Source organism: Phyllostomus discolor, chromosome 14, assembly GCF_004126475.2.
Source record: "Phyllostomus discolor isolate MPI-MPIP mPhyDis1 chromosome 14, mPhyDis1.pri.v3, whole genome shotgun sequence".
Classification (NCBI taxonomy): Eukaryota; Metazoa; Chordata; class Mammalia; order Chiroptera; family Phyllostomidae; genus Phyllostomus; species Phyllostomus discolor.
In genome coordinates this window covers 9,502,233-10,608,863 of record NC_040916.2, presented here as the reverse complement: position 1 = coordinate 10,608,863, position 1,106,631 = coordinate 9,502,233, and the positions used below count along the sequence as shown (strand labels likewise).

Genomic DNA, 1,106,631 nt, shown 5'->3' with positions numbered 1-1,106,631 from the left:
AGGAAAGAAATGCAAATTTAAACCATAAGATTTAAATTTTTGCCTATTAGATTGGCAAAGCTCTTTATTTTTAGTGGTGAGTGCTGATTGCACATTTGGAGTCACCTGATAAAGCCAACACTAACTATGTTCTGTGACACTGAAATTCCCTTCCTAATGTCTGTAAAAGAAACCTTTGCATTTGGGCTTAAGAAGACACATTTGGTAATGTCTATAACATCCTTGTTTGTAATAGCAAACATTGGAAAGGACCCAAATATCCATCAATAGACAAATAAATATGGAAAGTGTAATATAGTCATGTAATAAGACACTGTACAGCATTAACAAATGATTTTAGCTACATGTAGCAACGTGGGTTAGCATAAAGCTGAGTGTATAAAATTAGACACTGATTCCATTCATATAATTTTTATGACGTTTTATGATGTTCGAAGTCAGACTATCGGCTCCCTTTGGAGGGACATAGTACCCGGGAGGGGCCGAGGAGGGCTGCCAGAGTGATAACAATCTTCTGCGCCTTGATCCAGGGCCGTGTTCACTCTGAGAAAATCCACCACGCTGCACACTTACAATAAATGCGTGTTTTCGTACATATGATATAATTGATCGGTACATTTGTTTTAAAAGGAAGTCATAAAAGAGCACATACGTAAAGTACAACTTTATTTTTATAAAAAAGCATGCAGAACTAAGTCGTGTGTGTTAATGGGGTACAAGCACATGTGGTAACAGTAAAGCAAGGGACTAGCCGAGACTCAATTCTGGCAGCCGGATCTTCTGCAGAGGAGGGCAGGGATGCGATTGGACAGCGGGGCTTCTGGGTAATTGTGACGTTCCAGCTCTTAAGCCAGGTGTTAGAGTCACGGGTGTTTTATTAGTCTTTAGGTCCTTCACGTGTTTGAAATATTGTTTTCATATTTAATATTTAATTGAAACACATATTTTAAACTGCTCACTGATTCCCCCCCCCCAAGTCAAAAATTTACATAAAACTTTTGGCTCTCCAGAAACTTAACTGCAGCTGTCTTTAGGGATCCACAGGGGGCTGGTTCAAGCACCCCTTGTGGATTTCCAGCGGAGGATCAAAAACGCTGTTGTTCTAGCCACAGTGGGTCGAATCCACAGATGCAAAACCCAAGGAAACAGAAAGAAATTCATGTATAAGTGGACCCATGTAGTTCAAGCCCATATTGTTCAAGGGTCAACTGTATTTTTATGTGTAGGAGCAGAAGTAAGAGTCTGCGGTGCCTGTCAAAATATTAATAAGGTGACTCTTTTAAAAAAATATTTTATTTATTTTTTCTTTTTTTAATTTTAGTTGTTGTTCAAGTACGGTATTTATTTTTAGAGAGAGGGGAAGGGAGGGAGAAAGAGAGGGAGAGAAACATCACTGTGTGGTTGCCTCTCGCCTGCCCCCTGCTGGGAACCTGGGCTGCAACCCAGGCATGTGCCCCAACTGGGAATCCCGCTAGTGACCCTTTGGTTCGCAGGCCAGCACTCAATCCACTGAGCCACACCAGCCAGGGCTAAGGTGACTCTTTCTGCATTGTAATTACTTAAAACAATCAAAAGGTTTGTTTTAATTTCTTTAATGGTCCTGCAGTAGGAAAAAGTAATTCACCTCAGCTTCTAACTTTCCAAATGATGTTATAGGCATAGAAGAAGATTTAAGAAAGTGTTTCCTTATCATTGAAATCTTGACACATGAGTGGAAGCCCCGAAAAGTCCAAGGCTGTTTATATTATAAACAGTATTTGCTATAGCAAATACAGGTTTACAAAAAAAAATTTTCAGCTCTCTGGGTGCATTTCCTTCCCTACTCCATCCAACTACTTTCTGAGATTATTCTGGCAGGAAGGGTGCTTCAGTGTCCAGGATCTTCAGCTGCATCCACATTCACGCCTCTGTCAACATTCCACAGCTGTTTACCTGGGCAAGACCCCTGATGGGGCGGGAAGGGGGTGCTCTGGCTGAGGCCCTCCTGCTGGGGGCGCAGGGGTGTTTTGCACGCCCTGAACACTCTGAGCCTCTGGGACTGCTGGTGTTGACACTGTGCCTTTCCCCACCCCATCAAGACCATTATTACCCAGTCCTTTCGGATGCTTTTAGATAGCCAGTGCAGCAACCTTACAAACCCTTCAGATAGGAGGCTACTCTGCCACAAACGGTCACTGAAGGACTCTGAGTGTTTCCTCAGGGTCAAGCCATCGCCCTGCCCCCGCGCTCACTCACCACCTCCTGTTCAGGTTTCCTAACCACAGCTCATTCTCAGCCTTCCCGGAGCCTCTCAGCTCTGTGTCCGACACACTTTCTGCAGCTCAGCACAGCAGCCAGGGCCTGGAGAGAGTCTGCTCGAGGCTGTGTCCGCAGCTGGCAGGCCCCGCGATTACCCTCCACACACTTCCCTAACTGCGTCTTAAAACACAACCCACTGTATCTCCCTGTGAGTCCCAGAAAGGGCACAGACCTGGAGCTGCGGACACGAGGCGGTGTGGAAGGCTGAGGCTAGAGAAAGGGCACATGCTAGATGCCCAGTCTCCGTAGCTAGTTGCTTTATTCTTCTTTGAAATAAATTATTCTTCCTCTTGCACGGTCCAAGTTCTTTCCATTCTTACCTGGTTATACTCTGCTGTTTGTCTCATATCAAACTGGGCAACAGGGTCCTTTTAAAAATTGAGGATTTCTAATTCTATGTGACAAAAATTCAGCTCTCGGACAGAGTCCCAACAGAGGCACCATCCTCAGCCTCTGCCTGCAGTGATGGGCCACTGGAAGACGGCCTCAGGGCCCCAGCTGAGGGGAGGATCAAACAAAACCAGAGGGGTTAGGTGGAGATAAGCAAGGGCCAGCTACCCAAATTAGAGATAACCCCTAAGGTTGCTTCCAGGCCTGAGATACCACAAGTTTTTAATCTTTCTCTGTTTACTTCATTGATCCAGATAGCCTAGCCAAAGCCGGGAGAGGCCAGCCAGCTCCACCAAGGTTGCATTGAGCAATGACTGGCTGGGATTAATAGCTCTGGCCTTTGAACTATTATCACGGAGCTGGAAGAGACCTTGAGCCCATCTCGGTGGAAATTTCAAGCCTTGCATGCAACGTCCACTGGGCCAACGGCATGCCATATATGTTCATTTAAAAAATATTCCTCAATATTTGTCTTAGCTTTAGTTTTTTTTTTTTTAGCTTATCATTTCTGGTATTTATTTTTTTTAATTTTATTTTAATCATTGTTCAAGTACAGTTTTCTCCCATTTGCTACCATTCCAGCCTTAGCTTTAGTTTTAATTCATCTTAAAAATATTTCTTTGCCATGTACTGTAGAAAATACTCAGTGCCCATTAAGTTCTTTCAGGGGACATTTATTCCTTAATCTAATGACTTTCCTACTTGGAAATCAGGAGTGGGAGGCTGTGGGCAGGACATCCCAGCATTTGACAGTCTGAGTGAAACATCCAGGCCGCCTGCTAGACATAGTCTTGTGATTAGAGTGAAGAGTAGGAAATAGTGTTCGAGTGAATCAGGCGGGGTCGGAGAGGAGTAGCTCTTGAGACAGGACAGCCAATAGCACCATGGTAAGGTGAGCAGGAACAGGCTCAGATCTTCCCACGAACCATGGAGGATATATGAATAAATGAAGGCAACGTAGTGAGCAGAGAGGAGGAAAACCCTCAAGATAGGAGGGCTGGGTGTGAGCATCACAGAAAGGAAGCAGGAAGCTGCTTGGGCAGGGTCCACCCAATCCCATGTGCATTAGTCAGAGTTACCGAGTATGGAGGCCTACCATTATGAGTGTCATGGAAGAAAGAACTTATTATAAGAATTAGATCTTACACAATTGTGGGAGGAGTAAAGATCTGAATGTCTGAAAGGAGGTGTCGAAGGCCCACGGAATGGTCACTAACCACCCCCGGTGCAGGTGAACAGAGTGGAACTTGCAGAAAGTGAGGCAGGTCTGGCTGCTGGCATGGGGCTCATTCCTACAGCATCTTCAGGAGGATGCTGGTTCTTGTAGATGCTGCCTGTGTGAGGGTGTAGCAAAACATCTGATGGCAGGTGTGGAGTCACTGTTGGTCCACAGGCCAACAGTAGGGAGCAGGGAAGAGCAAGAACACACAGGGGCTGGCCTACGTCTTTGTGTCCCGCCCCCCACCAGCTCCAGCCAATAGTGGCCGTCAGAGCAGGATGGCGCTGCTTCACTGCTGCCTGCCACATCTGATGCAACTTCAGTTTGGCCAGCTCTAGCCAGAATCATACAGAGAAGGGGGTGCTGGGAAGTACAGTTCCCAGTGTAACCAAGGTGACTAAACAATCCAACTCTCTGATCAAGTAAACATGAGGACACACTCAGTTCTTACAAACAGAGCCCCAAATTCTTGAAGTTTCAAAAAAATTATATGGTAGCCCTGGCTGGGTGGCTCAGTTGGTTGGAGCATTGTCCTGTATATCAAAAGGTTTCGAGTTTGATCTCCAGTCAGGTCAGGGCACATACCAAGGCTGTGGGTTCAATCCCCAGTTGGGGCATGTACAGAAGGCGATGTCTCTCTCCCCCCGGCCCCCGTCTCTCCTCCTCCCTCCTCTCTTTCTAAAATCAATAAATCCTCAGGTAAGGATTTTTTAAAAAACACGATAAAGAGGAAAGCTTGTCAGAGTGTTTCTGTTTATCAAGACTCTGGGTTACAAGTAACAGAAATCCTAAAACAAACTGACTTAAGTAAAAAAGAAGCTTTTGCAAAAGAGTCTTAGGGTAGGCCAAAGAGCCCAAAGACTAGTTGCTGGATAACACCAGGACGGTCCGATGGAACTTGACACCATAAAAACTTACTCTCTCCTTGCTTGCTTCTCCGTTTCTCTTAGCCTCATCTCTGGGTGGTGGCCTCATCCTCCCAGCATTCCCACGTGGCAGCTCTGATGCCACAGTTCTATAGCAACTTGACCAGAAAGAATACATAGTTTTCACCCACCGGCTTTATTTAGAAAGATTCCTGTTTGTTTGGGGGTTTTTTATTGATCCTCGAATGAATCCTCAGACCAATTGCTAAGGTGAGGGAAGAGGGGTGTCATTATGGTTAAGCCAAGGTCACATGTCCATCCCTGTGGCCCAGCGGTACAGGTCCGTGTTCTCCGATCAGCAGCCCAGAACCATATGGAGAAAGAAAAGAGCCGTCCCTTCAAGGAAGGAAGTTCTCTTCCCCAAAGAGGGGCAAGAGCTGCTAGGCAGACACAAGTAACAGCTGTCTACCCTGGCATTTCAGGGACTGAGTGGAATATTCTTCAAATTCACTCTTCTCAGTCTTCTACATTTTATTTAACGCTCTGGCCGCTGAGCAAGTTTCTGATGACACTCAGTTGGCATTCCAAAGGGAACTGTTACATAGACGGAAATATTGTGTAAAGGGTGATGGTCAGACAATAATCATCTTAGAGCCATAGATTAAGCCACTTGCTCAAGGCCACTTAATTATTTTAACAAGGGGAACTAGGATGCTGACAGGATGTCCCCAGGGAATACATGAACAGTCTGGTTTATAGATCATCACGTGGGGATTGGGGTTGGGCTCTGAATCTGTTTCCCAGGGCCTGAGCATCTTAGTTTTCTGAACCTGAAAGAACAGAGCGATGACTCAGAGGCCACCCACGGTCATACCTCCGTGCTCGTCAGCTTCAGAACTCATCAAACCCTGGACTCCACACATTTTGACGAGGGAAAAAAAAGCATTTCGGTACTGCTTGCTTGGAATACATTGATTTCACCACTTGTCATGAGTTCCAGAACAAATTAATGTGGAGTACCAAGGTACCACTGTACTTGGAATCTGACTTCAGCCTGTGGGGAGGTGGAGATGGTTCATGGTGTGTGTGTGTGTGTGTGTGTGTGTGTGCTCGCGCAGGCACGTTCGCTGCAAGATAAATATCATTGAAGTAGTAATATAGATCTTTTCTAGGGGAAGGAAAGGGACCTGAGATTAGGGTTTTGGGTGCTCTGAAAAAGGTAGGCAATTTTATTGTTCTTTAGGTTTGACCTTAGTTATCCACTCTAAACAAAGTTTAAGACTTCCTTTTAGTTAACAGTGTAATTTACTTCTCTCTTTTGTCTCATCAGTGGTTTCCACTGTGCACCTGTGGAAATTACCTGGGGCGCTTTTAAAAAATGTTCCCAGATACCAGATCTGACCCCCAAACCCTCCCTCCCTCCACCTCTTATCTCCCTGCCTCAGCCCCCAATGTCAAGCTTCATGGACGATGCCGGTGCACGGGGAAGATGGAAAACAACTCGGGCAGCGCGGTGCTCTCCGTCATTCTGAGAGACTGTGTGTGCTTTGTCTCGCCTGATGCCCCACGACTCTGGGAGGAAGGCCAGGCTGGGGGACTAAGGAAATGACAGTTAAATGATGTTTTGAAGGTCAAAAACTTGTAAGTGCTGTAACCGTGTGGACCGTAACCTGGTTCTTTGTTTCTCATCCTTCAAAAAAGGCACCTCGGGCTTGGTCTTGCTCCCGTGGAGGAGTGACAGGTAAAAGAGGCCTGACTAATAAGACTAGGGCCACGTCTACATGTCATGGATCAAAGTAATACTCTCGAGTAGCACCTGGAAGTGAACACCGGTCTAGGTAGAACCCACACTGAAGTATCCCACCCATGTATTGTGTCTCCTTGCCTAACGAAGGTGCCCGCTTTCCCTGCCCCGGCCATTACTGCTGTGTGACCTTAGGCGCACTGCTTGACCTCACTGTCCCTTGGTCTGTCATCTGTACCATGAGAGTGTTGGGCTTGGGTTCCTTTTATTCTTTGCCAGGTTGTTGTATCTGTTCAATGAAGAGCGCTTGGCCATGATGTGATTGCACAAGGGCTGAAAAGAGCCCTCTGTTTTCTTCATGTCTGTCAATGCCTTGTCCTTGTCCATCAGGCAGAGCCTTTTCTGTTGCAATCTGGTATTTTTTTTTAAAGCTTAAGAAGTGATGCTCCCTGGAAAGGGTGCATTATGACTCAGACCTGTTCAAGTAAAATGTGAAAACGATTGACAGGAAGGGATGAGGAGGTGTGCAGAACAGAAAGCAGGGAGACCGTGCTGAAGCGTGCCTGTGGGGACTGGCGTTGGTAAAAGAGAGGAATCCCAGCAGCTAGTGTGTTTGGTTTATTCCAGTTCCAGCGGAGGTGGGTAGGTCCTGGAGGGGTTACTGGGTGAAAATTTGCACCCTGGTCCCTTCTGCCCTAGCCCTCCTGAAAGGCTTTAAGAACCTTTCCTCCAGATTTTTCACTGCCCTGAGCCCAGTAAGCATGAAACAGGCACTGGGTCCTACGTGAATGAAACATTTATGTTGGCCCTTGCCCAGCCTGGCTATAGGAGCTGGAAGGAAGAACCCAGAAGCTAAGAAGCAAATACAAAGAGAGACACAAATCCCTAAGAATAGTGTTGAGAAGGTTAAAGCCCCTACAAAGAGGAGCCTTGCCAACCATGACAAGGGCGATAAGAAGACCCTCTGGGTCACGTTCAGAGCCAGAAGACGGTCTAGTCCCACAGCCTAGTCAGTGTTAATAAATGACAAAGAGACAGAGGAGACATTCAGCCCCCAATTGCTTGCTCTCTTTTCACTATTGAAGACATGGGCAAGTCTCCGAATCCCCAGGCTGAGCTCAGGGCCTGGCACATAGTAGGAGTACAATAAAAGTTTCTTCAGTGCATGCAGAATGAATGGGAGGAGAATGAAGAGGAGAATGTCTTTCAAGCTGAACAGAGACCCCAGGATGGTAGAAAAGGTCATGAAAGGAGAGTCTGTGCTGTGGATTCAATTCAAATCGAGAGCAAAAGCTCATTGTTGTGATGAGTTCCTGAGGAAAGAGACTGAGATGGAGAGTGTGTGCAGGAAGTTTGCTGAGCGTGCCCTTGGGATCCACACCTGTGGTCAAGTGAAGGGACTAGAAGTGGGCAGAGGGATGCATTGAACTGTGATGCAGGTGCAACAAAGGTCTGTAGCCAGTCCCAGGGGACGGTCCTTCAGAGCTGGCTCACCTTGAGGTAGCTGCGTCTCCATCTGCCTGTCACTGGGTATAGGCTACATTCCTGGAGGGGAAGTGACCTGGCACTACCTGTGATCTGTCAGCAGTCAACACTCCAATCATTTGAGGGAATGAGTGACTCAGTCTTGAAGCAGGGATGTGTGGGCATGCCACAGCATCTACTACAACCACTAACCCAGTCTGGGAAGAGGCATCAGTTGTGGTCCTTCAGAATTTGGAACATTTCATGGAAGTGACACAGAAGCGGGTTTGAGATTCTTCATGCAAAGAACGCCCTAAATTATATAAAGATAAAGCTGGAGTGAGCTTCCTAGGAAGGCAACAGGCTCCCCGTTCAAGCGGAAACCAGCTGCCCATGTCTCAGGGCAGGAGCCCAGAGCGGAAGGCGCCTGGTCCAGAAAGTCCCTGCCAAACCCCAGGTGGCATGACTGTCGGCTGACGTTAGAGCAGAAATCACAGAAATCAGACACGAGGCCATTTATTTACGAAGCTTCACCCTTATCCTGGTTAAAGGCAGTGGCCCGAAGTAAATGAGTTCTTGAGATTCCTTTTATGACTCTGTAAAGAGATATCGCCTTTGCTGTGGAAGCATGATGAATGGACAAGTGTTATCAAGTGAACACTAGGTGGGTGGCAGGCCCTGGATATCAAGATGTGGTCTCTCAGCCCTCAGGTTTAAAGTTTAATAAAGAAGGAAGACACATAATCGCCATATAAAATTAACACCCCTAAATATAGTCACGAGGGGTGGCAAGGGCCCAAAGAGTAAATAATTAATCTGTAATAGTAAAGAAAGCCTGGTGAGGGAGAAGTAGGGGTGGGGGTTTTCAGTTACATCTAAAAGCTGAGAGATGAGGTGAAGGGAGAGATGCCTTGCTCTACATCTTTATGTTGGAGGCTGCATGCCAGTCTCCTGGATTGGGCTTTCTTAAAAATAGATCATATTCTGTCTCTATTGAATAATGTAATCATTATAATCACTTCCATTCTCTAAGGACCTGCTCTGTGGAGTAGTTGTTTTAGATATGGTAACTCAACGAATCTGTCCAATAACCAGGTAAAGTAGTGGTTTGTCTCCACGGGGGAGGGACCAGTGACAGGAAAAACCATGGTTGACCTCCTTTGAGATGCCTGCCTGATTCACAGGAGCCAGTGGGAGCTCCCAGCAGCCATCTGTTCAGCTTGAACGCTGCTCTCCTGCCCTCGGCAGACTCAGAGTCTCCCAGGCATCTGGAGCTGTGTCCAGAGTTCAGGCCTTCCGAGGGCTGGGGGTTGCGAAAGGGAAACAAGGACCCCATGGGTAGCTGTATGCCTCCAGGCTGAGACAGAGATTGGAGGAGAGAGAGAGAGAAAGCCGATTCCTAGAGATAAGCAGAGACGGGGTGAGCTCACCACATGGTTCCTGGTAGGAAGCCGTCCAACTCCCTGGGCTGGTCCTTCTGGCACCTGCGTGCCTCCCTGGGCTCCAGCTGAGAGACAGCCCCATATCTTGATGTTAAAGCGACCCTGTTCACTTATGCTGGTTTAAGTGTCTATTCCTTAAAACCAGTAAGTTCCTACTAATACTGGTATTTTTGTCCATCTGTTAAATAAAGAGCCGGGCTTCCAGCTCAGGTTTGTCTACCTCCAGAGTCCATCCACAGGACCTCCTGGCTCCTTTCTGCCTGCTCCAGAGTGGCAATCTTAGGGCAATACTTCCTAGAGGAAGGTTTGGTGGGGCAGCTTGCTCTTTTTTTCGTCAAGGTGGCCCCTGTGCTGATTGGGCATCACCTGTCTGATGACCAGCTGCCCTGACAAGGGCAGGGGACTGCCCAGCAAGAGCCCAACTAGTTCATACAGTTCAGTGGTTCCCCATCGTTGCCTTCTCCCTGGACCACGCACCTCTCCTGCAAAGGGCTGCTTTCCAGGTTTTAAAGGCACGCCACAGAAAACAGCTGCTGTGGAGCTTGGGTTTCTAGGGTCACACAGCACCTCACACGCTAAGTCTGGCCTTTACACACTGCTGCTCCCTTCCTCATGAGAGCTGTCACTTTCACCCTCGACAGCCTCCTCTTGGCCTTTGCCCACAGATTCCTCCTCACCTGGTTGGAATCGCCCTGCACCTTGTCCCAGTCTGCAATAGCTCTGGTGATTTATTCATGCTTTCGTTTGCTTAACTGCCCGTCTCCCGCTTCCAGCTGTGACGGAGGCCCCTGTGTCCTATTTGTTTTTGTGTGTGTAGTCCCTATTGCAGTGAATGGCACATAGTCAGAGTGAATGATTGAATGAATAAATGAATAATTAAACAAAGTCATTTCTTTCCCATGTACATTTCATTCACCTGTCTCTTCACTCTGACATATTGACTATGCTATGTTTTATTTTAGTACTAATGTTTCTTTTAGGATAATTTTGTCTTCCCGTTTTTTTCATTGTCCACCTGGAGGACGGTAAAACAAAGGCCTTCCTCAGTCTCCTTTTCATACCCAGCACAAGTCTTTACAAACAACTGGTGTCAATTCATTGCATGGTGGGGGGTGTTTTGTTATCCTTTCACAGGGAATTTCTCAAATGTCGTTCTTTACTGTCCCGTCCTTTTTTTTTCCTCTTCCTGTGGCTGGCCACCTCCTGACAGTGGACATAAAGCTATACAGGGCTTTAGATTCAACACCAGTGACCTTTGGCTTAGGCAACCCAGACAGGAATTTACTCAGATATTCAGAAACAGAAGCATCTATTTAATGGATTTGATTGAACTTTGGAAAATCTATCACATCACATTCCTGAGCTTTTCAACCTGCCTGAACTGAACAAACCAGAACCCGAGTGGCTGCTGGGAGGTGGCCACTGTCCCCGCCAGCCAACCGCTGGTGTGCATGGTGCAATGGGGGGGCTCCCCACCGTACTCCCACACCCTGCCTGGCCATGCACACTCTCACCTTTGCCCTGACCTGCTGCGGCTGTGACAGGCTGTTTCCTTTCCATTCCTGGGCAGAGCGAGTCATTCAACAAGATGGACTTGGGCCAGACAGTCCATGAGGCTAGAGAGGACAATGGTCAGAAGGGGCTTGCTCACCAGGAGAGGCCTTGATAAGTAAGAAGTGGCTCTTGGGGTGTTCAATTAGCCATGACGGCCTTATGTCGTTCAGGTTACCACTCCCCACTGGGCAACCCAGGACACTGCCTTGGTGTTGCTCTTCAAGTCTGTGGGCTCTCTGGGCAGCAACAGCTCCCTCTGCTATCCTGGCTCATTATCACTTTCTTCTAGGTGAGCAAGGGCAGTCTCTGGAGAGGTATATATATTTTAAAAGTGAGGGGAGCATGGCTCAGTGGGTTGGGCGTCATCCCACAAAGCAAAGTGTCGCCTGTTCGATTCCCAGTTAGGGTACATGCCTGGGTTGTGGGCCAGGTCCCTGACTGGGGGCATGTGAGAGGCAACCGATCAGTGTTTCTCTCCCTTTCTTTCTCCCTTCCCCTCTCTCTAAAAATAAAAAAAAATATTTTTTTAAGATTTTATTTATTTATTTTAAAGAGGGAAGGGAGGGAGGGAGAGAGAGACAGAGACAGAGACAGAGAGAAACATCAATGTGTGGTTGCTGGGGGTTATGGCCTGCAACCCAGGAATGTACCCTGGCTGGGAATCGAACCTGGGACACTTTGGTTCCCAGCCCGCGCTCAATCCACTGAGCTATGCCAGCCAGGGCTTAAAAATAAAAAATATTTTTAATCCAAAAAAAAGTGAGGGGAATGTTGTTCATTAGCCAATTGGATTTTCCTTTTTATGCCCATTCAAAGGTTCTGAATAGAGTAATATATCTTTCTCATATTAATTTTTAGGAATTCTCTTATGTAACAATTAATCATTTACATACTGTTGCAAATAACTTCTCCCACATTCTGGGCTTATATTTTTACTCTTAATTGGTCTTTTGATGAATAGAATACTGAAATTTAATGTAGTTAAGCTTAATTTTTTTCATTCCTCGGTCTGTAACTCTCCCTATCTGCAGTTGGCATTCAAAATCTCTGAGGGGTGATCCAAGTAACTGGCCGGGCACAGTACAGGGCAATGTGGTTGAATGATACTCCCACACAAGACCATTTCCTGGGTCCCGGGCAGCTTATCGGACCTTTAGGACCAGTGCCAACTCCAGCCTTATTTGCTGTCCCTGAGATAGATGAGTACCAATTAAAACAAATGATGGAGGCAAGAGGAAATTAGACAACGCATATTTATTCAAGTCAAGACATATTACTCACTGACAATAAGCTCTTAATAATCCACGTCAAGAGATAAATGAAACAAACAGAAACTCTTCGGAAATTTTATCATTCTATAGTATGAGACTTTGTACCTCAAATAGCCGGTGATGAAATGTTTAATAACAATAATCCATTCTGACATGTGTTTTGTGGACAGATGTTTATTGATTAGACGGTGGTGATTCCAAAGTTATCACCAGGAAGTAATAAACTTCATGGAAGTATGCTGGAATGATAAGTACGATTGCAACCCCAAATGTGGCCGTCCAAAGTCTAGAAAAAGGACAGTCAGTGAGTTCAGATGTGCTAGTCCCCATTGAGGAAGTTTCAAGGAAGAGAGGGACTGGACAGACATGAACATTCCTGTCGCAACAGGAAGTTCTGTTTCAGTCTCAGCAAGTAATCCACTCCCACCAGAAGCTCAAATGAGGAGGAGGCTGGTGGGGCCTGGTGAGGGGGAGCTTGCTCCAGAGAGCCAGGGGGGAGCCATACTAGAATCATGGGCTCATCCACCCCAGTCGGCATTTATTGAGTATCTGCCATGTGACTGATACCGTGGATACAAAGTTGAAGATAGAGTCCCTGTAGCAGTTAGGACTCTTCATGTTACAAGTTACAGAGAACTAGGCTCCCTCTCAATAAGCAATTTTTTGGGGGGCTCATGAAACTGGAATTTCGGAGGTAGGGCAGTCTTCAGCGTTGGATTAATTGAGTGGCTTCTGAGTCACCCCCCTTCTGTGCACTGGCTTCATCTTCACGTTGTCTTCCCAGACTGTGGCCAGTGGCATTTCTAGACACTGGGATTTACAAAAGTGAGTCAAGTTTTTGTGGATGTTCACTTTTAAAAGCAGAGGCACTTCTTTCCCAGAAGCGCCTAGCAAAGTTCATCTCATTTCTCATTGGTCCACCTGGGTCACATGCTCCTTTCAAAACCAATCTCTATGTGGAAAGAAATGTCTTGCCTTTATTGGTTCAGACACCCAGGCCTGTGCCGGTTTGCTTGGCAAGCAGCATGGGAATACCCCTAGTGGTAAGACCCCACCTCTTTAGCTATGGCTTGGGGTCATCTCTCCCAAAGCCAACAGGGCAGAGAGTAAACATCTGGCTGAAAATTAGGGTACTTACTGTCAGGGAGTGGCAGATAGTATACTCGTGCTGTCTCCCTGTTACAGCCTCAGTCTGCAAGAAGCTTACAGTTTAGGGGGAAACAGGGTTGTAATGTACTCATAATGAAAAGTGACATGGGAGATGCAAAGCACTATGGGAGGCTGGCGGAGAGGGCTGTTCATGACACCTGAGGGATCAAGGAGCCAGGTCACGACAGATGCATTTTTGAAAGATATTGAAGTAGAAGTACATTAGGCTAAAGCTGTTGGGTCCAGAGCACAGGAGGGGAAGTACAGTTTAGATGAAGGAGGCAGGAAATTAGTTACATTTGTAGGAACGTTGAAACATCCAAGTGAAAATATCTAGAGAAAATTTGGGACCAGGCAGGGATGGAAAGTTTGCGTTGGAAGCCATCAATATAAGAGAAATAATGATAATAAAACCTACCTTTTGTTTAACGTATATATACTTGTATACTTACATATCATCTTTATTATGTTCTATTTATATATATACTATTTATAAATATATACATAAATATATAGTATATATTTATATGCTATTTATACACTATTTAGTATATGCAATGATATAGCATATATATTATATATATAGTAGGGAGGTATCCAACTATGTAATATGAATAATAGAGACATTTATTGAAGAAGATACAAGAAACATTGTACAGTCCCCTTCAAAATAGGCACACTGGGACCTCACACAGTTCTCCCAATCACCATCAGCTGCCCCATCGTATTTTCCTGAATCTCACTGATGGTATGAAATCTCTTCCCTTTCAAAGGTGATTTTAGTTTTGGGAAAAGCCAGCAGTCACAGGGCACCAAATCTGGGCTATGGGGGCTGAGTCACTTGGGTGATTTTTGCTGTTTTACCAAAAAACTCTTCATGAGACATGATGCATGAGTGGGCATGTTGTTGGGATGAAGCTGCCAATCACCAGTTGCCCATAGCTGTGGCCTTCTGAATCATCCAAATAGTTTCCATGGAGGAATGTTCAAGCTTAATGAGAAATTTGGTGCAAATTTGTTGCTCTGCTTGCTTGGTCATTTTGAATGCCATAGCCGCACAGTACCTATGCTCACCCAATGGTGTCTGCCACCCCCATGGATTAGTACAGTGAAGTCATCATTGGTCATGCATGTGCATTCCAGTCCACTCTCTTTGGCTGCCAGGTTACACTGATGTCGCACAAACTGTTCTTGTTATATTAACAATGGCTGGACTTTTTCTGGACAGACTGTACATATATACATATATATACACACACTATATAATATGTACTATTTATAAATATACTATATATAAATAGTATATATACACTATGTACAGTGTATCTACAAATACTATATATTATATATAGTATATATATTATATATAAATAGTATATGTAGAATTATCTCAATTTGTAATTCAGAATAGGGGTTTGAACCCAGCTCTATCAAATTCCAGAGTCTGAGTTCTTCTTCGTATTTTTTTTTTAGAGAGACGGGAAGGGAGGGGGAAAGAGAGAGAGAGAAACATCGATGTGTGGTTGCCTCTCGTGTGCACCCTACTGGGGACCTGGCCCGCAACCCATGTGCCCTGACTGGGAATCAAACTGACGACCCTTTGGTTCACAGGCCAGCACTCAGTCCACTGAGCCACACCAGCCAGGGCTCAGAGTCTGGTTCTTAACAATACACTCTGCAGCTTCCAGGGGAAGTGGAATGACACATCAACAGCATCTGCTCTCTTCATCTTGTCAACAACCCTGTGAAGTATTATCGTCTGCATTTTTTTCAGATGAGGAAACCAGGGCACAGAGAAGCTAAGTGACTTGTCCAAGGTCACATAATGAGAGAATAGTTGAGTCAGGCTTTAAATTCAGATCTCCTGATTCCACATCCCATTCTCTCCCCTGTACATGACAACTGTGCAGAAGGAGGTCCTTAAATTGCCACCACTGACTTTCTCCTGTGCCTAGCCTCCTGTACCAGTTAGCCCCCAGCTATGGCCAAGACCTCAGGAAACCACATACCACCCCTTCCCTCTGCACCTCCAGTCATATTGGAACATGCTGTCAATGGGGGAAAAAAATCAAGGACTCAGCACAAATCCTTGCACAGGTGTTGACCTCTCCCAATCCTGGGGGCGGTGGTTCTTCCTGGCACTGAATCCACTGCCAAGGCCACACTTCCTGCGTGCTCAGGAGCCCTGGTCTATCAGCAGCCCTCCTCCATGTGTGTCTTCTATGCCACTGACCGGAACAGTGGCTGTGCAAGCTGACACCATGCACAGTGATCTTCATAAACAATGAGCAAAGAAAAGCCTCACAGAGCAAGTTACTGGAATGAAACCTAGTAATGACCCCACCCCCAGGCCTGCATTAAATCACTCTCTGCTTCTTGCTTGAACACCTCAGCTCGGGAGTGCAGCACTCCCTGTACAGAGCCTCTGGCAAGGAAAGGAGCAGTGCTTGTGTTCTCTGATACTGAGGAAACAGCAGAGAAGACAAAAGGGGGCAGGGGTGGGAATAACCCTGCCTGTCAGCCTGTTGGCACCTCTCTGAACCCTGCCACTGACTGCAGTGGGAGTTGCTGGGCCCCAGCTCATAATTCTTCCTGCACTAATATAACAGGCCTGACTAGTGGCCCCTCATTGCTCGCTTTCCTTTCTACTATGGCTTTCTTATTTCCCTGCGAACCGTCCTTCTATTCCAGAACAAAAGCACATTCTCCTCTCCTGCTCCTGAGAGGAGTCAAGTAGGACAGGGTCCTTTCTTTGGCCCCCTTTGTCCACAGTTCCCGGGCAGCCACTTTGGGAGTGGTTGGGCAAGGATACTTAGGGGAGGCACCAAGAACAGGGGGACTGGGCGCTGCCAAAAGGAAGAAATGGGTGGCTCAGTTTAATGTCTGCTTGGGTGCCAGACACTGTCTTCTTACATGTGGCTGAAATGGACAGTTGCTATTGTGTCTTCTCAAGTTCAGCAATCCCCTTCCCCAAATTCTTATGGTTGGTGACAGCATTTACAAGTGCCCTCTCCTCTCCCCACTCCACCAGAAGATTCTGGTGGGACCACCAATTACAAAACCCTACTCCCCTCCTAAGGGTGAGCGTGCAACCCAGATCTGGCCAATCAGAGACTTCCTTGTATGTACTGACATGAGAAACAGAGGCCCTCCTTCCCTGTGGGTTACTAAGCAAAAATTAAATAAAACTATTTACAACCTCAGCCACCACTTCTAGGGAGGAAGTTCATTTACGATAGGAGAAAACAAGGGTAATCACAGAAAGAAACAGAGTTGACGTGTGTGCATGTGTGTATGTATATGTAGAGAGAGAAATTGAGATACATATCTCTGTATCTCTATGTATGTATGTATGTATCTATCTACCTACCAACCAACCTCTCCATCCATTCACCTATCTATGAGAGAGTGACAGAGGAGAAAAATAGCTGAAACTATTTTAGTTTCCACATTAAGTCATAATGTAAACCAATGGTACTTCTGTGTACCCAAATACTCTTTTTAGTATAAGCTTGAGTTCTGTGTTCAATACTTGGAATGAAGCGAGTTCTAGTAGACTCCATTCATAGTCAGAGCAATTTTATGAAGTAGTCAAGGCTCGGAGAATTAACTCGTCCAAAAGGCATTCATATAGTCAATCATTGGTGAGTGAGATTCACTCTAGTTCTCTCTGATGCCCCAGCTCTGCTGCTCAGCCAAGCTGTCTACTAAGGATGAGTGAAGCCTGCTCCTGCCCCCAAGAAACAAAGTCTGTGAGGAAATCAGACCTTTATAAGCAAGGATGAAGTAAGACAGAACACAATGCAATAACAGAGACACAAATAAAATTCTGTAGGATCCATGAGGAGGGAGTACTGGAGGCTACAGTTGTGCCTCAAGTTAGCTGAGACCCAGGTTTGGGGGATCCGTGAACACTTGGATGCCCAAAGACACCCTAAAGTAACCAGTCTCCCAACGTCACCCTGGGCTTTCCCGGACACTGGCTATTTACTGATGGGCAAACCAGCAGTGATCACAACCCTGAACAGAAATTGTTTGCCGGGAGCTGTGGCCACTGTTTGCAGAGCTTGGCGTTGTTTGTGACTCTGCCACTCATGTTTACAGTTGCCCTGAAACCTTTGCTCCAAAGAGCCCCGCCCCACTCCCAGTCCTGCAGACTGTGTGCTGCCGGCTCCATGGGACTCCATTACTTCCTGCTGCAACCCCAGTGAGCCTGCAGCCGAGTGGGGGTGGAAGAGGTAAGTGTGGAGAATTCTTTTCCGGGCATCTACCAAGGGAAGTGACTTTGCATGTGCCATTTACAAGCTATATGCAAAATGGGCAGTATATTGCTAGAGTCGAAAACATTGATTTTCAAACTTTTCTTTTTCCTTCTTGAGCCCAGTTTAAGCTTGGCTACAGAGCCCACAGCCTGTCACCTCCATCCTTTCTCGTGTACCAATGGGATGATAACTCAAGGGCACTATTAAGGGGCTGTTGTAAAGTGTTTTTTGGGGGACTAAGTGTGCTTGTGCTTTAGCAATTAGGGCATAAATGGTTCACATTGAAATCGTAATGCATAATTGTCTTTAGGTATAATTCCTGGAAAATTAAAGGCCAAAAGCTACAGTTGAAGCAAATATGCAACACCAGTCCCTTTAAGGTTAACCAAACAAATCACAACTAACTTGTTCATGATGAGGGTAAATTAACAGTACGTTATAATTAAACCAAGAGTGGCAGCAGCGGAAGACCTTGACCCACACACAGCCACACTGACGGTACACCGATGACAGTTTCAGTCCGGAGACTGTCAGTGTGTGGGCGAGGCTCCATCAGAACTTTCTCTGGAAGCTGGACTTCCTGATGGAACATCAAACTTGAATCCTTAATAAAATTTTGGTAGAGCATTGATTTTGATTTATGAATTCCGAATGAGATTGACCTTTAATAATTCACTTAGTGAGCTGTTAGTAAGTCTTAGATGTACATAAAAATGGGAGTGTATGGATTTGTAAACAGCTTGCCCAGTTTGAAGGGAAGACTTGCTTTCTTGGGTCAGTTTGAGGCCTGTCAGGTGGGCCTTGGGTAGCTTTCAAGAATCACTGGCTGGAAGGCTCTGGAACACAGCTGGATTGTTATTTGCAAGGGTTTCAGAAGGCGGGCGCAAGAGAGATGATCTGAGAGCCAGGGACATTTGCTCCAGCCCTCCTGCCCTCCACAGTGAGAGAGTCTGCCTGGACCTCAGGAGAATGGGGAGCGCTCTAGCCTGACACTCCCAGTAAGGTTAGCCCTGAGGTCTGTGTGACTTGGAAACTTTGCTTTCACACTTGCTAATTAAAAAGAGTAATGAAGATGGATATTGTTGACTCACAGAAGAACTATATGATATTTCATCTGTGGCTAGAAAACCGAATGAGGGAAAGACTAAGAAGCCATCTGCCAAGAAACCCAGCAGTACTGGTCTCCAAAAGGTACAACGCCTTGTACTTCTGCTTCAGAAAATAACACTTCACAATTGTGTAGCACTTTCAACTTTTCAAAACACACCTGCGAATGCTACTTTCATCTGGAAGGGAAGGTGTGATTGCTGAGCTGAGCAGACACAGTCTGCAGCTCTCCGACCTATTTTTTCTCCTTCCCTGCATTCCCTTTCGTTCTCCTGGGGTTCGTGTCCCTCCTAATTTCTCCTTTCTCTCTCGTTCTTTCTATTCACTTTCTCAGTTATTGCTTTAATAGTTGGCCCCGGCCTTGATTATTCTTAAAATGAAACTATGGGACTTTTCAGGGTTACTCAGAGGTGGCTGATCCTGAGATCAAAGTCTAATTCAATTTAGATCTTTTAGGTCTTTTTTTTTTTTAATAAATCCTCACTCAAGGACATGCCTATTGATTTTAGAGAGAGGAAGAAGGAGAGGCATTAATGTGAGAAAGAAACATTTATCAGTTGCCTCTCCTTTGCACCCCGACCAGTTGCTCCTCCTCCTATGCATACCTGCAACTTAGGCATGTGCCCTGACTGGGAATAGAACCCACGACCTTTCAGTTTAACGGATGACATTCCAATCAATTGAGGCATGCTGGCCAGGGCTAGATTTTTTAGGTCCTTTTGAAAAAAAAAAAAAAAAGCATTTCACTTTTCAGTGAGTCAGGTAGAAGCCTTCACATCAATCTCCTTCACTCCTGGATAAATTGTCCTCGGTAAGCGGGTTTATGAATCGCGAGTGACTCATGCATAGCACAGGCTCTCTTGTGTTTCTAGCCTCACTGAGTCAGCCAGTGCCAGCTCACCTGGGTCTTGGCTGTCTAAAGTGCAGTGTGAATTGGGAGAGTGTTATGGGTTGAACTGTGGCCTTCCACCTCCCCACCCTCACAATTCCTACATGGAAGTCCTAACCCCCAGGACCTCAGAATGTGACCTTGTTTGGAGGTGGGGTCTTTAAAGAGGTCATCAAGTTAAAATGAAGTCAGTTAGGATGGGCTCTAGTCAAATGTGACTGGCGTCATAAAAAGGGGAAGTTTGAACACAGAGACATACGGACAGATAGAGAAAAGACATGTGGAGAGACACTGGGGAAGACGGCCACCTACAAGCCAAGGAGAGAGTTTTGGAAAAGATGCTTCCCTCACCAGCCCTTCAGGAGGAGCCAACCAACCCACTCGACAGCTTGGTCTGGGACTTTTGGAGTGCAGGATGGCATGCCAAGCAACGGAAGAGCCCTGCCAGGGCCATTCACACATTTTTGGACCAGATCCTGCACTAAATCTTGGAGACACAAAAATAAATATCAACAACTAGTCCAACAAAGAACCCTAGCTTCCTGGATCTGTGTTTGAGCAGACCTCATTTCATTGTGCTTTGCTTTATTGCACTTGGCAGGTATTGCTTTTTTCTTTTTTTTTTTTTTTACAAACTGAAAGTAAGAACCTCACCACCAGCAAAAAGGCTCAGATTATGGTTAGCCTTTCTAGCAATACAGTATTTGTTTTAAAGATTTTATTTATTTATTTTTAGAGAGGGAAGGGAGGGAGATAGAGAGAGAGAGAGAAACACCAATGTGCGGTTGCTGGGGGTTATAGCCTGCAACCCAGGCATGTACCCTGGCTGGGAATCGAACCTGCTACACTATGGTTTGCAGCCTGCGCTCAATCCACTGAGCTATGCCAGGCAGGGCAGCAATACAGTATTTTTTAATTAAGATATGTATATTTTTCAGACACAATGCTATACATACGGTATAGCATAAATATAACTTTTATATGCATTGCAAAACCAAAAAATCCATGTGACTCACTTTATTGTGGCGATCTGGAACTGAAGAACCAAAATATCTCTGAGGTATTCCTGCAATCTCTCATCCAATTCAAACAGATGTCTCCTGGCATCCTCCTGGGGGGCTGGGAAGGGCAGCTCTGACACAGGGGACCACAGGGCTAATCAAGCAGAGCAGAAAGCTGGCAGGAGTAAAATGCCAACCCATCTGGGGACCTGGGACCAAAGCCTCATAACCTCTTGCTGGAATGTTGACTGGTACCCACCCATTAGAACAGAAATACAGCCCCAATTAGGCTACAGGCACTGCCACTGAAAAATCGCTTCACCACAATAGCCGATGAGCCACACGAGGGAAGATTTTAGTTAAGCGGATCTTTCTAGAATGCCTGCAGAGTCATTGGCATGGGTTGTTGACTTTCTTCTTCAACATGGACATTTTACCATGTTCCTGAGACAAAACAGATTTATATGCTGCCTCTGACTCCTGTGAAACCTCCTCCCCGGAAGCAGAAAGACTAACTGAGCATGGGCTATCCTTTCCTACTTTAAAAACACGTTCTCCAGGTTTTGAAAAGTGAATTTCCCCAGGAAACACGTCTTCACATCAGTAACTCCCCAGACTATATGTTTTGTATTCTCTGTAAATTCTGTCAATAGTTTACATGTTAGAGACAAGAAGATATTCAGTGTTTACCTTGAACGTAAAGGGACAAGGAGAAGAGACAGTCTTCGTTCAAGGCATTGCCTGTTTCCCGTCCATCAGAAATCTGTTGAGGGTTTACTCTGTTCAGCACTGTGCTGAGCCCTAGGGTGATGGGGCACCCTAGGTGCCCCATCCGGAAGAGGGGCAGGTACATACTACATACAAAGAATGGGACAGCTGGTCCTCAGTAAATTTCCGGTCTCGTGGGCTGTTGTAGGTCAGGTTCCCTGGGTCTGCAAGAGAGATCTGGGAGCAAGAAGTTTACCGGGGACTGCTCTCAAGAACAATACCTGTATGGGCCCGGGCAGAGGTGGGGTTTGAACTGTAATGCAACAGAAGCCTCAGCTGATCCTGCAGGGGGCTCTGAAGCTGAGATGGCCCTTCAGAGATGTCCCGAATCGAGGCAAGGGAGATGAGCCTTTGTGCTCTTCATCCGTGTTGTTGGATGCAGGCTTCTCCCTTGGAAGGCAAAGTAAACTTGGACACAACAGCTACCTTCTGTGGACAGGGGTTCATGGGAGGGACTCAGCTATGAGCTTGCAGCAGGCAACATACCCAGAAGTTAGGGGAAGTTGTGCCTTGTCCCCACAGGTGTGAGTGGCACACCACAGCATCCACCACAAGGGAGTATTACAGGACAATACAAAGTATGAGATGACGCCGTGGTGCTGCATCAAAGGTGCGGATGTAGCCGAAGGAGCATTCAGGAGGGGGAGAGGTCACATCTGGTAGCGAAAAGGGAACACTTCCTGAGGAAGCTGAGGTCCCTGGAGAAGAGCAAAGGGTAGGGGGGAGGAGAAGGGAGCAGGGAGAGTCTGCAGTCACCTGGTTGCCCAGCTCTTTCAGAGTCAGCAGTCCCAATGACCAATCGCGTCTACCAGCAATATTTCATGGTCTCGGGCTCCGGAAGCCCCCGATTGCGCTGGTAGAGAGCTGTCTGCCGGGATCTTTCAGGTGTGTTCACTGACTGCTCCGCTCGAGGACCAGCTTACCCGACTCAGCAACCCCTGTTTGGTCCAGGAGCAAACCCATCCAAGGCGACCCCAGCATTCTGAGTCTAGGTGATGCTTTGCTAAGATAGCGCTTCTCATTTTGAAAACTTTTTGTTCCTATCAAGGCTGGTCGTTCACCCGTTTTTTGGAGCGTGGGCATCAAGGCTGGTGAACCTAGAGCCGCCTTTCTGCAATCAGAGTGGATGAGACAGTGAGGCTCCACTGTCAGGCAAGGCCAAGGGTATTTTCATCAGTTTGGGGATTTATCTTTCTGCTTGAGATGCCTCCAGGCTAACAGAAACATTGTTTTCATGGATTTACCCCTCCCCCGCCCCCACAAAAAGTAGTAGGTCTCCTTTCCCATTCTAGAATTCTGCTCAGCTACACACCCTGAAATTCTCCACCTTCAGGCAAAGCAAAAAGCTACTGTTCAGAAACTGAATAATGGTTTCCCTCCCAGTGCTTTGCATAAATTTGTATACTCCAACAGACAACGTTCAGTGCCAAGGTTCCAAAGCATTATTTCAAGCAGGCAAAATTAAACAAACAAAACAAAGCACTTTAGCTCTGTTGCAGGTGGGGCCTCATTTTCCTGCTGGTCAAATACAAAGGTGAGTCTCATGTGATTGTCTGTATTTGCTAGGCCTTCCCATGCCAAGAACCACTGAATTATACTGACCTTAAACAGCTGATTGAGACTCTTTGGAAAGTATAATAGCTACCTATTGTTGCTTAACGAATTACCACAAAACTGAGTGGCTTAAAACAGCAAACATGTATTATCTCCATTTCTTTTGGGCAGGAATCCTAGGGCAGCTTAACAGGATGGTTCTACTCAGGGTCTCTCATGAGGCTGTGGCCAGGATGTTGACGGGGCCGAGGTTGTTTTAAGACTTGAGTGGGGTTGGCGGATCCACTTCTAACATACCTAACATAACACAGTCTCAGCTCCACGCCACACAGACCCGTCCTTGTGATGTGGCACCTGGCTTCCCCCCAGAGAAGGTGATCCAAGAGAGTGACCGAGATGGAGGCCACAGTGCCTTTAATGCCTCAGAAGGGCGCACAGTTACTTCTACCACATTCTGTCCATCGGAAGCGGTCAGTGAGTGCAGCCCCCAACCAAGGGGAGGAGACTCAGCTCCCTTCACCAACCGAAGGGAGGCAGGTCAGAGAATTAGGGGACGTAATTCAAAACCACTTCGGAAGAGAGTGTGCAGGAATGTGACAGTGAGCTTCAGGTGTGCCCTGAGCAAAACTGTGACTTGGAGTCTCACCCTGTTGCCAGCATCACCCCGGGGCTCTCACCTCCCCCGCCCCCATTTCTACCTCTTCAGAGTGTGTTCTTGCCTCCCCTCATCAGTCCACCCCAGCCCATTATTTTATTCTTCCCTAGGGGTACCTGTGCCCCTAAGGAGATAGTCAGGAAGTTGATGTACTTACCCACTCCCGGCTAATGCCCCCATTTCATTACTGGGACCTGCCTCTGCTGTGGAAGCAAAAGCTATCCTCTTGGAGAAAGAATGTATTTAGAGGGCAGTTCCCTGGAGGACATTGTGGGGAAACCGCCCAAAGTACTCACAAATACGGAGTCTCCTAGGGAGCTTGCATGCAGCAAAGGATCGAGAATAATGTCCAACAGGCTGTGTTCCCCCAGGCTTGCTCTGTTCCCTCCTACCTCTGGGGTAGGGTAAGCTTCAGGCCTGGTGATGGCTTCCTTCGGGGAAGCCCTTCACATCAGCTTCTGCTTCTGATCCTGCACTGGCACCACAAGCCCAAGAGAGATGCTTCAAGTCCGCAAGGGAGCAAGCACGGCGCTGCTGCCTGAGCCCCCTGTCCCCTCTCCCCTGCTTCGTCTACTGTTGTCCCCTCCTATCTGCAGTTTTGCTTTCCGCAGTTTCAGCAACCCAGGATCAACCATGGTCTGAAAATGTGAAATGGAAAATTCCAGAAATAAGCAATTCATAGGTTTTAAATTGTGTGCTACTCTGAGTAGGGTGATGAAGTCCTGTGCTGTCCCACTCTGTCCCTCCTGTGATGTGGGCCATCCTTTGTCCAGCATCTCCACACGGCATGTGCCACCCACCACCCATTAGTCACTGAGGAGCCCTCTTGGGTATCAGACCGACACGTCACAGTGCTTGCGTTCCAGTCATCCGTGTCTTACTTAGGAATGACGCATTTACACACCTTCTATTACAATGTATTATAATTGTTCTGCTTTAGTATTGGTTATTGTTGTTCATCTGTTTTTTTTAATCATTGTTCAAATACAGTTTTCTCCTTTTTACTCCCAGTCCAGTCCCCCCTCCCACCCCTCCCCACTTCCCTCCTCTTACCACCCTCCCCTTAGTTTATGACCATGTGTCCTTTAAGTTTCTTCCTGTGAACCCTTCCCACTGTCCCCTTAAATTCCCTCTACTCTCTTCTGTGGGCACTGTCAGCCTGGCCTCTATTTCAGTGTCTTTGGTTACATTTTGTTTGTTTCTTTGTTTTGTTGTTTAGGTTCCTGTTAAAGGTGAGATCATATGGTATTTGTCTTTCACTGCCTGTCTTGTTTCACTAAGCATGTTTTCTAGCTCCATCCACACTGTTGCAAAGGGTAGGAGCTCTTTCTTTCTTTCTGCTGCATAGAATTCCATTGTGTAAATGTACCATAGTTTTTTGATCCATTCATTTATTGATGGGCATTTTGGTTGCTTCCAGCATCTAGCTATTGTAAATTGTGCTGCTATGAACATTGGGATGCATAGGTTCTTTTGAATTGGTGTTTTAGTGTTAGGATAGAGTCCCAGCAGTGGAATTGCAGGGTCAAAAGGCAGATCCATTTTTAGTTTTCTGAGGAAGTTCCATACTGCTTTCCATAGTGGTTGTACCAGTCTGCAGTCCCACCAACAGTACACTAGGGACCCCTTTTCTCCACAACTTCTCCAACACTTGTTGTTTGTTGCTTTGTTTATGATGGCCATTCTCACCAGTGTGAAGTGGTATCTCATTGTGGTTTTAATCTGCATCTCTCTGATAGCTAGCGATATTGAACATCATTTCATGTGTCTTTGGATTTTCTGTATGTCCTCCTTGGAGAAGTGTCTGTTCAAGTCCTTTGCCCACTTTTTAATTGGATTCCTTGTCTTCTTAGAGTGCAGTCTTGTTGTTCATCTCTTACTGTGCCTAATTTACAAATAAAGCTTTGTCATAGGCAGTATGTATAGAAAAAAACTAGTATAACTAGGGTTCAGTTCAATCCATTGAGAGTTTTGGAACATACGCCCCGCAGAGTGGGGGGGACTGCTGTATTAAGCTGACCCGCTTTCCATCCTAGAGTGGACAGTGGATTCAAACCAGTTCCTCAGAGTCCTTACGGGTTGAGCCTCCAGGGCCACTGTTCAAACTGTAGTAACTGTGCTCTCTGGGGCCAACCAACCAGGCCTGCATCCCCCAGGAACACAGGGAGCTGGACCGACAGCTAATCAGTAGCTCTCAGATCTGCCTTCATTGGTTGGTTCCAGTCGCCAGATGATGGAATGAGCTTTGCTGGTGTCTTTAGTGTCTAAGGAGGGAGTAGAGCTTATTGAACCTCCAGGCTGAGTGCTCAGGGCTGGACCTCCTTTTCCATCTCTTGCTTTCTCTCCTCTCCATTCCCATGGCCAGGTTGAGGCTCCAGTGGTCTCCAACCAGACGACCGAAGTGCCTCCAGGCTCTGCTCGGTGCAGTTCAGACCACACAGTGCTCCGGCTTGCTCATGGGCTGTGCCCCTCGACAACTCTCAGTGGCTCTGGAATGTGTCTCCCAGGGGAAGGATGCGTTCTACCCCACTCTCCAGCTCTCCAGCTGCATTCCCACCGCTGACTTCCTGGGCGATGCTCCGGGAACTGCAGGGGAGGAGGATATGGGGAGGAGGGTCAGGGCTACTGGACGGCTCTCTTGATCCTGTGGGTGGAAAATGGGGCTAGGTGGACCTTCCAGCTCCTCATGACATCGCCAGGGTTGCCCATGGAAACATCAGGGCAACTGCTAAGATAAAACACTGAAATTAGGAGTTTCCCAGGCCCACGAAATCAAAAGAACTGACCCTTGAAGTGACCCTAAAATTTGGGATGGCCAGGACTACTGGACGATGGACGGCGCTCCTGACGGTTAGGCGGGTATACACCCAGGATCACGTACACTGGTTCCGTGAACCGCCACCCTTGGCACACTCAACAGAAAATGTCTGTTTTATCAATCTTATTACTGCTGTCATTTCAGTAACCACGCCTCCTGGCAAGTACCGTGCCTTCTTTCTAAGGGCAGATTCCTTTTCATTCAGGATCCCCCTGGTGTAGACTTAGGGTAAGGTTTCTGGGGAGACTGGTTACAGCGTAAGTGACAGCGTGAGGGATGAGGAAGGAAGAGAGAGTTTTTCGGTCTGACTGCCCTGGATAACTGTAGCCCCACATGTGTGCCAGTTACCCATGCGTACGGCTGCACGTGCTCTGATGTTTGTAGTATAAACCAGCAGGGCAGAGGTGTCAAACAAGTTGTCCTAATGAGCCAAGGGCGTCTCCGTTCTGCCTCCGAGTGTTCTCCAGCCTCGGGCGTGTGCACCACTCCGCCAACACAGGAAACTAACTTGGCCCAGTGATTTCATTCTCTTCCCTACTCTTTTATTAACGTTTGTGTTGGGACATGAGCCCACCTTCCTCTCCCTTTCCTTCCTTCCCATTGGTAATCCTGCAAACAGGTAATAAAGTGGTCCAAAGAAGGCAATGGTAAGAGAGAAAGCCACACGTTTGGATAATTTTGAAATTAGAACTTCAGTCTCTTGGGTAATGAGGACAAGTTGCATAACATTAGAAATATGTCTTCTTTTCCCAAAATAACCAAAGTCTTTCATGCCATATTCTATAATTCTAGGAACTCTTATTTCCTACGGGAAGTTGCTGTCTTATTCTTTTGGGTTTTTAGGTTTGGTATTTGCAAAGAACAACATTCAGGTTTTAGAATTATGTTAATGCTCTAACACTATCTTTTTTAAAAAAATACTTTATTTTTAGACTGGAGAAGGGAGGGAGAAGACAGGGGAAGAAACATCAATGTGTGGTTGCTTCTCACATGCCCCTACTGGGGACCTGGCCTGCAACCCAGGCAGGTGCCCTGACTGGGAATCAAACCAGCAGCTCTTTGGTTTGCAGGCTGACACTCAATCCACTGAGCCACACCAGCTAGGGCAAACACTACCGTTTTAAGCTTCACCTTTTAACCTCTCCAATAGATTTCACTCCACCCCCCCCCCCCCCAAACAAGCTGCCCCATCCTCAGCGCACTAAAAGAAAGGTAACGAAGGGGTCGGAGCATGAGTTGTGTCTCTCAGAAGATCTTTTAACTTGCTATTTTCCCAACAATGTTGGGATCTGACTCCAAGCCTGTCAGAGCCAGGCCCTTCTGGCCTCAACATGCTCCTCTGTCCTCTCTCCCCCATGGCCCGTTCTCACGGGAGGGGCGGGGGAGGGGGAAGAGAAGCAGCAGGAGGAGCAGAAGGGGCAGAAACAGATATGCTAAAGGCGGTTTGCTTTTGAGGGAATTCAATATCAGCTTTTTATACTTTTGAATGTAACTCTCCATCAAAGTATTGTTAATAATTAATAAGGCAACATCCTATAAATATCTGTATTAGCTATTTCACAAGATTGTTGTAAGGCTACTATTAATATTTAATCTGGCCATGTTACCTTATTTAGGGTTTTTAAGGTATTATTTAGGTCTACCTCACGGGATTATAGTGAGAAATAGATAAGTATGTGAAGTGCCTGACACATCAATGATGGTTATAAAATAGTAAGTATCACTGACACTGTGAATTTGGTAGAAATGCGTTCTCTAACGCTAGAGGCAGACGGACCTGGGTTTGTAGACGGGGAACAAGTTATATCAAGTCACAAAGCCTCAGTTTCCTCATTTACACACGGTAGGAAGTAGGTCTCACTTCCTAGCATTGTTATAAGGATTAAATATGCCGATGCTATGATGTTTAGCATTATGCTTGTCATGTAGAAAGTGCTGAGTGAACATCGTTATTATGTCAATGTTATTATGAGGTCCTTATTATTCTGCTTTTGTTTAGTGCGTGCTTGATGTCCTCACACACAGTTTCGTTGTCAGTGACTCCACATGCCTTTCCCCCCTTTGGACTAGCTGTGCTTTTGAAATTCCAAAATCGGTTTGGAAGAATTCCCTTGGATTCCTTTCTTCTAGCCCTCACTGAGTCTATTTTTATGACATTCCCCTGTAAGTTCTCTAGGTCCTTTCTCTTTGCCATTATTATTTTAATGTAGAGCACCCTTGACGCACAAGCCATCATTCAAACCCAGCACATCGTGTGACTTGGAAGCTCTTTTTGCTCAGAAACAGTCAGACCCTTGATTAAAACCATGACACTTGACTCAAGGGGCCAGTTGTTTTCTACTATCTTGCATGCCCTCGAGCCCTCCATTACCGTGAGTGAGGACCCCACAGGGAAGATCGCAGCTCCCAAAATCGGAGAGGCAAACAGGTGAACACAGAGACTCATAACTTGCCAGAGCGGAGACTCCTGGGTGGAAACCATTGGAGGACCCGGTTCTGGGGTAAGAAAACCTGAACTAATTGATGAATTGTTGGAGGCTCAGTACGGGCAAGTTCGAGAAATCCAGGGGGGCATAGTCCTAAGGGGCGCCCACACTTTTGAGAGCAGTACCTTTAGGAAATCTACCAGGTTGTCACAGCGACTATCAGAAAAAAATGCCCTCCTGTTTCTGGCAGGGTGAGGAGAAAAGAAACCATTTTGAAATATCCCACAGCGTTCTAGTCTTCTTAGTGGGCCCATGGACTTGAAAAGGATAATGAAGAAATACCATGAACGACTTTATGCCCACAGGTGTGGTAACCCAGATGAAGGCAGCCTGCCAACACACACACAAAAGACACTCTGAATAGGCTTATACCTATTAAAGAAATCAAGTCAGTCATTAACCTTCTAAAGCAGAAAGCACTAGGCCCAGGTGAGTTCACTGGGGAGTTTTACCGAACATCTAAATTAGAAATCATACCAGCTCCGCAGGAACTGTCACTCACTGCTGGTGAGAATGTAGAATGGGGCAGCCACTTTAGGAGACAGTTTGGCGGTTTCTTGCAAGACAAAACACACTCCTACCGTGCAATCCAGCAGTCATGCTCTTGGGTATTTAGTCCAAGGAGTTAGAACTTATGTCCACATAAAAGCCTGCACACAGATGTTTACAGCAGCTTTATGCATAATTGCCGAAACTTGGAAGCAACCAAGTTGTCCTTCAGTGAGGGAATTAATACACTTGTACATCTTGACAATGGGATATATTCAGCAGGAAAAAGAAATAAGCTATCAAGTCATTAAAATACATGGAGAAAATTTAAATGGAATTACTAAGTGAAAGAAGCCAACCTCAAAGGGCTACATACTCTATGATTCCAACTCTATGACATTTTGGAAAAGGCGGAACTATGGCAACAGTAAAGAGATCAGTGGTTTGCCAGGGCTGGGAAGAGGGAGGAATGAAAAGGCAGAGCACAGAGGATTTTTAGGGCAGTGACACCATTCTGTGCAATGCCGCAGTGGTGGGTACAGGTCACTAGACGTTTGTCAAAACCCAGAGTACGCAGCACCGAGAGCGAACCCCAGGGCCAGCTATGGACACTGAGTGATAATGCTGTGCCAGTTGGATTCATGAGCTCTAACAAACGTACACTCTGATGCGGGATGTTGATAGTGAGCGCGGTTGTGCATGAGTGGGGGGAGGGGTTATAGGGGAATGCTATACTTTCTGCTCAGTTTTGGTGTGAACCCCAACCTACTCTGAAAAACAAAGTTTGTTGAACAAATGATAAAGATAATGTGTACACGCAAGAATATATAGAACACTAATTAGTCTTGAATGCCATTCACTTGGACATTTGTCTCTTTTTCCAACACGTGGTTGAAATAAATACTGTCTAATTTTGAGACCCCTTCTGAGATCTCGAGGTTCAATCCAAAGGGTCTTCCTAACACCAAATGCCAGCTCTGGGCAACCTTTATCCTCTTCGGCTTTTGTGGGTTTATTCATAATGTTCATCTCAAAAGTTAAAGACATTTCTCAATCAGTCCTAGCTTCCCTGCAAACCCATTATAAACCTAAACATTTTTCATTTTAAGAATACATGATAAATAAGTTGTGGAAATTTACATCATTTGGTATATTTATACTATGTGACCATTAAAGTAAATGTACTACAAATATGTATATAGACATTGATATTAGACAAATGTGTATTAGAAATGCTAGGTCTTGAAAACACACTGAGTAACAATTCCAAGTTGCACAACATTACACATAGCATACTATTTTTGCGTTTATTTGTAATTATTTATATTTCGATGACATTATTTCTGCAAAGTATGAAAGCATAATAACATTTAATAGTAAACAATCGGAAAGGAAGAAGGAGGATGGGTGGGGTAGAGGAAGGGACACAGGGACTTCAACATTATCTTCAAAGTTTTCAAAAGAACCTCTTATGAAACTTCTGCTTTCTTCTGAAGGGCCATGAGGGGTAAATGTTTCTTAAGTTTCCTGGCCGTGTTGTAAGGTGATGCTCGCCCGTGTCTCCACATCTCGCTTTCCGTTCGGAGAGGCATACCTGAAATCTGTGAGCACAATTTTGGTCCCTCTCTCTTTAGCATTATGGTTCTATAGGCAGCACCCAGGAAGAGTCTGTTCAGAGGTCATCAGGTCTAGAGTTAAATCGCCGTTCTGCCACTTGTTAGTGGTTTGGTGTCGAGTCAGTTATTGAATTCTGTGTTTCTCATCTGTAAAATGGTGGTAGCAACAATATTCCTCTCTGGATGTTACAAGGTGATATATGTAATAATGGCTGACACAAAGCTGGTAGTCACTAAATGCTAGTTTCTATAAGATAAATAATATCTTCTCTTAGTCTTGGAACTATCTGTGTTTTAAGTAAGTGAATGAATGGATGCCAGAAGAATTACATAGTCAACAATGGAGTAGCTATAATGATAGCAGGCTAGAAATTTTACCTGGAAATGTAAGTAATTAGGTAAAGCACCAGTTACCAGTTCGTGAATACGTGGGTTTTAGGTGGTGAGTACTTTAAAGCACACCATTGAAGGGGAGGCTGATACAGCACGGTAAGATGGGTGATGCAAGAAATTGATCCAGCCGTCACTCCTAGCCCGATCATACGGGGATGGGTCTAGTAATGTCACATGACATACCACGTAGATTGCCTGTATTAACAACAGAATGGAAGTCAGGGTCCAGAGTTACTAAGAATAAAATGGAGGGTTAAGGCGGGTAGTTTTAAAAGTTAAACAGAAAGCCCTGGCTACGTGGCCCAATTGATTGGAGTGTCATCCGGTGCTCTGAAAGGTTGTGGGTTCTGTCCCCAGTGGGGGCACATGCCTAGATTCAGGGTTCGAGGAGCAAGGGTGGAGGGTAGCCCATCAATGTTTCTCTCTTCCTCTCTCTCTAGAATCAATAAACAGATCCTTGATGAGAATTAAAAGTAATGATAAAATAAAAGTTAAGAAAGTGTGTTATGGTTTTGAATGTAAGAGCAGCTGTGGTTAATATGTGATCTTCTGAAGTACCTAGGTGATAGACAGATAAGCCCCTTAACAAACCGACATTCAGAAAACTCAGAAAAGTAAAAGTCTTGTTTCCCTTTTTGACTGCTTGAGGTTATGAGGCCCACCCGGAACAGAAAGTGCCTAGTGAAATATTTTTCAGAGTAGTCAAGTATTTTTCAAAGTATGGTCTAGCTCACCGATAAGAGGCAAATGGGTATCATATGCCTCCAGAGGGCATACTCAGGAAAGGACACATCAATTATGCAGGATTCTAGCCAAAAATGTGTAACCCAAATCTAATCACCGGAAGACATTAGCTAAGCTTACAATAAGGGATATTCTATAAAATAATTTATTTGTATTCTTTAAAAAATGTCACTGTCACGAAAGAATAAAAATAGTCTGGGACACTGTTCCAGATTAAAAGAGACAAAAGGGATGTCACATTAAATGCAACACGTGGTCCCTGGCTTGGGTCCTGCGGGGGGAGCGGGAGGGGAAGGCTGCTGCAAAAGGCATTAATGAGGCAATTTGCAGAATTGGAATATGGATTGTGGATTCGATAAAAACATCTTAGCAATGTTAAGTTTTCTGAATTTGGTAAGTGAAGAGTAGTTATGTGGAGAGAATATCCTTATTCTTAGGAAATACACGCTGAACTTTTAAGGAATAAAGAGGCACGATATGCAACTTGTTCTCAAATGATCTAGAAAAAAATTATAAATAAAGACAACTAGAGATAGAGAAAAAGCAAATGCAGCAAAATATTAAAAACTGATGAATCTCGATAAAGCATACATGAGGATTCTTTGTGCTGTGTCTGCAACTTGTCTGAAATTTGAAATCATGTCAAAATAAAAGTTAATTTTACAAATTGCCCATGGATTCCACACCTGAGTCAGAATACTCAAGCGAGTACAATCTAAAGATGCAGATTCATAGTACTGCCGCTGAATCAGAAATCCCGGGGGTGGAGCCTGGGAATGTTTGCTCAGAAAACTATCCTTAGTGATTGTTATGCCTACTGAAGTTTGAAAACCACTGGGGTGAACTTCAAATAACTTCTTTAGTTTAATCAACTAGATGCCTCAAAGAAGAATGCTAATTCTTCTCCTAATAGCTACTCCTAACAGCTGAAATGTGTCATGTGCTTATCACCTGGTAAAGACTCTATATGTTGTATTCAATTCTCACAATAATTTCTGTGAATTACTATATACTCTTTTTACAGATGAGGATGGGGAGCCACTGAGAGGTTAAGCAAAATGCCAAGGTCACATACAATTAAGAGAAGGAGCCAGGTTTTGAATCCAAGGACAGTCTGACTCTTAGGGCCACACTCTTGCCACCATACTATTGAACCCAGCTGGGAAAGCACATGTTAGGTATACAGGCCTTGACTATCATAAAACAGACGAGTTGTTTGTCTTCTAAAGTCAGTCCATGACTGAATATTAAGGAAGGAAGCAGTGGTGAGGCTAAAACAATGAGCTTTATGATAATTATGGTAAGGCATGGAATTCCCCCTGCCCATCCTCCATCCTGGTGACAAAGCCTTGGCTGTGACTAAGTAAGACCACAGCCTATTGTTCTTCTTGATCACTTCCGTTATTTTCCCATCCATGTTTTTTTTAATCGTCACCTGAGGATATATGTATTGATCTTAGAGAGAGAGAAGGGGAGAGAGACAAACATCGATGTGAAAGAGAAACATTAATTGGTTGCCTCCCAAAGGCGCCCCATGAGGGATCTAACCCACAACCTAGGGATGTGCCATGACTGGGGATCGAAACCACAACCTTTTTCATGTATTGGAGGACGCTCCAACCAACAGAGCCACCCAGCCAGGACTTCCGATCCATCTTGTAGATCCTCTTCAATCTGCAGGTACCAGGCTGGATGAGGTCTGGATATTATGTTCACCAAAAATAGATCATTGCTTCCTTCCTTCCTTCCTTCCTTCCTTACTTACCTTACTTAATGTTCAATGAGGCAGAATTTCAAAATACGTTTATACTGGGGAAAGAATGATCCATGATGAAACCAAGTGAATGACTCGATGTAAAAGAGGCAGGCACTTCCCCAGGAAACAATTCATTCGGTCCTGCCTTCTCTGGTCCTGCCGCCCCTCTGCAGAGCGAACAGCCATCCCACAGACGGAAGCCTGAAGAGTAGTTCACTGGACTCTCAACAATAACCTTATGAAGAGAGTCAGGCAGGCATGAGTCTACCTCTAATACGGACAGAGCTGAACTGGAAGCCAGCCTTCCAGTTCCAGAAGCTGAGGAGGTCTGTCCATGAAACCAGGCTGTCTTGTGAGGAAAGAGGTCCCTCATTTTGGAATCGTGATCTCATGTGTTTTTATGTAGATTGGTAAGTGCAACCCTGGAGGTAAAAAGCCAAACTATTTTTTTCAGCTGCATCTAGTTGAAATGTAATGTATAAATAATTGATAATGAATGTTGTTATTGAGAGAGTTATCTTTTCTAACTAGAAAAATGAAAAGCTTTCAGCACTACTGTGAAGGGACTGAAGAAGCACCCCCAGCTCAGCCCACTGCTATGCGGTTGCTACAGTCCTTCAGAACCTTCAGGTGGCACGTGACATGAGCTTATATACTGCAACTCCTAAGCAATCCACTTAAACTACTTAGTAAATGAGTTCAGCAAGGTCACAGGATATAAGATTAATATACAAAAATCATTTTCTATGTACTTCCGATGAAGACTCTGAAAATAAAATTAGGAATGGAATGTTCTATTTATAACAACATCAAGAGGAACAAATTTAGTAAAAGAATGGCAAATCTATGACCTGAAAACTACAAAATGCTGTTGAGAGAAATTTCAGGCGATTGAACAATATTGTCAAGATGGCGCTACTCCCTGGGGCACCATGGCTGCAATGCCATCCTTATCAAAATCCCAGCTGGCTTCTGTGCAGAAATCAACAAGCTGACCCTAAGATTCATGTGACACTTCAAGGGACCCAGACTAGGCAAAACAATCTTGAAATTGAAGAGTAAAGATGAAGGATTCACACTTCCTAATTTCAAAACTTAGTACAAAGCTATGATCATCAAGACAGCATGGAAGTAGTATAAGTACAGACATGCAGATCAATGGATAGAATTGAGAATCCAGAAAGATACCGTCACATTTATGTCAATTGATTTCGACAAGGGTGCCAAGAACACCCAGTGGAGAAAAAATAGTCAGGGACAACTGGGTAATCACATACCAAAGAATGACATTGAACCCCTATCTTCTACCACATGCAAAAATTAATTCTAAACACGGGAGCTAAAACTTAAACTCTCAGAAGAAAACATAGGTGTAAATCGTTGAGATCTTGGATTAAGCAATAGTCTCTTAGAAATGACACCAAAAGCATAAGCAACAGCAAGAAAATAGATAAATTGACCATCAAAATTAGAAATTTTATGCTTTACCAAGTGAAGAGAAAACCCACAGAGTGAGAGAAAATACTTGCAAATCGTATATCTGGTAAGACACTTGTATTTAGAAACTATAAAGTATTCTTACAACTCAACCACAAAAAGACAAATAACCCAATTTTAAAAGGTGAAAGCATCTGAATAGGCATTATTCCAGAGAAAATACACAAATGGCCAGTAGCACCTGAAAAGATACCCAATCTCATTAACCATCAGGAAAACACAAATCAAAACCACAGTGAGATACTGCGTCACGCTCATTAGGGCGGCTATAATCAAAAAAGAGGAAAAATAGCAAGTGTCAGAGAGCATGCGAAGAAACTGGGACCTTCATACATTTATTGCTGGTGGGAAGGTAAAGGGGTGCAGCTGTTTGGGAAGACAGTCTGGCAGTTTCTTCACATGTTTAACACAGAGTCGCCGCATGACCCAGCGATTCCACTCCTCGGCTTACACCAAGAGAACTGAAAACCCCTGTCCGCACAAATCTTGTGCGTGAATGTTCACAGCAGCATTATCTATAGTAGCCCCAAAGCAGAAACAGCCCAAACGTCCATCAGCTAATATTAAGATATACTAGGGATTAATTTCAAAGAAAACAATTATGTACTTTATGGATGCAAAAACACTAACAAAGAAGTTACTGCAGGTTTATTAGAGACTTTAGATTAAATATAAATTGAGGAAAACAAAGCAGAATGGTGCTTAAGTGTAAATTTTGATTCTCTGACACCAAGCTTGTTTCACGGTTGCTTGCTTGGCTTGAAGTCTGAACCGAACCTCTTTTTTCTAAAGGCACCACTTAGCTTTATGATGCATAAAGAGTGTGACAATTACGAAGTTACATATACTGTTTGCTGTTCCTACAAAGAAAGTGGAACATCTTGCAAAGGATGTTGAAATGATCATAAAACCCATGACAATCATCAGTAAATAATTATTGCCGTAGCGATCTTAATTTAGAAATATGACTTAGTAAATAAGACAGAAGCAAGTGATTATTGGGAAATCCTGTCAGAAGCACAGTCTCGTACCAATTAAACCTAGATAATCAGCTCCTGGTACTATTGGAACACTTTCTAGCGGGAGAACAAACACCTTAGAGCGCATCCCATGAAAGGGTCCCTGGTTCCACTTCCAAGTGCATCTGAGGGTCTGTGTGATGGTTAGGCTATGACGAAGACTGTTTGCCTTGTGCAACCCAATGATCTGAGCTGACCTAAATGGCCCTTGCCTAAAGGAGGCAAGTTAAGGAGCCACAGTTTTTTCTTTACAGCCTTTGATCCTTGAAACTAAGGCCTAGTTTACACTTTGGCTAAGATAATGCCCTCTTGGGTTTACCTTATTGTTTCAGGGCTTAGAAGAATATAATGAAAGTTGTCCTGTGTGGAATTTGAAGCACAGATTTCACTCTTACACTTGAGTTAATCCATGTGGTCTTGGAAATAGCATTCCTAACCTCTCCCTGTGTCCTGCTAATTTTAACCTCCTAGGCTTCTCTCAAGTCCGCCCTCTTCTCGACTCCATTGTCACCACCCTAGGCCAGGCTCCCGTCTTCTCTCACCTGGATACTCCACCAAGCTAACTGGCCTAGGTCAATTCCAATCCTGTTTTCCTGCAGTAGGCAGAGTGTGACCTTCAGGGGAAATGGGATCATGTAAAACTACCAGGTGGCAAACCCCTTCACTTGCCCAGGACCATCCCGTCTGAGCCCTGACAGCCCCACAGCCCTCACAGCCCCACAGCTCTCAGTCCCAGGCAGAGTGGGGTGGTTGGTCGCCCTAGGGTTCTGCTCAAAAGCTGCCGTCATCACAGCCAAGATGATCTGGTCACTGTAAGACCACACCAGCTCTATTTCTGATACACTCCAATCATCTTTGGAACAAAGTCTTTATCATGGTCTATAAGGTCTTACAGGACCTGTCTCTCGCCTCCTTCTCCAGTTCCTCTCAGGAGGGGCTCCCCCTTGGGCACACCGCTCCATGTATACTAGCCTTATCTTAACGACAAGAACTCACTGTCTTCCGTTCCACCTCAGGGGCTTTGCCTTTCATTTCCCTACAGGAAATGTACCTTCTGCCTCATTTCACTTAGTTAACTTGGGCTTGTCCTTCATATTTTAGCTTAATCTACCTCACTGCGCGTCAGGTCCACTGATGCAAGCTCTCAGAACGTTCTGTTCCTTCTCTTCATAGCACTTAGCACAATTTGCCATATTAGGAGTAGTTTCATGTCCGATTCCCATACCGGGCCGTAAACTCTATGAATGTAAGAAGCGTGTGTGTTTTGTGTGTCACTGTGGCTTTAACTCCTAGAATATGCCTGGGATATAAAAGGATCTCAACAAATACCTGTTTTAGTTCCGCTGCTAATGCCATGAGCTAGACTTGGGATTTTTGAAGCATTTCCTTGCTTTAACTTATTCACCATCCAAACCATAATGTGCCCTAGTGCCGTGCTAATCTTCTAGACACAGATACCCTCTGATTTTCCACAGCCATCGCTGTGCTCCATATTGCTCTGTTGACACGCCCGGGTATATAATTAGAGTGCATTTACTAAGAATGTACTGTGTACCAGCACCATGCTAAATACTTTGTATTCTTAATCTAATTTGCTCCTCACAACCACTCTGGAGGAATGTTCTACCTACTTTACCTGTGAGAAGAGAAAGGCTTAAAGAGATTATGTAAGTAATTCTACTGGGGTCTTAGGGTTTATATGTGATGTCACCAAGTTGGTGCCTGATACAAAACCCTTGCATTCTTTGCTTTCAATTATGTTTTATTAGTTAGAACTAGGTTTGGCTGGATGTGACAGAAAAGTCCAAAGTACAGTGGCAGTGGCTTAAGCAAGGCAGAAAATTGCATCTTTCTCATGTTAAAGAGAACAGGGGAAGCAGTTTGGAGCTAGGATGGTCTGAGCACCAGGGACACAGACTCCTCCTGTTTTGCTCATCCAAGCTTGTAGCCTCCACCTTCCGGTCCCAGATGGCTACTGGAGCTCCAGTTACCCTCACCCCTACTTACTCAACAGGGAGGTGGAAGATGTACTGAAGACTGTGCCCTTGTCCTTTAAAGATAGTTTAGAGAAGTCACAGCTGATACTTCTGTTTATATCTCATTGTCCAGAGTACAGTCCTGTGATCATGCCTCCCTGCAGAGGAGGCTGGGAAATGTAGTCTATGTTTTGGTCATCGACGAGCCCAACTTTCTAAAAAGTCCTCTTACCAGAAGAAAGAATGAATGGATATTGGGGCAAATAACCAGCATCTTCCAAATACATGCGATAGCAAGTTCTACTTCTGACTTTCTAGTTATCTACAATTTAGTTCCATCTTACATAACCTTGTTTTTCCACCCTTCGCTCACCTTAAACCTTTCCCACGATGGGGCTATTCAGCCATTCACTTCTCTGTCTCCCAGTCCAGTTGAACTCATTTGAAGCCGTACATGCCTTGCTCTCGCCTCCTTGGGGAGGCCTCCTGTCGGCTTACAGAGTGCCTACCCACGCTTCACCCACCGGCTCTCCTCCTTCCCCCTGACTCTCCTAGCCAGTGCGCTTCCCCCTTCTTTGAACTCCAGTGGCAAACATCAAATGCCCACACAGCATAGAGGCATTTTAATAGTCTCTAAAAGTCCCCTCTACATTCGCTTTCTTTCCCTGAAATAGAATGGGAGAAGCAAAGTTCTGGGCACATAACAAACACCCAATAAATGGATGCCTGTTGAGTAATATGTAAAAGTTTTGTTTATATGCCCCAACACTTACCTAGACCTCTGGTTTATTCAGCATTTTGTCAATGCCAGTTGGTTTGCACAATAGGGCTTTCATCATCCTTCTTCCATGACAATACATCCATCTCATGAATATTTATCGAGTACATATTAAAAGCTCCCATGGAAGAAGAGCTAGGTTATCCCTTAATAGCTCTCACTTGGTTTCAGGTTTTGAGTTGATGTGATGCTGTTTGTTGTACTGTAGTGCACTATTTATCAAATCTTACTTGATACTCAGATCACCTGGGGGATCTTATTAAAATGCAGACACTGCACTTTAGGCGTATGGAACGGAGCCTGAGCATCTGCGCTTCTAACCCGTCACAGGTGGCGTGATGTTGGCAGACCACATGTTAAACAGCAAGGCTGTAGCGATCTTCACGGCATCTGCCTCAGCTCACCTGAGGGTACTCTTTAACAGTGAGGATCCCTGGGCCCCACCCCTGACCCACTGAATCAGGATCTCCATGATGGGGTCCAGGAATATGCATTTTAAAAAGCTCTCCAGGAGATTCTTATATAGACTAAAGTCTGAAGTTAAAAAGAACCCAAGATTTTTCTTATGATTAGGCATGTTTAGAAAAAATGAAATAGAGAAACCATGAAACTTTTGGAAGAATGCCATTCAAGTCAGTGTAACAGGGAGTCACTGAAACTTTACCAAACTTTCATATAAGAACTTAAACTATATTTATATATTACCCATCCAAGGACATGCTTATTGATTTTAGAGAGAGGAAAAGGGAGGGGGAGAGAGAGAAACAAAGGTCGGTTGCGACTTTTTCGCCCCCCAACTGGGGACCGCAGTCTAGGTATGTGCCCTGGTGGGAATCGAGCCCACCGTGTTTCAGTTTGCAGGACGTCACTCCAACCGACTGAGCTACGCTGCCACGGGCAGAACTTAAACTATGTGATTAGTATAACTTGCATGACTCCGAACTTTAAAAATCCAATACTTTAAGAGGCAGCATGTTGGCATTACCCTTTTGCCCACAGTTTTGCTGGATTCACAGTACTTAGAAGTTTGTGTCTAGAAGATCATACAATAGGAAACCAAGGGGTGAGGTGTTTTTTAATGAAAGTTCCCAGTTTACAATCAAGCTATATTTTAAGAGAATGTTTGTTTGAATTTCCTCATAGAAATAATATTCTGGGTGAGGAAGGGTCGAGAGGCGGGCCTGCCAGCCTTTGGAGTGACGACGATGGGGGTCCTCACTCCAGGACCCGCCCGTGGCCGTGTCGGGAAGCGGGAGCTGGTCCGGGATCCACTGCCCAGCCCTCCCCTGGGGATTTTCAACACTGTGGTCGCCAAAGCTGAGTCCAAATAATGTGGATCTCCACCTCAGTTTGTGCTTTGAAGCCAAAGTCTAACAGAAACAAAGAATTTGAAAGTATATTTCATAAAATGTTTGTTGAAGACATTTTTAAGAGAAAACCACTTGTAAAGAAATTCTTTCTTTACTCTTCTTACTTTTTTCAACCAGTAAGTACCTGCCTACCTCAGGGGGTTACTGTTAGCGTCCAACAAGGGGTGTGTGTGTGTGTGTGTGTGTGAGAGTGGGGGAGAGAGACAGAGTGCTTTTGTTGACTACGAGGTACAGGAGAGATGCAAGGTGGCAAGATTTTCATTACAACAGAGTCTTAGGCACCAGGCTCAGTCCCCAATATTAACCTCAAAGACAGTTGAAATAGGAGCAGAGTGAAAATTTCTACTCAAACCTCTCATGATTTAAGCTGATGAGAGCCACGACAAGAGCCACAGGGCACTGCAGACGGCTTGGATAAGTGAGAGAAATTTAACCCAGGTGAGAACAAGTCATGTGCTTTAGAAGAGACATTAGACATACTATCCGCCCCGAATGGCTCCTTAACTCTGATGGGTCAGGTGATCAGGGAGCAGGGGCAGCAGAGAAAAGGTGTGGTGGGCAGAGATGCTGGACCTCTGTAACCTGGCTAAGGGACTGCATGGGGACCCACATGGGGTCACCAACCATTTGCCAGGATGAGGAGTTTCCTGGGATGTGGAACTTTGCTAAAACAGTGGAAGTCTTGGGTAAACCAGGAGGAACCGGTCACTACAAGACCACACCGGCTCTATTTCTGACACAACCTATGACAAACAAGCCACATAACTTCTTCACACCTTATTTTCTTTGTTCGTAAGTGGAATTATCCTGTGTTCCGTTCTTATGGGGGAATTCTTCTCCCTTATCAAACATCATTAAATCCACACCCCAACACCAGAGCAAAGATCTTCCAGTGTTGGTTTTTTTTTTTAATATTTGTGGGGAAAGCCAGAAAAATAAGACCTATATGAGATAAAAGGCTCCACAATAAATCGGGAGCTTGTTGTCAATGGCAGGACTCAGGTGTGAAAGAAAGCTTGAGTTACGAAATTCAATGGGGTTTCCTTGGGATGGAGGTGTGGGCAGAGGAAAGGGAGAAGCAGCTAATTCAAAGTAGCTGAGCATCAGGGTACCATTTCCAGAAAGAAGTCAGTGCTGGGAAATTCTATGGACAGAGTCCAAGGAAATTGCCCAGCTGGAATTCAGACAACTGAGGGCAGCCGTTTTGTCCAGAAACTAAGGGGAACCTAGGAACCTCAAAGACCTAGGTTTTCCAAGGGGCTATAGAGAAGCTGAAGGAAGTGGATCTGGCTTTAAACTGGCGGGTGAGCTTGGAAGGACGGGAAAACGGAAAGGATCAACTCCTGAAGGACCAGCAGGCAAGGAAGTGAGACGGAGGAGCTGGAACTTGTACGCATTCTGAGTGGCGTACCACGGAATCCTGCACCTGGGACTTCTCAAATCTCTAGTTTATATGCTGAGATCCCCTTGAGACGCACCTTTCTCATTGGGCAGTTAATTGTGGCTACTCACTGTGGCAAGTGCGTAGAAGGAGTCTGTGAAAGAATGAAGTCTGACCTTCATTTGAGAGTGCAGTGTTCCCTGTGAATGCAGTCATGGCTCAGAGGAGGGACTCGGAGTCCTGCAGAAGTGGGCAGGCTTCCCCCAGCTGTTGAGAGACAGGCAACAGAGAAAGAAGGGTGGCATGCTAGGTAAGGGAAACAGCCTACACGAAGCTACGGAACGTGCTCATTTAAAAAGAAGTAGAGAAGGCCAACTGGGAAGTCAGCGAGAACTGAAGTAGAATTCGACAATGTTTCCCAACCTTTAACTTCATGGCACTTGTTGAAAATGGTAATGACTGGGGGGTACATGGAAGCAACCAGTTTGCAGCCCTAGAGCCACGAGGATCTGCCACAGGCATTTTACTGAGACACCTCAGAGTACACGGTCCCGTTGGTTGAAAAACTAGAATAAAGAGTGAGGAACCCGGTGCTGAAGGCCCTGACTGAAGGAATTAAATCGAATAGAGACGTTCAAGCCTGATTAGTCAGGGCGTGGAAAATCAATGTCGAAACTGGAACAGAACAATGAAGTGTCCAAAATGGTACTTTAAGAAAAACACTGTACAATAACCACATTATGCTAGGATGGACTGGGAGTTAGGTGATAGCTTGAGAAGGGAGGAAGGAAAATATTTTAATAATAAAAGGTGTTACAGTTTTTTCGTGCACTTAGTAATTGCAATTGAGATACTTCTAGACATTGAGTACTACTGAAACAATCATTTTTAACAGATTGAAATACATTTTAAAATACAGTATTAGCAACATTATTTCTTCTGGGTACGGACTGGAAGATGATAATGTCGCCATGCCAGGTACCCTACTGTCAACTTTAAAAAAATGGAAAGAAATCATTGAGTCTGAATGAGTTAAACATTGAATTTAAAATTTGTTTCCTACCACAAATAAGGCACTGGAAGTGTCTAGTTTCATGCCTTATTTGTGGTGGGAAACAAATATGAACAGACAGGTGATGCGGGACCCCTAATCTCGGCAGACAGCCTGGAATATGAAGCATCCGAGCTTGTTCCGATATAAGCCCTGTGACAGACGTGTATGTATGGAGGAAGACCAGTGAACTCTAAAGTGGGGATAGGAGTGGGGATCCTTTAATATCTTACCTGGATGAGGGATGGATATGATCAAATAGACACAGCGGAGGGAAAAGCATAACAAAAAAAAAAGCATGAGCTTGTATGTGTGAAATAGCTCAGTGCATTCTGTCAAGAAGGTGAATACATTAGTGTGACTAGTAAAATGGCTGAGGGGGAAGGCACATGGGGCCAGGGGAAGGGCCAGGAAGGAGTGAAAAGAGGTGAGAATGGAAAAGAGCAGCATCCTCTGAAATTTCCTCTCTCTCACAGTGGAAAAGAGCTTTTCTATCAGTCTCTCCTGGGGAGGCACTGTGTGTGATCTGTAACCTGGGCTCTGGAGCCTCAGAACTGGGAATCAGGTCCCCCACCTGCCACTTGTAGCTGGGTAACCTAAGGCAGGTTGTTTAATCTCTCCATCTGTGAAATACGGGTAACAGCATGGTCTCTGTGAGGTCTTTGTGAGGTCTTTGTGACGGCTGAATGGGTTTATGCACATAAAGCAATGAGAGAGAGGGTCTAGAAGTTGAAAGTCAGCTATCAGCATTAACATAACCAGCAATACTGTGATTATTTCAGTTCTTATGCTAGGAAAATGCAATCTTAAGTATGAACTTTTCTTATCCATAGGTGTGCTACATGACTTTGTTGGTTCTGCCAGTGGAGAAACTTGCTGGAATAGCCTTCTATAAAATATCTTACAAGAATGCTCATGCACTATGGCACCTGAGAACCTACCACTAGGAGGTTCTTTATAAAATGTTCATACTTTAGGGAGAGGGAACACGGTTCTTTCCGCTATATGCATCTCAGCATGAATTAATCTACCACAGTGGGTAGGAAGGACAGGGCTGAGCTAAGGAAATGCAACATTGAACAGGTGACAAAGAAGGTTCTAGCTCAGAGTGCTGTCTCTTGGGAGAGTGGGGGTCTTCCCTTTGGGAGCTAGGGATCATTTTGGCATTAAGAGGGGAAAAGGGAAATTAACTGAAGAGGAGAGCAGCCCAGAGAAGAGAGAACTGTTTAGTTACTATTGCTCAGGGCCGTCCATGTTCACGAAAAGTTGCTGAAATGACTTAAATAAAACTGAGCTCCAGCCATAATGGTTTGACCCAACTTGTCTAAAAACTGTTAAGGTTATAGGCCCCAATACATTTATATAAAATGATTACTGATACTAGCATAGAAGAAAAAACATTTTTATATATTTACATATATAAAATTTCCCTTTCTGTTTGAAGTTAAAGCTGACGGCAGGCGGAAAGCATGACTCTCTCGGGGTGCTAATTTCTGGGCTGCAACTGTTTCTAGCGCTGTGGACGCCTGTGCCAAGTCATTGCACATCTACCACACTGCTGATGGGGTTTCCCCTGGAGAGGAAACTGTTCATTGGAGCTTTAGTGCAGCAGCCGGCACAGGCAGGTGAAATGTTCTTATAATTGCCACGAGGAAAAAGAGAGGGCCCCGGGGGGGTTTTCTGCCCAAGGGAGCCCCTCCCTGGTTATAACCTAATTTGTGTGTATGTGGACCAGGTAGGTGGAATTAAACCTTCTAAGGTATTGTGGTTAGATTGTTTTAAAATGTCCGGAGACTCCAGGAAATGTGAGAAGTCCTATTTCTTTTACGAAGGACCATCCTCTTGTGGTTCCAATGTGGGCTTTTGAAACTGAAACTGTAACGCCTGTGGTATAGGGTGGGGCCTATCTTCCTTCTCCCCTGTTGGGGTTTATAGGAAGGCTCTGAATTTCTTGACTTAATTCATGTCGGGGTTTTGATAAACAAGGCTCTAAGGTAGCAAGATAGGGAACTAGAAGCTCATTAGTCTTTGAAGAAAAGTCCTTGCCTTCTGAATCTGTCTCCCCTGAAGAATAATGGGCTTTCCCCATCTTCCTGTCACAGTCATTCAGAGCCTTCATACATCTGTCTGCCTGCCGTGCTGTGGAGATGAGCTATAGAAAAATCTCAGGAGGCTGCTTAAGTGGGTTGAGGGCAAAAAAAAAAAAAAAAAAAAAAAAGGATAGGCAGGAGGAAAGTACTATATATAAGGTGAAAGAATACAAAATATTTTTATAAAATGAAACCTGTCTCTGGCTGGGTGGTGGTTCAGTTGGTTGGAGCATTGTCCTGTACACCAAAAGGTTGAGGGTTCACTGTCTAGTCAGGGCACGTACCCAGGTTGCAGGTTCGATCCCTGGCTGGAGCATATACAGGAAACAACAGATCAATGTTTCTCTCTCACATCCATGTTTCTCTTTCTCCCTTCCTCTCTCTCTAAAATATATACACATATCCTTGGGTGAGGGATAAATAAATAAATAAAGTGAACCCTGAAGATGTTAGCCCAAGTGTAGTTTCTTACCCATTGTATGCACTGAATTATCTTGAAACTGAATGTGCTCCACTGGTCAAGGAAGTTATAAAGATAAGCCCCTCATTCACCTCGGGGAAAGAAAAGGCATATCTATACTTGGAACACAGTGTGTTGCTCTGCTTGCTTAGCTTCGAGAAAAGTCTAATGAGGTTGGAACCAGTCAAGAGAACAGCTGAAATAATCAACAGTAGGGCCCCTATGTCCCTTCCATCAGAACCTACTACAATAGCAAATTCTGCAGGATAAAAATGGAAGGAGGACATTGTGAGTGAATTTCATCCCCCCAAAATTCCTATATTGAAGCCCTGACCCTCAGTAGCTCATAATGTGACCGTGTTTGGAAATAGGACCTTTAAAAGGGTAATTAAGTAATGTGGGCTCATTAGGGCAGGCCCTAATCCAACGTGAGTGGTGTTCTTGTAAGAAGAGTTTAGAACACAGACAGACAGACACACACTAGACACATGCCACACACACAGATGACCATGTGAACGGTCAGGGAGAAGATGACCATCTCCAAGCCAAGGAGAGAGACCTCAGTAGAGACTGCCCTGCCGATACTTTGGTCTTAGGCTTCCAGCCTCCAGAACTGTGAGAAAATAAATTTGTGTTGTTTAACTTACCTAGTCCATGGTACTTTGTTATGGCAGCCCCAGCAAACTAATACAGATAAGAACAGATATGAACAAAGGATTAAAAATTATGAAGGGTCTAGAAAAGGATGTGTTTATCTCAGGACACCTTCTAGTCGGGGTTTTTCAAAGCGGGGTCTGCATACTGCCTTCATCAGAAACACCTGTGATGTTTTTTAAAAGCAGGTTCCCAGGTGCCTCTGGACCTAGAGTATTAAAATTTTCTGGTATGAGGCCCAACAATCTGTCTTTTTAATAAACACCCCAAGTGATGTTTTTTGCACACTAAAGTGTGAGACCCGCTGTGCAAGGTTCTGCCCAACCTCTGGCTCTTTTCTGGGCCTAGCTGGCTGGTACTCATCACATCTCAGCAAGTGCTGGTGTATCTGGTGTTCCGGCAAATGTTCTGTGGTCCAGGAACCAGGTATACACCCCATTGCAGGTTATCTCTCTCCAGGTGTCAGCCAGTGTTGATCATGCTGAGTGGGATGGACCAAATCGAATCTTAGGGGAATTTACTCTTTATTTTTGGAAGAAATATGTGCCTCACCTATCTTACTCAAACTATAATGATGCATTGTGAACAGAAATCTACAGCATATACATTATTTATCTCATGAGATTTAAAGATGCTATCACCTCGGCACCTAAATTCTCAGATGGAATACAGAGAATAGAAAAGGTATATCTGCTCTGGCTGGTATAGCTCAGTGGATTGAGCACAGGCCTGTAAACCAAAAGGTCACTGGTTCGATTCCCAGTCAGAGCATATACCTGGGTTGTGGGACAGATCCCCAGTTGGGGGCACATGAGGGTCAACCACACATTGATGTTTCTCTCCCTCTCTTTCTCCTTCTTTTCCTCTCTCTCTAAAAAATATATATATATATATATATATATATATATATATATATATATGTTTTAAAAAGATCATATCTAACTTTTGCTATACATCAGTTGAACTTATATGGAAAGTTCTCTGACAGGCCCTGGTGCCTTTTTAAGCCCTGTATAGTTAAAATACAATATTAGTGAAATTAGAGAAATAACGTATATAGATAAAAACAAATACTTCATGGAAAGGAATCTACTAAATTATTTCAGCCAGGCACTGTGCTTTCATGGATTTCTTCATTATCAAAGGGAGTGGGAGCAGAAAGTATTCTTTCATATAGCATAAGGTGAATTTTCTTTCCCTAATCTGTGAACCAAAGAGAAACTGGAGCTACAGAGAGAGAGAGAGAGAAATAGTTCAAAGCAAACACAGTGACAAACATTTTCACAGTGGGCAGAATAGGTGACATTCCAATTTAAAGATGGCAGTTCACTCGAAATATGTAAAGACTGCCCCCATCTCCATTTACAAATGCGATTAAAGGTTGTAACAAGCTTTTATTAGTTTATTTTAAATTTTTATTTATTGATTTTAGAGAGGGCTGGGGAGAGAGAAACATGGATTTGTTGTTCCGTGTATTTATGCACTCATTGGTTGATTCTTGTATGTGTCCTGACCCCAACTTTGGCTTATGGGGCCATGCTCCCATCCACTGAGCTACCCTGCCAGGGCCTATACGTTTATTTTTTTAAACTTAAATGTAGACAGGCCATTTGAGAACGTGCAGGTGGGCAGGTCCTTAAGCTATTTCTTTATGTTCCTTCTGGTGCTCCATCCTTGAAATAGGAAGCAGCTAGTGCCCCAGGAGAGACTACGCCTGTCCGGGAACCTGTGGCCACCATTTTTTGTTCACTTGCTCAATGACAGGCGCTGCGAGTGCGTTTCCCTCCTTGGCTAACTAATTTTAGTGTCTCTGTGTAAACCACTCATTCCCACTGGATTCCTTTACCTTTTTGAGGGAGTGGGGATGGGAGGATGGAAGAGGAATTGCAGTTGTCAATGTTTCGGGTGCTTTGCAAAAACAAGAATTCTGACACTTAAAGTGAATTGACTTTCAACTCCAGAGTGACTCTAGGCTAGACCTTTACACTCTGGCGAGGTTCAGGAGAAAAGCCTTGAGAGCCACTGAGTTTCATTAGCAAAGAAAAGAGGACACATTCAGTCTTCAAGGAAACAGCTTCCCAATTTGGGCAGTGATCGGCTTGTCAGAAGAGAGAGCCTTAACAATAAAAACGGCTGTTTTGGCAGAAGAGGGGCTCTCGATTTGGACCAAAGCGCTCCTCGTGTGGTGTAAGGATTGGTGCTCCTTTCTAGACTTTTTTCCAAGCGGCCTTTTCCCTCCCTACGGACCTCAGCGCGGTCCCGGCCTGGGGGACCACGCTGACCCGAGGGCCGTGACCCGCGCGCCAGTGGGGTCCGCGGGTGGCGGCCCGGGCGGCGGCGGCCGCGCCTTCATTAGAGGGCGCTCTGGGGGCGGCTCCGCTGCAGTCCCGACTCCCGCCGCTTCCTCGTCGCCGCCCCTCCCCGCCAGCCCGAGGAACGCGGCCGGCCCGTGGGGCAGAGTGTCCGCGCCGCCGGGGACGGGCGCGGGCCGCGCCGCAGCCGGAGCGGGGCCGGGTCCCGCCGCTGCCTCCTTCCGCCGGCCGCGCCGCCGGCCATGCATTCTTCCGGCTCCTCCGGCTCCCGTAGCGCGGGCCGGGGCCCGGCCAGCCCTAGGTAATTCCCGGCTCGGCGGGCGCAGGCCCGGGGGCTGCGGCCGCGCCGCGCCGGGGGGAGCAGCTGGAGGCGGGCAAGGGGTGTCTTCGTCCTGCGGCCGGGCGGAGGTGGCGGCGGGGCCGTGGGGGACCAGGGCGCGGTAGGCCCGGAGGAGGAGGGGGGAGCGTGGGGCGTCCGCCCGCCTCCCCGGGACCCGCCCCGGTGACAGGTCTGGCCTTTTGAGTCCTCGCCGTCCCTCTGTCCGCAGGCAGCCGCGAGGGCACTAGGGCTCCCGCTCGCGCCGCGCCTCGGCCGCCGCCGCGTCCATGACCGCGACCCCTCGGCCGGGGACACCCGCCGCCGCCTTCGCGCGCCCGGGGCCGCCGCTCCCCGGCCCCGCTCGCCCCGCGCTCCACCTCCCGCCGTCCGAGCCCGCCGAGGTGAGCCCGGCGCGCGCCGTGACCGCCGCCCGGACCCCTTCCTCACCCGCGGAGACAGCTGCGGGCTCCACCCGCTTGCTGAGCGCAGTCGTCGCCTCGGCGTCCCGGCTGCTTTCATCCCCGCTCCCTGGCCTTCTGGTCGGAGACTTCATTCCGTCCATCCCTGGCCCCCTCCTCCTTTGCCTCCTTCTGGCTTTTTCTCCCCTCCCCCTATCCCTGTCCTTCCTCCTTTTCTCCTTATTACCCACCCCCCCCAACACACACACACACACACACACACACACACACACACACTTTCTTCCTTTCACCTTCTGCCCTTTTCTAGACCCCTCTCCTTTTATTCTTAAAAAAAAAAAGGAAACAAAACCCCCTTTGCCGCAAATAAACATTTTTAGCGAATTCTTCTTGCTAATGCGAGAGACCTTTGGCAGGAATGAATCAGTGTGCAGGAATGGTGTTGCATGGGGTACCAGGTCCCTGGGATCTGGGAAAACTGATCGAGACGTTTCAGTCTTCTTGCCACTCGTGTCCTTAGTTTGGAGATACTGAGGGTGTCTGAAGGAAGTGGATCTGTTTGTCTTCCCTAAAGTCCAATGGCAGACTGCAGTGGGACTTGGTGCAGGGACAGCCGCCGATTAGTTAGTGGGAAAAGCATTATCATTTGCTAAATATATTATGACATACCCTGTGCCTCTGTGAACAGCTCCCTTGACCTTGTGCGGCTCCTCCTCCCTCGCTCTCTGTCCCCCTCTGGAATTTCCCGGAGAGATCGCGGAGGTACTACACCGGGAAGGCTCAGACCCTTGATTTTCTTTTATTTTTTTGTGCTGGAAATGATTTCTATGTTGGTGACTATTTAGATGTGTTTAAGCCATTTTCCTTTGTAAATGCATTTTCCTTTCACCTCAGAAAGGCAGGACGGACTCCAATGTGAGAATGGCTGTGACTTTGGAAGAAGCTCCGTGGCTGGGCTGGATCTTCGTGAAAGCCCTGATGAGGTTTGCCTTCATGGTCTCCAACAACCTGGTTGCGATTCCATCCTACCTCTGCTATGTGATTATACTACAGCCCCTTCGATTGCTGGACAATAAGTGCTTCTGGTACATTGAAGGAATCATGTATAAATGGCTTTTAGGCATGGTGGCTTCTTGGGGATGGTATGCTGGATATACAGGTAAGAGTTTATAGTGTTATGCTTAATTCAGGAGCCATGATTAAATATATAGTACACTTTAGGATGGTGATGCTTTTATGCTTTGACTATTGAAAAAAGAAAAATGAAACAATTTTATTGAGTTTTTCCTTTAGAATTCCAATGAACAAGGATATTTTCAGAAGTATAATGTCATAATTATGTATTGATAAATTTCTTCAATAATATTTATGTGATTGACATTTAGTGAAACTAGTCCGTTAAAGCTGTTTTAGAGAAATAGGAGTGGATTATATAGAACCTGTGGGCTTATAAAATGAAGAGGTAAGATAGTTAGCTCATAAACACTGGGAATTTAGAAAAAGGACCAAACCATATTTGTGCTAAGATAGTTAATTATGTTTTTTCATTTAATGTATTATTGTACTGTTAACATTTTAAGCCAAACAAAAAATAGTTTTTTTTCTGTTAATGTACATTTCTCTTGCCTACTAGAATCTGTTTGATCTCATAAATTTGTATTCAAATATTAAATATAAAATTTAAGTTTAATCTGTGGTAAACTAATTTATCTTCTGAGTGTCTTTAAGCACATTTTTATTTCTGCCTTTAAACTGCATTTTGGGAAGCAGGGGCATTGCTGTTCTAAAGTGGACTTTTAGAGATGAGATGAGAAATAGTGTTTATTTTTTGTTTTGAAACCTTTGAGAACTTGTGCCCCTGCTGTGAAAATTCTGGATTGTGTATTGCATTTGACTTCTTTTCCTCTAAGAGTTAGGATGATTAAAAAGGCATTGAGGTTTCTAGCACTGATCTTAGACATTGAGACTTTTATCCTAGAATTTTATAATGGATAGTCTCCTTACAGATCACACAGTAGATGCTGCACTCAGTAGAGACCGTAGAGAAGGGTACTCTCAGGGTCCAACAGCACAGCAGTTCCCCACTTCAGATTCTCTGTCTGCCTCTTTCCTGCCCAGGCTGCACCTACAGATTTCATCCAGACACATGAGAAAAGGACTGACAGCACCCAGCTTTTTTGGAGTCTGACAGTGTCTAGCTAGGTCGGAGTGCTCTCAGTTGCCCAAGATGAAGCCTTTTCTCCTTCTGGCAATGCCATTTATTGTTTTGGAAGATCTGAAGCCCCTGGGTAGTATATGCTTTGTTTCCTTGTCATGCATCTTGTTCAGATCCCAAAGCTTTTTGGATGCATAGGGGGAGCTTCTAGTCCTTCTGTAGGACCTCGTGGTAGCTGTGGCAGTGATGGAGAAAAAATGAAGTTCTCATCTATGCTTTGGATACTTACCTGAATTGCATTGCTGGATTAGAATTGCTTTGCTTTGCATAGTTTGAGCTTCCCCAATATCCTACGTGGTGCTGGTTAGTGGTTTTGCTCTTTGTGTGGTATACTTAAGTTGCTTGTTTTAAATGAGCTGATGGTGTTTTTAGAAATAAGTTCTAGAAGTTTATTCTACTTAAACACAATGAAATTACTGAAATCTGTGTGCTTGTGTGTGTGGTATATTTGTACATAAGTGTCAGCATGATGAGAGGCTGACAAAATTAATTTGGCATTGACCTTGGGATTGTAAGGAGTGCAATTGTAAGTGCTGCTTGAAGTTCAAGTTAGTTGTCCTATGACTGCAGTGTGGCTGCTGTGTATTTTTAAGCATATTTTCTTGGGGTGTCTCCTCCCTGCTGACTAGAGAATTGCAGTTTCTTTTGCCACCTGCTTGGAAAGTGGTCTTGACATAATCCACGTATTTTAGTCTCTGGGAAGCATCTTCTCTCTTTAAGCTACTTCATTTTGACCATTTGATCAGTTTGTCTCATTTAAGAGTAGAATATTTGAATGTGTTCATTTTAAATGGTTTTTCTACAGGTAGAATGCTTTTATAGGGTCTGGTCATGGTTTGATCATAACAGAACACAGTTAAGAGGTCAGGCAAATGTAAGAATGACTTTTGTTGAAAGCTGCCCCTGGGTCTAAAGAAGCAAACATAAACGGGGGTGGATGAGCAGTCGTACCCATGAAAGCATCCCAGACAGTGATTTTGAACTCTTTTCATCTCATGGCACATCAACTAATTGCTAAAATTCTATAGCAGACCAAAAAAAGTATATTATATTTCTTGTCGATCTGACAGAAAAGTATAATTTTGATTTGTTCACACTGGATAGGTGTTGTTGTGCTGGCTGCTGTCATTTTTTTATTTGACCGTCGAAGGGAAAAGAGGTCGGTGTCCCTGACTAAACAGTCAGGTTTTGCATGTTTTAAAAATTCTTGCAGCACGTCAGTTGAAAATTGCTGGTCTGAGGGGTTATCTTAACCTTTGTATGAATTTATATGTTTCATTTCTTCCCTTTGTATCAAGAGGGGGGATGGGCTTGGGGTTTTTTTTCTCCTTTCCCCATGCTTAAGTTTCACAGATGGAAAACTGGAACGTTGCCGAAGGAATTCTGCTCAGCAGGTCTAGTCTGTTCCTGTTTTAGAATGAAAATGGCCAAACTTTGTTGAAAAACCACTTCCGAGGAAATCTTAAGTATGAATGAATGAATTATTAATTAGGAAGCTGAGAAGTGAATATTGGCTTAGGAGATTGTTTTTTCAAAAGGTGGCCTTCAGTCTAAGACAAGTCAATGACACAGCTCTGCTGTTCAGGACTGCGTTGATTCCCGATCCTGCAGTGCCCGGTATGGGGGCTTCTAGCCTCTGTGGCTACTGAAATTAACTAAAGCGAAACGGAATTTAAAGTTCAGTTGCTCAGTCACACCAACCACATTTCAAGTGCTTTCGTACCAGGCGGCTAGTGGCTTTCTCTTTTTTCCTAGGAAAAATGCATTTTATCTTTATAGAAAGAATGTTTTTCCAAACATAGTTTTAAACAGGTTTCTTTTTAGAAAAGACAGGAAGGTTTATTCAAAATTTATAAGACCGTCTTTTAATTTGAGACAAATGTCACAAAAATGAGTCTTTAAACTCAGACACACTTCTTGGATAGGGAATGGTGAGGCTAGTATAAGCCGAAGAACTTGAATGAACACTTTTGTACTTAATTTGCATTCTCAGAGCTGGGGTGCTGCCTGTGGGCATAGACGATGGGAAGGGATCGTCTGGTCTTTCTGCAGATTTCTGCCTTTACATTTTGTTGGGGGAACACAGTTCTGAAAAGAACTCTGAGGACACCGGAGTTTGTTCATCTCTAGCTTGAGAGTAAGTAGTGATGCCGTTGGTACCACGTTTCCTTCAGTGGGAAGCGCTGTAGAAACATCGCATGTTGAGGAAAAGGTGTGTGCTGCCTTTGCTCTGATATCTCACGGGCACACTGAAAGAGATACTGGCTTAATGGATGTTCCGCTCGTATGTGCTTTATTCAGATCTGTGACTCAATATACTGCCCCCCTCAAGTGAAGATTGGCAAATTTCAGAGACAGATTTTAAGACACTAAAATGTGTTTATTTAAAATAGTTTATTTTGATTCTCATTCACTTATTTAATAAATTCATTGTTCCCCATCCAAACATAGCCAAAAAGTTTATTTGTTTTTTTCGTAAGATACCTCTAGTAGCGCTTAGTTAGTTGTCTTTAACTTCATTCAGTCAAAACAATTTTGTTAGGTTGTATTCCGACAGCCATCATATCAGTATGCATTTAAAAAAACTTATCAAAATTGGTGAATTTTCGTGTAGCCATTTTAATAGTGAAGGAAGAAAATACGCAACATTTTCAGCATATTATGCTTTATTATTTCAAGAAAGGTAAAAACGCAACTAAAACACAAAAAAAGATTTGTGCAGTGTAGGGAAGGCGCTGAGACTGATCAAATGTGTCAAAAGTGGTTTGCAGTTTTGTGCTAGAGATGTCTCTCTGGACAATGCTCCACTGTCAGGTAGACCAGTTGAAGTTGATAGTGATCAAACTGAGACATAAATTGAGAATAATCAATGTTTTACCTCGTGGGAGACAGCTGACATACTCAAAATATCCAAACCAATAAAGTTATTGGTGAAAATGAAAAATGTGTCTTATTTTATGGGGAAAAAAACTATTTTTGGCCAACCCAATAATTCAAGCTTCTTACACAGAATCATTTAAAAAAAAATTCATTGTGAATAGAAGCACCAGAATTTGTATGGGACTCTTTTGCGCCACAGTCTAATGGAAGGGGAGCTGGGGTGTCAGGTCACTTGCCACCAAGCCGGTTTTGCTTAGCAAACGCCGTTTCCCTCAGAGCGGGCATTTACTTGAGTGCTTCTAGGGAAAGCTGATGGAAATGAGACTTAGCTTCCTCCCACTCCCCAGGTGACAGCTGTCATGGCTTTATGTTGGCCTTTGTGGGTTGATTGTTTGATAGTGTTTTTGTACTGGGATACAAATTCACTTGTGTGAGAAATAAAAAATTAGGAATTATAGCTGACCTTGAAATTCTAGAGGACATTTTTTAAAAAATATATCTTCTTGAGCAGTATTTTTCCACCTTTGGCTGAGTCATAAACCAATGTAGTGTGTCAAGCTGAACATTTTAGAGAAATGAAATACAATAGAATTAAATAGAAAAGATCAGAAATGTGAGTGTCTGTACTAGGTAGTGCTACTGAGTTAATTTTTTTTTTTTAACCATGAGCCCTGTCAGCATTCGAAAGGCATTGTTCTAGTGGAAAGAGCACTGCAATTTAGAACTCTGGGAGTCAGATGTCTTGATCTAGCTTTACATATTTGCTCATTGGTGGGGGCAGAATCCTCACATGCTCTGTGCCCACTGGGCTGCCAGTGCTTTACAGACAGAGCTGTGGTCTTCTGTGTAACCCTGGAGCCCCGTCGGTTGCCTGACGATCACCAAGTGCCCCACACAGTCCAAGGATGTCTTGAATGATCCCTTCTTTCTTTCTTGGCCCCAGCTGAAGTGCTTTCGCTGCCTACCTTCCTGAAAGGTCTTGTGTCAAGGTCACTGCAATGCACAAATAATAAATCTGAAACTGGATCAAGTTTTTCACACACATACATATAAATACATATCCTATAGTACCACATTTGTTAATTTGATGCACCTTTATTGAGCTTCCATTATGTGTGGGAACAGGTGCCCTGGAGGTGCTGAGATGCACAAGACGTAATTGCTGACTTTAAGGAGCTCACTCAGCCTTGGTGGGGAAGACAGAGCACCAGCCTTGAATACATCCTGGTATAATGCTGTCATGGAGATGTGCTGTAGGGTAAAAGAGGAAGGGCTCCTGACCTCCCGTCAGTGGAAGGTGGTAGCAGAGAGGGCTTAGGGAATTTAGGGAGGAAGCAGCTTTAAATTTCCTTTTTTTTTTTTTCATTAGGGAAATATTTCTCTGTGGGGCTAACGCTAGCATAATTATAATAAATTCAAAAGACTTCAACAATATGTCAGTTTGGAATTAATGTCTTTTTGATAATATTAACTAACATTTATTGAAATACAAGCCTAGTACTGTTCTAAGTGTTTTGGTCCTTTAATGCTCAGAACAGTCTTATCTGGCTGGTTCTATTATTATCCCCCTCCTTCTGTTATTGATGTTGAAATTGAAACTTCCCTTTAAGCATTAACTGAGTTGATGTTGTCACAGGTTTATTTTTGTATTTAAAGAGCCATTATCGATTTTTATGTAATATTCCTAGAGTTTTTCTCGATTTCTACCACCCATATGTTCTTTTGTTTCTGGAGCGTGAAATCTCTTTCCAAAGCTATAACTCTTTAACACCCAAAAGCAATGTTGTAGTTAGGGATTTCCACAAGAGGTTAAGAAAATTATTGCTTCAACGGAAATATTTTTAGTATACTGTGCATGATAAAAATCTTGCTTCCTTAAATCTCTACTTTTACAGAGAACAACAGTTCAACTGGAATTTTAATTTTTGAGTGCTTGACCATAGATTCATCAGAGTGAGGAGTTACTATATGAAGTTAGGTTGAAAACTGACCTTGAAATAAACTCAGCTGAGGAGTTTTCAGTACAGTGTTTTGATTTTTATATGGAAAATTAACCGTTAAAGATAAATACATTGGTACCTTGGTACTCGTCATTAATTCATTTCGGCAGTCAGCACGAGTGCCAAAACCAACAAGTACTAAACCGTTGGCAAGCTCCTGTGAGACTGGCAAGCTGACCTCTGTTTCGTGGTGAGAGAGGGGTGCCGAGGGTTGAGCAAGTGCCAAGTGCTGAAACTTTTTTCTTATCAAAATGCAGTGAGTATGGGGTTTGACGAGTCCTGAAGCCGACCAGTACCAAGGTGTGACTGTATTACTACAAGCTTTAAACTCGGCACTCTGGCAGGACGTCAGGTTTGATAGGTGGTCTTATTTCACAGATTAAATGTAATTGGATAATTTATTTCAGATAGCCTTTCTTTTGGAAATATGTTTATTTTTGCACACATACCCATGGGCACTATTACAGAAGCACATGAAGCAGTGTTTGTAGTGCTTAAGGCCTCCGATTCTGGATTTACACAGAGCTGGGTAGAGCAGTTCCTGCTTCCTTTGTGTTGACATTTGCCTGGCATGTCTTTGCCCATTCTTTTGTCTTTGGGCTATTTAAACGACCGATTTAGATGTGTCTCATAATCATCATGGAGTTAGGTTTGGCTTTATGAGTCAATGCTGTCATTGTATTTTATTTTGTTTTCTGTTTTTATATATATAAATTTTGCCTCTTGCTGTGTAGTCTGTTTTTCTTTGCTTTTTTATTGTTCTGATATTTAGTAAGGCTTGTGTATTTGTTTTCTTAGTTACTTTATGTGATATCCTTAGTTCTCAGTTGATAGTAACTATTAGTTGTCTTTTGATGAACAGAGGTAAAATTATTATTATTATTACTATTTTTTTAAAAATCTTATTTATTTTTAGAGAGAGGGGAAGGGAAACAGAAAGAGAGGGAGAGAAACATCAATGTGTGGTTGTCTTTCACACACCCCCAACTGGGGACCTGGCCCGCAACACAGGCATGTGCTCTGACTGGGAATAGAACTGGCAACCTCTTGGTTCACAGTCCGGTGCTCAGTCCACTGAGCCACACCAGCCAGGTGTAAAATTCTTTTTAAATCATCTCTTCTCCCTTCCCCTTTCTCTTCTCCATCACCCAGTTTTAGTCAATAGTCAGTCATAGTTATTCACAATAATTTTTACATCTGTACTATTACGTATGCTCGTACATCTACCACTTGCTTTGTGAGCATTACAGCTATCATTTACTACGCTTGGCTGTTACATCGAGGTAATCAGTAAGCTTTTATTATACTTCTTGCTTACTTTCTCCCTTCTTCCAGTTTTTGTTATTTGCATTTACATTTTGTTATGACCTATAATATTTATGTTTTATTTCATTACACAATCTCCTTCTGTTTCAGTCTTAATTCTCTAGTGGTCACCCAAGCACTTCTGCTGAAGTTTTCCCCAGTCATCCTTTGGTTAGCCAAAGGTCCTTCTCTAGTAAGTTTCTCAACATGGAATCATGGGAATAAACTAGGAATATTATTCTTACAACGTGTTCAGAACTTCTTTTAATTGCTCTACACATGAGAGACAGCTTAGCAGGTAATAAAATCCTTGGCTCGCTCTTTCCTTCTTACAGGCGTTGTACTAATGTCTCCTGGCATTGAATGTTTCCATGGAGAAGTGCGAAGCCAGCTTGAATTGTTTCTCTATTATTGATTTGATCTTTTTTGCCTTTCTGTCCAAAGGATTTTTGCTTTCTCTCTAATATTTAGTAACTTTCCTAGGATATACCAGTGTAGGATATGCTGGCACATGTGTGCCCTTTTAATATGTTGCTTCAGATCTGTTTGTATTTCAGGAAAGTTTTCTTTAATTTTATCTTTGGATATTTATTTTGGTTTTCTGTTTTGGTGACCTTAAATGTATGTCTGTTGGATATCCCTTTGTATATCTTTTTTATCTCTTGTTTTTTCTTTAAGCCTTTTAAACACTTTTCATTTTCATTTTTTATCTTTAATGTCTCTTATGTCTTCTGCAGTGTCTCTTCTGTTCTCCTTTTTGTCTCTTCTTCATTTCTCTTATCGTTTTATTCTTCTGTTTCTTCTTTCGTTCCCTCTTCCTGTTGTCTAGACAGTTCTTCCTCGAGTTCTTATGCTTCGTGATCATCATAATGGGGGTGACTTCACCGACTTTCTTAGGTTCATGCAAGGATAGTTACAATTTTTATGTTCACTGTAATATTTTTCTAGTGAGCATTCTTTGACACTTGGTACATTATGCGGCTCATTTCCACCATATTTCTTATATCTCTTAGTCAGTGCTGTGCCAGCCACCTTTCTCTTCCCTGTAATTTAATGAATTGGACTTTCCTCCGTTATTTGTAGGAGGTATGGGTAGAGCCAGGGTAGCTTTTGAGATGTTTGCCTCAGAGAGTCTTGTTTCACATGTGGTGCCTGGGTGCATTTCTCCGTGTTGCCACAAGTCTTCTGCCTCTCCAAAGTGGGTCTAGGAGGCTTTCTGCCGCCAGTTCTAGACATCCCAGTCCTTTCTCTGCAGTTGAGGCTGGAGGGGGAGAGCCCCAGCGTGCCAGCCCAGACCCCTCTCCTTAAGGAAGTGCCTTTTTGCTGCTGCTCTCTGAGATCTGCCCCTGCCGGGCCCTCCGGCTCCAGTGGCACATCTCCTGCCTCTCCCTGCTCCCCGCTCCCCACCCAGGTTCTGTCTGATGTCAGCCTCGTTGGAGGTTTTATATTTCTGTTTTTGTCCTGGGTTTGCTGAAGAGAGTGTTTTGAGGTTTTTCTCTCTTTCTCCTGTTGCTACGTGTATCCTCCAGGAAGATGCATGTCTGTAACTCTGCCATGGTCGTAGCAGGAAGCGAAACACAAGATTTTATTCAACTATGTAATTATAATTCAGACAGCTCTGTCACCGTTCTACTGTTCTACTAGTTGATTGTTATAAAACGAAGAACAATTTTACCAGCTAATTAATTTTTTAAGATCTGTCAAAAAGCGAGAAATAAGCTCTCAATTTTTTTCCTCCCAGTGGTTCTCTAGCTGTTTTGATTTTTGGACTACTACTCTAATTTCTACTTGGGTACAGTAACAAATTTTACCAACATGAATGGAAGTAGTGAATTACCTTTGATACTTCAGTAAGGAATATGGCTGAAATGTGACATTACTACTACTATTCTCGCCTGGCCAGGTGGCTCAGTGGGTTGGAGTATTGTCCCATACACCAAAAAAAAAAGTTGTGGATTTGAATCCTGGTTAGGGTACATACCTAGGTTGCAGGTTTGAGCCCCAGTTGGGGTGCGTACGGGAGGCAGTCAATCACTGTTTCTATCTCTCTCCCTACCTTCCCCTCTCTCTAAAATCAATAAACATATCCTCAGGTGAGGATCAAAAAGAAAATGCTACTCTCTAGGGTCTGGTCTGTGGACCACCTTGAAAACTTTAAGGGTGAGCAGCATCCCCCCAAACTTCAATAAATGTCCTTATTGTGTATTATATACTAAGTATATAAAATATATAGTTACTATCTATAAAAAATACATAATATGTTAAATATAGTCTATTTATAGTTTCTTATAAACTAGTTTCCGGAGTTTCTTTTCAGAGTTTGGAAACTCATGGCCATATTCACCAGCTGATGTGCTTTATTTGGCCTTCATACTATCCCAACTTTTTAAAAAATTAGTTGCCAACATTTCAAAATTAGATTTCACAAAACATAAAAAATAAAACCAAGATTTCCAGCTCTTGGGAAATTAAGAATCTGGCCGCGCTGGCCCCTCACTTCTGTCTGCAGCGGTTTGCTGGGGCCTGTGCTTGCCCGTTCACTGTTCACCGGAGATCCTGCCCCTCCCTCGTCCCACTCTGCTCCCTTGTGTCACCTGCCCGGACCCCAGAGGCTCAGGTGATGTTCATTAAAGCCGGAATATAATTACTAGTCTATTTCCATTAGGCATATGGTAGCTTTGCATTTATAAGCCTTACAATCTATACACTAATGAATTCTTCCACTGAAAACTGACAGTTTGTTAATGGCCTCGACTGCTGATTTCACGTAGCAAAGGCATGTGACAGGAACTGAAAATGAAGTGCCATTAGTAAGGACTGTGGTCACAAGGCTTTCAAGTTTCATGTAGCATATTACTAACCTAGAGAAATGGTTCCCACTTTCGGTGTACTCGTTAATTAGTAGAATGTCTCATTTCTTCTTTTCTTTTCCAGTCCTCACCAAAGGATATGTTCATTGATTTTAGAGAGAGAGGAAGGAGAGAGAGAGAAACACAAATCAGTTGCTTCCTATATGCACCCAGACCAGGAGTGGAACCCACAATAGGTGCCCTGACCAGGGATCGAACCCGCAACCGTTGTTTTGGTGTATGGGGTGACATGACTCCAGCCAGCTGAGCCACCCAGCCGGGGTTCTCATTTCTTCTTATGAATATAAACATGTAAAATCTAGGTTACTAAGAATTAACATTTAAAAGTTAGTATTTTTAAATACTAAAATCAAAGCAAGTCTGGTTGCTTTGTTTCTTTATAGTACAGATAATTTAAAAATAGTATTGTAGAAAGAATGCCTAAATTTTAGTTACAAGTTATATTTTTTTCTTAAGATGTAATAGATCTGATCAAGTTTTGCTAGCAAAACACCCTTGCCAAACATTATTTTACCATTAAACTTTAAGAACCATATGACTCATATCTAAGATACACTTTGCATATTCTGTTAATTCGAATTTTGCATTATTTGACACTTTAAGGGAAAAAAATCTGTAAATTTAAATATATCAAGAGGTTTCTGAATCATTACAAGACTGAACTATGATCAGTAGCTTTAGTATTAAGAACATATATATATATAAAAAACCTCTGTGCTATACACCTGAAACTAATACAAAATAATGTAAACCGTAATTGAAAATAAAATTTGAAAAATAAAATAATATATTTAAATTAAGATATAACTGACATATCTAGAATTCACCATATTGAAATGGACAGTTTAGTGGTTTTTATTACAGTTGCAAAATTGCTCAGCCACCTGCGTTCACTAGTCCAGGACACGTCATCACCACCCAAAGAAAGCGCAGACCATTAGCAGCGACTCCATTTCCTCCCCCTTTCTGCCCCTGGCCGCCGCCAGTCCGTGCTCTGTCCCTCTGGGTTCGCCTGTTTTGACATGGCATGTAAATGGCGTCGTGCAATATGTAGTCATTTGAGTCTGGCTTCTTTCGCTCAGCATCACGTTTCCAAGGTTCGTCCATATTTTGACATGTCAGCGTTTCATTTCTTTGTTTGGCTGGATGACACCTCACTGTGTGTGTGGACCACACTTTGTTCATCCACTCATCAGCTGGTGAGTGTTTGGCTCGTACACACATTTTGGCTATTATGAATAATACTGCTGTGGACATTCATGTGTGAGTTTCCGTGTGAACATGTTTTTAAGTCCTTTGGACCCAGAAGTCAAAGTGCTGGGTCACATGATAATTCTATGTTTAACTCCTGAGGAGCTGCCAAACTGTTTTCCCCACAGCTGTCCCATTATACGTTCCCAGCAGCAGCGTGGAAGAGTTCCGGTTTCTCTGCATCCTCGCCAATACTTACTTTCTGGGGCTTTGTTTTGTTGTTTTGGTCTAATTTGGCCACCCTATGGGTGTGAAGTGGTCGCTCACTGTGGTTTGGACTTGCATTTCCCGAATGGCAAATGATGTTGAGCATCTTTTCATGTGCTTACTAGCCATTTATGTATCTTTGGAGAAATATCTATCTGAATCCTTTGCTCATTTTTAAATTGGGTTATGGTCTTTTTATTATTGAGTTATAAGTTTTTTTCTATATTCTGTGAGCCAGTGGTCCCCAGCCTTTTTGGCACCAGGGACTCATTTCATGGACGATGGTTTTTCCATGGACCGGGGTAGAGGGGGATGGCTTTACAGCCTGCCACCAGATGCAGCTTCATTGTCACTTGCCACTCACCGAGAGGACTTGGACATGGGTCTGCAAGCGATGATTTATTATGGTCTCTGTGCAGTCACACCTCTCCACTAATGACGATCTGTGTTTGTAGCCGCTCGTCAGCAGTAGCATCGCCACCTCAGCTCCACCTCAGGTCACCGGGAGTTGGAGTCTCCTGAGGAGCCCGCAACCTAGACCCCTTGCACGCACAGTTCACAGCAGTGTTGGTGCTCCTATGAGAACCCAATGCCACCTCTGGTCTGACAGGAGGCGGAGCTCAGGCAGCAATGCGGGCCATAGGAGTGGCTGTAAATACAGGTGAACCTTCCCTCACTTGCCCGGGGCTGCTCACCTCCAGCTCTGTGGCTCGGCGGGTTCCTAACCACTGACCAGTAAGGGTGCAGGCCCAGGGGTTGGGGACCTCTGCTGTGTACTACGCCCTCTCTGTTTTTTCATCGGTCGCTTGTGCTTTCAGTGTCGTAGCTGAGAAACATTGCCCAATCCAAAGTCGTGAAGATTTACACCTATGTTTTCTTTTAAGAGTTTAGCTTTTATATTTAGGTCTTTGATCCATTTTGCATTAGTTTTTCCCTCAGGTGTAAGGTAGAGGTCCAAACTTCGTTCTTTTGCATGCAAATATCCAGTTTTCCTAGCATAGTTTGTTGAAAAAACTGTCCTTTCCACATGGAGTGATCTTGGCACCTTTGTTGAAAATCAGTTGGCTGTATGGGTTCATTTTTGGACTCTCAGTTCTATTTCATTGTTTGTATATGTCTCTCCTTATGCCAGTCCACACTATCTTCATTGCTGTAGTGCCATAGTAAGTTCTGAGTGTTAAGTATATTTTGTTGTAGTTTAGTTTTTTAAAAATCATGACCCTTTTTGCTGTGGATTATGACTTCAGTAATAATTAGTTCATGAATCAGAAATCCTAATTTAACTTCATCTTGGATTTAGAAATGCTCACTGAGAATAGTGTTTTTCAATAATCAATATTCATAATTGGGTTAAATGACCCCTTCCTACCTCTGTGTTGAGGAAATGTTTTCTAGTTATATGTTTCACCTGTCTCAGAGATATTATTGATATAACAACATTTACTGTTTGCTTTCTCAAGAAAACAGGACGTTAGTTGTAGGAGTATCTTGTGTGATAGAGAAACCAAATGTTTATTGACCGCCTACTGCCAGTTAGCAAAGTTGTTGATTTCTAAAATACTGTGCTAGAGAGTGTGATTTAGAGTAATTCCTACCAAAAGGAAATTTGGCATAGTTTTTATTCTGATGGATGGTTTTAGAAGTAGTTGAGTTTACTATGAAATATGTGTCCAATGGATCTGCAAGAAGTTTTCTGGAAAAATGGAAATCAATATGTACATTTTCCCTTAATATGATGGTTCCATTTTTCAAAGTTAATTGAAGTCCTTGCAGAGATGAAAATTACCTGGAAGCTAAATTTGTGTTTTGTAAAGTATAGATTACATGGATAAGGAACAAGGGTATCATTTTTAACGAGTCACAGGCTGTTTTTTTTGTGGGTGGGATAGGATTGGCTTTGTACATGAGAGACTGAATTGGGCAGTTATCTGAATAATCATTTAAAGCCAGGTTAGGCCTGGGATCCTTATATAAAGATGTACTTTTAATGAAGAATAGATATTGCTAAGCAAAGTAAGTATGATATTAGAGATAGTGTGATACAGTAACAAAATCGACTTGTGAGTTAGTATGAGTTGGGGTCCTGCCACCACCACTTGCTGGTTGTATGACTCTGAGCTAGTTACTTCTCTGAGCCTCAGTTTCATAAGCTGTGAAAATAGGGGTTGTTATATTCATTGCTTGTGCAGCTTTAATGTAAAGTGAATAGCGTGGTAGTTGGTACTCTATGAATAACTTTTGTTAATGTGATGATATTAGTGCCTAGGAAATCAGCTATGTTAACCTTTTGGGGAAAGGTACGTCTAAATGAATAAAAGCTAACTTATGGGATAGTTTTAGAAATATATTTGAGGGTGCTCAAGCTTAGCTAATAGTATAGCTCAATACAGTTTTTGCTTTAATTAAGAAATAATGTTAACTTATTAATTTAAGCCATAGTCTGACTAAAGTATTAACTAAATTTTATGTGTATAAGTTATGAAGTGCTTCAGAGCAACTTTGTTGGCTTGTCTTCTGGTCGATGCAGCCACCTGTTCCAATAACAAATACAAATGTTGAGGGCCTGCTCCCTCAGGCCCTGGGCGGCAGTGGCAGGGCGGGGGGGCCGGCGGCACAGCCCCTGTGCTGCTGCGGTTGACTGTCCCGTGTGCGAGGCAACGGGAGGCACATGCAAGCATGTCATCACAGCCGTGGGAGGGGCTCCGAAGAACAAGTCTAGGGGCCACAAGAGTGAGAACGGAGGGCGCAGTCTGGAGAGATGGGTGTCCGGGAGGAACGGCCTCCTGGAGAAAGCGGCACGGAGACTGAGAACTGGGGAGTCGGTGGGGGTCGTCCGGGTGAGGCTGAGTGAGGAGCAGCCGGTGCAGAGGAGGAAAGGGGTTCGTCCTGTTGGGGCAGCAGAGGGAAGGCTGGACTGGCTGCGTGCGGCACGCAGTGAATGAGGAAGTAGGGGCGGTTGTGGTGGGGAGGTGATATGGCCAAATCCACTGAGGCCTTTTAAGTGCATGTGAAGGGTTTTGAAACTCATCCTAAGAGGAAACCATTCAAGGATTTTAAGTAAGGGGATGGTGAGATCAAGTTCATACTTGTAATTCTCCACTCTGCCAGCTTTGCGGAAATGGATTAGAGGGAGTGGAGAGTGTGCAAGGGATACCTTCGGGAGGTGGTCAGGTGAGGAGAGAGTAGCTTGGTCTCGGTGTGATGGCCGTGGGGATGCAAAGAGGAGAACTCACTCACTGGAGGGTTTTGTGGGGGGAATTGTCAGGGTTAGCCGAGGGACCGAACATACAGGATGCGATGGAGGTGTTACCAGACCAAAGTCGAAACTTGAAACGTCCCAGTTGGAATAGGGAAAGGTTTATTGACCCAGAATGCACCAGCTGAGAAGATGGGAGACCAAGTGGTGCGGCAAACCCATCTTCAGAAAGTGCAGAGTTCAGGCTTCTTTTATGTCAAGGGAGGGGGGAATGGGAGGGGCAAGGGGCGCTAGCCAGCTGCTGCAAACAGCTGGGCACCAGCAGGGCTCAGAGGACACAGTGGAATGTGTTTGTTCCTAGTCTGGAGGCTCTAGCTGATGTGAGTCTGGTCACAAGGTTCCTGCAAATCTTTGGTAAACGGTCATTGTTTTTGTATATACTTCCCTCATCTCCTTGGGAGAGGCACCTCGTGGTAAGGGGCTGCTGTTGGAAAACTCGAGCGGCCAGCAGAATTCCTCTGACGATTAGCATGGCCGTCGGCAAGAAGCCATTGACCTGAAGGCCATGGGAACCAAGCAGGCGTGAAGAGGATGGCGTGAGAGAGGCCTGGCCTTTCACTGCTACGGGACAGGTGCCAGGGACAACCATGAGGGTTCTGGTGTGAGCTGCGGGGTGGTTAGGGCAGTCTGAGAAGGAGTAACATGGACAGGAGAGGAGAGAGAGAGAAATTTAGCAGAGGGTAGGTGAGAAGCATCCAAGTGGAGCTCTGAAGTAGACGTGGGGATGTGAAGTCTGGAACTCAGAGGGGACACTTGAGCTAGAAAGGCAGGTTGGGAAATGACCAAAGGTGTTTAAAGCCATGGAGAGGGAGGAGATCACCTAGGGAGATCACAAATTCTGAGTGATGAGAAGTCCGGGATCAGTCTCAGAGGCTTCCAACAGTGGGAGGCTCGGGAGAGGGGAATGGTGGAGTCTAAGGCGGAGCGGCAGAGAAGCAGCAGGAATGCCTTCCTAGGCGTGGGAGGTCAGGGTTCAGCAGAGTGTGTGTGTGGGGGGTGGGGCGGGGGGGTCTGATGGTGCTGCTGGGAGTTTGTTTTGGGAGATGAGAGCTGATGCGCAGGTGTGTTGCTTTTGGGGAGAGCAGCTTCACCGAGGCGGTAGAAGTGGAAACTGGGCCGGAGCAGGTTGGAGATGAATGAGGAACGGGAGAAGGTAAATGCAAACATGAACCCAGGACTTTCCAGAAGCTTGGCTCTGAAGGAATAGAGGGTGATAGTTGCAGGAGAGAAGCTGGCTCAAGAGAAGGCTTTTAATATTTATTAATTAATCAATTTATTTATAATTATTTTTTTAAAATTCTCACCCGAGGATATATTTACTGATTTGAGAGAGGAAGAAGGAGGGGGTGGGTAGAGAGAGAACGAGAGAGATTGAAGAAACATTGACGTGAGAGACAAACATGGATTGGTTGCCTCCTGCATGCTCTGCATCCGGCCTCGCACCCACAACCTAGGTGTGTGCCTGATCAGGGATCCAACCTGCAGCCTTTTTGGTGGACAGGATGACGTTCCAACCAACGGAGCCACCCGACCAGGGCCGTCTTTTAATTTTTAAGATGAAAAAGTCAAGATGCTGACCTACTTAGAGCTGTACCTGATGAAACCAGGGTCACTTACTTGCATGGCTGACATGTTAGGGAACTGTCCTTAGTGAAGGTGGAAGGAGAGAGCACTTAGGGGGGACGATCAGTGGAAAGCCCTTGGCTCTGGTGGCGGGGGCGGGCAGGCAGCGCCTCCTTAATTTGCTCCTGTTCGGAACTGGTATTTACTAAGACTACTCTTCTCATTCTGTCTACATTTCCTCACTATTCTTCCTCTCCCTGAGATCTTTTGTTCAGTTTCTCTGAGAGGTTCTGCCTACTTATCTAACCCCATGACATGGCTCCCCCTCCTTCAGTGTCTGCTGCCTCCTCCTTTCTGAACCTCTCTGTCATCTGCTCCGTAACTGTGGCTCCTAATCTTTGGGCCGAGATTTCCTGTAGTGCTTCAGGGTTCTCTCAGGGTCAAGAATCTATGTACATATTAAGTATCATCTGTGGATAAATAATGTCTTGTAAATATATGTTAATATTTTTCAAATATATGTAGCTGCTGTTTTGATTAATCAGAAATCCCTTAAAAATATTATAGACTTTATAGTTGCTTTTTTGTTGTGGATGATTTCACTCAGTGCTAAAAGAACTGTCATAAATATCTGCTACATATTTGGACATTGAAAAGGCTGTTCATACTTGAAATGGTTAGGAGTCACTGCTTTATGACATAAAATATTCAAAATTGCTTCCTGTTTTTCACTCTTATTTTTACTGTTGCTGTTTGTGTCTCTTAAACTAATTTTTCAATTGCTTACAAGCAGGAGTTGTGGTTCTTTATTCTTCTTCTTCCTTTTTTTATTTAATGCCTTTCTGCAGTGGTTGGTAAGCAGCCAAATCCAGCCCACTGCCTGTTTGTTTTGCAAATCCTTTCCCGCTCTGGAGGTTTTCACAGATCACCGTTCGACATCCGTCTGATGATAGGAAACACTGACTTTGAACCCGTTAAGCGAAATGGTAACCCTCCCCAAAGGGCGCCCATACGTCTCATTAGCAGACCTGTACTGCAGAAAGTTGTGCAGTAGTCCACCCTGCTCCGCAGTTTCATGTTCTGCGGTTTCACTTTCCACGGTTTCAGTTACTCGCTGTCAACCACATTCTGAAAATACTAAATGGAAAGCTGCAGAAATAAATAATCGTAAGTTTTATATTGCACCATATTCTGAGCAGCATGGTGAGATCGTGCACTGTCCTGCTCCATCCCCAGCGGATGTGAATCATCCCTTTGTCTGGTATCCACACCGTAAATAAGCCACCTGCCAGTTCACCACTTAGTAGCCATCTCGGATGGCAGATGGGCTGTGGACCTGTCACAGTGCTTGTTTCAGGTCCCCTTATTTTACTCAGTAGTGATCCCAAAGACATTCACATCCCTTTATAACAGTATATTGTTATAACTGTTCTATTTTATTATTAGCTATTGTTAACCACTTAATGTGCCTAATTTATAAATTAAGCTGTATCATAACTATGTATGTGTGGAAAACAACAAATACACACATACATATATATAATATATATATATATTATATATATATGGTTCAGTACTATCTGTGGTTTCAGGCATCTGCAGGGGGTCTTAGAGTGTGTCACCCATTCACCCACGGATAAGGGGGAGATGACTATATTCAGTTATTCTTTTTTTTTTTTTTAAATATTTTATTTACTTATTTTTTAGAGAGGGAAGGGAGGGAGAAAGAGAGAGAGAGAAACATCAGTGTGCGGTTGCTGGGGGTCATGGCCTGCAACCCAGGCATGTGCCCCGACTGGGAATCGAACCTGCAACACTTTGGTTTGCAGCCCGAGCTCAATCCACTGAGCTATGCCAGCCAGGGCTATTCAGTTATTCTTATATTTTGAATTTTGTCAATAAAATTTTTGGAAATTCACTGGAAAATAGATTTGTTATGTAAATACACGCCTATATAATATCCTCCATTTTGCCGCTTCACCTGCGTGGCCTAACATACTTACAATCCGACGCTGTGTGGAAAATCAAGTTTACTGACCCCTGCCTCACAGTAGTGGTTTCCACTTCTGTCTGCACATCTAGATTATCAGAGGACACGCACCCTCTGCCCTGGAGATTCCGAATCAGTGTATGGGGACAGAGTCTGAGAACCTATATTTTAAACAAGCTGCTGAGTTGTTTGGGAATCATTGCCTTTTAATGCATTCATAAAGTTGAACTCCAGGAGACAGTACAGTGGATTTTGACAGATGTCAGAGGACAGCTTACTAGTTTTTTTCTCTCAACCTTTATGAACCATGAGATCTTATCAAAGTAATGACTTGTTCTGCAGGTTTTTAAAAACTTTTCTAGTTCCTCTGCTTATAGACAGTTTTGTTTTATCCTCTGCAATGGTAGTTTTACCTTCTGGAATTCACAAAAACCTCTTTTCAGAATCTGATGAAAGTAATGGGCCTTCCCCCAACCACCCTTCCCCTGCCTTGAAAAGTCCACCTGTATTAATTTCTTATGACTGCCATAACAAATTACTACAGAAGCACTTAAAACAACAGAAATTTATTCTCTCACATTTCTAGAGGCCAAAAGTTCAATTCAAGGTGTCAGCAGTCCTGCCAGGGGCTCTCTGGGGAGATCCCTCGCCTCTTCAGTTTCCGGTAGCCACAGCTCTCCTGGTCTCGTGGCTGCACCACTCCATCTGCCTCCTCCTCTTCTTCGTGTCTGTTCTCTGTGTCTCTCACATGGACACGTCTCCTCTGTTTGGGGCCTATCCAGATAGTCCAGAATAAGCTCCTTCTTTCAAGACCCTTAATTTAATAATATCTTTTATGATAAAGTAACATTCACAGGTTCCGGGGATTTGACATGGATGTCTTATGAGTTGGAGGCGGGGGAACATTTTTTGGCCTACCCCAGCACCTTTGCACATGCTGACAGTTTTACAAACAACTTCAAGGGGCTTATAACTCTGAAGTTCATACATGGACCCTATAGACTGTGAGTTTGAACCTTATCCCTATAGTGGATTCTAATTAGGTAGCCTCTTTATTCTCTCCCCTGTGTCAAGTTCTTACATTCATCATCCTGTTAATCACAATCTTGAAATGATGTTTTCTTCTTGTGACCTTAGATTCTTTACTTTATAGTTTGCTTTCTGAGTCAGTGTTTCTGGTGACTTTAGAAGCTATTTTTCTTTGGGAAGGCGTTAAAAGAAAAGAAAAGCCTGCCCCATGCCTTTTACTGTTCTGTGCAAACCACAGGTAACTGACGACACCTCCCATGAGAAGAGCACCTTACCCCAGTGCCTGATGCTCCAGGCCTTTTCGCAAGTGCTTGCATGTGGGTTCTTATTAAATACTATAAAGTATAAACAGTCCTCGGAGGCAGGGAACATCCACCCCATTATATAAGCAAGACAGTGAAGCCTGGTGGAAGTTATTTTGGGGGATAGAGCTCTGGTGGGTGACAGAGCTAGCAAGGGACAGAGCTGGCCTTTGAGTGAAGGTCTCCTACTCTAAAGCCCATGCTATTTTCATGATGCCTTGAAAACGTAGCACACTTCCTTTCAGTTGACTGGTTAGTAATCCTACACAAGGGCTGTGTGTGCTTTGGTGTCAGGGGTCAACAGACCAGGATTTCAGTTAGACTTACAGTGCTTACCTACAGTATTACCTAGTACAGTGTCTCCTCTGATCCTCAGCTTTACGTGAGACTGATACACCTGGCTTCTGTGCCTTACAGCTCTACTGTGGCAATGGAGAGAATCAGAATGAAAGCTCTTCAAAATAGGAAAATGTACCACTATGTAATACAATTAATTAGTTTCTCATCTGATTATATTCTTAGTGCTTTTTTCCTTCACTAGCCTGGATTTCAAAGTTTGGGAATATGGTCAGGCCTCAACCAGAGGCTATATATTAGCTCCAACTATGAATTTCTTGGCATAAGCCCTCTTGGGCATCTGGCTGGTGTGAATGCTTAGGCCTGCTCTCTGCCCTTTCATTGTAGGGACGTCCCCAACTTCGTCCAGCTCAGCTCCACCTATGTTCATGATTATTTTCTGAACATTTCTCTCTCCTAGGTCAGCTTTTAACTCCCCTCATTGCCCACTGTACCTTGGGTTGGGCTGGTGGCCCGGGGCTGTGGCCTGGAGACTCTTCCCTTTTCTCTTCCCCACCCCCAGCCTCACGTCACTAATTACTGTCTCCTTTTATCTTTGCTCTTGACTTCCGGAATATGAAGATGCTAAAGATACTCTTATCTTTTGAATAATACAAAAATGTAGCCTCCCGCCTTTTACAAAAAACTACTCTCCCTCATTCCCACAGCCCATCCCACCTGTCCACACCGCATGACACCATTTCCTCTCACCTTCTGGCTTCTGTGGTTTATACGGTGATGTGCAGAATTCTGGTACCTAGTTGTAGGGTAATCTGATTGGAATATTTCATTGGAGAACTGTAGATGCGAGTATTTGTAGATCTTTCCTCTAGAGCTGGTTGGCTTTTCTAGAGACTTGCAGACTCTTGGCTGCCACGTCCTGGGCTGAGTAGGTGAAGGGTGAGCGCCAGAGGGCTGGACCTGCTCCCAGGGAGCACACTGCTCTCGGGCCTCGTGCTGGCTCTGCTGCTCCCCTTTGTTACTTAACCTCACTATGGTTTTACCACAGGCCTATATTGACCTAACTCGTTTTGAACTTTGTGCCTTAGTGGTTCTTAAATGGAATGGGGGCGAGGGAGGCAGATGTTTGGAAACGTGTAGGATTTAGGGGTTGTGATTGAGGCTGTTGGCTGGGATGCTAGAAGTTTTGCAGTTCTCATGGCTGTAGGAACCATTGCTTTTCCCAAGCTATCAATAGTTCCCTTTTTCAAAACAGTGTAAGTTTGTTTAATTAATTAGCTAACTAATTAATTATATACATTGTCCAGGTGCACATTATAATTTAATATCTGTATATATCACAAACTGATCACCCCCCAAAATCTAGTTACTATCCATCACCGTACAGCTGACCCTCCTACCGACCTTTGTTCAACCCAAACCCCCATCCCCTCTGATACCCACCAATCTGTTCTCTGTGTCTATGAGTTTGCTCTAACATGTTGGTTCTTTTTTTTTTAAATACCAGTTAGTTTCTTACCAATTATTACCTTTAACTATCGTGCTCTTTTTAAGTTCATGCCCACCAGTGATGATTTTGATTTTACTGGTATTTAGAATTGGACTCTATTCTGAAGCTTTCTTTTAAGCAGGCGGCTGGAGTGGCAGCAAGAAGACTAGTTAGGAGGACGCCGAGCAGTCCAGGGAAGAGTTAGAGGTTGCTCGAGAGCAAAGACGGACAGACACAGAGGGTGCAGGGTGTGTTCTGAAGGCAGAGACCGTGTGATTTAGAGACGGACTGAGCGTGGAGAACTAAGGAAAGGGAGGAATCAAAGGTGGTCGCAGGTTTTGTTGTGAGTGACCTGCGTGAATGACGGTGTCCTTTGTTGAGATGGAGAAGCCTAAGGGGAAGAGCTGGTTCTGTGATGAGCGTATGATGCTCAAGATGGCTGCCCCCTGGGCCCAAAGACAATGTTGATTTTTTTCTTTGATATCCATTGCTTCTATAGACTTGGTTATTACTCAACTGTCACACAAAAACAAACAAACAAACAAACAAACAAAAATGCCCTACTTAATTCTTTGTGTGCTTCTGTACCCCTCCTGATTGCCGCTGTCCACCAGCCTTATTTGTTGAGGACTTTGGGACTTAGCCTGTCCACCCCACTTCCTGGCACAGTAACGGGCAACTTCAGGGGACCTGTGAGCAACTTACCCAAGTACCGTCTTCAAGGTTCTCTGACCTGTAGTGGGCTGGCAGTGACAGCGTGGGCCGTGGTTTTGAATCCAAGTTCCCCTACTTCCTAACTGCGCAACTTGGAAAATTTTGCTTAACCTTTTGCGTCTCGTTTCCCTTAATTGTAAATCGGGAATCATGGTATCTGGACACGTGGGATTTTGTTACTAATTATAAATGCCTGGCACAAAGCAAGCATTCTGTAAGTGTTATCTATTAAGATTATTAGTATTTAATTATTGTATACCCATTCAATCATGTATGCTGCCGTTATTCTTTTAGTTTAGCAACCAGTTCAAAAGCTACACCTTCAGCCATGTCTCCTCAAGTTAAACCTCTTAAATTTTAAGTGCCCAAAAAAGGGGCACTGGCCACAATTGCCTAATATGTTCAGTATACTTGGTTAAAAAATAAAACAAAGCTCAGCAGTGCTTCAGTTCCAGCAGTTCTTGTTCACAGGTGTACATCAGCCTTACCCAGGGGCTTTTTCGAAATACCCGGGCCTTCTGGGAGATTGACTAGGATGGGTAAACGCGAAGATGAGGGATAGCCTCAAATACCTCTCCTCCCTCCGTTTTCTTTCAGTTAATAACCCCCTTGCTTGGTTCCTTTCCTCACAGTCTCCCCTCCATTAATTAGTACCTTAAGCTACTTCCTCATGGCCGCCCTTAATTATGTTCTCATTCTCTTTTCGTCTCGCCCCATTTGCTCGCCTAACCTCTAACTTGGGATGAATCCAATCCAGTCTGCCTCCAGTGTTGCCACAGTTTCTGAGCAACGAGAGATTCTTTCATGTGGTGTTTTGCTCTTCACAGTCTTTACTATTCATATTAGAACATACATGACACAGTGGGCATATGACTCTTCTAATTAATATTGATTTCAAAAGTAACTTCACCTCTCATGTAATCCAATTACCCAAGGTCTCTGTGAGTCTGTCAGTTATGTCTCATTTATTTTTACAATATGTTGTAAAAATAACATATTGGAGTAACATTAACGATACTACTGTTTCATAAAGGAGAAAGCCAAGGCACAAGACAGTAAAAGAGTCTAGGGCGTCTGCTTGCAGGCACACTGTTTTTGAACTTTGGAGGATAAGTTTGTGTGGTCATGTGTTAAGCGGCCTTTCTTCTCCACGTTCATTGTCTTGTCGGTCAGAATAATGGCTTTAGCATCCCTGTTTTTAAGGAATTTGTGATGAATTATTCTTTTAAATTTTCTTTCTGAGATGAAAAATGTCCTGGTCAGTTCTAGTCTGTAACTCTGGGGAGAGGTTTGTTGGTGCGTGTGGGTGGGTGTGGTAAGTGATCATCTTTGGCTTTGGTTTCGAACAAGAATTTTAAAAATTCTGTTACAGCTAGAAAACTCCTTTTCCAGTTTTTATTCAGTTTCCTGTATTCCCTTTGGAAATAGTGGACCTGACCCAATTATTTTTTGAGAATTCATTTCACAGAACAGCATGTTAAAATATTTTTGTTCTTCTAATCAAGTTCGATGTACAACCTGGCAGGCATCCATAGCTTCTCTTCTTTAACATGCCAACAATCCTATTCCTTGGTTAAGATACTGGCTCCGTCATTACACTTAGCCGGTTCTGGGATAGCAGGGTCCAGTCCGTGGAACACGGCTGCTCCGTACGTGAAATAAGTGCTTTTTCTCTTCGAGCATGATTTACCTAGATTGTGTTAGTCTAACAGTGTCTGTCTTTGAAGTATGTATCATGTGGTACAGGTATGGTAGGAAAAGAGTCCCAGAGACATTGGAGATTAAATGTATTGTTGAATAAACTACAGATTTTTACAAAATTCAACATGACTATTGTTACGTCAGAGTAGTTTTTTAAAGCCAACTGGGGACGTCGAGCAGGACTGGGGAGTTCAGTGTGGCCTGAGACAGGTGAATACTAATGTATAATCAGCCCCTGGTAGTTCATGTCGGACATTTGAGGAGCCCTAGAAGCTTCTTTGTAGAATACTGATGTGTGAGACTGGCGCTCAATTTTATTTTTTCCTGTGAAGTGAATTTACTGTAAAATGAAGCCTGACCTCATGGAGACGCCGCTGTTTCCCTTGGAGTGCTCACACAGGCTCTGATACAGTGACTTCTCACCTGGACGCCTGTAGTGAACGCAACATCTTTATTTTCTTATTTTGAAATGACGATACTTAACATATTTTTCTAATATTTGCATATTTTATTACAGAGCAGAATTTGAAGTATTCTGGGAATCACTTCCTAGTGACGATCAATATTAATAGTTTGGAATTCATTCCCCCAGACTTTTTCCAATGTATTAAATAACATAAATTTTATTTCTTCTTTAAAAACATGTTATCATGCTGTATACACTGTTTGTGACTTGTTCTGTTTAGGTAACAAGTCCTTTGGGGGATTTGGGTGTAGAGATGCCCTCCATTCTTTTCATGGATTCATACTCTTCTATTACGTCATAATTGTCTTATCCATTCCCCTGTTGGTGGACATTTAAGTTGCAGCAAACATCCTTTATGCATGTATCTTTGCCTGTTTGGATGAATGTTTCTATAGGATAAATTTTAAAAAGTAGAACTGGTAGATCAAAGGGTATGACCATTTTTTATTTTAATGGATGTTTTGGGGCTTTGCAAAATGTTATATCGACGTTCTTATTTTTATAAGAAATAAAGTTCTAAACGTGCAGAAGTTTCAGCTAAGTGATGTATCATCATTAATGTATACCAGTAATGCATTTCTAATGCAAGGTTTCTAGTGACATAAAAGTCTTTTAAATGACAGCTTGTTTATTCTTACAGTGATGGAATGGGGCGAGGATGTTAAAGCCATTTCCAAAGACGAAGCGGTAATGTTGGTGAACCATCAGGCAACCGGAGACGTGTGCACTCTGATGATGTGCCTCCAGGACAAAGGACGGGTGAGCCTCTGCCTGACGCAGGGCGGGGCGGGGCGGGCGGCGCGGAATCCACCCACGCGTCTTCCTACGGTTGGAACGCAGACTTTAGTATGTGCTCGCGGGCTTTTCCTGAGACTTTAGAAAAACTTCAAAAATGCGTATTTCCAAGTCACTCCAGGAGAGAAATTTAGAGACTTAAAAAGAAATAATAACTGTGATCATGTGAATTGTATCTCTCTAAAGCTGTTTTTAAAATAGTAACTGGGATGAAAGCCAAGTTAATATGGTTTAAGTTGGGGGCTATCTTAAGGTGAAGTGGTGGGTTGCCAGTTTGAGAAATACAGAGACAAAGAACAGTATTGTTTAAGATACGAGAGAGAAATCGGTCCGTGAATTTGGTGATCTGGGGGATCTTTCACCAAAGGAAAATAAGGTAAATATTATTTTGGATTTCATTTGCAAAGCATATTGGAAGGAAAAATATGAGGCCCATTTTAGTTAATGTTATTAAGGCTCTGGTTGAACTGGTGATTTGCATGGCTTATATTAATAATGAGATGTGTCTATATATTGGGTGGGTTTAAAAGAAATTATCTTTAGCATTAAAGGACTTATCACCTTAGGAGAAGTTAAACAGGTTCTAGTCATAGAAAACTAAATAAATAGCATATAAAATTAATGCAGCAAATACTTGGCCTAAGAGTAAGTAAACAAATTAGCACATGTTTATTAAGTGCTTCATATACATGGTCAGTGACTGTAAACAGATCACCACCCTATGACACACTTTCCTCCTCTCAGAGGAGCCGACTGGCCTGTGGTAGGTGGAGGGAGGATATAGCAAATGATGATACATCATTGCAAAGTGAGAAGTATCAGTGGCCCGTGAGCTCACAATGTACTTGATGGGTATAGAAAACGTGGTGGAGGGAAGGGGACATAAACTTCACCTCGAAGAAGTAGAATTGAGTAAGGTAGAGGAGTGAAGGGCCTGTTCTTTAGTGAGATCGTCACGGCCAAGGTGACCAAGGCAAGAAGACACCTAGTGTGCTTAGGGCTGAGAGATTTTGATTCTGTAGCTCAAGGGTCAGGACATGAGGTGGGAGTCGAGGAAAATATGTTTAATTCTTATGCTTTCTGTTTTTCTTGTTTATCTGGAAAACAGAGGCATAATCTTGCTGGAATGTGGAATAAATTCACCTTTCTTCTATTAAGAATCTTGAATTACTAAGACTATTGCTGTGTAGAAGTATTTATACTTCTAGTGATATTTATCACCTATACCCTAAATTCATGATGTTAAAATTTTGTAAAAACTAATTTATTTGACTTTGTATAAAGAGAATCCCCAATTAACATTTTTATTCTTCTGATATGATAATTATATTGTCATAGTTAGTGATTACACAGTGTACTTAATTAGTTTTGAATCTCAAAGAATGATTAAAATGATCAATATAAATACGGCTAACATTATTACTCTAACTCAAAGGTGATAACTATATGAACCAGAATATAGTTAACCTGAAATTTGCAAGCCATGCAGACAAAAGAAAGTTTGTTTTATTTGCTTTTCTAAAGAGATTTCAGTTAGTTTGTCTTAGGTACATTTTTTTGTTCAGAGTAATTTCGTTTTTGTTTTCAGGTTAGTTATACTCAACATTTTTATGATCTGATACTGCTGAATGATTTAAAATCTTGAATTTTAAAATCTTCTTCATGAAGGAGTAATTGAGAAATACAAAACTGGAAATACTGAAATCTTTACTTCTTACCTAAAAAGTTAGGGCAGTATTGATTTACAAGTAGGAATGTTTACGTGATTTTTTGTATGCTCCATGCTACATTTAAAGAAGATACTCTCAACACTTAGGTCTAGACTACAGTTAGGTTTCTTCTATCCAACATTTAATTATTTCTTGTTTCTTAAACACTTTAGGTTGTTTCTGAAATGATGTGGTTGATGGATCATATTTTTAGGTACACAAACTTTGGAATTATTTCTCTAATTCACGGAGACTTCTTTATAAGACAGGTAAGTAATGAGCATTTTTTTTTCCTCAGTGATAACCCAATAAAACTGATTCTTTCTTGTATAAAGAGGCATAACAGAACCAGTCATAACAGGTAACATTAGGGAGCTCTTCCTCTGACTCCATGTTCCCTAAATCATATATTGCGGTCTGAACTTGAGCATGCGCAAGCATTAATATGCTGATAATGTGAATATTCTAATGCCTACTCCCATCTAAACAGTACCGTGTTCAGTGAACTTTTACCAAGCACCTGCCACATTCTCAGTTCTTCCACTTCGTACCTGTGTGACTTGGGCAAGTCATTAAACTCTGAAAGTTTGCTCTCCTCTCTCTGTGCGAGGAGAGTGACAGGTGCTCCCCTCACAGGCTGGTGGGGGAGTAGGAGGCAGTGGTACCTGCGAAGCACACAGGACAGCGCCTGCTGCCTTGGTTGTCATGCTTACCACTGTCATTATGTACATTATCACTGTGATTTTATTTACAGGTCACTGTTAAGTGAAGTATGTAAATTAGCAGTAGGGAGATCATTGAATAAAAAAGAGGAATTATTTTGAGAGTCGGCAGTAGGAACAGTGAGTACATCAGATTTCTGTGGATTCAGAAAAACACTTTTGAGAGGAGAAGCTGATATTTGGCATAAATGTAAAGGATGAGTATGGGTTTGATAGCAGAAGGCGGATTGGGAATGGGTGCCAAGCTTTAGGAATAATTTAGTGTGTAGGAAAAGGACCATAGCCGCGTACCAAGTCAGCACTACATTACATAGTATTCCCCTGATACGCTGCTAGTATCACAAACTTTGTTTTCTCAGGAATGGACAACTGAAATATGATATGCAGGCATTTTGTGTATGGTAATGGTGTTTCTATATTTGGCAACTTAAATCTGGATTGTGCGGTACCTTACACATAATAAGTACTTAATGAATAACTAGTGAGTCTAATTAAGCCCCTTCTGAGAACAATGCATTCAGAAATAAGCTGGAAGTGTGTAGAAAAAATTCTAAGCTCTCTGAAAATAGGTGTCACAAAACACACCTTCTTTATTCCAGACAGTTTTATGTACAGAACACATCTTGTTTTTCACATGCCATGCAATTACCTAGTTTCTTCTGGACACACCCTTGGTTCTTCTGGGCAGAGAGATGAACAGATGCATGCTCTGGAGCCTCAGGAAGAGGTGGAAGTGGGGACTGGCCACAAGGTTAACACAAAATAAATAGGATCAGAACAACAAACAAACTAGCATCTCAGAGTAGCCTCATAGTGGAAGCTCAGCAGTAGGGGAATCCCTGGGAAAAAATCAGGTGAGTCTTTTGCATCGTGGGGGGTCTAAGAAAATTACTGAATTTATAGTGTAGTGTAGTGTAACAAGTGACCCTGATGTGATTCTCAGTTGTTAAGAAGAGGCAAATTATACTAACTTACCATGCACTTTGAAGGTATAAAAGTAGAAAATGCACTCTAAAATAGTTTCCTTTTTATTACAATGTAAGGTTTTACATATTTAAAGACTATTTCAAATATCAGATAGATTGGCAAATTCTTTTCTAAAGAGCAACAGTTCCCCCCTAATAGAAACAAAAATTTATAACATGGAGGGAGAGGAGAGAAAAAAGTATTAATGGGTAAAGAAAATCTCTTGGGACTTTGTTACTAGACAATTTTGAGAAGTTATTTCCAAGAATATTAAAAATATTTTGCATGTAGGGTTGGGAACTTACATACATAGAGCTTAATCATAATTCATTCCAGTAATTAGCTAAGACAATGTCTTAACTTGTTTTCCGTTTGGAATAACTTAACGCCTGAAAGCATGCAGGTTATTTTAGGAGCATCTCAATTGTATTAGATGAAAAATTATTAGTGAATTGATCATACTGGAAGGAAGAACCTTTGTACTGTTTAGTACAGATTTGGGGCCTTTCTGCAATGTTTTCTGGATTCCTGTTTTCAGTCTTCAAGTCATCCTTTCCTCTCCTTCCCTCACAGCTAAGATCCAGTCCCCGCCTCCCGCCCCGAGTTCCCCGTTAGCTTGACTTTCAGTTTTTTCCTGAATGTACTGGTGTTCACATCTCATCAATATACCATAGTCAAATCTCATCAGACCCCTTTGTCTGGACAACTGCAATAGTCTCCTAACTTATCTCTTGTAATCTTTTTGTCACTGGAGCCAGCAGATATTTTTATGTAGATAAGATCATGGCACTACCGTGTCAAAACTATCCAGTGACTTTCTACCCCAAACCACTCACCAAGTCCAGGGCCCTTACCTGTTCTCCACTCTGCACTTTCCTCTCCCCAGCTGTCTGCCTCATTCATCACACTTCAGCCATGCTGGCCTTGGTGTGGTTCTCTGCATCGCCACAGCTCAAGCTCAGGGTCGTTGTCCTCATCACCTGGAGTCCTCTGCCTGGAGTCTTCTTCACGTGGCTTGTGTCCTCACGATATCAGCTCTGTGCTCCAATTGCACCTCCTTGGAGCTGCTTTCCCTGACCCTCTTGACCCTCTCTGTCCTCTTAACTCTCTTTTTTTCTAACACTTTGACCAGTTGAATTTTCACTCCTTACTTACTATCTTCCCACCCTAGTAAGTTCAGTGAGGGTCTCTTATTTTCTTCTTTATGTCTAGTGTGTAGGACAGTGCCTGGCAGGTAGGAGGCACTCAGTCACAGAATTGATGATTGAATGAACTTCAAAGGGCAATTAGAGCAATTTTTCTTTAGAAAGAAGGGTTATTTATATGAGTACTGATAGCTTCTTTTTGCCACTAGTCAAGATGGGCAGTAAGTGGGGGGGGGATCACCATTCTAGTTTATGATTGGATTTTACTTTAGAAGCTGTTACTACTATTTTATTTCATAGCAGTTTAATTTCAAGTGTACCTGTGCTTATTATATGTATGTCTACCTTCTAGGGAAAATCTCACCGTGACCAACAACTACTTCTTCTCAAGAAGCACCTAGAAAACAATTACAGGAGCAGAAATCGAAAATGGATTGTCTTATTTCCAGAAGGGGGCTTCCTCAGGAAGAGAAGAGAAACAAGCCAGGCATTTGCCAAGAAAAATAACCTGCCGTTTCTTCAACATGTCACTCTGCCAAGGGTTGGAGCGACAAAAATTATTTTGAACGCACTTGTGGCACAGCAGGAAAATGGGAGCCCAGCAGGAGGAGATGCTGCGAAATTAGGTGTGATGGTTTTTAGCATTGTTTTTCCTTCGTTGGAATTAAAGGATTTTCTGGAGTACCAGAAGATAACGTTGTTATTTTATATGTTTATAATTTTTGTCAAATAGAACTAATATTCAGGGAGGAGATGAAATACAATTTTAAATGTATCTATTTAAAAAAATAGTTAATGCTTACTATAATTAATTCAAATAATGCAAAAATGAATGAAGTCAAAGCTATCTTTCCTCTACCTTATCTATTTTCACTCATGGCGATTCTCACTGATACAGTAAACATTCCTGTAAATATATTGACATTTTTGTGGGAGTGTGTCTGTGGTATAGATTCCTAGAAGTGGAATAGCTGGAGTAAAAGACATAGAGAAAGAAGTGAGTAATTTGTGAAACTAATCATAGATATGCAAATGAAAGTAGTAATGAAAAAATGTTTTTATTTATCAAATTTAGAAAGCTTTTTTTGTTTTTAATACAGAGAATGAGTTTAATACAGTTTGGCTATATTTAAGGGCCTTAAAGTATTGATAAATGAATTATTCTACTGCAAAAAAATACTTATCAAAAGGAAATAATCTGAAATACTGGCAAAGAACTTTATCACAGCACTATTAATAATAGCAAAAAAATGGAAATACCTGGGAGACAGGATAGATAATTAATAAAATATCCATACAACAGAATACAAATGATGTTTATAGAGGATTTTTAATGGCTGGAAAAGTACTTGTGCTCTCTAATGATAGAGGAGTGGGAGGAGCAAACACCTCTGGAGAAAAGAATCTGAGCTCAAAGATATAAACAACAAAGCAGCAGAGATGAGTGAAAGGAAAGATACCAAAATGTCAGTTACCTATGATCGCTTCTCTGAGTTGAAACATTATGAATGATTTTTTCTCATGTCTTAATGCTTTTCTGTATGTTTTTAAAATGCTGAATATGTTTTACTTTTATGGCCAGGAAAAAGTAAAACACACTCAGAGATAGAACTGCATATCTTGGAGATATCCTGGTAAATGGGGAAGATTTGCAGACAGTATTTTGCCAACAGCATGAAGACTTATGAGCAAGTTTAAGACACTATAAAAATATGGTGATAGAAGCTGAAAGAATCTCACTAGGCCTGTTTCCTTAGTAGCATTTTGCTATTTTTTAAAAAATATTCTTTAGACAAAATAAAAATAGAGATGATAGGCCCTCAGAAATATGTATTTTCAAATGACAGTAAGAACCAGACAGAGAGATAATGCTGGTCAGATTACACCGAGTTTTCCTTTCATTTGTTTTTTTCTAAGCAGCTGCTTGGCAGTCAGCTCTCTTCATCTTTCACCATCTATTGCAAAGACAAATTGAAAAAGTCTTTTAATAGAAAAGGAAAGTTCAGAATAGCTTTGCCACTCGGGAAATACGGTGCAATGTCAGCCAAGCCAAAGCTCGAAGACAGAGGACTTCCAGATAGGATCTGCTGCACTAAGACTGCTGGTTTTAAATGGTTGTGCCCAGGCCGTCCCCTGTGATGTGCTAGACCTCAGAGGCAGGGCAGTTGTCGTATTGATCACGTAGTGGTGAAGAAAAATTTGTTTTTCTTTGGAACGAGACAATTTCTGCTTATAATCAAGGCAAAGTAGTTTATTATTTATCTTAGTTAAATTTTTTATTCTAACTGTTCAGGAAAAATATAAGAAATTCTAGAAAGTTGTATACCCAAAAGCTATTTTACTTGCATTTTACCATTTTTTCTTTATGTTTTGGCAACATGTATTTTATTTTATTTTATTTTATTTACTGTTCATATTCATTGTGTAGTGTTTTATTGCAAACAAACATTCCATATCTTTGTGTCTGTTTTAAGATGTAATCCATACATGTATCAGAATTAACTTAAAGTGATTAGGTGTTTTGATTATTGTGTAATTTAATAGATACTAAACAACTCTGATGAATTTCCCCCCATGGTTTTATGATCAAAATTTTCAAGCCTATGAAAGTTGAAAAAATTTCATAGTTAATATCCATGAGCTCACCAACTAGATCTGGAATTACCATTTTACTATAATTTGCTTTATCATATATCTCTCCATTCTTCTATATATTCATTAGTTTATCTTTTTTTTTATGCCTCTCACAGTAAGTTACAGACATCAGTATACTTTACCCCTCAACATTTCAGCATGTACATCATGGGTAGCTTGTCAAAATGTGTTTTTGTTACATAAACTCTGCAGTATGTTACTTTAAACCACTTTTTTACTTATTTCTTTTATGGGCATTTTTACCCCTTTAGGATGTTGCCTGAAATTTTTTAAGCATTTAAGGCCAGTTTGTAATTATTCGACATACCAAAGTAATATATCATTGATTCCTAATGCACATTCGGGCTTACGTTTTTAAAATAAGTTTTATTTTGTAGGGATCTCAAATACCTCAGAGGAAGGATAGACCATTACATGTTAAAGTCTGGCTGTTAGCATTCTGTATGGAGATTCCCGTCTCAAGTCTTGCTCAACTTTCTACTCCGTGCTGACAGTAAAAACAGTCCTCCCTCATGTCCCCTCCCCCGCAGCAGTACCTGCTGTCCTGACCAAAGGGCAGACCGTCCGTCGGCTTATTCCTTTATTTGTATATAAGTCTTGCGACAATGAGAGGAGCTTTTTGTTTTGTTTTAAACAAGACCAGCCACTGATGATCATGTGTGTCAATAGAGCACTTGCTTTATTGCCTTATTCGGGTATTTATTAATGTCTCCCAGGCATCAGGTTACCTGGGTGCTCATGTTATGTTGTTATATTTTGTGGGTGGTTTTGTTTGGTTTTGAGGTCTGCTTTTAATTTTTGTGATGTGATACTTTAGCTTCTGACCTTTGCCACTTTTTGAGCGATAGAATATAAATTAGACCTTGACAGTGCGTAATTATATTGAATACTCGAATGATACATGTCCAGTAAATAATAGTGCTGTTGTTTGTTCATCTGTGTGAAATTCATATAGTTTATAATAGGAAATGCTTAATTTCATCCTAAATGTGTCACATAGAACAGTAACACCGAGTTCATCCTGTTTTCTTAAAGCAAAAGGTATATGAATATGCTTTATGCTCAAGTAACCTGTGCTATGTAATTTGTTGTAAATAATGTTAAAATTGATCCATTTTAAATCGTTGTTTTTTTCTTTGTCCTCAGACAGCAAATCAAAAGGCCTCCAGTGGATAATAGATACAACCATAGCTTATCCCGAAGCTAAACCCATAGATATTCAAACCTGGATCCTTGGCTACAGGAAACCGACAGTCACACATGTACATTACAGGTAAGAATTCTACATTAGTACTCAACATATACCCAATATAAAGTGTTGTCTTAGGACAGTGCAAATGTTTCAATATTAAATTTTTCATCAAAAGTGAAAATGGTTGGTTCAAAATTATTGTATTTTTATTATGAAAATATCATTTGAAGTGGTTCTTTTCACTGAGTGATAAAAGTCTCTAAAACTGACATTCTAGTAACAATATGATTACTTGATTGTCTGAAACACTTCTATAAAAATAAAGGGCATATGTCAAGGATAAATATATACTAATTTGGGTTAAGTAGATTTGTGTTAATAGAAATAGAATTTGCTTTTAAATCATTAAATCTTGTAAGATTTCCTAAATGATTAAATGGATAACTATGATTTACATTTTAAAATATTTAATATTTTAATACTATGTCATTTGCATGAACAATAGCAAACCATTTATTGAATATTCTGCGCTGGCTTTTTGAGATTTTTGTAACTGTAGGTTTCTTTTTTAAAAGAGTTTCATGTGGCCCTGGCTGGTGTGGCTCGGTGGGTTGAGCACCGGCCTGTAAACCAAAGGGCCACAAGTCGAATTCCCAGTAAGGACACATGCTTGGGTTGCAGGCCAGGTCCCCAGTTGGAGGCATGCAGGAGGCAACCACACATTGATGTTTCTCTCCCTTTCTTTCTACTTACCTTCCCTTTTCTCTAAAATTAATAAATAGAATTAAAAAAATTTTTTTAAAGTTTCATGTAAATGTTTGTAGGTACTTATATGAAAACATGATGCTGATGAGTTCTGAATAGATTTGATCACTTTATAATCCATTTATCTTTATTTCATGGTCAGAGATCTCAACCTATGGCAACTAAGTTATAAAATGAGCAGTTAGTCCCAAGGAAGACCAGAACTGCCACAAAAGCCCTCAGTTCAAGAGGAAAGCTACTCAAATTACATACCCTTAGAGAGTAGATAGGTAGCATATTTGTAAGCCATCATATGTGTAAAACCATCATAGTTTTACAAATATAAGTACAGAATTGGAATAATCTGAAACATGAATTTTAAAACTTAAAATCAGATGTTGCACTTCGGGTTTTGACATGTGAGGGATGACTATAAAATTATAATTGATTCTGCTGTGTGACTCCCATTGCAGAATTATGAAGCTCATGTATAAAGGAAGAAAGTAATTATTTTACCAGGCTGGAGTGGGTCTGCCTCAGGCTGGCTGGTGGTGTGTTGGTTCTGACTTTGTGCAGGAAAGAGTTCACAACATGAGTCCGGGTGGTTTTGAGAGCTCATCAATTAAAGCTGGGGACAGTGACACAAGGAAGGACTTGGGATAAAAGAAGCAACAGGAGAGAGCCTAAGGGGGCTGCTTTGGCTCTCTGAAGAGTCAGAGAAAGGTGCTTGAGACAAGTTCAGGGGTTTTGCTGCCCACTCTTCCCCTAGTTGCAAGTCCCATGGAAGTACGTGCCCAAGAGAAGAGTATGGGAGCACTCCAAGCAAGGCAGGCCCATGCCTTTTGTTTTGAGGGCTTTTATCTGTCTTCTGCACGTGGGAACCCTAGAGCAGGTCTTGGGGGAAGGTCTCTGCAGAATATTCATCAGCTTTCCAGGTGAGTTCTTTAATATGTTGACATACCAAAAACGGCACATAGTGGGGCTAGGGTCATTTCTGGTCAGTTTCACCTTCAGAGAATGTCGCTGAATAGGGCCACCCCAGCAGGGTCCGGCACGTGTAATCTGTTTGCTCCTAAGTGCCCTTGTTTAGGAGAGAGAAGACCTTGGGCTTATTGTCTGACTGTAAATCGTTCGACCAGTTTGTTCAGCTTCCTGTCTCAGTTTCCCCACTCCACTTGCTGTGGAATTTTCCTAGCTTCTTACTAACTTGCCTCACTTTCATTTGGGACATATTTCCTTTTCTCCTTGATTTGGCAGCCTCTCTCTGTTTGTTCCTATGTACTATGCAGAGCCACTACTCTCAGGGTTGGTAGAGTGGCCTTGTGTAGTCGGACCCTTGGGTGGGCTGTGTCCACCCTCCTGTTGTAGCTGAGCCTTGATTGCTGTTGGCACATCAGTGGGAGGGATTCATCCCCAGGCATATCAGCTGCAGGGCTGGCTGCGACCACTGTGGAAGGTCTGCCGTGCTGGTGCCCACCTCACAGAGTAGGACGTACTTCAACAGGGCCCTGGTGCCTGCTGAGTCTGCCCCTTGAGTGTGTCCCTTGTGGAGGTGGTTGGGTGGTGCTTCGATGTGGTCCAAAGCTGTCCACCAGGTGCACTGGCTCTGGGGCCTCCAAGGAGGTACCGGCCAAGGTCTCCCGCCACCTGTGTTCTGTCCAGGGCTGCCCGGCATGAACTACAAAATGATCTGCAGATGGCTGCTACTTGTGTTGGAGGTGGAGGTGCCTGGAAGAGGCCAAGCTGTGAACCAAGGCCAGCTGCTACTAGTGTCAGGGCTGGGGTCACTTGGCAAAAGGTGCATAGCACAATAAGGCCAGATGCTGCTGGTTGGAGAGATTTTAGAAACAGCCAAAGCATGAATCAAGACAGGTCATTTGTATGGACAACCCACTGGAGACAGGTTGGGTTAGCCCTGCAAGCTGGGTGGGGCAGGGTCTCAGGGAATCATCAGGGCAGGGCAAACAGTCTTTACCAGGTTGTTGGAGACTCATACTATGGGGTGCGCCTGCCAGCTTGGTGGGAGGGGGGTCAGAAAACAAACCATGACCTCTACCAGCACTTCTGTCTGGGAGAAAGCCACCTCTCAGCTCTCTCCCTGGCACAGACAGTTCAGCTCCTCCCCGTATGTCTCTGTTACCTTTTAACCGCTGCCCCAGCTCTGGAGCTTAGAGAGTGAGTAAAGCCAAGTACGGCTGTGCGGAAGCCCTTTAAGAGGAACCGCATGGGATTCCAGAAGCCTTCTGCCTCCCTCAGCCTCAATCCTGTCTGGTTTTTACAGGCAGAAATTATGGGACTTCTCTTCCTGGCTTGGGGACTGTGGGCTGGGAGGCCTAGTATGAGGCTGGGACTCCTCAGGGCGGGGACCTCTACAGCCGAAATATCCTTCCCAATTTTGCCCCACTTGTGGGTCTGGGACCAGCCTGTTCCGCATCACTGCCTCTCCTGTCAGTCTTACTGTGGCTTCTTCTTTAAATCCTTAGCTGTAGGACTTCCATTTAGCTAGATTTCAGGTGATTCTGAATGATGGTGGTTCTGTAGTTCAGCTGTAATCTCGATGTGGTTGTAGAAGGATGTGAGTACCATGTTAACCTATGTGGCTACCTTGACCTGAAGCCCCAAAGTAATTCTCGATGTCTGTTTTGACTCCATTCCAAATATATTGTCCATTTTACTTAAATTATTTAGCGCTTACTATGTCCAAAGCAGTGTGCTAGCCCCTGGAAGAATTTATCCAGAAACAGTTTTATTTTCACAATATGAAATGTATTTAGCCTTCAGTAAGTTTTTAATTGTAATCTATAAAAGAAGCTCAATTCTAATTCCCAAGCCGGGGGTATGTGGCTATTGGGTGTTTCTTTTAGACCCGTGGATTGTGTCCGCATGGGTCTGTGCAGACCCTCCTGGCACGCCACACCCACAAAGGAGAAACAAGGAGGAAAGCATTAAATCATCTAATCGTTCATTAGAGTTGGCCTTACTTTGTTTGAAATCAGTAAATACAAGCAATTTTAGCTTATAGATCCTTAGAAGGGGTCTTAAAAATTGAAATGTCCATTTTTTTAAAACAAAATTATTTAACAGGAACAAATACAAGGCTCTTAAATTTACTTGAAACAGAGATTCTTAACCCTGGGTCCCATGGGTGGCCTGAGAAAAATTTTTAGCTGAATCTCTATACAAAATGTTCTGTATGTTTGCAGTCCTGTGCAGAAAAGTTTGTCAAAATAGAGTGGGATTAAAAAAAAAAAAAAAGAAGCCCTGGCTGGCATAGCTCAGTGGATTGAGCACGGGCTGGGAACCAAAGTGTCCCAGGTTCGATTCCCAGCCAGGGTACATTCCTGGGTTGCAGGCCATAACCCCCAGCAACCACACATTGCCCTCTCTCTCTCTCTCTCTCTCTCTCTCTCTCTCTCTCTCTCTCTCTCTCTCTCTCTCTCTCCCTTCTCTCCCTAAAAATAAATAAATAAAATCTTTAAAAAAAAAACAAAAAAAAAAAGATTAAGGACCCCTGATTTAGAGATCAGTACCAAGCAGTAGATAGAAGGTGAGGGATGGTTAGTTTGATACCAAAAAATACTTCTATTAATAAAATAGAAGCTTCTCAGAAATATGTTTCTTATAAAAACTTTATTATCAGACATAGAAATAAAATAAATTCTAATGTGTTAGATTAACAGAGATTAAATTATGATTTAGAATCATATCCCAAAGTATCATTTAGTTAGTACAATGTACAAATTATGCTCAATTATTTACTTATAAACATACACACACATCCTAGGAGTCTTGGGAGAGTGAACAGGTAGGTTTTCCCCGCCAGAAATCTAGTAGAGTTCATTGTCTGACCAACGTCAGGGACAGAGGAAGACCTGTGCTCAGGTGGGAGAGGGAGGGCAGACGAAGGGTGAGACAGAACGGGCGCCGTGTGGTGTCCAGAGGATTCTGAGGATTTGCAGGAAGCTTGCACGGAGGGAGGGGCCATGCCCTCGGCAACCCCCAGGAGTGTCTCTGTCCACGTAAATGGACTAGGTCTCCTAGTCTCCTGTTCTAGGACCCCCGGGGGGTAGGGAAGAAGATTGGTTTTGTTTGGGGATTTTTCACTGTTTTTTAAATACTTCCTAGCTTTCTTAATTCCAGAATAACCTGTTTATTGCTTATCTTGGATTTCTTCTGGCAAAAATAACTACTGAAATTAAAATAAATGTAAACAAATACGTTACTCCTTATTCATTTTTTTTTCTGTTCTCGGAAAGATTGGTTTTTGTTCAGATTCTTGTTGTTTGGTTATATTTTAAAATTGTAAATAAGGGTGAGATCTTTTCAGTTATAATAGATTTTAAAGTGCAACATTAGAAATCTTATATACACACATGTGAATAATATAAGTACCTGGGGTTAGATGTCTGTCTCTTTAAACGTGGGCAGGTTGGCAGTGCTCTGACCGTACTTCAGGGAACTCCCGTGGCAGGCAGTGGCTGTCCTTCCTGTGCGGTACAACTCGGCACCTGCCGGAGCCAGGGGCCTGCCCCCGGGTGGCTGCGGCCCTGTGTCACGGTGCTGTAATGCTCCTCACCGTTAGAATCCACTTGGGAAACAGTAAAATTGGCGTAATTTATTTAACATTAGTCAGTGGTTTGGCTGGTTTTTATTTCCTTAATACATGTCTTTTTTATTCTTGGAAAGTATTGTCAAGGCTACCAGGTAGTTCTGCCGCGTGTGCCTCGTCGGAGCCCGCTGGGACAGTGTCGGGGTCCCTGACGGAGAAGGGCTCTTCCCCAGGGGGTCCGCCTGCGGTGGCGCAGTTACGTGCCCAGGAACCACCTGGTCTTTATTTACATAGGAAAGAATCATCTAGATTACCGGGATGTTCTAGATTTTTACATTTCTGTACTGGTGCTTAGGAAAGAGCCTAAGAATGCCATAATTTGTTTTAAGTGTTTTAAAATAAACTATTTTTTCTTCTAATAGCAGTTTTCTACATCGTCAATTCACTTCTTACTTCTTAGGCCTGTGCTGATTTTTAGGATTTTCAGAAGAGATGAACCCTTAATATACATATATATTATTGGATGCTGTGAAATACTTCCCTAAAATACCACATGAGTGAGAAAGCAAAAATTTGTGACAAGGTTATATACTACATCGTATTTTACAAATAAGTAGTGTTATCTTTCAGAAGTCAAATTTTTTGTCAAGTATTGGGAGCTTGCTTTTTAGGAAATTTGTAGTAAATGGTGATTAAGTACCCAGGACGCTTTACTAATTAAACTGAATGTATATGTGGCTGCCTGGTCTTCCGTGAGTGCATCGTTTGAGCACGAGGTGATACACTGATACGGAGCATCCTACAGGTATAACAGACTGTTATTATTAAGGCATGGAAAGTGCGTGTGGACGATTACTAAAGCCAGTATTAGTAAGTTAGCACTCCCCATAGAGTGGATGTAAGCCACTTACTACCTGAAGAGAAAAAATATCTTTTCTTATTCCTAACCTGCCAATATTATGTATTGTTTAACTAGGGAAATATTTCTTATTAATTTGGTTATAACTACATTATTGATCTTTTTCCAAAGTAAAGCTTGTTTCAAAAGCAACGAAAGGTTTAACTCTGAGAAGCGTTTGAAGGGAACAGCTTTTTCCTCCCGCTCTCCCCTCCTCACAGTGGAAGGCAGCTTCCCCTGTTAAAGAGGTCATGGGCGTGGTGCGCTGCTGTTGGGGAGTTAATTGGGAAATTGAACATGATCAGATTTTAATCACAGGGATACAGTGTTCATAGAGATAAAAGCCCATTAACCCCTGTCCTTCGTATAAACGTCTGCTTTGCTCCACATTAGGACAGTGAATTAGAGAAGCTGATCATATTATGCAGACAGAGCTTGTATTTTCATTTTTAAAATCTTGAAGAAATACATAACCATGAGTGTATGGCGTAGATAGATGACCAAAAGCAGAGGTGTTGCCTTCATGTCTAATTTGATTGGGACTTTGGTTACTTTGGAGAAGGCATTGAACTAGAGACTGTGGGCAAGAATTTATTTTAAATTTTGAGGAGAAATTAGTTCAGAAAAGTAGTATTTCATGTTTTTTTAAGCAACTATGCCCATTAGCAGGAATGGGCAAATGTTGCTCTAGCCGTTGTGGCCCAGTTGGTTGGAGCATCATCCCCTAAACCCAAAAGCCGTGGGTTAGATCCCCGGTCAGGGCACATCCCTGGTTGCAGGTTCCGTCCCTGGTTGGGGCGCGTGAGAACGGCAACCCCCTCTGTGTTTCTCTCTCACATTCATGTTTCCCTCTCTCTGCCTCCCTCTCCCCCTCTCTGAAGTCAATAATCATGACCTCGGGTGAGGATTAAAAAAAAACAGAATGGGCAAATGTTAATATTTTGATATATTTGCCTCTGGGCTTTTTTTTTATTAATACAAGAAATAAAACATTGCTAGCAAAGTTCCCATTGTTTCCCTTCCCAGTTCCTTACCCCTTTGCTTCTACCTTTGAAGCTGCTACCATCATAAATTTGGTATGCATTCTTTCTGTAATTGCACTTTTATTATATAGACATATTTATAATACCGTTTTTATGTTTTAAAATTTTTTTAAATTTATTGATTTGAGAGAGTGAGAGGGAAAGAAACATCGGTTTGCTGTTCCACTGTTTAAGCAGTCACTGGTCTACTCTTTGTGCCCTGACCGGAGACGAGCCCGCGACCTTAACCTTGGCATATCAGGATGGTACTCTAACCAGCTGAGCTACCCAGCCAGGGCCTGTTTTGTAAGTTTTTAAAAATGTGTATAACCGTACATGGTATATAATCTTGCAACAGTGTTCCACTCTATTATTTTCTAGATTTTTCATTTTTACATTTATAAATGTAAAAATGAAAAATCCCTTTCATTCATTCATTCATTTGAACTATAAACACTGTTTCCCTATTCTATTCTGATTATATGATTGTCCATTCCTACGAGTGCAAAGTTCATGCTGTCCAGACGTTCACTGTCCGGTGGTAAAAGCCACTAGTCACATGTGGCTGTTGAGCACTTAAAATGTGGCCAGTCTGATAGGGGATGTGTTATGTGAAACACACTGTATTTCAGAGACCAGTAAGAAATACAAATGTAAAATAAACCATTAATAATTTTTGTTGATGACATGTTGAAACATGTTGATATTTGGAGTGTGGTTAAAGGACTCAATATCTTTAATGTTGTTAGAGAAATAACAGAAGGCCGAGCAGTTCCATGATCTGCTCTCTGCAAGCTGGAAAACCAGGAAAGCCAGTGGCATAATTTAGTCTGAGTCCCAAAGTCTGAGAAGAGGGCAGGGGAAGAGGAGACGAGGGTGTGAAGTCCCCATCTGAGTCTGAAAGCCCAAGAACCAGGAGAGCTGCCCTGGCTGGTGTGGCTCAGTTGGTTGGGCTTGGTCCTGCAAAGCGAAAGGTCACCAGTCCCATTCTGGGTCAGAGCACATGCCTTGTTGCAGATTTGGTCCCCCCAACAGCGTGCTTATGTTTCTTTCCCTCTCTCCCTTCCCTCCCCTCTCTCTAAAAATAAATTAAAAAAATATTTTTTAAAAAAAGCACCAGGAAAGCTGATGTCTGGGGCATAAGGTGAATGTCTGAGCTTAACCCACCCATAAGAGAGAGTGGGTTCACCCTTCTCTGTCTTTTCATTCAGTTCAGACCCTCAGTGGATTGGATGATGCCCACCTGCATTGGTAAGGGTGCTCTTCTTCACCTTTACTCTTCCAGAGACACCCTCACAGACACCCAGAAATCATGCGTTCCAGGTATTGGGAGTCCCTTAGCCCAGTCACGTTGATGCATAAAATTAACCATGACAATAGTCTACACGGAGATACTGTGTTTGTTCATAGAGAGGAAGACTTGAAGTTATAAAGATGTCAGTTCTCCCAAATTAATCTAGAAAATTAACATAATTCCAATTATATTACACCCAGGAGGACTGAGAATCGGAATCTGGGAGGGCTTTTCTGGAAACTTGACAAAATGGTTTGAAAATTTATTTGAAAAAGTAATTATAAATAAATAGCTAAGATAATTTTGAAGGTGAATGAAACAGAGGAGTTCTTCCTACCAGATACCAAGGCTTAATGTAATTAGGACAGTGTAGTATGAAGGCAGGGCCAGACCAATGAACTGATTAGAAAATCCAAACTTATTTGGGAACTTTTGTGTGACTGAGTAGGTATCACACATCAGTAAAGAAAGAATGAACTGCTCAATGAACAAAACAGTTTGGGACCTTTGCTTCTGCATGTGATGGAACATAAAATTGAAATTTTACCCCTACCGTATCCCCAAGTAAATTCCAGATAGGTTTTTACCTCAACATCAATAATAGACTCTAAATTATTGAAACAAAATATAGGAAACTCTTAAGGTTCTCACAGTAGGGTAGACCTTCCTTTTAAGATACAAAAATCATACATCATAAATCATGAAGGAAAAATACAAATTTGATGGCATCAGCATTAAAAACTGGGGTATGCAAAAGACACTATAAACAAAGTCAGGGTGTTTGAAATGCACATAGCAAGGATTCACGTTGAGTAGATGTGCAGAGAGTTTCTACAGATCAGTAATTATTGATGACAAGTATCGGGGAGGTTGTGGGAAAGATGAAACAAATTGGTACAGCCAATTTGAAGAAAAATCTGGCAGTTTCTTAAGTAGTTCCTCTGACATAACAGTTCTACTTGGGACTATGCATTTCCAGATATTAGTGCAGCATTTTTTTGTAAGAGTAAAAAATTGGAAACAACCTAAATATCCATCAGTAGAGGAATGGCTAGACAAAAAAGAACATACCCAACAGAATTTCGTGTCTGACTGCTCGGCACCTTCGGCGGGGTGGCTCATAGTCCTCTCTTAAGTTTAGCTGGGTTTTCCTGAAAACACACACTCCACTTGGCTGTCCCCATCTCATTATTGACAGCCGCTCCCATCCTTCCAGTTACTCCTCGGCGTCTCTCTTCCTCTCACATCTCGGTCAGGGAGTCCTTCGGGCTCTGTCTTCAGGTGTGCTTCCTGGATCTGACCGCTTCTTTTCACCTTGGTCCCGGCCACCCCCACCTCTGCCCAGCTCTGAGATCACTGCACAACCTCCCAGTTGCTTACCCTGCTTTTACCTTTGTCTCTCTGAGAGTCTGTTTCCGCAGCGGCCTTTTTAAACTCTGTCAGAGCATGTCAGTCGTAGGTTCAGAATCCCATCGTGTCTTCACCCATCTTCAAGCCGGGAGCCTTACAGTGGTGTCTAAGGCTCTGCCTGACCTGCTCCTTCCTCTGACCTCATCTCCGGCTACTGTTACTCATTACCCTTCGGCTGCACTGGCTCTGCGCTGCCTTTGGATGTGCCGATCGTGTTCCCACCTCAGGGTCTTCGTGTTGGCTTTGTCCTCCTCAGAGAGTCTCCCCTTGGAAAACCACAGTGTGTGGCAGTGGATTCAGTGTGATTTCTAATTACATATCTTATGGCTGGCAGTTATAAAGGTGATACTCAAAGCTCCTCCTGTAGAAGTAGAGTCACTTCTTAGCTGCCAGAATTAAGTTCTGAAAAACACAATAAATGAGAGATAATATTAAGATACGTATTTTTTACATATTAACATCTCTGAAATAAGAAGGCATCTTAAAGTCAGTATAATACAGCATTCGTTACAATTTAATTGGATATTTGGCATGCAGCACCTCAAACAAACCAAAGTCCAGAAAGTAAGCACTGCCTCTGTCCTGCCGGCTCCCAAAGGGCTGCACAGTGGTGGCCGTAGAGTTGGTGTTCACCGCTGGACTGCAAATGCCCCTGGGGAGGGCATCTCACTTTTCACTGTACTGTTTGGGTTTTCAATCATGTGTCAGTGTATTAACTCTTCAGTTTAAAAAAATAAACTGAAGAAAGAAAGTGCCCACAGAATTTAGAATTTTGGTTTAATAATCATTCAAAGCATTTTCATCAGATACTTGTAAAAATTCAGTCAGTTCACACTTAAAATGCACACCACTTAATAGTCACGAAATAGATTTTACCCCTTTAAGTCAAGGATATTAAAATACTCAAATTATATAGCCTAAGATATTTTCATATTCTAGTGTTTTATCCATAATCTGTTTTTAAATTTATTTTTATTAAAGTATGCACACAATATATTAGTTTCAGCTGTACAACATAGCGATTCGGCATTTATATACCTTACCACGTCATCACCACAGTCAGTCCAGTGCCCACCTGTCACCCACAAAGTTATTACATGTTATTGACTATTCTTCTTACGTTGTGCTTTATATTCCCGTGATTTATTTATTTGGTAACTGGAAGTTATACTTCTCATTCTCCTTCACTTTTTCATCCATCCTCTGGCCGTCTGGCAACCATCAGCTGGTTCTCTATATCAGTGGGTCTGTTTCTTTTCTGTTTTGTTTTGTTTTTTTAATAGGGAAAATCATTTTTCTACTTAGCATAATACCTTCTAGGCGTATCCTGTTTTAGCCGTAATGTAAAAGTGAACTTGAACAGGCTTAAATTTCTATAATAATACTTTTTTAGTACAAGTTAGAATAATGCAGAAGGAAGTAACTATAGTGAAAGTCAGTTATCCAGCAGAATGGGGACCAGGTTTCGGGTCACCTTTTCCCAGTGGCTGTAACTCAAGTTGTCACCAGCTAAGTGCCATGCACTTAGAGCGTGCACCTAATGACATGTGTGTAGAGGTTACCACCCCAGCCCCAGCCCCCAAATCACTCATCTGGGAGTGGGGTCATAGGACTGCCTCTTGCACTGAACACAGCTTGCTTTCTCCCCCAGCAGAAGGAAACAGTGTCCCCTCTTGAGGATTTCTTACTCTAGGACTTGACTCTGTCATTGCTTATAATTACTGCTCATTTCACCTCTACTCCTGCTGTGTAATAATTCGCTTCTTCCTGTCTGCGTTTCTCATCATCTTTTGCTTTCTATTCCTTTGCCTCTGTGTCCTAGGTTTGTTTGTGGGTTTGTTTTTTTTTTCCTGGAAAACGCTGGACATTTTAGTCATCTGTCACTATTCAGAGCTTCCAGTTGGCAAAGGCAAAGTTACACATTAAATGTAATCTTCAAGTTTTTAGTTCTGCTTGGCTGTTTTTATTAATGTTCACCACCCACAAGCTCTTTTTTCTTTTCTGCACCAGCAGGTTTTGCCCCGTTCCTTTGAGAAAATATAACAGTTTGGTTTGGCACCGTGCAGGGTGCTGGAGACACTCTGTCAGTGGTCCCAGTCCAGGACGACTCTGTGTGCACTGAGTCGTGAGGTTGAAGAATCGAAAAAGGTGAATCATCATTTCAAATGAGATAAAAAATCTCCACCTTCTAGTTAGAGAATATGCTTCATTTCTTCTCAAATATTTATCAGAATTTAAACATGAAAGAAATTTTTTACTGTTAGCATAGTGAAGAACCAAGCCTGTAACATGTAAATCTAACTTGCTAGGTTATTTTCACTATATGAACCTGGACATAATATGCTTTGCAGACGATAATGAACTTTGGAAGGGAGGAGCTCTCTCCCCACCTCCTTGGCCCTCTGGGGGTTCACCGTGTCTTGTTCACTTACCAGTCTCTCTAAGATCAAGTGCAGTATCATGACTACCATTGGCATTCAAAATACACTTTCTTCTAATTTAATTTCATTTTGTTGGAAATGTCAAATTTTTAGAGTTTAAATTTTAATCGAATAAGGGGTAAAAATAATTCTCACTGGTGATCACTATTAAGAATAGAATTGAACCTGAGAAGTGGAAGAACTGGATTTTTGTTTAATCCTTCATTGAATAGAAGGTCATATTCACACACATACACGTGTATGTGTCTGTGTGCGCACACACAGTCTCCGAGAGACCGACAGATCATGTAAATACAGACCTTCTCCAGGATCCTGGGTTCAGTCCTGACTGTTTTTCCTGTGGCGGTTGAGTTCATCACAGCAAAGCTTACAGAAATGGCTTCTCTATAAATGGACCTCCAGCTCTTAGTCTTTCCCCTAAGTCCCACCCCCTCATTTAACTTCTTTTCCTCCACGTAGATACCCTGTTGCTTCTTCAAGCCTGTTACTTCTAAAGCTGAACTCGCTTTCCTTCACCCAAACTTGCTTCTCCTGGCTTTCCAACGGGGGCTTGTGTCGACATCATTCTATCCACACCCAGAATGAATGTTTGAGAGTTTCTTTGACTCTTTAACTTTTTAAATTTTTCAAATGTTTATTTATTGATTTTAGAGAAAGGGGAAGGAAGAGAGAGAGAAGCATTGATTTGTTGTTCCACTTTTTATGCATTCATTGGTTGATTCTTGTATGCACCCTGACCGAGGATCGAACCCACAACCTGGGTATATTGGGATGATGCTTTAACCAACTGAGCTGCCTGACCTGGGCTATTTTCTTTTCTTTCTTTCTCACGTTCTTTTGTTATAAACTTTAGCAGGACTGGTGGCAAAATTTGAATGAAGTAGGTAGGTTGTCGGTCAGATAACAGTATTGTATCAGTGTTCATTTCCTGACTTTGCTCCTTGCCCTGTGGTGGGTGATATGAGAGCCTGTCCTTGTATTTAGAAAATAAACACGGAAGTATTTAAGGGACACAATATCTGTAACTTACTCTCAAAAATGGAGGAAAATCATATATATATATATATATATATATATATATATCAGAAAAATATATATGTGTATAGAGAAAGAATAAGATAAAGCAAATATGGGAAATAGTGATATTTGGGGAATCTGTAACTTTTCTCTGAGTCTGAAATTATTTCAAAACAAAGAGTTTTGGGTCATCAGGGAGATGTAGGGAAGTCTCTCTACCTTTTCCACAATTTTGCTATGAACCTTTACTGGTCTAAAAAAGTTAAGTCAATAAAAACCCATTAGCCTGATGGAAAGCATCATAGGACTGTCATAAGCAAATATGGCATTGTCATGTCCTGCTTACTGGACAGTTCAGTTTATTCAGCAAGAATATGTTAAGATTCTTGCTCTGTCTCAAAGGATGTAACAGGAATAAAAATAAAATAAAAATATTTAAGGTCTAGACAATACCATCACATTGTTTATACCTCCTGGGGCATGTTGGTCTGTTACAGTTTGGACTGTTGCAAGGTGTAGGCCTCAGGAGGAAGGGGTGCCAGCTCAGTCTCCCCTGACCATGAAGGGATTCGGGGGCCTGGGTGCTGAGGGCCTGCTATCTCCTCCTCTACACAAATGTGAGTCCCTCAGAATTCTCTCCCAGAGGACCCCGGGGTTGCTACTCTAGACCCTTGGTTTATCCCTGCATTAAAGCAGCTAAAAGTTTGTATCTGAGTTGCTGAATTCTATTTTCAGGTAACTGAGTGGAGATTTTTTTAAACCTTTCTAGTGGATCCAGGGGGAAGCTATAAATATTATATTTTAGTATGTTGAGAATGAGTCCTGAGCATCTTATTTTGGGACAGTGGCTCAAAGCAAAACTTCTGGGAACTGAATGCTGGGAGAAATTTTCACATGTTAATTTGACAGTGTCTGTTCTTGTCCGTAAATCTATTTTTGGTGGCAAGTAGTTTCTGTGTTTCTGAGTTATTCTTGTCACACTAACCCTGGTGGTGTCAGTTAACTATGCCCATGGTATTGGTGGCTGTCTGCAGATGGCACCTCATAAAGTTTTAACTGGCAGATTACTTTCAGTTTAATTCAGTTTATCAAACTTGAGTTCCCATGAAGGAGTAGGCACTGATTCACACAGTGGATAGGCAAAGATGAGTATAGCAGGGTCTGATCAAGGAAACAGACACATAAGGAAAAAAAGAGAACACACATGAGTAAGCATAGTTACAAAGTTCAGAATGGGCCCTAGCCAGGTAGCTCAGTTGGTTAGAGCATTGTCCTGATACATCAAAGTTGTGGGTTCGATTCCCAGTCAGGGCACATACGAGAATCAATCAATGAATGCACGAAGAAGTAAACAACAAATTGACACTTCTCTCTCTCCCTCCCTCCCTTCTTCCCTTTCTTTCTTTCTTTGAATATCAATAAGTAAAAAAAAAAATTTTAAGGACAAAGTTGGCACTGAGAAGGAATTATTAACCACATAGGAAGGAAGAGGAGAAGAGGACAAAGTAAGAGCCACATCCTTGTCTTCCTCAGGAGGAAGTCAATGAATATATTTTAAATTAGTTGATCCAGAATAGTGGTATTAGCATATTTATTTATAAGCAATGTGGAGGTGAATAGCAAAAAAGTTTTCTGGGAAACAGGTATCTGAGGACGGAGAAAATAGGGCTTTTTTTTTTTTATTATGAACCTTGTAGTACTCTGACTTTTAAAAACGACACGTGTATTGTTACTTGGTTAAAAACACTTGAGTGTTAAATTCTGGTCACTCACTTAGGCCATCTCGAGTGATGCCTTTTCCACGTGTCCTGTGCCACAAGCAGACATGCACGCCCCTTCATTTAAACTTCCACAGAAATTCTTTAAACTGCTTATACTACGTTGATCGTATTCTGGTTTTAGATTATTTGTTTACTTTTCGATCCCTCTGCTGGATTACTATTTTTTGATTATGTTTTGTTTATGTTACTACAGTTCTACCAGTTTCCCCCCTTTGCCCCCGCCACCCAGCCTTGCCACTCCCTCAGGCAGTCCCCACACTGTCGTCCCTGTCCAGGGGCCATGCATAATGTCCTTTGGCTACTCTGTGGCCTCTGCTGTCCTCTACATCCCCATGACTATTCTGTAACCGTGAATTTGTACTTCATAATCCCTTCATCTTCTTCACCCACTCCCCTCCACCCCCTTCCCATCTGGCAGCCATCAAAAAGTTCTCTGTGTTTATGATTCTGTTTCTGTTCTGCTTGTTTGTTTATTTCGGTTTTTAGAAACAATTGTGGATAGATGTGTATTTATTGCCATTTTGTTGTTCATATTTTTTTTCTCCTTCTTCTTCTTAAAGAAGACCCTTTAACATCTGTTATAATACTCGTTTGGTGGTAAAGTTATTATGGTTTTGAAGGTAGGGAGAAATTTACCTTAAAACCATAGGTGCTTATTAGCTCCCTGCATGTACTGGCAGAATGCAGGGGTTAGCCATCGTGTTCGTTAACACACATTTTGGAATCTTTGTGGCATGAGAATTCAAATGTTCTAACTCAAATTTATAGGTGCCAGCTGCTACAATTATTCTGCGTCTTTTTTGTGAAAGTATAATTTATCCAGTGCTCTAAAATCTGATTCTGTGGATTTTGGTAGAATACTCGGTATTTAAGAGTTCATTCTGGATTATGGATAAAAAGAGTTTTTATTTCTTGAAAATTTGGAGCTAGTTTTTCATTTGGATAGCTGTTGGTATCAGGAAGATGTGTTTATTTCTGTTATTTGTTTGTTTGTTTATATCCTAGAAGAACTCCTTTTATTTTCTAACAGGACTGGTATTTAGTGTATTTGATATTTTGCCATATTACAAGATGATTACGCACTTTAATATTTTAATCCCATGGTGACCAAACAGTCAGATTGCTTTGGAGGGAGCATTTGGTCTGTCCTGCTGGCTGTTTCCTAAGGCAAGAGGATGCCCAAGCTATTCTAGGCAGGTGGTGGGGTAGGGTTTCTGTTAAAACACAGCCCCATCCCCACACTCCCCCCCATTTAAAGCCATAGATGCTTCAGCAGCCGCACCACATTCTTTCAGGCGTTCACTTGGTAAACCCAGATAAACTTCCTCCGTTTATTACAGCCTTATTTCCATGTCATTTTCTTCTTGTAAAGATGTTTTAAATACCATTTCAAGATATTCTTTAGCCCTAGGGCTCTTGCTAAGTTATCCTTAGGTTGATTAGGCCTGATTCTATATTTACAGAAAGAAATAGTATATTTTTAGAGGTCCAAAACACAATACTAATAATTCTCTAAACCATTTGGCTACGATAGAGATAAATAGTTTAAAAAGTGCTACTTACATCGCAAAACTGTGTTAAAACATATTAAATAATCTAAAAATAAAAGCTAATTTATAATTCCATTCACTTTAAAAAATAAACTGTTTCTTAAGTTTTTAATTTTAAAGCATTTTTCTAGATGAAAGTTCACTGACTTACCTAAAAATCTAAACGTTTGAGGACATTTAACTTGGAGAAAATGAAACAATTTCCTGCCTAACTCGGGGCAGCTCCCTCGTGCTGGGCCTGAGGCCGTGAGGCCCCATTCTGCCTGGACTCTGCCCACACCTGCAGAATCCGGGGTCATCCAGAGGTTGGGTGGGTCCTATGCTCAGAAGCCACGGCTCCCACTCTGCTCTCTTCTCTCTGGGATTCCTCCCTTTCCGGCTGTCCTGGTCACCCATGTCGGCCCTCTGAGTCTTCAACCGGCCAGACTGCTTGTTTCTACTATGTAACTTTTAGCTTCCTTGCCTCACACTAACTGTGAACAATTCTCAGGTAAAACAGCTGTAAAAAATGGAGCTCTTGCCCAGTGCCATGCCCGTCTTCCAGGTGTGGAGCCTCCTCTAGTACCTGCCTGCTATTAGTCACCCTCCAGCGTCTTCCACTGATACTGCTTCTGTTTTGTGCAGACTTGACAACTGTTCCCTGTTAACTGTTCTGCAGTTACAGGGAGCAGAACTCCTCTCGTTTTATTTTAATGGATATTGAAAGTCACAAGGAAAGCCATAGTTAAATCTCAGATCTTAAGAGGTGAAAGAATAGATTTCTCTTCAGTAGGCCCTATTCACTTTCCTGGCCTTGTGCTTTTAAAGTATCACTGTTTTGTGCCCAAAGAACTACACACATAAGCATTGAAATCACATGGTGCTACTTGGTTACTAACGTGGTATCTGTATGATTCAGAACATTTTCACTAAGATCACCATTTAAATGAAAACACAAGATACCTAGTCTCACAGAGTCCTGGATGGATCCCCAAGAACATGTGCCTGACCTGGCACACGTCAGGTGGGAAACACGGCTAGCCATCCCCTGCTACACCCAAAGCAGAGACTGCTGACTGTTCCTCTCCAATTTAAATATCGTTTTGCAAGAGGCATTCTCCTAAATTGCTAGTGGGAATATGAATTGGTATAATCTTTCTGAAGACAGGGTAGCAACGTCTTTCAAAATTGCTAATGCATTTAACCTTTGACCTACCAATTGTACTTCTGGAATTCCGTACTATAGATAATGTCCACCTGTGCCCGTATGAAGGGACACTTGCCATGCTAGTCGTGGCCACACAGCTCGTGAAACAGGAAGAGGAACTGTCTATCAGTAGGGAGTGAGAAGAGCTGAATGTTTGCCATGTTAAAGAGATTACAATGACGTTAGAAAATATTTTTAACAAAATGAAAATGAAAATATGATCTATAAAATTATGGGCCAGAGCTTAATCCGAGTTTAGAGGAAAATTTATAGCCGTCCACAGCTTCTATTAGAAAAGAAGAAAACCAAAAAACTATGTGATCTGAATATCTGTCTCAAGAATTTAGAAAAAGAAAATCATATGAAATCCGAAGATAGTAGAAGACAGGGAACAATAAAGGAGAATTTACTGACATAGAAAAAAAATGGGATAGAGTAACAATGTCAAAAAGAACAGTTTTTTTTAACACTATAAAATAGATCAACTCCTGATAAGACTAAGAAAAAAAAGGAGGCCCGTGTTGCCAGTCCCAGGAGTGAAAAGGGGTCATCACTGCAAGTCACGTGTCATTAAAAAGACAGTAAAAGGATATTAAATGCAGTTCTTTCAGAGAGAGAAAAGAGGGGATACTTCCTAGCTTGTTTTATAAGATCAGCATAACTTTGATATCAAAATGTGAACCAAGGATATTAAAGGAGAATTTACAGGCAAATCTTTTACATGATTTTAGGCACAAGATTAATCCAGCAGTATATAAAAAAGTACATTATATTATGTCCTGAGAGCATATGTTCCAGGAATGAGTTTGGTTGAACATTCAAAATCAGTCAGTTCAATTCATGGCATTAACAGAATCAAGGGAAAAATTATATGTGTTTTAATAGACAGAAAATAATTGATAAAACATGTTTTGTTTGAAGTGGCAAAATATGCTCCGAGACTGAGCATAATTATTTGCCAATAATTTAACTCAGCTTTACTGTGGAAATTATAATAATTTCGCAAGTCAATAGCATACAGGCAAATGTCTCTTAATAAGCCAATAAAAAACAACATATTCCAAACCAGTGATTTATTGATTACACTGTTGTTCCAGACAAGGGGGAAATGAAAGAAATAATGTTCAAACCTAGTCTGAGGTACACCTTCCTATGAGCTGGTTCTTGGGAAGATTTGGCTCAGCCAACCCACAGCTGACATCCGTCTGCTAGCACAAAACAAAATTTCTTTGTTCCTAAAGTACGTTGCTAGGAAACAAAGGTGCTGGTATAGATGAACAAAATAATATTCTGGTTTTTTATTCTGTTATAGTTGTCCCAGTTTTTCCCCATCGCTCTCCCCTGCGCCCTCACCCCCCACGGTCCATCCCCACCCTGGTGTCCAGTCCACGAGTCATCCACACATGTTCCTGCACTAGACCCTTCCCTGTCTCTCCCCACATATCCTCCTCCCGCTGGCCGCTGTCAGTCTGGTCCTTGTTTCCATGCCTCTGGTTCTCTTCTGCTCATTTGTTTGTTTTGCTCTTTGGGTTCCTCATATAGGTGAGATCATACGGTATTTGTCTTTTGATGATCAAAATAATACTATTTGAGGGCTTCTGCACCTCCTGGTAGAGAGTTGCTGTACTACAGCAGAATAATACCCCACGGCCTTCGGAGAGCTCAGCAGAGCTGCCTGCCCACACTGAGCACTCTCTGGCGGTCCTCATGAACCCTGGGCATTTCCCGTCTGAATGTGCCCTAGCCACAGCTGCCGTAGCTGCTCCTGCACTTGTTCTCACTGATCACCCTCAGCAGCTGCGCTGCTCCAGCCACAGGTGCCCATGGCACTTCACCCTTACATCAAAACAACTTTACTTGTAAGTAAGTAAACAACTTCATTTTCATCATAAACAGGTGGATTTGAAGTCACATTAAACCAAGGCATACCAAAATGCAACTCTTGTTCATGATAAAAAGGGAAATACTCTTAGCAAACTGGGAATAGAAGGGGATTTCTTTAATCCAATTAATGGGATCTACAGAAAATATTACAGCAAATATACTGAATGGTGAACTATTGAATGTTTCCCCCTGAAAGATCGGGAATGAGACAGGGTTTTATTTACCCAGAAAATAACTTCCCCATTCCTAGTCACCTCTCTTCAGTACTGTACTAGAGTTCCTAATCAGGCAAGAGCAAAAGAAATCAAAAATGTAAATGGAGAAAAGGTAAAAACAAAATCGTCATTGTTTGCCTTAATTCCCTTCCTGCCTACAGTTAACATTATAAGACTGCTTGGTGCATGTAGACACTCAGTCCTTACCTATAACTGGTCATTTCAGAAAACCAGGCGCCTAAAGAGGCTTCTTAGAGAAGGAAAGATGTTAGGAAAAACTACTCACAACTGACTTTTTTTTTTTTAAATCAACTCCCTTTCAAACCCACTCTAAGTGGAAATGGCTTGAGACGAGGAGTTTGGCTTTCTGCAGCCGAGGAGTGAGCTAGCAGGGTGAGGAAGTGTGAACTGGCGTGTAAGGTGCACACTGAGAATACTTTTCCGTAAAGGCGTGCTGGCCGGCTGACGGAATCCTGCAGGGCTTCATGTGCGCTGGGGTGAAGCAGTCTGCCGGAGCAGTCGTAGGGCCTTCTGTGTCCTGGGGAATGTTCCCCCCCAGGAATCTGCATTCTCAGTTAAAATAGGGAGAGGTGGAAGAGGAAACTATAAAATTCTTGGAATATCTCTAATTTGAGAGTTTTGTATAATTCAAAGGATAAAAGTTACTTTAGAAGAGGTGGAAAGACAAACCTTTGTAAATAGCCCAAGATTCCTCCTTTGACATTTTATTTCCTTGTCTGTACTCCGATTATATCCGTATTAGTATAAAAGAGTCTTCAGAATCTCTGTCAGCAATTTGTCTTTTGAATACTTGATCACAACTCTTTACCCTTTTACTTTTCCATGACTGGCTCGAGCCTGGCTTCATTATTGCCAGTGGTATAGAAAGCATGTATGTATACAAAAAGTACACATATACATGTATAGATACATACACTCACACGCACACTATGAACAAATATTGCACCGTCTGGAAATAATCGTGGAATGCCAAATCGCATAACAGCTTCTGGTCTTGTTGAGTCACTGCATCTGCCGCTGTACCCAGAGAACTTGAAAGAACAATAATGCTCATCGTGAACGGTCTGGGATTCAACAGCCAGCAGCACCACCTCTGCTGATACCAAGGGATGCCACTGCCCTGTGCCAAATACTTTGCACATATAGCAACTTTGTAGCATAAACAATATGATTAGCCCCATTTTACAGACGAGGGAACTAAGTCATACAGAGGTGAAACAATTTTCCAGGGACACACAGCTGGCAAGTGTTAGAGCCAGAATTCACCGCGCACTGTCCGTTCCAGAGTCTGCACTCATAAACACTGTGCCTCCCTGTCTTCTGGGATTGTTTTAATTGTGCCTAAAAAACAAGCAGGGTCCACGTGTAACAAAAAACAGACACTCCATGTTTGTGGAAGAGACTCCCAGCCAGGGAGCCCCACTCACTCACTCAGTGAGGCATATGAGAACGTGAGTGCGTGGAGAGGTAAAACTTTAAAAAAAATTTTTTTACAAGATTTTATGTATTTATTTTTAGAGAGAGGGGAAGGGAGGAAGAAAGGGGGGAGAGAAACATCAATGTGTTGTTGCGTCTCATGCACTTCCAACTAGGGACCTGGCCCACAACTCACGCACGTGCCCTGACTGGGAGAGAGGTAAAATTTTTAGTGTGAAGAAGATCTTTCAGTTACTTAGGAGAATAGGCATTAAAAGGGCTAAGAAATACTGGTGTATGGGATAATTTTATGAGGTATAAGCATTTCCAGTATTTTTTCTCTTTTTAAAAGTGGTGCCCTGGCTGGCGTGGAGTGGATTGAGTGTTGGCCTATGAACTGAAAGGTCACCGGTTCGATTCCCAGTCAGGGCACATGCCTGGGTTGTGGGCCAGGTCCCCAGTAGCGGGTATGCGAGAGGCAACCAAGCAGTGTATCTCTCCCTCTCTTTCTCCCTTCTTCCCTGTCTAAAAATAAATAAAATCTTTTTTTAAAAAGTAGTGACATTTCTTTAATTTATCTCTTTGTTTATTAGCTCTTTCCTAGCAAGGGAAACTTTCATTCGGATAGGGGACTTTACAGTAGCAAGCTGAAACTTTAAGTTTCTGGACTTGAGCATCTCCTTCCCCATTAAAATATCTGATAGGCCAAAACACCTATATTCCTGCTTTATGAGAATATAGTACTATATTTGGGGGGAATAGGAGGGTGACTAAGAATGGGAAAGTTATTTTCTGTGTAAATAAAACTATATTTTGGTTACCTTTCTTTTTTTTAATCAGAATTGTGTGATTGCCCAGTGGGTGTGGCTCAGTTGGTTGGGCGTCATCTCACAAAGCAAAAAAGGTTGTTGTATTGATTCCTGGTCAGGGCACATGCCTGGGTTGTGGGTTTGTTCCCTGGTTGGGGTGCATACGAGAGGCAACCAATCAATGTTTGTGTCCCTTTTTTTCTCCCTCCCTGCCCTCTCTAAAAAAAAAAAAAAGAAAGAAAGAAAAAGAAAGAAAAACAGAAAAACCCTGTGATTTTTTAAAATTAATTTTTAATATATATTTGTCATATTGTCTACTGATACTTAAATTTGGTTGTTAAAATACCCCCAGTTTGATATTTAAATGCTTAAATAAAAGAAAGGAATCTGATTCATCAATAACTTCCCTTCTGACTTTTTTTGAAATTGTGTACAAATGATAGTGTTACATGAGTAATTGTTTGAAAAGCCTTTGAAGGAGTCTGAGCATGTCACTTTCGTCCTTTGGAACCCTTCATAATATTTGACTGGTCTGGAACCATTCTCCTGATAAACTGTAGAAGTTGTTTGGTGTTTTTATGGTGGCATGCACAGTCCATCATTATATTTTTTAAATCCCTACTAAGTAACTTGCACACGTTTTGCCTAAGCTCGGAAGAGCAGCGTGCACTCCTTTGTAGAATGGCAGGTGGTAGGAACTGGCTGAAGATAGGAAATCATCTGAGACCTTTCAGAAATGACAAGGCAGCTTCTCAGAGGAGATGTGGAAGGTTTGTGTCTACCTTCATGCCCTCCCAAAACCCCAGTGAAAGAACACGAAGGAGGTCTTTAAAGGTGTAGACCATCAATGGTGGGGAGAACAGCAGGAAAGACAACAGCAACAAAGCTTGGGCAGTTGGAGACACAGCCCTAAGCCAGCTGAGGGGAAAGCCAAGAGCCAGCCTTATTTATACCACAGAATGTCCACCAGGCTGAAAAACTGGCAGCATCTTCGCCTGTGGACATGAGATTAAAAGGATTGCTAAACTTGGGGAGAGGTTAAACCTGTTTAGGGAGAGCTCAGGACCCCAGAACCTCTTCCCTGCACCCCACAAGGCTTTCCCTGCCCTGGCCAACACTGGAGGTTTACTCTGGAGAGGGAAATGCGGCTCTCTGGACTCCCCCACACGAAGCAGGGGTCCCATCATGAAAATAGCATGGTTAAGTGATGTCAGTGTGCCTAATGCTGAGACTCCCAGCCCTGGTCCCTCCCTGTGCTGCCAGAGAGCTAGCAGTCAGGCCTTCATTAGCCCGTCTTTCTCAGGGGAAATGGGGAAACCAACTTCAGTAGCCCAGCCAGATGACCCTCAGTGAAGTTCACAGTCAGCCAATTTTACTGACATGCTGAGAGTATTTAGTCAGCTGGTGAGGCCCACATCTGTAAGTGTGAGTGAGCAATGGAGAATTACCAGGTAACCAGTAAGCTGATCAGCCTCTACTGTGAAAGGCAGAAACTGAAGCAAACGTAAGACGGTGACTTGGAAGAACAGGTAAAGAACAGCTTCCAAAAGTCCTAATGGTACACGGGAGTTCATTAACCCTCTTCCCGACTTTTGTGCACATTGTAAACTTCCCGTTGTAATTCTCCTAGAGATATGATATTGCAACAATAAAACAATAATAGCATACTATAAAAAATAACACTCAGCACATAGAAATTAAAAATATGATAAAAGATGTAAAAACTCAGTAAGAAGTTTAGAAGTTAATTAATAAATCTCCCAGACAGAGGACAAAAAGACAGAGATGGAAGAAAATTAATTCCAACCTGAATTCTTTATCTAGTCAAATTGTCAACCAGATGTGCAGACAGAGAGACGGCATGGGCAGAAATGCAAGGTTTCGAGGACCCTGTGTCGAGAAAGTATTGAGGATGTGCCCCGTGAGAATGTGGAGTGCAGACAGAGGGAGGAAGGCGTAAGGTGTAAGAAACAGTAAGTCCACTTCAGGAGTGCAGAGAATCACCGGGGCGGTAGTGCAGGGCCTTCGCAAGACGAAAACTGCAGGCAGCAAACCCGGAATCTGGGTGACCTCCTTCAGGAAGGTGCGGTTGAAGGAATGTCTGATGTACACGAATGCCTTGGGGGGAGTTCAAGACCACAGGTCAGTCTGGCTTCTACCTGTTTTTTAAATAAAATTTTATTTAAATACACCTACGTGTTTACACATTGTCGCTGGCTGTTTTCACACTACAAGCAGAGCTGAATTGTTGCGACAGAGATCACATGGCCTGCAAAGTCTAAATATCATTGATTTATCTGGCCCTTTAAGAAAAAGTTTGCAGACTGGATCTGAAAAATTGATTCTGGACAATTTGCCAAGAGCGTGTGGCTGAGTGAGTTATGTATACATAGAAAACTACAACTGCTCGATTCAGGGAGAACAAAAATTGGTCAGGAATGGAAAAGTAGCCATGATTTCCTACATGGCTTAGCTTTGAATATATTTACATGATTATACTAATGTAAATGTCTCATATTGTGCTAAAGTTACTGTACAGTTGCATGGGAAGCTGGGAAGGTTGTGCCTGTGTGGAAGGAATGGGAAGAAGAAGGAGCTTAAGCCTCGCATTCCATAGTGGGAACTCAGCAGATGAGCCCCAAAACTGAAGGAGAAGCATGGTGATAAATGTCAAGGTCATCGGCTAAAAGAAGTAAAAATTAGTTCCTCTAAGAAGGGGGAAACGAAGGGCGGAGGGACAGGGTCCGCTGCTTTTTCACACAAACCGTTTGTAGACTTTTTAACTGTGTACCTTTATACCTTTGATAAAGGGGGAAAAAATTAAAACGCTCTTCCCCAAAACTTGGAAAACAAACAAGAAAAGAAACTCTTTCTCGGTCAGCAAACGTGTAGTATTACTCATGCGGTCCCCTCTGTCCGCACCTCCAGGGACGTTCATCACCAGCCATCCCGTCTGCTTCAGAGCTGTGCCCCAGCAGCCACGCCCAGTCAGGCAGGTTGAGGTTGCTCCGGAAACGGGTGTCTCCATTGTAGTTGGTGAAAAGGCACAAAGTTAGGGCATTGTGTCTAGTTCAGACATTCCCAGCGGAAGAACCTTGCGAAGCTGCATGTTTCGGCCTAGCACTTGACTATTCCCATGTCCTAAAGTACTTCTTTTAAAATTTCATCTGTTCTGAATACCACTTCTGCTTCACACACAGGCATGGGAACACTGTTGTTTCTCCACGATTATTTATAGATAGAGGATAACTAATAATATGTTTTTACCATCTAGTACCAGACCTAACATAAGAGCCTAATAAATGTTTGAATGCACGAATAAATGAACTCTGTTGTGTAATCAACATTTTTTTAATCAAGAGAACTTGAGAAGCTGAAGAAACCCACCCTTGCAGAAAAAGATTCTGTAACTTCCTTCAGCTTTTCCATCGCCAAAGCTAAACTGTGGCTCTGAATGATTTTGACTTCTGAACTGAAGTAATTCTTGCCCTTATTTTCTTAACTAGGATCTTTCCAATTAAAGATGTACCCCTGGAGACTGATGACCTTTCTGATTGGCTCTACCAACGTTTTGTTGAAAAGGAAGACCTCTTATCGCATTTTTATAAAACAGGTACACAGCATCCTATTACATACCTTCCTGAAGTTACCAGTAGTTCCAAAGATGCCCTTTAGGGGAGAAAACCATTTTTTTGATTCTTCAGATACCCTAAAGGAATCAAAGTGTTTTTATACTTAAGAATTCAGCTTAGAATGTTTATAAGACAAATTTATGTTAAATGTATTAAGGCACTTGCTCCATCAGCCAGTATGCAAAGGTCAGGTGATACATCAATGTTGCACAAATGTTGGATCTCATTCAAGAGAGTACGTGCAGTCTGCAGAAGACTAATTGTGTGTATGTAGTTATACAAGCTGTTTCATGCAGTAGTGAATGACATTTGTTTCTTGGCGTTGTACTTGACTGTTTAAATAATACCATCATCTAGCAGTCACTTGAGATCACTTGTAACTGCTTTTTTATATGCTTATTCTTTTTTATAGGGATAAAGTTCCGTTTTCTCTGTGGGAAAAGAAAGTCTATTTACCCTAATGCCCTTTTCTATACTTTAGTCTCCATGTCCTATGAAAACTACAGCCCAGTAAAAAAGACCTAGTGGGGAAGAAGGAGACAGGGGGGAAGAAAGGAAGTGATGAGAGAAGGAAATTAGCACTGGGAGAGCCCCAGGCACACCACAGTGCTTTCACAAGTAGCCACCTATAGGCCGATTTTCTGGAACCTGCCACGGGGAGGAAACAAGGTGAGGAGAACGTTGTCCCAAGTCCGAGGACAGCCCTGGGATTTTTGGTGAACAGAAGGCACTATTTTCTTCCCACTTGGACGTTTTTTGGTACAGAATTAAAGTTCTTGTTAAATCAGACTGTCAAAGGCCTGATGTTGAGCTCAGGGTGATACCAATCATTGTCTGTAGTGCTTTTGACTTTGTGCACAGGGCTGTTTCCCTCTGCCTCCTGATCTGAACTTTCTGACTCTGGGGCTGTGGAACAGTGCCTCTGAATATGACCAGAGCTGGCCACTGTGTCTGTCTTTAGAATCCCTAATAAGACCAGTACGACGGCCCCCTCTCCCTGTTTGCCATCCTTGTTTACTCTCAGATTTTCCTTAAAAGTGACACCTGACGGATGTGTGAGAGGGCATGAGGCAATTAAAAGGCCAACAGGGTCTGTCTCTTTATGATATTTGGCCTAAATTGTAGCAACAATAATGGAAGCCTCTTTTTTAAAAACCTATTTGCAAAATAGACCTTAAAACTTGAAAGTGTTCTCTGTACTGTGCTCGGGAGAAGCAAATCCCCTCATGAATCAGCTTAGGCTAGGGGATTATCAGCAAGGACAAAGACTATTTGAAATGCTGGAGAGTGTTATCAAGATGACCTTAGGTAATATTGTCCTGGAATGGCCCAGCTTTCCTTTGCAGAAACCTGTTTACTTTGTGTTTCTCCTCCTTATTATTAAGATATAGTTCATAAATCATATTGCCTTTTGAAAATATCAGTGATTTACAACCACTTTAAAAAAATTTTTTTAAAGTTTTATTTATTTTTAGAAAGGAAGAGAGGGGGAAAGAGAGAGAGAAACGTCTATGTGCAGGAGAAACACTGTTCGGTTGCCTCTCACAGGCCCCCCAACCGGGGACCTGGCCCGCAGCCCAAGCACGTGCCCTGACTGGGAATCAACACGGCCCTTCAGTTCGCAGGCCAGTGCTCAGTCCACTGAGCCACACCAGCCAGGACACAACCACTTTTTTGTGGCAAAGACATTTAACTTGTAAATAGAGGACTCAGTATAAATTAATGCTATTGGGAAAGTACCCAATATTGATTTCACACATCTTGTGTCCTGGTCACTGAGGAGCTCCGTAGGTACAGTGGGAGACGAGGAACAGAGTGCCTGCCCTCCTGCAGTTTCCGTTCCAGCAGCAGACTGTAGGGGACAGTGGCAAACACCAGGCCCATGGCCGAATCTGGCCCTCCACCTTGTCTTATCCAGCCCAGCACCTTATTTCTACCAGACGGCAGCGCCAAGCCCCTTGCCCCTGTAGTTAAGGAGTAGTTACATTTATGCAGCCCTAAAATTACATTCGGCCCTTTGAAGGCAACAGCAAGGCTGATGTGGCCCCCCGTGAAAATGAGTTTGACAGCCCTGCCATAGAGAAGAGAGAGATCGAGATCATTACAGACTGTGGAAAGTGCCAAGACAGAAGTAAACACGGAGACGAGAGAGACTGGGGGTCCTCGCGGGGAGCAGGTGGTATTTCCCCTGATACTAGAAGAATGCAGGTGTCACACCATTCACTGGGATGAGGAGGAGCCTTCTAGGCCAAGAGAATAAAGCAAAGGCTCAGAGGCAGGAGAGGGCTCAGCAGGCTGAAAGTTCTATTTCAAATGAGATCTCTGTTCAGGAGCAATGGGAAGTCACAGAAGATGCTTTAAAAAACAACAATTCTAGTTAAATTAATATTCAGCTTTTATTCCAGGAGACCTCCCACTACAGTAAAGCAAAGTAATATTTCCATCTTGTTTTTTTAGGGGCTTTTCCACCTCCCAAGGGCCACAAGGAAGCCAACTCCAGAGAAATGACGCTCAGCAACGTGTGGATCTTTCTCATACAGTCGTTTGCGTTTTTGTCAGCCTATATGTGGTACAGCGTCCTCCAGTATTTGTACCACTGCCTGTTCTAGGACTTGGACTTGTCATGGTCGCCATAGGAATCCAGACTTCCACGAGTGTGTATTATTTTACATGTGCAAATCAGAATAGTAAACAAAAGCAAAGGAAATTCCATGGATGGATTAATATTTATCCCCTTTGGGATATTTTAAAACTCTGCAAAAAGGAGGATCAGTACTATAATGACCTGCTAGTATGTTGTAAGGACTTTTCGTGTTTTAAAAACATACACTCTACCACACATTTAAGCGAACATCACCTTTGGAGAAGAGGAAACCACACGATCACCCTAGAAGACTGAGAGGAATTCTGCTGCCAGCAGATACTCGACCATCCAGTTCGAGCTCAGCGAGCCCCGTCGTCCTCCTAGCCGGTGTCTCCGTTAGGGCGGAGCTGTGGAGCGGCCTCACTCCCCCAACGTCTGCTGAGTCACTGGCAACCTCGAGGGGCGCTGGCTGGCACCTTCTGAAGACCTGCCGCCCTGTCGTTTGCCGTGACACTCCAGCCCTCGCCAGCTGAGTGAGGAGCAGGGTCAGGCATGCTGCGGGGCGGGGAGCGGTGTCCGGCGGACACATCCCTGTGCTGGAACGTGCTCTTTCAGAAGGCTCGCTCAGTCCGTGTTTACATGCGCTAGTGCTTTCCCGTGTGGGGGTGGGCACTCGGTTTCTCCTTTTGTACAGAAGGTATATTGTGATTGACCATTGTTTCCTACAGAGTGCACTTTTATCAGATGCATCTATAGCAAGGGACTGGGATACAGCCTGAACACAGATGTAAGCGTAATCAGGGAGTGGGCTTCTCGAGAGGCTGTCTCGTCCGCGTGTCTTACCCGTGCGCCCGTGCTCGCCCGCGCCGGGTGCACCCGGTGCCCCGGGTGCCCCGCCCCGCTGAGACTTCCGTCTGGCTCAGAGGCTTTGTTTGATTTTAATTTTGGTATACTAGCACCACCTGCATTTGGGGATGGTTGAAACAAATTAATGCAAAATATTTAAATGATCAATATATGGTGAAATAGGCTAATTTATTAGAAAAAAATAAGAGCTACAGCCAGGCTTACACTGGTGACAGGTCATCACACGGCACCCTCAGAACCTGTCACATCGAGGAGCTGCCCGTGTCGGGGTGGTGTGACCAGGAGAGAGACCAGCACACGAGGCTTCGCAGTCTCTTCCAGTTGCTTTTGGAGAAGATAAAGTCAAGTGTCTATTCTAGAAGGCATTTTTTTTTTTTATTTGTCACTATGTTCATACAGTTTACCTCGCAGTAGAACCAAACTCTTCTCAAAAACCGCCTCGGGCATCGCCCGCACTCCCTGCGCGGAGGCAGAGCATGTTCTTGTCCAGGGTCCTAAGACTCAGATCCTGGGGCGTCGGTGGCAGTTTTCTGTGACGTGAGCAGCGTAGGGTCCGCCTGTGTCGCTAACCGTACAAACGACAGTTCTGAGAAGGAGGCAGAAAAATAAAAGGCTGACGTTTTTTGTTTTTAAATAAACCAAAAAAACCCTGAGAAGATAGAAGGTTTCTCTCAGTCGCGTGGGAGAGGCAGAGCCACGCCAAATTCAGGCCCACAGCGGCGTCAGCTCTGGGCGCGCCCGCCGCACATGTGCGGGGAGCAGCCGCGTGTCTGCAGAAATACCTCAGTGACCTCGGGGCTGCTGCTAGGCGGGGAGGGGGCCCGCGTCCCTGTGTGTGGCTCGGGAACGGGTGTCGCAGGGGCCACGTCTTTGCAAGCTGAGCATTTCATTATGTGTTTTGCAGTGATGGTGAGCAGGTGAAACCAACCTCAACTTAGAAGCACAGATGATAGGAAGCCAGACAGAAGCTTAAACACGCTTCTGTTGGAGGTCCAGCAAACGCTGCTGGACTGCAGGATGAAGTGGAATTGTTCATTTGAGGGGTTAATCAGCCGTCTGGGGGGTAGTTGCTCGCTGTCAAGCGTGGCAGACACAGTCCTAGCTGTCAGACCTTCTCCTTGTTGCTAAAGCCAGCCACACACAGGCAGCGTGGCCAGTCCTCCCGTCAGCAGCGGCGAGAAGTGCGCGTGCGCACACAGGCGGGGCGGGGCCCCTCGGCCATCACTGTGCTCCAAAGGAACGTGATGTCGTTTAACACACTGTACACATTCAACAGGCTGTTCTTTAAGACGCTTTACTCTTCAAGTGCGGCCATTGCAGCAGCCTCTAGAGTGACAAATACCAGTAGATGTGTGCGTCAGTTTTTGCACATAGATAGATCTGTGAGTTGTAAATAGATGTGTTTGGTCTGCCCTACCCGCTTTGATGCTTTACCGACACGTTCCCCCTTCTGTTTGAGAGCATTGCCAGCGGTTTCCTCACTAGAAATGGGGGTCCTCTGGCTTGCACTGGGGAGTGGGAAGAGAGAATCAGTGTTCTCACGCGGCCGTCAGGGAAGCAGCAGGATGCTACTGTAGGGAGCTGAATAAAAACTCCTGCCCTGTCCTTCCTTTGCAACATGAGATGGGAGGAGTCTAGGGAATATCCATTTGGTCAAGTAGAAAGAAAATAGCACTGTGCCAGTTTTATACCCGTAGCTTTTAGAATCTCCGCTGTCCTGCCTGGAGTCCCACAGCAGAGGGGTTTGCAAACTCCCTGCGGGCTCCTGGAGCCCAGTGGCGGACATCTGCCTGGCCTCAGGCGAGGGCAGGGACTACGGAAGTGACCATCCCAAAGTTCACACTTGACTTCAGGAACTACCACTGGTGTTCAAATGCACGACACTATAGAGAAGCCTGTAGGCCAGCGGGAGGTAAGTAGAAATTGCAGAGTGGGAATGATGTCTTGGGTAGTCATGCCAACTAGCTGAGAATCTAAATCGTAGGGGTTTTCTTTTTTTTTAAAGATAACTGTGATTTCAGATCTGTCTTGTTATCTGTCATATTTTAAAATTACAACCAACCCTTAATTTTCTGCAGTAAAGGAACTAGAGATTACTGAGTAATTATTCCAGTAATAAGTCATAGGAAGCCAAAAATCTAAATGTGTTCAGGAGTTTGAATATTTATTCTCATCATACTTTTTTTCTTCCTGGATGCTTACTAATTTAAAAAAAAGTGATTTGAGTTGTTTATTAGTTTCTATTGCTTTTTTTTTCTTTGAATGAATAGTGGAAAGATTTGGAAAGACAGCTTCAGGAAGAAGAAGCACAAAAACCTAAATAATGCATAGACTTAAAAAGGAATTCCTAATAATCAAGAGTTAGCAGTATTGCAGTTCTCAAGCATTTTTATGAAAACAAAACATTAAATCACCAAATGTAAACCTCAGAACGTCACTTGAGTGCTCATGTCGTGCGGGTCAGTGTTAAGAATGCCTCTTCATTCTTTGCTCACGTTCCTCTCACTTCTAGTGAATTCATCTTAGTGATGTTTTTTTGACAATCACTTCCCTAAAGACTCTCCTGAACTAGTGGGACCTGGTTATAGTCATAGAACATAGTAGCCTTTAATCATGGATAGTTTTATTGGATTCTTTTTGTATTTAAGAAAATTTTATTTGCACTACTGCACGGGAAGAAGAGTTAGTTATCTTATCCATGACACGGGACTCACTCCAGAGTTACCGTTACTGGCAGAGCAGCTCTGGTCCACAAAGGACGCATGAGCAAGGCTAGTCTCATTTGTTGCCACGTAGGGCTGTGAGCCGTGCTTCTGGTGACAGGAACAGCAAAGTCAGAAGCAGCACAGGGCAGCAGGAATCATCCTGGCTCACTGTATGAGGGGGAATAAACTAACGTGTTTGGGACCAAAACCACCTGAGTCGGACATTTCTGGATCACCGGGGGCCGGCATTCTCTGGAGCAGTCTCTGGACGGTGCTTCGTTGCGCTCCTCTCGCACCCATCCCCGGCGCGTAGGAACTGGACCCTGGGCGCAAACCGCGGGTGCGGACCTGTCGGGGAAGCGTGGCTGTGGCCAATGGAAGATAAAATGTGTTTTTCTGCAAAATTTTCATTGGAGCATTTTTACATTTAATATTTTTTTAAAACAGTTTAAAGAGCAAAAAAAAAATTTAAGTGTATTCTAGTTGCAGAATATGCACACATATTTTGAATGGCTTTATTTTTATTGTGTAAAACTGTTGAACACACACACGTCCATGATGCACACGTTCTTTACACGTGAGGAGTCTGTGCATTTCACAGGGACTTCTGTTCTGACTGGGTAATGAAACAGTTACACATCGGACCGCCGTGGTTGTGTTAAGTGCTCTCTTTTTCTTTACAGTTATCATGAAGTTGTATTTATTTTATACAGATGGATTTCTGTTTCCCTGATGCCATAATGTTTACTTCAGCTCAGTGACCTGCTCGCTCTGTGTCTCTGCATGTTGTGATGACGTATGAAGAAAATGAGTGTAAGGGCTGTGGCAACTGTACCTTTTGTGAAGGGCTGGTCACACATGGATCTCGTTTGTGAATGAATCGGGGTTATTTCAGTAACCAGATTACCTTTTCAGAGATTGAGATGTGAACACCAAAAGAAGCATTTTCTCAACAACAAAAAAATTAATAGCTGGTTCTATTTTTTTTACCCTAGAAAAAATAAAGTTGATTTTTTTCAAGTAAAGTGCTTTTAATTCTTAGTGGGGGTGGGTGTTTGTGTTTCGTCGGAGCCGTCTGACATGAACGCTGTAGATGTACATGCATGTAGAATATGCCGTGGCAGTCTGAGGGCAGACTGGAAAACCAAATGAAAATCATTCTTCTTCCTTTGGTTTTAAACTCTCTCCTCCTCCCCCTTCCCTGTTCTTCCCATCTGGTGGTATACTGGTAAATGTTTCACAATCTGCTCTTCTGGGGGAAAAAATTGTATACAAGTGTACATGTCATAAATTTTGATGATAGCGAGGATTTTATAACACAATGAACAGATAATAGTAAAACGTACTTTATTGTAAATTCCACATAGCCAATTAATTCTCCCAGGGTGCTATAATTGATTTTTGCTGAACTCTTTGGCCAACTTATGAATGTTTTCCAACCATGATTTGAAGAATGGAATTATATCCGAATCCACTCATTTCTCAAATTTGTCATTCAGTCTAATATGTGATCTACTGTTAAGCTATTTCTTAGCCTTGTACAAATTATACTCTTCTAAGTGAACCAGTTTTAGCTTCAGCACCAATGGGAAGCGTATATAATTTAATCTTAATAACAGCTGTTTAACAACTACCAGCAAAATTCTAAAAAAGTCGGCTTTCTTGCTGGAGCTGGTAGGAGATGTCTTCAGCACACTACTGCCCAGTTCTGTGTTACTGGTTTTGTTTTGTTTTGCTTCTTAAGCTGTTAGTGTTGAATAAACTTCCACAGTTCATTTACTCACTGCTCTTGGGAAATTCCTATCTGTGACCTGGCAAAGGGGCTTTGAAGGGTAGGAAAGGGTTGACATCAGTTCCACAGAGCAGGCTCTGGATCCGTGAAGAATGGGACAAAGAGCACCTTTTCCCGAACTGCATGTCAGGTTTGCATATCTTAAAAGTTGGTTCTGCGCTTTCATTTTTCAAAGTAAACTGTGATACAGGCATCTCTCAGATTTTGTTTTGAGCATTTAAAATGCATTTTGTTTCCGCATTTGTAGACTATATTCCATCCCACTGAAGATTTTTAAATGTATGAAAACACCGTGCACAGTCTACACAGTGAGTTCCGTAGTTACAGTTCAGTCTACCTCTTCTCTTTCCCATCTGGGTTTCGGCCGCTGGTCTGGTGAAGCTGTCATTTCTTCCCCTAGAAGTGGGTTCTGTGGAGGACGAAGGAGAAACAGGGCGGAGGCCCGCGAGCTCGTTTGAATTAGAGATCTATTGCTGACCAGCCCTATTCCTCCTGAGTTGGGGGTGGGGGAAAGCCATTGTTTTTAATTTTCACTTAATACGAAAGTGTCTGTTTTAAAAATGTTTCTTCCTGCTGGAAAAAAATGTATTTTTAAAAGGGAAAAAATTTCTCTTTTGGCTATAAGAAAAAGTCAGCTGTATGAGCAGGTGTGACCATATCATAACATGCTGATATGATATAAATCAATAAATTTTTACCTCTCAGGACTTGGACAAGCTTGTTCTTAACTCTTAGAGGCTTGAGAAACATGAACCAAGCATCAATAATCTGGATAATGAGGGGCACACGGGAGGAGGGTTGGCCAACCACTGGAAATGAAGCAGGCTTTTTTCATAATCAGAAAATACTCTAAATTGGCTGTGATTAAACCCATTTTTACAGAGGAAGAAGTTGGAGTGATGGGCTTTGATTTGTTTTGTTGTTGTTGCTGGAAAGCATAAGCATCTTGCAGAGCTCATTCCTGAGCTCTTCCCTGGAGAGTTGGCACTGCCTCTCCTTGGAATGCTGCCCGCCTTTTAGGGGTGCCTCTGGACGTGGTGTAGAGTTCTCTTTCCTTACCTTAGGCGAGAGAGCACACGGGCCGCCCATTTGACCACCACGTCTTCATTGCTGCATCTTCATTCCTTGGTTTTATTTTTGATGAAAAAACTGCCTGCAAAAGAGCATGCCCTATGTTTTACCAGTTAACTTATACTGACTCAGGACCAGCTGATGGACAGCTGTGGGAAAGGAGGTACCTAGCAGTGGAGAAATCAGAGGAGCTTGGGGTCCTAGGAAGAGGAGCCCAGGAGCCCTGGAAGGCCAGGGAACCCCCAAAGGCCAGGGAACCCCGAAGGCCACTGTCCGCAAACAGGCAGACACACCCTGACACGGGAAGGCCTGGGGAAGTGTTCAGATGCGGAAGTCTTAAGGAAATCACCTTCCGTGGGAACTCCATCCTGAGGCTGCCATCCACCCCTGAGGGCTCTCCTGTAGGGGCTTCCACCTGCCGTTTCAGATCCTCTGCCCTCTTGGCAGAAGAGCATGCCTCTCAGCCATGAAGCATCTCCAGGATGCCAAACTAAGGGACACTTCAAAATACTGGTGACAAGGAGTCTCTTAATCAGGGCATCTGGAGCCCACAACAGGGCTTTCTAGCTCTTCCTGGCGTGCACATTTCCATAACAGCAGAGGGTGGCATTGGGAACGCGGCATCTGGGCTGCAGTGGGAGGCACTGAACTCTGCCGTACTCCGTGTGGGACAGCGCAGGCAGTGGCCGCTCGGGGCTCCGGGAAGCACCGAAGAAGAGGCAACCAAGACTCCTCTTAGCTCAAACTCAGGCCTGGCACAGTGTCACTTCAGTTACAGTGAGTCCTGGGGACAGTCCAGGCTCAATGTGGGAGGGAGGGCGCCTGAAAGGGTGTGAGTACTGCGAGGCAGGGCTCACTGGGAGCCATCTGTGAAGACCAGCTATCACGGTAAAAAAACAACAACAAAAAAATCCCTCAGCTGTTTGAATAATTAACGCTAGTTGGATCCAGAAGAGACCTTGCACTTGGACGGGTTTGCCCATAATTTCAGTAGTTGAAAGTTGGTTTTAAATCTTCACCCAAGGATATGTTCATTGATTTGAAAGAGAGAGAGAAACATTGGTTGCCTTCTACACGTGCCCCAATTGGGAATCGAACCCTCAGCCTTAGCTGTGTGCCCTGATCAAACCTGTAACCTTTCTGGTGTACAGGATGACGCTCCCACCAGCTGAGCCACCTGGCCAGGAAAGTAGTTGGAAATGTTTTGTTTCTAAATATTTTAAAGAAGATTCGATCAGTTGATCTATCCATCATTCATATAAATCCCATTAATCAAAGAAACCCTTATCTGAACAAATGGAGGTTTTATGTTAGTCTGGCACAGATGAATGCATCAGCCCTGAGGATTTCAGTGCCAGCAGGGACTTGACAAATCACCCTGGTTTGTGATGGTGCCTTTCATTCTGGTGTAATTTTGGCCCATGGCTGGTAGCGTGAAATGTCTCCTTAATAGAACTACAAAGACCAGAACCAGGCCTCTCTATTTCCGCTCAGATGTTTTCCCCCTAAACAGAAGATTGCTTCTGCTTGGGTTTCTGTTGAGAGTAAATAAGAGTTAGATCCGGAGGACGGAGACCAGTTGTTAAAGGGGCGACAGAGCCGAAAGCTTCTGCAGCGCCCACCGATTGTAAAGTAAAACTTGATGGCTCCCAAGTGCTCTAAGACTGTTTTTATGCATTCCCCTCCGCTGTTGCAGAGATACAAGGAGCCACTAAAAAAAGTCCCAAATGCTTGTTTTTATCTTTTTGGATGTGAAAGTGAAATGTATTTTGTTTTTATTTTGCCCTATATAGAATCGAAAGAGAATGCCTTTGTTTCAGACCAGAAGGGATGGCGATTTCAACCCCCTGTTAGTTGTTTTCATTTCTGAATTCCAGGTGTGACACTGGCAGCAGGTGATGAGTTCGGGGCCACATCTGCCTCCAGTGCCCAGTGTCCCTCTGTCGTGGTGGCCTCCGGGTTCCAGGGCTCGTCCAAATGGGAGTCAGCAGAAGGGCAGCAGAACCCAGGACCGAGCCCCAGAGTGCGAATGTGGCCCCTCTGACAAGTTCTCACCTCTTACCCTCACTCTGATCGTGTATTAAATGGGACGTTTTCAGAGTTCCTTTCAGTATTAAATGAGATCGTGTATGTGAAGCTCTTCATGCCCACTGCTCAGTAAGGGAGGCTGTTTTATCCCACCCCAGCTGGGTTTCACACAGAAGTTGCAAACTATCCCACACCTAGCTATGCGTGAGGTCCACATGACCCGTTTGGTTCTGTCTATAATGCCCGCCAGCCTGTTTTCCAGAGCCCTGGGTCCTTTGGGTTTCTAAGGTAAACCAAAATGCAGTCAGCATAGCCAAACTTCTTAACCTCACCTCATCAGACTCTGTCTAGTCACCTAAGGCTCCAGACAGCAGCAAGAAAAAGCTTTGAAGTTGGAGACCCAATTAGGAAGGTGAGGAGAAGGAAGCATGAAGAGGAAATAGAATATACTAGACAGAAGACATTACATAGTCTTAATAGGGAGCTATTTTTGCTTCTGAGACATGATGTCACTTATGGCAAAGACCTTGAGATAATTATCAAAAGGGAGGGAAATATAATTCCTAGTAGTTGGAAGCTATCCACCAGCCCTTAGTTCTCTATGTATAATTCATATGATCCAAAATATAAAAGCCTTGATGTCATTGATGGCATCCCAAAGATTCAGGAAGCAGTGACTTTTAAAACCTTTTCCATTCTAGTTGCAGAAAACTCTGAGGTTTCTATTGTATATTGAGGATTCACATTTTGTCTTTCAGTTGTAAGTACAGTGTACTCAATTCTTAGAAATTTAGGTACCAGAAAGAAATAGGCAAATTAGAATCAAATATTGTGCCCTGGCTGGGTGGCTCAGCTGGTTGGAGCATCATCCTATACACCAAAAGGTTGTGGGTTTGATTCCAGTCAGGGCACATGGTTAGGTTGCAGGTTTGACCCCTAGTTGGAGGGCATATGGGAAGCAACTGATCAATATTTCTCACATCAATATTTTTCTCTCTCCCTCTCTCTCTCACCATTCCTCTCTAAAATCAATAAAAACATATCATTGGGTGAGGATTAAAATACATATATTGTTTATGGTTGTTGAGGTGGAGTGCAGGGGACCTTTAGGTGGAGCCGGGACAGCAGGCAGGATCGGGAAGCTCAGCTCTGCGTGGGGTGGGAGCAGGGAGGTGATAAGAAGATGATGCTTCAAAGCCTGATCTGGCCCTAAGAGCCTTGACTCCCCAGCCTGATACCCCAACATGCTGTCTAGCCTGCCATTCACAGAACCTGTTACAGACACCAGACACCAGACACCAGAAGGTGGAAATCCCATAAGAGAGGACGAGGGACAAAGGGAGATTGTGGAACAGTTCTCTCAGAGGAGACATGGAAATAGTTAGAAGCCATCACCTGGTGGGAAGCCTGGCATGACCAACTCAGGTGCCTGCCCGGACATGACTACGTGCAGAGCAGTCCTGCGCGGGCTTACAATGGAGAGCACCTGGCTTTGTTTTCCTAAAGAATGATCACAACAGGCAAGGGACGGAATGAATTAATGAACGTGGAGTTTATAAAGCAGTTTCTCCTTGGAGACGGAGAAACGGAATCGTTGACTACTCACCCTTCAGAATCCGCCTCACTGAAGGTAAGGAGTAGCAACTGGCATCAACAGGAGGCGTGTCTGAGTGATGGGGAAGCCTGGTGTCCCCAGAGCAGCATTGACTCGGACTACTTACTGTTTTTTGAAAAAGAAAGGAAAGGAGTGACAGGAGGGCCACCGCCCCAGCCCCAGTGGCAATGACCTGTCCAACCAAGCACAGGGACTGATTCTAGCACAAGAGGCCAGTCCAAGCTGGGTGCTGCACGGGTTTCTCGTTCGGAAGGTATTTATTGCTGGCAGGGGCGGGTGGGCACAGAATATAAGCACAGAGCATCTGAAAATTGCAGGCAGGAAGGAAGGGAAAGTAAAGGCTGGAGCCACTGAGGGCTGGTCATAAACTGCAGCAGCAGCCGAGCCCTCAGCTTAACGGAGCCAGTGGAAAGCAAGGAGCTCCCTCCCACCGCACACGCAGCCCCAGACGTTTTGGTGGTGCAGGTGTGCTTACCAGCGAGTCTGCGAGATGAGCATCTGGCCGCTCCTGCTGGGGGCTCCAGCTCTTCCCGTCAAACCTGTGCCCCACCAGCAAGACGGCACCCCGAGGAAACCCTTCCTGCTGGCTCAGGCCCCAGTCTCAGGGACCTCCACTCGCAGTTCCTTGCCCTCCCTGTTCCCTCGGGCAGCTGTGGTCCAAACTGGAGGGGACTCGTGAAGTGCTCAGGATTTTGCGGATGAACATTTTTCCCCAGTCTAGGGTGGGACAAAAACCACATGGTTCCAGAAGCTTCCATTTCTTTCCTTGACTGGCACTTTTACAAGTGTATGGTTTACCTGCTTTCCTCGTGTGACTGTCTTTCTGGCTGTTTGAGGCTGTTATATTTTTGTCGTTTTTGCATTTCTGTGTCATTTTTTGGCCGGTGGGGAGGGAAGTTCTGTGATCCTGCTTTCCTCCGCCATCTTGAACAGAAGTCCAATACATTTAACACAGTCTGTTCGTTAAAGGGTGGCTCATGAGGCTCATGCCATCTTCATGGCTGCTATTACATGACTACAGCTCGGGGGGGTGGGGAAATTTAGTATAAAGCATTAAGGAGTTATTTTGATAGGCTGAAAGCCTTCCCAGGCGAAGTGAGATTTCAGTTGCAGAAAGGAAAAGGGAAAGGCCGAGTGGGGCAGCAAGGACAGCTCACCCGCAACGCCAGTTCCCGCAACTTCTCCTCCTTGGGCAGCGCCCGCCACTCCCAGGCTGGGGGGAGTGCAGGGAGGCACTCCTGGTGGAAGGGTTTGGAGAGCCTCACAACACTCCACACAAGGGAGGGGCGGCTACAATTAGAATCAACAACGAGACAGGTCCTTTCTTGTCACCAGAAGACTTCTCAAAGAAGCTGGGCACGCCTGTGCCAGGGGTACTAGGGAGGAGAACCCAGCTCCGGGTGGGGGCTGGACCAGCTGACCTCTGAGGCTTGCCCCGCCTCTTGAGCCGTGGTCAGTCACTGGGGCTGTGCTAAAAGCTCGCACTCTGCCTGCACTTCCCGCTGTTCTCTGAGGGAAGGAACAATGAGCTCAGAGAACAGGGTTCTTCTTTTGCTCTCGTCCCTTGTAAGAGGCCTCTCCCAGAGCATCAAGCCACCAGGCAGGACCCGCTACATTGGTTGTGGGACGAAGTGCAAAATGAAAATGCAAAGCTCCTGCCTGGTAAAATAAATAACTAAATAGATATTAATTAATTAAGAATTTCATGGTGGTGACAGAAGAGCATTAAAACAAGTGCAGGGGACATATTTATGAAGTCAGCCATGCCACCAGGACCACCAAGGAGGAAATGAGGATTAGGAAGGACGCAGGGGGTCCCCAGTGTCCCTCCTCGCAAGGCAAGGCGCTGCACAAGGAGCTCTTGCGGAGGAGCGGGCAGAGGAGCAGACACCAAGCGTGTCCCGTGTGCCCCACAGTGCTCCCAGCGCATCCCGCATGGGCGCTGACGGCACCAGTGAAGGAGGCACTGTTAGTGCCACTATTGTACAGATGTATGGAATGGCACACAGGGTTTAAGCGACTCGCCCAAGGTCGCCCGACTAGTGGTAGCCGAGCCAGGTTCAGAGGCAGGCAGTTTGGCCTTAGTCTGGCTTTTTAGCTGCTGTGATTTACTCTTTTCCAGGAGGTTCTGTACAGTTGCTCAGACAGGGGGCAGTTGCTGGGGAACTGCTCCAGGGATGTAAATGGTTCGCCGGGCCTCAGCCTCTTCTCCCTCATCGCCCTTAGTAAAACCACACCAAACCCACCAGGGAGGTGGGCAAGGTGGCCAGCAGCCACAGCTGCCCAGACAGACAGACCATGTGCTCATCCAGGTGAGGGGTATCTTTGCTTGGGTTCCCTCGGCAAAGCCTGAGGTAAGGCAATGGGTACGGCTAGTTTATTTGAGAAGTGACCCCTGGAATGAGTCAAAAAGAAGAGAGAATGGAAAGGTAAGGTAAGGTAAGGAAGGGAAAGGGAGGGGAGGGGAGGGGATAGGAGGGGAGGGAGGGGGATGAGAAAAAGCCAGTATTAAGAGGCACTGCTGTGGCCTCCACTGTAGGCAGGAGCTCAGCTCTGCAAGCTGTGCACCACCCCCAACCTCCCATGCCCCCTGGTTAGGGGTCCCCCTGAGGCCATTAACTTCCCCAAACTGCTGGGCTGCCCCTGCAGTGGTGAGAAAGGCTCCCCTGGCACTAGAGAAGCCCCGAGGCCGAAAGCAGAAAGACTCAGGGCTGTGCTTGAGGTGGGATGTGTCCCAGGTGAGTGTGAGTGCCCAGGGAACCTGAGGCGTTCACCACAATGGCAGCTCGAGGCAGTGGGCCAAGGGCACACAGTGAGGGACACCGAAGCTGCCTGTACAGAGGCCACCAGATTGCCCCAGGAGCCAGCCTCCCTTGGGAGGGAATGTAGGGGTGGCGAGGATATCTGTGGACAAAACGTCATTAGCGTCGTTCTCTCGATTTCTTTGCTTCACACTGACTACAGTTGCCCATTCTTTGAGGGACTCGCTCCCCTACCCTCTGCCCGTGGGGCAAACACCAAGCACAGGAGAGTGGGGCAGAGGCCCGGCGTCCGTCCATCTGTCAGTTGTTTCTGAGTGGGCTGGGAAGGGGTGACGGAGGGGGGAGAGGACACAAGCTCTGTCCCCCTTAAAGCAGCATGTCGATGTACCCCACACAGGGTCACAGGGAGTAGCTGGAGCCTGTGCAGAAGAGCTTCCGGTGAGGGGTTAATCCCCAGAGTCTTCCCAGAGAAGGAGCCAGGAAGCCCGAGGGTGGCTTCAGAGTGAAGCTTCGCTGCTGGCAGGAGAACAGAGGCCCCGCCACCCTGCTCCTCAGCCCCCTTGTCCTGCACGTGGGGCTGCGGCTTCCAGCTGGCCGCTGGCCTGAGGCTGGCCTGTGCTCAGCAGGGCTCCTGGCTCAGCAGCGGGCTGGGAGCCTCTGAGCCAAGCCCTCCCCTCCCCCGTGCCCTCTTCCTTGGCCACATTTCCTCAAAACCACTCTCTAGGCCCGAATCGCCTCCCTTGCTGTTCTGAGAAGCTGGCTGACAAGTTGACGGGCCCAGAGCCCCTGAAGCTGTGGACGTTTACGACTGTAATTGAACCATGAGAGGCCCAGGAACTACAAGTCTCTGAGTCAGGTCCCAGCTCAGCCTTGTTCTAGCCAGCTAGGTCAGACTTCCTCCGTTTCCACAGTCGGCCCGGCCACGTCCAGCTTGCAGCGCCGGTGGGAGCTCAAGTGACACAACGTCTGTGAGCGGAGTTTTCAACCCGACGGAGCTGTAAGCCCGTGGAACACAACAGCCATTGTCTGCTGCCCTTGTGCCCGGCATGGCATCGGTCCCTCCGCTCCCCTCCTGGCACACACAGCGGACCTCGTTGTTCGGAGCTTGTTAGCTTGGCACACGCCTGCTTGTCTGGAGTCCAAACTGGACGCTCAGACAGGCCACTGGTGGGTTGTCCTGGGTTGTGGTTCAATGGAAGGGGCACTCAGTCTGGTGCCAGGGCCAGGGGTCCCCCCTGTAGACCCAACAGCTAGGGGGTCCGTGGTCTTTGGCAAACCCCTCGATTTCCTAGAGCCCTGTGTGATTCGTCTGACAAAAGGGGCTATTATGGCTGCCTGTCGGCCTTGTGGGTTCTCCTGAGGGTCAGGCTAGACTGTGTGGGTGTACGCAGTATGCGCTAGGTATGCAAGCAGTGAGTGAGTGTGGGGATTATATCTGACGTGACCCTGCAGCATGCACCCATCCATCAGGCCCAGTGTGGGCCTGGAGGTGCAGTTTTCTGGATCTTCCGAGAAAGTAGATGGAGAGAAAGGCTCCTTCCCCTAGGAGCCAGGGGTAGAGGTAGCCATCATCATCAGGATGGTGATGGTTGTACGAAGTGTGTGTCAGAAAAAAGAGAGGAGAGGGAAAGGAGTGGAATTTGAGTCGCAGAAAAGGGAGAAGAAAATGGTAAGATGTCTTGGGAGGGACGGCAGGAACCAGGAGGACGGAGCAAGGCTGCGCCTGAGGGCAGAGCCTGGAACGAGGCCAGTGGCGGGTGACGTTGGCTCCCTGGCCCGCCCTGCCGGTGGAACCCGGATTTTCTCCCGTCAGAGGGCCTTCTCCCTGCCCATGAACCGTGGATGAACTGTGGTTGCCTCAGCACCTCCTTCCATGCCACGGATCAGCTTATCCGTGTGACCCAGTCCTGGCTGAAGGAGAGGTGGTCTACTGGGGGCTTCTGGTCAGGATTTTCCTCCTCCTTGATGAGAAAATGAGAGAGATGGGGGGCCTCTCCCCTCCTCTGCATCCACCCTCCTCCGGTGCCTGCCCCTCCCACCTGACATGAAGCACCTGAGCTGAATAATTGCTAGTTCGTGTTTCTAATCAGCTCCCCCACCCCTGCCCACACCTTCCTGTTTTGACTGCCTGATGTGAGAGGGCGGGCGAGGCTTGGAGCCTCCCAGGGAGAAGGAATCCAGGAGTTGCTGTGAGGCTAACCAAGCGCCTGGACATTGTTGAGTTGCTGAATCGTGGAATTCCCTCCAGGCCCCCTGGTGTGCGGGAGGAGGAAGGCTCTCCTGGTGGGAGTCACTTTGACCTAGTGTTCCCCTGACAGGAGAACCAGGGGTAACAGGACACCGGGAGTAGGTGTCTTCAAAGGGTTTGCACAGCACTTCTATATATACTTATTTTATTTGTCACAAAAGAGAGGATAAATGACCTTTTTAAAAAATATATTTTATTTATTTATTGAGGAGGGAAATGAGGGAGGGAGGGCGGGAGGGAGACAAACACTGATGTGAGAGAGAAACACCGATCCGTTGCCTCTCACACACGCCCTGATCGGGGGCTGGACCTGCACCCCAGGCACGTGTCCTGACCGGGAATTGACCCCACGACCTTTGGCTTTGCAGAACGAAGCACAACCAGCTGAGCCACACCAGTCAGGGTTGGTCTTACTTCTTTCTAAAATAAATGAGGACGCTGAGGCCAGGCAGGGTCACTGACCCCCAAGGTCACGCACTGATTGGTGGTGGGGCTGATGCCCTAAGCCAGGTCTGCTGACTCTCGGCCCAGTACACTTCCTACGCCACCTGGGCGAGACCCAGGTCCAAGGTGAACAGGAGCTGCAAATGCTCCAGAGAGCTACAGTGAAAGGTCAGACAGCTCCCCACTCTCAGCTCCCAGGAGACTCGAGGGGAACATAAGAGAGAATCTGCCCCCAGCTACTGCTCAGCCATGAGATGGGGGAACCGGGGACCAGACAGAGGGGGAGTGGGGCGGTGGACGGATGAGAAAGGTGGCACTTTCCTCCACCACACCCAGGAAGCGCCCAGATGGAGGAGGGAAGGGTGAGAAGGCATAAAACAAGGACTGCAGTCTTTCCAAGCACGAGGCCAGCTGACTTCCCGAATGGCAGGCACTGTGGATCTGGCCGGTGGCGGGAGAGACAGGCTGTGAGGATGGATGGGCTAGAGAGACGAGGGTCAGGAGCAGGCTCTGTCTGAGAAGCGTCCAGAAGACATGAGGTCTGAGCGGAGGAAGGAGCCAAAGAACCGCCGGGAGGACCCGGAAGGGACAAGGAGGGTTGTGGCCCTGTGGGCTCTCTGGGGCCCAAGGTCCCTGCAGTCATGGGGTGGAGAGGAACATGGACTTAATTCTTTTGTCTTCCCTCCCTTCCTTTCTTGCTGCCACTTCTTCTTTCAATCAACAAATACGTACTAAGAACTTACCATGGGCTAGGCACTGGGGATAGAGCGATAAAAGACAAGGTCTCCTGGACCTTGCATTCTAGCCAGGAGAAATGGAAAACAGCTAAGTTAGATACAGCCGACCTCCTTATTCTCAGATGGCAGATTTGCAAGCTCACCTACTTGCTAGAACTTTCAGAGTCATGTGGAAACACAGCCAAGTTGTGCAAAATTTGAGTCACCTGATGGGCACATTCCCAGAGAAGATGGAACCTTCTTGCTCAGCTCTCGTGCTATAAACAAGCCTCCTTTCTGCGGCCTGTTTGCTGCCACTTTTTAAACCTTTTCTGGAAGTGCGGCCTGTCCAGTAGACGCAGGAAGGCTGTGACGTGCCCCACAGAGAGGAGACGAGTGTTAGATAAACGCCACTCAGGCACAAGTGCTGCTGGCTGTGGGGCTCAATGTTAATGAATCAACAAAATACGTTAAATAAGTTGTCTTTAAACAGAAACACACACAAAGTCAGGTTAGGTATTGATGGGTTGGTGAAATGCTGTGGCCAGAGGTTCATAGGTATCTACACTTGTGTTTCCCCTGGGGCTCAATATTTGCTAATTCGATGTTTACGGCAACTTTCTAGAACATAACTACCTTAAGTAATGAGATAGGACTATACTTGTATTGATTGTAAGAGCCAGATGTGCGGGGTGGGGGGGGGGGGGCTCTGTTTTAGTGGCACAGGTGGAAGAGGCAGGTGGGCTGTGGACAGTGGGTGGGAGGAAGGGCATGATGCCTGTTTCTTTCCAGAGCCTTATTCAAGAGGGAAGGTGAGGAGTAGGGCGGTGAATGGGGACAAAGGTGAGTTCACGGTCTCAAGACCCAAGTATGCTTATATGTTGAAGAATGGAGAAGTGGAGAGAGACGGGTGGGAGTCAGGAGAACCAAGTCACGGGACAAGGGAGGGGATGAGCCTGGAGCACAGGTGGAAGGTCAAGGAGCAAGGACGATCGCAGGCGCTCCAGTGCAGATGACAGAGACATCAGGGGCAGGGAGTGGGGCACCCAAACCAGCGATACCTCTCTCAGCTGCCCCTCAGGCCGATGAGGCCACACACACACACCAAACCAAAACCAAAAACAAACAGCCGCCCTCCCCACCACACACACAAAACCTTGATCTTTTTCATAAAGCATTCCTTTTTCTCAGTTACCCTTTCACCTCCCAGCAGGTGGAAGGCCATCGCTGAACTTCAGTGGCACCTGTCAGGTCACTGGCCACCAGCTGAGGCCAGCTCTCCAGGTAACGCTGGCCTGGCAGGAGTTCAGGGTAGTCCTGCATTGTTCTTCTTGTCGTTGTTACCTGACCCAGGAGATCTGGTTACCCCAGGATAGTGTTTACTGCTCTGTCCCGGGCCATGTGATGCCGTCAAGGGAGGAGCCTGGATGTAAATTATTAAGGAAACCTCAGGTTCTCAACAACTCCCCGGTGATTCAGAGACGCCAAGAAACCTGAGAGGAGTCAGCCCTTAGGCTGCACCAGCTGGGATTGAGCCTGCCCGTGATTGAAACCTAAAGTCTGGGGGCTCACCGGGACTCAGGTTAAAGGCCCTCTGCACCCAGAGATCTGTAGGGGAGAGAAGATTCGCCCACTGATAGAAACCCAACTCAGAAACTCCTTCTTCAAGGGCCCCTGGCATGTGTGAATATGATGAAGCAAAATCAATGCCTGTTCCTCTGGAGGAGTTCTGGCGAGGCCTGGCCTCCCCTGAAGAGAGGCTCGACCTCGTTATGGAAGGAAAGATCCCTGTCCTTGGGGAGCTCCTGGCCAGAGGACACACACAGGCACTGGGACTGTAACTGATGCAACTAGAACCAGACACAGGCAAGGGATAAGCACTAGGCAGGAGGCCAGAACCAGCCAGACCACTCCAGGGGCAAGGCCCAGAGCAGAGGACTAGCAGGAAGTTGCCCCCTTCCCGAAGGCCTTGCCCCATCTACTGCAGAGTTGTGCCAGGAAAGGTCTGAGCTAACGCTTGCCGGTTCTCGCTGCTAGCTGCGGAGCATCTGGACACTGTGGTTCCTTACAGACACAAAGCTGCAAGGATCTCGCCTTTTGCACTAAGTTGCAGGCTACTTTCTGGAAAACAGGAAGGGGAGGCAGGGAGGAGTTCAATGTTCATCCTCTTCAAGCTTCCTTTGGACTTGATTATTAAGAGAGCTAGTCCCTGGGTTTGCTCAGGGCTCTAACTTCCCGGTCCTTGAACACATATCATGCTCACTGTGTGTGTCTTGGGCTCTCAAAGATTGCTGAGCCTGTGTGCGTGTGACTGTACATGTACATACCCTGCCATCCACGGGCACAAGTGCATATCTACATGTGTTGTGATCTCTGTGTGATAATTCCTGTGTTTGCCTAAGTTGTCCCTGTGCACACGAGTGTGCGCTGGGGGTCCTCTTCTGCAAACACACTGAGTGTTCATCCACCGGGTTTTAATGTTCGCCAACAGGATGATATCGACAGTGATATCATCACAGGAGGCTGAACATCGAACTGGGTCTCACCACTTCCCTGACTTTACCTAGAGCTGACGCATGGACCCTAACATCCCAAACACCCCCTCTTCCTTCTCAGCCTGCCCTTCATCCCTGAAGAGCTCTTATATTCGACACCCAAGACTTTTCAAGAAGGGCTGAGGGTGTGTGACCTTTGGAGCTTCTACTCTCAGTTCATGTGTTCACTTGCTCCCCAGTCACTGAGTTTCTGCCAGGCCGGCCACCTTGTGTTAAGAGTCGGGGATGCAGCTGAAATAATCCCTGTGTTCTTAAAATGCACACTCTAGTCGGGGAGAAAGGCCTGGATAGAACTACTCATTTTCAAAGGTAGCTCTGATGAGCATATGCGAGTACAGAGAAAGGAGACATGAATGCCCCTGAGGGACCCAGGGTGGTTTTGTTGAGGTCACATTTGGCTAGTACTTGAGTTTTGACAGCAGAATGTGCAGACCAGCATTCCAGAGCAACAGTGCAATTGGAGATGCTCCGCAGGAGCGAGAAAGCCGGTGGTGGGTCTATTTTCAGACCCTTCCTTGGGGCTGGGTGTTGTTTGACTCCAGGGCAGTGTCTGTCACATAGAATGCACCGTGCCCCCTAAAGCCATGTGATGCTGTGGTCCTGCCTTTCTTCGTCTGTATTCTTATCGGTCTGTGTCCCGGTCTTTCTTATGTTACATTGAACCTTTTGCAAGTAGGACCAAATGAGCCAAAGTCGGGGGCATAGCGTGTGGGGCAGGAGGAGGCAGCTGTGGTGTGCGCGCTGTGGTTTCAGACTTCTCCCTCCTGAGCTGTGAGGGAATCCACTTCTCTTGTTTGAAGCCCCTGCGTTTGTGGTGCTTGTTAGTCAGTCCTGGCAAACAAATCCCATGCACACTGACTTTCTACAAAGGAGCAAAGGTGCAAAGGCAACTCAGTGGAGCGAAAATAGTCTTTTCCACAAACGGTGCTGGAACAACTGGGTATACACACGGAAATAAATAAACTTGCATTCCTACCTTTTAGCATATATAAAAATTAACTCAAAATGGACCATAAACCTAAATGTAAAACCAAATCTATAAAATGTCTGGAAGAACTCAGAAGAGAAAACTTTTGTGACCATCTGTTAAATGAAGATTTCTTAGACAGGATACCAAACCGTGCTTCATAAAATTTAAAATATATATATAAATAAGACTTTTTAAAAATCAAAATCTTGTGCTCTTCAGAACACACTGTTAAGAGAATGAACAGACAAGTCACAGACTGAAGTGCATGCATGTAATAAAGGACTCTGTTTAGATTTTATTTTTAAAACTCTTAAAACTCAATAATAAAGAAACGAACAACCTGATTTTAAAAATAGACAAAGCTTCAAGTAGACAGTCCCCCAAAGACGACACACAGGTGGGTCAACAAGCACAGGAAAAGATGCTTGCCGCCATTTGTCAGGGAGATGCACCTCAAAACCACAGACACCACTATGCACCTATCAGAATGTCTGAAATTAAAGACCTTCAGTAGCAAATGATGTATTAAGAATGCAGAGCAACTGGAATTTTCACGCACTGCTGGTGGGAACATAAGGAGGAACGGCCAGTTTGTAAGACAGTGAAGTTGTTCTGTAGATAGACATGAGCCTCTCCTACGGTCCAGCTATTCCACTCCTCGGTGTGTCCCCAACAGAAATAAAAGCATGTGTCCACAGAGACTGGGACATAAATGCCCATCAGCAGTTAAATGGGTCAAACAAATTACGGTATTTATACAATAGATACTAGTCAACTACAGAAAAGAATAAACTAGCTATATATGCAACAACGAATAAATATCTATGCTGAGTGGAACAATCAGGAATAAAAAAAGTACATAATGTATGTTCTATTTATGGAAAATGTAAAATGAAATGAATCTACAGTGATGAAAAGCAGACCGGTGGTCGCCTGGGGCAGAGTGGGTGGGCTATGGGGTGCAGAGTGGGGAGTGAGAACTCGGGGAGAATGGAGATGTTCACTGTATCACAGAGATAGTGTCTGGGGCGTAGGCATGTCAAAGCTTACCGAAGTGCCTACTTTAAATATGTGCAGTTTATTGTATGTCAGTTAAACCTCAGTAAAGCTATAAAACAAAGAAGAAGAAAAATGGCATCGTTAGCCATCAGCATCCTCAGCATTAGTGCAGCAGCTGCTGGCTAACGATGCGGAACGGAGGGAAGGGGTGAGGCACAGTGGGGTCCCGCAGCCCTTCCAGGCAGCCACGCCAGCCCACCCACATCCACACACTGAGGACTGGGTTTGATGACAGTGGACCACTGTCCCCTCCTCTCAGCCCCTCCTTCAGGAGACTGTCCATGCTTGCCTGCTGGCTGCCCAGAGGGGAAAGTTGGGGGAAATGAGGTCATTAGCATCCTTGGAGCAAGATCCCAGGAGTCAGTACACACGTCAGGAGTCATTTGGTCCAGCAGATGCTGTGAGCCCTAGGAGAATTCACTTTCTTTGCTTTGTTAGTCTTTGCTACCATTCGCAGATGGCTCTCTCCACAGAACTGGGGGTTCTGCCCAGTTGCTGCCCTGAAGTCATGGATGGATCCCTGGGAGGAAGGGAAGAGTCCAGGGCCCAGGCTTCGCTCTGGTAAGACCCCAATAAACTGGGGATCTACTCCCCAGATTTTCAAGGGTGCGACTTTTCTCCTTTTAATAAAATTCCTTATTAAATGTAATTACGTTTTATAGTTTCATAAGGTTCTTTTGTGAAGACAATTTTTAAAAATTCCTATGAGGTTTCACTCGACTGGAAGATGAGAGGATTTACAACAATATTCCCAGAAACCACTGCGGAAGGACTTTGAGGTAGCTTATTCTGTAAGGAAACCCAGAAATCTCTCCTGCACTTGACCTAAATGTGCCAATCCAGAGTTCAGCTCCCCCTTTCACTAGGTGGAAGACTCAGAAATCCAGCCTCCTATGTATAAATCATGGCAAGTTCAAAATGATCAGAGTCTGCATAACTGGGTGGCCTTGAAGTTCTGCTGGAATGCAGATGTTTAGGTCGACAGCCTTGAGGAATTGCTCCATAGCGAGGGTTTGAGTCCCAAAGGCCCAGAATGGACTCCCCTCCCTGCACCCCCCCACCATGTCATCCTGTAGCCCTGTCCCCTTTCTCAGAAAAGCAGATCTGCTGATCCACCCCCTCACTGCCCTGCTCACCGTGAAATGGTAATAGGAGCTGACATCGCTACTTAGATGGCTAAGCAGCGATGCGAACATTTTCTATGCTGTTGTAGGTATTACCCAGGAAATCCTTCCAACGACCCAGTGAGATGGGTAGTATGATTATTACTATTTCACAAACAGAGTTTCTAGTTTTCTTGGGGGGCGTAGGTTTTTACGTTTTTAACTCTGATAAATTACATGTAACATAAAAATGAGCATCTCAGCCATTTTAACTGTGCAGTTCACTAACGTTAAGGACATTCACACTGTTGTGCACCCAGTCTCAAAAACCCTCTCATCTGGCAGAACTGAGACTCCGTGCCCATCACACAACAGCTCCCCACCCGTCTCTGCCCAGCCTCTGGCAGCCGCCGCTCCACTTCTGTCTCCCTGAATTTGACCACTCTTGGACTTCATGTGCGTGAGATCACGTAGTATTTGTCCCCATGTGGCTGGCTGATTTCACCCAGCGCAACGTCCTCAAGGTTCATCCATGTGTAACATGTGTCACAGTTTCCTAGAGCTTCAGTTTTGCAAGATGAAAGGAATTCTGGAGCACTGGCTGGTGTGGCTCAGTGGATTGAGTGCTGGCCTGCAAACCAAAGGATTATGGGTTCTATTTCTAGTCAGGGCACATGCCTAAGTTGCAGGCCAGGTCCCCATTAGGGGGCACACAAGAGGTAACCACACATTGATATTTCTCTCCCTCTCTTTCTCCTACCCTTCCCCTTTGTCTAAAAATAAATTTTCTAAAAAACATTTAAAAAGCCCTGGCTGGCGTAGCTCAGTGGATTGAGTGCGGGCTTCGAACCAAAGTGTTGCAGGTTCGATTCCCAGCCAGGGTACACGCCTGAGTTGCAGGCCATAACCTCCAGCAACCACACATTGATGTTTCTCTCTCTCTCCTTCTCCCTCCCTTCCCTCTCTAAAAATAAATAAAATCTTAAAAAAAATTTTTTTAAAAGAATTCTGGAGATGAATGGTTATGACTTGTATAATGATAGGAATGTATTGTGCTTCATGCCACCAACCTTAAAAATGGTTAAAATGGTAAAATTTATGTTATGTGTATCTTATCACAATGACAACAACAACCACGGGAACAGGGGAGATTTGCACAAGGGCACACACACAGGAAGTGGCCGATCCCAGCCGGAGTGAGCGGGCTCCTGTGCCCAGGCTCCTCAGCGCTGCACCATACTGCCACTCGGAACAGAAGTCACTCAGGGGAAACCTGAAGCCCCGAGTCCCTCTGTGTGCACGGCTGTGGATGCAGCAGGAAGGGGCAGTCCACCCATGGCTTTCAGTGGGAGAGTGTCAGATCCAACAGGATGCTTGGAGCACTTGGGTCAAACAGATGAAAGCACCCGTGTGTGCAGGGATGGGTGAGAGCCCGAGGGCCTGCGGGCCACTGAACCTGGGATGAGCTCAGGAGAAGGGGTGACAGAGGTTGTGTGAGAGGGGGTGTGCCAAGAAGCCACATTCAATGAGAGGCCTGGGGGGGCCAACAGGAAGAAAGATGCCTGACTCTTTGACCTCTGTGGGGGCTCCCAGAGGAGCTGAGGAGCAGGGGAGAGAACAGCCCCTCCCTGAGTGGCTTCTGACCCTCTTCTGGGGCAGGGAATGGGGGAGAGGGTGGTAGGGACAGAAGAGGGGGAGGCACGAGAAGTTGGGTGGGCACATGGGCCACTCACCACAACCCCTCCCCCAACCCCTTTCACATGTCTTAGATAACATGACTGTGCCCTGACTGGGGGGTAATTGTCTTTCAACCCCCTTGAAGATAAGGAGTAGGTGTCCACTAAAATATGTCTTCTTTATAAACAATTGTAGGTGGCTTTCAAGAATCCAGATAAGAAAGAAATCTAGATTATAAAGTAAAAATTGGGATGATGAGAAAAAACTCGTAACTGAAGGTAAGGTCAGCAGGACTATACAACCTTTCTCACTCTCTTTCTGGTTGGCCCCTGGCCTAGCCTATCTCTTGCTGGGACATTAGCACTCTCACCCTATTTTGTGAGCAGTGGGAAAGCCAGGAGAATGCCGCAGGGAATATGCTGGTGGCTTGCTGGTTATCTGTGCAGGCGTGAGGTGGGCAGGGGGAGGGAGGGGCTCAGAGACCACTGTAGAGGGGAGCCTGAGTCAGGAACCCACGAGGAAGGTGCACCCATGGCCAGAACCTCAGGTGAGGCCACCCTATCCCCAGCCTCTCAGTGCTTCTTCCTAACAAGCAGGGGCTTCGGACTGGGCTGTGCCCTTCCTCTGGGGCAGGATCACCCTGACGTGTTGGCTCAGCAAATGGATTACCTCCCAAGAATCCCTGGGAGCTGAGGAAAAGCTGGGTTCTGCCCTGATGAGGTGTGCGGCCCCGCCTGGCCCCTGTGGGAGATGAGGCCAGCCTGTGCAACCAGGCCTGGGACTTTTAACACCGAGGGGGGACCTGCAGCAGCCAGTTAAAAGTTCTGGCAGCAGAGTGGGCGGGGCAGGAAGCGCACATTCTGGGAATCAGCTCAGTGTGAGTGCACGGCCGCCCCTGTTAGTGGAAGAGCCGGTTCCAGCACAGAGCTTTATCACAGCCTTGAACAGCCTCCTACTCCCCAGGGAGACAAATAGAGATGCTTAAGGAGTCAACATAAACGCTATGCCTGTAGTTTCCTCTCTGTGGTACCTGCAACCCGCAAGTGCCTGTTCCTCCTTGAAAATCTTTAAGGCTCCCTCCCCTCCTTTCATACACCCCTACTTATCACCTGGCCCTCCCGACCCTCTCTCCTCCCTCCAGTGCCAGCAACCTTGTTTAGATCCTGCAGGAGACACTGATTTTGCACTACCTGGTGTCATGATGACAGTGTGCATGTAGACCCTCATCTGAGGCTGTACTTCCTGGAGCAAGCTGTGGCCCAGATTCCTGGCAACTCTTGGTGTATAAACCCTCAAAGGCACAAGGCCCTGAGCCGGGTGGCCTCACCAGTTCTGCCAGGCAGCCAGATTGAGAAAGGGCCCTGGTCACACGAAGGTTTTTTAACAACCTTCTAAGGCTCCAGTGCTTGATAAAAGAATAACAAGCTAATGCCTATTGTACTTGTACTAGGCCCCAGGCGCTTACATGCATTATCTAACATATTCTGCACAACTTTAGAAGTGGGCACTAGAAGTTAGGCGATGTTTTTAACCTCTTTAAAAAATAAGACAACTAAATCTCAGTAAGCAGAAGGCCAGCTCTGAAACTGGACTGTGTGTGTCCCCACAGTTGTGTGGGTACCCAATACCAGTGTTTCTCAACTTCCAGGAGCATCAGCAGCTCCTGGGGTGGGGGTGGGGGTGGGGTCCAGCATAGAGTTCCTGATTCAGGAGATCTGGGGTAGAGCCTGAATTTGCATTTCTCAAACCCTTACAGGTAGCACTGGTGGTCCCAGGAGCCCCCCTTTCAGTTGCACTTCCCTGAACTATACCAGTGCCCCCCAAACTCCTGCAGAGACCACCTGAGTCACTCATAACCCTCTGGTGTTGTCATCTCAAGGTCTTCATCTAGGAAATCCAGCCACTGTGGGTGTTGCACCGCCCCCCCACCCCCCACCCCAGCCTCAGCCTGAGAGCCTCTTTGTTTTCTCCCAAAATCAGGGCTGCAGAGGAGAGGGGACAGACACAAACTAACATCCCCACCTGTGCTTAAGATGCATGTTTTCATTTCTGGTCAAGATAGTGGAGCAGGTAAATGCTGTAGCTTTTCTCCTCCCACAGACACCTCTAAATTACAACTAAACCACAGAAACAGCCATCACTGAGGATGGCCCTAATCCTGGCTGAACAGAAGTCCTGTAACTAGGGACATACAGAAGAAGCCACATCGAGTTCAGTAGGAGGGGCAAAGATGGGAGACAAACTGGTCCCACACCCACAAGTGGCAGTTAAAAATCAGGAGGGATATTGTGGCTTCAGAGGAGCCAGGGGCCCCAGCCCCCCACTAGTGTCCCCATCTCAGTGTTTCTGTGTCAGGAAGAGAAGTCCCCATAATTTCCGGCTATGAAAACAAGAAGAGATTGTAGCTGAGTGAGACAGAGGGCTTCTGGAATCCATGACAGTCTTCTTAAAGGGCCCATATGTACATGGACTTACTCAGACTCACTCACTCTGAACTTCAGCACTGAGGCAGCGGCTGAAAGGACACCTGAGACATACAAGGAGGAACTGAACTGTCTAGCTTCAGGTCAAGGGCTGGAGGGACAGGCTTTTCCCAGACAGAAGTGCTGGAGGAAGCCATTGTCCCTTTGCTGAGCCCTTTCCTCACAGGCACAGGTGGGCACCATACCTGAGTCTCCATTAATGTGGCAAATGCTGTTCACCATGCCCTGGTGATTCCCTGAGACCCTGCCCCACCCAACAACTTTCAGGCCCACCCAAGCCACTTCCAGCGGCTTTTCCATACAAAAAGCCTGTTTTGGCTCATTCTTTGGACTTTCCTAAAATCTCTCAAAGGTTCACAAACCCCAAACAAGCAACATCTGGCCTCAGTGTGCTCCATACCTCTTACTAGGCAGCCCCAAGCCTGGCACTAGCAGCAGCCAGCCCCAGTTCACTGCTTAGCTTCTCCCTGGCATCTCCCAGCTCAGCACAAGGGGCAACCACCTGTAGATCATTGTGTAGCTCATGCCAGGTGGCCTTGGATAGGGCACAGACAGTGGCTGACCTTGGCCTGCACCTCCCAAGAGGCTCCAGGAACAACACACCCAACGGCCAGCTTCAGCCTACACCAGAGCACCACCCAACCACCCCCACAGAAGACACACCCAAAGGGAGGACTCAGCTGGTAAAGCAATTCTCCACTAAAGCAATTCCGCTCTGTAGGATCAGCCTCTACACAATACTTTCTTTATTGTGGTCATGCTCAGTCCTCACAACCAATCCACCTGAGGGTCAATTCCTCCCATTGACATGACAACAGCAATCAATGCTCAACTCCAAAAGGTGAGCACATGAAATCCACATAAGGGACACACCTGGAGAATCTGACTCAGGTAACCAGGGAAACTGCATCACCGGGTCCACAGACATCTACTACACGAGGTCACCTTATGAAGACTGGGAGACATAGCAGTTCAGTATTTTGTGGTATTATGTGGTAGATTGCTTGTCTCCATTTTACTTAGTTCCTTTTCTGGGCTTTTGGTCTGTGCTCTCACTTGAGACATGTTCCGTTGTCTCCTCATTTTGGCAGCCTCCCTGTGTTTGTTTCTATGTATTAGGTAGGTTGTAAGGATGCTCAATGATCTCAGTGAGAACTTCAACAAAGAGATAAGTAACATAAAATGGAGATAGAAAACATAAAAAAGAATCAGTCAGAAATTAAGACTTGATTAACTGAAATGAAGAATACGTTAGAAGAAATCAACAGGAGATTAGATGAAGCAGAGGATGAAATCAGTGACTTGGAATTAAAGTAGCAGGAAACACCCAATCAGAACAGCAAAAAAAAATTATTTTAATGAGGATAGTTAAAGGGTCTCTGGGAAAACGTTAAGCATACCAAAATTCACATGATAAGGAGTACCAGAGGAGAAGAGAGGAAAAAAGGAATTGAAAGTCTATCTGGAAAAATAATGATGGAAAACTTTCCTAACCTGGAAAAGAAAATAGACATATAAGCCCAGGAAGCACAGAAAGTCCCAAACACAACAAATTCAAACAGGCCCACACCAAGACACATTATAATTAAAGTGGCAAAGGTTAAGACAAAGAGAGAATCTTAAAAGCAGCAAGAGAAAAGCAGTTAGTTACCCACAAGGAAACTCCCATAAGACTGTCAGGTGATTTCTCAAAAGAAACTTTGCAAGCCAGAATGGATTGGCATGAAATATTCTAAGTGATGAAAAGCAATGACCAACAACCAAGATTACTCTCCCCAGCAAAGCTGTCATGTAGAATTGAAGGACAGATAAAGGGCTTCCAGACAAGAAAAAGCTAAAGGAGCTCATCACCAACAAATAGTATTATAAGAAATGTTAAAGGGTCTTCTTGGAGAAGGAGAAGAATAAGAAGGAGAAAGGAGGAGGAGGAGGAGAAGAAATATGAATAATAAAATGACAATAAGTACATATCTATCAATAATAACTTTAAACATAAATGGATTAAATCCTCCAATAAAAATAAAAAGTACACAGGGTGGCTGAATGGATAAGACCCCACATATGCTGTCTACGAGAGACTCAATTCAGATTGAAGGACACACACAGACTGAAAGTAAAGGGATGGGGAAAGATATTTCATGAAAGTAGAAACAAAAATAGAAAAGCTGGGGTAGCAATACTTACACTAGTCAAAGAAAACTTTAATACAATGGCTATAAAAAGAGACTAAAAAGGACCCAGCAATTTCACTTCTGGTTATTTATCTGAAGAAACTCAAAACACTAATTCGAAAAGACATATGTATTTCTACGTTCACTGCAGCATTAGATCCAACATACAATATATGGAGGCAGCCTATATGTCCATCAGCAGGTTATTGGATAAAGAAGAAGTGGTGCATATATGCAACAGAATACGACTCGGCCACAAAAAAAAAAGAAAACTCTTGCCATCTGCAGCACCGCGGATGGTCTAGAAGGTACTGTGCTCAGTGAAACAAGTCAGACTGAAGAAGACAAATGCCATATATTTAACTTATAGATGGAATCTAAAAAACAAAATAAATGAACAAACAAAATGGAAAAAACTCACAGAGAACATCTGGATGGTTACCAGCTGTGAAGGGGGTGAGGGAATGGGTGAAAAGGGGGAGGGGATTAGGAAGTACAAAATAGTTACAAAGTAGTTGTGGGCGTGTGAAGCACAGCATAGGGAATACAGTCAATAATATTGTAATAACTGTGTGGGGGGTCAGGTGGGTATTAGATGTATCGGGGTGATCACTTTGTAAGTTAATAAATGTCTAATTGCTATGTTGTACCCCTGAAACTAGTATAATAGTGTATGTCAACTGTAACTGAAAAATAAAAAATTATTAAAAAGAAAAGATACACGTTTTCATCACCAGCAACACACAGCAGCACATGAAGACTGTTCTATCTGTAACGGAGCTGCCCTTGTCCTCATATGGAAGCAGGCAGGGGACAGGGGTCAGGGGCAGAGCTAACTGGGGGGTCCAGGTCCCCAGCCCTTCTGTCTTGGATGCCCTGTGTCCATCACTGGCAGCACTTGCCGCCATCGTAACTGACACCGGCGTCGGTGGGTGCCCTGTCCTCCTGCTGTAACGACAGTGCCGAGAGGACGGGCCTCCTGTCTGCCTCACTGCTCCTCACTGTTCGCCCAGCACCTACAACACCGGGTGTGGGTAAGATAGATGAGCTGAATGAACAGATAGACAAAGGGACAGTAGACAAACAATAAGTGGACAAACAAGTGAGGAAACAGCTGTGGACAGGCCATGGGTGGACTGGTTGAGAAGCTGGAACATGAACTTGGTTGGAGAGAGAAACCAGAAGCCTCTTCAGGGGCACTCGGCTTCCCCTCCGCCCTCCTGGAAAGAGTGCACCTTTTCACAGGTATGAAAGGTGTGGCTTGGGGGTGTGGTCCACCTGCGCAGTAATCTGGAGGGACAGGTATTGGTTTGCTACAGCTGCTGTCACAAACTGCCACAAACTGTGTGCCTGAAACAACACGAATTTGCTGGCCCATAGCTCTGGAGGCCAGAGGTTGAGATCCAGGTGTCGACACGGTTGGCTTCTGTGAGGGACAATCTGCCCACGCTGCTCTCCTCGAACCTTGTGGAAGCAAAACCCTGACCTCTGCCTTCATCTTCACAAGGCGTTCTCCTTGTGTGTGCGTGTCTCAACGTCCACATTTCCCCTTTTATGGGACGCCAGTCATAGTGGGTTAAGGGCCCACCGAAATGACCCCACCCTAACTAATTTGATCTGCAACGACCCCATTTCCAAATCAGGTCCCATGCTGAGTCCTGGGGTTTAGGGCTCCGACGTGTCTTCCTGGGAACACCATTCAACCCGTGACAGACGTGTCCTTGGCAGCTGTGTTTCCAGACACAATTTCTAAAAGTAGGTCTTTTTCATTCATTTTCAGAGGTAGTCTGTTGACATGACTTTTAAAGTCTACAGGGCCAGGGGGGTGGGGGGTGGGGGGATGTGTTCCCAGCAGTGCGAAACCTGCTGAGAAGGCGGTCAAAGGTGTGTGCCCCCAGGCGAGGGAGTGAGGACCACACCCAGGGATTCCTGTGTCGCTGTGTCTGCTCCCTGGGACCGGGTGATAAGGGCTGAGGGCTGAGGCTGCCAGGTGCCGGCCCATCCCAGGCGCCTCGGGTCCCAGTCAGCCCTCTCCTCTCCAGGGGCCGCCTCGGTGGACCTGGCTGCCATAAAAGTGGCCAGAGAGAAATGTGGTTTATGCTCACATCCAAACTTCCCTTTCTGGGGCTTTCTGCTAGGAGTTCGAATTACAACACTGCCCTCTCTCCTGTGTGGCAGGCCAGCCCCCACTCCCTCCACCGCGCAACCTCTTGCTTCACTTCTTCCCGAAGCGCATCACGGCACTGTGCTGGGTGTTCCTACTGGGGGAGGAGGGGACACCTCTGACTCCTTCCTGATGTTAATCTTTTTCATTCAATCAGTCTCTGGTAAACTCAGTTTTCACACTTTGACCAACAGCCCCTAATGAGGCAGCTGCCAATAATTATACAAAACAATGAATTTATGGGAGAGCTACATTTGATCCCAGGCACCACCTGTAATTTAGTGATTGTAGGCAGAATTTACCTGGTTTCAGATTCATCGGAGCGGGAGCTTGGCCAAGTCCTGCAGACAGAGAGCCACTGGAGTCAGCCGGCCTGTGACCCTCTGCTCACCTCACTCCTCCCTGCACTTCCCCTCACTCCACCCCACCCTCAGGGCCATCTCCTCCACACCCACCTCTGGGGCTTCCATTGTCTTTTACCAGGTGACAACCTCGGATCTCTGCGTATCTCCTTCCGAGATTATCTCTCCACTGCACTGAGGAATCCTGTGGGAGGGCCCCGGCTTTAAAGGCTCTGAGCACTGAGCACCGAGCAAGCCAGACGTCCTCCCCCCAAGACCTGCTGCTCCTTCCCCCTTATCTCCGTGGGTGGCGCCGTCATGCTGCAGGTTGCATGCCAGGAAACCTGGGTGTGCGCCTCAACTCCTCCCTCGGGTTGATGGCCTAACTCACTCACCTCTTCCTAGTCAGTCTGCCTTCTAAACGTGACTGGAGGGTGCCTCTCCTCTCTATGCCCCTTAGGCCTCCTCGGTTCAGGGATTTCACCGGAACTTCTCATCTGGTTGCCCTGCCTCCAGGCATAACATCCATCTTTCTCCCAGACTCCGCAGTGGTCTTTGTAAAAGGGTATCTGATTATCCCCTCATCCTCTGCCTAAATCCCTCAGGGGCTCCCCGTCACTGCCAGGATGAAGCACAACCCCCTCAGTGAAAGTTAAAGACTTCTGAGGTCTGGTTCCACCTCTTGCTCTTGTAGCATCTTAATGCACACGGAGGGCCTCCCCTGTTCTCTCTGCCTGTAGCACTGTCCCCCAGCCAGCCCTCATCTCCCCGGCTAACTCCTCCTTAGCCTTCAAAACCCATCTCAAAGGCCACCTCCTGGGGAGTCTTCCCAGATCCCCAAGGTGGAAGGTAGGTGATACCTTTCCATGCTCCCTGAGCACGTGCACTTAACTCTTTCAACGTACTTAACACCCTGTATGGCCATGATGGACTTTTTTCTTTTCTCAGCCCAACCAGACTCCAAGCCTCAGAGAGCAGGGCTGTGTTTTAGGCATCGTGAGACACCCCTCCCCCCTGGCACCTAGAACACAGTCGGCACATCATGGACCAGTGGCTTTGGTGGGTCTGTTAGTCCGGCTCTGCTGTATAGAACCAGCCCTTGGCCCCGAGCGGGGCCAGAAGAGGCGTTCCCACACCGACCTCATCACTAAGGTGGCGGCACGTGGTCGCACTAACATGGGCTTTGAGATCAGCCACACTCGCTCAGATCCTGACTTGACCACACACCAGCAGTGTGACCCTGGACAAGTGTCTGAACTCCTCTGAGTTGCAGTTGCCTAACGGGTGAATGAGAGTCAATGGGTGGTGGGTAGGGTAGGGCTTGGAATACAGGTCAGTGGTGCTCCAGCAGCTTTAGGCAGAATCCTGTGCTGATCACGCTCCAGAATTTTTGAGAAAACAAACCCCCCCCCCCTCCCCCCCCCCCCCACCCCCCCCCCCCCCCCCCCAAAGGCCCAGGACTTCACCGTTTGGGGATGCACCAACTCACACAGAACCATGCCTGTTCCACTGTTCCAGAAGAGTTCAAACTCACTCTCAAGGTAACCAGTTAGTTATGCGATAAAGAGGCATTAGACACCTTGTGATGATTTAAAAGCCAGTCTCAGTTTTGTGCCACCTGCATTCTCAGTGCACAAATGCTTAGTGCTTTATCACCAAAGGATGACACAATCGGCCTATTTCTAATTCAACAGGGAAAAGACCCAAAATTATACCAGTTCAGCAGACCTGGTACGTTCAACACAGTTTAGACTGACATAAAAGTGTCTTCTTCGGAAACCAGATGGGGATGACAATGCTTCCTCCGTGAGCTGTGGGGAGCAACGTGCAGAGCAGGCACACCGAGGACAGTGGTGGCGCACTCCTGGTTCCCCGGGGCGGGGACCTCGCTGGCACAGGCGGCGGCCTGCAGCTCCGGCAGGGAAGACGGCAAAACGAGCCCTCCCTAAAACGGCCAAACACGCTCCTTGGAACTCACATCCTAAGAGCCCACCTGCTGAGTGGGTCCTGTGGATGTGTCCCCCCTCCCCCGCCCCCGGTCCATTCAGTGGGCAGGGACCCTCGCCCCTAAAAGCAGTCACAGAATTGTGGCTCCGTCAAGCTGGAGCGGAGCTCAGAGACCCGCTGGCCCCCTCATGTCACACGGAGAGCGGAGCTGACATCCAGAGAGCAGACATGGCCCCAGCCATGCCACTCACCGCCGTCTGGGGTGTTCCCACATCTGACTGCCCCTAAGTGGTCCTCCCCACATCCGCACCCCTCTCCCCTTGTCCCCAAGGCCATCTCGGGTGCCGTTCCCTCTGTCAGGAGTCAGGATCTTGCCTAAAAAGGGGAGGTTTGGGGCTCACAGCCCCCAAAGCCCTGAGGCTGCAGTGGATGGGGTGGGCGGGGGGCAGGGAGCTTGTCTGCAAAGGCTTCTGGGAGGAAATTTCATGGTGCTTCCAGAAAAATAATGCCTCCCAGCCATGGATTGACGGGGTTCTTCTCAAAGCCAAGGAATGGTAGTGGGAAGAAAATCAGAAGTGAAAAGTTTGAAGGGCTCAGAGAAAACCACCCCCAGGCGTGGGCACCTGGGCCCCGAGGCACCTTCAGGGACACGTCTGCCCCCGAAGAGCAGCCATCGGCCCGCACGGCTTCGGTGACAGGGTCGACACGCCCATCGTCGGGCCCTGTGCCAGCATCCCAAGGATTCTGAGGTCTCTAGGGGCCCGGTCTCTCACGATCCACTCAGCCCACCCCCAGAAAAAGAGTGTGCCCAATTGTTGGCAGGGGGTGGGGTGTCCCTGTCGTCCTCCTTTAGTGCCAGGAGAGAAGAGCCCCTTAATCTGAGGACAGGAAGGATGGCAGAGAGAGGGCGGGGCTGAGAAGGGTGCATGCTCTTCTCCTGGGGGTTCTGGTCCCTAGCTGCCCCTCAGAACCACTTGGGGGACTTCCTCGAATCACAGAAGCCTGGCCCCTCACCGGAGACCCCGGGTCCGGAGGTCCAAGGCGTGGCCCTGGCGTTCTATTTTTTAGAAAACAAACCCCTCAGGACATGTGATGAACACCAAGTTAAGAATGACTGGGTGGTGATATCAGATACGAGGTGTTACCAAACAACTTCCTATAATCATAGTGAAGCTGCCAACTCTTGTGACGGACTCTTTATCTTTTAAAAGATGTGTGAGTGAGAACAGACTTGAGGCCGCTCCTCTCTCTCTATTCTCAGAGAGGAAGGGCTGGCGGCGGGCTCTGCCAGGCCCGCGGCTGCTGGAGAGACTGCCCCGCTGGCTGGCTCACAGGCTGTGTGGCTTCAGTGCGGTCTGGTGCGCTGCTGGCCTCCCCAGGGCTGTGGGCTCAGTTCCGGGCTGGGGCTCTGGGGGAAGTGTGTCTCCGAGGCAGGTGTCCACACTGTGTTTCTCACCAGAGAAGGGCTGACGTCACCAGCCCTGCAGAGCAGCTGTTCTTGACTAACCTGCACTGGAATCACCAGGGGACCGGGTGAAAGAGCAGCTTCCGAATCAGCAGGGCTGGGTGCGGCCTGAGAGTCTGCATTCTGAACTGGTTTCCAGGGCACGGCATTGCCGCTGTCCGAGGACCACGGTCAAGGGTCTACACCTCTTCTGAGCAACTCCACTCTAGCTGTAATCGGGTTGGGGTACCTGCAAAGGGGAGGCTCCGTAGGCAAAGTGACCAACGACCCCGGTTCACCTGGGACCTGGGGGCTTCCCAGAACGTGAACCCTTCAGTGCTAGAACCTGGGACAGTCCCAGGAAAACCGCACGCCCGATCACCCTACCCACAGCCTAGGCCCCAGTACAGTGAGTGTAGGGGAAGTCTTGAAATAGGCATCCAGGGGAAGGCTCAAGGATGCTTACAAAGCAACAAATGAGAGGTTATATACATTGATTTCAGTGCACGAAAAGAACTTTTAAGTCACCAAGGGAAGATAAATTCAACTTATCGTCACGGTGACGTGGGGTTGGTGGATCAGGAAAGGTGGAGCTCCAGGCAGGTGGGAATCCCGGAGGAGGCGTCAGAGAGCGCCCCGAGGCCAAGATGAGGGGAGCATTCCCGATCCCACACACGCCGGCTGTGGTGGGCTTTGGTGGCCCATGAGTCCGTGTCATCTGGGTTGTCAGAAGCTACAAGACCATTAGAAATCATGCTTAGCCCTGGCACGTGTGGCTCAGGTTGGTTGGAGCATCGTCCCATAAACTGAAAGATCTCAGGTTCGATTCCCGGTCCTGGCACATGCACGGGTTGCGGTTCAGCCCTGGCCCAGGTGTGTACAAAAGGCAACTGATTGCTGTTTCTTCCCCTCTCTTTCTCCCTCCCTTTCTCTTTCTCTAAAATCAGTAAGTATGTTCTCGAGTGAGGATTAAAAAATAATTCATGTTCACGTGTGAGCCGGTGTGTTGGTATTAAATGCCTATTTCCAGTTCTCAGAAGCCACCTCCCCTCATGCCGCTGGCACTTGACCTGGGCCTGCACAGAGGTTGCCCTGGCAGCTTGGATCTGGACTTGGTCCTGTCTCCACCCTGCCGTGTGCCCTGGGATTTGGGTAGAAAAGGGTCAGCGTGCCCCTGTCCATGCTGTTCTTCTCCCCCTCATAGGAATGACTGAGGCAGGAGGGCCCTGAAAGCCCCCTGGAGACTGAGGACCGTGCCAATGTTGAACAGCTGGGGAAAGCCTCGAGGCTCGTCACTGCAAAGACTGAGCACAGAACGTGTGGGAGCGCGGCCACACTCTGGCGTATGGGTTTGGTCCCTAGAACTCAGGGTCTGTGGGTTTGGAATGCAGTAGCTTCTGGGCCGGAACACTGGGAGGCTTCCTAAGTATAAAATGTATTAAAATAAGCTCAGTTTTCTTTCTTTAGCAGCGGTGAGGTTATGACCTTTGGAGTCGGAGGGCAAGGCCAGCTCTGGCACATCCTTGTGGTGTGACCTTGGCCAACTACTTAACCTTTGAAGCTTCGGTTTCCTCACGTGTGAGGCAGACGCAGTAACAGTTCCTGGTCTTCTGGGCTGTGGAGTCTAGGCTGGTGCAAGGTCAACGCCCCAGAAGAGCAGCCACACTAGGGTTGCTGGGTTACTGTCCCAGTTTCACAGGCTGCTGGAGAAGGCTCCAGGCGGGCCCCTGCCTGCTGGACCTCTTTTAAGGAAGTCGCTCATTAGTGCACTGCCAGTAACTGAAAGCTCCAGAATTCTGCAGAAGAACTTGAAAGAATGTGGTGGAAATCCACATCAGGTAGAGAAGAATAAAATTCTTAGCTCACCAAGCTTACAGAACAGGATCTTTCTTCAAAAATAACTGTCTTATTTTTTAAAAGATTTTTATTCATTTATTTTATTTTGTTTAAGATTTTACTTATTTATTTTGAGAGAGAGAGAGAGAGAGAGAGAGAGAGAGAGAGAGAGGCATCAATGTGCGGTTGCTGGGGGCCGTGGCCTGCAACCCTGGCATGTGCCCTGACTGGGAATTGAACCTGCGATGCTTTGGTTCACAGCCCGTGCTCAATCTACTGAGCCATGCCAGTCAGGGCTATTTATTTCTTTTTAGTGAGAGAGGAAGGGAGGGAGAAAGGGAAAGAAACATTGACGTGCAAGAGATACATCAATTAGTTGCCTCTCGCATGTCCCCAGGTGGGGACCTGGCCTGCACCCCGGGCATGCGCCCTGACTGGGCATCGAATCAGTGACCCTTTAGTTCATAGGCTGGTGCTCAGTCCACTGAGCCATAGCAGCCAGGGCAGCTGTCTTATCTTTGAAGAGTTCTCGATGTGTAGGAAAGCTGGGAAGCTAACACAAGGGATCCCGTGGACCCCACGCCCAGGCTTCCCTTGTGTCAACGTCTTCCATCAGTCCCGACAGGCGGGTCAGCATTGGTACATTATTAACTCAAGTCCACACTTGATTCCGATTTCCTGGATGTTTTACCTAACGTTCTTTCTCTGTTCCAGAACGGTGTCACAGGACACTCGGTTGTCATTGTCATGACCCCTTAGGGTCCTCCAGACTGGCAGATTCTTAGTCGTGCCTTGCTTTTGGTGCCCTTGCCCATTTGAGTACTGTGACCCTCCTTCTACAAATGCGGGGATGCAGGCCTAGGACACTGCGGAGCAGCTGAGGTGGTTACGGAGCCTCTTCCCCATAATCGTACTGCTCTGGTGATGGGCCCAGCAAACCCTTCTTTCACCGTGACTCGGGGGTAAAGTTCTGCTCAGCCCTGAGATGGCCCAGGTTCTGCACTAATGCGTGTGATGCTGGGATTCCCGGGTCTTGCCTGATGCCCTGGGTTCCTCGGCCTGTGGGCACTCTGATGTGCTCCTCGGTGCCGCCCTTCCTGCCGGCCCACCTGCTCCTGTCAGTCCCCAGCCCAGGCCAGGGCCCCGCCAGGCATGCTGCCCAGCCTCTCACATCAGGATGGCTGGGGACCAGAGGCCACTGGGCGGAAACAACAGGATGGGGCATTGCCTCTAGCCCGGGTCCCTGGGCAAAAGGGTGATGCTGGGCAGCCCCGCTTCTGCCCCAGCCTGGCGCGCCCAGAGCAGGCCGTCTTCTCTCTCACAGGGGGCTCTGTGCCAGCCTCCACTGGGGCAGAGCTTGCTGTGGTCCACTGTCCAGTTTCTGTCTGGCTTCCCTTTTTCCTGTGGACAGCAGCAGCTTTTCTGTTCACGAAATGACCCCAGCCCCATCCTTCTGTGTCCACAACGCACATGCACACACATGCCTACCCATGGTGGGCAGCCACCCAGTGTGACGGGCACACCCACTGAACCAGGCTCATGACCCCTGAACCAGGGTCATGACCCCTGACTTGTCTCCCCTGCAGGCCCCAGCTCTGGCCCAAGTCCTTAAGGAGTCACCTGGGTTCTGGGTGGTGTGGGGAGGCATGGGGGGCTTTCTCAGAGGTCAGTGAACCAGCCTTCAAGCACCTACCGGGTGGGTGGGCACATCTCCGCTTTCTCTCTGGTGGCCTGAGACCTTGGGCTTAACCCTTCTGAGCCTTAGTTCTCTTTCCTGGAACATGGGAATAAACCAATGCTATGCTTTTGTGCTGAAGAGTGAAGAAGAATGTGTAGCATGGAGCTGGGTGTGCATGAATGGCTTCTGTCATTCCCAGCTCTGCGGGCCACATCGATCACGCCAGGTGTAACTGTCACCGGTGCTGCAGGACAGCCCTGCACCGCTGCCCGGGGTGACGGGCAGTATGAGGGCGGCACGTGCTGATGCACCGGCCCTCGAGTGTGTGGATGTCACCACGACCTCCTCAAATTAGGTTTTCTCTCTGTGCGCCACGAAATTGAGACAGAAAAAATAGAACAAAGAATAGCTTTTAATGTGAACCCTGTTTTAAGAGCGCTCTGGAAGACTGGTGTTTAAAATAATGAGCAGCAAATGTTGTTATAAAATGATGACTGGTTTGTGTCAAAAAACACAGAGTCCCAGACTTACAATGGTTCAGCTTATGATTTTTTGACTTCACAATGTTGTGAAAGGGATATGCATAGTAAATTACATGAGATATTCGACACTTTATTATACAATTAGGTACTTGTGCCCACCTGTAGGCTAACGTAAGTGCTCTGAGCATGTTTAAGGTAGGCGAGGCTAAGCTAGGATGTTCGGCAGGCCAGGTGAGTTAAATGCGTTGTGACTTATGATACTTTCAACTTATGATGGGTTTATTGGACGTTACCCCACCGTAAGTGGAGGAGCATCTGTACTCCTCTTCCCCAGTTACTCCGTGTGGCGAATTCCAATTTCACGCATTGGGTTCTCTGACAGCAGGACTGAACTATGAACACTGTGCCTGGGGTTCACGTTCTGTGCTTGAGAGAAGATATACATGTTATTTCTCACAATATGCAACAAACGAAAAACTTCGGAAGAATACACAGGAGTCTGATGTTCATTAGAAGCCCTGGGGCAGGTCTCCCCAGAGGAGGTTCCAGATGTTTCCTGAACAGAAAGAGAGGAGAGTGAGGCCTATGCATTGCGTCTCAGGTCCGAGTGAGGCCGGTCCTGGAACTTGAGGCCTGTGGGGATAAAATTGGGGCTGAAGAGTGGTGGCCAGGGCCTCCCCTCTCCTCAGCTCCCCACAGCTGCTCACCTGCACAGGAGGGAGAGAGAGGAGGTCAGATCAGCACGAGACAGAAGGCAGGCACTCGAGAGTCAAGTGCACCTGCTGTCGATGGGGAAGGGGGTTTGAGAGCACCCCAAGAGCAGCCCAGCACCCAGCACACCCTGAATGCAGGCTTGAAAGCCCACTGAGGACAGGGTGCCACGTGGGGGCGGGCAAAGCAGAAGCCAGCTGAAGGAGCGGGGCGAGTGGGGAAGGGCTGGCCCTGGAAAACGCTGACCAGGGCGACCAGGGTGGCGGCTGTGTACAGCGCCCCTCAGGGAGCCTCAGCAATCGGCAGAGAGCAGGGTGCTGTGTTTCCCTCCGTGGCTCCCCCGGTGAGAGAATCGTGCTTAATTCCATGTGAATTACACTAATGAGAGTTATACCGAATGCTGCTATTGAGAGAATTATACTAAAAAACATAATAGCTATCACATCTGAGGCATCTATGGTGGGTCAGACCCTGCGTACATTTCATTCAACCTGCAGTGAAGCCTTGTGAGGCAGGCACAGCCCCCCACTATGCAGGGCAGGCGCTGTCCCCCCACTTTGCAGAGCAGGCACCTCGGACTTGGGGGGTAACTGCCCATGGCCTCGCCCAGCTTGTATGTGCAGGGCTGGGCGTCAGCCTCAGGTTCGTGTGATTCTGGGTGGTGAAGTCTGGTCAGCGGGCAGATGTCAGGCCTCGTGGTGCAGCTGTCAAAACAGAACCTCCACTAGATGCTGGGTCTTGGCTGTTGATTTTAAAATCCCCTCCACCTTAAATGACACTAGGGAAGCCACGCACACTAGCTGCCAAGGCCCTGGGTCCCGTGGCCTCTGCCACTTGCCACCCTGAGCCAGTCATCGAACATCTTATAAATTCCCCTGGGGCCGTAGTGAGGGGGATGCAGGCGACGCCTACCCAGCGTCCACCTGACCGGAAAGAGCAGGCTCCACTGTAGGCTCTCCTTTCTGCCTCTGTCCTGGTTCATCCTCCCTGTCACGGCAATGGCCCTGAGGTTACCTCCTGCCAGGCTTTGGGAAAGGACTGGTGCTGAGAAAAACAAAGAAGAGAGTGAGGGTGGCTGGGAGCTCGTGATGCACCTTGACCATGGAACAGCCTGTGCTGGTGCCTCTGCCTTTGGGTTCTGTCCTGTTGGGAACTGCCCTGCCTGGTTGCAGGAGCTGTAATCCCCCTCGACTAAGGCTGAGTAGCTTATCTTCCTTGTAGGGGCACCACCTCTGCCCCCTTTCTCTTCACCCTGCTTGGCCCCGGGGGGATGACTGGTTAGCCAACAATGGGTAAGATTCCTCAAAAGAGGGATGACCTAAGACAGGCACGGTCACAAAGGAGCCCTCAGGGAAGGACTTGGAGGGCTATAGAAAAAGGGGGTGATGGACCCTCACCCCTCAGCTTTGACATAGCCTGAGTCCTCATTCTGTCTGCGAGAAGTCTCCTAATCTCTTGGCTGCCTTACTCCTCCTGCCTGATTTAAGCCCGAAACAATGCCAGGTTGGGTGTGGCCCTGGGCTGGAAAGGGTGGGTTCCCTAGGGCATCAGGCCTAAGAAAGAATTCATCAAGTCCTATGAAACCTACTTTGCTAATGCCCTCAATTTAAATGATAAGGGTCCAAGCAGGAAGTGAGTTTGTTCCCCAAAGTTTTATGGCCCTTTAACTATCTGACCCTGACTCAGAATAAGCCCTCAGAGTCCTTTGAATGTTATCTATTGTTTAATCACTTCTGCCTGATAATGACTGATGGGCTTTACGTATACACCCTGTGTTCCTCTGCAAATGGAACCCAGTAAAAGCTTGTGAAGGCAAGGGCCGAGGCGTTCTCCCCTTGAGAGAGTGGCCGAGATGCTCTGAGGCTTACTCTCCCCTTGAGGGAGAAGCGGCACCATCCCTGTTCCCCCACAGGACTCAGTGGTCCGTGTGAATTTGTCTCATCTCTTCTTTAACGCCTCGGACCCCAGGAGCCGGGATCTGAGTCACTGTCCCAAAAGTCAAAACGAGTTCCTCCCCTGACTGCTTCTGAACCCACCACACGAAGCAAATGCCGGCCAACGCAGGTCTCTGTGGGTTGCTCCAGGTCACCGGGGTCACGACCTTTGCATTTCTATGAGATGACATGTCTTCAGCTTGTAACGTGAAGTCAGCTGCAGGCTGATGTCACGAGGGTGGTGACAACAAGGGTGGAAAAGCCTCTGGGACAGGCCACGCATCCCCCTGGGACAGAGGATGACGGCGCAAACAGGCAGAGAGGCGTGCCTGCGGCCACCGCAGAAGGCTGCCCGGAGGGCCCACCTGTGACACACACACACTCTCCGCCCGCCCTCCTCCCCCGGCTGCACCTGCGGCAGCCTCTGAGCACTGGCTTCGCCCGCTTGTCTGGAAAATGCTGTTGGGCAGGCAGGCCACCCAGACTCTCGGGGCGACCAGATCCAGGGGTCTCATTGCTGTCCTTCCAGGTGAAGCAAGTCACTTGCTCTGTCTTCAGCATCTGGCCCTGCGGACAACTCCCGTGTTATTTTCTTCTTCCTCTTCTTTTTTAAAATTTATTTTAAGAGGAAGTGCACGGGAGCAAGGATGAGAGGGAGAGAAAGATTGATCGGTTGCCTCTCACCCACCCACCGACGGGGGAGCGAACCCACACCCCAGGCACATGCCCTGACCAGGAACGGAACCAGTGACCCTTCGCTCTGCAGAACGACACCCGACCGGCTGAGCCACACCAGCCAGGGCCCCGTGTTCTTAAAACCATTCCCTCTACTGAAACCTGGGTCACAGATGATTTCCACATCGCCCGCCGCCTCACTGGTCACTTTCCTGGGTCTTTGCTGACTTCCTCCTCCTGCCCAGGACAATCTAACCTCCAGGCTCCCGCCCCACCCCCCTCCTCACTCTGCCACTCTCGGGCACGGTCACCCCCATACTGGCTCTCTCGGCCTCCAGCCCCAGCTCTGCTGAGACCCTGTTCCCAGCTGCTCATTGGCTAGCTCCCCCACAGGCCCTTGGACTCAATAGGAGCTCCGTGCCCCCTGACCCCAACCTGCCCCTACTCCAGCATTTCCCCACACAGCGAAGCACACCACCGTCCGCCTAGCCACTCGGCAGGCGTTGTCCCCCCACTGCCCTACACACTGACGAGCGCTGCATCTCAGCTAAGTGACCTCCCGGGCAGTGCTGGGCTCCTTCCCTCGTCTTCATTCCCACAGGCATTCCCTTTGCTTGGTTGGTCTCACGCACACCCCCCACCCCACACTCCACCTGAGTTTCTGCCATAGCCTCCCCCACTGTGTTCCTGTCCCCACATTCACCCTCTACAGCATAGTCTGAAAGTGTCTGTCTGCTCAAAGCTTTCACGGGGCCTCCACCGCCCTCGGGAGATTGCCTCAACTCTCGGGTTGTCCTGCTCACCTGTCTCCCAAGGTGAAGGGCATCTTTTGGGTCCACCAGCCTGCAGGCCCCTAAATGCATCCACGCTTTTACCCACCATTCTCTTGCTCTCCACTCCAACTCATCCTTTACGTGTAGTTCAAGTGTCACCTCCCCTGGGGACACTTGTCCCAGCCTGCACTCCCTGTCACCCTCAGCAGGGCCTGGCTCCTCCCTCCGGACTCCGTTGACCTTCAGGCCAAGCTCTCTCACCCCAAGGGGAGAGCTGTTTCTGCGTCTCACCTTTGTAGGGGGACCATCTTTCGTCTCCGTCTCCAGCAGCTATGCCTGTGGGTCACTCAGGAAGCCTTGCTGGTGAAAGTAGAGAACGAATAGAAGGGGTGTTGAGAAGGCTAATGAAGACACAGCTACTAGTAAAAACTGTCACCTGGGGCCAGACGAAGGGTCAAGCAGAGCAGCCCCCTGGCTCTGACAGCAGTTCCCTCGAATTTTCAGGAAGAGGGGAGAGAACCATAACATGTAAGGCTCGAAGGGTCCTTTAAGGTCATTTAATTTAACACTCTCATTTTATAGGGCCCAGAGAGGTTGCGTGGATTCCCTAGGTCACACAGCTCATCAGAACAGAGCTAGATGACCCTGGGTTCCTAAACCTCGCAACCGCTATTCCTACAATTTCATTGTGCTGCCCCCGAAAGGAAAATTGGGACTGTTCTCTTAAAGCTCCTATGGTCCCTTAGAAACACATGTGGACTCAGCATCCATGATTACTTTTAACAGTCTTCTTAACCAATTTATTTTATCAATATGCTTAGAGGTAACAAATACGCTGAATTCACAAATACCATGACAGGCCACACACAGTTTGTGAAAGGCTCTGTCTGGAGGTTTACCCTGCTATTCAACAGAGTTGGCCTTCCCCTGACTGGTACCCTTGGGTGCAGGTTTGACCCTGTCCCTCTGTAAAATGTGGGGAGCTCAGAACTAAACAGTATTTGGTTTCACAGATAAATTTCTTCTTATATATTCTCCCACCCACTGCCTGCCATGAAATCCAACGCTGTCTCCTAGTTTACATCTTGTCTTTTTGTTTATATCAAGCGGTGTGCCCCTGTTAGGGCCGGCCTCCACAACACTGCATTCTTTCCTCTAGAATTTGGTTATTTATGAAGCACATACTCTATCATGCACCTTTTTAAAATATCTTTTAGCATCCGATTGCTATAAACAATCTCTTTTTTTTCTAGAAATCTTTTTTAAGCACGTTAAAACATTTTCATAATCCCTGACTTCAGATAGCTCCAAGATGCACAAAATGTCTTTCTTATCTGACATTTGAAATGCTTGATGTGAGCATCTCCAAGTTTCCTATGAGGAGAGGCCTCTGCTGGTGGGCTGGTGCGGATGCACCAACTCCTTGTTTGTTGTGAAGCTGTTTACAGCCCTCTGCTGGGTCTTCAGTGTAACAGGAGAGGGGAAGCTGCAGGCAATGAGGTTTGGCTTTGCTTTGTTTGTTCCTTCCTTCCTTCTTTTGTTCATTCATTCAATGGACAAATCCTAAATGAGTGCCTACTATGTTCCAGGCATGTTGTAGGTGCTGGCAATACAGCAGCGAGTAAAACAAACAACAAAATCATATGATTAATTACTCAAGATGAAGAAGGCAGTAGAACAAAATTGGGCAAAGATCAGGAGTTTGGTCTGGGACGTGCTAAGTTGGAGATGTCTGCTTGTCCTTCAGGTAGCTGCTGCTGCTTCTTTCTTCTTTTTCTTTTTTTTTATCCTCACCTGAGGACATGCTTACTGATTTTAGAGAGAGGGGAAGGGAGGGAGAAAGAAAGGGAAACATCGATTGGTTACCTCTTGTATGCTCCCCAACCAGCAACTGAACCCACAACCTAGGCATGTGCCCTGATGGGGAATCAAACCCGTGACCTTTCGGTTTACAGAACAATGCTCCAATCAACCAAGCCACACCAGCCATGGCTCAGGCGGCTTTTTTAAAAATGAGTTGGCGTCTCTAGGAACACCTTTAGAGCACTCGTGAGTAGAAAGCAGAGATGTCATGCAAATAATCGCTTTGAGATTTCATCAAATTTGAGCTAAAACTGACAGCATGAGCACATTTCATGCGACAGTTGTGAAGACAGGAATTAGACCCTGGGTGAGAACTCCAAGCCTCGGCCTTGCCTTCCTGGAGCCGATCATCCCTTAGTTCTGTTTAAATGTAAACTTCTCCGTGCCTGCCTCCGTTCCTGGTTTGTTTTCATCTTCACCGTAGTTTGTGGATTTCTCCGTGACCTCGTGTGCATCTCCCTCCTCCCCCTCCAGGACCTCGCATCAGTCCTACTCACCGGGCGCCTGGCAGGGAAGGATGAGTTTTCAGCTCACCAGGCCAGATAAGGTAGATACACAGAAGAAGCTGGTGTAGACTCGGATGTGGCACATTTGAAACAAGCAAAGAGCACGGGTAACTGCCCTCTTGGGCGATCCCAGAGGGTTGGAGGCAGCCAGGAAATATTTTAGGGAAGAAACTGGGAGTGAGCTGAGTCTTAAAGAATGGGACAGATATGAAGAAAGAGCGTGTAAGTGAGGGGGGAGAGGTGTTTCCTGTCAAAGTGTTTCTGATGAACCCCTACATGCTCCTCAGCCACCAATGTCTCTTTCCACTCTGGTGTCTAGTGGTCTCTGCTGTGTTGTCTTGCCCCCCACCTCCACTCAGTGACATGGGCTAACTCTGGCCAGTCTTCGACCAGGGGTGTCCAACCTTTTGGCATCTCTGCACCACGCTGGAAGAAGAAGAGTTGTCTTGGGCCACATGTTAAATACATTGCGACGCTTAACTGCACACACAAAAATCTCATAATGTTTTAAGTAAATTTACGATTTTGTGTTGGGTCGCATTCACAGCCACTCTGGGCTGCAGGTGTCCGACCAGCAACAGGTTGGACACCCTTGCTAGGGTTTGTCATGCCATGCCTATGTCACTCTTTTCTTTATCATTGTTGTCATGGCTCCACTGTCCTTTTTTAAATGAACACCCTGCACATGAATGCCTGTAGTGACACCTGGGATATAGTAAGTGCTCAATAAACACCTGCTAAATGAACATGAGACCCTAGGAGCCACTCTCCATACTCCTGGGATGGCCCTTTCCCCAATATTTAGTCTCTGCCATAGGGCTGGGGACATTGAAAACATGAGTACTTGAGGACTTCCTCTAAGTCCTGCAGGGTTGATAAGCTGCTTTTTCATATTTTTATTTAACAAAGACTTATTGCATGCCTCACTTATTATAGGACTTATGCTGGCTACAGGAAGCTTAGAGTCGAGCTACTGTGAGACCCAGGTAAACAAATAATGGTAAATAACAAGTTAAGGGCTGACTTTGGTACTAAGTGGTCTGTGAACACTGTAGATGAAGAAGTTGCTTGTTGTAGTGTGCTAACTAGAAAAGGCTTCCCGGAGTCCAAGTCAGCAATGAACCTGAAAGATAAGGTGCATCCTCTAAGACACACATGATAACTGGGTGGAGAAGCGAATAAGGGAATCTGGTGGGCAGTATCCCAGATGAATATAATAACAGGTGCATGGCGGTGGGGGCGGGGGGCTGAGAAAGTGTGCCGGGTTTGGGGAATCGGGGCAAAACACAAGAGCAGAAGGGTGGCCAGAAAGAAGGTGAGGGATGGGATTTGGGGAAGGCCAGCCAGAGAGACGCTCTGTGGATGTCAATTTCTAAGAGGTACTAAAATAAAAAATATAATGCCAATTAACGCAGCCAGTTGTAGCTCCTTACATAACTTTTAAAACCTAAATTGGTCCTATTCCCTTGAGGTTAAGACAGTGCCCTTGAATGCTACTTCAAAAATCCTCCTGGCTGGAAATTCCAATTATGTTATATTCAGTGCATGTAATAAATGTCTCATTTTTAACATAAAGAGGTTTGTATTTCTTATTAATAGAAAGTCAGGGTCCTTTCAATCCCATGTCGAACAGATATTTAAAGAAAATTGACCTAGTTATGCATTACCAAATTCCTAGCCTTCTGATAATGTGCAGATGTCTCTGTCTAACCCTGGTTGGAGGCCCCCAGGTGCCCTCTCCCAGGTAAAAATGGGGCTGTTCCATCCGGCTGGGGGAGCTGAAAATGCTGGTTTCTGTGTGGCCCCAGGAGGGGCGACAGTCAATGAAGTACTGTCAGTTATGTGTGCTGCGCTCCGGATAATCTATTTAGTAGGGTTTTGTTTGTTTGTTAGTTAGGTGTCTTAAAGGTGGACCTGATTATCTCTGCCTTAGAGCCACCACATTCCCCTGGGGACCTGCAAACACCATAGACTTCCATGTCCTCTCTGGAGGGTTTTAACACATCCTCTGCATGTTGGCCAGGTCTCTGAATCTGGTGTTCACAAATACAGTTTCTCCATGATGGCAGCACCCTGCACGAAGTCACGTGTAAACTTTATTTTTTTTAAAGGCTTTATTTTTTTAGAGAGGAGGTAAGGGAGGAAGAGAGGGAGATACACATCAATCGTTTGTCTCTCGTCAGCACAGGAGCCCTGATTGAACTGCTGACCCTTTGCTTCTCGCGATGACGCCCAGCCAACTGAGCCACAGCGGTCAGGGACCTGTGTAAGCCAGGGACTTTACTTTTCACCTCTGTACTGGGGTCTCACTAAGTCTTCGGTGTGATCCCGCCCAGGCTCAGGGTACAGGACCCTGAGAGAAAGGTCACAGTGCAAAAGTCAAAAGGCAGTTGATTGAACAAATATGCAAAAAAAACTCTGAGAAGAGGTCACTGGACTTCGGTTACCTTGGGGACTTCAGTCAGAGGGCCAAGATTTGCGGGGACTCGCCGGAGGCCTCTTTCTATCCCCCGCCCTCCCTTGGATTTACCTACGCCTCCGTCTCCCTAGTGGTAGAAAGCGGAGGTCGACAGAGACGCGGACGCGGTTCCTATGGATACGACTTCCCAAGAGGCTTAGGATGTTGTGATCCTCTTAGCCAATCAGAGAAGGAAAGCCACCTCACTGTGGGCCAATAGACTGCGAGGCCAGGGCCCGCGACGGTTAAACGGGGCTGGCCACTGGGCCTGCAGGCCCTGTGACTTAGAGAGACCTCCGGGTCGGAGGGTGCAGCTCCGCGGCTGCGGCGCGATCTGCAGGAGTCCTGCGGCGGGCCCCGCCATGCCGACCCGGGTGGAAGACTACGAGGTGCTGCACACCATAGGCACGGGCTCCTACGGCCGCTGCCAGAAGATCCGGAGGAAGAGCGACGGCAAGGTGAGCGCGGGTGCCTTCCCTGTCCCAGCCCCTGCTGCGGTTTCGCCAGCGGATGGCGGCGATCTGTGTTACAGTACTGGGTCTTTCCAGGGATGGGAGACTGCGTCCTCTGGTATATGTATGTTTCTGTCTTTTTCGCTTTCTCTTCCATTTCCTCCCTCTTCCTGCTTTGACATACTAAGGGCCTTCCGTTGGTGCCAGGTAGGTGACTCCAGAGCTATTTTTATTTGTATTCATTTATTTTTAAAATGAAAAAATTTTAATTGTTTTATTGATGAGAGAGAGAAAGAGAAACCGAAACCTCGATTTGTTCCCCTTATTAATGCATTCATTGGTTGCTTCTTGTACGTGCCCTGACCTAGATCAAACCTGCAACCTTGGTGTACCGGGAGGACGCTCCAATCAACCAACTGAGCGACCGGCCAGGGTTCCTGATCTATTTTTAAAGAGTAGAACTCTGGGATAGGAGAAAGGGCAGGACCACAAGAACCACCTGGAACTTTATGTCCTGCAGTCAGTGCTCATTTAAGATACCCTTTATTCTGATCATTGGCTTCATATTTCCCCCGTGCGGCGGTAGACTTTATTCAGAAAGAAACAACGGAGAGGAAACTGCCCCTCTGATGGTGGAGGGATCTTGGCTCAGGTCTTTCACCCGGAAGAGCTTGGCTGGTTGGAATGGTCAGGGGCTTGGACTGCTTCTCTCCCACCTTTGACCAAAGAACCGTTGCCAACCTCCCCCAAAGCACTGAGGGAGGCCTAAGGTGCCTCATCTCCCTTTCTCCCATCACGTTATTTCCTGCTTAAAAATTAGAGGACGATTATGGAAATAAACATAAGGGTCCTTAAGTTCATTGCACTAAATTAGATGATAAATGACTGTGTGATCTCTTTAATAGAGAAGTAATTTCCTACAATTTTACATTTTGGAGTTCACATTCTTTGTTTTTGACTGTAGTGAATCCAGTCATACCTTGGACATTCGTATTTCAGGTATTAGTTTGGAAAGAACTTGACTATGGCTCCATGACAGAAGCCGAGAAACAAATGCTGGTTTCCGAAGTGAATTTGCTTCGTGAACTGAAACATCCAAACATCGTCCGTTACTATGACCGAATCATTGACCGAACCAACACAACACTGTACATTGTGATGGAATATTGTGAGGGAGGGGACCTGGCTAGTGTAATTACAAAGGGAACCAAGGAGAGGTAAGTTAATTAAAAAAATTTTTTTTAAATATTTTATTTCTTTATTTTTAGAGAGAGGGAATGGGAGGGAGAGAGGGAGAGAAACATCAATGAGTTGCCTCTCTTATGCCCCCAACCCAGTCATATGCCCTAATCAAGAATCAACCTGGCCTCCTTTTTGGTCTGTGGGTCGATACCCATCCCACTGAGCTACACCAGCCAGGGCAGGTAAGTTAATCTTTCAAATGTAAGCTGAAAAAAATGGGCCCGGTTTTGCTTTTGTTAAGCATCCTGTTTTGGCATCAGGATCAAAGTACTTAGCGATGTGGAAGAGTGTTATTGTGGGTCCACAGAACTTCAGGAAATGCCTTGTGAATCAGCTCCCATATTTCACATCAAAATATGATACCTCCCTCTTTGTGCACTTTGAAAACTAGGTAATTCATTGCCTCAACTGTGCAACGGTTTGGATCAGAAGTCACATTCTGTATAACTAACTGCTTTGGTTTCAGACAGTACTTAGATGAGGAGTTTGTTCTTCGAGTGATGACTCAGCTGACTCTGGCCCTGAAGGAATGTCACAGACGAAGTGATGGCGGTCACACCGTGCTACATCGGGACCTGAAACCAGCCAATGTCTTCCTGGACGGCAAGCAAAACGTTAAGCTGGGAGACTTTGGGCTAGCTAGAATATTGAACCATGATACGAGTTTTGCGAAAACGTTTGTTGGCACACCTTATTACATGTCTCCTGTAAGTATTTCAGAATTGAGGCACTCTTTAAGCCTTTGAAGGCTAAGCGCTCAAATGCAGGGAAAGTGAGGTTTTTGTTTATTTTTATGTTCAGTAATATCCAATAGCCAAGATTTAATAACACTCTCATTTTAAATTTATATTTTTTCCAAATGGACCCCCAGGCCATTAAACCCCTCTAGATCAGCAAGTCCAGTCAGGCTTTGATTGAATGACTGCACTGTGCTAAATTCTGGGATTACAAAGATGGAATAAGCTTTGTCTCTGGCCTCAAGAGCTGTGCTCCCCGAGGTGCCATAGGTCCTGGGCACCAGCTTGGACTCATTTGGAGTGTCTGTTCAAAATGCAGAGTCCTGGGCCCTGAGCCCCAGTCCGGCGAATTTGGATCTCTGGGCTGGTCCTTGCACTCTGTTTTCCTTTGTCCTTACTTTTCCGTGTGTGCACTGCGTTTTAACAGACTCTAAAGAGGATTCTTATGCATGGGGATTCAGGGCTCAGGAAGTCACCCACTTCAGATAACATTTTTACAGTGTTTACTTTTTGTATTCTTTCTTTGTTGTTGCCTTTTCCTACAAGGGAGCTGTGGAGCTGACCTACCTTTCTATTTCCTCTATTGCTAGATAATATTTTGTTCCCAGAATTCTGAGGAGCACTGCGATGCATAAGAATTATTCTGCCTTTCTTTTTGGTAATTTCCTTGGCAGCTAGATCTCAAAACGAAACTGCTGGATCAAAGGGCATGAACCATTTATGGCTCTCTAGATAGTGCCTGAGGACGGGTTCGAGGAGTTTGAATCAATAAGTGATGGCGCCAGCAGGTTGCATGTGAAATCCCAGCAAATGAAGGTGGAGAGGGGTGGATTGTTTTTAGCGGTTCACAAATGTTTCCAGGCTTTTCTAATCACCTTTAGTTCTGTTAGTCGGTCTGACTACAGCATACAGCTTGGTGTTAACCATTTTGTTTTTCATTCAGACTAGGCACAGCCAGGGCGGTGTCGTTTTCTCCCTGGATCAAGTTCCAAAGGGAACACCTGTAGCATAAAGGAAAACTGTCCCAGAAGTGGCTCTGGGAAAATGTGAAACCTGCACAATTCTTTGTTCCTCTTCCCTCCCGTCCTTGCAATCGGATCTGTCCAGCCTCCCCTAAGGTGCCAGGAAAGGGTGTCAGACTCACCTGCTGGACCTTAAAACACTAAGGAGCCCCTTGAAGATTTTGGTCCTTTCCTCCCTGCCCTCTGTTGAGAATAAGAGCTTTGGCTGGCTGTTGTTACTGCGAGTGTGGAAAAAAGGCAAACAATTAAAATAGGAAATGAGAATATTAGATAGTATAGTTTATACAGTAAATTAAGGGAAAAATGTAAATGAGTAGTTCAGTTAGGCATTGATGTCTACATCCATTTAAATTTAAGTGGGCTAGATGTATGTATTGGTTATTCTGGAATTTTCCCTGGCCCTGTTGTAGAGGGGTTTCCAGATTATGAGTGTTAGGAGGGTAGAGGCCTCTCACCTTCACCTTTGAGTTGTCAGAGCCTCGGCCACAGTGACGGTGCACGTTTGTGACGGAAGGGTAAGCGAGCGGATTACATGTGACAAAGTGTATAAGGATAAGGTCATTCTCTTTTTCCACTATGAACTTGAAGATAAAGTATAAAGTGTATGTTTTAAGACAAAATAACCTTTTAATTCCTCCTGCTTTCTTGCCTTCTCCCCCCGAAGGAACAGATGAGTCGCATGTCCTACAACGAGAAATCGGACATCTGGTCGCTGGGTTGTTTGCTGTACGAACTGTGCGCGCTAATGTGAGTACCGAGGAGGCGGTTCCGGTTGAGGTTCGGGCTCGGGGTCTGTCTCCCTTCACTGGCTTCCGTTGTTTAACTGTCCATGTGTATTCAGGTCTGAAAGAATTGTACCTTGGGTATCAGTGAATGTGTGTGGACTGGTTAAAACATTACTAATAATATAACCCCTGCAGCTGGATCTTGGCTTGTTCAAGTGTCTAACCTGGTTAGATGCTTCCTTGTCAGACTGATGCTCAGCTCCAGGGGAGAGCAAACAGGTCGGGCTGTGGGGGGGATAGAGTGAAGACCCAGGGAGACCTGGAGACTAAGAGAGCCTCCAGTTTTGTCTCTTTCCTTTTCATTTGCTCCCTCCTAAGCTGCTCTGTAGAGCAGTGATTCTCAACCAGGGAGCGTGAAGCAATGTTGCCCCGCATGGGACATTTGACAATGTCTGAAGACATGTTTTGATGTCCCAACCAGGGAGAGCTGCTGGCACCTGGTGGAGGGAGGCCAGCGATGCTGGAAAACATAGCAATGCTAAGACGCACAGGACGGCCCCCTTGACAAGGGATTGCGTGGCCCCAGATGCCGGCAGTGCCAAGGCTGGGAAACTCAGCTGTGGAAGAAACCCCCCCGACGTGGAAACACAGATACAACCTGGAGCTTAAACTGTGCCCTTGATTTGTTTCCTAATATATTTTCATATTACTATTTTTTTTTTCTTCCAGGCCTCCATTTACAGCTTTCAACCAGAAAGAACTAGCTGGGAAGATCCGAGAAGGCAAATTCAGGCGAATTCCCTATCGTTACTCTGATGAACTGAATGACATTATTACAAGGATGTTAAATTTAAAGGTAAGGTTTACAAGATTATTTTGTCTGTTTCTATCTCTCAGTTAAGTTTTGGAGTATGTGTTCTCTCTCATAGAGCGACGAGACTGAAGAAACATTAAATACATTTCCTTAGGTAGAGCTACTCTGTTAGCGCAGGTGCAAACACACATACATTTGGCAAACCGCGCGTCCTTGCTGGCCCACCCTCTGTGCTGTCTCTGTCTTCTCCCACTCGCTGCCGTGCTGGCAGGTGTTGGGAGTGAGAGATACTGCAGAAAGCACCCAGATCCTCGGATCCCCTTGTCCCTCCCTACCTCAGCGTGGCAGGTGGTATGGAAGGGACCACAAACGAGACTTTACCATTCCGCCTCTAACTCCAATTGAGAGACGAGAGACCAGAGATGGGGGTGTATGTGGAGGGAGGGGGAATCACTCTGAGAGATTATCGAGACAGAATCTGGCTGTGGGGTGGCGGGGGAGACGTCCAGGTGATGGGGCTGATGTACTGCAGAGAAGGGCACAGGCAAAGGGATGGGATTAGGTCTGTGAGAGTGTCCCGCTTACCGCAGTTTGGAGAGGCTCTAAACAGACCCCAACAAGGCTACCGAGCACCCACACAGGGACGGAAACTTCTAGGCCACAGGTGGCAAGCACAAGGCCCATGGGCTGAATCCGGCCCTCCACCTTGTTTTATCCGGCCTGGCACCTTGTTTCTACCCGGTGGCAGTGCCCAGCCCCTTGCCCCTAGTTAAGGAGTAGTTACATTTATACAGCCCTAAAATTACATTCGGGCCCTGGCTGGCGTAGCTCAGTGGATTGAGCGTGGGCTGGGAACCAAAGTGTCCCAGGTTCGATTCCCAGCCAGGGTACATGCCTGGGTTGCAGGCCAGAACCCCCAGCAACCGCACATTGATGTTTCTCTCTCTCTCTCTCTCTCCCCTCCCTCCCTTCCCTCTCTAAAAATAAATAAATAAAATCTTAAAAAAAAAAATTACATTCGGCCCTTTGAAGGCAGCCATGAGGCTGATGTGGCCCCCAGTGAAAATGAGTGTGACACCCCTGCTCTAGGCTAAAGGGGGGGCAAAGGTAAGTAAAAATCTGCGTTACCACTTGGACCCAGAACCTCATAGTTAAAGCCACCTGTGAACTTCCTCCTCCAGGTGTAAACGAGTCCTTTCTTTTGCCTTGGAAACACATGCCCTTTTAATGTGACCGCTCTTTTAGGGTGAGTGTGCCATTATGAAATCTGACTGTGACACTGCACACCTTCTCCCCAGGATTACCATCGACCCTCTGTTGAAGAGATTCTGGAGAGCCCTTTGATAGCAGACTTGGTTGCAGAAGAACAGAGAAGGAATCCCGAGAGAAGGGGGAGACGCCTGGGAGAACCCGAAAAGCTGCAGGAGTCCAGCCCTGTGTTCAGCGAGCTGAAGCTGAAGGAGGCACAGCTGCAGGAGCGGGAGCGAGCCCTCAAGGCCAGAGAGGAGCGGCTGGAGCGTGAGTCCGACTGCCGACTGCAGGGTGGGGCGAAGGGGGGCTGCCAAGGGTGACTGCGGTGTGTGTGCAGTCTGTTTAAATGACTGACCCCGTCGGAACGTTCTTACAAATGCCTGAGAAGCAAAAACATGTGCAGAACGTGTACATCACACTCTCTGGTATCTTCCCATTGCGCTGACTCTCTCTCTGAGATCAGCCGCTACCACTGCATTGCTGGGGGCTCTTCACTGTGGGGCCCTAACACAGTAATCGTCGTCTCTTACTGTAGACTTTGTGTACGTTAACGTATACATTCTGCTTTGACGTAGCCATTATACTTGACTGTTGTTACTTTTCTTTCTGTTTCTTAATGCATGTACCCTGCAGTTTCTTCATTGTGAGGGTAGATCTTAGAATTTGCTACCTTCCGTAGTAACCATGACTTCTACCTTCTGATGTGGCTGATCTCTCACAGTCCAGGTCTAAAATCCCACGGGGTGTAGGACTGAATTTGCTCAGGCAATTCAGTAATGTGGACGCAAGATATTCTAGGTTCATAAATACTCTGATGGCTAGTAACTGATTAGTTGCTAGCTTGTTTTCGATGTTGAAAGTGTGTCTGTTCTACTAAGGTGACAGCTGCTGCCAGGTTTTAGAGTTTCTTGAGGTGGCACAGCAGCGAGGGGCTGTCCCCTGCCCACCTCAGGGCTCACCTGAGTTTGCTTCTGCAGCTCGAAGCCCACTGCAGACTTCTCAGTTTTTTCTGTTCACGTGTACTTACAAAGCGTCCCATGCATTCAGTGATGGTTTATGTCCTTCTGATAATGGTGCTGCGCTGTGACAGATGCTCTCTATGGAGCTACTGTAACAGGGTGCGGCCAAGAGAGTGGCCCCAAATAGGGATTTGGAATGGGGTCCAGAACTCAAGGTGTCCAGCAAATATTAGAAAGATATATAGGATGTCCTCCCTGTGGTTTTTGCCTCACTCTCTGGTTGCTGTCGATCACCCACAAGGAGGAGGGATTGTGTGGTGATGCCGGGTAACGCCCCCCAAACCCAAAAGTGAACTGTGGCTCATTTTCAGTGACGAGTATTCGTGTTTTGTTCTCCCAAGTGAGTTCCTCCTGCACAGCCTGACCCAAGCTGAAGCTAACTTTGTACGTGTGCTCACCCCCGTCCTCACGAAAACCCCTCCGACAGCTCACAGTGGACTGGAGCGCTGCACCGCCAGCCAGCGTAGCCAACCTGGCCTGGGCGTGCAGTGAGAAACCCTTCTCAAAGCGTCACCGCCCGGGCCAGGCGGGCTTAGTGACTAGGGAAACATGGCAGGATTACCAAACGGAAATCATTTTGTATACAAAGCCAGCTGTTAATTTTTTCCTTCTGCTTCCATTCCTTTTCTACAGAGAAGGAACGTGAGCTGTGTGTCCGGGAGAGGCTGGCGGAGGACAAAGTGGCGAGAGCGGAGAGCCTGCTGAAGAATTACAGCCTGCTGAAGGAGCAGAGGCTCCTGTCCCTGGCGAGCGGGCCAGGTACGGGACTCGGCCCTGCAGGCGAGGCTGCTGCCGCGTGAGGGAAGGGGCGCCAGTGTTGCCGTCGGGGCTGCGGTGGTCCCTTTACTTTACACAGTGTCTGGTGTTAAGATGGAGTGAATGGAGGGCCCAGGGCCCAGCAGGAGTAATGCCTGCTTGAGTGTGGTCGGTAGGGCAACCATATGGGTGTAATAATGTATAGTTGTAATTTGAACATTTCACCTAAAACGTCCTATGGTATGCTTGAGTGTGATATTGTTTTGTTACAGAATTACATGCTTATGATTTTGTAATAAGACAGGGGCGTTATTTGTGCCGGACCCTGGATGCATTGCAATGGGAAGAGCACAGTTACCGTGGTGGTTCACTTACTGGGCTCCTAGGCCTGACACGATGAGTCCTGATGATTTCATCTTCAAATTCATTTACCTTATCAAACGATGTGTTTGGCATTTGATGTTTACTTTTTAAAATTAGGACATTTTTAAAAATGCTATTGTGCATTTTAGATTTTTCTCTAGGTATATTATGAAAAGCCTACATTTCTCTCCATTTCCGAGGAAAATTCTAACATTTTCCTCTTGCTGCATGGCGAGACAATGCATGCCACACCCTTCCTAGAAAGTGCGGCTTGTAATGCGTGATAAGCCAACTACAGAATTGGCCATCACTTTTGGATCTTTACTAAGACCTGTTCAAATGGAAACATTGTTTGTCCAAATTCCGTTGTTTACTACCTCCCTGTGCCCCATGTGTGTGTGTGTGTGTGTGTGGACAGGGTCTCGCCCTTCCCTCCCTGGGGCCCTGTCTCAGCCAGCGCTGTCCCGCGCTCTCAGCCCCCCGCGCTCTCAGCCCCGGTGACGCAGGGCTGGTGCGAGTGCGTGTTGAGTGGCCGACTGGACAGGGTTCTCCACTTCACAGCGGCCCTGAAACTCATCAGATCTGCTCTTTATGAAGAGTGCAAAGCATTCCGTCCTTCCTTTTGATTTCTTGATCACACAAGTTATTTTGAAAATTTTTTTGTTTTCAAAACTGAGTACCTGAACTTTCAGGTGAAACTTATTCGAGCTCTGATGCCTCCCTCACGCCGTGCAGGGCAGCAGGTGTGAAGGCCCCCGTTTGCATCTGGAATAAACGGAGACAGAAACTGGCCACTTCAGTGGGGACAACAGCATTCTGTAAATAGAGCAGGCAAAAGGTACTTAAGTTAGTGTGAGGGTTGCAGTAACTTCACAGCGATAAGTGATGGGAATCAAACTAGCAACAAAAGCGAGTGAAACAAAGATTATATAAGACTTGGGCTTCATCTCTGCTGAAAGATTTTCTTTTCCTTTTTCTCAATATTGCTATCTACCATTCCAGTATTTTTAAAAATATTTATTTCAGCTTTTCTTAGATTCCACACTGTCATTGTAAAGACAAGATAGACTTAAATCATGACTACAGCGATAGAGGGAGGGGAAATTTTTATCTGGATGAGTTTCATGCATGAGACCCATTGCTGGGGATTACTGAAGGCCCTGCTGGGGGTGGCTCCTCCAGTGACAGACTTTGTTTACACCTTGCTTTGAGAATCTGGGAGCAAAGGATGAAGACACTAGAGAGGGATCCTGTATATAATTGGGTGTAGGATCTACCTGTACACAAATCACGGCAGATACTTAAAATGAGCCACAGGAATGGGACGGAGCATCCACCGGGGCCTGGAGACATTGTGACGTGCTGAGCACAGGAAGTACTGAGTGTTTGGGGCCCTGAACAGGCAACGGAGCAGTGGGAGTGGGCGCCACTGTGCAGCCAGAGCAGCTGGCAGTCTCTCCCCACCCTCGGGCTGTAAAATTCAGACAAGAGGAAAACATCCTAATCGCATCGAGGTCACACAGTAAGCAGCAGCATCTGCTCTTTTACAGCTTTTGCTAGTCTGTGTCATGAAATGTGAGTTTTTTTCTTCTACTTAATGAAACACTGATTCTTTTCCTAAACACTTTCCGTCCTTACAGAATTATTCCATTGGGGATAAAGAGAGGTTCCAGATTTCAAATGTGAACTGAAGGACTGAATATTATTGATAAGTATAATAAATGTGGAGGAGTTGAGCTATTCAGATAATTCAAATCCCTTTTCTTTTTCTCCCCAAAGCACTTTTCGATCTTCCATCCTCGACAATCAAGAAGAAAGTGCATTTCGGTGGCGAGAGTAAGGAGAATGTCTTGAGGGATGGGAGTTCTGAGAGTCAGCTCACCTCCAAAGCCAAGTGCAAAGACCTGAAGAAAAGGCTGCACGCTGCCCAGCTGCGTGCGCAGGCCCTGTCGGACATTGAAAAAAACTACCAGCTGAAGAGCAGGCAGATTCTGGGCATGCGCTAGCCCAGCGAGAGACACAGAGCTGTGTGTGGTGCTTAATATTGCCGACCCCTTGAAGATGGATATTCAACTGCTGTAGCTCGATACACCCGGGTTCCGTGAGCCATGCCTTTTTGTACAGTGAGCATGCTAGTTTGGAATTGCCTTTGCCGTTCTTCAGCAGTAATTGTACAAAATGTTCATGCCTTTATTTTATTTTATTTTTTAAAGGAACACTTTATAGAAAGAATGACACTTTCTTGGTCGGGCTTTTAATCCTGTGTGTGATTACTACTGGAACATGAGATACTACATTCTAAATGTTGGGGAAAATAACGCCAGGAAAAAAGTCTTTCCCTGGGAGTAGCATTCACTGAGAAGTTTTAAATGACCGAGTGGTGTGCTTGCAATGGTCATGTCCAGATTTAAAGTTTAAAGTCTGAGGTTTTAAATACTGTAGAGCTTAGAAAACCTAAATGGATTTGAACTGGTAGCTAAGGCAATCGCATCTTGCTTGTAGACATTGCTGATCGATGTCCCATTGCTCTGGAGTGCAAACCTGTCACCTTTTGTGAAAATCCATCCCTGTGATGTCTGTGTTCTTTTTTTCCCCTTTTTATTCTATGTATGTGCTGGCTGTCATTTCCTCATCTCTTTCTCACTAAATAAAAGAACTCTCTAGTTTTCCTGTATTAGTGTCTCTTGCGTTTTGACTTCTCCGTTGGAGGGAGTCTGTGTGTGTGATTCCCAGGTATTGAAGGGTGGGGAGGAGAACTGGCTCTGTGCTCCCCGGAGGAGCCGCTTGGTGGCGCTTTACTACCGGTCTCCAATCCAGTGATGCCGGTGGTGCTTCACTGGGGCTATTGTGCCCCCCAGGGGACGTTGGCAATGTCTGCAGTCATTTTAAATTGTAATGCTTGGGGAGGGGACTATGGAATGTAGGAGGTGGGGGCCAGAGATGCTGCTGAACATCGTACAAGACACAGGACAGCCCCCACAACAAAATGTCAATAGTGCCACGCTTGGGAAGCCCGATCTAACCTAAAATTTGTGGACTTGAAAGAAACTCACTTTGGGTTCGATGCATTATTTTTGAAGTCTGACTTGTCATAGGAATTAGCAGTCCTTCCGCGCCTGTCACATATGTCCTGTGATGCTTTCCTGGCAGTGCTAATCCTTTTGGCTTCATAAGACTGAGTTATGAAGGGTTATTTGTGAGAAGGAATAGCTCCATTATTAGTTATTACAATTTACTACCGAGTTGGTAATGTAGTTTCATAAAGACAACTGACATTATCCAAACACAATCAGAAGCTGGTTACCGTGCCTTTACGGTATACCCACAGATAGCTCTGCCCACTTTGATACAAGTGTTGAGTATAGTTTGTAGGACCCAGTGCAAAATAAAAATATGGGGTTCCTTGTTCAAAAAGCGGGGAACAAGTAGCATTAAAGACAGGTAGGAAGCCTTGTCCTTTCTTCCAAGGTCTCTCTGTTTATTGTGGTGGTGTTTGCTATTTAATGGTCTGAGTGAAGAAAAAGCAAAATCTGAACTATTAGCATGGATTTTACTTTTCACCTTTTATGTTGTGCGATGCCAGTTTTAAATGCAAAAAGCACATTTAGCGCATGTGCATAATCACTAGAATTATATAATTTGCATTCTGTGGCTGGTCGGGGAGGGAGCCTCAAGCTGGCCGGAAGAGACAGACACCCTCAGATCCCCATGACAGGCACCTGGGACCCTGGCTTGTGCTTACAGGGGTCGCCCTCTCTCTGGCCACCGCACCTACACACTGCCAGGCTGGAGCAGCTGAGGCAGGCATCTCCTTTCCCTCGGGCCCACCGTCGCCGCCCAGGGCAAACAGGTCGCCCACGAGGATCTTTACACCTCCGAGTTATTCTTGGATCAGAGTACTGGATTGTCCCTGCCAGGGTAGGGCCTCCAGCTAGCCACCCACCAGCCGTGCCACGGGGCTGGGAGCCCCAGGAGTGGGGAAAGGCATTGGTGTTGGGGGGACTGCAGCTGCTGCCATGCGCTGCCCTGCCCTGAGATGCTTCAGGGCACAGGGGCTCAACCCAGAGCACTGCCCCCACCTAGACCTCAGCTGGGAGCCGAGTGTGGCAGCGGTCACAGGGTACAGACAGGAAGGTGCACCAAGGGGTGGGGAGGCGCTGGTGGCCCTGAACTGAGGTCCGAAGCCCCCACTCATGCGCCATTATCATCCATTGAACTTGACTTACAAAACACAAACTCAAAGGTGCAATTATTTAGAATTTCCAGACTGCAGATGAGGAGCGATCAACTCCAAGTGCCCAGCCCCACTGAACACCAGGTCCTTCTACATGTGGGACCTGTGTGACGGCCCGGGCCCCCCTCCTGACACCAGCCCTTGTCTGCAGGAAGCTCCTTCTCTAGCAAGGAAGCAGGCTTTCAGGTTAAATCAGGGACATGCCGAGAGAGCTTCTCTAGTGTTCCCCTCTCTGACTCGACTTCATCTTTCAGTCTTTCCTCCATTCAATCAACAAACAACTGCGCAGGGACTAACAGCTGGGCACTGTCTAATGTGCTGAAGGTATAGCAATAAAAAAACACTGAAATCCCTGCCCTCATGGAGATTCCATTCAAATGAGACAAAAGTACTCAACGATTCACATATAGAGCATGGCAGTGCTGAGGTGCAGAATGAGATTTACAATTTACATGAGTGTTTATACAGGAATTTGTGGTAATAAGGAAAGGGGGCAAGGCATGGGGGTGCATTGTGGAAGAGGGGGTGATTAGGGGTGCAACAGGAAACTGAGGAAGTGGAGGCTTCGACACTGAGACGCTTTTCTTCTGATTATGCTTCCCTCCCCCTGCTCTAAAGCCAGCAAAACCTTGTTTCCTGTTGCCCCCTAAAGATGGGAACCTCTGGGGTGTGGGGGCAGTGATGGTAGATTATATGGGGATCTCTTTGATGGGAGCGTTCTCCCAAATGGTGCTTCCCCAGCAGCTCTTTCTAAGATTTATGAATATGCTCTGCCTGACACCAACACGTATTTACCATTGCAGACTTTACACGGAAGTTTTACGAAGCGCCACCTGCTCCTAGGCATTTGGAAAAGCGGCATGGGATTGGAGCAGGATTAACCGGCTGTTCTGAGAGACGGCAGCCACAAGGTGGCGCCAAGGTTCTGTTAGACCACAAGTCTGGCACCTCGCTCGGAGCGGGTGCTGTTGGTTGCTACTGAGAGATTACACGGCAGGCAGTGGTTAAAAGCCTCACTCCTGTGATTTCATTCATTCCTCACAACACCCCCTGATCAATAGGCAACATTCGTGCCACATTGTTCATGGGGAAACTGAAGGGGCAGCTGGTCTCTGACCTGACATTTTTGACTCCAAAGCATGTGCTCTTAACTAGAACCCTCCACAAGACAGCAAAAGGTTAGCTTTGTCCCCGAGCCATCTACTGTCCCATAATGATTGATGGGTTACGGGCGATGGTAATCCATGGCTTTCCCCAGGACATTCGAATGACTAAGGAAGGGTGGACACAGAGCTGGCATGGTTCGGGCCCAGGGGAGATGGGTTAGTGGGGGGCAGGCGGAGAGAGGTGGTCTCCAAGTGACCCCAGGGCTTCCCCCCTTCCTCAGTCTTCCTCCTTCCATGAGTGACTCTCCGTTCCCTCAAAGGCCCCGCCCAGATACCCAGCACCCTTGGGCTGCCCACCTTCCTCCCCAGCGACCGCTTCACTCAGGCCAGGTCTCCTGGAGGTACTGCGTGCTTCCAGGCGACCCTCGCCCGCCCAGGGCAAAGCAGGCTCCCTCAGACGCTCCAGGCTGCCCCCCAAAGTAAACCGAGGGTGTGAACAAAGGTGGCACAAGGCAGCCGTTCTAAAAGGAATGGAGAGAATTCACATGTACCAGCAAGAAAGGGTAATCGTTCACTGTGACCTGGCGGCTGGGGACAGAGGAATCCATATTGGGTGGGTGGACTTCAGGGTGAGGAGGAGGAGGAGGCAAGCAGCTTTCCCTGAGGCTCCAGGACACGCAGTGGACAGCCAGCTGATGGCGTCCATGAGCACTGTGTGAGGGCCCGCCCTCCCCATGACCTGGCATGCTCGGCCCCTCCCCCACCCCCACTGGAGAGCAGAGGTTGGTGACCTAAGAGCCTCCTGCACCAGAAAGTTTGGGTCCAACACCACGTTCTGGGGTAGGCAGGGGCACGCTGGCTTACCCCGACCACGGCCCCGCTCCCACACTGCTGACACCATGACCACAGGCATTTGCGGCTGCACCTGTGACTCCCTGGGACCACCCGGCCAGGAAGCCAGTCCCAGCTCCTCCTGCCTGGCTTTCAAGACCCTGGCCCTCCGGACGCAGTGGGGCATTCTGCAGTCTCAGCCGCACACTCCTGGGGGATGTTCACGGCGTCTGATCGTATCCACTCTGTTTTAAAAAGTCAGTTTTTCCTTAGGCTATGAAATGATAACATCAGTGTAAAAATTCTAATAATATGGAAATATATGCAGGGGTGGCAAAAGTAGGTTTACAGTTGTAATACAAATAATACAATAATTAATAAATAATAATACAAGAATAAACTCTGTGCTTTATGTACTCACAACTATAAACCTACTTTTGCCCAGCCCTGTACAGTAAAAATGGAAAAGTAAATTTTCCTAACCCATAAGCTCACTTTCTATCTCTCTCTCCAGAAGCAGAGGTTAGCGACCGGGTGGGTGGCCTTTCCTGCCAGGTCAGGTTCAACAGCACATTCAGAGGGGCCAGTGGGAGACGGGGAAGGGCGGGGTGCATGTGTGTGTGTCTTATCTCTGTATATGGGGTCTGTGGTATGTGTGTCTACATATATGTCTGACCATGTGTATATTTGAAGCACACTCACAAATAGGATCTTAATTCATATAGTCTTCTTTTTTTTAAATCCTCAGCTTAGGATGTATTTGATTTGAGGCGGGGCCAGAGAGAAACATTGATGTGACAGAGAAACATTGATGTGAGAGAGAAACATTGATGTGAGAGAGAAACATTGATTGGTTGCCTCCTGTATGCTGCCCAAGTGGGGATCGAACCTGCAACCCAGGTATGTGCCCTGACCAGGGACAGAACCCGCAACCTTTTGGTGACACTCAAACAACTGGCCCACCTGGCCAGGGCTGTATACTGCTCTTAATTTGCTTTTTAAAATTAACACTAATCTTACCGGTGCATATAAATTCCCTTCATTCTTTTTAAAACCTGCCTGTGTCATCTGTGTCATCTTTTACATCCACCCTCACTTACTCTGGAAGTGGAACCAGTTTGCCCGGAGTACCAGGCAATGTGGGGGCCACAGCCCCGCCTTTGGGACTTTGGGACTCGTGGGCGAGGCTGGCACGTGCCTTTAATGCACCCGCGCATTCCCTCACAGCAGTTTGCCTGCTCCGGTCACAGAGTCCCCGCCTCTGCTCTCAAGAACCTTCATGGTCAGTTAACTGACCGGGAGACAGTGGACAGAGCACACAGAAGCCTCCGACCAGGGTTTGGCCACCCCGGAGCAGGCTGGGCAAGTCTGCATGATGCCGGGCAGAGAGGCCGGGGCTCCCTACCAGCCAGATAAGGAGTCTCCCCTCTGCTCCCTCTCAGCACAGTGTTGGCCGCCCTCCCCCCCCCCCCCCCCCCCGCCACGAGGACGGTGTCCACGTGTTTCACCCAGGGTCCAGACTCGGAACGCAGGGAGCCGAGATGCCTGACTTACACACCCAGCAGCTGCCCTGACTTTGGCTTGTTTGTTTGACCTCTCTGAGCTTCATTTCCTCATCTGGAGGAAAGGACAGTGACAGTGGTGAAGATTAAGTAGGGCGAACTGTAGTCAGGGCCCCAGAAAGACCAGTGCCATGTATCTCTCTCTTTCCCTACTCAGATTTAGCTCGGGGTGGAGGGAGCTGCCTTTGTGCTCGGGAAGAGGTTCCCAGCGACCACGGTTGCCCCTCTCCCGCACCCCACCCCTCACACACACAGGCTGATGTGTCGGGTGTCCCCCCTCTGGGTGTCTGGGAGCCACACTGAAAAAAGGAGAGCTGTCTTGGGCCACACATTAGGCAAATACACACCAACAAAAACAAAAAAACCTCTAGAATGTTTTAAGTAAATTGATGACTGTGTGCTGGGCCGCATTCACAGCCATCCTGGACTGCAGGTGACCCTCGGGCCGCGGGTTGGACACCGCTGGCACTACAGCCTGAAGTTCAGGCTGGAGCCTGAGTTTGGGTGACATCAGCTGCTGGGAGCAGGAGGGCACCTTGGAAGCCCTCCAAGTTTCTCTCATCGGGCATGCATTTGATTTATTATTTTGCAGAATTTTCCACCTACAAATTCACTCTCATAGAGCAGAGCCCCTCACTGTACAGTGTGGACCCCAGGCGTCAGAGAGGCGGGGGGGCCTGCGGTCCTGCAGAGCCAGCTCTTGGCGTCGCTTGACACCCAGACCTGTTCGAGATCACTCTGTCCAAAGCTGCCTCGGCTCCTGGCTCTCTCCAGCACGCAGGAAAGGGTTAATTATTAATATTTATAACAACCCAGAAACTGATACCTGTGAACCACAAGCCCTGACACTTCTTTTCCGACATCCAGCCACTTAATCAGGGTTTTAGCTGGCTCAGCACCACAGTCTCGTAGCCTCAGAAGTGGAGGGCCATAAAGACCTTTATCAGCCATTCCTGGGGGCGAAGGCCAAGTTCACAGCAGGCAGTGTTAGCACAGGAGCTGATAACGCTCTCTAAGAAACTCAAATGCCTTCGCTGCCTCTCAGGGCTGGGCCTCCTCCTTCTATTCCCTTACCTTAGGGTCACTTCACTTCCAGGCACTTTCATCAACACGATCTCAGTGGATCTCCGAACGATGCTAGGACTGGACTGGATGGATAACTGTTCTCCAGGAAACACGTGAAGATTCAGAGAGGGAAGTGACTCACCCAAGCCCCTGTAGACCTAAGGACTCTGTCCTCGGCCCCACCCACCTGGAGGGATCTGGAGCTGGACCATTCTTTTAATTCAGGGATATGAATTACAGTCCTTGGCTGTGCTTTGCTGCTGCCTGTTAACCCTCTGGAAGCATCGGCAGCATTTGGGGCGTTTTTCTGAGAGTCCATAGTTTTCACCAGCCTCTCTCTGGCCCCGAGCAATAAGAACCACTGCTTTAGTTAGAATAGACTGACCCCTCTCTGTGCTTCTGCCTGCAGCTGTCCCCACGGATGGAGCCTACCCTTGCTGGGCTCTGGAGTCTGCTGGGCTCAGGCATGGCCGGGAGCTGGGCTGGCCAGGGACTTTGCTGAGCTCAGGTGTTTGGCTGCCCTTGTATCTGGGACTGTCCGGGCAACAGACACCAGGCCGGGAGACCTGTAATACAAAGGTCTCACTTACAATAGCAGCACCAAGGAACAGAGCTTACAGGAAATGCACACTACTCACAGTAAAAATCTGCCAAACTACACGGAGGGACAGTGAATAAACATGAAAACATGCCATGGTGAAAAACCTTAATACTGTAAAATGCCGTTTGCCCAAATGCATGTTTTATGCAATCTAAGATAATAAAAATATCTAAGGTTTTTTTTTTCACCTGATGCAATAAATTTACATAGAACAATTCACCTGGAGAACTACATGCGCCAATAGGGGCATGCCGTTTCAGGGAAGAAAAGAACAGGATGGACCTGTACTCCCAGGTGTGAACGCACATTAAAGCTGCAGTGAGGAAGCAGAGAGGAACGGAAGGGGACAGGCCACTCGCTGGAAAAGAAGAGGAAGCCGGGGGAGAGTCTGTGTATTAGAGGAATCCAGTGGTTCATGACGAGCCTGATGCTCACATCGGCGGGGGAGGGATCAGCTACTCAGCCGACGGCATGGGAATGATACGGGCTAGATCCCCACCTCACCCCATCTGCCAAGTTCAATTCAAAGTCTCCATTTATTTATAATAAGAAGGGATATAATTCCCGCCTCACAGCATAATTGTTGGGGTCATGTGAGCTCGTTTGTATGAAGTTCTCAGCCCGTGTTCAGCTCACAGTACTCCTGGTTAATATGAGCTGGTATGGTTGTTAGTGTTGTGATTAGTCCGGATGTATTACAGTTCACACATATGATGACAAAGTTGGAACCGTACGGAAAGTTCAGGGAGATACTTCCCCAAGGTAGGCACGGCTTTCGTGGAAGCAAAGGGCGAAACCAGCCCCGGCAGCACGTGCGGGAGCCTGAGACCCAGCAGTCCCGCTGTGGGGGCCCGTCCTAAGTGTGTTCTCAAAGAAAGGTGTGAAGATGGCTAGTCAACCAGTTTATAACAGCAAAAAGTAGAAACACTCTAAATATCAAAAGGGAAATAGTTTTAAAAAAACCTTCTGTTTGACCACATGATGGATTACTCTGCAGACATTAAAAATTACAAACCCTCTCAATGAACGTTAATTGATTGATCTGGGGAAATGCTAAGATTAGAATGCTAACCATGACCCAAATATCATATATAGTATAATGTTTTGGATTCATCAAGATATATAGCAAAGTGGTTATCTCTGTGTGGTAGGAACACCTTGATTTGTTTTTCCTTTAATCTTTCCAAATTCACTATATTAAAACCTGCCTCTTTTGTGATTCTACCAAATTTAATAAGAGTTTTTAACATCTGTCTTACAATTTGAAAACACTGGGCCTTTCCAGATCATTTGTGCTTTTAGAAGTTATTTACGAGTCCTGGCTGGCATAGCTCAGTGGATTGAGCACAGGCTGCGAACCAAAGCATCGCAGGTTTGATTCCCAGTCAGGGCACATGCCTGGGTTGCAGGCCATGGCCCCCAGCAACCGCACATTGATGTTTCTCTCTCTCTCTCCCTCCCTTCCCTCTCTAAAAATAAATAAATAAAATCTTTAAAAAATTTTTTTAAAGTTATTTACTGAACAGACTTTTTTAGAAAAATATTGTATTTATTTATTTTTAGACAGAGAAGAGAGGAAGGAAAAAGAGAGGGAGAGAAACAGCAATGTGTGGTTGCTTCTAGCAAGCACTTCACTGGACAGTTGGCCCACAACCCACATTTGTGTCCTGACTAGGAATCGAACACGTAATCCTTTGGTTTGTAGGCCGGCACTCAGTCCACTGAGCCACACCAGCCAGGGAGACTAAGCACACATTTTTTCAAAAGGTGCTTCTCCAACCTTGCTTCTCAAGCTGGGGATATTTGGGATTTCTGCTAATAGGTTGTCATAAGACCACGTCCACAATTCACTTGAGTAATCTTCCCTTTTCTAGTAAAACAAGTCCAAACAAATTATGGGAGAGATGGAAAGTGCTTGTCATTTCTCATTTCAGACTGAGCAGGAGTCCCGAGCGGCCCCCCCAGGTGCCCTGGGCAGGTCTGTCTTGGGAGAGCTTGTCTCCCTTGGGAGAGGTGGCTGCTGTGGCCGGCGAGCAAGGGGCCTGCTGCGAGCCCATGGCGCTGAGGGAAGTTTGTCCCCACCCCAGGCCTGACGTGGCCGCTGTGCGCCGGGCTTTCCTGCGAGTTCAAAGTCTCAGGTGTCATAAGTCCCCAGAGTTAAAGATTTCCCTCAGGTGGAGACTCTCACTTCCCAGAAGCCACCAAAACAAACACCGATAAATGAATGAGACCCAGAAGCTGGCAGGCAGCAGCTTGGGGCTGAAGGCCAGGCCCAGGTGGGGTTGGCCCGGGAGAGGCCGAGGGCTCCTACCGCTGGGCCTGTTGGGGCAGCTCCGTCCCAAGTGTCCCTTCCTCCCCTCAGCAGCCGTCCGCTGTGGGCGGGAGGAGGCACGGGAGATGGGAGCACAGCCGGGCCAGGTGACAGTTGGCTGGGATCAGGGGAGGGGGATGGAGAAGCCAGGCTCACACCATCCGCCTGCACAACGCCACGGCCCGGGTCAGTGACTGTGGGGCCGTCTTACCAGGGCAGCCTGGCTCTCGGGCTGCCCGAGGGCGCTGGGGTGTGGACACCCAGCTGTCAAGCCTTGGCATATCCCACCCTTTCTGGGCCACGGACACCAGCCCATGCGTTGGACTCTCAGGCGCATGTGGGGCAGTGAACTGCCCGCAGTTCCAGCCCTGCTCTGACTGCGAGCTGCAGCCTTGACCTTGGCTCGGTTTATGAGAGACTTGGAGTGTGAAGACAGCCTTCAGCCCCAGGGAAGGGGAGGGGGCACAGGACAGTCAGCATTTATTTATAGAGCCTGTCCTCCCCCTCAGCCCCTGTATTAGCTGCATACACTTCGCAGCTCACATTTATCCTCACAATGGCTGGATAACCTCCATTTCACAGATGAGGAAACTGAGGCTCAGACGTGATCAGTGGAGACAGGAGGGTCGCACAACTAGTGAACCTCTAGCTGGAGATGAAGGGATTCACTCACATGTCTGTTTCCTAAGCCGAGCTGATTCCTCTGTCCGTGGCTCTGCGTTATTATGAAACCCAGGCCCAGGCCCCTGCAACCCTGCAGGCCTCTTCCCAGGCCCACAGGCTCCCCCGGTGACCCCTGCCTTCTTTCCTCGGTCAAGTCCCAGGGACCCTGCTGAGTGTCCTCTCTGGGGGAAAGCTGTCCCCTCTCTGGCCTCAGACACGGCTGGGAGTGGACTGCTGACTGCCCCTCTTTCTGCCTCCACCCCGGCTCACAGACCCTCCTTCCTTGGGCTGGTGGCCCCTTGGGAATCAAGCGAGTGGCCATCAGAAGAGCGAGTGTGCGGTTACACAGGCTCTAGAGCAGAACCAGGCTCTCATAGCCCCGCCCACATTGGTGGTCCCGGACTCCCTTTGAGAAGGTCATTGGAAACCCAGGTGGATCCTCAACTCTGCTTTTACTTCTGAAAGTTAAGTTTATTGAGACCTTCACCTGGCTTTTGCCTCTGTCCTCCTCCCCGCCCCCCCCCCCCCCCCCCCCCCCCCCCGTCCTTTGTCCTTTCCCCTGTCCCTCAGGCACCGGAGCTGGCGAAGGCAGGAGGAGGGCCTCCTTTTCTCCGGTAGCTGTTTGCTGCTTCTCTAGGATTTTTCCACTCCCTCCCGCTCCCCACCCCCTTTCTCAGAGACCAAAATTGGGGCATTTTCCTCTCCAGCTCACTTCTGAGTTGCAGAAAGTGGAGATCAATTTGGTGTTTTTAGCATTTCTTTTCCCAGGCAGTCACGGCAAAATGCCTTATCACAGCCCCTGGGCTTCTAGGAGGCGCTGCAGCCGGCTGCCCCTTGGGCACGTGGGCTGGCAAATGCTGCAGATGTTTGCAGGCTAAGCTCAACTCTGCCTTCCCAGAAGGGAGGTGAGAGAAGCCCCACAGGCCCATCTTGTGGGACCCCAAAGACGGGAGGTGGTCATCTGAAGCAGGCCTCATGAGGTCCCCGCAGTCCAGCCATACAATCCTCCCCATGGAGATTCCCTCCATGTGTGTGGTCTTCCTGAGGCAGCAAGGTTGGCTGGGTTTGCCCTGGTCCATAGTCTGTTTTATCTTCGTGTCAGCAATGCCCTGATTTTACTCGACCCTGAAGGGGGGCTGCCCCAGGATCCACCTGCATGATCGTACCTTAGAAACAGAAGATTGGAGTCTACTGTGTTCATTTTCTAAGCTCAATCAAAGCTTTGGAATAATATGTAGGTCTTACCCAGGGTGCAGCAGTGTGGTGGTCGGTGAGCAGATGCCAGACCACACGGATCTCACCCACCAGTGGACGAGGTCGGGCAGCGTGGCTTCCATCACCTCATCTGCAGAAGCGGGGCGGGGTGAGGATCTCTCCTTCCTGGAGGTGTCGGGGGGATAAAAAAGCAGCACTGGCTCAGCTCCTGGAATGCAGACAGCACTGAATTCACAGTGTTGCCTATTGTTAAGACTTCAGAATCACAAAGTTTGGGGGGGGGGGGCTAGTCACTCACTGACCAACATTCTGTTGTTCAGAAGCTCCGTGGACCAGGTGTGGTGCCCACACAGGGGAGCCAGCAGTGACAAGAAGTGCTCAGGGTGGGCACTCAATGCATATTTGTTGAGCAATTTGCAAACAGATATGTGATGAGTTTATGATGGGGATGAGCAAGGTGCTGAATGGGCAGGACCGGGGCCTGCCCCCGGGCCAGGCCTCCCTGGGAAGGTGATGGTCAAGTGGAGTCTCAACGGAAAGAAAGATCTGGCTAGGTCCTTCTAGGTGACATTGAATGGGTATTTTCTAGGAGTGTCGTCAGGCTAGAGCTTTACTCTTGGTTAGGTGGGTAAAGCATTTTAAGAGTCCACCCAGTTTCAATTCACCCAGTTTGGTGAGTTCCATCCTCTCACCAGTGACTGTCAGTGGAAGGAAGCCACAGGGCGGTCTTCTGGGCCCTTCCCACCGCTCCCCTCGGCCTGCTCTGCCGCTCACTCACAACACCAAGAACCCTGGCACAGTCGGGAACAGCCAGGCATTGTCTCCCAGAAGGCTTGCTTCCTGCAAAGGCCTCTTGGCACTGACACATCCAAACTACTATATGTAAACTTTTAAAGCTAGTAGCAATTGGAGGTGTAAAACTTGGGAGACGAGAGCTAACATTTGTTGAGCAAAATCTCCTTTCAAGTTCCTAACTACTCTAAGAGAAAGATACTATAGTTACCGGCCCGTTTTGAAGCACAGAGAAGTTAAGTAATTTGCCTAAAATCATGTAGTTAGCAAGCGGTAAGGCTGAGATTCTAATCCACACATTTGACCCCCAGCTGGTCTGTCACTGAAAGCTGGCCTGAAGAACCGCCCTGCCTCACCTCTGAGCCTGCACCCAACCCAGCCCTTCAAGTCTTCATCACTGCAGGATGTTCCCTTCAGAGACCGCTCCGACCCAGGGCGTCACGCACGGTACTGATGGGTCAGAATTTTCCCCAGAGGAGAATGCAGAGCCTCGCTTGTGGGAACCCCCAAGGACCAGCAGGTGTCTCTGCTCTGGTGCTGCAGGCCCTGGTCCGTGGTAGCCAGGGGTGGGGCAGGCAGACACCGGCTGAGAGCAGCATCCCGAATCGTGTCCAGAGACATATTGTGTGTATGTGTATGTGTGTGTGCGTGTGTGAAATCTCCAAGGGACTCAAAACCTCCCTGAAATAAGTGTGGGGCCACTTAACTCAGGTTTCCATTCGCGTTTCTTTTTCTTTTTTAGATTTTATTTATTTATTTTTAGAGAGTGGGGAAGAATGGGAGAAGGAGAAGTAGAAAAAACATTGATGTGTGAGAGATACATCAACCGGCTGCCTCTTGCACGCCCTCATCAGGGGACCTGGCTCACAACCCAGGCGCGTGCCCTGACTGGGAATCAAACCAGCAGACAGTCGGATTGCAGGTGAGCACTCAATGCAACGAGCCACACCTGTCAGGGCGTCCACTCACATTTCTTCTCATAATTATCATGTGCAAGTTGGTCCTGCTTCTGCCAAAGAAAACAAAGCTAGAGAGTAGGAATAAAATATATATTGTCCCAGGTCTACTGACTTCTGTTGAAAAATTTCCTCCAGGCCACCTCATGCCTGTGTTGACATAAGAAACACCTAAACCTGTAGAAAAATTTTATAAGAATTTATTGGAGCCAAAACTGACGACAATTTCCAGGAAACGAAATCTCGAATGCTCTGGAGAATAAGAGTTTTCCAACTTCATTTATGCAATTGAGATTAAGGAAGGTTAGTTACACGGAGGTGGGAGAAAGCGAGGCGGGGATTAGATTGCGGGGTAGTTAACAAGATCCTGTGCTCTCTTCGGGGTGATTCGCCCTTGAGGGGCATTACTTCCGGCACTTCAAAGGCGTGTTAACCGTGATGCACAAGGACACTGGACGTGGTTTGCTTAAAACCTTTTACGCAGGAAGTCAGAGACTTGGGGCGCGACTACCCACCAGGTTACGCCCAGCTAGGAAGTAGTGATTTATTACTTCCTTTTAGCACCCCTTTTTCATCCACACCTGGACCACCAACCCAACCTGGAGACTGACAGTCACCTGAAGTGGGTGGTACCATGTGACAGGTGTTATTTACAATAAAACTTTATTTACAAAAACAGACTGCAGTTTGCCCACCCCCGCTGCAGCTTAAAGATGATAGATGCGCCTTTGTCTTGCGAGTAAAACTGGAGATATGAGTGCTCTTAGTGCTGGGGGCAATTGTTTAGGGACTCGGTTTCCTCCCAGAGGCCACGCTGTCCTTTGCGTGGCTGAAGCTGTGGGGAGAGGCAAAGAGAGCGGGGAGAAGACACGCCCGCTGCCTTAAGGCTTAGGCCTAGAGGGGAAACTAGAACTGTTCACATTCCAAGGGCGAGTACGCAACTCTGGCCACGCATAACTGCAAAGGAGGCTGGGAGATGTAGTCCGGTTGTGTGTCCAGGAACAAGGGAGCATGGATGTGGAAGGGTGGGCCACAGTCTCCGCCACACCCACTAGCCTCCATTTTCCTTCCGCGTGTTCTAGATACCTCCACCAAGTTGCTCCGGCGTCCATCCTCCCCTCCCCCACCCTCCTCCTCTCTCCTCCCCTCCCCCTCCCCCTCCTCCTCCCCCCGTGACCCCTCCCCTGGTAACCCCTCCCCCATACTGTTGGTGGGGGGGACCGACTCCACCCTTATGTCATGAGGTTGGCGTAATCCCTAGCATTGTGTCACAGTGACAGTGGGTCGGGGATGTAGACAATTGAAAGCAACCATTCCTGGCGGCGGGGATGATTTAAGAATGAGAGAATGTGACCCAAAATGAGGCGGTTCATTTGTTAGGGGTGTCTGGAAGAAAAACATGCTTTCCTTTAAAAAGAGTCCTCTTCAGAATGGTGGGAATCCTAAGGGCACTGCATCCATTTTGTAAAAATGTGTGCTAATACATACATAGCAAAAGTTACCGTTTTAATAGCTGTGTACGTGTGCATGCAGTGCAATGGCATGAACTGCCTTCACAGCGTGGGGCGAGCACGGCCGCCGCCCATCTCCGCAACTGTTCGTCCTCTGCAACCGAAACCGAAACTCTGTACCGTGAATCCTAACCCCGCACTCCCTCCCCCCAGCCCCTGGTAACCGCCACTTTCCTTTCTGTTTCTAAGAAGTTGACCATGTGGGTAAGTGGAATCATGGAGAAGTTGCCTTTTTGTGACTGGCTTGTTTCGCTTAGCATGTTTTCAAGGTTTGTCCATGTTGTAGCATGTGTCAGAATGTTCTTTCATAAAGCCGAGTGATCTTCCACTGTATGCGTCCACCACAGGTAATTTATCCTCTTATCTGTCAGTGGACACAGCGATGCTCTGCCTTTTGGCTGGTCACTGTTGCCATTTTGCTTCTGTGACATGAAACAGCTCGCCCCCAAAGCCAAGGCGTGGGGGAGAAGGCAGCCAGAGGAATTGCTGAGAATGGACCCTGGCGCCTGGACCAAGCTCACCCTGAAGCCCACCCACCTCTGATCAGCAGCCCTGGGAAACAAGGAAACTCTTCCCTGTTGAACTGAGTTTTAGTTTTCTTAATCGCTGTCAGCCACCTGACTGACACATCTCTGAAAAAGTTGCTTAGTTTCACAATTGCAGAAGAAAATGAAAATGAGCAGAACCACAGAAAAGTGGGAAATCTTTTGCTGACATGAATGCTGGAAAAAAAAATTAAGCACATTTCAAAGAAGATTTTGTAACTAAATTGAAGCTGGTTACTTCCCTCCTGATGAGCAGGGGTGACTAACGCTGCGACCGACGGAGAAACTGCAAAGGAAGACAGATTTGATTAAGTTCGAGTGTTTGGTTACCCTCAGTATACGTCACAAAACCTTATTTTGACCTTTAAAGATAAACTTTTGTAAAAAGGGGAAAGTCGGGTGTTCTTACACTTTGGCTGAACAAATGCCGTGTGGCTAGAGAAGGGAACCAAATCATAAGCCTGCCCAGAGCCCTCACTCGCCCATCTGCCCCGGCTGTGAGTGAAGGTGCCCACTGGGACCTGGAGGTCTCCCTCCTCCCCCGAGTGGTGGCGCCTTCGGGTGGAAAATGCCCTGAACTCTCTGGCAGCCCAGAACCTCTCCCAGCTGTCACTCTGGGCAAATCCAACTTCTTTGGGCCTGTGTCCTCATCTGTGAAATGGGTTTCTTAATACCTTTCCCACCCACCCCACTGGATTGGCAGTGAACCTGAGAGGCGCTGTGCGGATTTCAGGCTCCTGGGGGGAAATATTAACCCACTTTCTGTTCAAAGTTCGGCGGCCTGAGGGCGGAGCGCCAATCCCTTTGACAAACAGCCAGGCCTGCCCTTCAGAGACGGTCTGGAGGCCCAGCCTCCTGCCTGCCGGTGCCAGTGGCTGATTACAGGTGTGTCTCCCAGGGAGAAGATGAGCCCCCTTCCCCAGGTTGCCCTCCCAAACAGGTGGATCCTGCCCCAGGGGCTGGCTGCATTCACATACATTGTCCAGAGCTTCTACAGCTGCCTCCTTCCCTGGAGGCAGAGTAAGCGAGGCTCAGAGGGTTTGCATTCAAGCCCAGACCTGAACCGAGAACCAGTCTTGGTCTCTGGATTTCTCCTTGCTCTTCCATGCTGTCTTGGTCTCCAAACCCTGGGCCCTTTCTCTGCCTTTTTCCTGGGTCTCGAAGGGATCTCTCTCTGCTTGGCAGTCCATGGTCCTGGGCACTTAGTGGGACAGGTGTAGGGGTGACCAGGAGGAGAGCAGATCCTCACGGATAGAGCAAGGGGTCCCAGGGTCATGCGTCGGCTCACGAGGCTGTGGCCCAGTGATCAGTGCCGGTTCCTCGCCCTTGCTCTGCCTTTGGAGCTGCCTGCAGGAAGGAGCCTTGGCCATGAAGAGGTCAAGGCTATGATAGCCTTTCAGCAGTGATTCTCCATGCGTTGGTTCTGAAGGAAGACGAGGCCCCTGGAGGCAGGACCGTGAGTGTGGGTGCGGAAAGAGAACCAGAAGTGTGAGCTGCCGGCCGATGGACTCGAGGAGCCCTGGATCGAAGGCAGGGGCACTGCCTCGACCACCGTGGCGTACAGAGCCCGCTGGAGGATCTGGCAGGTTCCCAGTATGTGTTTGGTTTGTGAGTGAGTGAATGAATGAATGTGCCTCCCTTCCTGTGTCCTCTGCACATCCTGACTCTCACTTTCTCCTCGTCTCCTTCTAGTGTCCTGTCCACTGCCCTCCTGACCTAGTTGGGTTCATCTCTCTCTTCCTGCCACACCCTAGGCTCCCTTCCTTACCCCTGCGGGCCTGCGCAGTAACAGTTGTTTAGCTGCCTGTGTCCAGGTAATCCTCCTCTCTGGCCCCCGCCTCTGCTGAATTCCCCTGCCCTGTGACTTGACCAGGCTGGCCAGTGTGACTCAACCCTTGTCCTCCTTGCAAAAAAATTATTAACTCATTTGAATTTAAGCCTTTCATTCAAGGTGGCTACTAGAGAGAGAGACTTTGGTTGTAAGCCATGCAGTGAGAGTAGGAATGAAAGTCACTGCCCGTGCAGTGACTGCTGAGCCTTGGCCAGGCAAGGAGAGGCCGTGTGTCCCCCCCCTTTGGAGGTCTCTGGGAGACAGTGTGTCGGGCAGTCTGTTCTCTGCAGGACATCTGATGAAGAGGGGAGAGGGTGCAGAGTTGCTTCTTGGGAGGTAGAACTCTGCACTGTAACTCCTCCTGTCACTCTGGCTCCTGACCTCTTGCCTGGTCAGACCCCTGGCTCTGTGTAAAGTTCCTATGACCATCCCCACAAGTGCCCGGGGTGGCTCATCTGTTTCCCCAACAAGTCCCCTCTGCACAGTTGGCCACCAGACCTTCCTCCTACTGCTGTCCCGTTCCAGGACTCTGCCCTGAATGGCCCCTATCACCTATTTATGGGACCCTTCACGTCTTGCCTCCATTCCTGCTGGGCCTGACCCCACCAGAGGCCTTGCAGACTCCTCATGCTTGGATCCAGTGCGAACAGAGCTAGGGCTCAGGCTGGGCCTCCCTCTCGCCTTCATTTCTGAAATGCATCACCACTTTCCTATGCATTTTCTCATTGGACCTTCACCAAATCCTCAAAACCACCCTGTGGCATTCTTAGTGTCTTGTGGAAGGAACAGGAACCCACCCAGACCAGCTCCAGAAAGAGGAGAGGCTTGTGGACAGGATTCATCTCACACTCAAAGGGTGGCATGAAGTGCAGCCAGATGGCTTGTGAGCATTTTAGAGGGGAGCTGCGAGCAGGGCTGCAATCACTGGCCCCTGCCGTGGTCATCATTGGCACGGTCCCTTCCCGCCTGCTGCCGCTGTGCGCCTATGAATTTGCCTCTTCATGCATCGGCAGCTGCACTCCTGACCCAAGGGAATGAATTTGCTACACAAGTTGGCGTTAGTCCTTAGGGTCTTCCAAGACTTTGAACTGAGAGTGTGGTAGACAGAATAATGTCCCTTCCCCAAAGATGTCCACATCTCATCCAGCAATTCCACTCCTTGGTGTATGTCTAAGAGAAATGTGTACAAGTTCACACAGAAACTTGTACACAGTTGTTTATAGCAGCAGTACTCGCAGTAGCCAGAAGAATGAAACAACGCAAATGCCCATCAACTGGTGAATGCACGGATAAATAAAAGCTACCATATCCATGCAATGGAGTATTATTTGACCATAAAAAGGAATGAAGTATTGACAGGAATAAATCTTGAAACCATTATGTTAAGTAAAAGCTAGACGCAAAAGACCACACATTGTATAATTCCATCCACGTGACAGTCCAGAATAAGGAGATCTATAGGAGACAGGAAGTAGATTAGTGGTTGCTTAGGGTGGGGTTCACGGGTGGGGGAGCGTAGATGGGCCAGAGCTAAAGGGTGTAGGGTTTATTATTGAGGTGATAAGGGTGTTCTAAAACTGACTGTAATGGTTGCACATATCTGTGAACATACTAAAAAAATCAGTGAACTGTGCACTTTAAAGGGGTGAATTGTATGGTGTGAATTATATGTCACTAAAGCTTTTTTAAAAAAGAAACAAACAAGATGTCCACATCCTAATTTCCAGAACCAGTGAATCTGTTACTTTACATGGCAAAAAGGATTTTTTGGGATTAAATTAAGGAGCCTGAGATCGGGAGGTTATCCTGGATTTTCAGGGTGGGTTTAATGTAATCACAAGGGTCCTTCCAGGAGAGCAACAAGGGGGAGAGACAAAGGGTGGCAGGGCAGAGAAGAGAGAGACAGGGAGGGAGAGAGGGGGAAAGAGAGGGGCGAGGGGAGAGGAGAGGAGGGAAGAGGGGAGATTTGAAGCCACTTGGAAGATGGAGCAAGCAGCTGTGAGCCAAGGAATGAGGGCAGCAGAAGCTGGAAAAGACAAGGAAACAAATGACTTCCTGGAGCTCTGGACGGAGTGCAGCCCTGCTGACACCTTAATGTTAGCCTGGCAAAAGCCATTTCAGACTTTTTAATCTCCAGAGCTGTACGATAATAATGTGTTGTTTTAAGCCAGTAAATCTGTGGCAATTTGTTACAGTAGCAAAGAAAACTAATATAAGATGGTATAGAGAGAAGGTCAAGTGGTAGTGGGCTTTGGAGCTATGAGGTCAAGTTGAGCCAGTGAATATAGAGAAAGCAACATGCCTCCTCCAGGAAGCCTTCCCTGATTTCCTTCCTTCCCCTGCCTTAAGTTGCTCTGGAGGCCTCCTATACCCCCAGAGTTACCACCGCTACTTCACTGCAGCCCTTGATTACCCGTCAGTTTCCCTCATTCAGATAGAGATTCCCAGAGTGGACAAGATCTTGAAGACTCATTTTTGCACCCCCGGTGCTTAGAATTGTGCCTGGCAGATTCTAAGACCAGCTACTTGGTAACTGAATGACTAGGGTCTCTGAAGCTTAGATATGGTGAGAATAAATGATAATAGCTGGTCCTTATTGAGTTCTTACTGTGCGATGTGCTTTCTATTCACTTCCTTATTTAATCCTCACACCAACCCTACCAGCCCGGTGCCATATAACCTCCTCTACACCGGAGAGAGGGAGGAAGCTCGGGGAAGGTAAATGTCACACACGCCCAGCCTGCCCCGGATCTGCCCAGCTCAGGGCCTGTTCCCTGAACCTGTGCCGTCCAAAGCCATGGCTGTGAACTCCATGTGACTGCTTACATTTAAGTTAATGACGATGACTTAAAATAAAAAATTCAGCTCTCTGATCCCATTAGCCACATCTCAGTTGCCCAGCAACCACACGTGGCTACTTGCGACTGCGCCGGGCAGCGCGGATGCAGAACATTGTTGTCATTGCAGGAAGTTCTGCTGCGCAGCCTTGGTCCCCGCCACGGGCTGTCGCCTGTAACTCTCTCAGATAGAGCATGTCCTTTCAAATACTCGATTGCCTTGAAAAAGGTGTAAGCGGACCTAGCTGCTCAGCTTCCCCAGGCAGGCGTGCGGGCTCTCAGGAAAACCTGCCTCTCCTGGCTCTCGGAGGGGGGGTGCATTGTCACTGGACAGTGCAGGAAAGATATGGGCCAGCTTTCTCCCTTGCCCGAGTAGATCTCGTAAACCTGGTGCTGGCCACGGGGAGGGCTGTGTGGCGGGATTAAGGGGAGCCCTCTGCCGGCTGGCGGCTGTCTCCCTTTGGGGCCCTGTGGGGATGGCCCGGGGGCTCGTTCTCCCCGCCTCTGATGAGGCTGTCCTCACACATCCCTTGTACGTTGTCTCGGGTTCTGTACGTTTTTGTGCTGTAACCAGCCCAGAAGGCGCTTTCAGAAGCACATTGGGAAGGCAATAACAACAATAAAACAACATTTAGGGACCACCTGCTGTCTACCAGGCACTGCTAGGAGGTGCACAGGATTTTAGTTAATCCTTGTAAGTAGACATGAGTATCCCCAATTCACAGGTGACAAAGCTGAGACCTGGCAAAGCCAGGTTGTCCTGCCCAAGGTCACCCACAGGAAGTGGCAGCCGGGACATACACTTTAAAGTGGCTGAAAAAATAAGCCATTTGTGCACAATGGACGCAGCGTTTGGGGAGCTCATGTCCCAGACCCAGGCTTCCTTGGACATTTCGGGAGATGGGGGTGACCTTGGCAAGCCTGCCATCAGCGCTGAGCGCTCTCCAGCCATGGGCAGGCCTGTGGTCTTGGCCGCTTTCCCCATGTGGGGAGAGACGAGCTCCTGGGGCTGAGCAGACCGCCTGCAGGGGTTGCCCTGCTTGCCCCGCTGCGAAGACCGGCCCGCCCCTCCATCCCAGCCCTGTGACAGCAGCCACCCCTCACTGTCTTCCTCAGAGACCAGGGCATGGGGTTCCACCTGTGGGGACCGAATCCAGGGGTTTCTGGGGACCTCCTCGGACCGAAGAGGAGGCAGCAGGAAGAGAAAATCTAGGCCAGAAACACAGCCTGTGGTTTCTTGGGGAAAACCACAAAAGAGTCAGGTTGGGATGGCAAAACCCACAGTTCCACCACACGAGGTGTGGCCCAGGGGTACCTTGGCTGCCAAGACCCATGTTGGCACGAGACTCCACTGGCGGCAGCATCTGGGGGCCCCCAGTTGTCCTGTGCAGCAGGAACCCTGGGAGGCGCGGCTCTGCTGCCAGCAGCCCTCTGAGGGGCACACGGGGGAGGGGCAGTGGTGAACACAGAGGAAGAAGGCCTCCAGCTTTGCCTGAAGCCAGCTCCCAGCATGGAGCAGGGACCCAGTTATTCACCCCGAGAAGCTCTCAGTCTGGTGGGAGAGGCAGAGCCCACAGGTGGCAAACACGAGGCCCGAGGGCCGAATCCGGCCTCCACCTTGTTTCATCCGGCCTGGCACCTTGTTTCTACCCGGGGCAGTGCCCAGCTTCCGCTTAACTGTTAAGGAGTAGTTACAGTCCTAACATTACATTCGGCCCTTTGAAGGCCACCGCGAGGCTGATGTGGCCCCTGTGAAAGTGAGTGTGACACCCCCGGCACAGCCCCTCCCCTCAGGGCTCCCAGTCTCCGGGAAGAGCCCTACGGCACGTTCTGACCTAGTAAGAGAAGCTGGGAACAAAATTTACAGCCAGTTCAGGAGTCCTCTCTCAGGCCCCACCTCCTTTGCTGTTTTGATCGCTGTGGGGCTCACCCCCCCCACCCCCACCCCACACACACACACAAACGCTGGACCAGGAGCTCCCAAACACTCCCAGCTCGAGGGTGAGCCACAGGCCTGGCCTCCCACGCGTGTCGGATGCAGAACAGGTGGTGCAATTTTATGCGTAACCTTGATTTTGCTCTGATTGAGTTTAAAAAGTAAATAATTCATGAATGTGGATACCACGTCCTTGGTGATACCTTCATGTATAAGTTTTTGTGGCTGTACGTTTTCATTTCTCTTGGGTGTGCACCTAGGAGCGGAATAGCTGGGTCACAGGGTAACTTTCTGTCTGACCGTCTGAGGAGCGGCCACACCGTTTCCCGCAGCGGCGACACCATCGTACACTCCCGCACGCAGGGAAGGGGTGGCTCATTTCTCCACATCCTTGGACACGCCAGCTGGCGCTGCCTATCGGATGTCCGGTTGGAGATGTCCAGCCAGTTCAGGGAGAGATGGGCCCGCAGAGTCTCAGGTCAGAGATGAGGCTTAAAGGTCCGATACTGCACAATCGTGCTAAGCAGTGGGTGGGGTGCGGGTCCAACCGCCAGACGTTGGCAAGAGGAGGAGAAAGCAGCCAAGGGAAGTGAGGAGGAGGCGCCCAGGAGACCTGCTGCCCTGGGAGCCAAGGAAGGAAGGTCCTTTTGGGAGGAGAGAGACAACGGGCCATGTCAAATGCTGCTGGTGAGGAAGACGGGGGAGAGAACTGACCACTGCCCTGGGCCCCGTGGAAGCTTCTGGTGACCGGAACAACAGAAGTTTTATGACTATAGTGGGCAAAGTTAACTGTCCCCAAGGGCACACAGCAAGTAAGTCATTACGCCATTAATTCAGACTCGGGCCCTTGGACGCCGAGGCCAGAGCCTTTGTGTTACACCGCGGAGGAGGCCCTCGGAGTGCCCAGGGGCTGAGGTGGGGGCGGGTGGGGGCGGACGTGTTCTTCACGGTCTGAGGAGGTTTTCTGAAGCCTGACCTCTGATCTGGAGCAGGCTGGAAGGGGAGAGGAGACTGGAAGCTTGTCCGTGAAGCTCCACTCGCCTCTTCCTGACGCTCCTGGAGATGTTTCGGCAGCATTCTTAAATCTCTGCTATTTGTCTTGACTACCCCTAAGTGCCTTCATGGTGCGGTGGTGTGTGTGTGTGGGGGGGGAATGTGGGGATGATGGCTCCCTCTCAGATCTTCTCTTCACACGCTGAGACCCCTGCTTGCTTCGTGCTTCCTGGCGCCCCAGCTTCAGGACCTTCGGGGAGCGAGGAGGAGGTGTCACTCCCCGGGATGGACGTCCTGGAAAGCTGCCACACTCTCTCTCCCCCTCCAGCTGGCTCCAGGCTGTATCCTGTGCCAGCGCGTGGGTGTTTGGCCACAGCAGCCGTGAGTAAGGCCAGCAGCCCCCCAGCCTTGTTCTGGCAGGGGCTGCACTATGCCGGCCTGATGCGGTCAGCCCCCTCCCCCATCCAGCCCCTTCCCCTGGCTTCCAGGCCCTTCTCTTGGCTACTTGCCCCTCATGCAAGGTTGTGGGCATGGACCCTGAGCCAGAAGGGACATGGGGGTGTCTAGTACGACTCTTGCTGAGGGAATTCCATGGGAGAAGGGGCAGGGAGGCACGTCAGGCAGCCCACTCTGTCCTCTCCTGACCAGTGCCAGGTGGGAAGCAGAGCTCTGACAGCTTTGGTCCCGAGGCCGCCTGGGATAACTTGTCCAGCCTTCCTCTCTCAGCGCCTCCCTACTCACAGCCTCCCCACACCGGCCTGGGGGCCCCACCCCATTCCGCAGGCTCTGCAAGGGCCCACCCTCCAGGATATAATTCCAGTTGTTTTGGGGGGGGTCTTCCTTGGAAAATACCTAGGAATAAATTAACCAAGAAGGTAAAAGACCTGTGCTTGGAAAATTATAAGACACTGAAGAAAGAAATCAAAGAAGATATAAATCAATGGAGGCATATATCACATTTGTTGGGAACCGCCCTACCTGGTTTCAGGAGCTGTAACCCCCACATGACCTTGGGACCATAAGCCACTAAGGAGACAAAGCTTATCTCCCTGGCAGGGACACTGCCTCTGCCCCTTTTACTTCACCCTGCCTGGCCCCCAGTGTATGATCGGTTAGCCAATGATGGGTAAGATTCCTCAAGGGAGGGATGATCTAAGACAGGCATGATCACGGGGCCCCCAGGCAAGGATTTGGGCGGCTATAGCAAAAGGGGGTGACCTTGCCCCTTGGCTTTGACATAGCCTGAGTCCTCATTCTGTCTTAGAGAAGTCTCCTAATCTCTTAGCTGCCTTACTTCCTCTGCCTGACTTAAGCCTGAAACAATGACAGAGGTGGGTGTGGCCCTGTGCTGGAAAGGGCGGGTTCCCTAAGGTGATCAGGCCTAAGAAAGACCACATAAAATCCTGTGAAACCAGCTTTTCTGAGAATGCTCTCAATTAAATGATAAGGGTCCAAGCAGGAAGTGAGTTTGTTCCTCAAAGTTTTGTAGTCCTTTAACTAACAGACCCTGACTCAGAATAAGCCATCAGAGTTCTTTGTATGTTATCTATTGTTTGACCCTTACTGCCTGACAATGCTTAATGACCTTTACCTGTATTCCTGTGCAAACTGAACCCAATAAAAGCCCATTGAGGGAAAGGCTCTTGGCCCTTCTTCTTTGAGAGATCGGCCACCTTTCCTCCCCAAACAGATCATGTGTTGGTAGACTTATTCTCATCCATGGCAGTGGGAGAGGGGCGGAAGGGCCCTGTGGGTGGAGCCCCCCCCCCCAAATACTCATGGATTGGGAGAATTAACACCATTAAAATGTCTATACTACCCAAAGTAATCTATAGGTTCAATACAATCTTTAGGAAAAATATCAATGGCATTTTTCACAGGACTAGAACAAGTAATCCAAAAGTGTGTATGGAAACACAAGTGACCCTGAATAGCAACAGCAATCTTGAAAAAGAAGAACAAAGTTGGAGGAGTCACACTACCTGATATCAAATAATCAAAACAGGATGGTACTAGCATGAAACCAGACATCCAGATCAATGGAACAGAATAGGGAGCTCAGAAAAAAGCTCATGTCTATGTGGTCAATCAATCGATGACCAAGGAGGTTAAGAATGTATAGTGGGACAAGGACAGTCTATTCAGTAAATGGTGTTGGGAAGAGTAGACAGATACTTGCAAAAAAAATGAAACTAGACCACACTTTCTTACACCATATACAAGAATAAGACAATATTCTTGTAGACTCAAATGGATTAAAGACGAATGTAAGCTCAAAACCATAGAACTCCTAGGAGAAAACATAGTCAATGAAACCTCAAACATTGCTCCTAGCAATATTTCTTCTGACATATCTCCTTAGTAAGGGAAACAAAAGAACAAATAAACAAGTGGAACAACATCAAACTAAAGAGTGTTTGCACAGCAAAGGAAACCATCAACAAAACAAAAAGACAACCTACAGACTAGAATATATTTGACAATGATACACCTGATAAGGGGTTAAAATCCAAAATTTATAAGGAACTTATACAACTCAACACCAAAAAACTAAACAGTCCAAATGAAAAATGGACAAAGGACCTGAACAGACACTTCTCCAAAGAGGGACATACAAATGAATGGCCGATAGACATATGAAAAGACGCTCGAAGTCACGAATCATCACAGAGATGCACATTAAAACCACAAGGGGACATGACCTCACACCTGTCAGAATGGTGGACAGGAATGGATGTCCCCTGTCCCAGCCCAGGAGTAAGGACACTCACTAATGTGTTAGGACAGGGCCTGACCACCCTCTCTGTCTCCTTCTCTCCCCAGCCCCCTCTGCTTCTCTTCTTGGCAGCTGCTAACAGTCATGGGTGAGGGCGCATGAGGCTGTCCTGGGGGCGGCAGAGGTCTCCAGACGCGTGTGCAGTAGTTCCCTGCTGCTCCGACTTGGAGCCACAGGCCGCAGCTACGAGCCCAGCCAGGCCCAGGACCCAGAAAAGACCAGGACAGAGTGTGGAGGCAGGGTGTGGAGAGCTCCAGGCCCACAGTTCCCTCTACCGATGGGGCCCGAGGTCCCAGCCTTCCCTCCCCTGGCTCCTGATAGTGAGTGTTGGCGGCCCACAGTCAGGGAACGTCCTTCTCCCCGCACCGGACTCTCCTCTGTTGCAGTGGGGGAAGCAGCATGAAGAAGCTGGGCCTGACCAGCTGGGCATGACTATCTGGGAGCCTGAGAGGCTGGGGGTGGCGGGGGAAGGGTGCCGCTCTGTCTCTCTTCCCACCCTTTCAACAGCCCTGCTCTAGTGGCAACATGTAGAAGAAAATTATTATTGTAATTATTTCCATTTGAGATATAATTATAGCAGCTTTCAAAGCAAAGCCTCACGCCCTTGGCACTGCTGGGCAGATTGGGCGCGCAGTTACGTCATGGAGTTGTCCCGTCTCACCTCCCTCTGTCCTCGCTTCTCTCCCGCCCCAGCCCAGCCGGCTGTGCCCCATCCCCACCGGCGTTTATGGGACTCCTCTGGCTCTGGGCCAGCGAGATCATCTGTCTCCCTCCCCACTGCCCGGGGCCTCTGGAAGGCCCCGCATGTAGCATGGGTCGTGGGCTCAGCAAGCTCTGTGCTTGGAGCCCCAGAGCGGAGGTCGCTGGTCTGGAAGGCCTTTGCTCTGGGTTCTCAGGCTGAGTGGGCATTTGCGGAGCCACAGCCATGGGGCCTGGGTTAGTGCAGCACGGGTTGGAGAAGGTCCAGGGGCATGGATGTGCAGGGACCATGGAGTCAGTTCTCTGACTCGGCCTGCTTTCCGGAGACCCCCTCACATCTCCTACATCTTCCGGGGCGCCCAAGGACGACAACCTCAGGGGAGCTGGCCGGGCGCTGGGAGGGCCCTGCAGCGGCTGCTGGCTGGGAAGCCTGGCTGCAGGTTCTTCCCTCCATCAGGGCCGTGGAGATAAGGCGGCAGCCGCCCCACCCAAGGGCCCCAAGCAGAGATACCAGTAGCCTTGTTCTCCTTCTGGAGGTGATGACTCATGAGAGAGGCAGGCGGGGAGGGCGCCTGCTGCCCTGTCTGTCTGCAGGAGCACATCCCAGGAACCCCTGGGAAAGGCAGCCACGGGCGGTCCAGAGGGCCACGTGACCCCAACCGGGATTCTGAGATGTGAGGATGGGGGCAGCCTGGGTGCGGGCGCTCCACAACTGGCCCAAATTCTCTTCTAACAAAACCGTTTGCGATCTCTGTCCTCAGTCCTCCTTTCCAGGTGCATTTCTGTTCCATCGAGTCACACAGTGGACGCAGGTCATCCGTAGGGTAGAGAAGGCCTGTGGAGAGAACCTTGAATAATGGTCTGAGTTGCTAGGAGAGAAGTCACTGCTGGTTTCCGGCAAACCATCTCCTCCTTTTCACCGTTCCGAGAATCTACAAAGAGTCAGGCAAGGGCACAGAGTCGTGCTGTGGGCCCGTCCGAGCTGTGGCACGTCCGCTGCCAGGGGCTTGTTCTTTCCTGCGCCCGCCGCTGTCTGTGTTTCTGGCTTTTCCCATCCCCTTCTCGACACTCGTCCTTCTACTGCCTGGCACCCCTGGTGCCGGGGGTGTTAGGTGACAGGCTGACCCACCGGGCCAGGGATGCAGCAGGGGGCAGGGGAGGGAGATGGCCAACCTGCCCCTGACAGTCTGCTGTGAGATGGGACCACGTGGCTAGAACAATGGAATCTGCCTGGGGTGGAGGAGGGCATCAGAGAAGCTTCTGGAAGACATCTGGACGGGGCCTTGAAGGATACGTTCCCCACGGGGATGAGCTGCAGAGGATACTCTGGGCCCGGGCAGGGTTGCCAGATAAAACACAGAACATCCAGTCAAATGCAAACCAGATGGACAGTCAAACCATTTTAGTACATGTCCCTGGTATTGCTGAGACATGCTTATACTAGAAAGCTGTTTGTTGCTCATCTGAAATTTAAACTTAACTGACCTCCTGACTTTTCATTTGCTGAGTGTGGCAACCCTAGGTCTGGGAAGCAGCCGGAGCAAAGACCGAAGCGGCATTTGTGGGAAGGAGGGGGCATCAGGCCCCTTAAATGTCACAGAACCGTGGGTGGTCAGCAACCGCGATGGATTTTGCTGGGCAGGTCCAGACGTAGGACCCCAGGCCACCTGCCAGCAAACGCCCACACCCAGGCCGTCGCCTGCAGCCGCTGCGCCAGCCCCTTCATCCAGAACCACCTCATCACCACCTGGAGGGATCCAGTGTCGAGTGCCCACTGTTCCTCCTTTTCTTCCCCAAGCTCCTGCACCCAGCCCTTCCCTTGGGTCAGCACTCATTCGGCCTCCATTCACAGAATGGCCGTCCTGTGCCAGACACCGCGCTTGGGGCTGGGGACATGGCGGCACGTGGAACCGCCACAGTCCTTGGCCATGTGGAACTTACAACGTTCACCTTTAAACATTCCTTTTGACAGCCTATGTGATGCGTGGGCATAGATAATAAAAAAACGCATTTATAAACACATACAAACTAAATTTCTCCTGTCTTCTTTTTTTTTTAACACCTATTTCAGGAAGAGGAAATTTCTGAGCCAGAGACCCCTCCTGGGGGGAATTCTTAACTCCTGTCCAGCATGGAGTTGGAAAACTGAGTTCTTGGAGTTCTCTCTGCCCCTCCATCTGTGCATGAATTAAAAAGTCCCTGGGAGCAGAGCCCTGGCGGGAGGTACAGGAGGAAGGCGACTGCCCCAGACCCCACATGCTAGTCCAATGAGGGGCACAGAGTGCACACTGAAAACCAACATTCCCCCCCACCCCGCCCCTGCTCCCCAGTCCAAACTGCCGCTAATGCAAGCACTTAGTTAGAGACACAAATTGGTGGCGAGAGCACTTTTATTTCTGTCAAGGCCACGCACAGCCCCAGGTGTTCGGCACGCTCTGGGCACCACGCACACTGGAAGCACTGTTCCACGTGGCATGTGCCCCAGGACGGCCCTGTGATGGGGACACTCATATTAGCCCTGAATGGTGAAGAGACCACGGTTCAGAGGGTGTGGGCACTCTGCCTGGGGTCTGACCGCTGGCAAGTGCTCGGCCGGGTCCGAGGTCGGGGCTTCAGGACTGCAGAGCTCGCAAAGTTAACCACACGCCAGAGAAGTGGAGGGTGGTTTGTGCTGCCGAGGTCCAAAGTGCACATGTGTGTGCGTCTCCACAACTGTGTTTGTGGTCACACCTTGGGACAGGTCCCAGCCAGCCCTTCCGATGGCTGGGGGGCCGTGCCTGGGCCTGGAGACTTTTGTTAGGTCAAGTATCTCACGGGTGGAGATGCCTTATTCTCCCTCTGTCCTTTCCTGCCCTGCAGAATTGATGTCCAGTTTGGCATCTCTAGAGCAGTAGTTTCTGACATGTGGTCCCCAAACCGGCAGCAGCAGCGGCAGCAGCATCCCTGCACTTGGGGGCCTGACCAAAATGCAAATTCTCTGGTCCTTCTGTGACTGCCACTGAATCCGAAACTCCGGGCCTAGCCACCTGGTGAGCCTGATGCTCTCTCGAGTCTGGGAACCACTCATCAAAAAGGGCTTACACTTTCCAGCTGCCACCAGGTTTCTCGGGCCTTTGCTCCACTGATGAGGAGGTGGCAGCCCCAGCGGGCTTGCTCTGGGACTAGGGCTCCCTGGCCCATGCCTGGCACGTAGTAGGTACACGACACAGACCCCCAATGTATTTTGGATAAATGAGTAAATGGCACCCAGGGTTCACATCTCTGTTACCACTTCAGGAGAGGACCGTCACTAGGACACACCTTGGCTGGACTGGAGCGCCAGGATCCTCAGGGACTCAGGCAGACCAGGGACACCCTGATGAGCAGAAGCGTGACATCTTACTGCCCGTGAGTCTCAGGATGAACACAGACCACAGGAAGGACTCCCCATGCTTGTGACTGTTAGGGTTTTCAGCAGCAGGTGTGAAAAGTGTTAAAAGTTACCACAGAGATAACTGGCTTATCTAGGGGTGTGCTGATAGATCAGTGTCTGAGCTAAGAGCTCTGGCTGGCAGCCTTTGCTGACTGCCAAGGTGTGAGTACTTCCACCTCCACCCGTGGAGACGCACACCTGGCTCCAAGGCTGCTCAGCGCGCCTCTGGCCCTAGCGACTCATTTGGAACTACAGGACTACTTGTTTGATCGTACGCAAACCATGTATCTGTATGGGGAAATGAAACAGCACCGAGGGCTGGAGATGAGAAACCTCCTCACCCCCTTCAGTCCCCAGAGGGGATTGTCTGTGACAGTTTCTGGGTTTTGTTCTACTGATGGGCCCTTCCTGGTCCCTTCTATCACTCCAGATGGCAGCTTGAACTGGCACATATTGGTCTCCCATCCCCAGTGTCCACCGATGCGCCGGCCTGGGAGACAGGACCCTAGTTCATCTTGGGCACATTTTACTCCCTGCCACACCTCTCCCCCCACACATGCTTTATTATTTTTTTTCAATCCTCACCCAAGGATATGTTTTTTAAAAATTGATTTTAAAGAGAGAGTAAGGGGTGGGGAAGAGAGAGAGAGAGTGAGAGAGAAACATCCATTGGTTCCCTCTCATACTCGCCCTGACGGGGGACCAAACCCACAACCCAGGCATGTGCCTCGACCCGGAATCGAACCCATGATCTCTTGAGTTACTGGACAATGCTCCAACCGGTTGAGCCACACTGGCCAGGGCACACCTGGTTATTTTGATGATATTTTGCAATTCTTCTACTGGTTACCTTTATGTCTTTAAATACTAGCGGCAGGCACTCCTCTGGTGTTTGTTCTTACGCCAGGTGCTGTTACGCACACTTTGGACACGCTAATGACCGAATCCTCACAGCGGCCCTCTGAGGGAGGTGGTATTTTCATTCCCATTTTATAGATGACAAAACTGAGGCACAGAAAGTTTAAGTAACTTGCCCAAGCTCATAAAAGGCAGGGAGAGGATTCGGTCTCAGACAGGGTGGCTCCAGGGGCCATGCCTTCAAGCCTCTCAGAGAAAGGTCCTATGAAAGAGGAAGTCACTTCACATGAGGGGACAAGGCAGGGGGGATGGCCAGAGGAGTATAAATATATATTTATTTACATATTTGTAAATAGGCTCTAGCCTATTTGCTTTTATTGCCCTTATAATAAGCAAGCCAGGGGGGGTGCGGGGAATGTCCACTCAAGCCTGCCTCTGCCCTGTCCAGCAGCCTGGGCTGCAATGGCTCAGGGCCTGCCCGCTACTCAAAATCCGGCAGGTGGGAGCTGCTGACGGCTTGTGGTCAGAACTTCCCTTTTCGTATGAAGGCTTCAGTAACGTGTGTCTACTGATGGGCGCTCCTTTCCATATTCGCTCCTCCCATGTGGCACCTGGTGCCCTTTCAGTCTGGAAGGTCAGAATCTTCAGGTTTAGGACGCTGTCTTCTCTTACCTCTGTAGTAACTTCTCCTTATGTTCTCTCTTGAACTTTGGGCTTCTAAGATCGATTCTCTCTCTCTCTCTCTCTCTTTGGCTTATATTCTGCAAGCTTGTTTTGTCTTTTTCTGGTAGCCCTTGTACTAAGTGTTTTGTTTTAGCAATCACCGTTTTAATTTCCAAAACTCTTTCTTCTTTATTTGCTCCTTTGTCTGCCTCATCCACCTGGCTACAGGTAACAGATGTCATCTGCCTCTCTCTGGGTTGCTCTGAAATGACAGCTTAGACTTGTCTTAGAGTCCCCGAGTGGACTCCATTCATCTTGGGGCCAGTTGTTCTGGTTTCTTATCCTGGTTTTTCCATCCCCTGGTCTCCTGGTTCCTGAAGTCAGCCGGTGTTCACTGGCCCCTGCTCCGTCTTTGTGCGAGGGGCTATGCCTGGGACCGGGAGCAGGATGTCACATTTTGTCCCCGAGGAGCTTCCCACTTCACAGTGGACTCTGTCGCGCTAGGTCAGATTCCCTGAGCACCGGGCCACCTGTGCTTGCATGTTCCTCCTGCGCTTGACACGTTGGTTTCCTGTCTGCCAGCCCCACTAGGCTCTGAGCCGGGGTTCACACTTTATATATTTATTCCAAGGAGGCCCTTGGTAAAAGTTCGATACACCTTGGTTCAATGGAACGGAACTGAGTTCTGTAATTGTTGATATATTCTCTCTCTCTCTCTCTCTCTCTCACACACACACACACACACACACACACACACACACACTGATGTTGTAGATTTGTTCCTGGAGCTTCTAGAAGGATGGGAGGGACCAGAACCAAACATCATTCCTCTGGAAGGTTCTGCAGAGGCTTGAGGATCAGAGTAACCCCTACGCTACTGTCATTCCCATCCGTCATCCACTCAGTTTCTAGACAAACACCAAGGCCACCGTTGCCTCTTCTCTCTCTCTCGTGGCTATGAACTGTCACTTTCGCCCGCAGCGTCTCAGCCGCCAGCCTTCCTCCCAGTTCTGTAATTGCCATCATTAAAAAGAAGGGGGGACAGGAAAGCACTTACCAGGCGCTCTCGGGCGTCTGCCTTCCTCCTCCTGCTCTCCCAGCACTGGAGGCCCCCTGCCAGAGGACAGCGGGCCAGGGGTCCAGACCCCCAATGCGTTCATTTATTCAGGCATTCATTCATTCAGCCACTAATGCTTCACTGAGGAAACCTTACGTATTAGACTTAGTGCCAGGCTCTAGAAACTTAAATATATATATACGGTACCCTTCTTACAGGTTTCAGGAGTTTACAGTCAGGAGACTAAAGCATTTGACATTTCTCCAAGGGTGCGGCAGACCCCACTTTACTGTCCTCGCCTGCCCCAAACTGTGCTTCTGTTGAATTTGACCTCTGCCCCCGGGCCCCCACTCTGGGCTCCTGCCTCCTTAAGTAGGTACTTAATAGATTATGTGTTGGTTGAATGAATGAATGAACAAATGAGTAGCTCACTTGGTGTAGTAGGGATACACCCAGCTTCTTCACCCTGAGGGGACCCATGGCCAACTTATTTTGAATCCCAACAACAGTTTGAGACCCATGACGAGCAGAGAGACCAAAGCTCCCAGCAGCCCCCTGCTTACTAGCAGCACCCACCCTGGGAAGGAGAGGACTCTCCTGGCCCACCGGCCGGGAGCTCGTTAAAATCCGGATCAAAGAAAGCTTGAGAAATGCAGGGTCTCATTAACTCAGGGCCCAGACAGCCAGGCCAGGGAGTGAGGGTTGTAAGGCCGGGGGCGGGGGTGTAGGGAGGCTCTGGGGTGCAAGACGTGGCTGCTAATAAGTTTAAAGGAAGAGAACCACGCTTTAACATTAGGGGCGGGGCCCAGGCCCAGGATGCCTGTCTGGAAGCTGCAGCTGCGGCAAGCACAGAGGAGGCCCCGGCTTCCTCAGGGCCTCCACAGGTGTGGCCACCTGCCAGGTGTGGTCACTGAGCCAAACTGAGCTGTAAAGTCACTGGCCGATATGAGAGGCCCTGGAATTCCCCACTTTCTGGCTTCCCTGGTCTGAAGCAACTGGCCTGCCCCTCCTGGCAGAGAAGAGGCTCTTTCCTTTGCCTCCAGGGTCGGGGAGGCCCGTGCTCTGAACTGTCCCTGGTCCTCTCATATCCTCGCTCTCGTGAGGGGGTCGGGCTGGTCTGCGGACTCCTGAGTTCTGTGAGGCAGTCACGGAGCAGGCTGGGAGCTCGGGCCTGGATTCCAGGAGGGGGTTCTCCGTCTAGGACATGTGGAAGGGATGCAGGAAACCAAGGACCGCAGGGGGCTCTGTGAGGGGAGGGCTGATTCTGAGGGTCAGGTGAGCCTGCTGAGCAGAAGCCTCCCCCCCAGCCTCCAGGGTGGCTGCTGGCAAGATCGCAGGCAGACAGGGACAGTGGGGGGACCGGACAATGTGCAGGGCCAGGGGTCGGGGAGCCCGGGCTGGCTGGGACTTCAGCCCCGCGGACATCCAGGGGCCCTTTGAGACACAGAGGTCCTGTTTGCAGGGCCAGGGCTGCTGGGCCTGCGCAGAGTGCGGCCTGGGCCAGAGGGCCTGCCAGGAAGGAGGCCCAGTCCCGGGGTGGACGCGTGGCCTGGGGTGGGTTGGGAGATGGTGGCCAGGACCCAGATGCCCAGCTGTGACAAAAGTTGCAAAGCAATGTTTATGGGAACTTCTTGGGAGGCCCTAGGAGGTGGGTGGGTAGGTTTCTTGGGGCTGGTTGAGAAGCTTGGAGTGGTCTGCTTGCAAAACAGCAGGGCGTCTGGCTAATCAGGCTGGAACACATCCCACCTGGCTCCCGGTCAGGGGCTTGGGCTGCACTGACCGCAGTGGAGCCGCGGGACACAGCTCTCCTGACCCCCAGACCCTCTGTCCTTGTGGTGAGAAGACAATTACCTTCTGGAAAAGAGCAGTGAGTTGGAGTTCTTTCCGTTTGCATGCTTTGCCTGATCCCCCGAGAAATCAGGGTGTCCCCTTCCCATCCTCTCTCTCCCTCCCCAGGAGTCCCACCAGCCCTGGCCAGACTGTGGACGTGTGGCAGCTGTGTCCACCCCTTGATGTGGGCCCCAGGGGCACCCCAGGGAGAGCGGGGGAGACAAGGGAAGAAAGGGCAGCTCTGGAGATGTCCGTGGCGGTGGCCCAGGCCAGCCTGCCCAGGCGGCACCTCCCTGCCCTGCCGGGGTAGGAAAGCCTCCTGGCCAGTCCTCTGCCTCCTTGGTCTCCAAGGGCAGGAGGGGCAGAGCCTCCTTCCTCCTTGCTCTGGGAAACAACAATGGACAAGGTCCTGCCTCAGCTCTAGACACCCGCCCCTGTGCTTAACCTGTGTGTGAGGGAGTCTGTGTACTGTGTGGTGTGTGTGAGTGGGTGTGTGTCAGTGGGTGAGTGTGGGCGTGTGAGCATGACGGCATGGGAATGAGCGTGTGAGGACGTGAGCCTGTGATACATGTGCGTGTGCTGAGCGTGTATGGGGAGTGTGAATGGGGCAAGTATGAGTGTGTGAAGAGGCTCCCCAGCCCACTGGGCCCTGCACTCCCTGCAGGGGACACTTCGGGTTGATCCGGATGCTCTCGCACAGTAATGGCAGGTGGTGGGGACAGATCATGTTTCCAGAAGGTCCAGCTTCTGCAGCTCTTCCCCCAGCTCCCCAGAGAGAGCACCCCTTCTGGTTAAAAGATCTGGTGGCTTCTGGCCTCTGTCTCCCTCTCCTAATGCCACCTGTGAGTGTGCCTGCACCTGCGAGTGAGCACAGCACTTCGTGTGTCCACTGCACAGGGGGCTCCGGGGACCCCACCGAGACGACCCCAGGAGCACACGGCTCTCCACATGGTGGGTGTGGGCAGCGTCTGCTTCTGTGGATACAGGAGACGGTCTCATCCCCTGAGGGTGTTGGGCATGGCCTTGGAGCCTTCGTCAGGAGCTCGGCTCCTGCAGGGACACTGGCCAGTGGGAACCAGGGGACACTGTGGGACCCCACCTTGGGAGCTGGGCCCACTGCCCTGGTCACCGAGGCCTCAGCTTTTCTCAGCCCCACAGGGGTAAGGCATGTTTGGGGTGAGGTGGGCTTCCAGACCGGGTGTCCTTTCTCATCTGGATTTTCAAGCCAGAGGCTCCCACACACCAGAATCTTAATGGGCCGCCACAGCCCAGGAAGGTCTTGAGGCCTGATGGGCCTAAGCACGGGCCTGTGGCAGGAGAACGGAGTTCCTGCTGGATTCGGGTGGACTGGGAGGATCCTGCCGGGAGTGGGTGTGCTTTGCTGGCAAAACAAACTTTCAGCCCAGCAGGTTCCAGGGGCCTCTGTGCGACCCCCGTGACCACCTGTGCAGAAGTGGAGAGCTTGGCCTCTGGAGCCACATGGGTCCGAGTTCAGTTCCTGGCTCTACCCTCAGCATGCTGTGAGACCATGGACAAGTGCTTCATGCCCCTGGACCTCAATTTCTTCATCTACAAAATGGGTATATGCTACTCACATCATAGAAGCGTCAGGAGGAGTGGCCCGTCTTCAGAAGACCCTACCGGGGGTCACGGAGAAGGCCAGTCAGTTGTGATAACGGCACAGGAGGCCCCGGGCGGGTGGACTCCGATGCCCCTGCATCTGGGAGGCGACAGAGAGCCGTGTGTTCCCACATTCTCCCGTGTCCCCACCCCAAACAAACACACCGGTCGGGGATGTCAGAGCGGGAAGGGCCTTGGAGGCCACTGGAGGCTGAGAGAGCAGTCAGTCTGGGACTGGGGGCCTGCGCTCCTGGCTGGACGGGGCTCCCTCTGGCAAGCACTCCGTGACGAGAGCACAGCCATCGGGCCCGGAGACCACCCGCCTCCAAATCCCGGCTCTGCCCCCAGTCACCTCCCCTCTCCGATCCTGCCCGCTCGTCCCTGAGAGGACAGCGGTACGAGCCCACTGCCTGGGGGAGCGCTGGCCAACACAGTCCACCTGCCAGGTGTGGCTCTTTGACTTGAATGAAAATAAGTAAAATTGATCCCTCGGTTGTACCTGGTACATTTCAGGCGCTCAGGAGCCACATGTGCCTAGTGGCCGCCGAACTGGACAGGGCAGACATAGGACAGGGCAGACACAGGACAGTCCCATCACTGCAGCATGCTCTGTGGGTAAGCGCCGCCTTGAGGGGCTGCTGTGACGAACATGTGACATGTGAGGCAGCGAGGACGGTGCTCGGCCCAGAGCCTGGCTCTGGCGAAAGGTGGCAGCTGGCACTGTCATTATCGGAGCCTCCTGAGGCGCCTTCCTCCCTGCTACGCGGGGCCTCAAGGCCAGGGCATACGTTGAGACTGTGGCCACGGCTGTGGTCTGAAAGTCCCACGGGACTTCGGGATGGAGAAGTGACCAGCTACGTATCCCCCTGAGTCACACTCTGAGGAAGGGGACAAATGGCTCATGCTCCATACTTTACTGATGAGGAAAATGAGGCCCAGAGAAGTGAAGTGAGGTCCCCAAAGTCCCCTGACAGAGCCGAGGCCAGAGACCTGTTTCCTAACCGCCCCCCCTTCCCATGATCCTGTCTGCCTCTCCCCATCCAGGTGCGCCTGGAGCAGGGTGCACCAGGGTCATCTGGGGGCTTCGCACAGACGCAGGGTCTAGGCTGTATCTCAGATGTCTTCCGCCAGAACTCGCAGGGCGGGGCCTGAGGTCTGCTTCCTCACCTGCAGTCCCAGGTGCCTTTGCTCTGTAGCCCCAGCTGGGAGCACCAGGCCAGGAGACCAGGGTCTGACAGGGTCTGGCCCCGGGTGGCTTCAACGTGGCAAGCTCCGGGAGCATGGCCCCCCACCCCTCACGCTCTCCTGAGCTCATTTCCCCAGAGCGCCCTTCTTCCCCTTGGACACACCTCCGAGATCCTCGGGATACCTCGGGAAAGGCAGTGAGCGAGGACCTGCAGCCAAGGCAGCTGCTCTCACCGAGGCACCCGAGGCCCGAGCCCAGGAGCCTGAGAAAGCACAGGGCTGCAGCACGGAGCAGCTCACAGAGGGACTCTCTTGGCCTGGGCATCTTGGCTCTGCCTTGGGCTGGCTTGCGGAGGACGGAGCCAGCCACTCCATCCCTGGCTGCCAAGAGCAGCCCTCGCAAGAGGACGTGGGCCAGCCTCAGTGCCGTTTGGCTCAGGGGACAGCTCTCTCCGACAGGAAGCCTTTAATCTCCGCAGCGGTGAACATGAGTGGAGAGGGACTGGCTTCCCGTCCCAGGGAGCTCTGTGGGATCGTGCCTCCCGGACAGCGGTTACAAGGAGGGCCCCTTCCGTCTGAGCGTGCCAAGTGCCTTGTTGTCCGTGTGGCAGGGGAGTAGAGGCACCACTGGCCACAGCTGCCCCCTGTGTACGTGCAGTTTCGCTGGGAGCAGGGCTTAGGCGGTGGGGGTGCAGCTGGATGGCCCACAGTCATCTGGAACGGGCGCTCTCCAGAAAGTTCCCCTGCTCTCCACAGCTGGCTTCAGACACTGTCACGTTCCGGGGAGGAAACTCTCAAGAATGGGGACCCCTTGGGATGTAGTAGGAACTCTGTCTCCTACATCCTCTGTTCAGGGCTTAATAGGTCGTGACAGGGGGCTCTTCTCAGGCACCGGCCCCCTCTTCCTGCCCCAGAAGAGCAGAGCCCGGGAGAGTCTCCACCTGGCTGATGCTGCAGAGGGGACGTTGGGTTCAAGGACTCTCGCCCCTCCTCCCCAGGGAAACGGACAGGGAGGATATCTATATGTGGGTAAATGACCCCTCAAGGTACACTCACTCATTCATTCCTTTCTCATTCATTCATTCAACACACCTTTACTGAGGGGTTCTTGTATGTTCCAGCCTCTGGGGAACAGTAGCAAACAAAAGACAGAACCCTTATTCTTGGGGAGCGAACATTCTTATGGGAGAGAGGGGAGAGGAAAGATAAATAAACAGGTTAGCGCACACTGTAATGGGAGCTGGAGAAGCGCTGTTTCCCATAGGATGCTGGGGAAAGAGGCTCACGAAGCATTTGTTGCCTTAGTGCAGCTCTTCCCTGGCGTTAGAAACATCCTGACGCTCTGTGCCCACCACCGTCAGTGTCTTAGAATCAGAGGTTAAAACACCCATTGAGGCCCCCTGTGTATCTCCTCATTACCCCCGTGCACACCTTCCCTGAGAGTGAGATATTCCTACACCTAAAGTTACCCACTGTGGACACAGAACTTTTATGATGTAAATAATAAATAAACATTGTCAAGTTCATGTTGTACTTCATTTAAACTTGGGGCTGACTGTAAATTCTGCTCACATCACCTTGGGCTTCATCCCAGGAAAGTGTTCCCTTTGGGCCACTCTCTTAACTTCTGCTCTCCTGAACCCACACCTTGGGATCGGCCCTGCTTTGTCCCCCCCCCCCCCACACCTGTTTTAAGAGGACAGAGGTGCCAAGGTGTAAGTTATGATGAGGAAAGCCTGCCTGGAGGCCCATCTGGAAGTACTGATACCAGTCTCCCAGACTGATAGCATTCAATCAGGGCCTGCAGGCAAGTCCTTTCCCGGACAGGCAGTGGGTGTGGTGGATTTAGAGGCAGAGACACAGTGGGTCGGAGTCCCTGCTGCACCGGAGTCCCTGCTGCACCGTGGCCCAGAGGGAGCTGGCTTGGGGGTCCGGCAGTGTCAGAATCCGAGCACGGTGCTGCTACCTCCTGGTTGCCTGTGTCCTTCTGCGCCTCGGTTTCCTCATCTGTAAAATGAGGATCTTCCCCTACCTTTAAAACACTGTACACCAGTTCCTGGCATATATTAAACACTTGATAGATGACATTAGCTTTTGGGCAAATGGCTTAATCTCTCTCAGTTTTGATTTTTCATCTGTGAAAGTGAGATATCAATATATCGGTGTCGTGGGGTTATTGTGAGGATGAGATAGGTAGCATCGCTCGTCACAGGGCCTGGGGTTCGTTAGCGTGTGTCCACTCTACACAGGGAGCTCGTGCGGAGCGGGCCGGCAGCAGGCAGAGAGGTGTGCCGCAGGGCAGGTCCTGCCCCAGCAGCCTTCCTCGCTGCAGGTGGGCCCTCTCCTATGGCCCCTGGCTAGGCCAAGGAAGAGAGATTAAGGGGAGGAAGTGGGAGGAAGGACTTTCTGGGTGTTTTTTGCTGATCTAAATTCCGGTTTCAGAATCAGACCTGACAACAGCGGTAAGGCACCAGCTGAGCAGATCACATCATTAAAAGAGGGTGGAGTGCTATGAGGCCAGGGGTGGGAGAAAAGTGCAGTCTCACCGCCCCACTTCCCCTGCGGGAGACACAGTTCTGCTTCTCCAGCCTCACCATTGGCCTTCCCATCTGCTGACTCATCATCACGCAGCTCCAGCTCCGGAAAGCTGGGCGAGTGGCAGGAGGCCTATTAATAGCCTCTGCCTAGGACGCTCATCCCTGACTTTTCCTAAGACAAGTTTGAAGCCAGCCTTGGTGCCCTAGCCCTCATTCTCACCTCCTTCCCCTCCCCCCTGCCCCCCACCCCGCACGCTCCTCCCAGAGACTGAGGTGACGGTTTGGCCACCAAGCGGTGCCCAGAAGGCTCTGGAACTGCCATCCCATCATTTCTAGATTGGTCGGGAATTTCAAAATGGCAGCCTATGCACTCAGGTCGCAGGGCGAGGCGTGGGGAGATGCCCATGGTGTTCCAAAGGGCCGCCACCCAGCTACTGAATGGGAAACCATAGCAGATAAGGAAGGGGATGTGAAACAAACCCTTGAAAGTGTGCCCCGGCCCAGCAGAGTGCAGAAAGCAGCAGCGCCAGCCAGCCAGGCCAGGTGTTGGGGGAAGCGGCTGTGGCCCCCGAGTTTCTGCCCACTCTTGGGTCACACACCTGGACTGCGTGTGGTGGGGGGCCATGGTGCTGGCTGCTACCTCTCTGACCACAGCCCCACACAGAACAGCTTGCTTTGGGAGTGCCACCTGCTAAGGTGAAGAGTGGGGACTGGGGGGATAGGATCTGTGGCAGAATAGACTGAAGCCCCCGGTGAAGAGATGAGTGGCCCAGGTTCTTGGACCCTGTACCGGGAACGGGTGGCACAAGCCCCGTGGGGGTCGGGGAGCTTTGCATGGGTGGATGAATCAGTGGCAGCCTCTTGTGGTACAAGATAGGACACCTCTGTGGGCCTCAGTTTCCTCAACCACAGAAAGATGGTGCTGGACAAGGTGAGTCCTGAGGTCTCTTCCAGATGGGATATTCCTAGTTACTGTCGTGTGCCTATTCAGAAAGTGTGGCTCCGTTCCTGAGTGAGGGGAACAGCTCAGGGGTCAGGTGATGGGTAAGCAAGGGACAGAGGGGGAGGGCTGGGGGCTCTCTCTCCCTCAGAATCCCTCCCCATCTACCCCTTTCACTAGGCAGGCTCCCCTGTGGCTCCTCCCAGGCCACCTTGCTGGAAGGTTCACGGCTACAGTGGAAAACAGAGCCGAGTGTGGGGCGTGTCCAGGCCTGGGGCAGGCCTTCCGCCTTAGGCAAGGTCAGCTGACTCTTGCTTCCTCTTCCATCCCCCTTCCTGCCCACAAGCCTTCCCTTTCCCTCCAGCACCTCTGTGTTCGAGTCCAGATTCAGAAGGCTCCCCAGGGGCACAAGGGCTCTGTGAAGGAAGGGAAGTGATGTGAAGCGGGGCTGGTAATGAACAGCAAGTGTGGCCTGTTGGCGTGGGGGTGGTGGAAAGAGAGGCAGATGGGCACGGAAGCCCTAGAGCCAGAGGACACCTTGGCATGGAACATGAGGGCTCCCCCGACTCCCAGCAAGGCCTGCGTGGCTCCCAAATTCTGTCTTCACTTTTCCACCTTTAAAGTGGACGAACCTGCCCCTTTGTCTCAGAAGGAGGTTGCGAGCATTCACAGAGCTCTTCGACAGCCTGTTGCTCACCAGCCCTGGCAGAGTTGTGGGGGGTGGCGGCAGAGACGCAGAATCACCTGTGGCAGGGACGTGTCATTGGGAACCTGGAGGCACTAGGGGGTTAATGGACTAACTGCTGGGGTGGGAATACTTCAGGCTACTTGGACATCACCGCAGGGGAATCTGGGCTGAGACGCCCCTCCCTCTGCCCCCTGAACTTGGCATGAATGGAAGATGGGAGCAGCTGAAAGGACTTCCTGGCTCGCATGTCTGTTTAGCAACTGCTCGTGCCTGCCGAAGCCACCTTGCACGCGGCCCCTGCGTCCAGATTTCTGCAAAGCAGTGCCAGGAAAGCATGGGGGGAGGGAGGGGCACCTGGCCGATGAACTCAGATGGAGCCAAGAGGGAGCTTTTGGTATGAAAATGGATTGTCTTTTGCTCGGTCGATATTTCTCTGGCATTAGCGTGCTGACTGGGAAAGACAGGCTTTTGGCCCCAAAAGTAAGTCTTCCTGGAACAAACAGGCCAGTGAGAACTAACCCAGCCCAGAGAGACAGGGTGCTTTTCCTTTTCAGTGTGGGACCTGCAACTGCAAAAAACGAGGGGCGCTCACCAGCTGGAGGAGGGGCCGTGTGCAGAGAGCACAGCTTCTGGAATCGAACTGGCTGGGTTCACAGCAGAACCTCTGACTGACTGTGTGACGTGGCTTCAGCTTCCTTATCTAGGAAGTGGGGACAGCCATAGGTGAGGCTTACACTGAGGGTTTTTTTTATAAAGCAGTTAGAACTACACCTGGTACGTGGTAAGAGCTCGGTAACGATTACTTACAATTATCATTTTATTACAGACATTTAAGGGCACCATTTAATCATTAAGGACATTTATAATGTAGTTGAAGGGATAAGAAACACACACATGCACATTTAGATAATAAAGGATGCTTTAAATGACTCAGCGTGGCAGCGCACAAATGGAGTGTGTGATTGATCGCCAGATGGTGGCACAGCTCCTACTGGGCCCACAGTCCATTTCTAAATGGCCAGGCCAGCTCCGCCCTCAGCCCCATGGAAGGCGCAGCCCGATGGGACCATACACCCATTGCTCGCCCACGAGTGTTCGGACCAAGGGTGAGTACTTGACCTGGTAGCTGGCCCACTGCAGGCTGCAGAGACTGGGCGTGGCCTGGTGGAGAAGGATTCATTTTGCCAGATTCTTTCTAGGAAACCTGTGTGACACCCCATGGAGAAAGTGAGAAACGTGGAGGGAGCAGAAGCTGCAAGGACCCCCTGAGGTGCAAGCAGGTCGTGAGGGGGCAGGTGGACACCCACATTACAAGGAGACAACGGCTCTGACGACGACGCTGGATACAGCCTCTACAGAGGGGATACAGGAGCCAAACGCAGTGTGAGAAGGAAGGGGACCAGCTGGCTCTGGAAGAGAGACAGGAAGGGGTGACTCGGGGAGCTGCCTCAGTTGTTTCTGAAGAAACTTAAGTGAGTTTTTGATTCTTGGGACTGAGGAAGCTGGAGTACATGGAGCATGGAAGCTGCAGCAGCCTGAGGGGGGCAGGGGGGCTCCTGTCTGGGAGGCCAGGAGGACACAGACCGGGCACAGGGGCTGCTGCAGGGAGGAGTGCTAAGGGAACAGACACGGCCATGGAGAAGCGCGAAGAGTACCTGGGCCAACGAGAGTAGACTGCTGGTTGGAGCTGAGGATGAGACTGGAATTTGCAAATATTTAGAAAGACACATTGTTGTACCAGTTGGATGCTTTCGGTTGCACCTAACAGAAAACCCAAACAAATCCGGGTTCAACGCCTACGGCAACAGACTGACTCACGTCTGGGAAAAGTCGGTAGGTGTGGCAGCCTTCAGTCAAGGTCTGATCCAGGGTCCAAAGGCCACAGGAAGGACCTCACGTTTATGCCTTTCCACCCTCCCGAAGAAACCATCACCCTGAACCTTCCGGCCTGGCTCAGGGTCAGTCTGCTGCATGACCGACCAATGTACCAGAAGCATAATTTAAGGAAGATTCTTTTTTCAAACCAGTCAATGAAGAGGCACGTATTTTTCATTTGATTCAGAAATGTTGGCTTTCAGCAATTGGCTTTCAGAAAATTGTTTGTAGGCACCTTGTCCTGCTTCCAGCTGTGCTCAAGAACAAAGGTGGCTGGTAGCAGCCCCTAGGAGTGTAAGCTTCTTCATGTATAGGAGGAGAAAGGGCCTGACCAGCAGAAGTCCCGCGGTTCACTCTGGTGGATCACCTGGGCTCACATGCCATCCCCTGAGCCAATGACACTGGCACGGAGAATGTGCTGGCTGGAGGGGACCTAGCTCAGTGCCTCTTTCTGACCAGTCACTAGGGTCAGGGTGATGGGGATTCAATGTTGGGGGGGTGGTTAAGCTGTTCAAGCCCTACTCCTGAGGCTGGGGGTGGGTGCAATCATACCGTGGGCACATACATGGCTGGAAGGCTCCGCGGAAAGACCTTGGAGGTCACAGACACAGAGGAGGCGATTGGTGATGCTGATTACAGCTGGGGACAGTCCTGAAGAGCCAGCCAAAGGGTGTGGACTTTATTCTACAGGCAGCCAAGGGGCCGGACCCTGGAGGTTTTTAGATCTGGGATGCCACCTCTTCTGGGCGGTACGTTAAGACTCGTCTGACTGCAGGATGGACAGGAGAAGGGGCACGTCTGGCAATCTAGTAGAGCTGGTGGAGAACGCAGGAGCTCGGGCAGCGAGGACTGGAACTGAGGAACTGCAGTGAGAAAGGAGAGAGAGGGGCAGCCAGAAAATAGGTTGAAAGAAGAAGTCACAGAAATGAGCATCTTGTTCGACATCGGGGAAGTGGGTGGATGGGGGCAGAGGGGGAGTCAAAAAACGACCCCAGGGTCTCTAACCTGGGTGAGATTTTGGGGTGTCTGCCCCACATCCTTAACCCTCTTCTCTAGCAGCTATCCCCTCGCTCACGGGGGGGGGATCCTTGTCCTGGAACCCCATTGTTCTGGTGGCCTGGCAGTCCTCCTAGGTCTGCAAATGGACCCTTCCCTCCTTCTGGAAAGTGCTCACTGCCCCCACCCTTTCCTCCATGGTTATCACGGAGGCCACTGTGCTAACACATGACCCCTGCCTAGGGGCACCTGGCCCGAGATGGGGGAGTCTGAACTCTTCGACTTGGCAGTAGAACTGGGAAAGGCATGCCTGTCTCTCCCTGGGAGGTTGAAGATGGGACCAGGACCGCTGGGGACCTGCTCCTGACGTCTTCCTTCCACACAAGCAAGGAGCAGAGAGGAAGCCGGCCTGGAACACGGAGAGGAACGAAGCGGAAGCAGATACGGCCTCTGGGAGCGAGCCGGGGACAGCTGCCTGGATGCCTGCAGACCGTCCGCTTCGTGCTGCCCTTCCTGCTCTTGGGTCTGGGGAACTCCTTTCGGCTTCTTCAAACACATTGGAAGCAACTATGTCTGAAGTGGGGAAATCAAGAGTGGCTGCTGGTTCTAAAAAGATACTACATTCACCCTTGAACACCTTGAGGCGCTGGGGCACCAACCCTCCTTAAAGTTGAAAATCTGCATGTATCTTCTGACTCCCCCCAAGCCTAACTGCAGTTAGTTGTTCCTCGGTGTCTGTGAAGCATTGGTTACAGAACTCCCGTGGATCCCCAGCTTTCCATGTGCTCAGTCCCTTACATAACATGGTGTTGCACAATGCATCCAGTCGGCATTTGCATCTGGGGATTCCCAACTGGATGGAAAATACTGTTTTCTGTCCTCGCTTGGTTGAATCCAAGCTACAAAACCCAGGGATGTGGACGGTGACACTATATTTATTGAAAAACAAAAGACCCTCATGTATAAGTAGATCTGTGCACTTCAAACCTGTGTTGTTCAAGGATCAACTGTACATTGATTTGGGACTTGTTTGCATCACCAGTGAGTCCATTGGAGGTATTCGAGCTGGACCATCACATAGAGGAGATGTCATCACTTGGCGAGCAGACCTTTGTTTTGGTAAAGACGGAAGGAGTGGGCATGCGTGAGATGCCCCAGAAAGTGTGGAGGGAAGTTCAGAGGCACCTTGCAAGGTAACCGTATTTAGAGATTGGAAGGTGAAAGGGGGACCCAGCAAAGAGATCGAGGGATTTACCAGAGATTTGGGGGAGCTCGATGGTAGTGTCCAAAGAATGCAAAGGGGCAGTTCAAGGATCTCTGGGGTTGGTTGATTCAGCAGCTCAAAAATGTTACCTAGAACCCAGGTTCGGTCCACCCCTCTGCTCGGCTGCACTCAGCTCTGGCTTCACCGAAGTGCACATTCCTCCCTTGGCTGAGTGACTGGAACGGTGGAAAAGAGACAGAGAACGTTATCCCGGCCACGGAATCTAAGCTTCTCTCTGTGAGCCGATTGAGCCACTTTCGATCATGCGCACACCCTTAGTCCAGTAAGACTCCACAAAGAAATGCCATTGATGGAGGGCTTAGACCAATCCGGAGCCAGTCCTTGAGCTGGGGGTGGGATCAGTGTCCCCTGAAACGCTGGCCGAGGAGAGGGTGGAGGCTCCACAGAACACGCCCAGGGTTTTTGGGGGGAGGAAGGAAGGGAAGTGGAAGCGGCAGGGGCGATGAACAGTTTCCCACGTGGACCCCAAGAGCAGCGTGAGCTGGCCCTGGTTCGCCTGGTTCTCGCTGTCTGTGCTTTGTACACAAAGTTCCCGGATTGTTCGCACCCGGTTCCTTTCTCCCGCCTGATCTTCTCCTACGCCGATCCCTCGGTAGGTAATAGTCTCCATGATATTTGCCTGACTAATTCCTGTTCTTACATCAAGTCTCACTTAAATGTCCTTCCTTAAAGAGAACTTTCCAATCCTCCTACACTAAATAGCCACCCCTCCACTTGTGTCCCTATCGGAATCTAATTTCAAGTTGGAATTAAGCTTACGTTGCGTGCATTGGTGGCTCCATGGGGCAGAGGCCCCCAGCAGTGAATCCTCGGGGGCTGGCTCACAGCAGATGCTCAGGAAATATTTGATGAATGGGTGAGTTACAATAGATTATTCACGCACTTCTTTTTCTAATGCATATTTATTGTCTGTTTTAAGTACTTGAAACATCTTTTGAAGTAACTTGAATATAAATATTCCTACAAAACAATATCTCTTCCAAAAGACTGATGACTTTAAATGAACCAAAATAATAAGGAAAGCTTCCAGAGTCCAAGCAATGCGAGCTACTTTTGTCCTGTATCTTTACTCAGTTCAAGTCATTTATGCTTCCCATCAGTTACACAGATAAAAAGACAAGACTAGGGGGAATTGCTGAACTGTTTAGACACTGCCCTTGTTCCACAGCCTACCTCATTAGTTAATTATATTATCAAGCACTTACTGAATACCTCCTCTGCATCAGCCCGTGGGCTGGGCTACAAGGCTTGGCCCTGTTTCCTGCAGGTTTACCTTAGGGTCACTCTATCTACCAAGGCGAGAAATAAATGAAGACATCTTCAGGATGGTTTTCTAGGACAAGGATTGAAACAAATAAGCTTTCCTGGTTAACCTTTAGGTAATTCAATTAACTTCTATCACCAGAACATTCTAGTCTGCTTTGCCAGCCAGAGTTTTTACACAGGCGGGGATTAAGCACCAGCAATCTGTGAGGTGGGGAGGGGCGGGCGGGCTGGGAGCTTGTTTGAAACCATGTTCACACAGCAAGCACACTGTGTCTGCTCAGGGTGGAAGGCTATTCGGGGTGGCTAGAGGTGGCTGTTGGAAATTATGGGATAACCAAATCATTGTCTTCTCACTACTCCTCGCAGCCACTGATCCTAGTTAACCGAAGCATCATCGTATTTCATTTATCAGACTTTGGATACCTCAGGCTTCAGAATCCACGAAGATTTCCAAAAGAGAATTTCAAAGGGAGGAAGCAGCGGTGGTCTGCTGGGCTCACTTGTTTATCGATATATTTTCCAGCTGCCCTGTCTTCTTCTCTCAGAGGGAGATGTGGGCAAGCGCCGGACTGTCCCGCTGATGTCCACGGCAGGCTATGAGACAGAGATGATTTAACTCTTGTTTTTTTTGGGGGGGGGAGGGTTTTTTTTCTTTAGCCTTGAACAAAAGAGGAAAATGTAGCTAGAATGGAAACTGGCAATATGGAAGCATACACTTACCTACCTTGCAGAGACATCATGGCGTCAAAACCAGAGGCGTGGCCGTGCCCATAACAAAGGAGGTGATTGAATAGCTTCCCAGTGGCCTTTCGTGTTTTATTACCACCCACCCAGTCCTGACACACTGAGAGGAGAAAGGCTAGTTTATATTTATCCTTCTCATTTATGCTGAACGAACAAATTTCACCGAAGGAAAGCAAAACGAGACAGGTCTGGTTTAATTGCACAATCGGATATTAATACACTGCTTTTGAAGATAAGTGCTTTGTGACCTCAGCATGAATCAGCTGTCAGAGGAGGAGATGTGTAATGCCTGCCACTCGCGGTATATGGTGTGGTTGTAGCGTGATGGGGGCCGGGCTTCATGCTCACGTGATGTGTGTACCACAGAGCAGCTGGATTAGGGAGAATGTGTGACCTTGGACCTCTCCCTCTTTTTCCTAAAATCTGCTCAGGAAGCTAGGTTTTGTGGTGATGCAGTCCTACTAGATGAAGGCTCGTAATGATAACTATACTCCTGGTAATAGCTAACCTTCACCATGCACCGGTCATGGGCCAGACTCCCAGGTAAATGCTTTGCATCCTTATCTTTGGAGCCCTCTGCCACACTATGGAGTCTCTTTTGTCATCTTACTGTTTTTCTCGTCTTGCAGATGAGGAACCTGAGCAGGGAGCCCTTCAGTCACTTGCCCGAGATCATACAGTGGAGGGTTAGACCTAAGCATGCCTGGCTCAGGAGAGATCTCAGAATCCAAGAGCTGAGGTTTCAGGGCCCTTCCCTTAACACGCCCCCTTGCAAGGCCCTGCACCGAATTTTGTATTTGTAATTTTGTGTTCTTTTTCTTAAAGTGGCCCCAAACTGTCTTAGCTGTAGTTCCCACAAAAACTGAATCCATCTCTAGCTTGACTTCAGAGTCTTCGTTCTTAATCTCCAAACCACAGTTTTTAACCGATTATAAGTTAACTGAACGTCAAGGACTATTTTATTCCCAACACAAAGCAGGTGCGTGATTTCAGCTCAAAGTGTGAATGAAAGCACAGATGACCTGATAAATATGCTACTTGAAAACTGCTGGGGATTGATCTCTACTCTTGGTTGAAAACCACGGATGTATTTAAGAGCCGGGAAGCCAGAGTGCCCTGGGAATCCTTAAAATAAAAGCCGATGTAGGGCGCAGAGCTGCAGCAGGCCTGCAAGACAGTGACAGGAAGGGTAGATTCTTCCCTGTGTCCCTTCACTGTTGGTGAATCGTGGAGAATGCCCCGCTGGTGAATTTGCAGCGACTTCCTCTTTGCAGGCACTTTCATAAGAGACACCTCATTTCACTCAGCGTGTCCAATTAAAGGGAGACAAGCAAATTAAAAGGAAGTCCCTGAGGTGGTGGAGACTCAGTGTGCCTAAGTGGATAAACAGCATGACTGAATCCCGACCCTGCCGAACGCCAGTGCTCAGGGCTGCCTTTGAACAAGTAGTTCTAGTTCTGCAAGAGTTTGCTGGTGTCCTGTCAACGAAAGGCTAGGAGGAAATGTGTGTGAAACAAGAGTTTTTGTAAGACACACAGATGGTGAGGATTGATACGCATTGGAAGTGACCATTGAAGGAGCTTGGAAGGTGTATGTATGTTTCTTATGCTTACTCTTGTCTCCCAGTAAGGAGCCGGGGGAGTTTTGGAGGTCTCTTCCAACCTGGAAATTCCAGCATCCTAATGGGATGCATGCTCTCCATGATTCACACTGAGCTATGCGTCAGAGTGAGGACATTCCAAAGAGGGTGGAAGGCCCTTGAGAATGATGAGTGGTGGTTCCCAGGATTACTTATGCCTTTCTGGTGACCTGGCTCCCTGTCCTCTGCCCACGAGTTTCACGCAGGCGCACTCACCCGACTCAGAGGAATTCGTCCCATCTGGATTTGGGTGCCTCGTGTACAAAAGAAATGACTTGGTATTACATACATTAAGGCTACAGGCACTTGCTCTTGTCTGGAAGAGTGGAACAATCAGCAAAATCACAAACTGTCTGCCAGATATTGGGGCTGCTCAGAGTCTAGTCTTAGGAACTTACTGCCGTGGTAAGAGGTATCAGGACTTAAAATCGTTGGCTTTCTACACAAATCAATCAACAACTTCAGTCAATATCCTAACGGGATACAAAGGAGGAGGAAGAAGAGAAAGAGAAAGACCTCGAAGAGGGATAAGGTGACGAGGCAGTCACTTTCCCTGTCATACAGAAACACACATTACAAGTGCTCAGATATGTGTGTGGTAATCAAAAGGATGGCCCACAAACCTGGCTCCTATGTATTTGCCCAAGTGAAATGAAGGCACATATGCACACAAAGCCCAAATACTTACAGCAGCCTTGTTCACCATCACCACTCACATATCCCTCCGCTGGGGGACGGATACACAGACCGAGGTAGAGTCACACAGCGGAACACTGCTCAGCAACAGGAAGGAGGGAACATTGTGATACATGCGACAACGTGGACGGATCACATGGACACTGCGCCGAGTGAGAGAAGCCAGGCTGGAGATGACACTCTAAGATTCCATTTACATAACGTTCTAGAAAAGGCAAATCGCCAGGGTCAGAAAAGAGCTCAGTGGTTGCCAGGGGTTAGAGGAGAGGGGAAAGGGCAGCATGGGGGACCTGGGGAGAATGCAGAGCCGTTCTCTGTCTTACACACACTACACATTTGGCAAAACTCAGAACTGCATGCCCCCAACAGTGAGGTTCACTGTACACACACTAAAAACATGAAATAAAGTAAATCAGTATTACACCATACAGCTGTAGACAGATCCACAAAACGTCATAGAGAGCAGAAATAAAGTGAACTATAGTTAGTTTTGCTGAAGATGTCATTTCAATTCCACGTGGGTAAATTACATTTTTAAGTAAATGGTGCTGGGAAAACTTGTCCTCATCATTAAAAAAGATACCTACATTACCCCCGAGCTCTGTGGCTCAGTTGGTTGGGCATCATCCCGCAAAGCAGAGAGTCGCTGGTTTGATTCCCTGGTCAGGGCACATGCCTAGGCTGGGGGGGTTTGGTCCGCAGTTGGGTGTGTGCGAGGGGCTGCCAATCTATGTTTCTCTCTCACATGTTTTTCTCCCTCTCTTTCTCCCTCCCTTCCCTTCTCTCGAAAAATAAATAGATGAAACCTTAAAAAAAAGATTCCTACATTAAACCTTAAATCAAAATAAATTTCAGAAGGCTTAATTAAAGATTTAAACGGGAATAAAACTGAGGATACTAGAGGAATATACAGATTTTTAAGTAATCTTGGAGAGGGAAAGAATTATATAAAAATCAGAAACCATAAAGAAAAAAAGGACTGATTTGACTATATAAAACACTTGAAAAACTCAGCAAAAATAAACAAATAATAACTATTAACAAGTCAACAGACAAATGACAAAATGGGGAAAACATCAACAGGACATCTGGTAGTCAGCAATACCTGCAGCGAATGCTGGGGTGTGCGGCCTTGTTCCCACAGCAGTATCAGGGTGCTAATCCCCTGGTGTCACTGCGGGGGTTTCTCTCCTGCAGCTGTCAACAGCTGAAGTCAACCACTCTGCCGGGGGCAGCCCCCAACCCCCAACCAGGGGCAGCCAAGGATCGGTTGGTTAAAGGGTGTAAAGGCTCGGCCCTCTTGCCGCAGCACGGAACTGCGAAGGGCCACCCAGCCCCAGACCTCCCCGCCCCCCCGGGGCCAGCAAGTGCAGCCTCCTGCCCTGCTTTACTCACCTTCTCTTAGCGGCTGACCCCAAGGGCAAGCCCCGAACAAACTCCTGTGTGGGAACCCGAGGGACTCAACCTCTGAACCTTCATACATAAAGAACTTTTACACATCCACAGGAAAATAGAAAAATGGGAAAAAGTCAAAAACAGCCAGTTTTCACATACACCATAATTAAAGTTACCTGTACCTTTTGTCACAGCAAGTTCACGTCTAGAGACATCATATCGAATCTCACAAGTGTGCAAGGCTATATGGTCAAGGCTGCTCATGGGAGCCTGGTGTGTAAGAGTCAAAGACTGGAGACAATCTTCACGTTCACCATGAAGTTAAATAGTGTGATTCTACGTAGTTATTAAAACAGTTCAGAGGCTTATAAACGTGAAACAGTGTTCAACATTTAAATACATTCCTTAAAACACATTCTGTAAAATAGATTACACAATACATAATACGTAAAATGGAAAAGCAGTCTGGAAGGTTATAGAAAAAATTTTAGTAGTTAATTATTTTAGGATTATGAGGGATGGTTATTTTCCTCATATTTTGTTATATTTTCTGAAAGATTTTTATGACAAGTATAATATAACTAGAAGAAAATGAAAGGATTTTAATTTTAAAGGATTTTATTGGGTAAGGCTTTAGTACAAAATTCAAGGCCTGTTTTTATTTTCTTATTTCCAATTGTTTCAATTAAAGCAAAATAACTTCAAGATTAACGTTAACAGAAATATATAAACAAAATGCGAGTGCACAGCTTTGCCATTCATGTTAACCCGTGAAAGTCACATACTACCTGTGTTGGCCACCTGTAGTCTCCGCGTTTGATTTGTCTGAGTAGGATCCAGTCTCCTTCTTCGGGTAAGAGGTCCTGGCTTGCCTTTGGGGAACCGTCCCTCCTCCTGAGGCCGTAAAGCTCCTGTATGACTCCCCCTCCAGCCCCCGGGGAAGAGCACAGAACGCATCCACCCCTCCCAGCTCTCTGGCCACGAGGGCGTTCAGGAAGTGCACACGTTGTCCCGAGTCGCTCCAGTGAGAACCAGCCGCAGGACTTGCTGCAGCTATGGGGAAAGAAATACTCACTTTCAGTTCAACGTGGGCTGCTAAGCTGGTCAAAGATAAGCTTGGAGAGATACGGCTGAGTCTAAAGGCAACACAGAACAAGGCAGGGAGAAAGGGAGAAAAACATTCTTGAAGACAATGCCGGTGCCTTTTGATCACGCTGCGGCCAAAGGTTAATACCTGGACTTTTCGGTTACACGGCGCAGTAAGGTCTGTTTTTGCTTAAACGTGTCTGAGTTGGGCATCCTTCGCATCTCAGAGGATGTTACAGTGTTATACACGTCCTCATATACCTCCACGGGAAGCTTTTCAGCCGTTCAGTCTTTCAGTCACTCAGTGAAAATGTATTGAGCGCTGTCTTTGTTCAGGCTGCCATAGCAAAACACCAAAGACATTTATTTCTCACACTTCTGGAGGCTGGGAAGTCCCAGATCAAGGTGCTGGCGAGATTGGTTTCATTCTGAGGCCTCTTCTCTGGGCTTGCAGGTGGCTGCCATCTTGCTATCTGTTCTTGGGACCTCTTCTCTGCGCATGCTGAGACCGATGGCAAGCTCTCCTCTCCCATCATAACGCCCCACCCTCATGACTTCCTGGCACCCTAATGACCTCCAAAGGCCCTCTCTCCAAATACCATTGCAGTGAGGGTTAAGGCTTCAACATATACATCTGGGGGAGGGGCGGGGACACAGACATTCAGCCCCACACAAGCACCTGGGACCCACCACGTGTCAGTAGGTACACACATCCTAGGAATACGGGGGAAAGACACATACAAGAAGGCTATAATACTTGGTGGGAACTCACCCCAGAGAGCGGGCCTTGTAGGGGCCCGGCTCTCTTCCCAGGAACCTTCCCAGCTGCTTTGAGTAGAAGGCGGGCCATCATTCTCTTCTCTCTTCAGCCAGTCCTGTGGGAGAAGGTGCACCTGACTTCTCTCAGCCTCTCTCTGGCTCTCTTTCTTTGGATATTTCCCGTTTGTCAAGTCAGAGAGGCTGCCACTGCCCCACCTAAGAGACACAGCTCTGCTCCTGGTAGAGACACAAAGGCTCTTTGCCCTGGCGCCATGCTTCCTGTGCTCCTGTCTTGTTGCCTGGACTTCCCGCTCCACGCGGTATAGTGAGACCCAGGACTTCCCGTGTGGACTTACGGACAAATGATGAAGGGAAAAGCTGCCTCATGCCTAAGTCAAGGGGGTTCTGCGTGAGCTCCATCCAGCTTAGACCTTGGGCTCCACGTCAGAGGTTGGGGCCCGTGTCCCACGAGTCATAGCCTTTACTGTCACCCACTTTCCCCTGAGCAGGGGATTCCCTCAAGGACCTCATGGAGAGGGGCTGTGGCCAGAGGACAGGGGCTGGGCTTTCCTGGGCTCCCTGGCTAAATGCCACCTTGCTCTCCCCACCATTCTCAGTTCACGGATGTGTGTAAGACCTTCTAGGGAAAGCACTCAGAACGAGGAGAGAGTTGTGAGTGTAACACTTCCTGACATTCCCCGCGCAGCCAAAGGGTTCTCTTGGAGGCCATCTCAGAGAATATTTGAGGCTGTAGATCACATCTCTAGAAGGGGAAAAGCAGCGTCCTCAGCAGATGCCATCAGAATAATGGTAACCAATGAGGTCATGTCTGATAATTATAGAATTATCTTAATTATTTAGTAATGTATGCAAGGCTTGAGAACGCTGGTGTTTTCATTATACAGTGTAAATGTTCCAAACCGAGCCCAAAGACTACCCGGAGAAACTGCACCAAACGGCAGGGAGCCCCGGCCACGCTTTGAGACCCAGCTGGGTTCGTGATAAACTGTGGGTTTTGTGGGGCTACCTGCTGATTCTTTTTTCTTTCCCCTCAATCCTGGAGAATCACAGAATTTGCAACCTCTGGGTCCAGCAGTTGTTCTTTAGGCATGTGGATCAGAATCTCCCTAGGAGCTTTGTGAACTTCACCTGGCCAGCCCCCCCCCTCTGGAGACACCAATTCAGGGGGTCTGGGAGGGGCTCCCAGCATCTGAACAACCACGGACTGATCTCTAAATTAGCAGATGGGGAACTGAGACCCAGAAAGAGAAAGCAATTTATTTAAGGTGACAGTGACCATTCATTGAAGAGCCAGGACTATCACCCAGGTCCCCTGACTTTGGACCGGTGCTCCTTTTACAAGCGGAAGTGTACAGAATAGCTCTTCTTACCCAAACTGCCCAGTCATCTTCACTGTCCCAAGTGTCCACCTGAAGCACGGCGTGTAGCTCCAGCCTGTGCTGGGGAGCGCAGCTCAGTGATGTATATCACAGCCGAACAAACATTTGGGTAACGATCGTCAGACATATCTGTCCTTCGTTTTCAAACAAGGGCGCTGCCCTTCATATGCTACTGTTGAGATGAGACAGGGACACGTGTGTCGTGTGTCTCCCTGTCTCCCGTATGTGCATGCTTAATGCCCTGTGGTTTGCGTCTGTGGTCTCCTGCTTGCAAAACCTGGCTCTCAGAGTCATGGTCCGCCAAAGCCTTTGTGGAAGAAGTCCCCTTTTATGCTGTCGCTTCCGAGAGCTGCTGTCCTTCCCTAGTCCCTTCTCTCGAAGCCACTGGGTGTGAATGTAGGCATCTTCATTGGATGGAGGAGACACAGCCCGCAATTGTAGTTAAGCATGCTCAGCACCGTGTGTAAGTTTAACTCATGCCGTAGTTAGAAAGCACTTCTGGGTGTTGGGGAAAAGAAATGTAAGCTGCTTAAGAACTCCCTTTTGGATAAAGAAAGCCCCCTTACTCACAGCACACCTAAAAGACCATTAAAATGCACTCCTGGAGGAAAACATCCTTCAGATACCCTGGAAAACTTCTATCCAACCTCTCCACTGGGCCCGTCTGCAGGAGCTTACTCACACACCATCACCAACCATCGCAGAAGCACCGCCTGACCGAGCAGAAGTCTGGCAACACTGAGTTGTACAGCTACCAGGACGCTTGGTCTTGTCACCTGTTACAACCACCTGTGTGTTCCAGTGGAGACGGAGGGATGAAAGCCCAGCCGAGGTGACCTGCCTAGAGTCCAGAGTACAGCCAGAGCAGAAGGGAATACTGCCGCGTTTCCAGAATCAAAGGCCACCAGAGCTGGAAGGGATTCCAAGAGGTCGTTTGGTTCACTCGCTTCACTGCAGGCGAACAATGAAATCATCCAAGACTAGTGATTGGGGGCAAAGGCTTCACGATGCCTCCAACCTATTGGTTCAAGTTCGTACTTCCTTACAGTGCTTCCTCATGTCTAACTACACTCTCTCTTGCTGTCACTCTTTCTCCCTCCCACCTCGTGTTTCATGGAGAGAACAGTGCTCCTCTGCTGCGAGGCCTCGCTCGTCCCGTTGAAGGGCCAGCTCCAGGGAAGTCTTGAAAGGCCCCCTGGGACAGGCTCTGTGGGGAGCGTCAGCGAGCAAGGGAAGACTGTTCTGTATTTTGGCCCTTTTCAGCCCTGCCTGAATGTCAGACCATCGCACTTCCCACCCCCGTCGTCAGCCAGGCTGTTTTTCCCTGGAGACGTCGGACAGGCCAATCAGTGGAAGGCAAACCCAGGCACGCCGGAGATGATGCGGGTTTCGTTCCAGAGCACTGCACTAAAGCGAGTATCGTGATAAAGCAAGCCTCGTAAAGGTTTTGGCCTCCCACTGCACATGAAAGTTATGCTTACGCTGTACTCTATTAAGTGTGCAGTAGCATGATGTCTAAGACACAATGTACATACTTTGATTTAAAAATACTTTATTGTTAAAAAATGCTAACCATCTGCTGAGCCTGTTGGGAAAATGGTGCCTACAGACTTGCTTGAGGCAGGGTTGCCGCAAACCTTCAATTTGTATGAAAAATGCTCGATCGGCAAAGCACGATCAAGCCAAGGGCGATGAAGCGAGGCATGCCCGTACAGAAGGTATGGAGCAGCAGTACCCATGACCATAGGAACCTGCAGGCTGAAGGCTCTCAGGTTAGGCTGATGGGAGGGATTTTTCTGATTCTGAGGGCTATTATTAAAGCAAAATCTGATTCAGAGGGAGGCTATGGCATTCCTTCCCAGCAGGACTCAGGGACGGGAGACAGCCTTACCGCAGGGGTGACCCCCTGTGCTTCCTAGTGGGAGAAGAAAGATGGAGAAACTTTCCTGGGACTCTTCCCACCTTTGCAGTGGTTCTTCCCCAGATCTGAAAAAAAGCCCCAGTTCTGAGAGATCAGTGCGCGTGCAGAAACTCATAAGCAAACTGCAGCCCGGTGAGATTCCTTTTGAACTTGGCTCTCACCCCTGCTCTCAACCAGCATGGACAAGCCTAAAACGAGATGGTTCTTATATGGCTCCCCGGGCAAATTTTTGAGAGCTAACAACTGACATTTTCTTCCTGATACTTTCCCACCCTACCTCCTCCTTTAATTAGACTGCGCAATGAATGGGAGGAGATGCAGAGCTCTAAGATTATCTCCGTGCTTAGGATTTTATTGCATTAAGTCCCCTTTGGGGTAAACTATCCACAGGTATTTGCATCAGTTGCTCTTGAATCACTATCCAACAAGAAATGCTTCAACTGGGAGAAAAAAATTTATCTTAAGCCAGTTCTTCTTTAAGGTGAAATAAGATATTGCAAACTCTACGCAGAAGAGCTTTAAAGAAAAAAATATATGACAAATCTACAGCCTATTCTTTACATTGACACTTTCTACCAGTCTCTCCCAAGTTACCAACAACCACTGTCCATCAGTTAGGGAGCACTGATGAGTCCAGCTGCGGGCCAGGCAGAGTGGGGTTTACCCCAAAGTATAAGGGGTAGTCCTTTCCCTTAACCAGCGTCCAGACTCAGGGGGCTACAAGACTAACACAGGTTAATGCAAGGCAACTCACACGTAGGGGCTAAATGGTGTTAGTATCTTAGGTGATTAAAGTATCGGGAAGCTTTTATCAGTGGGTGCCCAGCCTGAGCTGGCTTTCCAGAAAGGGCAGATTTGGAAGAGGCAGAGTAAAAGAGAAACAAATGGAGGAGGGGAGTAGAAAGCAAATTATGGAAATGTAAACTAGCATTTAACAAATTTTAATTATAGAAAAAGGTACAGAAGCCCCTCCTCTCCTCCAAATTTTATCAATTGCTAGCCGATCTGGCTTCGTCTGCCTCCCACATGCACGCTTTCCCGCCCTATCCTGGATTATTCTGAAGCCCACCCCACTCATCCTATCATTCCATCTGCAAATATTTCAGGAATTTACTAGCACTTCGAGGTAAGCAGGCTCAAGTTATACAGGTCAAAGCGTGTTTCAGAAAACAGCTCACAGCCTAAGATCTTGGCACAATAAAAACATCCCCCAAGTTGCAGCCAGGGGCAGGTTCATTTCCAGGTCTGTTTTGTTCAGCAAAATCCCAGCATATCAGAAGAATCCCCCACCTTTTTTTTTTTTTTTGAGGAGGAGGAAGTTGAAATAAAACACATACGTTCAGAAACACATACACGTTGCTCTACTACTTGGACCTTAATGGAGGGTCGGAAGCCTATGGACGAACACTTGTTCCTGTACATCTGCTGCTTGTTACTTAAGTATCCTTCTTTCTTCTATTTTCAACATAGATCAGAGAGATATTTCAGGAAGACATGCCTTTCTTGAACCAAAGTCCAACCAAAGGGTCCACTGGAATCTGAGGATGGTGGGACAGTCCGGGGCCAGGAGGAGTAGTGCAGATTGGGAGGGGCCAGGGCCCCCAGGGAGGAGGGGGGAGGTGGGGGGAGGTGCATAGGGCGAGGAGACTCTCGGGGCTCCTGCTGGATGTGAAACTGAGGGGGAGGCAAAGAACAAAAGTGGAGCATGTTAATCTTGGAATGAAGATGAGTCATGCACAAAATGAGATGCTCTCCCACTGATGCTTTGAATAATACCCCTCGACTGGGCAAGGAAACGGAATGAATGCTGCCGTTGACCGTGGCAGAGACAGCATTTGTTACACACAGAGTGTGTAGTTGGAGACTGGACACCCTTCCTAGCCCTTCCACTCCTCCTGGGTGACCTGGAGCAAGACAGCTAACCTCTCAGGGCACGGACTTCTCGTCTTCAACAAAAGGATAGCAGGGCTGCGATGATCTGCGGATCCCTGCAAACCCACAATCAACAAGCCAGCTAACTGAAATACACTGGAAAAGGGCAGACAGATATAAATTTGGGGTGACTCTTGAATAGCAGCTGCTATTAGTAGGGAGCAGAGGTAGCAACTGAGACAACCTAGACCACGCATAAGCTGTCACATGAGGGAATGAAATGATGCCACTAGCCCACGTGCCAGGTATTTGTGTATCACTCAGTTACACTACTGTGCAGCTGATATATATATGACCTCACTTAATTCTCACTACATCCCCATGAGGTAAGTTCTAGTATTACCCCATATAAAAGGAAACCGAGGCATAGAAAGGGTAAGTAATCTACCCAAAAAACATTGCCAATAAGTAGAAAAGCCAGAATCAACCCTAGATCTGTCTCAGTTCCCAACCCTTAACCATTGCACCACATGCTCTCCTATTGTGCCAGAGAGCACAGGGTAACCATGAAATAACCACGAATAACCATGAAAGTATAGTATTTTTATCGTTCAGTCAAAATCCAGAAACCTTCATTAGATATCTGACATAGGAAGCAGCTTGAAGGGGGTGCCGTGGATTAAATTAGAAAAAAGTCAGCACCCAAATGAAGTATGGTGATGAATTACAAACCACTGAAAAAGTAAGACACATTAGTTCTTTGCTTATGATAGATACACAAACAAACAAACAAACAAAAACACTGAGCGTTGACAGGTAAATGCAGAGGGACTGCTAGACCTGGAAAGCCACTATTTGGCAGTCATCAGAGTAAAGATGGGGCCATCAGTGGATGCTGAATCCAAGGAAGAAGTGTGAACGAGCTAGAAACTTGCAAGGTCTCAAAGTATCTCTCCAGAGACTGCTGATTACTTCAAGGGAGGGAACGAAAATTACACAGTGGAGAAATGGAGCAATACCCTGATGGGGAGAGATAAGCACTCGACCAGGAACAGGCTGGGTGCCTCCAGCTGTGATACCCTCAAAAAGACAAGATGTTAATTTTGCCACATTCCAGCCAAGGATGCATAAACAAAACATCAGATAAATGCAACATGGGAATGTTACCATTTTTTAAAAGGCAAGGTGAACTGTATTCTTTAAAAAAGATCAACATTATAAAATTCAAAGAAAGGTTGTGGACATGTTCCAGATTCAAAGATAACTAAATGCAAGCTGTTCCCTAGATTTCACGTTGTACAGGAAGTGGCGGTGTGGACAATGATACAAAATACATTATTAGATCAGCTGACAAAATTGGAGTATGAATAAGTACCAATATAAGCTTATTTATTTATTTATTTAATTTTTAGACAGAGGGGAAGGAGGAAGAGAGGAAACATCAATGTGTGGTTGCCTCTCACACACCCCCTACTGGGGACCTGGCCCACAACCAAGGCATGTGCCCAGACATGTGCCCTGACTGGGGATTAAACCGGTGACCCTTTGGTTCACAGTCTGGAGCTCAATCCACTGAGCCACACCAGCCAGGGCTAACATAAATGTAGAAAGTTGGTAAATGTACTGTGGTTATAATGGTAATATTCCTACTTTCAGGAAATGCACACAATATTCAGGGGTAAAGGACCCTGGTGCATGTATGTATGCCCTCATGTGGTTCAGCTGAGAGGAGAGCACACAGCTAAAGCAAATGGATAAAATGTTAAGAACATGTAAATCTAAGTCAAGGGTGTATGGGGTTCCTGGAGACTTTTTCTAAGTTTGAAAATATGTCCAAATAAGGGGACCTTTTTTTTTTAAAGTGAATCTGGTATTACATTAGCAAGTGGTAGTCAATCTCTGAGTCCTTGAACTGTGTGAAGGGAAAGAAAAAAGACCTTCCATGAGAGTAATTGTTGGGAGGAGCTGAAGGCCGAGCCAATTCCCTGAGGCATGGGGGCTCCCCCACCAGCGTGAGGAGTTATGTGGGTCACACAGGAAACAGGCTCACAAGTGAACAGACATCAGAGTAATTCCACTGTGAGAGACATCGGGAAAACCACCTTCTCTGTACGTGTAAGGAAAAGATCGTCAGGCCTAGGCCTAGAGCCCACTCATCTCAACACAAGTGTACTCAGCAGAAGAATTAGCCTGGTCAAGCTCATCATTCATTGGCTGCTCCTTAAAATGTCCTGGGACCGACTGGAAGGTTCTGTGTCAGTACAGAAAGACAGTTAACCTAAGAGCAAGCTGCTAGTATCAACAAGAACACAGTACATGCAAGGGCCTGGGAGACTCCAGAATGACCAAAAAATTAGTGGACAACTTTTGACAATGGGATTATTATTATTGCCACAGACTTGAGTTACTTACTATGTGCTAGGACCTGAGGAAACAGAAAGCAGCTTTGTGGAGGGAGGGACGCACCAAGGTACATACAGGGCAGCAGATGGAAAACACCGAATGAATGTTCTCGTCACTGAGTGCTCGAGTTTATGGAATGGGAGAGTCGGAAATGCTACTGTGGGTACGTCGCACCAAGTAAGTGGTAAGGGTAGACATTTTTCCTCCCTTCCTTCATTACAATAAATATTTATTCCGCTTTTCTACTTGCAAAGAACGGTGTGAGACACTTGAAGAGAACAGTGAGATAAAAGCTGTCACTGAGAAGGCGAGCAAAAGGCACATACGGGGATTAATTAACAATAATAGTTAAAATGTAATGGGCCCTGTGTGAGTGTCCTGTGGCTGCCATAACAAATTCCCGCAAACTTGGTCCCTTAGAACAACCGAAATTTGCTTTTTCCTAGTTTTGAAGGCAGAAGTGTAACACCTAGATGCTGGCAGGGCTGTGCTCCCTCCAGAAGTCCTCGGGGAGACTCCTGTCCTTGCCTCTTTAAGCTTCTGGTGGCTGTGGGCGTTCCTTGAAAATCTGTCTCCATCTTCACGGGGTCTTTTCTTGTCTGTCTAGTCACCACTGTGTGTCTCTTGTTAGGACACTTGATCCTGGATTTAGGGCCCACCTGGGTAGCCCAGGATGATCTTTTTAAGCTTCTTAATTATATCTGCAAAGAAGCCTTTTTCTAAATAAGGTAACATTCATAGTTTCCAGGAATTAGGGCATGGGCATGTTTTTGGGGGGAAGGGCATTGTTCAATCCATTCCAAGCCCTCTCCATGTTCCCGCATTGTCCTAAACATCTGAAGTGTATTAACTCATCTCATGTACAGCAACCAAATAAGACATGTTAGTTTGGTCCACTTCAGGAAACGGAGGCACCGAGACGTTAGGTCACTTGGAACCGTTACTTGGGATACTTTGAGTGGAGAGCCTGTGTTGAGGAGGAATGAGAGATACGTTTGGACAGACAAGTTCAAGTCCCACGCAGGATACCTTACATACCTAGACAAAATGTGCCTTATACTTGGGTAATGGGCGGCCACCGAGGATTTTGCACAAGAACGCCATATGAGCAACGATGGATAAGAATACGGATCAGAAAGCACTGTGTCAAGTAGGTTGGAGGAGGGCAGGAGTGGGAGACCTGTGAGAAGTGCTCGCGTAACCGCTGTGAGAGATACGGAGGCCTAGACTGGAGGTCAGGCCACAGGAACGGAGGAAAACTGACCAGTTCATCCTCCTTTTCGTCCCAACACGTGCAGCCAGACGCTTTCCCATTAGACTTAGTGCTTCCACCTTCCTATGGGCCCTACCAGGAGGCAGACCATTTGCCCTCATTTAGCACACCCTGGTTTTTCCATTAAAGCATTGCTCTTGAATTTGAGGGCAGCTGAACAGCACCTAGAAATGCAGTTCCCATAGTTTTGCCTGTGGTTACTTTTAAGACAATAGCACAATGGCACTGGATAATGCCCCTCTTGAGATTAGGAGGTTGTCAACTCTGACCTATGATGGAATAAGCCTAAAGCCGATTAAAGCGTAAGGTCAATGGGAAGGACTCATGGGAAAGGGCTGCAGGCGCAGCCACCATGCAGCCAGGTCTCTGCTCTCCTCCTCTAGAGTCAGCAGACGGGCAGAGGGAAGCATCTCCACTCCCGCCTCCCATCTACTCTTCCTGGCGCTACGGCTGCTCCTGGTGCCACCTGAATATCGAACCCCTCTTCTTCATTTCCAGTCTTATAGGCTTTCTGAGAGGATTTGATCAGTAATGCTGATGGGGAAGGCATTTCCTGTTGGAAAATGAAAGAATTGAATGCAAGAGACCCCCCATTCATCCTCTGAGTCCTCGGCCCAACCTATTATTCAGACTTCAGAAGCCACGAATGCCAGTCAGAGGAACCCCATGTTTCCAAAAGCTGCAAAGTAATTATTTTTATCTGACGCAGTGAAAGCAAAAGCTGGAATGCTTGCTTCTTCACTCCTGGAGTTGGATTAATTTTAAGGAGTGCTTTCCTACCAGGATAAGATATTTGATTTCATTTTAAAATTTTAATATGGAAGCGACATTGTTCATCACAACATAAAATTCAAATATGACAGATAAATATACAATAAAAGGTCAAGTTAAAACCTTTTTAAATTTGAGGATACTTTTTTTGAGGGGACTCTCTTAACCCCACGTAATATCTCCCTTCCAGGGTTAAAAAAAAAAGAAGTTTCTAATACCTTGATCCTCAAAGTGTGGTCTGGGGGCCACGGACACGGGCACCCCCAGGAGCTTTATTGGAAACGTAGAATCCCAGGCTTCACTGCGGCCCTCGTGGAGCCAGAAGCTGCAAGTTAACAAGGCGCCCCAGGTGAGGGGGCAGCGTGCTCACTAATTTAGTTCTTTGGAAGGCATCCTGGTTGTTAAAGAAACTGGAAGTAAGAAGCGAATAGAAGCTGTAGGCAGGAAAATTAAGCTAATTCATTCTACAGACTCATGTGTGAACAGAACCCAATTTTGGAACACACCACCAGGGAATCAGACGTTGGAGTGACCTGTTAAAGAGGTGTCACTCACAAGTAGGCCACCTCCCCTTAGTCCTTATAGTAATTACAAATTAATAAGAAAATCAAAGAACCAGAAACTTGTATAACTGAGATGAACACCAGAATTTATGGTAGTACATGCGAGGTCTCACCTTTGGTTTGTTGCCCCAAAACTTGGGTGTGAAGTTAAAAATAAAAATGTTCCTGGTGCAACTAGGACCTCAAAAGCCATGGAGCCTTGAGTACACTTCTTCATTTCATGGGGTCTCAGCCCACCACCTGTAGAATCCACCTTGCAAACGTCATTGGATCATCATACACCTTCAATAAGGGATATGGAAGGACTTTGAAAAGTGTATTAGAACCTAGAATGTTATCACGGCAGATTTCAAGGGTGGGCATCCAGTTAATTGCATCTCATGCTCAATAATATCTCAGCGAAAGGGTGGTAGCCTGCTTACGGTAAAGAAAAAGGTGAGCTAATGGAGGAGGAGGTGTCACCGTGTCTAGACTCCAGAAGGAAAGGGTCTTCATGAGGATCAGAGGATTCTCCTGCTCCAGCACAGATAGGCAACCATAGTGTCCAACAAGGGTCCGTTGAATGAGTGCATGAATTGCTAATCTTCAAAAAGGTAACAAAACATTCATTCATTGAAAAAATATTTTCTGAGCCAGGCTGGCTAGAGATACAAGAGGGAGCAAAAGCACACACTGCCTTTCTCCACATGGAGCTTCCAATCTGCTCAAATACTCATGCAGATGAATGCGAATCACATCGTTGCTCTATGCCATAAAAGATAAGGGCGAAGAGCCAAGAGAACTTGTACCAGAGCGGTTTAACCTGGTCCGTGGGGTTAGAGGAGACTTCCCTGAGGAAGCGGTCCTTGCACTGAGAGCTGAAGAGTGGGCAAGAATGACGGTGGGGAAGAGGGGTGGGAAGAGTGTCCCAGGCAGAGGGAACAGTGAGGGCTCAGGCCTTTGGGCAGGAGGGAGCATGCGCATGTGTGGTGGTCAGAAAGGCCAGTGCTGTTGGGTGGAGAGACGGGATGAGGCTGGGGACCATGCCGAGCTGTGTGCACTTGAGTTTGGTGGTTCTTCTCAGAGCGCTGGGAGAGAGTTGAAGGATGGTAGCTGTGATGGTGGTGGTGGTGGAGATGTGTGTTTCGCAATGACCAGACCTGGGTTTTGAAAAGATCACTCTGGCAGCAAAAAGGAGTATAACTCAGGAACGGGAGGGCAGAGTGTATAGGTGGAGACAGGCAGGAGACTTTTACAGTCTGGGACAGAGAGAGGAAATGCTCCACTCCACAGAAGATCCAGCTTCTTGGGGGTCTAGTTCTCCTCTCTCCCTGCCGCCTTCCTTCTGAGAGGCCCTGCCCAGCAGGAGGGAGGCAGGCAGGCTGGCTCTGTGCAATGAGCTCTCTCCTCTAGACAGGGAAAGTGACCCAACTGGGAATCTGGCCAGCAAATTAGTCCATTTTGAGTCCATGTGGATCAGTTCCTCCCGGGTGAAATGATACAAATGCAAGTCCCTGAATCCGCAAGTTGAAAAGTCGGCCCCGGTTTCAGGTTGACGCCAAGTACACGTGGCCCCTGAAAGCATCGCCCAGGCGGCGTCCGCCCCTTGACTCATGTCTAAACCCCAGTTAAGACACCGTCTCTTGCACGCCTCACTGAAAACATGTGAAAGGTGAGGCCTAGAGAGATTTAATAACTTGTCCAAAGCCACACAGTAACTTTTAAGAATCAGTTCCCAGAACCTTCTAGAACTTATTAGGTGTGTGATACTTTCAAAATGCTGAACTGGTCAGCATCATCTTTATGTACATGTATGTGATGGGCAGAGTCACAGAAACATGCTTGAAAATGGAACTTCATACCACTTCTGTACTTTGTCCTTTTATTACAATCTCCAGCCTCCAGAGCAGAAGGGCTAAACAATGGGCATTCGGTCTAGACCTTATGACTGACATTCAGCTTGAACCTTACAACTGACCACCTGAGCCTTCAACAATTCCTTGTATTTATGGAACACTGCACCCGAGAAATTCACAAATGCTGTTTATGAGCCTTTCTGTATAGGTGTCAGTGCCTTTATTTCTAGATGACCTGGAGAATGTAAATCCAGTTTTCAGTCTTTGAAAGAAATGAGTTTTTCTTGGCCAGTCACCCTCACCTGCTGTTCTTCAGCTTCACCGACGAATACGAGAAGCTGAGTGATTGTCCCGGGCCTCTCGGCACACTTTCTGCTCCCTGCTCTGTTCCTGTTTTCCCTTTGCCTCCTTGTAGGCTTTCCTGTTCCGACCCTTTTGTAGGATTTCCCTTATACCTCTGAGCCCTTTTGTGATATTTCTGGGTTTTATTACTGCATTGTTACTTGTTTATTCTTTGTTCTCCTGCCTGTTCCCTCAGGAAGCCACTAAAAATTCAAACCTTGGCCCTGGTGGTGTCGCCAGAGATTTTAGTTTATATTTGTAATAATTATTTAAGTGCATTCCAAAACAAAACAGATCTGAGTTCCCCGTCATTTTTGTTTTAAGGCGGAACAGTAGAAGTGATTTACCATCCACCACCACAATCCAATGCAACCTGGTTTTCACACAGTTTTCTTCCTCTTACTTTCCATGGCATAGCTTCAGACACTCATAATTTTTGATAACCAAGGCTCAGAGGTAGGTCTGTGTTCAGCAGCTTTTTATAAGAATCCTCTTAACTCTACGTTTTGGACTGATCATCTGCAGGCTAGTTTTGGGGGCCTGGAAGCTCCAGGCTGGAGGAGCTAGGCCTAGAGAGCTGGGAGAGGTCCTACTCCGAGGGCTCTGAGGTGGCAGTTTGTGTTAAACATCTGACTTTCTCTCAAACTGGCAGCCTCTTTCCAAAGCAAGCATTGTTCTCTCATCTTCCAAGTATGCTGAGTTCAGGCGGTTTGGGTAGTAAGCAAATGATCAGGAGAGTTCTCAAGAATTAGGAAGAAAAGCCAAGCTGTTTGACTCAACCTGGGGCCACACTCTCCAGGGGTGCTTGGTGACTAACTGTTCAGTTTCCCTCCGCTTTAACCCACTCCCGGCTGAGCGGACACTACGCTGGGACAACCAGCTGTGATAGGACCAATCAGAATCAAACTACCAAAGTATTTTTTTCTACACAATGCTAGGAAAAAGACAAGTTTATTTGACTGAACTGTTTTGCCATTATGTAAATGATATTACTCTTTATGAAGTACGTGACTGTAACTTTTTACAAACTGGAAAATGTACCTCCCACCCCCCCCACTCCCCACCCCTGGCTATGAGAGTATACAGCACATTGTCTGGGAAATGGCTTACAAGGGAAAAAAAATGCTTGCACAAACTAGTTCTCATAGGTAACTGTTGAGTTGAATTGAACCTAACAGCCTGTTTTTGTAAGGGCCTAACATCTCCCAGTTCAGGCTGCTTAGTTACTCAAGGGAGAGCTACCCTATTTGCTATGTATCCCCCACTTTCTACATCTCCCCATTGCTTCCTCTTTGGCATTCAATTCTCACATTTGGAGGAATCCATTTTTTTTTTTTTTTCGGATAAAGAGACACAGCAGGTCCCAATGGGAGGCAAAATGGTCTTCAGGCAGCCTCCTGACCATTTCCATAAGATACTTGACCCATAAGTGGATCCCCAATTTCTGAATAGGAAGTTTGGTTGAAAGGTTTGAAGCTGGGTTTGCACATGTGTTCAGATAAACTCCTGTCCACATTGTGGAAGTCCCCAAACCCATCTCCCTACTCCTCAGCACTGACATCATCCAGACTTCACCTCAAACTGAGCACATTAAAAAGGGGCTCCATAAGGGCTAGTTGCCCTTAGATTCAGTTCCGTGCCTCTGCACCCTTCCCCAGCTTCCTCACCTGCTTAAGGCAGTATTTTCCTTGTCAGGTTAAAAACATTGGACTATCTTTGTTAAATTCTCCTCCTAGGGTCCACCCTCCCACGACCCAATTAATCATCAAATCATAGCTATTCTTCCTTTATAATGTTTTGGAAACTCTCCTCCATTCTCTTCCATTCCTGCAGGGCAGAAATAGAAGATTTCTCTAGTCTGGGGGGACAGATCAGAAATACCACATCCAAGTGAAAAAAAAATTATAGAAATATTAAAAAATGCAAAATAACACGGCTTCAAACACGCTTACATACCAATCCTGGGGCACTAGCACTGCATTGGTCTCGAGGTGCCCAGAGCAGTTGGGGGTCCTTCCTTCAGTTCAGGGGCTGTGGTGAGGCCTTTGGTGGTCCAGCTCAGGCTACTGAGGTTCTAGTCGCCCCTCCCCCCGCCTCTTAGGCTCAGGAAACCTTGATTTCCAGATTAACCAATCTCCAGAGCACAACACATACATACCTAATCTAAAATAGGGTTGGCATAATTTATTAACAGTATTTCATGGTAATTTAAAAATTTTATGTTTGTATTTTACCTCCACCTGGACAGAAGCTCATTTTTCTGTATTCTTACTGCCCCTCCTGTTCCCCATAGCAACCAACACAGGGTTCCGCTGTTTGTAGTCTATAAATAAAATGTTTGTTAAATCATAGAGCCTTAGAATTTAAGAGTCAGAAGGGATCTTACGCGTCCCTTTTGTTTAATCTTTACAGATGAAGAAGCAAGTCTAGACAGATGGGTTGACTTACCCAAATTCACACAGCTGAGGAGCGGGGAAGGACCAGAACCCCGGTTTCTCCCGCTTTAAAGTCCCTACCCTAAACTGTCCTTAGCTAATCAGTGACAGATAATCTGATTTTACACGGGGCCTCCCAGGGATGACGGTGATGTGGGTGATTTGCTTTACTGAAACACAAGGATTTGGTCTCAGGACCGCCCAGAAGTGCTAACTCCTCAGATCTGTGTTGGGCAGAGTCACAAGTTACGTGCCGCACTTGTTTATGAGTCTGTCGCCTAATCTAGGTTCTTTTGACAGGAAGGCGCACACCAAGGCCCGGCACACAAGAGGGTCCCTCCCGACCCCTCCCTGGCTGCAGTCCATCACACAGCGGCCGAGCGGCCCGCCCCACGTGGACTCGGCTCCCAGGATCAAAGTCTGTTTGCTACCGGTCCCCCGCAGGTGTGTGGTGGGCTGCGAAGCTCCGCTGCGTTAGAGTGGAGGCCCCGCCAAATACGGGAACTCCGCCTGCCCCTCCCCCTCCTGCTGCACGCGGCCCGCGCCCCCGACCCTCCCCCACGACGCCCGCCGCTGCACCCGGCCGCGGCCCCCCAGCCCACGCCCGGCTCCGAGGGAAAGGCCCCGCCCCCATCTGTTGAAGCCCCGGCACCGCCCCCTACCGCTCCGCCGAGACTTCATCCAATAGCGAACACGGATGGGCGGGATGAGGCGGCTGTCGTGAAGGTGTCCTGGCCAATGGGTAAGCGTGCCGGCCCGATGGGCGGGGCGTCGAAGCCTTGTCACACTCGGGTCCGTGTGAAAACGGGGGTTCCGAGTGCAAAGCAAAGTTTTTTTGTAAACCGTCTGCAAAGGCGGGGGGGCGAAGAAGGCGCCCGACACCGGGCCGAGTGCAGATGCTGTGGCCGCCGCCTTTTTAGCCGCCCCGGCGTCGGCTACTCAAGTCGAACCACAGCCGGGCGACGTGCGGAGAGGAGACCTGCGCTGAAAGCCTGCAGATGCTCGGAGCCTTCGCAGCGCGGAGCTGCCTGTCGCCCGCCCCCGCTGACCGCCAGCTCTCGCTCCTGGTCGAGCTCTTGGTCCCCAGGCTCCGGTAACCCCAGCTCCCCAACGCCGCCACCTCCGCCGGCCCGCTGCGGGTGTGGAGGCTGCTGGGGCTGAGCCGGGCCTCCGCTCCGGCTCCGAAGACGGGCGCCTGAGGAGCTGCGCGCCGCCGGCCCGCCGGGGACGTCTACAGGCGCAAAGGCTTGTCGGCTTGACCCGGGGCTCACCTCCATCCCGCCCCGGAGGCCCCTCAGCGGCCAGGCTCGGGTGGTGAGAGCCCCGCGCCGTCCTCCTTCCTTTGCGGGGTCGTAGAACGACCCTCGGCGCCTCGTAGCCACCGCCTCCCAAGTGTCCGGGCTGCGCTTGGCGGGCCCCTAGCCGCAGCCATGGGGTGCTGGGGTCGGAACCGCGGCCGGCTTCTGTGCATGCTGATGCTGACCTTCATGTTCATGGTGCTGGAGGTGGTGGTGAGCAGGGTGACCTCGTCGCTGGCGATGCTGTCCGACTCCTTCCACATGCTGTCGGACGTGCTGGCGCTAGTGGTGGCACTGGTGGCCGAGCGCTTCGCCCGGCGGACCCACGCCACCCAGAAGAACACGTTCGGCTGGATCCGGGCCGAAGTGATGGGGGCTCTGGTGAACGCCATCTTCCTGACTGGCCTCTGCTTCGCCATCCTTCTGGAGGCCATCGAGCGCTTCATCGAGCCGCACGAGATGCAGCAGCCCCTGGTGGTCCTCGGGGTCGGCGTGGCGGGGCTGGTGGTCAACGTGCTGGGGCTTTGCCTCTTCCACCATCACAGCGGCTTCGGCAACAACTCCGGCCACGGCCACTCGCACGGGGGTCACGGCCACAGCCACGGCCTCTCCAAGGGGGTCCGCGGCAAGAGCAGCCGCTCCGGGGACAGCGATAATAACATGAGCCCAGGCAACCAGAGACCTGACCAGGAGGAGACCAACACCCTGGTGACCAATAGTAGCAACTCCAACGGGCTGAAACTGGACGGGACAGGTGAGGAGAGAAAGTCGCCGCCTCAGGTGGTTGGGTTTGGGGATCCCAGACCCCAGGCGGGCCCCGGGCAGGTTGGCCCGCACGCCCCCTGGTGCCCGAGTCGGCCTGCGCTACGCGCTGTGCTGTCGCCTTCCCGCTCCGTGCAGGTCCCGCCCCCGCCGGGGAAGGCGTGTAAGCGGGACCCCTTTCGGCCCGGGTGTTAGCAGCCTGGGGGCCCGTCGGCGGTGTAGGTAGGGACTGTGCTTGTGAGAGTGGGAGAAGGGTCTGGAGGTGACAGCCCGCTGCAGTGCGCTACCGCCCTTGGCTGTCCTAACAGGCTATCTTTTCAAGAGACTGTCTGCTTTGGGTTTTTAAAGGATCAAAAATGCTTCCTAATTCAGTGTCTTGGCCCCATTGGGAAATGGAGAAAATAGCCAATTCGTTCTTAGTCGTGGGCTGTTTGAAATCCAAGTGGTGCCTATGCCCTGTTAAACAAGTGCCCTAATATTGTATTGTATTCAGGGCTAGCTAGCCATTGACTTTTCCTGAGCTCAAAAATGTTTCTTTTTGGAACAGCAATGCTACGTTTCAGTTAATTGTCTAAAATCTAAACCTGAATCCTGAAAATCCTAGTCTTAGGACCTGTCTAGGCATGCTCAACATTTCAGTTAGGATTTTTTTCAGTCACGCTAAAATAGAGTGATGGTAATTTATTCAGCGTAAATTTTAATGCATGCTGTTCCTTATAAGTATAATCTTGAAGGAAATTTGGAAAATAAATGTTGAAAGAAAGGAGATGGGAAAAGGAGTCAACCAATGTCTTACTGCCCAAGCTTAATGAGATTAACAGTTTGTATTTCCTCCCAGTTTTTTCCATTGATATTTATTTACCTAGTTGTATGAAACCACATAGACAGTTTTCCTTCTTTTCCAAGATGCAGGATATTAGGTTAATGAAATTCAAGTTGTATATTGAAAAGGTTTAGTAAATAATTGAATTTTCTCTCCCATGCGGCAGGGTGTTATTCCAAAGAAAATCAGGCTGCTCTGGTGTACCTATTTCCTTTAGCAGATCAGTGCATTTGGTTGAAGAGCGATGATAGGGTATGGGCAAATGGGGAGAGGCTGGTAAAAAGACAGACTTTCAGCTGTAAGATAATAAGGTTTGAGGAGCTATATAATACATGGGGACTATAGTTCATAATGCTGTATTGTATAACTGAAATTTGCTAAGAGAGTAGAACTTAAATGTTCTCACCAAAAAAAAAAAAAAAAAAACAACCCACAAAAAAACCTGATAAATATGTGTGGTGATGGATGTGTTAATTAAATAGAGGGGAGGGGGATTCTTTTATAATATATACAAATCATGAGTCGCCATGGTGTACACTCTCAAAATCTTACAGTTTTATGTCAGTTATATCTCAAAACTGAAATTTAAAAAATATTCTAGAAAAGTAGGGTAGATAACGATCATTTAGTTGCAACTTTTACTGAGGTTACTCTGCGATTGTTGATAACTTTATATTGTTGATTTGCCAGTTTCTAAATCCTCTCTACCAAGAAACTCTGTGGTTTATATTCATAATAAATGTTTAAAAGTTAACCATAACACCTTAAAGACAAAAAGTGACTAGAGCTCTGCATCAGATCGGGCCTTTGCGTTAGACTTATCCACAGTTGCATTTAATTTGGGGCGTCAGCATTCAATTTTGTTTTCATTTTGGTACTTGCCCAAGAGTACAGCGGAATGTCCACAGAAGATGAACTTCTATGAGAGTGAGGGAGGTAGGGCGGTGAGGAGAATAAGGAAACTATCATCTTAATTACTTAACTTATCCCTGGCCATCGTGCCCTGGCTTAGTCCCAGTATGTCAATTTATATTGAATTGCCCCAGGCACATTTTTAAAATTAAGAATATTTGACGCAGAATTTGTATTTCTTTGCAGATCCAGAAAAGTCCAGAAATGATGGAACGGAAGTACAAGTGAATGGGAATCTTATCAGAGAAGCTGATCATATGGAATTGGAAGATGACGATGATGATGATAACACCGCACAACTTAACATGCGTGGAGTTTTTCTGCATGTCTTTGGAGATGCTTTGGGTTCAGTGATTGTAGTAATTAATGCCTTGGTCTTTTACTTTTCTTGGCGAGGTTGTCCTGAAGGGGAGTTCTGTCTGAACCCATGTACACCTGACCCGTGCAAAGTGTTTATAGACATGATGAATCGTACTCATTCTCCAGTTAATGAGGCTGGTCCTTGCTGGGTGCTGTATTTAGATCCAACTCTTTGTATTGTAATGGTTTGTATACTTCTTTACACAACTTACCCATTACTTAAGGAATCTGCTCTTATTCTTCTACAAACTGTTCCTAAACAAATTGATATCAGAAATTTGGTAAAAGAACTTCGAGATGTCGAAGGAGTTGAGGAAGTTCATGAATTACATGTTTGGCAACTTGCTGGAAGCAGAATCATTGCCACTGCTCACATAAAATGTGAAGACCCAACATCATACATGCAGGTGGCTAAAATCATTAAAGACGTTTTCCATAATCACGGAATTCACGCTACTACTATTCAGCCTGAATTTGCTAGTGTAGGCTCTAAATCCAGTGTAGTCCCTTGTGAACTTGCCTGCAGAACTCAGTGTGCTTTGAAGCAATGTTGTGGGACTCGGCCACAAGCCCACTCTGGAAAGGATGCAGAAAAGGCCCCAGCAGTTAGCATTTCTTGTTTAGAACTTAGTGACAATCTAGAGAAGCCCAGGAGGACTAAAGGTGAAAACACCCCTGCTGTCGTGATAGAGATTAAAAACATGCCAAACAAACAACCTGAGTCATCTTTGTGAGTCTTGAAAAAAGATGTGATATCTGACTTTTGCTTTAACCCGCAAGAGGAAAAAAGACTCCATTGAAATTCTAAGTTTGCCAAGTAGTGTAATTGAAGTCCTTGTCTGGTCACACAGCTTAATTCTATTTTTGTAAGAACATAATGGGACTGCTTAACAGAGTTCTATATTACAACTTTGTGATTCTTAGTGCAGAGTACAGCGATGCTGTAACACTTTTTGGAAAGCCAGTTTTAACACTATGTTACATTTTTGTTTAAAGTAAGTATAAACCTTATATAACAATGACATTTGATTTCCAGTTTTTTCCATGGAGAAAAATAAATTAGGGGGATTAATAAATTAAAATCGTTACTGGAATTTCTCTGCTTTTCTTTTCCCCCAGTGTTATGCTTTGTTTGTTAGAGTATAATTACTAGACTTAAAAACCACCAGCTTTTTTCCTTTGATACTTAGGTAATATTTACTTGCTTTTTAAGATCATTACATAGCATAATGGCAGCATATTTTAAGAGTGACTTGTGGATATTAATAGGAAGTTTCGTTTTTTCTTCACATGGGTTATTTATAATATATCAGTTATTACCCTGTATTCTATATTGCTGAGTATTATTCTAATAAACAGTGAGAAATAGCAAATTGAACTATAGTTTACACATAGTAGGGCATATGGGGAGTAAGAGCAGAGAAGAATGTTTACCAAATTAAATATTTAGATTATTGTAAAGTAATACTGAGACTACATTTCTAAATTATTCTGAGAATTTGAACATGCTTTCTCTTACCGAAGTTAGTCTAAAACGTGGACGTGCTCACCAGCATTACCTTCTTGGAAAGATTAGCATCACAAACACTGAACTGAAAGTTTGCTCACAAAATATATACAATGAATGTTTTTAAGGACATTCAACTCAGTCTAATAATTGCATATTAAATACAGGCTTATTAATGGAATCTTCCAAATTGTTGGTGTTTAAAAACACTTTTTGCAGCAAAGTCATCTCCTAGTGACCCATACGAATGGATTCAAATGCAGCTTTTCAAACAACCAGCAATGTTTGTGTTTTGCCAAGAGCCACTGACTTGGGAGAGAAAAGAAATCTGAAGACTAATGCAATTTGTATATTAAATTCTTAAAAAGCAAAGTGAGTTAAGGCCACATTAATAATTAAGATTCTGTAAGTCATCCTGTCTTGATAGCGCTCAGATCTTCCAATAATGGCTTATTTTGCAAGAGGCCACAAAACCTACACAGGAAATTGTTCTTGGCTTTTTGTTGTTGCTATGGATTTCAAATCCATACCCAAATATTATTTAAGGGTATTTAAGTTATATTTTTTTTTATATAGAGGGATTATGCTTTGTGAAGAAACTGTAGATTTTTGTCCTCAGAAGAATGAATGTTAATATCAGTTATCACGTATAGCTCTATTTTTCTAGAAACAAGGTATCCTGACTACTTCAGTGACTTTTATAGCTGACTACTTTTGGGATGGCAGCCTTTTGGAATTTGAAATAATTCATTGTTTAATGGGTCTTAAGATGAAAGCGCTGGCCTTTGACAGTTAACTTTTTAAAAAGTTTTAAAGGGACGATCTTTTGTGGTAGAAGGTAGGGGTTTTTTTCTAGGGTGAGCCTATTGCTGGCAATGGGCCTATTTAAGAACAGCTGATTTTTCCCATGAGAGTGAGGTAATTTTAGGAACACAGTTTGTAAGTTCACATTTACTAGAATGGGCCAAAACCCTAACCTGCCAATTTGCAATGCATCTTGATGTTTTAATACTCTTACCTGACATTGTGGGATTTAGTTCCTAAGCTGGTAGTTCCTTTGAATTTGCAAAAAAAATTTTTTTAAATGTGAGATGGAGTGAATAAGAGAAAGCTTCAAATTATACTATTTCACGTACATTCCTGATTTAACACTTCAAGCTACAAAATACTAAGATCTCAAAACAGTTTGTTATAGAAACATTTCAGCAATGATACAATAGGATAACTGGTAAAATACTCTCAATGAGGTTTACTTGACAAATGCTTTTTTGGGGTCTTTTTTTAAGTTTGTATAGTGTGTAAGACATAACTGAATGAGGATTTTTTTAAGAGGGTGTGTAACCTTGGAACAAGGGCTATTTTTTTTTTCAAGAGTGCTTTGAAGGGAACGGCCTTTGGATGTCAGTTCACTTATCATCTTTAAGTAGCTTGTGTGTCACGAAGGGGTACCACGGGAAGCTTCTCTTCAAAGGACATTGTCATAGCATGATCAGTGGCCACTGGCTCACCTTTTGAGTTTTAGCAGAGAATTATTTATTTCTTTACAATGCACTTTCTAACCCATTTTTAGCTATATTAGCATTATCTTTTAAAATGCTTTCATATTTAAATATTGTGGGATTTAAGTGTCTCTTTCCAAAATAGTTTATCCTGTCCTCAGAGAAAGTGAGGGAAATATCCTGAATTAGGAGACTTAAACCCAATATTTAAATACGCTGTTTTATAATACTGCATCGGTTTTAGGAGGTGCACCTCTCCTGCTGGCTCTTTTGTATTTGAGCAAGATCAGTGTATTTAGAATGTGTTTAGCACCATGTCTGTTGTCTTGGTTTACTGAGAAGGCGCTGCATGTGCCTGAATTCAGACCAACCCAGAAGTTTTTCCAAGCCAAACGCAGCCTTAGTGATGAGAGATTTAATTCTCCACCGTCACCTTTTCGCTTACATGATTGTTTTGGGAGGTGGGGTGGGGTAGAAGGGCATTGTAAAAGTATCGACTACAACCTACAAAAAAAAAAGGTCAAAAAACTCAAAAACTTTGCTGTATGTATTTTAACGTTTTAGAAAACAATGTATGACTAACTAAGGTATGTAGTTGGAATAGGAAAAATTTCCATCCAGAGCACCTTTGGAAAATCCCAATAGGTAGGAGACTATGTTAGCGTTTTGTGTCTTGTTAACATCCTTACTTTAATTTTGAACTTTTGAAAGGTTTGAGGGAAAAGGCCTATGGAACCTAATGTGAAGTATTTAGTAGTATTGAGTTGATTGAAGATTTTTACTGTTTCTAAGAAGATATGATGTCATTTACCTGCTGTCTTAAGATGTTCACAGACATAAATGTGGAGAATAATTCTACAATATAGAACTATTTATTTTAATAGAGTTTCAGTTAAGTCATGAAACAGTGTTAAAACTCTTGGGAAGTTGGAGGGGGTTCTTTTTGTTTGCTGGTTTTTAGATTGAAACTGTCAAATACAGTGTTTGACCCTCTGATATGGAAATTGTAATAGCACTATTTTGATGTTGCCCTACCAGTACTGTGTGGCAATGCTGTTTTCTTTTACTAACAAGCTCTGGAATACTTAGCAGTCATTTTCACTGGCACAGGAGCTGTTTGTATGTCATTCAGTTTAAACTTTCAAACCAAAAACTTTATGGTCCAGTGTCTTTGGCAAAAAGATGCTGAAGGGAATGTAACATAAAATTCATATGTGGTTATATATAAAGAGACACCCATTCCCGCGTCATGGTTCTGCCTTGAAACAGCACAATGAAGTGTATCAGCGTATTCCGTGATTCCCTATGGAACTTCCATGTTGTGGTGTTTTGTGTTTGCGATAGCCTGCCCTTCGGGCCAGACGTGGCACAGTGAAATGCAACCATCATCTCATTAAATGCAGATGCACATCAAATGTCTTTAGTGCTGCAACATTTTACCTAATCTTTTTGTATGTTTTATGACTGTGCATTGTTTTCCAAAGCTGTTCCTACCTCACCATGAGGCTTTATGGATTGTTATGTATTATAAATGTTCTTTATGAGACAGACTACTGTTTCTTCTCATTTATTAAAAGTCAAGTAGAAAAATAAATTAATTTTTAAATATCTATTTGATTATTTCGTGCATATGGCCTCCCCTCCTGGGCTAGGCTAGGCTGGGCTGGGTGTGTAGAAGAGAGATGGACTTTAGGTGTGGAAAGAAATTGCAGCTCAACATGAGTGCTGTTGGTGTGCAGCGGGGCAGGGTTGCAGGACAGTGATGTGGAGAGAAACAATCGTGGGCAAAAATTCTACTGGAAATGGAAAGGGTAATATTGCAAAAGTTCAACATGGAATAGTGGCTGTGACGTTTTTTTATAGGCATTGAGCTTACAAATTAATGTAGCTATACGTTAATCTGCTTTTTGGTACTTGTTATTATGCACTTGTAAGCATAGTTAACTATCAAGGATTAAATACTTAACACATAATCCTCTAGAACTATTAACCTAGGAGTATGGTTATATGAGTTCAGGACTATCACAAATGTAGTCTCATAAAAAGGATTTAAAGAAAAACCTATACTTTTATTGGGAAAGAGCTGAAAAATGCACTGACAATAAATGGCAGTAAATATAATAGAATTAAAAATACAGTGGGTATTCCAAAGAAGACATAAAAATCGTTGGAAAGGGTTTCTCTAAGTCAAAAAGGGAAAGAGGTGGGGGTGAGAGGCACAGGGGTGCGGATGAGCACAGATGGCTGAGGGTCGAGGGGCAGGAGACTAAAGGAGGTAGACAGCTGGCTGGAGTTTGGTTTTGCGGGAGTGGAGGAAGCCGTGGGTAATATTCGAGTGGAAAACGCATTGTACAGGAGGGATTGGGAATGGGGAAAAGACAGACAGAAGGACAATCACTTACTTGACTGGGTGTTCGCTGCTGGGAGACTGAACCAGTTCCCAAGTACACGTGCCCCCTGCACACATTCCACGGTCCTGGTGATGCCACGCATGTTCAGTTTTCATACTTCAACGTTTCTCAAATCAGAACAGGTAGATACAATCAGTGGTATAATTGCTATTGGCTAACTTTTTTTTTTCTCAATCTGGGTGTGTTTTTACTAGTAAGGGTTCAGGAAAGAATTCTGAGGCAATACAGTCTCAAGAAGCCAACATTCCCTGAAACGTAATTACATGTACTCTGTGTCACACATGGATAAGAGCTATTGCTTTCAAATCAGATGAAAATAAGAAAAAAAAAGTTAGTGACAGCATTGTTTTTAAAGAGATTTCATAGAGATTTCTGAGCCTTCAGAATTGATGATCATTTTTTGCTACCAACTACAGCCTATATAGCCAAATTTGAATATTTTTTCCTTTTAAATGGAGTAACTGATGCCACTGCTGCATTTGCTTATTTACCAACCTGTTTCCCTTTTATGATATAAATTCTGAGGTACAGGCTGTCATTTTTTTCAGGATTAAGCTCAGACCCCAGCACACATACTATTAACAGCTAAAATATACTGAGCACTTACTACACACGAGGCACATACATTTTTACCTAATCCTTACAAACTGTTAGGCCTATTAATTACCATGTTACAGACAGAGATTAAGAACCTTACCCCAAGTCACGCAGCTGGTAAGTGGCGGAGCTGGACTGGATGGGGTTCAGCTAGGACACAGCAAGTGGCTTGCTCCCTATCACTTTGAACCATGAGCGCCCTACGCCATAAGTAAATTAAAATGAAGAGTGCTTTTTCATTTTCATCCAACGACAACAATAAAGAGAAAATAAATGAGGAAAATACATTTTGAAGAATTTAGTATTTATTTTAAAAATGTCAGAGTCGTCACCAGATGAAAAATCAGTACATTCTTACCTAAGTTAGACTTTCTTAGATTTTTAGAATCTAGGGCCTCTCTTGGTTTGAATCCAGCCTTGTGGGCAAGTGCCAATCTTACAAACTGGTAGGGTTTTCACATAAGCTAATGCATAGCTATTTTTGAGGTATTAAACGCTTCTACTGGAGTGCGAAAGCTGTGCCTTAAATATCCCGTTGCACTGAAAACAGCGGTCCTTGGGGGCTTGGGGAGCAGAGGTCAGTGAAGTAAACATGGATGAGGAGATGCAGCACCAGGGGTGCTGTCAGCATTTGAGGGAGACAGTTCACCCCAGGGCAGAGTGTCCTGTGCATGAGTCTAGCGATCCTGGTCTCCTTCCACGCAGACACCTGTGCTATCCCCTCCCCTGCCCATCATCACGGCACCCCAACAGTGTCAAATGTCCCCCAGGAAGGCCCTGGCACTATGGGGAACCATAAAAGGCCAACCCAGTGGGTACTGCTCCTGTCTCTCCCATGTGACCGAACGCTACGTACGTCTAGTGCCCACCTCTTACGTAGACTGGTGAGAGATCCTTAGTGTCTCATCCCTAAGTGCAGGAACCATGCTTCATGCCTGTAGGGTCAAATAGAAGGTCTGAGGTTTGGTTTCTGAGATGTGTAACTACTAACAGGACCGGGCAGACAGGAGCCCCTCTCGTGGGTTAAGAAGATTGCTCTGCACAAGTCAGCAGTCAGATAGGGCCACAGAACTGGTCACAGAAACCCTCAGCTCTCTCTTTTGAAGTATAAAGTAAAAAAAAAAAAACGGGGTTCTGGCAATATAAAAAGAGGCTCCAAATCGGTGTCTTTTGCTAAAATACAAATTTGAATATTCAAATAGAAATTTAGACAGATTGACCCTAATTTTTCTTTCTAGTGGTGACAATGCCAAGGATAATATTGGACAAAATTTATCAGGACTTTTAACAGCATGGAACAAGAGTGACCATCAAGGACACCTGCCTCAGGCTCTTGCCTCAAGTTTCAGCCTCCTCTGGAAGGGGATGGTAATGAGACAGCATTTGTTGGTAAAGCTATTGGGTCTTGAGTTTCTACATATTTTTGAAAGCCAATGAGTTAAAAAAACTCAGCGTTTTATGGCAGAATAATGACCCTCCACTAAGGATGTTCCTGTCCTAATTCCAGAACCTATCAACAATCCCCAGAGCCACTGCCTTCCGTGGGAGCTCTGCAAGTATAACTAAGGATCTTGAGATGTGGAATTATCTTGGATAACCTGGATGGGCTCAATATAACCCTAAGGGTCCTTACAGGAGGAGGCAGGAGGGTCAGGGAAAGGAGATGCGGTGACAGCAACGTGAATGACAGAAGTAGGGATTGCGGTTAGAGAGAGATCGGAGGATGCTACACCGCTGTCTTTGATGGAGGAAGAGGCCACGCAGGTGGTCTCTCAAAAAGTCAAAGGAATGAACAGAGCACAGGTGAGAACTCTACCACTGGATGGTATGTCACTAGGTGGGTACACCGGATGGTCCAGGAGGTGGGGTGGGGCAGGGTGGTTGGCCCTGGGTAAGGGCTGCCCCATCTTTTGGCAACAAATAAATTCTTGGGAAACTTGAAAAAAAAAGTTAAAGAAACAGATTCTCCCCTACAGCCTCCATAGAGAATGCAGCTCTGCTGACAACGACGTTTATTCCGTAAGACCCATTTTGGAGGGACTTCCGCCCTCCAGGATTGTAAGTAATACATTGGTCTTGTTTTCAGCCACTGAGTTTGTGGTAATTGGTTATAGCAGCCATAAGAAACTAATATGAATACATTAGTGCATAAAGATAACTTACACACAATTTTTGCATTTATTATTACAAAGTCTTTGCTCTCATTGGAGTTAAATTGCAGGTTAAGTTATAAATAACTAATTTCATCAGAAAAGGACTAGATCCATAAACGGTGGCATAAGTTCTGGTTTCATGCTTATGTAATAATTTATATTGGATAAGTAAGTTAATGAAACATTGACCCGTGGCTTTGAGATACAAAGGAGATGCTATGGTTGGATACATGAAATATAATGAGGGGTTTCTTTAACGATACATGTGCTTTGAGTTGGTATGTTGAGATGCCAGCGTAAGGGATAAATAATTCCTTAAGGAATTTGGTGGGGATCCAGGCGCACTCATGTGTTACAACAAGACCCAATCTGAATGAAAGGAGAGCCCGTGCTGAGTGCATCAGCCTTGCATGGATTAGAGGTGTCATCTCAGAACCCCCCTGAGGCCTCCTGAGGTAACCGCAGAGTGGCATTCAGCACGGCAGGCTGCATTTGCTTCTTACGTTCCCTCCTGTGTCCCACACAGAGCCCGCTCCCTCCTCCTTTCCTCCATCTTCCTCTCTTTTTGTCCTGTTCTTCCCCACCCCCACCCCCGCCCCCGCCCTGATGAGGCACTGGCCCTTGGCATGTTGGCTACCTCTTGCAGTCTCAGGTTGCAGATATTTATAGGGTCCTTGCGAGGATAAAATAAGACAAAAACTCAAATTTATTGCACTCTGTATCCTGGCACTGTGCTCTGTTTTAGGTCATGTAATGCTTATAATCTCTCCATGAACTGAAAGCTGTTATTGTCTCCGATTTGAAGAGGAGGACACTGTGAGAGCCTTGAGGAACTTCTCTAAATCTAGTAAGTAGGGGAACTAAAATGCGGCCCAGTTCAGTCTAAGCAGGGTCTGTGCTCTTTTTAAAAGTGTTTAATTATTTTATTATTATTTGTAATGCTCACTCAAGCATATGCTTATTGATGAGAGAGAGAGAGAGAGAGGAAGAGAGAGACATCAGTGTGAGAGAGAAACATTGATTGGTTGTCTCCCATATGTCCATATGTGTCCTGACCAGGAATCAAACCCACAACCTTTAGGTATATGGGACAATGCTCCAACCAACTGAACTACCAGACCAGGACATTTTATTTTTTAATTACAGTTGACATACAATATCATATTAGTTTCAGGTATACAACATAGTTACTCAGGGTCTATCCTCTTAACTATGACATCAGCTCCACAGGGTACCCTAGCATAGTCTGATATCTTCCAATTCAGCAATACTGAAAAGTGGTCAGCTCTGGAGGCAGACTGCTGGCTTCGAATCCCGGACTCATTAACTCTGGGACTTGTGTAAGACACTTACACTCGCTGCTTTAGTTGCCTCCTCTGAAAAGTCAGGGTAGCAGTATTTCTCTTAGAGGATTGATGTAAAGATGAAATCAATCAGTGTACGTGAAACACTTTGAACAGTGCCTGCTGCTTAGTACGTGCTCGATAAATATTAGCCATGCATTTCATTCCCTTCCTATTTTGTACCCTCCCCATTCTTTCCTTCTTTCCCTTTCCTCCTCTCTCATTTCTCCCTCTTTTCTTTTCCCTTCTATCTTCCAAAGCCAATTAGTGACCCTTAGTAAGAGGTGAATTAATCCTATTCTTGAATCTTGAGCTTAAAATGTTCTTTTTCATGGGACCACAATCCTCTCTCTTTTACAAAATTTTAGGCTTTTTTTTTCCCCCTGTAGCAAGCACCACCTGTAGGAGACAGGAGTATCTTATCTTATGGACAAAGAGATGTTTGCCTGGTGATCTGTTGCGGGACACACTTCTATAGGAAAGAGCTTGGGGGAGGAGGAGAAGGGTGGAGGCTCAAAACAAGATGGACAATTCCAACAATTCGTGTAGGCTGTGAGGGAAGGAGTGTGAGGTGTTTCCACCCACGACTGGGGTTGGGTGTGTGCTGTCTGCCCTCTTGCTGCTGGGGAGCCTGGTGGTGATTTCTGCGAAAGGCGGAGTTCGGACTGATACCTCCGAGACCTTTCTAGCTGAGGGATTTTAGGAGAAGTCCTTTAAAGGGGCAGTGGTGTGGCGCAGTGGAAAGAGTCCCAGATGTGTGTGATTTTCTACTGCACTGGCCCAGCAGGCCTGGCCCCACCACCTGCAGTTTAAGGAGGCAAATCCAAAGGAGACAATGATACTCACTGCCCTTCTTCTCCCCCCTCTTCTTCCTCTTCTTCTTCTCCCTTTTCTTCTTTTTTTCTCCTTCTCCTTCTTCCTCCTCTTCCTCTTTTTCCTTCTCCTTCTTCTCCTCCTTTTATGTTTTCTTCCTCTCCTTCTTTAACAAAAAATCAATGGATGATATAATTTTTACCTCCCTTTAAAAAACGGAACCGTCGAGAACTTCTGTGTGCACAGACTGGGAGTGTGCTCACACAGGTCCGTGAGCAGTGTCCTGAGTCGGCAGCTCGAGCATTTTTAGCGACCACCACCAGATGCTGCGGAGGCTTTGGCTGCCTTTGAGTTTTGTTTTTTGGTTTTTCTTTCTCTCCTCACCCGAGGACATGCCCAGTGATTTTAGAGAGAGAGAGAGAGAGAGAAGTGAGGGAGTGAGAGAGAATCATCTGTGAGTGAGAAACATCCACTGGTTGCCTCTTGTACGTGCTGCGAACGGGGACCGAAACCACAACCTAGGTATGTGGTTCTCTTAATTATAACCGAGAGACAAGTCACATAAGGAGAGACTATTTGAAATATAAGTTAATGATCAGCAAATAATAACAGTAATTTTGCAGATTTGCTCAACATCTGCTTCCCCAAGTCCCATTCATGCGATAACTATTATTTGATAGGCTATGAAAGGGTCTCTATTCCTCCAAACTCCAAAGCACACAAGAGAAGAGATGGTGCTGGTTCTCTCCCATGCGGTTTCTCATTGATCGGATGTCAAGGCTGCTCTTGCCCCCAGGAGGAGGGGGTTGCGGAGAGGGGTTTGCAAAGAGCAGCCTGAAACCTCCTCTCTTACCTCATCTTTTCAAGCAAAACACTAGCATTTTGTGTATATTTTCATAAAACCTGTTAATTTTGTTAAGTGTATAAATTAGGTCTTGAATGCACCTTCTGTGTATTGTTGATGCTGGAACACATGGTAATGTATCAAATTCTATTTTAAAACTACGAAGTTTGTCCGGAAAAAAATCCAGCCACGGTTAATATAACGAGAACGGTTTGCGCGGCATCGATGTAACCTGTCGGCCAAGGAGAGAGGACTGGAAGGTGCGTGTGTGAACTATGATGACTGCACTGTACTAGTCAGTGGGGGCAGTAGACGCCGTTGAATGAGCATGTGCACTGTGTGACTGTCACATTCAAAATAACTGAGCGAGTAGAGCAACAAATCTGCATCCAATTTTGTGTTAAGCTTGAACATTCCTCCGTGGAAACTATTCGGATGATTCAGAAGGCTTTCAAGGACAATGCAATGAGTGCAGCGCAAATGAACGTGTGGCACAAATGCATCAAAGATGGTTGAGAATCTGTTGAAAGTGACCCACATTCTGGAAGGCCTGCAACGAGCAGAACACCTGAGAACGTTGAACGTGTGCGGGCTGCAATCAACAAAGATGGGCAACTGACAGTGTGAGAACTAGAAGCTGATCTGGGGACTCTCAGTACTACTGTGTCCGAGATTTTGATGCAGGATCTTGGTGTGACATGTGTTGTGGAAAAATTCATTCTGCGGCTTCTGCTACCAGAGTGAATGAATCTCATGCTGCCATTGCTAATGGCTTGATTCAAACCGCTGCCAAAGAACTAGATTTGGCGCCCTGCAACTTCTGGCTTTTCCCAAAACTAAAATCACCTTGGAAAGGGAAGAGATCTCAGACCACCAATGAGATTCAGGAAAATATGATGGGGCAGATGACAGCAATTCCAACAAAGGATTTTGCAGAGTGTTTTAAACAGTGGAAGAGATGCTGGGAGAACTGTGTGAGGTCCCAAGGTGCCTGCTTTGAAGGGGACTGAGGCATCATTGTCCTACGTGCAATACTTCTTGCATCTTGTATCTTTTTCAATAAATGTCTCTTTGTCATACGAAAGTATCGTGGCTGGATGCTTTCTGGACAGACCTCACATACGTGTGTCTGTGCACATATGTTTCTATAACCATTTGTTTCTTTCTCAAATGAATGAAAGTCAGTTGAACAACTTATGCTACCTTTTAAACAGCGACAAGTTAAAATATGAGGTCACATTTAAAAGGAGTTTATAGAACAATTTTTGTGATATATTCACCTCAAGTAACTATACCGTTTCCTTATACATCACTTACTCTGTGCAAAAGTGACAAAGTCCCAGAACCTGGTGACAAATAAGACCCTGATGGTATTGGCAGTGAGGAGCTTACACAGTGAGCGTGAAAGGCTGTGGCAAGTCACCAGGCTGGGAAGGTGTGGGTCATCTCTTGGGGTCTTCGCTCTCGCTGCTCTTTCCCAGTGGCAGGAGCAGAGCGCTGGCATTACGGTTGGGAGCCCCACAGTTTATGGACACAGACATGTCAGTATCTGATGTGGGTAGGGCACGGGCTTGGAGACAGGCAGGTGCGGGCTGGAGTCCTGTTCCCTGTCTTGCTCAGCCCGGCCCCTTTGGTGTCTTCACAGGATTGTTGTGACGGATGATGCATGTATAGTCTTTGCCACAGGGCCTGGTGCTAAATAAATGCTCAGTAAAATGTTATTGGTCCCCTCTATAATCCCAGGAGGAAAATATTCTCCCTTGGCCAACCACAAAATGAAGCTTAGATTAAGTATTAATCTAGATTATTTATCCAGATTGATTATAAACTAGATTAAGCATTCATCCAGGCTGGAACTGGATTCAAACCCAGGCCTCTGAAGCTCTCAATTTGTCCTTTAATTCCACACTTAGACCTGGTGGGGTTTTCCAGAATTTCCCTGTTCTTTTCTGAAACAACAGATTGATTTGCTCACTCAATAAAGATTTATTAAGTGCCTATTATGTGTTGACATTTAGATATAAATACCTGAAAAGCCTGAGAAAATTGAAGAAGAGATATGTGAGCAGAGCATTCAAGGGAAGGAGGTGGGAAGGCAAGCCACTCAGGTTTGGGGGGTGAGAGCCCTCCAGGGACCCAGCCCCTGGAGAGGCAGCCGGCGGGCTCCTGCAGGACAGATGTGAATGTCGTTGGGGGAAGGTTTGTGTTTCTTCAACAGAATGAAAAGACGGCCTCCTGGATGGAAGAAGCTATTTCCAAATGCTATATCTGGTAAAGGCCTAATATCCAAAATGAATAAAGAACTCCCACAACTCACCATCGAACAACAACAACAATCAGATTACAAACTGGGCAGAGGACCCGAGCAGGCATTTCTCCAAAGAAGACATGCAGGTGGCCAACAGGTACTTGAAAAGATGCTCAATATCACAAATCATCAGGGAAATGCAAGTCACAACCACAATGAGCTATTGCTTCCCACCTGTCAGAATGGCTGTCATCAAAAAGACAACAAGTAGCAAGTGCAGGTGACGATGTGGTGGTAAGTGTCCCTCGTGCACTGCTGTGGGGGGCGGGGTTGTAAACTGGTGCAGCCACTGTGGAAAACAGTAGAGACATTTGTCAAAAAATTCAAAATAGAATTACCATATGACCCAGCCATTCAGCTTCTGGGCATCTATCTGAAGAAAGAGAAAGACAAATACCATATGATGTTACTCATGTGGAATCTGAAAACACAAAACAAATAAAACAAAACAGAAACAGACTTACAGGCACAGAGAACAAACTGATGATTGCCAGAGGGGAGGAGGGGAGGGAGAGGATGAAAGGGTGAGGGAAATGAGAAGGACAAACCTCCCGTCACCACAAAAAGAAAGTCGGGGGCATGGAATGCATAGCATAGGGCACGTAGTCGATATTATCACAACTTGATGTAATGCACAGCACCGGGAAATTAGTCAGGATTACAGTAACAACTTTGCATGGTGAATGGCGGTTACTAGATTTCTGTGGTCATCACTTCGCAAGGAATATAAAGGTTGAATCATAATGTTGTGCACCTGACACTTCTGTATGTCAAATACACTTTAAATAAAAAAAGAGAGTGGGTGAACCAGCTCTTTTTCCCCTGGCAGATGTTTCTAGCATTTGGACTTCCTTCTAGTCAGTCTGCAGCCCTTGGTTGGGCCACTGAAGTCTGGAGATGAAGCAACCCCGAGGAGCAGGGCTGGCTTAGGTGTGTTCTGAGTTGTTGCGTAATAGCCATGACTGCCTGGGTGACTCAGCAGGGCTCTGTGCATGAAAGTCCACCCAGTGGGTGACAGGCTCCAGCCCTAGGGCCTCCCAGTTCCTGGTATCCTCCACAAGGTGAAGGAAAGGGTCATTTCTCTGGACCCTTCTCTTGATGTCAGGACTCCTGGAGCTTTGAGTAAATGCTTTATCCCAGAGGTAGAGGTCATCCAGCTTGGGTTTGCCTCCCTGGAGAGAAGCTGAATGCAATGGGCGAGAACATGGACTTTGCAACTGGAAAACTGGTTTAAGTGCACGTCCTGGCATTCACGAGTTACGTAACCTTGAGCAAATTATTGACCTGCAAAATGAGGACAGTAGTATTTGTGTCTTAGGTGACTGAGTTCAAGCATGGCAATGCAGGGAGCATGCCCAGCCCAGTGTTAGCACTTAGGGGAAGCTCAGTAGGTGGTCTCTATGATTATTTTTTCCCTCTTGAGCACTCCCATGCCAGCAGAACAGCCACCCTACTACTCTCTCCAATTCCTAACCTTCATAAATATTGATGACATTGTGTGGTTCCTATATATCGAGAATAGCAACTGAATATGGGCTGCATTATCTCCACATGCAAAGCAAACATGCATTGAAGGAACTGGGCTGGGAGGGGGGGTGGAGCCATATCAGATAAACTAGTTAAATTTAATAAACTTTCGGTTACCTGCCCTTACCTTATAGAGACTGTGTTGGGTGTCTTTCCTCTTCAACCTTGGAATGTGGATTTCTTGTGCAATTCCCTAAGCTCATCATTTGCAGATGGATTCTGTGAATGGAAACCTGTTTTGAATTTGGCGAGAGAGATCACCATTTCCAGAAAATCTGCATTATGTGTCTTTTAAGAATGTAGATGTGCCCTGGCTGGTGTAGTTCAGTGAATTGAACAGGGCTGCAAACCAAAGCATCGCGGGTTCAATTCCCAGTCAGGGCACATGCCTGGGTTGTGGGCCTTGGCCCCCAGCAACCGCACATTGGTGTTTCTCTCTTTCTCCCTCCCTTCTCTCTCTAAGGATGGATGAATAAAATCTGAAAAAAAAAAGAATGTAGATGCACTACCTTCTAATGGCTTGGGGTTGCTAATCCAAATTTCTCATGTTTTGGTATGGGTATTTTTGTGTTTTCAGAATCATTTTTTTCTCTGTCAAATATTTCTGTGGCTATCCCTGTTGTCATAGACTCAAAGGCTTTCTCTCGAGTTTTACTTCCCCCATATACATGGATTTGGAGGAGGGGGAGGAAAGGTCACTGGCTAGAGTTTAAACTTTTCTTGGGGAAATCCCACTTGGAGCAACGGAGGTCACCGAGTGCCAGGCATCTGCAGCTGAAAGCCTGTGCAGACAAAGCACCTGCAACGCCAGCTGCCTTCCCTCACCCTGCCCCGTCCGAGGCGGCTCTGGTCGAAAGCAATCTACTCAGCTCTGGGGCTTTAGGAAATAAACTGATTTCTAATTCTGCCATTTATACCCAGATGTAGTTCCTTAGTAAACAACTGAAATATTACTTGGTAAGGCTCAAGGAAGTTTCCTTCTATTTGTTTTCTGGCTTTTAAAATATTATGGGTTTTGGCCCTGGCTGGCGTAGCTCAGTGGATTGAGCACGGGCTGCGAACCAAAGTGTTGCAGGTTCGATTCCCAGTCAGGGTACATGCCTGGGTTGCAGGCCATGACCCCCAACAACCACACATTGATGTTTCTCTCTCTCTCTCTCTTTCTCCCTCCCTTCCCTCTCTAAAAAGTAAATAAATAAAATCCTTTTAAAAATAAAATAAAATATAATGGATTTTGAATGCACCAAAATTCTTTTCTTTTTCTATTGTTATGATCATAAGTTTTCCCCTTTCATCATGGCCTCCCTCTGATCCTCAGTTGGGTGTGTAGCATTCAAGCTCTTTTCCTCTGTGTGTGTGCACATGCATGCATATATACGTGTATACTTATGTAGATATTAAATTAATATGGGTATTATGTTAATACCAGTATTTAAACCATATGCATATATATGTATTCATATTTAATTAATACCTGTATTAATGTATGCAGGATTTCCTATGGAGGGCGTTTGTCAACTGAATCACTTCATTTTGCAACTTGTTCTTTTACTCAATAATATGTAGTTCACAGAGATCTGTTTTTTCATTTATAACCGATGTGTAGTGTTCCCTAGTGATGAGTTTACTTGGCCAGGCTCCTACTGATGGGTATTTAGTGTGGTCCAGCTTCTCACTTTTGGAGACAGTGCTGCGAAGAACATTGTTAACCTCATTTCCTTGTGAGCATGGGGCTGTCTTTTTAGGAGGTTGATTTTAACAATTGTCAGGAGGTTTATGCAATTTAAATTTATTTTATTTTTTAAATGGTTTTACTTATTTATTTTTAGAGAGAGGGGAAGAGAGGGAGAAAGAGAGGGAGAAAAATATCGATGTGAGAGAGAAACACCAACCAGTTGCCTCTCACATGCCCCCTAACTGGGGACCTGGCCTGCAACCCAGCCATGTGCCCTGACCGGGAATTGAACCTATGACCTTTTGGTTTATGAGACCACTTTCTAACCAACTGAGCCACAATGGCCAGGGCTAAGCAATTTAAATTTAAAAGATACTGCTTGGCTAAGTGTAGCTCAGTGGATTGAGCTTGGGCCTGTGAATCAAAGGGTCACCAGTTCAATTCCCACTCAGGGAACAAACATGTCTGGGTTGTGGGCCCGGTCCCCAGTAAGAGGCATGAGAGAAGCAACCACACACTGATGTTTCTCTCCCTCTCTTCTTCCCTCCTTTTCCCTCTCTCTAAAAAGAAAGTAAATAAAATAGTTAAAAAAATAAAATAAATTTAAAAGATCTGCCAATTGCCCTTCAAAGTGCCAATTTAAATTCCCACTAACAGTACATGACAGTACTCAAAAATGTTTCATATTATGAAACTAAAATTTTTGTCAAAAGTTTGTGGTCCTTTAATTTTTGCTTTAACTTGCATTTATCTGAATAGGAGTAGAGTATATTTTTATGTCTTTATTGACCACTGATATTGCCTCTTCAGAGAATTCCTTATTCAAATGTTTTCTGTAGCTTTGTCATTTAGGTTGGTTATCTCTTGTTCAAATTTGTAAAGAGTTTTAAAAATATATTGAAACTAATTATTTGATTCTCTTAGGCTGTTACTTTTTTTTAATTCTCACACAAGGATATGTTTTTATTGATGAGAGGGGGAATTAGAGAGAGAGAGAAACATTGATATGAGAAACATTGATCCATTGATTGCCTCCTGCACGTGCCCTGACGGGTATTGAACCCACAACCTTTTTGTGCACGGGGTGACACTCCAACCAACTGAGCCACCTGGCCAGGGCTAGGCTGTTACTTTTTATTTAACTTTGTTTATTATGGTGTTTTTTTATACCCAGAGAACAGGCCATGTAAGGACACAGTGAGGAGATGGCCACTTGCAGGCCAAGGAGAGGGGCATCGGGAAAAATCGAGACAAATTTAACGCTGTTACATCTTCCAGTCTGTGAGCATGGGGTTGTACGTCATCCATGTTGCCATTACCAAGAGTGATTACCAAATTTATCGACAAAAATTTAGTTCTAAAAATGTTTGTTTATTTTTGCTCACTTGCTTTTATAGTAAACATTTTTATACACCTAAATATAGAGACAACACAGAAACACACGTACAAATGGATATCCACACCTTTGCACATACCGACATAATACCCCTGTGCACGTGCATCCACAGACGCACACACACATGTACTTCAGCTTACTGCTTCTTGAAACCTACTTGTTCCTCGTTTTCTTTTTATTGGAATACATCTTTATTTCAGAGAGGTCTAATTTGGCTAGACAAGGAATTCTAGATTCTATTATTTCTATTATTTCCCCCTAACATCTTAATCTTTGCAAAAACCCGGAAAGGAATCCCTAGCTTACAGATGTAGCTACGGAGGCTGGGGGAAGGTCAGTAGCTTGCCAAAAGCCACAGAGTTAACGCAAGGCGAACTGGGATCCAAACCCAGCTCCTGCTTGTTTCAAGCTCAGATACTAAGGGACTTTCCAAAATACCAAGGTCACACAGGAAAGTTGACAGAAGGCACTCAATCATTCTGTCCCATCTTCCCCTTCTTCCCTTTTCCAAAAGTGGACAGACATTTCTCTCCCCATGGGCGATCTATTAGCCAGAGAATCATGTTCTACTTTGGTTTGCCTGAGGAGGAACAGGGCGAAGAAGAACTTCCCTTGGACCCGGAGGTGGTGGGAGTGGTGGATGGACGTGGCTGCTGAGCTGGGAGAATGGGAGACTGGGAGACTGGGAGGCGGGGAGCTGCAGAGGGCTCTCTGTCTGGGTCACTGAATCTCTTGTCTGGCCTGTGACCTTTCAGGGGGGCTCCCTCCTGTCTGGGCTCCTGTGTCAACAGTAGCCCTGACCTTGTCACCAGTAGCCTGACCTGGGATTGGCTTGGAACCTGTGGTTTGTGACAGAGCCTGGCTCTTATGGCTCGGCACAAACCACCCCTGGCTCGGCCTGGCACTCCTCATAAGGCCCTGAGGCCTCATAAATTGGTGTGTGCCTGGCAAGGCCACTAGAGCAGGGCCTGGAAGGCCAGCCACTGGCAAGAATCCTGCAACCCAGCACGTGAGACGGTAGGAAAGAATCCTGAACTCCTGAGTGCCCGGCGATGGAACATTCTGCCTTACTAGCTGTGATTTCCCTCCCCCTCCCTTGGCAAAGCCAAATGATTAGGCGCATTTGGGCAGCAAAGTCAAAATTAATTTTGCTTCCCTCTGCAGTGAAAGTCCAGCTGACTTGGGAAGGGAGGAGCCCTTAAAAGGTATTTCCACCTTGGACTGACTCACTAGGTTAGTAGAAATAGACGTTTTGTTCTTCCTCGTAGGTTATTAAAACCCTCCAGGAATGTGCAGAAGGCAAATTTAGTTTGAGGAGCCCAGTAGGCCAAGGAGACTGAATAACAGTCTAGTTGTTAGGGTGGCTGGAGGATTGGAAGGAGGGAGCTCTGAACTGAGGGCTGCCCCGGGGTTCAGTGCCACAGCCCTGGGGTTCTCCCTCCCGACAGGGTCTGCAGGCAGTGTCTGCCCCAGCCCCCCCCCCCCCCCCCCCCCCCCCCCCCCCCCCCGCTCAGCCCCAGGGCCTTCCTGTGCCTACAGGGCTCCTCCCCCACCGTCTGGCAGACTGAGGAGCTCAGACGGCCTCTCACCACTTGGACTTGATCTCCACTGAAATCCCTTCAGGTTGAGGAGCGCAGGAGGAGAAGGAGGAGTGAGACTGGGTGTCAGGGAGGTCGGAGAACACCACCTCTGGCGTGTTCTGTTCTGGCGCTCTCTGGAGCTGCGGCCTCCGCAGGGTGAGGTTCGGAGGAAGGAGGCAGTACTGCATCCTGTCGCTGTTGAGGGTTTGATTGAGCGGCTGAGTCAGAAGCACAGGGCTGATGACCCCTAATTTCAGCCCCAGGTGGTGTTGAGTGTTGTCAAACTGCACAGCCCTCCTTAGTCCTAGAGCGCCCGGCCCCTTCTAAGTGGGAGAGGCCTTTCTGGAAAACAATCCTCATACCTCCCACACTCAGTCCCACAAAGGCAGGAACCCCCTTTCTACAAGAGGTGTTCTCCCTGCTGGAGCTCGGGGAGTTTTCCGGACACAGGCAGGGCCACGCCAGCCCTCCTCCAGATCTTCAGCAAGGCCGACACCCCTGCTGACCCGGCTCCTGCCCACCCTTCCGCCTCACCTAACATCCGTGACCTTTCCACCTAGTCATTAAATTAATGCAACACACGGATGGAATGCCTACCGTGTGCTGGGCATTGTTCTGGGCATTGAGGACACTCTTGTGAACCAAATAAGGTCCCTTCCCTCATGGCATCTACATTCCAGTAGGGGAAGACAGGAAAAGTTTATAGCAAGTTAGCTGGCAATAAGTGTTAAGGAGAAAAACAAAATAGGGAAGGGAGAATGGGACCCTATTTTCTAAGAATGATCAAGGAAAGCCTCCCTGATAATGTGCCATTTCAGCAAATGCCTAAAAGAAGATAAAAGGCAAGTCAGACATCTGGGTCAGGGTATGCCAGGTGGAGAGAGTAGCACGTGCAAAGGTCCTGAGGTGGAAACATGTCTTCCATGCTCAAGAACTGCAAGGTGGCCAGTGTGGCTGAAACAGTGAGTGACAGAAGGTGAGGTCAGAAAGACGCCAGGGCATTTCCACTTTGGCATTCATCCTGAGATGGAGGCTTTCAGCTGAGAAATGATAGTGTCCGACTTATGTTTTAAATGGATCCTCTGACCTCTTTTTCTGTGAACACAATCAGGGAGTTGAGTTAGAAAGCTCTTGTAATGATTCAGAAGGGGGTGATGGAGGCTTGGACTCAGGCCCAGCGGTGAAGGTGGTGAGCGGTGGCCAGACTCCAGACACACTTGGCGGAGCCGTCAGGGCTGCAGGGCAGACTGGGTGTGGGTCTGAGAGGAGCCAAGGAGTCCGAGGTGGCTCCAGCCTTTTGGCCCACGCAGCTGGGAGCAGGGACTGGCCGTGTACAGAAGCGAGAAGACCACATGAGAAGGAGGCTCTGGGGGAAAGAAAAAGCATTTGGTGTTAGACCTGTTAAATGCGAGATAACTATTGGACAGTCCAGAGAAGGTGTCGAATAGGCATTTGGATGTTGGAGTATGGAATTCAGGGAAACGATCTGGCTGGAAACACAGGTTCAAAAGCCATCAGCTACACGAGGCCCTTAAAGCCTAAGCCTGGCGGAGCACTGGCTTGAGTGCAATTCATGACCACCCACCTCAGTGGGCTCATAGAGGAGAGAAGTCCAAGGCAGGCCTGGGCTCTGCTCTGGGGCCCCTGGAAGACAGGAAGGAGCCGACAAAGGCCTTAGAGAAGCAGCACCCCGTGAGGCAGGAAGAAAACCAAGAGAGGGCGGTGTCTTGGAAGCCAGGGTGGGAAGTGTCCCCAGGCATGAGTGCTTCCCTGGGTTAAACAGTCCTGAGGGTCCAAGTAGCATGGGAACTGAGGATCGGTGGTTCGGCAAGTAACTTGGACAAGCTGAGGGCAGGAGGCTGATGGAAGGGGGATCGAGGAAGGAGGGTGGCCACCGGAAACAGGGAGCACAGGGAGTCCTTTCGATGCATGTTGCAGTCAAGTGAAGCAGAGGAGTGGGGCAGTCGCTGGTGGGGGACGTGGGATTAGGAGAGGGCTATTTTTGAAAGATAAGAAACATAGCGTTATATTTATAGGACCCGATCAAGGGTAAAAAATTGATGATGGAGGACAGAAGGTACTCTCAGGAGGAAAAGCAAAATATACAGGCCCAGACTTAAGTTGGTAAGATGTGATGGGAACATGTGCAAGTTCTCTTGCAGTTACTTGTATCTTATCAGTAAAATGGAAAGGAAAGTCGGCAGCTGAGGGTAAATGCTAGAATGAAATAGCCCTTTTGGAGAGTGGGAGTGTGAACGGATGCGGGGAAAGAGGTCTGATCGCCGGGGGCGCCGTTTCCCCTGGACCATGACTGGCCACGAATTTAAAGTAAGGTCAAATGGTAGGGCTGATGTTTTCTTGACATGCTTAGCTCTTGCAGCACAGGCGTTCAACAGATAGAGAGCCAAATTTAATCCGAGTTGGTGGTTTTCCAGAAGAGCACAGGGAAGGAAGACAGGGGCAAGGGAGCTGAGGGTGTGCCCATGAGGGGTTATAATGACTGGTTAGGTCACCAAAACTGGATAAGAAGCACACTGGGAGGTGGAGGGAATGGTGGTAAATCTCAGAATTCTACAAGTTCAGATACCGGAGGGGATGAACTGGGAAGACAGGAAGCAAGACAGTGAGATAACAGAGTTATGGGTAGTAGCACACCTAAGGCATGGCCCTGGGAGTGAGTAGCTGCCGTGAGGTGGAGTGTAGGACCACTGCAAGTGCGGAGGTCAAGGGACGCAGACGCCAGCTGTGCCAGCTGAGCCAGGTGGCCAGGTTGCCTGTCGACACCAAGGCCGCCTTCCTCTCTGCACCCTCCCCAGTACTGCAGGGCTAGATACCTGAGAACTACATTTCCCAGAATCCCCTGCCAGTAAGTTTCTGGATTAAGAGGCACCTATGATAAACTTGGATATAAAAGAGAAGCAGAGGACCATCTACTGCCATGGCTGGGCCAGGGGCTGCTTTCTGTTACTCGAGCGCTTTGTCTGCAGCCGGGGCCTCAGGCTTGGCCTCCACCAGGGCACACGACATCCAGTTTCCAGAAGCCTATGGGAAGGAGCTCTTTGACAAGACTTACAAACACCACTTCTTACGCAGCCCGGCCCTGTTAGCGGTGCCCCGTGGCAGAAAGCCCCTCTGAGCCGGGTCACTGCTAGCCTCCGGGACCACCTTATTCTGTACCAGCCGTTACTAGCAGGCTCTGAGTGGAGACCCCAGCATCCAGACTTTGGCCCCTGTGGCAGGAGCCTTCTACTCTTCCGCTGGCTTGCCTTGGTGCTTGGAGCTTCTTTGTTTAATCTCTGGGTACTGTTTTGAGAACTGGAGCAGTGAGGGGATTAAAAGAGAAAGGCAAGTTCAAAAAAAAAAAGAGAGAGAGAAAGAGAGAGAAGCAGAAATAACACTGTTCTTTCTCTAGCAGGGCGGTGGGGGACACACGCATGAACTTTGGCTGCACAAGTCCTCAGAGGCTCCTGGGTGTGTCTGTCCCATCGCCTGCCTTCCTAACGGAGTGAGCGCGCTGTGGGAAGTTTCTTGCAAATTCCAGACACCCCGAAAGCTGTCAGTGAATTTGAATTCTAGCAGCGGCTTCCCCGACTTGTTCTCTCGGCTCTTCCTCTATTTTTACACAGTAAATTCCCTGTGTTGAATACCTTTATGCTTGAAAAACCTGGAGAGGTTTCTGGTTACTTCCTTTCTTTTTAAAAATAGTTATTTTTATTTTTCAATTACAGTTTACATACAATATTATGTTAGTTTCAGGTGTATGACCTAGTGATTAGACGTTTCTATAACATGGGAAGTGATCACCTTGGTAAACCTGGTTAGTACTCCTCTGACACCATTCATAGTTATTACAGTATTACTGGCTATATTCTCTCTGCTGTTCATCTTGTCCCCGTGACTGTGTCCATAACTGGCAATGTGCACATCTTATTCCCTTCCCCTTCTCACCCACCCCTCCAAACCTCCTCCCAACTGGCAACAACTAATTTACTCTCTGTATCTATGAGCTTGTTTCTGTCTTGTTTGTTTGTTTGCTTTGTTTTTTTTAGTTTCCATGTAAGTGAATCATATGGTATTTGTCCTTCTCTGTCTGACTTATTTCATTTAGCATAATACCCTTTAGACCCATCCATGTTGTCACAAGATTTCCCTCTTTTTTTATGGCTGAGTCCATACATACTACCTATTCTTTGTATATACATACCACCTCTTCTTTTTTTTTAAAATGGATTTTTAAAAAGATTTTATCTATTTTTTTTAGAGAAGGGAGGGGAAGGGGAAAGGCAGAGAGAGAAATATCAAGGTGTGGCTGCCTCTTGCATGCCCTATACTGGGGACCTGGCCTGCAACCCATGTATGTGCCCTAGATTGGGAATCGAACCAGCAACCCTGTGGTTCTCGGCCGGCACTCAATCCACTGAGCCACACCAGCCAGGGCATACCACCACTTCTTTACCTCTTCATGTATTGATGTACACTTAGGATGCTTCCATATCTTGGCTATTGTAAAAAATGCTGCAGTGAACATAGGGAGGCATATGTCTTTTTGAATTAATGTTTTGGGTTTCTTAGGATAAATACTCAGAAGTGGAATTGTTGGGTCCTTCCCTGTCTCTTGCTATAGCCTTTGTTTTAAAGTCTATTTTGTCTAGTATGAGTATTGGTATTCCAGCTTTTTTTTTCATTGCCATTAGTATGGAGTGTCTTTTTCTATCCTTTTACTTTCAGTCTGTGTGTGTCTTTCAATCAAAAGTGAGTCTCTTGTAGACAGCATGTGTATGTGTCTTGTTTTCTTACCCATTCAGCTACCTTATGTCTCTTGATTGGAGCAATCAATCCATTTCCATTTAAAGTAATTATTGATAGGTGTGTAGTTATTGCCATTATTTTATTATTCATATTTTTAATCTTCTTTTTCTTAAACAGGTCCCTTTAACATTTCTTGCAATCTTGGTTTGATGGTGATGAACTCCTTTAGCTTCATCTTGTCTGAAAACCTCTTTATCTTTCCTTTGATTCTAAATGACAGCTTTGCTGAGTGGAGTGATCTTGGTTGTAGGTCCTTGCTTTTCATCGCTTTGAAGATTTTATGACGGTCCCTTCTGGCCTTCACAATTTCTGTCAAGAAATCAGCTGACGGTCTATGGGAGCTTCCTTGTAGGTAATCAGCTGCTTTTCTTTTGCTGCCTTGAAGATTCTCTCTTTGTCTTTAACCTCTGTCATCTCAGTAATGATGTGTCTTGGCGTGGGCCTTTAAGCTTCATCTTGTTTGGGACTCTGCACTTCCTGGACTTATGTGTCTATTTCTTTTGCCAAATTAGGGAAGTTTTCTGTCATTATTTCTTCAAATAAGTTTTCAATTCCTTGCTCTCTCTCTTCTCCTTCTAGTACCCCTATGATGTGAATGTTGGTACTCTTGATGTTGTCCCAGATGCCCCTTAAACTATGCTAATTCTTTTCTTTCTCTTCTCTTCTCTTCTCTTCTCTTCTCTTCTCTTCTCTTTTCTTTTCTTACTTTTTGCTTTTCTGATTGGGTGTTTTCTGCTACTTTGTCTTCCAAATTACTGATTCAATCCTCTGATTCATCTAATCTGTTAATTTTCTCTAATGTAGTTTTCATTTCAGTTATTATACTCTTTGTTTCCACCTGGTTCTCATTAATTTTTTTTTAATCTTCATTTTTATGTTTCCTACCTCTTTGTTAAAGTTCTCACTGAGTTCACATACTCTGCTTCTAAGTTCATTGAGCATCTTTGTAAACAATGTTTTGACTTCTGCATCTGGAAGATTGCTTGTCTCCATTTTGTTTAGCTCTTTTTTCTAAAGTTCTGTTCTATTCTTCCATTTGGAACATATTTTTTTTGTTTGTTTTCCTCATTTAGGCTGCCTCCCTGTGTTTATTTCTATGTCTCAGGTCTTGGTAAAGTGGCCTTATATTAAAAAAGTGTCCTGTGGCACCCAATGTCACAGCCTCTCTGGTCACCTGAGCTGGTGCTCCAGGTGTGTCCCTTGTGTGGGCTGTAGGTGCCCACCTGTTGTAGCTGAGCCTTGATTGCTGTTTGCACGCCAATGGGAGGGACTGGCCCTCAGACTGATTGATTGGAATGACCGTGACTGCAGCAGAGGAGCTGTTGTGCAGGGCTGTCCCCATGGACTCACTTTAGCATGGCTCTGGCGCCTGCCAAGTCCACTCTTTGGGTGTGTTGTTTGTGGAGGTGGTTGGGTGGTGCTTTGGTGTGGTTTGAATCTGGCCAGCAGGTGTGTTGGTTCTTGGGCCTCTTGGGAGGGGCTCTGGTGTGGGCTCTGGTCTAGGCTATGGTCAGTCACTGCCCGTGCCCAGCCCGGGGCTACCTGGTATAACCTACAAAGTGATTTGCAGAGGGCTGCCACTTGCGCTGGGCCTGGAGGTGCTGGGAGAGCCTAAGCTGCAAACTAAGGCTAAGCTGCCATCCAAGACCAGCTGCCAAGACTAGAGCTGGGCTCGGGGCCACTTAGTGAGAGGTATGGGGCATTCCAAAGCCAGATGTTGCTTGTTTGAGGTTTGTGAACCTTTCAGAGATTTTAGGAAAGTCCACAGCTCAAACCAAGACAGGCTGTTTTAGGGAAAGGCCCTTGGCAGCTGGAAGCTGTGTAGGTGGACCTGCTAGTCTGGTGGGGTGGGGTCTTAGGGAATCTCCAGGATGGGACAAAATATGTTAACCAGGTAGACAGAGACTCAGACTTGGCACCTGCCTGAGCCAGCAGGCTGTGTAGGCGGAGGGCTCAACGAAGGAACAATGGTCTCTGCCAGCATTTGTGTCTGGAAGAAAGCTGCCCCTCCAGTCCTTGCCCTGAATGTTCCTCCCTGTATGGCCCTCATGGTTTTTGAGCTGCTGCCTTAGCGCTGGAGCTCAATGTGAGTGAGTCCTTTGCAACTAAGTCCATGCATGGGCCCTTTAAGAGGATTGCCTGGGACTCCGGAAGCCCTCTCTCTCACTCAGCCACAATGCGCGCTGATTTCAACAGCCAGAAGTGAGGGGAACTTCTGTTCCCAGCACTGAAACCCTGGTCTGGGAGCACAGTGTGGGGCTGGGACCCCTGGCTCCTCATCGGGGAACTCCAAAGCCAAGATCTCTCTCCTGTTTCTTAACTGCCACACAGTGAGTGTAGGACCAGCCCATTCCGCATCTCTGCCACTCCTACCGGTGTCGGTGTGGCTTGTTCTGTGTGTCCTCAGTTACAGGACTTCTGTGTGGGCAGTCTCCAGGCGGCTCTCGGTGACCATCTTAACCAGAAGTCCTTTTGTTGTTTTTTAATGACCCAGATTCCTCTCTTAAAATGAAAACCACAGACCCAAAATGGAGTCATTTATGCTAAAAGCCCGTGACAAACCTAGATTCAAACCTGATCTAATTGTGGTTGTAACCTTAAATGTAATCTTAATCAGCCAGTCTGGAGTTTTTCTGGTCAAGCACCAGGGAGTTAATTTGTCACCTGTTAATCTGTCTCCATCTCCCATTGAAAGAAGTGACAATTGGCATGATAAAAAAAAACAAACAAACATTCCTGTTCTCTTCCTTCAAAAAAAGATATCCCAGCCCCAAAAGTAATCCCTATTTTTGTTGTTTTAGTAGCTCTCTTGTTCCTCCTATAGAAACCTGTCTCTCTTCCTCCCATAGAAACCTTCCATCCTGTACCGCCCCTTGGAGTGCCCGTCTGGTGGCCAGAGGGGCTGATGCCTGATTGGCGACTCACTCAACAAAGCCAATTAGGTCTTCAGACTCCCTTGGCGGAATTTCAGTGTTTAACACCCCCCCCGCCAGAGGGTTTTGTGCCTGCTGTCCCCCCTGTTTGAAAGGCTGTGCCCCAATGCCCTCGTCTTTACCTAGCTCAGGTGATCCTTCCCAATGAACACTGTTCCAATTATCTTTATTGCATAACCTACTGCAAAATGTGATGTAAACAACAACCATTGTAGCATGGTAAAGAATTTTAATTGTTTTAAAGATGTTATGTATTTATTTTTTAGAGAGGGGAATGGAGGGAGAAAGAGAGGGAAAGAAACACTAATGTGTGGTTCCCTTCTCTCAGGCCCCTCACTGGGGACCTGGCCTGCAACCCAGGCATGAGCCCTGACTGGGAATTGAACTGGCAACCCCCTGATTCACAGGCCAACACTCATCCCCTGAGCCACACCAGCCAGGGCAGAGTGATAAAGAATTTGGACAGAGTGCAATAGAGGTGGCTTGTCTCTTATCCACAGGTCTGGGGTCTTAGTCTGGAAGACTGAGCAGCGGAGGGTTGGGGGGATGGGGTGGGTGACTTGGGTGGTTGAGGGCTGGCATCATCTGGAGACACATTGACTCATGCGGGTGACAAAGGGGCTCTGCAATAAAGCTGACAAGTCCAGTGAGTGAAGGTGACCTCGCAGCGTAATCGGACCATGAATTCCTAACTAGGCAAGGTGGGTAGTCATGCCCCAGGCATATTACTTCTTTGATAAAAGTTTTATCTTTGCCCGAAGCAATCCCTATCGATTGTTCTTGCGCATCTAGGTTAACACAGCTTTGAAATGCCAAAGTAATCTTTTAAAAAAAGATTTTACTTATTTTTAGAGAGAGGGGAAGGGAGGGAGAAAAGAGAGGGAGAGAAGCATCCACGTGAGCAAGAGACATTGACCTGCAACCCAGGCACACAGCCCAGGCATGTGTCCTGGGTGGGAATGGAACTGGTGAACTTTCTATTTGTGGGACAACCCCCAACCCACTGAACCGCACCAATCAGGGTGAAGCAATCTCTTTCAGACGCTTCAGAGGCAGAACTACCCTCAGGGGAGCACGTAATGTTGTGAACTCTCCCGTACCTCGCTTTCTCCCACCCTCACGTCATCTACGTTCTCTCTTCAATTGCAAACGTGTACAAGAAGCTGCAAAACTTATTCTCTGGAGCATCTGAGATCTTGCTTCCTGGCCTGTCATCAGTTTGGCCCAAATAAACTCTTATAAGAACTCTCTACAGGTTTTGACGTTCTAACATCTACACTCACACGGTTAGTGCCTGGACCGGGTCGGCTCGAAGGCTGGGACTGCCAACTGGAGTGCCCTCACACAAGGTGGCACAGGGCGGCTGGACTCCCGTGGCTGCTCGGGGCCCCAGAAGTGAGTGTCCTGAGAACAAAGCGGAAGCACACAGCCTTTCAGAGTCTAACCTCTGCAGTCACATATCGGCACTTCCATGGGCTCTGCTGGCTGAAGCAGGCACAAGCCACCCAGACGCAAGGGTAGGGACACAGACTCCACTCCTCTGTAGGAGGAATGTCCAAACCTCGACGTCAGCCTTCTAGGTCGGGCTGCTTCAGGATATATTTTTGTTTCTATCAATACTCTTATCTCAGTTTGTATGTATTCACTATGGTGACAGCTTGGGTCAGGGCTTGCAAACTCAGATGAGTGACTAGCACAGCCAGGCAGGGAAGTGAGGCTGACGAAGCGTGAGAGACAAAAGGGCTTGTGACCGAGAGGCTGCTCGCGGTCTCTGAGGGAGGCGGCCACCCCTTGGCACCGGCCAATTGCTGTTCCAAGGGAAGGTGTGCCCAGCATTGCCAGAGCTTCCAATTTTTCAAGAAAGGTCCAGAACTAATGGTGTTTGTTCATGGGAAAATTTCCAGTACTAAAAAGATTCTGCAAACCAATTGCCTGGCACATAGTAGGCTCGATAAATAACTGTGGAAGAAATAGAAAAGTACCCTGAGGTCCTCTCACACTCACTGGGTCTGAGGCCTGTGGGTGGGGAGCCGCTGGGGATGATGGGGAAAGACAGGGAGACCAGACCCCTACAGCAGGCCTGGTGCTTTGTGTGATCCACCGTGGCAGGTCATACTTTTCCACCCCTACTTTGCTTTATTTTTCCTCTAACTGCTTAAAATGATCTGAGACATGGCCTTGGCTGGTGTAGCTCAGGGAATTGAGCATGGGCTGTGAACCAAAGGGTCACTGGTTCGATTCCTAGTCAGAGCATATGCCGGAATTTCAGTTCCAGGTCCCCAGTGGGGGGCACACGAGAAGCAACCACACATTGATGTTTCTCTCCCTCTCTTTCTCCTTCCCTTCCCTTCTCTCTAAAATAAATAAAAACATCTTTTTTAAAAGTTTAAAATGATCTGAGATATGTAATTGATTATCTGGCCCTCCCCCACACAGATCAATGAAGACTCATTGATCTGTTGCTTTGTACCCAGGGCCTGCCCTAGCAGGTGCGTGGCAGATTTTTACTGAAGGGTGGTCAAAGGGGTGTTACAGGTGAGGTTCAGGGGCCGAACACCTTGTTTTGGTGGCAAGGTAAGTAAGGAAGCTGGGGTTAAAACTCAGACAACTAGGGGCAGAACTATGAGCACAGGTGATGCTTGGGTATAAAAGGTGCTCACTGACGTGCTCTAGAATCATGATGTAGAACACACGTGTGCAACTTAAGAGTGCACCTCTCAAAAGCAGTTTCCACACACAGTATTATAGGAAAGAAAGGGGTTAAGGAATCTTGCTAATCCTTGGGAGACGTTACAAGCTTCAAGACTCCTGCCTATTCCAGGCACAAATGTGGGTATTTCGCCCTGGCAGGGTGGCTCAATTGGTTGGAGTGTCACCCCATGCACTCAAAGGTCACAGGTTCCATTCCCAGTCAGGGCACAAACATAGGTTGGGAGCTTCAACCCCCCAGTGAGGCCTGTATGGGAGGCAACTGATTGATGTTTCTGGCTGACATCAATGTTTCTCTCTGCTTCTCTGTCTCACCCCCTCCCTTCTCTGTCTAAAATCAGTAAACATGTCCTCAGGTGAAGATTTGAAAAAAACGGTGGATATTTAAACATGTGACTTAAATGCAGAACCGTAGGATGGGGGAGTGACAAGAGAGTTCCGGAACCTGGGCAGGGGTGGAGAGGGAGGCTTGGCCTCCCTAACTTTGCCTGCAGTCTTGTAGCAGCAGAGAGTCTTATGTTTTTCCTGTTTTTGCTTTAAACCACTTGAGCATCACCCTTCTCTGAGCAGAGCTCACCCAGCTCTGCTGCCTGGGGAGTCCAAAATTTTACAGGGAAACAGCGGTGTGGGGTGCGGTGCCAGTAGGCACGGACACAGCACGCAAAGGCACCTCCTGGGGCAATGGCCTCGATATGCAGCTGCTCACAGGTGACCAGCCGTCCTCCCACGCTGCCCCCTGATGTCAGACCCCATGGGGATCCAGAGTTGGCAGCCTGTGGTGACACCATTGCCAACAGTGTGCTGCGGATGGCCCGGGGAGAGAAAGCAAGCCCCACACGGAGAAATGCACACCCAGCCTTTTTTTCTATGTAACTAGGTGTTGACCCCAGAGTTCCCTGCCCCTCCAAAACCTTCCTCCCTCCATGGGTTTTGCTGATTAATCTTGTCTTTTTATAATACCTGTTGATATTTCTCTCTAATAAAGGTTACCCATTTCTCAGACAGCAAGAAGTCAGGACAGTTTCTGGGGTCCCCCCTCACGTCTCACACACCGCCTTTTCGCTCTGCCTGCCACCCAGGCAGAGTCTCTGCAGCAGCTCTGGACTTCAGCCCCTCGTCCTGATGCTGTCTCCGGAGAGGGACCACGTGTCGGGTGGCCACCCTGCCACCTGCACCTTTGACAGTGCTGGGCGCACGGTGGTGCTGAAGAAGTGGGTGTTTGAGAGTATTCAACATTGTTGAGCACTCGCTGGGTGCCGGGTACAGCGCTGAATTTTTGTGAACATAATCTCTTTAACCTTTACAACAGCCCTGAAAGACGGCAGAATTCTCCTCCGTACAGATGGAAAACGGAAGGTTTGGGAGGCACAGTGGGCGTGTTCGCACTCACAGCCCTAGTCGGTAGTGGAGCTAGGATCTGAATCGAGCGGCCCCCAGAGCAGCTCCTGTGGTGTAAAACTCACAGGGTTCCCGTGTGGGGCTGGGCGTGGTGTTTAAGCTGCCTGTATCCAGTGCTGGGGACACCCAGATCAAAGCAGACAGCCTCTGATCTGTGTGTGTGAGTGGCGCTGGGGAGCGAGGTGTTTGGAGAAGCCATGGGGAGGAGTGAGTGAGAGGAAACAGGTTGGGGCGGTAGGTGGGGCACGCAGCAGGTGAGGTGACGGGGCAGGCGAGGTGACAAGGCAGGTGAGGTGACAAGCTCAGCTGGGCCCCTCTGGTTGGGGAGAAGAGGGTGGCGAGGGAGGAACCCTGCACAGAGGTCACAGCTGGGCCCATCAGAGCTCGGCCTGGCCTGCGCGGCGGTTGTTTTCTAGGGGAACCGGTCAGACTGGCCGCAGCAGCTTCCCAGCTCTCTGAGGCTTCCTTTCCTTGTTCCCAAGTCACTGGGCTAAGAAAATACAGTATGTCCACCTGGCCAGCTTCCCAGGTAGAGCCGCGGGAAGTTCCAGCACCACACAGAGGAGTGAAAGAGGAGAAAGGAGTAATCTGCTCATTCTGTCGTTCAGGATTGATTGAGCATCTACTATGTGCTAGGTACCGTCACAAGTGCTTGGGATGGCGGCAGTGTACCAAAAAGACCCCTGTCCCTGGGTTGCTTCTCATGGGGGCTGGGGTGGGGGCAGTATCTAAGAACATTAAGAAATAAGTAAACGAGGTAACAAAGGCTGTGAAATAAAGACAAAGTGGAGCAGAAAAAGGGGACCAGGAGTGCGTGTGTGGCTGGGGCTGGGCTTTAGTCTGGCTGCGTCCTCAGCAGGGCTGTCAGAGGAGCGAAGGAGTTACTGTGCTGTCCAGGGGAAGAGGGTTCCAGGCAGGGCGGGGGGAACAAGGGGCTGAGGCGAGAGGGCACAAGCCTGTGTGTTTGAGCAATAGCAGAAGAGCAGGGGTTGGGTTGGGGGCAAGGGGTGAGGCGTGGCTGGAGCGAGCGATGGAGGAGGAGTAGAAAGGAATGCGGATGGGGGCGTCCGGGAGCCAGAGGATGGAGGCCCTTTCTGAGCCGAGATGTGGCACTATCTGGCTTCGGCGTGTAAAGGACCCTCCTGCTGCAGGCAGAGGGTGGAGACGGAGACCAGCCAGAGCCTGGTGGGATGTGCAGGTGAGAGAAGGGTGGGGGAGGGGGCCTGGGCAAGGCAGATGCCATGGAGATGAAGGGAGGTTGGATTCTGGATATAGTGGAGGGAGGAGCCAGTAGGATCCCCCCATGACGGACTTCGGGGGATAAGGGGAAAAGGGGAGGCAATGAAGGCCCTGAGTGTTTGGACCTGGGCAACCGATGGAGCTTGTGCTGGTAACAGGAAGACAGGAAACAGTTTTGGGGGGAGGCAGGGAAGAACAGGGATACTGTCTTGGACCTACTGCATCTGACATGTTGGCCACTCCAGCTGGACACGCCAGGTAGGCAGTTAGGCCCGTGAGTCCGGAGAACCATTAGAGAACTTGAACTCTGTGCGAGGTGTCACCCTACTACAGGTGGCGTTGAAAGCCAGAGCACAGGAGGGAGTGCAGAGAAAGGACAAGGGCTGGGACTCTGAATTTCCAGTCGAAAAGCCCCAAAGAGGAGGAGCCGCCAGCAAGTAGCAGAAAGCTTGCAGGGCTGGTGGCTTTGAAGCCAGGGGAGAGAGAGCCTCAAGGAAGAGGGAGGGAGCAATTGTATCAAGTGGTGCTGCATCCAGTCCTTCTGCCTTTGCTGGGCCAGGAGCTGCCGCCGTTCCCCTCTCCGTAAATAGGAGTGACAGTGTCCACTCCCGCCGAGGGCCGTGATGGAGATTAAGTGAGATCATGTACCGGAACCACAGGACGCTTTGAAAGTGCTTGCCAAATGGGAATTTCTGTGGGACAATTTGTACAAATAATAATGGTAATAAAATACAATTATAACCACGATGTGATATTTATGTCTCAGAAAAGAGTGTCTAAGGCAGGCCCTTGTCGCAGCGGGAGCTGGGAGGACCCACGGGGAGTGGTGGGCAGCCGTCAGTGCCTGCAAACACAGGCTGGAGCCGAGCTGCCAGGGGACCAGGAGGGCGGGCAGCCCACAGTCGGGGACTTCACCGAGAGTGGGTGCTGGATGTGGCAGTGTACTGGGTGGGGACGGTTGGGGACCTGCTTGATTAGAGTGGGGTGTATGGGTGCATGTGTTTAAGGAACGGGGAGAGTGGGCAAGAGGTTGGCAAGGGAGGTGAGGTGGGATCACATTGCACAGCAACCAAAGCCCGGCGGGTTAGTGCCCAGCCCCTGTACAAGCGCCCCACACCCACCCCGCCCTTCCCCAGCACAGCCTCCCCCTCACTCTCCACGGCAATGCCCCGTTTGCTGTTCCCAGCTTAATGCCCATTTGAAGGAGGCACGAGTGGCCACGTGGAGGCTGAGGGAGAGGGTCCCCTGGGGCCATGCAGAGGGCAAATCCCCCCACCCACCCATGCCCCCGCCCTGGCGAAGGTACCCAGTAACTGGGAAGGAACAAATACACGAACCCAAGTCTGACTGTTCGGTGACCTGGCTTAGAGTCTGTGGGGCCCACCATCTGCTCTTAGGAAGCCCCTGGGAGGAGCCTGGAGTCCAGTGCCTGGGGGGACCCGCTGCCTGGCGCCGTTCCCAGGCCCAGCCCAGTGCAGAGCCTGGGTCCTGGAAGGCCAGGGACTCGCTGCAGAGACCCAGCCCAGGGACAGACACCAGCACAGGTGGCAGTTTGCATCCTTCTCTCTGGTGTTGAGGCCCTTCCTGTCCCTCCCTGCCCTGGCCTCCCTTTCGCTCAGATAAGGAGCTATTTTTGCTGTGTGCTGCCCTCCCCCACCTGCCCTTCCTGTCCCCTAGGCCTGAGCGTGGCTCTCTCAGAAAGGGTTCCTGAAAGGCCCTGCCCTTCACGGACAGGGAGGGAGTCGCCAACTGCTGGGTCGGGCCAGGAGAGGACAGCGAGGAAGCCAGTGACTCAGAAGGAGCCAGCCAGGAAGACCGAGAGGGAGAGGGGGGAGGAGCAGGTGTGGAGAGGGGTAGGAGTGAGGGTGGGGGAGCAAAACCCGACCTGCAGGGTCAGAGGGACCTGGGCAGAGGCGAGGAGAACCAGAGGAGGCCCGGGACAGAGAGAGAGGCTCAGAGACAAAGCCTGCAGCAGGGCCTGGGGGTGGGGGCGTTGGGCCGCTCTAGCTCTGGTTTGGGGGTGTCAGGGGGTTGGGGGACTTCACTTGCAACAAGCAAATTTCTGGGCTGAGCAGGGGGGAGGGGGAACTGAAGGAACACAGGCGTCTCAAAGAAGGGGTTGTATGGGGCAGTGCTGACTTTGAAAAAGGGTGAAATGAAGGATTTTTCAAAATTCAATGCTCCGCACTAACTTGGGCTCCTAAGCAAAAGCAACTCTCGCTTTACAGCTCTCGAGGTGGGTGAGGAAGGCGGAGAAAGCGGGCTGCTCTGGCTTTGGCTCGGCTCCGTGCAGAACAAAGGCAGCCCACCCCCTTCTCTTCCCTGTCCTGGCTCCAGCTGCCTCTGGGCAGTCCAGGAGGGCCTGTGTGGACACCCACCCCCGCACCTCCACACACACCCAAATAGCAACCCTGGCCGCTCCCTGGGCCAAAGAAGGGCTGTGTGCTTAAACTAAAAAAATTATTCTTTGCGTTTCTGAAATTCACACATACTGGACATCCTGTGTTTTACCCATTGACCCTTGCCAAAGGCACCCCCACCAGCCATAGGGTGCCCTGGGGTAGGAACCTCACAGGCCCGCTGGGCAGGAACGTCCAGGGTCCCAGTGCTAGGATGTGGCCCTGGGTGGGCACATCTTGGCCCTGCAGGCTTTTCTGGTGACAGACGCAGCAGATCTGGGTCCCCTGAAGCTCAGCAGGTCCCTTGGCCTGGCCCCTGGTGGCATGCAATGAGCCCCAACCGCTTCCTCAAGTGAAAGCTCACCTCGAGAAGGGGCATGCTGGGACCTTTCAGGCGGCCCCCTCGGTGCCTCGGTCCAGACCGGGGCACAGCGGCCGCCAGTGCTGGGAGATGGGTGCGGGGCAGGGGCGGGGGGGGCGGCTCCTGGGTGAAGTACAGGGTGCCCAGTTGCATTTGAATTTCCCATGAGTCATGAATAATGTTTTACTATAAATACATCCCATGCAATATTTGGGACAAACTTACACTAAAGAGTGATTTCCTGTTGACATAAAATTGAATTTCATATCAGTGTCTTGTTTTTTATTTTGCTTTTGCTTATTTTGGGTAAATCTGGCAAACCTGCTGATCGCTGGGGCGGCGGAGTCCCACAGACGAGGCTCCGTCCGCAGCTTCCCCACCTACTAGCGGGGGAACCTCTCCGAAGTTCACTTTCCTTGTCTGCCTCAAGACCGGTGGAAGGGTGAGATGACAATGTGCCCGGCAGAAGTAACAACTGTTACTATTGTCCCTGGCTGAGATCCCACAGCTAGAAGGCTACAAGGGCCGACATTCACCCTCTAAACTCCAGGTTCATGTTCCTCCGTCTCCTCAAGGACACTCAGCCGCCCGCTGCACACGCCTTGGATCTGAGCCCAGCCGGCCCTCAAGGGCCCTGGGCAGCGGCTCCGGGAAGGCTTACAGGGGCACGTTCTGTCTGGATATCCTGAACTCTCCGATGACCCGGGAGGAGCTCTGTGGGAGGAGCCAACATTTTCTCTGTGCCTAGTACACGCCTGGCAATTTGTTCCCTAATTTAATCCACAGAACTGCCCGTTTATTTCCCTTTTGCAGCTAGAGATGTCTTCACAGCAATGTGAGAGAGGGCCCTTGCTGCTCCCGGGTTGGAACCGTGGTTCCTGCAGCTGCCCTCGCAGCTCCCTCTTACCTCCTTCGGGGCTCTGCTCACCCTCCCTCCCCAGAAAGGCTGAGGGTGTAAGCTCCATGAGAGCAGGTTTTTCTAGCCGGTTGTGTTTACACACATGCTCCCCATGCGGCCTTGTCCACATTTGTTGTGTGAACTGAAGCTAATGTTAATAACAGCAGCTAACGCTTATTTAGCACCTACTTTGCCTCGGGACTAGTCTACACACTTTACGTATATTCATTTACATACCTTCCTCACAATACCACTCTAAAGCACAGAGCCGGCACAGAGAGCGCCAGTAACTTGCCCAAGGTCACACAGCGAGTGGGCAATAGTTTCAATCTGGTTGGCCTGAGTTCCCAGCCTGCCCTTCTACACGGTCGGCAGGCGTCCGTGACCCTGGCACTGCTTCTTTCATGCGCCCCATGGCCCCCTCGGTGGCAGCCTGGCCATTCCTCCGTCTCCCTGGAGTGAGTGTCTTTTTGCTTCTTTAAGGCCGATTCATCTCTTCGAGGGCAGGGAGCAAGCATCTCCTCCATCTTTACTCCCTCAGGGCCCTGTACGGTGGGGGGCCCGTGGCAGGGCCCCCTTTCCACTTTCCTGGTTGGCTTGTCCCACAGCCCCGGGAGGGGAAAGCACAGGCATCATCACTCCGGCTCCCATCTTACCGCCGCCAACGGGACAGGCCCAGAGAGGATGTGCCGCAGCAGGAAGAGCAGTCCCCAGACCCGGGGCCTCCTGAGTCAGCACTTTCCTGGCCAGGGCCTGGTGGGGTGGGGACGGACCCTGTACAGCCAGCCCATGGGTTCTGGCTGCTGCTCAAGGTTTAGGGTTGGGGGCGGGGCACCACCTGTTAGAAGTGGGCCAAGGCAAACTACAAGTGTGGAGCAGGGGTAGGGGGCAGGGGTGGCCAACTCAAGGGTCCAGCCCGGCTCTTTCAAAGGAGGCCCGTGGCGGCTGCCCCTTGGAGCCAGAGAGGATGAGCAGCGAGGCGTGGTTCCCAGCCTGCCATGCACGTCCGCCAGGTGTGCTTCAAAGCAAACGGAATGCAAAGCAGGGTATATTTAGCCGGTGGTTGCTGCTGCAGTAACAGCCTGATGCCCGGCCTCTCCCGGCGGGGGGAGACCCTTGGAGCGGTTCCCTCTGACTGGGAATGTGTTCTCTGGAGGCGGTGGGAGGGGGGTGGTTTGCAATGAACAGAAAACCTGGAGACTCAGGGCTCAGCCACGGAAAGGCCACAAGTTTCCAGGGAGAAATATAGCTCAGCTGGAAGCAGAAGGTCTTTCTGTCCGTCCTCGTTGGCTGCTGAGAGAGAGAGCCCTGCAGAAGGACTCCTGCTGGAACCTGAGAGTAGTGGGGAGAAACACTTGTTCATTTAACAAGTATTAATCACACTTCTACTATCCGCCAGGCACTGAGCTAAGTGCTGAGAACACATTGCGACAACGTGCCTGCCCACTCTAAGCTTCCAGTTTAATGGGGTACAGACGCGAAAGGAGCCTTGCTGTTGCTTGATTATGATTATCATTAGTCATCAGTGCTCTGAAGGAGAATTACTGGATACCGGGAGAGGATAAAATAAGGAATTTTAGTCTGGGAGTCAAGGAAGGCTTCCTGGAGGAAGTGATGTTTAAGTGGAGTCCTGGAGGGTGTCTAAGAGTGCATTTGGCAACTTGCTACAAATAGAGTGTCAGAAGGGCTGAACACCAAGCATTCCAGGCCCAGGGCTTGGCCCACACCAAGACCTTGAAACAACGGGGTGTGGCTTGTGCACGAAGGGCCCCGAGTGGCTGGTATCCGATTTTAATCTGGTGGGCAGACACAGCCCCCGCCCGAGCACCCCCTCTCTAATGGGGAAAACGGTGGAGTCCAGCCGAGAGAGGAGCAGACGTCCCACCAGCAGCAGACACAGGGAGGTCTGGAGTGCGGCTGTTTGCCATGAAGGAGCAAGTGAGTTGGGAAAGACTTGCTGAAAAAGGCGTGTCTTGAGTTTTGAAGGTGGGAAGTGTCCTGATTCGGCGGCGAGTGTGGGAGTCTGAAGAGCCGTGCGCAAGGCCTCGGAAGAGGAAACGAGCGTGCTTGAAGGCGAGGCGGGGAGCGGCTCCCTTTGGAGGTGCGGGTCCGCCTCTCCAGTCAGTCTGAACGGCTGCTCTTGGTTTCAGGGCCGCTGGGCACCAGGCACACTGACCCCTCTCATTCACTCAGACAAACCCTTTGAGGTAGGTATGGCCATCCCGTGGGCCGACGAGAAAAAGGAGGTTCAGAGGATTAAGTGACACAGAGAAGAGGCAATAGGACCAAGAATCCAACAAAATATGTCCGTTCTGTAGCTCACGAACCTTGCCTCTTACCTGCCTTCCTTATGACCTGACCTGACACCTTAGGGACTGTCCCTACCTGCTCTGGGGAGATGAGGGAGGAGCTCAAACCATGTTTAGCCTTTGGCAGTGCTGACGTAGCTATGGTAACAGACTTGTTGGTGCACATCCTACCCTGCTTTCCAGCCCACAGAAGAACAACAGCTCAGGGCTCTTTACTGGAAAAGGTGAAGTCACCGAGGACCTGAGGGCTACCTGAGATCTTTCCTTCAGCCTGTGGCCACGATCCACAAGCTCAACTGATGTCACTGGAGTTGGGGCTTTGTCCGTTTTATCGCGATATCCCTACTCTCCAGAACAGTGCAGGGCACGCAGGAGGCGCACCGTAAATTTTGTTGCAATTATTCTCTCTGTGAATGGTGCAGTGTGAAGAGGAATTTTATACATACATTTCCTGCCCTCTGGCAGGCTGTTGTCTAATTGAACACGGTGCAACACACGTGCACACGCGAACACTCACAGGCACACGCTCACAGGAAGCCGGTCTCCGAGTTAGCGGAGACATTGGGGAACGGCTACTCCCCGCCTGGACCAGACGTGATGAGATCGTGGTTACGTGTGTAACGTGGACTTGGCCTTGGCTTCAGCCCGCCAGCTGTTTTCCCCAGCAGTGGAATACCCAGAAACAGAAACCGAACCGAACCAAAACAAAACCATCTAACACTTGGTTGCCTTTTTTGGAGTTTTTTGGGGGGTGGTGGTGAAGGATATAACTTACTTAGTAAAATGTACAAATCTCGAGTGTACAGCCAAGTGGATTTTTTTTTTTTAGATTTTATTTATTTGTTTCTAGAGAGAGGGGAAGGGAGGGAGAAAGAGAGGGAGAGAAACATCGATATGTGAGAGAAACATCCATGGGTTGCCTCTCACATGCCCCCAACTGGGGACCTGGCCTGAAATCCAGGCATGTGCCCTCACTGGGACTTGAACCAGTGACCTTTCAGTTTGCAGGTCAGCACTCAACCCACTGGGCCAGGGCAGCCACACCAGCCAGGGCCAGGTGGATTTTTACATATGTAACATATGTATATACTGGCGAAACCTCCACCCAGGTAAATACATAGAACAGCGATTTTCAACCGGGGTGCCACAAAAAATTTTAAAACATGCAATACCTGACCATCCAGTCAGGAGCACTGACCTCTTTTCCCTTGGACTGTCAAATAAAAAATGACAACAGCCAACAAAATAATTGCTTTCTGGTGTGAGTGAATCAAAATTATACCTTTTTTTTAGATTGGCAAAAAAAATATAATATGTTTTTGGTGTGCCACAGAATTTTAGTCATTCCCTTATGTGTGCCATGAGATGCACAGGGTGGAGAATCGATGGCACAGAGCGTTGCCAGAGCCCCGGGGGGCACTCTCCCAGGACATAGCCTTCCCCCGGGCAGAGGCTACCACTGTCTTTTCGTTCGCTTGCTCTTGACCTTCATAGAAATGAAATGATATTGTGAGTACTCTTGTGTCTGAATTGCTTCGCTCCACAGCATGTCTGTGAAGTTCACGGTTGCTGTTCGAGGTAGCAGTTCTTCCTCCTGCACTACGGTGGAGCACGTAAGTATCTCTACTTACTCGTCCATTCTCCTATTGATAGGCATGAGGTCACCTCCAGCTTGGAGCTGTTATGAATAAACTACAATGAACACTCTCCTGCATGTGTTTGGTGAGCACAAGCACTAATTTCTGTTGGTTATGCGTGAGGTGTGACCTTGCTAGTAGGCTTATTGTTTAGCTTTGGCAGGTTTGCCAAAAAGTTTCCCAGGTTGTACCATTTTACACGTCCATCAGCAATATATGAGAGACTGGAGGAGTTGCAAAGTGGGGAACGTGACGCCTTATCTCCCTCCAACTGTCCTGGCCGTTTCCCACAGGATTGGACTGAAGCATTGGGGGAAGGAGTCAGGACCTCCGTGTCGTGGTGAAGCTCTCTCCGGTCCACGGGGAATCAAGGATGTGGAGGTGGAAGGCTGGGTGAAGGGCAGGTGGTCTTTGGGGCAGGGCCCGCCACAGCTGGCCCACGGGATGGTGCAGGCAATCTGGGAGCTGCTCTGTGACGCTTGAATAGTAGGGCTGGTGTCAGGGCGCCGGCTGCAATCTGACCACAGATAAAAGGTGGACATTGCCATTTAAGCTCGAATGAACTGATGGGTGGAAATCCACCTACTGCAGAAGAACTGGGTCTTGTTCGGCTTCCCAGCTCTCTACTCTCCCTCCTTCCTGCCTTCTATCAGAAGTAACAGATGCTTTGAGCAAATGGGTCCAGCACTCTGGTCCCAGGGAGTGGAGAGAGGCCGGAGAGATAATTCACGATGTTTGTTGTTCCGTGGACGAGGCTGAAGGACTGCAATTCTTGGACCCCTAGGAGAGGAAGCAGGAACCAGGCAGGGAAGGATTGTGAGGAGGACGGAACAGCAGAGGGGACAGCCCCAGTTCACCTTGAGAAGTGTCTTCCGGGGACCCTTGCCCTATTGTTGCTGCTGATGTGATGTTGCCAAAGTGGGAAGAAAATAAAGAAGGTCCACGTAGTCCCCACTTAGTGGGCTCACCTCTGCCGCCACGACCCAAGAGCACCTGGAGACAAGGAAGTAAAAGGGAGTCCGGAGCGGTCACGAAGGGCTCAGACAAACCAGGACTCCAGCCCTGGCCCTGTCCTTGACTAGCAGCGAGGCCCTGAGCAACGTGTGGGAGCTTTCCAAGCCTTAGTTTCCCCCTCTGTAAGGTGTGGCTGCCAGAGGCCCACACCTCCCCTTGACGTGCTGCAGATTAAACAGGTAAGGCACGAAAAGATATCAACGCATGCCGCTCCTTCTCCAGGACTGAGCAGAGGTCAAGTGCGGGGAGGCCGGAGCTCCCTGGGACCTGCTGCCAGGGTTGGCCCAGGGGGCAGAGATGTGGGGTGGGGGGAGGCCGTCGGCCCGACTCACCCAAGGCCAGTTTCCGACTCAGAGTTCTCTTCCCCGAGAATGAGTGGACGGAAGGGACTCGGGCTGCAGCTGGAAGGGCTACAGCGACATAAACTGAAGAGTGGGTACCGGAGTGGGCTGCAAAGAAAGTCACAAAAGTCTTTGGAAGGAATAGAGACTCTCACCCTCGGGGGTTCGGGGTTAGAGTTCCCCTGGGTGTCACAGGGAGGTGTACCGAGTCACATGTCTCCCACTCCTGGAGGCCAGGCGGTGAAGAAGCGTGGCTAGCGTGGAAGCCACAGGCTCAGTCGCCCGCGCGTGCTGGCTTTCGCTGGGGAAGGTCTCTGTCCTGCTCACGGCTCCGCTGGACTCTGTGGTGGGCAGGGGAGGGACCCTCTCCCGAGGCTCCAGGTCTGGCATTCTGGGTTACCCCTCCCTCTGGAAGGCCTTTGACTGTCCTGGGAACCCACCCCAGGTGGCTTCCTTCCCATGGCTGCAGGGCCTTTGGAATTGGCTCATGCATTTCCTATCCCAGGCTCAAGATTTGTGAGGCTTCCTCCTCACCCCGGGGGCTGCTGGCAGGCCCAGTTACGTCTGGGTCACACTTGGGGAGGCAGTGGGTGTGGGGCCTTTCTTCTCGTTTGGGGGAGGAGCTAGGGAGGGGGAAGGACCTGATGAGCTGGCACCACAGTGGTCAGTCTGGGAACGGGTATGGGGCCAGAGGCACCCAGCCTGGTACCCTGAGAACAGGGGACAGAGGTCCATTTCCACCCCTCCTAGGTGGTCTGAGATGGCTCCCTGTGGGGGCAGGGCCCAAGGCAGCTAGCTCACTGAAAGAACCCTTGCATAGGAGGCCGCTCCAGGTAGCTGTGGCCAATTCCTTTCCATTTAATTCTACAAATGCTAAACTCTAAACGTGGTTGATTATCTCAGTTCAGGGCTGATATCCATACCTTTTTTTTTTTTGACAAATAAAAATCGTATATATTTAAGGGGTACCATGTGATGTTTTGATATATATATATATATATATATATATATATATATATATATACACACACACACATTGTGCAGTGATTACTATATCAAACTCTACTCTGCTTCTTTATCAGGAATCCCACTCCCTGGTCTCCAGGGCCTCCTTCCCTGAGGGTAGAACAGTGATATTAAGGCGTCTAGAGATTGTAATGGAATTGCAGGCCAGGCCCCTCCTATTCTGCTCCTCCCTATCATGGTTTTAGCATCTGAATCCAAGGACAGGCCTCTCTTGAAGGTGCCACCAGCTAAAGCAACAAACACAGGGTTTCCCAAACTTCCAAAGGTCAAGGTTAAGATCAAGCAAGGGGTGGGTGCGGTGAGAATAAGGAAGGTCAGGGTGGGGGTGAGAGGTGAACGCAGAGTAAAGGCACCCCCAGGCTATTAGGTGGGGAGAATAAAAAAGTCAACCCCCACCCTGGGGCTAAGGGTCTTGAGACCCTGATGGGGAAGGACACAGGGGTAAAGAGGTGAAAGATTTGCAGGCTATTTTTGCACGGCATTTGCATGCTTTTCACGTAATGTCTAGAGTACTGCCCAGGGAGAGTCCCACAGGCCCCATTCTTTCCCTCCTCTGGGGTGCAGCTTGATGGGTGAGAAGTAGGCTGGGCCCCCCTTCACCACAGCCCTGTCTGCTTGGGGGGCTGAGGAGGGGGCCGAGTGCCTGGAGTCTGAGCAGAAGGAAGATGGAGCCCCCACGGTAAGGAAGCCAGGGGTGGGGAGGGTGTGAGGGAGAAGAGGTCCCCCTGCTAGGATGATGAGAGTGGGGGACTAGGTATGGGGCGGGGTGGGGGGGATGAGAAGCTTTCTGGCTCCAGGCTTTTTTCCAGACCAGGCCAGAAGGAAGGAAACCAGAGGAGGTTTTGTTTCCTGCTGCAAAGCAGGCTTTGACACCAAACACCTTTCTTCTCCAGTGGCCCTGCTTCAGCTACGGCCTTCACAGATGGCGCGGGGATGGGGTGGGACTGGGGCACCAGGGAGGGGCCGTCAGGGACAGGGCCCTGTGTCCCTCCCTTGTGCATTCACAGTGTGTGGCTGGGCTCACGGTCAAACGAGAGTGGGACTCCTGAGTGGGCTCTTGGGTGAGTCTGGGGGTAGTGGTGGTGCCTGAACCCTGATGAACTTCTGATTGGTCAAGGATGGCTAATCCCAGAATGCCCTGGGGCAGGACTCCAGTAACCTGGAGAGATTTCATTCTCACCCTGGGCTGTGGAGGTGTTCCCTGTGAGCATTTTTCTCTCTCTGTTTTCCCTGCTCACTCTGTTTTCATCGACGTGATTTTTTTAAAAAAATCATGAACATATAATTGTGGCCCTCTAGCTCTGTTAGCCTTTCCAGGACACTCCCCACTGACATCGCAGGCTCTCCACTGCTGCGGCAAGCGTATTCCGTTCTGCCTTCTGCACCCAGAAGCAGGACTCCGCTGCCTGCGGTGCAGACAGGGGGCCTCGGGCAGCTGCAGGGCAGCGGGAGAAAGCCTGCCGGGCTGAGGAAGGCCTGCAACTCCGGTGAGGCCTCTTCGGGCCCCAGATGCAGGAGTGGCCGGCCAGCCTGGTGAGAGTGCCCACCATGGGCTGTTGCTTCAACTCGTAAGGAACAGACGAGTGCATCTCTCCCAAGGAGAAGCCAGCCCAGAAAAGGCAGGAGGCAATTTGCAGAGCCAGAAAACAAACCGCCTAGCTGCCTGGCACAGCCACAGGCTTGGCGCACCCAGGGGCTCTGTGCATACTCACGGTCTGGAACACGCTCCGGCTGCGTGCCGTCAGGGCCCTGGGAGGCGTGGTGGCGTCTGCACACGCTCACCAGGGCTCCCTGCACGTCCACAGATTAGGAAACGCTGACAGGCTCCAGCCAGGCTTAGGCTCCAGAGCTGTTTGCCTTGAGGCAAAGCTCCATCTCGTGCTAACAGCTGCAGTTACGCCACCGCTTTGGACCTTGTGCCCTTGGCATCACGCAGGCCATCCCTCCCCCGTTTGACACTTGAAAAAACTGAGACCAAGGGGGGCTGAGTGACTTATCTGTGGTCACACAGCTAATAAGCTGTTTCTTTTGAGTTACGGAGTTTGGAATTTGGAGTTGACAGAGATTGGGTGACTTGCGGCTCAGGAGGTAGTGGGAAAGCCAGATAAGCCTTCAAAGGCCTGAGCTCACACTCAACTCCACCTCTTTCTAAATGTGTCCTTTGACAAGCCACTGAGCCTCTCTGAGCTCTAGCTGCCTTCTCTGTAAAGTAGGAGTGATCAGATCTGCTCTGCAAGGTGGCTGCAGGGCTTAGGTGTTATCGGGGAGAGACCTGAATCAGGGGTCCTCCAGCCCGAGCTTGTGCCTTGGTTCTTGCCTCCCTCACAAGAGAAGAAGTCAAGCAAGAGACAAACACGTATGTACAGTGGAAATGAGATGGCAAGTTTATTTATGTGGCAAGCAGTCACCTGGCCGGTCTGGATGCCCCACGCATGGAGGAAGTAAAGTTGTTAGTACGTTTAGTAGTAAGTTTGTTCTCTACACTTGAGCAGAGGCTACAAGTGGGCACCCGGCTAATCCAAGTGCGCTGACTGTTGGGGTTCAGGGGTTCTATACCTTAGTCAGCTTCCAGGTTCCCCCTCCTCCTTCCCCTCCCGAACATAGGGATGGTGCGCATTAGAAGCCTGGCACACAGTAGGTGGCTCAATAAATGGTTCTACAACTATTCTGTAAGGCGGTAAAACAGTCAGCCACAAGGCTGTGTTAAGATCCCTGCCGTGGACGGGGCTCTGTGCTCACTGCTGGGGAGACGAGGACACACGCAGTGTCTGGGTCGGCGTGACGTGGGATAAGAAGCTACTTACTGCCTGAGAGCATTTCTGCGACGGCTTCAGACAGGAAATGAAACCACTACTTTATGTCTGGGTGTCAGTAATAAAAACAGACTCTAGATAACTTACAGAGGACATTGAAGGAGAGAGAGAACTAGGCTAAGAAACGGGTGGCAACGAGAGGAGATTCTTGTGCTGGGCAGGAAGCAGTGAGGAGAACGAACAGATCTGGGTTTGGGTTTGGACGGGACAGTGATTTGAGGCATGCGTGTGGGCGAGTCGTGTCAAGGGCAGACAGGAAGGGGGCCGGCGTGTGTGAGGAGGCCGGGCTTGACCCGAGGGGCTGGGGAAACTTTGAATGCAGCCACGCCAACACCCAGAGTTTGCAACAGAAAAGCAAAATTAGAAAATAATGAACTTTGCTTCAATTTACCCTTTTCTTCTCAAAAGTGTTGTTTCATTGTTTGTTTAAAATAAAACCTTTCGCCTTTATTAAAGGTCACTGGCAAATCAAAGTTTTGGCACAGACCTAGGCCCCTTGGTATAAAAAGAAGAAATTCAAATTCAAACTTAACTTGAGAAATCCAAGGACCTGTCTGTTCACTAATGGTTTAATAGGCTACCGCTCTGGGCCTTTAACCTGGAGGGCGCCCGGAACCCTCCTGTGAGAGATGCATTCTCACTGTGTTATCAATGAGCTCCACACATGGCAGTTAGTTGCCTGTTTTCAAAGCTGTGCCTCACAATAGTGGGTGGGAGGGGGTTTTCAAAGTGTTTCATTCATTCAAATTGATTCAGCAGATATTTGCCAGGCACTCATGTTCTAGGTGCTTGGGGTCGGGGGCTGACTAGCACAGGGTCTCTGCATTTCTGTGGCTGACACCAAGTTCTCGGGCAGGAAGCGCTCAACCAGCCCGAGGACGATGACAGAGGAGAGCCCGGCGTTTTCCAGTCAGACCAAACCTGGGTTTGAATTGCTGCTGTTTGAACTCAGGCAAGTGACTTCGTCTCTTTCAGGCCCTCCAGAGTAAAGGGAAGGAAACAGAACCTCCCTCAAGGGTTGTTGTGAAGATTCAATGAGATTAAAAAATCTTACTGTGCCCGACATCAAGACTGGTGTGTCGTAAGTCCGTGGTGATAACTGCCTGGTCTTTGGGACAATCTCAAAGGCTAGACACTGGGCGGGAAAGAGGCTTTGCTGGGGAGTAGGGGCTGGTGATGAATTTGGGGGAGAGGAGCCCAGCTCACACTTGGAAACCATTGGGAAGAAGGCTCTCCAGGGTTCAGACTGAGGTTCATCCGTTTTACACGTTCATTGTCTAGCACATAATAGACAAGGTTCTAAGCTCTTGGCCAGGATTCGGGAGAGCAGTTGCATGTCACTTCCAGGAAGACACTATCCCAAGGGCTGGCTACTCCAGCCAGAAAAGGTCGCTAGAACCTGGGGCATCGTTGGGAACTGGGTTGTTTGTGAAATAAGCAAACATGGCACGGAAACCCAGCAACACATTTTTGGGAAGAGTGCAGAGAGCAGAAAGTTCAGATGAGAGCAGGCTGGGGGCAAGGAAGGGCTGGAAAACCTTGGGGAATGGCCTGGAGGGTCTGTGGTGAAAAGCGTCCTTGTTCCACAGTTCACACCTTCGGCCTTAACCTTGCTCAGACAATCTGCCTCACCTGCGCCGCAGCAGCCTCTGCATCAATAGTTCATTCTTCCACTGAAGCAAAGGTGAGGGGCCTGGGTTTCCCACTCAGGAACAGGAATCTTGGATGCTTAGCGTGGTCTATGATTTGCCCAGGGAAGGCGCAGCCGGGATCCCGAGGAGAACACCCCATGACCAGCCTAAGAGAGCCAGAACATCCCCCAGATTGGGGGATGGGTGCAGGCAGTGCTTCATCCTCACGCTCACAGATTCAGGGCATGGTCGAGTGGGACGGAGCTCTGGTCCACCCCTCCCTGAGCACTGCAGGGTCCCGAGTCCCAGAGAGGGCAGTGATCTGGTCAGTGAAGAGCAGTGAACTTGGACCAGAAGCCACACCAGCTGGTTATTTTCTTGCCTCGGCGCACACACTCTGCCGGCGACTCACACATGTTATCCCGGGGCTCCTGACCGAGGTATCCAGCTGCCTATTCGACACCTCTTTTTGGATGTCTCAAAGTTTCCTCTAACCTGGAGTGCGTAAGACTGAACACTTCGTCATCTACTCAGCCCGGTGGTCTTACGCATTTCCTGAAGCCAGGACTGGCACCCCTGCCCGAGTGAGCAGGCCGAGAAGAAACCCAGTAATCTCCCTGGACACGCATACTCTCTCTCACACCCTCCTGTCCAGCTGGTTACCAAGTGCTGCCAATTTTGTCTCCTAAATACTTCTCCAAGCTCCCCTTTCTACTCCCTATTGTCATCACCTTAATGCACGCGGCCCTCACTTTTCCTGCCTGTCTCTGTGCCACACCCGAGTCCACTTTTGTCCTACCCAATGCATCCCTCCCAGTGCAGTCACATGACCTTCAAAGAACACGGGTCCTGTCAACACACACACCTGCTGGGGAAGCGTCAGGGCCTCCCCCTTTGTTCTTAGGATAAAGACGAAACTCATCAATGAGACTCTCAGGGCCCTGCGTCACCGGGGTCCTACTTCTAACTGCTACCTGCTCTCCTGTCACAGGACCCATGCTCCCTGCTCTCCGCTCCAGCCACCCTGACCCTGGCATCCTCTCGCCATGCTGTCTCCCGCTAGAGTGTCTCTGCCTCTGTGGGGCTGTGTCTCTGCGGGGAACGCTCACCGCCCTCCCTTGGCCTGGCTAACGCCTTTCCATCCTTCAGACTCCAGTCCAAACGCCACTCCCTCAGGAAAGCCTTCCTGACTGGGCCCGGTCCTCCCGAGGTGTGTTCTGGCAGCACCTGCCATGCTCACATTGCCCATTTGTTTAGGGAGCATTTGGTGAGTGACTTTGCCTCACCACCCTATAAGCTCCATGAGAGGAGGGAGCGGCTGGCTTTGCTTCTCATACCCGGAGCGCGTAGTCCAGCGTCTGGCACTCAGGGGAGGCGCCTGAGTATTTGCTTGCTGAACGAGATGATTGCTCTGTGCTTTAGCCTTCCTTTGAAGGGGGTGTGATGGAGAAAAACCACCGTCCTCCGTCTGCAGATGGCCTCGTGTGCCTCTTTCCGACACAAGATGAGGAGCTAGGTGGTGAGATGTGTGTGGCTTTGGTCTCGCCAAGAACCTTACCTCCTAATGGTCCCCATTAAATGTTCTACAGAAGCCACCGTGTGCAGTGGGGGAGAAAAACAGACTAAAGTGAAATGTACAGTGTGACCCTACCGTCATTTTTCAACACGCTGAAAAAGGATAGCAGTAGATGGTGGGATCCAAACGACCTTCCTTCCTTTTCCATTTTTGGTAAATTTTCCAGTTTGAATGTGTATCACTTGGTAGAAAACTAAGGAGTATAAGACCTTTTCTGAATGTATATGGGCCTCACACAAACACAGGTTTAAAAATGGAAGAGCAGACACCCGAGAACGTAAACCATGTCTCTGCTCAACCTGGGACCTTTCTGGGGGTGACACCTACTGCCCCTCCTCTCTTCCTTCAGCCCTGCACCCATCCCCTCCGCCCTGCAGCCAGCACTCTGTCAGGTCCAAGAGGCAGCAAATGCAACTCAAATTAATTTAGGAAAGGAAGGAAGTGTAGATGCTTACATAGCTCGACAATTCCAGGCATGGGAGCCCTCAGAGTTCAAAGGATGTCCCCTGGAATTGAGGGCGTCTTTCTCTGTTCCTTGCCTTGGCTCTCCTCCCGTGGTGTCAGGGTGCCCACCAGCGGGCTCGGATTCATACATTCTACTGGAGAGAGCTTTACCCCCCAACTCGCTCCAGCAACGGTCTTGACGCAGATTCCTGCTCTGATTGCTGTGGCCAGCGTTGGGGGGCAGGGTGAATCTCACACTGGCCAGGCCTGGTCTGGGTACTTACATCTGGTGATGGGACCTACAGGAACCTGACAGACTCCAGGTAGGTGGGCCAGAAGAAGGAGGAAGGAGTGATGATCAGGCAAAACAGAAGGTGACAACCGCACATTGAGCACGCAGCCCTACACACAGTAGGTGCTCAGTCCATAGTGCTGAGTGGCTGATCTTCAGCTGGAACCAACAGGCTCATCTGAGCACCCAGAGAGAGATTCTGAGCCCATGCATGCCAAGAAGGTGATGAGGGGGTAAAACGTGATGTTCACCTATTTGCATGGAAATTGACCTTGAGCTTCTCCAGACACTGTACACCCAGGAGGCCCAGCTTGGTAACTGGTAGAACTGGGCCCAGACTAACTGAGCGAGCTGCACAGGGTCCCTGGGAGCACCTGGTGCTCCACCCTCCACGCCCCACAGGCCCGGCCCACAGGCCGCAGGTGCTCAGGGAGTGCCGGTCAAGCTCTGAGGGACCAAACTTCTCACCAGGCAGGTTGAGAGTTCAAGATAAAGAGGAAACATGACCATGTGTTTGGGAAACTCCCAGCCTGATGGGAGAAATGTTACAAGACAAGGTTGCATCTGTACTTCGGAGCCTCTTTGGGCTGATGTACCAGCTTCTGCAGGGACAACGTGCTAACCACCCCGTACCACGGACTCGGCTTGCCGGACTCCGTCTCCACTTTCCTTACCATTCTGTTACCTCTGCCCTGTGTGGCCCCAGCTTGGTTTTTTATTTTACTTGTTTATTTTGAGAGCACGTTTGTTAAGCTGGGGACAGTGAACCAAGGAAGGGCTTAGGGATAGAAGAAGCGAGAGGAGAGAGTCTAGGCAGGGCTGCTTAGGCTCACTGGAAGTCAGAGAGAAAAAGGGCCTTGGAGACAGGTTCAGGGGGTTAGCCTGGGACAAGCTGCCGCTGCCCATCGCTCCCCTGGTTGCAAGTCTCGTGGGGCCCCTTAGAGGTTAGGAGGTGCATGCCTGAGAGGGAAGAAAGGCGCTGGGTGAGCTCCTGGGAGGGAGAGCGCCCCAGCTTGTTTCGACCACATAGCCTGGTCCACTACCCACCACATCCAAGAGTCCCAGCACAATGCCTGCCCTGGTGAGAGACTCCAGCTTCTCATCTGGGCTCAGCCCCGCAGCTGCCTCATTAGGCAAGCTGGCATGGGCTCTCTTGGCCCAACCTCTGCCAGAAGGGAAGTTCCCAGGGAGCCTGGGCCCAAGATGAGGAGTAAGGCTGGTTGCTGCAGCAGCCTCTCGGGTGGGTTTTCCACAGGGGTCTCCATGTCCAAACCCTCATCCGTGAGGCTGGAGGGCGGTAAGGCAGTGCAGCCAGGGTGAGGAGAGATGGAGGTGGCAACCTGAGAAGCCACTGCCAAGAAGCCAGGAGCTGGCTGGGCAGATATGGGGCTATCAAGTCACACCCAGCTCAGAAATTCCCCGGGAGCTTCCGGGAGAAACTGGCCCCGGTGCTGTCTGGGCCAGCCGCTGGCAGTGAGCTCACAGGGCTGGGAGAGGCCAGCCTCCTCCTCCCTCTGGTCCTCTTCCTCCTTCCTCCTCCCCTGCAGTGGCACACCCCTCCCTTACTCTGTCCTGTTCCGTTCCTCCCCCTCCCCCCTCCCCCCTTCTCCTCCCCATCACAGTTTAAGGAGGGCTGGTGCAAAGTCTGTGTGCCAACTGTCAGTGTCTGGTGATTAAGAGGCCACGGGCCGGGCTCCCACAGGGGTCCCTCTTGACCCTTCTGCTGCCACTGCGAAGCTGCATGGTCCTGAGCAGGCAAGCTCTCAACCCACCTCTCATGAATGAGTGGATTAGTGAATGGATGTGTGTTATCTGATTTGGACTCTACAGCAGCCCTTCAAGGGAGTTCAGACAGTTACTATTAGTGTCATTTACAGCCGGGGAAGCTGAGATGAGACACAGAGAAAAGATACACCACCACACTGCTATGCCGTGACCAGTGGGGGTTAGAACCCTGTTCTCCTGTCCCCCATGACACCAGTTCCTACACTGATGCCCACTGCCTGTCTCCGTCACCCACCTGCACCCTCTCAGCCACTCCTTGGGGTGCAGAGGGTCAGGCTGGGGGAAGGTACAAGGGTCACGGGGGCAGCTTTGCACCCCATTGGCTCTGGGCCATGGGGACAGTCGGTCTGGGCTGCCATCTCTGGTTGCTGTCACGGCCTCCTCTCTGGGGCAACGGCAGCTGGAGGTCCGCTCCTACTTCACCCCGTACCATTCGGAGCAGGGACAGCACCTGGGGGCAGCCTCCTCAGTGCAGTCGCGCCAGAGTCTCCACTGCAGCGAACGGGAAACCTGGCTGGGCGTGGGCAGTGACCTCCGACCTGCTGACAGGTGCTGGATTAAATGTCACATGACCTCCTGGACCTCATGACTTCGGAGAATCAGAGAAAGTAAACTTCCCTGGAATCCGGAGGTGGGTGGTGCTGGATTTCTTGAGCATCTCCACAGGTGGCCTTGTGACCCGGACAGCGGAACTGGGGCCTGGGGTCGCTCTCCTGGCACCCGAGAAGGCTTCAGCCTCGGGACTGGCCCCTCCAACCTGCTTCTGTTTCTGTGGCTGGAGGTCCTGAACCTGAGGAAGGAAGGGAAACAATGTTCTACGTTGTATTAGTTGTATGTTTTACTGCCAACTGATTCTCTGATCTTTTCCAGAACAAATGTTTTTTGGGGGCGGGGCTGTGAAGGAGTGATGGGCAGGACAACAGCCACTAACTACACTCGGCTTAGAGATTTTAGTTCATAAAAATGAAACCAAAAATTCCTCATTTGCTCTCTGCACATTTGGAGTGCTCCACAGCCACTGCATTGGACAGCACAGAGAAAGAACATTTCCATCATTCCAGAAAGCTCCACTGGACAAGGCTGGACAAGAGGCTGACTTTCCCCACCTCCTGGCCTTGGCTCCCTGGATAACCTCAAGGCCACTTTTTGAAATCGGGCCTGTCCAGGGCAGGGGGTGGGGTGTCCGGGGATAAAGCTAAGCCGGCCTAGTCATCTCAGTGGGGAGGGTTTGTAGGAAGGTGCCACCTCCTCACTCCCTGTCACACCACCCCAGACGCCACGCCCCTGTGTGGACACCCTCTGCTGACTGGGAGCAGCAGGGCCCCCAGCAGCAGTGTGGGAGGTTGGGTAGGTGCAGAAGGTGCTGGTGGGTGAGCAAGGTGAGCCGGTTCACCCGGGGAGTTTGGGCTGGGGGAGGTCTCCCAGAATTCCAGTGCAGGTGGAGCCCTACAGAGGCCGGCCTGGACCCCCGTTCCTTCCTGACCCACCTGACTCTGTGCCCCACCATCTGCGTTAACCTGGTGGTTACTTTCGCATAAATGGCTGATTTCAGGTTCCCCATTTTCCAGATGAACAAACTCAGGGAGCTGAGAGGAGGAGCCCAAGGTCCCATCTGAGAAGCAGGGCAGGGAATGGAATCCAGGCATTCAGACCTAGGCCCCGTGTTGCCGGTGGGCCCTGAGGCGGCCTGGCTCCAGTCTACCAAGGTCGCGTGAAGAGTGGGGGGTTGGCACGCCCCCGTTCCCAAACCCTTACTACCCCAGTCGGAAAATCCTGCCAAGGATTGATGTCACACTACCAGGGGTAATAGTTCATGTTGCCAAATCTCCTTTGGGCTGAAAGCAACTGTTAAGTGAGGCTCCCCCCACCCCACCCAGCACCACGTTCAAGAAGCCGGTCTTCCACCGTGGGAGAGCCCCATGCGTGGGGGAGGCGTCAAGGAGCTGGTTCCAAGGCCTTGGCCTTTTGGGAGTGAAAAGACTGGGGCAGGAACTTATTCACAAAAATGAAGATAAAAGTATTCTGAAAAGAAGCAGGACGTTCTAGGAAACGAGATTAGGTTCTCCTGTTTCTGGGGTAAAACGAGGCACGCGGGTGCCTGCACACTCCGGTGAGACACAGCGCCTGTCTGATGCCATCTGGGCGGCGCTGCCTTGGCGTCAATCCCGGCCCCAACCTGCGGGCACCACGGAGGCCAAGGGTCACAGGCAGCCCAAGGTTCATTCCCCTTCTCACCACGAGATGTCGCTGCTGCTCTCAATTAGGGGGCACTGGGCTGGGCCAACTACCAGTCAGACTCACAGGATCGAAACTGGGGGCTGGGCGGAGAGATCCGTGTTTTCGAAAAGCCCTGTAGGAAGTCCTGACGCTTGCTCACCTTTGAGAACCACTGATCAAGGTCATCCTGCAGGCCCTGTAGGCCCACGGTGTTGGTCAGAGTAACTGACGTCCCCCACCTGAAATTCCCACACTGCTACCTAACCTGGGCAGGACCTCCGTTCCCCCTGGAGAAGGGGTGTCTCAGACGCATGGTCAGGCCGGTCTGGCCTGACTGCTCACCTCCGGGCAGCCCCTGGCTTCTTCCTGTCCAGTGAGGAGCAATTCTGCTTTCTGTCTTTTTGTCCAGAAAGCTTGTGTGGGGCAGCCTCCTGGGGAAAGGGAACCTTGAAGAGAGCTGAGTCTTGGCTCTCAGCGTGTGCTCCGCTGGCAACCCTTGTGTCGGGATAGGGGGTCATGGGGGGAGGGGCAGAGCGCCTTCCCAGCCCCATGGTCTACCGCTAACATGAAAGTCCCCAGCCATAATAGTATTCTATGGCCATGTAACAGTAGTGCCACAAACTTAGCCGCTTCCAACAATACACGTTTATCATCCCACAGTTTCTGCAAGCGAGGAGTCTGGACACAGCTTAGCTGGGTCCGCTGCCAGGTGTCAGCTGTGATGTGCTGTCATCTGGAAGCTCGCCTTAGGGACGTCGGCTCACTCAAGCTTCTGGCAGTTCATTTCTTTGAGGTTACAGGGACTCAGGGCCCTGGCTTCCTGCTGGGGAGAGGCCCCTGTCAGCCCCACACTGAGGGCGCCCACGGGGCCTCGTTAGGTGCACCTCCCCCGCAGGGCTGAGTCGCTCACCCAACCAGACTGACTCAGCGCTGATGCAACGCTGCCATCCAGTCTGCAGGCCCTACCCCTGTTCGGTGGTTTCCCTGCTACGAAATGTAAGAAGCTCTAGGTTCATCTTGTACATTCCCAAACCTGGACTCAGCCCCTCCTCCAAGAATCCCCTATTAATTCTGGGGGTAAATGGCATTTTAAGACCAGAGTCTGGTCCTTAGCATCCATTTCTTAAAACTTAAATTGATCCTTTTTGGTATGTATTTTAAAAATATGTACGAAAAATTTCATTAACTACTGTATTGTAGTGCCTACTATGCACCAGGCAGTTTCTGGGGAGAGGTGGGTTGTGAATGAGCATAACTGATGCCGCCCAATTTCAGGACCCTAGAGAAGTGAATAAGGCCACTCTAGGGCCTTGGCTCAGCAGATCCTTGGGGACAGAGTGGCCCTGCAAGCGGTAGGTGGAAGAGCCTGGTCTCCCAGCTGGATCCCAAAGCTTGAATGTCTCGGTGTCTATTTGGCTGATGAGGAAGAGGTGTGTGAGTGCAGGATGATGCCAGGTAACGAAGGCAGGTGGCTCCTGTTGCCATGTCTACCAGTTCAGGTGGCCCCGGGGACCGAGGGCAGGCAGGAGGAACGCAGCTGAGCTGTCTAAGCAGCCTCCGTGGTGGCCCCCTCAGGCGTGGCACCTGGCTTGTACTAAACATGTAGGAGTCTCAGGGGCCGACAGAGTGATGGGCACAGGGATTGACCCTACTCTGCCCCCTGCCCACCAGGCAAGGGGGCTGGGGCCGTTGAGTTGGTCCCAGTGAACGAGGACAGAGGAAGCACGTGCAGGTAGGGGGTTAAGCACCAGCAGAGCCTTGGGGCAGCTCACCGGGCAGTTCTATGGACCACAGGGCTCAGGTCAGAGCACCTGGGGTGGAGTATACGCCCAGGGTTGACTCCACCTCTCAGAAGCCATGGGAAAGTGGCCCCAACCTCAGGCCCAGGCTCCTTCCTGTCCCATCAGCCTCCGACCCTGCCGCCGTCACCGGGGCCACGGGCAGTAGCTCTGGCCCTGGTGTAACGTGAAGGGCAGGCCTTTAGAGCCTGCCAGTGTGGGCTCTGAAACTTTCAGCAATTACTCCCTGGGCCTCCATTTTCCCCTTGGCGTGACAAGGACACCAAGAACACTGTTGTGAGACCGCTGTGAGATTTAGGTGGGTTGATGTGTCGGTGACCTTGCAGAGGGTCCAGCACAGGGCCCCACGAAGGACAAGGCTCCTTCTCCTGCCGTAGAGAAACACCTGTGTGACCGGCATGGCTCTCTGTGTGAGGCTTGTAAACTCAAACACCTCTAGAGCCAGGCAGGTACCTCACCTGTGTGAAGCAGCAGCTTTGAGACGATAGGAAGGGGACAAATTGGCGGGAGCATGCCAACGGCATCTGAGAGGTGGCCGCCAGCTTCACCCCATGTTGCATGTTTACACTTGGGTTTGCACAAGCAAACAAGGCCAGAGGGATGGTCCCCCAGAGTCTGAGGGAGAGTTGGAGCCTCCCTTGCTTCACAGAGTGCCCAGGTCAGGCCCTTAAGATGGCATTTCTCCAGCCAAGAAGCAAAGCCTCTCCCCACACACACTGTCCAGGGCCCCAGGGTTTGGTCTGGGAGTTCGGTCGGAGGCCGGGATTCCTGGCAGGACAGGGCAGGGCCCTGGCTGGGCTCCTCTCCTCCGTCGGAAGCCTGCCCCTGGGTCGGGTCTGGGTCTGCTTCGGTGGCACCTTGCCCTGAGGGCTCCAGCAGAGTCCCGTGGCGGGTGGAAGAATGAGGCAGCCTCTTCCCTGCCTCCTACCCTGGACGTGGGGTCTGTGCTGTTGGGGTGTCTTTGGGGGTGTCTCTCCTTGGAGAGAGCCAAGGAGACTGGGGCAACGAGCTCTGTCTCTGGATGTGCCGGTGCAGAGACACGGAGAGACTGGGGACACCCACCCAGATCTGAGACTGGCTGCTGTTTATCGAGGGGCTGTACTGAGCAGGACCCTGGGCAAGACGCTCTGCATACCTGTCTTCTCTAACCCTCACAGCTCCACCAGGAGGGTGTTCCAAATTACACCCGAGACTCAGAGGGGTTGGGACACAAAGCGGGGATCACACAGCAAAGAAGTGTTAAGTCTACTTTTGAAGCTCGAGAGATGGGGGTCTGAAGAACCCCCATTCTTCTTCGGGGAGGGCCCCTGCCTCCAGGCCTAGCCCCCGAGATGATGAGAATGTGTCTATGCAGCTCATCCGGGACACCAAGGACTGACGGTTCCTGGGCTCCCCGGACTCAGGAGATGAACCCTAACATCTCCATGCTGCCCCGGCACTCAGAAACCCACCTCCCCGGGCCCCGGCGGGGGAGGATCGGCATTTGTTCAGACAAGGAGACAGGGTTTTGTAAATTGCCGTGTGCTCAGCAAAGGCAAGATGATTGCAACTTATTTTCCCTCGTGGACATAATGACTCTGCTAATGAACGATAAGATTGGAGTCTATGTTTAGTACCTCGTTGGTGACATCAAACCCCGGGGCAGAATCTACAAGAGTCAGTGGTGAGCGAATTCTATGGGGAAGGGGCACCAAGTGCTGCCCAGCACAGAGTGGACAGTCCGTGAACCCTTTATAAATGAATGAATGAGTGAATGGGCAATGCGTTATGTCTCTTTCCTTGGTTCTCTTTAGTCTAATGTATATATATTTTAAACAGAATAAGGCGAAGTGGGGAAGAGGGAAAGAAGAGAGAGCGAGGGAGCGGGGGCTTTAGCAAGCCAGCCCGGAGGAGGAGGGTGAGCGTTCTCACCTTTCCTGCCGCCAGACGGCGCTCCTTCACCTGGAGAAGGACGCGTGTGCCCTCTGAGTGGAAAGGGGCCGCCTGGAGAGAAGTTTGAAGAGATGCAGGTCTGGCCTGCATCTCACCCGGGGTTCGGGCTGCACAGGACTTCTGCAGGACTCCAAAACCCCAGTGCGAGACCCAGTGGTTAGAAACTGACGGGTCCCCGCCGTCTGGAAGGAAGCCAGCGAGGAGGAAGCCAGGGGAGCGTCCCCACAGTGCAGCCTGACATCTGGGGTCAGGGCTCCTGTCCAATCTCCCCGCCGTGTTCGACCCAGCCCCGCACCAGTAGCTTCATAATTCCACATCTTCAATGTATTAATCAAACACCATCTGTGAGGCGCTGCCATGGGCCCCCCTGGTTCCGCTCCATCCGCATGGTTGCTGCATATTTAACTACGCTTCAGCGGCTTCTATTGATGCCAAATGAGAGAAAAACAACCACCACCGTCTCTCTCTAGTGCAAGTTCACACTCAGCATGGATAATCACAAAGCCTCCGCAGGCCAACAAATCAAAACAAATTAGCAATCAACACAAACAACCCTCTTTGAATGATGGCGTCTGGGGAGCCGGCAGCGGAGGGACGGAGGGGGCGGGGCATCCCCTCTCCCGGTCACAGGCCTCACTGGAAAGTGCAGGGAAGCAGCCAGTCGTGTCGGGAGGGTGCACACACCCGGTCATCTGTGGGTGTGTTCCCCAGAGTCGAGTCTGAAGCTCACATCCTGCCTTGGCATTTTGTTGCAGTGGAGTCTTCTTTTTGCTGGCTTGGAACGTCGCCCCGGAAGATCTCATTTGCATAACTGTGTTTGTGTGTTTGAGGGTGAGGTAGTGAGACTGATGATGCAGGACTGCAGAACAGGGCTGACTTTCTTCATTCTAGCAGCATGGTCACTAGAAGACCCAAGAGTGAATAGCCTGTAGCTCTGAACATCTGTCTCAGCGCCCCGCCCCACCCCGCCAGGGGGCGGGGGGAGCCGGGGAAGCTTAGCTGGGAAGTGTGGAGAGGGAGGAAGCAGGACATCACCTCCCCTGAGCCGCTCCTGGCATTTGCGCCTGCACGGAAGAGTGCTCCAGGCGTGCCCGCTGCATGAGGGGCTGTGTGGCTTGGTCACTGGCCCCTTCTCTTGCCACTCCGAGCAACTTTCCCAAGGGGAGGGCAGAGCCTTCCAGCCCCCTGTACCCTTCCCACCAGCACGGAAATGTCTTAGAATTTCTGCCCATGGGGACCAGCCAGGACGGCAGTGGGATGCTCAGAGGTGAGGACTCACTGTCACCTGCCCCAAGTTGCTCCGACCTTACCTGGCCCTGGGGGTGGAACCACCTGGGAATGATGGGCCCGAGGAGATCAGTGTCAGCTCCTCAAAATGTGGGAGTCTCGCATCCCCAGTGGCCCTCCCAATCTTTGGGACTGTCGTGCTGTGCACTGGCCGGGAGGAGTGTGTGCCCCAGCCGCTGACACAGACCCCTGCTGGAGCAGACGGAGGCGGAAGGCCGGCAGATAGCCTAGCGGAACCAGCCGCAGAGCAAGCACAGAGTGGCCTGTCACCCAGGGACACATGGGACACACGGGCAGGCAGGTGGGCAAGCTGAGCCAGTTTCACTTCTTGGCTACGCTTTCAGGTCTAGACGTGCCCATAAGTCGCTCCATCACCTGAGATCCGTTATAATGCAGCTTAGTGGCCAGTATAGTGCCTGGTGTCACTTGTGGCCGTAGATATAGTAGTCTGAAGTGACATGGTGTCCGGAGCACAGAGACAGGCAGGAGGCCCAGGTGTGTGTGTGTGGATGCCAGCCAGCCACGGGAGGCTCCTGCCCACCCCACAGGTCGCCCTGAATACCTCCATCAACCACCGCGGCCCAGGCCCGCGTTTCCTCTTCACCCTGGATGGCTCCCCCAGCCTCGCCCCTCCTCCTGAATGTCAGAACAGCTTTCTGCACTTGCACTTGTCTTGAGGGAAGCAGAGAATTTCAGTTGGCAAAGAGGAGGACAGGTAAGGATGTGTGAGGCGAGGGTGAAGACGCATCCTTCCAGGCCGTCGCCCTCGGCCCCCAGAATCACCCCTCTCTCTCCTGGCGGAGGAAGGAGGTGGGAGGAGGGGAGCTCCAGCCAGGAACCATCCACCCAGCGGCTGGAAACACCTGCCCACAGCAGGTCCCTGAGGGCTCTGCAGAGGGTGTGGCAAGCGTCCTCTTGCTCCCCGTTTGGGCCGCCCTGAGCGCAGCCCTGAGGGCAGCCGAAGGAAGAAGGGGCCGAGAACGCCATCTGGACACGGGCCTCTGTGACCACCTGAGCCTTTTCAGGTGTCTGCCTCAGGTCCGGCAGCTCCCCCTACAGATAATACAGCTGGAGGTGTAAGAGGCTTAGGTGGGTCTCCACGGCAACCGCAGATCAGGAGCTGGCCCCGCCCGGTTATCAGAGGAGCTGTGCTTCCAGCCTGCTGGGAGACACAGGCACACTGCTCCAGACACCAGGCTGGATGCCCCCTCTGGCCAGCGCTGTTTTCTCTCCGCACAAACTCCGAGAGACGGACAGAAAGGGAAGAGCGGGAGGCCGCAGCCAGCCACCAGAGAGAGAGAGAGAGAGGAGGGAGACGCTTAGGATGTAGCTGTCTCTCTACCCTGCCCTCCCTCGGCTGCCGAACTTTCTGCTTTTCCCTGAAAAGATCCAGACACTCTCTCCTCCCAGCCTGGGCAGCGGAGAGCAGGACTCTGCTGGACCTTCTACCGCAGCAGGGGCCGACCTCAGAGAGCCAGGTAAGAGGGTCAGCTCTCCAGGAGACAGTGGCTTCCACACCCAGAGAGCGGGCCGGGCTTTTAGAAGTTAGAGCAGGGGCCCGGCCAGTCTGGAGCCCGGAGGGGTGGCAGGCTGGGGCCTGCCCAATGAGCAGTCCGAGTCCAGGGCCCAGGTGGCCCCAGGGAGGCCCTGCCAGCTCTCAGCCGGTTCATGAGAGTATGTAGGCTCGCCACATCCTCAGACTGGGGCCTGTCCTTGCTTTACAAACCCTTGGGGACCCCCAGCTCTTGTCTGCTCTGGAGCCAGTGTGTCTGTCCGGGAGCACCCAGCCCCAGCATCTATCTCCCCTTCCGCTTCTATGGGGAGCATGCAGCAGGGGAAGGGAGGTCAACCCAAATCAGAGACTCTCTCACCAACCTGAGAGCTGTGACTTGAGTGCCTGCAAAGCATGTGGTGTGGAGTCTTGGGCCCAGGACACACGGGTGATGGGTGGACTCAGTCGCCCAGCTACAGAGCTTTCTGCGAGTCCCCAGCGACACGCCCAGCACAGCAGGCCTGGACGGGGCGGTGCTGGCTGGGCTCCTTGGAGAGGATGGAGTTGGAGGAAAGTTGGGAGCTGTGGCTTTGGGGTCAGGGTAGAGTGCCCTGGGGATCAGCCCCCTCCGGCTGTGCTCTGCAGGACCTGGGCACTTGCCCCTCCTGATTACACCTCTGCTTCAGAATGAGGAGGAATGCCATTCATTCATTCATTCATTCGCTCATTCATCTAGGAACCACTTATCCAGTGCCTACTGCGTGCCAGCATATTCAACAAATTCAGTGCTCGCCCTCTCAGAGCTCATAGCCGGGTGGGGAGAGAGGGAAACAACAGAAAAAGTGGGAAATGTGTTTGTTCCGATGCCATGATGACAGGCCCCGCTGCCAGGCCCCGGCAGGCCTGTGGTTCTACCTCAGTCGGGGGCCGCGAGCGCCAGGCAGCAGGGAGTCGCTGATGTTCCAGGTGGGTCCTGAGAGATGAGCAGGTGCTGGTCAGGTAGGAAGAGGCCCACACGTCCGGCTGAGTCACACCTGGCTTGGTGAATGACTTTCGTTACTTTTCTGTGATGCCAAAGAAAAATAAGGTCAATTTGCAACCTGTGAACTTGGTTGGCCTTGGACCTTGGCCAAAACAGGGCTGGGAGGAAGGCCTATCAGAGAGGGAGCCCCTACTCTCTGCACCTGCTTCAAGGCCTCTGTGCAGACCCAGGGTCCAACTTCAGCAGAGCACCCTGCCTGCTTGGTGGGGCTGCCGGCTCCCTGGGACAGCCTGGCACGGGCGCTCAGGGTCCTGGGTTAGGTGCAGGGCAGCCCCTCGCCCTGGCCTGCAGCTCCCCGGCTGGGCTGTTAGAGCCCAGCTCAGAGTGGAGCCTGGGTGGGACCCCCTTTGTACCAAGAGAGCAGCGTCCTGGCCTGGACTGCGCTGTCTGTCCTCAGCTGGCGGGGCTGGTGGCCGCAGTACGCACCAGAGTGCTCCTTCTGCAAGGCAGTGGGGGCCGTGCTTCCAACTCTGAGGGTCCAGCCCACACTGTACCCACTGCTGAGACAGCTTGGTCCCTGTCCCTGGTTCCCTTCCCATTGTGAACCGTCTGGGACCAGGCTGTTCTTGCCCTTGGGCCACGGGGCTGGCTTCTCTAGTGTTTCCAAGTATCTAACGAGCCGCAGCTGGCAGTGGCTTCTCCCAGGGAGCCACTGAAAAGACATTGTCCTCAGGGATGTTCAAAAATAGGCTGAAGGGAAGGCTGGGAGAGCGTGAGGGTGGAGGGGGTGACGAGGGGGAGTGGAGGGAGGAGGGGGAAGAGCAGAGAAGGGAAGAGACAGGGTTAGAGATGCCACAGGGCAGAGACTGGACGAGTGAGGGCTCTCCCCCTGGCGCTGGGTAAACTGAGGCTTTGCCCCGAGTCTCTCCTTCACAAGGAGCAGAGGGGATGCTCAGCTCCCCCAGAAGCCAGCGCTGGGACAAGGCCGGGCACAGGGTTGGGGTCCAGCTCACGCCAAGACAGGGGGTCCCTTACTTTTTGAAAGCCTGTGGACTCATTCTCAGCAAAATGTTTCTCAGTGTGTAAACTTTATAGGATGACAAAAGAAAACAGCTGTATTGAAATGTAACTATCGACCTGTTTTTTAAAAACAACTTGAGATATAGTTATATATGTGCCTCTCCATCAACACGTCAAACAAAGTCGAGTCTCAGGTCTAACCCAACACATACCATGATTTCACAGTAATGATGAGCTTGCATGATGTTTCAAGAAAGGTATTAAAGTGTCATAAAAATATCTGTGATCTTGCTGGAGATAAAGGCAGGGGAGTGATGATACTGTTGTGGTGTGTGGACCACACTTATAACTGGCGGAAACACTGCATTTCAGTTAAAGTCAGCGGAAATAAAGGGGTTTTTCCCCCCGATCTGAGATTGTAAACATCCGACTTATCCCTGCGGGCCCCAGGGCAAGAATCCCTGCACTGAGGGGACGGACAGTCACAGGCCTTGTTAGTTCACTTGGCACTTACACAAACGCTACTTTATTTGGTCTTCGCAGTAACGAGAAGTAGGTACCCTATCCCTCATCTTATAGACGGGGAAACTGAGGCTTGGAGAGATGAAGGGGACTTGGACACAGGCAGGGCATGGCAGGGAGGGGAAGGCTGTGGGAATTGAACTGAGGATTTCCCCGCTGAAGCCTGCACTGGCCCCCCACCCCACACCCCAATACCGCGTGCCTTGTCTGAGCCCGAGATCTACCAAGGGCAGAGGGGCACGCCTTCACTGTTGTTGTAGCCACTTCACAGCTGTGCCCCTGCAGACAGGGGGACTGCGCCCCTGGGCACGCCCCTCAGCGGGTGGCGGTCGCTCGTCTGCTTGTTCCCACTGCTCTCTTGAATGTAGGCTCCTGGAGGGAGCCCAGCGTGGAGCGAGGTGACAGGCGCACAGTGACATCACCGCGCACAGTGACAGGCACGCTGCACTCTCCCACCTGTGTTTGCAGAGTCGTGAGGGTCGGATCTCAGGTCTGGGCTTCAGGCCCTGGACCACCGATCCTCCCCGCACCTTGGACCCGCCCCGCACACACCGCTGTGTGCTCCCTCAACACCCGCACCCACCGGGAGAAAGGCCACTGTGCCCTGAAGGAGCGCAACAGAAACCGAGGGCAGGGCACTGAGGAGCAAGCCAGGCCCGCTGGACCGAGTGAATTGAGAAGGAATCCAGTACAGAATGAGTTCTGAGCTAGACTTCTTCCAATGCTTAAATTATAAATATGCTCAAACACGCAGAAAAGTTGGAAGAATAGTACAGTGAACCCCTGTAAGGTCCCCCTAGATTGCACGATTGTTAGCCTTTTGCCTCATTTGCCCTGTGTGTGTGTGGTGTGTGTGTGCACGTGACTTGAGCATGGGGCATTGCCCATGTCAGGACCCTTTGGCAGGGACACGTCAGCATCACCTCTTGGGGCAGGGCGGGTGGGGGGGCTCTCTGACAGACCCCGTGACCACAGTGCCGTTTGTGTGCCCAAGGAAGTCGGTGCTCATTCCCTCACCTCCAGCTCATCTTCCCGTTTCCCCGAATGTCCTACTTGTTTCTTAAACAAGGATTCAATCCATGTTCACTCCTCAGAGGCAGGTGTGGGTGCCCTTGACTGAAGGGAAGCAGGAATTGGTCATGGGAAGGTTCCAGGGTCACCATGGTGCATGCTCCCGTGGCCAGCACGAGCAGGAGTGGGAGGGGCCTTGAAGCTCACGCTGGCGAGCTCGGCTCTGCCCCGCGGGTTAACCCAGAACTGGGGAGGGCAGAATCCCAACGGTGCAGAGCTCGCAGCGAAGCCCACACCGTTCTGATGGAGCTTCTGGGTGTCTTTATCAGACCACGCCTGCTGTCACCCTCCTCCCCAGACACTCAGTCACAGTCAGGCTCACGTGGGTCTCAGCTGTGGGTCAGGCCCTGGGGAGGCCCTGGGATAAAGGAGCCACCCCTGTGGTTGGCTCGCCCTGCCTCTCCACCCAGCTCTCCCTCCCTGCATGGCCCCCTCCCTCCTTTGCCCTTAAGAACTTAATCAGACCTGCTGCAGAGCCTCCTGGGAGAACAGCTGGCCCCGGAGACAGAAATAGTCGGCACAAATCCTGTCTCTGTGGAAGCCTCCAGCGCCGGCCAGGGTTGGAGGCAGAGAGAATGGAGGGCTGGAGAGAGAAAACCCAGAACATGCCCCTGGCCCCGTGAGACCCCACCACCTGGGCCGAGAGGCTGAGAGCCCACCGAAGCCGGGACTCATGCAATCTCCCCACGCAGTCCCTGCCATCTGGTGTGATCCAGCACCTATCCCCAGAGGCCAGCCCAGGTCAGAGCACAGGCCTCCAACCCCAGGGAGAGGCTCCTGCCCCAGGCCTCACTCCTACACCCAGGCTTTCTTCTCACTGGCCCCCACCTGCGGTGAGGGTTCAGGGAGACTAAGGACACGTGTCCGTCTGGGGGTGACTTCCCCTCTAGATCAGGCCTCAGGAACCGAGACCTGGAAATCCCTTTCCAGACAGCCACCTGCCTGCACCCAGAGGCTGAGCAGGTGTCCCCCCGGGCCCAGCCTCCCGAGGGTGGAGGGTATGGACAAGCCTGAGAGGACCAAAGAGGCAGCAGTTGGTGGGACTGTGGAGGCGCCTTGGCCGTGAAGGCTTCGGGGTCCCTCGCATGTTTGCAAGGTCCCTCGAGGTCAGGACGAGAAGGGGGCTGAGGGCCGGGAGCTGGGTCAACTCTTGCTGCCACATGCCAGCAAAGAACTCTAAGGAGGCCAAGGCTCCTCAGTGTAAACCTGACCCTCCACGTTGTTATAACAGTACATTAACAAGGAAGGAGTCATGCATATTTTACTTAATAGTTTTTAGCTTAATCTTAAAGTTACAAATATTTAGAGGCAAGGTGTGACCCTGAGCAACTGGGCCCTGGCCAGGCCCGAGGCAACCCTGGTGTGACTGTGGGGAAGCCAGCTCGTCGCGGAGACAAAGGCGTCTCCAGGGGCTCCCACCGCCCCTTCCCTCTGTGTTTCTCCCAGCCCCAGGGGGATCCTCTGTTGCCAAGTCACCCCCTCGCTGCCTCCTTTCAGCTCCAATGCAAATCTAGACTAAGGAGAAAAAAAGGCCTTTTAAGGGGATCATGCCTGACCTAAATATGTGTCCCTCAAAATGCTTGACCTAAATGTGGGTCCTGGGAAGGGGGAGAAATGCTGGAGTGTGAAGGGACTCTCTAGGTAGACTTCTAGCCCAGACAGACAGACACACATGCACGCACACACACACACTCACTCACACACTCTGGGAGCCAGACCCTCTGCTGGGCGCTGGGTCGTGTGTAGGGTGATGCACAGCCCTGGTTTCTCACTCCGTCGGGAGAGGGCGGAGGGCACACAGGCGCCCCCAGTTCGCTGGGACTGGGCCCTGATGGGGTGAGCAGCCTGGGGGCAGAGAGAGGAGGCCCGGGGAGCTGATCAGGGAGCGGCAGGAAGTCTGCTGAAGGGACAGGAGTATGAGTTAGAGGCTGAGGTAGGACTTATTCAGGCAATGAGGACACGGCAAGTGTTCTAGGGACACGCAGAGGCCCCAAGGCCAGAGGAGGCGGAGCTCACTGGGGGAGGGAGTTGGGAGTGGGGGCTGGGGGAGCTGCTGGGGGAGGACTGGGACAAAGCGGGTGGTCGGTGGCTCTTGTTTAGGCGTCAGCTTTGCCTCTGAAGACAACAAGAGCCACGTGATGAGTGGCCCTGAATCCACATGAAGGGTCTTGAGGACAATCGGAAACCATGTCTTTAAGCGCCTCAGGGCTGAAGTACGGGATGACATAAAGACCTTCGCAGGCCTCAGACTCGTGTGGGGGCCCCACTCCACGCCGCATGGAGCACCATAAAATGAGTCGACATCAGAATTATTTGTAAATGAAACATTGGGAAGGAGTTTCGTAACTCCGATGTGGAATTATTATTAATTTTGTTTTTGCACACTTTTATTTCTATTTTGAAACCAATGAAACGTTTTCCCCATATATATTTGCTCTAACAAGATTGCACTTAGGAAAACGGAGCGGCAGTTACTGCGGACCGGGCTTCAGGTCCGAGATGGAAAAGCCCCCACGGTCTGTCCCACAACAGCACGTGCACAGTTAGCACTGATGTGCTGCACGCTCAAAATGCTGAGGGTGGGAAGTTTATATTATTTTTTATCACAATAAAAAATAAAGATCAGATGACGTATGTCAGGAACCCAATGAACAAAACAAACAAACGAGCAAAATAGAACCAGAGGCGTGGAAACAAGGACCAGACTGACAGCGACCAGCGAGGGGCTAGGGGAGAGGGAGGGGAAGAAGGGGAAGGGTCTAGGTAAAGAACAAGAATAAGTGACCCGTGGACGTGGACAACAGGGTGGGGACTGACTGTGGGATGGGGCGTGGGTGGGGCTGGAGAGAGCAACGGGGGAAAATTGGGACAACTGTAATAGAACAACAATACATTTTTTAAAAAAAAGATCAAATGAGAGGATTAGTCCTGAGTTGCCAGTTAGGAGGCAGCAGCTATAATATTTTTGGCAGATGGTCAAGACTTGAACTAACGGAAGGAGAGAAGACAGTGAACAGATTTGGGAGGCTCATAATATTTAAATTTGGGAGAAAAAAAGTGGGAATTGGACATAGAATTTGCCAGTGAGACAAAGGGACAAGACCAGGTGGGTGCATCAGTTTGAGCAAGTAGGTTATGCGCACTCCCAAGGCAGGGCCCAGGAGAAACTGCAGGCAGTGGGGAGAGAGATGGGGAGCTCGGGTGAAGGTGCAAGTGGAACCTTGATCTGGATCTCAGGAGACAACTGGATTAAGGATTTTGACTTGGTAACTATGGACACTGAGTTGTAATTGGAAATGTGTGAAAGGAGGAGAATGATGAAGATGAGGGGACCGCTTTAGAAAGGGCCCCAGGGAAAGGGTGCCCACACGGGTGTTGAGAGGGTCTCCAGCGGTTACACCAGGGCAGGAGGCAGACCAGGGCAGGAGGCAGAACCAGGGAGTGGGGAGGCCAAGAAGGGTGGTCTGGCGGCAGCCAAGGAGACAGCAGCTCTGCAGGGAAGAGTGGTCCGTGCGGTTGCGTCGGGAGGCCTCACTGGTCAGGACTTGGGCTGATGAGGAAGGTGTGGCAGGCGGTGCTCCGGCCTCCAGGTGCGCCGCCGGCTGTAGTAAGAGGCCGTTCAAGAGCATTGCCTCTTGCTGCTCTGGGCCTTGCCAGTCTCCTCCTCCTTCAGTCGTCTTCCAGGCTGGTGAGCTCAAGGCTGGGGGCCCACATTCGAGTGCCAGTGGCAGTGTGTCCTGGTGGTACTGAGGGGCACCCTGGGGTGTCGAGGTTGAGAGAAGTCAGTCAAAGAAGCATTCCTGGGAACTGGAACCAGGGCCGAGGCCAGCCTTGGAGACGTCTCAGGGCGAGGCTCAGCGGGGAGGAGAGATGGGTATCACTCCGGCAGAGGGATCCCACGTGTGCTTCGGCCCCACAACTCTCAGACCCGTGTCCCATCCTCAGGTGATATTTCAGAAAAGTTACAATCACCACTCCCCTAAAGTCCGCCGTGAGGATGGAACAACAGAAACTCAGCTCCATTACGGGCGCACAGACCAAGGGGCTGCACGGGCCGTCCTCAGGTCTCCACGGGCTCTTGGGGGTTATCTGAGTGATGGGGGAGTGCAAGGCCAGGGGTCCAGAGGAGAGAATGTCTTTCCCGTGGCCTCTGACCCACGCCCTCCTATTCAGCGCAGGTCAGATCTGTAGGACTGGCTCCTTGAAGCATCCATAGTGACTTAAGCATCATTTGTTCATTCCTTTGTTCGGTTATTTACTCCTTTGTTTATGCATCAGTCACCTGTTCACTTGTCCAACATTCACTGAGCACCGCTGCACTCTGCACCCGGCTCCAGGGGTCCCTGCACACAGGTGACACGCAGCGCCGAGGGAGGGGGACAGTCGCACTCCACGAAGTGCTCCTGGTGCTGTGAAACGTCCATGCACAGCGCAGTCCCGGGACGGGCTGGGGAGCTGTCACCACTCCCTGTGAGGCGGGAGGGTCAGGAAGGGCTTCAGGGGGGAGCGGACCCCGGAAGTCAGTGTCTAGGCAGAGGGGGGGACAGTGAGGAAGGCCTGAGCTGTGAACTGGGCCGGTGCAGTCACTCGCCCCTGCAGGCACTACTGACCCATGTGTTTCTGGAGTGCCCTGCAGTGGGGTTGAATGAACGCCCGCAATGAGACCTTTCGGTGTTAGGCGTCCACCTGACCCAGGTGCTTTTAAAAACACAAGCACCCCAGGAGACGCAGCACGCTCAGTTGCAAGGACTCCCTTTGCCTGCAGTGATCAAAACCCTTGGCCTTGGGCCCAGGCTCCCGGTGCTCAGGACGGAAGCCAGCCCGCCTCCACACCCCCCTTCCCCAGCCTCAGCCCTCTGAACACAGGAAGCAGTTAAGAAGTGTGAAGAAAAGGCCCTAACTGCTCCCCCCACCAGGAGCAAGGCTCGAGGGTCGGTTTTTCACCCCAACCTCCCAGAAGGACTCAGGATGGAATCTGAGGCCCCGCCGGTGATAGGCTCAGGCCGAGTGGGGGATCAGAGCTTTTTGAGTTCCTAGTTTTGATGATTGCTGTGGCAATTGGTTGCTCAGGTCTCCTCCGTGGGTTAAGTTGAAAGTTTGTTTGCACCCCTCCGGGGAGGCTGCTCCCACCCCTAATGATTCCCCATCGATGCCTGGTTCTCCAGCACTAACAGGCTGTTTCTCCGGGGTATGTGTTGCCGCTGCAGGGTGATGGGAGGGCCGCCCGGAGACGTGCGTGTCCTCGGGAGGTGACACAGGCCTCACGACCACGCTGTGGAGACCGCGCTCAGTGGATCTCTTCCCTCTGGTCGGGAGAGCCTAGGCAGCAAGACGACCAATGGTTAGTGAAGGGGGAGCCCCCTGGAGGGGAGAGGAGTGGAAAGGGGAGGTGGGCCATCTTGAAGATCCACTTCAGATTTGAGTCCAGGAACGGCAGTGACCTTCACTGTTGTCAGGGGCACAAACCCTGACAGGCAGCGGGGTGCACCTGAGAGGCCGCTCATCCACCCATTCATCTGCTCATCCATCCCCCACTCATTCACCCGGTCAGTCGGTCGGTCACCAGGCCTGTGTCGAGCAGGACTCTGCGGGAATATGCCGATGAGTTAGGTCCCTGCTCTCACCCCTGACGCTCCCTGCACCCCAGGTGTGGGTCCTCCACCTGGGACACCCTCTCCATCCGTCCATGTGTCTGGTGCCTGCACTCACCCCTCAGCCTACTCTCTCCCATAAAGCCTTCCCTGGTCCCTTTCACCGTCTAGCCATTCCTCCCCTTCCCCCATCAGTACCGACTGTGTGCTTCACCAGTCCCACTTGCTCCTTTTCACCGGTGTTATGGTTTTTACTCCTCACATCCGGTGCCACGGGTGAGCTGGGCCCCCAACATGCCTTCCCACGTGTGTTCCTCCGCAGAGGTCCACCCCGTGCTTGATCAGGGCTTCCGAGTGAATGCGTGGTGAGTAAGGGAATCAGTAAACGGAGGGCAAGTTGCGCCTTTTTCAGGATGATGTCGACCCCGTGTAATCCTAAGCTTCCTTCAGCAACAGGCCAGGACATTGAGAAACTTACGGCGTTTCCCTGCCAGGTTGGCATAGGATGTAGGCATCTGAGCTGTGAATGTGTATCCCCCCGCCCTTAAATCACAGGGGTAAGACTGTGCTCAGCCACACACGGTAGGTTTTCTTCCTTGTCTGGAGTTAGCAGCGGTGTGGGGGGCAATTTCTCTGGGCTTAGGCATCTGCATGTTTCCGGGATTGTTACAACCATGAGTCTGTCTCAGCTTTATGTGGTGCTGAGAACATCCCCAGTTTGTCCACAGCTGCTCCTCACAACAGCCCTATCTTGTCTTACAGAATCAGAAATGGCTGCTCAGGGAGGTTAAGCGACAGCTGTGAGGACAGAGCAGGTCTTCCTACTTGGGGTCCAGCTCTCCTCCCTGCTCCTTGTTCCCCCGCCCCCGCCCTGTGACCGGCAGAGGGGCCCAGAGAAGACACCTGCGCTCTGCCCAGTCTCAGCGGGGCCTGGGGGGCCATGTCCCTCATCCCGTGGCTCCGGTGGAGTGAGGCCCTGCCCCGGCCCTCATCCCGGAGTCCGGCCGAGATGGTGCTGGACACGCTCATGATGGAGCTGCTGGGGCAGATGCGGGAGGCTGAGAGGCAGCAGCGGGAGCGCAGCAACGCGGTCAGGAAGATCTGCACCGGAGTGGACTACAGCTGGCTGGCCAGCACGCCCCGGGCCACCTATGACCTCAGCCCCGGTGAGCGGCTGCAGCTGGAGGATGTCTGCGCCAAGATCCACCCGTCCTACTGTGGGCCCGCCATCCTCAGGTAACAGGTAACCCCGGCCCTGGCATGGGGCCAGCGGTGGGGCTGCAGGCTCCAGGGAGGGTGGGTGTGGGGGCAGGACCTGCGGTACCACAACTGGAGCCAGGGGGCCTGGGTGACCTGGTCATGTTAGAAGGGGCCAGGCAGGAGGGTTCTGAAAGAGGGTGGGACATCAGACAGGCGCGGCTCCTGGATCCAGGCTCGTGAGCTCTGATAGGCCAGAACCCCAGGCCTTTGAACCTTCCGCTCCCCCTGTCCTGATTGTACTTATCTCTGGCTTTTACAAGCCGGCTCCCTCCCTGTTAGTTCATCTTCCCTATTACCTTCTCAGGGAGGTTTCCCAAGTAACAACGATCCTGTTTTACCCTAGCTCTCCTAAATATGTGTGTGTGTGTGTGTGTGTGTGAGAGAGAGAGAGAGAGAGAGAGAGGAGAATGGTGCAGAGCCCTCGGGCACTGAACATTAAGAGCTGGGCTACAATGGTGTCCCTGAACATAAATGTAACCTGATAGACCCACGGCCGGCACAGTCCCGTGTCAGATGGATTTGACATCCGAGAAGCCGAGCCCAACAACCGAAACTGCTTCAAAAGTAACGCAGGTTCTTCACTTGCATGTCCCAGACATGCGTGAAGAAAGACAGACCCACGATAAAACATCTTAAAATCCCCCCTGGTCCCCCAAACCTTCTCTCACCTGTCTTTAACCAACGTATGTGTCTGCTGTACACCTTTTCTTGGAGAAGTTCCTTTAAAAGTCCCCTCCAGTCTGTCTACACACTTTCAGACTCTGCCGTCCTCCTAAGCTCCCTCCTGCTGCTTCCTCTGGGCTGAGAATCCTCCCCGTTCCCACTGTTCTTACTCTGCGTCATGGAATTCCCCCTACCCCCACACCATGTATCTAGTTCTACCCTGGACAGGGGTGGGGGGTTGAGTCACGGCAGACCACACCTCATAAGTGATGGGAAGCTGGGGACGTACATATGGTAATGATTGTCTGGTCACATTTCGGGCCTCCTGTCACTGCTGAGAATCCGGAGCGGAGCCAACTCTCATCCTGGTGGGAGAGCCCGGCGGTAAAGGGGCGTGGCAACTACCATTCACTCTTGAGCGCCAGGAAAGACCTTTTAGGCAGAGGAAACCACGTGGGAAACCGCAGGGAGCCAGAGAACCTGGGGCTGGGGGATACACGTGATTCCTCCTGGCCGGAGCACAGACAGGGGACAGCGGGGGACCTGGTGTGCATGGCCGAACAGCTCTGGGAGCTGTGGAAGGGAAGTCTCAGGGCAGTGACCTAATCAGAGAGACCACTCTGGCCAGTGGGCGGAGCCTGGAGGCCGAGGATGAGCCAGAAACCTCACACCCCTGGGAGGACAGGGCAGGGGGCTCCCCTTACTACACTGTTGCGGTACCCCAAGGTGAGAGCCAGGAGTTTTTCATGTGTCAGCGCATTAAGCCTCGCAAAAAGGTGGTTATGCCCCAGTGTACAGATGAAGAGGCTGAGGCTCATGGAGGCCAGACTGGCAGAGCTGGGATTTGAACTCAGGGTGGGCTGAAATAGCGAGGAGGAGGGGTGGCTCCTGATTCGTTTCAGAAGTGGGGAAGTGGAGGACTTGGGACTGGACCTCAGGGGCACACAGGGAAGCCCCTGGGACCACGTGCCACAGCCACGTGACCACCCCACCCGCGCAGGTTCAGGCAGCTGATGGCCGAGCAGGAGCCCGAGGTGCAGGAGGTGTCCCGGCTCTTCCGCTCGGTGCTGCAGGAGGTGCTGGAGAGGATGAAGCAGGAGGAGGAGGCCCACAAGCTGACTCGGCAGTGGAGCCTGCGGCCCCGGGTCAGGACCCACGCGCGCATCTCTCCCTTCGCCAGCGACATCCGCACCATCTCTGAGGACGTGGAGCGGGACGCGCGGCCACCGCCCCGGACTTGGAGCATGCCCGAGTTCCGGGCGCCCAAAGAGGACTGACCCGTCTGCCCCTGCCCGGCTCGGGAGCAGAGCCACCTGTGGGAGGGCATGGAAGACCTGTGACTACCCGGGTCTTGGAACCTCCCCTCCAGCCCCTGGCCAGGGGGCCAGAGGCAGCCCCTCCCTACTCCACCCCGCCCCCCTCCCACCCTCTCCCTCTCCCACTGGGCGTGGGACACAGGGCCCAGACCAGCGCTTGGAGCTGCAGCAGGGTCCCCACCCTCCCCAAGCCAGTCACCAGTCGCTGGAGCAGCCCCTCTCAGCCTTGCAGAGTCTAGGCCTTGGCAGACAGACCACAGCCCATCCCGTCTCTGCTTCTGCCTGGAAGGGGCAGAGTTGCCCTGCCTTTTTGCCAAGACCTGCGTCCTCATCCCAGCTTTGGAGTTCTCCCATTCACCCCATCCCCCTGGGTAACGATGAGGGACCTGTTGGGGGGTGTCCATTCTCTGCTGGTGACTGGCTGGTCTCACCACTGCAGGTGGGTCACAGCCTCGTGAGTCAGCAGAGCTGGAAGGGGCCACAGAGGTCACAGGTCCACTCTGCTGGCCAGTGAAGGAGGAAACTGAGGCTCAGAGAGGGCCGGGCCCCTTCCTCCTTCAACGGCACCCAGATCCCTGCAGGTGGCGAGAATGTTCCTGTATGCGGTCTCTGTCCCCGAGTCCTTGAGTCCTGGGCTGTGACGGGACAGGTCCAAAGACTGCGTCCACACCTGCCTGTGTCTGACCTTTAGCTTACCTTGGCATTGGCATCTACGCTGCTCCCCAAGAAAGGCAGCTGGGGCGGGGGTAGATTGCTATCGCCCCACCCCTTGGTGCCATCACCTGGGAGGCTGCCAGTCCCCAGCAGTTTCGTCCAGACGCCCCCCAACTCTCTGCTCTGGGGAGCCCGGGTCTTTGATCCTGGGCCCTTCCGAACCCAAGCATGCCTGCTCTTGGCTTTCCCCGGGGAAGGCAGTGCCCAAACCCCTCACTGACGTCGAGGCACCTGCAATGTTTCAGAAGAGCCTCCCTACAGGTTAGACCTTGGCGATGGGCATGTGGGTTTTCCATGGGGTGGATCGCCCACAGCGAAGAGGAAGGCCAGGTGGCCTCCCCACACTCCAGGCTGAAGTGGGGGGTGGGGGATGGGTGGGGGAAGTGTCCCCAGTTATTCGTGCACACTCAGAAAATGTGAGTGGATCTTAACAGTGATGTAAATAAGATGCCAGAAGATAAGTCAGCAGGGGAAATCCATATATTCTTCACCAACCTCAGTGGAAAAAAAATTTTTTTAATGATCTGATTTTGAATTATTTTCACTCAGATCTAGACAGAGAATCGTAGGGTGGAGAAAAACCTCTTGTCTGACACTGTTGGGATGGAGTTGATTAGCTCACTCACATAATTGGTAAAAGTTGAGAATCATCTCAATAAAAAAAAATCTTCAACATCTTACATATTTTATGTGAAGACACAAAAAAGCTCATTTAACTGTGAAACTTTCAACATATGTCCAAAGTGTGTTTGCCATGTGTGTGAGATATGTGTGTGTGAGATTTGTGTGTGAGGTGTGTGTGTGTGAGGTATGTGTGTGAGATGTGTGTGTGTGAGATGTGTGTGAGGTGTGTGTGTGAGATGTGTGTGTGAGATGTGTGTGAGATGGATGAGTGTGAGATGTATGTGAGATGTGTGTGATGTGTGTGTGAGATGAGTGTGTAATGTGTGTGAGGTGTGTATATGAGATGTGTGTGTGATGTGTACATGTGAGATGTGTGAGATGTGTGTGTGAGGTGTGTGTGTGAGATGTGCATATGAGATTTGTGTGTGTGAGATGTGTGTGCATGAGAGGTGTGTGTGAGGTGTGTGTGGGCTGTCTGATGGGAGCACTGCACTTAGGTTTACTGGGCCGTGTGTCCTTGAATCACAACGATAAGAACCGGCACAAACAAGTTTTGGATGAAACAGAGAGACCCTTGGTAAGCAGACCACTCAGCTGGTGGGAGCAGGAGTTTTGGGAAAGAAATTGGAAAGGATCTGCCAGCCAGGAGCTTTCTGGGTGCCCTGGCTGTGGGCAGCAGGAGGAAATGGAGTGTCAGGGGTGACCTGGCGGGGGTGGGGGGTTAGAGGAGGTCAGTTAAGAGAACGTCTGATGTTTTCCACCTTCCCCGCCACCCTGCGTGTACCTGTTCTCCCCAAGGAAAGGGAATACCTGCAGTCTCACTGTTGTGTTGTTGTTAAGCTGAAGTGACCGGCCATCCCTGAAAGCCTTCCTGCCCACCTCAGTCAAGACAGACGGAACCCTCCCACCCTGCCGGACATGTGTCCTACAGCAGCGAATCCCAGTAAAGAGGGTAATGGTGTCTGCCTCAGTCGCTAGTTTGAAAAGTCAACATATGAAAGAACAGAACAGTTGGAGAGGCTCCTTGTGAGTGTGTGACAGCAGCGATTGGCAGTTGAAGGGGTGAGGCTGGGGACCCTCAAGCCTCCCAGGACAGTCCATTTGCACGCAACTCCACAAGAGCAGCCACTAGAGGGAGCCAGTGGGGGCTGGACCCTTGAGTGGTTACACCTTATTTCACTTTGGTGGTTGTTAGCAACATTTTCAAATACAGAAAAGTAGAGGGAAAGTGTGAGGAGTCCCCGTATTCCCATCACCAGAGTTTAAGAGTTATTAGCATTGTCCATATTTGCTTTATTTGTTTTGTGAAGTATTTTAAAATAAATCCCGACACCACGACATTGCACCCCTGAAGAGCTGCAGTGTGCACCGCGGGGGAATAAGGACATTTTGCCGTCTCCACAGCGCCGCCGCTCCCAACACAGTTACCAGTGACTCCGTAGCATCCCTAACGCCCAGCCCATGTTCAAATTCCTCTGGCCGTTCCTGACAAGTATTTCTGCAGTTTCTTTCTTTGATTGAGGCTCTAATCAAGCCCCACATGTTCACGAGAAAGCTGTGGCCTGTTTTAGTTTTGGTCACATTGTGTCAACTCCACAATGAAGCATGGTTTAAACTTAGAGTGCTTATGAAACACTGGTACTAATTATGCAGTAAATTAATGACTGTGCACGAACCACAATTCTGAAAATTAGACTAAGGGCATTCTTTACCCGGATCCTTGTTATGTTCATTTGATTACAGTTCTTTCAACAGAAATCGAGTCTTTAATACCTTGAAGTAACATTCAAAATCAATAGTGACCCTGTATCTAATTGGACTTTCCATTTGATTAGAATTCTCTCCACCTTCGTGTGTTTCATTTTCTCAGACAGCCACCTAAAACCTTCTCCTTTCTTGCCACTTAGAAACAAAACACTAAAATTTATCCCAAAAGCTCAGGGGAAATCTCAAGAGTTCTCAGAGTAGGTCATGAAACACGTTTGTCTTTCTTTGAAGCCATCACGCAACACGCAGTGAAATTTCAGTCTGTCTTACTGTTCACAGGGCTCCCTGACAGAACACAACGTTATTTCAAAATTCATTCATCAACGGATAGTTTGCAGATGGTTATTTTAAATTAATCTCATACCTGTTAAAGTAAAAAAACTTAGCAGTTGTTTTTTGTGAATATTATTGCATATTGTATTTAACTAGCATATTAAATTTAATAAGGTGCTAATCTAAAAGTAAAAACATTGACTAAAAATCATGACTTTACCATAGTCAAGGGGAAAATAAGAAAATAACTTTTCAAGTTTCTAAAAATGTCCGAGAGGTTTGGCGTTACGGAGAAGGACGTTCAGAAGCCAGCAGAGGCCGCACGCAGCGCTGTCAGGCGTGTGCACGTGAGGGACGTTCGAACCTGCAGAGGATCTTCATGAGTTTATTTGAGCCCCGCTGCCAGGAAGCAGAATCTCAAGGGACTGAGAAATCCTCCGGAGAATGGCAGTTTAGCACCTTCTTTACACGTTAGAATCAGAGGCGGAGCCACGGAGGGGGGGCGGGGGCGGGGTTAATGAAGTTACTGGTGACAGATCAGGGGGGCTGGAGAAAGCAAAAACGGGAAACCGGGGCAATTGGATGAAGGGTAAAATGATGGACACATGCTTCTTTTACAGAGGTGGGTACAGGGTAGTTAACAGTCAACAATTAACATGGTAGCAAGAAACAGCCAGGGGATTTGTGGTCTCAGTTTGTGCCCTAGGGGTTTGGGGAAAAGGGAAGTTACCTGACCTGCCCAAGGCGTGTTATCATAGATGCAAAACGTCAGGCTCAGTTAAGGTGAGGACTGACCTTGTTAAGGGAAAATACTGGCCTAGGACACGAAATGCTTTTAGTTAATACATTTTAATTTTAGACCACCCTCTGTGGTTACTGTAGGTCTCTGCGTTTGCAAGGCTGCCTGGCAGGCCTCCCCTGGGCTCGTCAGGGTAACATGTGGCTCCATTTTTTCCACAGGCACAGCTGCGTGTACTGCATTCCCGTCAGGAACAAAGGCAGCATTCCCCGGGCCCTGCGCTCAAACGTGGGGGGTCCACGGCCCATTCCCCGCTCCTGGCTAGGGTTTGGTGCTGGTAGAATTCCAGGAACAAGCCGTTCCCTCCATGGGGAGCTGAGTCCTGAGGCTAACAGCTTGGAACCTGCTTCTGGCAGCTCCTTGGGGCTGTGGGCCCCTCTGCTCAGGCTCTCGCTGAGGGTCCAGGCTCTGGAACACAGGGCGGAGGAGATACTGTGGAGGACAGCGTTCCTTAGTAGAAAAGAAATGAGGCCACTATGCAGAGAAGCTGCTGCAAAAGTGATGGGAGAAATACTAGTTTTATCCAGATAAACCTGTCCAACAATATTGCTATGGACATAAATAGCTTTGTCATCAAGAAAATTCCTTTAATTTCCATAACAGATGCAAGAAGAAAGTGCCCTTGCCCCTTCTGTCTGTCTGACTGTGGCAGACAAGACTGAATGGGGAATACAGAAAAAGAAAAAGAAAACAATTTCTTTATTAACCTTTGAATGTTCTTTACAGCTTACAGAGTGCTTTCACCTACAGTGACCTCATTTGATTTGACCATGAGGTGAGATGCATTGTTTTGCCTCAGGTTACGAGCACGTGGCCAGGCTGAACTTGGAAGCCAGGATTCTTTCCACAAGCTGCATTGCTTCTCAGCATTAGAGATCTTTTTATGCTCTCAGAATGGCCCCCAAAGTCCTTACTGCACTGATGTAAATGTATGTGGTTTTCTGTTCACTCCTTCCTCCTCCCAGCCATTCCACTGCCTCCAATAGTTTGTGAAATCAGTAAGTGCAGGACCAAGGCTTGATCTCTGGGTCTCTCGTTTCTGGGCACACGGTGGGTACTTCACAAATGTGCTTGGCAGACAGGTGCATACAGACAGCAACTTGGAGCTTATCCAGGCAGAGTGAAGCCGTGGATGAACAAGGAGGCAGTCATGATGTAGCTATACCATTCATTAGATTGTAAGCTCTGTGAGGCCAGGGTCCATGTCTGATTTCAGCTGGTATTTCCCAAGATACACCTGGCACAGTGTAAGTGATCAATACACTTCTTAGGAATTCATTTGTTCATTCATTCATTCACTCACTCATCAAATATTTACTGACTGCCTCTGTGTGGTAACCATAAAAGGGATGAGGGCAGGGATCTGTTAAGTGTTCCAGACGGACAAGAAAAAACTGAGCTTTTAGCTCTTCTCTGAATTGCTCTGGAAGGCTTCCTGGAAGAGGTGGGATCTCCCAAGGGTTCTTCTGGTCAAAATGATGCTGGTGTGTGGGATCACAAAATGAATCCAGATTGCCATAGTCCCTTATTTTGCCAGTGCCTTTTTTCGACTCCTTGTGGACCCAGAGACTCTTCTCCCTTCAACAGGTTCTCTGTGGGGAGAGGTGATATGACGACCCTAGAATGACTACACTTCCCCTGTGTTCAGACCTAGACCCACTCTGGTCAGGGCAGGCAGGCATACATGCTTAAATTATGTCTTTCTGGGATTCGGAAGGGGACACAGAAACCAATGACCAGGAACGTCTCTAAAGGAAGCCAGAGAGAGCCACAGCATCCAGCCAACTCCATCCAAGTCCAGAGATAGCGGTGGGTGTATGACTCACCCTCTCTGGTGACCTCTTAATTTTGTCTGCAGGTCAGGGCCGAGTGGTGTGCAGAGGCTGCGTGCGGGGCAGGGGCTCAGGCCCTGGATGACCCTGCTCTTCAGAGCAGGCATTTCTCATGGAACTGAGAGCAGGGGGCTAGGGGGCAGCTCTGTGTGCCTCATTTCTAGCAAGTGATTTTGAGAATCTGCACTTTTGAAAGGAATGGTTCTTGGCCTGACAAAATGATTCCCCATGAAGTTGCCTGAAGTGTAAGCACTGAACACAGGGTTTAGTTTAAAAGAACTAAAGAATACACAAACTTTTGGGCAACACATCTCTTGCCAAAAGGCATGTATACTTCTGTAGGCAGATTCCTAGAATTCTGGAACCAGAACAAACCTCCAGGGTTCAGCCTCCCGGCAAAACTGACTTGATCAAATTTTATCGACACCCACTGTATACAGAGCTCCATGTTGGGACTCACAAACACACTGCAGATTTATTATGATTTCCAAAACTGGAGGGTTTACCCACTTGGGGTAGGAATCTAGAGCAACACTGTTTAGTTGCTGTGGCAGAGACACAGAGCTGGCAGAAGTACCAAAGGGCGTTCGTGACCCCCCAGGGCCAGTTCCCTGGGCGTGTGACCTGTGCCGTCACACAGGGCCCCCAGCTCAGAAAGACCCCAGACTTGATTTAATGCTATGCTGTTACTGTATTGAAATTCTTAATTTTTTAACAAAGGGCTCCGAAGTTAATTTTGCACTTATGTAGCTGGTCAAGATGGCACCTGTACTTAGGAAGTCCAGTTGTTCTTGACCAAAGAAGTTGACCATACAGTGGAGTGTGCTCCTCCCACTTCCCCTCTCCTCCTCCTTGTTCCTCTTCTCCTCCCATCCCCCTCCTCTTCCTCCTTCTCTCCCTCCCCCTCCTCCCGTGCCCCCTCTCCATCTCTTGGCTCTGCCTCTCTGTGCGTGGCAGTTAGCTGTCTCCTGGTGTGGTCACAGTCCCTGTCCGCAGTTGAGAAAGATGGCTGCGGGTGCTCCAGGCTGACAGGACCCCAGTTTAGGACCCCCAACATCCACACAGCAATCCCTGAGAAAAGCTCTGTGGCAGAACCCGGTCAGCTGTTCACCAAACCTGCTTCTCCCTTCTCCTGGGATCAGATGGAAACCCCAGCCTCCCCTGCCTCAGCAGCGGCCATGTGAGGGAGTTCGGCCCACGGAATTGGGAAGGGCTCCACTTCAGGTAGGGCCCATAAGAACTTCTCCAAAGCAATGTCATGTCACCCCCGCCCCTGCCACCACCCTGCCATGGTACAATGGGCAGGGGCAGGGCTGGGTTTTATGGGGATTTGAGCGTGGACACACACTCAAGAAATGGCATACAAATCTAGGTATTACATATGTGAGTACTTATTGAGACTAGTAACAGAAATCACAAATAACAAATTTTGTAACTTGACAAACAGCACAAATATTACAAAATCTAGAAAAATAACATTCTAGTTTTATTAACTGCTTGACATATCTCTATCTTACTTTTTTTTTTACTTCATTGTGGGGAGGAGAGTGTAGTTTTGTTGTCACTTCATAGGATAATGACTTTATAATATATATTTTTTGCACACAGAGAATTGAAATGTAATTCAGTCTGTCCTCTTTTACGGTTGATCAAAATTTGCTTTTTTCTATTTATTTTTAAAATTTTAATGAAAGATTTTTCCCTGGCTGGTATAGCTCAGTGGATTGAGCGCGGGACTGTGAACCAAAGGGTTGCCAGTTCAATTCCCAGTCAAGGCACATGCGTGGGTTTCGGGCCAGGTCCACAGTTGGGGATATGTGAGGGGCAACCACACATTGATGTTTCTCTCCCTCTCTTTCTCCTTCCTTATAAATAAATACAATCTTTTAAAAAAGATTCTATTTATTAATTTGAGAGAGAGGGGAGGGAGGGAGAAAGAGAGGGAGAAAAACATTGACATGTGAGAGAAACATCAACTACTTGCCTCTCACATGACCCCAACTGGGGACCCCCCCGCAACCCAGGTATGTGCCCTGACCAAGAATCAAACCAGTGACCTCTTGGTTTGTAGGTCAATGCTCAATCCACTGAGACACACTAGCCAGAGCAACATTTCCTTTCTAAAATGAAAGGATGCAAAATAAACAAATGTGTCTTCACATACAGGTACGTTAACTCAGGTAGCAGCTCAGCGGCAAGCCTGTGCCCTACATAAAAAAAAATTTGGACAAATAGTTTTGTATGAGTCCCATAAACAAACAAGCACGGTGCCTTTGTAATTATATGCCGCATTATCAAGTATAACAAGTTTGTAGACAGACTCTTTGATAGGTATTGATGAAAACAAATCCTCTGCTAACAATTTCACATTATTTAATTATGGACATTTTCCACAATCCGGTCTCTGGCTCCATACATTTCTCTTTTTTTGTTTTGTTTTTTAAATTATTTTATTGTTGTTCAAATACAGTTGTCTGTATTTACCCCTTCCATTCCCGCCCCCTACCCCCACTTCCCCCCACTCCTTGGTTTTGTCCATGTGTTTTTTACAGCTGTTGCTGAAAAGCCCTTCTCCCTTTCCCCCACATTATCCCCTCCCACCTCCCCTCCAGGTACTGTCAGATTGTTCTTAATTTCAATGTCTCCGGTTGTATTTTGCTTGCTTGTTTTGTTGATTAGGCTCCATTTAAAGGTGAGGTCATATGGTATTTGTCCCTCACCGCCTGGCTTATTTCTCTGGCTCCACACATTTCAAACCTTGTTTTTCTCCTAATATTCAACTTCCAGTACCAAGCACCCCAGGGCACATTTAAATTGTAGGGAAACCTCTGGCCCCGCACCTTGGTGTTACAAAAGCGTAAGACCCTGTAAGGGCAGTGCTAAGGGCAGTGCTAAGGACCCTCCCTCGGCCTTGGCGGGCCCTGAAGCTTCAGCTTCATCAGCTTCCTGGTGTCCCAGCCTCTGCTGGGGAGGAAATGAGAGAAAAAAGTTCGGTAGGGAAATGTCAGCACGGGGCCTCAGGCCTGCTGGTCACAGGGCACAGCTCTTCTACTAGCACACATTTCAAAAGTCTCTTTTTAGGTTTTCTTCATTAAAACTGTCTCTTGCTAATCAGATGAGTACCAGATTCATTGGGGTGATCACTTTGTAAATTATGAAAATGTCAAATCACTGTGGTGTACACCTGAAACTAATTTAATATTGCATGCCAACTGTAATTGAAAAACAAAAAAACATTGCTTTTCTGAAATTTTTTATGATTCGGTAAATTGAACTTTTATCCTGGAAAGCATTATAGTTCTCCAAACTGAGGATCGTCAACTAATCTGAGCCATCATACACACTACTCACATGGGCAGCTCGGCAGGAGCGCAGTCAGACCTGCGTCCAGTCGTCCACTCCGGCTGGTCTCGCCTCCAGAGAGCATGCACTCGTATTTTAATGAACCTACCAATTAAAAAAAGTTTCAAAATAATTTTAATGTCTAATGCCTACATTTTATTTTTCTCTTTTGAAGAGGTCATTGTTATCCCAAAATTATGAATATTAGTTTTCCTGGGAAAAAAACCCCAGTCTATTCATAAACTGAAATGCCTTTATTTCTTTAGTAAATTAAAAAGCAAACAAAACACCTGAGTCCTCTGCTAGTGCATTTCAGAAAGTCACCATTTGAAATATAAGGGAACAACTTTCTCGGTACATGAATACTAGGAGCCCAAGACAATATGGGGGAAATGATGTATCATTATATGTTAAATCTCCCTGTAATCAAAGGTAAAGATACTAAATTTAAGTGTGACCCTAATATAATTTTGCTTTGAGTTCATATTACTGGGGGAAAACCCTGTAAGGAACTGCATTCCGTTAACAACAGTACATCACAGCAATGTGGGTAAAACCTTAAACTCAGCAGAGAACAGTAGTCACCATTACTGTAAGATGTTTTGTCTGAATAATGATATAATGATACCTCAAGTTCCAATTAAAAAAAATGTAGTCCTCTCTTTCCTCACTCACAACCAGACTTTCCTTAAAAAAATTTTTTTTCTTCACCCACTGACTTTTTTTTCATTGCTTTTAGATAAGAGAGGAAGGAGAGAGAGAAACATTGACTGGTTGCCCCCTGTGCACACCGGGACTGGGGATGGACCCCACAACCTAGGTATGTGCCCTGACTAGGAATCAAACCCACAACCCTTTGGTTATGGGATAAAGCTCTAACTAACTGAGCCACACTAGCCAGCCCTAACTAGGCCTTCTTTTAAAGCCCCAGTCAAAGATAAGTCTTTGTCTTTCTCATGCCATCTGTAAGTCTTCTGCTTCATGTAGCACTTTGGTATAAATATTTTAGATTCAGTGATTAGATGTACTAGTCATGAGAGCAGACTCAGTCTCCTCCTTCCCTACCAAATATTTGGATACAGAATAAGCATCCTAACATTGCCACGAGTGGCTTGAACGTCAGGCTCTCAAGCGTTGGGCATGGGCCTCCGTAAATGAAATGGGATTTCCCAGCTCTTTACGGTGTGGCTACGGAGGATGTGAAGACCCTCAGGAGGGTCTCAGATGCCCTGAGAAAGACGTCCCTTCTATCCTTAGCGTATTGAGTTTTCATCTTTAACGGGTGTTGGATTTATCAAATGCTTGTTCTGTGTCTACTGGAATGATAACGTGGTTTTCGTTATTTATTCAATTAGTATGGTATATTATATTACCTGATTTTGAGGTACTACACTATCTTTGCATTCCCGGAACACAGTGTATCATTCTTTTAAATCATTGCTGGGTTCACTTCCCTTTTATTTTATTAACAAACTTTATAAACATGCTCTTGAAGAATCGCTGGTCTGCAGTTTCCTTATGATGGATTTGACTCATTTGATATCTGAGTCTCCATGCATGGGAACTGATTTTTCCTCCCGTATTTTCTGAAAACATGTTTCTGGGGTTGGTAATCTACCTTCCTTAAACGTCAGGCAGAATCCAGCAGCGAAGCCATCTGGTCCTGGGCTGTCCCTTGCGACAAGATTTCCAGTTACCAGTTCATTTTCTTTACTTGTTATTGTTCTGTTCCGGTTTTCTATTGCTTTGTTTTGTTAATTTTTATCTTTTCAGTAATTTGTCCATTTAAGTTGTCTAATTTTTTTTGGCAAAAAGTTATTCATAATGTTCTCTTATAATACTTTGAATTTCTACAGGGTCTGTAATCATGTCCTTTCATTCCCAATTTTGGTAATTTGTATCTTTTCTCTCTTTTTTCCTTTCTTGCTCAGAATAGGGAAAAGTTTATGACTTTGTTCATCAAAACCAATTTTGTTGTTTCAAAAAAACCAACCTTTGGTTTAGTGACTTTCTAGATTGTATTTGTTCTCTATTTCATTGATGTTTGGCTCTGACTTTTATCATTTTTTTTCTTTCTGCTTGCTTCAGGTTATTTGTTCTCGTTTTAGTTTCTTTAGGTAAAGCTTAGAGTGTTGATCTGACCCCCTTTCTAACACAGGAATTTTAAGCTATGAGTTTCCTCCTGAGCAAGGCTTCGGCTGCATCCCATACATTTTGATAAAGTTTTTCAAGTTCAAAGTATTTTCTAATTTCCCATGTGATTTTATCTTTGACCCATGGGTTATTCTAGAGTGGGTTTTTAAATTTCCAAGTATTTGGAGACCACCTAAATCTCCTTCTATTGTTGATTTCTAATTCAATTCTACTGTGATCAGACACATACTTTGAATGGCTTCCACCCATTAACATTTACGGAGACTGTTGCATGTGAACCTGAAGAGAACGCGTTCTGCTGCTGTGGATGAAGTGTTATGTAGATACATTAAGTTGGCTGATAGAGTTATTCAAGCCTTTTACATCCTGTACTGATTTTCTGTCTATTTTTTCCAACAGTAATGAAAGTAGGGTACAGAAATCTTCAGTAGTTTGAATTGTCTATTCCCAATTCCGTAAGCTTTTGTTCATGTAGCTTGGAGCTCTGTTATTAGGTGTATTATCTCCTGGGTTGTGTAACAAATGATCAAAAACTAGGTGGCTAGAAACAATAGTAACTTATCTTCTCACAGTTCTGCCGAACTAGAATTCCACAAACAGGGTGCCGGTGGGGCGTGTTCCCTCTGAAGGCTCCAGGGAAGGATCCTTTCTTGCTTCTTCCAGCTTCTTGTGCCCCCGAGCACTGCTCGGCTTTTGGCCCAGCATAACTCCAGCTGCTGGCTCGGTGTTCACATGGTCTCTCCCCTGGTTGTTTCCATGTGCCCTCTCCTCTTCTTACAACACCAACCGTAGTTAGATTTACAACACCCCGATTTCCCATTCCAGTGTAACCTTATGTTAACTAGTCACATCTGCAAATAATACATTGCCAGATAAGGTCGCATTCTGAGGTTCTAAGTGAACATGAACTTGGGGGAGGATACTGTTCAACTCACACAAACATGAATATATTTGTAATTGTTATATCTTCCTGAGATATTGATCCTTTTATAATAATGAAATTCTCTTAGTGTGTCTGGTAATATTTCTCAAAATCTAATTTTCTTGTTTTATTAGCTTCATAAAATCATGCCTTGGCTGGCATAGCTCAGTGGATTGAGGGCGGGCTGCGAACCAAAGTGTCGCAGTTTCAATTCCCAGTCAGGGCACATGCCTGGGTTGCAGGCCATGGCCCCCAGCAATCGCACATTGATGTCTCTCTCTTTCTCTCTCTCTCCCCTGCTTCTCTCTCCCTTCCCTCTCTAAAAATAAATAAATAAAATCTTAAAAAAATCAATTAAAAGGCATCCTATATCCTTTCATATTCTGGAAGAGAATATTACATATAGCATGGGACTTACCTATTCCCAGAAAATCTTAAAAGGACTAAGTGAAAAATCTGGTTATCAATTTATTTTTGGATAACATTTGTAATATTTTCTGTAAATAGTAGTCTATTTAAGTTTTTAAAAAAAAATTTGAGTCACTTTTGGCAATTTAGAGCCAAAATAACATAATGTACTGTTTCTCAGGAAGAGTTACATTTAGATTTTGGATGGATCAATTTTTTATTGTTCAGTACCATCCCTCACACTGCCGGACACCGAACATTCCGGGCCCCTATCCACTAAATGCCGGTAACTCTTGCCCGTCTTTATGAAAACCAGACCCACAGCCTCTACGCATTTCCAAATATCCTGGGGGGGTAGTGGGGTCATCTGAGGACCAATGACGTAGTATTTAAGAAGGGGAACTACAGAGCCAGACTTCTTGGGTTTGAATACAAGCTCCAAGACTACTGAAAAGAAATTACTTGACTCCTCTGTATTTCAGTTTCCTTTTCTGTAACATCAGAACAGTAATGGTACCTATTTAATTATTGTGATGATTGGATTAGCTGATAATGTAAGACTCTTAAAACATGTCTGGTACATAGGAATGATAAATATTAGCAAATATTATTCTGTACATTTGTCATTTCAACAAGTTTATCTAAGACATGATAATATTTTTTTCACTTTTAAAAATTTTATTGATTGTGCTATTACAGTTGCCCCAAATTTTCCCCCTTTGCCCCCCTCCACCCAGCACCCCACTCCCTCAGGCAATCCCCCTACCATTGTTCATGTCCCTGGGTCATGCGTGTAAGTTCTTTGGCTACTCCATTTCCTATACTGTACTGTACATCCCAAGACATGATAATATTTTTGAAATACTAATTTTTTTTCCTATTAGTTCATCTTTTCCTTATTCCTCCTCCCATACTCCTTTTAAGTAGCTAGGCAGCTGTGAGCTCAATGCTTTAGGAAGACATAAACCAGGGTAGTAAACAGAAAAAAGGTCTTCCTGAACTTGATTTCTAAAAATGTAAGCTATGAGGTTGCTAGAGAAGCTTCCACATGTACATAAACTATTTGGGAGAAATACAATTGGAAAAACGAGGATGAGTCTCACCTCCCCACAGTCTGACCCCAAGTTGCAATAAAAAGAGAAATTTCCCCAGACTGAGGAGGAAGAGGACATTGTGTGGAAGTGCTAAGAACACAGACATGGATAGATCCCAAAAAGAGCAGCCCTGTACCCTGATGCACAGAGCACCAAGGAAGCAGTAAAACTCTACAGAGATACATGGAGTCTAAGGGGGGGGAAAGAAGGCTGCAGTCTGAGCCTTGGGATATTCACAATGCCTGGGAGAGGAGGTAATGCTGACCAGGCTTCAAACAGCCTTGGGTTTAATACTGCTGCATGGCAGAGGGGAGGCAGAATTTGCCCATGCCCATACACGTGACATGGAAGAAACAGAGAGAGAACCACTACACCTGAAGGAACAGGCAAGCTGGAATGAGGACATCTCAGTGGCAAATTGTGTGCATCCATGACTGAGGACCAGACAGAATGATGGACATTTCAGAATATACCTGTATGAACAGATAACACTGAAAACTAAGTGTCTTCCCTACTCATGCTTTAAGAACATGCAGCCTACCCCCACGACCTCACCCCTCTACCACTTCTTCCCTGAAACAACTTGAAAGTTGGGAAGTGTGTTTTTATCTGTCTCTATAGTTTTCTGAGTATTTTTTAAAAAGAAAAAGGACACTATTAGGTTAGGTCCATGCTAACTACAATGTTAAACACTCACTCCCTTATATCTCATCAAAATTCCCTGCAGATTTTGTTTTTCTTAATAAGGTGAAGAATCCTATAATGACCAAATCTGGCATTAAATTATTCATAATTACCTACCTTTCTTTTCTCCTTTCATTCCTTTTCTGTCCTCCCTTTCTCTTAAATTTTCCCTTGGTAGAATATAAAAGAATTGGATTTAAAAGAATTGGAAGTGGTTTAGTTTCTAAAAGGCCGGCAAGAACATCTCCAGAGAAAAGAAATGAATGCCATGATTGAAAGGATGGAAAATCGTTTTATTATGATGAAGCTACATTCACTTTCTGTCAAAAATAAAAAACAAATGTTGGAACTAGAAATTCTAAGAAAAACAAAAAAACTGTACAAGAAAGTCATGGTTCAAGTACAAAGCAATACTAACGCATGGCATAGTTTTAAGCAACTGATGGGATAATACGTGTACTTGATGTAGTGGCTTGAAACATTCTCCTTTGAGAGTCCCAGTAGCCATGATATTAGGTCAATAAAAGGGAAACACAGAATCCTAGCATAAGACTTGGCGCTGCAATGACAATGTTTATATAGTGACAATAATGTAAATGTTGATTATTGATTCTGAACCTTTAAAGTAAGTCTATGAACAAAAAAATGAGTAAGGTAGTTTGGGCTGTAGATCATACTATAAACGCTAACTAGTGAAAACAAAAAATACAGTGGGGAGAAAAGTTGGAGGAAAGAGTAGGGGTACCCATATAAAAGAGAGTAAAATAACTGACTAAAATTGATGAAACAAAAAGTAGAATTACAAGTATATGAGTTCTGTCCAAAAGATATCCAGCCACACAATATGAAAAATAGAGACATTTACTGAAGAAGATACAAGATACAAGAAACATTGTACATAAGACAATGATGCCCCAGTTCCCTTCGAAATAAGCACTTGGGCCCTCACACAGTTCTCCCAATCGCCATCAGCTGCCCCATTGTATTTTCCTGAATCTCACTGAGAGTCTGAAATCACTTCCCTTTCAAAGGTGATTTTAGTTTTGGGAATAGCCAAAAGTCATAGGCCACCAAATCTGGGCTCTAGGGGGGCTGAGTCACCAGAGTGATTTGATGTTTTCCCCAAAAAACTCTGCATGAGATATGTACTCGAGTGGGTGCATTGCCATGATGAAGCTGCCAATTACCAGTTGCCAATAGCTGTGGCCTTCTGAATTATCTGAATAGTTTCTGCAGAGGAATGTTCAAGCTTAACACAAAATTTGATACAGATTTGTTGCTCTACTTGCTCAGTCATTTTGAATGCAATGGCCACACAGTGCACCTGCTCACTCAACGGCATCTACTGTCCCCACGGACTAGTACACTGAAGTCGTCATTGTTTATGCATGTGCATTCCAGTCCACTCTCCTTGGCTGCAAGGTTAAATCTATGTTGTGAAAATTATTCTTGTTATATTAACAATGGCTGGACTTTTTTCGGACACACCTCGTATTTATTGATGTCAAATTAACTAATGTTAAAACTAATTGTAATACAACTAACAAGCAACTAAGAGGAAAAGATAGGTGAGACAAAGGAATAATTTAAGTGATCTAATCAATGGATATTTTCTAGAGTTGAATGTAGAGAACATTTATTATAATTTGACTGCCCAGTATCTGATTTTCCTTCCTATGTTTGGTGATTAGGCCAAAAGTTATCTTCTCAACTTCCAACGCAGCTGGGACATGGGCATGTGATCCAGGCTCAGTCAATCACTGCCTAGGAGCTAGTGACACAAAGAAGCCTCCATTATGTAGTGGTGGCAGAACTACATAGGGTCTAGTGGCTGCAGTGGCAGCGATGACAGGGGTGGCATTTAGTGACCATGACGATGCACGTCGAGGCACCCAGATTTAGTAGTGGCAGTGGTGGCCAAGTGCCCTCACCAAACTGAGCTCTGTGGCATGACTTCGCCTGTGGTTCTGGTTGCAAAGTTTTCACTTTGTTCCTATCCATGTTCAGAGATTAGTTCTCTAGGCTTCTTGGCGATTCTGTGGGTTACTCAATATCCTTCAATAAATTCCTTCCCCACTTAAATCAGTCAGAGTCGTTTCCTTTGCTTACGACCAAGAACTCTTATTGACAAATCAAGAAACAGAAGTGCAAGCATGTTACCCGGAAAAGAATCAGAAACCCCAAATATCAGCAGTGGTTACTTTTTTAGCTTGTAATAAACCTTCCTGAATTCTATTCCCGTGGCTTTGTATGGAAAAGGCCTACTCATCCTCTAATTCTCTATTTAGAAATCATTTCCTACTCAAAACTTCTCCTGGTCCCCTTAAGACATGCATACCAAGTCACAGCACTCTTCTGCATTGTAACGGACCACTTATCTGTCTTTATTGCTTAATACAATAAAAGCCCCTTGGCTGATGGGGTCACGGCCTGTTTACCATTAAGCCTGGCACATAGTGGGTGTTCTCAATAAAGTACTTGTTCAGTAAACAGAAGTTATGAAGGAGTTTTAACAATTAAAAAAAAATAATCTAATATAAACAAAAAAACCTTCAGTACCTGAAGGTTGTTATCACCCTTCCAGAAGTACTTGAATCCATCTGGCTTCCAGGAGAGGATGGAAAACAAAACACACAGTCATCGGAAGGGTAAGACGTTGACCTATGCTGGGACCGGTGCTGTTTGGGTTCTGCTCTTTTTTTCCTTTTGTTTTTGTTTACCTTAGATTGGTATGAAATATGACATAATTATTCTCTCAAATATTAGCAACAAGTGAGAAGCAAATGTGATAATTCATAAAACGTATTTGAAATTACTCAAAAGGCCTCAAGCGAGAAAAGTGCCTACCTTTGTTTCTGCCGGTCTCAGCATCCTTCGGGACTTGTGTGTGTGAACTTGGTGTCCCTCCGTGTCTGCAACGCCTGCCTGCCATGTCTGTAAAGCCAAATTACTGACAAGTCACTAGGGAATTTAAAAAGCAAAATGATGTTTTTTGGAACAAAGGAAATGATACCACATTTTAAATTCTGAATGGAACGAAGGTCAGGTATTAGTTATCCACAAAATAGTTTTATAGTTTCCATTAAATGGTCACCATTCATACACCTAATTTGAGTATCTGGCACCAAAACCCAAATCAAATGTATATTTCCATAACCCTGGAAAAATCTCATATATATTTCATCAAAATAAGAACACTGTTTTTAGTTGACTTTGCTTTATAGCCTAAAAGAACAAGAATTTAGTATTGATGCAGTTATATTTTTGGATTACATCATGTCAAACTGGTTTTCTTCACTGATGAAGGGAAGCACCAATTGCTATAAACTGAATTGTATCCCTGCAAAATTCATTTACTATTGAAGTTCTAACCCCCAAATGACTATATTTGGAGAGTGTCCCTAGGAGGTAATTAAAGTTAAATACAGTCATCAGGGTGCAGCCTTCATCTGATAGGGCTGGTGGCCTCCTAGGAAGAAAGACACCTCCACTCCACTGGCTCCACACACACCAGAGCACCACAAGCGGAAAGGCCCCGTGAGGACGCGCCAAGTAGGAAGTGATCTGCAGGCCAGGGAGAGAGCTCTCGCCAGAAACCAGACACTGCTGGAACCTTGCTCCTGGACTTTCTAGCCTCCCGAACTGTGAGTAAATAAATTCCTGCTGTTTAAAAGCCATGCAGTCTGTGGGACTGTAGCATTACAGCAGCCCGAGTGGACTAGCAGACATGATAGTGGCTCCCTTCAGGGCGGAGACGTTCTCCCCGGTACCTGCCTGCAGCTCATCATTCCTGCCTACTTCTTGGGCCCCGGTTTTCCTTCCACCCTAAAAGATAGGCCACCTTATGGCTCAGTCCTGAATCTTTTGATTTAGCTCCTCTCTACCCGGTTCCTCAACTTTAGTACACATAAGAAACACAAAGACGCTTTTAAAAGGCAGATTCCTGTGCTCCACACCCAGACATCTTCATTAGATCTGGAGGAAGACCTCTAGCAATTCGAGACGCCCCAACACCACATTTTGAGAAACACTGCCCTCTTGGAAATTTCACATCATGGTACAATTTCAGTGAATACATTAGGACTCCTCCAGCCCTTTTATCTGCCCAGGTAATAAACATTTTCCTTGGCAGACCTGTTGCCACTCTGCACTTTAAAGTAAAACCCAGCTCTTTGAAGACTTAGTCATTTCTAAAGGTAAAATCATGTTTATCCTAGTACGTGCATTCATGCACCTAATTCATTTATTAAGCCCCCGGTCAGGGACTGGACATGCAGGGGTGAACAAAAAAGGACAACATTTCTACATTCACAGAGCTTATGCTCTAGTTTTTGGAGAAGAAAAGCAGCAAAATAATTTCTAAGGATAACTGTTATGAAGAAAACACACAAACAATATAACTGATCATGACTTGGTGGACAGCAATGTCTGCTTCTAACAAGGTGGCACAGGACCCGTGATTCGAAAGATGAGGGCCATCCGGCCAAGCGAAAGAAAAGAACTTGTAGGAAAAAACTTTGTATCAGATGGAAGATAAGTTCAAAGGCCCCAAGGCAGGAACAAGTTCATCATTTTTTGACCTTCAGAAAGATGGTGGGGAAATCTGGAGCACAGTGGTCAAAGGGAAATGATATGAAATGAGATAATAGGTAAGCCAGGACCAGGCAATGTAAAAATATAAAACCAGCTTTATGTTAAGGAGCTGGGATTTCACCCCATGTATGTTATAGTAGGAAACAACTGGAGGGCTGGTTATAAGTGGGAGAGTGTCAAGATCTGATTAGTGACCAAGCATAATAAAAAAAATCATCAACAAAACCAATGTCAAGGAGCTTGTCCCCTGTTTTCTTAAAGGAGTTTTACAGTTTCTGGTCTTACATTCAAGTCTGTAATCAGTCCATTTTGAGTTGACTGTGTGTGAAGTGCTAGACAGTAGTCCAGTTTTCTCAATACCATTTGTTGAAGAGGTGCTTCATTCCTCATTGTGCTTTGGGTCCCTTGTCGAGGGTTGGTTGACCATATATGCATGAGTTTATTTCTGGGCACTGTATTCTGTTTTATTGGCCTATGCGTCTTTTTTTTTTAATGTCTGGAGCAATTTTTGTTATCACAACTTTGAATCTTGTCACAATGTGGTTGCTACCTGGAATCTAGCAGGTACAGGCCAGGGATGTAGCTATATGAAGAGCACAGAAAAGCTCTTCATAACAAGGACTAATCCAGCCCCGTGTGGCAAGTGGTGAGATTGAGGAACTCTGTCCTTGTCCAAACTACCAAAATCCCTTACTTGGAGCAATGTAACTGCCCAACTGAGTTTCCTGCTTTTACTTTTAACCTTTATACAAAGCACAGCTATATGATCTCTTAAAAACATAATTTTAATTGAATTATAATTGATATACAATATTAGTTTGGGGTTGGAGGACATTCAGTCTTTCACCATTAAGTAGGAAGTTAGCTCTAGGTCTTGTAAATGCCTTTTATCAGGGTCCTCTCTATTCCTAATTTGTTGTTTATTCATTTGTTTTTGGAACACTGATAGGAAGACAGCTACATACTTTGTGTAACTTGTATATACATTCTATATATTTGCTCTTTATAAATATGCAAAGTTTTTAAGATGTAAAGAGAAGCATAGCGACCAGTGCTCTTGGAGAGACTACCAAGACCATGTCCAGTGCTACCACCCCCTCCTTACTCTTCACCCTCTCTCTGCCATTTCAGCAATGCAGCCTCTTGGATGGGGATGGAGGTGGGGTGCTGAATTGCAGCGGTAAGCAGTCTTGTTTGGGAAGCCTAAATCCGGCCAGGCCAAATTCACCTGGCCAGGAGCCCCAGCCACTGAGTCCTGTTGTGAAGCAAGTCACACCGCCAGTCTTCCCGATCACAGGCAGTGGCCATTTCTACAGCTATTAAACAACCAACGACTTCTAGATGGGTTAGACTCTGTTTGGGGTTAAAGAAACAATTTTTCCACATCTTGGTTAAACTTTCTTACTTTCTTTCTTTCTTTTTCTTTCTTTTTTTTAGAAAACAGATAAACCTGTTTCATGAGTTCACGGTACTTGAGTTCTTAAAATCCTGGATGTTGGATTTTGGCCAAGTGCATTTTTTTTGTGGTGGGTCATCTATTGATGAAAAACATGTAGTTTTTCTTGTGTAGTCTGTTAATATGGTGAGTAATACTAAGTTTTCACATGTTGAACCAGCCTTCAATTCCTGGGGTAAATGAAACTCAAACTCAGTCACCAAGTTGGGTTTTTTTGTTTTTTGTTTGTTTGTTTTTTTTTTTCTTACACTGCTGGGTACAATTTGCTAATTTTTTTGAGGTTTTTTTTTTTTTTTTTTTTGCAACTGTGTTCATGAGGGACATTGATTTGTTTTTCTCTTTTGTATTTTATCTGGTTTTGGTATCAGGTAACATTGGCACCATAAAATGAGTTGGGAAGTTTTCTTTCCTCTTCCATTTTCTGGAAGAGCTTGTGTAGGATGATGATTGTTTTGTCCTAAGTGTTTGGTAAAATTCACTAGTGAAACAACGTGGCACTGGGGAGTTTTCCTTTTTGGTATGTAACTATTCATCTTATCTGTTCCCTCCTGGGACAATTTTGGTAGTTTTAACAGTGGTACTTTTCATCCGAGATGTTAAATTTATAAGTATAGAGTTGTTTTTAGAATCCTCTTATTATGCTTTTTAATCTCCAACATCATCATCATTAGAGTATGTATGTTACAGAAATGACCTAGTACAATTCAACACAAGACAAAGTAGAGAAAGAACGTAACTGCAGCTGTACAAACCTCAAATCTTGTTATCACTAACTCCTTCCTGTCTTTCAGTTCCATATCCAGTCAGATACCAATAAGCCCTTTTAATTTGTCCTTGCCAATGTTTCTTGCAATTTCTCCCTATCCCCAAACTGCTTGGCACGGCCCTTTAACATTTCCTAACCTGCCTACCTAAACTATTGCAGCTATCACAATAGTTTTTAAATATTTTATTTATTTATTTTTAGAAGGAGGGGAAGGGAAGTAGAGAGGGGAGAGAATCATCAATGTGTGGTTGTCTCCTGTGCACCCCTGACTGGAGATGTGGCACGTGCCCTGACTGGGAATCGAACTGGCGACCCTTTGCTTCCCAGGCCCGCACCCAATCCACTGAGCTACACCAGCCAGAGCTAGTCTTGGCTTTTAAGTTGCAGTTCATTTTATTTCTCTAAATTGGGGAGTTTTAACATGTAGGCTTTGAAGGGGAGGAATGGGTCATGACTCTCCTAAAAATTGAGTATAAAATGATGTGTAAATGTGAATTTTACTTCCAGAGCAAGGTCTATAGCCATTGTCAGATATTCAAAGTGCTAGGAGAAGCCTTAAACTAAATCCTCTTTCTATAATGTATCAAGAACACATGATAAGTCCTCCCAACAGCCCTCACCTCAGTAGAGTGATCACTCCTTTCTTTGAACTTGGATTCCCAACCTTGCAATGATCTCATCTAACCTTAACATTTTACAGATGAGAAAACAAATCTAGCACTTAGCTATTTTGTCCAAAGTCACTCCTATAGAATTTATTTTCTGTGCAATGGACTTAGTGTTTATCTGCCATTTTCTTGGCTTTTCATAAATAAATGTCGTATTTCTCCTTGAGGTCAGGAACTACATTTCAATGAGTTCTTTGTAACTAATTTATACAAACTGCTCAAACGTTCTCCAAGGACAGTGACATTGATGACAGTCACACTGACGCAGGTGAGGAAGTCTGCGTGAATGAGTACTGATGTCAAATATTGCCAAACTCCGAGCTTAGATACCTGATGAAACAGAAAAACGGCCTGTGTGCAGAGCTCTGAAAAAGTTCTTAAACAAAGGCCCAATTTCCAGAAACCAGGACATTGTAGACAGCATTCAGAAAAAAATCCTCAGGAGAAGCAACTAACAGAGAGGGCCGCCCAGATATCTGGGAATGAGAAAGTGGTAAGGGCGCCAGCTTTGGAACTACACAGTATTCAAATTTCAACTCTATTGAACCTACGCTGTTACCCCAGACAAATTATTTGACCTTTCTGGGCCTCAGTGTTCTCACTGGTATCTACCTAAGGAGTGATGCGATGACTAAACGAAATAACGCGTGTAAAACGCTTAGGTCAGTGTCTTACTCCAAAGGCATTCTTTCCTTAATGGTTTCTATTATTTAATAAGAGGAGGGATTTGGGAGGGGAGGAGGGATTTGGGAGGGGAGGAGGGGCGCTGCGCCCAGATGCGTGATCCCGAGGAGAGCTTTTCGTTAAAGGAGAGAAGACTCCGGAGCAGCCACCAAGGGTGTACTCGCGAAGGGCGCTGGGGAAGGGAGTGGCGGTGGGAACATCTCCACGGGGTGTGTGTGTCCGTGGGCCGTCCAAGTGGGAGGAAGAGGTAGAGCCCAGAGGAGCGTCAGACCGAAAGCCCACCCTGCAGAGTACAGCAGGACCTCCAACAACGTGTTTTTGTTCGGCCCAGTTTGGTGGAGGAGAGGTGCTGGGAACTTGGCTTGTTTGATGCCTAAGATGAACTCAGTTCCCTGACAGCAGTTTTGCTTCAAGCCGCAGAAACTATCCACGACATTGAAGATTTTCTGTACACATGAGAAACCAGTGATTGTTTATGATTAAGAAACGCTTATCAGAAAGGGCTCATCTTCTGGGGAAGCCCTGAACGTGGGTCGCGGACGGATTTGGGGATTCCTGGCGACCGTCCGGGAGTGACCGAGAAGCCGGGGATGGACTCGGGGGAGGGTAGAAAGTAAACGCTGGTGGGGGCTCTTTCTAGCCACAGCTCCGACTGGGGCGGGCACTTACTGGAAACTGCAGGGGAAGCGACCTTTCTGGGGGCGGGGGGGGGTCAACCCCCAGCCTGAAGATGCCGTGGAACCTCGGCTCCGAAAGTCGGAGGCTGAAGGCCGACCGCGAAGAGCAGCGCGCGGTGGGCTGGGCGGGGCTTTCGGGCGCGCGCTTACGTCAGCGGCCGGAAGTGCCCCGCCCACGTTGACGGGGGCGGAGCTCACGCGGCTCTTCCGGCCGCGCAGCCTTCGGTTTAACGCCTGGGGTTTGACACCTCGCACAGCGTTTCCGCGTACCTCGCCTAAACCTCAAACTGTGAAGCCCAGTTCTCTAACAGGTTGCCAACAAACTGCAGCGTTTTCCCGGAATCTGTTTGGGCTTCCATTTCAGATTCTGTAATAGATTGTCGTCGTGTGGCAGTTTTCCCGGGATTTTTATTTATTTTTTTGGCAGATGAGTTTTCCCGGATCTGACACCAGTCCAATGTTGGGACCATCCAGCAATGTGGTTATTTCTCTATGAATTCAAGTCTTCCCTTGTTATTCATGTGAAGTCTTGCAAATTTCTTGCTGTGTTTCACATTTATTTTTAGGTTTTTCCCTAGCAGTTTTTGTTGCTGTTTTAGTTTACTCTTCCTCATGAACCCTAGGATAATTTATTTGGGTTTTGGTGTGTTGATCTGGTCACTCCGCTGAACCTTTCTATTCTAATAATTCTCGGATTTTGTAGGTAAGAATTCATCTGTAAATAACAATTTTGGCTTTCTCCAAGAATCTGGCACAGTACAACACTGTATAGTAGACAACACTGTATAGCAGCCTCAGGGGGAGTTCTTTCCCGAAGTTCCTTGGGTTGCATATTGTTTCCTTCATGTTTTCTGAAGGTCCCCCCGCCCCCCCCCCCTTATAAGGGTGGAGAGGGTGTGTGTCTGCCGCCCACCCCTCCCTACCCAGCACCCTACTTTGGAGAGAATGGGAGCTTCTGGATGTAAGGGTAAAGGAGGGAGAACGGGAGAGAAACATCCATGTGTGGTTGCTTCACACTGCCCCCTGCTGGGGACCTGGCCCATAACCCAGGAATGTGCCTTGACTGGGACTCAAACTGGGGACCCTTTGGTTCACAGCCTGAGCTCAATCCACTGAGCTACACCAGCCAGGGCTTCTGGAAGTTTCTTAAAGGCACTTCGTACTTCTCCTAGTTTGCCAAGTTGTCTTACAGGTTTTTTTTTTTAAATCAGAAATGAATATTGAGTATTACCAAATACTTTCATTAGTCTGATAGATTAAAGATGATCATCTAAGATTTTCTCCATTATCCTACAATAATAGAACTATAGTAATAGATGTTCTAATGTTGAAATATCCTTACAGGCGCATGTATCCTTCCATACATTGCTGGATGCAATTTGCTGTGTATTTCCTTTAGAATTTTTCTGCCTGTGTTCATAAGTGAAATTGGCTTATGGTTCTTCAGTTCTAAAGAACTTGTCTAGTTTTGATGTCAGTTTATGCTAGGTCTCAAAATGGATCAAGCAGATGAACTTCTTTTTATGTGACCTGGAATAAACATAGCAGGTGAATAATCTGTGCCTTTGGTTTTGAAGAACTCGTCCTTAAAAGTCATCTGGGTGTGGTGCCTTTTCAAGGGCTAAATTTTTTTTTCCTGGAAAAGTATCCATTTCATCTGCATTTTCAAATTGATTGGTATAAAATTTTCTAGAGTATTACTGAAATTTTTGATCCTATATTGTTCTTATTCATCTTTATACATTCTGTTGAAGCCAGTTTTCTTTTTCTTGATCTGATTTATTGAACCAGCTTTTGATTTTATTGATAACCTCTATTTTAAAGTTTTTCTTTAATTTATGTCTTTATTAACATCTTATTTCTTTGGATTTATTTGTACTTTTTGTAGATTCTGGAGTTGAAAACTTTTTTAAATGTTTAATATGAAATATTACAAACATTTCTGAAGTCACAGAGAATAATATAATGAACACTTATGTACCAACTTAGTGTTTTAATATTTTTCACGTTTTAATACTTTTCCACATTTGCTTCAGATTTTAATATTACTTATGCAGTTGGAGCCTCTTGTGAACCCTTCTGGAATCTCACTCTCCCCTTTTCTTCTGCAGAGTGAACTCCTCCCCTGAATGTGGTTTCTGTCATTCCCATGAGAGCTTTCACACATGCTTTTGTCACCCAAAATTATGCTCGTGAAAGCCATCTGTGCTGATTCGTGTGGTTCTAGCTTTTTCATCATAACTGATGAATAGAATTCCATTTGTATTACTGGACAGCAATTTATTCATTCTCTTGTTGCTAGCAACTTAACAATTTTCTGATTTTTGCCATTCCAACATGAGTGAACGGGCATTCTTTTACATATCACATCAGCACATGCTAGAGTTTTTGGGTACAGGTCTACAAATGGAATTGCAAGGGTGGAGGGTTTTCACACTTCCACTCTGTGTGATCTAGCTTGTGCCAGTTTGCCCTTCCACCAGTGGTGTGGGAGAGTTGCTGTTGCTCCACATCTATGCCACCTTTTGTCAGTTTGTTTGTTCATTTTTATTATCAACAGTGCTGGTAGTAAACTCTCTTGTATGTGTCTTTTATCATTCAATAGTAATTACCTGTTTGGATTTAATTCTAAATCATTTTTTTCTATCATGCTTCCTATTGTTTTCTTCTGTTTGATAAAGTGCCTTTTTCCAGTTTTTTTCTCTAGTGGTTAGAAAGTTATATGTTCAATTTTTGTTCTAGTGGCTACTCTTACTATATTTTAACTCATTTTAACTTGTGTTTTTACACAAACATGCATAGAGTAGATCAGTACCCATATGAGGTGTTCTCATATGGTGGTTAAGAGCAGAGCCTTTGAGGCCAGACTGCCTGGGTTTGAATTCTGGCTTTCCCACTTACTAGCTGTGTAACCCAGAGCTTATTACCTGACCTCTCTGTGCTCCAGTTGCCTCATCTGTAAATAGGGATAAAACCATATATAACTTATAAGGTTGTTGTGAGGACATTCATATATAATTAGGGTATAACCTTCTTAGGACTTCTGTGTGCTTAGCATATAGCATGTAGATTTCTCTGTAGATTTTTCATCTATGAAATGGGCGTAATACCTGCCTAGAAGATTTGTTATGTTCAGTGAGTTATTGTGTATATATTTCACTTTAATACACTGAGCACCTTCTATGCACTTGAATGAGACACGAGGAGTTTATGATCTAGTAAGGGCACAGACATGTCACCACAGCTGCAATGGGTTGTCATCTTAATACTCTTTCCATGGCCTCCCTTGTCCCCTTCGGATCTGTACTCCACACAGAGCAAGGTTTTAGAGCACAGGTCATGCATTTCCCTGCCAAAATCATGTCAACTTCCATTACACTTTGCATAAACCATGAACTCCTCACCATGACTTCAGCTCTAGAATCTGGGCCCTGCCTTCTTTTCTAACCTCATGAAGTGCCACTCTCCTCTCTTCTAGCGGACTCTCGCCACATTGGCCTCTTCTCCATTGCGAAACCAATTCTTTCACTGTCATGCACTGCTTAACAACCAGGATACATTCTCAGAAAAGAGTCCTTAGGAAGTCTCATCATTGTGCGACCATCACAGAGTGCACTTACACAAACCGAGATGGTACAGCCTACCGCACGCCTAGCTGGTACGGTGGAGCCTGTTGCTCCTAGGCTGCAAACCCGTACTGCACGTCACTGCACAGAGCAACATGAGATTAAGCCAAGCACAAGGAAAACTGATGCAGTAGTAAAGAGATGCTGTAAACATAAGATGCATGAGGCTGCGGCAGGCGTGACACGGCCTACTGTTTCATGGCCAACTTTCTGTAAGAGTTTAGAAAGACTCTTTCTAGACAACTTTCTAGAAAGAGTGCACTCTAAAATAAAGGTAAGGAGGATAGTGTAGTAAATACACAAACCAGTAACAGTCATTATCATCATCAAGCATCACGTACTGTACCTAATTGTACGTGCTATACTTGCATACAACTAGCAGTGCGTTACGTTTGTTCGCACCACCATCCCCACAAATACATGTGTAATGCGTGAGCCACGACTTCATGAAATCACTAGATGACAGGAAGTTCTCAGCCCTGTTATAATCTTATGGGTCCACTATCATGTGTGTCATCTGTGGTTGGTGGATACGTCAGTATGCGGTACTGAACTGTATCCTCAGGGCCCTCTGCCCAAAATGCTCATCCCACCTGCTTGTTGTGTGGCTGACTCACCTTTCAGGCCCGGCCTGATTCAGTTAGGTTCTTAGTTACAAACAACAGAATCTGCTCTGCCTGGTGAAGAACTTAGTATATGGAGCCCACAGAACCTCCAGGAAGACCGGAGGCCAGATGTGGGGGCAGCTCTGCCAGTGCTCGGGTGAAAAGCCACCACTGCCACCGCACTTGACACCCACAAGCACAGTCCACGGAAGTAAGGCCCGGGCGCCAGAAATGCCGCCTCTGGTCCCTCACGCCCTCCCCACCGCAGAGCTAGGGCTGGGTGCATTTCCTTTCATCTTGCTAATCTTTCTTGCAAAAAATGGTGAATCTTTCCAACTTCATCTTTCAAGCTGAAGATTTGCATGGCTATGCCCGATTGGAGGGGCCTGGGTCCCATGCAAAGGCAAGTTTCTCACAGGAAATTCCCTAGATGTTATAAAGGTGTTCAAAAGTAACACTAAATCCTGTTACCTCAGCATGAAGGTTTTCCCTGACAGCCCGAAGTGTGTATGTCTTCTCACCACCAAGGCCCTGTCGTTCTTGCACTGTAGTCTGTTGTTTTCTTCAGGGCGTCTCTTATACGTTTTTGTGCAAGTGCCTTGTAAGTCCTGGAGCCGGAGTCTGGTGCCCACATGGAATTTCATTCCAATAAGTGTATTCAACCAAAAATACTTTTTAAAAAAAAATCCTCACCCAAGGATATGTTTATTGATTTCAGAGAGGGGAGGGAGAGAGAAACAGTGATGTGAGAAACATTGGTTGCCTGCTGTACATGCCTGACTGGGGACTGAACCAATAACCTAGGTATGTGCCCTCACCAGGGATCAAACCCACAACCCTTTGGTGCAACCTCCGGACACCACTCCAACCAACTAAGCCACCTAGCCAGGGCAAAAAAAAAAAAAAAAAAGTTTTAAATGTGCCTTAGTCTTTAACAGTCTCTTGGAAGGAAAAAAGCATCAAAGGGGCTCCACGTCACAGTTCCCAACAGCTCCCACAGGTTCATATTCCCTTTTTCCTTTCATTCTTTCCAGTCCCTTTGTGGATTGGTAGAGCTTTTCTCTTCATAAATTTTGCTCCTAGGGCCCTCCTTTGAAATGTTTCCTCCCTGTTCTCTCCTTTTGCATCATGAACATTCAGAACTGATTTGAAAAACACATTTTCGGGGGAGGTGGGAGAGATGAGGGACAATGCCTTCATCAGACAGGAGACTGGGAGCATTCACACATTGATGGTTTTGTTTCACCATCTGTGGTTGACCTCCAGATTGTGTTTCCTGAGGACAGTGAAAATATCTGTTCTATTGGCCTGTAACACAAATATCTGACAAATACACAGTTTACACTTGTTTTCTGGGGGGAAAAAAGGAAAGTCCATCAACTGAGGTAAAGACAAGGAAATACACAGCACAGAGCAGGGACTCTCGGCCTAGTGAAGGGTAGGGCGGGGTGTGCAGCAAGTAGTGCTGGCCTGGGAAGGCCTCCCGGAGAAGGGGAGGACAACACAGAATCTTCAAGGGCAAGAATTCACCAAAGGAGGAGGTGAGGGCAGAGAAGAGTGTTCTGGGTAGAAGTATGGCAGAAGCTGAGACAAATAGCAAATAGCTTGGGGTGCCACTGCTAAGTGAGAAGTAGCAGAACTGTCAGGAGGTGAGGTCGGAGGGCCAGAGGTGGGCATGCAAGGCCTGTACACCACGCTAAGGAGGCAGACTCTGTCCTGGGGGTGCTGGAGCCAGTAGATGTGGTGGGGAATCATTCTCAGATTTCCATTTAGAGGTCACTGTGTGGCAGTGTGAAGTTGAATTTGAAAGAGGTAAAAGAAAAAAGAATAATTGCAAAACAAAATAATGTAGGCTGCAATAGTGATAAGTAGTTACGAGTAATTTTAAAAGTTTATCTGGAGGTCATATTGGCAGAACTGGGTGGGTGCAGATGGGGTCAGTGAGGGAGGAATCTGGACTAGTGGCCAAACTTCTCAGGATGGTGATGTCATTACCTGAGGCAGAATGAACAGGGGTCAGAGATTGGCAGTGGGGGGATAGTGGAAGGTTTCCAGTTCACTTCTGGTGCAGTTGACTTTAAAGTCCCTGCAGGACTTTTAAGTTCAGGTGGTCAGCAGGTACTTGGGTGTATGTCTGCAGCTTAAGCAAAGGCAGGGTCAGAGATGCAGACTGAGGAGGGAGCAGCATGTGGGTAGATAATGAGCTCAAGAGTCAGCTGTGTGGGCCCTGGCCAGAGAGCTCAGTTGGTTGGAGCATTGTCCCAATATGCCGAGGCTGGTCAGGACACATACAAGAAGCAACCAGTGAAGGCGTTGAGGAGTAGAACAAGTTTATGTTTGTTTCTCTCTCTGTAAAAGTCAAAAAAAAATTTTTTTTAAACAGTCAACTGTGGGAGACTTCCGGCCAAGATGGAGACATGGGTAGACACACTGTGCCTCCTCGCACAACCAAAATAAGGACAACAATTTAGAAGCAAAAAACAGCCAGTACTGACAGAAAATTGAACTGTATGGAAGTCCAACAAGCAAGGAGTTAAAGTAGACACATTCATCCAGACTGGTATGTTGGGAACCACCCTGCCTGGTATCAGAAGCTGTAACCCCCACCTAGGCTAAGGCTAAGGGAACACCCTTGGAACCGTAAGCCAGCAAGGGGACAAGCTTATCTCCCTGACAGGAGTGCCGCTTCTGCTCCTTCATACCTCACCCTGCCTGGACCCCAATGCTTGGTCGGTTAGCCAATGACAGGTAAGATTCCCCAAGGGGAGAACGACATAAGACAGGCACGATCATGTGGGAGGCCCCCAAAAGAAGGACTTTGGGGGCTACGGCAAAAGGGGGTGATGGACTCTTGCCCTTTGGCTTCAACAAAGCTCGAGTCCTCCTGCTCTGCAAGAAAATCTCTTAATCTCTTGGCTGCCTTACTTCCCTTGCTCCACCTGAGCCTGAAACAATGACAGGGTGGTGCCGCCCTGTGCTGGAAAGGGCGGATTCCCCAGGTGATCAGGCCTAAGAAAGAACATGTAAATTCCTATGAAACCTTCTTTGTTTAGAATGCTCTCAGTTGAATGAGAAGGGTCCAAGGAGGAAGTTAGTTTGTTCCTTAAAGTCTTACAGATCTTTGACCCTGACTCAAAATAGACCCTCAGAGGTCCTTGTTACTTATCGTTTGATCCTTACTTCCTCCCAATGAGTAATGTGCTTTACCTGAATTCTTATGCAAAACGAACCCAATAAAAGCCGGTTTGGACAGTAAATTGGTGCGCTCCCCACTAGAGGGGGTGGCTGTTCTGTCCCTACTTCTCCACAGAAACTGGTCTGTCTCTGTGCATGTTTTTTCTCGCGTTTCGATGAGCCATCTGCAGTGTTCCGTGATCACTGCTGGCCGGTGACCCACGCATCACTGGTAGGAGGGGCAGAGTTGGGTGGCCAGGTGGTGAGAGGTCTCGGCAGGGCGGCTGGCGGACCCTGGGTGCACAGGTGGCAGCGGGTGGACCCAGAGAGGTGGCAGATTGCGGAGGGGCTCAGTGTGCAAGGTGGCTGGCGGACCAGGCAGTCCCACATTCGTGTGTAGATAAACCAGGCCAAACTGGGGATCGAGAGAGACCAAGCAACCCAGGGTCCCAGCGCAGGGAAATAAAGCCTCAAAACACCAAATGAAAACACCTGTGGGAGTTGAGGTGCCAGGAGAAACTCCCAGCCTCACAGGAGAGTTTGTTGGAGAGACCCACAGGGTCCTAGAATGTACACAAACCCACCAACTGGGATTAGCACCAGAAGGGCCCAATTTGCTTGTGGGAAGCGGGGGAAGTGACTGAAATTGAACAAAGAGCAGAGCAAGCACTATTGTTCCCTCTCAGACCTTCCCCACATACAGCGTCACAACCCAGTGACTGGGTTGACCTGCCCTGGTGAACACCTAAGGCTCCACCCCTCACTATGTAACAGGTGCATCAAGACAAACAAAAATGGCCCATGTGGAAGAACAGATCAAAACTCCAGAAAAAATACAACTAAGCAATGAAGAGATAGCCAACCTATCAGATGCACAGTTCAAAGCACTGGTGATTGGGATGCTCACAGAATTGGTTAAATTTGATCGCAAATTGGATGAAAAAATGAAGACTACAATAAGTGAAATGAAGAAAAATGCATAGGGAACCAACAGTGATGGGAAGGAAACTGGGACTCAAATCAATGAAGTGGACCGGAAGGAAGAAACATCCAACAAGAAAAGAATGAAGAAACAAGAATTCAAAAAAATGAGGAGAGGCTTAGGAACCTCCAGGACATCTTTAAACATTCCAACATTCAAATTATAGAGGTACCAGAAGGAGAAGAGGAAGAGCAACGAGTAGAAAAGTTATTTGAACAAATAATAAAGGAGAACTTCCTTGATCTAGCAAAGGAAATAGACTTCCAGGAAGTCCAGGAAGCTCAGAGAGTCCCAAAAGAGGTGGACCCAAGGAGGAACACACCAAGTCACATCATAATTACATTACCCAAGATTAAAATTAAGAAGAGAATCCTAGAAGCAGCAAGAGATAAGGAGGCAGTGACCTACAAAGGAGTTCCCATCAGACTGTCAGCTGATTTCTCAAAAGAGAACTTGTAGGCAAGAGGAGGCTGGAAAGAAGTATTCCAAGTCATGAAAGACAAGGACCTACATCCAAGATTGCTCTATCCAGCAAAGCTTTCATTTAGAATGGAAGGGCAGATAAAGTGCTTCTCAGATAAGGTCTAGTTAAAGGAGTTCATCATCACCAAGCCCTTATTATATGAAATGTTAAATGGACTTATGTAAGAAAAAGAAGATAAAAAAATGTACAGTAAAATGACAGGAAACTCACAATTAACAACCACACTTAAAACAAAAAGAAACTAAGCAAACAACTAGAACAGGAACAGAATCACAGAAAGGGAGATCACATGGAAGATTAGCAACAGGGGAGTGGGAGGAGGAGAGAGGGTGAAAAGGTATGGAGAGTAAGTAGCATGGATGGTAGGTAGAAGATAGACAGGGGGAGGATAAGAATAGTATGGGAAATGTAGAAGCTAAAGAACTTCCAAATATGACACATGGACATGAACTGAAGGTGGGGAGTGTGGGTGGGAGGAGTGTGCAGGGTGGAGGGGAGTGAAGGGGGAAATGGGACAACTGTAATAACATAATCAATAAAATATTTTAAAAAGAGTCAACTGTGGGGTGTGCTGGGAATAACTATTCTCAGGGTGGCATTTGGTCATGCGTACTTCCCACCTCACTTGTGCTTCTCTTACCTACGACCATTGCTTCTTCAAATGCTTTGCAGCCTCCTCTCACTCCTCCCCTAACATTTGGTGGTCTCAGGTGATTGCACTACCTGAGTCCCCTACTGTGCATCTATCAAAACTCTATCTGCAGCCCAGAATTCTTATGTAAGATGAAGACCCGTGTGTCCAACCACTCTCTAAGAGTAACCAGCACTGCAGACTCATTGTCTGAGGGGCTGCACAAAGGGCTGGTGGCTCCTGTCCTGAGCACACCACTCATCTACTGATGACTTGCCTACCCCAAAAGAGGGCTGACTTGCACTTGTCTGTGACTATTTCTTGTTTCTCTGAAAACATCACCTTTGAAGATCCAGGGCTAGAAGTCAGATCTGCAAATATGCATTAGTGTGTGCTCCACCTCCCCGCCCTGAGCTAACCCTGCATATACCTTTGTCAAGGCCAACTCCCATTTCATGCCTAGTGTGTTCGCTTGCTTTTCACCAGGAATCCAAATCAAACCAAAATGGAAATAAAATTTAAATCTTATTACTATACAGAGTGTGGCACAAATAACACCCCTTTTTATTACAAAATCATAGGCAGGTAATTCTGTAACATAACAATATCACACTCAAGCACACCATATGACATTTTAGGTGACATGTTCAAATTAAAACTATAATGATTACACCCATATTATTACCCTACCAACCACACTCAAGCAGACCTTACTTCTGCTGGACCCTGTAGAATAAAAGTAATTTCATATTATAAAAGAGGAAAAATAGTTTATATGGATATGTTTCTTTAAGACAAAAATTGCCTCTTATTTTGTAGTAAAGGAGTGCCTTTTGCTTTAGAATACCTTGCTCTGCTCGGTTTCAGTGATGAAGGGACTCTGAACTCGTAAGCAAACTTTGCCATCACATCTGCTTTTTATGTCGAGAAGTTGGTTGAAACACAAAACCAGTATTTTGATAAATTCACTTGAAAATATTTTCCACGTCCACTACTTAAAGCTAGTTACACCAACATGACCTTCCACTCCCGAGGAGTACAGGGTGGTCTTGGACTTGATTAGGGATACTGAAGACAAACACACAGAACCACCTGTGTGGTCTAGAGAAACCCATCCTGAGTTTGACGTGATGGGTTGACCATCAACCGTACCAGGGTTCACCAGCAGCTACAGTGTAGTTCTTCACTACACTCCTGCTGTGAACTTACTTCTTTGAGTGTAAACCTTTGGCATGATTTCTGCACTATGAAATTATCTTGAAAATTTCACAGGAAAAAAATTAAGAAAGTTTCAATGACTTCATCTTGAAAATGGAGCATCTTGAAATTTTCACAGAAGACATTAAGAAAGTTTCAGTTATTCCAGAAGCCACCGGTATAGATCACGCCTCTTCTAACAGGTTAACTGTTCAGGAGTGGTAGGGTGCTTGGTCATCACCTGAGTGAGCTGCACTGAGTGGCCCTCAGCTCGTGGTGGTTGTCACTGCAGGATCAAGGGAGCCAGGCCAAACGGTGAGAGATGCTCAGCTGTGTAGCGGGGAATTAGGGCTCAGGCAACCTGGGTACTTCTTGTTGACCTCTGGCTGATCAAGGGTCAGCAGGACTCAACTTGCATATACACCCTCCATGTGAGTACGAATAGATGCATAAGAACATAATCATCTCTGTTCTTCACAGAGTATGCAGGGCTTGGACAAGAAAAGTCACACGTTTATATAAATGCCCATTTTCATACAAATTTATGAATCCAAAATGTCTCTCAAAAAGAATAGGAAATATTAATTTTAATAATCAGTTTTGGATGGGAGTCCTTCTGATACCCACTGGGAATTGTAATGGTGTCTTCCCTAGGTTTTAAATTCCTCTTATGCATTTATGGCATTTTTTTCCATCATATACTAAATTCTGTCCATCCTCACATTACTATTACCAAAATACCTTTAAATTATTTGTTTACATATACATATATACATTAAGTCAAACCTTGTTAAAACTCTTAAATTTGTTTCTGATCTTTGAAAATAGTTTTCACGTGGTTGAACCTAATAAAATATGAACTTGACATATCTCCTTATACACAGGCTTCGTGCTTCCTTCGGCTTTACCTCAGCAGGGACAATGAAGATGCTCACTCTGGTCACCAGTTCCTGTGCAGCCTTGCAACACCGTGCTTGTGGATGCCTGGTGAATTTCATGAAAATATCTGGAGGTGCGGTGATTGTTCCAACTGGACATATTGTCTCTGTCAGTACACCACCCATCTGCTGATCCGGAATGACCGGCCCCAAAAAGAAGGCTTTTGCAGCCTTATGGTCAAGTCTAGAATCAGCAGACCAAATACCCAAGCATTTTCAATTGGGAATTCCACATCTGTGTTTTCAATAACATTGACCATAGAGCGTCTCCCCTGAAACCCTATCCCACGCCCCGGTAGAGGAGCTATACCCCAGACCTTGCTTTCAAGAAACTTTCCTATTGTTCAAGAGATAGAGAAATATAAATAACAAGAGGATATCCTAAGTCTTTTGTTTCAAACGGGAACAGGGTAAAATGTAAAAAGAACACAGCACTTAGGAAGTTCTTAACTGACTTCAAACACTAAGGGCAAAAACCCGAATATTTACAAGCGTGCACCAAGTTTAAGTTCAGTCACTGGGCTAACCAAAAGTTGCCCCCGTGGTTCTGGACCCAGGAAGTCCTTTTATCACCCAGAAGCAGCGACTAGAGGTCCTCCAGATCAGTTAAGTCCACAGCCACTTTCAAGAACATGGTGTCATCTTTGATGTAGGTGTTCTTGGCATTCTCCAGCGTGGAGTGAGGCACGAAGCGGGGACAGCCAGACGCGATGTTCATCTCCCCGTCGGGTCTCTTAAAGCTGCTGCTGTTGGGGTCAGCCTTGAAGGTCTCCACGATGTGGTTCTTTTTGCCACTCTGGTCCAAAAGCATCAAGGTTACCCTCTGCCTGAAAGGCCACTGCAACAGTGAGTCAAACTCCCCTCGCATCACCACAAAGTACAGCGACAGGTGCGTCCCCTTCCCGGACCCGTCCCCGTTCAGGTACGCCCTGGCGCACAGCCGGTAGCCACACCGGCTGGTGTAGAAGGGCTGGCTGAAGATGGACACCGTGTGCCCATCCAGCGCCTCTCTCTTCTTCATTCTGTAGTCGGTCACCTTCCAGATGAGCTTCCCGTTATAGCAGGCCCCTTCCAGCAGTTTAAACCGCTCTTCGTTTCTGTTCAGCTGTGCTTTGTGGCTGTTGATGTGCGCGTCGTGTTTGTGCGTCTCCCCTTCCAGAACAACTGCAGAGAAAGAAAGAAAAAAAGAAAGAAAGAAAGATAGAAAGAGATTCTGGAGGCCTGAGTTGTGTTTAGCATTTGCCCAAAGTGGACTTTTGTTATCTGGAAAGAACCAATAAAACTCTGACATCCTAAAGGTGAAGTGAATTCACGACCACCAGCAGACCATCTGCATTAATGATATCAACTCAGTGGATCTCACGTCTTGGCAGGAGTGGCACCAAGGAAACTCGAATGCGCCCTCTTGAGCCAAAGCTCGCCCACGTGTAGAGCAGACACACCCCACATCCAACTAACGTGTGTTTGCGTGGTGAGCCCCACGGGTTTCAAACTGGGGTACTTTCCAACAGCCAAACCCTTTCCTATTTTTCTGGAGAGGTATACCTGGTTTTATTCCACTTTGTTGGGTTTTGCAAGACATTGCTTTTGTTACAAATTAAAGGTTTGTGGCAACCCTGCCTCAAGCAAGTCTATCGGTGCCGTGTGCTCATCAGCATTTGCTCACTTCCTGTCCTGTGTCACATTTTGAGAATTCTCGCAACATTTCACACTTTTTCATTATATTTGTTATGGTGATCTTGATCAGTGATCTTTGATGTTGCTAGGGCAAGGCCCTTCACCAGCACAAAGACTGACAACTCACCGAAGGCTCAGATGATGGTTAGCATTTCTTAGCGATATTCTTTAATTAAGGCATGCACATTGTTTTTTTAAAGACAATTGTATTGCACACTTAATAGACTAAGGTGTAGTATAAATATAACTTTTATATGCACTGGGAAACTAAGAAATCTGTGACTCACTTTATTTCGATATTTGCTTTATCGCAGTGGTCTGGAACCAAATCTGCGATATCTCCAAGGTGTGCTTTCACATAAAGCAGTGTGCCCACCACATCTCTTTCTTAGCTTTACTATTATTTTCCACTCTCAATAAAAAACTGTCATTCCTTTGTTCTTGGAATATCCCGGCCCTCTTCTTCCCTTTGTCTCTTCCAGCCCCAACTCATGGCTCTTCATAATTTTTGTCTGAGTAGCCAGGACACCACTGCTGTTCTGTTTCACAAACACCAGATTCAGCCACTCTGTATCCTGGACAGCTGTGGCTCTCCGTTTGGCCAGGTGCTGGCTTGTGTCATGAACACACGCAGACAGACGAGTCACCAAAAGAGAAGTATAACATAGTAGACATACCTAGTCTTTGATCATTGCTTTCTAGCAGGGCAATTTTCTGTTTCACTGTATCAATCGCTTCCATCAAAGTCTTCAGATCGAATTTATTTTGTTGCTGGTTTGCCATTTGTAACAAATGACGCACTTGAGCTTCGAGCCAAGCTGACTTGTCAAGGTGATTGGCAAGAACCTTTCAGTACAAAATGGATATCAATATCTTAGTAGTTCATTGAGATTACGTTTTTTTTTCAACTCAAACACTTCACATTTACTGAATCAATTAATGAAATAAAAACTCCACAGCCCAGAGGAGAAACAGTCAATGAAGAAGATTGCAGAGAGATTAAGCACCTGTCTTCTCCCCTCCTCCTCTCTATCCCAGGTCCTGTTCCAAATCTTTGAACTTCTCTCTATCAGATTTTTTTACTCCTCCCACAATTTCTCTCTACTCGGTTCTCTAACCTATCTTTAGATTTCTTGTACTCTCACAACGTTGTCTCGCCTCTTGCCTTCCCACTGCCTTCTCTTCTGAGAAGCTGCTCTCCTGATTTGCTTCTGCTCTGCTAGAAGGCAGAGAGAGAGCTGCAAGTCAGCCCACCTGCTCTGGGAGGAGCGCTGCAGGTGGTACCCAGTGCCCCGAGAGGAGGCCTGAACTTCCGATTGCTCCCTTTAGACGGAACAGATTAAATGTCTGCCACTACATTTCTCTTCGACCCTCACCCTCACTGCCTCAACTTGGATTGCTCTCTCGCTGTGTTAGAAAAAGATCAGAATTACAATAGCAACATATAATGCATTTCCTTTTCTCTTGACATGTGTGTGCAAACACACACACACTCACACACAGTGTGCTGACACAGCATGCAAACTGTATGGCCTGCATCTTCTTTGATCCAAATTTCAAAAATATTGCCCATATCACGTCTTGAAATCTTTTTCACTATAAATTATATAATCACAATGAAGACATGATTCATTAGGAATCTGTTTATGGTTATTTTGCATTCATGATTTATAAATAATTCTTTGCTGTACTTGAGTGGTGTTCAAAGCATTTTCTTCCCAAAGGAATTAGTAGTTTCACTTAGCTGACTACAAAATGCAGAATTACAAATGCTCTCAATAAATCTCAACTCAAATGACTGATACTGGCCCAACATTAATGAAAACCCTACATGCCATAAATGATATCAAAGTATTGCATCAATGTTAAATTTACTGATGTTGCTAAATGTACTGGGGTTCTGTAAAAGAAGATCTTTATTCTCACAAAATACATACTGAAGTATGTAGAGGTAAAATGTCATCATACAGGCAGCCTATTCTCAAGTGATTCAGAAAGAACAAAAGGAGCGAGAAGGAACGAATCAATGAATATGAATGATGAAGCAAACAGGACAAAATATGGACTGTGGGTGAGAGTGGGTGGACAGTTCCCAGGCGTTTTTTGCACTACCTCATTCTTGCAGCTTTTCTACACGTTTGAATTTATTTCCATTTAAAAAGTTGTAAGAGAAACCGTGACTACCAATCGAAGGCTAAATCTTGGCTATGGATAGAAAGGTCATTTCTCACCTGGATGTTTGAGAGGAAGCTTCCATTTTTGCCAAAGAGCTGTGCAAACTGCTTGAACTCCTTTTCAAATGTATTTACGGTTTCTGCTAGCTGCTGGATTTTACTTTCCTTCTGTTCTAGGCTCTTATGTAAGTCAGAAATCTAAAGACAGAAATGTGAATGAGGTCATTTAAATGCATGCATACAAATGAAAACAAATGCAGCTCTAGAAGAATATTGCAGGTAGAAAGTGTCTCTAGGAAAGCTAAATACACACACATTATTTATATAATACATGCATATTTATATATAGACTTATTTATCTATATATAGAGTTATATATGTATTTAGTTTATATTTAGAAAAATAATTACAGGTGGATTCCCATATAATTCTAGGAAACTACTTGCAGACACTTTGAAAAGGACCAGACCCACAGATTTCTCAGCAGCCCTGCCTAGGGTTAACCCGCTGCGACGGTTCGTCTGACCGAATTTTCTGAACTGGTTCCCTTCAAGCACGCAGGAAGCACTCACTGAACAACTGCAGAGTCCTGACCCCCACACCACATTAAATACTCTGTACAGTGTCAACGGAACAGCTGACATTTGCTGCATATCTATTGGACCCTTCTCTTCACTAGCTCTTTTATCCACGAAGAAGCCTGTGAGTTGGGTATGAATATCAGTCCCGTTTCACAGATCACGAAACAGAGGCAGAGAGTTTAAGTAATCTTCCCAGTGGTAGGCAAAACACACTACTCTTTCAGAATTTGTAATCTATTTAAAAGAAATGACCAAAAACCTAAGAGTGACCCCAGACAGTTCCTCTCTCATCCCCACATCCACTCACTGGGCAACACTTGTCAACTTTAACTCTGGACACACAGAAGAACGAACGAAGCACCTCCTCCATCCATTTCCCGTTTCGTCTTGTCTTGTTTCGGCACTTGTTTTGGACTTTGTAACTGCTCACCTGGGCTGTTATCCTCCGGTGACCCGGCGGTCCTACACTCTCCTCACACGTGTGCCAGAAGGGCAGCTGTCTGGGAGCCCGGACTGGCACGGATCGCACAGGCCACTGTAGCCCCAGCAACTGGTACCTGGCACCAGCTGGTGCTTGATAAATATTTGTTGAATGAGTGAGTGAATGAATGAATGAACGCTCTCCCTGTCTTTAGTCTTGTTTCCCTCCAATGCACACCTCATATGGTGTCCACAATACTATGAAGAGACAGATCTGCTTTTGTCATCCCCCACTTGCCTGTCTCTGGTGGCCTTTTACAGGCCACTGGGGCCCTACACAGTCTGCCCTTGGCTGCCTGTGCAGCCTCACGCCCATTCACGCCCCGGGCGCGCCCTGCACAGCACAGCCACACGACTTCTATTTCCCTTCAGGTCTTGCTCTCTCAGACACTTCCTGCTTCATCTAGAAAGTACTGCTCTCTAAGCCACCACTTGAGAGCACATCCTCTCAGAACTATTTCCTTACCAGGAATACCTACCCAGGCCACCTCTCAAGTTCCCAGACACCCTGACCATACTCTAGTGCAGGGGAGTCAAACTCATTTCCACCGGGGGCCACATCAGCCTTGCGGTTGCCTTCAAAGGGCCGAATGTAATTTTAGGACTGTATAAATGCAACTACTCCTTAACTGTAAAGGAGCTGAAATTACATTCAGCCCTTGGAAGGCAACCGCGAGGCTGATGTGGCCCCTGGTGAAAATGAGTTTGACACCCCTGCAGTAGTGTGTAACTTACCTTCATTACTCTTATTGCTTTTTTTGGGGGGGGGGTTATTTAGGTTTTTTTTTCTTCACTAAATTGTTGAGGCTACATCTCACTTATTTATTTATCCCCAAAGCCGCACACAGTGCCTGGCACACAGAGGGCCTCTGACGCAGGTTTTGGGAATGAATGCACAAACAGCTGCAACGACCATCTGCTCCCTGGCCCAGAATCCTCTGTTAAGACCCTGCCAGCTGACTTCCACCTCCACACCAGACATATCTCCCTGAACAGAAGCAAACTCAGGAGTCTCCCAACGCCCACGTCTAACCTGCCCCTGAACATCGCCATGTTCCTTGTCGTCAAAGCTTACAGCCTCCCAGCGCAACCACCGAATGTCTCCCAATGCCCTCTTCCACCCCCACCGAGGCAGCCGTGGTTGGGCGCTGGCCATCCCCATCACCTCCTCCAGCATCTTGCATCTCCCTGATGACGAAATGCTTATGTTGCAAGCACTGTGCTAAGAGCTTAAAGATATCATCTTGTTTAACCCTCACCACAACCCATTTCACAAAGGAGGATGTTGGGGCAGAGAGAGGTTGAGCAGCATCCCCAAGCTCAGGTGACTAGCGTGGAGCTTCCGCCCCGTCCCTCTGTCCTGCTTCCCCTCTCTGCCTCTACCCACCTTCCAAGCTACTGTGAGCTGCCTTCCTTTTCAAATCCAAAGAAACAACGGGCTGGCCAAGTGTGTTTCCAATGTAAAGCCTTCGTTAGCTCCCTATTATTAACAAATGTTAGTTTGAACTTTTGGCCCTTAAATCCTTTCTCAAATAAGGCAGCATATTAATGAGTAAAAGAAAAACAATTGAATGCAGTGTTCAAAAAATGTCTTAGCTTACATGGGAGGCCAGTGCCGCCTGCATCCAAGAGCCCAGACTCCAGCATACAAATGAAAACAAATGCAGGAGTGAGTGCATCTCCTCCCCAAAAGCATGTTTCCTTGAACCGTCAGCCTCTCCCACGCCTCTCTGCCTTGGCACAAACTTTCCATCTGGAATGACCTCTTCCCACAACATTTTAACCGACAGGCCTTCTCTTCCTTCAAGACATAGCTCCAATGTCCTTCCCCGATGCCGCTGGAGTAACTGATGCAGAGTCTGAACCCAGACATGGGGACCCTCATAAGCGTGTCCTGTGAGGCACAGCAGCTCAGCTCTGTACAATTTTGTGTGTTCTTCAAGGGTAGAGACTGTGTCTTCCTCAACTCAGCGTCCCTAGCAACTAGCACAGTGCCTGACACACGTGAGGTACCATGACACCTGACACAGGTGTTTGTTAAATGAATGGATGGGTGCATGAGGCAATGGTACAGAAAGACTTGGGGAATGGTGACTAGGCAGCATGGCTTGGACCCAAGTTACAGTGTAATCAGCCTTTCTCATTCTCTCCAGGATCTGACCCTAGAACTCACGCCGCTACTTTACTCTGGAGTCAGACACCACAGAATAATCTGCAGCAGAAAATTCAGCTCCCTCCCTGCAGACAGATGGTTTTCTTCCTGATGTGGGCTTGGAAAGTCAGATCCTCTGAGAAGGTCCTAAAAATAATTAACTTTTATAATAATTACTCAGTAGAATCAGCACTTGCACATATTCTCTCACTTGATAATTGCAACACAGTGAGATAAATGTGTGCATAGGCATTTATCAGGTTGCAAAGCTTCTCAAAGTCAGGAGTGAGGACTTGCTACAAATAGATAAAACCCACAGGCCTAGAATAGACTGTCCACTGTTGTTTTATGGTCACGTGGATTTAATTTTAAAACATCAGACACCTGCTAGGCACCTGCTAGGTGCCAGGTATCATCATTAACCAAAAGGTGTGTGGAGAGGCTGCAGACAGGCATTATGGGAGCTCACAGAGACCGTTGGACTGAGAATCAGGGGATGTGGATTTGAGAGTGAATCCCGACACAAGTGACAAACACGTCAGGATCTCCTGGGCTTCAGTTACTTCGTCTGTTGACTGATGATTGTGAAGCCTCCTTCCACTTCTAACATGCTATAATCCCATCACTCTGCCTGGCCACTTAGTAGAAAAACACCTAGAGGGAACTATTTCAAGTTGAGTGGGAATGTAGCCCAGCCCCCACTCAGGCCAGTGGGGAGCAAGGTCCCAGCACACAGAAGCCACACCCATGGAGAGGTTCTCCTGTGGGGAACCAGGCCTGCATTGTACCTAGGCTGCTACGAGACTTGCTTTTGCTAAAACTCTCTCGCCCTGAATTGAGGCAGCAAGTGCTTCTTGTAACTTCCTAAAGTCTGTGCTAAACCTCCCAAGTATGGAGTGTAACCAGTTCAACCACTTTTCCCCTTGATCTGCAACATCCTTCTCTCTGAAGTAATTAGCAGCATTCTTTCCTTTGTTATCTGTAAAAGGTAATCCCCTGAAGTGAACCTGTGCACAGTAAATGAGGACCATCCTCAATGTAATGTACCCAGAAAAGCAATAAAAGCCTCTCCAGGCAGGTGCTGGGACTCTCTCTCTCTCTCTCTCTCTCAGAGAGTGGCCATGCCATCCCTTTTTCTCCACAGGACTCCTGTAGTCCACATGAATTTGTCTCTCTCGGCCACAACACACGGATCCTGCCGGCCAGGGTCCACATCAAACACCTACCTCCAGTCGACTTATACTGAAACAGAAAGCATAGGAATACCAAAAACTGCAAATCCCAGCAATTCTGCCGCTTCTCTTTGCATCTGAACCCTGGACCGTGTACTTACCTGTTCTTCTAAGTGGACGTTCTTTTCTAAAACGAGCAGCAGGTGGTCCCGTAAGGCTGAGCGCTCGTGCTGCTGCAGGGTCCCCCGTTTGCCCTTCGGGATGGAGACGACAGTGAGTCAGGCGGCTGCCAGTCCCCCAGAATGAGGATGGTGGCGGGGTACTCTGCCAAAGCAGAACTGGAACAACTTTGCTTACTTTTCTCGAGGCAGGTTGCAGAAAAAACGGCCCCTCCAGTTCCCTTTTCCAGCATTAGGATTCAACAGTACCCACTGGACCATTTTAAACTCACAGAGACAGAGAATCAGGCCACTGTCAAAATTCTCAACACTGATTTCCTTCCTTGCCCTGGGAATACAGGGTGGAGCAAAAGTAGGTTTACAGTTGTTTACATGGAAAATAACACAATCGTTAATAAATAATAATAATACAAGAATGAACTCTGTTTTGCATGCTCAGAGAAACCTACTTTTACGCTACCCTGTATATAACTGTAGGTTAAGTGTAGTTACCATCTTTCAACTATCCCCATATAAAACCTGTCTCCTGGGCAAGTTAGCTCCAGATGGGTTCTAGGCTGGTTCTCCCTCCCACTGAGCACATTCCTGTTCTATCACCGTCCTGCTGTCAAAGGCCCAAGGCTTGCGTCTGAACTGTAATGCCAGCCCATGCGAGTGCATTGCCCTCCCGGTCATTGCAAAGTGCCTGTATCAGCAATAAAAGCAAATTCTAGGGGTTCTGGGTGTTCCATGGACTTTAAGCAAACAGTCGCTGTCAACTTGTCTTCTGTTTAAGGTTGGCCCCTCATCCAGAGAGCAAGTTCCGTCACCAGCTCTGGTCCTGATGTAAGTTCTAAAATATAACCCGGTTGGGCTGAACTATAGAGAAGATTCCTTTCAGAGCTGGAAAGCAATTCTGTATTCCATGCACTAGGGGGGTGAATCCTACCCTTTTGATAGCAAAGACAAATATATAGCAAATATGTATATATATTTATAAATATATATACTTATATTTATACATTATTTATGTTCTATATCTCCTGTTGGTTCTGTTTCTCTGAAGAACCCTGACCAATTCAACTGCCAGTCTTGCAGTTCTCATAGGTGAGTGCTCCTTTGTACTCCAATGGAATCAAAGACTACAAGCAACTCGCCCAAGGAACTTGCACAGCAGAACACAGAGGCAGAAAGAAAGAGACACTGCATACCTTCACAGGACAGCCATAGTTCTTGAAAGGACAGTCTTTTTCTGCTTCGGGACACACAGCAAGGTGCTCATCCACCTACAAAAGGAACAGACTCACGCTACAGAAATTCATCGGCGATTTTCCACTGCCTGGTGTAGCTGCAGTGAGCGGGGGGCCCATGTCGGGGGTTGGAAAGAATGGCAGGACCAAGAGAAGGAAAAGGCCATGCGAGGGCCTGGTGGAGGGGCGCATGGTGAAAACAGGGGAGAATTCTCAGGAAAAGGGAAGGGAGGACAGAGGCGCGGGTATCATGGGTGTCATTTGAGTCTCGTCTGCTTAGGCAGCGTGCCGTGATGATCGCTAAAAGTTTATCTTACATACAATCTCCTGAGAGAATTATTTACAGTTACCTCAGCTCTGGGAATAGTGTGCAGACACTTGTTGGGACAAGATACTGGGTACTTGGGACACAGGTTTTCCTCGTGATTCTGAAACAGAGAAGAGTGTGGTGAAACAGTGCCACCCTTGCTGCCCTGGGTTCCCTCATGTGCCCTCAGAGTGTTTGTGCACATGTCTCTTGGGAGATCTATTTATGCGGCTTGCCATCTGTGGGAAGGCATGGCCTCATTCCAGAGAGGATTATGTGCAGAGGGCTGCTTTCTTGGTACAAGGGAATTCAATGGCACTCAATTTTCCCATTATTGCAAAAGAAGGGCACAGGGCGCCCAGGGGGAAGGCTGTGGGAGTCATCGTGGGGCTCCTTTGGCACAGGCCCCCACACCCCGTTTCATGCCTCCGCCCCAGCTCTCCAGTCGGATCCCAGCGTCCCAACGACAGGCGGTGTCCACACCTCCCGGTGACCCAGCACCGGTGTCGCGCCCTGCCCACTCACCCTCAGCAGGTGCTCAGACCATATTTTTGCCAGTGATAAAAGAACAGAGTCCCACCAACAAGAAGGCTTTTTGTTTTTTACAGAGCTTCTCTCATATAAAGTTATTCTTTAGAACTACTTCTGTACAAAAATAAATCCAGAAAGGTGCTTCTGGTAGCCCATCTGAGTAATGTGATCACGGAGGCAGAATTTAGCCTCATAAAAGTGACTTTTTTTTTTTTTTTACCTGTAGATTGAGTACCACCACATCCTTTTTGCAATAAAGGCATCTTTCCTCTCGAAACTGGCAGTAGGCGCTCAAATGCTCTTTCAGGTGTTTCCGGAGGATTGGCTGCCCACAGTTCTCATTAGAACACAGCACAACTTGAAACAAGCACTGCTGAAGGTGGTCCTGCAACAGATGACGGTGGGAGGGATGCAGTGGCAAGGCCCGGTGAGAGCGCTAGGGGGCGCCGGGAGGGAGAGCAGCCAGGGCTGCTTGGACCAAGGCTGTGAGAGCCAGCCTTGCTTGGTGGGAGTCAGGAGGACGGTGGAAGATGGGTGAAGGAGGAGGTATAGTGAGTTTATTTTAGATTGCCTAGGAACGTGCTCACATTCTCTGGTTAGTTCTCCAATATTCTCCTTAGGCCTGCCAATGAATTTACCAGATCTTCAAAGGTATTTTCTAGTTCTTTTATGCACTCATCACTACCAGCACCCAGTACTGATCTCTGCACAGCAGATGGTAAAAGCCAGGACAGAGGGGAAGAAGGAAGGGAAGGGATTAAAGGGAGAAAAGGGAGGGAGAGGAAGCTGGGCCAGAAGTGGTCGAGAAAAGGAGGAAGAGGAGACGCGGGATCACAGGCCCACGAGAAGGTGGTAGTGGTCAGTCTTATAAGGTCAGGAAGTGTTTTTAACTAGGACATAAGAGAATAATGGCATAAATAGTGTTCATTCTACTTGTATTCACATTAGAGATTTATGAAAAAAGGCGTATTTTAATAAAACCTTTGAATGACTGTAAGTTATTGTGATTCTGACAAGTTGTCAAACTCCTAATGAACTCGTCTCCCTGAAAAATCCTTTAAAACAGGGTTGGTAAGCTATGGCCCTTGGGCCAACCTGGCCTGCCACTTGTTTTTGTAAATAAAGTTTTATTGGCTGCTCAGCCACTTACCTATTTGTTCACATAAGATCTATGGCTGTCTTCCTTCTAAAATGGGAGCACTGAGTCATTGTGACAGACATTGTATGTCCTGCGAAACCTAAAATATTTGCTGTCTAGCTCTGGACAGAAACAGTTTGCTGACCCCTTCTTTGAAGGAAAAAATGACAAAGAGTTTTTCCATAGGAGGTAAATATCATTGCTGTTTTCCTTTGCCTCTGTTAGTAAGAAACAAACGGTGATGACAAATGAAATCCACCTCTTATTCACTTCCACTCAAGAGGGAGGCGCAGGTAACATGTTTGGCTTCCTCACGCAACCACAGAAAGAATTACAGCTAGACCTCAGAATGACACGCAGAACTATCAGAAAATCAAGCTGTATGGAAGTCTGACAACCAAGGATTTAAAGAAGCCACATTCGTCAGATGGGTAGGAGGGGCAGAGGTGTGGAGAGGGGCGGGGATGAGGAGGCGGCAGAACGGGTGGTCCCACATTCAAATGTGGTGGCTAAAAATTGGGAGGGATACCTTGGGAGTGAACGATCGCAGCCCCAGGCAGACTGCCCAGCCCAGGATTGTAGTGCCAGGAAGATAAATCCATGTAACTTCTGGCTATAAAAACCAGTGGGAGTTGGGGCAGCAGCAGAACTGCAAGATTTTCAGAAGGCTCAGCTTAAAGGGCCAGCACATACTTAAAACATATGCAGACACACCCGCTCTGGGATTCAGCACCAAGGCAACAGCTGGAAGGGCACCAGCTGCACAGGGCCAGTGCCAGGCAAACCTCCAGAAGCCAGGCAGTGGCACTGTGCCCTCTCCAAGCCCTGCCCCCACACAGAGCTGCAAAGCAGCGAAACAGGTTGCCCCGCCCTGGCGATTACTGAAGGCTCTGCTCCACACAATTTACAGGTGCTTTTTCTACAAGAGGCCACACTACTAAGACAGGGAGTCAAAGCAGCTCTACCTAATACACAGACACAAACACAGGGAGGCTGCCAAATTGAGGAGACAAATAAATATGGCCCAAATGAAAGAACAGAACAAAACCCCAGAAAAAGAACTAAATGAAACAGAGATAACCAACCTACTGAATGCAAAGCTCAAAACACTGATGATCAGGATGTTCAGATAACTCATTGAATATAGAAACAAAATAAAAAACATCCAGGAAGAAATGAAGGCTACACTAAGTGAAATTAAAGAAAATCTACAGGAAACCAATAGCGGAGGGGATGAAGCTGGGATTCAAACCAACAATTTGAAGAAACAAGAAGAAGAACATAAAGAACATGAAGAACAACATAAAGAAGAAATAAGCACTCAACCAGAACAGCAAGAAGAAAAAAAAATTTAAAAAAGAAGAGGATAGTATAAGGAGCCTCTGGGACATCTCTAAACATGCCAACATCTGAATCATAGGGGTGCCAGGAGGAGACGAGGAGAAGTGAGAAACTGAACATTTGTTTGAAAAAATAATAAAAGATAACTTCCCTAATTTGGTGAAGGAAATAGAGACATAAAAGTCAAGAAGCACAGAGAGTCCCAAACAAGTTGGACCCAAAGAGGACCACACCAAGACACATCATAATTACAATGCCAAGGTTAAAGATGAGGAGAGAATCTTAAAAGCAGCAAGAGAAAAGCAGAGAGTTACCGACAAAGGAGTTCCCATAAGACTGTCAGCTGATTTGTCAAAAGACATTTTGAAAGCTAAAAGGGACTGGCAAGAAGTACTCAAAGTGAAGAAAAGCAAGGACCTACAACCTAGATTACTCTACCAGCAAAACTATCATTTACAATTGAAAGTAAAGCTAAAGCATTTCATCATCACCAAGCCATTATTACATGAAATGTTAAAGTGACTTATTTAAGAAAAAGAAGATAAAAAAGTATGAATATTAAAACAGCAACAAATCTGCAACAATCAACAACTGAATCTAAGGAAACAAACTAAGCAATCAACCAGAACAGGAACAGAATCATAGATATGGAGATCATTTGGATGGTTATCTGCTGGGAGGGGGAAAGGGGAGAATGGGGGGAAAGGTGCAGGGATTAAGGAGCATAATCGGTAGGTACAAAATAGGCAGGGCAGTTAAGAACAGCATAGGAAATGGAGAAGCCAAAGAACTTATATGCACCACCCATGGACATGAACTAAGGGGGGGTATTGCTGGAGGGAAGGGGCCAGGCAGAAGGAAGCAAAGGGGGAAAATTAAGACAACTGCAATAGAATAATCAATAAAATATATTTTTTAAAAAATCCACCTGTTATCCAAAACTCACTCAACTCACTCAAATAGTCAGCGTTCATCAAGATTGCCACCTATGAGGTCCCACCCCTTATTACACAAGCTAGGGAAAACAGCGAATGAGGGGGCGAGGCAAAGGGAACAGGTGCAAAGAAAGCAACCCCTGTACTCTAGAAGCTGATGGCCTGGTTACCAAAGCTGATCAGTGGTCCCTTTGAGCCTCATTTCCTTTTCAGGCTCAGTGGCAACACAACCAAGTCGGGGAAGAGGCCCTCCCTCGGAGCTGACTATGGGAACAGACGGCCAGGGGCTGCTGTAGGAGAACACGACAGAGTACAGGTACCTCCAAAAGAACTCCCTGGGTTAACAAGGAAATCATTTACACATTTATAAGCTCAGTGCCTGGGGGGGTTGGCGGCAGGATGGGGAAAAGACTGAATCACCTGAAATTTGTTCCCAAATGTGTGGGTGGGAGCGGAAAGTCTTAGCAGCCTCCAAGCAATTCCCTGAAAGCTCGACATGCCTGAGTCTTATTCACTCGTAGTGTGATCAGACCTGATCGGGGCCTGCCGTGGCACAGCCACAGTTCCGGCCTTGAGTGTCGCAAGCTTCCCCTGCTGGATGGAAGAGCCAGGTAGGACAGTCCCATCTGAGAGAAAGCTGACTCCCTTCACTTGCCCCTACTTTGTTTGTTTGGGTCTCCTAACACTGCTTCACCTTTAACCTCCATCCTCTCTCTGTTCTGGCCTGTTATCTGCCTTAGATCACAAACTCTAATAAGAGGCCAGGGGCCCACAGCTGCTGGGAAACAACCCCCCCCCCTGCCCACCCCCAGTATCTGCAAATGCTTTTGGGTAGACATACCTTGGCTCCAACCCTAGGGACCCCAAACCCATCACAGTTCCCCCCAAATGACATGTCCTTGCTAAAGCCTTCCTTTTGCCCAGGATGTCTCACATCTTCACTTTTGGATCAATGCCCCGAACCCACAGTTCAAGGTCTAGCACAGGTAGCGTGTCCTCCACACCTTCCAGACAGAGCAAACCTCTGCACTCGCGCCTCAGCCCTTGGCATGCTGTGCTGCTGGAGTTCTAGACAGGGATTCTCTGAGGGCAACCCAGTGACCTCCCACGCTTACGTAGCCCAGTCACTGTCACAGGAAGGTGTTCAATGCCTGTCACTGGAAATTGGCAAAGGCAAATATTGTTCGTGAGTAATACCAACCTGGAATCGTCCCAGAATAATCTTGGCATTACATCCAGGAGCATTTTTGCAATACACATATAAATTGAGGACTTCCCTTTTGCAGCAATTGTCTTTAAACACCTGAAAGATAAACATAATAGGTCTCACACCAAAGCTTTAGGCCACATGACTAAAGGTATTATTAATTTGGTCTTCAGGTACATCTCAAAAGTCGGGCGAAAACTTCCAGAGAGTGGTTGAGATGGAAATACCAGATTCACCACCATAAACGAAAGAACTGTCCCAGAAACATACTTTTGACAGGTCACTAAACATACAAGCCAGGTAATTTGATGTCCAGAGCAGTGAGCTGCAGCTAGGAGAATCTCATGGTGAACTTGACCCCATATGATCAATGGTCAGGAAGTGGGGCTGTGGCTAAGGGTGATGCATTTAGATTTCTGTCCCGGCAGAAAGATTTGCGTCAGTGTCCCGAAGCTGTGCTGGCTTGCTATTTCAGTGTGAATCAAGGGTTGGCAAACTCTCTCCATAAAGGGTCGGAGAGTAAATGTCTTCAGCTTGCAGGCCATAGTGCAATGGTCTCTGTTGCAACTATTCAACCCTGCTGCACATGATACGTAAATGAATGGACATGGCCAACACCCCGTTATTTATAAACACTGAAATATAATTTTCACATGTTGCAAACTATTAGTCTTAGTTTAATTAAAACATTTTATTTTGAAATAGTTTAAGACTCATAAGAAGTAGCAAAAATAGTACAGAGTTTCTGTGTGCCCTTTTTTTCACTGTTTCCAATGATTTAAAAATATAAAAACCATTCTTAGCTCACAGGCCATACAAAAACAGGTGGCAGGCAGGATTTGTCTCAACAAATCCCATGCTGCAGTCTGCCAACTGCCAGCCTGTGGGTGAGGCAGATACACGGACTGCATCGTCCTTGGCTAGCACGTTTCAGAATGTATCCCAGAAGCACAGAGAAGGAGCGCGTGTATCAGATAGGTGTTCAGAGAGCATCCCGGTGGAGGTGACACTAGAAAGTGTTGGGAACTGCCCTGCCTGGTATCAGAAGCTGTAACCCCCCCTTCCCCCCGCCCCTTCCGCCAAGGCTAAGGCTAAGGGAGTGGCCTTGGAACCGTAAGCCAGCAAGGAGACAAAAGCTTATCTCCCTGGCAGGAGCGCTGCTTCTGCTGCTTCATTCATAACTGAACCCCAATGCTTGTTTGGTTAGCCAAAGATAGGTAAGATTCCCCAAAGGGAGAATGACCTGAGACAGGCACAATCACGTGGGAGGCCCCCAAGAAAGGACTTTGGAGGCTACAGCAAAAGGGGGTGATGGACCCTCGCTCCTCAGCTTTGACATAGCCTGAGACTTCATCTCTGGGAGAAAATCTCCTAATCTCTTGGCTGCTTTACTTCTCTTGCTTCACCTAAGCCTGAAACAATGACAGGGTGGTGCTGCCCTGTGCTGAAAAGGGCAGGTTCCCCGGGTGATCAGGCCTAAGAAAGACTCTGTAAACTCCTGTGAAACCTGCTTTGTTTAGAATGCTCTCAGTTGAATGATAAGGGTCTAAGCAAGAAATAAGTTTGTTCTTTAAAGTTTTATAGCTCTTTGACCCTGACTCAAAATAGGCCCTCAGACTTCCTTGTTATCTATTGTTTGATCCTTACTTCCTAGCAATGAGTAATGAGCTTTTACCTGAATTCTTATTCAAACGAAACCAATGAAAAGCCTCTCCAGAGGAGGAATGGGGCGCTCTCCCCACCAGAGAGAGGGTGGCCAAGGCACTCCCCACGTGAGGAGTGGCCCCACTGTCCCGATTCCCCCACAGGACCTGGTTGTCTCTGTGTATGTTTTTAGCATGTTTCGATGAGCATCTGCAGCCGAGATGGATACTGCTGGCTGGGATCCACTACCAGAAAATTTTATGGCAGAATGTTAAAGAACGAAAACAGCTTAAAACAATGTTTAAATGGAGAAAGTCTTCATGACCATGGCTTAAGTAAGGGTTTCTTGGCTGCAACACGAAGAGAAGAAGCAACCAAACAAACAAAATGTAAGGAAGACTTCATCGAAATGAAAGGCTTCTGTGCTTCAGAGGAAACCACTGAGCAAGTGGAAAGAACCCACAAAATGGGAGAAAAATATTTGTGGATCGTATGTCTGCTAAGAGACTTGTATCCGGAACACATGAGGAACCTGTAGAACTCAACAATGAGAGACAAATAATCCACTGAAAAAACAAGCAAGAGAATTGAACAGGAATTTTCACGAAGAGTACGGGCAAATGGCCAAGCACATGAGAAATGCTCAACATCACTAATCATTAGAGAAATCATTAGAGAAAGGCAAATCAAAGGTACCTCTTGACACCCACGAGGAGGCTATCACCAAGAAGGGGGGCAGGCACAAAGCCTGGCAAGGACCAGGAGAAATGAGAACCCCCCTCTGTTGCCGGCAGGAATGTGAAATGGCGCAGCTGCTTTGGAAGACAGTCCGGCAGGTCCGGAGAATGTTCAATGCAGAGTTACCATATGACCCAGGAATTCCACCCCCAGGTATATACCCAAGAAACATGTACGCTTTGAAAGTACATTTAATGACATGTGAATTATATCTCAATAGGCTATTATTAGACATCATAATACCAAAAGGAAGTTGAGGAGATTAATCAGATGAGAGAATGAATTCCAGGAAATGGGATGTTTCATTTCTCCAAGTGAGTCAACTGCAGTATAGGATGGGGGTAAGGAAGAAGCAGGACGAGAAACTTGAGGAGTTAATAAAGACCCAAACAAGCCTCTCTCAACAGCGGCAGGAGTGGGGTCTGACTTGACCCCTCAGCAGAGGAACACGGACTCCAAGGAAGGTCCCCCCCACCCCCCGGCCACACTCCTGCTCCAACCCCGATGTCCACTCAGGATGCTGGCTTCTCTATCCCCTAGAGAGCTGCTAAACCAAAGCAGTGATTTTCTTACCTCCTGAGACTTGATAACCTCCTTATCTACAGGGCAGAGTGGCACTGCACTTAATTCTCTGGAGAGAAAAATAAAAATAGAGCTAGAATTAAGAGTTGACCTCCACAGTTCTTCCAAGAGCAGCCCCAGCACCCCAGCCATGCTTGACCCCTGAAGTCCCCCCTGAGCAGGCCCGCCCTGTCTTTACTCATGCCATGTCCTTCTCCCAGAAGATCCCCCCACACCCCAGTTTCAGCACCCCTCCACTCTGCCTGAAAAACTCCCATTCATCACCCAGGACACAAGTCAGGTAGGGATCCCCCAGACAAAGTCAAATGCCCCCTGCCTGTGCCCCCCCGGCAGTCCTTTGCTTATGACACTGTACCACGACCTGTCTGCTCCACTAGACAGGAACGTTCTAGAAGGTGGAGACTGGGTCCTATTCCACAATGAGCCTCTAGCTCTTCAACTGTGGACAGGAGAGTTTAATTTACCAAGGTACCTGGAGCCCAGAGGTGCTGGATGAACGAACCCATGAATGAATCGGGATGTGCTGTGCTAACCTCCTTTCTAAGCTTGGCAGGATACGACTCGCTTGCTGGCCCTAATAAGCCCCAAGTGCCTGCTTTTCTGTCTCTCCTGGTCTCCTCCCTCAGCGCGGCGTGACACAGGTTTTATAGCCGCCCTGGAGTGAACAGCACGCGTGTCCTCCTGCATGTGACACCGCCTCTGCCTGAAGGCAAGGACAGGTCTGGGGCACTACAGCAAAGACCCTCGGGAGACATGGGACCTTCCCCACACAGACCTCTCCTAGGTTTGCCCTGACATGCAAAACGGGCATGGTCTGAATTTGAGCAAAAGGTGAAAATCAGTTAGTGGGTGGCAAATAATGAAGATCGCTCCTCGGGGTCTCAGAGGGGGAGCCCTCCGCCTATGTGTGGTTCTGTGGCCAATCGCAGCGATTCCAGAACCGAGATTACAGTTGCGCGGCCACAGATGACGTTTAGACCCCAGGACACGGCCGCCTGGTCCTGGCCTGCTGTGGCCAGAGCCGGCCTGCCCACTCACCCCAGGGCCAGGATGCAGTGGTGGCAGAAGCGGTGCCCGCAGCCGGTCTGGTGGGGGTTGTGAAGCACGGAGTGGCAGAAGGCGCACTTGTATCGCTCTTCCAGCGGCTCCACGAACTGGTACTCCGTGTCGGGCTCGAAGTCCAAGGAAATGGAGTTGCCGGAATTCTGGCGGATGAAACCACAGGGGGCACCTCCTTGCTCCTCAGGGTAAGCCATTCTGGGGGAGGGGCAGGCAGGAGACCAGAAGGAAAATTAGGTGTGCACACACCCAAACAACCACAAGCAGCAGGAGTTTTCATTATAGAACATCACTGACATGGTCACTCTGTACGACCCTGTGACAACAGCGGCAACCTCCTGCCACTGGAGGGCTCCCGAGAGGGGCGACATCTGGGGCGCTCAGGCGGGAGGCGGGACCTGATGGCTTCTAGCGAGATTCTAGGGGACTTCAACCTGTGTCCATCCACCTTTTTAAAGGGTGCTACATTATTCTGCCTCATTAGTTTGGCCTCGTGCTTGGACAAAATCCAGCCGGGCGTTAACCACATTCTAAGCAAACTGTTGTTATGAATGTTCTTCCACACTCAGTTGAGGGCAGCGAAACAAATTCTTGCTAACATTTTTCAGAAGCAAGAACCATACACAATAATACATTTCTTGCAGTATACAGTAAGTCCTTGCTTAATGTTATTGAAGAGTTCTTGAAATTGCCACAAAACAATGCATAACAAAAGCAATGTTACCGTAGAGCAATTGATGCACACAAGAGTTTAAGTTCTTAGGGCACCGTGTCGACGTTACAACGAAGCAGCATTATACAGAAGCCATTCGAGACCTGCTGTACACAGATGAAGCACCACCTTCCACCCACGTCCGTTCTCACCTGAACTGGACGAGAACCCATCAACTGCTTTCTCCTCGGCTCCCTTGTCCATACAACAGCCCGGGCGATGTTTTCAGAACGCAAGTGTGATGGATGGCTATTTCCCGTCCTCTGTCAGTGGTTTCCCAGGGCTCCTAGGGGGAAAGTCAGAACGCTGAGCAGGTGACAAGAGTGCATCCTCCCCACCCAGCAGCATCCGGGACCTCTCCCTCCCTCGCTGTCCGCCTCCTGGCCTCAGGCTTCTGGTTCTTCTGATACACGGTGCGGTCTGCCGCCGTGGGGCCTTGGCGCAAGCTGTGGCCTTGACCAGAGTGCGTCCCCTAACCCTTTCCAGTCCCCTTCACTTAGCCAACTCGTGTTCATGCTTCAGATTTTGTTTCAAGCTTCCTGTTCTCACGTGGGCTTGCTCTCCTCCCCCCGGTCTAAGAGCAGGAGGCCGGCTCACCAGGCTGGAGGACACGCTTGGCCTCCAGGGGGTGGCTGGGGGACAGGGTGGGCGGGGGAGGGGGTGTTCACTGCACAATCCTTTTGAATTCAACATGAATGCATTACCTATTGAAAACTAAGCAAACGTACAAACACTAAACATCCACTGTGAAATCCGTCATAAAACCAGCAAGCCTTGATTTGAAATGAGACACGTGTTTGTATGAGTGTCTGATTTGTATGTTTCCTCAGCGACACACAGACGCATCCGGGCTTGCTCACGGTCGCATCTCCAGCCCTCAGCACTGAGCCAGGCGTGGGGAACAGCTCGGCTGTTGGATTGATGTCATCAAGTGGACTTCTTGAAAACCCTCACCAGAGCAGCTGTGATGACTGCTGACCTCTAGCACAGTGATTCTTAGCCTGTTTTTGAGAACGAACTTCCTCCTGCCTTTGAAAACCTGATGAGAATCTAGACCTTCTCCCTGTACAACAGCACTCCTGCCTGACGTCTGGACCTTTAGGGACCCTCTGAACGCACCAGCGTCCCCCAGGCTAACAGAAGCCCAGCAGGAGTGCTGCTACTTCTGGCACAGCGCCAGGAGTGGTGTCTGGGGATGTGTCTGACAAATGGCTCACAGATGGGAAGCCATCTGGGGTGGTCCCCCGAGGGTGACGGACTTCCCCACGGCTCGGGGGCAGGAAAGCTTGGCCTCAGGCCTGCTGGCTTGCTTTGGCTTGCTCTTGGGATCCCTCCCGATTCTCTTGCAGCTGATGAGGTCAACTGGCCCCATTCAGTCCTCAGCTCAGCTCAAGGCAGCTGCTGGCCTCTCCTGCTGCCGGAGTGGTCTAAAGCTGGGGTGCGGTCTGGGTGAAGGAAACAGAGGAAGCAAATACGCCGGCCTCTTAAGAGCAAATAAAGCTTTCTCTCTGGAGAAGTCCAGCAGACTGGGGAGATATATATATATTCATTCGTTCATTCTTTTGTCCTAGGGTTTGAGACTAAAGCTCCACCTTTTCTTTGCATGTGTTTCCTGTAGCACTTCAGGGTGGCAGGTGATCAGTGCAAGATGTGATTGTTCCCCTTGATAACACGCCTCACTCTTGAGAGTTAAACACTTCAGTTATGAAGAGCAACAAGCATAGCACTTGAGTTACACGCATAGCCCTAACAGCCAAGACCCACCGTTTCCTCAGGGAAGTGCAAGACCAATTCCAAGAGGCCCTAACATGTCCGTGTTCTCTGGTCCCAAGGGAGGTTGACAATTCGCGTCCTGTGCTTCTCTGGGATTCTCTCCTGAGACCAGGGTCATGTCTGCGTCACACGACATCTAGATTTGGACCCAGACGTGTACCCTGAAGCAACAGGCTGGCTCGGCCCCCAGAGCAAGGCAGAAGGACGCACAAAACTCGGTTCGGCTTTCCCTCTGCTGCCCTGTACCTCTTTCCTAACGCAGGAGTTCAGCATGCTCATCTGTGTGTCTGTCCATACTTCTCTACAGCAGCAGTTCTCAAACTTTTTGATGTCAGGACCCCACCTTTAGACTTTTAATAATTGAGGACCCAAAGGCCCAGAACAGCCAGCTCAATAATAAAGAAGTAGGACAAGCCCTGGCCAGTGTGGCTCAGTTGCTCCGTTGGTTGGAGCATCATCTTATAAACTGGAAGTTCGTGGGTTTGATTCCTGGTCAGGGTACATGCCTGGGTTGTGGGTTTGGCCCCCGACTGGGGTGCATACAAGAAGCAACTGATCAACATTTCTCTCCCTCTCTCTCTTCCTCCCTTTCCCCCTCTCTAAAATCAGTGAGCATGCCCTTGGGTTAGGGTAAAAAATATATAAATAAAATAAATATTTTTTAAAAGTAGAGCTAAATTGGAGGACTGACACTACCCAACTTCAAGACTTCCTGTAAAGTTACCATAACAAAGACGGTGTGGTGTTGGTAAAAGAGCAGACAAGTAAGCCAACAGAACAGAACAGAGAGCCCAGGAATAGACCCGCGTGAACCCAGTCAACTGATCCCCGGCAAAAGAGCAGAGGCAACGCAGTAAGCAAGGACAGTCTTTCCACAAACGGTGCTGGAACAACTGTGAATCCACAAAAAACAAAAACACACAAAAATGAATCTAGACACAGATTTTTATACCCTTTGCAAAAATGAATTCAAAATGGATCATAGACCCAAATATAAAACACAAAACTATTAAACTCCTAGAAAATAACACAGGAGGAAAAACTAGATAAACTTGGGGTTGGCAATGACTCTTTAGATGTAACACCAAGCGCATAATACATGAAAGAAAGAACTGATAAGCTGAACTTCATTAAAATTAAACATTTCTGCCCTGTGAAAGATACCATCAAGAGAATGAGAAGATAGGCCAGAGACTGGGAGAAATTATTTGCAAAAAATATATCTGATAAAGGAATATTATTCAAAATATACCTCGCCAAAGAAGATACACACGTGCAAATAAGCATATGGAAAGATGCCCAGCTCGTATGTCATCTGGGAAATGCAAATTAAAATGATGACGAGGTACGCCTATACGCCCATTAGCTCGGCCCACATCCAGAACACCGGTGAGGGTGTGTCGCTACAGGTTCTCTCCCTCTCTCTCTCCCTCTCTTTTTGGTAAACATAGGCACACCTTCTTTCATTGAACCTCGCTTTTTGTGCCTCACCGATATTGCCTTTTCAGTAACATTGAGACAAGATATCCACCAGCAAAAAGATTAAGACTTACTGAGGACACAGATGATGTTAGCATTTTTTTTAGCAATTAAGTGTTTCTAATTAGAGCACATGGAACAGGTGCTCTTATACCTGGTAGGAATGCAACGCTGTGGAGGACAGCTTGGCAGTTTCCTGCAAAACTACACGTGCTCTTATTGTCGGGCCCGGCACTCACACTCCTTGGTGTTCACCCGAGAGAGTGGGAAACTTGTGTCCATGTGGACACAAACATTTGCCCACAAACATTTACAGGAGCCTTATTCATAATGGCCAAAACTTACATGTAATTGAGATATGAACGGGTAAAGTATACTACATCCAGACAAGACAACATTATTCAGGGCTAAAAAGAAATGAGCTATCAACCTATGAAAAAATATGGAGGAACCTTCAATGTATACCTGTCACTAAGTGAAAGAAGCCAGTCTGAAGGGACTGTATACTTACTCTGTGACTCCAACAACACGACGTTCTGGAAAAGGCAAAACTGTGGAGGCAGTAGAAAGACCAGTGGCTGCCAGGGGTCAGGGTGGAGGGAGGAAGGATGACTGGGTGGACCATTGAGGATTTTTAGGGCAGTGAAACTGCTCTGTCCACCACTATAGTGGTGGACACGTCATTACACACTTGTCCGAACCCATAGAACAGCGATTTTCAACCTTTTTCATCTCATGGCACACATAAACTAATCACTAGAATTCTGTAGCACACCGACAAAATATATTTTTGCCAATCTGACAAAAAAATAGGTGTAATGTTGATTTGTTCACGCCGGATGGCTACTGTTGTACGGGCTGTTATTTACTGGACAATCTAATGGAAAGGAGGTCCGTGTCCTGACGAGATAGTCAGGTCCTGCAGGTTTTAAAAATTCTTGCGGCACCCGAGTGTGCCTCTTGCAGCACACTGGCTGACGATTGCCACCACAGAATACAAGGGTGAAACCTAACGTAAACTGTGGACTTGGATGATAACAGTGTGTCGAAAGAACGGTAGCAGAATATGCCACCCGAAAATATAACTGTGGGAGCTCAGGACGTGCCACCCCAAACTATGCTGCATTGGCGTATGGATTATTTTGAATCGTAGACACTTGGAAAAATAGCAAATGCAGGACGTGGCGTTCTTTGAATACCTTATCTGCCTATAGACAGGTCCTCCAAGAGGAACTCAGTTATCACAAATCTCCTTTCTGGGAGTTTCATCAAGCACCTTCTGTGATTGCCCCACCACCGAAGGAGGAACGAGAAGCGGGCACCCAGATAAACTTTGCTGCAAACTCTCATCTTCTGTCTATTCTTCTAAGGACCCATTCGTCTTCCCTGGAAATCATTTACTCTCCCGTAGAAGGCCCCCCCGCACACCATTTCCTTATTGAAACAGTGTGCAAGTCTGAGCTCTCTGCCACCTTGGAGAGCTCCTCCACTTGGCCGGGGTACGTCCCAAGCACACAGGAGGTACATGTGTTAACACACTTCTGTTTGGCGTTCTCTTGTTAATTTGTCTTTTATTACACAGGGTCTCAGCTAAGAACTCAGAAGGGCAGAGGGAAATTATTTGCCTCCCTTACACCATGTAGCTTCATTGACTGTAACGCATGGACCAACCACTCTGGGGGAAATGTGGACAATGGGGAGGCTGTGGAGGGAGTGGGGGCAGGGAGCGCACAGGAATTCTCTGCATCTTCCACTCAGTGTTGCTGTGTACCTAAAGTCACTCTAAAATATGAGGTCTCTTGAAAAAGTTGAGAACCCCAAAGAGTTTTTATGTGGGTTATAGCTATCAATATTTATCAAATTTGAGATTAAAATTGAGAAATTGAAAAATATTTTGTTAATTCACTTTAAGATAATAATGAGCCAGATATATGTTAACGTACATAAAATTTTGATGAAAATTAACCATTTCCCAAAACAGTAAAAATTAGTGAGAAGAGTGGCATTGTTTTAGGTTTTTGCACATTTCTGGGCTAACTATAAAGGGGGCTGGGTTTTTGTATCTACTCCTGCATTCAGTCTGTTAGCTTCTGGAAACCACCACTGTCCACTCATGAAAGAAGCCAACAATAGCTTAGTGTTGTTATGAAGATAGTTTTGCCCACATGAAACCCCTGAAAGGGTTTCAGAAAGCCCCAGGCAGTCGTGTGGCAGCAAATGTTTAAAAATCTGCTCTGCTGGGGCAGAGCTCCAGTTTGCCACATTTGCCTGTTTCTGTGCCTAAACGGCCTGAACCAAGTAAGTGCCCGCCGGCTGCTTTCCTGGCGAGAGCTGCCCCAGCACCCCCGGGCCCCTGAGGCGTGCTTTGGGAACTAGGGCTGTACTGGAGTGGGCCTGGGCCGTGTCAGCCTCTGTCCTGGCAGCGCCCAGCGTGTGCGGCCCTCGCAGACACACTCTGGCTCCCGGTGAAGGACCAGCAGAGAGGTCTGAGGACGGACACCCCGTCCTCCCTCTGCCTTCGGCTGGAGGCCCTGCCTGGCCCTGGTCCGAGTGCCTAAGTCACCCACTGACCTGGTTCTCACTCTGACCTGTTGCCTCATTCAGCGTTTGTTTTGATGAAACTCATTTTTTATCTCATTAGACATTTTTTAAAAGCGCTTTTGTTCTGCTACTCAATATGGACTTTAGGAGGTTCAGGGCGGTGTTCTTTTATATAAACCCAGCCCATCTCCTTCCTCTGAAGCTCTTGGGGCCGCAGACCCATCTCCAAAAATGGAATCAATTTACCGTGCCCGCTGCCGTGAGAGAGCCCCAGTAACAGAACAAGAGGCTGATGGATCTTTGACTCACAAATGCACGTCTCTAACTAATTCAGCGTTTGAAGCTAGTACACTGTCATTCCCAGGCAGTTATTTAGTGGAAATGAGCAAGAGTTCCACTGTATTAAAATATTTCTCTTTTGGGCCTAAGAGCTTATGTAACAGGAACAGCAGGAATTCAGGTTTTGCAAATAAGAAAACAAAGCCATCATAATTACTAACAGAACTTGTATATCTCCTTCCTGCCATTAATGCCGTCTGTTCCTGCCACCCATGGAACGTACAATGTGGCCCCCCCCCCCCCCCCCCCCCCCCCCGGCTGAGAGTTGCTAACTCAAACGAAAACGGAGGAAAAATATCACATCTCATCTGTTCCCTAAGAACTCTTCTTGAGTTTTTTTTAACACCCCCCTTTTTTTTTTTTTTGCTTCATAAATTGACACATTTTTTCCCTGAGAACTTTTTTAGGGACTCCAAAGAAAAGCTGTGGATGTCATGGCTTAAATTCTTTACTTAAATGTTTACTCTGATTCATTTTGGGGGAACACATACTAAACAGTCTAACATGCCGAAGCAGCGTGAGTTTGGCTTTTGGTTACAATAAAAGAGACACAGAGCTTAGCAGAATCCAGTCTCGGATTTAACATAGAACATAGGTCCTTGTTGGTGTGTCCAAACTATGTCTGCAGTGCCCCCAACATCTTGTTCAGATTAATGAAGGGCTGGAAAACTCCGGAATATTTTTATATATTACATTATACGCCATAAGATATAAGCCCAGAAGCTAGGTCTCCAGGGTTTTCAATTTCTCATTCTTGGGAGCTCTGGCGGCTATAGACCACATCCCAGAGCGGAAAGGGCACAGGCCGGGGGCCCCTGCTCTGTCTCTCACCAGCTACGAAGCCTTGGGCAAGACACCCCCACCCTGTGGACATGAGTTGGGGTCCAGCACTAACTCAGAGACCTGTGATGCCCCATCTGTCCTTGAGGGTCTCGAAGCTGAGCAGAGGAACTCAGACACGGGAACCATACGTGACAACACCCCGGTGACAGGTCCCACAGAGAGAGACTTCACATTAAGAACTGCTGGAGCCCAGATGAGGCACAACTAATGCTTTCTGAGGTGTCTGCTGATTTCACAGAGAGGAAAACATATCAGGGAGGCATTTTCTACATGACTGTGATACAAGAATTTCCCAGAGGGTAGCACATGCATTCCGGAACGGTTAATAATTAAGTGGAGCTGAAGCAGAATTAAGGGAACCTGCCGGTCATTTGCTGGTCTGCTCTCAGATCACCTCCCCTCTTCCTCTCGCTGGTCTGCATCAGGGGTGCGGTGAGGGTGGACCCCCCTAGACTCTATGTCCCAGGTTCCCTGGCTTCCGGCTGGGTTCAGCCAACGAGAGGCACGGTCAGGACACTAAAGGGTGGGAAGGATGGAGAAACCAGGGACTTCTCCCCGGTTCCTCGGTGCTGGGCAGCATCTCAACAGTGACTGGGTCCCCTCCATGGCTCTCACCACCCCCAGATGGCCCTTCTCTGTGGGCTCATTCCCGTCAGGCAGCCAGGATGGGCCCCAGCGCCTAAGCTCTGGAAACACCATCTCCTCCCTGAGTTCCTTTAGCTCCAGGAGTGGGGTGAGCAGCTTCCCCTTGTGACTAGTCTTGGAGTTGCCTCACTCCGAGTCTCCTGTTTGGCTTCCTTAGGGTCCCTGTGAGAGGCAAGTGTGGAGAGTGGGGAGGAACATGGCAGTCAGGAATTCCAAATTTTCCCCAGGGGTTGGATCTGTTTAGGGATGACCGACAGAGAAGACCGCGCTGGGAGTCTAGGGGAAGAGGCTACCACAACAGGACAAAGGAGCAGGACAGTGGCGGCCTGGTCTAAGGCGGCGTCCAGGAGGCCGTGTTCAGGAGGCACTTCCGAGGTAAAATGCACAGCTTCAGAAATGACTTTGATGGAAGGGCTGAGTGAAGGATGGCTCCCGGGTTCCAGTCCAGAAGCCTGGATCAATGATGGCACCAGGGGGGAGGATGAGGGAGAGAAGCAGAGGGCGCAGGGGATGGGGGTAGAATGCCCTGACTGGTGTGGCCCGGTGGGCTGGGCGTCGTCCTGCAAACGGAAAGGCTGCCGGTTCCATTCCCGGTCGGGGCTCATGCCTGGGTTTTGGGCCAGGTGCTCAGTAGGGATCGTGCAAGAGACAACTGATTGATGTTTCTCTCGCACATTGATATTTCTCTCCCTCTCTTTCCCCTCTCTATAAATAGATAAATAAATAAATAAATAAATCTGAAAACTAAACAGAAAGAGGATGCGGGTAGGGGACATGTCCGGGTGGGGTGCCCTAGGGACAGTCGAGGGGCGAGGGAGGGCGAGTGAGGCCAGCTGACTGGAACTTCTCTTTCAGAATAAATGACTCGATTGCTAGGAATGGGCACAGTTTCTCTGTGGTATCAACATTTACTAAAACTACCCAGGGCACTAAATTTTCTTTCCACTTGACAACTCATCTGGTGGTTGTTTTAGTCATGGCATTTGACACAATCAGCTCAGTTCTGTGCCAGGAAAACAAGAGCCGGAGAGATAAGACATCCCGGAGAGACGGCAATGGAAAAACTCCTTGGAGCCAGGACTGGAACCTCACAGCTGGCAGTGAGGCCCCGTGTGACCCCCTCTCTGGGATTTCCTCGGTGCCACACCCCTGCCGTAAACCCCGTTCAGCCTGCTGTGACCCAGCTGAGGGCCAGCGAAGGAGCCTGGGCTACATTAAAGGAGGAGAGACTGTGGGTAGCAACGAGGAACAGTGAAAATGTCAAATCCCGAGATGCGGTGACCCCGGGGACGCTGGACTCCGTGCCCTGGTCAGTACTCAAAAACGGAACAGCCCGCTTGGGGACCAGAGGCTTGCCTGCTTGGAGGAGGACCGGCAGTGCCCTCCCTGGGGGCTGCTTCTGGCCCTGGGAATCTGAGACCCTGCTCTTCCAGGGAGTGCACACAGGACCAGGAAAGGAGCGGAGGAGGACGGGGTGCAGCAGGGACGGCAGAGGGGGAAGGAGGAGAGCGCTGCCGTGCGCCGCCTTCACGGCACAAGGCAGAAGTGAGACGGGCTGGCAGTTGTCACCACAGCCTCTGCCTGCACCGGCCCACGGGTCTGTCCTCTGCAGCAGAAGCCCCTCAGGCAGCCGCCCGGCCTCTGCTCCAGCGCCCGGCCTGCTCCTCCTCCCTGCCACCCCCAGAGCTTAACACGCCCACCGAGACACGATCCCTGTGTGACCTCTGGGGGAAGCTGGTTTTATTTTGATTAACTTTTAACCACGCGGTGGACAAAGAGGAAGGGCCTTGGAGAAATGCAGACAACCGTGCAGGGCCTGGGTGACAGCACAACAGCGAGTCAACACGTGACGACGGCCCACCAACCCACGGTCCTGTGCACAGAGCAGCTGGCTTTGGTGTCTCAAAGGCAAGACGCTGGCAGATCTCTTTTCTTTCCCTTATATGTTCACAGAGGGGCGTTTTCTTGGACACAGGACCAAAGATGATGTGGATACGATCTTAATTCCTTTGAAGAGAAGTGTATTTTCTCTCCCAGTCGTCAGGAAACCTCTGGTTCCTCATTTTAGCGAGTGTGCAGCGAAGCACTGTTGGTGAGGGGCGGGCATGTTAGGGCGACGGGCTTCCCCACCGCTGGATGCCCCGCGCTGGGTGCCCTGCGCTCCCTGCCCTGTGCTGCATGCCCTGCAGCAGCTGCTGCCCGGTCTCCCTCGGAGGGAAGTCCTGAATGGAACTCTCTCTCTTTTGCCTAGAACCACCCAGGGTCCCCCTGGCTCCAAGTACAGTTGCAGGAGACCTTTAAGATTTGTTTTCAGAACTCAGACCAAGAGGAGAAAAAAATAAAACACTACTGCTCTTCCCACACACGAACTTCTTCCTCTTTAGGAAGCTTTGGCTCCAGAATGCTCAGCCCCCATCCGCGGCTCCAACTCTGCCCCAGTCCCCACTGCCTTCTAGGGTAAGCTCAGCCAGCGCCTCCAGGGAGAGGCCGTCCTCACTGGTCCCCAGATCCTCATTGGTCAGCCCATCCTCAGAGCCAGCCCTCTGCCTGGCACAGAGTGCTCCATCAGTGTCTGGTCAACAAGAAGGGAAACTGAGCACTAACGTGAGGCCTCCGCTCAAAGGGACTCGTGGGAGCAGAGCCAGGAAGGCGGCTGAGGATGAATCCGAACGAGGCAGGCAGAGGGCAGTGGGGGTGAACGGAAACGAAGGGCTAGCACTGGATGTGGGTCAGGATTACAGTTGCTGAGTCTGTGTCCAGGCTCAGTGCCAGCTCGTTTACATGCGTCGTCTCATTTTCATCCCGACAGCAGATATTTTTGTCCTGTCAGCCCCATTTTTTGAGGGAGGAAACTTGGAAAAGCCCTGTGGCCAGGACGCAGTGGGGAGGCCTTCACGGGATGAGGAGGGGCTGGGGCTCCTGCCCGCCCAGAGAGCCTGGTGGTGCTGCAGTTACTGCCAGGAGCCCCCGGAGTGGACCCGCCTGGGCTCAAACCCTGCTCCCACCGCTGAGTAGCCACGTGACCTACATGGGCAAGCTGCTCACTCTCTACGCTTCTGGGTTCCTCATCTGGAAGATGGTGACAATGGTGATGGCAGTTACCTTACAGAATCTTTGAAGATTAAATAAGTTAATACTATACATCAGGGATCGGCCGGCCCACCACTTGTCTTTGTCAATGCAGGATATTTTTTTTGTTTAAAAATTTTTAATTGTTGTTCAAGTCCAGCTCTCTGCTTTTTTCCCTTCCCCCTCCCCACCCCCCTGTCCCATGTCCCCTCCCCTACAGTCAGCACTCCTGTTAAGGCTCAGGTCACACCTGAAACCCTGTGGGTGGGCAGAGCTCATTGCTGACTTAGCCTCACGTGTGTGCACAAGCTGTACATCTTTCCCTGGTTTTCCAGACACCCCCCCGCCCCCCCACCAGCACAAAGTGCCGCTCATCCTCATCTGGGGCCCTGAGTTGGGCTAACTGCTCCTCCCCTGCCCAGAGCTGCCTCTCTGTTGCCATTTTCTCATTTCCCTATTTCATCCTGAAGATGCATTTTCTTCCTCACTTCACCCTTTGCATTATTTTGAGTTCATGGTTTTCCTGGACTATCTCCCATCAAACCCTTTATTCCTTCAGTTATTCACCAACTCCTTTGCTGAGAACCTGCCACATGGCAGATGCTGACGGGGAAACAGCGCAGGGGGAGGGGGCCGGATTCCTCACCGTCCTCGGCCGCACAACGTCCCGCCAGCCGCGTTCTCCCCTCCCCGCCCTCCTCTCCTGGCTCCAGAGCAGAGCCTGCAGACTTGTGTCTCTGACCAGGTCCCACTGGCACCCCCCTGCAGCCTTCCCGCCTCTCCCGAGTTCATCCGCACCCTGCCCTGGAGCAAGCTGGGGGGCCCTTGTCATCTAGGTGTGGGGGTTTTCCGATAATTTGGAAACACATTATATGAGTTCGATAATCTTAACTGCAGTCATATAATGACACTTACCAATTAGTCTCTTCCCAATTGTTGCCGCCCCCCATGCCCTTTGTGTGGCATTTGGTACTTCCTTCTTGAAACTCCCTGACTCTTCAGCTCTTGGTTCTCCTCCCACCCCTGACCACACCGCTAGTCTCTCCGTGGGGCTCCCCTGAGGCTGCATCAGCCCTCTGCCCTTCATTCTCGCCACAACGCCACCTCTCCTCCTGTGAAAGGCTCCCCCGTTCCCCGCTAGGCTGTTTCTGAACGCAGGTGTCCCCACGTCATCACCACCCGCTCAGACGCACAGTCCCCTCCCCTCGTCCCTTGCGGGCCACCCACTGTTCTTGCACGGGCAGGCAGACACAGCACACGCTCCTGGAAGGAGGTGGAGACTCCAGTGGCCCCGCAAGCAGGTGGACTTGGGAGCTTGGATACTCAGCCAAAGACCAGTTTGGATTTAGCTTAGAATGGGGAAGCGTTTCTAAGGAGAACTGGGCAGGACCTTTGCTTGGCCCCACCCTCCATGGCCTTAGGGTGCTCTCTGGAAAAGGGAGAGACCTGAGACCAGCCTAGATAGGCTAGGGAACAGACATGTCAGGGAGGATTCAGAAACTTTGACTTGACCTTTTGGTGACTGTTAGCTCCCAAAAGCCAGCACCATTACAGCTGTGCCTTGCCGTCTCACAAATGCACACACCTTTGTGTTCGATTCGTATCTCTGAGGCTGGCCACAGACATCTGGCATACTGCCAGCTGCCCCAGAGCTGGGAGAGTCCATGGCTGGGCAGTCCCCTCCTGACCAGTGGGGAGGCCAGCTCTGGCCCGAGCCCAGGGAGGAGGCAGACAGGGCTGCCTCTGGGAGCCAGGCCTGAGGGGAGACGCTTCTGGAACTCGGCCACCCCAGGCACACCCCAGATGTCCAGGGCAGCCATCCTGGAGTTCAGCTCCCAGGACGCTGTAGGGCCCCAGGACCACGCCGGATGCTGGGCTCCCGGGACTGCCAGGCTGGACCCGGACGACGGAAGAGGGCGGGCAGCGCGGGAGCCCGGAGAGGGGGCCCGAGAGCTGCAGAAACCGGGTGAGACAGCGGCTTTCCCCCAGCGACCGAGAGAGCCAGCTGTGGAAAGACTTAAAGAACCAACTAGCCAAGAGTTTCAGTTTTTTAAAAACAGTGAAACTCTGCAGACCACATATCACACAGAAACATCAGTAAATAAAAGTGTACAGAGGAACCGCTGGGTTTCCTCAGCTCTCCACCCCTCGGGCCATCCCTCTGGGTCACCTTAGGGGTTCCACGGTTGGATTTTTCAAGAAGATGACGATGACGGGGGTAATGAGGAGGAGGAGGAGGAGGAGGAGCGTGATATCACTTCACACATCCTAGTACTTGGCAGTTGGCGTTTTTACGTACAACATCACACCCCGTCCTCACACTAACCCTGTGGCAGTGTTATCATTGTCACATTTTGGATGGGGCCCGTGCGCCCCGAGTTGTCGAGCACCGTGCCCCAAATCACACAGCTAGCACGAGGCAGGCCAGGGACTTGAATCTAGGCTTTCCGACCCCAAGTGCAGTGTGCTCTTCGGCCTGTGTCGGGGCTGGGGGAAGTGAGCCCCCTCCCCGCCGGCACCCAGGCACGGTCTGACGAGAGGCAGCACAGCCTGGAGACCAGCTCAGGAACCGGAAAGCTCTCCGTCCCTTCTGCCATTCACTTACCTGTGTCCCCTTTTCCTCATCTGGACAATGGAACGACACTAGTACCTGCCCCTCAGGCTTGGGGTTAAGATGAAATGTGCTAATCCACGCAAAGGACTGGCGCCCAGCGCCTGACGTCTACCTAAACACTTACCCTCCCTGCACGCCCATCCCCCAGTCCTAGCCAGCTTCCGCTCAGTGCCCGCTGCAGGCAGAGGCCTGAGTTTCATCCTACAGTGGGACGGGGCGGGCGTGGAACAGGACCCAAATTACCCGACAGTTCCCGTTCCCAAGGGGTTCCCAGTCCAGGTGGGGACCGTGCCTCGGCACTGAGAACAGCAGCAGTTCCCAGAGTGGTTGTGTTAGGTGGGATGGATGGTACACCGAGACAGGGAGGAGGAGGGAGGCAAGTCTCGGCCACTGACTCGGCAGTCCCGAGGCTGGTCTGAGCAGATTGCCAGGTGTTCCAATGCCACAAGAAACACTGTGCCAGGACAGGAGCAGGGGAGCCCTTGAAGTTCTAAGTATCATTCCCACTATCTGGGAAAGAAGCTGTGTACTCACCCCAAGGTCTACAAGGGAGAAGGGAGGGGTCCACAGTATCCAAAGAAAAAGTCCATGAAACAGCTTTGCTTAATTGCCTGCCTCTAGCCACTATCTGTTTTACAAGGGGGTCCCTTGTGCTTACAGAGAGAGGCCCAAAATAAGTTTGGGCAGCTGCCTCGACTTGAATTAACTGCCTCCTGTCACATAACTGTTTCACAACAAGATGAACAAATGTGGTGTGGAGCAAGGGAAGAATTCTGGGGAACAGACTCCCACACATGCCTACATTTAGGTGGTCACCTCCTCCAGCGGAAGCTGGCTCCACATTTACCCGCTAATCCATATGTCACTCCCTCACCCCATCCCGCCAGGACAAAGGATGCGTTTGCCTTGCGTTTGCCTTGCCTTTACCTGCGCCCTACGCCTTCGTTCCCCCACCTCGGCAAGGCCCGTCCTCTTCCATGAGAACACGTCACTGATAAACTCTGCTTGCACGCCAGCTGACGTGCCAGCCTGCGATTCTTCACTGCGTTGGCAAGAAGAACCGAGTTTTTCCCACGACGGTCGGGTCCCAAGATTGTGCCCTGGAACATGACACCAGTACTGGCTTGGGCCCCTCGCCCCAGAAAATCACGCCTCTGTTTTGGGAGCCTGTTTGTTGCCATAGCTCGGCCTTCCCTAGCCAACAGGTTGCAGACTCAGGTCTCTCAGCAGCAGCTAGAAGTCAGCTTTCCGGCAAGCTCCGGGCTGGATTCTGCGGCCCGTGACCATGGGAGGAGCGCCCAGCTAGCCCACCGTGCCAGCTTCCAGGTCACCGTCCCCTTCTCACTGGCCACTCCTTCTCCCCCAACTCCCAGAGCACCAGGCCGCTGCGGGGCCTGCTTGCTCTTCTCCCTGCACTCGCCATCTGGTGAGTTCACCTCGGCTCCCGCCTCCTAAGGCTGACAATGTCCCGATTTTTCTCTGCAGTCGGGACGTCTACCCCAAACTCTGCTCATTACAGCTGCTCATTCCAGCCCGCTCTCCACGGAGGTGTACTAGGCATCTCAAGGCAACATACCCAACCCCGCCCAGCCTGCTCCTCCCACAGCTTCCTCCCCCTCAGTGACATGGTGCCACTGTGCACCCTGCCGCCTGCACCCTGTCGCCTGGACCGCAAGCTCTGGAGTCCTCCTTGGCTTCCTCTCCATCGAACACCTCCAGATCCCAAGGCCTCTTCTCCAAGCGTGTCTAAGCGCTGCTCACCACCTCCAGCGTCACCTCCCTGGTCGAAGCGCCATTGTCGCCCCACTGGTTACACTGGTTACAGCATTAGTCTGTCTCCTCACTCATCTCCTGCCCCTGCCTCTGCCCCTTGAGCCTGCGCGAACCCCAGCAGCTGGAGCGATCCTTTCCAGCACAGAAGTCAGCCGTGCCCCTCCTCTGCTCCTGCGGCTCCTTCTCATTCAGGGTAAACGCAGTGTCCTTAGAATTGCATGTGATCTGGCCTCTGGCCTCATTGCCGAGCACTTTCCCCCGTTCACGTGTTCCAGCCACACGGGCCTTGCTTTCTGTTGACTAGTAGAAGAGCCCTCCGCTTGCTGTCCCTCTGCCTGGCACACTCTTTTCCCTGACGCCCGGATGGCTTGTCCCCTCACTTCACCTACCTGCTCAGATGTTATCTCCCCAGTGAGCCCTTCGCTGACCCCCACGGACAGGTCCCATCCCTGGCAGCCCTGTCGCTGCTGCAACATTTCCTCCTTCACTGCCGGTCTTCCCCTGTCTCAACACAAGGTCCCCGAGGGCAGGGATGCTTCTTTTGTCTAACGAGGCACCAACACTTGGAACAGCGCACAGGGGAGGCGCTCAGGAACCACTCGCTGGAAAGGCCCCCTCCCTCTGAGTGTGCTGCCTGGTGCCCACACTTTTCATCTCCACTGTTGAGAAGCCCTGAAATCCTACCAGTCATAGCCAGAGAGGGCAAAGTTGGTTGTGACGGCTGACTTTGGGGCAGGCAATCTGTCGCAGGACGGGGAGGCCCTAGCCCTCTGGGGCCGGGATAGTGGGGCCTGAGCAGTGTCCTTGGTCCTGTGAACTAGCCCCTGGTGAGGTGCCACAGTGGGGGGCCAGGTGCTCCCTGGAAGGAGGGAGAAATGCTGAGAAGGACTGGGAAAGGTAGGCAGGCTAACAAACAATGCAATCCCATGAGCATGTCTGGGGCCCCCCTGTAGGGGCCTCAGAAGGTGCCAGAGACCTCAGATCACATCGGCTGGGGTCCTTGTCTGGATCCTTCGTCATGTTCACGGGTAAGAGGAGCAGGGCCAGGTGCTCCCTGTCAGCTCGCTCTCATGTCTTTAATATCTGCTTCAAATGTTTTTAATATCTATTTCAAGGTTTGTCTCCACAAACCTCGACCACTCCCTTCAGTCTTCTCAGCAAACCTCACTTCCTACTGCGCAGAAAAAAACAGAAGTCTGCAGACTAGAACTACCTCCACTTCCTGCCAGCAAACCTCCGTGTTTACCTGCATGGGGGGGCCCCTGCTCTGCCCTCTCCCTCCCGGAGCCACGGTGGGGGTCACCTCTGAACTAAGCCGGACTGTCCACCTGTCCTGGGTTCTTGCCTCCTTAGGGGTCTTTGGATGACAGCGATCACCCACTTACACCCACCAAGCCACCCAGACCGCTCAAGGTCCCAGTGACCTCTGGGTCACTAACACCAACTGACAACTTTCAGTCTTCATCCTCTCCGGCCTCTACGCAGCATCTGACATGGCTGACTGCCCCCTCCCCGAAAACACAGCACACTCTAAAATACCCGTTCCCTCCCTTTCCCCGGAACCACGCTGTCCTGGCAGGAAAGCCCACGCATGAACAAACAACTCCCAGTGTCTCTCTCCTCTGCACCTAAACCCACACGCGTGTCTGCCTAACTAGTGTCTCCCTCTGACCCAAAGCCGGTGCGTGCACACTGGAACCGATCCGCTCCCCTAGGCTGCTCGCTCTCTCCACAGCTCACTCTTGAAGGCCCACTCTCTATCCTGCTGCCGTCGCCAGACAACTGGCATCGCTCCTGGCAGTGCCTTCTCTCTCCTCCCCCACACCCAGTCGGGCACTGAGCTCCCCGGAATGTGCCTCATGGACACACACATCCCACCTGCTTCTCCACCCCCCAAACAACCCCTGATTCCAGCCACCGCCCCCTCCCACCTGGGCCGCCAGGACAGCTTTGTGTAACTGGTCTCTCCTGCTACAACAGCCTTCTTCCCCTCCCTTCCGATGACTGGTCCCCCCTCCCCCAGTTGCTCCTCCAGGGCCTTCTCTACACAGCAGCCTGATTTAGCTTTTGAAAATGCCAAGCTGCTGTCACTCACAGCGCCTCACACTGCTCTGACAGTTCCGAATCCCAGCCTGCCCACGTGGGCAGCGTCATCATCCTGAGCTCCCCCACGCCCCACCCCTGTGCTGCAGCCTCTCTGGCCTTTTCTCCCGTCTTCCTGTGAGTGCCAAACTCCCCTCCCTACAGCCTGCGCCCTAAGGCTGGTCTCCCTTTGCTCAAGCTGTTTCTCTCTGCAGTGGGCAGCAAACTTCCTCTCCTCCCTCTCCCCGCTTCTCACCGAGCTGAACTCATGCAAGCTCAGCTGAAGCATCACGTATGTATTCGGCTAAGCCTCACATGCCTCCCCGGACAGCGTAGGTCCCCCCTTCTTCATCACACGCCCTTTGTCACCCTGTGCGTCTCCTTCATACCACTTATGACTACAGTTCACTTTTAATGTAATAATTTGGTTGACATTCGTCTGCACCAGCAAATAGAAGGGGACTGTGTTTCTCTTTTTCAAGGTGCTGGCACAGGACAAGCACTCAAATACCTCAGTGAGGTAATAGCTGCCTACCGTGGGCCAGACACTGTGGCTGGGAGCACTGCATGGGCCGTGCTGCTCGCTCTGCACAGCAGCCCAGTGAGGTGCAGGTACTAGTTTTATCACTCATGCTCACAGGATGCCGATAGGGTCCTGAAGCTCCGGGGGCTACATAATACATGCAAGGTGAGAGAGCTGGCAAGCGCCGGGGAAGGGTCCCATCTCAGGCTTGCCTCCCGTCAAAGGCACTGCCGTGCTCTCCCCTCTGCACCGCCCACAGTGCTCACTCACTCGCTGTCTTACACTCAGGAGTGCTCAACCCAGAGGGTGGGCAGACACTGTCGCTGCAGCTTGCTTCGTCCTCAAGGTCACCTTTGAGGTCTACATACAAGAAGTACAATCCCTCTGTTCTAAATGAGGGAGGAAAGTGGAGTCTTAGGGGTCCAGAGTATCACCTAGCAGTAAGTTACCACGCTGAGCTGGAGTCCATGTCTTCTGACTCCTTCTCTGGGGTGATTTTCCCTACAACAGGCCCACAGGTGGGCTCCGACAGGTGGGATTCTGCAGGGAAGCTGCGCCGTGAAGAGCTGCACAGCAGGCCTGAGGCCGCTCTCCTTGGAGATGTCTGCTTGCTGGGGTGGCCCCCGGCTGATGTCAGAGAGGGTGGATTTGGGGCAGCTTCCCCTAACTGGCATGGGGCCCCCTCTACCTGAACTGTTTGCAAACCATGTGGTTTACGCTAAACGCCTTTCTTCTGGAGGTCTGGAATTTTGGTGTGAGCCAGGCAGAGGGTGCCCACGTGGCCGGGCCCGGAGAAAACCCCTGGGTACTGAGTCTCTGATGAGCTTCCCGGCTGACACCATTGGCACACATAGTGTCACATTCCAGAGCGGGAGGAGTTAAACATGTCCTATGTGACTTCCCGGGGAGGGGGGAGACCCTTGAAAGTTTCTGCCTGATCTCCTCCGGACTTTGACTCATGTGCCTTTCGCTTTGTTGATTCTGCTTTGAGTCCTTTCATTATGATTACTCACCTCTGTGTGAAGATACGCTGGGTCCTGTGAGTGCTCCCTGCAAACCCTCAACCCTGGGCCCCCAACGCAGAAGCTCTTTCTAAAGAGATAAATGTTGAAGTTTTTTTTTTTTTAAAGGATGAAGGAGGTATGGATTTGTAGATGGAAACAAGAGGCATTCTAGGCAGAGGGAATGATCTGAAGAAAGTTCCAACAGGTAAGTCAGGTGTGGGAGGCCCTACAGCACTTGCACATGACCTCAGCTGAGTTGATGCTGAAGAAATGGAGTGTCACGGTTATGACACAGGAGAGAGGGGACCAGGGAAGTCACACTTGTTAGAAAGACCTGGTGTTGGGTGCCCCTGGAGTGGCCCGCAGACGTAGGGAACTGTTGGTGCCAAGGAGTGACCGGAGACTGTGGTGCGGCTGTCCACGGCTGGTGCGTGGCATCGCACATTTCTAAGGAAGGTCTGTCTGGGGAGTGCTACGGAGAGGCTGAAGAAACATCCCAAATTATTGGTTTTTCAAAGGAACCACCTCAACGTAAGAAAATCAGTCTGCTCCAAAATAACCCACTTTCCGTTTGTTAAGGGCAATCACTGACTCCTTCCTTTACCCCTTTGCCCCCAGTCTAGTAATCCCCCGTCCCCCCTGGCTACCCCTCTCCACTCCTCAGGCAGACTGCCTGGAATAAGGCCCCACGCTTGTCTAATCCCTTCTTCCATTCTGCAGCCACTGAGCACAGAGCCTGTACTCTGCATTACATCATTCTGCCTTTCACCTGGGGAAGCACGGAGAGTTTTCCCAGGTTGCGTCACAGGTATGCCCAGCCTCTTGCCCAGACTCCTCAGAGCATAGCAGCAGAGCAGGGACTTTCATGACCTGCATAGCTTCACCCTACCCACCTGCCTCCGCCCTCCAGCATCAAGATCGGGGCTCAGAGCACGGCCTGCTGTTCCAAGCCATCTCCCTTAGTCAGGGCGCTGGGAAAGGGCTCTGGCTGGCCGCTTGTCTGCAAGCCGGCCTCACTCCCTACCCCACTCTGACTTCAAGGTTGGATGCCACTGAAGTAACAACTGCTCTGCTCCCGGTGATCAAGGCAGTGCCTGCATTTGCGTCCCAACTGCGTTTTATTTCTTCTGCGGGGTCCCTGTGTTGCCTCCCTGCCTGGCGCTGTCCTTCCTCCAAGGCTGCACCTGCTCAGCCCACAGGTTCTTTGAGAAACTAGAGTCCTGCCCCTGAAACCTGCCCCCTGGGGCTGGGCCCCCCTGTCTGATGCTGCCTGCCCTCCTCTCTGTCCGCTGCCTGCCGAGGGCTTGCCCCAGCGTATCCCTACCCTGTCCTGCGCCATCCCAGCTCACCCACCCTGGCCCCTGAGGTCTGCCTGCTCTAGAGATTGCAGAGTGGCAACGATGGGCTAGTTAAATGATGGTCTACCTTGGCAGGGGGCATTCTTCTGCTTGTCTGTTTTTAACTTCAATTTGAAGGCCTTTAGGCTAGACACACATTTTCAGCCTCCCCAGAGGCCCCACAGCTCCCTGTGGCTGTCGGGCACAAGGAGGAAGAAGACCAGTGCTGCTGAACCCCTCCCCGACACTAGGCTTTGTGTAAATACTGGCTCATTTAATCCTTCCAGCAAGCCCAGGGGGCGCCACTTCTATTGGTTTACCACTGGGAGTACAGAAGCTCGCCCAAGTCAGGCACCTTGCTCAGATCACGCAACTGCAATCAGCAAGCCGTACATCCAGAGTCAGACCCAGGCCTGCCAGACTCTGAAGTCCACACGTTTCCACGATGCCTTTAGGGAAGGCAGCAGGTGTTGGTTAGGCCACACATCAAGGAGCCCCTCTGCAGAAGTGTGGGAGGGAACTTAGAAAGGCGGGAAGGGGAGTGAATGCACAGTTAAGGTAGTGCAGGGAAGAGGTCTGCGGACCTGAACTCAGGTAGCAGCCCTGGGGACAGAGAGTAGATCCGGACTGGCTGGGAGGACACAGGACCAGGTGGGGAGGGGGTGTGGGGACTGGGGGCAAGCACTGGTCTCTGCATAGATTAGGGGGAGCACAGAGGAAGGGGAGGTTGGGACAAGTATCTGTGGTATCTGTGGGGCTCATCAGTGGAGACGGCATGGCACCCTCCAGGGACAGGGGCAGCAGCTGCAGAGCAGGCTGGCGACAGAGGATTACCGGGCCCTGGACGCCTTCACAGGGAGATCCCAGCCACGCAGCAGGTGCACGCGCTGCGTGAGGAGAGCACAGGCCAAGTGCTGGCTGCGGTTCTGGAAGCCGGTCAGTGATGGGAGAGGACAGGGCCTGGAGAAACACGGGCCTGTTGTTGAACAGGGACAGGGCATGCGGGGAGGGGAAGGAGTCCGTCTTGAGAGAATGGAGGGAACCCTCTCATCCTGGAGGGAGGAGAGTGCCGAATGGGGGCTGCAGGTGGAGAGGGCACTCTCCTGGCGGGTGGTTGGGACAGCGTCTTTTCCTGGAGCAGCTGTGGGGGGCACCCAGGGACCCTCTGCACCGGTGAGCGTGGAAGGCAATGGAGCGCAGGACAGAAAACCAGGCCTGCAGATCTGCAGACACTGAGTGAGGTGGGTTCCCTCCCACTCACGCCAGGGGGGATGCCCGCGGGCTGTCATTCACCGCTGGGCCCAGAAGGGGAGTGGGGGAAGGTAGAAGAAGGTAAAGGGGGCCATCAATGGGGATGGAAGGAGACTGGACCGGGGTTGGTGGACACACACAATTCAACATACAGATGAGGCATTATAGAATGGTACACCTGAAGCCTATATAACTTTATTAACCAATGTCACCCCAATCAATTCAATGAAAACAACACTGGGCCCACTGACCCTGCAGGCACATCCTGGTGCACATGCTTTTGCTACAGGGCCGTGCAAGCCCTGCCCCGGCCCCCAGATAGCAGCTCGCAGAGTGTGCTCATCCCTGCCCTGCAAGTCGGCTCTGAATCTTCCTGTCAACAGTGTTGAGTGTTTTCACTTCTATTTCTTCCCTGGTCCTCCAGCCCACTTCCTCACAAAACAGGGCTCGCAGGAGTCATACGCGTCTACTGCTCTCAGACCCTCCAAATAAATCTGTCCTCCGGGCACAGGGACGAATTCCCCGGGATCCCACCCGGGCCTCGGCAGTGGCAGGAGCCCATGGTCCCTGGGGACGGCTTCCGCCCTGTGGCATGTTCCCCTCCACCCCCGACCACACAGAGACCCAACCGCTACACTCCGCTGGAGTGACAGCTCCTGCCCCAGAGAAACCGCAGAAAAAGTTACCACCTGGGCAGGAAAAGCTCCTCAGACTGAGTGGCCCAATGCACTGCTCCCCACCGCCACCCCCTCCCCCGCAACTTCCCCTGGTCTATCAGCTCTTAAAGAATCCGCCAGTGACAAAGGTGTTAGGCGGCTCTTGACAAATGCCTTTCTGGTTCCCTCACCCTTCTCCTGCCCAGAATCCTGTCTTCCTCCAGCCAAAATACTAGGAGAAAAGCACAGGGTTTGGAATCAGCAGACTTGGGCTGGATCCCTGGCTGGTCCGGCATGCTATGACATCTTTCAAGTCACTTGTGAGCCCCAGCTTGGAACCAGATAAAGTGAGAAACAGCATCTCCCTTCTCTCAGGGAGGCGGTGAAAAGTTCAGGGAGACAGGCTATTTGTGAATTGCCCGGTGCTATTCTGATCCCTGGGAGCTAAGCCAGTCCTGCTGGTGCCGAACCTCTCTCCGCAGGGCCCCACCCAGCACGTGTTCCCAGCCATCAGTCCCTGGCAGCTCAGAGCCCATGGGAGACACATTTCAGGTGAATTCAATGCCAGCGTTTGTTTAGGCCTGCTCTGAGACAGGTTCCAGAGCGCAAACAGGAACAGACACAGAACTGGCTCCCAGTGCGCTCTGCTGGCTGGAGCTAACAGAGCGGGTGTCTGCTCATGTGCTGGCCAGGGCACCCGCGGGAGAATCTGCTCCATGCTGCGGCAAGCGACGACACAGGCGTTACTGGGGTCTGGGTCCCCTGGCTGACCCCTGGGATGAGGAGAGGTGGGAGGAACCAGTTCTCTGAGAAACCAGGGTAAGGCGCCTGCGGCAGGCGAACCAGACACCTTGCAGAGCCAGGCCCGGCCCAGCAGGGGAGCCTGCCGGCTCACCGCACTCTCAGTGCCGCCCCCACCATCAGGAAGATGTGGAGGATAGACTGGCTTTGGCCTGGCTCACGGAGACGTCACGGAGGGCAGAATGAGAACAAAACGACGAGAGCAACGAGAAAAGGTGTTCGAGGGAAGCTGAGCGAATCACAGAGGTCTGTCTCAGTGCTGACAAGCCTTCCCGGGGACAGCGGAACCGGACCCGACTGACTCAGAGGCTTCCCTGCTGCTTCCCTCACTCCGAGACTCATCTCCACCAGAATATCCCAGTCGCTACCGTTGGTCCTTCCAGCGGATGCGGCCCCGTCTCCTTTCCATGTTCTTGCTGCCGCCCTGCCACCCGAGGCCAGGACGGCCAGGACGCTCAGGCGATGCTTGCTGACAGATGGAAGCCCTGCCCATCCAATCCCCACTGCCCCCGACCTCCGCCCAGCGAACCTGAGGAAGTCACCTCCTCCGCCACCTCCCCTCCAGCAGGACTTCCAGAAGCTGGCTCAGACAGGACACTTTGTCCCACCTGTGTCCCAGACCCAGAGAAGGGGATTCCAGGATCCCAGGCCAAACCATTCCACAGAGTTCAAACCCAGACCGTAACAAAAGCAACAGAAAGCCTTCAGAGAGCCTAGACACTTGTGTTTCCAACACAGACATCTTTCCTGCAGCACTTTCTGTCTCTTGCGTTCAGATTAGAGAGTAGAGTTGGGGATGGGAGCGTTTAGATGCTACGGTTTTCACCCAGACCGTTAACTGTGCTAACACCCCTGTCTTGGGCTGTGAGAGTATAAGGCGCAGCAGGCAGCTGCACTCCGGGTGTGCGAAGTCCAACCCAGCCTTTCCCTGCCTAAAATTACTTCGCACACACTCAGAACTATTCTATTCCCAGGAGTGCTGCAACCCATTTCTTTGCACGTTATGTCTTTCCCAGCCCTTTAAAAATGTAAATATCTCTGAAGGAAGAAACCATATTCCACCGGCCCTAGAGCAGTTCCCGTACAGCACCTGCTCCCAGACGCTTAGTGAAGTAAATCGGTTACTAGATGCCTGTCCCCACAGGACACGGGTCAGAGCCCAGGGCTGTGGAGGGTGGGGGACCGGGGTGGAGGGGGGAAACCTGGCCAGGGAGTCATGCCTCGTTTCCCCGACCTCAGGCTGGCCCCAAGCAGGCCTGCCTGCCACGGCGAGATAACTGAGCTCTGATGAAAGTAAATCTGAAATAGCCAAATATGGAAACTCTGCGGGAGGGGGCAGAGCCGGCCGAGGGAGTCTGCAGGGGCCGTGGGGTTAGCAGTCGAGAACGTGCTCAGACTTGCCAGAGCCCTGCAGGGCGGTAACAAGGGGGAGGTAGTGTGGCGTGCGGAGCCCACACGGCACCAGACCCCCGCGTGTCCCTGGCGCTCATTCCACCCGAGTCTTGGCTTCCTGCAAGAGCCCTGGGAGCTCGTCTTGTGCGCGTGTGCGTTGCGCGTCTAAACGAGCTCGCTCATCGGAACGGTGCGAAGAGGTTTCCGCCCCTTCCACTATTAAAGTTTCATTCTGGAGCGCTCTGGTTGGGAAGTTTTGCACAGATGGAGGGGGGCGGGGGCCCTGGCCATTGTGGCTCAGCTGGTTGGAGCGTCCTCCCATACACCAAAAGGTTGCGGGTTGATGGGCGTCGCGGCACAGACCTAGGATGCCGGTTCTTCCCCAGGCCGGCGCGAGGCAACCAGTATGTTTCTCTCTCCCTTCCTCTCTCTTTAAAGCAATGAAAAAATGTCCTCAGGTGAGGATTAAATAAAAAAGTTGAGGGTGTGTCTGAGGGCATGGAAGAGGTTGGGGTGCGGTTGTGCGGCAGACACCTGAGAGTCCTCCTCCGCCTGTGAACCCCAACTTGAACGTGGTCCCTTGAGTCCACAACCACGCTCTGGGGCAGCTCCCCAGCCCGGGACCCCAGTCCCCGTCCTCACCACACCCTTCCTCTGCTAAGCAAGTCCGCTCTGGGGCTCCGGAGCCCGTCTGCCCCCACACCAAACCCGCTGGGCATCAGCGTCCACGGCCTCCGCCCCGCCCCGGCCCCGGCCTGGCTGTCGCCTGGTGCCCTCCGCCTGCGCCCCGCCGCTCTCCAGGCGGAGATGCGCCGGAGGCCCCAGCAACCCGGCTCGGGACACCGAGAGGTGGCTGCGAAGCTCTTGCCGCCGCGGCGCTTTCGATTTCAAAGTATTTGGGACGAGCCGAAAAGAGTTCCCGAGTCCCCCCCACTCCAGCCCTGCAGCCGCGGGGGCGTCCTCGCCCGGCGGCGAACTGCCGGGACTCACCTGTGGCTGGGCACGCGGGGCCCCGCCTGCACCGGTCCGCAGGCGCTGGACCGCTCCGGGCAGCAGCTGGCCGCGGCGCGGCGGGGCGAGGATCTCTGCACCCTGGGCCCGCACGCCCCCGCCCCGCGGAGGAGGAGGGGTGGGACCGGGGCTGGGGGCGGGGCCGGGGGCGGGGCCCTCGGGAGCCGTGGGGGTGCGGCGCACTGTACCCGGGCCCCGCGGCCCCGCGGGAAGGTGTTGGGCAGGAGGCCGGAGAGTCACCCGGGCAATCAGACCTTGAACCCACCCTCACTACAATCATGAATATCTGCAAATAAAAAGTATCTCCGATTTCTCTCAAGTGGGTTTGAACAATGCACGTGTTATACGGTTAATGCAAATTTGCAGGCGCTCCTCGCCGCTGGCCTCTGCATTTCCTCGGAGCTGGGGAGTTTGCCGTTGTGCCAAGGGCTTCCCAAACACTTCTTTCCGCCCTCGAAACGACCTCGTGTGAAGCAGGCCTGGTCGTCCATGTTACAGATGAGCCCTCTGAGGCCCGGAGAAGTGACTTGCAGTTGTGTGCTGAAAGCTAGACGCTCAGCAGGGGCCATAGCTACCGCGTGAAGGCAGGCCTCCAGGCTCCTAAATAAGGGTTCTTCCTCACACTGCTTCCCTCCACCGGCCTCTGTTCCGGATGCTTGCATTCTCTCTAAATCTCTGTGGAAATGAATGGCGCATAAACAGCATGGACTTCAGATAGAAATGCACCAGAATTTCAATTCTAGCTTCTTCAGTTTCAGCTTGACAGCTGTGGGAAAGTTACTCACTCAACTGCCCTGCACTTCAATTACTCATCAGTAAAAGGGGAGGATAATGATAGGGAGCCAGCGAGGAAACTTACAGCGGGGAGGCGGGGCGTAATCCCGGGGAAGGGGAGGAACTTGGGTGCACTCCAGAGCACTTACCTACCGGTCTCAGGGAGCAGCCAGGCTCAGAGCCAGCCTGTCCTTACCTGGTCTCTTATTTTGTCAACAAGAGCCAGAAATTCAGCTTCAAACCTTTTGGTTGGTGAGCCAGATTAACCACTCCCTGTGGAAATGGGGCTCGGGGCACCACTTTGGGACTCTAGATCCACCTCACCATCTTGCTGTGACAACTACATGCGACGACATTCCGGCGCTCCTGGCGCAGAGCAGTGTCCTGTGAACCTAGGTATCTCTCCCCGCTCCCCACACAGTGCACCTTCTCTCATGCTTGCCTCCTGCCTCCTCCCTTCTCCTTACCCACCCTCTGCCCAGCACACTGTAAGTCAATGCATTTTGTAAAGGTATATGTCCTGTGAGTGGCTAGAAACAGAAATGTCTAGTATGCGTGGATGCGGGCATGCTGAGGGTCTTTGGTGCTGGCACTGACTGTGATTCACTTGTCTCTCTCCACCCTTCTTCTCCATCAACTGAACAAAACAGTCCATTTGTTTCAAGAATGATATCCAAGCTTCAAATGGGGTGGAATCGGATGCTGGGGCGCACAGCGCATCGCCGTGGTGCCACATGACCCAGGGCTAGGAGCCTACGTGGGAAGGTAGGAGAGTTTCAGGTGGCTGTTCGTTGGCAGTCAAGACCCTTTCCCCAGGGCTGCTTGCAAATCCCAGGCAGAGCATCTGGCAGAATAGAGAAGACAAGTCCCGGGACCTAGGCCAGTCTGATGGAGGAGGTGTGATGGCTTTCCTCAAGGATCTTGACGATAGATGGGAAGAACAGTGCATAAATGTACACATAATACAGACCTTAAATACTTGCAGTTGTAGCTATGATTATTGTCTTATTACATACCAGGTAGTACATTCAGTGCATTATCCATGTTGACCAATTTCATCAGCAGCACTATTTTATAGATGAGAAAACTCAACTCTTGAACCATTTGCCCCAAACTGCCAAATTCTTAGTTTGGGGGAGATGAGATTTGAACCTGGAAGTCTGATCCTGGTGCTGTTAGCCACTATATCACCCTGCCCCTCAAAGAAATGGTTGGTGTGAATTCGAACAGAAAAACTTCAAGGAGGGGACAGACACATTTTAGCAGTTTTATTGTTCTCAAAATATTTGCAGAAAACAGAATCCAGCCTGGAAATTACAATCATCTAATATAAGAGCAGGATTGAACTGTACACTGATTTTTTACACAGAAGAAAAGGGCTAATTTTTTTTATGTTTCTTCTAAACACCCTAAAATTACCCTGACTTTGCAAAGACAGGGCTATCGGCTGCTCTGCTGGATACGTTGAAGGGGGTCAGAGCCTGCAGCCAAGGCTGTCAAAGAAGAGCTGATGGAGAGAGGAGGGCGCCACCTACTGGAACAGTAGATGGATACATTATCTTCCTCAGGCCGCCCTTGCGTGACAAGACTGATCGATATAGTGCGTTCGTTAAAGCATGGTTAAAAGGTCCTATCTTCCATCATTTAGAGATTAGTGAGATCAGACAAGGAGGGAAAATCTCCTTGGGTTTTAGATTGCGCCTCTAACTTCCATCACAAGTTACAAAGGAAAGTGTTTGCTCGCAATGGAAAATGTGATAGAGCAGAAACCACTCTCAGGCAACAAAACCTCAGGGGCCTGAGCACAGAGCATGCTCCCTCGCTCACTAAGTCGGTCCTGCACTGCGCAGTAAATACATGAATATCTGTGAATTCTCTGTGTTTCCTTTCTTGATCTAGTGGTACGCAGTCCCTGGGCTTTCATCACATAACCTTTACCTCGTCTCTGCCTGTCAATGTGCTGATAACACCACAAGAAGAGAGGCAGGGAGTGCGGGCGGCATGGATGCGTGTGTGTGTGTGTGTGTGTGTGTGTGTATGTGTGTGTATTTCTACCAGAACTGATGTAATTTAAAACAAAAAGACTTCTTTTCAAACACTCTTTCTCCAAAGATACATCTCTAAACATGCCACAAGTTATTCACCAATTCACCTACCAACGGACATCTTGGCTGCTTCCACGTTTCGGCAATTCTAAATGAAAGCTGCTGTAAACATTCTTGTGCAGGTGTCGGTGTGGACATGCGCCCCCTCTGTGTGGGCACACAGCAACTGCACTTTTAGCTTAGGAGCTCAAGAAAGACCGTGGTTTTTGTTCTTTGTCCTACTTGCTTCACTCTGTTCTTATTTATTAATGCATAGGCTCAGCACCCATTTGAAAAAAAAAATCACACTATCCCTGATTGGCATTCCTGAAGCTACATACCGTATTCTGTATTTGTTCTGGGGGCTCCCCACTCAATACATACACTCACCCCTCACACTCGTTCTTCATGGTTTGATAGTCTGATTGTCAGCCTTGTTGTTCGACAAATGAGATGTGTATTGTTTCAAAATTGGACCTGCTGTCTTCATTTGTACCGCTTGGCTAAATGTGGAGTCTGTCCATTTTGAGTTCCTTTATTAAGATTCACACAATTGCCATTAATGCTTGGAAAACATTTTAACATATTAATTCTGCATAGTCACTGTAAAGCATTAAAATATAGATTTTTAAGGTTATTATTTGGCCTTACAAACCATGAAGTAAGATTGGATTGGCACAGTTTGGTTTTGTTAGACTTTGTGATACATCAGTAACAAGGAAGACCGTTTTTTGGTATTTCTTCTTTTTGAGAATGGTGCCTCCTCCATATGGAGAGGTATTAAACAGTGATCTTGTAACTCTGGCTAGCTACACCCTCCCTTTCACAGAAAACAGGACAGAAGGAAAAGCCTAAACTCAAGAAGAGCTTAGCCTGGAAAAAAAAAACTGACAAAGTTCTAATGTCTTTGACTCCAACACACCTCAGTATTCTACAGCCTTGCACCTCTACCCTGAAAATCCCCCACGCGATCTCCTACAGGCACAGTGAGGGTCTCTCATGGGATATATCAGCCGGGGCCGTTGCACCCACTGCACATGCTTTGCTTCATACTTCTTCTTTTTCCTTTGTAGACAACTTTACTCTTCTACTGTCAATACCACAAAATCCACCCAGCTGGTGAATTTTAGTGAATGTACTGTTATGTGACCATGGCCCCAGGGAAACGCTACAACAAAGCCACTCCCCCCCCGCCCCCCCGCTCTTCTGCAGCCAACCTCCACTCCCGGCCCTTAATGCAGGCAAGAGAGGATCTGCTTTCTGTTTCTATAGTTTTGCACTTTCTGACATTTTTACATAAATAAATACATAATATTTTGTGTCAGTTAGTATAATGTTTCTGAAGTTCATTCATTTTGTTGCCTACATCAGTACTTTCTTCTTTTTATTGCTGCGTAGTATGCCATTGTATGGATGCACCACATTCTGTTTATCCACTAACCACCTAAGAGACATTTGGATTATTTCCAGTTTCAAGTTATTATCAATAATGACGCTATGAACATTTGAATACAAGTTTTTGTGTGGACATACATTTTCATTTTTATTTAGCTAGATGCCTGGGAGCAAAATTACTGGGTCTTATTGTACATGTACATTTTAATCTGTCAGCTTTCCAGAGGGGCTGTATCACTGTATCATGTGACATTTCTACCAGCCTTATGAGACGGTTTCCATTTCTTCAAAGCCCTGACAACAGGTGGTATTGTCAGTCTTTCAAAATAGTAGACATTCTTGCCCTGGCCAGCCGGTTCAGTTGGTTGGGGTGTTGTCCCATGCGCCAAAAAGGTTACAGGTTCAATCTCCAGGTGGGGTGCATACAGAGGAACTGATTGATGTTTCTCTCTCTCTGAAATCAAGTTTTTAAAAAGTCCTTGGGTGAAGATTAAAAAGCGTTTAAAATATTAGTCTAGTGGACGTTATAAGTACTTCATTGCGGTTTTACTTTGCATTTTCCTTATGACTAATGATGTGATATTTCCATATGTTCATTTGCTATTTGCATATCTTCTTTGCCAAATGTCTATCTGATTCTTCTTATTTTTTTTTTTTGTCCTCTTATTATTGACTTAAGAGTTCTTGAGTTCTAAGAGTTCATTATGTACTCTGGATGCAAATTGTATATCAGCTATATGTTTTACAAATATTTTCTCCTGGTCATTGACTTACCTTTTAATTTTTTAGTTGAATCTTTTGAAAAGATTGCTTAAAATGTTGGGGAAATCCAATTTATCAACTTTTTCTATAACATTTTTATGACATAAAAGTATTATATCATACTTTTGGTGACTTTTTTCCATATTTTCTTCTAGTAGTTTGTAGTTTTAGCTCTTACATCTAGGCCTGTGAACCAGTTCAAGTTCATTTTTGTGATAGTATGAAGTAGGGATTTTTAAAAACACAGGTATGTTCTTTCTGCTACTAAATTACTGTCACCTTCATTGCAAGTCAATTGGCCATATATGTGTAAATATATTTCTGCACTCTATTCAGTTCCAATGATCTATGTGTGCATCCGTAAACCAATACCGCACTGCCTTCAGTACTACTGCTTTATAACTAGTATGCAAATGTTAGTGTAAGTCACACGGTTTTGCAAAAGAACAAAATTGGGTTCTTCTTTTGCAAAATTGTTCCGTTTAGTCTTGGTTTCAGGTTGGTGCTTGTCTTTGTAGACAAAGTTTTATGGACATAGCCATGCCTGTTCACGAATGACACTGGTAAAGATGAATGGTTGCAACGGAGGCTGCGTGGACTGCAAAGACTAAAACAAGGACTGTCTTGCTGTTCACAGGAAAAGTTTGCTGGCTCCTGGTCTAAGTCCTTTGCATTACCATATAAGTTTTGGAATTAACTTGTTAATTTGTACAAAACAAGCTGGTTAAGACTTTGGTAGGGATTGGGGTGAATCTACAAATCAATTTGAGAATTGCCATCTTAACAATATGAAGTCTTCCAATCTGTGACCAGGTATAGCCCTTCATTTGCTTAGGTCCACTTCAATTTGTCTCAGTAATATTTTATACATTTCAATGAACATGCCTTTCACATTTTTGTTAAATGTATTCCCAAATATTTTATTCTTTTTGGTACGATCGCAGTGAAGTTGTTTTCTTATTTTCAGATCATTCATCACTGCTACATAAAAATACAATTGATTTTACGTTGATCTTGTATACTATGGCCTTCTTAAACTCACATTATTTCTAGTATTTTTTTTTACATGCAAGATCATGTCATCTAAAATAAAGGCAATTTTTGTTCTTTCCTTCCAATCTGTACATCTTTATTTTCTTTCCTTGTGGCTTTGGCCAAGTGTCTCCAGTAAAATGCTAAATAACAGTAAGAGGAGACATTCTTATGTTGCTCCTAGTCCAGGGATAAAACATTCAATTAAATACAACATTAAAAGTTTCTTGTGGATGCCCTTTATCAGGTTGAGGAAATCCCTTATCTCTAGTTTCCTGAGTTTTATCATGAATAGGTGTTGGATTTTGTCAAATGTCTTTTCTGTGTTATTGACATGATCATATGGCTTTTCCCTTTTATTTTATTAACATGATTTATTGCAATGGTTTTCACCCAGGGGTGTTACTCCATGAGAGACATTTGGTAATGGCTGGAGACATTGTTTCTTCTTTTAAAAAACATATTGTATTGATTATGCTATTACAGTTGTCCCATTTCTTCTCTTCACTCCCCTCCACCCTGCACACCCTCTCCCACCCGCATTCCCTTTAGTTCATGTCCATGTATCATAAGTTCTTTAGCTTCTACATTTCCCATACTATTCTTGCCCTCCCCCTGTCTATTTTCTACCTACCATCTATGCTACTTATTCTCTGTACCTTTTCCCCCTCTCTCCTCCTCCCACTCCCCTGTTGCTATCCCTCCATGTGATCTCCATTTCTGTGGTTCTGTTCCTGTTCTAGTTGTTTGCTTAGTTTCTTCTGGTTGTTAATAATTGAGTTTCCTGTCATTTTACTATACATGTTTTTTTTTATCTTCTTTTTCTTAGATAAGTCCTTTTAACATTTCATAAAATAAGGGCTTGGTGATGATGAACTTCTTTAACTTGGCCTTATCTGAGAAGCACTTTCTCTGCCCTTCCATTCTAAATGAAAGCTTTGCTGGATAGAGCAATCTTGGATGTAGGTCCTTGTCTTTCATGACTTGGAAATACTTCTTTCCAGCCCCTTCTTGCCTGCAAGATCTCTTTTGAGAAATCAGCTGACAGTCTGATGGGAACTCCTTTGTAGGTTACTGTCTTCTTATCTCTTGCTGTTTCTAGGATTCTCTCCTTCATTTTTACCTTGGCTAATGTAATTGTGATGTGCCTTGGTGTGTTCCTTCTTGGGTCCAACTTCTTTGGGACTCTCTGGGCTTCCTAAAAGTCTATTTCCTTTGCCAGAATGGGGAAGTTCTCCTTTATTATTTGTTCAAATGACTTTTCCACTTGTTGCTCTTCCTCTTCTCCTTCTGATACCCCTATAATTCGGATTTTGGAATATTTCAAGATGTCCTGGAGATTCCTAAGCCTCTCCTCATTTTCTTGAATTCTTATTTGTTCATTCTTTTCTGTGTGGTTGTTTCTTTTTTCCTTCTGGTCCACTCCATTGATGTGAGACCCAACTTTCTTTCCATCACTATTGGTTCCCTGTGCATTTTTCTTCATTTCACTTATTGTAGCCTTCATTTTTTCATCTAATTTGCGACTGAAATCAACCAACTCTGTGAGCTTCCTGATCACCAGTGTTTTGAACTGTGCATCTGATAGGTTGGCTATCTCTTGGTCGCTTAAAAGGATGGGTTCTGGGGCTTTCATTTGGTCTTCTGTTTGAGCCATCTCCCTCTCTCTCTCTCTTTTTTTAGTCCGGTTGTGCAGTTGTGCCTGTTATGGTGAGGGGTGGAGCCTTAGGTGTTCACCAGGGCTGGGCACTCCAGTTGCTGAATTGTGACGTTGTATGTGGGGGAGGGGTCGAGAGGGAACAATGGCGCTTGCTCCGTTCTCCGTGGGACCTCAGTCCCTTCTGCTGCTTCCCCCAAGCAAACTGGGCCCCTCTGGTGCCAATTCCTGTGTGGATGGGACCCTTCAAGGACCTCTCCTGTGAGGCTGGGTGTCTCTCTGTGTGCCTCAACTCCCACAGGTGTCCTCAATCAGTGTCCCCAGGCTCTGTTTCCCAGCGCTGGGATCCTGGGTTGAGCACACTGCCTTGCTTTACATTGCCACCTCACTGGGTCTGTCGGTTGCCACTCCTCAGCTGGGGTCTGCCAGCTGCAGCTGGCGCACTCAGGGTTCACCCACTGTGGTCTTACGTGCCCCAGATGCCTTAGCAACCCCGGATGCCTTATGAGCCTGGTCCCAACACTCTCTGCTCTCCACGCCTCAGCCGGCGCCTGGCTGCCCGACTCTGCCCCTCCTACCGGTCTGGATGAACAGGTAGGTTTCAACTTCTTGGTTGTCCGACTTCCATTCAGATCAATTTTCTCAGTTCTGGTTGTTATTGTTTCTAAATTGTTGTTGTCCCCATCTTGGTTGTGCGAGGAGGCATGGTGCATCCACTTATGTCTCCATCTTGGCTGGAAGTCAGCTGGAGACATTTTTGATTGTCACACTGGTGGTGTGGAAGAGGGTGCTACTTGTATCTGCTATACATCTTATAATGAGCAACAAAGAATATCTAGCCCAACGTGTCAATAGCACAGGGGCTGAGAAACCCCTGGTATTACCTTTATTGATTTTTGAATGTTAAACCAAACTTGCATTCCCGAGATAAACACCACTAGGTTATGTCGTGCAATCCTTTTTTGGATGTTGCTGGATTTTATTTGTTAATATTTTGTAAAGGATTATTTTTATCTGCTTATTAAGGATAAAATTTTCTTGTCTTCAATAATAATGCTCTTATAGAATGAGTAGGGAAGTGTTCTCATTTTCTTCCCCCTGAAAGACTTTGTATAGGTTTTGTATTATTTCTTGAAGAGTTGAAAGAATTTTCACCAGTAAAGCTATCTGGGCTAATGCTTTCTCGTGTGCAAAGATTTTAAGTTACAAGTTCAATTTATTTACTTGATTTAAACTTCCCCTTTCCTTTTGGGACAGTTCTGGTAAGAATTTGTTCATTTCATAAACATTTCAAAATTTGTTGGTGGAACGTGTTTGTAATATTGCTTTACAGATTCTTTTAATTTCTGTAGGTTATCTAGTGATGACCCCTATTCCGGTCTAGATTTTAATAATTAACACACTCTTTTTCTTGATCTAACACATTTTGTATCTAACAAAATATCAATTTGGTTAATGTTTTCAAGAAGTACTGGCTTCAGGGATTTTTCTCCATTGTTTTATCTTTTTCATTATTTCAGTTCTATTCTTGATTCCCTCTCTTCTGTTTACCTTAAATTGGATTAACTTCTTTCCTTCTCGATTTTAAAAAAGAAAGCTTAGGTGACTGATTTTTAGATTGTTCTTCCAATCAAATGTCTAAAGCTATAAATTTCCTTCTAACCATAGCTTTGCTGCATCCAATGGCTTTTCATATACTGTTTTCACTTGTATATTCAGTTCAAGATATTTTTAAATTTCTCTTGCAATTTTTGACCCACAGCATATTTAGAAATGTGTTAATTTCCAAGTATTTGAGAGTTTTCCATATTTCTGTTGATTTCTAATCCCAATGTACTCAGAAAACCTACTTTGGATGACTTGAATCCTTTCCCACTTATTAAAACTTATTTCTGGAACAGCCTATGGTCTATCTTGGAAATATTTCATGTGTACATAAAAAGGTGTTTATTCTGCTGTTGGTAGATAGATGATTTCAACGTTTCAATTAGGTAAATGTAGTAAAATAGTGTTCAAGTCTTCTGTTCCTATTTATGATTTTCATGTTCTATCAAATGTTTGCAGGTGAGTTTTGAAATTACAGATTTTAATGGCAGATTTGCCTATTTCTTTTTGCAGTTCTATCAGGGATCCTAGTGAATTGAACTTCATCATTATCAAATGACCATCTTGGATAACATTCTTTGCTTTGAAATCTTTGACATTAATATGGTTATTCCAGATTTAATGGATGGTATATATTATTCTGTATAATAGTTTTCTATTGCTGCGTATCAAATTACTCCCAAACTTACTCTAAACAACACTCATTTCAGTTTCTATGATACTAAGCAATCTGAGCCTAGCCTAGCTGTTTTCTGGTGCATGGTCTCTCATAGGCTGTAATCAAGGTGTTGGCTGGGCTCCAGTCATCTGAAGGCCCAAATGGGGAAGGATTCATTTCCAATCACACCTAGTTACTGGCAGGATTGTGTTCCTGGCAGGTTGTTATTCTAAGGACATGGGTTCTTCACTGGCTTGGTAGGGGGCTGGCCTCAGGTCTTTGCTACTTGGACCTCTCCAACACAGCAGCCTGCTTCATCAGGCATGCAAGCAAAGAAAGCAACAGAAAGTCTACCAACAAGACAGAAGTCACGATATTTTAACCTAATCAGACATCCCATCACTTTGGCTGTATTCTATTGGGCAGAAGCAAGTCACTAAGTCCAGTCCGCACACAAAGGCATGAATATTCCAGAAACCGGGAATCTTTGGGGGCTGCTCCATATAACCACCTCCACTCTGACTTCATTATGGGATCCTTCTGAGAATGTCAGTGTTTTTCTACTCTTTTGCCTCTATGAAGTTGGGAGGTTCCTTAATTCTGTGAGGTTTTTTCCTAATTGTTTTCATCTGCCAGTGGCACTTTTTCAGCACTGGTAAAGACTATTTTGTTTCTTGTATTTCTTGTCATTTTAGTTAAGATTTTGGTAGGGAAGAAAAACTGAGGTACAGAAGTAACACTCTCAGTGGAGCTGGAAGAGTCACCATGGAAGAGGGTGTACATACACCCTCTTGTATATATAAGCCAAGTGATAAGCCCCTCAACAATTCTGATTACTTTCAAACTTTTGGATGGGGCACAGCAAGGAGACACAATTTTGGGACTACAGGCCTCTTGAAGCCAAATTCTGCTAATTACAACTGTTCTGGGCAGTACGCTAGACAGACACCTCAACAGATACTTTGTGTTGTGATATTATTCAGGATCTTATTGGTAATTGTACCTTATCTGTTTAAGATTCAGTAACACGGAGTAACCTTTCTTAAAAATAATCCAGGGGAATATAAAGCACTCAGGGAGACTGACCTCCACACTGTTTACACTGTGGAAACTGCTCCTAGACCTCTCCACTTCAGGTGCCCAGCATCTGTTCCTTAGACACTATGCTCAAATTCCAGCTTCAGGATTTTAAAATTTAAGTCACCACATTGTAAAGATGCATTCCCTTATCAATAGACAATAGTTTGCTTTGAATCTGATCACTTGCAAACATCTCAATCCAAAACTAACTTCTGGACTTCACTGTTTTCTTGTAAGTACACAGGACTTCTGAGAGAGAGAAAAGAAAGGCAAATAAGGCCTGTTTTTTTAGATACAAACTCATGCATCTAGATCATTCCTTTTGAAGTTTTACTCCTAGACTCTATTGTTAGTGCTGCAGAATAGTCCACTAAGGCAGTTAAAGTTATGATAAAGATTTAAGTTGGTAGGGTTACATGTGGCCTATTTTTCCTAAGAGGAAGCTGCTCATGTATTTATTCTCACAAATGCTGTCAGAAACGAGGTAGCTTCTTGTAGACATTTTATAACGTAGTGTGGTTCCTCAAACTTCATTCCTGGATTTTTTCTGTATTCACCTATTGATACCTTGTTATGATTATCTACATTAGATGTCTAAATTAGAGGAAGAACTAATACATGTTTCTTTTTCTTACATTTCCTGTGATCAGACTGTGTTCCTCATTCAATTTGGGGAAGCACAAAGAGAAAGATCCTGCTTTGAGTTCTAAGTCTGATTATTATTCTCTTTGAGGAGATCTTGATAAGTGATTAAGACCCCAGTGTTAAGTGATTGGCAGTTATCAACATTTATGGGTAACACACCCTTTTGATAGCAGGAAGAAACATTAAAATACAACATATTTAATAACTAAACATGTATCTGCAACATTTTTAATATTCTTGCAAATTCTTACATATTTTTGCTTGTTACCTATACCTATTCCTATTAAGACAAAATTTTATATTCTTTCACCCTTGTTTTACATTATAGTTTACTCACTTAATTGTAGGATTAAGAAAAAGGTTTGATCATAACTTACCTTCAACCTCCATCCATAATACACTGGGATTAGAGAAAAATATTTTTTCATTAATATTACCAGATGTATCAACAGTGTGATTTATTTTTAGTTATGTAATGAAAAAAATACTTGGGTGTAGATTTTTCAGAAACAAAAATTAACCTTGAATTAATAAAGTGGTCATTAAAAGATTTCTAGGTTTTGCTTTTTTATAAAAAATTCAATATTTAGTATTTCACAGTGAAGAGGTCCTAAATTCCGCATACAACATGAAATTATATAAAAATAGAAGACATAGACATCTTTAACTCTTTAATCCTTTGATTAAGCAGCAAGCATATCACTCTTCCAGGCCAAACACTGCTTAAAGAAAAAAGAAAATTAATGACGTGCAAAATATTTACAAAATATGCAAAGCACACAATAAAGACATCTCACTATATACATGTGTCATATTACTACTGAAGCTAGGATTTTCCTACTGTGTGCTCTAGTGCACGTAAATCAAATTACAGCACATCCCTCAGATACAGCACCTCGTCCCGCGGCTGGCATAGAACAGGTTTGAAATGAATCACAATATACGTAACAGCTGGACAGACGCCGGTGCTGACCAACTGGACTGACATATGCCACACACCGTATACTGAAGGCCTACCGACAAGAGACAAGACGATAAAAGCTGTATAGTGTGCACATATGCGAGACAACCGAAGCACTTAAAAAAAAAGGCTTTAGATATTTTCTTTAGATATTTTGTCCCCCATGACTCTCAAAAGTAAAAATAAGTATAAATTCTTGAATATTAAGTATTTTAAGTTAGATTTTATCTGTTTATAATACAGGGGCAGGAACTATTTAAGATGATGCTATGAGAATGAGAGACACATCCAGGAAAAGATTTTAGATTGTGCCAGAATTTAATGTTCTTCATGGAAAGAAGTGTCAAAATTAAAACTAATCAATGGATTTAAGTTTATAGCTCTTTAAGGCTTTAGAGCTAATGGTAGGGACTATTTTCCCAATAATTTGGGAATATATGACCTCTGAAAATATAAATTAGGCCATTAGATGTTTTGTGAAGTGGTGCTACGTGTGATAAGAACGTGAATGTGCAAACATTTAGCCTTAGGTTCCACTAGCATAGCAATCTGAGCCATCTGTCCCTTTGCACAAGTCATGATTCCACTATGAAACCATTGTATCAAAAATATTAGTTAACACACAAGTGGCTGAAATACAATCACTTGTAAAATATTCTTTGTAGGTGCTTAATGATTATGTGTTGAATTAAGACTTGAAATTTTTTTTGTTTCTTTATAAAAAGGGATCTCAGCATTTGAAGTTAACAGCACAGTTGTGACAATATACTGATACATCTTTCGATAACACAGAACAAATTCTTAAATTTATTTTATAAAATAATGTTGATGATTTTACCTTAAACCAAACTCAGCCATATAGGTTGGCTGCAAGAAATACACAAATGTACCCAAATAGTACAATAGATTCAAGAAATCATCATTTATATTTAATGCAGACCATAATAAGGGCAATTTTAAGTTCAGAGTCTAAACATAAAAAGGGTATTGTAATAAATGCTTCCATTACCACTATCTCCACATAACTGATGAAATATAATTCTTTTCTAAAGTCCCCAGATGTAGGTAACTACTAGTTAAAAGCAGACAGCATTTAGAAAACATTAAAAAAAATCAAAATTAACTTCATTTTCAAGGAACTTAAAGACACTGTACTGTACTTTAACAAATTAAGTCCTCATTCATATGGAAAATTATTACTCTGATCCTCTTACTACTGACAGATGATGGGTCAATGACCTTTAAGCAAGGACTTTGCACTAGGACCCTAAGCTCTATTTTCAATGGTTAGTAGGTTCAGTACATTCTTTGTGGTATCATATAATTGCTTTGCAATTGATTAAATTGCTTTCTTTGAAAGGAATATATTAACATTCCTTTAGAAAAAAAAGCAAGATTTCTTTTTGAAAAAAGGGATATGCAGCTATAATTTCTTAAATATGCATTAAATGAACATATGCCAAAATCTAAAATGCAGGCTATTTATTCTTGCACTCCTAACATAGGAAAATGTTAAAATTAAATTAAAGAAAAAAGAAAAAATGTCAAACATCCTTAACTTAAGAAACTTAAGGAGTTTCCACAATTCCTAAGTCAATATTCCTCTACTAAGAGCCTTGACTATGAAGAGGCAAGAATATAAAGAAATCTCAATAAATACAGTAAAAACAAAAGAACCCTTGGTATATAGAACATTTTATCTTTTTTGCTTCCTTTTATGAGATCATGTTGCTGAACATACATTCTAGGAAGGAGGCTAACTGTAGGCTCTTTCTTATGTAACACCTCAGTTGCGTGAACTAAAAATTCTTAGACTCCATCCACTATGCTAGCCCACTGCCACAGAACTAGTTCGCAGCCTCGGTATCTAGGAAGGATTAGTCTTTCCTCTTTCGCATTGGTCAGATGAGCACTGGTATAATGGTGGGGGTGGAAAGTTACTGCAGCTCTGTCCAATTTAATTTTAGTGTAGTGAGGACTGTGAATCTGTCTGAATTCCGATAAGTGATGGAGGCTGCTGACCACCAACCGTGGACAACACAGGTCTTGGGTTTAGACGGGGTGGCATAGAATTAGCAGGGCGAATGAGAGGTGGTGGAGGCTGATTTAAAGTTGGCCGGGGCTGGATGAACCGAGCCTGCTGCTGGAGTGGAGGAGGCTGCCGGTGAAGAGCAGGGGCAGCAGGCAGTGTTGGACGAAGAAGTGGTGGAGGCTGGTTCAGAGTGGCAATGGGGGCTGTTGGTGTTGGAGTGGATGATGGGGCAGGAGGTGATGGACCCAGAGTCCGAGGAGCCTGTGGGGTCTGTGCCTAGAGGTGAGGAAACAAAAATACATGTATGAGATCGATAGTTCTTAATGAACTTTATACAATATAGTTTGGGCTGTCACAGGAAAAACAAAACAAATCAAAACAAAACAAAAACAAAACACCGGTATTTTTGGAAGCACAAGCTTCTTTTATTTTAAACAAAACAAAACAAAAAACCAAAAAAGCAACGAAGCTACCAAACAGGCATCTTTATTAGTAAACAGCTTTACACTGGAAATAAAAATAAGACTATGAAAGAACAATACACTCTCCATTCTTCCAGGATCAGAACTTAGCATGTCATTATGACTTAAGAGTCACGAGAGATGCACCACTGAGTAAGTGTATTGTCAACCTTTCATGCTCATTTAGCTAGTCCTCTGACAAATTAACCTTACAGAACACCACACAAAATGGTGATTCCTCAACTCATATTAGCTCAAATTCCATACACAAACACACCTCCTCTTCTTCATCAGTGCTCTTCCCTGATGGCACATTAGAAGCACTTTTTGTCTCCTCCCCTAAAGTAGAAGCATCACCATTAGAAGCCTGGGTTCCTTGTTCTGCTTCCCACTCCTGCAATACCTCCTCTAAGTTAAACCGACGCCTGTAGTTTACAAAGAAGTTCTTCACTTGGCCAACAGTCTTGTTGCCAATTACATCTGCAATAGCTTGAAAATCTTTACCATATTTGCGGACACCTGGAAGGCAAAGTAAATAATACACCTGGTGAAGGATCAATAAGGATTGCTGTGTGTACTATACATCATGCACACACAAAAGATACCAGCAATGAAAATCCTTTCTGATAAACTCTGCTCATTTCTCAATTCTGAGATAGAGGCTAAGATATCAGGGTCCCAGATGAAAACACTCAATTATGTTATTTCATCGAGCCAGCTACTTGCCTTCAACTGAACAATCAGAAACTTACCATTTTTTACATACTCAGTTATTTTCTCCAATCCTCTCTTGAACTCTCAAATACAGTCCATTTATTGTAAAGCATTGAATTCTTTGTTCCATCCTCAATTCCACATTCATTTATTTCCCTAGTAGCCAGTCACCTAAATTTGAGCAACACCGTTTGTAAACAAAACAGGATGGGAAGAGCCATCTCTTTTATCCCCTCAATGGACTGAGTGAGTAGTCTTAGGGTTCCCCCATTTTAAAAAAAAAAGCATAATTTTGGTCTTAATACCAACTTCAGCATGATTACTTGCTATCTCACCAGGGTACCAAAAAGTAGAAATCAGATAAGAATTAAAGAGAATTATCACAATCTGATGAACAAAAAAGAGGGAATTTTTCAGTTAAATTTTAACTCATCTAAAGACTGCATATGAAGGAGGCCTAGCTATGCTTTGTAGATGAAGAATGAAGTTACAGTAGTGACTACTTATAGAGTGCTTGTGCTTCTCATCACTACCTTAAATTTAAGAATGGTACATTCAGTTATTTGAGAACCTACCTTTTAATTATGCAAATTTTATGACAATGAATATTTGATTTATGAACTTGAGACAGTCAATTATGCTACAGAATTTAAAAATGACTTTATATAATCAGATGGCTAATCATTTACTCTTAAGGGAATTCAAAAAGAAGTTGACGTATACAATCACAGATGAGAGAATAATACAAGAATACTTTAAGACCCCAGGAGAAATGCTAGATTTGGTATTACCCAATTATCTTAAAGCACCATCATGATATAACATAATTTTTGTTTTTAAACTCTGCCCTTATTTGATTATCGAACAGAACTTGGGAATAAGTATCTCTTGCTACATTCAACTAGCTAGGCTTGACTTAGAGCATTTGGCAGGGGAAGTGGGGGTGGTCTGACATTACTGAGCTATAACCACATCCCATTTTGAATACAGAGTTTGCATACGGGTATGTAAACTATGCTCCTCTACTTCATTCTCGAAGGAACAGGACAGACATATGCATGACAACATATTAATAATATGTAAACATTCTTTAGAATATTTTAGCAATGTAAATTAATTTATATTAAAATCCATGAGCTAATTTCCAGTTTTAACTTCATACTGAGTATAAATTCTAATGGTGACTAGGTTCCACTGAGGGTTTATTTGGCAATAAAAATCCAAGGTTATTTAGTATTAGGAATTACTGCTATATATTTAAGTACTTCTCTACTACACATACTTTGGAAAATAGCAACTTATTTGAGATCACTGCACAGAAAAATAACTATGGATTAGAAATCAAATGCAGTGTTCCATCAGTACCCTAATTTTCATAAAAGATATTTAATTTACATTCTAGAAGTGACCAAACTTACTGAATACATGAGTTTAGAAATGAAAACCTTAAATAAATCTGGGATTAGATCTTCTGTATTCCTAGCAAGAAATCTTCATTAAGACTAACTCCAGTCTGAAGATATTATAGCCCTAAGAACACCTATTTGCTTAGCAAAATATATTCCAAAACCTACCAATAAGTTGTGTCCACATAGGTTCCTTTATATAACTGTCCTCGCTTCTTCTGACTCTATTCTTTTTCATCTTCCACTCTACTTTCCCTTGCTCAGTGGACTTTACCTTCTCACAATATCGCTGCATTTCCAGAATACGGATCACCAAACCAAAGTTATTTTGTATAGGAGCTTTAGTTTTCCTAGACACTTTGGATGTCAAGAACTTTTTCCAAGTCACCTAGGTATGTTTATTATTAACTCATGAATGATGGTCTTACATTAACTACTTTGCAAAAATTAAGACTCAGACCACACTGCAGACTTCTGCAATCTAGCTAAGGACCCTAATCATGTCCTGAGAACAAACAGGCCCGGATATTAATGTTGCTCAGTCTGCAGGACACTTGGGCAGGATCTGGACATGAGCCTGAGTTCCTTGGCAGTCTTCCCTGAACAGCAGCAGCCTCATCTGTTTGTCCTAGTGTGTTGCAGCGAATTTCATAATTTTCTGTTTGCCACAATGTGAAAGGTTGGGAGGTACGGTCCTATGGAATACACAGCAGCACCAGCACTGGTACAATGCTGAGTATACAGGAAGTGCTCAGGAACTACGATGGACTTTTCTTCCTGTAAGGCTTCATTTTACTTTCTTCCCCAAACCATGAGAGTCACATATAGCTGGCTTCTTTATCACCTTCACATTCCCAATAGCATTGCTCAACAGCATGTTTTGGTTATAAGGTGGAATTCTTAAGCTCTATAGTCTACACAATGGCTGATAACTAGGCACACTCTAGGAAAACACCAATTAAAGACTGCTCCTTTTGAAAAATCCCCAGTTAGGCTTCTGGGGGACAATCTAGCAGGGTTACCAACACTGAGCAACTTACTTTAGTAGCAACATATGGCATCAGAGCTCCTTTAATTCTAATTTGTACCTAGAGGAAGGATGGTCCACTCTTTTTTCAGTTTATAATAAAGAAGGCCACCTGACTGCTTTATCAGCAAGGAAATGAAACACAATGATTAAGTCTTCCTCCCTCTCTGAAGATGTAAGTAAAAGGTTTAGGTCCATCTGAACCATGATTTAAATTAAACTTCTCACTTTTAGGGCCAGAGGTCAGTTTTCAAAGGTTAGTGGAATAAAACTTCAAAGAATCCTGGAAGAGGTAAATTATAAATTCCACAGGAAGATTAAAAATATTGTTTTCGGTTAAATTTCTAAATTTCATTTGAAAGTTAAAATGAAACAACTTGGTCTCCTATCTGGCAGATGATACCTTACAATCCTTAATATATACTTTTAAAGTTCGTTCTGGGAATTAACATAAAAATAAAACTCATTAGATTACTGTTATCACTGCACTTTATGAAAGCCCACACGTTCCAATCAGTATTCTATACTATCCAACAATACAACATACATTGATATTTTTTGAGCTTTGGCTAGTAAGATAGCAACTTCAGGAGCTCGTGTAATATGGTGTTGCCCACCTCTGGGCAAGGAATTATAGACTCTTTTTTTCTTATATAGAAAGGATGACATGAACCTGTTTTCGGTGTATTTAAAAAGTTATTTTTAAACCTGATTTTGGACTACAAAGAAAAAAGAGCTAAAACGTTACAGTGTAAGCTGCTTTCATGGTAGTGAAATTTTGGAAGATATTTTTTTTCCTGCTTTTTGTAGCAAAATTTCTTAAATTGAGTAAGTACTTAGTATAATTAGGAAATATTAATTTTTAAAAAATATTATTTTGAAACAAAAACACAGTAACATCTAGAAACTCCAAGGGTGTGGTTCTTTCCTATCAATAAGAGATTAATTTTTAAACGCAAACTAATGAAAACATTATTTTCTATGTCCTATAAATCTCTTCAACAATTTGTATTAAAGAAGGTAAAGAAGGTATCAATAGCAATGGGGCAGTGATTGGTCCATTTAGGCCAGTGCTGAAAGTCCAAATCATATATTCTCTTTCCAATGTCTAGCCTTTCTCCTCTGAGTCTTATGTTCCCATCTTCCTTAGCTGTAAGTTCAAGTCCATCATAAAAGTGCTCAGAATTTTGAATCATTAATTATCTGAAGCAAATGCATCAGAGGGCTGACAACTGTACGTTTGGGCCCCCGTTCTTATGGTATCTGTTATAACAGAAGAAGCTGTAAAGCACATGGTTGCCTTTCAGATGGGAAGATACGAATCTCCTGTCTCTACTTCCTGTTGATCACTCATGTACTGGGTTACAAGCCTTATGTCTTAACCAACTGCCAAATCTCTTTTCCCCTCCTTTAGGAACCGTTCTTACTGTTTTTAAGTATAAGACTGAAAGGGAAAGAAGACTAGTTTTAGCTTTGCAACTTCATTTCTCCTGAAACAAAATGAATGAACTACAGGAAGAGAAGGTAACGTTTAACTATCAGTATAAGTCCTTTAAACACAGTTCTGCCACTTCTTGTTTTATATGGGAAGGCTGACAATACAAAAAAAATTAACTGAAAATTAAAATGGACATCTTAATAAAAATGAAAATGTCTTTGTTGTTTATTCTAAAATAGCAGAAGTATTTTAGCTGGGGAGCAATTTTTTTTTTTTTAGCATTAATGACTACAAAATAAATGTGCACTTATAAGAGATCTAAAATAAAAATGGCAAATACTGTATGCTACCATGCTTCTGCCTAAATGATGTTAAAGAGTAAATGTTTTATACTATCATTTAAATGTTTTTAAACACAGCTAACAATTGTGTTATTTTACATGAAAAAAACCCACCTAGAATCTAATCCCTTTCCCAACTCTTGCTAAATAAGAAATGTTTCTCATATGAATATCAGGATTGATTTTAGAATAATTTCTAAAAGCACTATAGATTAGAAAAAATATTTATATGACATAAACTACAAATGGGGATATTTCACCATTAACACAAATATGTGAAGACTCTTATTGGTTTCACTGTTAACTAATTTGTTAAGAATAGAAACTTTAGATACTTAAGGCTGGAACAGATTATAGAAGTTGTAGAAATAGCATGTTTGTTTTTTTTTTAAGTGAGTGAGGAAGAGGAGGAGAAAGAGAGGGAAAGAAGCATTGATTGGTTGCTTTTCATAGGCACCCCAAACAAGAACCGAACCTACAACGTAGGCACATGCCCTGACTAGGAATAGAACCTATGACCTTTTGGTTTGCAGGACAACACCCAACTAACTGAGCCATTCTGACCAGGGCTGGAAAAGCATTCTTGGCAAGTATTTTAAAAGGGTTAAATTATCAGCATCTACAAAATTCCACCTGGGGGACTCCTGAAGAAAGTTATTGAAGTTATAACATAGCTAGAACTAAAACTGACATAATAAAGTGAAAGATTACACAAAAATAAAGACATTCCTATCTGGTCTGAAGATGACTTTCCCCCCTCCTAAATAAGGGAGAAAAAGGGGAGAATGATTTATTAATTTAAATATTATTATAGTAATACTCACTTAAAAATTCATTAATTAAATCATTAGTATTTAGTTAACAATATAATGGCAAGTCAAGTGGGAAATATATATTTAGTCTCTAGGATATTATCTTAATATATTGATTTGGCTTTAAAAGAGTTATAACAAAAGTTTATTTAGTAGTAGAGTTACAAATCTCACTAGTGACACTAGAGTTAATATTTCTCTCTTCAGGTCACTGTAACAGTCAACTATGAGCAAGATAAAATTAAGTATTTAACAAATGAGTGGCCAATCAGAATATATATGTAAAATGTCTTAAAAATAAAGTGCTATATAAGTTAAAACATGTTACTACCAAAACATAAGTGATTTATTGCTTTGCAAAACTAAAATGGCCATAAGAATAACATCATATAAAGGTTTGTTATAAATAAAGATTAAAAAGAAAAATAAGACAAAAAACAATTGCCTGCTAAGATATATATTTCTTGATAGCCAACCATACATGTTAAAATAAAAACTGCAATTATGTACCTTAACCACACTGAGACTCAGGTACAGATGACATTACTATATAATAATATTATTTATAAGACACACTTCTGAGCATTACATAAACGTGTGTGCACATGAGCAAAAATGGCACTTTGTAATTCTCCTTCAAATAACTCTTTTGAACACAAATAGCTTTACATTGTTTTACTCAACATAACAATAAAAAACCCAACAAAAGTAAAAACAAAAATTCCACTAAAAAGTAAAATAAATAAAAACAAAGACATGAACACATTAAGTACTTTTTAAATCCCCAAAACAAGCATGTTTCTGTATAAATGGCTGCATTAGTGTAATTTATTTAACGTTATTTTTAAGACATGAATAAGAACACTGAATATATCTCAGTAGAGAGGAAATGTATATCTATAAGTGCTCCACTCTTAATATTTATAAGCTCAGACAATGTCCACATATGTAGCTCACAGTATACATGTAAATCTTGAGCTTGTTCCTTCCCTGGAATGCAGCTTCACCTGATACACAACCCAGCCGTGAGATTCAATGGACCCTATCACTTAGGGCAGTGCTGTTAAGAACAGCAGCAAATCCTGAGTGCTGCATAGAAAAATACTAGTTCAGAATTTCCTAGGTGATTCTCTTCAGAAAATCCTTTCACTGGGATACTTCTTACACTAGAGTATAGAATTAATATACTAACCTTTAAGCAACTGAATACTGGAAACCAGGGTTAAATTCTATAGGCTACAGACTGCGATGGAGGGAAACACAGGCTTTATGTCAATAAAAGCAATGCCTACTCAGAAAACTGTTACAGCTATAAGTCATAGTTCTAAGAGAATCTGAAGCCATTAAAAATACTAATTTTCTTATCAAAAATTTAAATCACCAGTTTGTAATTTTAAAACAGCTATTACTAATTAAACTTTGTTTCAACCCATTCAGAAACTTAGCTCTACAGTTATGTATGTGCCTGATGCACATCCAGGACCCTGTGCCCACAGGATAAAATATTAGTATTTATGAAATGACTATGTTGTGCGTTAGAGGCCGAAGAGGAGGCTGGCGTCATCCTGTGGGCACTATCCTGTGACATTTTCACATCACCCTGGCTGGGCAATTCTTATTCACTCAGATCCAAATTGCAGAGCCATCTATTAATCAATCTTTAATTACATTATTCTCACATCCGAGAGGTACTTGCATAGCATTTTTGAGTTAAGTATGTTCTGTTTGAATACTTGGAAATATTCTTGAAGACATACTTATATGTCTCACTGGGGCCCAATTCTCTTACAGCAGTTAACCCAGACAAAAGAGCTACCAGTGCTCAACGGAAGAGGGCTCAGCCAGGAAAGTGCAAATCATAGACCAAATTTAACATTACACAATCAGTCCTGCACACAGGTCATCTTGAAGGGAGAAAAATAACTACAACATTGAATGAAAATACACATTTTGCTCTTCTTTAACTAATTCAAGCATGAATGGAAAATCCAAGTTTATAATGCTTCCAATTTGCCTAAAAGTATTTCTCAAAGTATGTTCTGCCATGTAATTCAACAAAGCATTCTCATAAATGGTGCATTTAAAATACTGTATGTATATTTTTGGATATCTCTCTTAAGTCTCTCTTTTGTAGTATCTACATATTTTAAAGTGAGGTTTCTAAGTATTCAGTGGCAAATACCTTAAGTTATAATACACTGAAAGTTAAGTACACCATTCATATTTTCAATACCTGACATTTCTCAAATAAGAGAAACACTATTATACAGAGAAACGAGGAACACATACTAGTTTATTCAAGCTTTTACCACGAGCTATCAATGACTGAGAAGGCAAGCATGAACCCCACTGCAGGAATACCAAAGCACAGGCAGAGAGACCATGTGACTTGTGCAAGCTTGTCATCACCATCACTTAATTTAGTTCTGAGAAGGACTTAATGTGCTAGTCGGGACTCAAAATGCACATAGGCTCGGTATCTCAAATTCACAAGTGCAAAACAGAATTCCTAGTCACGAGGACTTTGTGGTGAACACAAGAGCCCTTTCTCGATCCATTTCTAAAGGCAGGGAAGAACTATGGTAGTCACCTTTCATGACAAGTTAAATAATCATTAACAACAAGAACTGCTTATCTTTAATATACCTTGCACTGCTAGAAGCTGCTCCTCTGTGGTCCAACGGGCATTAATTTTCTGATTTGACTACAAAATTAAAGAGAAGTTTCCTAATGAGGATATGAAGACAGACATTTTTCCAAAGTGCTTATTTTTTTAACTTTTCACCAAATCACAGACATGAGATTACTAAAACTCTGATTTCAAAGATTCAATTTTTATAAGGATTAAATAATATATTAGTTACCTTTTGCTCCCACAAAAAATAATGGAAGAGAAATGCACCAATTTGGGAGAATGAACAACATTCACGAACATTATCTAGTCAGAGAGGTTAAAATGGGGGAAGTCTACCAATCATCCACTTCCCAACTACGGTGTTCCTGTCACCCACTGTAGAGGTTAGCTTTAGCCTCATTTTAAACATTTGTGAGGCTTTATTTTCTTTAGGATCTATGACTCTTTCTAAAATCTCTTCTCTTCACATTTAGATTATACCTATCTTCACCCTTCCGAAAACAGTGCTGTGTAAATTAACACAGAACTGTGTATCAGATCTAAGCCCTGACATATTTCTTTAAATCTATGAAGCAGAAAGTTACCCACTACAAGAATATTTCTCCCTCAAAGCCTCCCATATTCCTCTTAATATTTTTGTTTCAAAAAAATCCCAAGTTTAGGATTTTTATTATGGCAATAGTACAATATTAAATACCTGACCAAACTTCATTAGTGTATACCCACTGACGAGTAACCAAGGGCCTCTGGCAGTAAATGAAGGAACAGAAAGAAGTATACCAGCCCACAGAGGTTTGCAGGAGAAACTGCCCAGATGAAGTGGCCTCATGTGATACTTGGACATGCTGGGCAGGACAGAAAGAAAGGCATCCTTCTCAAAGGGGTGTTTAGGTCTTATTTTACTAATTTAACACTTTAAAACATTATTAGAGAAGAAAAAGGTAAGATAGGACTTCGAGTAAGGGAAGGAAAACCCTAAAACAGAAAGCACTAATTTCCAGATGATGAGTCTAAACTAGGATAGCAAGGCAGGCTAGGCAAAGACGGTGGGTAATTTTCAAGGTTAGGATACTGGCAATGAAGTGAAGGAACAAGAATAAAAAGGTAAAGAGAAAGAGAAGGAAGCAGTGATAAGGAAAGGGTGAACCCAAGGCTAAGTGAAAATAAATAAATAAAAAGATGATAGAGGAAAAACTAGAAAATTTAAACACATGTTCCCCAAAAGAGTTAAAGAGAAAAGAGTAGGAGCTAATATTTGAGTTAACACCTGGGCAATCTGATTACCACCTTGGCTGTGAAAGGCACCATAGACAGAAGGAGGTCCCTGGAACCCAGGAAAGTTGGAACTAGAACATATTTAAAACAGGCCCAGGTATTTCAAAGTAAATGGTTAAAGAAATAAAGGGTTGATTGCAATTTAATGTAAAGTGTGAAACTAAAACTTAAGAAAATTAGTTTGTTAAAAAAAATAGTAATGACTTCACTTACATAAACAGTAATGACTTCATTTACATGTTTCATTATATATTTTTGGCGTTATCTTCTATGATTATACAATGGTATATAATATTTCCCAGCTTTGAAATTTATAACGAGCATAGAACGGGTCATCTTTGTTTTGAAGACTTCAACAATGTCCTCAAGGGCCTCTCAATTTTTGGTAATCAAACTACTCTTTTTTGAAGTACTTATCTATGAGTCATTATCCTTTCTTCAATTGTTAATTTTGATAGATACCCATCTGCCAACAATGTTGCAAGTGATTAAAGCCATTCTCTTGTACTTTGACAGACTTCATGAAGTTCTGCATCTTTTTTTTTTTTAAGATTTTATTTATTTATTTTTAGAGAGGGAAGGGAAGGAGAAAGAGAGAGAGAAACATCAATGTGCGGTTGCTGGGGATCATGGCCTGCAACTCAGGAATGTATCCTGACTGGGAATCGAACCTGCCACATTTTGGTTCGCAGCCCGCGCTCAATCCACTGAGATACGCCAGCCAGGGCTTAAAGTTTTGCATCTTTTGCAAGGTTTACAGTTTCATTTTGCTTTGTTCTGCATTTGCACTGTATTAGTGAGAGAATAATTCAGCAGGATGTTGGTGTGATGGATAGGACAGATAATAGCATAGCCCAATTTTATAAGTGCTCAGTTTATTAGTGAATATTTTCTTGTTTGACAACTTTCACTTTTCTATGCATCCATCAGATCAATTAACATTTGGATAATGAGGATCTCCTGCAATACGCTGCAAATTGTTCTGAGGATTAAATTTAGAATATATGTAAGACGTAAAGATATATATATATAACACATCTAGCACAGGGCCTGAGCAAATCAAAGTTGAAGTTGATCAATTAATGTTTGTTACACCCGAAAGGCAGAAACTGGAAGAATTATTAAAGAAAAGGGAACAAAAAATGAAAGAGAAATAATGTGTACTATGAAAATTTATTTCCAGCATACAAGCAGCTCAGGAGATGGGGACCCAAAAATGAGAGAGAGACAGTCACAACGAATGGAAATGGAAAATAAGGAAAGTTGGAAGGGCTGGAGGTGACAGGTTTCTGAAAGGCAATGAGGAGGAGAGGGCACGCCCTGAACAGGGAACACTGGGATCTGCATCAGGAAGAAGTGATAAACACGCCTAGAAGGTTGGTGGTGTTTAACTAAACTAAACTTACGGTAAGGACCACTTTTGGAAGGGCAGTCGATACCAAGGTTAATGAATTCACACTAACTTTAGTTAAGTCATATATTTGGGGGTGAGGAGGGAGCAGCAGGAGAGGAGTAGGATTTTAACCAAAACAAGACTTTGAGCCCAGAAAGCTGGGAGAAGGGTGATGCCATTAAGCATTTAAGGAGTTAAGAAATGCTGATCTGGGAGAGGATGGAAGGTGAAGCTAAGATGATGGATTTAACTTCAGAAACACTGAAAACGAGGTACTGGGCAGGACATTCAGGCGGAGCTCAGGTTCCACTTGGGGCTAACATATATCATCTATTCAAACGTATTTTTCCGGGTCTGGAAAATGTTTGTAAAGGAAAACAATGGAGCCATATCTTACTCAGATATGAGGGTCTAAAATCGGCCTATGAATTTAAAAAGTTTTGTTTTGTCAAATTTACTCTTGAAATGTTCTTACGAAGGCAGCCCTGGAGACAGGCACACAAGCCCACGTAGCTGGGTATTCTCCCAGCACTGCAATGGACCACTACACTAGTTAATTCCCAGATGAAGCCTTTGGCTCAGATTTGGGGTAGTATTGAATGAAAAATATAAATACATATTTACATACTAGACTCTCACTCAGTTCAAGGAGATATTCACACAGAAGGCATGTTGCAGCTGAAACTGAGTAAAGGGGTAGCAGATTCACACTTCCCAGGCTCGCCACTGCTCACTCAGGGCCACGCACTCGGTGAATGCAGCTCAGGCAGAGCTGCCAGCATTACTGCATTTGCTGTGACTAGACGTTCTCTTTTTTCATTCGGCTGAATATTTATCTTTGAATTTGTGTCACTGAAATGTACATATGATGTGACTTCAATATAGTCAAGTGACAAGATGTATGATTATTTCCAAATAAAAGAGAAAGAAATGAATTCTCAGGATAAAAACTTGGAGAATGTTTATATCTATGAAAGGACACTTAAAGCTGAGAAGGGGCATAACAGCTACAAAAAAGAACATAACCTCTCAAAAGTTAAAAGAAGAAAAGGGAGATTTTTCATCTATGTCCAGGACTCAGAAAAAGGCAAAGGAAGAGAGGAGTTAGAGCTGTGGAAATTGCCCATTAGCACCAATGTTAACCTTCTAGAAGAACTTCAGTGGAAAAATGAGAAGTGGGGTTGAAACTGTATGGAATTAAACAGTCTATGTGTGACAAAATGGAAGCAGAGGAAGAGGGGTCAGACTGAAAAAGAAAAAGGGTCAAATATTTTAAATACATAGGATTCTTTTAAGTTACTGATTTTTATATTCTCTTTTAAACCAAAGAAACTTCAGTAGAGATTTGTTTAACTTATGGAAAGGACAACTAAAATGTATCTAGGAATCTAAAACTGTGTGGTATTCTTCTATAGCAAACCCCAGTCTGAAATGCCATTGTTTTAAAATTAATAAAGTGTTAATATAATACAATCCAATCCAAGGGTGGACCCAAAGCAGATTTACAATTGTGAGTACACAAAACACAGTTTATTCTTGTATTCAGCATCATTACTGCATTCTTTCCCTGCTAAATTAGTCTTTATATCTTTCCCATTTTTGTCAGTAGTAGGTTTATAATACCTCTGAGTGGGAAGAGTTAGAAAAGGTCACCAAGTCAAACCTTCTACTCAGTGCCAAAGATTCCATCCAGCATCCGCAATGAAAGAATGTCATTCAACCTATGCATAAAAACACCCATAGATGGAGAAATTTCTAGCTTCGAAGAGCACTCCTTCCTAAGTTTCTTCCTTCCTGGATTCAGTAATCTCCTGCCCCCATCTACCTACCTCCCCCCGAAACAAATGAAAGCATAACCAAACACGGCACCACTCCCAACACTGTCACGTACTTTCAAGGAGGTACACTAATTTCTACTTTGCAATGTTCTTTGGAGTTATCACTTGCTATCCATTCCTACAACTAATGCCTGGCCCTACCTGGCAACCCTTTACCATTTACTTTATCGATCATATGCTTGGTATTTCAGCAGCTGTAAAGTTTCTAAATTATCCTGTATAACACTGACAGGATAACTTCCCTAAAATTAAATTTCCATTACATCTTTCCTATATTGAAGAAACTACAGGTTCTTTCCATTTGACTTAATTTAAAAGGCAGACTTCTCTTCTTAGCTCTCACAAAGACTTTTATACTCTGGCTCTTGCCCACTGATCTCTACCATAAAGAAGTCCCTGTTCAACTCTACCTTGTTAGTATCTCTCTCGTATATAGTGTTCATTGGTCCTCTGCATTCAAGTTTGCCTTCCTAAGTAGACAATATACTACTTGGGCAAAGATTGATTTACACTACCACTGCATTCTCAACAGTAATTAGCACAAAGTAAGTGTTCAGGGAACACCTGGTGACTGGTTCTTAAAAATACTTTTATTTTCTCCTACTGGATTTGTATTTTGAATGTGTAACTCAACACTAAACCACTGTTCATGATTCCCTCTGCCTGCCCCTTTTGTAGGTGCAAAATCCTACTTATCCTTCAAATCTCAGCTGAAACATCCCCTCTAGGAAGCATTCCCTGATGATCCTAGCCTAGAGTAATGACTGCTTGTTTTCCTTAACACTTTACTTATAAGTCTATCATGTAACTTTAATCAGTTTCTCTTATAACATCTAGCCTGCAAGTTGTTTTTTTAAAGCAGATGGAAAACTCCATCTCTTCCTCATTTTTGCATGTCCCCCCTTTCCCAAACATACACTTCCCAGAGTACCTAACACAGCACCTTAAATGAGATGAGTGATCAATATATATTTATCAAAGTATGAACTTTCTTCATCAAATTTTTCCCTAAATGAAAATAACAAATACAACCAAATGAATAAGTAAAGCATCTCAGTAACTGTTTACTTCCAGTTGAGTTACATCATTTAGTAGCCTATTGTTCCAAAAGTTAATAAAATTCCTTAGATTAGAAATTCTTTAGGTTAGCTAATACCTAACCTAAATGTTAAGGAGATAGATTACATGATTTTTTCAAGGTCTTTTAGTATGACTGTTAATCTGGTATTTTGGAATATATATATCTATCCAGGTTGTTCTCCCTGAAAAACAATAGGAATAATATGATACATGCATGTTGGACATTTTCTAGATGATAAAATGTATATATGTTTTCAAGTCATATGAGCTCAATATATCAACCTCAAAGTAATATTCAAACTTGAATGTACAAATGATAGAATGTTCAAATTGTGGTTGTTTCAGTTTTATTTATTTTTACAATAAAATAAAAGATATAATAAATGTTCAATAACTTCTAACCTAATAACTGCATTAAAATGGGAGAATCTACTATACAATTTTCCCGTTACATGAAAACCTCTAAAAGTAAGAGGCAGCGTGATATTAATCTAAGACTTCAAGTGGACTCTAAGAATCTGAAATATAGCCAGAGTGTCACTATTTACTAGACACACACCTTGATCACATCAGTGAACCTCTCTGAGCCTCAGTTCCCCCATGTAAAATAGTACAGGCACTTGTTTCATCTACTCGGAACTTCTGTGAGCACCAAATGATGTAGCACAAGGGAAAGCTGTAAGTGCTGTTGCACTTTCAAGTCTTATTTTTCAAGTCTAGATATATATAAATATATAATGTTAGTGAGTGAGGCTATCCTGCAATTTTTCTGGAAAATTTGAGGTTAGAATTATCATTTCCTTGAAAATTTGGTAGACTTTTTCTATAGAATTGTTTGGCCCTGGTGTTCTCCTCTGAGAAAAATGTTAATTTTTCTTTACTTTTACTTAATGGTTATAAATTATTCAGGTTTTCTTTCTTTTAAAGATAATTTTGGTAAGACAGATTTTCCTAGGAATTTCTAAGTTTTGTTTAAATTTTCAAACATATTGGCATAAAGTTCTTCATGGTATCCCATAATGTTTTCAACCCTGATGTATTTTTAAATTTAATTATTAAATATATTTTTAAATTATAAGCATTTTCAGTTTTTTGAATGCATCATTAAATATGAAATTAAAACAACTTAAACACAAAACTTACAATAAATTTTTGTTGTAATAATATAAAAAATAGAATAGTATTCTTGGTATTACACTGTTTTAAATAAATATCAACAGAATGTTTGTCAGTATTCCTGTGGGTTTGGAATGACATTAGTCTACGTGTATTTCACTTTTTTCCATTTCCTAACCCTGAGAGAGATTATTCAAAACAAACAAAAACAACTTCCTTCATGGTTCTTTCTTCTGAAAGACTATAATGAATAAGACGGCACAGAGCACATCAGTCCTGAAGCACTGCTCTTCCGACTCTGCCCCGGCCCTTCGCACATACTCCATTTATAGATATTTCAGCCAGCCTGTGATTTCAGGGGAATGTCTCATTTGGATCAAATTAAATTATTTGACTACTACATAAACAGGCAAGTCCAGGACATGAAGCATAACATAGGAATTTTAAAGAGAGAGAGAGAGAGAGAGAGAGAGAGAAATGATAATAAAAGCTTCTGTAAAAAGACTTGATTGGAGCTTATGGGCGTTTAACTCCTATAATTATCACAAATATTAAAAAACATTAAGTTTCAGCTGAAATACAAGCAAGAGTCAGAAAAATGGTCAATGTATATCTTGTATTTTAGATTTCATATTCTCAGGGATGTAAGTATAAGAATGTAAGTTCACATACTAAAACCCTAAATTAAAATTAAAATTTGTTAAAAAGAGCTCCTTTTTGGTGATCTTTTTCTGGCTGTGTCACCAATTCATACAAGTAAAAAAGGGCTTTGAGCAAACACTGCTGTAGACCCAGAACTGTACTGGCTTGCTCATCAATGACCTCCTAGTCTCCCATGCACGGGGCTAAATCATATAGCTATATTTCCTGATTGCTTTGCTTGAAAGGAATTGCTAAGGGCAGGAAAGAAATGATTTAATTTAAATCATTAGCCAAGCCTCAAAAGACCATCTAAATGACAAAAAATAGATGTAACAAATTATCCATATTATAAAACCTTAAATCTTCAAAGATGTTAACAGTATGACCAAAGAACAAGGTTTCACCATATTTAATCATATATTCTTCAATAACATACCTCAGGAGGTTTGAATTCTTCAATTCCACCTTCCATTTTCTGTTTAAGTGCACTGTTTACTTGCTTAGCATTCTGAACCTTCAACAAAAACAACCCAAAATATGAATCAAAACATGTACTTAGGTAAATTTCTAAGTACTCAATAAATGAAAAAGCTGTATGTACCAAATCCTCTTAAATTTTATTTCAGGAGGATAAACACCTACCACACTCTAATCACACTTTGGGTGTGATATTCTACTCATCCAACTAATACACACACCAACTCATATCCATATAATCTATTTATTAGATTAATACAGGGGGGAAAGGGGGAGGGTTGGGTGGAGGGGCTGGAACGGGAGTAGGGGGGAGAAAACTGTACTTGAACAATGATTGAAATAAAAAAAAAAAGATTAATACACACAGTTCACAAATCACAGTATTTGAACAATGTCTCTTATAACCAAAGATAAATATTATACATAGGAATTAAAATCCACCAATATTTTCATTACCATAATGTATTGATCAAATAACAATTATTCCAATAAGAATTGTCCTGGCCAGTATGGCTCTGTTGGTTGGGCATCATCCTGTAAACCAAAAGGTCATGGGTTCAATTCCTAGTCAGGGCATATGCCTACGTTGCAGGTTTGGTTCCTGGTTGGGGTGCATACAAGAGGCAACCAATTGATGTTTTTCTCTCTCCTTTTTCCCATTCCTCCCCACCTCTAAAAGAAAATAATGACGAAGGTGAATGAATAATGTTTATTACGTGTTTATTCTTGGTGCTCCATGTTACACAGAGTAAGGGGAATCAACACAACAGTTATTGTCAGGCAAGATGTGATAAGGGCCTGCATAGGATAGTAATGATGGGATTAAGAATGAGGGCTTTCATTTAAAGAAAAATTCAGAGACCAAACTCACACAACTTGGTTACCACTTGGTTTGTGTGTGCTGGGGCAGTGATAATGGCAAGGGATGAATCAAAGATGATTCTGATGTTTCAACAAAAAGCAAACAGGAAAACATCTTTTGGGTGTTAGGTGAAGTGTCTAGCAGGTAGCTGGAAATATAGCTATAGAGCTTGGGAGAAAAGTCACAGCTTGAGAAGTACAGTAGGTTCAGCAGTCCCTGGCATACAGTGTAATGTTGGCTGATAGAGACCAAGAAAGTACAGCCTTAGAAGAGTAACTAGATCTAAGGGTTAGAGTAAACAACAACAGAAACAATCAAAGAAGTAGAAAAAAAACACTGAGAAAGGCCAGAGACCTAACAAGCATTCACTGAATATTTACTATGTGTTAGGCACTATTCTAAGCACTTATGATATAGATCTTGTTCAATTCTTCCCAACCATCATATTACTACTCACATTTCAAGATGAGGAAACTGAAGGTAACAGAAGTTGAGCAGCTCCCCTAAGGCTACATAGGAAGTAGATGGTATAGCCAGAGTTAGAACCTAGGTTTACTGACTCCAGATCCTGATTCAACCACTACCTGACTATGATGATGATGCTGGTACAATGCTACTGCTACTACTACTGGTGACAATGATGGTGAAGAGAGTAGGCACTATTCACTGAGCCTTCAAATGCGCCAAATACTGCTTAACAATCTGTATGTGTCACCTCAAATAATTCCCAACAACCTACAGGAAAAGTATGATTATCATCCCCAATTTCACAGATATACAAGGGGGGACCACAAAACCCTGAAATTTATTTATAAAAAAAATGGTGTATTTAAATTATCCTTACAATTAGTTTAAACTTCAGTCACCTTCAAAGTACTCTCTATTTGATGCAATACACCTATCGGGAAGTTTTTTCCATTGCTTGAAACAGTTTTTGAATTCGTAACTTTTAATGCCTTTTAGTGCTTCTGTTTTTGTTGTTGTTTTGTTTCACCTCTTCCATGTTGGCAAAACATTTCCCTTTAAGGATGTTTTTTGTTCACGGAAACAAACAAAAAATCACTCTGGGTTAGACTGTGTGAACAGGAAGTATGGGGCATGGGGATGATGCCCCTTTTGGACAAAAACTGCTGAATCCTTAGCATGATGTGGGCAGGTGTGCTAGTAAATCACCCATCATGAAATGGGAACACATGTTGAAAGAGTCTTCAAAGAAAATTCACTGAAGTTCAACACAGTCTCTCACAACAATGTCCACTAGTACTCGGATACAGATGGGTTCCTAGAAAGCAAAGCCTGTACAGGGGCCTGCACGTTAATAGATAGTTCTGGCTTTTTGGGTGCCCCTTGTAAAATTGAAGTGTACAGAGATTCTATTATTTCCCAACCCAGAGCTAACAGGTAGTAATGCTGGGATTCAAATCTAGAATAGGCAGAGTTATCTCATAATTTATAAACGTGATAAATTTGAAAGAATGAAGTTTATGTAAATGTGTCACTGAGAAATCTGCAAAAAAATTGAGATTATTGAGGTAAAGTAGATAAGCAGAATGGACAGAATCATTAAAAATAAGATTTTTATAAAATACCTGGCGTTTTAAAGAGATCAACTCCATGTCCAGTTGCCTCAGGATGGTGTTGGCTGCATTGGGACTACAGGAAACAGCTACCACATCTTCCTGGGTTAAATACATGCCCTTAGGGGGGCGGCACTTGGAACGCTGAGAATGATGGCGGTGTTGTAAACTCTGATACTCTCTCCTTCCAAGTCCAATCTTGCTGGTCTGGACAGGTTGTTCAGTATTACCCTAGGAGAACACAGAGAGAATAATAGGTCACTTGGTTTTTAACATGAACAAGTGGAAAACTGTCTATTACTTGTAGAAGTATCTGCTACACTAAGTACATCTAGAAAAATACTGCTAACCAATTAGATTATGTATGAGTCCAAATACACACACACGTTCATCAGTTAGGGAAAAATAAGCATACAACATAATGTATTCTTGATTAATCCACTCAATAAAATGTTTGATTTCTATACCCAGAGAACTCTGAAAAAACAAAAATTAAGTTAGACTCTAAGCTATTCCTGTTTTTCTTTAAGGGATATGTTTTTCCTAAGTAATAAAGAGCAAAAAAAAAAACAAAACCCCAGAAAACAAACAAAATTGCTATAACATTAAGCACAAAGTTTTTTAAAGAAAATTAAAAAAAGCAAATTAGGAATTATGAGAAGTGGCAGATTAGACAGCTGGTTAAAAGAAAAAAAAGAGATAACTTTTCACTCTCATTTTATAGTTGTTTAAAGAGGAGTATGCCTCTAACCAAAGGTTAAAAAAGATACAGAATTATCTTAATCATGACATTTCTAAACTTCAAGTCTATTTGTTGATAAATAAAACAAAATGTGAATTTTGCATTTTGCAAGATATTAAGAAATTTCTAATAACGATGACCATTAACTTCACTGGTCCAAGTAAATAGAATTTCACTATTACTTGCAATATTCTTAAAATGTGATATAAAAATATAATGTTATTTAGTGCCTCTGAGACAGGAATCCATTAGAACCTATGTCCATAAGTTGAAGGCTATTTCACAGAATTGATTTAATGATCCAATTTTTTAGAAAAGGAACTCTGAGCAAAAGTTATAAAAAAATTATACAATAAAGCATAATCCACTTTGTTGCTTAAAAACCACCTCAAAACCACACAGACTTGATGTTCAGGGAACTCCTCCCAGTTCAGCACTCCTAAAATTGCTAGATCAAGTATTTTTTGGGGAAAAAAACTTTTAAAATTCATTTCTGAGTTGGTAGGGAAGTGAGGAAATTCCTCCGAGACCAGAAATGCTGAGGAAGCGGGAATCCAGAGGGAAAAGTGAGTATGCAGGAGGTGGCATTTGCCTAAAACCCAGGCTTCAGTGGGCTGCAGGTACAGGGTACAGGACATAAAGCCAGAACTCTGGAAGGGACTTCACCATTGTGCACGGAGAAAAAAATGCCCTTGTCCTACAGAGGGAGAAAATGATTAAAGGAAGTCATGCCTACCTTATTATCCTTGGCTGAATGGAAAAGAAACTAAAACAAATTTCCCTCGTGAATCCCCAACTATAGGCCTACATTCAGGCAAGTTTGAGGACTAAATTGTTATCACCTGCCTGGCCTGAAAAACCCAAAATCAAAAATTTAAAATGTCCCAGGACAGTAGGGCTTTCAGACACTTAGCAGAAGCAAATGCAAACTGTCTCTAGAAAAATGCACTTTAAACCCAGGTCTCAACTTTTTCCTCAAGTATGCTCCAAAGAAAATAAGCTCACAACCACAAGTTGCTATACAAGTCCTGTGAGTGAGAGACAGTGAAGCAAACAACAGCATTATACCTGCAAAGACTGCAAATATTAGCATTACTAAAGATAACACAATAAATGTGTTATATATGTACAAAGAAATAAAATAACTGAAAATATGGAATATTCTTATAAGGAAAGAGCCTATCAAAACTGACAAAGCAGATATGGAAAGGAACCAAACAGAACATTTAGAAATATAAAACTTTGGAAACAAAATTAGAAACTCGGTGGATAGGTTACTTAGCAGACTAGACACAGCTTGAAAGAAAATTGTTAACTAAGAATGTACTTATGAGAAAAATGGCCACAATGTAGCATAGAAATATGGAAAGAAAAAGATGGAAAATATGAATTGTTAAGAGACGAGTTAAAGTCCATTATACTTCTAAAGGGATTCCCAAACAAAAGGATAGAGAGAATTAGAGACAAGTGTTATTCAGAGGCAACAAATGAGAATTTTACAGAACTTAATAAGATACATGATTCAGAAAATTACAATGAATACAAAGTAAATTAAAAAAAAATCCATACTCAGATATGTCAAAATGAAACTACAGCACATTAAAGACAAAGGAGAGATCATAAAAGTCAACAGACAGAAAAGACTAATTATCCACAAAGAGATGATAATTAGCCTGACTGCAGACTTCTCTACAGCAATGACAGAAATCATTTGAGTAATATCTTTGAATAATACTGTCAACCTCAGAGTCTAACCCCCCCAAAAACTAAGATTCCAAGAACCATGGAGAAACAGACATTCTGGACATCACAAAACTGACTGTTTATAAAGAGACCCTCAGTAAATTAACTTATAAAGGATATACTTCAGGAAAAGACAAACTATTTTTGAAGAAATGTCTAAGGCTTAGGAAAGAATGGTAAGCAAAATAAACACTTTAAGCATGAGGGTAAATCCAAATAAACACTGACTATATGTTTGAGAAATTTAAACCCAGATATAATTACAACTGGACAAAAATAGCATATAAGTCAGGATGGTAGTGAAGTCTAAGCACTGTAAGAACCTTGTATTAATCAGAAATTCATAAAAAAACCCAGTATTAGACTTTAAATTAAAGATGCTGGACAAAATTTCCAGAGTATGCATAAAAATAGAAATAAAGAAACATCTCAAACTGGCAGAGTTAAAAAAAAATAAAACAAGAGATGGGCTCTTAACTTAAAAAAGACAGGCCATGAAGGAGGGGAAAGAAAACAGAAAAAGCATGTCAAAAAGAAGATAAAAATATAAACGAACAAAAATGCAAATAGGTCAGTAATCATGACCAATATAAAGGAACTAAACTTCCAGATAAAGTATAAAGTCCCACCTGTATGCTACTCATAAGACATACTTAAAACATGAGGACACAGAGATGTTGAAAATAAATCATAAACATATAACAGATGAATCCTTAACAAAAGAAAAATGGTAGTTATTTATAACCAGATAAAATAATCTTTAAAGCAGAAGACATTGCAAGAGATGAAAGATCAGTGCATACTGATAAAAGTTTTAATTCAACCACAAGATTAAAATAATTGTAGACTTCTATGCACCTATTAACACTAGCTTCAAAATATAGAAAGCACCAGTTCTCAATTAAGCAGATAAACAACAACAAAACCATGCTAACAAGTAGGCTAGCAGTGAGAAAATACAGATTTCAATCACAAAACTGAGAAGCTGAAATTAATAGACACAAACAAAACCTTGTAACCAATGAGAGTATACAGTGGTGGGCAAAACTAGGTTTACAATTGTTCATATGGAAAATATAATAATTAACAAATAGTAATACAAGAATAAACTTTGTTTAGCAAACTCACAACTGTAAACCTACTTTTGCCTACTCCTGTATATTCTTCTCAAGCACATACAGGAAAACATTTATGAAAATTCCATATTCTAGGCTTGAAGGTTTTGAAACATAATTAAATTCCTCAACATTCCAGCCATCGAAAGGTAGGTTAAGGGGGGGGGGGTCTATGTCTCCTCCCCTCGATACTGGACCAACTCTGGTAACTCACTTTATGCAGAAGTAACCAACTGAATGCAGAAGAAGTGATGCTGAGTAATGTCCAAGGCTAGGCCAGAAATGGCTGGGTAGTTTCCACTTACTGCTTTGGGGATGCTTCCTTTGGAGGAACCAGCCCATGGTAAGAAGTCAGATTACTCAGAGATCACCGGGCTAGAAAGGAATGCTAGCTGACAGCTAGTATATCAACTACCAGTCATGCAAGCGAGTCAAAAACATTCAGTAACATCTTACTTGTTAAAACATAAAAATTGTTCTAAAATCGGAAATAAGATAAAAATATTTGCTATCATAACAAAATCATAATGGTGATTCTAACCAGTTCAGTAAGGGAGGAAGCAAAAGGTATTTAAGAATTGAAAAGAAATAAAACCGCTATTATTTTCCAATAATATAAGTTTCTACATAACAGATACAAAATTACCTATAAATAAATTACACTAAGATTTCATTCCTTCCCAGTTTATATGTAGATTCAATGGAACATCTAGTAGGGCTTTTCTAGGAATTTCACAAACCTGAAGAAGGGCATATACGCAAGGATAGGCAAGTACTTAATCTTTAAGAACCACCAAGTAGTGGGACTTGTCCCAAGAGCTACTGAAGCTACAGTAATTAAGACACTGTGGGACTGACCAGGGATATTTAAAGGACAAATCAAGGAGAATAGAGAGCTAGGTATACAGAGTGGGGCAAAAGTAGGTTTATAGTTGTGAGTACATTAAACAGAGTTTATTCTTGTATTATTATTTACTAATTATATTATTTTCCATATGAACAACTATAAACCTACTTTTGCCCCACCTTGTATGTAGAAACCTCATATATGATAAAACTGACATTGTGTATTAGTTGAAAGAGATAAATTCACTTCCATATTAGAAAACAAATAAACGAGTATCTCACAACATGAACAAAATACTGATAGATCAAGTACTTAAATGTAAAAGCAAAACTTAAAATATAAAAATGTTGAAATACTGAATATATACTTTTGATGAAATAGCTGTTTTGTTCATCAGAAGCACATAGAGAATTAATAAACCACAAACTGCTACAGGATCTTTTAACACATTTAACCAAAAGATTAGTATCAATATTATAAAGGGAAGTCAATAATAAAAACATTTTTGTATGTCCTGGCATTAAGAAAAAGACAGAGATAGCCTAATTGAAAAACAAGTAAAAAATATACAAATAAACATTAGGAAAAAAAAGAAAATAAACAGATGGGCGGCCAGCCAAGATGGAGGTGTACATAGAAACACTTCGCTTCCTTGCACAACCAAAAGAAGGACAACCACCAATTTAAAAACAAAGAACAACCTGAACTGCCAGAAAATCAAATTGCATGGAAGTCCAACAACCAAGGAGTTAAAGAAGGAACATTTATCCAGACTGGTTAAGAGGTGGAGGACGCCCAGCAAGATAGCTGATTGGGTGGGCAAGGAGGTGGCTGGCGGACAGGATTTCCCACATTGGTGTATAGATAAGCCGGGAGGAACAACTAGAGAGCGAGACAGACAATGCAACCCAGGGTCCCAGTGTGCAGGAAGCTAAAGTCTCAATATCTCTGGCTGTAAAAACCTGTGGGGGTTGCGATGGCAGGAGAAACTCCCAGCCTCATAGGAGAGTCTGTTGGAGAGACTCACAGGTTCCTAGAAGATACACAAGCCCACTCACCCAGGAATCAGCACCTGAAAGGGTACAACCGACTTGTGGATCACAAGGGAAGTGACAGAAAGTGGGGCGAGAGATGAGGGTGTGAGCAAGCGCCACTGTTCCCTCTTTGACCCCTCCCCCACATACGGCCCCACAGAGCAGCAAAGACGGTTGCCTTTGGAGAGTATCTAAGGCTCTGCCTCTTACCACATAACAAGGTCTTCTGAGACAAAGAAATATGGCCCAAATGAAAGAACAGATCAAAACTCCAGAAAAAGAACTAAGAGACCAGGAGATAGACAACCTATCAACAACCTATCATAAGCTGAGTTCAAAACACTGGTAATCAGGATGCTCACAGAATTGATCGAGTTTGGTTGCAAAATGAAGGAAGAAATGAAGGTTATACAAAGTGAAATAAAAGAAAATAAACAGGGAACCAACAGTGAAGGGAAGGAAACCAGGACTCAAATCAAGGTTTGGAACAAAAGGAAGAAATAAACATCCAACTGGAACAGAATGAAGAAACAAGAATTCAAAAGAAAAATGAGGAGACGCTGAGGAATCTGTTAGAACTTTAAATGTTCCAACATCCAAATCATAGGGGCACCAGGAAGAGAAGAGGAACAGCTGAAACTGAAAACTTATTAGAAGAAATAATGAAAACTCCCCCAGTCTGGTGAAGGAACTACACATGCAAGCCCAGGACACGCAGAGAGTCCCAAAGAAGTTGGATCCAAGAAGAAACGCACCAAGACACATTGTAATTACATTACCCAAAATTAAAAATAAGGAGAGAATCTTAAAAGCAGCAAGACAAAAGGAGAGAGTTACCTATGAAGGAGTTCCCATAAGACTGTCAGCTGATTTCTCAAAAGAAACCTTACAAGCAAGAAGGGGGTGGAAAAAAGTATTCAAAGTCATAAAAGGCAAAGATCTACATACAAGATTATTGTATCCAGCAAAGTTATCATTTAGAATTGAAAGGAAGATAAAGTACTTTCCAGACAAAGTAAAGTTAAAGGAGTTCATCATCACCAAGCCATTATTACAGGAAGTATTAAAGGGACTTATTGGGGAAAAAAAGATAAAAAACTATGAACGGTAAAATGACAAATTCACAACTATCAACAACTGAACCTAAAAAACAAAAACTAACAAAAGAACAGGAACAGAATCACAGAAATGGAGATCACAAGGAGGGTTATCGGTGGGAAGGGGGAGAGGGTTAGAGTTAGGGAGGAAAGGCACAGGGAATAAGAACCATAATAGGCAGGCACAACATAGACAGGGGGAGGTTAAGAATAGTATAGGGAATGGAGAAGTCAAAGAACTTATATGTACGACCCATGGACATGAACTGAGGGGTGGGGTGGACTGCTAGAAGGCGGGGGGGGGGGCAGAGCAGAGGGAGATAAAGGGGAGAAAAAATTGGGACAACTGTAGTAGCATAATCAATAAAATATACTTTAAAAAATTAACAGATGGAAAAATATTCAGCCTCATTAGTAATCTGATGAATAAAACTTAGAACACAATGAGATACCACTACAGATTACCAGATTTGTAACATTTTAAAAGTCTAATTATATCAAGCATTGGCAAGGAAGTAATCAGTAGAAGCACAAGCATTGGCAAGGAGAGCCCAGTGGAAGCACATCAAATGTGGAAAATAACATGCTGTTATCTAGGAAAGTTGAACAGGGTTATATAGTAGTCCGCCCATGTCCGCAATTTCATTTTCTGCAGTTTGCTACCTGCAGCCAACTGTGTTCCAAAATTAAGTGGAAAATTCCAGAAACAAACAATTCATAAAATTTAAACTGCATGCCATTCTGAGTAGGGTGATGAAATCTCACACCACCCTACTCTGTCCCATCAGGCACACAAACCATCTCTTCGTCCAGCGTGTTCATGTTGTACATGCTCCCTGCCGGTTAGTCATTTAGTGGTGGTCTCAGATGTCACAGAGACTGTCACAGTATTGCAGTGCTGTTTGTCCAAGTAACCTTTATTTTACTTAATAATGGCCCCAAAGCACAAGAATAATGATGCTGCCAATTCAGATATGCCAAAGAGAAGCCATAAAGTACGTCCCTTAAGTGAAAAGGTGAAAGTTCTCCAATTAATAAGGAAAGAAAAAAATTGTACACTGAGTTTGCTAAGACCTACAGTAAGAACAAATCTTCTGTCAACGAAATTGTGAAAAAAGGAGAAATTCATACTAGTTTTGCTGTCACACCTCAAACTATAAAACTTATGACCACCATGGGTGATAAATACTTAGTTAAGATGGCAAACACATGAAATTTGTAGGTGGAAGATGAACAGAAAACATGTTCTGATTGGTGGTGTGTTGGGTCAGAAAGCACTGAGCCTATAAGAACACTTCAGCAACAGCTCCCCTGAACAGAATGACGCCAAGCCATTTACTGCAAGTAAAGGATGGTTACACAGATGCAGGAAGATGTGTGACCTGAGAAACATATGGACTACTGGAGATGTAGCTGCCAATGAAGAAGCTGCTGCCACATTTCCAACAGAGTTAAATCCTGGGGAGCTGATTAAGGAAAAAGGCGTGCATGTATAGGAGAAAATACACTATATTAACATATACAGGGTTTAGTACTCTCCATGCTTTCAGGCATCTACTGGGGCTTGGAATGTATCCCCTGTACATAAGGGGAGAGGACTACTGTAGCCGAAACAGAATAATTTGACTCCAGACAGCTGCAGGGTATTGTTACTGAAAAAGTCAATGTTGGCATTTTTGTGGAACAATCTGTGCTGTGCATGTCAGGAGAGCTGGCATCCCCTTCCTACTACATGCCAGTGGTGCCTCACAATCACTGCACAATAACAATGGAAAACCCTCCGTAATTTCTAAATGCTCTTTACCTCAGGGGCAATACTACACCTAGCTGAGAACCACTGTCCAACGGGAACTCATATATATACACACACATACATACGTATATATAGGTATATGTATATATATACACACACAGAGGATATTTCCTTATGAGTATTGTTCATTATAATAAAAAACTGGAAATGATGTCCAATAGTAAAAGAATGGATAAGCTGTGGTATATGAATACAATGGAATACTATAATACAGCAATAAAATGAATTGCAAAACCATATTGGACAACAACATAATACAAGTAAATGAAGAATACACACAATATGATTCCATTTAAATAAAATTTGAAATGAACAAAACTAAGTAAGAGTTGCTCAGAGATACATACATATGTGATAAAACTATTAAAATAAGGGAAGTGAATAATTGGTAAATTTCAAGATAGGGTTCCCTTTTCAGGAGAGGTTCCCTTTGGAGAGAAGGAAAAGGAGGTGCAATTAAGGAAACACACACAGGACTTCTGTTTAAGTTCAGCGATGAACACACTGGTGTTTGTTTTATTACTATTCTTTATACTGTACACACTCTAAGGCACAGGTGGCAAATACAAGGCCTGAGGGTTGAATCCGGCCCTCCACCTTGTTTTATCCGGCCTGGCACCTTGTTTCTACGCAGGGCAGCAGTGCCGAGCTCACTGCCCCTAGTTAAGGAGTAGTTACATTTACACAGCCCTAAAATTACATTCAGCCCTTCAAAGGCTACCACGTGGCCCCCCCGGGTAAAAATGAGTTTGACATCCCTGCTCTAAGGTATGTGTAGTTCACAACTTACAGAAGTTAGATCTGTGTTAAAGGCAATAATATAGTATCACTCCCTGCCTGATGTCCCTATCATTTGTGAAAGAGCAGAGAAATGAATGAAGCTGCTGACATGCAGTGTCAGCCCTGGACCACAACCCTGCAACATTCTTTTACTTTTTAACTTATTCTCCCCTCACCTTATTTGCTAATAGGATGAACTCAATAGGCAAACAAAGATAAAATCTGTATGCATCACCTCACATAGTTAGATAAAATAGTACTACACACACATACATATTGTCTAGATAACCCAAATCCCTAATCTCAGATTTGTACAATTAAGAGTGTATAATTATAATAAATTTGACTGAATGCTTACTATGTACTAGGACGTGTAGATAAGGTACAATTTTTGCTCTTAAAGAGTTTACCACCAGGGATAGGCAGGTAGGAAAGGGGAAACTGTAAGCAATCAGCAAGTACTACTCTGTTGTGTGAGTACTCCAATAGATTTAAAGAAGAATAAGGAAGTGGTCAATTTAAGATAAAGCACAGGAGATTTTTACAGAGAAGCTGTATCTTACAGAGTTATAAGGAATTTCCTTGGCAGATTTGGGAAATAAGAAAACGCCAGAATAAAGGGACTGATATAACTATAGGACAAAATGCATGGAACTTAAAATCTTACCTACAACTCTGTTAGTAATTAGAAACATGGGATGGGGTGAAGAAAGCCTAGTTAGAGAGTTAGTGGGCTTTTTTAAAAAAATAGACAAAGTCATGAAAGGGTTACAAGCAATAAATTTGGTTTTAAAATACTGCTTTGGCAAAAGGGTCAAGAATGGACTGGAAGGTGTGGTGTGCAGAGTTGGGTGGCATGTAGATGAGAGAAGATAATTTAGATAATTATACCTAAAAATAAGGCAGTCAAACAAAAGAAGACAAAATTTACAGTTACACGAGAGAATTTAAAAAGTCACAATAAAATGAATTGAGTAATTGAAAAAGAGTCACTAAATTTGAAACAACAATTAAAAAGTTAGAGAGCCCTAGCTGGTGTGGTTCAGTGGACTGAGCACTGGCCTGTGAACCAAAGGGTCACTGGTTCGATTCCCAGTCAGGGCACAGGCCTGGGTGCTGCGCCAGGTCCCCAGTAGGGGGTGTATGAGAGGCAATCACTCAGTGATGTGTCCCTCCCTTCCCCTCTGTCTAAAAATAAAATCTTTAAAAATAAAAAAATTAAAAGGCAGACAGAAATGAGACTGGTGTTATAGAAGATGAAGGGGTCAATAACTTGAAATGACATAGAAAGCACAAGTAGAATACAATGAATAATATTAAATTCCTGGATTTGGCAGGAGGCCACTGTTGACCTGTCAGCAGTTTCAGGGAAGTGAAGGGACAGAAGAAAAGCCTGACGGAGGCAAACTCTGGAGTGAGGCAGTGCTAAGGAACAGGTTTTTGTGTAGATTAGTTGAGAGATAGTTATGTTTGTTTGCTTGTTTAATCCTCACCCGAGGACATGCTCACCAATTTTAGAGAGAGGGGAAGGGAGAGAGAAACAAAAGGGGAGAAACATCATTTGGTTGCCTCTTATGTGCCCCATCAGGGACTGAACCCGCAACCTAAACCTGTGTGTCCTGACCCAGAATCCCACCTGTGAACTTTTGGTTTAGCAGATGATGCTCCAATCAAGTGAGCCATACTGGCCAGGGCAATAGTTATATTTTTAAATGGAAGATTTGTGCTTATTTTCAGCTGCAATGAAAAGGATGAAAATACAGCACAGAGAAGGGATGACTGATGGAAAAAGTCTTAGAGGCAATAAGAAGGGATTAATAGGCTCAAACAATCAGTGAAATAAGCAGGACAAGGGAAGGAACCTTTTTTACAGTGAGAGAGAGGCATTCAGGCACAGACTGTTCACTCAGCAGACGGTACTAAATATCATTTCATATTCAGAGTTGTAACATTTTCAAAGTCTGATCATATCAAGTACTGGTAAGAAAGTGAACAATGAGCACTGTGTCAAGTGCTAAGGCACAGGTGGCAAACACAAGGCCCGAGGGCCAAATCCGGCCCTTCCACCTTGTTTTATCTGGCCCAGCTCCTTGTTTCTACCCTGTGGCAGTGCTGAGCTCTTGCTTAACTGTTAATGGATAGTTACATTTATACAGCTCTAAAATTACATTCGACCTTTTGAAGGCAACCATGAGGCTGATGTGGCCCCCGGTGAAAATGAGTTTGACACCCCTATGCTAAGGAATATAAGATGTACAATGTAACTCAGATTCCACCTTCAAAGAGTTCACTGCTTAGTGGGAAGAATAGAATAATTTTAATATTTTGAGTTTAGATATACTCAGATGAAAAGGGTAGTATGGGTTAGCACAAAGGTTAGGGGAAAGACTGGAACCGAAAGGAGTTTCTGCTTGGTATTTCCTCTGTGAAGTAGGAGGTGAAATTATCTGCCAAGATTTTGTGGGGAGTACCTCTCAATCCCTGCAAAATCTTATCTGTACCTGCGGGATGTGGAGAAAAGGGAGAGTGTCTAAAGCAGTTGCTGAAAAAAAAAGTTTCTCAGATAACAGAACCACAGAAACTTTTATTCAAGATTTACTATGTTCTGGGTACTAAGTGCTTTTATACATATTACCTCTTTGATTCTCAAAACAATTCTATCATCTTTATTTCACCAATGGAAAAAACTTAGGGTTATCAATGGTTAAAAACTAAGAGGTGCTAAGGACTACACTGAGATTGAAAACTGCTTTTTGTAAGTGGCAGGAATTTCCATGACTGTGGCATATCCCACGCTGTGCCTCTCAGACCAAGAAGAGCAGTGTGGGTTTATGAGATTAAGGTAGAGTGGAAGGGTGAGGGAAATGGTAGGTGAAAGATCCTGGAAAGAGAACAATTTACGTAATCGATTACTGGGCTCAGGGAAACCAGGCAGACTTGGGGGGAAAATAGGAAGGAATGAATAAATTTGAGACCACTTAGCAATATTAACACAATTAGTAAAATACCAAGTTGAGGTAAGAATAGAATTTTTAAAATTTCACTGATGAACGAGTTTAAGAGAATGACAATGGCTAGAATGGGCCATGGCAATGAGTTCCTTAAAAGGAGTAAGAGTTGTTCAATTGCATGAGGTCATACTCTATCTCCAATTTCAATGTTATTTTCATTATTGCACAGCTGCCTATAGTTCATAAGCCTTTACCTATCAACATTCAGTCTAAATAAGCATGTGTATCAATTTACCCCATTCTTAATGATTTTAAGTCATCATTATTATCATCATCACATTAAGAAATTCTTCCATTTTTTCCTTTGAGGCAGCTTTCCATTTTCACTGCTGTCAGTGTACCCATTACTCATTTCCAATGTGGTATAATATGAAACAAAAAAAATGTTTTCAATGAAAATTGGGTAACAACCAGAAAGCTTAATTTTACACTGAATACATCTGAGGGTATTTCACTTCCTTTCTATGGATTAAAGATTAGGGATCGTGACAGGGCTTTTGATACTTCTGAGTGGATGGGATAACCCCAAACTTACTTAAACCACTGGTTCACTGGAGTTCTAGATATTAATGTTTTCCCCAAAACTCTAATTAATATTGGAATTTACAACCCCCTAAATCATTATGTAAAAATGTTTTTCTTAACATGAAGTAGTCTTCATTCTTTCTGAGTAGATTTGTAGGACAACTACAAGCGCTCTAGTGATCAACATTACCTCTTTCTTGGCTTCTTTTTTGGGGTCATAATCACTATCATTTCCATCCATTGGGTGTGTTTCTTCTACATCATCGTCACTGAGAAGAGACAGAGGCAGTAAACTTAATTCCTTTCTTTTTATTGTATTCCAGTGCTCTTATTAAAGGGTCATATACCTTGCTAACAAGTTTACTAAGTATTTCCCAACAAAACAAGGGCTGTCCTTGGGAAGATGAGCTTTTATAATACAGATTTCTGTAGTGTTGAGAAACATTTAAAGCACAGAGATTCATTTTAGCAAACATTTCTAGCTGGAAAAAAAAACTCAATAGGAAAGATATTTAGAAAGAAATGTCATTTGTGAAAAAGAACACATATTAATTTGATATAATACTTATTATTTCAGTTCTCCAGTTGGACAATAAAGACAGACAAAAACCAGCTAACAAAATTATTTTATACTATCATAATTATACAGTTACAATAATGTGAACTTCAATTACCGAGGTAATTGTGGAAAGAGCATCTTTTATAGAATATATTTTAGATATACTTAATAGATTCTAAATATATGTATTAAATATATTACTACTAAAAGGAAGCATTTGGGATTATAGTCAAACACAGATCAAAAGTAACACAGTTGAAATGTTTGCTGGCTATGATTAACAGCTAATGAGTTAAAGAGAGTTCTTACTAATAAGGTTTTTGATCACTCACCTCTTTCTGTCAAAGCAGAAACATGAATGTAAGGATAAGAAGTACTTACAATGTGTTGTGATAATTTTTGTGCCTTAGAAAATGTAATAAATCCAATAGTGTCCTTAACAATGTAACTATATAAAGGTATCCAACCTACCTGTCACCCTGATTATGTCTATTGGCTAGTTTACGAGCCTGGCGATCCATCAAACTTGTCCTAGATCGAGTTTTTTTCCAGGAATAGTAATATTTTACAAGGCTAGCAATTGTCTTATCTGGAAGCTTGAAAAAAAAATCATGTTAATATCAGCAAGTTTAATTCATAAACTCCAATTAACAGAATGACTATTTCTGATATTCTTTGATACTTAGCAAACAAAGGCATAGATAAAAACATTTTTATGGGTACTTTCATAAATTATAAAGATAAAATGTGTGTTACAGTCATAGCACCCTACCCACACATATGTCACTGACATTATGTCTATTTGTTCTCAGGGAGGGGAGAAAATTGTCACAAACACAGTGAGAATGATCCCAGAAGTCCCCAGCACAGTCAGTGCTACATAATTTTTTCCCCTCTGTAAATAAGAATTCTTCATTGGTATATGGTTCACCTACCATAAAATTCTCCAGTTTAAGTGTATAAGTCAGTGGTTTTTAGTATATTCGCTACTATACGCAACCATCACTAAATTCCCAACATCTTCACAACCTCAAAAAGAAACCCGATACCCATCAGCAGTCCCTCCTTATTCTCGCCTTAACCTAATCCCTACAGATTTGCCTACTCTGAACATTTCATATAAATGAAATCATACATGTGACCTTTTATATATGGCTTCTTTCACTTAGCATGATGTTTTCAAGAAAAGCTACTCAATTCTTAAAATGATTTTTTTAAATAATTTTGTTTTAAATCCATGTTTTGAAATAATAAATAATGCGCCCTGGCTGGCGTAGCTTAGTGTATTGAGAGTGGGCTGGCTGAGAACCAAAGTGTCCCAGGTTCGATTCCCAGCCAGGGTACATTCCTGGGTTGCAGGCCATAACCCCCAGCAACCGCACATTGATGTCTCTGTCTCTCTGTCTCTCTCTCCCCCTCCCTCCCTCCCTTCCCTCTCTAAAAATAAATAAATAAAATCTTTAAAAAAAAAAGAAATAATAAATAATGCAAATACACTTTAGCTACCAAATCAAGTCTTTGGGTATTAAAATGACTAATGATCATGTATTGATTTGTCATACAGGCAAACAAGGATGCACACTCCCAATCAAAAATGTTTGTCACGGTTATAGAAGACACTTAGATATATTTTCAAACACGAACCAGTTTTTATTCATTCAGGTTAAAAGTGTTTAATGCAGCAATTTCTCAGGTTTATATTATTTTGATATTGAAAATTTAAGAACTAGAAATAAGGAACAATTTTCTTCTAAAAACAAGAAAGCAACAGCACCTGAAAAATACTGAATTACAGAATATTTAAAAATTGATCTTCATATCTAAAGGAATATAAATTAGAAAATGAAAGTCTTATGTTAAAAAATAAAACACTTAAAAATAAAATTATGATTTTTTCCCCGGAATGACAAACTTTTTTAAAACAGTACTATTATACATATATTTGTCACAATAAAAGTTAATTTATTACAATAAAATAGCACATAATTGTCATGCACTAGAGTGAATGCAGACAATAGGGCTATATGCAAATATACTTACTGCAAATATTTTTAAAAATTACAGTTTGATTGGAAAACTTTTTTTTATTTAGTAGTTAGAAAGTGTTCAGTATCAGCACAAGGTATCATTCAGGTATGAATCACAGTTAGGACCAAAATTATCGTACCATTTGTTGAATCCTGTGAAAGCTCTTCCCATGAAAACTAAAGGCTTGTTCAAATAGGACTTTATCTTCCACTGTCCACTCATCCGGAAAGGGAGTAAAATTAGGGAGATCGGCAAGGGACTTCTCAATGTTATGTTTATGCCAGAACAACATGCCAAGTGCCTTTGAAGAGAAATCAATCCCCTTTGGTTTTTAATGGATTTATCATACAAATCACACAACAATCTTAAGCCTATGACTTCAACTGAAGATACACTCATGGTTTGGGGCTTTCAGTCAGGGCTGCATGAGTAGCAGACCTCATTTATTTATTTATTTTAAACCAGGGCCTCAGAAAGGTGGGTGTTCTTATACACCGTATTTGCTAGAGAATCTGGGAAACTCAGTGAGCTGAGGAGAGTGATTATAATTACTACAGAAGGTTTGAAGGCTCATATCAAGACTTCTACCCACATTAATTCATTGGTCAATGTGTAGAGAAAAATATGCTAAAAGGAAAAATACCCAGTAAACCAGTAGTTGAATGAAAATTATTGATTATAACACAAAACTAGAAGTGCTTAGTTGAGACTTAAAGAACTACTTTTCGGACCATAAGACGCACCTAGGTTTTAGAGGAGGAAAACAGGAAAAAAATTTTGAAGCAAAAAATGTGGTAAAATATTTAATAACATAAATAACATAATATTTCACCAATATAAATGTAAACAGAACTCAACAGCAGCATTAACAACCATTATTCCTCCCACACTGGGGGCGAGTGCATGTTATAGTCCGAAAAAAATACAGTAGTTCTTTTAACCTTTTAGAAATCTATCATGGATTAAACACGTCCAAGAAGAGTACCTCCGCTACAACTATAACAATCTTTTATCATATGTATTTTTAAAGTTCTTTATTATCATAATGTATACAAGGAATCATCACGAGGCACATTAGTAACTTCAATGATTTTATTAGCAAATCACAGGAAAGCCTTAAATAAAAAATTTCCAACATCCCACAATTTTTTATTATAGGTAAGCACTAGGCTTTTAACTTTACAGTAAGGTATGGATGTCATTTAAGGGATAAAGTTTTATTCCTTAAGAGTTTTAATGTTCAATTCTGTACTTTGGTATACTTAAAAGTAAACATGAAAATGAACATATGTACAGTCATATTTTAAAGAATTAACTTTCTTAAATATTAAACAGAAAGTCAAGGCTTAAAAACCAAATACATAATCAAAGGTTTCAAATTCATAAGAAAAGATAGCTATATTTAGATAAACACCTCAATTTCAGAAAAAAGACTTTTTATTATACAACCATGTTACTGACTATAAAGTCAGTTCTTAATAATCCAGGTTACAGGTAACTGACTTATTTTACTAGTAATTCTGACAAAAGTTAATCTAATACTTAGTTGAAACGAGATTTAAATGATTCTATATTCTCCATCTCTGCATCAGTATGGAATAAATAAATCATAAGCCATATATATCTCCTTTTAAAGTTATCCAATTTTTTAAAATCTCTTTGTGAATTATTTCATTCATAATTTAAAAGTCTTAAATATATCTTTAAATATAAAGTTGAACTTTTGGATTAAGTTTTAGTCTTCTGGATTAAAAAGTCAAAGAGAATTATCTGTACTCAAAAAATTCTCCCTTTTTGGTAAGCATTTGCCAGAGTAATTCTGAAGGCCTTCATTTTGGATACTTTTAAAACTCAAAGTAGAATAAGAAACAGAGGTATTTAGAGAAAAATAAAAATGTTCAAGCTCTTGAGAAAAATAATGTTTATACAAGCAAAATTATTAATGTTGAAAGGTGAGATTTTGTTAGGACGTTTAGTTGTCTCTAAAGTTGGTTGAACTTGTCCTTTTCAGACAGAAATGATCATGAGATGTTCTTTGGATTCTGTACATGTTGAGGCAAGTCTTAATATTAAAATGTTTCTTTACATACCTGTTCCACATTGTAGCCATGTTTCTCCTTTGCAATTGCAATATATTCATCCACTGTAATGAAACAATGTTACATAATTAATTATATTTACTTCATTTGCCCAGGTCTATACTGTTTTTTAACAGAGCAGAATAATTTATAGTCCAGGGGTAAGAAATAACCAAAGTAATTTTCCATTAAATATTACTAAAGACTTTTACTTGCATGAACAGGGTCAGAAGTTCACTTGGTTTAAAATTTTACTCAGTATGACTTCTCTCTATGACCATATAAGCATATACTTATTAAATTCAATTACTATAATTATTTTTGTATACAAAAAAGATCAATCTGAGGGTAGCCAATGGACCCTAATTACAGTGTAAAATATCAGACAATTTACTGGTTTTTCTGCTGCAGTCTTCATTTGAAGTTATTTAGCTATTTAGGACCCTATCTCATATTTAGAGTTGACCCAAAGCCTTTACCTCCCCATTTTTGTCACCTATACATAGTAACAACATATTTAGGTATGCTTCAGTATCCCTAAAATTTTCCTCAGCTCTTCCTTCTAGGTACACAAAAGGTGCTTGAATATTCCAGTTTCATTCATCTGCCGTATGAAATCGGGCCAACAGAATTATTTAGATAAGCATAGCTTCTGATGATACACTGGCTATTTTAAGGCCTCACTGCTGAGAAGCCTGCCATTTTGCATTCAGCAAGACGCAGTTTTATGTGAAGTCTATAGTTAATCTTGATACATATTTATTATTATATATGTATACATGTGTACACCTATATACACATGTATACATACATATTCTTTAAGCAAATTTTTGAGAAGCAGTGGTTAAGAGTTCTGATCCTAGAACAGCTAGTCTACCTGAGCTTGATTCTCAGCCTTCTTGTTCGAGTTTTAACTTTAGGCAATTAACTTGGCTTTTTTGTACCTTAGTTTCCTCACTCTAAATGGTGATAAAAACAACACCTTCCTCCTAGGAATAAATGAGCTAATACATGTAAAGTGCTTAGAATAGCACCTGGCACATTTAAGTACTTTATAAGAATTTGTTATCATTATTAGTCAGTAGAGTGCAGATTAATATATAAATATGCTATTAGAAAAATAATGCTATTAGAATAATTATCTTTTATAGATGCTATTATATCTTCATAAGACTGTAAGCTTTTAGTATGGAAAATCCAAATATTATATTTTGTTTAGAACCCATAGTACTTAAACATATGAAAGGTCTAAATCTATGCTGATTAAACTTGAACAAAAATGTCTTCTAGTCCCATAAATAGAGGCCAAACAGTACCAATCAAGCTGTGGTTCTTAACCCTGGCTATCCATTAGAATCAGCAGAGGAGCTTTTAAAAAGTCCAGGCTCCATGTTTGAAAATTCTGATTGAATTGGTTTGAGCTAGAGACCAAATTATCAGTAGTGTTTGCTTTTTAAATGTTCCCCCAAGTGATTCCAATGCAGAGCCCTAAACCCCCGGGATATTCCTTCCACATGGACATTATTCTACCAGGAAATGTTGGCTTTCTGAATTTTGTTAACCACTTTGCTAAGAAAGGCACCATTGTGTAAAACACTGTTAAAACAGCAAAAGCCAGTGACACCCTGATACTCAGTTTGCGAATGAAAATCTGGGCCTATAATGAGGATTGAACCAAAGAAACTTGATAGTCTTTTTCAGGTTTCTCAGTATATAGTCCCAGGCCAAATGTAATTTCATGTCTTTGTTTAAGAATGCTTCAAGAACACGGAATTCCTAGATTATCAGCTAGACCTTTTGGTGGTATTTTACAGCCCTTAAATAGAAGAATTATCAGGTATGCAGAATATTACTCAGTTTCCAATTTTTAGTTCTTTTACTGCATCAATAAGTATAGACTTACTATGCACATGGTCATCATTTTTCATGGGACTACATAAACCATCATGGGACAGCTGTAAGATTAGTAAATATTTTTTAAAAGATAAGCTTATTTTACAGCTGCTAGCATAGCTTTCAGTGGGGTTTGTTTGTTTGTTTGTTTTTAGTAAATTCAATGATAACTAAATGGAGGGATGGGGATCTTAGTTTTGTTACCTGCACGTTTCCTATATCTGATGTGCCGCAAAGGATCAGGTCCGCTACATCACATTGAAGTCTAAAGCCACACCATGATTCAAGAGGTGCATGGTCAATGATCCAGAAGGTCTCAGTCCAGAAATGGAGAGCACAGAGATGACCTGATTGATGGCTGCTGAAGTCAGTCCTTTCCCCTTTCCTCTTTAAAATGGTAATGATAGTGGGCTCTTTGAAGTTTGAAGGCATTTCTTTACATCTCCATACACTGAGGAAAAGCCTGTGCAGATGTCTACATAGTAACTCCCTCCCCTGCTTGAGGATTTAAGCAGCAATGCCATCACATCCTAGGTTTCCTCTGTCCTCCTGGGCCTGACACAAATTGGAATGATCAACCCACTGCCTTTCAAAAGGAAAAACATTCTAATGTAACAACCTCCATCAAGAAACAAAACAAAACAAAGACAAACTGGTTTTACTTATGAGCATCTAAGGGACCCAAAAACAAATATAAATTGATTTTTAATTGGTTGATAGATCCTTATTGACATAAACATTCAATTTCAGAAAACTTACATTTGGTGTCTGGGATACTGTGATATGGAGACCATACAAGCATTCCTCCATTGTCTTTATCTGTGTACTTTGTAGCACCTGCGGGAAAAATTAATTAATTTGAATATGATGGATTTTTATTTACGTTCATAATGCATGTAAGCAATGTTAGTTTACTTCTATTTGGTATAGTACCTGCAAAAGAGGGCAAAGAAACCAAGTACAAAAAAATAAAGAGAAGGAAAACAGACTGACATTACCCCCTTTAAATTAAAAAGACTTTCTCAAGTACCTTACACATCTCTACTACTTTACAGATAACCCTGACTCCACCTTGTATACATTACTTAGAAGTCACTAAAAACTCTTAAAACCACAGAGAATACCTCAGGTGGTAAGTTAACTGTTTGGTCCTATATCTAACTGGGCCAAGATTACTGTAATTTTTAAACAACTATATCTGTTTTTCATGGTTTTTACTTAATCTTATTACTTGCTAGAAGTCTGCCAGCTATTACTTTTTAGACTTAATTTCTTACATTTTACATTTATAAAAGTATGTGCTCTGTGTAAGAAGAAAGCAAAATAAAAAAAGCAGAATAATGCTCTTTCTTCTTAAAGTAATCTGAGAGTCTACCTCTAATCTAGAAGCACACACTACTGCTATTTCTAAATTACTTCTAACCTGTTATAATCTAAAAAGCCAGAAAAACCAAACTCTACTGAAACTGTAAATTAAAAGACAGAATGAATGAATGCCTGACACAGCTACTGCAGAGCCAAGTACCTGCCTGTGGGTCCTGGTCTTTTCCTGCCTTCTTCCTAATTCTTAGGTGTATTCAAGCTCATTGAAACTATTGACAAATGAAGCACTGTTGTCACCTATTTTAAGAAGAGTTACTTATAAACATGCCATAATTGACTTTTATGAAGTGTTGATAGCTCCCAGCAAATAATGGCCAGAATTTCAAAATCATTCACATTAGAATTCTGAAGTTAAACTGCAATCATTTATAAAGTTGTAAGACATCTGAAATACAGAACATTCATTTCCAGCAAAAGGAACTACTACTATAATCTCAATCTAGAGAAGCTAATCTATTGAGCAATAACATCAATTTTTTATTTTTGGAGAATCATCATACGTCACTACTGTATATTCAACAAATGTTTAAAAATGATATACTGTTAGTGAAATATGCATCCAAAATTGTTTTTAAAATTTGTTATCTCTTTTACTATATGGAAAAATTAAGGATAGAGATAAGAGAAATGAAAGAACACTATCAAAATACAGTATTAGAAAAAAACATTAAAAACATAGTTATGCAATAAATCTAAAAGTGAAACCTACCACATTTCGTCTTAAGTATGTTTAACAAAAGAGGACAAATATAGGAGCTAAGAATTTAGGAAAATGCAAATTAGAAGTACATTATCTAAAATTTATATTCAATGAAAATAAATTTTAATGTCTTTTAAAAACTTCAGTATTAAAACTATACATTTAACTAAAATGGCTGAACAATGACTGTAAATTAAATGGTCAGGGCTCCAGGAAACCCAAGGCAACTAACTGCTTGGTTCTCTGGTTCCCTGGCACATGTTGAGGTTTTCCCATTCCTTCATCAACCATAGTACACTTCAGCAGAACTTCATTCAACTGGCACTTAGTCTGGGTTTTCAATATGTTCTTGGTGTTGTGTGAATGGATTCTGGATGAGGTGAAGCTTCCCCCTGCCACAAGGCTGATGCAGTGGCAAGAAAAACTGTTAGCAAATGTTTCCGCCTTGGGGTGTAACTTCCAAAATCTCTAGTGATTGGAGCACCCACTTCATTGAGCAGATCATATGAACTTTAATGGACAGACTTGCAAACTGCTTGGAATTGTGACTGACCCTATTACCTTCAATTATGAGGCAAGGTGGAAAGAACAAATGGAAAAACTGGATTCAAGCAGAACAAATTTAATTACACAGGACTGAGTGAACAGATGAGAAGGATTACAATTTTATGACTTTTTATTTGAAATGCTGATTTTTAAAATCTTTTGTTTTCTACATATATTTTTTTTTCCTTTCTCTTAAAGTACCTATGACCTAGAGCACTTTGGTAAATTACACTTTTGTAAGCATTTGAAACATTTTTTTCTGTCTTTGATCCCTTCAGACTTTGGAAACTTTCAATGAGTACTTTTATTTTTGAGGCAATATGTTTGTATAAAGTTCAATACAGATCAGTTCTCTTTATAACAGGACACAAGGCTTAGACTGGAATGTCATATTTGAGAGAAATATGCACAGGTTCAATATGACCAGAAAGCTTTAAGGAATCAAAATTGACTTTGGAAGCCAATAAAAAGTTCCTTGGAAAAACTGCCTGGTACTTGGCTTACATGACTCACAATAGTCCTTCCAGGTAAGGAACAAAGGTTGCTTCCTGGGAGATTCATGTAAAGAATCTCAGGATACAATGGGTACCTACCTCAAAGAGAGAGGAATTCACCCCAATTCTATAGGTATTGCGGGCAAAGTCTGAAGGTAAGTATGACGCTTGGTTTCTTAGCCTTGAGAAGTTTTTTCAAGTTCAGTCAGAAAAGTCCTTATGGAAAATTATAGCAAAGCAGAGTTAAAAGAACCTATGTGGCTGATTACTTTTCTTGGTGGACTTAAATAATCAGGCTAAGTTTACTGAAATCAGACTCATTTTACAAATATATTATGTCTTAATTTGATTATCTTTGGTAAAGGTGGGGGTGATTTTAGAGAGAAAAATTGTTTCAATAGAAACCATACACCTTTGTGGATATTACATTATGGTACAGTTCATTGTCTTTTGGGTGTTTTAAAATTTTTTTATTTTTACCTATAAACTGCAGTGGATCCTGAATTTTTCTAGTTTTCTTGAATATTTGGCTGCAACCCTCCAAATTAACATTTTCATTTTCCTATCCTTTGACATGGAGTCACTAAGAACTACAACTGCCCCCTTTCCAAGGCCACGAAAGCTAAAATGGGACGACCTGATGTAGACTTCAGAAAAATCACAACCACAGCTCATCTATGGAGAGTCTTTGTGCCTGCTGCAGAAAGAGCACCAGACACTCAAACTGCAAACCTGGAGACTCTAAGAGACCGTAACCGCCTGCATGCAATCCACCTAAAGGTGATCAGAGACAGACACCTAGAAATCTTCTTGACTGCTTTCAGAATTCATAAACTGAGATTATAGTCAGCTCCAATGATTAACTTTTTTCTTGTTTCCATAGGGATGCTTCTCATTAAATACATGATTGCTTGCACCATAGCCTTAACTTTGGGAGCCCACCTGAATCACCACCTCCTGAAATGAGATACAACTGTTTACCTAAACTGAACCTTTCTCAAGACTGAGACTGGTTTAATGAGACACAGAACAATCTACTGGGCCAAATTCTGGAATGTGAAACTTCCAGGGACGTTTTAGAGCAGGGAACTGAGGGGGTCCAGAGTGAATCACTCTAAAATGTGTCTCCGTGGGATGCAGACTGTTTTGAACTGAAGGTTACTTTAGCTACAGGTTTAGAAGAAGCTTCTTCCCCCTACCCTTAACTGCCTAGAAAAATCTGAATTAGAGGGTTTGCCCATAGGAGATTATCGGTGACAAACTTTTTGACTCATCAGCACGGCAGGGCAAATTTTTATTTACTGAGTATCTGCAATTATCATCCTGATTATCATCCTGCAATGAGCCTTCAAAGCCCCCAAGGCTCATGACCACCTCATCACTAGATTACAATGTCTTATAAGGCTATCTTTGTCTACCTCTAACTCTCTCATGGAGGGGTTCCTATACATATATATGTATTAAGTTTTATTTTCTCTTGCTAAAAACATAAAATATATAGTTATTTTTAACCACATAAAATAAAAACACAAAAGCAAAGGAGCCAAATCATTCAACAGAAATAATATAGACAACCAATCTAAGTTGATCAGAAGCCTTTATTATTATTATTATTATTATTATTATTACTTTTATCTTCATTGGAGCATGTGCTTATTGATGACATTAGAGAGGGTGGGGAATGGAGGGAGAAACACTGATGTGAGAAATACTGACTGGTTGCCTCTCGAACACGCCCTGACAGGGGACTGAACCTGAATCTAGGCATATGCCCTGACAGGGAATCAAACCTGTGGCCTTTCGGTTTACTGGATGATGCTGCAACCAAGACACAGTGGCCAGAGCAGAAGCCTTAATTTAATTAGTAAACTCTATTGCTATTTCAAGTAAGCATCCTTAACTGCCATCCTTTAACATGGCACTGATTCTTTTTCACAATGGATTGTGACAGTAAGATAATTTAAATCCTACTTAATTAAACACAGACTGCAACAAAGGTTTCCACTAAGTCTCAAGTCTTAATAGCATAACATACTTAATATTTAAACATATTTCCTTGCTTTACAGATTGCTGCATTACAGGTCTGAATCATAATATCTTCATTAATTATCCCTTCTTAAACAAACATAAACTTTAAAGAAAATATTTTTCCTGCCCTGGCTGGTGACTCAGTTGGTAGAAGCATCATTCTTTTGGTGAAAAGGCTGTGGGTTTGATTTCCAGTCAGAGCACATACCTAGGTTGCAGGTTCACATACGAGAGGCAACCAATCTATGTTTCTCTCACATGATGTCTCTCTCTCCCTTCCTCTCTAAAAAAAAAAAAATCAATGAACATATCCAGTGTTGATTTTAAAAAAGTAAATAATAAAAAGTATTTTTCCCATGAAGAATAATAGTTCTATTTTCACCCAAAGTCTTAGCATTGTAATTAAGGGCTTGATCTGAAAGGAACTGGCACCCAAGCTGCGGGGACTAACAGCTCCAACTAACATGGATGTGCAGGTATGTGCGGAGCAGTCGTGTCTGACAGCAGAGGACGCCTCAGTAGGCATCGCACAGTGTTCTTTCCCTAGCCCTTGACCTGGACTCCCCCATTTTCAATCACGTATGTGTCAATAAGGCCCAAGACATGACTGAAGAAAAGGAGAGACATTTTAGTATAAAGATTAAGAGTGTAACCATTATAGAGACAGACTCCAAGTTTAAATCCCAGCTCTGCCACCTCCTAGCTTTGTCACCTTGAGCAAATTTATTTAACCTATCTGTGCCTCAGTTTAACTCATCTTTGAAAATAGGGATCACGAGACTACCTACTTCACAGAGTTGCTCAAAAATTAAAGAATATAATAAAGTAGTTGGCAAACGGTAAGCATTTTATAAGACTTATTATCACTAGCGTATGCTTCCTGAAAACAGTTTTTTCCCTTCTTTCCCTGCTCTAGGACTCCTTCTTGCATCAATCAAATAAAAACATGAGCAAATAAAATCTCAAGGGGCTCTGACACAAACGGCTGAAGCCCCTTATCACCAACCCTTTGAAAATGAGATCGAATAGCTGAAATACCTTTCAGTTTTTCTGATATTAAACCCGATTCCTCTGCTATAAAAGAATATTAGAAAGTAACTTGTATTATTAAAAACCATTTACCCCCCAGGATACTTTGCATCCAATCAAGTGTCACTGTTTCCACTGAAAAGTTAAAATGAACTAAAATATTTAAAGGATACAAAACCAATGTGCATTTCTCTTTTATCTGTAACAATATTGAAGATTTTATCTTAAAACTATCTGATACTCATGAATAGTACTGAGACTCAAACTTTACTCACAACAAAATAACCAAGCCTTAGACACATCCTATTTTCTGAATGGATTAAAAAACCAACCAACCAACCAACCAACCCAAACTTAGGTAGCAAGCTACCACAATTTAAAGAGTATAGTAGTGTGCCAGTTCTGGAAATAAAATTATTGAACAGTTTTTTAAAATATTAAGTGAAACACAAGTTTAATCCCGTTGGAATTGTTTTAGATCTCTTTAACTGCAGTTAGTAAAGTACATTTATGGGACCAGCTGGGGAAAACCAACAACTATAAAACAAAAGTACAGGTGGCCTTCTGTATCCATGGCACCACATTCACAGATTCACCAACCATGGGATCAAGAATACTTGGGAAAAAATGGTACATTGTTGAGGATGTGTACTATGTGGTTAGGCCTATGATGGTTGTATCTATAATGAACATGTACCATTTTTTTCTCTTCATTACTCCCTAGTAGGTGTAGTACAATACTGTACTACAACTACTTACATTGTATCAGGTATTCTAAGTAATATAGAGATATTTCAAGTATACAGGAAGATATGAGTAGGTTATATATGAATACTACGCCATTTTATACAAGCGATTTGAACATTCATGGATATTAGTATCCTCAGGGATCCTGTAACCAATCCTCACTGGATACAGAGCAATGACTGTATAATTCTGATAAACTAGGATTTCTACACCAATAGCAAATTTCAAAGTACAAAAATAAAAATCTGCTTCTTTTTAAATTTCCTTTAAGGTTTTTAATATTAAAAAATCATGGAACAAATATCCCAAGTAGTTTAACATTAAAAATATTAAGATACTTCAAATATTTTTTAAACATTCTACCACTGATAAACTAGGCTCTGAACTACATACTTAATTACCCAACTTCACACTGCGGTAAACCAAGACTTTCCAAGGGGGTACCTAAGCATGAGTATGTTCTACGGAAATCAAATTCAGACCTTCAACTGCCCTATGTTCTCCTTCAGGACAATCTGCCTGGGAACTCCTGCCTGCAGTCTAAGGTGTCTACTCATTCTACGTCTGGCCTCTTTCTTCACAAATGCATTTCTCTCACTAAAATAAAAGGGCAGGTCTCCCACCCATTCCAAGTCTTATAAGAGTACACTACCTAAGATTTTAAAGTCTCTGTATTACCAAAGGCTATCTATCAGCAATGCCCTCCTTTATCCAAGGCACCATGCCTATTAGAATATTAACCAATTATGCACTAATTATAGTAACTCAAGCCGAAAGAGACTTAACACTTAGAATCCTCTGTTCACAAGAATACATATTATGGTGGTAGAGAAAGTAGACAGGTAATCAAAAAAGCACTCTCAAACATAAAAATACATTATAAAAATATGTAGGGAAAAAATGCATGGAAATAACTTCAGAGACAAAAAGGAACAATGTAAACTTTCAGACCATTAGGACTCTGTTCATGTATTTTATAAAACAGATACCATCACATTACTCTAGTATTTATAGTTAATTGCATGCATTTACAATAAGGACCTAACAGCTTTTTCAAAGTGTTAATATTTTCAATAGTCTTAAAATTACATTTCTCAACTATTTAAATAGTGACAAATGATAGATGGCAACTTGGAAATATGTGAGACTCTGTTTTTTTCAAAATTCTTTTATGTGTATGTATGCAGGTAAATTATTTTGAAGAACACCTCTTTATATACACTAATTTTCACTTACTCTTGTGATATAGTTAACATTGTTTCCTTTTTACAAATGAGAAAACTAAGGCCTGGATACATCAGGTAGTTCATCTCAGGTCACTATGCCATATTAGCTAAAAGGCATACTATAAGATGTGAGACTCCTAATCATCACACAAAACAGTTCCTTGTGCTATACACAGTCAAGTAGGTACTAAATAGAAGTTTGGAAGACCTAGTAAAGAATAAAAAAAAAAGGAACCTGAGAAAATAATAATCAGAAATCCAGTTAGTAAATTTTTATAAAGGCATTCTTAGCAATGGTCCATTAATTAACATAAACTATTCCTGTTCTCTAACTTCAGTAATTCTAACTTAAATCTCAATTCTTCTTGTATTTTCTAAAAGTCATTTAATAATTTATTCCTTGTTTTTAATTTCTATTATCATCTCCTCCAGTTAAATGATCTACCACCAAAAAAACCCCCTTACTTTTCCTACATTCTGATCATAATCTTGGTACCTAGGAAATTCTACTTCCAAATGACTTACATGGTTATGGGTAAATAATCTCTATGAAGAGGTTATTATTATTTACCCTATTATTTACCCTCTCAAGACTTAGGTTCAAAATAAGCAAAATATGATGATCAAGTAAATTGGATAATCCATACAGTGGCCATGTAAAATCATCTAAAAAGTCTTCCGCATTTTTTTTAAATCCTCATCCAAGGGCATACTTGTTAATTTTAGAGAGGGGAAAGGAGGGAGACATAGGAAGAGAAACATTGATTAGCTGCTGCTCCTAAGGTTGGGCGCCCTCTGGGGACCAGGGCCAAACCTGCAACCTAGGCATGTGCTCTCACTGTGAATTAAATGTGCAAACTTTCAGTTTACCGGACCAGCCCCAACCATTTGAGGCACACCCGCCAAGGCAGTCTTGTGCATTTTTAAGAAATTATTTTTCAAACTTTGAAATTTGTTCTTGGATTTAGTCTATTGTGAAACAAAAAATGCTTTACTGTGATCAGGCCATTACGTATTCATTTGTTCCAACATGAAGTCTGACTCTTAAACATAAAACCCCTAAATAACCTGTGTACAGTTCTGGCTGCCCCCTAAATAGACCCCTAAATAACCTGTCTATGAAATATAAACCTAAGAGTAAAAAGAAAGGTATGTTTATTAACCTATGAATTAATTCTGGCTGCCCAGTTCCATAAATACTTTATTTTATTGATATTAGACAGAGGAAGAGAGAGAGAGAAAAAAACTGATGTTATACCACTTATTTATGCATCATTAATTGTATGTGCCCTGACTGATTGAACCCGCAACCCTGGGTATGGTGAGAACACTGTAACCAAGAAGACCTGGGACCCAAACTCCATCTGCCTGAAGCCAAAGCACGTTTCCAAATGTCTAGCTAAAACCTGAGACAGCACAGTAATGAGAAAGTGCCATTCACTTACTAGCTACATCAAAGAAAATTAATTTCACAAAAACATTTAAAATTATGTGAAGCCCACTAGTACCCACACTGATAGCTTCTGAATAAAACGTATTAAGAGCCATGTCATTTACAGAGGAATCCAGATCCAGTGAGCCCTCCTGTATTGTTTTTACCTTTTGAAACATAGCCTGCACTAACAATTCTTTTAACATCCATTATTTTACCCTCTTCTTTGTAACAGTAAGAGCTGTTACCTAATTCTTCAAATGATTGGTGAATTTTTGCACTGCCGTAACGGGTACGGGAGGAATGCAGATACCCAGCTATACCTTACAATCAAACATACTATTTCAACACCCCAAGAAAACACAACTAAGACCTATTAATATCTAATACAGATTTCAAGAGTCCCACACAGACGCAACGTTTCATAATGAGTAGGCAACGGGCAAAAAACTGACCAAAGCACCCAGCCCTTTCAAAGTCTGTCCACAGCCTAAACTGAAGAGGGTCTGGGGTGGGGTGGGGTGCGGAGGGGAGGGGAGAAGGAAACACGCTCCACGCTCCACAACGAGAGGCTCCAGCAAGGGCGCCTCCATATGCGGAACTCTCGCCCAATCCCCGTCCAGGCTGAAATCCCGTGACCGCCAGAGAGCCTGTTTGGAGAAAAGTAGACAGGGAGCCCGCAAGCTGGGTTGGCAGAGGACGCTGGAACCTGGCTGCTCGGGGAGAAAATGTCTCCTTGGCAGCTGCCGCCACTGTCCTGTGGTCTGACTTCCTACGGCTGGCTCGCAAGAGAGGTGTGTGCCTCTGGCTTCTCCCCACCCCCTTCCTCCATCCCTTTCTCTCCCCGGCTCCTACAATCCGCAGAGCTGTCGCTAGCAAAGCTACACCACCTAGCCAAAAAAGAAAGGAAAAAGAAAATCCCTGGTGCTTTCGGGTCGAGGAAGGCTCGCCCTGGGCTTCGACCGGTGACAGAAGCTTGGGCACCGCCGCCCTCGCGCAGCGCGGCCCTCCGCTCCTGAGGCCCGGGGGTCTAGCCATTGATATTGGCTTGGTTCTCACACACGGCCCCGCCGTCCCTTCTCCCTGGACCCCCAATCCTCCGAGGGCTGGCTCCCTCTGCTCTCCCCCGCCTCGCCCCGAGCTCAGGGGGCAGAAGGGCGATGCCACCAGCGGGCAAGTGGCCTCCAAAGAAACCATGTTAACCTTGCAATGCACACATCTGCCCACACGCCCTGTGTCACAGCCCTGCCAAGCCTGACAGCCTCCCCGCTAGAGATGCCTGCCCATCCCAGCCCCGCATCCCCTCCCAATCGCACACCCGGACCCCTACCCCGCCCGCCCGCCCTCTACCCCTTCCACCCTAAAGCAATCCCAGGAAAGGGGAGACTAGGTTTCGCCTAAGCAAATATATCTACCTGGATCAAATTCAGGGATCCGGGCTTGGTATTCAGCTCCGACTCTCATCCCAACATCTGCAAAGCAATGCCAAGAGAGAGAGAGAGACAGAGAGAGAGAGACAGACAGACAGACAGACAGAGAGACACACACACAGAGAGGAGACAGAAGGAAAAGAAAGAAAAAGAAAAGAGAAAAAGGAAAAGACACTTAATAAAATATAAAAATTGCTGGAGGGAGGAAAGAAGCGGAGGGTGGCTGGGAAGATATTAACTCCGGGCACTCCGGGAGATGGCAGAGGATGGGGGCGGGGAGCGGGGTGGGGGGGTGAGGGCGGGGGATTGGTCGAGGGCGGAGGGACGGGGGTCGCGGGGGTGCTGCTGCACTGCACCGGGAGTTCGAGGCGACCGCAGCGCCCGGGCTCCGAGGGGAGGGAGCGCGGGAGCGCGGCGGAGGGAGGGGGCTGGGGGAGGGGAGGAGGGAGGGGGCAGGCGGGCTGGCGGGGAGGAGTTCGAGGCTACCACCGTGCTCGTCGTCGCTGCTGCAGCCGCTCTCGGGCTCCGAGAAGTGCAGCCCGCCGTTCGTGGACGAGGCGCCGCTGCCACCGCTGCCCGCCGGGCTCTTGGCGCTGCCGTTGGCCGATCGGTTCTTCCCCAGTAACTCGGGCCCTTTCTCCATCATGCCGGGCATGGTAGAAGAGGGGAGGGGGAAAGGTGAGGGGAAGAGGTAGGCGGCTGGGTGAAGGGGGAGATCACTCACGAGGGCGGGCGGGAGGGAAAGGAGGAGGAGGAGACGGCGGCGGCGAAGGAGGAGGAGGAGGAGGGTGTTAATATGGAGCCGCCATAACCGCCCCGGTCCGGCAGTAGCGCAGTCTCCTCACAACAACCCGCCCCGGCCCCGCCTCTCTCTCCTCCCCCCTCCGCTCGCCTCCCGCCCCGCGAAGTCCCGGGTTCCCCGCTCGGCCGCGCCGCGCTCTACCCCGCCGTCAGTATCACTCCGCCCCGCAGGGAGGTTCCGGCCGCCGGGGAGGGGCAGCGGGGGAAAGACGGGGAGGGCCGGGGAAGCCCCGCTAGCCGGCAGACGGGGCCGCCTCCCCCGAAGATCACTAATAAAATCGCCGCAGAGGCGCCGCCGCCTCTCGGACTTCCTTCCTAGGGGGCGCTCTGGAGCCCGGGCGGAGGCGCACGCGAAGGAGCGGGACTCTTTGCCTTCTCCGGGCGGAAGGAACGCGGCTAGCGTGAGAAGATCCGCGCGACCTGAGACGCCCGGGTCCCGGGAGCCGCCCTCCCCCCGTTCTTCCGAGGGGGTTGCGGGGCCGGATGCGCCCCGGCGGGAGCGCGGCCCTCTTGGGGAACTGCGATGGCTGGCGTGCGGCACTAGGGTCCCTCCGCCGGCGAGTGTCGCGCGCTTGGGATGGGGCAGTGGAGCCGGCGGCCTTTGCGTCCCCAGGCCCATCGGCCGGAGAAGGAGACGCAGCCATACACGCTGCCGTTTTAGTTTCTGAATCTCTGAACTGGGGCCTGATTCCCTAGAGAGACCGATGGGGCCGAGCTGAGTTTCCAGGGCTGAGTAATGCAGCTGCATTTTGCTAAAAGGTTTTTTGCTTTTAACCTTACTCCTCGCCCTCGTTTTCCAAGCCTCACCTTCTCTTCCTTTTTTTTTTTTTTTTTTTTCCTTTTTCTTTTTTGGTTGGTATTTCATTAGTTTTGGGAGTGGCTGCTGTCAGTGGCGAAATGAGGACGGAGTTCTTGCCCAGTTGGCGTCTACCCAGTCGGTGTCAGCCTGCGGTCAAGGCTTGGAGGAGAGCTGTAGCGAGGGCGGAGTCCCGGAGAGAAGGTGAAGACGGAGCCGCACTCTGGCAGGCTTTCCAGCCTGGCCGCAGATGTGCTCTGTAATGCTTTTCTGAACTGCATGAGGCAGGAGGCGTAGGGGACTGCGTTTTTCGTTCTCCAGATTTGAGGACTTCGGCTATATGCCAGGTTGCCTGGCTTTGGGGTCTATTTATGATTTTTTTCCCCCTCTCTCATGAGTATGGGAGAACTGACAGTGCGCATCTAGTATGCAGATACATGTAGAGCAGTATTTGGGGTCAAGACTAAGATACCTTCCAAACACTTAAAAAGATTGCTTTGGGAGGATTCTAGTTTAGGTCAATGCAGAGTGGATCAATCCAGACAGAGCAAGCCTTCACTTAAATCAGGAAATGAGCCAAGGAAAGCCTGGGAAGTAAATATTTGGCGGGGCCCCTGTCTAAAGGAAAGTCTGCTGGGCAGGTGCAACATCCATCTGGTTCTGGTGGTAGAAGTAGTTTCAGCTTTCTGTCAAAGCTTGGTATAATTCTATTCAGTATTTAAGTCATATGACCAGACCTTCTATTCCTTTTCTCAACAAACAGTTCTGAATATTATTTTAATTCACATACAGTTTTTTTTTAATAAGGAGAGAACATCCTGGCCAAATGAAATGAATAGCCCTTTTCTTCGACACTTATATTTTCCATTGTTTTATGTACACAAGCTTCTGATGAACATGATTCAGCATCTCGGTCCTGTGCTGAGTGAATTCACCAAGAAATGCCAGTACGAGGCATCCTTGGCCAGCCAGCTTTCCGACAGTTGGCTTTGAAATACCTTCCACTCACTCTCCTGCGTACAGATCAAGGACCAAAACATTGAAGATTAGGGGATTTTGTAACATTTTTATTATTGTAAAACCCTTGCAGTAAAAAGATTACACACTCTTTGAGTACAGCAAAGAAGGCAGAACAAGGCAGACTGCATTTCACTCTTGAGAGAAGAACCTCAGGGAGGGAGGTGGGTTATGGCATTTTTTTATAAGAAAGGAAAGGAAGTTTCTATTTTGCCCCTGAAGAAAAGGAGTGTGATCTGGCTCAGAAAAAGACTAATGGGCCTTACAATGATTTCCCAACATTTAACAGGGCTGTCTTGAAAGAGAAACGACCTAAGGAGAAAATCTTGAGTATGGGGCTAAAGGAAGAAAAGAATCTGGACAAAAAGAAAGCTTTAAGAAGGGGTTAAAAAACAATGTCCAGTGATGCAGAATCATGGGAATAAATTAGAAAAGACCTTTGCATTTGCCGATTAGAAAGATGTTATTTTGTTTGGCTGTTTTCTTACTGTAATTATTATTGTTTTACTTTTTTTTGTACTTTAAATTTGGAACAGATAATACATTCTCATAGTTCCAAAATCAAAAGGTACAATAGTATATATTTCTCTATTGTATTGGACATCCTAGTGATTGCAAAAAGGCAAGGGTAAAATGTATAAGGATTAGAAAGAAATACATAAGTCTGTTATTTGGAAAAATCATAGTCTACATATAAAATTATAAACTTAGTATTAATAAGTGAATTTAGCAAGTTGCTGGATATAGTCAGCATATAAAGATTGTCTGCTGGCATTGCGTGGCTTGAAGCCACTTCACTAGTCTGGCTATTCATATTACCTTCTCCTCTTGTGTGTCTCAAATTTCCCTCTTCCTTTATCATATAAAGACACTGATGGCGCCCTGGCTGGTGTGGCTCAGTGACTTAAGTGCTGGCCTGCAAATCGAAAGGTGGTTGGTTTGATTCCTAGTCAAGACATCTGCCTGGGTTGTGGGCCAGGTCCCTAGTTGGGGTCATGTGAGAGGCAACCAATCAATGTATCTCTCACATATTGATGTTTCTCTCCCTCTCTCCCTCCCCCTCTTTCTAAAAATAAATAAATAAAATCTTTAAAAACACAACCTACTAATGGCATTTATAGCCCACCTGTATAATCCAGGATTATTTTCTTGTTTCAAGATCCATAGTTTAATCATATCTGCAAAGACCTGTTTTTTTCCAAATAACATTTACAGTTTTCAGAGATTAGGACCTGACATCATTGGGGCACTGTCCAGGAATTTGCCCTAGGAATAAATTTTAATGAAGGATTTGTGTAGTCTAAGAGCTCTATACTGAATATTTATTATTGAGAGAAATTAGAGAAGACCCAAGTAACTGGACAGGTATACTATGGTCATAGATCAGAAGACTCAATAATGTAAAAGTGTCAGTTCTCCCCAAATCATTGTATAGATTTAGTCTAATCCCTGTAACAATCAAAGCAGCTTGTATGTGTGTATGTATGTGTAAATTGAGCTGATTCTAAAATTTATACAGAAATTTTAGAAGACCAAGAGTAGCTAAGATGCTCTGGAAGAAGAAAGCTGGAGGATTTATACTACCAGATACTAGGAAGTAGACAAATGGAACTGAACAGAGTTCTCAAACAGATGCTTATTGAACATTTTACTTACGCAAAGGTGACACTAGTAATGTGGAGAAAAAAATGGATGTTTCAATAGATGGTGTTGGGTCAACTGGATATCCATATAGAAAACAAGAAACCTTGATATCTACTCATGTTATCTTTGTAACTTTGGGTAGTCCAATAATTCTTAAACAGGACATAAAAAGCAGTTATAAAGGAAAACATTGAACATGTCAAGTACAGAAAATAGTGAGAAATACAAAGAATCTTGAATTATGTCAGAAAACTACAAATAGTCTTATATTCTTGGAGCATGAAGTCAACTCAGAATGAAGCTGGAGAGATAGGCAAGGACTGAATTACACAAAGCCCTTGACAGCATTCAAAGGGTTAAGCAATTTATAGGTAATGGAAAAGGACCAGAGGGATCTAAGCAAGAGAATGATTTGGTTCAAATGGTATTTTATTTTTATTTTTATTTTTGATAGGCAAGAGGCTGTATTTATTTATTTTTGGTTCTTTAAAAATTTTTTAAATGTTTTCTTGTTTATGCTATTACAGTTGTTCCATTTTTCCATCTTCGCTCCTCCTTCACCCTGCTCACCGCCTACCCCCCCCGCTCCACTTCTTTAGTCAGTTCCCATACCATTGTTTTAGATGGAAATTGAAAAATTAGGAGTCTGTTGAAGTAGTCAAGAAATGATAAAGCTTAAATTATGATAGTGGTAGCAACGATAGAAGCGAGGACAGAGGTAAATAGTAGGTAAAATTAACATAATTTGGGGATTGATTGAGAAGGGAATGAAAATGGGAAGGGAGGAGTCTAGGCTAATGCCAGGGTTTTGCCTTGGATGTCTGGGTGGATGATTGTATCAACAACTTGAGGTGGTAAATACTGAAGACTTACCAAGTTGAGGGAGAAGAAGAATTCATTTCTAGATATATTAGGTCCTCCATGGGAAGATACCCAGCATTCAGTTGGCTGTATAATTAAGATCAGCACTGGAGCCCTGGCTGGGTATCTCAGTTGGTTAGAACTTCATTCTGATCTGCCAAGGTTGCAGATTTTCTCCCCAGTTCGGGCATATACAAGAAGCAACCAGTGAATGCATAAATAAATGGAGCAATACATCGATGTTTCTGTCTCTAAAATCAATAAAATTTAAAAAAAATCAGGTCTGGAGAAAGGGATTTGTTACCAGTTGATTGTAGCTAACTAAGATCATGAGACCTAACTAGGCCACACAGGAAAAGCATGTAAAATGAGAAATACAATCACGAGCAGAGGAACACCAGCATTGACGGGCCACAAAGAGGAAAAGAAGTCCATAAAAGACACAGAAAAACTAGAAAAATAAGAGAACTAGATGAGTGTTAACTTACTGAAATGAGAGGTATAGAGAGATCCAAAGAGAATCAGAAGAGTCTCCTGAGATAAGGCTTAAGTGTGTACAGTGCTTAAGGCAAGTAAAATGTCATGAATGATCTTGCCAAGAGCAGTTTTACTGGGATGATGGACTGAAGAACAAAACTGCAGTGGACTGAGACGTGAAGTAAGGAAATGGGAATAACCAATATGAACCTACTCCAGAAAAGTAACCAAATGGATGAGAACAGTAAATAAAACAAGGGGCTACCCTTAGTGTCCTGAGGCAAAATAAGTTTTAGGCAAGAGTGTATATTTGTAACATTCTAAAAATTGAAATACCAAATGTTCTTGTTTCCTCCTATTATCAGATGGACATTTAAAGTTGCAACTTGATTGTAAGGAAAAGGGATAGTAAAAGTTATCTGAGTCCTTGTACATGGTAGATGCTGTGGACCCTGAAACAGAAGATACCTAGTGAAAAGGGCTCCTGCTGGTTTAACTGGGATCAAGTTTAAAAAACAACAAATGAAAACAGCATCACAGTCATTTCTGCACAGGGACCTCATACAGACTGCACCTGGGAGAAGACTGCCCTGAACTACCTGCCTCTGCACTGACCTGCCTCCTGCAACTGGGTTCCTGCCATCTGAGCCAGTTCTATTAAGGAGTTCCTGGAATCATTCAATAAATAGCATTAAGGCTTTCTCCCACCAATCAGAGATGTGCAGCTGTATTCCCGCCCCCCCCCCCCCATCAGTTTCTTCACCAACCAATCAGAGCAGCTCTGTTCTGAATAAGCCAGACCGTGCCTTTGGGACCAATCAAATTGCAGGAACTTGTAGTCCTTATTTGTATGAAGAAGGACCAATTAGAGGCAAGGGGTGGGGACTTAGGTATGTATGTTAGGTTTCTTCTGGCCCTAGGTTTGCACTTTTTACCTCTTCACAGAATATTTCCTTTCCCTGTCTGGAGCAGAAACACTGAAGATGTCTCCACAGAGCAGAGGCAGGGCAGAGCAGACCATATGAGAGCAAATCGACAAGGGGCAGAGCAGAGCTGCCTAGCTGGAGAAGTGACCTGGCCATAGGGCATCTTAAAAACAGTGCTGTACCACAATTGAGCTATTCCACAGTGGTGCTGTGTCACAAATGAGCTGTTTGCACTAAATAAAGTTTCCTTTACTGCACCCCAAACTGGGGATTCCTTTTGGTGTTTAGTTGATTCCAGTGACCTTCCGCTTGACAATGCTTAACTATTTGAACGAAACTGAGTTCTGTATTAAAGATTTCAAAATTTTTTTGTACTAAAATATTTTTTCATCTTTTTAAAATATTACTATCATAATTAGTTTTTAGTCTTTAACGCCAACATACACCCACACAATGAACTGTAAGTGACATTTTCAGAAAGGGTGAAGCACATCTACTTATGCCAATATAGAACAATCTTAATATGTTAAGGGGAAAAGTCAATGTGCAAATAGTTAATACAGCGTTCATATGTACTTGTGTGTGTGTGTCCTATTCTGCTCAGGCTGCTATAACAAAGTACCACAGACTGGCTAATAGCAGCAGAAATTTGTAGCTCACGGTTCTAGACACTGGAAGTCTAAGATCTGGGTGCTGGCATGGTTGGGTGAGAGCCCTCTTCCAGGTTGCAGACTTTCCTGGTGGAAGGGGCTACGTATCTCTTGGAACCTATTTTATAAGGCACTAACCCTATTCGCGAAACTTCTACCCTTATGATTTAAGTACCTCCCAAAAGCCCACCTATAAATACCATTACCTTTGAGGGTTAGAATTTCAATATATGAATTTGGGTGGAACACAAACACTCAAACCGTAGTAGTATGGCTGTATTACCTTTCTAACATATACACATAAAATATATACGTAGCTTCCTACACATGCTCAGACTATTTCTGATAGGGTTCGTAGAAACCATTTAACTCTGGGAAGGGGGTGTCCATCTGGGATGGAAGGGAGAGTTTATCTATGTATACTTTTACACAGTTGGGCTCTTTAGTCATGTGTATGTATTACTGTTTTGAGGAAATAAATGTTTAAAGAATTGAGTAATAGACAAACACTTTAATGGTAAAAATTTAAATAGACAAGACAATGTTAAAAGTAACATTAAAATAATATAAAAGTAAAGTCACAGCTCATAGAAATTGGAAAGACAACACTGGGGAGGATAGTATGTGGGAGGTGGAGGTAGGTAGGGCAGGGGAGAGTAATGGGGGGACAACTGTAATTGAACAACAATAAATAAAATCAATTAAAAAAGTTGGCAAGTAGAATGGAAGAGGAAAGATAGGTGGTGGAGTGTTATCCTTATTTTACAATAGAAGAACATCTAAGCAGGGCAGTAACTGGACTACACCTCGATTCGCCAACTACGCTAGACACACAGAAACGACCTCAACAGAAATCCTGTTTCATTCATATTATCCAGACTCATAATCAATTTCTTCATGATACCAATTTTTCACTGAAGAGTTAATTGATTTGCACTTTGGTCCTCCTTCTTTGTTACTACAGAAGTGCTGTCTCAGAATAAATTTAACTCTGAAATGGAGTCAGGTGATGTGCAGCATGGCCAGGAGGTTGCCCAACAATGAGCTACTTGTGTTGGGCTCAGTCTGGTGGGGACAGCCCAAACATGTTTACAATAGGGAAAGAAGGTTTTTGTTTTATTTTAGAGCCACTGATCCTCAAGGGGGGAAGTGATAGAATCTTAAGAGATGAAAAGAACTTTAGAGGTCTGGTAACCCCCTTTTTCTTCACCCTCTAGAATACTACCATTTGTGAAGCTAGTCTTACAACTTCCGTCTCTCCTCACTTACACTCCGGTAGGTTTGTTGTTTATCTCTTTGCCCCCTCCTGAGTAAATGAGTATACATGTATAACCATTTCATTTCACCTGGTTTGCTCTAGCTTATCTGAATCTTTTGAGAACTTTTGGAATTCCAACTTTCTTACTCATGTTATGTGACTGAGCTGTAGGCATTTGCACGTGTGATCACCTGAATTTCTCTTTAAGGGCAGGAACATCACCTTAATTTATAGCCTTAGCATCGTGTACAATGCCTAGTGCATAGTGGATCCTCAGTTGTTTATTTAATGAATAAATTCTGCTGCTGGATGTAAAGAACATTTTCTAGAAGGAAAAATGTTTTTAATTCTGGAATTTCCCTGTCTTTTAAAATAAGTAGATTTTTATCTGTCTGGAAGAACTGTACTTTAATGTGTATGCAGTTTTCTAAAAGCAGTTTTGCTACATTTCTAAATTATATAAATATGATTTTGTAATGATTTATTTGGCTAAAAATTTTTATAGGTCTGGGTAATGAGAAGTCTAAAGTTTACATCTTAACTCTGCTTCTGATACACAGTATTCTTTACTAACTCATTCACTTCTTTTCTTTTTAAAAAATAATTTATTTTAAGCCCTGGCTGGCGTAGCTTGGTGGATTGAGTGCGGGCTGCGAACCAAAGTGTCGCAGGTTCGATTCCCAATCAGGGTACATGCCTGGGTTGCAGGCCATGACCCCCAGCAACTGCACATTGATGTTTCTCTCTCTCTTTCTCCCTCCCTTCCCTCTCTAAAAAATAAATAAATAAATAAACTTAAAAAAATATTTATTTTAGAATTACAGTTGACATTCAATATTATATTAGTTCCAGGTGTACAGTGTATTGGTTAGACATTTTTTTTAAAAAATTTTATTTATTTATTTTTAGAGAGGGAAGGGAGGAAGATAGAGAGAGAGAAACATCAATGTGTGGTTGCTGGGGTTCATGGCCTGCAATCCAAGCATCTACCCTGACTGGGAATCGAACCTGTGAGACATTTTTTTTAATCCCCACCTGAGGACATTTCTTTTTAATTGCTTTTAGAGAGAGGAAGAAAGAGTAAGGGAGAGGGAAACATCGATGTGAGAAAGAAGCATCGACTGGTTGCCTCCTGCACACCCCTAGACCGAGGATTGTACCAGCCAGACAGGGGTTTTAACTGAAACCTAAGTATGTGTCCTGACCAGAAATTGAACCCACAACTCCTTGGCTGTGGGGTGACACTCCAATTAACTGAGCCGCACTGGGCAGGGCTAGGCATTTATATAACCTATATAGTGAACCCCTAGTAAGTCCTGAACCCACCTGACACCATATAGTTAATAAAATATTATTGACTATTTCCTATGCTGTACTTTACATCCCCATGACTATTTTGTAACCACCAATTTCCCTTTCTTAATCCCTGCACCTTTTCCACCCAGCCTCCAACCCTCTTCCCATCTGACAGCCATCAGTTTGTTCTCTGTATCTATGAGTCTGTTTCTGCTTTGTTTATTTTGTTTTTTAGATTCCACATATAAGTGAAGTCATGTGGTATTTGTCTTTCTCTGACTTATTTCACTTATGATGATACCCTCTAGGTCCATCCATGCTGTCACAAATAGTAAGATTTCATTCTTTTTATGGCCAAGTAATATTCCATTGTGTATGTGTACCACATCTTCTTTATCCACTTACCCACTTTTTGATTGGAACGTTTAATCTATTTACATTTAAAGTAATTATTGATAAGCATGTAGTTATTGCCATCTTAGTCACTGTTTTCGGGTTTTGTAGTGCTTCTCTGTTCCTTTCTTATTCTCTTGGTCTCTTCTTTTGTATGTTGATGACTTTCTGTAGTGTTGTATTTAGATTTATTTCTCTTTATTTCTTGTATATCTCTTGTAGATTTTTTATTTGTGGTTACCATGTACTTCATGTATACCAAGCTATGTTTATAGCAGCCTTTATTTAAGTTGATGGTCACTTAAGATTGAACACATTCTAAAATCACTACTGTTTTTACTTACCTGGTTTGATAGGGGACTTAAGACTTGGAAAATTTTAGCTTAAGGTAATAAGTTGTAAGTCTAGCAAGGAATGTGTATGTTAAGCTTTTGTTTTAAAAACTACAGATAAGGCCCAACCTGGCTCCTAGGAAAAGCAGCTGACCTCCTGGGGCACTGGCTAGAGATTACAGCTTGGCAACTTGGAGGCATCCAGGCCTTTTGTGTGACCACCTCCTCTCCCCCTTGGGAACAGCTAACTACAGAAAACAGGATTACTGCAGTTTCTCTCACCTAATCCTCTCTGAATTTCAAAGCCCTCACCCACCTTGTTTGTCCTCCCCCACCTGCTTATAAAAGATGTGGCCAGGAAAGAGAAGGGAAGGTGGTTTGTTAGGGTGTGAACCTGCCATCTTCTCAGATCTCCAGCCATCTGAATAAAGTGCCCATAAAAGATTCCATCCCTGTCATTGCTTATTGGATTTGGTAGTGACAGGCAGCCCAAATACCAGTGTCTTTTCCGGTTACATTTTTACTTACCTGGTCCACATTTATATTTTTGTCATTTTGTTACTTCTTTTGTGTGTGTATGTATCCCTTAATTTACTGTTGTAATTACACATGATCTTTCTACTTTTGCCATTTGACCTTTGTACTGGCTTTAGTGTTGGTTGATTCACTGTTTTGATTGTGTTTGCCTATATTAGTGAGAAATTGTGGTGGGGGGTGCGATATTTTCTTATTCATATTTTTTATTGTTTTTATTCTTAAAGAAGTCCTCTTAACACTTCTTGTAATGTTGGTTTGGTTGTGATGAACTCCTTCAGCTTTTCTTGTCTGGGGTTTCAGTTCTTTTCTTTTCCTTCAGTGTTATAAATGATAAAATAGAATTCACAAATTAATTTTTTCCTATTTAAAAAGGTGTTTAAAGAACATATACATTAAAATCAGTGTATAGGGAACTCTAGGATCCAAATTATGAGGTAATCTGAAGATTTGGGGCTAAGATTAGATGTGTTAATTTCTGAAATGGAAACCAACATTACATTGATTTGTGGAAATTATCCTACAAAGCAATTTTAAAATGTTTCAGAAACATGCTGCTCATGAGATTAGAGGCTCCTAAAATATTTTCTTGGAGATTAGAGATAGTAATATAAAGATAATGTGCAGAATAATCTATAAATAATGATAAAAATGCAGTTGCTGGCACACGATAACTATTCATATAATTATTATTATTAAATGTATGGATTTGGGGAAAATCAAAGAGCTCCTCCAGACTGACCAAGGAGACGGCACCCTGAGAGTTCCCTTACTTAAACAGAAATATTCCTGGAGATAACAGGACAAAGAAACAGGTTCTCTGGAGAATCTCAATTTGTTAGAATATAAATAGGATTTTTAAAAAGTAGCTGTTACCTACTGTGCTGTGTTTAGCCCCCCTTTCCCTCTGGATACAGGGTCTCTTAGCCGCATCTCGATCTAATTCCATTACTTTTCGTTATCAGAATAATGCCATTGTATTTAGCATAGGCCAAATTTATGCCTCTTCAGGCTTGCAGGTATGAAGTACCTAAATGTCCAAAGCCTTTTCTACAAATTTATTTGCCAGTATCCCCTTTTTACTTTTTCCTAGTCTCAGAAGATAAGAGACTTCCTGTTCAAAACTAATTCTACCTTGTCCCTACCCTTCTTCTTTCTCCAGAATCTTGCTCCATCAGTTAGTTAACCGCTGGTCTGTGTTATTTGTTATTTAGTGAAGCTTAAAGGAAGTCCCTGTTTAGGAGTAGCCGCCTGCAGTACTAGAGAATGAAGGTAAACAGAAAGAAAATGGAGCTGAGAGATGAGAAATGAGGTGTGGGGGCAGGGCTGGGAGAAACAATAACAGCAAGCTTCTATTTTTCACCCTGAAGTCCCTGAAATTAACTGTTTCCTATAACTTTTTCTTTAATTCTTTGGGCTATCCCAGAATCCTCCAGTGATTTCTCTTCTTTTCTTAATCTATTTCAAGGTAGATTTCTGTCACTTGCAACTTTAGCAGCAAATTCTTACTAATATAATAGTATTTATAAATAGTACTAAACTCTGATTTTTATACTGGCACATATTCGATCTATTTATAACCCATCTCCTGGCAGTATTCCTGACTTAAATAGTAAATAAAATTAAATATTGGAAGCAAAGATAAGAATTTTTCTCCGTGACTCAATTCAACTTTATACTTTCTTATCCCACCCATTACTCTAATCCTGACCCACATGAACTGTTAGATAAATGTTAATTAAATAATATGTGGCCCAAAAGAAACATTAGTTCTCTGGGACAGGAATGTGAAGCCATACAGAGAAGGGGCATTTTCCGACTGCATGGGGTTTGGAATGGGCTGCTTTTCACAGCGCTGCCTCCTTGGAGTCAGTCATTTTAAATTGTAGAGTAGTTAGTTCCTCTTTATATTTCCTCTTTGGGCCTTCAGATGTAATAAAGGGTTCTTACCTTAGTTAAGCCAAAACCACTAAAATGATAGTTTTAAGTATTTTCCTTCAAGGAAAAGAAGAGTCCGTCCTATTATTATGGTTACATGACCACTTCTCCCTCCCTTTAAAGCCTTTATTCAGCAAATGTTATTGGAGAAACTACTAATTTGTACCCCAAGTCCTCTGCCTGGCAATGGGGTTACAAGGATTAATTAGACCTTGTCTGTAGTCAGGGAGTCTGACAAGTCCACGAGGCCATTAAATACAGCCTGGAAGGGCTGAGCCTCCATAGGTATCAAAACACTGAAGGGGGATTCTGTAAGACTGTCTGTAGGACCTGATTTCTGAATGGAAGCCCCAAGAACAAATGGTAGGTGGCCCAGATGAAGTAAATGGCCCAGATAGCCCAGAAGGGAGTCGTTGGCAGGAGAGGAATAGCATGAACAAAAGGGTGGAGCCTTAATCTTTGTATTAATTCCATTCCATCTTTTCTGTATTTTTAATGTCTCCCTTTCCATTTGGCTCCTTCTCTATGGCCTATAGACATCTTAATGTTTCTTACACTCAAAACAATGCAAAAAGTAATCCCTCCTTCAATATCATGCCCTCCTCAAACTACTAGTCCTGTCTTCTTTCTTCTCATTGTAATTGTGTTCCTTGAAAGAATAGGGGGTCTACCTCAAGTTCCTTACCTCCCATTTCATCTTTAACCTGAGGACCCAGGGGACTCTCATGAGAAAAAGAAGAATGTTACAAGTAGAAGAACCAATGATAGCTCTGGAGGGTGAAAGGTAATGGGAAAACAAGAATTCATAACACATGGGTTCAAGTTAAAGTTCTGGAAAATTTGAGGTTGAACAAAGAAGAAAGACTTTTGAGTAGCCTCCAGATGTGTTCCAGGCAACAGGGATAAAGAAGGGAGATTTTTATGAAGTTTTAAGTAACTATTTCTCCTTGGGGATTTTGATCAGAGGGTATAGCAAAGATTTGAATTTCCATTTTAATTACTTTAGGTTGCTGGATTCGTGACTTTTTTTAATGCTGGGACCGAATTGCAAGTCTTGAGTAGTATGTGGATTATATTTATTTTTTAAGCTACTAAATGCAATAGTGGTTTTAAAACACTCCAGTGTTTCATATACTATGATATTTTAAAGTACTGGAAGATCAGTATTTTTCATTGGAATAAAATCATTCCTCTAAAACTTTCTGAAATTTGAATCAGTGATATATTATGCTGCATTACAATTTCTAATCAAATTATGTTTTACTTGTGTAGATAAAATTCTTCTATGTCTCCATAATTAGTTTTAAGTATTTTACAGGAAGTATAAATGACAGTTGAAAAGGAAGGCTACTGTTGGTAGAATAATACTTCAGTTCCAGGAACTTCTGAACAAATAAAATAGCCAGTATTGAAATTAATTCCAGAAGCTTTGTGTATTTCAATCCCATCTTGAAAGTAAAGAAACCAAAGGAGAACTGGGAGTATTTCTGTTGAAAGAATAAGAACAACAGCTCACTATTAGTAAGAGATTGCAACCCATGGAAAAATAGTTATTAAAAATATATTCTTAAAGTTAGAGCCCTGGCTGGCGTAGCTCAGTGGATTGAGTGCGGGCTGCGAACCAAAGTGTCTCAGGTTCGATTTCCAGTCAGGGTACATGCCTGGGTTGCAGGCCATGACCCCCAGCAACTGCACATTGATGTTTCTCTCTCTCTCTTCCTCCCTCCCTTCCCTCTCTAAAAATAAATAAATAAAATCTTTTTAAAAAGTTAGTATGCAGGCAGCATGCATGTGAAAAAGAAGCAGCGATCATTGGTAGAGGGAGTAAAGAGAAAATATCCGGAGTTATCTAATAACCATGATGCCCTCTTCCAACTATTAGAGAATTAGAAAGAGCTTTTTCAGCAGCTGGAAAAATGTGCACAAAAATAAGTTCACTATCTAATGACCAATGGACACATTTAAAGAAACATCTTTCTAAAAAAAAAATCACATATTTCATTTTCTATTTGTCATGATTAGTTACATTTTCTTTATTTCATGTAGTATTTAGCTAAGTTTGTTTGTATTACTTTATTCATTTTACCTGCCAACAACTGATATGAGACTGATGATTTATATTTAATGTTTAAATTTTTATAATTTTCTATTTTATTTAATGTATAATTTTTAATTTAAAATGTGTAAAATATTTAGTCTCACATTTTTATTTTATGAATTAAAAAGCTTCAAGAAAGAAAATACTAGTGTTTTTGTTATTATTTGAATCAAATACCCCAATTCTGGTAATACCCATATTCTCTGGTATTACAATGCTTTTGTTTTTAAAAGATGTCATTCTCTCATAAAATTTTCTCTGATTCTGTCCCAGAGAAACATCGGTTTACTCTCCTGAAAAGATTGTGCAGACCCAGTGATAAACAGTACTTCACTGAAATTGTTTATCTGTCACCTTCTATTGCATCACAGAGTCTTTGAATATTTATGAAATTGGAAGTAATTTTATTAATTACAATGGGGAATACTCCTTTTAGCCTTGTTGAATGTTTGGTTAATACAAAGAAGGACTTGAGAGCTGGACTAACTCTGGGTATAAGTGGAGCTGTGGTTCTTGAACCTAAATCATTCCCAAAAGCTGTTTGAGAAGCATTTTGTTCGAAAACTGAATCATTTTTTTACAATGAGAAATACTGTATCATTGTGAAAGAGTTGTCTGGTTGAGAATCAAAGTTTTGTTCAACAGCTGAGACATTTTTTCCGTGAATGACTTGGTGGAGAACCGAATTGTTCAAGATGAGAAGCATTCGAGAACTAAGGTTTGACTGTGCAACAAAATTAAGTTGTGGACGTTTCTAGAGACAGATGGTGCTTCACCACGGCAGCCAGCTCTGTCTTATTTTTCTCTAACTTAAACCATGTCTAAAATTGAGGATCATCTCAATACTGTGCTATGTAATAAAAAGTTATAGTCTCTGTACCATAATAATACCGTAATTTTGAACTTGTATAATTTCATACATTTTAATACAATACTTACAAAAATCATTAAATGAAAATATGTTTAAATTTCATTTAAAATGGAAAAACCCATTTTTATTACTTTCTTATTATCTCGCCTGTTTGGGGAACAGCTTAGTCATGATCAAAATGAGATAATGTATATAGAAGCAATGTGTAAATTATAAAATGTTATATAACAAGGAAGCTGTCTAAGAGCTATAGTTAAAGACAAGACATTTTCTCTTCTCTTCCCTAAAACTGTTAAATAATCCCAAATCTGTTAACTTTTCTTAATAGGTTTTCACTGCCAACCACACAAATATTTTTTGAAATCCCATTGAATTGAGGCAGAAATATAGTCCCAAATTGGTCCTTTTGCTCCAACATGTCCTCCTACAAGACAGGACAGACTTGTTAGGCCTGCCATAGGCCTGACTTTAATTTCTAGTTTTTAGAGAGGTGGGAGTATTCTGTGCTTATTTGCATTCTTCTCATTGTAGTATTAGGCCCAAACATGCAACATTTCTTTGTAGCTTTTCTTTGAAAGCATCAAAGAACGTCACTTCAAAATTTATTTTAAATAAGAGAAAAGACTTAGTTTCTCTCTCTCACAACCAAGAAAAATATGGCAAGTTTTAAGGTTGGTGACAGTGAAGTTGGCTACGAAGATGTCAGAGAAAACAGCACTCCTGGCAGAGGAAACAGCCTGTGCAAAGGCCCTGAGGTGACAGCAAGCGAGGCATCTGCAAGGGCAAGCAAGGCAGCCAGGATGGCTGCAGTGCAGTGAGGGACAGAGTAGGGGAGGAGGTTAGGGAACAGCGTGGGGTGGTGGTGGCGGTGGTGGAACAAAATTCTGTAGAGACTTGGGTTTTTTACTCAGTGAAATGGGAAAGCATTGGAAGGTTTTGAGCACAGCGACATAATCTGGTTTGTTTTAAAGGGGACCTTTAAACATAGTGGCTTCTATGTCTAAAACACATGAGGCCTAAAAGAAGCTATTGCAGTGATCCAAGAAAAAGTTGGTGGCCCAGAACAAGATGGCAGCACTGTAGGTGGTGAGAAGCAGTCGGATGCTGAGTATGTTTTGAAGATAGAGACAATGTGAGAGGCTGATGGGTTCGTTGTGGGACATGCGAAAGGAAGCAAAATCAAAAGTGACCCCTGAGTATTTAGACAGAGCAAGTGGGAACATGAAGATGATATCAACTGCGATGGGGAGGCCAGGTCTAGAGAAGGTCTGAGGAAGTTTTGGTCTTACTGAGTTTGAGATATCTACTAGACATTCACATTGAGATATGGGGTAGGCAGTTGTATATACAAGTCTGGAGAGAGGGCCAGCCTGGATATATAAATTTGGGAGAAGGTTATATTGTGCATGTACTTTGCACAGTCCAGTGCAAAATGAAAATAAGGGTCCTTATTAAAAATTATCAAGAATTTCAAGATTGTGACAGAGCATTAAATCAAATGTGAGGTCCTTTTGAAGGTGGGGACGTATGTGAATGCACAGGTCACACACCCATGACAATGGCCTTGTTTGGGAGTCATTGGCAAATGCATGATATTTAAAGCTACATGATTGGACAAGATCATCAAAGGAGAGAATGTAGATGGAGAAGAGGACCAAATACTGACCCCTGGGGCACTCTGATATGAAGAACTTGAGAAGAAAAGGAGCCATTAACAGAGACTGGGAGGTGGGAGGAACCAAGAGCGTGGTGACCTGGAAGCCGGGAGAGAACGTGCCGTAGAGTGATCGGCTGCATCACATGCTGCTGGGCAGCTAAACGAGGTGAGGACAGAGAATTGTTCAGTAGCTTTAGCAGTTTATAAACTTTAATCGACAGTGGATTTTAATTTTTTTTCATAAGAGGCTCTGAAAACTACTGAGGGAGTATCACATACCACAAAATTATAATCATTGCAGATGATTTCTTGATATTACATGGCAACAAAGACATTGGGTCATATTTCCCATTTGTATAAACTTCCCTAAATATAGCACATTTCTGTAATCTCTTTTATGTAAGTACATTTATATTAAAATCTTGGTATATTTATTTTTTATTTGAATTGCTATTCTTTTTATTAAAATGGTTTAGTAAGAATGCCATTTATTGTGTTTAGAGTGCTTTTTATGTTTTATGATAAGCATGACAGAAACGGGAGAGGAACAGCTACAGTTTTGTCCTTAGAAATAATGATTTGTAGAATTTGTGATTTTCTCTCCCCTTTTCTTCTTCCCCTCTCTCTAAAATCAATGAACGTATCCTCCAGGGAGGATTAAAAAAAAGTCTAAAAGTTGTTTTCCACTTCAGGTACACTTGTAAAGACCAAAGAACCTTTTAACTCTTGTGTTGTTTTTACCTTCATTAAGTTGTTTTAATGCCGCTGATGTCTCATTTTGCACTCAGCAGTTCAGCAAAAACGCTGCTCAAATGCTCAAGAGAGGTGGGCTTTGCATCTGAAGAAAAGTCATTCTCCCGTTGGTACTTGCCTGGCTCTTCTCTCCTCCAGCATCTGTGCATTGAGCCCTATCTCCCATCTGGTGCCCTTCAGCTTCCCAACCATGGATAGCATCTCTCCTGTGGGTTCATTCATCTCAGTGGGTCCGGTCAATGAGAGAATGGTCAGCTTGGAGGATAAGATTCTAGTCTGCTTTGTACTCTAGTTTGCAGTACTTTGTACCGCTGGCTTTGGGCGGTCACATCTGTGTGGCTCATGGCCACGCCCGCTCCAGGGTCTCAGTGATCAGGCTCCCCTAACCCTCACACTAGGATTGCCCACCACTCAGCGTTCCCGCAAGACCAGAACCAAAATCTTGGTATATTCAAGGCATAGAAGATAGCATTGTAAATGGGGTCATAAAAGGATTTTTTGAAGTTCTCCCAAATTTTCTTTGGAGAGTAACTTTTGGCCGATATCAAGTATCTATGAGGCCCTGATAATTTGTCTTAACATAATATTTTATTTAAAAAGTGTAGGATCCTTACAAAGAGAAATTGCTTTTGAAATACTAAATATCCTCCCTTTCTTAGTTTCTGTTGCATTTGTTGTATTATCTGAAGGCACGTTGGTAACAGGCTGACATAGAAGGGCTTTGAAGCAAAAAGAGTTGTCTTCCTAACCTTGAACTTCAGATAATTTGAAGTATCAAATATGCAGGTATTCAGGGGGTTGTTCAAGAACAAAGCTTCACCTGTTGCCTTGTCTTCTTCATTTTAATGCACTATACACTAAGAAGAAGAAAAAAAGGCTTAACCAGCTTCTGACTTTTCATTAAAATTCTTTTGCATAGTTCTCACAAAAGCATTTTATAACCCAGACAGTTAAGTAAGGTTTTTGTTGTTGCTACGTTTTAGAAGAATGAGCCAGGCTTTGAAAAGCATTCTTCTAGAAAGTTTTGCTAACTGCTTCCAGGTTTGGATACATTTCTGTGGCTATCACAGTGGGGAGCATTAGAGAGAAGGTAAGTTTTCACCTAGAAAATAATTCTATTTTTGTACTGAAAATTGAATTTGCCTTTATAGACTGACTACATTTACATTTCAACTAGCAGCAGAAATTCTGCAAAGGACCTCTACCACATTTAGACACAAGTTATCTATAGTCTAGCACCTTCAGCGACCTCTTTCCAATTATCCTGGATTTGCAGAGAAATTCTTTTCACGTGGGCATTTTAAGCACCACGAGGAATGCATGACTAACTTTTGGAGACAAGCAGCCTAGAATACAAGAACTATAGGTTATATGTGTAAAACATATTTTTCTGAAGAGCACGACTGTGGTCACTGGGATGAACAGGAACGGTAAACAGATACAGGAGGTGCTGGGAGTGACAGGGGCTCACGCTGTGTGAGAGGTGCCCGTGGCCCAGGATGCTAGATACTGGCCTGGAGCTGCCATCCCCGAGGGTGAGCCAGGTGTCTTGTCTGTCTTCCTCCAAGAGACTGTCAGGATCGAATTCACATTGCTGCTCATCCCTATTTTCATTTGTCAATGCTTAACTTTCTTGTTCTTGACCTAGTCTTGAACTTTCTGCCGCTCCACAAATCATTTCACTGCATCTTAATGAAATGTTAGCCCACAGATTAAGCAAATTTTCCCTTTGTTTCAAGCTCTGACTGGGAACTCACCTCCAAGTCCTGCCTTAACTGAAACCTGGCTCTCTCCTGGAGCCCCCCTCCTCGGTGAGCACTTCCAGTGGTGGTGGCTATTCCTATGCCCGAATGTAGAGAAAGACATTTTGTCAGCTCATAAATCGGACTGCCTGCCTCCACCTAGGTTTCAAAGGTCATTCATTTGTGTTCCGATTCTCACACCACGACCCTGCTCAGTGCTGTCTTTGAGGCTCGGCCAGCCTGCCAGAGGGCGTGTTCTCTTCTTTTCATCTTGGTGGCTGAAAGACATGAAGTTCTTAATGAGTATGCTAATTGACAAAGTTTACAGTAAGTTTAAGAGGTAAGTTTAATTCCCAGCCAGGGTACATTCCTGGGTTGCAGGCCATAACCCCCAGCAACCACACATTGATGTTTCTCTCTCTCTCTCTCTCTCTCTCTCTCTCTCTCTCTCCCTCCCTCCCTTCTCTCTCTAAAAATAAATAAATAAAAACTTTAAAAAAAAGAGGTAAGTTTAAGAGCAAAGGTTCATATTTTGGTTTCCATATCACCTTTTATCTTTGGCAACATAAAAACTTTATGTTAGACTTTCTGAGCATGTAGAAGAAAGCAACCAATGTAAAAATTTTGTGTCATAACTACATTACAGATTGTGTTTCTTTTTATATTATTTACATGGAGTTGTTTAATTATTTTCTGAAGTACTATTCAGTGAGGCCAGATACGTTTATTGGTGGATTTAGGCTGTCTTTTTCAAGTTCTGTTCCACCAGTCAGACTTTTGAGGCCTCTTGAGCTGGCACACTGCCGTGTTTATGTGAGAGTTACTTAAAGAAGCAGCCAAGTCCTTGGAGGGACTCTGATCAATGCTTTCTCTGAAATCTTGTACAAGTATTCTACTTCCTTATGTATCATCATTTCTAATATTGTTGAAAGTTTTCTTGAATGGAGGCTGCCCCTTCTCACATCCCCACAGGGAAGAGCTGGGGGGCGGTCGACATTCTGCGAGTGCCATCTTCTAGACCATTGCCTCTCCATCCTTCTGTAATAATCCTCCTTTCTCTGGAGTTCACACTGTTTGACTCCCCTCCTTGCTGACATCGGCACACCTTGAAGTTACTCCCCTCATTCATTGAAGACATTGAGTCCTGTCTCATAATCTTCTTTCCCCAACACTTGCCACCATCCTAGATGCTTCGTCCAACATCAGTCTCAAAGTTCTTTGACAGCTGTGACCCCATTAGCCCATCTCTACCCTTTATTTTAGCAAATTACTTGGCATTTGAAATGACCCCACATTTATCACAGTTGTGGGGGGAAGGAAAGGGGGCCCCAATTAACCATGTTAGTATTTATGCTATTGTGTCACATCTCCTTATCTGGAATCTAAGCTGGCCCGCATGGAGCAGATACTATATCAGTTCGAGTCCTAAAGCTTAAGTAGTTCTGAAAGTTTCTGCTTTTGCAACCTTGGAGAAGCCATGCCATGCTCTGAAGTAGCTCAAACTGCCAGTGCAGCTTCACTGCTAGTACCAGCTCAACATCAGCTCTGCTTATGAAATTGAGGTAATGAAATATGTACGGGAGAGAGGTATGAAGTACATTGGTCTCCTTTTGGACAAGGTCTCCTTCCAGACCCATCCACCAACCTCTGGGAAGAGGAAGGGAAAGATGGCTACAGATTAAGCTCCATAAAAACTCTTCAAAAAGAGTTGATGAGCTTCTGGAGTATAAACAGGCGGAGATGAGGGAGGAGAAGAGTGTTGTGCCAAGAGAGCATGGAAGAAGCTCTGTGCGCTTTCCTAATATATTTTGCCCTATGTATCTCTTCTATCTGGCTATTCCTGAGATATGTCCTGTTACAATAAATTGGTAATTGTCAACAAAGCCATGAACCTAATGTCAATAGAAGATTCCAGGAGCTCCATTATAAGGCACAGCTGGTAGAAACACAGTGCAGGATGCTTGGCAGCTCAGCCTGCTGTGATTCTGCAACATGCAGTATGCATGAGAGGCCTCTGTAAACAGTGGCCGCTAGACTCTGGTTATGAATTGGGGCCAGTTAACCATGAGGAGTCCTTCTTGGCAGATGTATTCCTTCCTGGGATCCACAAAATCTAGGAAGTGGAATGTTTCTCTGAGATCTGTGAGCTGCCCTAGTAAAATAAACCCAAAGAGGGTGTTATGGGAACCTTTGATCTAGAGCCAGTTGGTCAGAAGTGTAGGTGACAACCTGGACTTTCAGTTGGTATCTGACAAGGGGTCAGTCTTGTGGGACTGAGTCCTTAACCTGTGGAATCGGATGCTGTCCCCTGGTAGATAGTGTCAGAACTGAATTAAATTTGTAGGACATCTGGTCAGTATCTGCTAAGAATTGGAGAATTGATTTGGGTTATACAAAACAACAACAACAACAACATTTCTACTAGTAATAGAGATGCAATGGGGGTGGGGAATGAAGGTTTTCCAAACCTTTCTATGTACTCCAATTCTGATTATGGGTCCCAGTCTTTCTTGATCAGTGCCCTTTCTTGCACACCAGCCAGATAGTAAGGCAAGAGGCTTAATGACCCTGTAATTCAGTACATTTGGGGGTCAAACTTTGCATTTGTTTTCCAGCTATTTCAATCCTGTGGTTTCAGGAAAGTAGATATGTTGGCAACATTCTAGAAAGTCCATGGGTTCCAACTGTGACTTAAGTCAAAAATTTAGGACTTGGAGCAGTCATGGTCTCACTTTAAGCTTTCCAGGGCTATCAGAAAAGCTACTGCATGCCATAGTCCTGGAATTCCTCATAACCTTCATAGTTGTCTCTGGTAATGGCCATTGTGGTGGCCAGCAGTATCCATCTCTGCTGCGGATATTCATCAAAAACACTAGAAAAACATACACAGAGACAACCAGGTCCTGTGGGGAAATAGGGACAGAATGGCCACTCTCTCTAGTGGGGAACGCCCCGTATCCATTCCCAAGCAGATTTTTATTGAGAATACAGACTTAGTTTGTGGATTCACAGTCTGGGAGAAAAGATCAAAAGAAGTAGGTGACTTACAAAGGTGCAGACAGAACCCCTGCTGTGATTCTGGGCAGAGCTTGGAGTTTTAACATATGGCTCAAAGGGCTAGTTTTGGTTTCCTGTCTGTGCCTTCATATTCTAATTTAATAACATCCTCCAGCAAACAGATCTCACAGGATCTTGCATATTTTATGTCCCAGGCCTGATTACCCCGGGTGTCCGCTGTTTCTGGTCTGGGTTGCACCACCCCTGTTATTTCCGCAAGCCTGAGTCAACAGAGGAGACAAAGGCAGCCAGGAGACTTGGATTTCTCACATCTAAGAACAAAGACTGTCAGGATCGAATTCAGGCTTTGACAAAGCCAAGAAGGCAGGGGTTGATGTCCATCACCCCTTCATTCCCACAGCCCCAGATCTCTTCCCAGAGGCCTCCTCGTGATCATGCCTGTCTTAGGCGATTCCCTCCGTGGGAAATCTTACCCGTCATTGGCTAACTGATCAAGCTCAGGAGGTCAGGCACAGAACAGGCAGCGTTCATGCCAGGGAAATAAGTTTTGTCTCCTTAGTGGTTCCTGGTCTGGAGGTCTGTCACTCAGCCTAAGTTACGGGGCATTAAAGCTTCCTGAGACCAGGCAGGGCGGTCCCCAACAGGCCATTTAGTTGTCAATGCTTTCAACCAGTGCCTTATTCCAGACCAGTCACAAGTGGCAATGTAATTAATGCTTTGGAGACTCTGTGCCATGGACTACTGGGTCATGCCACTTAACACTAATTGGATTTTCTGTACCTTCAGCTCCATCAGACCATATAACTATGCAAATATCCATTCCCTCTGCATTTCTCTCAGGGTCTGTTATCTACAACCACATCTTTCCAATATCTGTCTCATTGTCCTCAACTGTGAATTTCAGAAACTGGCAGGTCTAAGAAGAAAAAGAATATACTGAAAATATGTCAGGTGGTTTACAACATCTCCAGGAATGCTAGGGAACCAGGCTAAAAAGACTGAAGCAAGGCATCCCAGGCAGCTGTATCCAGGACCACCTCTGCCATCACTGACCACTGGGTACTTCAGCTCTGTCACCCCTGAGCTTCCATCTTGTGGTCCACGATGGCTCCTCCACCTCCTCTTGTCACATATGCGTTTAGATCAGCAGAAGAATCTGGAAGTAGAAGTGGAAGACTTCCCCCTTTCCTTTAGGGCAAGATCTGGAAATGGAGCACATTGCTTCCAATCATATTGATTTATCAGAATGTCATGTGGTCACACCCAACTATCAAAAAGGCTGGGATAAGCGATTTCTTCTGGGAAGCCATGTGTCCAGCTAAAATTTTGAAGTGTTATTACTCTAGAAAGAAGGGGAGAATGGAGAGCTAGGAACAATTTTCTCGACCACAGTTATCTTTCGTGGAAACCAAATTATTCAAGAAAATATTATAGCCAAATGAATTTTGAATCAGAATAAAATCTCAACATGGAGAAGACACAAAATATAGGAAATAAAATTTTTGGTATTAACAGAGAATGCAAACACTTCTGCTTATATAAATTTAAAAGAAACTATTAGAGAATTCTTTGTGGAATTTATTGCCAGAAGGAATAACGAGAACAATGAAAACTGGCAATTCAGCAACACGAAGGAAAGAGGCAGGGAGGAAAATAGTAAGATATCGAGGGATATCACAGGAGAACCACCTTCTTCCTCCTTGCATATTTGTCAGGGTCCAACACATATTGACTTATTTGAGATTACCATATTTTGCTGTGTATAATATACGCCCACATTTTTGGCCCAAACTTTCAGGAAAAGAAATCTTTCATTTTAATTTCGTAATTCGATTATTTATTTATATTTAGATACTTGTTTTTTGTATTATAAAGGAATTTTAGCATTTCTTTTTGAACATATTATGGTACCAGAAATTTTATGTTACGAATACTTACAAAACACAAGAACAGATACAAGGTATTTCAGGTACTCCCCATGTATAATGCGCGTTCTTATTTTTGCCTCAAAAATTTGGGCGTAACAGTTTACGTTATACATAGCAAAATATGATACTGCCCATGTTTCCTGAAGCAGAAGGGGGTCTTTTCTCTACTGTTTGCTAAGAATATTGTTTCCAAGTGTAGAGTCTAGTTAGAGATAGGAGATCTCTGTTCATTTAATGGAAGTCTTAATAATTAACACAGCCTCGTGTAGCAGCAGCCTTCTTAGGTTATATTGTCAGCTGGTTTCACAGACCATGGAGGAAATCGAAAAGCTTAAACTGGCAACTGTTACTCTTCCTGAATTCTCTTCATGTAAACTCATTTGGAATGGGGAGGGGAATAAAAGCCTGCTTAAAAATAATCCACATCCTGGTTTATGGGGTCTGTAAGTAAGATTTTGGTGATAGTTGTAAATAAGAACTGATGTGTTTTTATTGATCCTGGACCAAACTGGAAGGGAGGTTGCCTGAATTCTCTTTCAGTCCGTCCCACAGTCCGTGTGCAGTCTTCACAAGTTTACCAATTTTTCTGTAATTTAATTTTATTATCTATACTCATGGATTTATAGAAAATATATCATTTGAACCTTATCCTTTTACATAAGTAGAATTTTATCATTAACAAAAGTGAAAATTAAAAAACCCAGAGTTTAGGCCTGATCCATGTGGCTCAGTGTGTTGGGCCTTACCCCAAAAATGGAAGTCGCTGGGTCAGGACACATGCCTGAGTTTCAGGGCAGGCAAGGGGGCAGGCAAGAGGCAACTGATCCATGTTTCTCTCCCTCACTTTCTCTCTAACCTTCTCTCTAAAAGTAGATAAATAAAAATCTTTAACAAACCCAGCATCTGTAGTTTATTCTGATCACAAAAATAATGCACATACAAGAACAGAACATTTTAAAGAGACAAAAAACATAAGGAAAAAATAGAAATTATAGTGCTTTCACTTGGAACTACCCCATTCCCATGTTCATGTTGGTTCTCCCTTTCTACCTTGCTTTTACTTATTTATTTAAATTTTTATTTATGTTTATTAATTTTTTGAGAAAGAAGGGGAAATATATAGAGAGAGAGAGAGAAAGAGAAAGAGAGCTTGATTTATTGTTCATCGGATGCAGTCATTGGTTGATTCTTTTCTGTGCCCTAACTGGGGGTTTAACCTGGAACCTTGGTGTGTTGGGATGGTGTTCTAGCCAATGGACTTCCCTGGCCACGGCCATCTACCTTACTTTCAAACCTTCTCAACTATTATTATTATTGTCCCTCCTTTCCCCTCCTTCTTCTCTCTCTCCCTGCTTTTCTGATTTTTATTTATTTATTTTTAGAGAGTGGGGAGGGAGGGAGAGAAACCTCAATGTGTAATACATACATTGATCAGTTACTTTTTGCACGCTCCAACTGGGGACCTGGCCCATGACCCAGGCATGTGGGGAATCGAACTAGTGGTCTTTTAGTTCGCGGGCCAGCGCTCAGTCCAGTGAGCCACACCAGCCAGGGCCTTTCTCTTCTTCTCAATAGTCAGTACTTGTTTAGTTACAAAAATATTTATTAATATATTTGTTTCCACTACTTTTTGGGCTTATTTAATTTTGCAAAGAATATCCTTTAGTTGTTTTTTTTTTTTCACCAAGAACTTATCTGGTTTGTTCCAATTTATTTCACTTTCCTCTAGGATCTTAACTTCTCTGGCTGGCTGCCTTGATTGCTCTTCAATATTTTATTTTGTCTGGTTTTATAGTAGCTCTTGATGTGAGTGTTAATTTGAAAAGCACTTTTCTTAAAAAGCTTAACTTTAGACTTACAAAGTACAAGTCTGAAGCCTATGCAGCCTTTTCATGTTAAAAGATTCACACCTTTTCCAATTAGACTTTCTTAAATTTTTAGCATCCTCTGGTTACACCAAATGGGAGCTGGTTTTCAAAATTGTTTTTAAAGCATCTCTTCTGCCCTATTTGCTTGTGAGAGTATCGTGTAACTGTTCATTATGAATCTATTACTCCCATTACATCCATCCTAACTGAGGAGTCTTTGAATTGCAACAAGAGCTGCCAAACAGATTGGTTGGGAGGGGGAAATACAGCTCTTCCTTAAGTAAATATGTTAAACCAAATTCTTGCTTTTTTGCCCATCGAGAGTCAGGATAATGGTCTGCATCACTACATTTTTGTTCTTGAAGTGAATCACTCTCTCTAGTCCTAAACAGGGCTTATCATTATAACTTTTCAAAATGTAATTGCTACACCTCTACATTTGCCACTTTTGTGATATGGCATCAGTATGGTTGTCCATGACTCATAATCGAATGCCTGTCTTGCTCCAGGCACTGAGCACGCAGTGGCAAACAGGCACACGATTTTTGTAGTTTGTGATAAAAATGATGTACCAAAGGGGGTGATGCTGGTAAAACTTAACCACTCTTTCCCCTGACATCTGCCAGGGTGCTGCACCGTCTTATTCACAGTTGGGCTGTCTTCTCCCTCACTGGTGCTTCAGAATTGTGTGGTTTGTGGTTTGCAGGTCGAGGGCTTCTACATTACATGGTGTTATTCTGTTTTTAGTGATGATAATGTCTTCTTTCTTGCTGCATCTCTCTTCTTTGTGGAAACTTCTTTTTAAATTTTTTTGCATTTATTGATGAGAGAGAGAGAATAAAACATTGATTTGTTTTTCCATTCTACATATTCATTCACTGGTTGTTTCTTCGATGTGCCCTGACCAGGGATTGAACCCTGCAACCTTGGAGCTTTGTGATGATGCTCCAACCAATCGAACTACCTGGCCAGGACTTCCATGGTAACTTCCTCAACTTGCCAAAATGATGAAATTTTTTCTTTTCCTTTTTGTTCAGCCACTCTTGCATGGTTGCCAAGGGAAACCAGATAAGTAATTACTAAGTGTAATATTATTTTAAATATTCTCTCTCTCGATAGAGATAAAGCACATGACTTTAATGACATCTATTTCAAACTAGCTTCAGGCTCTTGCATTTACGTTAGGCTTTTATCAGGCTCACAGGTGTTCTAGAGTGAAGTTTCTGGAAGTCTAAGTGTCAGATAAGTAGTGTAATATCTAGGAAGAGAAAGTCCAGACAATGTTGTTGGGGAAATTAGGGGTAAGGCATGCATTATGGCACATTCGAGATGGTCCTAATTTAAAAAACTATACTGAGACAGACCACTTAGCCAGGACAAGTGGAATAGGGAAACAGACAGATGGCCAAACAAATTGGCTGAGCAATGTACAGCCAGATACAGAAGGTCGCGTCCCCAGAGATAACATCTAGGTCTCAGTTGTGTTTCAGTTCTGGGCCCAGAAAAGCAGCAAAACCAGGTGGGCAAAGCCAAGACCAGCATCAATGACCAAAGACTTGCTCCATCCCTGACCAGTTCGTGGAGACCACAACCCTGAAAACACACCTGGAAAACTGATGAATAGTCTGCTGAAACCCTCCCCTTCTGCCTCCCCTAAAACTTTTGTCTGAGAGAGAGAGAGAGAGAGAGAGAGAGAGAGAGAGAAATTCTCTCTCTATGTCCCATCCCGGGACAGAATTTAGAGAAGGAGTTGGTGTGTATCAGTTGTTGTCTTTCTACTTCCCCTTCCCCGTAATCTCACAGTAGACAAGAATATCAAAATTTCTGGTCTAGAAAAAACAGCAGGCTTGAAAATCTTTGTGCTAAAAGCACCAAGAAATGCTAAATAAAAAATCAACAAGCGTTGTTTTAAATACATTTTGAGCTGGGTCCTGCTTTTCAAAATCTGTTCTGTTATTCCCTGTCCTGTTTTTTGGAGTGTAGTTCATTACCATTTAGTGTAATCATTGATATATTTTCACTTAAATCTAGTGTTTATTATTTATCCTCTATTTGTCTCTTCTGCTTTTGTTTTGTTTGGCTGTTTCTTCACTTTTTACCCTCTTTGGATTATTTGAATATTTTTGGAATTATATTTTTACTTATATATTGGCTTTTTTGGAAGAATAGAAGGCAAGAAGAAGAGAGGAGGACCAAATATGAGATTGATTGACTCCATAAAAAAATCCGCAGGCCTGAGTTTAAAGGAGCGGAACAGGGCTGTTGAGAACAGGACCTTCTGGGCATCATGTGTTTATAGAGTTGTCAGAAGTGGGAGCTAACTCAGCAACATGTAACAACAAGTGTTTTTTTAGTTATACTTTTTTGTATTAATTTCTATGTGTTCACTCCAGAGGTTACAATATACATCATTAACTTTTCACTGTCTACTTGAATATAATGTATTATGTCACATAAAATGTATAAATCTTCATTTGTATAAGGTCCATCTAACCCTCTGTTTGGTATCCTCTGTGCTCTAGTAGTCTCATGTACCACATCTGTGTACAGGGTGGGGCAAAAGTGGGTTTACAGTTGTGAGCACATGAAACCTAGAGTTTGTTCTTGTATGTGAGAAAGTTAATTCTTGTATTATTTTCCACATGAACAACTGTAAACCCACTTTCGCCCCACACTGCACATTATAAACTCCAAAAATAATTATATAATTTTCACTTTAAACAATCATGTTTATTTTAAATAAGTCAATAGTCACATATATTTTCTAAATATTAGATATTTACCATTCCTAATGCTCCTAATTTATTCCCCAAAATCTGAGCTTCCCGTGTCCTTCCCCTTCAGTCTAATGAACTCCCTTAGCATTTCTTGTAGTGCACTTCTGGCGGACAGGGAATCCCCTAGTTTGCCTTTATGTGAGAGCTCTTTGTTTTCTTTCATTTTTTAGGAGGTTATACATATATATACATATTTATATATTTGCTAATACAGCATGTTGAATTGACAGTTTCATTCTTTAAGCACTTGAAAGTATTTCTTCCATAATTTTTAATGAAAAGTTTAAAGTTATTGAGTAACTTTTCCTCTTGCATGTAATGTATTGTTTTTACAATTGCCTCTCTATTTTTGGTTTCAGCAGTGTATTTGTTATCTATTTATGTGTGAAAATTATTTTAAAACTTAGCAACTAAAACAGTGTACACTTATTACAGTTTCTATGGGTCAAAAACTGAGAATGAGAGAAGGAGGGAGGGAAGTTACTATAATATGTCTAGATGTGGTTTTCTCTCTATTCATCTGGATTGGGATTTGCTAAGCTTCTTGAGTATATAAATTCATGTCTTTCACCAAACATGGAAAGTTTCATTGTCAAGATTTCCTTACATAGTTTTTTGCCCCATTCTCTCCTCTCTTTTTCGAATTCTAGTTTCCTGTATGTCAGCCCTTTTGATATTGTCTCTTAGATTCCTAAGGCTCTGTTAATTTTTTCAATTACTTTCTTTTTATTTTTCAGACTGGACAATTTCTGTTGCTGTAACTTGTAATTATCTGACTCTTTCTGCTCTCAACTTTATTCTGCTATTAGGTTTATCTAATGATTTTTTTAAAAATTTCAGATATTGAAATGCCCATTAAAATATGCAATGATATTATAACCATTATTAGTCATTTCTTCACAGTTTTTAGTATAATAGTAGCTTCAAAAATCAAAAGTGGTTAAGCCCTGGCTGGCGTAGCTCAGTGGATTGAGTGCGGGCTGGGAACCAAAGTGTCCCAGGTTCGATATTCCCAGCCAGGATACATTCCTGGGTTGCAGGCCATAACCCCCAGCAACCGCACATTGATGTTTCTCTCTCTCTCTCTCTCTCTCTCTCTCCCTCCCTTCCCTCTCTAAAAATAAATAAATAAAATATTTAAAAAAATAAAAAAAAATCAAAATTGGTTAGACCTCCTACAACCTTTGAAAATATTGTTACTTAGAAGATATTCAACAAATGTTTGCTGATTTGGATTTAATTGTAACAAAAGCAGTGTAAGCAACAGCAAGCCACAGAAAGTCTAGGAAGGGCCCGAGAGAAGGGACCAAGATACACCATGTGTCTTTACTGACTTGTTCTGGAAAGTCAGACACCCAGAGTAGCCTGATTAGTAGTGTACTAAGGGAAGGGACTTTATGTCTTAACTCACAGGCAAGGAAGGTTTTAAATCTGTACAGCAGACAGATTGTGAGGTGGCTTCCATGATCTCTGTCACAACTGTGTGTAATCTTCTCCCCTTGGGTATAGGTAGGACATGTGACTTGCTCGTAACCAAGAGAATATGAGAAAGGTGATGGGATGCCGCTCCTGCGATTATGTTATGTAAGACTGTCTTGCTCGTGGACTCACTTTACAAGCCATCTTTGCTGGCTTGATGGAGTAAATGGCAATACTGAAGAAACCTACATGGCAAGGAAGTATAGGTGGCCTCCGGTCTCTAACCAGTGAGAAGCTGGGGCCCTCAGTCTTACAACCACAAAGAACCCAATTCTGCCAACAGCCCACATGAGCCTGGAAGCTGATTTTCCCCCAAATGAACCTCCAGATGAGAACACAGCCCAAGGCTGGATTGCAGCCTCACCAAGGACCCAGCTAGGCCACTCCTGGATCCTGACCCACAGCAATGGTGAAATAATAAATGTGTGTTGTTGTAAGCCACTGAGTCGTGGTAATCTGTTTTGCAGCAATAGAAAAGGAATACAGTCTGCACTGTTACAGAATTTTGCTAGCTTTTATTTTGTTGACAGTGACTTTTCTGATTTTCATGCTTAATATGCTGCTTGAGTTTTAGGAAATGAAATATTTTGAAAGCAGCAATTTTATGGCATAATTGCAGACACAATAGGACTCTGGGGAACCCACAAGAAAAGCATATTTTTATAATCTGGTGCCAGCAATTCCACTCTTGGGAATTTGTCCATGGAAATAAAAGCCCCACTCAGTAAGTGAAGATAAATGTGTGTGTGTGTGTGTGTCTGTGTATTTAATTCTATTGTTGTAGTGGCAAATTTTTTAACAGCTATTGCTAAATTGCTTTCCAAAAAGGCTATCAAAATTCATATGTCTACAAGCAATGGATGAGCATCCTTTTCCCTATGTCTCTGTTGTTGATGACTCTATCCATCTATAGTAATTCGCTAGGGCTGCCATTACAAAGTACCACAGACTGGGTGGCTGAACAACCAAAGTTATTTTCTCGCGGTTCTGGAGGTTACAAGTCTGAGATCAGGTGAAGACAGGATCCGTTTCTTCTAAGGCCTCTTTCCGTGACTTCTAGATGGCCGCCTTCTCCCTTTGTTTTCACGTGATCCTCTCTCTGCGTTGTCCAAATTTCCTCCTCACGTAAGGACACCGGTTGTATCAGATAAGGAGCCATCCCAAAGACTTCATTTTAACAAGTTGGCTCTTTAATAAAGACCCTGTCTCCAGATACAGTTACATTCTGAGATGCTGAGGTTTTGGGCTTCAATGTTTAAATCCTGAGGCTGGGGGGATAATTTGGCCCATACTACTTACTACTCTTGTGACTCAGCTTAAACACTACCTCCTCAGCAGTAGTATTTTCCTGACCTTGAGAGAGGTTTGCATTCCATTGTCACTTCTCCTTCATGACACTTTATAGTTGTAATGTCACCCCTTTGTGTAAAACAAACGATGAAGATCACCCATTATGTGCATGTTTGTGCATGTGAGTGCAGTGCCATGGAATGTAGAAATGTGCAGGAAGACGCAATCTGGATTGGCAACATTGGTGACATGGGGGCTGGAGGAGGGGCTGTGGTGAGTAGAGTGGGAGAGATGGAGTAAGCAAGCAAGCAAAAATCAACAACAACTACAAAAACTGAAAAAAGTATGGTGTTTGTGCATGTATAAGAATATTATGCAATGTATTATTCTTAAAAAGTATTTTTTAGGCCCCGGCTGGGTATCGCAGTTGGTTAGAGCATGGGCCTGATACGCCAAGGTTGCAGGTTCAATCTCTGGTCAAGGCACATGTAAGAATCAACCAATGAATGCATAAATAAGTGGAATAACAAAACAATGTCTCTCTCTCTTCTCCCTTCCTCTCTCTCTCTAAAATCAATAAAAAATTTTAAAACATGTTTTTTATTGTCTATATGTTGTAGTATAACAAAGAATTGCAAACTCTCCATGATATAGAGTAATGAGCATTTGTTTATCTTTTATATCTGTGGCTGGTCTGGGTTGGCTGAGAGGCTTTGCTCAATGTGGTACTTACCCCCTGGGGTGAGCAGGTAGACTGGGGCAGGCTGTGAGCTCCAGCACTGTGGCAGCAGCTAGACAGGCACCAGAGATATACAGGCAGGAACTGAACTGTTTGACATCAGGGTGAGAGCTGGAGGTGCAGCTTTCTTCCAGACGGAAGTGCTAGCAGAGGCCATTGTCCTTTTCTGAGCTGTCCCCCAGAAGAGATGTCAGGTGAGCACCATATCTGAGTGCCCATCAACCTGGATAACACTGTTTGCCCTGCCCTGGGTATTCCCCGAGACCCTGCCCCACCCAACTTGTGGGCCCACCCAAGCTGTTTTCAGTGGCTTTTCCATATGAACAGCCTGTCTTGGCTTATGCTTCAGACTTTCCTAAAATCTTTCAAACAAGAAGCAGCTGGCCTCGGTGTGCCCCCTACCCTCCCTAAGTGGTTGCAGACCCTTCACTAGCAGCAGCTGGCCTTGGTTTGCAGCTTGGCTTCTCCTGGGGAACCTCCAAGCCCAGAACAAGTAGCAGACTGACCTTGGTCTGCTCCTCCTGGGAGACTCCCGAATCACCTCCACAAATGACACACTTAAGGGACAGACTCTATAGGCACCAAAGCCATGCTAAAACAAATCCTGCTCCTTGGGGCGGGCCCTGTACAGCTGATCTTCCACTGTGGTCACAGTGACATCTTGCAGCCTATTGGCCTGGAGGTAAATCTCTCCTATTAATGTGCCAACAGCAATCAAGGTTCAACTACAACAGAAGGGTGTACAAAGCCCACACAAGGTGTCAGAGTGCACCTGGAGTACCCAGCTCAGGTGATCAGAGAGATTGTGCACTGGACCCTACAGAACACCTACTACATAAGGCCACCCTACCAAGACTGGGAGACATAGCAGTTCTACCTAATACATAGAAACCAATACAGAGAGGCTGGCAAAATGAGAAGACAAAGAAACATGTCTCAAATGAAAGAACAGAACAAAAAAAAACAGAAAAAGAACCAACCAAAATAGAGATAAGCATTCTACTATATGAAGAGTTCAAAACACTGGTTATAAGGCTGTTTAATGAACTTAGGGGAGGAGCAGAAGAAATTAACAAGAGCTTCAACAAGGACATAGGAAACATAAAAATGAGGACAGAACCTAAAAAAAAAAAGGACAGTTAGATATGAACACATTACCTGAAATGAAGAACACATTATAAGGAATCAACAGTGGAGTAGATGAAGCAGAGGATCAAACCAGATTGGGAAGATAAGAAAGCAGAAAACACCCAATCAGAACAGCAAAAAGAAAAAGAACCCTAAAAAATGAGGGTGGTATAAAGAACCTCCAGGACAACCTCAAGCATACCAACATTTGCATCATGGAGATCAGGAAACACAGAGTCTCAAGCAAGATGAGCTCAAAGAGGACCACACCAAGACACATCATAATTAAAATGCAAAATGTTAAAGACAAAGAGAGAATCTTCAAAGCAGCAAAAGAAAAGCAGTTAGTTATTTATAAGGGAACCCCCATGAGACTGTCAGCTGATTTCTCAACAGAAATTTTGTAGGTCAGAAGGGATTGGCAAGAAATATTTAAAGTGATGAAAAGCAAGGACCTACAACCAAAATACTCTACCCAGCAAAGCTATTATTTTGAATCAAAGGACAGATAAAGAGCTTTGCAGACAGGATAAAGCTAAAGCAGTTCATCACCACCAAACCAGTATTATAAGAATTGTTAAATGGTCTTCTCTAAAATGTGAAAGGATTTAGGGGGATAATGAAAAAGGTAATGGGATTAAGTACAAATTGGTAGTTATAGAATAGTCATTGGGAATATAGTAAAAATATTGTAATAACTATGTATGGGATCAGATAATCACTGGGTTGTACACCTGAAACTACTATAATATTGTATGTCAGATGAAACTGAAAAGTGAAAAAGTTATTTAAAGAAAAAAAGTCTAATCTATAATAGTTATATAAATGTATATTTAGATTTAGGCATTTATGTGTATACATAATGAGTTTTATGAAAGGGAGGACCCAAAATTAATGGTAGTTATGTGCATATGGTAGAATGTGAAATCATTTTTAGTTTTTGCTCCTTTTACTTTGTGTGGTTTAAGTTTTTTGCCATGGATACACCGCGTTGTAAAATCTAATAATAAAGACATATTATTAGGGAAACAAAAGTAATTTTTTTTCAGACAAGGGGACGGTGGGGAAAGGGACGAGGAGCCTAAGGAGGGAAAGCCCTCCAGAGTCAGGCTAGCTCTATACACAGCCACGATCCACAAACAACCTGAGCAAAATATTTTCTGACTTTGCCAACACTATTTTGGTCATTATGAAAAATCACTGAGTTGAGTCATGTAGTCACTCAGCTATAACTTGCTATATATTATCATCCTAATTTAATTTGATAATTATTTCATACTTTATGAGAAAATAAATTAAAGCAATAAATTCCCCAAACCTAAATGAATACTAATCACTGAGGGAGCTTTCCAAATTATATCAATCAAAGCCCTCCTGCTATCTCAAGTCTACGAGTTGGGACACAGAAATCAGCAGGTTCAGAAAGCTCCTAGATAATTTTTATGATTACCCCCATCTGGAAACTGCTGGGTAAAGGCAGTTTTGTAGACTTCTCCCTTCATCCTCTCTCCCACGCAGATGAATGAAAATGAAGAAGGATGAAAGGGGCTCACATCACAACCACAAACGACACACAATGGCCATGTCCTCCATATTGCTTGCCTGCATAGACTCGGATCTCATGAGGGGCCATGAAACATGGGGATCCGACCTAAGGGTAATCTATAGACTTGCTGGGGAGAGTGGTTTACTTTGTAAGAGAAGTTTAACAGTTTACAGACATTTTTGGCTAAGCTGACCTCCATGCAGGGGATTTTCTAACAGGGCTGAAAAAATTCCATATACCGAGAAGCACTTCCTTAATCTAGAAATGCAAGTTTTCCCTCACATTTCCAGGCTTGCTCTGTAAGCCTAGAGGCACATGCCTTACATAAGTATAGAATAATTTCTTGAGTTCAGTTTTTGAAAAGTTATTTGGTTCCTTTAATGCTTTGTAATGAATAACCAAGCTTCGAGTTCAGACTCTTTGGAACAAGAGGAGATAAGCCAATTTTTTTGTACTCTGGTTGGCTAAGAAAACTGGGGAAAAGGTTAATGTCCAGAACTGGGGGGTTGGTTAGGGGAGCTGGAAGGTTTAGGACCCTTGGATATGCAGGAAAGAAACTCCATGATAGAGAACATGAAGGAAAACGGAGCGGGTGCTACATGTCCTTTGGCACGTCTTGTCAAGTTTGCCTCGATGTGAAGAAAAAAATCAAGATGATAGACAGTTGACCATCTGGACCAGTTTTTAACATGTCTCTATATTACAGTCAGAGGAATTTGGAATTTACAGAGATTCAGATACTGTCTGACTCGGATCCTGGCTCCTGGGGTCCACGGCGTTATGGATGAGATGAGACAAATTCACATGGACTACCAAGGCCTGTGGAGGAAAAGGGACTGCACGGCTTCTCCCTCAAGTGGAGAGTAAGCCTCGGAGCATCTCGGCCACTCTCTCAAGAGGAGAGCGCCTCAACCCTTGCCTTGACAAGCTTTTATTGGGCTCAGTTTGCACAGGAATGCAGGGTGTATACTTAAAGCCCATCAGTCATTGTCAGGCAGAAGTGATTAAACAATAGATAACATTCAAAAGACTCTGAGGGATTATTCTGAGTTAGGGTCAGATAGTTAAAGGGCCATAAAGCTTTTGGGAACAAGCTCACTTCCTACTTGGACCCTTATCATTTAAATTGAGGGCATTAGCAAAGTAGGTTTCATAGGATTTTAGGCATTCTCTCTTAGGCCTGATCACCCTAGGGAACCCGCCCTTTCCAGCACAGGGCCGCACCCACCTCCAGCATTGTTTCAGGCTTAAATCAGGCAGGGGAAATAAGGCAGCCAAGAGATTAGGAGACTTCTTGCAGACAGAATGAGGACTCAGGCTATGTCAAAGCTGAGGGGCAAGGGTCTATCATCCCCTTTTTCTATAGCCCCCCCCAAGTCCTTCCCTGAGGGCCCCTTCACAACCGTGCCTGTATTAGGTCGTCCTTCTTTTGAGAAATCTTACCTGTCATTAGCTAACCAGTCATCTGCCCAGGTCCAACCAGGGTGAAGAGAAAAGGGGCAGGGGTGGTGCCCTTACAAAGAAGATAAGCTTTGTCTCCTAAGTGGCTTATGGTCCCAAGGTCCTTTACTCAGCCTTAGCCACGGAGGATTCTGAAGCCAGGCAGGGCAGTTCCCCAACAAATTTCCTCCTCATATTTTACTTGGGTAAAATATGCTGATAAAAGTAAATAAACCTAAACCCATATGAGGGGCTGGAAAATTCCATTCCCACCTATTACATTTTAAACATCTCACTTGCTCAGTTTTGGATGGTATCTTATACTCTAGGCTATAAAAGATAAAGACAGTCCTGTTAGGTACAAGGCATCCCAAGTTTAACTACAAATGTGGTCAATTTGTCCCTTGTGTAAATAATTAGCAATGCCAAGAAAAAAGTGCAGAACAAATAAAAACATGATTAGAGCCCTGGCTGGTGTAGCTCAGTGGATTGAGCACCGGCCTGTGAATCAAACAGTCACCGATTCGATTCCCAGTCAGGGCACATGCTTGGGTTGCAGGCCAGGTCCCCAGCGGGGGGCACGTGAAAGGCAACCACACACTGATGTTTCTCTCTCTCTCTCTCCTTTCCTTCTCCTCTCCCTAAAAATAAATAAATAAAGTATTTTTAAAAAATATGATTAGAATTACAAATGAAAACACAAGTCACCAAATTCAAACTGGGGTCTGATTCTGGTGAAATGTGCTGACTCTGGCCTGGCAGAACGCCATCTTGTTGTGGCTAGACCAAAGGAGCTCCTGCTTGGCTTCTTCTCTCCCTTAGTTTCCTCCATGCATTATTCCTCCTTCCTAATATACCGCTTATCATTATATTAAAGGTGGAGATGTCTTAAAAAAAAAAACAGAACAAGCCCTGGCTGGCGTAGCTCAGTGGATTGAGCGCGGGCTGTGAACCAAAGTGTCTCAGGTTCAATTCCCAGTCAGGGCACATGCCTGGGTTGCAGGCCACGGCCCCCAGCAACCACACATTGATGTTTCTCTCTCTCTCTTTCCCCCTCCCTTCCCTCTCTAAAAATAAATAAATAAAATCTTTAAAAACAAAACAAAAACAGAACAAAACGAGTTCTTTTAGAGTTATTCCATATAACACTCTAGGTAAAAATATTGCCTTTGCTTCTCAAAAAGCAAAAACTTAACCAAGTGAATGTTAGTTTGCTTTAGGTTGTTTTGGAGAACATTTTGGCTGTCCAAATTTGTCTGTCCAAATTATTTTTATTAAAACAGCTACACATTCACTTCCAATTTGAACTGGTAAAGTGCTTTTAAAATCCGTTAAATGTATTTGAAGTGCAGCTAAAATGCAGAACTCAATTTCAGTAAATGTGTGCAATTTGTTTTCAGGTTTAGATTGTTTCAATTTTGTTCTGGTGTTAGCCTAGGCAACCACAATTTAATCAATCTGAGGGCGGGGGGAGGACGAACCCAGTTAAATAAATTTTTTTGTATTGTATTTGGCTTTCACTAAAAGAAGAGGTTTTTCTTCTAAGCAAATGGAGAACAGATTGGGAAGTGCCATGTTAATGATGCTTATGAGTTAATACAAGAGAAAATTTACAGGCAATGGAGAATAATTAACAATTAAAAGCTGGTTTTTGAAACAAGTGATAAAATTGACTGACCAAGAAAAAAGGAGAGAAACCAAATTGTTGAAATCAGGAATGAAAGAGAAGTTATCACTATATATTCTATGTTAATAAACTGTTTTGGGTGATGGAAATATTCTCTATCACAATTGATACACTGTTATATTTGTTAAAACTCATTGAATTGTACACTTAAGATTTACGTATTTCACTGTAGATAAATTTTACCTTATTTAAAAAAAAATTTTATTTATTTATTTATTTTTTAGAATGAGGGGAAGGGAGGGAGGAAGAGAGGGAGAAAAACATCAGTGTGTTGTTGCCTTTCACGCGCCCCCTACTGGGGACCTGGTTCACAACCCAGACACTTGCCCTGACTGGGAATTGAACTGGTGACCCTTTGGTTTGCAGGCCGGCACTCAGTCCACTGAGCCACACAAGCTGGGGCTAATTTTTACCTTAATTTTTAAAAATTGAATTGAATGTCTCATGATCTCAGTCGGCTTTTCTCTTTCCTTTTATGTATGCCTTTATGCTAACCATGTTTAGGTAAGACTTGAATTTATTCTACTTGCAAATGAAATTTGTAACCTATTCCTTTTCTAGTTACTATAATTCTATGTTCTTATTTCCTTTCTTCTTAGATTATAAACTCCTTAAGAAGAGGACTGCCTCGTTGGTATACTGTGTTCCGAGACCTCATATGATACCATGAACTTTGTGGGTGTTTGACAAATATCTGGATTATTTCTCGACTTTTGGCTTTTAATCATAATGGAAGTGAGCAGAGCTAAACCAAGGTAGGATCAAATAGCAGGCATTTAAGAGGACAAATTAGAGCATGCCTGGGAGTGTGTGTGTCTTTGTGAATATATAGCTATCTGTTCCAAAACAGATGACGGACGATTTGGGTTCATTTCACATGAACTATTTCTTTTCTCTTCATTGCTGGGCATGATTAAGGCTTTCTGTTTTTAATGGGTTTAGTAAGTCACCTCAAAAATGTTACTTTGTTGTAAAAACATCTTTAGTAAAGTTAAAGATTACTGTATTTTTCGGACCATAAGATACACCTAGGTTTTAGAGGAGGAAAATAGGAAAAAAATTTTGCAGCAGACAATGTGGTAAAATATTTAATAACATAAATAACATAACTCGCCAATGTAACTATAAACAGAACTATAAACAGCATTAATAACCATTATTCCTTCCAAATTTGGGGAGGAAAAAAGAAATAAAATAAAAACATGTGTCTTATAGTCTGAAAAATATGGTGCTTTGCCTCACTTCCCTGTCAGAAACTTCATGAACAAAAATGAAATCACACAGGATGCATAGGAAAAAGTTCCCTAATGTCCATTAAATAGTTAGATGTCTATACAAGTGCGTGCACCACCCTCATGGTCAGCATTAATTGAAAGAAAGTAAAATAGAAGGAAGAATATTAAATATGCATGGGAATCTTGAACATAAAAGAGTGGACAAGGCTAACTTCTAAGGGTATTGCTTTTAGGTACGACAAGAAGTATTAAAAGGGCAGAGGGGAGAAAGATACAGAAGTAGAGGACAAATTGGGGTGAGCAGAACTTATTTTAAGGCTTCGGAAGCTTGAGTTCACCAATTTAAGACCAATGCTCCTCTCTTTCATCCTCAACATTTATTGTGCGCTGACTTTGTACCAGGGGCTCTGCAGGTCTCCATGGCTACTGAGACAGTGCCTGCCTGCCCTTGGGCACAGTCTGGACTGGCAGGGACACTGTGGGTAATATGTGCAAAATGTCACACTTTTCTGGACATTTGGGGGACTTTCTGTCTCATCGTGTTTTCTCACTTTTTGAATCCTAGTGCTCACTCTATCCTCCTCCCAATTAGATTTCAAACTCTCATGCAGAAACATGCCATATCTTACAATACGTTTTCTTTTAATTTTTTAAAAATCCTCACCCAAGGATATGTTTACTGATTTTAGAGAGAGAGGAAGGGAGGGAGGAAGAGAGAGAAGGGAACATCGATGTGAGAGAGAAACATTGGTCGGTTGTCTCCTGTACGCACCCCAACCAGGGATCAAACCTGAAACCTCGGTATGTGCCCTGACTGGGGCACGAACCCATGACCACTGGTGTGCCGGATAATGCTCCAACCAGCTGAGCCTGGCTAGGGCTCCTCTTTTATTTTACACAGCACTTAACGACTGTAGGCAGCATAACACTACTGTCCTTGGACCCAAGCAAAGGGACCTTCGCCTCAGAAGTCTCCATTTATCATACACACAACTGTGGATGCGTGAAGGGACCCACAGGCTGTGTGGCACTTGTGGGAGGATCTCAGCTATGGCAGCATGACCTGTCATCCTACGCAGCCCCTCTGGAGACTAACAGCATTCATCTCTCCAACCTTCGCTCCACGTCCTCAAAATGTAAGGCGACTGTGTCTCAGTGGTGAAGGTTGAAGGCTGTGCTGCTCCCAACGGCAAAAGCAAACAGTATTTCTGAGGGAAGGATTTGAGCAGCAGAAGTGCTTAGGTAGGGAAAAAACAGATTAATGAACTGGTCAATTCCTCCCTCCCTCAGAGGAATACAACAGATTTTGTACAATAGATGAATATGATACGCTTTTGCATGATGAATTATCATACACCAGTACCGCCCAGTGTCCATTTTCTTGCTTGCTCACAACTGGACATAACGCCTGGGAAACATTTTGAAATATTAAACGATTCATATTACTCTTATATTGATAATGTATGTAGGTCTACATAGAGCATGTGTGAAGGGTGATACTGATTCTTCACATAAATCTTGGATATTGATATTGATTTAAGAGATGGTAAAATCATTATAATGATTTATACGATCCGATTAAAAATATTTTGTAATATTTAGCAATTATAAGAATTTGTCATATATGTGGCTTTATTAATGTTTGAACATGATACATAAAACTCATGAGTTGTTTCTGAATCTAAGTAAAATCTTCAGAGACTTTTTTACTTCATTTCTCTTGTTTCAACAAAGTTTTTCCAGATTCAAATGAGCACAACAAACAAGTAAGCAGAACTTACAGGGGAGCTTCTGTGGTTCTAGAAAGGCCCTCTAATTTGTAATTATTTAGAGGAGAAGCAAATTATGTGGAAATATTGATCACATATTTAGGGATTTTGCTAGACTCGAGGCAGGGAAGTTGAACAGGGCGCAGAGGCCTTGAGCCTCACCCCTCCCCTTTTCCATCCTGGCGGGAAAATGGTTGGATGAAACCTTTACTGACCACCTGCTCCCCTGCTTCCACCCCCCCCCCACCTCCTGTAGCTGAGACAAAACCAGTCTCAACCAGATTTGGCGGCCATGTTGACCTAAAAGTGACCAGCAGGGCCATTATAATATCTTTACAATAAATTTGTATTGCAGTTTTGGGGACCATTCTAGGACAATTCCTGAAGGACCAAAGAAGAAATCGCCATCTGAGAGGAGGGACAAGGATGAGCCCTATTGGTAGTCACCTCGGTCAGGAGCCACCCTATCACCCCCTTTCCTACGTTTAATAAAAACCTTTCACCCAGGCCCCATGGTGGGGGCGTCTTCACCCATTCTCACTTCTTGAGTGTGTGCTTTTGCTTTAATAAATTTACTGTTTTGTTATATCTTTCCGTCTTGCTCTGAAATCCTTTCTTGTGCAGCGACAGGAACTGGACCCCAGTATCAGGGTGAGGCCCCCCTCGGCCTCCCACGGTGCTGCCTGGCATCACACTGAATGGCAGAGAAGTAAGTTTCAGGGATTAAATGTAATTAATGAATTATGTATGCTTTTGTTTCTTTGCTCATTGGTAATCACTGGCTCATCAAAGCTCACATATGAGTCTTTGATATTTTGCTGACTTTTGACCATATTAAAACATATTTTTGAACATTTAATTTTTTTGTTGCTATGAAAGGTGATTGGTCAAGGTAAGAGGATAGAGCATATTTTATTTGAAAGTTTATTATTGCAATTTACAACTTTCAAATCTTTTCTCTATTGATGTGTGAGTTTCCATTGTTACTTTTGTCCCATGCGGATGTTGGGGGAGCGCCACAAAGTAGTAGGTGGTGAACTTACTGGTTGATGTAAGATCTTCATGGGAAATAAACATTTTCTCATGGTTAGAATGGTTTCCATTTTAAGAAATAAACAGTGCTTTGATTTGCTGAAAATCTTTTATAACAGTTCTAAACCAAAGTTTGTGGTTATTTCTTTTTCTTCTGAACTATCCCCATGTTTTGAAAAAGCATTTGAAAAAATGTCAGTCGGTTTCCCTTCCCTCTTCTGAAAAGCTCAGATGGAGCATCATGAGGTACGCAGAGGAAGGTGGGCATCATGCGTGAGGGGCATCCCGCAGGGCCCAGCCCAGTGCAGAGAGTCGGAGCCCCAGTGGGAAGAGGAGGCTGTCCACGTTTGGGGACAGTTTGGTGTGGGTGTTCGAGTCGAGCTGGGTAAGGAGGGCGATCACGTGGAGGGGCACCCCAGAGTGGGGTGTCGGAGCCCAGGCATGGTGACAAGGGCGTGCTTGGGCAGCCTGGCATGAGGTGTCAGAGCCTGAGCAGAATAAAGAGAGAGTCTACACAGGGGACACATGGCAGCAATAATGGGAGATGGACTACAAACGGAGGGACTGATCAAAAAGTGGAGGCATCAAGAAAAATGGGAGGCAGGATTTTCGCTATTTAAAGCAAAGGGACAAAACTAGAATGAGCGCTGTGGTATTAGGTTGGAATTGGTTGTATCTGGTGAAATCATGGATTTCAATAAGTATAGTAAATTAAATTAATAAAGTCAATACATATAGAATGGTGTGTGGTGAATGTGTGTGTGTGTGTGTGTGTGGGTGTGTGACGGCCTCGAAGCAGCACCTGCTCCCCCTTCGCCAAAGCAACGAACACACCTTTCATCTGGGTTGCTAAACGTCATTTATATGAAGAAGAGTCAGGGCTTTCTGGAGATGACTGATTCTAGGGCTCAGTCAAGACTTGGGGACACCCTACTGAGCCAGACAGTAAGAAAGTGTGGGAATCATGGGACCATGTCAAAAGGACACAGAAGCCAGCTTAGAGGAGATCCCACTGATCAATTGGAACACCAAAAAGATAATCATCTCTATTATCGAAAGGATGGTAACCCATTGAATGTAACAGGCAGTTATGAGTCCATGCTAATATAAATTCATAAATGCAAGGTTGATGAAGAACGGGGTGTTTGCAGTGTTTTGAAGTGCCTCTACACAACATATTTGTTAATTACAAAAGGAAGAGTGCGTTTATAGTGGAGAAGTCTGGCAGACACTGACGTAATCAAGTGATTATGGCTGACATTTAGTAAATGAGTAAATCAAAATCCTGCCCCAGTTGATAGAAAGCAATGGGATCACAGCATTGGTTCTGTAGTATTCCCACCAAAGGTGCAGCGCCTGAACTGAATCGTGAGAAGACATTGAGCAACGGCACATCGGGAGGCATTCCATACAACTGGCCCGTAATTCTCCAACATGTGGAGGCCGTGGAAAGTCAAGGGAGACCGAGGGAAGAACCAGGCTGAAGCAGACCGGAGACAGGGCAGTTAAGAGCAGTTTTTGACCTGGGTCTGTAGAGGACGTTAATGGGACCATGGGGTGTGAGGATTAAATTAAACTGCCTGGAGTCTGTGTTAACCTTCTGACTGTGATGGTTGAACCAAGGGTCCGTAGGAGGGTGGGCCTGAAGGAAATGCACACTAAAGTATTTTGTGGGTCACGGGACATCGGGTTGGCAACTTATTCTCAAATCATTCAGGAAGGAAAGATCTTTGAATTCTACCTGCAGCTTTTCTGTAAGTTTGAGGCTGTTCCCAGACAAAAAATAACTATCCTAAATATAACAAATTAAAAGTAACCCTACAAATGGGCAAATTATGATTCTGAAAATGAATAGAAAATAACAAATCGGTTTTAGCCAACTAACCTAAGGACACTTTAAGAGCACAATTTCAGTAAAGAAGGCCTAGGTTGTTCTAATGAAATGGCAGATGAAATGCAAGAAACTTTGAGCTCTCTGTGTGACAGGTAAGTGCACAACACCAGGCAGCAAGAGGAGACTGCATCCCTCTGAATACCGAGTACTCAGTACCACGGCTGAGGTAGGCTGCTGAGTGTAGAGGTACCTCTACAGTTTAGAGTGGAAAATGGCGTCAGTTCCTGCCTGCTAAGACCGAGCATCACAAGGGGCTGCATGTTAATTAACTGACTGATTGACTCATCCTGGCTCTGCCACTTACTGGCTGTATGACATGGACAAGTCACTTACTGTTCTCTCTGCGCCTCAATTTCCTCATATATAAAATAAGAATAATTGCAGTGCCTACCTCATAAGCACTCACGGGGTGAATTTTAAGTGAGTTAGTTTATGTACAGAGCTTAGGACACTGCCTGGTGTCCAGACACGTAAGACTCTGCCAGAGCCACATGAGGTAGTGTTAGCCTTGTTGTTGCAGTTGCCATAGTTACCAACTCATTCATCCATAGTACAATTGCATTCTTTTTTTAAAAAGATTTTGTTTATTTATTTTTAGAGAGGGAAGGGAGGGAGAAAGAGAGAGAGAGAGAAACATCAATGTGTGGTTGCTGGGGGCCATGGCCTGCAACCCAGGCACGTGCCCTGACTGGGAATCAAACCTGCAATGCTTTGGTTCGCAGCCCGCGCTCAATCCACTGAGCTACGCCAGCCAGGTTTAATTGCATTCTTCAGTATTAGTAATGGTGATGTCATGGTGCACCTCCCCACCAGCAATTGATTGAAAGCTTCCCTGCTGTGGGAATTTTTTACACCATCCTGCAGCCTGTGTCCCTCTGGGCCCCCTTAATGGTAGTCTCAGTACCCACTGTGGCCTGACCCTAGCTTTCCTTCCTGACCCTAGAACCCCACTGATGACCTGGGAACCCTTGGTCCGTGTATCTAGAATATACCTTGTATTTCTGGAACATAGTTCACTGTTTCCTTCATGTGACTCTGCCTTTGGGGCATTTACTCCTTCTTTACCTCCCTTTTGAAGTAATCGAGTTGTCCGGGACAACCGACCGAACTCCACCTCCTCTGTGCCCCGCAGAGCTTGTCTGCTCACCTGGGTCCATTCTGAAGTCGACACAGTGTCTTTGATGCTTTCTGAACTGAAATACTGTTGCATTTTCATTGGACATTTCGTATTTTCACTATCCATTCGATGCTTAGGGCCCAGGTGTCTATGAGGATGTGCACACTGAGCACTGACAGAGGAGGGCTTACGTAACTTTCTCAGGGTCGTGTGCAAAATTCTAAGCTTCATATTGTTATCAATCAATAGTTAGACTGCCGTTCTCGTTTGTTCGCATCTGTTCATGGAACTCACTTAGGCAACTCTTTGATGGCCTGTGAGTCATTTAGTTATGCAGTTTATTGCTGTGTCACTGTGAAGAACAGATGGCAGTAAATATTTTTTCACTTGAAGGACTTGAATTTCCCTTGCATTTATGGGTTGCCATTTTTAATGCTGCCATCTTTTAAAAGGTGCTTGCTCATAAACACGTGAGAATACAGGGTAAAAACCTGTGTCCCTTTATCTTATCTAGCATTTGTGCCTAGAATATACACCAGTAGATAGAATATGAACGTCAGAGTCGGTCACAGCTGCATTGAACAATTGGCTCTTCAAGAAAGCAGTTCATAATATCCATACGAGTTTGGGCAAATCTCTTCATCAAAGAATGAGGGTGTTGAATGCCGACTCCCCAGAAGAGCACCAGAAAACCCCCACCTCTACTATGTATTGGATTCATTGTAGTAAGGGTGAATTTCTTTTTTTTTCAAGATTTTATTTGTTTATTTTTAGACAGAAGGGAAGGGAGGGAGAAAGGGAGGGAGAGAAACATCAATGTGTGGTTGCTTCTCACGTGCTCCCCTACTGGGGACCTGGCCCACAACCCAAGCATGTGCTCTGACTGGGAATCCAACTGGCAGCCCTTTGGTTCCCAGGCCCGTCGCTCAGTTCACTGAACCTCAGCAGCCAGGGGATGGGGTGAATATCTGGACAGAGACTTAGTAATATTTTAGAAGGGAGAAGTTGGGGAGACTATTTACAGGATTTAGGTAGGTCTGGCTAGATGATGTTCAAAGCAAAGGACTGGTTGAGATTGGGCTGAAATTGTGACATAATAGCTTTGGATTGCTGGGCCCAGTGAGGTGTTGAGCATATAGTTAATTTTATAATTAAACTGTTTTGGTTGGTTTACAGTTTTATTTTCCAGGAACAAGTAGTTAGGTCATTTTTTCTTCTTTTTAGTACTGGCTCACACAGGGACAGGATGGCGTGTCCACCTTCAGGACTGTGTAACACAGGTTTAGGAAATGTGTCAGTTTCAGGTCTCAGAGACCAGCCACGCCACGGGAGTGCTGTGAGTATTAAGTAGGTCACTGTGTGTAAAGGAGACTGGTATAAGTGCTCATTAAAATGCTGGTTTCTTTTCTCTCCCAGCCCAGCTGCTCCCTAACCTTTCCACCTCTGCTTATTTATAGAGTTGTCTCATCTTCATATTAGTAGCACCTAAATCAGTGGTATACCATAGGAGCAGCACCCCCAAAAGTTTGTTGAATGAGTAAAAGAACATTAAAAGATAAAATTTAAAACAACAAAATTGAAGCACTTTACAGAGGTTTAATACCAGTTTAAGCCCATGAAACTCAATTTCTTCCAAATCTTCTAAATTTATTTATTGCCTTAATAAAAGCAATTTTCTCATTAACTCATTAAAGTTCTGGAAACTTGAAAACCTAAGGGAAAGCACTAAGATTCGGGTCCCAAATGTTTAAGTAAATTATTCAACTTTCTAACTCTCATGGGAAAAAATGATCCAAATTAGTTTTGAGTCATTATCTCAAGATATTCTAAGGATGCTGCAGTATCAGAATAAAGTGGGAGATCTGAAGATCAGGGTCCTTTCAGCACTTTTTCCCCTCTTTGGACTGGTAGTCTTTGTTTTTGATCACTTTCATTAAAAACGATTTCAGTAACTGCCCATTCAGTTTGCACCTACTTTCACTAATAAAGCCTGTTGCACCCCATAATGTGGTATTTTCTCACAGTGCTCACAGATGGGTGCTCTCTCTCTCTCTCTCTCTTTCACACACACACACACACACACACACACACACACGGAGGATTTGAAACACCAGATGAGAATGACATTAGATCAACGGTTCCCTGATCATTAAAGTCTCTCAGAACTTTAAAAGAACATATCAGAATCCCTTTCTTATCTCACCACCTCCTGGGAGATTGTGATTCAGTTAAGTCTAAGCTAAGCACTTAGATTCTTTTCAAAATCTCCTCCAGAGAACTGCTGATGAAGCAGGTTTGAGAACCACCTTCTGAAGAATATGGTTTTATAGGCGCTTGCACCCCGGGGCTGCGGTTTCATAGGAGCTCAGCATCCTCTGAGAGTCATTGGTACACACCAGGGCAACCCCCGGGATGCTTTTGTTCCCGCCACCTTTCCTGCGTCAGTGGAGGCAAGCAGGCACACCTGGCTACGGGTTGCCTCGCCAGCTGCGAGGTCAGTACAACTGTGACTCTGTAAAAAGGACAGCAGGAGGGGAAGATGAACAGGAAAAGAAATACAGTAAAATTCTATTGTTCCCTTAAGAACTGGAAGTCCCTTTATTCATTCATGTGCATTAGGTATAAGGGGTTGGGATGTCTGCTGACAAGTGACCCCAGAAACCTCTGGACTTATGTGGAATCTGAAGGCCCAGGCTGATCTATTTCAGTTCGAAGGCAGGTGCTAATTCTTATGGCCACTGCAGGCATCTCTCACTCTTTCATGTGGACTTGGACTAATAATAGCTACCATTTATTGGCAGCTGCCCTGTTCTGAGAACAAGTTCAGCCCTTTCTCTGCTTTGTCTCATTTAATCCCCCAGACAACACTGAGACCTGTTATCTTCTTGTTACAGAAGAAACTGAGGCTTGGAGAGATTAAATCAGTACCCAAGGTTTGGCACTGTGCATATTGCACAGCCAGCATCGAGACCCAGGTTTTTTGTTTTGTTTGCTTGTTTGTTTTCTTCTGCTCCAAAACCTGCATCCTGAAGGCATTACAAAACAGTGGTTAGGACTGTGGACTTTGAGCCCCACTGCCTGGGCTTGGCCTCAGCTGTGCAAACTCGGGCAGTTTGTTGAAGCCCTCTGTGCCTCAGCTTTCTCGTCTGAGAGTGGGGCTCTCACTCAGTTAATAACTAGGCAGAAGACCTGTACAGGTGGCAAATGATACAGAAAGATGCCCCATGTCACACGTCATTAGGGAATGTGAACCAAAACAACAATGACACACCTCTACACACCTATTAGAACCACAAAAATCAACACATCGAAAACGCCAAGCCCTGGTGCACGTGGAGTGACAGGAGCTCTCATTCATTGCTGGTGGAAATGCTAGACGGGACAGCCACTCTGAGAGACAGGCAGTTCTTACGGAGCTACTCATGCTCTTACTACAGGGTCTAGCAATTGTACTCTTCGACGGTGATGCAAATGAGCTGAAAACTTACGTTTACACAAAATCTTGCATATGGGTGTTTATAGAAGCTTTATGTATAATTGCCAAAAACTTGGAAGCAACCAAGATGTCCTTCAATAGGTGAATGGAAAAACAAATTGGCATATCCATACAATGGAATATTATTCAGCAATAAAAAGAAGTGATGTCTCAAGCCAGAAAAGACATATGAGAACCTTAAATGCATCTTCTGAGTGAAAGAACCTGTAATGAAAAGGCTATACGTTGTAAGACATTCTGGAAAGGACAAACTGAAGAAGGCAGAAATATCTGTGCTGTCCAGAATTTTTGGGGTAAGGAGGGGGGATGAAGAATAGTGGAGCACAGGGGAGTTTAGTGGTAGTGAAACTATTCTGTGTGGCACCGTAATGGTGAATTCATGTCATTCACGTTTGTTAAAACCCACAGAACTGTGCAGTATGAAGAGTTAACCCTAACTTTTGTTACAACTGATGAGCCAATATTTATACATTATTATAAACTATTATTATACATTATTATAATGTGTCAATATTGCCTCACCAATCGTAACACAAGTACTAAGCTAATGCAAGATGCTAATAATAGGGAACAGTATGTGTGTGGTCGGCCATGGCGGGTGGAGAGAAAGGAGGGTATATGGGAACTTTCTGTATCTTCCACACAATTTTTCTGTGGACCTCAAACTTCTCTAAAAAATAAATTATATTAATTAAAAAAGAAAGTCTACCTCAGAAAAAGAGGGGCATTGTGAGGAGTCAATGAGGCTATAAATAAAACACTTAGAACAAATGCCTGGCACATAGCAAGTACTGAATAAATGTTGTTGATAATGATGGTGATGATGATGATGGTGATGATGATAATCTCTGTTGCTTCCTTAGAGGCAGTCCAGACATTCCAGATCCAGCCTGGAGGCAGCCTAAACTTTGGGTGAGAAATTTAGTGTGACTCTGGATAAACAACGCAAACACCCTGCACCTTCGTTTGCTCCGTGATATAAAGTGGGAAAATAATTGTACCTGCTTCTTCAGTTGTGAAAATTTAATAAATTGGTACACATGGAAGGTTAAGAGCAATGCCTGGCATGTAAGCGCTCACTAAATATAACGACTTCTACTACTATTTCTGTACCGTGTCCCAACCCTTACTATTCCGTGGTACTCTGAGCAAAGGCACCACCTCATTTTTTTCTTTGCTTTCTCCCATGTTAGCCCAAGAGGCCCTGAGTGTCTTTTAAGTTATTATCTCAAGCCTTAGTACAGGGCACAGATACACTCTGAAGCTCGATACTTGCTGAGCAAACAAACAAACGGACAGAGCTACAGAACTGAAACCAGGGCACCTGCAAGGTGTTCCGCATTCAATTTTGTGAGAGCGCTTTAAGTAGAGGCCTTCCCTGCAGTATGAGTGAAAAGTAGCACAATTGCTTTACTGGGGACCCCCTCCTTTACTGTCTCATGTGTTTGGGTTCCTCTTGGGTTAGTCTAACGCTTGGGCACTTTTCCTATAGTACCTACCGCCCAGCTCTCCAGGTTTACCCGCACCCCACTGCATGGCATTTCGGCTGCTTGACCATCCCAGCTATCACACGTTCGTAGCCCTATGGCTGCTGACTTTGAATTTGAAAGGTATCCTGTCCTTTCTGCTATATTATTCTCCCTTCATCAAAAAGTTTATCTATAGCTTAACTTCACAGTCTGATATGAATTCTAGATTTCAAATGACCTTTAATCATCTTAGAGGCAGAATTACCAATATTCCACCAAGGATCATTTCTTTTTCTAGAATGGGTGTATATAAACCTGTGTGTGCATACATGTATGGCATTTGAGTGTACAAAAGATAAGTATTGTTTTGTGTTTCCTTATGGCTTCTGTAGATATTTAATTAAAGTATAAAGACACCATTCTCCAAACAGAATCACTTTTTATGAGTGGGTAAAAAGTTGAGGTATTTAGGTATAGCTTAGAGAAAGGTAGAACCAACTAAGATGTTTTTAACAATGAGGGAATCTATTGCCTTACATTTTTAGATGTGATCATTGTGATTAATATTAATGCAGGAAGATTGGGATTGAATTATTCCAAATAAAAAAGTCTAGGGAAAACATATATACTAGACAAGAAATCGTTAGCATTTATTCTAATAAGAGGCTAAAAACGTAAGAGTATTTTACAAATAAACTCTAAATCATAGTTGTTCACTGGTCCTCCTGATTTATGGGTCCCTGGGGTCCTCACACATGAATATTAATCTTTCGCGGTGGCCTGGAGGATGCATTGGGTTTGTCAATGTGGATAGTGTGGGGAATCCTTACCAGAGAGAACCCCCCTCTTCAGGTAGTTTGTCAGAATGCCAGCGAATGCTCGACCCCATTACTGAGTCAGCCGACTATGCTTGCTGATTATTCCAGCTTCACAGAGAACCAACAGCCTTGGATGAAAATGTGACTAAAGTGGTTTTTAATAATATTTCATAACAATAACTTAGAAGTGAGGCACTTCACAAAAATGAAATGGAGATATCTTTAATAATTTAAGTTCTTTCCCGAATACTGGAAGTTTACTCTGTCCTGAGTACCTTGTACATAATGTGCTCTGAACCATGATAAGGGAGGGAGGACTGTGCAGGGTCAGGCATGATGTCATTCTGTAAGATGAGAAATTGAGATCCCCGGTAATCAAGCGACTTTTCAATAGTCCAGGTGAAACCTGTCTTTCTGCCTGGTTTACCTGCTCCCATTCCACTTCCGGCAAAGGTCTAAATATCCCTTAACTTCCCTAATTTTTCATTGTCATCGGGTTATTGCCAACTGGTCTGAGGTCATTCCATTATTTTCTCAGTGTTGCTGCTGAAATGATCTTTCTCAAAAGCAGACCTAATCCCATGACTTCTTTCTTTAAAACACTTCAGTGACTTTCTGTTGCTCTTTGATGGAGCAAACCTTTAACAGAGCTAGCAAGATCCGATATAAACCACTAAACCTTCCCAAACCTGTCCTACCAGTCACCTCATCTTGGATGGTTCTTTCCCCAGTCTGGGTGATTTCCTCACCCCCTGGGCCTGTCAATACTTCGCTGAAAACTGAGGAAGGGCACCTTCCTCAGGCACTAGCCACATTTTTCTGATCAATAGCCGCATATGGTTAATGGCCTAATGTTTTAAGACACTTGCAAACGGTTCGATCTGACTAGTGACCATTTTGGGTCGTGCATTCAAGGCAGGACGAGATCAGCATTTAGTCTGGAGTTAGTTGTCCCCTGCTACTGAGACGGGACTTTGCTGAGCTCTCCACCCGATGCCCCAAGGGTTTTGAGCATGTCCAGTCTGGATTTACAGAAACAGGCGCTACTCCTGCCCCTGCTAGCGATGGAAACTCCAAAAGGAGATGTCTTTTTCTCTTTTACTCTTCAGCACTGAGATATCTCTAAATCAACTGGATCAGTCAGAGTGTCCGAGTGCACTGTGATCCCCAAGAGGTATTTGTGGTTGCTAAGAAAGGTAGTCCCTCCGTGAACCACTTCTGGGACATGCAGACACGCCCCAGGAAGCGATTCACACATCACTTCCCATTTCCCCTGCACTAGTGCTCCAGTGGTTTCTCAAACGCTGGCAGTACGTGAGAAGCCAGTTTTAGACATTTCTTCTCTGCTAGAAACTGGAAACATGAAACAATTAGTTGGTGATCCGAGCAGATGTCTGACCTTGCCCCGGTTATGTTGTCAATCACAGCATTGCTCTCTGCCTTGAGTTTCCTGAGTTTATTTCTAGTGTCCCAAGGAGAAGCATTTCCCCCACTTGCAAGCCATCTACGGTGCTCTGTAATTTGTAGCTCTTCTCCCTGTGCCTTCCCAGCCCTGACTGAGCACTCGCTCACCTTTTTCATGCCATTTCCCAACTCCTAGGCACAGCTGTCTTGCCATGCCAGCCACCTCAGTGGCTCTCTATCATCTTCAAGATCTGGTAGAAACTCTTTATTTTTGGTTTATGTAACCACATGTCAGCTGGACATATGGTTACATAACAATTAAGGCCTAAATAACATCACCTTATACCCTAGGCATAAGAGTATAAGTTCCTTTCCAAGATTTCTGTGTCTCTGAATCTTTGCCATGAGCACTCCAACTTCCGGGCTCAGGTTTTATCAGTGGGTAGTGCCTCTGATATGTGATTCTACTTTTTTTTAAACATTTTTTTTTTAATTTTTAGGGAGAAGAGAAGGAGAAAGACAGGGAGGGAAACATCGATGTGTGAGAGATACATCGATCTTTTGCCTTTCACAGGCTCCCAGCTGGAGACCTGGTCCACAACCCAGGCATGTGCTCTGCCTGGGAATTGAACCAGAGACCTTTTGGTTTGAAGGCCAGCACTCAGTCCTTTGAGGCATACCAGCCAGGCTTATAATTCTACTTCTGTTTAAATTCTAAAAAGCACTTAAACAGCTTGCTAGAACTTCTCTATAAAATTAGTTGACACAAAGCTAATTTTGGAAAGGTTTACATTACATTAAAGCAAATGACTTCAGTAACTAAAATGCTTTTAGTTACTCTGACATCAATAATTTTTACTGGCCCTTCACACCGCATGGTCTCCAACTGCACATCATATCCCCGATTATCTTCTTACTCTCTCTTTTCAAGAGCTAAAACACCTTTCTCTCTTGCTCTAGCCACCTCCTAAAATGTTTACCTCGGCTCCTGCTGACTTTCACGCTCTTGTGGTCTGTCACCAAGCAACATTCCAAATATTGGCTCAAAAATTATAGTAACTTTCCTAATAGGAATTCTGGTGCCAAATGTTAGATAATACATTTTTCAATTCCATTATATCACCAAGCTCTTTTTGTCCTAACTTTGCTTACCCATCCTGCCTCATCTCCTCGCTATTCCATGTGCCTTTTCTGTTATCAACAGGCCATGTTCCTCCTCGTTCCTGTATTTTATTTTTTTAAAGAGTTATTTATTTTTAGAGAGAGAGGGGAAGGGAGGGAGAAAGAGAGGGAGGGAAACATCCATGTGTGGTTGTCTCTTGCACTCCCCCTACTGGGGACCTGGCCGACAACCCAGGCATGTGCTCTGGCTGGGAATCGAACCGGTGACCCTTTGGTTCACAGGCCAGCACTCAGTCCACTGGGTCACATTCCTATATTTTAAAAACATGTCACTACTTTGCCTGAAAGCTCCTTCCATCTTCCCATAAAAAGATATATAGTTTCAAAAGGGAAAATCATGCCTCTTGTACAAATACAAAATAAAAACCCATCAAAGATTTTGTTTAGCTTATTAATTAATGAGGGAAGTAGTAAGATGCTACAACTGGTTCAAAGGAGAATTCAAAGAGTAAAATCATACATAGGCCACAGAGGCCATCAGGATTAGTTCAGTAAATTTGCTTCAAAAATGCAAAGCTGGCTTATTCCACATGGAGGGGAGGAAAATCAATGGATCCTCCAGAGAAAACAATTCATCTCTGGACAAGGATAATTTGCATTGCAATAAGTTGTCTACAAATCACCGAGTTGTAAATCGCTCAAAGACCATGAAATGCACAAAGCCCCACAAGCCAGGTATCTTGGAAGACTGTGGCAGAAACACCCGCCCCCCCCCCCCCCCGCCCCCATTCTCGCTGCAGATATCTGGTAATGTTTTTGGTCCACTTCCAAGGCTTTCACACTTTCCTGTATGTTGTCTTTCTCTCTCTTTCCCCTTTGCTTTACCCATCCTGGTTGTCAGTGGTTCACTCTTTCCTTTCCAGATACTTGCAACCGGTCTGTTCAATACCTTGCCGGCAATTTGTTTAGAATAGCCCTCAAGCTATACAGTGGTTTTCAAAACAATTAATTTCTTTCTGCTTTTGAACAAAATCAGGAAAACATGTTATTGTGCTGAGGCTTCTGGTGCCTGCAGTGTTTCATGCAGCTGAGCTTGGAGGCTTGAACTAACTTTTAACTAGCTATACAATTTCTTAATTTACTTTTCCATATCTTAGAATTCAATTTCTTCTTTATCATGTTGGAAAGTTGAATATGGTTTAAATATTCTCCTCTTTAAAGAAAAAGGTAAGAGCCAGTGGGGTCTTGAGAAATTCCATATTCTCTGTTGTTTGCTACATTTATATGTGTGGTTAGCCTCCGAATGATGGTCCCCTGTTTATATTCATTTACTAGCTCTAAGAATAAGGTTTCAGTTGCTTGCAACACCTTCCACAGTTCTCGGGATATTAAGGGAGTTCGTCTCCGGCATTTGGTTCACAGGCTGATGCAACCCAGGCATTTATCTCTTGCTGTTTCTGTATTGAAGTCCTCCTAAACATGAATTACTTGGAGAGCTATAGGTACTCTGGTTTCATCTTCCTCTTCACTTTCTTCCTTACTGGGGTGATTTATAGTGGTACTTTTAGGACCGTGTTGTAATAGTAGCTAACTTTATAGGGGTGAATCAAATGAAGATTCCTGATTATTCATTCTATGTCATTCTTACTAAAAGTTAATTTACTAAATGACTTGTGGACAGCCACGGAGGGTACATATTAATGCTGAGACAGTATTTTCAGAAAAGGACGGCCACAGTGAGCAAACACAGTGGCATTTGAAGAGTAGAGGTAAATAGATTCCATGCTGGTGAAGAGGGAAATCCTTTGATAATATTAACAAACCAAAGCTATCCAAATAGGCTCACAATGATTCTACAGTGACTTCAAAGCGCAAATAGGATTTATATGCAGTTGGGTGTTCGATTCTGAGTCTTGCTCGATGTTGAGCATAGAGAGGGAGATCTGGCGCTGCTCTCCTGGGTGCTCTGGGTGCAGCTGGACAATCCCTTGTGTGGTTCAGGCTGTAAAAACTCACTCACAAGGCTATGGGGAGCTGAGGATCCCTGGCCTGGGAGCGGGGAGGCACGCACTGTCTCTTGCAGGCACTGCAGTGGGTGGAGACCAGGCTGGGGTGTGTATGTCTAGCCTTATCCATGTTGTCATGCGATAGTTACCTTCAGGGCCTCTGCCCACTGCTTTTTTTAATGAGACCTCTGCTGCAACTTTCTAGAAAGATTAGCGGGGAAGGGGAGACTTTAGCATCAAAGGTAAACTCCTAACACTTAGGGACCTTTATTTTGATTCTCTTCTCAGGTAATGTCTCTCCCCTCTTAGCCCCTGAATTGCAGGCAGTTTAGTGGTTGCAAAAACTATTTTTAGATTAGTAAAAGGGAAACAAAGGGCATATAGTATGACTAAAAAGAACGAAAGCAAACAAGGGTATGCCAGACATTGCTCTCATATGTCACATTTATTCACTTATTTAATCCTCATCACAACCAGGTAAAGCAGGTAATATGCTATCCTTATTTTACAGGTGTGTCAATTGTATAAAATTACACATATATGATTCAGTTATTTTGCTTTGCCAAACAGTAATCTACTTTGTTTCTTAAAAATAAAGCTTTCACATAATTTCAGTCACAGCTAATCCAAATCTTGGTGGGTTTAGGGGGAGGAGAGTCTTTGTGGTTAATTGAATTAGCTCTTGCCCTCTCGTCCAAAGCATTCCTGTTCCTCTACAATTCCCAAGGGAATAAATTCCATTTTTGAATGTTGGCCATGTCCTCCCTCAGCTGGCCATACCCAGAAATACTGAGTAAGCATTGATACCATTATTGAAATCACGCAGGCTCTTCCAGCTTACTGCAGGTCATGCTAAATGTCTTGATCTGTTTTTCACTGTTGATCCACCCATGATCTGCCCCAGCAATGAAGCCACACAGTAAAGGTCCTCTGCTGGCTCTGAGGGTCCTGTATTCGATAAAGATCTTGCCCAACCCAATAAGATAGAGCAAGTTGGGGTTCCATCTCATTTTTGACGCAATTTAAAACAAGTTGTAGATATCCATATATTTCACCCCTGGGCACTTAGCCTGGATGAATATCATTAGTCAGGGTTCACTGTGTTTAGAGTGCCTTTTTTGAAACAAATGCACACTATGCATAAAAGTCAAACGTATTATTTTATCACATTTGACAAATACATATACTTGCATACCCACACTCTCATCAAGATATTGCATGTTGCCAACACTCCAGAAAGTTCTATCATGCCCTCTCCCAGGCAGTCCCCAGCATCCTCCCGGAGAGACAAACATTGTCCCGGTTGCTTTTTCATCATAAGTTGGTCTGCTTGCTCTAGGATTCTGTATGAAAGGAATCATACACCACATATATTTTTTGTCTAAAGCTTTTCCAAGCTTTACATAATTTGTCAAGCAATATAATTTGTTTAATCCTCACCCAAGGAGATGTTTATTGATTTTAGAGAGAGGAAGGCGGGGGAGAGAGACACAGAGACATTGAAAACATCCGTGTGAGAGAGAAGCCTTGATCAGTTGCCTCTCCCATACACACCTCCACCTGTATGGAACCCACATCCTAGGTATATGCCTTTTGGTACCGGGAATTGAACCCACAACCTTTTGGTGTTCAGGGTGATGCTCCAACCAACTGAGTCCTCCATTCCGGGCTCAGCATGATGTTTTGAGATTCATCCGTGTTGTTTGCTTTTGTTTGCAGTTTGCTTCATTTTGTTATTGACTTGTGTTCTGTTGTGTGATGTGCCCTAGTCTGTGTATTCCGCTGGGGATGGACGTGTGCCGTTTCTACATTTGACTGTTACAAGTAAAGCAGCTGTAAACAAGTCTTTTTGTGGACATACCTGGAATTTCTGTATTGTAGGGTAGGTAAGTGTTTGGTTTTACAAGAAACTTCCAGGCTATTTTCCAAAGTGGTTTTTCTCATTTTACATCCCCACAACAACGCATGCGGGTTCTGAGGGTTCCACGTCTTAGTCAGCAAGTTCTGAGGGTTTCACGTCTTAGTCAACATTCTGTGTTGTCAGTCTCCTTAATTTTAGCCATTCTGTTGGGTATTAGCCATTCTGACTACTGGGGACTCATGGGGCATTCCGTTGTTTCCCTTATTCATGTCGAGATTACTAATATATCATTTTTATTTTTTAAAATTTTATTTATTTATTTTTAGAGAGAGGGGAAGGGAAGGAGAAAGAGAGGGAGAGAAACATCAATGTGTGGTTGCCTCTCATGAGCTCCCCACTGGGACCTGGTCTGCAACCCAGGCATGTGCCCTGACTGGGAATGGAACCAGCGACCCTTTGGTTAGCAGCCTGTCCTCAATTCACTGAGCCACACCAGCCAGGGCTACTAATGTATCATTTTAAATTCTTTTCATGTTCAGATCACTAATATATCATTTTTAATTCTTTGTAGCTAGTGTATTTTTTCCTCTGGTAGCTTTTAAGATTTTCTCTTTTCCTTTCATGCTCTGGAGTTTCACTGACTGCAATCTATCTAGGACTGGATTTGTTTGTTTTCATGTGTCCTGCCTTTACAATCTGAGAATTTCTTTAATTCTGGGAAATTCAGTTCTTTAATTTTAGGAAATTCTTTCTTATCATCTCTTTGAATGATTGCTTCTCCCCATCACATTTTTTTATTCCTTAGGGGACTCCTTTTAGACATATGGTGGAGCCTCTTACTTTATCAGCTTATTATTTGCATTTCCCATCTATTTATTTTTCTAGGCTACGTTCTGTGTAATTCCCTTTACTGTTAATTGGGTCTAGACTACTAGAATAGTAGGTATTCTATTAGAATACCTGGGGAATTTTTATTTCCATGAATATTTTAAAAATTCTTAATTAGTTTTTCAATATCTGCCTGTTTTTTTTTTTGTTATAATGTCCTATTTTCATCTTAAGGGAATTTCCTTCTTATTATCTGAATATTTAAAAATATGTCTTAAAATCTTGTTTAAATTGCTCCAGTGTGTATTATTTGCCAGTTGTCATTTTTCCAATTTGTTATTTAGCTTTGTTTATGATGTTGAGCTATTTTTGGTATAACCGGTAATCAGGTTTTTATGCTCAATATTGCAGGCAATTGTTATCAGTCAGAACTTAATGTGTCCTGGTTGGTGGAGGTATTTACTACAGGGACAGTTTCCCTTTGGTTTCTGAAAGGACTGTATGAGATTTCTATTACATTTCTTGGCACAGGGAGTCCACACTCTGAAGGTAGTTGGGAGAATTTCTTCTCTTGTATGTAGAACGTTTGGTCTAGGAGTTCTGATTTCTGAAGGCTGTTTCCACCCGTGTTCTGGACGAGCTGAGGGCTGGGGCTGGTAGGTCCTATTTTTTCAGGTTCCCAGCTCTTTCAGGGGCCCAGTTCCAGCTTCCCGACCACGAGTGGGCCCTGTCCTCAGCTCATGTCATAGCATCATGCAAATACCGAGACTGCAGCCCCTAACCTGCATTTCTTTGGGGGTTACACCCCCCCCCCCCCCCCACACTCCCATTAACTGCTGTGGATTCCTTCCTATTCTTGACATCTGAAATGTCCTTCCTTTTGCTTTTGAGCTTGGAATACACTAAAGATATGTTTAAAAACAATTTATCTAGCATTTGCTTTCATTGGACTACTTTTTAACTCAGTCTGCCCTCTTGATTTTAAGTTTCTACCTACTTTTGAAACCATTGTAATTTGCCTTATTCACCAGTGTTCTACTGAAAACATTTCTATCTATTAGCTCCAGTGGACATTTTCCAGTGTTAACAGCGTGCGGTGTGTGATGCCGTTCTTCACTTTTCCCCTTTAAAGATTCTCCCCTTCTGGGCACCCACTTCACTGCTTCTCCAGGTTGTCCCTGCTGCCAAGCTGCTCCTTCCCAGTCTGCTCGGAGGCTGCAGACTGGCGATTTCCAACCTCTGACTCCACCCAGATGCTTCTCTTGGGCTCCACGCCTGTGTATTCAACTTCCCACTTGATATTTCTTTACAGTGTCCCTAAGGCATCTTGAATTTTAAAAAACTGAATTCCATTTCCCCTAAACCTATTTTTAAAAAAGTAAAGGGGAGTAAAGCATTATTTCTACTGATCATGAACTTCAAAGGGAATATTTCACACAGATGTGGAAGAGTGGTGGTTTGGATATGGCCGTGAGGAGCTGGATGGATTCTCACTTCAATTTCTGGCTTCTAGGAGCAGGAGCTATGGCACTGCAAGACCTTAGGGGAGAGCCAAGTCTCGGTTGAGAGGAGGCGAGAGAGTCCTCAGTGAAGAGATCAAGCTGAACTGTATACAGTTCACTGACAAAGAAAGCAAGATTTACAGGGCACAACCGGAGGCGAAAGTGGCCGAGAGGAGAGAAGTCATAAAGACGCTAAGCACTCACCGAGTGTTTATGGAGCTTCCTGAGGGGGGCAGGTGCCAACCATAACCATCTTTTCACCGTTAGAACCTATCTACTCCAGTGTCTGGCACATGCTCGACTCAGAGCAAATGTTTGTTACAATAAAATTAAACTGTTATAAATGACATTCAGTTGTTTTCCATGAGTGGGGATGTGGTAAAAGATCCTGTTCCCTTTTGATAAGAGAAAATGAGAAAAAAGGATAATAGATTTGGGCATATAGAAGGCTATAACCCAATTTTAGGGACATTTAACAATCCCTACTGGTTAGTGACAGTTGCGAATTGTCCTATGTCAGGCGTCATTTCCCCCGTCAGTTAGATCCATGGGTTCTGTTCCTTGTTGAGGAGGATCCCTTCCTTCCCCCAGCACTTGTGGAGGTAGCTATCATGTGGAGCAGATTTTCCAATGGATATGGCCTGCCCAACTCTCTTCTTACAAATCTGTTAGAAAAATTTTGTTGCCCTGGCTGCATGGTTGAGTTGATTAGAACGTTGTTCTGTGCACTGAAAGGTTTCCGGTTCGATTCCTGATGAGGGCACCTGCCTAGGTTGTATGTCGATTCCCAGTTGGGATGCATACGGGAGACAACTGATTGATGTTTCTCTCTCTCTCTCTCTCTCTCTTCCTTCCTCTCTCTAAAATCAATTTAAAAAACATGTCCTCAGGTGAGGATTAAAAAAAGAAAGATTTTGTTAAAAGAAATTACATATAACAAATAAGTCAGTCATTGGGTTATAAAAGCTGAAATTTTCCATGCTGCAGGTCCCCCCTGTTTTTTGGTACTTCACTTATATTGGCTGAGTAGGTGAAGTCACCTCTAGGTTCAGTTTCTCCTAATGATGTTAATGGTTTGCTAATGATGAAGCCTCCTTGCTTGTCCATTTCTGCTTCCACCCAGATCTCACAGGCAACTCTCTTCTGTGCAGTGGGTTTGGGGTTTCTGCAATCTGTCATCGCTACCTAGTACAAGGTACAAAGGAATAAAAGGAAAAATGTAATTCTTGTCTTTGCACGATACCATTCACTCTGCCTGGCATGTGGCATTGCCTTCTTTATTTGATAGTTTTGTTGGTGGTGCCGTTGAGCAGTGTATGTTTGGGCAGTGTAAAAAATCCATCTTATGGATTTTTTTTTTTTGCAGCCACTCTGCAGACCTCTGTCTCCAAACTCTCTTTGTAGCATTGTGCCTCCATCACTATCGACTCCATTTGTGAACCCGCTAATTGCAGCATGGTTTAATTACATCTATGAGAACAGAGACTGGTAAAGTTTGCCTCTGCTTCAAGGAGCTTGCTACCTGTTGTGTGATGGAGACGTAAGCATGTGTGATGATCGAGGGGTAGACACGATACCGAGGGAGGGCTGGACAGCCCCTGAGAAGGAGGGGAAACAAGAAACATCAGAATAAAATTGCATAAGATTTTATTCGAGATACTGTATCTTTCTTGGTAGAAGTTTGAGGCAGTTTTAGGGACTTTCTGCAGAGAGGGACAGAGGCAGTTTAATTGGAAACTCTGGTCATAGTTATTTAAAGTTACCCCTTGAAACGAAAAGTGGCTTTGCCTGGTATGTAGAAAACATGAGGGCTCTCAACTCGTCGGCCAAAGCACATTGGTGTATTGTAAACCCTTCACAAATGTGTTACGAAAGTTTTACAGATTTGTAAGATTAAATGTCGATCTGAGATCCCTGCAGCACAGCACTAGATCTCAGGCAGGACTTTGAATGGAGCAGGTCCTGGAACTGAAGGTGGGGTAGGGAACAGAAGGCGGCAGGTAGCGTAGTGCATTGTCAAACCACCCCAAGAAAGGCAGTGTGTCCCCTGAACACATGCCTCCCTGGCCTGGGAATGTCAAAGAGGATGTGGACAGGGCAGAACGCAACTCTGTTCCTACAACCATTTAAGGCTGAGGGTCGGCCAAGGGAACGGGAAATGGCTAGACAGGCTTGCCTAGGCACTGTGAGATGCTGTCACCCTGAGTAGTGATGGCGGTTAAAGATTACCGACTTTTTAGAGTTGTTTGAGGTTTTTTTTAATCTCTTCAAGTGTCTCATTAAAACTATAGTATTCTAAATGCTAACACACACTCACACAGTGAGTGCGAGAACCACTGTAGTGGTACATTTAAGATTAAAACAGAAGATATCTCCTTGTTCCTTTTTCTTATCAGGCAGCCCACCAAGGCTTTAACAGCCTCAAATGAATAGCAACTGTTTCCTTTTTGTTTGAGCCACAGAACATGAGAGCTCATTAAAATCTGAGAAATTTTATTAACTTTTGATGACAGCTTTCTCCCCATTATTTTATCTGCCTTTCTCAAGCAGGATTGTGAGGTTGCTTGATGGGTTTTTAATATTGTCTTGAAGAATCTCCCCTTGGGCATGTTTGTGCGGTAGATAACATAAAAGATTTATTTAAATGAGCTTATTCAAATGAAGTGGGCAGACACCATAGAACCAGCTTGGCACCAAATACATTTTAGAGTCAATTCTCTTCAACCACTGTTTGTTACCTCATTTGTAATAGAACAAAGAACCACTAGACGGAGCTAGGGATTAAGAAATCACAGCTCTAAGTCGGGTGACTGCCGTGCTGGGTAGAATGTTATCACAGGGAAGAAGTGTATCATTACTTTCAATGCCTATGCAAGTCTTACTTAACTCTGCCAAAGCAGTCAGTTTACTTTGTGTCTACACAAGAGGAGACAAAGGGTGATATTTGTAATGGACCAATTATTTAGCTAGCCACTGTAAGGATGTTTGACCTTGGTACAAGCACTTTACAATTTAGAGTACATTTTGCATTTTAGGATATGTAACTACATTTGATCTTCCCAGAGACTCAGAGATTGGAGGGCAAGAATTAGTTCTATCTTGGATACTAATAAACTTAGGGCCTCTGCAATACAATAACAGGATGTGTCAGGACTGTACAACTGAGGCTGCAGGCTCAGTTTTTTTCTCTTCGTTTTAATGCTGACTGTTGACCTAGCCTGGAGCCAACTAGAAAACTATCAACTCGCTCCTTTTGTGGGAATAGACTTAGTCTCTGGCCATACCCCAGAGGGGCATGTAGTAAAGGGAGAGGTAAAGAATATGTACAGGTGGAAATGTCCCCAGATCAGTGAACAGAAGAGAGTCATCTGAGCTCCTACCCCAAAACCCTCAGAGTATGGAAGTCTTTGTTTTCCCAGGGGCAGGTGTGAGGACCAGCACCTCATCCTTGCAGTGTGGACTGCCCTTCAAGTCAACATCGAGGTCATTCATTGTTAAATGCTTGGGAAGCTGCCCACCCCACCCTACCCTCTACCCCAGGCATTTGCCCTCAGAGAACAAGCCCATGGTTCTGATGTTTGTCACAGTTTGTTCCTGTTTCCTGACCTTACTGATCATAACAGCGTGTGCTTCAGCTAAAAAAGTTATGTATACATTCATATAGTTCCTTGGCTTTTTGGGAAAATACTCATAGGGTAAGAGTGGAAATCAGGTCAGCCAGCCAGCAAAATTTATCAAACGTCCAGAGCCTTGCATTTGGCTTTTGGTTATCTTTAAAAACAACTCAAGACAGCTCTTCTGGAGCTCAACTGGTTAGTCACTCGCAAGTCTGACCTCCTACAACTCAACCTCATTAATTACTGGTACAGCAGTGGCTTCACAATCAAGGTGAGGCACCTTCACAAATGAGGCTAAGAAACCCTAGGGGGACGGAGAAGGAGGGTGTTCCAAGAGCGTCAGAAGTCCCAGGGGCTCCGGCCTGAAACAGAGCAAAGGAAGAGAGTTGCATTATCACGCTACCCCAAGACTCGCGGTGACTTTGTTGGGAGTGAATCCACCACCAAAGCTGCTCACGCTGACCCCGCTCTCCACCCAGCCCAAGGCGCACTGAACGCAAGTACCGGATGTGCCCAGAGGGTGGCGTTGCCAATCCAGCCTTAGCCCTCCGCAGGTCGCCGCCTCCCGGCCACCGCGGGACCCCGGCTTGGTCTCCAGCAGGCCCGCGGGGGGTGGGGTGGGGGGTAAGACGCGCCCGATAGGGGGCGCCGCGGACCCAGGCTCTGCGGCTCCCTCCGCCCACCCGGAGTCGGCTGCGGCGAGGCGAGCCCCGCGCGAGTGCGCTGCGAGGCGGGCCGCAAGGAGGGAGGCGCGAAGAGGGCTCGAGGGTGGCCGCGGGAGGGATCCGCCGCTCCTGCCCGCCCGGATCCCTTGGGGCGCATGAGGCTCCTCAAGCCGCGATCGCGCGCGGGCCCCTCGCCCGGCTTTCTGTTGCCTTGAGAAGCCGCGCCGGGACACCACCAGACCCTTAGCTGCCGGGAGGATGACCATGGCCGGGGGCAGGAGAGGACTGGTGGCCCCGCAGAACACGTTTCTGGAGAATATTGTCCGGCGGTCCAATGGTAAGAGGTGCAATCGGGTTTCAGTTACCCAGGCTTTTCATCCGTGTCTTTAGTGCAGACGCCTCCCGCGCCAGCAGATGCAGCAGAACACCGAGCAGTGACGGGAGCCGCGGCGCGGGCGCCCGGGCTGCCTCCCGGAGGCTGGGAAAGGTGGGCAGGGCGGAGCGCAGTCTGATGGGCCCCCAACCTAAGAGGAGAGGTCTCCTGGGACGCCTGGTGGGCCCTTCTCCCACCTGCTTGGTCACCTCCTCAGAGAGCGTGACAGGGGATGAGCAAAGTACTGGGAAAGTGGTGGGAAGCTGGACGCCGCGTGTTCCCCAGCAGTACAGCCCACCCCTCCGCGAAGGCTCGCAGGGCGCTCCGACTGCTGCCGCTTGCGGCGTCGCCTCCCCGCGGGGAGCCAGCTGTGGAGACCCGCAGCTCCCGCCGCCCGCCTCCACCTTCCATCCCTGCAGCCGGAAAGTCCGAGGTGTAGGAACGCGGGGACCGAGGGACAAGCTGCAGGCTGCCCGGTTCCACCTCTTCACCCTTCGAGGTTAAGTTAAAGCCATGAGGTGCAGAATTTCCTAGGCTCAGGTGGGGAGTGGAGGGCACAGGTGCAGATCTGGCTAAGCGGTCACAGGTACGAATTTGTCATAGCTCCTCTCTTCCAAACACAACTGTGTTTTATGCCCATGAATCTCGCTCGCCTACAAATTCCCAAACTCGCCAAGCCTGAAAATCTCCATTATCCAATAAACCAATGCTCCCCGCCCTTCTCTTTCCCCCTGGCATTAAGATGGACAGTAGTGCGAAGGGTGGGGGTGGGGCGAGAGTCCTAGGAGCAGGGCTGGAACGGGGTACGTTTCAGATGCCTTCAGGACTCTCAGCGGAGCGCCCTGGCAGAACGCTGGCAGAGCGAATAGGAGCAGGGCACTGGGGAGGCGCAGTGCACACCGTTCATCGGACGACTAACACGAAAGGCGGCCAGCTCTAGAGAAGCGGTCTCCTGGACCCCTCTCCTTCCAGAGACAGATGACGTTCGTTAGGAAGACGTGAAGCGCTAACTCGGGAAATGGGTTTTTAAAAATGTGTAAATATCTTGGCGTCACTGCCTTAGGAGCTTGTGTTAAAAAACTACCAGCTTCTGTTTGGATTTAGTTAGGGAGTTAGGGGAAGGGCATGAAAAGTGACTTGTGCTACTTTAATTAAAAAGTGATCGAACTTTGTCTTGTAATAAAGAACTTAACTAGGATAGCAAATCATCATGCATTAAATACTCCTTAGAATTGATCATTTATCATGTGCCTCTTACGGCACATAAGACTAACGAAGAGTTTCTTGTCAGTCACCTCTCCTTTCAAGTCTACCTCGCTCAAACTCAGGTGGCTTTTGGAGCAAGGTCATAGCCATTACCCGAGGTTGCAAGGGGATGATAATTACTACATGAACAGCCACAATGAACTCTTCTGCCATAAAAAAGCCGGAGGTGTGTATAGATTTTTAAATAAGATTACTATTTAAGAGTTAATGTGCTGTGACTGCTATTGTCACTGGCCTTTTGGGTGATACAGAGGCGGTGTTGAAGATTTGGAGAACCCTTGCCAGCGACACCGACTTTCTCATAACTATCAATGGCAATTTCATTTCTTGGTGAAGAGGCAGAGTCCTTTAGGTGGGAGGGGGGACCTCTGTCTAATGTCTACCACACTGTGTGTTTGAATGGAGGGAGCACTAAGAGAGTCTTACAGGTAACAGTCACAACGTTCCTTGGGCTTGGTAGGAGCGAATACCACCGTAAAGATAAAAAAATCCTGAAGCTGACACCACAATTAAAAGAAATTCTGGAGCTTAGAAGGCAGGATACCTTCTCGTTGAGTTGAGCTCAGAGCCACTTCCCCTCAGCAGGCGTATGTAGAACGGCAGTAGAAGAACTAGCTGGGGATATTTTTAGTCCTGGCACTTTAATTTCGGCACCACTTCCAACAGCTTAGCTTCAATCAACCAACCAACCAGACAGCACCGACAGCACAAACAAAACATGTTGGGGGAAGTGGATACACTTTTAAAATTATGTATTATTTCAGAAGAAAAGATTCTGATCTCGAAATGTAGATGTCAGGGTTTAGTTATCTGTTTCATGATATTTCTTGAAAACAAATAGAAAAAAATGTGGACTCTTAGAAACATCACAATATCTACATGCATTGTATTATTTTACTGTGATGGAAAAGTCTATTTAAAAATATTGATTGTCTCCTCCTAAAATCCACCAACCTTTTTTTTTCTTTGGACAATACGGTATTTTAAATAGCATTGCACCTTTAAATAGCACTACATTTTGATCACTTTATTAGGTATTTTCTCCCAGTGGTTTTATGCAGTATTTTTGTTTATCTTTTAAAGATCAGAAAATCGAACCCTAAGTATATCAAGTGACATTCGGAGTGGCAGGCACGCGTGCCTGAAGCAGGTATTCTTGAGAGGATAACATTCATCGTTCCTGTAGCATCATTGTCTCTCAGGCATTGTGACTTAGCCTGTGGAACTGTTTTCATCATTCTTAAAAAAAAACAACAACACCCAAAACTATTCTCATTATAATCTAATGGATAAGAGAACTGACTTTGTTTTGGGGCACTTGAATATCTGGTGTCTGGAATACCGTAGAACTGTGAATACAAAACAGACCTCAGATCGAGTCTGTCCCCCTTCCCCGTCATTGTGTAGATGACAAAATCGAAGCCCTGGTTCTCCTCAAATATTTGAGGGCAGAGCTGATGCGTCCCTAAGCCCCTCGGCCCCAGTGTCCTGCTCCTTACGGCACACCATGAAACGACCTTCCTTGGATCACTATTATTTCTTCCAGAGAAGCATAATTTCCCAGTGGAGATGAAATAAAACGTTTTAACAAGAACAACATCCATTTTGGCCATCAGCCACGCCACCACATCCAAACAGAATACGAGGGAAAAGGAGAAGCGAATTCTGTTTCAAGGGAGGGCAGCAGTTTTACCTTTGCCGGTGGTTTGGTTCAAGGCACAGGCAGGAGAACAGCTGCGTGCCCGTTATAAAATATTAAGTCACCTTTTCATAAAATATCCCCTTTGATCCTCATACGCCAGCAAAGGAGGTGCAGTTTTTCCAATTCAGTATTTCGAGAATTAAGAACCCTCCAGTTAAATAATTTACCTACTGTTAGGGAGAGTTAGAAATAGCAGGTAAAGGCAGCCCAGGGACTAGTCAGCAGTTGTGACTGGTTCATTCATTTCACAAAGATTTGTTGAGCAGACTTATTGAACGCTGGGGATAGGGTGAGAAAAAAGGAACCTCTTTACCCCGAGTAGGTTACATTCTAGCGAATCTCAGTCCAAGGATCTTGCTCCTATTCCACAGTGTTTCCCGGCTGCAGTTCTCACTGAGGCCTCACGCTGGATTTGAGAAAAACACTTTTAAAGTGTTTACTGGTCTTGATGGAACTGAAACCTAGTTTAACTTTCTTCCATACATTCTGAATGCTATTTGAAGGCAGCATTGGATCACCATCTCTTATTTGCATAGGTGTAAGTAGTCGGCAGGAATCATTAGTGGGCCAGATTTTATTTGATTTTGCTTCTGGTCATATCGGCCATCGTGTCAAATCCTTCTGTTGACTTCGTCACCACATAGGCAAAGTCAGCCTGCTTTTCTTCATACTCACGGCTGGAAAGTGTTGCTCCAGAATATTTCCTGATGGTTGCTTAAGTCTGCAGGCACTTCCAGAATGCCTGCTGAAGCAAATAGGAGGTCTGTCTGCCTTAGGAAGGATCACAGACCTTAGTGCCAGGAAACCACAAAGATATGACCCTAAAAGGTCCCATTCAAGCAGAACATATGTTTCAGTGCTCAGAAATCTATATCCAACAATCGTAGGTGCCAGTAAGAATCCCATGCACGTTAGTGGGAGTGAAACGCAGCACATTTGGGTCCGGATTTATGTACATGCGTAATTTCCAGATTGCTAAATCAGCTGTGTTTTGCGTCGTGTTAAGACGGCTCAGGTTGTTGATGTAATTAGTTAGCAAACAGGATGAGAGACCCTGGTAGCGCTGCGTCTCCTCACAGAATGTTTATGAACCAGAAACGTGGTTACAATGCGTTTCTCGCTCGGAAAGAGGAATAGATGATAACCTGGATTGTGACCCCCACGGCGGAGCTCGTTTTTCCTTGGAATATGTTCTAAGATAACTTTCAGCCCAGGCTCAGCTGTCTTTCTCCGAAAGTGTCAAAATGTTTAATCTATTGGCTAATATTAGTGGGGGGTAGAGAGGACGAAGCCTTGTGATTTAGCATAAGGTGATAAATGACAAACTCCATGATCTTTATGAAATCCATCTATTTTATTAATATATCATTAAAAATAGATGCATCTGGAGAAAGTGTGGGTAAACTGAATTTCTAGCTGCACTTTTTTTCCTCAACACAAGCTCATCATTTATGACGGGGCTTCAGTTAGCATTTCTTTGACGTCCCTCATTCTCCCCTCCCTTTTATTTCTGGTTAGATAGCTCATGGCTTGGAAAGAAATATTTAAAATATACTTTAGTTTCTTCATTGAAACGAACCCTTTTTGAAAAGTGAGTATCTGCTTTATACAGTTAGGATATTTGGACCACGGTTTCCTATTGTGTTTTTTCTCTCTGAAAGTGGCCACACCTGTAACTGGTGAGAAAGGGAGTCACAGAACCTTAGGTCTGAAGGGACATTTTTTAATGATTCCTTTCCCAGTGTTTGAATCTTTTCCAGAACATTCCTCCTGGCCGTGATGCCTGAATACCTTCCATGATGAGACACTCATTCTCTTACAAGGGATGTTCTGTTTTCAAGAAGTCACAGTTGTGAAATAGTTTTTCTTTTTTCTTCTCTTCTTTTTTCTCTTCTCTTCTCTTCTCTCTCTCTTTCCTCTTCCCCATCCTTTTCTTACTGTTGTTGTTATGGTTTGGTCTTACCAAAATCTGCCCTCTTACAGATTTTCAGGTCTGCCCTGTGGAATGAAACCAGCCTAACCTACTCCCTTTTCCACCAGGAAATCTTTTTTTTTTCTTTTTTTTTGTAATCTGATAAGTTATCTTGTCTTGATTCGTCTCCCCCTTTGTAACCTTTTAAAAATTGTATGATACTCACAATAGAAAAGCACATAAAATAAGTTAATACAGCTTACACTTTGTTGTATGAAGTAAATACTGTTCTGTTATGTTCTGTCACCACCTATGCCAAGAAATCGAATCTCGCCAGCTCTCCAGAAATTCCCTGGGGCTCTCCCTGATTCCAGTCCCTTGCTCTCCAAAGGGAACCATCTCCTGATTTTATGGTGATTATGTCTTGCATTTCTTCATGATTTTACCACTTTGTTTTGCATTCCTGAACCTTGTACAAAAATAAACATTTTTGTTTGTTTTTGAGCGTCATATACATGGGACCCTGCAGCGTATATTCCTTATCAGTTGGAGATTCATCCATGTTGTTGCATATACTGTTGTTTCATTGCCACTGCTGTGTAAGGCTTTATGGTATGATCATAAGACAGATTTCATTTATCCATTCTGAATGCTGTTGATGGACATGTGTGCGTGTGCAAACTGGCCCCTGGACAGAGAATGCAAGGAGAGACTGAAGAAAGAGGCAGACCACTCCAGAATGATAGGTGGCAGGTTTAATATACAAGGGAGCTTACATATGAGGTTTGCCTTGGGTGGCTTAAAAATCAGTAGATCTCCATGCTGCCGACCAGAATTTTAAAAGTTTGTATAGAGGCCTTAACTTGGTTCACTCATGTATCAGTCAAGATGGCCTCAAGAACACCTTTCTTTCTCAAGGCTATGTCCTTGAAGTTGCTCTCACTGTGGGAATGGTGGGCAGGGTGTGCATTCCAAGGACAGGGCAGGGGCCTAGGAGCCTCTGACCAGTTGGGTCCAGCTCCAGGATCAACTGACAGATGACATCCTCTCAACAACCTCCTCCAACAACGTGTGGGTTGTTTCAGGTTTTCGTTTTTTGTTTTGCTGTTGATGCTGCTACAAACATTCTTGCACTTGTCTTTTGGGACGTGGGCATATATCACATGCACCTAACTGCCTGTATTTAACTGCAGTAGAGGCTGCCAAACAATTTTCCAATTTTCCAGCAGTCTATGAGAGTTCTTATCACTCCACATTCTTGCCAACGCTTGGTATTTTCTCCTCTTTTTTTTTTTTGAATAATGACATAGCCCAAACAATCTAGTAATGAAACAGGGTCATTTGGGGTTAAGTGAATTGTGAGCACATGATCAAAATGAAATGAAAATAAAACTTGCTCTCGTCCCTTGGGAGGCATTAGTATCCACTGTGTGTTGGAATGTTCTCACAGTGTGAACTCACTCACACATGATGACAAATGACATGAAAGACTTGCACAGTTAGAACTGTGTACAAAGGGCATATGCAAATGGTGTGTGTGTGTGTGTGTAAGAGACTCATTCTCTTAAATCCAGAAGCAGTAAATCCGGAGGAGAGAAATTATGTAAGAATTAGAGCTGGAAGTGGGAAGGAACTAGGAAGTCAATGATTTATGTTTATTTTAGTGAAAGAAATAAAACACAATGGCTGAAGGAAAGGCACAGATTTCATGGGAGAATAAAAAAAGTCAAGGGCAAATTAAAGCAAAGGCTAGCTCTGGTTCAGTGTCACAAGCGTGGTGGACCTTTCATGTGCCCGATACTGTGCTGGGGGCAGGGAGTTCCTAAGCAAGTGAGACCTTTGCGATCCCTCACGGAGGAAGCCATGCTGAGGACGAACATGCGTTGTAAACTTCCCCAAAGATTTAAGAGATGTTACGGCGACTCAGCATGTGCTACTCATTTTCCCTTTATAAAGTCCTTACTCAAAATTATTCATAGATTTTTTTATAGCTATTTGCTTTTTTGTGAGGTTGGATGTGGGATGACCAGATCCCTTCAGTCAATTTATAGAAGATGGTTACAGAATGTGTGAAGCTTTGTTCTGAGATTTTAAACAAGCCTCCTTCCTCTGGGATGTCTCGCCGCTCTGTCTTCTTCGGCATGCTGTTTTGGGTTGCTCAGCCGTGGTGAGGGTTCAGCACAGATGCTGAAATTTGTCTGATGCTCTGGTTGCCTGCTACGCAAGCGCAGTCTCGCTGAACAGTGTGCGCTCTGGCCAGCTTCAGCATCTCCCTCAGGTTCACCTCTCTGCCCTAACAGCCATACTCTCCTGGTAGTGACTAAACTGCTTAAAATTCTTTTGATCGGGTATTATTGAGTTGTGCCAATAATCAGAATCAATTTGCTTAGTCATCCTGAGATTGTTCATTATGTAAATTAAAATGACAACTTTTCAATTAGTCCTATGTTGCATAAAACTGATGTTTTGAAATAAACGGAGTCAATCATATTATTATTAATGGGATTATTAATTGGGAGTGCCTCAAAACCATTGTTTCTCATAGCTTGTGAAAGGTTCTGCAGTGACATAGATGCTTCTGTAAAGAGGAGGAATGACCTCTCATTACCTCCTTTTTCTCTTAAAGCAACAGTGAAGGCATCCCCCACGAGCATGCTGAGTGTGCTGGAACCAGCATTCACAAGATGATTCTATATTGGCAAGTTCGACCAGTATTTATTTCCTGCTTAACTTTCGTTTCTATGAAAAGTGAATCTGGAAAGCAATTTAGACTAGAACTTCACAACCTTGGAAGGAAATGGAGTTAATTTGAATGATAAGACTATCTTTATTTCATCTAAATGGATTTTTAAGTTTTTGTTTTCTTTATTTTTGTTTTCTCTCAGCATTACAGGGACTGAGTGGATTAGAGTTCTATGCTGCTATTATTAAGGTTGTGTTCTGAGCTTCTCTACATGGCCCGATGTACAATACGTATCATTTGTTTGCCTCCTTAGAGCCATTTTCTTCTTTTTAAAATTTATTAAATGCATTGGGGTAACATTAGTGAATAGCATTATAATACATCACTTGTATATTGCATTGTGTGCTCACCACCCAAAGTCTAGTCTTCTGGCGTCTTATATTTGACCCCTTTGTGCTCTTCGTCCTTGCCCCACTCCCATCCTCCTCTGGTGGCCACCATACTGTTATCTGTGTCTATGAGTTTGTTTGTTTCATTTGTTCACTTGTTTTTTGTTTTATGTCCCACATATGAATAAAATCATATGGTTCTTTTCTGTCTGACTTATTTCACTGAGTATGATATTCTCAAGATTCATCTTTTTTATGGCTGAGTGCTATTCCATTGTATGTAGGTACCACATCTTATTTATCCAGTCATCCTTCCAAGGACACTTAGGTTATTTCCATGTCTTGGCTATTGTGAATAGTGCTGCAATGAACATAGGGGTCAATATATCTTTATGAATAAGTGTTTTCAAATCAGGTAAATACCCAGAAGAAGGATTGTTAGGTCATACGGTAGCTCTACGCTTATTTTTTTAATCTTCATTTGAGGATCTATTTATTGACTTTAGAGAAATAAGAAGGGAAAAGGGTGGGAGATGAAGAGGAGAGAGAGAGAGAGAGAGAGAGAGAGAGGGAGAGAGAAACATCAATGTTAGAGAGAAACATTGATTGGCTGCTTCTCATACATGCCCCGACTGGGTATCAAACCTGCAACCTTTTGATGTAAAGGATGACACTCTAATTAACTGAGCCACTCAGCCAGGGTTGTAATTCTATTCTTAATTCTTTGAGGAACTTCAGTATTATTTTTCATAGAGGCTGTGCCAGTTTGCATTCCCAGCGGCAGTGTACAAGAGTTCCCATTCTCTCCAACACTTGTCATTTTTGTCTCATTGGTGTTAGTCATTCTAACAGGTGTAAGGTCGTACCACATTGTGGTTTTGATATGCATTTCCACTATAGCTAGTGAAGTTGAGCATCCCTTTGGTTTTCCAACCTGCTCTGCATCCTGGGAGGCTGACCTATGTATTAACAGATTATGTCAATAGGCTCCCATGATTTCTGGCTCCTGGCTGGCTTCAGCTTGTGGGGCATACCACCGTGAGCTGGGAGGGAGGAGGTGAGGGTTGTGGTATTTATTCTCCTAGTTTCCTCCCTGCAATGCCATGGTGGCCTAGCCGTTTTCCCTTGAATACAGTTCACATCTCCAGCCCCCTCTCTTTGGGTTTGGGTTTGGGTTAGGGTTAGTTGGCTTAAAGTTTCCAACTCTTTCTATTCCTGGGTTACTGCACTGTCCCTGAGGTTTCCCTCCGTGGTGTGCTGGGGCCAGTGAGCTGGCTGGTACCACCTCTCAAGATCTGATCATGCACATCCCTTCCAGAGTCCTGGTCTGTAGACTTCACCTTGGCAACTTGAAATCTGCCACGATGGGAGTCTTTACACCTCAGAAATTGGCCAATGCTCTAAGTCAGAGCTCCCACCGCCCCTGTTAGTTTACCAGCACACCACTGCCGATTCCTCACCCACGCCATTGTCAGTAACGCTCCACTAATTACCCATCTGAGTGTGCCGTTACCCTCTCACCAGGCCTCTGTCGGTAGAACCAGTTACTTGTTCTCTGGATGAAGTACTTCCTCAACTTTTTGTCCAGACCAGTTTCAGTCACGAGGGTGACCTTGGTGAGGGGGCGTGCATTCAGGTACTTCATGACCTCAGAAGTCAGGTCAACCCATAAGTAAACTGGGAGTTTATCAGAGACTGTAGAAGCCAGCTAATACCAGTTCTAAGCACCAATTATAGTTATTGGTTATAATCATGACCATGAACAAATTACATAGGCTTTCTCACCTGCATGCCTGGCAGCATGCCAAAGGTTTTCTGTGCATCATCTCCTTTAATCTTCACTATGACTCTATTCTGAAGGTACTTTTATTACTCCCATTTTACAAGTGTAGAAACTGAGGTATAAAGAGATTAGGTAAATTGCTTTGGTTGATTTCTAGTAATAAAAATCTCTAGGAACTTGTTAGGAATGCACATTCTCAGGGCCCTTCCTCATACCTAATGAACCTGAAACCCTGGAGTTGGGGCCCAGTTATCTGTGTTTTGCCAGCCCTCCAGGCAATTGTGATTGACACTGCAGTTTGGAGACAACTGCTTTCAAGACAACCCCACACATTTTTTTTTTTTACTTGAGGTGTTAATGTTTGGCTGCCAGGGTGTTTGGATGGAGGATGGTGTGTGTCAGAATGAATGGACCTTTTCTCTATAGACTTTCGATTAGTTTCCCGGTTTTTGCTCACATCTTATTCCTGCCTCAGGTAGGGGGTAGCATTTCAATGTCCTCAGTCTCTCCAGAGACCTGCTAGCTTCATGACCTCCCCCCCGCCCTTGCTCAGATACCTCTGGAGACTTCAAATGGCGGCTTTTTCTGCGGCACTTTACCTCCTATCTGCTTTTCACTTCCAGAAATGCCTGTTGGTAACTCCCTTCACTTTGTTGCTGTAGGTATATTTCGCTTAATTTTTCAACCATCGTTCAAGGACAGGAAATAAGTGTGTGTGCTCAATCCGTTTTTTTTTTGAAATGTCCACTGATACTTTTTAAAGGCAGAGGATATCCTAAATTCTAGTCATTCTCCTTTAGTCAGATGAAATTCTACTTTATATTTTTCTCACCTACTTAGAATGTGCAGGCATTGTGCTCTCACTGACTTCATTGAGTGTGCCATGTTTCTCTGTTATTGCCGTCAAATGACAAGTGAAACAATTTAGTACAAGCTTGATGACCTTTATTTAAGGGAAAACAATCCATGGAGTGGGTGACTATAGTGGAACACTCTTCCCGAGGGATTCCAGGGACGAGTGAGTTTTACAGAATGTTAAAAGCAGCCACACAGCAACGGGGGTGCTTGGTTTGGAGGCTGGCCAGCAGGTCCTGATTTCTTGGGTGAGGTGAGCTAGCTAAGAGTTGGAGCATTGTGATTGGTGTTAGGTCTCCTGGACAATGAAGCATTTCCTGTGCAGGCTAACTTAGGTTTAGAGTTGTGACGTGGCCGGGCCATTTTGTGGGTCCCTGTGTATGAATAAGCTCTATTATTTTCTCCCCCAGCTTTCCAATCCCGACCTCTCATTTGTCTGTAGTGATGCAGAATTTTCTGGTTTTCTCTTTGAATTTTCTGGTTTTCTTTCTCGGCATCTCCCTCTGGCTCTTGGTCTTCGTCTGTCTCCTGACTCTCTCCTGTACTTTCTTGGTCTCTTACTCACTCTAGGTCTGCCTATCGAGCTCTTTCTTGTTTTCTGGTGCTCATTCTTCAGCTCTGGCTCACGCCCTTGTACTTGCACTCTGTGTTGGCCCGTCCCCTCTCCCCATATTCCATGTCCCTCTGTCCCCCTCCTCTCCTTTCCCCATCTGTCTGTCTTCCTACCTGCCTATTTCTGCTGATTCCTTCCTGCCATTGATGGTCTCTGTCGTCTGTCTCTGTTGCTGTCCATCTCTCTGCTGTCTTTGTCACTGTCTGTCTGTCATTTCTCTCTCCACCTGTTCTTATTTGCTGTCTTTGTATGTAGTCTCTGCCTTCATCTAACCAACCCTGCCCGTCTCTCTGTCTCTGTCCATTTCTTCCCGCCCGTGCCTCCGTAGCTCTCCCCATTTCCTTCTCAGGACCACTTTCCCCCATTTACTCACCAGCTTGTACATGGTCAACTTCATAGAACTTTCAGCCTTAGTGTCTTAGTTTTCATTCTGGGGAGAACTGAATTGGCTGAGCCCTGACTACAGGCTGTTTGGTCAGTTGTCCACTCCTGGGTCGGGGAGCAGGATGTGGAGTTGTGTGCTAAGGAGAGTGGGACAGGTACAGCTGGATGGGGAAGGTGGACAGAGCTTTCTACCGGATGAATGTGTCCCCTGCATTCCTGCCATGTCTGGGACAAAGCAGATCCTCAAGTATTTGTTGTATCAAACTGGTCTGCTCTCAGTTTCCCTTCCTTCCACCCTGGTGCTATACCCTGTCCCTACTGAGCCATTTACCATGAAAGTTTTAATAACAAAGGAGGCAAATGTAATACTAACTAAAAAAAATTCCCTATATCATTTAATAGTTTTTATATTTTTTACTTTGAGTCACCTTTTTTTTTTTAAGATTTTATTTATTTATTTTTAGAGAGGGAAGGGAGGGAGATAGAGGTAGAGGTAGAGAGAGAGGGAGAGAGAGAGAGAGAGAGAGAGAGAGAGGGAGAGAAACATCAATGTGCGGTTGCTGGGGGTTATGGCCTGCAACCCAGGAATGTACCCTGGCTGGGAATCGAACCTGGGACACTTTGGTTCCCAGCCTGTGCTCCATCCACTGAGCTACGCCAGCCAGGGCTGAGTCACCTTTTTTAAAAAAGTTCTGGGAATAAATTTTTTTGTTGTTATTCATTCAATAGTGGTTTAAGAGTTTTGTTCAAAGTGCCTATAGTATGTACAGATATACATTCAGGAGGTATTATGACTATAACATTGAGAGTAATGGTTGATTAATTTATTGTACCACTTTTTAGCAACTGATCACACAGCATATATGTCTCATCAGTAATTCAGCATATTACTGACCTCTTAGTTATTATGTAAAGTATCACCGACTGGTAAAAAAGTCTCTGCATTTGTAACACCATTTCAGGTATATTCTCATTCTCTTCCATACTGCTTGTGAAACAGATTAATCTGTTTTCATTGTTTTAAAATGCTTTAATTTGATGCTGAATCTTAAAGATTGAGGTCATGCTTTAGAAACCATGTACTTAAGGAAAACTATGCAGTAAATGCAGTGTTTGAGTTTGCTTTGAAATTGAAATCTCTCTCCCCATTGTAATTTACTGACTTAATCAAAAACGTATTTTTGTAAGATATTAAAATCATAGACAAAGCAAATAACTACTGAATCTCCAGAGAGTTCAGTTTGTATTGTTTGAAGATTGGGCCCTTAACAATTTAGAAAAGTAATTTTCATGGAATTTCATTGTTGAAAAACACAATAGAGCTACAAAGAGACTTGCTGATATTAAGATTTTAGATATTTTATTTAAGTGTATCATGATGGCTATGCTTCTTATTTTGCACCCTATCCTCCCCTTTCTCCCCAATATTACCAAATCTTGATATCTCTTTTTTGATTTTTTAAAAAATTTCTTTTTGGTATAGATTTTATTTGGGTTCAGGCAAATCAAACTATTATTTCCTGGTCTTTTTCTTAAATTATATTTTATTGGTTGTGCTCTTAGAGTTTTCCTGATTTTTCCCTCTTCCACCCCTTTACCCAGCATCCCCCACTCCCTCAGTCAATCTTCCCACCATTGTTCATGTTAATGGGTCATGAGTATAAGTTCTTCCATTACTCTGTTTCCTATACTTGACTTAACATCCCTATGGTTATTCTGTAACTACCAATTTGTATTTCTTAATCCCCTTACCTCTTCACCCATTCCCCCACACATCCCTCACATCTGGCAACCCTCAAAATGCACTCTATCCTTGATTCAGTCTCTGCTCTTCTTGTTTTCCTAGTTTTTTTTTTTAGATTCAGTTGTTGATAGATATGCACTTATTGACATTCTATTGTTCAACATTTTGATCTTCTTTTTAAAAAATAAGTCCCTTTAATATTTCATATAATAATGGTTTGGTGATGATGAACTCCTTTAGTTTTCTCTGTCTGGGAAGTTCTTTATCTGCCCTTTGGTTCTAAATGGTATCTCTGCTGGGTAGAGTGATGTTGACTGTAAGTTCCTGCTTTTCATGACTTTGAATATTTCTTGCCAATCCCTTCCAGCCTGCAAAGTTTCTTTTGAGAAATCAGCTGACCATCTTATGGGAACTCCCCTGTAGATAACTAACTTCTTCTCTCTTGCTGCTTTTAAGATTCTCTCTTTACCTTTAACTTTTGACATTTTAATTATGATGTGTCTTGGAGTGGGCCTCTTTGCACCCATCTTGTTTGGGACTCTATGCTTCTTGGACTTGCATGTCTAGGAAACTTCACCAAATTAAGGAAGTTTTCTTTCATTATTATTTCAAACAGATTTCCAATTTCTTGCTCTTTCTCTTCTCTTTCTGGCACCCCTATGGTATGAATGTTGGATCTCTTGAAGTTGTCCCAGAGGCTGCTTATACTATACTCACTTTTTTCTTCTTCTTGTTCTGATCGGTTGTTTTTTGCTTTCCTATGCTCCAAATCATTGATTTGATTCTTGGCTTCATCTACTCTATTGGTGTTTTCCTGTAAATTGTTCTTTATTTCAATTAGTGTATCCTTCGTTTCTGACTGGATCTTTTTTTATGCTGTTGAGGTCCTCACTAAGTTCCTTGAGCATCTTTAGAAACAGTGTTTTGAACTCTACACCAGATAGATTGCATATCTCCATTTTGTCTAGTTTTTTCTGGAGTTTTGATCTGTTCTCTCATGTGGGCCATATTTCTTTGTCTCCTCATTCTGCAGCCTCCCTGTGTTTGTTTCTATGTATTAGGTAGAGCTGCTTTGACTCCATGTCCTGGCGGTGTGACTTAATGTAGTAGCTGCCCTGCAGGGTCAAGTGGCACAACCTCCCCTGTCAGGGTGGGCCCTCTGTGTGTGCTGAGTACACCCTCCTCTTATAGTTGAGCCTTGGTTGCTGTTGGCAGGTCAATGAGAGGGATTTACCCAGGCCAGTCAGCTGCAAGGATTGGCTTTGACCACTGACCACCAACCTCTACTCTTCATGGAGGATCAGCTCTGCAGGGGCAGGGTGGTGGTGCTCTGATGTGGTCTAAAGCTATCCACTGGGTGCTCTGGCCCTGGAATTTCCTGGGTGGTGCAGGCCAAGGTCAGTCTGCACCTATGTTTTGCCTGGGACCACCTTGGCTGAGCTATAAAGCCATGTGAGATAGCTGCTGCTTCCGCTGGGCTTAGAGATGCCCAGGAGAAACCAAGCTGTGAATCTAGGCTGGTTTCTGCTAGTGCCTGGCCTGGGGCTTACAGAGGCCAGCTCCTGCTTATTTGAGAGAATTTAGGAAGATGCAAGACTTGCGCCAAGACCAGCCATTCATATGGAAAAGCCGCTTGGGTGGGCCCAGTAGCTGGGTGGGGCAGTCTCTGGGGATCTCCTAGGAGGGTCAGTGTTAGCCAGGTTGACTGAGTCTCAGATATGGTACTAGCTTGCCAGCCTTGTGGGGGGAGGGTTTAGAAAAGGGACAGTGGCATTTACTCGCTTGGATGCCAGACATTTCAGTTCTTGCCTGTATGTCACTGCTGCCTTTCAAGCTGCTACCCCCGTGCTGGAGCTCAGAGGGATTGAATCTGAGAAGGTGAGTTTCTGTGTGCGTTGTTTAAGAGGAACTGTTTGGGGCTCCAGAAGTTTCTTCCACTGACTCAGTCCCTCTGGTTTTGCAGCCAGAAACTGTGGGGATTTACCTTCCTGGCACTGGAACCCTGTACTGGGGGTCCTGGTGTGGGGATGGGATTCATCACTCCTGAGTTATCCCTCCTGAATTTTTATCCACCACACATGGGTGAGAGACCAGTCCATTCTGCATCTCCACTCCTCCTACCAGTCTGGATGGATGTGGTTTCTTTATTTCCATGGTTATCAGACTTCTACTCAGCTCGATTTCTGATGGTTCTGAGTGATGGTTGTTCTATATTTCAGCTGTAATTTTGATGTGGTTTTGTGAAGAGGTGAGCCGTGTCTGCTTACACTGCCATTTTCTTCTGGTCTTTGTTTAGTGCTCAGAGAAACCTCTTGTTCTCATCATTTATTGCAATCATTAATTTTCTCTTGTTTTAAAATAAGGGAAAAATATTTTAACTCCAACTTATTTTTGTAAAGCACTGATATCCTTAGTAATCTGTAACATTGTAAAGTGTCATGAAGACATGTTGCCTTCTAAGTAAAATATCTGAAGTCATTAGAAGCTTATTGTGAGATTTTTTTTTATTGGGAGATTTTTACAGTAGCCTTCTAAATAGCAAGTGTTGGCAGGGAAAAATAAATTCGTGTGAACTACTTGCTGATTGTAGCTTTTATCTGTGTAATTGCCCAAACTGACTCACCTTTCTAAGTCATTGCTTTAGTTTGTTCCTCCTTTTGTTAGTTGTGGTAATTATGATGAAAAATGATTTTCTAATAATTTCTTTTTAGAATATCTCTGCGTTATGTTTTCCGGGCAAATGGTAGGTGTGGAATGATTTTGACATATCTGACTTCTGCAGTATAGCTCGGCTCATGCCCCATCAGCTGAAGAAACTTTACGTGGTGGGGAGGGGAGCCATTCCAACTTGTAGAAAGGTGTTTGTTTTACTCTATGAGGAGGAAAGCTGAGCGAGGAGGAAAGCTGAGTGTGGGCCGAGGAAGGTTGAATTTGGGAAACCTTACATTTAGTTGTGTGCACTCCTGTAGCTACAGACGCTCGGGGTTAAAAAGGTGTGAGAGGGAGGCAGTAGAATCTGGCTCATTTGCATCAGAGACCAGGAGAACTCTCAGAGGGGGGCCAATGAATAAATCATGGCTAGGGCAGCCGGGTTGAACCCACACACCTTACTGAACCATGTGGGAGGGGCTCGATCACTTCAGAAAATATGAATTTGGTGGCAGGCTTGCTGCCTCACAATAGGCCACTGGCTGATTGGAAGTTACACATTCTGCCCGAAAAAGCCACGTATGTGTCAAGAGCCTGCCTGTTTCCTGCCTGGGTTTCACTGGTTCTAAAGACACAGTTAGGTATCGCCTGTGTATATAAATGGACACACCCATGTATAATTTATCTCTACTGCAGAATCCCTTGACATTACAGTACATTTTTATTTTATGTTGCACATCACATCATGTCTCTAAACCTAAACTATTCTACTGAGCAAAAGCCCAGTACAACATGGTTCACCTGATATGTGTCACTTCCCACTTAGTTAAGTGTAGAAGGTGTTTCTGCTTTAATGAATTAACTAATCAATTAATTAATTAATTTCAGTTTTATTTTTGCATTGGTTTTGGGTGTACAACTTAGTGGTTAGATAATCATATACTTTACATAGTATTCTCCTCAATATTTCCAGTACCCACCTGGCACCATATGTAGCTATTGTAATATTGCTGACTATATTTCCTATGCTTTATTTTCTTTCCTGTCACTATTTTGTAACTACTGATTTGTGTTTTTTAGTTCTGCTATTTTTAAAGTGACCCAGGCTCTCCAGAGTCCAGCATTAAAGAAGTGATATTTCAGAGTAATGACTGATTGATTATGCTTCATGGGTGAGTGGGCTGCAGGTTGCAGAGATGCATCTGGTTCGTTGTTAGGAATCTAGTTCCTTAGAGAGTTGGCTTTTATTGCAGCCAGAAGCATGGAGGTCTTCTAACTTGCTTCCAGTTAGATCCACGGAGCTGAAGGAACCACAGCTCATCAGGGCCAACACTGCCACTGGAACTGGACTTGTCCCCATTGTTCTTCCAGATGGTGCCCTGGGAACCACAGGGGAAGGCTTTCTGGGGGAAGGGAGGAAGAAGGGTGAATTAACAGGATGTCTTTTACTCCTCATTTTTCCATTGGTTTTATTTTGACTGGGTTCCTCAGAGCTGCGTCATGTGATCTCAGGGCCTTTTTCTTACTAGGCAGCCTCTGCTTGTAGAGTGTCCACCTGGCCTTTCCTGTGGCAGGGCTGGGCTTCTCACGTGGCAGCTCAGGGCTCCCGGAAGCCCAGAAGCAGAAGCTGCCAGACCTGAATGTCTAGGCCCGGGACTGACGTGGCATCCATTCCATGGCCTTTTATTGCTGAAGCAAATCACAGACCACCCCCCCCCCCACCAAGATTCAAGGGGAGAGGACTAAACAAGGGCATGAATGCAAGGAGGCACAGGTTTTTATTTGGGTGGGGGGTCTCCTAGTGTTTATAAACACTCAACTGTTTAGAGTGATCTTTGACTAGAGCTGAGGACTGAGACATAAAGGGGCTGGCCTCTTCTAATATAGATATATATATACATACACATACACATACACATATAAATACTTGCATATATATATGCATATATATATATATATATATATATATAAAATATATATGCTTTACCTTTTACAAAGGAGAGAGAAAGTAAAGAGGACTTGCAGAGCACCGGCAGAACTCTAAAGGAGTCGTCTTGACTCATCCTCTGTGGGTACTTTGGGCAGATTCTCGCCTGGGTGACTTGGCAGTGCCAGGGGGCAGGAAAGTGGATGACATCACAGTACTCTGGGATCTTGGAGCTTTGATCTTTGTTAATGTGTTGGAGCCTATTTTACTCCTATTTCCCCAGGTTTTTACTCAGTTGAAGACGGTCTGAAAGAGTCCAGTGAGGATTTAACTACAGTATGGGCTTTATAACTGTTAAGGTGGATTGGAAAACACAGCATTGCCATTTGTCTCCCGCCTTAAACCTACACTTTGGCTTTTGGATCAGGAGCTGCTGACCTGGGCTGGAGCTGACAGAGCACGGGGCTGGCGGGCCTGTCACAACTGGGTGATGAGTATCACAAGGAGGCAAGTAAGCTCAAGCCCTCTCTTCCCCCGCTGTGCTGGGGCACAGGCACATCTGAGAAGCCAAGACACAGAGTGGATTTCTCTTGCTCTTGGGATACCTACTGGTAGCCAGTCAGTTTGCAAAGGGAGGTATAAGCCAGGGGGATGATGAAAGGGGTCAGAAGTACTCATTACAGCACTTCTTCCTGGGGTGTGGGTGGACCCTGCTTTCTCTAAGTGGACACTCCAGGTGTGGAAGGGCGAGTGCTAACCTCATTAAAACTCTTTATTGAAATAGAGCTTTAAAGAGGTACTCTGTCAGACCCAAAGTTCTGGAGTGCTATCCATGGCTTTGAGGGAGCTGCAGAATTTGTGACTTGTGGTTCTACTGATTCTGTTAAACTTTACTGCAGAAGGTCATACAGTTAGAAGTATTGGCTTTGTTGTTTGTGATGGTTAATTTTATGTGTCAACTTGACTGGGTATGGGATGCCCAGATATTTGGTCAGACATTACTCTGGGTATTTCTGTGAGTGCTTTTTTTGGATGAGTTTAACATTTAAATTTAAACTGAGTAGAGTACCCTTCGTTACGTGGGTGGGCCTCATCCAATCAGCTAGTCAAAGTGCTGAATAGAACAAAAGACTGTTTTTCCCGGAATAAGAGCGAATTTCTCCTGCCTGACTGCTTTTCAGCTGAGACATTGATTTTTTTCCTGCCTTTGGGTTTGATCTGAAATAGTGCCTCTTGCTGGCCTCTTGAGCCTGCCCACCGTTGGACAGGACGTTGAATCATCAGCTCCCTTGGCTTACAAGCAGTTCTCAAATTCTACTTTGAGTCAAACACTGGCCCTCCTGGGCCTCCAGATTGCTGACTGCAGTTTTTGGGACTTGTCACCATTCGTAATCACTTGAGCCAATTCCTTATAGTAAACCTCTTTACATGTATACCTCTTATCAGTTGTGTTTCTCCGGAAAACCCTGACTAAATCTTAGACGGTCCCAGCTCTATTAATTACATGATCTAAGAAAATTTTCTTCATCTATAAAATATCTTCTTTCAATATCTATAAAAATGGGTCCACACTAGTGCCTGTCTATCACCGGGCTAATGACCCAGTGACTGTTAATACATGTGGTCTCCATGACGATCACAATGCAATGAAGACGGTGATCTCTTCATCAGTGGAGAACGGCCGATGTCCTAACACGCCTCGGTGTAAACTCTCCAATATCTTGTATCCGGATTAGGCCAATGTTAATGCAGATTTGGGAGACTACGTTTTTTGATGTTTCGTTCATGCAGTGGTTGCCTTTCTTAATTAAGTTTTGCTTGGCCTCAAAGTACATTTTCATTTACTGAGTTTGGAAACAGTAATAATTTACCGTTTGTTTGGAAGTGGAAGCATGTGGCTCCATTTGGCTAGAAAGCCAGTTTCACTTCCCTGGAGCCCTTTTATTTGGCATCCTTAACCAGCAGGAATATGGCCAACCACCTGGAGGAGGTAAGGAAGCTTGACTAAGCAACGTTGCTGTCATGGAGACCTTGTGCCAGCATCTAGGCACTTTTTAAAAGGAGAACCCCACTTTCTATTCTTTTGGCAGACACACCTCTGGAGGCATGACAGCAAATTGACTGAGACCCACCTAGGTTCACTTCTTTATTTTATTTAGTGGATCTTCTCTCCCTTGTAGGCTCCTCTGAACTTTCCAGGTAGTGGTATCTAGAGCTCTTCCAGGTTTAAGTAGTCTTTTTGGGTCTCTCTTGGGTTCACATGCCAATTCTACCCATCCCATCCTTTCTCTTGAAGGTGGCATGTCAGGGAGAGGCAAGCCCCTGCACAGTTTATGTGGCCTCAGATCCCCAGATGCAAGACTTTATTTCTTCCCCTCTCATTTCCTGGATCTCTAGCAATAGCCCTGGTGTGCTGGTCACTGGGTGACCAACAGATTTGTGGGGTCAAGTTTGCAGCTGGTGAACCTATGTGCCATTCTTTGGGTGGAAAAGAACTTGGTGTGCTGTCCCAACCCTACTCTCTGTCTCTCTCTCTCTCTCTCTCTCTATCCCCCTCCTCCCCCCACCCCACCCCCATCCCTGCCTGTAACTGGATAATATAGGCTCTCACTGACCCTGCAGCTCACCTCTAATATTTGCCTGAACCCCCAAGCTGGCCTTTGGCTTGGGTAGTTTGATAAAACACAGCCTTTGGTCACCTTCCTCCACTGTGGTATCTGTTCATGTAACTTCAGCAGCAGCAAAAGCAGCAGTAGCAGCAGGGCAGTTGGGAACTTCTGGTTTCTTTGCAGACCCCATGGAAGCCGAGGGAGGCTCAGTAGAGCTAACACAGGCAGGTTTGCTGTGCAGCACCTCTGAATCACCAGTGTGGTGTTCTCTCTCAACCCTGAGCCTCAAATGGGGATCGAGGCACAAATCCTCCCCTCTTCTCCTCCTCTCCTGTCACTGTGTGGAAGCAGGACTGTTCTACAAGTACACCAGTGCACCAAATTTTAAGAAGAGGAAACAGTTTGTAAGTAAGGGAGGAGACAAAACATTGCACAGACTGACAGGAGAGCCCAAGTATTCAGAGATGGGACCATTACTTCTACCCATGTCCATATTTCCTGATGGCCTCATTGTGTATCACAAGGTACAATCATAATATATGATGACAATGATGGTGATGTTGATTCATCAATTAAAGGTCTTAGTGTACTTCATGTTTTTATAGGAAGGCACAAAAATGTTAGCTGTTATACAGATTTTCATAGGAATGGTCTGATTTTAGTATTTGAAATGGAATAAGAAGGAGACTATGTAATAGAATGATTAAAAGCATGGATTTTGAAGCCAGATAGACCCACATTCAATCCCAACTCTAGTCTACTATAATTGACTATGTCCTCAGAAGCTCATTTTCTTCATGAGTAAAATGAAATCCATGGCACTTCATTCCGTAAAGTAATACCATCTCATAAAGATCGTGGTAAAGGTTGAAATCTTAATATATAATAAAGTACTTAATACAGAGCCTGACACAGAATAAATATCAATAAATGCTTCACACTCTCATTAGTATGTGGAACATAGCTTGTACATTTCCCTTAGCTCCTGCTGATAAATGTGATGCTATGGTATTTGCATGGGTAGATCCAAACTTGTAACAGATTGTGCTCTGGAAGGTAATTTTCAGGTCAATTGTTTGTAGTTTATAAATGGAAGGTAATCCAAAATATGCTCCTTTCCTAGCCAAGCAGAGTGGGGTTCACATGTGTGTGCTCGGGCAGGGGAGGCAGATGGCTTTCTGACTGGGACTAGAATTCCTTCCTCCATTCACTCAGGTCCTTGGATAAGGAGGGAATGCCTAACCTTCTGTCACACTGTGGGGATCTTGCTCCCTGCAAGCTTTCGTTTTTTGCTTGGGTTAATGGTAGAGAAAACTATTTTGGAATTTTAAAACTATGATGGCAGATCCTCTGAGTAGATGGTCAATAGGCTGATGATTCTATTCTTATGGCGCTCCCTATTTTTCTGTTTTCTTTCTAAAGTCAAAGAAGATGCTAGTGGACTTACCTGGTTTTCCCCCACAAGGTTGTAGGTGAATACGCACCCCAGGGACAGTAGGAGTGCTTGCGGAATGATGAATACCTTTAAAGAATGCCCAGAATACTTTTATGAGAAATTGCAGTGATATCTGGAGCTTGAAATATCTCCTGTTCTCATTTTTTAGTAAATGAAACATTTAATCAATAACTTAATCTTTTCTGATTAAATTCATTAAAAATTAAGAATATACTTATTTTTATCAAAGTAATATATGCTCATGGTTAAAAAATCAAACTGAAGAGCTTATAAAGAAAAACAACCATCCTATACCTTGTCTCTTTGCTCATCCTGCTCACCAAAAGCCACATGTTCTAATTTTAGCTGCTTCTTTTCATAGTTTCTTCCATGTTTCTAAATAATGTGCTTCACAACTACTTCTAGTTTTTTCTTTTACATATATTTTATTGATTATGCTATTACAGCTGTTCCAAATTTTTCCCCTTTGTTCCCTTCTACCCAGTGTGCCCCCATTCCCTTGAGCAATCCTCCCCCTTAGTTCATGTCCGTGGGTCATGCATATAAATTCTTTGGCTACTTCATTACTTAAACTGTTGTTAATATTCCCCTATTTTGTACTTACCATTTTGTGCTTCTTAATCCCTGCACCTTTCCCCCTATTTTCCTCCTTCCCACTTCCAACTGATAACTCTCCAAATGATCTCCATATCTGTGATTCTGTTCCTGTTCTGCTTTTTTGTTTAGTTTGTTATTGGATTCAGTTACTGATAGTTGTGGATTTATTGCCATATTAATGTTCATTGCTTTGATCTTATTTTTCTCATATAATTCCCTTTAGCATTTTGTATAATAATGGCTTGGTGATGAACTCTTTTAGTTTTACCTTATCTGGGAAGCACTTTATCTGCCCTTCAATTCTAAATGATAGCTTTGCTCCGAGTAATCAAGGTTGTAGGTCCTTGCTTTTCATCACTCTGAATACTTGCCAGTCCCTTCTAGTCTGAAAAGTTTCTTTTGAGAAATCAGCTGAGAGTCTTATGGGAACTCCTTTGTAGGTAACTATCTGCTTTTCTCTTGCTGCTTTTAAGATTATCTCTTTATCTTTAACCTTTGGCATTTTAATTATGATATGTCCTGGTGTGGTCCTCTTTGGGTCCATCTTGTTTGGAACTCTCTGTGCTTCCTAGACTTGTGTGTCTATTTCTTCACCAAATTAAGGAAATTTTTTTTCATTATTTTTTCAAATAAGTTTTCAGTTTCTTCCTCTTCCTCTTCTCCTCCTGGCACCCCTATGATTTGGATGTTGGTATATTTAAAGATGTCCCAGAGGTTCCTAAGACAATCCCCATTTTTTAAAATTCTTTTTTCTTCCTGCAGTTCTGATTGAATTCTTTTCCTTCTTTGTGTTCCAAATTGTTGATTTGATTCTCAGCTTCATCCCCTCCACTGTGATTCTCTGTAGATTTTTCATTATTTTACTTAATTCAGTCTTCATTTCTGCCTGGGTTTTTTTTTTAAATGCTTTTGAAGTACCCAGTGAATTCCTGGAGGATCCTAATGACCATTGTTTTGAACTGTGCATCTGGTAGATTGCTTACCTCCATTTCATTTAGTTCTTTTTCTGAAGTTTTGTTCTGTTCTTTCATTTGGGCTATATTTCTTTGTCTCTTCACTTTGGCAGCCTCCTTGTGTTTGTCTCTGTGTATTAGGCAGAGCTGCTTTGACTCCCTGTCCCAGCAGTGTGGCCTATTGTAGAAAGGCATACCTGTTAAGTTTGTATGGGGTGGAGCCTTAGGTAATTGCCAGGAAAGGGCAACCTGCGTCACCACTGTTTCTCTGTGTGGGGGAGGGCTCACAGGGGGGACCATGCTGCTGCCTGGCCTCTGGAATTTTGCCCAGGAGGAAGCTATCTCCCAGCACCCAAACTTCACTTTTCCCCCCGTATGCCACTAGTGCCCTTCCAGCTGTTGCCCTCACTGCGAATCCCAGAGGGGGTGGGTCTGTGTGAATCTTAAGTCTGTTCTTTGGCCCTTTAAGAGGAATCTCTTGAGAATCCCACAGTTTCTTCTGCTGCCCCAATGCCCTCTGCTTTTTCACCACCAGAAGTGATGGGAACTTTTCTTCCTGGTGCTGGAACTCTGGGCTGGGTTGTCTGGACTGGGGTGGGACCCTTCTTCCCTGAGGTATCCCTCCTGCTCTTTATCCACCATACGTGGATGGGGACCACTCATTCTCATCTCTGCACCTCTCTGTGCCTCTCCACCTCTCTGCCTTCTCCTCTCCTCTTCATGTCTCCAACCCTCCTACCCATCTGGATGATGTGGATTCTTTAAATCCTCGGTTGTTGGATGTCCACACAGCTTGATTTTCTGATAATTCTGGGTTATCAGACTATGGTTTTAGTCTAGTTGTGTTTTTTGCTATAGTTTTGTGTGGAGGCAAAGCATGTTTACCTCTATTTCTAGTTTTATTAATTTTAAGTATCTAGTGGCTTCTGTTAATTTAGCTGAGTTTTAGCTCACTTTATTTACTTTCTACTTTCTAAGATTATATTGCTCCCTTATTGGTTATTTTTGCAATTTTAAGTAAAATTTTAATACCTTTTTTTATTAAAGCAGTTCTAGACACCATCTCATGATTGTTCTCTTTTATTTCTCTAAGCTTATCATTTGTATTTTTACAGTGTCAGAATTGATGAGGTTATATTCAGATACTTGTAATTAAAGATTCCATGTTTGACTCTGTGTTTGTTTTACAAACTGGAAATTAATAAGATGTTTACATTATTATGACAATGATGTGATATAGTATATTTTGGTTTCCTTTCTTGCACAGCTTTTTTTTGATGCTTCTAATTTCCTTCCCTGCCCCCCAAATTATACAGCTTTATTGAGTTTTTATGTTTTTTTATCCCTAGATCTCTGTCTTCTGAAAGTTCTGTTCTCTGGACCATTATGTATTTATTGAAAGCTTTCTACTACCTTTCTCCCCGCTTTCTACTACCTTTCTCCCCGCTTTCTACATTTGGAGCCATTTTTCCCTAGTTCCCATGTTCTTTCTTGCTTTTTTTCTCACATTTTTGCTGTTATACATTATTAAGTAACTCCCTAGGAAAAGATATATGGACAATAAATTACCCAGATCTTTGCATACCTGAAAATATCATTATTTTACCCTTCTATTGGATGGTTTAAAATTTTTTAAATGTCTTCTGTCCTTTTCTTGTATTCTTCTTTCTGTTGTTTTTATTAGGATGCATACTGTTTCTCCAGGATTGATCTTCTATGTCTTATTTGGTTTTTATGCTTCTTGTCTCCTTCTCTTTCTTTACCACACTTTGTGAAATTTCATTTTATCTTCTAACATTTATGTTGAATTTTAAATTTTTGCTCACTTTTAGTTTTTAGGAGCTCTTGTTTGTTCTCAAATGCCCCTCCCACGCCCACCCCACACACACCATAGCATCCTGTTTTTGTCTAATATCTTGAATTTGTCTGAATATTTAGAAAACTAGGGATTTAAAAAAAAATTCTTCTTTGTTTCCTATATTTGTCTGCTTCTATAGTCATTTTTTTATTTTGATATTTTTACTCTATTCTTTTTTTGTGGATTTTTACCTTTTAAATTTATTGGCTTTTATTTTAGTGAGGCACAGGGTAGAAAAGAAGATGAACACATGTAGTCAAACCATTATCAGTGTAACTGGCTATAATTCCCGCTTAGCACATAATCTTAGTGGGGCATCAGCCATAGGGAAGTTCATTCGGCTTTTCCCTCCTACTCTAGGTCTTCCGAGGGAAATTGGTTACGGTCTCAGGAGCCCAGAAAAATAGTTAAACTGACTAAGCTTCATATCCACTTAGCGGTAAGTTAGTGAAGTTTGTCCTTCTCTCAAGGCTTAGTTGCTCAGTTCAAGACATGTGAATTTATTCAGGGAGAGAACACCCACGTTAGGGGTCAAAGATGTTGAGCCTGAAGAGCCTTCCCAGGAAGATCCTTCGGGCTCATCCCCGTTCTGGCTGCCTGCCCTTTGTCTGTCTGCATCAGTCTGCTATCACCCCTTGCTGCCAGACCTTTACTTATGCTGAACCCTCTGTATATGACGTTCTCTTCCTCTACAACCTCTTACATTTACCAAAGGGAGGCACCATATTTTCATTTTTATAAATATCATTTTGCATCATCTGTACTGGTTACACATTAGACATTCAAACATGTTTAAATGAGTCTTACTCAGCCTTCTGGCCTAGAGCAAGTTGAAGTGTGTCCCTCTGAATCACAGTCCTTTACTTCCCTCAAATAGAATTAATCATTTTCTCACCTATTTCTTTAGTTAGTTGTGCACATGTCTATTTGTTCTGAAAAGTTCTTGGAGTGCACAGACCATGTCATACCAAGGTAGATATGACCAGGGTCTTGCAATTTGCTTGAGACCTAGTGGGCACTCAAAAGGTACAGGCATACCTCATTTTATTGCACTTCACTTTATTGGGCTTTGCAGATACTGCTTTTTTTCTTATGCAAAGTGAAGGTTTGTGGCAACCTTGTATTAAGCACATCTATGGTGCTATTTTCAACAGCATTTGCTCATGTTGTGTCTCTGCATCTCAATTTGACAATTCTTTCAACATGTAACATTTTTCATTATTGTTATGTTTGGATCTTTGATGTTACTGTTGTAATTGTTTTAGGGTGCTATGGAAAGCACCCATGTAGCATAGTGAAATTAATCAATAAATATTGCGTGTGTCCTGATTGCTCCACATCCAGCCATTCCCTGTCTCTCTCCTTCCTCAGGCCTCCCAATTCCTCGAGACATAATAATATTGAAGCTAGCTCAATTAATAACCCTACAATGACTTCTAAGTGTTCAAGTGAAAGGAAGAGTTATATGTCTCTTGCCTTAAATCAAAAATTGCAAATGATTAAGCTTAGTGAGGAAGGCATGTTGAAAGCCAAAAGAGGCAGAAAGCTAGGCCTCTTGCACCAAACAGATAACCAAGTTGTGAATGCAAAGGAAAAGTTCCTGAAGGATATTAAAAGTGCTACTCCAGTGAACACAGGAAGTATAAGAAAATACAATAGCCTGTACCTGCCATAGATAGTGATTTCTATGGGCAAAGTAAATTGACAGCTTTCTGGAAAGAACTCACCATTCCAGATGCCCTTGAGAACATTTGTGATTCTTGTGAAGGGGTCAAAATAGCAACATTAACAAGAGTTTGAAGAAGTTGATGTCACTGCAGATGTGATGGAAATAGCAGGAGAACTAGAAATAGAATTGAGCCTGAAGATGTGACTGAATTATGGAAATCTCATGATGAAATTTGAACAGATGAAAATTTGCTTCTTATGGATGAACAAAGAAAGTGGTTGCTTGAATCTGCTGGTGAAGATTCTGTGAAGATTGTTGAAATGTCAAGAAAGAGTGTAGAATATTTCATAATTATACTTGATAAAGCAGTGGGAGTGTCTGAGAGGATCGACTCCAAGTTTGAAAGTTCTTCTGTAAGCAAAATGTTATCAATCAGCATCAGGTATTATAAAAAATTATTGATGAAGAGTCAATCAATGCAGTAAACTACTGCATTGTTGCCTTATTTTAAGAAATTGCCATAGTCACCCAATCTATAGCAACCACCACTGGGTTGAGTCAGCAGCCATCAACATTGAGATAAGACTCTCCACCAGGCAAAAAGATTATGACTTGTTGAAGTCTCAGATGATGGTAGTGTTTGTAAGAAATAAAGTATCTTTTAATTAAGATGTGTGTGTTGTTTTTTTAGACATACGCTATGGCATACTTAATAGAGTATAATTTAGTATAAACAAGCCCTGGTTGGTGTAGCTCAGTGGATTGAGCGCGGGCTGTGAATCAAAGTGTTGCAGGTTCGATTCCCAGTCAGGGCACATGCCTGGGTTGCAGGCCACAGCTCCCAGCAACCGCACACGGATGTTTCTCTCTCTTTCTCTTTCTCCCTGCTCCCTCTGTAAAAGTAAATAATTAAAATCTTAAAAAAATTAAAAAATAACATTAAAAAAATGTAGTATAAACATAACTTTTATATACACTGGGAAACCAAAGAAATGTGACTTGCTTTATTGTGATATTCACTTTATTGTGACACTCACTTTATTGTAGTGGTCTGGAACCAAACCTGCAATATCTCCGAGGTCTGTCTGTGTACAAGAGTATATGGGAGAGATGGGGGAAGGACTGGTTATAGATTTTCATTAAAAGCATGTTTATGAAATTGGCAGGTTTTCAGATGAACTTCATGAAAGTTGTATTTTATGTTTCTTTCAAATAGGCATTTCCAAGAACAGATTACTGTAATTATTCCTCCTTCTTCTCCCTCTTCCTCCTCCTCACTAGATAGGAAAGAATGAATACCTATTGTGAATAAATTGTAAATATTATACTAAAACAAAATTAACCACCCAATTAAATGAGGACATTATATTTGTATGTTGTTATTTTACTCTAAGTAGTATGCATATATAAAATACCATTTACAAGAAAAGAAGGGTATGTGCCTGTCTTCCGTCTTCCTTTCTACTCCTTCCTTCCTTTCTACTCCTTCCTCCCTCCCTCCCTCCCTCTCTCCCTCCCTTCCTTCCTTCCTTCCTTCCTTCCTTCCTTCCTTCCTTCCTTCCTTCCTTCTTTTGGAATGGGTGACTCTTCTGTACAGAAGAGAGAGCCAAGCTAAAATACTGACCACATTTACATTCTGGATATTATTTGCTTAATTCAAGGTCTTGAAAAGAAAAGAGGGACAGTTGATTTCCTGAGGACAATAAGGGTGGGAGACTTGATTTTCAAAAGCGTGGGAAGTGGTGACAATACACCAAGCAGCCAAACATATCTGGCCTACTTAATCCTTGCAGCAGGGGTGAATGGTGGGCTGGTGCTCTGTGAAAGAGCTCTGAAATGCAGCTACTGTGGCTACAAAATCTCCAAATCAGCAGGAAGGTGTTGTCCTGCAAGCATCTCCACCAAAGCTCTAGTATTAGGAGGGGCTAGTGGTTTTCTCACTAAGAGGAGGGCTGTCTGTGGTGTGTGTGTTCCAAGAGGCAATCCTGCATTCCCCTTCCTGTGTCTCTCTAAGAAGTCCTTCTCCTCCTAGGATGGGCACATGTTAATCAGGGTCACCAAGCTTCAGGCCAAAAGACTGACAAGCCTGAGATGCTGGATGGAGACCAGAAGAAATTATCTTGGGTTCTTTCTTGTTTTATATTACCAGAATATTTTTATTGGGAACAAAAATTCAGACTAGAAAATGTCTCATAGGAATCGCTGGATTTCTGTAGGATTTGTTGGTTGGTTGGTTGGTTGGTTAAGCATGTTTCCTTTGCTAATTTCTTTTTGGAGTATGGCAACATTAGCATTTGCATTCAAATTATTCACTCTAAATTACTATTGTTTTGTATTCCTTGAAGGGTCATTTTCCTGTTCAAGAGACTATTATGGAGGGAAACAAAATTACCTGGCTTGGTTGACATTATTTATGTCCTCATTGAGTCTCAACTAATATCTTGCTTCATGTGCCCTTTTCTCCTCCTCCTCCTCCTTCTTTTGTTTTTCAACAGATACTAATTTCGTGTTGGGGAATGCCCAGATAGTGGACTGGCCTATCGTGTACAGCAATGACGGATTTTGCAAGCTGTCTGGCTATCACAGGGCAGAAGTGATGCAGAAAAGCAGTACCTGCAGGTATCTACGATGGGGGCTGTTCTGTTGGACAATGTATCATGGTATCTTACGGAAAAAGAAAATGACTTTCTCAGCGTGAGAATTGCCTTTCTCCCACTCAGTGTTCTTTCAGGAATATCTGTGGTAAGACCATCTCCGGTTCACACACTGTGTGTGCTGGGGAAATCAAAGGCTTAAAACATGGTCCCCACACGGCTGAGCTCCCAGTTGGTGAGATGGGAAAACCTAGAAAAACTCAGAAAAATCATTTTATCTATAAAATGTGAACTCGGAAGTTTATGAAGTTAGATAAAATTGAATGTGAAAGAAGTTTAAATAGACTTAAATAAGATTTTAGATGATTAATTTTTAGGATGTATGGGCATTTGAGAGAATAACTACAGTGTTGGAGATGAAGGTTTTGTTCATAGAGCTTTTCATCAGAAAAAAAAAAGAGAAGAGAACTGATATTTTGTTGCCTTCCAATTCTTGTTACACCTGTCTCTGATCCCTAATGCAAAGGCAGAGGCAAAGGGTGCTAACAGCATAGCTTGTGTATTTGACAGGGTTGCTAACCAAGCAGCACCCTTGGGCAGTGGTGCTAGAGCGGCTGTTTTAAAGCATCTTCGAGGTGTTGAGTGGAGCACGTGGTCTGCCCCCTCCCTGGCCTTTCCCTGCAGCGCCCTGGCAAGGCCTTGGCTCACTAGGCACAGCCCTTGGCCCCTCGCACTCCCCTCTTCCTTCTGAGTCCCTTGTCTTCAGTGTGTCTCATGAAGCAGAATCATTTTCCCAGTTCTTCCGAGTCAAGAGGTAAATTCATCTATGAAGGGTGGAAAACCTGTCTGACTCAGGCATCGTCTTTGTTTTTAAGTCAACCAAGTTTGGTGAAAAATAGGAAATGTTTAGAAAATATTACCATTTTCTTTAATTTTAGCTTTTGAGGACTGGGAAATAGAAAGTTGAAGACCCTCTCTACCTCCCCCCCACCCCCACCGCCCCATGCTCAAAGGTTTAGAAATGATGACTCTTAAGTAATACAATAGAATCCTCTTACACTCTGGTTATGCTTTTATCCTCCTAAGGGTCTGTGTCTAGACCTATATCTGTATATGCACATATGCAGTCAGAACAGACCGGGAGAGTTAGCTTCACTTTATAGTGGGACTAAAGCGGCCTTTCCTTATCCATCTTTTCTTTCCTTTTTATACTCATGCAGGGACCTATGGGAGAGGAACATCTTGCATGTGCCCCAGCTGGGGATTGACTGGCAACCTTTGGTGCACAGAAGCACACTCCGGCCAACTGAGCCACGTGGCCAGGGCCCCTTACCATTCCTGCTTCTTACGGGCTAGAGTCAGATACTTTAAGAAAAGCCGATATGTGTGCTCATTTAGCCAAGTTTTTTTTTTTTACATACAATTCTAAGAAGCTTGCTTAATTCTCTGAAGCTGTCCCTTCTCTAGAAATAAACATACATGTGCTAGCTGTATTCCTTATGGTTCAGGAGCCTCTTTCGCTTAATTCTTGCATTGCAGGCATCGGAAATCTAGTGTTCAGGCAAAGGAATCTTACACTGCAGCTTTAAACAACACAGGAGGGAATGGAAGCTGGATGTCGTTATGGCACTTCTTTCATACAAAGACTCCATTTTACAGGCATTTGTTTTACTTTGTGAAGGAAATTGCCGGCATTTACAGCTTCCCATCAGTTACATGGAGGTCATGTACCTAGCACGTTAACTCAGAGAAAGTGGAAGTTAAAAGGCCTGTGAACAACCGGCTGAATGAAATGGTCATAGATCTTAAGTTTCTGCCTTCTTGGAGAAAACCTCTTGTTCTTAGCAGGGCTAATTTAGTCTTCATCTATTCTTCATTTTAAAGATAATTCCACAAGCTTGGTCATTTCTTTTCCTGGTTTACAGACGAAGAACACAGCCCGAAGGCGGAATATACAAGAGATAGGTACAGAAGAGCCACAGATAATAACAGCTCTCAGTGGGCTGGGAAGGGATGTAATAAATGGAAGTGACACAGAATTCATAAAGTCCACAGCCAGGACACTTTTCTTACAGGGGGCTGGAAATTGGAAGGAAACCTGCAGTATGCTCAAGGCTGCTCCAGTATCAAGCTAAGTGTGGCGCTTGACCTGGTGGTTGAGGAATTACACTCCATAACCTCTGAGGTCCTTTTTAGCTAGGGAATTCTGTAATTCTGTGATGTCATCACAATCAAGTTAGACTGCATTTGGTATGCACAGTTTTAGAAGACGGGGAGCATATTGTTGAGGAGCCCCTGTCACTGCTTCTGCTTTACCGAAGACCTGAGGGCTGAGTGTTGCTGTCCAGGTTGTTGGGAGGTGGGTTTTGTCCTCTCACATTTTGTTAATGCCCTGCGCCATGTTGCTCTGCCTACTTGGTGTATCCTATTCCTAGAGGGACACACCCTGGGTTTCAGACCAAGCTCAGTGGGGCCAAGGGACATGGATAGCCTGGAGGATTTTCTGCCTCTGCTGAGAACCAGCACCAGCAGGCAGGAACTTGTGCTCACCAGTTTTCTCTGACTTTTTCCCATGCTTTACCCCCTTAGTCTCCTTTTCTCTAATCATGAGCAGCAGGGAGTAAGAATTTGTAGGATTTCCTTACCTCAGTTTTTTTTTTAACCCAATGCTCTCTCTCATTTTTTTGTGGGGCAGGGCAGAGGGTAAGAAAAAGAGCCAAATCTCCTGGTTCTTCAGCTCTGTCTTAATGTTTGAAGCAACAAATTTCATCCCTGTTCTTGTTTGGTTGGTGAACTTTCGTAATTTTTTATTTTATTGGGAATTAGAAGAAAAAAAATCTGTGGACCAAATTTGCTCTGCATCTTTGCTAAGAGTCCCTTCAGGATGAAGTGCAGATGACTCGCGTGGCATGCAAGGCCATGCTCGCCTCACGATCTGGCCTGTGCTCACCTCTCTGCATTCAGTGGCAAACTCCCCTCATTGTCTGTATCCCGGTCACACTGAACTGAACTGTAGTCAGTTCCAGAATGAACCTCACTCTCACCTCTGTGCCTTCTAACATGCTCATCTTCTGCCTGGAGTGTTCTTTTCGTGCTAATTTCCATTGCTCTTTAGCACTCACTTCTTTTGACCTTTAGGAAGCCTTCTCCGACCATGCAGGCCGTGCTCTGTGACTGTTTTGTGTGCGGTAGTTCCTTGTGTGTTGGCTGTCCTGTTTTCTGCCCTGTCCTTTTCCAGTGGTCTCTCTTGTTAGACTGTATTTTGGGGGGCTTTGATGGAATCTTGATCATAGCAGAATTAGTAAAGCCTCTTTGATTGAATGTTTTCATTATACCTGTGTGTATGTGTGTGTGTTTGTTCTACATAGCACAGTGCTAGGTGTAGAACAGATGCAGATAGAATAATAAATATTTGCTAATCTAACTTGAGCTCTTCGGTTCATTTGCAGTTTTATGTATGGGGAGCTGACTGATAAAGACACAATTGAAAAGGTGCGGCAAACATTTGAGAACTATGAGATGAATTCCTTCGAAATTTTGATGTACAAGAAGAACAGTGAGTATCCAGACTATTCTGAACCATGTCTCAATGTGCTTGGCGTAGTAAAATACCTCCTCTTCCTGTCTCTGCCTTGGGTTTTCTTCTCTCCCGTTAGCTAAACATTGCTACTTGAAGCTGTTGTATATGTTGGAGAAAATGGTATGGATTGATGAGTTAGATGGTTCTTCCTGGGAGCATTTGAACTTGTCACTATCTAATCAAAACTTCTTGACCTTTTTTCCCTGCCAAGAGTTAGTGTTTTTCCTGTTGGTTTACTTATGGTGAACTGCTGGCTTAAAGCACTTGTAGACTTTACCCCTTCTGGGGGAGGAGAAGAGATGGGACAGAAACTGTGCGCCATTCATCTTCGTATCTGTCTTCCGCAGCACTTAGCACAGCAGGCAATGCCAGTAGGTGCCCAATTACGAGTTTTTGAATAAAATTTTGCTCTCCCGATGACCTCAGTTTTCCATTATAGACAGTATTAATACTCACAGTGCATTGTTAATTTGTATTTATTTTGGATGATTACTTCCCCAAAGTACGTTAAAGGAGCTTTAGGTCCATTACCATGCACAAGGTTAAAGCTTGCTTGTCTCTCAGGAGAATGGAGATTAGCTGTATTGGAAGGAGGGAAAGTGGGCCATATGGCCAGAGCGGGCTGCAGAGGTCTTGAAGAGTGCTTTGTTTTTAAAAATGCTATTCTGTTTGTAAAGAATCCTATTCTTTATATGTAGGATTGAATGGTAGGCCCTAGGTGCAATAGAACATTCCCAGAGTGGCCCAGACGGTGCGTGAGGATATGTTTATTTTGGCGGCGTTCAAAGTGACACGTGTTGCTCTGGAGAGCAGAGGGCACAGCCTGCTTTTATCTGGAGGGAGTGGGGACTCTTTTTCCGTCGGCATGTTGGAGTAGGCAACTGAAAGGGCTGTTGGCTTGGTGGCCCATGCAGATGCTGACCTGACAGATCAGCTCTGGGCCTCCGCCAATTTGAGAGGGTTGGTCCTGTAGCTTTTGTGTCAGAGATGTTGCTTTGCTCCATCTCACTCCCTCAGCCAGTGGGTCTTGCCACCCACTTCACTGCTCAGCATAAGAGCCATGAGGTGAAAGACTATGCAATGTTCTCTGCCGGTCCTTTCACTACAGGGAACACAATGCCAAGCGACAGCTCTGACCAGGAGAGTGCTGGCAGTAGCCTTCCCCGTATGTATATCCAGGTGATAGAGTAAGTTTTCCACACTGACAGCTTTGTGTACTGAAGTGTGGTTTCCCCCCACAACGTAGAATACAAACTGGGCAGGTGTATCGCCAAAATAACTTTTACATTTATATTTTGCCTCAGAAGTTTCAAGCTTCATTAGACTATGCATTTGTTTTGCTCAAATTCAGCTATATGCATTTGCCACAAAAGGAAAAGAGAAGGAAACAAAATTAAATTGAGTTAGTGATTTTACTTGCCTTTCCCTTCAGTGAGCATGCGCTCCCAAGTGAGCGTGAGATGGGAAAAGGAAATTCCCTCCTCCTCCAGGGGTGAAGGTCTCATATTGCATCTCATTGCAGTGAAGGTGCTTCTGGTGAATGAAGCTCTGTACTTCAGGTAGACGTTGCCTCCGCATGTAGGCCAGTTAGTTCCACTGTGTTCTATAGAGAACCAGCCTCTTCTTGGGTATTCATGGAGGCGGGCTAACCGCTGCATGTCAGCCTGGGCACGGGCTCTACTTCACACGTGGCGTTAAAGCATTTTCAGCAGTGATTTTGGTCAAGTGCACTTTTTACCTTACCCTTTGGCTTTAGAGAATAAAGTCTGTGGAAGACATGACTTCGCTCTATTTTAAAACGTTCATTCTCTAAGCCCCGTGAAGGAGGCATGGCGGATGTTACTTAGCTCCATTGTATAAGAAGTTCCCTACTTGAATTCCTCACCTGAGGTCATGCAGAGCCGGGAGCTGGTTTCCAGTGCTTGTTGCACAGCCATTCTGCTTAGATGGGGGCAGTGTGACTGTGGGCACAAGGCGGGGCCAACACATGTGGTGGTGCAGGCGATACCACACATAGCGGGGCAACTGGAAGCCAACTTGTGGTTTGCTTGCTGAGCCCTCCATGCCCCCTGGCCTAGAACTGCATCTGGGCTGAGTGGGGGAGCTTCTCTTTCTCATTCACACACAGATGTCTGCTGGGCTGGGCCAGCAGGGGCTCCGTAGAGACTAGGTCTACACATAACATGTGAAGGATGAGGTTGATGCAGGCAGGGCTAGTTTCTTCCCAGGAACCTGCTCATGCCCCCAACTCCCCAAAATCCTACCATCTCCTGAGGAATTTAGAAATTTAGAAACTTAAAATTATTTGTTAAGCCTGGGAATTATATTCCAGTTGCACCAAATTCTATGCTGTTTTTCAACAGCTTTTTATTGACCAATATGTCCGACACTAGGCTTGCTGCCAGGGATGTGGTTTTGGAAAGACAGATGCAGCTTCTACTCTCAGAGCATTTGCAGGGCCGGGGGCAGCATCTGCAGGACAGAGTGGTGGTGTTTTGATGGTGACACCACATAAGGTAGTTACTTATCCCTGCCTTAGGGGGTCAGGGGAGGAAGTCTTCCTAGCAGACAGGAAGTCCACGCAGGCACTGACGGATAGGTGGAGTGAGGCAGAGAGAAGCTCGGAGAGTACCCCAGGCCATTGGAGTGCTTGTGGAGAGGCAGCAGGGGAGAGTGAGCACTGAAGTTTCCAGAGATACAGAGCAGGGCTTCTCAGACTCGGACATGCCTGGGACATCACCAGTGAATTGAACTATTTCCATTCAGCAGGTCTGGGGAAGGGGCAGAGATTCTGCTCCCAGATGATGGCAGTGCTGTTGTCCACACTTCGCACTCTGAGTAGCCAGGACAGAGAGCAACTACAGTGAAGACTGAATTCCAGGCCTAGGTTGTGTCTTTTTTTCATAGCCAATACCCTGCACCCAGCATTGTGCCTGACACCTAGAGAGTGCTCCAGCAAAACTCATGGAGGATAATTACATAAAAATGTGAGGAAATGAGAGGTGCCCCACGAGGCTGCTGGGTTAGTAAGGGCTGGTACACAGCCATGTTAAAGAATTTAGAATTTGTCTTAGGAACAGCAGTGATGGGGAATGAGGGTGGTGGTGAGGGGCATTGAGGGGTTTTGAGCAGGGGTAAGTAGATTTTCACTTTAGAAAGATGAGTCAGGTAGAGTGTGGAGATGGAACGGAGCATTGGAGACTGGAGGTTGGGGCCTGGTAGGGGTCCCCCTTGGTGACAAGATGAGTTCAGGAGAAGAGGCAGCTGAGATGGTGCGATGTCTGGGGGGTGGGGCAGTGGGAGGAGCCTGAGTGTAAGACTTGGTCAGTGGTGCCCCCTGACTGGCTCTTCCCTCAGTGTGCCCAGCCCCAGGCCATGCCCAAGACATGGGAAGCACTGATTTTCCTGCCAGGGACCTCAAGAGTCTAGTGCAGAGCCTGGCCTGGAGGACGTGCTCAGCAAATGTTTGTTCTGTGACTTTGAAGGGAACGTGATAGTCACCAAGAAACAGATGAATGAAAGAAAAGACTGAGTTCAGACTGAGGGCCCGGGAGCCAGGGAGAGCAGTGTGGGCTGGACTGCGGGCAGTGTCCTGGAAAAACGGACTGAACAGACGTGGACGGGAGGAGCGGAGTGGGGAGGCAGCTTTGGCGTCTACTTTCAAACTTTGTGGCTCATTAGGTGGAAACTTGCAGCATTTAAAGCAGTGTAGAGCCCCATGGGGGAAAAGTCACCCCCGTTGAGATTTTTAAAATGTGAAATGTCATCATCTAAAAGAGTGTTTATTTTTTCTCTCATTTTTAAACAAATGCATTTCTACTATGGAGAATTCATGAAGGTAGAATGAAGACAAAGAATCACCCCAAAGACTCCAAGACTCAGAGGGACGCTACTGTATTCATAACTTTTTGGCGTGTTTACTTTCAGTTTTCGCCTGTGCACATGTGACATAATTGATATTTTGACATATGCGATTTGAAATCATACAATTATGTAATCTTCATTGCAAAACTTTTCCCATCATTAAAATTCCCCATAAACATCACTGAGAAAGCATTTAAATAATACTTCCTCTATTGTTGGATATTTATAAGGCTCTAAATTTTCTTTATTAAAACAATGTTAAGGTGAATATCCATGTGCAAAGATATTTTGTAGGCATCACGAAATTTTCCCTAGATCCTGAATATTACCGTGTCAAAGATTGTGAACTAAGGTTTTGGAGACATTTTGCCAAATAGTGTTCTGGAGAACTGAACCTATTTCCAAGTTCACTTGATAATTGCATCTGACTCATTGTACTGCACCAGCATTAAACAATATAACTTAAATTATCAAATTGCTTACAATTAAATCTTTTTGTTTAATGAGTATTTTTAATGCTGATGAGACTGAATTTTTTTCCTATTTACTATCTATTTGAAATTACCCTTTTATGGCCCTGGCTGATTTGGCTCAGTGGATTGAATGCCGGCCTGTGAACCACAGGGACTACAGTTTGATTCCCAGTCAGGGCACATGCCTGGGTTGCAGGCCAGGTCCCCAGCCAGGTCCCCAGCCAGGGGCAATCATACATTGATGATTTTCTCCCTCTCTTTCTCCCTCCCTTCCCCTCTGTTTGAAAATAAATAAAAAAAACTTAAAAAAAATAAAATTACCCTTTTATGTTAATTGTTCAGATTCTTTGCCTATATATTTTATTTAATCCTAGTGATTTTCTTACTGATTTTATAAATTTCTAATAAATTGTTTTGATTCCCCCCCCCACCCCCCATTCTTTAGTATTTGCAAGGACAACTTCGTAGAAAGGATCTTCTATTGGTAGCGTTAATGTCTGTCTAATCTCTTGGGGATCTGGGAGTAAAAGCCTGTGTGGTGTGTTTTGGGACAAGTATGTGGACTACTATCACATATCGTGAAGGAAGGATTATTTGACAAGTTTATTTCTATTGGCCAGTCTGGTCAATAAACCTGGGAATTTTGGTAGTGCTCTACATTTTGTATGGCTACTTAACTCATTCTCAGTGTGCTAGAAAATGTTCTTACCTAAAGGACAGTCCTCATTAATAAACTCATTCAGTAAATATTTAGGTGGTCACTCTTGTGCTACTTTCCCCATTTTTTAAACAAGAAAACCAAGAAATATCAGCCCTGAGTGAAAGCAGTATACCCTCTGGGTAGTACTCCCCAGAGTGTGACTGACTCCTTAGCGTATGGTGAGGCTGCTGGCCGTGTTTGGGAACTCTGTCTGCACCAGCTTCTCCATCAGGGAAGCCCGGGAGAGGCGTCTTACAGCATCCCGTCAAGCCAGCAAGGAGAGGCTGCTGGCCAAGTACTTAGTAATACCTCCTGTAGGCTTGTGGGCTCGAGCCAAAGAGATCCAGATATAAGAAACTGACTCTGCCTTTGAGAAGGTTCAAGCTAGTTGTGGAGACAAATCTCATAGGAAAACAATCATATTTTGCTTATTTTTCTAGTGGATTGTTTTTTACTTATTCAGAGCAAGGAGCTTCTTATATTAAGGGGTATTCATCCTAAAACACACACATAAGGAAAAATATTTTTCCTATTAACGATTTTTTCTTTTTAATTAGAAGCTTTAAAAAATACTATATAGAGCTTTGGCCAGTGGTTCAGTTGGCTGGATTATGATCCCATGCACTGCAAGTTTGCAGGTTCAATTCCCAGTCAGGGCACATACCTCGGTTGTGGATTCCATCCCTCGTCAGGGAGTGCAAGAGAAGCACCTGGTCGATGTTTCTCTCTCTCCCTCCCTTTTTCTCTCTCTGAAATCAATAACCGTATCCGAGGGTGAGGGGTTAAAAAAATACTGTATATAGGTACAACATTTTTATGTCATTGTTTTCCCTTGTGTTTCTGACACACACACACACATACACACACACTACTTAGGAAGTTCATCTCCTTACTCAAATAATAAAAATATTCTTCCATTTTTCCTTCTGGTACTTTTATAGCTATGTTTGAATATTTAGAACATTAGCCATTTGGAGTTTATTTTTATGTGTTATGTGACATAGCAGTCTGACTGAATTTACTTCCCACACTGTTCACTCAGCTGTCTCAGAACAGCTGTCCTCCCCTGTCTGTGGAGGGTACATTACGAGACCCCTGTGGATGTCTGAAGCCCTGGACAGCATCGAACCCTATATATACTGTTTCTCCCCCTAGGCACACACACCTTTTCGCTCAAAGGAAGACTTTATGCCTTGTCACTGGCATGTCTGCATTGCCAGCATCACTGCTCTTGCACTGTGGAGCCATTACTCAGTAAAATAAGGGTTCCTTGAACACAAGCACAGCAGTATCACGACAATCAATTGCATCACGGAGTCAGCTACTAAGTGACTAGTGGATGGGGACCACACACAGTGTGGTGACACCAGATAAAGGGGATGGTTTATTTCCTGGGCGACAGAGTGGGATCTCGTGAGATTTCATCACTATTCAGTACGGTGCGAGATTTCATCATGCTATTGAGAACAGTGTGCGATTTCAACTTATAAAATATTTATTTCTGAAATTTTCCATTAAATATTTTTGTGCTGCGGTTGACCTCGGGTAACTGAAACCGCTGAAAGGAAAACCACAGATAAGGGGAGATTTCTGTACTGTTTTTAAAGAATCCAGCTCTTTCCTTCTAATTTGAAATGCCCTTTTCTTTATATGCTAAATCCTCACACATTAGTGGATTTGCTTCTCTCCTCTCCTTTTCCAGGAAGCCTTTTGTAGCTCATTATCTATGTAGGTTTGGTTAAAAATGCTTTCCCACTGGCCCTTTCCATATTTAAAGTAGGGATACTGCCTCAGCAGCTGCTTCACCTCACAGAGCTGTGAGAAGCAAACCGTGACACGTCAGGGCTTGGCCTCACTGTTAAGCACTCAATAAATGATAGAATTATTTTCACTGTTGCTTGTTTTAGGGCCGGTGCCAATGGCTCTTAATTACTGTATTAGGTAGTTTCTATCATTTTTCTTTACAGAAGTTTAAAAAATTTCTTGGCCACGCTTCTACCTTTATTTTTCAACTTGAATGGAAATTCAAGTTGCTTGGAGCAATTCTTCAAGCTCCAAGAAAAACAAAGGAAAAAAGAACAATTGAGATTCTGATTGAAATTGCATTAAACTTATATATTAAATGGGGAGGTCTGACATCTTACGAAATTGAATCTCCTTATCTACACACAGTGCAGCTATCTCTGTTCAGGTTTTGCTCTTTGCTCTTCAATCAAATTTTCCTTGTGTTGAGGTTTAAGCACTGATTTCTCTAGCTTTCCCCTTGTTGTGGTTGAGACTGGCTCTCTCCCTTCAGAACAGATGGGGGCAGCTTTGGAGTTTTATTAAATGCCTCGAGATACATTATCTTTAAAAGTCATTGAAACAACCTTAGGAGGTGAGATTGAGCATTTCAGTTTCACAGATAAAGAATTTAAAAGGAAGGGAGAAAGCAAAGTAATCATTTTAAATATCTATGTATCACACATGAGTATGTTTTTACTTAATCTTAAGTAGTCCTATTATCCCTGTTTTACAAATGAGGAAACTGATTCCTAGGGAAGGTAAGGTGACATGGCCAAGCCACAAAATAAGAAAAGAGACAGGGCTCAAATCCAGGGCTTCGGATTCCAAGTCAGTTGTTCTAATGGCCAGTGGCCACTGCATCCTCCTGGTGCTGTCTCATCCTCTCTGCACCCGTCATTTGTCTTAATGAAGTCGACCGCAGACCAACTGATCCGTTCCCGGGGGCAGGCTGCCATTCCCTAGTCCAGCCTCTGGACCTATCCAAATGGCCCAGCACATGCAGCCCCTCCTAAGAGCCAATCACAGCCTTGGTTGATTCTGTTGTTGTTGAATGTGGCCTGGCTGCCTGGCTGGATGGTTACAGAGAGTATCTGGGAGGAAGGCCAGAGTAGGGAGAAGATCGATGGAGGCCAAAAATTCTCTCACACACCTGAGCCTTGTTGTTTTGTTATCTGACTGCTGGGGCTGAGAAACCCCATAGCAAGGTTAGATTGTCAGGTTCATCGATACATGACCCAATGGAGCCACGTAAGGCTGAGAATCACAGAGTGATGAGAAGGAGGAGCCTGGCTTGAACTGTCCCGCCACTGGGTATCCTTGGCCAGGACAGAGCTGCTCTCACAGCAGCAGCAGCCTTGGCTCTCAGTAGGACTGCCAGACGCTGCGTTTCTTCTGGATTTGTGTATTGATCTTCTTTTAACAGAAAATTTATGATTGGCCCTTTGTCCTTTTCACAGAAGCAGGACATGAAGTACTTGCTTTTGTTGGTTTTTCCACTGTAGCTACTTGGGTGAGGAGGTAGAATTTTAAACTCTTTTTAAAATTGTGTGTGTGTGTGTGTGTGTGTGTGTGAATATTTGTGCATCTATTTATTTCTTGGATCTTGATGCAATGGATCCTGCTGCAGAATCTGGGCTCTAGGGCAGATCCCTGGAGGCCAACTGCCCTGGCCTCTGCCTCCGGGCAGATCTATGCCTGAATGGAGCCGAAGGGCTGGGCAATATTGCTGGTGGCCTCCAGTGGGGTGGAAAGGAAACTGGGTGGGTAGGGCTCCAGGCTCTGGATGGTTCATACTCACTGGAAGAAGTTGTTTAATATATGGAAACTTAGAGTAATATTTTATTAGTGAAAAATGCCTTGCTTTTAAGAGGAAAAGTTAGTCTGTGACATCTAGGAGGGACCCATGTTCTCTTTTAGAAGAATTTCAGAAGTGAAAATTTAAGCCCATTGTACTTGCTTTTCTAGATTGTTTGGGTAGCGATAATTTGGAAGAGAGGCAGGTCTAAGGGGCTGTGAAGACACTGGAAGCAGGATTTGTTCCTCTGAAACTCAGGAAGCATTTCGAGAGCAGCTAGCTGCCCTGCCAAGGTAATCGAGCTTCGCCACGTCAGAATGGCGGCTCCTGGAGTTGAGCAATGTAATGGCCAAATTCACCCGACGCATAATACTCCATTAGACACCATTGTAATGTGGGGTGCAGGATGCAAGACAGAAAGTGGAGCAGATTTCCTTGGGGTGGATTATAATTTATTTAAAGAAACAGTCCTCAATTGTTAAAGTTTGAGGGGGCCATTCCATAGCACTGTCTTTCCCTTCCTGTGATTAGAACTAATTGAGAGAGAACTAATTGAGAGAGATATAAGAATCTGGAAGGGGGGGGTTATACTCTCACCTTTATGAGTAGTAAGGCTGATCTTGGAAAATGTAGTTCATATCTGTGGGCAAGTGAGTTTTGCAAAAATAAAGAAAACCTCAACTAAAATGGAGTCAGGAGGGCCTGTAGGGGGCACTCTTATGGCTTACCACTTCATCATCAATCACCCCAAACTGGAAGAGACCCACCCATAGCTCAAGTCTCCAACAGGAATATGTTTCTACTTTGCCATCCCAGCAGGAGGAAGGAAGATTTTTCTCCTTGCCTGGCAACAAGTCAGCCCTTTTCATAACGCTGCCAATGAAAAGCACTACATTTGGAACTCCCTGTTTTCTCCAATGGATTGTGTTTGTAAAAGCCCAACTCACAACCCCCCACTCACACCCCAACCCACCCCTTTCTTCTATAAAAGAACATTTCTCTCCTTTGTTCTTCTTCAGGCTTGCCTGTGGTTTGGTCATAGCTTGCATGTCTAGAATTGTAGTTGTTATTCCCAAATAAGCCCATTTCTGCAGGTAAAATAATGGACACTTTTATTTTTTGAGGTCAACAGTTTCTTAAAGTAAATCCTGGAATCAGACAGACTTACCTACCCATCCCAGGTAGCAGTGGAGAACTTCAGTTCTCTTAGCAGCCATCCTCCCTGGCCTCTGCCCTCTCCCCTAACATTTATAGACAGGAAGAGCAGAGCAGAATATAGACTAATCGCTAAGAGAGTAGAGGGGGAGAAGTGGTCGAGCTACACATGTCCAATTCTTGCCCCCAATGTACCAACACAGGAAAAAAGCCCAAGCGTTACATGGAAAGATGTCCCTCTACAGGGAAACACCATACAGCAAAAAGGAGGTTCCCTCCCTCAACAAGTCTGAAAGATCAGCCGGAGATAAACACTAAGGCAATACATACTGACTATATGAATTTTTGGTACAAGACACATACTTGGATACTGAAAAGGGATGTTTAATAAGGGAACATTTCTGGAAGCAAGCAGTGGCCATAATTTAGTGGAGAGAAGCACCCAGCTTTAAACAGTCTGAGCCAATGAAATGGGGAGAGCTCATGATGAGCTCAAACTGTGGTAAAATGTAAAAGACCTCCTAATATGACTAAATAGGGTGCTCATGATCTGCAAGACATGGGTTAATGCCATCAATGTCGGTAGACATAAATGCAATATGAAGATTAGACCGCATTGCTCCAACTGGAATGTTCATAGGCATGGGGCTCTGCCAATACAGCGAAGAGGGGGGGCCCACAGATGGCAGCTGTGAAGGGGAGGGTTCTGGGAGTTCCAGCAAGACCGGACTGCTGGTGTTAGGCATCATGAATGGCGGTCCTCTCATCCGATTTATTCCTAGTTCAATAAATCAGAAGTGCTTTCCGGCTTACCTCCTTAACAAAAATTCACTGAAAGTTTTCTGTAGTGCAAAAAAAAAATGTTTTTTTGATTTGTTTGCTTTTTGTCTGACCAGCTGGGAGATACCTGGGAGCTGTGGGTGTGTAGGCTCAGTTGTGTGATGCTTTCTTCTGAGTTTTCTGTTGCGTAATTGAAAATGGTTTAAAATCCTACAACTTCTGAGTAGGAGACTAGGGCAGGCAGTAACACACACTTTCCAAAACAGTGGATAGCTCAGAGGCCACATTTTCTGGATTTTGAAATGCCACTTGTGAATTTTGTATGGTGGATTTTCCTTTTAAAACACATTTTTTTTTTAGTGACATAACCCATTTGTCTTCTAAGAGCACCCAGAAAATGGCAGCTGAAAATTATGGAAAGGGAAAATGGACAGAGAATTAAAATGAACTACAGATGAATATATAGATAGTTAAGACTTAAGGCGAAATTTCTCACTTAATCTATTTGCTGCCTGTTTTACATGGGTTAGTTATACTTACATGTGTGTAAATGGTATGGCTAGATATGTAAAGTAGTTATTAAATTAGACTGGCTAATCCTAATATTGAGATATCTGTTTGTGTTGTATTGTGTAGAAGTTAATGTGATTGTAGGCAGAGAGACCCAGGTGACCTCTTGGGGATCTGTTTCCATCTCCAAGATTCAGTGAGTTATTTGCTTGCAATAAAATAAAATAAAATAAAGTAAAATAAAATAACTGAGCACAGTGCCTGGAATGCCTGGAAGCTTCTCTAATACTTAACAACATAGAGGAATATTTACTATATTTTAACTTGAAAATGATTATAAAATAGTATGTAAAATAGCATATAAAATACTATCCAGTAATACAGAATTCAACAAGTAGTTATTAAGCTCTTATACGCCAGATCCTCTTTTAGGAACAGGAATACAAAAAGTAGATAGGGAAGAACTTATTAATTATCTTGTGTCTCATCTAATTTTGGGCCACATAATTCATTGGCCCATCTTGCTGGTGTCCTCTATAGATAGAAAATACTTGTTTGTTTTCCCTCGTTATATTTCAGAAGCCAGAGGTTGACTTCGTGCAGGTATTTGGCCATAGATACCAGAGTGGGCATCTGAGAAGGCGGTCAGATGCGCCCCGCCCAGCTTCTCCTTCTGTGGATCAGCTCAATGCTTTGGAGAGGCTCATTTGTCCCCCGCTTTCGCTCAGGAGCAAGGACATGAAGTTGAACGCGTTAACTAAGTACTCTAAGGCACTAATGTAATCACCACCCAAACCCACCTGGAAACCTCCCGTTCTCGGGGAGCCTTTGCTGGGAGAGTCATTGTGGTGATTCTTTCCCTTCTTCATGTGTTGTCATTTGCTGTTGTTTGGACCTTTTAGATTTTCATTTTGGGGAAAGAGACTTAGAAACATAGTTTTTGGTCCATGGCTGATTGAACATGTGAGCGAAACCGGTGGATTCCCAAACTGGACTTTGACCCTGGGGCCCTTTGGGAGATTTGGGTTTGCGTGGTCTGCTGGCCATGCTGGCGATGCCCATTCTGCTCCACCTCTTTGCTTGCCCACTACATGGTCTCAAGTAAGTCTGCAGGTCTCTGCACCTTACTTACTACCAGAGGTGAGGGGGATTTTCAACCCATTTCCCAATCATTTCATGAGTTAAGAGAGCTGCACTTACAAACTTATTTTAATGAAAGAAAAGCCCCACTGAGTAGTCACTGTGAAAGTTTTTATTCCAGCGAGAGGAGAAATTAATGGTATAGTAACCCCAGCACCTGAAGAAACGACGCTTTTTAAAAACTGAATTAATATTTGTAGCTATTCATTCCCAAGTCTTTGCTTCCATAGCCGCTCAAATGAGAATGCAAATTACTGACCGACCTTTTGATATTTCTTTCAGGGACACCTGTGTGGTTCTTTGTGAAAATTGCTCCAATTCGAAATGAACAGGATAAAGTGGTCTTATTTCTTTGCACTTTCAGTGACATAACAGCTTTCAAACAGCCAATTGAGGATGATTCATGTAAAGGTTTGTAATTCTGATTCGTACAAATGTATTTACGCCTTTTTTTTTGCCTGTATGGTGACACGGATTATAGAGAATTTGAGGTTGCCAAGGCAATCTCTGCACAAAGATCAAGGTTTAAACTTCAATACGTGCTGGGTAAAGCATTGTATCACTTTGGAATGTATGGGGTGAGGAAAAGGGGAGGGAAAAAAAAGCCTTGTTTAGGAAGGCATTCCAATCAATTTTATGCCTTTTCAGATTAACCCTTTCCAATAAAGTTTAAGCAGAAGAATGTAGTTGGGCACCTCTGGTATCATCAGAATCTTTTTGGGTTTTCACGTGACAGGTGTCAGTCACCCAGATGAGGCCGTCCATGCCACATTCATCTTTTTACATGTATACTTCTTTAGATTTGACCGAGTTCTAGCATTTCAAGATCGTTGAAGTAGCCTTTCGTTTATTTCTGCCTGTGTGGTTGTGTAAGTGTGCAGCCAGTTAATTTACGACACTTGAAACGTGGTGTGAATGAGCATGAGTAACACTTCAGTATGTGTCATTAATCAGCTGTGACCACCGAGGTGAGCACTCATCTCAGCCACATTGCATGCGGGCAACCATTGACGTAACACCGGTGACTGGGGAAGGAGATGGCTCAGAATTTCTAGAACAGCTGCACCCCTGAAGAGGGTATGCAAAAGATGGCATGTTACCCCAAGAGGCTTGGGATTAGAGGGTGTCCCAGCACCGTTTTCCATCCCTCTTCTCAAGTGTCCACTCATGATAAGAGGCTAGGGGCGAGTTCCTATTGCAGTGCGTCCTGGCTCTGTGGTGGACTGCCCAGCCCTACGGGAGAGCTCCGCACCTGTGGTTTTCTGACACGCAGCAGAGAGAGGAGAGTGGAATCCAGAGGAGTCTAACTGGGGCATAATTATTCTCGAAGTCATCACACTGCGATTGTTAAGTGGGCATTATAGGAGGAACTAAAAAGCATTAATTATGTGGATGCTCTCTCAGGGGCTGTGTGCTTTGAGGGTATTTAAAATCCTGGCACATTCGGACGCTCACATTTATAGAGCTCAGAGAACAATGCTGTGTATCCCAGTGCATTCTACTTTTTTAGACTACCTGATAGTGTAATAAATCAATCGCAGCCTGACTTTGGGTTTTTAGACTACAGCAGATGTAAAACCTCGCCGCCAGTGTCTCGGCCTCCTGCAGTTGCCTTTTCTCCTGCAGATTTTCGATTCCCTGATTTCTTGCTTTTGACTTGAGGATTTCTCAGTGCAATAGCTATTACGTGGTGATAGGCTCGGTTGCAATTAAGTGTTATCTTGCTACCACCTAGAAAGGCCATTTGCTTTTTTAAATGAATGAACACATAAATAATATTTTTAAGGGAATCAGATATTTTGACACTTTTTTTTGCCAGTTTTCTCTTAACAATTTAAGATATGTGATGTTGTTGAGTCAGCCTGTGTGCTTTTCCTCACCGCTGGGACATTTTTAGGTGACATGAAGGTGTTGTTTCATGGGAAGGGCATACTCAACAGAGAGTATGTCACATGTCACCTAGTGTCTGCATCTGATTCTCATGAAACCCGAAAGAAAAGTCACATTTTGTGTGATAAATGAGACTCCCTTGTGTGAGTGATGTGGTGAGACTCACTTCCGTTTATTTTCCAGAAATAAAATGCTCCACTTCATTTTACCTGCCTCAGTGATGTATTTCCTTTTTGATATAGTGTTGGTGTATACATACACACACACACACACACACACACAGTTACCTTTTAGCCAAGGGAATCAGATATTAATTCTCTTTGTCTGTGAAATAAATAGTAGTACATGTGGCTTGATTCATAAAAATTTAAAACACACACTACACACATGTGCTTCAGTCCTCGGTACAGACGTGCCACTAATGCATCATGCCTCACGCCTCCTCCAGGACATGTCGTTATAAGCCTGTCCGTTTGAAATGCCACAGCAAGTATGTTCAGGCTTTTACTTGTCATGTCACTGTGCCCCTGGCCCATGTTGATTTGGTGATCTGATTAGGACAAGGTCAAATTTTATACTAGCCTGTTTATGATGGAAGGCCATGATAATTCTCCAGGCCTTGTACATCATAAGCCTATAAACTGCAGTTCTGGCCGCGAGGACCACATCGAGATGGAAAATACGCTGCTGTGTGGCTGGGCTGCTCTCTGCCTTGACGTCTCTCCTTGGATGAGCTCTCGCGCTGGGCGGTCCCCGCAGATCCAGTGGCGTTTCAGTGCAGCCCTCCTGTCAGCATTTAGGGTCTTCAGAGTCTGGACCCAGGCTTGATTCAAGTTCACTTTTGAGCTGGAATGGAAGGGTGGATAACCCAAAACCCCAGAAAAATCCCCAGATAGCTGCTCTTTGGCATGGCAGCACGCGATGTTGTCCCACCATCGGATTAGTTTTTGTAAAAGTCAGTTGTGCTCCGATTGTCTCTAAATGACTTTGTTTTCTCTGATCAGGTAGTGCCCAACTTTGGGCTTGGCAGTGGGGTGAGTGCATCCGGAGAGTGGGTTCAAGAAGCCACTCGGTGCCTAATATTTCCCCACAAACAACCCACAAAGGGGCAAACACATGGCAACTGGCCATGAGTAACTGGCCTTTTCCCCAGAGCTCCGATGGGCCCTGGGACGCTCCCTGAGCCCCCTCGTTCACGAATGTTTTTGTTCTCATGATCCTTTCGATGAATTATCCAGGCCCCTGACTCCCTCATCTTCTCTCCTCTGTCCATCTTGGGGCTTATTCCCTTGAGTTCTGACAGCAAGTGCCCCCGTTGGCATGGAGCAGGAATGAATGTCAAGTCAGGTTTGTGGTTTGGTAACGGCTCTGGTCTGTATGTGCGTGCGCATGCGTGTGTGTGAAGGCCGAATGAGAGAATAAATGGGAGAAATGAGAATCTGTGATGCTCCGGGGGTTTCATTAGTTTCTTATCTCTTGCTTTTCTGTTATTATGCGTAATTGGGAGCAGCCTGCAGAATGTTTTTTCTCTGTCCCATCCTCCCTTCTGAGCCAGGAGCCTTGGGCAAGTATGTTGAGAAGAATCCGGTATAAGGCGCAGGATCTTTTCTCTGCATTGCTCACCAAAGAATGAGTCACCCCCTTTTTTTTCTCTTATCCCACCAAGTAATCTCATATTAAAGGAGCAAATCCATTTTCAAAGATACATGTATTGACTTCTAAATTTATAGTTAAACCTGAGCCAAAAGCAGACAACAAAAGGAATGGAAAACTCCAGAGGAGATTTTCGCAGGCCAGAGATGCAGAATATTTGGAAACGGGGTTCTGGCTGGCTGGCGTAACTGCCTTGCTGTCTGTCTGCGCCTTCACGTGGGATACTCGTGAGGCGCTCTTGGGAAAGAAACACAGTGACGGACACAGGCCACAGACGCCCTCTCCCCTCCAGTATTAATGTTTTATCTTGTTCCCTTAGGATGATGGAAAGGTGACGATTTTCTGACAGCTACTTGAAGACATCATTGTAGATTTCTGGTTATTTGCACATTAATAGGGAAAAGACAAGGGAGGAAGACTGGAGGGCATTTAGGCAGTGTCCTTCCTGGCCCCCTGTGTCCGCTGTTCTCTCATGCATATTGGGTTATGGCACCGGCTCCTCTAAGAGAATCTAACTCTAGCGATTAGGACAAGCCTGGCCTCACAGCCTTGCCATAGGGGTGGGGAGACCTTACAGGAATCCTCTGGAACTTCTACTCAGAGGGACTCGGCGTGACAGGGAGGGGCCTGTAGATTTGTCTTTTCTGATACCCCTGGACCTACAGCTCATCCCACAGCCCTCTCTTCTGGCCTGCGGAGGGATACAGGGTTGTGTGGACTAAAGTAGCCTAGTGGGGGGCTCACCCCAGTTGAAACCTGCAGCCGTTGTGGGGTCAGGGAAAGGGGGAGGGTCCTTGCTGAGAATGGAGAAAAGACCCAGTGAGTACTTTTGAGTGACTGTTAGGTTGTGCATTATGCTCCCCTCTTTTCCCTTTCATGCTTCCCCTCCCCCCGACCACCATCCTCTCGCCCCAAAGGCACCCAGTAAGTGTGTGCTGAATAAATAGGAGTCTGCCTAAGGGACATGGGTGTAGACGGGAGGGCGTGGGCAGTTTTGCTGGGGGTAGAGCAGTAATCGGAAAAGGCTTCCTGGGAGGAGAGTACATCAGCTTTCTTTCTTTTCTTTTTTTAAATTATAGTTTACTTTCAATGCTATTTTGTATTGGTTTCAGGCGTACAGCATAGTGGTTAGGCAATCATAGGCTTTACAAAGTGTTGCCCCGATATTTCCAGTACCCACCTGGCACCATACATAGTTCATACAATTACTATCGACTGTTTATTTCCCTATGCCGTGCTTTACATCCCCGTGACTATTTTGTGACTACCAATTAGTACTTCTTAATCCCTTCACCTGTTTTCATCCAGCCCTCTTACCTTCCCCCGCTTCTGGCAACCACTGCAGCTGCCTTTTCTGAACTAGGTTCTCATTGGGGTGTCCCCTTCCTGTTGGCTGATTGGATGGCAGGAGATTCATTTTTTCCAGGGATGTTTCTCCTGATTGCTCTGCTATAAGGGACGGCGTTGGTCCGAGGTGGACATTTTATCATCTATCAAACCCTTCGGCTTCTCCACCTGTGTTTTTAATTTCATTGCATGGCGGTTAGTCCAGCCATCCAAACCAGGAACCCGGAGCCACGGGGGTTGCCTCTTCTCTCCCTCTGCAGCCCTTGTTCCCCGAGCTCTGTTGCCTCTAGCTGTGCCTCTGTTCTCAAGTTTCCCCTTGTTGCCCCGCCCAGGTTACCACCTGGTCCAGGCCCACACAGTGTCTTGCCTGGCATCCTGACATCCTTTACCTGTCAACCTTTTGTGTTTATGTGTACTACCCACACTGCCATTCTGTCCTTCGTAAAAGAACTCAGTGTACTTTTCCTCCCCATCGTAATTCAGCTCTTCCGGTGGTTCTCCATGGGTTTTAGGATGAAGTTCAAATCCCTTAACTTGCTGTCGAGGTTCTCACCATCTACGTTTTGCTCGATTTGGCCCCTGACAGCCTCGTTAGCGTCACGTCAGGCCATTGTTTGCCTCTCCTGTCCTGCGGGCTGTGCCCCACTCACCGACCATGCCGATTTCTTACTCTTCACTGATATATTACCCACTTTTGTGATTCTCTGCCCTCATAGGTGCTCCTCCTTCTGTGTGGAATGTCTGTCTCTTTCTTCTGGAGTTTTTAACTCCTACTGACCTTTCATGGTTTTGCTCTAATGTAACCTCCTCTTGGAGGCCCTCCTGGACTCCCCAGCCTGGATTAGCTACACCTTCTCTGGACAGTCTTGCCCATAGTGTTCTTTACTCACCTCTGTCATAGAACTTAGCTTACTGTTTGTCATGGTTTTGTATTTATTCATCAGTCTTCTCCACTCAAGTGCATGCTCTTTGTAGCCTGAGTCTGTGTCTTCTTCATCTTAGTACCTAGCCCTCTGCCTGGTATATAGTAGTTCTGTTTATAGAGTTAATACAGGAATGAATGAAGTTCTGTCATCTGGTGAGGTAAGGATTCCTGTTAGAAAGTGTCTGCAGTTCAGAAAGGAAAACATGGGGGTGGAATTGGGGAGAGAACTCATTTCCTTCCTTCAGCACAGGCAGAGGCTGCCCATCCTGGTTGGGGTGCAATGGAGAATTTCACATTGATTGTCCATTTCTTCATCCCACATTTATTCACCTTCCTATGCCCTCCACTTAGCCAGCTTTTTTGGGAGCCACATTCTTGAAAAGTGACTCAGGGCTAAGGCAGAGAGTGAGAGGCTAGCCTGAGCCCAGAGAGATGCCCACAGGTCCAGGGATCTTTCATTACATCCTTTCGTGCTGTATCGGCTGATGGACCAGGGCCATGAGCTCCCCACCAGGCAGGGTCTGGGGTGTGTGCTCTACCATCTCCTTCTCATCATTGGTTCCAGAGCCTGGGTTGTGGTGGAGGTGGTGGTGATGGTGGTGGAGGGTGTGGTGGGAGGGGGTTGCAGAAAACTCTTGTTGATGTTTGCATGTGCAGCTATTTTTTGTCTGATTGGAAAATATACTTTCTGCTCTTCTTGAAAAACTTTGTAGGATTCAATCCCAGACCTGCAGAATCTGGCTGTCCCTTCTTGTTAGCATTAGTGGGACCCCCACAGCCTGACCACCACACTCCTCTTTCCAAGCTGACTCCAGCAGGCCCATTTTTCTGCTTGCCAGCATGAGGGTGGATGATAAAAATTCTACTATCTTTTATTAAAGCCCAGAACTTCTGGAATGTGATAAAAAGAACTTATTTGCTATTCTTGCCTTACTGACAAAAATTTATCCAGATTATGATTTCTAAAGCTTGTTGCAAAGACAGGGCCATTCTTCTGCTTAACTGCGCTGTCCTCCGGACTCTTAGTTTGTCTTGGAAAGGTGCTCCAGGGTAACACTTGGCAGATGAGAGTTCTACGGCCAAGTGCCAAACCTAAAGGATAAAAAATAAAATCACCTTGTCCTACTTTTAGCTGTCACGTAAAAATACTTGCATGCTCTGTTTATTTTCTGGAGACCCTTCACCCCAAGCTAGGCCTTGAAAACTCTGACAGGCTTTCAGGGGTCCCATGAGGCCATTGCCATGGTCATGACCTTGATGCAAATGGGTTGTTGTGTATTGGAATGGACAGTGGTCTTTGGGGATCTTTAAAAGATCACTCACATGTCTTAAATTCTCAGTAAAGATTACTCAGATGTCTTAGATTCTGGGGTATAGTGTGGGCTGGATTAGAAGAAGATCAGCATTTTGCTTTTCCTGGAGGCCTAGTAGAGAGGCCCACGGAGGCCTCAGGAGAACCTGTTTCAGCCCATTAGTCAGAGCCCACTAAACTTAACTCCTTTGTCTTACTAGGTGAATGTACCCTGCTTTTAGGCAGGTAGAGTATTTTATTTTCCCTTTATAGAGGAGATAATTAAGCTCAGACAACTTAAACAGCTTGTTGGAGATCACAAAGGAAGCTGGAGGCAGAGATGGGACTTGTATCCAGATTTCTTGCCTGGGCTCTGGATACTGAGTTCGGTACGAGGCTCCCGGAGTTTCTTGTTTGAAGGGGACCTGTCACCAGCCATCCTTCCCCCATCCCAGAACAGACTAAAATCTGCCAGTGCTTTTCCCCACCTATCCACCCATTAAATTCATTTCTTATTCTCCTAGCTTTGGAGCATGCAATGCAAGGACTGGCCATGTGATTACCTAGCTGTCCATTTAAAACCTGGAACCAGCTGGGTCTCTGAGAATACGCTTAGCCAAGTCACAGAGTCAGAGAAACACCTTGACTGCCTCTAGTATCCGGCCGAAGAGCCTTGGGCCAGAGTGCAGAGATCTGGGTCCTAGACTGGACTTGTCTAGGCACCCCATGCCTCAGTTTTCCTTTTGTAGACAGGTACTAAAACTTGCCCTACCTACTTCACAGGTTATGATTAGGATAAAACGGCAATGCGGGGGGAAATAAATGCTACAGAGATTTGAGTGAGCCTGTGTGCTTTTCTGAGCACTGAGCCTTCATCGTGCCCCCTGGGAGCTCGGGAAGACAAGAGGGTGTCTGCTGCTGACAGCATAACTTGCAGTATGAATGTCCATGTACCTTTAGGATGTGCTTGAACTTGTTTTTTTTCTCTTCCATGTGCTCCAGGCTGGGGGAAGTTTGCTCGGCTGACCAGAGCCCTGACGAGCAGCAGGGGCGTCCTGCAGCAGCTGGCCCCCAGCGTGCAAAAAGGCGAGAACGTGCACAAGCACTCCCGCCTGGCCGAGGTAAGGGCAAGGGGTCGGCGTATCTTACCCCTCACTTCTCTGGGGCGTGGGGGCTGGAAAAATGGTACAAAGCAAGTGTGCTGGTTTGGAGGGGACTTTCAGGGTCCCTAGACTCTTGTCCTGGCTGGGCTACGCACTGCGATGTGAGACTTTGGGTAAGTGGTCCTTGCAGCTTTGTACTTTGCCACGAGTAAAAGGGAGTGGAGACATCTCTCTTCCAACGTGCTTGAGTTTACAGGGTGTCAGTTTGTTTTTCTGAAGGAGCACAGAAGGAGCCAGAAGTGCTATATATACAAAAAGGACTGTTACTGTAGACCATAAACATTTTTTTTCATTTGAGCCATACATACTACTAAAGGAAAAGAAGACACAGGAAGCAAAAAGAAAATAAAAATCACCTATAATCCCACTAGCCTGGGTGATATTCCCCCCTTGGCTGGGATAAGTTCTCGGGTGATATTTAGTTTTCCTGGTATCCTGTAACTTAAATACTTAAAACATGTAAGCTATAATGAACACAGCTTATGTTAGATGATGAGGGGATAAGAGAGGGAAGAACATGAAAGTATTTGCTTAACATATATACACATGTATATGACATATATGTAAACATTAATAACAAAATAAAAAATACACGTAACTCTTAACCTGCTCCATGGTTTTCTCCACTTAGTGCCTTCTAATGTACTAGGCAGTTTACTTGCTCAGTTGTTCGTTGTTCACTAATACGTGTACATGCTGAAAACAGTGTCTGTCTCACAGCACATGCACATCGGTTGTGTGTCTTTCTTTTTCCTGATTGATCAAATGAATAAAGAAAGGAGATGATGTTAGTGTTTCTGTGTACCTGTCTGGCGTAAGAAATTGCTCATTATTTGGCAATGTGAGTCAAACACCTGGTCCACATCCCAGAGTTAGTAAGTTTTAGCTAATTTGGCTAGAGGCTTCCCAATTTTATTGATCTTTCTAAAGAACCAGCTTTCATTTTGTTGATTTTCTCTAGTGGTTTCCTGTTTTGAATTTTGTTGATTTCTGCTCTAATTATTTATTTCCTTCTGCTTACTTTGGATTGAATTTGCTCTTTTTTTCTAGTTTCCTAAGGTGGAAACTTAGATTATCTACTTTTGATCTTTAGTTTTTCCTGGTTATTTGCATCCAATGCTATAAACTTCCCTCTAAATACTGCATTCACTGCATCCCACAAAGTTTGATAAGTTGTGTTTTCATTTCTATTTGCTTCAAAATATTTTTGAATTTCTCTAGAGATTTCTTTGCTCCCATACACTATTTAGAAGTGTGTTGGGATTTTACAGCTATCTTTCTGTTCTTGATTTCCAGTTTAATCTCATTGTGGTCTAAGAGCAGACATTGTGTAAGTTCTATTCTTCTACATTTGCGAAGGTGTGTTTTGTGGTTCAGAATGTGGTCAGTCTTGATGAATGTTCCAGGGGAGCCTCAGGAGAATGCGTATTCTGCTACTCTGCTGCTGCTGTCTGTTATAGCTGGTCGATTGATGGTGCTGTTGAGTTCGACTAGGTCCTTGCTGACTTTCTGCCTGCTGGACCTGTCCGTTTCTGATAGAGGGGGGATAAAGTTTCCAACTCTAATAGTGGATTTATTTGTTTCCCCTTGCAGATCTGTCAGTTTCTGCCCCACGATTTTGATGCTGTGTTGTTTGGTGCATACACTTAAGGATTGTTATGTCTTCTTGAAAATGGACCCTTTTTCATGATGTAAAATGCCTTTCTTTGTCCTTGGTAACTTCTTGCTCTGAGTTTGGTCTGTCAGAAATTAATATAGCTACTTCAGCTTTCTTTTGATTAGTGTTAGCGTGGTACATATTTCTTCATCCTTTTATTTTAATCTATATGTGTATTTATATTTCAAGTGAGTTTCTTGTAGACAACATATAACTGAGTCTGTTTTTGATCCACTTTGACATTCTTAGATTATTGATGTTTAAAGTGATTATTGATATAATTGGATTACTATCTAACATATTATATTAGTTATTTTCTTTTTGTCACCCTTGCTCTTTGTTCCTATTTTATCTTCCACTTTTTTCCTGGCTTTTGTGGTTTGAATTATTTTATATGATTCTGTTTTCACTCCTTTCTTAGCATATCAGTTATATTTCTTTTCTTGCTTGTTTATTAGCGGTTGCCCTAGAGTTTGCAATATACATTAATAACTCATCCAGTCTACTTTCAGCACTATGCTGCAAGTACTTTATAATAACAAAATATTCCTAATCCTTCTCTTCTGCCACCCCCCCTCGCCTACCTTTGGTCATTTATCCTTCTTGGTGTTCTCTGAGCTTCCCAGATCTGTGGTTTGGTTTCTGACATGAATTTACAGAAATTCTCCGTCATTATTGCTTCAAATATGTCTTCTGCTTCTCGCTCCTCCCTCTGGTATTCCCATTACCTGTATCTTAACATCTTCTGGAGTTACCCCTCAGTTCTTGGATATTCTATTCTATTTGCTGGGGTTGGGGGTCCTTCTTCTCTTTGCTTTTCACTTTTGGAGGCTTCTGTGGGCATATCCTCAAGCTCAGAGACTTTTTTCCTTGGCTGTGTTCAGTCCACTAATGAGCCCCTTAAAGGCATTCTTCATTTCTGTCACTGTGTTTTTCAGCTCTGGTTTTTCTTTTTGATTCTTTCTTGGAATTTCCATCTCTCTCTGCTTACATTATCTATTTAGTCTTATATGTTACTTTTTCCATTAGAGCCCTTAGCCTATTCATCGTAATTGTTTTAAATTTCTGGTCGATAATTCCAATATCCCGGAGCGTCAGGGTCTGGTTCTGCTGCTAAGTCTGTCTGTTCAAACTGTGTTTTTTGCCAGTTAGTATGCCTTGCAGCATACTTTTTTGTAGACAGCTGGACACGATGTACTGGGTAAAAGACTTGGGCAAAGAGGCCCTGAGTGGTGTGTTGGTGAGGTGTTGGGGAGAAGAAGCATTCTACGGTCCTGTGATTAGCTGTTTCAGCCGGCCTGCACCCTGGGCTCTGAATTCCACAAATCTATGAAAGAAAAAGGGAGGAAGCGGTCCTGGGCAAGGGAAGCCTCAGACCACAGTGCAGATGTGACAGAGGCCCTGCCGCCCCTACAGGGAGCTCTGCAGCAGAGATGGCCAGTTAGGGGAGTCCCCTATGGGGACTCAGTGACCTCCTTGCCCAGTTATTGGCAGGTGCTTCACTGGAAAGCTCAGGTTTCTGTCCCTTAGGAAGCTAATGGGAATCTGTCTGCTAACTGCACAGCTGGGCAGAGAATCCTTCCTGGAAGCGGGACCTGAGAGGACACAGCCCTGAGTCTGCTGCCACCTCGTTGCTACAACTCATTCCGCCTTGATAGGGAGGAAGTTGTGGACAGTGGACGATTTACTCTGTGGCCTTCATGCGGGTGTGACCCTGCTGGGGTTTAGTCTGGCTGGGACCCCTCTCATGCCAGCCTCTCTTTGCATGCATGGAACAGCTGTGGGGAAGACGTGGAGGGAAAACCACCTTTTCTGTCACGTCCTCTCCCTTCCTCCCTGTGAAGGAGCCAGGTCAAGGTGTAATCCGAGGTGTGTGGTCGTGGCGGCTGGAGCACAGGCACATCCATTCGACCACGTCAGGGCGAGTTAGTGCTGCCCTGCTCGCAGCTTGTGACAGTTGCCGCCTCATTACGAGGGCATCGGGTAGATGCCGTGAGTGCTTCTGTTTTTCACGTAGGTGACGGGAGTAATGGACTGAAACAATACTACAGGTTACGACTCATTTGACAATTCATTTAGCTGTGTGATTTTGGGCAAGTCATTTCACATTTGAGAGCTTCCATTTCCTCCTCTTCCTTCTCCTCTAACGGAGGTAGGAAGCGCAGATGAGACCGCGTACCCACAGATTAATGAAGCATAAGGGAGATGCAGAATGCACACATTTTGGCTTTTAGTAAAGCCCAGCAATAATAGTTTAATACTAAATTTTGATCTCTGGTTCTTTAATATCCATTTAAAAAACTTCCTTAAGTTTCAGAAATAAAACATATTTTTATCAGATTTTAAAGCATAGAAGTATATAAAGTAGAAAGCAAAATGCTCACTGTTTCTTAGAAGTAACTATTTTTAACAGAGCACGTGTTTTATTACAAATATTTGTATATAGGATTTATATTGATTTTTTAAAACAAAAGTGTGCATTATACTATACATATTATTTTCCAATTTGCTTTTCCCCCCACTTACTGGCATCTTTGGGATATTTTGCTAAGAGCAAAATATTTCTCCTTTATTTTTTCTAATGGTTGCATTGTATTCTGTTGGATGACCTATTTAGCTGTCGCCCGATGATGGATGTTCAGGTTATTACTGATCTTCAGTAATTACAGAGGCTGCTTCAGTGAATCTCCCTGTATGTATATTCAGAACTGTAGAGAGTAACACTCATTTATTTATATTGTCTAGATAGTAAATGTTAGTTTCTCACTTCAAATTCTCTTTTTAAAGATTAAAACATTACAGGTAAAGTTTAGGTCCTCATAAAAGTCATTCCCAGAAATAATCATTACCTTGAAGTTGCGTCTTCTTGCTGCTCAATTTTTAATATTTTTATTACCTATGTATTTATCTGTAAAACATATATAGTATGATCATATGTTTTTTTTGTGCATTTACACAAATTTTATCATGTTGCTATTCTACAGCTTGAATTTTATACCTAACATTTAGTTTTGAAAGCTTTTTATTTTGCATTCATTATAGACTCACAGAATGTTGCAAAACTAGTACAGAGGGTGCTGTACCCTTCACCCAGCTTCCCTCAGGGGTACCGTCTTCTGTAGCTACAGAACCACATCAAACCCAGGAACCGACCTGTATAGGTTATTGTCAATGAAACTAAAGGCCATATTCAGATTTTATCAGTTTTCACGTGCACTCCTTTGTGTTTCTGTGTGTGTAGTTTTATGCCGTTTTATTTCATGTATAGCTTCAGGTAACCACCAGTATCACCAAAATCCAGGCTTGTCCCATCACCACCAAAGAACTCTGTTACATACCCCTTTATAGTCACACCCACACGCTTTCCCTACCCCCTGGAATTCATTGATTTCTCTCCATCTCTAGAATCCTGTTATTTTGAGAATGTTATATAAGGGGAATGATACAGAGTGAACCTTCTGAGATTAGCTTTCCCCGTTGTGGTGTCCATGAGATCCACCCAGGTGCATGTAGCAATGATTTGTTTCTTTTTCCGGTGTGTGGATATACCGTGGTTTGTTTAACCATTCACTCATTAAAGGATATTTGGGTGTTTCGGTCTTTAGCTATATGAATAAAACTGCTATGAACATACAGATTTTTGTGTGAACATAAGGGTTCATATCTCTGAGGTAAATGCCTCTCAGCATGACACATGTGTGTGTGTGTTTGTGTATGCACAGAAGTGTATATTTAGTTTCATAAGAAGCTGCCAACCTCCTTGCCAATTCTAGTTGGTTGTGCCATTTCATGTTCCCACTGGTAATGTAGGAAAAATCCAGTTTCTCTGCATGATTGTCATTATCTGTTGACATTATCTGTATTGCCACTCTTTTTTATTTTAGCCATTCTAAGAAGTATGTGGTAATATCTCATTGTGGTCTTAATTTGCATTTTATTTGTGGCTAGAGATACTGAACATCTTTTCATGAGCTTGTTTTTTAGCTATATATTCTCTTTGTTGAAATTCTTGTCTATTTCTTTTGCCCGTTTTCTACTCGAATTCTTTTATTTTTTTACTGTCAAAGGGTATACTGTTTACACCATTTAGCGGCCATGTAGGAGAGACTTGTCCATTTCCCACATGGCCATTGCCACCTGGTAGTGTTAGGGCTCTGAATATTCTCAGTCTGGTGGATGATAGTATTTTATTTTGATTTACATTACCCTGATTACTCGTTGGGTTTATTAGCTTTATGTCCCTTCTTCTGTGTATTTCCTTTTCATGTTATTTGCCCATTGTTCTGTTAGATTATTTATCTTTTTCTGGTGGATTCTTCCTTTTATTGTTTCTTAACATTTGTTATTTATGTACACATTTTTGTATCTTTTGTATGTCCTCCTTGGAGAAGTGTCTGTTCAAGTCCTTTGCCCATTTTTTAATTGGGTTGCTTGTCTTCTTAGAGTGGAGTCGTGTAAGTTCTTTGTATATTTTGGAGATTTTTGCTCTAATTGATATTTTGTATCAATTATTTGTATTATTCTGATTTTCTTTGACTTGGTACTTGCCTGGTATATTTTTTCTATCCCTTATTTTACAACCTTCTGTGTACCTCTTAATGCACGTATATCTGCCTCTTGTTTTTGGTTCAGAACAATGTCAGCCACATCGAATTCTTACAGAGCTCTTAAACTCTCCGTCACTCTAACACTGTGAAGGCATAGTATTAAACACATGTAAATTATACTTACAGACTCATCTAATAGCCCTAAAGGCGAGGATTTCTATGGTACAGATTTTGACATCGAAGCACACTTAGTAAGTGGTAGAATTGGCATTCAGATTCAGTCTGGCCTAAGATACCGTGTTCCCAACCATTAGGTGAGAGTAGTTGGGATCTACCTTTTCTCACCCCATAAGGAAAAGGAAAAAGCCAGTTCCCTTGTTATGTCTTTGAGATATGGGGTGAGAAAAGGGGTGAGAAAACTACTACCTTTTTGTAGGAGTTTAATCTGCTTATTTCTATTGTTGTCACTGATATATTTGTGCTTATTTCTGGTATCTAATTTTTTGTTTTCTGTTTCTGACCCCCTTTCTTTTTCTTTTCTTACATCTTCCCTTCCTTTTTTCCTTCCTTTCTTTACTTATTTGTGTTCAATTTCTTTTCTCTGTACTGGTTTGGAAGGTATACATTCGATTTTTGTTCTCCTGTTGATTACACAACTTGTATGCATGTTAAAAATATATCTTCAGCCCTGGCTGGCGTAGCTCAGTGCATTGAGCGTGGGCTGGGAACCAAAGTGTCCCAGTTCGATTCCCAGCCAGGGTACATGCCTGGGTTGCAGGACATAACCCCCAGCAACTGCACATTGATGTTTCTCTCTCTCTCTCTATCTCCCTCCCTTCCCTCTCTAAAAAATAAATAAATAAATAAAATATTAAAAGAAAACAGGTTTGTTTTAAAATATATCTATATCTATATCTATATCTATCTATCTATCTATATATATATATATCTTCAAGTTAATCACTTTATCTGCTTCTCCTAGAACAAGACAAGGACCTAGAATATTTTCACTCTGAGTTATTTTCATCTATGCATTTTTGTTTTTCCAAAAGTAGTTTCTTCATAAGGAGCCTGAAAATAATAAATTCTTTTCTTCTTCACATGTCTAAATATGTGTTTATCCTTTTCTCTCTCTTAAATTATAGTGGAGTATTTAATTTTAGGTTGACAGTTATTTCTCTTATTTAACCTATTCATTGAGTTATTTTTGTTTTGTTTTCAATGTTTATCTTTTTCAGTCCTAGAAATTCTATTTGGCTCTCTTTCAAATCTTCCTGTTCTTTGAAAATGATGTCTTTTGCATGTCTGCTAATCTCTCTTCTCTTTTTTTATTGCTTTAAAACTATAGGCATCCTTTAAATCCTCTTTCTTGGTGCTATTTCCTCTTGTGTGAGTTTATCTGCAATTGGGGGTTTTGGGTGGGAGTCCTTTGGGTCTCCTATTGCTGAGGCATCTGGATGTGGTGGGTGAATTTTCCCAGGCCACGTACTATAAGGTTTCACCTGGTTCCGAACAGCTTTTCTGTGATGGTTTCCATCATGGGGCTCCCAACCACATGAACAGTGTGAATATTAGCCCCACACACAGATATGGCCCAAACTTAGGATTCTGATTTCTGCCCAAAGTTCCAGACAGATAGCCAGTTTCCTTTTTATGTCTTTGAGATATGGGGTGAGGCTTTTCTGTTCAGTGTTTCTTTATCACTCCAGCAACAGCATGGGGTTGCCCTCCTATCTGCTACAGCTCGTACCTTCTTCCGATAACCCCTTCTTCTGGGCTCTTTGCTTCAGCTCCTACTGTGTTCCTATTATGTTTCTGGTACCTGAGGTTTTGAACTTTAATTTTTCTTAAATTTTCTTTTCAGACATCTGTTTTAGTTTTTGAACAGCATCTCAATGTGTTTGGTATAAATGGATGGCTTACCATATTTGCTTAGTCCACTCGGTTGATTGTTAGCTCTCTAAATAGTTGTGCTAGCGTGAGTGTGAGAGATCACTGGGAGGGGAATTAAGGGGACAGGATAGGAACATTGCAGACTGCACAGAAACTGTCCACATGCACACGATGAGGCTGTACGAGCTTGCGCTGCCTCTCTAACCACAGGTGCCACTTCCTTCTCTTGCCATTACCCAGAATCAACACTACACATGGTTTTACTCAGTCTGCAGTTTTAACATCTTAATTAACTTTTAAAGAAAAGACCTACTTTTTATGAACTGCACAGCATTGGATGTGATAACTACAGAAGATGCCTCCCTGACCTGCACGAGTGTGCTGCCACAGCTGCCCCTTTCAAGGGACATGCATGGGACATGCAAAGGGCAGCTGTGGCACATCAGTGGGACATGCATGAGGAGCAGGAGGTGGCGCTGAGCTAGCCTCCTCTGCAGGAGGCTCATCACCTGGGAATCCTGCTACCTGGATTCCCAGGTGATGAGCAGGGGCGCTGTCGTCTGTTGAAGGAGAGCAGAAGGTGGGTACAAATGTCCAGGCTGTCTGTGTCAGGGTCCCTGGTTGTCTGGTCCCGCAGACAGAATCCCCGGAAGAGGCTGCCAGCATGTATGTGAGCAAAGTTGTTATCCTTTGTCCTAGAACCAGGCTCTCTGTGCCTTGAAATTGAGATTTCCTGGTCTACATTTTTTTTTGCTTTTCTAGATGTTGACTTTATTTCGCTCTTCTGACTCAGGGAAAGCTGACAGCACTCCCTGGGGCCTCACTACCCACCTCGCATTCCCTTGCTTTGGAGAGGAAAGTAACTTTGGCAACAGGAACTTACTTCTGCCACAAGTACCTGGGTTTGGAGTTCATTTTGCCTCTCATAAAGAGACTTTTTAAATACTCAGGGCTGTGTCAATAAGGAATAGGCTGTGCTGATAGATGGTAAGTTGGTCGTTACCGGCGCGGTTTTGGATGACTACTTGAGGGTACAGTGAAGGTGAGCTTGGGAAGCGTGGCTGGACTGGCAGCCTTCCCGTTGCCTTCCAGCCCTGAAGCCAGCCTGTGCCGGCCACCTCCTGTGCCCTCCGGGCCCTGGTGGTCCTTCCGGCCAGCCCTCTCTTGTCTGAGGCCTGGGGTCTCGTGGGACCATTCTCGGCTCTTTTCCTAGGAGGGCTGTTGTGTATATGTGTTTCTTGTATTTCAATAAACATTGTTTACTGAAGCCAGGCAGGGAAGAACTCAAATGTTCAATGATGCCAGGGATCCACTCTGCACCTGATTTCAGTAAAAACGTTGTAAATGACCAGCTAAAATGAAGTTTGAGGATTTTCTGCAGGCTTTTATATTTGTTTGTTTCCTTAGAGACAGGATGATGTAGTGGAAAGAGAAGATTTGGAGTCAGACTGACCTGAATCCTCCTCCAAATCATCACTGCGTTCCAGCTGTGTGGCTTGATAGAAGTTACTTAGCCTCACTCATCCTTCTTCATCCTCATGAAATAAGGATACTACCTACCCTCGAGGACTCTAGGAAGGATTTGTGGTGCCTTAAAAGACAAGCCTCACCTTATTACTGCCTGCTGAAAAATCCTTCAATGTCATCTTATTTCTTTGGATGTATTTAAAATTTACTTAGTGACTTACTAGGTCCAACTGCCCTCTCCAGCCTGCCCCCTCCAGCCTCCTCCCTCCCCCGCAGCTTTCTGCTCACTCTTAGTGTCAGCCAGGTGGCACCCCCACTTGTCAAGCCCTCTCGTGGGTGCCCCTGAGCCTCGGAACATGCCCTTCCTCTGCCTGCAAGCTCTCGCTTTATTTGTTCCTTACCCATTCTTCAAGCCTCAATGTAGACATCACATCTCCCTGCAAGGCCTCCTCAGCAGCCCCCTACCCCAGGCCAGATGGAGCTCCCTTTCAGAAACCCACTTTTCATGTATAATCTCCTCTTCGAGCACCCATGTCCCTAGAAATGCTGTTGCTTAATATTTGCCTCCTCCAGTAGACAAAGGAGGTCCATGAGGGCAGGAGCAGTGTCTCTCTTGTTCATTCTACGCCCCTGCCATTGAACACGCTGCCAGCACTTCGCGCTTGGCAAATGTTCATTAAATAAATGGAGGAGGAAGCAAGCACCTAGTTCAGTGCCTCACACTTAGTAGGTCCCCAGTAAAGATTGCTTCCCTTTCATATTAACCTTCAACCGCTTCCTCCCCTCATGAAAGTTGTTCAAGTACTTGAAGTATTTCTCAGTCAAATTGGAAGAAACCAAGATTTTCGTCCAATTGAATTTTAATATGGGCTTATAGTTGCGAAGGTGTCATGTGGACTTGTAGTTAAAACTGTGACATAAAGTGTATGGCTTAATATTTTGTTTCCCACTGCCTTTATCTCCTCCAACAAAGAACGAGTGCATCATGGAAAAAGTGCTAAAAATAGAGTCTGCCTGGCTGACGGAGAAGGGTGTGTATGACGGGAATTAAGCAATTGTTCATCTCGAGATGTCTGCAATCCCAAATCAGGCTTTACTTTGTGACTGGAGTGTCAGTCTCAGCCTCTTTAACATCTGGCTCTCTCCTTTTCTTTGAACTTGCTTTTCCAGGTGTGGACTGAGTTTGTCCTCACTTCATTTCTAAGTAGGGGAGGTTTTTGGAGCTGGACGTGGGAAGAGGGAAAGAGTTGTACATATAGGTGCAGAGGGAGGGATATACCTGGGGTAAGGCATTTAGAGAATTAATGTTTCTCTTGACCACAGAGCAAGGATGTCTGAGGCACTTGTGGTGGATGATGGTCAAGGTGATGTTTGTGGCAGGTATCTGTGTCCATGAATGATCAATGAAGCCAGTTCGGGGGGTGAAGTGAAGTGATCAGTGAAGCCAGGGGCTACTCTCAAAGAGGAAATTCTCTTTGTATGATTTTGGGTTTTTCTGCTGCCATCATTCAGAGTGATGACGGCTGAAAATCCGTGAGACAGTTATCTTAAGGCTGCTGGCCCCTCTGACCCTTGCTAGGGCTTGCATCCTGGCCATGGTGGAATGGCCAGGTCCTCAGGCTCCCAGGGAGACATTAGAGTTTGCCCACGAGCTTTCTCCAGTGCATCTCCCAGTTCAAGCCTGTATCCTTTATTTCCTGGAAGTCTGCAGCATCTGGTAGGAGATCTCCCTGTGCTTCCAGACTTGCCTCTTCTGGTCCTTCTTCCACACTGATGCCTTCACATGGAGCGATGATAATGAACCTCCCTTCCTTCAAATTCCTACCTTTGCTGAAAGGGTATATCAAGGCTTGCCTGTCCCCGCTTTATATTGAGCCGTATTTCTCAACCTTGCCCTCCTTAGATGCCCCTAAGACACAACAACAAAAAGCATACAACACCAGCCTTCTCCCACATGGTGCTTCTCCCACACAGAGTTCTTGTTCCACCTCCTGGACATGTCCAAGCCTTGCACACAGTATGCCTAAGTTTTGTCTGGCTGTAGGTGGTGCTTCAAGGGAGATCTTGACACAATCATCTTACATCAAAGCCTTTCCTGACTACCTTTGTCAATTCCCTGTCTCTTTCTCTCTCCTCTTAAAGTATGTACTTATCCAGGCGTCTCTTACCACTTGTTGCATTGTATTTTAGTAGTTTGTTTGCAAACCTCTCCTCTGTTCTAAACTCTGGGATCTTTGGATTCTTGTGGGTCACTTTTGGTATTCAAAAGTTCATGGTTTTTATTAAAGCATTTGAGAATCCATAGAACTGATGTGGTCGCTGAAGCCATTTTGTCTTTTTTTCTCAGATAAATGCATTTTATCGGTCTTTCTTTCTTCCCAAGCCTTTTTGGTTTTGTCATTCTTGGTACCTGATCCTTGAATAATCCAAAGCTTTTTGGTAAAAAGGATGTATTCCACGGGCTTATTGCTGGAGCTTTCCTGATTCTCATCCTAAATCTTCTGAATCAATAACTTGCACAAAAACACTGGTGTCTGAATACTGTTTAACCATTTACAAGAAACATTTATAGATTTATACATATATATACATATACATATATCTATACCTGTTTTTCTTACTTGATCTTTCCAGTATCTATGTGGTATAAATGGTACTGTCTTCATTTTTCAGGCGAGGAAACTGAGGCACGGAGACCTTGTCTTGCTCGAGATTGGTTAGCTGTGAAGCCAGCACGGGGTTTCCAGGCTGATGCTCTGACAGGTCTGGCCTGCAAGAGCCATATCTTGATTGACTTACTGTGTTTGCACCGCCTCCCCGGAAATGGTTTCCCCAGCCAGCCCTCGCTTCCTGACACGTCCTTCCTCCTCATCTCGCACACATCTGTGTGTACACACATGTTGTGGTTCACATTTTTAATCATATTTTGTTGCCTGCTTATCCATTCCAACTCTCCTTTGGAAAGGCATCCCTACATTTGTTTAAGTCCTTTCAGGGTTGCTCTGTGGTGCCGTATGACATCATGGTTTAGACTGGTGCTGCTCAGTGCGGTGACCAGGCGCTGCACGAGGCTGCTGAGCAGCTGAGATGTGGCTCATCTGAACTGAGAGGTGTAGGAATTTACATTACCACATCGGGTTTCGAACTGAGTATGAAAAATAGGAATGTAAACTATCTCGCTAGTAATTTTATATATTGATTGCATGTTGTTAAGTGATAATATTTTTGCATATATTGGGTTAAATTATCAGGTTAAGATATTAGTAAAATCAGTGTAACCTGTATTCTTTTACTTCTTTTATGTGGGTACTAGGAAATTTGAAATCACATTTGTGGCTGGCGTGGTATTCCTTCCATTGGTTAGTGCTGCTTTAGACCATGGGCTTTCTGGTCAGATTTGGGTTTGAATCTCAGCCTCACCACTTAATTACCTTTGTGGTTTTGGGCAATTTTCTCAGCCTCCCTAGAATGATTTTTCTTATCTATTAAGTAAACACCAATATCTACTCCACATGATTTTTGTGAGGATTAAATTATACTTTTCATATAAAGTGCTCAGGCCAGAACCTGGCGTGGGAGGCTAAAGAGTTAAAAGCTCAGACCTGGCATTAAACTTGACAAGGTTCTCAACACTGGCTGTACCACTAAAAACCTTTGTGTCCTTGGACAAATTACCTTTCTTCCCCCAGCCTCAGTTTCTTCATTGTAAGATGGAGATGACAACAGTGTGTACCTCGGAGTTGTGAGGATTAAATGCATGTAGGGGGACAACTAGCTCAGGACGGGACATACAATAAATGTTGACCCATGCCGTAATACCTGAGCAAGGGCATCTGCTGGGGACTTTCACGACGTTGCCTGGTATATGTGGGCTCTGTTGTTTATTTTCATTTCTTCACGACAGCACACATAATTGAAATATGGCTTTAAGCTATAATATATTCTCTCACTTCTCGTGGTTATTGCTGTGTCTAAAAGAATTCTTTATATTATATTTTTGTCAAGAATTATATTACTATCAGGATCTTCTTTAATAGTGTTCTCTTTGGCTTTATTTGTTCAGCCAGTCATTTATGAATTCCAGTGCCTTTCATTATTAAGCCCTTGCGATGTGCCAGGCACTGTCCTGAGGACTGAGCGTGGGGCAGTGCGAAGACAGACAGACGCTCTGCCTTTTCGGAGCTTACATCTAGTGGGAGAGACATCTGGAAACAAGTGAATCAACAGACACACGTGTCATTACAATTCCTGATGAATGCTATAAAGGCAACCAACCTGGCGACATGGTGGGAGGTAACAGAAGACGGGAGCAGTAGAGTCTTTTTCAGGCAGTCTGCTCAGGAACACTTCTGTGAGGAGGTGGCACGTATACCACGACGTAAGGTTGACAAGAGCCTGTTCACACAGGGGAAGGACATTTTGAGCTGCCCCAAGGTGCGAAAAGAGCTTTAGTATTTGTGCGGAAAGCCATTGCGGATGGGGTGGTTGGTGAGATGTTGAAGGGCTTGGGTGAGGTTGGAAAGATAGACAGGCACTTGTGGGTTACATACAGCAAGAATGTAGATCTTATTGGAAATTCAATGGAAGGAGCTGGAAGATTTTGATCAGGGAAATGAATGATTAAGTGGCTGTTTGGCATATAAATTTGAGGAGGGAGAGATGGGGAAGCTCAGCCACGCTGCAGCGAGAGGGGTCAGTGTGCTGGTCAGAGTAGAGCAGTGAGTTGGAGAACAGTGATGGTGTCCTGAGTTATACGTATTTGGTGGCAGAAGCAACAGAACTCTTTGATGGGTTAATTTTAGAGGTTTTTTGGAGGGAGATCTGAGCTGCATACCTTGGTGGTACCGGGAGAGACAAGGATCTAGCAAAAAAGGAAGAGGACTCATGGACAGGGACAACAGTGTGGTGACTGTGGGGGGAAGGGGGTTGGGTGGAGGCAGGAGAGGGTATAAGCAGGATAAATGGTAATGGGAAAAAACACAACAAAAAATCAAAAATTAAATTTTTTTTAAAAAGCAAGGAGTGTGTTTCAAAAAGAAAGATGTGTAAAAATCTGTAAGGAGCTGCTGAGAGGTGAGTTAGATCAGGATAGAAGAGTCCACGGATTTAGCCACATTGTTATCACTGGTGATCTGGATAATAGCTATTTCATTAGAGGGTAGAGGTCATAGTCACATTGGAGTGTGTAGAACGTGAGTTGAGGGGAGAAAGTGGGGGTGTGTTTAATATACTCTTTCAAAAAGTCTGGCTATAAAGGGAAACAGTGAAAGGAGCTTAGCAAGAGCTCCTTTTGCTCTTGCTAAAGTTGACTGATGTCTTAAAATGATGAGGGAACAATCCTGTGTCCAAGGAGAGGCTGATGGAATCAAACAAGAGGGAATCGTGGGCGGGGGGTGTAAAGCACTTGAGGAGGGGGAGAAGGGTGAGGTGCAGAGCACATGGGAGGGACTAGCTTTTGGTAGGAGGTGGGCGTTCCTCTGTTGAAACAGGAGGGAGGGAGGTGGTTGAGGGTGAGAGCCAGTTTGTAGATTTGCGATCATGGGAAGAGACATTCTATTTGATTCCGTATTTTTCAGTGATTTTTAAGGCAAAAATGTGAGCTAAGCTTGAGATGTAGCAGAGCATAGCACTTAAGAACGTAGAGTGAAGTATTATGGTCTTGGATCCACTTTAGCAAAAACCACTTTACAGGGTGACTGTCACTTGACATAGAAGGGTTTCAGGGTGAATGATTCGGTCCTGCTTCTTTCTGAATGTATCTAGGTGTGGCTCGGGGCTTGGGGTAGTGACTTTTCAGGGAAGCAGGCTGTGGCCAACATGGCTGGTTTGGGACTTTACTCAGGAAATCCTGGAGAAGGGCTGCATGGGAGATGCTGCCCTCAGCCAGAAACCAGTGTCATAGGATGACAGGATGGCATGTGACCATCATTCAGAGGTCCTATGCAAAAGCAGTAGTTTATGAAGAGTCAGTTTACAACAGAAGAAAAACATGGAATTAGGAAATTGGGCTTGGGCTTAAGGTGTTAGGTTGCATCTGCAAGATACCTGTGAGCAAGCCATTTACCTTCTGATTTGTTCCCCAGTTTGTAAAATAAGAAAAGTACCAGTCTTCCCATCTCATGAGGTTGCATGAGACCTGATGGGGTGCGTCATGTGCCATGAAGGGTAATTCAGGCTGTACAAAAGATTAGTGAAGACTTGAAGGCGAGGAGCTGGCAGCCTGGCTTGTACTCCCAGCTCTCTGCTTACTCACCCCCGGTATGACTCAGGGTGAGTCACTCCGCCTCTCTGAACCTCCATGTTCTTATCTGTAGAAAGCTCTTGAAGGGTGGTTATAAGGATTAAAAAATACAGTAGAGGGTTTCGGAAACAAAAGTGCTAGAGAAATGTGATTGTCAGTCTGATTTTCCTATTCTTCATCCAGGGAGAAGCCCTGACTCTATTTTCCTTCCAGAATTAGTCTTAAGATCATTACTCTTTGGCCTTGTGCAATGACCTGTAATGAGCATTTCCTGCAGGCAGAGCCTGAGTGTCTGATGGGGGGGAGACAGAGAGAAGGCGACCCAGTGACATTACACTGGGTGGAGGAAGTAGTATCAGTTTGGGGGACTCTCAGGCTGATGGGTGTCTTGGACAGACACAGACCCAGCCTTAGGAAGTACATTCTGAAAGGGCTGCCGGCTGTCTTCCTGTGGAAGCCCCCACTGCCAAGTGGAAGAGGCAAGAAGCACATGCTCATACTGATCAGTGACAGAAAAGAGGTGGGGGAGGGGACTGACTGTGCTGTGGCCATCAGGACACCACCCTAGGTCACTCTGTCTCCACGCCTGGTGCAGCTGTTTCTCAACCGAAGTAGCACTGAGTGTCTAACATAGGACAAACTCCTTATGGCTGAATGCAGGGTTGGTATGCCGTCTCTGTGGACTCTGCACCTGTTCTGATTGACCCTGAGAAAGCTCTCCCTCCTGAGGATGGCAGTCTCGGGGCTCCTGAGAGCAGCGCCGGTACCTGCTGTCCTGGTCTGAGTCCATTCCCACACGGACTTTGGAGGAGGGAGGTGGGTCAGTCTCAGGGGAATCTTTTTCATCGACAGATTAGTCATTTGTCACCATACTCTAAAAAGACTCTTGAGGTAGGGAGTTAACCGGGTGCAAAATATTCTTGGTCAGGGAATTTTTTTTAAAGAATATTGTTTTTCTGTAATGAAGAACCCATTCCATGTAATGTCCGTCTTCTGTTTTCCATAGATAGTTGCTAAAGAGTTAATGTGAGAGTGAAATATATAGGATCTCAAGTCAGACTCTAAAACCTTGGCCTTATGGGAATTATTCGTAGCCTTTAATATAAAGATTTGGAAAGAGAATGTGTCACATTTATCTTGATCAAATATCCTCACATCCAAGTCTACACCCAGAATGCAACTATACTACGGTTTCAGTGTAGAAGGCTGCATTGCACCCTACGGATAGGAAGAGAGAAACTGAATACCAGTCCCCAGCATCCCTCTCTGTGTAGCCGAGCACCTGTCAACCCCCCGGGTTGACACCTATTCAACACCTATTGTACTACTAGCAGCAAGGGAAGCATCTGTGGTCAACTGACATTTTGGGGAGATGCAGAGACACTATTGACTCAGGCCTCACTCAGGCAGGACCTCAGAGTGTCCTGGAAAGCATCAGAATGGGAAACTCACCTAGAAATAATTGTGCATTATATCAAACTGTCACAGAAACACACCTTTTTCTCTGAAAGGGTATTCCCTCCTGAGGGCTCGTAACCAAGGGCCATGGAGCTCCAGGTGACTTTGGTGTGCATTCAGCAGGTGGCTGCCCGCTTGTGGATCCTTTTGAGTTCTTGCTGAATAGTCTTATTCAGACTGTGTTTTGCAAACATACAATGACCCCCTAAATAACTCACCTCCCTTTCCCCTGCCTCTTCCTTAGTTAAATGCCCAGGAACCCTTCCTTACAATGCTTGTAATTCATCTGTATTCAGCTGATTATTTAAAATTAAACTTCTTATTTTGAGATAACTGTAGATTCACATGCAGTTGTAAGAAATAACACAAAGAGATCCCGTGTGCTCTTTATTCAGTTTCCCCCTGGTGGTAATTTCCTGCAACACTATAGTCTGATATTCCAACCAAGATACTTACACTGGTGCAGTCACGATCCAGAACATTTCTATCACCCTGAGAATATCTCGTGTTGCCTTTCTATAGCCACACCCACCTCCTTTCTGCCCTCACTACTCCCCACCCAGCAAGCCCTTGGCAACCACTCATTTGTTCCGTGTTTCTATAATTTTGTCATTTTAAAGATGCTCCATAAATACAAGTTTATGTAAATGTATAAGATATTATATACATTTTAATCTCTGGTGATCCATCCAGGTTGTTGTGTGCATCAGTGGTTTGAACCATTCTACTTGCCGAGGAACATTCTGTGGAATGGATGTGCCCAGTGTGCCCCGGAAGGACACTTGGGCTGTTTCCGGTTCTTGGCTATTATGACTGAAGTGGCTATAAACATTTGTGTGTAGGTTTTGTGTGAGAACATCAGTTTTCATATTTTCTGGGATAAATGCCCAAGAGTGTAATTGCTGGGTCATGTGGTAGTTGCTTATTTAGTTATTTAATAGACAGCAACACTTTTCTTCAGTGGCTGTAGCTTCTTATATTTCTACTAGCAGTAATATATGAGGGCTCTAGTTGGTCTGCATTCTCACCAGCATTTGTGTTGTCACAGTTTTTTATTTTAGACATTCTGATAGGTATGTAGTGATACCTTTTCCCTAATAACTAGCAATGTTGAACATCATTTCATGTGTTATTTGCCACCTGTTATATCCTCTTGGGTGAAGTATTCATTCATCGCTCTTTCTCATTTTCTCATTGGATTGTTTGTTTTTTTGTTGTTGAGTTTTGAAATCATATATTATAAATTATGTATTCTGGATACCTTTTCTTCATTGGGTATATGGTTAGCAAATATTTTCTCCAAGTCATAGCTTCTCTTTTTATCCTCCTAACAGCCTTTTATTTATTTAATTTTTTTTTGCAGCTAAAGTTTTAAACTTTGATGAGGTCCAATTTATCAGGTTTTTTTTTCTGTGGATTGTGCTTTTGATGTCAAGTCTAAGAACACTTTGCTTAGCCCTAGATCCTGGGGATTTTTCCTACTTTTTAAAAATTTTATAGTTTTACATTTTATATTTATGTTTGCAATTCATTTCTTTTGCCTGCGAGAGTTCTTTCCTACACAGAATTGCCACTGAATTGCTTTTTGCCGCTATCAAAAATCAGCTGAGTATATTCATGTGTGTCTATTTCTGGGTTCTCCATTCTTTTCTATTAATCTATGAGAGTATTCTTCTAGCATTCCCACAGAGTCTTAATTACTGTAGCTATTTATCATTTTGAAATTGGCTAGATTGATTCCTCCTACTTTATTTTTCTTATTCAAAATTGTTTCTAGTGATTTCAATTCCTTTGCCTTTCCATATAAATTTTATTTCTATTTTTTTCTGCTTTTTGGTTACTTTCTCTTTTTATATTTTATTGTTTATTCTGTTTGTCCCAATTTTTCCCTTTTGCCCAGCTCACCCCTCCACCCAGCTCACCCCTCCAGCCCAGAATCAATCCCCCCCTCTGTCGTCTGTGTCCATGTGTTGTCATGCATACATGTTCTTTGGCTAGTCCCTTCCCCTTCCTTCCTCCAACCCCTTCCTCCCTCCCTCTTCCCCTCCTACAGCTGTCAGTCTGTTTCATGTTTCCACGTCTCTGGTTCTGTTTTTCTTGTTAGCTTATTTTTTGCCTTTGGAAGTTCTTTCCTACACAGAATTGCCACCACATTGCTTTTTTGCCAGTTAGATGCCAGTTATAAGTGAGATTGTATGATATTTGTCTTTCACCACCTGGCTTATTTCACTTAGCATAATAGTCTCCAGTTCTATCCATGCTGTTGCAAAAGATAGGACTTCCTTCTTTCTTTCTGCTCTGTAATATTCCATTGTGTAAATATAGCACAGTTTTTTAATCCACTCATCTACTTATGGGCACTTGGACTGTTTCCAGCACTTAGCTATTGAAAATAGTGCTGCTATAAACACAGGGGTGCTTAAGTTCTTTTGAATTGGTGTTTCAGGATTCTTAGGGTACAATCCCAGCAGTGGAATTGCTGGGTCAAAAGGCAGTTCCATTTTCAGTTTTCTGAGGAAGTTCCATACTGTTTTCCATAGTGGCTGCACCAGTCTGCATTGTCACCAACAGTGTCCTAGGGTTCCCTTTTGTCCACAACCTTGCCAGCACTTTGTTTGTGGATTTATTAATGATGGCCATTCTGACAGGTGTGAGGTGGTATCTCATTGTGGTTTTAATTTGCATCATCTGTCTGATGGCTAGCGATGTTGAGCATCTTTTCATATAGTATATCTACAAAAACTATTGCTGTCATTTTGATAGAAATGGTGGTAAACCTTTACATCAGTTTGGAGAGAAAGGACAACTTTAATATGCTGAATTTTCCAATTTACTAACACAGCATGCCTTTTCATTTGTTTGTATCTTCTTTGATCTCTTTTTATCAGCATTTTGTTGTTTTTAACATATATCCTATTTACATTTTGTCATATTTGCTCCTAAATGTTTTTTTTTTTAATTCTCAACCAAGGATATTTTTTCATTGCTTTTAGAGAGGGAGGAAGAGAGAAAGGAAGGAAGAGAGAGAAGCATTGATCAGTTTCCTCCCATATGTGCCCCAAGAGGAAATTGAGGTTGAAACCTAGGCGTGTGCCCTGACTGGGAATGGAACCCACAACCTTTCAGTTATGGTACTGCGCTCCAACCATCTGAGCTACACCTGCCAAGGAGCACCTAAATGTTTTTTTGATTAAAAATGTTATTCCATAGTTTTGGTGTTCACTTTCTAGTATTTAGAAATACACTTATTTTTGTATGCTTATCTTGTGTTGTGTGACCTTGCTGAATGCACTTTTTAGTTCTAAAAGTTTATATGTAGATTCCTTGGGATATTGTGTATCTACACCATTATGCTATTTGAAAATAAGGATACTTTTATTTCTTCCTTCCTGATCTGAATGCATTTTATTTCTCCCCCCCCCCCCCTTATAGAGAGGCAGTGCTATGTTGAATAAAATATAGTGAAATCTGATATTTTGCCTTGGTCTTGGCCTTCAGTCTTCCACCCTTAAAGATGACGTTAGCTGTAGGTTTTTGTAGGTAATCTTTAGTAAGTTGAAGAAGTGCCTCTCTATTCCTGTTTTCCTGAGAGTTCTTATCATGAATTGTTGTTGAATTGTCAAATGCTTTTTCTACATCAGTTGATATGGACCTATGATTGTCCTTCTTCAACTTGTTAATATGGCAAATTATATTGATTGATTTTTGAATTTTGAATCAGCCTGCACCCTTGGAATATACCTCCCTTGGTCATCTTTTTATATACTTCTGAACTTTATTTGCTACTATTTGTTAAGAATTTGCTTCTCTGTTTATGAGAGACACCAGATCGTTCTTTTCTTTTTCTTTTTTTTTTTTTGGTACTGGTTTTATCTGGTTCTGGAATCAGGGTAATACTAACTTCACAAAATGAATTGAGAAGTGGTTCCTCTTTGTCCATTTGCTGGAAGCAGTTGTGTAGAATTGCTGTTCATTCATCTTTAAATTTTGGTACCATTATCCATTGATATCACCTGGACCTGAAGACCTTTTGGGGGGTGTTTTAAAATTACTAATCCAATTTCTTACTAGTTTATAAGGCTATGAAGTATGGTAGTTTGTGGTTTTCAAGAACCATTCCATCTAAGTAGTCAACTTTATGTGTATAGTGCTGTTCGTGGCATTCCCTTTTATCTTTTTGATATCTACTGGGTTTTTAACTACATCCCATGTTTCATTCTTGCTGTTGGTAATTTGTTTCTCCTCTGTCTCTGTTTTTCTTTTTCAGTCTTCCTATATGTTTGTCAATTGTATTTTTATTTTATATTCTTGATCTTTTCAAAGATCACCGATTTTCTCTTTATGTTTTCTATGTCACTGATTTCTGCTTCCAACTTTATTTCCTTCCTTCTGCTTGCTTTGTTTTTATCTTGCCTTTTTTAAAAGTAAGTATTTGGGGTGGGAGTGTGTTTTATTGATTTAAGACTTTTTCTCTTGTCTTAGGTAAACATTTAATGCTATACATTTCCCTTTCAGTTCTGCTTTAGCAGCATCCCACAGATTTTGGTATGTTGCATTTTCATTTTCATTGACTTCAATGTACTTTTAAATTTCCCTTGACACTTCTCCTTTGATTTGTGGATTACTTAAAAGTGTGTTGTTTAGCTTCCAAATGTTTGGATATTTTCCTGTCACCTTTCTGTTACTGATTTCTAGTTTGATTCCGTTTTAGTCAGAAAGCACACTCTGTGTGGTTTCAGTTCTGTTAAATTTGTTGAGGTCTGGCCCTGGCTGGTGGGGCTCAGTGGATATGAGTGCCAGCTTGCCAACCAAAGGGTCACTGGTTTGATTCCCAGTCAGGGTACGTGCCTGGGTTGTGGCAGACCCGGCATGGCAGGTCCTCAGTTGGGGGTGCACGAGAGGCAACCACATATTGATGTTTCTCTCCCTCTCTTCCTCCCTCCCTTCCCTTAAGATCTTTAAAAATTTTTGTTGAAGTTTGTTTTATGGACTAGTATATAGCTAATGTTCCACATGCACTTGAAAAGAATGTGCATTCTGCTCTTGTTGGGTGGAGGATGTCATAAATGTCAGTTAAACCCTATTGGTTGATGGCGTTATTGAGTTCTTAAATGGCTATTTTCTGTCCAGCTGTTCTATCAAAGGTTGATAGAAGAGTGTGCAAATTTGTCTGTTTCTTCTTTTCGATCTGTTAGTTTTTGCTTTGCATATACTTGGAGCTCTTCTGTTCGGTGCACACACTATGTCTTCTTGATGACTCAACCCCCTTGTCTTTATGTACTGTGCCACTTTCTCTCTGTTGTTCCGGTTGCACAGTTTCAATTGCTTTGTCTTCGCTGATTCTTTCCTATGTCCCCTCCATTCGGTTGTTGAGCCCATCCACTGAATTTTAAAACTTAGTTATTGCATTATTTGGTTTTGAAATTTTCATTTGGTTCATCTTTACATCTCTTTCTTTGCTGAGACATTCTGTTTTTTCACTTGTTTTCAGTGTGTTCATAATTGCTCATTCGAGCATTTTTATGACAGTTATGTTGAAATCTTTGTTATATATTTCTGACATCTTTGTCATCTTGGTGTTGGCATCTATTGATTGTCTGTTTTTCAATGAGTTTGTTATTTCCCTGGTTCTTGGTATAATGAGTGATTTGTAATCAAAACCTGGGTATTTGAGATACTGTGTGTGAGAGTCTGGATCTTATTTAAACCTTTTGTTTTAGGTGGCTTCCTGTGATAAAGATGTGGCAGAGAAAAGGGTAGGCACTCCCTCATTTCCGCTGGGTTGGGATAGAAGTCCAGGTTTCCAATTCAGCCTCTGTTGATACTTGCAGGGGTTTCCTTCTTGTCACTGCTGAGTGAGAGTGAGAGTTCCAGCTCCGTGCTAAGCTTACCTTGATGCCTCCCTGGGTTGAGGGGGTGGCAGCCTTGTTACTTCTGGGCAGTGGTGAAAATCACGATTCTGCACTAGGCCTCCTCTGATCTCACTGTGGGGAGGGGGAGGGACGCCTCGTGACCACTGGGTGAGGTGGAAGTGCAGGCTCCCTACTGGGCCTTCTCTGTGAGTGCCCTGGGTGGGGAGGACAGCAGGGTTGGGTGCTTCATTACAGCCTCAGGAAGGGGGGAATCTAGGCTTCCTAGCAGCCTTTACTGGCCTGGGTAGGAGTCAGGCCACAATGTTTTGTGTGTGGCATTGGCTATAGTAGAGTGGTTATTGTCTAGAAGTTTTCTACCTTTTGAGACTGCCCCTTTCCTAGTCCGCTTGCTAGAGACAGTGAACTTTTATTGGCACTTTCTTTTTGTCTGCATCTATTGGTGTTTCCAGGTTGTTGGTTTCTTCACCTCCAAGTCTGAGAATATATGAGGTAAAAAGAAAACCGGTGGACTCAGCACTGTATCATTCCTAGTTAGTTTGCTCTCTTTCCTGGACCTTTCAGAGTCGTGTTACATTTGTTTTATACACAATGTCCAGAGCTTTTAGTTGTTCTTAAATGGAGGATTAAGGGGAAGTTTGTCTACTCTGGTCTTTCCAGAAGTGGAAGTCCCATTCATTTAATTTTATTTGCTTTACTCTTACAGGTCAATCCCTTTTCCCGCCTGAGGTCTCAGGGCCCAAGCTTCATTAATCACTCTTGTATAAGTTCTTTTCATGGGGAGAGAAATTAAAAATCCCAAATTCTAGAAGAGCTCTGTGCATTGGTGGGAGGGATAAAAAAGAATTCCCACATCCAAAGATGCACACTGGATACTCTGGATTTCTAGCTTTTTGTTTTGTCACTGTTTTTTAGTCCTCACCTGAGGACATGCTTATTGATTTGAGAGAGAGAGGAAGGGAAGGAGAGAGGGGAGAAAAACATCGATGTCAGATATCGGTTGCCACTTGCACGTGCCCCTACCGGGGACGAACACACAGCCCAGGCATTTGCCCTGACTAGCGTGGAATCTGAGACCCTTCAGTCTGTGGGATGACACTCCAACCAGCTGAGCCACACCGGCCAGGGCTTGGTCACCTTTTAAGGCCTGGTACCAACTGTAGTGGGAGCAGAGACATTCAGATTATTTTGTATTCACTAATGGGTCTTTAACCTCAGGAGGAAAAAAAACGAGCGTCCATGCCATAAGAGAAAGTTTCACCTAAAGATGCGTAGGAGTCTGTAAGTGGGCACAGGAGAGCCGCTGGGCTGGGCTGGGCTGGGGTGGGCCGGGGTCCCCTCCGGCTTGGCCTGGTCTCTGAGACATGGCGTTTTGCCTTTGACTGTTGAAGTGAAACCCATTTGTGATCCTCTTTTAGAACCAGGCTTCTCTGAACTTCTTCCTTCACTGAGTCTGCTTCATTAAAAACCTGTTGTTTGGGGAAATGTAACTTTGATGTGGAACAGCATGTGTTTTTAATCCAGCAGGACCTAATTTGGGATCCTGGTTCCATCTTTCTTCGCTGCATGACCTTGAAGTTCATTTATTCACTTAAAAATAGTCCTGTATGGCCTACTCTGGGCCAATTACCATGGCTGGGGTTGGGGGGGTTGGACTAAAGTAGTGGGTACCAGTCATTGCTCTATTTTCTTCATTTTTAGCCATCAGCAAATTCAGTTGGTTTACTTCAAAAATATATCCAAAATTGGACTGCTTTTCTCCATCACCTCATCTTCTTCTCAGGGTGTTATAATAAGTTTCCGGATTCTGTCCTACCCTCTAATCCTCTACCTCAATTCATTATCTATGCAGCAGCCAGGGTGATCTTTTATAAATATGCAGCAAATTATTCCCTTGCTTAAAGCCCTCCAGTTACACTCAGGCGTACTGAGAATAAGATCCAGCATCTCCCCAGGCCCCCTGGGTCACGCATGGTTTGGTTTCTGCTTCCCCTCTGGACCCATTTAGCATCCTTTCTTCCCTCATTTAGTGTGCTTCTGTCACACCGGACTTCCTTCTTCCACTGCAGATATCAAGCTTGTCCTACCCTGGATTCATTACGCCAGTTATGCTTTCTGGCTAGGATAATTTTCCCATACAAGTTTGAATGGCTGGTTCCTTGTTGTTATTCAGATTTTAGTTCAAACACTCTCCCTCCCCTAATCCTGAAGTCACATTCTATCAAATCACTGTGTGTCTCATGCCACTTCTTATTTAGCTCTTAACACAATTTGAAATTATCTTAATTTATCTACTAGACCGAGCTTCCCAAGAGCAGGAATCATGCTGTTTCCTTCGTGACTGTATGTCTAGTATCTAGAAAAGTTGCTGGCGCAGAACAATAAATATTTGTTAAGTTATTTAATTCTCTTGAGCCTCAGTTTCTTACTTGTCACATAGAGTAATAACTGGCTAATAAACTGAGGTTGTATTTAGAATTGAGATAATAAATGTATATGAAGTATTTCTTACAGTGCTTGGTACCTAGTAAGCCACATAATAGTATGTGATTGTTTTATTGTGACTTAATAATATAATGTTCACCTCCCCTCTCCCATACTCCTCCAGTACCTGTTCTTGCACCTAATGATCCATCTGGGGCATCATGATGATTTGTCAGTGACAGATGCTTGCCATTAAACCCTAACTTAGTTCTCTCTTGGCCATGTTTTCCTGTACAGGTCCTGCAGCTGGGCTCAGACATCCTCCCCCAGTACAAGCAAGAGGCACCAAAGACCCCCCCTCACATCATCTTACATTACTGTGTTTTTAAAACCACGTGGGATTGGATCATCTTGATCTTAACCTTCTACACAGCCATCTTGGTCCCTTACAACGTCTCCTTTAAAACCAGGCAGAACAATGTGGCCTGGCTGGTAGTGGACAGCATCGTGGACGTCATCTTTTTGGTGGACATTGTGCTGAATTTTCACACCACCTTTGTTGGACCAGCTGGGGAGGTGATTTCCGACCCCAAACTCATCCGCATGAACTACCTGAAGACGTGGTTTGTGATTGACCTTCTGTCCTGTTTGCCATATGATGTCATCAACGCCTTTGAGAACGTGGATGAGGTTAGTGCCTTTATGGGTGATCCAGGGAAGATTGGTTTTGCTGATGAGATTCCACCACCCCTGGAGGGGAGAGAGAGTCAGGTACATCCCTCAAATCTCAGACCTTGTTGTCATGTCCTTAACGCTGAATTAAATGTGGGTGGTCAGCGGAAGAGTAATTGATGGCGGGGGGACCAGCATGACTGATGTTCGGAACAGAGGGAGCATGCTTGCTAGATATCTTCGCCCACTGTTCTTGCCTTTGGAGGTTCAGAGGTTCTGCATGTCAGTGAATGGTTTGGAAGAGACCAAAGGCTTCCCTCTTCCCCAACGGGGAGTGCATGCCACTGGCTCAAGGGTGGTGGGGCTGCAGAAACAGGCATGCATTGCCACTGCATTGCTGAATCTTTCACTTTCTATGCATTTGTGGAATGTCTGCCTATTATGGATTATTCAAACGATGGAGACTTTTCTATCTTCTGTTGCTGACCTTTGGCTGTTTCATTTTAATTAACTCCTAGCAACAAGGATGCTATTTCCCCCCAAGTTTGCTTGCTTATTTATTTACTTATTCTTGTGGGGGGTGGGTAAATGTTGAAAAAGAATGAGTTGTTTCTTTGCTAAACTGAGTTGTCCATACTGTCCTTTGCCCACATTTGCTGAGGTAGTCAGCCTGTGGCTTAGAGCAGTGGTGTTGTTACTGGATTCCACTGCTTTGGATCGTTAGTCCTACAGGCAGTGGAAGGAATTAAAAGAAGATAAATGCCCTGTAAGTGTGTTAAAATCAGGGCATGCTCAAATAGTCAGCGAATGGGCACCTGGAACATGTAGCAGGGAAGGGGCTGCCAGGCTGGTTAAAGTGATTTTTTTCCTTTGAAAAAGCAAGGATGTCAAGTCATTGCAAAGGAAAATGTCAGATTCTTATCTAGTTTGTGTCCTATGGGAATGGTTCTTCCTTTTCCCTGCTCCTTGGTTGACACTCTAGATGGCTTAAGATGAGGCAGTTTTTCTGGCAAATATTCAGACTCAGGCAGCAATGGACCCCCATTGCCTGAGGTTACAGAGGGTCCCGGAGGTGTTGGTCTGGCTGGGTTGATAACTGGACGGGTGATTCAGGATGCTATCTGGAGGCTAAGTCAGGCAAGAGATGCTCCAAGGGTTAAACGGCTAGTGGGACCAGTCTTGGGACAGTTGGAAGGAACAGTCAACTCCCTGCCAGGATAACAGGGCCTGGCCAGTGACTCTGTGTCTTGCCGGTGACACATGACGCTTCTCTGCCTCCAGACCAGTGCGGCAGTGGGCAAGGACTGGAGCTGCTTCCTCTGGGGGAACCCGGCTACCTACCACTTCTCCTTCCAGGGCAGAGGATCTGGCATTCAGATGCTCTGGACTCAGAGCAAGCCCCGCTTTCATCTGCGCCGTGTGTTTTAATACACTTTAAAATCCCAAGGAATGATTCTCCCGTGGCTTGTGTGGATTTTGTAGGAGGATTAAATGAGTCAAGACTGATCATTTACAAGAGCAAAATCACCCCTAAAGTGAATTTGGGGATTCTTAAATGTGAATTTTAGTACATGTTGGAAATATTATTTTTCTCTGTGAACACACTTCTAGAAAATTGTACATTAGTGAGGAAAATATGATCATTTTGGCTTAGATAATTCAAGTGAATTATCGCAACCTAAAAGAGCTTCTTATACACACATACAGGAGATGAAATTTAACGTTAAAAAACCACTTGAGTTATTAAATTAAACTTTTTGCTACTTACAGCAATGGCGTTACAGATAAATAGAACAGTTCTTCAGCTTCCACGGGTTCTTATTAAACACTGGCAGAGCTATAAACACATATGTAAATGCGTCAAGATTACCTTGTAGGTTGACTGAGCAGAGAGCGGCTCCCCAGGCACTGTGTTTGTTGGGGTGGAACTTCTTTGTCATTAATTGTGAATACCCCTGACGTGGCCTCTGACTTCCAGATTCATGCAATAGTCTGTAGGTAGTAAAAACATCATTTATCTGTAGCTTTCTAGTTGGCAAAGGGTTTAACATCAGAGCTCTTACTGCCATCTCTTGATCATGAACAATAATATAAATATTAAGGGGCTATAGCTACGATTTGCTTCTGCAAATAATTGATTTTGTATGTAGCAATTCGTCTTAAAGCTTTGGCTCAGAAAGACATCAGAAATAATGTCTTTTCATAACAATTGTGGTGGTGTTGGGGAAGATCATTGCGAGGAAGCTGAGTACTCCTGGCACCACCTGTTAGGACAGCTGGGAGCCTTGTGCACGTCATGCAGCCTTTCTGGATTACAGTTTTCCTGTCTACTCCTTGGGGATAACACTACTTACCTGCCTCAAGGCATGGCATTTCGGCGGTGGGGTATTTGAGTTCCCTACCAGCTGCACAGCCTGGTGAGTTCTAAAATCTCACCTGCACTAGTCTTGCCTCCAGACTGCTTGTAAAAATGAGAGACCCAGGGCACTGACCCCTACCTGTGGTGGGATGGGAAGAAGTTGGGATGATATGGGAGCATTTAGCAGGTTATGATAAGTGGACCTACGAGGGAGCCCAGCGGGACCACAGAGGTCATCTAGTTTCAGCCCTCTGAACTCACAAACAAGGAAACAGACCCAGAGGGAATATGACTCACTCACAATGGCACAGCAAATGCTCATGGTAATAATGAGTCCTTTTCTGACTCTTCTCTATTCTTAATAGTGGCAGATTTGATCAAAGAGGGACAAAACACTGAAGGATACAGCTGAGTCAAAACAAGAAGCTCCTTATGTCTGTGGCTCACCCCTTGGCTTGGGTGTTGTGGAGGGAACTTGGGCCCTGGGTATGGCAAAGTGGGCAGCTGCGTTTTCCCCAAAGCAACTGTATTAGTGATGACATGGGCAGTTGAGGATACTCGCCAAGGGACAGGCCTGGCGCAGTTTTTCAGGCTCAGGCCTTTTTGTCAAGAGGGGCAAATAGTGGTCATGAAAAGCTGGTGGGGCTTAGGGGTTGGAGAGGTATTGAAGAGCACCCCACCTGTTGAGCCTGGGTTAGGCTGCGGGAAAATCCCCTCGCTGGAGAATTCTGATTAATGGCTCGGTGGATTCACATTCACCACACGCTATTTTCTCACCATGCTCTGTTGTGGAGTCAGTAGATCTAAGATGGCAGCTCCCTCTGCTCTAGGTCCTTTGTCTGGGAGTCTCATTTCTCATAAAAAATACATGGGGCTGAATTCTCTCTGGTGTCCTCTTAAGTATGCCAATGAGGTTGTGTCCCAATGGAGACCACCAAAGAAGAGGGGGATGGGGTGTGGTGGCTCTGCCATCTGTGTGTGTGTGTGTGATTGGGGTGTGGGGGTGGGTGTCGGGGTGGAGGGATCGTGAAGTTCAAAGATTAAACCCGCCCACATTGCTGAAGCCAGCAATTGTGAATTCAGCCCCATGGATATAGCCCATCTCCATGATTTAAGCCATACAAATGATCCCTTTTGGCTCCACTTCTTTCACTTATGTAGATGGCCTACATGTGCGTCATTCCCCAGTCTGTTGGTAATAATCTGCTTGGAGGCTGTTTGGGAATACGTTTGCATATTATTTAAACTGGGTAGAGGACAAAAGGTCTGGAAACTGGGTAAACTAAAGCTTGGAATGGGTATGCCGAAGCAGAAGCCAAGTGAAGATTATTTTGGTGCTTTGTGGCTTATTGGCTGGGTGTGCTTTATGAATTAAAGATGGATTATTACTCACAAATATATTCCTTCTCCTATGGAAGTCATATTGCTTATTGCCATTGGCGTGTGGGAGTGCAAACAGGAAAATGGAACCAATCACACTGTCTCCTGAGTCACAACTCTGATGCTTTGGGGCTGGCGGCCAAGAGCTGTCTTCTCTCCTCAGCTTTGTAACCTTGGGCAGCAGCACCACCAGTTAGTCCTAGTGACAGAGCTGACACTTTCCGAAAGCCCATTCACACAGGGGATGCTCCCCTTACTGCAGAATAGGATGGAGGTGTATGCTGATGAAAAGGTAACCAGCACTGACCACAGTGCTGGACAAAGGGGTCCCGTTATGCAGGATCCCTGCAATACCAGAAGACTTCAGAGCATATAGGCATTAGGTGGATCATAGAAGACTTCCTGGGAAATTAAAAAAAAACAAAACGACAATAAAAAGCCTGTTTAGGAAGGTGTTGGAAGAGGGGTAGAACCCTGATGGGTGGGGAAAGGAAAAGGATCACAGGAGAGCAGGAAAAACGCCACTCAAGGCATTGTCTATGGGGCTGGGGGAAACTTTCTGCGGTTAAATCTTTATTTGTGAAGTAAGACAAATGTTAGTGAAACATTGTCTAGTCACTTGTTAGTGACTCTCTTAATTCCAGGGAAACTCTCAAAGGGTGATGGGGGGGGTCCGTGATCTGGCTCTAATTGGCAGTCCGTGCCCGAGCTGTGCAGATGTCTTCTGATTTCCTCCTATACTGTCACGTGATGTTTCCCTCTGGAGGCCACATGTTGGCGCCCACAGAAGAGGGCTTCAGCCTTCAGAGGGAAAGTATTTGGCTTCAAGGATGTGCTCCCCAGTGAAGCCGGACTGATGGGTAAATTTGAGAGCCTCTGAATTTTTAGAAAAAGAATTTTTTCCCTTCAGCTTTTCACTAAGAATTTCCCAAAAGAATTTTTTCCCTTCCGTTTTTCCTAAGAATTTAGAAAATACAGAGGAAGGAATAAAGATTGCCTATAATTTATCTCATTTTGGCATAGAGTAAGTCCTCACTTAACATTTTCCATGGGTTCTATGACGTGATGTCTAAAAGTGAAATGATGAATAAAAAACAATTGTACCACAGGCTATGGATATAAACAAGAGCTGAGCTCCTGTGGCATCTCATCGATGTTATTATGAAACGCTGTTGATCGAAATGATGTTATTTGAGGACCTGCTACATATCGTTTCCATTTTTTTCTTGGAATGTGTGCATATATAGTTTACATGTATTTTATTAAAATGAGATTGTACTGTGTAAAGTATACTGTATATAAAGTAACCCACTTTATTGTCTAAACAATAAGTTTTACGACATTAGATATTCTTTTAAAACATGAATTTAAATGATAGTCCATTGTAAGGACATATTTATTTTGTGTTTGGATAATTTCCTTTTTAAACAACTTTTAAAATTATAATAGTGCCATAGAGAATATCTTAACAGATAAATCTGTGTCACATTCCTGATCATTTTTTAAATTGTGCAGTGTAACGTATGCAGAAAAGTGCTCAAAACAGAAATATGCTTCTCAGTAAATCCTTCCAAGGCAAACAGCTACACGGCCACCATCTAAGTTAAGAAACAGAACATGACCAGCCCCTGAGGCATTTCTCCTCTCCTGCCAGCACCTTTCCCTTCCCCTGCCCCGAAGCAGCCGCTGCCCTTGCTTACAGACAAGAAATGGGACAATGCTGTATCCCTCTATGTGGCCTTATTTTGTCCAGCACTACTTTGAAGAGATCCATATATGTGTTTGAATGTATCAGTAGTTCTCTCATCATTTCAGGTAACTTATTGTATGAATGTGCTTCAATTTATTACCTCGGTCTACTGCTGGTGTTCGTTTATCTTATGTTTTTATTTAATGAATATTATTCAAACTCTTAGTATAGTCATTTCTGTTGGAAAGAGCAGAATGTTGGGGTCATTAGGTGTTACATGTATTATTTAGTAAATACTGCCGAATAGTTGCCCAAAGTGGTTGTCCTAAGTGGTTGCAATGTGTGAGAATTCTCCTGCTTTGAGTTCCTGTTAACATTAGCATTTTCAGTTTGTTAAACTCTAGCTAGTCTAATGAGTTTGTAGTTGTTTCTCACGGTAGTTTTGATTTGTATTTTTCTAATGCTTAAAGAGGTTTACATGTTTTTATACATTTTTGGGGAGGCGGTCATTCCTTTGTGTGTGTGTGTGTGAAGTGCCTGCGTAGTCTTTTTCCATTTAACAAAATTCACTTGGGAAGTTTTCTAGCTTGTCTGGCTATGAGCCCTCTGTGCATTATTTATGTGCTGTAAATATTTTTCTACTGTAACTCTTAATTTTATTAGAGCAATTTATCTATCTTTTTATCTTGTGTCTTGTTTAAATTTCATGCTCCCAGTTTAATAAAGGTGTTTTTCTATATTATATTCCATAAGTTTTTTATTTACACTTAGATCTACAATCCACTTGGAACTGATTATTATGTGTGGAATAAGATAAAGACCAAGTTCAATATTTTGTCCATGTGGGTGTGGTTATCTGGTCGACCTAAGGCCACTCATTTGAAAATACCTTCCTTTCTTCAATTGCCTGCAGTCCAATCTTCCACGTGTCAAGTGTATGTAGGTACGGGCCTTTTTCTAGAGCCAGTTCTTTTCATTGATTTATTTGTCTATTCCTACACCAATATCACATTGTGTTAATTAATGTAGTTTTGTAATGAGTTTTAACACTAGTTTTATTTCTTCCTTAAATATTTGGTAGAATTTAACAGTGAGGCAATCCAGGCCCGGGCTTTTCTTGTTTGGGGAGGTTTTCAACTCACGGATTTAATGATTTTAACAATCAAAGACCCATTCAAATTTTCTTTTGATTCTGGAGTCAGTTTTTATAAACCGTATTTTTCTAAGAATGTTTCTGTTGCACTTAAGATTTTAAAGTTATTGACGTACAGTTGTTAATAAATAATATCCCTTTATCCTTTAACGTCTGTAGGATGTGTAGTGGTGCGGTCCCTGTTCTCACTCTTGGTTCCTGACATCTTGCTATTGGCTCCTTTCTGTCCCACCTGTGCTTTGTTTTTCTTTTCTCTCACTTCCTTCATTCTTTTGGTAAAAGGTGAAAGATTTATACTATCTGACGAGAAACCAGAATATACTACATTTGGGGGGATTGTTAAGTTTGTGTTATTCCAACCCCCTTACATTAGCTTTCTGTTTTTCTTTTCGATTCTTTCAGTGGGTGCTCTGCAAAATAGAACATGTGTTTTTCTAATTCTGTTATAAATTAGTACCTGTGCATCGTCTCAGATGTTGCAAGGCTTTTAGAACACCTTAAATCCTTATTTATTCTGTTTGTATTTTTTTCATTGTTGTTGTATGTAGCCAGCACTAATTTATGTCTGTTATCCCTTCTCTTGTTCCTCAGCCTTTCCAGTCTCCTGGCCTCCATTTGGAAAGTTCTTCCTTCTGCCAGGAGAGCGCACTTTGGTCCTCAGTGCAGTTTATCAGAGACAAATTCTCTTGAGTTTTGTCTTTCTGCAAATATCTTTATTTTGCTTTAGTTCTGGAAAGATGTTTGCACAGGATATTGAATTCTAGATTGGAAATTATTTTCTTTTGGTTATTTGAATTTATTTTTCCCTAATCATCTGGCTTCTATTATTGTGTGTGTGTGCGTGTGGACTCAGCTCTTGGTCTAATTGTTTCATTGTAGAAGTTCTGTCTTTTTTTCCTGTGGCTGCTTTTAAGATACTTTCTTTTTCTTTTCTTCCATCTCCCCTCTCCTGCCCTCCCCTCCCCTAGAAAGTACCTGGTAAGAAAGAAAGAGAAATAGATATTGGACAATTAACAGTCTTGGTTATAATAACAAATATTTTTTGAGGACTTCATAAGTGTTTAATAAATGCTAAATATTTTGCACATCCTATTTTTTGAACTTTCACAGGAATCTTATGAGTTTGGCATACCATCATCCCATTTTACATATGAGGACAGCGAGGCCCAGAGAGGCTGGTCATTTGCCCAAGGTAGCACTGCTGGTAATCTTCGAGTGGGATTTTAATAAGGCTTGTTTGAGTCTAGAATACACTTTAAACCAGGATGCTGTATATCTAGTAGCATCTGCTAACTCATAAATGGAGAGCAGGATGACAGGTGGGGGCAGGGGGAATAATAGGTTAGAGGGTGGAGGGATTGAGCAAGAAGGAAAAAGGACTCATGGACATGGACAACAGCATGGTGATTCTTGGGGAGATGAGAGTATAAAGGGACGGAATGGTAATGGGAAAAATACAATGAAGATTAAATTTTTTAAAAAAAAGAAACGTTAGGGAGATGCCAAAGTGTGAAGAGATTTGATTGTAAAAAATAAGGGTTTAGACTATCCCCATATTGTTTGTAAGTGATTTGGATGACGTGTGTGTGGTAGCCAGATCCATTGACTTCGAGCTATGGGTTTCTTCTCCCTCTTGTTGAACCTTGTGCTTTTCCCAGTGAGAACTTGGAAAGGGCCCCATCCTTTAAGACCCTAGAGAGATGGCACCTTCTTCATGAAGACTCTTCCAGGCAAATGTGGTCACTTCCTTTTGTGCATTCCGACAATATTCTATATTTGTGCTATATTTGTGCTATATTTGTGCTATATAATATATATTTGTGCTATATATTTTGAACCAAAATATATTTGTGCTATAGTGGTGTACTCTTATTACATGATGAATTATATTCATACCCAGTTTGACTGGAGAAAAGGGATTGTGTCTTGTTCCTTTGTGATATGTAGCACTTAGCACAGTTACTGCGCATAGTAGGCATTCACACGTTGGCAGAATGAGGAAAGCAGTAAAAGAGTGAATCAAATTCAGGATAGTAAGGGAAAAAAGAAGGCTGCAGAAAGTATGTTTTTATTTTAAGTAAAACGCTGAACAATTAATGGGTGTGATTGCTACCAGATGTTCACGAGCAGATACCTGGTATGCTTACAGGGGAATGTTGGCAAGTCTGTTTTTTGAGTTAATTAAAATTTGCTTTAAATTATTTTATTGCCTTTTAGAGTTTGGAAGAGATTTTTTCCCTTAGTACTTTAGAAGAGATTTTCTTCCCCAATATTAAGGTAATTGCTTAATATCCATGCAGTGTTCTATTCTGCTTATTTTCATTTTTGAATCTCACAAAACCCCTATAAATACACATTTTTATATGTATCACCTTCAGTCTATTGATGGAATCCAAGGCACAGAGAGGTTGTTGCCGTTGTTGGAAACCACATAGCTAGTGAGTGATAGAACAAACCTTGTCTTCTCAATTGATGTTCTAGAATTATTGAATGTTTGGATGATGATTTACTTAACCTTGAGTTCACCATACGCTAATGGGCTTAATTTAGTTTATATAAGATTGTGACTTGTGTTGGAATAACACTCAGCCCACACCAGCAACAGCTTGCTATGACCACAATATATAGAAAAGGTAGTCCAAATAATTTGGCAGCTATACTCAAGGGTTTTGAGAATTAAAACTTCTCAGGGAATTAGTGTAGGTATATTCCTACATGTGCTCTGTGGATAAGACATAATAGGGTTTGAAGATTCCTGAAATGTATTTCAAAGTGTTGGTTTTATAAGAACCGAAGTCTGTCTTCCTTTAAGAAGTAGTTTTTCTCTGTGTGCTGCTACTTTCTTAATATATGGAAAGTTTTTGAGAGCAAGGATGGTGCTTATTAGTTTACTACACGAGTGTCACTGCCCACATATTGGAAATTCCTTTAGGGTGAATGAGAATCATCTCATATCACCCTAGTAGAGTGATATGAGATGATCAAGAAAAGTCCCTGACAGGTATTATCTCTCCCACTGACATCACCTTGATTTTTTTTGCTCCTTGTTATTTGTTATCTGTTTTCATATTAAGCAGAGTAACTTAAATCAAATAGTGTGAGTTCCCAATAGTTATAACTCTGGGAGTAGCCATGGGGGGCCAATTCTGTGTAAACTTCGGTGACCAGAGAGGAGTGTCCACTGTTAGGTGCCCATTTGGGTGAGAGCTTCGCCCGGAGTTCCCGAGAGTGTGGCCTGCCTCACGAGGATGGTGATGCAAGACATGAGGTAGCGGTCCCATGGACCAATGGTTCAAAAATGGACCCACGAAAGTAGTGCAAGTAGTGAGTGTTGATTTCGATGTGTTGTAAACAGATTATCAGATCCATTTGGGGCTTCTTAGGAAACACAGATGAAACCTCAGTAAGGAGAAACACAAAGAAAAAACTAGAAAATAGTACAAAGCAATAGAGGGCACTTCCTTTTTTTAATTACGTTGTTATATAACTAGGTTTCTTTGAAATGGATTGTATAAAAATAAAAAGATTTTGTTTGAATAGAAAAAAGCACTTACCAGCGTGGCAAGACTTAGAGGAAAGAATGGGACCTTACGAATAATGTCCTTTTAAATGTTTTACTGGAACAGATGAGGTAGTAACTGTGAGCGTGTGCTGTGCTCCCCGGGAAGGGGCATGGCAGCACACACCGCATCACCTCCATTTATTCACTGCGTATGGGTTGGACAGCACCAGAAAGAGAGCTCTGTGTTCAGTGCTTTGGGGACTTTTAGAGGGAGTATCATTTCTTTAGGCCGAGGGTTTTGAGCCCCGTCTGATGATGAAATACCTTTGCTGTGCCGTGTATAATACACACTTTTTTGCCCAAGGTTTTGAGGGAAAAATAAGGATGTGCATTATACATGGGTAGTACCTGAAATACCTTGTATCTGTTCCTGTGTTTTATAATTATTTGTTACATAGAATTTCTTGGACCATAATATGTTCAAAAGTAAATGCTAAAATTGCTTTATAAAAAAAGTATCTAAATATAAATAAATAAATAAATTGCATTAAATTGTATTAAATTGCATTAAAATTTAAAAGTTTTCTTTCCTGAAAGTTTGGCCCAAAAATCTGGGTGCTCATTGTACACAAAAAATATGGTGGCCAATGGTCTGTTTGCCCCTGTGTCTTCCTAGCCGTGTACCTTGGGCACTTCCATTATCTCTAAACCTGGGTGTTCTTATCTTCAATGAGGGCAGCATCTGTGTTGCAGGGTGTTGTGGGGATTACATTAGGTAAAGTACGTAGACCAGTGCAGTACCTGAAACAGTGCTAGCACTTAGTAACTAGTGCTGCTACGGTTATTGTTGTCGCTAGCTCAGGAAATGATCTAAAAATCAATTACTAATCTCACAAAGATGCTTGGCCTGGGAAGAATTGTTAGTGGGAAGCTTATCTTTATTCTTGAGGATATGTATAACCTTGAACCACCTGATGACCATTCACACTCCGTCCCTTGTGGAGCCTTGGCTAAAAACGAGAGGCCCCGATCACAGAAGAGATTTCGCAGAGAGCCATCTCCAGAGTCCAGAGCAGAACAGCCATGCTGAGGACTCGGTCTGCTTTCTGGTTTTGAGTACAACCAACTGCACTTTAAAATCACTGAGGCTGCCTGTTCAAATTACACATCCCAGTCTACTGAATCTAAGTTCTGAAACTCCTACCTTCAACATCAGCTGTTCTCCTCAGCTGTTCTTCCTCTGGCAGCCCAGCTCCTGACTAGCATTTGAAGTCACCTCAGACCATTTGGAAACTTTCTTGTTGGGCTGGTAGTAGCTTCGTGAGTATTCCAGGCCTTATCTGCTTATCCGCTGTTTTCCGGGATCTCCTAATGTCTCTGGACATTGACCTACTGGCTACCTGGACCCCCCTCCTCTCTCACAGCTATGCCATCTCTGAGTTCTTAAAGTTACACCATCTCTCCAATTTAAATCAACATTTACTGAGTTCTAGAAAGGCAAAGTGTGCAATCAGAGCAAATGAATACTTGCTCCCTTTGTTCTTTGTGCATTCTTGCACACATCTCTTTGTACTATAGTGATAACAATAATTATACCATAAAAATAGCTACTATTTATTGGTCACTTACCATGTGCCAGGCATATACTGGGCTACTTTGTGCTTATCATCCAATTTTATTTTATCTTTATAACTCAATGAAGGAGGCTTATGACCATTTAAAAAACATTTATTTATTTTTAGCAAGAGAGGAAGGGAGGGAGAGGGAGAGAAACCCATTTGTGAGAAAAGCATTGACTGCTCTGACTGGGGACTGAACCTGCAAACCAGGCATGTGCCCTGACTAGGAATTGAACTTGTGATCTTTTGTTTTTCAGGACAACCCCCAACCAACCTGAGCCACATCAGTCAGGGCTTATTCCTATTTTATAGGAGAGGAGATTGAGTCTTAGAGTGAGTTTGCTAAGGAGTGAAGCTGACATTCTCCCTATTGGACTTCAGAGTTCTGTTCTTCACCACTTCGTGGATCCAGTGGTTGGTATTTGCATCAACTTCTGCTGGTAGCCCAGGGAGACTTGAACCTCTAGTTCCCCCAGAACCTCTTACATGTGCTAAGCGCACCCTGAAGGTGGGATGAGTGAGTGAGTGAGTGGGCACAGATGCATGTGGAAAGTGCTCTGAGAGCCCAGGGAGAGGAGCTGTGAGATGGGCACTGAGGGAGATTTCACGAAGGAGGTGGCAGATGGGCTGACAGGGAGACGGGCCTTGAGGGAGATGCCTTATTTTGACAGATGACACTGTGACCAAGCAGGTTTCTCTGCTGTCATGGTTAGGAGGGTTCTGAGTTGGGATGCCAGCAGTCCACTGAGGACTTTAATCCGAGTGGCTTGGCCCACTTTTGATATCTGTTGATATGATTTAGCTAATATGGATAATAGGCTTCCTTGAGCCATAGTTTAGTAAATGGAGTATAAAATGTGGAAAATGTGTAAAGATGTTTAGATTTTCCAGACTTTCACAGGAAACAGAGGTGGAAACAGGTGTTTCAGTGTAAAAGATGGCTATTTCAAAACACTGCCTGTGTTTGTTGAGGGTTGCCAGAAATGGATCTTTTTTTTTCAGCCCAGAAGAAGTTTATTGTATCTTTTAAAAAAAGATTTTATGTATTTATTTTTAGAGAGAAGGGAAGGGAAGGAGAAAGAGAGGGAGAGAAACATCAGTGTGTGGTTGCCTCTTATGCGCCCCCTACTGGGGACCTGGCCTGCAACCCAGGCATGTGTCCTGACTGGGAATTCGACTTGTGACCCTTTGGTTTACAGGCTGGCGCTCAACCCACTGAGCCACACCAACCAGGGCCACTGTGTCTTTAAGACACTACAGTGTAGGCTCCTCTCCCAGAGAAGGGTCTCTCAGACAGGGAGCTGTTCTCCAGGTGAGTTGCTCATTTGTCATTTTCAGAGGCAGGCAGACTCTTCCTCTTGGATTTCTCAAACTCCTGGATCCCCCATGTATAGGTAGGATAAAACGCTGGTTTGTGGTCCGCAAAGGATGGGTGCCTGAATGCAGTGCAGCAGGGTGGCGATGCCCTTGCTGAAGCAGTATGGAAAGGCACACTCCTCCAAGGGTGACAAACCAGATGATCACAGGCCATACTCCGGCCAGCTTCCCATGCCCACAGCCCATGGTGGCAGTGGCGCCTCCACAGTCGTGGGATCCATGGGCCTTTTTTCTACCGCTTCTGGTAGGATCCCAGAAGTAGTGTATCTTGAAGTGTGTCTCAGAGGGGGATCAAGAATGCCAAAAATGAGAAAGTGTTATCCAGAAGAAGGGAGTATTAGGAGGAAGGCCAGGAAAACCCATACAGCCAAGGCCTGGAGGTATTAACACATGTGGTGTGTTCAGGGCATGGGAGCTGCCCTGTAGGGGCTGGAGCACAGTGTGTGAGGGAGGAAGTGAGAGATGTGGCTTGAGAGGGAGGGTGAGGCTGTGTTGCAGAAGGCTCAGAGTTCAGGGTACCCTTTTGATGGTGGTACACACCATATTCATCCATTCATCCTAGGCCTTAGCTCCACCATGAGGGATTGCTTTTACATCATCTTATCCAGTAGGGACCAAAGTAAGGGCCTTTGGGGAACATTCCACATAGCTATCTTGCCTGTTTTCCCATAATCCATGTTGGTACAGCAGCACATGGATTGTCCAAGTTATTGTGGAGTTCCAACTAAACTCCACATTATAATGCTTTAGCACTTTACATTTTTTCCTATAGCCTTTTTCTATATGAATTCTAATTTTGTATTCTTTTTTATTGTTGTTCAGTTACAGTTATCCTGCCTTTTTCCCCATTGCTCTCCCCTACCCCTCCCACTACAGCTCCCACAGACAATCCCCCTGCTGTCCATGTCCATGAGTCCCCTATTCGTGTTCCTTTGCTTAGCCCTTCCTCTTCTTTCCCCCATTACCCCCTGCTCTCTCGTCACTGTCAGTTTATTCTTTATTTCTAAGTTCCCTGGTTCTATTTTGCTCATTTGTTTGTTTTGTTCATTAGGTTCCACTTATAGGTGAGATCATATGGTATTTGTCTTTCACCACCTGGCTTATTTCACTGAGCATAAAATTCTCTCTAGTTCCATCCAAGCTGTCTCGAAGGGTAGGAATTCCTTCTTTCTTTCTGCTGCATAGTATTCCATTGTGTAAATGTACTACAGTTTTATGATACACTCATTTACTGATGGGCACTTAGGTTGCTTCCAGCATTTGACTATTGTAAATTGTGCTGCTATGAACATTGGGGTGCATAGGTTCTTTTGAGTTGGTGATTCAGGATTCTTAGGGTATAGTCCCAGCAGTGGAATTGCTGGGTCAAAAGGCAGATACATTTTTAGTTTCCTGAGAAAATTCCATACTGTTTTCCATAGTGGCTGTACCAGTCTGCAATCCCACAAACAGTGCACTAGGGTCCCCTTTTCTCCACAACCTCTCCAACACTTGTTGTTTGTTGCTTTGTTTATGATGGCCATCTGACTGGTGTAAAGTGGTATCTCACTGTGGTTTTAATTTGCATCTCTCTGATGGCTAGTGATGTTGAGCATTCTTTATATGTCTCTGGGCACTCTGTATGTCCTATTTGGAGAAGTGTCTGTTCAGGTCCTTTGCCCATTTTTTAATTGGATTGTCTTCCTGGTGTGGTGTTGTGTGACTTCTTTATATATTTTGGAGCTCAGACCCTTGTCTGGTATGCCATTGGCAAATATGTTTTTCCATATGGCTGGTTCCCTTCCATTTTGTTGATGTTTTCTTTAGCTGTGCAGAAGCTTTTTAGTTTGATGTATTCCCATTTATTTATTCTTTCCTTTTTATCTCTTGCCATAGGGGATATATAGGTGAAAATATTACTGTGTGGGATACCTGAAATTATTCTGCCTATGTTTTCTTCTAGAACTTTTATGGTTATGACTTATATATGTCTTTTATCCACCTTGAGTTTATTTTGGTGTATGGTATAAGTTGGTACTCCACCAAAAAATTACTTAACCTCATAAATGAATTTGGCAAAATAGTGGGATATGAAGTCAACATTCAGATATCAAAGGCATTTTTGTACACCAACAATAAACTATCAGAAACAGAAATTAGGGGAAAATCCCATTTATTATAGCAACAGAAAAAATAAAATGGTTCTGACTAAACTTAACCAAGGAGATAAAAGACCTGTACTCAGAAAACTACACAACACTGAAGAAAACAGTTAAGGAAGACACACAAATGGAAGCATATACCATGTTCATGGATTGGAAGAATTAACACCATTAAAATGTCCACACTACCCAAAGCGATCTATAGATTCAATGCAATCCCTATTAAAATACCAACGAGATACCTCGTTTTTTTTTAAAGAATTACTTTTTTTTTACAGATTTTATTTACTTATTTTTAGAGAGGGAAGGGAGGGAGATAGAGAGAGAGAGAGAGAGAAACATCAATGTGCGGTTGCTGGGGGTTATGGCCTGCAACCTAGGCAGGTGCCCTGGCTGGGAATCGAACCTGGGACACTTTGGTTCCCAGCCCGCGCTCAATCCACTGAGCTACGCCAGCCAGGGCTTGATACTTCATTTTTGATTATCATAATCAAAATAGACGGAAGATTGATCACAGAAGCAATTACAGTTATCACTGTTCCTAATACGTGCTTGGCACTCTGTCCATGGTCCGTAAACTGTATCACTTTGACTCCTCACAGTTAGGCAAGGTGGCTGTCACTTCTGTTTTGTTGACGAGGAAACCAAGGCTGAGAAAGGTTAAGTAACTTACTCTCAACTCACAAAGCCTCCCAAGGATGGAACCAAGTTTCACGACCGCGTTTGCCTAACTAATAAGTCCGTGTTCTTTCCACAAGCTGTGCTGCTGCCCCCGCTTCCTGGTGGGGGACTGAAGTCGAGAGAGGGTACCTCGCCTAGGGTCACACTTGGAATGGCGGAACAGCAGCATGTCCATGGTATTGCAAATCTTTCCTTGACCTGTGAGCACCCTGCTGGTTGCCGGATTTCCCTAGAATAACTTAGCATGATGTGAGTTAGTGGCCAGCTGGCCTCTCTAGAATATTGCAATATTCTTTCTTCTTCATTCACTTCAAGGATCTACAGTCTTCCTCCCTCAATAGTTAGCACTCAAAGCTCCTTATGGTGGCAACTTAGTTATCATAGCCTCTTCTCCTATTTACCATTGAATCTTACTCGCTGTGTACATTTCCAGAAACAGGCCATTTGTAAAGGACACTCTGACAAGGCTGTAATTCCAGCCTGGTCTGGGAAAGCTGCTGTAATTAGTTACATGTTGGCATTAGCTGAATTGAATACAATCCATCATGCTTATTGGGTGGTGGTGGGGGAGGTTTGCACCCTGAAGAATCAGCAAGAAAGATGCATTAAATATAAATGTGCCGAGCATTTCCCCAGGCAGCGGGACGTCCAGAGAAGGGCTGCGTGTTCCTTAGACACGGCTTTTCTGTGATGATGGCACAGGAGAAATAGCAGGACTGGGGGGAGGGAGAGCACTTAGAAGCTTTAAAAATAAATTCGGTTGGTTACAAAGTGCCCCTTGTAAAAATCAAACAATAAAGTGTGAGAGTGGAACCCAGGGTAATTGACTCTTTAGGTGAGAGGGAGTTGTCTCCAAGCTCAGGTGTCATAATGCCCCTGGACTACCCTAGTCACTTGATGGCTGTCACAGCATTTGGGGACTTGGACTGTGTTCAGTCTCCTGAAGTGCTCCATATAAGATACTCTAGATCATAATGACTTTTCAGGGTTTTTTTTTTTTTCATTTTTGTTCCTCGGTATCAGAGACCTTTGCTAATAGCCTGATGTTAAGAGGCACTAGGGCTTATGCAGTATATGGCTCTGTCCACTTGATATTTTGAGGATGTGTCCTTAGAGATAGCACTGCTGTGGCTGGCTCCAGAGATGTCAGAAGCAACCCAGTATGTACGAAGCTACATGAATGGACTGTAACATTGGGTTTGTTTGTATATGTACCTGCAGGAAAACCAATGTCAGCTCATGGCTATAACAAGAAAATTCACAAATTGTTTTTTATTTTAAATAATTTTAAAGTTTTCAATTAGAGTGGACATACAGTATTATATTAGTTTTTGGAGTATATGGCAATGATTAGACAGTATGTAACTCACTAAGTGATCACTCTGATACATCTAGTATGCCTCTGACACTGTACCTAGTGTTACAGTATCATTGACTATATTCCCTATGCTGTACTTTACAGCTCTGTGATTATTCTGTAACTACCAACTTGTACGTCTTAATTCCCGCACCTCCTCTCTCATGTCATATGGCAACCATCGAAATGTCTCTGTCTATGAGTCTGTTTCTGTTCTGCTGTTCATTTAGTTTGTTTTTTCAGATTCCACATGTAAGTGAAATCGCATGGCATCTGTCTTCCTTTGTCTGACTTAGTTCACTCAGCATAGTGCCCCCTAGGTCCATCCACACTGTTGCAGGTGGCAAGATTTCCTTCTTTTTTTATAGCTGAATCATACTATATGTGAACTGCTTCTTTATCCACTTTTCTATTGATGGACACTTCAGTTTGTTTCATATCTTGGCTATTGTAAATAATGCTGCAATGAACATAGGGATGCATATGTCTTTTCGATTTAGTGTATTGGGTTTCTTCAGATAAATACCCAGAAGTGAAATTGCTGGGTTGTCCTTCTATGTCTCTGGTTATAGAGCCTTTGTTTTAAAGTCTGTTTTGTCCGGTACAAGTATTGCTATCCCAGCTTTTTTTGTTTGTTTGTTCCCATTTACATGAAATATCTCTTGCCATCCCTTTACTTTCAGTCTGTGTGGGTCTTTCCATCCAAAGTGAGCTGGGTGTAGAGAGCATATGGGAGGGTCTTATTTTCTAACCCATTTAGCCTCCATATGTCTTTTGATTGAAATTTTTAATCCATTTGATTTTAAAGTAATTGTCAATAGATGTGTATTTATTGTCATTTTATTATTCATATTTTTAATCTTTTTTCTTCTTCTTAAAGAAGACCCTTTAACATTTCATATAATACTAGTTTGGTGGTAATGAATTCCTTTAACTTTTTCTTATGTGGGATCTTGGTTGTAGGTTGTTGTTTTTCATCACTTTGAGTATTTCTTGTCAATCTCCTCTGGCCTGCAAAGTTTCTGTTGAGAAATCAGTTGACAGTCTTATGAGAGCTCCCTTGTAGATAACTGTCTGCTTTTCTCTTGCTACTTTTAAGATTCTTTCTTTATCTTTAACCTTTTTGCATTTTAATTATGATGTATCTTGATGTGGGCCTTTTTGGGTTCAACTTGTTTGGAATTCTCTTATGCTTCCTGAACTTGTATGTTTATTTCCCTCACCAGGTTAGGGAAGTTTTTTGTCATCATTTTTTTCACATAGGTTTTCGATTCATTGCCTTCTTCTCTTTCCAGCACCCCCATCATGCCAATGTTGGTACGCTTGATGTTGTCTCAGAGGCTACTTATACTATCTTTATTTTAATGGATTCTTTTTTGTTTTGCTGTTCTGATTGAGTACCTTTTGCTTTATCTTCCAAATCTTTGATTTGATCCTATGCCTCATCTCCTCCACTTGATTTTTTTGTAATGTATTTTTCATTGCAGATGATGTTTTCTTCATTTCTGACTGTTTCTTTGTGTTTTCTAGTTCCATTTTTGTGTCTCCTATCTCTTTGCTGATTTCATCTACTCTTCCCCCCATTCATCGACCATCCTTGTCATCAGTGGTTTGAACTGTGCATCTGGTAGACTGCTTGTCTCCATTTTGTTCAGTTCTTTTCCTGGAGTTTTGTTCTGTTCTTTCCTTAGAGACATGTTTCTTTGTCTCCCCATTTTTGTTTGTTGTCTCCCTGTGTTTGTTTCTATGTATTAGGTAGAGCTGCTACATCTCCCAGGTTTTATAGAATAACCTTATATAGTAGGTGTCCTATAGGGTCCAGTGACACTGCTCCCCTGATCATCTGAGCTGGGCACTGTGGGTGCAGCGCCCCCTGTGTGGACTGTGCGCACACTCCTGTTGTAGTTGAGCCTTGATTGCTGTTGGCACCTCAGTGGGAACTGAAGTTAGTCCTGCCTCATGGGGTTGGCCCCTGCACAGCTGATCCTCCACAGTGGTCACAGCCAGTCCTCCGAGCCAATTAACCTGAGGGTAAGTCCCTGCCGATCCTGCCCCTTGCATGTGTTGATTGTGGAGGTGGTTGGGTGGTGCTTCAACATGTTCTGAAGTTGCCTTCTGGGTTCGCTGGCTCTGGTGCCTCCTGGGAGGTGCAGGCCAAGGTCAGCTACCATCTGTGCTCTGCCCAGGGCCACCTGACATGAGCTACAAAGTCATCTGCAGATGGCTGCTACTTGTGTTGGGCTTGGAGGTGCCCAGGAGAGGCCAAGTTGGGTGGGAGAACCCTCCTGATTTTTAACTGCCACATGTGAGTGTGGGACCAGCCTATTCTGTGTCTTGACCTCTCCTAACAGTGGTTTCTTCTTCATTGTCTTAGTTGTAGGACTTCAGTTCAGCTGTATTTTAGGTGGTTCTGAATGATGGTTGTTCTGTAGTGTAGTTGTGATTCTGATGTGGCAGTAGGCGGATTTGAGTACCACATTTACCTACAGCACCATCTTGATGAGAATCCCCACAGATTGGTTTTAATGTCCACTTCTGTTCAGAATATTAGTATTTGGTGTCTTTTACCTTTATTGTGCTTCATAAACACATTGCAGATCTGTCACATTTCACCCACTGCACGGGTTAATGTCTCTAGGAGTCCCAGGCTTAGGAGCATGTGACCCTGGTGGAGAGCAGATGCATTGCAAAAGCACAAAGCTTGGCCCTACTTCACTTTCTTTTGCCACGGATGGGCTGCCCGTGATCACAGGCTCACTTACAGAGGGTGTGAAAATCCCACTGATTGGCCCAACTCATTCTTGGAAAAGCCACCTACAATGTATGGCAGTAACACCATTTTTGCATAAGAAGGAAGAAGTAAAAAGAAAGAGCTACCTAGTTTACATTTCTTGTTGGACAACATGCTACGTTTGTTCTGCATCTCCTTTAGTTGTAGATAAAACCTAAGGAGATACGTTGACCATCTCTTGTTTTCATCCTACTAAGCGTGCCAGTCTCCAGGCATGACAGAGACACACCGCTGGTCGGACAGCACCGCCATGGCGGCGAGTGAAATTTACCCGCTTTATTGAATGTTGTCAAGTCTAATCTCAAGTGGGCAGCACGACATAAGGCATAGTTTTCATTTTATTTTGTTTTTCTTCTAGAGTAAGGATATGATTTTCTTTGTTTTCACTCTATAGAATCCTCCCTGCTGAGCCTCATATATTAAATAGAAATATTCATGTAAAGTGCTTATTGGTCTTCTGTTCTCATAGAATCCAATTCCAAGTTCTGGCTCCCTAAATTCATCATTATGATCATTTACTATGTCTTGGAACAACACTTTCCCAAGTGTTACTTCTAACTATTTATCCCGCTGTCAGGAGGTGGATTTCCCAGGTGATGGCTGATTATAACGGAGCAGGCTTGTTTTATTGTGCTTTATTTTTGGTTCATCTGAATTTTTAAACAGTCCTCAGTCTGTCTTGCAATAAAAACTCTTTTTATTACTTTTTACATCCTTTTCCTATTTATTTAATTTAACTCTCAACATGCCTATGTGGGTGTTGAGAATTTTATGACAAAGGAAGACGGAGGTCAGGAGCCATCCACCTGTTCAAAGTGTTATTGCTGCTCCGGCTAAAGATCAGATTTCTTGACTCCTAGGTCAGTTTTCTAACTCTCACCTGATTGGTTCCTGAGCTTTTACTTGTGTTGATATGAACTTTATTTTTGATGCCTTCTTTCAAACCACACTTCCTCCCTAACCTACCCAGTCAGACATCGACACACATGTTTATGTGGGCATGTATCCATACATATGGATTCTCCTCTCTCCTCCCCCTTTCTTAAATCTGGACCATTTTAACTCCTTCCTCTGTCTCCAGACAGTCTTCTCTTCTAGAACTGAGTAGAAATGAAGATAGTTGGAGCAAAGAAAATAATTCTGATGTGTGTGGGGTGGGGGGGCCGCCTCAGAAGTTTCCCAGGATGTTTTGCCTGAGTCACTAAAATGTTAGCCCCATTTCTGCTTCTCTTTGAAAATATAGATGCACTTTGGGCAATTTGAACATATTAGAGAAAAAGGGAACCTGGTTTCAGATTATGTCATTCCTACTTGAGATAGTACTTATAGCTAGCAAACGGAGAGATTTTATTTTGAGAAACTTTCCCCAATGTTAATGATGCAAGTCACTTGGGGCAGCCACTCAGTCACTCCTACTGGATCATTAAGGAGGCAAAACACTGGCTTTTCATTTTTCATGATGGTGATTTTCTTCATATAGCCATGGTGTGATAAAGGGTGATTCATTTCTTCTGTGACTGATTCGTGGACTGAGGAGCCCTTTGTACTAGATGTAGCTCCTGCAGCAACCATATCGCTAATGCTCAGCTTTGTTTTTTGGCAATTGGTTCCCTGGCATATCCGTCCAGCATGGTCAATGTGTAGAATAAGACATGAGTTGGACTCCCTGCCCAAATATGCCTTAAGTGCTATCTACCCGGATTAGGAAAAATCTGGAGTAGCCTCATCGGAGTGACCTCAGCATATGTTACTCTAATCATGGAAAGGATTTGTTCCAGAAAACCAAAGGATTACTTAGACAGAGGGATATGAGAGTTCAAACTATGGGATTGTCATGAAGTCTTCTTCCTATGTTCAAGATATTTAATAAAGATTTAAAAAGGCATCAGAGTGGAAAATGCATAGGCTCTGGAGCTAAAGGACCAGGGTAACATCTATAACTAGGCTTTGTAGCTCTCTATGTAAAATGTGGGTAGCAATGCTGGCCTTGTCATATACACATACACACACACACCTTGCCTGGTACATTGTGATGCCTGTTCTCATAGCTTCTTATATTGTTGCTTCTCAATATGTCTCAAGTTCTATCTCCTTATGGAGAGCTGAGGATCAAAGCACAGAACTGGATGGACTCTTATTCTCTGCCAGTCACTGCCTAAACCTTTCTCATGACCAGATAATTCAGCTGCAGAAGATAGAATCTCTTCAGCCTTGGATTACATCACAAAATAGTGCACTCTGTTCATTTTTCTCTGGGCTTTCTGCCGACCTGCTTGTTCATTTGCACATGCCATTTACATATCATCTCTTATTAATATGCTTTTTAACATCTCAGGTTCTTAGTTTATGAGACATTTACTCCAGTAAACTCTTAGGTTGATTGCTTCTTGGTAGTGCATTGGAGAGAAGGGACATCGGCTTTCAACACCATGCTGCCTGTAAGTCTCACATTAGAGCGAGTGAGTTCAGGAAAGCATACTTGAGGCAGCAAGCGCTGTTCTCAGTGTGTAGGTTCTTCTGAGCACCCGTTGCAGAAGATGATCTTCTCTGATTTCCAGGTCCCACTCAGTTCTCTCCACCATGGCTGCTTTGGCATGTCTGACCTGCATCTGGGCATCAGGTTTACATTTGAGCTCACATACCTTGTTCAGGCTCCTATTTCATGTTGTACACATTTGCAATGATTTCAGACAAAACCTGCATCAAAGCTTGCCAACCATGAAGGAAGCCCTTTCAAGAGTAAATGAGATGAAAGAGGTGGACAGAGGAGGAAAGAGTATATTTAATGCAAATTCCTAACATAATTTAACATATTGTGATATGTTAATAATGTTGCCACATTGAAAATATCGTTGTTTATTAACAAATATTCTACCAGAACCTCTTGGTATTACTTTGTCAGAGGCTAAAGATAATATGACAAATATAGTAAAACTTTATTATATTCATTAATTTGGATTTCACTAATTAATATTGCCTCCTGTATGGGCTAGAGGTGTTTGTTCAAATCATCTATCTAGTCATTGACTGACTGCCAAGCTAAATAGCCAGAGGGGTGAACCCTAAGGGTTCAGACTTAAAAATAAAAACAACAACAATAGTTTTTTTAAAAAAATTTCAGCAGAGACGTCATGGCCACACACAGTGAGGGAGGCAGATTTCATAGGTTTCCCTGAAATGAGTCACTAAATAAGCAAACAACAACAGCAACCTCCAAGGGGAAAATATCAGTATTTAGAGTTACTATCAGTATATCATCTATAATGTCCAGTTTTCAGCAAAACATAGCAACGTATGCAAAGAACAAGTAAAGTGTGTCCCATATTTGGAATAATTCAGTCAATAGAAACTGCCCCCACAGGGAAGGGGAGGCAAGAGCAGAGGTGAGGTGGGCAAAGTGGAGGGGGAAGTGGGGACATTTGTAACAGTGTAAACAATAAAAATAAAGTAAGGGAAAAAATGCTGCCTCTTGATGTCCCCAGATATTGAGTTTAGCAAACCAAGACTTCAAAAAAATTATATACATGTGCAAAGAACTAAATTATTAAATATAAGTTGTGACACCATAAAAGTCCTAAAGGAAAATGTAGGCAGAAAAATTTCAGATATCTCACACAGCAATATTTTTGCTGGTATATCTCCTAGGACAAGGGATATAGAGGGAAGAATAAACAAAGGGGAATACATCAAGTTAAAAATCTTCTGCCTGACTAAAGAAAACATCAGTAAAATGAAAAAGGGAACCAACCATATGGGAAAACATATTTGCCAATGACACCTTGGAAAAGGGTTTGAGCTCCAAAATATATAGACAACTCACACAACTACACAACAGGAAGACAAATAACTGAATTAAAAAATTGGCAAGGGACCTGAACAGACACTTCTCCAAAGAGGACATGCAAAAGGCCCATAGACATGTAAAGAATGCTTAACATAACTAGCCGTCAGAGAGGTGCAAATTAAAACCACCATGAGATACCATCATTAGCAAATCAACGAGCAACAAGTGCTGGCGAGGATGTGGAGAAAAGGGAACCTACTGCACTGTTGGTGGGAATGCAGACTGGTGCAGCCACTGTGGAAAACAGTATGGAATTTCCTAAAAAATTAAAAATAAAACTGCCTTTTGATCCAGTGATCCCGCTGCTAAGATTATACTCTAAGAACCCTGAAACACCAATTCAAAAGAACCTGTGTACCCCAATGTTCATAGCAGTGTTATTTACAATAAGCAAGTGCTGGAAACAGCTTAGGTGCCCATCGATAAATGAGTGAGTCATAAAACTGTGGTACATTTACACAATGGAATTCTATGCAGCAGATAGCAAGAAGGAGCTCCTACCCTTCACAACAGCATAGATAGAACTGGAGAGTATTATGCTAAGTGAAATAAGCCAGGTGGTGAAAGACAAATACCATATGATGTCACTTATAAGTGGAACCTAATGAACAAAACAAACAAACGAGTAAAATAGAACCAGGGACATGGAAATAAGAAAAAAAACTGTCAGTGACCAGAGGGGAGGGAAGAGGGGGATAAGGGAGGGAAAGAAGAGGAAGTATCTAGTCAAGGAACATGTATAAAGGATCCATGCACATGGACAACATGGGGCAGACTGACTGTGGTAGGGGGTGGGTGGGGCAGGGGAAAGCAATGGGGGGAAAATTGGGACAACTGTAATTGAACAATAATAAAAATAAAAAAGAACTAAATGTAAGTATGCTAAAGAATTAAAGAAGAGTATGACAGCAATGACTCAACAAATAAGGAGCTAGAAATGATAAAATACAATGAAATAAAAATCCTGGAGTCCAGAAGTACAATAACAAATATAAACTCACTAGGGGAGCTAAACAGCAGGTTGAAAGTGACAAAAAAATACAATTTGAAGCTAGATCAATAGAAATAATCTAATCCGAAGAACATAGAGAAAAAAAGATCAAACAGAAATGAACAGAGCAAAAAACAAAGTGAAAAATTTGAAAGCTGCAGGAGGAAATGACTAGGGGGTTTGTGGACACAATTAAGGTTGACTTCTCATCTGAAACAGTGGAGGCCAGAAAACAATGGAATGGCCCATTAAAAGTGCTAAAATTGAAAACAAAAACAAAATTCTATTCAGCCAAATTCAACCCAAAGTCTTATATTCATAGAAATGATCCTTCAGAGATGAAGGTAAACCAAGACACTCCCAGCAGAGACTGGGGGAATTGGTTGCTCACAGACATTCTTTACTAGACACACTAAATGAAGTCCTTTAGAATGAAAGGAAATTGCCTTAGATTTAACTTGCATTCCCAGGAAGAAATGAAGAGCATCAGAAATGGTAAATATGTGGGTTAGTAAAAATGAGGGTTTTTAAAAAAGATTTTATTTATTTATTTTTAGAGAGGGAAGGGAGGGAGAAAGAGAGAGAGAGAGAAACATCAATGTGCGGTTGCTGGGGGTCATGGCCTGCAACCCAGGTGTGTGCCCTGACTGGGAATCAAACCTGTGACACTTTGGTTCACAGCCCACACTCAATCCACTGAGCTACGCCAGCCAAGGCAAAAATGAGTTTTAAATATATCTTTTTATTATTTTTCTCTTAACTTCCTTATAAGACATAAAATTGTATAAATCAATAATTATAATAATGTATTGTTGAGTGTATAATGTATATAGATGTGAAATCTATGACAATAATAGAACACATTCTTTTGAAAATGGAAGAAGGAGCACATTAAAACTTTATGAGATTAGTGGTTTATAACAAAGACAAAGATGTAAGAAAACAATACACCGGTATCTCTTACGAATGTAGACACAAAACTTCTTAACAAAATTTTAGCAGACCAAATCTGGTGACATATAAAAAGAATTATTCACCATGATGAAACTATTTTTTCCCAGGAATGCATAGTTGCTTTAACATCCAAAAAGTAATTAGTGTAATATAGCATATTAATAGAATAAAGGACAAAGGCCATGCGATCACTTTGATAGATGTAGAAAAAGCATTCAATAAAATCCAACACCCATCCGTGATAAAAACTCTCAACAATTGTGAGTAGAAAGGAATTTCCTTAAACTGATAATGAGCATCTGTGAAACACCTACACCTAACATCATAATGGTGAGAAACTGAATGCTTTATCCCTAAGATTTGGAAGGAAGGAAGGAAGGAAGGAAGGAAGGAAGGAAGGAAGGAAGGAAGGAAGGAAGGAGTTAAAGGCATTCGGATGGGAGAGAAGGAAGTAAAGCTATCTTTATTAACAGATGAAATGATTCTGTGTGTAGAGTATTTCAGGGATTCTACAAATCACCTGAAGTGGTTAATATGACAATAATAAAATATGAAGTTTCCATTCAAAAATAGCTGCAAGGACTGGGTATTCACAAAATAAAAGAAAATAGACTTTAAAATGATAGGTTTGCTGTAATCAAATTGGGTAAAATTATGTATACTGAGCCTACACCAGAAGGGAATGTTAACTGTATAGTTGGTAAAGCTATAGTTGACTTTTTTACCTTGAACAGAGTTTATTACTCTTGCTATAAAATAAAATAAATAAGGCACAGTGAAAATGACAAATGGTACTGGAGATACTAAATTTGATTAGAAAAGAGGGATGAAAGGATGGATGGGAGTTTTGTTTTATGGGTCCAGTTGACATGGTTTGGTGATTGATTAGGATATGGGTTGACAGAGAGAAGAGTCTCTGTTGACATGAGTTTCTGTCTGTCTCAGAGGATGGTGATTCCATTAATAGAAAAAGAGTATAGATACAAAGAGAATAAGTGTAGGGGCCATAGGCAAAGAAAGTGATCTCTCTCTCTCTCTCTCTCTCTCTCTCTTCCTCCACCCCCTCCTCTCTCTGAGGTTATTGATCATGCACCTGAAATAAATCTATTCCAGTTATGTTCTTTCTTTTTTGGATATGTTGAACTTGAAGTGCCAATGTGATTTTCTGGTTGAGATATCCCAAGGTCAGAATAAAAGTGGTACCACGAAGTCTGGAGGGAAGTTGGGCTAAAAGGGTAAACATGAGAATCATATGCAGTGGGTGCTGGAGAATGAGGAAAAGCCATTGAACTTGATGACTAGGCATCACTGTGACACGTGACAGAGTAGATGAAGTTGATGGTGGATGCCAGACATCAAAGTACCTTATGATTTCACTCATGTGGAATCTCATGAACAAGCTGAACTAACAAGCAAAATACAGACAGGCTCCTAAATAGAGAGCAAGCTGACAGCTTGGGGAGGGGTGCTGGGGGATGGAAGGATTGAGCAAAACAGAAAAAAAAGAAAGAACTTGCAAACATGAACAACAGTGTGGCGGCTGTGGTGGGGGAGGGGTGGAGGTGGAAGAGGGTGTAGTGGGGAGAAATGATGATGGAAACAAACAAAAACAAACAAACAAAGGGTAGAAGGCTGAGTCAATGGGAGGCAGAGAGCCCATGTAACTGTTCTTTTGACACATTTGGCCGTGAATGGAAAGATGAGAGGCAAGACAAAACTTGTGTTAATAGCAAGACTGTGGAAAGAATTTGTTATAGAGGTTTTTCTTTAATTCATGAAAGATTTTTGGCTGCAATGTTCCTGTTGCTTGAAGGATTTTCCTGTTGCACCAAGACTCAGGAGCGCCGAGAATGTCGCGCGGCCCTCCTTGGACTTCCGTGCACGCTTGCCTGGGAGATGCAGAACTTCTCCGAGGAAACAAACACAGTTTCATTGTGCTCTGTAACCACAATGATTGTTGCCCTGATCATTTTCTCCTGCAGTGAGAAAAGAATTTTTAAATCAATTTCTTATTTTTACTGCCTCTTACAATGACTGTCGACATCAGAAAATAAACTAGCTTGCCAATTTTGACAGCTGCTTTGTTAAAAGCGGGGCCCTATCTTTTCTTTTCTCTCCGTGTATAAATAAGCCTTGTTCAAAGTTACCTCAGGGCAACGGAAAATCATTAAGGTGATGGAGAGGTTTCCAGATGAGGACCGACAAAAAAGATTAAAACTCCCTAGTCTGGAATCACAGAGGTGGAGCGGGACAGAATTGGTGTCTAAATTCAATCTGGTCTGCAAGTCCCGGTCACCGAACATGGGAGGCAGCCTTCTACATGATGACACCCACCCCTCTGGGTGTCTGCGAGTGTTAGGAGCCACTGTGGATAAAAACGTGCCTCACAATCTCTCAAGCAGCATTCACAGGCATGGTGTTATTATTAGAACCTAGTGGGTGGTGTTTTGGGAGAAATAATAGGAAAAAGAACTGCTTGATGGTTGGCTGGGGAGCACGAGCCAACAGAGCATAAACAGAACTTGGAATACCTACGTAAGACCCCAGGCATCTGCACCTGGGTGGAGGTTTGAGCATCAGTAGGTCTTTCCTGTCTCTTCCCTTGACCCTGGTGAAGGTGAACTACCACGTGCTTCTTATCACATCTACTTGTTCAAGACCCAATTGATTATGGGTCGGATGGACACTGACCCACTACTGCTCTCAGCATATACAGCATTTTCAAAGCTACTTTAAGTTCTAAAATAACATATACTAGAAAATAAGTACAAAAATGTGTCACATTTAACAACTCACTTTTCAGAAGAAAAAATATCCTGATTTAGAGAGTTGACTGATTTCTATGGTCTAAATGCTTCCTCCATAGCAGATCTCGGCTGCCAGCCTGGGCCACTCACTGACCGTCCCTGGGCAGAGACGCACAGCAACACGTCGCTGTGTGACGTTCCTACCACCTGAAGCAACAGACATAGTGACCCCAATAGCACGGCTGATAGTAATGTGGAGCAAAACAGAAAGTACTGTGTTTTGACTATTTGTTGCTTTGATTTTAATATCGTTTATTTAATTTTAAGTTTGTGTAACTTTATTTGAATAATGGCTGTGTTTAACAACCAGCTCTTGAAATTCCCAAAAGTTTAACAACAACTCCCTTGAGCTGGTTCAAGTGCACAATGCTCTGACTAACATGTGGGTCACAGAAGAATAGTGGAGATCAGAAAGTATTTAGGTCTATCAGATGATGAAAACACCACATGTCAAAACTTGCGGGATGAAGCTAAGATACTAGATGGCAATTTAAAATATTAAATACTTCTATTGGTACAGAAGAAAGATTTGAAAATGAGATAAGCACTTCATTTAAGATAGTATTGTAAAAAACAGAATAAATCATTAAATAGCAGCAGGAAGATTAATAAAGATAAAAGCAGAAGTATTGAAAAAATACAAAGGCAAGATCACCAATGTCAAATCTGGTGCTTTGAAGAGACTCCCCAAATTGACACGACTTTGCTGAGATTACCCCAGAAATAAGAGAAGGCACAAACAAAAGCAAAAATCAGTCCTGTTCATAGATATAATAGAGATTTAGAGAAGAGGGAGAGACAATTAAGGGCTTGTCGCAGTGTGCCTGAAGGATGGTGAAGGGGGAATAACAGGTGTGAAGGAGCTGCGTGGGCTTTGTGGCTGGAGATGAGTGGGACAGTGCAGCCTTGTGCAGTGGCACGTCCTCAGGCGTGGCCTGGATCGGGTGCTGGGGGAGGAGAGGAGACAAGGAGACGAGGAGGGAGACCAAGGCGAGCGTGCGTGGCGTGTAGCTGATTTCATTTACGAGGGCTCAGGGGAGGTGGCCAGAGTTTGGTTAGGGAAGGTCTGCTTGCACCGTGTTGTTTCGCCTTTTCCCTCGAAAAGTCTAATGCTTTTCATATACAATAACTAGTCCATAGTTACAATAATGCTTTGATATTTTAATAAAATTGCACCATTGCAGAAAGAGCGTAATTTACTAGATTTTATCCCATTACCAACATGTTCTTCTATGCCTGAGGAAACCTCATCCCATTAACCGTGACCGGCGGAATATCAGGAAAGAAACTGCTTCTGCCAGGCATCTTAAACCAGCAAGTGACTAGCAGATGTCTCAGCAGCCCTGCCATGTCACATAAATTACATGTGCAGCATGTTACGATACTCTTAAAGCATCGAGAACATTCTCTTAGACGTACATTAGCTTAAGTGTCTCCAGTTCACTTTTCCCACCGGATCCTATGCCTTATAAACCCTATTATCTGTGTTTTCCTTTGTGTGTTTTTCCAGTTTTCCCAGATGCATACAGGCTTCTGTTTCTTCCCCTTTTCACATTGCCCCTCCTGGGGGATTTGTACCCCAGACCCTCGAGTATGCTGTTTGCGATTGAGTACATTCTCACTGCACGTGTAGGCTGAGGCTCTCTGGGGAAACATCTCTCCTATTCCTCCCTGCTCATTAAGAATAGCTCTTTATCCATTTAATCAATTTATGTGCTTGATAGTGTTTATGCATTCAGATATTATCTTGTGAAACATTTTTTGGCTTATTTTTTCTCTCTCCCACTACAAGGTAAGTTCTATGAAGACAGAACGTGTCTTATTTGCACAGTGTCACACAGTGCCTGGCCAGTGGGAGCCACTCAACAATAAGGAGATCTCTCAAACTAGTGTCTGTCAGATATTCCTACATCCTCATTGGAATGAGGGTGAAAGTACCCACTTCGTGGACTTACTGTAAAGATTAAGTGTGATGATGCATGCAAAGCACTTAGCACAGTATTTGGCATGCTAGTTACTAGTCTGCATCAGTGGCAGCTAGTACGAGGAACTGGACACGTTCTGGAGCCCTATTCAAGGAATGAGAGGAATGGAGTGAGAAGCAAGAAAATGATGTTAGCTTCCCACTTGCCCTCCCCATGCTGAGCAGTAGGTGGCGCTCTGGAGGAAGCCCAACAGGAGGTTCTATACCTGGAGCTAGCCGTCACACCCAAGGGGAAGAAACTTGCCTGCCACTTACACATCTGTTTGTCTTCTTGTTCTACCGTGTCTGTATGGTTTGCTCATCTTCTCCTCACTGACTTCGTTTTCAGAATACTGTGCTTGATTAAAGCAGACTTCACATGGTTGGTTCACCATTCTTCCTTTAAAAAAGCTTCCCTGTACCTTCCTGTGCCCAGCCAATTGATTCATAGAATCTTTATATAATGTTATCTCATAATGCGGTTGCTAAAGCCTGTAATTGGATGAGTGGCTCTGTGCACAGAATGTAATTACTTTCGCAGCAGCTTGGAACGTGCCAAAATAATGACCAGATGAAAAATTATAGGGGGTGATATGGCTAATTGTGGCAGAGAGCGCTGATCACATCATTACTAAAATCAACAGCAGCCACCTGGACCATCTGCTGGTGCACCCTGTTCATCGACTGGGCTCTCTTCTCACCACTTACCCGGCTAGCGTCTGTGAATTCTTGTTTGTGTAGGGTGCTCCAGGAGATGCTGATGGAGGCGGGAAACTAGCAGAAAGCATGATGGGCCACGCCCTTGATCTTGCTATTGTGTTGGGGGAGAGCATGTATTGGGATGTAACAATTGGGGACAGTGTAAAAAATGTGTATTCAAATTACTTAATAAAACCAAAGAGTCATCTAACTGGATTGTGGTCACGTAGGGAACACTCTCGGAGGAGGAGAGCCTAGAGTTTGGCCTTGAGGAAACTGGTCAGATTTGGGCTGTCGGGGTTGACACACCAGAGGGAACCTGCAGTGCCGAAGCTGAGGAATCAACAAGTCATGTACTGGGGTCTCCAAGGAGACCTGGGGCTGGACGTGGGGACCGTGATGGCTGGTGATGGCAGTGAGTTTGCAGAGGAAGGGGGCTATGACTCGTGTTTGTGTTAAGCTCAGTCAATTTTGAATGGCTCAGGAAGATCCCAGGGAAATCATGGTGTCTTATTTCTTTTCCTTTTTAAATGTAAAAATTATGTAAAAACACTAGGGAAAAATATAAAAAAAGAAAATAGTTTGCACATATTGTGCCCAGGGATCAGCAAATGGATCAGATATAGCTCACGACCTGTTTGTGGCCCATGAGCTAAGAATGGTTTTGGGGGCCAGAAGAAGTGAGGCTTGCTTGCATGTGGTTGGTAGAGTACATGAATGTCTCACATGAGATGGGCAGCAATTTGAACAGTTCACCTAAAATGTCATATAGTGTGCTTGCGTGTGGTATTGTTATGTTACAGAATCACATATTTATGATTTTGTTGAAAAAGGGGGGGGAGGGCGTCATTTGTGCCAGACCCTGTATTTTCAAGTGGTTGAAGAAAAGCAAGAGAAGAATGACCCTTTGTGACATGTGAAAACAACATGAAATTCAGATGTCAGTGTCCATACACAAAGTTGTATTGGAACGCACACACACATGCTCATTTGTGTGTGCTGTGTCTGTGGCTGCTCTGGGCCACCAGGGGCAGGGTTCAGGGCTTGTGACAGACCGAATGGCCCACAGAGCCTGGGATATTTACCACGTGGCCCTTTACAGAAAATGTCTGCTGACCCCTACTCTGACCCAAAGATGTTTCATTTCTGCCTACTTCCCTCTACTCTTTACCTAAATGTACACGTAATTTACACAGTTATACACATACTTGTACAGTTCCCCCTTATCTACAATTTCACTTTCCATGGTTTCAGTTCCACGTGATTTGAAAATATTAACTGAAAATGTTCAGACATAAACAATTTGTAAGTTTCAAACCATATGTGGTTCTGAGTAGGGTGATGAAATCTGTCACCATCCTGCTGTGTCCATTCTGGGTCACAAATTGTCCCTTGTTCAGTGCATCCACACTGGAAATGCTGCTCCCCGGTTAGTCACTTAGCAGCCATTGAGAGAGAGAGAGAGAGAGGGAGAGAGAGAGAGAGAGAGAGAGAGAGGCCACATTACATAACTCCTGGTTATAGCATATTGCTGTAATTGTTCTGTATTATTACCTACTGTTGCTAATTTCTTACTGAGTCTAATTTGTAAATCAACCTCTGTTGTAGGTACGTATGTCTAGGAAACCAGGTAGCGTGCATACAGGGCTCAGTGCCACCCACAGGTTTAGGCACCCATTGCGCATCCTGGAAGAGACCCCCCTCAGAAAGGGGGGGACTGATATATATGACTTTTCTCACTTTGCATCATAAACATTTTTCTGTAAGAGTCACCATAATTGTCATTTGAGTGAATTTTTATTTGTGTAGTGTTATAAAGTGTAAAAAAATGCCTATATACATTGTCCCATTTTATGGTCCCAACAACCCATACGATAAGGGGGAGTCTCCCACTTCACAGAACTGTCACAGTGGTTCAATAGTGTGCTAAAGCCAGGGTTCCTGACCCCAAAGCCCTTATACGTTTTACTGTACAATATTGTTTACTGACAATTGTATAAATGTTTGCAAACCAATGCAAATTATTTTTAATGAACAATTCTATAATTATTAAGCCCTGACTGGTGTGGTTCAGTGGATTGAGTGCCGGTCTGAGAACCAAAGGGTCACCGGTTCAATTCCCGGTGAGGACACACGCCTGGGTTGCAGGCCAGGTCCCCAGTAGGGGGCATGCAAAAGGCAACCGCACATTAATGTTTCTCTTGTTCTCTTTCTCCCTCTCTTCCCCCTCTTTAAAAATAAATAAATAAAATCTTTAAAAAATAACTAATAGATGTATAGGTTGTTCCCAGTTCTTTCCTTTTACGAGTAGTGTCTCAGTGAACATATTTTTACTTATTTTGTCTTTAGGGAGAAAAATTTAGATTTGTTTTCACATTCGAGTTTCAACAGAGCCCCAGTAGTGTGAACGGGGTAAGGACTGAACTCCAAGTAGGAGGATAGCAGGTGGTCTCACCCTTCAGAAGCTGCCCCCTCAGTCACGTAGAAGTTATATGTGAAGTTCCTGCTAGCCTCAGGCACAGGGCCAGGTGGCTTCAGGGGATTGGTGTTGAAATTGAGGGAGCCCCTGCCCTCGAGATGCTAACAGTTGTTGACATGTGGGATGGCAAGGGGACAGGTCAGCTGGCAGTGATACTGCACAGTGGTGCACACGATGGAGACACCTGCTGGGTGCTGGGGAGCGGGCCACCTTGGCTAGGAGCTCAGAGAAGAGTCTTAAAGTGCAGGATAAGTAGGGAGTTAGCCAGGTGAGAAGGGGGATGAGGACAGTGGAAGGAAACATCAGTTCAGGCAGGGGAGCCAGTCTCTGTGAGAGACAGGCAGTAAGACAGACCTGCAGGGCTGCAAAACTCGGGTTGTTCAGTGCATCTGTGTGAGTGCAGGTGTGTGAGACGGTGGGGCGAGAGAAGGCGGGTGGAGCAGGTAGAGCCAGTCACAAGGTCTTATGTGCCCCACAGAGGAGCAGGGACTGTCTCATGAGGCACTGAAGAGTCTGAGCAGGAGAGGAGCGCCCTCAGCATCTCCTGGTAGAACAAGCAAGTTGCCGCATGCAGAGTAAATTAGATGGGGTAAGCGTGGAGGCCGGGGGCAGTTGGGGCAGCTGGTATAGCAATCCAGAGGAGAGACAACGGTGTCAGTGTGGATGAGAAAGTTGGACTTGTTCCAGAAACAAACAGAGGCAAAATTAATAGAACCATGTGATTGTCTATATGTGGGGGAAGAGAGAAAAGGAGGAACCAAACCAAAGATGACATAGAGGTTCCTGGCATGAGGGTTTCCTTGATTTTTGGATTTTGTTCTGGTAACGTCTAGGAAAAAGGTTATTGGGGCAAAGGATATGAACCTTTGAAGGCTCTTGATATGCTTTGGAGGTAGTGCATTCTCCAAAAGGCAATCAGTTCACAACTCCAATAAGTGGGGTTTCGAGCGGGGAGTAATTTGATAAAAATAGTGTAAAGTGATAGCAACATGCAGGTCGGATTCAGTCAGAGAGCCCCGGCGGGTGTCTGTTACAGGAATCCAGGCTGAGCTATTGGCCATGGCCAGCCCCGCTCTCCCGATAGCTGATCCCTGCCGTGTTCATTCACCCAGGAGTCAGTTACTGAGCGCCGGCTCTGTGCTGGGACTGCGCGGAATGCCTCGGGGACATGGAGAGGTGAAAGAAACTGGCTCTCTTGCTTAGGAAGGTTTTTATATGTAGCAGAAGATCAAGATACACAGCCAAAACGTTGGTAAAAGGTAGGGCATGATGAATGTAGAAATAATGTTACCGAATGCTGTGGGAATTCAATGAGAAGAGATTAATCCCAGGGGGTGGGTGGGGCAGAGGAAGAGGTCCATTCAGACCAGGCTTCTTTGCAGAGATGTGGTTTGAGCTGGTTTTTACTGCAAGTGGGTAGAAGTTTGGGGCGGGTGGGTGGGAAGAGTCCCGGTGGAGAATGAAACACACATCTGGGGACACGAAGCCTCCTGTGTATTGTGAGATCCGTCTTTGGGGCTGAAGCTGGTGCTGCGGAGAAGGCGGCACGGTGTATCTCCGCGTCTGGAGCTGGAGGAGTAATCCAGGAGTTTCTGAAACCGGCAGTGTCTCAGTGATCCTCCGCCTCGCAAATCAGTGCCCCAGTTTTGGTGGCAGAATGAAGCAAATGGAAGAAGATTTGTAATTCGGAAACATGGTTTTGCCTCTAGGCTCTCACTGGGGAGCAGCAGGGCACCTTGTCTCCCTGAGGCAGGCCCCGGGGCTCCAGGCCAGACCTGACAGCTGGGGCTGTTTCCTGGCCCAGGTCTCCTGAATCCTCACCACCCCCACCCCCGACCCCACCCCGCCTTCCCCTGAAGTGCAGGCTGTGCCTGGGGCCGCCAGGACCTGCTCCAGACCAGTAGGAGATGTAAGCCTGACCCTCCTGGTGCGACTCCTCTAAGACATTTTCAGTTATTTCATGAAAACCAAGGAATAATGTTCGTGGAAAAGTTCTGTAAACTGTTAAGTGAGGGTGGATGCATTCATTCATTCATTCAGTTCAACATTGTTGAGAGCCAGCTGCAGTGTTCCAGGTGCTGAGGGTACAAGCCTGTAAATGCCCTGAAGAAAATAAAACGGGGAGTTGGAGTAGGGCGTGCGGGGCTGGGGGTCGTGAGTGTGAATGGGGTGTGGAGGGAGGCCTTGTTTGAGAAGCTCACATCTGAGAGAGGACCCCAAGGAGGGGAGTGGGCGAGGGATACTGGTGTACAAATGTTCCAGGGAGAGATAAAGCAAGTGCAAACGCCCTGAGGTGGAGCCTACCTGCCACGTTTGAGAAGAGGCGGGAGCGCAGGCGGCCCCAGGAAAGGAGGCTGGATGCGCCCGGAAGTGAGGGCGAGGGCAGTGCAGAACGCGTGGGCCTCTGGGGCCACGCGGAAGGCTGCAGCTCTTACCCTGGGAGGAAGCCGTTGGGAAGTTCAGTATTATAGTAACCGTTGCTTTTCTCGTCCCTGCTCTGGCCTCCTAGCCACCCTGTCCCAGATGATCTGGGTTTGAATCCAGCTTTGGACAAGTTACTTAACCTTTCTTTTTTTTTTTTTTTTTTAGATTTTATTTATTTATTTTTAGAGAGGGAAGGGAGGGAGAAAGAGAGAGAGAGAGAGAAACATCAATGTGCGGTTGCTGGGGGTCATGGCCTGCAACCCAGGCATGTACCCTGACTGGGAATCGAACCTGCAACACTTTGGTTCGCAGCCTGTGCTCAATCCACTGAGCTACGCCATCCAGGGCTTACTTAACCTTTCTATGCCCGTTTCCTCCTCTGCCCAATGCGGGTGATAGTAATTCTTATCTTACAGGGGTTGTGAGAATGAAATGAGGTCATACTTGGACAGGTGGTGCCTGGCACATGGTAAACGCTATGTAAGAGTTTTAAAACTGAATTTTTAAAAAATACTCCAGTCTGCGGACTCACACCAATAGCCAGTGTCCATAGCAGCATTATTCACAACAGCCCAAAGGTGGAAACATCTCCATTGCATATCAGGAGGTGGACAGATCAATCAAATGTGGCATATACACACAACGGAATGTTACTCATCCATAAAAAGGAATGAGATGCTGACGTATGCTACAACATGGGTGAATTTTGAAAACATTATGCTAAATGAAAAAAGCCAGACAGACCCAAAAGAGCAAATATTGGATGATTCCACTTATATGAAGAGTAGTTACATTCGTAGAGACAGAAGTAGGTCAGAGGGCACCAGGGCTGGGAGGGGGGAGGGGGACCTACGTGGCAGGCACAGTGAGTCCTCCCTGCACCTTTGTTTCCTTATTGACAAGATGAGGGGCGTGGGCTTCACGATCCCTGGGGTCCCCTCCTGATCCAAAGTCCTGTGATCCCAGGACTCCCGTGCCAAACCTTATGTCCTCAGCCGTCCAATTAGATCTGGGCCATTTAGTGGTCCCACCTCTTGGCAGCTTCCGTTGGCCATCTGCTTTCTGGTCTGCAGATATGGGACTGTGTCCTAGTCACACCAGGAAGGGATTGAAATGAATGTCTATAAATGTATCAGCCTTTGAAAACCATTTCTAAATAATGGCACCACCAGCAGCACTCCCTTGTAGAGCTTTTGCTTTTCACTTTCCAAAAGCTGTCCCTATGAATTATTTTTCTGTGGCTTCGTTGTAGTTCTATGAACCAGGTGACATGTGCAGAATGGCCCCCGCTTGGCCACTGGCTTTGGGGTCTATCCCTTCTTCAATCTGGGCATCAGTGGCCTTGCCTGGGGTGGGGCTGAGAATTCGGGGAGTCTCTTATGCCCATTTTGTTTCACCTCTGAGGTGAAGTGAGTTGAGTAAAGAACAAAAGCCAGCTGGTTGTCTCTGGGCCTTGTAGGTGTGGGAAACCCGTATCTACAGATTTCCCACGGACCACGCACGAGGTGCTGCCCTGGGTGGTCCTGGAAGGCATTCTGCCTGTCTGCAGGTCACTATCCGAATCTAAGCTTTTTCTTTTTTTAAAGATTTTATTTATTTATTTTTAGAGACGGGGGGGGGGGGGGGGGGAGGGAGAAAGAGGGAGGGAAACATCAATGTGTGGTTGCCTCTCATGCGCCCCCTACTGGCGACCTGGCCTGCAACCCAGGCATGTGCCCTGATTGGAAATCAAACTGGAGACCCTTTGTTTCCCAGGCCAGCGCTCAATCCACCGAGCACCACCAGCCAGAGCTGAATCTAAGCTTTTTCATGGCAATAGTTTTTACGCAATGGAAGGAAGGAGTGTTATCTGTTTATCCTACCGCTGCTCTTGTTTTTCCCTTTTTCATTCTACTACTTGCTGTAGATGAGTATGGCCTGCTAGCTTCTTGAAGAGAAGGTGGGACTCATCAGCCTCTCCTCCTGCAGTCAGGTGGGCTTTGGGGGAATGGAGTGAACGAGGGAACACAGTAGGCTGCTTTGTGTCTTTGGAGCAGCCGCAGAGGAGTTCAGTCTTGTTGCTTGTTTTTAAAAATCTCATGGCAGTCAACTCACAACTCATCCTTTATGGCTGCTTGTCCAGCAGTTAATTTATTAAAAATGCATGCATTCATATAAAATGGGGATAATTATACTATGTATCCTATAGGATGGTTATACGAAGTAAGTCAATGCATGCAAGACTAAGTTAGGACTGTTTAGCATATTGCCAGTGCTTAACAAATTAATGTTGTTATTAGTCGGTGGGATGGGGTTAATAGGTCAGGGTCTATATACAACTTTTCCATCAAAATAAACTTCTAAATGGCATGATTGTTATTTTAGTGATTTCTAATTTCTGTAGTCGAAGAAGTGCTAGATCTAAAGCGAGTCTAGAAATACAAACACCTAGGGGTAAATTGTATGCTATTAGTTTTCATTATTTCAGGTGTCCTTGGCCTTTCTTTGACTTTCCCCCACCCCCGGGGTCAGCATGCCCAGAAGCATGGGCGGGGCCCGTCTGCCTGCTCTCCTTCAGCTGACACAGCTGTTCTGGTCAGAAACCCTTTTACTTGCTTGTGGGCAGCTTTCCACAGAGAGGGCACTGCCCCATGTTTATTAACCCTCACCTACAGGTGACTTCTTTGACATTTCAGATCCTTTCCTGCCTTTCTGCTGAGGGCAAATAATCTCTCCCTTCTCTCTCTCTCTCTCTCTCTCCATCTCCCTCTTTTGGCTGGAGAGCAAGGTGACTACCGCTCAGGTAACAACTGATACTTTTGTGAGCATTAACCCTGTGTCAGTGCATCCTCTCCACTGTACAGGTTAAGAGAGGTCACTAGGTCACAGAGCGATCAGAGTGCACCAGAGGCAGGGCCTGGCTCCAACCTGGGAATTTCCTATCTCTATAGCTTCTCGTACTCCCCAAAGCTGTAGTTACTGATTATTTTAGCCACACGGAGTGGTGGCTGTCCTTGCTTACTTCTGCCTGCTTCCAGAAAGTTTAGAACTATATCTACCCAAAACCTCTTAAAGGAGCCATCATTGCCTGGGGATATTCCTGCGGGGACTTATCCTCAGGGGACAGATGGCTGCAGAGTGGAGCTCTGCGTATGATGGTTGCTTCCTGGAACGGAAGAGTCTAGAATGATTAGTGGTCTCATCACCACTCACTGCTGAGGCTTCAAGGGCTTTGGATCTGTCTGTGAAGACGGGACAGGGTTAAACCATGGGCCCTATTAAAGCTGATAGGTTGACCTTCCTTCTAGCTGAAGGGGGTCCTTACTGTCTTGAATGCAGGAAGCTGTGAAGTTGTGGCCACGCTGCCTTTCCAAGAGCATCCTGTTTGTCCACGTCTGATTCTCCTCGCCCATTTCTCAAAGCTCCGTGTGTCTCTCCATCCAGTAGCCCAGACACCTGCAAGTGTCCTGGGGCTAAGCACTCCCCACAGCCTGCTCCAGGGTCCCTGTGACCCCTCAGAAGTGTCGCCAGTGGCCTGCCTGGCTCTTGTCCTTGTAGGTGAACTAGTCCTGAGTGTGTGGAAACTTCACACCTTCCCCAAGTCTCCCAGGTGTGTCTGCCTTTTGATCTGCCAGGCCCCCCAGATGCCGGGGAACCTTCCACACATCCAAACCAGCTGCTTGAGCCTACCCTGCCGGCCAGCCCGAGGGAGGCCTCAAGGTCATACCGCAAATTCCTAGGACTTGTCAGGATGCTGCCCTTGTAAGGGTTTCTGCCTTCTTCCTTGAGGCTTGGATTTGGGTGACGATGAGACTGAAGTGGACTATGTTTGGGGGAAGAGGAAGTGTGCCTTTTAAAGCCAAACTAGACTGCGTAGGAAGTAACCTGTGTCTCTCTAGTCCTTTACATAGCGAGCGTGATCACATGTGTCAGGAGACTCCAGCTGTGTTCTCAGATGTGACTAGCTGAGGCGATGCTTCTGTAATGTCAGCACTGGCTCACGTCTGAAGCCCTGGCCGGGCAGTGACAAGTGGGCCAATGCCCTAGTCAGGCCCCAGTGCCGAAGGCTCGTACAGACACAAGAGTCATTGTGGTCTTCACCTGCACCAGACCCTGATGTGCTGTTGTCTCTGAGAATTTAAATGAAATTAGCCTAAAGCATATTAAGGGCATGGCTAATTCTGCCTCGGTGTCAGGGCTGCAGGAACAAGACAACTTTATCGCCTCCTTCAAGCTGAGACTCAGTTCTGGCTAGGCTGCTTGGGCTCCTTGAGTTGTCCTGGAAGAAGGAAACCTGATAGGATTCTGAGAAGGACAGAGACACGGCTTGATAAAACCAGATTCTCTCTTCTGCGTCCTTTGGGGTTTTTTTGTTTTTTTTTTTTTTTTTAAAGATTTTATTTATTTATTTTTAGAGCCGGAAGGGAGGGAGATAGAGAGAGAGAAACATCAATGTGCGGTTGCTGGGGGTTATGGCCTGCAACCTAGGAATGTACCCTGACTGGGAATCGAACCTGCTACATTTTGGTTCGCAGCCTGCGCTCAATCCACTGAGCTATGCCAGCCAGGCCGTCCTTTGGTTTTTAATTAGCCAGTGGCACAGTTTTAATTTTCAGCGCCTCTAGAAAGCAAAAGAGCCTGATGGTATATTATCACAACAGTTGATTATGTGGTGGTGGGAGCTGCAAACAAAAAGAAAGCAGGTGGTTTTAAGCAATATTTCTAAACTTCCTTCAATGACAGTTTTCTACAGAAACTGCAGATGTGCCTTTTGTATATATATCATTGGATTAAACAAACGGAAGTTCGCAAGCTATCCCTTCTACTCGGTGACCACATCCTCCCCCTGAATGTGGTCAACGGGCATTTAAATGAACTGGGAAAATATTCCCGATACCCACAACCACCATAGCACCTGTGCTAAGTCTGTGTTTATAGTGGCAGCTCACTTATGTTCGCCACTGCATTGTAGTCGCCTGCTGGCTATGTTTTTTCTGTGGCCTGACTTAGGTAAAGTGAGGGCAGGAGACTGCGTTTTCCTTGTTTTTCTGTTACCGATAGTTCTTGGCTATGTCTTTCTGTACTAGGTTTTCAGGAAATGATTGCTGAATTGAATTAAACAAGGCCTAAAGTAAAGTCTTGAAGCAATCGAAGGGTAGCCAATTATACTTAAGTTTCAGTGAGTAACTTCCAGTAAAGTCTGGGTTGCCAGTTTATTCCATTATGCATTTGATGAAGCATTTGTTCTTGAAGTCACCTCTGTTTTAAAGACAACAAGCAAACCAAGCTCTGTTAACAAAATAGTGGATTCTTATAACAGACCGCTGGACTTCCTCTGGGCACAACTTCTCCATGTGAGTAAGTCTCGGAGGGAAGCGCGGGAAGGAGGGGGGAGGATGCAGAGAGGAGCAATCATGAGTCACGTTAGGTGGAAAGCAATCAAAACGTTTACCTGCAGCATTTGCTATGGACACCGTCGTGTCTCCACACAAGCCTGGAAGCCTGGGGGAAGTATTCAAGGGCCTGAAAGACTGAGGAGTTCTTTTTAATAACACATCGTCACCAGTCTGTGACAGTGTCATTTCCATGCCTATGGCAGAAAAAAAAATTGAGCAGAAAATTGTTGAATCTGGCTAGCGGAGCAGGCAAGATACAGTCCAAGCTAATGGAATGATTTATTTAGTCTGAGTGAATAGGTAAAACTCAATAGTTCGCACAGAAATGATTCTGATCATTATCGAATGCCCATTTCGATTGGAATTGCATCAATACCACCAGAACTGAGGTTACTTAGATTTCAGAAGGCTTCCTTCCAGGCAGAGGTGTTGGCCATCGGTGCTGGGCTGACCCGCACAGGTTCTTGCCGTCCCTTCATCCATGTTGACTCAGCTGGAAATTCTTAGTTCTTCATAACTTTAGGGTTGTCATAAAGAACTCTCTGGAACCAGTTGGAACTCGAGATAGGTTTTCGGATACAAGAAGTCTCTGGGGAAATGTGATGTGCCACCATATGGTGCTATTGTCTTTTTTATACTAAAATTAAAAAAAAAACTTTAGAGTATTCTGTTTTATTTATTGCATATACTGAACTTTAGGCAAATCAGAAAAAAATTAATAGCTTGAGATGCTTTTAAACAGCTGGAATTCCAGTGGTTGGTGCAATAAGAGAGAACTTACGCAAGACTGTGTAATAGAATATCAGTGTGAACACAGATAAATAACACAGCGAGGAAGTGTGTGTCTTATATTGCTCCAAAGTCTCCTTAAAGTGAGAAAAAATTCCCTAATAGTCCAAACTCTTTAATTCAGTTTAGGAAATGTTTGAGACCCTTCCTGAGAAGGTGCTGGCTTCAGACCCTGTGTGGGTATATCAGTTCCCTAGGGCGCCATGACGTATTAGCACAAAGTGGGTGACTTAGTACAACAGAAATGTATTCTGTCGTGGTTCTGGAGTCTCTGTGTTCTGAAAGCAAGGTGTCCATAAGGCCATGCTCTCTCTGAAGGCTCTAGGAGGGACCCTGTTCCATGCCGCCTTCTCAGCTCCTGGTGTTGTGAGTGATCCTGGTCATTCCTTGGCTTGAATCACATCCCTGGTGAGCACATGGGGCTCTCTCTCTGTGTCTACCTCCTCTCTTCTTAGAAGAATACCCATCATACTGGATTAAGGGCCCAGTGTATGACCCCATCTTAACTAACTGCACCTTCAATGACCCTATTTACAAATGAGGTCACATTCTGAGGTTCTGGAAAGGGCATGAATTTGGTGGGACACTATTCATGGAGGCTTCTAACATGAATACCAAGTGAGTCCAGTCTTCAGGAAGACGTGGTTAGAAAACTACAAAGCAAAGCAACGTGTTTAAGTGGTAATAGGTGTAGATTACCACGGACATTTGTTTGGAGGAGTGAGTGATTGGTTGGGACGACAGGGGAGTCATGGAGGGCTTTCGTGGCAGACCTGAAAGACTGCTAGTATCATAGAAGCAGGACGGAAAGGCTAGCTACCAGTTGGAAACAGAGAAGCCTAAGCGTTCAGCTCAAACATTCTGGACTGAGGGGCCAGTCTGAGTGGGCAAGGAGATGCAAGTGTGCATCTACTGTGTGGGATGCTTGAGAGAACTGGTGTGTATGGCCAGGGGTTAGCATGGCCTTTGGGAAGGGAGGGAGAATGCAGAAGGGTTGAAGTACAGGTGAGCAGTAAGAAAGGTGATGGGGGCCCAATTGTTCAGCTCCATTAGTGACTGCCACAGAATGGGGTCTTCAAGTAGTAGTTAAGGAGAGCTGGAATGACTATTCTTCAGGGGCACTCGAGGAGATCTTGCTGGACTCAGAGGAGCTGGACTTCGATGCCCCCTGTCAGCTCTCAAGTTCTGTGACTCTTAGTAGAAATATCTTTTTGTTAATCATATTATGCCTCTTTCACTGGTTATTATGCTTTTGCTGCCTCCCTCCTTTCTTTCTATCAAGCACCTCCCATGGGCCAGGCACTGGAGATACAACAGTGAGCGAGAAGACAAAGGCAGCATCATTCTATCCTCTCTCTTCCCTGTAGCGTCAGCACGGGAGGACATAGCAGGTTCTCGGGACCTGGTGCTTTGAACCGAGCCTGAGTGAGGGAAAATGACGAGGCAGTTTGGGCTTGGGTAGGAAGCTCTGCTTCGGAGTGGAGCGGCTTTGAAAGATGGCTTCAGGAACCTCCTTATGAGGAGGTGGAGGGTAGGTGGCAGCTTACAAGTATTTGATGTCTGAGTCATCAAAAAGGCCCCTTTGCCTCCCAAAATATCTCCTTCACCCAGGCTGTTGGTGCTTTTTAAATTCCATTATTGGAAGTTAGTTTTCCTCTGTTAAAATGCAAATGCCCTGTGGAGAGAGGTTTTCCATTTATCCTCATCAGTCTTTTGCATCTTAATGTGAGGGATTTTGTCCATCTTTCCTGCATGGCAGGTTTTGGAGAAAAGCACATGGAGGGAAAAGGGGACCGGGGGAGGAGTACTAGACATGCTGAAGGTCAGTTTTGTCAAGGTTGTCAGTTTGGATGAATTGACCCTTGGCTTAGAAAAACCCATTATTATCCATTTGCTGGTATATGTTGGAAAAGAAATTATTTTTTTTCTGTTGTATGTATTGTGGCTATGAAACTCCCCCACTCTTATTCTAGCAAAAATAATTTGGGTAGACTCCTCTGTTCCTTCTTGACAAGGCTGCACTACGTATGGTTTGTGTGCTCACAGGTCGGGGAAGGCCAATGACACAGCTGCTGTAACAAATATCCGCAGAGTTTCAGTGGCTGATTGCAGAGGTTTCTTTTTTTGTCCACATTTCAATATGATTCAAGTTCACTGGAGGGAAGGGGGTGTTCCACAGAGTCTTCTAGGGACCCAGGCATGGAAGGGATGTTGCATTCCAAGAATTTGTCATTTTTCTGAGAAAACAGGATCTCAGTTTTTCTTAGCTATTTCTTGAATTCATTTTTATCTTAAAAAATGGTTTTTAAAGCCCTGGCCGGGTAGCTCAGTTGGTTAGAGCGTCATCCCGATATGCCAAAGTTGTGGGTTTGATCCCCCGTCAGGGCACATACAAGCAACCACTGAATACATCAATAAGTGGAACAACAAATTGATATTTCTCTCTCATTGTCCCTTCCTCTCTCTTTCTCTCCCCCTTCCTCTCTCTCTCTCTAAAAAAAATCAATTAAAAAAGGTTTTTAAATGTATTTTTTTCTTATTATAAAAGTAATCATTTCAGTCATAAAAATTAAGTAAATATATATAAGTATAACAAAAATATATACAAATATAAGAAAACATTTCCTGTAATTCTCTATCTTGACAATGAAGTCATAACCATCAGTAGTATTTTATGTCTTTTTGTGTGTGTTTCTGACCATTTTTCAACATATAACTATTTGTATACTTGTGCTCAATATAATTGGAATGAAAGATTACACCGTATGAAATAAATGCTATGCAACTCTTAAAATATTTCATATTACTTAATATGAAATATTACACAATCCTTAAAATTGTTTTAAAATAACTCATGACATGGAAAAACGCTCATAGATATTTGTGTAGTTCTGCATAATATAATTAGATTAAAATTCTCATTTTATTTGGCCTGTTTCTTTTTTTTTCTCCTTTGTAATGGAAGTAGGCAAAAGTTCATGGAAATCTCCTTGGATTCTCCATACACCTTGGAATGAAATTCTAATTTTATTGTGAATATGTGCACAAATATCTATGAGCATTTTTCCATATCATGACTTACGTTCAAACAATGTTTAAGGGTTGCGCAATACTGCATCTCGCGGAAATTCGCTGCGCTGAAGGGCACAGCCTGGTGGGGAGGGGAGAAGGGGACGTGAAGGAGTGGTGTGTTTGGTTCCCGGCCCTGACTCTGTGCTCCTCTTCTCCCAGGGCATCAGCAGCCTGTTCAGCTCCCTGAAAGTCGTCCGGCTGCTCCGCCTGGGGCGAGTGGCCCGTAAACTGGACCACTACATTGAATACGGAGCTGCTGTGCTGGTCCTGCTGGTGTGTGTGTTCGGGCTGGCTGCTCACTGGATGGCCTGCATTTGGTACAGCATCGGGGACTATGAGATCTTCGATGAGGACACCAAGACCATCCGCAACAACAGCTGGCTCTACCAGCTGGCCATGGACATTGGCACCCCTTACCAGTTTAATGGGTCTGGCTCAGGGAAGTGGGAAGGTGGTCCCAGCAAGAATTCTGTCTACATCTCCTCGTTGTATTTCACCATGACCAGCCTCACCAGCGTGGGCTTTGGAAACATCGCCCCATCCACAGACATCGAGAAGATCTTTGCAGTGGCTATCATGATGATTGGCTGTAAGTACCGGGGGCTGGGGCTGGAGGCATTGTGTTCGGTCCTCCGTTCTCTCAGAGATGGAGATAGGGCGGTGGCGACCGTGCCTGCAGGATCAGGGGTGTAAAACCTGAAAATGCGGGAGACATTTTTTTTAAAGACCAGCTTTACAGTTTTCCTGATAATTAAAAAAGTACATGTGTACTGCAAAGACACTTAGAAAATACTAAAAAAGCACAAAGTAGCAAAGAAAGGCCATCTGTCTCTCTGTCAGAGGTAACTATCATCACCTTTTGGTCTCTCCTTTAAAGATCATTTTCTATCCATGTCTGAACACATAGAGATAGATTTTTATAAAGTTAAATAGGTATGCTACACATTCTGTTTGGTAAACTGCTTGTTCATAGAACAGGGAGTCATGGAAGTCTTTCCAGGTCAATTTAAGCTTAGTTCTGGATCTGCCCCACTCAGCATGGCACCAGAAAGAGAAAGTAGGAAAAGAGGATGTGAAATATCTCATTAATTAACTTTCATATCGATTATGCATTAAGCAATAGTATTTTTGATATAGTGGGTTAAATAAAATATTCTATTACAATCGATTCCATATTTCTTTTTGCCCTTTTAATTTGGCCCCTAGGAGACTTTTACATTTTATTTCTGTCACACAGTGCTGACCCAGGTCAATATTGTTGATGTCTGCTTGATGGCTAAGGAATGTTCCAAGTCCAAAGACATCTAAACCCAAAACAAAATAACACACACAAAAAAGGCTTTTGTTTGGTTGAAAAGTAATAGGTTATTGGATTAACCTGACTGGACTGAAAAACAGAAACTACCCTAGTTCTTGAGGAAGGTACTAAAATCTCAATAACTTACCCACTGACCATGGAGGAGCTGTTTGTTATTGACTATAGCCTTAGGCTGAAAACAATGGGCTACCTTCCCTAAAGGGACCCACAGGGGAGGAGTGGGCCCAGCATGTCTGGGGAAAGCGAATGAACTTGAGTGGATTGGACTCATGGTGAACCTGCCAAGTGTGCCAAGTGCATGTCAGTGACAAATTATAACATGGGAGAGGACAGTTGTCCCATGAAGCATCAGTTTGGATAGTAGTCTGGTCTCACGTGATGAAGCTGGATTCTGGGTCCAGCAGGCAGAAACCCTTTTGTTTGGTGTAGTCCTCAGGGTGGAGTTGATGCACTTCTTGTTAAATCCGTTGGGGAATTCTAAGACCAGGGAAACCTGAGGCTTCAGTTTTTCCTGCTTTTTCCAACCCAGGAGAGATTCGGCGCCCTCTTGTACAGTTGGATTTCACCCCTAACAGTCACATTTGCAGCCAGCTTCCTCCTTTTTGGCAAGCACGTCATCATGCCTGATGCAGTCCTATCGCAAAAGCCCTCTGGTCAAGGCACAGAGCTCGCCTCTGAGTATTTACTCAGTGTGTCCAAGGGGTCATTGGTTCATGGGAAGTGTGTACTGATGGAGCTTTTGGGTTTGCTTCTTACTTTAAAATGGGTTTTAATGGAGATGATTGCCTGACCATGGGAGAGAGTGTTAAGTGTCTGTGGGTAGCTAATCGTTTTAGCTTAATTAGAACTTGAGGTGCTTTCTCCTGTCGTGTAAAAGGACTTAAGACCTTTGCTCTTCTAGGACTATTTCAGCCTCAAAAGTACCAGTTTTCTAGGCAACACTTGCAGCAAAATTGCGAGTTTGGGGGCATCCGCTAAACAACCAGGCGCAGCGTGCTCAGGCCACAGTTTCTGTCCCTTACAGGGAGAGATGAGACACTCTGCCAGTTGAAATATCTCATAATATCCATTACAGAAAATTTGTTAAGAGTCGGTTAGAAAATGGGCCCCGTTTCATGGGCTCCCCAAGGGTTTTCAAATACGAGAGCTCCTTGAAACTTTTTACCTGGCGTGAAAGAGAAGAGAAAGTAGTTCTGGTGGGCCTGTAATAAAGACAGGCAGTGTGTTTTTCCAAAACGGTTCTTCCACAGAGAGCATAATTCCCTGGGTACGGGCTCCAAGGAAAACCTCCAACAATTATTTCCACTTCTTTTCTCTCCCCGTTCTCTCAGAGCCGGGCATTGTTTCCATTCCTTTAAATAAAGGGTAATACCAGGTAGTCGCCTCTGCAGCCAAGTCTGATGTTTAGAAGGCCAGTCTGCGTAACAGCGACACCACTTCCTGAACAGTTATTTGTTAGTCGCTGTGCCAAGCGCTCTACACACGGTTTCTGCTATCCACAGGACCTCCATACCTGAGGTTATTTTCTCCATGTTACGAGGAATGGAAGCTCCCAGACGCTGACTCACCTTCCCAGGAATGTGAGGCTGGTAAGCAGGAGAGACAGGGGTCGGCCTCAGGCCGCCCTGAGTTAGGAGGCTGGCTCCTCCGTGGACCCCCCGTGCTCATGTGCTCTGAGAACAGAGCCCACCAGCTTCTCCAGCTGACATACCAGCACCTGGAAAATTCTCTCCATAAACGTTAACAAGCCAGCAGTCCAGCACTGGAAACTTTTCGTGTGCTTGTTTATTGCTGTGTTCATTTAAGAACAAGATTATGGTACAGACTTGGGGGACCAGGTGTTCCAGAAACCAGCCATTTTTCAGCAACCTGTCACAGTTATAGCTGTTCCACTTTCCGTGTGACATGTCTGACAAATTCTTGTACTAACAATGAAGTCATTGCACTCTGTGTAACGTGGTAGCAATCATCCTTGTAAACTCACATTCGTTCCGAACAGCCCTTGTTTGGGATAAGTGCTGATGTCTTACTAGATTTGTGGGGTCCTCTTTTATCTTGCCCTGCCCGTGTTTGGACATGTGCACACCTGTGTCCTTACTGCATGGCTCATGGGATTGGACTGGCCCCAGCATCAGCACCTCTGGCGACAGGGAGCACTGACCAATCCTGCAGCATGCCATGGTGCCAGAGCCTCTCTCTCCCTGTCGCCCTGGCAGTCAGGCCCTAAGGGGCTTGGAGAGACACAAGGCCAGTTTGCTTTTGAAGTACGGGTTGCGTTTTGTGATGTTTTCCCTCTCTGCATTGAATTTTACATGTGTTGGTGATATTATTTCTGGCTGTGCTGTTGCAGTGTATTAGCCACAATGTAGGTTATCCAGAAGTCTTCCGTTGCTTCTCCTCTCCACTCTCCGGCACTGAATATCTCATTATAACTCGGCTCATTCCCCAGAGGGTGTGAGGAAGCAGGAAAATGAAGTATTTTCATTTTTTCCTATCTTTCTGAGGTGGAAAGTATTGGATAAAATGAGTTTTTGTGATAAGCTGTGGGTATTGTTGATCTACAGTGTCTCCAAATGCCTGGTTTTATGTCTAACTTCCATTCTGGGGTCTTGTCCTGGGCTAGGGACAAGCCAGCCCCTGCCTGATCTCCCTGCCCTCATGGGGTCCCCAGTGGTCTCTGGAGTCCCCTGTGAGTGGACTCCTTACGTCTTTTTGCACATTTCCTGTGTGTTGCTGATGCTGAGTGAAGCACAAGCAGCTCTCTCCCTCTGCGTGACACCGGGGAGAGGGTGTCCCCTTTTTTAACAGGCACATACTAAGTGCTTCCCCCAAACACACCCCTACTATGTGCTAAGGATTTGGAGACTACCACTGTGGGTGGCGCTCTCAGGACGGCTGAGGTCTGATGGTGGTGGGGTCTGTGGGAAGGACAGAGACAGGCCCTGCCCCCCACCAGCCGGTGACTCAGGCCCAGAGATGGAGCCCTTGCTGCGGGCCCAGCCTCCCCCGGCCTCTGAGGGATCCTCACGGAAGGAGGGACTGTCAGGGGGAAGAGTTCTTGTGTCTGGGAGCTCTCGATCTCAGGTCAGGGACACGACCCTGTCTTGGGGAGCTCTCCAGGGAGAATTTCATGGTGAAGAGACATTTTCACTTTTTTAAAATAAGCTTCGCACTTTTCTGATTCTCTCTTCATAATGTCATGGCTGTCATCCTGTCATAATAATTAAGCCCCACTTATTTTCCTTCTCTCTGACAATGGCAGGGAGTCTAGACACTGCACTCCCACTCCAGACAGCCCCCCAAACACTGAGCATTTGGTCTCCCGCCTCAGCACTGCATGACACCTGCCTCTTCGAACTCAGTGTTTTCTTCCCAGCCCTTCCCACCTCAGCTCCTTCACATCAGAGCAGGATGTCGGTGCCAAAGGGACCCTTGGGAGCATCTCCTTAGTCTGGAAGACCCCCTCCCCTTGTCCTCCCGCTGGGCCAGATCACATCCTGATCAGTGCTTCAGTCAGCCCCCCGCCCCCACCCCAGGCCTGGGAGCTCCCAGAGAGCAGTGGGCCCACCCTCTGTGGTTTGCTTATGTCATCTTCTCTCCTGGGGGAAAGGGACACTAGTGACCTGTACCCTGGGCCTTCGACCCCACTCCCTCACCCACTTCGAGTATGCTTTGTGGTCTTCCTTCCACTTAGATTATTTGCAAGACGCTCTGAATGTTTCTCTGCCTCCTTCATGATCTTATTTAAATATTTCTCACTTCTTCTCATTTCACTTCTGCTGAATATGCCTTTTTGCATTCCATACCAATACACTGGGTTTCCAAAAAGGATACAGGGCACGTCTTCCAGGAGGTGCAAAAGATACTCTTCGGAGACCTTAGACACGTGGTAGCTGCTCAATACATATTTATGGGTGTGCTGAATCCGAACAATTGAGAAGGCGCTGGAGTTCTGGAGCTGGCCTGCAGCGTTACTGGCCACGCTTCTTTATTTGGTAGGACATGGTGTTCTGCTGCTGGGCAGAGACAGAGAGGAACAGCAGCATCAACAAGGCATGCGTTTCCTGGAAGGTTAGGGTTCGTCTGGCTGCTCCGCAGTCATCAGAGATGCAGGCTTCTTGCTGTCTTCAGCGCACGACTTCCATATCTGGATCCAAGGTGGCTGTTGCGGGTTCAGCCATATGCTCTTTTTTTATTTTAAAGATTTTTATTTATTTATTTTTAGAGAGAGGAAGGGAGGGAGAAAGAGAGAGAGAGAAACATCAATGTGTGGTTGCCTCTCACGTGGCCCCCACTGGGGACATGGCCTGCAACCCGAGGCATGTGCCCTGACTGGGAATCGAACCTGTGATGCTTTGGTTCGCAGCTCGCACTCAATCCACTGAGCTACGCCAGCCAGGACGAAGCCATATGCTCTTTTTCCGGAAAGCAGAAAGAATGGGAAGGGGAAGGCTGGCTGAATTCTTTCACCTTGAGAACAAGGCTAGGAATCTACCATGTTACCTTTATTCATATCACATTGGCTAGAACTCGGTAGCCTGGCCACACCTAGCTGCAAAGGATACTGGGAAATCTAGTCTTTATTCTGGGTGGTCACGTGCTCAGTTCATGTGCAGGGTTCGTAGCACAGAGCTTCACCCCTCTGGGGTGTTCAACCAGTGGTAGCTGTCACCTGCCCCTCCATTTCCTCTTATAGCATATTTCTAGGACCCATAAAACAATGAGCCCTGGCTGGTGTGGCTCAGTGGATTGAGTGCTGGCTTGTGAACCAAAGGGTCACCAGTTTGATTCCCAGTCAGGACACATGCCTGGGTTGTAGGTCAGGTTCCCAGTGGAGGGTGTGCAAGAGGCAATCACATACTGATGTTTCTCTCTCCCTCTCTTTCTCCATCCCTTCCCTTCTCTAAAAACAAACAAACAAACAAACAAATAATAATAAATAAATCACCTTAAAAAAGTGATGTTCCTCAAAATCATTGGGTATGCTTGACTTTCAGGGAATTTGAACCTACATAAAACAGCAGGTACATTGCAGCATTTAATGTACAGGTGATTAAATATAAGTATATCTGGATGTGAGTTTCCCTAGATATAATGCTTCTTAAAACAATGTCCTGACTGCAAAGCAGGCTAGGGGAAGCTCTTAAAGGAAGAAGAAGTTGTTTCATGTGGCCAGGGAGGCCTCGCAGGCATCGTTGTCCTGGCCTGACTGGCGGGGTCTTCACTGAGCAGGAAACGGTGCCAAAGGGAGGGAGAGTGCCCCACCCCCTGGAGGGAAGGAGCTAGAAACACACACGCACTGAGCACCCAAGACGTGCTGGGAACTTTTCCTTACCCAACAACTGCATAATAGGCTCTGTGTCCCTGTTTTGCAGATAGGGAAACTGAGGTTTAGAGCCACAAAGTAACTTACCCAAGGTCACAACATGAGTGGTGGCCGAATTGGGTTTTGAACCAAGTTTATGTGCCATCAAAGTTTTACTTTGTTTTGTTGCTTTCCTTGCTGATTGTTTTGGGATGTGGGCGGGGCACGTGTTCTCTGTGATGTGGGTGGTGTTGCGGGGTGGGGGCGGCAGGGAAAGAAGGGGGCCGCAGAAAGATCGAAGAGAAGGGCTGTTTTTCCTGGAAGCCTTCTCTATTACTTTGAATGATAGCTGTAGTGACAGATGTCTGATTATGTGTCTTGTGGGAAGGCATTCTCCTTGTTCACAGCCGGATTACTGCACCGGGCAGAATAATTTACAGCGAAATGTAAGATGTTAGATGTAAAATGTAACATGTTAGATGTTAGAAAGCTCTGCCAGTGGGAAGCCACTGGATGAGGGGTATTATCTCTGACCTTACAGATAATCCACGCAATTTGCAAAGTTCCTTTTTAAAATATAATTTTCATCCGAATAGAAATTGTTATTCAGAGCTGTTTCTATCATCAAATCTTTTGTTCCTATTTTATTTATCTGTCTGTCTTCTTGGAAACTCTGAATACATCCTGGGGTAGGTGGTATTCTTCCATTCGTTTAAATGAGAAAATTGTAGAGTAGAGTAAGTCCTCACCTAACGCCACTGATAGATTTTGCAACTCTAAGCAAAATGACATATAATGATGAAAACAATATTACTATAGGCTCATTGGTATAAACGAGAGTTAAGTTCCTATGGCATTTCATTGAAATGACATTGAGCCCTGGCTGGCGTAGCTCAGTGGATTGAGCGTGGGCTGCAAACCAGTGTCGCAGGTTCTATTCCCAGTCAGGGTACATGCCTGCGTTGCAGGCCATGACCCCCAGCAACCGCACATTAATGTTTCTCTCCCTCTCTCATTCTCCCTCCCTCCTTTCCCTCTCTAAAAATAAATAAATAAATAAAATCTTAAAAAAAGAGTCAGTACCCTCAACAGTTTAAAAAAAAAAGAAATGACACTGAACAAATTGACATCATTCGAGGACCTGCCGCAATGTGCTGGAGGTCACACAGCTGGTGGCCATAAATCGCCATGTATAATGTGCTCCCGTGTATAATACACACTCACATTTTTGGCCCAGACTTTCGGGGAAAAAATCTTTTGTTTTAATTTTTTAATTCAATTTATTATTTATTTATATTTAGAAACAAAACTGATTATCCTATTCCAGGGTATTATTTTGCACCCAGGTATCATTCTTGCTTTCTAGAATTACACTTTTAATGCATAAGCATAAATAAAGGAATTAAAAAAACATGTACATAGATGCAGAATTACTACTACTCATGTATAATGCACATCTTTATTTTTTTCCCCTCAAAAATCTGGGCAAAAAGTGCTCATCATACTTGGCAAAATACGGTAGATGCAGCCCTGGGCTGAAGTTCCTGTCATCTGCACTCTCAGTTAGGTGCTCTCCCTGCTCTTCCAGGTCACTTTGATGGCAGCTGCTACGGGTGGCCGCCCACCCCAAGTTAGGCCAGTAGATGGTGGCAGCTGGTCCCTTCACGGGGTGTCCCCAGACTCTGATGAGAGACTCTGATGAGCGGAGGGGAAGGCAGGAGAAGAGTGGTTAAAACCTCATTCTGTTTTCATGAAAGGAACTTGATTAATCCAGTTTCACTCTTTTCGAGCTGCTGCTTCTCTCTCTCTCTCTTTTTAAGATTTTATTTATTTTTAGAGAGAGGGGAAAAGAAGGAGAAAGAGAAGGAGAGAAACATCAATGTGTGGTTGCCTCTCATGTGCCCTCTCCTGGGGACCTAGCCTGCAACGCAGGCATGTGCCCTGACTGGTAATCAAACTGGCGGCCCTTGGTTTGTAGGCCAGCACTCAATGCACAGAGCCACACCAGCCAAGGCCTGAGATGCTTCTTTTCAAGCCTTTGTTGTGGCTCTCAACCTCTAGGCTGACAATTACAGATAGCTAGCGAGAAATCACACAGAGGACAAAATAATTTTCCTTTCCTTTTTTAAAATAGGTGAGAGGAGGAATGTCCACCAGGGAAATATTTTCTAAAAATACATCAGTGAGTATGGTCCCTGAAAAAACAAATGTCAGGTTCACCTGCCAGTTCCCTAGAACCTCAATCAATCAACAGTTTACCCGAGTACCTCTTTGTTCATTTCATAAACATTACTTGAATGTCTGCCATGTGCCAGGCACTCTGGCACCCTTGGTCTGCATTGCTTGTTCAACAGTTCAGTCTGGGACTTTGGCGGGCATTGGCTGGAGGGCAGGGGGGCAGTTACAGGAAGGGGATGGTGTATGCGAAGGTGGTGATGGCACAGGGGCAGCATGATGCTTTACATACAGAGGAGCTTGATGTGGGTTTGTTTGTGGAACTGATCATCAAGATGAAAATCTTCTGCCGAGGAAAACGAGGAGCTCTCAGGGCCGACTCCATAAATCCTCACCTGATAGTGGCTTTGAGGACTTGAAAAACGTTTCCATTTTCACTTTTCCCCATTGTGGTCCTCTGTGCGTGTGTGAGAATAATTTTAGCTCTCATCAGCTAGAGGCCTGGCTCTGAATCATAGCTATGTGGTGATAAAAAAAAAAGCCCACTGTTGTCGCAAGAAAGCTTGACAAGGAGAGAGGTCTTGGTAGGAAGAACAAAATGAAAGAGCAGGAGGCTTAGAAAGAAAATCAAATACGTCGAAAATCACCAGTGAGTTCTGCAGAACTGCAGGTACCCTGCTTGCAGGGCTAACCCTGCTCAGGAGGGTGACCTTTGTTCATCCTTGGGGGCTGGGCAGGGGGGTGAGGAGGGGAGCGGGGTGGGCTAAAGTACGGGTGGCAAAGCTAGAGCAGGGGAGGGGTCCCTCTTCCGGATCACAACTGCTTTTAACAGTCCAGATCCCTTCCTCAAGCTCCCGGGGAAGCAGAATGCACCCAGTGGAGAAACAACAGTGAGCTCTAAAGCATCCTTACTCAACAGGGCACAAACGTTCAGCTTTGTAGAGAACAGCAGGCTGACTGCAGCGTCATGGGGACAACAAAAATGAGGGGGGTCTCAGGCCCATGGGACTACTGGGCAGGCCAAGCAAGATGGTGGGGAAAGGGGCAGAAGTGGCCAGAGGTTCTTTCCCGGTTTTCCTTTTGACTCCTTTTCTCCTGGGAAACGCAGGTGTTTAATGACAGGAACTGTGCTCACAGGCCAGCAGCGCGAAGGCATTGGCTGAAATCCAGCACCTTAACAAGTGGAAGGGAGGCGAGCTTCTGAGGAAAGAACTTTCGGGACACACAGTGGAATGTGGGATCTGAGCCTTCCATCTCTGCTTCTCTCCGCAGTCTTCCACAGATTCTATTAAACCTCTGCTCTGTGCTCGCCAGCCCACCGCTTAGGGATGGTGTGAAGACAGGTGGATAATCAGCCATTCTTCTTCTGTGATAGTGAACCAGAGCTCCGGTGATCTCATAGGCACTCATAGAATTTTTGAGTTAAGGAGGACCTCATATGCCTTCAGGGTCGCCTACTCACTAGGTCTTTGAATCCTTCCCTGAAGTTTGAACGGCCCCCAGGAGTGGGTTCATCCCACTTACAGATAAGCTCAGGGCTGAGAATTCCCCTCAAACATTAAACTGTATTTCCCTCCCTATGGGTTTCCCTCCTTGTTCTTGGCTCTTTACTCCTGAGACCTGATGAGACAAATCTAGCTTTTCTTTTACACAGCAGTGCTTCAAATATTTGAAGACCATCACACCTGCCTTGAGGCTTCACCTGTCCAAGAGGGATTCTACTAGCTTCTTCTACCTGGTTTTGAGCACTTTCTCCACTCTGGGGAATGGTGACCTCTTTTCATGCCCTGTTTGTTCGTGTCTCACTCCGGAGGGGCCCAGGACAAATCTGCCTGTGGTATGGCCAGAGCAGAACTGAGCAAGATCATCACTCCCCTCGTTTTGAATTTGCATTCATAGATTGAAAGAGCCACGGGACTGCAAGGGGTCTTAGAGACCATCGGTCCTAACAGTGTCATCATGCAGGTAAAAAGGTGAGGCCCAGAGAGAAGAGGTGACTCAAGTAGTTAGTGACAGAGCAAGAAAAGGACTCACATCTCCAAAAGCCCCAATCTTCCAAGGTTGGAGCACTTCCCCCCACTCACCACATCTGTACATCTTTCTAGGCCTCTCACAATTCAAGCTTATATATTTTTGAAAGATTTTATTTGTTTATTTTTAGAGAGGGAAGGGAGAGAGAGAGAGAGAGAGAGAGAGAGAGAGAAACATCAATGTGCGGTTGCTGGGGGTTATTGCCTGCAACCCAGGAATGTACCCTGACTGGGAATCTAACCTGTGACACTTTGGTTCACAGCCCGCGCTCAATCCACTGAGCTATGCCAGCCAGGGCTTCAAGCTTGTATTTGTGATTACTACCTCATAGTGTTGATTAAATTTCAACTGGCTCCCAACTAGAAGTCCTAAGTTATTTTGTAGGTTCTACTGGAAACCATGTTTTTACCATCTTCTGCTTTTCCAGTTAGCTTTTTGGATCCAAGTTTATGATTTGACATTTATCCAAACGTTTCCCTATTTCCCTTGGCTGCATCAGTCTGGGAACATAGTCACGGAACAAAGTCACAGCCGTACGAACAAAACAGGGATTCCTTTTTCCATCGCTTCCCAGCCCGATCGTTAGGACCCAATTTGTGGCTCAAGGGGCAATAGTGATGTCCATGCTGACTGGGGAGTGACCCTTGCTGCCCTCTTCCTCCACCTGGTAGTATCTGCTTTCCTTCCCTGGCCACTCCCATCATGTACCACACGGTTTCGCATTGTGACCCCTACCCTGCTGGGCTGTAGATCCTCTTCCCCACCTAAGTGCCGATGTTCCTCCTCCCCTGTCACCCACAGTGACATGCAGAGGCTCTGTACTTTGCTCCAGTGCGGGGGGCATGTTCTCCTCCCGCCTCCTCCCGGAGCTAAACCCTGGCACCAGGACAGCGCACCGTCACTTCATGCTTTCAGAATAGAGCACTTCCATTTGGCTTGCTTTTTTAAAAAAAAATCCTAGTCTCTTTTCTTAGGCCCTGACTTGGATTCCCTCAAGTTTGGTCTGGAAGACACCGTGTGGTGCTGTCCGCTCCCTTTCCTGCTCCGCTCACAGAATCTCACCCTTGACCGATGTTCCTAGACAAAGCGTGTTCTCGGCAAGCATCGACACATGGGGAAACCGTATTTCTACCACATTTCACTTTAGCGACTGGCTTTTTGGACCCAACTCCATGATTACCATTAAGTCAAGCCGTTCCCCACTGGGTACAATTTCTTGGCACTTGAAAGCCATTGTTCTGCTGCTTGCAGGTGTTATTAGACCTGGGAAGTGGCCCTTGGTCCCCTGCACCTCTCTCACCTGAGCGGCCCCCGGGGCCTCACCTGGAAGTAAATCCAAGCCTTTTTGTCCCCATGTGCCTGGATGGAGCTTGGACTGAGTTACCATTTTATATTTTATTTCTGATTTTTGATTGTATGTGAGATACACAATTTCCCAATGTTCTCTTCTATTCTGTGGGTTGCCTCTTTACTTTCTTAATAGTGTCCTTTGCACAAAGCTTTAAATTTTGACACAGTTCAGTTTAAATATGTTTTTCCCTTTGTTGCTTGTGCTTTTGCTATAGTTACAGATTGTGGTCTTTAATCTATGCTTTTGGTTATTACTTCCTTAGTCATCCACAGATTCAATCCACACGTCATCAGTTTGGGGGGGGGGTGGTTCTGGTCCATTTAATCGTTCCTTCACAATGCATCTTGTAAAAGCAGTGCACTCTCTAGAACAACTCCTCCCCCCACCCCGACTTTGTCTTCAGAAACTTGCAGGGCTGTTTCCTAAATCTGTCAGTGAGTGAATCAGAGCAAATGTGAGGTAAAGCACTCAATTGATAGCAAGACATATAGCTCGTCTATGCACAACTTCATTACAAATACAGTAGCTGGAAACACTTATGAATTTCACCCACTGGATGTCTCTTATCTCCAAGCAGTGAAAGGAGGCATGGGAAGTAGTTATGACAATCTCTTAATTTTCCAGGGGGTACTCCTGAAAGCTGGAACCACGACTGTCATTGTGTGGGGAGACAATCAGCACTGGTCTCCTGTGGGTGCCCCTAAGTGTTACCTGAGTCTCGGAGGAGAAATGCGGTGTGGAACAGTGGTATCAGACCTGCAGCATCTTGTCACTCAGTCCCCTGGCACTGTGTCCACCGCGATGACCTGGCAGTCAGAAATGGCTGCTGCTCACCCCGTATTAAACAGTAGACCTGCTTTTCACAGTCCTCTCAGCATTGGAGACTTGGCTGTTTCTAGTCCTCAGGTTTAGAAGCCAAGCACGAATCTTGGGGCAGGAAGAAGACTCGCATAGTCACATGTGACCTTTCCACAACTGGTCTAGCTGAAAATGGTGCCCATGACCCTCTACCTCTCGGATCAGACCTGACTGCATTTACCACCCACATCGCCCTTCATCCAGCTCCTTCTCTGAGACCCTGACACCAGCAGAGAGAGAGTGAATGAATGAATGAATGAATGAATTTGCATTGTACACATTATGCCACTTACAAGTATTGCGGTTGAGGAAGTGAGGCTCAGGGTGGCTGACCAATTTACGGGACGTGACACAGCTCTGAGTGGAAGCACCAGAGTTTACACCCAAGTCTGAGGTGTTCCCTGGGCACCCACACCTGCCCCTTTGGGAACCCCGCTGAGAACAAGGACACGCTAGGCCAGCTCCACCCTGTCCTTTGTTCCCTGAGGTGAAAGACATGAGGCTCGCGCAGAGCTCCTTTGCTCGGCGGGTCCACGCGAACATTACTTTTAACAGGAGTCTCAGTTCACTGGACTCAGGGCCCCTGTCGGAACCCAAAGGCTGAGCAACCGACTGTGGGCAGAACCAGTGCTCTGCTTTGGGGAGACGTCTCCATGGGCTGCTCAGCTCGTGGTCAGTGTGAGGGAGTGGCTGGCCCCACGGTGCTCTGAGTATAGAAGCTCAGCAGCGCCAGCTCGTGTCACTTTTCTGTGTTTGGGTCAGTCGGGGAGATGACGATGTTGATGATGCCAGTGAGAGCTAAGGTTTACTGAGCGCTTGTTCTGGGCCAGGTACCCTTAACTCATGCTGAGCTCTTCAGTCATCATTCCCATTGTATAGATATGAAAAGAAAGGCTCAGCAAGGAAGTGGAGGAGCGGCAGGGAGTCCAGCTGCAGACCCTCAGTGTATTAAAGACACACCCCGCGCCAGATCCCTGGAGGACGCTCAGTTCTCAGGGTGGGCCTCTGTGTCTCCTTTCCGCTGATTCTTTGCCCCTGTGTCCTTCTCTGTGAGGGCTGAAATGGTGGGGAGTTGTGAAGGAGGTCAAGGTGGGGTACACCCTCTGATGAAAATAGGCGATAGAGATGTTCCTCTGTATTTGTCCCCTTCCCTTAGCCACTCACTGTCTCTGTGGCTTGTTCCCAAAGCCGAGGGTGACCTCTGAGCCTCAGTTTCGTCACGTGTAAAGTAGAGACAATGATGGTTACCGGACAGGGTGGTGTGAGGCTTGGACATACTGTCTGTGAATCCCTGACACAGGGCCAGACATGTGGTAAGGACCAAGTACATAAATGCTGGAGTCATTAATTGCTATTATTACTATTATTCCTTTTTTCTTCCTTTATAAACGCACCCCAGAGAGAGATGTGGGTGTTGTCTAGTGAACCACTTTCAACCACTTTTGAAAATCAACCCACCCCAGCTCTTCTTCCAAAAGAGGTGTAGAGGCCCATGGCGTGTCATTCCTCCAATGCAGCAGGCTGCAGAGCCCTCTCTTGTTATGACACCGCCTGTGTTATTCCCTTATTCACACCACGGGCCTTTGGGATCCACTGAATAACAGTGCCCCAAAGAGAATTTCTCCACATCCTCTGCCGAGTTTATCAGCCCTCCCGCTCCAGCTGTGAGTCTACCAGAGACGGAGGCCCTGATTGGTGGAGGTGTGGTGAGGGCAGCCCTGGCAAGGCGCTGGGGAGTGAGCAGGCGCAGAAGCCCAAGAAGGAAGCTCTCCTTCTGCCCCGTGTGGAGGTTTCTGTGAGGTCACCCCTTAGCAGGGCTCGCTCGGCTGAGCTTTCCCCCTTTAATCGGGCTTCTTGCAAAGCAGTTATCTCATTACTTAAATGTTCTCCATTGAATGTTCTCACATTAAGAACTTAATGACCTTAATTATGCATATTAATGAGAAAAGTACTTGCTGGTTCCCGCTGACTTTCCACGGTTCCTTAGAGGCCACGAGTTGGGCTTATACGTGCATGTTTCTTGGTCAGGTACACGAAGAGATCACAAGACAAGAGACCTGCTCACCTGCTGTAGCTTCTCTGTGCTGACTGCAGCTCGCCGTCCTCCCAGGCTGGGTGGGCCTGTGCTCCCTCTCAGGGGTGGGGGGGAGGAGAGGGCAGCATTTGGAGTGGGGCCAGTTCCGTGTCGGCCCCAAGGAGCAGTTTTGCTCTTTCTCTATCTCGATGCTTCACCACTTGGAGATGGGAACAGTGACCCTCATCTCTCCCTCCCCGAGAGGCAAATACATGGGGTGCACCTGTAACTTTGGGCCAGAACTTTCTGGAGAGCACTTCAGTCAGGAAATCCTTGAGGGTTGACTTGCGCTGTATTATTCCAATGGGAAGGAGAGCAGGGGCGTATTCGCTTAGTTATACTATTCTGTTTTTCCCTAAACTTTTATTGAAAGCCTAAGATGTGTAAGGCACATCACAGGCATATCCAGGTAGCAAATAGACTCTACTTTGAGCCTACATCTCAGGGCATCGTTTTTAGCCCTTTGCCGATGTACTGACATGCATGCCGTGTCCACCATCTGTGCATGGAGTGGGCGGTGGCCACGTTGCTGAAGTGAAGGCAAGCGCATTGGCCTAAATGCACTCCCAGAAGCTTGACCTCATTCCGTGGCGCTATCGGCCCTTCCCGAGTCCTCCCGGAGCAGTGGCCAATTTACTGCCTGTGATTGATGAGCATACTCCATTCATTTGTTTAACAAAAGATTGAGCCATCTACAGGCTGAGAATAAATAAAACAATAAACAAGACTGCAAGGAGGTGACGGTAGTTGGGGGACAGACCATTCCACAGACAATTTTCATGCAGCATGAGAAGTCCTATGATTGTAGTCAGGTATTGGGGGTCAAGGAACAATGGCTGCTTACCTGGAGGCTGGCTAGAGTTAGCCAGGTGACAGAAAGAGAGATGAAAGCACAGGCAGGCAGGCAGGCCAGCAGGCCGGAGAACACAGCGCATTCAAAGAGAATGAAGTGCACCCGCACGGCTGAAGCACAGAGGGAAGGAGCCACTGGCGAGCATCGAGTCTCCCTCGGAAGGCAGGGGCTCGTTTGGAAGGGCCCTGTGTGCACCTTGTCTGGGGGCAGGAGAGACAGTCCCAGGGGTTTCCTCAGGGACTTTTGCCATTGGAGAAGGGGTGGAGGTGAGCAAGACTGGGTGGTGGTCGGTGTGATGGAATGCAGGGTGTTTTGTGTGACTTCAGTGGAGGGACGTGGACAAGCCCAGCTACAGCAGTGCTGGGGAGGATGGGGAGAGAGGGAGGGGCTCCATAAATATTAAGCAGGTAGATGGCTCTTGGCAGTGTCCCTGCCGGGGGCTGGGGACACAGTGTGCCCCTACACTTCTGCTTGGCCATGGGCATTCTTCCGGGCAGGCAGATAGAGGTGGTGTTTCAGCAGTGCCCCAAAGCACCACTTCCAGCCATACGGAGGGTCTGCGGGCGCCCGGGCAGTGACGGTGGGGACAGGCGGGCTGGCTGGCAGCCATGATGAATGAGCTCGTCTCCCGAAGCCAAGACTGAGACTTCCCTCTCAGCCTCCTCCCTACTGCCGCCGCCGGGGGCGAGGGCCCAGGCCAGTGGCAGAGTGACACCGCGGTGGCCCACAGCAGAGCAGCGTCTTTATTTGTTCTCTTTTCCCTGCAGTGTCCTCTGCTTGTGTTCCTTCGGCTTTTCTGGGGCAAAAGTGAAAAACTGCTCTGTCTCAAAGAGATTATTTGACGAATACTAAAGGAACCATGGGTCAGATGCTAGGAGTCACCCCCAGCCAAGCAGGATGTGTGGATGTCACCTGCTCTGCAGAGCTGGGGACAACCCCTGGGGACAACCTGCTCCAGGTGAGGGGTTGTGGGGGTGGGGCTGACACCCGCTCCCCTCTCCTTCTTCCTCTCACTGATTTGCTGGCTCCTGGGTCATGTTCCTCGGGGTCTGTTCCTCATGGTTCCCAGGGCTCCCTGCTCCTCTGGGTCACCCACGTGTGCACCTTGGAAGGTGCCTGGCATTCTTGGGGCTGTCAGCCCTCAGTGCCGGCTGAGAGGTGGTGGTGTTCGGGAAAGGGAAGGCTCCCCACTGTTTTCCAAATGCCCGAGGTTTGGAGGTCTGAGTGCTTAAATGTTTGTTCTGACATTACTAACCAGTTATTTTTCTTTAAAGATTTTATTTATTCTTTTTAGAGAGAGGGAGGGAGGGAGGAAGAGAGCAAGAAACATCAATGTGTGGTTGCCTCTTGAGCGCCCCCTACTGGGGACCTGGCCCACAACTCAGGCTTGTGCTCTAACTGGGAATCGAACCAGCGACCCTTTGGTTCACAGGCACACACTCAGTCTGAACCACACAAGTGAGGACTCCAGCTATTTTTCTCATTTGAGGCTATAAGGACTTTGCTGCAAGGCCACAGGCCCCGAGATCCAGGCTAGACGCAAGTTTGTGTTTCTTCCCCACTTTGCCCCCTGTCCTCCTCTCCTCCTACCTGTGGCAACAATCACACTCATGACCTGCTTCCACACCTGGCGTTGCACTCCTTCCCTGTGGCTCTTGACCTGCCCTTCCCGTAGCTGTCTCTCCTTCTCCTCTCGCTAAACAGTCTGGAACTGCAATTCTGAGCTGAAGTCCTTTCTAGCAGCTTGGCTGGGTGTTGAAGGAGAGACTCCAGCTGTCCCCTTAGCCACGTTTGGGGCCACTACAAGGTCAGAGATGCCGCAGGGGCTCGAAGCCTCTCACTTGAAAGCCTCTCCTGGCCGCGTCCAGATCCTTGGCTCTGAACCCAGCCTGCCAGTGGGCCCCTTCTCCTTTGCTCGTTGTGGAAGAAACTGCTTCAGGGGAGGGGTCCCTTCCTTCCCAATCTCTTTATACAGCACAGGGGCTGAAGAGGACAGTGAATGCGTTTTTTCTAAAACTCCTCTGCATTTGTCCCTCCCCACCCCCGAATCTGATGCCCCAAACTGTTAGTTTCCTCGAAGTCACTAGAGAGATGGTTCAATCTACTTTGGAACTATCTCTTGGGTGGTGGGAAGGGGAGAAGGGACGGTGGGGTGGAGTCTCTGTGGGGGCCTGCTCCTGTTCAACCCGATGGTGGAGATGAAATATCTTTCTGGCACATCGGCAGAGGGAAGGGGGCTGGTTCCGTGTACTCGTCCCGGCTGTGGTGTATCCCACGGGCTGCTGACACCAGCTGCTGCGGGCTGGGAGGAGCTGAGCGCCCTCTGGCCTCACCGAGGACCCACAGGTACTGTCATGGGCAGCTTCCCTGCTGGAGGCCTTGGAGGCAGGGCATGTGTTTTATTTTTATCCAGGGGGTGTGCGCTGTGCATGACGGGAACTGGGTAGCAAAGCTGGCCTCTTTCTATCTGACCAGGCTGAGCAGAGGAAGGATGGGGACGGTGCAGAACAGGGACTCATCTGTGGTTGAACAGAAGCCCCTCCGAGAGGGAGCCTGCTGTTCCTTCAGTCACGGTCTGTGAAGATGACCATGGCCCTCCTACTAGTGCCATGGACAAGCAGGTTGTGGGAGCCACTCAGAAGCTTCCTCACTCCGTCGTGAACTTGGCCCAGAGTTTGCACACGAGAGCTGGGGGAGGGGGTGGCTAATTGCATCAAACCCATCCCAGTACCACCAACTGGCCCAGTTAGTATTTTTGCCCAGAGTCCTATTCCAGAAATTCTCTGAACAGACTAAACATACCCAAGCGCTTCACACCTCCCACAGCCCTCCCTAGCTGACCAGGACTCACAAAACATATTTGTTCTTTCAAATGAAACAGTAATCTTGGCTTCGCTAGCTGCAGCATAGTCCAGAGATATCTGTAGCTGAAACACAAAGAAAGAAACAAAGGAATGTTTCAAAGCGCTTCTGCTCAGACTGTCTGCACAGCCCAGCTAGGCTCCCACGGGGGTTCCAGGCCTGTTCCGTGACAGATGTTGTCCTGCCTCCTAGCTCCTGGGTACCTGAGCGGGGACTGCGCTGAACAAGCTGAATTCCCATGGAGACATCGCTATGATTTTTTAATTGACTGCACTGGGGTGACATTTGCTCACAAAACCACACAGGTTTCAAGCGCACAACAAGGCATCCCCTGCATCGTGCGCCCATCGCCCAAAGCAAAGTCTCTTTCTGACAGCGCTGTTTTTGAACTGTGTTTCTGTATTTGTGTAATTATTTGTTTAAAGTCTGTCTCTGTTCTTCCACAAGCCCTCTGTAAACGTCTTAAAGGGATGGGAAAGGGCGTATCTTGTTTACTGCTGCATCCCCAGGACATAAGACAGTATCTGGCAGGCAACAGATGTTTGGGATTGAAGAACTATGTTCGTTTGCTGCCTCTTTATTCTAAAGTTTCCTCCATCATAGTGGGTCTTCTCTATTTCTATTGCAGGTTGTTGTTGTTTTTTTAAATATGACTCTAGCATGTAATGCCTTTGCAGTACCATTTTTTAAGAGCAAGATAGCCATTAACAGAATCCTGGGCCTTGTCATTTGACAGGCACGGCAAAGCTTGAATTCTCCTCTGCTCCCCCCACTAGCTGTGGGGACTTGGGCAGGCCGCTCAACCTCTCGGCGCCTTGTTTTCCTTGTCTGCCAAATGGGGACAAAGTTCTTACCTCAAGTCGTTGTTGAGAAGATCAAATGGAGTCACGAAGCTGAACTGCCTGGCACTATGCCTGGCCCGCGGGTCAGTGGCCGCTCAGTGCCACGCAGCCCGAGGGTTTGTCTTTGTCGTCCTTCTTTCGGGTCGGTGCTTCTCAAGACTCCTTTATAGTCTGAACATGTAGCAGAGACACCCAAGAGCTTCTGTCTACATGAATTGTATCTATCAATACTTCCTGCTTTAAACATTTAAACTGGGAAATTTAAAAACATTTATTTATTAATCCACTTAAAGTAAGAACAAGGCGCTGAGCAGTGTGGTTCAGTTGGTTGGGCGTCATCCCCCACAGCAAAAGGTCGTGGGTTCGCTTTCTGGTCGGGGCACAGGGCAGGGGTGCAGGTTCAGTCCCAGACGGGGCGCAGCGGCGAGACAGCTGATCGATGTTTCTCTCTCACATCGATGTTTCTTCTCTCCTTCTCTTTCTCCTTCCCTCCCCCCTCTCTCTAAAAATAAGTAAATAAAATAAAAAAAACAATAATGTACTTATCGCATATTGACTAAGGCTATATTTTCCAAAACAAACAAACCAAGTGAGTGTCAGGCGTGGCATTGTCTCACATCTTTGCGAACCTCTCCAACCTGCCTCAGCGGGGGACAGCGGGAGCCGCCCACCTGCCCCGAGTTCAGTCCCTCGCGCCGTCACAGGAAGGGGGGCCCAACCTCCTGGCGTCTCCGCGCCACACTGGAAGAAGAAGAGCTGTCTTGGGCCACACATCGAATGCGCTGTGACACGTAATCACAAAAAAATAAATCTCAGAATGTTTTAAGTAAGTTTGCAACTTTGTGTGGGGCCACATTCACAGCTACCCTGGGCTGCACGCAGCTTGCAGGCCGCAGGTTGGACGTGACGTGTAACCTATGGAAACACCGCTTACTGTCACTTGTGAGATAGAGTAAAAAAGGAGAGTAATGTCTCAGCATTATTATGAAAATAATTTTAAAGTCAAGGACCCTCTGAAAGGGTCTGAGGGACTCTCAGGGGTCCCGGGTCACATTCTGAAAACTGCTATTCTAGGCACAGGGTTCCAAAGATGAGGGTCGCACGCAGATATCTGGGGCTGATCTGAGTGAGGAAGTCAGCAAGACTGACGAAAAGCCTTTGTGAGCCGAGCCCTCTTAAGGCGCCGTGAGAATCTCAAACCCTGAGCATCTTCAGTTTGCTCTTGCCTCCTTCTCCAACACCCAGTTGGGTAGATGGCTCTCTGAAGTCCCTTCATTCATCCTCATCTTCTCCAGTCTTTCTGTGTCCACCTGAGTTTAGCCTTTAATTCCCCAGCTCCTGAACGCCAACCCCAGATTGTCTCCTGGGTGCGGCAGTGTGATATAGAAGAAAGAGCATGAGTTCCGGAGTCACCCGTGCCTGGCTGCAAATCCTAGGTTCCTTTACCATGAGCACTGGCTGCCCCATTGGTACAAAGTGGCTGCCAGGCCTCTCCTTAGGGTCCTGTAGTCCTAGATGAGGTCATGGCTGCACACAGCTGGCACAGGCCTGGCCACAGTGGGTGCCAGGTGAGTTCTGCATCCTGCCCGCTCACTCCCAGGGCACGACCCAACCGCACTCCTCCGAGTCCCCGCGGCGTCTAAAGCCAACACTGTGTGTGTTTACTGCGCATTCGCATGCTGTGTTGGCCCCTAGCAAGTTCCTCCAGACTGTGAGGCGCAGGAGGGAAAATCATGCCTCTTCATGTTTCTGTGCCTTCCACCAGGCTGGGGTTTATACATATTTATTTGTTTTGTGTTAAAAAAAAGTGAAGGGCACACTCTCTGCCCTTGTCCGATGAGCAGTGTAGTGGGATGACATATTCCATTTGTACAAGGAAATGTCGTTGTACTTAGAAGGTGATATTATCAATAAGCAACGATCAGTAGGCAGGTCAAATCCACGGACAAGAGACAGCTGCTGCAGGCACATCTGTTTCACAAAGGAGATTTCCGATGGTGGACATATTTTGAGTATATTTCAATATAATGCAATTCACAGAAATAAAAAAAGAAAAGAATGCAGTGACTCAGAGTTATTCAGAAAGGCATTAGACTAAACCAGATGCTATTGGCAGAGGCAGCTGAAAGGTGGTCCTGGCCGGTGGGTCACTATGTGGCCACTCCCACCAGCCATTCCCGGGGCCTGGCCATCTTCCCTTCCCGGTGAGGAAACCCCCTCTGAGCCCACTGACACGGATCCCCTTCTGGGCTCGGAGCCTGAGCTCTCTCTCAGCTCTGCCTCTTGGCTCTCTCTGTAGCGTGACCCCTGAAAGTCCTCAGAATGGAAGGAGACAAAAGCCCGGGAAAGGAAGGTGTGTGTAGGCAAGCTTAGCACACTGCCCCCCTCCCACCACCACCACATACCCCCAAAGGCAGGTGAGCATGCAGGGCCCCACACCTACTTGGAGTAAAGAAAACCATAGCAAGAGCAATACAAAATCCAAACCAACATCTCGGTAAATGATCTTGTCTCGTTAGAAAACCAGAGGAGGGATCCCGTCTGATTTCCTACTCCACAGGAGCCTGCGGAAGATGGGGTGCCATCCTGGCAATGGGGGAGCACGGTTGGTCTCCCCTTCCCCCCGCCCCCCCCCGTATGGGCCCCGCAGAGTGTGTGAGGTGGAGGCAGTCTCTAAAGGGGATCCCACCGAGTCTCCTGCCTCCTGGTGAGGTTCTAACCAGCGCAGGCAACACATGTCATTATTTGTCGCTTCCAGAGGGTTTTAAGCCAGACGGAGCCCCGCCTTGCCTTTCTTCTCCTTCTCAGCTTTGTGTCAGTTTGCTCAGCTTCATCCCCTGCTCCCGAATGAGAGAATTTTCACTCTCTTTTCTGCTGAAGGAAGCACAGCTGGCTGGACCCCTTGCCCATAATGGCCCTCTGCTGGCTCGAAGCCCAGCCCCTCCCCGTCCTCTGCATCACTGCGGTCAAGTCGTCCTTGAGTCATCTGGGTCTTAGTCATCTAGGTGTCAGCCAGTCCCTGTGGTAATGGGAGCACAAAACCTGCCTTTTTCCATTTTCCAATTTTCCATTCTGTTCCTCTTTTGCGCCTGTTCTTTCTACCTCCCTCCTTCCCTGCCTTCTCTATCCCTTTTCTTCCTTCTTGTCTTCTTTCTTTGTGAAGGTCAACATGACTCCATCTAGAGAAAGCTGAGCGCACTGGGGTGCTGGGTACGGGAACCCACACTGTCCCCGTACCAGGTTGCTAGGCAGCTTCCACCTAGCTGCTTTCTGGAAGAGGCCTACAGTGTTAGCCATATCTTTGGTTCATATGTCAAGTAGATTCCATTCTTTAGAGATTGAGCTGAGGCTGTGGGGTCCAGGACCCTGTTCTTTCCTTGTTCTGTCACTCACTGGCCGGATTCAGCTCTTCACCAGTCTGTCCCAGGTGGAGGCAAAAAAACAAAAAGAGAAACAACTCCAGTCTTTGGGCAGTCTTTGAGCTTGTCCATTATACCTTGACCTTGAACTGCTTGAGGGGTTTGAGTGCAATTGCCTGCAGCCTGTTACTGGTCAGATTTGCTCCACGGCTTATGTTTTTGATGGTGAAGATTTGTTAGCTGATATTTAAAGATCTCATACATTGATGACACCAACTTCATCAGTTATCCATGGCCTGGGGTCGTTGAAGCTAAGTTCATAGAATTAAGGACTGGGGAAGCCAGTGCTAGGCTGCATCGCTTAACCTTTTTGGATTTTAGCCCCTGTATTTAACTTGGGGCAGCATGGCCCTATCTTAACTAAGGTCCAGGAGTGGGGAGGACTTGGGGAGATTGTTGTTATGAAAGGTCCTTGTAGCACGCATTAAGTCTCTTCTCACACACCCTCTGCTCAGGGTAGGCGACACTGGTAACGGTTGTTGACATCCTGCATTACCTGGGATCCCTGGTGGCTGTCCGCGGTAGCGCTGTAGGCCTGCTTGTCTGATGATCTGTCTGCATTCATCTCGGCCCCACGATGTGGTTCCGGGCGTGCAGGCTTGCATGCATGCATGTGCCCGCTTGTGATTTGGCTCTGCTGGTAAACAAAGGCAGAGAGATGGTCCTGCTAATCGAGAACAACGTGAGAACCCAGGGGGAATGTGAAGCCAGGGAAACGAGGAGCCCCTGCCGCTCTTCCTTTTCAGCAGCCTCCTCCAAAGGGCCTTTTTCTTTGGCTTGGGCCATATTTCTTCTCTGATACCATCTCTATTTTATCTTCTGCTCTCAACTTGAACCTCTTCCCTATATTTGGTGGTCCTGCAGTCTTCGTCTCCAGACCCCTGTTGGTAATGGATATGTACAGGGAAATAATTATGAGCCAGAGAGGCCTTCTGTTGCAAAGAGTCCTACATACAGTGTGACCAGCGCTGGGATGGAGGCATGGATGGCAGAGTATTGGTGGGAACCGTGACTGCCCCTGAGAGCTGAGGAAGGTGTTACTATTTGCATGGATGACTGAAAGAAGGAATGCTCAAAAAGGAGGATTAAGCATCTCCTAGGGCAGAGGGCGCTGCCCTAAGCATCTCCTAGGTCAGAGGGCGCTGCATTTGCAAAAGCAAGGAGCCTGGTTTGCAGATGAGTTGCAGGAATTCAGTATGGTAAGTGTGACTGGGAGGTGGGGCAGGGGGCAGGGGCAGGGGGCAGGCGCAGGTGCTTACAGTGAGACTGTATTTTTGGCCTCAGTCTTGCTCTGTTCTCAGTAGTGTCTCCTGGAGGCAAATAGGAAATGATGTCGGCTTCCGATACTTCACCTGAGAAATTGCCCTTCAGAGGTCTGAGCAACTGTTGGGGCCAAGTAGGCATTTGCCCTGAGCTGGCCCCGGAAGAGTGAAGCTCGTGCACGGTAGGCCGGTGACTGACCTCTTCCCCTCTGCCTGGTGACTCTGCCAGAAGGGGTGGAAGACACTCATTTGAAAATGCCACGAAGCTTCAGCTCAGAAATTGTGGTGCACACTGATCTGAGTGCCTGGCAGAGGGCAGGGCAGTTTGTGAAGTAACATGTAGCCTCCAACCCCCGCACAGTTGGTGGGGAAGTGAGAGCTTCCCTGAGGCAAGCATGGCTCCAGGCCAGGCCTGTGGAGGGAGGGCAGGGGTGCAGGGTGACGGGCAGGGTTCATGGCTGCTGCTGCTCTTCTCCCGCCACCAGTGGGGGTGACCCCGAGGTTGAGGAGAGATCAGTCTAGGGTCTGAAGCCAGGTCTGGGTTGGAGAGCCAGCTCCCTGTCTTACAAGTTGTGTGCCCTCAGGCAAAGACGCTTTCTTTCTCTCTCTCTGAATTTTGGGTTCTTTATCTGTAACCTGGAGCTGGAAAGAACTTTCTGCCTGCCTGGGGATTCTCAAGGTTCAAGAAGTAATAGGTACAGGAGTGCTTTTTGAAACCTTAGGTGCTCTGCAGGTGCTAGTTCACGTGGGAAGAGACGTTCTCTCAAGTGGCTTTGAGAAGAGGCTGCCGGATGTGCAGACACCAAGCACATACCCTTGGACTTGGTGCTGTGGGGGCCGAAGATGGCCGTGGCCAGGCGTGGTCCTTGCCTGGCCTCAGAGTGTGAGGCTTGCTGAGGGCTCTGTCCTTTCCAAAGGGTAATGGCCCTGCCTCAGTGCACGCGTGCACCTGTACAAAAGTTTCTCTGCTCTCTCTGTGTGGCTCCTCAGTTCTTTTTCTATCCACGCCTCTCCCTGGATCTGCCATGGGCACCCAAGGCCATGACTTAGATCTGTTTGTGGCTACAGAACTGAAGAAGTAGTAGGTAAATCGCTGTCCAAAGCAGGGGCCGGGAGGAGGAGGAGGTTGGTATCACACCAGATCTCAGTTTAATTAAACCATCAATGTTTAATCCTTTGATAAACCTTGTTCAGCAGTCATTCATTTTCTATTGAACCTCTTGCATTTCAGCCTTTGTACTAGATTCTCTCTCTTTTTCCTGAATTGTCCACCTTCTACCACACTGGCTTACAATGGTCAGAACTGGGCTGCCCAAGACAGAAGACCATAAGCCTATGAAGCCTATGAATTTGCATAGCTCGTTCCTTATACATTACAAAGCCTTTCTTACGGCTTCCCTGAATTCCCTCAACAACACTATGAAGTATGCGGTGTAATTTATGTGTACTTGCAGGCAGGCTGGTGGGGATGAGCAAAGATTAAGCAGCTCGCTCAAGGTTGCCCAGCTAGTCAGTGCCGAGCTCAGGATTCAAACCTAGCTGCTGATTCCGGAATCCTGCCGCCACCCCTGACAGGACACAGAGCACACAGTGTCTCGTCCATGACGCAGGCCAATGGATGTTAGCGTGTGTGCTCTGTGTTGTTCCGGTGCCCGAGTGGACTCAGAGAGAAACCCCTTTGCCCTCACCTCTGGCGGAGTCTCTCTTTAATCAAGTGCCGAAGTGCACAAGCCCGTCGGACGAGACTGGCCTCGTGTGTGTCGGCCAGGAAACAGCTTTTCTCTGAAATTGGAGGCAAATCTCTGATGGCATCCTTTGTCTTCTTTAGCAGAAATTCGCTGCTCTGCGGTGCTGAGTGTAGTGCCTGGGAGTGAATATATTTGCATTCATTTCCCTGGAAAAGACTAGACCTTATTGAAAGTTTTGTGAAACACTCCCTCCCCCCCAACTTCATACCTAGTACTTGCGTCTGGTCTATTGGATTTGTAATTTAGAAAGAAAATTAGGTGACTTCAATTTTTTTAGGGCAGGATTTCTTCGTTTTAACCTCCACAATGGCTACTGGAGCTTATGACTCGTTGTTCTGTCTCGTGGTTGTGTCATGTGTCCCCGCTAAACGCCGGCGGCTGGGTGCTTCGCAGTCTTTTTCACAGCTTCTGTGTTTTCCTGGGTACTAATGACTCCATTTTGCAGAGTGATAATGTGGTGATGCCTTTTCTTTTCAGGGCTGAAAAGGTTTAGAGATTCTGCCTGGTGTGGCTTCTAATTAGGCTGGAGTTTAGATGCAAGCATGGATTCCTTCCCGGCAAGGAGAACCACCCCAGCCGTCTTCCAGCAGGCACACCCGGCCTGGAAGGGGAATGATTTTCCCTCCTGGCCCTCATCCTCCTCATGTTTGCGTCTCCTTTCCCCCTCGGCTGCTCACGCGTACACCAAAAGCTTCTCTGACTCATAGCAAAGGAGTCAGCGAGTTTCTTTTCTAATCTTGAAGGTTCCAGGCTTTGGAGCAACAGAGGGGCCAGCGGGCTTGCCACATGAGCCTGTCCTGGCGTCTGCAAACCTAGATCTGAGCCATGGAGGGTCTTGAGGGTGGTTTTTGATCTTGAGATCTGGGAACGAGGTTAGATGTGTTCATGGGTGGTGGGTTAAGCTGATTTCTTCTTCCGGAGCTAACTTTCTCTGGATCTATCCTGAGGCTCTCTGGTCCCTCCAGTTGGAACTTAACTTCTTTTTCCCATGGGAATGGGCTTTTCCCATCACTGTTTTGTAAGCATGGTGCTCAGATGCTTGATATGTGTACCTATGACTACACATGTCTATGAAAACCACTTCTTTTGGGCACCTCTTTTGGACAAGATATAAGGGAATCCTTTTAGCTGGAGACTTCGGAAAGTCCAAAGGTGGCCCTCGTATATAAAGAATTGAGTACAATATTGAATTCATACACTAGATGTATAATTCAGGGAGAAAATCGAGTGCATTCATTATTTATGCATTTAATTAGTTTCTGTGCATTTGTGTGTTTGGTTTATATTGTCAATGACAGGAGGAAAGGGAACATTCATTCTTTCATTCATTCAGTACTACATGTGTTCAGGACAGCCCCTTATTAAAAATAAAGTGATGAACATGATGGACAAGTCCCTGCCATCCTGGAGCTTGTGGTCTAGTGGAGAAAACAGAGCATGAATTAAGTAGTAACCACTTCCATTGGTGGAGGACACAGGCTGTAGAAGTCTTCTCTGTTTTCCTCGGAAGGTTATATAATAATAGTACGCAGGAGTTCTTCATTTATTTGCAGAACAAGAGAGTTGAAGAATTTGTTGGGAATCCTGCAATGAGAAAATGGGAGCAGATTTGGAGAGGAACTTTTGGGTGGTGATGGGTGAACTTCTGGGTGTTGTCGGTGCCATTGCTAACGAAGCTGGTGGGTCCTGGTCCAGGAACGGAACAGGGGGTGTCGTGTGCTCTGCTAGCTGAAGACTTCAGCGGTCTGCCCAGCTCCTGAGCTTGTAGCTTCATCCATTCCCCCTCGGGAGCTGGGACTCAGAGCTGCTTTCCTGCCTCCTTTCTGCACTGACGAGACTCCCCGTGGGCTGCACTCAGCGTCCTGCTTCCGACTCTGCATCTGATCATCTGATCATCTGCTCTCCCCCCATGCTCCTGCTTTTGCCCCTCTCTCTTGCCTTCTGCACACAAATGACCAGATCGGTTCCACTTCTAATGAGGGAGGGCATAGTTAAACTTCTAGAGAGCAGCCTCCAGTAGCAAATGGCACTTTCTGCACACAAGTTATTTATCCTGTCTGCTGAACTGTGACAATCAGGCTTGGTGGTGGTGGTGGCTTTTATTAAAAAAAAAAAATCCGAGGGAAGAGCCACACTCTACACTGACTTAGATTAACTTCAAGAAAGAGGACTCACCAAATTGCCTTGTAGTTGCTTAACTCAAGCTGAGAGCCAGGGTTAATGCTAGGAAAGGAGGAGGGGAGGAAAGGACAAGGTTGTGCACTTAATCCATTTTGAGTTGATATTTTTAAATTGAGAGAACATTGGCTCCTAACGTTATATAAATTTCAGGAGTATAACATTGTAATTGAATATCTACATACATAACTGTAGTGTGCTCACCACCAGAAATCTAGTGTCCATCTGTCACCATATACTTGACCTCCTTTTCCCATGTTGCCCTCCCTCCACCCCCGTCTTCTCTGGTAGCCAGAAATCTGTTGCCTGTATCTCTCATTCGTTTGTTCACTTGTTTCTTTTCTGTTTTGTATTCCACCCATGAGAAACTGAGTTGATATTTACTGTGACCCACTAGAGGCCGAGCAAATTATGCCTGCGTTTGCCAGGCACTTGGAGGGGTGCTCAGTGACGCGAAGGGGGACTCCTCAGGAACGCTAGCGGCCCTTCACAGCCTGTTTGGAGCGGGTCCTTGGTACTCCTGGTTGCTGCAGCGCTCCTTGACAGGAGAGGGGTTGCACTGGTTTCCTCCTTTAGTTTGTGGACATGAAATGCTACCACATTTTCGTGCCTATCAAGAGAAGCCCATAAAGCCAAAGGCCCCGCAGAGATGGGGAGCCTCTAGGGGCCTGTGTGGGAGTGGAGGGAAGAGCAAGGAGGAGGTTTCAGGTGTTCCTGCAGCCCTAGTTACCCCTGGTTGCCCATCGCAGTACAAGTTCAGGGACGATGTCACGGTCTGTCCGCATCTATGGAGGAGTGAAGGTTGAGCCCTAGGGAGACCAGCAGGGCACTTTTCTCCCTGTGCTAAACAACCAGATTCCAAAGAGTGTCTGTCTGTCAGCTGGAAAGGGGAAGATTCTGGAAGAATAGGTTTAGGATGGGGGTGGGGAGAATAGATGAGAGTCTCAGTTTTGGACTTGTTAAGTTTGAGGTGTCAAAAAGATGTTTCCAGCGTTTTTTAATCGGATCTACCAATCTGTCCATCACTGCGTCGGTGTCTACTTTAATACAGGTGTTTAATATGCTTTAACCAGGTCAGTTTTCATTTATGCTCTTCTTTTTAAAGGTATCTTAATTTTTTACATGCTGTTATTCTTGTATGTAATCTTAAATCTTATAATTAATGATTTACTTCTCCATTTATTCAATTAAAAAAATTTTCTTATCATGCAGGTTTGATTATTTTCCCCATCAATGTTCTGTACATTTATGTTAAGTTTATTTCTAGATGCTTTACCCTGTTGTTTTAATCCATTGTAAATAGTCTCTCTTTTTTTACTTATTAAGTTTTCTAATTGGTTATTGCTTCTCAAAATAATTCTGCTGATTTTTGCACTCAGATTTTCTCTCCAGAAATCTTATTGAAACCTCCTCTTCTTTCTAATAGTTTTTTCCTGATGATTCCTTTGTTTTTTTAAATGTAGATAAATAGATAATTTATACCTATAATTTTAACTAATTTTCTAATCATGATCACTCTTTATTCTTACAAATTTTTAGGACATTCAGTATAATTCTCAATAGCAGCGGCCATATTGGGCTTTCCTCCTTCATTCTTGACTTTAAAGGGAAAGTGTTTAAAGTTAGACCATCAAGAAGAGTGTTGACTCAGGTTCCTGATGGATGCTCTTTACAGTTGACCCTGTGCTTTTAAATCTTGGCTTTTTAAGAGTAATTCATGGTAAGTTTTACTGAATGCTTCATCCTTATCCCTTGAGAAGAATGTGTGTGTTTTATTTTAACCTGTCAGTGTGGTGGATTACAATGGTAGGTATTTGTTCCCCTCCCTTCCTTCACTCCTTTCTTCCTGCCTTCTTCAGTCTGCTCCCTCCCTCCTTCCCCTTGTCTCGGGTATAGCGAATCTAGTTACTCAGAGACTTGGTCTGCCAAGGTCTTCTTTTTATTATTGTTACTACTGTTATATTCCTTTTAACTCACCATTTTACTTTCTCTTTTATAATATGTGCATTCTTTGAAATATCCAGTGGCATATTGTGTGTGTGAAGGGGTGTGTGTATGTTTAATTGATATAAAAGGTATTATGCTAGATCATGGTTTCTTTTTGTTTCGTTCAATATTATGGTGGTTGGCATTATATTTATGCCTCTCTATATAAATATACAAATACTTAAAAAGTAATTAATTAAACACTTTTAGTAATGTGGTAAGAATCCATCATACTACTTCTCATGTGATTGTGCACAGAATGTAATTTATGCAAAGCTACATCTCACTCATCCAGTCCCTTAGTGACGGACTCAAGTTACCTCCCACGGCTTGGCCCCACAGACGATGCTGCGATGCATATCCTTGTTCATGTTCCCGGAGGACCTTCGGGAGAATCTTTCGAGAGGATGTGTAGATGGAAATGTAGCATGTTTGCTAGGTTTTCTAATAATGGGTATGTGAGCTTTAATATCTAATAACATTAATTCCTAAGATCCAATATTCTATTCTTATATTTCTAGGATAAATCCTACTTGGTCATTAGAATGTATTCAGATAGAAATAGAACTTTCTAAGTCCAATTGGCTTAAACATTAAGAACATTTATTATCTTGCTCACAAGATGCCCCAATGTAGAGCTTCTCCAACTCCATTTGATTCAGAGGCTCAGCGGTCCCTCCCGTCCTGCTGCTCCGTCTTCCACACTGGCCTTGTTTCCTGCCCGAGTCCCAGGGCTCACACACGGGTTCCGTGGAGCCCAGCAGAAGTATGACACAGCTTTTTTCTTTGACTCCTTATCAAGTGAGGAAACTTGTCCCAGAAGCTTCATCCTTCACTTCCAAAAGACTTTCTCTTGTGCCTCATTGGCCAGAGTCATACGACCTGCTGAGGCCTAACCCGCTCCTCAGCCCGGGGAATGAGACCATCACAAGTGGTTTAGACCAGTGACTCCTAAACACAGCCGCACATCACAATCACCCGGGAGCTCAATGAATGAACCAGAGGCTATCAATTCTGCTTATCTGATTTATATTTACTAATATTTTGTCCAAGTTTGTTAACTATTATCTGAGTGTCTTTTGTAGTTATTGGTCTATTTGAATTTTTAAAATTCTTCAAATCTTTTCTAATTATAACCCTCTTTATGATTACCTACTACCTGCTGTATCTGGAGTAATTTCTCCTTATTCATTTCATATATTAATTTTGTTCTCTCTTTTCTTTTTATGTCCTTGAACTAGTGGCATGTCCTTCTCATGGCAAAAGGCAGGGTCCTGGAGGGAAATCCCAGCTATGCAAGCCTATTTCAATCCTTTGTTCATAGGGTGCTTTCTAGCATTTCATTTTTCAAAGTCACAGGGTCAAGTCCAAGGTCAAGGAGTAGGAAGTTTCATTACACTCACCATAAGACTATTGCAGGGGTGTGGATAATAATATCACTGAGGAGAAAGGAATAAGGCCAACAATTCAATCTACCCAGATAGAAAATGAAGAAACAATTTAGTGGTTATGGTAGCCAAAGATGAGAGAACGAACAATTCAGTCAAGAGCTGACAAAAACCCAAAGACTGGCAGGACTTTTAAAAAGCTAGTTAATATAGGTCAGAGATCACTGGTGATTTTGAGAGATAATTAAATTGTTGGGGATAAAAGCTGGATTAAAGGGAGTTAAGAATAAGGTAGATAAGAGTCATAGAATTGATAAGCTGTGTTTATGGAGAGCTAGAAAAGGGAAGAAAAGAACATACTCCTGTTTTTGTGAAATAGGGGCAATCTTTTAGAATTGGGAATGTTTAGAGCAGAAGTGAAGGGAGATTGAAGCTGTCTGAGAGGCAGTTAGGGAATAATGGTAACCATCATGTCGGGCAGAAGATGGTGTATAACGCAGATGGAAGGGCTAGCTTTGCTCATTACAGTCACAACTAACATCTATTCAGCATTTACTGTGGTGCAGGCTCAATACTTTACATAGATTATCTTTGTTAACCCTTAAAATAACCCGAAGAGATATACAGAGTGTATTACCCCTATTTCAAAGAGTGGCCAGAAGCTCAGAGGGAGTAAGTTACATTGCCTAGAGCTGTCCAGCTAACAAGTGGCAGAGCCGGCACTGGAATTCAAGAGCAGTGTTATCTCCCCGCCCTCCTTCTTTGGCTCTAATGTATACATAGTAATTTTGGATTGGATGCTGGAAATCATAACGTTTATGTTGTTGAATGTTGGACTTCGTTATTTTTAATGAGTGTTGGACTGTGTTCTGTCAGGTAGTTAAATTTACTTGCATTTCAGCTTCCTCCTTTTCTAATCTTTATTAAAACTTTATAAAATAGGGTTTACTTTAGGGCTTGTTTAGTCATATCACTAAGCTGTGACTTTTGGGGGGTCTTTTTGGTATGCCTTTGATGTTCAACAAGGATGCTCCATTCTGGCTGGTTAGAACTCAGACTTCTACTCGCTCTCTATTACCTCTGGGAATTATTGCACTTATAGGCACCTGGTCATTCTTTCTAACTCTACAGTTAATATTCAGCCGTGGATGGGAGGGGACCGCTACGCAGATCCTGTGCATTTTCTGCACAGCACATTCCAGCCACCTCAGTCTCTCCAGAGTCCAGTGTTTATCTCCTCAACTCAGCGCTGCCACCATGCCGTGCTTGGGTCTGTGTTGTGGTCCAGGAAGTGCTTCCAGGCACAAACCTGGAACTATCACAGGGCTTATTTGTTTCCTTCTCTGAGGGGCCCTGGAACCGTACTGCCCCCTGTCTAATGTCTGAAAAGAGCTGTTCCGTGGATTTCGTCTGGCTTTCTAATATTTCGTGGCAGGAGAGCACGTCCCGTCCCAGTCGTTCTATCATGCCTGGAAGCAGAGGGAAGTAATGCCATGAAAAGACCAAGCGTTGCCTCTCCTTCTCCCCACCTTATCCCTAAGTGTCTTTGCTGTGTTCACTAGCCAAGTCTTGATTTAGGTCTGCTGGCTTCTCTTAACCCAGAATGCTGTGCTGCCCCCCACCCCCACCAGAGAAAGCACAGGGTGCTCTCCCTCCCTCCCCCATTGTGAGCAGTGTCACCCAGCCACCCTCCCACAATCCTATTTTAAATATATATGCACATCTCTGCTAACAGCGGCAGCCTGTCAGTCAGTTGGCTTTGCCCCAGTGTTCTTATCCTGGTTGCAGCGTCTTGCTAGTCATTACACACCTCATTAGCGTATGTGTCAAGTCTCAACTCTTAGCTCCTTTTCCTTCTCGGTATCTGCTGTGCAGCTGAAGATCTCTGACAGAGAAGGATGAGAAGCCGTCCATTGCAGAATGACCCTTTCTTGCATCACCCTGATCCTCAGTGATATTTCTGCACTCTTCCTACTACCTTTTTCTCTCTCTGCTCAGCACCAATACACTTCGCAGCTGTGAAATCATAAGGCGTGAGAGTACGTAATCATCTTCACTTCCACTCATCGCTCCTCCACACCCATCCTGCCTTAGGATGGTAACACTGCCTTGGGATTCTGGTGCCAGTTCTGCTACTTAATAGCTGGGTAGCCCTAGGCAATTTGACTTACTCCCTTTGAGCTTCTGGCCATTCTCTGAAATTGGGATAATATATTCTGTGCATCTCTCGGGGTTATTTCAATGGTTAAAGAGGATAATTCATGTAAAGCACTGTGCCTGCACCACAGTAAATGCTTAATAAATGTTAGCTGTGATGATGAGATAATTAGGAGAAAGATCACTTAATAGAAACAGACCCAAAATATCAGAGAAGATACAATTACCAGGTGAGGCCTTTAAAACAGCTATTATACATGTAATTGGAATCCCAGAAAGGGAGGAGGGTAAAAAATAATAAAAGGAGTAATGGCTAAAAACTTTCCAAAGTTTATGAAAAATGCAAACTCACATATTCAAGCAGCTCAGTAATCTCCATGCAGGATAAAAAAGAAAGGAAAATCACAACAAAGGAATTTATGATCAAATTACTGACAATCATTTATAAAGAGACAATGTTGACAGTAAACAAAAATAATGCATACAGAGGAACCAGGATAACAATGTCCACGTACTTCCTGTCAGAAACTTTTTAAGCCAGAAGAAAATGAAAGGATATCTTTAAAGTGCTGACACAAAACAATAAAATATGCTATTAACATACAGCTCTGTTGACAGTACAGACATCCTTCAAAATTAAATATGAAATAAAACTTCTCCTGCGAAACAAATGCTGACATAATTCCTCACCAGCAGACCTGAAATGCAAGTTCGTACAATGCTTGGCTGATGACATCAACGAGCTCCACAGGTGAAGCGAGGGCCTTGTGTGTGGGTGAATCCGAAAGGGAAAAAGCCAACCCTGAAAGGCTGGATACTTTATGACCCCATTCACATGTAATATTCTTGAAATGGCAACATTATAGACATGGAGAGCAGACTAGCAGCTGCTGGAGGTTAAGGGAGGAGGTGGGGAAGGCAGTGGAAGAGAAGTGGGTGTGGCTATAAGAGGGAAACGAGGGGATCTTGTGGTTTTGGAAAAGTGTTAAGAAAGTATTTCAGTGGGGAAAGTCTTCCATGAATCATGCTGGAACACTTGATAGTCATATTCAAAGATGAACATCAATGCTTGCTGCAAACTAGACATAAAAATTAATTTGAAATAGATAAATGTTAAAATTATATGACTTTTAGAAGTCATAAGAAATCTTTGCAACTTTGGGGTAGGCAAAGATTTCTTAGGATACAAAAAATTTGAAACATAAAAGAAAAAATGGGTACATTGGACTTTATTAAAAATTATTAAGAAAAATACCATTAAGAAAATGAAATTTCTTGCCTTGGCTGGTGTGGCTCCTGGTCAGGGCACACACCCAGGTTGCCAGTTTGATCCCCAGTTGGAGCGAGTACAAGAAAGCAACCAATCAGTGGTTCTCTCTCACATCAATGTTTCTCTCCCTCTCTCTCTCTCTCTCTTTGCCCCTTTGCCCCCCACCTCAAAACAATGAAAAAATGTCCTGAGGTGGGGATTAAAAAAAAAACCAGAAAATGGAAATTTCTAGCGACTGACTAGGATAAATAGCTGATAAAAGATTTGAATACAGAATAAAGGACTTATACAACTCAGTAATAAAGAATCAATTCAATTTTGTCCTGGCTGGTGTAGCTCGGTGGATTAAGTACAGGCTGTGAACCAAAGCATCACAGGTTCGATTCCCAGTCAGGGCACATGCATGGGTTGCAGGCCAGGTCCCCAGTGGAGGCCATGTGAGAGGCAACCACACATTGATTCTCTCTCTCTCTCTCTCCTTCTCTTCCCCTCTCTAAAAATAAATAAATAAAATCTTTAAAAAAAAGGAAAAAAAGAATTCAATTTTTTAAAAAAATATTTTTTAAATAAGAAAGAAATTTGGACAGGCATTTTATAAAGGCAGTTTCCTTGAATGGTCCAAACCATCAAGGAAATGCAACTTAAATGCACTAGAATGGCTAAAATTGAAAAGACATGAACCTCACATATTGCTGGTGGCTGTGTAAAATGGTGCTGCCATGTTGGGAATCAGCTGGGCCATTTCTTATGAAGTTGAGCGTACACTTAGCACAAGACCCAGTGTTCCGTTTCTGTGCGTTTAACATACAGCGATGACAACATGTGTCCCCACAAAAACTGGCACATTAATGTTCGTAATAACCCAAATCAGGAAAATCCCAAATGTCTATCAGCAGATGAATGGATAAACAAATTGTAGTGATTCATATTCATATGATGTAATGCTATCAGCAATGAAAAGCAATAAACTAGAGATACACACAACATGGTTGAACATAAAATATATTAGGCAGATTGATTGATTGATTTTTAAATATTTTATTTATTTTTAGAGAGAGGGGAAAGGAGTGAGAACAAGCACCATCAATGTGTAGTTACCTCTCAGGCGCCCCCTGCTGGGGACCTGGCCTGTAACCCAGGCACGAGCCCTGACTGGGAATCAAACCAGCGACCCTTTGGTTTGCAGGCTGGTGCTCAATCCACTGAGCTACAGCAGCCAGGACTATATTAGGCTGATTTTTAAAAAAAATCAGACTTAAAATAGTACTCACTGTGTTATTTAAATTATATGAAATCATGGAAAAGGCAAGCTAACCTGTAATGACATAGCGCATCACCCGGGCCTGGGCACTGGGACACGAAGACCCACAAAGGAACTTTGGGGCAATAAAAATGTTCTGTATCTTGATTGAGTTGGGTTTTACATTTGTCAAAGCTCATTAAACTATAAATTCCAAATGAGAACATTTTGTCACATGCAAGTTATACCTCAACAAAGTTGTTTTTTAAAAATCATCTCGTTGCTTTTCAGTCTGCCCTGGCAGGCATGTATACCAGGCTGGAGCAGAGCTCCTGTGGGTGTTTCACTTCATTCTTGACATTGCCTGGGTTCTACGTGAAGTTTACGTTTATATGCACATGCATGTGTATATGTATATATGTATATGTATGTGTACACATTATGTATATATGCTTTATTTATAAAACTTGCTTCCCACACAATTCACTCGTTTTTACTATGTTCACTGAGTTGTGAAAGTATCACCACTATCAACCTTAGAACATTTGCATAACCCCCCCCAAAAAAAAAACCCCACACCCACTCAGTCACTTTCCATTCTCCCCACACCTCCTGGCCCTAATTAGGTTAACAAGGCTACTATTAACCCACTTTTTATTTCTATATATATAATTAACCTATTCTAGACATTTCATATAAATTAACATACAATATGTGGTTTTTCTGACTGGCTTATTTCATTTAGAATAAAGTTTTCAAGGTTCATCCATGTTGCATCATATATCAGTACATCATTGCTTTCTTTTTTTTAAGATTTTATTTATTTATTTTTAGAAAGAGGAAGGGAAAGAGAAAGAGGGAGAGAAACATCAGTGTGTGGTTGCCTCTCCTGGACCCCCCACTGGGGGCCTGGCTCACAACCAGGCATGTACCCTCACTGGGAATCGAACCAGCAACCCTTTCATTCACAGACTGGCACTCAATCCACTCAGTCACACCAGCCAGGGCTTCATTTCTTTTTATTGCTGAATAATATTACCATATTTTTTCAGACCATAAGATACACCTAGGTTTTAGAGAAGGAAAATAGGAAAAAAAATTTGAAGCAAAAAATGTGGTAAAATATTTAATAACATAAAAAACATAATATTTCACCAATGTAAATGTAAAGCTACATTCGGACTATAAGACACACCCCCCTATTCCTCCCAAATTTGGGGTGTGTGTCTTCTAGTCCAAAACATATGGTGCATTGTATGGATACACCACATCTTCTTTATCCACTCATCAGATGATGGACATACATGCTGTTTTCACTGTTTTGCTATTATAAATAGTGCTGCTATGAACATTCATGCACACGTTCTTGAGTAGATGTTTGTTTGCATTTTGCTTGCATATGTATACCTAGGCGTGGAGTTGCTGGGCTACATGGTAACTCTCTGTTTAACATTTTGAGGGACTGCCAAACTGTTTCCGGAAGCACTTGCACCGTCTCACACTCCCACCAGCAGTTTCCAGGGCTGTCGATGTCCACCCTTATCTTTTCACTTATCGCCAGCCTCGTGGTGGGAAGTGGCTCATTTTGGTTTTGATTTGCATTTCCCTGATGACCAACGATGTTGAGCAACTTTGTTTATTGACCATTTTGTATATCTTCTCTGGAGAAATGCCTGTTCAGTTCCTTTGCCTGTTTTGTAATTGGATTTTCTTTTGTGTTATTGTGGTATGAGTTGTTTATATATTTGGATACAAATCTCTTATCAGATATATGATTTGAAAATATTATTTTCCATTCTATGGGTTGTGTTTTCATTTGCTTGACGTATGTTTTGCAGCACAAAAGTTTTTAGTTTTGCATATAAATCCCATATTATACATTTTTTCCTTACTTGTGGTTTTGGTGTTACAACTAAGAAGGCATTGCTTAACCCAAGTCATAAAGGTATACTCCTATATATTTTTAAACAGTTTTGTAGTTGTAGCTCTTCTAGCTAGATCTATGATACATTTTGAGTAATTTTGTGTGTGGTGTGAGGGAGGAATCCAACTACATTGTTTTGCATGTGCCTACCCAGGGGTTCCAGCACTAGTTGTTGAAGAGATTATTCTTTCCCCATTGAATTTCATTGATATAAAATAATTTTTTTAAAACTAAAGCTGACCTTTAGCCCACTTTTTGGTTCATATTTAGCCTATCCTTCCATCAGCTGCACAAAAGGAGAGCAACAGTAAGGGTCGACATGGGAATTCCCCATCTCACTCGATCGTGCTTTGCCCCATGATCTAAGCTAAATTTCAGAATAAAAGTAACCCTTTTAAAGAGTTAGGGATAAGAAAGGGAATGCCTGGTTCTACTCTAAAAAGAAAAATAAAAGGGACTCTGAGCTGCGCCCTTTTCCTTCCCACTCTGGGGAGTGTGACAGGGCCAGTGGGGGCCAGTGAGGGAGCACAGGGCAACCCGCCTCCACAGCTTTCATCCCACCTCACCGTACTGTTTTCCAAAGTCTTTCTTCCTTACATAAAATGCGTTACTAGCAAGACAAATAACATTTATGAGTTATAAGGCTTAACTGTGGCCCTGTGAACTGTGAACATTTAGGCATCAAATGAACACATTCTAGTTAATAAGAGACTGCTTTGAAAACCAACGAAACCTTGTTCCTACTACCCAAGCGTCCAAGATAATTTTGTCTGCAGCACCCGGTTCTGGAGAATGATCATCGAGTCTGAGTAAGTGGTTAGCGGATGTAGATCTGGATCAGGTACTGTTTCCATGCTTAAAAACTGCATGGCCTCGGGCAAGTTATCTAAACGCTGTGAGTTTGACGTCAGGTGCAAAATGGGGTAATGACTGAAAACAACTTGCTGTACGGTCGGTCGTGAGGACTAAATTAACGAGCTGTCACGTGAAAGGACTTGGTCCAGGCATGGCACAGGCAGCTCTGCACTGGGACGGGGTGTGCCCAGGAGGACGGCGCTTGGTGAAGGGCGTGCTCTCAGTGGGGGCACTGACAGGCTCCCCAGGTGAACCAGACCAGGCCTCTCTGCCTCTGGGCAGATCTGAACGTAGAATCGCCTTTCTTGGAAGCTCCCTGTGGATTCGAGGCCATGCTCTTGGCCATCCTTACTTTCATGGGAAGTAAGTAAATATGCTGGCTCCCCCTTCTATGAACCTTTTAGCATAAGTCATCACAGCTTCACTCAACTCGCATGCCGTGAAAGTTGCTTCTCCTGCCTTCCAGGTCAGGGCAGATATCAGTTAGCATTTGTTTTGTTGGGTCTTATTTCTTTTTGTGTGCCCAACACATAGCACAGTATCTATCACATAAATGGGTGCTCATGGATGTTTGTTTTGAGTAAAGCACGAGGGAACACTCATCAAACCTGTCTCTAGCTATTGAAAATATCCGGGCCAACCTTCTTGGTTTTAGGCTCAAAGCTCTGGGCTTAACAACTGGTTTCATCCAAAGGTTTGCCCTCATGTAAATAAACTAGGCCCTCATCCTCAAAATGTGATTTCTGGAGTGCTGGTAAGGCCTCAAAATAAAGTGTAGTTATTGGTGTGAACATTAACCTACTGACCCAGATGTGCTCTAAGTCAGTGCTTCTCAGACGTTAATGGGGATACAGACCACTTCAGGATCTTGTTAGCATGCAGATTCTAATGCAGCAGGCCTGGTGTAAAGCTCATGGCTCTGCATCTCATCAATGCTCCTGGCCTGTGGGCCATACCTGGAATGGAAGACTCTGTTAGGGTTGAATTTTGCTCCCCATCCCCCAAATTCATATGTTGAATTCTAACCCCAGGCATCTCAGAATGTGATTATATTTGGAGATGTGGCCTTTAAGGGGGTAAGTAAGTTAAAATGAGGTCATTGGGATGGAACCCAATCTAATGTGACAGGTCTTCTTGGAATAAGAGGAAATTAGGACATGGACTCGCATAGGGGGACAAGCATGTGATGACATAGGTTGATCCACCTATAAGTGGAAGAAAGAGGCCTCAGAAGAAACCAAGCCTGCCAAACCCCTTGACCTCAGACTTCTAACTTGCAGAACTATATGAAGAGAAATAAATGCCTGTTGTTAAAGCCATCCAGTCTGCGGAGCTGTGTTACGGCAGCCCTAGCAAACTCACATAGGCTCTGAGCTGGGGCTTCTCAACTGAGAGTGCATCCAGATGATCTATGATGCTGAAGGTTAGCTTTCAGACCATCATTGTGAGACCTTCTGGGTGAGCATCTCCAGAGTGAACAGCAGGCATGAGTATTTTTAAAGAGCCCCACTCAGGATTCTGATGTGCCTCCCTGTGTAAGAACTGTCCCAAAGAGTAGTTTCTCTTGGTGGGAAGTTCTAGCAGGGAGTTGGGTCAGAGGAGATTGGTGGTGACCACAGAAGCTTGAACAGAGAGCTCTACAGGGAGAATGTGCCCAAGCAGGTGATTTTTCCAGGTGGCTGAGAGAGCCAGGGAAGGAGGCAGAAGACAGAGACCCTTGCCTACATGTGTGTTCAGTGTCCAGTGTTTCATCCTGCCCGGCTTTCTCACCATCTCACCCCCCAGTCAGCTTCCCCAGAGGTCAGTGGGAAAACAGTCTGGGACGGAGGATGGGCAGCAGAAATCTTCACTGAATGCCCCATCAGAAAGCAAAGAAGCAGCAGAGGGGTGTTTGAGGGGCCTATTCCTGGAGGAATAGGAGTGGGGACTGCACCAGCCAGGCTCTGGTTTGTGAAAGCTACAGGAAGCACCCTGGTAGCGTGGCTGGTACTCAGGCTAAGACGGAGTTCAATGAAAAACTTCAACTCCAGGCACATGTGGGAAGTAGGATTTTTCAAGGGCAGCCGCCCAAAGGGTTTGGAGCTCTCGCTCTGTAACTAGATCAGTTGAGAACTCAAGATTCAGTAGGAGGCACGTTTGAAAGGGTCTTGATGACGACGATGAAGTGGCATGCAGGGGAGGAGGGAAGCGTGACTGCAGGAGTTCAGCGCTGTGCCTGGGCCGGGGGATCACCTGCCGGCCAACTGGCAGGTCAGGTGGAGAGTAAACTGATTACCTGATTTTTTAAAAAGCTTGTGATATTATTCTTTGAAAAGAAATGAGTTATTCAGCTGCAGTTCAAGTACCTGCAGGTGGAATGAATCACAGAAGGAGAAAGTAGAAGGGAAAAGTAGATGATGGCAGAGCCTAGCCCCCTGGTTTATAAGTGAAAGCACCGCCAGCATTCCCAGCTGAGTTCCGAAGCTCTGTTACAGAAAACCAGCAGGCAGCTGGAGAAGGCAGGGACGCCGAGTATCCCAGGAGGCTTACGGAGACTGCGTTTGCTGTCCATGGTGCTGGCGCAGCAGCTTCAAGCTCTCTGGCCAAACAATACTCTTTTATATTTTAAAGAATTTATTTATTTATTTATTTATTTTGGTGAGGGTGAAGGGAGGAGGAAGGAGAAGGAGAGAAAGAAACATCAAAGTGTGGCTGCCTTTTGCATGCCCCCTACTGGGGAACTGTCCTGCAACCCAGGCATGTGCCCTGACTGGGAATCAAAACAGCGACCCTGTGATTTGCAGGCCAGCACTCAATCCACTGAGCCACACCAGCCAGGGCCAAACGGTACTCTTGGTATCCTTTACTTACCTGCTGTCTGTCTTCTGTTCAGTTCCCAGCCTATAAAGTGAGAATATGGTCAAGGTCATACCCTTAGAAATCTACAGATATCTACAACCAGGACTTTCCTCTTTCTTTGGCTGCTGCCTGCTGCCACGGCTGTGGTGATTTGGTGGTACAACTGGCCACCACAGAGGCGGCATTATTTTGGTGGGGGGAGTCAACTTTGCTTAGAGGCTGACAGTGGATAATGAGAGGTTTGAGAAAACGTGGGTTCAAGGTTTTTTTTCCTTTAAAATCTGTTTAAAACAGTGTGTGAGAGAGTCAAAGACTCAGTCCCCTTGCTGCAGTTTCTGCCCCTGCTGACTGTGGTTCTTTCCTTGAGCTCTTGGGGGTCTTTGCCCATGGCCAGTGACGTCGCTGGCCTGGGCCGTGGCCCAGTCTGGAGGTGGATAAAGCTTTAGATGATACTCCTGAGAGGAGGCTTTCAGAACCTCCCCACATTGGTACCCCTTCCATCCTCCTTCATTTGTGTACAGGCGCAGTCGGGTCAAAATGAATAAAGAGCACAGCCTTTCGAGAGAAGGAAGTTGCAAAGGGTAAGCTTCAGGATGGGCTCTGGGCACTTTTAGTGTCAGATTAAAATGTGTTGTCTGAGTTACCACCTTCTCTCCTAGGGGTTGTCATGATACTAAGACCGTATGTGTATAAGCTGGTGTGAGGTGCAGCTTGCCCCTTGGTGGGCCAGTCCTAGGTGGATGAGGCCCTCAGCTGTCACTGGTTGCGACTGGTGGACAGTCACCCTCCTGTCTTCGGGTCTCCGAGAAGTATCCTTTCTCATTCTGCTCATAGCTCCCATGGGTAAAGGCTGCCCCACATAGCCAGGTGTGAGGAGTTTAGAATTGTCCGGGCCCTTTCCTGTTCCTCATCTCTGACCATGCTGGAGTCCAGCGCTGACTGGAGTCCAGCGCTGACCGTTCCCCCCTCCTCCTGGACTCGATGAGTGGTCTGAGGTGAGTCGTCCCTGAGCCCTGACTGCCTCCTTTGTAAATTGAGGGGCTCCTCCTTCCATTTCTAGTACTCTGTGAAATGAAGTAAAAAGCTCTCACTATGAGTTGATAATCAGTTAATGTTGGAAGGATGAATTGATTGTATTGTGTAAAATAAGGTTTGTAGATTTTAAGTTAATGCGTGGATTCCAAATATATAGGCTCATTTGTTCTTATAATCGGTCATTTGCTGACTTTTTCCTACTCACCATGGAATCACACAGATGAGAGGCAGCATGTTTCCAGAATAACGTGGTTTTTGATCCTCGGTTATTGTATCTGTGTGGTAAGACTTATCAAGGGTGCTAAACACCTTATACTAACAGAGGTATTGCTCTAATTTTTTTTAGCTAGATAAACCTTTTTTTAGGTAAGAATATTAAAATGTTACCTAATTCAGACTCATCTGCCTCCTAGAAGAAGAATTGAAATGCTAGACAGAAAAGTCACAAGAGACAAAAGAGAACTGGGCTGACTTTAACTAGGACGGCTTGGGTCTGTAGGCAGAATTTAGACAAGGGTATTGATCAGAAAGACAGGAATAACCAACTGTGGGCCTATGTGCCAGAAATAACGTGAGCCAGGGTGGCAGCAACTCCTGAGAAATCTCCCCCAAGTTATGTTTCTCTGACACGGGGTGAGGGCCACTGGTAGCTTTGTAAGATCTTGAAGGTAAGCACTTCTCTGACAAGCTCTACCCGGTCAGGCTGAGTCTGGGCTCTGCGGGTGCCCTGGTCCCTGGGGGGGGCGTCACAGTGCCCTTGTCCACCCAGGAGCCCTCAGTCCCCTTGCTCTGCAGGAGGCCAGGGTCTCCTGGGGGATCTGAGGGACTGTGGCACTGGTGGGCTCAGCAGGGTTGGTGTCTCACGACAATTTCCAACTCTCTCTACTTGTCCCCCCCCCCCAACCCCACTCCCCCGCGCCCTCTGGCCAGGCCTCTGGGGATCAGTCCTGCCAGCAGGGCTTTGCTACATCCCAGACTTGGGACACCTGTTAAACCTGGCTTTTTATTTTGTGCTGATTATGCTCCCTGCACTGGGTGTGGGCCCTTAGATATGATCTCTTTTAAGCCACAAAGGCCCTGCCGGATAGGTGTTACTTCTGTTTGACCGAAAAGGAAACAGACCCAGAAAAGAAAAGAAGTCCATGTGATCAGTAAATGGCAGAGCTGGGTGTTGATCCAGCTCTTTCTCATTCCAAATCCCTTGCTCTCTCTGTCTTTACAAATTACGCTCACTGGAAATGTGAACACTTCAGTGGTTTTTAGTCTGGCTGTTTCAGGGGCCCACGTTCGTGCTGGATTCTCCCTGGAAGAGCCACTAAGTGATGGAAATGCTGGAACTAGAAAAAGAATAGACCACACAGGCTCTGGCTGGCGTAGCTCAGTGGACTGAGCACGGGCTGTGAACCAAAGTGTCACAGGTTCAATTCCCAGTCAGGGTACATGCCTGGGTTGCAGGCCATGACCCCCAGCAACCGCACATTGATGTTTCTCTTTGTCTCTCTTTTTCCCTCCCTTCCCTCTCTAAAAATAAATAAATAAAATAAAAAAAAGAATAGACCACACGGGTCCCAAAAGAGGACACATCACTCAGTTAAGCTGTGGTTGTGTGATGCAGACCCCGGCTCATGGGGTCTGCATCATTATGGATGAAATATGAGACAAATTCACACAGACTACCGAGTCCTGGAGAAAAAGGGAACACGTGGCTTTTTTCTCAAGGGGAGCAAAAGCTTTGGCCTTTGCTCCAACGAGCTTTTATTGTCTTACTGGGCACATTACAAGAAGGTCCTCATTAACTGTGCACAGGCTCGCTTTAGGTGGCTACCTCATACAGAAAACAAAGGGGAGGATGCTGGTAATCACATCACAGGAGAGGGATATTTGCACATGAAAAGGAAAAGTGGTTGGACCAGTTACACTCATCCTTGGAAGGTTTAGCATGGCTTTTAGGAAGTTGCTTTGCATTAAATGTCCTCAATTCAGGGTGAGGGAGTTTGAGCTAAAAGCAAGACTCATAGCAGCCTAGGTTCATCACAGGCCTGATTCCCCACGGGAAAACCTATCTGTGGGCGTGGGTCCTGTGCATCCCCCAGTGGGAGCTGGGCCCACACCACGCAGAGCGGCCTCCCACAGTTGTGAAACTTAATTCTTTTGAGCGTAAACAAATGGCACAGTTGTGCCTAGACTGTTCTGAATTGCCTTTGACTGTATGAGTCTTTTCAATGGGATACTTAAGAAATTCTACCATTTTTGCTTGATGCAGGAAGCATGTGTTTGCTCATGTAAGGGGGGGACCATGAAACGGTCTCAGCCTTGCAGACTGTTTACAGCTGTAGGAGCAGTGACTGCTTCCCCGGGGCCAAACGTGTTTTCCTGAACCTCATTTCAGTGTCCATCTCGCCTCAGGCGGATGGCGTAGTGCCTCCAAGGGTGGACTTCCCTCTCCACAGGGTTTTGCTAATGTTATGGTTTACAAAGGACAAGGAACTCTTTTAGATCTTTTTCCGCAGCAACCTGTGGACAAGAATCATTAAAGTAGAGGGGTTCTTAGAAGTCACTTAGATTATATTAAAATTTACTCTACCAACTGAAAAAGCATTCCCACTACATTCAAGGAGGGCCTGCTCCAGGCTCAGCACGACGCTGGGGCTTTCTAGTTGTGGCCCGCCACCTCCCTAGCCTTCCATCTCAGTGTCCACTTGCTCTGTAAGCTCCCGGGTCCCGGCACCTGAGCATTTGGGATCTTTCGAACGTGCCAAGTCCTTCCTTCCCTCTGGGCCTTTTCCAGTGATGTGCCTTTGGCCTGGAGTCCCCTCCCCCACCGCACCCTTAGCAGGAGCTTTTCCTCACGCCTCGGACACACCTCCCCTGAGGTAAGCTTTCTTTACTCCTCAGCTGGATGGAGCCCACCCCAACCTATCTTGCTTTCTTTCTAAGAATGGTGTTTTTAATCCTTCGGAGGACTTCCGATTTGTAATTACATATTCATTTGCACCCAATTTAGTTTCTGTCTCCCCGACTAGTCTGTGCGCTGTGTGAGGGCAAAGGCCATGTCCGATCTGCTCACCAGAGCATCCTTAGCATTAGCATTAGCGTGACCCCTGACACTTCGTGGGCAGGCACTGATAACTACTGACTGATTTTGGAATTAGTTTTATAAGCCCCAGTTGATGCCACCGAAGATCAAAGAGGTAGTGCGACTTCTCAAAGTCACCGCCGAGTGGATGGCAGAGCTGCGACCCTAACCCAGTTCCTGACTCTCAAACCCAGTGCTCACTTCTCTTTACAGTGCTCTGTGACTTTTCTTTATTTAGAGAACAAAGCTTTTCTTGCCTCCTTCCTGGGCTGATAGAAACGTATCCTTTCAGCTGTTACAGTTACGTCTCAGCCCGGAATTAGAGAGAGTCCCAAACGAGGCAGCTGCGCACATCCAACGGAGAACACTTTGAAGAAGACAGTATGTCCTCGGTTACTGGGTCTCCCTGGGCTCAAGCCATCGCTGTCCAAACGCTGGCAGAGCTGTGACCGGGGACAGGGCTGGGTTGACTCCTATCTCTGTTCCCAGAACAGATGGCACACACACGGCTTTGTCTTATGGACATGCAATAGAAAGACTGATTTTGAACAGCCCTATGGGTGAGCAAGAAAGTCCATTTGGCAGGTGTCAGAAGGCAGGGAGCGACCTCTCTGTTGCTGGATCTGAAACGACCTCTTTGTGCATGAAAGAAAGGTGCTGAGCATGGATGGCTGTTGGAGGCCAGCGGGCTCTAAAGAGCTGGGAGAGATGTTTGGAGCAAGCTCCAGAAAGTGGCCTTTTGATCTGTCCCTGGATGCTGACCAGCAAAGCCCATTTTCCCTTTCCTCCCAGGGAAGGCTGTTTTTGTGGGTTTGACTCATCATAAATCACTGATTTTGGAGTCGCATTGTTCTGCTGCTTGGCTTGCTATTGGGGCTGCTGTGTTGGGCCTGAGCTGGTGCCCCCAAGTCCCTCAGGAGCCCCGCTTTGCCAAGGCCGAGCTGGCAGAGCCATTGGAGGGGTGATGTGCCTGCTGTGTCTGGAGCCCAGTTTGGATACAGCCGCTAATCTCTGGGTTCTGCACGCAACACTAACCCCAACTTTTCCATAAGAATTAATGACTTGCTCTACTCCCGCACTGCTGATCAACCCAGGGCCTGGGGCGCGTTCCCTGGCTTCTCTTCCTGTTCTGAAGGCCTTTCTTCTGGGACAGGCACTTAATGCTTTGCTCTCCTTCTTTTCACGTGTGTTCAAGTTCAGCTTCCTTCCCCAACTACAGGGAGGACCCCAAGCCTCACACAACAGGCTGTACCTTCCAGACCATGCAGTATGGGCACCAGGTGCTCCACAGAGACTTGGACTTGAATCACAGACAGTGGCAGCAGGGAGGGACTTGGTAATCATGTCAAAGGGTTTCCATCCTGGGCTCTGTGGAGCCCGCCAGCCTGTGGCAAGAGGTAGGAAGGGGCAGGGCTGGTGGAGCTCTCTTCCCTCACCCCTCCCACTGAAGCAGCCACTCTTTATTTGTTTTACATGTTGAACTTTCTGAAATGTTGCTTGATTTAAGGGCTCATGGTTTAAAACCTCCGTTTGACACACTCTAGTCTATTTCAAATCCTCTGGGGAGATGCCATAGTGATCTGAACAAACCTTCATAGAAATTCTTCACTTAAAGGGAGATCTCGAGCTTTTGGCAGATAACCTATTATATTTAATTTTATCAGAGTGGTATCCATGTAGTAGAATGTGTAAAGGATTTTGCACAAGTACATGTACGTTTTCATGTGTGCACATAATACACATGCACACGTGTCTCCTCCCGTCTGGAAGCAATCGTGCATTGTCTTTTAACATGCTGCTTGAACGTTTTTGTTTTCCCTTGGAGTCATTTCACTTGGCCTTAAATTGTAATTAGCTGTGTACATTTCTCTGCCTTGGTACACTCTAAGTCCTTTAAGGTTTGAGACTCTTAACTAATTATCTCTGTAGCTTTTTAACACCTAGCAATGTGCTCTGCACAAGCAATTAATGAACCAGTGTTTTGTTGGAGAAAAACCAAGAAGTAGCAGATATTGACTAGGGAGCCCAGTTTCATAACAGTATATTGTTATGAAACCAGAATTTCATGAGTGGACCCCATAAGGACCTAGTTACCTTCCCACAGAGAAAAATGCCACCCGGCCGCTGGCTGTGCCCTGGCCGTCTGTCTGCCACGTGTGTGCCGTCATTCGCAAGGTGGGGCCCAGCAGACGGTCCTGACAGCTCAACGCAAATCAATTTCTTTCTTTTTTTAAAGATTTTATTTATTTATTTATTTATTTAGAGAGGGAAGGGAGGGACAAAGAGAGAGAGAGAGAGAAACATCAATGTGCGGTTGCTGGGGGTTGTGGCCTGCCACCCCCATGTGCCCTGACTGGGAATCGAACCTGCGATGCTTTGGTTTGCAGCCTGCGCTCAATTCACTGAGCTACGCCAGCCAGGGCTCAATGCAAATCAATTTCAATCACTGGAAAAACAACCGCGGGTGTGCAGCTTATTATGGAAGGCCAAAAATGTCAGTTTTGTAAGAGAATTCATGGGTATGATGGCGAATTTTATACATCACCTTGGCTGGGCCACTGGCTGCCTCTGTGAGGTGTTTTTGGATGGAGTTAACCTTGGACTCAGTAGACTCAGTAAAGCAGGTTGCCCTCCCCGGTGTGGCAGCACCAGTCAGCTGAAGGCCTGAACAGGACAAAAAGGCCGAACCGCCTGTGAATAAGGAAGAGTTCCCCTCTGCCTGGCTGTTGAGCTGAGACATTAGTCTTCTCCTGCCTTTGGACTAGAACTGAAAATCTGGCCTTTCTGGAGTCTCCAACCTGCCTGATTTCAGACAGTGCCTTACCCCATCGCTCTCCTGGTTCTCAGGACTTTGCACTCAGGCCAGAGAGTGCAGGGTCTCCAGCTGGCTGACTGCAGATGTTGAAACTTCTCAGACTCGGTAATTGTGTGAGCCAATTTTTTAATAATAAATTCCTTTCTCTGTATAGACACATCCCGTTGGTTCTGTTTCTCTTGAGAATCCTCGTCAATACAGACTTTTGTACTGAGAAATGGGGTGCTACCATGATAAACGTTTCAAAGTGCACTAGTAGCTTTGGACCCAGGCAGTGGGTGGAGGCTGGGAGAGTGTTGAGGTGCCTGTGAGAAGTACAAACATTAAGGGCAACTCTGGTGAGAACGCAAATGGAAATGAGGGGCATGTTGTTGGAAACTGGAGGAAAAGCATCCTTTGTCATAAAATGGCAAAAACTTGGACTGAACTATGTTCTATTGTTCTATGTTCTATTTTGTGGAAGATAGAACTCATAAGCAATGAAATTACACATTTAGCTGAGGACATTCTAAGCAAAGTGTTGAAGAAGTAGCTTTGTTCCTCCCTATAGCTTAGAGTCAAATGCTGTAGGAGAAAGATAAATTAAAGAATGACTTGTTACGAAAAGGGAACCAGAATTTGAAGATTTAGAAAACCTCAGCCTTTGCATATTGCAAAAAATGAGAAAGCATGTTTCGAAGAGAACATCAGGAATGTTCTTTTCCAAAGAACTTATGGGATCGTATGGACAGGAACACCGAACACAAGGGGACAGAGATGGGGCAAAGCGAAGGAAGGTTGTTGGACTTACCGGATTCGACAGGACAGGAGCATAAAGTTATTTGGCTACAAATGTGTGTTCTTCAAGAGGAGGGAAGACAAACCTGAAGGCAAATCAGAGGTCATCAGGGCCAAACTTTAGTTTCACAGGACAGACGGCCTCTTCCTGAAGCTTTGGTGTGAGACCGTGGGGCGGGGTCCCCCAGAACTATGGGGGTGGAACCCTTGCTTGGCAGGATGTTCGGGGTGGGATACCACCTAGACCTGTGGGGGTGACCCTGCCACCTCCCTGAGCCTGAAGGGCAGAATCAAAGAGGATTATTCTTGGGCTTTAAAAGCTGATGTGATTTGCCTAATTAGGTTTTGGACCTATGTGATATTTAGCTGAGACTTTGGACTTTAGACTTTATGCTGGAATGAGTTAAAACTTTGGGGCCTGTTGGGATGGAATGAATGTACTTTGTATACAAGAAGGACATACATTTTGTTGGGGCCAGAGATAGAATGGCATGGACTGAATTGTGTGCCCCTAAAATCCTTAGGTTGAAACGCTAATCCCCAGAGCATTTGGAGAGAAGGGCTTTAGGAGGCAGAGTTAGATAAGGACATAAAGAGGGGGTCCTGATCTGATAGGATCGGTGGCCTGATAAAAGAGGACAGGAGATCATTCTCTCTGTGTGTATGCGCTGAGGGAGGGCCGTGTGAATATACAGCAAAAGGGTTGCTGTCTGCTGCAAGCTAGGAAGAGAGTCCTCACCAGAAACTGAACCTTACTGGACCTTGATCTTGGACTTTCCATCCTCCAGGATTGTGAGAAAATGAAGCCAGCCGGTCTTTGGCATTTGTTTTGGCAGCCAGGGCTGACTAATGCAGTGCGATGCCTTGAGGTCACTCTTACACTAATGGTCTAGGGTCTGCGTGTTGAATACACACTACTGAGTCTTGACAGAACTCAGCTCAAATGCTTCCTGCATTGAATTGAATTTATTAAGACAGGGTCAGGAGAAGGCCGTATGACCAATAGCCAATGAGAGACAGGAGCCTTGGAAGATTTATATTGTTCATGCTCCAAACTCTCTATGTCAAATCATCTTCTCAGGAGGGGTGTCCAACCTTTGGGTGCCTCTGGGCCTCACTGGAAGAACAGTGGTCTCGGGCCACACATTAAATACACAAACACTGGTGAAAGCTGATGAGCAAAAAAAGGTTTTAAGTAAATTTATGATTTTGTGTTGGGCTGCATGCATACCCATCCTGTGCTGCATGCGGCCAGTGGGCTGTGGGATGGATACCCCTGTCAGACTAAGGGGTAAAACCATAGGCAGGAGAAATCCCATACTGAGTAATGTAATTCAACATTTATTGAATGTTTACTATCTATAAGGTACCTTGCTAAGAAGGAGTTCCTCTCTGAGGAGAAGGTATTAAGATTCCTAAGATGTGGTCTCTGCCTCCCGAGAACCTGTATCTCTCTGACATTCCTGCCTCACGAAGTATTTCTTTTAAAATTTCTTTTGTATTTATTGATTTGGGAGGAAGGGAGAGGGAGACAGAGATAGAGAGAGAGAGAGAAGCACTGATTTGTTGTTCCACTTACTGATGCATTCATTTGTTGCTTCTTGTATGTGCCCTGACTGGGGATCAAACCTGCAACCTTGGTGCATCAGGATGATGCTGTCACCAACTTGGCCAGGGCTCACAAATTCTTAACCTCATAAATAGACGTTATCAACCTTTAATGTTCTTCAGGCTGAGATTACCCTGGGATTATAACTATTCTTCATCTTCAAGGACAGTTGTCTTCCAGGATCTGGCCCAGCCTGTCCTTTGGTCTTCCCCTCTTCTTCCCTGACTTGTATTTACTCTTAGAGCCTGGGGACTGGCTACACTCTATCTAGCTTTGTTTCTGGTCATCTCGATCAGCAGGGAGGCGCTAAAACTTCTAAAAAATGGGGAAAGGAAAAATGGGGTCTTGTTGTACAGCTATTGCATGAAAACTTGGCTGAGATCCTGGCGGGAGATGCTAGAAGATGAAATTTAAATGTTGGTGTAATTTCCTGATCGACACTAGTGATCATCATGAAACTTCACTTCTAACCAGCGATTATGATCTGCCGTCACTTGACTCGAATTAAAGGAGGCATCCCTCGAACTGCTTTGCCGTTGCGTTTGTTCCCAGGCCATGGCACCAGCAACAGGCCATTTTAGCTTTGGGATCGGGTGTCACTCAGCACACGAATGATGAGATTTTGTTACCTCGCTTTGAAATCTAGTACCTAACTCATATGGCGATTTCTAGGGGCAAGGGACTTCCCTGTGAAAAAATATGAAAAGAACTTCACTTTCTTGTTGACACTGCCTTGGCCTTCCTTCAATAATGGAAAAGGCGGTGATATTTAAATTTGTGGGGAAATCAATCAGACATCTGTGGGTTAATTTGCAATATTTACATGCTACAATTAGTCACATTATGTTTTAATTATGTTAATTAAACTCATGTCCTAGAGAGTAGGGATTTACTCTTTTTTTTCCCTTGAATTCCTCCAAATGTATGTCTGGAAGCTGCTCCCCTGTGGTTTTGTGAGGAAGGGTCCTTGTTTTTTTTTTTCATTGTTACCACCCCAGAACAATTCTGGCATACCATAAATGCTTAATAAATCCCTATTGAATTGAATTATACATACACAGACATAGCTTGGAAAATCCATGGTGGTAACTCCAGTGGCTTCTAAACTTGTTCTCAGCATAAAACAAACGCCTAAATTTGCTAACTCACACAAATGCTTTGCGAGTCTTCCCATGCCCATTCATTTTATTGCATTAGCAAAATAAATAAAGCAAAAGTCCGCCTGCCAGGCAAGAGATGAGAAAAAGGAGAAAACGTATTTCGATGTCAATTTTATGGTAGGCACAGTGTAAGGACCTTTCACATACATTATCTTATCACCAAGGCGCTTTTTCCTTTGGCTTAGCAGGTTGTTTTTAACAAAAAGCCAACTGAAGCAAAAAGGGAATTGCAACTTGGCTTGTTGGAAATCCCTGAAGACATCAGGGGCTGCTTAAGAGGATTAATAAAAATGGGTTTAACATTTTCTCTCGTCGCTAACTCATCGCCTGTTGGGCAAACAGTTTTCTAGGTGATGTGCTGACAGTAAGCCATATTGCACTACCAGCTCATTATTTCCTGCTCAGTCAGAGTCTATGACTATTTACTTGGAACACCTCTGAAGCCGGGCTGTGGGTGAGGTAGAGACAGAACGCTGGCTGCCTCCTTCCCATGTCTATGTTTTAAAAGGTGAGACAGCTGTAATAGAACAAACAATTTTTTTTAAAAAAAGAAATGAAATAGGTGACATTGTGGTAAACAGGGTCTTTAAACAAAATGTGATTACAAACAGTGAATGATCGCCCTCCATCCCTGACCGTAAATGAACACATTAATGCTGTGAGCTTTCATCCACAGACACACACAAATGAACATGACCCTGCGACTCTCTGCCATTTGGTTAGTTTTAATTAGCCTTGACCTCCCCAGGCCTACCTTTGTGTGGGTCACGATGCAAGAGCATGGAGGGACCCAGTAATGTTCACTAATGGCAGTCCACCCCCATTATGTCACGTGCTGGAAGATCTGACTTCAGAGCGAAACCCTCTGAACCCAGAGACCTGCTGACAACAGGTACAGAGTAGAGTTACAGAATGGAAACATCAGCTTTCGGCAGGAAAGGGGGAGTGTGCTTGTTCTTCCACCTTTTGAAGAGGTAAGCACATTAGTGGTTGGTTTCTTAATAAATTATACAACAGGGTGTTCCAGGGGCTCCATTCCCGGAAGGTGATTGTCTAGCGTCACGGAGCGCCGAGCACCGTCAGCACCATTAGTGGCCCATCAGGGTCTAGCGGTCTAGAAATGCCGCGCCCATGTTTCCTGAAAACACATTAATTCAGCCTGACAAGAAGAGGAGCCAGGCACCGGGCAGTTGTTACACTGTAATGTTATCCCTTTTCCTCACTCCTCCTGAGACAACTCTCCTTACTACTGCGGGTCTGGCGATGTGTTCACATTGGATGGTTTTGAATATACTACAGGCATATTCCTTACTTGTTTTAGAGGAAAAACTACGTAATTTATAGCTCTGGCGTACTGCCTTGTTCATACATAGAATGAGTGAGGGAATGTGGGTGGTGGGCCACCATCCCCAGCTGGGAAACAAGAGCTTCTCAGAGTTCCTGCAATCTATCAACTTGTCAACCTCATCATCACCGAGGAGTTTTCAGCCTGTCTTCCTTAAACGCCAGCTGTGTGGTCACAAGAAATCTGAAAATAGTAACACTACGACCACACAGTGGCGGTGTGAGTCATAGACATCACGATGAGAGGAGCCTGCTTTGTGCCTGGCACCTAGTGGCCACTCAGTGAGTGTTCACTGAATCTGAATCCCCCCGCCATCCCTGGGTCATCGCCTCATTAAAGCATTGTACTCCGGCTGGTATAGAACACGTGTTTTTCATCATGTCCACTGTTAGCTCAGTCTCTCGCTCCCTGTGTTCCTTGTCCACCTGCCAGCCTAGAAAAATTGTCTTCACGTCTCTGAATGACAAGTTTGATTTTTTTTTAGGTAACAATTGTTTATATTCTGAGTTTTATGATGGTAGAGTGCTATAGAGTATTGTTATTTTCCAGGAATGATTTAGTGTCTTATCAAGATAATTAAGACCTTACATGTCACGTAGGTGAGTTTCTGGTCATGGTAGGGAGGAAGCAATGTGCTCTTGTGCTATTTTTGGCTAATAGGGCAAATGGGAAATCCAGAGCCAATGGGGGTACAAAGCCAAATTTGCAAGTATGTTAGATTTACTGCGTAGCTGGCTGCCTGTTGGGTCAGCGTCCATCATCAGCTTGTAGTAAATGGACTTCGAGTACTCAGTGAGGTATTTCTTTGGAAGTTTGTTAAAGCTGGAGTTCATGTTGCACCCAATTTAAAACCTGTTTATCAGAAGTTTTCGGGATTCTCACATCCTATCATCCAACATATATATATTTTTAATCCCCCCTAGAGTGTGCATGACACCAACTCTCTGTCCCTGCATCCCCCCCACACTTCCCATCATGCTGCTTATATTCCAGCAATAGTTACGATCCACTAGGGTTATTCCTGGATTCATATATTCCTAGGAAAAAGATAGCCCCTTGAAATATACAGGAGAAAACCTTATTAATGGACAATTTCCCCCTTAAAAAATAACAGAAGAGATTGCAGAAGCTTTGTAGCGCAACGTGTTAAGAGCTATTGTTCCAGCATAGACTCAAGATTCTGGCTCCTCATGGCCCTAATATCGTCTCCCCACATCCAAGAAGGTTGCTCAAGTTGTCACAGTGGGTGGCAGAGAGAAACATGTACATTTCTTAAGTGGTCGTAAGAACATCTACATTTCATCTACCTTTAAAAAGGAATAACAAGTTACCATCTCAAAATTACTTATTATTTTTCCAAGCCTGGCTCATAGTCTGAAATCCAGCCTTGACTGTGCAGGCCACATAGTAAGCCTCCCATTCCCTAAAGGCTCTCTTTGTAGCACGGTGCATCCCCAAAACTTAGGGCTGGCAGCAACTAGCTGAGAACAGGTAACTGTAAGTCTCCTGGCCTTACAGTGGGCCTTGGAGGCTGGTCTCTGGAAGTATAATATGAGAGTGAACCACCACGGCTCCCTTTTAGAAGAGGACAGGTATAAATGCACTTACTAACTGATGAGAGTAGTTTCGAGGAGGGTGAGACATAAACTAATGGGTCTCTTTAGTACTTAAATGGTATTTAACAAGAAACAGCCCCACATGCGATCCCCTTCATGACTGACCATTTTGGGGACCCAGGTTTTGGATTGTTTCTTAAGTAGCAGGGACAGATTTTTGCAGAAGCTAATGCTCTGTTTGCCTGACCGCCTTTCTGATTACTGGCCCATATTTATTTGCAGGACAGCTGGTCTGGTGTCCACTCATGTGGAGAAAGGTAACAGGCCAAGACAAGATTCAGAACCACGAGTCTGACCTCCTTAGGTGAAGTGTGCTCACCAGTGATATAAACCGTGGCATCCTGTCTCTTGATGGTTTGGGTGAGCTTGTGACTCACTGGAGTCTGTTTATTTAAACAGCAGCAAGGAAGCAGCTGTTGCTCCGAAGGCCTGAGGGGCGTCTTGTGCCTGAAATGGTGCTTCCACAGAAAACTCTGAATGCGGACCCAGACCACCCCCTGGCCTTTCCACCATCCCTTGAAAACAGACTTTTAACTTTCCCTTCAATATCTCTAGAGAAGGCTCCAAACCTGCTTTTGCAAAGCCCACTTTGCAAAATGCTAGAAGCGAGTTCCCCCCGAATGTCCCACCCCAGGCCCGCGTGCTGCGATGTTATCATTTGCATCTCACCCTTTCCTGAAAAGGTGCACAGGAGAGCCCGGCACACCCGAGGGCCCCCCTGCCTCGCCCAGGCCTGGGTGCAGTAACCGTGAGAAGTAGCCCCAGTTAATGCCAGTTTCAGTTTTCATGGTCTTCTTTTCTTGCTTTGCTTTATTTTTTTTTTTACCCCTTCATGATATATTTTCTTTTCCTGGCTTTTCATGTAACCTGCCCAGAGTGCAAACACTCAGGAGAACCCCTGATGTCTTTTCATTTTTTCAGATCTAGGCTGATTTTTTTTTAAGAAAATAACTCCAGAGCTATAACCTAAGTGTGTACGTTGCTTGTTTTGAAAGGAAAGTGCCCGACGCAGTTCACACTGTGGATGGGAGACAGCTGTTCCGTGGCCCGTGTTGTCAGGGACTGAGGAAGATAAGCGTGATCGGGTTTTCCCTGGAGGAGCCTTTTGGAAAACATCAGAGTGTGTGTGCGTGTGGGTGCCCACACAGCCCCCCACCCACGCCTTGCTCTCCCAGCCCTGGGTAGCTTGCTCGTGGGTCCTGGGGTCATTTCCTTAGCCCAGATAGGCCTCCCTTTAGCTAGGTGGCCAAGAGCTTCTTTGTTTGTCCTGGAGAAAGAATCTAGCCTAAGAGTGCTACGGAAATTCCTCCCACTATGAATACAAAAGAGTTTTTTAAAGTCTGTTATCTGAGGTTTTTAAAAAAAGATTTGATATATTTTAAAAAAGATTTTATATTTTTATTTTTTTAAGATTTTACATTAAAGAGCTGAGTCTCCAGGAATGAATGGGAATTAGCCAGACTGAGACAAGGAAGTTGTTCTGGACAGAGGGAGCACCTGGTGCCAAGGCCCAGGTGCACTCAAGACCGTGGGGTCTCTGGGGACCTCCAGGAGCCTCCGCGAGGCCTTGGGTTTGAGAGAAAAGAAGCCAGAGAGATGGCATGGGCTCAGGTCATGCAGAACGCCATGAGCCATGGTGAGCAGTGTGGGCTTCTGCAGGTGGCTGGGCGTCCCTGAGAGACCTGAAGCAGGTAGTTTAGAGAATGGACTGGACTAGATGAGGTAAGCTTGGGGGTGCAGAGACCCATTAAGGAGGCTATTAGAATTGTCTAATAACAAATAACGAGGGTCCTGACCTGAGGCAGAGGCAGTGAGTCAAACTTTCCCTGCCCCCGCCCCCCGCCCCAGGACACACTAATTGATTTATGGGCTGCTCTCAGCAGCCAGCATGTCTGCCAGGCTGTCCCTGCTGCCACTGACCTTTCATCACTTATCTTTACAGTATCTGCCTGCTTTGCCTGTCTGCACTGCAATTCATGGACCTGCCTCTCCCGTGAGACCTCGGCGTGTCCTTTTTATCTTAGATTTGCTGCACGAATACTGTGCCTGGCACATGTGTTTCAAGTTCACAATGGGGACAGGATCAGTTTAGCATGGCTGTAGTCTAGAGTCCTTTCTGGGCGTTCTAGGAAGAAGAGGTTGTTGGTAAGGATGGATGAGGGAGGAGAATTCTTTTGCTCTACAGTAAATTGGTGGGGGGAGCGGTTGACATAAGAATTTCCTGTGACTCCCCTTGGACTCTGCCAAAGTGCATCAGCGTCCTTCTGGAACTTCAGGTAGTTTCTCGGCAGGTGTCCTGTTTACGCTCAGTAATGTTACACAACTGCTGTGCCACCTCTTAAAAATCGGTTAGACTTCAATACAAGTGGTTAGAAATAGGAATAACATCTGATGGTTTTGTAGCCAATGTCCAAGTACGAACCTATCTACCCTCGACACTGTGAATGAAGCTCTGCTCGCTTCCCAGTAGGTTCTGTGGGGTGGCCATTTATTTAGCTAAGGAGTTTGCACATTGTTTTTTATCTTATTAAACACGAAAGCCTACGTGGGAGCCGATACAGAAGTCAGATTTTCACAAGGACCCGTTCTCATCGAAGCCAGTGTTTTGGGGGCCCGACACGTCTGCACCCCACCACCAGTTCTAAATAAAGGGGCTGCCACTAGTCACTAATTAAGCCCAGTAACATTTCCCCCTAACTATTCACTCTGGTTCAGTTTCTCTTCAGTTTCAAGCTATTATCACGTGGGGTTTTTCACAAGTACTTGGTGGCTTTGTTTCTGTGGTCTAAAACGCCCCACCACCTTTTGGGCCCTGGTGTCTTCCAAGAAGAGGGGGATTTGGGTCCTTCCTGCCCCCCTCCCTCTGTCCCTTCCTCCCAGGCTGTCACACACCACTCTTCTCCTGCACCGACTTGGAGGGTGTTCTCGCACCTCACAGGGAGTGCCTACAAAAATCCTGAATCCGAGGTAATTATCATTTAGATAAAAGATTTCTTTGAAAGGGTAAATGTTAAGAAGGTAATGCTTCCCTTGAATTCACAGGTTTTTTTCTGGTTAAATTTTAATTATACCTCATGGGGTTCTGCCACATGGGAATGTATTTAATGGCCTGTGGACTTTTACTGATGGTGTTAAAATTAACACTTGGCCTTACAGGATAAGAGGCTGAACTCTGGGCCTAAACTGTTTTTTTTTTTTTTTCAAGATTACTAAGAGGCTTAGAGAGATGCAAGAAACTCTTGTTTGTGTATGCCTACATGTGAAAATGTGGCTGTTTATTTTTCTTGAACAAACCCAAATTAGTTGGTACATAAAATCTGGTAAAGGATTACTTATTAGAAGGAACGAAAGGCACTGTGTGGGTATGAGTTTGTCGGCACTCTGCCGATGACGGCCCATTTCTCCTCTTCTGTTTTTAGAAGGCTTTACTGCCCATGCGCATAAGCTTACCAAGGGGTGGGGTGAGGGGCCCTCTGTCAGCCATGCAAGGTGGCTTTGTAATAAATTCTTTCTATCTAGCAAAATAATTCTGAGGTTGTACCCTACTTTTAGAAATCTGATTTATAATCACAACACAATTCAGTAATTCTCTGCTCTGTTAGGGTTATTATTCATCTTGAAAATGGTCCTTGCAAATAAGTGTATTTACCCAAATTCCTGAAAATAGTCCTGTCTTAATACTTCCCAGGTATTGTTACAGATCACTAATAATCTAGAGTAAAGAAAAGAGAACCTTAAAGCTATGATGTTTAGGGATCTGGTAGTTCTTTGAAGAACTATCTGCAAAGATGGTAAAGTATCTCTAAAATGATTTAAATTCCTAAAATTCAACTTATGCATACCTTTTTTTCGAGAAATGCAGCACCTGCTTAACAATGCCAAGAAGAGTATAGTAACTGTAATTTGCTGTTTGATTTACTGCATAATATGGAAGACATTTCATATGTTCCAATGTTCTTGAGAGCCACAAATCCTCCAAGCCTAATGAAACAAACCATAATAGAGGAATTAAAAATAGAAGATCTGAGAAGACTGAAGAACTGGGAAAATGGGCTCATCAAATTACGCCAAGATACTTGGAATTATTCCTTTGAGCTTCAAATGCTTGAGTGTCCGGTATGCAGGTTTAAGGAGAAGATTACCGAACATCTGACCAGGGTCTGACAGAGGCCATGACCTTTTCTGCAGACCTCACCGGGAGGTCTCTGTTTTAGAACAGTGTAGGAATTTGGTAAATCAGGATATATTCAGAGAGGACTGACTGTATAAAGAAGGTTCTGGAAGCCATTTTGCTTGAGAAACTGTTAAAGAAACAATGACTATTTACCTGAAAAAGGGAAGATTTTTAAAAAAATCTTATCCTAGCCCTGGCTGGCATAGCTCAGTAGATTGAGCACGGGCTGCGAACCAAAGTGTCACAGGTTCGGTTCCCAGTCAGGGTACATGCCTGGATTGCGGGCCATGACCCCCAGCGGCTGCACATTAATGTTTCTCTCTCTCTCTCTTTCTCCTTCATTTCCCTCTCTAAGAAATCAATAAATGAAATCTTTAAAAAAAATCTTATCCTCACCCAAGGATATGTTTATTGATTTGAGAGAGAGAGAAAGAGGAGAGAGAGAGAGAGACAAACATCGATTGGCTGTCTCCCGTGAGCCTATGAGCACACTAACCCAGGATCCAACCTGCGGCCTAGATATGTGCCCTGACCGGTGATCGAACCAGCAACCCTTTGATGTACAGGATGATGCTCCAACCAAGTGAGCCACCCAGCCAGGGCAAGGGAAGATTTTTGGTAAAGGGGTCATGAGAAATGTCTCTAAATCTTCACTATTCAATATGATAGCCACTAACCACATGCCACTATTTAAATTTGAATTAATTAGAATTAAATACATTAAAAAAAAATTAATCCCTCAGTTACACCGGCACGTTCTGCAGGCTCCAGAGCCACCGGTGGCTGGCGGTTGCCACACTGGACAGCGCTCAGACGCAGGACGTGTCCATCACTGCAGCACGTGCTGTTAGAGAGTGCTGCTCTAAATACTTGAGGGAGCGCGTGTAGGAGAAATGATGGATTTACTCTGCGTATCTCTGGAAGGTACAGCTACACCCACCAGGAAAAAACCAGAGGGGACATTGTCCCGACACTTGAGATGGTCAGTAAGAGAAGAGACAGACCAGGAAGCTCTCTGAGAGGGGGAAGGCTGACTCTTGGTGACCCTCGTCAAGGATGCTGCAGGAGGAAGTGGCAGTAGATGTCAGACTTCCCGGCTGTCAGACTTTGTCTCCCGTCCCTGTCAGGCTCCGAGCCACGGCCCAGCCAGCCCGCTCGATGTCCGCTCAGAGCTCTGCAACTCCCTTCACTCTTCGCTGATAGAAAGTGCCTGTTCGCTTGCTTGAGAATAATCTCAGCTCTCACTCTCAGTTCTACCTTCGTTTGATTTCAACCCTCCTTGGAGAGACCGATCGTTTACAAAACTCATTAGAGGCTTTCAACAAAATTGTGCCTGGGCAGAATTTATTTCTGTAAATCCAAAAGTGGGGATATATTTTCTGAATATAAATTTGGGCCGCTGATGGATGAAGATAATGGAAAGGCCATGATTTCTAACCCTACGTGGACTTGACTTATCCAAGATCCTATGTATTGAAACATTTGAACTTAAGCAGAATAAAACATCAATTAGAAATTGACAACAGTATTTTCCCTGGCTCAGCCACAAAGAAAGTGTTTGGAGCAGTCTTTGTTTGCAAGGGATCTTTGTGGCAAAGGCATGCCTTCTCAAATACATGCTTGAACTTCTGGAGAATTGAAGGGCCATAATTAGTAGGTATTTATAAAGCTCTTTTGTAGCTTTTAAGGAGACCGTGCCTGAGAACTCAAAGAATGATTTCTGGAAGTCTAAAACCAGGGTTGGTTACCTGAGCATGTTAATTATAACAATGGTGTTGCCCTGCATATGAATCGCAACTCTGGTCAAGCCCAGGCAGTTTCATTGGCCTTTAGGAGTTTTGAAAGGACACTGTCACACCTCGTGAGAGTGCCAGAGGAGGAGAATGCCCTGCAGCAAATACATTGCAACGGTCCCTCCAGGAGGTGAAGAGAAAGCGCTGCAGTTCTGCAGTCACTGGGGCAGTTGTCGTCTGAGTGCCTCAGTCTCTTAGATTGACCTTGTTTTCTAAACTCTCCATGGGAAGTCTTTGTCCACTTTTTTTCGGGAAACTTAGTTGTTTACGTTAAAACATTTTAAAATTTGCTCCTTTGGGCAGTAGAAACAGCTGGTTTCTCTTTTTCCCTTCTTTCTCCTCTCCTGATCAGCACAGACTCTGGTTCATTCCTGCCCAGCGCATGGGGAGAAGCTACCCTCTAGGCAAGTGCTATATCATGGTGTGTCCTGACCCACCCTGGGTTTGAAGCTCAGCTATCAGTTCCGTGCCCTGACCCCCCAGGCAACTGTCTCCTCAAGGCGAACGCAGATGCCTTTATTTGCCAAAACTAAGTTGCTTTGGAAAGCATCCTTGGTTTGACCTGGCTACATTGAGGAAGGAGCCCTTGCCTGGGTCTGCACACAGTCAAGAGACGGTTCTCATGGCAAGTGCTGCTGAAGTGAAGCTAAAGGGCGGTAGGAGTGTGCGGCATGGATGAGAGGGGAGAAGAATGCCGGGGAGTGGGCGTGGCCTATACAAAGGCAGAGAAACACCAGCGCTTCCGATGTTTAAGGGAAACTCAGGGATGGTTTTGTGAAAGGAACTAGTGAGAGAATCATTCACTTAATAAATATTTATTAAGCACAGTAATGAATAAAACAAATCTCCTTACCCTTATAGAACTAGTAGGCAAGTGGAAGAAGTCCGAAAATAATCAATAAAACACTGAAAATACTAAATTATTTATAAAGAGCTTAGAACAAGGCTTGGCACATCACAAGGGCTACATGAGAGTCTGAGTGATTCAGCTGAATAAGTTTCTGTGTCTGTTAGAAGGCCGTGAGTGCTGTGGGAGTGTGCGTGTGTCAGGGTTTGGTAAAGGAAATCGGGAGTGCCTAAGGGAGGTGTTGGGAGCAGGTTGTGATGTTGTAACCTCTTTGAGAAACCTTTTGGAAAAAGTACCATTGAGCAAAGACTTGAAAGAGATGCAGAGTTAAGGATAACCATTTCCGTGAAGAACCTTCCCGTGCAGCTACCAGCCAGTGCAAAAGCCCTGAGGCAGGGAGTGTCCGCAGGGACCAGCAAGGATGTCGGGGTGGAAGGATGAGGTTGGAGAGATGGGAGGGGACAGAAAGGTCTCTAGGCCATCATGAGAACTTTGGTTTCATTTGGACTGAAATGGAGAATCATAGGGGTGTGGTTTGACTAAGGTTTTCAAAGTCAGTCCGGTTGCTCTATTGAGAATAGACTTTAAGGGGCAAGATTAATGGCTACATAAATGAAGAGGCAGTCAGCCGGGCAGCCACACAGGGGGCCAGAATGTAAACAGCATTAGACCACCCAGAGAGCCTGTGTTTCAGTCCCACTGCCCTAAGGAGAGATGCAGGGGCCAGGTCCTGAATGACCTTGAACATCCTTCAAAACATACCTACATAAACAATACACGCTTTCATAATAGCTTTCTTTTCCTCCTTCCAGACCCCATAGGAAAATGTTCTGTTTGTTCATTCTGGGAGCATTTTTATTTCACTCATCAGGAATGATGATTCATTGTCGTTCAGAAAGTCATGGCAAATTGTTTCTGTAAGTGTCTGCTCTAGAACAATGGGATTTAGATGAGGATGGCTCAGAGGACTGGAGGCGGCTGTCCCAGCGATGTGCACCCGGGGTGAGAGGGGAGCCCTAGGGCTCTTTGACACAGCAGTCCCCAGAACCACATTTCAGACAGGACAACCTGGGGCCTTACACAATGATAAAGAGGTCAGTTCTCCAAGAAGACGTAACAATCTTTAATGTGCATGTGCCGAACAACTGAGTGTCAAACTAGATGCTGCAAAAACTGATAGAATTGCACGGACAAATAGATTAATCTGCTGTCATAATGGGTGACTTCAATTCCCCTTGTCAGAGGTGGACAGATCCAGCAGGGACAAAGTCGGTAAGGACCCAATCGAATTCAACACTACCATCGATCAACTGGGTATAATTGACATCTGCGGACTCCTGCTTCATCCAGCGACAGAAGAACACCCACTCTTCTCAAGCTCACCTGGAACATTCACCCAGATGGACCAGATTCTGAGCCATAAAGCACAGGATCTTAACAAATCTGAAGGACTAGAAATCATACAGTGTCTGCTCTCAGACCAAAATGGAAGTAAACTAAACAACAATGACAGAAAGATAACTGGGAAGTCCCCAAAAGAACAATCTAACCATTAACAGCCTCCTTTACCTCAGCATGCCTTTGTTAACTGCCTGCCGGTCCCCGAGGGTGGGGACCATGGCTCTCGTTTTCTGACTCCATCATCTCTGTCAGTGCTGGTACAGTATCAAGGATTTAGCAAAATAATAAAACTGACTTGGAATCCACAGTCCACCAGCAAGGGGTGGGGTGGGGCAGCCAGAGAGCCTGACGCTGACGGCATATTCCATTAAGTGCTCTGAGACTTGGGTGTTATTTGGGAACATTGAAGAGGCAGTCCCTATCAGTGCCTGGTGTGTCCCTTGGTTTTACTGACTTATGTCCTTTGCCTATTTGTCTTTGTGTGACATCGCCAGATGCTGGGTTTATGATATTTTCTGTGTATTTCTGTACATATAAATGGGGGCTTAAGAAGGGACTTTTGATGAAGTAATGATAGCCACCATCACTTATTGAATTCCTCGCACCTCCACAAACATTTTCTCAATGAATCCTCCAGTAGCCTACGGAGGCAGGCGTTACTTATTTCCGTATGACAGATTAGACAAGGCACACAAATGGGCCAGTATGTCCAAAACAACCAGCTAAGGTGACGACTGTTGGAACTGGTTTGTGACCCCAGATCCACTGGACCCCAAAGCCATGCTCTTAGCTGCCACTGTATTCTGGGTTTGTCCTTTGTGATTTGAATGGAACCAGATGATTTAATACGTTCTGTTTTCCAGTTCCTCTCTGGGAAAATGGCAATAAGCCTTCCTGCCTATTTCACTGGGACAGGGGCACTTGGGGTATTTAAATGTAAACTGTCATGTACAAATATAAAGTATTAAAATAATTACTGTTTACTATACAGCAAAATCTTCTTTAGCATAGAAATTATCTTATTTATCTTTGATCTTTCCAGCTGTCCAACTGGACCCTTGGAAAGTAGTCAAATCTGCTCATGTTTGTGGCATGATAAAAAATTACAAGTTAAACAGAGAATACCTAGTCATGAAGGGTTTTGCAAGCTGATATTTTTTAAAGGTTAGAGTTGTATTTATCGAGCTTTTAAAAAGTAAATTTATATTCCACCCAGGTTTAAGAAACTAGCTTTTTGTCAGTGAATGTGTTTCCTATCAGATTCCAAGCTGCCATGCGCCAGCCCTGCGGGTCCCGGGCAGACTTGGCAAAGGCACTGCCTAGGCTCCGTGCCGGCACAGCTTGGTCAGGAGGGACAGGTAATTGCTCACTGGGCTCTGCACACGAGGGCACATTTGGCAAAGCTGCTTTTTGCACATTGTCAGTTGGAAATGCAACTTTCAGAGTGTAAGCCATTTGAGTTTGTATGTATTCAGAGTGACTGCAGAATTGCTTTAGCAGATAATTTCATGGTGAGAATAAAAATACTTCTTTGATTTCTCAACTGAAATCCTGAAAGCTGAACTGGAGGTTGTCAGCTTTCTTCTTTCAATGGTTGTGCTTCCTTTAAAAATATGGGAAGGCAAAAATAACCCGAAGTTCTCTTTCCCGTGAGGGGTAAGATGCTATGCTCCACACATTGCTTGACCTATACTTGATTTTATTGTCTAAAATGAGTCGGGCTGATGTGAGGTTACAGCTTTGTTGTTTTCACTTTATTTTTTTTTTGTGGGCAGCATTACTAACTCCAGAGGGCACCACCTTGTGACGTCCCAGGTATAGGGAGGGCTAGAAGAGGGCCAGGGGAAGAAGGGGTGTGGATGGCTCCCAATAAACACACTGTTGCAAGGAGGACAGAGCTCAGAGCACACTTACTGATCACGGGACTGGAGTCTCCTCCACAAATAAAAGCTAACAACAGTAGCATCCTGTTCTCGGCTCTCTTATGCCCTGCTTCTCAAGAACTAGTTTTTGATCTTTTAAGATACCTAATCCAGCCCTGGCTGGGTAGGTCAGTTGTTTGGAGCATCATCCCAATGAGACAGGGTTGCAGGTTTGATTCCTGGTCAGGGCACATACAGGAAGCAAGCAATGAATGCATAAACAAGGGGAATGGCAAGTGGATGTCTCTCTCTTTCTCTCTGTCTCTCTCTCTGTCTACTGCTGTTCTAAAAATCAATGCTAAAAAACTTAAAAATAAAGACATCTAATCCATCTCAGACTAATAACTTTTGTCAAAATAAAAATTGAATTTAAAAAATTAAATTTAAAAAAGGTGAATAAAAATACAAGCCCCAATTTTTATTGAGATCAACAGACATAAATTTATATTTCAGTAAACATATTCAGAACATTGATAAAAAGGAAAGAATCGCAAACACTTCACATTTTTTAGTTGATACGCAAGTGATTATAATAAAAATTCCCGTTACACTTGCACTTTTGTCATTTCACGATCGTAACTCAATGAAGTTACGAATCTAATGCAACTCCTCATATTAAATGATACTATGCACTTTGAATGAACACCGTGCATATATAAGCTTGCTTCTTGCTTGCTAATTTATCTAATCTAGGTTGAATTGACAAAATGCCATTCTTGGGGACAGACAATATCGGGCACAGACAATAGGCCCAAATGGAATACATCAAGGGCACAAGCCAGGGTCCAGGCACTCAGCAAAAGCATGCTGCATGAAAGCAGGCTGTGGATGACTCACCTGCCCTTTCTAAAATGTGGTTCTGGGAACTGCCCATCCATGACAGAGGGCCCTAGGCCCCACTCCCAGGGAGATCCACATCCCTAGGACAGCAGCATGTAATCCTCTGTGCCACCCTCAGCTAAACCCCATTACTGAAGAGCAGGCGCTTTCAGAAATGATTTGCAATGATTTGCTGAATAACAATGAATCATTACTACTGAAGAATGGAATGAAACTGCTTGCAGGACTAAGGAATAAAACCTCCTCCTCTAGGGCCTGGAGGTAGGAGAAAAGGCCATCATGGAAGTGTGTATGGCTTATGTCCTTAGACATGTAATGAAGGACATTCAAGGTCACTCAGGATCTGACCGCTGAATTTCTCCTTGGGGTGGTGGGATTGGCATACAGAGCCTCTGGGTGGTCTGATCTCATGTTGACGGGAATGAAAAAAGAGATGCAAAGTTAGCGTTGTTCAGAAGGTCTATTTTTCATTTTTATCTAAAGTGAAGCAAATGGCGCTGTGTTTTCAAAATTCAGCCTTAGTTCTTCATCAGTAACGGTTCTAAAAATATTAAATTTAAATGATCTTTTCATGAAAAAAAAAACCCCAACTCCATAGAGTTTTCTATGCATAAATCTAGGAAAAGAAATTCAAAGCATTCTACTAAATGAAGAAAATATTGGGTGATGACTTTTCTGCAGATGTGCCGTGTCAATCGCCCATCTCCTCCGTCACTCATCATTGTTCAGCTCTGGGACGTGTCATGAACTATGGAAACTGCTCTTGCAAGCTTTTAGCTTTTGTTTTTTGGTCTGCAATCTAATCTGCCATTGAAAAGCATGTTGCTCCCTTACATGGAAGTATTGAGATAACTCAACTAGCAAGGACAGACGAAGAAGTCTGGCTGTCTAATTCATGTCTTCAGAAAGTCGGGACCGCCCTGGTTGCTCACCCTGCAGAACACTAAGCCTTGATTTGGCACTGCACATGTTCTCGACAGAATTTTCCTCTCAATGGCCATCCGACAATATTCATTGTTGTTCATGGTTAGCGCCTTTCTCGATTGCCCACTCAGAGTAATCATGATTTTAACTCATTTACTTTTATATAATTCACACAATTTTACTGCTCACTAAGTACAATGTTCAGTTTAGCTGACTTATTTTTGAGGCAAGTCTTTCTTAACAAAGCCATTAATTTACATTCTGGTGCAAGTGTATTAACCTGGGTTATCACTCCGGAGCGTTTTCCTATTATTACAGCTGAGCCATCAGAACTTGCTCCTACACAACACTTAAACTCCAGACTACATCTGTGGGTAACGTAATTCTTCTTAGCTTTATACATTTGAGAGCTAGTTGGGTCTTTTGGCAAAAGCATGAAAAAAGGATCCTTCCTTCATATCAGCATTGTATCAATCACATATGTACTGAAAGGTGGCCGTGTCCGCACTATAATGCACTTGTCAAGTCCCAGTGGAAAGTACTTTGCTCATTTTATTTGCGTTGTGAGTGGTCTCTCCTCTCATTAGCCTGATGTGTTAACCTGTAGCGTCACTTGGAAGTCGTACCGATGTTACCTCCTTAGCCACAGATTTACCCAACATTTTTAGGCAAACACCTCCAGTATAGATTTTCACTAATGTCACTGATTGCTTTTTTGTTGTCTTAGCAACCCAAAGTCCTATTTTATTAGAAGCCTGAAAAGTGTTAATGTGTAAGGTTAATATGTCTTTCTAATGCTATACTCTTTTATTTCAAAGAATTCTTTTGGTTTTGAACTTTTTTTTTTACCTTTGTAAGTAAATGCTGCCCAAGAAGTCTTGAAAGTTATCATTTGTTAGCTGGTAACACACTTTTGGGTTTTAACATGCCACCCTCACGCCGCCCTCAACCATGGCTGAGAACCCAAACTTAGTGTATGAGGTATGGTATTTCCAAATGACACCAGCACGAACTCTTTGGTCCCAATTGTTTTGGAATAGCTTCCCTCTGCCACTGTTTGGTTTACTCCTACTGATACACTCAGACAAAGTATGTATTTTCTTGAGATAAACAAAACCTTGTAAAGTTTCTTTTACAGTCTGTAAATCAGAGCTAAAATACATAATATAATTTTCATCTTAATTTAGCTGATAATGTTAAGCTGTAAATTACGCAGGGTTGATTAAAAATTGAAATGATCACAGAAATATACATGCCAATACTCTCTCTGTTCACCTTGTCTTCTGTGGTCTCCCTCGTCTGATTTCCTAGGCTGGCAAGGAGGGGGCGAGGAAGATATTTCTCTAGTAATGGTTGTCTGACTCTCTCTGCAGCCTAGTTCATGGGGGAAAAGGCAGGGAGACTAGCACTAGGATTTTTTGACTTGTGTTTTGTATATTACATGTCATTTCGTAATAGGGATGGTAGTATTTAATTGTGTCCTGAGGGAATGAGATTTTTTCTCCATTTCTGTGTAAAATCCATAATTATATTGATTGCATTTAACTGGATATGTGGCATCAAAAAAGTGCTGACTCCGGGTCAACGAATATATTTTGAGCCCTTACCATGTTCAGGGCCCTTGGGCCCGTGTGGCAAGGGGGCACTGGAGCCGGACCAGCGTAGTTTCTGTCCTGAATGACGCGGCAGCTCAGTAAGGTGGATCACTCAGTTAGAAGGTATACTGATGACCTGTTGCTGCATAAGACATGACCCCAAGGCTCACTGATCCAAAACAGCAGCAAGCTTTTATCTAACTCATAAATCTGCAGCCAGGCAGTGTCTCTTTCTGTTACACGTGCTGCCAGTAAGCTTAGATGTCCTGGGGCCTAGATGATCACCTCTTTCAAGATGACTCACTCACATGGCGGCAACTTGGGCCCTGGATATAGATTGGGAACCCAGTGGGGGCTTTGAGCCAGGGACCCTGGTTGCTTTCCAGGTAGGCCTCTTCACAGGCAGCTCGGACTTCCTCATAGTGTACAGGCTGTGTTCCAAGTATGAGTGTCCCAAGAGATCAAGGCAGAAACGCATGGCACTTTGAAGTCCCAGCCTTAAAAGTCACACAGCGTCTGTCCTACTATGCTGTATAGACTGATGCAGCTACGAAGGCCTGGTGCGGTAAAAATGAGGGGAACAGACCCATTGACAGGTGTGCGGTGAGATTATAGAAGAGCATGTGTGATGGGACATATTGTTGTGACCGTCTTTAGAAAATACAACCCGCCATACAAGTTGTTCATTCATTCAGTCAGTCAACAAACATTTATCAACTACTTCCTACGTGCCTGGGAAGGGTACTGTTAAGGCCTGGATATTCGAAGATAAACAAAACAGGATGACTGCCTAAAGAAACTGCTAGTTGCAGGAGAGAAAGATGATCTAATTAACTATCTGTAATAAAATGTTTTAGGGACTTTGCCAGAAGTCTGTAGTGGTGCTAGCTCAGCAGAAGGGGAGGTGGTACAGTTCCTCAGGGTAGTAACATATGAGATGGCTCTAGAAAGGAGCATAAAGCAACAGTTCTCAAAGTGTGGCCTGTGTGTCCGTGGGGGTCCCCAAGACATTTGCAGGAAGCTTGTGAGGTCAAGCTGTTTATATAATAAGCCCTGGTCAGTGTGGCTCAGTTGGTTGGAACATCAACCCATACTCCAAAAGGCTGTGGGTTCAATTCCCAGAGTGGGCACATAGCTAGGTTTCGGGTTTGATTCCTAGTCGAGGCATGTACGGGAAGCAACCAATCAATGCTTGTCTCCCACATTGATGTTTTTCTCTCTCTCTTATCCTTTCTCTCTAAAAGCAATGAAAAAAATGTCTTTGGGTGAGGATAAAAAAAACTACATAATAATACTAAGACATTATTTATTTGTTTTTTTATATTTTTTAATTGTATTTATTTATTTTTAGAGAGGGAAGGGAGGGAGATAGAGAGAGAGAAACATCAATGTGTGGTTGCTGGGGGTCATGGCCTGCAACCCAGGCATGTGCCCTGACTAGGAATCGAACCTGCGACACTTTGGTTCGAAGCCCATGCTCAATCCACTGAGCTATGCCAGCTAGGGCTATTTATTTGTTTTATTGTGTCGGTATGTGTACTGATGATGCAAAAGCAGTGGTGTGTAAAACAGTGGTGTCTCAGCATGAATAAAGACCATCCCAAACCACACAGAGTTCTCATCATATCCTTCACTGCCGTGTACTCACTGAAAAATAAGAATCCAGTTGCACTTACGAATGCCCTTGATGAAGCAATGCAAATAATTAAATTACTGAATCTCGGCCCTTGAGTGTGTATTTTAATATTCTGCATGACAAAATGAGAAGAACTCATGAAGCACTTCTGCACACTGAAGTATGGCGGTGGCTTCAGGGGAAAGCTCTTGCGCAGTTGAACTCTAAGCTGAAAGAGCTGTTGTTTTCTCTCACACTGATTTCATTGTTCTCGAGCACATTTTTACTTGTGAGAGCAACTGACAAACTGTGGCCATTCACGCTGGGCTGTTTGGCAGATGTTCTCTTGAAAACCAGTGAGGTGAGGCGAGCCCATCACATTAGGGGAAACAACTGACAGTATTTGTTGCCAATTATGCAATCAAAGCTTTCAAGCAAAAATTAGAATTATGAAAAACTGGTATCTGTCACCACCGGTTTGACAGCTTTCAAAACCAGATGGTTTGATGCGATTGATGGTGATATTAATGAATTGGGTTTTCTATACTGTTTCATGAAATGTGTTAACTTTTGGAAGACCTGCATAGCTCAATGAACTCATATTTTCCAAGTGATCAGTGCATGCTGTTACAAAACTACGTATGGTTAAAGACCTATTCCAAGCGCAAGATTGACCAATGTGTTATTAACAGAGGATGAAAAATTCATTAGTTTGGCTTCAGGCTCTAGATTAAACTCTAAGAAACTGCCATTTGCTGAATTTTAGGCTAGCATCAAAAAAGAACATCTTATTAAAACACTGCTTCCTTCTCCAACTGCGTGTCTGTGTGATACTGGATTTCCTTCCCCTGCTTCAACTGGAAGCGCCACTTCAGATTGAGTGCGGAAGCAGGCCTGAACACCTAGCTGTCATCTATTAGACCAGACGCTAAAAAGCTTTGGGAAAATGTAAAGCAATAATACTCTTCTTATTCATTGTTTAAATATTTTGGATAATATCATTTTTTGAAGATTTTATTTATTTATTTTTAGAGAGGAAAGGGAGTGGGGGAGAGAGAGAGACAGACAGACAGACAGACAGACATCAATGTGCGGTTGCTGGGGGTTCTGGCCTGCAACCTAGGAATGTACCCTGGCTGGGAATCGAACCTGGGACACTTTGGTTCCCAGCCCACGCTCAATCCACTGAGCTATGCCAGCCAGGGCTAATACTATCATTTTTTATAAAATATGTTATCTGTGAACCTATAATGAGTTTATTCTTATTCTTAAGTAGGTAAATAAATATTTTAATGATTTTCTCCAATTTAATCTCTAATATGATGAATAGCAATAGATATAATCTACATTAAAAAAAAAAACAACTCTTTGTTGTCCTCAATCTCCTAATAGCGAAAAGGAGTCCTAACACCCAAGATTGAAATCCAAATTTAAGGGGGTCACATACACCAAAATAATGGATATGCTGGGACCAAGGACTCGGGACCCTGAGTGAGCAGACTGGGCGCATTCAGAGTGCTGGACGAAGCTCCGATGGGCTTCAGGGCGGGGCAGGAGACAGAGGAGAGGCGGGAGGGGCGAGGCTGGCCAGTAGGCGAGGGCCAGTGCAGTGATCACGGATGCAGGCCTCAGACTGCCTGGGCTGAATTTTGGTTCTGTCACTCGGTTCCGGTGCACTTGGGGCAAGTTACTTAACCTCTCTGTGTCTCAGCTTTCACATATTTAAAATAGAGTTAGTAACAGTGCCGTTTGTCTAGGTCTGTGAGGACTGAATGAAATAATCTGTCTACAACACTTGACATAGTGCTTGGGCACAAAGAAAGCACTCAAATATCGGGCATTTTTTATTAAGGTGTTTTTGGGACTCTAGTAAGAGAGAGTTTGGAGGGTCTTAGCAAGAAGAAGACATGACTGGATCAAGATGTGCTTAGAGGAAAAATACAGGGAGGGTGTGCACGGTAGGTGGGACTTCTCTCGATGCAGCGTGGTCCTCGGGGTGAAGCAGGCACAGCTGAGCCCCACTGGCTACTTTTGGGGTGGAAGTGTTCACTCTTAGGAAGGCTCTTGGAGTATCTCAGTGTGCCACTCACTTTAGAAACTATTTTATATACAACTGGGAATCCGTTTTCTTTTGTAGAAAATTTTGCTGGCCCATTGACTTTCAAATTTGGGTTGATTTTTTTTTCCTTCTACTCATGTTCATTACTCGTTACCAAATCATTTCACTCTCCTCAGGTAATTGGCTGCCTGGTGCCCATTCTTACATGACCATAGTTCTGAGTGTAGCCAAGAGTTACCATGGGCACAGTCAGCAGAGTTGGGCTGGTCCGAGGGCAGCTCACAGGGATATGGCACGCTGGTGGCCAAGAAATCACTCGGTTATTACAGAGAGTAAAATTTAGTTCATCAACAATATATTGAGTTCACTCTGTGCCAGGCCCTGAGGAGCAACAGAGGTGAAAGAATACTTCTCACCCCTACCTGAAAGAAGCTTGTAGGTCCTTTGGGTGGTGTGCGGGGGTGGGGGAGGGGTGAGTCATGTTCGCAAATAACTGCATTGTGAGTTTTGTGCAACAAGCGCTAAAACAGAAATAAAAGCCAAGTGCTTTAAGAACCCAGAGAAACATATGCTTCAGGCTTGGGGAGGCTGGCCAAGGCTTGATGGTACTTGAGCTGAGCCTTGAAAGAGGCATCATGTTCTAGCAGGGAGGAACGGGCAGGTGAAGGCCTTTCTATGGAGAGAAAACATGAGTAAAGATACAGATGAAGAGAAGGCAGAATCAATGCATAATCGTGGGAGCCAGTGCAAAATGAAAATGCTAAGCCTTGTTCAAAAATGATGAAAAAGTCCAAGACAGGGACACCAGAACCTCCACCCAAGCATGGAACTTTATGATGGCAGAGGCCATGCAACTGAGTAGGTGGCATGCCCACGGAGCCAGTCTTGAATGCAGGATGCATACAAAGAAGGGGAGGTCAGGCTTACCCGAAGCGTAGCTGTGTGAGAGTGAGTAGTGGAAGATAAGTGTGCACAGGCAGGCTGGAGCCAGGTGTGTGGGTGTCATGCTTAGGAGGATGGACTGGATGCTGAGTTCAGTGAGCAACCTCTGAAGTGTGGAGCTGGGAATGACATGGTCAAAGGAGTGTTTTGGAAAGATAGTGGCAGCAATGTAGAGGCAAGGCTTGAGGTGGTTTGGGAGGGTTGAAGAGAGGACAGGGGCTTGGGAAGAGACTGAAATATGGACCTGTAAGAAAAAAAATGCTTCTGACCACTAGAAGAAGCAGCAGGGATAGCGTGGAGAAAAGGGATGCAGAAACATATCAGAAGTAGAGACTTTTGGGTAACTGACTTGAGAAGGATGAGGAAAGGGGTGTGCAGAATTGATACTAAAGTGGTTAGCCTCCGTGGTAGGACCGATTTAAAAAAAGTCGAAGGAGAGGTGGTCGGTGAGGAAGTCAGGCATTCAATCCATGCTATTTGGCCAACTGGCTGATTATCTGCCGTGATTTTATTACTCCGCTAGTACTTAACCAAAGCAATAAGAGTTAAATGGTGGAAATAACTGAGTAATAGAAATTCTTCAGCAAAGGGAAGTCCTGTACCCTCATTAATTCAATGGAGCTCTGAAATGCCCATGGGTCCATAGCACACGCTAGTGGTGTGGCGAGGGGAGCAAGCTTCGATGAAGTCAAATCCAAGCACATAAGGCTTCAGGTCCCTGCGCACCTCTCCAGCCACCTCTCTCACCACATCCTGCCCATTCCTGGGCTCCAAGGCTGAATCAGTTGCTTTGTGTGGTAGCTTTCCTTCCTCACTCCACTGCCACACTTCTGACTCCCATGTGTCTCCCAAAGCGCCCTCTGGGCATACTGTTCGCTCTCGCCCTCCACTACCCCCGGTCTAGATTGCTCCCCAGCCACACCGCGTCTCACTTATCTAGTCATGTGGGAGCAGGTCTTATTGGACATTGCATCTGAGTCCTAGTGCTGTGCCCATCACAAGGGAGATGCTGAGTGAATGTTTGCAGAATACATGAATGAATGAGGACGTCAAGTTTGTCCCTGATTGAAGCTCAAAGCTCATTCAGTTTTGGATTAAATAGTTGACAGATTTTAGTTCCAAAGAAGACAGGTGATCTGCAGTTTCTAGGCAGCAGAAAGTCTACTGCTGCTGGTTAAACAACCAAGCACCAAATGGGGCTCAGAAAAGCCTGTGTCACCAGTTTTGTCATCCTGACACCCCAGCCCACCTGTTGTGTAACCAGAGACCTGGAAGGAGCAGGGCCATCCCAAGAGTGAGACTGAGGTGGGAGTGGTCCACACGAGTGGACTGGCTGTGGAGCCTGTAAAAATATTAAAATACCAACAGAAAGTTGGACTATTTCTATTATCACCAGGAGCTGGCATTCATAACTGACGTCAGTGATAAAATACTCTCTCTCAGAGACGGCCTCGCTGCCTTCTCCCACCAGAGTGCACCTGGGCCCCCCTGCAGAGCAGTGCAGAGTTTTAATCATGCCTTTCTCAGACAGAGTACAGGCTGTTTATCTGCCCTTCCTATAAGCTTGGGCCCCTCCAAACGCCCTCTTCCCTCCTCATACTGGTAACGTCATGGCGACCTTCCTAGGGCCCTGCCTGTCCCTTCTTGGGACCTCTGCATCCCTCCTTTCAGAGTCAGGGAGGCATCCAGAAGGGCCCGTTGGCTCCTAGGAGCCTCTCTGAGTGGAGTCGGAATCTGAGTGCTGGAAGCGGGGGCTGTCGTGGAGCCAGGATCCCCGCCCCTGTGCAATATGCCTGAGGGAGCAATGTCTCAGGGGCGGGGAGGGGGTGAGGACATGCTTCTAGCCGTCCGTTCACTAGCACGTGTGTAACTTGTAGACCTCACTCAGTGAGCACATCCTTCTGAAACACCTTCCCTCCCCTTGTGCTGAATGAAGTTGGAAAAGATTTTAAAAGCTATAGACTGGCAGTTTGCTCTCGGAATCAGCAAACAAGTTAATTCTGTAATGTATATTGATGTGCCATCTCGTGTGGTGATACGAGTCTGTCACTCATAAATAGCAGCTGTAAGAATGAGCACCCCCTGGAGGGCTGCTCTGATCTCTCGCCTGGGACCCTGTGCACCTCTAGAGCAACATGTGAATCCTGGGGTGCTGGTTGAGGTTGTTATGTCTGTGCTGAGTTCAAGGACAGACTTACCAGGTGTAGACTAAGAGCTCCTGCCTTCAGGATAAAACCCGAGGGCACCCTTCGGGATGTGGGTCTTGTCACACCCCAACTTCCTGTCTAGAATCACAGCACCACCATCCTTGCATTCGGGGCGCCAGCTTTGCTGAGAGACATCCACTTCCTGAGACAAGCTCTGCTCTCTCAGCCTTCCCACCTTGGCCATGCGGTTCCTTTGCCTGGAAGTTTCCATTTACCCCCTCTCCCTCATTTAAGGGAATATTTCACGACTAAGTTCTAGCATCTTCTCCTGTAGGAGGCCTCTCTTTGCTCACTTCCCCAGGTGGGATCAGGTAGATGCACACTGTGTTTCTGTAAACCTGTGTTGCAGCTAAGTAACCTTGCCTGTCTTCTGGCCCATGTTGTCCTTGTTGTCCTTGCCTTCTACCCCTTTGTCTACCTCCAAGTTCAGAACACCTTCCCATGTGCTTCCTCTGGCCTTGGCTTTGCCCCTCCAGCAGAATTCTCTGGGAGGTTGTTTCTTCTGCTGCTCTCAAGGCTGGTTGTGTTTTGCTACATGCTGTTCTTACAGTCCCCGAGAGCCACCACCAAGTTCAGTGCTGGTGCTGTGGTGAATCCCAGTCAGAAATCTGGAGAAATCCACTCCTAAGCCTTTTCGACAAACACCACCACCACCAACAGAAGAGTAGAATCCAGTGGTTTCTGATTGTTGTTTTTTGGAGAATTTATCAAGGTACGTAAGATACGTAATCAAATAGCCCAGCAATTTTCAACTGGTGTGCCGGAAGGACTTTGAAAACATACAACACCCAACTATGTCATCAGGGGCGCTAACCTCTTTTCCCTCATATTGTCAAATAAAAAAATGACAACAGCCAACACAACAATAACAGTCCAGTGTGAACGAATCAAAATTATACCTATTTTTTGGTTCAGGTCAGCAAAAGATATCATATATTTTTTGGTGTGCTGCAGAATTTTAGTAATTAGTTTATGTATGCCATGAGATGGAAAAGGTTGAAAATCACGGAAATGGCTAAGTACAAGTTGAATGTTGTTTTTTCCTCCAAAACTCAATGTATCTGACACTGCTTAGCTTAATTTTCCTTTTTCTCTGTGCCTTCGGGGGGCCCTTGAATGTCTCGCAGCGCTGGTGCTTCAAGGACGGGAGGCCTGGGACCCTTGGCTGGTCCTTGGCTGCCGTGGCGGACACTCCAAGCTTAGCTCTTCAACCCTGGCAAAGGCTCGATGTCTTCCCCCCCGACACTTGGCCAGCCCTCCTTAGCCACCTCTCTTCCTGAAAAATAATGACCTGCTCATTGCAAGGCCTTCAATGACCATTTTCTCTCTATACTAGTAATCTTTCCTCTTTCAAAGGAGAAAAGAGAAAAAAGGAAAGACTGTGATGTTTTCTTAGTCTCTATAAAATGTCAATCTAGTCTATAATGATTTCTTTTCAATGGGAAAAAACTTCATTCATCACCTTAGTTACTAATTCTTCAATTAACTATTCCCTTCCCCCACCTTTTTTAAAATCATCAGTACCCAATTATTATTAAGCACTTCATGGCTAAGCCCGTTGTTTTATAGTCAGTTTTGTGGAGACACCATACTCTTTTCCTCAACCCTTGTAAAAGCAGTTGAACACGGGCAGACTTTTACAAAACCGGGCATCCGGTGGTCACTTGCAGACTCACTTAGAGGCTCACAGGTGGGGATGAGGTATTGGTGCCCGTAAGAATCATGGGGAGCTCTTCAAAGTCTACTTGTTTGCCCTCTTCTCACCCCACTTCACCACTGGGTGTACCCAAACGTAGGAAAATGAACATTTTACAAAGCTCTCTTGGTGATTCTAATATGCCCCCTGGCTGAGAGTCATGGTCAAGTTGGTTGCAGCTAGGTAGAACCCATCTGGTATAGTTCATTTCACATGAGTTAGGGGAGCGGGATGGGGGGAGTCAGCTGTGATGATTCTGGGACACTTCTGGAAGAGTTACATTTTGGGTTGCATCTTGAATAAGAATAACAACGCAACGACTGGTATGTGCTGAGCATGGGCTGTGTGGAGCACTTTATATATGGCACCACATTGAAAGCTCATCAGAATCCTGCTGTAAGGCAGATGGTATTATCCCATTTTTACAGGTGAGAGAAGTGGAGCTCAGAGAGAGCCAGTGCTTTGCCCAGAATCACACAGCAAGTGAGCAGCGGAGTTGCTGCTTAACCCTTTAGTCAATGTGGTTGCAGCTCCGACTGCCTTGATGTGTCAGAGTTAGTGGGAGGGAGGCAGCAGAGGGCCATCATGTGGGGTAATGACAAGAGCATTATTTCTTACCTGAGCAAAATCTTTGAGGAAGAAAGACATCTGGGCTTATAAGAAGCCCTAAAGCCAATTATGGGCATCACTCTTAGGCTGGAAATTGCCTTTCTGTCTCTAAGAAGATGAGAAAGACCACGTTTTTATTGTCATGAATAGTTCTGGTGTAATATCATCCACTTCCACTTTTCTCATTCCACAATTATAACTTATAATCATAGTCACTTACTGGAGGTCAGAGGGACTTTAGATCCCACGGAGTCCTGTTTCTTGTTGGACACCCTCAGCTGGCAGGTGTATCCACTCCAGGAGAGGCAGCAGAGTGCAGAGCAGTCGTCCTCAGCTGGGGGGGAATTTGCCTGCCCAAGGACCGGCAGCATGTCCGGAGACCTTTCTCATCATCACAAATGGAGAGTGCTACTGGAGTCAGTGGGTGGAGGCCAGGGATTCTGCTAAACATCCTTCAACTCAGAAGAGAGTTCCTGCAGGCGCCTTCTTGCCTGTAAGCACAGTGCTGGGTGCAGCAGAGGCTGGGAGACCAGGGCTGTGCCCCAGCCCCTTTTCTTCCCTGCTTTCCCTCACTCCAGTGAGTAACTTGGCTCCGAGACAGCCTGGGACTGTGCCCTGGGCCTCTGCCCCGGCAGACCTGTCATGATGGCCTTGCTGAGACAGTTAAGTTTGAAGAGGCGGGGAGGGAAATGCATGGACCAAGAGCTGAGGAACTGGTTTGCAAACTTGTCCTGGACAATTGCAAATCAAAGAATGGGAAAATGGAGGGATTAACCGCTAAATTTGTGAACTTAGAGTTCTTATGTTTAATACATGTGGGCATGATTTCAGTTTCAACTCTCCCTAGACCAGCTAAATGGAAAAAACTTGAGCTCAGTGACAATAGAATCTCTGGAGGTCTGGACAGGTTAGCAGGAAAAACTTCCAAACCTCACACATCTAAACTTCAGTGAAAATAGCAGCACCTTGGAACGTTTGAAAAAGTTGGAATGTCTAAAAAACCTGGATCTGTTTAACTGTGGGGTTATTCATCTGAATGACGACTGAGAGTGTCTTCAAACACCTGCCCCAGCTGACATACCTGGGTGGCTGTGAGAGACAATGGAGAAATCCCTGACTCAGGTGCCAAGGTGGATGGAGTGGACGAAGAAGAGGAAGAGAATGGTGAGCAGGAAGAGTATGAGGATGAAGGTGAAGTCAATGGGTAGGTAGAAGAATTTGGATGTGACAGAGAAATTGATGAAGAGGATGAGGATGAGCATGAGGGTGAAGAGGAGGAAGAAAGCCAGAAAGGTGAAAAGACGAAGAGAACCAGTTAAGGTTAACATGCCTGTTTAAATGGCTTTAATCTTTATCTGTTATTTTAAATGGCTCTATTAATTAGATTCTCTTGGATGATTCATATTAAAGAATCATCTAAGAAATATAAAACTTAGAGCTCTCATTATGAAGTAAGGCAAGACCTGGGTTGGCAAATTTGCAAGCCAGACCTTTAGCCAGGTTTAACTGTAACGGAGTGGTCGTCTCTCTGCAATCAAGAGCTCAGCAAGCACAAAATAAGTGCAAGTAACAAATTATTCAGAGACCTTTCCAACCTCTATCTGACCTTCTTGATTCATTTGCAGAAGTAATTGCCTGTGGAAATTGATGTGCTTTTATCTGTTGTGCTATTAAAGCACTGGTTGGAATGAGGTTGCACAGACTGCATTGGTAACGGGTTAGCACGGAGTGGGAGCTGACGTTTTATTCCGCAGATGAGAAGTACCTGAAAATAACCTCTGTCTCCCCTGTAAGAATTTGGCTTGTTAAGTGATATTCACCAACACGGCAGAGTGTCAGTGTGGTATAGGAATGTGTGCTATTTTTAGCAGGATATTAAATGAGAGTTTGCAGGCTTTTCTTGTTATGTAATGGGGAATGCGTGAGTGTTTTATATTCCTTGATTTGGGGGGGCACTTTCTGAGCCCAGGCAGTAGCCGTCCAGCTTGAGGAGGAATGAGGGCATAGAGCCTACAGGAAAGTTGGAGCTGAGTAGTAGCCATTTCCATCACAGCGTCCCGTGCATCAGGGGATAGTCAGTTATTACCCCTCTTATTTCAGGGGGATAATTTCTAACACCCCTAGTGGATGGCTGGTGGAAACCGTGGATAGTACCAAACCCTATATACTGTGTACTGTATTTTTACCTATCCATAGATACCTTTTCACAAAGGAAGCATTTCACAGTGTCTTGCTGGCACACTGAATTGCCAGCATCACTACTCTTGCCCTTTGGACCATTATTAAGTAGGATACACACGACAGTCCATCAGACTGATAACTGAGACAGGTAGGAAGCAGAGTGTATGCAGTGTGGATGTGCTGAACAAAGGGATGACTCACGTTCTGGGTGGGATGGAGCTGGACAACTCCAAATTTCATCACACTACTTAGAACAGAGCACAACTTAAAACTTATGAATTGTTTATTTCTGGAGTTTTTACTGTGGGTAACCATGGGGTCTGGAGAGCTTCCTTGGAAAGTAAAACCGCGGGTAAGGAGAGACTGCTGCATCGCTAACCTGTGGGTCGGTTTCCCACTGTCTCCTCGTCTTACTGCCATTGTTCTGTCTGGTTGGGTCTGGGTAGCTGCCTCCATAGCCTCTTTCTGCTTCTTTGCTGTGGCTCAGTATCTCCCTCCTACCTCAACCACGTGATTGGAGGGTTGGGACTTCAGTCTCCCTCCCCCAGATGTTGTAGATTGAGTTCAATCACCATTGGCCAATGATTTAATTAATCATGCCTATGTAATGAAGCCTCCATAAAACCCCAAAAGATGGGGTTTGGAGAGCTCCCATGTTGGAGACCCAGAACACATCCATGTGCCGCCCTGTGCAGGAGCCTTGCCCTATGCAGCTAGCTCTTCATCTAGCTGTTGAGTCGTGTCTTTTATCCTCTGTAATAAACCTGTAGTCCCTGGTTGAGTAGCTCAGTTGATTGGAGCATCATCCTGACAGGCTAAGGTTGTGGGTTTGTGCCCTGGTCAGGGCACATACAAGAATCCATGATTCTTATACAAGAATCTTGTATAAATTCTTATTTATACAAGAATGCATAAATAAGTGGAACAACAAATCAGTGTTTCTCTCTCTTCCTCTAAAAATCAATAACAATAAAAATAATAATACCTCAGTATTCTAGTGAGTAAATGGGTTTCCTGAGCTCTAGAAAATTCATCAAACCCAAGAAGGGGGTCGTGGAAACCTCTCATTTATACCTAGGCAGCAGCACAAGTAATAACCTGGACCTACACCTGGCATCTGAAGCGGAGGGCAGTCTGTGAAGGTCTGTGAGACTGAGCCCTTTAGCTTGTGGAATCAGTGCTCTTAGAATCTGATGGAACTGTAGGACACTCAGCTAGTGTTGGAGAATTGGAGGTAGTGCGTGGAGAAACCCCACCCACATTCGTTTGGGTCCAGAACCCTTACTTTCGACAGCCGAACCTGAGCAGACTCACCTCTTTGGGACAACCTCTTCCGTGGTTACAGAGCAGCGCTTCCTGAGCACCCGCGAGATGCAGAGGGGAGTGCCCCCACAGTGCCCCACCGCATTTCCGCACTCCAGAAAGTTTTCTATTTAATGAAAAGCACAAGCTACATATCAGACAGGATGTATCCACTCAGAGCCAAGGCTAACGGGACTAGAATCCAGGGGCGACTGATGGAGAGAAGTTAATACTGGGTGGTTCAAGAAAGAAATATAAGATTTATTTCAGATCTACCCCGTGCCAGCATTGCAATTGCATTTGTCATGTAAATTCATTGAATCTTCACAGAAACCTGAGCGGTGGAAATTATCCTCTTGGGACTTGAGTTAGTGTCAGGACCAATAATTCAAATCCAAGGTTCCTTTTCTTTAGAGCCCAAATTATTTTCATATTACCATGTTGCTTCCCAACAAAACCGCTGACTCACCTGAGTATTCATTTAATGTTTGTGGAATTAAGAACCCGGGGATAACCTTAACCACTCTGCTATTAATTATTGTTATTATTTATTGAGCTTTTATTATGTACCAGGTACTGCGATAAACATTTTATATATATTATCCCACTTATTAAAAATAAACTATAAGGTGATTAACTCATTATATGTGATGAAATTAGAGAGGGTGAATGATTATCCTGTGGTTGGTAGAGGAACCAGGATCCCACATTTTAGCTTTTTGTTTCCAAAGTGCACTCCTTGTATTCTCCCCGCCATGGCACTGAGTAGTTAGTTACTTCCTTTCTTCCCATTGTTACTACCCATTTCTTCCTAAGACTCGTAGCTGTGGATTTCAAGTCACAGGACATGGGATTTGAAAAGTTAGTCACCAGTTGCCATGCCAATAGAAACATTATCTTCACACCCACTCCATCATCATCACATTAGAATCAGCAAACCCCGTAATAGCAGCGAAGACCAGGAACACTGCAGCCACCGTCATGAAGGCCGTATGAAATACAGTAAAGGCTAATGTGGTTCCCAGGCCCGTGCCTTCCCTACGACCACCACCCCTCCTGCTTGCCCTTCTTCAGCCCCTCCTAATCCATGAGTAACTTCAATGCATGAGTAAGTAGTCAGTATTTCAGCCAAACTGTCACAGATACAGCATTTATGGAATGCTGAGACTTTTTTGAAGGCTTTTGTGTATCACGAGCTTGGTTTAAAACAGCTCTTTCTGGATTCCAATATTTTCCTATAATGATACATTTTGAGTCCATTTATGTGATGAGAAGACCATAGTCACCATTCAGGGTAGGCGTTTGAGGTTAATGTCTTAATGAAATGTCCTCTGGTGTATGTGTTCTTGACAGTTGACTCCAGGGCAGTTAACTCAGAGAGAAGATAACATGAAGGGTTTCTATGTTCCAGCTCAGTAGTCTGGGTACTTATACACGGTATCTCACTTAATTCCCCCAGCAACCCAGGGAAGTGAGCACGTGGTTTTCCTTTTGTCAAACTGACAGAAACAGAGGGGAAAAGAAATAATTGGTTTCTGGCCACACAGCTCTCAGTGGCTGGGCTGGAATTTGAACCCAGGAAAGTAGAACTTTCAGACCTCATCTTTCTTTCCTTCTCAGGAGATAATATGTGGGTGCAGAAGTCACTGGGCTTACCTGTCAGGATTTGCTGGGCTGCCCTTAACATAGAAAGCAGAAGAGTCCACTTCTCAGCTCCTCTGCCCTGGTAGACCCTTCTTGCTGTATCACTTGGAACGCAAGTGGGAGGGTGTGTCTGGACTGCTTTGAGCTCCAAGTGCCAATGCTGTGCGTGCTCATGACCTTCCCCCCGCAAACCCATCTGACTTGATGAGAAGCTCATCCTAATCAGCAGGCTAATGGGAAATTAAGGATCATAAAAGACTGCTGATTTTATTTTAAGGGAAATTTATATTTTAAAAAAGAGTTTCTTTTTTCCTTCAAAAGAAATGAAGTAATTAAGTCTCATTAAAATAAGTAGCAGTTAGGCATCATTTCAACAGATATTTTATTTCAGGCAGTATTTCATTTAAAAGCAGGGATTGGAAAAGGCTTATACTGCCTCAGTTTTTCCTGTTGGTCCCTAGGAGATCTGGGCATGGCGAGATAGCCAGGATATGAGCAGAGTTGAGGGAAGAAGAGAAGGAGAGAGACAAAAAGAGAGAGAGAATATTTTATTATCTATAGTCAGAAAATGAGCTCTTTCAAAATAAGCTACTTTTTTCTTTTCGATCTGCCTAAACTTACTCTCAGAAAAATAAATGGTGAATAATCCAGCCGACCATGAAGAACAAACCAATGTTTATTGCCATAGAGCTCGGCTACATCTTCTGAAGTAGAGCATGAATTGCAATAGAAAACAGAAAGTTGTAGTACTTGCTTCTCAGAGTTCCCAGCAGTAAGAGTATCACCTGGGAACTTGTTAGAAATACACATTTCCAGGGGCATTCTGTGAAGTGTAAAAGGATGATCCTGAAGTTGATGGTGCTGAGGATGGTTCTTCAGCATGGACTCCAGCCAGGCCACCCCGCTGTGAATTCTCCCAGTAGACATCCTTCTTGTTGACCCAAAGCTTTTAAGCCATTTTCTAGGGCCTCACTTTAAAATATATGCAGCTAAGGATTACCACATCTTTTAAATATGAAAGTTAGGCAAACAAAAGTGAAGTAGGGAAACAAACACCAAGCAGGGAGAAGAAAACTTAAAACTATACAGGGTCCGGCTGAAATAATGCCATTGGGTGTGGTTGGTGGGGTATGTGAATGTCTTGCATGAGATGGACAGCAATTTGAACATTTCACCTAAAATGTCATATGGTATACTTGAGTTTTACATTGTCATGTTACAGAATTACATGCTCATGATTTTGTAATAAAAGATTTTTAATGTAATAAAAAAGGGTGTTATTTGTGCTGGACCCTGTATTTATTGCTGATATCCTTAGAAAACAAGAGAATGTATTACATTGATGAAACAGAACAAAATGCTATTGAAAAAGAGCATTCAGAAAATGAAAAATTTCATGGAAATTGCAAGTATGATAGCAAATAAAAATGAAACAAAGAGGATAGAAGGTAAAAGTTGAAGAAATCTTTTATAAGATGATAGAAAACAGGAGAGAAAGATAAGAAAATTGGATTAATCCCTGAGTCTGACACTAGAATAACAGGAGATCTGAGAAATGGAAGGAAAATGAAGAGGAAGAAACCATCAAGGAGGGGAAGGGAGAAAATACAGACAACTGTAACTGAACAACAATAAAATAATTTAAATTTAAAAAAGAAAAGAAAAAGAAAAAAGATGAAATACAAATAAAAATGCTAATTACATTTAAAGTAATGCTAATTAAAAACAAAAAAGAAACCATCAAAGAGATAACCCAATAACTACCTTAGGTGATGGATGTTTACTAAACTTATTGTAGTGATCACTTCTCAATATGTACATACATCAAATCAGTGTGTTATATACCTTAAACTAATACCATGTTCTGTGTTTATATCGCATTAAAACTGGGCAAAAAAGAAGGGCCAGGGGAATCTTTTGCCAGGGTGACTTTGAAAGCCTACTTCCATTTTTAAGAATTTTCTCTTCAGTTATTGTTTTTTCCTGATTTGTCACTTTTATCGATAGTCGTTCCCTCTGTGTGTTCACTTGTCTTATGCTTCTTCCGTCTTTTTCTGTGATTTGGCATAAGGGCCGGGAGAGATGTCAGAGAGGCGATGTGGCAACAGTCCTAGGGACCCGTCCTCCGTGACTAGCATGTCCCCATAATTGCTAAATGGAGTTTCCAGATGAGGAGCTAACAAAGGTCTCGTGGCCTTTAGCTGGGAATTCAGGCTACAGAAACAAACACAGGCTTAATTGTAGAGTCATAGTTAAATTTGATTTTAATGTCGCATCAGGAACTTTGCAAGAAAAGTTGGTTTGGATAGACCCATAAATTACCAACAGAGGGCAATCATTTTTTATTGTTACGAAAAGGAAAAAAGCTCATTTTAGTCCTTTCTATATCTCTAAGCTTTTGAAACACTTGCAGAGGAAGATATTTATTTATTTACTTACTTATTTCAGCCTTCTCAAGTTTAGGGATAAATTATACTCTGCAAGGTTGTTAACTAGAAGTTACAGTACATTTTGCAATAGAAATAATTTTACAAATAATGGCCAACTTGCTGGAGGAGCCAGAAATCTACCTAACCCACTGATTAGCAAAGGCTACTGGTGAGGCTCTAACAGCTCTGCAGAAGCTGGCCTCCCAGAGTGCCAGAGATGCCCTGCCAACTCAGACACGGCTTCTTCCCTTCCTCACTTCCCTTGGGTAGCAGGCAGATCAGGTGCCCATCCAGTTTCTGGGCCCTGAAGTAGATGTCCCAAAGGGAAAGAGGTGAGGGAAAGGCGAGGAGTGTGGCTGATGAGTCTAGAGACTGGGGAGCTCAGAAGAATGGGGAGCTAGACAGCAGGTTCAGTGTAAGTGAGAATAGCAAGGGGCTAGGACCTGTGGCCTGCTAAATACACCCCTTGAGTCTCTTTTCTCTTCCACCAAAAAATCCTAGGGGTTGAGCTACCTAATTCCTTTTCCACTGCTGTTACGTTGACTAGGGTTGCCCTCCAACCTGGGTTCATAGAACTTACCTTTTGAGAAAATGTGAAGAATTTTGTTCCAAGTGACAAAAGAAAGTTGAGTAGAAATAAAAAGAAGTATCCTTATTATGCTTCACCCAACTTTGATCTGCTGGAGACAGAAGGAGAAGAAGAAGAAGAGGAAGAAGAAGGAGAAGAAGGAGGAGGAGGAGGGGGAGGGGGAGGAGGAGGAGGAGGAGGAGAAGGAGAGGAAGAGAAGGAGAAGAAGAAGAAGGAGAGGAAGAAGACGAAGAAGAAGAAAAGGAGGAGGAGGAAGAAGAAGAAGAAGAAGGGGAGGAGGAGGAGGGAAGGGGAGGAAGGAGGGGAAGGGGAGGGGTCAGGATAGGAGGGGAGAGCAAAGAGAGAAAAGAAAATTTCTTTGAAGGGCATAAATTTCCAGGTTGAAAGGCTTTACTGAAAGCCTAGCATAATGGATAAAAAGTGAACCACAGCAAAAGGTCCATTATTCTGAATTTTTAGATCATTGAAGAAGAAGAGTTTCTAGAGAGAAAAAAAACAAGTTCAATTTGAAGGATGAGAGATCTGAATGCTCTTGACTTCTCAATAGCAAAGGAGCACAGTGGAGAAATGCTTCCAGATTCGGAGAGAAATGACTTCTAATCTGGAATTCCACACCCACTACACCGAGCTATTAACGGGCTTGAAGAGTAAACATTGGTTCTCAAAAGCTGTGCTCCCATATACCCTTTCTCTAAAAGCTGTTAGAAGATTCCTTCCACCAACAAAAAGGGGTCAACCGAGAGGCAGGAAGACGTGGGATACAGGGACTGGGATCTCACCCGAATCCTAAGGGAAGGGACTTCCCAGGACGCCGGGCAGAGCTGCCCACACAGCTGTGAAGCCACAGCTCAGAAGCCTCCAGGAGAGATTTCTTTACAGAAATGAAGGTGATAAATTCACCAATGTGTTTCAATATATCAAGAAGACACATTGACCTGTGGGAGAGTTTGGAATCAAATTGGCAATAAGTAAACTAAACAAAAAAAGACAAATACCATTATTGGCTACCACAAAAAGAAAACATTGCAGAAAAGGAAAAGTAACCACAGTATAGTACAAGGCTTAGCTGTGATAGCATTCATTTATTAATGATCATGTGAATATAGGTAATTATCTAACCAATATGATGATAGAATTATGTTAGGAGGGTGAGATTGGAGGTGAGGTAAGAAAGAGCTAAATTCTCAGAGGTCAATGGATAAGGCCTACAATTGAAATGTCAGGATATAGCAGTTTGGGCATGGTATTAAAATACGGAGATCAACAGCGAAACAATTGGCTGATACAGTGGAAGTGGGTGCTTCAGCAGAATAGAAAACTGGGTGAAAAGGAAGATGGCCTAGGAGAATAAGAAATTTTTAAATGTCTTGGACAGTTGGCTCTTTAAACTTTGTATGTATTATCTATACAAAAACAAGTACTAAATTTTAAAAAGGAAGACAAACTTTTGCCATTCTTCCCCCCAAATTCCATATAACGATTTCCATTTAAGGGCCAGAGAATACTATCTCACTGTTCTTCGGATGAGACCTAAAACTCTTGATATGGTATAATATTAACTGTAAACCACTCAAGTACAGAAATAAACCTCGTATCTGAATCGGCATTTTGTCTCAGGTTGGAGAGGTCTCCCTCCTTCCTCCCCAAAACAGCAGGGCCAGCTGGTCGCCGTGTAGAGTCACGCGAGGCTTCCTCTGCACCGAGGCTCAGTCACGACAGTGGCGTGACTGCCGCACTCTCCCTCCCTTCCTCCCGCCTCACGCTCAGATGTCTGCTCAGGCGGTAGTCTGACTCACGCGTCTGCCCTCCCAGGTAGGTTGTATTTGAGGGCATAATGCTGCATATGTGAGATATCAGTAAAAAAATGTATACATGAAAAACACAACTTCCTTCATATGAAATTAGAGAAGGGTCCTGGTGGGTGGCTTATTTGGTTTGAGCGTCTGTCCGTACACCAGAAGGGTGTGGGTTCGATTCCCAGTCAGGGCACATACCTAGGTTTTGGGTTCAGGCCCCGGACTGAGTGGGTACAGGAGGCCGCTGATCAGTGTTTCTCTCTCACATCAATGTTTCTCTTTTCCTCCTTCCCTCCCCTTCTTTCTCCCTCCCTCAAATCAATGAAAGCATATCCTCAGGTGAGGAATAATTAAGAATTAATAATAATAATGATAAAATTAGAGAAGGGGCATTGAGAACAGAATCATCCATTTTTAGGAATCATAACATTTATGATAACAATGATAACCCAATAAGGCCCTCCTGAACACCCTGGACCTTCCAGACTCTCAGAACCAGAGTGGGAGGGGAACAGCCCTGGGCCATGAATGACGTGGTAGCCCTGCTGTAGCTGTGACCAGGACCATGATCTCAGACCTGTGCCTGGTTCTTGGACCATTAACAAGAGAGCTATTCTTTCTGTATTGATTTGGTGTAACTATTTTTTATGCTCAAGATTAAATTAGCTTCCTGGCAGTCATCCTGCAAAAAGCACCTGTACTCCTCACACGTGACCTCTGGCTGATTGTGGACCAGAGAACAGAGCTGAGGTAGGACTGCCATTCAGGCTGATTGGGTTGGGGTCAGAGTGGCTGGGCACAGGAAGCGACCTGGGCCGTGGGAGGCTGGTGCTGAGCCCACGCGGGAACAGGACTGGGGCAGGGGAATAGGTGCTTTGTCCCTGTAGTGTATGATGCTGTTATGAGCTTAGAAGAGCTGATGTCTGCATTATTCAGGCTTCGACTGTTGCTTTTCATCTGCCTCCTTTTGTTCAGATCGACACCACTCCCTGGTAGCTCTTCGGAGCCGGTGGCACTTTGTGATCCTCGTTTACAGTTCTCTTCAGGTAGACTTGTGTCCTCGGTTTTTCAGGCAGCCAGACCCAGCCGCTGCCGAGCAGACCGAACTGAAGACAGCCCTCCCTTGCCTCTAGATCCAGGGCTTCCTCTCACGCTCTCTTTTTTCCCTCCCTTCATCTGTGAGTTAGGCCTAAGATTATTTGAAAATAATGACATGGTGTGTTTCTCCCATGGGGTAGTATTCATCAATACAAAGGAATGAACTATTGACATACGTATGCAACAAGGTAGACAGATCACAAGGATAAGTGGGAAAAGCCAGTCTCAAAAGATCACGTACAGTATGATTCCATTTATGTAACACTCTTGAAATGACATAATTATTAAAAAAAGAAGAGATTAGTGGTTTCCAGGGGAAGTGTGAATAGCACAAGGGAGGTCTCGGTGATAGCAGGACGGTTCTGTGTTCTGAATGTGGGGCTGATTATATGAATCTGCACATGTGATAAAATGACACAGAATCATATGCATACTTTAGAGCAATGCAGATCCTTTGGTTCTGATATTGGTGCTGTTGTTATGTGACATGTAACCAATGGGGAAGCTAGGTGAGGGATTTATAGAATCTCCCTGTATTACCTTTACAACTTTCTGTGAATTTATAGTTATTCCAACATCAATTTTTCTTTCTTAAAAAGAGAAATGAGCTATTGCTGCAACAACATGGATGAATCTCAAAATAATTATGCTGAATGAAGGAAACTAGTCAATAAAGTACAAAAATATAAAGATGAATTGGACTACCTTAAAACTAAAACCTTTTATGGTGCAAAAAACAATACCATCAAGAAAGTGAAAAAACAACCCACAGGATGTGAGAAAGTATTTGCAAATCATATATCTGATAAAGAATTTATATATGTAAATAAAATTCTTTATACGTATATATAAAGAACACTTATAGCTCAATAATAAAAAGACGAACAACCTAACTGAAAAAATAGGCAAAAGATTTGAGCGGACCTTTCCCCAAAGATATATGAATGGTCAACAGGTACATGAAAGGATACTTAATTTACCTCATTAGCCATCAGGGCAATGCAAATCAAAACCACAGTGAGCTAGCAGATCACACTCATTAGGGTGGTAATAGTAATGAAAACAACAGGTAATGAATGACAAGTGTTGGGAGGATGTTGGAGGCACTGGGACCCCTTATACACCATTGGTGAGAGTGTAAAATGCTGCAGTTCTTCAAAACGTTAAACATAAAGTCACCGTGTGACCTAACAAACCCACAGCTAGGTGTATGCCCGTGAGAAATAAAAGCATGTTAATACAAAACTTTATACATGATTGTTTATAGGAGCACCATTCATAATAGCCAAGAAGTAGAAATGACCCCGATGCCCATGAACTGGTGAATGGATAAATGAAAAGGGGTTATATCCATACAATGAAATATTACTCAACAGTAAAAGGATACACCTTGAAAACCTTGTGGCAAATGAAAGAAGCTAGCCACAGAAGGCCACATATTGTGTAATTTAATTTATACGAAATGTCCAGAATAGACAATCTATAGAGGCCACAAGTGGTTGGCTAAGGGACAGGCGGGGGGCAGACAAGGAATGACTGCAAATGGGTCAGTGTTTGTCTGGGGGACGGAAATAATCTACACTGAGATTCAGTGATGGTTGTACAGCTCTGTCAGTGCTCTAAGAGCCATTGAATTGTATACTTTTGTAGATGTACTTATGGTATATGGATCCTATCTTAATAAAGATGTGTGTAAAAAATACATAATATATGATTCAATTTATATGAGTATTGAAAATGCGAGCTAACCTGTGGTGACAGAAAACACCAATGGTCGCTCAGCAGGGGGAAGGTGGAGAGTAGGGAGAAGCAGGAGAGGGTGGAGAGACTACAAAGGGACACGACAAAACTTTTGGGGGTGATGGACATGTTCACTATTTTGATTATGGTAATGGTTTTGTGGGTGTATGCATATGTCAAAGGTTGCCAAATTGTACCCTTTAAACATGTGCAGTTTATTGTACATATGGCTTATTTTTTTAAAAAGCCAGAGCACAAATGTGTGTGAAACTCATGAACCTGACAAATATTTATCGGGTGCTGGTATAGTGTTAGCTCGAGGGGACACAGTGGCAAGGAAAAGATGAGCCCAGTCTTCAAGCAACTCATACTTTGTCAAGAAAGAAGCACATGCTATATGAGCTCTGTAGACATGGCTGGGAGTCAGGGTCGCCCTTGTGGGGAGGTTTCCCGGATGTGTGGGCACTAGAGTTCAGCATTCCAGTGCAATGGGAGGTAGAGGTGGAAGGTGGGGTTTTGTGATGACATTATGGCTGTCCTTCATGACACTAATGTAAAAGCACAGAGTATGTCCTTGCTACATCTCAGAGGGAATCTGGTTTTATTCTCACCACATTAAAGCCACGCTTTCCCCCCAGGACTCACATGACAGTGAAATGGATTGCTGTATTAACGTCCTGAACAATAAGTGCAAAGCAAAGATAGAACTTCCTTCATCGCCCTCGGCAGACTGGCTATGATTTATTTATTTGTGATGACACATTCCAGGTCTGTCCTTCTGCTACGCTGTTTGCTGTGTGAGGGCCAGGACTGAGTGTCTCATTCACCCTCCTGGCCCCTGTAGGCAGTATAGTGCTGGGCACATGCCGGGGTTTGATAAAGATTACTTGCCAGTAGGTTCGGATTTGGGTTGATGTGGAGCCCATAAGAACACGTCTGACTGGTGGCCTCAGCCATGGTTCTTGCTCTCTGTGTCCTAGCTCTGGGCCCAGTCACGTCAGCTCTCGTCCACCCTGGACTTGTCCTGCTGGTTTAGTGTTAGGAGACTCTTGTTTGTGGCCCACTCCCAGAGGCTCCTGGGGTGAGATTCTCATGGGAAGGTCAGGGCAGTCTGTCCTGGAGAGGGCAGCTCTGGCCACTGGCCTGCTTTGGGCAAGGTGGGCATTCTTGGGCCCTGGCTCAGGGACCGCTCATATGTGGTTTCTTCTCCTCTTCCTGTCTCTAGCACTTCTTTATGCCACCATCTTCGGGAATGTGACAACCATCTTCCAACAGATGTACGCCAACACCAACAGGTACCACGAGATGCTCAACAGCGTTCGAGACTTCCTGAAGCTCTACCAGGTGCCAAAGGGCTTGAGTGAGCGAGTCATGGATTATATCGTGTCCACCTGGTCCATGTCCAGAGGCATTGACACTGAGAAGGTAAGGAGGGCAACAAGCTCAGATGAACCACTTACTGCCAGCTTTCCTGAAGAGACCTGGGCGCTCTCCCAGGGCACTTGTTTTCACACCTGGCTGTGCTTCAGAATTCACCTGGGTAGTTTTGCGTGTCCAGGTCCTACTTCCAGAGATTTTCATGGCTTCCAGATCAGCCTTGCTCAAAGGAGCAATTAGGAGCCATTATTTAGAAAATTGGAAAGGCAGGGTATGCCGCCTGGAGAAAAGAGGAACTGGAAGTCTAACTGTCCAGGGTGGAATTTCCCAAACATATGTGATAAGAATCAGGGCCACCCTGGGTGAGGTCACCAGGATTACTGATATTCCTTCCAACTCACGCAAGGATGGCACAAGATGGCTTAGCATTGCTACTGATCCCGTGTTTATTCAGACTTTGGATATTTTGTTCATCATGGACTCTTTGCATGAATTTTTTATTTTTTAAAATATTACATTAAATAAACTGTCATCTGTCTCAATTATTGACTTTTTAACATCCCCTTCAGTTCTGTGCCCAAGGCAGTTTTGTGGCTTCACTTTAGTCTTGGCCCTGATAAGAATCTCACGAGGTGATCATTCAAAGAAGTTTCCCAGCCTCCACCCCAGACCCATGGAATGAGAATTGGGGGGGAGGGTATGGAGAGCCCAGAAGCCCGCCTTTTCAGAGGTGGTCCTATTCATCAGAGGGGTGCGGGCAATGCTGAGCAAGGGCGTGTGCCTTCATCAGCAGCTGGCTTGCGCAGAGCCGCAGGTGGCCACCTCCCTAGGCATCAGTTTTCCCACCTGGAAGATGGAAGTGGCCACAAATCCCTGTTGTTTTCTACGAGTTGCGTTTATTATTCTAGGTGCATTTCAGTGAAGTGAAGAAAAATTCGTGGTATTGGACAGAATGAAGATAAGCGGACTTTCTATTATGCACTTGAGAATTATCTCCTTTTTATGTTTTCTATAAGCCAACATGTAACCCTAGGTCAGTTTTCCTCTGCTTTTCAGTCTTTTCAACTACACTTCTCCTTTTATTGTCAGCTGGTAAGTACTTAGGGAATACCGATTCCTCTCATTGTTGGAATGAGGAAAACAAAGATAACACTATTGCAAAAATGCCTTACGACACATTCAAAGCCAAATTCAGTTGGCTTTGGACAGCTCTTCATGCTCCTAGTCTTCCTCCATTAGAATAGTCAGTTGAGAATTGACAGTTCAAAAGGAAAAATTGGACTAAACTTAACTGATCCAAATTTAAAAGGAACGATACTTTGGTTTGGTTAAGCGCCTTCCATTATAACAACAGTGACATCACACTGACATCACCGCACCAGCTACAGTGACTTGAATGTGCATTAAGCACAAAAATTTACTGCCTTCTCCACACGCCTGGTCCTGCATTCCTGCTTCACCCAGGCTCTACTACGACCCTGCTGCTATTACTATTGAAAGGGATAAGGACACAGAGGCCCAGTTAATTTTATTAACTGCCCCGGGTCACAGAGTTAAGATCACAAAGCTAACCTGGCCGAGTAACTCAGTTAGAGCATCGTCCAAATATGCCAAGTTTGCGGGTTCGATCCCCAGTCAGGGCACATAAAGGAATCAACCAATGAATGCATAAGTGGAACAACAAATGGATGTTTCTCTCTCTCTCAAATAAATAAATATACAAATAAAGAAATAAAAACTTCTCTAAAAAAGAAAACTTGAATAAATAGAAAAACATACCTTTAAACAAAAAGAAAAATGGCAAAGCCAGGATTTGAACCCAGTTTTTCTGGCTTCAAAGCTTATTCTTTTCCTACTGTCACTTGTTGAAAACTGAAAACATGTCCTGGAGGGAAGTAGGGGGAGTCCAGACAGGGCTGCCCCTGTCTCTCAGATAAGCGGGGCGTCGGTGGGGCAGGGCAGTCCCTGGCTGTGCCTGCTGTTTCTGCTCTGCTCTCTCAGCAAGGCCCTGGGCTCGTGGGTGCCCGGGAGCCGGTGGAGCAGAAAGGAACTTTGATCTCTCAGCCCCGGGGCTCCTGTTCCCAGGGGCCGGGATGCCTTTGGAAAGAAGGCCCTTCCCCACCCTCACCGCAGGGCTGAGCTGGGTGGCTGCCCGAGGGAGACAGCACTGTCAGCATTGACCCTTTCTTCCCCTCCTGCGGCCTCATGACCCTGGAGGGCTTTGGGATCTGCCCCAGGTTCTGATCCGAGGGAAGACGGGGCACTGTGGCCTCTCACCACAGAGCCTGGCCTGGAGTGGCTGCTCTTCCTGGCTGGCAGCTGCTATGCAGAGGACCAGTCCCGTGGACCCATGCCTCTCCATGGTCCCTTCTCCTCCCTCTGAGTCAGAATGGTCAGTGGTGACCAGGGGAGCGGGGGGTGGGCTGTGTGGTGTTGGGGTGACAGTGCTGGGCTCATTCTGTTTACCATTTATTGGCTGGTGACCTTGAGCATGTCACTTGTCCTTCTGCGTCTGTGACGCTTGGAAACTAGATGACTTTTATACTAAGGCCTCTGGACCTCAGAGCCTCCGTCGGGCCCAGCCACTGCTCTCCTGGGTGGAGAACATCAGAAATGAGAGCCACGTGCACTGAGCACTGGGTGTGCCAGCTCAGGGGACCCTCCGAACAGTTCTGTGCTCCAGTTCCAAAGCGAAGACTTGGGGAAAAGCTAAGCATTGCTTCAAGTTCCCATGACTACTAAGTGTTAGAGCCAGGAATTGGATCCAGATCTGCCCGCCCCTAAAGCCTGCTCCCTCAGCCTTGCTGCTGTCCTGCCCAATCTGAGGTGGCTCCTGGAGCTTCTATGATGACATCTCCCTGTGGCCTTCAAGGCCTCAAGGATAAGTGGGGATAGTCTGTTCTCAGCACCAAGTAGAAGGAAACATGGCCCATTTCAGGGCCTTGAGCTGACACCCTCCCTCGGAGACAGGAATTCGGGGTCCCCCAGCCCACAGAAGGAAGCTGGAGAGGCATGATGGCCATGACAGTCCGTGATTTCCACTCCATGGTCCCCCTCCTCCTCACACGTGCTTCCCAGTGGCTCCGGGAACAGAGCCCATGAACAAAATACTGTCACCATGCCAGGGTCTCGTTCACTAGCAGCCTCTGCCAGCCAAGTCCAGCCAGGGGGAAACCAACTATTTAAAGGTGAACTTGAAAGAATACATCTTGGTTTCGCACCACTGGGCACAGTGTTGACATGACATGTGAGCATTGCACACTCCCTTGTTTGGAGAGAAGAGGATCCAAATTAAATCCACATTTCTACAGAAGTCTTGTTTTTAATGAGCTTTAAAGAGGAAAGTATTAGCAAACACTCCGCCCAAGCATGGCTCGCCTGAATCTTCCTCCGTCTCTGCCAGCCTTCCGTCCCCTCTGCTGGAGAGCATGCTGGCTGCCTCAGCATCCTGCAGCCCCAGAGCAAGACTGCAGAGGGGGGCACTGGCATTTACCGAGTATCCTGCTGGGGCCAGGCACCGTCCCAAGGAAGTGTGCTGGGAGATGCAATTTTATTTAATCCTCATCAGCCAATGTGAGCAGCGTGCATTTTACAGGAGACGCCAAAGGGTAGCACAGTTAAGTCACTTAAAGAGGCAGGAGGGGGATTTCAATGGTTTGCCCTCTTTCCCCTGCCACGCCTCCACGTGGAGCGCAGGGGCACCTGAGCGGGGTGGGATGTGAGCGAAGCTGTCAAGGGCACGCTGAGATTGAGCTGGGTTTTGAAGGAAACTGCAGGATTTCCAAAGTCCATGGTGAGCTCCAAGCACAGAGGCCAATGGCCTGGGCTAAGGCAGAGAAGCAGGGATGGGGAGGAGACCAGCACACCAAGGAAATGTCCTCACTGGACACGGCCGATTCTGTGCCCTCAGCTTTGTTCCCAGGCTAGGATGGATGGGAGAAGGGTTAATTTAGGAACACTCCTAATTTCTCTGAAAAAGTCCACTTGGGGCCTTGTTGTGTTACTTAGTATGTAAGGGGCTATGCCATGGTTTTGTGACAAAATTTTGTCCAGGGAAATATTCTGAGAAAGTTTTTTGTCTTTAAAGCATGAGACCTGCATGGCCTCCTACAGTTCCCATTTGCTTTGATTTCCTAAATGCTGAAAATTAAATCACGAGCCCAGTTTTGGTGGGACAGCCACATGATATAAGAAGTGGTTAGTATCTAAACTAGGCTCTGGAGTCCAGCTACCTGGTTGAAAGTCCCAGCTCTGCCTTTTCCTGGCTCTGCCACTTTAGGCAAGCTCGTATCTTCCTTGTGTCTCGGTTTTCTCATCTGCAAAATGGTACCATAGGAGCCCTTGCATCCTAGGGTTTATGTGAGGATTAGATCAGCTAATGCTTGACAGTGTAAAATCACAACCCTCCCTGACTTTCCTTTTCTTTCTTTACTATTCTTTTTAGCACTTACTGCTGAATGATTTTGCATATTATTTGTCTCCTCCCACCAGATGTTAAGTTACATGAAGGCAGGGGTTTTGTCAATTTTGTTCACTGCTACATCCTCAGAACTGAGAATGGTTCCTGGCATAAAATAAGATGCTGTAAAATAAGTATGAAATGAATGAACCACTCTAAAGTACTTAGCAGTACATGGCACACAGTAAGTGCTTAGTAAATGTTATTTCTATCTCTCTTTCAGTCACACCTGTATTCTGTCCCTCTCTAGATTGTCAGCTCCACCTCCAAAATGTGGTCTGAATATGATCACTTCTCACTGGCTCCACTGCCAGCACTCCGGTCCAAGTCTCCTAGGCTCTTAGGCCACACCTGCGGGAGTGACCTACCTACACTTGACGTCAGAGGCTCACAGGGAGGCCAAGGGAGGCCTCAGCCCCGTGACAGTATCCAGGTTCTTGTCTCCATGTGAGAGAGGAGTTGAGAACTAGACAGAAAGATTCATTGAAGCACAGAGGTTTTATTAAAGCGAGAATACACACTCAAATAGGGATTGCGTCACCCCGGGGGGTCTTGGGGGCTGGGCTTATATTTGGGTTAGTGGGGAGGAACTCCTAAATGTGTGGGTCTGGGCTGAGTGGAAGCAGAGGGGGTGAGGCACCACCTTCCCAATGGGAGGGGGAGTTTCTGTCCTTACTTGGTCTTTTCTGAAACTGCCTTGTGTTGGTGCATGATGGCTACAGGTCTATCTGCAATGCTAATGATATTATAATGAAAGTATAATTGACTGTAGGTCACCTTTTTGGGGTCAGGGTGCCTGGCCCAGCTTGATAGAACTGGCCCTTATTTGTCTCTGCAGTTTTCCTTGCAAGCTTGCTTCCTCCTGCAAGCTGTTTCCATACAGAGGGGGTGGAGGAGGGGCCCAGCACCTCAATCTGGCTCTCCTGCCGCCACTTGACCCCTTAGCTCCATTCTCACTCTCCAAAAGTCAGGACCCTCTGACTCCATTCTGTAGCTGCAATGATCCCCTCAAATATAGTTCAGGTCCTGTCACCTCCCTGCTGGAAATCCTCCAGTGTGTCCTCATCACACTCAGAATAAATCAAAAGCTTTGCATCCTTGAATGTCTCCACACGCTCTCCTACTTGGCGTTCTCCCCAAAACCTCATCCACCCCTTTCCCCTCATTCACATTGGCCATTGCTGCCATCTCCTCACAGCCTTTGTTATTCTTCTGGAATGTTCACTCTTCACTGGTCTCCCTCTGACATGTCATGAAGGTGTCAAATGTCACCTCCTCAGAGAGGCCTCCCCCAGCCACTTAAAGAGTCCCACATTCTTCCAGTCCCCCCTGTACTCGGGACCTGCTCCTGAGCAATTAACACGGGTTTTTGTGGTCACTGCCTCCCACAGACAGTAAGCACCATGAAGCCAAGGACCGGCTGTCCTTGTCTACCAGGGCCCAGAGTGCTGTCTGGCCTCGGGGGTTGGGGGTGACATGCTTCTGCCCCCATGTGTGGAGCAGCGGTGAGCTGGAGGCCTCAGCGAGGAGCGCCCTAACACTCTTCCTTCCCGTGCTCGGCCAGGTCCTGCAGATCTGCCCCAAGGACATGAGAGCTGACATCTGCGTGCACCTGAACCGCAAGGTGTTCAAGGAGCACCCGGCTTTCCGGCTGGCCAGCGACGGCTGCCTGCGGGCGCTGGCCATGGAGTTCCAGACGGTGCACTGTGCCCCAGGGGACCTCATCTACCATGCGGGAGAGAGTGTGGACAACCTCTGCTTTGTGGTCTCCGGCTCCCTGGAGGTGATTCAGGACGATGAGGTGGTGGCCATCCTAGGTAGGTGTTGCCTCTGCTGGAGGGAAACCTTCTGGTGCCCGAGATCTTGGCTTAGGTACTGCACAGCCCAAGGCCACCAGTGCCTTCAACCAGAGATTGCACCTGGGGAAGAACAATGGTTAGCATCTGTGCCTGTATCCAACAGACAAATAGTGGAGTGCCTGTTTAGTGGCACTTGGGGTATTTCAATGACAGAAGTGGGTTTTGTCCTCAAGAGCCACTCAGTCAACTGGGGAGAGAAACAAATAAGTAGACATTTGCATACAATGGAAGAGGCATCTAACTCTGTATTCAAGTGTCAGGAGGGATTCCTGGAAGAAATGACACCTAAACTGAAAAACAAATACTGAGAATGAGTTAGCATGGAGAAGAGACAGGACAAAGGAGAGTTCTAGGCAGAGGGAGCAGCGTGTGTGAAGCCCCTGCGGCGAGAGAGCGTGGTTTATGTGCAGCGATGCACATGCATCGGTGCAGCTGGAACACTCACACCGAAGGGGCGCGTGAGAGATGGGGCCGGGGAGGCTACGGGGCCGAGGCTGGTCATGCAGGCTCTGGGCTCCACATTAAAGGACTTGGGTTTTACTTTGGGGGAGCCAGAATGAAGGTTTAAAGCAGTGGAGGGGCACCATCAGATTTGTACTTTAGCCAGGTGACAGTAGTTGCAACATGCAGGGTGGATTGAAGGGAGAAGGCTGGGGTGGCAGGTGAGGTCGGAGACCTGTCATCTAGGGGCAAGTTGATGGTGAGCTGATGAAGAGAAGCAAATGGAGCTGTCATACGAAAAGTGGGATCAACAGAACCTGATGAAGGGTTTACTGTGGAGGAAGAGGAGAGAGTCCAGGAGGGTTGTGGGGTTTCTCACTTGGGGAACGGGGAAGCTGGTCCACCAGACACTGTGATAAAGAACCGGGGAGGTGGGGAGGGGCATGGGGCACACGTTGGTGTTTTTCATGTTGTGCGTCAGTGGCCTTTGAGAGATTCATCCAAGTGCCTGAAGTAGCTTCGGGGCAGCTCCCGACTGGGGGCATTTCACTCTGAGTGGGCAGGACATCATAATGAGATCCATCATTCATGGTCATCTATTCTGCGCCAGGCATTTTACATCCAGACTCTCAGTGAACCCTTAGCGTGGCCCTGTGAAGTGATTGTAGTATCCCCGTTTTGTGTATGAGACAGTGAAAACTCAGACAGGTTAGGAGACTCTCCCAAGACCTCACAGCTGGCGAGGTCCATGGAGCCAGCATCCTGGAGTCCCTCAGACTCCAAAACCTCTGCTCTGTCTTATTTTGTAATACTGCAGATATACCTGATGATAATTTATGTGGTTTGCTGGCCCATCAAGCTGCCAGGTACTGCTAGACATTGTAGACACACATGAGGAGGAACCCAAAATTTATTTATAAAAAATTGTGTATTTATTCTTTTTTTTAAAATGTGCGCAGTTGACCAAATGAAGGCTTTTTTAAAATTTTATTTATTTATTTTTAGAGAGGAAAGGGAGGGAGAAAGAGAGAGGGAGAAAGAGAGAGAGAGAGAGAGAGAGAGAGAGAGAGAGAGAGAGAGAGAGAGAGAGAGGGAGAGAAATATCAATGTGCAGTTGCTGGAGGTCATGGCCTGCAACCCAGGCATGTGCCCTGACTGGGAATCAAACCTGCGATGCTTTGGTTCGCAGCCCGCGCTCAATCCACTGAGCTACACCAGCCAGGGCTGTATTTATTCTTATATGTTTAAGCTTCAGCCACCATCAAAGTACTCTCTCTTAAATGTAATGCAACTATCGAGATGCTTTTTCCACTGCTCAAAACAGGCTTTGAACTCGTTGATTTGATGCCTTCTAGTGCTTCTGCCATTTTTTGTTTCACCTCTTCCACATCGGCAAAACCTTTGAGGTCTTTTTTATCCAGGGAAACAAATAAACAAAAAATCCTTGCAGTAGAGACTGGGCAAATAGAGAGGGTGGGGTAGGGGGTCATGGCATTTTTGGTTAAAAACTGCTGAGCACTCAGCACAGCGTGAACAGGTGCGCTTGTAAATCACCCATCATGCAATGGGCCAATGCGTTGAAAATGTCTTCCAAAAAATTTCGGTGAAGCCAAGCACAGCTTCTCACAGCAGCCTTAGCTGGTACACTGATACAGATGCTTCCTAAAATACTCACCTAGCAGAGGAAGCATGTACTACAAGAGGTCCACCCTCCAGAAGATAATTCCAGGGTTTTTGTTTTTTTTTGATTCCCCATATTTTAGAAATCTGAGCCAGAGTGATTACTGAATTTTAGGACTATATGATGAACTGGACCATCAGATGCACCTAGGTTTTAGGGGAGGAAAACAGGAAAAAAAATTTGAAGCAAAAAATGTGGTAAAATCTTTAATAACTTGTGACCCCATTCCACCACCGCCCCCCACCCTGCCCCCACCACAGTGAACCAGGTAAGCTACATTCGGACTATAAGATGCATCCCCTTTTCTCCCAAATTGGGGGGGATTGTGTCTTATAGTCCAAAATACTGTAAGTTACACTAAAGTTAGAATTGAAATTCAAACTAAGTATCTTGATGCAGTATTTTTTTAAAAATTCCAAACTTTGTTTCTGTTTAACTTTTGACACTATAATATTTAGCCTCCTCTTGCTCCCTCGGCCCCAAGCGACCTTGCCCTTTTCATTACATTCTGCTCAGAGTAATAATCAAGGATGATTTCCATTACTCCAGCATTTGCTGGAGACTGGGATAGAAACTGGGTGGGGGAGAGAGGCTGAAATTGTTTGCTAAAATGTGTTCCGGATTCCTGGTATCCACTGTATTCTACAGACAGGGTTATCCTGTTCCTTGCCCTCTGCATCCACAGTGATGTGAGGCTTGACTGTGTATGAAAGGGACACCCATTACTTGATTGTAGCTGCAGGGAAGTGACGTTCATGCCTGCCTTTCATCAGTGCCCTTGATAAAGACGACTTTCCATTAGTAATAGCAGTCGGGTGTTTGCCTGGCTGAGAAGAAGAGTAATTAGTGACTAGCAGGCTCTCCTTTGAATTGAATTTGAATTGATCGTGTGGTGTAGGGCGTCTCACCCATCCCTCTCCCCTCCCCCCACCCCCGATAATTCACCATATGCCTTTCCAAAGAACGCTGTTCACCTTCCTTACTCATGCTCAGGGCATCCTTGTTGATGCACCCTAAACAGCGGCACTGTCAGGAGTTGAGCATGGACACCCAGCCGTGGAAGTATGACAGCCACAGAGGAGTGAGGAAGGCAAATGACTATGTGCAAGCCACGTCCCATTTGCCCTCAGCCTGGGCTTCTTATGGGCTTGATATATTGTTGATTTACCTGGTCAACTGACTGCTCCTCCAAATGCAGCCCTCTGCCTTGGGCCTTCCTGGGCATGCTGCCTGCTCCAGTTAGCAATGCCCTCAAGCTGTCCGGACTAGAAAAAAGCATCTTCCATGGGTCCCTAGTGGCTGGGACATTTTAAAAGGTTCTTATTCTATAAAAGGATGATACAAGTTCTTTGAGTCAACCTGACCTCTGAACCAGGACACATTAAGAGATTCCAAGCTTTGTGTTTTCTGGAAACTTACAACTAGGGCTGTTTTTCTCTGATTAGAATACCTTTTGCTCAATGAATTGAAATCAGTTTGTTCTTGCAATGGGGGTTCAAGCACCGGATGCATATGAGAACTAGATATTTATTGCCCTTTGATGCCCTTCAGTTCAACCCAGCCAACACTTACTGAACACTTGCCAGGCGCTGTCAGAGGGGTGGGGATGCAGCTGTGGACCCAACAGTAGCTCAGCCTTCGAGGAGCTTCAGTGGAGGAGGCCGACATCACTAAAAAAGCAACAATCACACTGCTCCGTAAGTGTCATCATAGAATGCAGGTGCTTCTAGAGGGTCACTGGACCAGTAATTATCAAGCAGCTGCTGTGTATCCGGTGCTCAGTGATGAAGGGGAATGGCTAGGTTATCTTTAGTTATCACAGAACAGGAGTCTTTAGAGAAAAACCTCATTTATCTCATCTGTTTGGTCTCTAGCCCCTTGTTATCAGTTCACTCGTTTACTTTCTGCTGATTTGTTTCCTGCTTTCAGTTCTAATGCTCCACCCCATTCTCTGTTTAATTTTAGCACAGACTGCAAGAAGGAGGGAAAAGGTCACCGTTCATAACTGAGTGTATGTAGTATATGTTTTAAAAGAGCCCTTTGCAATGCAAGAGTTCTGAAGGAGCGTTTTTCAAACTTTCTTGACTGCAACTCACCCTATGAAATGTTTATTACATCAGGAGCTAATCAACATGTGCGCACACAATTATACATAAAACTCAATACTTACTTTTGCTACATAAAATGCAACTGGCATTTTCTATTGGGTTCTATTGGCTTTCATTGAAAAAGAAATTGTCTCTCATGTCCCACGGAATTGCTTTCTTGACCTGCTTCAGCCCACAGTTTAAAAGCATGGTCCCACAAACGTTGACCGTATCGTTCTAGCAGTGCAGGCCCTGCTGTGTCCCGAGGACAGAATATGCTACATGATCTCTCAGGAGTTTCTTTTCGGCCAATGTTCTCTGCCTTAATTTTGAAATGACACCTTCCCAATCTCCTTTTGGAATCCTCTTAGAAATCATTTAATGTCTTCTCAAACTTAGTGTCTCAGCTCTGCAAAATACATTTAAGATTTTATCATATGCATTTTTATTATATTTTTAAAAATAGTTTTCTTCTAGTTTTTCATAGATACGAGAATAAAAAGATACAGGTACCCATTTTGGTCCCCAACTAAGCAGTGCCATTAGCATTTGCAAGGGACTCTCAGTTTCTCCCAGTGCGCGTTACGTGGCCAAAGTGGGTGAGTCCATCGGGGCTGTGCTTCAGTGTGGTCCATCTCCGCGAGCTTCCATCGTATAAAGCAGTACTTAAATGATCTTGTTTCACTGTGACTTAGTGTTTCTGGAGTTACTTATGGGTTCTGCATTGTAATACTTAAGTTGTAGTTTAATCATGGATCATCTTGGGTCTTTTGTTTTTTTGTGTTTCATTCTATTGGGTAAGACAGAGGTCTTTTTGGCCAGGCTGCCCTGACTAATGTAAAGAGCCCCGGACCTGGAGCTGGAGACTTGCTGTTGCTCTGGCTGTGCATTAGCTCCTGCAGGAGTTACCACTAGCAGGTTAAGTCCCCAAGGCCTCCTGTTGTTCTGCTGAGCCCATCACAATGCATCAATCGCATTTGCTCATCTGCCTCTCCTGTGAGCTGAGATCCTTTGATTTCATATCTCTGGCTTAGCCCAGCACATGGAAGGCACTAGAAGCTGCTTGCTGAACTGAATTGAGTTGAACTGAATTGAAAGTCACGCTGTGAAAAGCCCCATGGTCCAGATTAAGGGTCTGGACTTCATCTTGTGGGATGAGGGGCCCAGAGAAAGTTTCAAAAAATGAGAGTAACATGAAGATCTGGTTCCACTAATGGAGGTGTGGAGGCTAGCTAGGAAGCTCAGGTGAGAAATGATGAGGACCTCAGTAAGGTGGTGGGAGGAAGATGTGGAAAAAGAGCCAAAGCCTTGGCTGGCGTAGCTCAGTGGATTGAGCGCGGGCTTCAAACCAAAGCATCGCAGGTTCGATGCCCAGTTGGGGCACATGCCTGGGTTGCAGGCCACGGCCCCCAGCAACCGCATATTGATGTTTTTCTCTCTCTCTCTTTCTTCCTCCCTTCCCTCTCTAAAAATGAATGAATAAAATCTTTAAAAATATATTTAAAAAAGGAAAAGAAAAAGAGCCAGAGTCCAGAAATATCAGGGGAGGGAGAACTTCCAGAATGTGGGAGGCGAAGGGAGGGAATAGTTTTTGGCAGTGACTAAATAGAGCTGCAGGAGGAAGAAGAGGATGAGGAGGATTGAAAGGTGATAGGTTTATTCTGTTGAGATCTGTCTTTTGGGAACAGATCTGGCCATGGCTGTCAAAGACGAAAGTCTTCTGGACATGCGGGTGGGCCGGAGCCCAGGGAAGGGGAGCAGCCGTGAGGAAGGCTGAAGGGCAGGCCCGGGCTCATCGGGTCGTCCCAGTCAGCTTTCTGCTTGCAGTCCTGTCGCTGCTCAGCTAAGATTTACACTCTTCTGAAATGAACACGTAAACGTGTAAATACTTCCTCACAGATGGAGTCTCTTTTTTCCGCTAATATGGAAAGCATGCTCATCTTTGCTTTAAATAATCCATTGACCTTGCCTGGATATTAATGTAGCATCTGTTTATTTACCAACTATCACGGCATAACATGGTGTTAGCCTCTTTGAGGAGGGATGTAGAGAAAAATCCTTGTCTTGAATGAATGTTCTTTCCCAACTGGGGAGACACACGTGTGATTGGTGGCAATAAGTGACAGGCTCCCCTTTCTGTAGACTTCCTGGAGTGAACGGGGAGATGTTGGTGGAGGAGGGAACAATTTGCCTGGGCTTGGCAGGACCAGCAGGGTGTTTGACAGGCTGGGTTTTAACGTGGGAAGAGCAGCGCGAGCCTCTAGCGCCATTCGAGGGAGGATTATGCGTAGGTATGTTCAGGGCCCAGTGTGAGTAGCGTAGGCTGAGAAGACTTCCCAAGTGGGCCGGTGATTCTCACTGTCAGTGAGTGTCATGCTCAGACGGAAAACTTGTTCACAGTGCAGACTCCCAGGTGCCTCCCTGTGGATTCTGATTCTGCAGCTCTAGGGTGAGCCTTGGGATCTGCAGCGTCAGCAAGCCCTCCCTCCCTCGAGTGATTCCACTGAATGTGGCTGGAGGACAGTACCTTAAGGACATTGCCGTAGATAGTCACTACCTGATGGTTTTTTGTGGAAAGAGGTGAGATGATGATCCCGTAGAAAGGAGTAAGGCAGGGAAGCCACGGTAGGGGCCCTTTATTATATCCACCTAAACCGTATGAAATTGCCAATGATCAACTATTTCCAATCTGCCAAAATGGTAGGAGAGACAACTAGTGATCTATATACCAGAGAAGAGGGTCCGGCCTGGGGTGGGCTCTGTGAAGATGGAGTCAGGATGTGGATATGAGGCAGGGCCTCATAGATGGAAAGCACGGTGGGGGCTGAGGCCGGGGGAAGGGTGTATCACATGGCCACGAGACCGGCACTTGGCGCTGGAGCTGAGAGCCCTGAGGGGCAGCAGTGGGGCCTGGGGCTGGGGAGGCAGCTCAAGGCTCGTCTGTGGGCATTTCTAAGTGTCAGCATGAAGAAAAAGGCTCTGGGGAACCACTGAGGGTGATGAGTCACTTGCGACGCCGTCAGAGCTGTGATCTGTCAGATGAATGAATCAGACACAGGGACCAGCAGGTCATGAGGTGACTATGGCTGAGAGAAGAGATGGAAGTTGTTAAGGCACAGGCAGGAGATACTAGGAGAGACGTAGGGCTGCCAAATAAAATACAGTTAAATTTGGGTTGCATACGAAGAACAAGTCATTTTTAGCTTAAATATTTCCAAACAGTAAATGGGACATATATATGCTAAAAAAAATTATCCATGTATCTGAAATTCAGCTTTAACTGGGTGTCCTGTATGTTTATTTGCTAAATCTGGCAACCTTAGGTGGGAGGGACAGGAGGATGGGATGTTCTGGAAGGGGAGTGCATGACGGGATATGCGGAGTAGCCAGAGGGAGGCGAGACGGGTGATTCTGACGTTCGAGGAAGAAGGGAGCTGGAGACATCGGTAACTTAAGGCCTCCAGGAGGAGAAGATGGAGACAGGGAGGGAAAAGCGATGTGGTTTTGGCTTAAAGACCAGCGGGGGATTCAGGCGGAGTCCTCAGCAGCTACTCGGCAAGATGGGTCTGGAACTGGGGAAAGAAGCCAGGGCCTCAGACAGAGGTTTGGGGTTCAGAGGAAAGGAGGGGGGCAGAGGGATGCGGAAGACCAGGCGCAGAGACAGCCTATGAACGTATTTTGAAAGAACCAAGTATTTCAGAGCATTTTAAAAGAAATGAGAGTGTGGCCCTTCAGCATGCACACAAAGAACTTGACATGTTATTGGAAACTCAAGATAAGTAAAGTGAGTAAAATACAATTTTTAAGTGCGATATAATCTCAGCTGTAAGGGGAGAGACGCTGGGGGATAAAAGCCCACCCGCATCTCCGTCAGCGTGTCACCGTGGAGGGCTCTGGCTTGTAAGCCTGAAGGAGATTTTCTTTTTCTTTTTCTATATTTGTCTATTTCCTAATCTGCTTTAAAATGGCATATGCTACTTTCAAAATCGGTAAGTTTATTTTTAAAACAGATCTTGAGAAAGTCGACATCATTCCAAGTTTTATAGATCCTTTCAGTGTTTAGGATGCAGTTTGAGAAAAACAACATTTTTAAAGACTTGACATTTACTGATACAATCAGCAAATGATGACATTTATTTTTAGTAGGCACTGCCAGCCCGTCCCTCAAACAGCTCTTGATTAGAAGGACAATTGGGCCAGACAATGAAGACAGACTGGCTATCTCACAAAGGTTTAAGAAACAGCAAAAGCTTCCTATAAACCCTCATTATTTTAGAGATGGAGAAGTTAGCCCTTCACAGAGATGCTTCCGAGACTTTTGGGAGCTGGAGGGGGTGAGGGGGACGTCCCCCACTTCCCATGCTGCCATCTTCCGTGGTGCATCATTCCACATACCGAGTGGACTAGCTGAAGTGCCGTACAATAAAATTTGTATCAGGAGGTATTTTCATGCTCAGCACAAGAGGAGGAAGCTATGCTTAAGTGTCTCTCTAAACACTCCAACCAAGCATTAATATTCATATAGCTGTTCCATCAACCGAAGCAATTATATTAAATCCACACTGCAAGCAAGGAGGTGTAGTATGAATCATCTAGGCATTCAGAATTGCAAAAACATTTGTACCAGGTAATGAACGTATTACCTGATTGAGAGAAGGTCGGGGTGGGGACCAGGTTCTCTTTCCTAATTCTGTTTTTGCTTAAGCAATTTTTAAAAATTGGTTTGCAGTCCCTAAAGACACTGGCAGTTAGGAGAGTTAATAGAGCTTTCTAAAGGAAATTCTCATAACTGTAGTGTCCAGACAGAGCAAATTGGTTAAATAAAAAATTATGGTACATCAAGATGTAAGAAGTTTTACTGGCAAGCAAAGTGTTTCCAATGTAATATTTAAGTGGGGGGAAAGCAGAGTGTATAACTATTTATGCAGTAACAGTAACCTCAATTACATAAACATGCATGTATGAGCAAAAGGAAGATGGAAAGTGTAGCGTAATCTTAGCTGATGTTTTCTGGATGGTGGCCTATTTTTCAATATATTTCAATTCTTTTGTACAATGCACATACAGTCATACCTCAGTACTTGTCAGCTTCAGAACTTGTCAAACCCCGAACTCATCGCATTTCGGTGAGAAAGAAATGTTCAGCACTCAGCACTTGCTCGGGACTCCAGTGCTTGCTCACACTTGTATGAGTCACGCCACCGCCCCACAAGAGAAGATGCTTCATCCCTTGTCGCTTCCTCGGTACTTATCAGTTTTGTGACTGGTCACAAGTTCCGGAATGAATTAACAACAGGTACTGAGGTACCACTGTGTATTGTTTTATAAACAGAAAGGGAAAAATCCAGTCACTTTTTAATTTTCACCGATAGCAATCTTGGAGAATTATCACCTGCTTTCAGTGGAAGATCTGTGGTCTGTAGAAGTTAGCAGAGAGACATTCGACTAACTTGATTTTTATCTAACTGCAGTTGTGAAGAACAGAAGGAGATTCGTCATGATGTTTCCAAACCTTTGCTCAGTTTAACCGCTGTGGGGGTCCCCACTCGGGTAGAGGTGCAAAGGTTGTTTGCTCACACTCAGTGTCTTCTCCACGAGGAAGGCTGGTGTCCCACATTTGAGTGAGGTTTTCATTCCTTTACAGAGAACATTTGTATCATAAGGCAATTTCTGATATTCATTACCTTTATTTCTTTTTAAATTTGTCTGTAAATTTTTAACTCAGTCTCAGTCGGGATCAGAGGGAATGAATTATGGGAGTGTTTATGAGTAGTTCAGCAAATTCCTTCTCGAGTCAGGTTGACCATGGAGCTACCTGAGGACACCCAGGTGCCTGCATGAAGACTAGAGACCAAGTCTCTCCTTCAAGTCATCCATCCTGAGGCATTCTAAGTCTTTCATATCCTGGCCCACCTGACATTGCTTACTCAGACCCATTTTTTCACTGGTGTGTTGATTCATTCACTCCATGAATGTGCCAGGTGTCGTCCTAGGCATTGGAGATACAAGAGTGAACCAAACAAACATGCCTGGCTTAGAGCTAACAATCTCACCAGGGAGACAGACTATATAATACAGTGCCAAGATTTCTAACAGGGGTAAGAATGGGATGCTATGGGAGCTTATAAGATAAGCCAGCCAGGAGAAACCACAGAAGGCTTCCTGATAGAGGTGGTATCTGAACTGAGACTTGCATGATGAATTGAATTCCACCAGGTGCAGTAGTATGATACTGGTGGTTGGGACAAGGGATTAAAGAGGGTTCTAGGCAGCGGGAACAGCATCTACAAAGACTTAAAAGCAGGCGAGTGACAGAATCACATTTGTGTTTATGGAGAGCATCCTGGCTGCTGTGAAGAGACTGAATAGCAGATGGGGAGACCAGCGAGGAGGATGCTGGGAGGTGAGGGTGACCTGAACTGACCCAGTGGCAGTGGAAGTGGAGAAAAGTAGACACACTCAAAAGATATTTGGTAGATCAGATTGTCAGAGCTTGGTGACTTACTGGCTGTGGAGATGAGGGGGGAGGGGTCTGGAATGACCCGGACAACCTTCAGTGGGATGAAGGACACTGGAGCTTGGGTTCGTCTGGGAGGGGTACTGGTTCCATTTGCATCTGCGGATCTGCGCGAAGTAAAAGTGTCCAGTGGGAGATCCTGGTCTCAGAAGAGAGATCTAGGCTCCGGGCATAAACATGGGGGTCATCGTGATCCAGGTGGCAACTGAAGCCAGGGAGGGGCGGAGCAAACCCAAGCAGCGGGGGAGGGTGGGTAAGAAGCAACAAACACGGTCTAGAGCAGAACCCCGAGGAATGCATTTATATGGGGCATGTATGAGAGCCTACAGCGGAGCCAGCAGAGGGGAGAAACCGGGAGAGGGAGGGATTGCAGAAGGTGAGGAGAGAGGGAATGGTATCTTCAAATGTCCCAGAGCCTTATTCACTGACCAGATGGTGTCATGGATTATAAAACACACCGATATTTTATTGTCCAAGAAAGAATGCTGCCAATTAAACTGCGACTTATCACTGATTGTAAGACACATTCTGATTTCAGAGCTAAAAGATGCTAAACTACTTAAGTATGTACATTAGGATCAAAGTGCTGTTACAAGCTGAGGACTAAAAAATATCTTTTAGCTTTATCAGGAAAATGTATCGACTATTGTGAAAGTAGTGTTAGTGGGAGTCGGGGCGTCAGGAGCAAGATCAAGTATGAAGAGAGGTGGGTGCTGGTTTCAGGGGTGCTTAACAAATTGCATCGATCTCCCCAGAATTCCAGGGCACAAGAGAGAAAGTAAGATAGGTACAAGACAAAAATCAGCTTTTATTTTTATGATAAAGCTAATATTGGAGAACTTACATGATACCTGCATCCAAGGAGGCTTCCCAATACTGAGCCCCCAAATTAGACCCACCCTGTTCGTACTGATCAGTGCAAACCTACTCCTGTGAGGGTCTCCCTGAAAAGCTCATGGTGTGGAGAAACAGAGAGACGTGCTTCCTGTGGGCAGACAGGCCCCGAGGACGGAGCAAGGGGCTGGTCTCACACGGGCAGCCTCTTCTCCAAACTCCTCAGATGACCGGAAGAGAGAGGCCAAGAGTGTGACGTCATGGAGCTGCCTTCCTGAAGGGAAACATCAGGCATAGGGATAGGTCATTTCCCCTTAGCAGTAAGAGGGCAGGGGCAGCATCAATAACACGACCAACAAACCAAGCTGTAAAAGGAAGCTCAGCATACCCCAAACCAGATGTCTTCATTCCCAGCCACCCAGCTTTTTTCTTCTGCTCTTTGAAAAAATTACCCATCTGCCTCGTGTATCTAAATTGTCTTGCCTTACCATAGAAAGCCAGCTCCATTCCCATTTTCTCCACGAAGTTGCCGTGGTCCTGCCTAGCCCAGTCTCCACATACCTTGGTATTCCATTTTTACTTGTTGCTTTGTGGTTACCTACAGGGAGCCAAAGTTGTAAGTTTGTTTCCTTGGTCATAAGGCCCTTGAACGTAGAGACAATGTCACACCCATCTGTCTTGTCCACCCTCACCACTGGGACACTGCCTGACCTGTGGTAGATAAGGCCAAATTGTTGACTGGATTGAATTGTGTGCAAAGATGGCCAGACGTTGCCCTGCTTTTGGGAACCCCCAATCCGACACCAAGCATGGCAAACAATGTCACGGGTTCCTGTGAGGGGCTCGCTGACCACACATGTGGCTGACCCACACAGTGTCCCAGCTCTGCTGTAGGGCTGGTTTGCAGAAAAGCGTGATTATCGCTGCCCTCTGTGCTGACCCCAACAGAAAACAAGTATTTCTTAGACATTTTTGAACTCTCTCGAAAAACCCAAAATGAGAGCTTACCTTCCTAGAACGAGATGCCCCTCTGAGGCATGTGGTAAAACGCACGCCTGTCCGTGGGGCCAAGGCCTCCCCAGCACCTCCAGCCCCAGCTTCCTTTGTTGGCAAAAGAAACCCATCAACACGTATTGGCTCAGCCCCTGACACCACAACACAACCAGGTAAGCCCTGGCCTGTGAAGCCAAGGCTTCGTTCCAGTAGTGTATTTTTACCACTCGGACGGGAAGGCAGACTGATGAGATTCCGCTCTGTCTGTCCGTCTGTGATGTGCACTCCCACTTCCCGAAACCGTAGAGGTTGAAGCAGAGGTCACGGAATGCCAGCGGCACTTTTTTTGTTGTTTTTGTTTGTTTGTTTTTCTCAGTACGAACAAGAAGAGGGACTTTATAGATTCACAACAGATAATGCAAGGCAAAAGTCAAGGTGTCAACACTTTGCTTACCCACTCTTCCCTATGATCTCAGACAACCAAGGGAGAGAGCCATCAATGCACGTGGGGAGAGTTATTAAGTATTCCAGAATAAGCCGGAAAGCCCGGACTTGGCGCCGTTGGGGTGAGGCACATGGTGGCACCTGAGGCAGGGTCCCCAGCTCCTGCCTGGCCCGGTGCAGTGTAAGGCTCCCCAGTGCATTCTCTGCGGAGCCCGGCTCCCCAGTCCAGTCAGGGCTGGGCCAGGAAGAAAGTGGGTATGGCCAAGGTGTTTAGCTCAAGGTTCTGGAGCTTCTGCTGTGAATGTGCTGCCAGAGCCCCCATCACCACGTTACTGCGCAGGCTTGCAGACATGGAAACCTGTGCTTTTCCCTGGAGCAGACGAGAAGGCAGGTGTGTGTGCACCTCCCCCCTGAGCTCAGCCCGTTGCCCCGCTCACTGGACCAAGGACTCCGGAACTGGCTCGGGTGTGGGCTCAGCTGCTTCACAGCTCCCCCGCCAAAGAAAAGTTTACGCAAGACAGGAACTTGTTTTTCTCTCGTGTAGCAGTCCAGGTATAAGACAGCTTGTATGGCAACTTCACAGCGTGAGCACCCAGCCTTCTTCCAGCCTGTTGCTCTGTCCTAACTAGGTCATCCTCCTGGTCCGAGAGAATACGCAACCTTGTTCCAGCCAGGAAGGAGGGACAGAGGGGAAGGGCAGAGGCTGCCCCAGAGTTGTACGCACCCCTGTGTTCCCCACGCCTTAACCAGCACATGGAGGAACGGCCTCACCTAGCTGCAGGGCAATCTGATTCTGGTCATCTTCCTGCCAGCTGAAAGTCAAGGGTTCTGTTAGGATAAAGAGGGAATTGCTTTAGGGAAACAGCTGGATTCCCAGGCCATGCCTCCTAAGATCAAAGCTGCCTCTGATTGGTCCTTTTCCCTGTCACTTTGCACAGTGCCCACCCAAGGTAGGTCTCCATAAATGCTGACTGGGAGGAGGGCTGGCAGAGGACAGCCCCCTGGGAGCACAGTGCAGCCTCTCCCCCGTGTGGAGGCCTGTGGCAGCGTGGGGAAAGCTCGTGGGGTCGCAGCAGTCATCTCACTTCTTAGGAGCCCACATTCCTCTTCTTAGAATGCAGCTGATGATGCCTGTGCAATGTCCTTACAGGGCTGTTAAGAGGCTTCTTCTTTTATTGTGGCTACTATTTATTGCACGTCCACTATGTTCCAAGCACAGTGCTTTGTTTGCCTTATTTCATGCAAAGCTTACAGCAGCCCCAGGAGGTGGTATTTTTATGCACATTTTATGGCTGACTCCACTGAGACTGGGAGAGGTTGAGTAAGATGCCCAGTGCGTTGGTTTCTTTATGCACTCAGCACCCGTGGAGCGCCTGCGGAGTGCCAGAGACCCTGCGGGGGTGCAGCAGTCTGAGGCACGAGGAGTGGCTCCAGAGTGCACAGGGCGTGCGTGATGGCAGCTGCTCTGGTTAAGGGGTCAGGGATTTTTTCAAAGCAGAAGTGGAGGTCACCCAGACCAAGTAGCAGGGTGGCCTGTCAGAGGCAGTTCTGGGAAGGCCCTGAGGGGGAACAGAGCTGGGCCTGAAGGGACTGGAAGAACCTGTGTGTGACTGCAGGGTTGGGACAGAGAGAGGCCAGCAGAGGCCAGCTCAAACCGTGACAGGGTGCAGCTGAGCTTTAACCCAACTTGTCTGGCCCCAAAGCTTGTACTGAGAGAATGGATGAGGAAGTACTCGGAAGACTAGCTGAGGCAGTACCGGGAGGAGGAGATTTTGGTGAATTTTCTTTGTGTCTTAGACATGTGTCTGAGGACAAAGGAGAGGACCCGGATTTAACGTGCCTGGCACATGCGAGGAGTCCAGGAGGTCTGAGACCTGTGCGAGTCCTCATTGCTGTCCTCCTGGACCATCCGTCCGTGGCGTGTGCACAGTCTGCCCAGGACTGGCCAGGGAGAGTGATCCAGCCCCTCTGCTCTGGGTCTCTCACAGAATCATTCCCAGGAACAGGAGAGACAATGGTTCTCCCTCGGAGGCCCTCTCAGCCATGCCAGGGTCTCTGCAGTCACATTTCACCAACCAGGTGGAGTGACAGGCCCCTCCAGTCCTGAAATGGGCTGAGGACAGAGGACTTCCCGATGCCCCAGAGAGTAGGAGTAAATGCAGTAGGAGGAGGAGCACTGGGAGGGGTTGGCCTTCACTGCACCCCATGTTCCTGGCACCTCTCAGCACCCCCAGTGGGGCTGCCAGCAGCGCAGTGGATCCAGCCACTGAACAAGCTGAACTGGCGCGGCACCCTCAGGGTGCAGAGTATGGCAGGTGCGCGGGTGGGTTTGCAGCTGCGTGAGGAGACCAGGCCCTCCCGTCACAGGGGAGCGAAATGTACTGGCAACGCTCATCTCTGCGGGTGAGAGAAGGAGCATACAATCCAAACGTGGGGTTTTCCAGAGGCAGGAGCTTCCGGTCCTGCCAAAAAGCCAAATCCTGTGCCATTTCCTCTCCCGGGGATCATCTCTGTTTCATCTTCGTGCTGGTTAACGGGAGCCGGCTCACACATCCTTCAGTCTTCCCTGAGCCCTTGAACTTGAGCTGATACCCCTCCTGCCGTCTCCCCCTGTCATGTTATAATCCCGAGTGTCACTGCACTGTGTCTGTCATTCCATTGCCATCCCTCGGCCCCTGGAACAGTGCCTGCCAGCAGGTGCGTGAGTGAAGGACTGAACGAGTCCGTTCTAATTGGTTTGGGTCTGGAGAGAACTTGATTTTAGCAGCAGAGGATGACTTTAACTGCAGCATTGTGTGTTGCCTCGTGCAGGATCCCCCACTGGGAGGGGTCCCCACAAGAGCAGGTGATAGGGAACAGCGAAGAGGAGCAGCTGTATGTTTCACTTTTGCCCTTTCCTCTCTGGCCTGCCGAGCTCACTCAGAACTGGTCTTTGAGTAAACAGGGCCGCCTTCTGGAGAATTGTCACTTTAGAGTAGAATTGCTTCCTCCCCTGCCACTCCTTAATATGTGGATAGGCTGTGCCACCCTCCCAGGGCCCCAGTTCCAGCACCCCTGGAATTTGCCCTGATCATCCACCCCTCTGAACCCACCCAAGCCCCCGTCCCCCACACCCAGCCACCTCAAGTGGCTGTTCCAGCCTCTGCTCCCCACGGAATGAAGTGATCTGCAGGGTTTTGGTATTCTCCTGTGCTGTGAGCCCCACGCAGAGATCTCCTGCCCTCTCCCAGTGCCTTCCTCGCCATGTGTCCCGGATCCTGTCTGCGAGTCTCCTTCAGTCCCCGTTTGTAGCCCGTAGCTGTCTGTGACCCTTCCACTGTGCAGGTGCAGCGGGGACAGCCGAGTGTAATTGGGGGTGGAGGAGGAGTGACTGTCACAGCGACGCTTGCTTGGAGTTTTAATTAGGCTGCCTTTCCTCACTTCCCTTTTTAAAAATTTCCCCTCCAGCTCAGCAAGTCCACTTAGAACGCATTTTAGAAATTGGAACGTTGCTTTAACATTCTGCACCCAGCGCCTCAGTGTAATAAGTAAATCAATAAGCCAATTGCTTCCAGTAGTTTGATTTCCCAGTGCACTGGCGTACCTTTTGTTCTCCGGTGAATGATGATTTCACACCAGGGAACAAGGAGTGAGTGTGGGTGTAGGGCTTGTCCTTGCTTCTGATCCGCAAGCTGTCCCGGGAAGCCGTTGTTCCCAGCGATGCGTGGAACCCACAAGTAGCCTGCCAAACGCTCGGTACCCTCCCCTCTGATACTTTCTCCAAGTTGTGTGTCTCACAAACACATTTCCCATTGGCCAGGACAGTCTCGGGTTTGTTTTGAATCTGACAAGTCCTCCAACACCACATTCTTAAATCTTACTAACATGATTTATATACAAATGTGTCCCTCACAGGAAGAATTAGATCCCACTTACGACAACACTGAGACCAAGACCGAGACCGTCCACGTTAATTATGATGATCTTGCTGTGAAGCGCTTTTTGCGGTGGAACCGCCCTCTACTTATTGTTTCTGTCAAAACCTTTGCTTGGAAAACTTTGCAAGTGGGCGGGTTGTCATTTCTAAAGATGCACTTATTTATTTCATGGTTAACAACGTGGTTGCCCTTTGTTTTAAGCAATAGGTATGAAGTTGTTTATAAATGGAATTTTTACTGATAATTCACATGTTAAATATATGCAAGGAGCTAGTGTTTTGCTTTGTGGGTTCTTTTGTAATTAGAAAAATGACTCCCGAGTTTGTTTGAGAAGCATAATGCTCTTGTGTTAGATCTTGTTTAAATGAAGTAATTGTATTAAGAATCGGGCATCAGCAATGCTCTTCTGCTCACAGTAGTCCTGGCTTAGTTATATACCCCATTGCATCCCAATAGGAGTGGCAAACTTTGCAAATTCTGCATTTCTCATTGATATTCAGGATGCTCCTTCAGGACAATCTGTCCCTGTCCTTGCTCTCTCTCATCTCCTTCTTTCAGGGAAGAAAGGGGGTGCCTGCCCAGACGCAGGACTGTGATGTTCGGCCGCAGTCTTGGGGAGCCTGTTAAGTCTCATGGGCCTAGATTGCCATGACTCCGTGTCTTCCAGCTACCTGTTTCTGTGTTACAAACCACCGCTGCATTTAGTGGCTCAAGAAATTCATTATTGTCTCTCATCATTTTGTGGGTTTTCAGTCAGCTGCTTGGTTCTCACTTGGCCCTTCCCCGTGTGGTTGCAGGCCTGTGTTGGCTGGGCTGTGGTTGACTGCCCGATTGGGCTGGGAGGCCAAGACAGCTCATTTACATGAGTGGCAGAGGCTGGCTGTCCGCTGAGAGCCCTGCTGGGCTCCACAGAGCACCCGTGTATGACCTCTTGTGTGGCTCATTCTTCTCGAAACATGGTGGCTGAGTTCCAAGAGACCCGGCAGAAGCTGCAAGGCTTCCTACAACCTTGCCTCTGAGTCCCAGACATCACTTCTGCCACTCTCTGTGGGTCAAGCAAGGGACTAAGGTTGGTCCAGATTCAAGGTGAAGAGAATCAGACTTTGCCTCCTGATGTGAGCTGCAGGATACAGATGGGGTCCATTTTTTAACTTCCACAGTGTGCATCAGAAGCAGAGAGTGCTCTAGAGGAATGAGATTAAGCAAATATGAGAGGCGGGAGAGGCACCGTGATGCAGTGCAGGGAGCGTATGGAATGACTAATGCGTACGGACGAACAGGGCGGCCTTGCTGGGCAGACTCAGTACCAGGGAGCGGGGAGCACACACTGAATGAGCCTTGGTCCATGGAAGCCGGGTATCACCCACGGAGAGAAACATCCCCATCCACTGGCTAAGGCCCTAAATTAGCCCACTCCTCTGACAGATGACTGAGTCACGACTTGGCAAGGGGATTTAAATAGCAAAGTTTTAAAGGCATGTTCACCTAAAAGCTCCCCCATGCATGTATCCTACTCGTTTGGAGTCAGTAAAACCATCTCCGTCCATTGGAGCTGCACGGTACTCACAAACATGTAAAGAACGGTGCAGTCGAGTGTGGGGTCCATTGTTTCTCAGCTCACACGGTACGAGCGCTCGGTGCCCAAGGGGTACTTGTATACTTAGAACCACACTTTGCAAGTTTAAGAAAAGGTCAAGTTCTGTCCAAGTGCTTGAAAGTCTGATTGCCTTCGTAGCCTGAATACAGCTTCCTCTTCATCACACCGCGTCACGGGCACCTGGGTCCCCACTGTGGAGGGTGGCTGCTCTGCACACAGGGCAGGCGACTGCCTTGAGGGTCGTCGGGGTTACTTTTCACCCTTGTTGCTGTGTTTCTGTCGCCCTCCGTACTCCTCTCTGGCTCCCTGAGGACTCAGATTTGTGTTTATCCGTGCTGAAAATTTAGAGGCAAGATAAACAACATCTCAAGCTACTTCTAGCCAGAGGCTGTGTTTCTTACTAGACATATGCTAAGTGTTGGTCGCTGGGAAAGGTGGGAAGAACACCCCTAGGTGCGAAAAGCAGATATGTAGAGGCTGATAGAAGTTTAGCCCAGAATGTGGCTGTCTGGGACTAGTACTCAAATGATTTGTGATGTACACTCTGTGGAATGCGAATCCCTGAGGGCCCTGGAGGTACCATTGCTATAGGGCCAATATTTTTATACGAAGAGGAGGAAATTTGGCAAGGGCAAAGGACACGGAAGGGGTGTGGGCGAGAGGGTGAGGAGTGGGGCCACCCTACAAACATGAACTCAGGACAGTGGACAGAACATGGGAGGAGACGGACTCCGCTCTAGCCTGACTTCGTCCACGTACCTCGTCCCACACAGAGGAGACTCCTGTTCTTCGGTTCCAGGAACAGTCCACGCCCTCCCCCCCCCCCGACAGCCGACTGCGGATCCACCACTCACCTTCCTTCCTCACTTCTGTCGACTCTGAACGTGGACAGATCTCCTCCTGCGTGCCAGACACGGTGTTACATGGAGGGACAAAATGCATGAACTCATGCTGGGAGACACACCGTAAACAAGCAAATGAATAACTGAGATTGGGACCGGTGTTTCGGGAAGCTGGGGGTGTGCTAAAGAAGAACAGGGGCCCTGTTTTGGTTAGGATGTTCAGGAGGTAACATGAATGATGCCAGAGTCGCTGGTTAAACTTTGACATGTATTTTGCAGCCTTTTTAAGTGTCTTAAATTGCATGTTGTTACAGTTCAAATCAAAACCATTGTTGCCTTTGCTAAGCCCAAGCTGCGGGATGAGCCGCCTTCCTGGGGAGCAGGGGAAGCGACCCAGTGGCCAGAGCCCTCCTGGATGGCACGTTCCTCACGCCCCCCTCTCTCCCCCCAGGGAAGGGAGACGTGTTTGGAGATGTGTTCTGGAAGGAGGCCACCCTCGCCCAGTCCTGCGCCAACGTCAGGGCCTTGACCTACTGCGACCTGCACGTGATCAAGCGGGACGCCCTGCAGAAGGTGCTGGAGTTCTACACAGCCTTCTCCCACTCCTTCTCCCGGAACCTCATTCTCACCTACAACCTGAGGAAGCGGGTGAGCTGCCAGTGTCCGTCTCCGCTCTACCGGGAGCAGTCCCCGTGCGCTTGGGGTCACCGCGTGGGCCGGGAACGACCTTTCGTGGTGTATTGAAGTGGAGCCGTTGGTTCTGTGGGGGGGGGCGCGGGGGGTTCTGTGCATTGGTTGCTCTTCAGAGCTTTTGCTGTGGAATGAGGCAGACAGGAATGCTACTAGGTTAAAGGACGGATCCATTTCAGAGCTGAAGAGATTCAGTTGTGAGTGTGTCCCTGGGCTTTCCCCCAACAGTACCCAGGCCTTTAATATTTTGGAAAGATGACGAAACCAGGAGGTCACTGGTCAGTAAAATGGCTGAGTGGGGCCACTCAGTATAAACTGAATTCTCCCTGGTGACTGGGACCCGCTGAGTGGTGTGAGGACATTAGCCAGTGGGCAAATAGTAATTTTTTTAAAGATATGGAAATGATACAGTTGGATGCAGAAAATAAGAAACATATGGACTATGATGGCCTAGAGAATATTTTATATATGAATGCCAGTTTCACTGGTTGAGGAACAGTACTAGTTTTGAGGACCAAAAGATTTCGTATCTGAAGTTGTTTCTTGCACCCTTAAATCATCTGAGTTGCTCCGTCTGGCTGCAAGGATTAAAATACTCATCTTGTACTCTAGGTTTTCACGGTTGATTTTCTTGCCCTGTATTGAAATCTTTTAGTTAAATCAGTAACGAGGTAGCTCTGGGTCTACAGAAATCATCTGGAAGGATTGTCATAGAAATCTTGCCAAAAAAAGACCTTATAATCTTTCCCCCGAGGTCCCTGTCCCTATTAACATTGTTCGTACTGCCCTGAGGGTCCAAGTTGGAAACCCTGGCACCGCTGTGATCCTCCTCCTCTCCCAGGCCATTTCCTCCTTGGATCCCGTGGGTTCTACCTCGGCCCTCAGACCTGAGTCCACACTGTGCTTCCTCCTCGGGGCTCTCCCAGGGTCCTCGGGACACAGCACCTCTGACCCAGACCCTTCCCGTGTCCTGGACAGTGCAGTAGGCTCCCGCCTTACATCTGTCCTCAGTGTGGTGCTCTCTCTTCTGGCTGCGTGAGTGACCTTGGACACCAAGTAGACCCTGCCACTCCCCCTGTGAAGATTTCTGCTCCCACTCTGTTGCAGGGTAACATTTGCACCCTTCAGCCTGGCTTATGTGGTTTTCCACACCTGGCCCAGACTTAGCCCCCGCACCCTCACTCAGTCACGCTTCCCACGCCCACCTCCGGCACCCCGAACATCCCCACCCCGAGGACTCCGCACAGCTGTGCAGCCACACCGCACCCTCTGGGAGCACTGTGCCTCCACACGGGCTCCCTGGGCCTGGGATTCTCTTCTTTCCTTCTGTGTGCAACAGACACTTCCTAACCCTTAAGATTCTGCTGAAATGTTTATTCGTTCATTCATCAAAGCCAGGACATACCAGCTGAACTAGACAGACGTATAAAACTGAGTAACACCCAGCTCCCTGTCCCCAGGAATCTAGAGTCCCCTAGAGGAGACAGCCACGGGAAGCACAGTGCAGCGCGTGCACGGTGCTGACCAAGTATGGTGAGTGTGACTGGTACGGGGGGCTGGGGGAGCACTGAGGAGGAGGGCAGCTAAAGGGGCCGTTGAGGAGAACTCAGGGGGTGAGAGCTGAGCTGAGCCTTAGAAGATGAGTTTGCCAAAAAAGGGAGAGGAAGCAGGTGTTCCAGCCAGAGGGGCAGTTTGAAGCAAAGGCACGGAGAAAGGTAACAGCCTTCCAATCCTTTGTGAAAGATTCTAAATGCCTGTCATTGGGTTATCCCAACAATGGGTTTCTGAGTATGCTGAATCTCTTGAAGGGAATGCCTGGTGAGTCTCTGCTCAGACACCTGGGGGGGTAGGGGCTTGGGGAGTTGGTGTCCCCGGTGCATGACCCAGTACAAGGAAATAGTCAACTTTTCAGGGTGGCAAGGAGACAGTGATAGGATCTCTGGGCCCCAGTTTCCATGTCATAACATATGACATTGTAACTAGATGATTTTTTTATTGTTCTGTGATTTGAATGCTGGACAATGCAGGGGTGGAGAAGAGGGAGCAGTTACACTTCTTCCTTATTTATCTGGGAACATGGAATGCTTGCTGCTGACACTTGCAGCCAAGTAGATCCTCCTAGAGTCTATTTTTTATTTATTCCTTCCTTTCATGAAAGCAGGTTGATTATAATTAGCTTTCGGTGTTGCTCATAACATCGATTGAAAATGTGCAGTTTGGGTTATTTGGAGGAGTAACCATCTTCAAATACTTGTGGATCTAATCTGTCTTAACAAACAAGGGCGACAGCAAGCATACCACCTCGGTGGTCAGATGATCGACAGCTCCGGGGAAGAGAAGACTCGCGGCCACGTTCTGAAGGGTGTGGTGGAGGAGCTCTAGGCCTGGTCTGTAGGACCACAAAGTGCAGAGATGGAATCAGAGCTGCAGACAGCGTAGGAAGGACCCTGGGGAAGTTCCGAGCTGCCCCGTGAGCGCCATAGGCAGCTTGGAGCGATACCAGCCCGCCTGTCCTGAAGGTACTCAGGCATCCCCCGAGGTACCCCTCAGAGACATGTGAAGGGGACTTAGGGACCCTGTGAAGAGTCACCTTGAAACATCCTTTCAATTGCAATTGCCAATGAGTCTGCTGCGGATGCAAGAGAATTTTAGTGAGATCCTTTCTATAATGAGGTAGCCATTCATTTTCGCAGAAAAAAAAAAGAGGCTTGTCACGTTGGGATTGCCATTGTAGTCTCTCACTGTGTCCTTCTGAGGATTAATTCATAGTTACACAGGGCATAGAAGATGAGAACATTACATGCATGAATTATCCTTGTAGCTAATTTTTTTTCTGGCAAAGTGAAGTGCATTCTTGTGGTTGTTTCTATCTTGGAAAAATCCAGTGTGTTATTTGCAAAGATTCTTGAGAATGCAGCGCCTTCGACATCTGTTTGGGGAACTGTTTGGTGTTGCGGGCCCCCTCCAGCACACAGTGGCAGTTCTGCGCTGGAAGGTCCTCCGTGGCCGTCCAGTCTCTCCTGCCTCTCCCCACCCCCCGCCCTCCTTTCACGCTGGGTTACTAGTGAGCCAGCCCCAACTCGGTGGTGACCAGACTGCTCTCTGCCTCTCACCGCTTCCTGGCCCACGCCGGCCTCTGTGTCTAAGCCTCACCCTTGCATCCCTAAATCCGTGTGCATAAAACCCAGCTCTCAGCACTGCTCTGAAGCCCAGCTCAGGAAGGGAGCTGACTCCATTTCCCCCACAGAACCTGAGGTCATAGGCAGGGGCGAAGGAGGCAGAACCTGGAGACCAGTTCAGTATGCTGACCTTTGGTTTTCCTTGCCAGTGGGCACTGAGCCAGAGGGGACCTTGGTCTGTGCCCTGCCTGTGCCACTCAGTGTTGCTGTAAGTTACAAATGCTTCCTCGTCTGTGAAATGGGAACGATGAGAAGTCCTCCCCTCGCAGGATAATTGTGAGGATTGCATAATGCTTACAAAGCTCTTTCTTTCACACAGGGTCTAGCACATAGTACGTGCTCAGTTCAGTTGTGGGTTATTATGATCTTGTTCTGTCCACTTGACACCCTACTCCTCTCTCCTCTCTATTATCTTGTGCCTTTTGGAAAATAAAAAGGAGGCGATTCCTCTGACTTTGTTTGTACAGGGGACTCACTCTGCTGAAAAGATGTTCTGTGGGGTGGGTTTTATCACAGGGTTCTCTGCACCTTTCGCAGCAAACGCGGGGCCAGCTGATCTGGAAAGTGGACGTGGTGGTGGCCTCACTGTCACTTTGAGCTCCTGCCAGGGAGCGATCAGCACTCACCCTCTTCTGGCCAGTTCCGTTCACGGAGGGGAGAGTTTAGGCTGTTCCGACAGCTCAGGTCAGTCGCTAGCGAGTCAGGCTTTGCCAAGAGGAAAGCACAGCATCTTCCTTCTCCTGAGGGAGGTGGCCTGGAGTTGTCCATCATGATGAGGGGAAGTGGATCTCTAGGGTGCCAGGCTCTCCTGGCATTTTCCTCCAGGCCCCGAGTCATCTTCTATCTATAATCAGAGCTTTGTACACTATTAATAGTAACATTCTTACCAACTCCCGGTACTGAGCGAGCTACGTCACAACGTCAGTGCACGCTTTATGTCAGCTTCTTAAATCCTCGACTGCCTCACAGCATTAGAGAAGCAACCCCATTTCTCAAGGGAGTAGACTGGGACCCTGTGGAGAAGAGAATCACTCTTCCGAGGTCACCCAGCTGGTAAGTGACACCCCGCACGCGCCCCTCTTGTTAGGCAGCATCACGTCCCGTGCTCGGCCTCCGTGAAGAGTGGCTCTCAGCTTTTCCCACGTCGCATTCTCTGGCTTCTGCTTTCTCCCAGGCCACTGATGTTTCAGAGTGGCTCAGGTGGCCTGCAGAGCATCTCCAATGGCCGTCTCCACGCACCAGCACACTCAGACACTTGTACAGCAAAGCCACAGGGATACCCAGGTGGGGACATGGGAGAGGTCTCCCCTCCTAGGCACAGGCATGCCCTGCTGGGTGTGCTGGGGAGGCATGACACACCTTACTTTGATTAGGCAGCAGGTGAACCTGGCCGTGACATTAGTAACTTACCAGGAAGACCTCCGGCTTCGGTGCTAAGGACCTGGGCCTGAATCCTGGTCTGCCTGCCGACTAGCTGTGTGCCCTCAGGCAGGTTACTGAACTATTGGAAGCCTCATCTGCAATAAAGGTCTGATAAAAGTTCCTCTTTATTAGGTGTACCGTGCTCACATATATTAAAAAATAAGGCATGGAAAGTGACACACACCTGTAAGAACCACGCACTGCATACACATTTGTTTCCTCTCCTCCCACTGCCTCCCCTCCCTCCACCTTCAGCCTCCTCCGCCTTGGACGTCCCAGGTCATGCTTTGCTCCCATTGGCTTATAACCAGATCCTTTCTTTCCCGGGTGTTTCACTTGGGGTCTCCGTTCCTTTCCGCCTGGGATGAGGCTTCATTCCCAGGGGGGTGGGATGAGGCTTCATTCCCAGGTGCTGGCCAGGGGGGTGGAGTCCTCCGGCTCCTCAGCAGGATGCAGAGGAAAGGTTCCACAAGTGCATGGCCGGACGAGCAGTGAGGCAATCCCCAGCAGTCAGTGCGCAGGATAATTGGCATGTAGGCAATTGGGAAGGTGGTTCTCGTTCTCTGCGTGGGGCTCTTACTTTTAAAGTGAATATTGTTGTATATTTGAGTATGTTTTTACACAGTGTTTGCTCATATTAATTTATTCCAGGATGGATTTTTCTTAGCTTGCCGAGGCCCCAACCCAGTGAGCTAGGGAAGGAGTAGGGACTATACTTACTGGCGCTTTCAAAGTAAGGGCCTCCTAGTGCCTGTTTTCTAAAACAGAGGTTGCCATAGCAAACTGCCTTGAATCCTATATGTATATTTCTAGGCCACATTAATCAAAGGGAATTTTATTCTGGAAAAGAGGAGATCAAATCATGGAGCCTCAGAGAGAGCTCTGCTCATAAGTGGCATTGGAAAGCCTTTCAATTTTCTCCTGAACAAATTTTTGCAGAAGGATGATAAGATGGAAAGAGAGACTGCAAGCCAAGTGCTTAGAAATGCATCTCCTCCCCCATTGTATCATCGCAGCCCAAGTTGGTAAAGCGATCCCTACATAGCCTGTATTTTTCCTGTCATCCCTCCTTAGTGAGGGCTTCTATGGAATTAAAATAATCCACTAGGCTATCCAGCCATAAAGATATTATCTTCATGAAGATAATCAGAGCGTCGGAACAGGGGTGGGGAAGGGGACTGATGATGTGAGTGATAAGATCACAATTCTTTCAGGACTACAGAATGTCAGTCAAAGTCAAGCCCCTTTCTCCTCAAGACAATCCAAGAGTGTTGTTCAGGACCTGTGTGGCCTTCCGTGGGTCCTCAGAGATCCTCCCTATAGTATCCTCCAAAACTTAGCAGAACCTCAGGGATGGGAGATGATGAAAGTATTCCATGCTTCTTTATGTATAAATCTGCTTCTACTGCAGGTGGTCAAGCTGTGTCCAGCCATTTTTAAGGAAACAGTAAAGTCCTGGAATGAGTATGGGCTTTAAAGCTACATCTTCACGTCTGGGCTCAGCCACTTGCCGTCTGGGGGTGGGGGAGACTGAATACGCACCACTGATCCTCTTCTGTGGAGTCATATACCTACCCAAAGGGTAGCTCTGGGGAAGGGCGACCAAGTGCTGGGCACAGTGCCTTACACGGAGCCCTGTCGAGTTAGTGCCCTTCCATTATTCGTAGGATTGGGAGGAGCACAGCAAAGGAGAGCAAGAGCTATAAGAGTTTGGCTCATAGAATGATCACACGGAGGCAGCAGGGAATGGTGGTTACCAATGCGGACTCCAGAGTCAGAGTGCTTGGGTTCAAAGCCAGGCTCTCCTTAGCAACCTTGGGCCAGTTACGTGACCTCTCTGGGCCCCAATTCATTCATTTATAAAACAGGGGCAGTAATCTACCTTGGCAGGGTACTTTGATGTAGCAAGTTGTTGATGTATGTGTTGCTGTCACCATTAGGTGGTAGAAGTTTTAAAAGAAGAAGAGGGGCTGAATTTGAATACCTAGAAATCTTATAGCCAGATGATTCCAAAACCTGTGTCTGGGCCCCCAAGTAGCACCAGACAACCAGGTGGCTCATCAGTGGGGTTGGTAAAGAACAGTGCTACTGGACTCATCATGGATCCAATTTCCTCCGACGGTGGAGGGAATGGTAGAGTCCAACGTGGATGCGGGGGGAAGAAGTTGTCATTTATCTCACCACTTACCGACCTTGATGTATTGTTACATAGTGTGTGTATCACAAGTTACAAAAGATCTGGCCTAGTTTAGAGGACCTGGAGGCCAATGCAGTCCTTTGGAGAGTGCTGTGCCTTCCTCGTATTTTCTCAGAAGTGCATGTTGGACTCACAGTACAGGCTAATGAATCCCAGATCAGTCCCCAGTGAGCAAGCTGGCTTCTGGGTGTCTCCGGTGGGTAGGCCAACGTTTCTCACATCCATTTGGCCCCTGAACACCATTTTGAATTATACTGATAAGTATGCATTATCTATTATAATACACCTATTAACATCCATCGGAGCTAGTGTTTTGCAGAACATCTTTAGGAAGCAGAGCCTATGCTCCTCAATGTCTCTTCTGGCTCAGATGGTCATGACCTGTAGAATGGACATGTCTTGTCTGCGGACCATCAAGAAGCCAAAGGTACACCAGCAGTGGGAATCGCCCCCATTTGGTTCTCAGTAAAATCCCAAACAGAGATCAATGGCCAAGTCTCTCTGCTCTCTGCACACCCTCCTGAACTCGGCTTTCCCCCAGCTGCCCCCAAGGGCCCAGGAGCCCATCCATTTTCTACTGAGCCGCCATCCTTATGTTATGAAAGAGCATTTTGCCCCTATTTTGGCAGCACGTGCACTAATATTGACAGAAGGCTCTGAGGGCTGTTTTCTTCCTTGGCTTCAGCTGGCTTCAAAGTCCCCCCTTACAAGTTACTTTCTCATTCTTTTATTGATGCGATCAAATGTCATGTTCCAGCCTCATCTGCTGTGTTTCTGTGCTTCCTTGTTCCCATGTAAGTGCTCCCTCTACTCTTAGAGAGTCGCGCTTTGGTTCTGAGCATGTCCTTATCAATTCTACCAGTGAGTCATGGAGATTTTCATTCTAGCCCATGCTTTTAGGAAGTGGAGAGTCGGGGTTTAAACCCAGGCTGCCTGTCATAAGAATAAGTACCTTCTCACATGTTGGATTAATGGAAGCAAATGTTAGTTCATCCCCTCCAAGGAGACGTTGAACACGTGTGTCTGAAGCTCATGCACTGAATCTATCCCAGCCCAGAAGTCCACACAGACCATTTCTGATGTAGTGTGTGTGTCATGGGTCCATCCGTTTGGGGCTTCTCCCTGCAGACTTTGTTGGTTACAGTCTACCTGTCACTAGTGTCACCTAATGCACTCGTTCTGCTTGTACTTGACTTAGACGTCCCGAGTGAAATTCTGGGGCCCTGACTCCATATAGCTTCTCTTTAATCTCTCTAGTGTAGGTGAGGCCCGATCCAACAAGGACTGATCACCTTCTCTTTGTAGCTCTCATTGTACTTCCAATACACTGTTCAATGTTTCTCTTTTTTTGCTGCCTGGAAGCTCTATAAGAGCTGGGTCTTGTCTGCCTTGTTCTCTCTATCTTGATCGGTTATCTTAGAGCTTGGTACAAAGTGAGCATTTAATAACTAAATGAATGAAGGAGTGAGTGAGTGAATGAACAGACCAGCCAACCAACCAACTAACCAACAAATGAACATACAAATTCATCTACTGTCATTGGGCATGTCTCTCTGTCTCATATTGCTGTAGAGTTTTAAAGCCCTGACTGTAAGATGGCATCTGTAGAGACCCCTCTTCTTCTTTCTCCCTCTAAAGCCTTGCCCCTATATCCCATACTGTCTCTCTCCCCCTTTTCTTTTCCCTAGGCCCTGGGTACAGATGCATCCCCACCTCTGTAGGTACCACTGATGCCAGCATAAAATAACAATAAGTTCACCCCTATTGACTGAGTGCCTCCCTGGCAGTGTATGTGCTAAAGCCTTTCTGTGCATCTTTATCTCATTTAGGTGCTGAGGAAACTGAGGCCCGATAAGGTAAATAGTTTTCCCCAGCTCCAAGAAGCTCATTGGAGCTAGAATTTGAGCCCAAGTCTGGCGATCTCCAAGACCATACTCTAGATTTTGTATCCGCCCCCTAAATGGGGACCCCAATTCACTGATCTGGGGATAGCAGCCCTGGCTCGTGTTCCCTCGGTTTCCCCAAAGGATGCTGTCAGCCTGATGATGGCCTTGGAGGCTGCAGCGTGCCCTGCCTGTTTAATTCCATTAGTGAGCAGGCCCTTGTCCACTGCCTAAGGGAGTCTGGGCCTCCCCAGCACAGCAGGGCTCCAGGGCTGATGGCATTGGAAGGTTTGCTGCTTGTTCAGAGAAGGGGCAAGGGGGTGCAAACGGGTCTAAGGATGGAGCAGAATGAGGAGGACTGACCCTCCTGACCAGCTTCTCTTTTGCATGTGGGTCTGCTCTGGTCCCACAAACTCTGATGACGGTCTATGGCAGGAATACTCACTGCAATTTATTTCAGCCTGTCCTGAGACGCCAGGGGAATGACCTTCAGCTCTCAACTGGGTGGCCAGCTTGGCTGGAGACTTGCATCTTGGATGGTCCATGAGGGGTCAGGCCATGGCCCAGAACCCAGCCGGCGTGTGCAAAAGCCCTAATGTCAGCACGGGAATGTGATAACCATGAGTCTCAGGCCTTTTCTGGCCCAGGAGTAATTAGCAGAGACCTTGAGAAGAGTCGCTTTTGAACATCTTTTGATGGTGAGGGTGGGAATTTACCAAGCTGGGAGAGCAGTCCGGTCCTTAAAGGGTGACCCTCTCCCTTATGGAAGCCACCTCTGTGCCCCGTGGAAGGCACCTCTGTGGCTCCTAATGGGCCGGGCACAAAGGTGGTGATACTTAAGAACGAAGTGGTCTCTGCATGGATAATGGGAGAAGAGCGAATTTGAGCCACTGGTCAGTAAGAATCCGCAAAGAGAGGGCCCCCTGAGGAACAGCACAGTTTCCCCATCCCCTAGTTGTTTTCTTGCTCCTTCCCCACCTGGTTTTGCCTAAGAGAAGGTTGCCTGAAGACTCCAGAAGGAAATCTGTGTCAGACTTACAGAGTTGGGCTGCTACAGGATTCACCTTTTCTGGAGGCGTCCGGAGACTCCGAGGAGAAGCGGATCAACCTGGACGAGGCTCCCTCGGGGAGCCAGAATCAGCTTCCTGTCGCTGCCCCCTCATTCCCACTGCCCTTGGCAATGGTATAGGGATGCAGCAGCTCCTCAGACCTGCCCCTTTCCAAGCTTTTACAGCCACCCAACTGCCCCTGGGCCGCCTGTAAGAGAAAGAGCAGGCATACCATTCATGACATTTCATTTTTAGAAAGCCCCCTAGCCAGCTTGCAGAATGCACCCGGAAGGGCTCCTACATTCTGCTGCATTTCCCAGCACACTTCCTGCAGATGCTTACACCGGACATAAAGACACCTTCTGCTTCATGGAGCATGGATGTTTAATAGCGGTTACTTGTTCGTATTATAGCGCCTAACATCCAGCACGTCTCAGGCTGGCGCACGTCATCCTCTGGCACTTCTGGCTGGGGAGGTCTGACGCTGCATCCCGACCCTCTGCTGGACCGCTGTAACCATCTGGATGAATAAACAAGTGAAGCGGCATCCCAGCGACCCTGAGCAGTGGGAGGGCTTCCCCAGGCATGGCACAGACTCTGTGGCAGATGCAGGGGGTGGAAGAATAACATGGGAAATGAAGAGAACCCCTGAAGGGTTTGGAAATGGCATAGAATACTAAAAATCCTCGGTGAAAGATGGTAACTAGGCTTACTGTGGTACTCATTAAGCTGTATATACAAATGTTGGATAATTATGTTGTACACCTGAAACAATAGAATGTCATGTGTCAATTATATCCCCAGAAAAAAAACACTGGAAATCCTGACAAGGAAAAGTGCACACGGGGGGCCTGGAGCTCACAGCGCGCCACGCAGTCTCTGCTTCCCGGGAGCCCCTCACTCACGCGTGTGGGGGGTTTTGCCATAATAGGAATTTCATTTAATCACCTTTCACAGAAGAAATGATGATGTAGGGCTCGGGAGGTGTGGAGGGTGCTGCTTTTCTCTGACACCTTCTCTGTTTGGTTTTCACTTGGCCCTGGGGTGGTGGGGGTGGGGGGAGGGCTTGGAAAATTTGTTCTGAGTGGAAGCCACTTTCTTTTGGCCCAGGGCAGTGAGGATCTGGGGAAAGAATTGGCGAAGGGGAAGGAAGGGGCCTGAGAAGTAAAGGCCAAGGCTACCATGACTGGAGAGGCCTGGGAGGATGAGTGGGTTTTGCAAATGTTGTTTATCGAAGGCAGGAGCGTCTGCGCTGCACAGCTGGACTCCTTGCCCAGGGCGGCCGATGCCTTTGCTAACCCCAAACTGCGAGCCCGGCTGGAAGAGAAACCCAGGGAAGGGCTGGCGTGCCAAACGCCGCTTCCCCAGCCCCTCGGCTTCCAGGCCAGCTGAACCCAGCGGCAGAGGGGCTTTGTTTTGCTGTTGCGCTGCCTGCTGAGGCCGTGGGGAAGCTGCCAGGGTTTTTGTCCTGGGCTTTGCGGTTAAGCACTTCCTAACTCCACTCTGACACCTCTCTCGTGTTAGAACATGAACAGGGGGCTTTCTGCCGGAGGCTTGCAGACTAGTACCGAAGGCAGCTCCTGATCATCTGTGGTCACCAATGACAAAACACCTTGGGTCTGTGACCAGTCATTTCAAGCTGCGCTTCCACTTCCACCAGCCCCAACGCACTGGAGGGTGGAGCTGCCTCCGGTGCCAAGGGTGTGCAGCACCCCCGGGCACTGTGCTTCCTTCTCTCCTCTCCCCACTGCTGGTGACTGCTCTGTGTGCTTGGGGTCACAGAGGGGGCCAGAGCATAAGCAGCTGCCCTTTTATCCCTGCATGGTCTTTGTTACTGTCCCTTTCCTCGGAGCCAGGCACTATTTTGCACGCTTGCGTGCATGCCCCTCTCACACCCACAGCTGGAGGTTTGCAGGCCTTCTCACAGACTGGTCTGTCTCCCTGCAGCGTTGCTGCTGCCTTATGAGTGCGTGTGTGTGCATCCTTTCCTTCTGGCAGAGGTTAGTCCTGAAGGAGGCAGCCACGCTCCCTCTGCTCCCTCCAAAGGCCCTGGTGAGAAGCCTTCCTGTCTCTTGCAGCTTCTGGTGGCTCCTGGCAAGCTCTGGCTTATGGAACCGTGACTCATCTCTTCCTCCAAGTGGCCTTCACCCCTTGCCTCTGTATGTCAAATCCCCCCTCTGTTCTCTTACACAGACACCAGTGATGGGCTTCAGGGCCCACCAGAAATCCAGGCTGCTCGCATCGGGAGGTCTTTAAATTAATTACATCTGTCAAGACCCCATTTCCAAATAAGGTCACACTCACGGGCACTGGCATTTAGGACTAGGGCATATCTTTCAGGGGAATGCAGTTTAAGTCAGGATACGGCCCTTTCCCTCCTCCTCCTCTCTCCTTCTTCTTCCTCTTTCGACTCTTCCATCTCCTTATCCTTCACTTCTCCTTCCTTCTCCTCCTTGAGTGCCTGCCCAACAGAGGAATATTTTCCTTTCATAATAAAATACTTGTGCTCTGGCTGATGTGGCTCAGTGGGTTGAGCGCCATCCTGCAAACCAAAGGGTTGCTGGTTCAATTCTCAGTCAGGGCACATGCCTGGGTTGAAGGCCAGGTCCCCAGTGTGGGGCATGAGAGAGGCAGCCACACACTGATGTTTCTCCCTCTCTCTCTCCCCCTTGCCCTCTGTCTAAAAATAAATAAATAAATAATTTTTTAAAAGAAATATACTTGTGTAATTTGTGCTTCTTCTCCTGGGTGGTCCTTGGAATAAGGTCCACGTGTTCGGTTAATCCTTTGAATCTCAGCGCGACTTATCATTTGCCTTTGCTTTCTCGTGAGCAGTGCCTCTGCGAACCCAGCAGAACGCTCTGCTTGAAAAGAGGTTTGTGCTGGACACTAGAGAGAACTTCCTGCCAGTAGCGGTTGTGAGATGAGTAAGTGACCCCTGAGGGGGTATGGACTCCCCTTCGCGCAGATGGTTAAGAGCAGCCCTTAGCTGATCTCCTAGCTCTGATCTCTGTAGTTTTCTTGTTCTAAAATCTTTTTCTTGTTCTAAAGTCTTGTTCTAAAATCCTCACAGCCTCGAAATACAGGTCAGACCCAGGGGTCTTGGATAAAATCGTGCTTTTAGCTGCAGAGTGCAGTGCTCCTGCAGGCCGTGTTCTGGTGCCCAGCCCCACACTGTGAGGGTCACAGAACACACTATGTACTTACTGCCTCATGTGTCCTCGCCCTGGGAATAGGCCACAGGGATGACCTATGCCACCGCCTCCCATCAGGACCCAAGCCAGCCTTCCAAATCCAGCTGAGACTCTGCCTCCTGCTTCCTCCCTGTCTACATTCAGCTAGAATCTCTCTCCTCCGATTTGTCTTTCCATGGTATTTGTCCTTTAGAGGAAGTATCACTCAGGGTTTCTTATGTGTTAGGCACACATCAGATTTTTTCCTCTGGATTTGGGGGCCTTATTCATCTTTTTATTCATTGCCTTCTTCAAGTCATGCTTGGCATTTAGTAAACAATTATTTCAGCTACTAGAATCACAACTAAACTGCCACGCACTCTGCTTTTCGGGTTCAAGTCCAAAGATCGCAGGTGGGAATTCCAGCCCCACGGTCTCCTTGTCACCTCTCTCCAGCAGGCACCCTCAGCCTGCCACACCGCTCCCCTCTACCCCAATTCGCCAGTGACTGCCCTGGCTTCAGCATTTAAAGTCCCACACCCTGAGAACCTCCTCAGTGTCGGGCAAACGGGTTGCCTTACTCCACACTCAGCCTCCCCAACTTGCTGAAAATCTCTATGAGCTGCACTGTAGCTCAGGCTCCACCATTCTCTAGTCCTTCGTCGTATAGCTGCTGAAACTCTCCTTCACCTTCAGGTGGGCTGCTGGCCCCAGCCCTGCACAGCCCTCCCAAGGCTTCCCCCAAAGGCAGTCTCACAAAGGCGACTTCTCTGCACCACCTCACCGCGGCTCTCACCTGACCCATGTAGCAGACTGTCCAGGACCACTCCTCCTCCTCTCTCCGCTCCCAGTTCCCTCCCTGCCTTTATCAAACCAAAGAGGGTCCTGGGAGGATTGGATGGCAGACGAAACCCTCTCCTCTGCAAAGCCACAACTCAGAGATACCTATTCCATGAGGCTCTCCCCAGGAAGTGCTTTCTTACCGGCTCATCGCCACCCCTCCTCCTTCCCCGGGAGCCTCGAAGTGATGGAATGGAACCTGGGCTAGTTGTCAGGACCTGGGTTCTACCCCAAACTGGCCATTAGTGCAAGTTCTTAATCTCGGTTTTGCTCATTGTAAAATGAGAAAGTTGGGCGAGCTCTAATGTTTTTACCTGCCTTCCCAGGCTTGGGCTGGAAGGGCTCTGCATGATGCCAATGCTTTAAGCAGAACAGCAATGGGAAGAGGCCTCTGAAATCTTGATACATCCCCACCACCTGTTCCCACTTGACTGTAATTCCTGTCTTTATCCTTTGATTCCCTGTAATCCCATCCTGGCCCAGCTGTGAGCGGGACAAAAAAGACACTCTCTACCACTTAAGAGATTTCAAAGTACAATTAGAAGACCATGATTCTTTTCCTATGACTCGGCTTACACAACAAGATTTGGAAGGAGAGGTTCAATTTCTGAGCCTTGTTTCTGGCTGAATTTCCACCAGACCCAAAGCTGTGTGATTTTTTCCTCTGCTCTCCAGATGAATTTGTCAGGACCTAATTGGGGTTGCCCTTGTATATCGTCCATGTAGCTGAGCCTATTGAAGCAATGCACTGGGTGACTTGCCAGCCTCAAACTCTAGAATGTGTGCACGTTTTCATGTGTGTGCACATACTTTGAACATCTGCACCACACGTTACTTTGGACAACGCATTCTCACTTTCAATCTCACCTGATACTTGCAACAAGTTTGTAAGGTTGGTACTGTGATCACCCCTATGTCCCATACGGGGAACCTGAGGCTTAGAGGAGTGAAATGTGGAAGTGTGTGGCAAAACTAGAACTTGAACTTACATCCTCCAACTCCATATCCCATCCCTTTCTGTGTGCCTGCAGGGGGTGGTGAACAGCCTTCTCCCCCTGCCCCCTGTAAGCCCACAGGGATGAGAACATCGCACTGACAGAGGTGGCCTCAGGTGGTTGCCTCTCTCCCAGGTTAGTTCTGCAAACCAGTGTCTCTCAATCTTTAACGTGCACACAAATCAGCTGTGATCTTGTTAAAATGCAAATTCCAACTCAGTAAGTCTGGGGAGGGGTCAAAATTCTGCATTTCTCATGAGCTCCCAGGTGATGCGGGTGTTACTGGTTGGAGTGGCACTTTGAGGGGCACACTTTGCATGGCAGGCCTGTAAACATCTCTAGTTGACACATGCAGAGGGGAAAGGACAGGGATCTGGGTCTCCCCAGGCCCATACCACTGTCCTTCCCCATGGGGCAGGGCTGTGAAAGGCCCGACAAAGCTGACCCCTGCAGTGTAGAGGGTGTGCTCCTGTGTAGTGAGGGACAGTTTACTTGCCATTCTAGTTGCTTAAATAATTGTTTACTTAGCGCTCATCCTGTTGTCATCACTCAGGTCTCAGGTGGTGAAACAAGACAGTCTGTCAGGGAACACAGTCAGGGTGGCAGGTGAGGGCCCTTGTCCACCCTGATGCTGAGGCTCTGCACATAATGGGAGCAGATGGGACAGTGTGGGGTGTGAGGGAACCTGTGAGGGTTTCAGGCCTGCGGCCTTGAACAAGGCTGGAGAGGGGCAGGCCTGGCTTGAGGGGACTGGTACAGGGAGGCCTCAGAGTGACAGGGGCCATGAGGGGTCAGATGGCCCAGCCAGGGAGGGTGGCTATGTCCCCACAAAGCCAAATGCAGCCCTCCAATTAGAAAAGCTCCCCTGGCTGGTGTAGCTCAGTGGATTGAGCACGGGCTGCGAACCAAAGTGTTGCAGGTTTGATTCCCAGTCAGGGCACATGCCTGGGTTGCAGGCCACGGCCCCCAGCAACCGCACATTGATGTTTCTCTCTCTCTCTCTCTCTTTCTCCCTCCCTTCCCTCTCTAAAAATAAATAAACAAAATCTTTAAAAGAAAAAAGAAAAGCTCCTAAGAATTGATGCCCTAGGGTGGGCCAGGGGGGTGTTCAGGGCAAGATCTCCAGTGGAAGGCCCTGGCACCTCCTAGGGGAGCAGCATGTTCAGTAGAGTAATAACACACGATTACATAATAAATTATATGATTGTGCAATTCATGCAGTGCCATAATATTTTGTTGGGTTTTTTAATCACCCTTCCCCTGGTAATGAGTTTCTCCCTAATATGCAGCCCTGTGCTGGGCACTGTGCTGTCTCAAATATACTTCTAAGGTTTTTGAGGGCAGGGCTTACAGCTCTGGGAGTTGTAAGCCCTGATAGGGTTTTGCACATGATAGTTGTTGTGTAAGTGTTCCACGAGCCAAGAATTTTTCCCTCCTTTTGATCTTTCGAAAATGGCTCTCTGTGAGGCAGTTTGAGTATGGTGTGTTTTGGTTTTTGCTTTTGGTGGTCAAGGTTGGGCATGATCATGTGATAAGAAAACCCAAATACCGACCCTCCCGCTCCATCCCCACAGTCTCCCGGACTCAGGACGGTGGCACATTGTCTCTGCTCCCCGGCTGTGTCTCATACGTGATGCACCACCCAGGACCTGGCCTTCTTGCCCTTGCAGCTGTGGCCTCTGGCAGAGAGAAGCCGTCTCTGCTGCAGAGCAGGGCCAAGGCCTGTGGCTGGTGATGCTGCTGCTCCTGAACATACACATGCATACATGTGCATACATGCAAGCACACACACACAAACACACATGTAAACACATGCACACACTCGGAAGCTGCTTTACTCACTTGTTCCCTGGCAGGTGACCTCTCCTCAGCGATTAACTCTTATTTATGTAGTTTTCTTTGTATAATGACTACACGGTCGATTTGGACTATAGTACATTAGTCTTTATGATGATAAATAGTTTCTATTTTCACAAATGGAAACCAGTTGGTAGACTATCCAAATGATAGCTGGCAAAATCCTAGACTGAAGAGGAGTGTTGACAAAGCAGACACCCTACTACCACAGTGTAGCTCACCCGGGAGTGAATTACAGACAGCGAACATGGCCTGGGGGGTGGGGGCCTCCTTTAACCAAAAGACCTGTGATTTGCACATGAAAGACAGGGTATTCCGTTCTGACCTTACCTTCTTCCCAAGTTTTAGGTGTGTGTTTCTGTGCCCCTTAGATCGTCTAACAAACACAGTGGTACAAGGCAGCCTGTCCTTCCTGACCTAATGAGACCCCAGTTTAAAGCACTTTACAGTAATGCACCGCACTTCTCTTGCCCTCCTCACGGCCCACTCCGAAACAGTGGGATGAAACAAAAGCCCCCAAGGCCGGACAGAAGGGTCTCCCCTTGCTGAACCCCGCCCCCAGGCCCTGAACTCTCTCGCCCGCAGGCCTGAGGCTGCCTGCACTACCCTCAGCCCGGTCCCCAGACCTCCAGCAAGTGCCCTCCTGCGGGTGTCGGCTTCGGGTTGCTGGCTCCATGCAGTCAGCCCGGCTGCCTGAGCGCTGCTCGGCTCTGGCTGTAACTGGGACGCCCAGAATGTCGGGCATACTCAGGCCCGTGGGGAGCCCCAAGTCTCTGCCCCAGGGCCGCCCAGGTGGACACGTTGACTAGAACTACGTTCTACCTGAAGGGAATACCTGACTAAAACCACGAGGCAGCCGGGCCCTCCTGCCCCCACTACTTCACCCCAGAGGCCCTCCCAAGGCACCCTGACGGACTGCCAATTGTTTAATTAGCCGCCTGTGCACCGAGGGAGGGAAACCAAGCGCACGGTGCCTTCCCCACACCTACAGGAAATGCTGGGGCTGTTGGGCAGGTCCCCAGCTCCGGGCCCTCGCTTTGGCCAGAGGCTCACATGTCCCCACCATCTTTTGTGAAGTAATCTCTGTTTAATTTATCCCATGAAACATTTACAAACGGCCTCCTTCCTGACTCTTAATTTCTTCTCGGTGCTTTCATCTCTGTCTTCTTTATTTCCTTCCTGCTGCAATACATTTCCTGGACCTATAAATAAGGCCACTGACAGTGCTTTGAAGTATTTTTGTAGTGAAAATGCAAAAATATCCCTGAAAACACATAGACAGGCGGCTAATTAAACAATGAAAGTCCGTCAGGGTGCCTTGGGTGGGCCTCTGGGGTGAAGTAGTGGGGGCAGGAGGGCCCGGCTGCCTCGTGGTTTTAGTCAGGTCTTCCCTTCAGGTAGAACGTACTGCCAGTCAACGTGTCCACCTGGGCGGCCCTGGGGCAGAGACTTGGGGCTCTCCACGGGCCTGAGTGTGCCCGACACCCAGGGCATGCCAGTTACAGCCAGAGCCGAGCAGTGCTCAGGCAGCCGGGCTGACTGCATGGAGCCAGCAACCCGAAGCCGAAGCCTGCAGGAGAGAACTGGCTGGAGGTCTGGGGACCGGGCTGAGGGTAGTGCAGACAGCCACAGGCCTGCGGGCGAGAGAGCTCAGGGACTGGGGTGGGGGTTCAGCAAGGGGAAGACCCTTCTGTCCGGCCTTGGGGGCTTTGGTTTCATCCCACTGCTTCGGAGTGGGCTGTGAGGAGGGCAAGAACAGACAGACAGACAGACACGAGACCATGCACCAGGAACTGCGCCTCCTCCATCTGTTTTCTTAACTGGAACCTCTCAGGCACATCATTCTTCCTCTCGCTCTGCGTCTGCCTCCCGCAGCTCATTAGACCTGCTCCAGAAGGCTTCTTGGTGAGCTCTCCTCCAGAGAGCTGGGAGGGCGGGGGCATTAGGGACCTAACCGGGGCCTTTTCTTACTCTCCTTTTTTTTAAAAAAAATATTTTATTTATTTATTTTTAGAGAGGGAAGGGAGGGAGATAGAGATAGAAACATCAATGTGCAGTTGCTGGGGGTTATGGCCTGCAACCCAGGCATGTACTCTGGCTGGGAATCGAACCTGGGACACTTTGGTTCCCAGCCCGCGCTCAATCCACTGAGCTATGCCAGCCAGGGCTTTTTACTCTCCTTTTTTAAAAGTATATTTTATTGATTATGCTATTACAGTTGTCCCAGTTATTTTCCTCCCCTTTGGCCCCCTCCTCCCTGCACTGCCCCACCTCCAGCATTCTGCCCCCACAGTTCATGCCCATGGGTCGCACATATTATATGTTCTTTGACTTCTCCATTTCCCATACTATTCTTAACCTCCCCCTGTCTATTTTGTACCTACCTTTTATGCTTCTTGTTCCCTGTACCTTTTTCTCCATTCTCCCTCCTCCCCCTCCCTGCTGATAACCCTCCACGTGATCTCCATTTCTGTGATTCTGTTCCTGTTCTAGTTGTTTGCTTAGTTTTTGGTGTTGTTTTTTTAGGTTCCATTGTTGATAGTTGTGGGTTTGTTTTCATTTTGCTGTTCATAGGTTTTACTGGGAACGTGCCTGAGGCAGCAAGCTGGGACCTGAGAGAACCACACAGGGATTCAGCCCCACCCCACAAGCTCTGCTGTGTGCCCAGCAACACGCTAGGAGATACACGAGCCCTGCGGTGCTGCCTCCTCCAGCTCACAGGACATCAAGGGCTTTGAACTCTCAAACCAGGAGTCCTACTTCCCATCTGCTGTGCCCCTGCATGGTTCTCCTGGGGGGGTTAAGGACTCAGAGGTCAAAGCCATGGGCACTAGTGCATCAGAGTTTCTGGTGGAGCAAAGAGAGTCCTTTTGTGACAACTCTCTTTAGCCAAAGGCTCCCCTTTTGCTAATATTCAGCCAAATTCTCAGCAGTAAAGTAAGACTCATTCCAGCCAAATTCCCAGAATTAAAACAATTCCTTCAGAATGCATGGTAACTAGATTTGATCCATTGTCACTTTCTTCCTTGTTTTTGTTTTTTTCCCTCGGCCTTTCTGTGCCCAGACTCAGGGTTTCTGAGAAGGCCTGCGTTCATGCAGCGCCATGCCCTCTGGTCCCAGCAGGTGACTTTCTGACTCAGCCCTGGCAGCTCGCCCACTTGTCTGCCTTCCAGGAGTTATGAGAGCGCTATCTCTAATCCATTTGCTTCAGGCAAATTGAGTAAGATCTTGCCTGCTAGAAATCCTGTCCACTCTCTGTAATCTATCTATGCTCTTCTGCCCGCCCCCAACATGGTTCCTCTAGGTGGATCTTTAGAATACAGCCATGTTGATGTCAGGTTAATTCATGCAGACTTCCTCTGCAGGTGGCAGCAAGTGCCTGGGCTGCCCTCTTAGGTGGGTGGGCTGTGGACTCTTTGTACTTGGTACCTAAGGCCCGGCACCCAGAACACTGGCCGTCCCCACAGTGGGAGAACATCTGTGATGCAGGGCCCTCTGTGAGGGCCTCCCACACACCGAGTGCACTTCCGTCCTCCTCACGCCTGCTTCCTTGCAGTGGGGCTTGGAGAGAACCATTGCTCAGGTGCACCTTGGTGTTAGGATCCCACAGCTCAGAACCCAGGAGCAAAGGTGGCCTGAGTCTTTGCCTCTGCCTGGCCCCATCTTCTACGGCTGCTGTGTTTCCATCTCCTTGTTCCTTCTGGCTTTGCCTTCTCTGCAGTTTGAGCAGCAGGGCTGAGGAACAAGACCATCCCGGAGGAACCAGTTGGGCCTGGGTCTCTCTGCCTTCCTCCTGTCATTTGGATTTTTTTTTTTTTTGCTCATTTATATGGAGCATGTTATAGTTACCAGCATGTTCCAGTTTGGTAATACGAATTCATCCACCCCATTGTTGGTAAACTCTATCTTCACGAAGGCAAAATGAAGTGGAAGTTTAGCAATATTCTATTATTTTTTGTGCCTTCATTGTGATGGATGACATGGTTCAGAATACCCTCTGGCTCACACTCGATAACACATACCCCAGCCTTTTGAACGGTTCCAATGCCCAGTTTATCAAAGCCTGCCATGGGCCAAGAAAATGTGTATGTGTCCCCTTAGGTGGGAGTCGTTTAGTCTTTTTAGAGATGGTTTTATATGAGGGGAGAGCAGGCACCTTGATCGCTCTGATTAGGAGTAATTAAAAGCACTGCCTTCAGTTGTGATCTGGAGACACCTAACTGGTCCTGCGTCTTAGCCTCTGGAACTGGCTCTGTCTGCTGGCCTGGTGCCCCCATCATGTCCATTGCTGCAGAAATTCTCTCCATCCTTCCCATCATTACCATCAAAAAGAGACAGGCTCACGGTGTTCTGGCTTTCAGTAGCCTACGTTTGGTTCCTCCAAAGGCTCTTGCATACAGAAAATAATTTTAACCATAAAATTTGATGAGGCACTTTTTCTCAAAGTAGGCAGAAAGGGACAGAGAAGACAGGCGACCTAAGGAGATGACTGTTTCAAAGGGGCCTGGTTAAACCCCAACAGGGAAATAACAAAGGACAGGGGTCACCGGACAGCGGCAGCCTGCGAGTAGAATTTAAAAGCTTTCCAGAAGAGACCCACTCTGGCCGAGCGTAGGACTGAGGATGTAGGGATGAAAAAACGACAAACATACCCAGAAACAATAGCGTTGGGTAGTCAGGAGAGGAAGAGCAGCCGTGCATGTGAGAATGTACCTCATACCGAGGCTAACATTTCATCGGGTCTAAATATAGTCCCCATTGTTAGGAGTTAAAAGTCCATTTAAAAGAAAAAAAAGAAAAGATAGGAGAGAATGCAAAGAGCTTTATCAGAGAGTTGATTTTGTGACTCTATCTGAAGAATGTATTTCAGTGTGGTTTGAAGAAGAAAGGGTGGGGCATTCTTTTCAGAGATGGTATTTCCTGGGGTGGTGGGGAGCATTTGAAAGCATTGACGGAAATAAGTGTTTCAGGTTTGATTGTCTGGTTCATCTTTATCTGTCTGTGCCCTCTGCCTTGAATATCCTTCTTTCTATCACATCAAGTTCCTCCCTTTCCAAATCCCTGGGCAGGCCTCACTTTCTTTCCGGAAGCTTTACTACCTTTGCTCAGCTCGTATCCTTCCAGCAGCCCATATTTATCCTATGAAGTTGCTGCAGATTTTGTTTGCTGTTTGTGTTCTTGTGTCTGCTTTTCCTCCTGGTATCCTGGGATGATCTTGGGACAGAGACTAGGATGGAACAGCTTGGCTTTTGCGCCTGCAGAATACAGGGCCTGATGTCCTGGAGCTGGGTTCAGGTTGCTCTCAGGTTTGTCCTCCTCTGGCTCACAGCGGACACTCTGTCCAGGGTGCTGATCGACTCTCTGACATGCAGTTAAGGTGACTTATGAACTCCCAGAGAGCCTAGACTGAAAATTCATTTTGGCTAAAGCCCTACGGCCAATTTCCAAACAGAACTGCAAACATTTTTAGAGAGAGAGTGGAAGGGGTGGGGAGAGAGAGAGACATCAATCAGTTTCCTCTCATTTTTGCCCTGTAACCTATGTATGTGCCCTGACTGGGAATCGAACTCATAACCTTTTGGTGTATGAGGTGATGCTCCAACCAACTGAGCCACTCCTGCCAGGTCAAAACTGCAAACATTTTAAGTTAGAATTGAGAGAGGTTGTCAGTAGGCACTCATGCCAGACTGTTAAGGCGCTTTTATTGGCATTTCTTTCTCCTTGACGCTTGTTGTTCTCCTTTCGGTGAAAATGAGCCTGGTGATGTCAGAGAAATTGTGCAGGGTCAGCTCAGCAGGAAAGGCTCATGGTGGGTTTGGATCCTGACAAGATGATACCACCTCTGAGGATTTTCCGTGGCCAGACGTGTCTTTGAAAAGGCAAGAAAGCAAACCATGCAGACTATGAGGGCTTCTAGCTGTCCCTTGGCTGGCTGTCTTATTCTAGCAGCTACAACGCAGGTTGAAGGGTTCAGTCCTAGACTCTGTGCAGGAAGAGACTGACCCTACGCTTCTGGCCATTGCCAGGACAAAGAATGAGTGTTTTTGAGCACATAACTGGCTAATCACCTGAATTTTGTTCTTTATTTGACCACCAAGCTCTAAATTCTAGACTGTTCACACCATCTCCCACTTGAACATCTTGGGCTTTCATTTCCTTTTCAGTAAAATAAGGCGTTGACTCACATTTTAGAGATATAAAGGAATATGGGAGTCTATCAGTGTTATTTTTAGTAGGCTAGTCTGGTCTAATTTTAGACTGAGGAGAGTTCTTAGAATGCCAGAGGCAAGACAACTAGTCTGGCTCGAACTCTGAGGAAGCATGCAACACTTTTGCTGGGGCTGGGGTGGGAAACTGAGAGCATGAGACTAGAGGAATTGGGAAATAAAAGAGCCTACCAATTGGAGTTATTAAATTTCAAGCAATAGAAAGTAACACTGGCTAATTTGAGAACAAAAAAGAAGTTGTTTGGAGGGAGATAGAATAGTTCACAGAATTGAAAGCATTGCTGACGAATCAGGCTGGGAAAAATTGGATGCAGGATCAGTCAGAATTAAAGCACAAGGCTGCCAGGGCGCAGCTGCTAGGTGCACCCTTGCCGGCTGACCCTCCCTCTTCCCATCCCTCAGCATTCACGGCCCAGTGAAGGAAGCCCAGTTGTCCCACCTTGGATCATATGCCCAGTGTTAGCTAGATTTCCTCGTTCGTTCAAAAATACATAATGAGTGTCTGTGATATGTTAGACCATGTTGTATATCAGAGACACATCACTGAACAAAATTGGTGCCTTCGTGGATGTCTTGATGTAAAACAGTCAGAGAAGCCTTCATGGATTAGGGAGCATTTGAGCAAAGATGCAAATTATATGCCAGAGCAGGTTGCATAGATACCTGAGGAGGAGGGTCCACACAGAGGAAAGAGCAAATGCAGAGGCATTGGGGTGTCTAAGGGAAAGCAAGTTGAAGAGGTGAATATGGTTGGGATGGAATGCGTGAGAGGAAAGAGGTAGGAGGGGAAAGCCGAGAGGTGGAGGTGGGACTCACCCTTACGGGACCGGAGTGGACATTGACCCTTACTCTCAGGCAGACAGAGCTGTTGGAGGGCTTTGAGGAGAACAGTGATGTGTTCCTAGATTGTGAGGTCAATCCAATAACTGTGTTGGGAATAGAGTGGAGTTGGGCAAGGGTGGAAGCAGGGAGATCAGTCAGGAAGACACTGAAATAATCCAGATAGGAAATAATGGTGACTGGACCCAGGAGGTTGGCAGTGGCAGTGCGGGGAAAGTGGTCAGATGCTACAACAGAATCTCCTGGGGAGTATGAGCGAGAGTGGAGGACACTGCAAGGCCTTTGGCCAGACTCACTGGAAGGGTGGAGTTGTTACTAATTTGACAAGGACTTTTAGAGGATCAAGTTTGAATGGTGTGGGAGGCACAGGTGGGAACCAGGAATTCAGAATCAGAGATCAAAGGGAATTTGTGAGCTGGCTGTATAAATGTGGTAGTCATTATAATGTGTGTATGTGTATTATTTATATATAGATTTACATCTATCTATCTACATATCTATATCTATATGTCTATATCCATATATTCAAAGCCACTTGACTGGATGAGATGGCCTGCAGAGTAAATACCTTCTGCAAAGGGAACAGGGCAGAGGTCTGAACCCAGAGTAGACAAGTATAAATATTAGTTGACCCAACCATGTGAGTTGAATGAAGAACTAACGTCCACAATTCTAAATACCAACAAGGAAGATAGCAGACAAGCATATAGTCTTTGTTCCTGAAGGAAAAAACATAAAAACACACACCCAGCCTGCAAAAGCCTGCCTCCTCATTATGCACCAGAGGACTTTCTTTCCTTCAGTCTCTTCCCTTTGGTTGTTTCCCTTCATCATGGCTGTCTTGGTGGCTGAACCACTTTCCAGCACCTTGTTGCTGTGGCCTCTGGCTCCCTGCTTCCCTCTGGAAAGTCTCTGGTGGAAACCATGGCGTCGGGGCATGCGGAGGCTGAAACTAAAAGATCCGGTCATGCTTGGCTTTGGCTACTGCTACACTGCCTTTCCTTCTTTGTTGTGGTCTTAAACCAGAAAGTGGCTGCAGCCTCCTTTAGGGAGAGCTGAATCCTGTACTTCAACCCAAATAGTGATGATGCTTTGTGGGGTGTGAGGGGTGAGGGAAGGCTCTTGGGTGAGCAAGTAGCCCAGGCTCCCAGCCTTGAAATCATGCCTAGTGGTCCATCATGCTGCGCAGAAAACCCAGGGAGAGGCATGAGTACCTTGAGAATTACAGCCTAGCTGACCGGGGGAGGAGGGCAGGGGACAGTCACTTAAGAAGCCACTCCCCAGACTATTCCCAGCCCCTCTAACCTCCTCCTTTACTCATGCTCCCACAACCTGGGTATTGAGATGTGTGGCACTATTTGGTGCAATTTTTTGTGTGCCTTTTAGGAATGGATATGTCTTCTTTCTCAGGGTTTGTTTTCTGTCCTTACCATTAATCTGGGAATCCCTGAGGGCAGGGACTATGTGGAGCCTCTGTGCCCGGCCGGGGACAAACTCAGAGCTGCTCTCCTGCCCCGTAGACTTCCATCTTTAAACATCTAAAGGTTAAAAAAAAGAAATGAAATGCAAAAAGACACTAAATTAAAATGCAGCCTTCAACTAGCAATAATCATGCTTGGGATAAATTTCATTGGCTATGAAACTGCCACTGTGCAAAGCTAAAATGCAGCCATCAGAAAGCAAAATGCATAAGATAATGAAAATGAGTACAGTGAAAAAATATAAAGCCTTGAACAAAATGCCCACACAGAAGTGAAGTGGCCCTAAATGTCTAATGTGCCTTTCGTGCACGCGTGCATGCACGCACGCACGCGTGTCTGTGTGTGTGCATGCAGGGGGTAGGTCAGAGCACAGTCCCTAGACCTGTGTGCCCAGCTGGTGGGCAGAGGATGGCACAGTTTCACTCATGAGCAAGTGAAAACACTACCCATTGTGGCAAAGACATAGAAACTTTTTGGCAGCTCTCTTGTCTTGCACCAGTGGGTTGAGGGCTGACTGGCAGACTTTGGTAGGTGGGATCCTTGTCCTGGGTGCGTGACAGCCCATTTTTACAGGCTTTAGTAATGGGCAAGTATATATTCCACCTTCCTTTGCAGCCATCACCTCCTCCCAGCATTACACACACTCCTACCCACACTCCCCCACACACACATTTATTCATTGCACATTTGGTGTGTGTCTTCGATGTGTGGACCAGACACACAGAGATGAAGTCTCACCCCCCAGGGTGCTGGACATCTGAAAGAAGAGATGGACAAATCACAAATAACGGCAATAGAACACGATGGGCGCTGCCTCAGGAGCGCACGCTAGATCCATGGAGGCGGGGGGCTTAGAAGTCACAGACACGGGGCTGCCTCCTTCTGGGTCTCGTCAGGGCAGGGGCACTTCACTGGCAGGACAGGAGGCTGTGTGGTGGGCATTCCAGGTAGAGTGGTCAGCACACACAAAAGCCCTGAGTCGTGAAAGAGCCTAGGAGGAGTGGGGACTTGAAGTCACTCTAGATTTCATGGTGGAACCTGGAGCAAGAGTGAGTCGGGGGAAGAAGCATAAAATGAAGCCGCAGAGTTAGGAGATAGCCAGTTGTGTAGGGCCTTGTAGCTTTCAGGAGCCTCCAGAGGGCTGTAAGTAGGGGGAAGGATATGGTCTTTGTTTAAAAACTACATAGGAGGAGGAGGGGGAGAAATATTAATATTAATAACATTCCTTGAATGCCTATCATGGATCATTTCACATTTATTATTTCCTTTAATCTTCCAAACAACCTTGCAGTGCAGGTGCTTTTAAGGGTTCATTGGGCACCGTCTCCAGGTCCTAAGGAGCCCTGTGAGCAGGTGCATCCTGCAAGTCAGGGCCTGTGGCTCTCACCATCCCCCTGCTGCCACAGAGCTTGGCACCTGCCCACGCATGGCTCAGATGGCAGAAGAGAAGGCTGAGCCTCCCAGGAAAGTCTGTTCCTTTGCTCTAAACGCTGCTTCCTGGAGCATCCATTGTACCTAGAAATTTTGGGAGCAATTATGTAAAAAATACAAACAGATGTTTTATGGAGTAGAAGGCAGGCAAACTCTGTCTAACTGTAAGATAAATTAAGATGTAAAGAAATAAATGTTGCATTCTTTTTTTAATTATTCACCTTTGTATCTTTTTTGAATTTATTATTTTTTTGTTTCATGAATTACTTTATTGTTGCTCAATTAAAATTGTCTGCATTTTCTCCCCACTCCACTCAAACCCACCTCCCTTCCTTGCTTCCACTCTCCCCCTTGGTTTTGTCTATGTGTCCTTTAATAGTAGTTCCTAAAAACCCTTCTCCCCACAGCCCCCTCCCGCCTCCCCTCTGGCTATTATTAAATTGTTCTTAATTTCAATGGCTCTGGTTATATTTTGTTTGCTTTTTTCTTTTGTTGATTATGTTCCAGTTAAAGGTGAGATCATATGGTATTTGTCCCTCACCACCTGGCTCATTTCACTTAGCATAATGCTCTCCAGTTCCATCCAAGCTGTTGCAAAGGGTAGGAGCTCCTTCTCTCTCTCTGCTTCATAGAATTCCATTGTGTAAATGTAAACAATTCCATAGTTTCTTGATCCACTCATTTGCCGATTGCACTTAGGTTGCTTCCAGCACTTGGGTATTGTAAATTGTGGTGCTGTGAACATTGGGGTGCGTAGGTTCTTTTGGATTGGTGTTTCAGGGTTCTTAGGGTATAATCCCAGCAGTGGAATTGCTGGGTCAAAAGGCAGTTCCATTTTTAGTTTTCTGAGGAAATTCCATACTGTTTTCCACAGTGGCTGCACCAGTCTGCATTCCCACCACCAGTGCACTAGGGTTCCCTTTTCTCCGCATCCTCTTCAACACTTGTTTGTTGATCTGTTTATGATGGCTATTCTGACTGGTGTGAGGTAGTATCCCATTCTGGTTTTAATTTGCATCTCTCTGATGGCTAGTGATGCTGAGCATCTTCATATGTCTCTGGGCCCTCTGTGTGTCTTTTTTGGAGAAGTGTCTGTTCAAGTCTTTTGCCCATTTTTAAATTTTTTTTGTCTTCCTGGAGTGGAGTCGTTTGAGTTCTTTAAATGTTGCATTCTTAATGGGCTTTGAGGTAGGTCTGTTTTCCTCCTTACTTGCTGTCCCTTCTGGAATGTTTGAGTGGGGGGAGTTTAAGAACAACAGTAATTAGTGTTCTGACCCCCAAAGAATAAACAGCTTCTGGTGAGGTGTCTGCAGGTGGGGGCTGTCTGAGAGTAGCTGGGACTGGCTGCAGAGTGGGAGGTCCTGCCTAAAGGGCTCAGTACATAGCTCCCCCAATTCATCTTCTCTGTAAGTTCATCATCCTTCAGGATTGTGTGCAGTATAAGTAATGACAGACACCTAAATCCAGAGTTTGTGATTTCTTATTGCAAGATTTCAGAAGCTGATGTGGTAGCACCATGGACAGAGCCATCTGAGTCACTACTGACTTTTTACCTTCTCTAGGAGAGCTGAGTGTGCCTCCTAAAATGCGAGAAATAGGAAGACTAGTTGAAGTTTTTCCAGGCATTTGTTTGTTGGAGATAAAAAGTGAAATAGGACTTAAGACCATGCCCTGCACAGGGCAGGACAATGAGACAGCTAAGACTCGTCCTCGTATCCTGTCCTCTACCCCTTTGTCATGCACCTCAGGTGAGTTCGTATCCCCACCCAGCCTCTCCCCACACAGCCGTACCCAGACCCACTTTATTCAGATGTCCATGTCCCCTCCCCTGGCTGTCAATCACACGCAGGCTTCCTTTTAGCCAACAAAGTTTAAAATCCCAGGAGGGCCTGATCCGTGCCCAGAGCTGGTGTGGCTTACCCTTCTCAGGGAAGCAATACTGTTTTAATAATTATAGTGATATCTTGAATTTGTTCAAATTAAAGCATAAGTATTACTACAGAACCTTATTAATGAATTGTTACTGGGTAATTTTGGGCTTTGTGACAGGCTGCTATGGAAAGTCGTGGAGGGTGAAGGGGACTTCCTGGGTGCCTTCTTTATCTGTGCGTGGTCAGGTGAGCTCTGTGCTGCAGAGTAGCCTCATCAGCATCCGGATTAACCCTCCGGTGGACTCCACCCCTCACCAAATTCCTATGAGTTTTGATTCCTCTTTCTAAGTCAGAACATTTCCAAACTTTATCTCATTTGACTTGAGTTCCACTCAAAAAGCATCTACACAATTTGCACAGCTTTCTAAGAAGTGGGGAAAAGTTCATCCTCTCTGAGAACTTGAGGCTAGAAAAAGAAAAAGATGTATTTGCTGTGTATAATGTACACCCATGTTTAGGTGCTACCCATGTATAATGTGCATCCTTATTCTTCTCTCAAAAATTTGGGCAAAAAAATGTGCATTATATATGGCAAAATATGGTAGGTCTCCATTTAGCTTGCTTTATTTAATCAATACATTGATGCCTGTGTTCTTTTGCCACCAAAGGCAAGGAGGGAGGAGCTTGTCTCTTCACTCTGACAGATGGGGGGGGGGCGTGCTCTAGGTGTCCAAAGGGTTCTGCTCAGAAAGCTACTGCACCCTTGGCTCTGAATGACCCTTCACCAATCCAAAAGGGGTTAGGGCCTCCTGTGTACTGAAGCCTGAGCAAGGTTCTGTCCTGGGAGGCAGATGGAGGGAGGAACTCTGTCCTTGAGCCATGAACACATAGTAGGTGAGATGGCTGGGCCTGTGGCATAATGCGGAGCAAGGATGCTGTGCTGTAGGTGCTGCACTAGTGCACAGGTCAGTGTCAACTCTAGGATGTGCACAGGTTTTCCCCCTTTTTGTCTGACCCACTGTCTCCCCAGGTGCTTCTCCTGGCTGATTCATGTGCCTTCATGTCCCACTTGGTTTCTGAATGTGAGGCTGCCGAGTGATACCCAAGCCAGCCAGCCATCCCATAGAGCCCACACAGGGTCACCTGGTCTACCTGATGGGAGTGGGGCTTGGGACCTAGTTCCTGGAGGGGAATTCATTCTCAGCCAGCTAGCACCTCCCAGAGCTACAACCTGATGGTGGGATCTGTGGCCATTACCATTTGGTATGTTTTCATGGCCACAGCCGGCCAGGGTCCCCTCCAATTGGACAAACTCCTAAATGACTGCTGAGATGTTCAGGAGCCTGTATGCCTCCAGGTGGCACACTGGGCCTCAGGCTGCAAGAGCACACTTACTAGTTTTTTCTGCTGCCACCTGACACAAGCTGGCTCTGCACAGAAAGTCAGAAGTGGTTAAAATAGAAGTCATGATCTCTTCTCTGTGTGGGTGGTGAAGCACCCTGCCGAACTCAGAGGAGGAATCAGGCAGGGCAGACTTCAGATATTGATTCTCTCACTTGCTCCATGTTTGCTCAGGTAATGATTTGTGAGTTTAATAAACGTACCCAGAGCTCTGGCACCTTACCTGGGAACTCCATCAGAGCCCCCTTAAGACAACTGTGGATCTGGCCAGCAGATCTTATTTTTAAAGAAGTAATTTAAGCAGAATTTATACCACTCATTATTTCTCAAAAGGCCTGTGCCAGATCTTAAAATCCAACCTCTTCCATAAAATTTCTCCCCAGTAAGTGGAAATAAAACCTTGAGTTTCTCTCATCCTTTAACACACCCCTTTCTACTCACTTAAACTCATTTAAGCCTTTGTAGATAAATTACCTATAGAGACAGAGGGTCTTGTGTTAAGAGAGAAGTGGACCCAACATGGCAAAGGACTGTGCTGTGGTGGTTAAGGGTGACAACTCTGAAACCACAGAGCCTGGGTGCAGACTGTGGCTCTGCCTCTCTTCTCTCATCATGAGGACAAGATTCCTAAAGTCTCTGGGATGATTGGCCAGAAAGATTTTTACTCCAAGTGCCAGAGTGTTTCATAAAATGTGAAGATCTATGTACACATTACTCCTGTAACTACAAAAACATTTCATAAGAAGTTAGGGAAGGTGGTGGTAGAACCAGAACTATCTCAGCATTGCTTCTGCTTTTAAAAAGCTTGCAATCTGTGTGGACAGATAAAACACAAGAAAATAACAGGATGGAGGCAACTCTCAAATCTTCTCTTCATATTCCAATCATTTGGCCCCATTCTCTTGTAAACAACAGAATTCTCATCTTTCATAAAGCAGAGGAGAGTTAAAAGACAGAACAACTAAGGTCAATGCCCAGGTGCATGCCTGAGGAGACGCTGTTCAGAGGAGAGGGTTATAGTGGCCATTGATATATCATAGATCATAGTTGGAAAAGCCACTTGGTTTGATTATGATGGGGCATGAGTAGGCAACACGAGTATTCCAACTTGTTTTAAGTGTCATTTAAAAAGGATGAAGCTAACCACAGAGGTTTTATGGGCTCTAAACTGGGTAAGAGGCTTTCTGCAGAGCCAGGCAGCCCTTGAGGCCGGGTCAGGAATCCAGAGTGTTTGAATTCCCTTTACTTTTGCCACATCTAACCTCTGCCTTCTCAGAAAGTCATCTGGGCCCCTATTCACCCCTGATTCTCCCTGAAAGTAATAACAAGACACTGGAAGAACTGTGCTAGTGAGACTGGAAAAGCTGGCATTCATGCTGCCTGTCACAACCAGAACCAATAAGCAGAGACAGGGATTGAATCTTTATGGGCATTTTATTCAGACAGTTGGGGTGATCTGTATGTACCCTAACAGACTGTCTTAAATGCTATTTTAAACCAACTCTTTTTATAAAGAGAAGAAAAGTGTAGGTAAAGGGTTTGGAATTCAGGGGAAAAGTTAATCAGATAGAAGCTGCAGCATTCTTTCATCTGTATCCTGGTTGGTGGTCTTTAGTGGAAGTCTCACCCTGGAGTAGAGTGGCTCAGATACCATCTTGATTGCTTGGGACCTCCTGAGGCACAAAGGTGGAATTGCTTATGGTCTCCTAGAGTCAAGGTGGGTCATACCTTCAGTTCCTGGAACAATAGCTTTTTACATGCATTGATTACTAAGCTTATTAACTATTGCCTAAAGCTAAAATATTCCAACTCATGAGTCTCTCATCACTAGAATAAGTTAGAAAAGCATGGGGAAATGACAAGTTTCTTCACTGATTACTAGATTCACTCAGTGTTGGAAGGGGTCCGAGGTGGGGATGAGACTGGGTTATCATTTAGCTGCTCCTCAGCTCAAAGCCTCTTGCTGCCCTTATACAGGCCATGTGTGAAGAAGCCACTGTGGTACCCAAGGTCACCTGGTGAATGATATGGATCATTGCACTTCCTTTTTTCCTTCACTTTCATCAGGAGTGCTTTCTGACTTAGATGGGCCATGCTTTGACACACAGGGATTTAGCCCTGACCATGTCTTTTTGGAAACTGGTACCATCTGCCTTTTAAAAAGCTGGAAGTTTGGGCATTGAGTCTGAGTTTCCTCCCTGGCCTTCGGCAGTGATAGTTCACAGCTGCAGTGTGGCGATGTCACAATCATCATAAGAGGAAACACTTATACAGCATTTACCATGGGCCCGGTGCTCTTCTTAGCACTTTTCAGGTACAACTGTCTCACTCTTACCCCTCCTGTGTCATATTGTTCTGGAAAACAAGACCGCTGATCCTTATTTTAGAGTAAGACTTTTGGCTTTATTTACTGAGAGTCATTGGCAGAATGAATAGGGAGGGCCCATCTAGAAGCTAGGGCCTCTCCAGTCTCCACTCCTTGACCCACATCACCTGAACTGAATGGCTTACATTCATGAAAGAGGGTGGGGTGAACAAAAAAGACAATGGCCATTGCAAATCTACCACATTGAGGCTCTGCTGTTGACTCAGTCTGCATCTGCAAACTTTAAGAGCTATGTGTAGAGTACTGATAACAGATTTTTTTTAAAGAAGTCACCATCTTGAGGGGGAAGGATCTTAACAGTTTGCTGTGACTTCTATGTTTTTTTAGAGCTCGCCTGAGGACATGCTTATTGACTTTAGATAGAAGGGAATGGAGAGAGAGAGGGAGAAAAACATCTATGTGCCACTAGAGACCAAACTTGCAGCCTAGGCAGGTGCCCAGTCCAGGAACTGAACTTGCAACCTTTCAGTTTATGGGATAATGCTCCAAACAACTGAGCCACACCAGCCAGGTCCTTCCCATTTTTTTTTGTAACTCGATCTATTATTCAGTAAGATAGATTGATTTCTTTTTCACAATACGTTGTGAGGTGTTTTGCAAGTAATCTATTACTAATGATAGTCAACCACAATGTTTTCAGGTTGTTACAGAACAGACCTGGGCGGGGAGGGTGAACAATATATTATTACCAAAAAGACCCCCATTTTTCTCCAGGAGTCCCTCCCCTGTACTAGGTTCACTTTGCCCACCACCAGAGGAAAGACGTCTCTTAATGCCAGAGATTGGTGAAAAGGAAAGGAATTATTTATTTAAAAGTTATACAGACTTAGAGTAATCACTTAATGTCTTCATTAAAATGCTAAAGTTCTTTAGAATACCCACAAACACACACAATCCTTCCTTCTCCCCTTTGCTCAGCCTGGGGTACCATATCTCAGGAAAAAGAAGGAGAAGTCCATGGTTCAGGTTCCTGGTACCATCAGCTGTGTCACCGCCACGATCTCCAGTTAATCCAAAGCCATGTGGCACCTTCTCATGGCCCACCAGCAAGAGTCCTTTCACCCCTTTTCTTCCAGGCAAAGTCTCTCCTGCTTCCTAAGCCATGTGGCAAAAGGGAGCGCCCCAAAAACCTCGTGGTCCTAACTCCCACCCAAGCTGGGGGGGTCCCAACTCCTCCAAAACCGAGTGGTCCTCCCTCGTATGGCTGACACGCCTGAGTTTAAATCCCGCACCAGTCTTCCTCTGCAGCCCCATTTCCGACTCCTCCTACAACCAGTTACACCTGCCAGCATTCCTGTATTCTTCCGGCTTTTCTGGGCTGCCACAGTAAGTCTGGACAGACATGGCCCCATGGCATGGAGCCAATCATCTCCAAACTCGCACTCAGGCGCTATAACCAGGGGGAGTTGCTTTCTGGGTAGAAGTAACTCCCATCCCCCAGGCTCAAAGCATAGCCACAGCTATTTAATATATCTATGCAACTGTTACAGAACACAACAAGGGGGGCCTGGGATGATATACTATTATTGAAAGAAGGCCCCGGGTCCGTTATGTCCGCCGCCAGAGGAAAGACGTCTCTCAATGCCAGAGATTTGTGAAAAGGAAAGGAAACGTTTATTTAATGCTATATACAAACTTAAAGTAGTGACCTAATGTCTTCACCAAAATCCCAAAGTCCCTTAAAACACCCACAAACACACAGTCCGTCCTTCCTTCCTTCCCCCTTTGCCCAGTCCAGAGTACCGTATCTCAGGGAAGGAAATAGAAGTCCATGGCTTAGGTAGTCCTCTGGTTCTTCTCAGTTAGTACTCCCTCTCGACTGGGAGACCTCCCTGGGTTCCCGGCACCCTCGGCTGAGTCACCGGGATCTCTGCTAAAACCAGGTGGCGGTTCCCCCTTCTAAAGCTGTGGGGGCCCCACTCTGCCAGGTCGCGTGGTTCTCTCCTCAGGGCTGCAGGAGTCTACACTCCGTCAAGTCCGCGTGCTTCTCCTTCTCCTCTGAGGGCCAAGGGAGTCTTCACTCTGCCAAAGCTGTGGGGTTCTCTCTTGCAGGGCTGCGCATGCCTCGCCCCTGCCAATGGCTGCTGCGTCTTGGTTTAAATCCCGGCGCCAATCTTCCTTTGAAGCCCCATTTCCGGCTCCTCTCACAATTGGCTACAGCTGCCAGATTCTGGGCAGGCGTGGCCCTGTGGTGTGGAGCCAATTATCTCCAGGCTCTTCTGGATCTTATTACAGATCCCTATTTGAGGCTACCCTCTTGGCTGCACCCTGTTACACAACCAGTTAAAGGCTATAGATATGTTAAATGACCATACCAGAGGTTAGCTGCAAGGCTGTTGCTATGCAAAACAGCTCTCAATGGCCCTGCTCCAAATCTCCCATCCCCTAGCTCAGACTGGTGAGGGTGAGGACATCATATATATGTTTTTCTCTAATATTTCCTGGACACCCTGAGTTCTGGACCCCATTACAAATCACCATTGGGGGTCACCCCTTGGCTGCCCCCTGTTACAAGATGATATACTTTTAAAAATTATACAGCATTCAGAGTTATAACTACAGTAATGCCATTCTCACTCATTGCATTTCAATATGCTTTCTTGAGTGGAGAGAATTGTGGAATTACAGCCTGCAAGCTGGAAGGGCCATGTGGAAACATACAGTGTGTTTGAACATCCCTTCTATGTGTCACAGTGACACTATAGCCCTAAGTTTTTAATGCTAGTCATGCAGTATTTCAATCAGAAGCTTCCCTTTGATTTTGAAGCAATGGGAATGACAACTACATTTTTTCTTGATTTTCTCTTAACTAAAGTTCAGTCCAGTAGCAAAAGGAGAAAGGAAATACAAAATTAAAGAAAACCCTGAAGAAGCCACTTATTTTGATTGATTTGGTCTCTTCATTCATAAATGTACCCATGTTTTAAATGCCTTTCCCCTGTCTACATGCATAGTGGGGAATTTAAAGATACAGAATGAATCGAAAGGAAAGGATTACTTCTCCTAACCCCTTTCTGCCTAAATGGAAGCCTAGCTTTTCATCTGTAATCCAACCTCAGCCACATTATAGTCTATTTTAAGCTTTCTTTTTAGTTTGGGAGTCTTTGTTCTTATCTGACAATATTTGCGTTGGCTCTTGAGTGTCGAGAGGGCAGGTACCACACCTGAATTGCTCTAGGCAGTGCCTTGAACAGGAAAGTTGGGATGCAGATGGATAGCGATCAGAGATGAGCAGCAACCCCTCCCAGCCAGTTTCCAGCAAGACACTTGCTGGCTCTGTTCATGCATCCACAGGTTAAGTGGCAAGGCCATCAAATGTAGAGCTATAGTTTCTACCGAAGGGGCTGTATATCTAAGGCTGAGCTTTTCCTTTGTAAATACGTTTGAAGCTGGCTCCTCCTGCTGAGCTGATCAATATTTCAATATTGAGTGTGGCAGTTGGGTCCCTGGGTGTCTTCTCTTCCCTTCCCTTCCCTTCCCTTCCCTTCCCTTCCCTTCCCTTCCCTTCCCTTCCCTTCCCTTCCCTTCCCTCCCTTCCCTTCCCTTCCCTTCCCTTCCCTTCCCTTCTCTTCTCTTCTCTTCTCTTCTCTTCTCTTCTCTTCTCCTCTCTCTCTCTCTCTCTGTGTTCATGTGTGTGCATTCACATGGCACATGCCTGCATGCATACCTAAAACCAGTGGTCTCCACTATTTCTTTCCCTGTTTCAAATGCATGATACAAAATAACCAGAAAGAAAGATATTTATAATTTCCATGTCATCAAGACAAAAAAATTCACTTCAAGGTCATGTTTTGTAATTGCTTTATTAAAACTTACTGTTTCTCCATTTGCTTCCATTCATTCATTATGTCACCCATCTAATCAACTGTCCTTCTCCATATAGTCTATTTATCTACCCCACCATCCACCATGTATTAAGAATTCATTATGTGCCAGGTGATGGAAAGGAAAGATACTTACAGTCTCTTTCATATGGACTCAAGCTCTGTGTTTATCACCTAAGAGGGCACAAAGGCAGTCTGGGAACTCAGAGCTTATCATCAGAACTATGGCAAAGGGGCCAAGAGCCTTCAGACTCCCAGGCCTCAGTTCATTATGGCTTAGAGCAGTCGTCTGCCATGGTTTAGTTCCTGAAGAGCTTATTTTAAAATGTAGGCTCTGGTGCCAACCCCACAGATTTAGATTTAGTAAGTAATGGGTATTTCCCATATGTAAGCATTTGAACAGGTAATTCTGACACAGGGGGACTGCTGACCACGGAGAATGCTTTAGACTCTTCAAATCTTATTCTCCCTGCTCTCATGGTTCATCCACAGTTGCTTCACTTTGCTGTGTGGCTCAGATCAATCTCTTATTTAGAGGATTGTTGAGATTCTTGTGGGATTAGCTGTGTAAACCCCTAGAAACTATTTATCCATTTCACCATCCACCATCCACAGGCGTCAGAAGACTTTTCCCCATATTTTTGCTGCTTCCTACCTCAAATAACCTTCTGGACCATTTTAAATATTGGAGGAAAGTTGACAATGCACTTGGCTTTTCCATGTTAACAGAAGCATGACTCCAGAGATGGCTCGCCAGGTTATTTCCAAAGAATCAGACTCCTTCATGCCTTAATTGAAAGGAACTTGTTTTGCTTAAATTTGGGATAATTTCTTATGTATCTGATGATGGAACATCTCAATACATTTTTTGAGATAACATTTCATCTTGCTTCTGTATCTAGAGTAGTATATACCCCTTGCATTGTTTCCTCCTGGACAATGAAAAGTTAACCAGTTGCTATGGTTAACTTCTTTTTGTTGTGTTCTTTTACTTGGGACTTGGTTTTTTCTCTCCTCATTTTGGTAACCTCCTTGTGTTTGTTTCCATGTATTAAGTAGAGCTACTATGTCTCCTGGACTTGGTAAACTAATGTCTCAGGTGTCCTAAGGGTTTGGTGACACAACCTTCCAATTCACCTGAGCTGAGCAGTCCAGGTACGCCCACCCTCCCAAGAGGACTGTGTACACCCTTCTGTTGTAGTTGAGCCTTGATTGCTATTGAGGGGGCTTGGACCCTTCACAGCTCAGGAGGGACCTCTGCAGCTGAGATATCCCTCCCAGTTTTTAACCACCACATGTGGGTGTGGTTCCAGCCTATTCTGTGTCTCCACCCCTCCTGACAGTCTTGATGTGGCTTCTTCATATATCTTTAGTCATAGGACTTCCTTTCAGTCATAGGGCTAGATTTCAGGTGGTTCTGAATGATGGCTGTTCTGTAGATTAGTTGCAATTTTGATGTGGTTGTAGGAGGATGTGAGTACCACGTTTACCTACGGTGCTATCTCGACTGGAAACCTCTTTTTTCCCCTTTTGAAATACACACCACTCTCTGCCCTGGTGGCCAGAATGGGTTTTGTGTTTTTTGGAGGAGGGTGTTTGTGTGTGGGGGGTGGGGTTTCAACTTGTCTCTGCAATATGAGGACTCATAGTAGATCACTAAAAGACTTTGTAATCTTTCTAATCCCACACAGCATCAAGACATAAATAATCACTCATCATTTTTAACAATTGTTGACCCTTTAACTCATACCAAGCAGTGGCAGGGCCAGACAGAGTGCAGTGACAAAAGCATGGCCTCAGCCTCCCTGAGTTCATTCCGGTTTCTTACTGCATTCGAGGTGAAAAACATGGGAAGGCTTTCCATATCCATACCTCTTCACTGTGTGTTGAGTGGGGGCTTCTGGGTTGGAACCTATACTTTTGAGTAAATAGAGAAGAGCAGTGTGAGCCCCACCCTGGCGCTGTCCATGGTCCTGAAACATTAAGCTTCCCTCCTCCCCATTTGATTCACCTTGTTCAGAGATTCACTGCAGTATCTGAGCAAGAGAAATTCTTGTCAAATTCATCTCCTTAATCACTTTATCATGTATCTGAAGGTGCTATCCTTCAAATAAGATAAATGCTGGGGTTACTAGCTAGGATAAGGGGGTACAGGCTCTGGCCACAGAAAAGTGGTATGCCTCATTATTCTGCAAACTGGCCCAAAAGGACTTGAATCTGACCTTGGTCCTGTCAACATTGGGTCTAAGGAGTTGAGCTGGCCAGCCTGGGCTGATTCACCATACTCTGGGCCAAGTTCCCTCATTTTTCAGGTTCAGATGCCAACCCAGCAGAGTCTCCTCTGTCCTTTCCATGAATTATTGCAGGCATTTGAGAGGCGCCTCTTCAGTTATTAGTTGTAATTGGATTCATGAATAATCAATTTGCTCTCAAGTCCCCTTATTCTTTTCGGCTTGCTTATCATGTAATTGTGCGTGTGGAAATCACCAAATGAGCCTTCATTTCAGAAGTTAGGCAAGGGTTGCTGCTCAGTTTTCAGGAACTGGGACCAGGATCCTATTTCTTTAACCATATTGCAGCCTGTGCTGGGGAGATCCACCTTGTGATTGGAATGGAGGAAAACAAGTCATGTGAATTTTTGATATGTTGCTTTGTTCCTTCATTGCTCTGTCAAAAAGAAGGCATACAATATGTCTTCTGTCTACCAAATGCTGGGAATGTGTGGATGATTAAGAGGCAGTCCCTGTCTTCCAGAAGCTTAAAGCCTAGACAGGCAAATAAATGAATATAATGTCACAAGTGCTGTGACTTCCTACAGGTAGAAAAAAACTTACCAGAGCAGGTGGTATTGGTACTGGACCTTGAAGGGCAAGAGCTTCATGGACAGAGTTGGGAGGGTGGTGATTGCATTCCTGACAAAGAACACAGGCCCAGCAAGAACGAGAGTGCGAGGCCTGGCTGGAGAACAATGAGCAGTGGTATGGGGCTCAGCATGGGGTGCTGAAGGGGTGAAGGGGCCAGACAGCCGTTTTGTAGAGGGCCTTCAAAGGGACTTAAAACTTTCGAATGAGGAAAATGTTCTGACTATGGAAGTGAGCTTCTACGGCCGGTCACTGAGCTCCTGATGATCCCCAGTGTCTCCATGCAGATTTCTTCCGTTCGCTCTTCCTTTTGTTCGGAAGGCCTTCCCTGTGTACCTCCTCCCGCGCCTCCCAGGCTGAGTTCAGTGATCCATGGGCAGGGCCATCGTATAGCCATTATTTAGCCACCACGATGGTTTTGGTTTACTTTTTATGTATCAAGCTTTACCACCAGACTGGAAGCTTTCTTGGGTCAGGGGTTGGGCCCTACTTAGGTGTTTTTGTCCAGTGTCTGCGGTAGTGCCTAGACTAGAGAGGGTGCTCAGTAACTTGGATGAATGTATTAAAACTGAGTAAAGGCCCTAAAATTCCCTGTAAGATAGGACCTGTCACATTTACAGGTTCAAAAATATATTCATTAGTAATTCAGACACTAAAATGTTATCTGTGCAGTGCAGCCATGGGCCCTGGGCAGTGGGAACAGAAGTTCCATGAGAGAGACTGTTAGCCAGGAAGGCCTGAAGGCAGCTATAAGCTATAATCTGGCCTGGAAGAAAGGGTGAACTGGATAGCAGTGACAGGCTGATGGCTCCAATTAACCAAGTTCTATCCTACAGCCAAACCTCGGTCTCTCAGCTACAGTGTGGCTGTGGTGGCTCTCATCCTCAAGAAAGCAGACATTTTAATATGGAAAATTATTTTCCATCATTTCCTCATGACAGGAAAAGTCAGGGAGAACGGATGTTCTGTTCCATGTGGCAGTCCGCAGAAGATGTTTCAATCCTGATGATTTTGCCCTAGAAAATGAGGACTATTAACTGATGCATTCATTGGAATTGGCAGGCAGGACCCATCTGTCTGAACAGATGAGGTATAGTGTGACATTGGCCATGGATGCCCTTCTTGAGTTGATACACTCACTGTGGGCCCAGGAGGAAGCATGAGACCCTGAAGTCAAACTGTAGCTCAACTCACCAGAACTGGATGGGAAAATGGAAAGATTTCGAACGGCGGAAAATCCAGTTCCCAAAGCCCATGCATCCTACTGTACCAGCCCTTGGCCTGCCTCTTACACTACTTGTAATGAAAATAAACTTTGGGCCAAGGGGATTTCCTTTTTCTCAGTCCCACTCTCCAAGTACTTACAGTAGGAAAGCATTTGATGAATGTTTCCTTAAATTTTTGGATTGCTCCTTCAATTGAGCAGGGGCCTGGAATCAAATTCAAATCGGATTCAGATTCTACTGTTTAAAACTGCTCCACCCTGGAGATGCTGGTGGATTGGCCCACGAGGCAGCCAGGGCACAGCGATATGGGGTTCCAAGGTACAGCCATGGAAAACTACTGTATTTTAAAAAATCATCTTGGAAAACTTACCAGTCTTTCTGAGTCTTGTTTTTTTCATGCCTATAGTTTGGGAATTATAATATGAACCTCACAGAATTGCAAGGATGAAATGAGATAAAGTCGGCGCAATAAGTGATAACTACTGTTAATATCACGTTGCCAAAGACAGGATCATGGGTGGCCCATGTAAGCTGGTGACCTTGAGTCTCCCATGTGAATGGCCCAGGCACACTCTTTCCCAGCCAGGGTGGAGACCATGGGAGAGGCAGTGGAGGGCTGAGTGAAGCGTGTGTGTGGTTCGTGGCGAGGAGCACTCGGCTCACTGCAGGACAGACCACAGACCTTCTTTCCCCGTGAGGACGTCCATTGCTGTCCAGGCAACCATGCTTGGGCTCGCAAGTGCCCCTTTGTGAACCTTCAGAGAGGGATAGAGTTTTCCACTCTCGTGGTTAAGTTGTTCTAAAATGATTGATTTCTTATTTGTTTCTTCTTTTGATCTTAAAGAAATAAGGACTTAAATGGAGGAAAAGGTACAGGAAATAGGAAGCAAAATTGGTAGGTACAAAATAGACAGGAGGAGGTTAAGAATAGTATGGGAAATGGAGAAGCCAAAGAGTTTATATGTATGACCCATGGACATGAACTAAGGGTGGGGAATGCATGTGGAAGGGAGAATGCAGGGCTGAGGGGGAGAAGGGAGAGAAAAAATATAGGGTGATTGAAATAGCATAATCCATAAAATATACTTAAAAGAAATAAGGACTGAAAACTGGAGGAACCAAGAGAAAAAACCTTGCCTTTACTTTTCACTGTGTTGCTTGGCACCTGAAGGACAGTTCCCAGAAGGCCTTCTGTGTTTAATGGAGCCATAAAGTTACCAGCTAACTTTAAGGGAAGATACACTTAGGAACGAGTTTCTTCTCAGATTTATCTGTAGGGAGAAGTTCCTGGGGAGTAAGGCACACCCTTCCTCCTTCCTGTCCCCCCCCTTCTAGGAGCTGGCTGGACCCACAAGGGAGGCCCCCTCTCCGAGGGGTTGTATTCACCGCTAGGGCAGAGATGACCCACCCTGGCGGCAGTGACCGGCATGGCCAGCAAGACTCTCCTGATCCAAGCACATGTTTCTGATGCCTAAGGCATGAGAGAGGCCCAGTGTTCCTCTCTATGACATAGTTTTTCAATTTCAAGTTCAAAAATTTGTAATATGTTTCCCCACCTCCACCCGGGAAAAAAAAGGATAGGTGGGGCCAGGCGGGCTTCCTGCCTGCTTTTCCATCTGACTTGCCCTGCTCATTGAAGTGCGTTGGTCAAACATCTTTGCTGACGAACTCACCCTGCACAATCGTGCGCCCTTCGCAGTCTGTTTACATTTCCCTAAACCGTTGTTGACTCTATCAGGTCGGCCTCTCGGGACAGGACGTCGGAACAGGAAGCACACTCACCCGAGCCAGGCAAGTGTGGGTTTTTCCAGGAATGCCTCGATTCCCCTCCACAAAGAGGGTGAAAACAAACAGAGAGATTTCGGGCAGTCTGTCCTCCGCACATTATGTAAATTGAATTTCTCTTATTTCAGCCTTTGGCTTCAGGTTTTTACTTTAGGTTTTAGATTTCCTGGACCCCATTCTGGGGTATCTCAGAAACTCATAGAGGACAGTCATTCATTCCATCAACTTGTACGGAGTCCCTGCATCATGCCAAGCCAAAGGATAGCGGGTGACTCAGACCCCAAGGAGCTCGGGAGGCTAACGCAGAGACACGTGGGTCATGTACTCTGATTCTGAGGGATAAGGACAATGACCATCATTTGACAGAGGCACACAGAGGCAGGGTGGAGGAGGGCAGAATTCGCCAGCGCTGTCAATGCCACCGGGCACAGGAGAACTCTCGATCCTCCTCCAGGGGCTCTGGTTTTTCTTCACTCCTTGGCTATTCACTGGGCTCTGCTATGTGTGAGGCACCGTTCTCAGCACTAAGGAAACAACAGTGAACAAGACAGCCACAGCCTACCTGCGATGGCCAGAACAACAGGGGGAGGTGGTCCCACCCCATAAACTGGGAGAGAAAAATACGAATGTGTATGACTGGCCTATGTATAAGCACCTGTAGAAACAAACACTAAAGCCAAAATAGCACTTGGAGCCCCAGGAAATCTTTTAGGGATGAGTCATTTAGTCCTGTCTCGCTAGAGAGCTTATCTTTTCTAAGCGTCTCCCATCCTCGCCTTGAGCTCCACTCCGGCCTGTGAAGGAGCACAGCATAGATTGTCATCCCAGTTCATATAAGGCAGGGAGGGGACTGCTTGGGTTTAAAGTGCAATCTCCTGGCCTTAGAGCAGATTTTCCTTTGTATGTGTTTGTAAAGTTCATGGTCTCTTGTGAGGCTCCAGCTTAGAGCCTTGGCCTTCTTACGGAGTTTGAGGCTGGAACCTGCTGGAACTTGCTTAGTGCTTGCTGATGGGGTGACGGGCCTGGAGGGAAATGCAAGGGCCTGTGGGGGAGAGGCACGTCTTTAGCAGATCGTGAGCCAGTCTAGAAACATAAGGATAACAAAGCTGAGCCAGGTCTGTGGTCCCTCCCTGGAGCCACAGGGAAAAGGACAGCTCAGACCTAGCAACTGGCTCCTGACAGCTGCTTTCTGCAGCTTCTGACAGGTCTCAAAAAAGCAGTGAGCGACTGAGACAGTCTGCTCTGTGCCTTGTTGCTTGGGAGCAATTACGTCCCTCCATGGGAGCAATTCTGAATTTTATCCATCCATCCATTTCCACACAGTCTTCTGTTAAGTCTCAGAGTCATTTCAGGGATCTCATTACTCTAAAACAACACAAAAATGCCTCAAGAGAACATTTATTTTATAAGACCTAAAATTTTTATTAACCCCAACCACCAAGTGCTTATACAAGCTGGTGGCAGCCTTTATGAGCCAAAGCTCTTGCATTCAAGAATTTTCATTAGGATTAAGAAATGCTCTCTCAGGCTGGAGGTGGCTAGGAGCCAGGGTAGCAGGGCCTGAGACGTGCAGGTTAAATTTAGCTGCTTTTAGTCACCAGAGCATCAAGCACCTATTGTGTGAGCAAATTCAGCATCAGGTGGAGAGGCTGCAAGATGCCGTGGCGAGATCTCTGAACTGAAGCAGAGGCCTGGCCTGGGTTCCCTGCCTTGGCTCCCAGTAGCTCAGGGCTCCTGTGCACAGCGTTTCGCTCCTGCTCCTCAGAGGCACTGAGTCCTAGCGATAAAATGAGGAGGTCGAACTTGGGCCTCCTAGGGTCCTCCTAGTTCCAGAGCTCCAGGAGAAGTAGTAGGGGTTGCAAAAATGGAAAGGAAGGAGCTGCAGGAGCACGATGACATCAGTGCCAGAGGTTACCCTCATATCACGACGTGCAGTTTTTGTTGACTTTCTCTGCTCTTCCCACTGCCCCCAAGGAAATCCAACGTCCCTGGACAGCAGGGAGGAGCAGGCAGAATACTCTTCATACAATCTGCTGTAATTACTCCCATCTCTGGTCTAGAGAGACATCCAAGGCTTTTTCCTGGGCCAGGGTCCCGCCAGGCAGGGATTTAGCCAAGGGGAACAGGTACCACGAACACCTTTGTTGGCCAGAGTTTGTGAGAAAAACAATAGGTCTTTATTATTTCCAGTTCTTTGGAGCAAGCATGTTCAAGTTAACCCATTTAGATATAATTAAAATTCTATCCCTTACGACTTCACCCTTTGTCTTTGGCACAGATTGTTCCACATTCTTCTCCAGGCTGTTCCCAAGCTCACCTGACTTTGAGAGACTTCACCGTGTTTACTGTTTACTTGAATTGCACGTGGTTAGTCTCACTTGGATATCATTTCTGTAAGGCGGAGATTTCGTGGCTTGGACAAGCCAGTGCAGTGTCAGCCTTCATGAAATTCTGTTTGTAAACCTCCTTCTTAGTTAAGAAGGGTTAAACCTTGGTTAAACTATGGTTAAACCGTCTTAGCTCACCTCATATTTTTTATCAGAAGCATACAAAAAATTCCTCAATCCTCTCCTCACCCCCTCACCTCTCACGCACCTTTGTTTTCTTTTTTTCTCTCCAAAGTTCTGGTTGACCATACTAACTTACTGCTTTTCCAGATCCTGGTGCTCTTTCTACCTTCTATAAAGCAGATTTCTCCTATTAATTATGCCCACTCAGTAGTTTTCAGTTCACCTGCTCACCAGTTCTGTTTGGCCGTAGCACGTCCTTCCTGCTATGGGGGGTTTCCAGTGTAGTGTCCTTGATTTTCCTGTTATGTGGCCCTGGTTTGCAGGGAGATGAAATCTTCCTGTTCCCCCATTCTAGAGAAATGGAGGAGACAGGGGAGGGATGCACAGACACACAGCTGCCCAGGACAGGGAGGGAAGGGAGCCCAACGTGCCCGGCCTTGGGTTGGGATTTGACCTTTTTCATCTCGTTTGATCCTCATATCGTGTTGCAAGGTGGTGAGGGTTGCCCTGCAGATTTTCAAATGATGCAATATGCTTCAACAGTTAAAAAGAACATCAATTAAAAGTCAAAAGAAATTATGCATCCCATTCCATATATTCAGTTGTACTGGAAAAATGTCCTTAATTAGGTTTCGTTCCAAGTCTCCATGCTTACAAGTGGCAGAACCTTCATCTCAGGGATCTGGGGGCTACTCTCCACATTTTTAAGGGGCTGATCCAAGTTCTGGCCAGCTGTGTCCAATAGACCTTTCTGTGATGATGATGGAGATGTACTCGCATTGCCCCATGCAGTGCATATGTGACTATCGAGCATCTGAAATGTGGCTACTGCAACTGAGATCATGATTTTAACATTTTATTTAAGTTAATTAAAGAGACTTTTATTGAATTAAGTTAATGTAAAGAGTCTATAGTGTGACTGTTGGCTTTTGTGTTGGACAGAGCAGCTGTGAGCAGAAGTACTCAGTACGACGGCCTTTGGTGGGTCTTGGTTGGGGGCTCATCCTGGGAGCTGCTGTTAGTAATGCATTTTTGCGTCACACCCTTCCTTAAAGCAAGCCCCACCCAAGTGTTACAAATGGAACATTTCTGAGCAGGGATTGGGGCCTGGACTTGGAAAATAGAATGGCAGGAAATCGACTTACAAATGTGAGGGTTGCCTTCTCTGAGGGGCCATCCCATTGTCCCAGCATCTGCTTCCGTGTGGAGCCCTGAGGCCAAGGCAGCCAGGCCCTGGGACTTCTGAAGTCGCTGTTCTTCCATTTGAAGGCCAGAAAGACCCACCGAGGACTTTTCCTACCCCAGGCCCCCCAAAGGGCTGTGTTGGTTCAGCTATGTCCCTCAGAGAGCCTTCCTCCTTTAGGCCCCACAGAGGGTCACATGTGCTTGTTGGTGGTGTTTGTTTAGAACCCAGAGCCCCTTTTACTTGGCCCTGAAAAATCACAGAGATTCATGATCGTCTGTAACAATTCGCTCTTAATAGGAAATTTATGCTCTCATGATAATGGTGCAAAACCCTGGGGAGGCCTCATGAAAGAGAGCAATAATGCAAAGTCGAACCAAGTCAACCTAATCCCCGTTGGTCTCTGTTGTGTGTTGTAGAAGTCTGGCTGTTGACGGCTAAGGCTCCTTGTTTCTCCCCATCCTCGTCGTCTTTATGCCAGGAGTGGCCAGAAACATACTCTGTGCCTGGGCGAGAGCCATCTGGTGCAGGCAGTGCACGGGTTCTTCCAGAAATGGTCCGGAGGCCTGGAAGAGTGGGTGGAGGCCTGTGCTTGCCTCTAGGGGGCAGACCTGGGGTTTCTGCTTCTAGAACCTTCGCTGAGTCCTCACCTGCCTTTGCTGCTTCAGGTCTCCCTGTGGAGACAGATTCTTTCTATAGACTTGACCTGAAGCCTTCTCTGAGGGCTGGCTGCCCTGTGTCCTCCCTCCAGAACCAACACAGACCTTCAACAGAAAGTCTGTGCTGGTCAGACATCACCATGTATTGTCCCCTTGGGAACTAGTGCCCTGTCTGTGGAGACAGTTCACAGCCCAGAACATTCCAAGGGGCTCCCCTCAGAGCAATGGCCAGGGACAATGGCCATGTTATATACATGAGCCTCACACAGACACTGCATGAATTAAATACCCAAACTTGGTGCTTATCTCCTGGGTTGTTCCCTCCAGAATAAACACCTTAGAAAGACAAAGGGCATAACAGAGGAACATGGAATGCACAGAGGTAAAGACAAAAATGATAAAGACCAAGCCCTGGCTGGCATAGCTCAGTGGATTGAGCTCGGGCTGTGAACCAAAGTGTCGCAGGTTCGATTCCCAGTCAGGGTACATGCCTGGGTTGCAGGCCTTAGCCCCAGCAACCGCACATTGATGTTTCTCTCTCTCTCTCTATCTCCCTCCTTTCCCTCTCTAAAAATAAATAAATAAAATCTTTAAAAAAATGATAAAGACCGAACCCCCTTTGAGAGCAGAGATAGTGTCATGATCCTCTGTGTTGTCTGCACACAGCACAACGCCTAGGACACAGAAGCCACCAGCTACCTGTTTGAATGAATGAATTAATTAATTAATGGAGACAATAATTCGTGAATTATTCTGCACATGTATATTGACCCCCTGTAATAAACGTGTACATTCCAACCTTGTATGTGGATGCGACAAGCTCATTCATTACATGTTATTCCATTTAGTCCTCAGTGACCCATTTCACTGACGAGGAAACTGACTCTCGGGTTCAGCACTTTGCCCACAGTCATGTGGTGAGTAGCAGCAAAGGCCATGAGGCTGGGCAACAAAGCCAAAAACAGAACAAGACTGCAAGGAAACAACGACTTAACAAGCATGATCCTCGACCAGGTTTCCTTACAAACGCTTACTTCCTTATAACACTTATATCTTACAAAATTCTGTGAGGTAGATCTTACTGTGTTCTTGCTGAGGTTTGGAGAGGTGACAGGATATGCCCTAGGCACACACAGCCACAGCCTTTACACAGAGACACTGCGTTGCAGCCCATACGCAGCTAGACACTCGGAGCTCTTGCGTAGCCACCACGCCTCCCACCACATCCCAGATGCAGCAAGGCCTCTGTTCCACCACCTCGCGCATGGGCAGTAATGCAGGCAGCACACTGGTCTATAGGTTGGAGGAAAGTGTCAATGTTCAGGACAGTCGTGAGAAGCCACCCGCCCTGAGTGGCAGGAAAATGTGTGAGTCCTGCCAGGCCTTCCTTGGAGGCTCCCAGGATGCAGGTCCGATTTGTTGGTGCTAAATCCCTGTTAGTTCCACTCAGAGCCGCCTTGGTCCTGAATGAAATTAACTTCAGTGTATGTGACCTCTGAACTTTCCACTGCATGAAAATCTTTATTACAACGCAAGCAGATGCATCTTGATTACTGTATTTTTCAGACAGTAAGACGCACCTAGGTTTTAGAGGAGGAAAATAGGAAAAAAAATTTGAAGCAAAAAATGTGGTAAAATATTTAATAACATAAATAACATAATATTTCACCAATGTAAATGTAAACCGAACTCAACAGCAGCATTAACAATCATTATTCCTCCCAAATAAGAGTGTGGGGGGGTACGTCTCATAGTACCTGTCAGGTACTGCTGACAGTCCTGGCCCTGGGCTGTGTCCTGAAAATGTAGACGTGTATAAGACAGGCCAGAAGGAAAGGCAGAAAAGAACAATGAAATAAATGCTAAGTGGAAGCATCTGTCACGTGCTGTGAGAACCGTGAATTCAGCCCGGAACTATACAGGAAGTCCTCCTGAGGGGGGTAGCGTTGGAGTCAGACCGTGAAGGATGAGCGCTTCTCTGCACAGGGAGCAAAGGACCGGGCACTGCGGGCTGAGAAAAGAGAGGAGCTAAGACAGAAGGTCTGTTCTTCCCCACAACCGCCTCCCTAACGCCCTCACACTTCTGGACAAACAGTCACCCCCAAAGCCAAGCACCATTCGGGAGGTGAATCTATCTCCCTAGATTCCCTAGATTCCCTAGATCCCTAGATCTATTTCCCTAGATGAAGAGCAAGGGACGGGCTTACATCTTGGTATGTATCTTGGCCCCAGAGCCCATAGGCCTGGCAATTAGAAGATGCCCGCTCAATAGTTGTGGAGAGGGCAGAGCAGAGCAGAGCTGCTGCTTTAGTCCTGAACACGTGACGGACGCTCAGTGACCTCCTTGCAAGTTAAGGGCTGGCTACTCCCAATCAGTCGTGCTTCCATCCTTGTTTTGACTCCAGAAGACTCAGAACTCGATCAGTGGCATCTGTCAGAGCCTTGTGGTTGGCACGTGGCTGTGTCTCATTTACTGCGCTTCTTCCCATCTATCCTCACGTTCCTGCTAATTTGATCGTTCATCTTGTACTTCTAAATAAGTACATTGAATCTGTTTTGTTTTTTAACCAAAATGGAGAAAACAATTTAAGGTGAATAAAATAAATTGACAAACAGAGGAGCAAACCCAAGTGACAGGAACACTGCCTGCATGGCAGCACTCCTGATGGAGCAGGGGGGCGGGCAGAGGGGAGGAGGTGACTGTCCCCAGCCTCTCCCAGGCCTTGGCACTGGTCCTGGGGCCCGGAGGCAAGGGCTCCAGGACCCTCAGGCAGGCCCAGGTCCCTGTTCGTGTGGACATGCAGCTCTCAGAGCCCTTAAATACACAAAAGAGGAGCACAGGGGCCACAGCATTAGGAACTATTGCCTCAGGGAAGCAAAGATGAGTCTTCTGAAAAGATATGAGCCGGACTGTCTGTGAAAACAGCAGCCAGTTTTGACATCACCTCCTGCTTCCTCACGCATTGTTTTCAGTGGGATGGACAGCCAAGCTGACCAAGGAAAAAAGTCAGAACAAAGTAGGTCTGGCGTCAGAAGTGTAGCTCACCGTACTGCGGAGGACACGCTCTGGGCCAAACAGATCAGGACGAAGCAGGAGGATTCCTTCATTCTCATTGTGTGCGTGTGTGCGTGTGCCTGTGTGTGTCCTTCCTCCTGCTGGGAGGTTCCAGGCAGCCCTGGGCTCTCCCCCACCAAGCCGAACTTCTGCTTTCAAGTGTGAGGAAGTGTCAGGGAGAGGCCCCCAGGAGATGTGCATTCAATGTGAAAACGTCCCACGGGCTGAAGGACCCTTGCCTTGGCTTTGTGTTTGGCTCATCGCAGCACGATTTTTGTTCGTGATTGTAGTTTTAAGGACAGTTGAACACTGTTCATGGTTCATGCAGCATGACCACGTTCCTTTCATGGATCCTGGAGACTTAAGATGACTGGCTTGGATAGTAGAGCTTTTTTTTTTGTGGCTACTTCATGCTTGTCCGTGCTCTTTGCCGGATGCCATGGTGTCCATGGGCTGAGTGTGGAGCTCGGAGAGCAGCTCTCGACTTGCTGTCAGGAGTGAGCACTCTGGGCTGTGAATCCAGTCAAGGGCCAAGGTGGCTCCAAGCAGCTGATCTGCCCTGATGAACAGGAACACATGTGGGACTGTGGCCACCCAGGTGAGGGGACACCTTCCAGGCCCGGGGCCCAGGGACTCCCTCTGGAGAAACTTAACTGGCCTCTAAGAGTCACAAAGTCCCCACTGTGGCCTTCGTCATGCACTCCTCCACCAGTTGTTCATCCTGCCGCTGCTGTGTGTAGACCCTAGGGACAAAGAGACAGGAAGGCAGGCAAAGTTCCTGCCCACCCAGATAACAGCTGGCAAGGACCTTGAACGAGTAAACGAGCTTAGAGAGTGCTCCAGAGCAGATGATATCTGAGCTAGGACCTGAAGGAAGAGTAGTAACTGGCCTGGCAAAGAGGAGGAGGAAAGACAACTCAAGTCAAAGGAACAGCATGTAAGGCATCTCAGGGGCTTCTTCAGAGAGCCTGGTGTGGCTGGGACCCTCGAAGAAGAACAGCAGGGAAGGGCCCAGGTGGGCTATGAGCCAAGTTCCACGGGCCCAGGGCTACAGCTCTTGTGTCCTGGGAATAGGAATGCAATTTGGAGAGATAAAGGTAAACCAGCCCCCAACCCTCCCTCCTGAGCTTCCTACAACTTTAAGATTTACTCATATCTTAGCAGAGGGCCAGCGGGCAACGGCAGTGTGATTGCTCAGCAAGATTTCTGCCTGCAAGTATGATAGCATTTGAATCAGCCATAGAATCTGGCCTCCTCTCCATCCCCCACGGAGGGTCTGGGATTGGCCAGGGAGAGGTGGCTTGGTTAGGAGTGGACCAGAGGTGGCTTCCATGGGCCAGGAACTGGGCAGTCAAAATAAAGGGAGACTCTGGGGCCAGAGAGGCAGACCGAGCTGGAACCCCTGCCAGAGAGCAGAATCCAAGAGAGCCTGCATGAGTAGCATGAGGCCAGTGTTCAGAGACAGCACTGTGAAGGGAAGAAGGCTGGCATCATAGAGCAGAGAGGAGGGGCCATATGGTCAGCCTTGATTGTCCGAGAGTCACTGCAGAAGTGAGGGCAGGCGAGTCTGGATTACAGGGCACGAAGATGCAACACTTCCCCTTCTAAGTCGGTCTAGACCCCTGGGGTCCTCTGAGCTCCCTATCTGAACGTAGGGTGCATGAGGGCAGAGCTGTGCAAAGCATCAGGAGGAGGCTGTGTTAGAGGCCAGGCAGACTTGACCATGAATCCCAGCCCTGCCACTTGCCAGCCCCCTGGGGTTAGGCAAATGACTCAGCCTCTCTGAGCTTCGGCTTCCTGCTCTGCACAATGGGGATGAGAATATCTATACCTCGGGGTGCTCAGGAGGATTGATGGATGTAGTGGCTGTGTGATGTAGATCCCACTGTCTGGTTGAGTGGTATTTCCTCAACACTCAGCAGTCTCTCTTCAGCCCTGTGTGGAAGGCTTCCAGGCTTGGGGGAGGGTTCGGTCACAGTATCCGCACAGCAGTTGGATCCATCCATCCATCCACCTATCTGTCCATCCATCCATCCATCCATCCATCTGCTTCTAGCTTTCTGTATATATGTTTTTAAACTAACAGGATTATGGACCTGACAGTTAACTTAGCCTCATGACATTGCCATCAGACTACCAAGTAGTCTCCCTTAAGTCTCTGTATTAATTTGCTAGGGCTGCTACAACAAAGTAGCACAGAGTTACTTAAATTACAGAAATGTATTGCTTCACAGTCCCAGGGGCTGGAAATTCAGGGTTAAAGTGTCAGCATGGTTGGTACGTTCTGAGGGCTGCGAAAGAGACTGTGTTCCAGGCCTCTCCCGCACCTCCCAGCTTCTGGTGGTCTGGGGGATTCTTTGGTGTTCCTTGGTGTCTGCTTTATCAGCCTTATCTCTGCTTCCACCCTCACATGGTGCTATCCCCGTGTGCATGCCCATGTCTGTGGCCAAACTTCCCCTTTTATAAGGCCACGTTGGATGAGGGGCCCACTCTACTCCAGTATGATTTCATCATAACTAATTGCATCTACCACTAGTCTGTTTCCAAATAAGTCCCATTCTGAAACACTAGGGGTTGCGATTTCAACAGGTGGATTTTTGAGGACACAACGCAGCCCATAGTGATTTCTTACTCTCTTAGACCCCTGCCCCTGCATTTGTGAGATGGCTGTAGAGGGTCGTGGCCACAGAGCGAGGTGGGGTTTAGGAGATGAGTCCAATGAGCACCTAGAACTTGAATTCATCAGCTGGTGAATTACTGGGTGAGCTCCGATATCTGCATTAAAGACTAATTGGGGCAGAAAGCGTTGTTCATTGTTAGAGCAGAATGGCGATCCTACTATGTTCAGAAAAGGATTGAGCACCTCTGGCTGGGAGGCTCAAGGGAGGCTTCCTGGAAGAAGCGGCATCCTTAGGCCTTTGCTGAAGGAGGATTTGAACCAGTGGAAATGGGCACAGGGGAAAGGGGAGCAGTCGAGTGTGAAGGCAGCATGAAGGGCTCTGGGTTGGGGGAGGAGGGCAGGCATGAGGCATGGGCACTCCGCCTGCAGAGCAAGGCAGAGGGGCTGTCGCAAACGTGCATGCTCCTCCACGGACGCTGCGCTTATGCGTCTGTGCTACAAGCTGTTGGGTCCAGATTTGCATCGTCGTGTCATCTCGATGTGTACCTGAATCACACACCTGCAGAGAGGGTGGCAGGCCTGTGAAAATCGTTCATCTGAATAGATTCATTTGACGTTTGGAGGGAGCACAGCAAGGCCCTATGGTTTGTTCTCTCCGTCAGACCAGAGAGGCCTTTTCTAGGCTGCAAAGGGGAGGGAATGGCCGGCTGCCGGAGTTTCATCTTTGCGGGCACACAGAGGCTGTGCGGAAGATGCTCTCGCAGACCGGCCACCTCTGGAGCCCACCGTCTGCCCCCGGACTGGGGCGTTAAACAGCGTCGTGGTGAAGAATGTAAGCTTTCTTCCCGCGCGGCCCGCGGGCTTCCCGGCTGAGCACTCACACCTAAGCTCTGCTGCTGGAGCACGGACAGAGCAACCACCTCACTGACCGTGGGAAGATCGGCGAGGGGAGTGCCGCACGCAGAGCGGGGTGCGGGTTGTACTGCCAGTAAGGGCGTGTGCGTCCCTGTGCTTGAACAGATCCTAATGCGAACAGCTCTCTCAGGGGGCAGAGTCTGGGCCACGCCAGTTAAACGCGCACCTACCTCATTACAGGCAGACCCTCCGTGTGGCCAGCAGAGGTCTGTACTGCTGGGTGCTGGAAGCACGGGGACCGACCCCTCCCTTCAGAGCTGGGGTGGGGGCCTGCCCAGGCACTGACTACCTGGCACTCCTGCGCCCCTTCTGGGCGTGGCTGCCCTTGCCCACGTCTGTGGGACTCCTTTTGCAGATATCAGCCAAGCATTCATACATGCGGAGAGCTGGCCCCAGTGCCTGTGTGACCTGCCCCTGCACACACGGACCCCACCCCCAACCCCTGCTGTTTGCTCCACCACGAATCCCCAGGCAGCAGGGACTGTGCTCTCCCCCTCACACCCAGCCTCGGGTGAGGGGCCGACGTAACGTGGGTTCAGTACAGGTTTGTCCAAGGTGAGGCGAGAGGGAGAAAGTGGAAAGTAACAACCAGGGACCTCCTGGTGCTGCGGCTCTTTTCTCACTGGTGTGGCCTGGAGCCTCAGTTTTCTCGTCTGCGAAGTGGAAGTCACAGCAACTCCCTGGGTCAGGTGGTGAGAATTAGCCGCTCTGCTTAGCAAGAATCGTACTTGGGCTTTCTTGCCTTTCAACTGCTTGATGAGAGCCGGGGTCTGGGACATAGCAGAGCCGGCAGGCTCCCCGTGCAGGCTGCCCCTTTCTGGCTGTGGTACGTGAAGGACACCCCTACCCCTCGTGGGCCTCGGTTTCCTCATCTGTAACACAGAGTCGAACAAAGCGATCTGTGAGGTCAACTGTTTGTGGTTCTAGTTAGATCATTAGGCATCTACCACCCTCACCCCGGGTCGCCAGCCACGGCTCACGTAATCCCAAGGAGTGGCTAAAACAAAGGTCGTTTTTATTTGACTTTCGAATGCTTTGCTTATTTTTTGATACACTTTACTTTCTACTCTGATTTTGCTGCTGCAAAACCTAAAAGTTATTTGCATTCCCTGGACAAGGCAATGACTGCGGGTGGGGACGGGGTGACCGTGTGACCTCCGGGGGTGCTTTCAACTCAGCCTCAGCAGCGAGCGCTGGGGTCTGGGCCCCTGCAGCAGGGCAGGCTGAGTGAGTCTGGGAGGGGCACTTCCCGCCTCCTGCTGGCTGCCGAAAGCTGCGTGGGAGGGGAGCGATTTCAAGACGAATGAAAATAGTGACAGTGAGGGGTTGAATTAATTAGCAAAAGACAGAATCTGGAGTCCGACTCTCTAGATCTGAATCTCAGTTGTACCACTTAACCTTCCAAGCCTCAGTTTGTTCATCTGTCAAATGAGACTACTGATAGGTCCTTCTGCAGGGTTATCATAAGGATTGAATATAATACTATATGCACATCACCCGGCTGCTAGTAAGTGTTCAGTAATGTTACTGCTGATTATGGTTGGGGGACGGCTGTTTAGGGGCAGCATGGCGTAGGAACAGGCTGGAATTGGAATTGGGAGGCCCAGACACTGGGGGGAGAGGCAGTATGACCTGGAAGGGAGGAGGTAAGGAGGGACAGAGGGGGCGCTAATCATGAAGGGAGAGAGTGTGGGCCGAGACCGGGACCCTGACGCAGAACTACAGGCAAGGGGCTCCCCGGGGGAGGGTGACCGGGGAGAGGAGGGCCCAAGAGGTTTCAGAGTTGAGACTGCTAGACCTGTCTTCTCGGCTCTTCTCATATCTTCAGAGCAGTCAGATCAAGTGGTTTTAGCTTTTTTTTTTTTTTTGCTATGGAAATTGCAGTCAAACAGGGTCTGCGCCTGGGCCAGGGTCCCCAGGAACACCCCCGGCCGAGGTGGGCGCATGCGTCGGCTCTCCAGCTCCCAGCTGCCCCCGACTGTCGCTCTGATGGATGTCGCTTGCTTAGTCCAAGATCACACAGCTCAGGAAGCTCGTTTTCCCTGTCTGGCCCAAGACCTCCATGCATTCCTCCAGGTGAAGGTGAAACCCCAGGGGAGAGAGACTTGAGAAGCCTGTAATTCTTCTCTGCCAGCCCCGTCAGCTCCTCGGAGAGTCAGGTCTGACAACTGAGAAGAAAGGGTGTTTTAACCAAGGGCCTGAGCCGGCAGTTCCTTTCCCCTGGTGAGGCTGGTGGGGTGAGGCTGGTGGGTCCTGGCTATCTCAGGTGCTTCTCAGAAGGTGGAAGGGGTTTTCACCCGTGGCCTGTCAGAGAGGCGCGGGGGGAACAGGGAGGAGGAACTGATGAGGTCTGAGGCTCTCTCCAACATTCTCAATGCAGATGAGTCGAATTCCCATCTTCCAAGCATGCGTGCTCCCCCCCACCCCGCCCGCATTCTGAATCCCCTCATTCCAGCTTGGGGAAATTCAGGCCAAGCCCCTCCCAACCTACTTCTCACCCCCGAGACCCCCGCTGACTGGGGTGGGGAGGAGAGCTTGAGTTGCAGCCTCAGAAAGAGAAAGCTTCCATTTGCTGCCCTTGGCTTTGCAAAGTATGTGTAAGAGGAAAGGGTAGTGACCAGCTGCTCTCCATGTCTATGAAGCAAAAGCAAGTGGGATTGGATTTAAATAAAAGCAGACAAAACTGTGTGCGTATATAAAGTTGACCATTACGTACGATGACATACAGAATGGACCTTCTGTATTTAATTAAGAAAATAGAACCTGGGGCTGGAAGGGCCAGGGACCTCGCCTTCCCCAGACCGTCTCCTCATCCACACAAAGCAAGACCACCTGCCCCGCGTGTGCTGCGGGGCCACTGCGGTGCCAAGGAGACAGTGTGTGCGCCAGCTCTCTGTCACCACACACAGGGAACAAACGTCAGTTGTCATATCGTCAATGCCAGGGGTCACGGTCGCTTGCCTCAAATGGTTTAGAAGACGCGGGACTGGACTAGTGACCCCTTGAAGATCCTCTGATTCTAGCATCTCTCCCCGGGCTCGCTGCCTTTGTTATCAGGGGAACCCCGGCCACCGGAACCGAAGGAGGGGAGATGGGAGTGAGTCTGCGGAAAGGCCGTGCCGCCGCCCGAGGCCTCTGATCTCGGAGGCTTGGCGATTGTTACTAGAAATGAGGATGATAACCTAAACTATGAGATGGCCAGGAAGTCAACCCTCCTATTGAGACGTCAGCATTGTGCTGCTCCTCGGCCCCGCCCTTCCTTTGGACCTCAGAGCAGGGGGCAGGAAGGGCCCTTGCCTTTGGGGCAAGTTCTCAATTGGCACCAGACGCTTCCCCCACCCTTGATCCAGGGAGATTGCATTGTGGTGTCTGCTCTGGCCCGGGGCACCTCTCCCCACCCGGGGGTGGTTGCTTCCTTGTGCCGACAGCTGGCGTGATTGGCAGTCCCGGAGTGAAGGGCCTCATCTCTCCTCGGGGCTGCCCGCTCACGGGGCGCACTCTGCCCCTCAGTTCCGGAGCACCGTTTCTGAACACCACCCCCCATGCCCAGCCCCTGGATTCTTCTCATTCATTTTAGCTGCTGGCCCATGCCCTCTTGCTTTGGGGCTGGGCCTTCAGAGCAAAATGAGAAACTAAGAACACAAGCCTGAGGTGACAGGTTTAGTCTAAGAATGGACCGTTATATTTCAAAATCAGGTGTTTAATGAGCACCGGCTATGTGCCCTACACTATGCCTGGCCTGAAGGGTTCCACTTCTGCCCCCAAGGATGGCTTATGGAAGCTTCTCCTCCGCAGAGTGGGGCTCTGTCTTGGCCATCCCTGTACTCACATTGCGAAGGCACTCCTCTGCCAATCCAGGTCTGTGCCAGGACACGTCCACACCGTGCCCGGTCTGACCAGACACAGCTCTGGGCCCCCGATGGCAGGACTGCCCCTCCCACTGAATCGGTGACAGGTGAGGGCCACATTTGCAGGATGAGAAAGGCAACACCTTCAATCCAGGGTAGGAGGGGGGCAGAAACGACCTTTACTGAGCATCCAGGGGTGCCACACGCGTTATCTACCCGAGGTCTCACTCAATCCATGTGCCCGCCCCACAGCACGCATGGTTCTCTTTATAGCAAGTGCAAGAAGGGCACAAACAGAGGCCAACTTTGAGAAGGAGAAGGTTCCAGAATCATGTCAGAGGGCTCGGGTAGAGATCTGACCCGGGGTCAGAAGCTTATGTCGCATGGGTCTGTTACACAGCAAAGTGGGACGTGAGAGTGGGAGAAGGAGACGAGTCCCATTTTCAGGGAAAGGTGTGGAGTCCCTGTTTTCTACTCCTGGTGACAATCAAGGAGGAAGGAGGAAGGAGCAGCTGCCCGTGGCATCTGGAGGGGCTGCTGGCTGGAAGGCAGTCAGGTGCTACCACCCACAGGCTGCGGTGTCGGACGACCTTGAGCTCATCGGCCCCTCATTCACAGTGTAGGCTCTCTCGGCCTCAGCTTCCTCATCCGTGCAATGGGACAACAGCGGTACCCCACAGGGTTGTTCGGATGCATGAAATAATGTATGTGAAAAGTGTTTACCGTACCTCAGGACACCTGACCCACAGGGAGAGCACAGCCCCTGTCCACCACCGTCATTGTCAGGTGGTTCTGGGCTCCTTCCTGTGGGCGTGGCCCCGCTTCTCCCCTCCCTGGCTTAGGTACCCGAGTGCTCATTTCTCTGCTGTTTTGATGCCTCTGTGCCCTCTCTTCTCCACCCTTGCTCTTGCTATTTCTTCTCCCAGCCTCCCTGTGAGACTCTCTGCAAGGGCGTCCTGCCTTTCTCTTCTGCTTCTCTCTCCATCTCGTTCTGCTCTGTCCGTCCCCCTGTCCCTCTCGGATGCTGGTTCCCAGAGCTGGAGCAGGCATCCTCCTGGCCCACTTCTCCTGAGTCTGCCAGCCTCCTGCCCCCTTTCTTATCCCCAGGGACTTCCCACAGGACAAGCTGTGGGAGGTGCCCGCCTTCAGTGGTGAGAACTGGCCGTGGGGCCGGGTTGCAGCGCCCATGCTCCCCCTGCCTCCGCTCCCCCAGGCCAGCCAAGAGCACTGCAGCCTCCCTGCCTGAAGTGCGCAGGCTGAGCGCCGGCGTGGGATCGGGGGACGAACTGTGCAGGTGTTCAGCTTCCGGGCCAACTCGGGGCTTGTTTCTAGTGGCGTCAGAGGAATGGGGGAAAAGTGAAGGCCAGATTCTGCAGCCCTGTGCACCAGCCTCCCCCATTGGTACCGGGTTCAGGACCATCTTCTGCCATCTGTCTGTCTGTCTGTCTATCCCTCTGCCGTGTGCTTGCAGTGATATCGTGTGAAAAAAAAATACAGATAAAGGAGGTGGAAGGGATGCGGCCACTTGATATGCACCACAAGTCCCCTAATTCTGCATCAGCTGCTTCCTGAAAATTAAAATGTCACCTTCCCAGATGCATTGATGTGGGTTACTCTACCACAAACAGGCTCACCTCGTATGGGGGTGTGGCTGACGGGGGCCAGAGGAAGGCCCTTGGGAAAGATGGCCTTTGGTAGATGCAAGGCCAGACCCCCTTTACGAGGAGCTGGTCCCAGAGCCCAGCACAGACCATGGGCTGGAAGGAGGCACATTACCCACCCCCACCCCGTGGCAGTGGCTGGCGCGGCATGGGGTTTTGCATGAGTGTGCCATTTGCAAGACAAAGTATTGTGCTTGCTGCCTAAGAATGGGGAGTCATCTGCAATTGGAATAAATACATCCCATGCCTGCATTTGGCAAAAGAACCTTACAGGGGTCCCGCAGAGAGGGATGAACACTCCCGAGGGCAGAAATGGCTTCCTAGCCCCCAGGCCTGGAGCTCAGTCCCAGTGCAGGAGGCAGCGCTGGGTCTGGGTAATTAGCTGGTCGTAATTTCTCGTTATCTCCTTAGTCCTCAGAGGTGTTCAGTGCTTAGCCCAGGCCAAGCTCAAAGCGCCCTACAAGCAGGAGACCTGCCTGGGTTTGTGGTGTTCGGTCTACCGGGAGAGCCCTCCTGACAGCCCCCAGGTGCTGGGCTCTCTCCAGGGTCCTGGAGACCTGCCCAGGGCAGCTTCGCAAGCAGAGCAGACGCGTGAACCCCTGCCCTTACAAAGCCCCTTGCTCTGGAATCCCTCGGGGTCCCAGCCCTGATGGCAGAGCTGAGCTGTGCACTGGCTTGGGCTCTGGACCCAGTTCTGTAGACCAACTGAATAAACTGTCAGCAAAGGACTTAGGCTCCCTCAGCCTGAGTCCCTCACCTTTGAAAGAAGAGTAACTCTTCCGTGTGCTTGTGGTTGAGCATTAAGGCAAGTAAATGCCTACCTAGCATTGGGTTTGGCCCAGTAGCTGGCTGTGAAGCGCACTACTCCATCCAAGGCCACAGCTGGGCCATGATTCATCCCAAAACTGAGGATTTCTAAGACAGACTGGGCTCAAAATCTGCCTCCCTCTCCCCTGCACAGGCGTCTGAGGGCACTGTTCTCCCAAAGCTTTAGGAACAACGGATCCTCTAAGTGATGGGAATAGACTGAGCAGAGAGGAGGAAAGAAGGGGACCGTCCCTCCCCAACCCCGTCCTTGTAGCCAAGAGAACCAAGAGAAAGCCAAGGCCTGGACTGTAGCCCTCACAGGCCCTAGAGACAGAGAGTAAGGTGCTAATGACACAGACCAGGTAACGTTGGCCAGGGCTCCAGCCCCAGCCTCCGTAGGCAGCCTGTGGTGAAGGAATACAATGGGGGACTGTGGGTCCCCAGGTCAGGGGTCAAGTTCTTCTCCTTCTCATGCGTTGCTAGGTTTCAACCTGACTTTCTCCCCTCAAGTCTCCCCCCATCAGCAAAGGACCAGTTAGGAAACCAGAAATTGAAGCCACACCAATTTTTAAAAACATTTTATTTATTTATTTTTAGACAGAAGGGAAGGGAGGGAGAAAGAGAGAGAAACATCAATGTGTGGTTGCTTCTCCACATGCCCCCTGCTGGGGACCTGGCCTACAACCCAGACATGTGTCCTGACTGGGGATCGAACCAGCAACCCTTTGCTTCACAGTCTGGCGCTCAATCCACTGGGCCACACCAGCCAGGGCCACACTGATTTTTTAAGAGGGGAATTAAATTAGGGAATTAGAAGGCTGAAAGAGAGACAAGAAGTTGAGGATGCTCAAGAATCATAACTAAAAGAAGCAGCTGCTCTCTGGGATGGCAGCACAACAGACTGGCATTTCCATCAGTCCTAGGAGGCCCGAGGAGGGGCCCAGCGTCTGGAAGGGCTGTCCCATGCAGCTCACTGTGCCAGGACATCTGAGGAGGAGATACCAGAACATGGCCCCGGAGCTATGGGACGGAGCTGAACTCGGGTGCTCAGGGGTGAGGAGGGAGTGGGCCCGGGCAGCACTGGGCTACTCCCAGGCCTCGGGGGACCATGGCAAGGTTTGAGCAGGGTGCAGCCAAAAAAGCTACTGGAGGGCAGGGCTAACACTGACCGCCGCTGCCGGCACCATAAATACGGGGCTGAGAGCAGAGAGAAGCCTCTCCTCCCCTCTTCCCGCCTCAGCCCTGCTGGGGCCTGCTGCTGGCAGCATCCGACCGGAACCAGCCGGCCAGGGGTCTGGGAGGCATCGGCAGCTCCATGCAGAGTGCAGAGGGTGAATTTGGTGCTGGTTGGCAATAAGGATATAAATGACGAGTGAGTGCAACCCACCCCCTCCGCCAGAGTGCACTGTCTCGCTGCATCCTCCTGATGTTGCTCTAGAGACTGTAGTGAAGAGTACGGTTCCCCAGTTACAGAGACAAAACCAAAGACCAGAGAAGGTCCTTGATTTTCCCAGGTCAGTCGCTCAGTCACCAGTCATCGAGTGCCCACTGTGTGCCACACATTGTTCTAGCTTTGGGGCCACCGCAATGAACAAGGCGGGGCTTGGGCCAGCAAGGACACTTGTATTGTAACGGGGACAGCAAGGACAATGGGCGTGAGGCGATAACCAGAGCACACGTACAGACAGGTAAATGCACTGACCATCGCAGGTGCCCAGAGCAAAACCCAAACACAGCGTAAGCCTGCTAGGTGCTTTGGGAGCTTGGAAAAGGGCTGGGCCCCTGGGGACAGGGACGTCAGCAACTAACACCAAGGGCCCAGGTGGATGGCCAGTGGCCATTCCGAGTCGCCCTCATGTCTGTGCAGGCTGCTGGCGTCTCATCTCCTGAGCGTGTGCGCACGCCTGTCCTCTAATACGAGTGTGACACAGCTGCCTGTGTGGCAGTCTTGAGGAGGCACGGAAAGCTCCCCAGGTGATCTGTCCCTCTCCCTGCAGCCCACCACTGCCGGGGGTGGGGAGGCAGGTGGCTCCGGGCTTCCACCCTTAACTGGCTGGCAGACACAGAGCCATTCATCACTTCGGCCGAGAGCCCCAGGGTGGAGCTGTCCATGGGAAGTGGGAAGAGCCCTCCAGTCTCCAAGAGGTGCCATTTAGGATGGGTCTCCCTGAGATGCCTTCTGCTCTAATGATTTCTCCTAAGAATGAGGCTACTGTGCCCCTTCCCCCAGGCCGAGGACCAGAGTGGGCTCCCCGGGAGTGGAGGGATGGGTGGGCAGGCTACCAAAACCGCCTGTGGAAGGGCTAAGGGGAGCCTCAAGGCTCACAGATGGCTCCATCCGGCTCCCTGGACTAGGAGACATGCCAGGGGCCGGAGCCCCTCGGGACTGGCAGCGTGTGCTCCCCGAGATGCCCGCATGCTGCAAATGCTGCTGGGGGACCCCACGCAGGTCGGCCCCAGGGCGAGGGTCAGGGTTTTCTGATCGTGCTTGCTCCTCTCACACCCTGACCTGGTGGGCACATCCAGAAGCAGGCCCCATCCGAGTTGAGTTCCATCTGTCCACTCCTCTGCTTCCTTGGGTCACCTCCTCCGTGTTTGTCACCAGCTACCCTCACACCCTTCTACCTGGCCTCCGTCCCTTCAGTTGCTCCCCACCCCGCCACCACAGTCATCCTCAGACCCTGCTGCCCTGCGTGCTCCGTGTGGGTGGAAAGACTCTCCTGGCCCCTGGGGCAGCTGAGCGACGCCTCCTTGCTGGGAGGTCACAGCACCCTGCCCCGCACCAGCACTGCCGGAGAGCACAGCCGGCTCGAGCATCCCCAGCTCCCGGATGGGGAAAGCAAGGCTGAGAGCGGCAAAGGTGACTGGCTCGTCACTCAGCTCGTTGTGACTGGGGGAAGACGCCAGGTACAGTGCTGAAACAGGTTCTGTGATGGAACGGAAGGCAGACCAAAGCTCTGACTGTCTCTCCTCCTGACGGTCTTTGCAGAGACGGCTGCTTGGGTCTGCCTTCTGTGCCACAGCTCGTATCTCCCTGAGAAAGGAGCCCGAGGCTGCTCACACCAACGGGCCCCTCCTGCATCCAGGGGCCAGGGGTGACTCTGGAGCTGGGGCCCAGTGTCCAGGCGTTAGCAGGGACAATGAGACCTGGGCCCTGTTCTAGAAAGTCAGTGAATCTACCGTGTCAGACACCCCACTCTCATCTCTTGAGGAGGGGAGTATGGGCAAAGAATGGCGTGTGAGAATGAAGAGACCCCTCCAGGGCACCCCTCACACGTGCTCTCCAGGAGAGGAGACTGAGGCCCCACAGTAGCAGCCAGTGAGCCTCCCCCTTGTCACGACAGAGCCCTTAGCCTCGAGGAGCCCGTCTCCGGACCAGTCCTCCTGCTCCCCCACCCACCTGTGCCTCTGCACCACCAGCCCTGCGGGGGATGCAGGCCTCCGCCTAACCCAGTTCCCAGTTCCTCCCTACACTGCCCCTAAAACTGAAACAGCCCCACAGGGACGAGGACAAGAAGGACTGGCTCTCTAGATGAGCCCACTCGTGTGATACGGGGCCACTGTGCAGACAGCTTGTGAGAAGGCGCAGGAGCTTCGCACATCAGAGAGATGCGGCCTCACTCTGGGCTTCTCCCAGCCCCAGAGATTCCGGTCCCACCTCTACCCACGCTGTGGGTGCGAGGCTCTTGGTACAGCTGGTACAGACCGGTTCTGAGCAAGTGTCGGGTGTCGAGGTGAGGGTGATGACGGTGAAAACTTTCTCCAGGAGTGCAGACCCGGCAGATCCTGTGGCAGCTGAGTGGTTATGACCATCATTTTCCAGAACCAGGCCGTTGCACGAACCGAAGAGTCGTTTGCTCGGGTGCTTGGTGCACGGGGTGGTGTGATCGGACAGCTGCGGGAGTCACAGCCGCCCAGCCACGTGCCTCAGACAGGGGGGCACGGGTCACGAAGGGTCACGGCAGTGACATCAGCGCCAACTCTCTAGTGACGTCCAAGTGGTTGGAAATCTCAGCTGTGTGTCTGTTTTTTATAGAAAACAGCTATTTTTTTAAGAGTGGCGTTTTAATTATGTAAGTATATGCTTTGTAAGAGATTCCTTAACCCAGAAAAAAATGAAGAGAATGGAGCCAACCAGAAGGTGCTGGGGATGGGTAAATCGTTCTTGAGGTATCTCTTCTTTTGGTGGCAAGAAGCAAAGCTGCGGAGACACTGATCCAGAGGACTCCAGGGGAAGGCTGACCCGGGTGAACGACTCTGTGTCACGGAGTGGTCGTGAGGAGGGAGCAACCCGTGAGGACAAAGTGCTTGGCCCGATGCCCGGTCCTTTGTCACGTGGTTGGTTGGTGCTCGCCGGTGCTAGGCGGAAGGCTCGGGTGAGGACGGGAGGGAGAGAAGCGCTGGCGAGTGGCTCAGAGGGGAGGCGGTGGCCGTGAGATGTGGACCCTTCAGTGCCACCCCGGCTCCCTCCTCCCATGGGCTCCCCAAGACAACTCTTTTCGCTCTTTCCCATTTCCCTCCATCTCAGGCCAGAAGGCAAAAGGAATGTTCAGAAGACTAGGCCCAAGGTGGGGAAAACTTAGTCCCGACTCTGCAAAGCGGCAGTGAGCAGAATGGCGCAGGGATATCCAGCTGAAGGCGGGGAGGGGAGTGAGCCAGATGCCCTGTAAGAGAAGTATTCGGTGGGTTTGATTTCCACATGCCATGGGTCACCTTCCTCGTGCTGAGCCTCTCCCCTGGAATAATGAGACAGCACGGGGTTACTTCCCATGATTTTGGAAGTCAAGATTTGCACTTCCACACACGGGAGGGAGGCGTTATTCAGGGTAGATTAGGGCTCAACACCGGTCCACGTGTCTCAGCCCCTGAGCATCTCCGGTGAAGAGGGGTCGGCAGTTCTCCATTTGGCCCCGCTCCCTCCCGCCTGACTGCAGAGGCCTGGGTGGGAGGAGGGACTGAGCTGGCTAGGACAGGGAGGTGGATGCCGCCATGCTCGGTGCGGGAAGCTTCAGGTTATATTGCCGGAGCTACAGTAACTGCGAAGGGAGGGAGGGGCTTCTCACAAATGTCATTTCATTACATCAGTACAGCAAGGCTGAAGGTAGGAATTTTACAGGTGAGACAACTGAGACTTAGAAAGATCAAGAAATGTCTTTGGGGTCTATGCCAGCACCGAGCAGGGTGGGCACTGTCACCAGTTCTTGTTGGCACCTCAGCTGCGTGAAGCAGGTGAGCTCTGTAGCAGGCCCAGGCCCCTGTGAGGACACAGCAAAGGGCAGGGCTTTGGGAGGACCACACTCAGGGGATGGGAAGAAGGCGCAGTAAAGGCAACCGAGTCCCCGTCTCCTGTGGCTGCTGTAACAGATGACTGTACGCTGGGCAGCGTAAGACAACACTAATTTATTCTCTCACCATTCTGGAGGCGAGAAGTCAAGGTGTCTGTAGGCTCTGCTCCGTCTCGAGTCTTTGAGAGTGTGGCTGTTCCCTGCCTCTGTCCTGCATCTGTTGCTGCCCGCCTTCTCAGCACTCCTCGGCTTCTGGCTGTGTCTTCTCTTTTCTGCCTCTATAAGGACACTCGTCACTGGATTGAGGGCCCACCCTACTGCAGAATAATCTCATCTCAAGATCCTTGCCTTATTAGATCTGCAGAGACCCTTATTCCAAATGAGGTCCCACATGAGGATCCAGGTGGACATGTCTTTTGGTGTCAGTTCACTCTATTACACAGAGGGAGACAGGGCAAGGAGGAGAGGGACAAACATGGCCCTAGTGAAATGCCAGAGGCCAGCGGCTCCCACGCAAAGGTGCCATCTCTCCCCCGAGCAGCAAACAAAGGATGTGTCCCCTTCCCTGGGTGGTGTGGAGAAGGAAGGATTCTCATCCCTCTCCAGTTTGATCTTCCTTAAAGACAGAGAAACAGATGCACCTGTAGGAGTCTTTCAGGCCCCAGGCTAGTCTGTCAAAGGAAGACCTTGCCAATCTGCCTGCTTTCCCTGGGGGCGCTTACGAGAGGGAATAAGATGGAGCCAGTGCTCGTGGGATGTCACTGAGGGGTCTGACCAGATCATCTTCGTAATGCTAGAAGAAAAGGCAGATGTTGCGTGGTGGGAGGGACCAGCCTGTGAGCAGCACTCTGAGAGCCGCTGAGCCAGGTCACCTGAGAGCGGAGCATCTCTAGCCTCTAGATTCCTCCTGGATAAAGCCCACTCAGACCTCCGTGTACCTGCCTCTCCTGCCCAGGGCCGTGTCCTAAGGGCAACCTCATCACTCTCAAGGGAGGCCAGAGTTTTCCAGTAACCAACACACTCAGCTCACATGCTCTACAGCCCCTTGCTTGCTTGACCACTCAAGGCTGGACCTCATCTGAAGTCTTTCCCCTATCCTGACTAATTAAAGGGCCACACAGCCTACTGTACCCCGTGAGTCGGTCCCCCCTTAAATGACCTGGGAGTCTCTGCTTCTTGGCCTCTCTCCTCCCCTCGGCCATCTTCTCTGGGCTTCACGTTTCTGTCCCTGAATTCTTACCGAAGTTGCTGCTGGACATGGAGTGAGAGAAACTAGCAGAGAGGGGTGACGGGCACGGTTGGAGGTTATTGACATATGCTGAGAGAAAATTGTCCTTTTCCCTAAAACCAAGGCACTTTCCCTGGCAGAATGGCTTCAGAACATGGGCAAGGGCGGGAACGCTGGTGGCCGGGGTTTGAGTATTGGCCCCACCTTCTTTGTGCCCTTTAGTCTCGTCACTTGAAAGATGAGGACAGGGACTGTGTCCACCTGCGGAGACTGCTGTCAGGAGGGCGTGAGGCAGCACACGTCCCTCATTGAACAGCAGGGCCTGGCACATCTGGGAGTCTCTCTCCATCAGTGTCCCCCACCACCAGTGGGACTGCTGCCACCGAGACGCTCTTCTCTGTCAGGTGGCATTTCTGCCTTGGTGTCATTACGTGTGTTGTTCCCTGCATGAGCACCTTCGCCTTATCTCCCCGACGAGTTCCAGCGCATCCTTCTGGAATCATCTCAAAAGTCACCCCTCAAAGAATGATACATAATACATTTACTCAGCAACTATTAAACGTGAAGCTCTCTTCATAAAGCTTCCCTGATGTTATCCAGGTTAACCCTCTGCATAGCCTAATGAAATCAGTAGCATTACCTGCTTTTACAGGCGAGAGAACTGAAGCTTGGGGAACACATGTGTCTGGTTTCCAACGCCCGTGCTCTCACCGCCTACCACTCCATGCCGACTCCACCAACTCCCGCCCACCCTGGGCCCACTTGCAGCCTTGAACTTAAGCTGAGGTTTGCCAGTCTATCTCTCTGGAGGGAAGGATCATGCCTTATTCCCTTCTAGCTTTTGACACTGGCAGCACATGGTCTTAGCTCAAGGAGCGATTGCTGTCCTGGGCTGGCCTCGGTCCTTCTGGGACCCCTTTCTCCTCCCCCAGGCTCAGGCCTCCCATGGTCTGGGTAGTCCGCATGTCCACAATGCTATTGAGAGAAAAAGGTAGCATTTGATTCCATCATCAACAGACATGGCTGCTCTGAGAGGTTAAGTAGTGGCCTTTTCAAAAACCAAAACCCACCCAGCTGCCTTATTGTATCAGTCCCTCTCCAGTTTGTTTTCCCGAGTTTTCAGTTTCTTTGATGGCCCAGTGTGTCAATCTCTGTTCTATGCAGAGCTTCTGGAGGAGGGGGCTGGGCGGTGTGTGGACACACTCACACTCAAGGACAGCGGAGTAGCAGCGACCACACCAGTCATCAGTCTAAGGGTCCGAGACCACGGTCAGCAGATCTGGGTCAGGCTGCCTGCATCAGAATCACCTGGGAGCTTGTTACGAAGGCCAGTTCCTGACCTCGCCGCCGGAACATCTCACTCAGTGGCTGACAACCTCTCCAGGTGGTTTTGAAGTGCAGCCAGGTTTGAGAACTGTTGCTCTGGTCCAGCCAAGGCGGAGCACAATTTGCCCAAGGTCACGCAGTGGCCAGTCAGAGGCAGAGTTGGGGCCACTCCAAGCCTGTGTTCTTTCTACTGCTCTCTGCGTGTTCCAGTCCAATAAAAACCAAAATAAATCCCTTTTAGTTTATCTATAGTTTCCTGATTCATACCTTCACCTCTGTTCATTTATTCATAATGTCGCTGAGAATTGACATTGCATATACGTTTTTACTCTTCCCTCTAAGCTCTTTTAATCACTGGCTCCTATTTTCTGTGCTGTCAGGACTCCAGGCAGCCCATCCCCACCGTGTGCTGCTGGGACCTTCTTGCTCAGTGACCCTGAGGGGACTCCTGCTCCCCTTGCCTTATTTGGGTGGGCTTGGGAGGGGCTGGGCTCCCTTTGACGGCAACCCGGAAGAGGTGGCCAGCTGTCCTGACTCACCTCAGATCTCAGGGGGATCACTTTCTCAAATAAATTCCAAAATAGCTTCTCAGAAAGCCCTGCAGCTCTAGGAGCCGCACATCAATTCATTTCAGCTTAACAACCATTCATTAACGTCCTCCCAGGTTCAGGCCATTACTTGGTGAGCCCTCGGAGGGATGCAGAGATGGATGAGTGAGGTGCAGCGGCCACCTCTGCCCTGAGGCGTCCTCTGTCTCCCCTGTTCCAGAAAGTCATGAGCTGTTTAGCATTTTGTGTGGGTCTCGCATGCCCAACACATCAGGCCCCACTGTGGGCTGGCAGGACCCTGGTTGGCCAGGAAGGACTCAGACTTATCCCATCCCTGGTACTAGGATCTGCGTCAGCCTGTCTCCATGGCCTTCCTGGTGGATGATAAGAAGGCTTCTGGTGACAACCTCTCCAGATAGACCCTGGTACCTGTCTGTTGATGTGGCCCCTGTCTACAGAAGGCCAATGTCAAGAAAGGTGATGTCAAGGCAAGAGTACTGGTCAACACCCTGAAGTCCTCTTTCTGCCTAGCTGTGTGACCTGCAGCAGGTCACTGCACCAGCTAAGCTCCAGTCTCCTTAACTGTCATACTGTGGAGGAGACCCCTGCACACCTCCCTGGAATCTTGGCTTAAATGAGATAATGCACTTGAGTATGTGGAATAAGCTATAAAGCACAGTAAAAAGTACTGTACTATTATAATCATTAATCATTCTCAAAGAGACTTTAGAGAGGATCTCATCTAGTGGTTTTCAAATGACTTTTTGGGCCATGGAATGCTTGCCCAGAGTGAAATCCTCGCCCAGAACGAAGCCCAATACATAAAACAGTAAAACAAAAGAAGAAAACCTGGCACTGCGATGATGGGAGCTCAGGGAGGGGGCTGTCCAGCTGGTGAGGGCAGGTGTGAGGGCAGCTTGCTCAGGGCCCAGCCTTGCCGGGCAGCAGAACTGAAATGAGTGCTCCCGTCCTTAGTCCCACAGGCTCTTCCCAAGACATTGATTGCCCTCCACAGGAAGACTCAAGTTCATACAAAAGAAAAATTCAAGAGCGGTTGTACTCTACAAAAACCTTCATCTCAGGGCTACTTCTAAATATCAGGTCTCTGAGCTCATGTAAGAGATTGGAAAACTAAAAATTGGTCAGGCAGGGATGATGGAATCAGTGTTAGGCCAGTCTGAAATACAGATGAATGGAAATGGAAGTCCCTTGGGATTTTATCTATACGTTACTCCTCAGGAGCATATGTGTTGCTCATTGAGAAGTCTACCTGTACTCCTTCTTTTTCTTTCTCCCCATAGACCACAGACATCAGAAATAGACGTGTTTGTGCACGTGTGTGTGCAGGAGGGGCATACACATCACTTCTTTCACCCTAACATGTGCCTCACAAATGGGGTTAGCCATCATTTATTCACTGACATTTTCATTGACAATCGACTGAGTACTATATATGCCAAGCATGATACTGAAGGTGGAAAAAAATGTAATAAAGCATGATGCTCACCTATAAAGACCTATGCCTAAAGGAAAAGACAAATAAGTAAAACACCATAATGGAAGTATACATGTGGCTGCCCCATGAACCTAGGGGTGGGGGAGGGTCAGGGAAGCTTGTTGGAGTAGGTGGCTGAAGCCTGCAGGTCGCCTAGGAGTCAGGTTGAAGGAGTGAAGAGGGAGATGGGATTGAAGGGAGCTTTTTCAGGACCTAAAATTGCTCAGTATGGACAAAGCATATAGAGGCACGGATGGGCAGGAGAGTTAACTCGATGGCTTCATCAGTCATGCCATAGAGTATCGATTGATCCAGTCCATCCACTAGGGGACAGTGCATCTGCCACGGAGACTCCAAACCCCAAAGTCTGGGGGCTCCACAGTAGGGGTCGAGATATAGGCACCATTTAGCCAAAACATGGGCCAGGAAATGGCATTCCCATCTGTTAGGGCTACACACAAATACAGAAGGTGCCTCATCTCCCCACATGGATGTAATTTCAGTGTTTGTCAGAGGGGATTCTGGGAAATACTACCCTTTGCAAAGACAGGGTCTGGGGGAAAGGGTTTAAGATATGTGGTGTATGATATTGTCTTAGATATTCATAAGGCTCATTAGCCTTTGAGCCCTAACGTTAAGGCTCTGAGAAGTCCAGCAGTAAAGCAACACATTTAATGTTGCCAGGTAGCTCAAATTCATTTCATTTGGAAACTTTTCATCTGTATAGCACCATTAAAATGTCATGGAACAGTTGAAAAAGCTGGATAGACTTCCCCAGGCCTCCAGCTAGAGCCTGTTCAGAGCAGAGCACATCCTGGGTTATGGGCTTGGGTGTTGCCCAGGATTCCTAGGGCACCCCACTGCCGTGGAGCTGTGGAGCCTTTCTGAGCAGATGAGAGCTGCCGTGGCTGGTGCTGGCAACACAGACCTCATTGTCATGAGTCATGCGGCCACCCCTGCTCACTTGGATCTACAGTACTTGGCCAACAGCCTGATTGTGGTTGCCTCTGAGACAAAGAGTCCATGACTGACTTTTACAAAAAAGTGGTTGAAGTTAACAGCAGAGCCCTAGACCCCAGATCAGTGAAACCGTCTGACCACATCGGTTCTGTGTCCTTGGAGGATGCTGGTGTTACTCTCTGATTTTCAAAGGAGGGCTCAGGCACTTCTGGAGGGCAGATGCTCTTTTCTGGTTCATCTCCCCATTGGATGAGCCAGTGATGTTCAGGGGGAGCTGCCTCTGGTACCCAGGATGACTGAGGACAGCACTAGGGTGACACTTTGGAAAAACCCAAGAGGACTCTGAAGAGTCAGCACTGATCGGAGAGCCCGAGCCCATGAGTGCTGAGCTGCACCCATTAATGACGCGGCTGCAGCATCAAAATATGCTGCAGGGCCAGGCCGAGCCCTGGCCCCCAGTCCAGGATTCTGACCCACAGGGCATTTGGTCAAAGAGCATATCCAACTCCTCTAGGAGGACCTACCACTTCCCGTCACATGACCACCTTTATTAACCTGCGGGTTTGATCCCCTGTACAACATCTTAGGATTAGTTTTATGTTCATGCTTCAATATTTGAAGAAGTGCTTTCTTTCTTTAGTCTTAAAATATCTCATTCCAGTCTCAAGAACTGCCCCTGACCTTTGATGCTGAGGGTAAGAAGACCATGTGTCCTGAGCCAGTCCCCCCCTTTTATAACATTGATTATGATCTCTGTGATTTCATCTTTCCAGGCAGAAGACATTCTCCCATTGACTCACTAGCTCCTATTTATCTGTTACTCATTCATTCATTCCACAAATATTTCCAAAGGCCCCTCTAGTTACCAGGCATTTTCCAAGTGCTGGAAATAGTGAACAAAACAGACAATCCCTATTCTGTTATAGTAGATAATTTTTTTAAAAAATTTACAATGTGACATGCAAAGTATTCTGGTAGACCCTTAAGAAGTTTTCACAGGGAATAAGATAAAAGATATAAACAACTAGTATCTTGTCTGGGAATTTTTGCTTTACAAAGAACAAGACCCCACTCAAACTAGCTCAAGTTAAACAGTGGGGAAACTGGTAAGAATCAGATGTCCCACAGAATTAAGTGCAGGAAACAGAGCAATCAGCTCCAATAGCCACCCTCCCTTCTGGTTACATGCACATTCTTATTCATTCATCCTTTCTCCCTTCCTCCCTCTTTTTCTCATCTCTCCCCTTTGTCTCAAACTCCTTCCTTATGCACTTCACCCTTTCACCCCTCTAAGGTGGGATGTGACTAGGGAAGGAAATAGTTGGTGTCTCAACTGCAAAAGGATACAATCTAGAGTGTAATTAGGGCAGAAGAGCAAGGGCCGCTAGAGCTGGAAGGTGGGAGGATACCTTAGAGCTCCATGGAATCAGGGAAGTCTTTCTGGAGGAGGTGCTGTTTGAGTGGGGTCTGGTGTGAGGAGTGTCTGGATGCCCAGTAGAGAGCAGGGACCTTCCCCGGAACAGAGAACCACGTGAGTGGAGGGGAGCACAGAGGGTAAGAGTGCCCACTGAGAGCACGGGGGAACAGGCTGAGAGGGTCCTTCCTGATCATCCAACTTACCGTCCTCCCTCCATCCCTGTGATCCTTCACCTGGATTTGTCTTCAGAGTGGCCGGGACTCTGCTGGTCTGCAGGCTGGACTGCAGGAGCAGGAGGGCTGTGACTGAAGGGGACCAGGGCTGGTGGGGTTATAAGATCACAGCTGGGCAGGGCAGGGCAGGGCAGGGATGGGAGAAACGTTGCCCAGTGGAGACTCCGAGACCCGAGCAATGTGACAGGAAGTATTACCAGGTGGCCAAAGGGGTGGCAGCCCCATCCCACCCACCTGTGTGTGACTCAAATATAAAGTCATCCAGTGACAAGAGCTTTGATGAACAAGTCAGATGGCAGGCGTGAGCCTCCAGTCTGCCAGCGATTTGCTGACTGATCGCTGGTATCGAGCAACTTAATGGTTTTTGGGTTCCTTTGTATTTATTAGCACTAAAAAATGACTGCTGTGTCAGTGATATCTGGTAACCTGAGTGGAGCCCTCCGGCTCTGGGCTGGGGCTTCCTGGAGCAGGTAAGGTGAGTTATGTATCATCCACACCTAGAGGTACAAAATCAAAAAGCCGTTTCACAGCCTCTTTTTCTTTTTCTTTCTTTCTTTTTTTTTTTTTTTTTTTAAGTCGGGGGCAGGAGGATTCATTTCAAGCATCTGCAGTGGGGCCAGTGCTTTTTATATAAGCATCTCGTGTTGATCTTACACCAAGTCAGTAAAGTAGGGATTTTCCCCACTTTTCAGTGAGCAAACTGAGACTCAGAAGTCGAGATGCCTGTCGAAGGTCACACAGCTAGTGGCAGGGCTGGGACTTAACTCTCTCTGGTCCCAGACCCTTCCTGCTGGCATGCCACCACGGGCACCTCCCCAAGACCTGGGGTCCTGTGGCAGGTCACTGCAGCCCGTTCAGGGTGGGTCTGAGGCTGCCGCACAGGGCACGGGGGCTCCAGAAGGTTCTGCTGGAAGGGCTGCCGAGCTCCCTTCCACAGGCCTCTCCTCGACTCCCCAGTGAGCTCGGCACCAGCAATTGTCATGAAGACAAGGACCTGTCGCGGGCTGCTTCCCGCGGGTGTGGATGTGCCTTGAGTCAAACGCATCCAAGGGCACCTGCCATGCGCACTAGAAGCCAGGAGCAACAAGGCTTTCCCACATCAGGCATCAGCCCAGGCAGAGCCCTGTCATATGTAACTCGTGCTCAGAGTCACACTCAGGAGACAGAGTTGCTGTCTGTCAGTCCTCTGCTTGGAGCACTGTCATCGTCAGGAAGTACCTACTGAGCATCCGATGGATCTGGGATCTGGTGTCTTGGGTACAAGTTCCTAACAGGAAACTACCTACTATGCCACGTCTTGATTTCCTCTTCTCTGAAACGGGGGCGGTAAATAATGTGTCCCGGGGACCTGGGTGGCACTGTTGTAAGGAAAACCTGAAGCCACATCAAGTGAGTTACAGGCTGCGAGGCACTGCCCGGTGTTGTTATTGTTAGGACAAGCTCATAGGCAAACTCGTGTGCAAGCTCGTGGGCAAGGGCACGGGCCTTCCTTCCTGTAAGCCCCATGAGGACGAGGAGGGCTTCCCTGTGAGACCAGCTTTCACCTCGCCCAGCCAGCCCCGTTCACTGAGGGTCCAATGTGCGGATGGCAGTCTTAGCTGCAGCCCTGCCTGGGGCTGAAGCCGAGCTTCCTCGCCCTGGAGTGTGGTTTAGAGGGAGACGCTCAAACTTACGTGCAACGGAATCACCTGGGGAGCTTTTGAAGTTCAGATTCAAGGGCTTCCCAGCCAGAGATTCTAATGCATTAGGTCTGAGATGGGGTCAGAAAAATGATTTTTTGAGTTTGTCATGGGAAGTTGAATTGCAGGCAAGGATCAGTCAAATAGGGCCCAGCTCAGAGTCTCAGAGGTCAGCACAGTCTCCAGGAGGAGGCCTCTGGGTAGCTCCAGCTTCCTGGCATGTGGGGGTGGAGCGGTTGGGGGTTTGTTTCTCTTGCAGAGGACACAGCAAGAGTCCATTTATGCTGATGGGAAGCGTGTTAGGAAAAGGAAAGAGAAGGTGGTCGCGGAGAAGAGCCCCGGCAGGCCTCGGCAGGGATGCGAAGGGGCTGTGAGCCCCCGCCCGCGGGGGCGGGGACTGGGAGCCCAGAACTGTGACCCGCAGAGGGGCCCAGTGGCCAGTTAACAGGGCGTGTCCTTCTGTCTCCCTCCAGATCGTGTTCCGGAAGATCAGCGACGTGAAGCGGGAGGAGGAAGAGCGCATGAAACGGAAGAATGAGGCCCCCCTGATCTTGCCGCCAGACCACCCTGTCCGGAGGCTCTTCCAGCGGTTCCGGCAGCAGAAGGAGGCCAGGCTGGCGGCCGAGAGGGGCGGCCGGGACCTGGACGACCTGGATGTGGAGAAGGGCAGCGTCCTCGCGGAGCACGCCTCCGCCAACCACAGCCTGGCGAAGGCCAGCGTGGTCACCGTGCGCGAGAGCCCCGCCACGCCCGTGCCCTTCCCCGCGGCCTGCCCCGCGGGGCTGGGCGTGTCGGACCACGCCAAGCTGCACGCGCCCGGCTCTGAGTGCCAGGGCGCCAAGGCGGGCGACTGCGCCAAGCGCAAGGGCTGGGCCCGCTTCAAAGATGCGTGCGGGAAGGGCGAGGACTGGAACAAGGTGTCCAAGGCCGAGTCCATGGAGACGCTCCCCGAGAGGACCAAGGCATCAGGGGAGGCCACGCTGAAGAAGACGGATTCGTGCGACAGCGGCATCACCAAGAGCGACCTGCGCCTGGACAACGTCAGTGAGGCCAGGAGCCCCCAGGACCGCAGCCCCGTCCTGGCAGAGGTCAAGCACTCCTTCTACCCCATCCCGGAGCAGACGCTGCAGGCCACCCTGCTGGAGGTGAAACACGAGCTGAAGGAGGACATCAAGGCCCTGAACGCCAAAATGACAAACATCGAGAAGCAGCTCTCCGAGATTCTCAGGATATTAACTTCCAGAAGATCCTCTCAGTCTCCGCAGGAGCTGTTTGAGCTATCCAGGCCCCAGTCCCCGGAATCAGAGAGAGATGTCTTTGGAGCGAGCTGAGAGGCCCGTTCATAGACGGAAACCCGCCACCCCACCCAGGCAACACCCCACCACACACACCTACATGACCAACCACCTTCCGAGTAGGCTTTTCCTGACAGAAGCCCGAGTGGGACCAGTTGCTTAGGCTCACGCTCTCTCTCTGGAAGCCGTGGGAAGCGAGTGTGCAGCCCCCGCCGATGCCAGCGGCCACGGAACTGCCTCTGCACAGTCTCGCAAGAGGGGGCATGCTGTCTACGGGTGTTTCCCTTCATTTTTAATTTTTTACTGCCATGATATTTGTAAAAGATGAAAACTATCAGGAAAGAGCAGCAGCCATTTGGATATTGGTGGGGGAGCACCCAGAACCCCTCACGTATATACCATGCTGGGCTCCTTTGCCAAGGCCCCCAAAGACGGAGATGGGCCCAGGGATTTCCTAGCATTCCCTGTCCTTGTACAGCCTTCGTCTGACCTCACCGTATATTTTCCTACAGTCGTCATTTGTAACAAGCTCGGGACAAGGGGAGCCTGAGGGACAGGGAGGGCAGAGCCTTTCAACTTCTGGCTCCGGTGGCTAAAGCCGGAAAGCAGCCGAGGTGCTGTGGGTGCCTCCCATAGACGCTGAGGGCCCGGAACCCTCGGGTCTCCTTTCCCCAAAGACGTGAGCCACGTGCAAGAGCTGGAGAGGGGCCCTTGGGATCCGGAGATTCTCCGCAGCTCGCTCTACGGGATGGCATCGTGCCACTGGCCTCATCACACAGGCCCCTCTGCTTCTTTTCCTTCCCAGCCTCTCCAGCCTCTCCCCACGTGCTCCGGTGGCAATCCTCAGGGTAGGGGGCATCGACAGGAAGGGCAATGAGCCCGGAGTTGCTTCCTTAGCAAAGCAGACACACACACACACACACACACACACAACCTCAGAAAAATGATTGTAGCAAGTGCTATGTTTATAACTCTCGATGGGGTCGCCCTTCAGAAGTTTGTATTTTGTTCACAGCATGCAGTCCCTATAGGACATGTGGGAGCCAGGCTTGGCCTTATTTTAAAACTCATCTCTTTACCTCCTACTAACGTCAGTAGGACTTCAAGAGAAACCGTGACAAATCACAGGGTCATGATTGTATGTGCTCGCTTCAGGAGCTGGAAAAAGAGAGGGAGGCACTGGGTTTTCCAGCTGTCTGGTAACCTGATGGGGAGCAGTTATGGTCCAGGGGGAGGGTCCAAGCTCAGAACCGTGATCATGGGGTAGCCTCTGCCACAGTGCTGGGGATGCCTCTTCTGACCCAGGGTTTGGTCATCTGTGTGCTCGGGTGTCTTTCAATGGTGCCTGAGGAAAGATCAGAGGTCTCTCCTAAGCGAGGCGGAGCTCACCCAGGTGTACGCCTGCAGAGAGGAATCAGACTCTTAAAAGTTGACAAGACCTGAAGGTTGAAAGCTCAGTTCTAAGAACTCTGCTTTGAGAGAGTGCAGTTAGGGGTGCAGATGGTCTGGACCGCAGCGACAGCAGGGAACCGTCCCGGCACTGACCTTGTACACGTGTTATGCTGCAGCAGCCCCACCCTGACCACCTCTGCCTGGCGCTCATTGCTTTGCTGCAGAGTCTGGACCTAGTGCTGATTTCCCTCGTTCTGAGGGGGACCTGACAGGTTGGGACCTTTCCTACCAAAGATATTCAGTGTTTCGGAAAGCCTGCTGTCTGGGCCCACCCCCCCCCCCCCCACCTGCTCAGTGGCCATGGCAGGACCCAGGACTTGGCCCTCCCTTGTCTGTGTGGAGTGGGACTGTCATCTCCTGGCTCTCGGGGTTGGTCCTGGGGAGCAAAGTCTGGAGGCCGAGGCCAGGTGCCTTCCCCTGAGGCCCTGCACACCCTTGTAGCCTCCCACTTGGGGTGGCCCCAGACTACCTAAGGCTGAGAAATGGTTAGACTTAGCCCCAGATGGAAGCAAACAAGGAAGGGGAAGTGAAATTTCCTGAGGCTGAGGCGTGATTGTGATTTTGGATAAAGCCATGGGCCTTCCCTGTCTTTATCTTGAGAAGCTGCCAACTAGTCCTTAGGCAGGGGCTATAAAATATCTAGAATCCCATCTACCAGCTTCCCCTCGAGTCTGCCTTCCTTAAACGTGCTCCTTCACTGACTTCCAAAGTTTTGAACCTGCTACATTTAAAACAGAGCAAGCAAGGGCCCTAATGACTCTCCGGTCCAGCTTCAGAAGCTCCCGCCCAGCTCCCCGGGGACTTGATGACAGGCTCTGCCCCCGCCCCCCAGCACCCTGCAGGCCAGTGTGGCCAGGCCCGTCCACTTCCCTTCGTCTCTGCCTGAGGGGCACAGGTGTCTATTCAGAAATGAACCCCCGTCTGGGTTTGAGGGGCACAGACACTGATGCGTGAGGCACTGAAGTCCAGACTTGTTGGGTCGAGAGGCAGAGGATAAAGCTTCACAAATATTCTCCTACAACTGACTCTTAGGATCCAAACTGGGCTTGACCGGAAGCCTGGATCTGTTCCTCTCGAGGTCACAGGGCCCATGACACGTGCTTGTGTGAGTGACAGTGTGGCTAGACGTGCTTTTGTCCTCTATCTAAGGATTTTAGGGACTTTTGCTGTAACTGTATTCTCTGGGAAAAAGAAACATTTTTTAAATGAGCCAAACCTTCTCTTCTTTCATTTTCATGCTTTGGGCTAACTGCCTATTCTTGCCTAAATGCTGCTCTGGGCTCCTGAGCAAAGACTGTGAGCTTCAGACCCCACCCACTGAGCCTGCCACTGGAAGCTGGCCATGCAGTGCTCTCCAGCAAGCACGTGCACCGACCGATAGACAGCAGGGGTGCCAGGGTGATACCTTTGAATTACAGTATTGAATTCTTCAGCAAACCTATGAGGACCTTCAGTTACCACAGGGAAATCTACTATGGCTCTAAGTTCTGCTTCAGTCCATAGGGTGTAAGAAATTAATGTGTTTAGTGGTATCCTCCAAAGACCTAATACAAGGGAGCATTTTAACAGGCTTAGTGGGTAAGGTTTTAGCACTAGAGGAGAAGGGACATTCTGCTAAAGGAAGGGGTTAGAATGGGGCAAAGGTAGCTGTGGAGGAGGTAGAGCAAAGGGGCTGGGCTGTGCTGCCAAGGAAGCGGCTTCAAATGCTTTTAAACCTTTTTTTAGTTATTTTCTTCATTTAATTTATCTGTAGTATTGTGTGGAGGCAATTTTAGAATCCTGACTGTTTAGAAGCCTCTAGGTACCAATGAAAATCGTTTTCTCATTTAGATTCTTTAGTTCAATTACTGTGATCTTCTAATTTACTCCGGAGAAAAGTTTAGGGGTATTGCGAAGTCCTCATAATGACCACTGATCACCTTTAGTAAGGTTGGCCTGTTGTGCCAAAAATGCACACAAAGCAAAAATACACTTTTTTAACATAAAGCCAGCTGGAGTCCCTGAAGGAGGGCCACCCTTTGAGCATTTAGGTGACTGGGAATAAACCCCATTTATTTTCTTGAGAGCCAAAAAAAATTCCTAAATAGTCTGAAGGGGGTGCTTTCAGGATTGGGAGTTGTATTTCGTTTTACTGGGACTGTGCCTTTCACGGATACACTTTTCTTCTCAAGGATGGCCTTTGCCCTTGTTGTCTGACTCATGACCAGGGATCTCCTGTCACACAGAAATTTTCCTGGCAGTTGGCTGTCAACCTGGTCTTTCCGTGATCAATTTATCCTCTCTTGGGGTCTTTTTGCTTTGGAGATCAAGTCTTTCATAAGGAGGTGGCAAGCACTTTGATAGATTTATTTGCTGGAGGACCCAAGACCACTGATATTATTTTTAGTTTTTACTTTAAAAAATTCTAAAGTAATTATACCAAAATTATAGCGCACTCCTAAACAAGAAAACGAGTGAGTAGGATGAACGCTGAGACAGAAAGAACAAAGCATTTGAACAGGCTCTGAATAAAGCAGTGGAGCTCAACCAAAGGGTAGGACCCCAGAATCCAAGAGGAGACCCCCCAAACCAGAAGCAAGGGAGACTCGCGAAAGCAGTGAGCACCAAGGGGTCAGTGAGGGTACCCTGCTCAATTCTGAAGGCATTCCAAGGGTCACTGTCCCTTGGAGGTCGTTTCCTTTGCAGTTAGGGACAAGCAACCTGTAGGAAACTATAGGCGAGTCCTGAGTTGCAGTTCCTCTGCTATTCCTGAGAACTCATCTCCTTTGACAGTTCTGAGCTTGCCTCTCTACTTAGGTTGACAGAGCCAGCTGTCCAAGTGTTGTCCAGGTCTCTGTGGGGACTACACAAACGCCTTAGGAACACCAGGCACAGAAGGAGCCTCGTCTCCCCTTATTGCGTTGATCACCTTACGGCACAGGCGCCTTCTGGGAAATTTTGGGAGCCCTGGTGGTGACACAAGCCGATGTGCATTCGATGAACAGATTGTACAGTGTTTTGCAATAAAGATGTTTAGCCTTAAGACCCTTGAATGGAACTCCAGCTGTGGTGGCGCTGCCAACACTCTTTGCCCCTCCCTCCCTCCTCACATAGTTTGCTTAAACAGGAGGCCCACCGCGGGCACTCGGGCCCCCGGACAGCCTCTTCTCTGTGTAAATCATTGCACTGCCTTCTCGCTCGCTTCGGTAAGGACTACCTTCACCAGCTCTTGTGCCCTCCGGTGGGGCGGATGCCACAGTCTCCTCAGCACCGACTGCAGCCGTCAGAGAAACCACCGTTCCTCCAGGAACCAAGGAGTTCACGTGGAGAAGTTTTCACTCCCATCCCACCCGCATCCACACAAATGAAAAGAATCAATGTGAATTTGCCTGAAGCTTAAATTAGTTTCACGTGAAACTTCATTTTCATGGGAGCCTATCAGACTTTTTCTGGAACCTCTAGAACTGGACTTGAATTACCTGCAGGTGCCGGACCCGGTGGGCGCTCCCCCGGCCGGCCATGAAACTTTCCTTAGAACCATTGTCTCTTTCTCTGTGACTTCTGGGTCCATTCGTTGTACAATGAGAAGTTCCCGGATCTCGTGTCAGGATATGGACCGCTTTTATGTCAAGAAAGATGCAATCCCCCAATGAATGTATTCTCTTACTATTCAGACACTGTATTTGTGTGTCAGTTGGACGGTCCACAGCCAACATTCTGCCAACACCGCAAGGACACCTGCTCCCAAGTAGTTTGTCACTCTGGGACTTCTCCTTATACTAACCCTCTTTCCACTGAGTCCTGCCAAATCCTTCACGGGGTTTTCTTTTTCCTTTGCATCTGTCACCTTGTCCAAATGAGCATGAATAAACAGAAGTGCAAATGAGCCGACACTATTTTTGTGGCCAGCGGAGGACGCTGCCAGGAACTCCCCTGTATGTCTGCAACTCGGGAATGTGAAGAGGAACACGTGGGCCCCTCCATTGGTGATATTCCCCTCCAACATTTTTAAACAAGCACAAATGATATTTGTAAAAAAAAAGTTTAATTTTATTTATTATGGTAATAAACTATTTTATACATGATGCTTAGTTTTGCCTTTTCTTATATGATCTCAACTGGGTGTTCTGACCTACAATGACAGAACAAGGATGGTACTTCTATTTCTTTCCGGAGCTTGACAAGCTCTTAATTTAGAAGCACTTACGGTTTTGGTTTTTGGAGAACTTAAATTCTAGAGACACCAAGAGTGTGTGTCAAAGTACCACCCAGCAAGGTAACAACTGTGAATTTGCTTTGCAAGATGATCTCAAAATAGAGCTGTGTCTGCTCTACCAGGGTACAGAGGTGTCTTCAAAACCAGGCATCGCTGGAAAATTGTGGGATGACACATTGAGTTAACACATATCTGAAACCGCCCTCTGCTTAGACTTGAACTTTATTTTTAATGGTTTGGATTGAGATCTGTACAAGACACGAATGCTTTCCCACCATTTATAACACAGTGTAAACACTGGACCTTTCCAGAAAGGTCGTGACTCCGTGTCCACAGCATGAGTTGGATGTGTGCTTAACTCACTGGTGGTCTCGCAATCTTGAAGGCAGGGAGCTGCTCGGCCCCGGCTAGCGGGTCCCCTGCACCAGCACTGTTGCGGCCGTGCTGTGGTTTTAGTGGGTGTTGCTTCTCACACACGGCAAGTCCTCCACAGCACTGCCAACCCGAGCTCTCTTTTAACACCAGCGGGCCACGTTTCACGAACCACACTTTGCTTTTGACCGGCAGGACTCTGCTTGATCTCATAAGGCCACACCCTATTATCTAATGACACCGCAGAAAAGCATAATAAGAATAATGGAAGGGAATATTGCTTAAAATTCCACATGACTGATGTTCATTGTAAAGGTCCCATCTAATAAAGCACTAAACTAAACATTGCATTCTTTAGATAACCTCGATGGAGGGCAAAAAAACTCTTGTGAATACAATCTTTATAATTAGTCAAAAGGACTAGTAATGCAGAGCCAAGGGATATACTCTGGGTGACAGATGGGTTTCCACTATTAGAAGAAGAGAGATTTTGTTGCTTCGTTTTAAAATAAAACAGTTTCCCTGAAGAAAAGGCCCTAGAGAGCTTCCCAGCGGGTGCAGAAAGGCCGGCCCCAGGGGGGTTCCCCGAGTTCCCCACAGCCGGCCCTGTGGAATGGATACGTTTGCTAGAAAACAAACTCGTTATACTATGGCTAACTTCTTACACTTAGTCAACAATTATATTATTATTTTAAATAAGCAAGTGAGCAGTAGCAATATCTCTAAGGGGAATCCCCTCCCACTAAATTACTACTCTCCCAATGTATAGATCATTATACAACTATACAGATTGGTACATAATTTTTTGCTAGGTCTGCAGTCTTGAATAGAATGAAGGGTTTTCTATGGTCACTTCAAGCAAATGAATCTGAAGAAATAATACAATACTGCTAGATCTCTCGTGTGGTCCTAAGAATTAGTTGAAGTGACTTAAGATGTGGCTGTCCCTCAGCTATCTCGCTTGCCTCCTTGGGGATCGTCTTGGCCATCATGCCTGGAGCTCTTTGGCTTTTGCTGGGCTGGGGTCAGAGGGTCCTGGGGCTGGGAGTGACCTTGGACCTTCTGTAGTTGTTTCCCAGCCCCGAGCCTGAGGCTGCCCAGGGCCGATGATGCGAAAAGTGGCGTGTCAGAAGTTCCCCAGCTGGAGCTGCTCTGGCTGCCCGGGCTCCTCAAGTCTTTCCGTTAGAGCAGCTCCGAGATTTTAGTTCTTGTGCACGAAGAGAAAGATACCATCATCTTCACGTGGTATTTGGGGATTAGCAAGAAGCTGGAGGAAGAAAACAAGGGTCCCGGATGATCGGCATACCGGTTACTGAGTCCTCAAGTGCACAGCTGAGCAGGCATCATTTCCTGCCTCCTGGGAACCACTCCAATCAGACCGTAGCTGAAAGCCAGCTCAGGGTTATTACTCTCCAAGACAGGGTACGGCTCAAATAATGCCCCTTCTTACAGAATCATACGTCTCACTCTCAAGCGTGCCTTATGACATTTTGGGTGAAATGTTCAAATTAAAACTATACATTATTACGTCCATATTATTACCCTACCAACCACACTCAAGCAGGCCTTACTTCTGCTGGACCCCACATATTCCAGTACAGGTTAATGAATGAATAAACTTATATAAATGGTGTCTCTGAAGAGTTCAGAATCTTTTCTATTATTTATACATGTACATACACTTCCTTATAATCATCTTCACGCTCCCTCTTTGTCCCCCTTGGAAAGCCCTGCCCCTTCAGCCACACTCCCTCGGACAGACCACAAGTCCCAAATCAGCGCCAGTCCATGAGGTGGCACTGTATTCATCCGAGGGCTCACTCTTTCCCCAGCCTCGTGCCCTCCTTAAAAACGCCCGGCGCCTTGGAATCACCGGCCCATGTCTCCTTTACTGAGCCAGCTGCCAAGGCCACTGCTGCCCTGCTCTGCCGGCCCTCTGTGGCCTCTGCCCTTTGCTGCTGCCCGCTCAGGTCCTCTGCATTCGCTCCCCATCCACACAGAGTGGCTCGGAAGAAAGAACATCAGCAAAATGACCGGCCCTGCATTCGGAGAGTTTACATCGCACTGAGTTAACCACCATGGCCAGCAGCACACAGTAACAGATCACCAGTGTGAGACAGTCTGACACAGACCAGGGCCAAGGGAACCCAAGACGGTCCCAGTCATGTGCTTGAGATGTTTTAAGTTCTCCCATCATCGGGCACACTACAGATTCAAATTTTAAAAAGTTTGTTCACTTACCCCTGCCCCCATTGCTTTAAAAAAAAATCCCCAAACCGAAAGCCAAACAAGCATTCTGAATTATCTGCCACGTGAGGCAATTAGTAGCCTGTCGCACCTTTCCAGAGGAATGAGGAATTAAGAGTTATGTAAGTGTGGTTAAACATTTTCCTCAAAAAATATTTAAAACCATTCTACAAAAAAGTGACTTATGTGCTAGAAAAAGCTCCACTTTATTTGAAAACAAAACCAAAACAGTATAAAGCACTGGATGCGAACCACTGAGTGGGAAGACGCCGGTGGGACTTGCGCGGGGAGAGCAGGCCCCGGGAAGCCACCCTTACCCTTCGTGACTCGCCTGATAGCACCTGTCCGCGGTGCGCTGTGCCTGGTTTCTAAATTCTGCTTCCTTCCGTGGGTGTGACGGACTGTCCGGTGGGGGCACTGCACGGTGACTGCTCTGCAAACCCAGGGAACAAGCAGCCAAGTGTAGGTCGCCACGATGAAGTTCCAAAGACAGGTCTCCCTGGGTGCGGGCTCCTTGGAGTGTCACGGAACATACTCTGTCTTCCTTACCGGGTAATGAGAAACACGGCTGCGACTCTGCCCCCTCCCTGCTGAGACCACACTGCAGGGCACGGGGGGCACGGAAATGCCACCAAAATGTTTCAGAGATATTGCCCAGTGAAGGACGGGCCTATCACCACTCAGGATTTCTGGGCCTCAGTCAAAAAATGCCCATTACTTTTCATTCTTAGTAAAGGAGAAAAAAACCCAGAGGGCCTCTGGGCACTGGGGACCACAGTGTCACCACGGGCAGATGGCAGGACACTACAGCTGGGCCCCAGCTCACTGAACAGGAAAAGGATGGTGGGGGGAGATGGTCTCTGTGTCCCTGACGGCGGAGACCCCGGTTGTCCATTTTCTACGAGAGTTCAATCTTCCAGTCCTGGACTGAGGTCACTTCCACAAAGGAGGAGCAGGTCAAGCGCTGGCCCCTCGGAGGTCATCGTGGGCCGTGAGGGCAGGGAGAAGCACCATTTGCCTTGGAGGCCGAGCGCAAGGCCGGCCGGGGCCCACGGCCTCAGTTCTCGGAGTACGTCTGGGCCCAGGCGATGCCCACGTGGGAGTAGCAGTACAGGAATCCCAGGACGGAGAGGGTCACCCACGGCCAGCCTGCAGCGGGGGCGGAGACGGGAGAGCAGTTAGAAATGCTGGGGTGGGGCCCCCCACCAGTGCAGCCTGTCCCCCGAGGAGAAGGCAGCCTAAGAAAGAACACGGGCTTCGGTTCACAGCTTGAGACACGAGCCTCCTGCAACGTCCGCTGTAACTGGAACGCCAGCCGGGCGAGGCTCACACCCCCATCAGGTCAGCGTCAAATGAGGGGCGTGCCATCGTAAATGCAAATTATGTTTAGAAGAAGGACAAGCTTTTAAAGAATACATATTTAGAAGATTAAAGCAGTTAATAATAACAAAAGAACAGTCCATGAGACCCATAGTAAAGCTCAAATTATTACATTAAATCTCAAGTAAATATCAAATGATCAATGATTATATTGAATTCAGTGTCATCGGTAAGCACACAGACGGGGGAGCCCAAATTAAACATTTGCTTTCGAAACTCACACCTTTTAGTGGTTCCTTCTACAAATACTTTGAATATCTGATGTCCTTTTCTTTATCCTTCTTCGTTTAATTAACAGCCCTTTCTGCTGAGTATGTTTCTTAATGATCTCCATGTCTTACACATGTTTCACGTATTCAAACATTTACTGGGGACATTTGGGAGCCAGAGGTGCTGTGGGAGGTACCACTGCGGAAGGCACGGTGCTCCACTCCAGCTTGGCACAGACAGACACACACCACTGGGGGTTAGGACCCATATGTATAAGCCCGGTAATGATGTGTGCAGAGCATGCGCAAACTGGACCGTGTGGGACGAGCAAGAATTTGTCAGGTGGAAAGGGACGGGACAAGGTACCAGAGGGGTCACCGGAAGTGTAAACACCACAGGCCCTTCAAGGAACAGGGATCATGTGATGTGGCCACCCTGCAGGGAGGGGAGGGCAGGGAAGGAGCAGGAATAGGGAGGAGGCATGGGGAGCCACTGTGGGTTATTACAACTGTGGAAGGCTCTTCTCGCCACGCCAGCCATCAGCGGCTACTATTAGTAGCATGGCAGCACGGCGGTTAAGAGTGCAGGCTCTGAAGGGGGATTAGACACAAGCTCAAGTTCTGGCTCTGCTTGCCAGCTGCGTGACCTTGAGCAACTGAAGAAATATCAAATGTAAAATGAGGAGGGATAGAGTAACTTACTTAAGTATCTTTATAAGGTCCCATGGACTAAATTGTGCCCCCCTCCCAAACTCCTGTGCTGCAACCTTGATTCCCAGTGTGCTGATACTCAGAGGCAGAGCCTTTGGGAGGGAAGCAGGGTGAGATGAGGTCATGAGGGCGGGGCTCTCGGGATGGGATTAGTGCCCTCATCAGAAGAGATACCAGAGAGTTTGCTTCCCTTCCTTTCCCTTCCCTGCTCTCTTGTACCAGATGAGAGCACAGAGAGAAGGCAGTTGACTTTCAGCCAGGAAGAGGGTCTTTACCAGCACCCAAATTAGCTGGCACCTCGATCTTAGACTTCCCAGCTTCCAGAACTGTGAGGAATAAACGGCTGTCGTTTAAGCCACCCGGTCTGGTATTTTGTTACGGCAGCCTGAGCTAACTGAGATGCAAGGGTGCTGTCCAGTGATGGCCCTTGGCCCACGATGGCCACTACAGAAAGGCAGTGATAACGGAGATGAGAGCGCAAAGAAGTCTTCCTCCAACAAGGCTGGAGCAACACCAGGGAGGCCAAGCCCTACTGCTTTCAGCTTGTTCCTTGGCCCGGCTCAGCACAGGAATTCTCCCAGGTCCTGAAGGCGAGGCAAGAAAGGGGAGCAGAGAACCCCCAGTGCCCTGGCTCTGGGACCAGCCCCGATGCCCCGCCCCCTGGCTGACAGCAGACAGGAACTGGAACAAATCACCACACACTTCATGGCTTCAAATAACAGCAATGCATTCTAGAGGCCATAAGCCTGACATCAGGGTGCTGGCAGGGCCTCCTTCTTTCTGAGGGCTCCAGGGGGGACTCCTTCCTTGCCTCTTCCAGCGTCTAGTGACCCCAGGCATGCCCTGACCTGTGGCAGTGCCCCTCTAATCTCTGGCCCGTCTTCACACGGCCTCCTTCCCTGGTCTCTCTGTGTCCTCTCTGCTTGTAAGGACACACGTCCTTAGACTGAGGGCCCACCCGCAATCCAGGATGATTTCCTCGCAAGATCCTTAATTAGTTACACCTGCAAGCACCCTGGTTCCAAGTGAAGCCACATTCTGAGGTTCCGGTACACGCGACCTCGGGGGGCACTGCGCAGCACTGCACAGTCAGATACTTTTTCAAGCTTCACGACGGACCCACCCTGCCTCCAGGCCGTCAGCTCTCTCAACTCTGTGGCTCAGACACACATGCCAGGGGGCCTGTTAACACCTGCTGGGCAGTGGGCTCAGGGAGCGGGAAGAGGGAAGGGGCTCCAGGTCCGGGAAGTGCTCCCCACCTTCAGCTGTGCTTGGGATGAGGCATCAGCAGGGGGTTGGTGAACACACAACCCAGAGGCCGCTGTGGAGCTGAGGGTTGGGATGTTTCATTTGCACAAAGCTGGGCCTGGGGCGTTGCACAGCCGTGCCTGGACACCCCAGTGGAAGCGTCCGTCCAGCACACAGAATTCTAAGGAGAAACGTCCCCAACACTGCCCTGAGGTGAGGGACACTCATGTGCAGTTAGGACCACAGCAGGGCCCTGAAAATGCTCCCCACTGTGACCATGCTGTCCAGAGAGGCAGCTACACAGCAGTTAGGAGACTTGCAATCCCGACTCTACTAAGAGATACTAATAGGGTCTCAGTTTCTCCTTCTATACAATGGGAGGTCAAAAATAAATCATAGCGTGTGAGGATCTCAGTGTGGGTAGTGCTTTTACAAAGTGCTTCAGAAAAGCAAAGGATTGCTATAGGACCCCCTGAGCATTCCGTCACACACACAGACAGGCGGCCTTTTTAGTGCATGCGTGTTCCCCCCACAAAGAGCAACCCCAGCGTGTACCAGACAACTGCCCAGGACCTCTTACCCTTTCTTGACCTGAAGTTGTAGTATGTGATGACAAGGAAAGGACAGATTCCGCAAGTCCCTTCCATGATGTACAGCCAATATTTACCTCAGGTGCAGCCAATACTGCACCTGAGCCTGTGCTGTGTGCCAGGCCCTGTCCTAGACCCTGGCATCGCCATCCGGGGGTAGCCACAGGTACAAGATCTTAGACTGTGGTGGCTGCTAACGAGGCACCAATGTGGCTCAGGTGTATGGGGGGAAGTGCAGGGGGTGCTTGGGGCACAGCCTCCTCCTCATCAGGGCTCAGATGAGCCCAGGATCATAGGAGTGAAAAGAAACTAAGACAGGCTGTCATTCTGGAGACATTCCAAGGGTTGCTACGATGCGCCGTCATCCAGGCTTGTCGGCTGTTAACCAAAAAGACAGCACCACAAAGGTCCGTCCTGACAAATGAGCACATCTCATCCTGCAGTCCTCCCGCCCCATGGCCTGTCCCCGCTCTGTCCTTCTCCGTTCTCCCTTCTCACCAGCATTTCCACTGTGCGGCGTCCAGTCAACTTCCACATCCCCACGGCCCTGACCCTGTACATGCACACGCACACGCACACGCACACGTGCTCCATGAATGTGGATCATAAAGCCTGGGGGGCAGCAAGGTACTTCTTGGTCAAAGGAACAGGTCCTTCTTGAGAGGGTACTTTAGGGTCAAAGCCCCCTGCACACTCTGCAGTCACGGTGGGGCCCCCAGAGTGAATGAGGTGTGTAGCTTCCCGGTGGGCTTTTGATGCCTGGACCTAACAAGGCCTCAACAGGTGAACAGTTTTAACAGCATTGAAGATAGTATCACCAGGATGCTAGCAACTTAGACACCAGGTGTAAAAAATTAGATGATACAGTTAATAAGACAAATCATTGGACAGATACAGCTAAATGCATTTAAGTGGGATGTACAACACAAAGGATTCAATTAAGAGGACCAGTGTGTACACAGCATAATAGATGGAGCAATAAGATTTAGGCGGCTGCACCACGATGTTGTTAATAAGGGAGAGTGAGGTGTGCAGTGGCTGCGGCTAATGAGCACCCGGCGGAACAGCGGGGAAGGCTGCAGCTAATGCAAAGTGATGGCGTCGTTTTACTTTGCACGTGATCCGAGCAGTTCCATCACTGTGAAGGGGCTGGAAAGGCAGAGCCTCGGGACAGCGAAGGAGAAGATGACCAGGATGACCAGCGTGCAAGGGCCACGAGAAGGCAAAGGACACGTTGAATTGGTTTTCCGGGGAGTGAAGGGATAATCAGAACAAGAAGCGGGTCTGGTGAAAAACTGTTCAAACTGTAACACTGTAAAACGATACAGCCACAGCGGAAAACAACATGGGGGGTTCTCAAAAAATTAAACATAGATTTACCACACAGACACCCAAAAGAGCGGAGAAGAGCAACTAGGAGAGACATTTGCACACTCAAGTTCACAACAATAATACACAGTATTACACACAGTAATGCTGTGAGCATTACTCACAGCAGCCGACGGTGGAAGCAGCCCAGGTGTCCGGTGACAGATGAAAGGATCAACAGCACGGGGCGCATGCGTACCATGGAGTAGTTCTCGGCCTTCAAAAGGAAATTCTGACACATGCTACGACATGCGCGCACCTTGAAGACATTAGGCTGAATGAAGCCAGCCACAAAAGGACAGATACTGCATGGTTTCCACTTATGTGGGAACCTGGAGCTGCCAGACTCAGGGACACAGAAAGTACAGCGGTGGCTGCCGGGGGCCGGGGCGGGAGGAGGACGAGGGAGTTACGCTTGATGGGCACGGAGCTTACGTTTCTCGTTTCTCGCGACGCAGAGACTTCTGGAGCTGGAGGGTGGTGGCGGTCGCACAACAACAGGAATATACTGAATGCCACCCTGGCCTGTACACGTAAAACTGGTTAAGATGGTAAATTCTGTGTTGTGTATAATTTACCACAATAAAAAAATTTTATGCTGAGTAAAAGAAGCCATTGAAAAACTAACACACACTGTATGACTCCATTTATGTAAAATTCAAGTTGATTTACAGTGACAAAGGCACGTCGGTGGCCGCCTGGGGCCGGAGCAGAGGGAGGGGTCGGTGACAAAGGGCTGCTGGGAATCTTTGGAGGTGATGGAAGCGTTTTGTATCTCGATTATGGGAATGCCTTCGAGGGCACGAACATCTGGAACATACCTTAAATGAAGGTACTTTATTGTGCATAAATTATTTCTTGATAAAGTCATTTAAAACATTTGTAAAGGCAACAGACCATGAGCACATCACAGGTTTACGGGAGGCTGCAATGTCCTGGGACATATATGCCCCAGGGTATGAAAACAGAAGGTGCAGGAAGACGCATTTCGTTTTTAAATGATGATGCATCTTCAGTCCTGCCTCTCCCTCAGGTCAGGAGGACCGGCCGTGTGCAGGCTAAGCACCAGGTGCCCCAACCCTGTGGTCTCCCCGGGCCTCTGAGGAGGACAGCAGTGGTGGTTTGGCACCACTCGGGCACACTAATTAGTCAGCACAGATCTCCTCCCCAGGGAACACGCCGGTCCTTCCTAACAGGAGAGGAGTCAGCGTGACCCCCTCACAGGCTCGCTTGGCTGTCGGGTGGGGCAGCACTCCTGCGCCTGTGGCTGCCGTCTGGGCCCTAATGGGCTCTCAAAGGCCACATCCTACTGTCGCCCATTTGTAGAAGAAAGTGGCTGGTGACCAGCATATGAACAAACTTTTCAGAGAAGCCTTCTTCCTGCCCTTCCTCCCAGTCAGCCAGCACCTTGGTCTCTGTCTGCAGGTCCACAGGGTGTGGAGAACAAGCTGTCTACTACAGGGTTTGTAAAGCATTCACAATCTTTGGGAATCCTCACAGCACTCCGAGATAGGAATCACTTGCCTACGCCAACATTCTCGCTGGGAGTCACACACTGCTTCGGAAGGGCTCGGAGCCCACCGCCCAGGCCCAGGGTGTCAGGTTGGATTCTATTTGGAGAACAGTCTAAAGGACTTCAGTCTGGCCTTCAGTCTTATTTTGAATCACCCATCATTTATCTGTCATTAGCAATGCGCTGGCTTCCTTCCTCCATCCACCCAGGCAAGTTTTCTAGCCAGAGGCTCTGGCTCCCTGTTGCCCGTTGTCCCTTACTCATCCCCTGCTCAGGCGTCACCTTGCTGGGTCGCACTTCTCCTGAGGGGTGAGAAATACCGTGACCTTCCCAGCTTGGCTCTTGGGTGTCTAGAGCTGGACAGACGGACTCTCACTTTCTGGGCCCATGGAGCAGCCACGTTGCCCAGTGACTCAAAGCCAGTCTACAGAAGGAATAGGAGGAGCTTCCCACTACTCCTGAGAGCCGTCAGGCCACAGAGAAAACACATCTCACCTCCCCAGACAAACTCTCCTGGGGTGGACCCAGGTCTGCAAACGTGAAGGACAGATTATGATCATTCAGTGCCACCCGCATATCCATCCGTACCCCTGGGGATGCAGGTGCTTATAACATCCTGGTGAAGACCAGTGTACGGCTGGTGAATTTCAACCTCCTTTGCAAATGGGCAGGCTCAGCGAAGGACATCCAATGGGGAGATGGCATGAGAAGATGATTTTAGGAGATGCTGCAGAGGAGAGAGCCACAGGTCTCAGTGACTGGTGGATGTGGGGACCAAAGAATGCATTTCCTCTCACCGACCCTGAGCCCTGCCTCACCCAGTACCCTCAGGCTGACACTCAGCTGGTGCACATCAGAGAGACTACACCTGACGTTAAAAGGCCAATACGCTTCCCTACTAATTAGTGAAAGCCTCGGGCCCTGCCTCTTCTTCATGCCTGTCCCCTGATACAACCGTGAAAGGGGTGACAGCCGGCTCTGCAGGAGCCTCCGGGACCTGCTCCAGCACGTGGCTGCCATCTTTTCAGATCGACTGGTCTGTGGCCATGTCTTACCATTTGTTAGATATTTGGCATGCCACCCCTGACCCTATGCATACCTGCTCTGCATTGGCGGCATTTTCTACTCTGAGGCCAGTGCAGGCTGAGTGTGTCTTTCCTTAGAGAACTAGCTTGTGCACCGGACCCTAGTTCCCAGACGCTGGCTCGGGATCTGAGAAACAGCCCAACCCATGCCCTGGCATTCTCTGCACCAGCTTCACCTCGGTCACTTCATTTGTTGTTCAAAACGACACTAGTCTCAGCCTGGGGATGCCGTGGAACCATGCATCACATGGTCCTGAGCCTGCAGACCTTCCTCCAGGGCTCGGTTTAGAGCTTCCACCTAAATAAAGCTACAGGGCAGGGGCCTTCTCCTGCCGGAGAGCTGTTTCATCAAAGGACACACGGCAGGAGCGGAGCTGCCCGGGCTGTGAACCCGTGACTGCTGGGTCTGTTTTCACACACGTGGGAATGTGGACGGCAGGTCTGAAGAACGGCCTCCTGCTACTCCAGGGTTGTAACAATGATTTCTTACCCTCATACAGTTTACAAATCTGGGCCTCAGATGCAGGTTTTGAGGCCTCAGGGTTTTTTAGGGTTTTTTTTTCTAAGCTCATCTGCCTCTTTTACATCCTCTGATGACAAAGAAGGACTGGAGAAATGGTTCTAACTGGTTCTAGACTGAACCGTAACACCCTAAGGCACTGGTTCTCCAACATGAGCCCACATCAGAATTACTGGAGCACATGCTGAAACAGGGGCCTGGGGAGGGCCTAACAGGCGCATCTCTAACGCGCTCCCGGGTGATGTGGGTGCGGCCAGTCCAAGGACCACCCCTTGGGAAGTGCTGTTCTAGGGGAACTCTGGAGAAAGAACTTTCTACTGATGCTTGTTCGTCAATTGATGGGGCTCTGTCACGGAGCGGAGTGGAGGGGACAGACAATTACTGAGCACCACCAGCTGCCGGGTGCTTTTCTGGGCGCCTTCTACATTCTCAACCACCTTATTGGGGTGCTACTATTAGCTCCGGTTTGTAGAAAAGAAAACTACGGCTCACAGAAGTACAGTAACTTTTCCAGGGTCTAACAGCTAACTGGTTGTCAGGCCACACTCAGGCCTCAGGGTTGTGCGACTCCAAGGGCGCTCGGGCCCCAGCAGGAAAGGCTTGAGCCGGCCCTGCCTCCTGGCCTGGCCCTCACCTTTAAATCCTCTGCCTCCAAATCTCGTTTCCTCCCTTTACTCGTGATGCCCAAGGTGACAGGGAGGGGGAAGCAGCAGATTCTTATTAGGCGTCATCTGTCATAACCCACTCGGTCACCCCACCTCCAGAGGCCTCAGTTTCTCCACCTTTGCGAAGGACGATGAAGAAAGCGCTGACACACATTTCCAGCCTTCGTCTCAGTGCCTGCCCGAGACTCTGAGCACTGCAGTGCGCGTGCCCACGGCCTGGGTGATCTTTCACGAGGACTGTCGGTGTCATCTGGCCCCTGCTACCAGCTGAGCCTCACAGGGCATCCAGCAAGGTGACACAGAGGAAGAGGCGGCTCCGAGCACCCTCAGGGAGCTTCCTGCTGTGCCGGGCGAGAGCCGCCTGCTCGCTGCTGCACGCCCGTCTTCCCCGCACCGGCTGCAGTCTTGAATGAATCATGTTGTTCACAGTCAATTTTGCACCCTGATGAAGCCAACCTAGGCTGCATTTTTCTTCCTTCCTCGCCGCCCGGTACAGGCCCCACAGGCAGGTGCTCGCTGAAGCGCTCGCTCCCATAAACTAAAATCATTTCATGTGAAATTGGGGAAGCGACGAGAACAGCCCAGGCCACTTTTTTTAAAAAAAAATTCTGAGAGTGCAAGTAGAAGGCAGTACTGAGAAAATGCAGATTTTTCTCTCCCTGGGGCCAAATGGGTGGGAGGCCTTTTTCCCAGAAAACTGTCCCTGCAGCTGGTTCCACAACCCCAAGGCGGCCACTGGGGCCAGAGGCTGCACTGGCAGAGCACGCTTCCACAGCTGTTTCCCTTCCATGACCTGCGCCTTAACACAGCCTAACTGGGAGGGTTGCTCGCTGTCCACCCACGGCCACGCCAGGGAACACAGAGGGTGCTGCCTCGAGAGGGCGCTCACGGGAGCCACTTCCCTTCCCTCCAGCAGACGGGATGTACACACAGCGTGGACCAGGCTCCTTGTCACACGGCCCTGACAACACTCACCCACGCTGGTGTTTGCAAAGCACCTATTGTGTGCCTGGCATTTAGACAGGCAGCCTTGACACAAGTCACACAAACAGCCAGTGTGCTTATCAAGGCCTATGCGTGCACTGAGGGCTGGGAGTGCACTCGGGCCCGAGGTTTTACCTGCACCCGGAGGTTCAGTTCCAAGGCTCCGCCACCCAAGTGCGCGGGTGACGAAAGGCTCATAGAAAACACAGACGACAGACAAGAGTCTCAAACTGCTGGCTAGGCTAGGATGACAGGCTGAAATGTCACTATGACGAAAGCAGCAGAGCTTCAGTGGTTGGGTTTTGTGTGTTCACCCCACCACGCTAATATGGGATGGCGGACGTCGGGGAACCGTGTCACGGAGGAGTGGCTGACAGGCCCGGCCAAGAGAAGACTCTAGAGAAGAGAAAGCTGCTACCTGCAGCTACATCAAAGTCAACCCTTCCTGAAGAAGGACGAGAAGACATCTGCCACCCTTCTGGGAGGCAGAGGGACACTGGCAGCCGCAGCCCTCCCTCCAACTCTGGAGCAGGCTCAGGAGGCCCCGAGTTTCCTCTGACCCAGGGCGAAGCACAGGCAGGACAGGCGGCAGCCAGAACACAGTGGAGGAGGGGCCTCGTTCTGACCCGAGGCAGAGCCAGGTCTGAGAGTCTACGAAGCAGCTGCTTCCTCCCCAGGATGTGGAACCAGGGCACGCATGGTAAAATGGTCCATGAATAAACAAGGACAAGGCTGAAGGAGCAGGCTATTGACTCTCAAGTACTCACTCACAAGACTCCCAAGTCCCTACTACCAGTAATTACAAAGATCGGTTATTGCAAACCCCTGGGCAGGGAACCATAGGGAGGTCTACTTGGCCTCCACTTCCACAGCCCACTTCCACAGCCCGTGGGACACGAAGCCCCTGACAGAAGTGCCCACAGTCTCAGCTCACACATATTTGTGGGTGTGCCTGGGAGAAGAGGCATCCAGCCTGCACTGGCCATCGACACCCAGACTTTTGCAAGGGCCAGGAGGGTGGGATGCCACTCCAGTTGCCCTTCCCCCAGCCCCTAAAGAACAGACCAGGGAAAGCTGGAGAGGGAGAGAGAGGGGGCAATGCCAAAGCCGTGGGAACATCTGGAAAGGCAATGCCAGCAGATGCGGGGCTGACATGCTTTTTCCCTCAAAACAGTTGCTAGATAAAGGACTCCAAATTACTTGACTTCCAGCAAAGAACAGGATGACAGAACCGAGCTCCCAGCAGCAGTGACAGCAGCCACAGTTCCTCCTGGAGCTCTCAGCAGCCACCGGGGGCCAGGAACACCAGCCGCCCCTCGGGAAGAGGAGGAAATGTCCCTGCTTGTCGGAGGCAGCTCTGTTCCCACCGGCTGCTCCCCCTCGCTGTGTCCGCGAGGCCTGGTTTGCTCATCTCCACGCTGAGGTGTGGGTGGGTCGGAGGGCTGGACGTACTGTGCGGCTGAGCTTGCCTGTGCACCTTCCTTCTCCGCTTCAAGCCCAGGGGCCATCCCACCCCCTTGAGGGGGGCCAGATGACCCCCACAAGGCCCCTTCTAACTCTGTAGATCACAGCCCATAAAATCAAAGTCCTCAAAGCATCCATCCTCCCCCGAGAAGTGGCGTCCATCTGTGCTGGGAACAGAGGCCACCTTCTAGCAAGCGGTGGGAACGTCACACGGTGCGGCGAGTTTTCAGTGAAGTGTTGATGAGGATGTTTATCTGTCATATGAAGTGGCTCAAAGACTTCTTTGGACTCAGAGTATAGAGAAAGACGTTTTTGTGCCTTAAATATCCCATTCTGAAGGAACACTGTCCCCCTTAGGCCCCCGCCCCCGGCTGATGGTCCCGGCGGTGGTGGGGAGGAGGTTCTGCCCGGATGGCCGGCCAGATGCTCTGAGCCCAGGCTGGGACTAAGGGTCCCTCCTGGCAGCCTTGCTCACTTGGGCGGCCTGGGAGACCCTGTGCAGGCCTTTGCAGGGAGCAAGCCTCCAGCAAGCTCATAAGGAAGCTCTCTTGCTCACCGGCCAATCTGCTCAGCATCAAACCCTTCAAACTGATTTTCTACAGGGGCAGAGGGGACGGGGCAGGGCGCTGTTGGAGTGGAGCCAGGGAGGAGAAACCAGAGGCAGCCTGGGTCTCTCAGGGTGCCAGGAGTTAGTGAAGGTGTCGGCACCCTTCCCTGCCTCCTCTGGGCTTCCTGTCAGGCCAGCAGGACAGGCCGGGAGGCTGGGATCCTTTAGGAAACTTGTCCCGGTTTCCACCCTTGCTGCTAGTCGTTACATGGGGTTAATTGTCGGTCTCCAGGGAAAGGACCTCCGCTGCCCCAGTTCCTGGCTGGGGTTTGTTTGTGACCTCAGAGCACAGTGTGGACACTCCGGGCTCCTTGTGGGATTCCCAGATACTCCCGCGGTGTGGGTCAGCTCGGGGTGTGGAACCGGCCTCAGCCTGCTTTCTCAGAGTCTGCTGAAGTGACGGGCCATGCCTGCAGGAGTCAGCTCTGTGACATGGACTTGGACTTCTCCCCATCCTACTGGTTGCATCTGCCTCGTTCTTCCTAACCTGTGTTCCGGCAGCAGGGTTCGACGTGGTGGAGAAAGAAGGAACCGCACCAGTCCCCATGTCTGCTGGTGCCATCCCCGCCGGCAACCTCGGGTGGGGAACTGACCTAGGCTGCGGACGCCTTTCACCGCCCCGTCCTCGTGGGTGGCCGTGTGTCCTGTTTGGGAAGATTTGGCTCTGTTCTTGCTATAAGGGCCGGGAAGGATCTGAACCAAAGCTAAACTAATCATCCTTGTGATTCTCATCCACCATTAAACACTTATTGAGCGCCTACTATGTGCAGGGCACTGGACAAAGTGCTGGCGATACTGAAGAGATGAAAAGGCTGACTTGCAGTTAGGGAGAGGAAAATTAGATGTAAAAAGGTACAACGCAACCTTAGGACATTTTCCGAGAACAAATAGAGGAGTCCGCATTCAACATTAGTTATGTTTTTTCTGTGCACTGGACATAACATTGAGGGCTGGGAAAACTGGATGCGGAGGACTGGCCTCCGCCCCCCAGAGCTCCATTCTGGAGAAGGAGGAGGCGTGTGTGGTGGGGGGACCCAGAGCACTGAGAGCCGGGCCCTGGGAGGACGAGGGAGCAGACGGGGCTAAGAAAGCATGGACCACCTTGACTCTGACCATCACCCATGTACAGGCCAGGAGGGCCCTCCATGGCTACCATTCTACTCTTCAAGGCACAGACCTTCTGGTAATTTCCATCCTCTGGATAAAGCCCCTTCCCGGGAAGAAGGCCTGCCCTCCACCAGAAGAAGGGTCTATCTCCTGTGCCCTCGAACACGGTTTAGAAGGAGTTTTTTTTTTTTTTCCAAAAAATACACTCTGTTTATTTTTTGACTAGGTAATGCACAATATAAAATTCAAATGTACTAAAGGGTATGGGGGGGGTGGGAATCTCCGTCTTCCCATGCTCATGTCCAACTGACCCAATTCTCTCCCTTGAGGTGCCTGTTCCCAAGTTCTGGTTTCTACTCCCAGGGCCAGTCTATGCACACAGAAGCTTAAACATTTTATACACATAACACACGGGGTCTGTCCAGAACAAGTCCCATCACTGTTAATATAATGAGAATGGTTTGCACGACATCAATGTAACCAGGCCACCAAAGAGTGAACTAGAATGTGCATGCGTGAACAATGACAACTTCAGTGTACTAGTCAGGGGGTTGGTAGACGTCATTGAGTTGGCATATGTACTATGTGGCTGTTGCATTCAGAATGGATAAAACGATGAATCAGCATCAAATTTTGCATTAAGCTTGAACATTGCTCTACAGAAATTATCTGGATGATTCAGAAGGCCACAGCTACAGGCAACTGGTGAGCGACACCCTCATCACAACAATGTGCCCACTCATGTATCAGGTCTCATACAGAGTTTTTGGTGAAATGTCAAATCGCCCAGGTGACTCAGCCTCTACAGCCCAGATTTGGTGCCCCGAGACTCTCGCTTTTCCTAAAACTAAAATCGCTCTGGAAAGGAAGGAGATTTCAGATTGTCAATCAGATTCAGGAAAATACGATGGGACAGCTGATGGTGACTGGGAGAACAGTGTGAGGTCCCAAGGCGCCTACTCTGAAGGGGACTGAGGCGTCACTGTCCTATGTTCCTTGTATCTTGTATCTTCTTCAAGAAACATCTCTAATTTTTCATGTTACATGGCGGGACACTTTCTGGATAGACCTTATATGTAACACACACAAATACATACATATACATATATATGCATATATGTTTTAAATGGCTGTTAACTTTTCATTTTGAAATATACAGGGTCCGGCAGCAGTAAGGCCTGCTTGAGTGTGGCTGGCAGGGTAATAATATGAGTGTAACAACTTATAGTTTGAATTTGAACAGCTCACCTAAATGTCATATGATGTGCTTGAGTGTGATATTGTTATGTTATAGAATTGCATGCTCATGATTTTGTAATAAAAGATTTTGTAATGAAAAAGGGGCATTACTTGTGCCAGACCCTGTATATATTGCCTGAACACAAATATTATACACACTGTTCATTTCCTTATTTTTTAAGGTTGAGCATCTTTGGGATTGTTCCATATAAGTACATAATACTGCTTTGTCCTTTCTAATGGCTGTGAACATTTCTACTCAAGCTACGTACCACAATTTATTTTCTTGGCCCCCTTGATGGCATTTATGTCCAGTCCAATCTTCTGCTATTACCAACTGTCCCAGTGAATATCCTTGCACATATTTCATTTCCCAGATATGAAAGTGTACCTGAATGACAAGTTCCTAGAAGTGGAATTTCGGGGTCAGTGTGAATGACACTGTCGAACCACTCCCTAGAGAGGGGTCACCCTTTATACTCCTGGACAAACGTGTGAGACTGAACTTTTGATCTATGTGGTCTGGGGCAGTACCTTGTTGAACGTTTAATTTGCATTTATGTCATTCACAGTGAGGTTGGGCATCTTTTCATTTGTTTTGGCGCCTTTGCATTTCCTTCTTCCGTGAACTGTGTATTCACGTCCTTTCCCCATTTTTCTATAGGAGAGTTTTGCTTGAACAGAGACCTAGCATGGTCTCCGTTTTTCTGACTAGATCTTGAGGGATACAGCGCTTCACTCCCGGTTCGAGCTCAGAGCCTGCTGAGAGACCCTGTGCTGTGGGGAATATTCGGGAAGGAGAGGCAGCAATCATGTGAGTCTGGAGAGAAGAGTTGGGGAGGGGCTGCCACGCACAGAGGAGGGAGTCAAGACTTCGGGGTTGACCCTTCACAAAGAATCACCCAGAGGGGTTCTCAGCGAAGTGTCCTCTTTCTCCCGTGGTCAGAGTCGTGACCTGTTTCTAAAATAGTGCTCCAGGCTCCATTCTGAGCCATTTCCCCTCTCTCCCCAGGGACGGGACTGTATAGCTCCCAGGAGACAGCTATCCGTGGCTTCCCAACAAGACATTTAATCAGTGAAACTGCATATAGTGAATGCTCTCCTCTGCCTATTTCTGAATTCATCGAATGAGAATATGTAAAAAAACATATTTGGTCCTCCTGGATCAACTAGGGAAGGAGTGCGCCATTGGGGCTAGTGAGTTAACGAAGGATGGGATTACCCCGGGCCCGTGTACCTCCAGCTCATCCCCTAGCTTCCCATCACCTCATAGGGAGGAGGGGTTCGAGAGCTCACCTTGCCTAATTAGGAGCTACACAGGAACATCCAGCTGATCCAGAAAGAGATTTAAAAAAATGTCTTATACCCAAGAGCCTCCAAACATTCTGGTGAAGAGTTTGAGTTGTAGTTGAATGCCCTTAAATGTGTTTACAGTTGGCTAAGTTCCAGAGCTGTGAGTAAAAGGCCCTTATATTTTCCCTTTTCATAAAAAGAAAAAACAACCAGACTGTGCTCCCTTTCGCTAAGTCCCAGCACACACCTACAGTACAACACTTTTAATGGAACCTTTAATAATAACTTTTTAGTGATCCCCTCTCCTTCAGCGCTCTCTCTAGTCTGTGGCCCCTCTCCAGGGGAGCCACAAAGCAGGAAGGAATAACATAACTTGCCCCCATGGTTGGGGCCAAGAACTTCAAGACCCAGAAGAAAGCCCTGCCCTTGGACTCAGGGGGTCCTGACTTCCACCGCTTGTCAGCTATACTCACTGATGTCTAGGAGCCTCTTACTTTCTTTTCTTTAAAACTAGGGTCACTGTCTTGACTCACAAAATCATTACGGGAAGTGGACCCATCTGGTTCTCCATCCATTCAGCAGGATCCCCAAATAAGGCAAAGCTCCGACAAGAATGGACTTGGACACCTCACAACTCTAAGCCCAAAAGGTTTCCTTGTGCCTAAAATGAGTCATTGCACAAGCCCACTTCTGGCTTGTTGAGGTATGGAGACACAACCCCAAATATACTCTGGCTGCATAAACACCCTGCTGGTGCTATTTCCATCCCCCCAAATGTGCTGCTTTTATTTCAACCTATCATCCCTCAGCACTGCTGATTATCAGTAGCATGATTTCTGTAACACCAGAAATCCTCACACCCAACATTTCAACATTCCACCTGCCCATCCCCACAAGCCACACAAGCTGGTTGACACCATACAGGACAGATCAAGGCCATTCGTGACTCTGACCCCCATGTGATCACTGCCACACGGAACCTGAAGCAGCCACCCCTCGGACACAGTGTGGGCCATACGGGTGTCGCTCTGAGCAGCCCACCCTCCCCGCTGGAAAAATACTGGGCTACCAGTGTCCCGCTATCTGAGGGTCATATCTGTGCACAAAGGTCCATCATGGCCATGGCAAGGTTGGCCTTCAGCACCACCAACTGTCGCTGTATTCAGTGTGACCAGTGCTGTGCTGGAGCTACCTCATCTGACCCACTTGGGCCTGTGAAGTTCCTCTCGGAAAGCTGGTATGGACCCAGGACTTGTTTTGTGAATCCCTCTGCAACTGTGTTATGCTCAGACTCCTGAAGATGAGTCTACATGCCTGAGCTCACTTACACATGGTGAGAGGAGGGGCTCCTGCCTATGCTGGGTGGTCAGAGGGGACCCCAACTGTGATTCCAAACACTGTCTAAAGACAGCCATGAGCCTGAGCATAATCCCACATACACACACTAGAGTTGAACATATATCTAATATATGCTTCATATCCCTTCTACCTTCCCCAAGTATTAGGCAGAGGCCAAGACTTACCACTGGGCTGACTCTAAGGATGTGAATTACTGGAAGATGCTTTCATTATACACCGATTGGGTTATTTAACACAAAATTCAACGGTGCTGGATGTCTGAGTATGAATAATTTATAGAATCATTATGCTGGGAATGGTCTGTTTTTAAAAGGCTCAATTCTGGAGTCACTTTAACTAAACCACAAATTTGCTGCACATTCCTGCATGCAGGCGTGTTAATTCCAACATTGTACTACAAGCAGTTTTTGCATGTTTGCATAATGCACGTTCAGACCTCTGTGAAATTTTATAATTAACCCTGCATTTTATATTAACACATGTGCATTGCACATCGCCACTGCTTTCTCTGCAGAGCAAACAAATCCTCACTTGGAGAAGAAAACGTGCTGGAGAATGCATGGGGTGTCATGCATAATCAATGGGCTTGTGGGCTTCAAGTGCATACGGACTGAGGGCCTTGGAATAATAACCAAATAGCACTGAAGAAGCAGATGGGTATTGAAGACAAGACTGAAGACCTCCTTTGATGACTAATGAACCCAGAGCTGTGCAACAGCAGAGAAAAAAACAAGTACTGCCAAGATGAGGGGAACCTTCTGCCCACCGCCAGCCCCATTAAGTTCACTGCCAGGGGAGGAAGCGCCTGGATAATAAAAGCATGGGTTCAAGTCTCCTTAGGCCAAACATACACTGACTACATATTCACAGCAGTCCTCTGAGGATCAGCACAGCAGCAGGCAATTTACCTGAATATGTTTTATCTGTGGTTATCCTGTGGACCCCCTTCCCCACGCAAAAGTGGCTCGGATATTGAGCCTGATGAGACCACACATGTGCCCAGAGGGTAATGGAAAATCGTATTACTCACCTAACGAGGATGTGTAGGGAGAGCAGGTACCCAGGCCGTTCCAAAACAGCTTGAGTCCTGAGAGGGACAAGTGGCTCTGGGTTTTATTGTGGTTGGGGGTAGGGCCAGGAGGAGCAGTGGCTGGGTTTGCCCTGTGTGAACTTTCTTCCGGCACCCATTTTCTTGTTGGTTTGCTTGCCCAGGAATGGACCCCAGGAGACGAAGGAGGGGTAGGTCGTCCTTGAATGCTGCTGGCAGTCCAATATCAAAAATGGAGCTGGACTCCTTAGTACGATTTTCCTATCTTTAAGCTGCCATTTAGGGATTCGAAACAGCACTCTAAAATTGACCCACTGTGTGACTCAACCTAAATCTCTGTCCTCGTCAGCAAAAGTTATATAACGTTTGCAGTAAATGATGTCACACATATCAAAGGAAACTGCCCAGTGCCTGTACACAACACTGGCCCAGTCATTGTTTCTGAATGTCAATCTGGAAATTATTGTGAAAGGAGAAAAGATCTGTTTCCTCCACATCACTTTACCTTTACCCTTAATTCGTGTTCTTGTGAAAATCAGAGAGAGGCCACCAGCTCTAGCAAGGCCCTTGAAACGATTCACCAGAGACGCTGGGATGAGGGGAGGGAAAAGGAGAGCAGAAGGGGTTATGAGGCTGGTGGGGAGGGGGCGGAGGGGGATGGTCAGGGTGCTGCAAAGGGCAGCTCCCCGGGACGTCTCAGCACACGTCTGTTTGAGGCACCTTTCCTGGTCACAGTGGACAGGGAGGTGTCCTGGCTTAGGAAAGGATGGCCTCAGTAGGGAGGGGTAAAGGACAGGAAATGCTAAGTGTTACGGATTGAACTGTATCCCCCCACAGATATATTTAAGTCTTAACCCCTAGTTTCTCAGAATGTGACCTTATTTGGGAATAGTTTTTTCAAATGTAATCAAATTAAGATGAGGTCACAGTCCATTAGAGTGGGCCCCAAATCCCATACAGCTGACGTCCTTGGAAAAATAAGGACGAGAGACACAGAGACAGAGAGTCAGAAAGCATGCCACGTGCTGACAGAGGCAGAGCTTGGTGATCTGGCCTCCAGCCGAGGAGCATGGAGGATGGCAGGCCACCAGTAGAGCTGGAAGAAGCAAGGACTCCCTTGAATCTCAGGAGAGGATGACCTTGATTTCAGACTGCTAGCCTCCAGCCTGCGACAGAAGAAATTCTGTAGTTTACGCTGCCCTGTTCATGGCGCCCTGTTACAGCAGCTTCGGGGAACTAATACAATAGAGGAGAGATCGTCCACTGCTTTCATTTTCTTTCTTCTTCCATGATTTGAGTGTGCAGTTTTACCCAAAAATGGAGTAACTGGGGGACGCTAAAGATTTTTAGAATAATGAACAAATCACAGATCTTCATATCTTGCCAATTTGCCTTAAATTCCTCAAAATTACTTTAAATATACAATAACATATTTTATATAAAATATCTAGAGTTTTGGCTCATAATAACTTTTATACCACATGGCTAATATTGCAACAAATTTTCAAACAGAAGATAAAGATGCATTTATGCAAGATCTATAAGCAGAGACAAAATATTAAGTGACTAATTATATCTGGGTTATGGGATTATATGTAATTGATCTTTTTTTTTTCAAATTGTTCCCACTGTAGTAAGAAATATTTTTAAAAGGAACACCCTGGCCGGGTGGCTCAGTTGGTTGGAACGTCATCCCGTACACCAGAAGGCTGCAGGTTTGACTGCCAGTCGCGCACATACACCCAGGTTGCCAGTGTCTCGGCGTTTCTCTTTCAGATTGATGTCTCTCTCCCTCTCTCTCCCTCTCTCCCTCCCCCCCTCCACCCCACCTTTCTGTCTCTCTAAAATTAATAAAAGCATATCCTTGATGAGGATGTTAAAAATTTTTTAAAGGAACACATTTTACTTTCCAAGAGATATTATTTTCACAAGAGCCAGAAACAGGAGTCAAGGCCTTCTCTTTCGGGCTTTTGTCTTGACTTTTGATTCTGGGGCTCAGAGATATGTTCACAGCCTCCTGATTAGGCCTAAACGGATTAGACTAGGGCACGCAGGGGCAGAAACATCCATTTGTTCCTTTAGAAACTGGAAAAAGAAGAACTTATCCTGCCAGCCGGCACAAAGGGCTCAGGCCAGGGAGCTCGTGGGTAAAATTTTTCTGGTTTAGTATAAAATATGGATCGTCCTCTTATTCTCAGTTTTCACAGATAAGGCCTTAAAGTCCAGCTGCTTATAAGACTCTTTGTAACACAAATCAAACATTTCAAAGTAAAGTGAGAGTTCTGGTTCTGCCAGGACGGCACAAACCTAAAACCACCTCCGTCTCCTGCAACTTACAACCAAAGCTCTGCAGAAACACATAGAGCAACTACCTGAGGACTCAAAAAGTAAACTGAAGCAGCAGATTTTGGAGGAGTCAGAATTCAATGAAGCACGGGGTAACACTCCCAGTGTTATTTTCTCTTCTCTGTCTTGGCTGCGCGCAGAGAGTGGGTCCAGATTGTAGCACCCAGAGCAACCATTAAAGGGATCCCTGCAGGCTGGAGAGCGTAAGGGGACCCTGGAGAAGAGCAAGGATGAACTGCGAATGGGAACGCAGAACCTGCAGTTTGAACCCAAACAAGATAATTGTTCTGCATCTTGATGGCGGCAGTGACTGACTACACAGATCACTTGTCAAAATTCATTGATTGCTATACCGCACCTGAAGTGGCTGCACTTTATTGTTTATAAGTTATACCTAAATAAAGTTGATTTAAAAATAAACACAAGAGAGCCCAGAAATAAAGCCATACATATACAGTTAATTTATAACAAAGCAGCCAAGAATATACAACAGGAAAAAGACAGTCTCTTCAATCTATAGTCTTGTAAAAATTGGACAGCCACATGCAAAAGAATGAACCCGCACCACAAACATTAACTCAAAATGAATTAAAGACTTCAACACAATACCTAAACCATAAAACTCCTAGAAGGAAACATAGACAGTAAGCTCCCTGAAATAGGTCTTGATAATAATTTGTTAAATCTGCCACCAAATTCAAAAGCAACAAAAGCATAAATTAAGCAAGTCAGACTACATCAAACTAAAACACCCCTGCAAAGCAAAGAAAACCATCAACAAAATCAAAAGACAACCTATTGAATGGGACAAAATAGCAAATCATGTATCTTATAAGAGGCTAATATCCAAACTATTACATAGTATCCAAAAAATGAACTCATATAACTCAGAACAAAAAATCTGATTTAAAAATGGGCCAGAGATTGATACAGAGATTTTTTTCCAAAGAAAACATCCATGCTTCTGGCCAAGATGGAGGCATAGGTAGATACACTGTGCCTCCTCGCACAACAAAAAGAAGGATATAACAAATTTCAAAACAAAAAACAACCAGAACTGCCAGAATATCAAACTGCATGGAAGTCTGACAACCAAGGAGTTAAAGAAGAAACATTCATCCAGACTGGTAGGAGGGGCAGAGACAAGCAGCCAGGGAGGAGAGGACTTTCAGCAAGGTGGTGACTGGTGGACCAGGCAGTCCCGCATTTGTGTGCAGATAAGTCAGGAGGAATAACTGGGGAGTAAGACAGACCATGCAACCCAGGGTTCAAGCATGGGGAAATAGAGCCTCAAAACCTCTGACTGAAAAAACCTGTGGGGGTTGCAGCAGCAGGAAAACTCCCAGCCTCACAGGAGAGTTCATTGGAGAGACCCACAGGGTCCTAGAATGTACACAAGCCCATCCACCAGGGAAACAATGTCAGAAGGGCCCAATTTGCTTGTGGGTAGTGCGGGAAGTGACTAAAAGCAGGCAGAGAGCTGACAGAGCAGCACTGCTCCCTCTCAGACCCCTCCCTGACTTATAGCACCACAATACAGCAACAAGGGTTGCCCCAAGCTGGTGAATACCTAAGGCTCTGCCCCTTACTACATAATAAGTGAACCAAGACAAAGAAATATGGCCCAAATGAAAGAATAGATCAAAGCTCCAAAAACAGAATTAAGCAGAAGAGATAGCCAACGTATCAGATGCAGAGTTCAAAACACTGGTAATCAGGATGCTCACAGAATTGCTTGAGTATGGTCACAAAATAGAGGAAGAAGTGAAGGCTATGAAAAGTGAAATAAAGGAAAGTATACAGGGAACCATCAGTGACAGGAAGGAAACCAGGACTCATATCAACCATTTGGAGCAAAAGGGAAAAAGAAACATTCAACCAGAACAGAATGAAGAAACAAGAATTCAAAAAAGTGAGGAGAGGCTTAAGAACCTCTGGGACAACTTTAAATGTTCCAACATATGAATCATGGGGGTACCAGAAGAAGAAGAAGATCAAGAAATTGAAAACCTGTTTGAAAAAATAATGAAGGAGAACTTTCTCAATCTGGCAAGGGAAATAGACTTCCAGGAAGTCCAGGAAGCTCAGAGAGTCCCAAACAAGTTGGACCCAAGGAGGAACACACCAAGGCATATTATAATTACATTAGCCAAGATTAAAGATAAGGAGAGAATCTTAAAAGCAGCAAGAGAAAAGGAAACAGTTACCTACAAAGTAGTTCCCATAAGACTGTCATCTGATTTCTCAAAAGAAACCTTGCAGGCAAGAAAGGGCTAGGAAGAAGTATTCCAAGTCATGAAAGGCAAGGGCCTACATCCAAGATGGCTCTCTCCAGCAAAGCTATCATTTAGAATGGAAGGACAGATAAAGTGCTTCTCAGATAAGGTCAAGTTAAAGGAGTTCATCATCACCAAGCCCTTATTATATGAAATGTTAAAGGAACTTATCTAGGAAAAAGAAGATAAAATACTATGAATAGTAAAATGACAACTCACAACTATCAACAACCAAACCTAAAAAAAACACTAAGCAAACCACTAGAATAGGAACAGAACCACAGAAATGGAGATCACATGAGGGTTATCAGTGGGAGAGGCAAAGGGGAGAATGGGGGAAAAGGTACAGGGAATAAGAAGCATAAATTGTAGGTACAAAAGAGACAGAGGGAGGTTAAGAATAGTACAAAAAATGTAAAAGCCAAAGACCTTATATGTATGACTCACAGACATGAACTAATTTGGGCGGGGGGGGGGGGGAGCAGGGCCGAGGGGTATAAAGAGGGTAAAATGGGACAACTGCAATAGCATAATCAATAAAATATATTTAAAAAGAAAAAGAAAACATCCAGATGGCCAACAGGTCCATAAATCAAAACCACAATGAGATGTCACCTCACACCTGTCAGAATGGCTGCTGTCAAAAAGACAAGAAATAACAAGGGCTGGTGAGGACGTGGAGAAAAGGGAACACTCCTGCACTGTTGGCGGGGCTGTAAATTGGTGCAACCACTGTGGGAGACAGTGTAGAGGTTCCTCAAAAATTTAAAAATACAACTACCACACAATTCAGCAATTCCCCTTCTGGGTATTTATCCACAGAAGATGAAAACATTAACTTGAGAAGAGACATACTTCCCCATGTTCACTGCAGCATTATTCCCCATAGCCAAGACACAGAAACAACCTAGTGTCCATCAATGGGTGAATAAAGAATTTATTTTCTATATATGAAATATATATTATATAAAATATATATAATACATGTTATTATATATGTATTTTATATATACAGAATATTATTCAGCCATAAAAAAGAAAAAAAAAGAATTCGTGCTATTTGCAACAACACAGATGGACTTGAAAGGCACATGCTGAGTTAAGTAAGTCCGAGAAGAACAAAAGGCACATGATCTGTCTTATATGTAGAACCTAAAAAATAAATAAATTTAGCCCATAGATACAGAAAATAGGTTGGTGGTTTCTGAGGGTGAGAGTGTGGTGAGATAAGGGTGAACTGTTTAGTTTAAGTGTTGAATTTTATTTATTTTTAAAATTAAATGAGTTCATTGATAACAAGAGAAGACAAGAGTGACACGGGGTGGTGTCTCCAGAGTGAGGGCAGATCTGGCCAGGAGGCAGGCTGGTGTGATGGGAAGCACATCCTATTGGCTAAGCTGGGTGGCCTCGAACAAATCATTTAACTCTTGCATTCTTTGCTTCCACATCTGTAAAATAGGGATTATAATAACAAATGTAAAGAATTTTGGGAAGACTAAATGGGACAGTATAAGCAAAGGCCCAGACAAACACAATTAGCGAGTGTTAGAGGACTTTTACATCCAGATAACCACTCGGATGGAGGGCATGGTGATGGGCAACAAGTGAAAGTTACAGGGAGAAGCCTTACTGGTGGCAAAGGCTGTTAGACAGATTCATGTTTCCTGCTTCCTCATAACAAGCTATTCCAAGCCACAAGTGTTCCATGGTTAAATGTTCACAAAATGCTGGATTAAAGTCGAGTGAATGTCCTTATTATATGGCAAGACTGTCAATGCATACAGTAAATTTTCAAAAGAAGACATGCTATGCAAAAGTTTCCCAACTAATTTTGCCAAGGATCCCTCTGTAGATGGAAATTTCACTCTCCTCAGACTGTTAGTTCAAGGACTGAATTGGGGAATACTTTGGGAAATGCTGACCTCTCGAAATGACCGTGGACCTGAGAGTCAGGAGACAGGGCCTCTAGTTCTGATCCTACACAAGTAACTTTAGCTCTCTGGGCCTCAGTTTCCCTTTCTCCCAAATGCGAGAGTTAGGCCAGAATTTGTCCTCCAAAATCTTCTGGGATCTAACTTTCCACAATTCTATGCTTCTGCAAGGTATACTAGGTTGGTTGTCTTGCACCGGACAAAGGGGGAATCGGAAGATCTCCAAATTTGCAAGCAATTCTTCAATAATGTCCATATTTTCAGCTCCAAATCACAAAATAAATTAATTTCTCTATGGCATGAAAATTTCCACAAGTGTTACAACTCAGTTCTTGGCATATGAATATATCATTTTGCACTAGCTCTAAACACCACTGGCTCATCTGTGTAATATTTCCAGATGCTTCTGCAATTAGCTTGGCTGTATTTAAATTCTGTCCACTAAATTAAATGAGATGTTCCCTCTTCCCTTCCAACAAAACTGTCTGGTGGCAAAAATAATGGTGCTAACGAGGGACAACAGGAAAGCTGTGCTCTGCAGGCGGTCGGTTCACAGAAAGCCCTTAAATGATTCACTTCTCCACGCCAAATCAAGGGCTCGATCAAAATGTAAGAGATGCCAAATCTCACCAAATGTATAAACATATTAATGCAACTCCAGTGAAATGTCAACATATTTATTTATTTTGTACAAATTGGCAAGATGTTTGTAAATTCTGTATGAAAAGTCAAGGATCTAGGGTACCCAAAGGATCTTGGAGAATGAAGGTGGAGGAGTTATATTACCAGCAACAAGAATGATAAAATAATTACAGGGAGGCAGAGTACAGCACAGGGAATACAGTCAATAATACTGTAATAACTACGTGCGGCATAGGTGGGTACTGCAAGCATCAGGGGGATCACTTTATGAAGTATATGATTGTCTAACCACTACAGTATACACCTGAAACTAATACAAAATTATACTGAGTGTAAGTCGTAACTGAAAAGTAAAATTAAAAAATAGAATTATAAAACTTCACTAATTAAGCAAAATAGAAACAGACTCGTAGACACAGAGGGCATTTTGGTGGTTGCCAGATGGGAGGGAGTTGGAGGGCTGGGTGAAAGAGGTAAAGGGAGTCAGAGGTACAAATTGGTAGTTACGGAATAGTCATGGGGATGTAAAGCATGGCATAGGGAATGTAGTCAATAATACTGTAATAACTATGTACAGCGTCAGATGGCTACTAGATTCATTGGGGTAATCACTTTGTAAAGTATATAAATGTCTAATTAATGTTGTATGTCAACTGTAATTGAAAAATAAAAAACTATTTTAGAAGGACAAGACAATTTTGGCCCAAGAGACAAACACACCGTTGGACGTCTGATTGATGACAGAGACCGCACTGCACATCGGTGGGGAAATGGCGGTCTTTTCGATGAATGTTGCTGGGAGGATCAGTTAGATCCTCATACAGACAAAAAAAAATTGATCTCTATCTCATCTCAGGCACAAAAATTCATTCCAAATGGAGTATAGATCTAAATGGGAAAGAAAAAAAGTAAAGCTTCTAGAAGATAATGTAGAGTGATATCCTAATAACCTTAGGGTAAACAAACATTTCTTAATGAGGACACAAGAAACATCAAAAATGAAGGAAAAGACTAATAAATGGGACTTAATGAAAATTAGAAACTTCTGTTCATGAGAAAACATCATGGAAGCCACAGACTGGGAGAACATATTTGCAATACATGAAATCAACAAAAGACTCTTACCCAGAATATATAAAGAATATTTATAAATCAAGAAGAAAAAAGCAATTGACTCTATTTTTTAAATTACCAAAAGGCTTCTACAGGTACTTCACAAAAGAGAATACCAGGTATGATATACATATGCAAAGACACTAAAACTTCAGTCATTGGGGAAATACAAGTTAAAATCATGATGAATTCACCCTGGCTGGTGTGGCTCAGTGAATTAAGCATCAGCCTGTGAACCAAAAGGTTGTAGGTTTGATTCCTGGTTGGGGCACATGCCTGGGTTTCGGGCCAGGTCCCCAGCTGGGGGTGTGCTGAAGGCAGCCACACATTGATGTTTCTGTCCCTCTCTGTCTCCTGCCCTCCCCCCCTCAAAATAAGTAAATAAAATCTTTTTAAAAAATCATGATGAATTCCCACATGCATACTCAAACCAGAAGAGCTAAAATTAAGGGGACAGACAATTACACATTTGAAAGAGAATTCAGAAGCACTGGAATCCTCTGGCATAGTGGTTAGACAGTAAATCAGAGCAACTACATTAGAAAATTGATGATGTCTACTGAAATTGATCATACGTATATCCTAAGATCTCTCAATTGCACTCCTGGGTTCACACTCAATTGAAGTGTGTACATATGCACACCAAAAGACACGTACAAGACTTTTCAGATCAGCACTATTTTTAATAGCCTCAATCTAAAAACAACCTAAAAATTCCATCAACACTTGAATAGATATATGAATTATAGTGTATTCATATAATGAAATATTATAAAGCAATAAATATGAATAAACTATTGATACACATGATGATATTGATGAATCTCTCAGACACAATGTTGAAAGAAGACATAAGAACTACATAGTCAGATCTGCTCTAATGTATGTGTTCCTAAAAATCACCACACTATGCAAAACCAGACCATTAAAACCACAGGGTTTAAGTGAAATAAACGGAATTAGGGGCATAAAACCCAAAAACCTTGCCAGTAAACACATTAAAAGGCATATATCTAATAAGATCAGTAGCATGGTTTTAGATATCTAAAATAGTTAAGAAAAAGACACTAAAATAAATAGTACTTTATGTTTACAAAGATCTGAAGTTTGCTTATGGAAGTGGGTTTCAAAAGGGTTGCCACTTGCACATTATTGTGAAGTGATGGAAGGAGGGTTACCTGAAATCAAACAGAGTGTTACAGCAGATCCGACAGTAACACCAGAAGTGGCTGGGTGTAACTCATCACCCGCTGGATGAACTGAGGTAACTCAGAGATGTGTGCAGGTGTGCATGTTGTGCGCTCCTACTGGGCTCTGCGTAGCTGGGTACAGTTTTCTGCATTTACCTAGTGTTTCTTGAGCACAAAATTGCAAAGAAGCAAACAGTAAATTGTATTACTGTTCCCTAATGTAACAATCATGATAGAAATTTGCATTTTCAGACTTCCGGCCAAGATGGAGGCATAGGTCGATACACTGTGTCTCCTCACACAACATAAGGAGGACAACAACAAATTTAAAAACAAAAAACAAGCAGAACTGTCAGATAATTGAATTCTATGGAAGTCTGACAACCAAGGAATTAAAGAAGAAACATTCATCCAGACTGGTAGGAGAGGTGGAGATGGACAGCCAGGGCAGAGAGGACTCACCGCAAGGTGGCAGCTGGAGGACCAGGCGGTCCCACATTTGTGTGTGGATAAACCAGGAGGAACACCTGGGGAGCAATACAGACTGAGCAACCCAGGGTCCAGTGTGGAAAATAAAGCCTCAAAACCTCTGAATGAAAATACCTGTGAGTGTTCAAGTTCATTGGAGAGACCCACAGGGTCCTAGAATGAACACAAGTCCACCTACCCAGGAATCCCCACCAGAAGAGGCCAATTTGTTTGTGGGTAGTGGGGGAAGTGACTGAAAGCCAGCCGAGAGCTGAGCAAGCAGCACTGTTCCCTCTCAGACCCCTGACCCACATACAGTGCCACAACACATTGATGTAGGTTGCTCTGCCCTGGCAAGCACCTAACACTCTGCCCCTTACTACATAACAGGTGTGCTGAGACAAAAAAAAAAAGAGCCAAAACAAAAGAATAGTCAAAGCTCCAGAAAAAAAATACAACTAAGCAATTGAAGAGACAGCTGACCTACTATATGCAGACTTCAAAACACTGGTAATCAGGATGCTCACAGAATTGCTTGAGTATGGTTGGAAAATAGAGGAAGAAGTGAAGGCTATGAAACGTGAAATAAAAGAAAATGTGCAGGGAGGGAACCAACAGTGACAGGAAGGAACTGGGACTCAAATCAATGATTTGGAGCAAAAGGAAGAAATAAACATTCAACCAGAACAGAATGAAGAAACAAGAATTCAAAAAATATGAGAAGAGGCTTAGGAACCTCTGAGACAACTTTAAATGTTCCAACATCTGAATCATAGGGGTGCCAGAAGAAGAAGAAGAAGAGCAAGAAATTGAAAACTTGTTTGAAAAAATAATGAAGAACTTCCTTAATCTGGCAAAGGAAATAGATGTCCAGGAAGTCCAGAAAGCTCAGAGAGTTCCAAACAAGTTGGACCCGAGGAAGGCACATCATAATTACATTAGCCAAGATTAAAGATGATGGGAGAATCTTAAAAGCAGCAAAAGAAAAGGAAACAGTTACCTACAATGGAGTGCCCATAAGACTGTCAGCTGATTTCTCAAAAGAAATCTTACAGGCAAGAAGGGGCTGGAAAGAAGTATTCCAAGTCATGAAAGGCAAGGACCTATGTCCAAGATTACTCTATCCAGCAAAGCTATCGTTTAGAATGGAAGGGCAGATAAAGTGCTTCCCAGACAAGGTCAAATTAAAGGAGTTCATCATCACCAAACCTTTATTCCATGAAATGTTAAAGGGACTTATCTAAGAAAAAGAAGATGATAAAAAAATATGAACAGTAAAATGACAACAAACTCACAACTACCAACAACTGAACTTAAAAAAAACAAAACAAAGCAAACTAAGCAAATAGAATCACAGAAATGGAGATCTCATGGAGGGTTATCAGTGGGGAGGGGGAAGGGACAGGGGAGAATGGGGGAAAAGGTACAGGGAATAATAAACATAAAAAGTAGGCACAAAATAGACAGGGGGAGGTTAAGAATAGTATAGAAAAATTGTAGAAGCCAAAGAACTTATATGTATGACCCATGGACATGAACTACGGGGGGAGAGGAATCTGGGTGGGAGTGGGGCTGCAGGGCAGAGGACAATAAAGGGGGGGAATGGGACAACTGTAATAGTATAATCAATAAAATATATTTAAAAGAAAGAAAATAAATTTTCATTTTCAAAACAAGCATTATAGCAGAACCAACGGTACCTTGTTTTTCTATTTAAGTAAAGTTCAAACACAGGTCAAGTTAACCCATGATGTTAGATAATGGGATGCCGTTTACCCTAGAGGGGGTTGTCATTAGAAGGGATGACAAGGAGAAACTTCTAGATTGTTGGGTAGTGGTTAAACAGGTATGTCCAGTTTGTGGAAATTCATCATGCTGTATATTTAACATCTGTGCACTTTAATTCATAGTTACATATATATATTTCAAATTTACTGTTGTTCAGGTACAGTTATCCTTTTTCCCCATTGCTCACCCCAAACCTGTCCCCCCTCCCACTCCCACAGTCAATCCCCCACCATTGTCCATGCCCATGGGTCCTCTGTTCATGTTCCTTTGCTTGCCTCTTCCCCTTTGTTCCCCGGTTATCCCACCCCCGCCCCCGGTCACTGCTAGTTTGTTCTTTATTTCCAAGTCTGTGGTTCTATTTTGCTCATTTGTTTGTTTTGTTGATTAGGTTCCACTTAAAGGTGAGATCATATGGTATTTGTCTTTCACTGCCTGGCCTTAGCATAAGCTCCTGGCTTATGCTAAGAGCTTTCACTTAGCATAATGCTCTCCAGCTCCATCCATATTGTCACAAAGGGTCAGAGTTCCTTCTTTCTTTCTGCTGTGTAGTATTCCATCATGTAAACGTTCCATGGTTTTTTGATCCACTTGTTGACTGATGGGCACTTAGGCTGTTTCCAGCACATGCCTATTGTAAATAACACTGCTATGAACATTGGGGCACATAGGTTCTTTTGAATTGGTGATTCAGGTTTATTAGGGTATAGTCCCAGCAGTGGTATTGCTGGATTGAAAGGCAGTTCCATTTTTAGCTTTTTGAGGAAATTCCATACTCTTTTCCACAGTGGCTGTAGCAGTCTGCATTCCCATCAACAGTGTACTATGGTTCCCTTTTCTCCACACCCTCGCCAGCACTTGTTGTTTGTTGATGTATTAATGATGGTCATTCTAACTGGTGTGAGGTGGTATCTCACTGTGATTTTAATTTGCTTCTCTCTAATGACTAGTGATGCTGAACATGCTTTCATATGTTTCTGGGCCCTCTGTATGTCCTCCTTGGAGAAGTGTCTGTTCAGGTCCTTTGCCTATTTTTTAATTGGGTTGTCTTCCTGGTGTGGAGTTGTGTGAGTTCTTTATATATTTTGGAGATCAAACCCTTGTCCAAGGTAATCATTAGCAAATATGTTTTTCATATGCTTGGTTCCCTTTCCATTTTGTTGACTTTTTTTAGCCATGTAGAAGATTTTTAGTTTGATGTAGTTCCATTTGTTTATTCTTCCTATTATATCTCTTGCCCTAGGGGATGTATTGGTGAAAATATTGCTGCATGGGATATCTGAAATTTTTCCGCCTATGTTTTCCTCTAGGACTTTTATGGTGTCATGACTTTATATATTATATTTTAAATAAAATCTACCTCTTTAAGGAAGTCTTCCTTAAATGTTGAGATTTTCCAGACCAGCTAGATGGACATTTAGTTCCCTCCCAAAACATGTACACTAATCACTGATACTTATGTCATAAACATTCATGTAGCTCTTTTCATGAAGCATTTAGTAGTTCATCATTCATACCCTAAAGAATAATGAAGTTGGATTCCTAAATTATCAATCCCAGACAGATAATTAGCAGAAACCTAAGGATTTTCTTAGCAAAGTGATGTAGTAAAATGGCACTGAAGAGGGAACTAGATGACATGGTTTCAAGTCTCAGCTCCATCATTTTGCAAGCCATTTAATTAAGTTCTAGCTTCCTCACTCACTAGATAAGAATCATAATTCCTCCCAATGTACCACGCATGACTGCAATGTCAATGACAGTGCTTTGAAAAATGTAAAAAGGAAATATATGTATAAGATGCTATTCTAGCGTTTCCTCTCTCCTGTCCAACTGAAATATAGTTTAGGCCCTGTCTTTCCTTGTAGCTAGAGATCAATGATGTCTTGGATACCAAGATCCCAAACTACAAGGATGGCTGGAATTAGCCTAAAGATTTTGTAGTTGTTGTTGTTTTAATACAGTGCTATGTGTAACTGGGGGTTCCACAAAGACCTTTTGAAGGTGATGGAAGTGAGGGATTTGGTATTCTGATGGATTTATGTCTTCATATAGAAGATACGTGCCCACACAGCATCTTGAGGCGTGTGCACATCCAGAGGGATTTTAAAATATCCTACCCACCTTACTGGAGTCAGCACTCAGTTACTGTGTCCACAGAAGGGTTGTCATTACAGCTTACGTCACTCTCACCCCACGCCCCGAGCCCCTGTCATCCTCTTCCTAAGGCTCCTCCATCTTGTCTCCTAAAATTCAAGTTTGTTTTTCCTATCGAATCAAGCAACCTGAAGATGGTGCAAAAATCTGACATCTAAGAATATGCCTCTAAACCCAGATGCCGATTATTTGGATATGTTACAGTCCGGGTGTCTAAATCCCTGGACATGTGAAAGTTGCCTGGAGCTGTTGGGCTCCCGTCTCCCTCAAGAATGTCAAAGTACAGTATAGAGCCTTCCCACTAAACTCAGCAGCAGAGGCTCACACCCAGAATGATGCCTGCTCCTTCTCAGCCATAAAGCAGCTCTTCCAGGATTGAAGTGATGGGCACTGGAAGGGCACTAGAAGAGAAACTAGAGGCTTCTTATATGTTAACTGACATTGGCATTAACAGACCAATTATTGTAGAGCATCTCAAAGGTGATACAAGGATCACTTCAGTCAGAATCACGAGGAGTGTGCATCCTGGAGCTACTGAGTCGGGATTTCTTACAGGTGGGAGCTTAGGATCATGTGTGTCTGGTGATTCTAATGGGCAATAAAGTTAGGAAACAACTGTACCTGAGATTGGGCAGGAGAAGAGCTGACGTCATGCTGATTAATGATGACACAACAGGGAGCACTCTCATTAAGAAAGCTGTGTCAGACCAGGTCACCCTTGGAATCACTCAACACTCTGTTACTAATGAGAAATGCAGCTAGCAGGCATCAAACCTGCACTGAGCCAGACAGGAGGCAGGAGAGAATGTCACACATATTTAACGTTGAGCTGTCACAGTAAATAAACAAAATCAGAAATTCTCCCACACACCATTCTGAAGACTCATCAGAGGTGAGATGTGACCCAGGTCTTCAGCATGCCCCTGGCTATGAATCAAACTCCCCACTCTCTCTAAATCTATGCATCCATCTGTTTACTGAATGGGTTGTAAAGACTTCTTCCTCTGGAGAGTGTGAAAAAGTCACCTTACGCTGGACAGCTGCAAAGCATAGAGACACAGAAATGCAAAATTAGCATGATAAAAGGCAGGGATGAGCATGGTTCCTGGATTTTAGCAGATGACCAGTGAACAGTTTTTGGGTTTATGGAGTGAGGAAGGAAGGAGAAAATGGGATGGGATGAGATGGGAGGATGGAAGGGGTAAACTGGTAGAAGAAAGGGCAGATAAATAGATGGATGCATGGACAGGTGGACTGAGAAACATACAGAATAACCATACCAGACCAATGACCTTTTAGCCCCCAAATAATTTTTTAACAGACTTATTGAGATATAATTAAACACCATTATACAATCAAGTATAAAATATTTTATCACACCCCCAAAAATAAATCCTATACTCAATAGCCATTACCCTCCAAATTCCCACCCCTTCTAGTGCTACACAACCACTGTATACTTTCTGTCTCCATAGATTTGCCTACTCTGGACATTTCATACAAATGGAATCATACAGTATGTGGTCCTTTGTGACTGGCTTCTTTCACTTACAATAATAGTGTTAAGGTTCATCTATGTCATAGCATGTATCAGTTCTTCATTCCTTTTTATTACTGAATAATGTTCCATTGTATAAATAGACCATACCTTACTTATCTAGTCACCAACTGATGGACATATGGGCTGTTCCCACTTTCTTCACTATTACGAATGACACTGCTATGAGCATTTGTATACTACTTCTTTGTACCTAGGAGTGGAATTGCTTGGTCATATGGTAACTCTATGGTACCATAACGTTTTGAAGAACTGCATGACCACATTCCAAAGTATCTGTTATCTATTTTACTTTTCTGTAGGAAGTGTAGGAGGGTACAAATTTTCCACACTCTCACCAATGTCTATTTTCCATTTTGAGTTTGTTATTATAGTAATATCAGTGTTTGTAAACTGGTATCTGAACGTGGCTTTGTCTGCATCTTCTGGATGGTGAATGGTGAATGTTGAATATCTTTTTCATGTACTCATTGGCCATTTGTATATCTTCTTTGGGTCCTTCATTTGGTCTATTCAGGTTCTTTTCCCATTTTAAATTGAGTTATGTGTCATTTTATTATTGAGTTGTAATAATTCTTTGTATATTCTAGATACAAATGCCTTATCTGATACATTGCAAAATTTTCTCTCATTCTAGTTACATTTTCACTTTCCTGATGACATCCTCTGAATCACAAAAAAAAATTAATATTGATAATGTCAAATTGATCTATTTTATCCTTGTGTTGCTTGAGTTTTTGGTGTCATATACAAGAAACCCTTGGGTAACCCAGGTCATAAAGATTTACTCCTATACTTTAGGTCTTCGATGCATTTTAAGTTAATTTTTGTGTATGGTGTGAGGTAGGTGTCCAACTTCATCTTTTTGAATGCAAACACCCACCAAACTATTTCTGATAAAAAAGGGAGCCATGTTGTTACAGAACAAGGCCAAAGGGGGTACGATATACTATTACCGAAAGTACCCCCTACTAGATTCACCTGTCCTCCGCCAGAGGAAAGACATCTCTCAATGCCAGAGATTTTTGAAAAGGAAAGGAAATGTTTATTTAAAGCTATACAGTTTTAAAGTAGTGACCTAATTTCTTCATTAAAATATCAAAGTCCTTTAGGATACCCACAGACACACAGACACACACACACACACACACACACACACACACACAGTGCTTCCTTCTCCCTCTGCCCTAAACTGGGGTACCGTATTTCAGGAAAAGAAGTAGAAGTCCATGATTCAGGCTGCTGGCACCATCAGCTGTGTCACTGTTCAGGATCTGCAGCTAATCCAAAGCCATGTGGCACCTTCTCATGGCCTACTGGCAAGAGTTCTTTCATCCTTCTTCCAAGCAAAGTCTCTCCTGCTTCCTAGGCCATGTGGCCAAAGGGAGCATCCCAAAGCCACATGGTTCTCTTCTACCAAAGCTATGAGGGTCCCTACTCTGGCCAAAACCACATGGTTCTTCTCTCTACCAAAGCTGCAGGAGTCCCCCCTCTGGCAAAGCCTCGTGTGGTTCTCCTCCCAATGGTTGCCGTGTCTGGATTTAAATCCCTGCACCAATCTTCCTCTGTACCCTTATTTCCAACTCCTCCTACAATCAGTTACACCTGCCAGCATTCCTGTATTATTCTAAGTTTACTGGGCTGCCATCGTGGGTCTGGGTACGTGTGTTCCCATGTCATGGAGCCAATCTTCTCCAAGTTCTCATGCAGGCGCTGTAACCAGGGGACCTGCACCCCCAGTTTCATCTTGGGTGGAAGTCATTTCAATCTTTCTGGCTCAGAGCATGGCCACAGCTATTTAACATATCTGTGCAACCAATTAAAGGTTATAGATATGTTAAATGACTGTGCCAGAGGTTAGCTGCAAAGCTGTTGCTGTACAAAATAGCTCCGCATGGTCCTGCTCCATGTGTCCCTTCCCCCAGCTCACACCTGTGGTGAGGGAGGGAGGACATCCTTTATATCTTTCTAATATTTCCTGGACACCCTGAGTTCTGGACCCCATTCCAAATCCCTATTTGGGGCTCCCCCTCTTGGCTGCACCCTGTATCAATGTGGGTGGAATAATGTTAATATAATATTACCAATAATAAGCTACCATTAGTAAGGGCTTACCATGTATCAGGGACTATGCAAGGTTTTGTATACAATACTTTATTTCATTTCCATAGTCATTTATGAAGTAGATATTTTCTCAATGTAGAGGGGAGAAGCTAAGTGTTAGACAGGTTGGTGCCTTGTCCATGGCCCACAGCCAGTGAATCACTTCAGAGTCCTTTACGTCTAGTGCACACCGCCAGTGAGCCACGGCTCTCGGAAACAGGGAGTTCCTTAGACACACCTCACTGCTCTCAGCAATCCAGTATAGACTCACTAACCAACAATTTACCTGATGTCTTCTGCTTGTATTTGAACCATTTTATCATTTCTTGGATGTTTCAAATGCTGTGAGTCAAACAAATGCTATGTTTGACTCAAAGAAAAATCAGGATTTCTTCAGAATCTAAGAAAAACTTCTGGTTTTGGCAACAGCAAAGAAGTTATTTTGGTCAATTCCCCCACTGGAAGGAAAAAAAAAACACTGAAGTTGCTAGATAAATATTTTTAACTTTTTTCAAAAAGCTGGCAATGTTCTGGTATGACAGAGTAAGGAATTATTGGGCCAAAATATAAGAGAAAATGAGAACCAAGGGAGACAAGGAAAGTTCTCTACAATGTTTTTGTTATGAAAACGTTTGTCCAGCCTGCACTACAATATTTGGGGTAAGATAATAGGAATAAAACCCCACGGCCTACGAAAAGCAGTGTGTCTAACAGGTGACCCACCAAAGCCCAGTAGGCTAGGGCCTAGAAAGGAATTGAATCCCCTTCAGATGAGTGTGCACCAGAAGTAAACCCAGCTGCCCTCTTCCAAAGCAAAGGGAGAGGGAAGCAAATCACTCCCTAAGAGGATGTAATGTGGGCCAGTCCTGGGTGTGTCAGTTACAAGCGCAAATTTTGTCCGGAGGAAGGTGCCTTCTTCACACTAGGCCTCAGGAAACCCTGCCTAGCATCGTGCAAGACAGCCAGCAGCACACGGTCAAAAGTAGCCGAGTATGGAAGGGAAGAGGCACTATGGGTAAGACCCAGCATTAAAAAATGGCAACAAATGCAGTAAACACGGATTTAAGAATTGAAAGTATCAAACATAGATTGTACAGCAACTACACTTGCTATATTTAAGGAACAAAAGATAAATCTGAAGATATCTTTCCAATACAAAGAGAGAACAAGAAACTACAAAACATGCCCCCTGCAGAGTGAATCTGACCCTGGAAAAACTACTAATTTGGGTAGTTTACAGAGCGAGTTGCTCATCTCCACAAAGACCCCCTTCCATCTTGGCATTGTCCTTGGCATTTGTGTCTTCCCTCCGGTTCCAGGGGCCATAGATCAGGAAACGGTGGAGAAATCGATAGTGACCATTCTTTCTCCAAAATTCAGAAATTGATCTTTGTGAGCTACAGAACCAGCAGAGAGACCTCAAGTACTTTTGCCCCGTCTCAGGTACCGAAACCTTTCAACTGTACCGATTATGCAGGCTTGGATGGTTCCCAAACTCTCCCCGGGAGAATCCTGAAGATTTCTGGTTCCGTCTTCCCCTGACACTGTCTTCCCTCTTGTAACCTCCTGACCAGCCTCCCCGCTCCCAGCACTGCTCCCTGCAAAGCAGCCTCCACGTTACCACAGCAACCTTCCAAAGAGAGGATCGAGTCACTCTTGCAAAAATCTTTCTGTGACCCTCCTCCCCCCAGCCTATTAAGGATAACATCCATATTCCGTAGCATGGCATATGTGACCTTCCTCATGGTGTCTTCAGGCTTCCTTTCTGGTGGCCTCTGGTACCTATTCACCACCTCACACCTCACACCGCTCCTGCTCCGGTCCTGAGACACTGTCTCCTGCAGGTGCCATTTAAGCCTCCAGCCTTGGTGCATGCTGCGTCCATCCCCCACGTGCGGTACTTCCTCATCCTTCACACCTGCCTCTGACCTCACCTCCTCCAGGATGACTTTCTCACCCAGGAGATAAACTTAACCACTCACTTCCCATTTTCCTCAATAAACTTTAAATTTTGTAATGATTTCATATTTACAGAAAAGTTGCAAAGATCACTCAGAGAGTTCCCATATACCTCCTCACCCAGCTTCTCCCAACCGCACAGTTGTCAAAACGAGGAAACCAACACTGGTCCATTGCTATTAACTAAACTCCCTACTTTATTCTGGTTTTCACCAGTTTTTCTAGTAATGCCCTTGTGCTGTTCCAGATTCCAGCCCAGCATTCCAGTGTACACTGTAGATCTCTTTTTTTTCACCACTCACTTCTCTGTCCTCAGAGCACTTTGCCTTCAGAGCCCCGCAGGACACTGTACCACGTGTGACCGGCTGTGCCGCAAGCGCCCAGCGTGATGCCCAGCGGAGAGGTGGAGAGGCGTCTCCTTCGAGCAGTTTTGCCCGTGAAGAAAGAGCTTTGCCTCACGCAGACTCACCTGACCACTGTGCCTCTTTTCCCCGAATCAGAGAGGCTGGGATGCTTCCCAGATTTCTTATTTCCCTACCGTGTACTTGTGTTTCTTTCAGTAAAACCCTCGCTGATGATAGCAATTTTTTACAGCAATCTAAAAGGTATGATCCAACCCTCCAGCAATTTTGTCAGAGGAGCCACAAAAAGGAATGAGAAAAGTAATCAAGAGGCAAACTTCAAATATGGGAAGATGGAGTGATAGGTTACTATGGACACAAACAGAATGTTAAAGCAGGGCGAGAAACAATTTTATGTTAAAACGTAACTTGTTTCTTCTAGTTTAAGTTAAAAAAAATGACTTTGTGAGAAAAGGTTCCCAAGACAGGCCTGCGCCACCACTGTATGGCTATTTGTCATTTGAAAGCCAGCCAACAACAGCACCCATTATGTTGTCCAGCGCCTTTCAGATTTTGTGTTGATTGACAACCCTCAGAATGCAAATGGTCCACTCTCTCATATTACAACAAATGTGCTCGCCTGGGGGACTCAACCAGGAACCAGAGCAAAAGAGAGTGGTCCCATGCACCCAACGCGTGAGCACGCACCTGGGAAAGGGGAAACCAGGTGCATCAAGCAAAAACCCACGTTCCTGGGGCAGGAACTGGGCGGCGTGGCCTCACCCAAGCAAACCAGAGACATCTCTCTAATGCTTTCTGGCACAGAGTTCTATCCCTGGCTCGGACCCCAGTTCCCTGGGTTCTTCTCACCCCAAAAGACAGGTTATAGCCACAGGGAACTCCCTGAGGTGCACACCTCTGGCCTCTGGAAGAGTTCTAGCAGCGAAGGAACTCAATCATCTTTAAAAAAAGAAATAGCCGATTTCCCCTTTTATTTTACTGATAGCAAGTGAGTCTTCTCAGTCCCCCCCGCCCCCCCGCCAAGGTCACATGAAAATGCCACCAGAAAAACAAGGGGACGTCCCGAGATGTGCAACCTAGGGACCTAAACAGGGCTCAAATTAGCAGCTGCCTCCTCTGGGCAAGAGCTGGCTGCAGCTGGAGCGCGACACTCCCCAGAGGAAGTGAGGAGGCTCTGCGGGCATGCTGCTCAGCTGGCTCTGGGGACGGGCTTCCAGCCTCAGGCATCAAGATGCTGAGTAGCTCCCAAGTTCAGGATCAGCCCCGCCTGCCTCCTCAGGAAGCCACAGTCCGCCAGCCCAACATGGGGTGACATACTCTTCCAGACCAGCGGTTTCTATCTGCTGCTTTCTGTATAACCAGTGTCATAGTTTGGAGAAGGACACAGCAGAAGATAGATATGAAGGTGGCAGCTGGAAGTTTAGCTTTGTTAGAAAATCTACTCATTAGTGCATCGGTGGACAGCCACCGTGGGTCCCTGCTTCTGCTCACCCGTCATCACTGCCCGTGTCACCACACTTTACACTGATGTGGATCACCCGGGAAAGACGAGGCTCCCCAGCAACTAGAAGGCTGGCTTCCCTTGCTCGTCACTGGGCCTCACTGGGCCTCTGGCTCAGAATAGCCTGATGCGGATGACTACGTTCACCCTGTGACACTGTCGTGGCCGGTGTGACTGTTCCCACCCTCGTTTCACACTGTTGGGATGCCTTTGCCCAGACAGCCAAGTCCTATGGCCTGTGCCCAGGGAGCCAAGTCTGGCCGAGGTGTGGACCTCAGCACTCGAAAACAGTGCTGAACTGAACTCCTGTCGGAACTGTGTTTCTCATGGAGGAAAAGGAGTCACTGCCAGCCCACCTCATGCTTTGTCTCACCCCCGGCCTGCCCACCCCCCAAGCTGTATGAGTTTCCTAGGCCTGTCAGAACAAAGTTCTACAAAGTGACTAGCGTTAAACAGCATGAACGTATTGTCTCACCATTCGGGAGGCTAGAAAGCTGGAGTCACGGTGCTGGTAGGGCCACCCTCCCTTCGGGGCCTCTACAGAGGGGTCCCCCCTTGCTGCTACCAGCTTCTGGTGGCCCCAGCCCTTCTGTAGTGGCATCACTCTAACTTCTGTGACCTTCTCTCCAAGGCTTCACAGCTTCCCTCCATGCACATCCATCTCTTTGGACAAGTTTTCTTTTTCATAAGGACACCAGTCACTGGGACTACAGCACACCCTGATGGCTCACTTTAACTCAGGGGTGTCAGACTCATGTTCACTGGGGGCTGCATCAGCCTCGAGGTTGCCTTCAAAGGGCCGAAATAATTTTAGGACTATATAAATGTAACTACTCCTTAACTGTTAAGGAGTTGAAATTATAATCGAGTTAAGTTAACTCAATTCCCTCTACATAAACACCCTATTTCCAAATAAGGTCACATTTTGAGATAACAGTGTTAGGTCATCCATGCATTTTAGGGGCAGACAATTCAATCCATAATCCCCCGCCCCTTAGCCATACTCTCTCTTAGTAGGTTCTCCTTGCAAAGAATGCTCCGCAGCAGCAGGTAAGGCGAGCAGGGGGGCAGCTGGCAGGTTGCAAGAAGCACAAGTCAGTGCAGAGGAAAATGGTGTGGGTGGGGCCCCAGTGCCTGCGGACACAAAGCCCTGACCCACGGACAACCCTGTGGGGCACGAACCAGGTGCTGACAAAACGGGATTTGTTTCATTCTGTATCTCAAGACGACAAAAAGTTTTAACCTTGTGGTTTTTAATCTCATTTACTAAATATTCACTGAAATGCTTGATGGCTTTGATTAGAGTCTAGAGAGGTGACCGCAGTGGTGGGTAAAATTCCCACAGCAAGGACTAGTTAGTTCCCCTGGGTTCCACTCTCTGATCTTTACTACAAAGAAAAGGGCCACAACCAGCCCGTGCTGTGGCCTTCCACTGAGTTCCCAGCACTGAGCCGTGAGTTACGTTATAACCACAGGCCTTCGGCTCACCCTTCTGAGACTGTTTTGTCTCTCCCATTTAGCTAGCATGCCCAGACAAAATGATCACCCTCCCCTGCTCCCTCCTGAGGAAGGGACCAGGGTTAGGAGCACAGTAATGCAATGTCTGCAAGGGCCTAAAGGTGGGCAGTCCAACACCCTGGGTGTTGATCTGTCTGGTCAGCAAGAGTCCTTCACCAAGGGAGCAGGCTCAGAATAAAAGTAATTACAGGTGTACAGACCAGCTGGTGGCCAATCTGGCCAGCAGCCACAGGCTAGCTTGTCAGTCCCAGAACCTGGAAGGTCTGACTCCCGTCACCACCCTAACCCCTACCGATCAGTACCAGAAATAGAACAATAAGCCAGGTGCCTGAGACTTTGTCTTCAACAGTGACACCCAGGGAAGTTTTTCAGCGAAAACTGATTGCTTATAATGATTTACGCATCACAGGGCAGAGAGGGCAGAGCAGCATAATGTAAAGGATAAGGGATTTGGAGTCAAAAAGCTTGCAATCTCACCTAGATTCACTGCTTACTAGCTAAGTAATGCTTGTTCTTTTAAGCCGTTAAGCTTTGGAGTGGTTTGTTATGCAGCAGTGGCTAGCTGATACACGCTAACCCCAATCGCTGTCCAGACCGAATCAACACTTCCTTTTGTTGGGGCTGTGATAGGAAATGAGATGGGATGCAAAGAAGAGAGTGAGCTTCTTTCCCCTGCAGACCAGCAGTCTCCAAACGGGGTTACACTCACCACGAGGCTTATAACGGGACTTTCCACAGTATGTGAACAACATGGGAAACTTCAGAAGAACTGACGTCCAGGTCCTCAACTTCCATGTATGCACATATACCCTTCTCTAACAATTTATCTGTCTAAGGTTAAAGTTCTTCTTCTCCCTCCTCCTCACAAACTATCCTGTATCCCACTTTATAAAGGAGAGTCAGCCCTCTTCACCATCTATAGGGGACCATTCTGAGTGGAGTGGGGAATGTAGCCCAGCCTCTGATTTAGAAAACCAGCGGGAGCGAGTCGGCACACAGGGACCGGGCCCATGGATCGGTTTTCCTGTGGGGAACCAGGCCTGCATTGTACCTAGGCTGCTATGAGGCTTGCTTTTGCTAAAACTCCCTCACCCTGAATTGAGGTAACAAATGTTTACTGCATATCTCTAAAGTAACTTCCTGCTAAACCTCCCAAGTATGGAGTGTAACCAGTTCAACCACTTTTCCCCTTGATCTGTAACATCCTTCTCTTTGAAGTAATTAGCAACATTCTTTCCTTTGTTATCTGTAAAAGGTAGTCCCCTACAGTGAACCTGTGCATAGTAAATGAGGACCATCCTCAATGTAATGTACCCAGAAAAGCAATAAAAGCTTGTCCAGGCAGGGGCTGGGCCCGCTTTCTCACTCAGAGAGTGGCCATGCCATCCCTTTTTCTCCACAGGACTTCTGCAGTCCATGTGAATTTGTTCATTGCAGCCACAACACACGGATCCCGAGGGCCGGAGTCCATATCAACCACCCTTATCTTACCTCAGGATGCATAACCCTCAAGGGAGCTGGCGTAACACTGTGAGAAACTGCTTGACTATCTACAAAAGCTGAAGGTCTGTATGCCCTGTGGTGCCACAGTCCCCCCGGGCATATACCCAACAAAAATGCACACGCAGCTTCACCACAGGACATATATGGGACCACTCATAGGAGCCATTGGCTAGTGTGTTCACCAACAGTAGAATGGGTAAACAAATTGTGGCATGTTCACACAATGGAATACTTCATAGTCATAAGCAGGAAAAATCTATAATCATAGTAATATATGGATGAATCTCTCAACAAAATATTGAGAAAAAGAAACTGGACACAAAAGAATACATGCTTTGTGATTATGTATGTGTGTGTATATATATATGTATATAAAAAACAAGCTCCCACAAAAAGATATGCAGGTAGAAGTCAGAACAGTTGCTACCCTTACAGGCATGTGTAAGCAATGGGGGTCACGAGAAGGGGCCCCTCGGTGCCGGTTACACATGTGTGTTCACTGAGAAAAACTTATGATAGATGTGCTTTTCTAGGCTAGATTGTATTCTAAGAAAAAGCCTGAAAAACAGGGAACAAAATAAAGGGACAATTAGATAATTCCTTTAGTCAAATAACCATAAATTCCTAATCCATTCATCTCAAGAGAAATTAATTTCCAATAAAATTTTACTTGTTTGTGTTAATAATTAGTTATTGAATAGTGTCAACCTTGTTTTTGAGTTATATACTACTATTAATTGTAATGATAATTCAATCCAGAAGAAAACTGTTTATATTTCTAGCCTTATAGTGATAGAAAAACAAACACCAATAATGCCACAGAGAAGTATGATAACTGATAAAGGAAAAACTTTTTGATAAGATAAAATTCTATAGGGGAGACAAAACAGAAGTATGTGATCAAAGAAACATTACTATCAAAGAAGATCTTGCTCATGTGTATTTTTTTTTTCAATGTGCGGTTGCTGGGGGTTATGGCCTGCAACTCAGGCATGCACCCTGGCTGGGAATGAAACCTGCGACACTTTGGTTCGCAGCCCTCGCTCAATCCACTGAGCTATGCCAGCCAGGGCTCACTCATGTGTATTTTTGAAAGGATAATGGTATATGGGTATCAAATCACTAAGTTATTCATAATTTATATTATTTAAAGGTGCCGGTTTTATTTTTAAATGTCAATATTTATAATATGGCAAAATTAGATCTTTTATAACTATTTAAACTTAGGATAGAAAATTTCTACACTTGCCTTAAAAAGCATAACAGAGTACATAATTTGTCAAAGTTACTTTATTTGGGGCACAGAAGCAAAAAAAGTTATACACAAAATGATTCAGCACAAAAGAATCTCCCCAAATGCCCTTCACTTAGCCTGTCACAGTGGCACATATCCCACCTCCACGAGACAGAATGCTTTTGGTCACAAGTGAGAGAAACGCAGCCAAACCAGACGGTCAATAAGTGATGGCTCTGAGGTTTTCCTCTTCATGGAAGCAACAGATCAGCCTGTCAGCTTCATGGATGTGGGAAGAAGACACGAGACTCTTGGGTCAGAGACACTGGACTTTCTTACTCACAGCAGTACCAGTAGCCAGAGCATTTCAGGCACAAATCCCGCAATGCAGTGTGAAAGGGGCCAGATGATACCTGCACATGCAGTGGGTTATACTGCAAAAGACAAACCCCAGGGAGATACAAATATTTTATAATGGGCATTAACCTGCCTGACCTTTACCTCCAAATAGCCAGAGATATTTATTATACTGAAGGGTAAACAAATACCTTTTGTTTTGGAGGAAGACACCATCTCCAGCTGCCAAAGAGGTTTCCTATACAAATAGTCTTGCAAAGATACTTTGGAACAAAAGCAGTGCGAGTCTTTGCTCAAAGGACATACAGAAACACAGGGGAGCCCTGGAAAATTGTCTCCCAACATAACAGAGGAGAAAAAAACACTTGTAGCTAAAATGCACAGGAAATCTAGTGGGTCGTCTCAAGACACTGTCTCAAAAACGCAGCTCCGCCCAGCGTTCTGACACATCCGAGACAGCAAAGGAAAGAGCTTCTCCTCCCCGGCAGTTCGACAACAGCTCTGGACTCTCACCGCGCGCACAGACGGACCATACGGGCCCCAGCACAGGCTGACCCTGTCTCAGAGGCAGGTGTGTCCCACCAGAATGGCACAGATGCAGGATGGGGCAGGAGAGGTCTGCCCCCAGAGATGGGGGCGCCTGCTGAGCACGGGAAGCTGCGGCCTTCCCCATACACTCCCTACCCTCGAGATAGCAAATCCCACTTTTCTTTTGTGAAATTCAAGTATCATTTCTTTTCACGGGCAGATTCTCATTTGAATAAGGCTAGTGGCATATCCAAACTGCTATTTCGTAATCAAACCTCCTGAGACGGAGGCTATTAAAGTGGTGCCGCAGAAGGGATGTTCCGTGAAATAGCAATTGTTATCTGATTGTGCTGTGATGGGCTCAACAGCAGCGCCTCCAAAGATGGCCGCGTCCTAATCCCTGGAACGGTGCACGTTAGCTCGCCTGGCAAAAGGGACTCGGCAGGTGTGAGCACATGAAGGATCGTGAGATGGGGAGATTAGCCTGGGTTATCCAGGTGCGCCTGATGTAATCACAAGGGTCCCTGCAGGAGCGACCCAGGAGGAGTCAGAGAGCAGGCGGTGTGACGGCAGGGGCAGAGGGACAGAGATGTAAAGATGCTCTGCTGCTGGCTTTGAGGAGGGAGAAGGTGAGCCCTCAGCCCAGGGGTGTGGCTGGCCTCTGGAAGCTGAAGAAGACATCCTTGCAGAGAGCTTCCCCTAGAGCCTCCAGAAGGAGCCGGTCTCGCCAGCATCTTGACTTTACCTCAGCACTTTTTAAAATGTGCACTAGTGACTGGGCTTCAGACTCCTGGCCCCCAGAAGAGTAAGAGGCAAACCACTGCTGCCTCGCGCCATCAGGTCTGTACCGCTGTGCTGCAGCAGCCGCAGGGCAGGAGCACGCACGGACACGAAGCACGGGCCAGTGCCCGCGCACCGGGAGACAGAAACACACCTGGCCGCGGGTCCTGCTGAGACACCTGCCAGTGATGATGCTGGCTAGGTGGCCCCTTCTGTTACAAGAACGTTACTAAATTCCACATTAAACAGTCTTAATTTTGAACACCTTTTAAAAATGTTCAGTAGTGGTTTGAGGAGACAGTCTGGTGAAAAGGGCATCTGATAAACCTTTCAGACCGGCGGGCGCTCCCAGAATGCTCAGCTGGCACGCACTGGCCTGGCTGGGCTGGCAGAAATGCAGCAGGAGCGGTCACATAAATGAACAGTATAAATTCCAAGGCATGGGCTCATTTCCGAAACCACCGTGTCCTACAATTCCAAGTGCCTCCCTGGTTCGGTATGGATGTGGGAATCCCTCTATAGGTGTCATTTTATATACTGAATACTTATCACATGGGGAGCAGCTTTGTTATTGATATAATTAGAGAATAAAGGGGACTCAACTTTTTAAAATTATTTTATCTTTATCTTAATTTTTATTACCGTCTTTGTAATATACTTTCCCCCTGAGTTTTACTGAGATAAAATTGACATGTAACACTGTATTAGTTTAAGGTGTACCACATTGTGATTTAATTACACTTTTGAATAACACCCTGCATATATATGGATGGGGGCAGGCAGATGAGGGGCCAATGAGAGGTAGAGACTTCAAATAGTATGTGCTAATATTTTAGTAAAGATCAACGCTTTATTTTATTTGGTTAACTGTGTCTAAGCTATACCAGTCTTTACTTGATATTATTTTTTTTAAGATTTTTTAATTTATTTTTAGAGAAAAGGGAAGGGAGGGAGAAAGAGAGGGAGAGAAACATCAGTGTGTGGTTGCCTCCCATGGGTCCCCCACTGGGGACCTGGCCCAAAACCCAGGCATGTGCCCTGACTGGGAATCGAACCGGCAACCCCTTGGTTTGCAGGCCCACACTCAATCCACTGAGCTATGCCAGCCAGGGCTTGACTTGAAGTTCTATTTAAGAACACTTTAGATGTTCCCATATTCCATGAAACTCTTTTTTAAGTGAAGTCACGAAGGCTCCTAGTTAACAGGAAGAAGTCTCACACGGCCTCACCAAAAGGGCTCAGGAGCACGATGACCCCAGCTCCCTCCCAGACACTTCAGAAACCTTCTCAGGTGTGGCATTGCCCTGGCGCACTGCTGGGCAAGTGCCCCACACACCATTCCTCATGCTCCGTGCCTAGTGACTGTGCCTGACATACTCTGGGGGAAACTGAGGCTTCTGAAAGTCGTGAAATTCAGATTCCAAGGAAGGCCACAAAGGGACCAATGTGTAACCATGGATCAATCATTTATCCTGTACCAACGTATCAGCTTCACCACCAGGACAGTGGGTGGGAAGTTCCTGCCCCCCAGGCTGTTCAAGAACCGGCAGAGGATCCAGTGAGGCAGAAGCAGAATCGATCAGAGACACGGAAACCCCACATGAAGGTCAGGGCTCGTGGAGACAGGTGAGCACAAGGAAGGCCCCCGAGATGGCGACATCTGCCCTCCGTCTTCTCTCATCGAACGAGATTTCAGTCCCCAGAATTTAAGCAGATGTGGGGGAGTGGCTTTCCATTTAACCACAGCTTTCCAGAACTTCAGCACAGCACCTCAGTTCAGCTTTAAATAAAATGCCTGTCCAGAGCCGTTTGAGTCAGGAGAGGAATAAACTGCCTGGACAGGCTAGTAATCGGGGAGAAAACACTTTCTCCTTTCTCGGCTAGAAATAACAAACAAATAGGGGAGTGTAAAGGTTCTGACCTGCCTAAGAAAATTAAGAGTTCCTCTCTCATTGCGAGCCTGAGGGGAAAGGACCCAAAATTCTTCTCGCCTTGACATGGAGCCACTGCAGGAGCTAAGTGCTGAGATGGAGCGTGCCAAATCAGATCAGGCAACGGGAGGGAGAGCGTGCGCGCGTGTGACGAGAAGTCAGGCTGGAGAACGTCTGGTGCATCCACGTGTCTACCGAGCTCCCATCCCCCGAGATGTGGAACCCAGTGAAATGTCCCCTTTTCACAAAGCCCAGGCCTTCCACTGACAGCAGTACATGGATGTTTCTGAAGGAACACCGCCCTGCACCCAAACAAACATAAAGCTCTCAGCCCCTCCAGGCCAGATATACGTCCCATGTACACCCACCCCACCGTCTGCCTTCTCTCCCCGCTGCCCCAGGACCACAGCATCACCAGCGGGCTGAGGACACAGTTGGTTTGTGGAGGCCAGTCTTGCAGATTTGGATACATAAAACACATCAATATTTTTGAGTTATAGAGCAGTCATCAGCTGTTTGTTCAAAAATCAACTTAGACTTCATTGTCAAGGACTTATGGCAGGCATGAGAAAGCTCCTTCCATCAACAAGTGCCTTTGAGAGCCAAAGAGTTATGTAAGAAGCAACCTGCGTTTGCCTCTGCAGAGCATGACACAGCAGGCTCCCTCCAAAGCAGCCAGGGGGACCTGGATGCATCCTTCTCAGATCCTGGGACCCAGCCAGGCTCCCCCTACACACACACACACACACACACACACACACACACGGGCGCCTGTGCCTGAACTCACATACCCACATTCCTCAAGCTGCTTCAATCGCAAAGGTTTGGAGAGCATTTTAAAGGCAAAGATATAGATTGTCTTTTCTCAACTGCGTTAACTGAACATTACACCCCCCACCTCTGCAGCAGAGTAACACTCGATAGAAATGCCTTGTGTGTGATGCGACCCAGAGAGCAGCGGCTCCGTCCCCGGCTGGCCCTGTCCGCTCTTCTGGACAGCGGGGCTGCACGCACAGCGGGAAGGGAGGGCGCTGGTTTTGCAGCCTCGTATTACCAACCCCATGGAGACCAGGAGACATTTCTACATAAGCTACTGAAATAAGGTTTTCCACTTAAAGCAAACAAATTCATGTCTAAATTCAGTGAACTGGTGGTAAGAGAGATACTGACCTTAAGACAACTCCTCTGAGCTAAACACGAGCTACTTCTTAGGGCATCAGTGATGCTGGGAAAGGGCTCTCTGAGAATTAGTGAAGGTGTCTCTTCCACCTCCCCACTGAGTTCTGTTCTCCGGACTCCTCTCTGTCCCCTTCCTGCTCCTCCAGGATCCACTGAGGTGAGATGGTCACTGCTGTGGGTCCAGCCCATCGAGGGACAGAGGGACAATGGTGGCTACCCCCAAGGAAGGGTCACCTTTTGTTAAACCTGGAGATCTAGACATTGAGCCAAAATGCTCTCCATCCCCTACAGATAGGCCCCCTCCCTCACCCCACCACACGTGCTCGTGTGGCTGAGGGCCGAGACCAGAGACCACCAGCCTGCCCAACTCCTGGCTCGCTCACCAGCAGCTACACATTCAGGTCAACAATCCATTATCTGAAACCTGTGGATTTCCAGAATCCAAGTTTTGTTTTAGATTTTAGAAAATGAAAATGACACCCCAACAGAGTCTGAGGAAGCATCCAATGGACTCATTAATGCATTTTTGTATCAAACCATGAATATTCATACTAATCTTCTGGTTATGAAAAAAAAAACCCCAGACTCCTCAAGGGTGGGGAACTTGGTACCATCTGGTTTACTTTCTTCCAGAAGGTACATAAACTCAATCACTCAGGGACAAAGACAAAGACCAGGCAAATGGGACAACTGCCAACCCCAGTCCGCATGCCCTGACTCAGAGGCCACGGGGCAGAGCATCAGAGGCAGCACCAGGCCGATCTGCAGAATCTCCAACACAGAAAATGCCAAGTTGAGCTCCTGTGGCTCAGAGCCCAGACAGAAGTAATTCACAGAGTTCGCCACACTCAGAGGGTCAGTCCCCGGGACTCCGGCACCTGCAGAATCAGGCACCTGGCTGCAAGAAGGACACAATATAGATCCGGTCGTAGACCCAAGTGGGACCCACACTGTGGCAGCAGAGCCCTGAGCCCATGTAGCTGATGTCAGTGCCACGGGGTGCACGGCAAATGGCAGCGAGCTTCCGGCTCTGAGAAGCAGAAAGGACATTATACAGCGGGTGTCCTTCTCTCTGCCCTTTAAATGCCAGCCCCACAGGCTCCACCTCTCAGCCCGCTCCTTCTCACTGCTGTCCACCTGTTCACATTCCCTGTCCACTTGTGTCCACTCCCATAGCCATGCCTGCCACCTTTATCCCCTCAGCCCTCAACCCTCACACCTCGGTCACTTCTCCTGCCCTCTTCCCCACTCCAATTTATATTTTCAACTGCCCCTGGGGCACCTCCAGCTGGTTGCCTCAGGTAGCTTTTCCCACTGAGCCAGGCCACTAATACCTGTGTTCTTCCCCACTCCCCCCCCTCCCCGCCACCCTGCACGTAGCTGGGTCACGTGACTGGGTCTGGCCAATGGAATGTGAGCAGAAATGCTGTGCATGGGGTGGGGGGGTATTTAGTTCCTGTGCACCATCCCCACGTCTCTTCCCCTCCACAAGGCCTGGACACAGCAGTGGGTAATCAAAAGGGAAACCTCCTAGGCCCAGGAGTCATTGCTTAGAAGAATGACTGTGACGCACTGAATTGTGAGAAGAAAAAACTTCTATGGGGAAAAATTACTGCGAGTTTGGAATTATCTGACATAGCAGCGAGTGTTAAATAACCCATGTACCTGCCTTCTCCACCTGGCAAGTTCCTACTTATTTTGCTTGAAACTCTAACTCAAATGCCACCACACCTCCTCCGGGAAGTCCAACTTCCAGGGAAGGTCAGCCGCTCCATCCTGGGACCTCTGGCCTCTCGCTTACTCCAGCGTCTGGCACAGCAGTTACCTGACCCTATCGACACGCTCCTGTTTGGGTCCCACGTTGGCGTGTGCTTCTCATCCACCCCCGTCCTCTCAGTGCCTTTCCAATCGCAAACACCCAGTCTGTTTGATTCGCCAAAGCACAAAGCAGAGCCTTTGTGCTCATGTGAGCTCCACAGTGCGAGTTCACCTGTTCCCCAGGGCCACAGCGTTCTCGGTGTCGTGCTCGGTGCTATGGGTGGTAGGAGGCGGGATAAGTAAGACACTGTCACCCTAGGAGCATTTTTATCTTTAGATGTTCTGCACCCCATTATCTCCCATCTTTATTAAAGCAGCCTCCACCCAAAAAGTACAGTCTTTGCAGGAACTACCAGGAGGCAAGATCAAAGAGGGGTGTTGCAGTGAGGAGATGAAAGCAGAATGGGGTGTGCTCTCGGGCCCTAGGCGACTGGCTCAGCCAAGCCTGCCACCATGTGGACACGACGGCCTGGTCGTGCAGCGCCACGTCACCACTGCTTGGCAACGCTTCCCAAACCATCACCGGCCAGGGAAACAGGACACAGGCAATTGGCTAACGTAGTGTGGGCTGTGAGTGTTTCGCTTTCTCCCAATTCTCTGAAGGACATGATGCAACTCTTAGCCTAGCCCCAGGGAAATGGTGACCTTAAATAAATGATGACCAATGATTAATGCAATGTTTTCACAATAATCCCCATGAACTAGCACTTCACTTGCTACAGGTATGGCTTTGCTGTGGACGTTGGGATTAGCCACTTAGTGTACCTTCAACATGCAGTCATCTGGCCACACTGGTATCCCAGGGCTCAGACCAAATCATGCCCCGCAAAGAGTCATGGCAAACCCCAGCGCCACACCCACAGCTTCAGCAGAGCACAGCGGGGCTTCTGGGACATAATCCTCGCAGGACTTTCAGAGCGGCAAATGGAACAAGGTTAGGCTCTGCAGTGTACTGAAGGCTAGGACCTATAGACAGGCAGTTAAGATTGGGAACAAATGAAAAAATATGGAAGGGTGACTTAGCAGAATGGAATGGCAGAGTTTGGGAGAGCTGGTACAGTAAGTACATTTTGATGTTAAGTATCACATGGTGCAGAAAAGAGGTACATCACAGCTCAGGGAGCTGTTCCCGGCTGGTATTTCTGTAGGTCACATACCATACACAGAACAACGAAGGCCACCCTGCTGCCCATCCAAGTTACCGAGTGCGTCCGAGGAAAACAAGAGGCTGGCTGAAAACAGCATTGCCCAGCAACTGACCTTGTATGAAGATCCTGTTCCAGTAGATCTTCCCCACTTGGCTGCCCCCAAGAAACACCAGGTTGGACAGGATCAGCATGGAGGTGGAACAAGAGGCGAGGGCCGCGTGGAACCGCCGGCGAGCCTGTGGGGAGAGGAACTGCACCTGTGGGCCAAACGCAAGAGCGCATCTCATCACACGGGTGGAAAAGTGAAACTGGGATGTCACGTCACCCAGCTCTTGATGGTCACCGGCCCAGGATGCCTCCCCCACAGCCTGAACTGCTATTTGAATTAAAATAGTTTTTTAAACAGGTATCAACACTTCTGCCCCACAACAGGCTCACTCTGGTCTGAGGAAAGAAGAGCTGCACCCCCAAGCTGTTACTCCCTCTGACCAAAATGGGCTTCCCTCGGTCACGTGTAACACAAGGTCTGAAGCTGGCTATGATTTAGCTGGTATGTCTCTATGTGTGTCCTGCATGCAAATCTATTGGTACAAGAACCGTTTAAACTGCTCTCCATGATAATAAGCACAACTCCATGTAATAAGGTTAAGATCCAGGCGATCTCCTGGAACAGCTTACTTGACCCTGGAAGCCACCCCATAACTCAGACCCACTGTTAGGAGGAATCCCATGAGGAGGGTGCAGGAGACGAGGACAAGCTGGCTCCATTCCTGGAATCTGAGCTCAGGGTACATGCCCCCCTGAGAGCGAGCTTGCAGCAGCGTCAGCAGATGGTGGCTCATCACAGCACCTGACATGCGCAGGAGCCAGGGAGATGTTTTCCAGTGTTGATGGTAAAGAATTCTGCTCATCCGTCCAGCCGAGGTCTTCACTGCACTTCTTCCTCCCTTTTTAACATCTTCTTGAGGATGTCATAAAGTCAACAAAGGCTATATTTCTCAGCGTTGACCATTGTGGTGGCCCTCTCGAGTGAGGTCACGGTGCTGTGCCTGGAGTGCATGAGCCCCAAGACGAAATCACAGGGACTGTCCTTCGAGACTGTGTATTTAGAATAAGAACCAGGTACAGTGCCACAGCCAGACACACATGGCTTCTGACAAATGTCTCAGCCTAATCCAAAGACATAGGAAAGAGAGGAAGTAAAGGCAGGTCCTGAATATTCTTGGGAAACCTGCACGTCTCTGGGGTGGTCACCTGCATCCTGATTTCAACTGTGCTCCAACTACAACCAGAATTCTGAATTAGCTGGATTCACGGCAGGCCAAAAGGACTAAGCTAGCATTGACTCTCCAGAAGGCGGCTTATTTACTTCTGGGGACCCTGCTGTGAATCACCTGTGGCCATTACGTGAGCCTTGGTCAGGGTCCTCTGAAAAATCAGAAGTGAATTCCTGACACCGCCCCTTTTCTCTCCTGCTAGTCCTAGCATCTGTCCTGTATGCGCAGACATGGCTGCTGCCATATATCCCCCATCCACAGCTCTCTCCTCCAGCATCACCTTGGAGCGCAGCTTTACCGCCTCCAGACGTGAGCGAGGCCTTCTCACGCATAAGGGGTGCAGTGGGAACTGGCTGAGCTGTCTGTCTGGACATGATTGCTCTGGCAAGCACTTCAGTGATGCTGACATGCCCCATACCAGACAAGACGACCTCTAGTCTCTCTCCCTGTTCTAAGAGGCCACCAGGGGATGCTGTCAAACAAGACCAGATGAGAGATAATGACTCAGATAAAACTGGTAATGAGAGTGGAATGAGGACAGCTCCGTGCCCTTCACCTCTGAGAATAAGGAGACGTTCATCTACCAGTTTCTGCCTTTTAGAGCAGAGGAAGTTACTTTCTGACTCAATTAGCAATAGCTGGGGAGGCGGGATGAGAGGAAGCAGGGAGACAGCAGGAAAAAGTTCCCAGTAATAAATCAAGAAAACATGAGTTATCTTAATTGACATAAATATGTCCAAATGATTCTCTCTAGGTAGAGGGACATTGACAACACATTTGATTTCTAAGGGACCCAATGAGCCAGATACTCTGCCATTCTGTTCTAACTCCATTCGTGTCCCCCAACCTGACATCCTGTTTGGGAAATTCCAAGGCCCCATGTGATTCTTCTCTCATTAATGTCAGTTACAGAGGGTGCACATAGCTCGGTTAAGCCAAAGTGATTCTCCCTTCATGGAAAATAATTACAATGATTAAATAATCAATATTTAATTGAGAGATACTGAGAGAGGAGAACATTCTCTGCATTGGGTTGCTCAGCAGGGCTGCTGAGCCAGGTTACCTGGTACAGGGCTGAAGGTCAAGGGCAGAGCAAGGGAGGAGGCGAGGGAGAGCAGTGCCGGAGGCACGGGGCTCTGCTCCAGCACCCGAGGCCCTGGTTCCTTTAGGTCTTCCGTTAATTCTCTGATCACCCCAATATCTCTCTCATCTACATCAGTCAACACACTCCTTTTTCTGCTTAGGATAAAAAGAAAGTCAAAATCCTAGCACATGTGAAGGAGCATCATCTCAGAGACAGGAGGCATGACATCTAAAATCTGAAATAACTGACTACCATTCGATTTTTAGGGAGAGTTACTTTTTAAAAAAATAAGTAAGAATGTTAAAGACAGAGGCTATTGGACTTAATACTCTAGAAAGACTTAAAAGTAGAAATCAAGATGTTCATTGGCAGTTCTTAATAATTTGCCAGGGAAAGTGGGTAGGAGACAAAATAGATGATTATAAAGAAAATCCAACCTAAGTGCCCATCAGTAAATGACTGGATCAAAAAACTATGGTACACTTACACAATGGAATACTACTCAGCAGAAAGAAAGAAGGAGCTCCTCCCCTTTGTGACAGCATGGATGGAACTGGAAAGCATTATGCTGAGCGAAATAAGCCAGGCAGTGAAAGACAAATACCATATGATCTCACCTTTAAGTGGAATCTAGTCAACAAAACATACAAGCGAGCAAAATATAACCAGAGACACTGAAATAAAGAACAAACTGACAGGAACTGGAGGGGAGTTAGGCGGGAATAATAGGGGGAAAGGGGAGAAAGGTTTTCAGGAACAACTATAAAGGACACGTGGACAAAACCAAGGTGGGGGTTGGGATCAGGGGAGGGAGGTGGGCGTGGCTGGGGTGTGGGAGAGTGGTGGGGGGGAATGCAGACAACTGCACTTGAACAAAAATTTAAAAAGAAGGAAAAAAGAAAACCCAAAACTCTAATTTTAACTAAGAGCCCTTATAGGGAACCGCTTCATATAGCGTGGAAATGTAGCTCAGTACTCACGTGGAAAACCAGTGGGGAGCGAGTGGCACACAGGACCACGCCCACAGAGAGGTTCCCCCGTGGGGAACCAGGCCTGCATTGCACCTAGGCCGCTACGAGACTTGCTTTTGCTAAAACTCCCTCACCCTGAATTGAGGTAACAAATGTTTACTGCATATCTTTAAAGTAACTTCCTAAAGTCTGTGCTAAACCTCCCAAGTAGGGAGCGTGACCAGTTCAACCACTTTTCCCCTTGGTCTGCAACATCCTTCTCTTTGAAGTAATTAGCAGCATTCTTTCCTTTGTTATCTGTAAAAGGTAGTCCCCTTCAGTGAACCTGTGCACAGTAAATGAGGACTACTCTCCATGTAATGTACCCAGAAAAGCAACAAAAGCCTGTCCAGGCAGGGACTAGGGGCCTCTGGCTGTCTCACTCTCTCTCTCTCAGAGAGTGGCCATGCTGTCCCTTTTTCTCCACAGGACTTCTGTTGTCCGTGTGTATTTGTCCTCTAGCAGCCACAACATGCACGGATCCTGCCGGCCAGGATCCACCACAAGCCCTGTCCTCTGAACTGACAAAACCGGCCTTGCCAATGAGCAGCGCGCTTGACAGAGCACTGCCCCCCTTCATTGTGAGTCAGCGGCAGAGCGGAAGGATGGGCCACAAGGCAGGCAAAAGAGCGGTCTGGGTAGTCCACAGGAGGGTGATAAAGAACAGCAAAGGGGACATTAAGTCTCGGCTACAACCATCTCTCCACTTCAGACTCCCTGGACACACTGCAGACGGGAAGAGTTTTGACATTAGGGATTCCTTCTCTCTGTCTTAGGAACCACCTGGTCTCAGCCACTGGTTCACAAAAACTCTAGCTCAGTGATTTTCAACCATTTTCCACCTCATGGAGCACATAAAGTAAATAGTAAATTTCTGTGCCACACCAAAAAAACTTTTCTTTGCTGATCTAACAAAAAATAGGTATGATTTTGATTGACTTATAAAAAAAATAATAATAACCCTTTTGACTCCAAAATGATATTTTAAAAAATTAGGTGACTATATTTGTATATAAGGATTTCTGGTACCAACTATTAACCAATCAGATGCAACCTTGCTATGTGACATGGCCAATAAGATGCAACTCTATTGTATGACTTATATATTTATGGTTCAACGCAGGGCATTCTCACCGGATGGCTATTGTTGTGTTGGCTGTTGTCATTTTTTTTAACTTGACAATCTAAGGGAAAAGAAATCAGTGCCCCTACTAAATAGTCAGGCATTGTATGTATTAAAATTCTTGCGGCACACTGACTAAAAATCACTACTGTAGAGAAAAGTTCCATACTTAGGAGACCTGGGAGAAAAAATGCCATATGGTGGGCAAAGCTGGAGGGATATGCTCTCTTGGCCCAGCCAGCTCCATCAGTTATATGATTGCCTGAATTTCTAGGGCCGTAAGGCTGAAGTTCCCACTGTAAACCCTCTGTTCCTTCCCACTCTCTCCTCTGAAGCCCTGCAGCAGGTACTGCCACTCCTCCTGTGGTCCTTCACATCTAGGACGCTGACTGTCCATGTGCAGGGGCCTAGCCTTATGTCAGTCACCCATCCTTACAGCTCAGATGCTTGAAAACCCCTTTGGTAATAGAAACGTTGGGGAATTGTAAACTAAATGGGAAAATCGATCAGGGTACAGTGAAGAGCCATCAGTTATGAAAATAACAATGACCAACTTGATCAGATAAGGCAATGACTGGTAAACAGAATTTGATTTTCGTGAACACGAATATATCAAGGTAAAAAGAGCTCTGGGCTGGTCATGGTCTCTTCCCAGAGAATAGCTCTGTGGCAATTCAATATCCTCACGGCACAAAGTGGAAGAGGCATGTACCCCTGGGGATGCCTGGAAATTTGCTGGGCATTTGTGGTTGTCCCAAGGACAACACAATTGCCGAGAGGTGACTGGCATTTGATGGGCTGGGGCCAGGGGCAATAAACACACTGCAACATGCATGAGTAGAACTGTCCTGCCCAAAACAGCAATAGCGCCCTCTGGAGAGAAGGTGAGAAGTTTTCTTCCACATTCTTTATAAAGCTGACTTCCTTCTTGGCCCGTGGGGGCACAGAACGTCCCCTCCTCCTTCATACAGTGCCAGGACTGTGCCCCCTTCCCCCTGGGGCTCAGGAAGTGCGCCTTGAAACAGGAAAAGGGCTCCTTAAACAGGGCCCCAGTAGTAGGTCCCATCTCTACCCTCACCACCCGGCATCAAATATGAGGGAGAGCCATGTGCCCTCAGCCATGTTCAGGCAAGATGTACCCCAGTTCTAAGCTTCCTCACCCACACCCCTGAATCCGAGGAAAGAGGAAGGATGGGAGGTGGAGCAGGCTGGGAAGCATCACTGTGCCCATGCAGGGTGACCAGTTCTCTGGTGCGGACCCGGACCTCTATGACAGGTTGGGGCAGTTTCTCTCCACGTTAATGTCGCTATAACCCCCTCTTCAGCCCCAAGGGCAGGCACTGGGCTTTGGGCCTGGATACCACAAGCCCCTCAGAACATCCAGAAATGCACAGGCAGACCCCTAATTCCTCTGTGCAAGTGCACTGTCTCTGACCGAAGAAATAGAGCTGGGGTGTGGGGATGTGAGAACGCCAGTTTAGCGGTTCACGCTTCCCTCTAAGACACCGATTCCAAAAGTGAGGTGTGTAACCCAACAAAGTAAACCTTAGGGCTGAACTAAACTTGTCAAACTAGTTTGAATTTCCTGCTGTGAGGTGTCCGTGGCTTGTGTCCAGGGCTCATGTGTTTATTCATATCTCCATAGCAACTGTTCTATCTTTTCCAGTCAACATCCTGTCCCTGGAAATCACAGGACTGGCTGGGGCAAACAAGCTGGGCCCTGGGGGTGTGGCCTGCAGAATCTGGGTCAGAAGTGACGCTCAGAGCAGCCCAGGGGTGGGCAGATGGTGCAGCAGGGCTGCTGGTGGCTGTGGGGCTCAGGGGGCCCCACACTTGTCCATGGAGGGGCTGCATATGGGGTGGAGCTGGGAGGGCATCTGGCCCGAGCATCTGGGGGAGCAGATGGGCTGGAGAAATGGCTGCTGGAGATGGCGACAAAGGCTTGGCAAGTGGGATCTGATGCTGTTTACTTTCAAGTGGGGGAGAAGCTAAAAACAGAAGCTGGGTGGGTTTGAGCAGCTGGACACGGTTCTTCCGAATAATCACTAAAGTTCTTCATTTTCTAATAAAAATGGTAACCAGAGGGTGAAAGAGGATGATCAGGGACCTGACAAGGAGGGAGACTTATGGGGAGGCACCCCACAGGCCACAAAGATGACACCAAAGACAACAAAATAAACAATTCCGGCTGTCATGAAAGAGGAGGGTGGCCAGAGTGAAACGCTCAGGATCGGGACTCAAACTCCACAGTCATTCCTGGGCCCCCATGTCCCATCTCTGGACCAACCTGCTGGGGTACTGCCCACCTTGATTCCTTTCTCAAGGTACCTTGGTCATTTCCATTTCGAAGTGTATGTTTTACCAGTTACCCATCTCACTCGTGTTCCTACCAATATGGTACATTCCTGAAGGATGGGGTGGCTTATTCTTTAAGCTGCATCACTCAAGACCCACGCATACTCTGTGTGTGCTCAACAGGTATCTAACACCCGTCTCTCTCTCGGCCCTAAATAAGTTACAGAATCTCCTGACTTCCTTGACATTTCATCTCATCCTACATCCAAGCCAAACAAATGCATGAAGGCACTCAGAAAGCAGTGCTTCCTACTTATAAGTGTACAGAGCTTCAAAAAATATCTGGTCAGTGAAGTTAAATTTTCCAGTCTCGTCTTGCTACTGATATCTAAGCAATGCATGCTCCTGAAAGAGAATCAAATGCCTATGGTGATGAAGGCAACACCAGCTTTACTTAAACAGACAAGTCCCCTGCTCTGCAGTTTAGTTGCACAGCTTAGTTAAGAAACCAGAGGCTGTCCTGTGGCCAGAAAGCCACTGTCAGGATAGAAAAGAGACGTAATGGTTTCCTACAGGCAAAGCTATCAGACAAGGGTGTATTTTATCTCCCTGTTGGTTTAATCTGTACACAGACCATAGCACACAAAAAACTGAACTAGACTCAGAGAAAGGAGAAGCAAAAATTGATTAGAAGAAATATCAGTAACAAGATATGCAGATGATACCACCTTACTAATGATACCGTCTCACTAACAGAAAGCAGTACTTAAAATAGGAGTAATGAAATAGAACAATGCAACAGCCTAGAGGCCCCAAATGAACCCACGTGTATTTGGATATTTACTATGTATTAAAGGTGGTCTTTCTTTGGCCTCACATTTCTCATTCGTACAATGAACTGGCAGTGGGAGGCATTTTAGAGATATATGCTATGTGATAATTGTCTTACTCCATATTCCATAAACTAGGGCAAGTACAGATATTCCTTGTAGGACATTTCAAGCAGTATGTAAGGGGATTTGTACTCATTGTCACTTCCCAGAGCCATGTTCAAATGTATCAGTAATTAATCATAGGTACTGTCATTTAATAAAACATACAATCAGAAATTATTTTAAGCCCTGGCTGGTGTAGCTCAGTGGATTGAGCGCGGGCTCGGAACCAAAGTGTCCCAGGTTTGATTCCCAGCCAGGGTACATTCCTGGGTTGCAGGCCATAACCCCCAGCAACCACACATTAATGTCTCTCTCTCTCTCTCTCTCTCTCTCTCTCTCTCTCTCTCTCCCTCCCTTCTCTCCCTAAAAAAAAATAAATAAATAAAATAAAATCTTAAAAAAAAAAGGTGGTCTTTCAATTCACTGGGAAAGTATGGACCATTGAACAAAACGATTGCAAAATGTAAAAATCATTCTTAGTTGCAGGCCATAGAAAAACAGGCAACGGACCAGACTTGGTTCAGAGGTCACCAACTGCTGCTCTATCCTGCCTATGTGTGACACGCGCCCTAAAGGAACAGCACACGCACACAAGGAGGCACGAGCAGGCCTCTGCACTGCGGCTGCATTTGCCAAAGAAAAAAGTTAGAAGCAGCCAAAGTTTCCAACAGTAGAAGAATGGCTAAACAAATTATGATATAACTGCACCATGTCCAATTATGCAGAGCCGCATACACGAATACAGAAACAGCTTCAAAACATAGCATGAGGAGTAAAAAAAGCACATGTGTTAGAAATTTATATATTTCTTAAAACACACACACGCACAGAGTAGGAAATGCATGGAGAGGACGCCCCGACCTGCTAACAAGGGTTCCCTCTTGTGGGAGGGAGCTGAGCAAGGTGTCGTTGGTTTGGGGCCATGGGTGTCTTAAAGGATTTCAGTTCCCTCTGTATTTTTTTTCAAGAGCATATGGTCATGAATGATTTCATCAATTAAAAAAGAACCAAACAATGAAAAAAGGAAATCTAGGAATCTTTCCACTAAATGACCTTAGTCCCTGGCCACCTCCCCTGAGTACAGAGAGTCAAGGCAAATGGGTGGGAAGATGGAAGCCAGATGATTATCACGCCCAAGTTATGGCCGCTTGTCGTGCTGGGGTCTCTCTCTCCAGGCAGCACTGAGGTCCCTTGGGGCTATTAAATAAGCCTAGCACATGACAGCTGCGGGCTCAGTTACAGGCTGCTCAAAATAAAAACAACAGCTTAGGGCAAGGCCTGCTCTGTAAACAAAGTTGTTTTTAAAAAACCTAAAACTGACAAACAGGCAAAGCACTGCAAAATGATTCACCCCGTGAAAACACAGAAAACTCTTTTCAGTAACATCCAGTTAAATACGGAAGATGAGACATCCCTGGTCCCTTCACAAAACCGATTAAGATGGGTTTTTAAAATGAAAGTAAACATCTAAACTGGTAGAAGTCCACAGGCAAGAAATAAGAGAGAAGCAAACAGCAGGTGAGCAAAGTGAACCCATTTTTGTAAGGTAGAAAGCAGATGGAGGAATTAGCAGGGCTGAGATACCTGAAGACTAGAAGCCAAAGAAGAAAGTCATCCTACGCCAGATCCCTAGGAGGCCCGCCCATGGAAAACACCACATACCACAGGTGGCAACAACAAACCATGTAGGAGAAAAACCAGGGAGGTTGTTAAAAACCCAGGTAATGAGCATAGAGACCCCAGGGTTCCCTTCTCCACCCCCACTAAGAAGGGTTTTTTTCATAATTGCATCAGGGAGACTGTAAACTGAGAGGCAACAGGTACAGTTAAATTTCAGAATACCAAGGATATTTGTATTAAGCTTCTAGAGAGAAAAACAGATTACATACAAAGACTCAAAATGGAATTTCGCAATAGTAGAGCTAAAAACTATATGACAAATATCTTCAAAATTTTCAGGAGAAATTACTTTATAACCTAAAATTTGGTATTCTGACAATCAATTGAATGTGAAGATAGAATAAGTTCTAAAAAAATGTTATCACCATGGTCCTTTTCTAAGGAAGCTACTAAAGGATGTGCTCCACCAAACCAAAGGGAGGGGTAAAACAAGAAGATCTGGGGCTCAAGACGCAGAGGTGCATCACAAGAGAGAGGAGAAGAGACGGGTCAGGTCCGGACAGCTGGACAGCAGATCCAAAGAGACAGGAACCAGATGGGAAAGGAGGATGGGAGGGTGTCAAGAGAGAGTCTCCAGGAAAGGAAAAGAGCAGACAGATTACCAGATGTGTCTGATCACATGGAAAATACTATTCTGGGGAGTTCTCAGTTTTGTTAGAGAGACTGAAAAAAAGTGGTGACAGTAGACTAACTAATCAAACAAAAGAGGCAATGCAATCCTTAGTCTAAGGGAGATAAAACAGTTGACTAGGAAAGGAAATGCGATTAGTATAGCATGTTCCGCAGTGAGCCACACTTAACGTAGTGATAATTATAAAAAAACTGAAGCTCTGGCTGGCGTAGCTCAGTGGATTGAGCTCGGGCTGTGAACCAAAGTGTCGCAGGTTTGATTCCCAGTCAGGGCACATGCCTGGGTTGCAGGCCATGGCCCCCAGCAACCGCACATTGATGTTTCTCTCCCTCTCTCTCTCTCCCTCTCTCTCTCTCCTTCTCTCTCCCTCTCTCTCTCCCTCTCCTTCCCTTCCCTCTCTAAAAGTAAATAAATAAAATATTTTTTTTAAAAAACTGAGTGCTTGTTTAACCAAATTTGAAATTGTATTATATTAGGGGGAGAAGTAGCAAGTAGGTCTAAGATGCTAACACCTCTTGTTACTATTATAATTCGCAAATACAGAAACGATAGACCACATAGAGAAAGACAGAGGCCAGTATCAGGAGGAGGTAAGAGAAGTGGGAGCTGCTGCTGGTGGGGGAAGAACGCGGCAGCGGGAGAAACGGAGACCGCTCCGCTACTTATTCACCGAAATGGAGCCTCGTGACGAGGTTTGACTCCTGAGCCAGGAACATATGTTTCTTAAGCTTTCTGGGTTTTAGTCTTCTCCACTGTAAAACAGGGACAATGGTAACACTTACCTAGAAAGCTGCTATTAAAAGCACATGAGATAAGGGGGTAGCAATGCCTCTGTGAACATTCCCACTTCACCTGGACCACTTTTTCAGAAGAGTTACCCCACAGACAGGTTGATGGAGCCACAATGTCCAAGAACTGAGACCTGGGACATCAGTGAGTCCAATGACAGGTAAGTCCAAGCAGCAAGGAGATGAGGCGTGAATGTCTGATCCAGGTACGTGGGTTTATCAAGGAAGACCTCACCCAGCCTGAAGTCAGGGACGCACACGGGAGACCGTGTGCAGCTGGATTTGACTCCCGTTCTCAGGGAACTAACTGCATGTTCTCAGACCAGTTCCTCGCTTTCCCCAGTCCAGCTTCCTCATCTGTGACAGTGGAGGAGATGACGCCTGCCCTGAGCGCTGCTGTGATGGTTCAGTGTGAAAGGTCCGTGTGCAGCAGCTGGCACAGCTTCATCTTTGGCAAAGGAAGGCAGCCACAGCACCCCACATGGGGTGTTGTGTATCTGCTCCTGGGAAGGACCGCGCTAACCTCCAGTCCTAACATAGATCAAGCGCCCAGGGTCAGCCAGGCAAAGCCTCCTCAGGGTGAGTCCATCCTGTTCTCTTTTCTCTCCAGAACCTTTGATTAGACAACAGTACACATTCACTGTAGGGAAGGTCGAATATATAAATGGACAAACACAACAAAATACATATCACAAATAATCCCACCCGTAAGAGTTAAGCACCACTGACACTTTCGTGCATAACCTTCCATATCCTTTTTTTGCACTTGCATTTTTAAATAAAAATAAAATTTAAGTACATCTATTATTCTTTACTCTTCATCTTCATCTTTCCTCAAAGTGATACTATTTCAACATTATCGCTTCGAACAGCAGCAGGGTCAGCCTGACAGATGTCCTGCGCCTTTTAGAGTGTGCTCTTTCCTGCCACCCTCAGGGGACGGACAGCGGCTGGCGCAGCCCCCACTGGTGCTACTGCGGGGACTGAGGGCTGACACCGAAGGGAGAAGGCTGAGCCTCCTTAAATAATAAACTGTTTTGGTGCAGGCTGGCAAATCACGAGTGCAGTGATACCAACCCGCTCAGCTCAAACCAGGCCAGCAGATGCTCAGCGTGCTTTTTTGAGCCACGTTTATTTCTAGGTGTTGGGAGGAATGTGAGATATTCTGGAAGTTCGGCACATTTACGGCTTCTCCGAGCTTTAAAAAAAATAAATATACACATGTATACATATGCACATATACATACTACCTACATCTTACATAATATACATGGTACATAAATACTATAAATAAATACGTGTGTAAAATATTTTGCACGAAGTGTGTGTGCATTATGTTGGGAAGACGGGCTCTCGCACCCTTTTATTGGGAACAGGAGCACTGGAAACCCAAGCTCTGCTACTTCCCATGGCAATTCAGATTTTCTGGGCAGAAGAGAGACGCCGACTTAGAAACACACATCTAAATCTTCCCATGTACACAGCGAGACTTTGTTTTTTCTCAAGTTCATCTACAGAAAACTGCTTGGCACTAAACCATGGTTAGAGTAGCCACCACCCACCCACCTGTGCTGTAGAAGCAGAAATCAGGGGCTCTCAGGGGAAGAATCTAACCCCACAGACACCTAGAAAAGCCAGGTTTAGCCATTTACATTGAAGCCACGGCGCTCATCTTTGGCTTAGTGTTTTTCCCCAGGTGACGACCCCCCAGAGTGAGAGTTCGTGCGGGGCACTTAGCAGAGAGGGTGCACAAGCAGCACACACCAGGGCCTGGCCCCTGCCTTGCTCAAGGCTGAGCTGAGAGGAACTGAAAAGGCAGCAGGTCCACTAGCTGGCCAGGCCCGGGCTGGTCAGTCCATGAATGACTGAAAACGGACAGGAGACTCGGAAATGGAAAGTTAAAAAGAACCTCTGAGAATGCTTTTGCCATATTAAACATTTCTGAACTAAAAAGTGGAATTATTTGCAGAATTCTACATCTCAGACCACAGGGGTTAAGGCTGGGGCTCGGATCCCCGCAGAGACGTTAACAGTCCTTCTGAGTGGGCGACATTGGAGGGGACGCCAGTGGGTCGCCCTCCACCACGGAACACACTGCTCCTAACCACAGGCCTTGCTGTTTCCAGCCCCAGAGGCGCGTGAGTGCTCACCAGCTGGCACAGCAGGCTAATTAAGGTGTGGGGCTAATACGTTAATTTAATGCTCTCCTTCTTGGTTAAGTGATTTGTATTCCTATATTTCTAAATTTGGCATTCAAATCCCTTTAAATGGGGGCCCATTTGGCCTCTCTGATGTCCTTTTCTCCATTTCCCTCATCTGTTATGGCTTTTCCATCCCGAATGCAGGCGCAGTGCGTGCTGGCCTGGAATGCCTGTCTTCTCCTCTCTACTGACCTGTCCAAAGCCCACTCTTAATTCCTCAGAGTCCCATGCAAGCCCCAGCTCTTTAACTAAGCTGTTCCTAAAAGTTTAGCTCACACTGACCACTGCCCCTCATGAACACCAGCCGCCTCCACGACTCATTCTGGTCTCTCTGCACCTCACGCCTCTCCGGTCCTTTCCTCATCTGCACACGTCTTGCCTCTCCAACCAGATCATCAGCTCCTGGGGACCGGGAAGATGACTCACAGCCCTATCTCCCGCCGTTCGCACTCTGACCTGGTGACACCACCAATCTTCAACCTCGCCTTACTTGACCCCTCATTAACATCAATACCACTGACCACAGCCTGTACAAAACAGCCTTTTTCTTGGTTTCTGTGAAATCCCCTCTGGGTTTTCCTCCCACTTCCTGGCCCCTGCTCCTCCATCCAATGTCTGAATGTTGGTTCAGTCCCGGGCTGCAGCCTCATCTTCCCTTTCTGCACGCTCTCTCTAGAAAGCCTTAAACGTTCCCCTGGCTCTGAATATCATCCACATCCTCCCAGATGTCTTCCTCCTGCCTGGGCCTTGCTTCCGAGCAATGCCGGGGAAGGCCAGTCATCATTTCTGATGTTTATGGAGACAAGCCCATTGTGTCCCATGGTTTTATTGCCTCTTTCATCCAAAGCAGCCGCTAGAAAGCTGATCGTCCTGATAGGAGGCCAGGCAAGAGACTCATTCACGTAAGAGATGTATTCATAATCAACTCCGCACTCACAGGCCGACAGCCCAGGACACCGCCTGCACAGAGGCACCGAAGGAGGGAGCCAAAGAAAGGACTTAGCAGGAACAACCATGTCTCTGGCTCAGAGTTCTCAGTGCTCTGCAAATTGTCTCCCACTTTGGGCACTGAAAAAAATTTTACATAAATGAGCAAATAAAGTGAAGGACAAAGCTGACTGCCTACGTGAGCTCCGTCTAGGAAGGGTTCCGGTCTGGAGAACATGGCTGGTCCCGAGTGAGCCCTGATCTCCACCTGTTGAGGTGAGTCCAAGTAGCAGAGGAACAGCTGATCCTGAGCTGCATGAGATGATACCAAACAGAACAACGCTTCTCAGAGCAGGGGGCTTTGCATTTGTCCAGCGAGTTAGCCAGGGCTGGGGCCACTGGCCTCTAGCAAAACGGTTCTCCAATCAGGCCAGCCAATGTGTACGTCTTGCCAGCTGGTGACTTAGGATCATGTTGATCATTTTACAGTCAATTATCCTTTTAAATGGACCGATCTCTCAAACTCTTGGGATTTCTGCACCCGCATTTCAACTGCGCCATACAGCTGATAGACTGAATGGGCACCACCACAGAGCCATGGTCTTTGGGTTCCTTCTGACACACCGACGCGTCGGATCCCTCGCAGAACCATCAGACTGGCCCTCCGTGACCGTCACTGGAGGCATGCTGCCTCAATTAAGTCTATAAATAGAAACTTTACTGCTTCAGAGAGAATATAAATCAGCTTAGCAGGACACTCTTGGGGCAAAGAAGAGGGAGGAGGGGTGGGGAAGGAAGACATATTTACATTATTCAATGAAATGGAAATCGGGGGAGGCAGTGGGTGAAGAGCTGGAGACGGAGATTCTTCACTGTGCTGGAGTAACTGACAAGCAGCCCTGGTGCCTGCCTTCAAAGGAGAGAGCAAACTGAACATTGGCGAGAAGTAGCCACTGTACTGATGCTTCAAAATGTGTCCGTTTATTAAAACATTGCAAGGCTGAACACAAATTCTGGCTCCCTGGGAATGCACTTGTATAGAGAAAGAGCATGTTGCTTCACCAGTAACTCGTCTCTCTGTCCACCCCGCTCGGTGCTTTATGAAAATGCCTTTTGTCAGCTTCCTACAGCTCTGCTGGGTGAGTAACAACCAATAATCCCCCCTCTCACAAAGTAGCAGGGCACTAGGAAGGCTCAGTTCTCCCTACCCCTTCCTTCATCATATATGTTCTGTGCACTGAGCATTAAATAGCACTTTGCTGTAACATTTTGTATCTATTCTGCTACAAAATAAACTCCCTGTATAATGCTTAACAAGCCTCACCTTGCTAGACTGTTCCAGTAGTCAATCTACATTCTTCATGCCACTGTGTGAGCCTGTTTTGCCCTGTACTCCCCTCAGTGAAGCCAGAAAATACCATCCATTCATTCAACAAATACATACTGCATGCTTACTTGGTACTAGGCAATGTGACAGTGTCGAGAACACAGAGCTCTTACTTCATGAGGCTTATTACTCACAAATGGAGCTAAGGGTTAAACAAGTTATTGTATAAAATACTCCACTGCAACCGAGGTACGTACAGCAGAAGAGAACACACACGAGGTGGCCAACACGACAACATGAGCTGTTAGATGAGACCTGATTGGCTTAGGAGGGTCAGTGACGGGCACCCAGCCAGGGCACCATGCAAGCTGAAATCTGAAGGATGAACAGAGGTGGAGGGAAAGGGGAGAGAACATCCTAGGAGATGGAAGAGCCAGTATGTGGGAGCTGAGGCTGGAGAGGGACCAGATGACGTATAAATGAACAGAAGGAAGAGCAGGGTGTGTGGGGGGGAGGGAGGCAGAGAGGGTGAGGAGAAGTAGCAAGGTCAAGCTCAGGCAAGGCCTCTCACATAGGTCGTTTTAAATATTTGTGGACTTAATCCTAAGGAAACAGGATACCACTAAGGATCTTAAGGATGACAACAACGTGGTCAGGATTTCATTGAAAAGCACCACCCAGCCTCAACTATGAGGATATGGGGATAATGGGCTGAGGAAGGCAAAAGTGGAAGCAAGGAAACTGGGTAGAAGCTACTTGGTAGACCCAGCAAGAAATGAGAACAGTTGGATTAGGATGACTCAGTGAAAATGAAAACAAGCAAAAAAAAAATAAGATTTACTTAGGAGGCAGCATGTACAGTACACACAGGAAGAACTGAGACAGGGAGCATGCAAAGATGACCTTGCTGGTTTTGAACTTGAGTCACTAGAGAGATGATGGTGCCGCTTGCAGAAACAGAGAATGCTTGAGGGAAAGGAGCTGGTTGGAATTATTGAAAAATAAGGGTGCATGAGTTCAGAATTACACATGCCAAGTCAGAGATACCTGGGAGACATTCGGGTGGAGAGATTCAGTAGCCACACATTAAGGAAGGTCATTTGAAACTATAGCAGAGGCAAACACCCCACATTCTTTTAATTTTTCTCTGGGAAAGAAATATGTTCTAGACTTTTACCATGCAAAGTAGAAGTTGCTAGCCACATGGGGGCTCCTTGGATTTAAGTTAATTAAAATTAAATAAATTGAAAAACTAGTTTCTCAAGTGCTCAGCGTGGCCAGTGACCACTGCACTGGACATGGACGTTTCCATTACAGCAGAAGTTCGGTCAAACAGCCCGGCCTAGAACCTCCGAGGGCTTGCTGTTTGCAACACTCAGCTCTGGCCGGTCTCTCGCTGGTGTTCAGCTGTCAGTCTGTTGGCTCCAGGAACTAGAAGCCTGCGGTACTGCCTGCCCCAGGCAATGCTTTGAGGTTGAAGATGAGGAAGACAAGGGAAAGGAGGAATGATGACCCTTGTTCTTCAGACATCTCTCCACCTTTCTTTAAAAGACAGATGGAGGAGGAATGCCATAGAGAGAGTGTACAAGGGCTATGGGAAGTGAATCCACATTGTAAAAATATTGTCAGATCAACTGGGACAACTAAGGTCAGATGAAAGTAGGTGCCAAGGAGGCATTAAGTTGTTATGAGATTCTGACAAAAGAATACAAAATGCATTCGTGAAGAGAGAGGGAAAGAGGGTAACTCGATTGGGAAAACAGTTTTTTCAGAAGGCTGTGTGCCTTTGGAAGGCCAGCCACTGTTCTTCCAAAGGGAAACAGAATCTGTGCGGACCTGTATACGAAGCAGAGTAAGGGAGGGAGAGCCCTTGGGTGGACGAGGAGAAGCAGTCACTGTGCATTGACCTAACACGGAGGCTGGCTCAGACACCCAGCTAACCTCTGGGGATTTGAACAGGAACGGGATCCTGACCTGGGACTCGAGGAGACCCTAGTCTAAACAGCCGTAACCAACTACCAGGCTGCCGGGATAAAGGAGAGCCGATAAAAACAGGCTTTACAAAATATGTTCTTGTTCAACAAATATGTAAATCAAACACCACATTTGCAATAGGCAACACATATATTTCACCAAAAATGCCTCTTCAAAAAGTGCTGCCCTCCTAGGTGCCTCCTAACTTGTGGGCAGAAATTCAAGTGGGGTGAACGCCTGGGGGTCCTTGAGCGTGACAGAGCGGGTGTGAATGTGCTCCCCCGAGAGCGTTCCTGGGCTCCACTCCCTTGAGCCAAGACCAACAAGCTGTGGGCCACGTCGCACCGTTTGGGTGACTCTTCATCATGTGACACTTTAAAGGTTGGTGAATAACATAACCATCAGCTCAAACTCTACAAAGCACTGCTTCACAGGAAGTTCAAGGTTAACATGAGACCTTCACCGCGCTTCAGCCTGGGCTGAGAAGAGCTCTCTGGACTTCACAGGAGGGCGTCAGGCTCTGGGGAAGCCCGCTCGGATTTCCAGATGGAGACGGGAGCCTTCACGGTGCCACCCTCTGTGGCTGTTCTTCGCGTTGCCATGACTTTCACCAAACTTTCACTTTCTATCAGAATACCTGACATTTCTTTTCTGCTGGCTGGTGAGTAACAGTACTGCATATAATAGTTATCTTTAAATACATATGAGTATATTTAAATTCCTTTAGACGTGTTATTTTGCTGTGTACTTTGTATCAGTTTTTATGGAAATAACTGTCCACCTGTACCATGGTTAGCTTTACAGAAAAACACTCAGTTGTATTCTGTTTTGGTAGTGTTGGTTTTTGAAAATATGAATTTGCTTTAGTTGCATATACTGATGGAATTTAGGCACATTAATCATTTCCCACTGAATTTCTTGTGTTTTATTGCCGACTGCAAACACTAAAGCCAGCACATTGCTTTTCAGCTGCGTTTTCAGGGCTATCGGAGCACTGCTTCGTATTCAGAACTGATGATTTCCTACAAGATGCTGGCGTACCATATGCACATTTATGTGATAAAACACTTACTTATAGTTTAAAATCACTTAAAATGTGTAAATCGAAGTGACCGATTCGTTTATTTTCCAAATCATTTTCCTGTAGAGTTGAAAACTTAAATGCTTAGCCTTTTTAATGCTACTATAACAGTAACTATCAAATTTGCAAAGATTAAAATATCAGCACTGCTCCGTATTGGCAAGGATGTTCTCGTGAACTGTTGGGAGGGATGTAAGTCAGCACCGTGTGGTTAAGAAAGAGTTAAACAGTATGCACGGCAACCTTAAAGGTGAGAAAACCTTACACACAAAAATTCATCCAGGTTATGATGTTCATCTCAATGAAACTGCTATGTGCAAAAATATCAGAATAATGTGTTATTAATAATAGAAGACTAAATGCTTTATAGCCCATGTAAAAGGTGGTTAGAAATGGACTTGGTGGCATAGAAAGGTGGCCCTGATACAACCATATCTCTGGAATAATAACATTTGATTTAAATGTTGTGCGTGTGTGTATGTGTGTACAGAAAGTATTTGGGAGAATGGGGGATTAATAGTGTTTTCTGCTGAGGTATTTTTCTCCCCTATTCTTGTCTAAATGTTCTAATTTTTATATAATAGACATATATTGCTTTCATAGTTAGGACATTAATATATTTAATCTTTGCCTAGGAACATTTTTCTTTGCTTTTTAGAGAGAGAGGAAGGGAGAGAGGCAAACGTCAACGTGAGCGAGAAGCATCGATTGGCTGCCTCCCGAATGTGCTGGGACAGGGGATGCGACCACAACCCAGGTACGTGTCCTGACCAGCAATGGAACCCACAACCCCTCGGCTGCAGGAGGACGCTCCAACCAACTGCCCCGAACCAGCCAGGGCTTAAAACATTAAGTCTTTTAAAATAGCTACATTGGACTGTTTTTTCACTGTCCTACACCTAGGCACAGGGGTTTTGAACCCATCTAGCAAGAACGACCCGTGATGCACTGAATCTGATGACGGCCTTCCCTCCCAAACTGGTTCCCCTGACTCAGCTGAGCCCTATCGTGCGAGCAAGGCTCCTGCTCACCAGGCTGTCCTGGATGCACGGGGTCTCCACAAGCCTCCGGACTCCATTCTCCACGGTGACTCCCAGCCAGTTGAGCGCTGCCCAGAACCAGAGGTAGTCGTGCCCACCATGCCAGTAGCTCACAAATGCAAAAGTCGTTGCGGTGGAAAACAGCGTCCCCAGCAGGCCGTGCTGGGACCCGCCCACTGGGATGTACACGTACCTAGAGAAAGAAGAGGCTGTTAGGACCCATGCGAAAGGTAGTCCCTGCGATACAACCTGTCCCCAGACTTGACTCTTCCGTCACACATTGATAATCACCATGAGCAGACCCTTCCCTATTTCCAGGAGACCACAGAGCGCTCCTTGAATTCTGCACCATGTAAGGAGTTGGCAAAAATGCAAGTCCTCACCTCTGCAGGGCTGTAGGTTAAACAAACACAAGGCTAAAGGGCAGTCATTACCAGAACAAACAGCACTTCCAAGAGGCAGGGTGAGGAGTAATGCATTTAGTTCCTAAAAGGGAAGTATCCAACCTTAGAAAGTCAATCACTGAATGGCAATTAAGCTCTGGCTACACGGAATGCCGACGTTCAAGGCAGGTATGTATTTTACAGCTCAAACCACAGGGTCTAGCAGAAGTAGCACCTGCTTGAGTGTAGTTGGTAGGGTAGTAATATGGGTGTAATAATTTATAGTTTTAATGTAAACATTTCACTGAACATGCCACATGGTGTGCTTGAGCATGATAGTGTTATGTCACAGAGTTACATGCTTGTGATTTTTAATAGAAGATTTTGTAACTAAATAGGGGCGTTATTTGTGCCGGTCTGTGGTGAACCCAGCAGATGAGCACAGCTGCTGGAACGGCAGGGGCTGGGTGCAGAAGTGGGTGCCACTGCTGGTCCCTCAGCTTTCCGGACAAGTTGCTGGAAGCAGTAGTGACTTCGCAAGGAAAGAGAAAATCTCTGTGCTCATGGGGCAAAGTATCACCCCACACGTGCAGTGCAGCCATCCCTGGGGTACGCTCTCTACTGCTGAGGCAGCTGTCTGCCTGCATGCCAGTGGGACCACGCTCTTCCAGCCAGTGTTTTCCTGCTAGAGCTGGACGAGACTCACAACCTGCGGAGGCAGGACCTGGAGAGCGAGGCATGTCCCCTTCATCGTTTGTCCCGTCTGTGCATTAATTTTTGTAGAAAATTATGTTTTGAAAATCATTTTTGAATAGAACAGTTTTATAGGTAAGCCAAAAAATCAAAATAAAAACCACTCCTCCTTTACCTTCAAATATGATCCAGTTTAGATTATTATTGCAATCTATTAACTATATGATCAGCTTAGACAGCCCCATTTTATGAGTGAAAACCCTGAGGCTGAGAAGCGAAGTTGACCAAGACAGACAGCTCGGAAGGGGAAGAGCCAACCTGCATCTGTGGCACCCAAGTCAACATTTTCCTTTACACCTCTGGGTTTATTTTGAAAAGCCTCCACTTTATACCCCAATCAGAAACAAACCAGAAAGCATGTAGCCATTTCAGAAATAAGTGAAGCAAAGAAAATACTTTCTCCGGTGCAAAACCAAGACCATCTCTGGCAATCAAATTAGCAAGCACTCACTGCAAGTTAAGGGATCCCCCACCTGCTGTCAAGTATGTAGTTAGGTCTCCGGGGCAGTCCTGGCATTATGGGAAACACAGACATAAGACACTGTTCCTGCCAAAAGGAGGGGCATAGCTGACTGTGAAACAGCAGCAAACACGCCCCACATCAAGCTGCATGACATGGTGGTACAAGGCAGACCGCGAGGGTTTAAGAGCGTGGAGGAGCAGGGGGTGAGTGGAGGGAAGTGGGGTAGAGGAGGCTTAATGGCAAAGGTCTCCACTTGTCAAGGCCCACAGGATGAGTTTCTCTAGGCAAAGGGGAGAAGGGTGGGTGCTGCGCTGTGGACTTGGAAGGGCTGGGCGTAGAGCCAGAAGACTGAGAGCCCAGGCACGGTGGTTTCCATTGGTGTTCTGCTGCCCCCTAGAGGCTACATGCTCATTGGAAGAGAGTTCTCAGAAGAAGCCAAAAAGAATCACAATATTCGGCAGGGGACAGGGCATAACTGCTGCCCCTCACGTTGCTCCATTTGGCTAGACTTAACACTGGGTTGGCCAAAAAGTCCATATGGTTTTTTATATAACATAAAAGACATGCATTCATTTTCACCAATAACTTTATTACTTTGAATATTTTGAGTAGGTTGGCTATCTCCCGTGTAGTATAATGTTGATTGTTCTCAAAGTCTTGATTTGATCGCTATCAGCTTCAGCTGGTCTACTCAACCAGGAAGCACTGTCCAGTGAGAAATCTCCAGCACAAAACTTCGCAAACCACTTTTGACACGTTTGATATGTCACAGCACCTTCTCCACACACTGCACAAATGTTTTTTTCTTTTTGCATTTCGGTTGCATTTTTACCTTTCTTGAAATAATAAAGCATAATATGCTAAAGATGTTGTTTATTTTCTTCCATCTTCAATATTAAAATGGCCATACAAAAATTCACCAATTTTGATGTTTTTTTAATACATGCTGACATGACATCTGTCACAATACGATCTAACAAAGTTATTTTAAATGAAGTTCAAAACCACTAAGCACTACTGGAGCCATCTTATGGGAAAAACCAAACGAATTTTTTGGCCAACCCAATACAGCCAGTGCTGTGGGTAAGGAGGCCGTATATGAAAAAAGAAGGGCGGTCAAACCAATTTCAAAAATATGAGGAATGACTACTGTGTATAACTTTGCATATAATTGTTTCATAAAACAAGTTAACAGTAATACAAATACTCTTCTCACCTAACATCACTATTTCCTGTTGAGATTTCCATTGCATCTCACTCTATTATATTAAAGGGAGCTGCACTGTATATGTCAGAAAACCCAGTAGAGAATAAAAACATCTCATCATCCACAACCAGTGGACCTTAATGTGGGCTCCAACTCCAAAAAGGGTGTATTTTCAAGCCTGTGACTAGGAAGCATCAAGCCCCATAATTACATGCTCAGCTATTTTAGGCATCTCTTGGCACGGTGGCTTTGTTACTATGCCTTCAAAGTGACAGCCGACAAAAATCCCTTTTCTTGTAGACATTCATATACGACGGGTCTCCAGGGACAGGCGGCTACTTGTTTTAAACCAGAAGAGGGTATGGTTTCCAGGCAGGAAGATAAAAATCACTTCTTCACTCTGAGTTTCTAGAAAGGAGTGGGTATGGCAGAAGGAGAGTAAACAGGTTATTTCCTCCTTCAAATTCCACCAGTCTTGTGTCTGTGCCATAATTAATAACAACAGAACTGTGTCTCTCTTTTAGAAAAGTGGCAGTATGACCCCACTTACTGAGAGCCACTGCACAGTAAAATTGATTTCCCAGTGGGAGAAGCAAAGCCTTCTCAGCAAAGCAAAAAGAAAAGACTTCTTCTTGGCAGAGACTGTGTGAGCTCAGGTTTGCCCAAGGCCCGGCCAGGCGGGCTCCATGTGCTCACTGCCTGCAGAGATGCTGCCTGAGGAAGCCGGCACCACCTCACAGGGTCAGCGCAACACAGTAAACCCCCAGCCCAGAGGGGTAACCTCCGTAAAATGTGGACGTTATTAATAACATCTACCCTTTACTGAATATTTGCAAGTCAGGTGCTTTGCACATACCATTTCTAATCATTAAAACAACCTTGCACCCTGACCAGTGTGGCTCAGTTGGGTGTTGTTCTGCAAAATCGGACCGGAAGAATGCCGGTTCGATTCCCAGTCACATGCCTGGGCTGCTGGTTCAGTCCTCGGCTGGGTCATGTACTGGAGGCAACTGATCAATGTTGTTCTCTCATGTCGATGCTTCTCTCCCTTTCTTCCTCCTATCCTTCTCCTCTCTATAAAAATAAATAAATGAAATCTAAAAACAACCCTGCAAGGTATTAATGATGGCAAGGCCTGTTTTACACAGGAGAGGTGAAATCTGAACCTAGAATGTTCTGGTCTCAGAACTCCCGGGCCAGTATGCTCTTATGCCATTTATTGTTATGGGACCATTTCTTGGTGATACTTTCCTCTTATTTAACCAAATCTTCAAAGCAGTATCCACAGAAATACCCACTAATATTTTTATTAACTGGAGAAATGTCTTTGTAGGAAGGGAATCTTGCTTGGGAGAAAAACACTCATTTTAAAGGCATTTAGGCCAAAAAGCTCTGTCTCAGAGGCCAGAGGTATGAGTTCAGTTTCTAGACAAACTAGCTTCCCGGAGTCTCCCAAGCAGAGGTCACCCCCGCTGTGTTGCCCAGGAGGGCGTCCGCAGCTGGGTGCCTGGCTGCGTAAGAAGTGGAGCGTGGGAGCCTGATGATTAGGGCTTGCAGCTGAGAAGGTGTATGTGAAGGGAGAAGTATCTATTCCTCCCCTATCCACCATGAAAAACTTGGGAATATGCCCAAGTTGGGGACGGGAGTGGTGAGAATCCACGTAATAAATACATTAATCTTAAACCTATGACATTCCCTTTTCCCAGGACATATGCCATAGCTCCCCGGCTTGCCACATTACCTTCAAGCTCCTTGCTGAGGACGAATCCCAACCCCAGATAACAGGATGGGGCACCTAAGATAGCTGGGTTCGCTGTCCCGTGGATTAGTCGAGGTGCTTGCGGGTTCCCCGTCCTCAAGCACCTGCTGCCTGCAGCGCTGAGGCAGACACCCTGTTCCAGCTCTGCCTCATCTTCCACCCTCACGAGCAGTAGTTCTCCTGACAAATCTAGTATCCTGAACAAATGGGGTTCCCACACCTCCGTCTTCTCTGACTCTCCAATTCCTAACCAGTCTACAAAATCCAGTTGATTTTCTGCCTCCTCTAGGAAGTCTCTTTTGAATATTCCATTTCTCTGTTTAACCCAGGGAGCCTACTGTTTCCACGGACTGAACAGTCATTCACCAAAAGATGTCTTTCCTATCAGGGTGTCATTGTAACTGACCGGTGACGTTCCTTCAGGCAGCACAGGTGTGTGCACGCGCGTGTGTGGGCACATGCAATGCTAATTGCTAGTCCACAGGACTTATGTATGTAACATCATTTTCTTTTATTTTTCATACCCTCGAACAGCCTTTAAACTTGTGGTAAATGTCATCACTGTCACAGACAATTAGGAACTAAAGGATGATCATAAGGCCCTACTCCAGTTTGAGAGAGACTTCAGAAGACATTCATTCCCGAAGAATGCAGACACACACAGGACCCTGAAATCTCTCCACACCTCGCAATCCTACTTATCCCAGTAAAGTAAAAAGGATTTGGCCCCAAACCTCTAGAAATACCCCAACCTCAAGATATTCCAAAAATGAAAAGTACAACTTTTCAAGACTAGGGCCTTTAGCAGCGGGGAAGGGCAGGATGCTGCATCACACTGGTGGTGAGGTGACCTCACCTGCCTTCCCCTGGGCACTGAGACAGCTCCTGCTTAGAGGTCTTTGTGAAGCTGGCCACACTGCCCTAAGCCCGGCTCCTATGGGCAGTGGCTCCCCTGGCCTGACCTCTGGCTTTGGCCTTGGCCTGCATGTGAGTTCTCTTTCTCAGAGCCCAGTGATGACCCACCAGTCAAACACGTATGCTCCAGGTAGCAGACAAAGGCCTGGTGTCTAGCTCTCGCAAAGGAAGCTGCAGATCTACTTACGAAGAGTTTTCAGAGGAAGTTGTACACGGGAAAGAATATCAATTACTTTTGATATCTTTCTGTTTAGTACAGATGATAATGGAATTTTAATAAGTAAAAAGCAGCAGTCGGCTAACGGGCAACTATAGACTTGATAGTTTTCAGAAGGCTAAGAGGGGGCCACTTTTAAAGCAGAGGGCACATTTTCAGGGGAGCTAACTCCCAGCTCTTTTCCTGAAAGATGCTGGCTGTAAGTATTATATGCAATTCTGGAAAATTACCTATTAAAAAATGCCATGCCCTGCTTGACAACAGAACATTGTGTAATTTATAAAATAGAGATTAAATGCAGGCTATATTTAGTCTACATTTAAAGTTCTAGGTTCAAGTAATTAGATGCCAATGAATAAAAAAATTAATGCTTTTATCCCACAAAGCCAGTAGCTCAGTGGGCTGAAGTGCTGTGCTGATGGGTTTCAGCCTTGAACTTCCATCATAGAGAAAGACTCAGCCCCCCCCATCACAGACCAAACTCCAGCTCCTCAAAGGCGCTACCTTCCTCACTGCAGAAGAGGATGAGGGGGTGTGAGTGGCTTGGCCCAGGGGTCCCCATCACTAGAACTGGCCCAAGTGGCAACAGCCGCAAAGCCCAGGATGAGAAGGACAGCAGTGCCTGAGAGACAGAGAGAGGTGCCCTTGGTGTTGCCCTGCCCACTTACCAGTCTCTGTAACCTTGAGCTTGTCAATGAAGCCATGTCCACTTAAGTGTGTACACTGAGTTTGTTCTGGGAGCACTATAACTTTCTCAGGTATGACTTGCTGTGAAGACCAGATGAGACAAGGTATGTGTAAGGAGCCTGGTGGCTTTAACACTCACATACTTACTAATAACGAATAACGGGCCGGCGGCAGCAGCAAGCTTGCACTCAGGAAAAACGAGGTGCCACTGTCACCATGATTGATATCCCTAGATCTTCAGGGCCATTTGAAAGCACCAAGACATCTGGCCTGCTTGCTCAGGGATGCTCTTTACTTGAAACCATCAGCCTCGAGTATGTCACCACCAGAACCAGGTCATTCAGCACTAAGAGGTCCAAGCTATGGATTCAACACCCACGTCAGCCTGTTGATTGCGCTTAACCCAGATGGCGGCCAGGTGGTCTCCTCACACCTGATACTGGCCATGAGGGGCCTCTAGGGGGCCTGCGGGATAAGCAGCCCCTACCACAATAAGGCCTGTCACCAGCATTCCCCCCTTCAAATCACTGCACCTGTCCACTCAGGTTCCCCTTACCCCTGGAGGACAGAAGTCACCTGACCAAGTCCCTCCCTTGTAACGCTGACTGCTGTGTGGGCAGGAACCGAAGGAAGGGCTCACATGGGTTTGCTCTTAAAGCAGCCTCACTGTGCTCCAGAAGGTCCCTGTCTTTGCAGCATTACAACCCTCACATTACAAACTAAAATCCCCTTCCCAAAGCAGACAGGCATTGAACAGACATCTCTTTCAGACATCGTACTTCAAAACGAGCTTCCAGTCACTAGAGAGATGGGAAGGCCTGAGGTGTGTGGGGGGGGGGGGGGGTGACACCAGGAAGGAGCACCCATGATTCCCCTCCGTGGGGCTGCCAGCCCACTCCTTCCTGAGAGCGCACTGAAGGCTCGCAGTCCCCAGGGCTCCCGGCCCCGTGTCTATTTCAGGCTATAAATAAACACCATAGAAAACAGGTTCTTTGGAGGTATGAGCAAACGAGAGCAGGAGTGTATACTCTTTAGTGCTGTGGAGCTGAGTCTAATCGCTAATAAAAAGGTCCTCGAAGACTCAGTTTAATAACCACCAAGATTTCCTGGCTGCCTGCCTGTCTTCCCACCTGCCTCCCAAGAGAATGTACACTAAAAGCATTTAGAAGCTGCCCTAGGCCAGGAGGAAGGGGGAGTGCATGGAAAGCCAGACAGAATAAAGGGGCAAACCGGATGAGTGTGTGATGTAGGTGTGTGTGGTCCCCATCTCGCTGTGAGAGGGAGAGGGTCTGGGAGAGAGATCCCCCCCTCCCCTGCTCCTGACACAGTTCTCAGCCTCTGCTCCATCTGCGGATCTCCCACGGGCATCAAAGTCACAGCCTTCCTGAGCCCATCCCTCCTCTTACAGCCATTGTACTGGATGCTCTCCTTTGATCTCCGCCTCTCACCCACTCCTGTTCAGTGCCATCCCTGCTGGTCCCCATCTTCTTACTCATTCATCATGGCTGTTAGGAAAATGTTCACCATAAGACAAACTTGTACCACGCAGGCGTTCCTGTGCTGGCGCAGTGCCTTGTGGGGTCTCTGGAAGACAGTGCTCGGAAGGCAAGTGTATCATAAAGAAATGCCCACCCGACTACTGAGGCATTTCGCTCTTCATCTGGGTGTACTGTGTAATGATTTTGAGACAGTCATGCTGGGCAGGGCCTCACAAGGCAGGGCCCATGGCCTGGACAGGCGTATATTCTCTTGGAGACACAGGATTTCACAAATAAAGTCCAACTGGTCGGTCATTCGGGCAAAAACAAAAACTAACACCTGAAGAAAGGAAGAGGTAGATTCCTTGTCCTCAGGAAGCATCTAGTCTGACCACCCTCGGGAGGTCCTGCCTAAAGAGGATTCCTGTTGCGTTAGGTCCTAAACTAAAACCCATCAGCCTGGTTTTGTCAGTCACTGTCCAACGGGCTCCCTCCTACGCCACCAACTCCATCTTATGAGTCTCCAGAATAGATTCTCCACTCCAGTAAACGAACTTCGTTCTTACTCAAGGCTGGGCCCTACAAGCATGACCCCACCCCCGCAACCACAGAAGACCTTGCCCCTCCTCCTCACGCTGCTGTCTTTTCCAGCATTTGATCTTTCAAAATGGGTTCACACTCATTTCAAGGAACTTCCCCCAGTCCACCTCACTGCATGCTGGATGCCTGTCCACTCTCCATCTGCTCAGCGTCCATGCATTCACCTCGGCCCAAGCATGACTCTCTTCAGACTTTGGTGTGCTGCTCTCCAGCATTCCCGAGCTGCTTCATCAGGTCTGAGGGTCTATGGGATCCCCCACCTCGTGGTCAAGACAGGGACCAGAGAGTTACGACATTTCTCTTTTGGTGTCCCCCAGAGTCTAACTAAGACCCTGAATTCAGGGCGTGCGCAGTAAATCCTGATCAACTCCCTTCTTTTGCTGTCCTTTCCTCGTCCTCCTCATTTCCCCGATTCATTTTCCTCTCTGGTCTTCTTTTCTTTGAGTGTCATGCTCTGTAAACAAAAGATGATCCCCCAGCTAAAAGTGTGGCTTCGTAAGTAAATGTCATCCTTCACATCTGCCGCCGCCACCTTCTTCTCTGAAGTGCTGCGGGGCATGGAGGCACACGGATGTCTACAAACTCGGAGTAAATCACACACACCGACGGGGGGCGCCCTGAGCTAGCAGGTACAGAGAGGTGGGACATGCTCCAACCCCAGCTTCACCAGGAAGCTGCCAGAACCACCCAAAAGAGAAGGGAGATTTTACCAAAAGCGGAAGCTCAGTGTTAAATGGTTAAAAAATCAAAGCACCCGAGCTGGAAGGTTTAAGAGTTGTGGTGTTAAGTTTAAAAGCCTCCGATGAAGCCATGGGCGTGCCTGTCAATGCTGGCTATGCGCGGTGAGGGCCGTCAGCAGGCCAACAGCCGTGTGTGTGGCTTTGACCCTTTGCTGACTTACCTTTTCTGAAAAAACCTCTCCCTCTGACACAAACGTCACTCCTACGTCCAGCGTGTATTTTGGCCACAAGAGAAGTGGTGAGGAGTTGGGACCACTATGGGACATGAATGAGTGAACACACACACAAACAGGAAGTGCCTCAGAGCACAGGGGAGGCGGGAGTGAGGGTGTTTGCCAGGGTCACAGATTGCAGGGATGGTCCCTTCTCTGGGCCTTGTTCTAGGACTGGGAAGCATCCAAGGGCTGGGGGAGAACTAAGGGACGAGGCCTCTGTGGTTTGGAATGTTTGGGATATAAGAATGCACTTCAAGGGTTATGATCAACCCCAGCGGCATGCTCTTTTGCTACTGGTTGCAGAGGCTCTGTCTCCTCCAGCGGGCTTGCAGGACATGAAGCTCCTGAGACATCGGTTTACACTCCCAAGTTCCCCATTTCCCCACTCCGCTGCTGCCGTGGAGCTAATGCATGAATGGACGTGAGATGTGGGAGAAGACGGTTATCTGAAGGAAGCCTGCAGTGCATCGTGACTCAGGGTGACAAACCCTGTCCTGACAGCAAATGTCCAGCCCCCAGTTGATCTATTTTGCCAAGGCAGACATTTGTATTCTGGACTTTCTTGGAGAGTGACAGCCCGCTGGTAATAGAAATGCTCATCTGGGGTGCCCATAGTTGGGGTTTAACACCCGGAAAGGGAGACAGTGGGAGAAAATGACGGTGGGCATCCCGCGGGCACCACTCTCAAAACACTGCCACTCAAAACTGGTTGCAGGAAGAAGAAAACAAAGATCTCAGGCGCTGAAATGATTTTCAAAAAATAATCAAAACGGAATGATTGCCGGTGGTAATAATGAGGCTGCTCCCTCTCTGGACTGAAATCAGCGCTCTGACAAATCAGCTCTGACAGAACTGTTTCAACTGCCTCGCATTTATCACAATTATGATCCACGGTCCCTCTCAGACGCGATACTTTTGAAGGCTGGGCACTGGAGGGGAAAACAGATAATGCTCGGGTTTGGGCATGAATGACAAGAAATCCACAGCAGCGTCCAACACAACCACGCCGGCGCAACATTTACGGAAACAAAGCAAGAGCATCATCCCGTGCACGGGAAACAACGCCCCGTAAGCATTTTCCCCTCAGTGCGGCGAGTGCTGCCAGATGACGCTGCCTCTTCGGCAGGTCCCGAGGCAATTGGATGGGCTCTTGAGTGCACATCAGAGATTAATATTTTAAGAGGTGGCATTTTACAGAGACCATCTAAGATGACATTCAATATGTGTCATAAAAGGCAGAGTTTTCTGTAGATTAAAAATGCTACCACTCGTGCAATAAAATCATAGAAATCCAAAGGTGTCAGCCATGCAACTAGGTATCCACGCGGTGATCCATGTTGGGAAAGAGTGGCTTGCCAAGGTTGGAGAAAGAAGTGAACCCCAAGAATGAAATTGTCCTTGCTTCCTACGTTCCTATCAAGTGGGGTCAAGATGAAGATGCTTTGTAGACTGAAAAGTCTTGTGCTTGACTTGTGCCTTATTCCTGAGAAAGGCAGAGAGAGAGGGTGTGGGGTGATCAAGACCTCCTCGCTACAGGGGGCTAATGTGGCTGTGGAGAGAAGCCAGGTCTGGGTCTGGGGAAGCAGAGCAGCAGCTGGAGTTCAAAAGAAGGAAGTGCTGCTCCCAGCTGTCCCCTCCCACATCACCATCCTGCCTCCGAGTTCATGGCCAGTGAAACTGCAGACAAGGGGCAGCTGCCAAGAGGAGCCATTTCGTGACGTCAAAGAGCACAGAGGTCCCCTCTGAGTTCCTGCGTGGCCTGGAGTCTCACTGGCCCACGGTACATGCACTAACACAAATCTAAGGCCCAGTAACCAGCCCAGCAGGTCTGGGCCTCCAACTCCATCACATTTCCAGAAGAGGGAGGAAAGGGCATGGAGGGGTGCCCTCTCTCTGGGTCCTGTGCCCAAACACAAGGTAGAGGGCAGAAGGGAACTGACTTGCAGGTTACCATCTTCACCTCAGAAGGCACAAGTGAGGATGTTTATTTCAAGAGCTCAGTAAATAGACCTTTTTCAGTTCCATGGCCAAGGCTAGGAGATAGGGAGCTTCCTCACAGAACATTCCTTGTTCTCCTAGAAGGAGTCTCTGGAGCCTTCCAGGAGAGAGGGGTAGCTGAGCTGCCCATGATGCAAACATGAAGGTGCTATGGCACAGCTGTGGCCTTGAACCATCCAGGCGATGCCAGGATGGAACGGACAGAGGGGGCAACCAATCCATTCTTCAGAGTTCAACTGTGGGGATGAAATTCCCAGCCCATCTGGTTATCATTACATCTGTGACAATCTCCCGCTGCCTTACAGTTATGACAAGACACCTGAGACCTCATGCTAGGCTTGAGGGTGCTGGACTCGAGGGCACTGCCCTAAGTGGCCTCTCCTGGGAGTCCCAGCTCCACAATCCTCAGCCACTTCACTTCTCAGTGTCCTAGCTCCTCAGTACGGAGTTGGCTGGAAGAACGGAAATCTCTACACCACACCAGATGTCAAAGGCGATTCCCAACTCACCTTGGCAAGAAGGTCTCCTGGTCCCCTCAACATACCCTCCTGGGTGGTAGGTCTGTGGCTTGTAATCTTCCCCAGCAGCACCTGCACACATGGCTGGCTCTGGTGCAGCTGCAGAATCCTCAGCACTCTCTCCAGCATCTCCTACACTCCCCAGGGACCCATAGTTCCCAGGGGCTACCCTGCACAGTGTCATGTACCCAAAACCACTCTTGAAGGGAGCCCATAGGCCTGTGCAGCTCTTTGGAGGACACTAGTCCAAAGTCCTCTTGGGAACGAGACACCTCACTCTCCAAAGTGTCTCTGAGCAGGGCACAGAACTCCACAAGGGACAGGGCCCTCTCCCGTGGCTCTGGATGGGCTCAAACACTTCCTGCAGGTGTATTCTCAGGGAAGCATGCAGGGCTCAAGTAATATGTCACCATTAAGGGCACAGGTTTCCAGAAACAACACATAAAGCTCCAATGGTGACTCTGAGTTTCACCTGTATAATCTGATATCACTTAAGTGCGTGTTACTGTCCACTAAAATCAAACCAAGTGATTCCTTGCTCCCAAATCGTGTGTGTGTGTGTGTGTGTGTGTGTGTGTCTGTGAAAGGAATGTGCCTATAAAAAATATGCTGAGAACCAACTATGGGCTAGGCACTGTGATAGACACTGAAATGAGACGATTGGAAACACTCCATCTGCCCAGAGTGGCCAGTCTAGAGGCAGTTAGACACCCAGAGGCACAGTTAAACACTGCAAATCAAAGCAGAAAGAAATACGTGCAGCCCAGGGATATGAACAACACACATGTGGTCAGGTATGCAAGGCAAAAAGAGGAAAGTCCTGTTGGGAGGCCTCGCAGGAAGAAGCCATAGAGAAGGCCCCATCTGAGATGGAGAAAGAAGGGATTGCAGAGAGGAGGGGAGGGCTCTAGTCTGTCTTAGTGGCTAGGAGAGATCAATTCCAATTTGACACTAATAACACTGACAAACTCTTCTCAAAGCCAGTGTCAGAGGGAAAAGATTACCATTGCCTCCTGCAACCTTTCAAGGAACAAGGAAGAAAAATCTTAAAAGTTGAAAACTCTTAAAATGTAATCTTACACTTCACTTTGAAAGACCTAAGTGGGAGATTATAAAAAGAGATGTGGGCACGTGAAATAAAATGAAGCTTTCTTAACGAGTTACCTGGGAACCAAGGGAACCCAGGTGTCACCTCTGGAGGTTAATAAAGCTGCCTTAGGAGCGAGGCTGGGTCAGGTGGTGGGGCCGTGGGTACCTGCCAGGCTCTGCGTCCCCCTCCATAACCCTGAGCTGCTGGGATCTAGGCAGGGCCACCTAGGAGACACAACCCATGTCTAGCTCACCTCATAGGCCTGTATATGCCAATCAAATAAAGCCAAAGGGATGAGAAGGAACTGAAAATTTAAGCAAAACAAATGATTACACTGATATATACAGATAATAGTATATTCAGGCTACTACTATACATAATCATCAAGGAAGGAGCTTCCACTGAATTAAACGTTTTTCTCAATAATGAGGAGAAAGAGAAAATACTGATTGCTCACTATAAGCCAGGCACTATGTTCAACTTTTTACAGATGTCCTTCAATTTTCAAAACTACTCTAGGAATCTCCTCCCCACCCCAGCTTACAGATTGGGAGAACAAAGTACTTCCCCAAAGAGCTGGCAGACTTGTCTCACGTGGCATCAGACAGCAGAACCCAGGCCAACAGGGGACAACTGCGGACCAGCGCCGCCTCTGCAGTCTGTCTGAGCTGCCTGAGAGCAGGCCAGGCGGCGCGGCTCGTGGTGGAGGGGAGACTGAACTCCGGTCTGACTTCAGAGCACGAGCTTTGTTAACCAAGTCCTGTGGTTTCTTGACAATAAACACAGGTCTCAGGCATAGACTACCTATGCACTTAGGGTTAAAAAGAAAGCTAATATTTATTTACTTTTATGTTAAATTTAAACCATTTTTGTTTTTCAATTACAGTTAACATACAATATTATATTAGTTTCAGAGGTACACCCCAGTGGTTAGACATTATATAACTCACTAAGTGATCATCCCAATAAATCTCATACCCATCTGACACTACACATAGTTATTAGGATATTATCAACCTAATAGGTTATTAGGATATTATCCTAATAACCATACATAGTTATTAGGATTAATAACTAGGATATTATTAACATGCTGTATTCTACATCCCTGTTACTCTTCTGTAACTACCAATTTGTACCTTTTTCCCCAACCCCACCAATCCCCTCCCACCTGGCAATTGTCAAAATGTTCTCTGTATCCGAGTTTGTTTCTGTTCTATTATTCATTTATTTTGTTTTTTAAAATTCAATTGTTGATAGATATGTATTTATTGCCATTTTATTATTCATATATTTTATCTTTTCTTCTTCTCCTTCAAAAATACCCTGTAACATTTCATGTAATATTGATTTGGTGGTGATGGACTCCTTTAGCTTTTTCTTCTCTGGGAAGCCCTTTGTATGTCCTTGGATTCTAAATGATACCTTTGCTGGGCAAAGTAATCTTGGTTTTAGGTCTGTGCTTTTCATCATTTTGAGTATTTCTTGCCACTCTCTTCTGGCCTGCAAAGTTTCTGTTGAGAAATCAGCCGACAATCTTATAGGAGCTCCCTTGCAGGTAAATAACTGCTTTTCTCTTGCTGCTTTTAAGATTCTCTTTATCTTTAACCTTTGGCATTTTAATTACGATGTGTCTTGGGTAGGCCTCTTTGGGTTCATCTTGTTTGGGACTCTCTGCACTTCCTTGACTTGTAAGTCTATTTTATTTACCAGGTTAGAAAACTGTCCTTATTTTTTCAAATAGGTTTTCAAATTCTCTCTCTCTCTCTCTCTTCTCCTTCCAGCATACCCATGATGCAAATGTTGGCATGCTTGAAGTTGTCCCAGAGGCCCCTGGTTCTGACTGATTCTTTTTAATGATGTTCATGTCCTTCTTATGCTGTTGAAGTTCTCCTTGAGCATCCTTACAACTAGTTTTGAACTCTACATCTAGTAGATTACTTGTCTCCATTTGTTTAGTTCTTTTTCTGTAGTTTTGTTCTGTTCTTTCATGAGGGACCTGCTTCTATGTCTCATTTTGGTAGTCTCCCTGTGTTTGTTTCTATGCATCGTGCAGAGCTGCTGCATCTCCTGGGCTTGGTAAAGTGGCCTTATGTAATAGGTATTCTGTAGGGTCCAGTGGCACAGCCTCCCTGATCACCGAAGCTGGAACTCCAGGCGCCCTTCCCCCATGTGGGCTGTGTACAATCTCCTCTTATAGTTGATCCTTGATTGCTGTTGGCACATCAGTTAGAGGGATTTGCCCCCAGGCCAATCAGCTTCGAGGGTAGCTGCAAACACCAACCACTGTGGAGGATCCACTGCGCAGGGGCCCACCCCACAGAGCAGGATTTACTTCAGCAGGGCTCTGGTGACCACTCAGTCCACCCCGTGAGTGTGTCATTTGTGGAGTGATTAGGTGGTGCTCTGATGTGGTCTGAACTGTCCACTGGATATGCTGGTTCTAAACCCCCCAGGGGATGCAGGCCAAGGTCACCCACTGCCTGTGCTCTAATCAAGGTTATCTGGCATGAACTACAAAGTGATCTGCAGATGGCTGCTACTTGTGCTGGGCCTGGAGATGCCCAGGAGAGGCCAAGCTGTGAACTGAGTCTGGCTGCTGACAGTGCTGGGCCTGGAGCCACTCAGCAAGAGGTATGGGGCCAGATGCCTTTTGTTTAAGAGATTTGAGGCAAGTCTGAAGCATGAGGCAAGTCAGGCCATTGGTGTAAAAAAGCCACTGGAAACAGCTTTGGTGGGTCCACAAGTTGGGTGGGGTGGCATCTCAGGGAATCACCAATGAAGGGGAAACAGTGTTAGCCAGTTGATGTTGACTCAGATATGGTACCTGCTTGCCAGCTCTGTGGGGGAAGGGGGGGTTCAGAATAGGAAAAATGGCCTCTGACAGTATTTTTGTCTGGGCGAAAGCTGCCCCTGCAGCTCTCACCTTGATGCCAGACAATTCATTTCCTCCCTGTATGTCCCTTGTGCCTTTTGAGTTGCTGTCCCAGCACTGAAGCTCAGAGGGAGTGAGTGCAAGTAAGTCCGTGTGTGGGTCCTTTAAAGGGAACTGCCTGGGACTCCAGAAGCCCTCCATCTCCCTCAGTCTCAATCTCCACTGGTTTTTACAGCCAGAACTTGTGGGGGCTCTCTTTCTGGCTCTGGAACCCTGGGCTGGGGGGCCTGGTGTGGGGCGGGTCCCCACACTCCTCAAAGGGGAGCTCTGCAGCCCAGATACTCCTCCCGATTATTATCTGCCACACGTGGGTGGCGGACCAGCCTGTTTTGTGTCTTCTCCCTCCTACCAGTCTTGATGTGGCTTCTCCTTTAAATCCTTACTTACAGGACTTTCCTTTACCCAGATTTCAGAAGGTTCTGAATAATGGTTGTTATATAGTTTAGTTACAATTTCTTAGAATACATTATTTATTTATCTTTAGAGAGAGGGAAAGGGAGGGATAAATAGAGGGAGAGAAACATCAATGTGTGAGAGAAACATCGATTGATTGCCTCTTGCACTCCCCCAACCAGGGACCTGGCCCACAACCCAGGCACGTGCCCTGACTGGGAATCGGACTGGCAACCTTTTGGTTTGTGGGACAACGCCCAGCCAACTGAGCCACACCAGTCAGGGCTGCTTATAATTTAGATGTGGTCATCGGAGGATGCCGAGTACTGCATTTTCAAGGTAGTTAATATTTAATCTTATATTTCTTAGCTTTTAAAATATATATTGAGTCCCTGGTAGGTGACAGTCACCATGCACGGTGCTTTATGTGGCGTTTCACTTGATTTAGATGGTACTTCGGCACTCTGTAGTGCCTCAGAGTCATTTTTGTGAACCTAAAGTACCATCGTAGCAGCAAAGCATGACCGTTCTAGGTAACAGTGTCCAAACTGTTATGACATGACAAAAAACCCAATGCATTTCCACTCAAATAAATCTGGTGGAAACTCACAGCATCTCAAAGTCCGGAGGACAAGAACAACCCCACACTGTGGGCACACGGGACCCTCGAGACAGAAGGGATGTGAGGGCCATCCCGGTGTGGATGCCGGTCCCACGCCCACACCAGCGATCACCCAGACTACACTTCCACACACTCAGTCACCAAGAATTCTCAGCTTTTAGAAAGTCTTTTCTACCTTTGGGGGACAGTTTAGATAGTAGAAAATGTGCTTTTCTGTACATTTTTTCACCATTTGTACCAGGTCAACTGGCAGCCTGTGAAATACCAGATGAAGGTTCTCTGCAAAGGCTTCATTCTGCATGCCACGCACCCTCAGTTTCTTTATCCATTCTGTTACACCTGGTTCCGAGTCTCCTGTCATACTTTTCCCTTTTTCTAGATTATTTCCTCATTTGTCTGTGTTCCTCTGGGACTGTGGTACCTAACAAAGACTGAATATTTACGGGAGAACATGAATAATGAAGAACAGACTAGAAATGCCACATTCTTTTTCTAACAGTATATTATATCATCAACAACTATTTTCTAAGCACCTACAATGGGCCAGGTACTATGCTAAAACACTGGAGACATTTAAGAAGGTGCCATGTAAAACACCCCCACAGAGCTAACACCCAGCCTGTCCTAGTGATGGAGCCTGTTGCTAGGCAGCCTTATCTCATGCCCGAGTTTCCACCACTACTTTTCTGAGAAAGTCAACACCATTATATGAGTGCCCTCATCTTCCTTCTAACCACACCCATATTTATCTCCCCATTGATTGGCACCTGTGAGCTCATTCATTTATGTTCCCACAGTGGAAGAGCTGTCCTCTCCGTCACTAAGGCGAACTCTTCTCTTTGCTTCTATCCCCTTCTGCCTCCTGAGGGACCATGCTCCACCATTATCTCCCTTTTACCCTGTATCCTTATCCAGCTTATCCAGACTGGTTCTCTCCTTAGCAAAGACATACTCCAGTCCCTCCCATTTTATAAATACCTTTCTTTCCATTACAACTCCTACTTCCTCAGCTTCGGTCCTAAACTACTTTTCTTCATGACCAAGTATTTAGGATCCAAGTATTTCAAAACCTGTCTCTAAGCCCTCCCTTCCTTTAGCCTGCTGCAATCTGACCTCTGCCCCACCTCTTTCCACTTAAATGACTTTTGTCAAGGTCACTTAATGGCCTCCAGGTTGCCAAAGCTGACAGATATATTTCTGTCTTTCTGTTATATTTGGCCTTGACTGTGCCTTCTATTTTCTTCTTTTGGTAATTTCTGTATTATGTCTTACCACTACAGTACTACTTACATTCTTTATAGGAGATTTAGAAATAGACATAAAATTCCAGAAATAACTACCAATGACCTTTTTGTGTGTGTCCTCTCTGCCATTTTTCTATAAATATACATAGATGGTTCTTACAAGAATAGGATCACGAATGCACCACTAGGTAATTGCTCTGTTCACCTAATCCATCATGAGCATCCTTCCGTCTCTCTCCCTTCCTTATTTACAGCTCTCCCCCCTTGGCTCCAGTAAAGCCACTCTCTTGTTTTCCTTCTGCCTCTAGAGCCACACTTCTCAGTCCTCACCACAGGCTTCTCATTCTCCGGCTGGTTCTAAACATGTCAGCTACTTCTCCGGGCTCTCTCCCTGGATCTGCATGTGCTCACACTGGGAGGCCGCACTGCACATTAACAAAGCCATCACTGGAGTACGGATTCATCTCTCATATGAGCCAGGTAGTCAGGCAGATCAGGTAAATAGTGAAGCTAACATACAAAACATGCTCAAGGAGTATCTGCTAAACTAATCAGAAGGCAGGAGAACAGGGGAGAAGAGCTGTAGGGAGAGGGAACTGTGGGGGAAATGACTGCCCCCGTGAAGAGCAATGTGAGGGCCAGGAAAAGAAGAAAGGAGGGGTGAAGGAAATACGACAGAGAAGCATCAAACCCAGACCCACCCCTTCACACCTTTGCCGAAAACTCATCTGCCACACGGTGCTGAAAGGCACCACCACCTGGGCGAGCAGTCGCTCCCAGCCGCACTCTCTGGCAGTCTGCCTCCAGCAGCCCCTGTGCTGGAGCACCCTCTGCGTGCGGTGACCCTGGAGACAGCCTCCCTGGATTATACTCCGTGGCGGCGTGGGAGAACCCTCCCCACCGCGCTTCCTCCCCACTGCCTCATAAACTGCCCCTCAGTCACCCCCATTTCAGCCTTTCCCCAGAGTAACGTCATTCATCTGCCAAACCCAAATGGCGAGCCCTGAGCTCTAACACAATCTTTTCTGCTATTCTTAAATTCCTACAGATTTTGTAACTACAGCTTGTCCTCTGCATCTGCATGCTTTGCGTCCATGGATTCAACCAACCATGGATGAAAACAGTGTTTTTGAGCTAAGGTTGGGAATGTGGAGGGCCGACTGTATGCACTGTTCTATACCATTTTACACAAGGGACTTCAACGTCCGCAGATGTGGGTACCTGAAGGGGGTCCTGGAAACCATGTCCCACAGAAACTGAGGGACACATGTATGTAAGTTCCAACTGCTTAATTTTCTTGCTGTGCTGGAACACCACAAGGGCTGTGACCTAGTCTGTTACTTGAATCTATGCCCCCAAATGCCCAGTACTCTTTTGTATTCCCTCTGGGTGCTTGCCACAGGCAGAACTACCAGATCCAGGGGCACCGAAATAAAGAGAGGCCTTGAAGTACTGCGGTTAAGCACATGGGTTCTGCCCTGACTTCTAATCCCACCTTTACTTGCTGGTAGTGAGCTTCTGAGCCTCAGGTTCCTGATCAGTAGAATGGAGGTGATGAAATCCACCTCACAGAGATGCTACAAAAATTCATTGAGATATTAAATGTAAAGAGCTTAGACCAGTGCCTAGCAGCCCTGGCTGATGTGGCTCAGTTGGTTGGAGCATTGTCCCATAACCGAAAGGTTGCAGGTTCGATTCCTGGTCAGGACACACACTTAGGTTGTGGTTTCTTTCCCCAGTTAGGGTGTGCACAATCCCGAGTCTGGGTGCATTCGGGAGGCAACCAATCAGTGCCCTCTCTCACATTGATGTTTCTCCCTCTCCTTTCCTCCCTCTCTAAAAGAAATGAAAAAATGTCCTCAGATGAGGATACAAATTTTTTTTAAATAAAAAACTATGGCTGGCATACAGCAAGCACTCAATAGATGTCAGGTGTAGCTGTGACAAAGAAAACACACCTGAGCAGAAGCCAAGTGAAGAGAAATGCAGGGATCCTGCTCCTCCAGCCAAAGCATTAGCGTCCTCACGTCCACAGCACGTTCAGAATTCTACACCCAATCCCACCCTTAACGCTCGGTGACTGGATTTTAAAAAACTACAAGGCACTCTTTTTTTTTTTAATGAACATCACAGTCCTTCATAAGCTAGGTAACTGGATGCCCCCAATGTCAACACTTTAGATTAGAAAAATACACACTATTCCCAAATACCTTCTCTAATTAGCATTTGTATGATTTGTACAGCTAATATATTTTACACTAAAGGATGTTCCAAAAATAGCAGCAAATTCCCTCGGTGTTCTGCCTATAACCTTAAAGTGAACTGGTTTATTGCATATTTGTGAGCTGTAATCCTGTAATTAAGGCTTCATTAGTCCCTAATGGCAGGGCTCAGTGATGGTTGACATAATGTGATGAAGTTTATATCACATTCAGTTAATTTCTGGCATATTCATTCATTCATTCATTCACTTATTCATTCATTCAATACCTACCGTGGGTGCCTACTATGCACCAACCACTGGGCTAAATGCTGGGGATACACACATTTCAATTGTGTCTCTGAAATTTCCATGACACCAGACAGCTCTTGTAGTGGATCTAATGCCGCAGTGAAACAATGGCCTCACTCCCCTGGCCACCACCAGAGAGATGGTTCCGATTATTTCAGATTAATCAGGTTCTTGGCCTCATTAGAAATGTTTCTGAGTAGACATGTTATAATTTCTCAGAGAAATTAGAGAGTCTGGTACATGTCACCAATGTCACAAAAAAATTCATTCATTTTCCTGGGTAGCACAATGACCAGATGGACGAAAGAAGGTACCGCATCGACACATCTAGACAGGTCATTGCAGAGCGGCTGGCACAGCATCACAATCAAGTTCAACCCTGGTTGAGCACATGCAGACCAGATCTGGAGCTCTGTCTGTGACCTGGGACGGCTCACAGGACATTCGGTGGGAAGTCCTGGCCACTTTTGTGGATGCCAGCGCTGTGTGCTGGAAAGGTGTGGGTTTAGGAGCCAGGCAGGTCTGGGGCGAAATCCAAGCTCCACTACTTAAATTATCAGTGTGACTCTGTAAAGTGAGCTAAAATCTATATATAATGGGTGCTGAATAATATATGCTGAATGGAATTAAAAATTAGACCTATTACTAAGTGCTGATTCACATTAACCTTTACTGCCAATCCTCTCCTCTAGCACTCAGAATCCAACCCACTGATTCAACAGCCACTTACTGAGCACCTAGTATGGGCCAAGCAGACACAGATTAAATTGTTTGTTTCAAATTGTGAACAGAATACACAAGGCATCTGCTTTCTTGAAGCATTCTAGTGGAGGAGGCTTAAACAGGTGAACAAGTGAATAGGTGATACACATCAATTAATGATTTCTGTGAAAAAATAAAACAAGATCAGGGTTGGAATCTGACCACGTAATGTAGGATCCAACCCAGAGCACGCTGTGTCCACTGCTCTTTCCCGTGTGTTCACTAACCCACCTCCTTTCCCAGGGAGGCCCACGTGCCACAGACCAGCTTCCTGGCCCCAGCCAGAGGATGCCCAGCCTCAAGAGCAACCCGCAGGATTCTAAATGGAGCGACAGTGTTTTTCCTGTAGAGCTGCTTTGGAGGTATGAAGAAAAAGGGCAGAGATTGTTTCCTCATTTGGAAATAAAAGCATCTTCCTTCCTCCCTTTGCCAAACCTTGTAAGCACTTCCAACCAGGAATGCCTTAAAGTTGACCAGAAAGCAGCAAGGAAAAAAGCTTTTTTCTCCTTCTTTAAGAAACCTAGGAGAAAGATACCGCACTTAAGAGGAAACTCTTTCCACAGGTCAGGCAACATGGGACAGTAGGAGGCTGGCGGGACTGTGACTTGCGCTCCCTCCCCGCCCCCGTGGGCCGGAGACCAGCTGAGACAGGACAGGAGTGGGGGACCAGGCCCAGAAGCGAGAGGAGAGTCAACCAAACCCTCCACAGACCACAGTTCTGATTCTTCATAAAGTACTTTTTCTTTCTTTTTTTAAACAATATTTTATGTATTTATTTTTAGACGGAGGGGAAGGGAAGGAGAAAGAGAGGGAGAGAAACATCAATGTGTGGTTGCCTCTCACATGCCCCCTACTGGGGACCTGGCCTGCAACCCAGGCACGTGCCCTGACTGGGAATTCAACCAGCAACCTTTTTGTTTGAAGGCTGGAGCTCAATCCACTGAGCCACACCAGCCAGAGCCATAAAGCACTTTTTCACATGAAAACTGTCATTGCAAAAAAATAAAATAAAATAAAATAAGGGGGAAAGGAGGATCAAAGAGAAAAAAACATAGATGGCTGCTCTTATGAAAACAGGGACTCCAAACATACACTTTAATAAGCCAATTTATTAGAGGGGAAGAAATTTTAATCAATAATAATCAGGCACAGCTGGCTCACTTTTCCTTGCTGGGTTTAATAACACTTTCCAGCCCTTATCTGACTGGAGCCCACACACACGCATACTAATGAGGACACCAGCGCAGAACTTACCGCTAGGCTTCCAAGGACCATCTCTGTCCCTGAGTGTCTACCTACCGGTCCGTGAAGCTCGCGCCATTAGTTCAGTTGGTTTGTGGGTTAGTCCCTAAAGGTTTCAACCCGCGTGTCTGACGACACACACTGCTGAACCTTGTTTTCTAATAGCTACTCAGGTAGCGTAGGAAACACTGGCCGGTTTGAACCAGCACAGAGTTCCCCTCTGAACATAGAAAATCAGAGCATTTCTTCTCCTGACGGTGGCTTAATGACAGCCTCTTCTGACACAGCCCTATCTGCCCCAGCTGTTCTGTGTCATCAACCCCATGGACTCTCACTGACCGGTGGCCACTCCCTTAACAGGATCTCAGTCCAGTTGCAAAAGCTCTCAGGCCATCTGTCCCACAATTCCAGTCTCACACGCTGTTTAAAACCCTTCTCCTTCCCACCCCCCAGCCCGGCACAGGCGGAAACTGCTGTGTGTGCTCCTGGCCTGGGGAGCAGGGGAAACAAGTGGTGCGGCCGACGCGCCCCCTCCCCTGGGGTGTGCTTCACTCCGTGCCGGGGCGGCTGGGGCGCAACGGGCAGAGAGGCGGGACCTGTGGCAAGGAAGCGGTCAGTCCTCCTGTGCACTGTCCCTGCATCTTCAAACTGGCTTCTGCCTGTTTTTTCCCTGTGGCCATGGGTCCAAATGCCAGCCGTTGAGGGAACCAGTGCCTGGGAGTGAGGTATCCACCTCCAGTTCATCGTAGTCCTCCCGTTCTCTGGTCCCTCTCAGCGGAGGCCAGTCCACAGCCTCCTGCTTCTGCGACCCTAAGCTAGTGGGTAGCCTTCTTGGCAGGTGGGGGAGATGGGCAGAAGAGAAGGTACCAGCAAGATGGCTCAAGCCCAGCCACCTTCCAAAGGACCCATTCAAGGACATGAACTCCATGCACTCTCTTTTTGAATTTTACTTTTCAATTACAGTTTAAATTTAATATCCTTTTGTATTAGTTTCAGGTGCACAGCATAGTAGTGGTTAGACAACCACATACTTTACAAAGTGGTCCCTCTATTTCAAGTGCCCACCTGGCACCGCACGTAGTTACCACAATATCACTGACTATATTCCCTGTGCTGCACTTTACATACCCAGGACTGTTCTGTGACTGACAATTTGTACTTCGTCATTCCTTCACCTTTGTCTCCCAGCCTCCCAACTCCCTCCCCTCTGGTAACTAGCTGTCTGTTTTCTGTGTCTGAGTCTGTTTCTATTTTGTTTGTTGGTTTATTTTGATCTTTACATTCCACATATAAAGTGAAATCATATGTTATTTGTCTTTCTCTGTCTGACTTACTTCACTTGGCATAACACCCTGTAGGTCCATCCACGCTGTCACTACTGGTAAGATTTCATCCTGTTTTAAAGACAAGTAATATTCCATTGTATATGTGCACCACAACTTTTTTATCGACTCATTTATTGATGGGCACGTGGGTTGCTTCCATATCTTGACTATTGTGCATAACGCTGCAATGAAGACAGGGGTGCGTATATTCTTTAGAACTAGTGTTTTGGAATCTCATGCATTTCCAGCCTTGCCAGATGCCCGGGGAGCAGACTGCTTGATGACACCTGCTTTCAGACCCTCCGTCTCTCTCCTAACCCCATCTCCAAAGCACAGCAGCTCTGGGCATTTTGCAGACTTTGTGGCTTGACAGTTTCCAGAGGTGAGTTAAGCACTAGTCCTGATTTAACGGGGGGGAAGAGTTTTGGGCACCCCCAAACTTGATGCATTATTCTCATGGGGCTTCCCTCTCTTAGCTTCACAGAGGGAAAAAAATGCTGTTCTCCCTCCCCCAAGGGATGGGGAATAGGAAAATGAATAGCCTCTATTTATAAATACCTCACTTCCCCTAAAACCCTTTCCTCTAATCCAGTCCCTCGATACTGGCAGGTAAGCCATGGATGGGGACTCATAGGGTTCCCTCTCTGACTCAGAACTGTCCACAAGCCCTGGCAGCACACTCGGAACTTAAAATGTGGGACTAACTGCCTCTCGCCCCAGTTTGGGGTCTTCACTTGCTCCCAGAGTAAAAAGGAAAATCTCTCTTGGCATCATGTCCCACAGTGTCCTGCCTAAGCTCAGATGTCCACTGGCCCCGTGGAGAACGTTGAGAAAGATCTGTATGGACGCCCCATACAAACCTGTCCCTAAAGTCCAGAAAAAACCACTCTCCTGGCCATGGTTTAGAGAGGGCACCTTTACAAGCCAAAACCTACCCCCTTCCTCCCCAGCCTCTCACCACTGCACACGCCCACGTGGGGACGCACACATGCACTCACAACACCTCCACGACTCACTCGCAGGGAGGGTGGAGAATGGTGCCTTTGTCCAAAACCCAAATCTCAGCCTTCAAGGCACCAGCCCTACACCGAGCTCTGACCCACACTTCGCTGAACTGAACAGTGAAACCACCCCCTCGGCCCTCAGAGGTACCGCACCCCCGAAGCACACCACCAACCTGGGGGCTCGTCTTCCAAACCCAAGAGGACAAAGCAGCCAACCGAGGCCATGCCCCCGGCTGAATTCGGATAGAGTGAGACAGGTTTCCCGGAACTCATTAAGTTAACAGGTGTGTTCGAACCCCTGCATTATCATAAACACTCTAGAGGGCACCAAGGGTACAGCAGTGAGTTCAAACAAACAAACAAACAAAAAACTCTAGTTACACAATTATAACAGTGGGTGCCCTCATCTTAAAATTATTAACCTATCTATATCATTAGTTGTTGTTGTTGTTGTTGTTAGTAGTAGTAGTAGTATTGCTGCTGTGCTCCCTCTCCTGAACGCGCCTGCTAGGACAAGTCAGGGGACTGTGGCCCTCAGCGCCCCGCCCCACCCCTCCACGCAGCGGCCACAGACCCTGTCCACCCTCGGCACGGCTCGCTCTCGGCAAGGCTTTGCATGCCCGTGGTGTATGACAGCATGAACCGAGCCCTCTCCACTTGAAATCTGCAATAAAAGTACAGGTCTAAGTGATGAATATTTTATCTGGGGAAGAAAACAGCTTCAGGGCCATTTCTAATAACATGTCACCCGCAGACAGGAGTGGGCGGGAGCTGGAGAGTGACGAGGAAGACGAGCGTGGGAGAAGCCAGGGCTCCAGAGAACCACAGAGAGGGAGAGACAGACGCAGACGCAGAGACAGACAGACAGACAGACAGGAGGAGGCAGGGTGTGAACTGAACAGCTCTAAGTCCGGCCCCACTTGCAGAAGAAGAGACTGAGACTCACAGGAAAGTGATTGGGAAGGTCACACCAAAGGGGACTAAGCCAGTCCTGAGCCCCCAGGTGGGTGCGTCTGGTCTCAGAGGAGAGTACGTGTGATGATCTGTGAGCACGTAGCGAGGGTGGGGATTAAACCGGAAGAAGCCTGTGGAAGCCTGTTGCTAAGCGAGCTGAGTGTCTACCTCCATGAACCTGAAAGACCTTCAGCAGAAGAAATAATGTTCCTCCCTTCTGTCTGGAAGGTTCCTGAGGAAAGGGATGCTGTGTAGCCTCTCTCGGCCCCACCCTCTCTGGGAGCCTCTAAAGGCAGAGTGCAAAGAGGAGCCCACACCAAGAGGTGAAGACCAAACAGCAGGGGCCACCACACTCTGAAAATTCAGCATGGGGGCCAATGTCACAGAACTGGGCCTTTCTTGCTGTGGGCCAAGAAGTCAGCCTTGGCCCCTTCCATCTGGAGCCACCTGGGGCAAGAAGCTTCCACAGCTGCCTCTGGAATCCTAGCTTCTCCCTCCTCAGCCCCTCAGTCTGCTATGGCCGTAGGAAGATGCTGGAGCCGTAGGACAGAGGGATGCTGCAGATCAGGCAATCAGAGGGAGCCACATTCAACCCTTCCTTCATCCATGCACAGGTGCTGCACTAAATGCTGGGGATGCCAGGTGAAGCGCCCTGTTCCCTGCCCCCAAGGGGCTCACCATCCCAGAGAGAGAGAGAGAGAGAGGGAGAGATGTTAAAACAGACAGTGGTGAGCAGAGATGAGAGTGAGAACCATCCTGTGAGGGGAGAAAGTATAACCTCTCTTACACTTTGGGAAGGCTTCCCAAAGGGAACGATGACGTCACAAGTATTTGCTGACCACACCCACTTACTTTCCTGGTTCGTAGCAGCCCTGAGTCTAGTCCCTCCCCAGGAACTGCCCTCGGTCAAGGACAGTTGCCTCACCCAAGGGCCCAGCCCCTCCCAGGAGGCAGCTGCATCCTTTCACTGGTCAAGAGGGAGATGGTGAGTGAGGTCCAGCCTCCTCATCTCAAGTGGGGCCAACTGTGAAGTGCATCCCAGCCCCAGAGTTACCCGCGGGGCCACGAAGGGTGGCCTCTGTACAGCTGAGAGCAGCTCAAGCTTCCTTCTGCTTAATCCTGCGTTCCTCGGGCCTTCAAATGCGTTCGTCCCAAGAGCACTTCCCAGTGAAGAATCTGCACTCACAACTCTATCTCAGAGTCTGTCTTCCAGACTACCCACTGTCTCAGCCGGGTTCAGGGCACAGGCAGAGGTGGTCCAGAAAGGCATCGCGAGCCCTGGCCGGCTGGCTCAGTTGATTGGAATGTCATCCTGTGCACCAAAAAGGCTGTGGGTTTGAGTCCCAGTCAGAGCACACACCTGGGTTGTGGGTTTGATCCCTAGCTGGGGAACATGCAGGTGTGCAGGAGGCAACCAGCTGATGTCTCTGTCTCTCTCTCTCTCTCTCGAAATCAATAAACATATCCTCACATTAGGATTAAAAAAAAAGAAAAAAGAAAGACATCTTGAAAGGAGATAAATCTGATACCTTAAAGTTACTTAAAATTTAAGCAAGCAAAGCGTTATTTGCCCAAGATTCAAGTGTCCTCCCAAAACATTCTGAAAGTTATGAGAAGTCTGGAAAATTCCATACTCCATGCCCTAAGCTCTCTCAAAACGTATTCTTGCCACCTGCTTCCCTGGACATCATCCTCATTCTTCGCAACTCAGTTTATCCAGAGAAACAGAATGTTAGCACTGTCGGCAGAACACAATGGGGGAACCGTTACCTTCGAGGCCATCGATACTGCTAAGGAACACTAAGACCGCGAACTTCTAATTTTTTAACCGCTGGTCATGGATGAGGGAGCAGAAAGAAAGGGAATTCAGCTCTTCACATTGCACTCGACTGTCCGTGAGAACAGCTTGTCTCCCTGCCACTGGATGAAAACCCGGCTCAGGCACGGCTCGGACGGCCTTGAGAGTGAGGGAAAGGACTTGATTCACTTTCCAAAACTTCAGCATCACAGAACTCTCGGGGGCTCTCCTTTCTGCAGAGCTCGCACATCTGTTTACAAAGGCAAAAGCTTCACTGAAGTGCCTTTGTTAGCGGAGTGGCCTGGGACCGATAAACCAATTTGTTTTCCCCTCGATAAATCGTTCATTAATGTAGCTATGACATTTAAAGTTTCAAATGGTTTTATGACTTGAGATTTAAAAAGAATTGTTCCAATAAATTTCTTATAACCAAGAGGATTCCTGGCATTTTGATTAAGTAGTTCCTTGTGATGATAAAGTTTTATCTTGAATAATGAAGGGGGGAGCATTAATCACTTCAAAGCTGGTCCCAGGAGCAGTGGCCCAGCTGCCTCTCCGGGGATTACTCAGAAACACGATTTTAAAAATCAACAAAGTACAAACTACCAATCTTCTAGAAGGGTTAGAATTTTCAGAATAATTACTAAGTCTGTGCTGTCTCGAAAATGGTACAGAAGCATCGGAATCACAGGCGGTGCGGGGCCCCTCCTCCCAGCTGCTCATGGGCGGTGTGGGCAGAGGCTGGCGCTCCCGCTGGGTGTTGAGGGGCAGCGCTGAGAAACAGCAGGCACTGAAATCTGGGTGCTGGGGTGCACACCATGTCCTACGAGGAACCCAAGCCTTCCGAGAAATGCCGGGACATGACTGCCAAAACCCAAGCTCAGGCCAACACTGTGGGCACCGGCTTCTGAAGATTTACGCAAACCAATGAGAGCGAAATGTTGGGTTTCGGCGGAGTTGAAAATCTGTCTCTCCCACCCCTCCTCCCGTGCCCCTAGCCTTCCCCGGCAGGGCAGAGGGAACAGAAACATTTGCTGAATGGCTGCCATGTGCTTGCTCATCACTGTGCTCAGAGCTCCACATCATTTAAACAGCATGGCAACCCTGAAGCAGGTATTAAATCAGCATTTTACAGCTGAGAAAAACTGGGGTTCAGAAAACTTAAATAATTTATTCGAGGGCATACAGATTGTCGATCTGAAGACGCGAGATTCTGATCCCAAGCTCCCAAGTGCTTTTTCTACTGTGCGGACAGATCTCTTTCCTCCGAGGTCCTTTTGAATGTAACCCACGTTAACCATGGCTCTCACGTTCAAGTGGCCGGTGAGGCAGTCAGAAACTCAAGCCAGCCCACGAATCAGTCAGTGCTGACATGTGTGTTCCAGAATAGAGGAGAAAGGACACCCTGGGGCTGGGATGATCCAGGAGCCTTGGGGAAGAGGTGAGGCAGAAGCTGGGCTTGAAGGGACAGGGACATGTAGACAGTGGGAGACAGGGAGAATAAACCACCTCAGGAACCAGCGAGAAGGCCTGCAGCTTGCTGCAGAGGAGGGTGTCAAGTGGGGAGTGGGTACCCACGGTCGATTCCCTTATCACTGGCCTTGGTGGGGAAGTGATACATGCATCCCAAGACAAATGATGACTCGTTACGTTACTTATAACGGCAGAATGCAAGTGAGTAGTGGGCTCCGATTTAACAACAGAAATGTACTGCATTTATGGATATCTTTTTTTCAAACTATTTCCTTCTCCATTTTTATCCTGTAACAATTCCATAAGGTAAACAGGGTGCGTGTTACTCTGCTCACTTTAAAGAGAGGACAAATGAGGCCTAATTTGCCCACAACTCCCCCAAGTTAATAGTGAATCTGAAACTCAGGTCTTCTGACCGCCAGACCCTTTAAGGGGAGGTATCTCCCCACTACTGGCCTTAGAGAACAGTCTAGAGCTATGGGTTCTTGCCCCTCCTCACACTCTCCTCCATACAGTTCCAGGAGTTCCGGGAGCCCTGCCGAGTTACCCCGGACTTCCCAGAGGACCACGGGCTCTGATATAAGCCCTACAGAAGACTCTGCCAGTCTTCTTAGTACACCATCAACAACACACGTTCCTCGAAAGGCCTCACCACCAACGGCTCAATACAGAACCAATGAGAGCTTGGCGGTTAAGTTCAAAACATCCCACTGGTGAGTGTGGTCGAGAATAGTCTGTTGCCTGATCCCTTGTACACCAAAGAGAACCAGAACCCCAGGTATGGCATGGGCGTCAAGCTGCACCTGGGCCCCTTTCCCCAGCCTTCTCTACCCGCCTGGCCTCACTGGTTCCACCAAGTGCCCTTGATTCAACTCTAGATCCTTAGCTTGGACCCTAATTTACCCATTCATCCATTTGTCCTTCATCTGCTCATCCATCCATTCACTCATTCATTCATTCAACTTAAAAAAATTATGCCCTGGCTGGCGTAGCTCAGTGGATTGAGCGCGGACTGGGAACCAAAGTGTCCCAGGTTCGATTCCCAGCCAGGGTACATGCCTGGGTTGCAGGCCATAACCCCCAGCAACCACACATTGATGTTTCTCTCTTTCTCTGTGTATCTCCCTCCCTTCCCCTCTAAAAATAAACAAATAAAATCTTTTAAAAAAAATTATCAGAGATTTACTATGTTCTAGGCTTTGTCGTAGGCTCTGCCCTCTCTCTGCCAACCCTTGCGTCCCCTTAACCAGAGACCCCCTGAAGCACTGGGCCCCTCCTGGCTGCCACACCGCCCATCTCCAGGACACCACACAGGCCACCCCCAGGCGTGAGGCGTGAGTGCACAGCTGCTGGCTCGGCCTGGGCAACCGGGCCAGGCCCCTTTCCTGGGAGTTTGGTGGGGCTTTCCCCAAGTTTCCTTTGCCTGGGAGCCTGTGACCCAAGAGAGCAGAACACTCAGTAAGACAATGGCAAACCTCAAGGGAGGAACGCCTCTTCTGACAGCAGCGAGTGCAGGGGGGCATGAAAGGCAAGAGCAGGTTCAAGTGTCTCATTAGTATCTTCTCCCAAACCCTCTTGGATTCTGTTTCATGTAAACACCATCTTGACGCACCGTTGTTTACGCCCACCCTACATGCACAGTTTCATATTTCAACTCTTTAAAGCCACCAGCGCAGCAAAGCCCACCCACTGTGCTCTCTGCACACACGAAAGAGCTACCATCCATGTGGTGTGACACTCCTGCTCAGATAGCCCCGGTTCAGCACGGGCAGAGGGGAATGGGTCCTTGAATGAGGTTCTGGAGGCACCGGGGGGACTTGGTCCAATTTAGAAACTAAAGCTACTTGGGGGAAACTTGGGGCATCTGAATTACCAGAGGCTTTAGGGGTGTCCGACCTGCAGCCCACAGGCCACACACGTCCCAGGATGGCTGTGAATGTGACCCTACACAAAACCATAAATTTCCTTAAAACATTACGAGATTTTTTTGTGATTATGTGTCACAATGTATTTAATGTGTGGCCCAAGACGACTCTTCTTCCAGTGAGGCTCAGAGACACCAAAAGGTTGGGCACGCTTCAGAAGAAATGCCAGGTTCACAGCTCAATCATATCCCTCGCAGCTTCGACGCAATGCAACGTCATTCACACAGCGGGTATAAATTTTAGAGAATAAAAATAGCAACTAGATTATTGGAGTGTTGCCAGATAGAGGCCCGTCAGGACCTGCCTTAAGGACGGGATGCAAACAACGCACTCTTATCACAAGTAGCCAGAGTGCCTCTTGGGGCCAGGGATCATTTTCTTAAAGGGGTCATCTGTGTCCTGAAAATTTTTTATTAATACTATTAAAATGTCTAGAAATCTCCTTTTTCATGGAGAACCAATTCCAATTTCTGCTCAGGTTGTATTCAAATAATGAATCTCCATTTTTTTCTTGTAATACATTAAATTTAATTCTCTGTATTGTGTTTCAACCCACCCTGCCCTCTGCTGACCACTAAAGCCACCTGGGACCATTGGAAAGGGTCCAAAGAAGCCCTGGGGACTGCCTCAGGACAGAGCATCGTTATCTCTCACCTCGCCCTGAAAACTCCAAGCCATCCTTCACTCCTTCTCCCCTCCTTCTTACCCATCAAGGTTCATTATCGACTCCTCTCTCCTGCTTTCCTGGTGTCTCTCCACTCACTCCGCCCTCCCCAGCACACTGTCCTGGCCAGGCTTCAAGCCCTTTGCAGTCAGTCACTGCCCAGATCACTGCAACAGCCCCTTACCTGTCTCTACGCCTCATCCTCGCCGCACACTCTCCACACTGATACTGGGTTGTCGTTTCAGAAACCCAAGTCAGATCCTGTGAAGCCTGTGTTTAAAGCCATGCAGAGACTCCTCACTGCCTGAGCAGGCCCGAGTCCCAGCTCCCTGGTCTGCCCCTCAAGGCTGTCCTCTCGCCACCATGGGCCTGTCACCTCTGCCCCAGCCACACTGGACCCCGTTCTTTCCAAACACACATTCATCTGCCCACCGCTGCACTGTCTGCTGCTGCTGCTTCCTCTCCAACAATGCCCCCTGCCCCCGCCTGCCCTGCCTCGTGGTATCACACGCAAATCTTCAAGTTCAGCCCTGTGTCACGTTCTCTGAAATACTCCCTGGCTCTTCCAGGCTCCCTCTTGTGTATTTCCCCATCTCTCTATTCAAAGCCCCAGGACAGTGTGTCAGGGGCCATGTCTCTTCCATCTTTGTGTCCCCAGTGTGTTGCCTGGCACCGCAAACACTGGGAGGATGCTAGCAGATGAGTTGAATTAAAGAGCAATTCAGGTGGCTGAGGACCAGGATAGTGTACTCTAACACAAAGTAACTAGACTGTACCTCAAGTAAGAGGGAAAAAAGGAGAAGAGCTTCAGTGAAAAAACAGCATGAACTTAGCATACAGTAAACATTCTTCCTCATGCCCTTCAACAAATATGTAAAGGAGCCCACTGAGTGCCAGGTGTTGAGCCAAATGTCGGTGATATAATGAACACAGGCATGGTCCCTGCCGTAATGCAGCTTACAGCCCAACAAGGAAAAAGCAACCATATCATTTCACAAATAAATGAAAAGCTCTAATGAGGCTTCAAAGAGGCAGAACACACTGTTTAGAGAGAAATAAGAGGAGGATTCGATGTGAAGGTGCGAGGAGGCTCTCCTGAAGAAGGGATGACTAAGCTGAGTTCTGAAGGGAACGTTCTGAAGGGCAAGTGAGAAAGGAATGGCATTCCAGGTGGGTGGGATGGCTTATGCGCATGCCCTGTGGCAGGAAGGAAAAGTGTGCATGCAAGGAACAAAAGAAATGAGGGAGGCCCAATAAGAGATGACGTGGGAAGGGGTAAGAGACTCACAGAGAGTCTTACATATAGGCCACTTCAAGAATTCTGTCTTCATCTTCAAAGCAATGGAAACGGCTGCAGCGTTTTAAGCAAAGGATGCCATAATCAAAATTGTGTTCCTAAAAAGACCTTCTCATTATGGAGAATGGACTGAGGGTAGGATTGGGAGAATGAATGGAGATTGACCAGATAGGAAACTATATTAGTTGTACAGACAAGAGATAAGAGCAATGACAGAAGTTCAGAGACAGCAGGAAAACCTTGGACATGGTAGGCATATAGATTTCACAGACTTGATAACAGATTGATTTGGGGGCAAGGACAAGAGAAGTATCAGAGATGACTTTGCAGATACCAACTTTTTTTTTAAGATTTTATTTATTTATATTTATTTTTAGAGAGGGAAGGGAGGGAGAGAGAGAGAGAGGGAGAGAGAGAAACATCAATGTGCGGTTGCTGGGGGTTATGGCCTGCAACCCAGGAATGTACCCTGGCTGGGAATCGAACCTGGGACACTTTGGTTCCCAGCCCACGCTCAATCCACTGAGCTACGCCAGCCAGGGCTCAGATACCAACTTTTTAAGAGACCAGATCTTGAGGAAAGATCATGAGCTGTGGTTAATAAATCTATTTTGGGTGAACTGAGAGGGGGCCATACCCAGAAGAGAACTGAACCCAGGTAGAAGCTGGGTCATGAATACTTGGCACGATCTTCTTTTAAAAAATGCCTGGAACCCCATTCGACCCTTCCAGCTTTCCCCAAATACAGACATTTGAACAAGGTCAACCGCCAGGAATCCACGGAGTCAGAAGCCACTGGGACTGTACGCACCGCCAGCTACACCCATCTCGATGGAGATGCCTAGGGCTTGAGTGGGTCCTTCCCCAGGAGCAGTGGAGGCAGGACAAAGGGAAGGACAGGGCACACCACCTCTTCCTGTGTCCTTTCACCAGGACCTGGTGGTGGACAGGGCCAAGAACCACGAATCAACAGATCTTGGAGCTTAAAGACAGTTCACAGGCCATCTGCAACCCAAAGGCACCGTGGGGAGAACATTTAACAACGTACCCAGGACTAACAACCGTTTCAGCTGCCTGGGTTACGCAGAAGGTGGAAAAAGCGAGTGAAGAAAAACGGGGTCAGAAAGGCAAGCCGGGTCCTAGAGGAAGGCTTCTGACTGGCATGCCTCTGAGCCTCTCCATGTGGGCAGAGGAGGGCTTTCACAATGGGAGTGCTTAACAATGAAGCAAAAGAAAAAATTCATAAAACGGGTCTTCAGAAGCGTGGAGAGACAGTACTTGCACAACCCCTTTAGTTTTTCAGGTAAGGCAAACAAAACCATCCCACTCATGAAGGTGACCTTCCAGTCACCTTCTCCCTGCTCCCTAGAAAGCTTACATTTATGAAATTTGCTGAATTTCTTTTCCTTCAAAACACACCTGCTTTTCTAAAAAGCCCTCTGTCATTTCTTGGTCACGGAGACACTCCATGTGCCTTCCCTTTCTCGGCAGGACTGAGGTGCCTTGGAGGCTCTGGAACGAGCACGTGGAAACTTTTGCTAACTCTGGCCCCGACCGTGACGCAAACGCCACGTTCCCCGTGAGGCCTGCCTGTCAGCAACAGCGCCATACGAACCACCTCTGTGGGTAACCAGCTTGGAAACGAAACGATCAAACAAAAAACAGGTACATATACACATAAACATATACATGCAGTATGAATACAGCATGTACATTTGGTAGGGTTTAGGATCATATTCTTTTAAACAAAACACTGAAGCAGCAAAAACAGTTTAGAATTTTATTAGTGTTCTAAACCTATCATTGAAAGAGCAAAGAAATGGGAAGAAAGTAATGCATTCACTGGACTGGAGAAGAATCAGTTTGTACTCTTCAAGTGCAATGACACCAGCGGAGCAACCGTGACTCTGGAAGTGCAGGGTGGCAGGTTAGTGACAGCAAGGAGGCTGAGCAGTTGGAGGCCAATCTCCAACACCCCCCCCCTTATTGGTTCCCCACCTGGAGGCGGGGAGAGGTTGACAGGCAAGCCAAACAGTCAAGGATGCAAAGGTATCATTTCTGCCAACAGCGACAACATCCTTTCTTATCCATCTGGAAACAGCTTGAATTTCATCTCCTTTGCCTCCAAAAAGCAGGGCTGGAGGCAGACAACACAGCTGAGAAGATACCAAGGAGGAGAAGACAGAGAGAACAGGGGGAGGAAGGAAGTGAATCCACCATTTGGTCCGTGGTCCCTTGCTCAGACATGGAGACTCTATGGAATAAGTGCTGACAGCCTTCCCTGGCCCACCCGGAAGGTGTTCACCAGGGAGCGTCACGTGGCTGGCCTGCAAGGCTGCGTGGGCCCCGGGCTGAGCCATTCAGGCCAGGACACCAGCACCTCCCCCGAAGTTCCCTAAGGTTCCCTGCAGAAGACAGTCAACATTTATGTGTAATGCACATTTTTTCAGAGGGTAGCTTCACTGATTTTTCACAATTTCCAGTTTTAGGGGATCCCCCTGAACAGCTACAAAGGCACAGACCTATCCCTGCAGCTCTTCACCCCCAGCCACATACACACTGCTCCCCAGGTGCCCTTTTGCCTCCCCCACGTGGACGCCACATGACCACAGCGGGCAAAAACTCCGGTCCTGGAGTGGAGCTACCTGAGTGAGTATTTGGCTGTAAAGCCTTGGAAAGTTTCTTAAATTCTCTGAGCTTTCTAACTGTAAATAGAGTATTAATGGTACTTTGCAACTAAGTATGATTCTTTCCACCTGAGTTCCAACTAAGATTTAACTGAGAAAAAACACACAAAACACTTTAAAAGCACCTGAAAACTGCCCTGACCAGTGTGGCTCACAGTTGGTGGGGCATCATCCCGCAAAGCTCGATTCCCGGTCAGGGCGCATGCCTGGGTTGCCAGCCTGGTCCCCGGTTGGGTGCATGTGAGAGGCAACCACACATTGATGTTTCTCTCCCTCTTTCTCTCCCTCCCTTCCCCTCTCTCTAAAAATAAATAAATAACATCTTTTTTAAGTACCTGAAACTTATTAAGTACTCAATACAGCTGGCTCTTATTGACATCTTTTTTGTGTATTTTGTCAATCACGGAGTCACCTTAGGAAAACATTTTAAGGTAGTAAGGAAAACATTTTTTATGGTCTAGAGCATCAAGTGTTGGAATAGACATAGTTCAACCATCTTATAGATGTTAAAACGAGGTCCAAGGGTGGCATAATTCACAGACAGCGAAGGGCGATTTGCTGGCTCCTGGCCCATTGTTCCCTCCAGTGCACACACGGAATATGACGTGTTTAGGTACAAAACCAGAAGAAAGCTAAGACACTCACTAGCAGCCAGGGTCAACAGACTTCTTCACAATTACAGTATGAACATGTCTGCAACTTATGTCACTAAGGAAAGTACTAGAGCATGTGTTTGATTTCAGATTAAAATTTAAAAATTAGATTTTTCCATGAAAATGGACAGCCCCGATAAAAAATGCAATCTCATGTTTGCAAATCACTGCTCACCCCACATCACGCACTGCACACTTATTACTGCCTTCTGGGACTTGAACCGTAACGCCCTCTGTCTGAGGGGGCTTTACTGGGCTTTACGGCTTTGCCCATCAGCTTCTCGTTCCCATCTCACATCCCTGCCGAAGCGGAACTCAAAACCAACAGCTTCCCCTTGGCTTGCTCGCTTAGGTGAACACCAGAGTGATAGGATGTGAGGCCTGGGGTCGCCAGAGCCCCTACCTAATCTGACAAAGAAACTGAAGCTTAAATAAAAGCAGGGAGAGGGGATGACTTGCTTCGGATCATATAACTGGTGGTTTTTCTAAACAATCTTCCTTTAAATGCATAAAGGAAACCCATGAATGCTCCCTAACGTCTACTTTTTGTCACAGTGCTCGACTGCAGGGCTGTGACACAGTCTTGCCAGGTCCCATCTCAGTCCCCAGTTTATTCAAAAGAGGCAATGAGGTGGGGCAGAGTAAAAAGACTCGGGAGTGGGCTGGACTTAGACTCAAACCCTCAGATCCGCCTGTGAGGCCTCATCAAGTCACTAACCTCAAAGAGCTTGAGTTTCCTCATTTAGAAAACAGCAGTAACCCACACCCTCTTCACTGGATTCATGAAAAGATTACGGGAGACACTGCCCATGGAGAGCTTCAGCGTAAGACCCGACACAGAGTGGATTCTTAGTTAAGTCATTCCCGTGGTTTCTGGAACACAGTACAAGTTGCTCAGTGTTGTATCTGATTTTTTAAATATAGTTTATCTATTCATTTAAAAATTGATACTTACTCATTGAAGTAAACATACACATACAGTGGCCGGATCAGGGGAAAAAGTCAGGAAGAGGGGAGGGGAGGGGAGGGGAGGGGAGGAAAATCACCTCTCTCCCACCAATAAAGGAAACCATGTCAATATAATATTTTGGTATATTTCTCCCATTTTTATTTCCTAGGCAGCATTGTGGATGTCCACATGTTTGCTACATCGCTGTCATTATATTTAAATTCAATTATAATTCGATGATAAATGCTACCTGGGAGGGAGGCGGTTCTGGACCATCTTTCATGTCGCATTACAGGATCACTGCCTGAATCAGGACTAATGACCCCTAACGACAGCCCAGTTGACTTTTGCATTTCACTCTCGCCAGCGTGAAAAGAAACACCAAGCCCTCTGTGACCTTCTATCAGGAGAGCGGCCAAGACATCAGGGTACTTCACTAGAGGACATGTCACCTCAAGATTTTAGTGATAAATTGAGAATCAAGCCTGATGAGAATCCCACAGAGCAATCCAATCTTCTCATACTTCATTGATTTCTAATTTTCATTCTACTTCAAGAAACTTTTTTGATTAAAGGTTGTAAGGCAATATATTTAATGAGTCCTTCATTATCTAAAACTCCCCTTGTACTGAGCAGTAAGAACTTTCCTGACTAAAAGGGACAGCTACGTGCTCACGTCCAAGAGGTGTCATTGCAGGGACACAGGAGGACAGTTGAAAGCGTCAGGGGAACAAGAAAGGGACTGAGACAGGTTCCCCGTCTCCTTTCGTGGCCTCTCTCCCTTCTCTGACCCTGCTCTCCTCTTCTCCTCTCTCTCTCCACTCAGCGTCACCCAGAGGGTCTGCCTGCACATCGCTGCCATCACGCCGACACCACCCTCATCTCTGGGACCCTCCGGTGCTCAGCCCCAGCCCGGCATCTCCTCTCCTCCAGAATCCTTGACGAGGAACCCAAGCAGCCCACCTCATCTCTCTGGGCCAGATCTTAAGTCACAGGTCACCTCCTACGGGTGTCCCCTCCCAGGCCAACTGGGTTGGCCACAGGGCCAAGCCCACCTACTCCACAGGTCCTTTCGGGCGAGGCGGTCCCGTGAGAAGAGGGCTGGACCGCAGCGGGTGCCGGCCACAGCATCTCTGAAGCAGTCCTTCTGCTGCCTTCACACCTTAACACAGCACCACTGGAGAGAAACTTCTTGCACCACCATCTTTTCCCCTGAGCACAGAATAGACACCGTCTCCCTGTGTCTGCCGTGAAGCGTGGCCAAGCAGACATCTGACAGCTGTCACTCCTCACAAGTCACCCTGTTTTCTGACTGCATCCTCGTAGAGCATTTTCCTTTGCTTGGTAGTTTCAAAATTATGGCAAATGGGCCTTCATATGGCTCCTTTTCTGTGTATTTTTTTTCTGTACTATGGTTAGCCCTTTCAAGCCTTATTTTTCTTTACTTTTTAATACAGATTGCTCTGCTCTCCTGATTCTGGTTTCATCTTCAGGAACCTCAATAACTCCGTGGGTATTCCTTAGCTGCTATTTGCTCTCCTCACATTCTTCCCTTGTTTCCTACAACACGGGAAAGCACGTGAGGACCGCCTTCATGCGCGCATCGATATTCTGAAAGCGTCCGTCGCTTCTGACCTGCACGCTCTCCAAAAAGGATTTTAACTAGGTGTCTGCCTACACCTTTATTTTCCCGTAACCCTTCCTTATTTCATCTAAAGCCATTTTCTTCTCTTTTTAGCCTTTATTGATGGCCTATCATTCCGATTTCTTTTATGCCACATATTTATACCATACTCAGGAGAATAAAGAATTTCAAAACTACTTCTCCTCTTTCTCACACTAAATCACTTCACAGGTGTAATCTTCTCTGTGATTTGGGGTGATATGCCCTTTACTTTATCATGGATTTTCTCCCAATGGCTACATACTGTTTTTTTCTCTAAATAAATCTCTAGATGAAGTAAAATATTAAAATATATTGACTTAGTGTCTATGAACAAATTGATAGCTATCAAAAAAGTACATATTTCTTTTATTTTTTTATATTATACTGGGCATTATATTTTAGAGATGGAAAGAACACATTTTCATAATGTACAATAATAGCAAATCATGGTACATAATGAATCCATTCTTGGTAAAGTCTATATGGAGAAAAGCAAAGAATACAAAATATACACAACTATTTAAAGGAAAAATGCCATGTAATATAAAACATTCTCTAATCACTATTTTTAATTATGAAGAGAAAATCATTTAAAAATTTACAGTATCTCATGACAAAAACATATAGAACCACAAAATAACTCTCTGTAAAATTAATGAGGACTTCAAATGACTATAGCTTCTTAAAACAAGTAAAGGGAACAGCTTTTGCCTTTTACTCTGTTCTCCACCTACCCACCCTGCTCCCAGGGACATCTTGTACCATCTGTGACACTTCTGGTTGTCACCACGGAGAGTACTACTGGCATGAAGCGAGTAGAGGCCAGAGACACTGCTAAGCACGTGTAGTGCACAGGGCAGCCTTCTGTAACAGGGCATGATCTGGTCCCAAATGTGAATAACACCAAGCTTGAGAACTTCCACCTTATAGCAAATGCCCAGCTCCACAGTAGCCCATGGGGGAATTATATAACCAAGGTCTTGGCTACTCCCCTGATCAGCTCCATTAGCCACACCCATTATCTGAATGTCCCAGTTACATTAACTTTCTGGTGATCGGGACGCACAAACCCTTTTCCAGCTCAAATGTGACAGAAAAGCCTTTGCCCTCTTTGGTCTTCCCACTACATGATGCTGTGCAGGAGAGGCACGATCCCCAGCAGGAAGACCCTGAGAAGCCCACAGCCCACCAGCAGGACCATGGCGCTGGTCCCAGAGTGATCGGACAGAAACAGCAGGCAGCGGGGCTCCCCAGCAGGACACTGGGCAGAACTGGACACATTCTGTCTGATCAAAGGGTGTTCAAAGAGCAGCAAGAAGACGCTGTGAAACTCATCAAAACACCAGCAGCAGCTGTGAAGCACCAGGGAACCGCAGAGTGGGAGACTCTGGGCTGGTGGGCGGGGAAGGCGAGGGTCTGTGTGCTGGAAAGCGCTGAACTCTCACAGCTATCTCAGAGCATTCTTAGAGCTAGTTACAAATGCTGTAGCAGTGCCTGCTGATATTAGCTTACCAAACCTCTAAAAGTATGCTCCCCAATGTAAAAGAAAACTTCTTTAAAGGAACTCCGCCACTTTAAGACAGCCAAACCAGTTGCTCATCAGCAGTGCGATAGCCAGGGACAGGCGGTGGCTGCACCCCACGTGCCCGTGCTCCCCGCCCCCACCCTGGCCCCCAGCTGTTCTCTGCATGAAGGACTGGCTCCGGGCTGCAGCAAGGCTGGGTCGCCCTGAGTGTCCGGCCCCAGGTTGCTCCCCCCAGCTCAGTGATTCAGCACTGATGAGGGGATCTGGCTATCGGCTTTCAGATTCTGAAGTGTCTACACGTTCCATGGCCCAGTCACAGCTGCAATCAGGCTGCCAACGATGCTTTTAAAACATTTCTGTTGTTATTGTTGCTGTTTTGGTTTCATCTGGAATATTGTATGTTTTGTCTGTCTTTTAACTCTTGGAAAAACACCCATGGGTGTGCTATATACACGGGGATTCTCCCCCACCCGTGAAATAATCTTCAGCCAAACGCTTAGCTGTATTTCCTACGCAGATGCAGCACAAGGAGGTACACACACACACACACACACACACATACACACACAGCAAGAGCGTTCCTCAAAGCACCTCTGTGCTAAAAGGACAGTCCCCATCTGACATCCCGTGTGTGGGCAGAGTTGTCTGTACGTCAAGCTGGCTGAGCTTCCTCCTCCCACCACTCTCCCTCCCCCAACCACAGGGACTCCAGCCAGTGTCCAGAGAATCATCAACTACAAAAGAGAGGTTATTTTTTACACATCTATTATACAGCTACTGATCCTTGAGAACAGGGCATTTTTGCTCCGCCTTAGGAAAGAACACGAAGGGACCCCCATGTTCCCCAGGCCCCCGCCCCACAGGATTACAGCGCAGTGGTGAGAGCGTTGGGCCGGCGATTAGCCTCCAATACGCTGAATGGTGCCCAATTCTTCCACACAGGTCATCTAGCCCAATCTCACGAAACCCTGTGATTTAGCCACTGTCTTCCCGTGGCAGACAAGGAAGTAAGACTGACTCAGGCACAGGTGGCAGAGGTGCTGGCATCTGAGGCCAGCTTCCGACACCCAGAGCTCTGTGCCCTTCCGTGGCGCCCCAACAGTGCTGTCGATGCTACAAAAGGCTGGGGACCAGTCAGGAAGGCGAGGTAAGGACATGTGAATGCAAAGCCAACCCTCTACCAAAGAGTGACTTCCAGCATGCACCCCACTAGCAGTTCTTCCACGGAAAGAAAGCAATCTAGACAGTCCTTACAGATGGCTGGGAAGTTAGACACAGCAGGTACCGTTCTGTGAGTACTTCAGGACTGATGTGAAGGGGGAATCTAGAGCCCATATGCCTAGGCTTTCTCTAGGAATTCCACCAGTGCTTGGATGCACAGCAAAGAGGATGTCTGTGGAGTGGGGCAGCAGATTGTTTTATTTAAAAAGCATGCAATTAAGCAAATACATTACCAAACCCTGTGGGGAAAAACGTATCCATCTCTGCTCTGTGTGGCAGAGTAGCCATCACCCCACGTCCGCAGACAACCAAGGTAGATACAAAGGGAGCGCACACACCCACCAGGGCACCAGGGCAGGGACGCGTATCAAAGTCTGGAAGGAAAAACTGTGAGGCTCTCCCTGAGCCATCAGGGCCAGGAGTCGTGGGATGCCGCTCTGGGCCCGCAGGGGCCTGCCCAGCAGCACCAAGGGGGCACACGGGAGGGCACTCAGCAGTAAAGGCGGAGTGAGCCCGGCACCGGGACAGCCACCAGTGTGGAAGGGCGCCCTTCTGCTTTATACCACAGGCTGACACTCCAAAACCGCACTGCCCGGTGGGGTTGACAGGCAGCCACAGTGCTCCCATCGCCCTCCCCTCCAGTCTCTGCCTCAGCCCCGTCCCCCACAGCTGGTGTCAGGAACCAGCCACGGTGCCAACACAGACTCATCTAAACTAGGCCTTTTTTTTCCCTCCTAGATTCAGGGTTGATTTCTCAGAAATTTAGTGAAACCAGATTACAGTACCAAATTCTTTCAAAAAAATTTTTATCCTCACCCAAGGACATTTTTTCATCTGCATTTTTAGAGAGAGGGAAAAATGTCAATGCAAGATAAGTATCGATTGGTTGCCTTTGTTCACACCCAGAACAGGGATCCATGCCTGAACCGGGATCGCACATGCCCACGCCAAAACTGGGGATGAACCTACAACCTAGGCATGTGCCCTGACTGGGAATTGAACCTGCAACCCTTTGGTTATGGTACCCAACCACTGAGCCACCCCAGCCAGGGCGCACGCAGTACCAGACTCTTAATTTCCTTATTAGAGAAAGTCAGGGACACCAAAACAACAGAAACATCTCTAAATCTCATTTATCCAGTAGCTTCCTTGGCAGGCTACAGAACCCTTTAAAAGGGCGCCAATTTAAAGTATTGATGACATGGCTGGATTTCATCGCTCTCAAAAACGTACCTGTGGGTAAACTACATACACGTGGTGAGAAAGCCGCCGCTCACCTGCCTACTCTGCAAGATGCATCAACGGCACAGCCCTTAGCACAGGAAAGCTTCAGACTGTCTGTCAGTCTCAGAGGTCATTACAAACACAGCTAAGCTCTGCAAAGACTATCTCCAGATGTAAGCCGAAGGGCAGCCTCCAGTGATGCAGCTGTTTTAACCACGTCTGCTTCCCAGAAGTTGACTGTTACCAGAGATGCTACCTTCTGAAGCAGCTGCCAGCGTGTGCTGCTGAAACAGCAAAGCTACCGACAAGAGAGCCACGCTCCTCTGTGCCACTCACCTCCATCTCACCTCGCTACCGCTCCTGGTCATGCTCAAGTTCAGGTGCTGACGAACAATGGCAGTGTTACAGAACAGACCCGGAGGGTGGGGTGGTGAATGATATACTATTACCCAATGAACCCACCCTTGTGCTCTGGGGTCCCCTCCCCCCATACTAGGTTTACCTTGCCCACCACCAGAAAAAGACATCTCTTAGTGCCAGAGATTGGTGAAAAGGAAAGGGATTATTTATTTAAAAAGTTATACAGACTTATAGTAACAACTTAATGTCTTGATTAAGAATACTAAAGTCCTTTAGAATACCCACAGACACACACAGTCCTTCCTTCTCCCCTTTGCCCAGTCCGGGGTACCTTATGTCAGGAAAAGAAGCAGAAGTCCGGAGGGGTCGGGAGGGGGGGGGGCTGGATTGGGAGTAAAAAGGAGAAAACTGTATTTGAACAATGATTAAAATTTTTAAAAATTAAAAATAAATAAATAATAAATAAACCAGTATGTAAGTGAATAATAGTGTGGAAGGACATAGGTCAAAATGTTTAACATGTTCATCTGTGTGGTGATTTTAATTTTCTATTTTTCTGGATTTTCCAAAGTGTGTATTATGCATATATTATTTTTGCAAACACAGAAAAAGGTGATTAAAAAGGTCTTTATAGGACAAAAAAAAAAGTAGAAGTCTGTGGCTCAGGTAGCCCCTGGGTCCCGGCACCATCAGCTGTGTCGCCACCACAATCTCCAGTTAATCCAGAACCATGAGGCACCTTCTCATGGCTCACCAGCAAGAGTCCTTTCACCCCTTTTCTTCCAGGCGAAGTCTTTCCTGCTTTCTAAGCCACATGTCAAAAAGGACGCACCCTAAAGCTGCACAGTCCCAACTTTCACCAAAGCCACATGGTCCCAAAAAGCCCGCGTGGCTGTCAGGCCTGAGTTTAAAACCTGGCACCAATCTTCCTCTGCAGCCCCACTTCTGACTCCTCCCACAATCAGTCACACCTGCCCTCATTCTTGTATTTCTTTCAGCTTTACTGGGCTGCTCTAGTAAGCCTGGGCAGGTGCGGCCCCAGGGCATGGAGCCAATCATCTCCAAGCTCTCACTCAGGGGCTGTAACCAGGGGGAGTTGGCTCCAAGTTGCATTATGGGTTGAAGTCACTCCCATCCCCCTGGCTCAAAGCATGGCCACAGCTATTTAACATATCCATGAAACCAGTAAAGGTTATAGATATGTTAAATAACCATTCTAGAGGTTACCTGCAAAACTGTTGCTATTCAAAACAACTCCCAATAGCCCTGCTCAATGCATCCCATCCTCCAGCTCAGACTTGTAGGGGTGAGAACATCATATAAGTTTTTCTAATATTTCCTGGACACCCTGAGTTCTGGACCCCATTACAAATCCCCATTTGGGGCCCCCCCTTGGCTGCACCCTGTTACAGTAGCGTCAACAGGTGAGGGACAGGGGGTATCACCGTTCAAGACATTTACACTAAACAAAATCCTGCACCAGATGTCAAGGGATTTTCACACATGAAGTAAAAAGATAGGTGCCCAAGGCACTCATACACAGAATGAGAGGGAGAGACCCACCCAGCTATATTCCAAAAACGACAGGACGGAAAGAAGATGCAGAGTCCAGCTTTGGCGCAGCAAACAGGACACGAATCGACGTCCCATTCTGCAGGTATAAATATCGTCCTTAGGAACCTGTCCCTCTCAGCACGTTCCCTACTAGGACGCTCCCTCCATCCTCCACAACAATTACAGAAAGCTGGAGCTCAGGCATTTCTCAGCGGCTTAATCTCTCCGATCATGCCACCAACACTGGCTTTCCCCCTCCACTCGGACTCCAGAAAAAGGAAGCAGCTGCTCGCTCTGCTGTCCCCACACTGGCCTTACGACATTCTGCACACACTAGGAACTCTGAGCATGATCCGAATGAAACAGAAAATTTAGTATTTTGAACTCTGCTGTGGCCTCAAGAAGGCGAGAATTCTTGGATTGCTCGGGTGCTTACAAGAATTTGTCCACTCTCCTCAAGCCACAGAGTGCTCTACAGTGATCCCTCACCTGTCGCAGGAGTTACATTCCAGAGACCCCCGCGATGGGTGAAAATCCGCAAAGTAGCGGCGTCATATTTATTTTATTATTTATATATATTTTAAGGCTTTATAAACCCTTCCCACACTCCTATAAACCTTTCCCACTCTCTTATGAGCCTTTCCCACACTCTTATAAACACTTCGTATGCTCTTACACACTTTCTACACTCTTAAACCTATGTAATTTTAAGAACATATAAAATTCTATGTGGGTACAGTACACTGCAAAGTCCCGAGATATGGCAAAAACTCCACAGTACAGAATTAGATGATGTTTTTTAAAAACCTGCAATACAATGAAGCCGCAGTAAGTGAACCACGATATGGCGAGGGACGACTGTATTTTTATGAAGTCAGACCTAGAAAAGAGCTTTCGGATCAGAAGGCGTTTTACAGACGAGTGCCTTAAAACTATTTCCCCAAGGTTGTGAAGTAGGGTAACAGCCAGAACTGGCATCGTGGGCCCCTGAGATAATACGTATTTGCATCTCACCCCAGCTGAACACTTTGCCGTGTAACCAGATGCACTTCCTCAGCTAAATGCTTTCTTAGTTCATTATTTTGCCTTAAAAAAGGGATTAAGAGATTCAAAAGTAATTAATTATGTCCATTTCCAAAGTGGATTTCACTGTAATAGACTCCATGATTTAAACACATATAAATGTCACTCTGTGAAAAACATATTGTCTACAAATAACCTTTCCATTAGAAACAGATGCTGTGGGCTTTCAGATTCCAGAGTGTTTTTCTTTTCGATGGCCTGGTCACAACCGAAACCAGGCGAAAGGTCCATTGCTCTTTCTTTCTACTCCCTCAGAGTTCACTGGGAAGGCCGGACCTTCCCTTGGGATTGCACGTGACTCCAGGGCACTCGGGGACTCACAGCCTGCAGGGCCGGGCCGTGCCCCTGAGTCTGTCCTCGCAACAAAGATCCTCCCACCTTTGCCACGAGGCAGTTTCCACCCTGACTGAGGAGGAAAGGAACCATGGAGGCTGCAGTCCATGAGGATGTTTCTCACCAGATTCAAATTCAAACATGGACTGAACACCTAGCATGCGTCAGGCCCCAGGCGAGTTTTCTCTCCTCTCCCCCTGAAGCAGGGGGTGTTGTATAATAAATGGACGAGAAGTCAACAACAGCAGTCACTTAGGGGACTGTCTTAAGTATTTCAGATGCATTATTAACAGACTGAAGACAGTATCACAATCTCCATTTTACAAATGACAAAACCAGGGCTCGGACCTAGAACGAGGCAGAGTGGGAACTCAAATCTATGAGAACGGCTCCAGAGCCTGTATCCCTGAATGCTGTGCTATCCCAGCTCGCCAGTGTACACCAGTAAGAGGGTCTACATGTCTGCTGGGCTTCCGCCTCTTAAACCATGCTGGGGACCAGCTGGTCTAATGGAAAGGTTTTCCCCGTTTACCTACAGGCCACGGGCCCGCCACCCTTTCGGGTTTACAGAACACTACTGAGTACAGCCTGGTCTGCTATAACACATGCATAGTTTGTGTATAGCTGGTAAAGAAAAGAACAGTGGCCTTATAAAACAGAAACTGTGTCACTTTATAATATACGCCTCCAAGTAAAAACATGTGAACGTAAACTTTATTCACAGAGCTGACTACATGACTGTCCTGGGTGCCCACTCATCCCTCCCCTTTCTCCTGCTGGCCTAGTTGAGCCACACGCTCCGTCTTAGAAGCACAGAGGGCATCTTTCTCCAAGGTCCTGTTTACCGCAACAACACAGAGCAAGGACCCAGAGCTACCCACCTCAGTCATCACTCAGGTTTGTACTAAACCTCAAGTGCTTTTCCTCCACCGCCCTCTGCCCTTGTCCCCAGCACTCAGCAGCCTCAACCCCTCCTCACAGCCCCTTCAATCAAGGTGTTGTCACCTTTTAAGGTAAAGGCTGACCCTTGCCAGGAAATGTATTTCTAGGCATTCAGGGTGACTGTCCAGTTGTGCTAATCATCTTATTAGGAGTGTTACTTCTTTTTTTAGCGCCCTAGACAGAGTCACATAAGTTTTGAATGATTTCTCCACCTCCTACTTTTCCATAAATCCTTGTAGTTTTCGTGTGCAATTTTATGTAACCTGAGGTTTTCAATCTTGTATGCCTCCCACCAGAGCAGAAACACCTGAACTGGCAGCACAACCCAAAGGATTAAACTGTATCCGACTACCCCAAGTTCCCTGCAGCCAGTTCAGGGCTGAGACACTGTGGGAACAGAACTAGTTCATATGGTCTGATATACCATTCAGAGTTGTTGGCTGCAAGCCACTGAATCCACCCTAGCGAGCTGGAGCAGACAGGAATCTCTGAAGTTCTGGGTGGGCCAGCAAATCAGGCCGGGAGACCGTCACTGCACCAGACCACTCCACCAGACCCTGCTGCAGCGTGCACTGCGGGTGCTGGGGGCCCCTGTCCAGGCTGCACCTGAAAGCCGCACGTCTCTCAACCACCCCCACGGGAAACACTTCGTGGGGTGCCCTCTTCTTCTCCCGATTCTCTTCTGATTCAGTCACCTTCTCCATGCATCCAAGCGGCAGGACTGTGGACACATTCTGGCACTGGCTGCAAGGGAAACCCAGAAAGCGACTTTTGACTTCCACTTTGAGGAGGTAGATTTATAAGTTCAGAAGTTCCCTTAAAGCCACGAAGGTGTTCAAAGGGTACTAAATACCTAGAGCATGAAGGAAGCGTCTACTGTATGTAGAAAGCAAATTTTACACAACTCTCAGCAAACACTGATCTCTTGCTACTAGGCTGGCCGTACCAAGCTCCTGCCACACGGCAAGTTGCCCCCATCCTTGCAGCCTGCTTACACCAGGGTTCTGTCTGATGCGCACCAGCTGAAGTATGTGTATCCTCATTGCAAAAGAACCTGATCTTGGATGTTAACCAACGCTTGGAGCCATCCCCAAGGTTCCAAGGCGGCACTCGTTAGCGGGTGACATTTGAAGTGGTAACACATTCCCATGACCACACCGGATTTCGACAACCCCACGAGCAGATGATGGAGGAGCGAATCACTGCGCTGACTCACAGCACCGCCCCTGTTTCCTGGTACATCCGCAACTCCGCACCCCTACAGACTGCAGCGTCTGCCCGGCTCCCGGCCCGCTGACCGCACTGCCACATGTTTCTCTCATTCAGGAAAGGGTATCTGGATACAAATGAGTCAGCTCTAGTTCATGCAAGGGTATGCATCATTGCAAATGTTGGTATTATTATTCTTAACATATTAGTGATAATATCCCTCACCATGGATCCTTCCGCTCCGGTATGTTCATTAATAGACTACATTACGCATTTGCTATTTAGAGTTTCTTCCCATCCATATGTCAATTCCATTGTTTAAGTGAGGATGTTAGACATGTTAGGAAACACAGGCATATATATTTTTTTTAATCTTCCCCCAAGAATACGTTTAGTGATTTCAGGAACAGAGAGAAAGAAACATCGATGTGAGAGAGAAACATCATTAAGCTGCCTCCCGTACTTGCCCCAACCAGGGACCGAGCCTGCAGTCTAGGCATGTGCCCTGACCAGGAATCAAACCCCCAACATTTTGGTGTATGGGATGATGCTATAGCCAACTGAGCCATCCACAACAATCTTTAAATACAGCTACACTTTCTCAGCATGCTCCTTAGTCACTCATTACCAAGTTCCTGCTAGAATCTAAGCCTGACTTTGACCTTTCAAATGGCATCCAGTGCCCTGCATGGCCGGGCCCAGGACAACCACCCGGCCTCACTGTGCCCCCTCATTCTGTGCACCAACCACAAAAAAACTCTTTTCTTTCTTCCTCCTGGAATGCACCCTGCTCCTCCACCACAGGGCATCTCCTTCCCCCTGGCCTTGTCAGCTTTCCTCCTCGGGGAGCCCTCCCCGTGGTCAGCCCTGCCCCAAGTCTGGGTCAGGTGCCCTGAGACACACACTTGTCAGACCATGTGCCTGTCCTTCCTGGCAGCACCGGCTGCTCTGCTTCTCTAGATACGTGCATGAGCTCCGGCAGGCGCCTCTCTGCTCCTGAACTGTGAGCTCCATGGGGTTAGGAACTACGTCTTTCTGGTCACCACTGTGTTCCAAGTGCTGAGGAGGGTTTCCAGCCCACAGGGTGCACTAAAACCACCTGATGAGTGCATGAATGGACTCATGCATTTAGGATAAGCGATCTCACGATTTGGTATGTATTTGTTTGATTTAACTCTCTAAGATGGTGGATAGAGTAGGGTTGAGGCAAAGTAGGTAAGAAAGGGCAGGTAAAGTGTCCCATTTGGGGCAAGCTAAGTGCCTAATGAGGTGGCTGTGGACCATTCAAGTAGGCAGGCAGAAATACAACAGAATGCCCAGCATCTCTGCAGGGCCTTGCCTGGACAAATGGCATCGCTGTCTAGACTGGTGTTAGCCAAGAGAACAGTGGAATGTTCCCTACCTGCACCGTCCAGTGTGGTGGCCGGCCAGTGAGCACTTAAAATGAGCTACTGCTCCTAAGGAACTAAGGTTGTAGTTTCACTGAATTTTAAATTAAAATAAATGTAAGTAGCCACATGTGGCTGGTAGCTACTGTGTTGGATAGTGCACATCTGGACAGCAGATACTGCTTTTCTAATTTTAAAAACACTAACGCTTCTCAACAGAGGGTGTGGAACTGGGAGAGTTTATCAGGCACAATGATCTCATTTCACAAATTAGAAAGCAAAGGCCCAAACAGAAATGACTTGCACAAAACCATTGCAGCGAGAGAGCGGTAAGGCAGAGCAGAGCCATGGCCTTCTGTATCTGATCCAATGTTCTCTCCATTCCGCAGGCTGCTTCTGTTGGTGATGCGAAAACAGCTGCGGTTTTGTTTCGTTCTAGTGTGGACTGGATGCAGCTCATGTGCAAAGCCCACTGAAGATCATGTGCATCCCCTGCTGAGAGCTAGTTAGACATCATCACTATCTCAGGTATTTTACTTGAGAATAACAGAACCCACTCTAGTGAGTCTTACGATGAAAGGGAAGGGTATCAAAGACGTTTCAGCGGTTTGCACAAGCTCTGAGCGAGTCTCAAAGCCAGACCTGGAGGCTCTGCAGTCTGGAGCTGTTGACAAATGCCGCCACCACTGCACAGAGGGGGCCCTACCGTGCCTGCCAACTGCCCCATCCCGGGGTGCCTGCCTCTCAAAGCTACACATCACTGCTTCTAGGCTCCCAGAATGCAGCCCAGCTCCCACCTCCGCCCATGTGAGTCTCAGTGGGATCCGAATCAAGGGAGAATGGGGACCTGAGACCCCTGCTGCAAGGAAGTAAAGCTACTTTCTGGCTTCCACTTCATATGGCAGCCCCGTGAGGCAGAAGGAGTGCCTACACATAAGGGAGAGAATTCTTGAAAACAAAACAGAACAGAAAAGGACCTCCACCACAACTTAACAAATGTCCTATCAAGTTAATAACTTATCTGCACTGGGTCAGACCAGGAATCTTACAGCCCGTCCTGCTCAGTAACATCCCTGACTCGGAGCTTTTTGAACTTAAAAGTATGTCTCTACATTGCAAATTTTTTCAATTAATTCATCAGAGGCTCTTTTTAAGTTTTTAAAAAGCTATATTTATTCACTGGAATATGTATTGAAAGATGCTCTATATGGTAGAGAGTGAATTAGGCATTTCAACTCTCAGTGCATTAAAGTTTTCTTTCAGTACTTTTTTAATCTGGATTTTTCTAATTAACATAACCCAGTATAGCACAGCCATGAAGATAAATAATTCTAACAACTTCTTCCTCAGAAGTGGTAGCAGTAGGATCAAAGTGAAAGCAGATCTGAGAAATCCTCTAAGAACTGAAAATTAATATAATGGGGGCGTGAGCACCAAGGCCCCTCCGTCCTGAAAGTCTACAAAGCCAAGAAAAGGGCCACGAGTCACGTGCACATGCTGGAGTCTGAGGGAGCATAGGGGGACAAGAAATGTTGTCTCCGACAGTGACTGTGATGGGAGAAGCCAGGACAGGGCTTTGTGTTTTGATGAGAAAGGGCAGGGTACACCAACACAGCATGCAACCTAGTGAGCAAACCAGATGGAGTTCACTCCAGGCAGCCCTGGAGAAAGAGCCGGCCTTACAGATTTAGGGGGCCCTGTCCTAAGGGGTGACTGACATCCAACTTGAGTGGCATCAAGACAGGAGCATGGAGAGCTATGAGCTAGACCGTCAGAGACCTCACAGATAAAGTGCCAGCGAAGGAGTGAGAGCCTGGGCTTCTGGAAGTGCCCAGGATATGATGGTTACGCGTCCCCACAAGAAAGCTGCAAACCCCCCTCCCACGTGACTCCCCAGCGCCAACCCTGCTGTCTCCAGCTGCCCACGCTTCTGTAGAGAGCCTGTTGCCATGTCCCACCAGCATTCCGCTGCCTCCCAGTTAAAGCCCACATGTGTAATTACATCTTTCACAATACACCAAGCAGACAGAAAGAGAAGGAAATTAAAGGATCGCGAGGGCTATTGTTACTGAGCACAGAGTGGCTGTCACAGCAGCCGGTTGTCAAAGAAACTTCCCTGAGGAGCAAGGACAGGCCTGGGTCACCGAGCTCCAGCTTGCGGCAGAGCAGCGGGGTAACAGCTGAGGTTCAAAAATCCCAATTTCACTACATTCCCAGCTCAGCCTGTCACAGTCAGTTTTGGAAAATATAAATCAGCTTGGGTTGCTGCCCTACCTAAAGCCCTCCAATGGCTCCTACTGCATTTAAAGGAGCAGCCAGCCCTCTTCAGTCCAGCTGTCTCCTCTTCCTCCAGACTCACAGGGACTCCTCGCCACCACCCCCCCCCACCCCCCGCACCCGGCCCCACGGCTCCCTTCCTTCTGTGCCTCAGCTGTTCTTCCTTCCTTCCGTGTCAGGGCCTGCGTGCTTGCCCTTCCCTCCACCTGATGTGGTCGAGCCCCAGGTCTTCCCTGGCTGCCTCCGCCTCCTCACCCGTCTCTCAGCGGAGTGCCACCCATGGCCTCAAAGGGCCCCTCCTGCCCATCCCAGCAGAAGCGGCTCTCACACCTGCCCCACCACCGCAGCATGGGCTCCCTCGTGCTCGCTCCCTTGTCAGCTCGTCTGCGCTGGCTGCAGCCCTGGACCGCAGGCCACAGGAAGCAGGGACATGGGCTGCCTCGTTACTGATTTTAGCTCAGCTCTTAGAACAGCGTTTAGACCACTTACTTGGTTTTATAAATAAAGTAATTAAATTAAAAGAAAAGGAGATGGTTACTAGGTCCTTTCATTCTTGAACATTAAAATGTATCCATTCAGGACTTCCTGCCAAGATGGAGGTGTAGGTAGACACGCTGTGCCTCCTCGCACAACCAAAAGAAAGACAAAAACAATTTAAAAACAAAAAACAACCAGAACTGACAGAAAATCGAACTGTAGGGAAATCCGACAACCAAGGAGTTCAAGAAGAAACATTCATCCAGATCGGTAGGAGGGGTGGAGACGGGCAGCTGGGGTGGAGAGGATGCACTGCAAGGCTGTGGCTGGCTGGCAAGACTGCAGTGGTGGCTGGTGGAGTAAGTGGTCCCACATTCGTGTGCACATAAACCCGGAGGAACAATTGGGGAGCAAGACAGACCATACAACCCAGAGCTCCAGCGTGGGAAAATAAAGCCTCAAACCACTGATTGGAAACAACCTGTGGGGGTTGAGGCAGTGGGAGAAACTCCCAGCCTCACAGGAGAGTTCACTAGAGAGACCCACAGGGTCCTAGAACATACACAAGCCAACCCACCCGGGAATCAGCACCAGAAGGGCCCAATTTGCTTGTGGGAAGCAGGGGAAGTGACTGAAATCCAGCAGAGAGAGGAGCAAGCGCCATTGGTCCCTCTCAGACCCATTCTCCACATACAGCATCACAACCCAGCGATGTGGGTTACCCCACCTCATGAACACCTAGGGCTCCCACCTCACTACATAACAGGTGCATCAAGACAAAAAATATGGCCTAAGTGAAAGAACAGATCAAAGTTCCAGAAAAAATACAACTAAGCGACAAAGATAGCCAACCTATCAGATGCACAGTTCAAAACACTGGTAATCAGGATGCTCACAGAAATGGTTGAATTTGATCACAATTTAGATGAAAAAAATGAAGGCAATGCTAAGTGAAATAAAGGAAAATGTACGGGAACCAATAGTGATGGGAAGGAAACTGGGACTCAAATCAAAGGAGTGGACCAGAAGGAAGAAAGAAACGTCCAATCAGAAAAGAATGAAGAAACAAGAATTCAAAAAAATGAGGAGAGGCTTAGGAACCTCCAGGACATCTTTAAACATTCCAACATTTGAATTTTAGGGGTACCAGAAGGAGTAGAGGAAGAGCAACAAATTGAAAACTTATTTGAACAAATAATGAAGGAGAACTTCCCTAATAGGGCAAAGGAAATAGGCTTCCAGGAAGTCCAGGAAACTCAGAGAGTCCCAAAGAAGTTGGACCCAAGGAGGAACACACCAAGGCACATCATAATTGCATTACTCAAGATTAAAAATAAGGAGAGAATCCTAGAAGCAGCAAGAGAAAAGGCAACAATTAACTACAAAGGAGTTCCCATGAGACTATCAGCTGATTTCTCAAAAGAGACCTTACAGGTAAGAAGGGGCTGGAAAGAAGTATTCCAAGTCATGAAAGACAAGGACCTACATCCAAGATTGCTGTATCCAGCAAAGCTTTCATTTAGAATGGAAGGGCAGATAAAGTGCTTCTCAGATAAGGTCAAGTTAAAGGAGTTCATAATCACCAAGCCCTTATTATATGAAATGTAAAAGGGATTTATCTAAGAAAAAGAAGATAAAAAATATGAACAGTAAAATGACAGCAGACTCACAATTATTAACAACCAGACCTAAAACAAAAACAAAAGCAAACTAGCAAACAACTAGAATGGGAGCAGAACCCCAGAAATGGAGATCACATGGAGGGTTAGTAATAGGGGAGTGGGAAGGGGAGAGAGGGGGAAAAGGTGCAGAGAATAAGTAGCATAGATGGTGGGTAGAAAATAGACAGGGGGAGGGTAAGAACAGTATGAGAAATGTAGAAGCTAAAGGACTTATATGCACGACCCATGGACATGAACTAAAGGGGGGGAATGTGGGTGGAAGGGGGTGTGCAGGAAGGAGGGGAGTGAAGGAGGGAAAATGGGACAACTGGAACAGCATAATCAATACATTTTTAAAAATGTATCCATTCAAACATTTTTAAGGACTCTCTGGACATCAGACACTATGAGGCACCGTGGGGGCTCCACAGACGAATCAGACCCTGTCCTCAAAAAGCTCCCCATCCAGGAACATGTGACAGGCACAAAAAGACTCTTTATAAAACTCCAGGTTCCACTCTTCCCCATGCCCAAGAGTCACCTGGAGTGAGCGGTAAGTGTACCGACCCGGGGCTCCACCCAAACCCACTACACCTCCGGAAGTAGAGCTTGGGGATCCCTGCAGATGCCCCTGACCTTTGAGGGATGAAGAGGAAGGCTGGGTACTCTAGGCCCAGAGACCCATGAGCAAAGGAAAGGATCCTGGAAACAGGGGAGGGACACGGAGCAGCGCTGGGTCCCAGCAGGCAGCTGCACTTGGGGGAGTGAGGGTGAGGCGAGATGGAGAGGCAGCCTGAGACCCAGTGTGGTGAGCCCAGGACATGGGCTGCTTCTGAGGAGAAAGTGAGAGCATCAGGTAAGGAGTGGACTTATAGACAAAGGCTCAGAAAGGGCTAGCGAGCCACCTAAAGTCACACAGCTAGAAGGAGAGAGGCCAGGACTCAAACCAGCACTCTGACTTCCGAGATGAAGTGGGGGAGGAGAAGGACAAAGCTATCCCTTTACTGTGTCCCTGCTGTTCCCAGGCACAGAGTGACCGATTTGCACTTATGATTACCCCTCACTACAGCTCTGTGAGGTAAAAAGCTCAGACTGAAGACAAAGGGGCCCACCTTTTCACCAAAAGCAGAGAGGAAAGGGCAATGTGAGAGATGCTCAGGAGGCAGATGCAACAGGTTGTGTGGTAGAGGGGACAACCAACCCATGGCAAGGGGACACCCCCATGGAAGGACACCTCTGTAGAAGGGAGAGAGCCCCGTGGAAGAGGGACACCCTTGTGAAAGGACACCCCTGTGGAAGGGGGACATCCCCGTGGAAGCGCACTGGCTTCTCTTCAGCACCCCGCCCGCCTCTCATTAACTGCCTCTGTGGGGCCTGTTTGGGTGCCTGGCTTTCTCCCCTCACATGTTCTTCACTTTTTACTTCAGTCACTTTGTCACTGGGACGCCACACACACCTTAGCTGCTGGTTCGCACACAGCACGGTGGAGCAAAGGAGGGCTGAGCAAGGGTGCCCCGAGTGTGCAGCAGGCAGGCGCAGAAGAAACCTCGTCTCCCGGCTGGATGCCACGAAAAGCCCCCAGCAGCGCCCGGTCAGGGCCACAGAGACACAGAATTCGGGCTCGCGGCAGCTCACGTGCTTTTCAGGCCACTACTCAAAATTAGTCACTTAGGCAAAAACGTTGATTTCCATGTTATATTTACAGGATAAAAATTCAAAAGCCCATGTAACAATATATACATCATGTTTTTTTCTTCTATATTTATCTACAAAAACACACATCATGGTTTCATGCATGTATCTGTTGTTTCTCGAAGCTGTTAGTCGGACTAACAGATGCTAATTCTCTTCCTATTACCATCTGGTTCCTACTCCCAGGACCACATGCCCACTCTCTCCCCCACTTTTCTCTTGATTCCACAACAGCTCAGAGCCGGAACAGGCTTCCGCAGTCCTAAGGAGGGACAGGAGGGAGAGGGGTTAGCCCAGCTCTCCTCCCGCTCACTTGGGAAGGGTCCTTCTTCTATTCCACAGGGCGGGTCAGAGGCAGGGGCCCCGCGGTGCACCTCCACCAGCCCTAAGGGATCCAGAGCATCTACTTAGAGCAAAAGTAGTGGCACTGATGACTCACAGTGTGTCTTCAGAATAAAACTGGAAAGTGGTGGTAAAGAAAATGTATTTTGCTAATTTGAAATCTGTAAATGAAATGGATTAAATAGCCAAATATAAACAATACAGAAAAGAAGGAAACAAGGGTGAATATTTTTCTAGTTTTTAAAATATATAAGCAACGAAAAATTGTAAAAGGAAAACAGACAAGTTTAACCCTTCAGACAAGATGGAAGTGGGATGGCTCCAGGTTTTCTTTTCAAAGCCACGAGGGCATCCTGTATCACTTGAAACGGTTCCCCAACCCGAGCAATTCAGAAGGGGGCCGATGGTGGGCAAGTTCAAAGCAATCGCAAATTGCCTTCATAAAAGCTGTGGGGCCGCTATGATTCCGGGTAAAATGCAAACTGTCTCAGTCAGCAAGAACCAAGCCAAACCTCACGAGTCGTTCTTGCATTGTTGCATTCTTTCCCCAACTAAACTAAGCTCATTTAAACAGGCCACCTTTTTATCTCAAGTGAAACAGAGCTATTTCCTTCTATAACCTCTTTTCCCAGGCTGGCCACTTTCTTCCTTTTTCTCTTATGGTGACACATTAAGAACTCCAGTCAATAGTGTCCTTCTGAGTTTCTTCTTAAGTGAGTTGGGAGTACTGTTTCCTAAAAGTCTTTCCTGTGATTCCTAAAAGACGCAAAAAGACTGCACTCACTGAATGTTTCCAGTCATCATAAAACACCAATACCAAAAAATGCTCACATTTCATTAAATGTGATGGCTTCTTCCTGGGCAGAGCTCAGCGAGACACTCCATCCACTTAAAAGGAAACATGTCTCTCCTTGCAGTTGCCTAGGCTGAGATCACAGACGGGGCTCTTGGCCTTGCAGAAGGTTATGTCATTCCAGAGGAGTTGGTAATACTGCCATCAGCGTAATGATGCTGCTGATTAAGTTCAGGCACGCTAGCTACTGCTTCTGCTGCGCCAAACGCTGAGCATTCGATACAGCCTGGCAGACCAGCGTGCACGCTGACAGCTTGAGCCAGTCAGTACATGGAGTTAACTTCTCCACCATCTCCTCTTTCACAAGGGGAAACATATTTTCTTTTCTTGGTCAAAGCTGAGTGAGGATTCCTCAGGTACTGCCTGCCGCCTCGCCTTGCCGGCACCCTGCACTATTCTTCAGAGACGTATTTGCAGGAACATGTCAGTGCTCTCCGGGGTTGCCAGGGCACCACTCCGTGCCTCTGCGTCCTCCTTCCCTGGGCAGTCGCACTCGCTTCTCTCCAGACATCTGACACCACCTTCTCTAAGTCTAAATGACTCCTTAGACCTGCTAAATAGCAAGAGGTGCTCCAATTTAAAAAGGGAAGAAATCCCCTCTCAAATCTCCCTCTCCATCAGTTGTAGGGCCTTTCTTTCCTCCCCTTCACAGCTTAACTTCTTCACCGAGCTGCTGCTGCCATCCCCTCCCCTCCCCCTGGCACCAGCCCCCACCTTCCTGAACCTGGCCTCAGGGTCCCGTGCCAGTGAAACAGCTCTCAGGCAGGTGCGAAATGGTGCTGTGCTCAGTCCCTGCCAGGCTTGACCTCCCACACCGGGAGCAGAAAGGACCTGTTTTTTAAGGGGGGGGGGGGCTATAAATAAAGAGGTGATGCCTCCACCCCCATCCTGGATTTCTAAGAGATGGAGGTCTGACTGCTACTGGGAACCGCCTCCCCCACTCCCACTCTTCTCCTGAGCTGGGCAGGAGACCAAGGAAGGGTGCTTGGGGTCTTTAAATTCTTGGCCTAGAGGGGAGTGCCGTCATGGGCGGGGTGATGAAGAGACCTCCTCACAGAAGGGGGAACTGTCCTCTCTTCCCCAAATGGATAAGCAGGGGGCCTGTTATTTGCTCTTTGCCTACCAGACTGGGGAGAGGAAATGGCCGAGAGATGTCAAGGCAGGGAGAAGCCTTACTCCCTCACGGCTTGGTGCACAAAACACAGATTCAGGTGACTAGTAGGGCATCTTACCAGGACCCACGAAAAAGGGCAGGGGGCATCTCAGCACCAGTTTATTAGAGGCACTTAACCATGCCTCCCTCCGCTGTGTCCCCAACATCCGAGACAGGGCAGGAGCCCAGAAGGAGGACAGGGAGGAGGGGTCCCAGAGGGAGACCGCCCTTCCTTCCCACACAGGTGACGCACCACATGCCTGGCAAGTGGCAGTCTCAGGGAAAGCTTTAAATCACAGTCTGTTTTTCTCATAATGGTATTCCCCAATATACCCAAGTGAGTGGCATGTGGGAGGCTTAATGATTATTTGTTGAATAAATAATTTGTTGTCTCAATAGCTTCATCTTTATCCTCACCCTCCTTGTCCTTTTTTTGGCCTCATTTCATTCATTCCCTCAATAATTCACTCCTCCGTAAGTGTTTGTTGAAAGTTGATACTATACAATGTGATTATGGAAAGGTGATTAAGTCACGTCCCCATGCCCTCAGGAAAGTTGCTAGAGAAAAGAAGAAAAGTAGAAACTTGCACCCACAGCAAGGAACGATGAGAAAGTAGCACGGCAGCAGTACAAAGCACCGGAGACATTAACCCGAAAATCCACACTGCTCCCTGAGGAGGACACCCAGACAGCTTTTCCTGATCGGCCTGGATATGGAATGCTCATGCCTGCCTTTCCCATGGCTGCTGGCCCTTTACCCCTCCTGCTAAAATGCATTTACGCTTGGTGTGCCGAGGTGTGTGGTTTACACACCGTGTGCGACATCCTGGAGAAAGCAGGACAATCCATTGGCCTTGGGTCTGGGGTGGGCCAAGGGCATTTCAAGGCCCTGGATGAGGCCCCAGAGAAAGGACAAGGTGCCCGTGGCCTTTCATGGAACACCGCCATGCACGATCCAGCACAGCGAACACGCCGTGGGTGTGGGACAAAGGAAATGCTGACCATGTCCAGGTCCTCCCGAGAGCACCGAGGGCATCTTTCCCACAGGGAGATGGCCGTGCACGGGGAGAACTGAGCCACCTCTGCCAGGAGTCACGTGTGACTGACAGATGGGTTAACAGCAGACTCTCAGTCGGAACTAATCTGCATCTGGAGCCAGGCATTTGCAGAAAGCTCATCACTCTCCATGATTTGGTGTTTGCGTACAGTCTTCAGCTTACAGTCCTTCAGCACCCGTTACTGCTTCCCACACATTCTTGACAGGCACTTTAACGGTAATTTTTCACCTTTGTTAGAATAATGCATGCTCAGTATAAAAAACCTAGAAAATACAGCAAAGCTGATGGCAGGAAAAAATCTCATGCATATTCTTACCACCACTGTTAATATTCTGGTGTATTTCCTGTTTGATTTAATAGCTACTTAGAATTAATAAGCCTCATAAGCCAACTCTGATAAAAATCGCCAATAAATTAGGATATAAACTGCCATCTGTAATCTCCTTCCATTATGAGGAGGCTGTATCTTTATGACTGTAAAACAAACAATAGATTCAGTTTAAGAAGCGGGAGTCGGTGGAGGGAAAACTGGCTGCACGTGTTGTTTAATACACGCATGCAGGCCGGCGCTCTGCTCTCCTTGCCTTTCCAGATGCCCAGCGGCTGGAACTCAGCTCGTCTGAGCTCTCGGGTAACTCTCCCTTTAGATACAAACCCCTTTAAACATAAATTTCTTTTGATTGTGTAGGAAGGGTAATCTCACTGGACACTAGGAGGCACCAAGAAACAGGGCTGGTGGTATTTTCTCGACAGGCATACAACTGCCATTATTTACCAAGATATTGAACACAGACTTTATTTTCATCTTTGTCCTCCCTAATAGACATGATGTTCAAGGACGTTGAAAATAAAAAGTATCGGCTTACCTGATCAAGAAATCATGGAGTCCTACGTCAAAATACCTGTTCAAGGAGACACAGACAAGCATGTCAGTAGAAGGTATTTACGGAAATGGTGGACTTGACAACGAAAATCTGTAACTGACATTCAGAGCATGATGAACAAGTGGATTACTCTGTGATAGCTGTTCTCAAAGGGCGGCCTCTGGAGCAGCCGCAGCAGCATTACCTGGGGTCTACTGGAAATGCAAATTCCCAGGCCCGGCCTCAGACGCACGGAGTCAGAAATCCTGGGGATTTCTTGCTCGAGCAATGAGATTGGGCAGGACCCGCAGGTGGTTCCGATGCATAACCGCTGCTCCGTGATGGCAAAGCTGTCTCGGCCAGTCCACGCTCCCTCTAGAAACTAAGGCCCTAAGGGTAGATTGGCCAGGTACCCTCCATTTTCCAACAGGTGAGCCCTTTTGTGACACTCGTTGTCTTAGAGGTTCATTTACTCCAAAGTAAATGAAACATATTTTAAAAGCATAAAACTGCACTGGCCAAAGGGAAGAACAAGGTGGGGAAGGGTCAGCTCTGGTCCTCCCCACCCCTCCCAGAGTCCCTGCAGCTTTTCCCCCGGGAGAGCAACCTCATCCCCACCTGGGTCTGCCCGAGGTGGGAGGGGGCAGAGCAGCTCCACGTCCTCGCTGGTGTGTCTGCCACTGAGCGGGGGCCTCACACCGGGCATCCAGTAAGCCTTGGGGGCGTGCTTCCGGCCACAGCCTTCCCTGGACACCACTAAATTTACTGAGTCCGTGTAAAGCGCACTGCCCTGGTCTCCCTGGTTAGCACACTTGTTCCTCCTGCACCTCCAACCACACAGTCCTTCCCTCCCTTTGGGTCCGGCTCCAAGCAAGAAGACTGCATGGCCAGCTTCAGGACACTGCTGTCTGCTGGCTATATCACTGCTTCGAACCCCCTGGATGGTGGTGGTTGTGCCCCCCACTACCAGACTGGCCTCCTGGGTTAGTGATCTGCCCGCGCAAGGCCTGAATTAATTCTGTCTGTACAGACGATGAGCAATGGACAAAGAAACTCACCTGGAGTGGGGGCCGACTGCCCAGGCCCTGACTCTCCCTAGCCTCCAGCTCCACCCCTACCCGTGTCCCAGGAGCACCCAGCACCTCAGCTCACCATCTGATATATGGCAGGTGATGACTGACATTAAAACACAATTCTTTGTGGGGTCTCTTTAAATGGCAACATTCTTTTATGGCTCAAACATCTATTTGTAGGTCATGGTTATGGGGTAGGTGAGAATAGAGAAACAATGCCAAACGGTACCATTCGAAACATCTGTAAACATCCGGCTCAGCGGCATTAGGTGCATTTACACCATGGTGCGACCACCACCACCGCCCGCCTCCAGAGCCTTTTCCTCTTCCCCAGCGGGGACTCGGGCCTCCTCTCCACCAGGGTAAAGACGGTTTCAGCTCCTTCCGAGAGGCTCAAGGGTGGGGCCTCTTCTGTGGGGCTGTGTCTTTCATTTCAAAACACGAGCAAACCAATGAAGTTTCTAGAAATATGTTCCCATTAGTTAGAAACAGGTAGTTGGAAAAGGCGTCTTCAGGCGATAGACTGGGAATGGAATAAGCCCTTTTCTCTTTCTTTCTCTCTTTTTCTTTTTACTCTCTTTCTTTCTACATTAAGATCTCTTTTAACCCTCACAACAAACCCTGCAAAATAGCTCCCTGTTTTACAAAGCCACCTGTCCTTATCCCCAGCCACATGACTAGTGAACTGATGAGTCAGGATCCAGCTGAGCGTACCAAACACCCGAGTCTGTGCTTGTTCCCTTCACGCATCCAGCCACTGACTCACTTAACCAATATTTATTACCACATGCTCACGGTGCGCCAGATAGTGGGAAGTCGGCAGTGCACGGCACATAACCCCTAGCAAAGAAATGGCAATGCCAACAATAATCTCGGTACAGTATGGTCAATACCAAATGTTTTCTCCCTTCATGGATGGCACCAAGCCGATTCTCAGGGAGTATCTGTTGAGCGGGTCAACATGTGAGTGACATGCTGTCATAGCACACTTCTCATGGTGCCTGCACACTGAAGACGCTCAAAAGTTGTTATTTAACACATAAACAATTCCATGTAAATACATGAGATAAATACCCACAGATGGAAATGCGGCTTCTCTTTGGAAATAACATGCCTGTCAAACCGCAGCACAACCATCCTTATCACTTTCTAGGAGAACAATCCCTCACAGCTCCTGGCCCACGAGGTAAACCAGGGTTTCCTTGTGAGGACACAAGCCATCCTGTGTGTGTCACTCCGGGTCCTTCCAGAAATCAAAACCCAGAAACCTTGTTTATGTGTGTGTGACGTGAAAGTTTTGTTGTCTGAACACCCATCGACAGCAGCAGCGCAGAGTGGCTTTCAGCTGGACAGACGTATACAGAGGAACTTGCTCACCCACGTGGCAAGGCCCCACCTAACAAGACAGTGAACTTCCCATGATGCAATGAGTGCAAGCCTAGTTATAGGGTGTTAGAGGAGGCTGAGCCATCAGGGAGGAACCCGGAATGGATGGCCATAAAGATCCACTTTCAGGAAGCATCACCAGGAGTGAATTCTAACTCGCAAAGCAGCCGTTCTCATCTGACAACCATCAGCAAGCTAGTGGACGTGCCTGGGCTGATGCAGCCCTGAGATTTCTTTACCACAACGCTGACCACTGTTCCTGTGAAAGCCTCCCCGGGCATCAGAATTAGGCTCCTGGCGCCTGACAAAATGGGGCTGCACATGTGTTTATTCACAGAGCACAGAGACTGTGTGTCCCCAAGTTTAGCACATCTGTGACAAAGGAGGGGTCTGGCCAACAAAAGGCAATGAAATGGGGCTGGAAGTTGCATAAGCCATACAACCAGCGAGTTACGTTTTCAAACCACAGTTGTGAGGCCAGGCAGAGTTTACATGAAGTCTCACACTCAGATCTCAGGTTTTCATCTCCAGGCAGTTCACCCATCAGTGGGCTGCCACACTCTCACACGTCTGCCTAGGGAGTTTGAAAACCAGCTTAGAGAGCGGGAAGTAAAACCAAGTCAGGTCACTATGAGAACAAAGCATGCATCTAGACTCAGGAGGCCCTCATTCGTGCCGCCTGGGCCACCTAACTTAGTTCCAGAGGGTGGTAAAGATCTGAAAGTGTGCCTGCTCTAACCTCCTTACTTGAAGGATTAGGAAATAGAGGATAAAGAAGATGCAATAATTTAAAATACAAATACATAATAGTGGCAGAGCTAAGGCTAACGGACCAGGTCCCCCAGACCCCAGTTTTTATCCAAAGTATCACAACACTGCCCTCCTCTCAGTCTCAATCAACGTCTTTATTTTCTGAGAATGCCCTGGACGCAATCCTTGGGACAGGCTTTCTGATGATGTCATTTACTAACTGGCCTCATGTCATACCATCTCCATGTCCGTCCGTCAATGTCATGTGGATACGGAGTCTGCAGGATGCCACTCCCTCACTTTCTTACATTCCTCCCACAGTCCGGCTGTGGATGGATCTAACCTGCATTTCTATTCGAGAGCCTGAACAGTCAAGAATGAAAACGATGCTGGGAAAACAGGGAAAAGTGAAAGTGAACTTAGGTCAGTAAGACCCCAGCTGGCAGCCCAGTCCCACCTGGTGAAATACCAAAGTCTGATGGGAAAGTAGAAACTGGGAATCACAGCCCGGGGAGGACCGAATAAGTCTACGAAGAGCAAACGTGGTGAAAATGCTGCTGGCCTTTCCCATGGTGAGCGCTCCGTGGTGCCAGGCAAGTGGGTCTGGCACTAGAGTATCAGGGAGCAGGTTCTGGGAAACGGACCAAAAGCCTAGAGACCTAGATGCCTCACAGCGCTGGAGCAAGAGAAGGAGACAGGTGCCAGAGCCAGGAAGAAGTGGCTGAGGAGTGAAGAGCTTTCCCAGACTACAGCAGGAAACACCTCTCCCTGGATGTGGGAAGAGAGACTCGAGGTCCCAGCTTGTGGTCTCCCCTTAATAGTGTTTGTCCTTGGGCCAAAAAATCATCCCTCCATGCCTCCGTTTTCATAATTGTGCAGAAAGGAACAAATGTGATGTGTACTTCATAAACATTCTACAGAAGTTCCAGGTTATTTTCCCTCCCCCTCAGACTTTACTGAGCTCCTGAAGGTTCATCCCCAAACTGCACTAATGCTGTGCCCACTCATTTGTCCAGCAGATGTTCATGAAGCACCTTTCAGACGTCGGATATGGCAGCAGGTGCTCAGGGGACGCAACCGTGAACAACAGGACTAAGTTCCTGCCTTTGGTATGTTCTGGAAACAAGGCCTTTATCAGACGTACAATTTGAAAATACTTTCTATCCATATGTAGCTTGTCTTCTCATTTTCTGAAACATGTTTGAAGCACAAAAGTGTTCAACTTTTCAAATCCAACTTAATCATTTTTCTATTGTGCATTTAGTGCCATAGCTAACACATCTTTGCCTAATCCGTGGTCTTAAAATTTTTTCCTCATGTATTTTCTTCTAAAAGTTTTATGTTTAGCTCCTATATTTAAGTCTATAATGTATTTTAAGTTAATTTTTGTGCACATTGTGAGGTAAAGGTCTAATATCAAATCGTGTACAAATATCAGCTGAACATACTTGCCAACACAGAGGTCACCGACAGCTTGAACAAGTGCAGCCTCATTGGTTGGCTGAAATGAAACCAGACCACAGCCAAGTGAAGAGAAAGTGTGAGCCCTGGCTGATGGCTCAGTTGCTTGGAGCATCATCCTATGCACCAAAGGGTTGTGGGTTTGATACCCGGTCAGCTCACATACCTAGGTTGTGGGTTTGATTCCTGGTCAGGGCAAATACAGGAGAAAACCAACCAATGTTTCTCTCTCTCTCTCCCCCTCCCTCTCTCTCTCAAATCTATAAACATATCTCGGGTGAGGATTTTTTTAAAGAGCAAATGTAAGGGAGAGGAAGCAGGACAGTTGGCATAAATAACACTTATGACTCTTATGACGAGCTTGGTTCTAAAAGGGAAGAAAAGGGTCATAAATGCTTCTAGAAGGATGAGACAAATGAGGTTGCTTTTTTGTTTATCTTGGGGGAAATTTTCCACTGTGTTAGGTGAAGGGTAGAGAAGATACAACAGAAGGTGGTTAAAGTTACCAGCATATTTGGAAGAGGGAAGAATTTTAACAGGGTATGAGGCAAAGTCATCAGCTGAAAGAAAAGTGGAAGGAACTTAGGCTCCTCCCACCAGAAGCCAGAATGTGACCTGGGCTGGAATCGAAAGTGTTACTGAGATGGACAAGGGCTGGCTCCGGAGATCATGGTAGATGCTCTTCTCTTCTTTCTTCCAGGCACAACTTGCATCAATGCAACAAAAAGCAGCAAGACAGAGGGAGAGAAATCCATATCCCCAACAAGGCCCTGATGATCTTTCTGCCCAGGTTGCCTTTGACAACCTGACCACTAAATTATCTCCAAGTAGAGAATAAAAAATATCTGATTTTGCCTTTTATTCCCCCCTCGGGAAAGATTATATAGAGACATGGGCCTCAGCTTCTGTTTATAAGGCAAACTGGGCCCAAGATACCCAGTGTTTCGGGAACCACAATAAAGTAGGTCAGACCCCAAGAGGTTGGGGACTGGGAACCGGGCAATTAAACAAGTCAGCACGTACTCCCAAAACGCCACCGGGTCGTAGGAACTTAACACAAAGCAAATATTAACACAATGTTAAAAGGTGAGTAATGTCTTCTCTGTACATATATACTTACAATCAGTCATCATTAAAACCTCATTCCAGCACACAGCATTTCTCTTGCGCATACAATGCTGCAATGAAAGATTAGTCATGATCCCTGTTTGATGAAGCTGTTCATTAAGGGTTGAAAAATCACCATCACATGATCATTTCAACGATCTCATTTCACCCCTCAGAAGAGAAAAACATTTGGTTCTGCTGCGATTAGTAATCTAAGGCCAGCTGGTTTGAAAAGACTGGGTTTTTAACTGGGGTAAAATATACAAGTTTTTCCTTTTTTAAAAAAAATAGGGAAACAAAAGATGCTTTAGTATAACTGGAATTCAAATAAAATGATCATTATATCTAAAAAGTATACTTAATAAATATTAAAATAAATTCAATGTAAGTGTCATTCTCATCAAAAATGTATCAGTTCCCTCCTCAGTTTTATTTTTATATGAATTATATATAGGAGCCTTGATAAGAATGCCACTTTGGACCCGGCCAATACGGCTCAGTTGGTTGGAGCATAGTCCTGTAAACCAAAAGGGTGAGGGTTTGATTCCCATTGAGGGCACATGCCTAGGCTGCAGGTTCAGTCCTCAATTGGGGCACATATGAGAAGGCGACTGATTGATATTTCTCTCTTGCACTAATGTATCTCGCCCCCTTTCCCTCCCTCCCTTCTCCTCTCTCTAAAAATTAAATTAAATTTTTTGTCCTCATGTGAGGATAAAAAATAAAGAATGACCACTTTGATATTTATTCCCTACTTGACTGTCTAAGATGCAAGCAGGGTTTTAAGACAACCAAGTCCCCAGGTCTTTGTAGCCTCTCCCACACTCACTCACCACCAGAAAAATATCTTAGTTTTCTCCTGGGGCATCTCTTACCTAGATGGCTCCAGCCAGTCAAAGTGAATATGACTATTTTTCCTTTATAAATTTCTATCAAACTCTCTTGAAGGCTTCCAGTCAAGATGGCAGCATAGGCAGACATGGCTCGCCTCTTCACACAACCAAATCAAAATTACAACTAAAATACAGAACAACCATCACTCAGAACAATCAGAAATGGAATTGAATGGAAGTCTGACAGCTACAGAATTAAAGAAACCACATCCATTGAGACTGAGCCAGCAAGCTGGTGCCGTATCTGAGACTCCATCAACCTAGCCAACACTGTTTGACCCACCTTGGAGAGCTCCAGAGACTTTGCCCCCCCCAACTTACGGGCCCACCCAAGTTGCTTTTCCATATGAATGGCTTGATCTTGGTTCATGCTTCACAACTTCCTAAATCCTCTCAAACAAGCAGCAGTTGGCCTCAGTGAGTCCCCAGTCTAGCACTGGCAGCAGCCAGCCTAGATTCACAGCTTGGCTTCACCTGGGAATCTCCAAGCTCAGCTCAAGTAGCAGCCATCTCAGATTGCTTTATAGCTCAGGCAGGGTGGCCTCGGGCAAACCACAGGTGGGGCTGACCTTGGCCTGCACCACCCACGAAACTCCAGGGCCAGAGTACCCAGTGGATAGCTACAGACTATGTTGGAGCACCACTACCCTATCCCTGCACAGCTGGTCCTCCATGGAGTGCAGGGGTTGGTGGTCAGTGGTCACAGACAGTCCTTGCAGCTGACTGGCCTGGGTAAATCCCTCCCATTGATCTGCCAACAGCAACCAAGGCTCAACTACAAGAAGAAGGTGTACTCAGCCCACACAAAGGGCGCACCTTGAGTATCCAGCTTGGATGATAGGGGAGGCTGTGCCACTGGACCCTACAGGACACCTACTACATTAGGCCACACTCCCAAGACACAGAGTCAAAGCAGCTCTACTTAATACATAGAAACAAACACAGGGAGGCTGCCAAAATGAGGAGACAAAGAAACATGACTTAAATAAAAGAACAGATCAAACTCTAGAAAAAGAGCTAAACAAAATGGAGATAAGCAATCTACCAGATGTAGAGTTCAAAACACTGGTTATAAGGATGCTCAAGGAACTTAGTGAGGACCTCAACAGCATAAAAAAGACCCAGTCAGAAATGAAGAATACACTAATTGAAATAAAGAACAATTTACAGGGAAACCACAGTACAGTGAATGAAGCTGAGAATCAAATCAATGACATGGAACATAAGGAAGCAAAAAACAACCAATCAGAACAATAAGAAAAAAGAATCCAAAAAAATGAGTACAATATAAGCAGCCTCTAGGACAACTTCAAGACTTCTAACATTCAGATCACAGGGGTGCCAGAAGGAAAAATGAAAGAGCAAGAAATTGGAAATCTATTTGAAATAATAACGAAAGAAAACTTCCCTAATTTGGTGAAGGAAATAGACATGCAAGTCCAGGAAGCACAGAGAGTCCCAAACAAAATGGATGCAAAAGGCCCACTCCAAGATGCCTCATAACTAAAGTGCCAAAGGTTAAAGATAAAGAGAGAATCTTAAGCAGCAAGAGAAAAGAAGTTAGTTACCTCCAGGGGAGTTCCCATAAGACTGTCAACTGATTTCTCAAAAGAAACTTTACAGGCTAGAAGAGATTGGTAAGAAATATTCAAAGTCATAAAAAGCAAGGACCTATAGCCAAGACTGCTCTACCCAGCAAAGCTATCATTTAGAATCTAAGGGCAAATGAAGAGATCCCCAGACAAGAAAAAAACTAAAGGAGTTCATCACCACCAAACCATTACTATATGAAATGTTAAAGGGACTTAATTCAGAAAAAGATCAAAACTATGAACAATAAAATGGTAACAAATACAAATCCATCAACAATAGAATCTAAAAAAACAAACTAAGCAAACGAGAACAGAGACAGAATCATGGATGCAGAGAGCGTTCTGATGGTTGCCAGACAGGAGGGTGGTGTGGGGGAATGGGTGAAGAGGTGAAGGGATTAAGAAATACATGTAGATAGTTACACAATAGCCGTGGGGATGTAAATAGGAAATGGAGTAGACAAAGAACTTACATGCCTGGCCCATGGATATGGACAAGGGTGGGGGGATTGTCTGAGTGAGAGGGGGTTGCTGGGTGGAGGGGGAGCAAAGGGCGGGAAATCAGGACAACTCTAATAGCATAATCAATAAAATATAGTTTAAAAAATTCTTCTCCTTATTGAGATTTAGAAAGGAAAAGAAAGGAGATTATACGGCAACATGTCAATGGAGAATAACCCACATCATGATCTAGCAGCTACAAGAGCAGGGAACGGGGAGCAGAGACCAGAGGGACGTGGGTGAGGGTGGAGTTCTGCGGGGCTGAATCATGGCGCGAGGCAATTCATTAGACAGTGTTGTAGACACAGGGGAAGGCATTTCATACGGACGAGTGATGCTGCCTGGTCCACAGGGACTCTGGCCCTCAGGGACGTGTACAGGTTCGAACCTAAAGAAGTCTTCCAAGTTCTCTAGCTCAGCAGTCCCCAGTCCGCTCACTCAAGCTGCCAGTGGCCCACACCTGCGTTACAAAAGTTAAGTCCCCCTCCCACTGGACATGACCAAAAACAAGATAGACTTTGAAAGGGAAAGAGATCTTACTTTGAGAAATAGGGATTATATTGTAAATAGTCCCTAACATTTTAAAGTTCACATATTTCGAGGGAAATTAACATTTACTATTTATTAGAAACACTGAGGGGAAAGTAGCATCGTACTGGTACTGTACCACACACCTTGTTCTGAACATAAACCCATTCAAGAGAATAAAGAAGTGAATTCCTTCCGCTCTTCCACAAACATGCATCAAGCCCTGACGCTGGGCCAGATACTGTCGGGTGCTGGGAACAGTCTCTGCCTGCAAGTGTTTATGGCTTAGGGAGGCGACTGATGCATAAATAAAAGGTCACAGTAAGCCCAGCACCCACCATGCTGTTGGCAGTGCACCTCAAACAGCCTCCGTCCCTGGGGGTCCTGCCGCGAAGAAGAGTCCCACAGGCCCCCTGTGGCACCTCATCGCAAGGTCGGAAGGTAACAAGCCAGAAGAGACCTGCGGCTGCGGGGCTGACAAGCAGCACAAGCATTTTGAAACCCGAGCAGTAAACACCAAACCAGGAGACTTCTTGTAAAACAGTTGCTTTCTAATTAATTGCTAGCACTTACTTTATACCAAGAAACTATTCCGTTTTGAAACTCCCACAGTTTTAACTTAAAAGCCAGTGGCCATATGTTTTTACTTAGTGTTGTGTTTTTGACTGGCCTCTCAACTGTTTAACTGGAGGCTTCTGGCCTGCTTCGAGTCTATTCACACTTCAAAGATAATTTGTCCCTTTTCAGTCACTTATGCTGGTAAAAGAAAAAAAAAAATCAGCGAGGAGAGCTCAAGCAGATTTGTTTTCCCAGCAGGCTATGTATCAAATTATAGTTAAAGTTGTTTCTATAATTATCCTGTAAGATTCCTTTAAGCAGGGCACAGCCCTATGTATTCAATAACCCCCATTTCAGAGACATAAAAGTTTAATTATACCCCCAGTCATCGACAGGTAGAATTCACTACAAGCTCATTGCTTAGCCCACACTCACCAGCCAATAAGCAAGCCGAAACAAAGGCAGGAAGTATAACTACTGTCACAAACCCACATATCGTATTCTACAAGCAATCACAATGTAAACACACAGTTGTGCATAACGTCTGGCTGCAGATTTAAAGTGAGAGCCCACAAAAAACCAGACGTACTCAGCAAATGACCGGATAGGTGAAAGATGCAAACTGCAGAAATCAAACTCACTTTATGTAGGGACACAGAGGCCCACAGAGCCTATTTAGACTTCAGTTGCATTGTTTCACTATAAAAATCACTAGAGCTCATATGCACGATCTGAAAGTCACTGGTAATTAACCATGGTTGTACAAGGATATCAACGGCAGAGATTCTTAAGTGGGCTTCTGCCGCTCACTTACACCTCTGCTCAAGGGTACACAGTATTACACATTGTAGAGCAGTGTTTCTGAAACATTTTTTCACATGACACACATTTTTAAACATATATGTTACATCTAAACCCAATATTCACAAATATATAGAGAGGTTGTGGTAACCAGGCTTTGAGATGGCCCTCAACCGTCCCCACCTCCTGGTCTTCACACCCCTTTGCAGACCCCATTGTACCAGGATTGAGATGTGTGATGAACGGAAGAGAAGAGAATCATGGCTGAAGTAATGATGTCTTACTCTTTTTATATATACATTGTTTTAAATCCTCACCTGAGAATAAGTACATTGATATGAAAGAGAGAGAGAGAGAAACATCAATGTGAGAGAGACACATTGATCGGTTGCCTCCTACACTTGCCCCAACTGGGGACTAAACCCACAGCCTAGGTACATGCCCTAACTGGGGATCGAACCCACAGATTTTTGGTGTATGGGACAATGCTCTAACCAGCTGAGCCACCCGGCCAGAGCAATGATGTCTTCTTAGTTTTGAGAATCGGTTACAAAAGAGACTGGGGCTTCTGTCTTACAGATGCTCTCTGGCTGCTTCTCTCTCAGGCCGTGTGCCCTGGCAGAAGCCGGCTATGATGTCATGACTAGCCCTTAGGAAAGCCCATGTGACCAAGAGCTGACACTCCTGTCAACAGCCACAAGTGTGAGCTCGGACGCGGGTCCTCCCGCCCAGTCAAGACCGCAGCTCTGGCCCACAGCTCGTGTTCAACGTGAATCAAACCATCCAGCTGGACAGCCCCCGGCCCTTAGGAAAAATAAATGCTTGTATTAAACTGCTAAGTTTGGGGGTAATTTGTTACACAGGAATAGATAACTAATACCGGTATACAACTAAAACAAAAGTTTTAAGAAACCTTACCTTTACTCTGAGCAATGCATTGAGATATTTTCTATTCCACTCCACTTTTCAAAATGCTACTGTAATGCACTAAAAATGATTGTGAGCTACCAATAGGTTATAACCTGAGTGATTCAATCACATACCAAATATCTAGAATCCCATATATATATATGTACATACTTATATATGAGAGAGCCAGGGCTCATTAGTCTTTGATCCTCTTCTCCATATGCTCACTCTCTTGGGAGTCTCACCACCCAGTATCACGGTTTTAAAAGCTATCTATATACTAAAAACTCCCAGGTTATTATTTCCAACTCAAACCTCTCTCCTGTAATCCAGATCCATATATCTCCCTAATGACTAAACACCTCTGCTTGAATGTCTAAAGGAAATTTCAAACTCGGCACACCCGAAACTAAACTCCTGATTGTCCCCTTGCATCCCCTCCTCCTGCAGTACGGCCGCTAGGGCCATAACCCCGCAGTCATCCCTGCCTCTCTGATCCCCAAATCCAATCCATCAGCAAGCCCTGTGAGCTCTGCTTTCAAAAATACATCCAGAATCTGATGACTTCTTACCACCTCCACTTCACCAGCCTCTGACAGACTGCCCTTGCTCTCCAAAGGCCATTCTCAACAGAGCCATGAGAATTATTTGAAAACCCAAGACATCACTCCTCTACTCAGATCCTACAATGGCTCCCCATTTCCCTCAGAGGAGCAGCGAGGTCGTCACTACAGCCCTCAGTGACCTGCATGCACAGGATGGGGGCCAGGTGGTACAGCACAAACATGTTAAGATTGAGGGGGTGGGGGAGCGGGGTTAGCTAACAGTGAGCTCAACAAATCGACAGTGTTGTGAGGCAAAAAAATAAATAAATAAAGTGCTACCATTTGTCCCCAGTAGTAGGAATACAAAAGAATTGATCATGTATCTTTGTGCTCACTAGACCCAACACCTGGGGAGGGTCACTCTCAACTTCAAGTGCCTACTTGAAAGAGAGACTGACAAAGAGGAGCATGTTTAGAGGGTGCCAACCAGGATAAGGAGGGGATCTGAAAGTACACTATTTGAGGGGATGGCACAAGAAACCAGGTAAGTTTAATAGACAAGCAACAGATGAGAAAACATGACGGAGTGATCCCATCTCAGGTAGATTTAGTGCAATTTTTATTATAGCCAATGGGCTGCCTTGGGAAGCTTCCTGTCCCTAGATCAGATTCCTTTGATAATATCCATCCACTCATCCATCCATCCATGCATCCATCCATCCACTCATCCATCCATCCACCCATTCATCCATCCACCCATCCACCCACCCACCCACCCATCCATCCAGCATTTTTATGAGCACATGACATATAGGCAGTGAGTATGTAGAAATTACCAAGTTATACTCCCTCTTTCACAGGGGACATAGGGGATAATCAGGGAGTGAGGAAAGACCTACAATAAACAGGCCATCACTGCGCTGCATGATAAACGCTGGTACAGAAAGAAGAAGTGGACCGGTGAGAACCTGTAAGATGGAGAGAGTGACATCCAGGCTGGCTGTTCAGAGTAAAGGAGCCTTGACCTCAGCTGAGCTTTTGAATGCTATGGAAGAGTTAGCCAAAGGATGTAGTTGGTGAAAACAGGATGTAGAAAGATAAGCAAGCGCACATGCGCGCGTGTGTGTGTGCGCGTGCGATGACACTGCAGACAAAGGAAGCAACTTACAGAAATAGAGACAAGAGACAGTGTGTCTCATTAGGCGAATGAGATGGGAAGGTATCTGTAAGTGAATGAGTTTGTGTGACTGAGGGGAAGGTATGGGGCAGAGGCAAACTGTGAACTGAATAATCACAGAAATGGTAAATGTGTGTTGGGTGTTTAGTTTGTGTTAGAACTCACTTAACCCTCACAACAACCCCGTCAGGACTGCGCCATTACGCCGGCTCCATTTGACAGTTGAGGCAGCTGAAGCCCAAAGGTTCTCGGCTGATAAGTGGCTGAGGCAACATCCTAAGCAGGCACTGTGGCTCAGAGCCCACTGTGGTCAGCACTGCCTTCATACTGCCTCTCCGATCACGCTTGTGTGTCATGGGACTTACAGGCTATCCCAAGGGCACTAGGGAGCCATTAAACACATTCAAGCAAAGGGATGACTGGACAGAGAACTGCCTTCTGGAAAGACCCCACCTGGCTTCCATGAAGCAGCGGAGGAGGGAGCAAGGGTGAGGAAAGGCCAGTTCTGAGAGATGGGGTGAGGCGCCCGAGCCAGGCTTGAACCAGCATGGACTAAGGTCACAGCGAACTTAAATTCACAAGGAGAAATCACTGGCCCCCCCCCATTCCTTCCCACTTCCAGTCCAGGGCTTTATTTCACCTGATAAACACGGGGTCTTTGGGGAGGGTATGTGAGACAGCTATCTAGTAAAGGAGCATAAACTCATATTGGCTGGGTTTTGTTGTTGTTTTGTTGGGAGGGGGTTGTTTTTGCCTGGTGCTCCTTACAATGCATTATTTTTGTCTTCTGGTGGGAACACACTGGTTTTATAACTTCATATTTTAAGTATTTTTCTAAACCAAACGTAAAAACCCCCTATTGTGGAATATTTTTCTTAGCAGATAACGTCTCCGCCATCTTTCCCTATTACTGAGATTACACTTGACAGAAATTAAGACATGACACCCAGGTGAAATGCCACTGACCTCAATTTAAATTTCCAGTGTAATGTCCCCATCAGGTCTGAGGGTCCCTGTTTCACTCCCTTCGTAAGAGCATTGGTTTTGACTGAGAGTCTCATTAAGGACTTTTACCTGAGGACACACGGTAATGCCAAACCTGGGAAGTTCTCTCCGGTGTTTATTTCAGCCAGAACCCTAACTCTTGGCTGAACATGAACTTCCTCAGGTTTGGTACTGGAGCCTCAGTTTTCATGTCCAGTGGGGCTGCCCCCTAGAAAATTCCCCTGGGAACCACGTCCAAGGAGGGACGTTTCGGTCCCCAATGGAGCTGTCCACGGAAATCAGCAGAGACCTGTCTCGACTCATTTAAATCTGCAGGCCAGTGCCCGCTGAGGCCTGAGGTGCTCTGGGATACCTTTCTTTAGAAAATGCTGACGGCCGGGATTTTTCTCCTGACGTAACAAGGCGCTTTGCCTTCCCTCTTCTACAACAGCATTTGGTCCAGTCCAGCCCATTGTAACGTGAAAGCATGAGAAGTCTACGAGCCTGGAGACCAGACCCTTTTATCCGACGACATCAGGGAGCAAGGCTCAGATGCCAAACCTGGGCTGACTAGGGGCCATGGTGCCGGTTCCCAGACTTCAAGACTGCTGCAGATGCATCGTGGACTTTTGTAGGGTTGCCATTCTTGCCAAAATCGGCTCATAAGATTCACTGCTTCCCTCTACATTTCAGTAGTTAGTAGAGGCTCTGCGTCAGGACAGGAAAAGTCTTTAAGGACTATGCCTCCTACAGATAAGCCCACTGCACTGACTTGAAGTAACAGTGAGTGACGTAATGCCGTCTGCAAGGGAGGGGCACTACAGAGCACTGAGCGCAGAGACCTGGGAGGGCCATGGGAGGAGCATGAGTAACTTTGTGCAGAGCCCTTTGACTACAGGCGTGCATTCGAGGGGAGTGTGCTCTGGTTAACACGGTCATGGGCGGTTTTCCTGGATTTTTCAGATTAATTGGCATGTAGGCAGCCTGACCCGTAACCCCAGCTTTACAAGCTCCAAATCAGAAATCAGAACCTGGGAGTTGGCAGTTACCAAGACTACGCTGATACCAGTTGCTGTGGAGAAGAAGAAAGAACCTTATGACCGGAGGCCCTGGTCCAGCCGAGCTGCCCAAGCCCTGCAGCGGGGGCCGCCAACGTCCACAGTAACGGTGGGGGGTCGATTACAAACACCAGCCACGGAGCACAGAGTCAGACCCTCAAATTAGGCTTGCTTCTCCCTCAGGAAGGCTTTAACTGATGTTTACTCAACACGTATGTGTTTAATTACACGGAGCAATTACGTAGTTACACTGGCAGGGGCTCAGAGTGACTTTTCAGTCATTTCTCCTAAAGAAGCCCTGTTTCTCCCCGCCCCCGGCTTTACTTCCCCTCCTCTTCCGCCCCTTACCCCTGCTTGGCTAATGCCCCCACTCCCTGCTCTTAGCTCTCTGGGCCTGCAAAAAACTACTTAACACCACCTTGTACAAAACTGTCACATTTTAAAGATATAACCTACACTGTATTCGAATTCAGTTGCACCAGAAAAATGAATAATATATCAAAATAACAATCTTCTTATCAAAGGTACTAGATCTTAAATGAATGAATATGGGCGGAAAACTCATTCCTTAGGATTTTTCAGTTGTCGGAACTTATAAACCATCCCGGAAAATACTGCTTCTGATGTTCACCTTTTAGTACGGAAATTTCCTTCTTCTCTTACACCAAACTTGACGGTGGGGCTGCTCCCCATTCTGGCTTCTTTGCTGCCCATGAATGTTCCATCTCCTATTCCTCTTATTCACTCACTGAACAAGTAATAACTGAACACCTGCCAGGTGCCAGGCATTGTCTTGGCTGCTAGAATACATCAGCGAACAAAACAAACATGGAGCTTCCATTCCAGCAGGAAAAGAGGGTAACATTGCACAGCACAGGTAAGCAGACCGTATGGTGTGTTAGGGGATAGTAAGTGCTGGAGCAAAAAAAAAAAAAAGGAGAGCAGGTTATGTAAGGGGTATGGGTGGGGTGGGGAGTTGCATTTTAAACAAGATGATCGGGGCCAGTCTCGTTCTGAAGGTGACATCTGAGTCAAGACTGGAAAGAGACGAGGAACTTTGTGATATGCTGTTCACCCAGAAGAAAGAGAGAGCCAGGTGGCATTCACAGATGTCCCGTCTGTAAGATGAACCACTGTGCTGATCCATCAGGCTCTCCAGGAGCCTGGGCCTCTCTCCCACGCCGTTCACTGTCCACGTACTGCCCATCCCTTGTGTCTCATCACGAAAAAGCACACGTCGTTTGTGGCTGTCAAAACGAACGTGGAAGAGGGTGGTGCTCTGCCACGACCTCAAATCCCCGCCCCTGGGACACCCTGATCCTTGTCTCTCAGCAGGACGCCCCTGAAGACCGTTCGTTCCCTTGAAGTACAGGAAAGAACTCAAACGGCTCTCGTGTGGCTCTGCAGGAAATGGTGTTTATCCTCTTCCATTGCTACAAACCCGTCCTGGTTGCTTTTCATTATTTTGAAGTATTACCCAATTCTGGACAGAGCCTCCCTGGCCACAGCCTCACAGTCCCGTAACCCACTCCGCTCTCAGCCTGATCCTGAGCCCCTCCCTCCGCCCTCAGGCTTGCTGCCTCGCCTTCTCAACCGACTCTCCGGCGACCCCCCCCAGCCACACCAGTGCACGGCAGGGCAGGCCCCATGGTCTTCTGTCTTCTCCCACCCTCTGCACCAAGATCTGCACTTCTCAGGAGTGAAACCTGAAAAATCACACCATAGGAATAAAGACTATCCATTGGAAACTAGTTTAAATCATTATATGGCTTGAGGTTGAGAGGGACTGGAAACGTCATTATCCCTCCTTTTCACATTCTTCAGAAACAGATTTTTCCCTCCTTGTAGAAGGAAGCTGAGAGGCTTTCCGAGCCATAACATAATCAGCAAATCGAGCTCTCCTTTAGGGTAGCAGCCTGTGCAGAATTTAATGGCATGGGGCAGGGACACTTTGCCTGTCTGTCACTGAGGCCAATAAGAAGACAAGCAAGAGGCTTGCCCTTAGATGACGGCGATTCCTGAGCTAAATGCCCTTAACCCTTGAATTTACAGAGAAGCCCCTAACTGTTAAGGGACACAAACTACAGAAAAGGAACTGTCAGGTATGCATTGTAAATGCTGGCGGCAAATCATCTATAATTGACCACCTCAGAAGCTGGTGTGATATGTAGGAAACACTGTCGTTTCCTACACCGAAAGTCTGTGTGTGGGCCCCGACCACCCACTCGTGGACACACTTGGTCACCCCACCCCTGTCCAGCAGATCAGGACACGGGGCTAGAGACACTCAGAGTACGTGGAAGGGCTCTCAGTGTCTAATTATTAATAATGTGAACAGTACTTTCAGCATCTCCCGAACAATCCCTCAGAAGGAGTGCAGAAATGAGAAGCTGATTGGAGTGGTTTCATTACGGGCAAGCACTAACTTCACGTAGTCTGAGGAAGGATTCAGAAATATGCTCTTTAATAGGCCGCTATAGAAATTCATTTCTCTCACCGTGAGAACACTTGGTGTCTATGTGTCTCTATGATGCCGCTAGCAGATGTATTAATTAAAATTAACATCCCGATTATGCTTCTGTCATTGGGGATAATTTGGAGGGATAAGAAATTAGCTTAAAAGATAACCCAGGCAAAGAGCCTATTTTACTTGACATGAGAATGGGACTCATTAGGTTGACGGGTGGGACAAATACGTGAGAAGACTGCTTCGAGGACATAAAATTCCTACCTCCATTTTCAGAACCAGAGAATCTGAAAGCTGCAGAGCATCTTAAAGACTCTAACTCCACTCCCTTTTGGACTTGACAGGAGACTGAGGTCCCATGTTAAGCTTGCCAGACACCCACGAGACAGCATGGGGCACTCAGTCTGAGATGCCACAGTCCAAGCAGCCCCAAACACGACGGGCTGCTGGTCACAAAGGTCCCCGAGTCAGTTCTGCTGGGAGCACCAGTGGGGGTGGAAGGGGCCCTGTTCTTAAGCATCTGTGAAGGCAGGACCGAGGCCGCAGCTCTGACGGGAGGCAGGCTGATGGGCAGTCCGTGGAGCCGGACCTCGAGCGCACGGAGAGAAAGGCCTGCCTCTGTGTGGCCGGAAGCTGGGGCTCTGACTGTGCTGCGTGCCCCAGGGAAGAGTTCCTTTGTGAAAAAGTCACACACTCAGGTGCGTTCTTCATTCCCACTCCCTCTCGGTCCCAGGCCCCCTCCTGCATGGGAGGGGGTGGGTCTGGCCTCTTTGTTCTCTCCGTTCTCATCCTAACTCTCACATACTCCCTTCTCTCCATTGTTCTGCCAGCCCCTCGACATGAGGCAAGACACTGAGGTTCAAGTTTGGGCTTAATCGGTCGGGATCAGGGAGATCCCCCAAACCTCGCTTTGCTGGTACTCTGCACATAGCCAGCCAAGACCCTGAACTTATTTATAGGCACTTCAGGGCCCACAGAAGGGTGGTTGGCAGGGCTGGGTTTCCACTTATGAGGCATCCCTCCCAGATACACGTGAGCACGTCCAAGCCAGGCTGATGGGGCTCCCATCGGCTAAGACTGGGGAAATCTTAGCCCTAAAAAATAAAGTACAGCAATGAATTATGAACCACTGAAAAACAGAAAGTGGTGCAACCATATAGATAATAAATAGCTAAATGAGTCAGGAGAGGGGATCTTGTTTACAATAAAATGCCAGCTGCCCCGACTGGTAAGTGCCAAAGCTGAAAGAGCATCGTTTTGCAACCTGCATAGTAAAGACTGGCTCAGGCTAAGACCATCCGTAATGTTCCAGGGGGAAATTTTGACACAGAACAGGATATTTTCATGGTCTTATAATGTCTCCCACAGACAGCTTACTGGTTGCAAGACAAAAAAAATAGTAACTATGCAATGGATAATCAGACTGTACTGAAGGCTGTTTGGTCTGGTCTTCAGGCTGATAAAACTGAACAATGAGAACGGGTGGACACAATTGTGCCTCCAGAGGTGGTACCCTAGAAGGACACTGTCCTTACGTAGCATCCCTGTTCAGAGTGCATCTGCATCTAATCACAAGGAAACATCACACGAAGTCAAACGGGGACTGCTCTACGAAATAAGGAAGAACTGTGCTCTCCAATGTTACAAAGAAAGGCTGCGGAAATGTTCCAGATTGAAGAAAACCCCAGAGCCATAAATCCACAACAGTCTAACACTATTTCACACTGTCCTTTGGAAGAAATCGGGCTGGAGTTAGTAACAGGCTTTATCATTCCTTATATGAATAATGCACAGGTGGAAAATCAGAAGTTTTTTAAATCCACAGACCTCTTACGTAACCTAGCTGAGGCTGAGTCTTGTAAAAATAAAAAAAATATGATCCCTCTCCTTAAAGATGAGCCTGCAAATCAGCCACAATGCCATTTTGTTTCTGGGCTTTGCTTCTTAACTAATTCTTTCCCCCTGAATGGTGAATTCATGTCTTTCTGAACATAGCTTTTGGTGTGTGACAAAATAGGTTTATCCCTTTACTATCGAAATACATGAATATTACAGAAATGGATTTAATAGATTTACACCTGTATTATTCTACTTCAGTTGCTGTGACTTTAATCTCCTTTCCAAGTGAGCTGTCAAAATGCAATACATTTAGAGATATACAGTACATGTGGTAAAAAAGAGATTTCCTTCACTGAGATGCCCACAGCTGACTTGAATCTGAGGTCCTGGTACATTTAGAAATTAAAAATACATCAGATAATATCACGTCTTCCACTTTGTATTATATCCATTACTCACCTGGAGCATGGTTATTAAACGTAATCAGAAACCAACCTATTTTCACACTTGTTCCCTCCCCCAACAACACACACAGGAGCCCACCTCACAGAGCAGGGGACCACGGCCCAGCGGCCGACAGCTGAGCAAAGTCCATGCAGGCAGCATCAGTAACGCACCGTCAGGACCCTCCCGTGGCTCAGAGCAACATTCTCCCTACACTTCTAAACAAACATGGAGCATCGTCGAGTCCCTGCACCTTGTGGTCTAGCTCTCCAGCTCACCCTGAGAATCACTGATATGGCTCGATTCACTGCATTTAACTTTCCACCATTTGGATGGTCCCAATGCCCTCATCGGAGGTTTCTGGATTCCATGCCGAAATAATACTAGAAAGACGCACAGTGACAAAGGGGCACCAGAACAGAAGACGGTGTGATGATTGTGCATCAGTTCAATTTCCTGGTGGCAAATCTACAAGAGATGCATTCATGTCAGACAATGTGGATAAAAAAGTAAACCCCCCACCCCCCGCCACCCCGCCCCAGTGTCTTTGAGCACAAAAGAGGCCGCATTTATACAGCGCATTATCTTTGGAAAATAGCCTCTGGCTTTGATTCCAGGACGGAAGCGGGGGTCTGCTTGGGCGCACGAGGAAATAAGATGAGAGTGATGAAAAGCTACTGTCATGGATATATTACACCTTTTAAGCAGTGAGAAATTCATTTAATAAATCGATTGAAGCCTGAAATCTAATTAAATCTAAAAGAGGTATCAACCTGAAATGCTAATCAGTTCACGCTCGAATTGTATACAAGGAAGCTCAGCCGTGCGTGCCTCTCATAATGCATCGCCTGAAGTTCTTCTGTATTCATCAAAGTGGTGCGGCAACGTGACATGAATTACTTCTACACCCAACTTCACACACAAACACCGGGCAACCTGCTAAGCCACACTCCCCTGCCCAGTCAAGGTAAATAAGTGTGGTTCTCAAGGGCTGTGATCGTGGTGATAACAAGGAAACTCAACCCTTAGTGAGAAAATAGACAGACCTTTTATTCAGAAAAACAATGAAGTATTTTTCTATCTAATTACTGGCACCCTGTATTTAAAATAACTTAAACGAGTAAGACTAATAATTCAGAACGCCAAACTGCTTTATTGAAACTAAAGCTTCGATTAGCTCCATTTCGAGCAGGAGCACGTGGTCAGACAGGCGCGGGCGGCACTGGGTGCGCGATCCCGGGGTCAACTCCAGTAGACGCTGCAAACAGAGCGGTCGAGTTCCAGGAGCTGGGTTCCATCTGTGAACTTCACTGTATGTGAAGTGGGCGTGGTTTGGTATGCATCGGTTAATAATGTAAGTTTCACGTGCACGATCTTATAATTTGATATCTGTACACTCTATTGCTGGCTCACCACCAAAAGTCTAGTTTCCATCCATTGCCACACATTGGACCATTGCCACACCTTTACCCATTTTGCCTGCCCCTGCTTCCTCGGTTAACCACCAACCTGTTGCCTGTATCTGTGAGTTTATCACTTGTTCATTTGTTACTGTTTTTTTCATGCTCTGCAAATGAGTGAAATCATAACAGCTTCTGTTCTTTTCCATCTGACTTATTTCACTTAGCATAATACCTTCAAGGTCCATTCATGTTGTTGCAAATGGCAACATTTTATCTTTTCATGGCTGATTAGTATTGCATGGTACATATACACAACATCTTCTTTATCCGTCTGGTGAGGAACACAGGCTGTTGCCTTATCTTTGCTATTCTAAATAATGCTGCAATGAAGATAAGGGTGCATATATCTTTTTTTTTTTCCTTTCACAAGATAGAATTTATTTCTCTTGAGAGTTCAGAGGGAAGTAATCCAGGGGTGGTATAAAGTTCTGCTTCACAAAGTCCTCAGAGACCGGGGGCTTCTATTCTGTTGGCCACGTGCATGGCCTTCCTCCTTTCAATTATCTCACGTCCCAAGGGGGCTGCACCATGCTCTGCCACTGTGTCAAGGGGCTCAGAAAACTTGAGCATGAGGATCTTGGTTGTGCCACCAGATAAGCCACTGAAGCCTGCAAAGGAGCTAGATGAAAGAATGGTTCTGGAGGCTGGAAGTCCAAGGTCAAGGCGTCAGCAAGTTTGGTTCCTTCTGAGGCCTCGCTCCTCAGCTTGCAGATGACTACTTTGTTGCTGTGTCCTCTCTAAGCACAAGGGTGCGAATATCTTTTTAAATTAATGTTTTCATTTTATTTGGATAAATACCCAGCAGAGGGATTGCTAGATCCTATGGTACCTCTGTTTTTAATTTTTGGAGGAACCTCTGTACAGTTTTCCACAGTGTCTGCCCCAATTCACAATCCCATCAACAGTGTACAAGGGGTCCTTCTTCTCCACATCCTCGCCAACACTCGCTATTTCTTGTCTTTCTGATAATAGCCATTCTAACAGGTTTCAGGTGATACCTCATTGTGGTTTTGATTTGCATTTTCCTAGTAATTAGTGATGCTGAATATCTTTTCATGTGCCTTTTGGCCATCTGCAAAGTCTGTTCCAACTCTCCTTCCATTTTTAATGAGGTTTTCTGTTGTTGAGCTGTACAATTTTTTCGATGTATTTTGGATATGAACCCCTTACCAGAAATGCCACTTACAAATGTCTTCTCCCATTTGGCCGGTTGCCTTTTTGTTTTGTTGATGGTTCCCTTCACTGTATGGAAGCTTTTTAGTTTGATGTAGTCACGTCACATTCGTTTGTTTTTGGTTTTGTTTTTGGTTTTGTTTCCCTTGTCATTGGAGTCAAATCCACAAAAACGTCGCCAAGACATATCCAAAGGTTTAGTGCGTGTGCTTTCTTCTATGTATTTTATGGTTTCAGAGTTAACATTCAGCCAAGTCTTTAAACCATTTGGAGTTAATTCTGTGAACGGTGTAAGACCATGGTCTAGTTTTGTTCTTTCGCATGTGGCTCTCCAGACTTCCCAGCACCACTTACCATAGAGCCTTTCCTTTCTCCATCGTATGTTCCCGGCTCCTCTGTTGGAAACTGGTGGTCATATATGCACAGGTTTACTTCTGGGCTCTCAGTTCTGCTCTACTGGTCTGTGTGTCCGGTTTTCTATCAACACCATACTGTTTTAATTTGTGATATAGTTTGAAATCAGGGACTGTGAGACCTCTGGCTTTGTTCTTTTTTTCTCAAGGATTGCTTTGGCTATGTAGGGCCTTCTGTGGCTTGACACAAATTTTAGGATTATTTGTCCTAGTTCTGTGAAAAATGCCATTGGAATGTTAACAGGAATTGCATTAAATCTGTAGATTACTTTGGGTAGTATGGAAATTTTTAACTCTGTTAATTATTCCAATCCATGAGCACAGAGTATCTTTGTATTTCTTTGTGTCTTCAATTTCTTTCAACAGTTTTCAGTGTACAGGTCTGTCAACTCGTTTTATTCCTAGATATTTTATTGTTCTGTTGTGATTTTAGATGGGGTTGTTTTCTTGATTTCTCTTTCTGATAGTTTGTTGTTAAACCCAAACGTCACACGTAAGCCAACTTTTCTTTTGTCTCTTCTTCAAGGGAGTGAAGGGCATGGGCGGGGGCATTCATCTTTCACTCAGGAAGTATCTGTTTGTTGAGCACCTACTATGTCCCAGCAGCATGCTAGATGATGGGTTTGGATTCTATGGAAAGCAGACTTTTGAGAAGCAAAAGAAAATCTGTTTCAGTGGCTTGTGGATCCTCAAAGTAGGAACTCCCCGTCCTATACGACAAAATGAAGAAACGGCAGATGGGGTGGAGAGGGACTTCTCAGCTTATCACCAAGGCAGAAACTATACAGGAAACGAGAGACCTCACTGCATATAAATATAAGACGGATACATCAAAATCTCTGTTAACATTTCAGAGAAAGAGCAAGATACACTCTGAATTTAATCCTCAGAACTGCAGTCTGGCAAAACCAACGCTAGTTTGCTGGAGGGAGGGTGAGAATTAGAAATCGGAGAACAGCATGCTTGGACCCGGAAGTTTAAAGACCGGCAGACGTGGCTCGGCGGCTCTCCTTGCTGGCAAAGAGATCTGACCCCACCTGAAGTGACCTAAAGGACAGAGTGGGAGAGGGAGGACAGCCATCAAGGTGGCCATGGGCAAGGGGACACAGGAGGAGACACCGGCAGGAGAAACAAAGTCAAGTTTCCATGTGAGCATCACGTAAAGCTCCCCTTCCCACATCCACTGGGGCAGCTGTTCCTAGATCGTACCATGAGAGATGTAACCTAAGAACAGAAGCCCCTCTGACCCTACACCACCCACTCACTCAGTCACTCAGGATTAATTGGCAATTCCCTTTCTCCCACCAGGCCCTGTCTAGACCCACTGCCCCACTGCACCCCTCCCCCACCACTCCCCATACCCTCTCCCCTCCCAGAGTCAGTACGAAGCCATCATCACTCCCTGGCACCCCTAAGTTCCAGATCCTGCTCCATACGCTTCCCACTGCAGGCCCTGGCGGAAGAATCTGCCTCAGCTCCATTTCACAAGACAGACGATAGAAGGTAGTGATTATGAGCACACGCTCTAGAGCCACGGGCTTGGGTTATGATCTGTGTGACTTAAGGAGAGTTACTCAGCCTCTCCATGCCTCAGTTTCATCATCTGTAAAGTGGGGATAATAGTACTTACATCACAGGAGTGTTGTAAAGGTTAAGTAACTTAAATACGTAAAAGCACTAGGAGTGTGCCCAGCACAAGGTAAGCACTACATGCCTGCTGCGGCAGCTGCCAGAGCTTCTGTTGTCGGGGTCACTGCATTACTCCTACTAGCACTGTTGTGAGGATGCCTTAAAGGGTCGCACTCTCCGTCTTGCATCTGGCTTCTTCCGTTGCAAGAGATTAAGGTGTTGTCTTTCAACACCTCCCTCAGAAAAACCCCCCTGCCTAAGGACAAAAAGCTGTCAAACTCCCCTTTCATATCCAAGTCTGAAATAAATCTCTTTCCCTCCCTAAAGTTTTCAACTTTCTCCCTCATCCGATATCAAAGACGTGGCACAATGTCTGATCAAATAATGATAGTAATTACGAAAGGCGTGCATTCCTCATTCCTTCCAAGGCAGATTCATTCTCAAGAAAACTGCTAGCAGACACAATATTTTGGCACACCATGTAACACACTTAATGAGAAAGCTAAGGAGCCCCAGAAGGGGGTGTGGAGGAGAGTGGGCGCACCGGTGCCTGCTGCCCCTCCGTGAGGCCACCTCGGCACGTGCTGCAGACGAACTGCACGGCCGCCAGATCCGAGTGCGTGAAAAGTGTGCTCTCGAGATAGGGTGATCAAAGTTTCAGAGGACAGCGACCATTCGTTCAGTCGGCGAAGATGTCCTGAGTGTCCACTGAATGCTGGGCACCAAGGAGGGTGCTGGGGACACAGGGTTAAACAAGAAGGAGGTGTGATCGCTGCCCTCAGAGAACTGACGGTCTGGTGGGGTCTCAGCACCAAGAGAAGCCACGACGGTGGGGTGTGGCTGTCGCCGTGAAAAGCACAAGGCGTTCGTCCTGAGAGGTATTTATTGTAACATCTCCATTTCCCAGAGGAAAAACCAGGCACACAGATCCCCAGGACGCAAACCGAGATGGGCAGGCTCCAGACCCGGGCCCTCCACTGGAAGACGCCCGGGTGCTCTTGCGTCAGACTCCCTGCCCTAAAAGCCTTCAGCCTCAGAGTTCTCTCAGCAGCACGTGAATGGAAAGCCACCTCCACACAGACAGGGAGTGGAGAAGGGGCCGGAGCAACTGTCTCCGAAGTGAAAATAAATCCAGGAAGCAAAACGCAATGATGGTTCATACAATATACCTCAGCTTGCTGTTCCCTGTCCGCTTTGATTCATGCTAGTCTGTGTTCGGAGGTGAGGGGGTTTTGAAATGTGACTGTCAGAAGAAGAAATATGTTTTCTGAGTCCATCGAGATGGGTTCATAGCAGAGAAGGACTGACAAAGAAAGGTGAGGTAATGGAAATGTCCAGTAGCTACAAACTGTTGGCAAAAAGAACTCCATAGGGTGAGGAGAGGTCACATGGTACAGCTTATGGAAACTCCTTCTTTTCCTTTTGAAACCCATGCCTTCCACCCCAACCACCTGCCACCTCCACCTTCCCTGCAGGACTTTCTTTTCTGGGAAGTTAAAAAACAAAACAAAGTGTGAAGCTTACTTCCATATCTGTGGCTGTGATTTTTCGCTAACATTCTGGGGCCCACAGCAAGTCTGCTCCATGTTCCCTGCTTCAGTAGAGGACCTCCCTTGACCTTGCAACCACCCCGCAAGGCAAATACTATGACTAGCCTGATTTCAACACCCCAGAAAACTGCAGCACAAGGAGGATGAATAACTTGCTCAGCCTCATGGGTAGTGGGGGTGGGAGCGCTTCAGCACCAGGACACTGTGGCCCTTCCCATCTGCCACGGCTGTGCCACCGCAGACAGCCCTGAGCTAGCAGGGAACAAAGACCATCTCACGACAACTGTGCCTTTCATTCAACTGATAAGGAAACTGGGGCAACAGCAACTTAATCAAACTCCCTCCCCCAAGGGCAGAGCCCGTGACTTCTCCCTGCACACTCCCCCGTAGGTTCAGAGCTGGACCAGAGCCTGGACTCAGCCATCCCCATCACTGCCCACTGCCTCCCCAACCTGGCCCATCCCCTCGGGCTGATCTCTGTCACCTCCGGCTTTGTTAGATTTTCAAAGGCAAGAAAGGAAGAAGCTATCACTTCCTGAGAATCTACTAAACACCAGGTTCAATCAACCCTCACATCACCCCTATTAGGCAAGTGCTATTATATCTCTACTTTAAAGACGAAAAGATTGGCTTGGAGCACTTTAATTATTTGCCCAAGTCACACAGCTAGTAAACAGCAGGCTCTTAGGTACTAGGCTGCCTCCCAAAAAAGTGAACTCTTACCAGCAGCGCTTTTCCCCATCTTTCCTCCTTTATGTTCATGCTGCCCCTGCTTTCCACCCACCACTGCTGGTAGAGAGGGTGTCTGTTTCGCCAGCTCCAGGCCCGCCCTCCCACCCTGCGACCTTAGGTTAAACATGACTCAAAAGAGGACTCATGCAAAGTCAGCAAGTTCTGTACGGCTTGGTTTTCATCATCTACCACAGGCCTGGGCCAACCCTGCACCTAGGGACTTAAACTCTAGTATGACCCAATAGCTCATGTGATCAGCGCCCCACTGAAAGAAGGAGCTCAGGCCAAACACATCCTGTATCTTCAGGTCTAGCAGGCACTAACAGGGCCCCAATTCCGCGGGGATAAGCACTGATACATGAGTTTGCCTGTGAGGACCTGAGAGTGTCATAATTCAAGAAATGCAGAGGACAAGCTGTGAGAGGATCCTGAGATAATTGAAACTGACCCGTAACTCACCAGCCACCAGGGGAAATTCTATCACTTTGTTCACTTTGCTTCCATGGCTCGAAATCAAATCAGGGGAACATGATCAGATTTCCAATTTGGAACCCTGGACACGCCGCATCATCTTTAATGACTCCTAGCAAAAGATGCTCATTACAGATCTCAGCCTACTGAAATTAAAACATGAAACCTAAAAATTAGGCAGAAATTTTCAATTTCTCAGGTCAATATGGCCATGGAAAAATCATGCAAGTGGGAATACACATATGCCTTAGGGTCTCTGTTAGGCCTGCAAATATTGGAGCTAGAAAATAAACAAACAGGCCCATCAGAGATCCTAACAGGCAGGTGTGGGCCGTCTGGGTGAATAGCAACTTCTCACGATCACCGTGAACCACCCGTGTCGGGCAGCATCATCTCTCTGCTGGCGGCCAGTGTCATCTGCTCTGTGACGCAGAGCTCAGCTTCCTCTGGCACGGTCGGCTGCCGGCCCCAAGTCTTCCTGTCACCGCTGAGTGGACGAAACACAGTGCAGTCAGCACACTGTTCAGGTGCGTGCAGCACCTTTGAAATGGGAGGCTGACCATTCATCTCTCATCATCACTTCTAAACCTCACTCAGCATGGATCTTCTAGAAGCTCAGGCAACCGTGAACCATCTCCACAGACTATGTCTCCATCTCTCCCCTGCACCTCCCCAGTGGCCCTGCCCATCGTGTGACCGTGGGAGTGGCTGCCGCCACCCGAGGAACCATCTGCATTCCCAGCCGTCACATTTGCTCTGACTCCACTCTTCTCAGACCTGAATCCAGGGAAGGGGTGCAGTTCTCTGTCTGCAGCAAGGCCTCAACAGATGCCCCAGAAATACTAGCACAACATTAGGTGGAAATAGAAGCTGCAAAACTTCTATTTCCCCTCGACGTGCATTCTTACAGAGAAAAGTGAGAGCCTGGGGACAGGAGCAGTTAGGGGTGCACCCCCAGCTCCTGAACCCCCTGACCATGAACATGGTATGCCTCCTACCAGGGACTCAGGAATACCTGCAAATAGTGCAAATGATAAGTTGTAAGTTTTATTCATTTATCAATTTAAAAAAACCACTTCTGAGCCTTCAATTGTACACTACAGCTCAGAGAGAGATAAAATCCCTTCCTTAGTCCAGCTACTTAATGCGGAATGGTCACTGGGTACAAAAAAATGAACACCCAGGGTTTCTAAGTGTAACTGTCAAAACAGAAAACCCTTCAAAAAACTGGAACAAACGTGAAAGGGGCATCTGCATCCATGAGAGCTAAAGGAGGCTGGGACAAAAGGCTGGGTCACCCCCAGAAAAGACTGTGGGTGTTATTTCATCACGGATCCAGTGAGCCTCAGCCTTCAGAACCACGTCGCCCCCAGGGCCACCCGGGAGCCTCCCCCAGAGGAACTTCTCCTTAAGGCTCCCGGGCCCACGTGGAGGCCGAGCGGGAGGAGCAAGTGCGGCAACAACCCGGGGTCCCTATATCTGAAGCCGGGGCTGGACAAGGACAACGAGGGTCTTGGCAGACACACTCTCTCACCTCTGTGGTCTGTATAGCACTGAGGGTCTTGGACAGAAGAAAAGATAACTAATAAGTTAATTAATTAAAAGAATAAAGAATAAGAAGATGACCAACATGAACGTGAAATACAGTGAACTGCCTCCACCGCCTCATGTGACACTCGGCACGCTGGCGTTAATGGACAAGAAGCCGGGCCCGGAGCGGGCCACCTGCCCGAGGTCGCGGTTTCTCACCAGGCCAGTCGGCACTGGAGAAGCCCTGGAGAAGAGCGTGCTTCCCGGGAAATGCATTAGAGCAAGCACTCACACCAAGGAGGCAGAGAAGGGGCGCTCCACCCCGCCAGCCACCTGAGACACATCCCCCAAAACATGCTGAGCCCTGACCCATTTGCTCAGTAAATTACTCTCTTGAGCAGGTCAGAAGTTAACAGAACCTTCCAGCCGCCCCCTGGCCCCTTGGCTAGAGACAGGCCCTTTGCTAACCTCGCCATTAAAACTGGGCAACCTATGATATTCAACAAAGTAATCAAGGACAAATCGAAGCAATTACTTGACATTCCTTGCAATAGCCAGATGACATTTCTAATCCCAGAAAGCAAGCTGGACCAAAAATGAAATGTTTTTTCAGGGGCTGAGATAAGTTCAGCATCCATAAGTTACTATGGGAAAGCAGGGTGTTGTGTACCACCCACCCCTCTTTTAAGAGCAACGTCAGAGGTGGTGAGAGTCCCTGAGCTCTTCCCCAGCCTGCATCTTGTCTCTCCTGCCCACAGGAATGCAGCAGAAGGCTGGGTGAGCCATGTGAGTGAGCCAGAATGGCAGTTCTGAGCAGGGCCCAGACTAGGGTGAGGCTGATGGAGGTGCCTGGAGAGCAAACCTGAAGTGGCAGTGACTCCCGTGGATGAACAAGTTCCCACCCTGAGGCTCTTATATCAGATCTGCGATTGCAGAAGCAAGCCTGCCACTTGTGCACACTGGAAGGAGTAAGAAAAACGAGCCACAAGCAAGCCCACCTGGAGGACAGCAACCAGAAACAGCAGGGGGCTGGGGGATCTTTCAGAACAGACTCCAGGCCAACACTGGGTTACGGAGCAAAATCCAGAAGAGTCAGAAAACCTAGACTAAGCACCTATCTACCCATGTGCACCAAGTGTGTGAATAACATAAGGGTAAAAGCTAACATTTGTTAACATCTGCTATGTGCCAGAAGCTTTCGACGCATCAGCTTATTTCGTCTTCGCCAGAACTCTTGGAGCTGGGTGCTATATTACTATCATGTAAGAGATAAGAAATGGAAGCTCAGAGAGATTTAGTAAGTTCCCCCAGATCTAGGAGCTAGTAAATGCTGACACCGGCCATGCTATTATCCTAAGTGTGTTTTCTTCACTGACAGTCCCCCACATCCAGATGTCACTCTCAAGGAGGGGACAGCAATAAAACAATCGCTGTACAGAGGCATGTCCCAAGTTAGCAAGACAGCACCATAGCCATAACCCTCTATGCACGTACAAAGTCTTGGCGACAGACTTTCTCACCTCACACATCATCATGGCCTGACAATATTTTGAGAGGTCAGAAAGTATGGATTATCGTCCTCTTCAATGAAGAAACTGAAATGCCAACTACGGCTTCAGCGCGGGGCAGAGAGAGGATGGTGACCCAAGCCCTTTGAAGCGGACCGAGCCACGGCTCCTCCGAGGGACACCCCGCAGCAAACCACTGACCTCCACATGCCCGTGAAACTGAACATGGTGCTGACACAGCGCGGGAGGGGCGGCGGCGTGAGTCCGTCCAGGCGCATGAGCAGGGCCGGGATGCCAAAGAGCACCAAGTACTTCACGTAGAAGAAGAGCACCTGGGCCAGCGCCAGTCCTCCTGAAAGACAGAGGAGCTGTTAGACACGGGGCAGGCAGTGGGGCGTCTCCAGGCAAAGACCAGCCTTCCAGGAGATGCAGCGCCTGCCACACTGCTCCGCCCACCACCCTCCTCCCACCCGTGAGCACCTGAGTCTTTTCAAGTCTCCCACCTTGGTTCTGACCAATGACACTTCTGGATTAGCAACTATGAAATTTCTTTTATTATTGTGGCAGGCAATAGGACCTGTTTGCAGTCATGCTTTCACAGGTACCAGAAAAGGGCACACTCAAAAACATACATTGCATTTAAAAACTATTGGAAAGGAAAATCCTTCCCAAGTCCTTTCAACCTTATGTAAGTCCACACCCACTGGGATGACGAGAATCAAAAGGTCAAATCAAGGACCGATGGGTAGAAGGTGGAAACACTGGAACCATCGCGCACGGCTGGCGGGAATGCAAGATGCTGCAGCCACTTTACAACACAGCTGGGCAGTTCCTCACGTGATCACATGCAGAGGTCCACATGACCCAGCGATATGCCCGAGAGAAATGGAAACCAACATCCACACAGACATTATGCCCAAATGTCCACAGGGGCATCATTCACAACATGCAAAAGCTGCAAAAAGTTACTGCCTGGACCTCTTGACGCTGCACGAGGATCTGTGAAAGACTGTCACTAGTGTGGAGTGTGTGGCTGTAAATCCAAACAGTGCCAGCAGCAGCCCACAAGCCACTTTCTGGATACGCAGTTCGGGAGACGGCAGGTAGTGGTCCAGACTGAACGCCGTGTGTCCTGCGAGGAGGAAGGCACAGGAGCCATCATTCCACACAGGACCGGTCAGACAAACAGGCTCTCTGGACCTCTGGAAGCCAGACTACAGTCATGTCTGCTGGGCGGGCAGGGCCCGGAACGGCAGCATCCTCAGACATGTCTGACAGGAGTCAAGATAGAAAGCTGACATTTGTGTGTGAGTACATATGTATAGATGTGTGTGTGTGTGTGTGTGTGTGTACACACATGCATCAAGAACGGGATATACATGCCAGCAATAGCACCTGGGGGGCATACGACCACCCCGAACAAAAGAGAACCCTCAGTTCCACTGCGGAGCTGCCAACATGGGAGAATCTGAAATACTGGGGTCAAAAAACCCAGAGCTAGAAATGACAGGACACAGGAAAAGGTGACCGACAGAAGGGCACAGCGCTTCGCTTCCAGAACTGAAAACGATCAGCTTGACAGGCGGAAGGCACCAAAGGAGCTTTGGGAGAGGGGCGTGGCCGTGGGCGCTCTGTGCACGGGAGCATCAGCGAACCCTCTCCCACTCACCGAACGCACCATCGGAGAGGACAGGCTGCTGCTCCCTGTCTCACGCACTGCCTCTGATGTGATACTACTTTTGTGCAGTTATTATATCTGAAGCACATGAATTGAAACCCATAGCTGAGTCTACATTTTTATGAGTCACCATTTACACAGAATGGGTACCATTTGTTAGTATCCTCATACAGAACTGAGCTGGAGAAATGGTTGATAGGTACTTACTTTTACACCATGGCTAACTCTAATGGAAGATGAAGTAATTGGGGATCTTCACCCCCATATGGACGAAGGCACAAGAAGCCACCCATTTATCAATATGCAGCAGGTGCTCTGTTTACATGTTATTGAACATTCTTATGGGTTAAGATACAAAAGGTTTAAATTTATCTTTTTCCCTTGATATTTTAATAACTGGTTCACATGCTTATAGAAAAAAGATGTAGAATGGCTTTTAAAGCATTATCACTATAATATCTGTATTGTTTAATATTTGAGAAAATTGTGTTTGTGCCTGAGTTTACTAGTTCTGCTGCCTTGCTGCTGGTTTTCGTCACCACTGTGAAAGATACAGAGCTCATTACTCTCTCCCCTCGACCTCGAGCTTAGCCTTTCCCTTGTAAGACTTGGTCTAAGGTTTCAGGGTGCGTCCTAAGGATTTTGTTCTCACTGGGCAGACAATATGACTGATGAAAGGCAACATAACAATACAAACGCCTCTTCTCTGACCAAAAGTTACTTGACACACATATATGGAACTAGCTTTCACTCTACCCAAAAATACAAAATGTAGCTAGTTTTCAATGCTTAAAAATTTTTTGCTGGGACTGTATTTAAAAGATTCTCTCATTTTCAAGAGTTCTGATTGGTTTTATCTAACCTAACGCCTTCCTCTCCAAAGAAAGACTCATAGGTGACATTCATTTGTTCAGTGAGCGTGCACCGAGGGCCTGACCGCTGAATCGCTAGTTATGGGCCATGAGAGGCAGACTAGAGGCTAAATCCACGGGGGCCCAGCCCCAGGGGCTCACGGGTGGGTGTCAGTTGCAGCCCCGTGTACCCTTCCCCTTGGGCACTCGGCGCCGCTCCAGCCCATATGCCCCATCGCCCCTCCTCCTCCTGGAAGAGTCCCAGATGCCCTTCCACGCCAGCTCAAATATGGCCTCTTCCTTGTATCTTCAGTATGCTCCACACAGAACTAATAACTTATTTTTGCACTCATTTCATAGAGAGCTATTAAGCACCAACTGTTTGCCAGGCACTAAACAAGGCACGGCCCCTGCCTTTGCCAAGTCTACGGTCTATTCACAGAGACAGGAAAGAATGTGCATCAGAAGTGGGATCGAAACCCACGCCACTGGGGCAGGCAACGGTCTGCACACAGTGGCTGAGACAGTGGCTCACACACGTTAGAGATTTAACAAATACTCACTGTGTGCTTAGTGTGTGCACACGTGTAAAATACACAGCCTGGACTTCCAGGGCAAGGCCGCGAACACTGGTTCCTGAGACAGCACCGCGGCATGGCGACAGCAGCTGCTGATTCTCACGGCGACCTCCACATGCCGGGCATCACCACATGTAATTCGCACATCACACTTCTCTGTGGACATTGTCACTACCCACATTTTCCAGACAGGACCCTGGGCACAGAAAGGCTACAAAATCCACCCAAAATCACACACTACTAAGTGGCAGGGTCAGGACTTGAACCTGGGTCTGTGTGCCTCAGTGTCACTAAGTTTACTAGATCCACCTACAACTCTGAGAGCAGGCTCCACACAGAGTCCGTGAGAAGCAGACCAGGTGGCAGCGTGAAGGAGCTGTGAAGGGGGGCAACTGAGGGCCGTCCAAGCAGAAAATAAAATGCAGAGACACGGCGCTAGAGATCCTCGGAAAGCCAGCCTCCAGCAGCACGCTGCAAGCAAAGGCACCCGAGAAACAAACGCAGAACAACGGTGGAGCCCAGGGTGAGCACCTCCACGTCCACGGACTGGAGACCCGGACGCTCTTCCTGCCAAACTGAGTCGTCGTCAACTCAGGAACCCGGAGGAGAGTTTCCCTCCCAAACGGTTCCACTTTGCACAGATTAGTTACTGGAAAACCTAGTCCTGAGTACTTTCTTCTTCTTAGAGTTTACATCACCAAAATGCCTCTCTTCACAGAAAGGACACATTGCTTGGGAGAAATAAAGTCACCGAGGTAGGCATGCAATCCCATTTGCCCAACTTCTGTAATTACATGTCTTGTTGTTAATGTCTTGGGGGGGGGGGGAGACTATAAGCCACAATATGTCACACAAGATCCAAATTATAACTGTCCTATAAAAATACTGAATACTGCACAAAACACATCTTAAAGTAAAATCAAGGTGCTCCAGAAACATTTTTATATGGCAAAATAAATTTAAATTGAACAAAAAAACAGCTCTAGTAGTATCACAGAACAGACACGCTGAATTAAGAGTGTATTTATTTATGTGTACAAAGGCCCTTCCCAACCCAAAATGACAGGGAAGAAGGCTCCACCCGTCAGAACTGCACTAACACCCCACACACACGGCTACGTATGAGTTAATAAAGTGAAGCGGGGGAGGGGGGAGTTTTTACACAGGACAAAGTGACCCAAAAATTCTGTCAAGCAAATTTTCAGGTAGAGACCAGGTATAGATTTCTGTTTGAATTTTCATGCTTCAGTGTAACTCATTCAGCCCAGTAGAAGTGCTCTGTAAAGTCTATGTACAAAAAGAGTCGGAAATTAACTACTGGTTAAAGTATTCTATCGCAAATCCTTCAAGGAAGGAAAGAATCCCTTTAAAAAGTAGATAATTGTCTCCTTAAAGTATCCAACAAATTCAGAGTTCCACACATCAACTTTGCCTGAAAGAAAGGCGCACCACCCTAGCCATCTAAGACGTTATCTGTACACTAGTTTCCCTGGGCGCAATCACTGATGAGAGAGGCGCTAACAGATGCCGTAGTGTTCTGAGGGATATTGGGGCTGGAGAGATGGAGGGCAGGGAATAGGTGGTGTGTCAGAGAACCGCTGCCCCCTGCTACTCTCGGCGACACCACAGTGTCGGGCAGGCCCCTCTCCCCCTCTGTGAGCACGCACCCTGAAGTTATCCTCACGCCACATCATGTATCTGTAATGGAAGAGTCAAGTTCATGGTAGTACATCACAGAGTAGCTTCAGGTTCACACTGCATTAATTTTATATAATCTCGGGATTCGAATCCAGGGAGAAAATGTATAAAAACTAATTTTTTCTACAGTATATTAACAAACCTTAGCATGTTTAATGCAACCAAAAAGTGGAAAAAGAACAAAATTTAATGCTATCTGATATATCCTTGTGTTCCCAGCTTATAAAATAAACATTAGATGCCAAATATCATATCCCTCTCCCCTCCTTGTGATGTTGTAGAAGGAAAAAAAGCAAATGGTTGGCTTTTTTGGCGTTTCATCACCATTTCTAAAGGTGCACAGACTTCCTCTCAGCAACAGCTGGTGCTGGACTCACTGAGTCAAAACCCCCCTAAGTACGCCCACTTAGGGACATAGGCCTCTAAACTCCAACCAAGGAGCAGTTAAGATTTTCAAAAGAATTCTAACGTACATCCACTGAGCTTTAGCACACCTTCACCTTGTGCGAATACCTAACCTGCAATCATCTTCACCTCCCCACCTCCCCACTCCCCGCCAAGCCCCTTGCCAAAGCTCTTTCATCCCCCAAATCTCATACACCTGGACTTGCCATGGGGCAAGACCGCTCAGTAATGCGATCTTTCTGAGCTCTTTCGAAGAAACACTATAAACTACCACCTTCATCCTAGGCTCCGTCGAAGTAGGGTACAGTTACAATACACCATATTTCATCTTACAACACTGAAGTTCAAAAGAAAACTGGATGGACACGTGTTATCATACCTTTGTCTAAACCCACAGGATGCAAAGCACCAGCTGGGAACCCTAGTGGCTGTGGGTGGCCGTGCTGAGCTGAGGCCAGTGCACCACCCACTGCAGCTGACACCTCGGTGCGGGGGGGCGGGAAGCTGACACGGCAGGCAGTGCGTGTGCGGGCGTAGGGGTTATGCGGGCTGTCTTGGTCCCTTCCTCTCAATTATGAAACCCTCTTAAACTGCTCTCAAAAATTAGTCTTTTAAGAAACAAAAGCAAATGAGAGTTATTATCTTCTTGAGAGACTCCTGAAATATTTGTGGATAATGATAGGATGCCTGGGACTCAAAGCAACACAGGGGAGAGTCCAGATGATAACTGTTGAACCTGGACGATGAATACATGGGGGGTTAATTACAGGTTTAGGCTCTGAGTTTTCCAAAACACCACGCTTCCAAAGGGGAGGCATTACGAGCCCCTATCTAAACCCTGAACTTCAGCCAGGGATTCTCGACTTCCTCCTCATCCGCCAACCACATGCATTTGCAGAAGACAAGGAGCCCCGAGGACTTAGATCTGCATGATCCCACCTCCTCGCTCAGCCTGTGAGCGCAGAAGGAAGCCCCGCAGGGTGAAGGGAGAGGGGCAAATCAGAGAAAGGAGAAGTGGAGGGGGGGCGTGCTGCGAGGCAGGACAGTCAAGTCACTGATCAGTCCCCCGAGCCCTGGGAATCGGTGGCTGTGAAGAAGTGTCTCCCTGTGGGCAAACGTGCCACCACGGCCTTCATCAGTTACAACAGTGCTCCCCAAATGCGTCTGCTCCTAAGAATCACCAGGGATAACAGTGAATCATGGATACCTGGACCAGTCCCTGGCAAGTTCTGATTTCTGAGAAGTTACGTGCAGTCAGGTTTGAGAAATTGCCAGTTAGAAGATGCACACCCTACTCCCTTTCCCCAGGTTTAAAAAGATACATCAATGCGTTGACAGCAATTTGGGGGTTGGCGAGGTCACCCTCGTGTCGCTGTGTACTCCTCTCTCCCGGCTGCCACATGCGGGAAAGAAAGGCCTCTCTCGAGCAGCCCCCAGGCCACGCCCCAGAGCACCACCAACGATGCTCCCGGCTCACTCTGACGCTCCCCAAATGCGGTGCCTGAGAAGGCAACACAACACGCAGGGAATTTGAAATGAGCCTCGTGCCAATGGACTGGCCTTCAGTTTTGTCCGCTAAAGACCACTACAACTTGGGCAGCCACGACTTCCCGGTGAAGAAGCAGCGCTCTGCGGGCGTGAGAGGGAGGGGCAGCGGCCTCCCGGACCCCGTCGGACGCTCTCCACTTCACAAGGGAAGGCATGGTGTAGGAGAAAAAAACAACGTCACTGCCAGCTACCTAAGCCCCCTCAAAGGATAAACCCTCAGGTAATTCTCAAGCCTGCTCGTATTTTTGGGGGGGCGGGGGAGAGTCAAAGTATGTTTAATCTATATTTATAGAATTTTATCTATGTGTTTATTTAGTCTCATAGAATCGTACAATATATTCCCTCAGCTGTTGTGATAGTGCTTGAGGTGTGTGAAAGCGATTTAAAATGTGGTCATTTGAAAGGACATACAATGATCCCTTCCAATGATCTTTCAGAACATGCGGGTTGCACTCTGGGCCCCTTCCCTCTCACCGGGGGAGGACGGTTTGAAAAGCAGGTGTGTCCAAGTCCCCAGCGACTGAGCTGGATCTTCACTGGCCACCCGTTCGCGATGAACCCCAAATCCTCATCACTGACACCAGCACTTCTCCTAAGTTCTGGAACTGCGGTACGACCACCCCTGCACCTCCGGGTCCCTGGCCCCTGTGCCTCAGGAAGATCTGAGGACGAACGAGCAGGTAGTGGTGGCCTCTGGGGGCATCGTGAAACTGTGCTGGATTGACCTGAACTCCATGACCACCATTTTCTCATGGACCACAACTTGATCGGAAGACGGTTCGCACTTAAATGACACTTGAGATCACCAGGCCCATCTGAACTCCCTCAGTCTGCCCGGCCTCACAACGGTGATGACTATTCGGGACTGGAACCCTCGACTTCTCTCTCTGATCCGGAGTAATTTATTTTCGCCGTGGGGGGCTCGAGGGGACATGCCTGGCCTGGAGGTAAGCTGTTTTGAAGCAGGAGTTAGCTAGATAAAGGAAACCTTGGTAATGACATGTGCCCAGCACAAGGATACCCAAAGGCCTGGGGCGGGGGCAGAGGGGGGCAAGCAGGAGGATAGGAGGGGGGAGAGAGAGAGAATGTGTGTGGGGGGGTGGGGTGGCAGGCGCAAGGGGGGAGCGGGGTGGGGGGAGGTGCAGTCTCTAAGAAAACGGGACAGTGTTTGCTCCTGAGAGAAGACAGGCAGGAAAAAGCGGCGGGGGGGGGGCAGAGACAAGGGCAGAGCAGCAGGGCGGGAGAGCAGAGCCTGAGCTTCAGATGTGGCAGAAGAACCAGGCGCTCCAACTGTCAATTTGAAGTTGTCCACGTGGCTCTCTCCCCAACACAAGTCCTCGAACACACATAATGCTCTACCTGAACAGATTTTTGTTTGCGGGGAGGAGGGTTGTGTACAAATCAAGTAAAAGAACCAAGTACCACATGATAATCAGGGCAACGCAAGACGGTCCTGAAACAGAAGTAATTCCACAAGAGCAAGAGATGCCAGACAGAGGAGGCCGCGGGCTGGAAGGCCACAGGCTGGAAGCCCACGGAGAGCGCTGGCCCCTGCTCACTCTGGGAGCGAGGGGCCACGTCCTCTTCACCTGGAAACGAAGGGGCTGCCACATAACTCACGGCTGAGATCCAGTAACATTCTCATCTACAGCCGATACATTAAAACATGTTCTATATAAAAACCGAAAACTGGAGTAAATTAAGAATTTTTTAACATTTTGCGTAATTTCGTGAAAAGAACTTACAGGGATAAAACTCAGAGATATCACGGAAACTGGAATAAGAGTGGCCACTTTGGCAGACCAGCTCTCTCAGGTCACGAAACACCACCACCACTCCACCTCAACCCTTTGTAAATGGACCCGGAGAGGCTGAATATCAGGCTGATAAAATCGTGTCCAATTTGAAGTTCTCAAATGACTGCCTAGCTTCTACTGCCACCTCCTGGACCTTTCTGGCATGTCTACCAGATACTACGGAACTGCTGATACCAATAGCCACACATACACTAAATCAATGAATACATTCCAGAACCTCTGGCCGATGCAAAGATTCTCATAATATTAGCAAACGGAATTCAATAACACATTAAAAGGATTATACACCATGGCTAAGTGGAATTTATCCCAGAGATACAAGCATGGTTCAACTTCTGTAAATCAATCAAAACAATATATCACGTTAACACAGTAAAGGATAAAAACAATATGATTATCCCAATAGATGCAGAAGGAATATTTAACAAAATTCAACACTTTTAATAAAAACTCTCAGCTAAGTGGGTATAAAAGGAACATATATCAACATAATAAAGGCCACATATGATGAACCCACAGCTGATTCATAATCAATAGTGAAAAGCTGAAAGCCTTTTCTCTACGATCAGGAACGAGATAAGGATGCCCACTATCAGCGCTTCTATTCAACACGGTATTGGAAGTCCTAGCCACAGCAATCAGATAAGACAAAGGAAAGGCATCCAAATTGGTTAAGGCATCCACTGATCCCTGGCTGGTGTGGCTCGGCGGATTGAGTGCCGGACTCCAAACTGAAAAGTCGATGGTTCAGTTCCCCATCAGGGCATATGCCTGGGCTGAAGGCCAGGTCCCCAGTTGGGGGCATGCAAGAGGCAACCATGTATCTCTCACACACTGATGTTTCTCTCTCTCTCTTCCTCCCTCTCTTCCCCCCTCTCTAAAAAAGTAAATAAAATCTTTAAAAAAAACAAACAAATTGGTAAGGAAAAAGTAAAACTCTCATTATTTGCAGATGACATAATACCATATATAGAAAACACTGAAGATTCCTCAAAAAACTATTAGAACTAATAAATGACTTCAGTAAAGTTGCAAGATACAGGATCAATATATTAAAATCTGTTGCATTTCTATTAACCAATAATGAACACTCAGAAGAAGAAGGAAAATAATCCCATTTACAGATGCATCAAAAAGTATAGACAACCTAGGAATAAATTTAACCAAAGAAGTGAAAGACCTGTACTCTTTTTTTTTCTAAGATTTTATTTATTTATTTTTAGAGAGAGGGGTTAAGAAGGGAGAAAGAGAAGGAAAGAAACATCAGTGTGTGGTTGCCTCTCACCTGGTCCCCGCTGGGGACCTGGCCTGCAACCCAGGCATGTGCCCTGACTGGAAATTGGACCAGCGACCCTTTGGTTTGCAGCCCACTGGAGCTCCACTCCAATCCACTGAGCTACACCAGCCAGAGCAAGTACTGTTAATACTATAAGTCATTAAAGAATTGAACAAGATACAAATAAATGGAAGGATATACTTTGCTCATGGATTGGAAGGATTAATATTGTTAAAATATGCTTACTACCTACAGTAATATACAGATTCAATGTAATCCTATTAAAATACCAATGACATTCGTCTCAATTATAACAACTAATTCTAAAATTTATATACAACCACATAAGACACCAAATAGACAAAGAAGTCTTTAGAGACAACAAAGTGGGAGGTATCACACTCCCTGATATCAAACTATACTACAAAGCTACAATAATCAAAACAGTATGGTGCCGGCATGAAAATAAACACAACAGAATAAAATACAGAGCCCAGAAATAAATTCCTGCTTATATGGTCAATTAATTTACAACAAAGACAGCAAGTATATACAATGGGGTAAAGACAGTCTCTTCAATAAGTAGTGTTGGCAAAACTGAACAAATACATGCAAAAAATGAAACTGGATGACTTTCTTACAATATACCAAAAAATTGGATTCAACCACACATTAAATGGATTATACACCATGGCTAAGTGGAATGCATTCCACTTAGGATGAAAGTGGAATACATTTAGGATGAATGTATCCCAAAATGGATGAAAGACCAAAAACTATAAAACTCCTATGAAACACAGGCAGACCCCCGGTCAAGATGGCGGTGTAGGTAAACACAGCTTGCCTCCTCATACAACCACATCAAAATTATAACTAAACTATAGAAAACCATCATTCAGATCCATCAGAAATCGAGCTGAATGGAAGTCCTACAACTACGGAATTAAAGAATAAAGTACATCGAGGCTGGTAGGAGGGGCAGAGATGCAGAAGGGTCTGGTCCCACAACTATGAGTAGGAGATAAAAATTAGGAGGGATACCTCAGACGCAAAGGGTGCCAGCCCCACACCAGGCCCCCCAGCCCAGGGCTCCAGTGCCAGGAAGATTGAGGCTGTGGAAGACAGAAACTGCTGGACTCCCTGGAAGTTCCTCTTAAAGGCCCCAAGTACAGACTTACTCAGACTCACTCCCTCTGAGCTCCAGAGCAGGGGCAGCAGATTGAAAGGCACCAGAGACATGGGGAGGAAGTGAATTGTCCAGCATCAGGGTGAGAGCTGTGGGGCAGCTTTCACCGAGGCAGAAGTGCTGGCAGAGGCCACTGCACCTTTTCTGAGCCTTCCCCCCACAGAGCCACAGAGCTGGCAGCCACTGCCATACCCAAGGCTCCATCAACCTGGTTTAACTTTTTGCCCCACCCTGGTGATTCCCTGAAGCCCTGCCCCACCCAACTTTCAGGCCCATGCAAGCTGTCTCCACTGGCTTTTCCATACGAATGGCTTGTCTTGGCTCATGCTTCAGATTTTTCTAAATTCTCCGAAACAAGCAGCATCTGGCTTCAGTGAGTTCCATACCTCTCACTAAGTTGCCCCAGGCCCAGCACAAGCAGCCACCAGCCTTGGTTCACAGCTGGGCCTTGTCTGGGCACCTCTAAGATCAGCACAAGTAGCAGCCATCAGCAGATCACTTTGCAGCTTATGCTGCGTGACCCGAACAGAACACAGGTGGTGGCTGACCTTGGATGTGCCAACAACAATCAAGGCTCAACTACAAGAGGGTGTACACAGCATATATAGTGGACATACCTTGAGTACCCAACTTGGACAATAGCGGAGGCTGTGCCACTGGACCCTACAGGACACCTACTACATTAGGCCACACTACCAAGCCTGGGGGACATAGAAGGTCTCCCAAATATCAGGACATAGAAAAAAACACAGGGAGGCTGCCAAAATGAGGAGACAAAAAAAAACATGGCCCAAATGAATGAACAGAACAAAATTCCAGATAAAGAACTAAGCAAAATGCAGACAAGCAAGCTACTAGATGCAGAGTTCAAAACACTGGTTACAAGGATGCTCAAGGAACTTAGTGAGGGTCTCAACAACATAAAAAAGATCCAGTCAGAAATGAAGGATACACTAATTAAAATAAAGAACAATTTACAGGGAATCAACAGTAGAATAAATGAAGCTAAGAATCAAATCAGCAATTTGAAATATAAGGAAGCAAAAAATAACTAATCGAAACAGCAAGAAGAAAATAGAATGCAAAAAAAATGAAGAGAGTATAAGCAACCTGTGGGACAACTTCAAGCATACCAACAATTGCATCATGGAGGTGCCAGAAGGAGAAGAGAGAGAGCAAGAAATTGGAAAACTATTTGAAAAAATATGACAGAAAACTCCATAACTTGGTGAAGAAAATAGACATACAAGTCCAGGAAACACAAAGGGTCCCAAACAAGATGAACCCAAAGAGGCCCACACCAAGGCACATCATAATTAAAATGCCTAAGGCTAAAGACAAAGAGGGAACCTTAAAAGCAGCAAGAGAAAAGCAGTTAGTTACCTACAAGGGAGCTCCCATAAGACTGTCAGCTTATTTCTCAAAAGAAACTTTGCACACTAGAAGGGGCTGGCAGGAAATATTCAAAGTGATGAAAAGCAGGGACCTATGACCAAGATTGCTCTACCCAGCAAAGCTATCATTTAGAACCACAGAATAAATAAAGAGCTTCCCAGACAAGAAAAAGCTAAAGGAGTTCATCTCCATCAAACCATTACTATATGGAATGTTAAAGGGTCTTCTTTAAGAAGAATGTCAAAGATATAAACAATAAAATGGCAACAAATATATATCTATCAACAACTGAATCTAAAAAAAAAACAAAATAAACAAGCAGAACAAAAACAGAATCACACATATAGAGAATGTCTTGATGGGGACAGATGGGAGGGAGGGGGGTGGGGGGATGGACGACAGGGGCGGAGGGACTGAGACGTGCACCCCAGCAGTTACGGAACGGCCCTGGGATGCAAAGCACAGCAGGAAATGGAGCAGCCGAAGAACTCATGTGCCCAACCCATGGACACGAACAATGGGTGAGGACGGCCTGAGGGAGTCGAAGGAAGCCCGGGTGGAGGGGGCCAAGACGGAAAAACCGGAACAACAGTAATAGCATAATCAATAAAATATAATTTTAAAAAACAGTCAGTAAACTCTTGACATTGCTCTTAGCAATATCTGTTTGGCTATATCTCTTTGAGCAAGGGAAACAAAAAATAAATAAACAAATGCAACCACATCAAACTAAAAAGGTTTCGCATAGTGAAGGAGCCATCAACAACATTAAAAAACAATTTATTGAATGGGGGAAGATATTTGTCAATGATACATATAATATGAGGTTAATATCCAGGATATACAAAGAGCTCATACAATTTAATACAAAAAAAATCCATGTAAAAACTGGGCGGAGGACCTGAATAGACACTCCTCCAAAGAGGACATACAGATGGCCAACAGACATACAAAAAGATGCTCAGCATCACTAATTGTCACAGAACTGCACATTAAAACCACAATGAGATATCACCTCATCCCTGTCAGAATGGCTATCACCAATAAATCTTAAGTAAGTTCTGGAGAAGATGTGGAGAAAAGGAAACCCTCATGCACTGTTGGTGAGAATGCAGACTGGTATGACCACCGTAGAAAATAGCATGGAGATACCTCAAAAAATTAAAAATAAAGTACCCATATGATCCAGCAATTCCATCTCTGGGTATTTATCCAAAGAAAACAAAAACACTAATTCAAAAAGGCGTCTTTATTGCAGCATTATTTACCAGGGGGGATGTATGGGAAATCTCTGTACCTTCCTCTGGATACTGTTGTAAACGTAAAACTGCTCTAAAAATAAAGTCTTTTTTTTAAAAAACGGTTTTATGAAAGTGCATCCTGAACGTATCTTGGAGGACAGGGGGAGGGAAGGTGATGGGATTTCGGGTGCAAACAGGGGGCTTCTAGGATTCTGGTTCATTCTTAATCTGAGGCTAGATGCACAGAAGAATCTCGGATGACCTTCCCGAGTCACGGGACAGAGCCCCCTCGTGCTGACCCTACAAGGAATACTTGGACAAGAGAACAGCTTCTCCCTTACGGCTTAGGCCTCATTTTGAGTTGTGTTTCCCATCACTCGGAGTTAAAACCGCCCCAGCTGATACAGCCTCTTAACTTGAATACAGTGCAACTGGGGGTCGATTTAGTATAAGCCACCGTATGGTCTATTCTGTTTTGTCCAATCGCATCACTAAACCCTTAGAATATTAATTATTCCAACTATAAAGAAGAGTTGTTCAGAAAGAAGAGACTGGCACTGAACACAGCTCAGCGTTTTTCCAATGTAAAAAGGAGGCTTCCTTAGAAACACTGATGGAGCTGGTGTGGCACCAAGGACAATCAGGGTTGGGTTTGGTTTCTGTGATCCATAAACCACCGAACGGACAAGGAGTCCCAGATACGGAGCCCGGTGGACTCTCGCCCTCCCCTCGCAGGGGTCAGCCCGAACTGGCCGGAAGATCACACCTTTCCCATCGGGGCACAAGCTGAGGTCAGACCATAGGCTCGACTCATGACCACGGGGAGTTCTCGAAAGGAGAGCAAACGAGATGAGGAGATTTAGTTCAGCGGGGGCATGGCCACTGCTTGCTGGGCCAGAGGGAGAAAGGACAGTGGTTTGTCCGCAGACCAGTCCTGTACTGGAGACAGCGCCCTGCTGGGGAAGTGACATTGCCCCACCTGCTTGCAGGTAGGAAGAAATGGGTAGGCAAGAGAAAGGGGCCGAGACAGGGACCTACACGTGCACACACCATTTACCGTGTCTAGGAGAGGCAGACCCAGCTGAGCGTGGTCAGGTCCCATGAGGAAAAGGGACTGACCGGTTCCCTTGGCTCCCAGACACACGGCCCTCCCCTCCACCAGCCACCTCACACAGGTGCCATCTCAGCCACAAGAGGAACAAGGTTAAAAAGGAAAAAGGTTTGCTCAAGGCAACTGCACCCCCACGTACCCCAGGCCAGCTTCACCCTGAAGCTAATTCTCGACGCTGGCCGTGTGGACAGAGACTCCCAGTTACCTAAGGTCCAGCAAGAGACGGTCCTCAGGAGCGGCGCGCTGCCGTAGATGGCGTGCATGTACATGAGGTGAACCATCAGCTCGGCCAGGCACCAGCAGCAGAAGAGGCGGCCCAGCCCCCGGGCGAGGACGGAGACGCTCATCTTCAGGGAGCAGGGCTCTTGCTGCTGCATCTACGGCGGCAACACAGCAAGTCACCAGACCGCACCTCCGCCCCTGCGACCTTTCAGATCGTTGCCAGCACGATGGTTTCAATAAACTGCCCACAAACACAGTCGCTGCACCTACTAAAAGAGGGTTGGTCTAGTTTGCCTTGGGAGCATGCCATGTCCATGGGTAGAAACATCACACCTGAGCCTGAAACTCCTCTGCCCCCGGGTAAGGACGTGGTGCATTGACAAGCCGGCCTAGTGCCGAGAGCCAAGACGGGCTCTGTGGGCCTGCAGGCCAGAAACCGCGCTGCAAACGCCCAGGACTCTGGGGTCTCTTTGGGTTCAGGGGCCCCTGCCTGTCCTCACCCGTCACCTATGCACCTCTGAGGCTGGTGAGAGTAGGGCCAAGTCAGGAAGGGGCACAGGGCGGGTGAGGGAGGGGGAAGGAGAGACGGAGCCCAAAACCAAGGGAAAAATTAGGTGTGGCTATGCCCCCTTAACTGCGGTTGTTTTTGAAACATGGTGGAGTAAACCCAAACAGGGACAGTGTGTGGCACAAGTCTCTGGCTTAGCAGGTGGCACGCATCACAGTTAAGAACACGGACCTTAGAGTCAAACAAAATCGAGATCAGATTCTAGCACAAATCACACAGCTGTGTGGTCCTGAGCCAGTCACTTACCCTCTGAGGCCTGGTTCCCTCACACGTGAAGCAAACACAAAGTGTTGTGATGACTAAACATAAGGAACAAAGCACTAAGCACAGCCCCTGGTGTATAAAAAGCACTGGGTAATTGGTAGGTAATGTCTAATAACTATGTGCCTTACATTACACACTCTTCACCTTGACCTTCCTCCCTGTGGCGCCCCAGACTACCAGACACAGGGCAGAATGAGGAGATGGCTCAGAGCCAGACACCGAGGTGGCAGAGGGATGTTTTGACCGTTCACAGATACAGACAGACCACTCAGCATATACTCAAGGCCTGTGGACAATACAGACCAAAAAAAATCACAAGTTCTGCCCAGGCAGCCTGGCTCTGTGGTCTCACCTCACTGCTGGCTGTTGAGGGATGCACAAAAATTTACAACACAGAGATTCCGAAATGCATAAGCATGCTGTAAAACCTGAAGTGAACTCAACTTCAGCCTTACACCGCTAAGCAAACAGAAGGATGAGAGGGACTGTGGAAGTTTCCTGCATCTGACACGACGACATTCCGTCAGACCCGAGGCCGCCCTGAACTGCAGAGCGGAGGCAAGCGCACAAAGGATGGGGTTGCACAGGCAAACGTTAGCTGGCAGAGGCAAGGGGCTCGATTCCGCACTTGACAGTGAGGGTTCCAGACACCATATCAACCAGGCCTGTGCCTGGGGAAGGTGACCCCTAGGTTCTTTTTAAGCTTCCACTCTCCCCTAACCTCAAGGAGCAGGGGTCCCTGTGCAGCCAGGAGGAGAGGCCGGCACTCCCCCTAGAGTCCACGGCAGATCTGCTCGCCAGGGGATTCACCGTTGTTCCACTTTGACACACATCCTGCCACTTTCTCCAACGGCCCTCTCACAGCAAGAGGCCAGACCGAGAAATTCTGTCTGGCTCGTGGCATTACGATGATGGGCCCGTTTGCCACCTGCTTGGTTAGTTACACCAGGGGCAGCTCCACGATTTCATTTTGATGTAAACTGATCAAACTAACAGGAACTTTCTTTTTTCTTTAGCGTTCCACAGCCACACCAACCTGCACTGTCAGGAAACAGCAATTGCTTTGAAGGTTCGCCAGGTCTGTTACGCCAGGGGAGGCACCGGCCGGGAAGGGTAGGCCAGAGGGAGGGCCGGGCATGCCGAGGATTTGCAGACTGGTCCACAGCTAACTGCAGGCGCAGCTGCCTGGCATGACCCCACGCGGACCCCTTTGCAGGCACAAACCAAGGGTGGTTTCCGCTGGAGTCTGACCCTGAGCCTGCAGTGTTCTGCCAGACCCTGCCAAGTCGACATCAACAAGCCGAGGGACAGCCAGATCCTCGGTGCAGAGACACCGACCTGCCCGACATCAGTGCCTGGGTTACTTAGTCCAGAGGGAACAGGAACAACCCGAGAGCCCACCAGCGGGAGGTTGGTTAAAGGCAGGACTCCCACCCACCCCAGGGAGCAGAGATTGCGGAGCCGTGAAAACTATTTTTGCTCAATGAGTCTAAATAGTGAAAGGCTGCATGGATGCGCACCAAGTTGGCAACAGCGGTGGTCTCCTTTGGAAGGCAAGATCTTTAGGTTGTTTTTAACAGTTGCTTCTCTTTGTGATCAGAGGAAAAAGTGATGCAATATTGTGAGGACTGCGGCCCCGTCCACTAGGGGGTGGTGTGGTCTATTTCTCCGCCCTTCTCCTAAAGCCCGCCCAGTGTCAGGTCTCCAGGGGAAGCCCAGCGGCCCCTAGGAGCAGGTACCCCTTCCTCTCTCTCACGCTAGCCCCATCCTTGCTTCTCCTGACCTTCCCACCTCCCTCGTCGCTTCTCTTAGCTGTGCACTGAGTTCCTCCTTGTTAATTGCCAGCCCTTTCCAGCACTCTAAAGCAAATTTGTTTTGAACTAATGACCATCAGCAAATGAGGAGACCAGTACAAACACAGCGCCCGTGGTGCAAGCCGGAAGAGTTCCCACCAAGGCAGCGGCAAGGCTAAAAGACAAAGAGGCCCAAACCATTCCAGACCAACAGTTGGGCCTTTCTCGGAGCCAGACTCTGGGCCTGTGGGCCCCTGGGCAGAAGCCGCCCCCCAGCTCAGGTCCCTGGAAGACCAGACCCGAGCCTGGGGCTGCAGCCATCACTGGGTATGCAGCCCACCCCAGGGAGCAGAAAGGCTGAGTGGGAGGGAAGCCCCACCAGGCAGTCAGGGAAATTACCTCCATCCAGTCATTGCCCAGCTCCAGGCCATCACAGCTCCAGGTCAGTTCAGAGGCCCTCCTTGCTCTACCCAAACAGCATGCAGTCCAAAAGGACATAAACATCTATGCTTAAGAAGAAACATGCCCTGGCCGGTGTGGCTCAGTGACTTGAACACTGGCCTGTGAACCAAAGGGTCTCCAGTTCGATTCCCAGTCAAGACACATGCCGGGGTTGCAGGCCAGGTCTCCAGTAGGTGGCACTCAAGAGGCAACCACACATTGATGTTTCTCTTCCTCGCTTTCTCCCTCCTTTCCCCTCTCTCTAAAAATAAATAAATAAAATCTTCTTGAAAAATTTTTTTAAAAACGAAGACCCGTGACATGCACTTGGGCTGGTCGGCCTCCCAGTAACGACGCGCCTGCCCTCCTCAGGGCGGAGCTTCCCCCCGGGTTTCAGGAAGCAAAACTGTGTCGCCGCTGGCCCAGGAGGGACCTTTCTCTGCAGTGCTCCCTCTTGATGCTGGCCGCCCCCCCACCCATGCAGGGGACAGAAGTGTCTACTCCTGCACAAGCACACGCAGCAGAAGGGGACCAACATGACTTTTTCTTCTACTTGCTTTTATCTAAGAAGTGGTTATCGGTCTTCATCTTTACAGGAGTCGGATCATTCTTACAGTCTATGTATATCTCCAGTCTAGTGGGCTCCCCCTTATTTCAGAAATCCAGCAGCACTGGTCCCTGGCCGACCCAGCAGGAAGAAAAGACATGCCATGCACAGCTCCCCCACCGAGCGGGTCTGCTCCCTTGTCAGTGTGCAAAGCAGTTCATTCAAGAGATTTCCGCCTCAGGGAGTGCCAACCTTGAGACCACTGGAAACTGCCGTCAGTGGGAATTTAAGGCGCCACTAAAAACCATGCACATTAACTCATCTGCAAAGTGCATTTTAAAACAGATTATATTTTAAGACCTCTTCATGCAAATTGCATAAAAAGGAATATCAAAGGCTTTTAGAGATGTTCTGATGAGTAAAGATGACAGTTTTCAAAGTGGAAAAGTTCTTTTCCTTCAGGCGGTAATAATACGAGTGTTTAAAGGCACCAAACAGAAACCTTCCCAGAACCAGCTGTTCAACTCCGCCTCCTCTGCTCCAACCCCTGGGGGGGGGTCCAGGGCGTCAAAGTCCACAGTGGGGGTGGGGGGGTGGTCAGCCAGGGGTCACAGATCACACCTCTACTCCCAACCAGCCACTCCCTAATCAGACCCTCGCCAGCCTCCCCTGTCACCCAGACCCAGGCAGGTGGTGCACAGTGGTCTCCACCAGAGCAGCAGGCGGGGCCTGCAGCCGGGGTTGCTGCCCCAGGACTGGGACGTGGTCTGGGCAGCTTGAGCCCCAGGCACGCATGTCCACAAGCCTGGGCGCTCACCAAGCTGGAGTGACAAGGCTCACGTCTTTACTCCTTCCGCCCCTGTCTGCGTTCTATGAGCCTCTCTCTGCCTCCTTATTACTCTCTGTAAAGAGGTATTAACAACAGTATCTCTCTCTCAGGGGCGTTGTGAGGAAGAAATGAGTCGGAACACGCCAAACCTGGCTCAGAGCAAGTGCTCAGTTAGTATCATTTACGACAACTCGCATTATTCCAGACAGATGCTGCAAGCCGAGCCCACCGCACACCCTGCGCAGTGTGTCCAGGATGCTGCCTGCCTACCCAGCTCTGGGCAGCCCTGGCCCCCCGGGGTTGGGGATGGGGCCCTCCCCTGGGCCCGCAGCAACCTCCAGGTCTCTCTTCCAGAGAGATGGAGCCAGCACACTGGCCTTCTGAGGCTGGGATGGCCACTGCCCAGAATCCCCTGCTGCTGCACCCACCAACCACACAGGACACCCAGGGTCTCAGCTCTGGCCTAAACTTGCCCCAGAATTGCCTCACATGTGTTCGGCTAATGACGGCAGCATTAACAGTAATAGTTAACACTTCCACTGCTTACGTGTCAGATTGTATTACCCCTGCGGACTCATTTCATCCTCACAACAACCCTGTGATGGATGAGGAAACTGAGTCACAAATAAAGGAGTCATCAAACACTCTCAAGCCAAAGCAGAGGGGGAGTCAAACCCGACAGCAGGGCTGGGGTCCAGAGTCTCTGCTCTCAACCAAGTGCAGGTCCCCAGGCTCAGCGCTGGCTCTTCTCCTGGGGGCAGATCGGCCTCAGCAAGGACAAGCCTCTTGTCCGACCCACCTCAGGCTCGCCACCTCCCCCCACAGCTCCCCACTGGACAATCCAACCTATTCAGAGTAAGATGTGGGGGCCCAGGCTCCACGCTAGCAAATAAACAGCATGTCAGGCCTTTCCTGGCCCCCTGGCCCCCATCCTCACCGCTAGCTCAGTGTCTAAACTCCAGAGAACCATGGAAGAAAAATGCACGGAGCCCATGTCCCTGACACTGCAAATGCCACCAGAGGTGACCCCCCAAGTGCAGACTCTGAGGCCTTCCAACAGGCAAATTTTACCAGTTCGTGACTGATGTGTGCGAACTCCGCGTGCCTTACATTACAGAGGACCCCCTGCTACACTCCCCTCACCGTGCGTGAGTAAATATACGTGCTAAAAAAAACTGGATGAAAGATTCCTTCTCCCACAGTCATCTTAGCAACCCGAGTTTGCAGGTTCCCAGCAGGTTCCCAGCTGGCCAGGCTTTTCCTCCCTGGGTTGGTTTCCACATGAGGCTCTGCTGCCCCCTGGTGGCACAGCCTCACTCTCCTGCTCTCACTAGTTCAAGTACTGATTGACCCTCAGCCTAAGGACCTCGAATTTCGGTATTACAAGTCCTTGCGTCTGAAGTCGCTTATTCACTCACTCAAGCACTTGTTCAGAGCAAACCTGGCTTACAAGCCCTTCCAGTTAGTTTTCTTCCTTCTTGTCCCACCTTTTCCCTCTTGGCCTCCTTTGGGAAAGAGTCCTTCCACCACTAGATTCGATTCCTCGTTCAACTGCTCCCCTTCTCCACACACTGTTCCCATCGGAGGTGGCAGTGCCCCAGAGGCACCTTTGGTGACTGCGGGGACCCCCTGGCTGTTCTTCTGTTTGCCCCGCAGCTTACTAAACATTTTGTCTTTTCTAGACCAACTTTTCCATGATCTTCCTAGACCACAGAGAAAGGTTTCGATGTGTGTTTCCGAGGTCCCTGCTTTCAGAAACTGCTGCCAATGCCAAAGGGGCAGAAAAGAGGGAGGTAAGGCACAGACGCCACCCAGGCTCCACACCCGAGTCCCTGGGGCAGGATGCCAGCCCTTCTCTCCCCGGACTGAAACTCTAGAGAACGGTGCCGTTGGCTGAGGGCTCAGGTGGGCAATGAGCTCAAAGCTTGGCTCCCGGAAGGAACACGGGACCCTGCGATGGGCCTCCAGGGCACAGTTTCCAAGAAGGAAACCAGAAAGAAGAATGACCATTTGCATGGTAACAAAGTGCACATCCATGGGGCAAAGCTCCTCACTGGGTGAGAGGCAGTGAGGAACATAACGTGCTTCCTCTTTTGGATTTAGTCCATTTTTCTCTGAGAATTACTGTCTTCAGAGTGTTGTGTTGGGGGCGGGGGGGGCGGGATGTGGATATTTAGTCCAAAGTTACTGGCTGAAATGCTGGGAAGAATTCAAAGCTCACAATGGTGAGGAGACTGTGAAAGAGACAGCCTGGAGCACCTGAACCCACCCTACGCTGTGCCCACCAAACCCCACCCCACACCCCTCATCTTCAGAGGAGCTCAGGTGTAACAGGGTGCAGCCCAGAGGGGACCCAAGATAGGGATTTGGAATGGGGTCCAGAACTCAAGGTGTCCAGGAAATATTAGAAAGATATAAAGGATGTCCTCACCCCTTCCCCCCACCGGTGTGAGTTGGGGGAAGGGACACATGGAGCAGGACCATGCGGAGCTATTTTGTACAGCAACAGCTTTGCAGCTAAGCTCTGGCACAGTCATTTAACATATCTATAACCTTTAACTGGTTTCATAGATATGTTAAATAGCTGTGGCCATGCTTTGAGCCAGGGAGACGGGAGTGACTTCCACCCAAGATGTGACTGGGGGGCAGCTCCCCCTGGTTACAGCACCTGAGTGAGAGCTTGGAGATGACTGGGTCTATGACATGGGGCCACACCTGCCCAGACTCATGATGGCAGCCCAGTAAACCTGGAAGAATACAGGAATCCTGGCAAGTGTAACTGATTGTAGGAGTCAGAAATGGGGGTGCAGAGGAAGGTTGGCGTGAGGATTTAAACCCAGACTTGGCAGCCATGCGAGAAAAGAGAATCACGAGGCTTTGGGAGAGTAGGGACCCCCACAGCTTTGGTGAGAGTGAGAACCATGTGGCTTTATGGTGCTCCCTTTTGCCACGTGGCTTAGGAAGGAGAAACTTTGTCTGGAAAAAAAGGGGTGAAAGGACTCTTGCTGGTGGGCCATGAGAAGGTGCCACATGGCTTTGAATTAACTGGAGATCATGGTGGCAAGACAGCTGATGGTGCCGGGAGCCTGAATCACAGACTTCTCCTCCTTTTCCTGTGATACAGTACCCCAGTTTAGGGCAGAGGGAGAAGGAAGGACTGTGTGCGTCTGGGGGTACCCTAAAGGACTTTAATATTTTAATGAAGACATTAGGTCACTACTTTAAGTCTGTATAGTTTTAAATAAATATTTCCTTTCCTTTTCACAAATCTCTGGCATTGAGAGATGTCTTTCCTCTGGCAGTGGGCATAGCGAACCTAGTGGGGGATCCTTTCAGTAATATTATATCATATACCCCCTTGGGTCTACAGGTTACAGATATGTTGTCCTTGGGTCTGTTCTGTAACAAGGGCAGTGGTTCCCAATCTCCAGATGCATCAGCATCACCTGGGGGCCCCCTCCCCCTGCCCCCATGCCCTGAGTGTCTGACTCAGCAGGGCTAGGGTGGGCCCGAGCACCTGCATTCCCACGAGTTCCCAGGTGACCCTGATGCCGCTGGTCCGGGGACCACACTCTGAGAACCAGGGTTAGAAGACCAGCTGCCATCACCAACCACCTCTGTCTTCTACACAGTGATTGTAAACACAGTTTTCACACAGACGTAAAATTACTTCAGGACAAAAGGATGACCGATCCCGGGTACCCCGAACCGAGGTGTGCGAGACCACATGTTAGCGTGAATCTGCCTAGAACACCAATTTCACTTAAAGATCTGCAGAGGGAAAAAAGTTAAGTAACTGGACATTTTAAAACATGGCATGACTATTACACTGCAGAAAGGTACTTTTGAGTATAAAGCATCAGTTAGTGGAAGTTTTAAGACACAATTAAGGGATTTCTAAGAACTCTAGGACTCTTCTGGGGGGCAGGTTTCATGTTGTCCTCCAAAAAGGTGCGCCATTGGCCCTGCACCTTAAACCACATTTCTGGGCCTGTGTGTACATGTGTGGGGGCTTGCACATGTGTGTGTGGTGTGCTCACATCTGTGTACACATAGGTACTGCGGTGCAGGTGTGCACTGCGTGTGCATGCACATCATTCTCCTCACCTCCATCAGGACCGTTCTGTTTGGGCGTGGGTGGAAGCAAGGTCCCTGAGAAACGCTGTTTGGGGTATTTTCAATTACTAACACCGCAGGTGAATTAATTTCATAAATGTGTTCCATGAGGCTAGCTGTGTAGCGAGACAAAACTGTATGAGTAAGAGGAAGAGTGAGGTGGGAGCGATGAAGGCAGCTTGACAAGAGCTTCCGACGAGGCTGCTCGCGGGAGAAGGCAGGCAGGGCCCTGGGCCGCACCAGGCTCCCAGACCCGAAAGCACTGCTGCCTTCCGCCTCTTCAGCTTCCCACCTAAGTAGCCCCGAACAAGTCCCAGGCTATAGAAGTTTGTAAAAATAAAGTTTTGTAAAAATAAAAATAAATACTATTTGCCAACCAACAGCTTAGACAGTTTCTCTTCCTACTTTTCAAGCAATACCACGAGAGTCCAATTCTTTCTCCCCCCGGGACTACCTGCAGGGTTCCCCGAGTTCCTCGCTGCGCCCACTTATTACTCCTGGTTGCCACAGTCCACTGAGAATCAGGGTTGGAACAAGTCGACCTTAGTTTTGAAGGCTTTTTTCTCACAGAAGGCTTTGTTCCTCCTGAACTACTTATTATGTTAAAAAAAATCAAGACAATAATGTGTGTTTTAAATTTGTGGGCATCCCCGAATAAGAACACTCAGGGGGAACATGTCAAAACACCAATCCCACCCCCCGGGACCCACCTGCCCGATGAACTCCGGGAAGCTGAGGATGGGCCCGTTGTGGAAGACGGGGTAATAGAAGACGTAGGCCATCATCCAGGGCAAGGAGTAGAAGGTGCGCCCAGCGGGCAGCTGCTGCCAGCAGAACTCGAGGCTGAAGCTGGTGTAGTACAGGCAGCGAACGGTCAGCGTGAACTGCAGCAAGTAGTACTCGTTTTCTGTCTTGTACCACCCTCTCTGCAAAGCCAACAGGGGAGAACAGCCCATGAGCGGCAAGGAGGCACATCGTCCAGTCTCTGAGGAAGGAGATTTCTCCCACGGGTAGAGCAGTAGCTGTACCGTAAAGGGAGTCGAGAACCACTAAACAGCAGGAAAATCTCCTTGGTAATCAAAACGAGCAGTTAATAAGCAGTGGGCAGAGGAGTGCCTCTGACATCAACCATCAGGCTTAGCATTAAGCCTGATGCAACAAGGAAGATTTTCCAGATCCACATCTACCAGATACCTCCCGTGGGTTACCGGGATGTTAGCCACAACCAGTGGATGCTTTGACAGCTCCTCCCACAATTCCGGAGACAGAGAGAGGCACACAGGCTGTCCACTAGCTTACCTGCCCCACCATGCTCTTTCCCTTGACTGCCGACCCCCAGCACACCAATTCTAAGTGCCCTCACTTGAACCAACGAATGAGCAAATGAATGAACAAGTGAACAAAATTAAGACACTGTGGGAGATCCAGTTCCACAGCAAGAGGATGTAATAAAATTCCCAACATTTTCTGTGCAAAGAAATACCTGCCTTATCTGCCTCAGGGGCTGCGGTGGTGCCAGATGAGGCAAGGAATGTGCAAGTTTCCTATAAATTGTACAGCACCCGATGGATGATGTTTTGTTAAATGCATAGGGAACTGTTGCTTTCTTGTCCCTTTACTCCTGACCCTCTGCTCCGGTGACATGTGCCACCATCTATGCCTACCCAAACCGGGAGAAAAGTACAGGGTTAGCCCTGTGCAACCTCGGAGGACTTCTCTGGAAAAGACCTGACTGCAGAATGCAACACCAGGGTTCACATGCATCAACCCCATGTGGCCACTAGGAGGAGCCCCACCACAGTTGTTCAACTGATTCTTGCCTGAAACCAAAGGTATCTACCGGCTGGGGGCACTGCCAAAGGGACCACCTCCTTCCACAAGGTAAAGGGAGAGCGACACTTACCTTCATCTCCTCCACATCTTGCAGCCTCAGTGTGGAGAGCAGGAAGAGAGAACAGAGCCAGGACAGGAACAGCGACCGGAACTGGGCCACGCAGAAGGCAACGATGGTGTGGAGGAAGATCATGGCTGTTCCCTGGGCCCCCAGCACGCACCAGCAGGCCCACATTCCGTAGGTGGTGAGGATCCAGGGTCTGTACTGCGCACGGGGACCCAGTGAGAGAGACACGGAGGGCGGGGAGGGAAGGAAAGAGAGAGGGGTGAGCTAGGGGGCATTGTTATTGAAGATCCCGCACCGGAGAGGCCGGTGCTTAGGAGCGACCCCCTGTGCGCAGGATCCCGCAGAAGAGAAGGCGGAGGCGAGTACCGGTGAACATGGAGTCTCAGGGAGAAGCCCGGGCCGTCCAAACCACGGGAGGCTTCGCAAGTCGAAACGACAGATTCAAAATTAAGTATCTAGTTACATTTTTATTTATTAGCATATTATGTAGTCACATTTATGTCACAGAGAAAGTGTATGTTACCTGCTTTCTGAGATATTGAGGCCTTTGCACAGTCAACCTGATGAAAACATTTAGTCTTATTTTAGGAGAATCAGAGAATACCTTTCTTTTAATTATCAAGTTTTAATAGTGATTAACATTGAATGCCTAAATAGATCAATTAACATGTCTTTGCTTTTATGATATACTCTTGGCCATATCCGTCATCCTTAAAACCACAATAATGTTTTAACATTGTTTGAGAGGCAACATATCATCGCAGTTTAATTACTCAAGCTTTGAAGTCCAGCTGCCTAAATAAACCCTGGCGCGCCCGTTAACTAGCTGTGTAACCCTACGAAACTTGCTCAATGTCTCTGTGCCTCAGATTTTTTCATATATAAAATTAGGATGGTACCAGTGTCTACTTCAGAAGGTCGCTGTGAGAATTTAGTAAGTAAATGCATGTAACATGCTTACAGTGGTGTATGCATACATCGTACATAGAGCAGAAATACTAGCTGTTATTTCTATAGGAAACTATGATGTGTCTGTTCAGTGTGCACTAAAAAGTGTGGTTTCTAGGAATGTCTTCTTGTAAAAACAAGGACTTCTTTAAGGGCAAGTCAGCTGTGGGCTGAAAATTGCAAATCCCATGCTTAGATGCTAACTCTCCCAAGTTATTGCTGGAGTGCAATTTTCCCTACACCTACGGCTCCCGCTCAAGAGAAAACATTCGAAATGGGTGACTACGTCAGGCACTCTCAAGTTCCAACAAAATCAAAGAAATCTGCAGCTCATTTTTACTATTTTTCCATCCTATTACCCACAGAAAACGGCCGCATAAATTTGCCTCAGACTTTCCCCCAAACACTCACCTCTGGGCAGAGTGCGAGTATACGGAACAAGGTCGCCAAAGACTATTTTAAGAAGTAGTTACAACAAATGAAAAAAAAGGGGGTTCTTTTCCACCATGACCTACAGCATTTACCACTTGGAATTCTTTCTCATGCTACATGCTTATACATACACATGGCTGGCTACATTTTTATTAAGTGCTATTTGATCCATTTGGAAAAAGCCTGTTTTCTGGGATTCGTTTCGAAATTTAACCACAGACTTAAGCTGCTTCAACTTGGAAAAGCTGAACAGACATTCAGGAAATACACTCAATAGTGCTGTGCAGACCTGCTTGTGAGACGCCCTGATGAACCTCACTGTGCTCACACAAGCTGCCCTGGGGCACACGAGCTGGCCCCACGTTCTCACCCCCCACCGCCTTCCTCCTGCCAAACAGCACAGACGGACGACACCTGACGTCACTCTAAGACCTCACAGAAAATGCTCTCGAGTACACATCACGTCCTCTACCAACCCTCGGATCACCTGCTCCTTCTCCTGAGGAGGTAAAGGCAACTCAGCGTGAACAGGCGGTGAAAAGGAAAGGTGTGAGCAACGCCGAAGAAACACCTGCACAGTACTGCTTTTCATTGTCTATAAAAATGCGATTCAAATCCCATCCTCAAAACTCCACTAAAATGCTGATATAGCATGAGCAGCCTTCCATCCCTCATTCGGAAACTTAAACAGCATGTCACATTTGGGACTAGCTGTCCCCTCAGCATAATTCCCTGGAGAGTCATCCAAGTTGCTGCGGGTATCAAAGCTTTGCTCCCCGTATGCCGTGTAGCATTCCACGGCATGGACGTACCACCGCTTGTTTAACCATCCGCCCACCGAGGGTCATCTGGGCTATTTCCAGTTTGTAGTTGTTACAGACAAAACCAGTATGAACATCTGCATTTGTGTGAAAACGAGTGCTCACTTCTCTGGGATAAACACCCAAGCATGAACTCGCAGGGTTGCATGGCAGTTGCATGGTTAGTGCTCCCAGAAACGCCACACAACCTTCCAGAGTGGCCATCTCACATTCCCACCAGCAACGGATGAGTGATCCACCATGTGGGCATCCTCACCGGCATGTGGTGTTGTCACTAGGCTGCAGCGGAGCCATTCTGGCAGGCATGCAGGGGTCCCTCACCGGGGCTTTCATCTGCATTCGAGATGCTCTTTCAAAGGACGACAAAGTGTGAGCAACCTGAAGCTTGAAAATAAGGCAGGTTGAACTTTGCTGGGTGCATACTGGGTGGGTGGACGATGGGTGGGGTGGATGGGTCGATGTGTGGATGGGTAGATAGATGGATATGCTTGAACTTTGCTAGGTGCAAAGTTCATCAGAACTATCCCAACCCCCTTGACTGGCTCTGTTCCAGGCTCTTCAGTTTCTAACAGAAGATAAAAAGAAGGCAGGGAAAGAAGAGCAACGTATTAAGAAACTTCTGTGGCACTAAGACAACGCCAGCTAAGAATACACTGGCCTTTCTGATGGGACACAGTGCCTGCTGCCCAGACTGAAGGAGGGAGACAACCTCACTCCCCGTGCCCCTGCTCCCTGCGTTTACACAGGATTCACTTCTCCAAAGGGGAAGGGGCTCTGGCTCCCCACTTGCTGGCCTCCCTCAGAAGGCTAGTCCTGTCTTGTTCACATTCTAAGAGTGTAAACCCAGAAGCCAACACAGTACCGAACATACAGCAGGTGTTTCATAAATACTGGGTGGGTGGGTGGATGATGGGCGGGGTGGATGGGTCGATGTGTGGATGGACAGATAGATGGATATGCTTCTCCAAGTCTTGGGATTTAACCTGGTAGTTATGAATAAGAAACAACGAGAAATGAGCGCCAATGTTTTGGGCTTTCTGGTCCACTGCTGTGAGATCCTGCTGCTTCCAGAGTCTCTGCTTGTACCACTTCACCCCTCGTAATCAAAGGCCGCTTTGCCAGTGCCTGTGGAACATGCACATCACCTCTCACTGCCTGCTGTGTGTTCTCCACTCACGGGGGTCTTTTATGCTGGGAGGACCTCAAACAGTTTGCACCCAGTAGGGCGCAGGCACCAGGCTATGAAAGCCGACCTCGGTGACAGAACCTGCTGCCTGTCACCCCACGGAAGTCTTCCGGGGGACAGACCCAGTGAGCTGGCACATTTCCAAGGCTGAAGTCAGCACTGCTGAGAACTGACCCAGAGCCGGCCCTCCTTTCTCTTGTAAATCTACATTCCTCAGAGCCTCTCCACGGGGAGGCAGGGCCCAGCCACAGGAAGGGCTGGCTGGCAGCAACCCCTCTCGCACCAGCGCTCCTTACACTCCTGCTTTTCTGGGCTGTGAGCGCAGACTGATAATAGGATGCGCCTGAGCAGCTTCCCTCATTATCTCGTCTCTGTGGGGAGGAGCGAGAATGTGGAGCCTCGGCGCGGACTCCTGTTGGCAACTGCACCAGACTTCGCTGCGCGTTAGTGCTTTTTGTACATCTGCCCAGACAGCACTTGGGGGAGCGTTGATCGAGAAGCAAATAAAAGGAGCCGATCAATAATCCTTCTTCGTGGCATAGCTTATTACATACTACACAATCGAGGGCAGCCGCTGCCAAAAAAAAAAAAAATATGTCGATAACATCTCCCCGAACAAACGGGGGGAAAAACAAAACCAGCCCCGAGTCCAAGCACCTCCATCCTGGCCTGCTTCTCCCGGGCGCACAGGCCGGCGGGCCCCCACAGAGGGGACCTCATCCCTCCCTGGACGTGCGCCGGTGGAGGCGGCGGCGGCGGCGGCGGAGTCTGCTTCCAGGAAAACCATTAGTGCCTGAGATTCCCATTAGGTGTGCGGTTTCGGGAACGGGCTGGCAGGGCGCGCCCGCCCACCGCGGTCCTCCAGAGGTTAGTTTACTCATCTCAGCCAACGTGCTTTTCGGTCCTGTGGCCGATGAGCTCAGCCGGTCGGGCCCAGATGCTAATGATGTGGGTTCTGCCGGTGAGAGGGGCAGCGAAAACTCTGCCCTGAGGGCGGCAACAGCACCCACCCTCGGCCCCCCCAAACCAGGCCAGCCTTCTTGAAACGTCCGTGCGGGGTTATTTTTAGTTCTGAGGGCAGAGAACACAATGTCTCAGGTGGTGGTGAGGCCGCGGGGGGGGGCGTGCAAGAAGGGGGCAGCGGCCCGCCCCGCCCCGCACGCACGCAGTCCAAGCACAACAGACCCGCAGTCCGGCCCGGGCACTCGGCCTCCCCTCCCAGGGCACCGGCCCCAGCTCAGGCTCACCAAACCCCGAGAGCCCTGCCCAGAGGAAAGGCACCTAACCTCAGCCAAGGAGCTCAGTGGAAAGTTTTATTACTTGTCATGGCAAAAGAGGAAAAGGAAAAGAAAAAGGAAGAAAACCACACTTTGGAAACTACCCTGCCTGTCTCTGGAAGGAGGCAGGGCTCCCCAAGGGAGAGATCGGGTGAGAGACCAGACAGACGGAGGGGGAAGACCCTTCGGGGTTAAGGGCTGTATCCCGGAGAACTGCTGACGCCCGGCCCTGCACCGCACCGTCCACAGTTCCCGATGCCTCCAAAGGGTGGAGAAACACAGGAACTGCAGCCCAAATCTTCCACCCTGAGTAAGGTCCAAAACACCCACCCGAATTCAGGCCATCTGGAACACTCCGTCCAGGTGGTGACAGCGCGGAGCTAACGGGCCAAAGCTGTGGTTCCTACTTATTACATAAGGGCCCAGCAGACACAGACAAGGCAAGCACTGTGCCCCAGCCCCAGCCAGAGCCCGGCTCACAGCTGTCGCACAAATCAGACCTGTGGCCGCAGAGGGGACGGGAGAGAGACACACACACACACACAAAGATCACTCTGTGAACTCTGCCTCACTCCAAGAGAAAACACAGACACCTCCTGCCGACTTGGGGAAAGATGTGCCCCGCAGACAAAAAGACATGTCCGCCTGTCCACCGTGCCTGGTAATGAGATGCAAAGCTGAACTAAGCAAACAACTCTACTTCCTTCGAGCCACAGCTCAAAGCCACATCCTCAGAAGCCCTCCCTGTCACCCCGAGGCAGATGTGGCCCACGCCTCCCCCCAGGCACCCAGCCCACCACCACATCAGGTCCAGCACTGAGATCAGAGTTTGGTCTCCTCTGCACCGTAACTTCTCACTCAACTTTCCAAAGAAGGGGCGGTGTCTCCCAATCTCTTCCCCCAGGACCCAGCGGGCACTGGAAATAGGGTCAGAGGAAGACAGTCGGGAGGGGAATGGTGGTGTGCTGGCACAGACAGCCTCCGCCCCTGCAGACTTCGCTGTCTCCAGAGAGCCGCCTCCTTGCTGGAACACCGTGGAGGAGACGGCCCCCAGGAGCACACGCAGACCGCACACGCAGCACACGCCAAACGCCAGCGGACGCCAGCAGATGCCAGCACTTACTTGGCATTTATCACGTGCAAGCAGAACCTTAAAAAATATCAGACCCTCGGCGCTACCCCAAGAAGCAAGTGCTGCCACCCCCGTTGCACACACGAGGGAAGGAACCCAAAGACTAACTTAAGACTGTGTAGCTTACACCCCCAAAGCTGGGATTCAGCCATTCCGAACACTGCCTCCCAAGATGGCAAGAGCCTTAACTCAAAATTACAAGCAAGTTAAGTGGAAGGACATCTATATTCTAACCTAGGCAGACTTCTGATGGTAGTGAGTGCAAAAGAGGAGCTGACAATTGCAGAAGTTTAGAAAGGGGGAAGAGCATCAAGCCAAGAAGATAGAGTTCATCTACATTCCACATTCCCGAAGGGTGTTACACCTCCTCCAACAGAGGGCAGATCGGCTCTTGGAGACAAGAAAAAGCATAAAGCACAGGCATGCATACAGTACATAAACAGATACTCAGTATGTCTGTGGTTAAAACTTCATCGAGTAGTGCCCTGGCGGGTGTGGCTCAGTTGCCTGGAGCGCCATCCCTAAAGCCGGAAGACCACAGGTTCCATCTGGTCAGGGCACGTGCCTGCAGTGCCGGTACACCCCAGGTGGGGGCGCGTTCAAGAGGCAACTGTCCATATTTCTCTCCCTCTCTCTCTCCCTCCCTTCCCCTCTCTCTAAAAGTGACAATTAGGAAGAAATACCTGAAAAGGATAGCAGGGGGTTGGGAACAATAACGAAGAAAGCTAGAGAAAGACTGACTGACCTTCAAGAGGCGAACAAGAAGTAGCAAGAGCAAGAGGGGAGCAAAGCAGACCCACCAGACAGGGCCACGCCGGCCGGATGCACAGGACAGGGGCGTGGGGAGTGCAGGACACGCAGAGGCCAGGGTGCCCAGGGCAACCTCGCCTTTCCTTCTACCTGGCGCTTCATTCCTCCCCAGGATCAATCAGAAACATATCGAACATCAAGCACAGAGAAAGGAATATTTATTAACTTTGCCGGGTGTACAAAGGAAAATGAAACAGCACCAGCACAGCCACAAGCAGCTGAAGAAAGGCAAGACTCTCAGTGCCCAGAGGGCCCTGGGCGGCCACCCGGAGCCCGTCCATGTCCCTCCCCAGCCAGCGTCACCACCATCCTGAATTTTGTAGCTATTTTCTACCATCTTCTCTTTCTTCGTAAATTTGCAAGTGTGACTTTGGTTTGTGCACTCCTGAGCTTTAAGCACGTGGGACCATATCTGAGAGACTGCTCTGCAACTTACCCTATTAGCTCAGTGTTGCAACCCACAAATTCACCCATGCGCATAACTGTGGCTTTACTTCCAATCCTTTATATTCATTGCTTTGACAAATAACTTGGAGGAAGTAAGTGCAGGATAAGAATGTGTTAATTCTGTGTCGTGAGTGTCTGATCTATCATTAACAATTTGTTCTCCTCTTTCCCAGGCTTCCAAGGCTGGCATCCATGTCTACTGACTCTCAGCTCAGGGCTCTATCTTCACAAGAAGCAAAGGAGAAAGAGGTGTGAAAGGAAGTGCCGCGCACAGTCGTACCTTCCTCGCAATCTGGTTGGCCATTTGCGACACAGCCAGGTGGCCGAGGAGAAGCCACACCAGCCGCTGCTTGCCCCACTCCATCCAGAAGCTCCACTCAAAGTCAGTCCGGTCCTAAACAGGCCAAAAGAGGAGTTTATCAGAAGGGTTCCAGTGCATGTCTGAGGCAGAGCACAAACTCCAGTTCATAAACCAGCTCAAAGAAGGCCGATGGGAGTCCAGCCTCTGCACAGTGGGACTCAGCAGCACTCCCAGCCTTTGCCCCAAGCCCCCCCGCCCCCGCATGCCGCTCCCCTCCAGCTTGGCTGGTTGTTGCCATTCTCCAGACGAGTGTCTTTGTTCAAGCTGATCTCCCAGGACCTCTGTGGACTGGAAACTATTATTATACCCATTTTGTAAAAAATAAAGCAGGGTTAAAGAATTCAACCCAATCACACAGGTGGTGTGCGTGATGAGCTGAGGCCACTCAGTTCAGCTACCCAGGCGTCCTCGCTTAACACGGGAAACGTAAACCGGACACTAGGAAAATCGCTTCAGGTTGTGTTAACTCTCGCTGCCGTTTGGAGGCAAGAGGATAATTTGAGGGAGACGTTAACTATTTCCCTATAAGATTCTAATGAAAGAGTAAAAGGCAGGCTTCTCTTCCCTGTGTCTGCATCTGCACCAGCCCCTGTGTCTATGCGGCGCCCTGGAGAGGAAGGTGAACCGGGCTCTGGCGAGATGGGACTCGGGGATGCCTGGGACTGAGGGACAACCCTGAAGCTCTTAGCCTCAGGAGCCCCGGGGCGGTCATGGCGGCCCAGCTGGGCATGGAGGCTGGGGAAAGAATCCCCCAGTGACTTTTTTTCCTCACCCGAGGACGTGTTTTCATTGCTTTGAGAGAGAGAGGTGGTTGAGAGTCAGAAACATCGATTGACTGGTTGCCTCCTGTACACACCCCCACCAGGGAACGAGCCTGCAGCCTAGGCGTGTGCCCTGACTGGGACTGAACCCACAGCCTTTCAGTTACGGGATGGTGTTCCAACCAACTGAGCCACACTGGCCAGGGCTCCCCCCGGGACTGCTGATGCTGAACAACTCATCAGTCTCTGCAAGTAGAACTCCGGGGCAAAATTAATTGGATTCAGAGTAAAATGTGGGAGTGGGGGGTTAACCTGAGGATTGAGGGGAACCTTCATACCAGTTACACATATTGTAAAATTTTTTTCCCAGAAGGTAAAGTATAGATAAAATTGACTTTGATTCAAAGAAGACTATGAAGGCGGAGGTGGCAAACCTAGCAGCTAAGGCTGCAGGCTTAGCTTGGTTTGCACCCCAGGTCTACCCACACACGGCTGTGATGACCTTGAGCCAGAACTTCACCTTCCTGCTCTGTCAGCTCCTGTGATGACAGTGCAGGTCTTCTAGGGTTTTGTGAGGTTCAATGAGAGTAAGTATCTCGTTATGTCAAAATAGGACCTGGTGCACAGCACTCACTAAATATAACATAAACACACATTCGCCACTAATGGTGGTCCGCATGCTTCCCATCGTGTGTGAACCAGCCGTGATTGTATCATGCTGCATACTATGCCACTTGTTAAAATAAGGGGTTTTTTTTCATTTTTAAAATGAAGAAACATAGTACTGTGTATTCCCAAATGACACATGTTCCTCACACCCTATATCCTGATAAACACTGACACGCATACAACCTCCTCACAGAGCCCCGCCCCCAGGAAAACTCCGGGTCTGGTCCAGTTCCTTCCGTTTGGAGCCGGTCCCCTCAGGGCCCAGGAAGTGCCCTGCCACACAGCCCGGCGGCAGCAGAGCAGAGAGTCGAACCATCACCCGGCCGTGACCCCTGATCCCAAGCTCATGCCTGAACCCCAACAACCCCAGCTCAATGGAGGGTCCATTAACTGAATAAGGCAAACCAGCTCCAGGTCGTGTGATGAGGCCACATGTGTGAAATTCCAGAAACACAGGTAAAAATACACTAAAAGCCGAGACTGGATTTTTTAACATTCCCCCTCAAAAAGAGCCAAACATTTTACCATTTTAATGTAAATGATGTTTTTAAACACTCAAGACTTTATTTAGAATTAATGACACCAGGCTTATCTATGTCTCAAAATTTTTCCAAGTGTAATTTTTAGGGGAAAAATGATGTAATATCTCATGAAGTAGAAGAAACCAACAGAAAACCTGTATGTCCCACCAGAAGGCCCAGGACTACTGAAAACCCTGTGCTGGTGAAACCACATCAAGGAGAGCGGAGGGGGAGGGGACAGTGGGGAGGAGGATTTTCAAGAACTACTACTGTAAAGGACACATGGAAAAAACCAAAGGGGAGGGTGGAAGCAAGGGAGGGAGGAGGGTTTGGGTGGGGTATGGGGAGGAGTGGGGAGAAAATGCAGACAACTGTAATTGAGCAATAAAATATTTTTTTTAAAAAAATAGGACTTCTGGCCAAGATAGAGGCATAGGAAGACACACTGTGCCTCCTCGCATAATCAGAAGAAGGACAACAACAACTTAAAAACAAAAAACAACCAGATCTGACAGAAAATCAAACTGTATGGAAGCCCGACAACCAAGGAGTTAAAGAAGAAATATTCATCCAGACCGGTAGGAGGGGCAGAGACAGGAAGCTGGGTGGAGAGGACTCGAAGCAAGGAAGCGTGGAGACCCCAGTGACCCGACCCTCGACCCTTGACCCCCGACCCTCAACCCCCGACCCTCAGAGGTGGCTGCTTGTGGAGCAGGCAGTAGCACATTCATGTGCAGATAAACCAGGAGGAACACCTGGGGAGCGAGACAGACCAGGCAACCTGAGGCCCCAGCGCAGGGAAATAAAGCCTCAAACCACCAATTGAAAACTGCATGGGGGTTGAGGCAGCAGCGGGAGACACTCCCAGCCTCACAGGAGAGTTCGTTGCAGAGACCCCCAAGGTCCTAGAATGTACACAAGCCCACCCACCCGGGAGTCAGCACCAGAAGGGTCCAATTTGCTTGTGGGAAGTGACTGAAATCCAGCAGAGAGTGGAGCAAACAGCACTAATCCCTCTCAGACTACCCCCCTACCCCACCCCACCCTGCACATAGGGTGTCACAACCCAGTGACTGGGTTGCCCCACCCTGGTGTACACCTAAGGCAAGTCATGAAAGGCAAGGACCTACATCCAAGATTACTCTATCCAGCAAAGATTTCATTTAGAATGGAAGAGCAGATAAAGTGCTTCTCAGACAAGATCAAGTTAAAGGAGTTCATCATTACCAAGCCCTTATTATATGAAATGTTAAACAGATTTATCTAAGAAAAAGAAGATAAGAAATATGAACAGTAACGTAACAGCAAACTCAGTTATTAACAACCACACCTACAACAAAAACAAACTAAGCAAACAACTAGAACAGGAGCAGAACCACAGAAATGGAGATCACAAGGAGGGTTAGCAACAGGGGAGTGGGAGGGGAAGAGAGGAGGAAAAGGTACAGAGAATAAGTAGCATAGATGGTAGGTAGAAAATAGACAGGGGGAGGGTAAGAATAGTATGGGAAAAGTAGAAGCCAAAGAACTTATATGTATGACCCATGGACATGAACTAAAGGGCGGGAATGTGTTGGGCAGAGGGTGTGCAGGTTGGAGGGAAATAAGTGGGGGGGGGGGGGAGTGGGACAACTGTAATAGCATAATCAATAAAATATATTAAAATAAATTTTAAAAATCACATCAAGGAAAATTACAGTCTTTCATCGCCAATTTTTTTTCAGAAAATAGCCATTTTAAAGGAAATAAACACATTTCTCTTATGTCTACCCTTCCCCATTTAAAACATTTACCTAAGGAAAATGACCCGACAGCGAGCTGAGCTCACAAATAGAAATGAGCCAAAAACTCATGGTCAACGATTCGGGTAAGAAAGGGGTTGACCCGCCTGCCCCTGCAAGTGAGAGCTTTCTCGACTCCAAGCTCAGCTACACATTTCAAGGTCAATGGTAAAGCCTCAAACGGAGAACAACTTCTTCACGTTCTGCTCCTTCCCCATCTCCTTTCACGATCCTGCAGACCTTTGTCCATCCGAAGCCTTAGGTCTTCAGTTCTGTGACGGGTCCCCTCAGCGAACTGAGGGCACTGGCACCACTAACTTGGAGGTAGGTCCAGGGACGCTGATGTCCACCGAGCAACACCGAGAACACAGAGGACGGGGATGATGACGGGTGGCCTTGGAGGAGGGCCTGCCTGTCTGCAGCAGACTCCGTTTTCACCCTGAGCTCGTGCCCCCACTGGGCAGGGACGGTGGGCTGCGTGTGGCAGAAACCAGACCGGCTCCCGCCCAGGAAACCCAGGCCTGAGTTTCAGGTCTGTCCGCTACTGTTCTATGACCTTGGGCTCGTCGGTCTTCCTTATAGAATTAGAATTGAGTCTGATCACGGAAGCTAAAGGGGTTGATCCATGAAGCCCAAAGTCGAAAGTCGGAAAAGTTAATGTACCAAAAGTTGAACTTGTCCCTCCCAATCCATCCTCTTATTGTTATCAAAATAGTCCCTCGAAAACAGGGTTAGCCAACTTTTAGAAAGGCTCAACGGCAACTATGTTCAGCTCTGTGGGCCACAGCCTCCGTGGCGACTACTCAGCTCTGACGGTGCAGCCGAAAGCAGCCGCAGACAGTACACGCACCCAGGGGCGCGGCTGTGTTCCAGTGAAACTTGACTTACAAAGCCAGGCGGAGGGCCAGACTGTGTCCACACCCGGAGCTGGCCCGCCCCTGTTCTAAGGGATTGCCAGGCCTCCCAGACCCTCATTCACCACCTAGTGGGAGCAGGTCAGGAGCACTGTTTTCAGCACACAGACGGACAGCGCTGTCAGGTAATCTGCGGTCAGATCTGAGGCCCACAGCTACGGAGGAAGCAGGCCCTGTGGAGGCCATGGAAGAGTCTCAGCAGTTGCCCGCCGATGAGCCTTTGTTAACCGGGAAGAACTTGGGGTTCCTGCTCATCTTTTTCCTTGCTGTCCTCCGTGCTGGACTTACTTCCGTCCAAGGTCCTGCTGATTGCACACTGAGGCTTGTTCTCTCCATCTGGCCCCTCTCACAGCGCCAAAGTAATGTTTCTAAGACCACACCTGAGTGTGTTAAGCTCTGCCCCCCTCCCCACTGCCCTTAACATTCTTCACATTTTCCCCTTAGTGTTCCAGGGAAACATTCTAAGCAAGATTCATGCAGCCCTTCTTATGTGGCCCTGCCCATCCCTTCATCGTCCTCCCCTAACCTGTCCCCCACCCCCGTCCTACAGTCCAGCCACGTGGACCCTCTGACGCTCTCCCACATGTGCAGTGTTGAGACAGCCAGAACTTCCCACCCTCTGCTCCCTCTACTTGGAGGAACCCATCCGTCACACATCACTATGATGATGACCCACCTTCCAGGTCTCGTTTCGGGCAAGCCCTCCCCCAGAGATCATTTCCTAACCCATCCGTTTACAGTCTGGACCCACCGTCCCTCATCTCTGCTCCCACAAAACACTGTGGCCACCTTTCTCGTGGCAACTTACCACATTGTGCTTTAATCGCAGGTTCCTGAGGAGCCTCTCCACTGAACCGTGAGCTCCTCTCCGACAGGAATGACATACACAGTCAGCACTGTAACCCCCAAGAGACCAGCACGTACTAGATGCTCAATAAAAGCTTGCCGAATAAATTGAAGACATATACAATGGGTCAAATCATTTTAAGAACCCAGTAGAAGCACAATCTCCAAAAATTGCAGGCCCTGGCGCCCGCCCTTAAATACCTTTACGATCACAGTTAGAGAACAGAAACTCCCGGGCCAGCTCTACTGCATGATCTGCTCTGCAGACTCTCTTCGCTCATCAAGACCTGCTCTCCGGTGCATCAGCTACTCGTTCCAAAGAGGTGGACAAAGTGGAGTGCCTGGTGCAAGTTTTGTTAAGTAATTATATAAACAAACAACAAACTATTTTTCTCTGATAGCCCCAGAAACATAAACCCAGAAATTTTCAAGCTGCATATCCTGAAACAGATGGAGGTACTCATGGTAAAATCTGGGCGAGCTGAGCTACTCAGGATCCTCCAAACACAGTCAAAAGAAAAAGAAAGAAAAAGAAAAAGGAAAGGAGAACGGTTCTAAAAACCGTGGACTCTAAAGGAGTGAGTCCACAGTTAACCAAAGGGGAACATCAGCATTCAGAAAAACTGCAACATCTGAAATGTCATGGAAAGCAACAATCCTAACCTTCTCTTCCAAATAAAATATCGGCTATCTGCTATTTGTCAGATAGCACCGCTTAACTCAACACTCCCCCAACCCCCGCTAGAATGACTTCCTACAGGCTAGACGCTGAAAGCAGAAAACTACATTTCCCAGAATTCCGGGCAGCTAGCATATCTGCATATGACCTTGCTTCTGGGGAACACACAGGAAGAATTTGAAGGTGCAGAAACATAAAGAAATATCCGCAGTGAGACTCTCCCGAAGACACGGAGGCAGAGGGCAGCGGTTGCTCCGCAGCAGCCCTGGTGGGGACTCCGAGGCCCAGTGGGCCCAGAGGTACAGCAGCTTCGCGGTGTGGCAGCGTGTGCCGGGGCGCCAGCCCGACCTGCAGGGCACTCTGGGAACTGCTCCTGGAGGCTCACTGAGAGCCTGCCCCTCCGGCCCCTTTGACTGTTCTGAGGTCTCCTGAAATTCCCACAGGAGATTCCTTTCTGCTTACGCCGACGGCAGACTTAATCCACAGACTTGGGAACGAATTTTTCATCTGATTGCAGTTCAGCTCTAGCTTTATAAAAGAAGGATTATGAAAACAATTCCCTTTGTAGAAAACTATTCTGAAATAAGTCTGTTCAGTGGAGGAAAACAGAATGGAAGAAAACACTAGCTAGGTCAGTCCAAGGAATGTTCTAGAACTAGACAACAGAGGCAAGGAGTGTTAACGTTAGAACACATTCACCAGTGAATCTATTTATGTATCTCAAAACTAAACAAAATTATCTACCTTACTGCCAGTCAGCTTTTTGCATTATCATACCTCATTCCTCCTCAGACAGAGAAAACAATGGAGAGCTGAATATATTTATGTTTTCCTTACCTTTGTATCCAGAATTTTGCAAAAAAGTGAAATGCAATATAAATACGAGACATTCTTGTTTACCTATTTCCTAAATAGCATCATACGCACATAATTTACTTGGAGACCATATCTAATTCCCAATCACACGGAACAAAAATAAGGTTCTGAGGAAACCTGATAAGACACCCAAATGCATAAATGTTTCCCTGCACGCTCCAAGGCAGCAAGCTCACCTTAATGGCCTATAAATCTCCAAAGGAGAAGGAAAAGAGGGGGACGTATTTATAGAAATTCCGCACAGAAGCGGCGCTGCTCTCTGGATGAACTCAGCCTAATGATTCATTTAGCAATTATTGGGAGAGTTTTCTTTTTCTTTCAACAGATGCTTTGTTATTTCTAAAATAATGCGAACTAAATTATTTTACTGCTCACAATTTCCAGAGACAACACTCTGCCGGGCCAACATTTCCTCAAAGATAAAATGTTTTCATTAACAGAACTTTTTTTTCTCCTGCACATAACAGAGTCTCTGCTTAAATGTCCTCACCACCCTGCGCAGGTGAAGATTCTCCCGAGGCAGGGGTGGCGGGGTGGGGGGGGAGCGGAGTGGTGGGCATGCCGCCAACAGAACTCGCACAGTCTGCACTGTTGGGCCAGGTCCTGTCCCCTCTCTACATTCACCCTCACAATGGGCCCAGGGTTTCATGGGGCCAGGGAGGTGTTTTGTGAAGAAGGAGAGAGAAAATCTCTCAGGGACTTAGTTAAATCAAGAGGATCTGATTGAGGTGGGTAAGTTCTTTGAATCTCTTACCTAACTACCAGCTAAACTCAGTGACTTCCTCTGGCTACACTGCTGTCTGCCTACCGCCTGGAGGTCACTCCAGGTTATGCCAGACTTAAGCACACACTTGATCCAACAAGTACAGACTCTGTCTCCCTGCGGGGCCTGTTCTACATTTCTCCTTTTCTTCCTAGAGCTAACGAAGAATGAATCACACTTCTAAAAAGAAATATTAAATTCTAGTATGAAGGCAAAGGCACAACTACATTATTTCCCCACATTCTCAAACTGGAAGAACGCTAACCACATTTTCTACAAGATATATATAGAGAGAGAGAGAAATGAGTTGCAAACAGTTAATAAGGTTGTCAATAAGCTAGGGTCCTGACCACAAAAAAAAAAATAGTGTAATAGAATGAGAAAGAGGTTGTGCTTTCTGCCTAGGAAGTCTCCACACGTTTGGGGAAACTAGTTACCACATAACATCTCTGTGGTGGGCAGGCACTAGCAGACTGTAACTCCAGACGGAATCCCAAAATGTTGAAGGTCCCCAAGGCACAGGCCCGTGAAGAAAGGGAAGAGTGATGAAAGAGAGAAGAAGAAAAAACTAACACATCTGCCATCCATCCAGCGGGGACAAGAGGGGAGACCTTCATAATCCCAGATACCACTTTTCTCCTTGAATTGTACACCCTGCGTGGAAGACCACGAAAGTGGGCGGAAGATGTGAAAGAATTCTCCCACACTTCACTTTGGTCTGTCCTCTTTACTCTGACCTCTGCTCAGCCCCCTACCGGTGGCCCCAGATACACCGTGTGAATACTAAGGTATTTGTACTCCCAAGGGTGATGACTCACACTTCATCTGCATACCCATAGTCCCCTGCACAGAATACAATTCTTTCAAGTTTAAAAGGTTTTTCTTTTTAACTCGACATTTCTAACTACAAGAAACCTTCTCACAGATTTCCTTGTACAACTTGAGGCAGGAAGTACCTCTCAGGGACAAAGAGCCACCGTCGGTGAATTGGGAGCTGCAGTCACTGGAGTAAGGAGTTTGGCACCCCAGAAAGCATACTCTGGTTTCTCTTCAGATCGTATAAATCTTTCGCCTTTTACTAAAGATTTCCGTGGAGAGGAACAATTCTGAGTGTTTACTCAATTTTTTGAGGCCTTGCTTTTTGCAAGGCTAATATGCTGGTATAAAAGAAAGACATTTACAAAGCAAGGCTTTACATTATAGCTCCTTTCCTTTACTAAGTGTGTCTATTGGCTCTAGAAGTAGGTGTAGGAAAGATACTGGTTGGTTATACAAACTGTCAAGAAGGTTAATATTTAGTAGTTGATAGTGTGATTAACATTGGGTTAACAAGTTAGAAACTTTTTTTTTCTCCCCAGGCTGGGTGCCTGACAAAGCTCAGAACCCAGCTCTGCACAGAACCACATACACCCCTTCTACAGCATCTAGTACTACAAGCTCCTAAAAGGGCCGCAATCCAGCCCTAAGACAGGTGGCTCTGCACTGGTTTCTGTGGCTTGTAGGTGACAGAATGTGGTCTGAGGTTTGCTCTCAGGAATCCTGGCCACAAAACTCTGATGGACAACTAACCCACCTCAAACTTAACAGCCGCAGCTATCCTGAAAGTGACTCCAGTCGGTTCCACACAAAGACACCGCCCTCCGTCTCCCGCGGGCACGGTGATCTCACTCTCACCCTGCAGCTGCTTCTAATTTCTTTTTAAAGAGACGCATCGCCTGTCATGTCGTGATCTTGAAAGGTAATAACCTTGTGAAGAATGTTGACAGGCACCGCTTTCAGGGAGTGTGAGAGAAGGAAGTGTCTCCCCTCCTCCCCACCTCCACGTCTCCCCAGAGTTCAGCTGCACGCTACTGTTCACCCTGCTCTAGCCTGGAACAATCTCTGCTCCTTCTCCTCTCGGAATCCTGCCAGTTAGACCACTTCTATAGAATACGTGGTATAAATTAGCTCACGCACCTCCGAACGGTGGTTCTTAACGTTTAACGTGCCCCAGTGGGGACCCACAGTCCAGAGCAGCCTCCCGTGAGTCCTCCCCACAGGCGCTTACTGGAGTGCTTCCCTAAGGGCCGAGCCCAGAGGCTGCCCGAGCTTTCGGGAACGGTTTCAGTGGCGGGTTTTGTACATGCCACTCATACATGTTTGCACATGTGGCAGACTTCATATCCAGACTCCGCCCACAATGTACCACTTGGCAGCGAAGCTGTGGGACGGGAAGACGTTGAACGCTACCTACCTCCAACTGCCAGAACCAACCAAGAATAGAATCAAAGGACGGAATTTTTGTTGAACAAACAGGCTTGGTCAGTTCAAAACACGTCCCTTCTACTCAAGGCTCAGCTCCAACCCGCCTCCTCCAGAGAGCTGTCCCTGGTTGCTCCAAGGCGACACGTCCCCCCAGCCGTGTTTGGCTGTGCCAGCCAGGGACACACACGCAAAGCAAGACGCTGTTAACGGTAACGAACGCCAGGACCAGTTTTCAGGTGGGACGCACAGACAGAGCCGGTTGTCCTGGCTGTAGGCAGCTGGAGTCTGTTCAGCCTGGCTGAGGCCTCCGCCCTCTGTTCAACGCTCAGAGTATACACAAGCTTCCTGTGGAGAGAAACCATGCTTCTCACTTCCGTTTACCCCCACACCTATCACAGCCTCGGCCCCAAAGCAGCTGGTAAGCCCACAGTTACTAGTAGACCGGCTGGTTTGTGGCTAAGAAGTTTTTCCCCATTCCAGACCTATACCTGTTATTACCAGCTCAAGATTTAACTAAGTATTCATGGAAAACACTCTCTCTCTGCTCCCCACCCCCGCCCCGCCCTGTCTCTCATACCCACAAACACATGTGCTTGAACTTAGTGTCACAGAGCTAAACCCTTGGTTTGAACTTCACCTTATCTTCTGGCTCCCTCGAGGATCTTTATAATGAAGCAAATAATATTTTCATGAATGAGTAGACACAAAAGAAAGAGGAGGACAAAGCAGGGCACTTGGTGGCTAAGAATTAATAAGCAATTGTGAGGTTTATCCATTTGTGTCGTAGATCCTATTTCCCATCAGGCAGAGAGCTACACATCCCATACCTACCCTCCCGGGGAAATCGCTGCCTGCCCCTCACTTTCTCCTGCTGCAGGTCTTTTACGCATGAAGAGGGAGATCCAGCAGGGATGAAAGCACACAAGAGACGGTACTGACAGGTGAAGAGCAGGAGCTCTTTGCTAACAAAAGGGATGGGGCCCACCGGCTGCTGACGGACCCTCCCTCCCTCACTGGTCTGTGGGGTTCCTGCCTCCGCCACACAAAGACTCTTCGGCTCACAGTCTCTTTGCCGGAAGGGCCGGCACGGGGCCCAGCAGTCCGCCTGGGTTAAGGGGCCAGGCTGCATAACACCCAATTTTCTGTTCATAAGGACAGGCTGCAAGGTCACAGGCACAGCCAAACCGCTTCCTAATCGGCTCCCAGCAGGTGGGGAGGACTGCAAAGACAGGGTGGGAAGGCTGGAGTCGTCTTTGAGGGGCTGCGGCGCAGGGGGAGGAGGAGAGGCCTGAAGCCTGCAGATGCGCCAGAGTAGACACGGGGAACAAAGCAGATGTCGTCTAGGGACCAGCGTTCCTTCACAGTAAGCCTCCCACCAGGCAGGCAGCTTTACCGCAATCCACAAACACTGCTGAGCACCTACTATGTGCCGGGCAGGGCAGGCAGTGACGAAAGATCCTCTTACATCGAGAACAGGTAGCTGATACCTAAGAGAGGTCCAGGGAGTGCCCTGGGAAAGGGACTCGGAGAAGGGAGAGCCGGGCATTAATAGGCGGAGGAGCAGGGGCAGGGCTCAGAGGAGGTTCCCTGCGGGCTGGTCCCTGAGCAGACAGGAAGTGCCTACCATTCTGGGGCATGTCACATGTAGCAAACGTCAAGGCATCTGTGGGGAATGGCACACAATGCTGTCACAGTGGCACCAAGTGACCACAAGGAGCTGAGGCTGCTCAAACCAGGGAGGGCCGCGAGACCACGGGGCCCGAACGTCGGCTACAGGCCCTGGCCTGTCTAACCATGAGGAATGGGGAGTCACGAATGGGTTTCCAACACCATTACGAGATGTACTTTCCACGGCATTAACTCCAGGGATGTACAAACCTTGAGGGGAGAGAGGAACAGGCAAGGCAGGTGGGGGTCTCTCCTGAAAGAGACCACAGAGGACACGGCAGTGGCCTGAGACCCCTCAGTAACTGCCCACGCCTCCCCAATCAGGTCCAGACTGCACGCCTGGCACCCAATGGCCGCTGTCTATCTTGTGTCACCCCCTCTCCTCTCACTCCACCTCCCAGCCAGGCTGAATGACTCTCCCTCTCATGCCATTCTCCCCACCCAGCTTTCCCCACCGTCTCCCAGTACCTACAGGTATTAATGCACCTGCGTTTCCACACGCCCCACGGGTGGCTGCATCACCTACCTTATTATCTCACCATCACCTCCTCCCGACTTCAGAGCCCAGGGAGGACAGACTGTGCCAGGAACATCACCTCCTCCCAGCACCCAGCACACTGCCTGGAAGCTTCTTACATTAGGAGCTTGGTGAATATTTATTTGTTAAATGAATCAAAACAGAACTTGGGTTTTTGTTTTTGGTGGGGAGGGGGTGGGGGGGCCTTACTAAAGGACCAAAACAGAAAGGAGGGTGGGGAGAGAGAGAGAAAGAAATATCAATTAGTCGCCTCCTGTATGGGCCCTGACCAGGAACCAAACCCACAACCTAGGTATGTGCCCTGACTGGGACTCGAACCCATGACCTTTCAGTGCACGGAACAACGTGCCAACCAACCAAGCCACACCAGCCAGGGCCAGGACTTGTCTTTTGAAAGCATGTAAATACAGAGTAATTTATAAATTAAGCTAAATCATAAAGTCTTTATGGGAAAATTTTGAGTAGCTAAACAAATGCGTCTTTACTTCACATTCAAAGACACAGTGATCAGGCTCCCTTCCTGGTCCCATCGTTCCTTCCTGACCCCCCGACAGGCAGTGTGAAGCCCCCCATTCCACTCCTGAGAGCCCTGGCTTCCTTACAAGCGCGCTCCATCCCAGAAACCTGCCACCGGCAGAGGCGTCCTCGGGAAAGAAACGAGGAGCCGATTCCCCGTGGAACTCTTCGTAAAACGTTAGACTGCTGAGAGCTCCTCTCGGCAGCAATATCTCAGCAAAAATTTAAACTGCATTTTAAAATAATATTTAAGTGTTTCTCTGTAGAACATTGTGTCCTTGCCAGGGGGAGGGAAACAGCACATCTTAGCTCCAGAACAAGGAAGTCATCAATCGTGGAAGGAAAAGTAACCACAACAACATGGACTGGGCATCCGGACCAAGCACGTATGCGCTGGGTGTTTTATCCCCATCATCGCTTTCCCCACAACCTCGAGGTCCCATATACCAGAAAACAAAACTATGGCTCAGAAAAAAACCTAAAGTAAATAATTTCTCCCAATGCAGCAAACTGCATTTTGAACTTCAACCCATCCAACTCCAAACCTATGCTCTCTACCCATGGGGCCAACAGCTTGATCGGAAATGAAAATACGTGGGAAAAAACTGCACGACAACGCGAGCTGACAGAGTTTCACTTGTATCGGTCTGACTCGGACGCTGTCTGAAAACAAGGCTACGACACTGAACAAGGGGTGTCTCGAGGAGACTAGCAAGGAAAGAGAGGTGAGGACCACCAAACGCCGAGGCAGGGGGCAGCCAGAACTGGAACGCTGGGCTGAGCCCATCCCTGGCCCCACGCAGGCTCCCGGCACACACCTGCTGGAGGGGGGGGGAGGGTTGCCACGGGGCCTGCAGGGGGAGGTGCTTCTGAGCTGGGAGGAGTGGACGTTGCAAAACAGGATGCAGATGCCACAGCATCTGGGACCCAGCCGCCCTACATAGATGACTGCACCCACAGCAGCAGCCCCCTGCACACCGGGCATCTCGGTGAGCGCAGTCAGCAGCTTTACTCCGAAGATGTGACAAGGCCCCAAGGCATTCCCGGTTTGGGCGACCATCCTCCGAACTCTAACACTGTCATCGCTGGGACGACTGTCATCAGGCCCAGCTCCCATTCACTGTCCCAAAGGAAGACTCACCTGGAGTCCCCCTGTCCCTTGGAGGATTGGGGGCCAATCACTGAGCCCCCTGGAAGAGCATCTCCTCTGCGGACGCCCCTGCCAAACCCCACCCGCGCTGTGCAGCTCAGGGGAAGCTCGGCCTCCGCCCCAGAAGCAGCTGGCGACTGCTTGTGCCCACGGTGGTCTCTGCCCGCTCTGGTCACAAACACTGGCCCACTCAGCAGTTAGCGACCTGCCTATCGGGGTGCCCTCAGGATGGATGTGTCTTACTCCAGCGTGGCCACCTGGCTGGCACCAGTCTCTCTGTCCTATAGCTACACTCAATGAAATACCCACCTTTGCTGTTCCAGGCACCGAAGACACAGGAGTGATTAAATCCCAGCCTGCCCTGTGGGTGCCAGCATCCAGGGGAGGATGCGTAACACATAACAAAACTGTACAAATACAGTTACCCTCAGAGGGCACAAGTACGATCCAAAGCATTACTATCACATCACCCTGATCATTTCCTTCGTATCATTTAGCTCAGTCTGCGGCTGTTAGGAGTGTTTCTCTTCCTACGGGTGGCCTGTCCCCACCAGCAGACACCAGGGCAGGAAACTCGTCTGCCTGGGTCACTACTGTGCCTCAGCACTCAGTACGGACGCGGGCACAGAAGCAGGCTCACTGAGAGCTCTGTTTGTGGAAGGAATAGGGAGAGGCAGGAACTCTGAGTACTCAGCCCAACCCGGAGGCCCAGGCAGTGGGGGGACAGCCGGGCGTGGCTGTGGAGAGTGAGGAAGGCCCGCCCGAAAGGGCGAGGCACCACCCAGAGGGGGAAGCAAGATGTGCGAAGGTAAGAAATGGCAGTCAGCGTGAAAAGGGGGGTACAACACCCCTAAATATCATTGCAGATGAGCTGTCGTCAAAGAGGGTGACTGCCCTGAGGGAACCTGCAGCCGGGCCTGGGGACTGTTGGGATCGCCATGACTTGGGGCAGCAGGAGCTACTGGCATCTACTGGCTAGGGTCCGGGGAGACCGTGGGGTCCCTAAAATGCATGGAGCAGCCCCCCTACGATGGAGAATTATCGGGTCTCCCGAGGTCTAGCAGCCCAGCTGTCACCCAACGTTCAGGGGACACGGTGTGCAGAGAACATAAAAGCTTTCTTCTATCTAAACTTCATCATTTCTACTCATTGCGCTTTTCTTCTTTCGGTTAAAACTTGGACCCATTTGGTGGCAGTGTTTACTTGCCACCACCCCTAACCTCCGAGAAGGGAAGTATTCAGTGAGGATGCCAGGACCTGTCAGGCCTCTGTTTCAGCGGAAACCAGACTTCCGGCAGACTTCGCTGGTCTTCCCCGGGGACACAGCACAAGGCCCGCCCACAAGGACTCACCGGTCTCCCTCTAAACTCTGGGACCCCAGACTCCCCACCCCATGTGCAAGGCAATGACAAGCAGAAAGGTGAGGACAACAAAAGGTGCTCGGCAGCACCAGAGACACGGACAGACAGACAGGCACACAGAAGGATGGACACACAGATTTTCAGGATGGCCAAAGACTGATTCTTTGGCGCTCCAAGGATGTGCGGGTGTGCTTGGCCCACTTTTCGACCAAAGGGGAGTTGGCCTGAACGCTGGCACCACCTCACCTGTGCTCTGTTATGGTGGGGGAGGGGGCTATTGTGGAGAACGCTTGGAAGAAGCCATCTCCCCAGGACTTTAGGCCCTTGGCAGGGTGTCAAGCAGCTGGACCTGATGAGTGACAGGAGCTGGGAAGTCAGTGGAGACAAAGTCCCCTTTGTCTAGAAGCAGCAAACGCAGCAGGGCTGAGCTGTCCTTGACAATGAAATCTGCGGTAGGTCCAAAACGTGTTGGGGCCTGACCCCTGTGCACCTTCTCATACTGCTGCGCAACTGCTTCTCCGCAGCTAAAGGCTCAGTGTGTTTGTGCCTCCGGCCAACTATTCAGTATTCTCCGGAAGGCCTGAATTGCGACTCTAAAAGAAAATAAATAGTCACAATTTTTTTCTGTTGTAAGAGATCCAGTGGTGGTCTGTTTCTAAAAAGTAGATCCCAGGCACTCACAAGGGCTACCTCCAAGACATCTCAGCTTCCAACCGGGACATAAAGCTTCCCAGATTTCCTCATCCCTCAAGTGGGCACACTGCTACCCACCTTACAAGTCCCACGAGTAATCCTGAAAACGGGCTTATTCAAATAAGAAACACTTACACATTATTTAGTGAATGACAATTCAATTTCTACCCAGAGTTCCATGGCGCTACCCGGCGGGGAGAGGAACGAAAGCCAGGACGCCCCCCCATCCCAGGCAAGCACGGGTCTCCCGGCTAATACAGGGACTCCGTACTGTATCACGGTGACAGGGCCAGGGTCGGGGAGGAGGGCCAGGTTGCCCTAGAAAGTTGAACTAGAAATTGAAGTAAATCTTTTACAGTTCTAAGCAAGATCTGCAATTTTCAAAGCAGAAAAATATTAGCACAGGCAGTGTCCAGTTGGCAAATGAAGTGTCTTCCAAACATTCATTTGTAACCCGGGTGTTCGGAACTCGTAATGCAAGCATCATTCTATGACCCAGCAAGCCCAGAGAAGGTGGTTGAACTTACAACACATCCAGCATACCATAACCCTTAGACGGAAAGCAATAAAAGGCAATGTTCTACTGCCATTTTTAAAAAGATACCAAAATGCTTAGAAAAACAAACACACAGCTGCCACTTAGCCTTGCCACAGGCCGGGCCTGGACCCCTGTGATCCGGGCGTTACCACCGTGGGGTCCTGGGAAACTGAAAGGGGGAGAACGAGAAGAACCCCAACTCCAGCGGGGCTCTGCTGGGGGAAGGAGGAGTCGGGCATCTCGAATCTGAAGGGAAGGGCCTGGTACCTACCAAGGACATGCACTAACAAACAGCAGTGCTGTCACCTCTAGAAGGGCACAGGGTATATGACAGAAGAGAGAGCTGCAGCCGGAGATAAATGAGCCGGCCCACAGCCACTGAAGCACCAGGGAGGAGAGGAAAGGGGGTTCCCAGCATGCTGTGCAGCTCTGTGGACACTAGGAGGCAGGAAGGGAGAACCTCCTATAGTTGGCAACAGTTGGTGTAGGGACGTCCAGGGCCACATTTAACTCTAATAAACGTACTAGGTCAGGAAGAAAGTTCCTGAGCTTTAAGAGAGAGTGAATTTTGTATCAACTGGCAAGGTTACATAATCAGGTTTCCGGTGTCTTGGGGAGAGAACAGGGGAAGGAAGAGAAAGACCAGGGGGGAGGCGTCATCGGCACGGCACCCCCACCCCTTCCACAGCAGGAGAGAGCCTTAGCTCCCAGTAGCCGAGGAATACCACACCTGGGTCCACGCCAATACAAAAGTGACGCAACAGACTGAAACCAGTCTGAAATTGAGAAGGTTCATCACTTATCCACTTCGTACTTCTTTAATTAATCCTCCAAACAAAGTGCCAATCACCAGGTCAAATTCTTGGTCCAATTGCTCTTCGTGTTCTGACAAGAAAAACAGAGTCTGTTAGTCACAAATCCAAATAAAACTGGTTGGCTTAATCACAGAGGCACTGAAAGAAAACTGGAATGTGTCCTGGAAAAGCCGCTGTGGACTGGGCTGCAGGCATGGAGAAACGTGTCCCGGTCCTGGCTCTTCCTCTCCAGGTTCTGTGAGCGAAGTTCCTGGACGTAGGTGGTGGGGCAGCTGGAAATGTCCCCTCCCACTTGTAGTCAGGCTCACAAGGGAGAGGTGTCAAGTGAGAAAGCTTCCAGCCCAGGGGCCCAAAGGAGGGGCCAGCACAAATGCCCTCTTGTGCAGGCGGATAAAATTTCTTCAAACGGACCATTCCACACAGTGGTGGTGATTACAAAGCCTCATGATATGATACACTGCTAACGAGATTATAAAGTGGAATCATAATAGTAACAAGTATGTTTATAAGCAAACAACACAATTGGTTTAAAACAAAACGGTATCCTAAACCTTCATTCAAATACTTCTTGAGGGTGTACAATAACCAGGCCTAGTGTGAGGTCCTAGGAATGAAACAGATCAAGACTGGCATGCCCTTTGCCCCCCTGGGGCTTACTGTGGACTAGGTAAGAGAGATGAACGAATAGCGAAAAATGACAATAGTGCTGATGAGTGCCATGATACAGGAAGTCAGGAGCTACGGAGGCTGAGTTTGGGGCATCCGTGTGACATGCGGTCGGAAGCTGGGTGGGTGCCGCGGTGCTCAAGGGTGCCCGAAGTTGAAGATAAAGACTCAGGGGTCCTCAGGGTCGGGGGTAACAAGGAAAGCCTCCAGAATGGCTGACGCCACCCAAAAAAGGCACAGAGTGCAGAGACAAGAACAGGGAAAACCCACTGCTTATTGGACCAACAGAAGTACGAAAACCACAGAGAATCGAAAAGGAGCTACCCAGAAAGATCACAGGTAGGAAAACCAGAAGAGAGTGTGTTACTAAACTTAGTCATGAAACGATGCGGATCTACTGTAGGACCAAGGGGCAGATTCACACACACTAGATACAAACACGAGCCCCACCTCACCCCAAGGCAACACTGCCTCAGGGAGGCTACCAAGCCCTGGGCCAGGGCACTGCAGGGCCCGGCGTGGCCACACTCTCCGTGGCATTCCACGTGGGCGGCAGGTGCTGGAGGTGTGTGGTTGCAGCGGGGCCCAGTCCCTTCTGTTACAGTCGCATGCACACCACACTGTGTGTATGTGTGCACTCATGCTGTATGTGCACACATGCACATGCATGCATGCTGCGTTGTGCACAGACTCAAGTCCAAGGGAACAGCCTGCAAACAGCAAGCTACTGCAATCCCAGCACAGAAGTAAACAGGAACTTCCTAATCCATCAAACACAAATTGGGTGGAAAACCCTCCCTGCTTCTTGCCTCTTTGGTTTTAGCTTCACTTTCATACGCAGAGCAAGCTCCAGAGGCATCAGAATTGTGCAGACTTGAAACAAGGCAGAAACTTGAGTTCTTTTTTCTTTTGAAAAAGACTACATTCAGAAGCAGTGAAGTTCACATGCTAAGTGCCAGCGTCCTGAAGCTGGAGGCACATCTCCCTCTAGTGGAGAAAAGGAGTCCTACGCAGATGGAAAAGTATGACGACATCCTGTCCAACCGAAATCCTGTCTCACACGCTACGCATTCATGATTTAAAGTTTCTAGTAGCCACGTCTTTAAAAGGGTTTTAAAACGTGAAATAAGTGTTAGTATATTTCCTTTATCTAAACATACCCCAAACATTATTTCAACATGAAATCCACATTAAACAATTATGAATGAGTTACTTTACATGCCTTTTTCTTACTAACTAATTCTTCAGGGTGCAAGGTGCACGTGTCCCGACAGGACACTCACCCTGAAGCAGCCCGCCCTTTCCAGGGCTCATCAGCCACGTGTCTGACGGCCACAGCGACGGACCGCACAGCTCTACCAGCCGCGGCCCAGGGCAGCTGTGCGCGCAGCCTGACACAAAATCGTAACTTACTTAAAACCTATTTTGTTTTGTTTGTTTTGTTTTGTTTTGTTTTGTTTTTCTTATCAGTTTTCATCATGTGTTGGTTTTTAGGTGTGGCCCAAGACGACTCTTTTCTCCCAGTGTAGCATCTCCCAGAGACGCCAAAAGTCTGGGCATCCCTGCTAGACCAAAATTCCCCCTCACGTGTTTAGAGAACATTTACAAATCACCTTTGTCTGATTTCTTAACACAAACAAATGCCATATAACATTTATGTTAAGTTACAGCTCAAACCCATTCATGACCCTTCTGGAAATCAGTGTCTTCAGACTGCTGTAGCTGGCTGAGAACGCGTCGCTACAGAATTTGGTGGGCACAGGAGCGTGGAAGCCAGACCCGGGGCAGGGGCTCCTCCCCAAGGGCCACCGCCTTCTCTGATCCCCACGTTCCAGGTGGGGATCCCCGTTCTCCGCCTCTGGGCAGGACTAGTGCTCGTGACTCACAGACGCACCCGAGCCGGAGGGTGCTGCAGGGGGAAGAGCAGCCTCCTCTGCCGGAGAACGGAGAACGTGTCTCCCCACCACACAGCCCGAGATTCCTCGCTGCACAAAAGTGCCTGGGAGCACAGAAACGAAACAATTTCCGCTGATGAGCCCTCATTACTGAATCAGCTGTTGATTCTCCTCTCTCCACCCACCACCCAATAAAGGATACATCAAAACCCCATTCTACCTACTGGGTAAGAGAATTTGCATTTAATCACTGCCAGTGGGCTCTGGTGGTAAACCATTTACTGAAGAGCTCTAACTAACCTAACCCTTTCACACCTCAACACTGTGATAGGAACTCAGTCGTGGGGGGAGGAGGGATAATCAGAGGGCAGTAATCAGCAAGAGGACCAGCTACACACTCGCGTGCCCTCCGGTGATACCAGCCCCTCCCAGGGAGCAGCGACCCAATCATGGCCTTCACACGTCCTGCCGCTTCTATGCATCTGAACAATTCTAATCAGCTCCTACTGGTTCTTTATTTTCTAGGGAGCCTGTGGGTATAGAAGACCATGGCAGGATGAGAATAAAGAAAGGGAGCAGAAAGATGGGCTTCCAAAGACGAGATGACTTAATTGTGAGCAACTCTCAAATATTCCTATAAAACATCATGTGGAAAAGGGAGGATAGGCGCTGGTTCTTCCACAACATTTGTGAGGTGTGGGGGCTCTCCTTCTCTCCTCCTCTCTCTCCTTCTCCCGACTGCCACTCAGAGAACGAAAAAGGGTGATTTCGAATCCCCCAAGTAAAAGGAAACCCACGTAGGTAAATAGGATTCAAGGCAATGAAGAGCATATATGGTCCTCAAACCTCCCCTATTAGGGCCACTCCTCTGCTAGTCTCCAGGAAGGAATTTTGGGTCTGTCCATGGCAGACCACCAGGGCATGTTGTTGGCATGGGAGTCCTGAGGGCTCCTGGGAGAGGCAGAAGACCCCCAGACTTGAGATGGGTCCAGCAAGAAGTAGCCATAGGCTCTGGGCACGTACTTTGTACGTGATCCAATGTGGACCACTGGCTGGGCGAGCAGGGAGTGAGGGGCTGTGGAGTCGAAACCCCAGGGTTGCCTTTGAATGCCCCACTGCCCCAGGCCCTGGCCCTGGCCCAGGTCATTGTGGGCGGTTTATTAAAAGCATTAACAAGCAGACTCCCTGGAAGCCGACACTCCCCTCCCTTGAGGACCATGTCGACACAGGAGGACAATGCGAGTACGAGCCTGGAGGAAGGGGTGGGCTGGGAGCCTTGGAACCCCAGTGGGAAGGCGACTGTAAATAACGCTACCGTTTCCTCTGACCCTACCACGGCAACAGGGAAACAAAGGGCAAATGCAACACCAAGGGCCAGGGCACTCAGGGCCACAGCGGAGCCACAACACCCACTACTAACGCGGGCCCTCGCACAGTCTGTCCAGTCCTGGAGTCTGTCCAGTCCTGGGCTCCTACTGGGATGACGCACTTGGGTCCTTCCACAAAAGACGGGTAAACTGAAGGGCCCAGGGTGGCCCAAGCCAAGGTAAGCCAACTCTCCCGGTTCCCAGGTCAAGGTCACCTACTCAGGGACAAACAAGTAAGTAAGAAGCCTTTGTTTCCCCACCCTGAACTAGGCTCCCCAGAGGTACTGGCCACTTTGCAACCAAATTCCTCTAATCACAAAAAGATAGGAAAAACTGCATCCTGGTTAACAAAGTCCACTCCCCATGAGAGGTTAGTGTCTTGCATGAACAACATAAAAGAATTAACCTATAAATGAGTGGCTACATCCTTTCTCATAACCTGAGAGCTGGGATAAATGATAAGAACAGGTGTGCATAGGCATAAACAAAAGGTAAAGAAGGTGAAGATGCTCAAGGGGAGCTGTAGCCCACTCTCAGAACACTCGCCATATTAAAAAAAAACTGGAGGTGGCAAAACAATTTGTTCCATATGGGCTTAAATATCGGGGCTCCCAGGAGTCACAGAGTTTCTTTAGAGAAACATTAACTATTGATCACTAAAAATTAAAGAAAGGAAAATCAGGTGCTTGTGAAATGAAACGCAAATTAATGGAAAGCGGCGTCCCACTCATGAAATGCCACCAGGACCCGGCTTCTCAGGACAACGTGACTGCACGGAAGGTGAGTCTGGGCTCCGGAAGCCACGGACCGAGAAGAGCTCCGCCCCCAGGGAGCAGCCTTCCCGGAAAACCGCAGAGTAGCAGAATTCATGAATGGATCCAGGGGTTTGTTCTGTGAAAAAGAGAATCAACCTACAACCTAGACAAATTTTGGTAAATATTCTAAAACAAGAGAAATGAGACACATGTGGGATTCAAAACATTTTAATAATATAACATACAATTGTATGCTAATACACTTATGCTTCAATGAAATGGAAAAGTATAAATTACTCAAACTGACTTAAGAAGAAACCTAGCACCGTATTTTTCGGACCATAAGACGCACCTAGGTTTTAGAGAAGGAAAATACTAAAAAAAGTTTGAAGCAAAAAATGTGGTAAAATGTTTAATAACATAAATAACATAACATTTCACCAATGTAAATGTAAAGAGAACTCAACAGCAGCATTAACAACCATTATTACTCCCAAATTAGGGGCGGGGCATCTATACTCTGAGAAATACGGTATGTCAATTACTCTGAAAGATACTACATATTTTCAGTGAGCCTACTTCCAAAGAAACTCCATATCTGGAGAAACTTACAAGTGAATGATATCAAATTTGATGCAGACAGCACATATATTACTTAAACAGTTCCATAAAATAAAGGAAAAAATGAAAAGCTTCCTAATTCATTATAAAGTTAACAGAATGCTAATATTAAATCTGAGGATGAAACAAAAAAAAACGACAGGGCAACCATTATCACTTATTTATAATTATTATTTGTTAAACTTGGAAACAAGCAGTATATTTAAAAATGCCATGGTCACAGGGGTTTGTTGTGGGAATCCATATAAACTATATTGGAAATCTATGTAATCATATAAATAGATACTCTAAAAATAGGTAAAATTTAACATTTATTGCAGATTTTAGAAATTTATGAAAGTGGAGCTAGAAAGATTTCCTAACATGATATTTTTAAAAGCAAAGTTTATTCAACTTTTCACTCACGTTAAAAATGACACAACAATCCTGCCGTGTCTGGTGTGGCTCAGTGGAATGAGTGCCAACCAGCACACCGAAAGGTTGCCGGTTCAATTCCCAGTCAGGGCACAAGCCGGGTTGCAGGCTGGGTCCCCAGTTGAGGGCATGAGAGAGGCAACAGATCAATGTTTTTCTCCCTCTCTTACTCCCTCCCTTCCCACCTCTAAAAAAAATAAATAAATAAAATCTTTTTTAAAAATACAGGAATTTTCATTCAAGTTAGAATTAAAATAAGGATAGCATTCTTTCCCAATTATATTGTTCTAGAAGTTCTAGCAAAGCAACAATAGATGAAGTAAAATCACTATGGCCTTGTGCATGATGTTATCTAAATACAAAAACCAGGAGAGTCAAATGACAAATCAGTAGAACATTAACGTAATTTAATAAGTTGTTAGAACATAAAATAAATAAACCAAAATATATATCTTTACTATAGATAAGAAATAATCAGCTAGAAATTATAGAAAATATAATTGGAAATATCCCAATTAAAAAGGGAGAAAAAAGACTTAAGAATCATCTTACTAGAAATTTTAGCAGGAATTATTATGAAGAAGACCATGAACCTTCATTAAGAGAAGTAACAGAAAACCTTGTATAAATAAAGAAAAAATACCATATTCCTGAATGGAAAATACAATATTATAAGAATGTCAATTATTTTCAAATTGATTTCTAGGTTTGTTGTAATTCTAATAACAGCACTAATAAGTTTTCTTTTTGGAATTTCAAATATGCATCTGGAAGAGTAAACCAATAAGAATGGATAAGAAAAGTGTGAAAATAAAGAATAATGGGTGGTAACTTACTTTGCCAGATACTGAACATTTAATAAAGCAAAAATAATTCAAGTAGTTTAGTACTGATGAGAGAACTGGTTGAGACATCAAAGAAACAAGCAAACAAAAAAGACATCTCCACAAACATACTGGAGTACATATAAGAATTTAGCACATGCCCTGGCTGGTGTGGCTCAGTGGACTGAGTGCTGGCCTGTGAACCAAAGGGCTGCCAGTTGGATTCCCAGTCAGAGCACATGCCTGGGTTGCAGGCCAGGTCCCCAGTAGGGGGCGCATGAGAGGCAACCACATTGATGTTCCCCTCACTTCCCCTCTGTCCATAAATAAATAAATAAAATCTTTAAAAAATAATTTAATACACCATCAAGATTGCATCATAACTCAATATAGAAAGAAAGATTTAATAAATGGTGTTTGGATATCTTTGGGGAAAAATAATATGACTCTTCACCTCGAGTTAAATACCAGATACACATGAGACGCTTACAGGAGAGAAGCTCGACTTCCTGAGACCTCAACAGGACGACAATACAGGCAGATTCCTTACAAAATAAATGAGCTAAACATTCAACTCAAGAAGTTGGAATAAAAAGGAACAGCAAGCCCAAAGAAAGGATAAGGAAGGAATTAACAAGATAAGGCAGAAATCAATGAGTTAGAGAATAAAAAGAAAACACTGAGAAATTTAACAAAGCCAAAAGATGAGTAAGATCTCCGGCGCACCTGACCAACGAAAGAAGAACAGGAGGGAGAGATGACCAAGGGAGGAAGGGGATGAAGGAGAAAATGGAAGTAAACAAAAACAATTTTACAATAAGAAAGAAAAGTCAATTACAGAAATAACAATTAAAATAAGAGTGTTATGAACCACAATATAACTAATGGAACTGAAAACCTACATAAAATGCATAGATCCTTGAACACTAAAAAATGTCAAAACAGCTACCAGAAAAAATAGAAAATTTCTATATAAACTGTTGGGTAGTAAATTGAAACAGTAGTTGAAAGACTTCCCCTCGCAGGGCTTTTCCAGCCAGTCTGCACTGAAGAAAGCCGCAGGAAACTGATGGAAACACAAAAGCACCCAGCCCTCTTCTAGGCAGAGGTTGCTCCCTACGCACAGCCACTCCTTGTGTTAAGTGTGAGCTGGGAGAAAGGAGTGCTTCCACCTCTGCCAAACCGGAAGCACGAACTGAAAGCCGTAGGTCTGGACTGGAGTACTGCAGTCCAGAGTACTGCACACAGAGCACGTGAGGGGAGGTCACCAGCAGCAGCAAGCACCGACCGACCCCCGAGCATTTCCACATGCCTTTGAGATGCTCAGCGCTTGGTAGAGCTGGGAGGAACAAGGGGTGTTCTGTTCAGTCCCTGCTGGGGACTTACGAGAGATTCCATGGCCTAGGGCTGTTAAATTCACTCTGCTGCCCCCAAGGGCCTGACGACCCCGCCACTGCTGATGGGACAGGGCAGTAACAAGCTCCACGCCCAGAGAACACAGCCACGCAGACGCCCACTGGCAGCATTTCACTGGACAAATACGTTGTGAGCTTCTAGTGTGTTCCAGGACCTACATTTGCTCCAGATACAAATGCCCCCAAAAAAGTTCACAAAAGAGAGTTTTCCCAGTGACCTACCTCCATAACATGGGAAAGGAGCACTCTGTCCTGAATTAGGAAGTAAGAGATGCGGCCAAAACTCAACACTGGGCCAGCTAAGCACACACTTTGGCGGCAGGCAGGATGACAGGCTCCCACGAGCTGAACTGGCAAAGGCATTAGAAAGAAGACAGGTCTCGGGAGTGGCCAGACACGTTGGCACTGACATTGAAAGGAAAAGCATAAAAGACACAGGAGCTGGAGGCTAGGCAGCAGTCAGTAATAAGCCAAACAGCATGACGGCCTCTGAATCGGCGGAGGTGTGGAAGGGTTTTGTCCTACCCACCAAAGTATCCCCTCCTGCCCCCGTTCCCCTAGCTACCATGACACAGAAAGAAGTTTTTTCCTACGGGATAACATTTGAAGGTTTATAATTCAATAGTAAAATAGACAAAAGGGCTTCACCTTCCTAAAGCACCTACAGCAAGGTGCTTTAGGAAATTCAATGATCTATACATAGCAGGTGGCAGAAGAGAACAAAATATTGAATCTAGAGTTTAAACCCAGTCCCATTACTTATTAGATGTGTAACCTTGAACAACTTACATTTTTCAGTCTCACTGAGGTAAAGTGTAACACCCATGGTGGCAGTGAGACTCCAGCGAAGGCCACCCACAGTGTCTTCTCCCCCGGACGTCCGTTTTACTCCAGCCGTAAAGAGGTGTGGTCTTTCCTCCCCTTGAGTCTGGACTGGCCCTGTGGTTTGCTTTAACCAATACATGAGGCAGAAGTGACCCATACTACTTCCCAGGCTGGGCTGTAAGAGACCTGAAGCTTCTGCTTTTGTGTGCTTGCAACACCCCCTCTGTTCTGCTATGAGAAATGTAAGCCATGTGGAGAGTTGCTTGGAGAGAACCACGGCACGCCAGCTGACAGCCCCCAGCTGAACTCTCGGCTGACGGCCAGCTGTGCGTGTGAGCCATGGTGGACATTTCAGCCCAGGAGAGCCCCAGATGGTGGCAGCCCCAAGTAACAACACAGAAGCAGAAGAACTGCCCTGCTGAGTCAAGTCCAGGTTCATTAAAAACAAAGTCTCACCAAACACAAAAATCAATTAGTGAAATCCATCACATCAAGAGGCTAAGAAAGAAAAAATCATATGATCATATCAATAGATGCATAAGAACCAGTTGACAAAATCAAACACTCATTTATGATTAAAAATCTCAGCAAATTAGAAATAGAGGGAACTTCCTCAACTGGATAAAGAACATCCGTGAAAACCTACAGCTAACCTTATACCTCATAATGAGAACCTAGACGACTTCTCCCAAAGGTTGGGAAAAAGGAAAGGATGCCCCCTCACCACTCCTTTTCAATCTCATGCTGCAAGTCCTAGCTAATGCAACGAGACAAGAAAATGATGAAGTGTGCACAGAATGGAAAGGGAAGAAATAAAACTGTCTTTGTATGCAGATAACATGGTTATCTATGAAGAAAGTCCAAAGAACTGAGAAAAAAAAAAACTCCAATTAATAAGAAATTAGAGCAAGATTGTATGAATCAATTGCTTTCCTATGTCTCAGCAATGGTCAAGTGGACTTTGAAATTCAAAACAGTAACATTTACATTAGCAGCCCCCAAATGAAATACTTAGAGATAAATCTAAGTAATACGTACAAGTTTCAGGTGAGAAGAACTAGAAAACTCTGAGGAAAGAAATCAAAGAACTATCGTTAAGATGTCAGTTCTCCCTATAGATTCACTGACCTACAGATTCAGTGCAATCCTAATCGAAATCTCAGCGAGGTATCTTGTGGATATCAACAGATGTTAAAGTTTATACGAAGAGGCAAAACATCCAGAATAGCCAATGCAACGCTGAAGGGGAAAAACAAAGCCAGCAGACTAACCCCACCCAACTTGGAGACTTCATATAAAGCCTCAGTACTCCAGAGAGTGTGGTATTGGTGAAAAAAAATGAAAAACAGATCCACAGGACATGGCAGAGGTCCCAGAAATAGACCCACATAAATGCATTCAACTAATCTTTGACAAAGGAGTGAAGGCAATACAATAGAGTTCAACAGTCTTTTCAACAAATGGTGCTGGAACAACTGGACATCCACAGGCCAAAAAATGAATCCAGACACAAACTTTATAACCTTCACAAAATCAACTCAAATGGATATCATAGACCTAAATATAAAATGCAACACGCGCACCTCCCAGAAGACAACATAGGAGGAACTCCAGGTAAACGTGGCTGCAGCACCAAAGGCTCAATCCGTGAAAAAAAAAAAATTGATAACTTGGACTTACTAAAATTTAAAATTTCTGCTTTGTAAACAGCACTGTCAAGAGAATGAGAAGACAAGCCACAGTCTGGAAGAAGATGTTTGCAGAAGACACATCTGACAAAGGACTATTGTCCAAAATATGCAAAAATCCATTAAAACTCCAGCATAACGAAACGAACAACCTGATTACAAAATGGCCAGAAACCTGAACAAACACCTCGTCCAAGAAGATACACAGATGGAAAGTAAGCCCGTGAAAAGCTGTTCCACATCGTATGTCATCAGGGAAACGCCACTTAGAACGACAGGCTACCACGGCACGCCCAGGAGAGCGGCCGAAATCCAGAGCACTGACGACACCAATGCTGCCGAGGACGTGGAGCAACAGGAACTCATTCGTTGCTGCCGGGAAAGCAAAACGATGTGGATGATAGAGCCACTTCGGAAGGTAGTTTAGCAGTTTCTTGTAAAACTAAACATACTGCCACCTCACCCCCCAGCCACCGCTCCTTACCTCTGGAGGCTTTGTAAACTTCGTAGAAAGAATAGAAGTGGAAGCCTGTGACGCGAGCACGTAGAAAGACAGTTCCCACCGAGGCAGCATTGCTCTCTCGTGACACAGCGGTCCCGATGCCCAGGGTGAGAGTCTTGGACAGAGAAAGAGAAGTAAAAACATTAGGCCATGGACATGACACTGGAGAACAGCACACAGTCACCAGTCAGTTCCCTCGCTCTCAGGCTCGTCCATCAGGGGACCTCGCGTTGTTCGATGACACAGACACAACCCCGGTGAGACCTCCTCCTGCCAGTTACCTTACACACACGCACACACGTGCACACACACACACAACTGATGCTCCGGTGCCACAGATCTCTCCCTCTGAGCTCCTCACAGCCCATCCTCCCCGCATCACACTGTGCACCAGACAGCTCTGTCCTCACTGTCCGACACACCTGTCTGCCCCCAGCAGTGGGCCTTCAGGGGGCAGGGACCATGGTCTGGGTCCCCAGCACCTAGCACAGGGTGTGGATGTAGCAGAGAGAGACTACAGGTAGCTCCATGAATAAAAATGGCCTCAAAAGCCTGAACAAAAGAAAGGAAACTCATCTCCAACCTCTTGTAAGTCATGAGCATTAACCTCCTTGTTCCCTGTCAAAGGTCACCTCACAGTCGTTCACGACACGGCCATTAATGAAACCACTGTGTCCTCCGTGCGTGGGCACCACCAGGAAGCTCACGACACAACCAGGCGCGGCGGCAAACACCGCTAGCCTCGCCTGCCCTGCGACAGTCACCCTACCTTCTTACAAAGTAACTGAGTTTTTATCCAGCCACCAAGATGCTGAGCCTCAACTCCGTACTGCACCCAGTGTCGTGCACATTTGAACCGTTCCAGCATATGAGGATGTGCACGTCATCTCCTTCCGCTGACGGGTGGGACTGAGCAACAGCCACTGCGACTCCGAGTTGGAAAAGGCAACGTGGAAACAACGTAGGTGGACGCCTCAGTCCCTGAATCCCAAGCACCACCCCACCTCCAGAACCCCCCAGATCACTTAAACTGACGGCCATCATGTGACAGAGCAAATGCTGTTCTAGAGCCTCTCTGTTGCCCCGGCGGCCATGGTACCTTCAAGGTAAGAGGGCCGGTGATAGGTCAATTAGGTTCTAAAATTCTGCCAATTCAACGGTCAGTCCCCCAGCAACACAGAGCCGGCCTTTCACAGGCCCTCGCACTCTTCCCTCAAGCCTCCCCCACAGTCTCATGTGGACGACCCAAGTTAACTCAAGGAGCAAATCTGAAGCCCTGAGCGAGCACTTCTACTATGTGCGCAGTGATGCCAAACCAGAACTCAACACATTATCGTTATTTTCACAACCCCCTAGTGCAGTATGTGACGGGCGAGGGAGACAGGAATCGCGCAGACGGCGAATGTGAAACAGGCGAGACCACACAGTCAGAAGCCGCTGAGCCAGAGTCAGCTCCGGGTCTGGGCCCACCGGGCCCCCACCCGTGCCCTGGGCCAGGGCCTTCCAGGAGATGCTCTCTCTCAGAGCCTGGCCAGAGTCTGCCGCACACAAACCCATTCCTCGGGCTGAAGGTGAGGCAGGCCAGGAAGGGCTGTCAGCTTGGGCTTTCGTCAAGTAGGAGCTCAGAAGTGGGGACTCCCCCACCGGAGCTGGAAGTCAGCTTCAGTCCTGGGTTTCCCCTGCACCCTGAGACGCAGCAGCAGACGCCCCGCCTCCAGCCACGAGGCTCCAGTTCCTTGCGCTTGGGCCGCACCTTCGCAGGTCCGCGTGTGCTTTGCCAGAACCACTTTCAGCTTCATACGTTTCTAGTCATGTTATTTTCAAATCCCCGGCCTCTCTTAGCATATCTTAAATTTCTTTCTGGAACTTTATAGAAATATGGTAGCCTTCCTAAGCTAAGATCCCAGAGGGATATTAACTTAGCCTCTGGGTTTTACAATGTCTCACCTCTCAAAGAAGGCCACTATGATATTAGATGACCTCCTCACTTCGTTAAGAATCTGTGATTAATAAAGAGCTGAGAGTGCCACTGAAATGTGAACACAAATAATCCTGGAGACCATAGGAAAGTTCTAGAAACCCTGTTCTTTAGACGCTTTTCAAGGACACTCTGTTCCAGACACTCCACTCCTCTGCATCAATGAGTGCACTGTCAGGGACCTAGAAGACCCAGGGAGATGGCATTTCCCCGTTTGCCACAGCTCTTGGCTGTGTTTGCATGCTCCCTGCAGACTAGCTGGGGACTTCTGACCTCCAGGGCCGTGAGATGGTTTGTGCTGTTGGAACCCACGATGTCTGTGGTCACGTGTTAGGAAGCCATAGGGGACTACGGGGCCATTCCTGCCTGGTGGAGGAAAGTCCCTAACTGCAAGGATTTATATAAAACAGTAGACTATTTTAGTCCCATTGTTATAAAGTCAAACTGCAAGAAAATTAAATCTGTAAACAAAATTTTGTATTCAGTCCTCACCTTAGCGTTTTATTTGTGGTTTTTACCTCACACCGATAGTAATCTTAACACCAAACACAACTCTAAGCCTTATTATATGAACTGCCCTTCCGCCAGGTGTCTGCTGTCAGAGGCTGGCAATGAGGAGCGAGTTTCACAAATCCCTGACTCAGAAAAGCTACCGACCCGACGCGATATTGTATTCTTTCCCCTGCAAATTCTCTACTTATTTTCAACCTTTTTTAATCACCAAGAGTGACGCCCATCACATCCGACACTCCCCAGATTAGGGGCATCTGAATGAACCAAATACTTGATAATATTTTAAGTAAAGTTTGTATTAAAATATACTTAAAGGAAAAAATGTAAGATTTTCCAACAGCAGACTCACTTCAGTCATTACCATTCCGATTAAAAGAAATAATGACAAGCCTCAGGAGCTCCTTCTGTCCTTGGCTTTAAGTCCTGACCACTAGCCTGATATCTGCCACCCTCGTTTATTTAATTTTGCTCACTTTTTAACTTCACATAAATGGATCGCATGGAACTTCCTCTACGGTGTCTGCCTTCCTTTCGTTTAGCTTTGTGTTTGAGGTTCAGCCACGTCGTGTGGGAGGCAATGATTTGTTTGCTGTCTTGACTATAGAGTATTCCGTTGTACAAACACCTTACTTCTCTACCCATTTGACCACTGATGGACGTGTGAGTTGTGCCAACTTGGGGCCATTCTGAACAATGCTGCTCTGCATGGTCTTTGATGTGACTGAGTGCCCGTATATATGCCTCACTGTTGAGTGTTCATCTGAGAACGCAGTAGCTAGGTCACAGATGTGTATGTCCAGCTTCACAGTAAGTGCTGGCACAGACAACTTCCAACACAGTCACACGAAATTTCATGGCCGTCAGCAACGAGCGTTCCAGTCTGTCCATAACCCAATCAGCACTCAGCATTGACTCAGTCTCTGTAATTTTAGCCACCCTGGTGAGTACGTACTGATATCCCACTGCAGTTTTAATGTGCATTCTCTAATTGCTAATGAGGTTGACCACGTTTTCATATGTTTCTTGGGAATCTGGAGATCCTCTTTATGAAGCAACTTGCCATTTCATGTAAAAGTTGTCTCCACATTCGGGGCATGAGTCCTTTACTGAATGTATCTATTACTTTCGGTAGCTTGCCCTTCCTCTCTGTATAGAATCTTAGATAAACAGAAGTTCTGGCCCAAACTTCCCTCGATAATTAGTGCTTTTTGTGTCCCATTTAACAAATCTTTGACTACACCTCAGTCATAAAGATATTTTACTTTGCTCTCTTCCAGAAGCTTTATTGTTTTAGCTCTCACTTTTAGCTGTATGACCTATCTTTTTTTAATTGATTTTTTAAAGGAAGAGAGATTTATTGTTCCATTTATTTATGCATTTATTGGTTAATTAGCTTGTTGCAATGTAGACAGTGGATTTTAATGTGACAGATTATGAAAAGTTCATTGATATAATTTCAAATTTCACATAGCAATTTCATTGGTTGATTCTTGTATGTGCCCTGACCAGGATCGAACCTGCAACCTTGATGCATCAGACAATGCTCTAAGCAACTGAGCTACCCATCCAGAGCTATGTGGTGTATCCTGATTAATTTTTGTACATGGGATGAGGTACAGGATCAAGATTCATTTTGTCCACGTGGATATATCCAATTGACCCAGCATTGTTTACTGGAACGGCTGTCCCTTCTTGTACTGCACTGCAGGTCACCTGTCATCTGTGTGAGCTTGTTTATGGACTCCACCCAGCTCCATCGTCTGTCTAGCGTTGTGCCAATGCCATCCTTACACACTACATACTGGTCTCGTAGCTTAAGTCATTCAACTTCGCTCTTTTCCTTAAATTGTCTGTAATTTCCACATCAATTTTAAAATTAGCTCCTTGATGCCTATTTTTAAAAACGATCTGCTGGGATTTTTATTGGGATTGTACAGAATTGATAGATGTATTTGTGAGGAATGACATACCCTCTACGGTTTTAAGTTTTTAAATCCTCTCTGTTTTGGCTTGCAAGGAATTTTTTCATGAATGGGCGCTGAGTTTTATTAAATGACTTTTCTCCTTTATCCTGTGCATGTGGTTAAAGTACACTTATGGGTTTTCTAATGTTAGTTTACATTTCTGGAATACATCCCACTTGGTCATGGGTTTAGTGTCCTTTCTACAGATAGCTAGATTTTATTTAGCAATACATCATTTTCAGACTTTTGCATCTTTTTTGTGAGAGTTTGGCCTATTAGTTTCTTGGAATGTCCTTATCAGGCTTCAGTAACAAGGTTACGCTGGCCTCATAAAAGCAGCCAGGGAACGTTCCTTTTTTATCTCTTTCATTTAATGTAATCTTTCACTAGCGGAGCCATCTGGGCCTGCAAAGTTTGCTACAGAAAGGTTTTTCACTACAAATTTAATTCTTGAATAGACAGAACTATTCAGATTCCCTAGTTCTTATGTCTTAGACAAGGCATATCTTCAAAAAGTGTGTCCATTTTATATGAATTTTCAAATGTAACCATAAAATTGTTCAGAATAACATCTTAAGATCTCTTTTCCAAGTGCCTGTGGGATGTGTATGGCAACTTTTTCTTCCCCGGCACTGGCACCCCATACGCCATTAAGGTTTATTTCCTTTCAGAAACAAAGACAAAAACGCCAGTCATGCACTGTACGGCACCCACCCACTATCACATGGATGGGTACCCTCTAGCAGAATTACCCCACAGAAGGAGCAGGGCGGCCAGAGAATGTAAAGAATCCAGCAATTCCCTCTCAGCAGCTCTTACCACCACCAACAACTGTGAACTTGAGCTCAGACTGAAGGAGAAGGAATCAGCTATGCATAACGGTCTAGGGTGGCCAGCAAGGGCTCAGACGAAACAGCCACTAAGCAGGGTGTGTAACCTAGGATACCCTCCAGGGTGTCCACAGGGAGAATTCAGGGGCCATGCACTTAATTTTTTTCTCACACATTTTTATTTTCATGAACCTCTACCAGGGGTGTCCAGCCTTTTGGCATCTTTGGGCCACATTGGAAGAAGAAGAGTTGTCTTGGGCCACACGTTAAATACACAAACGCTAATGAAAACTGATGAGCAAAAGAAATGGTTTTAAGTGAATTTACAATTTTGGGTTGGGCCGCATTCACAGCCATCCTGGCTGCATGTGGCCCACGGCTGCAGCTTGGACACCCCTGCCACTGAGATTCAGGATTTCATTTGGTTTATAAGTATGGACCACAAGTGATACCAGTAAGAGCAATTCTGGTCACACTGCACCAAGAAGAGTCACAGACATTTTCCTACCCCAGTGCAGCTGTTGCAAATATCACAAAATATCATTTACATGGGCCTCACTACTCTGAAAGTAGGAGTTATTTCATACGGCACTGATTTCTGGTACTTAATGCATTAATTAAAAAATAAAATACTCAATTATAAGTTTGATTTCTTCACATGATTTTTGATAACTTTGTTTCAGTATCATTTTTAAACCCTATGGACATTGTTAATGCCTTTTAAAAACTGGCTTCCCCATACTCCAAAGAGGTCAATGGCACCAAAAAAGGCATGAGAAACCCTACAAGGTATTAATGACCTCATCCAAGCCAGGAATTCCCAGGCAACAGCTCGGGGCACATCCCTGCGGCCCTGTGCTGGAAGCAGAGACACACGGGTGAGTGAGGCCCACCCTGGCGAGCTCCTGATTTTAACCTGGAGAGTTCCCACCAAATCTAGCCACCACCAAAATGCACTGCTCCTCATCAGAGACTTGGCCTTCACCCTAAGTTAGTCCTATATAAACCTTCTTCCAAAGAGGGAGCAAAGTAAACAGCAGAATACAGCACAGGCTTTAATTCAAAAATTGGAGTCCTCCCAATATTTACTAGTTTGTCCATTTGGCATCTCTAACTGTTTATTCTTCTGTAACAACGGACCACACTACTTCCTCCACTTTAGAAATAAATTCATTATTTCTAATCTTCCAGGTACCAGAAGGTTCAGAAATACAAAATCTAAAGCATCTGATAAGCACGACGTCCTGTAATACTAGTTGAATCTTTCAGGTCAGGACAGACTGTCCTTACCCAACACTTAATCACAGGTAGGGACGGCCACAGAGATAGGAGGGAGGAAAGGTGGAACATAAAGAAAGGAAGGGGGAAATAGATTATTCTTCAAGTTCCAGTATAAAAAGCATCACTCCTCTGTGAAGCCTTCCCTCTGGATCCCTCGTGTTCCACAACCACTTATCACATAGAAGTAAACCCCTAGTTCTGCGAGTGGAATGAATAATACAAAACAGAAAGTAAACATTGAGTCTCACCCTCTCCTAATGCAAGCCAGCGAGGGTGCCAACCCACTAGTCTGACTGCCCTGACCAAAGAGCCATGAAGCAAGGAAACAGCGCCTTTCTTAAAACCAGTGCCACCCCCAGTACCCCTCTCGGCCCGCCTTGGTACGGCTTTGGTAAGGGATTGCCGGAGGAGGGCCTTTCCTCATAAAGGCCACTGCCATCTACCTAAAGGCGAGATTTAGAAGAAAAGAGGGATACTAAGAATAGAAAAGCAAAAAAAAAAAAAAAAAAAATCTCTAACTTTGGAGGTCACTAGAGTCGCAGCAGTCGGGCTGAGGCACTTTTAATGCTGCAAAGGGGACCAGCATCCGCAATTCCCGCAAGGAGACGAAAAACGCGGGACGCAGCCAAGGGGAGGAGACACTGCAGGGGCCGTGCGTGGACGCCGGCCAGCGGCGGCCTGGGCCCTGCACACGGTCACGGTCCCCGGCGCCTTTGTCTCCACTGCAGGACCAGACGCTTCCCCTGCCCCTTCCTCGGGAGCGCACGCAGGGGCCGGGATAGGAAACGGAAAGCGTCTTGTGCATTTTTTTTTTCAACCAAAGCAACAACAACACAAAAAGTCACCTAAAACGTCCCCGGGACCCGCTGCGGTCACCAGCTACCCACCTCCGGCTGTCCCGGGCGGCGGCGGGCGTTCACGCGCGCCCCGAGTTCCCAACACCCCTCTCCGCACTTCCTAGTCAGGCGGCGGCGGCGGGCCTGCCCGGGAAGCCGCCCTCTTTTCGGCGCGGCCGTTGGAGGAGCTGCTCCGCGCGTGCTCGGAGCGCGTCCCCGCGTCGTGCCCGCGCGCCTCCTGCTCCGGGTCTCCGGGCTTGCCCTCCCGCGACGCTCCGGGATTGCTGCTGCCCAGCTCGCGCTACCCGCTGGGACTCGCCAGAGGGCGGCCCACCGTCGTCCGTCGGGTCCCCAAAGCCTCGCTCGCACCGGAGCTCTGGGCTCCGGGTCCTGCGCGGAGCCGCGCGTGGACCTCTCCCAACCAGTTTGTTAATTGCAGGCTGGGACTGCACTGCGGTTGGAGCAAAAAGTCACCTAAAACTCCAAGTCAACGCTAAATCTCACCCAGTTGTCCCCACGTCCACGTACGTTTTGTAGGCAAAAGGAGTAGCTTGGTGGAATGAAAACCAGCCCTGGGTGCTCCCCTAGCTGGCTTTGTGAATTAGCCTCTAAGAGCCTCCCTGTCCTCAGTAAAGCAGAAATAAGCTCCCCTGCCTTTCCTGGCGAATCAGAAAGAAGAGCAAACAAAAGCACTGGAACTGTAAACAACTTACAAAGATTATCCCCACCGCAAAATTAATACCAGTGATTTCGAATGGGCTGTAATTAGAGTGGAGGTCTGAAGCTGCCTCGATGGGATGTAATTGGGAAAGTGACTTCATGTCAAGCGTGTCAGAGGCCTCGGACGCCACACCTGCCCAAGTTCCATAGATTTACAGGAGCAGGGAAATCGTCTGGCTTCTAGGTAACACCACAGGCATCTGGATCACTACTCAGACTCTCTCCAGAGGAAGGGTGTCTCAAGTGACCTGCCTAATTAGCAGGTCAATGTCAGAACTGCCGTAGGCAGTAGGAAAACACAGAGGCTGTGCTCTAATTTAATCTAGCACTCATTGAAATAGTCTCGGAGATTCTTTTTGTGGTTGCAAATTTCTCTGGGAAACCAGACTATAAACTCTCTAAGAAATGGAACTTCGTCTTCTCTTTTTATTTCCTGGGGTGTTCCACCCCCAACACCTATTGCAGGATGATACTCAGGAAGCAGATGTTAATAAACTAGCCCCAAGTAGGGATGCTAGATTTAGCAAATTAAAATACCAGATGTCCAAGTAAAATTGAATTTCAGATGAACAACGAATAGGCCTAACTATAGAATACATCAGAGAGCTGACTATATATACTATATTGTCAGTGCATTCACCCACTGATGGACACTTGGCTTGCATCTACCTTGCGGCTTATGAATAATGCCACCATGAAACTGGGTATACAAATATATCTCTTTGAGACTCTGCTTCCAGTTCCTCTGGGTGTGTACAGAGAGGTAGAATTGCTAGATGATCATATAGTAATTCAATTGTTTAACTTTTGAGGAACCACCATACCGTTTCTTCTTTTTTTAAAAAAAGATTTATTTAGTTATTTTTAGAGAGGGAAGGGAGGGAGATAGAGAGAGAGAGAGAGAGAGAGAGAACGTCAATGTGCGGTTGCTGGGGGTCATGGCCTGCAACCCAGGCATGTACCCTGGCTGGGAATCGAACCTCGGACACTTTGTTCCCAGGCTGCGCTCAATCCACTGAGCTACGCCAGCCAGGACCACCATACTGTTTTCCACAGCAGCTGCACATTTTAAATTCCACCAGCAGTGCACAAGGATTCCATTTTGTCCACCTCCTTACCAAGCTTGTTATTTTAAGTTTTATTTATTTATCTTTCGATGGCAGCTATGCTAATAGGTGTGAGGTGATATCCGATTGTGGTTTTGATTGCATTTGTCTAACAATTAGTGATGTTGACCATCTTTTCATGTGCTTATTGACCTTGCCATGTCTTCTTGGAGAAATGTCTATCAAATCCTTTGCCCATTCTTAAATCCGCTTGTTTATCTTTTAGCTGTTGAGTTATAGGAGCTCTTTATGTATTCTGGATATTAACCCCTTATCAGATATAGGATTCAAAATATTTCCCCTTGCTGATTGCCCTTTCACCTTTCACACCTTTTGACTTGATATCCTTTGATGCACAGTTTTTTATTTCGATGAAGTCTAATTAATCTGTTTTTTCCTCTTTTTCACTTTCATTGTGGTGTCATATCCAAGAAATCATTGCCAACTCCAAATGTCATGGAGATTTTCCCCTATACTTACCTCTGAGAGCTTTATAGTTTTAGGTATTTGATGCATTTTGAGTTCATTTCATATATGGTGTAAGACAAGGGTCCAAATTCTTTATTTTTGCATGTGGATACCTAGTTTTTCCAAAACCATTTGTTGAAAAGTACAGATATTTTAAAAGGCCAGGATTTGGAGTAGAGTAATTAATGGTGGGAGACTCAGTCGCTCTTTGGAAGTGAGAGATACAGTATTTGGGGGGAAACCAATGTCAGAGTCTAAATGCCAGAAGATAGGTTGGGAGGGTTCTCCTGGTGGTATGGAAAGAAGGGGGAGGATTCCCCCTGCTCCCCTCAGTGCTTCAGGCACGGGCAGGAATGTCTGGCCTTCAAAGAATCTGTGCCTGTCTCAGCACAGAACTGTCAGTCTCTGGCACTCCCTGACTCGGACCCAGGGCGCAGCCCAGGACCACGGGTAGCCAGAGCTGTCTTGCCTCGGAAGGCTTCTGTTCTGACCCTCTAAGTAAAACCAGAGAGAGTCCCTCTGCGGACTGGAGAAGCAAACCAAGGCTAGAGTAAATTGAGCAAAATTGATGATCACTGAGGTTTAAGGGAGTGTCTTGGTTTTGAATTTCTTTAAAAGCAAAAAATGAAAATTAGTATGTAAATATGGGTGATTAATGGTCAGCTACTATTTATACCAGTATGTTAATCCTAAGTCATTAATCAGGCACTTGCCCTGGGCAATGTTTTTTTCTCTGGCCCTCTCTGTTCGCGTGGCCTGAGTATCCCGGCGGGGCCTCCTGTCCAGACAGGCAGCCCCGAGCGCATGACGGCTGCTCTCCAGACAGCAGGATTGGTGCTTAGGAGGGATAACTAGGCCAACTCTTCTTTGTGAATTCAACCAGGACTCAGTCATAGAAATTATACTCATGCAACTGAGGTACTAATGGTTGTTACTGACTTAATTGATAAAGACTGAAAGACAAAGAAGTGAATTTCTAATTATGAAATTTCAGGCACAGGCAGAAATGGGGGGCTATTTGGAATGATTCAAGGCCTTCCCAACCCCCACCACCTGGCACAGCCTCTCATCTGCTCCACCTATGAGGATGTAGGCCCCGGTCCATGGTGAGTCACAACAGTCAACATTGAACTAACACTTGACCAACATCCACTTTATGCGCAACTTAGAACTGAACGCTGGAAGAGATTTTTTTAAGTGAAAAAAAGTTCTTTCTTGCAGAAAGTTGCACTCTAGCTGGGGATTTTCCAAATATACACAAAACAACGAGCAAATCACACACACATTTCCAATAATATAGTTCAAACTACCCATAAATACTGAAGAACAAATTCATGTCAGTACCTAATTAGAAAATAAAGCTTATGGCTCACGACCAGACTTTTTAAACAAAAAGTAAAGCAGGGGATACTAGAGAATAGAACCCAACACAATACAATACAGTAGCAAATACGAGAACACATCACTGGATTTTAGTAAGAATTGTGAAGGTTGTCAGAATACTGCATCCGATTGCTACAAGGAGAACAGAGAGCTAATGGGAGGCTATGACAAATATCAGTTGACTAATACAAGTTATTCTATCTTCTGCTAACAAACACCTCATTTGATTTTCTGATGTATGGTGTGAATATGACATCACCACTACAGGACCATAACAGAGTCTACAGTTTATATAAGCATTATTTAGTTTCACTGTAGTGCCTTTTTCTACAACGACCTTATCAAGTGGATGTGTTTCAGGTTTGCATCAGATATGCATTTAATCACATTAGCATGAATTATTTTTTAATGAGGTTTCTCCTTACTGTTAGAAAAGAGTGATGAAATAAAATTAGAGGAATGCCCAAGTTCAAGCTCCAGATATTTAGAACCGGAAATAGAGACGATGCTGAGAAAAATATTACCCCTAAGAGTAAGCTTCAACTTCATTTAGAATGATGTGCATTCTGAAAACAGAGAATGCCAGACTTCATAAAGCAGATTATCTAAAATATATTTTCTGTGCGTAAAATCCAACCAGAGTGACAAACTCCGCTATATTATTGGGAATGACACCTTCAAAACTAATAGGACTCTTAGAAACACAGCATGCTGGACTTGTCGACAAGCCCCTCGAACATTTTTTAAATGAAAACAGACAAAAAGTTATTGGCACAATCTCTTAGCTGCTCTACAGCATGTTAATGAGATTTAGATGCATACAGTCCTGGAAGAGAGAAAGTGGCTCACACGGATGTTGAAAAATGACTCTTCAAACATGAAAGATATCGTTGCCTGCAAATTTTAAATCTAAATCAGCTGATACATTCAAACTTACAACTAGCTGTGGTCACATGAGCACTACTGCAGAGCCTGCGATGCCACAATTCTCATGTGGTGGAAGTCCAGTGGAGAGCTGAGGTCCGTCCCCACAGAGCACGGATGCTGGAAGTTACTCGACAATTCTCGTTCATCCAGGGTGACAGTGGGGGTGACAGTGAGGGTGGGGTGCACGGAGTGCACGCGCTTAACTTTGCATGCGCTTGATCGATACATTGACAAAATTGGAAAACTGCCTCGTTGGTGAATATCTATTAAACTAGAAACATAATAAAGGAATTATGAGTACTGGAACCTGCTGGTATGGCTTGAAAACACAGCAAAACTATTAAAATATTGTTAAAATCTATTAACAATAGCACTTAGAAATCAGCCTCAGTAGAAGTTCTACTTGGCATCTCCAGAAGTATTCTGCTGTATCTCACGGAAGTGTTAAAAAAAAGAGAACATGGCAAAGGTCGTCACAGTTATTGAAGAGAGCTCATCGAATAGCCACAATATCGATGTGTTTTGTTCAGGCTGGAACTAACCAGACCCTCCTGCCAAAGGTACTGGAGTTTGTGGATTGTCCTGAAGGCACCTAAGGAGAGCTTTCGAGCAGGGTGAATGAACTCAGAAATGACAGCCACATTTTTTCTAGCAATCTCACTTGTCAAGCAATCTCATTTTCAAAGATGATATTTGGGGTTTAAAATTAGTCTACTTGAGAATTTTCCTATGTTTCATTCTAGTATTAATAAGATGAATGAATAATAAAAATAAATGGACAAATTAATACTTCTGTGGTTTCAATTTTTATACATAATTAGAGGGAGTGTTCTACACAACTTTGATTTGGTTGTGTGGAGCAGGAGAGGGGGAAAGAAATGTTCTTTATTGCTGTACATAAAGTATTTCTCACCGGGGGTGTGACTAGAAGAAGGTTGAAAAGCACCTCCCAGTGTCTGCCGTCCTGTGAAGCCAGCCCAGGTAGGATGTAAACTCCGGAAGGGCAAGAGTTGCATCTGTCGTGTTTACCACCAAATCACCAGGAGTGTGCAGAATGGTGCCTAGTACAGATTCAGTAAATATTTGCTGAATAAATGAACAAACCAAAATGGAGGGAAAAATCAATACTTTGTAGTTCTTTTGTTTGCATTATCCAGGCATCTTTTTTCCCCTTTTATAGATGTGGGATTTAGAAAAGATAAAGAGAAGTTGCTACAGGCATTTCCTGTAAGGGCCGCAGATGGCTAAGAACCAAGGACCCCAACGCCTCTGGGCTGGGAGCAGACTGTGGGTGATCACAGGGAGTCCAGGCTGAGGGGTCACTGAGAGCAGCAGGAGGGGCCACGTGCCAGTCACATGGCAGCCTCGCACTAAGACCATTCATTCCTCTTCACAGTCAGGAGAGAGCAGTTGTGCCTCTGACGAGGCCTTCGTGCTCTTTGGGAGCTGAAAGAGCCAGTGCAGTCCCCATCCCTCGCTTTGTAGAGCTGGAGCGCGAGTAATGGAGACACGAACGTGAGAAGTGGTCTGAGACGTGGGGGGAGGGAACAGAGTCCGGCTTACATTAACCTTTGTTTCCTTTTCATACAACAGGGATACTATTGGTACTTCTCACAGGTGTGTCATGAGGATTAACTGAAGTAATAGATGGAAATGTTAAGCACAGGTGCCCTCAGTCATGATTAGCTATCATTGTTACTATTACCAGTAGAACGTACAATGTTGGGAAATATTTAGTGATATTTTCTTCCTTTGTGCTTCTTTATGCCCGCTACTCTTTCTTCTACTCTCCTGTCATATGCTGTACACATTGTTCTCAGACAGAAAATAGATTAAGCTGAGAATAAAAGTCTGTTGGATGTCTGGATTTATTTTAAACTCATGGTAGAAACAGCATCTTGAAAGGTGGGACTTCCTTTTATTCGGAAAGTTGTCCATTTTGAGAAAGAACAAGAAGTGCGTGGAACTGTTTCTTCTGACTTTCAGGATGAAGCCCAGAACCCAATCCCCAAACCCAGAAGCCCCAGGGACAGCGGACAATAGAAACCCACTCTGAGGGTGGTGTTTTCCATACTGTGGGTTGGGACCTACTTACCCTTGGGTCATAAAATTGACTTGGGGGAGTTGAAACCAGCATTAAAAGAATTGAAATAGGATGGAATAGAAAATGCCAGAGTGCATTGCAAACAGCAGTGGTAAGTAATACTCTCATGAAGCTGTTTCATTTGCATCAGTCACATCTACTCAGCCATGATGCGAAATGTGCTTTCTGCTGTAGTCACAGTCAATGAAATTTGTGCATCGTCAGGGACACCAGAGTGGAGAGCACGTGTGTCTCCCCTCTCAGGATGCCCCAGGGAAGGGGACAGCTCCTGGGAGAACGTCACATCCAGGATGGTTTTGGAAGAACAGAGAAGCCATGGTCTACGGTGGCCACACAGAGCCCCAGGGACCTTGGCAAAGTGGGCGAAGAGCTGAAAAGTCACTGTGGCCACCAGGAAGGAGGTATAAGAGGCACTGAAGCAGCCGAACAGACCTGGAGGAGCTGGAGTCTGGACCACGAGGATGCAGGCAAGGGGAGGTGACGGTGAATGAAGCCTTGGACGTCAGGAACGATGCTGGCTCAGGATGATGGGACCTCATGGGAAGAGTCACCCACTGGTGACAGCTGTTGTGGATCCTGCTTTCCTCCCCACTCCAGGGTGATGCATGAGCTCCACCTTCCAGACATTCGTCCTCTGCAGCCGCCCAGACTGAGAGAAGCAGAGAGCATGAGGAGGAGGGAGTTCCTGATTAGCTACCAAAGAGAGGCCACATTTCAATCCTGTTTTAAGACAGAATTGGCTGAGTTTTCCTTGAATTAGGAAGGCAATGTTCCAAGTTGCTGGTCTGAGGCCAATGCAGGAAAATAAGGTACGCCAGGGGCTGTGACTGTATAAAATATCAAACCAGACATTTTATTATCAGTGAGGCCTTTGGGTTTGACAATGAGAAATCACGAGCAATCTCTCAAAGGTCAGTTTCCGTGGAAAGGTGAGGACAGAAGCCGGTGGGGATGCGGTAAGGGCAGGGTGGTCAGAATAAACTACTCTGTGGAGGGAGACGCTGGCAAGGCGGCCGGGTGTGGAGGGGCACGAACAGTAGGCTTGAGGGCCAGTTCTGCTTCTTTTCAGTGGAGAAACCTAAGAATTTATAGGCAGGAATTGTAGCCACCTGAAAAACAGCTCACACAGAGCTATCCTGAGTAAAGTTCAAAGCCAAGAGTAAAGGTGATTTCTAATGTGGCACGCATTGGATGAACACGGATAAAATTTGCAAAGGAAAGTGATCACACAATGGTACCATCCATTGTGGTACCTGCAAGATGGGGCATAAAACTGGGGAAAGATGTCAGTAATGACGTGCTCCTGAGCAGCGATCTTTCCCGTCTGTCCCCCAGCGCCACCGCCCCCTGGAGCCAGAGCCAGAACTCAGGGATCTAGAAAGATCGTTGGCAGGTTCCAGAGCACCTCCTCCTAGCAGCCTCCCTGGGTGCTGGGGCCTACGCTCTTCCTCCTGACACTCCAGGCTCAGCTGCGCGGACTTCTGCTGCCCCTGTTCTCTGAGCACCTCTCTGCTGATCCTTTTCTGTGTCCTTCCAGTTTCTCAGTCCTGAGGGGCTGTTCTCTGAAGGAACTCTCAAAGGGAGAGTTCAAAAGTGTGGCAAGTGCTCTTTGCTAAATAAGTCTCTCAAAGCCTGACTTTTCCCAGGAAACAAGGGCTGCCTGTCTCGCCCTGGCGCTCATTCCACTCTCCCCACCCTTTCCCTTCCTTGTCAAAGGCATCTCTGAGAAAGGAGGCCATGACATCACTTCCTTCAGGCCGGTCAGGGTCACCCACACGGGACAGACTTTGGCCACCTATCCCGGCGGAAGTGGGGCAGTGACCAGCGAGGAGCACGCCCTCAAGGTCACCCTCCTTTCTGCTCTGGCTCACTTCCCAGGCGGGTCTCTCAGGTCTGGAGCAAGTGGCTAGTCCTCGGAGGCCCTCAGTCTGCAGCTTGCTTCCCTTAGCTCCTTCAGGAGCTATAGGCGCGGAGAGGGACGTGGAAAATGAAGAGGCTCCACTAGGTGGCAGTACAAGACCTTGTTTGTTTCCGCGGGCGAGGCGCTGGGGACAAAAAGAGACCAGACCTTCCGCAGCTGTTACGTGTGTGGGTGCGTGCGCGCGCGCACGCTCAGTGGAGAGAGAATGAGGAGGAGAAGACAGACATTTGAGAAAAACCAAAATCAAAATACCTAAATTTACAAAACAGGTGACTAGAAGGTTATTTTTCTTAATGCCTATTCATGGAAGGAGCTCAGAGCTAATAAGGAGCAGAGTTTCCTTAACATCTCGGATCATTTTTAGATCAGTTACTTAGCAGAGAAACTGTTAGCCTACTAACATTTCTGCCTGCTGAACGTGAACCAGAAATGAGGATGTTGCATGAGATCTGCCTCCTCTAAGAATCTGATTCATGCATTCATTTTCATTCACAATCCGAACTCTAACGAGTGCCCACTATGTGCTATACCCTCAGCTAGCTGCTGAGGATACAGCTGTGAACAAGACTGACAAGATCCCCGTACTCTCACAGAGCTTACATTATAGAAAAATGCATACACGTACATACAATTTCTCCAGCTCTTCCATTCTATGATCCCATTGCTAAACCCTTCCTTTGCCCAGCCCTCACATGTAGAAGTACAGGATAATAAGGTACATGTTTTCTGGAGTAGGCTTGTGATATACTTTCCAGCACTTGGTCATTACACCATCAGGAGTTTCCAAGTCTCTCTTCCTTATCCGTCATCCCCTTTTTAAACGATCTACCAGGGCCTGTGGACCACTCCTGGGGCAGAAAGAGCAGTGGGCATGCTGAAGACCGAGACTGAAATACTCATTTGGAAAATAAAAGAGAAAAGTGTTCCAAAATCCAGGATCCTAGGAAGATTGTGGAAAAACTCAGAAATATAAAGGTGTGGCATTCTTAAGCACTGCCAAATTTATTTCTCCAGCCAAGTCAAACATGACACAATGGAAGCTAGCTTCCAGACTCCCCACATGAGAGAGAATAAATTCTAGACTCGGTGTGAAAATCACGACTGGGTATGGGAGTGGTCTGGCTTGGCCTGCTCGGGGCAGGGTACGCTCTGCATGCATGTGTGTCCGTGCACAGGAGCCCCCGTGAGAGCAGGTTAGCAGGAAGGCTACTCACACAGAATCAGATCAGCGGTGCTGGAGGAGGTCATTTACTCCATCTTCTAATTTCAGAGATGCAGCAATCAGGCTGCAAAAGGAAGGATTTTGCCCAAGACTGCAGAATCACTATCACTGACAAAATTAAGATTCTAATCCGTTATCTTGACTCCAGCCGATTGTGTCTGTCCTACAAGTACTATGGACATGTTGGTTGCCTTCCCTGTTTGTATTGACCTGATTTTCCTTCGCATGTTGTGTTGGTTAAATGGTGGTCTCCAGGCCTACCTGGAACCTGTCACTGTGACCTTATTTAGCAAAAGGGTCTTTGCAGATGTAATTAAGCTAGGAATCTGGAGATGAGATTACCCTTAATTAGGGTGCACCTTCAATCCACTGACAAATGTCTTAATAGACATCTTAGGGGACAAGACACGCGGAGAAGAAGGCACCATGTAGACAGAGGCAGAGATTGCCGTGATGCTGCTACAAGCCAAGGAATGCCGAAGATTGCCAGGAGCTTGGAGAAAAGCGTGGAAGGGATTGGCCCTCAGAACTTCCAGACGGAATCAACTTTGCTAACACCGTGATTTTGGACTGCTGACCTCTAGACCTGTGAGAGAAGACATTTCTATTGCTGGGAGCCACCGAATTTGGGGTAATATGTTACACAGCTGTAGGCGACAGGTGCATTTGTACCTCTCAGTTCCCTCTGCTGCCTCTGTTCCATCCCCTCCTCGCCTTGCAGAGGAGTTCCTTTAGCACAATAACACAATATCACTGCTGGCAGAAAAAAGATTGCTGAGAAATCTGAAAATGTTGGACTAAGGAACCAAAACCACGGTTAAAAAGCCCTCAAAAAGCATACCCCAAAGCTGTCTCCACTATGACCCAAAGGGGAGCAAATGGGAAAAGAAAAGAATAGGTTTCCCCCATCCTAGGTGCTGAGTGTGGCCACTACTGGCTTTTGTTAGAGCTGTGCTCTCTCTGCTGATGTGCTGTGTGCATCAGTGTCTCTCCCGGCTGTGGTGGAGCTTGGCTTAAGGACCAGTGGTAAGGAGCTGTGTTTGTGCTCCTCCAAAACTCCTGTGTTGAAACCCTAACCCCAATGTGAGGGTATTAGGAGTTGGGGCCTTAGGGGAGCCAATCAGGTTGGGGTGAGGTCCTAAGAGCAGAGCCCTGTAATGGACTGGTGTCCTTATGAGTGGAGGAAGAGAGCCGAGGGCACAGTTTCTCTGTGTCATCAAGGACCCAGCAAGAAGGCAGCTGTTTGCAAGCCAGAAACGGGGTTCTCACCAGAACCCGACTCTGCTGGCACCTTGGTTTCAGACCTCAGCCTCCAGAACTGTGAGAAACAATGTCTACTGTCTAACCACCTCTGTATTTTGTTACAGCAGCCCGAGCTAACTCAGGCTGACAAGAGGTACACTTTACTTCCTGCAGCCCTCTCCTACACATACACATTAGGGCCAGAAACGTAAAAGCTAGTCTTAGCAGGTGGTGGCTAGAGAAACAACAGAGTGGCCAGTCCAGTGTGGTGAGCAGAATGAGGAAAGGAGGGCACTTTGATCCTTGGAGAAAATGCCTCAAGTCAACTGTGTGCATGAAAATGCTTGAGTGACCAGAGCCAGGGGAGGTGACCCTGGGGGCTTAGGGAGGAAGGATGGGAGCTGCCCAGGAGTGGAGCAGCTTCGCCTTCAGCAGAAACACTGACAGATGCACAGCGAGGACCTGACGTCACTTCCTGTCCTGTCCCTGATTTTCTCACACGGGGCCAGGAGGAGCTGCATTTCTTCTCCAGCTCTCTGAGGCCTGCTCCCAAGGCAGATGTGATCACTTAATACAAGAGTCATAGAGCCCAAAAGGACTTTCAAGGTCACTTCAACATTCCTCCCCCCTTAAAAAGCTGGCACTGAAGTCCTTCCAGCCCAGCGGGGCTTCCCGCCTTCAGAGCTCTGATGTTCTCTGCAGCTCTCCTTAGACAGGCTTCTCAACCCAAGGAGATCTTGCCCTGAGCTCTGGGCTTGTCCTGTACACACTGATCCGGAGCAGGATTTCCTTCCGGGGAAACCTGTGGGCCAAGTGGTTTCTGTTACCAACCGGACTATGGACAATCCCCTGGAAATCCCAGGGGCCACCCACCAGAGAAGTAGGGCAGGGATTACAGCTGGGAAGCACAGCAAAGGTTCCATGACCCGTGGTACTGATAGCCTAGGTTTGTTGCTCCTTACCCCTCAGGTAATCCTGCTCCAGACCTCAGGAGCAGGGTTGAATAGGGGACGGCCCTCATCACCTGCATCTAAGTATAGATGTCCTGGGTGGCGGGGCATGAAGACCAGGACTAGGCTAGACCAGGCCAGGGGGCCATGGCCAGGGTATCTATTCCTAACAGCCTAGTGTGTGATAATATCTCAGTTCAGTTTATATTATACATACTCTCAGAGAGACGGGAGAAACCATGATAGGATTGAGTACCAGTTATAAAAAGTCCCTAAGATTTGGATTGAATCACATAAGCATCAGGAAAAAATACAGATGTGCCCCCACTTTGAGGAACCCCAAAATGGAAACTTCTACACAGGCATACTAGGTAAACAGTGATGGTTCACTTCATCACCTAGGTCTTTTAGGTGTGTGTGTGTGTGAGACTTTCGAAGGGATGAGGAGATCGTACCTTGAGTGAACTTAAAATAGAAATGCAACTGTAAGTAATATCATATGGCCAATCTATTGTACAATACAATGCCTTCAAGTTTAGTTTCCCTTTTCATGTGGTTGTTGGCAAATATCTGGATGGGAAACAGGATCATCCTTTTGGGAGACTTTCTCTTTGTGTTGCTCAGTGTTGCAGAAATAAACACACAACTTTAATTTGTTCCCCAAAGAGAAGATAATAAAAACAACCACTCAAAACTAGTTAGTTGCTGAAAGAGCCAGGAAATAGCTCTTGTGGTTTATAAGTTTCTTTGTTTTTCTTTGTAGTTTTCCGGGAAATACAATCGAGTCAGTAGCTGCCCTTTGGGCAGGCCATTCATCCCAAGGGCCAAAGAGATTAATGCATTTGCTGAAACTCATATCCTGAGTACATCTCTCCTTCTGAGCTCGTGGCACTTCCAGGGGTGGGCTCGACGCCATGGTTTGAACCAGTCCATGGTGTCATTCTAAGGAAAGCAGGATAGCTGATTCAAACTTGGTTAGAAGTAACAGAGTCTGATGGATTCCACCTTGAGCCCACACTGAGATCCATACATGTCAGAGAATGTACCTAAACTGCCGGTTAGACGAGAATAGTCCATTTGCAAGTTTGTTGTACAGGGCTAAAAGAGAAGGGAGAAAATTTAGGGGCCACCAGTGAGCATGAAAATGAAAGGCCAGAGGGGACTTGTTTCCTACCTGGTACCTTAGCTTCGTTGCTGAGCCCTACAGGAAAGGATCTGCAAGCCGAAGCTGTAGGGCTGGTCTTCATGGAGGTCTCTGTGAGGCCCGAGGCAAAATAGCATTCTTACATGCCCAAGGGACCAGCATGGCACAAGCAGCTGCACAGATGGGCCAGAACACGGCACCACTGGTCCTCATGGAACGGCAGCTTTGGCCCCTAGAGTCAGTGGCCTTGGCTTGGATGTTGGGATTCTGACCATTGTGTCTGGAAGCTGGGGCACTGGGAGGCCCTTTCGAGAGGATCTGTGGACAGAAAACACTGTATGGGGATGCGCCAGGGGGAATCTGTGTGTGGACTACAATAACATGGCCACGGTTCATGAGAACCTGTGAGATATCTCTATGGAGTCCGGGCAGAGCCTTGTTGAAACAGGTGGAAGGTTCTCATTGAGCACTTGGCAAGAAGTGTCAGTAAAACTTGGGTTGCTGTTATGAAGGTGATCCCCTCTGTATCCAAGGAAAACCAGGGTGGAAATAAATCACACCCTGCCTATCAGGCTGTGGTTTTCCTGTGCTGCACAATAGCCCAGAAGTTCCACAGTGACCCTTGGGAGAGATCTTGAGATTGGGGGAGTAGCTCATGGCAGGTTCTGGGCCTTCTAGCAGCAACTCAGCCACAAGAGTCACCCTTTCGTCCCCTTTTCCTGTGAGAAAGGTCTTGTAACTCAACACAAAAGTACTCATAGTTAAGAGCAGTATCTTAGACAACCTGCTTTGGTGTTCTCTTGACTAAGACTGGTGACCTGTATGTAGCAGATTTTCAATAAATTCTATATTTATTTGCATATACAATTGAGCTAAAACTGGATTTAAAGTGATAATAAGTTTTCATTAATGGATGAGACCAGAAACAGTAATTTATTTCTAAAATGCATTGACAAGAACGAAGCAATTTAAATATTAAGTGTTGGGAACACTGTTTTATTTCTTTTGCACAGACCACAAATGAACAAACAGAAGTCTTAGTTGGAAATAATCAAGACAGTAAAAAATCATGAATACATGTTATTAACTATATTTCAAAGTTATCACTGGTTGTATGGTTCTGTTGAAGAGTTGTTGACTAATTGTCTTCAGCAAGAAAAAATAATGACCAACTCATAAATTGTGTTGCTGTATGCATTATGATTGACAGTGATTATTACTGACTTTTAGAAGGGTTTGAAAAGATTAGGATTCCATTAATAAGTTAAAACTGTCTTAACGTTAACAGTTTTGAATGCCACTAGTCTTAACAGTGCATAACACGCACATTGAACAAATGATTTTTTTCAGGCAGAAGGTCTCAGGGACAATAGTTTTGAAATAGCGGTACACGTAGAGGCCGCAGGAAAGACTTGGCTGATTGTTTTTCTCCATGGGGAGCCGATGAGCCACTTGCAAGGGCCCACCCCTTTGTGTAACTGTGTCTGACCAGATGGGCCGGCTCCAGTGCGGAGCATTCTTCCGAGAGCCAGTCAAAGCCAGCCAGATCGACACATTCGAAAACGGCCATCATAAATCTATCGAATCACCTCTGACTTGAGCTAAGCCTCTGAGCAAATACAACCTCATGATCTTCCAGAATGTTCTTGGGAATTTTACTGGGAAGACTTTTTTTTTTCCTTAAAGATTTTATTTATTTATTTTTAGAGAGGGAAGGGAGGGAGGGAGAGAGAGAGAGAGAGAGAGAGAGAGAGAGAGAGAGAGAGGGAGAGAGAGAGAGAGAGAGAGGGAGAGGGAGAGAAAGAGAGAGAAACATCAATGTGTGGTTGCTGGGGGTTATGGCCTGCAACCCAGGAATGTACCCTGGCTGGGAATCGAACCTGGGACACTTTGGTTCCCAGCCCGCGCTCAATCCACTGAGCTACGCCAGCCAGGGCCTTGGGAAGACTTTTAAAGGTACATAAAATTCTCTGAAAGTCTCCTCCCCTGATAAGATATCTCTATTTTGTTTAGCACAGGTCATAGCTGTAAGGGACTATTCTAAAAGGGAGGGTGGGTTAGCATTGCCTAGATTTCCAGATTAGAGGCAATTGCACCACAATGGGGGGGGGGGGGGGGGGTAACTTGAATCAGAACGTATGGACCAGAGGCGGCCTGCCTATGCAGCAATAAACCAGCCTGAGAGACGTGGCACAACCGCTGTCGGCTGCCAAGCAAGCAAAGTGATACAGCAGGGTCTGATCGGAAGGGGCCAAGAGGGAATCCAGTTTCACGAGTTCTTGGCAGCAGTGATGCTCACTCTCAGGGGTGGACTGAAATGCTAATGGGAACCAGCCAGTCCCATGCGAGGGCTGAGACTGGGATTAGACCAAGTCCTGGGAACCTGCACTGGCAGCAAGCGGCCAGGCACCTGGAACACAGGCTGGACCTAGCTCAGTGCCAAAGACCAGGGCGGAAGGGACCAAGCAGACAGCCTGGCTACTCGCATGCTTTTACTTTTTCTGTTTTACAGCCACCGTCAAGGCTGTGCTCACAGTGCTCTAGCCACAGGCAAAAGGTGGCAGCAAAGGGTCTTCCCACCCCTGTCTCGATGGAACAGAAATACAGCCTGTAGGCTGGGCCTCCTCATGGGCAGTAGGCAGGACAGGTGGGATGGGGCTGAGGATCATCCCAAAACACAGGGTGATGCCGGGCCTAGAACATCCCGATTTTAGAGTGGCCAGACTTAGGCAGGGCAATTCACAAATTACATGTACCTCTCGGTAGACCACCACCCAAAGCCTTCGACTCTGCATCTAATTCTTGAAAACGTACCTTTATTGAAAAACCAAGAGCAGCTTTTCTCTGGCCGAATGCATGCAGGTGAATTCTGCCTTCGTAGCTAATCACACATCCTCTAAAAATGGGTGAATCCTCGGGAAATCTTGAGAAGGCAGCGTTGTTAGCCTTCCCCCTTTCCTTCACACATGGACCCCATCTTTGTTTTTGTGCGCTTTCTCCAGAGGCTGGGAACCAAGCCCCAAAGACCTTGAAAAGAGGGGGTTTTCAGTGCAGAACAAACTCAGGTTCACGTTTAGATGATACTAAACGTACGTGTGCAAAATCACACCCCCGTCTCTCTCTGAATTTTTATCAGTCCAGAAAGCAGGAACCCAGAAGCAGCTCCTAGTTCTGAGTCCAAACGCAAGTACCTTTCACTGTCTGGAACCAGTTTCCGCCACGCCACAGAGCCCCCTGGAAGATTAGCCAAGATCGCTTTCAACTTACTACTTGCAGCTGCTTGGAATTCCACACTGATGCTCTGCTGAGAGCAGAGCCGAACTGGGCGAGCCCCACAGTAAACACATGAATCTCTGCCAGAGCTGGCATCTAGCAGCACCAGGATTTGCAAACATGTTGAATTGCTATTTTATTCAATAAACGGAACTTACAATAGAAAATAGATTTGGAAGTTAGATCAAACTTGTTTATCCTGTTACAGTGGGCTGGGTAAAGCTATTGTGCTTTGGTTATGAAGGCGCTTCTGGTGGGAGGAAGTAAGAGGAGCTCCCGCCTTGCTCTCCCAGACTAATGTTAAACCCTTAGCCAACCCACCGCCACGCCGCTTCCGTCGAGACCTCTGCCCCCGGCACTAACTCCGTAGTTCAGGTCAACTAATGCTAGTTCCGCCCTTGGTTCCAACTCTCACTGTTATTCATCCATGCCATTTTTCTGTGTGGATAAGGAAATATATAGATTTACCTATTGATATATATTTAGTGGGAATAAATGTATGTGCACACATGTAAGTGCATGTATATATGTATTTGTGTGTATATATATATATATTTCTTCATCGTCAGGGCTGTGCTCTCTCCATCAGCTAACTGCTCTCCAAGGCCAGAGGGCTGTGTCTCCTCCCTTAGTCTCAGAGGTTCCTGGGATGATGCTCTGTCTTCCCCATCAGTCAAGAGGCACACTCTGCCTCTTGTCAGCAAGGGCTCAGGAGAGAAGAGGCGGTCCCTTCTGTGTGTGACCAAATGGACAGAGGGCAGTGCGCGCACAAGAGGAGGGAGGAACTCAAAGGCTGGCCCACATAATAGGCACACTTACTCTGCCAGCATTTTCTGTCTAAGCGAATGGGTGTGGTCATTATAAGAAGGTGACTATTCCCTCAAGTAAATAGGGTATACTATTTGGTGGAAAAGGAAATTGTAAGAGAAAGTGTCTCATTTCTGCAGTTTGAAAGCAGGTAATGTCTGTAGCCTGGGTGTCTATATACACAGCTTTTCTGCACTAAAGGGTAACATTATCTTAATCACCGGCTCATCTAAGGCAAGGAGGATACTTAAGGCATCAGAGAAAGAGGCATTTACTCTGATGAGCCACTTTCCCCAAACAGCACAAGATCAACACCATTTGCCCAGGAGAATTTTTTTTTGAAATTTCTAAAAATATTTCCTGGTTATGACATGTGATCTCGCGCACCGGCACCCTTGGCTCACTTTCCGTGATGGCTAATGACACCTTGATTCCCACCCCTGTCAGAGAGTGGGGGAAAGGGAAGATAAATGTAGCACTAGACTTTGGAGAGAAGAAAGTTTTACAAGGTAAAAACCCAGCTAAGCAATTGTGAGGCAGAAAATGGCTTAGTAATTTGATCTCAGAGCCTCCAGAAAACACCTCTGGGAGAGAGTGCTCCTTCCATGGGAGAACACGGGCTCTGCTCCCCGAGTTCAGCAGCGGAGGAGCTGGAACGTTGACTTTCTCTCCTTCTTCTCTTTCAAAAAGACCTCTGGACCTTCCTGACCGTGGCACGGCTCCCTTTAGGCAACAGGAGCATTTATTTCAAAATGGCCTTTTTTTGACACCTGTTCAAAAGCTGCTGGATGACAAGCCACGCCCACTCCCATCCCCACCACCGTGGGCATTGTTCTGGGTTCCAGCCAGCCTGGAAACCCGGTCTCAACTTGCACGGTTACAAGGATCTGAGGAGAGATTCAGGGGAAGCGTTTTTCAGTTTTGGTTTTGTTTTTTAATAGATATGTCCTGAAGCAGGCACTGTTGGGCCCGCCCCCTCCCCCATCATCAACACCTACTGCTAGCAGATGCCTTTTCTTTGACTAAAAAAAGCTTTGCTGGCATTATGGCAGCGACAAGGACTGGGGATACATACACACAGTGAACTCATTCATTCAGACACAGCTAAATCTAAATCTGATCATTTCGACCTTTGCAGAAAAGGTTGGGTCTTTCACTTTAAAAAAAAAAACAAAACCCTGTTTAAAAGGTGAATAGAAAGGTGAGGCAAGATCAGAGAAGGCGCGCTCAGTCTATTTGGCACGCTTCTCCGTCCTGCCGGGTATTGCCAGCATGGAAATGGATGCTGCTCAGTACAAAACCGTCTTATCTGTTCATTAACTGGCTCCAGAGAACCGTGAAACCGCCTCTGGGGAAGCCCTGTGAACAACTGACTCAGTTACGATCATGAAACTAAAAATACTTGAAATGGACTCAATAGTCTTTAAAATGATTTTGCGATGCAGGCTGCAATGAGGTGGGAAAGCGTAGGTTGTGGCTTCGGAATTCCTGGATTCAAATCCTGGCTTACTCGCTGTCTGGAAAACGTTAGGTAAAACCACGTAACCTCTTAGAGCCTGAGGTGCCTCCTCCTTCGTAAGGAGCTTCTCAGCCGCAAAGAGTAAACGAGAGATTGTCAAAGTGTTTTGTAAACTGTAAAGTACTAGACACATGTACTTTGCTCTAACCACCCTGTCATTAGATGATAAGATCTTTGCATCTGAATTTCCTGCAGTGGAGTTCAGGAACCTGTATTTTCAAATGTGATTCCTTCGGTGTTCATTGTGCCATTAGGCTTGGGAACAGCTAGGTGTGGCCCCTGGGCCAACAGCAGCTGCACCACCTGGGAACTTAGAAATGCCAAGTCCCAGCCACTCTAACCTCCTGAATCAGCAAGTCTGCAGGGGAGGTCCTGCATCCGGGTTTTTAATGAGCCCTCCGGGTGACTCTGAGCAGAGCAAGATTGAGAACCCTTGGAATAGGCCACAGGGCATTACTTCTCAAGCTAGCTATAGTATTCATACAGATCACCTGTAAGTCTTCTTAAAATGCCTGGGGTGTCTGCGTGAGAGGGGTGACGAGAGTCTGTGTTTGTTTATTAAAGATTTATTTATTTATTTTTAGAGAGAGGGGAAGGGAGGGAGAAAGAGAGAGCCAGAAACATCAATGTGAGAGAGAAACATCCATCGGCTGCCCGTCGCACGCACCAGACCAGGGACCGAAGCAGGCGTGTGCCCTGACTGGGAATCGGACCGGTGACCTTTTGCCTTGCAGGACAACACCCAACCAACTGAGCCACATGGGTCAGGGCGAGAGCCTGTGTTTTTAAAGGAACTCCAGAGTGATATTAATGCTGCTGATCAGACTTTAGGCAGCAACCCCTGGAAGATCCAGCTCCCTTTGGCCGAAGGGGTTCCCATCCTGCGAGGGCACCTCAGGCCGACACCTGACAATCCTGCAGAGGGACAGGCCCTCTCCTCCTGCATGCATCCCACAGCTGAGAGGTGGGGGAGGAGTGGAAGGGGGGGTGCCCCAAGTGGAGAAGGAGCAGGTACGGACTGGGAGGGTAATAGGGTGCTGTGGCCCTGCCTGGGCCACCCCTTTATATGGCTGGAACGCTGCTCAGACCTAAAGTCACAGTCAAGGCTTTGTGGGGTCACTACAGCCCTGGAAGAATCTGACTCAGTGTCTGCGCTGGAATCTTTTCTCCAGGATGCGTTTTTGATGAAGGCAGGTCAAGAGAAGTAGAGCTGGTTCAACCCACTACCAGCTCCTGGTTCCTGTCTCCCTCACGGGAGCCTGCCTCTGGGGAGACCGTGGCCGGAGAAGCCTTTGATTTCAGACCCGGGATATTTCCAGCGATGGAAAAAAATAGGTATTGTATTCAAACAAGGAAAAGCATTTGGCAGAGCCCCGGCCCCTCCTGTCCCCGGCTCCCTGGGCCCCAGTGCCAGCCTCACTGACGTGGCCCTTGTCAGGGAACGAGGTGTTGAGAGGAGGTTCTTCTTGATGGGGAGAAGCATCTTCCTGGGTTTTAATGAGATCATTTATTGTCTCTTTGCTCTGACGAAGATTGTAAATGTGATGGGTGAAATATAAAGAATAATTAGTCCCAGAGGTGAACCCATCCCCTGCAATATGTCTTTTCTTCCTCTCAGCCTGTTGAAAAGTTTACTGCTTCCAGATGCGCCTGATTTCAACAGTTAAGAGGAGGCCGTTCCTTTTGAGCTGCAAACTTGTCAGGGGAAGGCTTGTTTCTGAGAACAGGCTTACCCTGAGAGATGACTCCCGAAAAAAAAAAAAAAGGGCTGACATGGGAGAAAATATGGCCATAGGAGAGCACTGCTGGTCTCCCCAGGGGTCTTGACCCCTGGAAGGAGGTGGGGGAAGGCCGGGTCAGTCCCCATCACAGTAGCGACTGCTCACTAATTAGCTGTTAAGGAATCGGGCAGCCTCTGAAGGAGACATTTGTGAGGAATGCTCCCTCAGAGGCCGCCAGTGCTCTGGCAAAGCCAACCAGCCCCAGCCCGGCGGGAACTTCCTGCTTCCCCGGCGCTTGGCGCTGGGGACAGGCCGCAGCCACTGTCTGGAGAGGCTGCTGGAGCCCACACATCGGTCTCTGATAAACACCAGCCTCTCCCTCTTTAGAAACATAAGCTCCTTAGTCCCTGCCAGTTGCCTGGTAGCCTGGAGAGAATCCCGAGAGCTATGCGCCCCCAGGGAGTGCAGGATCCAGCCCTGTGACTTCAGACAGGAGAAAAGCTAACATTGCCCAAGAACTGCTTTTCCTCTCCTGTCCACTCTCTTGCTGAGGCTCTCCGAAGCTGGAGGGTGTCCCTGAGGAGAAGGAAACAGGCGGGAGGGCATGGCCAGATGTGGGCTTCAGGAAGCTGGGACAGTGAGGGAGCCCGGTTTCCCTGGTGGGAAGGGAAGGCACACGGCAGAACAGACAGATGCCTCTCTGGGAAGAGGGACCGAGGAGAGGGGGCTGTAGTGGTGTGTGCACCTCCCTCCACTTGCTTGGTTATGCGAAGAGAGGGTGGGTGTGCAGGAAGGCATGGTGGTGCAGAGTGCACACCTAATGCAGAGGGAGACCGCCTGCGGGATTCTGCAGAGAAGTCCAGCACAGGAACCCCCATGCAGTAGAGACCGGATGGGGTGGGGGGTGGGCTGAATCTGTGATTGCGATGACTCTCCTTCTTCCATTCCCCCTCATGCATCACCCTCTCCCTCCACAATCTCTCTGCTGGGGTTGCTCCAGCACAATAAGCACTCCCCTATGTCTTAGTCTGGGCTACCCCCAAAGCCAACTCTGAGCTGGGGTGGGGGGTACACACAGGGCCAACATTCATTAGGATTATCCGTGCTGAGGGCTCACAGTACTTTTGGGGGCTCACAAAAATGTTCTCTTCGTAGAAACTGAGGAAAGTGAAATTTTAGATGAATATTGTTTTAATACATAATATAGCATAATCATCTTTATACCAATGCAGTCGTAAAAGATATTTTTATTTAAAAAACTTTTTTTGAGGAAAGCGTCCATGGTCACAAAGGCAAAACAGTGCCTAGGACCCGGGGGACAGTCCTATTGTTACTCCATGTAACTAGTGAAAAACCTGAGGCCCAGAAAGGTGAACTCTTGCTCAAGGCCCCTGCTAACGAGTTGTGCAATTAGGATTCCAGCTCACGTCCGTCTGACTCCCATCGCTCCTGTTCTTCCCCACAGTCTGTAAAACTTGAAGGCCTTGGGTGGGTGGCGGGGAGGAGAAGTTTGATGGGGGAAGATGTGCCTCTTCTCTTGGCTGCTCTCATTTCTCCGAAACGGGACCAGGGAAGGCACTGGAGCCTCTGGCACTAAACACCTGCAACAGCCGTCACGGTGCGTCTCTGCAGACTCTTGGAGCTGCTCCGCCGACTGCAGCCAGATGCGTATTTGTGGCTTTCCTCCTTGGCGTCTTTCCCCGGGTTTTCATTCCTCTTATTCTGAGATGGAGCTGACATGCTTCCAACAGGGCTCATGGTGGACACCCAGAAGTCAGTAGGGACTCCAAAAGGAAGTCAGGGCTGGAGAAGGGGGCCAAGAAGAGGGGGACCAGCCTAAAGTATACAACACTCAATCCTTTATTACTCACATGTGGCCTGACCGCGGGTGGACTGGCTCCAGGAAAATCTGAACCCGGGGCTAAGCCTCACTCCAGGCTGCCCAGGCCAGGCCTGGATGTCTCCCCACATCTCCCCCCAGAGTCAACCTTATTTATTTTTTTATTTTTCATACTGGAGCTGCAGGAAGCACTGAGCTGAGACTCAATAGGCTGGGCCCCTCTAGTCCCCCTTGCACCACAAACTTGCACTGTTAGACCTAGAGCAAAGTGCAAAACCTCTCTGGTTTCCAGTTAGTTCCCTCCTCGGGGAAAGGAGAAAGCTGTTGGACTTGATGATCTTTGAGGCTCTAATAGTTAAACAAACAGAGAACCCATGTTTCTAGGCTGATGAGTCTGGAATGGTACCTCTGTTGCTACTTAAAATAAAAAAGTCCCCAAAGTCCCGAAGGCCACTAAAGTCCCCTTTGGTGAGTGTTCTATTGAAGACAAGTCTGGGCACAGCCCCCAGTTCTGCAGGCGGCATAAATGAGGACTGGGGGCTTTAGCGAACGGCCATTCCTGGCGCAGAGCGTCTGCGACAGCCGGGCCAGCCCGGAGCCTCCTGGAGTCCCCTCCCGCCCGGCCCCGCGTGGCTCCTGATCGCGGAAGTCGCGCGTTCTTTCTTTCTTTTCCCCTAGCTAGTCAGTCGGGCTGAAATCTGATCGTGGAAAGTCTGGGGCGGGTCCCAGACCTGGCCCGCTGGAGCTCTCAGCGCCTGGGGCGATTCCTGCTGGAGGAACTGGGGCTGGGCCCGCGAGGGGGCGGAGGTCGGACACCTCGGGAACAGGCCGCTTTGTCTCCTCGCAAAGCCGGAGAGGGAGTTAATTGCAGGGGCGGGGCAGGCGAGGGGGCCGGGTGAGCCGAATGACACCTGACAGCTCGGAGAGAGAGAGCCCCACAACCCCCGACGCTGGGGGGTGGTCCTGCTAATCCCCTTCGCGAGAGGAAGCTAATTGCTGCAGCCAAAGAAGGCAGGATAAAAGCCAGCGTGGACCCACACCCACCAGGCCTGGAGTCATGGTATTTGCTGCTAAATTAATATAATTATATTACCTAATGCAAAAATCACGTTAAGAACTCCGGCTTTTGGCTCCAACTAGGAGCTTCTGATGGGTTAAAGGCTACATCTTGGTTTAATTCCCTCTTTTTTCCCATCCTCCCCCCGCCCACCAGCAACTACAAATGTCAGAAATAAATTATCGAAACCAGATGTAAGGTTTGGGTGCACATTTTCGGGCAGTTCTGTGCTAACAGATGCCTTGTATTAATAATGTACAGTTGTGACAGGAAATATGGTTTAGAGTCCTGGAAAAACATGAAAGCTAATTCCATTACCCCTTTTCATGGTACCTACTTTTTCTCAAATGCTCAACTGGTTTGGATTACAGCGAAACTTTAGAGGAAAAATGATTTGGTTTGAAACGGTAACTTAGTTCTGTTTTCCAGCCTCTCCCCTCCAGCAGCACCCACCTTCCCAGCCACCTGCAGACCTACATTCTATGAGCAAATAAGCAGAGATGAGAACAGCTGGACCAGGTCACTCCTCAGGGGAGACAGTCCCAAATGTTCCCCACTTCCCTGTTCATGAGGGCTCAGTAGGCGGGAAAGCGGGGCCCGTGATCCTAGCTTCACACTCGTGCCTGGGACAGTCCCTTAAACCTGGCCTACCCCCTCACACTTCACTTGGAGCAAAAGTAAAAACAATAAAACACTTTTATGCTCGAAGAACCAGATAAATCCTGGTAATTGATCTCAGGAGAGAGATTATTAAGGGGCTAAGTGCAATGCTTTCCAGAACCGGGGGTGTAATAAGCATGAAGCCAAACAAATGCACAATTTGTTATCTGTATTTCATCACTTGATGCATTGTAAGCAACTGGCTTGAAAATGGCTTTTCTCCAGGAGGGGAGAAGGCACTAAAATAGCTGTAACACGTGCATTGACAGTTCTGCTCTGTTGCTGAGAAATGTCTGCACTCTCCATGTCTCACACAGGCGAGCACACTTGGGAGGGTCGGAATGTTCCTACTCTATTCATTTGGGGGACAGCTTCTCCTCCACTTTATGCCACTGCACAATGCAAAAAGAGAGAGCTCCTGGGGCCACCCCCACCCTCCCCGCTTTACCTTCCACCTAGGAAGAAACAACAAGGCAAACAGCAAGGACATCCTAACGGTCCTGGACCTGCCGATGAGAAAGGCTTTTCCTGTCCCAGGTAAAGAACAGTTAAGGAGGGACAATATCTACCAGTTCAGCTGTGTGGGACCAATGAATCACGACATCCAAAATAATAGCTAATATTTATTGAGAGCCTATGACGTACCAGGCACTGTGCTACCTGCTCCCACACCTCGTGTCGTCTAACCCGAAGAATGCCTATACAGAGGTATCCAAACTTTTGGTGTCTCTGTGCCACACTGGAAAAAGAAGAGTTGTCTTGGGCCATACATTAAAGACATTGCGACGTGTGATCACAAAGCAATCTCATCATGTTCTAACTGGATTTATGATTTTCTGTTGGGCCGCATTCACAGCCAGCCTGGGCGGCACGCAGCCCGCAGGCCGCAGGTCGGACACCCCTGAGGTGCAGAATAATTATACCCCTTGTTTACAGATGAGGAAACTGGGTTTTAGGGGTGCTGAGTCATCTGCCAAAAGTCACAGAGTTAGTGCCAAAGCCAGCTCTCAAAATTAAATCTGTCTGATTCCAAAGAGTGGTTTTAACAACCTCAACCGTGACTCACCCTGATGGGGAAGGAAAGTGGGCCTTGAATTATGGGCAAATCCAAGTTGTGTCATTCTTTTAGCAAAGCTTTTTTTTTTCCAGGCAGGGTGAGCAGTTAATGTACAGAATAAATTAGCAAAAGGCTGCCCTGTAGAAACTGGGGGGGGGGGGGGGGTTGTCCTTTTTTTGTCTGATTTATTTCACTTAACAAAATACCCTCAAGATCATCCATGTTGTCCTAACTGCAATATTTAATTTTTTTATGGCTGAGTGATACACACACACACATCTATTTTTTTGTTTAAATGTTTTTTTATTACAGATTACATTCAATATTATTTTCTTCTTTTCTTTTCTTTTTATTATTGTTGTTCAAGTACAGATGTCTCCATTTTTGATGGCACCGATGTAACTGGAAGTAGAAGAAGCTACTGGGAATCAGACACCAGAGTCCTGGCTATACTCCCTGGCTTTAGCCCTCACGGGCCGTGAAATCAAGACAATCAGTCTCTTCGTTTAGTCTCTGGACTTCTGAGGTTGACGCGACAATACTT

At 46.4% G+C, this 1,106,631-nt stretch overlaps 8 protein-coding genes, 2 long non-coding RNA genes, 1 other non-coding gene and 2 pseudogenes across 29 annotated transcripts; 8 read left to right on the top strand and 5 right to left on the bottom strand.

The window, feature by feature from the left end:
* The first annotated feature begins 48,683 nt into the window (after positions 1–48,683).
* On the top strand, positions 48,684–118,501 carry LPGAT1 (lysophosphatidylglycerol acyltransferase 1). Of its 4 annotated transcripts, none has more exons than XM_036015473.1 (9): positions 48,684–48,824; positions 49,072–49,243; positions 50,153–50,417; positions 75,434–75,552; positions 77,471–77,566; positions 80,483–80,756; positions 83,932–84,058; positions 109,721–109,827; positions 112,304–118,501. In XM_036015473.1, the coding sequence occupies exons 2-9, from the start codon at positions 49,130–49,132 to the stop codon at positions 112,453–112,455; spliced, it is 1,254 nt and encodes a 417-aa protein (XP_035871366.1). In that variant the 5' UTR covers positions 48,684–48,824; positions 49,072–49,129; the 3' UTR covers positions 112,456–118,501. The 4 variants fall into 4 exon arrangements, with proteins under 4 accessions (XP_035871366.1, XP_035871367.1, XP_028386681.1 ...); XM_036015474.1 differs by lacking the exon at positions 49,072–49,243 and adding an exon at positions 81,786–81,788 and having other exon boundaries at positions 48,686–48,824; XM_036015475.1 differs by lacking the exon at positions 49,072–49,243 and adding an exon at positions 81,786–81,788 and having other exon boundaries at positions 48,699–48,824; positions 50,157–50,417.
* A 33,401-nt stretch (positions 118,502–151,902) lies between these two features.
* On the bottom strand, positions 151,903–152,473 carry LOC118498242. Its single transcript, XR_004900768.1, has 3 exons — positions 152,394–152,473; positions 152,212–152,343; positions 151,903–152,003 (listed from the first exon to the last, which is right to left on the bottom strand). It is a non-coding gene; the product is annotated as an uncharacterized LOC118498242 (long non-coding RNA).
* A 6,796-nt stretch (positions 152,474–159,269) lies between these two features.
* On the top strand, positions 159,270–170,560 carry NEK2 (NIMA related kinase 2). Of its 2 annotated transcripts, none has more exons than XM_028530772.2 (8): positions 159,270–159,966; positions 160,960–161,177; positions 161,669–161,909; positions 163,626–163,708; positions 164,416–164,542; positions 165,799–166,018; positions 167,404–167,529; positions 169,669–170,560. In XM_028530772.2, exons 1-8 carry the CDS (start codon positions 159,871–159,873, stop codon positions 169,893–169,895), a joined length of 1,338 nt encoding a protein of 445 aa, XP_028386573.1. In that variant the 5' UTR covers positions 159,270–159,870; the 3' UTR covers positions 169,896–170,560. The 2 variants fall into 2 exon arrangements, with proteins under 2 accessions (XP_028386573.1, XP_035871102.1); XM_036015209.1 differs by lacking the exon at positions 159,270–159,966 and adding an exon at positions 160,004–160,084.
* A 45,639-nt stretch (positions 170,561–216,199) lies between these two features.
* On the bottom strand, positions 216,200–220,567 carry LOC118498173. The gene is made up of 3 exons (XR_004900691.1): positions 219,652–220,567; positions 217,290–219,202; positions 216,200–217,223 (listed from the first exon to the last, which is right to left on the bottom strand). It is a non-coding gene; the product is annotated as an uncharacterized LOC118498173 (long non-coding RNA).
* A 17,955-nt stretch (positions 220,568–238,522) lies between these two features.
* On the top strand, positions 238,523–246,470 carry SLC30A1 (solute carrier family 30 member 1). Its single transcript, XM_028530604.2, has 2 exons — positions 238,523–239,751; positions 241,681–246,470. The coding sequence occupies exons 1-2, from the start codon at positions 239,130–239,132 to the stop codon at positions 242,586–242,588; spliced, it is 1,530 nt and encodes a 509-aa protein (XP_028386405.1). The 5' UTR covers positions 238,523–239,129; the 3' UTR covers positions 242,589–246,470.
* A 17,975-nt stretch (positions 246,471–264,445) lies between these two features.
* LOC114512114 lies at positions 264,446–264,858 on the top strand (annotated as a pseudogene).
* Positions 264,859–300,130: 35,272 nt separating this feature from the next.
* Positions 300,131–315,667, top strand: RD3 (retinal degeneration 3, GUCY2D regulator). Of its 4 annotated transcripts, none has more exons than XM_028530560.2 (3): positions 300,131–301,834; positions 311,962–312,270; positions 313,958–315,667. In XM_028530560.2, exons 2-3 carry the CDS (start codon positions 311,975–311,977, stop codon positions 314,232–314,234), a joined length of 573 nt encoding a protein of 190 aa, XP_028386361.1. In that variant the 5' UTR covers positions 300,131–301,834; positions 311,962–311,974; the 3' UTR covers positions 314,235–315,667. The 4 variants fall into 4 exon arrangements, with proteins under 4 accessions (XP_028386361.1, XP_035871881.1, XP_035871880.1 ...); XM_036015988.1 differs by having other exon boundaries at positions 300,132–301,834; positions 311,797–312,270; XM_036015987.1 differs by having other exon boundaries at positions 300,132–301,834; positions 311,779–312,270.
* Positions 315,668–348,078: 32,411 nt separating this feature from the next.
* TRAF5 (TNF receptor associated factor 5) lies at positions 348,079–394,435 on the bottom strand. Of its 4 annotated transcripts, none has more exons than XM_036015950.1 (12): positions 394,318–394,435; positions 368,791–369,491; positions 368,473–368,691; positions 367,426–367,483; positions 364,465–364,566; positions 360,070–360,234; positions 359,362–359,439; positions 358,973–359,047; positions 357,765–357,857; positions 353,276–353,416; positions 351,722–351,890; positions 348,079–350,531 (listed from the first exon to the last, which is right to left on the bottom strand). In XM_036015950.1, the coding sequence occupies exons 2-12, from the start codon at positions 368,862–368,864 to the stop codon at positions 349,954–349,956; spliced, it is 1,752 nt and encodes a 583-aa protein (XP_035871843.1). In that variant the 5' UTR covers positions 368,865–369,491; positions 394,318–394,435; the 3' UTR covers positions 348,079–349,953. The 4 variants fall into 4 exon arrangements, with proteins under 4 accessions (XP_035871843.1, XP_035871844.1, XP_035871845.1 ...); XM_036015951.1 differs by having other exon boundaries at positions 369,358–369,491; XM_036015952.1 differs by lacking the exon at positions 358,973–359,047.
* A 12,253-nt stretch (positions 394,436–406,688) lies between these two features.
* RCOR3 (REST corepressor 3) lies at positions 406,689–459,239 on the bottom strand. Of its 8 annotated transcripts, none has more exons than XM_028530553.2 (12): positions 458,888–459,239; positions 458,384–458,440; positions 448,142–448,219; positions 445,502–445,554; positions 443,551–443,712; positions 441,855–441,979; positions 441,015–441,093; positions 428,130–428,348; positions 425,638–425,715; positions 417,869–417,926; positions 409,762–410,003; positions 406,689–409,299 (listed from the first exon to the last, which is right to left on the bottom strand). In XM_028530553.2, the coding sequence occupies exons 1-12, from the start codon at positions 459,051–459,053 to the stop codon at positions 408,955–408,957; spliced, it is 1,662 nt and encodes a 553-aa protein (XP_028386354.1). In that variant the 5' UTR covers positions 459,054–459,239; the 3' UTR covers positions 406,689–408,954. The 8 variants fall into 8 exon arrangements, with proteins under 8 accessions (XP_028386354.1, XP_028386353.1, XP_028386355.1 ...); XM_028530552.2 differs by having other exon boundaries at positions 458,885–459,109; XM_028530554.2 differs by lacking the exon at positions 409,762–410,003 and having other exon boundaries at positions 458,888–459,109.
* Positions 459,240–523,189: 63,950 nt separating this feature from the next.
* KCNH1 (potassium voltage-gated channel subfamily H member 1) lies at positions 523,190–845,630 on the top strand. 2 transcript variants are annotated; one of them, XM_028530771.2, is made up of 11 exons: positions 523,190–523,514; positions 553,095–553,218; positions 556,643–556,749; positions 569,258–569,386; positions 577,084–577,202; positions 603,099–603,491; positions 649,080–649,509; positions 740,916–741,115; positions 747,091–747,343; positions 767,190–767,386; positions 841,259–845,630. In XM_028530771.2, exons 1-11 carry the CDS (start codon positions 523,436–523,438, stop codon positions 842,114–842,116), a joined length of 2,889 nt encoding a protein of 962 aa, XP_028386572.1. In that variant the 5' UTR covers positions 523,190–523,435; the 3' UTR covers positions 842,117–845,630. The 2 variants fall into 2 exon arrangements, with proteins under 2 accessions (XP_028386572.1, XP_028386571.1); XM_028530770.2 differs by having other exon boundaries at positions 603,099–603,572.
* On the top strand, positions 727,022–729,943 carry LOC118498189 (annotated as a pseudogene).
* Positions 845,631–849,695: 4,065 nt separating the features above from the next.
* Positions 849,696–1,073,675, bottom strand: HHAT (hedgehog acyltransferase). The gene is given in 12 exon segments (XM_028530785.2): positions 849,696–851,495; positions 902,236–902,380; positions 921,488–921,689; positions 981,843–981,878; positions 1,012,583–1,012,733; positions 1,027,371–1,027,542; positions 1,036,656–1,036,871; positions 1,037,849–1,038,043; positions 1,045,179–1,045,292; positions 1,062,592–1,062,662; positions 1,073,547–1,073,594; positions 1,073,597–1,073,675. Coding segments are annotated over 12 exon segments (1,482 nt in total). The 5' UTR covers positions 1,073,637–1,073,675; the 3' UTR covers positions 849,696–851,403.
* On the top strand, positions 1,054,104–1,054,220 carry LOC114512189. The gene has a single exon (XR_003685771.1). It is a non-coding gene; the product is annotated as a U5 spliceosomal RNA (small nuclear RNA).
* Positions 1,073,676–1,106,631: the final 32,956 nt, after the last annotated feature.

Excerpts from the sequence above, each read along its gene's own strand:
- LPGAT1 (XM_036015473.1), top strand. The coding sequence starts at position 49,130 with ATGACCGCGACCCCTCGGCCGGGGACACCCGCCGCCGCCTTCGCGCGC. Across the intron at positions 50,418-75,433 it reads ATGGTATGCTGGATATACAG|TGATGGAATGGGGCGAGGAT; the intron begins GTAAGAGTTTAT and ends TTATTCTTACAG. Across the intron at positions 75,553-77,470 it reads GCCTCCAGGACAAAGGACGG|GTTGTTTCTGAAATGATGTG; the intron begins GTGAGCCTCTGC and ends TAAACACTTTAG.
- NEK2 (XM_028530772.2), top strand. The coding sequence starts at position 159,871 with ATGCCGACCCGGGTGGAAGACTACGAGGTGCTGCACACCATAGGCACG. Across the intron at positions 161,178-161,668 it reads ACAAAGGGAACCAAGGAGAG|ACAGTACTTAGATGAGGAGT; the intron begins GTAAGTTAATTA and ends CTTTGGTTTCAG. Across the intron at positions 163,709-164,415 it reads TACGAACTGTGCGCGCTAAT|GCCTCCATTTACAGCTTTCA; the intron begins GTGAGTACCGAG and ends TTTTTCTTCCAG.
- SLC30A1 (XM_028530604.2), top strand. The coding sequence starts at position 239,130 with ATGGGGTGCTGGGGTCGGAACCGCGGCCGGCTTCTGTGCATGCTGATG. Across the intron at positions 239,752-241,680 it reads GCTGAAACTGGACGGGACAG|ATCCAGAAAAGTCCAGAAAT; the intron begins GTGAGGAGAGAA and ends ATTTCTTTGCAG.
- RD3 (XM_028530560.2), top strand. The coding sequence starts at position 311,975 with ATGTCCCTCATCCCGTGGCTCCGGTGGAGTGAGGCCCTGCCCCGGCCC. Across the intron at positions 312,271-313,957 it reads TGTGGGCCCGCCATCCTCAG|GTTCAGGCAGCTGATGGCCG; the intron begins GTAACAGGTAAC and ends CCACCCGCGCAG.
- TRAF5 (XM_036015950.1), bottom strand. The coding sequence starts at position 368,864 with ATGTCGCCCCTCTCGGGAGCCCTCCAGTGGCAGGAGGTTGCCGCTGTT. Across the intron at positions 359,440-360,069 it reads TGGTGGTACTCAATCTACAG|AATCACGAGGAAAACCTGTG; the intron begins GTAAAAAAAAAA and ends TCTCTGTTTCAG. Across the intron at positions 351,891-353,275 it reads GCTTCCTCTCAAACATCCAG|GTTCTTGCCAATCACCTTGA; the intron begins GTGAGAAATGAC and ends TTGTACTGAAAG.
- RCOR3 (XM_028530552.2), bottom strand. The coding sequence starts at position 459,053 with ATGCCCGGCATGATGGAGAAAGGGCCCGAGTTACTGGGGAAGAACCGA. Across the intron at positions 448,220-458,383 it reads GATCCCTGAATTTGATCCAG|GTGCTACAAAGTACACAGAT; the intron begins GTAGATATATTT and ends TTTTTCCCGCAG. Across the intron at positions 445,555-448,141 it reads CAGTATCCCAGACACCAAAT|TGGATGAATATATTGCAATT; the intron begins GTAAGTTTTCTG and ends GTTTCATTACAG.
- KCNH1 (XM_028530770.2), top strand. The coding sequence starts at position 523,436 with ATGACCATGGCCGGGGGCAGGAGAGGACTGGTGGCCCCGCAGAACACG. Across the intron at positions 523,515-553,094 it reads TATTGTCCGGCGGTCCAATG|ATACTAATTTCGTGTTGGGG; the intron begins GTAAGAGGTGCA and ends GTTTTTCAACAG. Across the intron at positions 569,387-577,083 it reads TGAGGATGATTCATGTAAAG|GCTGGGGGAAGTTTGCTCGG; the intron begins GTTTGTAATTCT and ends CATGTGCTCCAG.